The sequence below is a fragment of the Tursiops truncatus genome, chromosome 1 (genome assembly GCF_011762595.2).
Source record: "Tursiops truncatus isolate mTurTru1 chromosome 1, mTurTru1.mat.Y, whole genome shotgun sequence".
Taxonomy (NCBI): Eukaryota; Metazoa; Chordata; class Mammalia; order Artiodactyla; family Delphinidae; genus Tursiops; species Tursiops truncatus.
Window position 1 is genome coordinate 24,431,324 of NC_047034.1, and position 1,153,433 is coordinate 25,584,756.

General features: G+C 40.5%; 4 protein-coding genes and 5 pseudogenes across 13 annotated transcripts in view; 4 read left to right on the forward strand and 5 right to left on the reverse strand.

Moving 5' to 3' along the window:
- Nucleotides 1-13,573: 13,573 nt before the first annotated feature.
- On the forward strand, nt 13,574-14,060 carry LOC117309484 (large ribosomal subunit protein eL21-like; annotated as a pseudogene).
- A 7,351-nt stretch (nt 14,061-21,411) lies between these two features.
- Nucleotides 21,412-29,358, reverse strand: LOC101318962 (hypoxanthine-guanine phosphoribosyltransferase-like; annotated as a pseudogene).
- A 10,864-nt stretch (nt 29,359-40,222) lies between these two features.
- CNST (consortin, connexin sorting protein) lies at nt 40,223-148,078 on the reverse strand. Of its 6 annotated transcripts, none has more exons than XM_019920472.3 (11): nt 147,816-148,066; nt 107,856-108,281; nt 88,111-88,316; nt 79,501-79,531; nt 77,630-77,716; nt 77,071-77,185; nt 74,262-74,283; nt 73,993-74,089; nt 65,730-66,622; nt 45,864-45,999; nt 40,223-42,712 (listed from the first exon to the last, which is right to left on the reverse strand). In XM_019920472.3, exons 2-11 carry the CDS (start codon nt 108,229-108,231, stop codon nt 42,507-42,509), a joined length of 2,169 nt encoding a protein of 722 aa, XP_019776031.2. In that variant the 5' UTR covers nt 108,232-108,281; nt 147,816-148,066; the 3' UTR covers nt 40,223-42,506. The 6 variants fall into 6 exon arrangements, with proteins under 6 accessions (XP_019776031.2, XP_073657357.1, XP_019776032.2 ...); XM_073801256.1 differs by lacking the exon at nt 147,816-148,066 and adding an exon at nt 147,766-147,786; XM_019920473.3 differs by lacking the exon at nt 147,816-148,066 and adding an exon at nt 145,096-145,207.
- A 117-nt stretch (nt 148,079-148,195) lies between these two features.
- Nucleotides 148,196-164,395, forward strand: TFB2M (transcription factor B2, mitochondrial). 2 transcript variants are annotated; one of them, XM_019920476.3, is made up of 8 exons: nt 148,198-148,657; nt 149,347-149,435; nt 152,818-152,971; nt 153,304-153,452; nt 155,766-155,855; nt 158,623-158,685; nt 161,820-161,971; nt 163,646-164,395. In XM_019920476.3, the coding sequence occupies exons 1-8, from the start codon at nt 148,348-148,350 to the stop codon at nt 163,821-163,823; spliced, it is 1,185 nt and encodes a 394-aa protein (XP_019776035.1). In that variant the 5' UTR covers nt 148,198-148,347; the 3' UTR covers nt 163,824-164,395. The 2 variants fall into 2 exon arrangements, with proteins under 2 accessions (XP_019776036.1, XP_019776035.1); XM_019920477.3 differs by lacking the exon at nt 158,623-158,685 and having other exon boundaries at nt 148,196-148,657.
- Nucleotides 164,396-170,991: 6,596 nt separating this feature from the next.
- LOC101331663 (large ribosomal subunit protein eL43-like) lies at nt 170,992-172,462 on the reverse strand (annotated as a pseudogene).
- Nucleotides 172,463-180,707: 8,245 nt separating this feature from the next.
- LOC101331944 (translocon-associated protein subunit alpha-like) lies at nt 180,708-182,088 on the reverse strand (annotated as a pseudogene).
- Nucleotides 182,089-182,464: 376 nt separating this feature from the next.
- On the forward strand, nt 182,465-903,058 carry SMYD3 (SET and MYND domain containing 3). Of its 4 annotated transcripts, XM_073801276.1 has the most exons (13): nt 182,467-182,715; nt 361,324-361,387; nt 378,104-378,211; nt 379,805-379,862; nt 381,755-381,891; nt 745,939-746,006; nt 747,556-747,658; nt 753,989-754,099; nt 791,852-791,939; nt 795,120-795,294; nt 830,611-830,770; nt 884,559-884,667; nt 902,731-903,058. In XM_073801276.1, the coding sequence occupies exons 1-13, from the start codon at nt 182,552-182,554 to the stop codon at nt 902,736-902,738; spliced, it is 1,353 nt and encodes a 450-aa protein (XP_073657377.1). In that variant the 5' UTR covers nt 182,467-182,551; the 3' UTR covers nt 902,739-903,058. The 4 variants fall into 4 exon arrangements, with proteins under 4 accessions (XP_073657388.1, XP_073657377.1, XP_073657391.1 ...); XM_019920436.3 differs by lacking the exon at nt 830,611-830,770 and having other exon boundaries at nt 182,471-182,715; XM_073801287.1 differs by lacking the exons at nt 745,939-746,006; nt 747,556-747,658 and having other exon boundaries at nt 182,465-182,715.
- Nucleotides 443,962-444,959, forward strand: LOC101320222 (large ribosomal subunit protein uL23 pseudogene; annotated as a pseudogene).
- Nucleotides 903,059-946,447: 43,389 nt separating the features above from the next.
- The window catches only part of KIF26B (kinesin family member 26B), a 506,655-nt gene continuing 299,669 nt past the window's right edge, over nt 946,448-1,153,433 (reverse strand). Inside the window, exons 5-15 of the mRNA XM_019920589.3 lie at nt 1,105,783-1,105,966; nt 1,047,972-1,048,178; nt 1,042,590-1,042,683; nt 1,041,133-1,041,395; nt 1,038,164-1,038,347; nt 1,014,381-1,014,540; nt 976,986-977,148; nt 972,555-975,969; nt 957,825-958,027; nt 957,244-957,394; nt 946,448-953,486 (exon numbers count right to left, since the gene is read on the reverse strand). Coding sequence (XP_019776148.1) covers nt 953,338-953,486; nt 957,244-957,394; nt 957,825-958,027; nt 972,555-975,969; nt 976,986-977,148; nt 1,014,381-1,014,540; nt 1,038,164-1,038,347; nt 1,041,133-1,041,395; nt 1,042,590-1,042,683; nt 1,047,972-1,048,178; nt 1,105,783-1,105,966 — 5,173 coding nt within the window. The 3' untranslated portion in view covers nt 946,448-953,337. The remainder of the gene's footprint in view (nt 953,487-957,243; nt 957,395-957,824; nt 958,028-972,554; nt 975,970-976,985; nt 977,149-1,014,380; nt 1,014,541-1,038,163; nt 1,038,348-1,041,132; nt 1,041,396-1,042,589; nt 1,042,684-1,047,971; nt 1,048,179-1,105,782; nt 1,105,967-1,153,433) is intronic.

Below are 1,153,433 nucleotides of genomic sequence, written 5' to 3' on the forward strand. Positions count from 1 at the left end.
ACTACACTTTCTTCTCAAGTGCGCACAGAACATTCTCCAGGATAGATCATATCCTGGGTCACAAATCAAGCCTCAGTAAATTTGAAAAAATTGAAATCATACCAAGCATCTTTTCTGACCACAACGCTATGAGATTACAAGTGAATTACAAGAAGAAAAACACAAACAAATGGAGGCTAAACAATACGTTACTAAATAACCAAGAGATCACTGAAGAAATCAAAGAGGAAGTCAAAAAATACATAGAGACAAATGATAATGAAAACATGACGATCCAAAACCTATGGGATTCAGCAAAAGCAGTTCTAAGAGGGAACTTTATAGCTTTACAAGCCTACCTCAAGTAACAAGAAAAATCTCAAATAAACAATCTAATCTTACACCTAAAGGAACTAGAGAAAGAAGAACAAACAAAACCTAAAGTTAGCAGAAGGAAAGAAATCATAAAGATCAGAGCAGAATAAATGAAACAGAAACAAAGAAAATAGCAAAGATCAATAAAACAAAAAGCTGGTTCTTTGAGAAGATAACCAAAGTTGATAAACCATTAGCCAGACTCATCAAGAAAAAGAGTGAGAGGACTCAGATCAATAAAATTAGACATGAAAAAGGAGAAGTGACAACTGACACTGCAGAAATACAAAGCATCCTAAGAGACTACTACAAGCAGCTCTATGCCAACAAAATGGACAACTTGGAAGAAATGGACAAATTCTTAGAAAGGTGTAACCTTCCAAGACTGAACCCGGAAGAAATAGAAAATATGAACAGACCAATCACCAGTAATGAAATTGAAACTGTGATTAAAAATCTTCCAACAAACAAAAGTCCAGGACAGATGGCTTCACAGGTGAATTCTATCAAACATTTAGAAAACAGCTAACACCCATCCTTCTCAAGCTCTTCCAAATAATTTCAGAGGAAGGAACACTCCCAAACTCATTCTATGAGATCATCATCACCCTGATACCAAAATCAAACAAACATACTACAAAAAAGAAAATTACAGACCAATACCACTGATGAATATAGATGCAAAAATCCTCAACAAAATACTAGCAAACAGAATCCAACAACACATTAAAAGGATCATACACCATGATCTAGTGGGATTTATCCCAGGAATGCAAGGATTCTTCAATATATGCAAATCTTCTATGTGATACACCATATTAACAAACTGAAGAAGAAAAACCATATGATCATCTTAACAGATGCAGAAAAAGCTCTTGACAAAATTCAACACCGATTTATGATAAAAACTCTCCAGAAAATGGGCATAGAGGGAACCTACCTCAACATAATAAAGGCCATATATGACAAACCCACATCAAACATCATTCTCAATGGTGAAAAACTGAAAGCATTTCCTCTAAGATCAGGAACAAGACAAATATGTCCACTCTCACCACTATTATTCAACATAGTTTTGGAAGTCCTAGCCATGGCACTCAGAGAAGGAAAGAAATAGAAGGAATACAAATTGGAAAAGAAGTAAAACTGTCACTGTTTGCAGCTGACATGATACTATACATAGAGAATCCTAAAGATGCCACCAGAAAAGTACCAGAGCTAATCAATGAATTTGGTAAAGTTGCAGGATACAAAATTAATGCACAGAAATCTCTTGCATTCCTATACACTAATGATGAAAAATCTGAAAGAGAAATTAAGGAAACACTCCCATTTACCACTGCAACAAAAAGAATAAAATGCCTAGGAATATACCTACCTAAGGAGACAAAAGACCTGTATGCAGAAAACTACAAGACACTGATGAAAGAAATTAAAGATGATACCAACAGATGGAGAGATATACCATGTTGTTGGATTGGAAGAATCAATATTGTGAAAAGCACTATACTACCCAAAGCATTCTACAGATTCAATGCAATCCCTATCAAATTACCAATGGCATTTTTTACAGAACTAGAACAAAAAATCTGAAAATTTGTATGGAGACACAAAAGACCCTGAATAGCCAAAGCAGTTTTGAGGGAAAAAAATGGAGCTGGAGGAATCAGACTCCCTGACTTCAGACTATACTCAAAGCTACAGTAATCAAGACAGAAACACAGATCAATGGAACAAGATAGAAAGCCCAGAGATAAACCCATGCACCTATGGTCAACTAATTTATGACAAAGGAGGCCAGGATATACAATGGAGAAAAGAGAGCCTCTTCAATAAGTGGTGCTCGGAAAACTGGACAGCTACATGTAAAAGAATGAAATTAGCACACTCCCTAGCACAATACACAAAAATAAACTCAAAATGAATTAAAGACCTAAATGTAAGACTGTAAAACTCTTAGAAGAAAATATAGGCAGAACACTCTGTGACATAAATCACAGCAAGATCTTTTTTGATCCACCGCCTAGAGTATTGGAAATAAAAACAAAAATAAACAAATGGGACCTAATGAAACTTAAAAGCTTTTGCACAGCAAAGGAAACCATAAACAAGACGAAAAGGCAACCCTCAGAATGACAGAAAATATTTGCAAACGAATCAACGGACAAAGGATTAATCTCAAAAATATATAAGTAGCTCATGCAGCTCAATATTAAAAAAACAAACAACCCAATCCAAAAATGGGCAGAAGATCTAAGTCGACATTTCTCCAAAGAAGACATACAGGTGGCCAAGAAGCACATGAAAAGCTGCTCAACATCACTAATTATTAGAGAAATGCAAATCAAAACTACAATGAGGTATCACCTCACACCAGTTAGAATGGGCATCATCAGAAAATCTACAAACAGCACTGTTGGAGAGGGTGTGGAGAAAATGGAACCCTCTTGCACTGTTGGTGGGAATGTAAATTGATACAGCCACTATGGAGAACAGTATGGAGGTTCCTTAAAAAACTAAAAATAGAATTACCATATGAGCCAGCAATCCCACTACTGGTCGTATACCTAGAGAAAACCATAATTCAAAAAGACACATGCTGCAATGTTCATTGCAGCACTATTTACAATAGCCAGGTCATGGAAGCAACCTAAATGCCCATCGACAGACAAATGGATAAAGAAGATGTGGTACATATATACAATGGAATATTACTCAGCCATAAAAAGGAACGAAATTGGGTCATTTGTAGAGTTGTGGATGGACCTAGAGACGGTCATACAGAGTGAAGTCAGTCAGAAAGAGAAAAAAAATATTGTATATTAATGTATATATGTGGAATCTAGAAAAATGGTACAGATGAACCGGTTTACAGGGCAGAAATTGAGACACAGATGTAGAGAACAAACGTATGGACTCCAAGGGGGGAAAGCCGCGGGGGTTTGGGGGTGGTGGTGTGATGAATTGGGCAATTGGCATTGACATGTATACACTGATGTGTATAAAATTGATGACTAATAAGAACCTGCTGTATAAAAAAATAGATAAAATTAAATTTTAAAAATCCAGGAAGTGCAGAGAGTCCGATACAGGATAAATCCAAGGAGAAACATGCCAAGATACATATTAATCAAACTATCAAAAATTAAATACAAATAAAAATATTAAAAGCAGCAACAGAAAAGCAACAAATAACATACGAGGGAATCCCCATAAGATTAAGATCTGATCTTTCAGCAGAAACTGTGCAAGCAAAAGCGAGTGGCAGGACATATTTAAAGTGATGAAAGGGAAAAACCTACAACAAAGATTACTCTACCCAGCAAGGATCTCATTCAGATTCGATGGAGAAATTAAAAGCTTTACAGACAAGCAAAAAATTCAGCAGCACCGAAGCAGCTTTACAACAAATGCTAAAGGAACTTCTCTAGGCAGGAAACACAGAGAAGGAAAAGACCTGTAAAAAAACCCCACAACAATTAGGAAAATAGTAATAGGAGCATACATATTGATAATTACCTAAAATGTAAATGGATTGAGGAGGGGAAGATGGCAGAAGAGCAAGACGCGGAGATCATCTTCCTCCCCACAGATACACCAGAAATACATCTACACGTGGAACAACTCGTACAGAACACCTACTGAACGCTGGCAGAAGACCTCAGACTTCCAAAAAGGCAAGAAAGTCCCCACGCACCTGGGCAGGGCAAAAGAAAAAAGAAAAAACACAGACAAAAGAATAGGGACGGGACCTGCACCAGTGGGAGGGAGCTGTGAAGGAGGAAAAGTGTCCACACACTAGGAAGACCCTTCGCGGGCGGAGACTGCGGGTGGCAGAGGGGGAAAGCTTCGGAGCCTCAGAGGAGAGCACAGCTACAGGGGTGCGGAGGGCAAAGCGGAGAGATTCCCGCACAGAAGATCAGGGCCGACCAGTACTCACCAGCCCGAGAGGTTTGTCTGCTCACCCGCCGCGGCGGGAGGGGCTGGGAGCTGAGACTCGGGCTTCGGTCGGAGCGCAGGGAGAGGACTGGGGTTGGCGGCGTGAACACAGCCTGCAGGGGGCTAGTGCGCCACAGCTAGTCGGGAGGGAGTCCGGGGAAAAGTCTGCACCTGCCGAAGAGGCAAGAGACTTTTTCTTACCTCTTTGTTTCCTGGTGCGCGAGGAGAGGGGATTAAGAACGCTGCTTAAAGGAGCTCCAGAGACGGGCGCGAGCCACGGCTAAAAGCGCGGACCCCAGAGACGGGCATGAGACGCTAAGACTGCTGCTGCCGCCACCAAGAAGCCTGTGTGCGAGCACAGGTCACTATCCACACCCCCCATCCGGGGAGCCTGTGCAGCCCGCCACTGCCAGGGTCCCGTCATCCAGGGACAACTTCCCCGGGAGAACGCATGGCGCGCCTCAGGCTAGTGCAACGTCATGCCGGCCTCTGCCGCCGCAGGCTGGCCCCGCACTCTGTGCCCCTCCCTCCCTCCGGCCTGAGTAAGCCAGAGCCCCCGAATCAGCTGCTCCTTTAACCCTGTCCTGTCTGAGCGAAGAAACACTCAGAGGCGGGGCCAAATCCAAAGCTGAGCCCCTGTGAGCTGTGAGAACAAAGAAGAGAAAGGGAAATCTCTCCCAGCAGCCTCAGAAGCAGCGGATTAAAGCTCCACAATCAACTTGATGTACCCTGCATCTGTGGAATACCTGAATAGACAACGAATCCTCCCAAATTGAAGAGGTGGACTTTGAGAGCAAGATTTATGATTTTTTCCCCTTTTCCTCTTTTTGGGAGTGTGTATGCTTCTGTGTGAGATTTTCTCTGTATAGCTTTGCTTCCACCATTTTTCCTAGGTAGGGTTCTATCCATCTGTCTTTTTTCTTTTAAAAAAAATTTTTTTTCTTAATAATTATTTTTTATTTTAATAACTTTATTTTATCTTACTTTATTTTATTTTATCCTTTCTTTCTTTCCTCCCTTCCCTCCCTCCTTCCTTTCTTCCTTCCTTCCTCCCTCCCTCCCTCCTTTCTTTCTTTCTTTCTTTCTTTCTTTCTTTCTTTCTTTCTTTCTTTCTTTCTTTCTTTCTTTCTTTCTTTCTACTTTTTCTCCCTTTTATTCCGAGCCATGTTGATGAAAGTCTCTTGCTGCTGCAGCCAGGAGTCAATGCTGTGCCTCTGAGGTGGGAGAGCCAACTTCAGGACACTGGTCCACAAGAGACCTCCCAGCTCCACATAATATAAAACGGTGAAAATCTCCCAGAGATCTCCATCTCAACACCAGCACCCAGCTTCACTCAACGACCAGCAAGCTACAGTGCTGGACACCCTATGCCAAACAACTAGCAAGACAGGAACAAAACACCACCCATTAGCAGAGAGGCTACCTAAAATCATAATAAGCCGACAGACACCCCAAAACACACCACCAGACGTGGACCTACCCACCAGAAAGACAAGATCCAGCCTCATCCACCAGAACACAGGCACTAGTCCACTCCACCAGGAAGGCTACACAACCCACTGAACCAACTTTAGCCACTGGGAACAGACACCAAATACAACAGGAACTACGAACCTGCAGCCTGCAGAAAGGAGACCCCAAACACAGTAAGATAAGGAAAATCAGAAGACAGAAAAACACACAGCAGATGAAGGAGCAAGATAAAAACCCACCAGACCTAACAAATGAAGAGGAAATAGGCAGTCTACCTGAAAAAGAATTCAGAATAATGATAGTAAAGATGATCCAAAATCTTCGAAATAGAATAGACAAAATGCAAGAAACATTTAACAAGGACCTAGAAGAACTAAAGATGAAACAAGCAATGATTAATAACACAATAAATGAAATTAAAAATACTCTAGATGGGATCAATAGCAGAATAATTGAGGCAGAAGAACGGATAAATGACCTGGAAGATAAAATAGTGGAAAGAACTACTGCAGAGCAGAATAAAGAAAAAAGAAAGAAAAGAACTGAGGACAGTCTCAGAGATCTCTGGGACAACATTAAACACACCAACATTCGAATTATAGGGGTTCCAGAAGAAGAAGAGAAAAAGAAAGGGACTGAGAAAACATTTGAAGAGATTATAGTTGAAAACTTCCTAATATGGGAAAGGAAATAGTTAATCAAGTGCAGAGAGCCCCATACAGGATAAATCCAAGGAGAAATATGCCAAGGCACATATTAATCAAACTGTCAAAAATTAAATACAAAGAAAACATATAAAAGCAGCAAGGGAAAAACAACAAATATCACACAAGGGAATCCCCATAAGGTTAACAGCTGATCTTTCAGCAGAAACTCTGCAAGCCAGAAGGGACTGGCAGGACATATTTAAAGTGATGAAGGAGAAAAACCTGCAACCAAGATTACTCTACCCAGCAAGGATCTCATTCAGATTAGATGGAGAAATTAAAACCTTTACAGACAAGCAAAAGCTGAGAGAGTTCAGCACCACCAAAGCAGCTTTACAACAAATGCTAAAGGAACTTCTTTAGGTAAGAAACACAAGAGAAGGAAAAGACCTACAATAAAGAACACAAAACAATTAAGAAAATGGGAATAGGAACATACATATCGATAATTACATTAAATCTAAATGGACTAAATGCTCCCACCAAAAGACAAAATTGGCTGATTGGATACAAAAACAAGACCCATATATATGCTGTCTACAAGAGACTCACTTCAGACCTAGAGACACATAAAGACTGAAAGTGAGGGGATGGAAAAAGATATTCCATACAAATGGAAACCAAAAGAAAGCTGGAGTAGCAATTCTCATATCAGACAAAATAGACTTTAAAATAAAGACTATTAGAAGAGACAAAGAAGGACTCTACATAATGATCAAGGGATCAATCCAACAAGAAGATATAACAATTGTAAATATTTATGCACCCAACATAGGAGCACCTCAATACATAAGGCAAATACTAAGAGCCATAAAAGGGGAAATCAACAGTAACACATTCATAGTAGGGGACTTTAACACCCCACTTTCACCAATGGAAAAATCATCCAAAATGAAAATAAAGAAAGAAAGACAAGCTTTAAATGATACATTAAACAAGATGGACTTAATTGATATTTATAGGACACTCCATCCAAAAACAACAGATTACACATTTTTCTTAAGTGCTCATGGAACATTCTCCAGGATAGATCATATCTTGGGTCACAAATCAAGACTTGCTAAATTTAAGAAAATTGAAATCGTATCAAGTATCTTTTCCGACCTCAATGCTATGAGACTAGATATCAATTACAGGAAAAGATCTGTAAAACATACAAACACATGGAGGCTAAACAATACACTACTTAATAACGAAGTGATCACTGAAGAAATCAAAGAGGAAATTAAAAAATACCTAGAAACAAATGACAATGGAGACATGACGACCCAAAACCTATGGGATGCAGCAAAAGCAGTTCTAAGAGGGAAGTTTACAGCAATATAATCCTACCTTAAGAAACAGGAAACATCTCGAATAAACAACCTAACCTTGCACCTAAAGCAATTAGAGACAGAAGAACAAAAAACTCCCAAAGTTAGCAGAGGAAAGAAATCATAAAAATCAGATCAGAAATAAATGAAAAAGAAATGAAGGAAATGATAGCAAAGATCAACAAAACTAAAAGCGAGTTATTTGACAAGACAAACAAAATTGATAAACCATTAGCCAGACTCATCAAGAAAAAAAGGGAGAAGACTCAATTCAATAGAATTAGAAATGAAAAAGGAGAAGTAACAACTGACACTGCAGAAATACAAAAGATCATGAGAGATTACTACAAGCAACTCTATGCCAATAAAATGGACAAGCTGGAAGAAATGGACAAATTCTTAGAAATGCACAACCTGCCAAGATTGAATCAGGAAGAAATAGAAAATACGAACAGACCAATCACAAGCACTGAAATTGAAACTATGATTAAAAATCTTCCAACAAACAAAAGCCCAGGACCAGATGGCTTCACAGGCGAATTGTATCAAACATTTAGAGAAGAGCTAACACGTATCCTTCTCAAACTCTTCCAAAATAGAGCAGAGGGAGGAACACTCCCAAACTCATTCTACGAGGCCACCATCACCCTGATACCAAAACCAGACAAGGATGTCACAAAAAAGAAAACTACAGGCCAATATCACTGATGAACATAGATGCAAAAATCCTCAACAAAATACTAGCAAACAGAATCCAACAGCATATTAAATGGATCATACACCATGATCAAGTGGGGTTTATTCCAGGAATGCAAGGATTCTTCAATATATGCAAATCAATCAATGTGATACACCATATTAACAAATTGAAGGAGAAAAACCATATGATCATCTCAATAGATGCAGAAAAAGCTTTCGACAAAATTCAACACCCATTTATGATAAAAAACCCTGCGGAAAGTAGGCATAGAGGGAACTTTCCTCAACATAATAAAGGCCATATATGACAAACCCACAGCCAACATTGTCCTCAATGGTGAAAAACTGAAAGCATTTCCACTAAGATCAGGAAGAAGACAAGGTTGCCCACTCTCACCACTCTTATTCAACATAGTTTTGGAAGTTTTAGCCACAGCAATCAGAGAAGAAAAGGAAATGAAAGGAATCCAAATTGGAAAAGAAGAAGTAAAGCTGTCACTGTTTGCAAATGACATGATACTATACATAGAGAATCCTAAAGCTGCTACCAGAAAGCTACTAGAGCTAATCAATGAATTTGGTAAAGTAACAGGATACAAAATTAATGGACAGAAATCTCTTGCATTCCTATACACTAATGATGAAAAATCTGAAAGTGAAATCGAGAAAACACTCCCATTTACCATTGCAACAAAGAGAATAAAATATCTAGGAATAAACCTACCTAGGGAGACAAAGGACCTGTATGCAGAAAATTATAAGACACTGATGAAAGAAATTAAAGATGATACAAATAGATGGAGAGATATACCATGTTCTTGGATTGGAAGAATCAACATTGTGAAAATGACTCTACTACCCAAAGCAATCTACAGATTCAATGCAATCCCTATCAAACTACCACTGGCATTTTTCACAGAAATGGAACAAAAAATTTCATAATTTGTATGGAAACACAAAAGACCCCAATAGCCAAAGCTATCTTGATATCGAAAAACGGAGCTGGAGGAATCAGGCTCCCTGACTTCAGACTTTACTACAAAGCTACAGTAATCAAGACAGTATGGTACTGGCACAAAAACAGAAATATAGATCAATGGAACAGGATAGAAAGCCCAGTGATAAACCCATGCACATATGGTCACCTTATCTTTGATAAAGGAGGCAGGAATGTACAGTGGAGAAATGACAGCCTCTTCAATAAGTGGTGCTGGGAAAACTGGACAGGTACATGTAAAAGTACGAGATTACATCACTCCCTAACACCATACACAAAAATAAGCTCAAAATGGATTAAAGACCTAAATGTAAGGCCAGAAACTATCAAACTCTTAGAGGAAAACATAGGCAGAACACTCTATGACATAAATCACAGCAAGATCCTTTTTGACCCACCTCCTAGAGAAATGGAAATAAAAACAAAAATAAACAAATGGGACCTAATGAAACTTAAAAGCTTTTGCACAGCAAAGAAACCATAAACAAGACTAAAAGTCAACCCTCAGAATGGGAGAAAATATTTGCAAATGAAGCAACTGACAAAGGATTAATCTCCAAAATTTATAAGCAGCCCATGCAGCTTAATAACAAAAAAACAAACAACCCAATCCAAGAATGGGCAGAAGACCTACATAGACACTTCTCCAAAGAAGATATCCAGACTGCCAACAAACACATGAAATAATGCTCAATATCACTAATCATTAGAGAAATGCACATCAAAACCACAATGAGATATCATCTCACACAAGTCAGGATGGCCATCATCAAAAAATCTAGAAACAATAAATGCTGGAGAGGTTGTGGAGAAAAGGGAACCCTCTTGCACTGTTGGTGGGAATGTAAATTGATACAGCCACTGTTGAGAACAGTAGGGAGGTTCCTAAAAAAACTACAAATAGAATTACCATATGACCCAGCAATCCCACTACTGGGCATACACCCTGAGAAAACCATAATTCAAAAAGAGTCATGTACCACAATGTTCATTGCAGCTCTATTTACAATAGCCCAGAGATGGAAACAACCTAAGTGTCCATCATCGGATGAATGGATAAGAAGATGTGGCACATATATACAATGGAATATTACTCAGCCATAAAAAGAAACGAAATTGAGCTCTTTGTAATGAGGTGGATAGACATAGAGTCTGTCATACAGAGTGAAGTAAGTCAGAAAAAGAAAAACAAATACCGTATGCTAACACATATATATGGAATCTAAGGGGAAAAAAATGTCATGAAGAACCTAGGGGTAAGACAGGAATAAAGACACAGACCTACTAGAGAACGGACTTGAGGATATAGGGAGGGGGAAGGGTGAGCTGTGACAAAGCGAGAGAGAGGCATGGACATATATACACTACCAAACGTAAGGTAGATAGCTAGTGGGAAGCAGCCGCATAGCACAGGGAGATCAGCTCGGTGCTTTGTGACCGCCTGGAGGGGTGGAATAGGGAGGGTGGGAGGGAGGGAGACGCAGAGGCAAGAGATATGGGAACACATGTATATGTATAACTGATTCACTTTGTTATAAAGCAGAAACTAACACACCATTGTAAAGCAATTATACTCCAATAAAGATGTTAAAAAAAAAATAGATGTAGGGCTTCACTGGTGGCACAGTGCTTAAGAATCCACCTGCCAATGCAGGGGACACTGGTTCAATCCCTGGTCCGGGAAGATTACACATGCTGTGGAGCAACTAAGCCCGTGCACCACAACTACAGAGCCTGTGCTCTAGAGCCCATGAGCCACAACTACTGAGCCCATGAGCTACAACTACTGAGCCTGCATGCCACAACCACTGAAGCCTGCGTGCCTAGAGCCCGTGCTCCGCAACAAGAGAAGCCACCACAATGAGAAGCCTGTGCACCGCAACGAAGAGTAGCCCCCACTCGCCACAACTAGAGAAAGCCCACACACAACAACGAAGACCCAACTCAGACAAAAAAAAACCAAATAGATGTAAAGTAGATGAGGGTACTAACCATACAAATAGTTCAGGGAAAAGTGTCTAAACAGAGGAAGCAGCCAGTGCAAATGCTCTAGTGTTTGAGAAACAATAGGGCAGCTGAAGTATTCCCAATACGCAGAGGCTACTGGGAAGATATTGTTAGGGAGGCATAGGTGTTAGATTCCCCATAAAGCTATATTACCAGCTATTGTATTCACTGTGAGCCAGGGGGAAGCTGACTTTTTGAGCAGGGAGCTGATATAATTTGATTCTATTTAATCAGATCACCCTGGAATTTTTAAAGGGCAGATTTATAAGGACAAGTACAAAATCAGGTGAAATCTATAAGGAAGCTTTTGCATATTCCAGGCAATCAATGATGGTAACTGAGAGGATTTATTGGAGGATTGAGGTGTGTATTTGAATAAATCATCAAGGATTGACATTGGCAGGTGAGAGGACCTTGGTCCTTGTCCTCTTTGAAGAAAGAATTCCACAAAGAAACACTGTATAGCAGGCACAGAGTTTATTGGCAGCGCAGTGAGTGCAAATAGAACAAAGATGCAGTTAATTTAGAGCAGAAGCAAAGCAGAAATACACACCCAGAGAAGAGTATGGGCATCCTACCTAATGAGGAGAGTGCCAGAGAGGTGATTTAAATCACTTGTATAGGGTGGTTCTTCCCAGTCTTTGTTCTCCTCTGGCCAACTACATCGCTTCTTTGCCCACATATGACCTGTCCCAGTGCCCTGCCCGACACGTGTGCACATCTTTTAGCCAAGATGGATTCCAGCTCGAGGGCCTATGGGAGATTGATAGCACCTACTATGGCATAACGCCCTCTCCCTTTTTGACCACTGAGGAGTCTTTCTGTGCATGTGCAGTGAGGGAGGTCTCCTTGACCTCAGGAGTGCTAGATGTGGTCACCTTATCTCTTTACTCCAGCAGAGCTCAGCTTCTGCCACTAACTTTGTCCTTGAAAAGGACAAAGCTCCTTTGTGTCAGGGCAAACAAAGCTCCAATTCACTCCACTTGACAAACTCCAGCTTTTCAACCCAGTGACCCATCTACCTCCTACCGCAGGATGAAACCAAGTTTTTTGTCCTGAGCAACTAAAAAGATAGGTATGGGGAAAGTCATAGCTGATTTTAGGTTGAAGTGAGAGAAAGAGATCAGAAGTTCAGTTTTAGGCATGTTAAGTTTGAGAAGTTTCTCAGAGAGCCACGTGGAGATGTTCAGAAGGTATTTAGTATATAAATCTATACAAAGATCTATATATCCATGTAACTATGCACTTACTTACCTACCTACCTGTAAACCTATTTTTTTTAATTTTTAATTCAATTGTTTTACTTGATTATTCATTTTTTATTGCTATGTCTAATGAAACCTCTTATTTATTTTGTTTGTCTGATGCAAATTAATCAGGAATTGGCCAATTAAAAAACTTAACTTGGGAGATGCAAAGCTGACTGTTCCATTGAGATCAATGTTCACAGAAAGATTGTAAGCTAGAATAAATCCTCATTTGATATTTTAAAGATTATGTTAATGTACATTTTCTAGAAACTAAATTTTTTCCCATGGAATAAAAATAATTGGTAACATTAAATATTCAGATAGAGATATGTTGTATTTTCCTATGTAATTCAGTAATATATTCACGAGAGTGGAATAGATTTTAGAAATACCATCCAATATTCCAACTTTCAAAACTGTATCAATCTGTAGTGAAGGAGACACTGGCTGAGTTACTGGTAGATTGGCTACCTGAATCAATCAGTATTTACTGTAGAAAAAAGACATATTAACAGTTTTTCAGCAACAGGTATCAAATACAGGGAATCAGATATTTATAAAATTGTTTAGGTACTAAAGAAATAAAAGCCAAAGGGAGAATTTGTAAGTTTCAGTTTTACTCATGAGTTTTTAGCCAGAGAATCGGTAAGATGCTGCTTCTCATCTCCCTGCTTCTTCACGACACCGTCACCATTACTATTCCTGACTTGCAGAGCCAAGGCAATGAAAAATGACCTAAAGTCGCTGGGGAAAAAACCCCAGAACCTCACTTTTAGAAAAGCATATACTTCTGGTCTTTTGGCGGGAACTGCCATCTTCCAGCAATTCACCAGAATGACCAAAACAAAGGGCAAGAGGAGAGGCACCTGTTATATGTTCTCTAGACCTTTAGAAAACATGGATTTGTTCCTTTGGCCACATACTTGCAAATCTACAAGAAAGGTGATATTGTAGACATCAAGGGAATAGGCACTGTTCAAAAAGCAATGCCCCACAGATGTCACCATAGCAAATCTGGAAGAGTCTACGATGTTACCTGACCTGGAATGCTGTTGCCATTGTTGAAAAACAAACAAATTAAGGGCAAGATTCTTGCCAAGAGAATTAATGTGTGATAAAGCATATTAAGCACTCTGAGAGCTGAGATACCTTCCTGAAACATGTGAAAGAAAGTGATCAGGAAGCAAAAGAGAAAGATTTTGGGGTTCAGTTGAAGCACCGGCGTGCTCCACCCAGAGAGGCACACTTCATGAGAACCAACAGAAAGGAGCCTGAGCTGTTGGAATCCATTCCCTGTGAATTCATGGCATGGCTGGTGTAAAGAAAATAAAGACCTGGATTGTAAAACAAACAAAAAAAACATGCACTTCTGCTCACCACTAGTACAGGAAGATTAATAGGACATCCACTTCCTTTCTACCTTCTGAACATCATGCAAGTTTATCTCATTGGTAGAACTTAAAATCCCATCCAGAAATCTGGAGGCAAGGGAATTGAGATATGTAATTCCCATGCTTACAGTCCTTCCACCAGAAGGGAGAGCACAGAAGGATTTTGGAACTGATGTCATTGCCAAAATTCCATTATTTCCCACAGTTCAACCCAATGACTTATATTTTAACTTTTGAACAATGGCAAAATCAACAATAGCATGTGTTGATCTATAATAACACAACCCATTCCTCATTTACATGGAGATGTCCTGAAACTCTCTTTTCAAGGTAGAGATACACAGTTGAATCAATCACTATATCCATCTCTGGGTGATGGTTATGTTTTTTTTTCTAATGAAAATATACTGTTCTATGATCATCAGAGATAAAATTATAAGGTAAAGGTCCACCAACACATCTTACATGTAATATTTAGGAAGAAAGGAAATAGTGGCTACTATATGCCACTTAAAATGAAAGGGAAGAGTGTGCCTAACTATTTCTAAATGCCTAAAACTAGTCATGAGATGTTGGTGCTTTTAATTTCATTTTTCCACTACCTAGTCCATCTCTTTCTTGTCTTCAAATCATTTTAGTTATTTATGATTATTTACTTGGTGGAAATTTCTTGGTAGCTCCGACTACATTAGATTCAGGGGTCTTCATTAATTAGACAAGGAAGTACAATGAAATATCCCTTGGAAATCTTCTGGATTCCAGATACACATCCCTTTATAACCGTTACGTAGCAGGATCAATCACTCCAACCAGGGTAATAACACACACCATTGCCTGCTGGTTTCAGGGCCATGAAGCCCAAACTATCCAGTATGCAGTCTCAATGCTCAGATCAATCTAAATGCTTCCATATATATTCAGCTGAAATTTAAATGTGATACTTTTTCCTAATTAATGCTCTAAATTTCATGTAAGACTTAGCTATGCTCTAAATTCACTCACCTCTTAATTCTGGAACCAAAAGTATTAGATGGGTCTGGTTTTTAGAGACAGCTATCTTCTGCTACTATAAAAATATTTAAAAAACACTTAAGAGTGATCTGAAAAACGCATAAAAGCCTTTTAAAATCACATTTGGGCTGAAAATTTAAAGTTCCAAACTAGTAATTTCCCACTCACAGGCTATTGCATACTGACAAAATCAACCAGTCCATCATCAAGTCTTGTAGTGACTAATCCTTCATACTGTTTCTTTTGTAACAGCCAGTTCATCTCCCTAACTAAGGCTTGCCTTCAAAGGGCACATTATTCAGGCACACATGATAATTTAAAGAGTTATTTGCAATTTCATACTATGGAAAGCCAGTATATATTTTCCACTTAGGACCTTCCAAAACAACCTGCAGAGATGAAACAATTCCCAGCTGCCATTTTTGATGGTCAAGTTCTTGGAAACACTTTTGGTTCTCTATTCTATTTTATTCAAGTCTGGTAAGGAAGCCAAAAACTTCTTTAAGTACTTTAAGTAAAAAAAAAAAAAAAAACTAATATAGAGAATTGATACTTACAAAACCATTAGAATTTTTGGATGAGTGAAAGTCTCTAGATTCCTTTCTGGGTTTTTTAGTTGTGACTTAAATAATCAGAAATTTGCTCTTAGGAAACATTTATAAAATGATTGGAAATCCTCACTGATTACTGAGACTTCCCTGAATATTTATGGAGTTAAGGGAGAATAAGTTGCAGCCCCTGTAATGTGTGGTTATAGGGATTGCACAGAAGAGCAGGAAATAATTTCATTGAAATAAAAGGAAAAGGTAAAGAAGAGATCTCAACATAGACTCACAGCTGTCCGCCTCAGGGTTCTGATGTAACGTGACATGGAAAATATAATAAAGATTGTTGTATATTGATTCAGATCTTTATAGATAGTTTCTAAACAAGACAATGTGAAAAATAGTTATTTAACCTTGGGAATGTTACAGCAAACTAGCAAACATTATCTCTCTCCTCCCATATCTTACAGTCTAGGGAGAAATACAGATGAGCAGGCAGAGTTACAACTGAATGTCTTAAGTGTATTGTTGGTGCAGAAATAGGAGAGTAATATTAGTTACTAAGAATAATTTTAAATTTAATTTTTAAAACCCTCAAATTGCTTTAGAAAGTATTGTATGTTTTTGTTTTTTCATCATATAAGTAGATTCTAAGGATTGACGCATATATCCTGGAATAGAATAGAGCCTAGAAATAAACTCATGCACTTATAGTCAATTAATCTACGACAAAGGAGACAAGAATAGGCAATGGAGAAAAGACAGTCTCCTCAGTAAGTGGTGCTGGTAAAAGTGGACAGCTACATGTAAAAGAATGAAATTAGAACACTCCCTAACTCCATACACAAAAATAAACTCAAAACTAATTAAAGATCTAAATGTAAGACCAGAAACCATAAAACTCCTAGAAGAAAATATAGGCAGAACACTCTTTGACATAAATCATAACAATATATTTTTGAGTATGTCTCATAAGGCAAAAGAAGCAAAAACAAAAATAAACAAATAAGACCTAATTAAACTTAAAATTTTGCATGGCAAAGGAAACCATCAGCAAAACAAAAAGACAGCCTATTGAAAGGGATAAAATATTTGCAAATGATATGACTGATAAGAGGTTAATATCCAAAACATGTGAACAGCTCATAGAAGATTGAAAAATGGGCAGGAGACCTGAATAGACATTTTTCCAAAGAAGACATACAGATGGCCATCAGGCACATGATAAATGTTCAACATTGCTAATAATCAGGGAAATGCAAATCAAAACCACAATGAGATATCACCTCACACCTGTCAGGATGTCTATCATCAAAAAGACCACAAATAACAAATGTTGGCAAGGATGTGGAGAAAAAAGAACACTTGTACTCTGTTGGTGGGAATGTAAATTGGTACAGCCACTGTGGAAACAGTATAGAGGTTCCTAAAAAACCTAAAAATACAACTATCATGTGATCCAGAAATTCCACTCCTGGGAATATATCCATAGAAAATGAAAACACTAATTTGAAAAGATACATGCACCCCAATGTTCATAACAGCATTTTTCACAATAGTCAATATATGGAAGCCACCTAAGTATTCATCAACAGATGAATGGATAAAGAAGATGTGGTATATACATGCAATGGAATACTACTCAGCCATGAAAAAGAATGAAATTTTGCCATTTGCAACAACTTGGGTGGATCTGGAGGGTATTGTGTTTAGTGAAATAAGACAGAGAAAGACACTGTATGTTATCGCTCATATGTAGAATCTAAAAAATAAAACAAATGAATGAATATAACAAAAAAGATTCACAGGTATTGAGAACAAATTAGTGGCTACTAGTGGAGAGAGGGAAGGGGGAAGGGGCAAGAAAAGGCAGCAGGTTAAGAGGTTGTGGTAGGTCACAGAGCATCAACCTGATTTTTCCTGCAAGTTCTCAGACCTTCCCTGTGCTCTGTGGAGTCAGAGCCCTTTAACAAGACATTGATCACAGTTTCAAACCTTCAAATGCGAGAAAGATCCTGAAGGAATCACCTTTCAACTTCTCACTTCTTTGGGCCCATTATAGCTCTCACCTCTAAGTTTACAAGCCTGAAATTCCAACTGTATTGACAAATTTGAAATGTGGCTAGTGGGACAGAGCAATTTGGATGCTTTATTTTATCATAATAGCTTGAGTTAATTATAGATTGAATTAAATTAATTATAAACAGGCACATCTGGCTAGTGGTTGCCACACTGTACAGTCCACCTCTAGAGATCCGAAGAGGAGGAAGATGTTACTGCCTCTCCCCGGCTGTTCCTTGCTGCAGAGTCATTTGCTGGCCTGATCTGTTCATTCATTTGTAGGTATTTCCTGTGCTCATGCAGATGTGCTAGGCATTATGTGAGGCTCTGGGGACACTCAAACAGTAATGTGTACACCTAAGTCTTAGAGGAATTCCCAGCAGGGTGCCCACTTGTAAGCAGAGGTGAAGAGCATGGTCCAGTGTTCCTCTGCTAGACATATTCAGAGAGCAGGTACAAATGGGAGGGAGGTAAATTTCACTCTCCTCATGAGCCCATCCTTCTCACCCCTGACTCTGGAAGATCCAGGGATAGCAGGGGCAAAAGGCCCTAAGGAGGTAAATGACTTGTACAGTGAAAACTACCAAAGATTTCTCAAAGAATTAAAGGCAACACATTAATTGGGATGACATTCCATGTTCATACACTGGAAGACAATATTGTTGACATTTCCATACTACCCAAAGTGATGCACAGATTCATTTGCAACATCTATCAGAATTCCAATGTCATCTTAATAGAAATGGAAGGACATTCTTCAAATACATAGGGAACCACAAAAGGCCCCAAAGAGCCAAAACAATCTGGACAACAAAGAACGAAGATAGAGGTTTCACACTTCCTGACATCAAAACATTACAAAGTCACAGCAATCAAAACAGTACGGCACTGGCATAGAAATAGGCAGATAGACCTATGGACCAGAATAAAGAGCCCCCAGATAAACTGACACATACATGGCCAAATGATAATCGCCGAGGTTCTAAGATGACACCGTGGGAAAGAATAGTCTCTTCAAATATCAACAGAATGAAAAGGCAACATACAGAATGGGAGGGAATATTTGCAATCCTATATCTGAAAAAAAGTCTTATATACAAAACACACAAGAACGACTACAACTCAACTGCAAAAGGAAAAAAAAAAAGATTATTAACAAATATCCACTGGGAAGGCAGAGAGCAGATTACAAAGGTGGAACAAGCCAGGTTCCCAGACCTAAAGAAACCTCTAATTTAGGTGGGGAGACATAGAAAAATAAACTACATGCAAGGTTTTGTGTGCTGGGTCCACGTAAGCATATATTTATTGAATCATTTATTCATTCAACCAACATGAATGGAAACATCCCAGGCTCCCCGCTAGGGATATATAGTCTAGGGTGGCATACACTTCAGATGGAAGGTGCTATATACCAGAGTTGTGGTGGGCTCGCTGGATCTCATTCCAAAATTGCCTTGCAAAGCTCTCATGAAATCTACTTTTTTTTTTTCCAGTTTTACAGCACACTTTTAAAAAAAATTTTTTTTATTTCTTTTTAAATTTTACTGAAGTATGTGGAATCTAAAATAGGACAGGGACTTCCCTGGCTGTCCAGGGGTTAAGACTTTGCCTTCCAATGCAGGGAGTGTGGGTTCAATCCCTCTTTGGGGAGCTAAGATCCCACATGCCTCGGCGCCAAAAAACCAAAACATAAAACAGAAGCAATATTGCAATAAGTTCAATAAAGACTTAAAAAAAAATGGTCCACATCAAAAAATGTAAAAACAAAATAAAAATTCTTTGAAAATAAAATAAAATAGGACACAAATCAACATACCTATGAAACAAAAACAGACTCACAGATATAGAGAATAGACTTGTGGTTGCCAAGGGGGAGAGGGGTGGGGGAGGGAAGTATTGGGAGTCTGGGATTAGCAGAGGCAAGCTATTATATATAGGATGGATAAACAATAAGGTCCTATTGTATAGCACAGGGACTCTGGTGACAAACCATGATGGAAAAGCATATGAATATATTCTTTGTATATATATATATATATATATATATATATATATATATTCAGGATATTTGAATATAGTTCCCTGTGTGTGTGTAACTGAGTCACTTTGCTGTACAGAAGAAATGACCACTTCATTTATTTTTGCATAAGGGAAAATAGCATTCAACACAACTTACTGACCCAGACACTGGAGAGGAATGAATCCTCATTGGTTTGCACTGGAAGAGGCAGCTCTGGAGCTATGGTGTGGGAGAAAGAAGTGATAGAGCTGGAAGGGAGAAATCATTTCCATGCTGGAAACCTTAAGTGGGACTTCCCATCTTACTGACCACTGAATGTCCAAAGTGCTGGGTACTGAGTAATAATATTTGAGTAAATGAATAAATGAAAGGATATTCCCACAACCCCAAAGTATTCACTAAATAATCCTCATGCCAACTGTGACAATTGAGAAATGAGGGGGCCAAGAGGGAGGGCCTGGTCTAGCTGCTAAGCTACTTCGAGGTCTTACTCCTGTGAATTTGCTTCTCCTGGAGAACAACTGCCTGGCCACGCAGGGTGGTGCTGGAAAGTGGTAGTCTTTGCAATCTGGGGGGCAAGGCCATGTTTTTGTTCTGACTCTGTGAACTCCTGGCATGAGAAGCAGTCACTGTCTCTGTGCTGCCCTAGACAGATCGGAGCCCCTCTTTGGGATGCCTCGTGGAAGGCCGAGCTTAATGGAGATGACACTCTCACTCTCACTCTGTCCAATTAAAAATGCTGATTAATGAGCTCCCTGGGCTAACCGATAAGTGGATAAGATTCTAAGACCAAGGGTACTCCCTGGGGAGGTGACCTTTCTGGAGGATGTCATAAATTTGCATAACTGGGTCTACTTACTTTCTTGAGGGTTTGAGGGATTCTTGGCCAACCACTGAGCCATATCTGGAAGACTCCCCACATTCCACCTACTTCTTTCCCCCTGCCCGTCCCCTGTCCATCCACTCACTTGGTAGAGAAGATCTAGGTCACTCAAAATGAACTCAGGCACCTTCTAACCTTTCTTATCTGTCCTCTCACCCTCACCTCTCTTCTCTGCAGTAGTCAGTGCCTGCCTCTGGGCCCTTTGTCTCTTTCTCGCCCTCCTCCTCCAGGGAGCACAGGGCATCGATCATTCCCCTTCTCACCCTCAGTCCTTCTGCCCCACACACCTTCTCTTATCCCCACACTTCCATTGACCTTGCTGTCCCTGCCAGTTACCTCCTCTTTCTTTTTAAGTTCAAACTTTTTTTTTTTCTGTTTAAAAAGCATTACGTGTATATTGGAGAAATTTGGAAAATGCAAAAAGGTATCAGAAAGAAAAGTCACCTATTATTCCACTACCATGAGACAACCACTTTTAAATTCATTAACAGTTCTGTTGCTGCCTAAACTCTTGTGTGTCTGTGTGTGTGTGGGGGGGGTGTAGGTGTACAATATACATCTTCATAAAATTGGTGGCATGTTGCATTTACTATGTTATAATTTCCCATTTAACGTATCACGGACATTTTGTCATATGATGTGGCTAAAATATATATTTTGATGATTGCTATCTCAAAATGGCTGTATTTAACCAATCTTTATTAGATATTTAATGTTTTCTATTTTCTTTTTTTTTCTTTTAAAGAGACAGCCTTCATTTTAAGGATTTTTACATTCAAGAATTCAAAAAGTAGTAGGTTTTTGGAATTTATTGATCTGCATTTAAAAGGAATTTTGACAAAGATTCACCGGAAATAATCTGAACAAGCGGGAAAATACAGTTAATATTACTGAAACCTACTAAAATAATTCCAGGACATATGGTTTATCCAACATAACAGCACCTCTAAGTGCTGTCACTGACATGAAACTTAATGCTTCCTACTTTTCTAAACACACAGTGGTATAATCAACAACATTCAATCACTTCTGTTCTTTTTTGAATAAATAAAAATTAAAATACCAATTAAAAAACTAATATATTCTTCTCTTTAAATGTCTCTCTCAGATATAATTTCAATATTTTTATTCAATAGTGATGTGGTTTAAGAGAATTTTCATTCACGAGTCCAACAACAATCCCCCCAAAGGGAACTGATCGTCCGTAGGCCCATAGTGCAAATAAGGAGTTCGGGACTACAGCAACTGACATTTCTAAAATACAAAACAGATAAAATTCTTAGAAGACACATGCACTAAGCTGTACTGAGCAACTGAAAACAGAACTGGAAGATTTAATAATTTTACTGGTGATTTCAATGGGACTCTAGATGTTGCCAAACTCAACTTAAACTCTCTCTTAGGCTTTGTATTTTGGTTTTCCAGTTTCACTAATAACACAAACATGATTCAAATCCCTGAAGTATTCATTATAGTCAAGGGCATATCCTACAACAAACTTGTCTGGAATTTCAAATCCATCAAAGTCTGGTCTATATCCAACACTTCGAGGGGTGCTTTTCACCAGCAAGCTCGCAACCTTGACCATCTTTGGATTAAGCCGCTTGACCAAGGAAAGCAAGGTTTGCGTCATTTTACCAGCGTCAATTATATCTTCAGCAATCATGACAGTCTTTCCAGTCAAAGTTGAGAGATCATCTCCACCAATTACTTTTAAGGCGCCTGTTGACCGGTCACTACAGTAGCTCTTCAGTCTGATAAAATCTACAGTCATAGGAATGGATCTATCACTATTTCTGTTCAGCGCTTTGATGTAATCCAGCAGGTGAGCAAAGAATTTATAGCCCCCCCTTGAGCACACAGAGGGCCACGATGTGATGGCCTCCCATCTCCTCCATCACATCTCAAGCCAGCCGTTCAGTCCTGTCCATGATTAGTCCATGAGGAATAAACACCTTTTCCAAATCCTCAGCATAATGATTAGGTATACAAAATAAATCTAGGTCATAACCTGGCTCGTCATCACTATTCACGACGCCGGGGCTGCAGGTCGCTATAACTCAGCCTGCTGGCACGAGGGCTGAGGGCAGCCTGGTGAGGAGACTGCATGTGGGAAAGCCAGAGGTCCATCTCAGAGCTCTTCCTAATGTCTGCTATTTTCTGCCATCATAAATGTGTCCATCGTTTATTATTTATGCGAATAAATTCCTAGAAATATAATTATGTGGGTATGTCAACATTTTTAAGGCTTTCGATATTTTATCAGATTATGAGCCCAAAGATTTGCACAAATTTATATTCTCCCAGCTCTGTGTCTGTTTGCCTTTTCTGAGCATCCCCTGGGGATCCCCCTCCTCCCCAAACTGGGTCTTATCATTTAAAAAAGTAATTGCTCTCCCTGTGCTATACAGTAAAAGAATATGTAAAGAATGTATACATATGTATAACTGAGCCACTTTGCTGTACAGCAGTAATTAACACAACATTGTAAATCACCTATACTTCAATTAAAAAAAAATTGCTAATCTAGCAATGTTCTCTCTCTCCATGTTTTCACCACCTATTTATTTTTTATCTTTTGCAATCTGATTTCTGGCCTCACAGCTTTTCTAATCCAAAAATCTTTTCCAGACTTGATTCTTCTTGTTCCTTTGATTTGTTTTATTTTCTTGATCTCTGGAGGCTCTCTGTCCACGCAGCCTGGAGCCCTGAAGTTAGACATTCTGCTCTGGTCCCCACAGCCCTCTAGCAGGCTCCTTCCTGTCAGCCTTTCCCAGTGAGCTTGAACTTCTGGACTGTTGGGGCAGATTTTAATACACCCCTCATCTGGATGGATGGATGGCTGGATGGCTGGCTGGATGGATGGATGGGTGGATGGATGGATGGATGGATGATAAGTCTGCGTCCTCTCCCCTGTCTCTGGCTTTTCCTACACCCTCTGTTTCCCTGCTCTGACTACGTATGTCCCCTGTGTCCCTCCACCACCAATACCAGTAGTCTCCTTCTCTGCCCCAGCTGGGGGCTCACATCTCTAAGGCTGACTTCCAACTTCACATCTCAATCCTGAATCATGGACAGTTTCCATGTCTGCTGAACATCTTCTTCTGAATGTCTGGCCACCTCATCAATTCTGTCAATAACTCATAACAAATTCAAGGTCTCCCTCTTTCTCTAAGCCCCTCTTCTTTACTTCCTCTACTTCTGTTTGTGGCTAGAGCGACCATGACATACTTGACTCCTTTTCCCCTCTTTATCTCTTCCACCAATTGTCCACCAAGCCCCACAGGAGGACGTCTTCCTGGTGGGCTTCTCCATCTACAGCCCTCTTGCCAGTCTCACGGCCACTGCCTTAGCTCAGGTCCTCATCCTCCTTCTCTGGACAATCTCATTAGCTTCTTTCCTACGGGTCTCCTTCTCCTGATCTCTCTCCGCTCCAAATCAGCCCATGGCACCAACGGTCACCAAAGGCTCTTACCAGAGCCATCTCCTTGAAACACTTCTGATCAACTCAATTATCAGCTTAAAACTTTTCACTAGTCAGTAGTTCCTCACTGACTACAGAATACCAACCTCAACCTTTTCAGCCTATCTTATAAAAACACTTTGGATTTCAGCTCCAGTCTTCACTCTTAGCCTTAACTCCCACCTCACCCAGCAAAGATCCATCTGATAGGGGCACCCACATTACAGGAACACGCCTTACCCTTCGCCACCTACATATCTTTGTTGATGTTATTCTTTCCACTTGGATTTGCCATGCTTCAGAGACCAGATTAAATCTTACATCTTCCAAAGAACATTCCTCATTCTTAAAAAATTTAAAAGTGACCCTTTATCCCTCTGAATCCTTACATCATTTACAGGTAACACACTTGGACCTTCTTATGTAGGTTTGTCTGACACTGAGGAGGGATCCTGAGATGAAGGTTGAAGGGACTGGGATGAGTTGATCATGTTACCCTTATGTTACTCACTGCAAAATGCCTTAATAATGCTAACATTTACTGGACGTTTACACGAGAAAGCATACTGCATGCATTGCCTTGTTTAACTTTCACAGTATATGAGGCAAACTGGAAGCTCAAAGATTTCTATATAGGAGGGGCTTCAGGGCTGCAATCTAACTGGAAGGGGGAGATGCCAAGTAAACAGGCTGTTTTTCACTTAGATTTCATACTGATTCAAGGTGGCTTTGGAGGATGCTCATGGCAGTTATGGAAGAGAGGGACTAAAACTTCCCAACCCACCACTTGGAGAGGCCAATTGGTAAGTGTTATTCTTATCCCCATTGCACAAATGAGGAAACTGATGCTTAGAGAGGTTGAGTGACTTGCCCAAGGTCACACAGCTGACCCAGGTTGGAGTTGAGCCTTGAGCCCAGTCCTGTTTTTTTTTTAACATCTTTATTAGAGTATAATTGCTTTACAATGGTATGTTAGTTTCTGCTTTATAACAAAGTGAATCAGTTATACATATACATATGTTCCCATATCTCTTCCCTCTTGCATCTCCCTCCCTCCCACCCTCCTTATCCCACCCCTCCAGGCGGTCACAAAGCACCGAGCTGATCTCCCTGTGCTATGCGGCTGCTTCCCACTAGCTATCTACCTTACGTTTGGTAGTGTATATATGTCCATGTCTCTCTCTCGCTTTGTCACAGCTCACCCTTCCCCCTCCCTATATCTTCAAGTCCGTTCTCTAGTAGGTCTGTGTCTTTATTCCTGTCTTACCCCTAGGTTCTTCATGACTTTTTTTCCCCTTAAATTCCATATATATGTGTTAGCATACGGTATTTGTCTCTCTCTTTCTGACTTACTTCACTCTGTATGACAGACTCTAGGTCTATCCACCTCATTACAAATAGCTCAATTTCATTTCTTTTTATGGCTGAGTAATATTCCATTGTATATATGTGCCACATCTTCTTTATCCATTCATCCGATGATGGACACTTAGGTTGTTTCCATCTCCTGGCTACTGTAAATAGAGCTGCAATGAACATTTTGGTACGTGACTCTTTTAGAATAATGGTTTTCTCAAGGTATATGCCCAGTAGTGGGATTGCTGGGTCATATGGTAGTTCTATTTGTAGTTTTTTTAAGGAACCTCCATACTGTTCTCCATAGTGGCTGTATCAATTCACATTCCCACCAGCAGTGCAAGAGTGTTCCTTTTCTCCACACCCTCTCCAGCAGTTATTGTTTGTAGATTTTTTGATGATGGCCATTCTGACTGGTGTGAGATGATATCTCATTGTAGTTTTGATTTGCATTTCTCTAATGATTAATGATGTTGAGCATTCTTTCATGTGTTTGTTGGCAATCTGTATATCTTCTTTGGAGAAATATCTATTTGGGTCTTCTGCCCATTTTTGCATTGGGTGGTTTGTTTTCTTGTTATTGAGCTGCATGAGCTGCTTATAAATTTTGGAGATTAATCCTTTGTCAGTTGCTTCACTTGCAAATATTTTCTCCCATTCTGAGGGTTGTCTTTTGGTCTTGTTTATGGTTTCCTTTGCTGTGCAAAAGCTTTGAAATTTCATTAGGTCCCATTTGTTTATTTTTGTTTTTATTTCCATTTCTCTAGGAGGTGGAGCCCAGTCCTTTTGATGACGAAGCCCATGCTTTATGGCATCATCATTACTGCAGCACAGCTTATTTGTCTTACCAAAATACTCCCCCTTTGGAGGTGGGATTTTGATTTTTACAAGGTTATTTTTCCCAAATCAATTAGCACAATGCTTACCAGGTAATTGGAACCCAATGATTAGTGTTTGAAGGGATGAATAAATGAATAGTGAGTGAATACAAGAGGTAAAGCCATCATAGTAGCCTTTTTCTTTTTATACTCAGATACTACCCCCAGAAAATCCAGTTATCCTATTATGTCCAAAAACTCCCCTTGTCCCTTCTTGGGTGTAGAGTCTGTGTTTGTGTGTATACATTGGTGGAAATACAGTGGCTGGCCTGGCCAGTGCTAAGATTCCTGGATGAAGTAGAGTGGATATAATGATACTCATAGCTACTAGATAAGAAGGCAACATCCTTTTAAAAGGCTAAGATTGGCTACTTGTTTAGCAGTTTAAATTCTGTAGCTCCTTCAAACATAACCTGGCCAACTCTGTCTTATGTAACTAAATACTGAATTTGATCTTTTATAACACCGGGCTGGATGTATGCTAAAGGGTACTATATATCTGGGATAGAGTAAAATCTTGGGATTTTGTTATGGACTGAATTGTGGCCCTCCAAAATTCTTATGTTGAAGTCCTAATCCCTGTACCTCAGAACGTGACTGTATTTGGAAATAGGGCCTTTAAAGAGGTAATTAAGGTAAAATGAGGTTATATGGGTGGGTCCTAATCTATTATGACTGATGTCCTTATAAGAAGAGGAGATTAAGACACAGACACAGAGGAAGACTATCTGAAGACCAGGACAAGGCGGCCACCTGCTAAGCTAAGGAGAGAAGCCTCAGAAGAAACCAAACCTGCTGACACCTTGATCTGGGACTTCTAGACTCCCAAACAGTAAGTAAATAAATTTCTGCTGTTTAAGCCGTACAGTCCGTGGTATTTTCTTATGGCAGCTCTAGCAAACGAATACAGATACTAAGATCTTGACGCAGGAAGGGACCTAAAGGACATCCAGTCCATCCACCCTTAGGATTCTTGCTTTCACCCCTTCACATCCCACTCATCTTTCCAATAGTGTTTTTCTTTGAACATCTCCTCTTTGAAGATCTCCTCACCTTCACAAGATGCTTATTTCATTTCAGGCAGCTTTGACTAACAGCAAGATTTGTAGATTGAACAAAATCTTGGTCCAGTTTCTGAAGGCAGCTCTGCAAGTGTGCTATAACCAGCACAGAGCAGAGAATTGGCACACTCTGAAGTGGAATTTAGGGGGCAGGATGTTTATAGAGGAGCGTCCTCAAGATCAACACCTGTGGAAGAGAGGGGACCAAAGCAGGAGTGGGCAGAGGGAGAAGTGGACCTGAGTACAGGCTCAACCACAGCCTTGGAGAACCCACAAGGATCTCTGGCTTTGATCCATCACTGGATGTGGCCCCCTGGGTAGGTGTGTGACCTTGGAGAGGCAGCTCTCAGAAGGTGAGGCAATTCCTAATGCCTATAACCTGTATGCAGAAGAGCAGCCTCTCCGTCAAGGCCTAGCCTGTGGAACCTCTTATTTGAGGATAAACAATGTGAGTTTGCCATGGAATTTATTTATGAAACAAACCCACAGACCTACCCTGAGCAACTATCTCCAGGAACCTTTGTAGCTCAACTAGAACTGGAGCTGGGTCACCAGGTAATCTCACCACAGTACCCCCAGCAGCTGAGGCAACAAGTCTTCCTGCAAAGCAGGCTCTGGCAGCACACCACTGTGCTCACCACCCGATCCTGGTTTTCTAAAGTACATTTTTAATTAATGGAGTCTAAGGCATGGCATTAGCACATGGACTCACATACCACTAGCGGCTTTGGACGACTGTCCACTAAACCCTCGATTCTTTTTCACAGTTTCAGATCTCTGTCTGCCAGGGTCCTGGGAGCCAAAGCACTTATAAGACTGGTTTTCTTAGAATAAAAATTTTTAATCGTAAATGTTTGTAACCTGTACATTGTTCTTCCCTTGTCCTCATCAAGCTCCTCCCAAATAAAACTCCACTTGCACAAGCATATTATTAGGCAATGACTCGGGGGACTGCACTAGACTGATTTCTTTAATAAGAGATTTGTATTTCAAGGAGCAATAAATTCCACTTAATGGGTTAGGAAAAATGTTCTTTACCTGTAATGTCAAAAGTCCCGGGAACATCTGAGTTAAAGCATGTTTTCGATTTATTCCTGTGATGTTTCAGACTCTTATTGACCAGTGAAATGGTCTGGCGGGCCTTACATGAATCTGGTTTTATGGGAGCAAAGGGGAACGTGAAAGACAAGGTTCCTGCAGAAGTAGAATGGGAGCCAAAGCAAACACTCCCAAACAGCGTCAACCCAAAGGGCTTGAAGGAGGAGACAAGGGGAATAAGATAGCTGAGCACGTGGTCCAGAGTGGGACCATGCCGAGTAGGCAAAGCCCAGAGAATCTGGGGCCTTCTGATACAGTGAGCTTGAAGCCACATCTGCACTTGGGGAGGGGGGGTTCCTTGTTTTCAAGACACACATACGGATCTTTAAAAAACAGAACAATCCTACTAAGTTTAACTCCTAAAAATTGCCCTACCTTTCCCCTGCCCTCCCTTCTCTTTGCTTTTCTCCTCTTCTTTCCTCTAAACATAGTAACATAACAACAAACCCCTGGAGGTATAGCATTCATGCAGAGGTTTACCATCCAGTGTAGAGGATGAAGGAATTCATGTGGGTTTTGATGAAAAGGACTTTCTTTCTTTGTCCACAGCCTTGATTGGAAGATAAGAGTAGGAAGCTTCGCTCTGATTGGCAGGGGAATTGGTGGGCAAGAGGGAGGGTGCAGGCCCTGATTGGAGGAAAAGAGAGGAGAGGAGGGCCTGGCTCTGATTGGTAAAAGAGTCTGCAACTTGCAAGCCCTTGACTGGTGGAGTGGAGAGGGGAGTCATGCTCTGACTGTCTGGGAGTTCACCGGCTGCAAGCCAGGTTCACCTCTGTGCCTCTGAGAATTCTCATTGCCTGTTCCAAGCCTCTTCTCCCCAGCTCGCCATCCCTCCAGCATGGGGTCCATCTTGGAAGCTATATGGGTGCCAGTCGCTCCTCACCCCAGATTGGCACTGCTCAACCCTCACCTGCCATGCTGTCAGCCTCCCTGTGTTGTAAGGAAGGCCATCTCCAAGCCACCAGCACTACATTTTTTTCAAGGGCGAGAGCCAAGCTTTCCCCCAATGATCAGCTTCAATGACCCGAGGCGACTCAGTGATGCAGGAAAGATGACATGCATTAAAATAGCATGTCAAGGGCTTCCCTGGCGTCGCAGTGGTTGAGAGTCCGCCTGCCAATGCAGGGGACACGGGTTCGTGCCCCGGTCTGGGAAGATCCCACATGCCGCGGAGCGGCTGGTCCCGTGAGCCATGGCCGCTGAGCCTGCGAGTCCGGAGCCTGTGTTTTGCAACGCAAGAGGCCACAACAGCGAGAGGCCCACGTACCGAAAAAAAAATATATAGCATGTCAATAATTTTGTTTGTAACTTACTAGAAAATATGAAAAATAATGCACCTCACTTCCTTGTCACTATCTGTAGATTTAGAAACATTACCGAAGAGGACAAAAGACTTTCTCGCCAATGCCTGGTTTCTCGTTGGCTTAACTGACTCTGGTGATATGCATTAATAATTGTTGAAAACAGGCTCTGCGTCCTTTCCAGCCCCAGCTCCCAGCCCCTTCTCCAGTGGGCCATGTGTTTTTAAGGGGTCTTCAGGCTCAGATTGGTATACCCACAAAACATTCCTCCTTGCAATTATGCAAGGCAAGAGCTGAAGTCTCAGAAAGGCATCCAGGAATTAATTGAAGACTGGGGGCTTCTCTCCTGTTGAGGTCTTCTGCGGCTTCTCACTTGTCACAATTTATCCTTATTGGAATAAGAAAATTTTTCTTTTCATTTTTTACTACAGTATTCCACAAAAGAACTTAAAAAAAAATCCTATAGAAAATGATGTAGGGAAAAACAATACCATTAGAAATAGGAGCTAGAATATTTAAGGAGGGAAGGACAACGGGGGGGTCCTAACCCCTATGTAACCCAAGAAGTAATGTGGTGGCTGACTGTGTTTTCCACCTTGTAGCTAAGACAACGCTCAGTATGTGAGGTCATAGAAAGGTTGCTGTGGAAGGTTCCCCAGGAGCACTGCCTCTGGGCCTTTGGGGAAGGGAAACGCAGGTTCTGGACAAAGGTCTGTTGGCTGTGTGAGCACCTTCTGTACGAAGGCTTTTGCAGACAGGTACCTCTCTTCTCTTCCCAGACTCTGTCCTCTTTCAGGCCTGCATTTGGGATTTTTTTTTCTTTTACCATTTCAATGTTATCCACATAAATGTATTATTATTTAAATGATTGATCCCTTAAGTGCTTATGCCTTGCTAGACTGAATAGTAACTAACCAGATGGGGGAAAAAACATATATACACACACTCAAAATGCATGATTTCTAAAATTCTGTTATCTTTCATTGTTTTCCCCTCTACTCTTTTCTTTTTTAAGCTGGTGCTATTTGTTTTTAACTTATTTATTTAATTTATTTATTTTTGGCTGCATTGGGTCTTCGTTGCTGTGTGCGGGCTTTCTCCAGTTGCAGTGAACAGGGGCTACTCTTCATTGTGGTGCGTGGGCTTCCCATTGCAGTGGCTTCTCTTGCTGCAGAGCACGGGCTCTAGGTGCGTGGGCTTCAGTAGTTGTGGCTCGAGGGCTCTAGAGCGCAGGCTCAGGAGTTGTGGCGCATGGGCTTAGTTGCTCCGCGGCATGTGGGATTTTCCCGGACCAGGGCTCGAACCCGTGTCTCCTGCATTGGCAGGCGGATTCTTAACCACTGCGCCACCAAGGAAGCCCTTCCCCTCTATTCTTACTTTTTCCTCTGACAAATCCAGGCTGCTTTGCAGACATGTAGGCAAACATGGCATTTACTGTGTCCTATATTAGATCTGCAGTGGCCAGGGAGCTCTGGGGAGGGTGAGACCCAGAGACGCTCACCCCGCACAAGGAGCCTGGCATCTGTCCACAGGCTGTGGCTCCGCGGGGACCAGCCTCGCCTGCCCCTGCACCCTCCCCTTGCTGTCCTTTTGCCAATTCATCACTCTGTGCAGAAGGGAAGCGACCAGATGGATTTTGGCCACAGCTAATGCTAATGGACTTCTATTTATGAGTAATCATTTTAAACAGAAAATGGAGTTTGCTGTCCTGAAGAGAAGATCAGACAGAGAAGACCAAAGCTCTCATCATAAGATGCTGTTTTCACTGATTGAAAACAAAAAGGCAGAGGAGCGAAAAGTTGTTGGTGAAAAGCAGTGGCAATCGAAAGCTAAGCCTATGAATACACCGAACAGAAAAGCCGTCTTTTTTCATGAGAGGAGGAAATGAATAATTCAGTTTCAGCTAGAAACAGCCAGCAATCAGATATCTGGAACAAGGGGTGAATAAAAACAAGATGACCTGGGAGCTAAAACAAAATGAGTAGTAGAGCCCATATCTTATATTTGTGTTATTAGCTGGTGACATCTGAAAACCAGGAGTAAAACACAATTCCGTGAGTTTGGATGGTTGACTGACATGGGCACCATAAGACAACCATCACACAGAACCACATTTGGAAGGTTTTGCACTTCAGGTAAAGTACTAAATCGGTTTTTAAAATTACATTCTAAGCTCTGATTAAATTCTCATTTTTGTCTTGGATTGAAAACACTTTAAATTCTACAGACATAAATGCCAACAAATTCTGGCCGCATTCTGTCCCTTTGTAGACACGTGGATCTCATAGCTGTGCTGGTGGTCTGTCTTCTGTTTTACACCAAAACACTGCAGATGCCTAGGGAATCCAGAAAGGGGGGACTGGAGGCTGCTCCCCGGAGCTCCTCGTGTCTAATCCCCTCTGATTCTCTCACGCTGATGAGCTGCGCCCTCTCGGCCTCAGGGTCTGTACTATGCTGTGACACTGGTAGGGCTTCCAGATTTAGCAAACAAAAATATAGGATGCCCAGTTAAATCTGAATTCCAGGTAAACAACAAAATTTTGTAGTATAAGTTTGTCTCGTGCAATAACCGGCATCCTGTATTTTATCTGGCATCCCTAGGCTATGTATAGGCGGTCTGCCTTGTCCCTGGGATCCCCCAGAGTCCCTTACACAAGCACGGGATGGCCGCACACCAACTGCTCCATGCCTGTGGCCTGCAGTATGGAGTAACTGCCTCTGCTGTCTTTTCCACATGTAAGACCCAGAGTGACAGTGATCTAGGGTACAAAGTTGTAGGTAAAAAAAAACAGTAGGAGGAGGATCCAGTGGCAACCTCAGGAGAAATGCTCTATAGATATTTCCAACTTCATGTTCACAGGTGGAGAATCTTTTGTAACTCCCTTGATCTTGACCTTAAGGAAGTCACTCTAACTCCTTGGATCCCAGCTTCATTTCTGACACAACAGTGCCTACACTGACTAATAACTCTAAAAGAATATGGTTTTAAACAGCCAGGCGTCTGTTGCATAGCTTGTTTCTCTTCATTTGCAGGGAAGAGACCTTTTCCCAGGTCACCAAGTATAAGGAGCACTTATAATAAATAACGTTTTCTAAGTGCCAAGCCTTCTGGAAACGGAGTGTTGTTTGGGCGATGGGTCTTGGTGACTCTCAAGAGCCAGACGGACGTCCCAGGTCTCTGCTCTACAGGCTCTGTTGTTTGTGGGACTCCAGCCTATGCGGTCTCCCTGATGTCTGCTCGATTTCTCCTCCTTCCTATTTGCCAGGGTTGGATGCAAACTCTGGACCCCAAATTCAAAAGAGCTGAGAGAGGACCTGCTGAGGCAGATACTATTTACTGAAACTCCCGATTCTATGTTGTTTTGGAGACTAGACATTTGTCCAGATCACTATCCTTCCTCATGTTCAGGCTTCGAGAAATGCATCAGGCTAGGGCACCAAGCCCCAGATCTAAACAACGGTGGCCAGAGTTTCAGGATGATGTAACACATAGCTTAGCAGCTTGTTGAGAAGGAACCACCTGGCCCAGTCTCTTCCTCCGAAGGGGCTTTGGGCACAGTGGGTACTTCAAAGTCTATGAATCGATTAGTATACTCCACGTCTTCCTCCCATGCACAGCTTCAAAGGACCCCTATCCACCCTAATGCAACTATTGCATTTATCCAGCAAATACAGACATCCAAGTTGTCCTTTCTCAGTGATGGAAAGTGGAAAGCTTTTGGTTATTCAGAGAATCAGAGGATTTTAAAGTTTGAAGTTACATTAAAAATGTATAGAAGAGGGGACTTCCCTGGTGGCGCAGCGGTTAAGAATCCACCTGCCAGTGCAGGGGACATGGGTTGGATCCCTGGTCCGCGAAGATCCCACATGCCGTGGAACAAGTAAGCCCGTGCGCCACACCGCAGCCATATATCTGTGTGTGTGTGTGTGTGTGTATGTATGTGTGTGTGTGTGTGTGTAGAAGGGGAAACTGAAGTACAGAAAGGAGGCTAAACAGCTAGTTGATGTGATCTCATTCATCATCCAGATTCCAACTCTGGGGACTGCCTCCCTTCTTTGCCTTTTATTTACCACCAAACTATCTTATATCCTAGTCTCCCCTCCAGCGATGGCCAAACTACTACTATTCCTATCTTAATAATTTAGTTTTTCCAATCAAGAAAAAATGAAATGAAAAAAAAAAAGACTGCCTCTATTTACAGTCACTTTTGGACCAAGTTCCTGTCCAGGCCAGAAGCTTAGGCAAGGATTATTTTCTTCTTTGTTTAGTTTGTCAACCCCCAATCTTGTACTCAGAAAATAAGAACCAGCCATTTATGGGCTGTCGTCATTCTGATGAATGATGTGAACCTTCTATGCTCCCTAAGTGCATGTCTCCTACCTGACCCTTGATCCAAGGCAATTAAGAAAAGCAATAAAATCATAAAACCTCACTTCTGATCACTGCATTCCAGCCAGAGGAGATCAGGGTGTCCTTACAGAATATCTATAATTAGATTGGGTTTGAAATTTGGACTGCTGCATCAAGTAGAAAAAGAGCATAGATTTAAATCACCATCTCAACGTGATTTAACATTGGACTGAAATCAAGGCATTTTGAACTAGCGACCTCACTGCAACACTTTATAAGGTGACACTTTATAAGGAGCTGGTTGAGTAGTTAGGTCTTGTACAAATGAGGGGTAGTACTTGGAAGTCACCAAACATTTTTGTTTAGCCCAATTAAGCAACAACAGTGAAAGGGAATAAAGTATTCTTGCCCCTCATGATACCTTGATATACCAGGTAGCTACAAACTGAACTTTTTTTTAAAAATTATTTTTATTTTCTTATTTATTTTTGGCTGTGTTGGGTCTTTGTTGCTGCGTGCGGGCTTTCTCTAGTTGTGGCCAGCGGGGGCTACTTTTCTTTGTAGCATGCAGGCTTCTCATTGTGGTAGCTTCGCTGCGGAGCACAGGTTCTAGGCGCGCGGGCTTCAGTAGTTGTGGCACATGGGCTCAGTAGTTGTGGCTCATGGGCTCTAGAGCACAGGCTCAGTAGTCGTGGCACACGGGCTTTGTTGCTCCGCGGCATGTGGGATCTTCCCGGACCAGGGCTCGAACCCGTGTGTCCCGCATCGGCAGGCGGATTCTTAACCACTGCGCCACCAGGGAATCCCTGAACTTCTTTTTTAATAACAATTTTATTGAGGTATAATTTATGTACATAACTGCATCTATGTAAAGTGTACACTGCATTTTGAAAGATGTATAAACCCATGAAATTATGACCACAATCAAGATACATAACATTTCTATCAATTTCAGAAGTTGCCCCGTGACCTTTACAATCCATCCTCCCACCATCCTTTGGCCCTCAAGGAAACACTGATCTATTTCTGTCACTATGGATTAGTTTGTATTTTCTAAAATTCTATATAAATGGAAACATACAATATGTACTGTTTTGTTCCTGGCTTCTTTTCATTCAGTTATTTTGAGATTCATCCATGTTTGTGTATCCATAGTTTGTTCTTTTTTATTGCTGAATAGTATTCTATTAGTGATGAACCTTGGGGTGTTTCCATTTTTTGGCTATTATGCATAGGGCTGCTATGAACATTTGTGTAAAGTTTTTGTGTGGACACATTTTTATCTCTCTTAGGTAAGAACCTAGGTGTGGAATTGCTGGGTCATGGAGAGGTGTGTACTTAACTTTATAAGAAACTGCAAAACTGTTTTCTAAAGCAGTTGGTACCATTTCATATTCCCACTAGTTGTGTGTGAGAATTTGGTTGGTCCACATCCTCACCAACAAAGACACTTGGTGGTGTCTTTTTGTGTGTGTGCACATGCATGTGTGGTAAAATATGTTTAACATAAAATTTGCCATTTTAACTATTTTTAAGTGTAAAATTCAGTGGCATTAAGTACATTTACAGTGTTGTGCAACCATTGCCACCACTATCTATTTACAAAATTTTTTCATCCCCCAAACAGAAACAGTAACAGTTAAGCTATAACTTCCCTTTCCCCCTTCCCTTAGCCCCTGGTAACCATTGTTCTATTTCCTGTCTCTTTGAATTTGCCAATTATAGATATTTCATTCAAGTCAAATCACACTATTTGTTCTTTTATTTTTTTTAATTTTTAATTTTTTTTAGATGTTGGGGGTAGTTTATTAATTAATTTATTTTTGCTGTGTTGCGTCTTCATTTCCGTGCGAGGGCTTTCTCTAGTTGTGGCAAGTGGGGGCCAGTCTTCATCACGGTGCGCGGGCCTCTCACTATGGCGGCCTCTCTTGTTGTGGAGCACAGGCTCCAGACGCGCAGGCTCAGTAGTTGTGGCTCATGGGCCTAGTTGCTCCACGGCATGTGGGATCCTCCCAGACCAGGGCTCGAACCCGTGTCCCCTGCATTAGCAGGCAGATTCTCAACCACTGCACCACCAGGGAAGCCCCACTATTTCTTTTTTTGAGTCTGGCTATTTCACAGAACATGTTCTCCATGTTCACCCATGTTGTAGTATGTATCATTTCATTCATCTTATTGTGGTTTTGATTTTCATTTCCCTGATGATCAGTGATGTTGAGCATTTTTTCATGTATTTATTGGTCATTTGTGTATCTTCTTTGGAAAAATGTGTATTCAAGTCTCTTGCCCATTTTAAAATTGGGTTGTCTTTTTGTTGAATTGTAGGTGATCTTTACATATTCTGGATATTAAACCCTTACCAGATATCTGACTTGCAAAAAATGTTCTCCCTTTCTGTGGGTTGTCTTTTCATTCTCTTGATAATTTCCTTTGATGCACAAATTAAAAAATTTTTTAGGAAGTCCTAAAAAAAATGTTTAGTCCTATGTTTTTTCTTTTGTTGTGTGCCTTTGTTGTCATATCTAAGAATCCACTGCTAAATCCATAGTCATGAAGATGTACCCAAATGTTGTATGTACCCCTTATAAGAGTTTTGTGGATTTACCTCATATTTAGATCATCAATCCATTTTGCATTAATCTTTGTATATGGTGTGAGGCAGGGGTCCAAATTCATTCTTTTGCATGTGGAAATCCAGTTGTCCTGGAACTATTTGTTGAACAGAGAATTCTTCCTCATTGAATGGACCTGACACCCTCATTGAAAATAAACTGGCCAAAGAGGTGTGGGCTTATTTCTGGATTCTCATTTCTATTCCATTGGTCTGTAGGTCTATCCTTATACCAGCATCACACTGTTTTGATTACTGAAGCTTTGTAGTAAGTTTTGAAATTGGGAAATGTGAGTCCTCCAATTTTGGCGTTCTCTTTTCATGATTTGTTTGGCTATTTGGGTCCCCCTGCAATGCCATATAAATTTGATAATTGGCTTTTCCATTTTTGCAAAAAAGGCTCTTAGAATTTTGATAGGGATTGCATTAAATCTGTAGATCACTTTAGGTATTATTGACATCTTAACAATATTGTCTCCCCATCCATAAACACAAGATACCTTTCCATTTATTTATTCTTTAATTTTTTAATCAATGATTTGTAGTTTTCAGTGTACAAGTCTTCTCCTCCTTGGTTAAGTTTATTCCTAGGTACTTTATTCTATCAGATTCTGTTGCAAATGAAATTGCTGTCTTAATTTCCTTTCTGTAATGTTAATTAATTGCTGGTATAGAGAAACAACTGATTTTCATGGGTTGATCTTGTAATGCTGCAACTTTGCTGATTTTATTTATTAGCTCTGGCATCTTTCTTGTGTATTCTTTGGGAGATATATATTATTAGCTGTGGGTTTTTCACCAATGCCCTTTATTGTGTTGAGGAAGTTCCCCTCTAGTTTATTGAGATTTTTTTTATCATTAAAGAATGTTGGATTTTGTCAAATTTTTTTCTGCAGCAGTTGGAACAATCATACAGTTTTCTCCCCCTTATTCTATTAATGTGAGGTATTACGTTGACTTTCGTAGGCTGAACCACCCTTTCATTCTTGGGGTTGTGACAGTCTTTTAAACTTTATTCTACCTGGTGTGTGGCAGTATCTCAGTTCTAATTTGCATCTTGATGACCAATGATATTCAGCATCTTTTCATGTGCTCATTAACCATTTGTGTATATATATATATTTTTTTGAAAGGGGTGTTCAAAGTTTTTAAATGGTTGTCATATTCAGTTGCATGAAATCTTTACATATTTTGAATACAAGGCCTTTACTAGATAAACGTATTGTGAATTTTCCCCCAATCTTCAGCTTGCTTTTTCATTTTCCTAACCATGTTCAAAGAGCATGTGCTTTAAAAAGTCCAGCTAATCCTTTCTTTTTTTTTTATGGTTTGTGTATTTTGTGTTCTAAGAAATCTTTGCTTACTCAAATGTTGCAAGGATTTTCTCCTGTTTTGTTTTAGAAGTTTTATAGCTTAGATCCATTTATTTCAAGTTAAGTTTTGTGTTGTGTGAGGCAAAAGTCTAAGTTAATTATATTCCCCAGTGGGATATATAGTTGCTCCAGCAATTACTTGTTGAAGACTTCCTTTCCCCCTTTGAATTGCCTTGGCACCTTTGTAGATCATTGAACACATACACGTGGATTTCCTTTTGCCATATCATGGTTTGATTATTGCAGCAGTTGGTTCTGAAATCTGGAAGTACAAGCCCTCCAGTTTTGTTCTAACAAGTTCACTGACTGTCTTCTAGGGCACATGCATCTCCAAACATTTTAAAATCAGCCTGTCAACTTGTAAAAATTGCTGCAATTCTGATAGGGATTGTTGTCAGGTCTATGGATCAATATTGTTTTCATAAAATGAATTGGCAAGTATTTTCTCCTTTTTGAAGAGTGTTTTGTTGGATGGGTATTATATCTTACTGAAATGATTGCTAGAATTTACTGGAGAAGCATCTGGACCTGCAGTTCTGTGAGAAAGTTTTCAATTGTGCTATTTAGTGCTATTCAGACTTTCAATTTTGAAGAAGGCTCTAGCCAAGCAGTTTTCTACTCCTGGAAAGCCTACCTGCTATTAATGCCACAAATGCTAACTAGAGGCAAAAAGTAATACTCAATAGAATTTTGGCTGGAAGAAAAGATTCCTGTCTATCAAGTTGCTATGCAGGTGGCCTAGAGAGAATTTTACTTTTCCTCCTAAAAAAGCATGACACATGGTAGGGAGGAATGAGCTCAAGTTTCTATCCCCATGAGTAGTAGTATCCTATATTTCTTCATTTTTTTTTTCCCCTTTCACAAATATATTTACCTTACCAGACACTAACTTCTTTAAGCTGGTACCATTTCTTGTTTCGAGAGCCCCAGCACCCAGCTCAGTGCTTGGCACACTGCAGACACTCCAATGTTTGCCAAGGTACAGAGAGTAATAAACACTGTTGCTCATGGTTCTGCACTGTTCTCGGGGCAAGAGACAAGAGGTTGATTTCAGGACTTACTCTTCTCAGGACCAGGAAGAAGAGATGCTCAGTAGCCTACACCAAGAGAGATTTAAAAGCTACCAGAATTCCTTAAAGAAAATTCCTTAGTACATGAGGCTCACCAAATGTTTATCTTTGAGGTTATTAAAATAGCAGATGGCACTAGAACTTGTGCCATAAACCCTAGATCACTCTTATTCTTTTTGAGGATGGAGGCAACATGACAGAAGAGAAAGTATAATGGCTTCGGGAGTCACAAGACCTGATTTAAGGGATGTGTGATTACTGATCTAAGTAAGCATCAAATGAATAAATGTGAGAACACTATATACACTTCATAATTAAGTATACAAGGGTGGGTTAATATTAACTGAGCCCATAGAAATGAAGAGAGTTATACAGGTCACGTTAGTGGGAACACAAATATTCAGTCTCTCTCTGGATTGGGATTAAACGTCACAAAGTCAGCTTCAGCAAAACAGGTAATAGGTAAAAGATTTCTTGTCCTTTCCCCACCTTCCCTCTTTTACTTCTAAATTCCTACCCTTTCCTCCACCCTGCCATTCCAGCAAGATCCAATTCACATCTGTCCTTTCAAAATAAGGCCTACCTTCAAATTTTAAATCCTCTTAGCATAATTCACAGCTCAATATAGTAAACCTCCCAGAGGGACTTGATTTTTAAATCTAAAGGAATGAATTTTTAGAGTGAATTTCGGTTGCTGGGAAAGTGTTTTAGAAGCATAGGAGCGTTTACGTAGGGAGCTATTAGACTACCCAAAGTAATCTACTCGTGGTGCCAGACCAACTTCTGAAATTATTTTACTTTCACTTTAAAGCGGTTTTTCTCAGTACCCAAGGGGTTCAAATAAACTCTCTGAGACATTTTTTGGGTATAGATTTTAAATTACAAGCTTGATCTGTTACCCTCAAATACAGTTCTTAAGGAAGATTAGTTACAAATAGTTGTCAGTGCTTTCAAATGACAGAAAAAATTACATTATAGTAAAACTGGATGTTTTTTTATGCGAGAGATAACAATTTCTCTCATCACCAGATAGAATTACTCCAATTCATGCAATAAATGACAATTACATTTTTAAAAGTTGTCCTAATTTTTCTAGTTGAGATTTCATGCCTATTTTAAATCAAGACATCAATATGCTCCTGAGCTCACCTCACCCTCCCTGGGAAGTAGTGAGGACACACGTGGTTCTTCTGAGACTCAACTGGACTCCACAGAGTACCAAAGTATTATCTCATTTCTTTCACCTCAGTGTGAAGGTTCCCAGGAAACCTTCAGTTTCAGAAGTAATGGTCCTGGTGGCCAATAGGAAAATATGACATACAGAGTTTTTAGGACTTCAACAGTGACCTAAAAAGGTGAACAGGAGGGAAACTTTGACTTATCTTCACATAAAACCGGCAGAAATCAGCATCACCAAATTTCTGTAACTAGAAATCATGAGGGTAAAACAGAAGAGGTTTGTCTCTGATGGGGATGCCCCTCACAGTAGACTTTGTGAATGTCTTTTACAGAACCACATAATATAGTACCATCAACATTTTACATATTTACATACAATTTGAATACAAATTCTTAAAATTTATAATAGAACATTAAAATAATCTTCTAATAAAATCAGCCTTAAGTATAAGGAATCTAGATTTCAGTATCTTGTACACTTCTAAATAAATATCTTTGATCTATAATCCTTGAAAATATTATAGTTTATGGTGACATGATACAGACAAGTCAAACCGTATTATAAGTAAAAATAAAACATCAATTTAAAAATAAACAAGCCTAAAACCACATTGAGCTGAAATTATAGAAAATCAAAACACTAAGTATACAGTAATTAAATATCTAGCATTGGGATAACCAGATGCATGCTAAATGACACAATTTCAACTTCTATAAAAAGCCCTTTAAAAATCATAAGTCTAAATAAATAAGCAGAAACACAAAGGGAGGTACTGTACCAGCCAGTAACAACTAGAAAGAAAACTCTCTTTTTCTTTCAAATGATCCTCACAGAAAAACATGAAATAATAGTCATTTCCAGAAAACTATAGTTCATGTGTTTTGTTTCTTTTAGAATGCTGCTAATGATATAAAAAGCCAAAGCAAGGCTTCCTAATTGTTAGACCACTGCACCTTAGAAAAGGAAATTGACAGATTTAAATAAAAATCAGACATTTGCCTATTTAAGATATGATTGAATTTTCGCCTAATGACCTCACATTAGGTCTAAATCAAGCCCATGATATGAACGCACATTCAAGCATCTGAATGTATGATCTGTTAATACTGAATTATATATGATGATTTAATTTCATTTGCCAAAGTATTAGTTTATTTTACATAAGGCCAGAATTAAAACATCTAGAGCAGGAACTAATACCTTATTTATCTTTATAGAAGGGTTCTTAGATTCTCAGAACATAATAGGTGCTCAGTAAGTATTTATTGAATCGAGATGAATCCAGCATTTATTATATCAGGAAGCACTGAATCCACGATGAAACTGGTTGCCTGACACTCAGAGGGAGCTCTTTAATTTTACCTCTAGGCCTGTGATTAATTTCTGGCTAGTTAATGAAGTTGACTGTCACAGATCTGTCACAGTTTCTTAATTCAGGGCCAAGATTTGTACCGTTCATCTGTTCCACAGTTAAGCCTTCTTGAAAGTTTTGTGGCTGCACATCTATAGTCATGTTGAAAGAATAATCTTTGTTATTCTACGTTGGGTTTTTGCTTATGATAACTGTCTGAAATACACAAGCACACACACACAAACATAATCATTTCACAAATGGAAATCTGGAGAGTGCCCAAAGCCTAAATTACATAGCTCCCAAGGTGAACTAAAAAAAGACATTGAAACTGTAAGGTAACTCTTTTTCATTACACACAAACTTATTGCGTGATGGCTGGAAGCAATGTCTTTGGACAAACGGTTATAAACCACAAGTGTCCTTAGCCATTAGCCTGACAAGGTAGCCCAAAATGGTTTGGCTCCAACACTGCCCTGTTTAATTCTGTAGCTCATTACACTAGGAAACAGTGAGGAGGAGGTGGACATGCTCTCCAAAGACCATTCCTTCCATCCACAGTGCTCAGATCAAAATCTGTATCATTATGTGGATTATTCTGAGTTCCTCTGTTTTGCCAGTTAAAGCTGCTGTTTCTGATGTTTGTGGTTCCTCACTGGGGAAGGGAGGCGCATGTTACAGAACTCTTGAAATAAAAGCTATTTAGAAAGTTTCACTCTTTGATTCTCACAGCCAGCATGCCTGTCCCTCTTGAATGCTGCTAGGAGAGGTAGATCCAGTGTTTAAGTCCTGCCATTCCCTGCAGTAACTTAGTGTAATAGAAATCCATGTTGTCTGCAAAGTCTGTACAAACAGGTGACTCCGTGTCACCAAAAGTGCAGTATAATGCAGTTCCTCCCACACTAAGGAAAACCGTCACTATGCACAGCAAGACCAGTAAAATACAGGAACCACCTCCAACTTCATCTGCAAACAGGAAAACAGAGTAAGGTTAAACTGACACAAAATTAATGCCTAGTATCTGCTGTCTGCTCACTGATTAAGATAACTAGATGTTTCTAATATTAGTCCTCTATGGACAGTCACTGACAGGAAGCTAGGACACGAATGACTATACAAGGACCTATTAGTTACCATAAAGATATATACTTGTAGAGCTTGTGAATGCAAAAATTAAAACTAGCTCATTTATACAATGAATATAACCATTTCCATAAAAAAAGAAGAAAAAAATGGCAATACTTCTCTGATGTGCTCATAGCATTATTTTAGAGTACAAATTATACGTAACCTCACTATTACAGTATCTTTGGAGTTCACATCATGGGACCACCTTAAAGCAAAGTCAATTTGATATTAAACAAACAAGCAAAAATGTCTGAGTGGGATCTTGCATCTTAGTAATACTCAATTTTATCTTTCAGTGGAATAGTGAAGTTCTAGCTAGTACAGTAATTTCATTTCTTAAACAACTTTGGCAGGCTTGTTTTTAATAAAAATGTCCACATAAGTCTTTCTATATTGAAGAGAATAACTACTCTCTGTTGAAAGTCTTAATGATCACTCATAATTAAAGAAAAATTAAAAATATTTGGAAAAGACTAAGAAGTTTTATGATCAGCATGATGAGGGTGTACCAAAACCTTCTTGGAAGGTAATCTGGCAGTATCTATTAACATTTTAAATTAACTTATCATCCAGCCTGGGGCACTTTTGACAGTGAAAGAGTGTTAAGTGAATGCAGTGCTGGGACAATAGGTATAAACAAGGAAGGACTGCCTGAGGCCAACTGGTCCATATGGTCCTGATCACCTAGCCTAGCAAATCCACTTTCAGGAATTAAGCCTACAGATCTGCACAAAACACAATAGCATATTTACAAGCATGTTCACTGCAGCAAAGTTTGTTATAACATAAAGTTGAGAAGAACTTAGTTATTCTAGTTACAATGGAAGAGTTAAATAATTATGGGAGATTCATATCATGGAATACTATGCAACTGTTTTACAGAATGGAGTAAATTTAATACATTGTTCAAAGAAAGATGTCCAAGATTGATGGTTAAATTAAAAAGCCGTGACATAACGGTATATAATGAACCATTCACGTTAAAAAAAAAAAGGGCACATGTGTATGTACACACATATACATGCATATATACAGAATGTGTTTTGAAAGGATGGTAAGAACTTCAATCAATACCTGGGGGAAACCCCCAAGGGAGGGAAGGTTGGGAGCCTTAAACTTTCTACTTCATTATTGTCTAAGTTTTTTCATGATTAGTGTGTATTACTTTTATGATTAAAAAAACAAATTTTACAGAACCCAATATAAACCAAATAGAATTTATTTGGAAGATTTTACAGTAATATGTGAATATATTCTCCCCATAAAAATTTAAACATGAAAGTATCTAAGAGTCTAAGGGACTCTTCCCTTTTATTCCTACCCAATCATATTCCCCTCTCAACCAAGAGGTAAACACTGTTAAATATGGTGTGTATCCTTCCAGATCAAACACATGTGGTTTCAGGATTTTTATAAAAACAGGATTATGTAATTGTATTGTCCTGTGATTTACACATTTACAGTTTAATAGATTTTAATAGTTAATAGACATTAATAGATTTAATAATTTATACTTAGCATAATTTTTATACACACAAGTAAAAAGGATCATATCATTCATGTTGTGTTTCTTGGGGTTTTTTTGGTTTTTGGTCAGTTCAGTATTTTTACCATCTTTTCTCTTTTTGGCATGATTCCCACCCACCCTCTTATCTTTGATAACAATCTAGTTTATGTACTTTTCTGGGTATTTCTTCATTATCATATATTTATATACAAACATTTAGATACAATTTATTTTAAAACATCTACTTTGTTTTAACTACATGCACTGATAGTATTTAGAGCTGTGCTGTCCAACATGGAAGCCAGGAGGCACAGGCGACTACTGAGCACAAGTTACGTGACTTAGTGTAAGACGAGATGGCTACTAAGGGAACTAGGGACTGTCAGTTCTAAATTCTGGGTTCCCCCTACTATGTATGCAATGATTCAATACCAATTGGTACAAACAAAGAATTGAGCACTTTATCTGGAGAGGACTGTGATAGTTACAAGCAAGGTGCAGAGGTAAAATGAGGGGTGGGAACAGATTATTTCCAAGGTTCCTACCAGCTTTATAATTGTAAAAATTTAGAAACCTCTACTGCTATCACTTTATGTCATATTTAGAAAGCGTATCTACACGTTGACACTGTTATTTTAACAATGCAGTTGTTTTATAAACATGAAAAGCATACTGACAGGTTCTTGGCTATATTTCTACTCACTCTGATTTACCTAGGCCCTAGACAAATTTAACCACTACCTTAAATATAAGCCCAGGAGGAAAAAAAAAATCAAACAATAGCAACAGTGTTAAACTGTATTCTTTTTTTTTTTTTTTCCGGTACGCGGACCTCTCACTGTTGTGGCCTCTCCCGTTGCGGAGCACAGGCTCCGGACGCGCAGGCTCAGCGGCCATGGCTCACGGGCCCAGCCGCTCCGCGGCATGTGGGATCTTCCCGGACCGGGGCACGAATCCGTGTCCCCTGCATCGGCAGGTGGACTCTCAACCACTGCGCCACCAGGGAAGCCCTAAACTGTACTCTTGAGAGACACCTCTTTCTACAGAGTCAAGAAGAAATCACCGAAGAGAAAATATTTGTAATCCATAAATATTTTCCACATCAGTCAAGAAGGAGTATGAACTGCCACTGAAAAGAAGACAAAAATAGCAGGCTCACTAAAAAACACCAAACAAAAACTAGAAAATAAAACACGAAACAAAGAAACTGAAATAAGCTCTGAAAATTGAGGACTATCTGTGGGACAGGAAGGCAATGAGATGAATTTTCCAACTTGTTCACTTATTTGAGCAAAACAAATTGCTTAGGAATTATTTAAGAACTGATGATAGTTTGATCCTCTGTGTTTCTTTACAGAAGATAAAGCAACTAAGTCCACATATTCTTTACAAATCCTGTTACCAAACACCTTATTGTACATTAATTCATTCTTTCAGCAAACACTGATCAAATCTGTGTTAGACACAGTCTGAGCACTTTACCTTGATCTAAGCTGTCGTCTATTTCTTGGAATCTCACTCTTCGCTTAGATGGTTTCTGTTGCATCTGGGCAGGATGATCTCCTACAGTATTATTCCTCTTCTTTAATATAGAGACCAATCCTTCAGCATGAACAACCTGTCAGAGATTGTAAGCACTGTTTGTTATATTATGGCGGGACATATCAGTGATGTTTTACATGTAATGGTAAGAAGGCTAATTCAGTTCAAGGGGTATCTGAAGTCCTATTAGAGGTTTAACCAATTCCTATAGAAAAAAATCACAGTCGTCAAAATCTAACAGAATAATACTTTGTCTTCAGATATTGCCAAATACACATATCTAAAACTCTGATTGCTCTTCTAAAGCCCTGACTTGATTCCAGGGCCAGGCAGTGTGACACAGCATGGACTGGAAATCAGGCCTAGTTTATCCTCATTTACAGCTCCGCTTCCCTGTTAAGTCATCTATAAAGTGATTCCTTATGGCCTCTCTTTGCTTAACCATTAGTCCTGGGTTTTGCTTTATAACAGAGGCTGCTTTTTTCATTCATCAGCAATTTTTAAGAAATGAACATGTGAGACTTAAAATATATTCGATACCAACTTTTAACATCAAAATGAGTGTTGTCCTCAGTTCCCCTGAGAAACTACACATTTACTAAATAATGTTCTAGTGCTCTAAATGTCTTAAGGACTTCTCTTCTAGAATATCTCTTAGACCCAGTTTACTAGGGACACCCTGCAGTATGCAGAGGGTGGCAAACTATGGCCACTAGGCCAAAGGCCTGCTGCCTAGTTTTGCAAATAGAATTTAATTGGAGCACAGCCAAGGTTACTTATCCACATATTGTGTATGGCTGCTACAACGGCAGAAGTGAGTACAGACCATAAAGTCTAAACTATTCAGTATTTGGCCCTTAGAAAAAGAAAAGAAATAGAAAAAGACTTCTATTATTTCTTTAGTCCCCCTGCTACCCCCTTCTATGCTGTCTTTCCAGTTTTCACTTGGGACACCTCTCTTCTGCCTCCACCCCACCCTTTATTTAGGAACAAAGACAAAACAGAAACCCTTGCCATTTAGGAGTTAGAAGACTCTGAGGCACAGGGAGAAAGAGAACAGAATCAGTTGGTAGAGCCAACTGGGAAGCTGGAGGCCTTACCATAGGCCCCCCTAGGCAGTAGGTTGATTCACAGAAGTTGACTTGTGAGTTGCCTGCTTGAACAAGCTGTAGGTGATGACATAGGTGGGCATTGTGGCCCTAACACTGCTGATGTCAGTGACTTGCTGGTATCCGATCACTGTAAGCTGAGGACTTCCTGTAATGTCATTTATCGGATCAATGGTATAAAATATTTAATATGACTTCCAGTTCCAGCCAGCCACCTCTGATAATGAGCTATACATAAACATTACAGAGTCTATTAGTTCTTTTTATAACTCAATGCTTTTAGGGCCAAATAACTCAATATAGTCTTCTACTGGGCTTCCCTGAACATGGGTCTATAGAAACCATTATCTCAAAAAAAAAAATAAGTTAGCAATTTATTCTTTTTATAGAAAATATGTATTTCAGATGATGTAGTTCTTCTGAGAAAGCTAAAATACTTTAGTGACATTAAAATGATAAGTACAAATTATGCAAAGGAATAGTTTTTCAAATCTTTCATTAGAAAGCAACAATATTAAAGACCATCTTCATACAGCAAAGAAAAATGATTTTACAAGTACCTTGCTGAAACTGGGTACTTGAGGAAGGGAAAGAAATCCTAATAAGTTTCTAAAGAGCAAGACATGGAAAATGGAAATTAATTTTAATGAGTATATTACTACTAAAGATATATCATTTACTTTTTAAATTTTTAGTAAATGTAAAAAAAAATAGGAACTTTTCATAGATTCATTCACTATCTATTTCATTCCATAAAATAGTACATTTACCAAGAGTGAATTCACCTACCATAGGTGTTTTGAAGTTGCTTTAACTACTTAGAAAAAACAATCCTATTAAGAATAGTTACAAAGACAAGCTCCAGAGTTGCATTACTGTTAACTGTATGTCTTTATGATCTGAGTTTTGAATCTGTAAATTCAAGACACAGACCCAATAATAAATCAAAAGACACTACAAATATGAATAAATGGATGTTGAAAGACCAAGAGAAACTCTCAAAATCATCTGGAAAGACACAGAATGTGCTTCCAAGACCTAGAAGCTAGTCCTAGTGCAGCAGCTGTTAGGCCCCTACCTTACCTCCTGCTTGCCCTAATCTGGTGTGTTGGGCTCCAGAAGTCATATAGTTAAGGGATACAAGACTTCCCAAGTGGCCCCATCTTATTTACTATGGATGGCAATGAACTTTGGCAAATTTTTGAAAAAGGGAAGAAGTAAGAGTATGAGACATTACAGTTGTGTGGGATGAGCCAACATTTTATCTTGACACCCTCCCCACTCAACCCTTAATTCCTGGCAAAAAATCTATCCACAGCCTTTACATGCTTTTCCTTTTTCTCTCCCACCAAGAATCTTTTGTTTCAGCAGGCCTGCTCCAGTGTCTGAAGTGAAGGAATGTGTTCTTTTCCATTATTTCTTTTCAGTCTTATTCAGGGATCTTCTCCAGGGATCTTTCTTTTTTTAACTGCCCTCTTGTCCTATAGTTTATAGGGATGGTGGGACCAAGTTTAGGCATAGGAGATGCAAGCCAAGGGGGAAACTCTTAGAAGACAGGTGGGTGCGGTCCTTTCTGTTCTGACAAGCGTTTGGGGCAAGCGTCTTAGAACCTATCCCTAGTACAGAAATTCCTACTTATCATACCAAGACAGTCAAACAAAAAGAAATGACTTTGGTAGAGTTTACCTTAATTTTATGGTAGAAGGCAAATAAGTTAAAACAAAGTCATGGTCTTAGTCTACCGTTTCATTCAGAAGACTGCCAAGTGTTTCTAAGTAGGTTGGGAAGTTGAGTTAGGGCACATAGAAATGTGTCTTCTCCAAACTACTCTTAAAAAACATTTCTATGCCTTTTAATTTTTTAACATAATGTCAATATTAAAAGGTTAAGAAACTTTAAACCTCAAAAAATAAAGCTTTAAAAACTAAATTTAGGGAATTCCCCAGCAGTCTAGTGATTAGGACTCCACGCTCTCACTGCTATGGGTCTGGGTTCAATTCCTGTTCAGGGAACTAAGATCCCACAAGCCACGTGGTGCGGCCAAAAAAAACGTTAAAAAAAAACCAGACTAAATTTAGTTTCCCGCTTCAATTACCAAATTCCTTTCCTACCAAAACAAAGTATACCAAGCCTTTACACTGAGAACAAAAAGATTGTCTAAGCTGTAATTAGTGTAATTGTTACTGGTGGTACTCTATGAATAAGTGCAGAATTAAAACAAATAACGAAACATCCATCCGACCTAGCCCTGTATATTTATAAATAAATAGCTCTTCTGCACTTCCCCCTCAAACAGCAATGATCATCTTAAATAGCATTTTAATAATGAATTGTTTGTAAAAAACAAAATTATTCTGCAACTCTGCTGGCACATTCAGAGAGGCCTTGCTGTTAGATCTGCCTCCTCAAATTAAAGGAGAAAATAGATACCAAATAATATTCTTTTACTGATCAAGGCTTTACTCAACCCAGAAACTCAAGGTTGGTAAATTTTGCTTGGTTTGTAGATAACTTGAGAAATAACATTCATAAATCATATTAGTATATTATAAACAGCTTAAATGCCAGCAATTTCACTGTAGAGAATGAAATTCCGGTCATTCAGTGTCAAATTTTCCAGTACTATTCTTCACTGAAGGAACAAGTCATGGTTCTCCGCCTGGTCCTTTAGATTTGGTCTCCATAATAAGAACTATGATTTAGTGAACCTGCACTTTATGTAAAGACCTTTACATAATATTTCATACTTAATCTTTACAACTCTATTATACAGGCATTACCAGTCCTATTTTACAGATGAAGAGGCCAAGCTGAGAAAGCTTAAATAACTTGCTTACATTTGTAGCACCAGTTATGGGCAGAGTTGAATACTAACTCAAGATTAAACCTCTTGCCATTTCCCTAATGCGAAAAGATCTTATTTTCTATGAGTATTAAAATTTTGCTTAGTGTCATTTGTTATAATACATATTACAATTCAAATTAGATGAACAGAACTTTCAAATAAACCTAATAAGTTTCTTTTGTCTTTCCAAAACACTTTATAGCAACAAATCCTTATCTTATACATCACCTGAATTAAGAGATACTTAAACTAATGGCTAAAACTGTCAGTCTAGAGACACTGCGGAGGAGAAGGTTAGATGAAAAATCCTTTGTGTCATTCAATAATCCGAAAGTACATTAATGTCATGGCTACTACTACAGCAAATTAATATAACAAGTCACAGCAGGAGCAAGAGGAGGCAGCTAAATGGAGGAAATCCGTCTTCTAGAAGTAACACGAAGGTGCTCTCTGGCACTACAATGCTGCACCTTAGAACAAGACAACATGGAGAGTAAAAAACAAATGATGATGAAGTACATTGATACTGAATTTTTCAAAGATTAATTTAAAAAGGAAAAAAGGGCACATGCGTGGTCCTACCACAATGCCGGCACCTAGTCCATAGTGAGGGTGACAAGAAGTTAGTTTTCTTAGGACCAAGGAGGCAAACTTGCACCTGCAGGAAGACTTGTTGCCCCACCCATAGGGAGGAATAAGCTTCCTGTTACGGCTGCAACTGCTAAGAAGCCGGCCTTGCTGCGGTTTCTCCCAGACATTTTATAGATACCGTGTGGCTGACAGGGTCTTGGTGCTCCAGTCCGGTGTCAGGCCTGACCCTCTGAGGTGGGAGAGCCGAGTTCAGGATATTCGTCCACCAGAGACCTCCTGGCTCCATGTAATATAAAACAGCAAAAGCTCTCCCGGAGATCTCCACCTCAACGCTAAGACCCAGATGCACTCAACGACAGCAAGCTACAGTGCTGGACACCCTATGCCAAAAAACTAGCAATACAGGAACACAACCCCACCCATTAGCAGAGAGGTTACCTAAAATCATAATAAGGTCAGAGGCACCCCAAAACACATCACTGGATGCGGTCCTGCCCACCAGAAAGACAAGATTCAGCCTCATCCAACAGAACACAGGCACCAGTCCCCTCCACCAGGTAGCCTACACAACCCACTGAACCAACCTTAGCCACTGGGGCAGACACTAAAAACAATGGGAACTACAAAACCTGCAGCCTGCAAAAAGGAGACCCCAAACACAGTAAGTTCAGCAAAATGAGAAGACAGAGAAACACAGCAGATGAAGGAGCAAGGTAAAAACCCACCAGACCAAATAAATGAAGAGGAAATAGGCAGTCTACCTGAAAGAGAATTCAGAGTAATGATAGTAAAGATGATCCAATATCTCGTTAATAGAATGGAGAAAATACAAGAAACGTTTAACAAGGACCTAAAAGAAGTAAAGAGCAAACAAACAATGATGAACAACACAATAACTAAAATTAAAAATTCTCTAGAAGGACACAATAGTAGAAAAACTGAGGCAGAAGAACGGATAAAGTGACCTGGAAGATAAAACAGTGGAAAGAACTACTGCAGAGCAGAATAAAGAAAAAAGAATGAAAAGAACTGAGGACAGTCTTAGAGACCCCTGGGACAACATTAAACGCACCAATATTTGAATTATAGGGGTCCCAGAAAAAGAGGGAAAGAGAGGGACTGAGAAAATATTTGAAGAGATAATAGTTGAAAACTTCCCTAATATGGGAAAGGAAATAGTCAAGTCCAGGAAGTGCAGAGAGTCCCATAAAGGATAAATACAAGGAGAAACACTCCAAGACACATATTAATCACACTATCAAAAAATAAATACAAAGAAAAAAATATTAAAAGAAGCAAGGGAAAAACAACAAATAACACACAAGGGAATCCCCATAAGGTTAACAGCTGATCTTTCAGCAGAAACTCTGCAAGCCAGAAGGGAGTGGCAGGACATATTTAAAGTGATGAAGGGGTAAAACCTACAACCAAGATTACTCTACCCAGCAACGATCTCATTCAGATTTGTTGGAGAAATTAAAACCTTTACAGACAAGCAAAAGCTGAGAGAGTTCAGCACCACCAAACCAGTTTTACAACAAATGCTAAAGGAACTTCTCTAGGCAAGAAACACAAGAGAAGGAAAAGACCTACAATAACAAACCCAAAACAATTAAGAAAATGGGAATAGGAACATACATATCGATAATTACCTTAAATGTAAATGGACTGAATGCTCCCACCAAAAGACACAGACTGGCTGAATGGATACAAAAACAAGACCCATATATATGCTGTCGACAAGAGACCCACTTCAGACCTAGGGACACATACAGACTGAAAGTGAGGGGATGGAAAAAGATATTCCATGCAAATGGAAATCAAAAGAAAGCTCGAGTAGCAATATTCATATCAGATAAAATAGACATTAAAATAAAGAATGTTACAAGAGAGAAGGAAGGACACTACATAATGATCAAGGGATCAATCCAAGAAGACGATACAACAATTATAAACATATATGCACCCAAAATAGGAGCACCTCAATACATAAAGCAACTGCTAACAGCTATAAAAGAGGAAATCAACAGTAACACAATAATAGTGGGGGACTTTGACACCTCACTTACACCAATGGACAAACCATCCAAACAGAAAATTAACAAGGAAACACAAGCTTTAAATGACACAATAGACCAGATAGATTTAATTGATATTTATAGGACATTCCATCCAAAAACAGCAGATTACACTTTCTTCTCAAGAAATCATATCAAGCGTATTTTCTGACCACAACGCTATGAGATTAGAAACCAATTACGGGGAAAAAAACGTAAAACACAGAAAAACATGGAGGCTAAGCAATACGTTACTAAATAACCAAGAGATCACTGAAGAAATCAAAGAGGAAATCAAAAAATGCCTAGAGACAAAGGACAATGCAACACGACAATCCAGAACCTATGGGATGCAGCAAAAGCAGTTCTAAGAGGGAAGTTTATAGGTACACAAGCCTACCTCAAGAAACAAGAAACATCTCAAATAAACAATCTAACCTTACACCTAAAGGAAATAGAGAAAGAAGAAGAAACAAAACCCAAAGTCAGCAGAAGGAAAGAAATCATAAAGATCAGAGCAGAAATAAATGAAATAGAAACAAAGAAAACAATAGCAGAAATCAATAAAACTAAAAGCTGGTTCTTTGAGAAGATAAACAAAATTGATAACCCATTAGCCAGACTCATCAAGATAAACAGGAAGAAGACTCAAATCAATAAAATTAGAAATGAAAAAGAAGTTACAACAGACCCCACAGGAATACAAAGCATCCTAAGAGAGCACTACAAGCAACTCTATGCCAATAAATCGACAACCTGGAAGAAATGGACAAATTCTTAGAAAGGTATAACCTTCCAAGACTGAACCAGGAGGAAATAGAAAATATGAACAGACCAATCACAAGTAATAAAATTAAAACTGTGATTAAAAATCTACAAACAAACAAAACTCCAGGAGCAGATGGCTTCACAAGTGAATTCTATCAAACATTTAGAGAAGAGCTAACACCCAAACTTCTCAAACTGTTCCAAAAAATTGCAAAGGAAGGAACACTCCCAAACTCATTCTATGAGGCCACCATCACCCTGATAGCAAAACCAGACAGAGATACTATGGAAAAAGAAAACTACAGACCAATATCACTGATGAATATAGATGCAAAAATCCTCAACCAAATACTAGGAAACACAATTCAACAATGCATTAAAAAGGATCATACACCATGATCAAGTGGGATTTATCCAGGGATGCAAGATTCCTCAATATAAGCAAATCAATCAATGTGATACACCATATTAACAAACTGAAGAATAAAAGCCATATGATCATCTCAACAGATGCAGAAAAAGCTTTTGACAAAATTCAACACCTATTTATGATAAAAACTCTCCAGAAAGTGGGCATAGAGGGAACCTATCTCAACGTAATAAAGGCTATATACGACAACCCCACAGCCAACATCATTCTCAATGGTGAAAAACTGAAAGCATTTCCTCTAAGATCAGGAATAAGACAAGGATGTCCACTCTCACCACTATTATTCAACATAGTTTTGGAAGTCCTAGCCACGGCAATCAGAGAAGGAAAAGAAATAAAAGGAATACAAATTGGAAAAGAAGAAGTAAAACTGTCACTGTTTGCAGATGACATGACACTGTACATAGAGAATCCTAAAGATGCCAGCAGAAAACTATTAGAGCTAATCAATGAATTTGGTAAAGTTTCAGGATACAAAATCAATGTACAGAAATCTCTTGCATTCCTATACACTAATGATGAGAAATCTGAAAGAGAAATTAATAACAATTAAGAAATTATTAATTAAGAAATTAATAACAACAAAAAGAATAAAATACCTAGGAATAAACCTACTTAGGGAGACAAAAGACCTGTATGCAGAAAACTATATGACACTGATGAAAGAAATTAAAGATGATACCAACAGATGGAGAGATATACCATGCTCTTGGATTGGAAGAATCAACATTGTGAAAATGAGTATACTACCCATAGCAATCTACAGATTCAGTGCAATCCCTATCAAATTATCAATGGCATTTTTTACAGAACTATAACAAACAATCTGAAAATTTGTATGGAGACAAAAAAGACCCCGAATAGCCAAAGCAGTTTTGAGGGAAAAAAACGGAGCTGGAGGAATCAGACTCCCTGACTTCAGACTATACTACAAGGCTACAGTAATCAAGACAATATGGTACTGGCACAAAAACAGAAATATAGATCAATGGAACAAGATAGAAAGCACAGAGATAAACCCACGCACCTACGGTCAACTAATCTATGACAAGGGAGGCAAGGAAATACCATGGGGAAAAGACTGCTTCTTCAATAAGTGGTGCTGGGAAAACTGGACAGCTACATGTAAAAGAATAAAATTAGAACACTCCCTAACACCATACACAAAAATAAACTCAAAATGGATTAGAGACCTAAATGTAAGACCGGACACTGTAAAACTCTTAGAGGAAAACATAGGAAGAACACTCTTTGACATAAATCACAGCAAGTTTTTTTTTGATTGACCACTGGTGGTCCAAATGGGACCTAATGAAACTTAAAAGCTTTTGCACAGCAAAGAAAACCATAAACAAGACAAAAAGGCAACCCTCAGAATGGGAGAAAATATTTGCAAACGAATCAATGGACAAAGGATTAATCTCCAAAATATATAAACAGCTCATGCAGCTCAATATTAAAAAAACAAATAACCCAATCCAAAAATGGGCAGAAGACCTAAATAGACATTTCTCCAAAGAAGACATACAGATGGCCAAGGAGCACATGAAATGCTGCTCAACATCACTAATTATTAGGGAAATGCAAATCAAAACTATAATGAGGTATCACCTCACACCGGTCAGAATGGCCATCATCAAAAAATCTACAAACAATAAATGCTGGAGAGGGTGTGGAGAAAAGGGAACCCTTATGCATTGTTGGTGGGAAGTAAACTGATACAGCCACTATGGAGAACAGAATGGAGGTTCCTTAAAAAACTAAAAATAGAACTACCATATGACCCAGCAATCCCACTACTGGGCATATACCCAGAGGAAACCATAATTCAAAAAGACACATGCACTCCAATGTTCATTGAAGCACTGTTTACAAATAGACAGGTCATGGAAGCAACCTAAATGCCCCTCGATAGACAAATGGATAGGGAAGATTTGGTAAATATATACAATGGAATATTACTCGGCCATGAAAAGGAACGAAATTGGGTCGTTTGTAGAGATGTGGATGGATCTAGAGACTGTCATACAGAGTGAGGTAAGTCAGAAAGGGAAAGACAAATATCGTATATTAACGCAAGTATGTGGAACCTAGAAAAATGATAGAGATGAACCAGTTTGCAGGGCAGAAATTGAGACACAGATGTAGGGGAGAAATGTATGGACACCAAGGTGGGAAGGCGCCAGGGGGTTGGGGGTGGTGGTGTGATGAATTCGGAGATTGGGATTGACATGTATACACTGATGTGTATAAAATGGATGACTAATAAGAACCTGCTGTATAAAAAAATAAAATATTAATAAAAAATAAATTAAAAAAGGGATCATGATCTGTGGTGTTTATCCCAGGAATGGAAGGATTCTTCAATGTATGCAAATCAATGTGATAAACCATATTAACAAATTGAAGGTGGAAAACCATATGATCATCTCAATAGATGCAGAAAAAGCTTCTGACAAAATTCAACACCCATTTATGATAAAAACCCTCCAGAAAGTAGGCATAGAGGAAACTTACCTCAACATAATAAAGGCCATATATGACAAATCCACAGCCAACATCTTTCTCAATGGTGAAAAACTGAAACCATTTCCTCTAAGATCGGGAACGAGACAAGGTTGTCCACTCTCACCACCACTATTCAACATAGTTTTGAAAGTTTTAACCACAGGGATCAGAGAAGAAAAAGAAATAAAAGGAATCCAAATTGCAAAAGAAGTAAAGCTGTCACTGTTTGCAGATGACATGATACTATACATAGAGAGTCCTACATATGCTACCAAAAACTACTAGGACTAATCAATGAATTTAGTAAAGTAGCAGGATACAAAATTAATGCACAGAAATCTCTTGCATTTCTATACACTAATAATGAAAAATCTGAAAGAGAAATTAAGGAAACACTCCCATTTACCATTGCCACAAAAAGATAAAAATCCCTAGGAATAAACCTACCTAAAGAGACAAAAGACCTGTATGCAGAAAACTATAAGATACTGATTAAAGAAATTAAAGATGATACAAAGATGGAGAGATATACCATGTTCCTGGATTGGAAGAATCAACCTTGTGAAAATGATTATACTACCCAAAGCAATTCACAGATTCAATGCAATCCCTATCAAACTACCAGTGTCATTTTTCATAGAACTAGAACAAAAAAATTAACAATTTGTATGGAAACACAAAAGACCCCAAATAGTAAAAGTGATCTTGAGAAAGAAAAATGGAGCTGGAAGAATTAGGCTCCTGGACTTCAGTCCAGACTACAAAGCTACAGTAATCAAGACAGTATGGTACTGGCACAAAAACAGAAATATAGATCAATGGAACAGGATAGGAAGCCCAGAGATAAACCCACGCACATATGGTCACCTTATTTTTGATAAAGGAGGCAAGAAGATACAATGGAGAAAAGTCGGCCTCTTCAATAAGTGTTGCTGGGAAAACTGGACAGCTACTTGGAAAAGAATGAAATTAGAGCACTCCCTAACATCATACACAAAAATAAACTCAAAATGGATTAAAGAACTGAATGTAAGGCCAGACACTATAAAACTCTTAGAGGAAAACATAGGCAGAACACTCTATGACATAAATCACAGCAAGATCCTTTTTGACCCACCTCCTAGAGAAATGGAAATAAAAACAAAAACAAACAAATGGGACATAATACAACTTAAAAGTTTTTGCACACCAAAGGAAACCATAAACAAGATGAAAAGACAACCCTCAGAATGGGAGAAAATATTTGCAAATGAAGCAACGGACAAAGGATTAATCTCCAAAATTTACAAGCAGCTCACGCAGCTCAGCTCAGTATCAAAAAAAAAAAAAACCAACCCAATCCAAGAATGGGCAGAAGACCTAAACAGACATTTCTCCAAAGAAGATATACAGATTGCCAACAAACACATGAAAGAATGCTCAACATCACTAATCATTAGAGAAATGCAAATCAAAACTACAATGAGGTATCACCTCACACCAGTCAGAATGGCCATCTTCAAAAAATCTACAAACAATAAATGCTGGAGAGAGTGTGGAGAAAGGGGAACCCTCTTGCACTGTTTGTGGGAATGTAAATTGATACAGCCACTGTGGAGAACAGTATGGAGGTTCCTTAAAAAACTAAAAATAGAACTACCGTATGACCCAGCAATCCCACTGCTGGGCATATACCTTGAGAAAACCATAATTGAAAAAGAGTCATGTACCACAATGTTCACTGCAGCTCTATTTACAATAGCCAAGACATGGAAGCAACCTAAGTGTCTATTGACAAATGAATGGCTAAAGAAGATGTGGCACATACATACAATGGAATATTACTCAGCCATAAGAAGGAATGAAATTGAGTTATTTGTAGTGAGGTGGATGGACCTAGAGACTGTCATACAGAGTGAAGTACGTCAGAAAGAGAAAAACAAATACCGTATGTTAACACATATATATGGAATCTAAAGAAAAAAAATGGTTCTGAAGAAACTAGGGGCAGGACAGGAATAAGGACGCAGACGTAGAGAATGGACTTGAGGACATGAGGAGGGGGAAGGGTAAGCTGCGACAAAGTGAGAGAGTGGCACTGACATATATACACTACCAAACGTAAAATAGATAGCTAGTGGGAAGCAGCCGCATAGCTGCTGGGAGATCAGCTCGGTGCTTTGTGACCACCTAGAGGGGTGGGATAGGGAAGGTGGGAGGGAGGGGATATGGGGATATATGTATATGTATAGCTGATTCACTTTGTTATAAAGCAGAAACTAACACACCATTGTAAAGCAATTATACTCTAATAAAGGTGTTAAAGATAAATAAAAAGGAAAAAAGTTTTTTAAAGTAAAAATATGAGTTTTATAATGTACCTAAGTCTCTAGATTAGGTACTATCTCATGTTTTTGTAACTAGCTTTTATTTGCTTAAAGGGACAATTTAATAAGTATAAAATAGGAAAAGAAATGGTAAGAATATCAAGATAGCATCCCACTTTTTAAGCCCCAGTAAATCATTTAGATAGGTAGATTCTAAAACAGAACTCCTGATTCTCTTCCTCTCAGAACTGCTCCTTACCACCCTACCTCATATCTAATTCATTAGCAAATCTTTTTAGTTCTTCCTTCAAAAATATATCTTCACCACATCCATCACTACTGAGTCCTTCATTATATGTCATCTGAATAATTGCAATAACTGGATTGGTTGCCTTTCTTTGGCCCCTACCTGCAGTTTGCTAGTCTCCATAGAGCAGGCAGGAAACAAATCAAGTCACATCTTCTGTTCAAAATCCATTTCAAACTTCTAGCACCATTTAAATTGAATTCCAGTTCCTTACCCTGGTCTATGAGGCCCTACAGGAACCAGCTCCAGCTTGCCTTCTCCACCTGGACTTCCTACTGTCCTTCTCCTGTTCACTGTGCTCCAGATGTGCTGGCCCTCCTGCTGGCCCTCCCATTGCCTTCCCCTACACCCTGGTTAATAGAGCCTGTTCCTCCATCCTACCCACCACTTCAGTCTCTCTACACCCCTCCACCCTGCTGAGATTTCTTCAGAGCCACTACCAATATATGAAACTGTACTGTTTGTTTTTATGTGAACTCATTTATTACGTGTCTCTCCCTCTGAAGAGTAAGTGTGACGAGAGCAGGTACTTGATCTGTGTTCACGGGTGCCTCCTTAGTTTCTGCAATACAGTAGGTGCTCAAGAAATGTGCCAAAGAGCAAATGAATATATAGATGAGCAATTTATATAAAGACAGCACCTAGCCTATACTTATTTGAATAACATAGCTATTTCCCTTAAAATAATCAAATCTGTCCTTAAAGGTAATTTATTTTTCTAAGTGAACTAGGTCAAAAAAAAAAAAAAAAGAAAAAGAAAAAAGGGGGAGGCGAGGAGGAAGCCTACTGTGTATAGGTGGCTGTGTTGGCTCTGTAGAGAATACAAGAAGGTATTCAACAAGATCCCTGCGCTTAAGGAGTCTGCAATTTAGTGTCCAATGCAATGCGCCCACGCATGTGTGTGTCCTATAATAACAAGGGAATATTACAGGTAGACAGGACGTTAGGAGGAATGGTGTTCAAGCCCCCCCCCTCATTATGGACTTCAGTGATCAAGAAATACTGGCAGCAGCTAGCATTTATTGAGTACGGACCATGGCAGGCACTGTGCCTTGCACTCTATGTGCTAAAAAGTCACGAACTAGATCTTGAGGGTTGAGAAGAAATAATATGTGGAAAAGAGTTCATCACCTGTGACAGAAGGTAAAGATCAGAGGTGACAATATGTGAGGTGTATCCGGAAGGCAGCAGGGAGGCCAGGCTGACCACAGTATAGGTTAAGAAAAAAGGAACGGCAGGAGATGGTGTTGGAAAGGTAAAGTGGGCCAGATTACCAACTGTCCTGAATAACAAGCCACTTAGTACAGCCTTCATCCTGGAGCCAAATGGAGTCGTGGGAAGAGACTGACAAGCAAAAATTATTTTATAGCAGAGGTTTAAATTAACAGTCTATGTGTTAGACCCAGACCCTCAGGTGTGTTTGGTTTCATCTACAGTATTTCAAAAAGCTATTCAGCCTTCTAGACAAGGCATGGGAACATTCTATTCTCCCTATCACCTACAACTAAATCATTTCATCTACTACTACTATTGTCTGACTGGCCCCTTTGGGTATCAGTTTGAGACCCTAAGTTTATACAGTACTAATGTAAGACCATTTGGAGAGGAAAATGAGGAATGGGGAAAATTATTAAGTAGCTATTGCAAAAGCCCAGGAAGAGGCAGTAAAGATATAAATTGAAAGAATGATTTAAATGGAAAAGAAAAGGAGCTGGGTGCAAGAGACATGACAAATAAGAGAAGCATTCATTAATTAGAAAATTTAGAGGGCAGGATGAAAAAGAAAGGCAAAGACGAGACCATCTGGCACAAAGAAAAGATAGGTAATCCCTGGATAATCCTTTGGGGTTCATTTAGACACTTACATAAGTTCTGGGTCAAACATTTTCCATGAACCCATGAACCTTCTTATGTTATTGGAAGACTATATTTCCTGTTTTGTGAGGAAGCTGGACTTCCCCTGCTCCCCTTAAAAGAGCCATTCAAGAACACCATGATTGCTGTTTCTAAGACCCTCCTTTGTCTAAGATCCAAAGACCAGCTAACTATATGATTTCATAAAATCCTACTGCTTAGTCCCAGCCTCCCATCTTAACTTGGTAAGAGAATCCCACAGTGGCTAGTCTTAATGTAACTTAAATTTCCTGATCTTGGCCAAGAGACAGAGATGAATATTGCACAGAAGTCACTTAGATTAGACAGCTTCTCTGAAGACAAACTCAAAACCAATTTTGGGCTCTCATCTTTCTCCCCGTCAGAAAGTTCTAGGTTATGTCCTCCCCCACTGTGTTTCTTGTGAGACAGGTAGACCTGAAGATATCTAAGTAAATGTTGCCAATAAAGACAGAGGGGGTAGGGAACATATTTTGCCCTCTTTCAGATTGAAAGTTTTTTAAAGACCCAAGCAGTAGTAAAGTGGCTTCTTCTCCAGCTATCACATTAGGATATTATTTCTAAAAACAAAAATCACTTGAATCTGAAGCATTTAAAATAGTTTTCTGAACATATGACATCTCTGCAAACAGATCACACACACATATGTTAAATGAAGAAAAATGAATGTTTTATTTCCATATGGCACATCATGTTGCTAAAATCTGCTCACAAAGGGACCTCGGAATTACATACTATGACTATTTTCAATGTGAATAGATTACTTTTTGTAAAATTTACCCAATACTTGACCTGTTACTTATTTAGAAAACAAAACAACTCCTTCATCCCCACACATGTAACAAACAACCTACTGTACGCTGAGTGGACTTTTATTACCAATATGAGGTTGGATCCTAATGCCAACTTGAACTTGTATAACATATTTCCTCTCTAAGGTTTTGATGCTAGGAACAGCTAAGGAGTTTAAAGAGAAGACAGTGTAACCCTCCCAGGTTCCAGAACACAGCAAGTCAATGATTTATTAGCATTACTAGGTTCCTGGGTCAAAGGGGTTTGGATTCTGACATTAAAATAATGTCAGGGGGTTCCCTGGTGGCGCATTGGTTGAGAGTCCGCCTGCCGATGCAGGGGACACGGGTTCGTGCCCCGGTCCAGGAGGATCCCACGTGCCGTGGAGCGGCTGGGCCCATGAGCCATGGCCGCTGAGCCTGCACGTCCGGAGCCTGTGCTCCAAAACAGGAGAGGCCACAACAGTAGAGGCCCCTGTGCCGCAAAAAATAAAATTAAAAAAGAAATAATGTCAGTATATTATGGGTTTTGGGATAAAATTTCATCTTTTTCTAAAAACTGGGATACTCAAATTCAGCAAACAGGTAACACTTGCCACCAGACAACTGTTAGACTGAGGCTTCATACATACAGCATCCTTCTCTGAATTTTTAATCACTGCAACTGTAATATCATGGCACTCGCACAGAAGTTACTCATATAAAAATTACTTAATGAGGGGATAAATAAGTGAATCTCTCTAACTTGCTGACACTCTACATGTGATAAACTTTTTTTCTTAAAAAATCTATGAAATGGGGACTTCCCTGGTGGCACAGTGGTTAAGAATCCGCCTGCCAATGCAGGGGAGACGGGTTCGAGCCCTGGTCTGGGAAGATCCCACATGCCGCGGAGCAACTAAGCCCGTGCGCCACAACTACTGAGCCTGTGTGCTGCAACTACTGAAGCCCATGCTCCTAGAGCCCGTGCTCCGCAACAATAGAAGCCACCGCAGTGAGAAGCCCACGCACTGCAACTAGAGAAGCCTGTGCACAGCAACAAAGACCCAACCCAGCCATAAACAAATAAATAAATAAAATATTAAAAAAACAAAAATCTATGAAATGAGCATAAATGTTTTTGATGCTTTTGTAAAACAGTAGAGATTATACTTTTGATGACAGTATGTCACCTTTTTTACATAAGAAAGAACACCAATGCTTCAGATATTAAGCTATCGTTTTACTTAGCAAAATTACTCTGGTTTTGGAAAAGCTTCCAAAACCTAGAAAAGTTTCATTTATACGTCTTTTTTTTTTTGGCCGTGCCATGCAGCATGTGGGATCTTAGTTCCCCGACTAGGGGTCAAATCCGTGCCCCCTGAAGTGGAAGCCCAGAGTTTTAACCACTGGACTGCCAGGGACGTCCCCCACATGTCTCTACATTAATGAATTAAATTAGTGTACATATTTTCAGTTCTCTATGAGATTTTATACAAAAACTTCACTTTATGTGATGAAGCTAATTGTTTAAGAAAAAACACAACAGACACTTCCACCGTGCTGGTAATGGTTATCAAGGCCAAGTTCCACTGAAGCCAGAGCTGAGCAATGCAGAAATGACAAGAAAATGAAAGCAGAGATACAAGAAAAAAGGGGAAAACTGGCAATGAGAGAACGTACTATTATATTCTACCATAAACACAGTGGTAGAAAGAGTGAAAAGCAGTAGGGAAATCTGTAAGGGGCAGAGTCACTCACAGGAAGAAATGATAGATTTGGGAGAGAAGGACTCACAGGATAGCACAGTGATGTGGAGAAAAGCAGGCTCACAAGCCTCAGTGGTTCCTGAGGGCAGGAAAAATATTATTCGTGAACATTATTTAGTTATTAAGAAATTATGTTCTGTATCCTATATTCACAAAAGTATGCACAAATGTGGCAGCAGAGAGTCCCCAAATGCCAAGAACTTCATCTGACTCCTCACTTATCCTCAGCACCTGACACATGAAGATACCCCTAATACAATTACATTGAAAGCACGAAATAAACAGTGTTTGGATTAAAAAGAAGTTTGTACTTATAAGCAAACCCACTGTTACCTGGACATTTTACTTAGCTCAAAACTTCATTCTTAGGGTACTAAGGAAGTAGTAAGCATAGTGATTTCCAGTTTTGAAATTTTAAAAACTTTTCCTGACACAGGCAGATTCTATTAAAGGTATATTTTTCAGAACGGAGAAGGAAGTATTCAGAAACAATCTGTTTAGCATTATCATAGGAAAGTAAACTAGTTTTGTTAGTCATATGTAGCTTTGGGGGGTTTTAAAACAGTATAACTTAACAGACCAATAGATTTTTAGGAAAGGGGACCATCATGTATAAAAAGTAACTTCACAGGAAAGACAACTTTAAAATGTTCATACATATAATTTCCACCTCTAGCTAGGTGTTATCTACAGGAAAAACCGACATTACGAGTTTGAGGAAGGACTATTCCATTTAGTTGTAGTACAATGTTAATTTAACAGTAATTCTACACCACAAATGTCCTTTAAGGCAGGGAGACTCAACAGGAGTACTCTGGTTCTTCTTCACAGTTTATACTTAAAAAAGTAAAATTAGACCATACATAAGGTCAGCTTGATTCAACTTGAAAATAAGCAGTCAGATAATGGTAACTTTTTGGTATTACAGCTAGATTTGAATATGGTTGTGACTTCTGCCTTGATAATTCCCTGTACCAGAGGTCTGATGAAAATAAAAAAGAGAAGGTCCAGTGTTATACTATTAGCTGTATTAAAAATTTTTTTTTTTACTATTCTTAAAAATTATGGCTTAAAAATATGTATATATATATAAAACAGAAAACTCTCATTTAAACCATTTTTAGGTGTACTATTCAGTGGCATTAATTACATTCATAATGTTGTATAACCACAACCAAAACTACTTCTAAAAGTTTCATCACCCCAAACAGAAACTCTGTACTCATTAAGCACTACTAAATAATTTTAAGAAAAAATTAAGAAGAAAAGTCTTTATGGAGGATTGACTATAAATGGCAATAAAAAGATCTAGTTAAAATAAACAAAAGAATGACTATTTTATCTAATTTTGTCAAGAAAAAAATTCAGAATAAAAATCATAGTTGATGGAGAATTGACTATAAATAGCAATAAAGGAAGCTAGTCATAACAGTAATCATCTTAGAAAGCTTCCACAGGGTTCCATTTTCATATGTATTCTGTTGTCTATTTTGTCTTTGTTACATTTCCATTTTCTACTTGATGGGTTTTTTTTTCCAGTGATAATGCAGAATTAGAAAACAATGGACATAAATTAAATTAAAAGCTTATTTGGAAAAAAATATAAGATGAAGAAGAAGAAAAGTAATTAGCAACCTAATTCTCAGAGAAGTAAACAGAATTAGAGAGTTAGATAGTAACTCCATAAGGCTGATAACTGGTGGAGTCAGTATTTGAACTAAGGCTCTCCAGACTCTGCTCCTTCCACTATGTCAGGCTGCCTTCCTGAGGCGCTATAGTTTTGGTATGGCTTTATTTTTCCCCCCTGAACTTTAAAAAATTGTATTATCAAACAAAGGAGGATGGTCATCTTGATATTCTCTCCTGCCCCCTTTTTTGGATTTTGACTAGCTTAATTACTGTTTAGAGAAACTTTAAAACTTTGAATTATTTGTAATATTTGACTTAGTCAAGCAGTAAGTATTAAGTTTGTTCAAACCTAGAGCTTATAAATCCATTCAGTATCTCCTACTCTTACTGTATTTTAAAATGTTTCCTTCATTCTATTATACTGTTTTAAAGAATTTTAAAATACATTAATAATAAGAAGAAACAGTGAGTATATATTTTATCTTCTAGATGTATGAGAAGAAAAATAAGATTTCCTTACAAGAATGTAACTAATCTTATTTTGTTAATAATTCCCAGGACTGCCAAATAAAAATCATAAGAATATGAAAAATGAGGTACATAATGCTTACTATACTAGAGGCATAAGATATAATTTTTGAGGTATAAACATCATGATTATACATAATGATTAAAAATTTATGTTAACTAAATTTCCCCCTCATGTTTGAGGCCAGGGAAAATTTACAAAAACAAGGCAATATTTAGCATATATGTGCTTTCAAATTTCATCATTTTAATCGTATTTTATATTAAATCATATTTATATTAAATCTCAAATTTACCTCTGCAATCTCTATCCTTTTTGCAAGATCATCGAGAGAAAGACAGCTTTCATCAGAAGGCAGGTTCTCCTGTAGACTATAGGATTCTTCTTCAGGAGAAAGATCTTGAAGGAGATCAGCGTCTTCCTCTTGGTTATCTTCATATGAAAGGGAATCTTCAGTATCTTTTAAGCATTCTTCTAAAAGGCTGTTCAAATAGTCTTCTGTTTCCTTACTGACTTGTTCGTGTTTATCTCCCTGTTCCTCTGGGGCCATATACACTTCTGGAAGCACTGTACTTAAATCAGATACTTGATTATTTTCACAAAGTACACTCTCAGAGCCCTCTGAGTCAGTCTGCCCCTGTGGTGATTTTCCATCACTGTCTGTAAGATCAGGTTGCTGCAGCTCATTTAATTCATTGTTCTCAAGTTGGTCTGTGGGCAACGCCTCAGAAGCATCCTCAAGTAGCAACTGGAGTTCCTTTCTTTGCGTCTGTGAGTATTTACCCTCAGAAATCAACGCAGGAGGTATATGGTCAGAGCCTGGTAAAATCAATGGCTCTATCACTGACTCGCTGGAAACCTTAGGGTCTTTAGCAATGCCCTCTATTTCAGCCACATCTTGGCTGGCCTCTGACTGAGTCAGCTGCAAGCGGCTGTCATCCTCACAAGCATGCCCTGAAGAGAGTAGCCCAGACCTGCTCCCTGCCGACTCCAAGGGCAGGGCGTGGAGCTCCAGTGTGGCTTCAGCGCTGCAGAGCGGCTCCTCCGTGTGGCCCTTCCCTGCAGTTACCGGAAGGCTCAGGGGATCTGCCTGCCTGTCCATCTGATTACAGCAGGGACTGCTCTCGCAGGTCTCTCTTTTATGTTGGCTTTCTTTTCCTGATTCCATGCCAAGACAAGTTTCACTCTCTGAAAATGAAGGAAAGCAAGCTGTTTTAAGATTCAAAACAACTTTGTACAGGAGGGAAGAGAAAGGACATGAATAAAATGTGGGACACAACGATATTCTAAACCTCTGAAATGGAAATTCTACCTGATGGATAATAGTGTCTTTAGGTAGAGGAAACATCCTAAACATTTAGTAAGTAATCCTTTAGATATGAAAATTAACAGATTATTCAAAAACATGTTAAAATATGAATATATAATTTAGTCTTCATTATAATTGAAAAAGTCATTTTTTTCAAAGGTTTAGAAGATATTCTTCTGAGCTTTATTGGCTGTGTATATTTAAACGAATATTTTAAAGTGTAGAAAAATTATTTTCAGTGTATTTAAGACATGGTATATTAAATAAATATTTTTACATGATGAACCATGTAATACATAATTTAAAGTGTAAGAAAAACAATACTGGTTCTGATCTATTAAGACTAAACTAAGGAACGTAAGTCTGTTCTGTTCAAATTTATTTAAGCATAATATCTTTAATAATAACATCCTTAATTAATGTGTTGGAAAATTACTTTAACTTCTTAAAGGGAGGCAGTCAAAGGTAGTGGTATAAAGCATAAGTCTTGGTACCAGGCAGAAATGGGTTTGGAATTTTAATATTTCTTTTCATTTCTATTTTAAATAAAACAATTTAAAATACTTTTCTTCCACTTTAAAACTAAAGCATTAAAAACTTTCACAAAATATATACTGAATGCATAAACTAGTAGATAAGAGAGAAGCTTGCTCATGATAGAGTTTTTGGTCGATTAAGCATTCCTAACTACCACAGGAGTTTTAACTTTTTCTTTTGTCATATATTGTTTAATTTATACAAATCATGGGCCAAAGGTTAAAATCAAGAGTGAAATATAGTGATGATTATATTCTACCTGGTTTTTCATTTATTGGTACTTTAATAATTACCAATTGGCAATGGCAGCACGTACCATACCAAAGAAAAGACAGAACTTAAATGCCATCTTCTGGTTTCAGAGAATCAGGGATGGAGTCTGGCCACCTCAACTCTGAACTGCTGAGCTTATTAGAGTTCGTATTACCTCCCCCAATGCCTTAACTTGAACATCAGATGAGGAGAGGACAAGGAAAAATAGGTCTCTTTTGGGGAGAGTACAGCATTCTTTGTCTTGTCTCACCCCAAGGAATCACTCAAAGTTTGGAAGACTGCAAAAAAAAAAAAAAAAACACATGGACATTTTAATTCCCATTAGGTTGTCTGCTTCACCATTGAGCTTGCTGGTCTGCCTCTCTGTTAAGATGCGGGATGTCAGAGCAAGGAGGGCCCCTGCCAGATGGAAAGGGGGCCAAGCTCTCCTCCACAAGTTCCCAGTACCCAAAGGTTCAGAAGGCGGCCCTCAAAACACATCCATGGAATTCAGAGAGTAAATAGCATACACACAGGGCGGAGAGGGCCCCACATCAGAGGAACGGGGTGTGCTGTCTCTAGCTGAGGGCCAGTTACCTAAAGGACCACAGATGTCTAGGAGAGCAATTTGGAAGTAAGCGCCTCCTCAGTTGGTCCTGCCGGAGCCACCACACGTCCCCATAGCCTGGATTCTGTCCTAGGCACTAATCTAGCTAGCTTCACCAGAGAGCAGACCATGCTCCCATCCCCTGCAGAGCTGGTGGACAGAGAAGAGCTTTGAATAATGAGATTTAAGTGTTATGGCAAAGTTTGGAATTGAAAAGGACTAAGTCATAAAGAATCAAAATGAGACTATTTAATAGCTATAAGTGACTGAAAAGTTAGAGAATCAGCCTGAGATGCCATTACATGAGTAGAAAGTGACGTGGCTGACTATAGTTACTTAGACAAAATACAGTCACTTTAAGTACCGTTTCTAATGAAGCAAGATACCACTTAAGTGGTGTGTAATAAAGACTACGCATAGGTACAATGTATTACTTATAAATACTGGCCTGAAAACAGTTGCTTCATTCCACTATCAGAAACAATATAAAATATGAAAAGAAGTAGTAATTTAAGATGCAAAGGGCAAGAGTTTCAGACTAGATCAGGAGAGTAGCTATAGTTTGTTTGACGCCATATAAAATCTAAGTGATATTTTTAATACGTATTCAGTCTCCAAATCACACATAATATATGCTACTTTATAATTTGTTGTATCAAATCATGCTTTTGGGGAAAAACTTAAAACCTGTCCTTACAGGTAATGAAAAACAGTCTGCTGCCTTACCCTCCCATCTGTCTGATTCCTGCTCTCTAGGGGCAGCCAATTTTCAGTTCCTTTAGCTGTTTCCTCTCATATTTACTCTCCATTTCTAGATAAGACTTACATTGTTATTTATTGACTTTTCAGTTTTAGAGAACACCTACTGACTTCCTACTATGGAAGAGAGTTAGCTCTCATGGTTCCTTTCCCCAACAATGATGTTTTCTTTCTCCTCCTCTAGCTCCCATTACAATTCAACACAATTCTAGGGCAAATCAATATTCAAATGCTTATGTTACTATGGCTTTGTAAGTATTATTCACAACTGACCCACACTATGTACTCTGATACGTCTTCCTTTCTCCTTTATGCTTTGTTTTCCTTGGTGTTGATAACTGCCTCATTACTTCATTAAAAAAAAAAAAACTTTACCTATGTGTCTTCAAACTCTGACAGATGTACAACTACGGCATATGTACCAAGAGGTAATCCATCAGTTTTAAAACATATCCTTCTTGAGTCCCTGACCTGGAACTCCTCTCCAGGGCTGCTACACAGTTATCATCCTGGAATTTCCTTTCCCAGTGATCCTAGGAATTCATTTTGGCTCTATTTTGGAAACCTTGTTTTCTCTGAATCCCAGGTCTTCCTCTTTGTTTATCCTCTCTTAGTAGAACACGTCCTAAGAACAGGTACATGGAAGGTAAACTTTCTAAGGTTATTCACATCTGAAAGTCTTTACTTCTTCACCCCTGACTAGAACTTTGGTTGGGTAAAGTTTTCTAGGTTAGAAATCATTCTCTCTCGCAATTTTGAAGGCACTGCTGTATTGTGTCTAGCTTCCAACAGGCCTCCGATTCGGTAGAAGGGGAATATAAAGGTCTAAATGCTTCTTGTACAGTCTTTTAGCCCAACTTTAAACCCTTAAATTTAGAGGTACCCTCTGTGCTTCCAATTCCCAAACCTTCCCAAGCCGAAATCAACCTTTTCCCTGTAGACACTTAGTTTCTGGCTTTCTCTGGTATGTTAAGCCAGGTGTCACCCATCTATCTGCTTTCCAGCTTCCAAAATTTTCTGGATGTCATATCTGCTGCTGGGTCCTTGCCAGTTCTATCCTTCTGGCTTTCTGCCTTTAAGGATCCCCTTCAGATATTTTAATAGTGTTCCAAAAAGAAAGTGGAAGTAAATGTTTGATCCACTATGTTTAACCAAAAATATTTTCTGAATTTTCTACGAGTATGTATCATAGTATAAAACTTATTGTTAATGTTTCTGTTAATATTAACGTGAATTTCTGTTAATTGGTTCTCCTGAACCCAAAGATCTAGTGAGGTAAGTTTACTAAACCCTACTGCATTGACTTAAGATGTACTAAAAAAAAAAATTCTACTCTGATGACATAAAAATGGAATAAAAGCTGAGTGTATGACAGATACTTAATAATACCAAATTAAAGAGGTAGTTCTAAAATGAGAAGTTAGACTTAAACCTAAGTTCTAACACATGCTCTACAAATGCACATACCTTTGCGTTACTCTCTCATTTCCCATTCCCCCATGAATTCTCTTTAGGGAAAAATCCCCTATACAATACATGATGTGAGACTAAAGCATTCATGAATTAACACATTTCTTATATTTTCTGAGTATCTCATTAATTATCATCAGGTAAAAACATCTGAGTGATATCAGGCTTGAAAAAGAAATTTTCAATGTTAATATCTATTTTAGCAGATGGAAAGAAATGTGCCTAAATTAAGTCTGAACTGTTGGTAATAGTATAAATTAGTACAACTTCTACAGAGGCTAATTCAAAACTAAAAATGTACATACTCAGTCATCAGGGAAAAGCAAGGTAAAACCACAATGACATTCATATCCACTAAAATGACTTAAGAAAAAAAAGACTGACAACATTAAATGTCAGCAAGGACGTGGAACACCTGGAATTCTCATATATTGCTGGTGGGGTATAAAATAGGACAACAGCGTTGGAGAACTATTTGACAGTTTTTTAGAAAGCTAAACATGTACCTTCCCTATGACCCAATGACTCCACCCTAAGTTCTTTACCCAAGAGAAATAAAAACATGTATCTACAAAAAAACCTTCCTACCGTTTTATTCATGATATCTCCAACTTGGAAACAACCCAAATATCTATCAACAGGTGTATGGATAAATAAATTGTGGTATGGTCAAAAAAGTGGAATACTACTCAGCAATGAAAGGAAATGAATTAATGATACATACAACAATATGGGAGGCTCTCAAAAAAAAAAGGATGCTGAGCAATTCTACTTATATTACATTCTAAAACAGGGAAAACCCACTGATAATAAGAGAAAGCACTGGGTCGCCTGGGACTGGAGGTGGGAGGGACTGAGTGTAAGAGGGCTGGGAGAAAGATTCTGGAGTGATGAATGTGTTCCATATCTTGACTGGGGTAGTAGTTACATGAGTGTATACAGTTGTCAAATCTCACCAAATTATACACTTCAAATGGGTACATTTTATTGTATGGAAATTGTACTTCAATAAAGTTGATTTAAAAATGGGAAGGGAATGATAAATAGAGAACTCAGGATAATGGTTACCTCAGGAATGGAGTGAAGCAGGTGATGGGATAGAGAGGAACACAAAGGTAGCTGTAACAGAACTGACAATTTAGTCCCTTGTTAGGTACAAGGTTCACAGGTCTTCATTTTTCTATCAATTGTTAAAATGTATGTACGTTTCATATTATTTTTACATATAAAATATTACTTAATAAAATGAATTAAAATATAAATTAATAAAAACACATGGGCTTCAGGGTCAGAAAAATAGGGTTTAGCTTTGTGTTCTAATTAGTTCTGTTCCGGAATAAGTCACTTACCTTCCTTGAGTTTCTTAAAATGATTTAGCCTACCTTAAATTGGTTGTTAGGAGGAAAAGATGAGATAATATACATAAAAGTATTTTGAAAATATAAAATACTACGTAACTTACTTGAAGACTTTAATAATGATAGATTAATTAGAAAAGTAGCAATGAATAACACATAGAGAACATTAATGGAATACTAGAAGTAGGGGGTAGTGATAACATGAGGAGGAAGTGGTGGAGGAAGAGTAATGAGAGCAGTGAGCACATATTTTTCTTACCTTATGCCAGGTACTGTTCTAAACTTTAATGAAATTACTAATTTAATCCTCATAAGAATCCTATGAGGTAAGAACTATTAATGTCCACCTTTTGGAGCTGAGGAAAGGGAGGGACAGAGAAATTAGGCAACTTGCTTATGGTCACACAACTTTTTTTTTTTTTTGGCTGCACCGTGTAGCATGCAGGATCTTAGTTCCCCAACCAGGCATGGAACCCATGTGCCCTGCACTGGGAGTGCGAAGTCTTAACCACTGGACCACCAGGGAAGACTCTTAGGGTCACACAACTTCAAGTGGTGGAGAGAGGATTCAAACCAGACAAGTTTGGTGCCAGAAACAATGTCTTTAACCACCACACACACAAAAAAGCAAGTTACTTATTATATAAGGAGCTTAAGACCAAGATATGTAGAGAGAAAGAAAAGGGAAAGTCTACACTGTAGAACATGTAAGATATTAGAAATAAGGAATATGGGGTAAAACAAGGACAATATATTAAATACAAATCATTTAAAGTAATATTTTCATATTTCTTTCTCTCATATTCTTTCTTACATTTCTATGTATTTATTCATAGAATAACCAATCTGAGTAGGCTCATTATGAGACATTTGACATTTTTCCTTAAAAGATATTATTTTATCAGACTTGGCAAGATTTCTTTCTCCAGAATTTAGTCCACACCCTCCCCATAAAATGGCTATTAATGAAATGTCTGCATTGTGTAAGTCTTTGAAAATCCACACAACTTACTTAGCAGAAGTATGCTGCAATTTAATTAGAAACCAGAAGACCCAGGTTCTAGTTGTGAATCAAAGCACCAAGCAAGTGGCTTAAATGTGGTATCTCAGTTTCCTGTCTGAGATACTGGTGTCTCAGTTCCTATCTCGCAGTAAAGGCCAAGCTAGAAGTAGTGCCAAGCTAGTGCTAGGCAGTGTCAGACTCAAACACTCAGCATGTAATAACAGCCTTCTTCCCAATGTGCACAGCAAAGAGACACATTCACACCCAAACTAGGTGACTATTTTGTGACTTTTTCCCTAAGATTTTTATGAAGCTCATTGTATTCTGATTTCCAAAATAAAAATGACTGGGAAAAAGAGACAGGAAGAACAGAGTATAGTAGGATTGACCTAAGGCAACCCAAATTTGCCTCATAAGAGAAGAGGGGATAAAATAAGATTTAGGGGGAAAAAAAACATAAAGAGAAAAAAGCAAGTGAAATTGCAGGCGCCATCGTCATCATCTTACCTCTTCAAGCACCTCAAGTCAAAAGACCTGATGCTGCCTGTTTACTATCAGGGCTCTCAGGCCCAGGAACATAAAGCCCAGGAATATAAATTAGTACTAAAATCATAAACAAGGAGAAATAAATGCCCTAAAACATATTTATTTATCTTTATTTTCTAAAGTTTTTATAATGAACATACATTACTACTGTAAGAAAAAAAATTTCTAGAAATCTTTAACCTTTGACATAAGACACAGTGCTATAAAATATACTATGAATGCTATAGAAATATATATGTACAAATTAAAGTATACCATATGTTAGTCAACAAAAAAAGGAAAAGAATAAATTACTATAGATAAACTATAAGGATACAGAGCTTATCTTGATAATATCTAGATTTACAGAAAAAATTTCTGATAAAGTTTGTACAAAAATTGATTTTTTTTAACAGAAAGGGATGTCTGAATACACTAAAACCAATTCTATTTCAGAGCTTATTTGTACAATCTTGTCATATTCTGTTAGACACATATAACCACCTACTGAAAACATGAAATAATTTTATGTTTTTACAAGAATTCAGATTTTATCATTCCTACTACTAGATATCTAAAAATAGAATTACACAATGTAAAAAAGTCTTGCTTTGCTATTTGTGCAGGAGAGGTATACGCAAAAAAACTCCTTCACAGCAACTCAGATTAACATTTGTAGAATACTTATTATAAGAGGCAGGCATATCTCTTATATCCCCCTGTAATTTAAAAACATACCCGGCTCTTTGGCTGTAGCTCCTCTTTCCTTTGGATCTTCAGATACTATTAACTGCATAAAGCATTTCCTTCCCAGGGACTTCTGTACAGCTGCTATCTAAAAAGTTTTTTAAAAAGAAGAAGAAGAAAAATAAAACTTTGGAGGAAACTATTACATTAAATTAGAAAGCTGAAAATAATTTGAGAAAGGTTTCATTATTTTCTAAAACAGTCCATACAACAAACATGACACATTTTTCCTATAGACATTTTCAAAGAAAATCTCTTACCTTATGTTTGGATAAAAGAGGACTGTAGAAAAAAAGAGAGAAAAAAAAGAATTAAAAAAATAAATTACAGCAGCAATATGCTTCCAAACAAATGTCACTTAAAGGGCTGTAAAAAAAAAAAATAGAGCTTCTCTGGATTCTAATATTAGCACAGAACATTTCCACTGCTGAAACATTACCACTGGTTCACATAGTTCAAAGTGCAGCTATCTCATGTGTTAATCTCCTTAGATGGCCAATAACTAATGAAAACCTCCATAGAAGCTATAAATACTGAGATTCGGGGGGAAAAGTGTCAACCTTTTGCTAATAATGTATTTCAAGAGCATTTCACAGATACTATTAAAATTTTAGTTTATGTCATTATAGTCTAAAATTATGGTGGAAGATAATTTTATATGCATTATCCATAGAAAAGGATAACAAAAGTAATCTTTAAATATTATACTTTAGGAAATACCCAAGATAAAAGAATGCATATATTCACCACAAAGCATACACAAAAATGTTCACAGCCATTTTATTCATACAATTCAAAAACTGGAAACAAACCAAATGTCTATTAACAATATAATGGATAAATAAATTGCTGCATAGTCATATAATGAATACACACAGCAGTAAAGCAGAGCAAGTTACCATAACATGTAACAACATAACCATGGGCAAAAGAAGCTAGATACAAAAATCTACTCTGTGTGATTACATTTATATTAAATTACAGAACAGGCAAACACACTGTTATAGAACTCAGACAGTAGTTACTTTGGGAGATGGGTACTGACTTTGTACAGAAATTAGGCAGATTTCTGAGGGGCTGGACTGTCCTGTATCTTGGTCAGACTGGTAGTTACACTATGTATCTGTACATGTACAAATTCATCAAGCTGGGTACTTTAATGTATGTATAACTCAAAAATATTTTTTATATTAAAAATTTTAGGAGTATAATTTTGGGAAATTATCAAATTTAAAGCATAAAAATTTGAGGTTTTGTTTGCTATACTATCCACTGTTCATTAGCCAGAAATTCTCTAGTGATCTGAAGCAATGTGACTAGCTTTTAAATTGTGTGTTGGCAAGTTACCTTATATTTAAAAAGAGAAAAAAAAAAAGAAAAACAAAGTCATGCTCATATTAGGTTAAAAAAAATTGTTTTTAAATAATTAAAACATTTGTAACACATTAAAAATTATTAGTTCCATGGGAAGGGCAGAAAAAGTGTCTATACTGAAATTGTGAAAGTAAGAAAACAATCTCCACAGTATGGAGGTTCCTTAAAAAACTACAAATAGAACCTACCATATGACCCATCAATCCCACTACTGGGCATACACCCTGAGAAAACCATAATTCAAAAAGAGTCATGTACCAAAATGTTCATTGCAGCTCTATTTACAATAGCCCGGAGATGGAAACAACCTAAGTGTCCATCATAGGATGAATGGATAAAGAAGATGTGGCACATATATACAATGGAATATTACTCAGCCATAAAAAGAAACGAAATTGAGCTATTTGTAATGAGGTGGATAGACCTAGAGTCTGTCATACAGAGTGAAGCAAGTCAGAAAGAGAAAGACAAATACTGTATGCTAACACATATATATGGAATTTAAGAAAAAAAAATGTCATGAAGAACCTAGGGGTAAGACAGGAATAAAGACACAGACCTACTATAGAATGGACTTGAGGATATGGAGAGGGGGAAGGGTAAGCTGTGACAAAGCGAGAGAGAGGCATGAACATATATACACTACCAAACGTAAGGTAGATATAGCTAGTGGGAAGCAGCCGCATAGCACAGGGAGATCAGCTTGGTGCTTTGTGACCGCCTGGAGGGGTGGGATAGGGAGGGTGGGAGGGAGGGAGACGCAAGAGGGAAGAGATATGGGAACATACGTAAATGTATAACTGATTTACTTTGTTATAAAGCAGAAACTAACCATTGTAAAGCAATTATACTCCAATAAAGATGTAAAAAAAAAGAAAGAAAAGAAAAAAAAAGAAAACAATCTCCTTTATCTATTTTAAAAGATTCCGTTGTTTAAAACCTCTACAAAGTCAAAAGTTAACCTATTTAACTCACTAAGAATTAGGTTATAATGCAAAATCCATACAAATACTGTTTCAAAGGTTCAAATTGACTAACACAAGAAAATTGTACATCCCAGAAATCTGCACTTGTTTAATCACTATCATGTCCCCTCACCTTTAAAATTCTGAGTCTTCAAATAATGAATTAAAAAAATATATTTAAGTTCTTTATTATTACTATATTCAGTTTTAAAAATCCAACTCTTTGATATAAATCAAACAATTTAAAATTATCTGGTAAATGGACTTTTCCTTCTACAGTATTTTGGTTAAATACCATAGTGCGTTTGCTTTCCAGTATTAGACTACTCTTAAAAATGTGTTTTTACTATAACATAGTATAGTAAAAACATAGAAACACTGACAAACATACAAACATTGAAAAACAATTATAATAAAAAATCCTAACACAAATTTTTCCATCTGAATCGCCTAATCTCTTAACCAAAAAGTAATCGAAATTAGAAGTTACATTTAAAAATTTCTAATTAGAAGGTGCTTTGAATTTTGTAAAGTAGACCTTTCGCTGAGTTTAGTGTAAGAAACAGATAAAAGCTGAGAAAGGAACCTAATCATTTTATCAATTTTAATTTCTCCAGTTGAAAGCATTAACAAAACAAAGAAATGAATCTTGTATTTCAAATATTCAATGCTACAGTGCTTCTTCAATATTCTATTCAAACTCATTGTAAACAAATACTGAAGTACTTACTCTTGATGTGTTGTGCAAAATTTAGCAAGCCGTTCAAAATCCTCACCATTAAATCCTTTTTCTGAGTTCCTCAAAGATGTAACTGTATGTGGTTGTACAGTTTTCCATTTTGTTTCTAAATTTAAAATATTTGTTAGTCACTGGCTGTTATAAAACATGTTTAGGAGGGAAAAAATAGATAACTGGCACCACTGATAGAGATCATCATGCAAAAGTATCTTCTCAACCCCAAAGTTAACACAGAAATAGCTAAGTGATTACTTTTCATTCTAAGTAAATATTATCCCAGAGACTAAATTAGCCAATAGGGCATACAAAGGGATCAGAAGAAATGCAAACAGTTGCAAGTGTTCTTTTCTTGGCACTGATATGAAGAACAAAATACAAAGAGAAAAATTTTCTTACAGTGACATAAACTTGTGCTAAAAATGCTACTTTCTTTGCAACATTAACTTGACTAGAAATGTCTATTTCCTAAAACTAGGTCAAATATGTTAACTTTCTAGAGAGCAACTTGTTAGATTATTGATAATTCCACATTCTGTTAGTCTGTACTCACCCCACTGTTCTTGAATGGCAGAAAGATTTGCGAGCAATTGCTCATGATACAGTCGTTCGAGCTGAATGAATTTCATTGCTTTCTCATCTGAATAGAAAATTTGAGGAAAACAGAAATCCAGCCTAAAGAATAATGTCCTATATCAGTTGATAAATTTGAAGCTTACCAAAAAATGAGAGGACTCTAAATACTTTTAAATTTAAACAAAACTTAAGTAAGGTTTCTTGGTTCTGAAGTAGGTAAATTTTAATGTAGCGTATCATGCAGTAGCTACCTGGGTTCTATTCTATCAGCAAACAGTAGAAATAAAAAGAAGGTTTTAACGTTCAAGGAATGGCTGCTTGCTAACAATATCTCTAGGAGAGTCAATTAAATATAATTTAATTAGAAATAGGACCCATGTGGAATCCTGTATCTAAGTGTTCCCCCCCCCTTTCTTTCTCTCCTTAAATTACCTTCTGTCAAGCAACTATGTTACCCTCTAGTCAAATGTTTGTTTCTGATTTCAACTGCCTGTGATCCTTTACTTATTTCTCACCGAACACTTAAAAAAAATTAACTTGCCACAGTGATTTTCATAATTATGTGCTTCTACTTTTTTGGTAGATTTTCTTATAAACTGCTGTCTTCTCCATCTGTATCACACATTTAGCATCACATGAGGTCATAATAAATTGTGCAACTGTCTACCTTCCTTTGGGCCATGTTCTAAATGTTGACCCAGAAAGAAGGAAGAGAAAAAACTCACTGTTTTAGCTTTTTGTCCTTCCCATGATCACTCAGAGGTTTAATTCTCTCTCTCATTTGTAGTCTTAAAGATATGCCAGGAATCATAAAATAGGTCAGGGAGAAGCAGAGACAATTCCATTTTCCTCTGTGCATGGCTTAAAAGTATACCAATGTTTCTCAAACTTTACTGAACATAAAAAGTATTTGAAAATCTTGCTAAAATAGAGATTCATGGGTCTGATCCCCAGAAGCTCTGATTCTAAGGCCCATGAATTTTCGTTTCTAAGAAGCTCCCAGGGATGCTGATGCTGATCTGAACTGCACTACATCATACTCATTATTTGGGTAGCTCTAGCTTCCTTTCCATAAGAATTTGATTTCCTACATACTTAGAAATGAACTGCCACTGTCTGAAGTTTCATTTCGTAGTTTACTGGATAGGGTTCAGGATGATAACGGCTTATCCCTCAATCTGTTGTGAAAGTCAATAAGGTTAGGAGGAAAAAGAAATCACACAAATAGGGAAATAGAGATACTTAGGATACATTCTTTCTAGACAATATATTGGGCCATCTTTCAAAAACAATTTCAAATGAGGAAAATTTAAAAGCTAAGGGAATAAATCTTTCCTATACAAAAGTTAACATGCAGTCTCCTTTGAGAACATTTATTCTGTTTATTACTAGTGAAGAACTCAATCTTCCCTTTACTGATATATAGCTACAATAAGACAGTTATGAGGTTTACTATGTATAATACGCTTGACAGACTCTAACATACGAATATTACTTGACTTGTACTTCTGTTTAATTCAAAAGAAAAAAAATTCAATGGGTTGTTTTTTTTTTTGTTTGTTTTTTGCAAAATGCTTTCCCCCCTCCCCCCAACACACAAATATTTAGATTTTGGTAAAATTAGGGCTTGTTCATGGGAGGTCAAATTTGGGTGCTTCTAGAGAATTTTCTGGAGTGACAAATTCCCTACATCTTGTTTTCTGAGATGGTTACACTGGCGCATACAACAATTAAAACCCAGTGAAAACAACAGATTATACATTTCATTGTACGTAAATCTCAGTTTTTAAAAATGGGCAGTTCTCTAAGAAATCTGTGAATTTCTTCTTGTAATTAAGAAAAGGATACAGTCCTCCTCCTGGAAATAGGACTCTGCTATCTGTTAAAAACAAATAAAAAACAGAGGAAATTAAATTAACATTTGGATGAAAAGACAAATTTAGAAGAAACCAAGACCTTGAAATTCTCAAAGTCTTTGATATTGAACTAAGAAAACTCTTATTTAACTACATTCGCCAGTTCAGAAAAAATCAGACTGTAGGCACAGGACACATTTCTGAAGTCACTTATCTCAAGAAAAGCAAACATAGACATCCTTTGGTCCATATACAATCTCATTCTTCCTACTCTATTTCAAGTCAAAGCAAACATCACTGATTCATTAGAGTTTACAAGTAAGAACTCTAAACAATGAGGGAAATGCTACTGAGGCTTATAAAAGTATATTATGAGTGAAAGGATGACTTTATCGTAAATTAAAAAGTTGAAATATGTCATGTCACATGAAATCTTAAAACCTATTCATTTCATTTCTGTTTCACAAACTACCTCATGGGACACTGATTTTTCATTCTTTTTTGATATTTCAGAAAAGGACAGACCAAGTGCTAATAGTTGAGGACAGACCAAGTGCTAATAGTTGAGCAATGATCTTTGGAATATATACAAAGTGCTGCACAGTATAAAGGGCACTGGATGGGAGGGTGGGGTCCAGAGCCTCATGATCTGGACCCAGTTGAGGCTTATCACTTAGCAGATTCATTCTAGGGCATCTCTAAATTTAAAAATTCTTTGATTCTAAAAACTTTGGGATCTTTTATTTAGATCTTCATTTAGATATAGCATTTATAAATAGAATAGTAAAACCGAAAGTATTCACTGAGAAATATTTTCATAAATTGACTACTGTCATATTTAAAATATTTCATTAAGTACTTTACACTTTCAAACAGTTTCCACTGATTTTTAGTAAGTCTAGTGAAAAAGGTATTCCATTTATAGATCACTATCTCCATTTTCCAGGTAGCTGCCAAGGCAAAGAGCAATAAAGCACTTGTCAAACCTGTAAGCTAGCAATAAAAAGGAATGGTCTTTCCCAAATCCCACAGTGGAAAAAGGATAGTTTTAAAGGAAATATTTGCCTAGCTTAAAATTTATTCTATATATCTAACATTCTTCCAGGAGCAACATACAATATAGATGGACTCAATCACCTCTTTGTAAACTGTTAATCAATTAGCTTTCAGATTTCCATGACAGTTCTAGTACCATAAGTGCAACCAAAAAGACAGGGTCATGGGACTTCCCTGGTGGCGCAGTGGTTAAGAGTCTGCCTGCCAATGCAGGGGACACAAGTTTGAGCCCTGGTCTGGGAAGATCCCACATGCCACGGAGTAACTAAGCCCGTGCACCACAACTACTGAGCCTGCGCTCTAGAGCCAGCGAGCCACAACTACTGAGCCTGCAAGCCACAGCTACTTAAGCCTGCATGCCTAGAGCCCGTGCTCCACCACAAGAGAAGCCACCGCAATGAGAAGCCTGCGCACCGCAACGAAGAATAGACCCCGCGCGCAGCAACGAAGACCCAATGCAGCCAAAAATAAATAAATTTATATATATATAAAAAAAAGACAGGGTCATGAAACCCAAGGTATCAAAAATAAAAGACATTTCCAAGGTGAAAGGGCAGCTTGAAAAATAAATATACAGATCATATCCCCTATAAAAACCTACCCCTGGCAAGTCTAGCAGGGCAAAAGAAAATGTGATTTTCTTTGATGCCCCATATGTCTAGATCTGGGAGGTAGCCTGGTATAACAGAAAAACGTGAGGTTTGAAAGTGAATAACCTGACTGCGTTCTAGTCCAAGCTTTGCCACTACCAGCTGTGTGACCCTGGACATGTTGAGTCTCAAACTCAGCTTCCTTATCTGTAAAATAGGGACAATAATACCTACAGCTCTGAGACAGGGCTGCTGTAAGGACTAAGTGAGGAAACGTGCATCTAGCACAGTGCCCAGCACATAGCAGTAAGTGCTTAAAATGGTTTTCGAGTCTGACTCTGGACTAGAAGTGAGAGAGGCAGAGTAGAATTATGTGAAGAAGTAAGTTGAAAATCACTTTGGGATGGTAATAATTTTAAGGTTCTCCTGGTTTCAGGCTTCTTTTACCTACCAGAAACAAAAAGAAAGGGAATTAGGAAGGTGTAGTTTTTCGGCCATAGTCTTACAGAGTGGCTTCAAGGATCCCAGCGGAGACATATCCTGCCTGAGTCTGAGATGAGTTTCAGTATAAGCTCACTGAGCACAGAGTACAGCACTTGATCTTTTTCTTCTTACTTCTATATGAGAAACTTCTAAGTTTATGACTTCAGTTACATATTTAAAGCTAACCTGCAGTCATATTAACTAAGTCAGTGTAGGAAGATTACTCAAACCCAAAAAAAATAATTTTTAAATGGAATCGTCAAGAGTTCCAAGAGCTAAAAGTATAAGTGTATATCTAAAGTAATCGTAGTCATTATATCAAATGGCCTTTAGCATATATTCATCCATATAATATCATGTTAAAAATAATAAAATTGTCTGGGCTTCCCTGGTGGCGCAGTGGTTGAGAGTCCACCTGCCGATGCAGGGGACACGGGTTCGTGCCCCGGTCTGGGAAGATCCCACATGCCGCGGAGCAGCTGCGCCCGTGAGCCATGGCCGCTGGGCCTGCGCGTCCGGAGCCTGTGCTCCGCAACGGGAGAGGCCACAACAGTGAGAGGCCCGCGTACAGCAAAAAATAAAATAATAATAATATAATTGTCCCCTAATTAACTCTTCCCATCCATACTTCCTTATTTCTGTTAGTGGTACTACCATTCCTTTCAACTGGATATCCTAGCCTTATGCCTGAATTATAAATTTCTTCTTTTAGCTCTTTTTTTTTTTTTTTTTTTGGTGGTACACGGGCCTCTCACTGCTGTGGCCTCTCCCGTTGCGGAGCACAGGCTCCGGACGCGCAGGCCCAGCGGCCATGGCTCACGGGCGCAGCTGCTCCGCGGCATGTGGGATCTTCCCAGACCCGGGCACGAACCCGTGTCCCCTGCATCGGCAGGCGGACTCTCAACCACTGCGCCACCAGCGAAGCCCTAGCTCTTATTTTTATCAAGATTACACATGTATATGGTTTAAAGAGTCAAATAGTTTTATGAGGTGTGTTAAAAAAGGCCCTATCCTTCTTGCCCTATTCTCCTTTCTTCAGGAGCAAGCACATACTTAGATTTCTCTTATCTGTTTAAAAATATATTTTTTGCTGTATCTCTAAACATTATGCTTATATTTGCTATTTCTTGATTTTTTCAGTTTTAGAAAATGAGGATTGGGTCTTTTGCTCCTCCCCATCCAAACCCTACAAACATACACGACACACACTTTCTCTCACATATTCACCTATCCCATGTTATTATATTGTAGTAACAGGTAGATAAACATTTAATGTTTACCTTATTATGAGTTAAGCCAAGTAGTAAACTCATTATTTTTCCTTTCCTGAAAACTTTTTGTTTTCCCTGGAGTTTCTTTTTTTCCCTTTTTTGTAAAAAAAAAGTTTTCCATGCACTTATCACTTATACAACTCTAAATAGTCCACCAGGAGTCTAAATCTTCCCTCAATACATTCAGATACCACAAATATTCAGAAATAGGAAAATGATATAAAAGTTCCTCCCCAGACCCTTCTGATCTGCTCAAATAGAAGTGGTTACTCTCTCCTTTTTGGTACAAAGCTGTCATCTTAGAATCTCCCTTCACCTAGAGATTCCCTTCACCTCTCTCCTGGTAGCATCCCCAGTTTCCTATATCTCAATCTTCCTGTTCCTTGGTTTACTCCCTTGTTTTGATGGAGTACATCATCTAGCGGCTTCCTGAGAAAGGATGGAAAGGAAGTACCATAGACCCTGATGTAGGAACATTCTTGGTATATCTGACAAACTGCTAGGAGGCCAGTGTACCTGGAAAGGAGTGAACAAGAAGGAGAGTTTTAGGAATTAAGGCCTAAGAGGTAACAGGGCCAAATCATGTAGGATCTCGTAGGCCATGGTAAGGATTTCGGCTTTTACTCTGAATGCGAAGAGAAGTCAGTGGATGGCTTTGAGCAGAGAAGTAACATGATCTGATGTAACATTTTATCTGAATCACAATGACTGCTGTGTAGAGAGAAAAAAACCTAAATGGAAGTAAAGGTAAAGCAAGGAGGTTTCTACAATTAGTTTACTGCAAGAATCCAAGTGAGATTTGATACTATCTTGCACTGAGATGGTGTCAATGCAGGAGGTAAGAAGAGGTCAGAATCTGGATATATTTTGAAATAGAGTGGCAGGACTTGCTGACTGAATTTGGACGTGGGGAAAAGTGAAGGATGACTTCAAAGTATTTGGTCTCAGCAACTGGAGGGATGGAGTTGCCATTTAACAAAAGGGGGAAGACTAGGAAAGCAAAAGATTTTGGAGAAAAAAATCAAAGTTTGATTTTGGGCATCTTAAGTTTGAAATGCCCATGAGATGCCTCAGGAAGCTGGATGTTTAAGTCTGTAGTTCAGAATTGAATCCTGAAGCACTTCAATGTTTAAGAATTAGTAAAACTTGGAGGACTCAACAAATGAGCCAGAGAAGGAATGTCCAGTGAGGTAAGATATAAAAGCCAAAAGTGAGGGGTCCTAAAAGGCAAAAAAAGAAAATGCTGTAAAATAGAGTATGTGGTCAACTTGTCAGAGATTCTGATACTTCCAGTAAGATGAAAACTGAGGACTGACCACTAGATTCGTATGGGCACGCAACATGGAGGTCACACCTGGCCTTTACAATGCAACTTTGATGGAGTAGTTGGCAAAAAGGCCATATTGGAGTGAGTTCAAAAGAGAACTGAGGGGCTTCCCTGGTGGCACAGTGGTTGAGAGTCCGCCTGCCGATGCAGGGGACGCGGGTTCATGCCCCGGTCCGGGAGGATCCCACATGCCGCAGAGCATCTAGGCCCGTGAGCCATGGCCGCTGAGCCTGCGCGTCCGGAGCCTGTGCTCCGCAACCGGAGAGGCCGCAACAGTGAGAGGCCCGCGTATCACAAAAAAAAAAAAAAAAAAAAAAAAAAAGAGAACTGAGTATGGAATGTTACCTAGGTAGAATTCTTGGCCAATATATTTTAACCTGAATCAAATCATGAAGAAATAATCAGGCAGATCCTAATTATGGGACATTTTACAAGAATTCTTGAGTCTTCAGAAGTGTCAATGTTATAAAAGTATAAACAAACAAGCAAATAAACAAAACAAAACAAAAGGCAGGGAATTGTTCTGGATTACCAAAGACTAAAGAATCTTCCCACTGTGTGCTCCTCACTGGATCCTGGATCTGGGGAAAACTATTTATAAAGAATATTTGTGGAATAACTTGAGGGAAACAAATACAGGCTGTATGTTAAATAATATTAAACCAATGTCTCATTTCTTGGGGTTGATAATGGCATTGTAGGTTATGTAGGAGAGTATCATTGTTCTTGGGGAATTTATGCACAAGTATTGATATTTAAGGGTGAAGTGATATAATGCCTGAAAATTACTTTAAAATGTGTCAGTGGAAAATACGTGCGTGGAGAGGGGCTGGGGGGTAGGAGGAAAACGAAAATCTGGCAAAATGTCAACAACTGTCAATCCAAGTGAAAGGCACAGTATGAAAGTGGGAATTACTAAATAATGAAAAGAAGAAAAACTCACTCCACTTCTCCCTGATTTGTGTCTCCCTTGGGAGGTGACAGGATATTTTGTATTCTTGGGCTGAGGAAGGCAGCCATCAGCTGACTCCTGTTGCCCTGATGTCTCAGCTTACTGCAGGCTTCAGCATCTCTTTCCAACAAGCAATGTTTGAAGTAGTGGCAGAGAAATATAGTTATAATGCTTAATATTTATTTAGCTTTTATGTTAAGTGTACCAAGTACTATGTTAAGTACTTTTACTGCATTATTTCACTGAGTCCTCTACAACTTTACAGGAAAAGAAACTAAAAGCTACTTTGCTTGTTAGTGGTACAGCCAAAGCTCATACTTTAAAACCATCACTATAGGGACTTCCCTGGTGGTCCAGTGGGTAGGGCTCTGCATTCCCAATGCAGTGGGCCCCGGTTCGATCCCTGGTTGGGGAACTAGATCCCGCATGCATGCCGCCACGAAGATCCCGCATGCCACAACTAAGACCCAGCGCAGCCTAAGTAAATATATTTTTTTAAATTAAATAAATTTTTTAAAAGTGGCATTAAAAAAAAAAACCTCACTATACTTTCTAAGCTCCTTTGCCAGGAGAGGACAGATTGCTGAGATATATAAGAAGCATAACATACGGGACCCAGCAAACTGACATGTTTCTGGGGGATGAAGGTAGAATTTTACTTTGAGACATAAGAAAAATAATCTTCATCTGATCAAGACTGTTATCGTCTTCCTGCCTAAAAATGTGATTTTCTACTAGATCTGCTTCAGCTGTAGGATCACCTGCCTGTAGAAAAGAGAATTCTTCCTACCTTTAATGTAATAGCCCAGTGACATAAACTGCTTGAAAAGATTTGACTACACTTGCTATTTCCATTTACTCCAAATGTCCTTTTCCCCAACTTTTTATCGAAATTCTACAGAAGAGTTCAAAGAACAGTAAAATCAACAGCCATATACCTTTTATTTAGATTCGTCAATTATTGACATTTCGCCAAATTTGCTTTCTCTGTCTTTCCCTCCCTTACATGTATTTTCCCACTGAAATATCTTAAGCTGCAGGCATTCTATCACTTCACTCCTAAGTACTACTTGCACATGTATCTCCCAAGAATAAAGATACTCTCCTACATGATCTTCAATTCCATTATCAATCTCAAGAAACCTGACACTGATGCAACAGTATTATTTAATATACAGTCCATATTCAAATTTCTCCCAAGTTGTCCCCAAAACAGATTCATTGAATGGAACTAACAAATTGTAGCCCTAGAATTATAAGGAACTTGCTTTGTGAGGGAGTCTCAGCCTCCCTACTTGTAAAGATGGTGATAATAATTACCTCTCTAGATTGTTTGGAGAATGAAATAACAGTTAATGCAAATACCCTTTACAAACTCAATCCACTGTACAAATTCAAGGAAGGCTGAAAGATTAGAAAGCTGCCTTAATATTGGTGGTTCTCAACTACAGTTCTCAACTATGGTAAACATATACCATATATGTCAGTAACACATTAGAGGTCAAAAAGTAGTACACATTTTCTCAAAGGCATTCTTCAAGTCCACCGAGGAGGTAACATAAAGTTGTAAGAATATATGTTTTCCTGCCTTAGGACAAAAGCTGTTTTACTTCTTAAAAATTATTCACTGCTCACTGCAAAAGTTAAATGAAACAGGAGGAGTGAAATAAAAAGTGAAGCTTTTTCCACACCCATATACAAATTATTTTCATTTTAAAAGAAAATAAAACACAGCTCATAAATATCTTAATCTTTTTGGAATTATCTCTTGTGTATCTTCCTCATCACTGTCCTATAGATCTCCCAGTCTCCAGGCTCTCCATCTTCTAGCTTACCCTCCCAATCATCAAAAGAGTTATTTTTCTAAAATTCAAATTATGGCACCTGCATAATTAAAAGCTCTCAGCCTCGGGCTTCCCTGGTGGCACAGTGGTTAAGAATCTGCCTGCCAATGCAGGGAACACGGGTTCGAACCCTGGTCCAGGAAGATCCCACATGCTGCGGAGCAACTAAGCATGTGCGCCACAACTACCGAGCCCACATGACACAACTACTGAAGCCCGTGTGCCTAGAGCCCATGCTCCCCAACAAAGAGAAGCCACCTCAATGAGAAGCCCATGCACCGCAATGAAGAGTAGCCCCGGCTCACCACAACTAGAGAAAGCCCGCACACAGCAACGAAGACCCAACGCAGCCAAAAATAAATAAATAAAATAAATTAAAAAAAAAAAGGCTCTCAGCCTCTAAAAGTAAGCCCTTAATGGCACAAGCTACCCAGTCTTAATTCCTGTCTCTTTTACATCTTAATCTTCAACAACATCCCTGTCTTTGCAGGGACTGTTCTCTCTTTCTGTACCAGCTCACTTTGTTCATCTAGTGAGAGCCTAAACATCCCGCAAAACCCAGCTCAAGAATCACCTTTTTTTCCCCTAATGTCCAAAGGACAAAGTTAATCATGCATTTTGTGCTTCTGCTGAACCTTAAACACATATCTACTCTAATGCTTTGTACAGACTTCTACAACTAGTTATCTACAAACTGTTTCTCCTATTCCACAGTGCCTCTCTTAAGGACATGCTCTGTTACATAATCTGTTTCCCTAGCGTCTAGCTTAGTTTTTGGTACCTTGTTGGTACTTTAATTAAGCACTCACTACATTCACTCTTATTTGTACACAGCTTACTCACTAAGCAAAAGAAGTTAGTAACAGTATGAACTATAGATTGATGATCCAAGCCAATGTGTGGCCACGAGTCAGTGATATGCCAAATTTCCTACCAGCCACTGATCCAGGGTCACCTCCTCTTGGACTCACGAATGACAGGTGGGGTAGAATCAATTACAGAGAATAGGATTTTAGATTATTACAAATATTGGTCCCAGAATTTCAGTGAGGCTGAAAGTGAAGTGTTTAACATGATACCTGATGAAGGCAAAGGGGAAGTGCTCTTGAATCCAACTGCTCAACTTCACCCCGTATAAGTGAGAACAGAGATTGCAGAACCAGCTTCGGGGCTTCTAGTTGATCATTAGCATTTACTTCTGCAGATTCTTCATCACTAACAGCATGTATGGCTGCATGTAATATATTTTCTTGCATAAAGGGTGTGGTATCTCCTGAAGAAAGTCCTTTGAGAGGTAAATAAAATGCCTATGTTAGGATAAATTTCCATCATGGTAAACACCTTAAAACAATTATGCCTGTTAATCATAAAATTTTCAAATAAAGCTAATCACATAAAACAAACCCCAAACCCACAGAAACCACAAGTTATTCTCCTCAATAAATTAAGATTGTGCTGACATCTGATTGTTTCTATTAGCGATTAGTTAATAGAAGCAATTCTATTAGATCTATATAACTTTTTTATTTATATTATAAATTAAGAATATAATTTATATTCTTAATTAAGAATTATAATTAAGAATATAAAAAAAGATCTAAAGAAAAGTAGGTTAAAATCTGACCAAAAACTTGATTCTCCCAAAGGGAAAACGAATTAACTATAATCTGAAGTCATGTCTTACGCAAAATTAAAGAACTACATGGGAAGGTAAATGTGTTTATCATATGAAAGGCTAAAGAAGTTAAGCCTTCCTCTCTAAACTCTTGGTCTGATAACTTTAGAACTACTTCTGGATCCCAGCAGAGCAGAAGGAATTCAGATGTCCAGAGCTAATGGCCACAGAAGCTTTTTTCCTAATAAAAAGAAGTAACACAAACTTGGGGGAAAAAAATCAGTGAATAAATCCTTGGCCCACAGCTCCTGAAATGACACACCAAAGTTTTAAACTTTAAATGTTACACATTATAACTTCACCCTTCACTGAAATCTCAGCATCAGTTCTAATTTTCATATTGAAATTGAATAGACTGTCTGCATCTGTACGTACCTTTAGCTAGTCCGGCTTGGAAAGGATCTTTCTCAGTAATTTAGCGTGTGCATACCATGACTGAAGTTGCCTCCTGCCAGCCCTCTAGAGCAGGGGTCCCTAACCCGTGAGCTGCAGACCTATAGCAGTCCGCGGCCTGTTAGGAACCGGGCCGCACAGCAGGAGGTGAGTGATGGGCAAGCAAGCGAAGCTTCATCTGCCACTCCCCATCGCTCCCCATCGCTCGTGTTACTGCCTGAAACACCACCCCCCCCCAACCCTGGAAAAACTGTCTTCCACGAAACCGGTCCCTGGTGCCAAAAAGGTTGGGGAGTTTGCCCAGAACCCTGTCTTCTACTGCCTTCTAAATAAATCCACTGCTCTAGCCAAGCTGGCCAATTCTGTATCTCCCTAGTATTAATACTCTGCACCTTTCTGAGCAATTACAAATCCTAACAGTTAAAAAATTTTCCTCCCTGGACGTCCCTGGCTGTCCAGTGGTTGAGACTCTGCACTTCCAATGCAAGGGGCTCAGCTTCGATCCCTGGTTAGGGAACTAAGATCCCACATGCCGCACAGTGTGGCCAAGAAAATTAAAAAAGAAAAAAATTTCCTCCCATCTGTCTAGTTAAGTTCTACCCTAAAAAAATTCATATATTTCTCTATAACATGAGCCTGAAGTAAACTTACTTTCCTCTAAATCCTATATATGGTCTATGGAAAGTCCGCTAGGGCTTTGCATTATAGTGTATTATAGTGACTGGTGAAGGATCGTATTACAGTGACTGGTGAAGGGTCGTATCTTTATTAGATCATAACTCCTACAGCACAGGGATTAATTTACTTACTATAGTATTGCAGTTATATCCAGTAGCGTATTCAGCATTAAAATTCCAAGTGTTGTGCTTTCTACAGATAATCACCTACAGTGATTCCTTATATTTTAGAAAATTCTCTTCTATAAATTTTATGTCGTTTGGACTCTGGAAGTACGAGGCCTAGAGATGGCCTGCCATTTTATTTTGCAGGAACAGTATTTGTGAAAACATGGATGATTCTTCTGCCTTCTAATTTTCTAACCACAATGGTAGTAGTGCCAATGTAGGAACATAAGCTTTGTATAGAGAACTACAAAGAGACTAAGAGAAATACTGTTTTCTTCCCTTTTTCTCCAGCCACACTACTGTGCCTAAGTTATTTAATTTCATATAGACTGTGATAAGGCTAACCTCTCAAATTCTATACTTCTTTTCATTAAATTCTTCCCACATAATTATCAAATATTACTCCATATTTCCTCTTTGAAAAATTGAATTTTATAATGCTCATTTTCTGTAGAGGGAATTTAAATAAAACCCTTGAAGGATATGGCCAAAGAAGGGCAGGATTTTCCAAAGTAAGGATAAAGGACAGAATTTATGACTCCATTATCTAAAGGAAGTCTAAAAAGGGTCCTGTTAAATAATGGAAATGAAAACACGCCATATGATTACCTCAGTTATTTAGACAGTATAGATGCATAATGGTCACGGTTCCTGCTAGATCCATTTTCTAAGTTATTTTATTTACTTATTAAAATTTTTTTCTTCCAGTTTTATTGAGATGTACTTGACATACAGCACTGTATAACTTTCAGGTGTACAGCCTAACAATTTGACTTACATAAAACACGAAATGAATCCCACAATAAGTTTATTTCATATAGATAAAACATTAAAGAAATAGAAAAAAATGTTCTTGTGATGAGAACCCTTAGGATTTACTCTCTTAACAACTTTCACATATAACATAACACATAACATTACATACATAACACATAACATAACTTCACACATAACATTAATTATATTTATCATGTTATACACTACATCCCTAGTAATTGCTTATCCTGTAATTGGAAGTTTGTACCTTTTGACCACCTTCACCCAATTCCCCTTCCCACCACCCCACAACTCTGGTAACCACAAATCTGATCTTTCTCTATGAGTTTGTTTGTTTATGAAGTATAATTGACCTGCAATACTGTTAGTTCCTGGTATACAACCTAGTGATTCAATATTTCTATATATTTCAAAGTGATCACCATGATACGTCTCATTGTCATCTGTCATCATTACAAAGATATCACGTAGTTATTGACTATATTCCCCACACTGTACATTTCATACCTGTGACTCATTTATTTTGTAACTGAAAATTTGTACCTCTTAATCTCCCTCACCTATTTCTCTCCTCCTCCCATCCCATTCCCCTCTGTCAACCACCTGTTTGTTCTCTCTATGACTGTTTCTCTTTAGTTATGTTTGTTCACTTATTTAGTTTTTTAGATGCCACATGTAACTGAAATCATACAGCATTTGTCTTTCTCTGACTTATTTCACTAAGCATAACACTCTCCAGGTCCATCCATGTTATCACAAATGGCAAGACGCCAATCTTCTTCATGGCTCAGTAATATTCCACTGTATATGCATATATCTGTGTGCGTGTGTGTGTGTGTGTGTATAGAACACATCATCTTTATCCATTCATCTACTGATGGGCACTTAGCTTGCTTCCATATCGTGGCTATTATAAATAATGCTGCAATAGACACAGGGGTGCATGTATCATTTTGGATTACTGTTTACCTTTCCTTCAGATAAATACCCAGGAGTGGAACTGCTGGATCATATGGTAGTTCTACTTTTGCTTTTTTGAGGACTCTCCATACTATTTTCACATAGTGACTGCTCCTATTTACATTCCCACCAACAGAGCAGAAGGGTTCCCTTTTCTCCATGTCCTCACCAACACCTGCTATTTGTTGTCTTTTTGATACAAGCCATTCAAACGGGTATGAAGTGATATCTCGCTGTGGTCTTCATTTGCATTTCCCTGACGATTAGTGATGTTCAGCATCTTTTCTTTCTTTCTTTTTTAAAAAAGCAGAATAGTACTGTATACTCCTCATTTGTGTATCAGAAAAAAGAATGCAAGGAGATCATACCCTAAGATCTGAGCTAGTGCTCGGTGCCAGAACTTTAAAATATTTCTGGAAAGATACCCAAGAAATTCCCCTATAGAGAAGGGAACTGAGGAATCAAGATTCTGGTCAGGGAGGAGGACTTACATTTCAGTTGTTTGTTTTTTTTGAATTTTATTTATTTTTTTATACAGCAGGTTATTATCCATTTTATACATATTAGTGTATACACGTCAATCCCAATCTCCCAGTTCATCCCAACACCACCACCCCACCACTACTTTCCTCCCTTGGTGTCCATACATTTGTTCTCTACATCTGTGTCTCTATTTCTGCCCTGCAAACCGGTTCATCTGTACCATTTTTCTAGGTTCCACATATATGCATTAATATACTTGTTTTTCTCCTTCTGACTTACTTCACTCTGTATGACAGTCTCTAGATACATCCACGTCTCTACAAATGACCCAATTTCACTCCATTTGATGGTTGAGTAATATTCCATTGTGTGTATATATATATATATATATATATATAAAACATCTTCTTTACCCATTCATCTGTAGATGGGCATTTAGCTTGCTTCCATGATCTGGCTACTGTAAATAGTGCTGCAATGAACATTCAGGTGCATGTGTTTTTTGTTTTTTATTTTTTGCAGTACGCGGGCCTCACTGTTGTGGCCTCTCCTGTTGCGGAGCACAGGCTCCGGACGCGCAGGCTCAGCGGCCATGGCTCATGGGCCTAGCCGCTCCGCGGCATGTGGGATCTTCCCGGACCGGGGCACGAACCTGTGTCTCCTGCATTGGCAGGTGGACTCTCAACCACTGTACCACCAGGGAAGCCCACATGTGTCTTTTGGAATTATGGTTTCCTCTGGGTATATGCCCAGTAGTAGGACTGCTGGGTCATATGGTAGTTCTATTTTTAGTTTTTTAAGGAACCTCCATACTGTTCTCCATAGTGGCTGTATCAATTTACATTCTCACTAACAGTGCAAGAGGGTCCCCTTTTCTCCACACCCTCTCCAGCATTTGCTGTTTGTAGATTTTCTGATGATGCCCATTCTAACTGGTGTGAGGTGATGATACCTCATTGTAATTTTTTTTTAAATGCTTGGCTTTTTTTGTTTGTTTGTTTTTGTTTATTTATTTTTGGCTGTGTTGGGTCTTCATTTCTGTGCGAGGGCTTTCTCTAGTTGTGGCAAGCTGGGGGGGGGGGCCACTCTTCATCGCGGTGCGCGGGCCTCTCACTATCACGGCCTCTCTTGTTGCGGAGCACAGGCTCCAGACGTGCAGGCTCAGTAGTTGTGGCTCACGGGCCCAGCCGCTCTGCGGCATGTGGGATCTTCCCAGACCAGGGCTCGAATGCGCGTGTCCCCTGCATTAGCAGGCAGATTCTCAACCACTGCGCCACCAGGGAAGCCCCTCATTGTAGTTTTGATTTGCATTTCTCTAATAATTAGTGATGTTGAGCAGCTTTTCATGTGCTTCTTGGCCATCTGTATGTCTAATTTGGAGAAATGTCTATTTAGGTCTTCTGCCCATTTTTAGATTGGTTTGTTTCTTTTTTTAATATTGAGCTGTATGAGCTGTTTATATATTTTGGAGATTAACCCTTTGTCTGTTGATTCGCTTGCAAATATTTTCTCCCATAGTGAGGGCTGTCTTTTCATCTTGTTTGTAGATTGCTTTGTAAAAGGTTTTAAGTTTCATTAGGTCCCATTTGTTTATTTTTGTTTTTATTTCCATTACTCTAGGAGGTGGATCAAAACAGATCTTGCTGTGACTTATGTCAAACAGTGTTCTTGTTTTCCTCCAAGAGTTTTATAGTGTCCAGTCTTACATTTAGGTCTCGAATCCATTTTGAGTTTATTTTTGTGTATGGTGTTAGGGAGTGTTCTAATTTCATTCTTTTATATGTAGCTGTCCAGTTTTCCCAGCAACACTTATTGAAGAAACTGTCTTTTCTCCATTGTATAACCTTGCATCCTTTGTCATAGATTAGGTGACCACAGGTGCGTGGGTTTATCTCTGGGCTTTCTATCCTGTTCCATTGATCTATATATTTCTGTTTCTATGCCAGTACCATATTGTCTCGATGACTGTAGCATTGTAGTATAGTTTGAAGTCAGGGAGTCTGATTCCTCCAGCTCTGTTTTCTTCCCTGAAGACTGCATTGGCTATTCGGGGTCTTTTGTGTCTCCATACAATTTTCAGATTTTTTGTTCTAGTTCTGTAAAAAATGCCACTGGAAATTTGATAGGGATTGCATTGAATCTGTAGATTACTTTGTGTCGTATAGTCATTCTTGCAATATTGTTTCTTCCAATCCAAGAACGTGGTATATCTCTCCATCTGTTTGTATCATCTTTAATTTCTTTCATCAGTGTATTTTAGTTTTCTGCATACAGGTCTTTTGTCTCCCTAGGTAGGTTTATTCCTAGGTACTTTATTCTTTTTGTTGCAATGGTAAATGGGAGTGTTTCCTTAATTTCTCTTTCAGATTTTTCATCATTAGTGTATAGGTATGCAAGATATTTCTCTGCATTAATTTTGTATCCTGCAACTTTACCAAATTCATTGATTAGCTCTAGTAGTTTTCTGGTGGCATCTTTAGGACTCTCTATGTATAGTATCATGTCATCTGCAAACAGTGACAGTTTTACTTCTTCTTTTCCAATTTGTATTCCTTTTATTTCTTTTTCTTCTCTGATTGCTGTGGCTAGGACTTCCAAAACTATGTTGAATAATAGTGGTGAGAGAGGACATCCTTTTTTGTTCCTGATCTTAGAGGAAATGCTTTCAGTTTTTCACCACTGAGAATGATGTTGGCTGTGGGGTTGTCGTATATGGCCTTTATTACGTTGAGGTAGGATCCCTCCATGCCCACTTTCTGAAGAGTTTTTATTATAAATGGGTGTTGAATTTTGTCAAAAGCTTTTTCTGCATCTATTGAGATGACCAAATAGTTTTTATTATTCAATTTGTTAATATTGTGTATCACATTGATTGATTTGCATATATTGAAGAATCCTTGCATCCCTGGGAGAAATCTCACTTGATCATGGTGTATGATCCTTTTAATGTGCTGTTGGATTCTGATTGCTAGTATTTTGTTGAGAATTTTTGCATCTATATTCATCAGTGATATTGGTCTGTAATTTTCTTTTTCTGTAGTATCTTTGTCTGGTTTTGCTATAAGGGTGATGGTGGCCTCATTGAATGAGTTTCACAGTGCTCCTTCCTCTGCAATTTTCTGGAAGAGTTTGGGAAGTATGGGTGTTAGCTCTTCTCTAAATGTTTGACAGAATTCACCTGTGAAGTCATCTGGTCCTGGACTTTTGTTTTTTGGAAGATTTTTAATCACAGTTTCAATTTCATTACTTGTATTGGTCTGTTCATATTTTCTATTTCTTCCAGGCTCAGCCTTGGAAGGTTATATCTTTCTAAGAATTTGTCCATTTCTTCCAGGTTGTCCATTTTATTGGCATAGAGTTGCTTGTAGTAGTCTCTTAGAATGCTTTGTATTCCTGCGGTGTCTGTTGTAACTTCTTTTTCATTTCTAATTTTATTGATTTGAGTCCTGTCCCTCTTCTTCTTCATGAGTCTGGCTAATGGTTTATCAATTTTGTTTACTTTCTCAAAGAACCGGCTTTTAGTTTTATTGATCTTTGCTATTGTTTTCTTTGTTTCTATTTTATTTATTTCTGCTCTGATCTTTATGATTTCTTTCCTTCTACTAACTTTGGGTTTTGTTTGTTCTTCTTTCTCTAGTTCCTTTAGGTTTAAGGTTAGATTGTTCGAGAGTTTTCTTGTTACTTGAGGTAGGCTTGTATTGCTATAAACTTCCCTCTTAGAACTGTTTTGGCTTCATCCCACAGGTTTTGCATCATTGTGTTTTCGTTGTCATTTGTCTCTAGGTATTTTTTGATTTACTCTTTGATTTCTCCAGTGATCTCTTGGTTATTTAGTAATGTACTGTTTAGCCTCCATGTGTTTGTTTTTTTAACTTTTTTTTTCCTGTAATTGGTTTCTAATCTCACAACTTTGTGGCAGGAAAAGATGCTTGAGATGATTTTAATTTTCTTAAATTTACTGAGGCTTGATTTGTGACCCAAGACATGATGCATCCTGGAGAATGTTCTGTGAGCACTTGAGAAGAAAGTGTAATCTGCTGTTTTTGGATGGAATGTCCTATAAATATCAATTAAATCTATCTGGTCTATTGTGTCATTTAAAGCTTCTGTTTCCTTATTTATTTTCATTTTGGATGATCTGTCCATTGGTGTAAGTGAGGTGTTAAAGTCCCCCGCTATTATTGTCTTACTGTTGATTCCCTCTTTTATAGCTGTTAGCAGTTGCCTTATGTATTGAGGTGCTCCTATGTTGGTTGCATATATATTTATAATGGTCATATCTTCTTCTTGGAATGGTCCCTAGATCATTATGTAGTGTCCTTCCTTGTCTCTTGTAACATTCTTTATTTTAAAGTCTATTTTATCTGACATGAGTATTGCTTCTCCAGCTTTCTTTTGATTTCCATTTGCATGGAATATCTTTTTCCATCCCCTCACTTTCAGTCTGTATGTGTCCCTAGGTCTGAAGTGGGTCTCTTGTAGACAGCATATATATGGGTCTTGTTTTTGTATCCATTCAGAAAGTCTATGTTCTTTGGTTGGAGCGTTTAATCCATTGACATTTAAGGTAATTATCGATATGTATGTTTCTATTACCATTTTCTTAATTGTTATGGGTTTGTCTTTGTAGGTCCTTTTCTTCTCTTTTGTTTCTCACTTAGAGAAGTTCCTTTAGCATTTGTTGTAGAGCTGGTTTGGTGGTGCTGAATTCTCTTAGCTTTCGCTTGTCTGTAAAGCTTTTGATTTCTCCATCGAATCTGAATGGGATCCTTGTCAGGGAGAGTAATCTTGGTTGTAGGTTCTTCCCTTTCATCACTTTAAATATATCATGCCACTCCCCTCTGGCCTGTAGAGTTTCTGCTGAGAAATCTGCCGTTAATCTTATGGGTGTTCCCTTGTATGTTATTTGTCGTTTTTCTCTTGTTGCTTTCAATGATTTTTCTTTGTCTTTAATTTTTGTCAATTTGATTGCTATGTGTCTTGGCCTGTTTCTCCTTGGGTTTATCCTGTATGGGACTCGCTGCGCTTCCTGGACTTGGTTGGCTATTTCCTTTCCCATCTTAGGGAAATTTTCAACTATAATCTCTTCAAATAGTTTCTTGGGTCCTTTCTCTCTCTCTTCTCCTTCTGGGACCCCTATAATGCGAATGTTGTTGCGTTTCATGTTGTCTCAGAGGTCCCTCCGGTTGTCTTCATTTCTTTTCATTCTTTCTTCTTTATTCTGTTCCGTGGCGGTGAATTCCACCATTCTGTCTTTCAGGTCTCTTATCCGTTCTGCTGTCTCAATTATGCTGCTCTTGATTCCTTCTAGTGTAGTTTTCATTTCAGTTATTGTATTGTTTATCTCTGTTTGTTTGTTCTTTAATTCTTCTAGGTGTTTGTTCTTTAATTCTTCTAGGTCTTTGTTAAACATTTCCTGCATCTTCTCGATCTCTGCCTCCATTGTTTTTCTGAGGTCCTGGATCATCTTCACTATCATTATTCTGAATTCTTTTTCTGGAAGGTTGCCTATCTCCACTTAATTTAGTTGTTTTTCTGGGGTTTTATCTTGTTCCTTCATCTGGTACATAGCCCTCTGCCTTTTCATGTTGTCTATCTTTCTGTGAATGTGGTTTTTGTTCCACAAGCTGCAGGATTGTAGTTCTTTTTTGCTTCTGCTGTCTGCCCTCCTGTGGATTAGGCTAACTAAGAGGCTTGTGAAAGTTTCCTGATGGGAGGGACTGGTAGTGGGTAGAGCTGGGTGTTGCTCTGGTGGGCAGAGCTCAGTCTTGAGCATCTTTTTATGTGACTGTTGGCCATCTGTACATCTTCTTTGGAAAAATGTCTACTCAGGTCCTCTGCCCATTTTTTAACTGCGTTGTCTGGTTTTTTGATATCACATTGTATGAGTTCTTTGTATATCTTGGATATTAACCCCTTCTCAAATATATAATTTGGAAATATTTTCTCCCATTCAGTAGTCAGCCTTTTTGTTTTGTTGACAGTTTCCTTCACTGTGCAAAAGCTTTTTAGTTTGACTTACTTATTTTTGCTTTTGTTTCCCTTCCCTGCAGAAACATATCCAAAGAACTATTGCTAAGACCAATGACAAAGAGTGTACTGCCTATGTTTTCTTCTAGTTTTATGGTTTCAGGTCTTTCATTTAGGTCTTTAATCCATTTTGAGTTTATTTTTGTGGTGTGAGGAAGTGGCTCAGTTTGATTCTTTCATGTAGCTGTCCCGTTTTCCAAACCCTATTTATTTAAGAGGTTAATTTTTCCCCATTGTATATTCTTGCCTCCTTTGTCTTTAATTGTCCATATAAGTGTGGGCTCATTTCTGGGCTCTCTATTCTGTTCCAGTGGTATATGCGTCTATTTTTGTGCCAGTAGCATATTGTTTTGATTACTGTAGATTTGTAGAACAGCTTGAAATGAGTGAGCATGATACCTCCAGCTTGTTTCTTCTTTCATAAGATTGTTTTGGCTATTCAGTCTTTTGTGCTTCCATACAAATTTTAGATTTATTTGCTGTATTTCTATGAAAAATGCCATTGGTATTTTGATAGGGATTGCACTGAATCTGTAGATTGCTTTGGGTACTACAGTCATTTTAACAATATTCTTCCAATCCATGAGCATGGTATATCTTTCAATCTGTGTTATCTGTAGTTTTTTTCATCAGTGTTGTAGCTTTCTTAGTGCAGGTCTTTTACCTCCTTAGTTATATTTACTTATTGTATTCTTTTTGAGAAAATTGTAAATGGGGTTGTTTTCTTAATTTCACTTTCTGATAGTTTGTTGTTAGTATATAGAAACACAACAGATTTTGTGTACTAATTTTTCTTCCTGCAACTCTGCCAAATTCATTGATGAGTTCTAATAGTTTTTTGGTGGCATCATTAGGATTTTCTATGCTTAGTTGTCATGTCATCTGCAAACAGTGACAGTTTTATTTCTTCCTTTCCCATTTGGATTCCTTTTCTTTTTCTCGTCTGATGGAAGACTTCGAATACTATGTTGAATAAAAGTGACAAAGGTGGGCATCCTTGTCTTGTTCTTGATCTCAGAGAGACTGCTTTCAGCTTTTCACAGTTGAGTATAACAGTAGCTGTGGGCTTGTCATGTATGGCCTTTATTATGCTGAGGTATATTCCCTCTATACCCAATTTGTGGAGAGTTTTTACCATTAATTGGTGTCGGATTTTGTCAAAAGCTTTTTCTGCATCTATTGAGATGATCATATGATTTTTATTCTTCATTTTGTTAATGTAATGTATCACGTGATTGACGTAAACACTTTTAACTCTGGTATAAAAGTTAAAAGACAGAAGTATTGTGAGTAACTATAGCTACAATAAAGTGTTAATAGATAAACCATATATTTAAAATGTAAACTGTGACATCAATAACATAAAATGTCAGGGGAGGAGAAGTTAAACTACTTTTTTTTTTTTTTTGCCATGCTCTGCAGCCTGTGGGATCTTAGTTCCCTGACCAGGGATTGAACCGCCTCAGCAGTGAAAGTGCAGAGTCCTAAGCACTGGACCTGCAGGGAATTCCCTAAACTGTACTTTTTGATTATGGTAAAAATTAAACTGTCATCAGCTAAAAATACAATTTTATATATATATATATGTGTGTGTGTATATATATACATATATATATATATATATATATATGATGTTTTATATAAGCCTCATGGTAACCAAAAAAAAAAAATCCTGCAGTAGACACACAAAAGATAAAGATATCAAAGCATACCACTATAAAAATTATCAAATAATGAAGACAGAAAGAAAGGAAGAGAGGAACTACAAAACAGCCAGAAAACAATTTATAAAATGGCAATAGTAAATCCTCACCTACTGATAATTACTTCAAGTGTAACTGGATTAAACTCTCTAATCAAAAAACATAGGGTGCCTGAGTGATTTAAAAAACAAGATCCAACAATTGTTTCAAGAGACTCATTTTAGCTTTAAGGCACACATAGGCTGAAAGTGAGGGATGAAAAACATTATTATATGCAAATGATAGAGAGAGGAGGAGTTGCTGTACTTATATCAGACAAAATTAAGTCAAAAACTGTCAAAAGAGACAAAGGTCACATAAAGGGGTCAGTTTATCAAGAGGATATAATAATTGTAAACAGATATGTAACCAAGCACATATATAAATATATATAAGCACATATTAACTAAACTGAAGAGAGAAATAGACAGCAATATAATAATAATAGAGGACTTCAATACCCCACTTTCAGCTATGAATAGATCATACAGGCTGATAATGAAAAGTGGACTTGAACAACACTATAGATCAAAAGGTCCTAACAGAACTATATAAAACATTGTATCTAACAGCAATAGAGTACAGGATCTTATCAAGTTATTCCCCGGGATAGATCATATGTTAGGCCACAAAACAAGCCTTAACAAATTTTAAAAGTCTGAAATCATATCCAGTGTCTTTTCTGACCACCATGTTATAAAACTAGAAATCAATAGCAGGAGGAAATTTGGGAAATTCGTAAGTAAGTGAAAATTAAACAACACACTCCAGAACAACCAATGGATCAAAAAAGAAATCAAAAGGGAAGTAAAAAGTATCTTGAGAAAAATGAAAATGAAAGCACAACTTATCGAAACTTATGTGATGCAGAAAAAGCCGCGATAAGAAGAAACTATATAGTAATCAATGCCCACATTACAAAAAAAGTAAGATCTCAAATAAACGTTTAAACTAACCTTATACCTCAAGGAACTAGAAAAAGAACAAACTAAGCCCAAAGTTAGCAAAAGGAAAGAAACAATAAAGATTACAGTAGAAACAAATGAAATAGAGACTAGAAAAACAATAGAAAAGACCAATGAAACAATGAGTTGGTTTTTTGGAAAGATAAACAAAATTGACAAATCTTTAGCTACAATAAGAAAAAAAGAGAGAAGTCTCAAATAAATAATATCAGATATGAAAAAGAAGACATTACAACTAATACCACAGAAATAAAAAGGATCATAAGAGACTATTATGAACAATTTATATGTCAACAAATTGGATGACCAAGAAGAAATGGATAAGTTCCTAGAAACATACACCATACCAAGAATGAATCATGAATAGAAAATATGAACAGACCAGTAATGAGTAAGCAGATTGAATCAGTAATCAAAAACCTCCCAAAAAAGAAAAGCCCAAGCCCATATAGTTTCACTGGTGAATTCTACCAAATATTTAATGAAAAATTAATGTCAATCCTTCTTAAATTCTTCCAAAAATCAAAGAAGAGGGAACAGTCCCAATCCCATTTTTACAAAGCCAGCATTTCCCCCAATACTAAAGCCAAATAAAGATACTACAAGAAAAGTAAACTATAGACCAATATCGCTGATGAATAAAGATGTAAAAACTCTCAACAAAATACTAGGAAATTGAATTCAACAGCACATTTAAGGGATTGGACACCATGATCAAGCAGGATTTATTTCTGGAATGCAAGGATGGTTCAACATACAGAAATCAATCAATGTGATACAGCACATTAACTGAATGAAGGATAAATATCATATGATCATCTCAGTAGATGTGAGAAAAGTTACTTAACAAAATTCAATATCCTTTCCTGATAAAACTCTTGACATAGAAGTTACAGTCGGAAACCTCAACATGATAAAAGCCATATACGACAAACCCACAGATAACATCACACTCAACAGTGAAAGATTAAAATAGTTTCCTCTAAGGTCATGAACAAGGCAAAGGTGCCCACTCTCACCACTCGTATTCAACACAGTACTGGAAGTCCTAGCCAGAGCAATTAGGCAAGAAAAAGAAATATAAGGCATCAAACTCAAAAAGGAAGAAGTAAAACTGTCTGTTTGCAGATGATATGATCTTATAAAATAGAAAACCCTCAGGATGCCACTAAAAAACTGTTAGAGCTAATAAATGATTTCAGTAAAGTTGCAGAATATACAATCAACATACAAAAATCAGTTGCGTTGCTATACACTAACAATGAGCCATCTGGAAAAGAAATAAAGAAAAAAATCCTATTTACAATAGCTTTAAAACGATCAAGTACTTAGGAATAAATTTAACCAAGTAGGGGAAAGCTCTGTACACTGAAAACAATAAATATTTATGAAAGGAACTAAGAAGACACAAATAAGTAGAAAGATATACTATGTTCATGGGTTGGAAGAATTTTAAAATATCTATAATACTCAGCAATCTACAGATTCAATGGAATCCCTATCAAAATTTCAATGGCAGTTTTCAAAGAAATAGAAAAAAGTCCTAAAATGTATATGGAACCACAAAAGATCACATATAGCCACAGCAGTCTTGAGTAAAAAGAACAAAGTTAGAGGCATCACAGTACCTGATTTCAAAAAATACTACAAAGTTTTAGTATTCAAAATAAGATGGTTGGCAATAATAACAGACATACAGACCAATGGAACACAACAGAGAGCTCAGAAATAAATCCACACAATTATGAACTTGATCAAAGATGCAAGAAACAAATAATTGGAGAAAGGATAGTTTCTTCAATAAATGGTACTGAGAAAACTGGTTTTCCACATGCGGAAGAATGAAATTGGATGCTTATCTCACTACATATACAAAAATTAAAAAAAAAAATCAACTCAGTATGAACTGAAGATTTAAATGTAAGACCTGAAACCATACAACAATTAGAACAAAACATAGGGGAAAATCTTCTTGACATTGGTCTAGGCAATAATGTTTCAGACATGACACCAAAAGCACAGACAACAAAAGCAAAAGTAGAAGATGGGATTTCATTAAACTAAAAAGCTTCTGCAGAGTAAAGGAAACAATCAACAAAGTGAAGAGACAACCTATGAAATAGGAGAAAATATTTGCAAACCATCCCATCTGAAAAGGGGCTAACATCCGAAATATATAAGGAATTCAAACAAATGAATAGCAAGAAAACAATTTGATTGTACCCTGTTGGTGGAAATGCAAATTGGTACAACTATTGTGGAAAACAGGACAAACATTCCTCAAAAACGTAAGACTACAACTACCATATTATCCAGCTAACCTACTTCTGGGTATATACCCAAAGGAAATGAAATCAAGACTCAAAGAGATATCTGCTCCCCCAGGTTCATTACAGCATTACTTATAATAGCCCAGATATGGAAATAATACAAGTGTCTATCAATGGATAAACAGCCGAAGAAGAGGTGGTACACATATAAAATGGAATATTACTCAGCCATGAGAAAGAAGAAAATCCTGCCTGTTGTGACAACTTGGATGAACTTGGAGGACATTATGCTAAGTGAAATAAGCTAGACAGAGAAAGACAAACACTGCATGATTTCACCTTACATGTGCAATCTAAAAAAAAAAAATTTTTTTTTTAAATGAAACTCAGAAGCAAAGTAGTATAATGATGGTTCCCAGGGACTGGTGGGGGCAGACGGGGAGATGTTGATCAAAAGGTACAGAGTTGTAGTTATGTAGGATGCATAAATCTAGAAATCTAATGTACAGGCATGATGACTATACTTAATAATACTGTATTGTACACTGAAAATATACTGAGAGAAGATTTCAGTTGCAGTCATCACACAATAAATGGTAACTATGTGAGGAGATATGTTAACTAGCTTGACTGTAGTAATCATTTCACTATGTATATCAAACCATCATGTTGCACACCTTAAATACGTACAATTTAAATAAATAAATGAATTGAAATGTAAAATATCACTGTAAACAAGGCTGTCAATTATTTAAGAAAATTGAAGGTAAGGGTATCTGTCTAATACAAGTATCTTCTAGCTGCCCTCCCCCACACACATTGTATTTTTTCAACCACTGTGACTAACTTTGCATAAAATGTAGATTGCATAAACAGTGGCATATCAGAGTTTCATGCAAGAAAATAAGTGCATGGCCTTGCAGGAATTCTGCCACATTCCATACTAAAAAGCAGGTTTCTGTTTCCAGTGCTGTCAAGCTTGAAGGACAATAATTTTATCATGGTTTAAAGAAACATATAAATTGTTACTGTACATGTTATTAAATGACAAGGATATACTTTGCCTTAGGCATACAAAATATTCAATGGGAAAACAGGATTTAGCCATATTCTGGATAATCGATTTTTAAACTACTTAAAATACGTCCTTATTAATTTCACATTACTAGGATAAAGAACTCATACTGAGAAAACTATGTATTCCCAAAGAGTTGGAAGAAGAATGATGGAAATCAGGGCAGCCCTAAGTACCCATCCTACTTCCACTACGTATTAGCTGTACCTGCAGCACATCCGTCAATCTCTTCACCCCCCAGTTTCCTGATCTGTAATCTGGACACTCTACCAACTTATAAAATTATTGTGAGAATTAAATGAGATAGTGAATGCAAAAGGTAGGTGTACTCCCAAAGCTTATCCTAAAAAGAGGTTTTACTGTCACTTGAATTAAAAAGGTCACAGGAATCATAAAGCACTTCTCAGACAGTGTGCTTTTACATTTCTTTTTTCACTTTAAAGAAAACATTCAGAGCAAAGTGTAAATAAAGCTAATGAAGCACATATTGCTAATGTCATGGTGAATAACAGGAATTATAAAAACTACGTTGGAGTATTAAATTGCTTATCTATTAGTCACCAATATTGTAAGTTTGAACATGATTAAACTTATTTTTAATAAAGACAATAAAGAAAATAAACACTAGCATAACCATGAGTACTCAGAAAGATTAGCATATTGTGAATTGATACCTTTATAATGTACTAAAACATTTTGAAGTAATAGTAATCAAGCATTTATGACATAACATGGAAGTTTCAGTATTTTTCCATGTAGAGTTCAAAATAATTTTTATGTCATTACTTCTCATGTCACATGGTCTTACAAAAGTTTTGCTTGAAAAAATTAAGAATATATCATCAATTAATACAAAAATTTCTTCTAAATATATTAAAACTTTTCTGGTAAAACTGTATTTATAGTTACTGAGAAAAGCCAAATCAAAACATGTATCAGCACATATAATTTCACCTTAATTACAAATTGTCACTCAATACAAAAGAAGCTTTCTTTTACTAGGTATGAATCTACACATCCACATAGGAGCAAAAAATTCTATTTATCTTCATCTGTGAAAGTCAAATGGGCTATAGTTAAAACACCTCATTAAGCAATTTGGTGATTCTATTTATAAGTATATGTAGGTGGTGACAGTCAATCACAGGCCTTCATTTAATTTAATATCTGTCAACTTCATCAAGTTCTAAAATAGACATCATAGCTTACATGTACCTATTGAGGTTTCACATTCTTTTAAAAAATTACTTGTAACTGCCTTGGGCCAGAGATTAGAGGAATTACCTTAACTGAGAGATTGTATTCAATTCATCACACCACCTGAGTTTTGTGTCAGTTTTGACACAGTTATTTTATTCAATTTAGAATCTGTCTCTGATAGTGGTCAAGAGACACACCTGTGGAAGAACAGTACCAGTATCCTTTACCCTGAAACATCAGGAATGTACCCTGACATAATTACTCATAGTATTCTTCTTTAATAATCTAAAATCTGCCATTTGTTAATATACCGAAGGGATATTAACTGTTTCTCTGCGTGACAGGGAGAATGATGTGACTAGATAATTTAAAGGTAAAAATCTCATACCTTAGGTAGTAATTAATCAAGATAATGAAAAATTATCACAGGCAAAATGGGGGTTGAGAAGCTACTCTATTATTAGAAAAGTACTTATCTGCTAATTTTGTGAAACTTTATTTACTTAGTATCTTAGAATTAAATAGTAAAGAGTAAATATGCCCATAGATCTCTAACCATAAACTCTGTGCATTTTTAGTTTTGACATGAAGAATGGATTAGCAAGAAACAAGATGGGAGACATCTTTAGGGGGCTTTTGCAGTACTCCAGCTAAAGATGATGATTAAAAACAAAAATGTACCAACGTACCGCTTATACATGAAAAACTCTATAGATACACTGGAGGGGAATCACCAAATTTTAATTGAGTTTAGACTATACCATCTCTATTCAGAAATCTGAGAAATTCACAGCTCAGAAAGGAGTTTTATAGATATATGTAGATGAACATCATCATTACACAGATGAGGAAACTAAAGTACAGAATGGTTAAGTCTCACCAAGTGACCCAGGACCAGAAGTAAGATTTGAACTTAGGTTGTACAACTCCTAATTCAGTTTTCTTACACTCTTAAACTCATTTTATTAAAGATATATAAAATAACTTTTTAAATAATCTGTATAAAGGCTGTCCCTAACTTTTATAAGTCATATATTTCAAATGCATAAGGGGACAGTAATTTTATACATATCTGCTCACTGATAATCACTAAATAACTTGAAATTATATAATCACACCTAGGGTAACTGGAATAGGTCATGGAAAGAAGAAATAAAAGGAGCCATGAATCCTGAAGCTATGATTGACCCTTATATATATGCAACTAGGTGTCAGTTCTTAAAAACATCACTAGATCAGATTAGAAAGGAACAGTCAAATAGCACTTGAATTATGGTTACTGAATAAATCAATTTATATACAGATAGCACTGTATATATCATCTGTTTACAATTAGTTCTTTTAAGAAAATGCTTTCACTTCTCTTGTCAAAAATTTTTTTAATTTGCTTTGAGTCTACTAAGGAAAAGCAAAGAAAAAGGGATCCATTAATTGGAAAGCCAAATGAGTTTAATGAGTTACATTAAAAAGTTATCAAATTGCCCGATTGAATAAACAAGGATTGATTTGTAGAAACCAGGAAGTTTCATATTTTACTCCAAATAAACAAATACAAATAAAAAATAGGATATGGACAGACTGGCTATGTTTCTAATCAGCCAAAGAAGCAGAAGAGAGGAGACACTCCATTTTGTTCACCAGAGCAGCTGTTTGTGTGGGTAAAGTGGTGCTACACTAAAGAGTCCCAGTCTAGGGTGTCAAGAACTCTCTAGAGACAAATGGTTTTGATCAAAAATAACGAGAGGCTGCCTTTTCCCAAGCGTGCCCTGTGACTCAGGCAAAAAAGTCCACAGCTCCAAATTTTAACTGCCAACTTACAAGCCAGATGAGAAATACTCTGATTTACTTTGTAACCAAAGTAATATAAAGCTAGATGTCTTATTCAACATTGTTAGATGATGTATATTAATACATGTTAATGTTTACCACTCACCTACTAAGTGAGATGGAAAGATCCTATAAAGAGGCTGAGTAAGATTGTACTAGCCCATAAACTCACAGGGTAGAAATCAAAGCCAAAGTGATGAAAGAAGGAAACTTTTAAGGTTGATATTGGTAGAAAATGGTCTAATATATAAAGGAAGGAGGCTATATATATATATATATTTAAAGCACCTAGTGAGAAGACAGGTACAAAGAATGTCAATTTCAGCATACTTATTACATCAGAATGCTGGGAACAGCCATAAAGAAGTGGTTAAATACTTTATGGTACACCCATATAATGGAACACTATAGAGACATACGTCACATGCATGGCATACCACACAGATGTATCTGTATGTGCTATCACAGAACTAGCTCTGGAATATATTAAGAGAAGAAAAGCAAGAAGCAGGACAATACACACAGTATGGGATGGGAAGACTTTATTCTTAAACAATAGTATAAATAATTTTTTAAAAATACCTTGTGGTATCTTCTTAACAGTGCCTTTTTTGCTTCTTGAACTTTTTCCAGGTATTTTTTGGTCCTTTCTCAAGAAGGCCTGTCCATCTTTGGGGCCTTCACAAGCAGTGTTTTCCAAGTTCTCACCTGCAGCCACCTCACAGCTTGATGTGCAGCTTTCATTATTGTTGAGACTGTCCGGTTCAAACGCTTCAGGTTTACCCATTGCACTGTCACTGCTGGTCAGAAGCTCATGCCCATCACCATCAAGTTGATTTTCATTTTCATCTGATGCAGAGGGCAAGCATGTTACAGTACTTTCCACGCCATCACCAGGATGACATCCAACTTGTGGTTCTATCTGCAGATTATATGTAGGAGTTTCACTGTCATCCATTAGAACATCTTTTGTTGAACCGTTTAAGTTTCATTAAAGTCCTTCAATGTCTACAATGACAAAAAGAAAAAAACATTCATTTTTTAAACTCTGGATTTTCGGGGATCTTTGATTTTCCTCTTCTCCTGGGTTGTTCTACTGTAAGTAGGGAAGAGAGAAATGACTAAGGCTCTTTTCTACTACTTCTATCCCACTTACAACCCTACCCCACCTCACCTAGTTCTTGCTTGAATACAATGGTTCTAAACCCTGGCTGTATGTTTATTGCCTATGGAGCTTGTCAAATTTCTATCATAGACCTCTGAAATCTAAATCTCTGGGGATCGAGCCCAAACCCTGACATATTTTTTGAAGTTCTCTAGATTATTCTAATGTGCATCACGTTGGGACCACTGCCTTGAAGAAAGAAATTAATGGTTATCTGCTAAATTAAAGGTTGTCTGCTAAAACCAGTCACTCATGTTATCCCTGGACACTTAACAAACAAGTGAAAGTTACTTGTGTAAGTCGTTATATGGCCAAACAGCAGCAATATTTACAAATGAAAACATTTAAAAATAGTTTTAAAATAAATTTTTTAAAAAGTATATGGGGGAAAATTCAGGTAGCATATATTTATACTATATTCTCATTACATCCTTCCTAAAAATAAGCCCTGAAAAGTACCTTAGGATTGTCAACAGATTCCTTTTATACAATTAAAAAAAAAAAAAAAAGAGGGCCATGTTAACTCTAGGCTATTTAGTTTAAGACTTGGAAAAAAATCTCAGTCTACTCCAAGAATCCTTCTAACATTTTAAAGATATACAAAATAGATTTTAAGCCTTGTATCAGTCATGTTTTACCCCCTCTTCTCATCCAAAAGTATATTACATTTTAAGAAAAATCACGCCAGCCAGATTTAGATATTTTTATGCTTGCCAAGTATTACTTTGGATTTGAATGAAATATAATATTTCAGCAATTTTGAGAAAAACTCAGTGATAAAGAATTTTGTAAATTCTTCAAACTAATAAAAAGAAATGTTTATTTGCTCTTTAGAAAGTCAGTAAATATATATAAATAAATATATATTTAAATAAAGTAAAATTTTTTTTTTTTTTTTTTTGCGGTACACGGGCCTCTCACTGTTGTGGCCTCTCCCGTTGTGGAGCACAGGCTCCGGACGCGCAGGCTCAGCGTCCATGGCTCACGGGCGCAGCCACTCCGCGGCATGTGGGATCTTCCCGGACCGGGGCACGAACCTGTGTCCCCTGCATCGGCAGGCGGACTCTCAACCACTGCGCCACCAGGGAAGCCCGTAAAATTTTTTTAAAAACAGGAAAACAAAGTATAAAACAAAACATGAGCTCTACACTGATTGTATCACATGATTTCAACTATTTTGCAAGTGGAATATTTTATTTGATTCAGGCATAAAAGTACTGCTTGTCAAATATAAAAATATCTAAATCTGGCTGGTATCATTTTCCTTAAAATATATACTACATAGCTCCACTAAGAAGTATGTAATATGAAAAGTAAAATGATTTAACTTGACTAGAATAACTTAGTTTAGACCTAAATGAATTCTAACTAGAGTATAATTTTTAATTGAAAAGTAATTATTATTATTTTTATAAATTTATTTATTTAATTTATTTTTGGCTGCATTGGGTCTTCGTTGCTGCGCGCAGGCTTTCTCTAGTTGCGGCGAGCAGGGGCTACTCTTCATTGCGGTGCGCAGGCTTCTCATTGTGGTGGTCTCTCTTGTTGCGGAGCACGGGCTCTAGGCGCACGGGCTTCAGTAGTTGTGGCACACAGGCTCAGTAGGTGTGTCTCATGGGCTCTAGAGTGCTGGTTCAGTAGTTGTGGCACACGGGCTTAGTTGCTCCATGGCATGTGAGATCTTCCCAGACCAGGGCTCGAACCCGTGTCCCCTGCATTGGCAGGAGGATTCTTAACCACTGTGCCACCAGGGAAGTCCCAGTAATTATTATTTTAATAAAGTGTCTTCAAGATCTCTCTCATGAGAGAATCCAAATTCAAATGAGACTTTAAAAGTGCATGTGGCTAATATGGTGGAAACACCCCAAATGTTCACTGACGGATGAAGAGAGAAGCAAAATGTGATATATTCACACAATGGAATATTATTCTGCCATAAAAAGGAATGAAGTTCTGATACATGCCACAACATGGATGACCCTTGAAAACATTAAGCCAGACACAAACGGATAAATACTGTATGATTCTACTTATGTGTAATTTTATAATAGCCAAATTCATAGAAATAGAAACTAGATTAGAGGGGCTGAGGGCAGGGGAGGGAGTTACAGCTTAATGGTTATGGAGATTTTGCTTAGGGTGATGGAAAAGATCTGGAAAGAGACAGGGGTGATGGTTACACAACAGTGTCAGTGTAATCAATGCCACTGAATTGTATACTTAAAAATGGTTAAAATGGCATATTTTCTGTCACATATTTTTTATCACAATAAAAACAGTGAAAATTTTATGTGGCTATGTAGGAAAAATGTCAGTCCTTAAAACTGGCAACAGCCTCGGTGTTTTCTGATTTAAATAACCAAATTATTTTCTAGCATGTATTTGCAGTTGAAAATATAAAGGTTTTACTTTTATCTGAAAGAGACACAGAGATCTCATGCCAAGGGGGAAGGAAGAAAGCAATCCACAGAGCCCCAAACAATAAGAGTCGCCTCTTGTTGAGTCTCTGTCATGTATTAGAAGCCATGCCAGGCACTTCACACACCTTATTTCTAATTCTCCAAACAAGCCTACATGGGAGGTGCTCATACTGTGTTTTAGATGAAGACTCTGAGGCTTGGAGAGGCAAAAATAACTTGTTTAAAATCATATTCTTGGAAAGAAGTGGAACTGGATCTGAAACCAGGTCTTCCTGATTTGAATCCTGTGCAGTTCAGCATAATAGTCAAGAACACAGGCAGACCAAGGGTCAACTTCTGGCTCTGCCATTTAACAAACTGTGTGGTGACCTTAGGCAAGTTACCTAGCATCTCCAAGCTTTAATTTTCTCTTTGTGAAAATAGAGAACTGTAATGCTTACCTTGAAGAGTCATTTGTGAGGCTTAGACAATATGGCAGGTAAAGCAGTTAGCAGAGTACTTGGCCCACAGTAAATGCTCAAGAAAAGTTAGCCATTATTATTGCCCAAGAAATCTTACAGATTGGCCTTGAACACCAGTAGGTTTATTCAAGCAGCTCTGTAGCCTTACTGAAGGTTCAGAAACAGAGCTTTTCTAGACCTCCTGGAAATAATTAGGTTCCTGATGATAGACTAATGTTAACCAGCATCATTTGAGAATGCTGAAGTATTAATTTACGATAGGGATATCTCAGCAAGTTCCTGGAATATTTAATGATCTGTTCTGTGCACCATTTCAGATGATGAGGATGTCTAGAAATTAGTGATTAAGGGATTTCCCTGGTGGTCCAGTGGGTAAGACTCCGTGCTCCCAATGCAGGGGGCCCGGGTTCCATCCCTGGTCGGGGAACCAGATCTCACACGCATGCTGCAACTAAGAGTCCGAATGCTGCAATGAAGAAGCCCTCATGCCACAACTAAACAGGCCGCAACAAAGATCCCATGTGTTGCAACTACGACCCGGCCCAGCCAAATAAATAAATAAATATTTAAGAAAAAAAAATTAGTGATTAAGCCTCCTTGGGGAGTATAAAATTACAGATCACACTTCGCAACTTTAATGAGTGTCATGTACCAGTTAAACTCTTCAGACCGATACTCTTATTCAATTCTCACAATTACTCTAGCAGATGGGTAATTTTTAGTCCTATTATACTAATGAAGAAACCAAGTCTCATATCTCATCAAGGGTCAGCTAGTAAGTTCAGAAATAGAACATGGATCAGTTGTGATCTTGAGGCCATACTCTCAACAATTATGCTTTATGGACAATGGGGTAAAAGTATCAATAACTTAAAGAATATTTCACTCCAGCTGTGGTATACCTCAGTGAAGAATCTCTACCCTACAACACAGGACACATCTCTAATAAACATGAAGTTCAAGTTCCTGGAAGTTCTCTCTATCCCTGGGAATTGCTAGATCCAAACAATATACAATTTCTTAAAATAATCCACCTTCTTCTGTTGAGAACTATTTTTTAAAAAAGACATACTAATATACTATTTATGTTAAATATCTATTACCAGTAAAGTAGGTCTTCCTTTCTTTGGGCCTCAAGACATTTTGCCTCCTATTATTTTGTGACGACGTAATTAGTTTAATTCTCAAAAGGCTACTTTGTAAACTACTTTCTAATACTAATACTTATAGGTGTGAATCTGTATTTGTTCTTAATAGACACTGACCAATTCTTCATGGCTTGACTCAAAAGTCACTCCAGTTTGTCTTCCCTGACTTCTCCATTCCAAAAGACATGATGCATTCCTCTATGGCACTCTGTACCACGCATAGAGTCCCTCCCAAATACAACTCTCTGCACTGTATATATTTGCATATGTGTCCTACCAGATTTAAGCCATTTGAATACCCATAACTCCAGCCACAGATAATTTTTATTCTTCACAATGTCTAGCTCTGGGCCTTATACTTAGTATATATATGAAGGAGTGGAGGGCTTATTTTCTACAGTTTCTGTCTTCAAAGGAGAAAGGCACATGGATTTCTATACACTCCTCTGCCCCTACTCTGAGAGGTAAAGGAACCTATTATACAATATTTGGCTTCTATCTGCATTCCTAACACATTTCAATTGGAACACTTTAACTTAAGCAGTAGGATAATATTCTTAATGGGATTTCAAATTAGTACAGGTCTACTGCTTTTGGAAACAGTTATAAGGAAATACTATTTTTGGAAACAGTTATAAGCAAATACTATTTTTGTCTTCTTCCTCTTTCCTTTCCTTCAATGCTATAACAACAGCATTTAAAAAGGTTCATCTTCCTGTACACCTGTATCTCGCTATATGAAAGCACCTAGGCAAGAGAAAAATCATAGGGAGAAAGAAGCCCTAGTTGATACATAGTATTTTTAAATATGCCCTAACATTATATGGGACCTGGAGGTTAGAAGTACAGTAGAAAAGGCATTCTAAGTTATTTGCTATATCTAAGCTGTACGTCTATTCTATGAGTCCCTATGGCTGTACCAATTCTCACAAAAAGAAACAGCGAGGGCTTCCCTGGTGCCGCAGCGGTTAAGAATCCGCCTGCCAATGCAGGGGACACAGGTTCGAGCCCTGGTCTGGGAAGATCCCACATGCCGAGGAGCAACTAAGCCTGTGTGACACAACTATTGAGCCTGCGCTCTAGAGCCCGTGAGCCACAACTACTGGACTCACGTGTCACAACTACTGAAGCCTGCACGCCTAGAGCCCGTGCTCCACAACAAGAGAAGCCACCGTGATGAGAAGCCTGCACACCTCAAGGAAGAGTAGCCCCTGCTCGCTGCCACTAGAGAAAGCCCACACGCAGCAATGAAGACCCAACACAGCCAAAAAATAAAATAAATAAATTTTTTAAAAAAAGAATGAAAAAGAAGAGCGACACAGTACAATCATTGCACAACACTGACTCGGGCATATTTTGCCTTTCAAAAGCATGATAGTAAGTGCTGCCCAAGTTTCCAGCCTCTTGTGGCAAAATAGCATACCAAATATGTACATTGTATAAAAGTTATTTGACATGTTGACTTAGTACACTGAAGAATTTCAAGCAAACTATTCAAGCTGAAGAATCTCAAGCAAACTATTAAGTAAGGCTCATACAAAAGTTGAAAAACAAAACTTTGAGGAAGAACATTTAAATATAATAAAGTAACAGACTAACAAAGAGAAATCTACATTTTGTCAAAAAAATAATCTCACTCCCAGGTATGATCTGACTTCATTTTTGATACATCTTAATGCATTATCTGGTGAGATTAAACATCAGGTGCTACTGAAATTAAAAAATTAATTTATAGGAATGGTTAAATATATAATATTACTCAATTATTTTATTAAAATGCTTTAAGAAGATTGAGTGCCATTTTTCTGTAATCCAAGTAAATTAGGCCTAAATACTATACTTTTACCTTCGAAAGAAGCCAAGATTCTTCTTAAGAATTAAGATGCAACCCCAAGTTTAAATTTGATGACTTATAGTCAACCCAAAATTTAGAAGAAGTTACCAAATAACGTATTCTATTAACCCTAAATTCAAATCTGGCTACTCACAGTTAACTCAGAATTGAGGAAGAAAGTCACCACACTCATATGTTGTGTTTATGATGGTAACTACATATCACTTTACATTTCGTCATCTTACTCACTTGACACGTTCCAATACTACTTATATCTCATTGCTAAATCTATAGTTTTCTGTGATGAATGCTTTGTTTAGACATAGGTACCTGTAGGCAATATTCAGTATACCAGCAATAAAAAGCATGCCCCAGAAGACTGATTCTCAAAAATTTTGCAGCCCAAAATAAACAATTCATTTTTCATTGAAATCATGTACATACAAAATACGTATACATAACTGAAACAAAGATTTCTCAAAACTAAACACACATGAAGCACTCTGATACATTCTCCATTCTATTCAATACTATTTCTTATTTTCTTTAAATGCTGATCAAGGTCTACTAGGTAGATTTCATACCTCACTAATGAGCATTGACCACAGCAATAAGGCAGTTTCTAGGAATTAACAGTCTCATCCTAAGGACCACCAACTGAGCACTAGAGAAGTTTGTAATTATCTCCAAATTTTTTTCTGAAAATGATGCAGATCATATGAAACTCGGACATAAACTTCACTTAACATATTATCCCCCAAATCTCAATAAAATAATTTTTGCTAATTTATATCACTGACCTCACATTAAAATTTAGCTAAAATACTATGCTTGATTCAGGGTCCCTTAGTTGATATCTTTGGTTGTCAGCTATATTCTATATCTATGCTAACCAATATGGTAGCCACTAACCACATATGGCTCCTGAGTACTTGAAATATGAACAGTGAGACTGGGGAACTGAATTTTTACTTTTATTTAATTTTAATTAATTTAAATTCTAAAACATATTGATTCAGTTATTGAAAAAACTTATGCATGTTTGAAACAAATTGGGTATGTGAACCTGCTTTTTCACCTAAATTTTAGGAAATTTAAATATAGATCAAGCATTTCCAACAAAAAATGTGTCCAAATTGAGATGTGCTATACTTGCAAAATAAACACCATATTTCAAAGACTTATTAGGAATAGAAAGAATATAAAAATAATAGGCCTTTAATAATTTTAAATATTGATTACAAGTTAAAATAATATTTTGATCTAACGGGTTAAACAAACCCTATTATTAAAATTAATCTCACCTTTTAAAACCCTTTTTTAATGTGGTTACTAGAAAACAAAATTCTATATATGGCTCACATTCTATTTCTATTAGACAATGTTGCTCTCCATTATACTGCTTTGATAGTGCCACTGTAGCCAAAGTCCTGGCTCATAGTGAATCACTCTATTCAGGATTCTTTCTTGCTAATACTAGTTAGGCTGTTGACATTTCCCGGGTATAGACGTTATTATTACTATAATTAAATAAGGTAAACACCTAATGAAAGAAATAGATACTAAAAGTTTAAAAAATTAATTTGTAAGTACTTGTTGATATCTTATTTTCTGGATCATGTCGTCCCCCTCTTTAGGTACTTTGCCATATTCAAATTATTCCTGGTACTTCAGAAATGTTGAATGGTAATTATAACTAGTAAAATGGCCTTATAGAAATCTTTCTAAATAGTTTAATTTCTATATAATACTATGTACAAAAGTAAGCCAGATTGTTTTAGTATTTCTTTAGTAAGAATAAAAAACACAATTTCACAATAAGGGATTTACTCTTAATTAAAAAAAACGGTCATAGAAAATGTCTTAAGGAGGAGGATAAAAATATAACAAAGTATATAGATGCAAACTATTACATATATAATGGATAAACAACAAGGTCCTACTGTATAGGGAACTATACTACTATATACTACAGGGAACTATATTCAATATCCTGAGATAAACCATAATGGAAAAGAATATAAAAAGAATATAATAGTAACTCTGTGTAACTAACTGAAAAAAATGCTTGTGTTGCTACTATAATTTCGTATGCTGTGATTTGCCCACCCTTTATCTTCAAGTGATACATAAGTTGTTAATTTCTAGGAGCATTTGAGTCATAAAGTCAGTAGACAAAATTTATAATTAATGATTGTTAAATGAAAAAATTGTATAAAAATAAAATAGAATATAAAAAAGAATGTATATATGTGTATAACTGAGTCACTTTGCTATATAGCAGAAATTAACACAACATTGTAAATCAACTATACTTCAATTTAAAAAATTTGTTAAATCATAAAAATGCAACAAAGTATACAACACAACTACAAGAATACAAAAAAGAAAAACAAGAAAAATAATCAATTACTGTAAAATGTGAAGGTAATGATTCTAAGGGAGAATACAACAAACATGGATTTTACTTATGCAGAGAAAGTACTCTTAAAATATAAAGGAACTCACAAACCATGTGACTCATAAACCCAAAACAACCTTGGGGCAGGTAAGTTGAGTAAAAGGAAGCATAATTTGTTTCATTTTCTTCAATCCTCCCTTTCATAATGGGACTCAGTTCAAGATAGCTTACACATCAACAAAGACTTTAAGTTCAAAATCCATTACATAAATGGAAATGACATGTCAAAAGCCTCAGTGGGGGTATATCCAAGCAGTGCAAAGATAAATAGAGTCATCTCTCTCCTCTCTTTCCTCTCTCTTATATACAGACATATATAAATTTTACTTAAAGAAAAAACAGAAAAGTAAATCTCTAAAATAGTGTGAATGCAAGGACATCTTCAGGCATCCAGACACATGTATTTTAAACAATAATTTCTAACAATTTTTTTATTTAACAATCATTAATTATAAATTTTGCCTACTTCAGGGTGACTGCCTTTATGATTCAAATGCTCCTAGAAATTAACAACTTCTCTCACTTTAAGATAAAGAGTGGGCAAATCACAGCATATGAAATTACAGTAGCAACACAAGCATTTTTTTCAGTTAGTTCCACAGAGTTAATATTAATACCATATGCATTGAGAGAACCACAGTTTAGGGGAAGGAGTCATTTCACTAGGGTCATGCATAAGCTATGTTTTTTTGGTTTTAAATACTTCTTTGTTGTAAAACTGATTGCAACCATACTTTGAAGCCACAACCAACAGAATCTAAGAACTTGAAAAAACTTTTTAGTTCAGACCATAACTTTTAAAATACTTTTAAAACAAAAACTATGTTTACTATTACATATATACTATATATCTTCATGGAAACTGTCTTAATAATTTTTAAACTTTGAGCACTTTGCTATACAACTAGTAACATAAGGCAATCTATCTACACTTTAATTATTAAATATACAAAAGAATCTATATATTTTGTTTTAAAATGATAATTCTTGCTAATATAGTGGCAAGAGCAAACTGTTCATTAGAACCTTCCCTTAAGAGGCCTGACCAAATAGCATTATCTGAATAAAATGCTAATTATTAACAGTAGTCAACAGTTATTGAATATTTACTAACTATCAGGCAGTATTTCAGTCATATATAATATATATGTGAATTTATGAATTTAAAATAATTTAAATTTATAAATTTAATATATAAAATTTAATGTTCACACAGGTCCTACAAAGTAGTTCTATAATTACATCCATATTATAGAGAAGGAAACAGCAACAAAAAGATTCAATAAACAGGCCAAGGTCACAGAGCTAGTACATGACAAAGTCAGGATTCAAACTCAAAGAACCTGACTCCACAGCCTATACCCTTGACCACTATAATCATTTTTACATTAATTTTAAAAATCAACTATATTCATGTATATTTTGTAAACACCAAATTGCTAGCCCTAAGGAGACAGCAACATGAAAAATTTCTAGTGTCTTGAAATGTTTTTCAGGTTATAGAGTTTAGAAAATAGGTTGAGGCAAAATAAAATAAAACTCACCAATAAGACTATTTACTTAATGTAATTTCTAAATGTGATGAACTCATTTCTTTAGGATTACACATTAATCTATATCATATCCCCATTAGAGACCATCATTAAGAATTTGACATGTTCCCTTGTACACACAGAATAATTTCTACTAGGCCGATCACAAGTATTTACTGAACCAACATCACAGCTAAAGGGAATAAAGTACAAGAGTCTTCATACTTTGATAGTATACCCCTAATGAGCAAAGAAATTGCACACATACCCACTATATGCATATTTGTTCATAACCTATATGAATGTATACTGGATATATATATGTATATATATATATACACATATACACACACACACACACACACACACACTCATTTCTGAACATGTGCAAAAACATATTAAGAAAAGATGAAAGGGACTTCCCTCACGGTCAAGTGGGTAAGACTCTGTGCTCCCAATGCAGGGGGCCCAGGTTTGAACGCTGGTTGGGGAACTAGATCCCTCATGCATGCTACAACTAAGAGTTCTCATGCTGCAACTAAGAAGTCTGCGTGCCACGACTAAGAAGCCTGAATGCCACAACTAAGAGTCTGCATGCCGCAACTAAGAGTCTGCATGCCGCAACTAAGAAGCCTGCATGCTGCAACTAAGATGCCTGCATGCCACGACTAAGAAACCCACATGCTGCAACTAAGAGCCTGCATGCCGCAACTAAACATCCTGAATGCCACAACAAAGATCCTGCATGCCGCAACTAAGACCCCACGAGCCAAAATAAAATAAAAATAAAAATTTTTTGAAAAGAAAAGATGAATGAGTTCTACTTCTGGGAAGTGCAGACTAGCTCGTTTCAGACAAACCCTCCTGTTGATAGCAGTTAGAGAAGCTGGCAGAGAGCTTCAATTTGGAAGCCAAAAAAGCTGAGCAGAGCCTTTAGCAGACTTACAGAGCTGGCACAAACAATGGGGTTTAGGACTTGCCAATAAGAAGGGAGCCTTAGGCTTTCAAGTGGGACCAAAAACGGCTACTCCCCAGAAGAAACAGTGAGTCTGAAATAGACCAGCCTTCACAGGGACTAAAGCCCAGTAGAATGATCTTCATTTCTGGTTGAATTAAGATGATCTGCCCTAACTTGGTTGCCTGCCAGCAACATGAATAAATCTCCTCTAGAAGAAGAAATCCAACAAAGGCTCAAATTACCTCCACAAATTTTCATCTATAAAGCCTGTAATATAATCCAAAATAACCAGGCATACAAGAGATCAAAACGTGACAAAAAAAACTGGGAGGAAATGCAGTGAACAGAAGCAGGTTCACAAGAAATTCATATACTGGAGTTAACTTAAAGAAACTTTAAAACAACTATTATTAAAATGTTCAAGGACTTAAATGAATAGGTGAGAAAATTTCAAAAGAATTGACAATATAGCGACAAAAGCAAATAGTTTATTTTGCTTTTTAATCAAATCACTATATTTGAATTTTTAAAAATCCAAATGAGTATTCTAGATCTAAAAAATACAATAACTGAAATTACTCTAGAACTGGAACTCAAGGGTAAATTTATTAATTTCTAAAAGATTTTAGAATGAAGAAACGAGTATAACTTTTGAACTCATGCAAAATGGTGTCTAATAACAAGAAAAAAGTTGAAAAATGTGACATGAAAAACATAAAAAACATGGAGGGGAGTACAAACAGAGAGTTTTAGAATGTGTTCAAACTTAAGTTGTTGTCAACTTAAAATAGACTATCGTAAGTAGAAGCTGTTATATGGAAGCCACATGATAACCACCAAGCAAAAACCTATAATAGATACACAAAAGATAATGAGAAAGGAATCTAAGCACATCCACTAAAGAAAGCCATCAAACCACAAAGGGAGAAAGCAAGAGAAGAAGAAAAAAATCAGAGGAACTACAAAACAGTCAAAACACAATGAACAAACTGGCAGTAAATACATACCTATCAATAACTACTTTAAATGTGAATAGAATAAATTCTCCAATCAAAAGACAGAGAATGGCTGAGTGGATAAAAAAAGCAAAACTCATCTATATGCTGTCTACAAGAGACTCACTTCAGACATAGGTCCTAAACAAACTGAAAATGAAAGAATAGGAAAAAATATTCACTGCAAATGGAAACCAAAAGAAAGTTGAGATAGCTATACTTACATCAGACAAACTAGACTTTAAAACAAAGACTGTAATAAAAGAAGGGCATTATACATTGATAAAGGAGTAATACAACAAGAATATAAGGAATTTGTAAATGTTTATGCATCCAGCATAGGAGCACCTAAACATTTAAAGCAAATACTAACAGACCTAAAAGGAGAAATATATAGCAATACAATAATAACAGTAGAGAAATTTAATAACCCAATTACATCAATGGATAGATCATCCAAAAACATCATCTTTAAGTAAGATGTTAGGTCAGATAGACTTAACAGATATATAAAGAACATTTCATCCAAAAGCAACAGACAGGGCTTCCCTGGTGGCTCAGTGGCTAAGAATTCTCCTGCCAATGCAAGGGACACGGGTTTGAACCCTGGACCGGGAAGATCCCACATGCAGTGGAGCAACTAAGCCCATGCACCACAACTACTGAGCCCATGCACCTAGAGCCCATGCTCCGCAACAAGAGAAGCCACGGCAATGAGAAGCCTGTGCACTGCAACAAAGAGCAGCCCCTGCTCACTGCAACTAGATAAAGCCCACGTGCAGCAACAAAGACCCAATACAGCCAAAAATTAATCAATTAATTAATTAAAAAAAAACAAAAGCAACAGACACACATTCTTCTTGAGTACACATGGAACATTCTCCAGGACAGATCATATGGTAGGCCACAAATTAAAAAACAAATTAAATTAAATTAATTTGTCTTAACAAATTAAAAAAGGCTGAAATCATCTCAAACACCTTTTCCAACTACGGTGGTATGAAACTAGAAATCAATTACGAGAAGAAAATTCACAAATATGTGGAGAGGAAACAACATGCTACTGAAAAACCAATGGATCTACAAAGAAACCAAGAGTGAAATTCAAAAATACCTTGAGACAAACAGAAATGGAAATACAACATATCAAAACTTATAAGACACAGCAAAAGCAGTTCTAAGAGGGAAGTTCATAATGATAAATGCCACCTCAAGAAACTGGAAACATGTCAAACAAATAAACTAACTTTACATCTGAAGGGGAAAAAAGGACAAATGAAGCCCAAAATTAGTAGAAGAAAGGAAATAACAAAGATCAGAGCAGAAATAAATGAAATAGAGACTAGAAAAATAATAGGAAAGATCAATGAAACCAAGAGCTGGTTCTTTGAAAAGATAAACTAAACTGAGAAACCTTTAGCTTGCCTCACCAACAAAAAAAGAGGACTCAAATAAAATCAGAAATGAAACAGGAAACATTATGACTGACACCACAAAAATACAAAGAATCCTAAGAGACTACTACAAACAGCTGTAAACCAACAAACTGGACAACCTAGAAGAAATGGATACATTCCCAGAAACATACAACTTTCCAAGACCAAATCAGGAAAAACTGAAAATCAATTACTAATAAGATTTACTGATCAGTAACTTAAAACCTCCCAACAAACAGAAGTCCAAAAGCAGACAGCTTTACTAGTGAATTCTACCTAACATTCAAAGAATCATTACCAATCCTTCTCAAATTCTTCTAAAAAATACAAGGGCAGGGAACAGTTCCAAAGTCATTTTATGAGGCCAGCATTACCCTGATACCAAAACCAGACAAGGATAACACAAGAAAAGTAAATCACAGGCCAATATCCCTGACGAACATAGATGAAAAGTACTCAACTAAATATTAGCAAATTGGACTCGACCTTACATTAAGAGGATCTCACACCATGCATAATCAAGTGGGACTTATCCCAGGAATGCAAGGATGGTTCAACATCCACAAATCAATTACGTGATACACCACATTAACAAAATGAAGACTAAAAATCATATGACCATCTCAATGGATGCTGAAGATGCATTTGACAAAATTCAACATCATTTTATGATAAAAACTCTCCACAAAGTGGGTATGAAGGGAACATACCTCAACATAATAAAGACTGTATATGACAAGGCCACAGCTAACATCATACTCAATGAAAAGCTGAAAGCTTTCCTTCGAAGACCAGGAACAAAACAAGGATGCCCACTCTCCCCACTTTCATTGAGCATAGTATTGGAATTCCTATCCAGAGCAAGAAAAAAAATAAAAGGCATCCAACTTGGAAAGGAAGAAATAAAACTGACACTCTTTGCAGATTATACATGATACCATATACAGAAAATCCTTAAGACTCCACCACAAAAATTGTTAGAATTAATAAATGAATACAGTTGCAGGATACAACATTAATAGGCAAAAATCTGTTTCTATACACTAATCATGAACTATCAGAAAGAGAAATTAAGAAAATCCCATTTACAACGGCATCAAAAAGAATAAAACGCCCCAAAATAAATTTAACCAAGGAGGTGAAAGACCTATTCACTGAAAATTGTAAGACACAGAGGAAAGAAATTGAAGAAGACACAAATAAAGACATTCTGTGCTCACGGACTGGAATAATTAATATTGTTAAAATGGCCATACTACTCAAGGCTGTCTATAGATTCAATGCAATCCTTATCAAAATTCCAATGTCATTTTTCCAGAAATAGAAAAAACAATTCTAAAATTTGTATGGAACCACAAAAGACTCCAAATAGCCAAAGCAATCTTGAGAAAGAACAACAAAGCTGGAGGCACCATGCTCCCTGATTTCAAACTATATTAGAAAGCTACAGTAATCAAAGTAGTATGGTATTAGCATAAACACAGACACAGAAATCTATAGAACAAAATAGAGAACCCAGAAATAAACCCATGCGCACATTTATTTATGACAAAGTAGCCAAGAATACACAATGGGGAAAGGACAGTCTCTTCAATTAATGGTTTTGGGAAAACTGGACAGCCACATGCAAAAGAAAAAAATTAGACCACTATCTTACATCATACACAAAAATTAACTCAAAATGGATTAACTCTTGAATGTAAGACCTGAAACCATAAAATTCCTACAAGAAAACATAGGCAATAAGCTCCCTGACATCAGTCATGGTAATGATTTTTCAGACAACTGGGACTACATCAAACTTAAAAGCTTCTACACAGCAAAGGAAACAACCAACAAAATGGAAGGCAACCTACTGAATGAGAGAAAAAAATCTGCAAATCATATATCTCTGATGAGAGGTTAATTTCCAAAATACATAAAGAATTCACACAACTTAATAGCAAAATAATCCAATTTAAAAATGAGCAAAGGATCTGGATAGACATTTTTTCTAAAGACATACAGATGGCCAAGAGGAACGTGAAAAGATGCTCAATATCACTAATCATCAGAGAAATGCAAATCAAAATCACGAGATACCACCTCACACCTGTCAGAATGGCTATTAGCAAAAAGATAAGAAATAACGTGTTGGTGAGGATATGGAGATAAGTGAACCCTGTGCACTGTTGGTGGGAATGTAAATTGGTACAGTCACTATGGAAAACAGTAAGGAGGTTGCTAAAAAATAAAAAATAGAGTTACCATGTGATCCAGCAATCCCACTTCCAGGTATTTATCCAAAGAAAACAAAATCATGACCATCAGAAGATAACCGCAACCCCATGTTCACTGCAGCATTATTTACATTAGTCAGGACTTGGAAACAACCTAAGTGCTCATCAACAGATGAACAGATAAAGAAAATGTGTGTACACACACAGACACACACAATGAAATATTATTCAACCATTTTTAAAAAGAATGAAATTCTGCCATTTGCAAAAACATGGATGAACTTTGAGAGCATTATGTTAAGTAAAATAAGCCAGATGGACAAAGACAAATACCATATGATCTCATATGTATGTGGAATATTAAAAACAAACAAACAAAAACAAGCTCATAGATACAGTGAAGAGATTGGTGGTTGCCAGAGATGGAGGGTGATGAGTAGGCAAAATGGGTGAAGGAAGTCAAAAGACACAAACTTCCGGTTATAAAATAAATAAGTCATGGGGAAGTAATGCAGTGTGGCAACTATAGCTAATACTGCATTGTATATCTGAAAGTTGCTAAAACAGTAGAGCTTAAAAGTTTCATCATAAGAAAAAAATTGTATAACTATGTATGGTGACAGATGTTAACTAGAATTATATGGTGATCATTTCACAATATATACAAATATTGAACCACTGTGTTGTACACTTGAAACTAATATATGTCAATTATACCTCAAAAAATAGAAAATTTAAATTAAAAAAGAAAAGCTAAACTTTACAAAAGGTATCTAATAACTTTTTAACCAATGCAAGAAAATTTCATTTAAATGAGTTGCTAAGTGGGAAAGCAAAGAGTAACTTTCCTAAAATCTATTTTGTTTTTTAAATCCAATCACTAGGGCTATCTAAGCATAATTTACTATGATGAACAAATCTTTACCTATAATATCTACATATTATATAACACTGATGTATGAATATTTTCTCTTTGGTAGTTTCAGAATAAATACTAGATTGAATGAAAATTTATATCCCCAAACAACTAAGTCATAACTAAATTAGTGTAAGCGTTAAGATAATAATCATATACTGTCTTTTACATATGCACACCAACCTATATATTTGTGCCAACATCAACAGTCCTGGGTAACTTAAGACCTGATACATTGCTAAAAGGTCCATCTGTCTTGTTTGTTTGTTTATCTCAAATCTCTTCAGTGCTTAATAAATAACTGCTATCTCTGAGTCCCATGGTTTATTTTGCAGCTACTAAGACAAGAAACAGAACTAACACTGAATTCATTGACAGCAATGGATATCATGAAATTGCATTCAAAATTTCTGAAAAAAAAATTTCACTGCTTTTAACTTCTAACAAATGAATTAATGCTGTGCTGTACTTTGGAGGGAGAGGCAGCAGACCAAAAAACAAACAAAAACAAACAAAAAAGTTAGATAACAGCTATAATAAAATCATAGCTCCAAATCATTAATCATACTGTATCAGAAGGGATCCTCTGAAAGATTTTTAACCAGAGTAGTTGCATGATCTGGTTTACATATCAGACAAATCACTTGTGTGGATCTTTAATAACATGAAACGAAAGGGCCAGTTGAGAGAGAGAAGTTAAGGATAACAGGAGAGAGAGTGCTGGACAAATAATGGTGCAAAGACTGAGGAGTGGGAAGGCATCCAGGACACAGGCAGAGGGACTATCCTTACACACGAGAAGGGGCACATTTTCCATTGTGACAGAGGCTTGTGACAGAAGCGGGGTGGGGGATAGTGTTTACACTGGAGTTAAGTTAGAGGCATTTCCATTTAGTAATATATCTTTCTCAGGGAAACAGTGAGTAGGACATCTGCTGAATGGGGGGAAGGGGTATTGGGAGCAGGGACCTGGGAAACATACAGAAGGTTTAAAATAGCCAGTGGAAGTTTGTAGGGCTGCTGCTGAGGGACCACTGAAATTAGTTCACTACAAATTCGTAGTCTCCATTCTACTTGGTCATATACACTGCCTTCAAATCAATCTCATGGCGCAAACAAACCACAGAAAAGCAGCTAAAAGGAGACTCTTTTACCTAACCTTCTACATGAGTTCAAAGTATCGAAAGAAATGCTGGAATCTTCTCAGGGTACTAGGAGAGAGATTTCTTCAGTCCATCTCAACACCTATCTTCATTTGTATTCCTCTGCACAGCTCGCCATTCTTCTTCCTACCTCTGTATGCAGACAACTGAATGCAGTTTGTAAAATACTTCCCTCAGGTTTATTTCATTTAAAGAAAATGAATTCTTAAAATCCTGACCCATACTGTAATTGTACTCAAAAGTACACCAAAATTTTTTTTTAAGTAATAGCACCTCATTTTAACCTGCTGCAAATGCTATTCACTAAGCTCTTATGTTCTGCATAGTTTAGGAACACCATATCTTTGGGTTTTTGGGGGGTCTGCGTTGGGTCTTTGTTGATATGTGGGCTTTCTCTAGTTGCAGCGAGCGGGGACTAGTCTTCACTGCAGTGCGGTGGCTTCTCTTGTTGCAGAGCATGGGCTATAGGCGTGCAGGCTTCAGTAGTTGTGGCACATGGGCTCAGTACTTGTGGCTCAGGGGCTCTAGAGTGCAAGCTCAGTAGTTGTGGCACACAAGCTCAGTTGCTCCACAGCATGTGGGATCTTCCCAGACCAAGGATCGAACCCGTGTCCCCTGCACTGGCAAGTGGATTGTTAACCACTGCACCACCAGAGAAGTCCCACACCTATCTCTGAAATGCCACGTTTTTGGTTAAAGTCAGTTTCGAATTTCATCTTATTTCCTCTTAGCAATTTGAGATTTTTCAAACGTAGATATAAGACTAAATTCTTGTGCCTGTATAAGAAAATCAACATACTGATTTAGTGAATCAGAAAACTTGAGTTCTGATATTATCTCATTTCCTGGGATATAAGATTCCTCCAAACATTAACACGTGACGATTCTAGTTATTAGTTCCCAAATTCTCGATTATTTGTCTTTTACTGCATTAAGTCTCAAACAAATATCTACTTTCTCGGGTATTATTTTGTGAGCTGCAATCACTTCTAATCTACTTTAAAAGTACAGCTACTGGCAAACACACATTTTCTTCTGTCGTTCCTTATCTTGAAAAACAATGATATAAGGTTGCCCTTTGAATGGAAATATGAAGCTCCTGTCCCACATCCAAGAGAATATTAGCTTTGAACTGTTTATACAATTCATGTGCTAATTAATTGTTTTTTCACCCAGTGCTCTTTGTAATCAAAAGCAGCGGTCCCCACCCTTTTTGGCACCAGGGACCAGTTTCGTAAAAGACAATTTCTCCAAGGACAGGGTGTTGGGGGGTATGGTTCAGGTGGTAATGCAAGCAATGGTTCAGGCAGTAATGCGAGCAATGGTTCAGGTGGTAATGCAAGCGATAGGGAGCAGCAGATGAAGCTTCACTGCCTCACCCACCGGTTACCTCCTGCTGTGCAGCACAGTTCCTAACAGGCCAACACCGGTCCACAGCCCAGGGGTTGGGGACCCCTGATCAAAAGCACACATTTGGTCAGCATTAAAGGTTTAGTATCAGGACACAAAACAACGCCAATAAATCACTACAAGAAGACTGAACTTTGACCTCAGGAGTAAAGCGCTTTAACTGAGCTAGCCTCAGGTTAATGTAATCAATCTGGTCTACTATGAAGAAGCTATACTTATTAGGTACAGTGGCGGAAGAGGGAGACAGACAAGACACAACCTGTCCTTAAGTGTTTACTCTAAGAGGTTAATATCCAAAATATATAAAGAACTCATACAACTCAATAGCAAAATCCAAATAATCCAATTAAAAAATGGGCAAAAGACCTGAAAAGATACATCACCAATGAACATTTACAAAGGGCCAACAGGTACATTAAAATATGCCCAGTGTCCAGTGTCATTAAGGAAATGCAAATCAAAACCACACGTTTGCTAGAATGTCCATCATCAAAAAGAAAAGAGATAACACAGAAAGAAAAATTAAGGAAACAATCCCATTCACCACTGCAACAAGAAGAATAAAATACCTAGGAATAAACCTACCTAAGGAGGTAAAAGACCTGTACTCAGAAAACTATAAGACACTGATGAAAGAAATCAAAGATGACACAGATGGAGAGATATACCATGTTCTTGGATTAGAAGAATCAATATTGTGAAAATGACTATACTACCCAAAGCAATCTACAGATTCAATGTAATCCCTATCGAATTACCAGTGGTATTTTTTACAGAACTAGAACAAAAAATCTGAAAATTTGTATGGAGACACAAAAGACCCCGAATAGCCAAAGCAGTCTTGAGGGAAAAAAACAGAGCTGGAGGAATCAGACTCCCTGACTTCAGACTATACTACAAAGCTACAGTAATCAAGACAATATGGTACTGGCACAAAAACAAATATAGATCGATGGAACAGGATAGAAAACGCAGAGATAAACCCACGCACCTATGTTCAACTAATCTATGACAAAGGAGGCAAGGATATACAATGGAGAAAAGACGGTCTCTTCAGTAAGTGGTGCTGGGAAAATTGGACAGCTATATGTAAAAGAATGAAATTGGAACACTCCCTAACACCATACACAAAAATAAACTCAATATGGATTCGAGACCTAAATGTAAGACCGGACACTATAAAACTCTTAGAGGAAAACATAGGAAGAACTCTTTGACATAAATCACAGCAAGATCTTTTTTGACCCACCTCCTAGAGTAGTGAAAATAAAAACAAAAATAAACAAACGGGACCAAATGAAACTTAAAAGCTTTTGAAAAGCAAAGGAAACTACAAACAAGACGAAAAGACAACCCTCAGAATGGGAGAAAATATTTGCCAATGAATCAATGGACAGAGGATTAATCTCCAAAGTATATAAACAGCTCATTCAGCTCAATATTAAAAGAACAAACAACTCAATCAAAAAATGGGCAGAAACCTAAACAGACATTTCTCCAAAGAAGACATACTGATGGGCAAGAGGCATATGAAAAGCTGCTCAACATCACTAATTATTAGAGAAATGCAAATCAAAACTGGTGGCGCAGTGGTTAAGAATCCGCCTGCCAATGCAGGGGACATGGGTTTGAGCCCTGGTCCAGGAAGATCCCACATGCATGGAGCAACTAAGCCCGTGTGCCACAACTACTGAGCCTGCACTCTACAGCCCGTGAGCCACAACTACCGAGCCCGCGTGCCACAACTACTGAAGTCTGTGCGCCTAGAGCTCATGCTTCACAACAAGAGAAGCCACTTGTTGCTTGGCAAAAAGCCCGTGCACCACAACTAGAGAAAGCCCATGCGCAGCAATGAAGACCCAACGCAGTCAAAAATTTAAAAATAAATTAATTAAAAAAAAGAATTCCCCATCATTCCTAAGTATGAGACATTCCATTTCAAAACATGAATGAAGGCCAGAGACAGGACAAAGGGAAGCTCTGATCCTGGAGTCATTCCCTCCTCAGTTCAAAAACAGGCTCCTATACTTAACACCTGTGTAATTTTAGTCAAATTATTTCAACTCTATGAGACTTATTTTTCTTTCTTGTAAGAATGAAATGAGATCTAATTTATGGGAAAGTTCTAAGGCCATCTATAAGTCAAATTAAGAACACTCTTGTAGATTAATGCTTTGTCAGTTGCTTCATTTGCAAATATTTTCTCCCATTCTGAGGGTTGTCTTTTCGTCTTGTTTGTAGTTTCCTTTGCTTTGCAAAAGCTTTTAAGTTTCATTCGGTCCCATTTGTTTATTTTTGTTTTTATTTCCATTTCTCTAGGAGGTGGGTCGAAAAGGATATTGCTGTGATTTATGTCACAGAGTGTCCTGCCTATGTTTTCCTCTAAGAGTTTGATAGTGTCTGGCCTTACATTTAGGTCTTTAATCCATTTTGAGCTTATTTTTGTGTATGGTGTTAGGGAGTGATCTAATCTCATACTTTTACATGTACCTGTCCAGTTTTCCCAGCACCACTTATTGAAGAGGCTGTCCTTTCTCCACTATACATTCCTGCCTCCTCTATCAAAGATAAGGTGACCATATGTGGGTGGGTTTATCTCTGGGCTTTCTATCCTGTTCCATTGATCTTTCTGTTTTTGTGCCAGTACCATACTGTCTTGATTACTGTAGCTTTGTAGTATAGTCTGAAGTCAGGGAGCCTGATTCCTCCAGCTCCGTTTTTCGTTCTCAAGATTGCAAACAGTCCCTGGACATCAGTCAAGACAGTCATGAAATCCTATGCTCCAGTTAAAAAAAGTCAACTGTCTCATCAGAAATATTTCTTGCCGTGTATTCTAATTAGAAATTTAAGTTGTTCTGCTTAGGACTCTGTATGATTTCAAAATCTAAGTACTCATGTTTCATCAATTCTGGTAAACAATCAGTTTTATCTTTACATACTGTCTCTCCCCCACTCATGTTCCTCTTTCCTGCTGTAACTCCTATTAGATGTATTTTAGATTTCCTTACTATCTGATCTACATCACTTAATTTCTCTTTTATAACTTCTCTTTATATTTTTGTATTGAGATTGGGGGCTTGAGTTCCAAATCAAACTTCACAGATATCATCCGATATCATTTCTTCAACTGTATACAATTTGTTGCTTAATTTGTCTGCTCAGTTTATTTCTGTGATTTTTATTCTTAGAAGTCATACAGTACTATTTAAAATAGCTTTAATTTTTTGATAGTACCTTTTTCCTTTTCCATTTTTATCCCACTTTAATATTTATTTTATTAAAGATAAATATTAGAAGTATATAATTATAAGGATAAAGAAAACGCTCATTCTTAGGAGTCTAAATCTATTGTTTGCTTCTGTCGACACCTGATCACGGTGGATTATTTTGTAATTTTGGATAATGAGCTCCTCTGCAGTGAAGGGCTTTATCTGTGGGGATCTTGCACAGGCTGATTTAAGGATCACTTCTTCCAGAGTGCTTTTGCTTCTGCCAGGTGTCCCTGGTTATGTTACCAACTAGGGCCAGTTTTTATATTAATTCTCAACTGAGGAAAGCATTAATATGAACCCCAAACCTCAGGGTTAACAGACTCATAGTTACAAACACAAATATAAACAGAGAGAAGTCACTCTGTTCAACAGAATATCAAGGCAGAGACAGAAAAACTCCTTATCTCTTTGCTCCTAGGCAGACACCCCCTCACCCCCAAATCCATCACTGGAGAACTGAGATCTTCAGGGTCCTGGCTGTATGTGCAGCTCTCAATGCCAATGCCCTGTTCAGGTTCCTTGGTTAAGTCTTAAGACCTCCTTTTCTGTCCCAATGTGGTGGTTAAAATTCAAGCCCACTGGATAACTGCCCCCATCCCGTTCTCCTAAAACAGCTGTTGATTATATGTGATTATTTAGTGAACATTTAATGAATGCCAAGTACTATGTTAACACTTTACATATCTTATTTCATTTCGTTCTCATGGAAACCCTTCTATTTTTCCCACCTTACAGATGAGGAAACAGAAAGCAAGATAAGCAATTTGCTCAAAGCTTATGCAGCAAGTAGGAAGCAGAATTGAGATTTGACCTAGATCTATGTGAGCCTGAGTATGCATTGTTAATTATCATACACTGCCACTTTTAAAAACTTCTTCCTAGTGCCTAGGCTAGTGCTAGATGTAAAGTAGTCACTCAAGGACTGTCTGCTGAATGAACATTCTCCTTCGGTATATAAGTCTGTTATTGGAAACCCTGAGAACAATTAAGTATTTGGCAGATTTTTAAGAGTAGCAACAATGGGTATAAAACAGTGGATGGGTTATAGGATATCACCCAAACTACTGAGTAGAAATAATGTTGGATGGCACTTCCAGCAATGTTTTATACTTGAATCACAATATTAAAATGTTTGTTTTATTGACTGATCATGAAATCATGAATTTTCTAGTGACGCACGACATTAAGTGTTCCATAATTGTTACATTTGTCATTTGTCATCATTATCAAAACAGAATGCCTCCTTGAGAAGAATTTATAAGCTAGTGGAGAGCACACATGTATAACCTAGATAGCCAGGTATAATGAATATTTAACAGAAAAAGTAAAGAGAGAAAAAAAGGAAAGAGCAAAAGCTGACCAGGGATCTGCAAAGTCACACGATGATAAATGAACATTTTCTGGTAACATGAATTCACTACAAAAATTGAGCTGGGAACTACTTAACTATTTGTATGTTAAAACAGATGTTACAGAGCAGAATTTTAAAATATATAAAATTCCTGGGACTTCTCTGGTGGGACAGTGGTTAAGAATCCTCCTGCCAATGCAGGGGACATTGGTTCGATCCCTGGTCCGGGAAGATCCCACATGCCGTGGAGCAACTAAGTCCGTGTGCCACAACTACTGGGCCTGCACTCTAGAGCCCGCGAGCCACAACTACTGAAGCCTGCATGCCCTAGAGCCCACGCATCTCAACTACTGAGCCTACATGCCACAACTACTGAGGCTGTGTGCTACAACTACTGAAGCCTGCACGCCTAGAGCCCACGCACCTCAATAAAGAGGAGCCCCCACTCACCGCAACTAGAGAAAGCCCGCAGACAGCAATGAAGACCCAACGCAGCCAAAAAATAAATAAATAAAAATTCATTAAAAAAATATACATATATAAAATTCCAAAAAATCTTTAGGTTCAAATAGACGTCTTCATAGAATGATTACACTTGTTGTTAGGAATACCATTAAAAACAAAGTATGAGAATAAAAGCAAATATTTATATGGTGCTTACTCTGTGCCCTGTACATACTGACTCATTTAGCCTCACAATAATCCTCTTAGGTAGCTTTGATATTATTAGCACCTCCATTTTATGGGTAAGCAAACTGAGGCACTGACAGGTTAAGCACTCATCACGTCAAACAGCTGTCGAAACTGGAACTCAAACCTACGTTGACTGGCTCCAGAGTCCATGCTGCCTCTGACGACTATACACAAGGTAGAATTTGAGCTAGGTGCTGAAGATTAAGAGTTTGGACAAATTAGGAGGAGGAGGAGGAAAGGAAACTGTAATAATACAATTTACAATGCATTTAATACAAATTTATTATTTGACCTTAGAAAAGTCCGATCATAGATGGCGATAATAGCTTACACAGAATCTATGCTAAAATATTCACAGACTTTTTTTTTTTAATGAAATAAGCACTGTATTTTTTAAAGTATCTAGTGGATACTGTTTCAAGTTTGCTTATTTATTGCTTTAGGCTTTTTCACAAGCTATTCCATACATGTATATTATTTCCCAAGTAGAATTCAAGTGCTTGAAGCAAGAGAATGTATGTGTTACTTCTTTTGCAGCCCTTACCACAGCACGGTCCTAGGCACATAATTGGCCCTAAATAATGCTTGTTCAATTGAACTAAAACAGTAACGTCTCTTTTTCACTTCCTCTTACCTAAGGAAATAGATTTAGAAAAAATGATTACATCACTTAAGATAATGTTTAAAATATATTTAACAACAAAAACCCCACAAATATCTGGTAGGAAACAGAAATAGAGGGGAAACGCCAAAACAGAGAGTACTTTTGTCACTGAAAGATTAAATATAACAGCAAGTCAGCAAATTCGAAAAAAGAAGCATGAATTAGTACAAAAAGCAAAGATTAAATTAAATGGACCCACTCTACTTTCTGATCCAGAAAATTCTGAATCTGTAATTATAAATCCTTACTGCTCAAGCTATGCAAATTAAAGGATAAGATTTAAATATGCAAAGAACATACAGAAGAACTGTTTTATGTTACTTTCAAAAATAGAGATGAGACAAATGGAACTAGACCAAGGTCAAATTTATTTTAACCTAGACTTTCCTTTTTTTTTTCAACTACAATTTTACCTGAAAGCTTCACCTTCTCATATTCTAGATTGGATTTCTCTACTATAGAAAAACATAAAAGATATTTCCATGCGCATTTAAAAGACAAAAATGAAATCTATGAAATAAATAAAATAAAACTGGTTCCAATAAGAATTATAACCACTCTTATTGAAATTAAGAAAATATATTATTTTACTAATAGGAGTCTCCTGAAATTTTCAAAGTAAAAGACTAAAATAATAAGAGAGTAACCTCAGAGGTCCAAGTGAAAGTGGAGACATACGTTAAAAATTTGGATGATAGGTATAAAATAGTGGATGGATTACAGGATATCACACAGACTACTGAGTTTCAGAGTAAGCTTGGCCCAAAGTTAGTTCAAAAACAGACCCAGGGACTTCCCTGGTGGCTCAGTGGTTAAGAATCAGCCTGCCAATGCAGGGGACATGGGTTCGAGCCCTGGTCCAGGAAGATGCCACATGCCGTGGAGCAACTAAGCCTGTGTGCCACAACTACTGAGCCTGCACTCTAGAGCCTGAGAGCCACAACTACTGAGCCCACGTGCCCCAACTACTGAAGTCCGCTCGCCTAGAGCCCATGCTCTGTCTGCAACAAGAGAAGCCACCACAACGAAAAGCCTGCACACCGCAACAAAGAGTAGCCCCTGCTCGCCGCAACTAGAGAAAAGCCCACGCACATACCCAACACAGCCAAAAATAAATAAATAAATAAATAAATAAATTTATTAAAAAAAACCCAAAACAAACAAACAAAAAACAGACCCAGAGAATGGTCAGGTCTAGAAAGAGAATTTGAATAAGGAGGTAAAAGTAGGAGAGGGAAGAGGCTATAAAGGGAAAGGAATGAAGAGCAAAGTCATAATAATAGTACAACAGGATTTGTTGGTACTGCTTAAATCTTTATTTCATAAGAATTGTCAATTTTGAAGATGTTTTAACCACAAAAAGATTTGCATTTGAATCATTTTAGTACATCCTCTTTTCTTTACTAAAAGGAAAATGTCCACCTTAGCAATCTTCAAAAAAAGCTATAACTTGGCAATGACCCATCAAAAACAGAGGGCAGGATAGTTTCTAAAAAGGTAAGAACCAAAATCAAGGGAATTCCCTGGCAGTCCAGGGGTTAGGACTCCATGCTCTCATTGCCAAAGTCCCGAATTCGATCCCTGGTTGGGGAACTAAAATCCCACAAGCTGTCAAAAAAAAACCAAGAACCAAAAATCAATATTTTAAAGTTTTTAACGTAAAACTGTTACTTTACTTGTTCCAGGTTAGAACGAGACTTCCAAATGTTTGCACTCTGGCCCGTGCCTGAATTTTGAAGGCCAAGTTTCCATGGCTCCCAGAAGGCAAAGGTAACACCCTTTATTAACATTTACGGAGAGCCTACTAAATATATACCACCAGGCTCAGTGCAGCATATGTTGGGGGAAGAGGGGGGTGGGGGCATGTATTTATTGACCATTTGTCTCTTCGGAGAAATGTCTATTCAGATCCTTTGCCCAATTTTTAATTGGGTTATTATTTATTGAGTTGTAAGTTGCATTATTTTTACACTCAGAAAAAACGTTTTAAAAGGCATTTGAATATATGCTAATATATATAATCACTAAGAATGTGGCAAGGTTACTATAAATATTGAGGGTTATGAAGAAACCTCCCTCGTTCCTGAGGTACTCCTTTACTCACCTCTGGGGAGGCAGATTGATTTATCTGTTTGCTAAATTTGGTAATACCTGATCTTAACTGTCTCAGCCACCTTTCTTTCTTGAGTGAGCCTGTCAGCAGAAAACAGACCCTGCTCTGCTCTGCTCTGTTGTTTAGCTGGGCAGGCCTCCGGACAGGAAAAGACAGAGGAGAAAAGATTGAGAAGAAGATTAAGAAGGAAAAATTAGATAGATGGAAAATAAGGAGAGGTGGGATAGGATAGAGACTTCAGTACAGATAACAGACAAGGAGTTTTTAGAGGAAAATGAGTGCGACAGCTTGGCTGGATGGGAAAAGTATAAGAAGTAGCTAGAGATCTACTGAAGTTGCCTCTTCAACTCACATTGCCCTTAATCCAGTTCAAGTCCTAACTCCTAAACCTTAATACAATCTCTCAACAATCCATCTAACTTTATTCCCTACTAATCTTCTCCTAAGATATGCCTTGTCACATGCTGTTCAATTTGAATATAAATTGGCACAATTTATCACAAAACAATTTCATAATAAATAGTAAGACTATTAAAACAATTAAGACCTACTAAGTTTCTTTCTGAAAGTTTATGCTAAAGAAATACTCTGAATAGCAAGCAAAAAAAGAAAAAAGGGAGAGGGGGAGGATTCTCTATGCACAAACATGAACAGCAAGGCATTATTTTAAAAGTTTATTCTGTTCCAGGAACTGTTCTGTATATTTTGTACACATTACCTCAGTTAATCCTTTTAATTGCTACGAAGTATTGTTTCTCCCATTTACAAATGGGAAAACTAAGCAGCCAGATAGTTTGTCCAAGGTCATTGTGGCAATGAGTGAAAAATTGGAAACAATCTAAATGTTCAATAATAGGGGAATGATTAAGTAAATTAGCTCATACCCTAGATATTACAACACCACAAAATATGTACATTATGAATCTATAATGAGGGAAATAGAATCTAAAACAAATAAATATTATCTCAACTATGTTTACACACACTCCAGAGACACTGGAAGTAAATATACAGAAATGTTCACAATTCTTGCTCTTGGCTGATGGGAGTACAAGTTAATTTGTTTTGTACTTTTCTGCATTTTGCATATATTTAAACATACAATATTTTTCTATTCAAAAAAATGTTTAAAGCATTGAACCAAGGATACAATATTTTTAAAAACTCCGAAGAATGCTACACAGTTAATCTAGATATTAATATTGTTCACCTCTTTACAAAGAAAATAATCCAAATATATACAAGGTTATCACAAAGTTAGCAAATTAAAAACAAAACAACCAATTTACTAACTGCTCTATGTGCTTAACGCTGTGGAAGGCGGTCACTTTAACATGTGTTATCTCATGCGATAAATGTGTGGGTTGTTTTTTTTTTTTGTAAGGTTTGTTTATCCACCATTTCAGAGGATTCCCATTGCCTTAAGACCCTAACTATTTTAGAGCAACAAAGAGTCACTGGATATATTTGCCAATAACCTACAGAAACAGGAGTTCCTACAAAGCCAGTTCTCAAGGGCACAAAGTAGAAACCTCTATGGTGGAACTCTACAGATCTTAGAAATGAACTCATCTGAATTGTTACATAACTTTTCCCTATATGTTTACCAAACCCTAAGTCAAAAAGGTGGTATTTGGGCTTCCCTGGTGGCGCAGTGGTTGAGAGTCCGCCTGCCGATGCAGGGGACACGGGTTCGTGCCCCGGTCCGGGAAGATCCCACATGCCGCAGAGTGGCTGGGCCCGTGAGCCATGGCCGCTGAGCCTGAGTGTCCAGAGCCTGTGCTCCGCAACGGGAGAGGCCACAACAGTGAGAGGCCCACGTACCGGGGTCGGGGGGGAAGGTGGCATTTAAAATTCTGGTAAAATGAGGAAATAAATTCTACAAAATATTTAGTGAATTAATTATAAATTATACTAAACCAAAAAAGGTTCTCATATGTTTTCTTCCCTTTCTTAAAAAACTACTTATATATATTTGGGACTTGTATTTTTCATCAAATGTTTTGATGAAAGGGCTCATTTTTACTGCATTTCCCACAGTACTTAGTACAATGCTGATCACCTATGGGCTCAAACATTAGCCAATAAACTAATAGGAACTAATGCTAGCTTCAAGGTCATTGACAAGCCACCATATTTCAAAATTATTCACCAAAGTGTATATGGATGTTGTAATGTGTAGGTTCATATGGATTATCAGTAAATTAAAATTAACCTATGAATTCAACTAGGAAAAAGAACATAACCCATACGGTATCAAACATAATTTTAACACTATTTCACAGTTATAAAACCTAAGCCAGGAGCTCTCTAGTTTACTCTCTATTCTTCTTTTGAACAAAAAGCAAAAATCTATTAATTCTATCGTTTCAGAAGATATGAAGTTTCAAAATGAGCTTAGGCTGATATGTTTACTTTTAATTAAGGCTCTTGTCTCACACAGCCTTTTCAATCCATGCTGCAAGCCAGAGGCAGATTACTGTTCAGAAAACACTACCTTTGTAAGCAACTATACTCCAGTAAAAATTAATTTTAAAAAATAATAAAATTTAAAAAAAAAGAAAACACACTATCTTCGTGTTTTACATAAGAAAGACAGTGACTTGATAGACTTGTGGAATGAATATTTCTCCATGTCTCAAAGTTCTATAATGACATCTTACTGTCTGGTGAATTTAGCAAGTGTCACCCTGGTCTTAGATTTTATTGAGCATCAAAACAATCTGTTCCTTCAGATAAGTCTCAATATCTCCAATATGCCACTACCAATATCCCATTATCTGGTTCTATTCCTATTTTTAACTCTCAATCCTATACTGTCATTACCCCCACTACCATTACCCAGTTCAACTACATCGAGAACTGCAGCCTCAGGAGTTCCCCAGTGGCCTAATGGTTAGGATTCTGGGCTTTCATTGCCATGGCCAGGGTTCAATCCCTGGTCAGGGAACTGAGATCCTGCAAGCGGCGCAGCGTAGCCAAGAACAAAAAAAAGTAAACAAAATAAAATTATTTTTAAAACAACAACAACAAAAAACCTTCAGACTTCTGCCTTTTTTTTTTTTTTAACATTAGCCTCCTCCTGGCATTACTTTCTTTCCTATCGAGCACTGAATTCATGGATCATCTCTAGCTACCTCCTTAGTTCTCATATTTCTTCTGCACCCACCCTATAAAACTCCAGCCCTGATCAACCTAACCACTTTCTCTGCTCTTATACCCAAGCTGCTATCTGTTGCTAAAGAAAATCACAATTATGCAGATTGGTAACTGTAAAAACAGTATCCATCCAACCTCAGGTAGGAGCCTCAATGATGGCCAGACATCATTCCTCATAGAGCTCCCGGGACCACGTCCCCCAAAGCTATTGGCCTCCAGTCCTCTTTGTATTCCTAGCTCAGCAGTCTCAACTGGGCCACATGTAAACAGAGGTTACCAGATGTTAGTTGGTAACTAGTATTTCCCCCTCTTATCTCAGTAGTAGAATGTTTCTATCTGCTGTTCAAGGATATTCTTTCCCTTTCTTACTCTTTTCCACTTCATCAGGAGCATATGTGTATAATCAACCTACCTATGGACTCATTCCTCTCACTGCGTAAGGCATCCTCACAAAATGCAGCTTTCCTTTATCCTAATCCTTACTCTATGAACAACTCTTTGAAGTGCCAGGAAAAATTCAGTCACAAGAATTAATAATCTTTCTGTAAAATGCACAGATGGCAAACAAATGATAAAAAACAAAGTAACCTGCAGGATACTTGAGAAATGTCTAAAGGTATACAAAACAATAGGTAAGATACTTGAGGAAGAGTTGTTTTTTAAAAGAATCAGTATGCCTTTTCCTATAAGATAATCTATTAAATTTTTTTGTCATAAATAAAATACTACTAAAAAATGAAGCTTATATATAGAGATCCTTACAAAACTATCACTGATGAGAAGGATTAGAGATTTATAACCAAGCTCAAATTAATTCTGTGGTTCTTATCTTTTTCTGGGTCATGGACCTTTGAAGAATCTGATGAAAGCTAAGAATTCCCTCCTCAGAAAAATACACATATACTACCACTAAGTTATGAATGTTATTTCAGGGGGCTCACAGACCCCTTGAAGTCTATTCTTGGGCCTGACATTAAAAACTCTGATTGTTGGGCTTCCCTGGTGGCGCAGTGGTTAAGAATCCGTCTGCCAATGCAGGGGACACAGGTTCGAGCCCTGGTCCAGGAAGATCCCACATGCCACAGAGCAACTAAGCCCGTGTGCCACAACTACTGAGCCTGCCCTCTAGAGCCCACGAGCCACAACTACTGAGCCTGCATGCCACAACTACTGAAGCCCACGCACCTAGAGCCCGTGCTCTGCAACAAGAGAAGCCACCACAATGAGAAGCCCGTGCACTGCAACAAAGAGTAGCCCCCGCTCGCCACAACTAGAGAAAGCCCGCGCACCGCAACAAAGACCCAACGCAGCCAAAAATAAATAAATAAAATTAAAAAAAAAAACTCTGATTGTTCCCAAGAAATTATATCTTATCCATGTCAAATAGGTAGATATTGTTTTCTATTCCTATAATATCTAAATAAATATTTATGATATTAATTCTTACTGTGATGTTTGACACAACAGTGACATACTAATTTATATCTCCAACATAACAAAAGTTAATAGAAAGGCAGGAAGGGAGACAGGTGTAAACGTGAATATGCTTTCCTATAACTAGTCATTCAAGAGAAAGTATTTTGATGGGGGTTTGGGAAAAGAAAAAATTCCAGAGTAAGGTAGTTTATCCTAGGTAATAAATTCTAAGAAAAGAATAAAAAACCAAGAGAAAAAATTTGTCCCAGAAGAAGATACCTTCCAATACTTTGAAAGACTGTTGACAGAATACGATTTTTCCCCGAAGATATTTTATTTCAGTGGAGAATATTCCCTAAAGAAAACACACATGATGAAAGAGACACTATTAAATATATTCTACTGGGAATTCCCTGGCGGTCCAGCTGTTAGGACTTGGCACTTTCACTACCGAGGGCCTGGGTTCAATCCCTGGTTGGGGAACTAAGATCCCACAAGCCACGTGGTGCAGCCAAGTAAATAAACAAATATATATATATATGTATTTACACACACACACACACACATATATTCTAGCACAGTTTAGTATTGGTGTACTCAAAGTTTCCTTCTGTAATAGGGAAGAACAAGTCTGACACCATACTGGATCTGCTTCTTCTACTTTAACGTTTGTATTCTATTGCTTTTTGTCACAAGTTAAGAATGTTGCCTATATCCTAAAATATACAGGATAGCCCATTCTCAAGACTCTGACCTTTAAAGGTAAAACACTTTTCCATTCACGTAGAGATAAAAAGTTGCAGAACAGAAAATAACATTTGTCTTGTTGGAGGTTTATAGGAACACTGTGATTGGACCTACCTGGAAAGCTGGAAGAATGAAGGATTCTGGCACCAAGAAGTTTGCAGCAACCAACCACACCCCCACACCTTTTAGTATAAAGGGGCCTGAATTCTAACTGGGGGAAGATGGTTCTTTGGGACACTAGTCCACCACCTTCTCAGTCTGCTGGCTTTCTGAATAAAGTCACTCACTATTCCTTGCCCCATGAACTTGTCTCCCGATTTACTGGCCTGTTGTGCAGTGAGCAGTATAGGTAACACCTGTACTCAAAGTTTCTTCCTGGCAAATCCACCAGACATCAAAAGTATGATGACAGTGATCAATGGATTCTAACTGCTAAATTAAAGCTTCTGTTCAACTTTCATTATAGGAAAAAACTCTAATTTTTGAATAACCATGTTTTCCTTAAGTTAAAATATATCAGGCTTCCCTGGTGGCACACTGGTTAAGAATCCGCCTGCCAATACAGGGGACATGGGTTCGAACACTGGTCCGGGAAGATCTCACATGCCACAGAGCAACTAAGCCCGTGCGCCTCAAGTACTGAGCCTGCGCTCTAGAGCCTGCGAGCCACAACTACTGAGCCCAAGTGCCTAGAGCCCATGCTCTGCAACAAGAGAAGCCACCGCAATGAGAAGCCCACGCACCGCAACGAAGAGTAGCCTCCACTCGCCGCAACTAGAGAAAGCCCGTGCGCAGCAACGAAGACCCAGTGCAGCCAAACATAAACAAACAAAAAATAAATAAATTTATAAAAATAAAATAAAATTTATCCACCTTTTTTTCTCTCTGGAGCACTATTACTTTTGTAATAGAGAGGAAGGAGAGGAAAAAAGGAAGGCGTAAAATGTGTTGTACTCCTACCCCACCCCACCCCAAGGTTATAATAAACCATGACCTGTTCTGACTTTTGAACTTTTCATGGAAGGCAGGTTAGGAAAAAACCAAAAGGTGAGATAAGGCAGAATAAGCTATAGGAGATATTATTCTGGATATCTTTTTACGTACTCTGAAGCACTGTAACAAAATGGAAACTCTCCAGCAAAGGCTACACAAAATACATAGTTTTATACAAAGTATTATACAAGTACATGGAAACTGTAGTTTTAAGACAGACATTCTTAGAATATTTGTTTCATCAGCACAGATAAGTGCTCCCGGAGGAGAATTTTTGCTCATAAGTTTTCTGCACACATAGGTATACTCTTTGAGGCTGTCAGGGAAGGTAAGCCAAATACTCAAAGGTCAAAGCCCTGTCATGGTTTACTAGGGAGTCCCTAGGTTTTCCCCAGGCATACAGCTGAAAGAGGACAAAAAGCCTATAGGCATCAAAATGCACAAAATTATAATTAACCAAGAGGGTACCTGATATAATAAAAAATTACCTCCTGAATTAGACACTTTAGGTTAATTTGAAATAGACCTTTCTCTGGCTAGCAAAAATACGAACTTTGGTGGACATAAGACCTATTAGGTCAATTTTAAACTAGAGTTCAACTGTAAGACTAAGACAACAAACCATCTTGTCTTATAAAACATTTAATTATATGATTAAAATAAGGAAGTCACATAACATTGCTTCTAATTTTGGCTCTTTACAGTGCTTATGCAATGCTATAGTTAAAAACTCTAACTGGCGTGACAAAGAACTCCACAACAATTTTGTTTTCTTAAACTATTGGAACAAAAGAAACCTAGTGATTACTTTGTAAATTGTTGAAAAAAATAAAGCCTAATGACTGAATTTGGATTAAGAAATCACAAATGGATACAAAACCTTTTTTTCAGGAAACTAAACTTCATAATTTTCTAATCAGTATAGTTTCTACAAAATTCCACTCCTCTTTTGAGTTGAACATGAGGGAGGAAATCAAGTCTGTTACTTGGTATGAATCCTTTTGAGACCTGATTTAAGTAAACTTTTTCATGTCCACAGTGGAAAAAAGAAAAATCTAAACTAATCTTTGGTGGTTAATAAGGGAGAAAAATAAAAAACAAAACAAAACTCCACTAGGCTTCAGTAAATAAAACACATGTTCACAAAAATAAGTCCTTGTTGAAAAATCTTAAGCAATGTTTTTCAGTTCATTTAATAATTCTTTTTGAAGATTTTGTTGTACAGAGCTAATACCTGCAGAAGAGAGAAAAGTGAACAAGGAAAACAATGTAGGCATAAAATAAAAATACAAGTGGTATGCTCTCCAATATCCAGGAAAAACAGCATTCTTTATCTTATTATAAAGTTCACATATTTTAAGGAAATTATTTATTTAAAAACCTATATATAAAAGGTGCTTCAAAATATTAGTTTTTTTTTTTTCTTTTTTGCGGTACGTGGGCCTCTCACTGCTGTGCCCTCTCCCGTTGCGGAGCACAGGCTCCGGACGCGCAGGCTCAGCGGCCATGGCTCACGGGCCCAGCCGCTCCGCAGCATGCGGGATCCTCCCGGACCGGAGCACGAACCCGTGTCCCCTGCATCGGCAGGCGGACTCTCAACCACTGCGCCACCAGGGAAGCCCCCAAAATATTAGTTTGCCTTCATTCAAATTACAAATCCACAGCCACCTAATTCACTGGGTTTTCAAAATGCAGCAAACATAGAAAAAATGTAATTATTTATTCAGGTAGTAGCTTTCCAAGAAAATCAGGTTAGTATTCTCATAAAAGAACTTAATAGGTATAACAATTACAAAATATTGTTAATTACTAAAATCTCTTAGGTACTGTCAATTAAAATATCAAATGCCCAAATGTCAATAAAGTTGACTAAATGTGTCACTTACTCCTTCAGAATTCTTCCTACAGTCAAAGGGAAAAATACTCTTGATTTGTCAGTATTTTGACAAACACACACTATTTTTCCTTTCCACATGGCTAATGATGATGAAAAAGCGGGAAGTCCTAAGAGATGGACGGGAGGAGGTGATATAAAGGCAAAAAGTTTTCATCTCCAAATATGTTAAAGAGCAGAATCTGAAAACTGTGACTAAAACAATTTAAGAAATCTCAACCTATTATAAGATTCAGAACTTTTTAATAATGTATTTCTTTTTTTTGAAGATTTAGATATGATTTTTTTTACTTTTTATTAAAGGATATTATAAAATAGTTACTTCAAATGCATTAAAAAAAAGTATTCCTTGGTTGAAAGGAAATATAATTTCCCCCAAAGGAATGATACATAAATAAGGAAAAGCCTATATTCATGTGAATCTTCAAGGCCCTAAACAGAACACACTCATAACTGTATCAAGACAGATGGACATATTGAGTGCAGAACTTCTCAATAAAAATATAATCCTTGCAAAGACCACTTAAATTGAGCCTTTTTAAAAACAGAAAATTGCCAGACTACCAATTATTCTTCCTTAAATAACTAAAGAAAAATTTGCTAAGACTAATTTGAAGCAACAAAACAACGTATTCTCTCTCTTATCCAACTAAAATGGTGTCAATGGATAGCCATCTATATTTAAAGACAAAATGAAAATGCTCTGTTTTCCTACATAATGTGTATGCACCTCTCACGAAACAAGCAACATCCAATAACTATCCCCTTCCCCAAATCTGTCTGTGATCCTTTAACATTCCACACACTGCCAACACTGTGCTAGGTTTATACTGACTAGGTTTTACAGAGGGAGTTTGTTGACTGATCAGGTAATTTAAGATTTCTTTATACCATAAAAGTTGTGGAGGAGGCATGTTTCTCATATTAAATTATACTGAATATTAATTAGGCCTTCAAGTAAATTCTGACATTAAATGTAAAAGTACAGCTAAAATAGTATTTAGGTAAGCTTATCAGAATACAGACATCAAGATAAGAATGATGATGGGTCCTATTGATCCCCACTGAAGTCAGTGAGCTGCAGTTACCTTTCAAAGAGGGTTATCTTTAAGTTATAACAGCTCTGAACAAGAGATGGTGCAAATCACCACATCTGTTGCAAAAACAACTTAAAACACATTCCTTGTCAATATGTCAGTACCGTTCTCTAAAAAACTGCCATATTCCCTTTACAGTTTAACCAAACCACCACACACGTGTGTGTTTTGCTATTACTCAGGCTCCCAGTGTTTTACAGCCGAAAAACATACCCTCTTCCTTCTCAGTTTTTGCTAAAAAGATTTTCTTTCCTTTAATAACACCATCATATATAGAAGCGCATTTACAGAACTCTTAGCCATACCTGAAACCGAGTCAGAAAATAAGCCTCCAACAGTAGGTACTCTACCTGTTTACCATAAAGTTCAAACTTCTCATATGTTTTCAAGTTCTCCCTACTTAATACCAACAGATATAGTAGACAAAGACTCATACAGTGTCTTGACACACTGTTGACACGCAGATGTAATTAACTGTAACGATGACACACCAGGAAATGACTGAGCACTCTATACATCTTACGACACTCACTAAACAAGCACAGGGCACCTGTTAATCCTCCTCAGTCAACACAAAAAGGAAGAGACTTTTTGGAACTTTCATCCTGCTAGAATCTTCTCAGTTTGAATATCCCAGCACTTTAGGAAAAAGATTTTTAAATTTACTCCACAGAATTTACCCCAGACTCTCAGGGTAAGAAGATATCTTAAGAATCACACAGTAATCCTATAGATATGTGCTGCTCAATAAGGTCTTTAGCCACCAGCTAAGACATGTAGCTGGCTGGAATTCAGCTGTACTGTAAATATAAAATACCCATGAGATTTTGCAGATTCAGTATGAAAGAATGTGAAACATCTCATCATTAACTTTTAAAAGTGATCACATGTTGAAATGATATATATAGAAATCAAATAAAATATTAAAATTAATTCCACCTACTACTTCTTTTTACTTTGTTAATGTGACTAGAAAACTTTAAATTGCTCATATAGCTTGTATTATATTTCTATTGGGCAGCACTACTGTAGACCCACAGTCTAAATTCTGGTAGCAAACTGTCACTTGGCATTTCCCAATTACAACTGCCGTATAAAAGTCAAAAGAAAAATCAGTATTTTAACTTCTCTGTCAATTAAACGGGGATAGTAAAAAAAATAACTTAAGAATAGTGTAAAAATAGTAGAATCAGTTTGCCTGACACCACTAAACAGATATTACATTACTTCAAAAAGGCAAAAATAGCACAGGATGCAAAAACTACACCTCTTAAAAAAATAAGATGGGAAATATACAAACAAGGTTTTTCTAAAGAAGTAGCTCTCAATGCTGATTATAAAGTTCATTTTTAAGGGAAATGGATATTTCTGTCATTTCTAGCACCTGGGACCTCAGAAAAATAAAATGTGTAAGATTCTGTCTCTTATTATTTAAGCATCGTCAACCACAAACAAACCATTAACACTATAAAAAGGGAAATAATTACCATAACCTAATTCTCTTTTCCAAAATCAAAAGAATATAACACCACTCAAAAGCAAAATTAAAAACGACATTAATTTCTCTAGAGTTGAGTAGGTTATCTTTGGTCCACAAATATAAAATAAGAAAGCATATTTTAAGGTAGGTATTTTTTACCACAATTTTTTAAAGTATATTTTAAACGTGAGAAATTCAACAACACAGTTCTATGAGTGAACCATTTCTTCCTCTACCGTAATAGATCTTTCTGCTTTGATTTTTAAAATATTTCGGCCTCAAGGGCTCTTGGGGAAAAAAATCCAGTGTATTTCTGAATGTACAGAAATATTTTTATAAGGAGAGATGGGGAGATAGCTCAGTAAAAGGATCGGGGGTATGGAGCTCTCTCAGGCGTTCAGAGGATGCAAGAATAACTTCTAGACTTGTCAATGGGGAAAATATTTTAAAAAGAATTAAAAAAAATTAAGACCAAAGGGTTCCCAGGGCTTCCACAACAGTTGACAAGACACTTTCTACGGTGTCCTCACAAATTTACAACCCGAAAAAGGCCATACTTGGCCATCAATTCTTTATCCATTTGATATTCATCAGCCGAATAAATCTTCAGACTTCTATTTGCTAGGCGATACATTCCTTAGGAATCTTTTCCTTGTGCATTTAAAATACCAAGCTCAATTACGCTCCCAGTAAGGTACGCAGAAAGGACTGTACATATTTTAAAATAGGAAGTTGAATGGCTGCAGTTTCCTGCCTTGGTGGAAAGGGTGACGGGTAAAGCTCTTTCTGAGTATAATCCTTAAATACTGAAATCGCTCTCAAAGAATTGAGTGTTCTATCACTATCCAATAGGTAAAAAGACTGCCAAATTCTCCATTAGAGCATCCTATTTTTAGAGTCTTTGGAATCGGTCTTTTAAATTGTATTCCACAGTACAATGTGTTTGACTAAGTTTACAAGGGCAACAAAATAAGCATCCTAAGACCTTACTGTTTTCAAGCTCAGGAAGGAATTTTAAACTTTTCAATCCTATTTTTTTAATCTTAACTTTAAATCTTATAAACGCGCAAATAAAAATAAAGACTAAAATAAATATTGGCCCAGAGGGAGGAACGGAAGGGAGACACTAGGTGCTTCTTGACAACCTAAGTGGTGAGGGGAAGAAAACAGGTATGAAGGAAAATAAAACCACGCACAGGGGTGGAGAGACACGGCTGTGGGCAACAGGACAAAAACGAACAGAGGCGCCGTGGAAGCCGCAGGCTCTGCGGGGAGCCGGGAGAGGGACAACTCCTGGCGCGAGTGCCCTAGGGAGGGAGAAATGGGCGCGCTGCGCAGGAAGAGGCCACGGCGGCGACAGAAGAGAGGGAAACGGGAGAGCGCAGAAAGGGAGGAGGTGAGGGAACAGGGCTCCACCGCACCGAGAGGGCAGAGGCGTCGCTGCCGGAGGAAGACAGCGCCGGGGGAGCAGCGAGGGGGTTCCCAAAGGCTTTACCCTAGACGCGAGCCGGCCGGCCAGCTGCGACCCGCTCTTCCTCTCCTCACCTGGGAACCGGAGACGAAAGGAGGGCTACCGCCGGGCGCCGGATCCGCTTCCAGCCCCGCTTGCTGACATGGCGGCCGACCAGCTGTCACAGAGCTTGCTCGGGTCTCCCGCCGCTCGAGTGTAGGAGACACCTCTCGCCTTCCCGCCCCGCCTCCCTCTGCGTACCCCTCCCGGCTGGCTGGCTGGCTGGCTGGTGGCCGGCGGCCCGCCACCGCGGAGCATAGAGCGCGGATGGCTAGAGAGGAGACGCAGAGGACGGACGACCATAGAGTTCGAGTTCAGACATCGCCTAGATGGTCCGTCTCGCTCCTCGGCCGTCCACTCACAGTCCTCGGGCGTCGGCGCCGCTACGGAAACGGAAGTGACGTCAAAGGCAAGATGGAGAGGTCGTTCGCACGCACAGTTTGGCCTGTTTACTTCCGCCGGCCTAGACCCGGGGCAAGGAGATGTAGCACATGGGCTACCCTGTATGGAGTTCGTCGAGGATGTAACGACCCTGGGTAACACTGGGACAGGACTTAGAGGGTGAGAATGTGGGTCCCAGGGGTGGGACTTCTTTCGAGGCTGATGCTGTCAGCCATGACCCGCGCTGGGCGCTTTTGCATTTTGAAGTCGGGAGCGGTGAGGCTGATGGACGTCCCGGCGGGGAACCGCCGTGGCTTGTCTGACTACTACCCGCACCTGATGCCCAGTGTGGGATTTGGAAAATCGTCCTCGCGTGTTTACAGATGCCGCTCAGAGACCAAGCGGTACATAACCAGCCCTAGAGTGGCTGAGACCTTGGTGCGGATCCTACGGGGAAAACGAAAATCTTGCCAGCTATTCCTGGAATGCAATCCAGGTGAGACCCTCGTGGCTTCATTTTCTTGGATGTTCACTTTTGCAGACTGTGTAAAACATGGCCTCTTCCTTTAAGCAGCTTATATGGCCTCTGTTAATCATCACTCCACAAGATATTTCCGTAGCAGTTTGCACTTTACAAACTGTTTTGATAAAACATGCTCTTAGATTTCACCATCTTCCCAAAAGAACTTTTATCTTACCCTTTCGTACATCTTCTATAGACCGCAGCAGGATGCCGGGAACACAAGATTTATAGACTTTCTGAAAAATAATTTTTTTAAGCACCATTTCCTATCATGGGGAGTCAGTTCTGTTTAGGTTTGGCAATATCTTTGATGATAAAGTATCCAGAGAGTCTATGAGTAAGTGGTAAGCTAGAGGCAACTATTTTGTTTGTTTGTTTGTTTTTTCTTGAGAGGTAGTGAAACATTGTAAGGAGCGCAGGTTTTGCGGTCTTTGACGGAATGGATTCAAAGCCAGGCAGCACCGCGTTCCAGTTGTGATGGTGGAGTCAAGTGACTGTATCTAATCCGCAGTTTCCTTATATGTAAATCAGGAGTGTAATATCCACTTTGGGAATGTTGTGAGAATTAAAATTATACAGGTAAAACATCTAATTTCTTTGATATTGAAAAAGATTATGTTGTTTCTTTTGCAAATAAACTTTTCGTTCTGTTAATACATTAGGTCCTGGAATCCTGACACGAGCATTGCTTGAAAGTGGTGCCAAAGTGATTGCCCTTGAAAGTGACGAGACTTTTATTCCACAATTGAAGGTATATTTTTGTTTCTAAAAATAATTTATTGTTCAATCAGCTACCTTTGAGTGGTTTAGGGAAGTAAAATTAAGCACACTTTTTTTTTTTTTTTTTTTTTGCGGTACGCGGGCCTCTCACTGCTGTGGCCTCTCCCGTTGCGGAGCACAGGCTCCGGACGCGCAGGCTCAGCGGCCATGGCTCACGGGCCCAGCCGCTCCGCGGCATGTGGGATCTTCCCGGACCGGGGCACGAACCTATGTCCCCTGCATTGGCAGGCGGACTCTCAACCACTGCGCCACCAGGGAAGCCCCACACAGTTTATTTTTAAACAATCACTTTTAGGGGCTATGCCGTATCTTGTTAGCCCCAGTGACTAGAACACAGTATCAATGATTGTTGAATGACTGAAAGATGGATTCAGAGACTTTTCTGGTTCTAGTTCTGCTACAGATGGGTGATTGAACAAAATGTATAACTGGTATCTCTAGGCTTGTTTCCTCGTATTAGCAGGCTATGCTGTGCCTCTTCTTTCTTAGAAGGGGATAAGTGAGCTTAGAGTCTAATTGGAATGCTAAGATTAGGTTAACGGGACTGTGTTAACTCTGGACTTAGGGTTTCAGAGGCAAGAAAAGTTTGGTGTATTCAGAATAAATTGCATGGAGTAAAGGCATTATCCAAATGGATTTTTTAGTGAATTTGGCTTCATGTATAGCTGACAAGTTCACATAACAGTAAAGTGGAAATTCCTTGCGTCATTGTCAGCCTCTTTTTTGTTCTCTTTCTCTTCTTCCCTCCTTTATAAATCTTTTGATTCAATTCAGGAAACTTTTCCTCCATGTGCCAGCTTCCTGAAACCATGTAAAATAGTGTTATCTGAAAGTGCAAGATGACAACAAAAAATGATGAAAATGTATACAAAATCCTGCTTTTTTAAATATAACTGTCACATTAGATGGTTTTTCTACAACTGAAAAAATTCAGGGTTTTTGAATTCAGATTATTTAATTGATGTTAAATCTGCTGGAATTCCAAAAACATGAAGAGAAAAAGAACCCATAAAATTATTCAAAGATTCAAGATCATGAAATGTGATTTAGTAAACATAGCCATCTGTAATTTCAACCTGGAAATTAAAAACAAAATAGCTCTTATCTTGGTCTTTAAACGGGGGGTACTTCTGAAGATTAATCTACATGTTCACAAAATAATTAAGGTGGTATTAAAATGTCCTTCTGTTTACAGTTTGTTATCCTGTAACACAACGGTTGCTTTTCTATAAGATCAAGATAACAGTAGTCTCAATTTAAAAACAGTTGAATCAATGAAATAGAGTGACTAGGGACTAGAGAATTCCTCACAGTATTTCTTACAGGAATATCAGTCATAAAATGTTTCTGAAGCTGTTAATGTAAGCGCAAAATTTAAACGTCTAACTCCCTATTCCCCCCTCCCCACCAACACTAACTTGAGCTCAGCCATTAGTACACGTTCTTTCACTCATTGTAAAGTGAAAAGCCATTCAAAGTTTTGTGTGAATTCATGTATATTTGCAAGAATAAAAGAGAAGTAATCATTTATATAGAACCTTTGCAGCCCTGAATCAGGGCCTTGAAGTGGTGCTCTTAGCAGACAGTGCTTCTAGCCACCCAAAGGCTCACAATTTTGCTCCTAAGAACTAAAATTATTTTCAAGGATAATGCTTGACTCTGGATTTTTATCTAAATTTAAAATCCCATGGACTTCCTTGGTGGTGCAGTGGATAAGAAACCACCTGCCAGTGCAGGGGACACACATTCAATTCCTGGTCCAGAAAGATCCCTACGCCGTGGAGCAACTAAGCCCATGCGCCACAATGGCTGAGCCCGCACTCTAGAGCCTGCGAGCCACAACTACTGAGCCCGTGTGCCTAGAACCCATGCTCCGCAACAAGAGAAGCCACCACAATGAGAAGCCCGCGCACCACAACGAAGAGTAGCCCCTGCTCACTGCAACTAGAGAAAACCCACGCGTAGCAATGAAGACCCAATGCAGCCAAAAATTAATTAATTAATTAATTTTAAAAAAAATCCCTCTTCACCCCTACTCCATTTCCCTGATAAAATTCCTGGGACTTCACATTAATAATGTTTCAAGCAGGAACAGTTTATTTTCCTAGCTGGATGTGCTAGAGAGACACATGTTGCCAATTGAGTTCTGTAATAATGAATCATCACAGTATTGTAATCAACTATACTTCAATTTTTTAAAAAAGATAAAATATCTTAAAAAAAACCAAAATAATAAATCATGATATATCTCATTTGAATTGTGAAGACTATTGCTGCAGAAATATCTGTATGTGTTCAGATGAAGAGACATCAGCTTTTGTGGTAAACTGTGTCTTATTTCAGCACATTTATGTCTTCAGCCTGGACTTCAGTATTCAGGTCTATAACTTCCTACCTGCATCTCCACTTTAATCACCTAATAGGCATCTCAAAATTAACATGACCAAAAATATGTGGTTTCTACCTCCAGTCTGTTCCTTTCACTAGTTTTTTTCAAGGGTCCTCTTGAAAGTAATCATTAAAATTTACTAAATTTAGGAATAGAACCATACTTATAGGTTGAATTCAAAACTTAGGTTTTTTAACTCATAACTTTAAATTGCAAATTCATTAAAACCTTGATAAATACCAGTAGAATTTTCTGTGCATGAGAACCTCAGTGTGCACATCAAAACCTTGCTCTCTTCTATTTGGTTTTTTGTAACTTCGAATTAAGTTTGTAGGGTCTATAGCTAACACTTCCTCTCACTACTAAGTTCTCCAGCGCTACTGCCAGGTGAACACGTCAGGGCAGTAAAAAGATTGAGGTATATTGGACATCTTCTAGTGTGCAGGGAGTTTTCCTTCTATAGTTGGCTCTGTCTTTACGAAAAGTAAATGAAAAATTAAGAGGAAAATGGAGAGTGACCTACACAGTGAGCTAAGTTCGTTTGGTGAAGGACTAACTAAACTGTTCTGGAAAAAAGGAATGCTCTCTTGCATCTATCTGCCTTTCACTTTAATATTTTTATTGTTATTTTCTGTTAAAACATCTTCCCATGACTAGCAGATGAATCACAGCTCTGAATAACAGAAACCATTTAGATAAAGTAAAGAAAGTAAAAGGATATGTAATAATTTGTTGAAGGTTTCTATTTTGGGTGCTTTTTCTTGGTAATATTATATTCACTTTTCAGACATTAATTCATTTCTATTAACTTACATTTTACGGTATGTTAGTAATGTTTTCTTTGCCTCTTTATTGAGGTAGCAATATTTTTTATAAGAATTACTTTTTGAAGTAGATGTTGGAATTGTTACAAGGTCTGCCTAACACTGAAATTTCTAAACATGTTCTCTCTGTCTCTCTTTAGTCCTTAGGAAAAAAGGTGAATGGAAGACTAGAAGTGGTCTACTGTGACTTCTTTAAACTGGATCCTAGAAGTCGTGGAATACTAACACCTCCCGTTATGACTTCAGATATGCTTTTTCAGTATTTGGGAATAGAAGCACAGCCTTGGTCAAAAGGTGATTTTTGTCATTCAGTAAAGCAAGTACCTTATAACTTGTCAGCTTTCTCTAGCAGTACACCAGATTTGTTGAGATGTGTGTACATGTTTATATGACACAGTTTATGGGTGGTTGCTCTTAAGTTGAATATGGCTTTTCCCTCACCTAGATACAATCAGCAGTTTTGTGGAAGCCAAGTTCCAGATCAAGGAAAGATGCTAAGGCCTAGTTTTGCTCGAAATAACCTTAAAGTAATATAGTTTGTTAACCTAATTTGACTCAGTAAAATATGGTCGTAGGAAAAAAGTGTTAAGAATTTATTTAAATATTTTTGCTTGTATTCTTAACAGGTGCCCCTTTAAAAGCAATTGGGATCTTACCACCTAAAAATGAGAGAAGTGCACTTTGGAAACTTTTACATGACCTATATTCCTGTACTTCTATATATAAATATGGACGACTAGAACTAAACTTGTTTATTAGTGAAAAGGAATGCCGGGTAGGTTATTAACAAGTACCTAATTTTTTGTTTTAAATGTTCTGCGATTTTTCTCAGAGTAGTCTTAATCTGTATGATTTTAATTTGGGCTCATGACATTTGAGAGTACTAAGGTTGTTTTTAAATTTCTATAGAGCATTCTTTAGGTATTATTTTTTAAAAGGTTTTCTGTGTGATAAAATATATATAACAAAGTTTACCATTTTAACTATTTTAAGTGTACAATTCAGTGGCATTAAGTACATTCACATTGTGGTACAACTATTATTACCATCCATCTAGTCTCAGAACTTTTTATCATTCCATACTGAAACTCTGTACCCATTAAACATTAATTCCCCATCTCCCCCCCGCCCCTGTGCCCCTGGTAACCACTGTTTTATTTTCTGTTTCTATGAATTTGACTATTCTATATACCTCATGTAAATGGAATCATACAGTATTCCACTTTGTGTCTGGCTTATTTCACTTAGCATACTGTCTTTAGGGTTCATCCAAGTTGTAGCATGTGTCAGAATGTCATTCCTTGTTAAGGCTGAATAATATTCCATTATATAATTAGACACCACCCCACCACCTTTTGTTTATCCATTTCCGTCAATGGATATAATTGACATGTTGCACTGTATAAGTTTAAGGTATATAGTACAATGTTTTGACTTCCATACATCATGAAATGATTGCCATCATAAATGTGGTGAACATCCATCATCTCACATAGATACAAAATTAAAAAATATTTCTCCTTGTGATGAGAACTCTTAGGATTTACTCTCTAACGACTTTCATATGTAACATACCACAGTGTTAATTATGTAGTTGTACAGTACAAAACAGGACGTTTGTACCTTTTGACCACATTCATTCAGTTCCCTCTCCCCTCCACCCCTGCCTCTGGTAACCACAAATGTGATTTTTTTCTATGAGTTTGTTTTTTGAAATATAATTGACCTAAACATTGTGTTAGTTCCTGCTATACAACATGGTGATTTGATATGTCTGTATATTACAAAATGATGACATGTTTATATATTACCATCTGTCATCATACAAAGATATTATATTATTATTGACTATTTCCCACACTGTACATTTCATCCCCCTGATTCATTTATTTTGTAACTGGAAGATTGTGCCTCATAATCTCTGTCATCTGTTTCACTTATTCCCCCACCCCCTCATCTCTAGCAACCTTCTGTTGTCTCTATCTGTGACTGTTTCTGTTTTTATGTTTGTTCATTTGTTTTTTAGATTCCACATATAAGTGAAATCATATTTATTTATCTTCCTTTGTCTGACTTATTTCACGTAGCATAATACTCTCTAGATCTATCCATGTTGTCAAAAATGGCAAGATTTCATTCATTTTTATGGCTGAGTTATATGTGTGTGTATATATGTATATGTAAAACATATACATCTTCTTTATCCATTCATCTACCAGTGGACACTGAGGTTATATACCTTTCTCGGCTGTTGTGAATAATGCTGTAGTGAACATAGGGTTTTAGACTTTTTGTTCTTTGAAATCAAAGGGCTTCCTGAAGTCCTTGAGAGTTATGTTTGTTTGCTGCCCAGAATGCTTCATGTTACTAATCTTATAATCCAAGATAACTGGAAATGCTTATTTGTATATAAGAGAACTATGGGTTGAGATGGGGGGCGGCGGGAGATGAAAGCAAGAGATGAAAGGATGATTTGCTTACCAAGATCCAAATAGTAAGTAAATAGTGACTGTCCCTGGAAGAGAGTAGGGGACTCAGAACCTTGAGGCTGTGTGCATACGTGAAGGAATGAAAGGAAGAGAAATAGGAAATGCTTCGTCAGGTTTCATCTTGCTACTAGTAGAATGTTCTAATGTTTCTTTTACCATGGACCTTTTCACATTTGGTTTTCTCTCTCTGTAGTGCCCTTTCATTCAGTGAGGTAACTCTGATCCTCAAGTGTCAGCCTAAGTAATTCTTGACTCAAAATTTAATAGCCCAGCTAATGCACGTTTCTATCACACTTACCCTTCACCACAGTAATTATACACTTCTGTGTCACTTTTTGTTTAATGAGAATTTGCCCTGATAGGTGATATGGTTAAAGGAAATCAGTCTCAAATACATTATATTTTAAGTGTACATGATGATATATTTCAATATGAAAGTTTAAGAAGACTTTCTTTTCTTTGAAATGGTTAAGATTCTGCATTTAATTCTAATTTTCTTTCATTTCTAGATATCATTAAGGTATTAAGATCTGACATATGATTTTGACTGATTGGCTATAGCTATGTATAACATGTAACTTCTGTTTTCCTTTTTCTAGAAAATAATGGCAAATCCCCAAAATCCAAGCTTGTATCAAGCATTAAGTGTGCTCTGTCAAATAGCTTGTGGGATTAAGCTCCTGCATACAGTGAGTAAAATCCTTCTAAATTTCAACAAAGAACTTCATGGTTTTTCAGAGGCTGTATTTCTGTGACCAGATTAATTTTATTGTTTTTCCAAGTGTTTAAGATAATAGAGCACTATTCTGATGTTTTTCTGTCACAAATATTTATATATTTCTCTCATTGTAAAACTAATATATTCTCAGTGTAAAAATGTGAGACATGTTAAAGAAAGAAAAGAATTTAAAAAATGATCACTACAGTGCTACCACCCAGAGGTCACTATTGTTGTTTGTGGCATAATTTTAGTCTTTTATTTTTCCTGTTTTTTCTTTTTTGTGTAGAGGAGATTATATTATTTTTTTATTTAATAGCTAATAGTTAATTATAAGATTTTTTTTCCCTTCTATCTAAACATTTTTCTTAAGTTTTTAAGACTATATAATAAGTTATTATAAATTAAGTTTTTAATGATTATAATACCTCATTATAGAGCATTCCCCTTTTTAGTTTATTTCCTTAGGCAAGATCAGAGTTGTCTAATAGGAAGACAATGCAAGCCACATATGTAGTTTTACATTTTTTTTAGTCGCCAGGTTACGGAAAGTAAAAAAGAAACAGGTGAAATTAATTTTAATATTATGTTTTATTGAATCTTCTCAATTCAAAACATTATTTCAGTGTGTAATATTTTTAAATTAGTTATTACATAATTTACATTCTTTTTTGTGTACTAAAAATCCATTGTATATTTTACACTTACAACCAATTCAGACTGGACACATTTCACATGTTCAGTAGCCACATGAGACTAGTATCTACCATTTTGTGTGTGCGTGTGTGTGTGTGTGTGTGTGTGTGTCTGCCATTTTTAATAGAGGCCTAAAAGCATAAGAAAAAAACAATAAATACCATTTCTTTCATACCATAATTTACCCATTCTCTTTTTTTTATTTTAGTAGACTAGAGTATATATCAAATTGTTTTTATACAGAATATGTTTGTTTTTTGTTTTTTGGTTTTTTTGCGGTACGCGGGCCTCTCACTGTTGTGGCCTCTCCCGTTGCGGAGCACAGGCTCTGGACGCGCAGGCTTAGCAGCCATGACTCACAGGCCCAGCCGCTCCGCGGCATGTGGGATCTTCCCGGACCAGGGCACAAAACCATGTCCCCTGCATCGGCAGGCGGACTCTCAACCACTGCACCACCAGGGAAGCCCTATGTTTGTATATTTTATGAGCCCTTGTTCTTCCAAGGATATATTGGTTTAATTTTAAAAGAGTGTTTCCTCTATGTAGTCTCTTCATTGCTTTTGTCCAGGAACACATTAAGACCTTCAGTGCATACTTAGTTGTTAGAATGTTATCTCATTTGATTTTAGCTTTTGTTCCGATTCTGGTTTTTTTCCTCCAGAATGTATCAGGTTCTTAGGTTGGCTCTCTCTGTTCCTTGTCTTTCGTATCTGTCATACTCTCATCCTTTTTCTGTATTCCCAGAAATCTTTTTCACATTTAGCCTTCATGGCACTGACCCTGCTTTCTGCCTATACTACATATTGTAATCTTGGTACTGTAGTTCTTGGTTTCCCTAAAATCCTTCTTAACCCCACTGATCTCCTCTCATTCTGTTGGCTTTTCATCTCAGTTCTCTCTTCCTGGCTTTTGGCTAGTTTCTTGATAGAAGGCCCTCTGAGGACCTCAGCTTTCAGGACAGTTTTCTTTTTCTGCAGTATTTGTTTTCAAAAGCCCTATGTTGAGTTTTGCCATGTATTAACCTCCAGAAAGGAGAGGTCTTTCTAGACCCAGCATTTTTAACATTTGTCCATTATATATCTACTACTGGATGGTCTGTTGTTGAATCCAATTCCCAAGGTCTTGCAGGTCTTCCTCTCCTGTGGGTTTGGTAGATGGGAGTGAGGTCTTCTCTGTGCCCACTGCAGTGCCCTAAACTGCTGTGGATAGACCAAGTGTGGGGGGAAGCTGCAGTGCCTGCTGCTGCTGCTGCTTTGCCTTCCTCCACTTAGTGACATTCCTGGAGCTGCTGGGAGTTTCACAGATGAGCAACAATTGCATTTTTCATTCTACGTCAGTTGCCACTGCAATTAGTAATAAATTATCGTTTCTGACCTTACATCCAATATTATAAGTTTTAGTCTTTTAAGTCTGTGTCAAATGCTGTTATTTTGGAATTTAATGTGTGTATATGTGTTTATACACACACACACACACACACACACACACACAATAATTTTTCAGTTGGGTCATCTTTTAAAATTGCTTCACGTACAAAATTGTATGTACAAAAGTTAGATACAAGAAAGCAATGATCCTTTTAAAAATTGACACAAGTTTCTTTGTTTATCTCCTTACATGTCCCAGCATATTCATATCAGTGGTTTTTCCACTAAGGTAGGGCAAAAACATCCCCATAATTGATCTGATAGACCCTAAACTGATTGTGACTGTAATATGCTGGCTATTAAAAATAACTTTAGAATGTATTTGCATAATTATATTAAGGGCAACTCTCTTTTATCTAAGCAAGTAATAGAGTTACCAGTATTTGGCTAGACCTTTGACTCCCCTTTTCTTTATCCAAAAAAAATGAGAGAGAAGAGAAATGTATATGATTTAACTGTCACATGTTGTTTTTCTTACATTCAGTTAGACTGGAGACTTGGCTTTAATTCATTATGTTGTTTAGGCAAGACAATTTTAAAGGCAGTAATAATGTGGGGCACTTTGCACAAAGAGAACTGAAAGAAATGTTTTCTTTTTGTTTATCTTCCCTCAAGGAGTCTTGCTTATCATTTGGCACATATACCGCAAATGGGCAGCTGGCAAAGCAAAAGCATAGGGTAAGAACGAATGAATACCTTTCCCTTTTTTCCTCTAATGTAACAGTCTTTGTTTTCTTTTGCATTATCTGGTATTCTGTATTTATTTAAATTTTTAATTTTAGAATATCTAGAAAAATTTTTAAACATACCTTATTGATTTTAATATATTCAAATTATTTTGGAAGGGAGTTATATTTTTCAGCTGTTTATACAATGAATGCTAGCATAGTAATAGACTTAAACACAGATTCTGACTTTTTTTTAATATATAAATTTATTTATTTATTTTTGGCTGCGTTGGGTCTTCTTTGCTGCATGCGGGCTTTCTCTAGTTGTGGTGAGTGGGGGCTACTCTTTGTTGCCGTGCGCGGGCTGCTCATTGCAGTGGCTTCTCTTGTTGCGGAGCACAGGCTCTAGGCTCACGGGCTTCAGGAGTTGTGGTGCATGGGCTTAGTTGCAGCCTGTGGGATCTTCCTGGACCAGGGCTCGAACCCATGTTCCCTGTATTGGCAGGTGGATTATTAACCACTGCACCACCAGGGAAGCCCCTGACTTCTATTTTTAACTTTTGAAATGAAAATACCTCTCAAATTTGGAAAACACATGAATATTAAAATGTTTATTCATCTAATTTGATAAACTGAAAACAAGATTTTATACCTTATTAATAAATCATATATATAATATTACTACTTATAATGGTTTATTTCACTAACAGGTACATCTTGTTTCTTACCCTAGGGGTTGGGCTTTAATTTTTGTTTATTTTTTCCCTTCATAAAGAACCAAAGTGATTATGTTATAGAGTGATCCTCCATTTAGGTTATATAGGGCTACTTATAGTGAAGTTGTAATAAAGTAGCTGAAGTTTTAAAAACAATTTTCGGACTCAATTCAGAAGTTCCACTTCAGGATTAAATGCTAATGATTCCCTAATCTCAGCGTATTAGTTCAGTCTGACTTTCCCATTGCTTACTACTTTGGTTTTTTTCTCGCTCTTGCCGCTAAAGGAAAACTATCAATTTAGAAATATTCTGATTTTAGAATCATCAGTGATCATTGTGATTTTAGTTCTGTTTCACTATCCATAAACGTAACTTATGTAGCCTCACAAAACAGAATAGGGGTAATACATTTTGGCTTGATACCAGTAGGAATTTATCCGAATGACCCTGAAATTAATAACCCTGCATATAGGACACTTTCCCATTTTCTCAATGACAGTGTCAAAAGCTAAAACACTTTTTTGGCCGACATAAATGTATAAACTTTTAGGGATGAAAATGAAATAACCAAATGTTATGTTTTAAGAGAAAATTTTATTCAGATATTTCACATGTCTGATGTCGGTGTGTTCATAATTGTTACAGAAGCGCTTTTAGATATTTAACAGTTTTTTAAAGCACATGATCTTCATTTCCATCCAAGTGGTTTGAGGTTTATACTTTTTTGAAGCCATGTTTTTGTGCTGTCACTGGAACTTTTTTCCTAAGCTACATATAACCATTTGTTGAACATCAGGAAAGTTGTTTTTTCCCTACTTATCAAGTAAACCTATATCTGTAACTCCAAATCTATTTACAAGATGCTGTTTAAAGTCACCTTCAAGGGACTTCCCTGGTGGCACAGTGGATAAGAATCCGCCTGCCAGTTCAGGGGACAGGGGTTCAAGCCCTGGTTCAGGAAGATCCCACATGCTGCAGAGCAACTAAGCCTGTGCGCCACAACTACTGAGCCTGCACTCCAGAGCCCGTGAGCCACAACTACTGTAAATAAATATATTTTAAAAAATAAATAAAAAATAAAGTCACCTTCAAAAGACTTGTTAACAACATATAATGCTATCAATTGTGAGGTTATTCCCCTCCCTAATTGATAGTTGCTAAATATGTTAAAATTTTATTGCCTTCCTTTTTTACTAATTTCTTCAGCTACAGGAATTCAAAACTAGAAACCAGAATTGATTGAAATTTTTTTTGGCCAACATGTCTTCCACAAACAGTATTTATGTTTAAATATGTATATACATAGGTATTTATTATAAAGTAAATAAGGGGTTACTAGCTAATACGTGAGCTTTCCTAAGAACTCAAACATAAAGCTCCCTCTGTTCTGAGGAATAATTTTAGAGGAAAAAACATCTTAATGTTACATCAAGTCACATACAGTTTTTATTTTAACCTGTATAATACTATATACTAAAGCAGGTTGGCAAACTTTTTGTGTAAAGGGCCAGAGAGTAAATATTTTATGCTTTGCAGGTCCCATATTCTTTGTGGATTTGTTGTTGTTTGTTTGTTTTTTTAAGAATCCTTTATAAATGTAAAAACTGTTCTGAGCTCCATATTATACAGAAACAGGCAGGCCATGTACCATAGTTTGCTAACCCTATATTTTTTAAAAATCCAATTAAAAATTATAAGGCAATAATTTTTTTTTTTGCAGTACGCGGGCCTCTCACTGCTGTGGCCTCTCCCGTTGTGGAGCACAGGCTCCAGACGTGCAGGCTCAGCAGCCATGGCTCACGGGCCCAGCCGCTCCGCGGCATGTGGGATCTTCCCAGACTGGGGCATGAACCCGTGTCCCCTGCATCGGCAGGCGGACTCTCAACCACTGCGCCACCAGGGAAGCCCGGCAATAATTTTTTTTATGCTTAGGATCTGGTGTTAATGCCTCAAATACAGAAGAGACTCAGCATATGCTAGTGTCACGTTTAGGATTTCATTTTTCCCTGCTTATAAGTTAATAAGCTGTTACTGTTTCATGGGTGCTGGGCAAAGACACAGACTCCTGTGTCCTGTGGAATAATATGATATTGCGTAGTTGTGTGGTGTGCATGCAGTGGGTTTGCACTGCAGCTGAGGAACACAGAGCTGGGGGAATCCACCTCTCTTTAGCAAACATTAATGTCAGTCTATAGAGAGACATTATCTCATCCCCCAAGGTGACTCACTGCAAACAACCCTGAGGAATGGCCCAGGTTAAGAGCAGTTGGGGCCTTGCATTCTTGTCACATCCAAAAATAACCTATAGGGACACGCAGGGTGTATTGTGATTGCCTCTTCAAAAAGGTAGCTTGAATGCGTAAGTGAACAATGTCTGGCACTGGCAATATTTTATGACTAACACATTTTATTTTCCTTTCTCTGCAGGAATCATTAGAACAAAACCTGTGTTTTATTCAACTGACTCCTCATAGGAATTTATTTGCAGGAACCTTAACACCTTTTAATTACGATGTGTTTTTTCACATGTTAAGGCAGTGTTTTATGAAACGCAATGCCAAGCTAATAGACCATTTACAGTAAGTAAAAAAATAAAAGCAAATATAAAAGTAGCAACTTAATGTGCGAATTGTACTTTCATGTTAGAGCTTTGTTTTTTATATTTTTTATATCTTCATTAACAGTGAGGTACCATGTTTTCACTCATCTATTTGTACAAAATACTTCATTCTCGCTGGTATACATTTTGAGGAAAATATATTTTCCACATAATCTCCTGAGCTTAATTTTTTTTCCCTTCTTTGAAAAAACAACCAGGGATGCCTACAATTTGTTTTATCTTTGTCAGGATTAATTTAACTACATGAAGAACTGGCTGCTTGCCCCGGCATTAGTGGCAGCATACCCACCATCCACCTCTTGTCATTGCCTGTCGTTAGTGGTTCTGTTTCCTAGGCAAAGTAGGCACAGATCATTATACCACCCTAGTCCTGCTCTGGATCAAATTCTATGTTTCTACCTAAAGCCTTATAAAAATTATACTGTTACTGCCTGCTTTGTATCTATATAATTTTTACGTAGGGCTGATGTGTACAGTTCTGGAAGTTATGCATTTTACCATGTACTCATCAGCCCATAGTCATTCAAAGTACTGTCAGAGGATGGGCAAAATAAATAATCATTTTAATTAATTTGATCATCATTTAATGTATAACTCTGAATGAGCTGCTGATTGAACAATATTTATGTAAAAATAAATGTTAAAAGTGGCAGTAGACCCATAAAAGTCATCTGTTTTTCATCTTATCAGGAGTGTAGGAAATTAAGGAATACATGTATGATAAACTGTGATTTAAAATGTTAAGAATTGCCTTGGAGAGCCTGTGGATTGAAAGGATGTTTACAGCTGTGACCAAGATTCCATTCACAGTCAAAAAGTATTGGAAATATTTTCCACCAAAATATTTTAGTACAGTTGTTTACTTGTTATTGTCAGAGGCTCACTGGTCGTTTCTTGCTAGGCTAATAGAATAAGGCAGTTTTCTGCTTTATAATTTATTCACAGTAATTGTTACATAAAAATGTGAAAATTATTTCCTCTTCTGAAAACAAACAGTAGTTCCTGCTGTTTATTAAACTTTTACATGAACCTAAGTGTTTACTTATTAAACTTTTACATGAACCTAAATAGAGTTAAGAATATTTTTGCAAAGAGAATTAAAAGATGAAAGGTAGACAGAAGAATTTTGTTTTGTTTTGTTTTTTTTTTTTTTTTGCGGTATGCGGGCCTCTCACTGTTGTGGCCTCTCCCGTTGTGGAGCACAGGCTCTGGACGCACAGGCTCAGCGGCCATGGCTTACGGGCCCAGCCACTCTGCAGCATGTGGGATCTTCCTGGACCGGGGCACAAACCCGTGTCCCCTGCATCGGCAGGCAGACTCCCAACCGCTGCGCCACCAGGGAAGCCCAGGCAAAAGAATTTTTAAGGGCAATGTTAAACTAGAATTTGCCTAAGAACTGATGAGAACATGTTAAAGCCTAAATCAGCTCTTTTCATTACAGGCAAGCCATGGAACTTTAGGAATAGACATAGTTAAAGCTATATATAATAGGCAGGCTATTAAACTGAATAAGATTAATTATATATAATAAGTTAGGCATTTTAAATTGGGCTTAGAAGCCACCTCTATCAATATTAACTGACAGTTGTTATGATAAAGAATTAAGCACATTTACTTTGTATTTATTTTGCAGTTCATTGAGTCCAATTGATGCAATGCATATATTGAAGCAAATTAAAAAAAATAAAGATGTGAAAGTAATAGATATGTACCCTGAAGACTTTCAGCACCTTTTTGAAACCATAGAGTGTTCCAAAGATGATAACTATAAGTGGCTATATGATGACTTCATGGAAGATGTAATCATATAGAGAAGTGGACTGATAAGACATTAACTGGAGCTGTTTATTTATTTGGAAATTATGGCACAAATGAAAAAGAACTGAGTTTGAAAAACTCACATCCTTTCAACAGAAGATAACTGTTCTTGTTTTGCACAGCTAGGCGGATCAATTCTTGTGCCATTGATACCATTACTGTATTGGATAAAATAATGGCTGCTATTTTATTCAAACTGAATAAAAGGAAAACTTCAGTTAATTGTGGATTTGATCAAATTGGATTTGTTTTGTTTTAAATTCCTATCTGCTATAAGCATACTGGTAGTTATAGGGTATTAGCAGATGAAATTTAGTTTTAGAAATTCTTTTGGCCAAATATCTTACATTATACTTAAATATTCCATTTTCACTGTCGATTTTTATATCCTCCTGGGGGAGCAGAAGAGTTTGTACGTAATTAAACTTGGAAAGTAAACTGATTTAGTGGGTTTTTTTACTTTTCAGTTTGTTGAAATGTATTATCAAGTACTGTACAATGAAATTATTTAAATTTTAATATGGTTTAAATTTTTTTAGAAATTAAAATATTTTAAGTAATAAGATTTTGTGCCTATCTGTTCAAACATAAAATTGACCCTAACTTATTCACTTTAAATTCCGTCACTTATAGTCAATATACTTTCAGTGAGTAATTCAGTCTGTGTTATTCAAAACTCTCATGCATTTTCATTCCATCAAGAAAGTTCATCTGAAGTTAGACCTTTACATGAACCTAAATGGAATTAAGAATATTTATTTTCTTAGCTCTTTGAAGAAGCTACTAGATTTTACCTGAGACATCTAATCTCTGTTAGATTTCTTTGCTGTTATAACACTTCATAATACCTAAGGCATATTATTAGTAACTCTTTGTAAGGCGTGTGTTTTTAATAACACTTAGCCAAACCAGTTCTTCCCAACGTCCCTACTGTTGTCCTTGGTTCACGGTTCAGTCCAGCTAGAAACTCTGAATCCTTGTTTGTTTGTTTTTTAATTTTTTTTGGCTTTGTTGGGTCTTTGGTGCTGCGCGCGGGCTTTCTCTAGTTGCATCAAGCGGGGGCTGCTCTTTGTTCCGGCCTGCTGGCTTCTCACTGCAGTGGCTTCTCTTGTTGCGGAGCACGGGCTCCAGGCCCGTGAACTTCAGTAGTTGTGGCTCGCGGGCTCTAGAGCGCAGGCTCAGTAGTTGCGGCGTGAAGGCTTAGTTGCCCCGCGGCATGTGGGATCTTGGTTCCCCGACCAGGGATCAAACCCACATCCCCTGCATTGGCAGGCGGATTCTTAACCACTGCACCACCAGGGAAGCCCTAAATCCTTTTTTCTCTTGTAATTCCTATCCTGCCATTACATAATCTGCCTAATCTTTATAATGTCATTCTGTCTTCTCAATCCGATGCCTTAGGCCTAAATTTCTCCTGGGACTTCTTAACTACCTCTCTCTCATCTTCCAATACATCTTGTTTATTACTGCTATATTAACTTCCTAAAACATTTATTTCACCATAGTTTCTTCTAAGGCCTTGGCTTCCTAATGGGTAATAGTGGCATATATTAGGGTTCTTGTCAGGAGTAAATCATTTACGAAAAAGGGCTTAGTGTAGAAACTTGACAGTGGTAGTTATAAGTGTTGGTGTAATGCATTATCTTCCCCCACTCCCTCATATATAGGTAGCCAGAGACCTCTGTGCTCTTCATTCTGCATTCAAAAAACTAGAGTTTAAAAAAAACGAATTTACAGTTGTCTATTCACTGAAAGATATGAGTAATTAATGAAGCTTAATATGTGGGGGTAGTTGCTCATGGTAGCAGTCAGGTGCCCCAAGAATTTCGAATTAAAGGTAGCCTTGTTACACAGTAAAAACCCAGAGGCATCAATAGGAACTGAACTCTCTGGAAAGGCCAATTAAGTTAACTAAAAATTTACAGCCAATATCATTAGCAATCAGTAGGTCAGGCCACTTTCAAATAGGGGGTGTAGGCAGAACCCTGATGGTGGGAGTGTATGATTTGTAATAACCTTGGCTGTGTAAGGCAAGAAAAAAGAGAATTCAGAGTTGGGAGATGGGTTCCTATATTTCTTAGTTTATTTTTTTTAAGATGAGACATTTAAACATGTTACTAGGTTACAAGAATGAAGTCAGCTGAGAAAGACATATTAAATATAGCTCAGAAGGATTAACTGATGTTCATAAGAAAAGGAATGGGATCAAAGTACAAGAGAAGCACATTTTGCTCTTAGCCTAGATAAAGGGTCGAGTATGGGGACTTCCTTTGTGGTCCAGTGCCTAAGAATCCGCCTTCCAATGCAGGGGATGTGGGTTTGATCCCTGGTTGGGGAACCAAGATCCCACATGCCACGGGGCAACTAAGCCTTCATGCTGCAACTACTGAGCCTGCGTCGGGTCTTCACTGATGCACAGGCTATCTCCAGTTGCGGCAGGCAGAGGCCACCCCTCCGTTGTGTGCAGGCTTCTCATTGCAGTGATCTTCCTGCACCAGGGATCGAACCCGTGTCCCCTGCACTGGCAGGTGGATTCTCAACCGCTGTGCCACCAGGGAAGTCCTCAACTCGTTTTAAAAAAAATTTATTTATTTGGCTGCGTTGGTTCTTAGTTGTGGCACGCAGGATCTTTGTTGCAGCACATGAGATCTTTGTTGCAGCGTGTGGGGATCTTTTGTTGTGGTTCACAGGTTCTCTAGTTGCGGCACACAGGCTCCAGAGTGTGCAGGTAAGATCATGTTGGTTCAAAGATTGCTAGGAGAGCTAAGAACTTGAGTTATTACAACAGGAGACCCTTTCAGTGGTATTTAGGAAGTTTTTGTGTGTCCGTTTTTGCAATATTGGTAGGTAAGAAATATTGGTAAGAAAATAGATGTTTGGGGGCTTCCCTGGTGGCGCAGTCGTTGGGAGTCTGCCTGCCAATGCAGGGGACACGGGTTCAAGCCCTGGTCCAGGAGGATCCCACGTGCCATGGAGCAGCTGGGCCCACGCGCCACAACTACTGAGCCTGCGCTCTGCTTTAGAGCCCACGCAGCCCAACTACTGAAGCCCATGTGCCACAACTACTAAGGCCTGTGCGCTTGGGCCCTGTGCTCCACAACAAGAGGGGCCACCGCAATGAGAAGCCTGCACACCACAATGGAGGGGTGGCCCCCGCCCACCACAACTGGAGAAAGTCCGTGCAGCAGTGAAGACCCAACGCAGCCAAAAATAAATAAATAAAATGAATAAAGTTATAAAGAAAAAAAATAGATGTTTTTCTCTAGAATAAATAAGAATGCAGTCAGCATAAATTCAGAAAGTGATTGGGACCAAAATATGCATGTTCTACATTAGTAGGGTAAAAAAAAATGTTCTTTGTTACTGTGGAGTATTACCATTTGTTCTTGTATCACTAAATTGTAGAATGGCATTCAGCAGGTTACTTATCTGGGTCTTGATTTTGCACATGCAAAACAGAAGGAGTTAACTATGTGGGCTTCTTCTCTGTAATACCCTATGTAATTATCTGACAATGTGTTGTCCAAAGTGTATCTCCTATAGGGAAGAAAATTTCTCCTTTGCCAACCACATAAGGAAAATCTTCTAGAGAATGAAGTCAACGTAGAGAAAGCATGGAAATAGGGCGACAACATTCTGATAACATTTGAACCCCTGACTCCAGCCATACCCGAAGCCATACACGTGTCCAAAGCCAAGAAAATGCCCGAAGCCAACCAATTTCCTTTTTTTGTTTAAACTAGTTCGGGATGGAATTCTATCACTTTTAATCCAGAGTCCTAATATAAATACTATCTTAATAAAACTCATCAATAACATCCCATTTCTACATTAATACAGGGACTCTTCTGAGTTTAACTACTAAAAATTAGCATGCTCCTAAAGTGATGACTGTGGCTGGTGATCTCCAAGCCACAAGTGTGGACCTTTGGATTAGTATAAAAGGAAGGGTTTCTTTAATTCCATGACCTGTGAGTATATTATTTGCACCATTCTAAAGCTTGAAAGAGGAATTCTAGTTACCTGATGAGATATGTAATAGACTTTAAAAATAATCCAGTAATTCTTGGTTAAATGTTCATTCAGTTTATTATTAAAACTGCTGGGTAATTCTGTATTAAACGTTTATAAGGGACTTCCCTGGTGGTCCGGTGGTTAAGACTCTGCGCTTCCACCACAGTGGGCGCCTGTACAATCCTGATACCTGGTCAGGGAACAAAGATCCCACATGCCTTGCTGCACAGCCAAAAGAAAAAAAAAAATTATAACTACTACTTAATTTACCTCTTGCTAATAAAATAGTGTGTTAAACTTTCAGTTTGGGTTTATGGGGAATAAGGCACAACATTCTATGCTCTTCTTGGTTTTTATCTGCTCATTTAAAGTGAGGATATGAAAGTAATGGAACAAGTAGAGTATATTTTTAAATTTCAACTTAGATTCCTGGCGAAAGCTAATTGTAAAGCACGTTAGTAAGGATTTTTATTGGAAACATCAAATCTTCTCTAAAGAAGATTTCTCCAAAACTTTGAGAAAAAAGGTCAGCTCCAGGATTTCCTCATTGTTTATGGTATAGAAATCTCTACTACATATCATGAAACTTTCATAACATCCTCCAGTTCTCTTTAAAATAAACTTTCTTTTACTGTTTTCATACAAAAGAAACTTCCACAAGAATTTGTTGAGTGCAGGATAGGAATGAGTGCCTAGGGATTCTGGACTTCTGTTTCTATAACATGTCTAAACCATAATGTGGTCCCTCCTAGGTAACTTTTTTTTTTAATATATATACACCAGCATTTTAAAAAATTTATTTATTTTATTTATTTATTTTTGGGTTTTTTGGCTGCGTTGGGTCTTTGTTGCTGTGCGCGGGCTTTCTCTGGTTGCCGTGAGCGGGGGCTACTCTTCACTGTGGTGCGCGGGCTTCTCATTGCGGTGGCTTCTCCTGTTGCGGAGCACGGGCTCTAGGTGCGCAGGCTTCAGTAGTTGTGGCTCGTGGGCTCAGTAGTTGTGGCTCGCAGGCTCTGGAGCACAGGCTCAGTAGTTGTGGCGCATAGGCTTAGTTGCTCCGTGGCATGTGGGATCTTCCTGGAGCAGGGCTTGAACCCATGTCCTCTGCATTGGCAGGTGGATTCTTAACCACTGTGCCACTAGGGAAGCCCCCTCCTAGGCAACTTTAAAGAACAGTATGAGTCAGCCATCTTTAATTTCTGAGTGGTCGTTGTATAGAAAATCTGGAATCTGATGTTTGTGATTTATCATTTAGGATTTCTGAAAAGCAGAACTTCCCATTTTCCAATAGTTTGATGAATCTCGTTTATTAAGAGGAAAAAAAGAAAAACACCCTTAACCCTTCTGTTACTGAATATGTGATTCTCATTTTAAAATGTTATATTTGTGTTATTATGGAATTGTTTATTCCATTGGTAGGAACAGATCCAAGTTTGTGGGCCTAAGGCTTAAACAACTTTAGGGAGCCCCCTTTTAAAACTGTGGAATAAATAAAATGGTAAGAATATATATATGCCATTTTAACTTTTTTTTTTTTTTTTTTTTTTTTTTTTTTTTTGCGGTACGTGGGCCTCTCACTGCCGTGGCCTCTCCCGCTGCGGAGCACAGGCTCCGGACACGCAGGCTCAGTGGCCATGGCTCACGGGCCCAGCCGCTCCGTGGCATGTGGGATCCTCTTGGGCACGAACCCGTGTCCCCTGCATCGGCAGGCGGACCCCCAACCACTGCGCCACCAGGGAAGACCCCCATTTTAACCATTTTAAGTGTTCAATTCTGTGACATTAAGTACATTCACATTGTGCTACCATCACCATTATATATTTTCAGAACTTTTTCATCATCCCAAATAGAAACTCTATAACCCATTAAACTAATTTTCCATTCCCCCCTCTCCCCTGGCCCATAGCTTTTGTCTCTATGAACATATCTATTCCAGGGACCCTATATAAGTGGAATCATACAGTACTTGTTGTTTTGTGTCTGGCTTATTTCACTTAGCATTATATTTTAAAGGTTCATTCACATTGTAACATAATCAAATTTCATTCCTTTTAAAGGTTGAATAATATTCCATTGTATGTATATACTACATTTTATTTATCCATTCAACTGTAGATGGACACTTGGGTTGTTTCTACCTTTTGACTTATTGTGAGTAATTCTGTGAACACTGGTGTGCAAGTATCTCTTGGAGTCCCTGCTTTCAGTTCTTTTGGGTAATGGGATCTCTTTTAAGAAAAAGGATACAAAACAATGAATACAAATATAAGTACAAAAGGAGGGACTTCCCTGATGGTCCAGTGGCTAAGAGTCCACACTCCCAATGCAGGGGGCCCGGGTTCAATCCCTGCTCAGGGAACTAGATCCCACATGCCACAACTATAAGTTCACATACCGCAACTATGAGTTCTCACGCCGCAACTATATAAAAGATCCCGCATGCCACAACAAAGATCCCACACGCAGCAATGGAGATCCCGCAAGGCGCGACTAAGACCTGGCACAGATAAATAAATATTAAAACAAAACAAATATAAGGGGACTTCCCTGGTGGCGCAGTGGTTAAGAATCCACCTGCCAATGCAGAGGACACGGGTTCGAGGTCTGCTCCAGGAAGATCCCACATGCCACAGAGCAACTAAGCCCGTGCACCACAACTACTGTGCCTGCGCTCTAGAGTCTGCGAGCCACAACTACTGAGCCCACGTGCCACAACTATTGAAGCCCGCGCGCCTAGACAAGAGAAGCCACCGCAGTGAGAAGCCCGCGCACCACAACGAAGAGTAGCCCCCACTTGCCGCAACTAGAGAAAGCCCACGTGCAGCAACGAAGGCCCAATGCAACCAAAAATAAAATAAAAAATTTTAATTATAAATATAAGTACAAAAGGGAATATTTGGAATAAGAAAAAAAATAACAAAAATATAAATTTTTAAAAGCTGATAAATACAAACAACAAAAAATCCAGAAAAAAGTAACATATGTTGTTATTAGCTGTGATAGAGCCCTGTGATACATTTTTTCCCCTGCATTTTTTGGCTGCATACTCTTTATCATTTCTTCACAAGACAACAATTTTTTTTTGTTGTTGTTGTAATAAATTTACCCATTTATTATAAGCTAGCAATGTTTCAAATGGTGGAGCCTCTACTGGACTTTCAATTCCTTCAGTCTTCTGATGGCTGTGAGGGCAGGGGCGGTATTGTAGGTCCAGGCACCACCAGCTACCATTCATGAAGGAACCACAGTGCCAGATCCCCACAGCTTGTCTCTTCGTCTTGGTTTTACCACAGAAGGAGCTGTGCTGGCTGGTGTGCTCGCTGATTTCAATTTTCTTCACAATTTCCCTGAAGGAGGCACCATTACAGTCCCGTATTTACTAACAATTCTGACCGTTTTAGTGCATTTAGCCACATTACCACAAACTAATTCTGAGCCCAGAGAGCAAGACAGTTTTATAGTATCAGTTTCTATAGAGAGAGTGAGAAGATAATTCAACCTTCCCTCTATGTTGGTTGATTGAAATTTTTTCTGATTATTAATAGTTTAAAATTTTTTCTTTCAGCCTCTAAACTAATTCGTGATTCCATGTCTCTAACTTTCTCTGCATTGTCTTGCACTGGTGGTGCCTCTCACCTAAGAGTGAGCCCCTTGGGGCTCCAGCCCTTTGATCTCCCTCCACACTGTCCCAAGTCCAGCTCCTTGAAGTATCTGGTCCTCCCCACTTCGTGAAACCTACCTCTGCCAGGATGGTCTTGGGTTGGTGAGTGAAACCGGGATCATAGTGGTCCCAAGTAGTGACTCATTTAGCTTTTTCTCCTTGGGGTCAAATATGTGGATGTGGAGGGACTGCTGACAATCTTGAGACTGCCACCAAGGAATAGAAGATGACCCCCAGTGGTCCATGGCTTCCACATGCCTGAGACTACTGCTTGCTTTCTTTTTTCATTGAGGAAAACTGAGGGCCTTGGAAAGGAGCTTTTCAAGTAAGGTACTCTGCCTATGAAGTTTCCTTAGCCTCTGTGCACTGGCCAAGCAAGGGACAGTGGGTGACCTGCTTAGTAAGAAAAATGCTATGCATGGAGTAGGCTACTTCTGATTCTTGAAGCCCTCTTCTTCTTCTTCTTAGTTGAGGCTCAAATATCCTCAACACCAGGCTCAGTACACAAAAACTCAAATCAGGAAACGTTTAAGTCATTCCAACATTCTATGACTCAACATCGAGTTATCCTGGCTTCACATACCATCTCAATAACTGAAATCCTACATTCTTTGTGTGTCTTAAACCTTCAGTTGGGGAGCTCATGCCTTCTCTTGTAGGTGCACTTCTTACACGCAGATTCATGAGAGAAACAACCCAGGAGAACAGGGACTGAGACCCTGCCATTCATTCATCTGTCAAATCTCTGCATGCTAATTATGAGCAATGCATCATTTAAGAGTACAGGAAGATGGGAGTGCGCATCCCTCAAACGGTCCCCCATGTTTGTTAGATACCTTCCTGATGCCCAATGTCTGCTTCTGAGATCAAAAGTTTTGAGTCCCTGTTGCCATATATGGGTCCAAATAGAGACCTCTTGTGCACAGCCTCTTGGACACTGAGTTTTTCTGGAAGCATAGATGACCTCTTCTAGTATAAGCAGCTTGATGAGAGTTCCTAAATTCTCTTGGCTCTGGTGAAATAATTTACACTTTTTCCAGGCATATCTTGCCTGCCTTGGCTCCTGTTGAATCCCAGCAATGACAATGAACAGGAAACAAAGAAAAATAACGAAGATATATATTAACCAAATGTCACGTGTAAACTGCATTTGGATTCTGAATTAAACAAATCTACTCTAAAAGCAAACAACCAAACAACAACAAAAACATTTATGAGACTATTAGGATACTTTTTTAAGGTAAGATGATGGTATTTTCCCCTTAACATTTTATTATGAACATTTTCAAACATACAGTAAAATTGAAAGAATTTATAGTGAACACTGTATATCACCACCTAGATTCTGGCTTTAACATTTTACAGTAAGTCCCCTACCTATGAACCTTCAAGTTGCAAACTTTCAAAGATGCGAACGTGCGTCCCCATGTCCAATCACGTAAGTTAGTTCACGTGTCTGGTGTAGATTGTCAGGTGCGTGCATCCTCTACAAGTGGTTGCGCTTTTGTGTACTTTACTGTACAGTACCGTATAGGGTACAGTAGTACAGTGTCTTTATTTCAAGCCCAGGATGTCCGGAAGCAAGCATAAAAGCAGCAGTGATGTAGCTGGTACTGCAAGGAAGCGCCAAGCGATAATTACGGAAACAAAAGTGAAAATTGAGAGGGTGGAGCAAGGCGAAAAGATGGTAGATGTCGCTTGTTCTTATAACATGAATTGTTCAACCATCGGCACGACTCTAAAGAACAAGGACAAGATCATGGAACATGTGAAGTCTGGTGTGCCGATGATGTCGACAATAATATTGGAGAAGTGTGGGAAAGTGATGGAGGAGATGGAGAAACTTCTCAGCGTGCGGTTGCAGGATCAACATCAGCGCTGAGTCCTGCTCAGCTTAATGCCCATTCAAGAGAAAGCTAAAAGCCTTTATGAAGACTTAAAGAAGAAACACAGCGAAGAATCAGAGGGCGCATCTTTTAATGCCAGCCATGGCTGGTTTCATTGGTTCAAGGCTAGAGCCAACCTTCACAATGTAAAAGTAAGTGGTGAGGCAGCAAGTGCGGATATGGTAGCAGCCCAGGAATTTCCTGAAACACTTCGAGAAACTGTTGATGAAGGCACGTATTTACCCGAACAGGTTTTTAATGTGGATGAGACAGGACTGTGCTGGAAGAGGATGCCAGACCGAAGTTACATAAGTATGGAGGAAAAGTTGATGCCACCCTATAAAGCAGCAAAGGTTAGACTAACTCTGTTGTTTGGTGGCAATGCTTTTGGCGATATGAAGGTGAAGCCTCTCTTAGTTTATCATTCAGAGAACCCAGGAGCCCTTAAAAACATAGCCAAGGGCTCTCTTCCCGTTGTGTGGAAGAGTTACCCCAAAGCCTGGGTTACACAGGCTATATTCCAGGACTGGTTTTTCCACCACTTTATCCTGGAGGTAGAGAAATATTGCTTGGAGAAGGATGTCCCATTCAACATTCTTTTGCTGCTGGGCAGTGCTCCGGGCCATGCCGCATTCACGGACAACTTTAATCCCAACATCAAAGTAGTGCACCTGCCACCGAATACTATGTTGCTCATCCAACCTATGGGCCAGGGAGTTATAGTGTATGCACATGGCTGACCCGCTTTGTTGTGCAACAGAAACTAACACAGTATTGTGAAGCAATTATACTCCAATAAAGATCTATTAAAGAAAAAATATTATTTATTTATTAAAGAATTTTTTTTTTCTGCTGACCTTGGGTGTGTTTTTTTTTCACATCTTTATTGGAGTACAACTGCCCCACAATAGTGCGTTAGTTTCTGCTTTATAACAAAGTGAGTCAGCTATACATATATACATATCCCCATATCTCCTCCCTCCTGCGTCTCCCTCCCACCCTCCCTATCCCACCCCTCTAGACATTCACAAAGCACCGAGCTGATCTCCCCGTGCCATGTGGCTGCCCCCCACCAGCCATCCATTCTACAATTGAGAGTGTATATATGTCCATGCTACTCTCTCACTTCGTCCCAGCTTACCCTTCCCCCTCCTCATGTCCTCAAGTCCAAGGAAATATTATTTAAGTCACACATTTTGTCAGGCAGTAAAGGTGAGTGACGAATCAGGAACAACCTTGCAACAACTTTGGAAGGACTGTAACATCTACGAGGCCATAAAAAACATTGACATTGTTTGAAGTGAGGTTACGGCTGTCACCATAAATGGGGTTTGGAAGAACCTTTGCTCAAAGTTTGTTCACAATTTTTATGGATTTGAGAAGGTGAATGAGGAGTCTAAAGAGGTCTTCAGCAACTTAGTGACCCTCAGCGAGAAGCTGGAGCTAGATCTGCAAGAGGATGACTTAATTGAACTCCTTGCTGTGCAACACGAGGAGCTTACTAATGAAGACCTAGTGGAATTGGAGGCCCAGAGAAAGGACGAAGAGAGACAAGAGGAAGAAGTAACTGAAGAACTGATGAGATTCAGGGTGCAGGAAATGGCAAGGGGATCTTCTTTATCTGAGGAGGCACTGTTAGTTTTTGACGCACAGGACCCAAACGTAGAAAGGTACACGAAGTTTGCAGCAGTTCAGAATGCAATCCAGTTCTACCATGTCATCTTTGATGAGAAAATAGAGCTACTACCCAGACATCACTGGATCGTTATTTCAAGAGGGTAGATAGAATTGAATCCAGCAAGGAACCAGAACCTGTGCCATCCACGTCAGGCGTGAGTGAAATTGCAGCTTGCCCTTGTCTCCTGTTGCTGACAATCCTTCAGCTCTACCATCTCCCACCTCCCCTCCCTCCTCCAGTCAGTAACTCTCCTTGCCTGTTCACTCAATGCCAGCCCCTGTATGCCAGCTGTTGTACTGTACTACTGTACTTTTCAAGGTACTGTACTGTAAGATTAAAAATGTTTTATTTTTGGTTTGTTTTTTATGTACTATTTGTGTGGAAAGTTTTATAAACCTATTAGAGTACAGTAGTATATAGCTGATTGTGTTAATTGGATACCTAGGCTAGCTTTGTTGGACTTAACGAACAAATTGGACTTACGAACGTGCTCTTGGAACAGTACTCATTCATGTGTGGGGGACTTACTGTATTATACTGGCTTTTCTACATATCTATATATTTACCCATTTCTTTATTTATCCATTAATCCATCTTATTTTTGGTGCACTTCAAAGTAGTTGCTAGCAGCCAGAGCTCCCCAAGGCCTCCATAACTCTGCAGTGGGAAGGCCAGATGGGCAGAGCCCAGGTATTGCACTTTAGCTACAAAAGAGGCTAAAGATGATGACATTGGTTTTGTTTCTTTAACACAGACCAAAATAAGGGTTATTTAACCAAGTTGTCTCTCCCATGGAAATGTCCAACCAGGTGAACAGTCAAGGGTGTAGGGCTCTTTCTTTCTCGTTCCATCGTTTTCTGGGATATTGCCTTTTTGTTTATGGTGGGTAATGGCTCACCACTAGCCCTGCATCCAAGTTCCAACCAGTGGGAAGTGAGAAACATATATATGCACAGACTAGGAGAAAGTTAGACTGAAGGAATGGGACATTCCTCTAAGATCTGGGGCAGTTGACTTTCTGGGTTTTGGGAACAAGACATACATTAGAGGAAATGGGATCATGTCCAGGTAGCTGGAAGCACATCCCAGGATAGGAAAGGCTAGGTCATCCCTTCTCTGAGAATGGATCCCAGCCTAATGTTCCCCTGGAGAATTCTTTTCACATGCTCTAGTAATTGGGAATATTCTATGGTAGAGTTAGCCCCTGGTTCTCTGGAACACCTTAGGACGTGTTATTTTGTTCAGGAAATGGTTTCTGAGCTCCTTCGATGTACAATGCTTAATGCTAAGCAGTGGTATGAGATGATTATACTAGTAGTGCTGGTGAGTGCTCCGGCATTATCCTATCCTTACAGACATAAAAGCTTTAACTCAGAATAATGATTCCTTACATTTGTAAGGTGAATTAAAGATTTCTCAGAATACTTTCATAGGATTTATTCTCATCACTTTGTAAGGTATTATCTTCATTATACAGTTAATAAACAGGCTTGGAAAATTTGCTGAAGGTCACACAGCAGAACTAGGACTCAAATCCATGTCTTTGAAATCCTCACTCACTGCTCTTTCCACTACAGCACAGCCACTTCTAGATTATTTCAGGAAGTGCCAGAAGTTTGCCTTTCCAGGTTGTGAAAGTCAGGCTATTCTTACAGTGCAGGAATATCACCGCATGGATTACTTGCCAATTGCCAAGGTAAAATGTACCTTTACAATGAAGAGTTTTAGCAGCCGCCACTTTTGCCAAGTGATCAAACTTAGTTTTATTAATGGACAACCTGATATTATGCACACTCTGATATGATGTGATGCACTAAGAAGTGAACAATATATAATTTGTAGTGTGTTTTTACTAAAAAACACAACTTGAATCAAATCAAACCTCTAGTTTCTAACATCTAGATCTAGTCTGAAGTTTACAGGAAATACAGGGAATAGCGGAACAAGTGAAATGGCACTAGGAGAAAACAATAGGCAATTACAGGATGTTGAACATTTTAACAAGAATCCTAGCTTGGAATCTTTCTTTTCAGAATTTTTGAATTTTAATTTATTTTATTTTATTTTTTTATGCACCAGGTTCTTATTAGTCATCCATTTTATACACATTAGTGTATACATGTCAATCCCAATCTCCCAATTCATCCCACCACCACTCCCACCCACTGCTGCTTCTCCCCACTTGGTGTCCATATGTTTGTTCTCTACTTCTTTTTTTTTTTTTTGCAGTACGCGGGTCTCTCACTGTTGCGGCCTCTCCCGTTGCAGAGCACAGGCTCTGGACGCACAGGCTCAGTGGCCATGCCTCACGGGCCCAGCCGCTCCGCGGCATGTGGGATCTTCCCGGACCGGGGCACGAACCCACGTCCCCTGCATCGGCAGGCGGACTCTCTACCACTGCGCCACCAGGGAAGCCCCTGTTCTCTACTTCTGTATCTCAATTTCTGCCCTGCAAACCGGTTCATCTGTACCATTTTTCTAGGTTCCACATATATGCGTTAATATGCAATATTTGTTTTTCTCTTTCTGACTTACTTCACTCTGTATGACAGTCTCTAGATTCATCCACATCTCTACAAATGACCCAATTTCCTTCCTTTTTATGGCTGAGTAATAGTCCATTGTATATATGTACCACATCTTCTTTATCCATTCGTCTGTCAATGGGCATTTAGGTTGCTTCCGTGACCTGGCTATTGTAAATAGTGCTGCAATGAACATTGGGGTGCCTGTGTCTTTTTGAATTATGGTTTTCTCTGTGTATATGCCCAGTAGTGGGATTGCTGGGTCATACGGTAATACTATTTTTAGTTTTTTAAGGAACCTCCATACTCTTCTCCATAGTGGCTGTTAGGTTGGAATCTTGAAAGAGTCAGTGTCATGAAAAAGAAAATGCAATCCCGGTTTTTTATGAAAAAGTTACCAAAGCCATTCTTAAAGTGAATATGTTTTTTGCTTGTTATTATAGAGTAATTTTCTTAGATGTGATGATATTGTAGTTTTTGGGTTTTTTTTACAGGTATAGAAAGTTTATAGCTCAACATTGCCAATATAGTTAATTTGACACCTTAGTGCTTAGTCCTACTTGCAAAGTGATTAACAGCTATACAGTAACTTGTTTTATTGTCATCAGCTTTGGCTCAGATGTTTAAATACTTAAGCAACTTGGAAAGATTTTTTCATTTGTGTTCTGTTTTCTTGTTTTTTGCGTGGGCATGGGTGCAGGTGGGGATTATAATAAAGAGGGGTCAGTTCAATATAATGAAGACAGATCAGGAACTAAACAGCTACTAAAATTTCATTTACTGGGACTTCCCTGGTGGTCCAGTGGTTAAGAATCTGCCTTCCAATGCAGGGGACAGGGGTTTGATCCTTGTTCAGGGAACTAAGATCTCACATGCCACAGGGCAACCAAGCCCGTGCGCTGCAACTACTGAGCCTGTGTGCTCTGGAGCCTGAGTGCCACAACTAGAGGGCTGTCACGTCACAACTAAGACCCAATGCAAACAAGTAAATAAATAAATATTTAAAACATTTATTTAAAATTTTTTAATTTACCATTTCCTTACAAAATATATGTGGGAGAATATGGCTTAAAGACAGACGGGAAAAGCCTCTTATTTTTTCATACTACTTTACTGTACTACTTATCCAGTCTGACAATAATGCCAAATTTATTTACTACCTAGGGCAAGGGTAACTAGGAGGAATTTTATGAAGTCCAATTAATTTTGGTTCTGAGATCTTAAGTGCTTAAAATTTTGGAGTTCTTCAGATTAACTCAAAAAAAAAATCAACAGCCAAAATACCCCAAAGGTTAGATAAAAAGCAATTGGTTAGCCATTAACAATTATCCAATTCTTTCACAGATTAGGATTAGTTAGTAGACTAATAGTCTGTAGACCAAGGCAACTTTTCTTAAGCAAGATGCTTCTATTAAGGAGAGAACAATGATCTCTTCAAAAACAAAACACTAGAGTAACGGAAATAAAAACAAAAATAAAGAAATGGGACTTAAAGTCTTTTGCACAGCAAAGGAAACCATAAACAAGACAAAAATACAACCCTCAGAATGGGAGAAAATATCTGCAAATGAAAAAACAGGCAAAGGATTAATCTCCAAAATATACAAACAGCTCATGGAGCTCAGTATCAAAAAAAAAAAACCAAACAATCCAGTTAAAAAATAGGCAGAAGACCTAAATAGACATTTCACCAAGGAAGACATACAGATGGCCACGAGGCACGTGAAAAGAAGCTCAATGCTCAACATCACTAATTATAAGAGAAATGTACCTTAGACATAGAGAATGGACCTGAGGACACGGGGTGGGAGGGGGAAGCTGGGGCGAAGTGAGAGTAGCATCGACATATATACACTACCGAATGTAAAATAGCACAGGGAGATCAGCTTGGTGCTTTGTGATCACCTAGAGGGGTGGGATAGGGAGGGTGGGAGGGAGGCTCAAGAGGGAGGGGATATGGGGACATATGTATGCACATGGCTGATGCACTTTGTTATACAGCAGAAACTAACACAGTATTGTGAAGCAATTATACTCCAATAAAGATCTATTAAAAAAAAAAAGAGTGGTCTAAAATTCTAGAGCTATCTCTTGGGTCAGAAATAGAACAATGGACAACTCACTTTCCACAAACGTACCATTTTCCCTTGCTTCCCTCTGTCCCTCCCTACATCCTCCCTCCTGCCTCCCTCCCTTTGTTTTATTTATTTGAAAAATTTATTTATTTTTGGCTGTGTTGAGTCCTCGTTGCAGTGAGCGGGCTTCTCATTGCAGTGGCTTCTCTTGTTGGGGAGCACGGGCTCTAGGTGTGTGGGCTTCAGTAGTTGTGTCCCACGGGCTCTAGAGCGCAGGCTCGGTAGTGGTGGTGCATGGGCTTAGTTGCTCCGTGGCATGTGGGATCTTCCCGGACCAGGGCTCAAACCCGTGTTCCCTGCGTTGGCAGGCAGATTCTCAACCACTGCACCACCAGGGAAGCCCCTTTCTTTTTAAAAGAGAGAAGTTGGTTTTATATATCAAACCCAGAATTTTCATGTTTCCCAATTTTGGTGCTAGAGCTCCCCAAATTCCTTGAACTCATTTGGGAAGGTTTCTGAAGGTGTGCATTATAGTAAACAGTAGCAAAATACCAAACCACTTCTATTGCTAAAAAGCAGCTACTCCTGCTTGTGCTTTTAGAATACTAGTTGTAAAACAGCAACAACATGCAAAGTGCGCCATCAATTGGGATTTGAGCTATTCTAAGGAAAAAACATTGTTTTCTTTAAAAACAGTCCAAGGCAGGATGTCTATAATCATATTGGGCAAATATTGAGTTTTGGGGGAAAATGTCAGAAAACATCCAAAAGGAAGAGACAATAGCATTATATTTAGTATTCTAAAGGCATGCTTCAAGTAGTTAACTATGATTCTGGTAAGACCAACTGCTCACACGCACACACATAGATTTTAATGGTTAAAAAACCCTCAAATTTGTTACTTTATTTATTTATTTATTTTTTGGATGCACCACATGACATACAGGATCTTAGTTCCCCGAGGAGGGATGGAACCTGTGTCCCCTGCAGTGTAAGTGTGGAGTCTTAACCACTGGATCACCAGGGGAGTCCCCAGATTTGTTACTTTAGAAAAATAAATGCAGTGGATTTTCAGCAATATTATTGACTCTGATTGCTCAGTCCACACATAAGTAGTAGTTGCTTTCTATGGTGATAGGGCTTCTCTGCACTAATTCCCATCATGTTGAAAAACACTAGTGCAGGTTAAGTAAAGACCGAACTGTTGCACAAAGGAAGATTTACTCATCAGATCCCACTGATGTGCCTGTCTCCTGGGCAACCTTCTTGGTGAAGCTTTATTGATTTGATTCAAAGTTTCCTGAGGAATCCAGCTCATGTCAACATCATTCTGACTTGACCTACCCATCTCTACCTCTGTATGGGTCTCTTGTGCTTTCTAGATTCTAGGAGCTGATGAAGGCCAACAACCACAAAGAGCCCAAGACCAGGAAGGAACATATACCCGAAGATTGTTTCTCCATCTAACCCATCTTCTGTCTCAATAATTGTAACTGTTTGATAGAAGACAGCATCTTGGAAAATGTTGCCGTTCAAATCTTTGTAGTTCAGACCAGACCAAAGGGCCTTCCACCCACGGGCTCTGCAGGAATGAAGGAGTACTCAAAAACTGCCTGCCTCTGGGGCGGCACTACAGTGTTCAGAGGAAGAGCTGTGAAATTCTGGATGTAAAACTGGTAGTCCTGAAGATAACGGAATGAGGTGTCTAGAGATTCAACAATAAAATCTGGTCTCTAAAGCCTACCAGGAACTTCACAATGTTATCTGCTGGAAACTCTCCTTTCACAAACAGGATGGTTGTATCTGCACTCGGTGAAGCTTCAGGTTCACCAGATACATCTTCTTCCTCTTTATCTTCGGCCAAATATGTGGGTTCATCATCTTCCACCTCTGCTTCATCGTCTTCATCTTCATTTATAGAATCTTCCACTGTTTCTTCATCTTCTGTAAGACCTCGAGTCACTGCCAATGAGCCTCCAGGATCTTCGGAGCAAGAGGCTGGCAGGGAACAGCAGCAGGAGAAGCAGCAGCAGGCGGGGGAGGGACTTCATGGCGCCGCCGCTCCGGCGTCCGGTCCCTGTTTGTTGTAGTTTCATAGCATATTGTTCTTATTCTGTGGAAATGCATGCTACAGTATTTAATTATGACATGTCATGATGTAAAGTATTATTATGGAACGTTATGATGTCTGCAACTCAAACGGTTCAACACAACAACTTTCAAGCGGTTCAACAACTTTTTTTTTTTTCGGTACGCGGGCCTCTCACTTTTGTGGCCTCTCCCGTTGCGCAGCACACGCTCCGGACGCGCAGGCTCAGCGGCCATGGCTTACGGGCCCAGCCGCTCCGCGGCATGTGGGATCCTCCCGGACCGGGGCATGAACCCGTGTCTCCTGCCTCGGCAGGCGGACTCTCAACCACTGCGCCACCAGGGAAGCCCTTAACAACTTTTATAAACACACACACGTACATACACACATACGTACATCCATACTGGGAGAAAATGAGCAGAAACCGCAAAATGGTAAGAATTGTTTGATCTAGGTGGAGGGTATACAGGTGTTCACTGCACTGTGCTCTCAACTTCCCGTCTGCATTAAAATTATCTTAATAACATGTTGGAGGGGAAAAACACCGCCTCTCCTCGCGGAACCGCCTCGGGTCCGAAAGGTTGGGAGAGCAGGTGGGAAGGCCAGCAACGCCCTCACCCCAACCAGCGGGACCAACCTCGAGACTCCATCTGGGCATGCTCAGAGGCTCCGTCGCGCCCGCCCCGCCCCTCGGGGTACGTGAGCGCAAGGCGCAGGCGCCCGGCTCCCGGCAGCCCGCGAGACGCCAGCTGCGAAACGCGGCGGACGCCTGAGGTGCGGGAGCTCTGCGAGGATGGAGGCGTCGAAGGTGGAAAAGTTCAGCACCGCCGACAGGGGAAACGGGCTGCGTGCGTTGGCGCCACTGCGCCCCGGAGAGCTGCTTTTCCGCTCGGATCCTTTGGCGTACACGGTGTGCAAGGGGAGTCGTGGTGTCGTCTGCGACCGCTGCCTCCTCGGGTACGTACCTCCCTCGCCCACCTGAGTCCAGAGCAGTGAGGGGTCCGGGGTGCTGAGGGCGTGGCGGGGGGGGCCGCCCTCCCCGGGATTCCCCCTGGCTGTGGCTGCACAAGGTCTCGCCGGTGCTGCCCAGATGCCCAGCCCCGCACTTCCCCAGATGAGCGGCTCCCGGGGGCGCCTCGCAGCTGACAGACTCCGCTTGGCCGTCCCCTGGGCTGCCGCGGCGGGGGTTGGAGGGACCCCAGACGCAGCCCCAGCTGGACCCGCTACCACCCCACCCCGCCGTAGTATTAACTGGAGAGAGCCGGTGGGCAGACCTAAGGGGAGACGTTGAGCCGTGGGTAGTTTTGCTGCGGAACAAAAAAGTCTGTGTCTCAGGCGATAAGCTTCATTGGTGCCGTTGTGGAAATCACAGTTGGAGGAGGTGGGGGTGAGTGGGAGAACGGATGGTGTAAGTCAGGCTGACGGCCGAGGCCTCGCCAAGAAAGTGCGGGGCTCGCAGGACGCAGAAGAATCTTGGTGTTCACGGAGCACTTCCTGTGGTCCAGGTTCTGTTTGGCCTGGGGATACAAAGATGAACGGGACGTCCTTAAGAATCCTTAAGGAGCAGATAAGTGAGCGAGATAATTAATTACAGTGTATCAGAAGGGCTGAAATAGAGATGCAGTACTGTGCTGTAGGAGCATAAGTTACTGAGGTTCCATCGTGTGCTTTGCATTTAATGACTGCAGGCAGGTCTAACTCTTAACCACCTATCTAGATGCAAGAATTCATGTGAAAGTAATTTGTAAGCCTGTAAGCACTGGGTCAATGTAAAGTGCTATGGGAGAGCAATTTATGGAAATGTGTAATATGTATGCACAGTCATAGGAATTGTATTCAAGCAACAATTGTTCTTGAGCTCCTATTATATGTCAAGGAGAAGAGCTCTGTTTTAGATGGCTGGGATGATTTTTTTCCATGACTGCTCTTCCAGACCTATTAGTCTGGGATTGGGGTGGATGGAGGTGAGGGGGTAAGTGCAAAGCTCAAATCAGTAGCTTGACCATTAGTATTACTATGTCCTTATTTGGTTCATAATTGAGGAATTTATTCTCATATTTTAAAGTTACTTAATTGTATTTGTTGCTTCCTGAAGTAATGATAACAGCAACAACAAAAAAAATTCTTTGAGGAGTGAACACCTTGAAGCTTTTGTAAACTGTGTGGTTGAAAACAATTCATTCCTTTCAAGAAATGAAATGCTGAAGGCTTCAACATTGAAAGTTGTAGACCTTTGATTCTCATTCAGGCAAATTAGAGAGAAAGCTGGGATGTTCATCCTGTTAAATCCTTTGGAGGTGTTTCTAGAGTTTGAATGTAGCCCAGAACAGAGAACTTGCCTTTTCTTAAGTCTTATAACATTAATTGATGAAGATGTGGATCATCTTGCAGATGAAACCAGACTGCCAAGTTATTTAGTAGTTGGAATAGAAAAGTTTTGGAATGAATACACGATGACAGATTATTAATTGAATTATCAGAGCTGAACTTTAGTTCACATGGAACATGGAATTGTCCACTTTCCAAATAGACTGCACAAACCCAGCCCTTTGTATGTGGCATACTTCTTGATTTACCAATAAAATTCCATTACTGCTATCACTTATTTTTCTTATTAACAAGAACTGTAATGATTTAAACAAGAAAAGGAATTTCATGAAAGAGTTTTGGGGAGTTCTTGGCATCCTTTTAAAGTCTAGAGGAAACCCAGCTCTGAAAATGGGCAGGAACCAGGGGAGTTCCACAGTCAGAATTGCACTTCAGAAGTAGATGGGCTTGGGACCTGGAGAGTACATTCCTTCTGACGCTGCCTGGTAATACTGGGTTCTGCAGCATGTGTCGCCAGCACTATGACACGGGACCCTACTGCTGCTGCTATTCTTGCCACCACTGCCGCCGCCACTGCTGCTTGGGAAACTGGTTATTGCTGGAAAGTTGCCAGCTCAGCCATGCTTCTTTGTGATATTAGCTTTCTCTTTCTTTCTTTTTTTTTTTCTATTTAATTTTTTTGGCTGTGCCGCGAGGCTTGCTGGATCTCAGTTCCCCGACCAGGGACTGAACCTAGGCCGTGGCAGTAAAAGCCCGGAATCCTAACCACTAGGCAACCAGGGAACTCCGGATATTAGCTTCTGATTCAAAGTTCTCAGTGGGTGTCTTGGATTGGTTGAGCTTGGGTCACTGCCTGCATCCTAGCTACAAGGGAAGTTGAGAAGGTGAGTAGTTGGCCTTCGTGGCTTTTAAGAAAGGAGGTTAGGTTCTACTTCCCACCATATGCATATTATAATGGAGAAATCAGCAAACATAAACATAGGAAAGGTAATATCAGTAAATGCCAAGGATCCAAACAAAACAAACTAAAACAAACAAATGGTTTTTTTTTTTTTTTTTTTTTTTTGCGGTACGTGGGCCTCTCACTGCTGTGGCCTCTCACAGCTGTGGCCCCTCCCGCTGCGGAGCACAGGCTCCGGACGCCCAGGCCCAGCAGCCATGGCTCACGGGCCCAGCCGCCCCGCAGCATGTGGGATCCTCCCGGACCGGGGCATGAACCTGCGTCCCCTGCATCGGCAGGCGGACTCTCAACCACTGCGCCACTAGGGAAGCCCTGCACTTAATTTTGGATTGCTAGGACATAGTTCACAGGTGCTAAACTAGTGCTCCTAGTAGTAGGAGCTCTGTTGAACACTTCTGCTTCAGTGGTTGTTGTGTTTCTGAAGTGCTTAGCTGGGAATCACTGCAGCCTGAGGGTAGTGTTAGAGAAATCAAACTTTGGTGCGTTGTCTTATGCAGTTTTCTACCAATATTGAATGCTCATCAATGGGGGGATACAATTCTGTGTTCCTTATCACCTTGTAAGTAAAATTTGTTTCTTATTAGCTGTGAAGTCCTTAAGAGTAGATGTCTTTCAATTTTTGTAAACTCCAGTGCCTGGCATGTAGTAAGCTTTTAATTTGTAGTATGAACATCTCGCAGAATTCTCCTCTAGTTGTTTTTGTCCTTTTGCTGCCTTCCATTTGAATTAAGAAATGGAATGAAAATATTAGTTTGTAACGAATAACAACAGTTCCATGGGAAGTGGGGGGGGGGGACCAAAATAGAATAAAAGAACAGGTATTTATTGTAATTACTTCATTACTCTCCAGATCATTTATTGTTATAAGATTCTACCTGATTTCCTTTGGCCTTGGGCTGTTTTGATTAGTGCTTTAGTTCTTGCATATTTATTTTTATTAATAGAGAAACTTAAACCTGCTTTATGACTTCTCTTGCTTTTTTCCTTTCCTTTTCTTTTCCTTTCCTTTCCTTTTTTTTTCATGGATTGGCTCCTGGTATTTTGTGTTGTGAGTGGGAAAGAATGAGGTATATAAATTGGAGAAAGATTAAATGACAATGAAATTGTGACCTGAAATAATTTATATTATCCTTTTTCTTATCCATTTTTAATTTGATGGAGCTGGAGAAGATTGACAAGGGTTATTTGTGTCTTCTGTTTGTTTTGGTATATGTAACACATAAAATTCCATTGTAATTATTTTGTTTGTAGGTCTCCCCACTTTAGTGACCTAAGTCTAATCTTTATATCTCTGGGACCTGGTACACAAGTGATTCTAACTGTTGGAGTTGTGAAGGGATAATATTTTGGGGAATTTAAAGTCATTCTTTGTTTGTTTTTGGTTTTCTAAAGTTCCAAGTTGCCTGCAGTTTCCATTATCAAGAGCTTCCATGGCAAACTCTAATAATAGTTTCTTCTGCAGGGTAAAGAGGGTATTTCTTCCATCACTAAAGCTGAGTATGAGGCTTAGTGCCTCCCAGGAGGGAGGAGAATGAATTGGAAAGTCCATCTTTTTTCAGCCCTGGTGGCTTATGGGAAGCAGGGGATGGGCGGGGGGGAAATAGATTGTGAGAAACATATGTTCTGACCTTCCTTGTCTGGCCAAAGTTCTGGGGTTGGGGTGAGGGTATTAAATGGGTTGACGGGTCAGTCAAAAGTAGAAGGCCTTAAAAAAAAAAAAAAGTGGAAGACCTTTGGGTCTGCTCCTTATTTGTAAGCTTGAGAGCTGTGTAGGCTGTTGCTGTGCCAACATTGGGGCCTAGGGCATAGCAGTGGTAAGAGAAAGTGGCTGGCTGCATGAGTCTGTGCTGGCAGGGGATTCTGAAGTGCTCTCATATCACTTCAGGGATGTGGACAAGCTTAGAGGCCTGGTGGAACAGCAGGCATCATGACAAAGGGCTGTGTGACTCTAGGTCAGGAACATGGAGACCAGAGGTGGGAGGCAGCATGACGTCCCAAAAGGTGAGATGGCACCAGTCCAGCCATAGGACCTGATCACTGCCTTGCAGCAGAGACCAGTGAGGATCCATAGAGACGTCAAGATCTGAGGTCTTGCCACCGTGAGGATGTCCCATAAGCCCCACTTGGAGAAATATTTACCTGAAAGCGACTGTTGAAACCAGCTCTGGTAAGGAGTTAAACTTAAATGTCTGAATATTAACTGGAAGAGACTGAGATGTTATTTGGCAAATATTACATTTCTGGCTATTTACTAGGGTGAGTGTTCTTGAGGAAGCTTGGATTAATTATAGAAAAAACAGCCCCATGTTCATGAGACAGAGTAGATCAATTATAGGAAATAAAGCAACTACATTTGAGCTACAGTGTGGGTAAATATGATCAGGCAGTAAAGGGCAAAAAAAAGAACCCTGGTGAGATGATGTAATCCGTCTTGGCCAAGGACTGAACCTGGGGTGGAAGCAGGAGGGAATACCTTCTTATACTGGGGTAAGAAGAAGAGGTGCCCGAGAAGGTAACAGCAGTGACTGCAAGGCTTGAGGACAACTAGGGAGGCGGCTGCTGAGTGACAGATTCTCAGAGAGGAGAAGGTGTGAAATATTCTTCTAGGAGAGGAAAGTGAATTGCTTAGGAAAATATAGCGGGGTTGCTGGGAAGTGCTAAGGGTCCACTTAAAACTTTTGTTCATTTATTTACCGTGAGAGCAGTTAGCAGACTAGTGCTCTTTTCTCCCAGTGGTTGGCAGTTTGACTGTGAGAATTGGGCTCACCCAGGGCTGCCTGGTTACCATGATGGGTGGAGAGAGGAAGCAGGAAGCTGAAGTCGTGGGCAAGGAAGAGTGTAATCATGGACCATATTTCTAAGCTAGGGACTGAGGTCATGAGGAAGGTGATGAACAGTGAAATGTGGTGGAAGCAATGGATTAGAGGACCTGATGTGCTCAGAGCGATGGTGGAGCGGTCAGAGGATGGGGTGACTTGACATATATATGCTTTAGAAGTAGTGTGTGATTTGGTACCACAGGGTTTAGGGTATGCAGAAAGTGACTGAGGTAGGGAATAAGAAAAATGTTGGAATGATCAGGAGACTGAGAGGCTGAGGTGTTAGATGAATCTTCTAAATAAGTGAAGTTACCAAGAATGCTAGGCATTGGAAGGAATGGTTTCAACAAAGGCAGAATTCTCATTTTGGCTTCCTGACCCGGGGTTTAAGGGCTGACCAGAAAGAGCCAAGTGGAGACAGGGAGGCACTCACTTCTGTTCAAATAGTGTATAAAAGACATTCTGTGGGTTTACAGCTGGTTTTGTGAAGTATCCCAGCACCAGGTGCAAGTGAGCTGCTGTAGTGTTGCAGACTCTTCCTGGGGGGATGGGCTTGGAAGATGGAAAGACTAGGAAAATCTTCTCAAGGGAAGGACCTTGAGAGCATTGAAATCAGGGTTTGCACATTCCTGGACAGTGGTTCATGGGCTTACTGGAAGGTCAAGGACTTAGAGTAAAATAAAGTAGAAGGATTGATGAGGTGGGTTGGGAAAGGACTCTTTGGATATGACTTCCATTTTTCTTTTTAAGTGGGAGTTATAATTCCTGTTTCTTTTGCTACTACCTTTTCTTCTGCATGGAAGTTTGGTGAAGGGCTGTATGGCAGAGCCCTGAGCCTGAAAACATTTGGTCCATGTGATTGCCACAGCAGAGGACGTTCTTAATCAGACAGGATGACCTGCTTTGTGGATAGCAGTAAGTTCTCCTTCTTCAGACAGCCTGGTGCTTGTTCAAGGGCTCAAGAACAGAGCAACCATGGGGACAGGGATGGAGGCTGGTGCCTAGAACTCAACAGTGCAGACTTCCTCTCACCATGGCTATTGTGGCTTCTACTGGTACAGAGTTCCCAGTTTGTTAGGGATCCTGAGTTCCCCAAATGGCAGCACATGTTTGGGAACCTGGCCAGCTGGTGTCAGGTTTTTATTTTAGACCCTTTTGTCATGGAGCAATCATTGATTTGTTCTCATTGGAACACTCATTTTTTCCTGCCCTTGGATTTGCCTTTTCTACTTGTGCTGCCATCTCTGAGACCCACTGAAATCTTCTGTGAAGCTGTGCTACTCCTTACAAGGTTGGCTCTGACCTTCACAGAAAGAGAATTGAAGCAGCGGGCTAATACCTATGGTTTGACTTCTCTTGACTTATATGCTGTCATTTGAGGCAGCTGATTTCATACACCGTGGTTCTCAAACTTCAGTCTCAGGACCACTTTACCCTCTTAAGAATTATAGAAAAAGATTTCATAGGAGGGTTTAAAAAAAAAAAGTTATTTAGGGCCCTGCAGGGGTTTAAACAAAACATAACCATGCAAGCAGTGTGGTTATATTTATTGATTTTACTGCTTAAAATATTAAAACTGATAAGTTTTGAAATATACAGTCAGCCCTCCATGGATCAAAAATATTCAGGGGACAGAAGAAGTCCAGAAAGTTCCAAAAAGCAAAACTTGAATTTGCAGTGCAAAGGCAACTATTTACATAGCATTTACCTTTTATTTACAACTATTTACATACATTTACATTGTATTAGGTGTTATAAATAATCTAGAGATGATTTAAAGTATATGAAAGGATGTGTGTAGGTTGTATGTAAATAGTATGCCATTTTACATAAGGGACTTGAGCGTCCGAGGATTTTAGTATTGTGAGGGTCCTGGAACCAATCCACTGCAGATACCAAGGGACGACTGGATTTAAACATAATGAATCATTGCATTTTGACAAGGATTTTAATGACACAGACTGTATTTGCAAAACAAAAGAAAATTTGCTGAGAAAATTCGCTTACTTTCATTTTTGTATGTCTCTCTAATGTCTGGCTTAATAGAACACCCTCAGATTCTCACAACTGCTCCTGCATTTAGTGTATTGTAAAATCACAAGTCATTTAACCTCTAGAAAACTCCACTGTACATTGTGAGAGAAAGAGAATAAAAAGACAAAAAATGTCTTAGTATTATTATGAAAATAGTTTTGACCTCGTGGGCCTCCTGAAAGGGCTTTGGAGTCCCGGGACCCTACTTTGAGAACCACCGTTATAAAAGACTGTACCTGTCTTTTGTGACATTTGGAGAGGCTCAGATTTGTTCTCTAGTGTATGTTGTGAACCATGAACAATATTTGTTCTGGTTTTCTTGTAACCTGCCAGGATATACTGGGATCAGGAACCAAAGTATGGAGTTAGTGCCTCTCTGTTAGTATGACTTGTTCAACGTTTGCTTCCCGTCTTCTAACTCTGGCTGGTTCTGGTCGTTTAAGAGTCAAGGGACTTGCGATGGTGATTAACCTTGATTATTAAGGGAAAGTAAGAGAGCCATTTTCCATTTACTTGTTACCAGAGTATATGATGACTGAAAATTATTTTTCAGTAGCTAATATGATTATCACTTACTAAGCAATGACAGGCATGATTTTAAGCGCTTTACCTTAAATAGTACTTCACTTAATTCTCATAATGACTCTAAAGTGTCTATTATGTTCCTTGTAAGCACAGATATGAACTAGAGAGCATTCAGACATTTGTAGAGTGTAAATTGGTATGCTCCTTTGGAGGGCAATTTGGTAGTACCTAGCAAAATTGAGCACTGTGTTTTCTTGACCGTATTTTTGGGATTCTGACAAATGAAAATAACAATGGTTGCACAAGAATACTTAGTATAGCATTTTTGTAATTAAGAAAAAAGGAGAGAGAATTTTAATGTGCATTAATAGGAACTGGTTAAGTTATGGTGCAGCCATATTGTAGAATCCATGTAGCTGTTAAGATTGAAGTGGATCTGTTTCTACAGTGGATGTGGATGGATGTCAGTAACACATTGTTGGGTGAATAAAGTTGTAGAACAATGTGTGTATTTTAAATAAAATTTTTGTGTGCATGTACTTGTGCGTGTAGAAGAGGTCTGGAAGAACACCCCAGAATTCTAATACGGTTACTTTCGGAGGATGGGACTTGGAGTGGGGAAGATATCCTTTTGTACTTTATATATTTTGTATTTTTCAAAGCTTGTATCACTTTTTGTAATTAAAGATTTGAATAAACGTTGAGAAAGTCTTTGTTTCATTTGGAATTGTATAAAAGGGTGGTGCTGCTTGGGATGAAGGTGACTTTGAAATTTTTGCCAGTTTATGTCTGCTTTTTTTTTTTCTTTGAGTTGCCAGCTGATTAGACCAAGAGTGAACCTCTTGATAAAACGTGAGCCAGGTGAGCCAGTTTACTGGCTGGCCATTGGCATTAGAATTTGAACTGAGAGAAGTAGAACTTCTCTTCATGGTCCTCATCATAATTCTCCTTGCTCTGACTTTGCTCAGGCCTGGTTATTCAGCTTTCCATGGTGTTTCTGAGATATCACAGTATCCATTATAAACTTTATTCATTTTCCTTGGGTGGGTACATAAGATGACTACATTTCCAAGCCTCCTTGTTAGACTGGGGCTTGTGACTCAGTTTTGGCCAATGGAGTTTGGGCTAGAGGTTGCACAAGCCATTTCCAGGGCTACCATAAAATATCCTGTGCCATGTTCTCTGCTCTCTCTTACCTTATCTTGATGACTGTGGGGGCAGTGAGTTGAGATGGAGAAAACAAGAAGTATGAGTCATGGCATGGAAGAGAGCTGCTCTGGGGAATCACTCTACATGCACCAGATTTAGTAGGAGCTAGAAATAAATCTGTTAAGTCACTTAGAGGAGGCCTTATTTAACTTTAATGTGCAGAAGAATCACCTGAAGATCTTGTTAAAGTGCAGATTCTGCTTCAGTAAGGTCTGGGTTGCATGTAAGATTCTGCGTTTCTAACAAACTCCTAGGTGATGCTAAAGCTGCTGGTCTGCTGATCACACACGCGTAGCAGAGATTTAAAAGGGTAGATGAAATGACTTATAGCCGAACGTAAGTACTCAGTAAACACTTATCCAGTGGATATTTGAGCATCCTGAATAAGATGAAAAGGAATTCGAGACTATACATACATAATCAGATGTTGAAATGATTCCTAAGTGCATATCTCTTTCATGTATCATGGACTGGAATTTAGTTTTAGTATTATGTGTGCAGAAAGTATGAAACGAGAACCTGGAATTATTTTGAAGATCATTTTGAACATTTACTTATTTTTAAAATTCTATTTATTTATTTATTTATTTTTGGCTGCGTTGGGTCTTCGTTGCTGCACGCGGGCTTTCTCTAGTTGCAGCGAGCTGGGGCTACTCTTCGTTGCGTTGCGCGGGCTTCTCATGGCGGTGGCTTCTCCTGTTGCAGAGTGTAGGCTCTAGGGGCGAGCTTCAGTAGTTACAGCAGACATGTTTTTCTTTTTAACAGAACATTCCTTATTTTAGGTATCACATCTGGAGGTTAACAGGGTCCTTTCATTGATAGTGTTAAACTGATCACTCAGTCAAGCTGTTGTCCTATTTTTGCCACTGTGTATTATTTTTCCCCCCAGCCAGTTTGTGGGGAGACGTTGTAAGATGGAAATATCCTGTTCATTAAAATTTCCCCTGAGATTTATGCATCCATGGGTGACTATTGATTGAATCTTTGGTATAGTAGTTGCAAAATGCTCATTTTTTACCTATAGCACTCCTCCACACTTACCAGTTGACATTCAGTTCAGCATTCCACCATAAGAGCCTGTCCTCCTTCCTTATTAGTTATCTTGTTATTATCAGTATGGACTCAAGTATTTCCATTTTTTCAGTGGTTTAGAATTAATTAGGTACCTAATTGTTTTGGTACTCAAATTGTCCCAGATCTTTTTTTAGTATGAAACCTTTCAAGGTAGATCCTGTGTCCTTGTGATATGCCCCCAAGTTTTCTTTATTCCTCCCTCCCACCCTTCCTTTCTTCCTTCCTTCCTTCCTTCTTCTCTTTCTCCCTCCCTCTCTCTTTCTACCTACCCTTCCTTTTCTTTCCTTCTCTTCTCTCCTTTTTTTTTTTCTTTAACACTTCCTTGCTTTCTGGCATAACAGATGTTTTAGACTCATCCTGTACCCATCCTGCCAAAACTCTGGAATCAGTATTTCTCTGAGGATTCCTGGTTTCTTTTAGTGAGAAATAATATTAGAGACCAAGATCTGAGCGCTAGATATGCTCACTGCCCCTGGGATGTTTTTGCTCTTTGACTCTTTCAGAGGACAGAGGAAGTATGCAGGTTCATGCAAATATGCATACATATACACATACGTACACATATTTTAGAAATCATGTACTTTCAATTCCGACTTGTCTCCTCAGGGTTCTTTCTTGCCTTTCCCGGTTCCATAATTGTATATCCTTTCTGGCTCAGTGAGAACTCTGGCCCTCGAAAGCCTCAATGTATTTACTCATTTGTTCAACTCTATATAATATCTAAAATTGTTTCAGAATTGCTTTGCCCACATCATTACCAAAAAGACTCTATTTGAGGGCTTCCCTGGTGGCGCAGTGGTTGAGAGTCCGCCTGCCGACGCAGGGGACACGGGTTCGTGCCCCGGTCCGGGAGGATCCCACATGCCGTGGAGCGTCTGGGCCTGTGAGCCATGGCCGCTGAGCCTGCGCGTCCGGAGCCTTTGCTTCGCAACGGGAGAGGCCACAACAGTGAGAGGCCTGCGTACCACAAAAAAAAAAAAAAAAAAAAAAAGACCCTATTTGAAACAGTACAGAATTTGTTTACAATTTCCCTTTCCCCTCTACTCTGCCAAAGACTGAGAATATACAGTTAAATACTGTGTTCGTTTTACATTCTTTCTTTTTTTCCCCTTCATTATATTTATTGGTATTTATTAGAAATACAATTGAGTGACTTCCCTGGTGGCGCAGTGGTTATGAATCCGCCTGCCAATGCAGGGGACACGGGTTTGATCCCTAGTCCGGGAAGATCCCACATGCTGCGGAGCAGCTAAGCCCATGTGCCACCACTACTGGGCCTGCATGCCACAACTACTGAAGCCTACATGCCCTAGAGCCCATGCGCCACAACTACTGAGCCCACTCGCTGCAGCTACTAAAGCCCGTGCACCTAGAGCCCGTGCTCTGCAACAAGAGAAGCCACTGCAATGAGAAGCCCGTGCTTGCTGCAACTAGAGAAAGCCCGTGCACACCAACGAAGACCCAACACTGCCAAAAAAATAATTAAAAAAAAAAAAAGAAATACAATTGAGTTCATTTGTTTCACTTTGCTTTCAGTTTTAGTTTTTCCCCCTCATCCTTTTTGATTTAATTTTATATTTTGAATATATGGAACATCCACATGCTTCTAAAACTCAAACTATGAAAAAGCGAAGTGTTAGCCCCCCTCCCATATTCATACTGTTCCTCCCTGCCACCCCTTGTAGATAAGCAAGTTCATTGTTTTCTGGTTTATCTTCTCTCTGTCTCTCTCTCTTCGGTAAAGAGAAGCAAATATATGTGTTTATTATTTTCCATTCTTACACAAAAGGTAGCATACTTTATTTGCTCTTTTGCACTTGCTTTCTTCACTTAAAAAATCTACTCCATATAGTATTTACAGAGATCTTTCTTATTCTTTTTTATAGCTCCAAAGTACTCCACTTTATGTGTGTACCATAGTTTCTAATTTCCTATGCTTGGACATTTAGGTAATTTCCAGTATTTTGCAATTGTGAATAGTGCTGTAATCAATAACCTTGCGCATAGGTGTTTTTATATTGTTGCCGGTATATACTCAGGGTAAATTCCTAGAAGTGGGATTGTTAGGTGAACGTGTAAATGCCTATGTGTGGGGCGGCACCATTTCACAACTCCACTAGCAACATATCAGTATGAGAGTGCTGGTTTCCCTCAGCTTTGCAGACTCAGTGTACTGTCAACCTTTTGAATTTTTACCAGTCTGATGGGTGAACAGTGGTATCTCAGTATAGTTTTCAGTTTGCATTTAAATTGTATTATCAATAAAGTTAAACATCTTTTCATATGTTTAAAGGCCATGATTATATGAATATCTCTTTGTGAATTGTCTTTATATATCTTTTGCCTGTTTTTCTATAAGACTTTTGTTCTTTCCTTCAGACTTAAAACTTTTTTTGTATATTAGAGATATTAGTCTCATGTTTGAGAAATATTGCAAATATTTTCTTTCTGGTTGTCATTTGTGTTTTAACTTTTCTTGTGATAGAGTAATTCACATGTTTTTTTCTAGAATTTGTATACTTTAAATCTTTACATTTAGATCTCTGATTCATTTGCGTTTATTCTTATGTATGGTGTAAGGAATGGATCTAATCTTATCTTTTTCCAAATGGATATCCAGTTGTTCCATTTATTAGGAAGATTATTTTTGTCCCAATGATTGGCTCCAGTAATCATATTCTAGATCATATACTAATTGGGTCTAACTCTTGACTTTCTACTCTTTTCCATTGGTTTATCTGTCTATTTATGCATAGGTACCACACTGTTTTAATTACAGATAATTTAATTTCTAGGAGTACTCTTATGTCATCTTCAAACACGTAGTTTCTTCTTTTTCAATTTTTATGCCTCTGAGTGTTCTTTCTAGGCTAAGTACTTTGAGTAATGCTTCCAGAACAATGTTTAATAGTCGTGAAGATAGTTGGCATTCTTGTGTTGTTCCTGGACATTAGGGTTTCCTTATTAATTAAGGTGCTGGTTTTACGACTCAGGTACATATATTTTATCATGTTAAGGAGGCATCCATTCATTTACATTTTCTCATGAGTTTATTTATTTATTAACATCTTTATTGGAGTATAATTGCTTTACAGTGTTGTGTTAGTTTCTGCTGTATAACAGAGTGAATCAGCAAAATGCCTACATATATACCCATATGCCCTCCCTCTTCCATGTCCTTCCCACCCTCCTTATCCCAACCCTCTAGGTGGTTGCAAAGCACTGAGCTCATCTCCCTGTGCCATGCAGCAGCTTCCCACTAGCTATCTATTTTACATCTGGTAGTGTATATATGTCAGTGCTACTCTCTTACTTCCTCCCAGCTTACCCTTCCCCCTCCCCGTGTCCTCAAGTCCATGCTCTACATCCGTGTCTTTATTTCTGTCTTGCCCCTAGGTTCATCAGAACCTTTTTTTTAGATTCCATGTATATGTATTAGCATATGATATTTGTTTTACTCTTTCTGACTTCACTCTGTATGACAGACTCTAGGTCCATCCACCTCACTACAAATAACTCAATTTCGTCTTTTTATAGCTGAGTAATATTCCATTGTACATATGTGCCACATCTTCTTTATCCATTCATCTGTCGATGGGCACTTAGGTTGCTTCCATGTCCTGGATATTGTAAATAGAGCTGCAATGAACATTGTGGTACATGACTCTTTTTGAATTATGGTTTTCTCTGTGTATATGCCCAGTAGTGGGATTGCTGGGTCATATGGTAGTTCTATTTGTAGTTTTTTAAGGAACCTCCATACTGTTCTCCATAGTGGCTGTACCAATTTACATTCCCACCAACAGTGCAAGAGGGTTCCCTTTTCTCCACACCCTCTCCAGCATTAATTGTATGTAGATTTTTTGATGATGGCCATTCTGACTGGTGTGAGGTGATATACCTCACTGTAGTTTTGACTTGTATTTCTCTAATGATTAGTGACGTTGAGCATCCTTTCACGTGTTTGATGGCAATCTGTATATCTTCTTTGGAGAAATGTCTATTTAGGTCTTCTGCCCATTTTTGGATTGGGTTGGTTTTTTTTTTGATGTTGAGCTGCATGAGCTGCTTGTATCTTTTGGAGATTGATCCTTTGTCAGTTGCTTCATTTGCAAATATTTTCTCCCATTCTTAGGGTTGTTTTTTCATCTTTTTTATGGTTTCCTTTGCTGTGCAAAAAGCTTTTAAGTTTTATTAGGTCCCATTTATTTATTTTTGTTTTTATTTCCCTTTCTCTAGGAGGTGGGTCAAAAAGGATCTTGCTGTGATTTACGTCATAGAGTGTTCTATGTTTTCCTCTAAGAGTTTTATAGTGTCTGGCCTTAAATATAGGTCTTTAGTCCATTTTGAGTTTATTTTCGTGTATAGTGTTAGGAAGCATTCTAATTTCATTCTTTTCCAAGTAGCTGTCCAGTTTTCCCAGCACCACTTATTGAAGAGGCTGTCTTTTCTCCATTGTATACTCTTGCCTAGAGATAAGGTGACCATAGGTGTGTGTGTTTATCTGTAGGCTTTCTATCCAGTTCCATTGAGCTATATTTCTGTTTTTGTGCCAATACCATACTGTCTTGATTACTGTAGCTTTGTAGTATAGTCTGAAGTCTGGGAGCTTGATTCCTCCAGCTCCGTTTTTCTTTCTCAAGATTGCTTTGGCTATTCGGGGTCTTTTGTGCTTCCGTACAAATTGTGAATTTTTTTGTTCTGGTTCTGTGAAAAACGCCATTGGTAGTTTGATAAGGATTGCATTGAATCTGTAAATTGCTTTGGGTAGTATAATCATTTTCACAATGTTGATTCTTCCAACCCAACGACATGGTATATCTCTCCATCTGTTTGTATCATCTTTAATTTTTCTCATCAGTGTCTTACCGTTTTCTGCACACAGGTCTTTTGTCTCCTTAGGTAGGTTTATTCCTAGGTATTTTATTCTTTTTGTTGCAGTGGTAAATGGGAGTGTTTCCTTAATTTCTCTTTCAGAATTTTCATCATTAGTGTATAGGAATGCAAGAGATTTCTGTGCATTAGTTTTGTATCCTGCTACTCCACCAGATTCATTGATTAGCTCTAGTAGTTTTCTGGTAGCATCTTTAGGATTCTCTATGTATAGTATCATGTCATCTGCAAACAGTGACGGTTTTACTTCTTCTTTTCCAATTTGGATTCCTTTTATTTCTTTTTCTTCTCTGATTGCTGTGGCTGAAACTTCCAAAACTATGTTAAATAATAGTGGTGAGAGTTGGCAACCTTGTTTGTTCCTGAACTCAGTGGAAATGGTTTCAGTTTTTCACCATTGAGAACGATGTTGGCTGTGGGTTTGTCATATATGGCCTTTATTATGTTGAGGTAAGCTCCCTCTGTGCCTACTTTCTGGAGGGTTTTTGTCATAAATGGGTGTTGAATTTTGTCAAAAGCTTTTCCTGCATCTATTGAGATGATCATATGGTTTTTCTCCTTCAATTTGTTAATGTGGTTTGTCACATTGATTGATTTGTATACATTGAAGAATCCTTGCATTCCTGGGATAAACCCCACTTGATCATGGTGTATGATGATTTTAATGTGCTGTTGGATTTTGTTTCCTAATATTTTGCTGAGGATTTTTGCATCTATGTTCATCAGTGATGTTGGCCTGTAGTTTTCTTTTTTTGTGACGTCTTTGTCTGATTTTGGTATTTGGGTGATGGTGGCCTCGTAGGATGAGTTTGGGAGTGTTCCTCCCTTTGCTATATTTTGAAAGAGTTTGAGAAGGATAGGGGTTAACTCTTCTGTAAATGTTTGATAGAATTCACCTGTGAATCCATCTGGTCCTGGGCTTTTGTTTGTTGGAAGATTTTTAATCACAGTTTCAATTTCAGTGCTTGTGATTGGTCTGTTTATATTTTCTGTTTCTTCCTGGTTCAGTCTCGGAAGGTTGTGCTTTTCTAAGAATTTGTCCGTTTCTTCCAGGTTGTCCATTTTATTGGCATAGAGTTGCTTGTAGTAATCTCTCTTGATCCTTTGTATTTATGCTGTGTCAGTTGTTACTTCTCCTTTTTCATTTTGAATTCTGTTGATGTGAGTCTTCTCCCTTTTTTTTCTTGATGACTCTGGCTAATGCTTTATCAGTTTTGTTTATCTTCTCAAAGAACCAGCTTTTATTTTTATTGACCTTTGCTATTGTTTCCTTCTTTTCTTTTTATTTATTTCTGATCTGATCTTTATGATTTCTTTCCTTCTGCTAACTTTGGGGGGTTTTTTTGTTCTTCTTTCTCTAATTGCTTTAGGTGTAAGGTTAGGTTGTTTATTTGAGATTTTTCTGTTTCTTGTATTGCTGTAAACTTCTCTCTTAGAAGAGCTTTTGCTGCATGCTATAGGTTTTGGGTCGTCGTGTTTTCATTGTCATTTGTTTCAAGGTATTTTTTGATTTTCTCTATGAATTCTTCAGTGATCTCTTGGTTATTTAGTAACGTATTCTTTAGCCTCCATGTGTTTGTATTTGTTACAGATTTTTTCCTGTAATTGATACCTAGTCTCGTAGCATTGTGGTTGGAAAGGATACTTGATATGATTTCACTTTTCTTAAATTTACCCTGGCTTGATTTGTGACCCCAGATATGGTCCATCCTGTAGAATGTTCCCTGAGGACTTGAGAAGAAAGTGTATTCTGTTTTTTTTGGGTTGAATGTCCTATAAATATCAATTAAGTTCATCTTGTTTAATGTGTCTTTTAAAGCTTGTGTTTCCTTATTTATTTTCATTTTGGATGATCTGTCCATTGATGAAAGTGGGGTGTTAAAGTCCCCTACTATGAATGTGTTACTGTCGATTTCCCCTTTTATGGCTGTTAGTATTCGCCTTATGTATTGAGGTGCTCCTTTGTTGGGTGCATAAATATTTACAATTGTTATATCTTCTTGGATCGATCCCTTGATCATTATGTAGTGTCCTTCTTTGTCTCTTGTAATAGTCTTCATTTTAAAGTCTCTTTTGTCTGATATGAGTGTTGCTACTCCAGCTTTCTTTTGATTTCCATTTGCATGGAATATCTTTTACCATCCCCTCACTTTCAGTCTGTATGTGTCCCTAGGTCTGAAGTGGGTCTGTTGTGGACAGCATATGTAAGGGTCTTGTTTTTGTATCCATTCAGCCAGCCTAACCCTTTTGGTTGGAATATTTAAATCATTTACATTTAAGGTAACTACTGATACGTACGTTCCTATTCCCATTTTCTTAATTGTTTTGGGTTTGTTATTGTAGGTCTTTTCCTTCTCTCTGTTTCCTGCCTAGAGTAGTTCCTTTAGCATTTGTTGTAAAGCTGGTTTGGTGGTGGTGAATTCTCTTAACTTTTGCTTATCTGTAAAGGTTTAATTTCTCCGTCGAATGTGAATGAGGTCCTTGCTGGGTAGAGTAATCTTGGTTGTAGGTTTTTCGCTTTCATCACTTTAAATATGTCTTGCCACTCCCTTCTGGCTTGCAGAGTTTCTGCTGAAAAATCAGCTGTTAACCTTATGGGGATTCCCTTGTATGTTATTTGTAGCTTTCCCTTGCTGCTTTCAGTACTTTTTCTTTGTATTTAATTTTGGATAGTTTGATTAATATGTCTCTTGGAGTGTTTCTCCTTGGGTGTATACTGTATGGTACTCTCTGTGCTTCTTGACTTGATTGATTATTTCCTTCCCCATATTAGGGAAGTTTTTGACTATAATCTCTTCAGATATTTCTCAGTCCCTTTCTTTTTCTCTTCTTCTTCTGGGACCCCTATAATTTGAATGTTGGTGCATTTAGTGTTGTCCCAGTGGTCTCTGAGACTGTCCTCAGTTCTTTTCCTTCCTTTTTCTTTATTCCACTCCCTGGCAGTTATTTCCACCATTTTACCTTCCAGGTCACTTATCCATTCTTCTGCCTCAGTTATTCTGTTATTGATTCCTTCTAGAGTATTTTTAATTTCAGTAATTGTGTTCATCACTGTTTGTTTGTTTTGTTTGTTCTTTAGTTCTTCTAGATCCTTGTTAAATGTTTCTTGCATTTTCTCCATTCTGTTTCCAAGATTTTGGATCCTCTTTACTATCATTATTCAGAATTCTTTTTCAGGTAAGTTGCCTATTTTGTCTTCAGTTATTTGGTCTTGTAGGTTTTTACCTTGCTTCTTTGTCTGTAACAAATTTTTTTGTCATTTCATTTTTTTTTTTTTTTTTTGATGGGTGGTGCTGTATTCCTGTCTTACTGGTTGTTTGGCCTGAGGCGTCCAGCACTGGAGTTTACAGGCAGTTGGATAGAGCTGGGTCTTGGTGCTGAGACGAGGACCTCTGGGAGACCTCACTCCGATTGAGATTCCTTGGGGTCTGAGGTTCTCTGTTAGTCCAGAGATTTGGACTTGGAGCTCCCACCACAGGAGCTCAGGCTCGACCTCCGGCCTGGGAACCAAGATCCCACAAGCTGGTCCCTGGGGGTTCCTCCCATCCTCTTAGGTGTATGTGGTCCCCCACCGGTGGCTGGTGGGTGCCCTAGTTGTGAGGAGACATGAATTCTGCATCCTCCTAGTATGCCATCTTGACTCCCAGTCTCTCTCATGAGTTTTTAATTAAGAAGAGGTGTTGAGTTCTGCCTAAGGCATTTCCTTCATCTGTGGAGACTCATGATTTTTTTCCTCTAGAGTTATGAATATCCCACCGTACATTTACTTAAGAGAGACTATAGAAACAATTTGTATGTAAGTCTCTTTATATTTCTGGCTTGCTTGCTTAGGTAAAGAGCATCAATAAAATAAATCTGTGTTTCAGTGTTGTGAAATTTTAATCAGTGTGGCGTTTATGCAAATTACCTCCCCCACTGCAGTCTTGCTGTCTAAAGTTTCCAAGTTTCACCAAATAAAGGGGAAATTCTTAATTTAAGGTGTTAATAAAATCATGGGATAGAATGTTTGAGTTGGATGGGATCTCAGAAGGAATCTAATCCAGTGCCTTTGGACAAAAATCATCAATGGATGCTAAAATAAGTGGGCAAGGGTATGATCAGAAATAGATATTTACACAATTTCAAAGAGTCTTCTTACTAGATACTTATTAAGTACAAGGGAAAAATACAGTAACTTTACAATGTAAAACAGGTGATCAAAGTTAGTATCACCAGTAACAGGACAGACTGACATCATGTGCTTCCTGATATACATTGAACAGGACACAGCACCACTTCTGTGATGTATAGATGCCAGAATGCGTAACCTGAATTTAATCATGAGGAAACTTCAAGGAAAGCCAAATTGAGGGATAGTCTACAAAATAACTAGGCAGTACCCTGCAAAAGTATCAAGGATGTGAATGACAAGGAGAGACTGAAGAACTCCAAGATTAAAGGAGATCAAGGAAGCATGGCAACTGAGTGCAAAGTGTGATCTTGGATCAGAAGTTGGACATTCGTGGGACAGCTGATGAAATTTGAATAAACCCCATAGATTTGATGATAGTATTGAATCAATGTTAATGTTTTGATTTTGATAATTGTTCTTTAGTTATGTAAGATATTAACATTGGGGGAATCCTTGTGAAGGACATATGGAAATTCTTTACTATTCCTTGCAACTTGTTTTTAATCAGTCTGAAATTATTTCAAAATGAAAAGTTAAAAAATGAAAACAATGAAGGCTTTATCTTTTTGAGATGGATAATGGATGAAGTGACAGGTTGTCTGGTGTTTGCTATTTTTTTTTTTTTTTTTTGGCTGTGCCATGCAGCTTGTGGGATCTTAGTTCCCCAACCAGGGGTTGAACCTGGGCCCTTGGCAGTGAAAGCCTGGAGTCCTAACTACTGGACCGCCAGGGAATTCCCTGGTGTTTACTTTAAAATGATGTAGTTGGGAGGTGTTGGTGGGGTTTAAGTTATACAAGATTGGTCATGTGTTGATAATTTCTGAAGCTGGTTGGGGGGGTGGTATATTGTACTATTCTCTCTACTTTGGGGAATGTTTGAAATTTTCTATGATAAAAAGTAAAATAAAAGGAAAGGAAAAAGAGCTGTCCTTAAGTGTCTGCTCGTTCTTGGCCAATCATATTTAAAAGCAAGGCACCAAAAGGTCTTAGGTTAAAAAAATTCTGGGCATTTGCCCAGTAGGTGACTATATATATGGTCATCTGGTGTCTCCCAACTGTTAAGGCTGTTCTCTGGGGCTGGTCAGTTTTTGTGGGAAGGGATTGTATCAGTTAGGGTTTGTTCAAAGAAGGAGAACTCTTGAATGACGAAGCATAAGGATAATAGAGATTAGACTTTACATAAGTTGATAGAGATGCTGTTGCCTCTGCATTATGGGGTAGGCCTGAAGACACTATTAAGTCAGCAGAGCTTGCAGGAAGATAAGCTGATATCAAGTGGGAGGAAGCAAGAACAAATTGGAATCCAACTGGAACTAATAGGACAATTGGAACCTGTGTCTGTCTGTCACTGCCTTCCCCCCTCAGTGACACTGATGGCCTACAGAAATTGCTAATGCCCTTTGCCACAGAACTGTTCATGTGCTGGGCCCCATGCCTTGGAGAAGGTTCAGGAAGAGATACAGCGGGAGCTGTCGGAAGAGAGGGCCTGGCTGCTGCCCCAGGCCAACAAGGCAAGCCATTAGATCAGCGACATTGCACACAAGCTGCAGCAGTACCCTACACAGACTGTCAGAATATAATGAAGGTTGCTGCACTTCTGCCTTCCAAATCTCACCCATGTCTTTTGTGGCCAAGCTTCACCTAGAATCATACAGAGAGAGAATTTTGGGAAATGTAGTTCCAGTTTGCTATGTTGATAAACTGCAGAAGCCACCACAGTCCCTTGTCAACTATACATACCTTATTTAACCATACCTAAGGTACTTAAGAGACAAATGCAAGCTCACTCTCCCACCTAACTATTCTTTGCACAACTAAAAACACTAGCCCTCTTCCAAAAAGAGTATACAAAATCCCTTTACCCATCTTTGGGTGATTTCGTTCTTCTTACAGCTGAATCACATTCTCCCTTTGATATTCTATCACTTTGATATCCTGTAATCAATGTCATTCTCCAAGATCCATCTGTCTTCTACATTGGCCATGTAGGCAAGTTAAATGAGGATGTGGGCGGAATCACCACCTTTGCATCTCACAAATCATTGATGTTAGCATTACACCCTCCAGAAATGCAGTATTGGTTTTGGTTCACTGTTAAGGTAGATAAAGGCAGTTTGACTTCCAATTGGACTTTTATACCGTAATAGCCATTACTTCTACGGGTTAGGGAACAAGAGAGGGGACTCTGACAGTTGTTGAGGATTTCTTTTCCAACTCTGCATTCTGGAACTGGAGAATATAACCGCAAGATGGATTTGGGGGCTTACAAAGCCCACTGTGAGATGAATCTGAGCCCAAATCGCGTTGATCCTCTGAATTCCATAAGCTCCTGTTCCTGAGACATTGGACCACAGTGGTATTTTAGGTCTTCAGGAATTAACTTTAGTTCAGAGCCAGTGTCCAGTAATCCCTGCCCACCGCTACCCCCACCCCCCACCGAAGTCTGGATTATGTCCTCTTCATAGTGCAAAGTCAGCCTTGTAAATGGCTGTAGATTGCTTTTGGAAAGCCTAGGAGGAAAATATATACTCTGCATATTTGGCTCTGTAGTAGAGTTCTTCTTCAAGGACCTGGCCCTTCCCTTCATTCAAGGGACTCTGGGTCTGTGAAATGGCTCAAATCTGGGAATTGGTGGAGGGACTACAGCACTTTATTTTTTTGGTTATTGAAGTCATACTTCTGTTTGCCAGACCCAGAGCTTTTCCAGTTATACTAATCAAGTGAGACTTTAGTAGGTTGCCGTTCTATTTCATTTCTAGGGACACTGTGATTAATTAGCCTAGGTCAAAGATCACTGCAGTTCAGATCTTTCTGGTTACGGTCTTGGCTGCCTTTATGGTATCCACTCCCACCTTATCTTTGGTGCCTAAGTACTATCATCTCTGCTGCCATGGGGCCCCCACCATCCCCCCTCAGTTCAGGGAGCCCAGTTTGATGGCAGGAGTTACCATTTTTATTCCTGGCCTATGGAGAACAGCCACCAGGGAGCTCTTAAGGGAGGCCAGGCCTCCTCTCATGAAGGTATTTCTCTTAGCTTGGTGAATGGAATGTTTTCTGGGTCCTCCCAGGGACATGGTTAAGGGGTGGGTAAGCAGGTCTTGGATGTTAAATCCACTCAGCATCCTCATCTCCCTAAGCCATCAGGCAACTTCCTTCTCAGTGTACCAGAGTTCTGACATTTCAACTTCATTTAGTGTAGGTCACCTCTAGATTCAGCTTTCAGTCAACCAACCAAGCAGACTCTTAGAGCCATTTCCAGCTGCTTGAACCAACCTGTTGAATCCACAGTCTCTGCTCCATATCAATAAATCCACTCATATCAATAAATTCGTCTTCATCCAGCATTATTTTCCACCTGAATCCAACACTCCAACACTCTTCGCATCCTTTCCCATATGTGTTCCCCAAGTTTTTGTTGATATAAATTGGCAAAATCTCGCAGTTCTTTTGGTATGTTATGTACCTCCGAGTGGATCGCATTTTTTAGTTTTATCCTTGGGGCCCTACTAGGACTCGAGTCTGGCCGTAGATCTAGAAACTCTCAGAGGTGGTGAAAGTAGTTCCTGAGGAGAATCAGTAGTCCTTCATAAGGCATAGGGCAGGCCTTTGCAGGTTTCTTCAGGCAAAGGGAAACCAACACCTTCAGAGTGCTTTTGCTGGTAAAAGGAATTCAACACAATTTGGGAGTTCAGGGTACTAAGTTTCATGAGTGTCTGCCCAAATGTTTGCATCTCATATTTGGGGCCCCACTCCTTATGATCAGTTCCCTAATTTTATGTAAGAGTTAAACCTTTGCGTTTGGAAATTCAGTTTATGTTGTCTTTCAGTTCTTGCTGCTCCAAATGTGGTCTATGAATGAGCAGCACCTTTATCAACTGGAAGCTTGTTAGCAGTGCAGTTTCATGCTGCACCACAGACTTACTGAATCAGAATATACATTTTCTGTACATAATTTCAAGATATCTATGTAACTTGTATTTACATTAAGCTGAGACAAACTGATTTCTGTAAGTACTTTTATTTTTTAATTTTTGGCTACATTGGGGCTTTGTGGCTGCACGCGGGCTTTTCTCTAGTTGTGTCGAGTGGGGGCTACTCTTCGTTGCGGTGCGTGGGCTTCTCATTGTGGTGGCTTCTCTTGTTGCAGAGCACGGGCTCTAGGCGTGCGGGCTTCAATAGCTGTGGCACGTGGGCTCAGTAGTTGTGGCTCGCGGGCTCTAGAGCGCAGGCTCAGTAGTTGTGGCGCATGGGCTTAGTTGCTCTGCGGCACGTGGAATCTTCCTGGACAAGGGCTCGAACCCGTGTCCCCTGCATTGGCAGGCGGATTCTTAATTGCTGCACCACCAGGGAAGTCCTGTAAGTACTTTTAAACTTTAACTTCTCAGCAACCCAGTTATTGGATAAATATTACATTTGTGATTATTTTGAGGGGTTCTGTATTTTACTTTTAAATCTATATACACTACTTCTAAAATTTTTGCAGGTTAATGTTTTAGATGATTTCCCCTTTCCCTCTGAGAGTTCTGCAAGCAGTCTTAATTAGATGTGATGCTCCCTCTGGTGGACAATGGCGTGAAAAGCACACAAACATTTTTTCAGAATAGTGAGGGACTTGGTTTTCTGCTACTAAAACTTAATATCCCTGAGTGATCACCTTCATGACTCTCCTTTCCAAACTGCTCTCAACCTATGACATTTACCATAACTTTTGTTTTGAATTTGAACCAAAAAAACCCACTCAAATCAAGTTTTGTCATGAATATCTTTATAAAACTCACCATGATGAAAGAGCTTTGGACAAACTGATACGGTAACAGTGCCTTTTTTTCGGGGGGGTGGCAGGGGACCGTGCTGCGTGGCTTGTGGGACCTTAGTTCCCTGACCAGGGATTGAACCCGGGCCCTCGGCAGTGAAACCACAGAGTCCTAACCACTGGACCACCAGGGAATTCCGAACAGTGCCGTATTAATAATGATCATGTTATTCACATTAACAATCACAAAATCATGTCTGAAACTGGTAGTTGAACTTGAATTTGTGATGACCTGGGGGAAAAATTGTGCCTGTTCATCTACTTATATTTATTACTATGAAATACTTTGTGCAAATGATTTCCCCCCAGTTTTTGCTATAATAATTACTTGTTAGAGTGAAAATAACAAATGTGACTGTGTGCAATAACCTTGTCTTTTATATCTCGTTCTAATCTTAGAACTCGAATGGTTGCTTTCCCAGGAGCATAGGTATATATCTGAATAGTTCCTGAAAAGGCAGATAACCGATGTGACAAACACCTTAGACATTTTATTTTAAAAGTAGAAATTGTCAAATAAAGCCATTATTTTACTTGTTTGAATACAGTAAAAATCAAGAAAGTATCCTTTTTAAAGTTAGCTTGTTGAGCTTCCCTGGTGGCGCAGTGGTTAAGAATCTGCCTGCCAATGCAGGGGACACAGGTTCAAGCCCTGGTCCAGGAAGATGCCACAGAGCAATTAAGCCCGTGCGCCACAACTACTGAGTCTGTGCTCTAGAGCCCGCGAGGCACAACTACTGAACCCCATGCGCCTAGAGCCTGTGCTCCGCAACAAGAGACGCCACCACAATGAGAAGCCCGCGCGCCGCAACTAAGAGTAGCCCCCACTCGCCACAACTAGAGAAAGCCCGCGCCCAGCAACAAAGACCCAATACAGCCAAAATAATAATAATAAAGTTAGCTTGTTTCCATTTTACTGTTTTACATGTGGCCTATTCATGCTCAGTTTTAAACATTTAAGGGCATTTATAGTCCTAGGTTAATATTGATTTTTTTTTATTCGTTACTTTGGTTGAGAATTATAATGTTATAAAGTTGTCTGGTTTGTTTTGTTGTTATTAACCATTGAGGCAGAAATAAGAGAAACCTCACAAGGAGTAAAGATAGATTGATAGATCAACAGATTTGACTTCATAAAAGTTAAAAACACATGTATGTCAAAGAACTGTCTTATAATAGGAAAGCCAAGAAACAGGAAAATATTTGCAACATAAAAGGCATATATCCTTAATATATAAAAATCATTCATAAATTAATGAGACAAAGCAACTTACTTATAAAGTAATACTTGATTTCTGGGATTTTTTTCCCCCTTTGTCTCAATCTCTGAACAGTTCTGATATTCAGATTTTTCTGTGAGAGATTTTCTGATTCATAGGTTCTCAACATTGGCTACACATTGGAAGCAGCTGAGGAGCTTTAAAAATACTGATGCATGGGTCCCACCCAGAGATTCTGTTTTAATTGGTTGAGAGTATGGCTTGGACATAGAAACTTAAAAAACTCTCCAGGTTGCTATAATGTGCAGTCTGGGTTGACAACTACTCTCTTTCTTTTTCATCTTAACTGACTCCCTTCCTGCATCTTTAAATTCAAGGGCCAGGGTGAAATTGGCACAGCTGGGTTCAGTCAAGCTACTTATGATATCCATAACTATGCTGTTTAATTTCAAACTGGATATTTACATTAGCATGTTCTGTTCACATTTAAATGATTGTCATATGTAGGACAAACATGTATTAAGTTGCATTTTTAATTTGAATGGTTGTGGTGTTTCTCACAAATTAATTTGATGAGTATATCAAAATTTAATTCTTGTTAGCATCTTTCAGCCACTGTGTTTACCTCTTTTTAGGAAACAGATGTTAATTAGAAAGATTTATGTGGTACAGGTGATCAAGAAAAGAATGCTTGGATATTTAGGTAATAAAAAATTAAATTGCTCAGAGAAACTATTACCTAAATAATAACTGTATTATATTAGATATTATAACTAATAATGTAATAACTGTATAATATTAGCACTCAGTTTAGGTGCTGAAATCTTAACCATTTTACAGAAGACCTTCTTATAGTCTGTGAATCATTGATTTTTCACTCCTTGTAAAAATTTACTTGTAGAATTTTGAAAAATATCCAGATGTTTGGGCCACATCTTTAAAGCCCTACAGGTAAGACTGTTGCATAGCCTGAACTGAGAACCTTTAGGAAAGGGGGAAAAAAAAGACAAACAGGTTAATAGTTAACATAAGTGGCATAGATAGTAACTATGGGGGTATAACTAATGGAGAGATGCATATGGATTCTGTAGTAGGCCAGTTTGACTACATTGGAGTGGTTTGTATAGAAGGTTACAGGGGATGAGATTGGAATAGATTCTGGAATACAGAAGGCCTTGATGGTCACGCTAAAGAATTTGCACTTTATTTTGTAGGTATTGAGGAGCTCATAAAGATTTTGAGTAGCAATGTGAAATGTACAAAAATTTAGTTGTGTGCTGGAGTACTGATTTGGTGAATGGGATTGGGGAGAGATGTGGAAAGACTGAAGATGGGGATTCTAGACAAGAGAAAATTTGCTTTACTTTGGGTGTGAAGTAGTGAAGGCCTGAGTTAAGAGGGTGGTAGAGAGCCTGGCAATAAAATGAGTCCTTTTGAGGGAAGGGTTGACCCAATTCTCTTGATTGTCAGGCGAGGGAGAAGTGAAGGATGAGTGCAGGGTTTTGAGCTTGAATTGTTGGAATAATGATACTAGTAGTAATGATACTACTGCTATTTGAAGACTTTGGTGTGGGTGAGACTTTCAGGTAATAAGTTATGCAGCAAAAGATAGCCCTGCTGAGGACCAAGCTTCAGAAAAATCAGTTCTCAGGGCTGGGAGACAAGAGAGGGCTATTAAATAAGGTAATAGATCCCCTTTTTTTGGGTTTAGGTTTTACTGTCTATGTAAGGTAAGTAATTTAATCCTCTGAGCCTCAATTTTACATTTTTTGAAATGAAGGGGGCTTGAAATGAAGAGATTGAATGATTTCTGACATCCTTTTAAAAGTTTTCTTCAGTTCTTGAGATCATTTCTGTATTTGCAGCCTCTTCCTCCTTTTGTTTTTTTCCTCCTTTTTTTGTAACAGTTTTACTGAGGTATAATTCATATACCATATCCATTTAAAGTGCCATAACATAAAAGACCATCTTATCCATTTTTAACTGTATAATTCAGTGGCATTAAGTACATCAAAATGTTACACAATCATCACCACAGTCAATTTTAGAATATTTTCGTCATCTCCAAAAGAAACCCTGTACCTTAAGCCGGTCTTCTACTCTAAATAAACAGAGGGAAACATTAAGATTAAACCCTTGAATTCAGGCTCTTTTCCACCTGCCTTGTAACCAAATGAGTTCACAGCCACCTAGAAATCACTTCCAGCTCAAATCAGCTCCTTGCCATTCTGACCCACTAGATGGCAGTGTGGGAACACCAGGTAGGAAAAATGGCTGGAGGAATTCACCTCTATTTGTGCACAGCTACAACAGGCTGTACCTGGTTACATCTGTTTGTAGTAGTAGGTGTAGTTGTTATGCAGGTTGCCTCAGAGGACTGAAAGTCTCCCACTCGAAGATTTTTCTAATGCGGAAAATTGTCTTTACTAGTCGACCATGTTTCCCAGTCATCTAAACCTATCTCCACATTCCTATCTGGTTTCTGTGTATCATTTGTTAAGTGCAGTGTCTCCTTTATCATTTTCATTACTCTGTACCTTGGAATTCTGTTCAGTCTTCAAGCCAGTTTTTTCATTTTAGCTTTTTGCCCCAGTAATTCCTTGGGTCTCTTTCACCCTTCCCATTGCTTTTCCTTTTTCCTCCCAGCCATGAGCATCCTCCTGATAGTGATTCTTGACTTTGTCTGCTCATTGGAACCACCTGGGGAGCTTTAAAACAGCCTGATGCTCAGGCTACACTCAAGTTCTATTAAATCAGAGTCTTTGGAGGTGGGACCCAGACATCATTATTGTTTAATCTCTAAATTGCCTACTAAATATTTTTCTGTCTTCCTTTATCTTTTATGCAGTTCATAAAAAATGAGCTAATTTAACTAGATCCACTCTAAGTTCATAATATTTCAGTATTCCAAGTGGTGTATGAGTCTTGATTTTTTTTTTCTTCTTTAATTGTCTGTTACTAGTTCTTTTCGTTCTTACCTGGAAATGTCTTTTTCTTTCCTCCATTCCCACTGCCACCAACACACTAGTAGTTGAACAAAGTGGGGTTTATTAACTTGTTGCAAACAGAAAACTTACAGATCATGGGGGAATTGTGGGGTGTCTCAGAGGATGTTAGAAAGGATTTATTATAGGATTTAGCTTGTGTTAGGTGATTTGGAGAGGGTTCAAGGAAGTAGGGCTTTGCTTTGAGTTGGAGGCTGTGAAGAAGTGGGGGCAGTTCCATGATTGAAATCTTACTAGAAGGCTGGAGGAATGAAACGGGGCTAAAGCTGTGATTGGTAAAGAAGCAGCGATCACCTGTGTTAGCCAGGATATGGAATGTTTGATCATTTTTGTGGCTTGGACATTGTTCACGTTTCGTCCATGTTCAGACATGATTACAGAGAGGTCTTGTTTTTTGTCTTGATCCATCCTGGCCACAGAGTAGCTTTGTCTGACGTTGATGCTTGTGGAATTGTTTATGTTCAACAGGAGAACACCACTGCCTAGCTGTGTCAGCCAGCTCCTGGCAACACCATAGCGTAGCTGTTGCTGCCGGGCCTGCTCTGGCAGTGAGGGGCAGCTCCTTTCTAGAGCGGGTTCTTAGCCCTGTGGTCCCCAAACGTTTTGGCACCAGGGACCGGTTTCGTGGAAGACATTTTTCCACGGACCGGAGTGGTGGTGGGGATATGAAGGTTCAGGCGGTAATGTGAGCCATGGGGAGCGGTAGATGAAGCTTCGCTCACTTGCCTGCCATTCCCCTCTTGCTGTGCAGCCCGGGGGCTGGGGACCCCTGTCTTAGCTAATCATATATTTTTATAGATCTTCCCTAATAAAGTTTGTTCTATTCTGAAGTATTAACATAACAGTTTCCCTTAAATGTCCCTTTAATGACTGGTTCTTATCTCATCAAACATAAATAGTGGACCTTTCTAATCTGGCCCAACTCTGGCCAGCTTTATTACCCATTGTACCTTCTGTTTTAGTCGGACTGGTTTCCTCAGTGCCTTGTGAACCAGTCATACTTAACTTCCCTTAGGTGCTTTCCCTTGTGTTGTCTTTGCTAGTTACGTGAGTTGGGGGAAGCTCCTTAACTGCTCTGAACTTTGTTTTCTTCATTCTGAACCCTGCCTCTCAGGGGGTATTCTTAGAATTAAAAGCGATAACACATGTGAAAGTATTTAGTCTATAATAGGCGTTCATACTTAATGAATGGTCTTGCTCTGCTTCTCATTGATTTCCTCCATTGATCTGTGGCATTAGGTAATATTACATACTTTTGTTCTTAACTTGGCTATTATTAGATTTTATTTTCCATTTGGTTTTAGCCTCCTTGAGGACAGGGACCTAGTCTTATGTTTCTGTGAATTTCCAGGGATTAGCACAGTGCTGAGCACACAGGGATGCTCCATAAACGTCTCAGTTTCTGAGATTTGCAGGGTTATCAGAGCACTGTGTCTACAGGTAACACCTGAGACATTTTCATGATCCTGTGAAACTTTCTTCTTCCCTTAATTAATTACCACTCTGTCAATTGGTATTACTGCTTAAGACAGCTAGTATATTTGGGGACACAGGCTGAATTCTTCATATCAAACTATAATTCTATGTAGTCACCAAAAAGTTTATATCAAAAGAGATGTTCATAGATGAGTATTTAATTCACCTATAAAAGATGACTTAAAGCTCAAAGAAAGTAGATTTTAAACATAGATAACTTCATACCAGTGTACTTTTACTCTCCACCTCAGCCTACACACAGCCAACTTCAGAGGTAATTTTAAATAATTATTTAATGTTTAGTTATAATTTTTAATATTGACCTTTCACTTCTCTGTATCTTTGAGTGAACAAGATAATGAAGCTCTCTGATCTAGTATTATTTTTATTTTTTAATGATTTTTAGCTTCTTTAGGTTACTCTCAAGTTGCTGTCTAATCAAACAAATTTCTCTTTTCCTTTTCCTTTCTCTTTAGTTGTTTAATCTTAACCCCTGGACTTTTGTTTCCTCATTCATAAAGTAAGGATAATAGCTATGTCACCTGATCTTTATGAGGGTTAAATGAAAGAATACACTCGAGAGTACCTAGTACAGTGCCTGGAATATTGTTTCTTAAAGCATGACCCACAACCATCAGAATTAGCTGGAAGTGGGTCTTATTTTAAAATGTTTTTCTGTGTTTCTCCTCAAAATATCTACTATTTTAGGCGCAGTAATCTACATTCTTATGGGACTACCTGGGTGATGTTGGTACCCACCAGATTTTAAGCCCTGCTTACCTGCAGGATAAGGACACATTCCTTTTGGAATCTGTCCTTTGCGTACTTTGTCTTATTGGCACTGAAGTTTGAGAATATTAGGGCCAAATAAATATTATTTGAATGTGAATGTCTGCAGCAAATCTCAGTAAGAGCCTGATTAAAATTTTTACTGTTTTTTCTGAGCTTAGTCAGACTTTTTTCTTAGCAAACTTCACTTTCATCTGTCTTAACTTTGCTTTTTGATTGAATTTCCTGAATTTGACCTTCTTATATTGGAGATCTATGGTAATATCAGATCTTCTGTTGTCTTCAGTCAAGATATACAACTCAGGGGACTTCCCTGGTGGCGCAGTGGTTAAGAATTCACCTGCCAATGCAGGGGACATGGGTTCGAGCCCTGGTCCGGGAAGATCCCACATGCCGCGGAGCAACTAAGCCCGTGCACCACAACTACTGAGCCTGCGCTCTAGAGCCCGTGACCCACAACTACTGAAGCCCGCGCGCCTAGAGCCCGTGCTCTGCAGCAAGAGAAGCCACCGCAATGAGAAGACTGCACACCGCAACAAAGAATAGTTGCAGTCCTGCTCGCTGCAACTAGAGAAAGCCTGTGCACAGCAACGAAGACCCAGCACAACCATAAATAAATAAATAGACAAATAGGTAAATAAACAAACACAACTCAAGTTGGCAGATGATTCTAGAAGTCTATTTTAAAATGGCCATGTAGGGTTTCCCTGGTGGTGCAGTGGTTAAGAATCTGCCTGCCAATGCCGGGGACACGGGTTCGAACCCTGGTCCGGGAAGATCCCACATGCCACAGACCAGCTAATCCCGTGTGCCACAACTATTGAAGCCCACGCGCCTACAGCCTGTGCTCCGCAACAAGAGAAGCCACCACAATGAGAAGCCCGCACACCGCGACATAGAGAAAAGCCCGCGCTAGAGAAAGCCCGCGCGCAGCAACGAAGACCCAACACAGCCCAAAAAAACCAAATAAATTTATTAAAAAAAAACAAACCTAAAATGGCTGTGTAATAACTATCTTTAATCATTAATTTATCGGTCACAGAGCAAATAACTTGATTTAATTATAATTTGGAGCCCACCCCTTAATGAGTAGGATTTAGTGAGCAGTGCACTTGTGGAAGATCGATTTATTGAGAGGTCAAATGATTCATGTAGCTATTAGGCATAGGAAATGGTAAAAGACTGTTAAGTGGAGGCTAAGTTAGAAACTGAGCCTGGTTTTCTGCAGCAGACTGACACCTCCTGAAACTATTTTTCTTGTGTTTTGGAGCATCTCTTATTTTTTTCCTTTTTCTTTCTGTACGTCAACAGATTACTCGAGTACCCTGTTTGTTTAAAGTGGTGCTCGCTCGTCCATGTACTCATAACATATATTTTTTATCCCACATACTACATTGTATTTTAGTTGATTATTTGAACCAATATTTATTGTATAATTTTCTGTCTCCTCTGGAAGCTCTGATGCAAGAACTATGTCTTGTAGTACTGCCAATATATACCAATTCTGACGGTTCTTCCTTATGTAAATTAAATTCCTCAGTATAGTTCTAAGCTGTATTTTCTTTTAGTACAGATAGATAATTTTATTTATTTTCTTTTCTTGGAGACTGATCCTCTGCCTTCCTTATAGGTCGTCGTTTTTGAAGAGTATTACGCTCCTTCACCTTTCTTTAAATGTTGTCATTTGGAGAACTGCAACATTGTTTTGTCTTTAAGGCTTTGATCATTGCTAAGAATGAGTATGATGTGTGGACTCCTTTCTTTGGGGGGGGCAGTTACTCTTTTTTAAGAGTTTTTAATTAATATTTATTCATCTGTCTATCTACATAGTGTAGTAAAAAAAATAGCTCTGTACTTGGAGCAAGAAGACTTAGGTTTGAGTCCTTCTTCCATTATTTGTCAGCTTTGTGACCTTTCATTTTCATCATCTACAAAATGGAGATAATAGTTCCTACCTATATCCATGGGATTGTAGTGAAGATCAAATTAGTTAATATACCAAAGAATTGTATAAATGTGATATATTATCATAATCATCACTCTCATCTCTGAAATAGCTTTTAGAAATGAAAGGTCAGTTAATAAATCTAGAGTTGGAATTGGGTTTTTCAGTTTTTGGCTGGAACGTTCAGAAGTTAGTGTAGTTATGTCACCTATAATGTCTTGTGTGGGTAATGAATCTGCTATTACCCATTCTAGAGGAATTTGAACCTTTTAATACTTTTGTCATATCTGTTAAGTAGCTTTGTTGTTAGATTCTGGTTTAGGTTCTGGTTATGCTATTTACTAATTGTATGAACCTGGAAAATTAGCTAAACCTAGTTTCCTCATTGACGAAATGGGGTCAGTAATAATAATATAACACCACCACCACCACCACTACTTTACAAGGTTGCTGAAAGGAATAAAAGAGAAAACGTATGGTAAAGTGTCCAGCATCCAGTGCCATGCCTAAGATATTGTTTGTGACTGATAAGTAAGTAGTAATGATGGTAGTAAATATAGAGGATGATGATAGTTAACACTTCTGGCGTACTTGCTGCGTTAGGAACAATGCCAAGGGTTTTAATGTGCATTATCTTATATAACCTTGCAAAATCTCATGAAGTCTCTGTAGGTATTCTTATTATTCCCATTTTATAGATAAGGGAATTAAAGTATAGATGGGTTTTAACTTGCTCAAGTCATGCAACTAATTCCACCTGAAGTCAGAGCCCATGATCTTTATTACTAATTAAGCTTTTCATTTCTGTTTGAAACTTGTCAGATGTCAATAGTAATTATACATTCTGTGACTCAATAAAATTGACAATAAAATAATCTCTCTCTTAGAGATTAGAAAAAAGTGTACAGACAAGATTGAATATATAAAACCCTTTCTTGTAATGTGTAGCTAGTTTAATAGTTTAGAAATTTAGGTTGAAAGTTATGTATTTTTGTGCTCTTCAGTATCTTAAAATTTTTTTTGGTGAATCGCGTCTGTTAAAATAGTGAAAAAACAATGGTACTCTTATTAAAATATGAAATATTATTTGCAGTTAACCACAAAACTACTTGGACTGCATTGAGATTTTCTTTGTTTTTATTAGAAAGACCCCAAATTGCAGAATAGATGAAAGGGGGAGAGAGAGAGAGAGAGAAAGGAAGAGAGAGGTACTGGTTATTACGTTTTCTGTGAATGCTCATTGCTGGTATATATATATATTTTTCTGTGTTGTGCCATCTTATTTGCTCCGTGCTCTTGTAAGAAAGTTGAGGTGAGAGTCACAGGTGTATGAGAGAACATAATTACATAATTACACAACCCTTAAATGATCCCTTAAGCCTTTAGGTCAGCAATAGAGATAACTTAGTGGCTGTTCTTCCAAAGAACAAAGAAGTTCTTTAGTTTCATTTTTAGAGAAAGCAATCTTTGTGTTTGCATACAACAATGCCTTGGTAAATGTTGTGTATTTGAGGGAAGAATAGGGTACCTTTGGGGGCTTAGTAAGTATTTTGACTTTAGTTTTAAAACATATTTTCGTGCTGTGAATGATAACTTGTGCTAAACTGATGCTCTGGGTGCCTTAATGGTTGTTCTTTTCATCACCAGTTTAATATGACTCATTATATAATGCTCTTTAATGTTTTGCTTGAATTAATGTGATTGTTTTATGAGAATACCAGATTTCAAGGACTTATCAACAGGTTAATTCTTAGTTTAATGTTAAAGCACATCAACTGAGGTATACATATCATCAAGGGGGAACTCCTCCTTTCATTACCTTAAAAAGGAACATTAAAAAAGAAGTCATCTGGGTGCAGTAGAAAATCAGTTGTGTTTCTGTGAACAGTAAATCTTTTCTAGGTGTACAACTGGGTTTTGTTTAGGTTCAAGAGAGGGGCAGTGAGGGCTTCCCTGGTGGCGCAGTGGTTGAGAGTCCGCCTGCCGATGCAGGGGACACGGGTTTGTGCCCCGGTCCGGGACGATCCCACATGCCGCGGAGCGGCTGGGCCTATGAGCCATGGCCGCTGAGCCTGTGCGTCCAGAGCCTGTGCTCTGCAACGGGAGAAGCCACAACAGTGAGAGGCTCGCGTACCGCAAAAAAAAAAAAAAAAAAGAGGGGCAGTGAGATCAATCTGGTTATATAAGAATGTATGGTCTAAGTCAGCAGTAACCCAAAATTTGGGGTAACTAGTTTTATCTCTTTGGGAAATCTTCTTATAACCATAGACTCTTGGGAATCTTAGAGGTTCTCTGGTCCACGCTTGCTTGTGGTGCAATGTTTTCTTGTCTTTGTTCCTGGCTGGCGGTTTTTCAGGATCTTATTGGACATTTCTGCTATTGAGAATATATGGCTTTCATTTCCCTGCACTTGAAATTGGAGTAAGACCTGTTTCTCACTGTCTCCTAGGTTACAGTGTTTATAAAACATATGTAGCTCGTTACCTTAATTTTGCTGGCTGAAGTTCTCTGTCTGTTACTTCAGGGGATGGCCACTTCTTTAAAAGAAGGTGCTGTACTGAGATTGAGTAGCTATTTATCCCCGGACATGTGAGAGGGTGGGTGCTTGTGCCTCTGAGGGAGGGCTGTGGAGAGCCCACCCTGGTTGCTCCTGCTTATACTTGGCCCTGATCGAGGCCAGGAACGGGGATGAGGTAGGTTCCAGCAGCGACTGTAGCTGTGAAAAAAATCTGAGGGAGCTTCTATCATATGGATGCTCGTGTTATGTGATGGATCTAGATACACGATGAATCAACTTCTAAAGTGATAAAAAGTGCCTAGTGTGCATCTGTAACATGGAGGATTGGGTTGGTGAGGAGGACTGCCGTGGCTTTACATATAACACCCTGAGTGAGACCATCCGTGTAAAGATTTTATGTCCTTGCCGGACCTAGAATGTCATATCACCTCTCATGGCAAACTGAGAATCACTTTAATGAAAGAAGTTATGGAAGTTTTTTGAGCTCCTCAGAAAGAAAATGACATACTGACCTGAAAGTATTTGGAGCGGATTTATTTCATCCATAATCTTATGTGTAACACTGCTTCCCTGTTGGCTATTTTTAAAATTGAGATTTGAAGGGATCTTTTGAAAACAAAAACCCCTTACTTGGATTACATTGAGATTTGCTTTCATTTTATCAGAAAGGCCCAAAACAGCAGAATGGAGAGGCACAGGGGAGGATTGATGGCTGTGTTTTCTGTGAGTGCTCATTTGCTAGTAAAATTTTTTTTAGCTGTGCAGTGCCATTTTATAAGAGAGCTGATGTGAAAGCCACAGTTGTGTGAGAGAACATCAACACACACCTCCTGCTTTCTGTTAGACTAGGAACTAACAGTTATGTCTGAATAAGTAGTTTATTAGTCTTACCTTGCTAAGATTTTGGAAACATCTTAATACAGTGAAAAATGGGTTGCTTATTGTTGAAGCTGATTGATGAATACATGAAGGTGCCTTATACTTCTTTGTATGGTTTTAATGTTTTATTGTACAAAATGTTCAATTAAAAATACTTTAAGCATGTGATAGAAAATCTCACATGGAGTCTTAGGGGCTAGACTTCTAAATCTTATTAAACCCAAATGAAGAGACCTGCACTTTCAGCGATGCTTACAAATATATATGCTCAACAAGGCTGAAGCTAAACAAGGGTCATGGCGGAGGGAATAGTTTCTGACCCACCTGGCACTAAACAGTTTATTCAATATTTATCGCAGTATTTATTTCAAGCCTTCTACTTGTCAGTCATTATTCTAGGTACTGAGGATACAGCTGGGAACAAAACAGATAAAAATCCCAGTTTTGTTCTTGACACATGCCAAGCACATTACATGTATTTTCACAGCTTATCCACAGTGCCTAATGCAGTGCCAGATGGCAAGGTATACCTTCAGTGAAAGTGTGTTAAATGAATAACTTTTTTGAGTAAGTGCAATTTTTATCTCCATTTGACACTTGAGGTCACTGAGGCTTAAAGAGGTTACTTGACCAAAGTCACACAGCTGTTAGTGATAGAGCTGGGTATTAAACTCAGGTCTTTGTGACCACTGCAGGTCCATGCTGTGAACTATGACCCTGTACTGCCTCCAAGATAGAGGACAAGTGTGTACACCTGAGCACTTGCATGTCCATAGACACTTTCTCACCCACTAACACTTTTATACAGAAGAGCCTTAGTATTTAGCTGTACTTTTAGGTGAGTGTGCTGAGATGCAATTAAATTAAATCGCCTATCATTTAAAACATTAGTTATTATATACTCTTAGTGTGGTTTAGGTTAGTTTATTTTTCTTGCTTTAAATTGTCTTTATCTTTAGTCTAAATTCCTCTCATAATGTTTGGTAAACTATAACTCCCTAGCACTATGTTCTCATAGTAGGTCTTCAGCAGATGTTTGTTAGAATAAAAAACTGGGAGGGCCTAATAGCTAATTTTCTCAGTCATCTTTGTCCTCAGCAACATACGTATGCATTAGTTTACTTGAGATTCACTTTTATGTTTTTTCCATCCAGTGAGTTGATATTTGATAATCGGTTGTCTTAGTACCAATACTGTAGATGTAGGTGGATTTTGTGATACAGTATAGGTGTAGCCTTTTTAAAATTAAAGGTCCACTCAGTGCGTGAGAAATACGTGTTATCTCGGTTAAGCAATCAATAACCCCGCATTAGAAATGCAATATCTGGGTCAGGAGAAATCCTGGGCTTTGGAGTCAGATAGAGCTGGACTTATTCCAGCTTTTTCAGTTATTATGTGACCTTCAACAAGTTGCAAAAATTCCATGAGCTTTAACTTTCTCTTTTATAAAGGGTTCTATAATATCTGTTGCAAAAATAACTATGTAATTGAGTATTTACTATACATAAAATAAAGAATTATGACATAGCAAGTTTAGATAAACCTGCCCAAAGGTCACACAATCACTAAGAGTGAATATAAACCCAGAATATAGATCTGGGTCTGCCTAATTGCCAAGCTTGTGCCTACTTGCTTGTAGGAATGCCATAAAAAATAGTCCTTCTACCCTTTTCTTCAAGTAGTTTCTCTAGGTTTCAAAAAGAGCATTAGAATATATTCATGTTGAAAGGTGATTTTAGAATGCAGAGTTTTTTTTTTTTTTTTTGCGGTACGTGGGCCTCCCACGCCTGCGGCCTCTCCTATTGCGGAGCACAGGCTCCGGACGCGCAGGCGCAGGGGCCATGGCTCACGGGCCCAGCCGCGTGGCGGCATGTGGGATCTTCCTGAACCGGGGCACGAACCCGTGTGCCCTGCATCGGCAGGCGGACTCTCAACCACTGTGCCACCAGGGAAGCCCTGCAGGGATTTTTTTTAAAGTACCCTTTTAAAAAAAAGGTGACCTGTTAGAGAAAGTTATTATAGTTAACTTGGTTAATAAGACCAGATTTTAATTTCAAAATCTAATAAATTCCTTAATTACATTTATTCAGATATCACATAAGGAGACAAAATAGAAAGCATGAACAAAGAAAACTCTGAGTCCTTAAAAGAGACTGTACAAGATAATTTTTAGAAACAGATTGATTTTGAGAAAGAAATGAAGTTTAAGTATGTTAGTAATTAACCATATTTTAATGTTGGTATAGATTCAAACAAGCAAATCTATTTCAGTTCATGTCAGAGATGTCTTTAAATGTAAGGGCTTAAAGCATGTTGTTTTTAGTAGACAAGCGTGACTAGTTGGAACAAAATCTTTTTGTAATCCTTCCTGTAAAAAGTTGCTGAGCTGGAGGAATCCAGAGACAAGCTGTCTTTGCAGCTTTTTGTGGCATATTTGAGAATTGAGTAGTTATGAGTTTCGTGTCTTAATTATGTCTGCTTTCACGTGTAATGTTCAGTCAAATGCCAAGTTGAAAGAGTTTGTCTGCTCCCCCCCCAAAGAAAGAGTTGTTTTTCTTCTATATATTTGCATGGGAATAGGGAGAAATAGATTTTTGTCCTAAGAGTAGAAAAAAAGACATTGCACAAATCAAGTGTACTTTAGTTGGGTCTAGAACTTCACTGTAAACTGGAACTCTTCACATAGATTGAAAACAGCACCTTGGTTCAGTACTTGAATTTAGGATATAAATGCCTTTTTGCTTAGGTCACTAAATCCTAAGCTAAATAGCATCCTATTCTAGTGTGTAGTTGGGCAGCAGAGTGAAGTGATTTAGAATCTTATTACTAAAAGTGTGGTCTGTGGACCAGCAGCATTGGTGCTTTTTGGAAATGTAAAATGTCAGGCCCAGCCCTAGACCAGCTTAATCAGATTATACATTTTAACAAGATTTCCAGGTGATTTGTGTGCATTTCAGAGTCTGAGAAGCACCAATTAAACATCAGCTATGGACAGAGTTTAAATCCTGAATCTGACACTTTCTAATGTTGTGACATTGGGCAAGTTATTTAGCCTCCCATGTCTTAGTTTCCTTGTTTGTAGAACAGGGATAAAATAATGGTATATGTGCAATGCTTAGAGGAATGGAGTTCACAGGAAGTGAGTGCTTCGTTAGAGTTAGCAAGATAGGGGACTTCCCTGGTAGTCCAGTGGTTAAGATGTCACCTTCCAATGCAGGGGGTGTGGGTTCGATCCCTGATCGGGGAGCTAACATCCCACATACCTCACAGCCAAAAAACCAAAACAAAACAGAAGCAGTATTGTTACAAATTCAATAAAGACTTTAAAAATGGTTCACATCAAAAAGTCTTTAAAAAAATTAGCAAGATATTTTTAAGATGTAGCGTACATGAGTAATTACAGAATAAAATGCCCAGGTTCTTTACCATGAACTCCACTATTAATTTATTGGTAAGGTTATTAAAAATAGCTTTAGGAACATATACTAGTATTATCTTTCTGTATCAATATTACTTGTCATAGAATAACAAAGTGAAATCTAGATAACATGACTTTTGAGCATGAATAAAATCAATTTAAGTACAAATTCACCGTAAAAACTTTTAAATAATCCTATAAATAATAATCATAATCACACCCCATAAGTCACCATAAGGTTGTAGTTGAGGATTTGACCATCTCTGCCAAAAGTACCAAAGGCAGCACCTTAAATTCTGATAGCACAGATAAGGCCGTTTTCTTACTTCTTTCTTACCAATCCTAGGTCCAAGGCTCAGCTCCTTCCTCTTCCCGATATTTGACTGAATTGCCTCATAAAACAGCACTTTCTTGGAAAAGGGGGTAGAGGAAAGGAAAAAGAGAGATAGTGGAAAGGAAGGGGGAGAATGACCTGCAGACAGCATCCTCCCTCCCTCCCTCCCCCCACCTCTCCCTGTCTACCCTTTTCTCTCCATTAACCTCGAAGAGTTGTTGACCTGTGCTTTAAATGTTGGAATCCTCTATACATATTAGAGATTAAAAGAAGAAAAACCCAGTGCCTACATAATTCTATATGTAGAATTAAGTTTTGCTGTTAATAATTGTTTCGCATCAATTTTTAAAAAGAGTAGTCAAGCCTCATTACTCCTGAATTTCTATAAGAACTGTGTAAAACGAATGTCTGTCTTATCTATGGGGAGAAAATACAGATTGTAAAGTTTAAGTAAAAGCTGAAAGCACCCTAATGTAGAATTAGAATATTTTGTATTCTATTCCATTTATTTAGGTATTAGTTATGATTATATATAGGATTAGGTTAAAAATAAGTCTTGGGAGCTTTTGGTAGAGGCTTAAGGTGTAGTGAGTTTGATGGCCCTACAGATCTGTTTTGTTTTGAAGATCAAAATCTCAGCCTTATTAGTGATAGAGCATTTGGAAGACATGGCTTTGGTATGTGGCAACAGTTGGCCTCCACAGGATTAGGCAACAGAGGCAAACTTAGTCTCTTGGCAACGCTGAACAACCATAGGCTTTCTCCTGAGGGGCAGAACCTGCCTCTCTGCAACTTATGACACGGAGGAGTTGTCCCCGAAAAGAACTCTAAAGGGACTGAGCCCTGTGTGTCCAGCTTCCCAAACTCACCAATCATATAAGGCATAAATGGGTTTTGGATTGTCAGTGTAGGGCGTCTGTCTGCTATGGAAGGGGGGCAATTTTAGTACAGAAAAATGTTTTTTGAACCTTACAAGACCTATTAGAAAGTTGGTAATATTCTGAGCCCAAAGCAAATGTTTTTAGAAGAATGGTTCTGAAATAAGCCTAGAGTGGTAATTTATAGAGCTAGTCATAAAAGAGTTTTCTGCTCTGAGATGAACAGAATACCCATCAACAAAAATAATGAGCCAGGGTACTTTTCCCAGTTTTAAAAATATGTATATAATAAAATAAGTAATACCATAATAAATCAGATTTACTCTAAATATATTCTGGACTCAGACTGCTAAAGTAGTCTCCCAGATGTGAAACAAGTTAGACTTAGTTTACTGGTTTTCTTTATTACCAGAACCTAAGCAGTGTAAAAAGATTAACTAAAACGTTAAGATACATGCTAAGTAAGGGAATGGAAAAGATTCATCAGAGAAGACCAGATTGATCAGAAACTCTTGTATGACTCTTTAATAATAATCAAGCTGTAGAAAGTATGGAAAATCTTTAAAGAGAATTGTCTCGTTTTCTACATTCAGTTAAACATTGTGTTGTCAGCTGTTCCTTCAAAATGTAACTTGAATTTGTACGTTTCTCTTTATTTTCACTGTAGCTGACATTAAGCAGACACACATGCACACACACAAACACAAGCATGCATATACCTATATCTACTTAACTGCACACACACAAACACACATGTGTGTGTATGTGTGCATTTTAAGAGAAGAAATGGTCTGACAAAACTGCATGCACTACATTTGGGTTTTGGAGAAGTAAACCTAAAACAATGTTTTCTGTCCCGTCCCAGACTTTGCTATTTATCAAAGAGCAGAAAGCAGGAAGCATTAAAACACATAGGGGTGGTTAGGTTTTCAAAGAAGAGCAAGTCCACGGTGTACAGGCCTCTGTATTAGCTTTATCGGGTGTACAGTAATCATGATTTTGATCTCTTAGATCAGAAATGTGAGAGACATGTCATGCATGCTAGCACTCCTTTTTCTCTGAGCAGACGTGACTAACCTCCTATGGTATTTTGGAATTGGCCTCACAATCTTTCTTAATACCTTTCTCCTCCTAGCAGGCCATTATCAACTGATTATAGATTATAATATGAAACCCTTTCTCGTTTATTTGTATAAGTGAGGGCCCTGGGCAGACTCATCTCCTAAGGCTTTGCATACCATCACTCTGTCTGTGACTGTGAAATCTTCACATCTTTGATCATAGTTACAGTAGCTGGACTCAAGCTCTAGACCCTTTCCTCTGCAGTGGGCAGCAGCTGAAATCTCTGTTCAGTTCTGTTAGCTTTAGTTGGGCTGCTTGCAGCTTGCCCTATCCCTGTGTGGTCTGAGGGGCAGCCAAAAACTTCGGTAGAGTAATTATACTTAGAATTTGGGGCACACACTCTCTCTCTGGGTCTCTCTCTTTTTGGTTTCCCCCCTTCATTTTCAAGCTGTTATAGTTGCCCCAGACTCTGGTGTTTCAAGCCAGTAAGTCAAGACTGAATTTTTATCATAGTTTCAGCTGTCCTGCATAGCACAAACTGGGGTCTGCCTTCAGAGTAAGTCATTCAAACCAACCAACCAACCAACCAGCTGACCTGGAAATTCACCCAGGACCCTTCCCTTCTTCCAAGTATAACCCCCATTCCCCACCTCCCCACACTCCTGCCTTATCCTGTGATTTTCTCTCTGCTTTTGGTTGCTCTCCAGTGCCTTTGGTAGTTGTTTTTTATATTTTGCCCAGAGTTTATAGTTGTTATGTGCAGGAGGACTGCCCCATAAAGGAGCAATTACCCATGACATGTTTTGTTTTTTCCTGTTTTTAAAAATTGAGATGCAACTAAAATACCATAAAATTCACCCTTTTCAAAGTACAATTATGTGGTTTTTAGTATATTTATAAAATTGTGCAACCATCACCATTATCTAATTCCAGAACATTTTAATCACCCCTAAAAGAAATCCGGTACCCTTTAGCATTTACTCCCCAACCTCCTCAGTACCTGGCCACCAGGAGCCTATCTACGGATTTGCCAATTCTAAGACATTCCATATAAATGGAATTTTATAGTATGTAGCTTTTTGTGTCTCACTTCTTTCACTTAGTGTAATGTTTTCAAGGTGCCTCCATGTTGTATCATTACCTCATTCCTTTTTATACTTGAATCATTTCTATTGCATAAACATACCACATTTTGTTTATCCATTCATCAGTTGTTGGGCATTTGGGTTGTTCCACCTGTTATGAATAATGCTACTAAGAACATTCATGTACAAGCGTTTGTGTGGACTTATTGTTTCAACTCTTGGGAACCCATGACTTTTAAATCTTTATCTGTATTTCATGTGCCTTCCCTGAATTCCATACCCATATCTCAAGTAAACTATTATTCATCTCTGCTTGCATTCAAACTCCTTTTCTCTAACTCAAACCAGTAACCTCCTCCTCTATTATCTCGACTGATCAAGCTATAACCCTGTGTATCATCTCTTATTCTTCCCTCTCTCTCTCACCCACAATATCCAGTCATTACCAGATTCTCATTATTCCATTTCATAAATAACTCTAAAATTCTCCACTTTGCTCCACCCCTGCTGTTACTTCCTTACTTCAGCTCTCATGATCATCTCTTCCTTTATCAGTGCACAGCCAACTGGCCTTCCTCCCTCCAGTATTGCTCTCTACAGTTCCTTTTTCCTACATCTAGAATGATATTTCTAAAAATAAAAGTCTGATCATGTCACTCCCTTGTTTTCAACTTCTTCTATGGTTTTCCATTGCTCTTGGGTTAATTTGTAAGACAAATTGGCTGGCTTCTCTTTACCTTTCGAGCTGTATCCATTGACCCTCTTTCCCCTCCACCTTTGTAATCCAGCCAAATTGAATTACTTTCAGGTCCATAAATGGTCCATGCTTTTTCTTGCCTCTGGCTTTTGCCTGTATTGTTCTTTTGGTCTGTCTTCTCCCCTACCTTATACCCTCTGCCTGGCTAATTGCTATCATACGTATCCTTCTCGTTTCACCTTACAGGTCTCTTCTTCCAGCAGCCTTCCTGTACCTCCTTACATGGCTTAAGTGCTCCTCTTAGGTGCTTCCTGTATTTTTCCTGTCATAGCACACTTTGCATTATATTGGTATTTTCCATTCCTTTATGCATGTCTTCTACCATACTGTGAACTTTATGAGGAACTATGTCTGTTGTACTATTGGAGGAGTTATTTTCTTTTTTAATTAAAAAACATTTTTTTAAATTGATGTATAGTTGATTTACAGTGTTGTATTAGTTTCTGGTGTAAAGCAAAGTGATTCAGATGTGTGTATATATATATATATTTTTTTCTTTTTCATATTCTTTTCCAATATAGGTTATTACAAGATACTGAATATAGTTCCCTGTGCCAAACAGTAGCACCTTGTTGTTTATCTATTTTATATATAGTAGTTTGTATTTTCTAATCCCCAAATCCTTATCTGTCCCTCCCCCCCTTTCCCCTTTGGTAACCATAAGTTTTTTTCTATGTCTGTGAGTCTGTTTCTGTTTTGTAAATAAGTTCATTTGTATCATATTTTAGAATCCACATATAAGTGATATCATATATTTGTCTTTCTCTGTCTGACTTCATGTAATATATATATATTTTAAATTTATTTTATTTATTCCTTTTGTTTTCTTTTGGCTGCGTTGGGTCTTCGTTGCTGTGCGCGGGCTTTCTCTAGTCGAGGCAAGCCGGGGCTACTCTTCATTGCGGTGTGCAGGCTTCTCATTGCGGTGGCTTCTCTTGTTGCAGTTGCAGAGCATGGGCCATAGGTGCGTGGGCTTCAGTAGTTGCAGAGTGTGGGCTCAGTAGTTGTGGCTCGTGGGCTGTAGAGCACAGGCTCAGTAGTTGTGCATGGGCTTAGTTGCTCCACAGCATGTGGGATCTTCCCGGACCAGGGCTTGAACCCGTGTCCCCTGCATTGGCAGGCAGATTCTTAACCACTGTGCCACCAGGGTAGTCCCTAGATGTATTTTTGATGTGTTCGTGGGAGGACGTGAGCTCCGTGTCCTTCTACTCTGCCATCTTGATCTCTCTCTAGAAGAGTTCTTAGTTCTTAGTGCAGCGACTGGCATAGTACCTACTCAGTAAATATTTGAATAAAGAAATGAGTAAAATATTGACAGGGGTGTAGATTATTATCTACAATAATAATCTACAATAAATTTAATCAATTAAATTTGATCAATAAATTTAATCAATAAATTTTTAGTAAATGCCCCTATATGCTAAGAACTATGTGAGATATTAGGCAGGATATAAGAAAAGGGAAAACCAAGTGCCAGACCTCATCAGTGACCTTTTGTTGTAGTTGTGAAAACAAATGAAATTACTAGAAAACAAATGACAGACTATCATTAATGTTAATTTTTGTGGTACAGATGATAAGTACAGTTCAGGAATCTGGGTGATTACTGGATATTGGAGTAGTCATAGATGTGTATGTTGGAGAAGGAGGCCCTAATCCAACTGGGGAAGAATAATAACCAAATTAGTGAGAAATAATCATTGATTAGTTTAAAATGACTCCCAATACCTTCATTACAATTGGAGTTATATGGGAGTACTAATTAACCCTAGAAACAATGCTTTTCACAAGGTGGCTCCTTGGTAAATACTTATAGGTTGATTGAAGTGGAAAATGTGTGAAAAAATAATTTCATCTTTTTTATGATAAGTCCTCATGATTATCAGGAGGCTAGAGTGTTATTTAATGAAGTGGTTAGAGTTGGTGATTGTAATAAAAAACATAGTCAACTTAATAACCCTCCTATATTTTGGCAAGGACTTAATGATCCTCATATTTAAATCATTTTCAGCTAAAAAAGGTTCTGGGATGTTTAAAGCATGCAGGGCACAGGAATTGAGAAACGAAGACAGATATGCAGTTGTCTTTAAGCTGAGCAGTGTCCCTGGTGCATAATAAAGCATCTGAACTCACTTATCTCATGGGGAAAAAAACATGCTCTAATGAAAGTATATGCTTGTTACTTGAAATTATCCTTTGTGTACATTCATTTCCTGTGAAGACCATATAACTAAGTTCTTTGCACGTAAAGAACTAAGTTCTTTAGATGTTGATGCCTCTTTCCCGATTATGTTCCTTTATGTATTTTTATTAGAGTTTGTCCTTTACATTAAATAGGTCTGCTTTCTGCTACTACTTCTGTGTTTTGGTCACCGCCTTCTTTTGCCAGCTCTGCATTGCTTGTGTAGGTGTATTTATTTCAACAAATTTTGCTGAGCATTGTTACAGTCGTGTGCTCAATATGGGTACTTGTGGGGTCATAGGGATGGATGAATTACTCTGGGGAGACTCAGAGTGAGAAGAGATTAGGAGTGGTGACTGAGCCTAAGGGAACATTATATGGTTAAAGAGTAGCAGAAGAAGAGAGCCAGCAAGAGACAGAAAGATAATAAGGAGATGGTCATAGATGCCAAGATGAAGGGAGAGTTTCAAGGAGGGGGAATGGTTCACAGTGTGTAAATCCTTGAGATAAGTCAAGTAACAAGAGAATAAAAGACTGATTTCTGGGGGCACATTAGATTGGGTGGGAGTCAAGTTTGCTACAGATACAGGTGATGTCTGGAGGCAGAGGGGAGATATTTTGGGAATTCATGCTGCCTTCCTTTCTTGGCGTCAGGAGGCAAGCAGGTAGGATTAGAGCCGCACAATTTAAGGGATGGAAAAGTTTACCAAATAAGAGTGCTTTGCTTCTGTGGAAGTGATACTGGAGAGGTTGCAGTGCAAATAAGCCACCATTCATGAGGCTGTTATTCATGAGTAGTTTTACTGTGTGATTGGATCACTCTCTTCCTACTTCCCTTCAGTTTGGGAAGTAAGTCTCAAGTATCAATCATTTGACCTATAAATATTTTAATATATAACCCTAAGCTATATGACTCTTTTAAAGAGTACTCAAAATCTTGTCATAATAAATAATTAACAGTAATTCTTTAATATTGCTAAACATTCTTTCAGCTTTTAAACTTCTCCAATTGTCTCATTTTTTGTTTGTTTAAATCAGGATCCAAATAAGGAAGACATTGTAATGGGTTGATATTGGAGTTTTAAAACTTTTTAAATTTAGGTGACTAGTGGGAAGCAGCTGCATAGCACAGGGAGATCAGCTCGGTGCTTTGTGACCACCTAGAGGGGCGGGATTGGGAGGGTGGGAGGGAGACCCAAGAGGGAGGGGATATGGGGATATATGTATATGTATAGCTGATTCACTTTGTTATACAGCAGAAACTAACACAATATTGTAAAGCAATTATACTCCAATAAAGATGTTAAAAAAATTTAGGTGAAATTTACAAAACATAAAATTAACCATTTTAAAAACGATTCAGTGGCGTTTAGTACATTAACGGTGTTGTGCAACCATCCCCTCTTGATATTGGTTCTTAATTCTATTGATTCATTCTGTATCTTTTTCTTCTCCTTGCAGTTTATTCTTCGAGGAAATGGGGTTTTTTTTTTTGCCTCTAGGGTTTCCCCAAATCTGTTTTTTTTTCTGATTGTATACCCAAACTGCCATTTAATATGTTCTTCTTTCCCTGTAAATTATAAATTGATAGTTGGATCAAGACTTGATCACTGTTTTGCAAGAATATTTCAGAGGAGGTTTTGTGTTCTGACAGGCGCCACATAATGTCTGTGAAAAGGGGAAACTTTGGACAGGCTTTTCTGTATAGATATCTTAGAGTGGGCTTCATCTGTTGTCTTCATTATAGTCTGAACATCTGATAAGTCTTGATATTACCTTGTAGTTGAAAAGGTATCATTTTTGGAGAATTGTACCACTCCCCGACTTGCATCTGCCAAGGCTAAACCCAGTGCTACCCTAGGGAGCTGCCCCCCAGGTCTTATGCCTGTACTACTGGGAGTAGCCCCTAGTGTACAATCCCCATCCATCTTTCTCTTTCTCATGCTCCATTATATTCAGTCCACTAGCATAATCTGCTGGTTTTACCTCTCAAAGATATTGAATCCACATACTTTTCTCTATCTTCACTGGTTACCCTCATTCAAGTCACAGTATGTCTTGCCACAATAACTCTAATAGCTTCCTGGTTCTCTGCTTACATTCTTGCCTTTTCTTAACCACTTTTCTGTAGCTGTCCAGCTTTTTTTTTTTGCGTTGAAATAACATAAAATTTGTCATTTTAACCATTTTTGTGTATAATTCTGTGGCATTAATTACATTCACAATATTGTGCAACCATCACCATTATTTATTTCCAGTACTGTTTTAATCATATTGGACTGAAGCTCTGTAACCACTAAGCAGTAACTCTCCACTCCCCGTTCCCCAGCCCCTGGTAACCTCTAATCTAATTTCTGTCTCTATGGATTTGCCTCTTCTAGATATTTCATGTAAGTGGAATCATATAATATGTGGTCTTTTATGACTGGCTTCTTTCATTTAGCATAATGTTTTCAAGGTTCATCCATGTGGTAGCATATATCAACTTCATTCCTTTTTATGGCTGGATAATATTTATTGTATGTATAGATTTCATTTTGATTATCCATTCATCTGTTGATGGACACTTGCATTGTTCCTACCTGTTGGCTCTTGTAAATAATGCTGCTGTGAACATTCATAATACAAGTTATTGTGTGGGCATTTTCATTTTTCTTGGGTACATGTGTAGGACTGGAATTTCTGAATCATATATGTTTAATCATTTGAAGAATTGCCAGTTTGTATTCCAAAGTGGCTGTGCCATTTTACATTCTTAACAGCATATGTGAGGATTCTGACTTCTCCACATCCTTGCCAGCATTTGTAATCTGTGTTTGATTGTAGCCATCATAGTGGGTTAGAAGTGTATTTCCTTGTGGTTTTGATTTTGCACTTCCCTGATGGCTAATGTTTCCCTTATTCTTGAAATACCTAATTCTCTTGACTTGCACATAACACCACACTTTCTTGGTTTTCCTCTTATCTCACTATCTACTTCTTAGTCTCTTTTGTTGATTCTGCCTCTTCTGCCTGCCCATGAAATATGGAGTACCTCAGGTACAATCTTGGGTCTTCTTGTCTTTCTGCACTCTTTTCTTAGGTAATTTCATCCAGTTCCATGCATTTAAATACCTTCTATAGCAGAGGTGATCCTTCTAGGCCTTCATTTTCCTTGGCTTTTAGGTATGATATAACGTGACTCCCTTAAGATGGTCACCAGGTGACTGACCAGATTAGAATCTGTGGTTCTAAAATTGTGAGCATGGTAAAATTTGCTCATGGTATTCTAAGGGTTAGTTTGAACTTTAGATGAGTGTGTATATGGTGCAGGGGGATAGAGAGGGAAGCTTTTGGATACATTTGTTGGCCGCTGGAAATTCTGAGCATTTTTCTGGAGCACCTGGGAATTTGCTCACCTGCTAAGACCTCCTCACTGTACAGAAGAACTGTTTCTCATCTGACCAAAAGAGGCTCAAGGAGTCAGTGTCATAGGTGACTGACAGGTTGCAGAGATGGTGGCCTACTTTCCTGCCTTCTGTGTGGCCTTTACTGGTTAGTGAGATTGTGGAGCATTCCTTCTAACCAGGAACCTCACTTTCTTCTCCTTTTGGGATAAGGACAGGTGGGAGTCAATAATAAGTAAGATTGTATATTTAATCTGCAAGTGTTCCTGTCATTCTGTGATACCAAAGGTAAAGAATCTGAGACAGATCTGTTACCAAGTTTATACCCTAGTGATAACCCTTGGCTGTCTCTTAAAACATTGCCTGTAAATTGGTGACTCTCAAATGTATTTTTCCAGTCCCAACCTTTACCCTGATCTCCAGGAGACTACCCTACAGTGCAATGAAATCCCAGAATGACTGCTTATAGCATGCATTTGGTTCAAATTAGAAGAGAAGGCCATTAGTTTTTAAATCTAAGCTCTAAATGGAATGAGTAAAAAGTGCACACACACGCACACAAAACATAAAGGAAAACAAATTCCAAAGGGGGAAAGAGTGCAATAAATTGCGATCTAAATATGAGTCAAATTAAAACCTGGTGTGCTTTGGAGCAACTGGGAGTAGGCAGAAAGGATATTGTATTTAATTGTGACACTAGGAACATTCTTTTTCTAGTAGCAATAGGGTCATGACATTACAACCATAGAGAATGAAATGTAATCTTAATGTATTATTTGGCCCTTTGTTGAGCAACGTTCTTTATTGGTTTTCACCTTTAGAATCATCCTTTGGACCAGTGGTCTTCAAAGTAGGGTCCCTGGAACAGCAGCATCAGCATCCCCTGGGAACTTGTTAGAAATGCAGACTCAGGCCATACCCCAGACCTGTAGAATCAGAAACTCACCAGGTGAAGTCCATCAGTCTTGTGTTTTTTAACAAGTTCTCCAGGTGACTGTGATTCACATGGCAGTTGTTTTTCTTTTTCTTTTTTTTTCTGCGGTATGTGGGCCTCCCACTGCTGCGGCCTCTGCCGCCGCGGAGCAGAGGCCCCGGACGCGCAGCCTCAGCGGCCATGGCCCACGGGCCCAGCCGCTCCGCGGCATGTGGGATCCTCCCAGACCAGGGCACGAACCTGTGTTCCCTGCATCGGCAGGCGGACTCTCAACCACTGCGCCACCAGGGAAGCCCTGGATATAGGTTCTGATAGTCTTGTTTTGAAGGAGGAGTCAGAATATTTTGCATTCGATAGAACAAAAAATGAGACTGGAAGTATATCTTAAAAGTAACCAACAAAAGAATTAAAATTAGTGATATACATTGAGAGGAAGAGAGGGGGTGTTTATGAGAAGTGTAAGTTGATTAAAGCATCAAATCCTAACAGATGTATCTCATGGATAACTATAGGTGATAAAGGAAGAAATGATGGTAAAAAGTGGTAAAAAAAAAAAAAGTGGTAAAAGTGAATTATTTAGAAAAGTGAGAGTAACTGCAAGAAAAGCCCTAAAATGAAATGGTTAAATACGATTGCTTTTTGGGAACAGGAGAAGGGAGCCCTTTGTACTCTTTGATTTTTTAACCATATGCTGTATATTACTGTGATTAAAAATCCACTCATTAAATTGCAGAAAGGGCTGCCTGTCACTGTTCTGGGTTCTTTTTCATACCGTTGAAGGCCTCTGATTCTTGTAATTACACATGGCACTTCTCTATGAGTGCTACATGAGTGGGTTTGTAGGAACATGGTGTGTGTGTTTTTCTGAGGCTCTTGTGGCTTGTGCTGGGTAATTAACCTTTAGTTTATATTCTTCCCATATTTTTATTACTTAAAGAGCATCAGGAGTCATTGGAAAACTAAAATCAGGTATTTTGGTTCAGTGCTTACATAGTTTTTATAGAACCATCCATAGCATAAGACTTCATAAGTAACAACTTGTTTAAGTTTTTATTTCCCAAGAGTGGTCTGAATGTCCTCCACTTTCTGTATTTGAATTGGGCTTCCTGCTAATTAGCTTTTAAAGGCTAATGAGATTAAGAGCCAGATTTGGTGCCTGTGCAGTTCTCAACCTAGTTGACTTTATGAGCTGTCTTCCTACACTTTTATAGAACTTCTTTTTTATCCAAATGTAATGATCTATTTCTAGATAAGAGATAAAGTGTTTTAATCTTACTCAGGGGATCCCTGATGAGCCCCAAATGAAATCCAAGTGAAACAATAAGCTGAGCACCCGTGCATAATTGCTGTGCTAGCTGAAGCTTTAATCCTCTCATAAAGTATTTATCTATGCTTTATATCACATTGAGTTTTAGATCTTTTCCATTGGGAGGTATATTTTATTATTTTGCTAATTATGGTGAAATCAAAGACAAAGTAGATGCATTCTTATTTTTTTAAGTATGTTTTTAAATTGGCTAAACCACTTAAAAAGCTTTATTTTGGAATAATTTTAAAATTACAGAAAAGTGAAGGAATAGTACAGAGAACTCTCACATGTCCTTTACCCACCCCAATTCAGCAAATTTTAACGTTTTGCTACATTAATTTTATTGTCTCTTTTTTACTCTATCTACACACACACACACACACACACACACAATTTATTTTTTCTAAACCATTTGAGAGAAGACTGCATACATAATGTCCCTTAATACTTTAGTGTGTGTTTCCTAAGAACAAGGATATTCTCTTATATCACCACTATACACTTAGTAAAATCAAGGAAATTTAACATTCATACAATACTTGTATCTGTAGTCCATATTTCCAATTTTGTCAGTTGTTCCAATAATTTCTTCGTTGCATTTTTTTCCTTCCGATCCAAGATCCAGTCTAGAATCACATGTTACATGTGGTTGTTATGACTCTTTAGTCTTCTTTAATCTGGAATAGTTCCTCAGCCTTCCTGAGTCTTTCATGACATTAATATTTTTATGATGCTAATATTTTTGAATAATGCAAGATGGCTGTTTTATAGGGTGTTCCTAAAATAGGGTTTGTCTGGTGTTTCCTCTTAAGACTTGGCTTTTTCACGCCCAGCCAGAGCACTACATAAATTACGGTGTGTCCTTCTCAGGGTGTCACATCAGGAGACACACAATGTCCATGTGCTGCTCATTGGTGAAATTTTGATCAGCTGGTCAAGGTACTGCCTGGGTTGAGTAGTGACTGTTTTTCCCCTTGTAACTAGTAAGCCAGTCTGTGGGGAAGACACTTTGAGACCATGCAAACATCTATTCCTCATCATTTTCTTTTCTCCATATATCTAGCATCTCTTTGTGATTGGTTCTTGCCTGAACCAAAATTTACTGTGATGGTTGTAAAATAATGATTTTCTAATTCCTTCACTCTCTCCACATTTATAAGTGTTTCTTCTCTTCAAAGAAGAGTGCCCCCTTCTCAGTTATTTATCTGTTTATATCAGTGTGGACTCTTACTGATAAGTTAAAAAAGTAGAAAACCTATTTTATTCAGTGGGTTATGTATGATCGATTATTGTTCTGTTTGTTTTCTTAATAAATTTATTTAATTTATTTATTATTTTTGGCTGCGTTGGGTCTTCGTTGCTGTGCGCGGGCCTTCTCTAGTTGTGGTGAGTGGGGGCTTCTCTTGTTGTGGAGCATGGGCTCTAGGTGTGTGGGCTTCAGCAGTTGTGGCACGTGGGCTCAGTAGTTGTGGCTCACGGGCTCTAGAGCGCCGGCTCAGTAGTTGCGGTGCACGGGCTTAGTTGCTCCCCAGCATGTGGGATCTTTCCAGACCAGGGCTCGAACCCATGTCCCCTTCATTGGCAGGCGGATTCTTAACCACTGCGCCACCAGGGAAGCTCTGTTCTGTTTGTTTTGATGCTGAAATTATCATAGATTTAACTATGGGGCCCCTTCAAGCTGGCTCCTGTATTTTTGATCTTCCTCCATATTTTTTGGAACACTTACTCTGCAACAACAAAATGTTTTAGGTTTGTCTAGTATCTTCCCTCCCCAGTCTGGAATCAGCTGTTTTTATGAATTCCTTTAGCTTCTTTCTTAAAAAAATTATTTTAATTTTTAAAAATTTTATTGAAGTGTAGTTGATTTACGTGTTAATTTCTGCTGTACGGCAAAGTGATTCAGTTACACTTATATATATATTCTTTTTCATATTCTTTTCCATTGTGGTTGATCACAGGATACTGAATATAGTTCCCTGTGCTGTACAGTAGGACCTTGTTGTTTATCCATTCTATATATAATAGTTTACATCTGTCCTTTAGCTTCTTTTGATATACTAACACCCAAGCTTCGACTATGAGATAGTGAAATTTAACAATATTTTAGGGCTTTTTCCAACCAAGGGAAATTGTGGGAAGAGGAAAAAGACCCGGATTAAAGAAGTAGTTGGTAAGACTGCACCTGTTTGGGAGGTGTGTTTGATAGGTGGTGGTGGTGATGGTGGAGAGCAGATGGCCACTAGCAGAGGCCCCTCCAGTGGGTGGCCAAAGAGATTGGCTAAACATGGCAATACTCCTGGTTCTCCATGGTATGGACTTGTCATGCTGGGATTCCAGAAGTTCCCCTTTGCTCTAGTGATGGACTGTGGAGGTACTGAATGGGCCATTGGGTAGGCAGTTGACCTGGGTTTAGGATGAAAAGTCTGCCACGTGTCGTGAATTAAGGAACAAAGGGAGAGGACTGTGCTTGTGGACCTTGGTAATGTGTGATAGCACAGTGTCCCAAAAAAGCCATCTGGCAGGGATAAGGGATGGAGAGAGGGATTAAATAAGTACAAAGAAGTACCACAAGGGAATTTGGGGGATGATGGAACTGTTCTCTGTATCTATGCATTTATGAAAAATTAGAGAATTGTATGTCAAAAAAGTGAATTTAACAGTATGTAAAATTTTATAAAGGCATATTGGGTGTTTTTTGTCAAGGTAAAGAGGAGCCATCCTACAGTATATGAAAACTCTAGTTTGTCAAATGTTGTGTATTTCTTGGCCCAAATAATGGAATGATACCAACTTCCCAGTGTTTTAGTGTTAGATGTCCTTTCAATATTTCTCCCAAACTCCTGAACTTCTTCCATTAATTTATGTTTTATTAACAGCACTGAATCTCTGTGCCATAGGAGGAGTTATTAGTAGTGTATTTGGCACAGTTCCAGAAGTAGATGCTATCATATTTCATTCATCTACAGAGCGAGGGCAGTGTAGAGTTCCTACAAATGCATTACTTACCAGGTTTGTGAATTAGTCCATTTTTCCTGAAACAATTCACATTGTTAGATAGAGGATCCAAATGATTTGGTAGAATATCATCTCCTGCCATATCCATTGGGTTTGATGAGACAGATTTTAACAAAAATCCATCAGTTGGCGTTTGGGCATTTCCCCTCCCCCAGCTGTTTTGATATATAATTAACAACTTGTGAAAGTTTAAGGTGTACAATGTTATGGCACATGTATATATTGCAAAATGTATACCACAGTAAGGTTACTTAACATATCCTTCACCTCACATAATTACCATTTTTTGGTTGTTATTGAGGGTAGTTTTCCATCTTCTCCTTATTACCATCGTGAAGGATAGTAGCATCTGGAAAGCAAAAATAAGAGGTTTAGCTGAGAGCCTTTCATTTCATTTAATTTATCCCAGCATTTTGTGCTTCTCACTTTCGAAGAATTCGTTTCCTAAAGGAAGAAGATATACCAAATGACAATCTCAAATCCCTCAAATCAAGCTAAAAAAAGATTATATAACAAAACCGTCATCTTTCTTTGCTGTAACATACAGGACCAAATAAAACCTTACTTACAATAAATAAACATTCACAGATCCCTGAAAAAAAAAAAAGGGCCACACAGGACCATTTGTACTTCAGTGGTCACCAATTTAGTGGTAAGTCCAGATTAACCATAACCAATGGGCTGGAAAAACTGAGAATCTGGTGGACTGCTTCCTCAACCACCGTCCTAAAGCCACGCAAACGTTTGTTTAGCCAGACATCATCTGGGAGAGGAGAGGCTAATCCCCCCACGTGGGTGCTAGAGCCCATTTTCCAGCTTTCTTGGAATTTATACTATTGAGTGTCATTTCTGTCTCATATTGTTAACCTTTCTCTCTATACAGACTCATTCCTATCAGCACTTTAAACATGTTACATTGTCTTCCATCAAAAAATAAAACGGCACCCCTCTACCTTAGCTTCTTGTCTCTTAAGACTACTTACTGTATTATCTTCTTTTTTCCACGAGCAAATGTCTCCAAAACTTTATTTACAATCAAAGACTCCTCTTCAGTTTCCTATGTAGGTTCTCCCTTCCACTAGCATCTAAAGTTTAGATTTTAGACCTTTTCAGTGCCTGTTCCTAGGCCATCTTTTCAGTACACATTCTTCCATTTCCTCTGGTGATCTCAGGTATTGTTGCAATTAATTATATACTAGTGGTTCCCCAAATTATAATTTCAGTGTAAAGAGTCCTCTCTTTTGAGAGATCTTTATATTCAGCTGTCTGCTTGATATTTCTTCTTGGATATCTCAGAGGTGCTTGGAATTGAACATGTTTAAAATACTGTATTCTCAGTCTTCCTTCTTAAATCTTCTTCCCCCACTTTCTTTATTTCAGTGATTGTTACCACCATTTTGCCCTTGTGATGCCTTGGGAGACATCTCTGACATTTTCTCTCCCTCTCTCTGCCCCATAAGTCTGATAACCAGTGAATCCTATTGATTTTAGCAATGAAATATTTCTTTTTTTAACTAAAATTTTTTGGAAATATTTCTTAAGTATATGTTTATCTCAGTATCTCCACTATCCTCACCCTAGTCAAAACCATCATACCATCATGCCATAACCCCTCACATAAACTGCTGTGATCGTTTCCTAATTTGTCACCTTGTACCCATTTTTGTTCCCCCTCTAGCTATTGTTCTTAATTTAGGGTTTAAAATCCTTATGTGCCTACATGCCCCTCCCTGCCTCATCTTGAACCACTTAACCTTTTCCTTTTCTTTCTTCTCATTCCAGTCAATCAACTCCAGCTATTTTTACTGTCCATATTACTGAGTTTTTCTTGAATTCTCCTTCCTTCCATGGCTACTACCACTGTCATACTTCACGCCTCCCTTATTTCACTTGAATGCCACCATGCCACAGCCTCTTAAAGGTGGTTTTGCTGCCTCCTGATTTCTTATTCACCAGTCCATCCTCTGTTAGCCACCAGGATAAGCTATCTGAGGTTTCTTTGGATCCTGATTTCTTGTAACATCAAGTCCAAACTCCTTAGTGTGTTTCTATAGCCCTGCAGTTCTGATCCTTCCCTCAACTCTGGGCTCTTCTGATTGTCTCTGTCCTGAACTTGTTTCAGCTAGACTGGGTTGCCTGAAGGCGATTCTCCTGTGCGCCTCCACACCCAGCAGGCTGATTCTTCTCTCTAGGGCTGTACTTAAAATGCCAGGCTTCTACCCTTTGTTTTAGATTCACCTCCTGCATGGAAGCCTTCCTTGCTCTCTCTGCCACCTCACATTGCATTAGGTACCCTCCTCTGTTGCACTTTCCAAATTAAATTACAGTTAGGTTTATGTGTTTGCTCCTTATCTAAACAGTGAGTACCTTCATCTTTATGCCCCTAGAATTAGGCAGACATGCAATTAACTTAGAATAAATAAGAATGAATGCATGAACATGGGTGTTCTGTGAGGTAAGAAGTGTGTGCCACAGCAAAAATCAAATAATGGAAGTACTTTTCTCTGTGTCAGAAAAAAATATGTTTGTGTGGACATTTTCTCAATTGTAGTTTTTTTACACGCATTTTTCTTAACTTTCAGTTACATACTTCTCGCTAACAAAATGAATGAATAAATAGCAGGTATGTTTTTGAAAAAACATGGAAATAGACTGCTATGCTTTGTATGATAGGTTTTTGTTTTTCTACAGAAACATGCTTGTGACATGATCACTTTCTGCCATTAAAATTGTCCTAAGTTTTTATGACGAATTTTTTTTTTACCTCTTCATTGGAGTATAATTGCTTTACAATGGTGTGTTAGTTTCTGCTTTATAACAAAGTGAATCAGTTATACAAATACGTATGTTCCCATATCTCTTCCCTCTTGCGTCTCCCTCCCTCCCAATCCCACCCCTCTAGGTGGTCACAAAGCACTGAGCTGATCTCCCTGTGCTATGCGGCTGCTTCCCATTAGCTATCTATTTTACGTTTGTAGGGTATATATGTCCATGATACTCTCTCACTTTGTCACAGCTTACCCTTCCCCCTCCCCATATCCTCAAGTTCATTCTCCAGTAGGTCTGTGTCTTTATTCCTGTCTTACCCTAGGTTCTTCATGACTTTTTTTTTTTCTTAGATTCCATATATATGTGTTAGCATACGGTATTTGTCTTTCTCTTTCTGACTTACTTCACTCTGTATGACAGACTCTAGGTCCATCCACCTCACTACAAATAACTCAATTTCGTTTCTTTTTATGGCTGAGTAATATTCCATTGTATATATGTGCGACGTCTTCTTTATCCATTCAGCCGATGTTGGACATTTAGGTTGCTTCCATCTCCTGGCTATTGTAAATAGACTGCAATGAACATTTTGGTACATGACCCTTTTTGAATTATGGTTTTCTCAGGGTATATGCCCAGTAGTGGGATTGCTGGGTCACATGGTAGTTCTATTTGTAATTTTTTAAGGAACCTCCATACTGTTCTCCATAGTGGCTGTACCAATTCACATTCCCACCAGCAGTGCAAGAGTGTTCCCTTTTCTCCACACCCTCTCCAGCGTTTATTGTTTCTAGATTTTTTGATGATGACCATTCTGACTGGTGTGAGATGATATCTCACTGTAGTTTTGATTTGCATTTCTCTAATGATTAATGATGTTGAGCATTCTTTCATGTGCTTGTTGGCAATCTGTATATCTTCTTTGAAGAAATGTCTATTTAGGTCTTCTGCCCATTTTTGGATTGGGTTGTTTGTTTTTTTGATATTGAGCTGCATGAGCTGCTTGTAAATTTTGAAGATTAATCCTTTGTCAGTTTCTTCATTTACAAATATTATCTGCCATTATGAGGGCTGTCTTTTTGTTTTGTTTATGGTTTCCTTTGCTGTGTAAAAGCTTTGAAGTTTCATTAGGTCCCATTTGTTTATTTTTGTTTTTATTTCCATTTCTCTAGGAGGCGGGTCAAAAAGGATCTTGCTGTGATTTATGTCATAGAGTGTTCTGCCTATGTTTTCCTCTAAGAGTTTGATAGTTTCTGGCCTTACATTTAGGTCTTTAATCCATTTTGAACTTATTTTTGTGTATGGTGTTAGGGAGTGTTCTAATCTCATACTTTTACATGTACCTGTCCAGTTTTCCCAGCATCACTTATTGAATAGGCTGTCTTTTCTCCACTGTACATTCCTGCCTCCTTTATCAAAGATAAGGTGACCATATGTGCGTGGGTTTATCTCTGGGCTTTCTATCCTGTTCCATTGATCTATCTTTCTGTTTTTGTGCCAGTACCATACTGTCTTGATTATTGTAGCTTTGTAGTATAGTCTGAAGTCAGGGAGCCTGATTCCTCCAGCTCCGTTTTTCGTTCTCAAGATTGCTTTGGCTATTCGGGGTCTTTTGTGTTTCCATACAAATTGTGAAATTTTTTGTTCCAGTTCTGTGAGAAATGCCAGTGGTAGTTTGATAGGGATTGCATTGAATCTGTAGATTGCTTTGGGTAGTAGAGTCATTTTCACAATGTTGATTCTTCCAATCCAAGAACATGGTATATCTCTCCATCTATTTGTATCATCTTTAATTTCTTTCATCAGTGTCTTATAATTTTCTGCATATGGGTCTTTTGTCTCCTTAGGTAGGTTTATTCCTAGATATTTTATTCTTTTTGTTGCAGTGGTAAATGGGAGTATTTTCTTAATTTCACTTTCAGATTTTTTATCATTAGTGTATAGGAATGCCAGAGAGTTCTGTGCATTAATTTTGTATCCTGCTACTTTACCAAATTCATTGATTAGCTCTAGTAGTTTTCTGGTAGCATCTTTAGGATTCTCTGTGTATAGTGTCATGTCATCTGCAAACAGTGACAGCTTTACTTCTTCTTTTCCAATTTGTATTCCTTTTATTTCCTTTTCTTCTCTGATTGTTGTGGCTAAAACTTCCAAAACTGTGTTGAATAAGAGTGGTGAGAATGGGCAACCTTGTCTTGTTCCTGATCTTAGTGGAAATGCTTTCAGTTTTTCACCATTGAGGATGATGTTGGCTGTGGGTTTGTCATATATGGCCTTTATTGTGTTGAGGGAAGTTCTCTCTATGCCTGCTTTCTGCAGGGCTTTTATCATAAATGGGTGTTGAATTTTGCCAAAAGCTTTTCCTGCATCTATTGAGATGATCATATGGTTTTTCTCCTTCAATTTGTTAATATGGTGTATCACGTTGATTGATTTGCGTATATTGAAGAATCCTTGCATTCCTGGAATAAACCCCACTTGATCATGGTGTATGGTCCTTTTAATGTGTTGTTGGATTCTGTTTGCTAGTATTTTGTTGAGGATTTTTCCATCTATGTTCACCAGTGTTATTGGCCTGTAGGTTTCTTTCTTTGTGACATCCTTGTCTGGTTTTGGTATCAGGGTGATGGTGGCCTCGTAGAATGAGTTTGGGAGTGTTCCTCCCTCTGCTCTATTTTGGAAGAGTTTGAGAAGGATAGGTGTTAGCTCTTCTCTAAATGTTTGATAAAATTCACCTGTGAAGCCGTCTGGTCCTGGGCTTGTGTTTGTTGGAAGATTTTTTTTTTTTTTTGTGGTACGCGGGCCTCTCACTGTTGTGGCCTCTCCTGTTGCGGAGCACAGGCTCCGGACGCGCAGGCTCAGTGGCCATGGCTCATAGGCCCAGCCACTCTGCGGCATGTGGGATCTTCCCAGACCGGGGCACGAACTCGTGTCCCCTGCATCAGCAGGCAGACTCTCAACCACTGCACCACCAGGGAAGCCCTGTTGGAAGATTTTAAATCGCTGTTTCAATTCACAGTGCTTGTGATTGGTCTGTTCATATTTTCTATTTCTTCCTGATTCAATCTTGGCAGGTTGTACATTTCTAAGAATTTGTCCATTTCTTCCAGGTTGTCCATTTTATTGGCATAGAGTTGCTTGTAGTAATCTCTCGTGATCTTTTGTATTTCTGCAGTGTCAGTTGTTTCTTCTCCTTTTTCATTTCTAAGTCTATTGATTTGAGTGTTCTCCCTTTTTTTCTTGATGAGTCTGGCTAATGGTTTATCAATTTTGTTTATCTTCTCAAGAACCAGCTTTTAGTTTTATTGATCTTTGCTATCGTTTCCTTCATTTCTTTTTCATTTATTTCTGATCTGATCTTTATGATTTCTTTCCTTCTGCTAACTTTGGGGTTTTTTTGTTCTTCTTTCTCTAATTGCCTTAGGTGCAAGGTTAGGTTGTTTATTCGAGATGTTTCCTGTTTCTTAAGGTAGGATTGTATTGCTATAAAGTTCCCTCTTAGAACTGCTTTTGCTGCATCCCTTATTTTTGGGTCGTCGTGTCTCCATTTTCATTTGTTTCTAGGTATTTTTTTGATTTTCTCTTCGATTTCTTCAAGGATCACTTAGCTATTAAGTAGTGTATTGTTTAGCCTCCATGTGCTTGTATTTTTTACAGATCTTTTCCTGTAATTGATATCTAGTCTCATAGCATTGTGGTCAGAAAAGATACTTGAAACAACTTCAGTTTTCTTAAATTTACCACGGCTTTATTTGTGACCCAAGATATGATCTATCCTGGAGAATGTTCCATGAGCACTTGAGAAAAATGTGTATTCTGTTGTTTTTGGATGGAATGTCCTGTAATTATCAATTAAGTCCATCTTGTTTAATGTATCATTTAAAGCTTGTGTTTCCTTATTTGTTTTCATTTTGGATGATCTGTCCATTGGTGAAAGTGGGGTGTTAAAGTCCCATACTCTGAATGTGTTACTGTCTATTTCCCCTTTTATGGCTGTTAGTGTTTGCCTTATGTATTGAGGTCCTCCTGTATTGGGTGCATAAATATTTACAATAGCTATATCTTCTCCTTGGATCAATCCCTTGATCATTATGTAGTGTCCTTCTTTGTCCCTTGTAACTTTTGTTTACATACTTCTCCCTACGAAAATGAATGAATAAATAGCAAGTATATTTTTCAAAAAACATGCAAATAGACTGCTATGCTTTGTATGATAGGTTTTTGTTTTTCTACAGAAACATGCTTGTGACATGATCACTATCTGCCATTAAAATTGTCCTAAGTTTTTATGACGAATATTTAAAAAATTTTGAAGTATAATTGATTTACAATGTTGTGTTAATTTCTGCTGTACAAGAAAGTTACTCAGTTATACACATATGTATATTTTTTCATATTCTTTTCCATTTTGATTTATCACAGAATATTGAACATAGTTCACTGTGCTATACAGTAGGACCTTGTGGTTTATCCATCCTATATATATATAAAATATTTTGCATCTGGTAATCCCCAACTCCCAGTTGTTTCCTTCTCTACCCCTCCTCCCCCTTGGCAGCCATAAGTCTGTTCTCTATGTCTGTGAGTCTGTTTCTGTTTTGTAGATAATTTGTGTCGTATTTTAGATTCCACATTTAAGTGATATCATATGGTGTTTGTCTTTCTCTTTCTGACTTCATTTAGTATGATAATGTCTAGGTCCATCCATGTTGCTGCAAGTGACATTATTTCATTCTTTTAATGGCTAATATTCCATTGTGTGTGTGTGTGTGTGTGTGTGTGTGTATTTATATATATATATATATATGTACACACATGTGTCTTTTCGAATTATTGTTTTGTCTGGATATATGCCCAGGAGTGGGATTGCTGGATCCTATGGCAACTCTATTTTTAGTTTTTTAAGGAACCTCTGTACTGTTCTCCATAGTGGCTGCACCAATTTACATTCCCACCAACAGTGTAGGAAGGTTTCCTTTCTCCACACCACCTCCAGCATTTGTTATTTGTAGACTTTTCAATGATGGCCATTCTGACTGGTGTGAGGTGGTACCTTATTGTAGTTTTGATTCGCATTTCTCTAATAATTAGTGATGATGAGCATCTTTTTATGTGCCTATTGGCCATCTGTGTGTCTTCTTTGGAGAATTGTCTATTTAGGTCTTCTGTCCAGTTTTTGATTAGGCTGTTTGTTTTTTTGTTATTGAATTGTATGAGTTATTTGTATATTTTAGAAATTAAGCCCTTGTTGGTTGTATCATCTGCAAATATTTTCTCTCATTCGTAGGTTGTCTTTTCATTTTGTTTATAGTTTCCTTGGCTGTGCAAAAGCTTATAAGTTTGATTAGGTCCCATTTGTTTATTTTTGCTTTTATTTCTGTTGCCTTGGGAGACTGAATATGATGAATTTTAACATATCAATATTTCATGACATTCCACAATATTTATGGTGTTCTGTATAATTCCTGGAGCAGCATGTACTGTGTGTTTAGGAAAGATTCTTGTTAACTAATCAAGGGTATCATAACTTCTGTTATCTGATAAAGATTGGTAGTCTTTAAATTAGAGAATAAACTAAAGACTACTAATTCTAGTGTTTGAATTCATTTTCCTTGAAATGAGATCAGATTCTTAGCCTCAAGTCACTTGGAAGATACATGAAATACCAGAATATGCCCGTCTTATTTGATGTATTCTTCTTACATTCTCTTCAATTAGTGTTTTTCAGAAGTTACCTTAGACAATTTAGAGTCATCGTAGGCCTTTAATAATATTTGAACTCCGTTATCTTCTGCCTCATGGTCTTCTTTTTCCAGGCTAACTTGTCATCTCTTGTAGCTCAGTAGTTGCCCTGATGATGATTGGGGTTTCGCCCAGTCAGCATTCATTGGAAGTATGGCAGAAACTTGCTAAATTTATACTTAGCTAATTAAGAGTTTATAATATTCTGACATGCTGATTTGAACTTTCTTTGTACTGTTTAAGGCAAAGAGAAAAGGATTTGCTTAGCTAATTAAAACTAAACAAGGAGGAATGTTTAATGTACTTGAGGCAAACCAATAACTGTTTTCAAGCATGTAAAATCAACACAAACTAAGGCTGTGCCAATTCAAATTATTTTTTCTTAATTTAAGCACTAGTGGATTCTCTAGGGCACAACTTTTATCTGGTATTTATTTGTTGAGGTTATTAGGAAATACAGATTCACTGGTATTTTTCAAACTCTTTGTTCATGACTCAGTAAGAAATACATATTATATAGCTGTCCCTTACAAACACACATGTAGCTGAAAGAAAAGTTATAGAAAACAATATTTAACCTTACCACTTATCTCTATTTTTATCTTCATATATGTCAATTTTTTTTTTTTTTTTTTTTTTGCGGTACACGGGCCTCTCACTGCTGCAGCCTCTCTGGTTGTGGAGCACAGGCTCCGGACGCGCAGGCTCAGCGGCCGTGGCTCACGGGCCCAGCCGCTCCACGACACACGGGATCTTCCCGGACCGGGGCACGAACCTGTGTCCCCTGCATCGGCAGGCGGACTATCAACCACTGCACCACCAGGGAAGCCCCAAAATTTTAAAAAGTGCTTCCTGGGACCAACTAAATTGATTTTACAAATTGATCAAGACTCACATTTTGACAGAAGTACTACACTAGATTATGAATTTGAGTGCAGGGACCATGGCGTCCTCATCCTTCTGTTGCCAGGTCCTAGCAGTGCCTGGCATGAAGTAGGTGCTCATTAGCTGCTAATTGAATGCATTGGTGGTTGGAAAGATGTGTAAGAAATGAAATAGGAGTTATAAAAGGAGTAGATGTTTTTGGCAATGAAGTTTTTGGATGTAATCAAGGCAGCAGAGGCAAAGCACTTGTGGTTTTAATGTTTGGTGTAAGATTTCTTGTTTTCAGGTAACAGGAACCAGTTTGAGCTAGCTTAAGCAAAGACAAATATATTAAAAGGATTCAGGGTGTCTCACAGAACTGAAGGGCAGGGGTGCATCTCTGCCTTCAGGGAGGCATGAAATTAGGGACTGGGGAGAGAGTGAAACTAGGGCCTGGAAAGGCTTCAAGATCCCAGGCATGTTATCCTGCATTTTTTCACCTCTGCTTCTCTCTGCTTGACTGCTTTGGTTTTTGTTTTACTGCAAAATGGTTTGCTCTGATGCTCCGTCCACATGACAGTTTATGTTCAAAGCTCCTGATTTTATATTTCAGTCCAGCCTTTGTATTGCATATGACTTGTATATGGTAGAATAAATTAGTCTTTTGATATGTATGGTGAATGTTAGTAATCTCAAGTCACTGGTTTTAGATTAGATCTCTTCTGACATCCTGCTCTAAAATTAGTGTTTCTAGTGTCTTTGGTTTTACCTGCTGGGTCATATGAAGACACACTGTATACATGTGTATATAATTATTGCTTGCAAAAGTATTAATTAATTCAGCATATTTTTGCAGCATCCATTCCTAGTTACTAGGTTAGGCTGTACGATGATTACAGAGATTAATATAATGTATTTAGAATGGTTTTGCCCCTTGAAGGTTATGGCCCTGTTCCAGAGAAGTGATGCATTGATGAGCTGTATTCATTATGTTAGTTCAAAATTAGTCTTCAATTTTTCCATACCTAAGTTTCATCTCTGCCTGCCCTGTTTGTCACTTTTACCTCTATTCTTTTCATCTGGGATGAAGATCTTTAACCCTTCTCCATTTTCACTATTTGTATTCTACATGTGGGCTCAGACCAGTATCAGTCCTCATAGCCTGATCCAGGGCCCCCCACAGTTATGAACTGACCTCAAGGGACTCTTTACTAGGCATACATAACCTGGCATGCTCAGGTTCTCTTGGATCGAAGTAAGAAAAACAAAAGAGCTGGACCAGAAAATATGGTTCTTATCTTCAAGAGATGCATAGACTGACGGAGAAGATAAAATCACTAGTGTTATTAACACATCATTATAACCGTCATAACTCAAGTTTGAACACAGTACCACTGGTTTAAACCAGTGGCTGTCAGATAGTAGGGCCTCCAGAAGAACTTTTGGAAAAAATCAGAATGAATGTGCTCATCTGCTATAGCCTCACTGAAGAGGTAACATTTGAGCTGATTTTTGCAGGATCTGTAAAATTTGGAAGATGGGTGGGTAATGGGTTGACATTTTTACTGTAAGAACAGCTTGTGTATAGGAACTAAGTTGTGAGCTGATCGAGTGTGAATGTAGCATTGATTATGGTTGGAGAATAGCTGAAGAGATTAGTTACAGCCAGGTTGAGAAAGGCCTTACAAAGGTGATGGTAGAGAATTTGGACTTCATTCTCTGAGAGCTACATGAGAATTTCCAATGAAGGAGTAATGGGAGGAGGTTTCTTTTTTAAAAGGTAACTCTGTGGTCAGTCTTAGCCTGGGGTGGCAAGGGATGGGCATGAATTAAGATGCTGTTTTAAAAGTCTAGGCAAAAGACAGTGAAGGCTCCACCTAAAGGCTATAGCAATGAGGGTGAAAAGAACTTACATATGATCTACTTTGGGGAGCTGGACTTTTCAGACTGTTCGCTCCAGCACAGGGTCAGATTTAATCAGTCTGGTCCGCTCAGTGTATGGGGTGGAGGCTAATAAAGCTGAGCCTCAGATGTACCATCCCCTTCCCTCTGTGTCCTCCTTCATGACTCTCACCCTGCGTTTTACCTGGTTAATCATCCCTCAGCCGTTTCTCTTGTTTTCCAGTCTTGCAGTTACTTCTTAGAACTGACTGTAAAAACTGGGTTAGTCTTTTTGGCTATCACTCATCCTCTGGTGCCACCCATTTGTGGATGCTTTGGATGCTAAAATGAAAAAAAAAAATCCAGTCTTACGGGGATGATAGTCAGTTACAATAAATGGTGATAAACGCTTTAATGGTGGCATGGACAGAATTCTGTGGAAGCTTGGAGGAAGGACTGCTGAATGCTCCTGGGGTCAGTTAAGGAAGAAGAGAATAAAATGCTCTAGCTTAGTGCTGGTGGAAGAGTATGTTAGACAGGAGACAAGTTTGAGTTGCCTGTGGGATGTTCAGTTGAGGGTCATCAGGAGGGGTGGTGTGATAGACCTAGAAGAGCAGTAGGTCTGGACCTTGACTGCCTGCTAGGGAAACTCAACAACAACAAAACCATGACATGGTGCCACCCATAGAGATTCTAATTTTTTTTTTTTTTTGCGGTATGCGGTATATATGTGCCACAGCTTCTTTATCCATTCATCTGTCGATGGACACATAGGTTGCTTCTATGTCCTGGCTACTGTAAATAGTGCTGCAATGAACATTGTGGTACATGACTGTTTTTTTTGTTGTTGTTCTTTAGGTGCCCAAATTCAACTTATTTATTTGTAATTAAAGTATACAAATAGAACAGTTTCTTTAATCAGATTTTCATATAACATAAATGTTTGCCAAGCACTGTTATTTTGGAATGTAGTCAAAAATGTATTTTCCAAAGTGAGGGAAGTAGTAAGTTTGGTCAAGTCATGAATGGCATTTTCGCAATAACTATAAACATCAGCATTTCAAATACATATGCCAATTGACTAAATGATTCTACTTCTAGGAACTCACATTTAGAAAATTTCAAAAAGATTTCATGGCAGAATTATTTCTCATAGAAAAAGACTGAGGAAAAGATGAAGAGGACTGGATACATCAATGTCATGACTCTTTTTGAATTATGGTTTTCTCAGGGTATATGCCCAGTAGTGGGAGGTATGTTTTAAAAGCTGCTAGGGTGATGCTAATGTGCAGCCAGGGTTGACAATCACTTTAATCCTGGAGATTGTGGCATGTAAGTGATAGCTGATGCCTTGGGTATAGATCAGTTTGGGAACAGGGAGAATTAGAAGAAAATAGAACCAGACAAAAACCCTAATTAGGGAACACCAACATTGTGGTATGTGGCAAGGATGTACCAGTCAAGGAGAATCTGCAAACATAATTCCTAAATCTTTTTTGTACCCTGTTTTTTTTTTTTTTTTTTTTTTTTTTGCGGTACGCGGGCCTCTCACTGTTGTGGCCTCTCCCGCCGCGGAGCACAGGCTCCGGGCGCGCAGGCTCAGCGGCCATGACTCATGGGCCCAGCCGCTCCGCGGCACGTGGGATCTTCCCGGACCGGGGCACGAGCCCGTGTCCCCTGCATCGGCAGGCGGACTCTCAACCACTGCGCCACCACGGAAGCCCCTGTACCCTGTTTTAATTGTTATTAATGTGTATTTTGCGTAATTCTTTCCTTTCATGACCCAGAGTGAATTGTCTATCTCCTGATACCTTAAATACCTGATTCATGTATATATTGTTGATTGACAGACTGATGCAAATGATAAACATTAATCTTTTTGTCATTGATGTAGAAAATCATGACCTTTAATTCTTATTAGTAGCAAATACCTGTATCTGCCTCCAAGTTTATTTAGAAGAAGTAACAATTACCAAGAATCCATTTTATTTTCTGAATTCAAAGTCACCTGTCATTTTTGCCATAAATTCTTTGAGGCATGAAATAGCCTGCCAGTTGTCTCTTGCTCTCAAAGTTAATGAATGGTTATCAATTTATCATGGGTAATAACCTAGCTGCAAATTGTAAAGAAGGTATTCTATCACTTCCTAGCATTTTTGCCTCAAGGCTGTATCTGCCTTTTCTACAGGATTTGGAGGCTTAGTGTTCTCAGAGCTTTTAGTAGTGCACGTTTCTTACTTGGAAACCAATCTATACTTGGTAATAGCGCAGTGAAATATTAGCTGTTTATATATTGCTTTGTGTAATAGATTTAGTGTAAATAAAATTTCTTGATGTAGGATGTCATGGTTTTATATTGAACCAGTACAGCATTATAGTTTTAGAGATATTTAATTTTATTTCCAATTCATATTCCGTTCATTTATTACAAGTCAGGTGTAGTGGTTTTCCAGCTTTGTAGCCTCTTGGTTAGGCACTTAATGATTGGAAAAACACGACTGTTTCAAGGAAACTTACTTTTATTTATTTATTTGTTTTTTATTATTATTATTTTTTGCGGTACGCGGGCCCCTCACTGCTGTGACCTCTCCCGCTGTGGAGCACAGGCTCCGGACGCACAGGCCCAGCAGCCATGGCTCACGGGCCCAGCTGCTCCGCGGCATGTGGGATCTTCCCGGACCGGGGCACGAACCTATGTACCCTGCATCGGCAGGCGGACTCTCAACCGCTGTGCCACCAGGGAAGCCCAAGGAAGCTTACTTTTTAAAGGCATGCCATTTTTTCCCCAGCGAAGAGAAAGAACTCTGTAACATGAGTTCTTTTTTGTTTTTCATTCTTACATATTGCTTTGTATCTTCTAAGTCATTTTTGTTTTTTTTGTTTTTTTTAAATCGTCTTTTTTTATTTGGAGTATAGTTGCTTGACAATATTGTGTTAGTTTATACTGTACAGTAAAGTGAATCAACTATACGTATACATATATCCCTTCTTTTTTGGATTTCCTTCTCATTTGGGTCACCACAGAGCATTGAGTAGAATTCCTTGTGCTAGAGTAGGTTCTCATTAGTTATCTATTTTATACATAGTATCAATAGAGTATACATGTCAATCCTAATCTCCTAGTTCATCCCACTGCACCCACCCTGGTATCCATACGTTCGTTCTCTATCTCTGTGTCTCCGTTTCTGCTTTGTAAATAAGATCGTCTATATTAATTTTTTCAGATTCCACATATATGTGTTACTATACAATATTTGTTTTTCTCTTTCTTACTTCACTCAGTATGACAGTCTCTGGGTCCATCCATGTCTCTACAAATGACCCAATTTCACTCCGTTTTATGGCTGAGTAATTCCATTGTATATGTGTACCACATCTTCTTTATCCATTCTTCTGTTGATTGACATTTAGGTTGCTTCCATGTCCTGGCTATTGTAAATAGTGCTGCAGTAAACTTTGGGATGCATGTGACTTTTTGAATTATGGTTTTCTCTGGGTATATGCTCAGTAGTGGGATTGCTGTGTCATATGTTAGTTCTATTTTTAGTTTTTTAAGGAAGCTTCATTCTGTTCTCCACAGTGGCTGTATCAGTTTACATTCCCACTAACAATGCATAAGGGTTCCCTTTTCTCCACACCCTCTCCAGCATTTATTTTTTGTAGATTTTCTGATGATGGCCATTCTGACCGGTGTGAGGTGATACCTCATTATAGTTTTGATTTGCATTTCTCTAATAATTAGCGATGTTGAGCATCTTTTCATATGTTTGTTGGCCATCTGTATGTCTTCTTTGGAGAAATGTCTATTTAGGTCTTTTGCCCATTTTTTGATTGGGTTGTTTGGTTTTTTGATATTGAGCTGCATGGGCTGTTTGTATATTTTGGAGGTTAATCCTTTGCTTTCGTGTAACATGAGCTCTTTTAGATTAAGGACTTGACTGTATCTTTATTTAAAAACACAGTAAACCGGGTCCATGTCTTATTCAACTTCACATTTCAGGCATTGAGCATACTATTAGGACTCAGTACATTTTTGTTGAATTGAATTAATGTGAACTATCATCTGCATTTCCTCAGTTATAAGTTTGTGGTACTGTGGAGAAGGTTATCTTAAGGATAGGAGGACATTGATTTAATCTCATCATCAGCTTTTATCCTAGCAGTATAAATAGAGGTGACCAGACAGCCAAATGTGCTATTTTCAGTTACAGACTCAAGAATTTCAGTCCCAGTTCTTTCATTGTTAAAGAGCTACCCTCAGATCTTGCGTCCAGTCCTGTTGCTTTATATAAGAACTCTCAGTATTTTAATCTGTTTCATTTTGGCTCATTCAGTAGGAGCCTAGCACAGTGGCTTGTGTATATTGTAGTGATTAATTAAATTAGTTAGTGAATATGCTTTGTTGAGGTAGGAGAATAAACATTACTGAGATTTCTTTGAGGTTTTAGTGTGTTTTCAGTAATCTCTGATCAGTTATTACCGTTGCTATGGATTATTTACCTGTGTGTGTTTAAAAAGCTTCAAATCCTTTCAGCTTCTAAAAGTTGGAGGAGATAAAATTCTGTTCTGATTGACTGCTTCTTGTATTCTTATTCCTAATACATATGTGGGAAAGCAGAGAGAGAAACTCTTCCATTACTAGTTGGCCTTACCCATTTCATGTATTGCTTGTGTTCTCTTCATGTGTTTATTCTGTCTCCCCACCCCTTTAATAAATACTTCTCTTGATGGAACCGTATCTTACATTTTACTTAATATTATAACTGCTGCAGAGTTGTGCACATAGTAGGAATTCAATAAATTATTGATTGGTTGCTTAGCTGACTGATTAGTTATGGGGCTATCCTTGACAGAGAAAGCATTTTCCCCATCTCAGTGCATGACAGTTTCTTTATGATTGTATATCTGTCCTATGAAAAATATTTCCTAGAGAGAACCCCAGTTTCTCTCAACTCATTTCATATTTGAATGATCCTTACTTTTCAGGGAGCATGTTTCTGTATATTTGTATATACAGGATTTGTATTTTTGTCCTATGAACAGTTTCCTCACTTAGAACCTGATGTGAGTCAGCTGGTCGGAAGCCACTGTCTTCATCTAGGCATAAACTGCGCAACTGTAGTCAAGGTCTTTCATGAAATAGGAGCCAATGGGAAGATCTACTGGTTCCAACAGATTCCCTCTCCCTCTCCTTGTTCCGAGATTTGGTGCTTACTTAGGTAATAAAAATGTGGACTGTTGTGTGAACACAGTTGAGGTTTACTGATACTTTGCGGAAAGAGTACTCCACATCCTGTCCATGCTCTTGGACTGGTAAAGCAAAGGATTAAATTTCTTACGGGTTGGTCTGAGAGATTGGGCATAAGTAAATTACTTGACAAGGCTCATGTGCTTTCCCTTGTGATCATGTGATCACCTGATCCAGGTAGGTGGGGGAGGGGTGTTGGTTTGCTTCCTACCCTGACAGCTAGTGCTGGAGGAGCCCTCTGAGCCAGTCCATACCGTTTGAATACCTCACTTCCTATAAATGTGGAGTTCATACTCATGGATAAGCTAGCAAAGTTGTAACTTTTTATTCAAATAGGAACTGTATATTTCCTATTTTCTGTTAGTGTTTTTTTGGTCGGTAGTGTAAATGGCATCTTTGTTAAAAAATGTATTTTCTGGGCTTCCCTGGTGGTGCAGTGGTTGGGAGTCTGCCTGCCGATGCAGGGGACGCGGGTTCGTGCCCCAGTCCAGGAGGATCCCGCATGCCGCAGAGTGGCTGGGCCCGTGGGCCATGGCTGCTGGGCCTGCGCATCCGGAGCCTGTGCTCTGTGATGGGAGAGGCCACAGCGGTGAGAGGCCTGCTGCATACTGCAAAAAAAAAAAAAAAAAAAGAAAAGAAAAAAAAATGTATTTTCTAAGTTTTTACTGTTAACATATAGAAATACTATTGATATTTTACGTGATTTTGTAATCAACTACTCTAGTAAATTCTCATTTCCAACAGCAGTTCACCTTTTTTCTCTTTTGGTTTTCTAGCTTCAGTTGTATCATCTGTATTTATGGATGCTTTTGCTTTCTCCTTTGCAATATCGTTTCATATAGCGTATTGTTGAAGAGCATAGAACCACTACTGCTTGGATTGTAACCTCATCTCCCCTGACTTGCTAGCTGCGTGGCTTTGGGCAAGTTACTTGTGTTCTCTGTGCCTCCATCTCCCCATCTGTAGAATGGGATAATAATAGTACTACCTCATAGGATTGTTATGAAGAGTATATGAATTAAATAATTTAATATTTATAAAGTGCTTAGAACAGTCTCTGACACAATCACCATAAAAATGTTTGATGGATTAAAAACTTACAATTTTTTCCCTTGCACTGGCTAGTACTTCTAGATCAATAAGATGAGCTTGCTTCCTTCTAGACTTCAACAGAAACGTTTCTAATGTTTCATTGGTTTAGCATTTCAATAATGGTTCAAATGAAACATCAGAAAGTTATGGACTGATAGAGCATTTTGTATTTTTCAATTATATTAAGAAAAAAATCATCTGCTATTTTGCTATGGGTTAAAAATCAGGAGTGGCTTTACAATTTTTCATAAGCATTTTTGGCATATACTGAGATTGTCATTAACTTCAGATGCCTTTCCTGAAGATCATATCTCAGTCTCCTTTTAATCTTACAATCTAGTTACAAATATTTACCAAAAGGTAACAAAGTACTTTGTCACTCTTCTTGGCTCTGGTGATACAGCATTGATCAAAACAGACATGAGCTATGCCTGTCCTCATGGAACCTGGCATAATTTCCAGAACCTAGCAGGTGCATGGTGAATGTGGTTGAAATGTGTTTGCTTACGGCCCCTCAACCCATTTGGAAATTCTGTTTCTTCCTTAACCAGTTTCCAATCATGGTAATGTGCATTTATTTCCACTAGGTGGTGGTAGTGTCATGTACCCAGAGCAGTTTGTACCGTAATTGTCACTAATGGTTTGCTTGTAAATATATTTCTCTTTATAATAAGTAAAATTTAAATCTGTTTATATTAATTGATTAGGATGTAATCACTAATTAAAATGAGAACTTTTAATATATATCAGAATGAATTCCAGTAAGTAAAATTTCTCAATTTCTTAAGTTTGCCTTCCTTTGTTTAATAATGAAACGTTTATTGAGATTTGGCTATATGTTAGGCATTGTACTAGTGTTGGGGATTCCGAATTGAATATGATTTTCTTTTTGATGAGAGAGAGACAGATATGAAAAGAGATTAAAATATACAGTGAAATGTGTATGTCTTAGGTGTACCATTAGATGAGTTTTGACAAAGGCATACATGTGTTTAAAATGAATCCCTATCAAGTTATAGATCATTACCATCTTGGGGTGGCTATTTTTATGGGCCATGTGTGGGCTGAGTTAGCAGAGGAAACCAGTTAGAAGAAAAACGGGGCTTTCCTGGTGGCGCAGTCGTTAAGAATCCGTCTGACAGTGCAGGGGACATGGGTTCGATCCCTGGTCCGGGAAGATCCCACATGCTGTGGAGCAACTAAGCCTGTGTGCCACAACTACTGAGCCTGCGCTCCAGAGCTTGCGAGCCACAACTACTGAGCCCGTGTGCCACAACTACTGAAGCCCGCACGCCTAGAGCCCGTGCTCTGCAACAAGAGAAGCCACCACAATGAGAAGCCCACGTACCACAATGAAGAGCAGCCCCTGCTCGCCGCAACTAGAGAAAGCCTGTGTGCAGCAACGAAGACCCAACACAGCCAAAAAGAAAGAAATAAATTAAAAACAAACAAACAAACAAAAACAGGGATGATCAAACAAAGCATTTCCTGAGAGAGTAACCTGGTTTCTTGAGTTGTTATTTATTAGTTCACATTCAGTCCTTTTCAGTCCTAGATGTACTTTGGATCTGTCTGTGAGATTTTACATTAACTGGTTTTGGTGGTTTTGGTGTTTTGGTGGTTTTCTGTCATTTGTCATTTTCTGTCATTTGCCATGCTTTACTTTCTAAGATGAGGGACTTGGCACTGTATTGCTAATGATATAGTTTAAAAACAAAACAAAAAATAACTCCCACCCCTAATAGCAGCAGGTTTATTGAATCACAGGATTAAATGTTTCCGTGCTGAAAACTGTAGCCTAATCAAAGCATCTAACTTCATTGAGGACTCATTCTGTGCTAGGCACTGTTCCTCTTTGTGTTCTTTTTAGGGCGATAAGCCCTAAAAGTTATTGTTCCCTCGGTTGGGAACATTGGTGAGGAAACTGACATTCAGAGAAATTATAGAATTTCTATAAGATCATAGCTAGAGGAGTCAGATCTTGAAACCCAGGTCTCTCTGGTTCCAAAGCAGCACCCCTCCCCCCCCCCATTATATCATACTGTCTTAGAAGAAGGAATTTTTAAGTTACAGAGCAAAAACACCACAAAAATAAAATGAGGATCTTAACTTCTTTTATCCTGGTTGTGGAAGTAAATGAAGGCCATCCAAATTAGGACAGCCAATGGCTATTCATTTAGAGCTTGCTGTAGCAAGGGAATCAGCCACCATCACTTGGAATTGTCAGAGATTCAAAGGCAGGTAGTAGAGTGGGAAACCTTGATAGTGGAAAGAAGGGAGGCTTCAGGTATGCCTGGATTGGAGACTATTTTTATGGGGAAGCTGTAGCCAGGCTAATTAGAAGCAGGACATCCTATGCGATTGGTTAGGGGTACATTTTTGGGTTTCTGTGTTGGTCCTAAGTTGAAGTAGGGGCAAAAATGAGGGAAGCTGTCAGTTATTAATCGACTCCTGGCCATTTGGGGCTGATTGTTGCAGAAGTTATTGTTTGGCTTCCTTGGACCGGTTGTTAGAGATTGCATTCTGAGTTCCTGCACTGGTTACTGTGGATAACGGGTTGGCTTCCTGGGCTTGTTGCTGCAGGTTGTAGGTCAGAGTTCTGTCTTTATATATGGTTTGCCTATTGTTCTTTTGTATATCTAGTCTCTCACAGTAGGTGTGTTAGGGATGGACATTTCTTGCTAAAGGATTGATTGTATAATATATATTCAAATATATTTTCTTTTCATAGGGTAATGACTGTTGGACTTCTGGAAAGAGTAGAGGAAGAAGAGAGGAGCATTTATTGAGCATCTGTTTTATCCCAGGCTATGTGCATTGGTCCTCAAAGTGGGGTCTCAGGAGCAGCAGCTTCAGCATCGTATAGAACTTGTTAGCGATGTCATGTGTTAGGCCTCACCCCAGACCCACTGAATCAGGAACTCTGTGAGTGGGACCCAGCAATTGATGTTTTCACAAGCTCTACGAGCGTGACTCTGATGCATGCTCAAATAGAGAACCATGGCTTTATATCAAGGAATCCTAATAGCCACGAGGCTGGTTAGACTGTATCCCCATTTCATAGGGAAGAAAATGAGTTTCAGATTGGCAGTTTGCTCTGGAAGGTATAGGAAGTGAGAGAGGAGGCAGTGGAACCCAGGCCAGTCTGGCTATAAAACTCATGCTCATGTGAACTTTATGTTTTGTTCATTTTACCTCAGTAAAAACCAACCAACCAACCAAACAACAACAACAAACTAAAACTGTATTAGTTTCCTAGGGCTGCCTTAACAAATTAACACAAATTCAATGACTTAAAAGAAAAATGCCTTTTCTCACAGTTTTGGAGGCTAGAAGTCTGAAATAAAGGTTTGGCAGGGCTTTCTCTAAACATTGTAGGGGAGAATCCTTCCTTGACTCTTGTGAGCTTCTGGTGGCTTCCCAGCAATTCATGGCATTTTTGGTTTGTATTGATAGTTGCATGATTCCACTCTCTGCCTCTGTTGTCACATGGCTTTCTTCCTCTGTGTCTGTTGTGTGTCCTCTTTGTGTGCTCTTATAAGGACACCAGTCACTGGGTTTAGGGCGCATCTAATCCAGTATGACTTCATCCTAACTAATGACATCTGCAAAGACCCTATTTCCAAATACGGTCACATTCTGAGGTTCTGGGTGGACATGAATTTTGGGGGCACGCTATTCAATCCACTACAACACCTTTGTAGAAAACCACTTGACAATATATGGGAGTCTGTTTCTGGATACTATTTCTGTTCCTTTGATGTATATGTCTGTCTTTATGTCAATAACGTACTGTCTTTTTAAAAATTTTTTGGCTGCATTGGGTCTTTGTTGCTGCGCGAGGGCTTTCTCTAGTTTTGGCGAGCAGGGGCTACTCTTTGTTGTGGTGCATGGGCTTCTCATTGCGGTGGCTTCTCTTGTTGCAGAACATGGGCTCTAGGTGCGCGGGCCTCAGTAGTTGTGGCTCACAGGCTCTAGAGCGCAGGCTCAGTAGTTGTGGTACACTGGCTTAGTTGCTCCGCAGCATGTGGGATCTTCCCGGACCAGGGCTCGAACCCATGTGCCCTGCATGGGCAGGCGGATTCTTAACCCCTGCACCACCAGGAAGCCCAGTAATGTACTGTCTTGATAACTCTAACTTTACAGTAAATCTTGGTGTCAGATAGTGTGAGTTCTCCAACTTTGTTCATTGTAAAAATCATTCAGGTCCTTTGTTTCTCCATATAAATTTTAGAGTCAGTTTGTCAGTTTCTGTAACGGAGCTTGCTGGGAGGTGTTCAATGGCTTGTGGTTGCGTAACTTCAGTCTCTGTCTCCATCTTCACATGGCCTTCTCTTCTCTCTGTCTTCTCATCTTCTGTGTCTCGTAAGGACAGTTGTCATTAGATTTAGGGCCTACCCAGATAATTCAGGATGGAGCTCATCTCAAGATCCTTCACTTCATTATATCTGCAAATATCCTTTTTCCAAATAAGGTCACATTCATAAGTTTCTGGAGTTAGGCCATGTTCTTTTTTTTTTTTTTTTGTGGTACGCGGGCCTCTCACTGCTGTGGCCTCTCCCATTGCGGAGCACAGGCTCCGGACGCGCAGGCTCAGCGGCCATGGCTCACGGGCCCAGCCGCTCCGCGGCATGTGGGATCTTCCCGGACCGGGGCACGAACCTGTGTCCCCTGCATCGGCAGGCTGACTCTCAACCACTGCGCCACCAAGGAAGCCCCATGTTCATATTTTTATAAGGCCACCTTTCAACCTACTGCAAGAACCTTGCTCAGTTGCTTGCTTGAAAAATTGTTACTTTATGGTAAAATACAAAACAAAACAAATCATGTTTATAAGCTTAGTATATGGCAGATGTCAGGATCCATTCTTTTCTGATCTTATATCCTGCAACTACCCCCAGCTCACTGGACTCCAGCCACACAGCCTTCTTGCTGATCCTCAAACACTCCAAGCAGGGCCTTTGCTCTGTTCGCATGGCCTGTGTTTCTCATCTTCCAGATGCTACAAGCTACTTTCTCAACTTCATTTGGGTCTCTGCCTAATGTTATCTCATTGGAGGGGCTCTCTGTACTCTAAACTATCAGCTCTCTGTCATTCTTCATCCCCTACACTGCTTTATTTTTCTCCTAAGCACTTACCCCCATCTGATGTATTACTTAATTATTTTTCCTTCTATTGTTTGTCTTCATAAATAATAATAATGTAAGCCTCATGGTAGTAGGGACTCTGTTGTTCATTAATATATCCCCAACACCTAAAAAAGCATCTGGCACATGGTAAATACTTAAGAGATATTTTTGAATTAATTTGAATAAATGAGTAGATGATTTTCTTCAGTAGAGAAAAAGCCTTTAAAAAAAAAGACATGACTTTAATCGTACTGTATTAAGACTCAGGTTTTTAAAAACAGCAGTTTAAAGAAGCTCCTAATTATCAAATTTGGGGCAATTTGAGTGTTTAAGAAAGAATAATAAGTCTAATTGATTTTAACATTTTGAATAGATAACAATCCATTAATCCATAGAGGTAGTCCAAAAAGGTGGTGGGGAGAGAGAAAAATAAAAAGCAAAGCTCCACCTTAGAAACAGAAGAATTCCCCCAACAGGTGTAGATGGATGATAGAACATCACCAACGTGAAGTGTTCTTGCAAAAGTGTTTAACTTGACTGTAATCAAGCCTGTACCAAATTCAAGGTTATAGGAAACACAGGGGATAGAGAAACAAGGTAAATGCCCCAAGAGGAAAACAGTCACATACGCTCAAAATGCATGACATTTAATAAGACAATTTTCTGGAACTTTTCAAAATGTCATTGTCATGAAAAGCAGACTCTGTGTGTGTGTGTGTGTGTGTGTGTGTGTGTGTGTGTGTGTGTGTGAGAGAGAGAGAGAGAGAGAGAGAGAGAGAGAGAGAGAGAATTCTCCAGCCTAAAGGAAGCTAACGAGGCATAATTACCAGTTGTGATGTATGAACTTAGATTGGATCCAGGGTCTAGGTTGAAGGGGGAAGTTAAAACAAATGTTCTTTTCACCAATTGGTTGAATTTGAACACAGACTGAATACTAGATAATATTATGTAATTATTGTTTATTTTCTTGTGTGGGGTAATAATTTGTGATCATATAAGAGATGTTAATCTTAAGAATCACATGCTGGAGATTTTAGGGTTGAGTTATGATTTCTGCAACTTTCAAATGGATGAGCAAAAGAACATACACGTTTATGTATGTGTAGAGAGATGAAGTAGACATGGCAAATTGTTAACAAATGTTGAATCTGGGGGAAGGATATATTAGTAATCATTGTATTTTTTCCCCTTTTCTATTTGAAAAAAGTGGGAAGAAAACAAGGAAAACAGTTCTCTTACAAAGCAGGGTGTAAAAGAGTAGAGCTCAGTAATCCACGTGATGATTACGTGACAATTAATTCCCCACGGGAGATGAGGCTGCCTTGAACTGGGAAAGGATGTTGAATGAAGAATTGACTAAGCATGAAGCTGACCTGTCCCCTGTGATTTATGATGTATGCATGTCCTTCTCCCTCTCCTTATGTGGGTATTTCTGTAGACTATAAGGTTGAAAAAGAAATATTGGAAAGACAGTCATCCTTGTATTGAGAGAATCAATCTTAAAAGATAGGTACAACAACTTCAGGTATGTGACCTGTGAATGAATGAGTCGGTCTCTCTCTCTGATGTTTCTGAGAGAGAAACTATGGGGATTAGATTCGTTTTCAAATATAATTTTTTTTTTTTTTTTTTACTGTTTTCATCTTGTCATAAGCCTGAAATTTCCCTCTGGCTTTTGTAGCTAATAATCAATTTTTCTGTCTTGAAGCAATTTGTATCACGGTATTGATTTTACAAGTGTTCTTTTTTTCATACTGCATTTTGTTACTTAACATTAATAAAGTTTATGGAACCAAAAAAGTATATTGCACACTCTAATTCACTTATTTAATCACCCACCCAATTTCTCAGAAAAAGACAAAACATCACAGATTACCTTACAATTAAATCTAGTTTCCAAAGGAAACCCTATAATGATAATAATTCTTTTAACATTTCAATAAAATATTCATTTATAGGATTTGGTTTTGAAAGCTATATATCTTAAAATATAGAACTTTCTCTATGTTATGGTGTGATAAAATTACCTAGGATGCCATTTCTAAATTTCTGTGTTACTGCAGTAATAGAAAATTCCTTTTAATAATGCAGTGACATCAGATGCCTCAACTTACAGAGGCTCATAAAACTTATCTCCATATGATACCAATCTACATCATAGATAAGTTTTAATTGAATTTCTAGAAATGAAACTTCTCATAGGCAGAGATCAAAGAGTTAGCTTGAATGGGTTTAGATAAACAGCACCTCTTGATAGTATCTCTAATGTGAAAGTATCATTTACTAAAGATTAGTACATTTTCTCTCCCAGATCACAGAGCTTATTGGATAATATAGCCTTTTAATTTTTGAAATTCTTTGAAGGATTATGTTGTTTATATATAGTAAATTGTCATGCGTTTTCTTATTAGATAAACAGAATTATTTCTAGAGTTGTCTTTAGGACAAGTGAGGTAACACATTATCTTATGGATGTAGCACTGTTATGCCTTGATTCTCTGCCTACTTGCTACATGTAGTGATATACTCTGTTTCATAGTTTGCTAATAACATAAGCCATGATTTTGGGCTCTGCTTCCACAAAAGTGTTGAGAGACTATGCAGTATCCTCTTTGTTCTTTCAGTATTGGTCTTTGTTTTTAGAGGCAATTGATATAATTACCTCCTGGGTCTCTGATTTACCTTAGTAAATGGGGAGGTAAAGATTAAAAAGCAAACCAGTTCTCGAAAGGTTTTAAAAGTACGAAATGGAATTAACTGCTTGTGATTGTGAATGAACTTGTTCTGTGGAGCATTTCATTGGTTATATGTTCATATGTTGTTCAATCCTAACAGATGTCTAGTAATGCCTTATTTTTATGAGTCACTAAATTAATTCTTTTATTTCTAGGTTTTTTTTTTTTGGATGTCCACTTAAAGCTCCAGGCCCATTTCAGAAGTGAGAATGTTTGTGGAATTAAGTTTAGGTCATTCAGTCAAATTAAGTTCTTATCTGCACTAAGCTCTCCCAGACAGATGACTGGAAGTCTCCTCCATACTTGCACAAATTAAATTCCTAATCTCTTGGTTTGCAAAAGACTGTCTCTTCACACCTGTAGGGGTTTTCTAACTTAGCTCTCTTGAGTTCATTTTCTTTGTTAACTGTGTCATATACTGTTGGACTCTGGGCACCTTAAACACAATTTGAAATTCAGATAAAGATTTGAGAATGGCTTAAAAAATAGCAGAATCTTATTAGTGCTGTTTATCCCTCAGGTCAATAGAAAGAAGGGAAAATTCTTACGTTTTCCTTAAACTGTGCTCTGATTGGGTTTAGATTCATGAAGGTCAATTCTAGAGACATAGGACAGGCTTGTAGTTGAAAACAACGTCTCCATTTTATCTGAGTTGACTGTTAATAGCTCTCTTACTCATAACCTAAATAATTGTATGTTAGCATTTTTTTTTTTTTTTTTTTTTGCGGTACGTGGGCCTCTCACTGTTGTGGCCTCTCCTGTTGCAGAGTACAGGCTCCGGACGTGCAGGCTCAGCGGCCATGGCGCATGGGCCCAGCTGCTCCGCGGCACGTGGGATCTTCCCGGACCGGGGCACGAACCCGTGTCCCCTGCATCAGCAGGCCGACTCTCAACCACTGCGCCACCAGGGAAGACCTGTTAGCATTTATTGAGTGTCTACTACATGCTAGGCTTTGGCTAAGTGCCTCATGTTATCTTATCTAACCTTGATAACAATTCAGTGAAGCACGGTTACTTGTAACATAGTTTTATCATCATCATCATGACATGATGACCATCACTCCTGTTTTATAGGTGAGGAAACTGAGCCTTTAGGAGATAAAGGGCTTGTCATGTGTGGCCTATTTATATTGAAATACATTCCTTTTTTATCCAATGTGTTGAGAGTTTTTTTTTTTTTTTGGCTGCGCTGAGCAGCATGTGGGATCTTAGTTCCCTGACCAGGGGTTGAACCCGTGCCCCCTGACGTGGAAGCCTGGAGTCTTAACCACTGGACCTCCAAGGAAGTCCCTGTTGAGAATTTTTATCATGAGTGGATGTTGAGTTTTGTCAGATGCTTTTTTTTTCCATGTATTGAGATGATCATTTTTATCTTTCATTCTATGAATGTGATGTACCACATTTATTGACAGGCATATGTAACACATCATACTCAATGGTGAAGGGTTGAAAGCTATTCCTCTAAGATCAGCAACAAGACAAGGGTGCCCACTCTCATCATTCCTATACAATATAGTACTGCAAGTCCTAGCCAGAGCAATCAGGCAAGAAAAGAAATAAAAGCCATCTGAATTGGAAAGGAAGAAGTAAAATTGTCTCTGTTTGTTGATGGCATGATCTTCTACATAGAAAATCCTAAAGACACTGCTGAAAAACTGTTAGGACTAATAAACGAATTCAGTAGAGTTGCAGGATACAAAATCTAATCTAATGTACAGCATGGTGACTATAGTTAACAATGTTGTATTGTATATTTGAAAGTCGCTAAGAGAGTAGATCTTAAAAGCTCTCATCACACACACAAAAAATTGTAACTGTGTGAGGTGATGGGTGTGTTAACGCACCTTATCGTGGAGATCATGTCATAATATGTACATATATTCGATCATTATATTGTACACCTTAAACTTATACAATGTTATATGTCAGTTATATCTCAATAAAGGTCAACAAAAAAAGGAGGTAAAGGAATTTACTTAAAGTCACAGGGCTCGGGCTTCCCTGGTGGCGCAGTGGTTGAGAATCTGCCTGCTTATGCAAGGTACACGGTTTCGAGCCCTGGTCTGGGAGGATCCCACATGCCGCGGAGCAACTAGGCCCGTGAGCCACAACTACTGAGCCTGCGCGTCTGGAGCCTGTGCGCCGCGATAGTGAGAGGCCCGCGCACCACAATGAAGAGTGGCCCCCACTTGCCACAACTAGAGAAAGCCCTTGCACAGAAACGAAGACCCAATACAGCAAAAATAAATAAATAAATTAAAGTCACAGCGCTCTTAAGTGGTAGAGCTGGAATCCAAACCCTGAGCATTATGATTCCAGAGTCCAATCTCTGTACTCTTATGTTGAACCTACATATCCTAGAGCTTTTGCCATGCTGCCCTGTATCTTGATTCTGCTTCTTTGCTTAGGACATAATGACTTATAGTTTTTTTTTAATAGATTTTATTTATTTTATTTATTTATTTATTTATGGCTGTGTTGGGTCTTCATTGTTGCATGTGGGCTTTCTCTAGTTGCTACGAGTGGGGGCTACTCTTCGTTGCGGTGCGCGGGCTTCTCATCGCAGTGGCTTCTCTTGTTGCGGAGCATGGGCTCTAGGTGCACAGGCTTCAGTAGTTGTGGCGTGCAGGCTCAGTAGTTGTGGCTCGTGGGCTGCAGAGCACAGGCTCAGTAGTTGCTGTGCATGGGCTTAGTTGCTCTGCGGCATGTGGGATCTTCCCAGACCAGGGCTCGAACCCGTGTCCTCTGCATTGGCAGGTGGATTCTTAACCGCTGCGCCACCAGGGAAGCCCCATGACTGATGATTTTTAGTTTGTGTGTCTGGCTTTCAATTTTGAGTTCCACTCTGGAGCTGTTCTTAGATTTCTAGTCTTCAAACTGGAGTATATATATACCTGGCCTTTCATGGGAACTTTACAGAGATTTTGCATACAAAAAGAGCTTAGATGGTATTTAGTTGATCAATGCACATATTTACTTTCCTGAAATTGGTTGCCCGAGAGCACTTGTGGTTGGCTGATTCGGCTTTCCTACTTTCCCCTTCACCAATTGCTTTTCTCCCACTTGACAAAGACAGTCACTCATGCTTCTCACCTAGCATGAATCTTTCAGTAGTTGACTGCTTTAGGAGGTAAAAACCTCTGGTTCTCCCAGTGAAGGGACCATTTAACAGTTCTTGGCTCCTGAGTGAGAATTTGTAAATAGCAAAGCAGAGATAGCTTTGGCCAGAATCATAGATGGGGCAGAGCCTTATTTTATTTTGGTAACAAACACATGACAGGTTTCCATGCCTTATTTCTTTCTTTTAGAGTTGGGCTTGATTGCTGCGTGTGTGTGTGTGTGTGTGTGTGTGTGTGTGTGTGTGTGTTGGGGCAGGGGGCAGGGGGTAGCAGGGTTTACTGAGAAGGCAGATTAGCATATTTACCTGAATTTAAAAATGAAGTCAGGCTTTTCTGACAGACAGTAGGTTAGATTTGGTTTATTGATTTGACAATGAGGACATGCTTAGCAATTAGATTGTTTGGTAGATGTATTTCATTAAGTTAATGAGTGAAATGTACAGTTTCAGGGTTACAACAAAAATATATTTAAAATACATATATGCTGTGGGTATATTATTCTGCCATAAAAAAGAAGGAAATCTTGCCTTTTGAGACAGCATGGATGAACCTGGAGAACATTATGCTAAGTGAAATAAACCAGACCCAGAAAGACAAATACTGTATGATGTCATTTATATGGGAAATCTCCAAAAGTCAAAGTCACAGAAGTTGGTAGGCAAGAATCCTAGAGGGTAGATAAGGTAGCCTGAGGTTAGGTGGACACAGGGGTTAGGTGCCCAGTGGGAAAACTAACCTTCCTTCCCAAGGCGTTAGATTCCTGCCTGAGTTGATCTCCCATGATCATCCATCCATTCCCTTTTTGCCCTGCTTCATCTCCCAAAACCAAAGCCAGTGTTTGCTTTAATGATTCTGCTTCACCAGTGAGCTAAAGCATACATTCATTTGGAAGCTGTAAACCTCTGGTCTAGTTTAATACCCACTTCAAAAATGTTTGTGTGCACTAACTCATGGAATCCTCACAACTACTCCACGAATTACTTCTCAAATTTTATTTCACAGATTAAAGACAAGTGAGAGTGGCTTGGAAACTCAGCTTCGGTTCATTCTTAATTGAAAATACAAAGTAAGCTTTTATAGTCTATTTTGATCCAGTCTAGGTGGCATTATAGCCTCGAGGTTAAGACTATGGGCTCTAGAGCCAGGCTACCTGGGTTCAAATCCTGGCTCTGACTTTAATTAGCTGTGCAGGTTATTTGGCAAGTGTGCCTTGATTTGCTCATTTGCAAAAAGAGGATGACAATAAAATGTACCTTATGTGATTATTGTGGGTACTGAATAAGTTAATGTGTGCAACAGGTTTAGGCAGTGCCTATTAAAAGGAAACAGCCACTAAATGTTAAGTATTTTTATTTCATAAATGACACTTATACAATTAAATGTATTGACACCTATACAATTAAATGTCTTGACACTTAATTGACACTTTTACTTATACAGTTAAATGTCTTGAATATCAGAGTTGTGGCTGACTTTGCTTTTTCAGAGGAGAAGGCTCAGCAATAGAGAATAGGGAGTATATTCTCCGTAGGAGTTAAAAGTTACTTAGGTGCTAAGATTTGTCTTGTTTATTTAGGGAAAATAAGAAGCTGTTCTTTGTCCTTGTTTCGGTGTTTCTACTGAGCCACTAGATTGCTTTCCAATTTCTTGAAGATTTTGAAGTTTCAATGATGTCAAAAAAGGAGTGACTGGCGGTGCTTTCCTCACAGGGTTCTTGTGAGGGTGAAATGAGATGACATGGAGTGCTGTGATCACAGACTCTGCAGCGTTGTTACAAACCATGAGTTTGCCCTGTAGGTGAAGTGACCTTGAAGCAAAGGTGTTTTGGTACTTTAATGAGTAAACGGCCATGAATGAGAGCTAAGAAAGAACCAGCTTACAATGAATTTTACCTACAGTGATTCTTTTTAGAGATTTTTCTAAGTGAGCTTCCTAGTGAGCTCTTTCAAAGTCTTGGGGAAAAGTTTTTTCCTCATAGGTCTGTAATACGTGTATGCATATGAATGGCAGGCCAAGGGGAGAGGCACAAAACAGAGATCAAGGGTTACCTATAATTTGCTTCTGCATAGTATGACCAGATTGAAGGACCATGTTTATCCCACTAACAGGTGTGCACAATTCCGAATGGCCTGAAACCAAGCAGCAGGCATGGATAGCCTTACAACACATGGCACCAAGGGTATTGTTCCATTCATGAATGGATTTCTTCCTCTCTTAGGAAAATACAAAGGAAGGGGTATACCAGGGCATTCAGAAAGATGGTCACAGATGAGAAGGGTCCAACCCTGTAATTATGAAAGGGATTTTGTGAACCTTTTCTGTGAAAGCTCGTGACGCTGCTGCAGGTTGTGTGAAAGCTCGTGACGCTGCTGCAGGTTGTTTGAATCCCCCCTCTCTACTTATAGTATATGGTAGTCAAATGTGAGGCTTTCCTTTTTAGTCACATCAAAGTCAAGGTTTTCAACTTCGTCTTAAATATGTTTGCATTCTTATTTTAATTTAGTTTTCGCACTTTGAACTTTTTTTTCATAGACATGCACTTGATGATTTGAGGAGAGTTCCCACCTCACTAGGTTCTGCCTGAAAAGACTTCTATAGATTTGACTTTGCAATAAAAAAAACAGTACTATTGTGATTATTTGTCCTGTGACCCTAAATATCACTAAATATTTAACACTCAGTTTGTTCATCAGTATAATGAGCCCAGGGTATCACGGAGAGTGAGTGCTAAGTCTAGTGTTTGGCACATGATAAGGACTTAATATGTGGTAGGTATGTATCTTTTATTAGTATTCATTTTTAATGATATTTAATGACATGGGTCAAATAATCATATGGAGTTATAAAAGTAAATTACAAAACTGTATCCTGGGTCTTAAAAAATAAAACCGGACATACGTTTTGTGTGTGTATTGATTAACAGTGGTTGTCTTTCTGGGTAATTGCATTATTATCTTATGTTGGTTTTTCTCATTATTTTACAATTAAAAAAATCTATTTTGCCTTTAAAAAAATAAATTTATTTATTTATTTTTGGCTGCGTTGGGTCTTCGTTGTTGCACGCTGGCTTTCTCTAGTTGGGGTGAGCAGGGGCTACTCTTCATTGCGATGCGCCAGCTTCTCATGGTGGTGGCTTCTCTTGTTGTGGAGCACGGGCTCTAGGCACGCCGGCTTCAGTAGTTGTGGTGCGTGGGCTCAGTAGTTGTGGCTCGCAGGCTCTAGAGCACAGGCTCAATAGTTGTGGCGCATGGGCTTAGTTGCTCCGTGGCATGTGGGATCTTCCCAGACCAGGGATCAAACTCGTGTCCCCTGCATTGGCCAGCGGATTCTTTTTTTTTTTTTTTTTTTGGCCAGTGGATTCTTAACCACTGCAGAGAAGTCCCACATTCTTTTACAATTTAAAAAACTCCCCACAAACATGACTGTTTGCCAGAGTGAGAACTTTTTTCTTCCCTTCCTCCCTTCCTCCCTTCCTTCCAGAATGCTGTTGAAAACTGCTGTGACAGCTTGCAGAAATAATGTTTAACTCTTTTTTAGCCAGAGGGTAAATTGAGAATACCTCCACCCTGTTTGGGATAGGATGTTTACTTTGTAGGATATATGGATGACATTTGGTGTTTGGGGCACTAAGGGTATTGGTGGAAAAGAATGCAGAATTATAGGGTGGCTGAACATTATAACCGTCTCCCAAACTCTATTTTGACTTTTTGAAAAATTTCTAAAGTAGGTTTTTATCTGTCTGAGGTAAAATTAGATGATCTGCCAATCAAATTTTTATTTCTCTTGTGTTACATTTGGGTTAAAAGAAGATAAAATCCTGACTGATCCTGTGGTAATAAAATTTCTATCAGAATTTCACATAAAAAGCACAAAGTAGTAATGACTGTCTTCATGTGAAGATATTAAAAAATTTTAGAATATATAATATAGCCGCTTCATTTTTAACATTTGTTAGTGTATGTTTAATAAAATGCAAACCGGACTCAGTAGTAACAATGGGAAATTATGCATTATTGCTGGAATAACTTAAAAAGCGTGTGGAGAGATTTAATTTTAGGTAACAGTCAACCTTTTGTTTTTACTCCCATAATATAATTCAAGAAATGGTAGCTGTAGACTCTGAGACTAGAAGCATAATGAATGCACCGGAAGTACTGAAGTTTGATTTCTCAGGTAGGTTACATATATCCTCTGTGTGTCAGTAAACACTTTATAGTTAGATAATTCGGGTGGACTGAAGTTTTTCCTTGAGTTATTACAAATTCTAAATTAGCAGAACTGGAGAAAATGAAATCTTCTCAGACCCAGGATGTGCTGGACCTATGACTTTCTATTCCGACCCATACCTGGCTATCTATTCTTACTGACGGGATGTGGTGATAAGGACAGTGGCCTGACAGTCAGGCGGCTCTAGGCTGCTTCTAGCAATAACCTTTAGCTGTGTAACCAAGCAATCCTGATTGTCTTTTTTTTTCTCTTTAAGTTGTGGTAAAGCATATATAACATCAAATGTATCATCTTAGTAATTTTTAAGCATATGCTTCAGCGGCATTAAGTCCATTCATATGGTTTTGCAGGCATCACCACCATCCATTACCAGAATTCTTTTCATTCTGTAAATCTGAAACTTTGTGCCCATTAACAGTAACTTCCCCTTCCCCCTTCTGTCTCTGAATTTGACTACTCTAGGTACCTCATATAAGTGAAATTATATGGAATTTGTCCTCCTGTGACAGGCTTATTTCACTTAGCTTAATTTCCTCAAGGTTCATCCCCGTTGTAGCTGGTGTCCTAACTTCCTTCCTTTTTAAGGCTGAATAATATTCCATCATATATATACACACACCATTTTGTTTATCCATTCATCTGTAGATGGACACCTGGATTACTTCTGCATTTTGGCTATTGTGTGTAGTACAGCTCTGAACATGGGTGTTCAAGAACCTTCTTTAAATTCTTTGGTAAATATATCCAGAAATGTAATTGCTGGATCATATGGAAGTTCTATTTTTAATTTTTTGAGGAACTGCCATACTGTTTTCCAAAGTGGCTGTACCATTTTACATTCCAACTAACAGTGCATAAGGGTTCCAATTTCTCCACACCCTTGTCAACACTTGTTATTTTCTGTTTTTTGCAGGCACTCTGGTTGCATGTGTTTGTGACAGTCAGTGCAAGTTTGTATGTGTATATGTTGTTTCAGACTTTTCTTGGATACACAAACTTTCTGGACCACAAGATTTACCTGGAGTAAGATTGCTTGCTCCCGACCTGTTGAATCAGAATCTCCAGGCCTGGAAATCTATGTATTTGACCCCAGGTGATTCTTATAACCAGGCAAATTTGAGAAATACTGACTAGAGCTTTATTTTCCATGATTATTGATCAGATAAGTTCATAAATCTTCAATAATTTACCTCTTGGAGACATTATCTTATTAAAGGATATGTAAAAATGACTTCCCCAAAGCTTTCTTTTTGGCTGCATTGGGTCTTCGTTGCTGCGCGCAGGCTTTCTGTAGTTGTGGTGAGCGGGGGCTGCTCTTCGTTGAGGAGCGTGGGCTTCTCATTGCAGTGGCTTCTCTTGTTGCAGAGCATGGGCTCTAGGTGTGAGGGCTTCAGTACCTGTGGCTTATGGGCTCTAGGGCGCAGGCTCAGTAGTAGTGGCTCACGGGCTTAGTTGCTCTGTGGCATGTGGGATCTTCCCAGACCAGGGATCAAACCAGTGTCTTCTGCATTGGCAGGCGGACTCCCACCCACTGCACCACCAGGGAAGTCCCCCAAAAGCTATTTTTTCAGTTCAGTCCAGCATTTCCCAGCTTAACCATGATCAGTCTTTTGGCAGCAGATTTAGCTTCTTATTCTAGGCTATTATTCCTCAAAACATACTTTGGTAAATACTGATTTGGACTAATGTTTCTTAACTCTCATTCCCTGGGAAAATTTTACCATTCTGAAAATTTTACAGCTCAAAGGTCTTATTAGACTTAGTGATTTATAACCTTACTTAACATATTCAAGCCCTAACTATCAATTAATTCCCTGTGTGAAAGAGGTCCTTTGTTTTCTATGTGCCTACCATAGCCTTCTGCTTATAATTAGTGGGAGCTGGGTTTTTTTTAGTGGTTTCTTAGGTCATTATAATTATATTAGTCTTAAATTTATAGACTTATTCATTGTAGTCTTTTGATACTAATGAAAGAGAAGGATGTTTTTCACATGTGAGGGAAAAATGTCTAGAGATTCTTACTTCTTGTGCCTGAAGTAGAGTGAGTCTAGTACTTCAGTATGTTCTGTGGCTAATAAAAGTGAAGCTCAGCTTGATGTCTGCAAAGCAGAAAGTGTTGGGTGTTATCTAGAGCCCCAGAGTCTAGTATAATAGCTACTAGCCACTTGTGGTTATTTAAATTTAAATTGATTTAAATTTAAAAATTTAGTACTTTAACCACATACCTACATTTAAAGTGTAATGGCTAGTGGCTCCTGTAGATATAGAGCATTTCCACCATTGCAGAAAGTTCTATTGGGCAGTGCCCATCTAGAGGGTCTACAACGTGATTATGCTTTATTGTTTGACGTACATGAAGTATGTCAAAACTGCCATGTGTCATTTGTGGAGATGATTTGCTGAATAGAACTGTGGAGCCAGAAGCGTTTTCTTTATATCTGAAGATAAAAATTTAGAATTAGAAAATAAACCCATCCAAAAAACAAAACAACAGCAACAATATACTCTTCAAAAAACTCAAACACCCACAGAAAGGATTTGTTTATATACCCATCAATTCTTAAAAAATTTTTATTGAACTATTTTTATACATATATAATACATATGTTTAATATATATACAAAATATATAAAAGCAATGTTTATTAAATTATATATAAATTATATATATGTACGCACACATGCACGCACACACACACACAGCATACAGATTGATGAATTTTTACAAACTGAACACCATAGTGTCACCAGCACCCCATATGCCTTCTTCCTTTTGTGTTGTAAGAATTGCAGAGCTTGTTTATTTACTAACTAATGTATTTTCACTTCCAAATATTAACTGAATGTGAGACACCATATCACAAGGACATTCATCTTCAATATATGAAATAAAAATTGAACTCTGGGGCTTCCCTGGTGGCGCAGTGGTTGGGAGTCCGCCTGCCGATGCAGGGGACGCGGCTTCGTGCCCCAGTCCGGGAGGATCCCACGTGCCGCGGAGCGGCTGGGCCCGTGGGCCATGGCCACTGGGCCTGCGTGTCCGGAGCCTGTGCTCCGCGACGGGAGGGGCCACAGCAGTGAGAGGCCCGCGTACCGCAAAAAAAAAAAAAAAAAAATTGAACTCTGAAATAAAATCGAATTGAGGTTGCATCTCCAATCCTCTGTAGTGAATACTGTCTTCAATTTGTGAAACAAACGCTTTTAAAAAGAAAAATTTTAGTTGAAGTGCACATAATAGAATAATTATAAAATACAGCCTTTTAGGTTTTTGAATTATCTTTTATTAGACACAACTATAAGAAGCAACAAAAAGCACTATTTGTGAATATTTGAGAGAAACTTTCTTGAGTATTTACTACCTCTGTTCACTAGTAGACTTCTGTTTGAGAAACCTAGAGATTACCTGTTCTCTAGATCACCAAAACATCTATTTCATGTACACTGAAGAAGAAAAACTTATAGAATTATCTTCAGATTTAGTATTATAATAAATATTTAAGAAATGAATATAACAAGTTGGAGTGATTAAACTCTTCCCAAAAGGGACAATAAAACTATTAGTATTTTTTCCAGTTCTAAAGCAAAGTTTGGGGCTCTGATGATGGTGAAAACCAAAGCACGTTTATAAATATTGATTGTTTTATACCTGTGTATTGTTAATGGTCTGCAACAAAGACTTTCACTAGCTATTGTAAGACTAGTTTTTTTCAGATATTTTTTGGAATTAGAATTCACAAAAATTTATTTTATATCTTGAGTTAGTACAAGCATATATATTTATAACTGAAACTAGTAAATAACACCTTACTACCTGTGATCTGGGATATATTTTATTCCATTCATCTTTAGGCCCTTGTTTAGCTCACTTAAAAAGTGCCCTACTAGGGCTTCCCTGGTGACACAGTGGTTGAGAGTCCGCCTGCCGATGCAGGGGGCGCGGGTTCGTGCCCCGGTCCGGGAAGATCCCACATGCCGCGGAGCGGCTGGGCCCGTGAGCCATGGCCGCTGAGCCTGCGCGTCCAGAGCCTGTGCTCCGCGACGGGAGAGGCCACAGCAGTGAGAGGCCCGCGTACCAAAAAAAAAAAAAAAAGTGCCCTACTAAATTGATTTTACAACCCACTAATGGATTGCAGCTGGCTATGTGAAAATTCTGTTCTAATCTCCTACAGAATAGTTCAGCAGTTGCTAACTGAGGGACCCTGCCTTCCTCCTTCTACATGTGGGACTGAGGGTACAGGTGCTCCCCTTAATGGATACTATTGGTTATCCAAATTCAGGTCTCCCTCTATTAGTAAATGTGAACTCCTACCACCTGTTAGATCCTGTGGCTGTCACTTCCTATTCTTAATTAACTCATGTCTACTTAAAGCTTTGACAGTGGTTTAAGGTGTGCCCACTCTCCTGGGACTGGGTGTTCATTTTGGTCCCAGGAAAGAGCCATGGTGAAGGCATTTCTGCTCAGAGAGTCTGCAGTCTGGCTACCATCACCCCTTCCTCCATTATTTTTTTTTAATTCAGATAAAATTCACCACTTTAACCATTTTAAAAGTGTACAATTGGGTTTTTAGCATATTTAGCGTTGTGCAAACATCACCACTATCTAATTCTAGAAAATTTCTATCACTCCAAAAAGAAACTCTATAGCTCCCAATTTTCCTCTTCCCTATCCCCTGGTCTAGTCTATTTTCTGACTTTATGAATTTGACTATTCTGGGCAACTCATTTAAATGGAATCACACAATATGTGGTCTTTTGTGACTGACTTCTTTCAAGGTTCATTCATTCCTTTTTAAAAATTGAGGGATAATTGACATATAACATTAAGTTAGTTTTAGGTGTACAACATAATGATTTGATATTTGTATATATTGTGATTTCATTCCTTTTTATGGCTGAATAATATTTCATTGTCTGCATATACCACCACATTTTGTTTATACATTCATCAGTTGATGGACATTCGGGGTTTTATTTCCACTTTCTATCATGAATAATGTTGCTGTGAACATTTGTGAACAAGTTTTGTGTGGCCATATCTTTTTATTTCTCTTGAGTATATACCTAGGAGTGGAATTGCTGGATCATATAGTAACTCTGTCTTTTTGAGGAACTGCCAAACTTTTCCACAGTGGCTGCACCATTTTACACCAGCAATGTATGAGGGTCTCAATTTGTCCACATCATCAAAAATACTTGTTACTTCCATTAAAAAAAGTTGTGATGGCCATCCTAGTTGGTATAAAGTGGTATCTCATTGTGGTTTGATTTGCATTTCCCTAATGATAAATGATGTGAGCATTTTTTTGTAGACTTATCGGTCATTTTATATTTTCTTTGGAGAAATGTTCAAATCCTTTGCCCATTTTTAAATTGGGTTATTTGTCTCTTTATCGTTGAATTGTAAGAGTTCATTATTCTGCATAGAAGACCTTTATCAGATATGTGATTTTTCATATATTTTCTCCTATTTTGTGAGTTGTCTTTTCATTTTCTTGATAGTGTCCTTTGATGCACAGAAGTTTTTAATTTTGATGAAGTCCAACTTACCTATTTTTTCTTTTGTTATTTGTGCATTTAGTGTCATATTTAAGAAAGTGTTGTCTAATGCATTGGTCACTAAGATTTATATCTGCATTTCCTTATAAGAGTTGTAGCTCTTCCATTTAGTTCTTTGATCTATTTTGAGTTAATTTTCATACATGGGTTGAGGTAAGGGTTCATGCTTTACATGTGGCTATGCAGTTGTCCCAGTATTATTTGTTGAAAAGACTATTTTTTTTCCTCCCTCTGTCTTTTTTTGAGGTGTCTTTTATTTACACCTCTGTATATAGGAGGTAAAATGGGGATCGTTTGTAGATTCACTCATTGGTTCAGTAACATGGATCCAGTAATATTTCTCTTTTATTTTTTCTTAAACAACTTTATTAAAGTATCATTTAAATACCATGAGGTTCACCACTTTAAATGTACAATTCAATGATTGTGAGAGGACAGAGAAGGTAAAGGCACATTAGGAAAGAACCAGACCCCCTTCTAGAATACTTTGGTGGGTACCAAAGGCTATAATTGTAGATACAGCCTATGAGACAAAAAGTGCTTCTTTTGTTCTAAGAAATGTGCCGTGTCGTTTGTCTTCTGATAATTTCTTGGTTGTTTCCAAGATGAAGATATAGGACAGAGCTTCTAGGTTTTAACATAAAGGAAAGTCTAGGGAAGCTCACGAATTGTTGGCCTATACCAGGAAAGTAATTTCTCTGGGCCTGAGTTAACTACATTTTTCACTGTCTTGCTCCAGCTGTCTCTCATCATTCACCCATAAGCTTGTGCTTATAAAGTCCTCTTCTTGGTTGAAAATTCATTTACTATGTGTGGTTTTATAATAGAAATCTAATCATGTGATATATTTGCAGGAAGAAAGATATAAATAAGAGACAGTACTTTACTGACTAGACTTTATTTTCCTATTGTTGACATCGTTTATATTTTGGCAAAAGGGAGTTGGATCTCATAAAGAAAAAATTCCCTCTGAACGTTTGCCAGAATCAGTTTACTGTCATTTCTAGTTAAAAAGGTTTTCTTTTTTCAAACTTAACGTACACCTTCTTTTTGAATAGCAGATGGGAAAGATCAATGAGCTGCTATGGAGAATTACAGGGTTTTTTCCTCTATTTGATCTTTGATCTTAAGGCAGCTTTTAACCCTGTAGTAATCTCCCAAGAGATTTGAGGAAATATTTTGTAAAACAAAATTATAGGGACTATGAATACATGATTGGTGTTCTCAAAGCATTCTGTCAAATGTAAAGTAAATGCTTTTAAGAAATCATTATCAGCTGTTATGTGTTTTTTATTAGGCTGAATCCTTAGTGTAGTTTATGTCTAAATGCATTATTGTAATTTAGTTTTGAATTTATTTTATTGTTAGGGAAATAGAGTTTTCTTGATATATCAACAAACAGCTGGAATAAATCACATAAGCCAAAACTTTCTAATTAGGTTTTAAGACTAAATATTATATTAGAGTATTTTAATTTGGAATTTGGAATGTTGCTTTTAAGTTGACTTTTCAATGCGCTTTAAATTTGGTTTCATAGTCTTATCTTTTAGCAAATAAGTTCATGCATTAATAAAAACAAAATTGTGCAGAAAGAGCATTTCTTCCACCCTTAAAACATGACCCACCCCCCCCACCCCAAAACAGGCCAGACAGCTGCAAGCTTATGATTTTTTTGGAATACATCAGAGAGCTTAGGTTACAGGGCCACCAACTGGCTTGAGGTCTAAGGAGAAACAGGTGCCTACAGAGAGAGACGTGAGCACTTGCTTACCTGGGGCAGTCACTGCAGGGCACTGGTAAGAATTTAGCTAGAATAAAGAAATTGATGGATGCTGAATGTGGAGACTCTGCAGGCTGCACATACAGGTAGAGTTTATCTCCACTTGCAGCCTTTTTTCTCTGTGAACTCTACCAGGTGTTCCCCCAAAAGACAGGTGAAATTCCTGAAAAAGCATCCTCTGGTGGTGCAGGGATTGTGGAGAAGAGCAGCTGCTGTAGATGAAGCAAGAAATTACACCAGTACCCTTCTTCCATACCTTTCCTTTCTCCTCTACTGAATAAAAACAGGTGAAGGGCAGAAAAATCACTGTTGCCTTTAGGGTACCGGTAAAAACCCATTGCACTTGAGGGTAGGAAATAGAATCAAAGCTACCGTTGGGTGGCATGATGGGTTGAGAACCATAGTTGGGTAAGGGGCAGGGGCACTGAGAAGGCCATATTCCTGAGACCCAGGGACACAGTGACTGTCTAAGATTTATGCATAATCGGAACAACAGGAAATCCCTATTCCTGTCTCCTGTCACCAGAGTGGTTAAGCATCAAGTAACAAGTAACAGTGGAATACTGCTGGGAGAGTGGCCAGACCATGCAGACTTCTCTGAGGCGCAGCACAGAGGGAAGGACCTAAAGCTGAGAGTAAGGCAGACATTGAGAACGAGTCCCCACTCTAAACACTTTAAACACAAGTTACCGGGAGAGGAATTTGAAGACTGTGGTGCCCTGAGGGTAACCATATCCGTAATACATCTCAAACCTAGCCTGATTTCTGACTCGATTAACTTAACCCCCCACCCGAAAGGCATAGCAAAAGGAAAGGGTATGCCGCTTTTTATGCATAAAAACTACTGTCTTGGTTCCTAATCTCCTTCATAAGTTCAACTTTCAACAAAAAAATTAGGTGGTGTACAAAAAGGCAACAGAAAAACCCAACAAACTGCCAAGAGACAGAGCAGTCAACAAAATCAGATTTAGATATGATTTGGGGACTATCTGACTGAAAATAGCTATAATTACTGTATTGAAAGCTCTAATGAAAAAGATTAAGCAATATGATAAATTAGATGAGTAGTTTTAGCAGAAGGATAGAAACTGCAAGAAAGAATTAACTAGAAGCACTAGAAGTGAGAAAAGGCAGAAATGAAGAAATTCTTTGGTGGGCTTATCAGTAGTTCTGACAGCCAAGGGAACAATCAGTGAGCCAATAGAAATTACTGAAAAAGAGAAGAAAATCAAAAAAGAGAAAAAAGAGTAGAAAAAACACAGAACAGAGCCTCTAAAAGCTATGGAATGGTATCAACAGATCAAACGTAAGCGCAATTGATAACACTGTAAACCACTAAAAAATTAAACTGGAAAAGGTAAAACTATAGGAAGGGAAAACAGATCAGGAGTTGTCAGAGTTGGAGATGGGGAAGGGGTTGATTCCAAGGGGCAATATGAGGGAACTTTGGGGTATTCTGACTGTGGTGTTGGATACATGACTCTATCCATTTACCAAAACGGAACCGTATACCTCAAAGAGTATATTTTACTCTATGTACATTAAAAACAACCAGGATGTGAGGGGAAACCAAAATGGAATTCAAACTATTACTAATGTACCTAACAAATGAATAATACAACTTCACCAAAGGAGAGGAAAGGAAAAGAACTATCCTAATTAATGTTGGAAAATAGTCTTTTGACTGGATATTGGAAGGCTAAAGACAAAAGAGAGCCGCACACAAGCACTGTACTCTTGTTAGCATATTTGTTTCTCACAGAAGTATGGATTAACAATTCTGAAACTATATATGTTTACTAGGGTTGAAAAAATAGGTAGAGTAGGTAAGGAGATTCAGTTTTCTGACTGTCAGAGAAATTACAAATAAGGAAAGTGACAGATTAGAATGAACCCTGTGGTGTTGGAGTATAATCAGAAATGTCATTAAGAATTCATTCTGAATATTTTAGGTATATATGTAAATAGATATAAATATAGATGTATGTGTGTGTGTGGGGGGTATTATACATACATAGACGGTTGACCCTTGAACAACGTGGGTTTGAACTGCATGGGTCTACTTACATGCAGGTATTTTTCAATAGTAAACAGGGCTTCCCTGGTGGCGCAGTGGTTAAGAATCTGCCTGCCAATGCAAGGGACACGGGTTCGAGCCCTGGCCCGGGAAGATCCCACATACCGCAGAGCAGCTAAGCCCGTGCACCACAACTGCTGAGCCTGTGGTCTAGAGCCCACCAGCCACAACTGCTGAGCCCACGTGCCACAACTAGTGAAGCCTGCATGCCTAGAGCCTGTGCTCCGCAACAAGAGAAGCCACCGTAATGAGAAACCTGTGCACCACAACGAAGAGTAACCCCTGCTCACCGCAACTAGAGAAAGCCCACGCACAGCAATGAAGACCCAACTCAGCCAAAATAAAACAAACAAACAAATAAATAAATACATTTATAAAAAACAATAGTAAATGCTACAGTACTACATGGTCCGAGGTTGTTGAATCTGAGGATGCAGAGGATCTGAGGTAACAGAGGGCTGACCGTAGCTATACGAGAATTAACCCCCATGTTGTTCAAAGGTCAACAATATTTCTTATCACTGTCCACTGGAAGGGTCTAGAACAGAGACAGCCCAGTGGCAGTGAGTACACATGGTTCCCATATCTTGTTTTCTAAATACCATTATCCAATTAAAGAAACTAGGGTTCCTTCAAGAAGTGGTTGATCCCAGGAGTGGGTTAGAGAAAATACAAGATGAGCCTGGAGCATCTTGTGGTACCAGAACTAAGGAAGTTCTTAAAAGAAGCGTGCGGGCATGTTGAGAGGTACAGGAGCCAACCTGAAAGAGCTCTCAATGGCCAAAGCTGGAACAATTTGAACCACAAAATGTCACAATAGTTTTGGATTATAACTCACAGAATAAAATATTTATGAACCCATACTGATACAAAAAATAAAATAAATGAATAAATAAGTGGGGAGGTAGCATATAGAAGAATTTGAATTCTAAATGTAGAAGGGATAAGGGAAGTGGAAAATCATCGTTAGAACACCACAGTAGTAATTGTCACAGGCAGGATCCAGTGATGGATGCTAAAATTAGTGGATCAGAGTTTGATAAGAAACAGGATGTTTGGAGAATCTTAGTGTGTCTCTTCCAAGATATTAATTAGAAGGGAAAGAGAGTAACTTTATTGTTGATAAAGCTGGCAAAGAGAAGCGCGCCTCACCTTTGTGGTGTTCTTGCCAAAATGCATAGCCTCAATTTAATTGTGAGAAAACATCAGATGGACCCTAAATACTTAATCATTACTCTTCAAAGCTATCAAATGTCGAAGACAAGGAAAGGTTTAGGGCTTGTCACCGATTGGAGGAGACTAAAGACAGAGGATACATCCTAAATGCATTGTAGAATCCTGGACAGAACAAGGATGTTAGTGGAAAAATGTATTTGGGTAAAGTCTGAGTAAAGCTTGTAGTTTACTTGATAGTATTGCATCAATTTTTGTTTCTTAGTTTTGATAGTTATGGTATGATTAAGTAAGATGTTAATATTAGGGGAAGTTGGGTGAAGAGTATATGGGAATTCTTTGTACTATTCACCTTTTCTGTAAGTTTAAGATTATTTTAAGATAAAAAGTTAAAGGGAAAAAATGTAGGTTTTTATTTAACTGCTGCCTGATGACTGAAATATTCTAAAAAGAAAGCTCCCATCCCCAATTAAGACACTTAAATTTGTAAATTTCCGTTCACTTTAGGAAGATTAGGTTCTTTTGCAATCCTCTACTATTTTTATATAGTCTTATTAAAACAAGGTTTCATAAGTAAGTTTCCCTCTCAAATATTTTAGGTTCTGTACGTTTTATTTCTTAAGTTGGTGTGCAGGAAATTTGAACATGTAACTATTACTAAAAGCTTCAGGCCTAAAAATTTTTTACAACTTGGCATTTACTTCCAACTATTATTTGCATTGTTGACTCATGAAATGTTGAGTAGCAGCTGTGTGACAGGTGCTGAGCTGGTACCCATGGTACAAAGACTTTTAAGGGAGGTCTGTCCCCTTGATAACTTGCAGTTATTTGGAGCATGTAGGAAACACTGTAGTAGAGGAAATTTCACTGTCATGTGGGACATCCTATTCAATGTGGTTTTATTTCTCCAGTCTCTTCATGCCTTCTGTTTGGAATTCTTCTCCTGTTTACAATCTGAACACCTCAACACTGTTACTTTTCTTCAACTCACTAATGGCTTTCCTAACTCAGAGAAGAGTGGTAGGTCTTGTCCTGGTTGTACGTTGTCTAGTACTACAGTTTCTTAGAATGCCTTTTGCTTAACAGACTACTCTTACCAAAGAAACTTTGGAGTATAAATAAAATGCCTTCACTTAAAAGTCTGCTGCTTTTTTTGTTTATTTTGTGGTGTTATTCATGCAATAAGAAAATAACTTATGAAACCTCTTTGTAGAAAAAGGTATGTATACGGAATTCCCTAGTGGCCTAGTGGTTAGGATTCTGAGCTTTCACTGCTGTGGCTCAGGGTCAGTCCCTGCTCGGGGAACTGAGATCCCGCGAGCTGCGTGGCGGGGCAAAAAGAAAAAAAGAGTATACATACATGTTTTGCAGTAATTTCAGATAAGCAGATCTCACCAAAGCTTATTTGTTGACCCCAGATAAAGAATCATGTTTTGGGGCAAAAATGAAGTATCAATTTATCTTGATACTTGATTTATTTCTTATCATATCAGTAAATGATTGGGGGGGTGATTATGATAACTCAAACAGTGAAAAGTTGTCCAAAAAAAAAAGGACTGTGGGCTTCCTGGTGGCACAGTGGTTGAGAGTCCGCCTGCCGATGCAGGGGACACGGGTTCGTGCCCTGGTCCCGGAGGATCCCACATGCCGCGGAACGGCTGGGCCCATGAGCCATGGCTGCTGAGCCTGCGCATCCGGAGCCTGTGCTCCGCAGTGGGAGAGGCCACAGCAGTGAGAGGCCAGCGTACCGCAAAAAAAAAAAAAAAAAAAAAGGACTGGAATGTTTTGTAGTGATGACCGTGAAGGCATACAGCAGGATCATTGTAAAATAGAAGGCTGCCTTCAGAGTAGGAATATGATTTAGGAAATAGTCTGCTGTCAATTAAGTAGCCAAGACCAAGCAAATGAGTGCTCTTCTCTTTTTCCTTCAGTGGAATGAGCACGGAATATAGCTGAAGGATGATAGATCTGGGAATCTTTTACATTATTCCTGTGTCTCATCTGCAGTTACGTCAAATTCTTTTACTTCTTTCCACTTTCCATTCTTTTTTTTTTTTTTTTTTTTGGCGGTACACGGGCCTCTCACTGTTGTGGCCTCTACCCTTGCGGAGCACAGGCTCCGGACACACAGGCTTAGCGGCCATGGCTCATGGACCCAGCCGCTCCGCGGCATGTGGGATCCTCCCAGACCGGGGCACGAACCCGCATCCCCTGCATCGGCAGGTGGACTCTCAACCACTGCGCCACCAGGGAAGCCCCCACTTTCCATTCTTGATGTGTTCCATTTGCCCTTATATTGTTGCTGTGATGTTAGTCTATTTGATGTTAATTGTGAACCTTCTATTTCTTAATGATTTGGCGTCAGAGGGATTGTGCTGAATTCAGATTACATGTGTTTATTAAACGTCTTCTATGTCATAGACTGTGCAAAATCCACTTTCATACGCCTTATTTCGTTTGATCTTATTTAGTTGAATGAGATTGTGAGATATAGCTGGGGCACAATACCATTTTATTGTGTGGTCTGAATTGTCCTGAGAGAAGTGTGTGGGACTACTAACGGGATTATGGAAGGTAGTGGAGGAATGGCATAAAATATGTATAAAGTAATGTACAGGAAGGCCGATACATCTGTGGAAGATAAGGTTGTGTATATGTTTTGAAAGTTACCTCTAACACTAAGTGCTAGTGATGACACATTTGCCTACAAAAAATCATAATGAGTTTACATTTTAAGATGGAGTACTCATCTATAGAAGTAAGTTGCTTTATTATTAATGAATCTAGGATGAGGGAAATGTGTGCTGCAGATGTACCACATGATTTACTTGCTGATTGGTAATATCTTAGATTTTATTATATGAAAATTTTCTTATTTATAGTTTAATTTATAATGTATTTGAGCTAATTTTGAGCTTTGTTAGTCATAGATTATGACTTTGTTGACCTTTTGTCTCTTAGAAATATTCTAAGAAAAATGCTAGAGTAGTCACTTATTACATAGTGAAGTCTCACAGCATATTGAGAACTAAACCTGACACAGTGAAGTGGAAGTTTTCTCCTGAAGTGAACATGAGTAAATGCATTAAAGAGAATCTCTTACTATTTCTTGGCTCTATGCAGATTACAGATTTTGAGTTTTTGATAAACTTTATTTCCTGGATGATCTCTCTCTTACTGGGTGCCCTCTAATTAACTTTTTAAAAAGCACTGAATACTACCACCTCCCCACCTCCTTTAAAATCTCTTTGTGAGAACAAGGAGAATGATTAACTTTCTAATTGATGTATGGTGGCATAGCTATCTGAAATACTTTCATTAAAGCAACATATTTTTTAAAGATAGCCAAGTTAAATATGTAATCACTCTCCAGAGTAATTGAAGGAATGGATGTAATTAATAATTGTGTCTTTTTATAGGGCATCACATTACTGATAGTTCTGCTATGTACATGCAGTTGATAATAAATGGCTCTGATAGTTTCCTTGGAGCAAATGCTAGTGGATATAGTACTTTCACACTTATAGTCCAGTCTGAGTTTGACATAACTTTTTCATTACTACTCTTGTGTTGCATCTGTAGTCACACAGTGAGGTCAAAAACCTACATATATATTGTGCTATCTACGTTTTCTTCTCCTGCAGTGTAGCCAGAAATATGGCGTTTTAGGAACTGACTGATTTTTCTAAATTTCAAAAAGGTAAAGGTAAAATTGAGTTTTTTTAAATGGCTCCTTCTTAAGAAAAGAAGAATTGAGTAAAAATGAAGATTAAGATTGAAGTTTCGTTGCCTAGATTGAGCTTGAACAGATTGTGGCAGAATTGGAAAGTACTTTATACAGCAGATATACATAAATTTGCTCCTTTTAGAAATTGGTCATACAAAAAATGTGGCCTCCTCATTTACATACCTTTTCATCAAATTTTGCTGAGCAGTGTATTTGCCAGATATATATATATATTTTTAGTTATTTCTGAGATATACATTTTAAAGTAATAACTAGAATTATGACTTATAACATTATACCAGAACATATAAGATTTTTAGAAATTTCATGCAATGCCTGAAACATTTATATTAACATATTTCCACACAAATAACCCAAAGAAAATTTAGTATTAGTTGTTTTTTTGTTTGTTTTTTTATACTGCAGTTTCTTTTTAGTCATCAATTTTATACACATCAGTGTATACATGTCAATCCCAATCGCCCAATTGGCAACACCACCATCCCCACCCCACCGCAGTTTTCCCCCCTTGTTGTCCATACGTTTGTTCTCACATCTGTGTCTCAACTTCTGCCCTGCAAACCGGTTCATCTGTACCATTTTTCTAGGTTCCGCATACATGAGTTAATATACGATATTTGTATTTCTCTTTTGGACTTACTTCACACTGTTTGACAGTCTCTAGATCCATCCATATCTCAACAAATGACTCAGTTTTGTTCCTTTTTATGGCTAAGTAATATTCCATTGTATATATATACCACAACTTCTTTATCCATTCATCTGTCGATGGGCATTCCATGACCAGCTATTGTAAATAGTGCTGCAGTGAACATTGGGATGCATGTGTCTTTTTGAATTATGGTCTCTTCTGGGTATATGCCCAGTAGTGGGATTGCTGGGTCATATGGTAGTTCTATTTGTAGTTTTTTAAGGAACCTCCATACTGTTCTCCATAGTGGCTGTATCAATTTACATTCCCACCAACAATGCAAGAGGGTTCCCTTTTCTCTACACCCTCTGCAGCATTTGTTGTTTGTAGATTTTCTGATGATGCCCATTCTAACTGGTGTGAGGTGATGCCTCATTGTAGTTTTCATCTGCATTTCTCTGATAATTAGTGATGTTGAGCAGCTTTTCATGTGCTTCTTGGTCATCTGTATCTCTTCTTTGGAGAAATGTCTATTTAGGTCTTCTGCCCATTTTTGGATTGGGTTGTTTGTTTCTTTAACATTGAGTTGCATGAGCTGTTTATATATTTTGGAGATTAATCCTTTGTCTGTTGATTTGTTTGCAAATATTTTCTCTCCCATTCTGAGGGTTGTCTTTTCGTCTTATTTATGGTTTCCTTTGCTGTGCAAAAGCTTTTAAGTTTCATTAGGTCCCATTTGTTTATTTTTGTTTTTATTTCCATTACTCTAGGAGGTGGATCAAAAAAGATTTTGCTGTAATTTATGTCAAAGAGTGTTCTTCCTATGTTTTCCTCGAAGAGTTTCATAGTTTCCGTTCTTATATTTAGGTCTTGAATCCATTTGGAGTTTATTTTTGTGTATGGTGTTAGGGAGTGTTCTAATTTCATTCTTTTACATGTAGCTGTCCAGTTTTCCCAGCACCACTTATTGAAGAGACCGTTTTTTCTCCATTGTATACCTTTGCCTCCTTTGTCATAGATTAATTGACCCTAGGTGCCTGGGTTTACCTCTGGGGTTTCTATCTTGTTCCATTAATCTATGTTTCTGTTTTTGTGCCAGTACCATATTGTCTTGATTACTGTAGCTTTGTAGTATAGTCTGAAGTCAGGGAATCTGATTCCTCCAGCTCCGTTTTTTTTCCCTCAAGACTGCTTTGGCTGTTCGGGGTCTTTTGTGTCTCCATACAAATTTTAAGATGATTTGTTCTAGTTCTGTAAAAAATGCCATTGGTAATTTGATAGGGATTGCATTGAATCTGCAGATTGCTTTGGGTAGTACAGTCATTTTCACAATATTGATTCTTCCAATCCAAGAACCTGGTAAATCTCTCCATCTATTGGTATCATCTTTAATTTCTTTCATCAGTGTCTTTTAATTTTCTGCATACAGGTCTTTTGTCTCCTTAGGTAGGTTTATTCCTAGATATTTTATTCTTTTTGTTGCAGTGGTAAATGGGAGTGTTTTCTTAATTTCACTTTCAGATTTTTCATCATTAGTGTATAGGAATGCCAGAGAGTTCTGTGCATTAATTTTGTATCCTGCTACTTTTCCAAATTCATTGATTCGCTCTAGTAGTTTTCTGGTAGCATCTTTAGGATTCTCTATGTATAGTATCATGTCATCTGCAAACAGTGACAGTTTTACTTCTTCTTTTCCAGTTTGTATTCCTTTTATTTCTTTTTCTTCTCTGATTGCCGTGGCTGGGACTTCCAAAACTATGTTGAATAATAGTGGTGAGAGTGGACATCCTTGTCTTGTTCCTGACCTTAGAGGAAATGCTTTCAGTTTTTCACCATTGAGAATGATGTTTGCTGTGGGTTTGTAGTATATGGCCTTTATTATGTTGAGGTAGTTTCCCTCAATGCCCACTTTCTGTAGAGTTTTTATCATAAATCAGTGTTGAATTTTGTCAAAAGCTTTTTCTGCATCTATTGAGATGATCATATGGTTTTTCTTCTTCATATTCTTAATATGGTGTATCCTATTGATTGATTTGTGTATATTGAAGAATCCTTGCATCCCGGGGATAAATCCCTCTTGAACATGGTGTATGATCCTTTTAATGTGTTGTTGGATTCTGTTTGCTAGTATTTTATTGAGGATTTTTGCATCTATATTCATCAGTGATACTGGTCTGTAATTTTCTTTTTTTGTAGTATCTTTGTCTGGTTTCGGTACCAGGGTGATGGTGGCCTCATAGAATGAGTTTGGGAGTGTTCCTTCCTCCGCAATTTTTTGGAAGAGTTAGAGAAGGATGGGTGTTAGCTCTTCTCTGAATGTTTGATAGAATTCACCTGTGAAGCCATCTGGTCCTGGACTTTTGTTTGTTGGAAGATTTTTAGTCACAGTTTCAATTTCAGTGCTTGTGATTGGTCTGTTCATATTTTCTGTTTCTTCCTGGTTCAGTCTTGGAAAGTTCTACCTTTCTATGAATTTGTCCATTTCTTCCAGGTTGTCCATTTATTGGCGTAGAGTTGCTTGTAGTAGTCTCTTAAGATGCTTTGTATTTCTGTGGTGTCTGTTGTAACTTCTCCTTTTTCATTTCTAATTTTATTGATTTGAGTCCTCTCTCTCTTCTTCTTGATGAGTCTGGCTAATGGTTTATCAATTTTGTTTATTTTCTCAAAGAACCAGCTTTTAGTTTTATTGAACTTTGCTATTGTTTTCTTTGTTTCTATTTCATTTATTTCTGCTCTGACCTTTATGATTTCTTTCCTTCTGGAAACTTTGGGTTTTGTTTGTTCTTCTTTCTCTAGTTCCTTTAGGTGTAAGTTTCGATTGTTTATTTGAGATTTTTCTTGTTTCTTGAGGTAGGCTTATATAGCTATAAACTTCCCTCTTAGAACTGCTTTTGCTGCATCATATAGGTTTTGGATCATCGTGTTTTCATTGTCATTTATCTCTAGATATATTTTGATTTCCTCTGTGATTTATTCAGTGATCTCTTGGTTATTTAGTAATGTATTGTTTAGCCTCCATGTGTTTGTGTTTTTTCTGTTTTTTTCCCCTGTAATTGATTTCTAATCTCATAGCGTTGTGGTCAGAAAAGATGCTTGATATGATTTCAATTTTCTTAAATTTACTGAGGCTAGATTTGTGACCCAAGATGTGATCTATGCTGGAGAATGTTCCATGTGCACTTGAGAAGAAAGTGTAATCTGCTGTTTTTGGATGGAATGTCCTATAAATATCAATTAAATCTACCTGGTCTATTGTGTCATTTAAAGCTTCTGTTTCCTTATTTATTTTCATTTTGGATGGCCTGTCTATTGGTATGAGTGAGGTGTTAAAGTCACCCACTATTACTGTGTTACTGTTGATTTCCTCTTTTATACCTGTTAGCAGTTGCCTTATGTATTGAGGTGCTCCTATGTTGGGTGCATATATATTTATAATTTTTATATCTTCTTCTTGGATTGATCCCTTGATCATTATGTAGTATCCTTCCTTGTCTCTTGTAACATTCTTTATTTTAAAGTCTATTTTATCTGATATGAGTATAGCTACTCCAGCTTTGTTCTGATTTCCATTTGCATGGAATATCTTTTTCCATCCCCTCACTTTCAGTCTGTATGTGTCCCTAGGTCTGAAGTGGGTCTCTTGTAGATAGCATATATATGGGTTTTGTTTTTGTATCTGTTCAGCAAGCCTGTGTCTTTTGGTTGGAGGATTTAATTCATTCATGTTTAAGGTAATTATCAATATGTATTTTCCTATGACCATTTTCTTAATTGTTTTGGGTTTGTTTTTGTAGGTCCTTTTCTTCTCTTGTGTTTCCCACTTAGAGAAGTTCCTTTAGCATTTGTTGTAGAGCTGGTTTTGTGGTGCTGAATTCTTTTAGCTTTTGCTTGTCTATAAAGCTTTTGATTTCTCCACCGAATCTGAATGAGATCCTTGCCAGATAGAGTAATCTTAGTTGTAGGTTCTTCCCTTTCATCACTTTAAGTATATCATGCCACTCCCTTCTGGCTTGTAGAGTTTCTGCTGAGAAATCAGCTGTTAACCTTATGGGAGTTCCCTTGTATGTTATTTGTCATTTTTCCCTTGCTGCTTTCAATAATTTTTCTTTGTCTTTAATTTTTGCGAATTTGATTACTATGTGTCTTGGCGTGTTTCTCCTTGGTTTTATCCTGTATGGGACTTGCTGCACTTCCTGGACTTGGGTGGCTATTTCCTTTCCCATGTTAGGGAAGTTTTCAACTCTTAGCTCTTCAAATATTTTCCCTGGTCCTTTCTCTCTCTCTTCTTCTGGGACCCCTATAATGCAAATGTTGTTGTGTTTAATGTTGTCCCAGAGGTCTCTTTGGCTGTCTTCATTTCTTTTCATTCTTTTTTCTTTAATCTGTTCTGCAGCAGAGAATTCTACCATTCTGTCTTCCAGGCCAGTTATCTGTTCTTCTGCCTCAGTTATTCTGCTATTGATTCCTTCTAGTGTAATTTTCATTTCAGTTATTGTGTTGTTCATGTTTATTTGTTTGTTTTTTACTTCTTCTGAGTCTTTGTTAAACATTTCTTGCATCGTCTCGATCTTCGCCTCCATTCTTTTTCCGAGGTCCTGGATCATCTTCACTATCATTATTCTGAATTCCTTTTCTGGGAGGTAAATGAAGGTCTCCACTTCATTTAGTTGTTTTTCTAGGGTTTTATCTTCTTCCTTCATCTGGTACATAGCCCTCTGCCCTTTCATCTTGTCTATCTTTCTGTGAATGTGGTTTTTGTTCCACAGGCTGCAGGATTGTAGTTCTTCTTGCTTCTGCTGTCTGCCCTCTGGTGGATCAGGCTATCTGAGAGGCTTGATGGGAGGGACTGATGGTGTGTAGAGCTGACTTGCTCTGGTGTGCAGAGCTCAGTAAAACTTTAATCCACTTGACTGTTGATGAGTGGGGCTGGGTTCCCTCCCTGTTGGTTTTTTGGCCTGAGGCAGCCCAACACTGGAGCCTACCTGAGCTCTTTGTTGGGGCTAATGACAGACTCTGGGAGGGCTCACGCAAAGGAGTACTTCCCAGAAGTTCTGCTGCCAGTGTCCTTGTTCCCACGGTGAAACAGAGCCACCCCCTGCCTCTGCAGAAGACACTCCAATACTAGCAGGTAGGTCTGGTTCAGTCTCCTATGGGGTCACTGCTCCTTCCCCTGGGTCCCGATGCACACGCTACTTTGTGTGTGCCCTCCAAGAGTGGAGTCTCTGTTTCCCCCAGTTCTGTCCAAGTTCTGCAATCAATTCCTACTAGGCTTCAAAGGCTGATTCTCTAGGAATTCCCCCTCCCGTTGCCAGACCCCCATGTTGGGAAGCCTGACTTGGGGCTCAGAACCTTCACTCCAGTGGGTGGACTTCTGTGTTTGGCAGTCTGTGAGTCACCCACTCAACCAGTTATGGGATTTGGTTTTACTGTGATTGCGCCCCTCCTAGCGTCTCACTGTGGCTTCTCCTTTGTCTTTGGATGTGGCGTATCTTTTTTGGTGCGTTCCAGTGTCTTCCTGTCGATGATTGTCCAGCAGCTAGTTGTGATTCTGGTGTTCTCGCAAGAGGGAGTGAGAGCACGTCCTTCTACTCTGCCATCTTGGTTCCTCCCTTGCCAGATTTTTGATTGGTTTCTTTTTCTCAAAAAATTACGGTTGCAATTAAAAGATTATTTTGCTCAAAATAACAAGTTATTATTGTTGCTAAATTTGAAAATCTCTTTATGTGTGCTTTACAGCTTTTTTTTTGTTTAGGATAAACATCTTGGAATTGGATCCAGCTCATCCTTAGCAGATGCTCTTTTCCTTTCCTTCCACCTGATGACTTTCCCTGTTCATCTGGGTGACTTCAGCTCAGCTCAGGGGCAGTCTTTTCTGACATCCCAGTGTGTACTCCACCCCCATTCCTGCCACTCCACTTAAACTGCTTTCAGCCAGGTCATCAACGGCCTAAATCCCTGGGGACGTGTTTCTTATTCCATCTTGCTGTGAAATTTGTCAGTATTGACGCCTCTCTTTCTTACGTACTGGTTTCCTTTCTCTTGATTTTCTTTCCCCTTATATGATTGCTGCTTCTTATTCTTTGTGAGCTCTTCTGCTCATCCCACTAATGGTGATGTTCCTCAGATTATTTCTCTGGGTTCCTTTTTTTCTTTTTGTTTTTGCTTATGTGTCACATCCTCTTGGGGAAATGTCTTGTTTCCTAGGACTGTCATGTGGTCCTGATGACTCCTAAATAAAAATTCCCAGTCCAGATCTTCTGCATTCCTGACTCATATCTAGCTGGCTTCTGGGCACTTCCAGTAAGTGAGAAAAATCACCAAGATGTCCCGTAAGCCCTTTAAGTCTAATGTCTCCAAACAACTCTTTAGGGGATCTCCCCCCGCCCCCCACCTTTCTGGTCATGTCATCTCTCTCCTTAAAAACATTCAGTGCCTCTTCTTGCCTACCGTGCTCTGGCTTCAAGCTATATTTCTAGCTTCATTTTCCATTATGCCTCTGCTTTAGGGAAATAAAATACTTGCTTTTCTACCAGTATGTCCTGAACCTGCCCATATCCTTGTTATTTTCTCTTGCTTCATGCCTCCCTCTCTTAAGCAGATCCTCGTCTCTTACAGATGCTCAGACAGTTCTGATGCCGGCTTGATCCTGAAACTTTCCCTGATCCAGTTACTCTCTCTCCTTTTTTGTGAACTCCTGTATTTTATTGAAACCCATTTAATGGCACAACCTCATTCTGCTAATTATTCTGTATAATTATTTAGTACCTGCCTTATTTCGCCTACCAGTCTATCATATCCTTTAGGCTGGAGTTAAGACGTGTTCCCTCACAGGACCCACACACTGGGCCTGGCATATGGTGGGCATGTCCTGGCCTGTTGGGGTGTCTGATAGAGGGGTTGAGGAGTGTTAACTTTTGACAGCTCTTAGTTACCGTTCACGATAAGTTCTGGCCACAGCAGGATTGATTCCTGTTCCATTTCTCAGCCTGCGTGTGGAGTCAGACTAGACTCATGTTAGATATATGTGGAGAAGCAGCTGTAGATTTTTTGAACCCTGGCTGTTTTCATTTATCATATTATTTGACTCTTAAGATGAACATTTTCCCCCACATTTTACTATCTCTGAAATTAGGATGGATTTTACACTTCATGAATTTTACAGCCTCTTACAATAACAATTGGCAATGTTATACCAGGTTTAGTAGTATATTTAATAATGGCATGTCACACATTCCATAGCCCCTTAGGTTTGATGAATTTTAGTAAATTATAGTGTGTGGTTTCACAGTGATTTCCATTCATGGGATTGTGTCACCCAAGGGTGTTATTGATTGCAGTGAACATTGTAGTTTCTATTCAACCTTCTTTCCAACCCAGACACATTACACAGTAGTTGTTCAGGTTGGGTACGGGGGACTCCCCTTACCCTCCTGCCCATGGTGGGTTCCTACTGGTATAGATAACTCAGGGCAACCTCACCCCTTATCTCCAGTAGTTGCTTCTGTGGTGGGAACAACAACTAGATGTGTCCAATTAAAGTAAGACTCCGAGCTTTTGTTTGGTGAGAAGAAATACTTGCTGACTCTCCTTTTGCCTGAGAACAAGGTAGTCTGTAGCGATAGGAGCTCCTGGCAGCCATAATACCTCTCAGGGGAGACAGTCTCAGCTTCAGGCTATCTGTGGAAAAGGGCAGAGCCAAGAGAATTGAAGAGAAAGGAGCTGCGGCCCGAGAAAGTGTGAAGAGCAGCAGAGCATTAGCGGTTAGGAGTGTAACTCTGGACTATAATGCGTGGGCTTGAAGGCCAGCTCTACCGCTTACTAGCTGTGTCCCTCTGGGCAAACAAAGTAACACAGTCTCACTCCACCTCAACTTCCTCATCTGTAAAATGGGGATAATAACCCTCAGAAAGTTGTGGAGAGGATTAATGATACATGGAAAATGGAGAGGGGGTACCTGGCACATTGTGTTTGCTTTGTTACTATTATTGTTATTATTGCTAATCAACTCTGAAGCTTAACCTCTCTCTGGGCTTTCTTTTTTTGTTCATGCAGTTTGATTGATGCTTTTGGTTGTTTTCCACTGAAAAACACCCTACTGTATACTGATGAAGTTCAGAATTCTGAGAGTAATTTGAATTTAGCTTAAAGGTAAATATTTAATAAGTAGTTTGACTTCCTGACCACTACATACTTTACATAATAGGTTAAAGTTATTCTTAAAAAATGTGAGAATTATGATTTTACAGACTGCTTTTGTCTAGGACTAAAAAAAATCAGTCCTAGCATTTTTAGGAGAGCTAACTGAACTGGCTCTCCCTCCCCCTCACTTAAACAAATAAGCATTAAAAATGATATCGGCCTTTGGCACCTACTTATAAAAACTTTAAAATTTATTTGAAAGTTCCCTTGAATAGAAAAACAAATATTTTCAATTACTTCCTGTGTCATGTTGATATATCCATCTCCATGTTTGTTCTTGGAATCCCCGTATAATAAGTTAAAGATTTAAGAATCTTTTAACCTTTCAGATACATCTCTAAAGTTTAACTTCTTGAAAATGCAGACTCCTTTACTTTTTTTTTCCCCCCTTTTAAAACTACATTTGGTTGTAATAATGTCCATCCCATCATAGGTACTAAATGTAACCCTTGGTAAACATTCACTTACATCTCATATGTCACACTGTCTAATGACATGGGTATTGACTGACTTTTCCCCCCAAGTGTTATTGAGATATAATTGACATATAACGTATTACTTTTAGCTGTACAACATGATTGACTTACTTTTGAAAACATTCCTTTAAAAAGCAACCTTCCCTATGGCATTAAAAAAATTCGTTTTAGGGCTTCCCTCGTGGTGCAGTGGTTGAGAATCCACCTGCCAGTGCAGGGGACACGGGTTCGAGCCCTGGTCCAGGAAGATCCCACATGCCGCGGAGCAACTAAGCCTGTGTGCCACAACTACTGAGCCTGTGTGCCACAACTACTGAGCCTGCGTGCTGCAACTACTGAAGTCCGCACGCCTAGAGCCCATGCTCCGCAACAAGAGAAGCCACTGCAATGAGAAGCCCGCGCACCACAACGAAGAGTAGCTCCCGCTCTCCACAACTAGAGAAAGCCTGTGCGCAGCAACGAAGACCCAACGCAGCCAAAAATAAATAAAATAAATAAATTTATTTAAAAAAATTCGTTTTAGAAAAATTTGACCTAAAGGTGTGTTTTGGGGAAAATACCTATCATGATTACAAGTTATCTATTACTTTGTTCTTTGGTTTACAAAAGAATACAAGGAAAAGTGACTGTACCATTGTGAGGAAGACAGAAAACCCGAAGTATCTCAATGTGACATTAGCTTCCCTCCTTCTTATACACAGTTGCAAGGCTGAAGGTTCTGGTTTCCTTGTTTCTTTTCTACTAACCTCTTTCTCCCTGTCTCCTTGGTCAGTTGCTAAAAACATATGCTTTCAAAGGAGTTCAGTAATTTCTAAATTTATTTTATTTTTTAAATAAATTTATTTATTTTATTTTATTTTATTTTGGCTGCATTGGGTCTTCGTTGCTGCGTGCGGGCTTTCTCTAGTTGCGGTGAGCAGGGGCTACTCTATGTTGCAGTGTGCAGGCTTCTCATTGTGGTGGCTTCTCTTGTTGCCGAGCATGGACTCTAGGTGCACGGGCTTCAGTAGTTGTGGCTCGCGGACTCTAAAACGCAGGCTTAGTAATTGGGGTGCACGGGCTTAGTTGCTCCGCGGAATGTGGGATCTTCCCGGACCAGGGCTCGAACCCATGTCCCCTGCGTTGGCAGACAGATTCTTAACCACTGCACCACCAGGGAAGCCCTCTAAATTATTTTTAATGGCTAATCTAACACAGGTTTTTAGATGTATAGAAAGTTTAGTTGTTTACAAAGCATTTCATATCTATCTTCTTTTTAGGATTTCTGAGACGTAGATAGGGCACACATATTATCCTATTTTAGGCGAAGAAACAGTGGCTTCTAGTTAACACACATGTGGACAGTGACCTATATAGGAATATGCTTGTCCTGTCAGAGTTAAACTATTAAATAATCAGCATTTTACTTTAACAGGAAACACTAGCAGTATTCCCACTAAGGTTAGAAACAAACTCAATGTAGTTGACAAGAGAAAACAATTAGAGGCATCTTAGCCGTTATATGGTATTTTATTTGGAAATCCCTAGTGAATCAATGGTAAAACTGACTCAATGAACCTAAAGAGCATTATGTTAAGTGAAAGAAACCAGACACAGAAGACCACATACTGTATGATTCCATTTGTATGAATTGTTCACAACAGGCAAACCTATAGATACAGAAAGTTGGTTGGTGGTTGCCTAGGTCTGGGAGGTGGGGACGGGTAGTGACTCTATATGGGCACAAGGTTTCTTTTTGAGGTGATGGAACTTTCTAAAATTAGATCGTGGTTTTGGCTGTACAACTCTATAAGTATACTAAGATGTATTGAATCATATATTTAAAAGGCGTGACTTATATGTAAATTATTTCTTAATAAGTGTTTTTAAAAATCTAACTCATAAAGTAAAATACTTCAATAGGATAGTAGGATATAAATTAACATACAAAAAATCAAAAGCAGGCTTCCCTGGTGGTGCAGTGGTTGGGAGTCCGCCTGCCGATGCAGGGGACACGGGTTCGTGCCCCGGTCCAGGAGGATCCCACATGCCGCGGAGTGGCTGGGCCCGTGAGCCATGGCCGCTGAGCCTGCGCATCCGGGGCCTGTGTTCCGCAGCGGGAGCGGCCGCAGCAGTGAGAGGCCCGCGTACCGCAAAAAAAAAAAAAAAAATCAAAAGCCTTCATATACATAAACAATAGGTCGTTAGAAGATAAAATGCAAGAGAAGACCCCACTTATAATAGCAACAGAAAAGATAAAATACTCAGGAATGAAACTTTAAAAATGTGCAAAACTGATATGAAACAAACTTTAAAACACTCCTGAAAGGCTTAAAGGTAGAACTGAACAAAACTAAAGTCATGCCTTGTTGTAGGACAGGATGACAGCACTGTACAGCTGTAATCAAGGATTTGAGTGCAGGGAGTGAATTTGAGAGATGATCCCAGGAAGCACCTGTGGGGGAGTGGGAGTGGGGAATGAGATGAAATGCAATGAAGCCAATGTTAGGGTGTGTTCATATGAATGGGCTCCCACTGGTAGCAGCTGGATCTCAATCCTACTGGGGGCTTTTGTGAAGCTGCATAGAAATCATCTCAGAGTTCTCTCACCTGAGGGCAAAGAAGCTGGTGTATTTATTCACCACCTCCTGCCCAGCTTTGGTGGCTGGCTTCTCCCTGATACTCTGGCCTGCCCTCGACAATCTTCCTCCAACGCTTTCAGGCAGAGAGTAGCTGTGGCAGCAGTAGAAAGCTATAAGAATGTAGGGAGTGGTGAGTGCTGAGTAGACCAGCAGCTTATGTTGCAGTGGCATTCCAGATCTGTGCTGTTGAGATGTAGGAGATATTACAGTTTCAAGCCAAACTGAGGAGGTGGAGGTACTCTGTGGGCTTTGTTGTCTATGTAGTGTCATATCTCCAGTACCTGGAGAGCTGTAGTCTTCTCTGAGTGGGACCATAAATGAGTCAGGGAGCAGTTGTGCATTTTTTCTGTTGCAAAGAGTTGGTGGGCTTCTCCACCACAGGACCTCTCTTCCCCTGTGCTCTGTCCAGACCTGCTGAGAGTCTGGCCTGGCTCTTGGAAAGAGCTGGTCTTGCTGTGACCAGTTTTACATTGTGCCTGTGGTTTTTTGCCAATGAAATTTAATGAAATAGGATAAATTAACATCGACAATTGTTTATTTTTAAAAAGCAATTTTTTTGGTTCGATTTGCCTCTGCCAATATGAATTGTAATATATTTGTTCCTTGATCCTTATTATCACAGTATGAAATAAAGAAAGCATAATTTTGCAAAAAGATATGTTCATGTGATTTTTGAATGTTGATCAGGGAACTATATAGTGTATGAGATCCATAATGGTTCTCTGAATCAAAGATTCAGGATTTTGCAGATAACTATTTTAATTCAGTATTTTACTTGTTTTTCTTCTTATAAATCCTCAACTGCTAGCTGTTTGTTTTTTTATTTATTTATGGCTGTATTGGGTCTTCTTTGCTGCACGCAGGCTTTCTCTAGTTGGGGCGAGCAGGGGCTACTCTTCCTTGTGGTGTGCGGGCTTCTCATTGCGGTGGCTTCTCTTGTTGCGGAGCACGGGCTCTAGGTGTGCGGGCTGTAGGCACATGGGCTTCAGTAGTTGTGGCACGTGGACTCAGTAGTTGTGGTTCTCGGGCTCTAGAGCGCAGGCTCAGTAGTTGTGGAGCACGGGACGGGCTTAGTTGCTCCACAGCATGTGGGGTCTTCCGCACCAGGGATTGAACCTGGGTCCCCTGAATTGGCAGGCGGATTCTTAACCACTGTGCCACCAGGGAAGTCCCCTCAATTGCTAATTTTATTTGATGATGCCTAGTATTTCCAAAAGCTTATTTGAATGAGAATGTTTATCAGTAAACTAGTTGGCTAATTAAAAATATCTCTTGATTTTGAAAACCTGCACAATGTGACAGATTGAAAGGGAATATGTAAAATGAGCATATTACAGTATATATTCTCTGAAACCCACTGGTAGACGTTTATATCCATTAGTCAAGATGTTGGTTTTCACCTTTATTCCCAATAGATACACTAAGCCAGACTAGCTTAAATATGTTGCTTGGTAGTCATTTTTATTGCCAAGTTTTATTAAGTATACTTATTTTCTATTGTTGTTGTTCCTTTCCTTTCTTTTTCTGCCTTCCTTTGAATTGAGTATTTTTAAATATTCCATTTTATCTCTTCTTTTGGTTTATTAGCTGTACTTTACTTTTTGTTGTTGTTGCTGTGGGATTTAAAATATTTATCTCTAACTTATCATAGTCAACTATTAAATAATATTACACCCTTCACGTATAATGTAAGAACCTTACAATAGTATGCTTCCATTTCCCCCTCCCATTTTATCATAAATTTTACTTGTATGTATTATGAACCCCACAGTATATTGTCATTTTTGCTTTAAGCAATAAATGATCTTTCAAGTAAAATTTTAAAATGTGAAACAAAGTTTGTTATTCTTTAGCCACATATATAACATTTCTAATATATCTTTGTGTTTATATGAATTTCCATCTGATATTCTTTTTTTTCAGCTCCCTTAAAAATTTTTAAGTTTCAGGTCTGCTGGTACCAAATTATCTTTGCGTTTGTCTGAAATTTTTATTTTGCCTTCATTTGAAATGATGTTTTTGCTTGGTATAGAATTCTGGCTTGGCTTTCTTTCTTTCTTTATTGCCTTTCAGTACGTTATAGCTGTTCCATTGTCTTCTGGTTTGCCTTGTTTCTGAGGTGATTTCAGTGTAAAACCTTCTCAGTGACCTGTAAAATCTACATGATCTCAAACTTTCTGACTCTTTGACTTCATTTCCTCCTCCTTCCTCCCCTCCCTCATTCAGGCAGGCTAAGTGTTTACCTGCTGTGGGTTTTTGTATTTGTTTTTCCATTTTTGTGGTCCACTCTTCTCTCAGATATTCTATGACTCAGGCTTTCACCTCATGCAGGTCATCTTATGAGAAAAGCATTCTTTTGTTACTCTATATATAATAGTAATACCTTCCACTCTGCACTTATTTTCCCTCTGACCATACTTTATTTTTATCCATAATGCTTATCACTGTGTGACATATTTTGTCTTGATTTGTTTTTTGTCTTGTTTCTTCTGTCGAATTTTAAATCCAACTGGGGAAGGAGTAAATATTTTCTTTATCTTCTAGAATAGCACCTGACACTTAATAGGGGTTCAATAAATATACATGGAAAGGAAGAAAGAAAAGACAGACAGCAGGCTTCAGTTCATTAAGGAAGTGATGGTATAAAAATAGCTATCTTTGTCCGAAAATAATATTAAATATGAGGGTGTTTATCATTTCCTTGTGTGGAAACCTTATAGCCTCTGTTAATAATTCTGTAGCTGACCACAAGTATGTTATACTCTCTGAGCCTGATAAATGATGGAATGGGGACAGGCAATGTCTGAAGTCCCTTCCAACTGTTTATTCATTCATTATAAACAACTTCATAATGAGGTCTCCTTCCTAGTTTTCCCTGCCAAAATCCATTGTAATCAGGTTAAATATACAGTAGGGAGATTAATTATATCATTTTTCTTTGCAGAAAACCTTTTTTTTTTAATAAGGCTCCCTCTTTATTATTATTATTTTTTAAATTTATTATTTATTTATTTATTTATTTTTGGCTGCATTGGGTCTTCGTCGCTGTGCGTGGGCTTTCTCTAGTTGCGGCGAGCAGGGGTTACTTTTCGTTGCAGTGCGGGGGCTTCTCATTGCAGTGGCTTCTCTTGTTGCGGAGCGCAGGCTCTAGGCACACAGGCTTCAGTAGTTGTGGCATGCGGGCTCAGTAGTTGTTGCACATGGGCTTAGTTGCTCCGCGGCATATGGGATCTTCCCCGGCGAGGTATCGAACCCGTGTCCCCTGCATTGGCAGGCGGATTCTTAACCACTGCACCACCAGGGAAATCCCCTTTGTTGGTTTTTGATTGCCCTAAAATTCTTTGATCCATCATCAAAGGCCTTCCACCATGTCATTCACTCCTGTCTCCAGTTTTCCATATCACCATTCCTACTCTATATCCCATACGTATTCTCCATTTTCTTTTTTAGATGCTGCTTTTTGTTCCTTCCGTTAGGATTTTTTGCCACCCATTCCTATTTTTGTCACCATTCCCATACGTATTCTCCATTTTCTTTTTTAGATGCTGCTTTTTGTTCCTTCCGTTAGGATTTTTTGTCGCCCATTCCTATTTGTCAAAATCCTTTCTGTCTTTCATGTCTAATATCAAATGCCATCTTCTTTGTGACATCTTTCCCAGTGCTCAGAATTAAATGATTGTTTCTTAATCTGAACTTCTTTTGTACTCTGTTGAAATGAAATATTATATTTGAATATGCTTAACAGATAATAGGGCCTCAAAAGCTTCTAATTGAATTTAAAACATTAAATAATCGCATTGTTTCTTGACATAGGTAAGTACATTGGTGTAGTGCAATAACACTGCCTCTAGGAAAAATCGTGCAGCCAGTGAAGTTTTTTTTAACCCCACCCAGGTTTTCCTTTGGAGGAGCATTGACCTCTCTTGCAGTGTTAAGTTGTCTTTCTCACTTTGCGCTGGATAATTGGGGCTTTGCGCGCCAGCTTTCCTCTCCCTGAGCAGCAGCCTCCTCTAGCTCCGTTTTAGAGTTAAAAATCTCCTTTTTATATTATTGCCTTTATTTATCCTCTGTTATTTTCAAGTACGTCTAGATTCTTTAGAGTTGTTTTTAGTATTTTTTATTTAGTATTTTAAGTCCTATAAGATTGCCTTTAATACAGACCCTGGGGCTCTCTGACTTTCAGTAAAATAAAATCACTTTAAACTTTAGTTTTATGGGCATAGTTTTCCCCATTTCTCTCATGGATTTGCAGGTTGCCTTTTTGATTTTATCATTTTATTACATTTTATTGGTTTAGTGTTTTTAGATTAAGGGCATCTCTTGATATCCTTTTATTCAAATTTTTTGGATAACTTTTACTGGTCTTCACATATTCGTAAAGGAATCTTTAAAAAAGGGAAGGGATTTGTCAAGCCATTTACTGTTCTTTATCGTAAGATACACCAAAATGTACATCTATTTTAGCCTTATTGGTAGTTTCGTTTATTTGATCACAGTGAAATATTGAATATAATCTTGATGTAAATTAAACTTCTTCCTATAGTTAGTAATTTAGATTATTCCTTGTCAGTCAATGATGCAGAGTTGACCCTTGCCAATTAGACATAACAATGTAAAAATGGAAGAAGAATGGATATTTGAGGAGTTTAGAGTTTATTTCAGTGTGGGATATCCTACTTCTACAAGACCATGTCTTGACCTGTACAGGTATACCTCAGAGATATTGTGGGTTAGGTTCCAGGTGACTGCAATAAAATAAATATATCACAATAAAGTGAGTCACAATTTTTTTGGTTTCCCAGTGCACGTAAAAGTTATGTTTACACTCTACTGCAATCTATGAAGTGTGCAATAATAGCATTGTATCTAAAAAAACAATGTGCATACTTAATTAAAAAACACTGTTGCTAAAAAATGCCAACTATCATCTGAGTCCTTTGCTGGTGGAGGGTCTTGCCTGGATATTGACGGCTGCTGACTGATCAGGGTGGTGGTCACTGAAGGCTGGGGTGGCTGGGTCAGTTTCATAAAATGAGACAACAATGGAGTTGGCGGCATCGATTGATTCTTTCCTTTCATGAACGATTTCTCTGTAGAATGCAGTGTTGCTTCATAGCATTTTACTCACAGTAGAACTTCTCCCCGAATTAGTCAGTCCTCTCAAACCCTGCTGCTGCTTCATCAACTAAGTTTATGTAATATTCTAAATCATTTGTTGTCATTTCAGCAGTCTTCACCAGGAGTGGATTGCATCTCACAAAAGCACTTTCTTTGCTCATCAGTAAGGCAACTACTCTTTCATTAAAGTTTTATCATGAGATGGCAGCAATTCAGTCACATCTTTAGACTCTACTTCTAATTTTAGTTCTCTTGCTATTTCCACCAGTCCTCCACTGAAGTCTTGAACCCCTCAAAGTCATCTGTGAGTGTTGGAATTAACTTCTTCCAAACTCCTGTTAGTGTTCATATTTTGACCTCTTCCCATGAATCTCGAATGTTCTTAATGGCATCTGGAATGGTGAATCCTTTCCAGAAAGTTTTCAGTTTACCCAGATCCATCAGAGGAATCACTAGCTCTAACCTTAACAAAATGTATTTCTTCAGTAATGAGACTTGAAAATTGAAATCATTCCTTGATCCATGGGCTGCAAATAGATGTTGTGTTGGTAGGCATGAGAACAGCATCAATCTCCTTGTACATCTCCATCAGAGCTCTTAGGTAGCCAGATGCATTGTCAGTGAGCAGTGATATTTTGAAAGGCATCTTTTTTTCTGAGCAGTTGGTCTCAACAGTGTGCTTTAAATATTCAGTAAACCATGTTGTAAACAGATGTGCTGTCATCCAGGCTTTGTTGTTCCATTTATAGAGCACAGGCAGAGTAGACTTAGCATAATTCTTAAGGGCCCTAGGATGGTAAATGAGCATTGGCTTCAACTTCAAGTCAGCAGCTGCATTAGCCCCTGATAAGAGAGTCAGCCTGTCCGTTGAAGCCAGGCATTGACTTCTCCTCTCTAGCTAACAAAGACCTAGATGGCGTCTTCTTCCAATAGAGGGTTGTTTCATCTACATTGAAAATCTGTTGTTTAGTGTAGCCAACTTCATTAATTATGTTAGCTGCATTTTCTGGATAACTTGCTGCAGCTTCTATGACAGCACTTGCGGCTTCACCTTGTACGTTATGGAGACGGCTTCTTTCCTTAAACCTCAGGAACCAACCTCTGCCAGCTTCAGACTTTTCTTCTGCTTTCTCACTTTTCTCAGTGTTCATAGAATTGAAGAAATTTCGGGCCTTGCTCTGGATGAGACTCAGGTTTAAGGGAATGTTGTGGCGGTTTGACCTACTTATCCAGACCACTAAAACGGTCTCCGTATGAGCAATAGCGCTGTTTCGCTTTCTTATTGTTCGTGTGTTCAGTGAAGTAGCACTTTTAATTTCCTTCCAGGACTTTTCCGTTACATTCACAACTTGGCTAACCGTTTGGTACAAGAGGCCTAGCTTTGGGCCTCTGTCAGCTTTCAACATGCCTTCTTCACAAAGCTTAATCATTTCTTGCTTTTGATATAAAGTGAGAGACGTTCAACTCTTCCTTTCACTTGAACATTTAGAGGCCTCGGTAGGGTTATTAATTGGCCTAATTTCAATATTGTTGTGTCTCAGGGAATAGGGAGGCCTGAGGAAAGGGAGGGAGACAGGGAACAGCTGGTCGGTAGAAGAGTCAGAACATGTACAACGTCTATCAAGTTCACTGTCTTATCTGGGCAAGGTGCGTGGTACCCCCAATTATAATAGTAACATCAAAGATCACTGATCACAGATCAATATAACAAATATCACAATAATGAAAACGTTTGAAATATGGAGAGAATTACAAAAATGTGACACAAGAAACATGAAGTGAGCAAGTGCTTTTGGAAAAATGGTGCTCAACACAGGGTTGCCATAAACCTTCACCTTGTAAAAAATGCAGTATCTGTGAAGTGCAGTAAAGCAAAGCTTAATAAAATGAGTTATGCCTGTATTAATAGTAAAAATGTATTTAGTACTTCCAGATGCTTTTAAGTGCTTTACATACTTCATTATTTTTAATCCTTACAACAATCCCATTATTAATTTCCTTTTGTTAATAAGGGAATTGACCTAGAATTTAGGTAAATAGTCTAAGGTCATGTAGTTAGTTGGCAGAGCTGGGTCTGGAAGTCTGGCTTCTAGTAATAAAAAAGCCTTTTTCTCACTTTTTTTTTTTAACATACCAGGTTTAAGTTTAAGATTTCATTTGGAGAACAAAAGGGTTTTACTATTTAAAATAAAGATATTAAATACCACTAGTCTACAAAGTTCATTTAGTTATTATTACTTATCCTTTGATATCACTTTTACTGCACTCTTGATGCATTCTTTAATTCTGTGTTGCTGTTTTAACTTTCTGATGTTTGTGAGAAATATATTTATGTCTTGAACTGCATCTGTCTGGGTGTAAACTTCCCACAGATAAGTTCATTAGACTGGATGTTCCTGGAGAACTTATATTTCTTTGTATCTCCTATGTGGCACCCAGCGCAGTACCTTGACATATACATTTTTCAACAAGTAAACTTGGTTTAACTGGTTGAATAAACCCATATTTTTGTCCTTGGGAAAACAATTCTAATTTGATGTAAAATATGCTACCTATTATAGTTAACAATCTTGAGAATGTCATATGGGAACAGTGGTTCTGTCCCACCCACCCCCAATTTCTTATTCGTACAGTGACACCTATGAATTTGTAGGTTGGAACAAGCTACAAAACTATGGAGCGTACTTTTCCTGCAGAGGGCTGGCTAATTAAGTGATTTTTGAAGCTTAGCATTCAAATCTGCATTCTTACTTGATTAATATTCACCACCACTATTTTTATGCAGATCACATGAAAAATGAACCCTACATGCCAGGATACCTTGCAAGAAATTACTGTTCATCAGCATGAATCAATAAGCTCACAAGTATAACAGTATCCACTGGGAAAAGTAGAGAAAAGCTGTTACTAAGGTCATATAATATGAAAGAAAAAGGAGAAAAAAATTCATTTTTGCATTGAAAACCATAAAAATGTTTCAAGAGAAAATTAGTATGACTATCCATATTAGTATGCCTAGATCAAAAACCAATAGATGAAGTTCTGTTATATTTTACTACATCCATGAACCTTGAAAACATCAGACTAAGTGAAATAAGCCAGACACAAAAGGACAAATATGGTGTGATTCCAGTTATATGAAGCATGTAGAACAGGCAAATTCAGTGAGACAGAAAGTAGATTAGAGGTTACCAGGGCCTGGTTGGGAGGAGGAAATGGGACTCATTGCTTAATGGTTACAGAATTTTTTTTTTGGTGGGGGGTTGATACAAAAATTTTGGAAATAATGTTGATGATTGCACAACATTGTGAATGTAATGAAGGCCATTGAATTGTACTTAAAAATGGTTGAAATGGCAAATTTTATGTTAGATATTTAAAATTTTAAAAAGCATGTAAATTATTAGGATGGACATTTAAACATTTTCTGCAGTCTTTGAATGAAGAAAGTAACTGATTTCACAGTGAAGCAGGTCACACCACTGGCTCAGGGCTTACTCTCTGCCTGTGAGTAAGCCTTGCCTGGCATGACTCCAGGTTGTGCCTGATGTCAGAGACCTGTGAAGTGGCTCAGGTAGACAGAGGAATCTAAAAGTGATCAGCTTGTGAGACACTGGGGGCTGGGAAAGGAGCTGGCTGACCTGGAGTAGGAGACTGAAATAAAAGTTTGCAAATTTAAAGTCTTCAAAGAATGAAAAGAGGGAATAAAAAGAAAATGAGACGAGCGGTGCTAAGAAAACAAGACCAGATGTGCAGTGGAGAAAGGCAGCTTGCCTTGGGAAGCTGGACAGCTGTTTCCTCTGTGCTCTGCAAGCACACACAGCTGCTCATCCCTTTGTAAATCTTTCTCCGCTGGACTGAGAGGCCAAGGGGCATGTCCATCCCTGTATTCTCAGCGCTCAGAACAGGAAAGGGACTCAGTGAGTGAGTCAATAAGGGTCGAGTACCCGGGCTGAGGGGAGGTTAATCACAGAGTTCTGGTGGCCACAGTCAGAATCAGCAGGCCAAACGACCACCAAGAGAGACACTGGAAACTGCAGTAAAAAGGGGGTGGAACAGTTAAAAATGGCTAAGTGAATACCAGCATTTACTTTAGCTACCTCTTAAAATCCAACTAAAATAACAAAGGAAAGATATTTAAGGGGAGGGGGTAGAATTGGCATTAACAGACTACAATGTAAAAAATAGGAGAAAGAAACCCCAACAATGTTAGAAGCTGACTTAAGAAGCCAGAGGCTCACTTAGATGGAAAACAAATGTTGAAGTGTAAACAGACTACAGAAAGTGAGTGTTTGCTAGCATCCTGAACCTATGAAATAATCTTGAAAGATGCTAAAGATCTGTTGAAAGAATAACAAAGAATAAATTGGACCCCCCAAGCTCTCCCTTATGTTGCGTAGCCTGGGAACTGCCCCTGGGGGGGTACGTCAGGCATAGCTGAGGGTGAGGTGCCACGCTGAACACAGGGTGGGGAAGTGAAAGGCGGTACTGGGCTCCCATCCTTTGCACACTTGAATCCCAGAGCAATGGCAGGTAGGCTTATACTCCCACAGCAGGACATGGGAGGACACTTTTCTGTTTTTCTGGGGAATTTTGACCAGCCCTAGATCCAATAATCAGGCTTTGGGCCAAATCGTTCAAGGCCTCTGTTGTGCAATATGGTAGCCACTGAGCAACATGTGGCTACGGAGCATTGAAATGTAGATGGTCTGAATTGAGATAGTAAAATGCACTCTATATTCTAAAAGCTTAATAAAAAAATGTAAAACATCTCAATAATTGTTATACTGATTACATGTTGAAATAATATTCTTGATATACTAGGTTAAATAAAACATCCTATTAAAATTAATTTAACCTATTTCTTTTTAATGTGTTGCTACCAGAAAGCTTAAAATTACGTATTTCTATTGGACAGCACTGCTCTGTGATGGAGCCTTCTACTCAACAGTCTGCTCTTGCTCACTCAGCTTCAAAATAGCTTTTAATACTCTACCATAGGGACTTCCCTGGTGGCGCAGTGGCTAAGAATCCACCTGCCAATGCAGGGGACACGGGTTCGAGCCCTGGTCTGGGAAGATCCCACATGCCATGAAGCAACTAAGCCCGTGTGCCACAACTACTGAGCCCATGCACCACAACTACTGAAGCCTTCGCACCTAGAGCCCCTGCTCGCCACAACTAGAGAAAGCCCGTGCACAGCAACGAAGGCCCAACTAATAAATAAAATTAAAAAAAAAATACTCTGCCATAGAGGAGATAGTCAAAGATCATTAGACTTTTGAGGAAACGTGTTAATATGAAAGACAGAGAGAAAACAAACTTAAAAAAAAAAAGGAGCCTACTGGAAAAGAAACAATGCAAGAGGAAGAAAACAAAATGAAGCAACAAAAACCTGTTGTGTTAACCTTAGGGAAAATTTACCATAACCCTGTTTTTAAAAAAACTCAGAAAACAAATATTCCTGGAAATTAAATCACAAGTGCAGAAATGAACTGTAGTGGGCCAAATAATAGCCTCCTAAAGACGTCTGTGTCCTAATTCTGGAACCTATGAATATGTTACCTTACGTGGCAAAAGGTAATGAAGAATGTGGAGGGAATTAAGATTGCTAATCATCTGACCTTAAAATAAGGAGATTATTCCTTGATCATCCTGGTGTGCCCAGTTTTATGACAAGAGTGCTTTAAGGATAGAATAGGGAGGCAGAAGATCAAGGTCAGAGATTTGAAGATGCTACACTGTTACCTTTGAAGATTGAAGAAGGGGCTACAAGCCAAAAAAGCTTAAAAGGGCAAGGAAGTAGATCTCCTGTAGTGCTTCCAGAATGAACGCTGCCTAGTGACAACTGATTTTACCTCAACGAGAGCTACTTCTGACCTTCCAAACTGTAAAATAATAAATATACAGTGCTGTAAGTGAATACAGTTATGGTATTTGTTTTAAGAGCAATAAGAAACTAATATGAGCAGCTAAATAAAAAGGTTAGAAGATAAAGTTGAAGAAGTTTCTCAGAGAGTACAACAAACATAAGTGGATTCTAGAATGCATGAGACTGCTCCTGCAGTTTGGGGCTAGAAGTAAAGAGAACCAGTAGAGGCACAGTGACCTCATAGCCATGCAGTAAACATGTATTGAGCACCTACTTCCTACAGTGCACTGCAGTCGGTGATAATTCAGACTATAGTCGATTTGGAATCACTATCATCTAAGGTTCATTCATAAATAATTCACTTTAACAGGTTGGAAAGGATGCATGAAGAACTATAGTTTTTAAAAAATTATTATTATAATAATCTTTTTTAAAAATTAATTATTTTTGGCTGCGCTGGTCTTCTTTGCTGTGTGCTGGCTTTCTCTAGTTGCAGCGAGCGGGGGCTATTCTTTGTTATGGTGCGCGGGCTTCTCATTGCGGTGGCTTCCCTTGTTGTGCAGCACAGGCTCTAGGTGCACGGGCTTCTGTAGTTGTGGCACGTGGGCTCAGTAGTTGTGGCTCACAGCTCAGTAGTTGTGGCACATGGGCTTAGTTGCTCTGCGGCACGTGGGATCTTCCTGGACCAGGGCTTCAAACCGTGTCCCCTGCATTGGCAGGCAGATTCTTAACCACTGCGCCACCAGGGAAGTCCAGAACTATAGTTTTATTTCCAAGAATCTGTGATCCTGTCCAGACCTGGTCTTATGAATGGGCAGAGAAGATACTCACATACTTGGTATGATTTCCCAAGGAGCTAAAAGATTCAGCTGCCCCCAGATATCTGATCCATTGGTTTGCTCTGATATATCAAATTCCCACCAACAGAAAGCTTTCAAGATAATAAGTCTTCAGAAAGAGTATTAAAATGCAAATATTAACAGGAAGGTAGTGCCCACTAAAATTTTAGCATAGTTTAGGGAGGAGAAGCAGTCATGGAGAAGAGCAAAAATGGTTAATTGGGAAGACAGCCAGCCATATTTGGTGGGAATTTGATGAACGTTCCCATTTTCTTTCTCCAGGTTCTGAAATATCCCTATTTTTATAAGACAGGTCTCACTTCTCCCAGCTGTGGAATCCTAAGCCTAGAGGCAATAAATCCTATCTGAGTTTGGAGAAGAAAAGATTGCAAATTAGCATGGGAGTTTTTGGCTAAAAATTACTGAGACTATATCTGTGTTAAAAGTTCCAAGGGTTTATTAGTTTTATTATCCTCTTTTGGATATTATCCTCATTAGAGTAATATGAAATATACCTAAACCTAAGTAGTAAGCCGTAAATTAAGACAGCATTTTGTTACAAATGCTGTGCTGCTCACCAGGGTTTGCCCAATGTAGACTCAGAAATCTGAGTCCAATATTTAGGCTTACCTGATTCAGACATATATTTCCATTTACATATGTGTATATATCTGTGAACATATATGTATGAATATATGTGAAAAAAATATATGTATGTATCCTGTCTACATGTATATTATGCAGATAAAATATATACATAAAAACCTTCAGAATGATGACAGTGAGAACTATTTACATGATACAACACATTTTAAATCTCAGTTCTTCCTGAAAACTTGTGCTGAACCTTAACCTGTATGAAGAAGAGAATGGTTCTCGTTGGGATATCTGATACTTGCTTCAGGGCTTTGTTAATTTATTAGATAATGTTTTTAGTTTTTCCTTACATATTTGCTAAGAACAATCTTTAAATGCCACTAAAATGATTTATTTAGAATCTTTTGCTTTCCTCTAATATATTAGTATATCCTTCACATTTCTCACTGTTGGTGTTACTTATAAATAACAGTGTGTGATACCTTAGCCCTTGTGTTCTCTCTCAAGAGACTGCCTATTCTGTTTTGCTTTTTGTAGCCACTTCTTTCTGACTGCTCAAGGGGTAGGAGGGGCCTAGAGTCCAAGGAGAAAACTGGATTTCCAATGGGGTAGATATAGGGAGACATTTCTGTGCTGCACCATTAAACATCAACCACTCCCTTTCCACCCATAAACAGCAATTACAGGGAATTATTCTTTAATCACTTCATGTTCAGTATTTACATTAGCACATCAAAAGAGGATATTTCATCGTTAAGGTTAACAGTTACGATTTTTAAGAGTTTTCATCATTTGTGCACTTTAAAAAAATCCAATTTTGATTTGCTAATCCATCCTCATGAATGTAGCTCCTGTTAAATAAACCATCCTGTTGGGAATCGAATTGTTGTAATTCCATTAGTAATCTTTACTGGTGAAAATTAGCTCTTTACTCAGTTTTTGCCTAGTGAATTTTAGTCTTGGCAGCGAGTATAGTCTAATGATTAAGGGCATGGGTTCTGGAGTCTGACTGCCTGGGTTTGAATATAAGCTGCACTATTTACTATGTGATTTTGGGCAATGTAACTTATTTTCTCTAGCCTCAGTTTTCTCATTTGCAAAATGGGGCTAAATTTGGTACCTCTCTCTTAGGATTATTATAAAGATTAAATAAAAAATATAGCACAGTTCCTGGTATGTTGTTAGCACTAGTTTAATGATTATTGTGAAGAGGCAGCAAGGTATAATGGAATTAGACAAACAGGGTTTATAATCGTAGCACTGAGATGGGGGTCGGGGTGGAGGTGTTTTTATACACGACCCTGACCTTGAGCAAACTGTTTAACCTCTCTGTATTGATTTCTTCAGCCTAAAAATTTTGGGTAACCTTCCTTATCAAATAATTGGGAAGGTCTGGTACATAGCAAAACTGTAAAACTGCACACTATGTCATTCTCTTCTTCCTTTCTTTCTAGTTCGCTTTAGGAATGCTGCAAATTCAGAAAACCTTTTAACTCTCCACCCCTTTTCCAAAAAACCCAGCAAGTTTTCTTTTATAATACATGGTAAGTAGTTGTCATCCAAAATGTTTTATTTAGTTTTATTGGGATCTTTTTTTAATGCCTGCCCTATTTTTTGGCTGAATTATAGGAAACAAGTAGAAGGCATTGAGAAGAGATCAAGTATTAGAGAGCTTTAAGGTTTTATATCTAAAGAATAAATAGAAAATAAAAGAACAGGCAATGCAGTTGTTTTGTTTTCATTAGAAGCTGTGAGGTAAGAAACTAAAGAGATGCCTGGTAGGTCAGGGAAATGAAATCGGAGCCCTGTGCTCTGTCTTTGGAGATGGAAATATCAGCAACATTAGTAAACTATATTCAAGCTGGGAGAGTGCTGTAGGAGCTACCCAAGGGATTGTGAAAGTCATTCTTATTCACTGGGTGGCCAAAGATGCTGAGAGTTTGCGATGATCTGATGGTGATCAACCTGAGATCATCATGGGCCTTTCTGTAGCTTCTTGGGGTTGTGCTGAGAATGGTAAATCCAAACCAAGTTGACTCAGCCAGGAGGGCAGTGATAAAAGAAAGAGGAGGGATAGTAGTTTCTATTCCTCAGACTTGCTTCAGGGTAGGGACTAGCATAGGGAGGCACCAGGACTCTGTGGAGAATTTACAAGTTTTAGTTTTTCCTTTGTTTATCCTGGGCAGCCAGAAAGCTGGTGTTGTGGTTATGGAGCTCTGAGGATAGTAAAATATTGATAGGAAACAGCAAGGTGGGTATCACGTGGCTTCATTCTGTGTACCACCAGCTTGTTTCACAGAACAATGTCCCTTTTTATAAACATGTATTTTGAAACACACACACACACACACACACACACACACTTACTATCCTGAAGGAAAAAAAATCTTAGCTAATATAGCTACTTCTGCACATAATTTCAAAATGCCAGCATGATGCCCTAATGATAATATAAAGGAGAAATAAATGGAAAGTTATCATAAAATAGTGTATGTTACCATATATGAACGTTTAGGTACTAATAGAATTCATGGAAGAATTACTGTAAATGTGCAGCTCTAATTGAGAGTGATAGAAATGTACTGAGTTGGTGATTCAGGTAGCATGACATTATCATCTGAAATGATGAACACCTCTTGGTAAAGTTTTGGACAAAAAAGAACTAATTTTCTTCAGTGTACCTAGTAATAGCAATCCTGGAAAATTCTGCATGTTAAGTATACTAAAACAATACAAGCATTGCTTCTGCCCATATGTAAAAAGGAATTCGGTTCTAGACCGAAATGTGCTAGTTGGACATTTGAAAGCTGTGTGGGATTGTGACATATATTGCAGGATGTAAGCACACTTGTCTTCTGCAGAGTGAATGCCTATGGTGCCCCCCCAGTCATAGTGAAAACCAAACGACCCTCACAGCTTTCTACCACACCTCCCAGGGCTCAGTGCCAACCCTTCTGAGAAGAGGTTGATTCCATCCACATTTGCCAAGGGACAGTGATTACTGCTATGGTTCCATCCAAATCTCAGGAGATTCTCCCCTTGCCTCTCATTGCCAAACCCATTACATAAGGTGTCTGTTTCTGATAATATTACCTAACAACTAGTTTGGAAATGCTTTGTTTGGAAAGGGAGCTTTCAGCATATAGAGACAATATTGCATAATGGCTGTGAGCAGGAACTCTGGATCCAGATTGCCTCCATTCCAACCCAGTCACTGCCACTTACTAGCTGTAGGATCTTACATGAGCGACTTAACCTCTCAGTGTCTCTGTTTTCTCATCTGAAAAGGGATAGGTCCATTGAGTTACTTACCTTGTGGGACTGTTGTGAGCGGCTACATATTTGTGCTTTGAGTAGTTCTTGACACATAGCACTATGCACACAGTGTGTGAAAGAGACTTGTGAGAATAGTGAACAGGCTTTAAGAGGTGAGAAAGGCAATCATTAAATTGTAAATATACAGTGCAGAAAATTACAAAGATCATGTATGTTTGATTTTCTCTCATAGAGAACGTTTACCAGAGTTCTAAATAGATTTTAATGGATAAAATTCATCATATTCTTTCCTTTTCCTCCCTTTCGGTGTGATAATAATGGTTAATAGCTAACAATTATAGAGCTCTTAACATGTACCAGGCGTGGTACTAATAGGTTTATAAGTATTGTATCATTTAGTTTTTAAACAAACCTATGAAGTTGTTACTGTTGTTATCTTCATTTTAAAATGCCAGCATTTTAAAAAATGAGACAGGTTGAGTAATTAACTCTGAGAGTCACAGTTTAGAGTCAGACTCAATCATCCAACTCCAGGGTCCGTTCTTTGAATCACTGGGCAACACTAAACAATGAAATGGGCAAATTACAGACAGCACCCAAGAGAAGTCTCAAGTGTCCAAGCCTGTGAACAATCTCAGATAATTGTGTGGGGTCACTAGTCCTTGACATTTTCTGGTTGACTCTAGGATTTTTATGTTCAGCAATCTGGTGGAGGTTTGGTTTGTTTTAAACATGCATTAGTGTCTAGATCAGGGCTGTCCACAAGTACTTTCTGTAATGTTCCGTATGGTAACCAGCCAGTAGTCATATGTTGCTCTTGAGCACTTGAAATGTGGCTAGTGTGACTGAGGAATTTTCAAATTTTATTGAATTTTAATTAGTCTAAATATAAATAGCCACATGTGGCTAGTGTTAGTGCAGGTCTAGGTAAGTAAAGGGGACGCAAAGAGAAAATGCTGGACTTGCAAAACCACCACCCTGTGTTTCAGTAGGAGCAAGTCTGCTATAAGGTATAGAAAATAGGGAGTGGGACTGACTTCTTTCTGCCTTTTTGGATACGGAGGCCTTAGTGCCATGCCTTCAGAGGTGTCCTTTGTTTAGCAGGTGGGTGCCCCGTGTAAAGTCCTCTGGTGTGCTCACAGGTCATCGGCTTCAGGATCCCTAGCACTGCTGAACTGGCTCCAGAAACCTTTAATTATTGCAGCATATGTTTCAGTTTTCAGGCTGGAGGAAATTTATTCCCTTCAGCCTGAAGTCAGCACAGATGGGATCTACAGCCGAGACCTCGATACGAAAGAACTAAATTGCTGACCCTTCACAGTTGCCATGATGCTGCTGACATCAACAGCTGTGGTTGCCACAGTATGTGGAAAGCTTTTATAACAAAAATCAGAAAATTTCCATTTAGAGCCATCATCGTGATGTGAATTCAAGGTAGGTAAATGAAAGGTAGCGTAAGTTGCTGGCTTTATTTAAAAACAATCAACAATATTAGAACAGAAGTAGGTTGTTTGTGTTTTGTGCGTCCATGAATAGTGCAGTATACATTCCAATTTAAGTGTGTATTCAAACATGAATAAATTTCTGTGAAAACATTGACTTTGAATCAGGGTATCTGAGATGTTTTTCTATGCTTAGTTTTATCACAAATGTAGGTATGCTTAAACATAGATATTCTTATTTCTTGAGCTCTATAAAGTGGTATCATTGCTGAATGTAGTCTTATGGGATTTTTTTGGTACTCTACATTTTCAAGATTCATCTGTTATTGCACGTAGCTATAGTTCATTCATTTTCACTGCTATATGATAGTCCACTGTATAGAATATATCACACTTTATTCATTCTCCTGTCAGTGGACTTATGGGTTGCTTCCTAGTTAAACGTTCTTTCGGTTGATTACACTTTCTGTTGCGTTATTGTTTGAAGGTAGCAAGGATAGGGCATAGATTATCCACCTCTCAGAAGGAGAGAGCAGTAGGAAGGAGGGACCTGGAATATAGGCTATATTTAAAATAGGGAGAAGAGATGGGAACTAACATATATTATTTTCTGGGTACCCGGCACTGTCACATATGTCATCTTATTTTTTCTCATAACAGTCATGTGAGAAATTTTATTATCTTCATTTAATAAGTGAAGAAATGGACCCACACAGAGGAAAACTAACTTCTCCAAGATCACACAGCTAGTAAGAGATGGAGCTAAATGTTCAACCTTGGTGTCTCCGACCCAAATCCTTTATGTTCTCTATACATGGAGCTGGCTAGAACCGTCAGGATTATATGACCCTGAGGGGAGACAAAGTATAAATGGAAAGAGGTTACAGTTTGGCTCTGTCACTTAAACCAACAAAGGCAGCATAGCACCAGGGAAATTTGAATTCAAGGTAGGCAAATAAAGGAAAACAAAAGCAACTTTATGTTCCAGGCCGTGTGTATGGCTCTCCAGCACAAATCTTTCTGACCCTACAACCTTCTGGCTTGGACTGTGACTCATCCAGCCAGCTCTGTAGTCTCACTCTTCTAGAAATTGTCCTTCAGTCAGGGATGAAGTAAAAAAAAAAGTCATGTAGTCCCAGGATTACCCTTAATCAGCCACAAGTAGAGTAAATTGACCTTGATTTGTCAGCAGTCTGCCATGTGAAGATTTGGGGTGTTTTTTTCAATGGTGAATCTTTATGAAAAAATAGGATAGAATTGGGTGTCAGCTTAGCAAATGAGAGAACTTCATTTTTTTTCTGTCTGTAACAATTTTCTACAGCTACTGTGCAATTCATAATAAAATGTAAGTATGCATTCAAAATTTATTTCCATAATTTTAAATTATTGACTGCTACTGCTAGCCCAGGGATCACACAGCCTGGGTGACTGTGTGAATAGAGAAAAATCTCTTTTGGTAAACAGAGGCTGGAAATTGGCATTGCTCTTTGCAGGTGACTGTTGTTCTTGTTCATGTTTTATTTAGGTGTTTAGCAGTGCCATTTGAGTTTTTAATTAAAGTTGTGCCTGTGCTTCAGTTGTTTATGAAGCCTCACATAGATTTAATCATCAGAACAGCTTGATGAGGATTTGCAAAGGTGAGCTTTATCACTTCACACCGCAGCTTCTAGTCTCTGTCTAGAATGTGAAGGGAGCCTTGATTCATAAGAACATTACAAATAGCTCAATGATCGTTGGAGTATATTGAGTAGAGAATGAAATGTGGAAGTCTATTACAGATACTCTGTCTCTATTAACCTTTCCAACCTTCCATTTAGTTTGATGGATAGAGGGATTTGTGCCCTGAAATCACAGAGGTATCTCGTGCTCAGATGTGGGATCATCTTTAAGATGGTGTTGTTAATCATTTTAGCACATCAGGACTCAAGTTTAAGTGGTTTTGAACAGTTTTGCTTCACATTTCATTATGGTATTTCATAAATTTGGAAAATAGGTAATCAACAAATGTAATCTTAAATTTACACAATAGGATGAATAAACATCTGTATTTTGATATGTTAACTCCATATATATTGAATTAATGTTCCTATGATTACAATAAAAATATTGGAATTTTGTTTTTGCCATTCTGTCGGAAAAAGAAAGGATGGGTGAAGGTCGTATGTACTGCTTAAAGAGGTTATTTTATCCTAGGCTAGAATGCATTATAATAATAATATAATATAATATGTTTCTGGGCTTTAAAAATAGTATTACTGGGATGTTTTAAAACTTTATATGGTTATTACATATCTTATTTTTAGATTTTAGTATTATCAGTGTTTTCCATTTTAATGGCTCTTCTTGGTTACCTAGAAATGTTTTTTTTAGCTTTTAAAGTGATCATTGAATTAATCTAAGAAAGTATAAGTCTTAAGATACTGTGATATTCAGCTGTCCCAAACACTTTTTAAAAAGATAGTACCATATTCACTATTTCCAGTTTTTTTTGATTTATAAATTTCAGATTTTGTGAAATTTATGAATTTCAGGTGTTTCTGAAAAAGGGCAATGGTGGGAATAAAGTCATTTCTTTCCATGTGAATGTTTTTATTTTTCAGTACTTTCCAAAGAATACATGCACAGATACCATGTAATTCGTAGTCCTTTCTTTTTTTTTTCCTGCCCAGGATAACTGAATGAATAAAGTTAGTGTATTAGGTCTTTTATTACATGGCTAGTATCGTTTGTTTTGCTATGTTTTTTTTAAAAAAAAGTGTTAAGTTTTCCATCTCAACTGCAGTAGCTTGAAAGGGGCAAGAATTTGGAAGTGGCTAGGAATCTATACTGTATCAATATTAGAAGTCATAAAATAGCACAATTAATGACTAATGTCAACCATGTTATTGTTTCTTAAAGTTACCTAAATACCTCAAGGACTTTTAGGAAATGGATTTGAAATGAAAAGTTGAAGTGCAAGTCATTGCTAGTGTAGCTGCAAAGCTTATTTATAAAAAGCATTTAACATACTGTGTTTTAGTTCCTTGTTAAATTATTTTCCAGCTTAAGATGAAGCTTTGTGAAGGCAGGTACTGTTGCTGCTTTGTTCTGTGCTTATTCCTCACTGCCTAAATGGTATCTGGCTTAATAAATAATTGTTAGATGAATAAATGAATGAGTGACTTCTTAAACTGATGACATATGTTAAAATTAGTCACTTAGCAATTGAACATTTGTTTTTAGGATTATGTACCTTAAATATATAGCTTTTTTTTTTTGTGGTACACGGGCCTCTCACTGTTGTGGCCTCTCCCGTTGTGGAGCACAGGCTCCGGACACGCAGGTTCAGCGGCCATGGCTCACGGGCCCAGCTGCTCCGCGGCATGTGGGATCTTCCCGGACCCGGGCACGAACCCGTGTCCCCTGCATGGGCAGGCGGACTCTCAACCACTGAGCCACCAGGGAAGCCCAATATATAGCTTTTGATCTTAGAGGAGTTTCTTTGCCTTTTATTTCTTTTAAAAAAGCAATCTAAGGGGATAAAAGGCAAAGATGAAAATTGTCGCTTAAAAATATGACTGTAATTTCTGTGATCTTGTTGAATGGCTTTTTAAAATTATTTTTTATTGATGTATAGTTGACTTACAATACTATATTAGTTTTGTTGAATGGCTTATTAATGTCAGAGTTTTTAATACTTGGATGCCATGAGAGCATTATATAAATTAATAATTAAAATGTACTGATTTGTAGATCAGAATCTTTCATTTCTATCCTTGAATTTTATGTTTCTAAACACAAATAATTTTTTTCTTTTTTAAAAAAATTTTATTGGGGTATAGTTGATTTACAATGTTGTGATAGTTTCAGGTGTACAGCAAAGTGAATGTTATACATATACATATATCTACTCTTTTTTAGATTCTTTTCCCATGTAGGCCTTTACAGAGTATTGAGTACAGTTCCCTGTGCTATACAGTATGTCCTTATTAGTTATCTATTTTATATAGATAAATATGTATATCTATATAAAATAGATAATAGTTATCTAAATAGATAACAGTTGTCTATATTTTATGTAGATATAAAATATCTATATTTTATATAGATATAAAATATCTATTTTTATATAGATATAAAATATCTATATTTTATATAGATATAAAATATCTATATTTTATATAGATATAAAATATCTATATTTTATATAGATATAAAATATCTATATTTTATATAGATATAAAATATCTATATTTTATATAGATATATAGTAGTGTGTATGTGTCAACCCCAATCTTCCAATTTATCCCTCTCCCTCTTACCCTCTGGTAAACATAAGTTTATTTTCTACATCTGTAACATTATTTTGTTTTTGTATATAAGTTCATTTGTAGCCCTTTTTGAGATTCCACATATAAACAATATCATATGATTTTTGTCTTTCTCTGTCTGACTTACTTCACTCAGTATGACAATCTCTAGGTCTATCCCTGTTGCTGCAAGTGGCATTATTTTGTCCTTCTTTATGGCTGAGTAATATTCCGTTGTGTATATGTACCACGTCTTCTTTATCTGTTTCTCTGTTGATGGACATTTAGGCCGCTTCCATGTCCTGGCTATTGCAAATAGTGCTGCAGTGAACAGTGGGGTGCATGTATCTTTTTAAATTATGATTTCCTCCAGATACATATGCCCAGGAGTGGGATTGCTGGATGATGTGGTAACTCTATTTTTAGTTTTTTAAGGAACCTCCATACTGTTCTCCATACTGGCTCTACCAGTTTACATTCCAACCAACAGTGTATGAAGGTTCCCTTTTCTCCACACCCTCTCCAGCATTTTATTGTTTGTAGATTTTTTGATGATGGCCATTCTGACTGGTGTGAGGTCATACCTCATTGTAGTTTTGATTTGCATTTCTCTAATAATTAGTGATGTTGAGCATCTTTTCATGTGCTTTTTAGCCATCTGTATGTCTTCTTTGGAGAAATATCTAGTTAGATCTTCTGCCCGTTTCTTAACTGGGTTATTAGTTTTTTTGATATTGAGCTGCATGTGCTGTTTGTATATTTTAGAGATAAATCCCTTATCGGTTGCTTCGTTTGCAAATATTTTCTCCTGTTCTGAGGCTTGTCATTTCGTTTTGTTTATGGTTTTCTTTGCTGTGCAAAAGCTTTTAAGTTTAATTAGGTCCCATTTGTTTATTTTTGTTTTTATTTTCATTACTCTAGGAGGTGGATCGAAAAAGATCTTGCTGTGATTTCTGTTAGAGAGTGTTCTGCCTATGTTTTTCTCTATGAGTTTTATAGTATCCAGCCTTACATTGAGGTCTTTAATCCATAAACACAAATAATTTTAAAGTTGATGTTAATACATCTTATTTATGGACATGGAATGTCTCATATCTAGTCTCTATAATAAATTTTACAGGATGACATATTGCTATAAATGCATAAATAACTTTATAGCCTGGTAGGATATAAGATCTTAGGGGTAGGTATCTGTCTTTCTCATCTTTTTTTCTCTTTCCCAGTACCATTTTCAATGGTAGTTTATTTAAATATGTGTATGTGTATAATTGAAATCACAAGAGAAAATCTACAGCCATCTCAAGATTACTCCTTTATGGTATGACTGGGTATGCTAGGCAGTTGACCATGTGTGAATCAGTCTTTTAGGAATAGTAGCAAGAGGGCTGGGTATTAGATCTAGTTTGCATCTATTTTATACAGCTGTGTGCAGACTGAATTCTCCATTTCCTTGGCTTCTGAGAGTGATCTCACCTGTTTTTCTTCCTCCCTGTGCATATCTCATTCTAAATTTTTGTTTTCTGACTCCTGCTCCTTTTGGCTTCTGCTTATCTAATTAACCTCAGCCCCCAGTGTTCCCCTGTTTATGCTCTGTGCAGCTGTCATTCTAGGCTACTTATGGTTCTCTGAATGGACTGTGCTCTTTCGTGCCACTGTACTTTTGCACGTGCTTTTCCTGATGGCTGGAATATCCTCCTTTTTCTTGTCAGCCTGCTGGAGAACCTTACTGATCCTTTAGGAACCATGTCAAGTATTTCATTTATAAAGTTTTGTTTTCTTATCTTCAATAAATTTATTTATTTTTATTTATTTTTGGCTGTGTTGGGTCTTCGTTGCTGCGTACGGGCTTTCTCTAGTTGTGGTGAGTGGGGGCTACTCTTTGTTGTGGTGTGCAGGCGTCTCATTGCGGTGGCTTCTCTTGTTGCAGAGCATGCGCTCTAGGCACATGGGCTTCAGTAGTTGTGGCACGTGGGCTGAGTAGTTGTGGCTCGTAGGCTCTAGAGTGCAGGCTCAGTAGTTCTGGCGCACGGGCTTAGTTGCTCCACAGCATGTGGGATCTTCCCGGAACAGGGCTCGAACCTATGTCCCCTGCATTGGCAGGTGGATTCTTAACCACTGTGCCGCCAGGGAGGCCCTGTAAAGCTTTTCTTAAGCAGAGTTCATCGCCACTGCACCTTGTACATACCGCTGTTATAACTTTTATCATACCTTTAACAGTTGTTTATATATATTTTTCCCTACTAGATCATGAGCTTCTTAGGGGCCTGGCAATAATAAACATTTATTATTTTTGATAATGGGTAAGTGAGGGATTTAGGGCTTGTGCTAGAATAGCTCCTATCTTCTGAGACAGTTTTCTAGCACAGACAGCAAAGGAATCAACCATCTCACGTAGTCAGGAAGATGACAGAGCTAGTATATGATTGGACTGTGTCCTAAAAATTCATGGTCCAACAGGCAGATAAGAAATTGAACAGTTTTCCCAAGAGAGCACAAATTCTAAGGATTCCTAGCAATCTCTGGAAAATTGATGTCACAGTGACACACTTTTTACTTTGTCTTAAGCCACACTTTGCAAAGAAATATTATTACTATCTACTTATTCACTTGGCTAAGTACAGTTTTTATACTTGCTGACTATATGAAAGCTTTGGTTATCTTATAAATATCAAAATAAACTGAGATTGCATAATAGTTTATTCTTTAGTTTTATGAAAGCTATCCTGAATTAGTCCAATATGCACAAAATATTCATATATGATGATGACATTAATCCAATTCTAATTCAGAAGCTTCCTGATGATCCATATAGGGTGATAAAGAGGAGCAGAAGCTCAGAGGGCTTTATAGTTCGAGGTGTAATTAGTAAGTGAGCCTGTGTGAACCATCACTTTTGAATAATAAATAATTAACTAGCTGAGAAGGTAAAACTAAAATTTCTAAAGAGTATAGGATTGAGAAAAGTGGAGACATGCTGTATCATTGAGATACAGATACAAAGTTCCCTGTAACGCCTGATTTGCAGAAGACAGTATGTCTCTATGAAATAGATGCATTAAAAGCAACTCCTACTTTTATCTCAATCTTAAAGTGAATGATATTTTCCTAAGGCTCCCCAGTATTTTGGGGTGTGTTCCTAAGGCTCCCTCCATGGTGAGATACAGTAACCCTCACTGCCACACAGACCCTTCACCAAGGTCTTATTTGCACCAGACATCTTCCTTTTTCCTGATAGATTGGGGTCCCCAATCCCCGGACCATGGACCGGTACTGGTCTGCGGCCTGTTAGGAACTGGGCCCCACAGCAGGAGGTGAGTGGTGGGCGAGCGAGCAAAACTTCACCTGCCGCTCCCCATCGCTCACATTACCGCCTGCACCATCCCCCCCGTGCCCCCTCCCGCCAGTGGAAAAATTGTCTTCCACGAAACCGGTCCCTAGTGCCAAAAAGGTTGGGGACCACGGTGATAGACTACCTCATACATTTTGCTTACTTTGTACTTTTAAAATCAGGTTTAAAAGCTCCTCTACCCTTTCATGTACTTGATGTAGGTGTCTTGACATCTGCAGGCCCTGGGCATGTGATGTCCTTGCTCATACTTTTCAGGCGGGGGCAGAACACAGAGCCAGTGATTGCAGCCCCCTTGCCTGCCTCACGGCGGTGGTCCCCATTGAAGGGGTGATGCACGTGGTCCATTTGTGAAAATGGGGGAACTTGTCAAAGGCACCCTGACAGCCAGTGCTTTGGCTCTGTCTACTTGTAGAGAAACCCTCAGGGCAATCAGATGATTCTGAAAAGAGTAAATTTGTCTCCGGCTGAAAGGAAATAGAAAATATCTTTCCCCGTAGGAATGTATGAGTGATGTTGGTGTTGAGGTTGCTTATCTGGCCAATGTTGAACATTTCAGGGATGGAGAAAAATGACTTATTTCTATACATGTACTTGCATATATGTGTGGATTTGTATGGTAATATATTTAGTTGGTTTCATCTCAAACATTTATATTTTAAAATCCATGTTACTTGGTTATAGATTGTTTGCTTGGGGGTAATGGTAGAAATTCAATCTTCTGTTTTGTTTTAAAATGGAGGGAGTTTGAACCCTTTTCTTCACATTAAGGCTGTTTTCCCAGGTGGTTCTATCCAACAGGTGGCCAAATTGTCACTCTTACATGATAAAGAATAGCTAAATTAATGAGTTGATTACTGCTGTTTATTGTTCAGTCTCTTTACAGCAATAGGATTTAAGCTTGAGTACTTGATACTGGTGGTTTCTTGTTTGGAGATATTCTAATCTCTACATCAAAAGACTGTGATGCAGTGAAGTTCAAAGCAGGATTCTAAAGGTTGGTAGCAATGATTGAGGCTTTGCATCTGCCGAATAGCAGTTATTCTGGTGCTGTATGTTCATACTGCAAGGCTCTCTCTGTGGTGTTCTGACATCAGGTCTTGTCTGTGTAGTCAGGTTTGTGTACAGTGGGTTTAAACTTCCTTTCATTATGGAGAGGAGGTGCACGGGAGGGATCTCACAGTGTGTATTGGTTAGTACTAGCCGTTTGGATTCCATTCTTCAAGGAAATGAGTACTTCCTCAGTTTCCAGATGTGTCAGAGATCATTGGTTTCATCACTTACACACCTATGTTATATGAGTTAGTTTGTCTAATATTTTAGGTAAATGCTAAAAAGAGCAATCAAAATACAAATATCATTTGCCTACTAGTCTAACCCCCTCCCTGAAGAACACAGGATAACAGTTTTAGGATATGACACTAGGGAGGAATAATATAACTGTTTAGATTTTCCTTGTTTTCTGTTTATATGAAATAAGTATAACTAAAACTAAGAAAAACAGAATCCATATGGAAAAATCATCTTCTTTCAACAGCTAAAGCTAGCTTTCATTTTTTACCATAGGATGTCACCAAAGTACAGAAAGGAGTTAGAAATAATTTCCCTTTAGATTTTTTTATATCATAAATTTTGTTCTTATGCTACTTAGGTTTTTAAAAAAATATTACATTAATAGAAAAATGCTTATATTAAAATTTATTGCTTAGGTTTAGATATTTAGATGCAGTCCTTTTTTGAAGATGAGCTAAGTATAATGCTTCTGTTTTGAACTTTGTGAAGTATGCAGGTATCCAGAGCACAGAATCAGGCTGCCTGGGTTCAAATTCTGGCTCTGCCAGTTAATAACTATATAATAATGGGTGAGTTAATTTTTTTTAAGTTAGTGCTTTTAAAATATGCAATTCACAGGCTATACAATTTGCCCATTTAAATTGTACAATTCAGTCTTTTTCAATATATTCTCAGAGTTGTGCAACCATCACCAGTTTTAGAACAGTTTTGTTCCCCCTAAAAGAAAATCTTTAACCATTAGCTCTCACTCCATAATCTGGTGTATCATATGGTAACTCTATGTTTAATATTTTGAGGAACTACCAAATTGTTTCCAAAGCGATGCACCATTTTACATTCCCACCTGTAATGTGTGACGGTTCTAATTTTTCCTCATCCTTGACAACACTTTTTTTTTAATACAGCAGATTTTTATTAGTTATCTATTTTATACCTATTAGTGTATACATGTCAATCCCAGTCTCCCAATTCATGACCCCCCCCCCCACCCCCCCCGGGGTTTTCCCCCCTCGGTGTCCATACGTTTGTTCTCTACATCTGTGTCTCTATTTCTGCCTTGCAAACTGGTTCATCTGTACCATTTTTCTAGATTCCACATATATGCGTTAATATATGATACTTGTTTTTCTCTTTCTGACTTACTTCACTCTGTATGACAGTCTCTAGGTCCATCCATGTCTCTACAAATGACCCAAAGTTGTTCCTTTTTATGGCTGAGTAATATTCCATTGTATATATGTACCACATCTTCTTTATCCATTCGTCTGTCTGTGGGCATTTAGGTTGCTTCCATATCCTGGCTATTGTAAATAGTGCTGCAATGAACATTGAGGTGCGTGTGTCTTTTTGAATTATGGTTTTCTCTGGGTATATGCCCAGTAGTGGGATTGCTGGGTTATATGGTAATTCTATTTTTAGTTTTTTAAGGAACCTCCATACTGTTCTCCATAGTGGCTGTATCAATTTATATTCCCACCAACTGTGCCAGAGGGTTCCCTTTTCTCCACATCCTCACCAGCATTTGTTGTTTGTAGATTTTCTGATGATGCCCATTTTAACCAGTGTGAGGGGATACCTTATTTTAGTATTGATTTGCATTAGTCTAATAATTAGTAATGTTGAGCAGCTTTTCATGTGCATCTTGGTCATCTGTATGTCTTCTTTGGAGAAATATCTATTTAGGTCTTCTGCCCACTTTTTTTTTTTTTTTTTTTGCGGTACGTGGGCCTCTCACTGTTGTGGCCTCTCCCATTGCGGAGTACAGGCTCCAGACGCGCAGGCCCAGCGGCCATGGCTCACGGGCCTAGCCGCTCCGCGGCATGTGGTATCCTCCCAGACCGGGGGACGAACCCAGGTCCCCTGCATCGGCAGGCGGACTCTCAACCACTGCACCACCAGGGAAGCCCTTCTGCCCACTTTTTAATTGGGTTGTTTGTTTTTTTAATATTGAGCTGCATGAGCTGTTTATATATTTTGGAGCTTAATCCTTCATCCATTGATTCATTTGCAAATATTTTCTCCCATTCTGAGGGTTGTCTTTTTGTCTTGTTTATAGTTTCCTTTGCTGTGCAAAAGCTTTTAAGTTTCATTACATCCCATTTGCCATTTGTTTCTTTTTGTTTTTATTTCCATTACTCTAGGAGATGTGTCAAAAAAGATTGTGCTGTGATTTATGTCAAAAAGTGTTCTTCCTGTGTTTTCCTCTAAGAGTTTTATAGTGTCCGGTCTTACATTTAGGTCTCTAATCCATTTTGAGTTTATTTTTGTATATGGTGTTAGGGAGTGTTCTAATTTTGTTCTTTTACATGTAGCTGTCCAGTTTTCCCAGCAACACTTATTGAAGAGACTGTCTTTTTCTCCATTGTATATCCTTGCCTCCTTTGTCATAGATTAGTTGACCATAGGTGTATGGGTTTATCTCTGGGCTTTCTATCCTATTCCATTGATCTATATTTTTTTTGTGCCAGTACCATATTTTCTTGATTACTGTAGCTTTGTGGGGTAGTCTGAAGTCAGGGAGTCTGATTCCTCCATTTCCGTTTTTTTCCCTCAAGATTGCTTTGGCTATCTGGGGTCTTTTGTGTCTCCATACAAATTTTAAGATTTTTCTTCTAGTTCTGTAAAAAAAATGCCATTGGTAATTTGGTAGGAATTGGATTGAATCTCTAGATTGCTTTTGGTACTATAGTCATTTGAACAATATTGATTCTTCCAATCAAAGAACATGGTGTATTGCTCCATCTGTTTGTATCATCTTTAATTTCTTTCATGAGTGTCTTATAGTTTTCTGAGTACAGGTCTTTTACCTCCTTAGGTAGGTTTATTCCTAGGTATTTTATTCTTTTTGTTGCAATGGTGAATGGGATTGCTTCCTTAATTTCTCTTTCTGATCTTTTGTTGTTAGTGTACAGGAATGCAAGAGATTTCTGTGCATTAATTTTGTATCCTGCAACTTTACCAAATTCATTGATTAGCTTTAGTTGTTTTCTGGTGGCATCTTTAGGATTATCTATGTATAGTATCATGTCATCTGCAAACAGTGACAGTTTTACTTCTTTTCCAATTTGTATCTTTTATTTCTTTTTCTTCTCTGATTGCTTTGGCTAAGACTTCCAAAACTATGTTGAATAATAGTGGTGAGTGTGGACATCCTTATCTTGTTCCTGATCTTAGAGGAAATGCTTTCAGTTTTTCACCATTGAGAATGCTGTTGGCTGTGGGTTTGTCATATACGGGCTTTATTATGTTGAGGTAGTTTCCCTCAATGCCCACTTTCTGGAGAGTTTTTATCATAAATGGATGTTGAATTTTGTCAAAAGCTTTTTCTGCATCGATTGAGATGATCATATGGTTTTTATTCTTCAATTTGTTAATGTGGTGTATCCCATTGATTGATTTGCGTATATTGAAGAATCCTTGCATCCCTGGGATAAATCCCACTTGATCATGGTGTATGATGCTTTTAATGTGTTGTTGGATTCTGTTTGCTAGTATTATGTTGAGGATTTTTGCATCTATATTCATCAGTGATATTGGTCTGTAATTTTCTTTTTTTGTAGTATCTTTGTCTGGTTTGGTATCAGGGTGATGGTGGCCACTTTGAATGAGTTTGGGAATATTCCTTCCTCTGCATATTTTGGAAGAATTTGAGAAGGATGAATGATAACTCTTCTCTAAATGTTTGATAGAATTCACCTGTGAAGCCACCTGGTCCTGGACTTTTGTTTGTTGGAAGATTTTTAATCACAGTTTCAATTTCTTTACTTGCGATTGGTCTGTTCATATTTTCTATTTCCTCCTGGTTCAGTCTTGGAAGGTTATACCTCTCTAAGAATTTGTCCATTTCTTCTAGGTTGTCCATTTTATTGGCATAGAGTTGCTTGTAGTGCTCTCTTAGGATGCTTTGTATTTCTGCAGTGTCTGTTGTAACTTCTTTTTCATTTCTAATTTTATTGATTTGAGTCCTCTCCCTCTTTTTCTTGATGAGTCGGGCTAATGGTTTATCAATTTTGTTTATCTTCACAAAGAACCAGCTTTTAGTTTCATTGATCCCTGCTCTTGTTTTCTTTGTTTCTATTTCATTTATTTCTGCTCTGATCTTTATGATTTCTTTCCTTCTGGTAACTTTAGGTTTTGTTTGTTCTTCTTTCTCTAGTTCCTTTAGGTGTAAGGTTAGATTGTTTATTTGAGATTTTTCTTGTTTCTTGAGTTAGGATCATAGTGCTATAGACTTCCCTCCTAGAACTGCTTTTACTGCATCCCATAGGTTTTGGATCGTCATGTTTTCATTGTCGTTTGTCTCTAGGTATTTTTTGATTTCTTTTTTGATTTCTGCTGTCATCTCTTGTTTATTTAGTAATGTATTTTTTAGCCTCCATGTGTTTGTGTGTTTTATGTTTTTTCCCCTGTAATTCATTTCTAATCTCATAGCGTTGTGGTCAGAAAAGATACTTGATATGATTTCAGTTTTCTTAAATTTACTGAGGCTTGATTTTTGACCCAAGGTGTGATCTGTCCTGGAGAATGTTCTGTGTCCACTTGAGAAGAAAGTGTTAGTTGCTTTTTTCGGATGGAATGTCCTATAAATATCAATTAAATCTTTCTGGTCTATTGTGTCAGTTAAAGCTTGTGGTTCCTTATTAATTTTCTGTTTGTATGATCTGTCCATTGTTGAAAGTGAGATGTTAAAGTCCCCCACTATTATTGTGTTACTGTCGATTTCCCCTTTTATAGCTCTTAGCATTTGCCTTATGTATTGTGGAGCTCCTATGTTGGGTGCATATATATTTATAATTTTTATGTCTTCTTCTTGGATTGATCCCCTGATTGTTATGTAGTGTCCTTACTTGTCTCTTGTAACATTCTTTATTTTAAAGTCTGTTTTATCTGATATGAGTATTGCTACTCCAGCTTTGTTTTGATTTCCATTTGCATGGAATATCTTTTTCCATCCCTTCACTTTCAGTCTGTATGTGTCCCTAGGTCTGAAGTGGATGTCTTTGTAGACAGCATATATATGGATCTTGTTTTTTATCCATTCAGCAAGCCTGTGTCTTTTGATTGGAGTATTTCATGCATTCACATTTAAGGTAGTTATCGACATGTATGTTCCTGTTACCATTTTCTTAATTTTGGGGGGTATGTGTTTGTAGGTCCTTTTCTTCTCTTTTGTTTCCCACTTAGAGAAGTTCCTTTAGCATTTGTTGTAGAGCTGGTTTGGTGGTGCTGAATTCTCTTACCTTTTGATTTTTACGTCAAATCTGAATGAGATCCTTGCCGGGTAGAGTAATCTTGGTTGTAGGTTTTTCCCTTTCATCATTTTAAATATATCGTGCCACTCCCTTCTGGCTTGTAGAGTTTCTGCTGAGAAATCAGCTATTAACGTTATGGGAGTTCCCTTGTATGTTATTTGTCATTTTTCCTTTGTTGCTTTTAATAATTTTTGTTTGTCTTTTTTTGTTTCACACACACACTGTATTTTATTTTTACACGAGAGATGTACACTGACACCAAGCATTGTGAATGGATGACCACAACAAAAGCAACAATGATTGCAATTACCAAACATGAAACACACTCATACTATGTCATAATATTGACATTCAGTCCAGTAATCCTCCACTGTAACAGCTCCTTTACTTTGCAGTGAAAATTGATTTGTATATTTTTTTCCTCTGAGTCCTCGTGGGATTTTTTTTTATTATTCAAACAGAAAGTCACAAAAATTATAATCATCCTCATCAGTTCACTCAGTCCCATGTAATTAATTTTTTTTCATCTTGATCTTTTGTTAGCATTTTTATGAATTCATCAGTTTTCCATTAGAGTTCTGAAAATGCTTATTCATTCAGTTCAGCAGTATAGTCAGTTACCAGAAACCTGTACTTGTCAGAGTGTTTTCCATGAATTCCTTGAAGATGAAGCCCTTTTATAGGAACATTTTTGCAGAAGTGTCAGAGTACACCCAGAACTGTCGGTAAATGACAAAAGACTTTAAAATTACCACGGTTAAAGATTTGATGAAAGTTCATAATAATACAATTGACAAGGAAAGTTAGTGATTTCTGAGATATACATTTTAAAGTAATAACTAGAATTATGACATAACATTATACCAGAACACATAAGATTTTTAGAAATTTCATGTAATGTCTGAAACATTTATATTAACATATTTCCATACAAATAACCCAAAGAAAGTTTAGTGTTAGTTGTTTTTTTGTTTGTTTGTTTATACTGAAGTTTCTTATTACTCATCAGTTTTACACACATCAGTGTATACATGTCAATCCCAATCGCCCAATTCAGCACACCACCATCCCCACCCCACCGCAGTTTTCCCCCCTTGGTGTCCATACGTTTGTTGTCTACATCTGTGTCTCAACTTCTGCCCTGCACACTGGTTCATCTGTACCATTTTTCTAGGTTCCACATACATGCACGTATGTTCCACATACACGTTATTTCTTTGTCTTTAATTTTTGTCAACTTGATTACTATGTGTCTTGGTGTGTTTCTCCTTGGGTTTCTCCTGCCTGGGACTCTCTGCACTTTCTGACTTGGGTGGCTATTTCTTTTCCCGTGTTAGGGAAGTTTTCGACCACAATCTCTTTATATATTTTCTTGTGTCCTTTCTCTCTCTCTTCTCTTTCTGGGACCCCTATAATGTGATTGTTGATGCGTTTAATGTTGTCCCAGAGGTCTCTTAGGCTGTCTTCTCTTCTTTTCATTTTATTTTCTCAATATGTTCTGTGGCTGTGAATTCCACCATTCTGTCTTCCAGGTCACTTATCCATTCTTCTGCCTCAGTTATCTGCTACTGATTCCTTCTAGTGTGTTTTTCATTTCAGTTATTGTATTGTTCATCTCTGTTTGTTTGTTCTTTAATTCTTCTAAGTGTTTGTTCTTTAATTCTTCTAGGTCTTTGTTAAACATTTCTTGCATCTTCTCGAGCTTTGCCTCCATTCTTTTTCCAAGGTCCTGGATCATCTTCACTGTCATTATTCTGAATTCTTTTTCTGGAAGGTCACCTATCTCCACTTTGTTTAGTTATTTTTCTGGTTTTTTTTTTTTTTTTTTTTTGCGGTACGTGGGCCTCTTACTGTTGTGGCCTCTCCCATTGTGGAGCACAGGCTCCGGACGCGCAGGCTCAGCGGCCATGGCTCACGGGCCCAGCCGCTCTGCGGCATGTGGGATCTTACTGGACCGGGGCACGAACCCGTGTCCCCTGCATTGGCAGGCGGACTCCCAACCACTGCGCCACCAGGGAAGCCCTTTCTGGGGTTTTATCTTGTTCCTTCATCTGGTACATAGTCCCCTGCCTTTTCATTTTGTTTGTCTTTCTGTGAATGTGGTTTTCGTTCCACAGGCTGCAGGATTGTAGTTCTTCTTGCTTCTGCTGTCTGCCCTCTGGTCAACAACACTTGTTTATTGTCTGCTTTTTTATTATATCCATCCTGGTGTTTGAAGCGGTATAGCATTGTGGTTTTGATTAATATTTTTCTCCCTGATGATTAATGATGTTCAGCATCTCTTCATATGCTTTTTGGCTATTTGTATATCTTCTTTGGAGAAATGTCCATTTATTTTATTGAGTTTTTTGTTGTTGACCCTTCTCTGAAGTGGTGGTAAAGCTAGTACCTTCCTAATGGAGTTATTTTGAGGTAAACGAATTAATATATGCTAACTGCCTAGAGCAGTGCTTAACACATACTAAATGTTCCTTTATGTTGGTTACTATGATTGTTATCACTTATAACAATTTCTTCATGTGCTATATGCTTCCTAGTGACTCTATTTTAACTTCTCTGAGGGAACTGTGAAAAATAACCTTGATCTTAAACTCCCAGTTCTACCAACAGTGGTCTTTGCTATGTATGTTCAGTTTTTCATTTGTTTAGCAAGCATTTATTGAACACCTATTATGGGTCATAGTTTTTGAAAGAATTAGAAAATGCAAAGAAAAAATATGATGGTTCTTATTTTCAGAAAGTCTGGAGAGAGAGAGATACCAAAATGATAATTGTAGAACAATGAGTGCTTTAATATAGGTGTGCAAGCTGTGGTGAGAGCCTAGGATTCAGTAAAGCCTTTATAGCCAGCCTGAAATTTGAAGGATGAGTTGGGTCATGCACAATGTTGGGGTCACTGTTCTGGGTGGTGCAAGTGTATGTTTAAATGCATAGTAAGATGAGAATTATAGGGCTGCTCCGCTATGCAATGCTGAGATGCAGTGGAAGTGTAGTATCAGCAGGAAAGCGAAACACCTTTCTTACTTCTGAACCTTTAATGCTCAGAACATTCTTGTTGTTCCCCTTCTTAACATGTCCAGATTTTCATTATGAAATGTCTTTCTTTTCATTATGAAATATCTTTCTTTGTCTCTAGTAATATTCTTGTCTTAAAGACTATTTAATATAGTTGCCACTGCACTCTTGTGGTTACTGATTTGTTTTGTTTTTAGCCTGTTTGTATCTGAATGTATAGGGTATCTTCTCTAGATAGCATACAGTTTGATCTTGCTTTTTTTTTAATGCAGTCTGACAGTAGTTCCCTGTAGATTTAAATGTTTATTAGTTCATTCACATTAATGTAATATTTGATGTAGTTGAGTTTATGTCTGTCATTATGCTGTTTGTTTTCTGTGGGTCTCATATCTTTTTTATTCCTCTGTCCTTTGTTACTGTCTTCTTTTTTTTAAGTAAATGTATTTTGAGTGTACCTTTTTAATTTGCTAATTTTTTTTTAAATTTGCTGATTTTTAAAAGTCATCTTTTTTGGATTATTTCTTCTGGTGATGGCTCTGGGGCTGCTTTGTCCAATACCATAGCCACTAGCCACCTGTGGCTGGTGTGCACTCGAAATGTGGCAAGTCTGAATTGATATATGCTAAGGTGAAATACAAACTGGATTTCAGCAACATAGTATGAAATGCAGAAAGTAAAATATCTCATTGATAATTTTTATATTGATTATATAAATAAGCCTCTAGCAGATTTTGAAAAATAAATGCTTTCCAACTTGTTATCTGCTTTTGGTCTATTTTCAGTACCCAGAAATGTTGTAAATTTTAGTATAATTTTGTCCGATTTTATACTTGTTCTGTGTAGCGTTGAATTACTGACTTCCTCACGTAGCCATAACTAGAAGTTTCTCCAGAACTGTTACTTTTCCTTCAGGTTTTTCTTTTTCTGAGGAGACTTCCCTGTCTCATACTACTTCTCTGCTTTAGATCTCTCTGCTATGTGTTCTGGTAACATCCAGTACTTTTCATTGTCAGATTAATTGTTGCTTTATGCTAGATTGTAAACTCCAGGAGGCAGGTACCTTTTTAAATATTGTATTTCTCTTGCATACATGGTGTCTGGCACACAGTAGCAGAATTTGTTGGATGAATTTATGTTTTCCTAGCATTTGAGTCTGGTTTGATAATATGTTAACTTAAATTTTGTTGAGGATAATTTGGAAGATAGTAAGAACTGCCCTTTATGAAAGACCAAGTATGAGGCTACTTACTACATTAAATGTTTTGCATATATTATTAATTTTACTTCTTAAAATAAAGTTAGCAGTATTGTCTCCGTGTTATAGACAAGGAGTAGGAAGTTGAAAAAGCTAACTAAATTATCCTAAATCATATGAGTATTAAGTGTGGAGCCAGATTATAATCAAGAGTCTGACGCCCTTACTATATACTAAGTGCTGCAATACATTCCCTCACATAGTGTTTACAAGAGGTATTTATCCAGTGGTTTCTTTTTATTTAAAGGCAACCTCTAAATGCTGATGGTAATTTCTGAGCACTGGTCCTTGGCATTGTGCCAGCCAATCTGCTTGCTCTACTCTGCACCTGCCTTCCTTATGGGTCCTTCGTGAAAGTCATGTAATGTGGGTAGTCCCCTGGTCACCAAGCCCCAAAGGATATTAATTTGCTAGTCAGTACCTCCAAGACTCTTGCTTATTGTGTGGTTCTGCTTCCATGTTCTGCCCAGAAAGAGTTGATCTTTCTGATACCAGTACAAGGATCCCCATAAGGGGATTGGGAATTATGTAATAACGTGGACAGTTCTTCCCATTAATTCTCTAGCTGAGCATATTCTATGTCCTCCGTAACACCAGTGACTTACTATTGCTTCTTTATCTACTCTAGCCCTCTTTGTTCCTCCTGCTTCCTAGATAAAAATTATTAAGCTATCCAGACAATAAATTATCTCTGGTTCTTGACAACCTTGACTCCAGAACAGCCTTCCACTTCCTTGGCCAGTTGTCCCAAATCACCCAGCTCAAACCCAGAGCCCATTCTGTGAGCCCCCTAAGCTCATTCTAACTCCCACATAGAGATGCCCGGTTTCCCAAGACGTGCACCCCTCCTTGTGGCGAAGCCGATAAAGCTAACTGGCAGTCTTTGGGCACAACTTTACCCCCGCAAATGAGGTGTGGATGTTATTACTCTCTTGCTACTCACAGTATGGTCCATGGACAGGCGGCATCAGTATCATCTGGAACCTTGTTAGAAACGCAGAGAAGCCCCCTCCAGACCTAGTGAATTAGAATCTGCATTTTTAACAAGGTTCCCAGGTGGTTTCTCTGAACAACACTATTCTGCTGGATTCCTGTTTCTACTGGTCCATGTCTGTTTTCTTTCTTGTTCATGGAGAATATTATACACAATTTGATGGGGGAGTGCTATTTGTACAGTGTTCTTCATTGAATCACTTCACTTAGGTTATTCTTTATCTTTTCTTTCTTTTAGGGGAAACATTTCTAATGTTTATTCTAAGTAACAGAGGCTAGCTCCTTTTTCTCCAAGCAACATGACTTAATTTATTATGTGAGGATTTGAGGTAGAAGCAGAAATGCAGTAGGGCATTTGCTCTTAATATTTATAAAAATTTTAAAGTTTATAGAGCCATGTGAGTTTTAAGCATTGAGGAGATATTGAAATATTTAGGAAATTTGCGTATTTTGTTTCTCTGTCTCACACGTTTTATGCTCATCATTTACGCAGATCAATTTTCAAATCTTTGGTATTGTGTTATGTACATAGAGTTTAAATAATTTAGCTATTAAATTCAGTGTAAAAGACATTCTGGAAACAAACAATAAATTTTCAATATTTGAGCACATAGGAAAACCTAGTCTTGTAAGATTTTGTTTAGTAAAATGTCCAGACAGAAAATACCAATGCTTTGCCCTTCAGAATCTTAAACAATTTATTTTCTTCTTCTTATTTTTTTAAATGTGTGAATGAAAAATTTCTTTATTAGAAATTTGGTCAGGTTTTTATCATGCTGCAAGTCTTGGGCAATATTATATATGTCTCATGGGTGAAATATTTCTAAGGTGAAAAGAAAATCAGCCCAGTTCAGCTACTACAAATAATGTCTTTTGACAGCTAATAAATAGAAGAATCAATTAAGTACCTTTGTCTTTTATTACTGAGTTGTTGAAGTATAGTTTTCATTATAATTTATTTTCCAAACTAAGGCTTTTTAAGGACAGTAAGTGGTGATACTTTTGTAGACACACACACATACGTTACATATAAAATTTCTATCAGGCATTGTCTTATCTTGTTCATCAGTTACATTTTCTTCCCTTTGTATTCATCTCTGCTTAGAACATTATGGGAATTCATTTCTAAATTTAGTCTCAACTATAAATAGAACTGGAACTGGAAGATCTATGAGATCTGGCCTTAAGAGGAAGATGAAAACACATTATACTTCCAAATTCTAGTTCTGCAGGTAAAGAGCATAGAATTTATCACTCCATTTTAACAAAAAGTAAAAAGCTAAAGACACTGAAAAATCAGCAACTCTTCTTGGATCTGTAAGAGAGGTAAGGAGACAGGGCAACCTACTGTCTCCAAAATTGAAGAGACAGACAAGTTAATCCACGGAGTCACAGCTTTCCAGAGCAAAAATTCATGAGCAGAAACCAATCCTGGAGTAGGAAAACCTGAACTGTAACAGATGAATTGATGGGGGCTCAGTGTAGACAAATCTGAGGGTTAAAAACACCAGGGGAACCTAGTCATGGGAGGGAGTCCATACTTTTGTGAGTTTTATCTCAGGGAGCTTGACCAGATTCTCACAGTAAATATTGGAGAAAAATTCCCTCATGCTTCTGGTAGGGGAAGGGGAAGAGGAACCATTTTGAAAAACACCAGAGCGCTTTGTACTTCCTAACAAGGCCTGCCCTGAGGAGAAATTAGTTTATCATATCCTAACCTGCTGGGGTATTACTGGAGCCTAACTGACCTGGAGAAATGGTAATACCCAGTCTTGTCAGCTCTAGCATTGCACCTGACAGAAGGGAAGTACTCACCTCCAGTCCTTTCTGCCTTCCATGTGGGAAGAAGGAAATACCCAACTCCAGTCCACTCTAGCCATTCTCTCACCTAGAGAAGCAGAAAAAAAACCTGATTAACACTTGTGATGTTCACAGTCCAGAAGCACTGGCTCATTAGAAGGCTGAAGCCTAATCATAAGACCACAGAACACTTCCTTTCTCCCCACAACTCACCACCTCATTACTAAAGTTCTATTTACAGCGGTTCTTTTTACCCAGTATGTCATATCCAGCTATCGAGAAAAAAAAATCACAAGGCATACTAAAAGGGGACAAACACAATTTGAAGATAAAGAGAAAACTTCAGAACCCGATATAACAGCGATGTTGGAATTATCAGACTGGGAATTTAAAACAGCTATATGCTAAGGGCTCTATTGGATAACGTAGACAACATATAAAAACAGATGGACAGTGCAAGCAGAGAGATGGAACTCCTAAGACAGAAACAAAAAGAAATGCTAGAAATAAAAAATTCTGTAACAGAAATGATGAATTTCTTTAATATTAGTAGACTGGACATGCTTGGGGAAAGAATCTCTGAGCTTGAGGATATCTGAATAGAAAGTTTCCAAACAGAAAAGCAATGAAAAAAAATAGAACAGGAAATACAAAGACTATAGGACTACAAAGAGTGTAACATAACTGAAATGTGATTACTAGAAGGAGAAGAAAGAGAGAAAGGAACAGAAAAAATATTTGAAACAAAAATAAGCATTTCCCCAAGTAATGTTAGGCAGTGAACTTTAGATCCAGGAATCTTGGAGAACACCCTACAGGATAAATACCAAAACACTATACCTAGGCATATCATTTTTAAACTACAGAAAATCAAAGGAAAAAAATCCTAAAGAAGCCAGAGGAAAAACACACGTATAGAGGAACAAAGATAAGAATTTACATCCAACTTCTCAGAAACTATGCAAGCAAGAAGAGAGTGTAGTGAAATATTTAAAGTTTTGGGAGAAAAAAACTCTATCAACCTAGAATTCTGTACCCTGTGAAATTATCATTCAGAAGTGAAGGAGAGAACTTCCCTGGTGGCGCAGTGGTTAAGGATCCACCTGCCAATGCAGGGGACATGGATTTGATCCCTGGTCCAGGAAGATCCCACATGCTGTGGAGCAACTAAGCCCGTGTACCACAACTACTGAGCCTGTGTTCTAGAGTCTGCAAGCCACAACTACTGAGCCTGCGTGCTACAACTACTGAAGCCTGCGTACCCTAGAGCCTGCATACCGCAACTTCAGATCCTGTGTGCTGCGACTACCGAAGCCCGTGCGCCTAGACCCCGTGTTCTGCAACAAGAGAAGCCACCACAATGAGAAGCCCGTGCACCACAATGAAGAGTAGCCCCCACTTGCCACAACTAGAGAAAGTCCATGTGCAGCAACAAAGACCCAATGCAGCCCCCCCAAAAAAGAAAAAAAAAAACCAAAAGTGAAGGAGAAATAAAAACTTTCTCACACAAACAAAAATTGCAGGAACTTTTTGTCAGTAGACCTGCCTTGCAAGAAGTTCTTTAGAAGAAGTTAAAAGAAGTTCTTCAGAGAGAAGAAAAATTATATATAAATAATATAGTATTGTTGCATCTAATAAAGAAAGAAAAAGTATTGAAGAAGGAATAAGTGAAGGTAAAATAAAAAGTTCTTTTTTTCTTCTCCTTCATTGATCTAACAGATAACTGATTGTTCAAAATATATGCTTATGTATATATCGTATATAAGTATTTATTTACACATAAGTGAAATGAATCATAGCAGTGATACAAGGGACTGGAGGAATTAGGATTATTTTCTTATTATAAGGTACTCGCACTACCCATGAAGCAGTATAATATTATTTGAAAGTGGACTTGGATTAGTTGTAAATGTACATTGCAAAGTCTATGGCAACTACTATAAAAAGTTAAAAAAAAAAGAGTAGGAGATAAAAAAGGCATTAAGAACAAGGGCACCAAATAGAAAATAGTAACAGGTATCGTAGATATTAATCCAACTCTGTCAACAATCAGTTTGAATGTTAATCATCTAATATGCATCAATTAAAAAGACAGAGATTGTCAGAGTGGATCAAAAAAACAAGGCCCAAGTATATGTTGTCTACAAGAAGCCACTTTAAATATAAAGACACATGTAGATTAAAAGTAAATGGATGGAACTTCCCTGGTGGCACAGTGGTTAAGAATCTGCCTGCCAATGCAGGGGGCATGGGTTCGAGCCCTGATCTGGGAAGATCCCACGTGCCGCGAAGCAACTAAGCCCTCATGCCACAACTACTGAGACCTGCATGCCTGGAGCCCGTGCTCTGCAACAGGAGAGGCCACAGCAGTGAGAAGCCCGTGCACTGCAGGGAGGAGTGGCCCCCGCTCGCCGCAACTAGAGAAGGCCTGCACGCAGCAACGAAGACCCAACGTAGCCAAAAATAAAATACATAAATTAAAAAAAAAAAGTAAATGGATGGAGAAAACTATACCATGGTAACACTAATGAAAAGAAAACAAGAATAGTTATATTAATGTCAAAGAAGACTTCAAAGCAAGAAAATTCCACAGGAATTTTCACAGGAATTCCACAGGAATTCCACAGGAATGTACTAAAGAAGTACATTACATAATGATGAAGCAGTCATTTCTCCAATAAGATATAGCAGTTCTTAACATGTATGTACAACAGAGCCTCAAACTATGTGAAGCAAAAACTGATACTACTGCAAGGAGAAACAGATGAATCCACTATCATATTTGGATACTTCAACACCCATCTATCAAAAATGGACAGATCTAATAGGCAGAAAATCAGGACATAATTGAACTCATCAATCATAATTGAACAGTATCAATAAACTGAATATAATTGACATTTATAGACTACTTCATCCAACAATAGTAGAATACACATTTTTCTCAAGCTGACATGGAACATTCACCAAGATAGGTCATATTCTGGGCCATCAAACACTCCTTAACAAATTTAAGAGTAGAAGTCATAGCAGTGTCTGCTCTGAGACCACAATAGAATTAAACTAAAAATCAATAACAGAAAGATAATTGGAAAACCCTAAAGTATGTGGAGATTAAACAACACACTTCTAAATAACACATGGGTCAAAGAAGAAATCTCAAGGGAAATTTAAAAATATTTTGAACTAAACAAAAATGAGAAGACAGCTTATTAAAATTTTGGGGATGCAGAGAAGGTACTGCTTAGAGGGAAATTTATAGCATTGAATATATAAGAAAAGAAGAAAGATCTATAATCCGTCATATAAATTTCTACCTTAGGAAACTAGAGAAAGAAAAGCAAATTAAATCCAAAGTAATCAAAAGGAAAGCAATAATAAGATTTAAAGAAGAAATCAAATTGAAAACAAGAAATCAATAGAGGAAACAAATGAAACCAAGAGCTGGTTCTTTGAAAAGATCAATAAAATCAATAAGCCTCTAGCCAGGCCAACTAAGAGAAAAATAAGAGAATACACAAATTACTAATATCAGAAATGAAAAAGGGGGCATCACTACAGATCCCATGGACATTAAAGGATGTTAAAGGAATACGATGAACAACTTTATGCCCACATATTTGATAACCTAGATGAAATGGACCAGTTTCTTGAAGGGCACAGTCTGCCAAAATGCACACAAGAAATACACAATGAATAGGCCTATACCTGTTAAAGAAATTGAATTAATGATTAATAACCTTCCCAAACAGAAAGTACCAGGCCCGTTTTGGTTCAGTGATGAATTCTACCAAATTTTGAAAAAGAAATTATATCCATTCTCTACAATCTCTTTCAGAGGATAGAAGCAGAGAGAATACTTCTTGACTCATTTTGTGAGGCCATCATTACCCTAATACCAAAACCAGGTAAAGCCCTTATAAGAGAAGAAAACTTCAGACAGATATCTCTTATGAAGATAGATGCAAAAATCCTCAATGATATAGGAAAACTATAAAACTAAAAAAGAACTTAATAAATGGAGAGACATTCCATGTCCATAGATGGGAAGACTCAATATTGTCAAGATGTCAGTTCTTCCCAACTTGACGTGTAGATTTTATGCAATCCCAGTTATAATCCCAGCAAGTTATTTTGTGGATATGGACAGACTGATTCTAAAGTTATATAGAGAGGCAAAAGGCTCAGAATAACCAACGCAATATTGAAGAAGAACAAAGTTGGAGAACTGACACTACCCAACTTCAAGAATTTCTATCAAGCCACAGTAATCAAGTCAGTATGCTATTGCAAAATAAAAGACAAATGGATCAGTGGAACAGAGTAGACAGCACAGAAATGGACTCACATAAATATAGTCAACTGATCTTTGACAAAGGAGCAAACGCAATACGATGGAGCAAAGATAATCTTTTCAACAAATGGTGCTGGAAAAACTGAACATCTGCAGGCAAAAAAAAATCAATCTCACACAGAACTTAGAGTCTACACAAAAATTAGCTGAAAATAGATAATAGATCTAGATGTAAAATGGAAAATTATAAAACTCCTGGAAGATAGGATAGGAGTAAACTTGTAACACCAAAGGCACAATCCATGAAAGAAATACTTGATAAGCTAGACTTCATTAAATTTAAAAACTTCTGCTCTGCAAAAGACAATGTTAAGAGAATGAGAAGATAAGCCACGGACTGGAAGAAAATATTTGCAAAAGATTTATATTATAAAGGACTGTTATCCAAAATATACAAAGAACTCTTAAAACTCAACAATAAGAAAACAATCTGATTTAAAAATGGTCTAGGGACTTCCCTGGTGGTGCAGTGGTTAAGAATCCACCTGCCAATGCAGGGGACGCGGGTTCGAGCCCTGGACCGGGAAGATCCCACATGCTGTGGAGCAACTAAGCCTGTGTGCCACAACTACTGAGCCTGTGCGCTAGAGCCCACGAGCCAAAACTACTGAGCCTGCGTGCCACAACTACTGAAGCCTGCGCTTCTAGAGCCCATGCTTTGCAACAAGAGAAGCCACCGTAATGAGAAGCCTGCACACCACAACGAGGAGTAGCCCCCGCTTGCCGCAACTAGAGAAGGCCCGCACACAGCAGCGAAGCCCCAACGCAGCCAAAGATTAAAATAAATAAATAAATAAATGGAAGTAACACCTAAAAAAAAATGGTCTAAGGATCTTAACAGGCATCTCATCACAGAAGATATAGTGATGGCAAGTAATCATATTAAAAGCTATCCTACATCATATGTCATCAGGGAAATGCAAATTAAAACAACATGAGATACCACTACACACCTATAAAATGGCCAAGATCCAGAACACTGACAACACCAAATGGTGGTGAGGATGTATAGCAGCACGAACTCTTATTCACTGCTAGTGGGAATGCAAAATGGTATAATCACTTTGGAAGGCAGTTTGGCCATTTCTTACAAAATTAAACATACTTTTACCATGATCCAACAATCCTGCCCCTTGGTATTTACCCAATGGAACTGGAAACTTATGTCCACACAAAAACGTGCATGTGGATGTTTATAGCAGCTTTATTCATAATTTCCAAGACTTGGAAGCAACCAAGATGTCCTTCGGTAGGTGAATGGATAAATAAACTGTGGTGCCTCCAGACAGTAGAATGTCACTCACTGCTGAAATGGAATGACCTGTGAAGCCATGAAAGACATGGAGGTACTTAAATGCATATGGCTAAGTGAAAGAAGACAATCTGAAAAGGCTCTGTACTATACAGTGCCAACTATATCACATTCTGGAAAAGGCAAAACTATGGAGACAGAACGAGATCAGTGGTTGCCATGGGTTGAGTTGAGGGGAGGGGTGAATAGGTGGAGCCTAGGATTTTTAGGGCAGTAAAAATATTCTGTATGACACTTGAATGACATATGTTATTATATATTTGTCAAAACCCAGAGAATGTACAACACCAAAAGTGAATCCTAACGTAAACTATGGACTTTGAGTGATTATAATGTATCTTGTAACAAATGTAAAGTTTGTAACAAATGTGGTGCTGAGGGCATGTTGGTAATGGGAGTAGCTATGAATGTGGGAGAGGCAGGGAGTATATGGGCCATCTCTGTACCTTCCTCTCAACTTTGCTGTGATCCTAAAAGTGCTCAAAAATTAAAGCTATTAAAAAAAACATGAAAATCAAAAAGAGTACATGTAGCATGGGAGAAAAAATATCTGAAGGTTGATTTATCTCTCAGGATAATTTTCTTGACTATTTCCATGTCATGATATTGCTTTAAAATAGATACATTTTATTTTCCAATTTACCCAGAAGAAAATATTTTATATGAGATACATGTATAGTGAAAGCAAGCCACATGTTTTCCACCCTCCTTCTCTCCTTTTGACTCCATGTCAGGTTTGTCTATTAAATACCTGCAGGAACCCCCAGGTGTTTACTTTCAGACACTAATTACACCCACTGTTGCAGATCATTTAATTTTTAAACAATGCCTTTATCTTTTCCTTAACCATAGTTTTTTTCCTGCCATATCTTTCACATTCTTTTTGTGTATTGTAGATAACAAGAAAAGAATAAATGCTAGCACACTTTGGAATGTGTGTGACAGGTCAGTAGAAACGAAGGTGTTGGGATTTGTTGTGGTCTAAGAAGAAGAGTGAGTTTTGCTGAAAGGAGTTATTTGTTAATTCTGGTAGATTAACCAAGTAGGGACACTTGGGCAGAGGAGTGGGAAGAAAGATAAGTGGAATGAGATGCTTATCCTTGATGGGTATGAACCAGCAGCAGCTGGCGTGCCTGTCTAGGGATCCTTCTTGGACTGAACTTGACGGTGATCTTTCACATATACTTTCACTTGAAAGATTTGTCCTTTGAGGAGGACAAAATGCATTTGATAGTGATGTTTGGTATACTAAGATGATAATACTAAGCTTCAAGTTTTGCTACTTTTTCTTATAGTCATTTCCCCATAACTTGTGATAAATGTTTGCAGTGTACTCAGTGTGGAATGAGGGTTGACTGTTGGGTTGGCAGTTTTTTTCCTATGTACAAACCCATATATATATATAAATATATATGTGTGTGTGTGTGTACAAACCTGTATATATTTCTTATAAATTTTATCATTAGATTAAGCTATCTGAATCATTCATCCATTCACTAAATATTTAATGAGCACCTGCTATATGCTTGGCCCTGTACCAGATGCCAATGAAATAAAGACATGGAGGGGGATGAGGTAAAGAACACATGAGTAAGTCACTAAATATAACTCAGTGAAATAGTCCCCCAGTGAGTGGAGGACTCCATTGTGACTTACTTTAGTTTATAAGTTGAATATTTAGAGATGCCAGACTTCATGGCAGCTGGGTCTTGGGAAAGACAGATGTACTTTGGAAATTCACTGTGAGGCAAATTTTAAAAGCATCTTCTCTTTTTACTTATCACTTTCATTTCAGAATTGCTCCATTGGCCTTGAAAATCAATTTAAAGTTTTTAGAATAACATGTTATTAAGAAAATAGGAATTGTTTCACATGCTGTCTATAGTCCTGGGAGCACTATTGCACTTTATAACTCACTTGTGCTTTTATTCCTCCTTGCCTTTCCCCTAATCATGAATTTTCCTTCTATTCCTGGTAGCATTTTTGTACCTCTTTTCTTTTAGTCTGGGTACTTTTTAGGTCTACTAAAAGGCTGTACTATCACCTTTACCAGTAATTGTCCTGTATTGCATGCGTCACTGAAACAGTGTATATTTTAAATTTGAAGCTTCATGTTGGTGAAGTAAATTAGACCTTCCTTTATCAGTGTTTTTTCAAACAAACTTATGTAAAAGGATGGCTACAAGTTTTAAATTTTCAAATGGTTAGGTAATTGGTTAAGTATTTGGATTGATTATAATTCTGTATTTCTCCTGATCAGTTTCTTTTTGACTTAATTTGGTATAACATAATATTGTATTTAGTGTGTGTGTGTGTGTGTATTCTGTACTAAATTTTATGGACCAGGGATAAATCATCTTGATATTTTGACCATCTTCTAAAAAGCATCATGACAGATTTTATTTCATGTGATATGTTAGACTTTACTGCCTACCATTTCAAAGATAATATATTTTGAAACCAAAGAGGCTTCGTATCCAAAATAATTGCTTACAATTCCATTTCAGATATGGCTATTCTTTGTAGGTAAGACCAGTGTTTTTCTACTTTTAATGCAATATGAATCACCTCGAGTTGATTCATATAGATATCATATAGATATGATATAGAATCTGCATATAGATGCAGATTCTGATACGGTAGTTGTGGGGAATTTGTTAAGCTCCCAAATGAAACCAGGCCCTGGTACCAGCAGTTGTCACCTTCTGTCATTTTGGGAGGAGGTTATTATCAGGAAGTCTTCTTTCAGTGATTGCTGAGATCTCCTATCTCATTCAGTTGTCTTCCCAGCTGGTAGATCTTGCTGTGAAGATAGAGGCCAGGTTAGTGATTCCTTAAGCATCTTTCATGCCTGTAAGGTCCTTTTGCCTTGCCTCTGTATGACCCCACCCCCGAGGGGAGGAGGGGCACCTCACTTGAGGAGAGGTTGGACACATTCTGTGAGTTGCTTATTTAGCTGACCTCTGGCCTAAGAATGTCAGAACTTGTGTGTATGATATATGTAGAGACAGACACATTTTAACTTGGAGACATAGTCTTGGCATGACAAGTGCAAATAAAATTAAATGAATCTAATAATGTTAAGTGTAGGAGAAACAGTCCCATTTAATAGAATACTCCAGTAAATCTTTTTGAAAAGTGAATATGAGGAATTCCTTTTTAACAAATGATAATTATTCCCTAATTTATATTTTTGTTAGTGTTTCTGTTATTGGCTTTTTAAAAAGAAGTGTTATTCTATATGTGCACATATTTTCACTTTTGAACTTATTTTATAAAATTTCAAACTTGCTGTATAAGTCATAGTTGGGAAAAACATGGTGGTGTATACTTTTTCCCCTAGAACACTTTATCTGTAAGTAGTTTGCATTATTACCAGGTGAGAATTTTGAGTTTGCCCTTAAACTAAGCATTTAACAAAATTTTGAAAACCGTATTGTGTTTGTTGGGATGTTTATCTGAATGAAGTAGAGACCATTTTGCTTTTATCTTTGAAATAGTACAAGGTTTGAGAAACACAAAGGGCTAAAATTAGACTATTCGATCTGAAACTTGCCTCTTGACCTCCAGGAAAGTCGTTTTAGAAAAATTTGCCGATTTTCTTTTAAAGATTTCAACCATTGTTGGTGTTGGTGGTCTAGTTGAAAGTACTTTTATATGTAAGTGCACGTATTCTTTTAGCAAATATTTATTCACTGTGTAAAATGTGCAAGGTACTGTGAGGGACATTGATGGGATTATAAAGAGGTACCAGGTGCCGTTCAACTTTTAAGGAAATCCACAGCCTTCAGTGCACTTATCAATCAATCTGTGTTCACTGGTCTTCCTTCCTGGTATAAGAATATCTTTAAGTCTTCTGATTTTGACTTGACTGCAGTTTGTCTATGGTATTTTACAGAAAGGCATTGATATGCTTTGTCTCTCTTCCCCACTCTTTTACCAGGCAATGTCTTTAATCTCATCAGTGTTATCCTTTGTTTATCTTATTACCTGTATCTGTTACGTTATATTTAAATAATTTAAATGAATTACTTAATATCTCCTCTTTTGCATATAAGCATATCCTGGGTTCACTAACTCTTTCAGTGCTTTCATCTCTAACAAAATTAACAAATCTGCTTATTCAGATTGCATTTAGACTCTTTATTTTGAGAGCCTTTCTTGGGACTTTCTGAACTCATATCTATCTTGCATGTATTCTTTATGTCAGGTAAAAAGTCTGCTCTGTTCTCTAGTAGCTGTGGAGGGAGAGAGAAGGTGAGAAAAATGTTTCAGGTGAAGGGTAGAACAGGCTTGACCCATTTCTACAGCAGGAGGTGAGGTCCGAGCGTGGGGAGGTTAGAGTCTGCCCAGGTGGGATTTAGCCATTGTGTGGACGTTCTATTTCTTTCCATTTCTAAAGGAAGCAAAGGGCTACGTTCACTTTAGGAGTAAAGAGTTTTCTTTGCCCCAACAATCTCTCTCCCTCTCAGACTTCAGAACAGAGCTGAACTAATCAGAGGAATCACTCTTGGTTGTCTTTTTTTCTGTAACAGCTTTGCTGAGGTATAATTCACGTACTGTACCATTTAGTCATTTAAAGTATACAGTTGAGTGACTTTTAGTGTATCCATAAAGTGGTGAAACCATCACCACAATCAATTTAAATGTTCTAATTTAATCACTCCAAAAGAAATTCTGAGCCTTTTAGAGGCACTTCCCACTTCCCCAATCCTCCGCCGCCCCGACCCAGCCCCAGGCAACCACTGGTCCACTTTCTTCCTCTATGGATTTGACGATTCTGGGTATTTCACATCAGTGGAATCATATAATATGTGATCTTTTGTGACTGACTCCTTTCACTTAGCATAATACTTTCAAGGTTCATCCATGCTGTAGCATGTATCAATATTTATTTCTTTTTATGGCTCTAAATCCTCACAAGGAGTGTCCTCTAGCTGTTCCCATAGTCTGGAGTGCCACCATCCCCTTTTAACCTTATTCACTCAGAAATTCTCATCCATTCTGTAGTTCTGATTTCGTTGATCATTTTTAATGAGCTGCCTTCTGACAGCTCTTTGTTTCTAATCTTGAGTTTTCCTGGATTTTTGTTATATATTTTGACTAAAACATTTGTCATTTTGCATCAAGGATATTTTAAGAGTAGAATGTAGGTAGAATGAGCATGGCCTTTGAAATCAGGTAACATCCAACGTTATCTGTTCGTACCAGACTTTTAACTCCATATGGCTCCGTGTCTACCTTAATCTCACTCAATTCCTCACCCTTTCTTAACACTGGCCCCCATCCTTTCTTCTCTATCACCTGGAGTGTGCTTTATCATCAGCAAACCCTCTATATCCTGAAGGTCTTCTCTGAATACTCTCTTCTTGTTGCTCTAACTGAAATCTGACTGCCTTTTAAGGACAGTGCATCCTATCCTCTTAAGTAGTGGCTATTTTTTCTCATATCCTAAGTACCTCAGCATCTAGAGAGGTACTAAGACCATGCTGTTCTTAGACCATTTCTCTTCTCCCTCGAAATTGCCAGGTCCTTTGAAGCATTTGCCATTATATCCCCATCACCTCACCTTCCGGTTATTCCTTTACATGCATGGCTCACTTTTTCTTTCCTCATCATTACTCTTGGTGTCATTTTTGCTGAAGCGAATATCCACCCAGCACCTGGCCTCTTCATCCCCATTTCTAATTATCTTTGCCTTTATCACCGTTTAGCTACCTCTTCCTGTGGCCATACCCTAGAACTGGTGGTGACCAATAACTATTACTTCTGTTACTTCAATTTCAGGGTTCCCACTCTCCAACTACTATCTTACAGATGTCTAGCACAGTCCCTGACACAACATAATAGGTGTATAGTAAGCATTACTGCTGTTCCTGCTATTCTGCTTCTGTTGTAGCATCAACAGTCCTTGAAAGCAAGAACTGTATCTTATTATGACCCCTGTTTCTCCAGAACCTCCCATAGTTCATCGTACAAAATGGTCCTTAGTGATATTTATGGGCCCAGTAAAATAAAGAGCAGTAACAATAGGAAGGATTTGGCTTTCAAAAGATCTTTATATCAGAAAAAAAGATAATTAAATTTTACCATTTAAATATCACATAGTTTTAAAAAAACATTTGAGTAATGACATTTCAAAAATTGTTTTCTTTCTCATTTCCTCTGGGGGAAAATAGATGTTATAAATTGTTGCCATTGGGATTCTTTTAGTTTAGTCAAGGTTGATCAATTATAAATTTCCATTGTCTAAGGATTATTGTAAATGAGCTATAAACAGGGAGATTGCTTTTTAGTAAAATGAGTCAGCTTACCTGAAAAGAGTTAATTATCTTTTCTCTTCTGTGTTGAAAGACTTTTTACTACTAACCTAATGAGTGGAGAGGAGAAGGAAGTTGATGTGTTAAGATTTTCTCAGCCTTTCTTATAATCTCTGTAGAAAAATAAAAGTATAAGTTGCCACTGTATTATTTCTGATTTTTTTGAGATAAGAGAAAAATATGTAAAAGTTTTCTACTTATTTGGGTCAGATGTTGACTTTCTAGAACATTTAAAACTCATGTTGGGCTTCCTTGGTGGCACAGTGGTTGAGAATCTGCCTGCTAATGCAGGGGACAGGGGTTTGAGCCCTGGTCTGGGAGGATCCCACGTGCTGCGGAGCAACTGGGCCCGTGAGCCACAACTACTGAGCCTGTGCGTCTGGAGCCTGTGCTCCGCAACAAGAGAGGCCACGATAGTGAGAGGCCCATGCACCGCGATGAAGAGTGGCCCCCGCTCGCCGCAACTAGAGAAAGCCCTTGCACAGAAACAAAGACCCAACACAGCCAAAAATAAATAAATTAATTAATAAACTCCTACCCCCAACATCTTCTTTAAAACAAAAAAAACAAAAAAAAAAAACTCATGTTGACCAACAGTTTTTCCAGAAACACTAGTTTCATTATTATTGTATTCATGTGTGGTTGCTTTTAAGCTAAGAAGTAACTACCATTTCATTATATCCATGAATATTTCAGTAAATGACTTCTACTTATACTGCTATTATACTTTTTCAATAATTTTTCATAGTTAGATAGATATATGAAGGACTTGGAAATGACTGGGAAAAATATTCCAAATGTTTATAGACATTCAAGGGTTTATAAAATTCTGAATGTCTAGAAGGTTAAACTTTTTATTATATTAATATATTTCTACCCAGCACTTGAGGTATTTCAAATAATATCTAGAAACGTCTTTTGAGAGTTTACCATTAAAAAATCTCTTAAAGTAATAATAATAATGTGATGATAATAAGGAGTATTTCCTGTAAACCAAGCACAATAAGTTTTCCACATGTTTTATTTAATTCTCATTACAACCAAATAATTTTGGTATTGTTATTATTCCCACTTTTGTTCAGTGGTTTAGAGAGATTAAATGGCTTAGTATCACACAACTACGAAATGATAAACTGGAATTCAGTTCCAGGCCATATGGCTTCATTGTCAATGATTTAACTACTATATTGTATTCTCTTATAGTGCCTAATTGAGGAATAAATACAGACATAGTCTGTGAGAAATTAATTTACAAATCATGCATCCAACAAGAGATCAAACTCAGTAGGTTTAATCTCTTTAAAAGACAACCCAGGGCTTCCCTGGTGGCGCAGTGGTTGAGTCCGCCTGCCGATGCAGGGGATGCAGGTTCGTGCCCTGATCCGGGAAGATCCCACATGCCGCGGAGCGGCTGGGCCCGTGAGCCATGGCCGCTGAGCCTGCGTGTCCGGAGCCTGTGCTCCGCAGCGGGAGAGGCCACAACAGTGAGAGGCCCGCGTACCGTAAAAAAAAAAAAAAAAAAAAAGACAACCCAGCAGAAAGTGGGCAAATGATATGAATAGGCAGTTCACACAAAAGAAACCATGAATGGTGAATGAACTTGAAAAGATGCTCAAACTGTGACTATTTATCTAGAAAATGCCCAGTAAAAGCACAGTGAGACAACGTTTCACACCCATCAGGCTAGCAGAAAGTAAAATGACTGTCAACAGGGCTGACAAGACATGGATTTAAGAGAACTCTCACTAGGCTGCTGCAGGAGTGTAAATTCCTACAACCACTTTGGAGAGCCATTTGTCAACATGTGAAATATTTCAAGATGTGCATTCTTACAACTCAGCAATTCTACTTCTACGAATATGTATTCTGAAGCAGCAGAAGTCAAAGTGGGGTCCTGAAATGTCTGGGGGTTCCCCAAGGTACTTTCAGAGGACCTCTAAGTTTAAAACTATTTTTATAGTAATATTAAGACAGTATTTGCCTTTTTCACTCTCATTCCCTCATGAGTATACGGTGGAGTTTTCCAGAAGCTCCATGATAACCATAAATGAGAATCCAGCTGCATTCTATTAAGCCATATATTTAAGAGATTTGCATAAATGTAAAACAGTGCCACTCTGCTCACTAACTTATTTTTATTTTGGAAAATATAGTTATTTTCATAAAAATGTATTATTTATATCAACATGTAATGGAATTATTATTTTAAATGAATGAATAAATATATTAAAATTTTCTTAATTTTAGTCTTTAATATAGTAAATATGAATAGAGGTAACCCACATAAATAAAACCTCTTTGGAGTCCATCAATAATTTTTTTTTTTTTTTGCGGTACGCGGGCCTCTCACTGTTGTGGCCTCTCCCGTTGCGGAGCACAGGCTCCGGATGCGCAGGCTCAGCGGCCATGGCTCACAGGCCCAGCCGCTCCGTGGCATGTGGGATCCTGCCAGACCGGGGCACGAACCCGTGTCCCCTGCATCGGCAGGCGGACTGTCAACCACTGCGCCACCAGGGAAGCCCCATCAATAATTTTTTTAAATTTAATTTTTATTTTCTATTGGAGTGTAGTTGATCTACAGTGTTGTGTTAGTTTCAGGTATACAGCAAAGTGATTCAGTTATACATATGCATATATCCATTCTTTTTAGATTCTTTTCCCATATTGGTTATTACAGATTATCAAGTAGAGTTCCCTGTGCTATACAGTAAGTCCTTGTTGATTATCTATTTTATATATAGTAGTATGTATACGTTAAGTCCAGATTGAGACCAGATAGTTTTGAAAATCATTGTATATGTGTACAATGCAGGTAACATTGTTTTCTAAGAGTAAAATAATTGACCCAAATGTCCATCAATATGGACACGATGCCAATTCTTTCAATGTGGAATGGCAAAATAAATTGTGATATATCTTTATATATACACATACATACACATTCATACATAATTATATATTAATCAGACAGTATTATTTGTCAGATGTTCCTTACCTTATATGTCAAATGAAATGATTTTTGAGAATGTATTTTTCTAAGTAAGTACATGATAAAAATAAGTGCAAAATTTATTAAGAATTAAATATTAGTTCATAATATTGCAGGTTTGTTGACCTTAACCTCAAAAGGTAGAAATAAAAGTGCTACATAAGCTACTCTATTTGACTAGAATGCACAGTAAGCAGCATTTATAGGACTTGGTTTTTCGGAATGTAGAACATGTTATTGTTTTATTTCAGGAGTAGTATACTGTGTGTTTATTGAAAAGGAAGCATCATTTTATTATATCTTTATATATACATTTCCACTGTAATGGCTTAAACAAATAGGAACTTATTTTTCCCATCCAAAAGCTGGAGGTTGGTAGCTGCTGGCTATTGGATGTTATCGGGGTCTTTCTGTCTGATGGTATTTGTTCTCTTGTTGCCTCTTGAGCAAAGAAAGTTGAAATGGACAAAGTGTCTCTCATTAGAAATATAGTTGATTCTTGTTATTCACCACAAACACTGAATTAGCCAAAACTGAACCATCACTCCTAGGGGATATACAAAGTTAGGTTCCTATAAGTCTCTGGGCACACTTTAATCAGCCAGTCAATACATAACCTTGTTTTGTGTGTGTTTCTGTTTATAGATACCTTATTTAATACGTATTGTTGATTCATTAACGTTGAACTCATGGCCAACAGCACTATAACTCACGCCTGAATGAAGCTTATCTAACACACATATTTCCTGGGTAACACACATCACAGCTTTCTTGTGCTTAGGACACTAGATAGCACTGCAGCACTGTACTAGCTGGCCGTTTAAAATAGCGAAATCACCAATGAAAAGCACAAAAATGAGTAAAGTGTGGCACTAGATAGACCTTGAAAAGGGTTCTCGTTTACAGTATGAGAGCTGAAATAAGAAAGCAGAATGTCACTTCATTTGACCTCAGCTGGGAACATGTGCATTGGGTAACTCAAATTTTTTTGCCTCTCCACACATATCCACGAATGACTACAAAAATGGTGCAAGTATTGATTTGGAGTTACAAATAAATTTTAGTGAGTAGGCAGATTTTCAAATAAACAACCCATAAATAATGAGGGTCAGCTGTATCTCTTTACAAGTCATTTGCCAGAACTGGGTAACAGGGTCTGTTATTAGAACAACCAGTGGCCATGGGGCATGAGCTTTTTACTAGTTTAGACCAGCGATGATTTATCCCCCTGGAGTCGGCAACCTACACTTCCTGAAATCCAGAGATCTCTGCTATTTCAACAAATCACAGTACCCTTGGCAGGGAAGAGTGAAGTGGTTGTTGGGTAAGCAATGGACAGTGCCTGCCATATGCCTAATCAGGTGCTTGGCAATTGGAAGGGACTTGGCACTTTTTTGTTGAAGAATGAATTGGTGAATGAATGACGGGGTCATTTTTGGAAACAGCCTTTGATTTCTCTCGTATCTCAAAGATTTTCCATTTGCATCTGAATTTTTAAAAAAACGTGGTGTTTTGACTGGCCAACTCCAAATCAAAGTGAAAGTTAATGTAAGAGAATAAAGAAATTTTACTTTATGTGGATTAACTTCAAGTTAAATAAGTCAGAGAGAATAATAAAAAATGAAGCATCAGTTGAAGTTGAAACTTGTATTCAGAAAGAGGCTAAGTAGCCCAAGTTTCATGTGGTAAAACTTTTTCTTTCTTTTCATATTGTTCCTTTTCTGAAATGATTGCTTTTTATATTTTGGAAGATGTTAAATCTAGAAATATTAGTTTTTAAATATAGTATGATGATAGATATCATTATTTTAAATTATCAGGTTCTCATATATTATCAAAGAGTAAAACAATTTTACTTTTTAACACTACATTTGTAGCAAATGCCAGTTAAAAATAAGTTCAATTAATAAAGTATAATTTCATTTAAATTTTGTGTAAACAAAGCATACATTTGCGCTTACTATTCCAAACATTGGAATAAATTGTTGATCTTTCTGTCTGTGTCCTGCCTTAGACCAAGAGCAATTTAAAGCCATTAAATAGTACATATTGCTTTTTCATTAAAGTTGATGTTTATTTGATTATGGAAGTAAAATAATATTATTATATAAAATTGGAAAAGAGAAAAAAGAGGGAAAATCACCCCAATTCATATCACTCAAAGAAAAGTTTCAACAATTTGGTTTATTTCTTTTCACTCTTTTTTTTCACACATTACAAGAACTTAATTTCACAAAGTATATGTAGTATGAAAAATCCATTCAACATTCTAGGTGTAGCCTTTATTATTATTGTTATTATCATAATAGACTTAGAATAACTTACAACTTTAGGGACAGAGAAGTATATTTATTACTATCAGTTGCAGAGCAATAAATGAAGCAGCCAGGTTTAAAGTATGGTTCTCCTAGAACTTTTTCTGCTCAGCTTACCTTCTCTATTCCATACCTGTCTGCATACTGAGCTGGAGTCCACATTTCAGGGCAAATGAAATTGTCTTCTTGTACATTTCTAATTTCCATTTTGGTGCATTGTCACGGTTTCTGATATCTTTTCTCCCTAGGTCTTTTAGATGTCGAACACTCTGGTAGTTCTCCTCCCTTTCTATACCTGCTCTAAGCAAAATGTCTATTGCCAGAAATCACAGCTAAGGGTCTAGAGAAAAATAATGCGATTATCTGATTAAGGTAATTCATACTAAGTTGCAAATGACTTGTAGTCATAGGTTTTTGGGGTGATGTCTGCATTTCATCACAATATATTATCAAACTCATAAGGGTGTTTGATAAGTAGAGTATGTGAGGGTAACGTTGGGGGGCCGTGGGAGAACCTTATATCGGCCATAGTACCTGCTCGCTGTAGGAGGACAACACAGGCATGAAAACCCTTGCACGGCCCCTGTTAACTCTCATTCAGCGGTTATCAGCTGATGATCATTCTCCTTAAAAAAAAAAATCATTAAGAATTTACAATTAATTATAATGCATTGGCAGGTGAAACATTTAATTCTGTGTCTCCTAAGGACTCATCTTTTAAGGTTTCTTTATTTTGGGATTAGGTCAGCACAGTGTTTCTTTATAAACTTAAAGTGCCATTTTATTCTCCAAAGTTGAGAATGAGTTATCTGAGATTTCATTAATGCTTACTTCCAGGAGGACTTGAGGAAATTTATAGTTAGAGGTTAAACGAAGTAATATACTTAATTATAAAATAGAAGAGCAAATTTTTAAGCAGCCAGGAGAAAATGGCTTCCAGGCCTCTGAAGTGAACAGATAAATATAGTTCGATAGTGATTTTGACTTTTGGATTTCTCACTGTTCAAGTTAAAATGGAAACATGCTGCTGATAACCTCATTTTCTAATTAGAGGTAGCATGATAGATAATTCATTCATGGTGATAAAGTATACCCTGCATTTGAAACCAAGGTGAGCAGCTTTTGCCATTTTGAAGGCTTAGGTTTTAGTATGTTAATGAAAATGTTGACCAGATTTTCTTGTACCTTCTTTGATATTTTACCCATGGTACTTTTATTTTTATGTGTATGCTGTGTGATATTTATAATAGCAATACTTAACATATTTAAAGGGTATCTGATTTCAGTCTTTAGGCAAAGTCAGGTTTTTTTCTTCTTCCTCACTTAAAAAAAATTTCAAGACTTAGGGAAAACGAATATATCTCTTAGACTTATCAGAGTTGTATTACTCGACTAGGCTAAAGAGGTTTCCTATTTAGAAACAAAGATGTTGTCACTAGAAAACAATCCCTCTTCAGCAATTCGTTTTGGTCACAGCTTTCTTCAGTCTACTTGTGTGTGCTCTGCCTAAGAAACACCTTTAAGTCACCAGTTTTCAATTCTTAGCTGTTAGAGTGACCCACAGCACACAATATCCAATTTTGTAGAGAAATATCATATAATGAGGAGAGTTTAAATCTGTACTCTTGTAAAAATGTTAATTTTCTCAACTTGTAATAGACATTATTTTACATAAAGCAAGCAGAATATTAGGAGTTGTAATTACCTTTTAATATTACTGAAGACGTAACAGCCTTCTCTGATTTTAATTTCCACAGATGAAACTTTCATAAAACGTTTTTAGCTTCTTGAATCAGACCACTTTGAAGTTAATCATTCTGATCAAATTAAAAATAGTAGTAATACAAACTTTAGTGAACGTGATTGAGCAGTGAAACACTTAACGATGCTAGTCAAATTTTGAAATTAGAGTCAAGTATTATGGGAACATGTGGATTTCAAAAAAAAAGTGGTGAATTTTCTGTGTGCTTGCAAAGAGATGACCAGATTTGTGGCACATGTGGATTTTGCTTTTTTAGCAACCATGGAAGAGGTGTGGGATTTTCAGATATGGCACAGAAATAGGCAACATTATCTTGAGCACTTTGAAAATATACTTAGCATCCTCAGTTTTAACTCTATGCTTAGACGCTCTGTTAGCAGCCACTTTATGTAGATTACCTCACATAGTCTACCCAACAGTTTTATGAGTAGTCACTTATTCTTACTTTACAGAGGAGGAAATTGAGGCTAAGAGAGGTTACAAGGTTACACTGCTAGTAGGGAGTGGACTTGGTGTCTCAGTCCTTTCAGGCTGCTGTAATAAAATGTCACAGACTGTGTAGCTTATAAACAACCTAAGTTTATTTCTCACACTTCTGGAAGCTGGATAGCCCAGTATCGAGCAGCTAGCCTGGTCACATTCTGATAAGGGCCCTCTTCCTAATTCATAGCTGGCACCTTCTCACTTTGTCCTCACGTGGTAGAAGGGGTAAGGGATCTCTGTGGGGTCTCTTTTATAAAAATACTAATCTCATTAATGAAGGTTCAACCGTCAAGACCTGAGCACCTCCCAAAGGCCCCACCTCCTAATATCTTTGGGGGTTAGGATTTCAACTCATGAATTTAGGGCAGGGGGACACAAACATTCAGACTATAGCACTTGGACTACAGATTTTGAACTCTAAATTGGTAAAATATTTTCCCTCCTAGGTATGGTGCCTTCCTTTTCCCTTATAACACCCTCTCCAATTCACTCTTTACCTGTCAGAAAGTGACTTTTCCTTCTTCTGAACTAGGGCCCTGTAGCTGTGCTGTTTTTCAAAACACAGTTTTGTATTGTAGCTCATTCTGCAAGTGGTATGTGTTGATCTGTCCTCCTTTACCACGAGCTGCTAGAAACAGTGACTGTAATACCCTCCTCACACCTACCCACCCAGGACCTTACACCTTACACGGTGGCCAGTCACTGAACACTTGTTGATTTAACTACTGGAGTTTGTGTTCATCAGGTAGCATAGTCTCCGCCAGTACAGAAGCTTTAAGAGACCAAGGACAGTGAAAAAGGGAAGTCCCCAAGTAAGAGGGTCTGCCTCTCTTGACTAACTTGGCTCAAATACTTTGCTGTGCTTTTCCCTAAGTGCTAATGTGGGTTTAAATTACTTGTGCTTCTCCCATGAAGTTATGGTGCCTGTGAATCACAGATTCATTTTCCCTGAAATATTATCCATTGCATTTTCTTGTTTTGTACTTTAAATATTAGAAATAGGAAATAAAGTGATAGGGAATATAGAAAAAGGAGTCCAAACCAATTCTTTCTATATTCCTGTGTTATGAATCTATTATATATTATTTTGATCACATCTGCTGCTTTGTATTAAAGACCATTTGATAGGTGGATGGTGGATATGAATCTCTTTAATTTTTAAAAAGGCCTTTGGGCCCAAACCCACACAGTTACCATCTCCAAACAAAAATGGAGGATCCCTTTAATATATTATTATGAATATTTATGCCTAAAGGAGTTCTTTAGCATTTTCCGGTGTATTTTACTTGGCCAGACTATGTGTTGCACTACCCTTGCATAGAATAACATGATTCTATTTGGGATAATCTCTTTTTCATAATGTAGAACTTCTTTTGCTTCAGAAATTTCCAGGGGGAAATATAGCCAAGTACTTGGTTACATGACATTAACATTTCTAATGAATCAGGATTCTGAGGTTTTAAAGATATTAACAAACATAAAAATTCTGTAAATAAATATTTCTGTGGTATTTTTGTTTAAAAAATTGTATTTAGACTTCTTTCACTTAGGTATTTTGGCTTTCTCCATTTAAGAACAAATGGAGAGTTTTTATTCTTTATTTTTAAGAGCTTGCCCATCATGACATTCAGTATTTCTCATACTCCATAGAGCATCTTGGGTCTTAATTATGTGAAAAAATACTTTCATAGGAATTCTACTCAGGGAATTTTCTTAAAACTTGTATAAGGCCTGGGGTACTAAATCAGACATCCCGTAAGTCAACACTTTTTCCTTAGCACCTGTAAGTGGTACAGGCTTTACTCAATGCGCTCTGGTCTTTTTCTCAGCTCAGATTTCTTCCCAAAGAAATCAGCCACAAAACAAATTTCCTCATTGATCAGCCACAAAGTAAAATCTGGTCCTTGAGATATTCACGGTGCAAAAGATCACTGGGCAGGGATCTTCACCTTGAATGAGGAGGCTGCAAAGGCACACCCTGGGCTCTGGGGTTGCTTCTGATTGTGCTGGGCTGTGCTCCATCCAGATGAGTGTGCTTCAGCGAGCGGGAGGGTCGCCTGGCTTCCCTGTGGTGTCTGAGCCTTCGCCTGCATCTGACTGGTCAACAGTGAGCCAGTTTCCTTCCACTGTGAGGATGGCTGTTGAAGGAGAGATTCAACCGCTAGACACACTGGGAGACTTTTAGGAGATCGAGGCATGTTACTAGGAAGGAACCCTGTATGATAAGTATATTATCTATGAATGTGTTGTAGATGCATTTTTTCCCTCTGTAGGAAGTTTTAAATGGATTCTGTACGTGCCAGGGCTGGGGGAAATTTGGGATAGAATTTGTTCATTTTCTATACCCTTTCCAGGAAACTTCTTTCTCTCTACCTGGCAACTGGCCGTATTATTTTAGGGCAGAGTTTCTAAACAGTAGGATACTTTTGCCCTCAGATAACCAAGAAGGACAGAGAGATGTTCCCTTAAATAGTACTCCAGTTGTTGGGATATGAGGGAGCCAATTAATCCCCTTTCCTCTTTGATTTCTTAGAGATAGTGGTTTCCCCTATATCCATATACGATTGACCCTTGAATAACACGGGTTTGAACTGCGTGGGTCCACTATGTTTTAGTGAAAAAAAAACGCAGTTTTTTTCACTAAATACACACTACAGTACAACACCATCCGAGTTTGGTTGAATCCGTGGATGCAGACCCTCAGATATGTAGGGCCAAACTGGGAAGTTATACATAGATTTTCAGCTGCATGGAGGGTTGGCGCCCCTAAGCCCCATGTTGTTCAAGGGTCAACTGTATGACTTTTTAATTTGTATAGCAGCAGAACAATTAATTTAGCTTTATTTTAATTTCCTTTCCACACTTCAGTTGCCTAGGCTATTGGAGAAACTAATTACGACCCAACTTTTACTTGGAAGAGAGGACTTAACTTATGCTCCGTGAATCACTGTATCTGGAGCACTGGAGCAAGCTGAGAATTTTCTCTGATTTGACATTGTGTTCAGTAACATCCAAGTTTATATGAACAAGTGATAAGGGAACCCTTTTTGCTTTTTTGGGATCGGGGCCTAAAACTTCCATTTATTGTAGTATACAATAATTTTAATATCTTCTTTAATTTAGAGGTAGACTGCTACTATTTATCTCTTAAGTGGAGGCGAAAAAAGAGGTTCTGTTACTGATACATTCCTAACCTGTTTCTTTAGATTCCTTTTTATTCAGAAATTCCAGTTCTGGATGGACTCTTGAAATAATCGCTTTGCAAACAGGATGTTTGTGGAGTCTGTGAGAATTGTATATTGTTCACTTCTCTACTCCTGTGAGGTTATCATGTTTGGCCTAATAATAGGCACAAATTTTGTTATCTTCAAATTTTATTTATATTTTTTTGTTACACAGGAGAAGCAGAACCAAATACTTTTGGAATTAGAAGGAAACATTTAATTCATGCTCCTCTGCAGTGCTGGAATTTCCTGTACATATGTCTGTAAATGTACCTATCAGATTCTCCTTGAACATGTCAAATGACCTGGAACTCCTCCTCCTCAGGGCATTTCTTTTGATTTTTGAACAGTTGCTGTTGCCACAACGATCTTCTTTACCTTTAGACAGAATCTGTCCCTCTCTCGCTTCCATTCAGTATTTCTTGTTTTAGCCTCTGGAGCTACCACCTAGAATAAGTGATCCTTTTTATTTAGGGCTTCTAATTAATTCTGTTTTTTATTTGACATGTACATTTCTGATTTTTTAAAGAAAAATGTGGGTTTGTCTTTCAGTTGGAAATGATGTGTTGATTTTTTTTTTTTTAAGAGAGAAAGAATGTTTTCATGAACTGTCTGGGTGGCTATGTTTCTAATACTTATTTTCCTCTCCCACTGCTGCCCAAATTTTTTCTCTGCAGGGAGACCTTACCAGGAGGCTATTACTCTGAACCTTACTCAACAGGGAAAAGCAGTAACTCTTCAAAGCCTCAGTGGTTCCTCTAATCAGACACACTACTTTTCTCTTGGATTCAGTTGACCTTTTTTTTTGAAACTTGAGAACTTAAATTTATTTGTTTGGTTATTTGATATGTAAAAGTAACCCCAAACATTTAAATAACTCATGTTAAGGAATTTTTTTTCACACATCAAATGGCAGCTGAATTATCCCAGTACTTTGAATCATCTTGCTATTTATTTTGCTGAAATTCTGTGTTAAAATTCATTAAAGCCTGTGGTTGAGAGCTATGGGAGGGAGAAGACGAAGTTTTAATATTTGCTACCAGGTTCATCACTGATTTTCCTGGGTATTTTGATTCTGCTTATTATTTTTATTTGTTTATTTATTTTTTTCTTTTTCCTTCCTTTTTGCAGTACACGGGCCTCTCACTGCTGTGGCCTCTCCCGTTGCGGAGCACAGGCTCCGGACGCACAGCCTCAGTGGCCATGGCTCACGGGCCCAGCCGCTCCGCGGCATGTGGGATCCTCCCGGACCGGGGCACGAACCCATGTCCCCTGCATCGGCAGGCAGACTCTCAACCACCGCGCCACCAGGGAAGCCCTGCTTATTATTTTTAAAAATGGAGATGAAACACTTTGTATAGTTGGGAATCTTTATTTGCAAGCAACAGAAATAGCCTCTGAATAACTTAGACAAGAAAAAAGGAAATGAGGGGAAATCTGAGGAGCCAGGTCTAAGGAAAGCAGGATTCAGGGGAGCCCCAGGAACCTCATCCTCAGGAGTGTTCCTGCAGAAAGCATACTTTCCCAGTCTTGGCTGCAGTTCTCAGTTTGGCTTGACAGGCTTTCTGCCAGGGATCTTTTGGCAGTTTGGGGCTTCTTCTGTTTTCAGGTCTATTGGAAGTGGCCTTCTTTGTTTTCTCCCACAAATATACTGATTTAATTCAAGTCTTGAAGCTAGTAGTGTGTGTGTGTGTGTGTATGTGTGTGTGTTTTCTTTTTCCTGCTAATATTTTTGGGTTTGTTGTAGATATTTTCCAGGGTGGGGAGTGATGGTTAGGTTTCCTATTTCCTACTTGCTCTGTCATTTTTTTATGGGGAAAGTTAAGGAGATTAAAAAATTGTGCCACTGCGGTCAACATAAACATTTAAAGCTATAAATGTTCCTTTAAGTATTACTTTAACTATATCTCACGTTTCGATTTTTTTTATTATTTAATCTAATACATTTTCTAATTTTCATGACAACTCTTTGATCCTTGAATTATATAAGCTTTTAAGTTTCTATAAATATGAGATTTTACTGGGTTTACTTTTTTACTGATTTCTAATCTAATTCTTTTATGGTTGGAGAAAATTATCTGTATAATATTGATTCTTTGGGATTTTTAGATTTGTTCTGTGGCCTAATGTGTGGGCATATTTTGTAAATGGCCAGTGGGTGCTTGAAAAGATTATGTGAATACACATTAATATAAAAGGTGCAAGGGACTGTGTTTTGCATGAGATCAAGTAAATTATAGAGCTCCTTATTCTTTATGTGCTTGATCTATGAATTCCTGAAAAAGACTTGATAACTAATACTTGTATGGTACTTAGTATATTCCAGGCATTATTTTTAAGGCCTTACTTGTATTAATTTATTGTGTATTGATCATTTTTTTTAGATGTTACTTTTACTTTATGTATTTTTAGACTGCGAACATTTGTTACTAGGTACTTAATACCTAGTGATTGGAGTCTTTTATCTTTGTGTATTGACCTTATTCATCTCTAGTAATATTTTTAACCTTAATGTCTCTTTTTCTGATATTGATATAGTTACACAGGCTTTTTTCTATTAGTGTTTAATTAATTTTAATATTAATGTTAATATTGCCTAAGCATATCCATCTCATTCCACCTTTGTATGTCCTTTTATTTGGAGTGTGTCTCATAAATAGTCTATGACGGGACTTCCCTGGTGGTACAGTGGTTAGGAATCCACCAGCCAATGTAGGGGACACTGGTTCGTTCCCTGGTCCAGGAGGATCCCACATGCCACGGAGCAACTAAGCTCGTGCGCCACAACTACTGAGCCTGTGCTCTAGAGTCTCCAAGACACACCTGCTGAGCCCGCATGCCACAACTACTGAAGCCCAAGCACCTAGAGCCCGTGCTCCGCAGCAAGAGAAGCCACCACAATGAGAAGCCCGCGTACCGCAACGAAGAGTAGCCCCCGCTCGCCACAACTAGAGAAAGCCCGCATGCAGCAACGAAGACCCAGCACAGCCAAAAATTAAAAAAAAAATTAAATTAAAAAATTAATTAATTAAAGAAAAATAGTCTATGGGTGGATTTTGTTTTTATCCAGTTTTGTCTAAGAGTGGTAGTATAATATGATGGTTAAAAGCAAGAACTTTAGGGCCAGGTTGCTTGGGTTGGGTTGTTGTCTGGGATGTTGATATCTGACACCTGTAATTCTACACTTGGGGGTAGGAGGTGTTTGGACTTTGCTTTATTTAGACTTTTAACCTCCCCCCATGTTATATGCTCCATATCTCACTGCTGCTCTTCTATGGGTGAGGTACCTGGTATATTCAAGTTCTGATTCTCTGCAGCGTTCAGTTGTTACCGTTTCAATGTCACCTGCCACTTGAACTTTATGGTGTGTTTCCTTAGTCATCTGCTTCTTATCTCTTGAAAATGTATTGAAGTATCTCTAAAATGGACATAATAAAACTGCTTAGTTATAGGACTATCTGAAGTTAAGTGTGAGTCAATAGATGTAAAGAACTTTGAACACTACCTGGCACATCAGAAGTGCTTAGAAAGATTTGTTCCTGTTTTGTCACTGTTGTTAATACTATAGTTTGACTTTTAATGCTCTTGGCTGCCTTGAAAGTATCTACAGTCCAGTCTGATATTTGTTACTGTGAATTTCATCATCAGATTTATTGTTTTTATTTTATAATCCAAGTTTTTCTTTGTTTTGGCTTTTTCCTTCCTCAGGCGATTTGGGGAGGACATAACTTTGGTGCATCTCAATTTAGCAAGTTGAAAGTAGTAATTGAATTTAATGGAAATTGAAAATCATTTCCCAGAAGGAATATATTATAATTAAACTACATGATAAATTTAAACTTGTAAAATTTTTCTATTTGAATGGTGTAGGGTACTTTCAGTTAGTTGATAGGCTAGATTCTTAATTTCATATGGAGACATTAAAAACTCTATGAAAAAAAGAACTCTATGAAGTGAAATTTTTTGCCTAAGTGGGAATCTCTGTGTTTTCATTAAATTTATGTTAAAAAGAACATTAGTGGTGGTGACTGTTACACAACAATGTGAATGTACTTAAGGCCACTGAAGCCGTACACTTAAAAATAGTTAAAGTGGTAAATTTTTTGTTATATATATCTTACCACAATTTTAAAAAAAAGAACACTAGTTATTAGGTATATGTCTCACATTGAAGGTGAAAGAAGATGTTCATCACTGTGAAAATCTAAATCTCATGGACCATACAGATAGAGTGAGCAGAACATATTGGTGTCAATACCTTGACTTATGTTTTCTTTCTTCAGCCATATATGATTCTCATTCATTTCCTAATGTGAACTTTATTTTTTAACAGGAAGGAAAAGCTGATGCGATGCTCTCAATGCCGAGTTGCCAAATACTGTAGTGCTAAGTGTCAGGTAAGAAGGTTCTGCTGTATGTAAGCTCTCTACTCTTAAATTGGTTCTCCAGGCTTCCCTGGTGGCGCAGTGGTTGAGAGTCCGCCTGCCAATGCAGGCGACACGGGTTCGTGCCCCGGTCCGGGAAGATCTCACATGCCGCAGAGCGGCTGGGCCTGTGAGCCATGGCCGCTGAGCCTGTGCGTCCGGAGCCTGTGCTCCGCAACGGGAGAGGCCACAACAGTGAGAGGCCCGCGTATCGCAAAAAAATAAAATAAAATTTGTTCTCCATTATGCCTGTTGAACTATTTCTGTTTCTTCATAATCTTTTATTTATTTTAACTTGTTTTTTTCCTTCAACTTAAAAATCATATATGTATATGGTAATAATTATATATACATAATATATACATAAACTCTATCCATATAGTGTGTGTGTGTGTGTGTGTGTGTGTGTATCACTGAAGAAAAGTTAAATGTTTACTCCTCTCCATCTTCTTGTCCTCTTGACTTCAGTCCCATTTCCCAGAGCTAACCACTGTTAAGGTTCTTATGTATCTTCGCAGCATTTTTTTGGTGCAAACACATTCATGTATCTTTATCTTTTGTTTTTAAAAACAGATACAGGTTATTCTGGCACAAATTCTTTTATACCTTGATTTCCATTTTCATTTAATAATCTATCTAGAAGAACTTTTTGTATCCTCGTGTTCATTCTATCATATGAATGCACCACAATCATAATTTCCCCACTAATGAATGCATAATTTTTTCCCAATATTTGGTATTGCCAGTACTGCACCAGGCATCCTTTCGTGCACATTTTTGCACACTTGTGCAAATTGATTGTAGGATAAATTCTTCCCCGTTGTACTGATTAGTAAAAGGATATATGCATTTTGAATTTTTAAAGAGAATGCTCAGTTGCCTTCCAAGAGTTTGAGTTAATTAACAACAACTGACAGTCTATGAGAGTACTGCTGTTAACATCTTTGAAATTCTTCAAAGGATGTATAATTAACATTCAACATGACCTTTTCTTCTAACCTTACGGTTAATCATTTAATAAGAAATTTAATTATGCTCTAATGAATTAGGTCATAATAAAAAGTCTAATTGGAGGGTATGTGTCTGTGTCACTTGCCACCCATGCTTCAGGGAACTTCAAGTTAAGAAGACTACATATAGAACCAAATGAATTATATTATTTGATACAGATTTTCTAGTTGAGCTTCCTTTCTGTTCTCAATGAAATAAACATTTACTTTTATTTTCCCTTGTTTTTATGACTGTAGGGAGGGCTACTTCCTCCTTTTGTAGTACACTCAAGAAAAAAAAACAACAAAACCCATTATCTGATTAGAATGAGTAGAGGGAGTCTGATGAGTAGGTATGTCATTTTGATTCATTATAGTGCATGTGTTTTTACCACGTATATTAGCTGTTTACTGTAGCATCAATAATAATGTCATCGTCAGATATACTGTAGAAGGTAATGGGAAAATAGCTAGTAAGACGAAAGATATCATATATAACACAGCTAGTGGACATGCTTGTCTGTGTGCAGGGGATAGGGTGTGTGTGTAGAGGAGATGGGGTGGGAGTCAAAGAATGGCCAGAACATATGCATTTAAACTGCTCTGTTAAGCTCACCCTTAAGGTACAGCATTAAACATTGTAATTATTGTGGATACCTACAAAGCAGCACAAAATTAAACTGACAGACTGAACTATGAACAGTAATGAACAAAAGCACTTGGAATGGAAATTGATATAGAGGATGCGAATTCATAGCATAAAATCCAAAATACATTTACCCTAGGGGGACATAACTTTTGTCAGTAGCTTAGCGTTTGATGTATGGGGCCATAGCATCAGTGAGCTCTCCACAAGAAGCTGAGGTGTTATAGGGTACAATGTCCCCTGTGCTCATAAGGAAGGTATCAGTGGCATCAGTTTTCACACTTCATTTTTAAACATAAGCGATACAAGGATACATTTGCATTATAAAAATTAGCACAGTATAGACTAATGCAGGGTGAAAAGTAAAAGTCTTCCTCCAGCATTCTTCTCCCATTCCTACTTCTCTCTTCCAGAGGTAGTCTCTCTGTGTTTGTTTTGTGAGTCGAGGATACACACCAAACTGTTAGTCTATGCGTCATACGTAGTATACACATACATGTATATATTTACTGCTATGTACAGAACTGTTTGTATTCCTCTGTATATACCTTGTTATGAGGTGTCATATAATGTAATAGAGGGGTTATATATTGGATCCAGTCTTATTTCTATATTGGCATAATCAGCATATCACAGATGATTATGAGATCAAAGAGGAGGAACAGGCTAAGTTTTCTTATGAAAAAACATTCTCAAAATTTGTAATATAGATAGCAAGTAAACCAATTTTAAGCAAATTCACCAATTACTATTTCATCTCTGCTGGATTTACTTTGATTCATAATATGTACATTTCTAATTGAATTAATTGCAGAGCAAAACAAGCAGCTGGATACCACATCAAATTGCAGTTTACATACTTTTAAAAAGTACTATATTAGCAGAAAGAGGCTCTATTTTTTGTTGATAATTATAGGCCTCTTTAAAAATGTGAATCATATTTTTGAGTGTGCATTTTATGTTTAGTTGTAGAATGATTTGATTCATTTTTGATGAATTCCACATTAGTAAGCACTTAACAGCATGATTTAATAAGTTGGTTTCTGTAGTATCATGCCCAAAGTGATGATAATGAAGAAAGCCAAGCCCTTGGTTTTTATAAATAGCTCTGTGCCAGGCTTCAGGCTGATAGAATATGTACTGGGTGCTCTGTAGAGAAGTTGGCTTTGTATCTAACTGTAAACAAAAAGGGAATATTGTATAAAGGTTAAAATTATTTGATCATATTTAACTTTTTGACTTCTGCAAATGTCTGCAGGCCTGAGCTTTTCTTTTCTCGCTTTACATTTGCCTGCAGAGTGATCCCATCTACTCCCATGGCTTCAGTTGACATCTGTATATTAATTATTCTCAGTTCCCATCTCCAGCCTCCTCCTTTCTCCTGAGCACCAGACCCATATCTTACGGGGCACCTCTATTTGGGTGTTGCTCCGGTATCTGAAATGCCATATATTTATACCTGAGCACATTATCTTACCCCAGACCTTCTTTCCTTCGCATTTTTCAACCTCAGTGAATAATCTCACCAGCCACTCAGCAGTCCTAGTTGCCAGGGTGTCATCAGCTCTGATTTACGTTCTTTCCTGGCTCCACATCCCCTTAATCACCATGTCCTGCTGATTCTACCACCTGAAGATCTGAATTGGTTCACTTCTCTCTAGCTTCTCTACCACTACCCTTGTGCATGTTACCATGATCTCTTTCCTAGGTTAGCTGCAGTCTTTAAACTCTTACAAGCTTCTATTCTCTTTTCTACACAGGAACCAGAGTGATTATTTTATTCTAGAATGTAAGCGTGATCTGTCAGTCACCAGCTTGAAACCCTGGCCCTCTCTTTCCTCAGGGTGAAATTCAAACTGGCAGATTTTGCCACGTTTTTACTTCTGGGCCTTTGGCTATGTAAGTCCCTGGGTCTGGAGCAGACCTCTCCCCCCAGCTACCGAACTCCTATTTATCCTTTAGAACTCAGATTAAATGTCACTCCCTTTTTCCTAACCCCCTGAGACTAGTTTGTATCCCTCCTTTATCATACAGAAATTTAATTGGGTTAATTGCCTGTTTCTGTAGTTAGATGTCAGGCTCCTTGAAGGTATGCTCTGTGCATGGGTCACTGCTGCAGATGTAGCATAATTTGTTGAGTGAATGAATGAATGAATACATTCATCAGTGATAATTGTTGAATTCGATTTTTAAAATTACATCATCTCTAAATAACCTGTCCGTAGTAATATTTCTTTTTTAGATGGAAATATAAGTGGGATATAACATTGTATTAGTTTTAGATATACAACATAATGATTTGATAGGTGTATATATGGCAAAATGATCACGACAATAAGTTTAGTTAACATCCATTGCCACACGTAATTATAATATTTTTTCTTGTGATGAGAGCATTTAAGATTTACTCTCTTAGCAACTTTCAAATATACAATGCTGTATTGTTAACTATAGTCACCAACCTGTACATTACATCCCCAGGACTTTTTTGTTTGTTTGTTTTTTGTTTTGACCACGCTGCATGGCATGTAGGATCTTAGTTCCCCAACCAGGAATTGAACCTGCGCCCCCTGCATTGGAAGCACAGAGTCTTAACCCCTGCACTGCCAAGGAAACCCTCCCCAAGAATTATTTAATTTTTATAAACCGTTTGATCACCTTCACCCATTTCTCCCCTCCCCCACTTACCCCCATCTCCTGCCTCTGGCAAACACCTGTCTGTTCTCTGTATCTATACTTTTCTAAAATTTATTTTTATTTATTTTATTAATTTATTTGGTTGCGCCAGGTCTTAGTTGTGGCAGGAAGACTCCTTAGTTGCGGCTCACGGGCTACTTAGTTGTGGCATGCGAACTCTTAGTTGCAGCATGCATGTGGGATCTAGTTCCCTGACCAGGGATCGAACCCAGGCCCCCTGCATTGGGAGTGCAGATTCTAAACTACTGCACCACCAGGAAAGTCCCAATATAATTGTTTTTTTTTTTAGATTCCACATATAAGTGAGACATAATAATATGTCTTTAGTTTTCTTTTATTCAACAAATGTTTATTTAGAGCCATCAAGCTGGGTCTGCTGCATTTCTAGATTGTGACACTTTCTTAATCCTCTTCTCTAACTCAAAAATTATGGAGCCAGTGACTATTATTGGCACTCAGGAATGCATCCATGGGAAAAAAAAACAGACAAATATCCTTGCCTGTGTATAATATAAATTCTAATAGGGAGAGATAATTAAAAACATTTTTTTATTGTGGTAGTCACAGGATATAAAACATACTATTGTAACCATATTTAACTGTACAGTTCAGTGGCACTAAGTACATTCACGTTGTTGTGCAACTCTCATCATCATCCATCTCCCGAATTTTTCACCTTCCTAAACTGAAACGCTGTCCCCTTTAACACTAACTCCCCATTCCCCCTTCCCCTCCACCACCCCCCGGCCCCTGGCATCTACCGATATACTTTCTGACTCTATGAATTTGACTGTTCTAGGTACCTCGTACAAGTGGAATCAAGCAGTATTTGTCTGCACCTAATGTATATTGGAATGCATTTTTAAGGTTTTAATATGTCTTAATTCATCAGTATAGGCATAGTCTATTAACTTCCTGCTCTGATAGACGACAGAATTTAGCTCACCTATGTCAGCATCTGCTTCCTCTCTGTCTTTTTGTATAGCTATATCAGGATCCTCCATTCATCCAAAGTCTATCCAATAGATATTTATTGAGTACCTGCTAGCTAGTCACTGTTCTAAGTTGGGATTTTGGTGGTGGGCAGCTAGCAATGAACAAATAAACAAGGTCCTGGCTTTCGTAAAGTTTATAGGAGTGAGGAGACAGTAACAAATGCCATGATTATATGAGCGAGTGTGATTTGGATGAGCGTGAGCTTGCCATTGCACAGATGGTTACAGAAGGGCTTCCTGTATAGGTGACATTTGGCTGGAGTCTAAAAGTACCCAGCCACGGAAAGATCTCGGAACAGTTTTTTTTTTTTTTTTTAATGTAAAAGGAACAGCGAATGTAAAGGCCCTGAAGAGGAAAAAAGCTTGTCATGTTAGAGGAATGAAGAGGAGTTTGAGGTAAACAGATTAACAAATTCATATGAAAAAAATGAAAAAAATGTTTTGCCAGAGTGTGTATCCTTATTATTTTACCAAATATCACCACAAACAAAAATGACTGAATGACTTACAATTAAATAATGCTAAAATAACATTCTTGCCCTGCTTTTTACAGAGTATTGTGAAATTATGTGTTCTGCATATTTTTGAGTTATAGTTGCTTCTGGTTAGCTGGAAAATAGAGAAATTTAGTGGTCAAAACAGACTTTGTCAAAAACATTTTTTCTAGTTCATTACACACCTGGTTCTCAGAATTTAAAAAAACTAATTATTAATAAATTTATATTATACTTCTTTGGGGGAAAAAAAGGAGTTGGATAATGGTGGATACATGTCATTTGTTCAAACCCATAGAATGTTTGACACCAAGAGTGAACCCTCATGTACACTATGGACTTGGGTGATAATGATGTGTCCGCCTAAGTCCATCAGTTGTAACATATGCGCCACTGTGATGGGGATGTTGATAACAGAGGAGGCTGTACGTGTGTGGGGGGCAGAGGGTATATGGGAACTTTATGTACTTTCCTCTCAATGCTATGAACTTAAAACTGCTCTAAAAGTTAATGTCTTAAAAAAATAAATCATAGGGAAAAAAAGCAGTTGGAGGTGAGGCCAATGAGGAAGGACTTGATAATGGATTCATCCATCCATTAATTTACTCAGCAAATATTAGTGCTGGTGCCGGGACTTTTCTTGGCTCTGGCACAATATTATTGAACAAGACGCAGAAAACCCTTGCCTTTATGGAGCTTTCATTTTCCTTGTGAGACAGATATATAATATTGTCTTATTTTTATGCCTAAAATAAAGGGAGCAAGAGAAAATGATAGGAATTGGGAGGCTATTTTTGCATATGTATGTGTGTGTGAATACATATACACACATATGTACATATACATATCTATATTTAACTTCTTTCTATATATCTAATATATAGATATTGAGAAAGAGATATATCTATGTATCTATATCCATATCCGTATCTATATCTATAGTGAGATAAGTATTTCTATATCTGTCTGTCTGTCTACCTAAGACCTCTCAGGAGGTGGCATTTGAGTGGAGATCTGAAAGAAGTAAGACACGTGAAGATTGGAGAAGGGAGTTTCAGGTTTGATGTACATCACATGTAAAAGCAGGAATGAATATGGTGTGTTCACTGAAGGACAAGAAGGCCAGTATGGTGGACCAGAGTAAGCAACAAAGAGAGTTGTAGGAGATAGATTAGAGAGATAGGAGGGGCCAGGTTATGAGGCCATTGTGTACTATGGCTAAAAATAAACATTTTGTTCCATGTGTGATGGGCTGCTACTGTAGGGTTCCGGGAAGGGGAGAGGGGATCAGTATTATGGTCTGAGATTTTAAAGGAATTTTCCTGACTGCTGTGGGGATAGGTTATAGGAGGGCAAGGATAGAGGCTGAGAAACCAGTTAGGAGGTTGTTACACTAGTCTGGTTGCCATATAATGGTGGATAGGACTAGAGTAGCAACAGCAAAAAGAATTGGTTAGATTTGGGGTATCTTTTGAAGGAAGAACTGACTGAATTTGCTCATGGTTGCATTCATTCATTCAAGTTGAGAACTCAACATATGCAGGCACTGATCTAGTCAAGAGCTCTGATGGCTTGGATTAGAGTGGTAGCAGTAGAGGTGGTAATAAATTATTGGATTTGAGATGTATTTTGCAGGTGTAACTGAAAGAGTTTGCTAATAGATTAGATGTAAGAGGTGAGACAAAAAGTCAGAGATAGAACTTTTTTTTAAATGGAGTTCCATTTAATATTTATTTATTTACTTACTTAGGCCGCGCCGGGTCTTAGTTGCAGCATGTGCGCTCTTTTTTTAGTTTCGGCATGCGGACTTAGTTGCGGCATGCGGACTCTTAGTCGCAGTGTGCAAACTCTTTAGTTGCAGCATGCATGCAGGATCTAGTTCCCTGACCAGGGATCGAACCCGGGCCCCTCGCATTGGGAGCGTGGAGTCTTACCCACTGGACTACCAGGGAAGTCCCAGAGATAGAACTTTTAAGTTTCTGCCCTCAGCAACTTTGGGTGAATGGTGGTGCTATTTAGTGACTTAAAGAAATCTTATTGAAGAGTAGGTTCTGAGAAGAGAATTCTAATTTACAAATTTTTAGTTTGTGCCTATTAAACGTATACATGGAGATGTTGAATAGGCAACTGGATATACTTGCTCAGAATGGGAGCTGGGACTGCATGAAAAAATGTAAGAAGAATGAATATGGGGATGGAGAGGGAAAGAGAAGAATCAAGAATGACTCCTTGGGCACTTTCCTGGCTGTCCAGTGGTTAAGACTCTGCGCTTCCAGTGCAAGGGGCGTGGGTTTGATCCCTGGTTGGGGAACTAAGATCCCACAAGCTGCGCAGTATGGCCGAAAAAAGAAAAAAATAAAGAATGACTCCTTGGTTTTTGGCTTTAGCAATTGGGTAGATGATGATTCCATTTACTGAAATGGGGAAGACAAGACCCCCATGTAATAGCGTAATAGACCCAGTTTTAGGTGGGAAAAATCTGCTTTGGCTGTGTTAGATTTGCAATAACTGTTATATGTCTATCAGGTTCAATTTCCTTTTCTCATGTCTGTAACTTTAAACAATATGTGCAAGCCTCCATCTGTGTTTATCAATTGTAGATCGTATCTTTTGATTCCCTACCTTTAAGGTGAAGATATTAGTATTCCCACTCTTTCCTCTCTTATCACTCTATTTTCCATAATTTGCCAGCTGTACCTTTACTTTTATATTGTCAAGGTTAGTGATATTTACATGCTGTTCTAGAACACAAAACTAAGTCCCGCGTAATGATTTTAAAAAGTCAAAATCAGTAAAAAGTCATAAGTGATTTTTAAAATATCACTTTCTAGATTCAGATTCAATGCAGTCCCATTTAAAGTCCCACGGATGGATAAGCTGACTGAAATTTATGTGGAAATGCAAAAGACTTAGAAACTGAGTCCCTTATGTAGAAGAAGAGCAAAGTTGGAGGACTTAGACCGCTTGATTTAAACACTTACTCTGAAGCTACAGTAATGAAGACAGTGGTGTTAGGTTAGGCGTATAGAGCAATGAATAGAATAGAGTGACGGTCCCCAACCTTTTTGGCACCAGGGGCTGGTTTCGTGGAAGACAGTTTTTCCATGGATGGGGTTGGGGGGTGGTGCAGGCAGTAATGTGAGCGGTGGGGAGCGATGGGGAGTGGCAGATGAAGCTTCGCTCGCTCGCCCCCCCCCCCCCGCCCCCGCTCACCTCCTGCTGTGCGTCTCGGGTTCTTAACAGGCTGTGGACTGGTACCGGTCCGCGGCCCGGGGGCTGGGGACCCCTGGAATAGAGAGTCTAGAAATTGGCCCTGTTCTGTGTTCTTTTATGTGATAGTTAGCTATGGCCACAAGAGAGGACTCAGAGAGGCTCAGGAAAAAGTTTATTACCCTCAGAGATCCTAGAAACAGGAGTGATGGATTGCCGCACAGCATCGTGTGCGGGAAGCCTCAGGGTGGTCTGGAGGCAGAAAGGAGGAGAAAGGGGAAAACTGAGGCTAGAGCCTTTATTAAGGTTTCCGCAGGATTACTCAGCCATAAAAAGGAACGAAATTGGGTCATTTGTAGAGACGTGGATGGACCTTGAGACTGTCATACAGAGTGAAGTAAGTCAGAAAGAGAAAAACCAACATCGTATATTAATGCATACATGTGGAATCTGAAAAAATTGGAATAGACGATCTTATTTACAAAACAGAAATAGAGACACAGACGTAGAGAACAAAGGGGGGTGGTGGGATGAATTGGGAGGTTGGGATTGACATATATATACTATTGATACTATGTATAAAATAGATAACTAATGAGAACCTACTGTATAGCACAGGGAACTCTATGCAATGCTCTGTGGTGACCTAAATGGGAAGGAAATCCAAAACATAGGGGATATATGTATACCTATAGCTGATTCACTTTGCTGTACAGTAGAAACTAACACAACATTGTGAAGCAACTATACTCCAATAAAACTTAAAAAAAAAAAGGTTTCCTCAGGAAAGGCAAGGCAGGGTAAGGTAAACAGTTTAGGATTGGCTAATTTGAATAATTCTAGAGGGCTTTGAGCTATAGGAGTGGCCTCTCCATTCCTGGTACCTGGCTCTATGAATTTTAAAGCTGATGGAGGGAGGTAGGGCTCTGGATTGGTTAGTTTGCATATCAAAGGCATGCTCCCTGCTGAGCCTTTTGCTGTCTCTAAGAATTGCCTAGCTCTGGGATGGGCAGTCTCTCTTTCCAGCCAGAAAGGTTTTTAAGATGTCATACTATCATAATATACAGAAAATTTAAAAAATATAAATGCAACCCCACACATGTATAGCCAGTTGATTTTCTACAGAGGTGCCAAGGTAATTCAATGTTGAAAGGATAGTGTTTTCAACAAATTGTGGTAGATACGCACATGGAAAAAAAATTATATAAATACAGTTTTCCCCCATCAAAGTCTCATAATAGATTACAGACTTAAAAGCTAAAGCTCTAAAACTTTTAGAAGAAAACTTAGGAGAAAATCTTTGGACCCGGGGTAGGTCAAGTTTCTCAGGCTGGACACAGAAAGCACTCACTATACAAGACATTGATAAAGTGAACTTTAGCAAAGTTGAACCCTTCTGCTCTTTGAAGACATGACTAAGAAAATGAAAAGACAAACCACAGGCTGGGGAAAATATTTGTAATGCATATATATCCAACCAAAGAGTTGTATCCATAATTTTTAAACAGTGCTTACAATTCAGTAGTAAGATTATCCAGTAAAATGGACAAAAGCTTTGAATAGACCCTTCAGTAAGATATACAGTAGAAGATGCTTAACATCATTAGTCATCAGAGAAATGAAAATGAAAACCACAATGAGATGCCATTACATACCCACTAGAAAGGCTAAAATGAGAAAGACTGACTATACCAAGTGCATACAAGGAAGAACAACTGGAACCTCATACTCTGCTGGTGGGAATGTGATATGTTACAACTGCTTTGGAAAAGTTTGGTAGTTTCTAAAAATGTTAAGTGTGCACTTACCAACTAACCCATCAATTCTACTCCTAGGTAGTGCGTGTGTGTGTGTGTGTGTGTGTGTGTGTGTGTGTGTATACACACATAGATACACCCACAATTTACTATTACTCAGCCATAAAAGAGAACTATTGATATATACAGCAACATGAGTGAATCTCAGAAACATTATATGGAGGAAATAAAGCCAGATAGAAAGAAGTAGTACTGTTCTGGGACAGGCACAACTAGTCTGTAATGATGGAGACCAGATTACTGGTTGCCAGGGATTGAGGGGTTGAAAGTAAAGGCCCACAAAGGAATTTGTGGGAGTAATGACAATCTATATCTTAATTTTGGTGTTGGTTACATAAAACTATACTCTTAAAATGGGTCCATTTTATTGTAATGTAATTTATATCTCAATACATTCCTTAAAAAATATTGCTCACTGCAGAGCCATTAAGTATGCATAGTTCTTACTTCTTCCTCTGTAATAAAGTGTTCACAACCTTTCAGCCACTCAAAGAATAAGACTGCTGTTTGAGGGAACCATTATAAGATGGTAAGCATTGGGGAGGGAAGACCAAACAGAAGGCTGAAGAAATAGTCTAGATCAGTGATATTCTTAGCGTTACATTCAACTAGAGTCTCCATTTTAACACTCCACTGCTTACTCAAAATCGTGCCAATAGTAAGAAGGTGTTTTGGGACCCTCTGGTATACAGACTTCTGGTTCACTGTCTCTTTTTCAGTCACTTTTCAATCCCATTCTCTGTCCCATACGTAGTCTTCAATTCTAAATTCTTGTTGGAGTTCTGTTTGGCAGGAGTCAAAGACTTTGCAGGTAACTGCCTCCAAAGTTACCTGCCACTTTGAGGCGGCCTCCTTTGCCCTGTTTCTGTAGCCTGTTCTCTTACCCCGACTTTCTGACTTAATGGAAATGAGGTTAAACACCTCATCCATTGATGGCCCTTCCGGTTCACTTTGGGAGTTAAAAACCTGATAATTACTTGTGTTGGGGAGATGAAATGCATGTGCCCCATCTGCCATGTTCCACTAGAACTCGGCGTTGACATTTTGATCAATCTAGCGTGGAAGTTTCTTTCAAAGAAGTCCTTAGAGGTGAATGATTTATTTTGCCCTTCCAGCTAAAATGTATCAATTAGGTCATTCCATCTTGATATGACCTCTCACTAGATCAGAGATTGGCAAGCTTTTTCGGTAGAGGGCCAGATAATAAACATGTTAGGCTTTGTGGGCCATAGGATTTGTCATAACTATTCAACTCTGTTGTCATAGTATGAAATTAGTGAGTGTAATACCATGAATTGACTATGTTTCAATAAAACTTTACAGAAACAAGTGGCAAAATGGATTTGACCTGAACCTTGTACTAGATTGACTTACTTTGGGACTCTAATGTTTTTATTTATTATAAGGTTCGTCAATTAACCAAGAAAGTGTAATACCCATTTTCCTAAGGAGTAATACTTTATTCTTGTTTCTTTTGTCAACTTCTTGCCCTATGACCATCCTCCTGCCTTATTCTGTCTTTATATTTGGCCCTATCGGTCTAATTTGATTAAGGCTAGTGGGGAGGCACTCTTGTCCTACGTTTGTTACAGCATCCAGAAAGCTTTTAAAGTGCTAAGTCTAATGTCTATCGCTAGGTCTCTAGTGTGCTCTAAGGAGGTTTTACGCAAGATTTTAATCAATACCTGTCAGTCAACTATAGCTTGTTAGCCAGCGTGCTTAGCTTTCCAGTTTTCTTTTCCCAGATTCCAGCTTTTCAGGTCTTCATGCATCTGTCAACCTGTAATTCATTAGTGTACTACATTTGATGCATACAGAAGATATTATTTATTTGCTGTTAAGCAGCCTGTAAGTGAATGGAAGACTGTTGAGTCTCTTTTCTTTCCTGCAAGTTGCATGGCAGCTCAACTATCCTAAGTTTTGCCTATAGCAGACCTCTGTAGATGATTGATTGAGAGCGGAGTGAGTCATGAACATGTGGTTAAAAAAAATCATGACAATATTTCACATAGAAAATGTTCAATTAATAGTGGTTATTAGTCACAAAATGAGCTTGTTGAATAAGCTGGCTTAAAAGAATTCGTTTCTTTTTTACATATTTTAAGGCAATTTCTTTTAAATATCCCCAAATCTGAGGAAAATACCATTCCAAATTTTCAGTTCTCTGTAAGCCTAACATGGGGAGGTTTCAAGCCTTTTTGACATAATTCAGATTATTTGTTATGAATGGGGATTACAGAATCATAGATTTTTATCATTGAGAGGTTACCTTAGATATGAATGAATCCAGTCCTCTTACAGAATAAACGTCTAGTGAGCCCTGATTGTGAATTAGATGTGTTTTACTGAAACTGGATTTAATATGTATTGATCCTTCCCACATTCCATCCCACAAAATAATAAGCTGCCCTAAAATGAGTATTTAATCCAACTAAAATTCAATGTTAAATAGTATTTAAATGGGTTATTGAGCTGTAGTGGCTTTGTATCCAAGGCAGGGAGGGAAATGTTACAATAATAGTGTAAAGGTTATTTTGTGTAAGAAAGAAGAAATAAATGGATTTTCTCTTTCTATTGTAACATCTCATCAATCTTCTCCTTTCATAATTAAGCAATCAAAACCGTCTCAGACTGGCCAAAGCAAGAATTGCTAGGGATTTTCCTGACCTTTTTGCATGGCTTTAATTTCAAATAAACAGTGGTAAATATATAGTAAATTATATCTCCTAAGTGGTACTGATTTTAGAATAAATCATCAGATATCTATTGAACACCTGTTACACGCATGCTGCGCCTAGCTGGTAGTATACTTATTTAAGAAAACCAGACATAAACAAAGCTAAAAATAAAATAATATTTAAAAATTGATAAAAGTTTACTAAGTCTTTGCGTTACAAAAGATTTCATTGGTATTACAAAAGAATTCATTGAAGCATTTTTTTAACATTTAAAAATTAATACATTTAAAAGATTTTTTGAGTTACAACCAGGTTTTCCAAAATAAACAAACGTTAAAAAGTTGTTTGTTAGGGCTTCCCTGGTAGCGCAGTGGTTGAAGGTCCGCCTGCCGATGCAGGGGATACGGGTTCGTGCCCCGGTCCGGGAGGATCCCACGTGGCTTGGAGCGGCTGGGCACGTGAGCCATGGCCGCTGAGCCTGCGAGTCCGGAGCCTGTGCTCTGCAACGGGAGAGGCCACGACAGTGAGAGGCCCGCGTACCGCAAAAAAAAAAAAAAAAAAAAAAAAAAGTTGTTTAGTAACCGTGATTTTGCTTTCTTTTTCACATAAAAATGCTTCTCCCCGAATCACAATTATTAGATATAAGAAAGATAATTATGTTTTGCTTTTATTTATAAATATAATACATGATATTAGTCAAAGATAACAGTATTGGGAAAGTATAAAGAGAAAAACAAAAGTAGCTTTTTCTTATAGGAAAAGCTGGAAAATTATTGCCAATTTCCAGTATTGTAGCAAATCTACAATGAGCATTCTTAAGCTTATTTGTGTACATCATTTAAACTAGGATTAATTGCATTATAAATATTATTTCTGTGCCAGCAAAATGCACATTGAAAATCCCGATATTTACTACCAAACACCCATCAGAAAGATTAGGGAAACTTATGATTCCAAGGACAAGGTTAGAAAGTCCCCACTTCCCTACACCCTAGAGACTTCTGAATTAATATTTTCATTTATCTTTGCTATACTAATGGGTCACCTATGTTATCTTGTTTCTATTAACATTTCTTTGATCACTTGTTTGGTTTTTAGTTTTTGTTTATTGGCATTTCTTTTTTAGGCATGAATTTTCTCTTCATGTCCTTCACTTTTTTTTTACTATTTTTATGGAAATATTCACCCTTAGTTATTTTATAAGACCTCTTTGTATTTTGGTGACAGTTAACACTATCTACATACATATTTAAAATTTTCTTTTCCTAGTTTGTCCTTTATCTTTCAACCATATTTGTGGTATTAGGTTTTCTTCCTTCTGATATACATGAGAATTATATATTTTATATATATATATATATATATAAGAATTATATATATGAGATATGAGATATACATGAGAATTATATATTATATATATAATATATAAGAATTATATATATATAATATATAAGAATTATATATATGATAAAGAATTATGTATATGATAAAGATGAGAATTACTTAAGCCATTATGCTTTCTTTTTGCCTTGCCTGTGAGGCAGCTCAAATAATTGTTGCACACAAGCACGATAATTGCTTAGCTCTCCTGTTTAGCTTACTAAGAATTTATACTCTCCCCCTTTATATTTATGTAGCTTGGTAGTTAGATCCCAGCTCTTGAGCCTTACTTTTTTCACCTTTAATATAAGGATGACAGTATCTACCATTTGGATTATTGTGAAAATCAAATAAAATATTTTTTAATTGCTTAGTCATGTGTCTAACACTGTAGAATGCTAAGTAAATGCTAGAGGACTTTTTTTTTCCATAATTTTTACATTTTCTGTTGCTAATTTTACAACCTTATTTCATACTCATCTTTACTTTGAAAGCAACTCAGTTTTATTTAGAAATGAGTAAAGTATAAACACTAAAAAAAAAAAAATCACATTAAGAGCATTGCCATAGTGGATATGAAGGAATGAAATGAGGCAACTGTGAATAGAGTTGATAAAAGAGGTACCCCTTGTAAACAGTGTCTCCAAGATTTGGTTTACAAGGAAATAGCAGCAGACAAACCATGCCTTCACCCAGCAACCTGACACAGGCAGTCTTTCTGAGCAAAATGCTGTCTTGAACTTGAATCTGAGTCACAGTTTCAAAGTAGCTGCAGCTACTGTCTTGGTTGTGCTGCATGTTGTGCTGTAAGTGGAAAAGAGAAACCTCTTCTATGGGGATTTTATAGGCCCAGAATTTGGGAGTGATTGAACTTCCAGCTCTCATTTGGAAAAGAACATACTAGATATTTGGTTTAGCTGTCTTCCACTTGCCAGGGTTAAATATTGGATACTCTGGATTTTATTTCCATATAGAAGTAATCCCATGTAAAGGGAGTCATGGCATTTCTGACATCAGACTCAAGGATAATGTCCATCCATTTAGTCCTCTTATTCCTCGTGTTGCGAGATTGGTGACTGGCTCTGTGGTCTCTTCAGCCCCACTAGCACATGGCTAGGATCCTGGGAAAAGTGACTATATAATTTATCATCCAAACCACACTTTTCAGAATGGAAAGGGACAGTATTAATAATTAGGCCAGTACAACATAAGTAAACCAAGATGGTCCTGGGTAAAAGTGGCATTTGGTCATTTTAGCTAATAACCCCTTTCTATCTTGTCTTAAAAAAAAAAAAAGATTTTCTATTTTTTATGTTAGCCCTCCTGATATTTCTATACTTACTATAATAGCACAGAAATTCAGAAAGCTATCAGCCCTGTTTTGATTTTTTTGAACCATGTGTTTTGTTTTCTAATTTGGAGTGATATTTTCTTTTTGTATTCAAAATCACTGTCTATTATTGAATCCTATTTAATCACCTAAAAGGCTATCTTATAAATTAAGAAAGACATAATGATTCTTTCTTTGGACTCTACCAGTTAGGTAATAACCAAGGGACAAATTGAAGGACAGAGGTGAAATGGAAGTTCTTGATGTCCATGCCTGGTAATTGCATACTGAATCCTGGATCATTAATAGTATTAGAATATTGCTTTCATTTTCTATTTGCAGTTATATTTAGGCTGTTGAAATTAATGTTGATGACTCACAACATTCAAAACCAGTGTAAATGAAAGTTAAATTTTTATGTCTTATATGCCCTCCTCACTCTTGTCTTAACAGAAAAAAGCTTGGCAGGACCACAAGCGAGAATGCAAATGCCTTAAAAGCTGCAAACCCAGATATCCTCCCGACTCTGTCCGACTTCTTGGCAGAGTTGTTTTCAAACTTGTGAGTATAAAACTTGTGAAATATGCTTGGGTTTTAATTTAGCATAAGCGCTTGCAATTGCATGTATTATTCATATTTAAGACTGAATTTAAATCCATGTTAAGGTAGAAGGTGGATTATTCCAGGGAGTGTCTTAAGACAAGACTTGTTGTTTTCCTATTAATCACAGCAGTGATGAAGTGCACCATCCCTCTTTGAAGACCCTGTGTGTGATCTCCTGTGAATAGAAACCTGAAGTCCTATGTTTGGGACATGAGATGTTAGTGATGCCTGTTACATTGCCTTTATTACTTTTCTACTGAGAACTAATGCACAGGGCAAGTATATAATTCTTTTGGTTGCCTCTTCAAGTGAGATTTTAATTAGATGATAATTAATCTTACAAGGAAGGGTACTTATCTTTTTTTCTTTTCTTTTTTTTTTAAGCCAACATTCACTGAAATTGTTTCTCCAGTCCCTTTCCCTACTCTGCCAAAGCAGCTAGCGGATTCCCTGAAATCCCCCTCTGGCGACACCTTCCAGTTTTGGGTTTTTTTTTTTTTTTTTTTTTGCCAGGCTTTAGAATGAATATCTCTTTATTGCAGGCTTCAGCTCTCTTGTGTCCTGTTGTCTGTTAACTTCTTTTGGCAATAAAATTTCATAGAGGAATTTAGGAATGTAAAAGTATGTACCTAAAACTGGTGCAATGTTATATATCAACTACATCTTTACTAAAAGAAAAATGGATTTAGAATGCCAAATTGGCATTATCTTTGGACTGAATATACAACATCTGTCACATATACTTACTACTATTTTTAAATGTACATATTGTGTTGAACTAAAATACACAAATTTCAGAGCTTTAATAAATTCAGAGCAACTTTGTCATTATGCGTTTCTTTAATCACTGGATATTAAAAGTATAATAATATTATATTTGAGTCTGAACTTTTTTTTTGCTTTATTAGTATTGAATAGATAGAGAACCACTGTTAGAGCAGAAATGGGTTGCTTCAGAGTCACCCAGGGCTCTAGTTCTCAGTCTTCACCCCGACCTATGGAATCAGAATCTAATAGAAACTAACTGTAATGATAGCTACTTTCTGTTGAGCACTTAACTGTTTCTAGGCCCTGTGCTAATTGCTTTACAAGATATACCTTATTTCATCCCACAACAACTCAGTGCTATTATTACTCCTGTGTTTCACATAAGGAAATTGACACCTCAAGTTTAAGTAACGTGCCCAAGGTTGCACAGTTTGTAATAAACTCTTATTTTTATTCATCCATCTTTGCTTTTCTATAATAATTAGTAGTAAATTCCTTACAGTGGTACAAGTCTGTGGTAGAATTGGGGAAAAAAAGAAAAGAATGGAAACTTCTTGTAAAAGAATTTTGTGTTTGGAAATTAAATTGGTGGGTCAAGTTGCAACACAGATTTTAAAGTTGTGACTGATTGAATAATTTAACTCTAAGAATGATAAGAAGGATAATATAGAAAATTATCTTTTTAATGGACTTCCATTTGAATATTTAAAGATATGCAAACATATTCATTTATATATTGGAGCACTTGAAATCGTTTTTGGTGTTTTCCCCCTTTCTTCATAGATGGAAGAAACACCCTCTGAATCGGAGAAACTTTACTCATTTTATGATCTGGAGTCAAGTAAGTGATTCTCTATCAGCATCTTAAGTTCTGTCGTTTATTTGCTGAGCTGATGAGTTGCCTTTTTTTTTTTTTTAAACTTTGTTTTTCTGTCTCTTTATTATGTGAGGCAGCAAACCTTTTCATGCTTTTATATAGACACATTAGCTTATTTAATTTATTCTAGGGTAGCTTTGGCCCTAGAGGAGTTTGTGAGGTGCCATAGAGGTGTCCAAGTTAGGCAGTGAGGGGAGTATAACCCTCTGTCCAGCTGGCAGAATACATTTTACTTCTGTTTTTCCTCTTCTTTCCCTTTTTCCTACTCTTGGTTTCTTTTTGATGTTAGGGAACAGTAATGTGAATGGGGGCTCCAGGGAACATTTAGATAATAAGGAAAGTAGAAAGTACTGATGACTTAGGCTCTCTGACAGCACTGAGCATTGTTCTTCTCCTGAACTACCATGGTGGTGGCCAACCTCCTTAATACTGAGAGGCTTTGCAAATCTGAGTGTGAAGTGAACGTAGGGTTTATGTTTCTTTCTATTGGCACAGATCACAGATCCTCTTCGTTGACGTTGTAAATGACTTTTAAGTCAAAAGTAGCAAGAGCTCATGGAGTAAATGTGCTACACAGTTTAATATTTCTAGATGGAGACAAATAAAATCATCTAGTACGGATTTATGGTTATGGAATCCTAAGTGCCAATGATAATAAATTATTATTTAAGGAATCATTGGGTTAATTTATTCTGTTGAACATGTAATTTAAAGAAAATATGTAGACCTGACATGAGCAACAGAGTTATGCTGTAGTTTCATCTTGATCTATCTTTTCAAGTTTTAATAGAGAACTAGTCATTTTTTTCTTCTTTTTTTTTTTTTTTTTTTTTTTTGCGGTACACGGGCCTCTCACTGCTGTGGCCTCTCCCGTTGCGGAGCACAGGCTCCGGATGCGCAGGCTCAGCAGCCATGGCTCATGGGCCCAGCTGCTCTGCGGCATGTGGGATCTTCCCGGACCGGGGCACGAACCCATGTCCCCTGCATCGGCAGGCGGACTCTCAACCACTACGCCGCCAGGGAAGCCCTATTTTTTTCTTCTTATATTACTGCTAGGTAAATAACATCTCTTGCAGTGAGTTTTACTATGAACATTAGCCCTGCTCAGTAGCAGTGTCATACACGCTGCCTTAAGTGAAGTGCTCTCAAACGTTATTAATTCAACTGTGCACTCCTAGTCCTCACACCCCTTTGTGGTATGAATGAAACTGAGTTTTTAAAGGGGTGATATTGGCTTTGGAACTTTCTCCTTCTGTTTGGGTTGAAGCAGTATCATATTTTGTTTATTATTCAACCTGAAAAGAACTTGAAAATGAGATTTCTTTGGTTGATTCATGTTTTTTTCTCGATGTACTTTCTACTTGACCAATTTCACCAATTTGAACTTAATTTAACTGAACTTTTCTGTTCTTGCTTTAGGTTTTTTTTGTCTTTGAGATGATACTGTTTATCAGTTAGTTATGACCTGGCTGTAAATTGTTTCATGGAAAAGTCTACTTAAATTCACTAACTAAATAAGCATGTATGGTGGTTTGAACATGTGTGCAGGAGGATGTAGAAAATCTGCTAACACACATCATTACTGATTTTGGTTTTAATGTTTTTTCATCAGTTTGTGTATTTATTTTGTTTTGCTAGGTGTTTGATCTTATTTTGTAGATAACGTTTGGCAGAATTTGATTGATAATGTATGATAATGATTTGTAGTTGTCAAAAAATAAAAAGATGCATTTGATCTCTGTCAGAATGGAATCTGGGTAGGAAATATCTGCCTTAACAGCTACCATTGAACACCTGAAAATTATCCATTGAAAGTTCACAGTGTGATTGTACTATTTATTTTATCTTTAAAAAAGATATTAACAAACTGACTGAAGATAAGAAAGAGGGCCTCAGGCAACTTGTATTGACATTTCAACACTTCATGAGAGAAGAAATACAGGATGCTTCTCAGCTGCCACCTTCCTTTGACATTTTTGAAGCCTTTGCAAAAGTAAGTGTTAACTTTGGTATCTTTGCTAATGCCATAAGTCAATGCTTTACTCCTTATTTCCTTGTTGATCCGTGAAAATCCAGGACCCTTCATGCCTTTATCAGTCCCCTGCTTTACTGAGTAGAGAATGGGAGAATGTATTGCTTATATTGAAAAGAGTATTATTTTTTCTGCTTTATCAGTATTCTTACTAATGGCCCAAGTATGTTCATTGTCAGCTCTCAAAGCACACCCTCAAAAGAGTGTGCTTTCTTTTCTCAAAAGAAAGTAACATATTCCATTATTTTTTATGAATGGATTTAAGTTTGCCATTGAGTCCATTTCGTTTTGTGGTGGTTGTTTCAGCAATGTAACCTTCCTTGAAGTGAAAGAAATCATTGGAATCCGTTTCTTGATTAAGTGAATTTTAAATGATATGAAAATATAACCATTTCTGATTTTAAAATAATTGCCCAAATTGCCAAAACATTTGTTTAAATGTTTTAAGTCATGAAAATCTTAGATTAGGGGTAGAAAATAGGTATAATTTAATATTTCATTGTGGTCTCTTGGTAATGGGTACCTGAGTGCTCTTTTTGGAAGTGCTTCTGAGGGTTTGTTTGGGTCCAGAGAGAAAGAATGCACTGATTGATTCTTTTTCTTTTATAATTTATTTATCCATTTATTTATTTTTGGCTGTCTTGGGTCTTTGTTGCTGTGTGTGGCTTTCTCTAGTTGCAGCGAGCAGGGGCTACTCTTTGTTGTGGTACGTGGGCTTCTCATTGCAGTGGCTTCTCTTGTTGTGGAGCACGGGCTCTAGGTGTGTGGGCTTCAGTAGTTGTGGCACGTGGGCTCAGTAGTTGTAGCTCACGGGCTCTAGAGTGCCGGTTCAGTAGTTGTGGTGCACAGGCTTAGTTGCTCTGCAGCATGTGGGATCTTCCTGGACCAGGGCTCGGACCCGTGTCCCCTGCATTGGCAGGCGGATTCTTAACAAGTGTGCCACCAGGGAAGTCCCTGATTGATTCTTGATATCTACCCTGGGATAGGGACAAAGGAACCAGTATATCCTTTGTTATTATCATGTGTTTGCCGTCCTTACTTTCTCATATTGTGTGTTTGGATTTGTTTAAATATTGATCATATTTTTAATAATAAGTAAAATTTTACATTTGAGGGTGATTTTGTCAATTTTACAATTTATATGCACACATCCAATGATATACTTATCTTGTGAATATTTTTAAAGTATGTTTTATAACCTGCTTATTTTCTAAGAATTTAAATGTGATTAGTGTGATTGCTACAGATTTATTCTTGTTTTTCCCAAATGTAGTTTTATTCTTTTAGGTATGCTCTTACGATTTTCCGATAATATCATCTTAGCATTACATTCTGGTTTGTCTATTAATTAAAATTGATTTCAAAATGTAAATGTTGTTTATAATGCATCTGAGAAGTTTCTCATGTTTATTTCATATGCTTCTGAAAATTACAACCTATAGTAACGCTGCGTATACAGTGCATACAAGCTCTTTTGATGTTACATGCTATACAACGTAACACCTACTGAAAGATAAAAATATACCTTATGATGACTGTAACTTCATTTCTGGTGTTTCCTGTTGTTGAAAAATGTTCAAGTGCTAATTACTGGAGTTATTAGTGTTCATAATAACAAATTAAAAATACTTTCATTGCTTAATGTAAATTGTAAATTACTATCTTATTTCTCTTGTTTCTTTTAAAATAATTTTAATCTCACGTATCTTACAATGAACTTTTCTCTGTGCTGTGTAGGGGGAAATTCTGTCATTATGATTAAGCAGACAGAACTTTAGTAATGTGCTTTCCTTCTCCCCACATACTTATATTTGTTGTTGCTACAAAAGTAAAACGTATACATTTTTGTGGTGTATGGGGGAATTGGACTCAGAGCTGTGATTTCTGCCTTAAAATATAGGTTAATAATCAGAGGAAAGCAGCATTAACCTATGGCTCCTGTACTTCCTTGTAGAAGTTTTGTTTATATTTTATAGACTGTAGTTATTTTTCTGCTTATACATTTGTGTTTAAAAGAGAAAACTCTCCTCCTTCTCCCCTCCTCCATCCGTCCCCCTCCTTGTCCTTCATTTTTTAAAAGAAGAATAGAATAGTCTTAAATTAAGCTGATCAGTGTCCTGCAAAGCTTAGGGATGAGCCACTGAGCTTATAACTTTGCAAGTGTGTGATGACACCGACCATGACAAATGCGTTGAAAGTGGGTGGAGAATGCTGGACAGGGAATTTTATCCCTATCTACTGCCCCCCGCCCCATCTTACTGGCATAGAATTAATCAAAGAGAAGAAATGGGCACTTCAGAGAGTGCTGCTTTCTTTTGCTGCACCTACCTGTACAGTCTGTCAGGAGTGGTTCTATGCTGACCTGCCTTTCCCACCTTCAGGAACTAACTTTTTAATTTACGCTTCAAAGAAAGCTGGCTTCACCTGGCCTCAAAAAGAAAAGCCTGTTTTATGTTTTGCTTTTCCTCCCACTCACTTATGTTCATGCAGGTTCTGTGCAGGTATTAGACATGCGAAGCTTGTGTTTTGGCTCCTCTCATTGTCATTTAAGACAAGAGGAATTCTGAGAGCTTTTGCTGATTTGTTTCTATCTTAATTTTTTTGAATCTTTGATTATGGACTTTTCCAAACACACACAAAAGTAGAGAGACAATTCTAATGAACCCTCATGTTTCCATCACTTGGTTTCAATACTTTTCAGACTTGTTTTATATCTGATAGATGTCACACAGATGTTCTTTTCCTTTATTTGGGTTTCCAAACATTCCTTACAATTACTCTTTTGCTATCAGGCCTCTTGGCCTCCTGAGAGAGGTGTCTGTTAGTGAATTCACTGATCAAATTATGCAAGTTTTGTTTTGTTTTTGTTTGCAGCAAGCACTCTTGTCCAGGGTTATCAAAATACATGGTTAATTCTAACTCTGAAAATTATCTACCAAGGCAAAGAACCTCAGCAAGTCAAAAGTTTTACTTGGGGTTATGCATATATTTATCAAACTTGTACTGCCTGGAAAGGAAAGGGGTTGGTGGAGGATGAGAAGGTTCTTAGTCCTGAGAGCAAATTTCTTCTCTGCTGAGCTGATAGCTTTTTCTCGTAGAAGACCATGATGAATTCCTCAAAAGTTAGCAATTTGTATTTTGAACACTCTGGGGTTTTCTGTTGAAAGATAGTGTATATTTCCTGTTGGACTAGGTTCTTAGTGCCTCTTGTGCTTCTGTTGCTCAGGACTTGGTTTTGCTTGGAAAATGTCCCCCCGTCCCCCTTCACTACTCTGAACACATTATTGTGTAGCCTTTTTTCCAGTTATATTTCCAAGTGTTCCTTTTTTCTCCACTTCCTGGTTACCAGTATTAGCCTCCCACTACCCATCCCCACATTCACACACACACACAGAGCAACTGGAATTTGGGATTTAGAGATAGTACTTTACTGTATAAAATATCCTGTTGACTTCTGAACTTATTGCCTGGTTGTAAAAGTTAAGTAGGAAGAAGAAATTTTTCTAGGGGAGAAGATCAAGGAGGACTTCACATAGGAAGCAGAAATTAATGGCATGAATTTCAGAAGAGAAGATGGTGTTGGGAAACAATTATAGAGAATGGTCTAGAAATACTTGTGGGGAGCGAGGGGGTACTAACTCCTCTAACCCCCGGGTAAGAAAAATATGTTGACTTCCTATGGAGAAGATTTGAAAAGGCAGTTGTTACCAGTGGAATACATGTTTCAGTTATATTTAGTGATTACAAAAAGAGTGAATGAAAGCGTGATGCTTAAAATGTTTGTTTTGCTTTAGGTAGTAAGAGAAAATTAGTGAGGGTAGTAGTACCTCTAGAATTTCTACAGCTGGCGAGCTGCAGAGTGATGATCTGGTTGGATGGAAACGTGGGAGTGATTTGCTTGAAGCTTTATTTGCATAAGTTTTTTTTTTTTAACTTAGATTGTGTGTTACTTGGGGGTGTGGCTGAATGGAAATAAAAGCGTAAGGTATGAGGAAAGTGGTGGTTCACCACTGACAATAATGAAGGTGGCCAAAGGGTGGGAGATGTACTGGGGATACTTGTTAGTGAGCACAGTGGAGGCGCGTGACTATTTGTATATTCATCAAAAATAGAGGCCAGACTCATCTCTGCTGGCTCTTTTTCAGATTGTTTAGAGAAGGGAAGATGTATGTTTCCATCTCCACAGGCCCCTCCTCCTTCCCACTCCCCAACTTTTTTTCCTTCCATTTCTATTTTGAAATAAGATTTCTGGTTAGATTTCAAAATGGATTTATCTTGGCAAGACAACTCCTGTGGTTCAATCTGTTGATAGAGTTCGAAACATTTGCTACAAATATAGAGAATGTATATACAAATAATGATGACTGTAAACTTTAAAAGGTGAGACAATTACAGTTAGAGGGCAAATTTAAATGGGAGGTTGAACAGTAGTATGATGGCTAAGTTGCTTTTTCAGACAAGTGAGTGAAATTCTCTCAACCTCAATTTCCTCATCTGTAAATGGGAATAATAATAATAATATTTACAGATTAAAGTGAGGATTAACTCTAAAGTACTTAGAGTGTCTGACACGTTATTAATTTCTACTGCTGCTGTGCCTATTTCCCATACTTATTTGTATTCTAGTATAAAACTTCAGTGTTGTATGTCTCCCTGTGTTGTCATGTAGCCAAGAGTGTAATCTGCAACTGATTGTAAACCAGAGTCTCAGATGGTTGCTTACAGTTGTGCCCAGTGCTGGTATCCCATGCCCATGCTGAGACTTACCTATCTTGTTGAGAAAAAAATTTTGCAGGCAGAAAGTACCTTTCCCCTAGTAACTGGCTTGGTTTCAGCCCATAGCTATTGCGGACAGAAATCGTGTACTATGTCCTACATTCGTCGCAACTCCATGATTTCAGAGTAGTTCCTTGGGATTTCATGTAGGAAATATAAAAGCAAGCTTACTATGATGAATGAGATGTTTCTCACACGTGAATCTTAAAAGGATGAAATTAAATTGTAAGGGTTTTGTTAGTTGTTATGTCATAGTTCACTGAAATGACATGGAATGTCTCTATTCCATCCCCCCAAACATACACTGGTTATTATTGGTAATGGTTATTCTAAATTTAATGTCAGTAGACTTAGTTCTGAGCTTATTTTCTATGCATAGAGTATACTTTTTAGCGATCACTGTGCAGAGTTCTAGAACAATATACTTATTTTTTTTTCTGGACTTAAAACTTCCTTTTCTAAAAATGCATTTGGTAGACTGATTAGAATGTGATAAGCTCTGAACAAAATAATAGAAAATGGACTAGTTGCATAAAATGTTTCAAAACCAGACATCAAATTGGAAGCAACAAGAATAAAAGTGAACTTCCTGACCACAAAACAGATGTCATTGTTCGTGCTGCCAGACCTCTGCAAAGTACTTTTTAACTCAATAATATTATGTAACTGCAACAGAATTTTTTGATTAGAAATTTCACATCTGTTTGAGAAGATGTTCCCTCTTTTTGTCTTTTAAACAAAATCATAATTTTCCTGGTAGAATGTTATTTTTGCTCTTTAGGGCACATCTGTGACCTCCAGAGCTTGCCTTCTGAACTCTAATTTTTAATGCTATTAGGGGGAGCTGGTTTTGCAATATACACTGTGGTTGTATAGATTTGAAAGTGAGAATTTTAGGTGCTTTTTGTACTATGATACTTAAAGTTTACATTCAGTTTCATTCTGAGTAAATTCTTTTTCACTGGGGGAGAATTTTTGTTTATTGAGAAACAGTGGAGAATGGGTTAAAACGAGAATCTGCTAATTCATAGCATGAAAAGAAATAGTAATTTAATACTTTTGATTGAGATATGTTAGAAATAAGACACAAATGATAATATATTTAAGATTATACTTGCATTTGCCTGGTATGTGCCATTCGAGTGTTAATAAATAGTCTATGTGATATTCTGCCATAGCCTCATGATTTTAGTAAAGTATAGAAGTCATCATGGAGGAAAAAATTACTAAGTAAACCCTTATTGGGTCTTTTTACTTGCCAAAGAATGGTGTACCTCAGTAAAAGGCAAGAACAAATTTGTTTATGATATATTCAGTTTTTTAATCTTAAATTTTTCGTTTAGTTAGCCCTCTCATTCTGGATGTACTGGTGCTTTATTACTTCACTGTTGCTGTTAGGCTAATTTGTGGGACAGATATTACCACAGTTGTTTTGAAAGGTCAGGAGTGTGTGTGTTTGCCACTGGAGGTTTCAAGTTCATATAGGACCAAATTTTAGAGCCTTTTTGTTGATCAGCTTAGTTGAATTTCACTACCGTAGCATGCTATAAAGTAGTAAAGAAAGCAATCTTTTGAATTAGTAAAGTGACGAATTATCTAATTACAAAGCTTATAAGATGGCAGTATGATAACTTTGACTGCATTACTAAATGATCCCAGTGACTGATCAGATGTGCCTGGATTCCATTAAGGAAAAAATATGCCATTAAATATTTAATACTAAAAGCAAGGAGACACACCAGGATTGCTAACCTCCAATCACCGGGGTGCATGTATCTCTACATTTGGAGGTAGTTGCTAGTTGAGACGTCTCTCTCGTCTGCTCACAACAGTTGCTAGAAGACTTCATTATTGGGATTATACTTTCCTTCTGGTTTTAAGTGAAGCAGGCAAACAGCCAACATTCGTAGCTGTATGCACATCCTGGCACTCTAATTATGAAAAGCAAATGCATTTATGATTTATTTATTTACTTTTTACAATAGATTGAATCTCTGAGGAGATTCAAGGGACAGTTCTTCTCAGAAGTGTTCTTCCAAGTAAAGTGACACTTGTAGGACACTTGAGACTTCAAAACAAAACAATTCATGTATTTTTAATGATGGTATTTATCTATTATGTTCTTCATTATTAACCATTCAGTTACTATTTCTCTTCCTTTATGTACAAATAACCTATGATGAGTTGGTGTCTGTTTATCATAGTTAAGGACCAGATGGCCAACTAACTTCTAAAGTTCAGAAGGATAATTAGTAAATTCTTAATCAGCATTTTTACTTACATGTGTGTTGGTCAAGGTTGATTATGTACATAAGGCTAATGCTCTGATTAAAACTATTAATGGATAAACGTGTTGGCCAAGCCTTGTTGCCTTATGTATTTGAGTGTATAACTTGCCATTAATTCATATAGAGGTAATATTTTAAAAATGACAGTATGTCATTATGAAATGGTAGAGTTACTTTCATTGCTTTGGCCTTCCCTTTAGTGACAAAAACCTTTATTAGAGTACTATGTCTCCCCACTAGAGTATGACTTTCTTAGAGCTAGGAATTACATTTTATTTATTTTGAATCCCTAGAAATCTTCATTGTATACAGTAGGGTTTAATTGTTGACTGAGTTGAATAATGCATGAAAACTGTACCTTTTCTGTTTTATGGTGTATTCTTTGTTAAATATATTTTAAAATTATTACAGTACTGTAAATATACAACACTAGGTAAAAAGGAATCTTTATTATGGTGAAATTCATGAAGTTCAGTTGATACCTCAGAATCACAGAAGCTGTTATTATCATAAATTCTTCAGGGAATAATGAATCATTATATTAATTATTCCAGAGTTCGGCAAACCTTTTCTGTAAAGTCCCACATATTTTACACTTTGTAAGCCAAGAAGCAAAAATGAATTATTACTGGTGATTTGTAATGCACGCTGAGAGGGTTACTTATGGTCTCCATGGCAACTCCTTAACTCTTCCATTATAGTGGAAAGCATCCATGGATAATATATAAGTGAACGGGTGTGGGTGTCTTCCACTAAAACTTTGTTTACAGACACAGAACATTGATTTTCGTATAATTTTTACTTGTACCCAAATATTCCTCTTTTTATTTTCCCTCAGCCTTTTAAAAATGTAAGAAAATATTCTGAGCTTGCAGGCTGTGCAAAAACAGGTGGTGGATCAGATTTGGTCCATGGGCCATTGCTTGCCAACACTTAAATTAATTTTTGTAAGCCAAAAGATTTTTTTGTACACAGTAGGAGACAGCACGTGTTATCAAAAACTTCTCTAATTAAAAAAAAACGATAGGAAATATTTTATTTGTTACCTTCTAACTAGCCACTGGTTCTACAGTTTTACATTGCCAGTGACGTTTGTAAGCATAGCATGTATACAATAATTGTTTTTTGAATTTATTATTTTTTATCCTCAAAACATTTGATTCAATAAATTTAAAATGTTTTAATTCAGTAATATAGTAGAAGAGATGTAGTATTTCACTAAGGATTAGGAAGAAATAAAATTCTTAAATAGAAAAAATGTGTACTTTACTAATGTCTTACATACTTAAACTATCATTCTTGGTCTTTTGTTTTTGTTTTCTTTAACTGCAGATGTTATAGTTTGTTACTTTGCCTTGAAAAGAAATACACATTTTTCTTTTTTTAAAAAATTTTATTTGTTTAATTTATTTATTTTTGGCCGTGTTGGGTCTTTGTTGCTGTGCGCAGGCTTTCTCTAGGTGCGGCGAGCGAGGGCTACTCTTCGTCGTGGTGCGTGGGCTTCTCATTGTGGTGGCTTCTCTTGCTGTGGAGCACGGACTCTAGGTGTGTGGGCTTCAGTAGTTGTGGCACGCGGGCTCAGTAGTTGCGGCTCGCGGGCTCTGGAGTGCCGACTCAGTAGCTGTGGAGCACGGGCTTAGTTGCTCTGCAGCATGTGGAATCTTCCTGGACCAGGGATTGAACCCGTGTCTCCTGCATGGACAGGTGGATTCTTAACCCCTGCACCACCAGGGAAGCCCCAAGACACATTTTCCTAGTAGAATTATTTTGGCTGTGTAACTCGGGTTCAGAAATTTTTTGTTTGAGTCTTCAGATCTTTTTCTTAGATAATGGATATTGCCTTCAGATTTTACTTTGTGATTTGACTATTTCTGTTATGAATGAGAAGGACCTCTCATGGGAGGAAAAAAAAGGTTTTAGGGGTATAACACTAATAGTAATGAAAAATTATGATAAACTGCTCTGTTAAATTTTACTATTTTTAGAAACAGAGTGATAGTTTTGATGGCAGAAATCAGACATTGCTATATGATGAAGAAAACAAGGTGGTATATTATAAAGGTAAGCAGGTAAGTTTGGGGATGGCTTCTCTAAGTCAGATGAAAAAAATGTGGCCTGATCAAGAGAGAAAATAGCCCAACTACTATCTGAAAGGGTCAATTTTCATTAAATTTTTCTTCAGTACCTAGTGTTACGTATTTAAGGAGATGTATTTAGATAAATGTTCTTTGTAAAGTATGACGAAGGAAGGACAGAAAGCCCTGTCATATTGGGCAAGCTGACTATAGCTCAGTATCTGGAAGAGCTTTGTCATTAGAGTGGTCCAAGGATGTATCAGGCTGCCCTGGCATAGCTTGGAGCTTCCTGTCCCTGGAAGTGTTTCATTCCAGATTAGAAGCACATGTCAGGATGAGTTATCTCCATGAATAAGGTAAGGCTTGATGATATGTAAAGTGCTCTGTGTTTGTCGTACTCATGGTACATAATGGAAGAATGTAATATATCTTTCCCCATCCTCTCTATCCAAGTCCAGCTTATTTCTTTATTTTTTTTTTTTAACCGGTACGCGGGCCTCTCACTGTTGTGGCCTCTCCCGTTGCAGAGCACAGGCTCTGGACGCGCAGGCTCAGCGGCCATGGCTCTCGGGCCCAGCCGCTCCGCAGCATGTGGGATCTTCCCGGACCGGGGCATGAACCCGTGTCCCCTGCATCGGCAGGTGGACTCTCAACTACTGCGCCACCAGGGAAGCCCCAGCTTATTTCTTTGATGAAGTCCACCTGACTAGGATTGATCCTTCCTTGTTGTAAAATCAGTAGCCACTGGTATTTTCTACGCCAATCATTTGGCAATGGTGAATATTCTTTTAATTAGCTATATGTCTTCATTTCCTACATTCCCAGTTAGATGGTAAACTTTGTGAGAATAGGAGTCATGTTACCCAATTCCTTCCTTAAGCATAGTACAACCGTACAATTTTAGGCCTGAAAAGATCACAGAAACTATCCAGCTCCGTAGTCTCCTCACTTCCTTCCGTCTCCCTCTTTCCATGATGCATCAGTTGTGGCTCAGAGAAGGTTAATAAAATAGTCACCCAATGACAGGATGGATGCTAAAATTTAGGTCTTTTGAGCTCAAATGCTCTTTCTCCTAGTTGATGCCTAAGTGCTCAAGAATTACTTTCTAAGTTGAAGTAAAAATGTGATAGAGCAAACAGAACTTAACATTACAAACAACTTTTCAACAATATCTATTCCTTATATATTTTTTCTAGCTTTATTGAGATGTAATTGACATATAACATTGTATAAGTTTAATATGTGCAACGTGTTGATTTGATACACTTACATATTGCAAAATGATTCTGACTGTAGGGTTAGGTAACATGTCTATCAGGTCACATAATTACCAAATTTTTTTGTGTGTGTGGTGAGAACATTTAAGATCTACTCACGTAGCAATTTTTAAATATGATACAGTATTATCAGCTACGATCACTATGCTATCCAGTAGATTCCCAGAATTCATTCATCTTATAGCTGGAAGTGTGTATCCTTTGTCCATCTCCCCATTTCCTGGCACCACCCCTCTCTATTCCTTATTTTGAAGGTTATCAGTATAAAGCCAGAAAATTAAGAATAAGTTGCACCATAGGATTACTCTTAACAGCATTGGAACCTAGATTAGATTGTCTCTGTAATGATGAGTTTCAGTCTCAGGGACTCTGTATGGCTATGTTTAAATGATGGTGGCTTTCCAAACCATCTGGATACCTTCCCTTCAGATAACTCTGTTATAAACAGAGCTGCTTTATTACATACTTAACAATATGTGGATTTGTTTTGTATTCCTCATTTTTTTTGGTCCCATATTTACCAGGAAGCCAGTGGGTATTTAGACACTGGTCTTTGTCTTACATGAACAGATCAAGCGATAATTGAGAGATTTATCACAAGTTGCCTAGTGCTGCACTCACCCAATTTTATTTTATTTTATTTTATTTTACTTATTTATTTTTTTGCGGTACACGGGCCTCTCACCGTTGTGGCCTCTCCTGTTGCGGAGCACAGGCTCTGGACGCGCAGGCTCAGCGGCCATGGCTCACGGGCCTAGCCACTCCGTGGCACGTGGGATCTTCCCAGACCGGGGCACGAACCCATGTCCCCTGCATCGGCAGGCGGACTCTCAACCACTGGGCCACCAGGGAAGCCCACCCAATTTTATTTTTTATTGTTTACTCTACAAAGTACTTTAACAAATATAATCACATTTATTACTTACAACAACCTTCTGAGTTATTGTTATTATTCCTTTTGCAGATGATGGAATGCTTAAGGTCACACTGTTTTTAAATAAAGGAACCAGAGCTTTAACTTGACTATCATGATTTTAGATTTTCTCCATCCCACCGTACTGCATTCCCACCATACTGCATTCTGGTGTTATGTTAGTTTTGTGTTAAAGCTCTAATTATGAACTATTGTAAGCCTTAGGAGCAAAACCAGAGTGAAAGAAATGAGAATATGTATGATAAGATTTCTATCACTAATACTAAAGCACTACTATAGGCAAAGCTTTAAATTATTTAATTAGGATTCCTTCTGTTCTCATACAGGTGGTGCATCATGTCTTACATGTCTCTGCTTCATATATTCAAATCTAAAAAGGGCTGGCAGGGAGGGTCGGGGGAGGGTGGGTTTTTCATATCAAATATTTCTGAGCTGATGCTGCCACAACTCTATGTGAAAATAAAGATGACTGAAATGGAATTTGCATGGCGTTAAGCTAACTTTTGAAATCTAGATTCCACAACCTTGAAGTACTGGATCAGTTGAATTAGGAACAGGATTAAAAATACACTTTACAGCACTTTCTTTCCTACCCTCCTCCCCCATCATGGGTGGCAGTATTTTATTGAAATACAGGGCCAACTCAGCATCTGAAGAGGCCCATGTGACTTGCTGGTTGATGTCCTGGGCCTTGTTTCATCCTTTCTTTTCCCCTAATATTTATTTATTTATTTGGCTGCACTGGGTCTTTGTTGCAGCATGTGTGATCTTTTAGTTGTGGCATGTGGAATCTAGTTCCCTGACCAGGGATCGAACCCGGGCCCCCTGCATTGGGAGCACGGAGTCTTAGCCACTGGACCAGCAGGGAAGTCCCCCTGTTTCATCCTTCACAGCCGTTCATGGGCTCTTGGTGTTTCAAGTTTAGAGCGAAACTTGGTAAGGTATGTTGTTTTGGTGCCTCAGAAGTCTTTTGTAATAGCAGGTGACTGTGGGTTTTCTTGTTTTCCATTTGTCCGAGAGTCCGTAGAGCAGTACCCAATTAAACCTCAAGGATGCAGATCTTAAGGTGTGATATTGTCCAAATTTTAGAAATCTTTTAATTGCCTTCTGTGGCATGACCTGCCGCTGATTCTCCTACGTCTCATACCATTTTTTTAAAAAAAATTATCATTCTCTAGTTCTCTTTTTACCTGTTGGATGACAAGCATTCCACTGCCATGGCCTGACTTGCTGAGCCTTGCCGTTTCCTCTGAGATCCAATCCCATATTTTCTACTTAATAAAAATCTTCATTTGCATGATCTGTTTTAACTTCAGATTCATCCAATACTTAAACTCTTGTCTTATCCTCAGTAGGATGTGCTGCTTCTCCATCTTTTCTATCTCTTTTCTTAGCATGGCAGTCTCCTGAGTCAGCCACACCAGAAGCGTCAAGGATGCCCCTGAATATTCCCTCTCTCTTGCCTTCTATATGCCCTGCTTATGCTGCTTTTGAAATATCTCTTAACTCTGTTCTTTTCGTTTTATATATTTTTTGCCTCTGGCCTAGTTAAGTCTTTTTATCTTGTGTACTTGGCTCTAACTAATCTTTTTGCCTCTCTTTCCCTGGATCTCAACCCATTTTTAATACCGCCTTTAGAAATATATATATATATATATATATATATATATATATATATAATTAAAAAAATTTATTTATTTTGGCTGCTTTGGTTCTTCGTTGCTGTGCGTGGCTTTCTCTAGTTGCAGTGAGTGGGAGCTACTCTTTGTTGTGGTGAATGGGCTTCTCATTGTGGTGGCTTCTCTTGTTGTAGAACATGGGCTCTAGGCACGCAGGCTCAGTAGTTGTGGCTCACAGGCTCTAGAGCGCAGGCTCAGTAGTTGTGGCGCTCAGGCTTAGTTGCTCCACGGCATGTGGGATCTTCCCAGACGAGGGCTCGAACCCTTGTCCCCTGCATTGGCAGGTGGATTCTTAACCACTGCGCCACCAGGGAAGCCCTAGAAATATATTTTTAAAATACCAATCTGATCATTTGTATCCCCTGCTTTAAATTTTGATTTCCTACTGCCTGTTGTATAAAATTAAGGTTTTAAAATATAGCATTTGAGGACTCTGCAGGCCTCATCCCATTGCTGCTTTCCTGGAACTGGATGACTGCTTGGATAGATTGTAACTTGAGGGGTGTAACCATTTTCTTAGCACCTTGCATAGTAACCAGCAAGTTGCAGGGATTCAGTCAATGCATGCTTTCGCTCTTTTACATTGTTGCATCGTCACCTGCATTTTGCTTTTCCCCCTTCACATTATTGCATCGTCAGTGTGTTTCTTCACACTTCCAAAGCTTGATGATATCTGAAGCATTGTTGCTATGGCAGTAGCAAACAAAGGTAGGCAGGGCAAGTTAAGTCCTCTGGATACGGAATTATTTTTGACAGGCTAAGGTATTTTTGAGCCAATTTGTAAAGCTGCCTGTGTATATGAGAATACACAAGGAGAGGTTGTCAAAGCCAGTGTGACAAATGAGCAAAGCCTGGTTACGGCTGCTGCTGCTGCTGTGTGTGTGTGTGTGTGTGTGTGTGTGTGTGTGTGTGTAAATGCGTAAGCAAGGAGGTGGAAATCATTGTGTTCCTTTGGATCCTAAGGTAGTGTGCTTCTATCTCGGAGTCATTCTGATTTGATAGAGGAAATTTAGCTTTGAATACAAATTATCAGCAGTAGTTGAGTGGGCTTCTGCTTTGTCAACACTGCTGGGTTTGATAATTAGAGAATTACAGGGATGTGATCAGATTTTGGAATTCCATTCCTGGAAGATAACTATGTGTTTGCTAATGGTTGTCAGGCAGGCTTCTAGCTTTTCTTTAGAGCAATTGCTAAACAGAAGTTTTCTACGCTGAAAATATTTTCCTCATATCAGTGATGTTTGGATGATCTTTGTCACTTCTGACGTCCTCAAAGTCACTAAAGAGAAGCTTGCAAATTCCTTTGCATTTTGTGGAAGCAAGGCATTATGCTCTGTGGTTATAGTTAGGGCTCTTTCGGCTTATTAGAGTAGAAGCATATTTTCTACATGGCAAGGAGTGTTTAGACTTAGAGGATCTTGGTATTTGAAAGTTCTTTTGAAAACAACTTCATGTTTTCAATTACAAAATAATATAGTGGCTCAGAGAGTGTGATAATTCACATATATAGTAATAGTTATCAGCGTTAGTTGCGTAGGATTCAGAGTACTCTAAACTCTTGCCATTTATCATTTCACCTAACAGTCAAGATTCCTTTCCTAATTCCAAGCTTTGCATGTACAGCTCTTTCCATTCTTCCTGGCAAATTCCTTTTCATTCTTCAAGATTCACTTCAAATGCCCCCTTTCCTAGGAAGTCTTTCTCAACTTCCTTGGACATGGCCCATTATGACAGGAATGAGAAAGTTGAAGTACAAAATATAAGTGGATTAAAAAAATAAGAGCAGTCATGTCTATCATTTTATCCCTCCAGCCAGGAGGGATTAAAAAATATATATATAGGTATATATATTTTTTGGCCGCGCTGTGCAGCTTGTGGGATCTTAGTTCCCCCACCAGGGATCAAACCCAGGCCATGGCAGTGAAAGTACTGAGTCCTAACCACTGGACTGCCAGGGAATTCCGAACCTTAAATAATTTTAAACAATTAAAAATACTTATTGATTTTAGAAATAACTTCGAGGTTCTATTATATTAATATAGAATGAATGCTTAAAATTTTTTTAGTGTAATTAAGCTTTTAAAATGTTAGGCAAGGAAGTAATTTTACATTTTTGTAGATGAATACCAGTTTGGGTGCTTTTTGCATGTTGTTTTTAGAATGTTGACGTTGCAGTCCTTTCCATCTTTATTTTCAGTGTCAGCAGAATCCCAAGTATAAGAAAATGTGATTAATTCTTTCACATTGAAGTCATTTAATCGTTCTTTGCCTAACAGCTGCTTTTTATTCAGTACACTGAACATAAAATTCTAGAGTGCCTTTGTGCAATCATAAATTTTAAATGTGAACCATTCTTCCTCTGCAGTATCATATGCTATTGTTGTTTTGATTTGTCACTTTGGTAGGCTGTCTCGCTAGAGACTGCTGTTGTAGTTGGTTAGGAGGGCGTTCTTCTGAGACTAAACCCTTTCCCCAGCTTTGTATGTCACCATGGTATTTAGTGTCATGTACTGACAGTAACGAAGTGGGGAACAATTGGTTTGCCTTGTCATTCCTAAGCTCCTTTTATTTCTAGAAAATCTTGGAGAAGTGGAGAAGTCGGGTCAAAACAAAGCCCTGGGGTTCTTACTTGGATATTTTGGGTCAGAAAGAGCCAGCTTAGTAAATTTCAGCTCCACAAAGGTATACCCTCTCTGTGGGAAAAGAAGGGTAATTAACACTTCGTTTCTGACTTGTCTGGTAGGAGACATAAAAGAAATATATAAATAACTTAAATATAATTATATTGAAAGTTCCTTGAAAGCAGGACTATGCCTTAATCTTCTTTTTAAAACATTTTACATGCCAGACTCCGTTCGTTGTAGTTGCTCAGAATATTCTGCAGACTAAACTAACGGTAGTAGGTCCTGAGATGGAGATCAGGTGCTGGGGGATCATTTGATTCAGGCCTTTAATGAAAGGTGTTGCAGGTGGAAGAGTCAGTGCTGACTTCCTAGAATTTAGCAGCCACTGTTCCACATAGGTCAGTGCAGACCCCAGAACTGTGAAGTAGACTGCTGTGGCTCTGGTTGCCAGAGGAGGAAGCAATCCAAGGAGATTTTTGCTTCTGGTTTAAGTTTAACGAATCTGACTATTTTTGCTTAGGAGCTTTAAGATTTTCCTTGAAACGTAACCTGAGGCTGTTCCAGTGAGTCTCGCTTCCCCTATGTGAGCCCTCCACGTGCACTTGCTCTTCCTGGCCCTGATGGAATCCCCTAATTCATGACAGGCACGTTCTCAAGTGGGAAATTTGGCTGTAGACTTTTTTTTATTTTGCTTTTTGTTTTTCAAAATAAACTGAGAAGCATCTTTTAAAAGACGTGAAGAGAAAGAGTAACCTAGGTGTCTCAGGAGCCTTGGTGATCTCAGGTTGTTTGGTATCCACGAAAGAAAACAGTTTCCAAAAGGAGATGGCCAACGTATATGGAAGTGCAGAGATGTTAACGGGGCATAAATACGGCATTCAGTTTAGCAATTAGAAATTCACTGGTGGGACTTCCTTCATGGTGCAGTGGTTAAGAATCCGCCTGCCAATGCAGGGGACACGGGTTCAAGCCCTGGTCCAGGAAGATCCCACATTCCGGGGAGCACCTAAGCCCCTGCACCACAACTACTTAGCCTGTGCTCTAGAGCCCACGTGCCACAACTACTGAGGCCTGTGCACCCTAGAGCCCGTGAGCCGTGACTACTGAGCCCATGCGCTGCAACTACTGAAGCCCGCGCACTCTAGGGCCTGTGTGCCGCAATTACTGAGCCTGCATGCTGCAACTACTGAAGCCCGCGTGCCTAGAGCCCGTGCTCTGCAACAAGAGAAGCCACCGCAACAAGAAGCCCGCGCACCACAACGAAGAGTAGACCCCGCTCACCGCAACTGGAGAAAGCCCACGTGCAGCAACAAAGACCCAACACGGCCAAAAAAAAAAATTAAATAAGAAAATAAAAAAGAGTAAAAAAAAAGAAATCCATTGGTCTGTCTTAGATTTGAATGGATCTTAAAAAAAAAAAGAGAAATTCACTAGTGCTATTTTTATATTTTATGCAGACTCAAAAGTGTGAAGGCTTTTTTTGTTTTACTTCGGAATATAGTTGAGTGATTAGGCTTTTGGTATTTTTACCAAAATTATAAGTTGTTTCTCAGGATGTATTGCTCCTAATGAAAAACTGAGTTATTCTTTCTCATTCTTAGAAGAAAATCCCTCACCTCCCCTATATTTGAACTCAGAATTACTTCTAGCTAAATTGGTATGTTAGTTCATTGGCCTGAAAATCAGCCAGTATGTTTTAAAGTATTTCATGAAGAGCTACAAGAGTCATGGTGATTTAGGATTTTACAAACTTTGGTGACCGTGTTATGTTCTATAATGAAAGTATCCGGGATGAAGAAGGAAGTCAGAATGGTCTTATCTGAGCCGTCATTTGCTTTAGTCAATCCTTTGTAAAGCATCGTTTTACAGTATTAACCCTAAAGGTGGTACACACATTTAATTTGGGGATTACTTATAACTTACTAAATTGTAAGTGTAGGTTTATCTTTATGTATATGTGTGATCTCTTATTGTACTAAGGCACTAAGTAAAGTGATTATCCATTAAAAAGCCATGTCCATTGAAGAGCCATGATGGTAACGGCTCCATCATGCTGTTGAAGTACAGTCACTCGCTGGCAGGTGTGTTGGAGATGTAAACCAAATTGTTCTATTTTGAATAGGGAGCTGCTTGAATGGCCATAAATGTTCGTATTTGTATATAGAAAATATAGGTTTTTTTCATGAGCATTAAGACAATAAAGTTTTTGAAAAAAATTATTTTGAAGGAAAATAATGGCATAGGTAAAGTAAAGCTTGAAGGTATATTCTCTTGCATGTTTTCAATGCAACACAGAAATACATTTTGTGGTGCCATTGAGAAGGTTCCCAAAATCAGTGCTGTGAATACCTGGCTTGCTTACCAAGTCTAGCTCTTTACAAGCTTGAAGGGAATGAGAACTTTAGTAACATGGTTTGTCATGGTTGAATGCTGCCATTAGGTATCAGGAGCATATTAAAGAGGAGGGTTGGGCTGTTAAATATGGTACTCACTTGTTAAGACAAGGTAATAGTTGAAAAATCATAGGACAAACTAACCTTGTATACTTATTAAAGAAAGGGACCTTAAAGTATTTTTGGTTCCTTCATATTAGATTTTCTTTCTTCTTCTTCTTCTTTTTTTTTTTGATGTGGACCATTTTTAAAGTCTTTATTGAATTTGTTACAATATTGCTTCTGTTTTATGTTTTGGTCTTTTGGCCGCAAGGCATATGGGACCTTAGCTCCCCGACCAGGGATATAACCTGCACCCCTGCATTGGAAGTCGCAGTCTTAACCACTGGACTGCCAGGGAAGTTCGTAGATTTTCTAATTAAAAATTCTGTGGTAATTAATAAAAGTCAAACTTCAGTTAGAATTTTCCTTCAATACATACGATTATGGAAGCTTATATGTTAATTTCAAATTATTTTTTTAAATGGTTTTATTTCCTTTATCATCCTTCTTTAATATTCATTTCTTAACATCTGTATGAGAAAGTAGCCCTTATATGCATATTATAAAATGGAGGCAGTCTGACTTGACCATTAAAATTTTTTTCTAATGTAATAAGGCTGTGAAATTACCATGACCCCTAGTGTTTTATGTTAAAAGGGCGATTTGTGTTATATTGGAGATAACAAGGAAGCTCTTATGCTGAGGCTTGTGCTGAAATGAGGTTTTCTGTAATTCTATGAAATTGTTGTTTGAGTTTAACTTTTTTCTTGAGGCAGTTTTATATCTTATAAGATTTTAGAAATGAATGTGAAATGGAATCTTTAATCATTGTTTCAGTAAATGAAGTCTGTGCTCCTCAAAATGTGAGCTCTGAACCCTTTGGGACTCAGCAATTTTTGTGAGCGATTTAGGACACTTCTCATAAAAGCTTGAAGCAACCTCAGGAAAAGTGAATTATAATGTTAGGAATAGATATACATTTGTAAAGTTATCCTTGTTTCTTACTCCAAATAATTGTATCAGAGTTTATTCCACACCACATCTTATGTGTGTATTGTAGAGATTCAGTGGTTCTGGGGTGAGCTGCAGCAAGGCTGTGCTCAGTGGTGGAGCTCAGGAATGTAATAATTTTCAACCAAGATGAAAGTTTCATGTCTCATTAAGTAAAGTTAAGTCACAACCCACAGAGATTTATCAGTGGACTATTCCTATATTATTTCAGATATAAATTTATTAATTTGTACCCAAGGGCTCAAAAGCAACAGAGGCATTGACAGAACATTCAGTTCCCTCTTGATGTCACAGGTCTCTACAGTGATCTTGCTGGAAAATATTAGTAGTTTCAAGATAATTATGACTGTGACTAACTATGAATGCTGGAGATGAAGAGAATATTCCCACTTCTAGCAGCATCAGTGGGTGGGTGGGTGGCCTTTAGGCTTTGGTCTGTGATTCACTTCATTTTGAGGGTGAAGGAAAAAATCTTTATGATACTTTTTTCCTCACTATTTTTTTCTGCTTATGTGTTCATTGAAGTCTTTTTTTTAAAATCACATGTTCAGTTTTCTGTTGCTTGTCATTTACTAATATTCAGAGCAATGTGTGATTTTATGGCATGTGTGCACATTACAGGGGTATTTTTTCAAATTCATTATTTTTCTGTATGCTTTGAGCTATTTTCTTTTTTTAACTGAAATATATTTCTACATGTACTATGGTTACTTCCATAGGAAGTTTTTCAATTTATTTTGCTTTGTACAGATTTTTACTACTGTATTTCTTCTGTATATGTGGCCTATAGGAATTCATTCAAATGTATTTTATATTAGGTCCTGCTTTGTTAGTTGCTAGTTTCATCTGAAATATAGTACCATTATTTAATACTGTATGTGTGATATGGGATTTTATTTACCAGTAAGATTATTATGCTTTTTTCCATGCTAAGTATCTGTTGATCTAAAATACTTAAAAAATAACTTTGTGGTGCTATATTTTATTTTTAGGTTAGTAGACTGTCATTGCATATCCTGAACTTGATATTTCCAACTGGATTCTAGTCTACAGTATATGAAGCAAACAATTACTTTCCTCCTACAAAATCACTTTAAAATCACTCTCAAGACATATATTAATAAAAGTATTTTTATAAATTATTTGCCCTACCTTAACATCTTTGAAATTCTTCAGAGAAACAACCAACTATATGTATGCATATGTGTGTGTGTGTGTGTGTGTGTGTGTGTGTGTGTGTGTGTGTGTGTATTTGAAGGGGAGAGGGGGCAAGAGGGGAGAGAGAAAGAGAGAGGGAGGGAGATGGATGTGGCTGTACTGGGTTATTTCCCATGTGACAACGATTTGCTTGAGCTGGGTAGCAGCTACTACTTTCAGTGAAGTGTGAGCACTCCAGTTTGCTATACTGAGCCCACTCAGCTAACCCCAACCCATTCAGACTTAATCTAAACTTAAACGTGAGCTATAGATTTTTTAAAATCACTGTAACTGAAGTAGTCTTCTTGTTTCTTTTCTCTTCCTTGTTGTGTATGTAGTTCTTTCCATTTGGAACCTCTTTCCCTATTGAAAACATTCTTCAGTGATCAATTCCAATTCCGTCTTTGCACGAAAACTCTTACAGTTTCATATGATTGAAAATCTGGCTTGATATTGAATGAAGCAAAAAAGGGATTTGTTTGCTATGAACTGAAAAATGCCTCGTCAAGCACTGCTAAACTAAATCCAGAGGCTCAAGAGCTGTCATTAGGATCTGGTATCTCTCCATTGCTAGGCTCTCTTTCCATGCGATGCCTCCATTCTCAGATAGGCTCTCCCCTTGTGGTGGCAAGACAGTGGTCGCAAGCTCTAAGTTTGCATCCTCTCAGCTGCAAATCCAGCATGAAAAAGAACTTGTGTTTTTGGTTGCTTAAGCAAAATTCCCAAGATTAGTGATGATTGTATCTAATTAGCATGGCTTGGGTCAGGAATGCATTTTTTTTTTTTTTTTTTTTTTTTTTTGCGAACGCAGGCCTCTCACTGTTGTAGCCTCTCTCGCTGCGGAGCACAGGCTCCAGATGCGCAGGCTCAGCGGCCATGGCTCACGGGCCCAGCCGCTCCACGGCATGTGGGATCTTCCTGGACTGGGGCACGAACCCGTGTCCCCTGCATCAGCAGGCGGACTCTTAACCACTGCGCCACCAGGGAAGCCCAGGAATGCATTTTTGAACCATTTTCTGTAACCAGGAGGATGCAGTATTTTCAATTTGCTCAGCCTAGGTCACATGCCCACCCCTGCAGTTAGCTCCAAGGGAGCAGGGAGACAGATAAAGGGGAAGAGATGATTACCAGAGGAATATGGGGATGAATGCTGGATGACAAAAATGGTACTTACCTTCACCTTCCTTGCTTGCCCTATTGCAAATTCTGTGTCCCTCTGCTAAACTTCTCTGATACTGATGATCAGCAGCACATCTAATATTCTGCTTTGTATTATAGTCATTTGTTTATTCAGTTATTTGCCAGACATTTATTTAGTGCCAGTGATTTTGCAGGCATTGTGCAAGGGGATGGGAATACAAAGATAAAAAAGACACATCAGTTGCCCTTGGGGAATTCACAATACAGTATGTATCATTTGTTTCCCAACTGGATTGTAAAGCTTAGGGTGTATCAGAAATATTATTGTGTTCCCTTATAGCATGTTACAATATTTTCCACAAAATAGACTCTCGATAGATAGTATAAAGTTTGTGCATGCAGCTTATTAAAACATAGTTTCATTACTTCAAACTTGCTAGATGAATGAAACTCAATTTGTGACCATCTTGTCTGTACTCATACCTGAAAGACATTTCCACTGTACCTGTATGCTTCTCCCTTGGCCTGGCAAGAAGCGTGCTATCTCTTTGACAGGCTCCTGTGGAGCTTGGTAATTCTTGTATCACGGTTACTTGTTGGTTTATCTTGGCTTCTGTAGTAGAACTGGATATTCCTGAGGGCAATGAATTGCTTAATACATGTTTATTGATTTCATTCTGTTGAATGATGGAAATGTATGTGCTTTGATCGTGGGAAACAGTTGCAGTTCTTTTTTCGCTCTTTATAGTTATTTGTTCATAAGACTTTGTCAAGATTTTCCCTCAAGTTCTCATTGATGTTTAACAGGCACATTGGGTTTTGTTCTTCATTCAGTTTTTTATGTGTACATTTTGAACTGGTATTATTTTAATACGTGTCACGAAGTCAGGGTTGGTATTAATAATCAGAGAGGACTTATATCTCTGGAAAGCTACAACTATCTTTAGGATGGGTAGCATTATAGAGTTAAAATGAATTCCACTGACTGGCTGGGTGTTTTCTGTTATCCAATCTGAAGTTAACATCCCTCATTTCTATTTTTTCTGCAATAAAATTCAGGCTTCGATTTCCTGAGGTTTTTGTAATTGCTAATGAAAAATACTTGGTGTGCTTTGAGAAGGATAAGAGCCCAGATCGAAAACTGGCCATACGCCAAGCACTGTTCCTTGCATATATTATCTTTTAAATCTTCCCAACAATTTTATGGGGGTAATACTATTATTATCCCTGTATTGTAGGAGATAAACTGAGGCTTGGAAAGGTGAAGGAACCTGTCCAGGGTCACTGACAGAATTGGGCCCCTAAACCATGTATCGCTCATTTCAGAGCCCATGGTGTTAACACCTGAAAAGCACAGAGGCATTTAAAAACCCAAATTCATACCTTGCCACCCATTTCCCCATCCCACCACTCTGAAGGTTGATAGCATCTTCATGCTGGTAATATATTAAACATTTGCTGGACTAATTTTCTCACCAGTATTCCCAAGATGACAATTTTGTGTATTTCTTTTCATCTCTTGTGTAATAACAGTGGTAGAATATAGTCAACACATTAGCTTTCATATCTCTAAGTATCTTTAATCCTTTGACACAAACAAAAGCCATTGTCTATAATATATGCAAATATGTATTTTTCAACTGTGGTAATAAATTTCATCACTTATTTCAAACATTTATTCAAGTGTTTAAAAAAATTTTATGTGCATTATAAAAAAAATTAAAATAATCAATAAAAGTGCAGATCAGAAATTCAAGTGCCTCAGAAACCCTGCTTCTTAGAGACCACCATTTCCATCATTCAGCAGACTGCTGTTGGGTCTATGTCTGTATCTATAATACATACACTCCTGAATGCATACCATATATAATTTTCTTTTAACAGTTATATACCATTCCATGGTATGAAACATGTCAAAATGTAATTAACCAGTACCCTTTTGAGTTACGTCCATTTTTTTTTCCATTGCATGGAACATCAGTATATATATATCTTTATAAAATAAAGTTTTTTTGTTTTTTTGTTTTTGCATAGGATAAGTGAATAGAAATGAATTTCCTGAGGCATATTTTGCATTTTTATATATGTTGTCAAATTGTATTCCAGTATGTATTGTATTAACTTATACCCCATCAGCACTGTATGAGTGCACTGTTTTTTTACAACCTTGCTAGCATGAGATATTATCATTCTTTTTAATCCTTGTCCATCTTATAAATGCTGTAAATAATATCTCTTTGTAGTTTTAATTTCTTATGTTATTTAGTTCTGTTGCATTTTAAATCTTGAAGTTTTGCATGATAAAAACTTGAGACTGACTCTTTTTTCTCTGTGAAATTGCGGCCATGACAATTCTAAGCAGACCTAGACATTTTCTCTGGCTTTTAAAAGTAGAAATGTTTCTTCCTTCTTTACATGGTAGAGTCTAATATACAGGTAATATTGTATATACTTGATAGTCCAGTCATTGTCACAACATTATGATAGCTTTTTGAACAGCCTTATTTTGAAAGCCATTAGGTGTAGAATGTTTTAACCTGGTGGGGTATATCTTTTACTTTTAGAGCAAAACTTCCATTTCATTTCTGATGTTTTGTGAAAGAATACCAGGAACTAAATGTGGCAGCCCCTATGTGATATCTGAAATTGTACTGTAAACACAGGAGAACCCCTATAGTGTTCTCAGCTTTCTTCTTTACATTCAAGTCCTTTGAATTTAAATCAGCCCATTAGGCATTAGTTGAGTTTGTAAGCTTTACTATACTTTTTGGTTATAGGAGAAAATTAATATTCAATATTTAAAACTTTTTTCAATTTACTACCTTTTGTAGTGCTTGATATTACTATGCAGTTATATTTTATCCCTCCCCCCACTTTTTACCTGCAGTAATAGGTGCTAATTATTATATTTTACCTCTGTAAGCATGTTCTTGTCTTTTAGGGATACTTCTCTTAGAAGTTCCTTCTTATTTCTCTTTGACTTTTGACAAAACTGCCTCTGAACCTGCAGATTTAAATAGACAAAGGAAAAAGCCTATGTTGTTTATTGTCTTTCCAGAAGAGGGTGTAGCAAGAGAGGAAAAGAGCAACTGTACTATCCTATTCCTCTTCATATTTGGCATCTCTTAAAAATTTCAGATGACGGAATATTCATCATATTGAAAAACACTCCTACACTTGTAATTCATAAATAGTATTGGCAATTAAATCCAAGATGTTCTGTTAACAGGAACCAAAAAGTAAATCTGTCTCCCTCCAAAATATGAAGATCATTGTCCTATGAGACAAGGATGAATGGGGAAAACACATATTTAGGACTGAAATGGAAGTCTTGGAAGGAAAAATCTTTTAATTAAAAGCATTACTAATCTCAGATAGATTCAGAGCATCCTTTAACAGTTGCAATGTATCTATGGCATTTACACATCAGAAAAAATAAATTTTGACATTTGATGCATGAGAAAATATTCTTTTTTTTTTGCCAAGAAATTTATTCATACTGCCGGGATTTAAAAAAAAGAAAAAAAAAAGGATGGATTGCTGCTTCCTAGTACAAGTCACTAATTTCAAGTTTTTGCCTTTAAAAACAAATCTGCGGGCTTCTCTCGTGGTGCAGTGGTTAAGAATCCACCTGCCAATGCAGGGGACATGGGTTCGAGCCCTGGTTGGCGAAGATCCCACATGCTGCGGAGCAACTAAGCCCCTGTGCCACAACTACTGAGCCTGTGCTCTAGAGCCCATGCGCCACAACTACTGCAGCCCGCGGCACCTAGAGCCCGTGCTCTGCAACAAGAGAAGCCACCGTAATGAGAAGCCCACGCACTGCAATGAAGAGTAGCCCCTGCTCGCCACAACTAGAGAAAGCCCGCATGCAGCAACGAAGACCCAACACAGACAAAAATAATAAATAAATTAAATAAATAAATTTATATAAACAAAAACAAATCTGCTATTGTTTCTTTCACATAAGAATGGCTATTATATAATCCAGAAACACTAAGTTTTATTTGTTGAGCATTCTGATTTTAGTATTAAGCATGTAGAACATAGCAATGTTTGATGCATTGTTTCCTTTTTCTCACTCTACCCTTTGAGGCTAGCTAGTTTCTGCCTCAGCTACTGTACTGAAAATGACTTCACTAATACGCCTAGTTACATCTGAAATGCAGATCCCAATATGCCTTTTCTGTTGCTGTGTTCTGTTGAGCTCTTTGAGGCGTATGTTGTTGACTGCTCTCTTCTTGAAACCCTCCTCTCATGACTTTCAAGACACTTTTGTCACCTTGTTTTTTTAAAATTCCACTGACCTTTAAATATTTAGTCTCCCTCAAGGTTTATCCTTGTTTCTCTTTATTAGTCTCTTTTTCACAATGTTTCCCTAAGGGGTAGCATCCTCTTTTGTACATTCAGTTATTGCTCATTCACCAGTGAGTGAACCTTCGTCAATATTGCAGACAGCCCTCCTGAGTTCCAGCCCTCTGTTAACAACTTCTGACTGTTCACCACGTATCTCCACCTCATTATTCAATCTTTCTAGAGCATGGATGATTATCTAGCACTTTCCCTCAAATTTGTACTCACTCGTGGGCTTCCCTGGTGGCGCAGTGGTTAAGAATCTGCCTGCCAATGCAGGGGACACAGGTTCGAGCCCTGGTCTGGGAAGATCCCACATGCCACGGAGCAACTAAGCCCGTGAGCCACACCTACTGAGCCTGCGCATCTGGAGCCTGTGCTCCGCAACAGGAGAGGCGGCGACAGTGAGAGGCCTGCGCACCGCGATGAAGAGTGGGTCCCGCTCGCCGCAAATGGAGAAAGCCCTTGCACAGAAATGAACACCCAACACGGCCAAAAAATAAATACGTTAATTAATTTAAAAAAAATTTGTACTCACTCATATATTTCCTTTACCATTTAATGTTATTATCCTCCATCTAAGTTCCTCAACCTAGAAACCTTTGGTCTTAACCTTAATCTCCATAATCTTTAAGAACAATAAGCAAAAGTATGTAATCTGTGCTAGCTATAGTTGTTACTTAAGTTGTTAATATTTTGTATGAATTTAATAAAATTTAAGATATTAGATTTTATGAAGTTTTCTGAAATCTTAACTGTGATTTTATTTTTTTAATTTTAAAAAATATGTATTTACTTATTTATTTGACCTCCTCTGCCTTAGTTGCGGCATGCGGGATCTTTTTTGCAGCACGAGGGCTTATTTGCTCCATGGCATGTGGGATCCTAGTTCCCTGACCAGGGATAGAACTCACATCCCCTGCATTGGAAGGCGGATGCTTAACCACTGGACCACCAGGGAATTCCCTAACTGTTATTTTTAAAAAGGTGTCTTTAGCCAGTCCTTTTCAGGGGGGCTGGAGACACGTTCTATAATTTTATATTGAAAGTAGAGAGAAAGCATGGCTTATATAGAAAATTTGATTACACATAGTTTTCAGGATTGTATTTCAGAAAACAAACTAGTTATTTTATATATGAATATTTATATTTGTAAAAATAGATGCTATTATATATGATATAAATATATATTATAATAGTATATATAATGTAAACATATATTACCAAATCTGCACTGACTATTGAAGTTAAGGAAAGAGCTGGCCAATGAAGAAAAATATTTCTTTAATTCTGCATGCTGATATTTTCTTACAAAGCCAGTTTATTGTTGAAGCAGAGGGAGTGCAATTTTTTTTCTGGTTGTCTTTGAGGACATTGAGCATGGATATGCTGTTCTGTAAAATCATTACAAATAGACAAGAAATGATTTGTTCGCAGCTAAAGTTGTGGGGAAAATGTTATCGTTTCTCGGATTGTTGTAGAAACAAGTATTAGAAAAGCTTTTACAGAAGAGAAAATCTATATGATGTTCATAGTCATGGCTGAGGCTTTGCTGATTGTGTGGAAATTGTCCTGTCTGCATAAACAGTCTGTGTGTCCAGACTTCAAAATGGTCTAATTTTGAAGACCATTCAAGAACGATAACTTACTTCCTTTTTTTATTTAGAATCAATTTATTTTGAATATGTCCTTCTGACATTTTCTAAATAAAAGTAGAAGGTTAAATCATCCAAGGATGTCCTAGAGTTCAAAATATACCCCTTCCTTCAACATATACACGCACACATACACACAAAACAAAATACCAAAATGAAACCTTCGAGCTTGCTGTGAGAAATTTAGTCTTGATAATTCATACTTCCTTTGAGGATTGATTTTGTTCTCCTTTTGATGAATTCTGACTTTCTTGTTTCATGGCTGTCATCTCAGTTGTTTAATGATTTATTTTTCTTACTCATAGAATTGAGTTCTCCAGATAATATAGCTATACCTTGTATTGGTGTCAAGGTCAAAATCTTTTAATTTTATTGATGGAACTGTTATTGTAACCTGAGGATCTCTTGCTGTATATTTAAATCATGTTGTATTACCTAAAAATGGTCATCTTGGCTTTTGGTCCAGCAGATACTTTCATTAAATTCCTTTGCTACATCTAGTTTACTTTTCCTTGAGAGAAATATAACGGAATAATACCAGCATCATGATTGCAAATAGATTGTTAGCATGGCAACCCGACAGTTTTTAATATTAGAATTTTCTTGTTAAAGCAAAACTTATGACTTTGGGGACCTTTCCCTGACTATAAAAACTTCACGGTGTCTCTTACAGTTGGCACTACCCTGTGTTGGCTAAGAAAACAAAAACAGTTAATTTAAACACTTCTTTGCTCATTAACCCTTCAGCTACTATGTTAGGAAGACCTATGTTTTCTCAGCTGTAGTCCCACTCTTTGGTGTAGGGTCTTTCATAATTAGGTGCCAGTGAGATTTGTAAGAGACAGTAAGTAAAGAGAATCACAGTTTCATACTTGATACCAAAGAACTTTGCCACTGACCAACTGCATTAGTGGTCTTGGGAAAATGGCTTAGATACCCTGGTGCTGGTTTTAAAAATTATACATGGGAATATTAATTCCTGTCTTATTTGTCTTATGTGAAGTAATACATAAAATATTACTGCCTTTTATTTATAGCAGGGGTCCCCAACCCCCAGGCTGCCGAGGGGTACTGGTCTGTGGCCTGTTAGGAACTGGACCGCACAGCAAGAGGGGAGCAGCAGGCGAGCGAGGGAAGCTTCATCTGCCACTCCCCATCGCTCCCCATCGCTCCCCATCGCTCCCCACCGCTCCCCATCACGCCCCATCGCGCCCCATCGCGCCCCATCGCTCCTCATCGCTCCCCATCGTGCCCCATCGCACCCCATCGCTCCCCATCGCACCTCATCGTGCCCCATCGCACCTCATCGCGCCCCATCGCTCCCATTACCGCCTGCACCATCCTTCCCCACAACACACACATCCACCCGCCATCTGTGGAAAAATTGTCTTCCACGAAACTGGTCCCTGGTGCCAAAAAGGTTGGGGACCGCTGATTTATAGTGAATATAGGGATAACTAGTATGTTTACACCATATTGGGTTTATGTATTATCTCATTTAACTCCCACAATAACCCTGTGAAATAGATATATTACTCTCAATTTATATACGAAGACATTTATAAGCAGAGAGCTTAATTGGTTGGCACATAGATCTCACAACTATTAAATATCTAGGTGGATTTGGAAGAAAGAAAGAGTACTCTTTCTAGTTGCATTGCTTTCCCTGCTAATTCATGTGCCTACCATGGTAGCTGGCATATAGTTGACACTGGATATTTGTAGAGTATGTAGATATATGTAGATATTGTAGAGTATGAGCTGAAGACTTCTTGGAAATGTAAGACTCAGTAAGACTGACCACTTGTAGGTAATTTCTTGAAGGAAATTAGAAATTAGTAATTCTTCAACAGGGCAGGCCCTATTTGCTTCTATATGTTTCTTTATAATCTCCCATTCATTAGGCCTTCATCAGACCTTGTGAGTGGTACTATGTGTCAGGGACTTAGGTACGCAGAGATGAGTAAGACAGCCTCTGTAGCCAGTGGTCTGGTTGATAACTTGGGTAGTCAGACCCTTTGGAGGGCACATGAATTCCTTCAAGTGTATATGATACTTCTATTGAGACAACTTTGTTATTAAGGCCTAGAGACTGGTCCCTTCTTTGACCTTTTATTAGTATTAATATTAGTATAAAAATAACAAGAAATATATGACTCTGAAGTTCTGAATAAATACAGTTTGACATAGACTTTTCAGGTGTTCCAGCCATTATGCCAGCTGCGGAGTTCAAGCCAAATTATTATTTGTTCATCTTACATTTTTTTTTAAAACTTCCTTTATTAAAAGGAATTATTAGAATTAAGTGATGACATATTTTACAGGTGAACATCATAGCTTGTATCTATAAAAAAGATGCCCATGTTTTAATTCCGCTATTGCTACTTAACAGTTGTGAATATCAGCTCTAGGCCCTAAAAATCAAGATGAAGAATGAAATACTAAGGAAAAGCAACTTCTTCTTCATCACTGGGTATCATCTTACATTCTTTGAAAGCCGTTTATTGAGTGCCTGCTATGCTAGCCAATAAACTATTGGTTCATTTCTTCAGATATGAAGTCATAGTACTGTCTACTATTCATAGGGGGCTCTTGCCCTTAGAGCACATGGGAAGGGCATTACACTCAGGCTGTAGGTGCCTGGGAAGGCTCTGGGAGAGTCTTTGCAGCTAGATAAATTGGGGACAAAAGTTATCAGGCAGAGAAGCAGCCTATACCAAGGCACAGATATACAAGATGTTTTTTGGGGGAAGCTGCCAAGCAATTTGGTATGCGCAGGAGGCAGGAACTTGGTTAGAAATGAGGCTAACGGTAGGCTGGCGCCAAGGAGTTGGGCCTTATCTTGAGGGAGACCCATTTACACATTCTTAAGTTGACAAGGGACATGGGATTTGGTGAGTGAGATGTGCACTTCAGAAAGCTCTTTCTGTCTCAGTTTGGAGGATGTTTGGAAGGGAGTAAAACTGAGAGCAGGAGACTGCTGCAGTCATCAGCTCAAGAAATGATGTGGTCCTGAAGGTCTGGACAGTTGCAGGAGGCCAGGAGAGCCAGCAAGCAGTGGGGCACCTACCTCCCTCTTCAGCTCAGTCTTCTCTGCTCACTTACACTTTCTGTCTCAGCTCTCCTGGATCCCATGCAGTTCCAGAGTGCACCATGCTTCTTTGTTTCTCTCTGCCTTTACAGGTGTTATGCGATTGGTTTTCGGTGCGTTCCTCTCAGAACTTTAACCTGACCGATTTGTGTTTATTCCACAAATCTATTCAAGTATCCACTGCTTTGTGAAGCCTTTCCCAGTTTACCCAAGAGGAACTCATGTTTCTGCCTTTGGGCTCCCCCTATGTCATATACATACCTCTTTTGCTGTACTTCTATTCATTCATTTGACAACTATTTATTTCACACTACTATGTGCCAAGCACTGTTCTAAACAATGGGGAAATCAGTCAGTCCAAGCTTCTGAATTAATGAAGCTATCTAAGTTTAAAAAAAAAAGCAGGATTTTGAACAGAGAAATGATTTGATCTAATGTCTCTTTTAAAAGGGTCACTCTGGTCAGAAAGAGAAAAACAAATATCATATATTAATGCATATATGTGGAACCTAGAAAAATGGTACAAAGGAAGCCGTTTGCAGGGCAGAAATAGAGACACAGATGTAGAGAACAAACGTATGGACACCAAGGGGGGAAAACCGCGGTGGGGTGGGGGTGGTGGTGTGCTGAATTGGGCGATTGGGATTGACATGTATACACTAATATGTATAAAATGGATAACTAATAAGAACCTTCTATATAAAAAATAAAATTAAAAAATTAAAAAAAATTTTTTAAATAAAACAAAAGAAATGATGTGGTCTTGTACTCTGGCAGTAGTAGCCATGGCTGTGCGAAGGGAAGAGGGAAGTAATGAGAATATTTGAAGAAGGTAGAGTTGCTAGCACTTGGGGACTGCCCACTGTGGACGTACTAAAAGAAAGAAAGGAATCAGAGAGGATGCTCATGTTTCTAACTCGGCAGACTTGAGGCATGAGTGGTGGTACCTCAGAAAGACAGTGAGTACAGCCAGAGGAGTTGACAGTAGGGGAAGAGAGAAAGAGGAGAGGGAGTTGCATGTGTAGATCATGAATTTCATTTTGGATGTGTTCAGTATGAGATGCTTGTGGGACATCCAGGTGGATGTATTCTTAAGGGATCTGGATATGTGCGACTGAATCTCAGCAGTGATTTGGGTAGGAAATTAAGACTTGAGAATATAGTATATATTCTCAAAAAATATAGAGATGATCGCCTATTCTGTGGAGGTAGGAATAATACAGGGAGAGGGTGGACACAATGAAGACAGTAACAGTATGGATGGAACCCTGTGGAACAGGTATATTTAAGAGGCTAATTGAAAAGAAAGAGAAGCCGGCAAAGGTGATTGATTGAGACGAAGAGTCAGAGGAAAACCTAGAGAGAAAGATGTCATAGACACCAAGGGAGAAAAAACATCTCAAGATTGAAGTCAACAGTTTCATGCTGTAGAGAAGTCAATTAAGATGAAGACTGAAAAGTGTTAATTGATTTCAATAGTAAAGAATCCTTTAGTGAGCTTTGCTAGAGCACCTCAGAGTCATGAGTGCTGGATCTTAAGAAATTGGGCTATGAATAAGAAATAAAGAACAGGATGGGGGTTAGCAAGGTAAAAATAGTTTTTTGATTGGCTGGTTGTTTCAAAGAGTTTTGAACTTGGGGGCCAGTAAGGATGCATATTTTAAGGTAAGTGGAGGAGATGGTTATTAGTGATGAAGTGAAATTTCTGAGAAGGTGAGAGCAAAGGAATTAGCCTTGAGTCTTGGGATAGACACTTTCCCTCTGAGACTGTTGTGGGTTGTCACTATGCAGGCTAGAAAACTTACTGGAGTGACCTCACCAGTTGGAGAGCCTTAAAATGCCCCATGTCCCCAAAAGTGGAAACACATGTGCATATGCCTATGTTATTACTACTTGGAGGTCACAGCCCTCTAATTTTTTAATTCACCTTCTGATAATAGCTTAAAATAAATCACAGTTTAATAAAAAGTATACCTTGACCACATTTATATTAAAGTAGCCTTCTAGAAGCACCAGGTGCTCTAAGGTGCCAGTGAAACATTAAAAGTACATGGTGGGCTTCCCTGGTGGCGCAGTGGTTGAGAGTCCACCCGCCGATGCAGCGGACGTGGGTTCGTGCCCCGGTCCTGGAAGATCCCACATGCCACGGAAAAAAAAAAAAAAAAAAAAAGTACATGGTAAATGTAGAGGAGAGAGGCGTGAATGATTTGTTGTGCACACTGACAACCAGCACAGCTCAGAAGGGGCCTGCCAGTGCTGGGCCTCTTGATGAGGTTGCCTACGAGGTCGTGGGCCCACGACTGTCTTCAGGGGGTGATATGATATAGTTTAGGGATTCACAATCCCTTCCTGGTGAGGAGCTGCAAATTGGCCTCATGATTACCACCACGTGTAGAATAGTATCCAATGTGTTCTAGTTTGTCTGCAGTGCTTTCCTAGCACGGATGCGGTAAGAAAGACAGGCAGTTACTCACCAAGTGTGGCAGCTGAATTGTTCTTTGTAGTCCTCCTCAATTTCGCCTTCAGGTTTTCTCAACTCAGGCTTCAGTTTTCAATCTTTTTTTTTTTTTTTTTTGCGGTACGCGGGCCTCTCACTGTTGTGGCCTCTCCCGTTGCGGAACACAGGCTCCGGACGCGCAGGCTCAGCGGCCATGGCTCACGGGCCCAGCCGGTCCGTGGCATGTGGGATCTTCCCGGACCGGGGCACGAACCCGTGTCCCCTGCATCGGCAGGCGGACTCTCAACCACTGTGCCACCAGGGAAGCCCCAGTTTTCAATCTTAATACCTAACATCAACTAAAATTATTTTCTTGAAAATGGTTATCCATTGACTTCTTTCCTTCTTTTTTTTCTTTTCCCCTCACCCCTACACTCCCTGCCTGATCTCCCTCTGTCTTTGCTCAGCCCCTTATAAGGTTGCAGACTGCTGTTTGGGCCTGACCTTTTTACCCCTGAGTGATCTCAAGTAATAGGTTGACAATACCTGCTCGCAGTATTTTGTGTAAGGGAGACTTGTAATATGTCATACCTTTTACTGTGTCACATGGTTTATTGTAGCACATACCTGCAAAAATTATACTGTACTGTGATGGAGTGACTAGTATGTTGGAGTAGATTTTTATTAGCAATATATTTGCCCATATAGTGATCCTGTCTTTTTAGTACGTGACAGTTATGGTAAGTTTAAGGTACAGACATATTGATTAGTTGTGGGAGGTAGTAATGACTCCTTTACTACCTACCTGTATGATAATCAAATTCATTTTTTTCCCAAGACCGGTATTTTCTTCTTTCTATTGTAATTAGCTTTCTCTTTCTGAAAGTTAACTCTGATAATACATACTGAATACTTGGCATGTTTTCTCAAGTATGAAAATAAAAACTTAAACGTAATGTGTAAATTACAGCTGAACATAGGTACAGACATATGGTTATTAGTGTCGCTTAAATCATTGGGACTTCTTGTCAACACTGTTACAAATGTTCCCAAAGGGCCTTCAAGTTGCTTCCTTTTCTGTCCCCTGTAAATAAAATAAATAAATAAAATTTAAAATGCATGAATTTCAAATTTATTTTGCCCTTTATTTGGAGGTCCACATATAAACAGCAACAGCTAGTACTGAGAAGTACATGTGCACTGGGCTTGTTAGATGCCTTACAGTCTCTAAACATTTGGGCTAGTGTTTCTGGCTAAAAGCCAGCAGCAGATTATACTTTCCGTGCAACTAAGTTCACTCTCTCACTTCTCAGAGCATGATCTGCAGAATGTACTCATAAGACATCATATTTGAATTGTAAATTTGTGTGTGAATATTATTTTACAAGTAGTCAGAAAAGAAACCAAAGGGGAACATTTTCCTAATTTGTTAGCAAGCTGTACACATAATTTGTAACTGATGCTCATCTTGACCATACAGTCAATATTCTATAGTATATGGAAACACCAATAATTCTCAAATCTTTCTTTTCTTTTTATTAAAATCACTTTATTAACCTACATATTTTCTGTTGTGCTTAAAAGCTTGCTTAATTGTACCATCATAAGGCAACAAATAGTCTTATTTTTTAAACAGGAGAAATTAGTTATTTTATAAAGTGGAAAATTGCCTGTTTAAAAAGAAGTATATAACCTCAGAGATTTATTATTACTTTTCTTTCAACTGCTCTGTATTTGGTGATAGGTTAGTTGAAGATGAAGATATCAGGGTGGTAAATTATGAAGATTGTGTGTCTAATTATGTGTGTTTACTTCAGAATAAAGCTAGATCCCCCCCCCCCCACCCCAAATCTGAGCAAGGGAAAAGATGGAATGGGAAAAAAAAAGAGAATACTATAGAGTTTTCTTTATTTTGTGAGGTGTGTGTGCTTTTGTTCCTTCTGTCTTGGTAGTTGTGGTATTGCTTATTAATATTAGGAAAACTGAACTCCTGACACTTGAAAGAAAAGCAGTGGAATGAAGAATCACCAAATGGCCATGGCCTTGACAGTGTATTGATGTATCTGAAACTCTCACCCTCTAAGTTAAAGTCAAAGTTAAGTCCTGAGGTTTCTTATAAGCCCGGTTTTAACATTAGACAAGCTTTTGTTTTTACAGGTGCACTTCATTTGCGAAGAAAATTCCTGTAGAAAAATCATACCTTTGGAGTTTATAATTTAAGAAATTAACCATATATTCTCTTTCTGGGAGCTTTTGCTCCCTCCCTTAACCAGTTTCCTCTCTGCTCACATACCAATATAGTTAACTTTGCTGTACTGCTTTTTCTTCTGTAACTGGATCAATGACATAAGTTTTGAATATCATTCAAACATCCCCTTAAAGTATGGAAGAACGCACTTTTGGTCACCAAGGAGATGGCTTCTTTTAGATCAGTGTACTTGATTTTGCTAAGTTATCATTGTTTTCTCCCCATAGGCCCACACACCTATTGTGATAAATATACAAGTGATTCTCATCATCTGCATTGATAGTTTGGGAATTATTTTGAGCAGAGTGGCTCCCTATATTCATAATATTTGCAAGTGGCCCCAACTGAGGGAGGCTTCCATGTAACTACTGACCTGGGTCACCCTCAGTTATGGCTTTGAAATCGTGTTGGTGAGTCTGTGGCCACTGCTAGAGGCCACGTAAAATCCCTTCCAACTACTAGCAGCTATGAATAATAGCACATTTACTGAGCATTTACTATGTGCTATGCACTGTGCTAAGCACTTTACTTGAATTATCTTGTAAAATATCCATTTGAGATCGGGGTCATTGGGTGGTAGATTCACAAACGCTGTTAGATCTGTAAAGAAAATGTAGTATCAAAGTACAATTTTCAAAAAGTTAGAACTTGACTCATAGAAATACAGAAAGAGATATGTCAGTGATTTATTAACTTATTAACAAGGGAACCCGTAAAGGTTACTGCTGGTTCCAACATTAAAATATATACACACACACACACACACACACACACACACACACACACATCATGTCTATGTATACATATTGTATCTACATATACTTATTATACCTACATATATACAAACATTTATATATATATATAAAAAATAAGATTTCTAGGTTGGAGACAAAACTGCAAATGTTCTACAGTCAGTAAAACTATAACTTTTGGGGTTATTATTTCTCTTGGACCCAAACCTACAAGTAACTTGCAGTTGTGCAGTGTCTGCACTCTAATGGAAGAGTACATGACAAAGTCAAATGCAGGGACATTCTTCTAGAGAATTAAATAAACCCTGGGTCAGCCTATTAAATGGTACCCCAATATGACACTGAAAGAACGTGTGGCTCTCTCACCTTTTCCTTTTTTTTCAATTTTTGGGTAACTTTAATAACAATGGCTTCTTTATATTCTATAATTCCTCACTTGCCTCCACCTCAGCCTGGATGGGGTAAGGGTAGGGTGGAGGCATGCACACAACTAGGACAAACTTGGCAAGTCATGGTACTTCTTCTGTTTCTTCTAGTTTCGTTTCTCTTGGGTAGTCCAGCTTCTTTCAGGTAAGTGCTCAACCCTTGGCATCTTCTCTTTCGTGCGCTGTCCATGACTGTGGGAACATGGCTGTCCTTTGGACCGATTTGTTTCTGCTCCCGGTGCTTTGCATAGTCTGGTCCCTGACTGGCCTTGGCCCCTGTTCTCGTGATCTCTCCACCCTGGCCCCAGTCTCCTACTTGCAGCCATCCTGTCCCAGTCTCCACATTCCTCCACAGGGTCACAAGATCTCCTGCACAGTCTACACACATGGCTGTAGGGGGCCAGGAGGGCACTGCTGGATTTTCCTTCCTGTTCTGTGTTGGTCACAGTTTTGAATCAAATGGGAGGTTTCTCTTAGAGCTGTCATTCCAAAGCCAGGCTACATATCAGAGTCACCTGACGGTGCTTTAAATATATTATCAATGCCTGAGTGCCTCAACCCAGACCAATCAACATGGGTGGGGGTGCGGTCAGGCATATGAGGTCACGGGGGTGTGGGGGGGAAGCTGGGGTGAGGTGAGAGCGTGGCACAGACGTGTACACACTACCAAATGGAAAATAGCCAGCTAGTGGGAAGCAGCTGCAGAGCACAGGGAGATCAGCTTGGTGCTTTGTGACCACCTAGAGGGGTGGGGTAGGGAGGGCGGGAGGGAAGGAGACGCAAGAGGGAGGGGATATGGGGACATGTGTATACATATGGCTGATTCACTTTGTTATACAGCAGAAACTAACACACCATTGTAAAGCAATTATACTCCAATAAAGATGTTAAAACAAAAAGTTCCGAAGGCGACCCAGGTGGTTCTAATGTGCAGCAATGCTCAGGGAATCAGGTCACCACCAGCGCTGAGGCTCTTGTGCCTTCTTCATCCCTAATTGTTAAAACTGAAGTTTAAAGAATTTAGAAAACACAGTCTCTCCTGACAAGACTCAGCTTTCAGGAACGTTGTCGTGCGGTTGATTTAAAACCATGGTTTCTGGGTTTCAAAACTGATCATTGAGGCTTTCTCTTTGTATTCGGGTTTCAACAAACTTGAATATCCCTTAATATGCCCTTAATATTCAACAAACTTAAATATTCCAAAATGCAGGCAGGGTCAGGTCCAAGTAAACACAAAAAAGCAAAGCTAACTGAAGCAAAGAAAGTGGTAACTGAAGCAAAGATAGATTTAGTATAACTTGCTCGAAGTCACTTAGCAAGGGATGGAACTGGAATTTGAACCACATCTTCCGGCCATGTTTGGACAGGGAAGTAAGTTCTTCCGGTGTCCTGACTCAACAGATAGGATGCCAAATACATTTGTGGAAAATATAAACTATTATAAACTATTAGATTAGTGATTAGATCATAGGCTTGTAATGAAACTATAAAATGAAATCTTTAGCTCATCTGACCTAATCATTACTCAAAATAGCATTTATCTGAGAAAAACATCTCTAAGTTAGAATAACTTTGGACTGTAAATAACAGACTTTTGGGGTTTGTCTTTATTAATATTTTCTTATTAATTAATATTCATGGAGTTCTAAAATGATTGTTGCTTTTTAAAATGTGATTTTATTATATTATATCTTGGGATCAAGTATTTTGCAAAGGTGTACCATTCCCCTTTTATAATGATGGTCAGTGGTAACAAATTTTCCCATTTCAATTTGTAATTCAAAAAGTCTGACTACCAGACATTTGAGAGGCAACAAATCTACTCTTTAGTCAACAAATATTGAGTGTCTTGTATGTGCCAGGCCATCTGCTAGGTGCTGAATGTACTGAGATGAACAGAAACAGTATCTCCATATTCATAGTTACATTGGTACATTATTACTACATACAAATCCCTATTTTTTCTATTCAACTCTCTATATAAGGAGTTGGTAGAAAACAAGCACTAGTAGTCTCAGAATGTGAGTACAGAACTTGTATCGGTGTTATACTCAAATTTACACTGAGTGAAAACTTGGGGAATTAATTTGTATAGCAAAATTTCAATCAATTTGGACTTCCCAAGATGGTGGAAAATACTTGCTTGTAAGAGGCATTGTTGGGGGCAGGTTGGTGATTTATGATGGTCAGGTTAAACAACAAAAAAAGTGCTTTCAAGTGTTAGAAGGCAAGGTTTTATTACTATTCTTCATTAAGCTTTTTGTGGGGGAGAGACTTTACTTTAGAGTCAGAAACCCCAGATGATGGAAGATTTGCTCGCATTTCATGAAATTGGGAGAATTCACCGTGTAGACCAGGTGACTCTTGGAATATGCCGCAGGTGGCCAAAAGGAAGCTGAAAGACTTCTGAGTCTGCTGCTCTCATTGTTCTGCATTTACAACACCATACCAGATGCTAGATGCAGAAGTACTGCAACATTTCCTTATTGGGAAATCTTAATCTAACAGCTAAAGTGTTGCTGATATGCAGCATCTGACAGCCTCATATGCCAGCGTGCAGCATGTTCACCAACACTCTTGATACTGGCTCTGAGGAAATGCTTAAGGCTGCACGTGACATGGAATGTACCTCTCTAGCAAAATTTCATTTCTAAGAAGTACGTGTAGTCTTCTTCAAGAGTAATTTATGTTTAAAACAATTTTTCTACTGGTTGGTTTGCTATTTTATTTAAATATTGATGTGCTGAATTTGAATGCTTGACATTAATCTGATATAGACACCTCCTTTTGTTGTTTTTTACTCAATTATTGGAAAATGGACTGTTGTGAATGGTGTATCTGAAGGTTGTGAATAGTTACAGTTGTCGTGGGGTCTGCAATATGGAATGTGCTCTGGTCTTTGTTAATGACTGTATAGTGTGAAGAGTGGGAGATATAAATTCTAAAGATATGACCAGCAGACAACCTTGTAGATTTCTGTGAGTGCTGTAAGCTTTATGTACAAATGATCTTGTGCTTTTGATCTTACAGATGTGACCATTATATTTTTTTCTGGTCTCACAGAAGATGGTGTCATTTAGGGACCAATGGGGCAGAATATTGCAATTTGGACCACATTGCTTAATTTGAGACCTCTAGTTACCAAAATAAGACATAATCACAAATATTATATATGAACAGGAGCTTCATTTATGTATGAGCAGAGGAACATTTCCTGAGGTGCTGATTATTGGCAAGAAAGGGAAAGGAAGGAAGGAGGGTAAAATGGACTCATTTAACACATTCAGAGCCCAGCTTAGCCAGAGTGAGGATTCAGAGGTCCTATCTCTTTGTTAAGATCGAGAGTCGAAGGCAAGACTTTAGGAGGGAAGTCATATAGGGGTTGTAATAATAGTTGTAGCTTATGCTTATTGAACATTTATGTACCATGTAGTACACTAAGCTCTTTGCATGTGATAGCTTGGTTTTACAAAGGTAATCTTACTATATTTGATTTAGAAAAGTAGGTGACTTGCCCACAATTACAGTTGTGGAACTTCGATCTGAACCCAGGGCCCATTGGCTTGACCACTGCTTTGTATTCTCTGGGAGCTAATGTTCCCACAGCAAACTTTAGATTTTTATAGTGACCGTTGTTGAGAAGAACCCTACTTCCTCTGTCTCATGTTTTCCTGTACCAGGGAAGGTGCAGGAAGAGGGGGTTAAATTCCAGTCCCTCTTAAGGAATGATATTGCAGCAGTGGTTTGGTGTAGGGTAGGACAACATAGAAAGTATTGACAATACTGAGAATCTGGGGTTATTCATTCCTGTTTGGGGAGAGAGATTGCATCCTCGGTTTTACCTTAAATCGTTAACAAGCACAACAAACCAGATTCATGTATAATATTTTCTATGTGGTTTTTGACTGTTCAGTTATTTTAGTCATGAATACATTTCTACCATTTTTCCCCATAACATATGTTGAAGCAGAAGTCTCATCTGCTAGAAGCAGTATTAAAAGTGCTTACATAACAATAATGTTGATGCACAAGATCATTTGTATCCAGACAAGGAAGTTTAACCACTGTACTTCATTTATCTTCATCTGTCTCTAAGTGACAAGAAAAGAGATGTTGAAAAATAAGGGGAGGTAGGAAAAGAAAAAATACATTAACTTCTTGGGAACATAGTAGAATTTTTGAATCTCTACATTGTGTTTGTTTCCATGATTCTCTTCTTTCCATGGTTTTCTTCTTTTTTCTTTTCTTCTTTTCCCTCCTCTTAATAGGTTTCAGGTTCTATTAAAGTCCAGCACCCGTGTATGTCATCATCTTCTGATGCTGGAGTCCTTTTTCTATTTGGTTTTTAACTGGATAGTGTTAAGCTCTGTTTCCATAACGTTCTGTTTAACTCATGTCTTGGGATTTTCTCCTTTTCTTGCCACAGTTGAGTATGGGTGTCTATGTTCAGGAATCAAAACTTTTTTTCTCCTCTTTTTTCTTCCACTACTTTCTCATACTGTGAGCTTAAGCACAGGTCATGCTCATAGTATGCATTTAGAAGCCACATTTGTTCAATATTATCTCCATTCATATATCCTGCAGACATTTTTTTGAGTACATACTATACGCCAGGTACTGGAGATGTGCTACGTTCTGGGGAAACAAACATGACAATGACATAATCCCCTATGCTTAAGATGCTCATTTTCTTGTAGAGGAGAAACATCTGTTTAAAACAAAAGCATTGTAGTTGTAGTGTACAGCTTTCCTCATCTATGAACTAAGCATAAGCATAAAAATAACTGTTTCATAGAGTTATCAAGTGAGGTGAATAAGATAGTGTCTGGAAAACACCTAGCCTCAGTTCCTGGCACATAGGAGATCGTTAGTAAATGGCAGCCATTATTATTCATGAAGTACAATGGGTTCCTAAAGAAGAAGGAGATAAAATTTTCCTGGGCTTGTTCAGTAAAGAATCTTAAGTGAACTGAAGCCCATGAGGCAGGCTATACCACCAGCTCTATGGTAGCCCTACTTCCTTCTTACTTTTGTAGTATCCAATCATATGCTAGAATTTAATTCTCAAATGTATCTTTTTAAAGACTGGTAAGTGCCTGTGAGTACCTGGAGGGCAGGTGCTGTACTTCTAAGTATCTCTGCTTTTCTGTGTTCTTCCAGAAATATGTAAGTGTTTGTTAAATGAATGAATTTGTAGAATAAATCAGTAGGTTCTAGGAAACACTTCTGTGGAACACTAGGGTGATTTTAATTGTTAGGTCTTTGCAAATAAAATAGCCAGACTGAAGCAGGCATCTTTCCACTTGCAATTGTGGGAGTAGCCGTCCTTTTCCTTTGTCATGTTTTTGATATGGGAATCTGATCAAATGCAGTTTCAACAGTAGGATGCAGTTGGGTGTTGTCCTATCTGACAAATGCAGAAAAGATGAGGCCAGCAGGGGTCAGTTTAATACCAGCCTAAGTTGCAAATACAGTACTTTTTTACTTCTCTGTAAACTGGAATGAGAATAGAAACTGAAATGTACAGTCCAAATGTAAGCTTTTTAATACCAAGCTATAGTAGAGAATTGCTAAAAAATTAGGTAGGAGTACTTAACCATTTTCAATGAATGATAAAGACTACTAGTGACACAAGATGAACGATGGAAAGTAGATGGTTTAGCTCTTTTTTCTGACATGGCAGCATAGGACTTTCAACCAAAGTTATTTTCCTTGCTGACTGTTCTTTGTTGGCATATGCCGGAAAAAGCCTGGAAATATCATGTGCATTCCTTTGATCTTAGTTACTTGGTAGGCTTTATAACATAATACTTTAATTTATGCCTATTTTTTTGCTAGCTGGCTATAACATTAAACCAGCACTACTCATAGCTTGCATATGAAATGTCAGTATTTCACAGTTATATTTATAGTAAGAAACTGTACGTTAAATAATGACTTCTGAACACTAAACTTAAAGTAGAATAACAAAGGAATATATACATATATAAATTAGCTGGAGGTTATCTTAGAGGATTTGAATGGCCTTTTCTTTGCAGCCAAGATGTATGGGTTGACATTTATAAGACTAGACTCTCAAATGCTAAGGATACAATGTGTGCTAACATTCAGAGCCCTGCCTGCTAATCTTAGTTACTGAGAATAAGTACTCTTAGCAGATAGAATAGTTGCTTTCTTGACGTCTTAGTACACTTTTTTTCTAAGGTAGTAGCTGCTTGTTACTATAATTGTTGAACTACATATTCTTATGTGAAGACTGAAGAATGTAGGACTGTTAGACCTGGAAGACGCCTGAAGGCGTCCTAAGCCTCCCGTTTAGTAGCCCATGGGCAGGGCTGCTGCTGTCAGAGCATTTCAGACTTCTTTTAGTGTTCTTTTTCTATGATACCACGCTGTCTTTTTTCTCTCCATACTGTGTGTTTGCTTGTTCACTGTTCTGCATTTTTGAGTTTAATGCTAAATATATTACAGAAATTAAGAGCCTGTCTTTGTCTTACACCCTTCTTTTTCAGTTGTAGACTAGAACCCCATGCTCAAAAGGACTGGTCACAGCAATCTCCCATCCTGGCTTTAATGGCTCCTAAAGGATTGTTGTGAGCCATGTCCACTGGGGCCCCTTAGAACCAAGAGAGTATGGGTCTTCCCAGAAGAGAATAGGGTACTGCTTGAAAGCGCAGTATGTACCATGCTCCCTGCGGCGCTCATAGGGACTGTGGTGAGGTCTGTGATCCATACATGGTAATGCTTTAGGGTCTGGACATGCTGGACTAGTGTGGTGTCAGGAAGGAACACAGGGCAGCATTACTCATTGAACAAGGAAGTGGCTCTGTGGTCTGGACAGGTACCTCTGCCTAGCCCTTGTGTTCTGAAAAAGCCTGCTTTATTGGAGGCATTAAGGTTTTCCTTTTTAACCATTTAAGTATCTCCCTCTCTATTAGTTTTCTGTTGTGAGTGCCAGATTGCCACAAACTTAGTGGCTTAAAACGTTACATACTTATTTTTTACAGTTTCTGTGATTCCAATAGTTAATCAATTCTATAATATCCAAATTTCACAAACCTCTGATGTATTCTTCCTTTAGTTTTACTATTCTAAGATTCACGCCTGGACGTCTTATAATGCCTGACTTTTCTAGAAAGAACATAGTCGTATAGCAAAAACACTGATGTGAGCACGTTGACGTTCAACCCAGTGTTTTATTCTGGGGCTCCTGCTTCAGGCCACTACTGCTCAATGTCGTGTACTCCGTTTTCCAAATGCACATGATTATTTTTTCTTTTTAAGTAGCTAAATTACTGCATATTATTGAAAGCAATATAATGACTTAAAAGTTTTTTCTACAACTCTGGATTTTCACTAATTCAGGTTGAGAGTCCTTCCATCTAGTCCAGATTCATCCAAATTTTATTGACTAGCCCGCCCATAAACCCTGTGAAATAAAATGCCTCATCACAGATACAGGCAGCCTGAGAGTCAATCACATCCCATGGGAACACAGCCTGAAGCATCTCTGACAGTACAGAGAGCCAGTAGCTGCCATCTCAGCCGTGCTCCCCTGCCCTCCGCTATGTAGGAATTCAGTTTTACAAGTGAGGTACTAGAAATGTTAAGCCAACCCTGTTAGGCTCATTCAAGAATAATACTTGACAGAATAAATGCAAGAATCATGCTGTAGTATGGGAGAAAGAATATGAATGTATAAATTAGATCTGGATTCTAATTCTAGCTCCATCACTTGCCACCAGTTATTTAACTTAGGAGCCTCAGTTTCCTGATCTAGAAAATAAGAATATAATATCAGCATCACAATAGTAAACTAATTCTTATGGTGATAACATAGAAGTCATTAATTCAGTATTTATTGAGTTATTAATAGAGGTTATAGTTATGTCATTAAGTGTATCTACTAAGTATAGTGGCAGAATGAGTAATATGCCAAGAGCAGTTTGCTGGTATTTGAGAAGTATGATGTCAAGTATGTTCAGATGAAAATTTGAAAATGTTTCCCCAAAGCATTATTCATGTCAGATTTTAGAGATTTGCTATGGACTGGGAATAATCAAATAACATAAACCATATTTTTTCTGTTTTTATAATGGGGCTCAGAATATAGATTCATAGGTGTTTTATCAATTGATAAAATTTCAGTTCGTATGTCAACATATGATTATTAGCTTTTTAGATTATCTAGGCTATATTTATAATTGTGGTCCATCTTTTCCCTTTGACCAAGCATATATATTCAACTATCTCTATGCTGATTTATATTCATGCTATGCATATACATTTTAATATTGCTTTATTTCATCTCTAAAAGGCAGACAAATATTCTCACAAAAAGTTGCAAAGTGAATTTTGCATTATTCAGTACTAAATATATATTTCATATCTCTGGGGCAAGACATTTGTCAGGTTCATAAAACTAGATATAACCATTCATAAATAAAAATCTCCCCAAGTGATGTTTAATGGAAGAGAATTAAGAAACCATAGAAAATGAATGAGAAAAGAAAAATATTATTTTCTGCAATTTATATTTTTTACTTGGGATTATACTCCATTTTGTGTTTCTACTACTTAAAAAGATATTTTCTCTTTCTCACTGCCGTTTCAAAGACTAATATTACAATATTTTCCTTAAATAAAATAAAATTATTACTGAGGACTTTGAGTCACATTAATAAAATTATTCAACAAAAATTATTAAATAACTGCCCCTGGCTCAGGTATGTTTTGGACATACAGAGATGAATAAGTGATGTTTTGTGTCTTCATAGACTTCATTATCTGGGATATAAACAATTTACTATAATAAATTTATTAGTACTCTAATAGTAGTATGGACAAATAGTTGGGGAGTACAGAGGGAAGAACTGTTAATTCTGTTAGAGCAGTTTGGAAATGATATTTGAGCTCGTCCTGGTAGGGTGAATATAAACTTGCCTGATGTTGAAAAGAAGAAGGGGTTTAGAGGAAAAGGCATGGCATTTCCAGTAGAGTTCTCTCCTTGTCCTTTAAAAAAAAATGAACTTTTTAGGAATCTTAAGCGTTGATATACGGTGAGCAAAAAAAAGTTGATGAGATGACTGTTAAGGATGACTAAAATGGAAGAGTTGTTGGGGGGAGCTGCATGATTCCCTTTTGGAATCAGGTTTTCAGCACACAGGAGAACTGAAAAGTTAGCGGTGTCTTGAAGAACAAACTCAAAATTGTAAGGAGGTGAGTCAACTGCATCTGCGTGGTTTTTTTTGTTTGTTTGTTTGTTTGTTTGTTTTTGTGGTACGCGGGCCTCTCACTGTTGTGGCCTCGCCCGTTGCGGAGCACAGGCTCCGGACGCGCAGGCTCAGCGGCCATGGCTCACGGGCCCAGCCGCTCCACGGTATGTGGGATCCTCCCGCACCGGGGCACGAACCCGTGTCCCCTGCATCGGCAGGTGGACTCTCAACCACTGCGCCACCAGGGAAGCCCTGCATCTGCGTTTTTATAAATAGCAAATACGTGTACCTTAAGCATTAAAAACATTTGCGAAAAATTAGTTAATGGAGAACAGAATATTCTCAAACCCAATACTTTGGGGAAAAAAATCCATTTTCTCATTAATTGGAAGATTGTCAATGTAAAGGGATGGCAGTAATTCTCAGTTACTTTCACATAATCCTACTTAAAAAAGCAAGCACTGCGGGAGTATTTTCTGTTGATTCTTTGGTTTATCAAGATGCCCCACAGGAGAAGACTTACACAAGCTGGACGATGAGCTCATTTATTAAGATACGTGGTGGTCACTGAATGCCATCATGTTTCTGACGTGTTTATTCCGCCTGCTGATTTGCTGACATTTTGTTGTTGTTTCATGTTTATATTGAGGTCTGCTGAACATGTGAATATCCTAAGAGCTATCATCCCTGAAATATGTGTTCTTTAAGAATGAGGACTGCAGGTTCTCTGGAGTCTATCTTGTCTCTTTCTGCTGGCTCATGTTTATGAAATGAGGGTTTATTCTTTAAAAAAAAAAAGAAGAAAGAAATATATGCTGACCAGGAATGTCAGTCTGATCCATCGTCAATAAAGAACCATGCAAGAACAATTAACGAGTTGAGTTTATGTTTCACAAAATCAGGATAAACAAAAGCTAGCAGGATTCTTTCTTAGGCGTATTTCTCTCCAGATGTACCTTTGATTTAAAAATCACTCTCCTCTAGGTTTTTATTTCTTCAAGATTACCAGTTGGAAACCGACTTTCTTCTTTAGTAATAAGATTGCTGGTACTGTATGCGTCATAGAATTGCAAGAATTAAGCAACAGAGTCCATGTAGAATGTTTGGCACATAGCAAGTACTGAATAAATAGCAGTTATCATTCTTGTGGTCACTACTACCAGGACCTCCACCACCCCCACCACCTTCATCATTCTTGGTAAATGCTTACTCTCATGTTGTCTGTTACTGCAGAGTCACTGACAGGTAATGAGGAATAGCCAGTTAGGTGTCAGATCTCAGGAATTCAGGAAGCCCATAAACGTTGTGGACCGAGAAGGATTTGGTCTAGACTGCATGCTCTTTGTCTGTGAAGACAGTGCCTGCAGTCCCCACAGAATGATTACAAAGCACTGCATTGCATTTAAGGCCTTGGCATTAAGAAACTATTCCTTGAAAGGCATGGTCTTGTTGAGGTGTGAGAATAAAGTCGTACTAAAAAAATAGAAAAGTTACCATGTTTCATTAATTCTAAGATGCAGATCTTTTTTCGCATTTTGTTTTGCCCGAAATCAGTGTGCATTTTAAAGTCAATGGCATGTTATACTTCGACAGCATTTTTTCTTTTAACATAGATAATAATGCATCTTAAAATCATTGGCATCTTAGATTTGATGACATCTTACAAATGCTTAACCATGTGGTACTCATGAGAAGGATAGCGAGAATCTAGAAAAAGAACAGTCAAGACCAGACCTTAGAAGGCAGTCGTGGGACTTGGGTGCAATCCGTGTATCTGACTGGGGTCAGTCAAACCCTGTGGCTTCACTGCCACTTTGCGGCTAATGTTTACATTCATCTGCTGTGCCATCCTAACTGCTTCTGTGTTATTTCAGGCCCAGGTTTCTCATCTGGATTACTTTGATAATCCCCCTCTGTCCTTCTTCTCTAACGTACCCTTTGAAATGCTCTAAGAGTCCTTTTAAAAACAGTCAGGTCTTGATACCGCTGTCTTCAACAGCCTCTAAAAATTGGCCTCCCGTGATGGCACAGCACAAGTTGGAAGCATGGCCTGGTCCCAGTCCTGAATCTGTCACATACTAGTCACATGTCCCTGGGCAAGGTTGTCAGCCTCTCTGAACTGGTTTTCCTAATTATAAGATTGGGGTGATAACAATTCTTTATCTCAGAAGATCATAATGTTTGCTATTTACCTTGCAAAGGGCTTGGTACATAGTGGATGTTTAGTAAAATATTAGTCTTCTTGCTTAACTCAGTTTCCTCATCTGTAAAATAGGGTTGATAATTTTTTTCCCTGCTAATGTGGTCGGATTGCTCTGACGATTGATGGAAATAATTTACCTGAAAGCATAAATTATTTTTATGCTTAAAATTATTACATTTTTATGCTTTAAATTACTATTTTATAAACTATAAAATGCTTTGTCAAATTAGAGATTGTTTTTACCAAAGCATCCTAGGCCTTTAAGGAACTCATTCCAGGGTTTCTTTCCAGTTTAGTGTACTCCAGTCTATTCCAGTCACATACCTTCCTGTACATCCCCAGAATATGCCAGGTACTTTGGCAAAGTTTGTTCTGTATGTTTATGCTATAGGAATTTTACTCTCCACTATATTCTGTATCCACATCCAGTAACGTCCAGTTCAAATATCCTTACCTTTTCTGATTCTACTAGAAAAAAAATTGCTTTTTCCCATTTTCTCTCAGAAGCTGTAGGAGTTTGGCCTTCTTTTTTTGGGGGGGGTGGCCTTCTTTTTAATGTTGATTTTATTCTGATTTATATATTAAAAAAATTTTTTTTTCATTTATTTTTGGCTGTGTTGGGTGTTTGTTGCTGCACGGGCTTTCTCTACTTGCGGTGAGCGGAAGCTACTCTTCGTTGCAGTGCGCGGGCTTCTCATTGCGGTGCCTTCTCTTGTTGTGGAGCACAGGCTCTAGGTGTGCGGGCTCAAGTAGCTGTGGCACACGGGCTCAGTAGTTGTGGCTCGTGGGCTCTAGAGCGCAGGCTCAGTAGTTGTGGCCACAGGCTTAGTTGCTCCGTGGCATGTGGGATCTTCCCGGACCAGGGCTCGAACCCGTGTCCCCTATATTGGTAGGCTGATTCTTATCTACTGCGCCACCAGGGAAGCCCTCTTCTTATTTATATTGTGTTAATTGTTTTGTCTGTTTTCTTGTCCATTAGACTGAAAGCTACTGAAAGGTAGGGACATGTCTAATTTAACAAAGCATTTTGTCCACAGAAATTGTGTAGAATATGTTGAATTGAACAAGGTACACGAAGGCAAGCACAAAGGCATTCTTGACAACGGGGTTAATGGCTGAAGAGGTAATGTACATGGAACATGTAGAGCCCAGTCGTGTTGACTGGAATGGCTGGAGTGTTTGGAAGAGTTGTGAGAAAGAAGTTTTGAAAGAGTAGCATCTGTTTATGGATGTCCCCAACACCAGCCAGAGAAGGTGGAACTGTATCAAGACAACCATTTTCAATTGTTATTTACCAGCAGAATTTTCTTCTCACATTTTTACAACAAAACCCCAGTGTATACGAAAGAGAAAAATGGAGTTGCTTTGGTTGATAGAGACACTGGCTTCCCACCCTCCCTGCGAATCCTCTCCCCCATTAACATCATGTTTGCTCCTCAGCAGAACAGTTGGAGTGTCATGAAGCAAGGTTTGAAAATCAGTGTATTACAGATTAGGCTGGTACCTTCTTGTGCAGGAGAATGACATGATGGGAATTATGCTTCACATCTGGTAACAATGTGAAAGATTGATTGGAGAGGAGGTGTTTGATTTCCTTTTTAGTTGCTTCATTTTCTTTCTGTACTACCTCAGAATAACTGCCAGTCTTCAAGGATTATCCTGTTGAACAGTTTTTCCTACTGCGTGCTCTCTCAACTTCTTGCAGAGCTGTTGTCTCAGTTTTACTAATCTTCACACTGGTGACCGAGCTGAATGCCTAGATGTCTGACTTTACTAACTAAATCTTTCCCAGGCTGTCAAGACCTATCACTTCTGCTTATTTAGTGTACCTGTGCCACGTTTGGGCAGGTTGTTGTTTTCTTTGTAGGCAATAATATTAGTTTTGAGCCCTGCTATAGCTTGTGCTTTGTTCCTGTCTTCTACTGCTTGTTCAAAAACATACTGAAAATGGACCTTTGGAAGATGATTGTATTGAATTATTGTATCCAGAATAATTATATACTAATTCAAAAGGAGATGAATACCCAAGTGATAGAATAAAATGAGTGATTAGTTAAGATACAATGGGTTTTGCTTCTAACAGGAAAAATTTCCATCTATCTGGCTTCCCTCAGAGGACTGTATTCTAAACCTGAGTTTCCTCATACCTATATGTAGGTTATAAAATGAAAAAAACAAAACGAAACATTTATTTTTATTCTATTGGGGCAATATGGTCTTTTGGCTAAGACTTAGAAATTAAGAGCTTAATATATCTATCTGTTGGTTGTATAGACATCTTACATCAAAGTAATTAGTAATTTGGAGATAAAAGAGTAATTGTGTACCACCTAATAAGGAGGAACATAATTATCTAAGCCAGTTACAATCTTACACATTTTTCATTTAATACATGAATAAGTGGCTAATATAATTTCTTTTTCTGAGACATATTTTTTTAAATGTTCAGATTTATCACTAATCTTTGGGTTTGATCATGCCTTTGGTAGGAATTAGTGTTTTCTTTATAGAATTAAAAGGTAAAATTTGTTGAGGGAGTATAGGATAATTTAGAAAGAAATCAGTAATTTTTCCCATTTTTACTATTAAGTTATAAGCAGTTATTTTGAATGGTAGTATGAAAAGGTATGTGTTTGTGTTTTAAGCAGGATGTTGTTAAATTAAGAAAAATAAATGAGGTGATTTTTCTGGAATCCTACATTATGGAGATCAGCTGATTCAGGAACAGGCATTTGCCTACCTACTATGAAGCTTTAAAGGTCAGAGAGTAGAAAGGTGTCTAGTCTCTTCAACCCCAGACCTACCAGAAAATTTATTTCCCAGCTTCCTTAATTCTTTTTTTTGTTTTAAACATCTTTTTTGGAGTATAATTGCTTTACAATGGTGTGTTAGTTTCTGCTTTATGACAAAGTGAATCAGCTATACATGTACATATATCCCCATATCCCCTCCCTCTTGCGTCTCCCTCCCACCCTCCCTATCCCGCCCCTCTAGGTGGTCATAAAGCACCGAGCTGATCTCCCTGTGCTCTGCAGCTGCTTCCCACTAGCTATCTATTTTACATTTGGTAGTGTATATATGTCCATGCCACTCTCTCACTTCATCCCAGCTTAATTCTTATTCTAATATAAAGCTAACATTTAATGAACCGTAACTCTGACCTGGGCATGTGCTAAATATTTTATGTACGTCATGTCATTTAGTCCTCAATCATCTCTGAAGGGTACGCTAGGTGCAGTTGTAATCATCTGCATTTTACAATGTAGAAACTGAGGCTTAGAAGTAAAGTAACTTGCCCAAGATGAGGTAGTTTGTAAATGGCAGAGGTAGCATTCAAACTCCTTGATGTCCGACTACAAAGTAATCTTCACGTTGTGTGGTTTCCTTATGTTGCTTTTTTGGCCAACACTATGCATTATGCCCTGAGTCTGTGAAAATGCATTAGAAGACTATACCCATGTCATGTCTGTAACTGAATTGGGTATGCAGATCACACAGTCTTGAAATAATTGGATGATGACTGTGTGATGGTTTATTTATACGCTAGGTTGAGGTAATGTGCGTCATGCTGCACGTATCCCACTGCGCCACACTTCCTTCTCCGTGTAAGTTTGAAGTACAAATATTTGCCATCTGATGTGGGTTGCCTGGATGCTCATAATCAGTGAAATAATTCCTCTTAAAAATTATTTTTAAAATATGTATTTTAGTGTTGAATAGCAAGCTATTTTGAGGTAAAATCACCCTGGATCCAGATATCTATTTAAATGCTATGTTGTAGAGACAAGTAACTTATTTAACCAAATAATTCAGTGAATCTTCACTAAGAACCTAATATGAGCTAGGTACCCATGCTGGATGTCAGGGACTGGGTATGTGGTGCAGTAAAAGAGAGATGGATTTTTAGGATAGTTACTGAGCTAAACGTAGGGCCTGGTATGTACGGAAAATACTAAGAAATGTTTATTAACTGAAAGGAAGGCCAGAGTTGAAATTGTGGTCTAAAATGGGAAAATTAGTTAGTGTTCTTAGTTTGTTTCTTCATCAGAAATATAAGGGTAATAAAATCCACGTCAGAAGGATTGCTGTCAAGGTTAAATGAGTTAATCGACAAAACGAAAAGACAGCCTACTGAATGGAAGCAAATATTTGCAAATGATATGACCAATAAGGGATTAATATTCAAGATATATAACAGCTCATACAACTCAACATGAAAAAAACAAACAACTTGATTAAAAAATGAGCAGGAGTGGCTTCTCTGGTGGCGCAGTGGTTGAGAATCCACCTGCCGACGCAGGGGACGCGGGTTCGTGCCCTGGTCTGGGAAGATCCCACATGCCGCGGAGCGGTGGGCCCATGAGCCATGGCCGCTGAGCCTGCGCATCCGGAGCCTGTGCTCCGCAACGGGAGAGGCCACAACAGTGAGAGGCCCGCGTACCTCAAAAAAAAAAAAAAATAAGCAGGAGAAGTGAATACACATTTTTCCAAAGAGGAAATGGAGATAGCCAACAGGCACATGAAAAGATGCTCAACATCGCTAATCATCAGGGAAATGCAAATCAAAACCACAATGAGATAACACCTCACACTTGTCAAAATGGCTATAATCAAAAAGAACCCAAATAACAAATGCTGGCAAGGATGTGGAGAAAAAGGAACCCTTGTCACTCTTGGTGTGATGTAAATTGGTACAGCCACTGTGGAAAACAGTATGGAGGTTCCTCAAAAAACTAAAAATAGAACTACCTTATGACCCAGCAATTCTACTTCTGGGTATATATTCAAAACAAAAACAAAAACACTAATTCGAAAACATATGTGCATCCCAAAGTTCATAGCAGAATTATTCACATTTTCCAAGGTACAGAAGCAACCTAAGTGGCCATCCACAGATGAATGGATAAAGTAGATGTGGTTAATATACACAATAGAATACTACTCAGCTATAAAAAAAAACAAACTAATTTTGCCATTTGTAGCAGCATGGATGGACTCTGGAGGACATTATGCTAAGTGTTAAGTCGGACAGAGAACGACAAATACTGTATGATGTCACTTATATTTGGAATCTAAAAACATATGACAAACTAGTAAATGTAACAAAAAAGTAGCAGATTCACAAATAAAGAACAAATTAGTGGTAACCAGTGTTGAGGGGCGCAGTGTAGGGGTGGTGGAGTGGGAGGTATTGGGTTGACCAAAAAGCTCATTCAGGTTTTTCCACACAGTCTTTTGGAAGAACCCGAACGAACTTTTGGGTCAACCTAATACACACTATTGGGTGTAAAATTGCTCAAGGATTTACTGTACAGTACAGAGAATATAGCCAATATTTTGTAATAACTGTGAATGGAAAGTAACCTTTAAAAATTACATAAAATGTTTAAAAATTTTTAAAAAAAATATTAAATGGGGTAAAATATGGAAGTGTGTCCAGGAGTGTGTCTGACACATATCAGATGGTTAATAATTGTTAGTAAAATAGTGAAAAATAAAGAACACCTTTCCCTCTTCTCAAGGCGTGTCAAGGTTTAGGACAGGGGATTCTTATACATTATGAAGTTGGACTTTAGTTGTCATTTCCCTGTATTTGCTTTAAAGTTCTGTCTGAGCTTCACTAATAATCCAAAGGGATTTGGGACTCTAAGAAGAAAACACATGCAAACACACCCACACACTCCCCCGCATCTGCCCTCATACTTAATTCTCCTTCTCTTGTTCACAAATTTATTGCTTAAACCCATGAAATATTTTTACATTTAGATGTCCTCTATAATAACAAAAGAACATGGGAAATGAGCAGAAGCAGCAGAATTGTATTATTGGATTAAAATTTGGATACAGAAAGAGATGTGTAGGTATTGAAATTTCAACAGCTTATTTTTTCCTCACTTCTACACATTTTATGGTTCTTATAAACAGATTTATTGCATTTTTGCCTCGTGATTGAAAATCGACAGAAGTAAAGCCTAGTGATGCCAAAGGGATGTGATGTATGTGTGACACAGGCTGCTGTTTGTGCCCATCTGCACAGAATGCCACATATTTTAAAGAACTTTTTCCTCTCTTTCTTAATAGGAAGAGAAAATGATCTGTTTTTCCTTTTAGACAACAGTGAACTGATTCGTTTTGGTCCCTATTGCTGTTTTTAAGAAGAACTGCTAGTGTGAAATATGCTAAATGCAAAGCTGTGTTTTCGCTTAAGGTCAATTCATATTTTAATAATGTGTTTTGTGCTTTGTCTGTCTTTAAATTTAACCATTTAAAAACTTTGATTGCTAAACTGATCATTTTATACATAATTTTTTAAATCCCATAGGTCATTTGATGACCTTTCTATATTTTTTGATTTTATGGATGTCTTCGTTTGAAGATTATCATATCTTTAATGCTAAAAATGCCTCACATTTTCTGAAATTGGATTTGAATCATCATTAAAGGATCGAATGCTATGACCGTAAGGTGGCATTAAAAAGCCAGAAACACTTATTAAATTTAAACTATTACTTTCAAGCACAGATTTTCAACCCTTTTAGAAATACTTTTGAGTTAAAATTGAAATGTCAGATAACATAAAATTTAAAATACATATTTGGTTCATTATTACCATCATATAGTATTAAATATTAAACATTAATTTATTTCATGCTGCTGGCAGGACACAATGATTCAGGGTTTAATGAAAAAAGTATTGTCTGCTTGATGACTTCCATGTATTGTAATAGAACTGAGTGTTTATTTACTATGGATTAATAGGATTTGTTCTGCTAGTGCGTACTTAAATATGATAAGTCATGTATGAATATATTTATTTCAGACACAATCTATAACTGAAATCCACAAATTCTCTTTTTTGAAATATGCCTTTGTTTCTTCTGTGAAAGGAGTATTTATGAAAAGATGCCTCTGCCTTATACACTACATTGCTTACGGTAACCAAGGCCTCATTAAAACCAGTTGCTTTGTACCCAGTGATAGGTTTAATGTAGGTAGTAAAATCTGGCTAAATGAATCTGAAAAGAAATCTGCTTTCAGTAAAGGGAATGAATCTAAAACAATAGAATGTACTACTCAGAGCAGAATTAAACAGAAATCTTGAACAGAGAACAAATTCATTTCATTATATTTTGGAGTCAATGTAATTATACATATGATTTGTTCCTACCACTGAGTGTATGACCTTGGGCAAGTTACTGATTTCTCTGTGCTTCAGTTTCTTTACCTGAAAAATGGGTATAATAATAGTTCCCACCTGTGCAAACACTGTGTAAGTGTTATCTTTTTGTTATTGTATGATATGTAGAGTAGGGAAGGGAAATGAGAATAAAGGATGAAACCCTTCAAAGTCAACTGAAATAGTACACTGTCAAGGGCCCTTTTAGGGATGCAGGCCGGCTGTTGTTGCACTTGAGATGAGCTCCAATCACAAAGTGATAACATTCTGTAGATGTGTCTTATATCTACAACCTACCTATAAATATCTCAAGGAAGGCACTACTATTTGAAGTCAACTCAGGTTACTTTCTATTATGAGAAAAAAAGTTGTTCCTCTGTGAAGTTCCTTTCCCTCACCCCCAAACCTCAAATCCAGCAACACAATCCTCACCTCCAACTCAAATAGACTACCCACTCCCAACTCAAATTTGTGTTGGTTCTACCTATTGATTTCCTGTGAATTAAGAAATCACATCTGAAACAAACTTCCAGAACTACATGTAGGGTGTCTTTAATTGTTAGAAGAGCTTAAAGTAGTTGGCATTCAGGTTTTCATTTTAGTTTATTGATCTCTTAAAGCTATTAACTATTATTCAAAGATGGCTACCTTTTTTGGTTTTTATTGAGGTATAAATGACATACAACACTATATTCGTTTCAGGTGTACAACATAATGATTCAATATTTGTGTGTATTGCAAATTATCACCACAATAAGTCTAGTTAACATCTGTCACTGTACATCCTTACAGACTTTTTCTTCATGAGAACTTTCAAGATTTTCTCTCTTAGCAACTTGCAAATATGCAATACGGCATTACTAATTGTAGTCACCAGGCTGTCCATTACATCCTCTTGACTTATTTATAACTGGAAGTTTGTACCTTTTGGCCCCCTTAACCCATTTTGTCCTCCCCCAACCCTCCACCTCTGGCAACCACCAGTGTGTTCTCTGTATGTATGAGCTCAGTTGTTGTTGTTTTTTAAGATTCCACATATAAGTGAGATCATAAAGTATTTATCTTTTTCTGTCTGATTTATTTCACTTAGCATAATGCTCTCAAGGTCCATCCCTGTTGTCTCAAATGGTGAGATGTCTTTCTTTTTCATGGCTGAATAACATTCCAATATATGTATGTGTATTTATTTATTCTCACCAACACTTGCTATTTCTTGTCTTTTTTTTTTTTTGCGGTACACGGGCCTCTCACTGTTGTGGCCTCTCCCGTTGCGGAGCACAGGCTCCAGACGCACAGGCTCAACAGCCATGTCTCACGGGCCCAGCCGCTCCACGGCATGTGGGATCTTACCGGACTGGGGCACGAACCCGTGTCCCCTGCATCGGCAGGCGGACTCTCAACCACTGCGCCACCAGGGAAGCCCTATTTCTTGTCCTTTTGATAATAGTCATTCTGACAGGTATGAGATATCTTTCTGTGGCTTTGATTTGTATTTCTCTCATAACTTGTGGTGTTGAGTACCTTTCCATGTGTCTGTTGGCCATCTCCGTCTGTTTACATCTTCTTTGGAAAAATGTCTATTTGTGTCCTCTGCCCATTTTTTAATTAGGTTGTTTGTTGTTTTACTGTTAAGTTGTTGGAGCTCTTCATATATTTTGAATATTAACCCCTTATCTGATACATGATTTGCAGATATTGTCTCCCATATGGTAGGTTGCCTTTTCATTTTGTTCATGATTTTCTTTGTTGTGAAGTAGCTTTTTAGCTTGATGTGGTCCCGTTGTTTATTTTTGCTTTTGTTGCCTTTGCTTTTGGTGCCAGATGGCTGCCTTTTTAAAGTTTGATTTAGGACAGTTGTATTTACAGTCTAAAGTTTCATAGTCATCTTTAAAAGTATCTATCAAACTTACTTTTTTCTTGTTTTGCTTGGTAAAATTATAAATGCATGAAAATAGCCTTAAGAAATGGAACTTCAGTTGTAATTTAATTTCTGATTCCATTAGACACATGCTACCATTTTGTCAGTGTTACAACCCTGTTGACTATTTCTGATGTTACCAGCGGGCTTCTTTTGGATTATTCAAGGTGTTATATAAGTGTAATGATGTCTTACTGGTTTTCTGTAAACTTATGTGTTTGGTCTGGTGAGATTTATTTTTCAAAATAAAATATTCTCTTATGAAGTTTGCACATTATATGTCTTTACACCTAGCTTATGAGAAAAATTATCTGCATTGCGTGCTGTAGTTTTGCAGTCACTGAAAATAGTGTTCTGAACTTAGTTGCTTTTCTTTCAATAGACATTCCATGACAACCAGATTTCTCAAGAAATAGTTGAAGATGTGAGTATTGGACTATGAAAATGAAATTTCAAAGGAGTCACAGTAGACACAAGGTGAGGATAGATTAGATAGTGTTGCCAAATTTGTAGAGAAGTGTTAGACTGGAGAATCAGTATATCATGTGAATATAGAGAAGTCCATTTTTTAAATGTAGATTTCATAGCAATAGTTTTTGAGACAATTTTGCAGCTGTGTATCAAGAGAAAGAGAAAGGGGAAAGTAGAGTTGGTGGGAGAATGAAGAAAAAGGGGATGGAAAGGAATGCGTTTGAATTCACCCTGCAAGCACTTAAAATGACTAGTGGGGGCTTCCCTGGTGGCGCAGTGGTTGAGAGTCTGCCTGCCGATTCAGGGGACACAGGTTCGTGCCCCGGTCCGGGAGGATCCCACATGCTGCGGAGCGGCTGGGCCCGTGAGCCATGGCCCCTGAGCCTGCGCATCCAGAGCCTGTGCTCCACAGCGGGAGAGGCCACAACAGTGAGAGGCCCCCCCCCCCCCCAAAAAAAAAGACTAGTGGACTCCATAATGGCACATTTCCACAAGCAGCTCAGTTTAGAGGCAAGTTAACATGGACCAGATTTGACTACCTGGGGGAACTGCTATCAGCAGAAAAGAGACAAAGTTTAATATAAAAAGGACAAGATCACTGATCTGAGGGGGAAGTAACTTGCAAGTTCATAGAATATCCTATCTAAGAAACAGTTGTCAAAGCAGATATATTGCAGTGAAAGGTAAGGGCAATAGACTTAATGTGACCTTATATTATTAACTGATAAGGAAAACAAGTTTTCAAAGTACATAAACACACATGCACACAACACACACACACACATACACACACACACAGAGACAAACTTTTTTGAAAGGGGAAAGAGAAGCTGTATTTTGATGTTGCTTTAGATAAAAACTGTTTAATCATGCTGCACCATGATTCTCAAATATGACTTTAAATGAAGACTTTTACAGAACCTATCATTTTTTTCAGGAATATTTTTTCCAGTGCATTGAGGAAATTAAAACAACAACAACAACAACACTGTATAAAGGTCCATTCTGGGCACTTTTTCATGAATTAAAACCTGGGGAAAAATTCATGTAAATTTTATGTCTTTTCTACATCTTGTGTGGAATGTTGCATAACAATAATAGTGATATCATCCTATGTTTTGTTGCCCGTACAATTTTCACATCTTGTTCATGATCTCAGTTGATCCTCAGAACACTGTGAAGCAGGTAGATAGTTTCCTCATTCTTTAGATGAGGAAGGTGAGGCCAGATTGGTTACATGATTTGCCCAGAGATGTGGGTCTACAGTCCAGGCTTTCGGAGCTTGAATGCAGAGCTATCACGTGAGGATTAGAACATAAGCAAGAGGAAACCCAGGAGCAGCTTTGGTTTAGGAAAAGAAGTGTTTAAATACTGATCAGTAGTTGATGGTGGAACAGATGACTCAGACTAAGCTTTATCAGGAAAACTATGCAGAAGAGGCAGCCTTTGTGAACTAGTGAAAGCAGGCACTTAGATCTGAATTGAAATGAAGTTTCCAGACTTAGAGAAATTAGTTTGTGTGTACTAATTGGCCTGATTTCGTCAAAATTACTTTCCAATAAAATGTTGTCTCTGGAGAAGTTTTGAGTTGGAAAGAAGAGCAACTTTTGGATGAGACAGGAAGATTTTAAATCTTGTGAAATCTTCAAAGTCCAAAATCAGTGCGTCAGAGCCCAGCTTCTGTTTTGTGACCAGACTTTTCCTGTGTACATTACATTAGTTAGAGGGCATGATTTGATTATGTGGTCAGGAAACAGTCTGGGCAAAATCGTTAAATCATCAGTCTTTGTCTTACTGGCCCCAGCGTCGCTTTCTTGTGGTTATTTTTCAGTTATATGAAACAGTTTACTCCCAAACACTTTCTCAATGACTCAATGTCCTAATCTTTTACTTCAGAATTTGTTATCAAAAGAGATACCCTCACTCCCTGATAACTATTTAAATTGAGACCCAAACCTTTTTTTTTTTTACTTTTTGGCCTTGCCAGGCAGCATGTGGGATCTTAGTTCCCCGACCAGGGATTGAACCCGCACTCCCTGCATTGGAAGCACAGAGTCTTTAACTACTGGACCTCCAGGGAAGTCCCCCTGGATTCTTTTAGGAGGAAAAGACTACTAAAAATTTTCAAAGCAGACATTGTAACCCACTTGAATTTATCACTGTGAAGAAAATAGGTGACACTTAGCTAGAAAATAAAAAGTGTTACAGTAGTTTTTGTTTTCTTTAAAAAGCCTTTTAAGGTCGTGTATTTAATCACAAGAAATGAAACTTGAGTTTTTAGCATTGTACTTATAACACATGAAGTTCGAGATCTGGGGCTCGGGATATTTCCTCCCAAGCTGCACAAGGACTTTGAGATGCCGTAACCTGCTGGAGTCCAGCATCTGGCAACTTGTTATACTGAGCAGCTAATTTTTCATTGCGGTTCCTCTGGGGGCTCAGTGCAAAGTCATACGACACAACGGACGTAGCGGAGTAGCAGCCTGAATTCAGATCAGGAGCCAAGTGTATTCACAGCTCTATAACCTTCAAGCCTAATAAGGAAGTTGTTTTAGCATTTGGCCTATTAGTACATTTAGTGGTTGGATGTGTAATCTGGGTATTTGACATCTGTAGCTAACCAAGACATATGCTGAATGTTATTTTCTCCATAAAAGCATTTACTTATCTGAATAATTGGAATTCAGATGTCTTCATCCCTACTTCAGATACTATAATCATATTCAACAGTTTAAAATGTTGGCATCAGGCAAGTTGGGCTTGAATTTTGGCAGAAACTCTGTGTCATTTGGGCATCTTCTCTATGCCTTAGTTTCCACATCTGTAAAATGAGGATGCCAAAAATAGCAACTTCATAGGGCTCCTGTGGGGATTAAATAAAAATTATAGTTATACTATTAATGCACATTATAAAGTGCCTAGTAAGTGCCATTTATTTCATTTGATAGAATTCATTTATGAATATGAAGCTTTTTTGATCATAACAAATATATAATATATAACATGAATCATTCACTCTTCATAAGTTATACTGGCTCTGAAGTAATATGGAGCATGGATTGAATTTCTCCACTTATGATAATGACTCCACTTGGAAACCTCATTACTTGGGATTGGTGCTCTTTCCACTATGACAGGAACCTTAGCTACTCAAATAGACTCAGTTGGACTGTCCAGTAGAGAAATGTATATTTGTACTCCAGGTAGGATCTCATTTGAATAACTAGAGCAATGTCCAATTCAATATAATAAAGCACATTTATATTTATTCGATGTAAAGAATACCTTTGAACAATAAATTTTATAGACTATACTTAAAATTCTCTATTTTCCTTGATTTGTACATTATATGTCATAAGTATACTTGAATATCTTTATAATTTAAGTGTTTTTTAAAAATAAACAGCATCGGTAACCATAATTGTAGGCTGGAGCTTATGGATTGGAGATGTACAGTTTTGGAGGTGCCATTGTTATCAAGGAGATCACCTTCTTTTCACTGAATCAGTGGGGCTTCTTCAAGTTCCACATCTGCCAGCTAACTGGAGTCTTGGTCTTGACCTCTTCTCCTTTGTTGGCAGCTGCCTGGTTCTTGGCATGTTCATTTTGGGTATACCACCGTCAGCCTGGTACCACCCTGGGTGCTAACACCAAGATGGTAATTTTATCAGGAAGAAATAAAAGTACCTATTTACCCTCTGTAGTCCCCACCCAAACTCCATCTCAAGTGAGCATCACACCCTGATTTATTGTCTTTTTTTATTTTTTTAAGCTGTTGGAAAATAAATTCCTGTGATTTCATGTCACATTTCTCTCTTGGGTCAGAACATCTCGTCAGTATTAATGCTCCAACTCAAATGAGAATGCTGTACTAGTGTGTAATTCATACCCTGCCCAGGTGGTGACATGATCTTAAGAAGGTGAAGGCCCTAAATCCCTTAGGTTATTAAGTAGAAGCCCTCCCATTCCCTAATTATTTAGCCATTTGTTGCCTGCATAGTGAAAAAGATTGCTCTTTAATTCAGTCTGGTCCCTTACATTTGACGAAAAGCTCATTACCCAGTTTTGTCATGGATGAAGCTGTATGTTTGACTCTTTTCTCATTTGTATACTAAATTGGTAAGGGCAGCATAGTAACTTGGCTGTCACCTCCCACTCTCCAATTTCATTTTCTGGTAACCTCTCAGGCTTTGTCATCTCTTGAATTGCTTGTCCTTTTTTACATGCCATATCAGTGGTTGGTTCCCATGTGAACTGGGGTCAGCCAGGCTCATGGCCACTGACTTCCCTGGAGTAAACCTTTGTTACAAATTATAGATCTTGTGATAACCACACATAATCAGAGGGAGAGATGGCCATTATTTCTCTTTTCTTCACGGCACAGTCCCAGTAATGAGTTCATTAGATGTAGGACTTCGGTATGTATCAATTTCCATATGTACGTCTGGCTAGAGAAAATTCTCATTCACAAATGCCCTTGACATACAAAATAAATTAAGGATGTAATTATTTGTGATACAGGAGGATGCACCATAGTGTTCCTTTAAATCAGAAACCTTACTGAAACTTAGATGTTTCAATCAATGAAGGGAAGGGAAAGGAAGGGGAGAAAAGGAAAGGGTAAAGGAAAGGGAAGTGTGAGCAGATCTACCCTACAGTATGGTATGACTGGGATCATCCCAGAGCTGCACACTTGAATTTTGGTTAAAAAGCGATGCAGGAAGATGGCGCCGAAGGCGAAGAAGGAAGTCCCTGCCCCTCCCAAAGCCGAAGCCAAAGCAAAGCCTTTGAAGGCCAAGAAAGCAGCGTTGAAAGGCGTCCACAGCCACACAAAAAAGAAGATCCGGACGTCACCCACCTTCCAACGGCCCAAAACACCGCGGCTCAGGAGGCAGCCCAAATATCCTCGGAAGGGCGCCCCTAGGAGAAACAAGCTTGACCACTATGCCATCATCAAGTTCCCCCTCACCACCGAGTCAGCCATGAAGAAAATAGAAGACAGCAACACACTGGTGTTCATTGTGGATGTCAGGGCCAACAAGCACCAAATTAAACAGGCTGTGAAAAAGCTCTATGACACTGACGTGGCTAAGGTCAACACCCTGATCAGGCCTGATGGAGAAAAGAAGGCATACGTACGACCGGCTCCTGACTATGACGCTTTGGATGTTGCCAACAAAATTGGGATCATCTAAACTGAGTCCAGCTGACTAATTCTAAATATAAAAGTTTTCACTCTATAAAAAAAAAAAAAGCTATGCAAGATATTTTTCTTTGCAGTCAAGATACATGCTGTAGGCTTAGTGGAACCAAAAGACCCTATGTTTCTGGATCCATATTACATTAAAACTTGGCTCATAAACCAGACCTAAGTTCTGCCCTTTGGACTAACGGCTCACCTTGATCCAGCATTCAAGGCCTCGAGCAGTTCCTACCACATGACATCACTCTCCTTCTTGTGCAGCCACAGCCATTTCCCCAAGATAGTATGTTAATTAAGAGACTTGGTATTGAGTGTAACAGAAACCAACTCTGGCTAGCTTAGGTCAAAGGGGAATTAGTTGATAGAACCTTGGATTATTTCATGAGATCAAACAAATTCCTTGGTAGCTAAGTCAGAACTCGTGGACCTGCACATCCTCTGGAATGCTCCCTTAGATGCGACCACTCCAGCAGTGGCCTGTCTCTGAGTGTCTCTGTTTCAAACCTTTGTACCCTAGAATGGGAATCTGTTTGGACTGGTTTGGGTTAGGCATCAGTCAGCAGGGCCATATAGCTCAGAAATGAGCGTTTGGTAAACGTTTCTAGAAAAGGGGAGATTGTTAAACTAAGTTATCCCATGACATGACTGCTCCGTAATCCAGCTTCTGTCCAATCTTCATCTCTGTATTTATGATATTCTTTCTACTTGTCCCCTCTGCCAGGCAAAATCTTCTCAATGCAGTTCACGGTCTACCTCCTTTGTGATGCCTTTCCTGACCATCTAGTCAGAATTACAGCATTCTCCTACTTTCCCACAGCATATTACTAATGTCTTTGATTTAGCACATAGCATTATTTTGTTCTTCTGATAAACTGAGATGTTGACTGCTACCAGACAATGATTTCACTTTCTTTCCAGCTGCTAGGAAAGCCAGGGCTAAGGTTTACATTCAATTACTATGGCCTTCTTTAGTCCAAAAAAATTTTTAATATGATCTTTCTCTTCTCTTCCCCTTTACCACCTGGCTTTTGTCTTTGTCTTTGTGGTGGGATCCTTGATCTTATGGTACCTGCGGTTTTATTTCACAAGAAACATGAATAGTAACAGAAAAGACTGCCTTTGTCACACAAGTTCTTTTTTGGTGCCCTTGCAGTACCTGGAATAACTCTGACCACAGCTCTGCTCTCACCTTGGTCTGTCACAAACTATGCCCGTTGTCCAAGGCTTTACCCAGCAGTCACCTCCTTTATTAAGCCTTTCCTTATCATCCCGATCCCACACCAAGATGGCAGAGATATAGACTTATTTTTCCCCTGAAGTTACTTTTATTCACACTTTACATAAAACTTAACACATATATTTGTCATTGTTATTGTTGATGTTGTTGTTAACATTTTTATTAGGGGTGGCTTAGGAAGGCTGATGGAAATTTGGAGAGGCGGGCTAAAATTTCCCAAGCCTTGGCAACCCCAGTACTGACTGGATTTCAGTTTTGATTCTGCCACTTGCTTCCTGGCTGATCTGGTCAGGGTCAAGTCATTCCCCTTCTCTGGGCTTCAAATAATTTCATTTTTCAAAATGTCTTTATTGAGTGTTACAACTGCAAAGGTGATTATTAAAAGCCCCTGTAAGCCTTTAAATATCTGTAGAACTAGAAGAAGAAGTGAGAGCAGCTCTGTAGCCTCCTAGACTTCTTTTCACATGAATATATGTAAACATCAAAGCATTTTAACCTAGATTATGTCATGCCGTCCATCCATATGGCAACTTTATTCCCTTAAAAATATTGATTTCAGCAGCAATACATTAGTATTATCATTTGTTTTATCTGCTGCATTATAAAGAAGAACTATAGTCTAACAATCCCCTATTGATGAAAGTGCCCTTTAAATTTTAAGCTTTTCTTAAAACTAGGAAAGTAATATATGCACATAGTTTTTTTTAAGTATAAAATGAAAATGTTCCTCCAACATTACTCTCTCTGGGAAAAAAAAAAACACTTCTAAAATGTATTATTTTTGTTCTTCTGATGCCTACCATCATAGTTTTAAATAATATGTTCCTACATTTCTTGATTTTTCTTATAGTATTATTTTACATTGCCATAAACTATTAAATTCTTTTCCATAACTAGAACTCAGTCCTCTGTACTGTCTCATTAGTTGAGTTTAGGAGGCTAAAAAACCAATAGACAGCATTTACAATATTCTAATTATATAAATATTACTAAGCATAGAACTAAGTATGGTGGCAAGGTGAACAGACCCACAGAAGAGGAAATGCCATTAATCCTGTCTTCTTTAAAGGAAAATATTCCAAGAATCAAGGTCAAGTGGATTCAATCTGCTGCTGTTGTTTCTGACATCTCAAGTTATCTTTTTTCTTAGATTCATTGTCATTTCATTTAAGTAAATCTCCAAATATTTATTTTTCATATAGGAATTGTGGATAGTATTAAATGGCTTATATCTATGCATATTTGAATATTTTTTATTGTTGCCTTAATTAATAGATAGTTTTGACGACAAAGGATTTTTGGCTAAAGTTTTTTTCCCTGAGAACTTTGAAAATATTGCTCCATTATCTTCTAGAATCCAGTGTGGCTCGTGAGAAATGTAATTTTAGTGTAGTTCTTGTATCTTTTGCAGCTTACTGTTTTCTCTCTAGAAGTATGTAGGGATACACACACACACGCACACACACACATTTTTTAATCCATGGAATTATAACTGAGAATAGTAATATCTGACTATTAGATTTTTTTTTTTAATCTGACCCAACACATAGTGAGTTTCTTCAGTCTGAATACTGGTATAGCTTTTATCGGCTTTGTGTAGAATTCTTCTATGATTTCATTTATTATTTTCTCCCCTCTGTTTTGACTATTATCTGCTTCTGAAAATCCTAATAAAAAGATCTTGATCTTCCTAGATGTTAACCTCAAAGTCTTATTTCCGAAATTATCCATTACTTAGACTTTTTTCATACATATTCGGGGAGTTTTTCTGAACTTTACTTTCAGTCTTTGGCTATATTTATTCTATTAGTTTGTCCGTATATTGAATTTTTTCTTTTTTAAATCATGGGGCAATTCTTAGGAAAAAGTTTAACTATTTCAATATTGTTTTGATTCCTACCTTGAAAAGTTGGTGCAGAAAGAATTCTTAGTTCATGGACAGAGAACACAACAGATTGAGCGTTAAGTCAGAAAGAAACATTTTCAAGGTTTTAAAATATTTTTTTCCCTCTTATTTGGAGGTAAAAGATGATTATTTTAAGGGTAAAAGCCAACTCACCTCTCAATCTAATGTGAAATACAACCTGAAATGTAGCCTATCGTCAATAAAAGCTTTATACTCTGTCCATGCATACTTTTGGGTCGTATGCGTAATTTGGGTCAAATTTAAAACATATGTCCAGGCAACCGCAGATTCAATCGACCACTGTTACAGACTTTGCCTAGCCTAGTGGTTTAGGAGAAGGATAATAATAGATAAAAAGGAAAATATATATTAAGAGAATCTCTGCTAAATTAGTTTCCATGTAAAAAAATATTTTATTATCATCTCTTATACACAGGAAACATTAACACAAAACACTTCCCTCCTTTATTTTATTGAACTCTAAAAATATGCTATAAAAGGGGTTAGCTACAGTTCACGTATCAGCTACTCATCACTCAACTCCCACACCTGAAAGAGTCCAAGGAACTTAAATGCAATTGCATTGCACTTTTCACTTTCTTGAGTGACCCCATTTAAAATGCACCTTGAGACTAGCTGCAGAGTAGAATTTTTAATTCTGAAGTGCTGACTCACTTCATTGGAGAGAATGAGGCTTCCAATTTGTGAATGTGAAAGAAGTCCTGATTTTCTGGATCATTTTCTTCCATTCACTTTCAATAATGCTACCCTATAAATAGGATTTAATTCACGCAAATCAGCAAACTGAAAGCACCAGTGGTATATACTGTAATAATTTATTTTCATATTTTTAAATGCCTTATTATTAATGGAAAATAGCTTTAAAGCCATCCGTGATATGCTCCACAGCTAACTCAATTTGACAGTGAAAGATGCTTTGTTGGTCTGTAATGGCAGATATAAAATTTACACCATAAGAGCTGATCTTCTGCATATATAATCACATTCTTTGTGCTTCATATTTTTCCGTACTATAAAAAGGGACAGGAAGCACTACTAACACTGCTTTTACTGAATTTTTCCACAGTGTTTTCTGTTGCCTACTATAAATATTTAAACATCTGTTTTTACTGTCTAGTTACATTTTCTATAAAGAAAAAATATTTCAGTTCTAATATGAATTGGGTTTATATGAACTCCATCTAAACATTATTCGTGAAATATTCTGAACGCATACAAAAATGATAGCTTAATGATCTTCAAAATGCTGAGGTTTCAAATTTCTATAATTCTGCTATCAGACCAGGCAATGTGTTCATCTCTGTGTGGCAGCCTGCCTTTCAGGCATCGTTAATGTTTTAGATTTTCATAAATTCTACTATGGCCAAACAGACCAAGAACCTGGAATCTATAAAGTTGCTGAAGGAATTAAACAGCTACTAGCTTTTATTTTTTCCTTATGGTTTCATCTCCAAATAAAGTGAAACTTAAAAATTAGAGTAAAGATTGGGAACAAAAATACTTTGGAACAGGCTAAAGTATATACTTTCTACTATATTAAGAAAAGAGCAGACACTCAACACCCTCGGGATAATCCCCAGCCCCCAAAGGGAGAGAGAAGTGAAACATTTTATAAATGAAACATCTCAACAAAATAATAGCAACTTGTATCTAAGAGGTAAAAACTTGAGATTTAAAGTAGAAAATGTTTGAAAAATGTTGTGGTTCTGAGTAAGCCTTATGACATTTCTACACCACCCTTGAGTGGTGGTACTCATCCCCACTGAGGACCTTACTTCTCAGTATTGCAAAGGTGATTCTTTCATGGTCAGACTTTACTCTGAATACTGTATGAAAAGTTACAGCTACAGTTTTTCCAACTCTGTAAGTGCAAGTTCAACCATGTAATCATAGATAACATAGAAGGCCAAGGTCTCAGTCAATTACTAATTTAACCATGTTTTCCTGCCCAGATATTCATTTGTTTTTGGTGATGGTAATAACAGAATTTTTAAAATGTACTCATTTATTTGTTTTTCATTTGGTTGTTTAATCATATTTGTGCTCCAGTTTGTTCCATAGAGGGTTTGAGAAAGCCTACAGTAAAAGTACGTATGGTACATTAAAAATATCCAGGACAGGAAAACAAAATTTAAATAGGAAACCAAGACCAGAACAAACCCCAAGACACAAAGACTCAGGACCTTAAGTTCAGCAAATATTTTGTTCTTCTGATAAACTTCGATGTTGACTGCAACCAAACAGTGATTTCACTTCCTTCCTTGGTGGGGAGCTCTGATAGGATGTGGCACTGCCATGAAACTGATGAGTGGAGATGGCTCCCTCTATATGTATATTTCCCCCAGAGCCTTGCTGTTGCCCATCTGAGGACCACAATTGTATTTAATTTACCTACATAGCCATGTATGGTTATGTATCCCTAAGCAGACTATAAGTAATTTGAGAGCAGGGATTATATTTTATAATGCTGCATCTTCCTCAGTTGAATAACACATTAGTAAGTATATAGGTAGGGCATTGTAATCTGGCTTGAAGACAATGTGTTATTCATATTCCAGCAGAAATTGATAATGATTGTTCAATTTCAGTGAACTGGAAGGTGTTAAATATAGGATGATTAGGACAGAAACTAGTGTAGGGCTTATGACACTTCCTTTTTTTTTTCCTAAAAAAATTTTTTTGTAGCAGTTTATCTTATTTCATTTTTTTATACAGCAGTTTCTTATTAGTTATCTATTTTATACATATTAGTGTATATATGTCAATCCCAGTCTCCCAATTCACACCCCCCCCCCCCTTGCTTTCCCACCTTGGTGTCCATATGTTTGTTCTCTACATCTGTGTCTCTGTTTCTGCCTTGCAAACCGGTTCATGTATACTGTTTTTCTAGATTCCACAAAATGCGTTAATATATGATATTTATTTTTCTCTTTCTGACTTAGTTCAGTCTGTATGACAGACCCTAGGTCCACCCATGTCTCTACAAATGACCTAGTTTTGTTGCTTTTTATGGCTGAGTAATATTCCATTGCAAATATGTACCACATCTTCTTTATCCATTTGTCTGTTGATGGGCATTTAGGTTGCTTCCATGACCTGGCTATTGTAAGTGCTGCAATGAACATTGGGGTGCATGTTTTCTTTTTGAATTATGGTTTCCTCTGGGTATATGCCTAGTAGTGGGATTGCTGGGTCATATGGTAATTCTATTTTTACTTTTTAAGGAACCTCCATACTGTTTTCCATAGTGGCTGTATCAATTTACATTCCCACCAACAGTGCAAGAGGGTTCCCTTTTCTCCACACCCTCTTCAGCATTTGTTGTTTGTAGATTTTCTGTTGATGCCTATTCTAACCAGTGTGAAGTGATACCTCATTGTAGTTTTGATTTGCATTTCTATAATAGTTAGTGATCTTGAGCATCTTTTCATGTGTTTGTTGGCCATCTGTATGTCTTCTTTGGTGAAATGTCTATTTAGGACTTCTGCCCATTTTTCGATTGGGTTGTTTGTTTTTTTAATATTCAGCTGCATGGGCTGTTTATATATTTTGGAGATTAATCCTTTGTTGCTTCATTTGCAAATACTTTCTCCCGTTCTGAGGGTTGTCTTTTCGTCTTGTTTATAGTTTCCTTTGCTGTGCAAAAGCTTTTAAATTTCTTTAGGTCCCAATTGCTTATTTTTGTTTTTATTTCCATTACTCTAGGAGGTGGATCAAAAAAGATCTTGCTGTGATTTATGTCAAAGAGTGTTCTTCCTATGTTTTCCTCTAAGAGTTTTATAGTGTCTGGTCTTACATTTAGGTCTTTCATCCATTTTGAGTTTATTTTTGTGTATGGTGTTAGGGAGTGTTCTAATTTCATTCTTTTACATGTAGTTGTCCAGTTTTCCCAGCACCACTTATTGAAGAGACTGTCTTTTCTCCATTGTATATCCTTGCCTCCTTTGTCATAGATTAGTTGACCATAGGTGCGTGGGTTTATCTCTGGGCTATCTATCCTGTTCCATTGATCTATATTTCTGTTTTTGTGCCAGTCACATATTGTCTTGATGACTGTAGCTTTGTAGTGTAGTCTGAAGTCAAGAAGTCTGATTCATTCAGCTCCGTTTGTTTCCCTCAAGATTGCTTTGGCTATTCGGGGTCTTTTGTGTCTCCATACAAATTTTAAGATTTTTTGTTCTAGTTCTGTAAAAAATGCCATTGGTAGTTTGATAGGGATTGCACTGAATCTGTAGATTGCTTTGGGTAATATAGTCATTTGCACAATATTGATTCTTTGAATCCAAGAACATGGTATATCTCTCCATCCGTTTGTGTCATCTTTAATTTCTTTCAACAGTGTCTTATAATTTCCCGAGTACAGGTCTTTTACTTCCTTATGTAGGTTTATTCCTAGGTATTTTATTCTTTTGTTGCAATGGTGAATGGGATTGTTTCCTTGATTTCTATTTCTGACCTTTCATTGTTAGTGTATAGGAATGCAAGAGATTTCTGTGCATTAATTTTGTATCCTGCAATTTTACCAAATTCATTTATTAGCTCTAGTAGTTTTCTAGTGGCATTCTTAGGATTTTCCATGCATAGTATCATGTCATCTGCAAAGAGTGACAGTTTTACTTCTTTTCCAATTTGTATTCCTTTTATTTCTTTTTCTTCTCTGATTGCCATGGCTGTGACTTCCGAAACTGTGTTGAATAATGGTGGTGAGTGTGGACATCCTTGTCTTATTCCTGATCTTAGAGGAAATGCTTTCAGTTTTTCACCATTGAGAACAATGTTGACTGTGAGTTTGTTGTATATGGCCTTTATTATGTTGAGGTAGGTTCCCTCTATGCCCACTTTCTGGAGAGTTTTTATCATAAATGGATGTTGAATTTTGTCAAAAGCTTTTTCTGCATCTATGGAGATGATCATATAGCTTTTATTCTTCAATTTGCTAATATGGTGTATCACACTGAATAATTTGCATATATTGAAAAATCCTTGCATCCCTGGGATAAATCCCACTTGATCATGGTGTATGATCCTTTTAATGTGTTGTTGGATTCTCTTTGCTAGTATTTTGTTCAGGATTTTTGAATCTATATTAATCAGTGATATTGGTCTATAATTTTCTTTCTGTAGTATCTTTGTCTGGTTTCGTTGTCAGGGTGATGGTGGCCTCGTTAGAAGGAGTTGAGAGTGTTCCTTCTTCTGTTATTTTTTGGAAGAGTTTGAGAAGGACGGGTGATAGCTCTTCTCTAAATGTTTGATAGAATTTACCTCTGAAACCATATGGTCCTGGACTTTTGTTTGTTGGAATATTTTAAATCACAGTTTCAATTTCATTACTTCTGATTGATCTGTCCATATTTTCTGTTTCTTCCTGGTTCAGTCTTGGAAGGTTATACCTTTCTAAGCATTTCTCCATTTCTTCCAGGTTGTCCATTTTATGGGCATAGAGTTGCTTGTAGTAGTCTTTTATGATGCTTTGTATTTCTGCGATGTCCGTTGTAACTTCTCCCTTTTCATTTCTGATTTATTGAGTCCTCTCCCTCTTTTTCTTAATGAGTCTGACTAATGGTTTATCAATTTTGTTTATCTTCTTAAAGAACCAGCTTTTAGTTTTATTGATCTTTGCTCTTGTTTTCTTTGTTTCTATTTCATTTATTTCTGCTCTGATCTTTATGATTTCTTTCCTTCTGGAAACTTTGGGTTTTGTTTGTTCTTCTTTCTCTAGTTTCTTTAGGTGTAATGTTAGGTTGTGTATTTAAGAATTTTCTTGTTTCCTGAGGTAAGATTGTATTGCTATAAATTCCCCTCTTAGAACTGCTTTTGCTGCATACCACAGGTTTTGGATTGTTGTGTTTTCGTTGTCATTTGTTTCTAGGTATTTTTTGCTTTCCTCTTTGATTTCTTCAGTGATCTCTTGGTTATTTAGTAATGTATTGTTTACCCTCCATGTGTTTGTGTTTTTTATAAATTTTCCCCTGTAATTTATTTCTAATCTCATAGCATTGTGGTGAGAAAAGATGCTTGATATGATTTCAGTTTTCTTAAATTTACTGAGGTTTGATTTGTGACCCAAGATGTGATCTATCCTGGAAAATGTTCTCCGTGCACTTGAGAAGAAAGTGTAATCTGCTGTTTTTGGATAGAATGTCCTATAAATATCAATCAAGTGTATCTGGTCTATCGTGTCATTTAAAGCTTGTGTTTCCTTATTCATTTTCTGTCTGGATAATCTGTCCATTGGTGTAAGTGAGGTGTTAAATTCCCCCACTATTATTGTGTTAACTGTTGATTTCCTCTTTTATAGCTCTTAGCATTTGCCTTATATACTGAGGTGCTCCTATGTTGGGTGTGTATATATATAATTATTATATCTTCTTCTTGGATCGATCCCCTGAGCATTATGTAGCGTCCTTCCTTGTCTCTTGTAACATTCTTTATTTTAAAGTCTATTTTGTCTGATATGAGTATTGCTGCTTCACCTTTCTTCTGACTTCCATTTGCATGGAATATCTTTTTCCATCCCCTCACTTTCAGTCTGTATGTGTCCCTAGGTCTGAAGTGCGTCTCTTATAGACAGCATATATATGGGTCTTGTTTTTGTATCCATTCAGCAAGCCTGTGTCTTTTGGTTGGATCATTTAATCCATTCACATTTAAGGTAGTTATCGATATGTATGTTCCTATTACCAGTTTCTTAATTTAGGGGGGTATTTTTTTGTAGGTCCTTTTCTTCTCTTTTGTTTCCCACTTAGAGAAGTTCCTTTAGCATTTGTTGTAGAGTTGGTTTGGTGGCACTGAATTGGGTTAGCTTTTGCTTGTCTGTAAAGCTTTTGCTATCTCCATCGAATCTGAATGAGACCCTTGCCAGGTAGAGTAATCTTGGTTGTAGGTTCTTCCCTTTCATCATTTTAAATATATCCTGACACTCCTTTCTGGCTTGTAGAGTTTCTGCTGAGAAATCAGCTGTTAACCTTATGAGAGTTCCTTGTATGTTATTTGTCGTTTTTCCCTTGTTGCCTTTAATAATTTTTCTTTGTCTTTAATTTTTGTCAATTTGATTACTATGTGTCTCGGCGTGTTTCTCCTTGGTTTTATCCTGCCTGGGACTCTCTGCACTTCCTGGACTTGGGTGGCTATTTCCTTTCCCATGTTAGGGAAGTTGTTGACTATAATCTCTTCACGTATTTTCTCGGGTCCTTTGTCTTTCTCTTCTCTTTCTGGGAGCCCCGTAATGCGAATTTTGGTGCATTTAATGTTGTCCCAGAGGTCTCTTAGGTTGTCCTCATTTCTTTTCATTCTTTTTTCTTTATTCTGTTCCGCAGCGGTGATTTCTACCATTCTGTCTTCTAGGTCACTTAACCGTTCTTCTGCCTCAGTTATTCTGCTATTGATTCCTTCTAGTGTATTTTTCATTTCAGTTATTGTATTGCTCATCTCTGTTTGTTTGTTCTTTACTTCTTTTAGGTCTGTGTTAAACATTTCTTGTATCTTCTCAATCTTTGCCTCCACTCTTTTTCCGAGGTCCTGGATCATCTTCACTATCATTATTCTGAATTCTTTTTCTGGAAGGTTGCCCCTCTCCACTTCATTTAGTTGTTTTTCTGGGGTTTTATCTTGTTCCTTCATCTGGTACCTAGTCCTCTGCCTTTTCACTTTGTCTGTCTTTCTGTGAATGTGGTTTTCGTTCCACAGGCTGCAAGATTGTAGTTTTCTTGCTTCTGCTGTCAGCCCTCTGGTGGATGAGGCTATCTAAGAGGCTCATGCAAGCTTCCTTATGGGAGGGACTGGTGGTGGGTAGACCTGCATGTTGCTCTGGTAGGTAGAGCTCAGTAAAACTTTAAGCCACTTGTCTGCTGATGGGTGGGACTGAGGTCCTTCCTTGTAGGTTGTTTGGCCTGAGGTGACCCAGTTCTGGAGGCTACAGGCTCTTTGGTGGTGCTAATGGCAGACTCTGGGAGGGCTCATTCCAAGGAATACTTCCCAGAACTTCTGCTGCCAGTGTCCTTGTCCCTGCAGTGAGCCACAGCCACCCCTTGTCTCTGCAGGAGACCCTCCAGCACTAGCAGGTTGTTCTGGTTCAGTTTCCTCTTCAGTTTCCAGGGGCCACTGCTCTTTCCTCCTGGGTCCTGATGTGCACACTACTTTGTGTGTGCCCTCTGAGAGTGGAGTCTCTGTTTCCCCCAGTCCTATCAAAGTCCTGCAATCAAATCCTGCTAGCCTTCAAAGTCTGATTCTTTGGGAATTCCTCCTCCCATTGCTGGACCTCCAATTTGGGAAGCCTGATATGGGGCTCAGAACCTTCAGTCCAGTGGGTAGACTTCTGTGGTATAATTGTTCTCCAGTTTGTGATTCATCCACAAACTGGGTTTGTGGGTGACTCATAAACTGGGAGTGTTGTTATGGGATTCACACTTTCTAATTACAGCGTATGAAAGTGTTAACTCTTGTTTTTTTCTTCTGTGATCTTCCTGTCTGAGCCTTAACACTTAAGAGCAGATCTGTTAATGAGATATTTGACCTTTAATTTTTTTCCAAGTTAGTAGTTCAAAAGTAGTCCTATTTGTAGGAGTGGGAGACTAGAAACCTATGCAAGGTAAAATATAAATCTGTTCTGTAAAATCTGATTTAGTGTCACGTTTCACTTTTCAGTAGTCAGTGCATCTCTGCACCCCCTACCTTTCTCCTTTTGAACTGAAATGGTCTCATAGGTAATATAACCTGATTTTTTTTCCTTTGTATGGGTTTCAATCACTCTTTACGTTACTTTTGCATCAGCTTAAGTAGACACATAATTTAAACATAATTCTAATTCCAAATTGTGCACAAGTTTTAACTGGTATATAGAATTCTATAGTCTTAAGTTAAAATGTACATTGCAACATGGTTCACTATGTTAGCTATTTAGCATTTATCATCTTGCAGGATAAATGCAATATTCCCTCACATGAGATAATTTAAGGTGTTAAAATGTAAGACACATATGGCAAGAGAGGCCAATAACCGTCGCAGCGTGTCTTGAAGGAGTGCTTTCCCTCTGTACAGTGCCTGTTCTTTAAAGGCAGCAGCCATTGCTTTCTACCTCATTGTAATTCACCCCGCATCCAGCGCTACTGGAAAACTAATGAAAATGCTGGGACTACAAGGCTTTATTTTACTGTTGAGAATTCTCAGTGGTTACAGTATTATGTAGTGTCTAATTCTCTTGGTGTCGCATTTTTTTTTAATAGTGATTTTTATTTTTAATCCAGTGATCCATTTCATTCATTAACCCCCTAACCACTGAGTAAGTTTCATGTCACAAAAGGGCTTCCAAAGGAAGATGCATGAATTACATTTATTGTAAATTTTCTAATCATCCTAAATGTCTCTTTCTCTCTCTCTCTTCCTATATTTTTCTCATTGGCGTTAAAATCTATGGCTTTTAAGTCAAACTATGAAAGCTCAAAGTGCTAGAATAAGAGAGTAAATACTGTGTTTCTCCCGGACTATGATCTCATATGATACAACTGTTGCCATAGCAAAATTAGGTTAAATTTAATAAAATCTGTTCATTGCTCCCATGGCAAAACTAAACTAGGGCATAAGGATTTTAATGTCACTTGTTCCCCTTTCATTTAATTTCCCATTCTTAACAGAAAATAAACATTGAGTGTACCCTTTATTTTGAAAAAATTGATTTGCTATGGGAAGTTGACTGGTATTGGATCCTGTGTGTGATCTGTACAGATTTGTACCCAAAACAGTAATTGTCATTCATACCATGCCTTTATGTGTCAAGTGCTGTATCTGATGAAAAACTGGTGCCCTAGATGACTAAGGCAGTTTTGAAATATCGGGGATATTTTATCTCCAGGATATTTATGAAATATGTTAAGATTTTATTTTGATTTTTTCCCTTGCCATTTAAAGCGTGCTTTCTTTTTTCTGTATATCAATGTGTGTGGATGTGCATTTTAGTAAAACTCCCCAAAATCAGTTTTTAATATGGAGTTTAGAATTATTACATTGATGCTTGTCTGAGCACTGTAAAAATACTACAGCTGCATTTTGTATCTATATTGTTCCCTGTAGTAGGGATATGTATTTGCTTTTTAAAATAAGTCCATGTATTGCTGCTGCTGTCAACTGCCCAGTGACCACAGAAGCTGCTTTCTGGACAGCATCTTTATTACACTCTGCAAGTGTCCACAAGCCATATCAAAAAAGCAAGAAACAGGAGAGAAAGCACACCTCTTTGAAAGTGGAATGTCAGCTGGAGTGAGAGAAGGGTATGAATGATTGATAGTTTAAGAGAATGAAAGACTGCTTTCAGGAATGAATGAGGACCAGAATCTGAGTGCTTCAAAATCGTGCTTAGCACTAACCCAGGGAACTCATGAGGCAAGAGAATACTGAGTTCATAATCTGAAAAACTCTCTTGAATAAAATGCATTAGTTAGAAAAGTAATTAAAGTATTTAGGTGAAAATATACCTCATATGAAAAATACTTCTGAGTTAGGAAGCTACGTAACTGAGAAAGATACTACCAGGACAAAGAAATTTATACACATGCATATATGCGTTAGAACTAAACTGTCAAATACAACAGCCACTAGCTACATTTGGCTACTTAAGTTTAAATTAATTAAAATAAAATCAGATTTAAAATCAGGTTTTTCAGTTGCACTACCCATATTTCAAGTGTTAAACAGCCACATGTGGCTACTGGCTACCATATTTAATGGCACAGGCATAGAACATTTCTATTATTGCAGAAAGTTATCTAGGATAATGCTGCTCTAGAAGAATTTCTTCTTCTTTTTTTTTTTTTTTTTTTTGCGGTACACGGGCCTCTCACTGTTGTGGCCTCTCCCGTTGCGGAGCACAGGCTCCAGACGCGCAGGCGCAGCGTCCATGGCCCACGGGCCCAGCCGCTCCGCGGCATGTGGGATCCTCCCGGACCGGGACACGAACCCCCGTCCCCCGCATCGGCAGGCGGACTCTCAACCACTGCGCCACCAGGGAAGCCCCTAGAAGAATTTCTTCTTAATCAAGAAAGGTACAAGGATCATGATACTGTTGTTTAATGATAAAAATAAGCCAAACGGTATAAGAGTGAGGATATATTTTGCAGCTGACTTTGCCTGGGGACGTAATGGTAACCTGAGAATCATAAACAATGAAGCTATCCCCAGCTCTGCTCTAAAACTTCTCTGTAGTATCTTGGACCTATTATTGTATCTTTCCAAACTTGAACCTGCCTTGCATGTGTTTTGTATTCCAGCCTAACTTCTGCTTTGCTGTTCCTTCTCTCATTTTCTTTAGCTTATGATTTCTTTTTTTTTCTCTTTCTTTTTTTAAGTTGATATAGTTGACATGCAGTATTATATTAGTTTCAGGTGTACCGTGTAGTAATTCAACATTTATATACATTACAAATTGATCACCACAATGAGTCTAGTAACCATCTGTGACCGTGCAAAGTTATTACAGTATTATTGACTGTATTCCCTGTGCTGGGCATTATATCCCCATGACTTATTTATTTTATAACTGGAAGCTATGCCTCATAATTCCTTCAAGCTATTTCAGCCAACTCCTTACTTGCCTATCTCCTGACAACCACCAGTTGTTCTTTCTATGAGTCTGTGTTTCTGTTTCATTTTGTTTGTTCTTGTGTTTTGTTTTTTAGGTTCCACATAGAAGTGAAATCACACAATATTTGTCTTTCTCTGTCTGACTTACTTCCCTTAGCATAATGTCCTCTAGGTGCATCATGTTGTCTCAAATGGCAAGATTTCATTCTTTTATATGGCTGAGTAATATTCCATAAAAAAAATATATATATATATAATTTGCATAATTTTTATCCATTCATCTATCAGTGGACACTTAAGTTGCTTCCATATCTTCACTATTGTGAATGATGCTGCAGTGAACATAAGGGTGCAGATATCTTTCCAAATTAGTGTTTTGGTTTCTTTGGATAAATACCTGGAAGTGGAATGACTGGATCATATGGTAGTTCCATTTTTAATTTTTAAAAACTTCCATATTGTTTTCTATAGTGGCTGCACCAATTTACGTTCCCACCAACAGTGCAGAAGGGTCCCCTATTTTTCCACATCCTTTCCATCACTTGTTATTTCTTGCTTTTTTGGGGGGGAATAGCCATTCTGACAGGTGTGAGGTAATAAATTTTGATTTGCATTTCCCTAATGATTTGTGGTGTTGAATATCTTTTCTTGTTTATGTTGGCCATCTGTATGTCTTCCTTGGAAAAATGTCTATTCAGGTTCTCTGCCCATTTTTAAATTAGATGGTTTTTTTGATATGAGTTGTAAGCATTCTTTATATTTTTTGATATTAACCCCTTATTGCATATATGATTTTAAAATATCTTTTCTAATTCAATAGGTTGCCTTTTCTTTTTGTTGATGATTTCCTTCCCTCAGCAAAAGCTTTTTAGTTTGATGTAGTTCCATTTGTTTATTTTTGCTTTTGTTGCCCTTGCTTGAGGAGACAGATCCAAAAAATATAGCCAAGACTGATGTCAAAGAGACCAGTCTGAGGCTTAGACCCCTCACTTCCCAGGGGGGACCTCTGTGGTTGTGGTATCCCTCCTGCTTTTGGGTTGCCACACCAGGGTTGGGGGTTCTGACTAGACTGTCATATTGTAGGTGGGAGACTCCTCCCATCTGTCTCAATGTGGCCTTTTCTTTATATCCTTAGTTGTAGAGAATCTTCTGCTAGTCTTCAGGTTGTTCTCAGAGACAGTTGTCCCATATGCAGTTGTAGCTTTGGCATGTCTGTGGGAAGAGGTGAGCTCAGGATCTTCTTACTCACCATGTTGATCTGGACCTCCCTCCAGGTTATGATTTCTTTGTGTACCTTTAAAAAAATTGTCAACCTGTTGTATTAATTGTGTTTATGCAAAGCACTTTAAATCTTTCTCGGGGGGTATGAATTAGAAATAAATGACCCTTTCTTTCTCTTTCAAGCTTGGTTTTCCTACTTGTTAAAAAAGAATTGATATTACTAACCCACAGATCATAATAGTGTGAGAATTAATGAATTGATCATTGGGAACAATTGGAAAAATGCAAAACATTATATACAGAGTGGCATGGATATTTGGAAAACACCATGTAGGAAAAGCAATGGTTCTTAAAGGCTTGGTGCATTTTCAAACTTAAAAATCCTAAGAAATTTCTCAAATTAGTGTTTAAATTCTATGATATTGCAATTATTTTATGTGTCTAGACAGTGACTTTGATGTGAATGCCTCATTTTGGGGGGGGTTCATCTGTTTGAACACCTGGAAAAACCCAGACCCAGATTTTTAGGACTAAAAATATATATGTTTGTTGTAGGTGTTCATAGACATTGAGATAGTTTCAATATTATGTAAATTTCTCAGAAGCTCACAATAATTGAAAGGTGTGTTATGTAACTTTGCAACGTCTCTATGAAATGGATAAGGGGCAGTTTTAATCATTTTTCTATAGATTTAACATTAAAAAATTTTTAGGATTAAATACATTATTGGTATTATTTTGTTCTGTGGCAGATAGACTGAAGCAATGTAACACCTATTATTAACGTAAGCTAATTACTCAGCAGGTTATTGCTAGTTATTTCATTTAAATTGACACTTATCCCTTTTATTTTTAATTAGTGAGAGAAATTGATTTAAAAGAATTTTAGCAGGATGATAATATGAACAAAAACCAGATGTAGAGTTTCTCAGTAAAAAGATAGTGTAGAATTTTGGGATATAAGCAAAGATAATTTATTAGGAGATGTTCTAACATTATTCCTATAATGACTTTTAAATTTATGAACTACTAATTGCAGACTTAGAATAATTGTCATTATTAATGAATATAAAAAAGAATATTGGTGCTTTACTTGTGGAAATTATTTCAGGCCACAAAATTGTTCTTCTTAATCTAAATGATGTTAATATAGTTTCTAAATTTATCTGAAAATTTTAAATCTGGCTCAAAAATCCCACTTCATTCATTCATTCAATTTTGGTTTTATTATGGATATTTCCAAGGATAACAGGAACTTCTAAAAGCAATGGAGCAATCTGAAATAATATCCGTAGTTAAAAAGAGGCCTTACTTCTTTTTGAAGAAATATTGTATCTGGATGGTAGAGTTTTAACTTTTCATAAAATCAGATAAGTGACTGCTGTCAGACAACGCACATCTTGTTTTTCTCTCTCTGAGAAACTCATATATAAAGGAATATCAGTAGAATAGAGGTTTTTGAACTTCTTAACCATTGAAACCTAAATTGCCACTTCAGCTGCTGTAAAAGATGTGATCTAGATATTAAGACTTATGAGCACTTGGGATTTTTTACTGCCATTCAGCCAGAAATACAGGGAGGCCCTGAGATGGGAATGAGGGCAGGTCGAGAATCACCAGCTAGTACTGAAAATGCAAGAAAGGATGTGTGGGACTCAGAACAACATATTGGATTTTCTTCTGCCTCAAAATATTCGAAGTTAGGATAGAAACAGTACCACCCAGTTCAATATTCTATGAACTTTGCCTTCCTTTAAAAATGATATAGACTTGGGCTTCCCTGGTGGCACAGTGGTTAAGAGTCCGCCTGCCGATGCAGGGGACACGGGTTCGTGCTCCGGTCCGGGAAGATCCCGCATGCCACGGAGAGGCTGGGCCCATGAGCCATGGCCGCTGAGCCTGTGCGTGCAGGGCCTGTGCTCCGCAACGGGAGAGGCCACAACAGTGAGAGGCCCGTGTACCGCAAAAAAAAAAAAGAGAAACTATTTCGTTCTTGTTAAACATGGAAGCCAATTGAATTTCCCTGCTTTAGGGTCTTCTGAAGTAAACTTTGAAATAAGGGAAATATTTTTATGTAAGTGTAAATAGCAGCATGTGTTGTTAAATCTAGATTATAAATACTTTTGTCATAGATTTTTGGAGGTAGGTGGGACCTTGGAAAGTTACTTGAATGATTATGTATAAACTAGTATTATTTTCATTTTATGTATAAAGCTAAATGGGGCGGAGAGGTCATCTGCTTAAGTTCAAAATGTTAATAAAGTGCCAAAGGAACACAGTTCTCCAGCCCAGTTTTCCATCTTAGGATGGAGTTGCTTTATTTAGTCCTTCTGAGGGCTCTTGCATACATTAGATGGTAAGGAAACATAGAAGGATAGAATATATAATCAACATTTCCTAAAACAGAAACATTGTTCTCCAATAGTAGAAAAAGTGGAAAGTGCATCTAATCATGTATTGTGATGTGTTCCAATGAAAGTATTACCCCATTTCTCCTCAGTGTCTAACGTTTTACAATGAGATATATATATGGGAAATTGGACTTGGTTAATGTTCTCCAAGAATTATTGCTGAGGTATAAAATTTAATGTGTCAATAATTATCCTATGTGGTTATTAAGTGTTAATTATTAATATTAAAGAAAATTAGGGAGAACAAATAACTTCACCTAATAATCAGATGCTAAACAAACCAAGAATGTATTTTGAAACCAAGGGAGATGAACCTACATGATTTATAAGATCTTCCTGAGCTTTAAAATTCAGTGATCATGATTACTAGATACTATTTGCTTTGCTATTTTTCATATTTAAAAAAAAAGTATATATATATATATATATATTTGCCTTTTTGGAATATTTGCGTGCCTCCAGTTTATTCAAAGCTTAGTTTGATAATCTTATAACAGAGTTTCTTTTCTTTTTTCCAAATATGGATTAAAAAATCAGAACAGTAAAGTTATAGAAGGACTAGAAATCACTGTGCTTCCCAGTTCCACTCTAAATAAGTCATAGTTGAAAGAAATTGGACACATCAAAGATTTGTACTGTGCAGGTATAAATGGTAGCACAAATGGTGATGGTGCTACAAGTCACTCCATGACTTGAGTGGAAACTTTTTATCAGTTAGTGATATGTATAATCAGCATTCAAAGATGGACTCTAAGCATCTGGAATGTTTGATTATGGAATCATTATGGAACATTATGGAATGTTTGATTTTTATATAATTTTTGTATACTTTTAATATAATTTTTATACAATTTGTCGTTATCATTGCAATAGTCATTGACGAAAATATACCAAACATCCCATGCAGACTAAACAAATCTGCAGTACGTGGCATCATCACTAACTGGTCTTTATGTAAATTAAAATTTTTTTCTTAACTTATGCAGTGTGCCTAGTAGAAAAGATGCTCCTCCAAGTTAATGGAAAGGCTATGAAATTGTATTTGCAATACACTTAGGAGTTCACTATCCACAAAAGGCAAGTACCAGGGCTTTCATAGTTATTAGTCCCTTAGTACTTGCTCTGTGAGGACAGAGTCCATACTGTTTATGGAGATCAAAATGCTACACTTTCAGTTCAATTTAGTCGAGCAGATGGATAGAAGTTTCTATTAGGTAAGGGGAAACTCCCCAGAACAAAATGGGGGCCAGAGAGTGTAAAAAAGAGCAAATAAATATGTTATGGAGACTTATCTTGTGAAAGGTGACTGGAACATAGATTGGCTTTCATTATTGGTAATGGTAGAAAATCAGATTCAAACTTTCTTTAGCGATTTTTCCCATTTCCAGGTAGAAGAGAATCTTAAAACTTTTTTTGTGTGTCCTATGAGGTACATCTATCCTTGCAATCTTTTAATACTTACAAAATGCTGCTAATTTGCACATGTTTATAACAATGAAGACTGTAGTTGATCCTAATCCATCCTCAGAACTCCTGATTAGATTTGGAAGAAAAATATGGATAGAGAGGTTGAATAAAAGAGGTATATGAGTTGTGTGTCTACGTCATTTATTCAGTAAGAGGTTTTTTACAATTAGACTTCAGCAGGTTGATTTGAATGGGAATCCGAGGAAGGGGATTTTAAATATGTTCCATTTCTTACAATGACTTTTGTTGTTACCTATTTTGAGTGCATGTGCACATTCACATATACACACTTCTTCTGACTTAACATTCTTTGCAGTTACTGCTATGTTTCTAAGCACAGGGAAACTTTTTTTCCTGATATGGTTACAATTTACAGGGTGGTCTGCATTGGCCCCTCTTTTCTAGGACCTGCTACTGGTTCTTTTGGTTCTCCAGGCACATCTTTATACCTGGGTGGCTTTAGACACAGTGAGGAAACATATCCCAAGCAAAAATAAATAATTCAAACTATTTAATTTTTGAAAGGGGACTAAAATTTTATTGTGTCTGGTTGGAATTCTCTGCTTTGGCCCTATTTTTGGCCAATGTTTTCAGTGGAGAGTGTCCCCATTCTTAAACATCACATTAATCCCTATTGCTCTTAATAAGGTAGCAAAGAACTGTGTATATGAAGATGAGAGCAGCCTTCCCATCCCAAAGAAAGATATGTTTTGCTGCAACAGATCTTGCTTTTGCAAAGAGACACAAATGCCTTTATTTTATCATTTCTGATTCTTTCCTGGCTTTCAGATCATCTGCCTCTCTTCTTTCTCTGCCTTCCTTTGTCAAAAGCATGAAGTGTGGATATGTGGAGCCCTAGAACCTTTTGTTTTTAGGTAACTCTTTTGGATAAAGTTTGGGTGAATAAATTCAGATAACTCAACAACTTACTCAAAGGGAATATGAATGTTTGGACCAATGTAGTGAAACTTTTTAAAAGGTCTGAATGTAGTCAGGCTCCCCCCGACCCCCAGCCCATTTTCCTCACCTTCCATGCTCTTATCAGCTCATTCTAAGGGGACTTTCATTCCTCATACTTCATTGAAACTCTACTAATAATAAGGTTACCAAAGGCTTTATTTAACCTTGCCAAATCTAGTGTCTTATCTCTGCCCTCCTGACTTTTCAGCAGCCTTCCACATAACTGACCACTCCCTTTTCTTTAATAGACTCACATCTTGGCTTCCAGCATCCCACGCTCTCCTCATTTTCTGTCACTGGATAGCCATTTCTTTTCAACAACTTTTGATGGTTTTTCTGCTGTTATCAACCTTTAAATATTGGAATTTCCAAAGGCTCGGTTCTGGGCAGTCTTCTCCCTTTCTTTCTAACTAAACTGTCTCCTTTAAGGGTTCTTATTTAGTTTCATGGCTTTAAATGCCCTCTTTTAGTGAATATACTCAAAAATTTGTATCTCCAGCCCTGACCTCTACACTGAACTTTGGATTTGTGTATCCAGCTTCCTACTGGAAAGCTCCACTTGGATATCTGAAAGGCATCTCAGAACCAGAGCAGAACTCTTTATTACCCCACCTCCTCTCCCGCCTATCTCTCTTTGTCTCTTTCTCACCTCAGTAATTAATACTACCCTCCATTCAGTTGCTCAGGACAGAAGTGTAGTCATCACTTTTGATTAATTCTTTCTATCACTATCCACCCCCGGTCTAATCCATCAGTGAGTCCTGTTAGCACTTCCTTCAGAATACAACTAAAATCTGTTTTCTTCCAGATTTCACTGCTCTTCTTTCTTCCTTTCCTGCTCCTTTATAACCTTTCCACACAGCAACCAGAGTGATCTTTTAAAAATTAAATTAGGCTGTACTTACTCCTTCCTCCCCAAACCTTTCATTAATCCTCATTACACTTAGAATACAATTTGAATTCCTCATGCCAGTCAGTACTAACATATATAACCCCAGCTTACCTCTCTGACATACTGCTCCTCACCCTTCCTAAATCACTGACCTCAGCCACACTGGCCTTCTGTCTGTCCTTCTAACATACCAAGCTGTTTTTGTAGCCCTTGTAACTGCTAGGTCTCTGGTTGGGATGGTTTTAAGTCTATGGGTCTCAGTATAGATGTCACCCCCTCAGAAAGGCCTCCTTGACCACTCCATCTAAAGGAGCTCCCCATTAAATCTACTGTATTTTATTCTCTTTGGAGCAATAGCATTGTCTAAAATGTTGTCCACTTATTTATTTGTTTATTGTCTTTCTGCTGCATGAGGACAGAGCCCTTGCTGGTCTGGTTCACTCTAGCTACTAGTACTCTAATAGCAGGGCACAGAAAGAAACCCTGTGTATTCAATGAAAGATGCTTGAATAAACACTCTAGAAGGATTAAAATCCTCTTACAAATGAGAGGTCTTTACAACTAAAAGAATTTTTCAGTTCTTTTCAGGTTATAATCAAAAGTGATTTTGGAAACAAATCAAACTGAATGCTATGATTTGATTAAGTTCATCTAATGAAATTATAGAATTTAGCAATTCCAGCATATTATAATTACTGAAGTTTTCCATATACTAAAGGACCAATCAGAATGCACAGTTCCAATCAAGTGTGCCTATCAGGTAAGAGGAAATGGTATGCTGCACGGAGGAGAAGGGGAACATAGACGGGGCAAGCCTGCTAAAGTGACCTCAAGGTTAGGTGAGATCTTTGAGTGCCTTTAGTAGCTCCAGCATAGGGTTAGGTCAATAAGAGAAGCAAGAAGGTGCTGGACATCCGCTCTAATAACTGTGACTCCCTTTTCAGTATTTCTTCAAAATGTCAGAATGAGCAAATAAATAAGTGTGGTATGTCACCCTCAAGCAGGAAAATATAGGGACAAGAAATTAAAATCTTGGAGATTGGAAGGTTTCTGAGATATTTGCAGGAAACTCAGGCTGCGTAGTTGATCTGAGAACACCCTCAGTCTCACTCCCTGGCTACACTTCTTTCTTCTTTGCCTGGTGAGACATTTGTGGGTGGATATGCATCTGCAGACTCTTGCTTCCCTGTGCCTACCTGTCTCCTCATCCCTGGCTACAGGGGACTCTCTTTTCTGAACCCTTGCTGCCTGCCATCCCCTGCTGGAAACCAGAGGAGTTGGGCAGAGGGGTGTTTGCTTGCAACTCAGGGAGGATTCTACAAATTACAAATCCCCAATATCAGAAACAGGGAGTCTATGAATGAATGTCAAGGGCTGTCTGTATGTGATATGGAGTATACTATTTAACTGTATAGAAAAGATATGCATATATTAATGTCAAATAACAATATTAGGGCATTATGATTTTTTTTTTTTTATTTTTTGCTGTATGCGGGCCTCTCACTGTTGTGGCCTCTCCCATTGTGGAGCACAGGCTCCGGACGCGCAGGCTCAGAGGCCATGGCTCATGGGCCCAGCCGCTCCACGGCATGTGGGATCCTCCTGGACTGGGGCACGAACCCATGTCCCCTGCATCAGCAGGCGGACTCTCGACCACTGCGCCACCAGGGGAGCCCAGCATGTATGATTTAGTATCAGATGAATCATGATTATTACTAATAGGGCAATTGTGTCCCTTGGAAACTACTTAATGACCCACTTATTAGGTTCTGTCTACTCCTTCAGGATGTCTGTGAGAAGCCACTGAAGTGAGATTATAGAAAGTTTAGAGTTCCTTGCAACCTTCAGTTTATATTGATGTTTTAGGTGTAAACTTTGTCTTCTCCTAAATCTCAGGTACCTCAGACTTCTTTTGAAGGGAGTAAAGGTGAAAATTTGGACTTTTTCTTGTCAACTGGGACTTCATTATTAAATGGAAGGATATATTTATTAAGAACCTACTCAATGACAGGTACTCTTGTTTGGAACTTCTTTAAATTTTATGTAATTCTCACAGGAACCTTGTGAATTAGCTATTATTGCACTTGTTTTACAAACAAGGAGATGGAGGCTCTGAGAAATTAAGTTCTTACTCAAAGTTATGCAGCTAATGAGGCACAGATGAGCTCAAATCCCAGGTCTAATTTCTGAAGTCAGCCCATTTTCTGTGATAACATGGGTGTCTCCCTATGCTTTATTCCTTGTCTATATAAAGTCAGGCTAATAATACCTCCATATCTGTTTTGTAAAACCATGAGAACCAGATGAATATGAATGTAATACCCATACAAATTCCAAGGTCTATTATGACTATTAGTAGCATTAATTTAACAACAATACCAAAGTGGTCTTTTAATTAACTGTCATTTTATACCACCATTTCTGAATACACATCATGATTCTGTGAAGACTTCTATCTGCAACAGTGGATATTATAATTATTTGTTAGACTCCTCATGGTTATGTTTGGGTTTCTTTGAGAATGAGTTTTACACCCTTCCAATTGTTGGCAAATATTCATACTGGGGAAAAACTATCCATCTGTTCAGCTGCTAGCCAAAACATCACAGTCAAAATAGCAGATTCAGCTCTAACATGAACTGTGATGAGACAGTGTCACACAGAACATAAGTCATATCCTCATCAACAGATGTGGAAAGGGGTAGTGTCCGCCTAGAAAATTTTAAGATTTTCATCATATAAGATGAAAGATGGTATTTTAGGATACCCATCATATGAGGGTAAGGCTAGGTTTAGAAGAACACAGCAAATGCCAAAAATTACACCTACAGATAGCATTAGAGTTGAAACTGAATGAATGGAAATAGAGGGGAAAACAAAAGACTAAATTAGTTAGCTTAAGCCCAGCCTCTGTTACAGATAGACTTGACGTCTCCTAGGCACTCAAGGAAGGCTGTTGGCGCGCCATAGGATGGAGGTCTACTTGAGTAGATTGGTCATTTACTCACCACAGTATCCAATATATTCTTGAAGCACATGGATGTTTGCCATGATCATCTTGACGAATGTTATTATTTTCCTTTTTTCTAAGGCATGTTTCTCGCATGCGGTACTAGTATAACTTTGTGCGTTGGCCAGGATGCCCATGCATATTGTTGCTTTTTTTGTTTTGTTAAGTAATTTTTATTACTAAACACATAGCAAAAATGTTTATAACATAAGTATAAGGCACAAATAATAGTAAACAAAAACTTGTATAGCAATCAATCAGCCTAAGAAACAGAATGTTCCCACTACCTTTGAAGTTCCCTGTACTTCCTTTATCTTAACGCCCTCTCTGTCCTATGATGTAACCACTACCTCAGATCTTATGTATCATTCACTGGCTTCTCTTTATAGTTTTTCACATATGTATTACAATTGATATTTTAGTTTAGTTTTATATGTTTTTAACCTTATTTAATTTTTTTTCTACTTTCTTTTTTGGCCCAGTATTCTGAGATTTAGCCATGATGATGAATGTAGCTGTAGCTCATTCAGTTTCACTACTGTATAGTTTTCTATTATGTGAGTTTATCGTAGTTTATTTGCTTTCTGTTTTTAACAATTACACACTCCATTGCCATGAACATTTATAAACTTATCTCCTGTTGAACATCTACAGGAGTTTTTCTAGGGTGTATAACTTGTAATGGATTTGTTGGGCCATGGGTATGCTTATCTCAGCTTCACTAGATACTGTCAAATGATTTTCCAAGGGGACTGTATACATTTATACTTAACCATCTGTGTATCAGAGTTCGTGTTGTTTCAAGTCTTTGCTAACATTAGACATTGTAGGAATTAAGGATTGTTGCCAATTTTTAATTATTTTAATTATAATTTGCAGTTCTAGACATTTTTTGGTTTAGACATTTAAAGAATGTTTTTATCTTTCCTCATATTTGTAATCTTTTTTAAAATTTAAATTTTTTTTGTAATCTTTTATTTTTAAAACATGTTAAACATTTACTTTAAATTCTGATAACCCCAATTATGAGATCTTTGTGAGTTTAATTCAGCTATATGATATTTCTGCCGAGTCTTCCTCACTAGTTTTTGCTTCTTTGTTTTGTGATTTTTTTTTTTTTAACCTGTAAGCTCATGTGCTTTCAAAATTCTTTGAGGTCTGTGTTGAAGGTGTTTTCATCCAGAGTGAATTTGCTTTTTTTCTGGTGTCTCACTAGGGCAATAACAGCCCTAGATCCCTCTAAGGTTAATTCCTGTGTTTGAGGCTTCTTGGGCCAGAAGTATAATGTTAATTTAGGCTTCAGACTTGGCCAGTTGTCAAGTTATGGCTATGAGTTCTCCGGAAAAAAATTATCCCACTCTATCCAGTGGTAGCGTCTAGATTGGCAACTTCCTTGCTGTCCCTTCTGTGGGGTAGGCTTATTCGAATTCACTCTAAGGGTATGACCCTTGGGAACCCAGGTCTATTCAGGAGTTTGGCCCAGGCACAGTTCCTAGTGCTTTGTAACCCTGGCTACTGTCAAAATGGAAGTTCAGGGTCCCTGTGTTAGCCAAATGTCCCCAGTGAGAGAGCCAGCCTCAGAGTTTACTTACCTCTCTGGTTTGCTGCTTTTGCTTCACTGCAGTCATCTAATGATATTTCTCTTTCTTGTCATCTGAATGATGAATTTTATTTTTCAATTTTCTCTTTTTTAATGGAACTTCTTACATGCCTTAATTTTTCTTTATTGTTTTTAATTATAAAAACTTTCAATCATGCAGAAAAGATGAAGGGATAAGGTAGGAAGTGTATTACCTAGATTCATTAATTGTTAGTATTTTGTCATATTTGCTGTGTGTGCGTGTGTGTGTGTGTGTGTGTGTGTGTGTGTGTGTGTGTATACGATGAACCATTTGGAAGTCAGTTGCAGATATCATGACATTTGACCCTGGATGTTTTGCTATGCATCTTCTGAAAATAAGGACGTTCTCCTTTATAGTCCCAGTACCATATCACACCTTAGAAAATGAATAAGAAGTCTCTAATATTTTATCTAATACCTAGTCCATGTTCAAATTCCCCAGTTGTCCCTAAATATGTTTAATATATTTTTTTCCTCTAAAATGAGAATACAAATAATGTTGATGCATTTATTTTTCAGTAGGGCTATTTGGGTTATTTGGTTCACTGTGCTTTCAGATGTGGAAATACATTTTACTGCTTGTCCTTTTCTGAAGTTTGCTCTTGACTTTTTCAAGTAGCCAGAAGTGTTACATCTTTTGCTCTCTATTCAGTTTCCTTTGAGTTGCTGATTATTTGGATATGCAGTTAAAGAACTATAACTTAGTTGAAAAAAATATTTTTATGTCCTTTTTAAAGAGCTTCGCCTTTCAAGTCGAAGATACAGAGGTGGTTAGCTCACTGACTTTCATGCAAATAGTTATAAGGTTTAAGTTTTGTCAGGCAAGTGGACTGACCTCACCCAGGATTTCATCCCTGGGTGTGCTTTAAAAAAAGACATTTGGCTTTATACAACAAAACCAGTTTGTCATTGGACTTTTCTTTGGGCAACTGAATTCTGCTGAACCCTGTTGTGTCCTGCTGCTGGTCAACCCAACTGCATGAAGATGGCCAGAGAATGATGAAGACGAAGAGTGATCCAAGTTACTTTATGGGGAGAAGACAGATGGATAAAGATTTCTTCTTAAATATAAATCTAACCTAATGTTGCTGCTCATTACTGGTAGCTTTCTTTAGGGCTTAAGACTTGATGAATTTAGTGTTGCCTGACATATTTTTTAAATGGTTCAGGATTAAAAAAATATGTATCTCTGTTGAATAATAATAAGCACCAAGTAAGAAATATGGCTGTGCTGCTTCTTTTTGATGATTTCATGGTTATTTATGTATTTAGCTACATACATGAAGCCCCCATGTTTTTATTTTTCTTTGCCACTGACTTCACAGCAGCTCAGTAGGATTTTAAATATTTATATTTTATATTTTCCAACACCTGCCCCATGACAATATTCATAGACCATGCAAACAAAGATGTATTTAGTGAAGAGATTGTGAAACTGTTTTATTACTGTCCTGATCTCAATTGGAAATGAAGCCGCTTTTTCAAACACTGTTTAGGCATGCTTTCTAGCAGTCAGTAGTTGTGCTGATTATAATCATGAGCTTTTCTTCAACATGTGTATGGCTATTCTGGTAATAACTGATGAATCATTGCATTTTAATTGGAATGAATAAAAAATAGAAAGCTCAGCAGAAGCATTCGTTAGAGAGGTAAAAAATCTTTAAAAAAAGAGAAAAAGAAAATAAGGTATATCCATGAATTTTAACTTACTAGATAGTGGAAAAATGACTTAGATAATATTTATGCTTTTATAATACTGCTAACATAAACATGAGCATATAATTTTGGGGATTCAGTTAGTTCAGCTGCAAAATGACTTTTCTTCATCCTTCTTTGTTTGTGTTTTTAAATTAGCATTTCTCAGTAATCAGAAGGTTCTGTTTCTTAATTTTTTATTTATTTATTTATTTATTTTGCGGTACGCGGGCCTCTCACTGTTGTGGCCTCTCCCGTTGCGGAGCACAGGCTCCGGACGCGCAGGCTCAGCGGCCATGGCTCACGGGCCCAGCCGCTCCACGGCATGTGGGATCTTCCCTGACCGGGGCACGAACCCGTGTCTCCTGCATCGGCAGGCAGACTCTCAACCACTGCGCCACCAGGGAAGCCCTGTTTCTTAATTTTTAGACCTAAATATCCCATTAGTTGTCTTTGGAAGGTTTTAAACGTATTTTCAGTGACCACAATGGAGAATGTTGGATAGAACAGAGCCATCTCTTTACATGCCAGAACCCAGTGGTGTAAAACAGTTTCTCTCTTAGCCCTACTTCTTGGGGGCATGTTTATTGTATGGTTATTTATTTACTACAGCATGCTAATTTTTTAATTTCTTGGTTTTTATCTTAACTCCCTAATGTATTTCATTAATCTTACAATAAATAAGCTGTTATTATTAACTTTAACCCGTTGGTTTCAAACCTCAACTCTTTGTCTTTTCCCTTTATTTTACCCCAGATATGGTTAATTGAGAGTTGTGTTTGTTCTTCCTTTGAGATTTCTTGCCATGCTTGGCTTAATGTTGAAGCACAGACTGGACGCTTCCTAGCTAGATTGCTATGACATTTGATACTTGTCTCTTTCCTTTTCAGTCCATCTTGCATGCTTCTATCAAATAAATCTTTTAAAAATATATCACCTCCCTACTGATTAGTGATCTAGGATGTGAAATCTATTCTCTGGCTAGATTTGACGACCCCTTCCTTGTCTTTTTCAACATCATTATTCACAGCTTGGTTTTATGAAGACCATGTTCCATTTAGGCGAACACCATCACTTCTTCAAAGAAAAGAACAGTCTGGCTGCTTCTAGAAGGTGGGGAGGAGAGTATGTATTTAATTTAGTACCTAGATTAAACCATGACCAATTTACTGCAACTTCTGTCTCTGATGTTAAGAGGTAGGGTTTGGTGTTACAGGAGAGCCACCAAACAGGGCAGGTTATGGGAGCCAGTTCTGCAGAGCTCTTGACAGCGGGAGTTCAGAAGATGTTATAAGCTAGGATACCCAAGGTACCACCAAAGGCATTTCTTGAAGGAAGAGGAGCTGTATTGAGGAAGAGAAAGCAGCAGGACAGGAGGAAAAGTTCTTTAGTCATATGCAGATTTAAAACTGGGGTTTACTCAAAGCCAATGGCTATTACAATTGTTTTTGGGATCATGGGAAGTCAATAAGCTGGATGGGTGCGTCAGGGTAGGACTGATCTTGATCTTTGAACAGGGCCACTGTCCTGGCCTGGAAATGCAGTAGATGATAGGGCCAGTCTGACAGGAACCAGGAAGCTGAGTGTTCCATTGCCCTGTTGTAGCAGACTTGAGTGCGGAGCAGGGGGGAGTGTGGGCCTGAGAATATCTTGCTCTCTGTTTCTCCCATGCTGTTCTTTTGAAATACATACCTTTCTCCTGTTCATTTACCCAAATGTCACATGTGCTATGACAGAAGGAGCACAGACTTAGGAAGTAAGCTGACCTAGACTTGAGTTTTGTCTTCTTGCTGGTTAGCTGGGTGACCCTGACCAAGTTATTTTACCATTCAAAACTCCAGTTTCTTCCTTTGATAATGGATGTATGGATATATTCTCTGCTGGTGTAAGGAATGAAAAGTCTGCCTCTCAGTTTTTGGACTTAGAAAATGGCTTTTGTCAGCACCCATAGTCACTGAGAAAAAGAATATATGAAATCTTCCATATCTGTATATACATATATGTATATAAAATATGAACTCTAGAGGAAGATTTAAAGAAATACTAATTTCCATTGACAAGGTTCTCTTAATTTTATTTGTTTCTCTGCATCCTTGACCCTTCAGTCTCTCTGCTGGCAGGGGGTTAAGGGGGTTAGCAGTTGTAGGTAGCGTAATCACCTGCCCCAGATGGTACTAAAAACTCCTTTTGTGAAAAGTCAGTACGTTCTGGTACAAGAGAAATGCTTGCCTGAAGCCCCTGTGTCTTCTGGAAGGTTACTGAAATATATCCCTAACATCTCAAGAGTATCCTGTCCATATCTGTATGCCCTGTGCTTAGTGCATGTTTATTGAATTGTTAAATAAAGGATGCTTTTCTTTAGATTAAATTAAATTATATGCTTTTATTATAACTGTTCTCTGTGGTAATATTGACTAAATTTATCTATATTTATGGAAGTGAAAATTGTTGATCTAAAAATACTTTTTGAAATTTAAGTACTTCAGCTTGTCAGTACTTAGGAGACTAGTGAGGGTTGAAGTTCTGAGTTGAAATTTAAAGATCTCTTAATCGTTCAAATAAAATTCTGATGTATTTTATTTATTAGGACATTTTTCTGATTACAAAATACGTAATTGTCAGTATGAAAAAACTAGAAAGGCATAGGAAAAGAAAGGGAAAATAATCACCCCTAATTACTAATATTTTGATATGTTTTCCTCCATTATGTTTTCTGTACATTTATGTATTGGTTATTTTGTTTCATTGTTTTTCTTCTCATTATAAGAATTATTTCTTTTCATAAAATATTCCTGAAAAATACTTTAATAGTGCTTGTCATATAACTGTATCATTACTCATTTAATCATTCTTCTAATATTGGACGTTTAAGTATTTACAATTTTAAATGTACCTGAAAGAAATGTCTTTTGTTGACATCTTTAATTATTTCCTTAAAATACTTTCTTAGATAAACAATTACTCTATCAAAATTTTAAATATGTTTTTATATATATATATATATAAAAATATATATATAAAAACTACTGAGCAGGCTCAGTAGTTGTGGTGCACGGGCTTAGTTGCTCTGTGGCATGTGGGATCTTCCCAGACCAGGGCTCGAACCCGTGTCCTCTGCATTGGCAGGCGGATTCTTAACCACTGCGCCACCAGGGAAGCTCCTGCATTACTTACTGATGTGACTGTTTCTACCACGAGATTGTACAGGGATCAGATTTTACTCATCTTTATGCTGCCCATAAAGATGTGAGCGTATATTAGGTGCTCAATAAACATGGAAAATAATTATCACATAATACCCACCTCGATGGATTCCACCACCTACTAACATATCTGTGCATACGCTTTAAGCAAATATCAACTCTTTTTATTGGAAAGCATCACATAAAGTTCCTGGGTGTCGTTCTTGTTTTTGTATGAAGAATCCATTCATTGGTAGCCTATAATGATATGTTTAAAATAAGAATTCTTATCGCCTCCTCCCAAAGTCAGTGTTAGTATTGAGTATTTGTAATTTAGCTTGTAAATTGCATCGTAAGCGCCAAGTAATTTAGCTTGTAAGCAGTGCCCATCTGAAAGAATCTTATGTTGTACTGTCAGTGGAGAGACATTGGAAAGTGTAGCTAGTGGTTAGTAAGAATGTAACCAAGATGTGAGCTTTAACAGAGATGTGAGATGTGTATTAAACCAGTTTCTGGAAATCATTTGCTTTTTGTATTTTATGGCAGTACCTTGTCGATCTACATTTAGAATGATAATTCATGCTAATGTCTTTCATCTCCCATGAGGTAGCAGAAATCAATTCTAAAATGGCAGAATGAAAGGATATAGCAAATAAAGTCAATGAGCTGTCAAAGAATTTTTCTTCATCAAACAAGCCCCAAAGCACAGTGTGTTATACTGACCTTCCTTCACTCTTCTTTCTTGGATCCTTATGTTGATTTGATTCATGACTTTTTCTTTCTTTTTTTCTTTTCATAATAGAAAAATTAACAAACATGTTTGGTCAGTGAAACAGAAGGTATTTGAAAATAATACCTTGGAGCACTGTCTCAATCTTCAGGAAAATTGTGAAGGGGAAATACAGCATTGATTGCTGTTGCTAAGCAACAGCTTTCACTGCAGATGTGCTGGGGACAGTGGTGGTGTCTGCCAGCACACTATGCAGGCTAGAAAGCAGTGCAGCACTGTGACGTTTCCGAGGAATCAGAATCAGGGCCCTGCATTTCCTCTTTCTGCACAATTTTCTGTGATCAGTATTTGAGACATTAAGATCATATTGTCAAATATATAGACTGAAAAATTTGGAACACTTTGGGAATTTTTAGAGAGCTAGTTGTGAATAGATTTGTTAGAGCCAACTCTAAAGCAATCAGAATTCCTATTTTATTTCAGAAATACTATCAGTTTTCCCATTCATGCATTTATCCATTCATCCATGCATATGTTCACACATTCATTTAGCTTGCTATTCAAGGCACTATCCTGCTGTTAAGAGTCTGGTATATCTTGTATTGCTGACAGGTACACAGTAGGTATGATGGTAGGAAATTAGAGGTGGCATTGCAGCAACGCAGATGTCGTATAATGAAGAGCCTCTTGGGCCTTCTTCATAGGACTGTACCACTCAAGCTTTAGGGCACATGAAAATCTCCTGGGCAGCTTGTTCCTGGTGATCCTATTACCAGAGGTCTGGAAGGTAATTTAGGAATATGCATTTTATTTATTTATTTTTTTGAATTTTATTTTATTTTTTTTATACAGCAAGTTCTTATTAGTTATCCATTTTATACATATTAGTGTATATATGTCAATCCCAATCTCCCAATTCATCCCACCACAACCACCCGCCCACTATCGCTTTCCCCACTTGGTGTCCATACGTTTGTTCTCTACATCTGTGTCTCTATTTCTGCCCTGCAAACGGGTTCATCTGTACCATTTTTCTAGGTTCCACATATATGCGTTAATATACGATATTTGTTTTTCTCTTTCTGACTTACTTCACTCTTTATGACAGTGTCTAGGTCCATCCACATCTCGACAAATGACCCAGTTTCACTCCTTTTTACGGCTGAGTAATATTCCATCGTATATATGTACCACATCTTCTTTATCCATTCGTATGTTGATGGGCATTTAGTTTGCTTCCATGTCCTGGCTATTGTAAATAGTGCTGCAGTGAACATTGGGGTGCATGTTTCTTTTTGAATTATGGTTGAATTATGTCTTGTAGACAGCATATATATGGGTCTTGTTTTTGTATCCATTCAGCGAGCCTGTGTCTTTTGGTTGGAGCATTTAATCCATTCACGTTTGAGGTAATTATCGACATGTATGTTCCTATTACCATTTTCTTAATTGTTATGGGTTTGTTTTTTTAAGTCCTTTTCTTCTCTTGTGTTTCCCACTTAGAGAAGTTCCTTTAGCATTTGTTGTAGAGCTGGATTGGTGGTGCTGAATTCTCTTAGCTTTTGCTTGTCGGTAAAGCTTTTGATTTCTCCATTGAATCTGAATGAGATCCTTGCCGGGTAGAGTAATCTTCGTTGTAGGTTCTTCCCTTTCATCACTTTAAATATATGTGCCACTCCCTTCTGGGTTGTAGAGTTTCTGCTGAGAAATTAGCTGTTAACCTTATGGGAGTTCCCTTGTATGTTATTTGTCATTTTTCCCTTGTTGCTTTCAATGATTTTTCTTTGTCATTAATTTTTGTCAATTTGATTACTATGTGTCTCGGCGTGTTTCTCCTTGGGTTTATCCTGCCTGGGACTGTCTGCGGTTTCTGGACTTGGGTGGCTATTTCCTTTCCCATGTTAGGGAAGTTTTCGACTATAATCTCTTCAAATATTTTCTTGGGGACTTTCTCTCTGTCTTCTCCTTCTGGGACCCCTATAATGCGAATGTTGTTGCATTTAATGTTGTCCCAGAGGTCTCTTTGGCTATCTTCATTTCTTTTAATTCTTTTTTCTTTATTCTGTTCCATGGCAGTGAATTCCACCATTCTGTCTTCCAGGTCACTTATCTGTTCTTCTGCCTCAGTTATTCTGCTATTGATTCCTTCTAGTTTATTTTTCATTTCAGTTATTGTATTGTTCATCTCTGTTTGTTTGTTCTTTAATTCTTCTAGGTGTTTGTTCTTTAATTCTTCTAGGTCTTTGTTAAACATTTCTTGCATCTTCTCGATCTTTGCCTTCATTCTTTTTCCGAGGTCCTGGATCATCTTCACTATCATTATTCTGAATTCTTTTTCTGGAAGGTTGCCTATCTCCACTTCATTTAGTTGTTTTTCTGGGGTTTTATCTTGTTCCTTCATCTGGTGCATAGCTCTCTGCCTTTTCATCTTGTCTGTCTTTCTGTGAATGTGGTTTTTATTCCACAGGCTGCAGGATTGTAGTTTTTCTTGCTTCCGCTAGGAATATGCATTTTAAACAAGCTCTGTGAGTGATTCCGATACTGGTGCTAGGAGTCCCACTCTTAAGAAATACCGAAGTAGATGGATTAGTGAAGATTTTATCACTGTTACAGGGCAAGATGTCATCTGTCAGTTTTAATTCAATAATGGAAACTACCTGTTGTGGTTTTACTTGTTCAATCTGTGCCTCTTCCAACTCGGTTCTTATGTCTCTCCATATTAGAATTGCTTTTGATTCAGTAGAGTTATACTGCTTGTGACTCACACCTGAGCAAGAAATGGTAGTATATATATAAAGTACACAAGCAGTGCTTTGTATAAATCTGCAATACAGACCCCAAAGACTAAATTTTCAAACTGCCTTTCATTGAAAGCAAAAAACAAATGAACAAGCAAATACCTGAACTGACTGGTTACCTTTTTTTTTTTTTCTTTAACCCCAAAGCTGATAACATTACAGGGTCTGTCAATTGTGAATCTGGCCAGTCCTTTAATAAAATCTTGTGTGCTTATATTTCCATAAACTAATGAGTAATTATTGTTTATACAGTCTTTTAATAGGATAATTCTTTTTTTTCTTTCTTCAGTTATGTATGCTCCGAAACACAGTTTTGGTCTCAATTAGACCATGTTTGCGGTCTTGGTTTCATGCCGTGTGGTAGTATAGACTAGTAACACGTGGTTCTTATTAGTTTATGTAGTTTGTTAACCATTCATCTATCAAGGTAAATGATTTACAAATGACTTGGACATTTAAATCTGTTCAAAAGTTATTAAGGTCTGTAATTTATCATCACTAACATTTCTGACCTTATTCTTGATCCCTTAACCAAAATGATGTTCACTGAATGTATACAACACAATAGGAAGAAAATTAAGTTGCACTAAAGACATCACCAATATGTGTGGGGAGGTTTAAAATGTTGGTAGTAATCAAATAGATTACTGTATACTTTGTAATAGAGACATTTTTCATTACACTTATATTTTCTAAATTGCTTCCATTTTAAAATTAGTTGCCTTCATCTTGGACCATACTCAACAGTGAAATAATATATTTTCTGCATTTAAACCATTGTATATGGTTTGACCTTTAGCTGAATCAAGTAGTAAAGATCAAAATGAATTATGCTTGAGTGGAAAGGGATTTTAATGTTGCTCTGCAATGCATTTTCCCTCATCCCATGTGCTGTTTAATATTATTAATTCAGCTTGAATGATGATGAGACAAATAAATGACTCTAGTTGTTTTTGGCTAATGCATTCTTGGATGTTATAGAAGTGCCTGTAACACCTGAATGGTTCCACATAAATAGCGATGCCTTTTCATTTTGTCCACAAGAGAAAATGCAGCGCAATTGCCTCTAAGCAGCAGAGAACAGGTTTCTAGATGTATGTTCTTTCCTAGGTACAAATATATAACTTCTCTTATCACTAATAGGACCTGTGTGTTTGCATCCAGAAATTCAGTTTTTAGAATATGACAAGCAATGAATATTTGAGGAGTTATTCCTTAACCTTCCGAATAAGTTGAAAGATATAAATGACTTTGAGTACTGGGGAAGTGTGGTAATCCCTTAGAAATGAACTATTCAGAATATTTAACTCTATTGTCAATGAAGTGTTAGGAGAAGGGAACTATCCATATCTTTAGATTTATTTCAGCCTAATAGTATATATGTACATTTTGCAGTCATATCAGCTCCCTGGTAATGCCCTTCACCACAGGAAGTCAGTGGAATAGTCTCAGCCTTGTTCACAAAGCCATGGTCTCTCAACTCCCCTTGTTGAATCTGCAGCCATTATAATGGCTCTTGTAGCAGCTCTGTTGCAGAAACAAAAGGTGCACACAGAGTAATAGCTGTGCTTTCAATTAACCTATGAGGTAAGGATGACTCATTCTAGAATTATTTTATGTCATATAGGCAGAAAGCAAAAATGTATAATCTTACTTTATAGAATAGATGCATCTAAAAAGTTCCCTGTCACCTGAATTTTTGTATAAATATTTTTCTATAAATATTTTGTATAAATATTTTTCTATAAATATTCCTTTATATTTTCTTTATATAGATAGATATTCATCTAGGCAAAAAGACATTGCATCAAGACATAGGCAATCTAAGAAGGTTTCAAGTCTCTTAAGACTTTAGAAATCACAGATTTCTAGGGAAATAATAATTTTTCTAATAAAATATGACAGCTCCCAAATAGCTGTGCTTATTTTTACATTTGGTGTCCTGAAGGAAAAATGAGTCCATGAGCTGTTTTGGAGAGGCACCTAGGAAGTCTCATACACAGTTGAGAGCCCATGTCATGCAGTAATGTACAGGTTTAACTGGTTTACATGAGACAGTGGTTTAAAATGTAGCATTGACTTAACAAATAGGTACAGGGCAATTATTGATCACTCACATCAGAAAACTTGAAAGTTATGTGTTTCTTGCTCTGTAAATTATTCAAGTTCAATTTTCTGTCTAATTCAGTGCTTATAAAAATCTCACAATTTTCCTAAATGTACAAGTATAATTAATAGCACTCAAAACAAAAATTTGAACTTGAATAGAGTTCATATGAAAGGTGAGAACTGCATGGACATAGAGAACAGATATATAAGGTGGCTGCCACAGGCAGGGGTTAGGGGTGGCTGAAATGGGTGAAGGGTCAAAGGTATAAACTTCCAGTTATTAAAAAAATAAGTCCTGGGAATGTTATGTATAGCGTGGTGATTACAGTTACTAATATTGTATTGCATATTTGAAAGTTGCTAACAGAATAGATCTTAAAAGTCCTCATCACAAGAAAAAAAAATGTTGCTAACTATGTACGATGATGGATGTTAACTAGACTTCTGGTGGTAATCGTTTCATGGTACAGTTGAAGGTTGAACCCTGGTGCAATGGAAAATCCATGGGGGATTTGTTCCAGGACCTTCCAAGGATACCAAAACCTATTTTTAAATGTTACCCATGTTTTAACCTGTAGAGGTAACTGCAGTTGTTTTTCTGTGTTTATGTGTTTTTTCTTTTTGTTATTACACAGTTGATATCACGTTGTATATGAAATTTTATATGCTGCATTTTTGTTTATTATATTAAAGACGTTGCATTTCATTAAATTCTTTGTAGATATGGTTTTTAGAAAGCAAAAGAAATCCTAGTGAAAAGATATGCTATATTGTGTATTAACGCAAATATGTGGAATCTAGAAAAATGGTACAGATGAACCTACTTGCGGGGCAGGAACAGAGAATGCAGATGTAAGAGAATGAATGTGTGGACACGGGTTGGGGGGGAAGGAGGGGGTGGGATGAACTGGGAGATTGGGATATACATATATACACTACATGTGTAGAACAGATAACTAGTGGGGACCTGTTGTATAGCACAGGGAGTTCAGCTTGGTGCTCTGTGGTGACCTAGGTGGGATGGGGGTGAGGGAGGTCCAAGAGGGAGGGAGTATATGTATACAGGTAGCTGATTCACTTCGTTGTACAGCAGAAACCAACACAACATTGTAAAGCAATTATACCCCAATAAAAAAAAGAAAAAAAAAAGAAAAGATATGCTAAAATTAATATAGTTCTCTATTGTTTAGGTTATATCTAAATTTTTGCCAATAGGAGTACCATTGCAATAAAGTTATGATTTTTTTTTTTTTTTTTTTTGCTGCCTGTTCCATTATTTACTGTACATTTTCTTTTTTCTTTACTCAATATTTCCTTGGGACTTCCCTGGCGGTCCAGTGGCTAAGACTCCACGCTGCCATTGCAGGGGGCACCAGTTCAAGTCCTGGCCAGGGAACAAAGATCCCACATGCTGCACAGCCAAAAGAACAAAAAGATTTCCTTAAGGCCCCCTCCTCTTGCTAACTTGAATGTTTTTGGTATATTTGCTTATCTTTTCTTTTTCTTTATTATTTATTTATTTATTTTTGGCTGCTTTGGGTCTTCCCTGCTGTGTGTGGGCTTTTTCTCTAGTTGTGGTGAGCAGGGGCTACTCTTCGTTGCAGTGCGTGGGCTTCTCATCGCGGTGGCTTCCCTTGTTGCAGAGCATGGGCTCCAGGCACGCGGGCTTCAGTAGTTGTGGCTCACGGTCTCTAGAGTGCAGGCTCAGTAGTTGTGACGCACGGGCTTAGTTGCTCCGCGGCATGTGGGATCTTCCCGGACCAGGGCTCAAGCCTGTGTCCCCTGCATTGGCAGGAGGATTCTTAACCACTGTGCCACCAGGGAAGCCCCTCTTTTCTTTTTAAATTAATAATGAAAGTCTTTAAGGGTATGAATTTAATTATAAGCACAGTGTTGGCTGCAACCTATACCATGAGTTCTTTTTTGTTACTTTCTATTTTTTTTCTGAATTTTATTTAATTAATTTTTTTATACAGCAGGCTCTTATTAGTTTTCTATTTTATATGTATTAGTGTATATATGTCAATCCCAATCTCCCTATTCATACCACCACCACCACCCCCCGCCACTTTCCCCCCTTGGTGTCCATACGTTTGTTCTCCACATCTGTGTCTCAATTTCTGCCCTGCAAACCGGTTCATCTGTACCATTTTTCTAAGTTCCACATACATGTGTTAATATACGATATTTGTTTTTCTCTTTCTGACTTACTTCACTCTATATGACAGTCTCTAGATCCATCCACATCTCTACAAATGACCCAATTTCATTCCTTTTTATGGCTGAGTAATATTCCATTGTATATATGTACCACATCTTCTTTATCCATTCGTCTGTCGATGGGCATTTAGGTTGCTTCCATGACCTGGCTATTGTAAATAGAGCTGCAATGAACATTGTGGTATGTGACTCTTTTTGAATTATGGTTTTCTCAGGGTATATGCCCAGTAGTGGGATTGCTGGATCATATGGTAGCTCTATTTGTAGTTTTTTAAGGAACCTCCATGCTGTTCTTCACAGTGGCTGTATCAATTTACATTCCCACCAACAGTGCAAGAGGGTTCCCTTTTCTCCACACTTTCTTTTTTTACTTTCTAAGAAATATGTTATTATACATCTGCCTTTTGAGTTTTCAGATGAATGGAATTTTGTATTTACATTCAGTAATTTCTAGTTTTCAGAATACGTTCAATGTATTTATTACTGTTTTGTTTTATAGATGATTAGTTGTTCAGACTCTTTCATGGACATTTTTCAAAAAGTACAATATTATTTGGAGATACAGAGTTGGTGTAGTTAATAATCCAGTCTTGTAGGTAAAATCTTCCACAACAGTATTTGTGGATTGGTCATTGTGTTTCAGTCTTCCCCTATAATTTTGTTTTTGTTCTTATTCATTTTTAATAGCTTTTGATTTTCATATATTGATATTACATGACTGAGTGAAAAAAGGTTCACAATTGTTTCATTATAGGATTGGTATCAGTATAAATTGACTTATGGGCTTGGTTTTTGCCCTGAATTTTTTGTAATCTGATTTATTTTATTTTATCTTATTTTATTTCATTGAAGTATAGTTGATTTACAGTATTTCAGGTGTATAGCAAAGTGATTCAGTTATACATATATATGCTTTTTTAGATTCATTTCCATTGTAATCTGATTTTAATTTGTTAACTCTGCTTTTGATTATGATTGACATATCTTTGCCTGCTCTCTAATCTTTAATCTTTCCGTTTCATTTTGTTTCTTCACCCTTTTTAAAGTTCTTTGTCCTGGTTAAGGAGAGTTAAAATTATTTACATATATTTTACCAACTGACAGGTGTTTTATGTTTTCTGTACTCCATGCTTCCTTGCTTATTTTGCAACCTGAACTTTGTTTTGTTTGCTTTTATGTTCTACTATGATTGGAAGTTAAATCTAATTACAAAATCTAAGAACTAAATTTACGTTTTCAACTTATATTTCAAAAACAATGTATTTTCTTATGACTTTTCTGCCCCCAGTTTCTAAAACTAGTCTTCTAAAACTTTTCATTAGTGGATTTTAATTTTTTTAATATATTTTCTCCTTCAATAATTGATTTTTACTTTAACACATTTACAGTTATTATCTAGACTTGACTGTTTAACTGTCATGTTGTCCATCAGTGCTATAATATTTTAAATTCCCAATTTTTCTGGTTCTTAATTTCTTTTCTTCTGGTAGTCAGCAGGATAGTAACAGCAGCCAACAACAGCCAAAGTTTATTAAGTATTTACAAAGTGCCACTGGCACTGTGCTCAGCCCTTTGTATCAGTGAGCTAACTCATATTTAATCTTCCGCACATTTTTCTGAGGTAGATCCATTAATATCTCCACCGTACAGATGAAGAAGTCGAGACACTGAAAGGTGAAATAATTTGTCCATGGTCACAAATCTTCTGGAGCCAGGACTCTGGATAAATTCCTCTCTCTGTCTCTGTCTTTGTCTCTTTCCAGAGTCCATGCTCTGAAACATTGCACTCCTGCTGCCTCACCTCTGTTGCCCGGAAAAATATACACACTCATACATTTTTAAGAATCTTTGGGGTGGGTGATAAATTTTCTGAACCTTTGCATGTGAGAGTGTGTCTACAACCTTTAGACATAAAACATCAATTTAGTTCAATATGAAATTCTTGAATCACAGCCTTTTTTCTTCAAGACAAAAATACAACTGTCTCCATCATGTCATCATTTTCCTGTTGCAGAGGGAAAGTGTGAGGCCACCCTGATTTTTGTTTCTTCATAGGCAACCTGTACTCTCCTCCCCGCCCCAAACCTGCCTGTATGTTCTTAGAATTCTTTTCTTTAACATTAAAATTCCAAAATTCTACTAAGATTTGTCCAGGGGTGAATCACTTTGAGTTAGTTTTGCCTAAAATTCTGAATTTTGATGTCAGGTTGCGATATTTCTTCAGATCAGGAAACGTTCTTGAATTATATCGTTGTTTATTACTTTCATTTGCTTTGGTTCTTCTTTGGAGATACACGTCATTCATTGGTTGGCTTTCATGTCCCTGACCGCATAGGCGTTATCTTTTTCCCAGCATGTAGATCTCTTTCTCTCTTTCCCCTAAAGCTGAAGTTGGAAAACATTTTCTGTAAAGAGCCAGATAGTAAATATTTTACACTTTGTGGAAAAAGAGGCAAAATTGAGGATATTATGTAGCTACTATAACAAGAGAGAAAACAAATTTCTATACATTTTTTATTGATGAATATAATAATAATTGAGTAGAATTTATTTCGTTTTGTTTTGTTATAATACAGATCTACTAATGAGAAGAATATCATTCTTTTTGGGATAGATAACCTTTCGATTAATTGGGGTTCAAAGTTCTTATCATTAATTGATTGCAAGGGTTCATGTGTCAAAACGATTGTTAGCTCACAGGACTTAAAAAAACAGAGTGCAAGCCAGATTTGGCTTTCAGGCTATACTTTACTGACCTCTGTTCTAATATCTTGGAGAATTTCTCAGACTTGTCTTCTGTTCTTCAGAATTGATTTTCTGTATTGTTAGTTTGGCTTTTTATTGCCTTGGATGCATATTTTAAGTTTCCGTTTGTTCTTCTAAAATCTTAGCCCTTTTCCTTACCTTTCCTTTTACATCTCAACCTGTTGACTTTTCATATCATATTTTTAAAATAAATTTATTTATTTATTTATTATTTTATCTTTGGCTCTGTTAGGTCTTTGTTGCTGCGCCTGGGCTTTCTCTAGTTGCGGCGAGCGGGGGCTACTCTTCGTTGCGGTGCATGTGCTTTTCATTGTCATGGCTTCTCTTGTTGCAGAGCACGGGCTCTAGGCACGCAGGCTTCAGTAGTTGTGGCTCACGGGCTCTAGAGCACAGGCTCAGTAGCTGTGGTGCACAGGCTTAGTTGCTCCGCAGCACGTGGGATCTTCCCGGACCAGGGCTTGAACTTGTGTCCCCTGCATTGGCAGGCAGATTCTTAACCGCTGCGCCGCCAGGAAGGACCTTTCATATCATATTCATCTCTGTTTGTTGTTCTTTTTGAAGCCATGGTTTTTATGTTTCCTTGGGAATACAAAACAGAAGTCATTAAAATAGTCACACTAATTCATTTCCTGTGTACCTCCAAAGGAATGTGAACCTTATCCTAAAGCTTGCAGTTTTCTTAGGCTCATGCTATGCTTCCTACTTTATATTTGGTTTTTCATAAGGAAATATTTAAGCACAGTCTATCTCAAAATCTAAACAAACAAATATGTGGCTTGCCCTTTGTTCTCTCACTATTTATGTATCCTTCTCATATTTTAGGCCAAGAGTGTGTTGTTTCACCTAGCTTATCCTAGTGTGACTTTGTTAGAATGAGGAATATTCTTTCCCATCACTCTTCGTTTGACACAATTTTGAGAATGCAAGTTTACATCTGTATTATCAGAGGTAATTTGCGTATCTTATTTAACTATACCGCCCAAAGTATGCTGCTTCCCAGGCTCTTCGGAGTCCTATCCTTGCCTCAGTTGTATTAATGTGGTTCCTGTGAAAAACTGAGATTCAATAATAGGTATGGTTAAAAAGTGCCTGTCAACCCAAAAAAAGCAAATTTAAAATTAAAACCTTTCTTAAGCAAATCCTCCCCTACCAGGTACATGTCATTTATTTTTCTTTCTTCTAGTTAGAAATGAAAAATATGCTTCATATCCCATAGTTATAAATTTGTAGACTGTAAAGCTTCTTCTTTTTTGTTTTTTCTTACACTCACATGGTAAGTCAGGAGCAGCTGAACTGCTACTTATTTCTTTTTGTTTTTTTATACATCTTTATTGGAGCATAATTCCTTCACAATGCTGTGTTAGTTTCTGTCGTACAACAAAGTGAATCAGCCGTATGCACACATATCCCCATATCCCCTCCCTCTTGCGTCTCCCTCCCACCCTCCCTATCCCACCCCTCTAGGTGGTCACGAAGCACCGAGCTGATCTCCCTGTGCTATGCAGCTGCTTCCCACTAGCTATCTATTTTACATTTGGTAGTGTATATATGTCGATGCTACTCTAACTTCACCCAGCTTTCCCCTCCCCCGCACCGTGTCCTCAAGTCCATTCTCTATGTCTGCGTCTTTATTCCTGCCCTGCCACTAGGTTCATCAGTACCATTTTTTTTTTAGATTCCATATGTATACATTAGCATACGGTATTTGTTTTTCTCTTTCTGACTTACTTCACTCTGTATGACAGACTCTAGGTCCATCCACCTCACTACAAATAACTCAATTTCGTTTCTTTTTATGGCTGAGTAATATTCCATTGTATATATGTGCCACATCTTCTTTATCCATTCGTCTGTTGATGGGCATTTAGGTTGCTTCCATGACCTGGCTATTGTAAACAGTTCTGCAATGAACATTGTGGTACATGTCTCTTTTTGAATTATGGTTTTCTCAGGGTATATGCCCAGTAGTGGGATTGCTGGGTCATACGGTAGTTCTATTTTCAGTTTTTTAAGGAACCTCCATACTGTTCTCCATAGTGGCTGTATCAATTTACATTCCCACCAACAGTGCAGGAGGGCTCCTTTTTCTCCGCACTCTCTGCAACATTTATTGTTTCTAGATTTTTTGATAATGACCATTCTGACTGTCATGAGGTGATGCCTCATTGTAGTTTTGATTTACATTTCTCTAATAATTAGTGATGTTGAGCATCTTTTCATGTGTTTGTTGGCCGTCTGTATGTCTTCTTTGGTGAAATGTTTATTTAGATCTTCCACCCATTTTTTAATTGGGTTGTTTGTTTTTTTGATATTGAGCTCAATGAGCTGTTTGTATATTTTGGAGATTAATCCTTTGTCTGTTGTTTCATTTGCAAATATTTTCTTCTGTTCTGAGGTGTGTCTTATTGTCTTGTTATATTCTTCAAGCTTTCTTTGGATTGCTTTTTCAGCTTTTTACTCTTCATACAAGTGTCCCTGATAAATATTACCATAAATGGCAGTTTCCCGTGGGTTACATTCCTTGTGACATGGTTTGTTTTCCCATGATCTTTGCTTGGTAGCACCCAAACCATTGTCCTTTTCTATTCCTTATTCTGTATTTTAGATGGAAACAAGAGGACACGATGTTCCATCTTGGAGCTCTGGGAGATCTTAAGGCTTACAGAATAAGATTAACATAATAGCATGGGCCAAGGGCAAACATGAAAACATGGAAGAAGGTGCAATGTAAATAAGTAAGAGAAACATACATCCAGGTAATAGGTATGAGAATATGATGGTGATGAAGAATAATTTAAAAGAGAAGAGTAGACGTAGGAATGATTCATACCCAGGAATTCAGATTTTGTTATGTTTCATGTAAAATATTTATTCTATATAGCTTGGGTATGACAATTCCAATCTAATTTTGATGTCCAATATCCATTATCTGTACAGAAATGACCTCTCATGGTGTTCATTGTAGGTAATCTGAAGTCCTCATATCTGCCTTATATGCTGTGGCGTAGAATGGCATGCCCTGCTAATGCCCAGCAATGAAATGTTTGGGAAAATCAATTTGGTTTTTTTTTTTTTTTAGAAAGCTTCTGAGTCTTTCAGCACTTTTGGCAAATCACTGTTTCTGTTAGTGAATTGAAAAATTAATATAGATTATATACTATGAATTTGGCTTTTTAGAGTTGTTAAATCAGCTGAAATTATATAGTTTCTAAAACTATATTAAAATGTAATATACTTATTCTAGGGCTTCCCTGGTGGTGCAGTGTTTGAGAGTCCGCCTGCCGATGCAGGGGACATGGGTTCGTGCCCCGGTCCGGGAAGATCCCACATGCCGCGGAGCGGCTGGGCCCGCGCGTCTGGAGCCTGTACTCCAGAATGGGAGAGGCCACAACAGTGAGAGGCCCGCGTACCACAAAAAAAAAAAAAAAAAGTAATATACTTATTTTAAAGTAGCCAATGTTTTAAGGTTCCCCCAACCTTTTCTGAGTTTTATTAAAGCATTAAATACAATACAAAGTGCTCTCTTTGCCACTGTATGATTAGTTATGTATTGGTCAGAGTGACAAATTTACTTGTCTGAGAAGATGCTGAGTTAGGAGTTCTGTTCAGGCAGTGCCCAAATTGCCTCTATGCACTACAATGGATACAAATCTAGAAATAAAATTGCTTATTGATTTTGCTTGTTTTGCATTTGTAGCAAGAGAAAAATAATACTTGCAACCTTTCATTCAAGTGTACCATTTCTGTGCACAGTTTTTCTCTGTTGGTTTTGTGTGGGGTTTTTTGGTATCACTGAAACTTTCCATGTGATACTAACTCAGTTTCTCTCTTGTGTTTGACATTCAGCATGCTCAAATGCCTGTTTAATATATTCAGCTGCTTCATTTACCCACAGAATTCATATTGCTTTTACTCAAGAGAAGTTCAAAATTCCTTTTATCTTCTTCTTATAAGAAGATTTCATGTTGTTTTATGGTGGAATATTGACTTCAATATAGATTTCACCCCCTATTTTGATCTTTTGGTCTATCATCTAGACCAATTTTTTGTTTTTTAATTTATGATAGTTGTTTTATGGTAGGTTGGGTCCAAAATAGTTTTCTGATTTTTTTGAGAGTATGTAAACATTACAGGACACATAATTCAGATTTCCAGGAAGGCCTAACATTAAAAAAACAAAGAGAGAAAGAAATACCAATAAAATTAGGTGTTTTTTTGGTTTGTTTTTTGCTGGTTTTTTTTTTTTTTGCCATTTTATAGCTTTTTCTTTTTATTCATTTTAGGTTTAAATGGTTTCTAGTTTTTAACAAAACATATTTTCAGAGTGTTGTATTTTTTTCCTATTACTTCCATATGTGATTGAAATTGTCCTAAGAATAAGGAATATTATTCATGCAACATTTTCAATAGAAAATCTGACTCGTAACCTGGAAGCCACATCAGGGATAAATGAGGGCAGTTTTCCAAGTCTGATATGAAAACCTCAGCTGAAATGGTAATTCTAATATGTGGAGCCTTAGTTCTCCCTTTGAAATTAAAGTGAAGATAGGATGTTATGTATTTCATCACATCACTTAAATTGAATATTTTCTCAACCTTCCTAGGTTTTAACATTAAGATCCCCATTTTGCAGTGGAGGAAGCTAAGATCTAGAAAAGTTAAGTGACTTGGCTTGACATAGTACTGGAGCTGGTATTTTAATGCATTTTTGTCTGATTCCTGTTATGCAGGAATTGAACAAAAGCAGAGCTGTATGAGAGTGTGTAGGGTCACTCACATTCCCCTTTTCCTACAGAGAGATATGGTTAGGCTGAGCATTTGTGGACTGGATGTCCACCAAAGTCACCACCTTCTTTTAAATAAAAAAACCTCTTTATTGTAGTCTTCATAGAGCCCACCCTCCTGGAGTACTTAGACCATTTTTCAGAGAGGCAGACGAGAGGGAGTAAATTCAGTCTAGTCCTGAGTGGGCTCGAAAGACACCTCTACAGAACAGTAAACCAATATCTCAGGAATTAAGTCTGAATTTCAGGCTAATGTAATAGAACATACTTCTGGCCAGATATAGTTCCCCTCCAAATAAAGTTATGTTTAAGAATTAAAAGCCAGTAGGTTCCAAATGAAGGCCTGAAGCGTTCCCATATGAGTGAAATTAATGAATATTAACCATCTATTCTGACAACTCATAGAATTTCTTCTTATCTCCTGACGCTTGACTATGTTCTAAAATGTTAAGCACGTAGATAATTGACCTTGTGAATAAATGAGTTAGAATTATATCAGAATTTTCCTCTCAAGAAGCTAAAATTTGCCATTTGGAAGAAAAGTGGGCATTTAAGCTCTCGTGCCATGTAGGAGTAGATACATGACACGATAGGCAGGACTCTTGCTAAAACAATGAAGCGAATAGGTATATAAAATAAATGGTGAGCCTTTACAAAATTATTCAAGGTGGAATTCTTTGATTTACAGTTCCTCCATGCATTTTGGTTGTTCCAAAGGGATAAGCCAGTCCTTTACTCGGTAATCATTTATTGAGGACTCAGTGTTAAGCATTTGAAATATGGAGATAAAATATACACAGTCTGCCTCCAAGGAGCTCACATTCGAGATAGGGAGGATGACAGGAAAGCCGTGGGGACTTCAGAGTGGAATGTATGGAAAGGACTTGGTGCAAAGAAACCTGATTTCAGAAATGGAAGAAATGAATGACAGGTAGGAAACGGGGAAGGTAAGAGATTAAAGGAAAAAATAAGGGAAAAAAGATTTGGGGCCTACTTTATTTGGCCCACCTAGAGTTTTTTGTTTGTTTTTGTCACCAGCATATAAAACTTGGGAAATTCAGCTAAGTAACTTAAACTCTGTGAACTTCAATTTCAACTCTAGTAAAATGAGGCTGATAATACCCACCTTACAAGGTTATTTGGAGAATTGAATTAGATGTGAAAGCAGAATGCCTCCTACAGTTCCTGGAGGTTAGCTGGTTATTCCCATACCTTGCTCCTTCTCTATCACAGGGGACGTCCGGGTTCATGCCCGCCCAGCATCCGTATCTCCCTCTTCTGGGAACAGCACCCCTACATTTGCTTTGGATAACTTCTCCTCCACCTTTGGATAAAGCCTTGATACAACTGTCAGTCAGGATCCCTGGTGAACATACAACGCAAGCCAGCCAATCAGATGTGCTCTTTGGATTCTTGAGCTATGTGGCATGATTCTGCAAATGTGTAGAATAGTGTCCTGAAGGGAGTGACTGACCAGTGGTTTCTACTGCTCAGAGCCCCGCAACTGCTCCGGTCCCTTAGAGTAAGTACTTTTTTTTTTAAACATAAATTACCTGGGTTGTTTTGTTTGTATCGCTTATACCCAAGGTCCCCTGACCGGTACATTTGACTGGGAATAATTTCACAAGCAGGTACTTTCATTTGTGTGCTGATGACCTTCCTCTTTATCCGTCCAGTGCTAGGTGCTGGAGTGTATTCAAAGGTTGGGTTTCTGCTCCCTCGGTGCTCTCAGTTCAGTGGCTTCACAGAGGGCACTTGGTTCTAGCACAGTAGCTCATGTGGCGCACGGTCTGAGGCATAACCCCAGCTTAAATTTAGTATCAGGTATAGTGACAGTTAATCTAACTCTAAAAAAGTTAATTAAGAAGTTTTAAGCTAAAAAAAACCCTCTAATTCCCATTAATTATAGTCTTTTTACAGGATCGCTACTACTCAGCCTTTTCATTAGTTTCACTTAATTTCATCTTTTTACTTATTTAATCTGATGAAGAAAAAGTGTCTTAATAGTTTTATATTAAAAAGTAGGTGACACTAGAAAATTCTGAGCTTTTGCTGAAAATTGTGACCTTTGATTATTCACACTGGTAATTCATTTCTGTTTTATGTTGCTATTGTAGCATTCAAAGCAGTAGACTAAGATCCAATAATTTGGAAGCACCAGAGGCATTGTTGGACCAAGATGACAAGCCTTTAATGACTATCTTCACTGGCAAAAGCCAGTATAATTGCTGCATGAATATTCATTTGAGAAGCATTCGTTTGTAGGAAAGTTGTAAATCTTAACAACATGTAAACTTTTTTATAAACAGCACTGTGAAGCCTGGCCATTTTTTATTCAAAGTATCTTCAGCTGTTTTCATCAAATTCATTTTGCTCCTTTTTCTTAGAATAAGCTTTGCTTGTGGAAAGAAAATAGGATTTCATTAGCCTCATCTGAATATTAGAAGTAATAAGCAGGTAGTGTTCATATCATGTGAAATTGCTGATGGTTCTTAAAATCAGTCCTGCACTTTGCTCAGAGGCATTAATCACTTTGCTGGTTACATCTGTTCTTGGGAAAGAGAACCTGCCTTGACTGTGAATGGGGATGAGGTTGCCATCTGCTTATTCCCAGTGTTATTCAGAGCAACACATTGGCCTGGGCCGTTGCTAGACATGGTTACCCCGTGGTAAGAAGGTCATAGCTGATTGGGCTTTACTTATCTTATTTTCTCTGATTGGGAAAGCAGAGACTGTGCTGAATGTAACTGAAGTCAGGCTGGGCCCCGTAGTTAGCTATATATACTGTGTTCAAGGCAAGCACATAGCTAGTAAAAATCAATCTAGACAGTTGAACTGGATTCAAATCCTAGCAGTTTGATACTCTTCACCACAATTGCAATGTCAAATAAATATTGTAAAAACAAGCCAAAAATGGTATGTAATATGATTTAGTGTTGAAAAGATAGTATAAATTTCAAAATAAACTTTTAATTTAAATTTTTTTGTTAAAATTTCTTTTTAATTTTAATTGTTAAATTTTTTGTGGGAATCTTAATTCCCGGACCAGGGATTGAACCCAGGCCCTCTGCAGTGGAAGCATGGAGTCCTAACCACTGGACTGCCAGGGAAGTCCCAAAATTTAATTTTAGAGCAGTTTGGATTTACAGCAAAATTGTGAAGATAGTACAGAATTCCACTATCTCCTGCACTGTTTTCCCTGTTATTAACACTTTACATTAGTATGGTACATTCGTTACAGTCAGTGGACCAATACTGATACGCTGTTATTAACAACTTCCATACTTTATGCAGATTTCCTTTGTTTGTACCTAATGTCCCTTTTCTGTACCAGGATCCCACACGCATTACCACATTATCCTTCATCGTCATGTTGCCTTAGGCTCCTCTGCAACGGTTTCTCAGACTTTGTTTTTGATGATCTTGACAGTTTTGAGAAGTACCGGTCAGGTTTTTATAGAATGATGCTTAAATGGAAAGAAAGTAAGATTTGTCTGAAGTTTTCTCCTGATTAGCGTGGAGTTTTGGGTTTTGGAGAGGAAGACTACAGAGGAAAAGTGCTTTCGTCACATTGTATCGGAGTATGTACTTTCAACATGACATTGTGTTTTTGTTTTTTAATTTATTGTGGTAACATTTGATTATAACATTATATAAATTTCATGTGTATGACATTATTTTGACTTCTGTATACAGCACAGTGTGCTCACTGCTCTTTTCTCTGTATCTGTGTGTGTGTTTTGATTTGCTTGCCTATCTATCTATCTATCATCTGTCTTCCACCTATGATTGAAATCATCTAGTATTTGCCATTCTCCGTCTGACTTATTTTACTTAGTATAATACCCTCAAGGTCCATCCATGTTGTTGCAAACACCAAGATTTCATCTTTTTTTTTTTTTAAGTGGCTGAAGAGTATTCCATTGTATATATGTACAACATCATCTTTATCCCTTCATCTGTTGATGGGCACTTAGGTTGTTCCATATCTTGGCTGTTGTAAATAATGCTGCTGGTAACTTTAGGGTGTATATATCTCTTTGAATCAGTGTTTTGTACTCTTTGGGTAAATACCCAGAAGTGCAATAGCTGGATTGTATGTAGTTCAATTTCTTAATTATTTGAAGATTCTCCCTACTCCACAGTGGCTGAACCAATTTATATTCCCATCAAGTGCATCCTAGCCAACACTTGTTATTTCTTGCTTTTTTGATATTAGTCATTCCAGCGGGTATGAGGTGGTATCTCCTTGTGGTTTTGATTTGCATTTCCCTGATAATGAGTGATGTTAAACATCTTTTCATGTGCCTGTTGGCCATCTGTATGTCTTCCTTAGAAAAATGAAATGACTTACTGTTGATTTTGACCTTGATCACTTGGCTGAGTGTAGTGTTTGTGAAGTTTCTCCTCTGCAAATTTACATTTTCCCCTTCCGCTTTGTCCTCTTTGAAAGGAAGTCACTATGTGCAGTTCACACCTGAGTGGAGAGTTATGGCCCATCTCCTTGAAGGGGGAGTATTGACATAAATTGCTTGGGATTCTTCTGCAAAGGAATGTTGTCTCTTCTCCCTTATTTATTGAATTTATTTATTTATCATACGTGGACTCATGGATATTTATTTTACACTTTGGGTCATAATTCAATACTGCTTCATTTATGCTGTTGTTCAAATTGTTTCATCTTTGGTCATTGAGAGCTCTTTCAGTTGAGTCCTCCCGTGTCCCTTTGCCATATCCCCACCTTTGTGGAGTTTTGTTTGTTTCTTTTTAACATTTCCTCACTTTCTGGCATCACAAAATGCTCCACGCTTATCTTGTGTATTTCCCACTCTACTCCCTGAACCACCATTTCTTCAATGAGCCCTGGTTTCTTTTATCGTGGAATGGTATTAGAAGCCAAGAGCTGGATGCTAGTCGTGTTTATTGCTACTGGCATGTCTTTGCTGCTAGGGCTTAGAAAAAGTTTTTAACTCTGGCTTTTTGAGCTGCCTGAGCTTCTATACTGAGCAGTACTTTTAAACATTGGTAACCAAAAATGTTAAATGTTTTCATTTGTTGTTCCTTGTAGAGAGAATGTTCTATTATAGCTACAGTCAAAAATTGCCAAAAATAAAATTGAAAAAGAAAACATACTTTATAAGAACTTGCACTCTTGTCTTAGAATTGTGTAACTGTCTCCTTAAATTTGCCTTTATAGATTTTAAGGTATTTTTTTAAAACAATGGTTCCCTGGTTAGTGACTGTGAAGAGTACCATCTGTGCTTTTCTTTTACAGTGGAATTTCCATTTATTTAATTTGGATTAGAATTAGAAATGCAAATAGGTCAGCAATTGAATTTAGCACTTGGAAGCTGGAGATTTACTATCTTAGTTACATAATGGGAAAAAAAAAAGACAGACTTCAGTATCTGTGCCCCAGAGTAATTTTCAGAGTATTTAATAGCTAGCACTGATTGATCGGTGAGAACAGGATAGCCAGAAACGACGAGATCACGTCAGGTGTTTTCTGGACAAATATCACCCCTGCCCAAGCCTAAAGAATTGCCAAAGGTCTGAGATCTTGTGGCTTTTAAATGTTACGAAGTAACAATCTTTTAAATTTCAGTGATATTTCTAAAAGTATGTTGTTTTTGTTTTTAGATCCAGAAATGACAGTAAAAGTTATCTTTGCTAGCTTTTAAGACAGTGCTGTCCTCTGTATGGTAATATATTATTCTGAGAAAAATCTTCATTCTTTCAAGGTAAAAAGTAGCCTATTATCACAGGCAGCCAACCACTGCAACAATGGATATTGACAAAGTCTCTGAATCCTTTGGTTAAAAATTTAGCAAAATCAGAGTTTTCATAGAGCTTCCCAACCTGCTGCAGAGCTACATGGAAGAACTATCCGCCCATTTCAATAATCCAAGCATGTGATGATATATATTCTAGTAACCTGCAAAGTAATAACTTAGTGAGAGGTGTTCTTTGTCAGAATAGGGAAAGACTGAATCACAGAAGGTAAAATTTAGAAGAAAGTTGAACTATTATAATGCTGTTTCAGTGTGTGCGTGCGTGCGTGCGTGTGTGTGTGTGTCATATGGTCTAAGAATTCCTGGATCCTTTTGGGTTTATGAATATACTGTATAACTGACAGAATGATGTATTACTTTGTAGGTCACTGGAATAGAGTCCAGATGCGCTTAAGTGTTTGTGAAAATTTACGTATTGTCACAGAGGCCCAATGTCACGTTACATTATGTGGGCCTGCACTACAGTATTGCTCTCAGACTTTAAAGGAAATCTAACTAAAAATTGAGGTCTATTTCAAATATAGCTTTTGTTATTTGAAAGTGACATTATACCCATTAAAAATTTTTTTACGTTCATTTAAAAACCCATTAAGTTATTTACTGTTACTTACTTCACAGTAGCACAGGTCCTTTCGATCTCCTGGGCTGAAGCAAAACTTCAGCAGCATAAAGTTGACTTCTGCCACTGCCCTGGGAACATATGTGCAACAATATGTGCAACAATTTGATGTCTTTTTTGGCCCAGACCTTTGCTAGACATTCAGGAGAGGTTAGAATATAGTCAGAATTGGAAGACTCGTGCTCTCTATGGGCCAGGTAGAGTGTAGAAAATTGCAGTGGTGAAAAATGAGGCAGTTCTAAGAGAGCTCATGCAGAAGCCTGCAGGGTTCTAGTAAGAGCTTTGGAGTGAGAGAATTCATCTTCATTGTGCCAGAGGGACCAAGTGTAATTCTACAGATATTTTTGTGGAAAATCTTCAGTAAGGAGAAAGGACAACAGTGCTGTCCAATAGAACTTTCTGCGATGATGTAGATGACCTGTATCAGGACAATATGGTGGTCACTAGCCACATGCATCTTTTGTGCACTTGAAATGTGGCGAATGTGCCTGAGGAACTGAATTTTTAATTTAATTTAATTTAATTTTTAATTTAAATAGCACAGCTCTAGAGCGTTATGTTTGTCACGTCTTTTCATCAGATAATGTCCAAAAACTGTGGCACAGTAGAGAACACAAAAAATGTTAAATTTCCCTTTAGGAAGTGTGTAGATCGATATGATACTTCTTTTAAATGACATCCTAGAGGAGAATAAATCTCTTATTTTAACTTTCCAAATATAGCACCATTGCACATATATCTCATATATTTCAAGACAGAATCAGGAACCCTTAGAACTTTGGAATTATAGAGAAATATACCTGAAAAGAATACACCTCTCTTAATCATGTGTGTCCCAGAATGAAAGAGAACATAGATGATAAATTTGTTTCCATTTTGTTCCCCAGCTCAGGACTGGGTGAGCATGATGTAGGATGCTTTGCTAGTTTTGCCATATATTTCCCCTCCTTGAATAAAAGGAGAACTTTGAAAGGGGGTACAGAGGTAGGAAGGAAAGAAAACAGGCCTAGAATTAAGGAAAGAGAAAAAGAAAGGGAAGTATCTGCGGAGCTAAGGGTACCAATAGCCTGATTGTGGAGGCTCTCTTCTGGAGGTGACGAGGGATGTGTCTAGTGTAAATGGAGGTCCTCCATTTACAGTATAGTTCGGTTCTAAGCTCCAAACAGTTGGTAATTTCACCTTTCCAGACAAAGCTTTTCATTAGTTAGTCCTATTTTTTATTGTATTTTAAATGTTAATTTATTCTTCACCCCTCTCCTTCCTTACTTTTCCATCTCATTTACTTCAGAAACGTATATTGTTAGCAATGTGACTGTCAAGTTGTCTCCAGTTTGTCAGGGCCTGCAGCCCTGGATTCCCTTAACTAGAAGTGATAAATGGGATATGAAGATGAAAATAAGCTAAGAATATTTCTAATAAGGAATATTTTTGTTTACCATGTTTTATTGGGCTTAACTAGAATGTAGAATGAAAAAATAATCTTCATACCACCTCTCAGTTTTCTTAGCATATTTTATTCTTAATTTAGTTCTACTTATTAGAATTCCTCAAAGACTTCCTATAGTTATTACATGAAAAGCCTACATTGTCTTTGAAACGCATCCTTTGCAACCACATTCTTTTTATTTTGACTTCACATTTTACCTTTTTAAAAAATAATGAATGCATTGCTGTTACCAAGCAAATGTAAAGATCTCAGTAAGATTTATTTTTTTCCTTCCCCAAGAGAGATCTAATTTCAAATTCATTCTTTAATTTATTAATAACTGGATTTAAGTCAATTTAGTCTAATGGTTACTCTTTTAAAGAAAATGTGATGATTATTAATTTGATTTCATTTCCCCCAGTCCTTTTAACGTTAGGACTAAATAATATACATTTTAGCATTGATAGGTGTTTCATAATTTCAGATTTCATTTTATAGTGACATTTACTAAAAAAGCTGTTGGAATGTGAATCTGGGTGTAACACACACACACATCTTATCTATATCCAACTACGTGTAAATGAAAGTCCTTAAAACTTTGAACAAATGTAACATTCTTCATTTTTCCACTGTAACTTTAATGTTTTAAAATTTCATGATTGTTTTCATATATATTTTTGTGGTGATTCTCAAACGTTTTAGTGCATTAGAATTGCAGATTGTTGGAGTTTCTGATTTAGTAGGCCTAGGGTAGGGCTCGAGATTTTGCAATTTGAAGAAGTTCCCAGGTTCCTGATGCTGCTGGTAACAGGGACCACGATTCAAGAATGACTGTGTTAGTATATTTGATCCTTACAAGAACCCAGTGTGGTGTTGGGCCGATATAGACGAGGAACCTGAGCCTTGTAGAAATTCATGATTTTCCCCGTAGCACGTAATGAATTAGTGGTTGACTAAAGATGAGAACCCATGAGGACCTTTCAGTTGTCCTCCTGATCAGGACAAGAGTTCAGTTCCCCCCAAAAATCTCTTGATTTCAGATGTTTGATATTTTTGTTGCATTCTATACAGACCCATTTTTCTATGTAGATATGTCCTCCCCTGGTAGTCACATTTAATAAATATGTGTTTAAAATAGTCTTCCCCTTTAAAGATATAACTGATTTTTGTTCCTCAAGGTGCTCGAAAAATGCCAGTCCTTCTGTAGAAACAAAAATCTTATGTAACTTGTTAAGGCCACCCAAGCTGATATAACTTGTTAAGGCCTTCCCTTAATCATAAGGAAAGATGTTGAATTTTTTACCCACTAGCCTAGTGCTCTGGCATTTTTTCACTCTAATTTGTGGTGGTGGTTCTAGGCAGAACCACTATTTGTGGGTGTAGCAAATGAGGATGGATCATGAATGATCCAGAACAAGGAATCTTAAAATCACAACTCTTGTGTGCAGAACAGTGGCATCCAGAATGAACTATGCCATGTGCTTTCTCCCCCTTCCTCACAATTTCTGTCTGAACTGGTTCAGGGTATTCAGCATATGTTTGTAGAATGATAAGTCAAACCTAGTGTCACCCAGTATTTGGAGCTTGCCTTCTGAATGTTGCCTAGTGATCTTTTCTCATATTATGAGGCAAATGTTGGTGCACTTTTCTTTTTTTTTTTTTTTTCGGTACGCGGGCCTCTCACCTTTGTGGCCTCTCCCGTTGCGGAGCACAGGCTCCGGACGCGCAGGGTCAGCGGCCATGGCTCATGGGCCCAGCCGCTCCGTGGAATGTGGGATCTTCCCGGACCGGGGCACGAACCCGTGTCCCCTGCATCGGCAGGCGGACTCTCAACCACTGTGCCACCAGGGAAGCCCTGGTGCACTTTTCTGATACTGTTTTTTCTAGTTCCTACCTTCTGTGTTCTCTTGCTTTCCTCCTTTTGTTGTACTTTGACCTTGAACCCTTGTAATCCAAAAAAAAAGAGTAGAGAAAAATAATGGAAGGAGAACAAATTGAAAGTCATGACCCTGACTGTCTTCTATTATTATTATTTTGCTCTTATCTTTTTTTTTTTCCTGTAGGACAGAGGAAGATTTGATATGTTTTACTTAGTCTTATTGAGTATGAATTTAAATCACTGTGCTTTCAGACCTGAAACTCATCCTGGTCTTCAGCCTCTCTTCCCCTCTTTCCACTCTTCTTAAAACTTATATTAAGCCTTAATGTGTGGCAGGCTCTGTGTGGTGCTTTATATGCACCATTTTATTGATGCTTAATCCTCACATCGACCTTATGAGGTATGATTTTGAGGAAATAGAGTCATAGAGGTTATGTAAGTTGGCCAAGATGTCACACTTAGTATGTCATGGAGCTGGGTCTTGAAATCAGGCCTTTTGGACTCCAGAGCTTATGCATTTAAGGACTAGTTTGTATTACTTCCCATTTGAGACCATTACTCAGACGAGATAGTTGAATTTAATAATCTAGATTTCTTGAAATAAATTAGGATCCACAAAAAACAACATCCTGACTTTAAATTTGTCTCCATATTTCCTCTTATTTCTCAGTTCTTTTTTTTTTCCTAAATTATTGTAAAGAGAAGGAAAGAATTCTCCCTTTTTCAGCAATATTTGCCTCTCCCTGAAGCACACAAAATTGGCAGTATCTTGCCTTTGCTGTTCCTGAGAGTTTTTATTCTAGTCATTTGGTCTTTAAAGCAGTGTGTGATGGAGTTTTCAATTTGTCTTAAAACCACAGAGTGCTCCCATGATACAAACAACAGTAAACTGCGAGGGTACGTCAGGCTCTTTTTCTTTATTTTGCCCTTGAAATATTCGGCAGCTTTTAGAACAAGACAGCCACCCTAAGTGATTGAGGTGACCCATTTATAGGGAGGTAGTTGGGAATATGTCCCAAAGCATATCCATTTAAAATCCTTCCTTAGCCTCTCCTGTATCTTTGAAAAAATCATTTTCATCTTTCCTGTTTTTTCTTATGTGTCTCTTCTTATATGAATATGTATTTTAATAACAGATATAACACAGCATTCAGATTTAGGATCAGGGTTTAGTGAATATTTATTATTAATGGTAACCCTATACCCAAACCAACCATATGTCTTCCCTCCCTCTCTCCTTTTTTCCTCTCTCCATCCCTCCCTCCCTTCCTCCTTCTCTTTCTGCTCCGCTTTGCTTTCTTTCATCATTGCTACAATATAGAATAACTGGTATTGATTCTTGGATTTTGCCCTTACTAGCTGAGTAGCCTTGAGAACATTTTTTCATTCCTTTGAGCCTCAGCTTCCTTATCTGTGAAAATATGATAATAATGTCTCTGTAGATATTTGTAAGACTTGGGTAAGATAGTACACCACACAAGAAAGTGCATCTCTGCAGTGTCTGGGTAGGGAAAACGGCATGGCAATGAGGTGCCTCTCTTCTCAAGAAATTTATGTTTGCTTCTGGAGAATGATTATAAAATCAAAGCACAATGGCTGAAGTATCACATAGGCTAAAGGGACAGATTTTAATATGTCAACCAGAAATGTTAGTAACCTGTGGCCCTTTAAAAAAGCAGTAATTATTGCAGAGTTTCCATTTGGGGTGATAAAAAAGTCTTGGAAATAGTGGTAATGCCACTGAATTAAACTCTTACGAATGGTTAAAATGACACATTTTGTTATTTAAAAAAGTCAGTGAGGTGAATATTCACAGTGTTCCTTCGGGTGTAATCCAGTCCAAGGAAAGGTGGAACTAGTATCATGCTGCACAGATCCAGTGCAAAGTAGACCCTCTTTGTGCAGTTCAGTCCAGAGATTGTAAGCGCCACAAGGCCAGGAATCTGCTCTCTTGTTCACTGCTACGCAGGCACCTGCTGAATGAATGAATAGCCTCTTATTCAGCGTTTTATGTATGCAACTTACTGCTCTCGCTACAGTGTCAGACAAAACAATATTCCGATTGTAATTTGGCTTCTAATGCAGGGAGAGAACATGCTGGTCAGAAGATGACTATCTGAACCTTTCACTCATCATCTTTTCATTGTAAATGAATAAATTATTATTTATTAAACACTCTTAAAAATATTGAAATGCGTTAGAGGTTTACGACTGAATTCTGAGGTCTGCTAGATGATTTTTACCATGGCCATCCTTAGTGCATGTGAGGAATGTGTGCCAAAGACTTTTAATTTTTATTTTAATTTTTCTTTTATTTTTTGCGGTACTCGGGACTCTCACCGTTGCAGCCTCTCCCGTTCCGGAGCACAGGCTCGGGACGCGCAGGCCCAGTGGCCATGGCTCACGGGCCCAGCGCTCCGCGGCACGTGGGATCCTCCCAGACCGGGGCACGAACCCGTGTGTCCTGCATCTGCAGGCGGACTCTCAACCACTGCGCCACCAGGGAAGCCCCAAAGACTTTTTAAGAAGACTTACCAGCAATATTTCTATCAATAGGTCTTCAGTGAGATTAATACTTAACTGAATATTGTTTCATTTTTTCCCTTTCGCTTTGCACTATTATTATCTCCAGGGAATGGGTTCCATTATGGTGTTTTGTTTATTTGCTTGCTTGGTTTTTTTTCTTTTATTCATAGTTTGCTATTCAAACAATGAATGTAAGCATGTTTGTTTCAAGAAAAATTAGAAATTTGGTAGTCCCTTTAGAGCACCAGTACTGCTTAAGAATGAACTGAATCCAGAAGCATTTTAATTAAGATATTTAAAAATTTCAAAGCTTGCAATTTTAAGATGTGTTTGTTTTTTTTTCACAGTGGAGCTATTTTAAAATCTCTTCAGTTACTTATGTTATTGTTGGTCTTCTGAATGTTTTCTGCAGTGATCCTCTTGAGTATTTTGAAAAAAAAATTGTGCCAAATTAAAAAAAGAAATTATCCCTTGATTCCCATTCTCCTCCTGTCCATGTCCTGTGATTCTTTGCCTAGATACAACACACAAGAGCAATACCTATTGTTTCTCATTGTTCCTCACTGCACTTTTGATTCCTCATGTTATACTTTTCCTACTCTTCGTCCGCATTTATTTCCCCTTTCTTAAATGTAGATTTTCTGACCAGAGCTGTGGAATTGGGGTCACAGTTAAACTTGATCAGCATGTCACTTGTTTATTTATCCTATTATACATTCTTTGTATGTTTGTGTAGCAGATTATTTCTTCTCATGTCTTTTCTCATTTTATATTTTATCTGAAGAACAATAAAAATTTGTTCTCCTAGACCTCCTTTTCATAGACTTTAAGGGGCTTTGGAGACCTGTGATGTTGTGGAAAGAGAGTGGGACTCGGAAGCAGAAGACCTGAGTTTACATACAGGCCTTACCATTACTTGCATAAGGAACTTCTGTTCTGAATCTGTTGCCCTCATGGAATTACTGCCTGTATTAACAGGGATCATTGTGGGGAGGAGTTCTGAGCGTGGACAATGCTGGGCCAACCTGGTAGAGATGTTGTTGTCTCTAAGTCTTTGTGCTGACGTGAAATGAACGTGGACCGTTTTTTGACTAAACAATTAAACAAGAATTCTGCCTCTTGGCATAACCACCATGCTGTTCTCTAGTTTTATAATATTTATAGATGGTAGGAGACTGTGAGGAAAAATTGTGAAAGACTTTGAAATTATAAAAAATTTAGTGTGTGTTCTGTCTAGCTCACCTAGTTCTCTCTGCCTTTCATTGTCTTTGGGCTGTTTTATGACTCTGCATATTGTAGAATTCAGACAGTAAAGCAAATGATCTTGTCCATGACAAGCTAACTGTGATCAGTAAATGCAATAGATTATTGCCCTTATGTATAGTGATCAGTTTTTCCTTGCCTTTTTTTCTAGCACTACTGATGCTTATATATTTGTTTGCGCTTTGGATTCTTTTGAACAGGTTATAACATCTTAATGGTTCCCCATTAAAGAATTAAATAAAATCTTTCACACTTTTTTTTGAGATTCATTATTTTAACTTTTAAAAAAATTACTCCTTAACAATATAGTAGAAGAACACAGTTCTGGGAATTAAAGGATCTATTTATGTCACCTTGAATAAGGCACTCATGTCACTGAGCTATGCTTTTCTTATTTAGAAAAAAAATGAAGCTGACCTAAATGATCTCTAGTCTATGATTCTCTGATTTTGTGATTTTATGATTTCATGTTCTGTAAGCCTGAAGTGCACTGTCTTAAGTTTGATAATGTCTAGGTGAATTGGCATAAAAATCAAGGAACTTAAGTATCTTACTTATGTAAAAACTGCAACAGAAATTCTTTGTTTTATTTTTAGCACACGTCATATAAATTAGCATTACAGAAGATAGTTTATTTTGCTGTTTATATTTCTTGTCAAGGAATTATAGTACTTGAATTGCTATTGACAGTTTTCAGTAGTGAGTGAATAAAGGGTGAGTGTTCCACAATGTTTTTAATAGGAGAAACATTTGTTTGCTTGTGAAAATGATATCTTGGCTTATATTACTGTCAGTGCTTATGGAAAACTGTGGGTGTTATTGTAGTCAGTGGCATTTTTTTAACCATTATTATATTCAAAAAAGCATTTCTGAAGCACTCAGCCTCACAGAGCATTGCATTATGAAATATAAGAAATAAATTTAAGATTTCATTCCTGCTTTCTAGGAAGCCACTAAGTAACATCGATAGAGTAGGTCAGTCTTAGCTCAGGTTGCTACAACAAAATACCACAGACTGGGTGGCTTAAAATAGAAATTAATTTTCTTATGTTCTGGAGCCTAAATGTCCAAGATCAAGGTTCTGGCTGATTTGATTTTTGCTGAGGACTCTCTTTGTGGCTTGCAAATGGCTGCCTTCTTGCTGTGTCCTCACATGGCCTTTCCTTTGTGTGTACTTGTGGTGAGAGAGGGCAGGTTCTCTGCTGTCTCTTCTTAAAAGGACACTAATTTTATTGGATCAGGGCCCTATCCATATGACCTCATTTAACCTTAATTACTTCCTTAGAGGCACCTTCTCTAAATATAGCCACATTGGGAGTCAAGGCTTCAACATACGACTTTTGCAAGGCCACAAACATCACAAGGTATGATACTTTTAGAAGCAGAAATCACACATCTAAGGTACAGATTGGGAGATGACAGGAAGTACTGTCCTCAGAGGTGACCAGGTTAGTGTTGAGGACATCAGCCAAGCCTTGATGAGTTTGGTGCTGCCAGTGTGTGTGCTGACTTGGAAACTGTTAGTCATACTGACCTATTACTACTCATCTGTTTTTTCAACTGTTATCTTCCAAGTATTTCCCAATAGAAAAAAAAGGGCAATGCAGTTGCTTTTCTTTCATTTTTAATTTAAAAGCTGGGACCTCTTTGGGTCAAGGTATTTCTTTAGATTCTTTCAGCATTTGTAACAGGATCTGGGAAAGGACAAGTGTTTTATATTCTTCTCATTCTTAGTTTTTCCACCTAACTGCCTTTACTGGTTTGATGCAATGGGAATACTGCCTCTTAGGGAATAATAAAGTATGATCTTTCATGGATCTGGGGGTGGCTTACTTGGTTTAAAATAATCTAGTATGTGCGTAGATAGAGTTATTTCAAGTCCTCTGGCTTTACTTCCATGCCTAATGCCTTTTCTCATCATTTATTAAAGCTCGCCTTTTGGACTTTGATATATGTCATGTTCGTATCTTGTAAATCCTTGTAGTAATACCTTTCTATTACTAAGGTGTAAACGCTGTTGTTTCTACACCATTTGCTTCTCTCTTTCTGTTTTTATAGGGCTCTTTAACCTGCTAATGTTCCAGGATATTAATTTGAAACGGCTGGCTAAATAATAGAAACTCCTTCCTGCCTATGATGCACTGACCTCTTTTTACCCATTTCCATTTCCAGTTCAGTTTGGAAAGCTAAATTTTCATAATCTTTTGAGCTAGTACTTCACTTCCCTGATGCTTGCAATTTTAGCAGCCTTATTATTCTCAAGACTTTATACCAGGAGTATACATACTATTTTATTTTTTTCTGAACACACTCCCCTAGCTCAATCAGGAATTTTATGTATTTATTTGTTTGTCTGTTTATTTCCTTGTAGGAAATGGAATTTCTATTTGCATTTTCCCTAATTTCTTCACCTTGCTGCTTCCTAACTTTGTTCTGTAGCTATTTAAGGGATTTAGCTAGGACATTTCTGGCTTTCATCTCTTAGGCTAACCTCATATTTAGCTACATATTTAGCTGTCAGATTAAATAATGTCTAATGGACTGACTATATTTGAGTTTGTGCTTGGAAATATTTTTAAGACTAATGTAATGTTTTTTTCCTTCGTTTCTGGTTGTTCCTTAAGTTCACAAGTTAGTCTATCCCAAAAGTGCTGTTGTCTTGAATTCTGCCTCTTTTGCGTGGAGGTGTCATCAATTGCCCTGGACTTATACGAATTTTCTAACACTTTTGTTGATGGCTTTTCTCTTATATTAAGGATGTCCTTGGTCCTTATATTAACCTGTTCTTGGTTCTAGAGTCTAGCTTCCAAAAAGCAGCATATTCAATTTGAAGCAACCTTAGACAAAAGCCAAATATATCACTAAAGGATTGATAAAGGAACTAAGATTATTTAACCTGCTAAAGGTAAGGCTGTGGAGAAGTTTAGCTATTGTTGTTACAAAAGTTCCTTGTATTCTCTTTGTTAATCATGCCCACTTGCACTTCGGGGCTTGCGTCGAGTGCCTTTTCAACCTTTTATGGTGATTGTGCTTCAATATCACATTTAAGAATCAAGGGCTGTTTCTTTCTTCCTTTTTAAAAAAATTTTTTTTTTAATTGAAGTATAGTTGATTTACAATGTTGTGTCAATCTCTGCTGTACAGCAAAGTGACTCACACACATATAGACATTCTTTTTTTAATATTCTTTTCCACTATTGTTTATCACAGGATATTGAATATAGCTCGAAGGGCTGTTTCTTCATTCAGGAAGGATTTAGGTTTGACCCGTAGAAGATATCCTTCCAGCCATGTTGAACAGTGGAAAGAACCATTGGGAGAGGGTCACTGTGGAATCGGCCCTCAAATCTTACTCCCTGGATGAGGTGGATTAAGGGTGAAGAAATCTGAACTTTGGAGGATTCTTCTAGATAGAGGATTCTAATCTGATTGATGTGATCAGTTTTATCTTACTTTTCTAATTGTGACTGGAAGCCCTTCTTATGGTAGAAAACAATGGGATGCCATCAACTGATTCCTCAAATCCCTTTCTTGGGTAAGAGTCAATAGTGCCAGGTAGAAGGTAGTGTGGTGCAGTGGAAAGAGCACTTATACCAGGAGGCAGATCTCTGGATGAGGACCCAGCTTTGCAAATGATCGGCTACCCGACGCTGAGCCTGTACCTACATCACTTTAGGCCTCACCTTTCCATTTTTACTGTGCGTGAGCTTCATTAGAATATTTAGATCCCTTTCAGCTCACTCTGATGGGTGACAGTGGGAGGGAGGTTATAATTGCTGAGGGGCTAAAATAGGGGAGATGGAAATGATATGGGGTCCCAGAGATATCAAGAGTACCTGGGGAAAGTCTGTGGTGGTAGGAGAAGGAGGAAGGAAGGAGATGCAAAGGCAAGGTGAGGAGGTTTTAATTTCAGTAAGGAATTGATAAGAAGACAGTGTTTATGGCCACCGATAATGGGTTCTTCCTAGTCTTAGAAGTTGATCTCTCTCTCTTTAATTGGATTAATAGGGCAGGATTTGAGACTGTTTGTTCAAGGTTTTCTTTCTGTTTCCTTCCTAATTAGGTTAAAGTTGTGCCCTTTCTTTGAAGATTTCAAAGAATTTTGTTGTTGTTGTTATTCAAAAATACCCCTGCAAAATAACCAAATGTATCAATAGTTATCTCCATAAAGTGGAGAAATGAAGGTGTAAGGTGGGTAAGCGATTTATTTAGGAAATAATATGCTAGTGCTAGAATCCAATTTTTCAGCTCTCTCTGTGAGGCTTCTCTGCTTTCAGCTGTGTGTGGGTATCTGGAGGATATATTATTTAGACAACTGGTGCTTGGCACACAGGTAGCAGAAGTAATACTATACCTCAAAGATAGGAGCCCTGGGGCTTCCCTGGTGGCACAGTGGTTGAGAGTCCGCCTGCCGATGCAGGGGACACGGGTTCGTGCCCCGGTCTGGGAAGATCCCACATGCCGTGGAGCGGCTGGGCCCATGAGCCATGGCTGCTGAGCCTGCACGTCAGGAGCCTGTGCTCCACAACGGGAGAGGCCACAACAGTGAGAGGCCCACGTACCCAAAAAAAAAAAAAAAAAAAAAGATAGGAGCCCTTCATCCTCTTGAACTCATATTTGGGAATGGATCCCAAACCAGACCACCTTAGTCTATGTCCTTGTTTCATAATCCAGTACAGTAAGTCCCCTATATACGAACCTTCAAGTTGCCAACTTTCCAAGATGTGAACGCTCTCCTACCCAGACATCACTGGATCGTTTTTTCAAGAGCGTAGGTAGGATTGAATCCAGCAAGGAGCCAGAACCTGTGCCATCAGTGCCAGGCGTGAGTGAAGTTGCAGCTTGCCCTTGTCTCCTATTGCTGACCATCCTTCAGCTCTACCATCTCCCGCCTCCCCTCCCTCCTCCAGTCAGTAACTCTTCTTGCCTGTTCACTCGATGCCAGCCCCCGTATGCCAGGTGTTGGACTGTACTACTGTACTTTTCAAGGTACTGTACTGTAAGATTAAAAATGTTTTCTTTTTTTTGTGTGTGTTTGTTTTTTATGTATTATTTGTGTGAAAAGTATTATAATCCTATTACCGTACAGTACTATATAGCTGATTGTGCTGGTTGGGTACGTAGGCTAACTGTGTTGGACTTATGAACAAATTGGACTTACGAAGCGCACTCTCAAAATGGAACTCGTTCGTATATAGGGGACTTACTGTAACTTGAATTCTGTCTCTTATAAATAAAATTATACAGATTAACAACATATCTGTACCCCGGGGAACAGAAATACTGAGATTTCCTGTGTTTGTGTGTAGAGAGGATCTTTGATTGCCATAGTGCTGTTCGTGAATTGATATAATTCAGAACATTTTCTTGAATTTCCTGAGTCCTGTATGTGGCAAATAAGATGTCAGATGTACTGCTGTTCCTGAGCGGTATCAGCTTTCAGGGGTGGAGAGAATGTCAGTTGATAGTCTGAAATGCTTTTCATTAATTTTGTAAGTAGAGAGACTGCTTACATCACATCGGCATATAATTTCAAGGACACCTCTCCTTTCCACTGAAGTGGAGACGAGGCTGTCTGTTTGAAGGTGGGATGTAGGAAGAATACAGGAGAAACATTTTCCTCCATTGCAGTCAGCTGTATTTTAATTGTTTATAGTGTACTCTCGCTGAACCTCCATCGGCCTTGCTCTCTTGAGGCACTGTTTTGCGTAGTTATTCCTCTGTGTGGAATGGAACCTCTAGGAACGAGTTCTCCTCTGTTCACAAGAGCATTTGTTTGCACACCATGTAGGCCCATAGTTCCACCACTTCTCAAGTGTGGAAATGCATGTGGGGAGAGAGACGATAGTAATTGTCATAGTTTAAGTGATCACTTTATCTCTAGGGAAAAAATAGAACCCATGTGATGTACATACCATAATAGAATATGTTCCTTGCGTGGCATTTGGTTGCTTTTATCACGTCTCTTTATGGCTCCTTACATCACAGACTCTGTTTCTATCACTTCTGAGGAATGTTTGCAAAGGGAGGCATCTCTTGCTGGAAACTAGCTGCAGTCAGCCTTCCCTATCCATGGGTTCCATATCTGCAGATTCCATGTCCACAAATTCAACTGAGGATCAAAAAAATTTTTTTTTAATTCCAGAAAGTAAAAATGTAATTTTCCGCATGCCAGCAACTATTTACATAGCATTTACATTGTCTTAGGTATTATAAGTAGTCTAGAGATGATTTAAAGTATACTGGAGGATGTGTGTAAGTTCTATGCAAATACTACACCGTTTTATATAAGGGACTCTGGAGCGTCCCCGGATTTTAGTATCTATGGGGGTCCCGAAAGCAGTCTCTCGCAGATACCAGGGACAGCTATATATTGATTGCTCCCTATTCTCTTCTGCCCTTTGGGGTTCTATAATCAGGTGGCAAGCGTCTGCATCATGACTTTGAGAGGAAGGTGTTAGATATTTAATATTCTTAAATAAAGGCGCAGAATTTTTTGTTTTGTTTTGTTTTTTTGCGGTACACGGGCTTCTCACTGCTGTGGCCTCTCCCGTTGCGGAGCACAGGTTCCAGACGTGCAGGCTCAGCGGCCATGGCTCACGGGCCCAGCCGCTCCGCGGCATGTGGGATCTTCCCGGACCGGGGCACGAACCCGCGTCCCCTGCATCGGCAGGAGGACTCTCAACCACTGAAGGCACATAATTTTTTTAACTTTCTTACTTGGAGGTGTTCAAATTAAGAAAAAAGATCTGCTTGCTGTAGAGGACTTAATGAAACAGACCGTTCTAAAGCAGGTTATATTTTTATTTACTCCAACCCCTAGAAATACTTAGGTAATGGACAGTTTTAGATTTCTGACACGGCTACGGGGAATGTTCCCCTCACGGAAATTTCAGCGTTAAAAATAAAACCCTTATTGGTGTTTTTTTGTAATGATATTAGGGAGTCAGATCCTTATTTTGAAAACTGACAAATAAAAGGAAAGAATCAAGTATGTAACTTGCTTTCCTTAACAAATTGTACCTCGTATTAACCGAATAGTTGATGAGACAGTCTCCTTTTAGAGAGACAGTCCCACTCAACAGAGGAAGGATTCAGAAAGTCAGAATTCATTATTTTGCAAACCCCAGTGAGTTGATGAATCCAAGTGGTGACTACCCCTTGCTATAGACATCACAAAGAAAGGCAACCCGAGATTAAATCTCAGCTAATGAAGTACACAGCTTATAAAGTGTTCTTGCCAAAATTTCAAACTGTAATCTGATCTGACCTCTTTCTCTGACTACCAATTAACAGGAAATACAGAGGGCAGGGGAACAGAGTGAATTAAATAACATGGAAATACGATTTTAAAAATCTACACTGGGCAGCTCTCCAGGACAAATGACTTTGTTTCATTACCAACAACAACAGCAAAAATGCAACAGAATTAAAAAAGAGATGGAGAGGAAATCTATAGATTAAAAGGATTTACGGGATATGTCAACTAATCCTAATGTCTAGATCTTTCTTGGATGCCATTTTACACAAACTGTAAAAGATTATAATACAGTTGGGGAAGAGGTACAATGCCTGACTGATATTAAGGAATTCTTGTTAATATACTTAAGGAATAATTACATTGAAGTTTTAAATTATTACATCAAAGTTTTAAGTTTTAAATTATTACATCGAAGTTATTACATCTATAACTATTAACAGATGATATGATATTTGGGATTTGCTTCAAAATAATACAGGAAGGCTAATAATACAGGGTATAATTGAAGAAAGATTGGTCAGTATTATTAAAGCTGGAAGATGAGTACATGGGTTGTTCTAATTATGTATATGTTTGAAATAATCTGTCATAGAATATTGTTAAAAAAGAATTTGAGGTGAGAGACTTTCCTGGCGGTCCAGTGGTTAAGACTCTGTTCTTCCACTGCAGGGGGTACGGGTTCGATCCCTGGTTGGGGAACTAAGATTCCGCATGCCCACGCAGTGCAGCACAGCCAAACAAAACAAAACAAAACAAAGCAAGACAAAAATCAAACAAACAAAAAAAAAGAATTTTAGGTCAAGATATGTAGTAAAGCTTTGGATACAATGAAAAGGAAATTGGGAGAGGAGGAAAAGAGATGTAAAGTGCTTAACATGTTACCTGGTATGTTCTATGTATTGAATTTTTGAATTGAATTATTGGCTATAATTATTTCTAAGCCATGCATGTACCCATTCATTTATCCAATCTATTGATTATTTCAGTAAATATTTATTAAACATGTATGATGTGGTAAGTACTAAAATACTTCTGTAAATCAAGTAAAACGAATAGAGCCCATCACACCCCAGTGGTATTTTTGGCCTGTACTCATTCTACAGTCTCTGAACTGAATGTGAATAGCTCCCAGACCAGAGGGTTTAAAAAGGCACTGTGTGGGGCTTCCCTGGTGGCGCAGTGGTTGAGAGTCCTCCTGCCGATGCAGGGGACACGGGTTCGTGCCCTGGTCCGGGAAGATCCCACATGCCGCGGAGCGGCTGGGACCGTGAGCCATGGCCGCTGAGCCTGTGCGTCCGGAGCCTGTGCTCCGCAACGGGAGAGGCCACAACAGTGAGAGGCCCGCATACTGCAAAAAAAAAAAAAAAAAAAAAAAAAAAGGCACTGTGTGGTATCATGCCTGGACTCATTCAAGTTTAGTCGTTAATATTCTTCACAGGGTAGCTCTAACCATCTGCTGGAGCTTTGCCTTCCTCTTGAATCATCCAGTTCCTAAAGGTTGTGGGTGCCCCCTGCTCGATTCCAGAAGGACCCTCTCTGATTCCTGGCCTGGTTCATCCCGTGACTGCCCATTGAACAGCCAGCTCCAGATTTATAGTTGAGATCCTATGGGAAAGCTCCCTCCCCCTGCCATTTCACCTTTGGAACTGTTGTTACACTCTGGAAGATTTTCCAATTACTACATCTAATTACAAGGAAGAATAAATTACTGAAGCAAGTTAAATTATCTTGTGTGTCATAACAGTAATTAACATTCAAATAGGAAACTGCTGCCATGTTTATAAACATCACCAAGTGGAGGCAGCTCCCGTTCTGAAAGCAGGAAACAAGAGGGTGCCCCCTCCCTGAAGCCTGGTGTAAGGTCTGGGAGAGTTGCTAGGTTGAATGTTTAGAAAATCTGTCTGGATGAGATTGGTGTAATTGGAGAGATTGATTTTTGAATTGCCCCATTTTCATCTAAATCCTTAGAAATAGCAACTTTCCTCTGCATTTATCATCATCTACTTTCTCTTCATGGCCCTACATATTTTTCTTATCTCTTTTTTTCCCCCATATTTCAAGTAGGACTGGACACCAGTCTGGTCACAAGACATTTTGTGTGCTAGGCTTTGCTTGGAATGCAACTCACAGCCTTTTCAGAATCTAATTTTCGGCAATTCCACGTGCATTCCTTACCTATTCATTGAGCTTCTGCCATGAAAATGTTTATTCTTCTCCTGAGTGGTCTCTTGATTTTACGTTGTGCCTTTGAGCTCCACTAAAGAGTGAACATACCTTTCTTGCTCAATATAGCGTCTAGCCTGGCATTATCATGTCTAGTATTTAGAAATTCTTAATGGCAGTACTGAAGTTGTAAATTCAAAGAGTATAGGAGGAATGCCCTTTAAATTATGTAGTAATGGCGAACAGAGCTAGTACTAGATGGTCTGTAGCTGCTTTTTTTTTCACATATTTATTGGAGTATAAATGCTTTACAATGGTGTGTTAGTTTCTTCTGTATAACAAAGTGAATCAGCTATACGTATACATATATCCCCATATCCCCTCCCTCTTGCACCTCCCTGCCACCCTCTCTATCCCACCCCTCTAGGTGGTCACAAAGCACCGAGCTGATATCCCTGTGTTATGTGGCTGCTTCCCACTAGCTATCATTTTTAGCTGCTTTTAACCTCATTTCGTGAGTAGTGTGTGGGCAGTTAAAACTCAGCAAGGTTTGGGAAGATCATTTTAGTCTGTCGTTAGTTGTTGGGATTATGAATTGCTTTTATTTATTCAATAGACTAATAAGTCTAGAATTTATTTAGAAAATTGACACCATGCCTCTGGGCACAACTCTGCCTTTGATAATAATGATAATAATGAATTGTTATCATTTTTGTTCTTGTTCTTCTTTGAAGTTTACAGACTCTTAAATGATATAAGGATTGTAAGCAATGGGCTCTAATTTAAGAAAGCAGTGATCTTAATATCATAAATAGGTATATCTGATGTTATGAAAGGTTTGACTAAGTCATGGATATAAGCAGAGATCTTTGTACCCTCAGGCCAAATGTGAATCACAGCGGTTCCTACAATATGTGAAGCATAAGCCTGACAAAAATTTCAAAACTTCTCTTCCTTTTACTTTATATTTAAATAGGAATATTATGTATTTCCACCAATTTTGGTTAAAGTGTGTAATTTGGGGATTCATACCTTATGTTCGTCTGTTATGTGTGTGTTCTTTTTTTTCTGTTTTTAGCTTGAAGTATAGTTAATTTATAATGTTGTGTTAGTTTCAGGTGTACAGCAAAGTGATTCAGTTATATATATGTATGCACACACACACGTATATGCACACATACACATTTTTTTTCCAGATTCTTTTCCATTATAGGTTATTACAGGATACTGAATATAGTTGTTCCCTGTGCGATATGGCAGGCCCATGTTGTGTGTTCTTTTAGCTCAAGAGTGGCTAACCTCACCACCTAAGGGGAAGAGCCAGCATTTACCAGCGTCATTGACAAAAGCCCAATAGAAGTGTTATTCTCATTGCTTTGAAAATGTTTTCCTGTTGCTGATTTTAGACCATGTATGTAATTTCTGCTTTAAATAACAAAAAATTACTTTTTGGTCACAGTATCAGTTCAGTTTTTTTGTTTGTTTGTTTTGTTTTTTTATAAATTTATTTATTTTTTGGCTGCATTGGGTCTTCATTGCTACGTGCGGGCTTTCTCTAGTTGCGGCGAGCTGGGCTACTCTTCGTTGTGGTGCGCAGGCTTCTCATTGCGGTGGCTTCTCTTGTTGCGGAGCACGGGCTGTAGGCGTGCGGGCTCAGTTAGTTGTGTTGTATGGGCTTAGTTGCTCCGCAGCATGTGGGATCTTCCTGGACCAGGGCTCGAACCCATGTCCCCTGCATTGGCAGGCAGATTCTTAACCACTGCGCCACCAGGGAAGTCCCCAGTTCAGTTTTAAATGCTGCATTTTTATTTTTTTTAATAATGTTTTCTCTTTCTGCCAAGGGCTCTGAAAAGCCAAATACGGCCCCAAATTTTGATTCCCTTTTTGGATCTGGATAGCAGTGGGAGGAATTAGGAATGACTTTTATACACTGGCACTCATCAGTGTGGTTGAGGGAGGCTTATTTTGTTTACTGATCTCCAGTTTTGCAACTCTGCACTTTGTTTCTGAGACTAAGGGTCATGTAAAAAATAAGAATTATTTTGTGGTTACTGGTAGTGGAGGTTGTGCAGGGTCCTGGAGGAGGCAATTGAAAGGAAAGGGTACTGGAGTGGAATAAAAAATGATCTCCTTAGTGTCTTTGCCTAACAGCTTAAACTGGAAGACTTGTTCCCCATTATCGTGTTGCTTTTGAATAAATACCTCTTCTAAAAGGATCATGGAAGATGTAGTAACTTGGGTCAATGCAAATTGCTTTTCACGGAGAATGTATTTAAGATGGAAACTCCTTTGAATAAATTACATATTTGAAAAAGGTTTCTATTCTGTGTTTTATATAGTATAATACATTTGGAATTTGTGGCTAATTTACACGTTTCATTTGCAATGTATTTAAAAGCCTTCCTCAATGAATAGTTAGTAATTAGGTGATTGACATATTCTCCCACTTGACAATCACACACACCAGTAAATTGCCCTCTATTTTCCAGGAGTATCTCCAACAAATATTTGAAACTTCCCTTAGCAATTGTTATTCAGCAAAATTGTAAGGGACTGAAGGATACTTTATTTCCACAAATTGAATGAATGCTCATGCTGTAATGCCCTGTCTTCCTGGATGGTTTATGAAGTACTTCCGGATCTGTGATGGAAAGTGTGGCTCAACTTAAGTAGGTAGATGTGAATATTTATAGCGTTTTAATCTTTAGGTATTGAAGGGATTTTAGAGTTTAGGGTAAGTCTACAGTGTAAAGGTTACTTAAAAAAAAAAACTAACCTTTTTTTTTTTATATACATGAATAATTGTTCTTTTAAATCTCAAAGACCAAAGCAATTATTTTGCTTGATTCATAAACTTCTCTTAGGGATGCTTTTTGTTTTGTTTGTGATACTGTCATGTATCAGTCGAAAAGTACTAATTTTATTATCATAATTCATCTTGAAACCTAACTTTAAGTTTTGGTGCAACAAAGGGATAGTTATCCTGTCACAAAATACCATGACATAGTGTTTTTTACTCAAATATGATTTTATAAATAAAATTGATGTTTATGTCTGTATCACCAGTGTCTCTTCTACACGGTTATATGACTCCTTGAATCATACTCATATTTTTTCCCATACTCTTTTTTAAATTGCATTATAATTCACAGACAATAAGGTGTATAGATTTAGATATAATTTGATGAGATTTGAATATTGATGTGTAGGTATTCATATAACTCACACTCCCATCAGTACATAAAGCATTTCCTTGAGCATAGAAAGTATTATAATATTTTAATTTGTAAAATTATAGTATTCCTATTTTAAAATTAGCAGAGAACCCTGGAGTAGTGATCAGAGAAAACCTCATTTCAGTTTATTAGGTACTTACCAGAGGAAAGCATGATGGAAAAAAACATGTATTAAAATTAACAAGTTAATAGTTGTTGAGGCTCTGTTCTTTGCAGGTGTTCTTTTAGCTCCTAGAATAGATCTGCTATTAATAAAAAAATACTCTAAAGTTTAAGATATTTACAGGTGACTACACCCCCCCTCCCCCCAACATTTTGTGATTAAAGTAAAATGATAGGCAAGGTGAACCAGGTACATTAAACTAAAAGAAAGGGAGTACAGTATCAATGTCATATAAATAGAATTCAAGATAAAAAGAATTAAATGGAATAAACTTTATATCTTTCATAAAGGAAATAAATCTGGGTGGCTGCTAGGAGGGAGGGAGTTGGGGGGTTGGGTGAAATCCTTGAAAGGATTTAAGAGTCACACACCTCCAGTTATATAGTAAATAAGCCACGGGGTTGTAATATCCAGCATAAGGAATATGGTCAGTTATACGGTAATAACTTTGTACGGGGACAGATGGCTACTAGACTTAGGCAGTGTCAAATTAAGGTATGCAAATGTCAAATCATTACTTAGTACACCTGAAACTAACATATTTTTTGTCAACTATATTCCCCAAAAAAGGAAATACACTGTTTATTCAGTTATCCTTGACACATTTATTAAAATTGATTTTTCTTTCAACATAGGCAACATTAAACATTAGTTCAACTGCACTCATTGTTTGGGAACTAAGAAAATGTAACTATTGGACCAAAGTGGAAATCAAAAGTTTTTGGAAAATAAGAATAGAGAATCATAACACATAGAAAACAGGCAAAATTGTACTCAGAAATTCATAATTTAAAAATAGTCATTCTCATGTCACAACCATAAAAATTTTCTGGTTTAAAGAAACAAGATTGGAGGGTGATATGGAAAGTACTATATATTTTGCTTACAGAAAAACTCTGAGAAGTCTTTCAATAAGCTCATTAAAGGCCACAAATACCACAAGGAAAATACAAAGAAATCTGCAAACTTTAAGAAATGATAGAAGGAGATTAATTAGAGAAACATACTATGTTCATAGATGAAGGGCGAAGCATTATAAAGTTGGCAGTCTTTCCAAACTAAATGTTTTTGAGACATTTTTCCAGATGCTTATTTAGTGTTCACGTGGAAGAATGAATAGACAAGATAGTGTACTGTACAGAGAATCCACAAAAAAAGTAGCCTATGAAGATGTGAAAAAAAATTAATCTTACTAATAGTCAAAGAAAGGCAAACAGCGAGACCATTTGGCAGAAATTAACAAGAAATGTTAACTGAAATGTTAGCAAGAGCTTAGTAAGGCAGTCACTTGCATATTACTACTGTTATTCTGTACATTGATTTATAATTGGTACAACGCAAATTTAGAAATATTTATCGAGTCTAAAATTATTAATTCATAATGATCCTATTTGGTGCAACTAGTAATTGTACTTTTTTTTTTAATGGCAAAACAAGAAAAAGTCCAGCAATGTGGAAGTGGTTAAATGAATTATAAATAAAACTAAAAAGAAGTTACTTAAACCATTAAGCTTACTTAATAACATGGGGAAATAACCACGGTGCAATATTAGTTGAATGACATATATATAACATCATTCTGATATTTTGTTATCAGAGGTATTTCTGAGAGGGAGGAAATCATAGTACGTAAATTCTTAATTTAGGATGGCACAAAATAATTAATCATCGCCTTTGATAATTAGGAAATATACCCAAAATATTCCTTTTCTTAAGTTGTAAATACCTAATAAACTGAATGTGGTTTTCTCTGATTGCTACTCCATGGTTCTCTGCTAATTTTAAAATTAGGCATATTATAGTATTATAAATTAAAATATTGTAACACTTTTTATGGTCATGGAAATACTTTATGTACTGATGGGAGTGTAGGTTACATGAATACCTATCAATTCAAATCTAGTCAAATTATATCTAAATCTATACATGTTATGTTTGTGGATTATAACTCAATTAAAAATAGCATTAGAGGGAAAAGATAAAGTATATATACTAAATATTATATATACTATATATTATAATATGTAGTATATATAGATTCTCTTTTTTCTTCTTTATATTATTCTGTGATTTCTATATCTTCTATAATGGTTAGAAAACAAACAAACAAACAAAATGCAGTACCCAGAATCAAGCTGCAACAAATTCTGGTTGTCATTAAACTTGAAAATCAAAATCATTTCAATAATCTATGAAAAATGAGCTTACTAGGTACATTTTAGACCTTAAGTAACCTATCATATCTTTAGAGCTGGAGCTCAAACCTGGGACTCCCAGTACTGTGCATTGTACTATTCTGTTCTTTTTTTTTTTTTTTTGCGGTACGTGGGCCTCTCACCTCTGCGGCCCCTCCCACCATGGAGCACAGGCCCCAGACGCGCAGGCCCAGCGGCCACGGCCCAAGGGCCCAGACGCTCCGCGGCATGTGGGATCCTCCCAGACCGGGGCACGAACCCGCGTCCCCTGCATCGGCAGGCAGACTCCCAACCACTGCGCCACCAGGGAAGCCCCTGTTCTTTTTTAACTGTGATCTGGGACAAGCAAGAATATTTTGATGTCTAATCCAGGACTTATTGTTATTTATTTGCTTTTCCAGGAACATAATTTTTTAGAGTAGTTTCACTTACTAAGCTTGCCCATTTCATATGTCATATTGCTAGAGGTTTTTCAAAGAAAGAAAGTTTCTTGCAGACTTTCACTAATTTCTCTTCTCTCTACTTGGTAAATTAATTTTGGCATTTTTCCTCTCAAGTTACTAATTTCTGACCGCCCCTTCCTTCCTATTCATTTGTTCTAGTATTGCGAATAAATATGAACTTACCCATGACTCTAATTCCTTGGCACCTGTCCTTTGCAGGGCTCATGGATTGAAATCCAAGTTAATTAGTAGGTCAAGGTTTTAATTTGCTGGTGCAGGGGATGTGGGGAAGGACATACGTAAGCTTTTAGAAAACCCGGGCTCCCTAAGGAATTCAGGTGAAGTCAGGACTCCATTCCTTACTAAAGCAATGTAAAATGATAGGAAAAATTACAGGTATGAAATTGTATATTACAAATTGAAATTGGACCAGAGTATGTAGTAGGTGATATTGAACCCCTATCCTGGAAGGACCGTTATTTATCAAATCTAGGATAGAACTGGAGCATAGAGGCCTTTGTACATTGACTTTGAATTTTTTTTTTTTTTTTTGGCTGTGTTGGGTGATCGTTGCTGTGTGTGGGCTTTCTCTAACTGCGGCGAATGGAGGCTACTCTTGGTTGCGGTGTGCGGGCTTCTCATTGCGGTGGCTTCTCTTGTGGAGTACGGGCTCTAGGCGCGCGGGCTTCAGTAGTTGTGGCTCGCAGGCTCAGTAGTTGTGGCGCACAGGCTTCGTTGCTCCGCGGCATGTGGGTTCTTCCCCGACCAGAGCTCGAACCCGTGTCCCCTGCATTGCCAGGCAGATTCTTATCCACCGTGCCACCAGGGAAGCCCTGTACATTGACTTTGGATTGGTGTCACATGTTATACCGAATGCTCCTTTCTAAAGAGTGTGCAAAGCGTAATAGCAGTAACATAGACTTGGCAGAAAGACGCATATGACTCTTGGATGTGAGCAGGTGCATTGCTTGACATGATTCCGCTGGGTGCGATGACGTTTCTCTTTGTATGGAAAGGAGAGAGTCTTGATGCTTCTCAGCCGTGTATGATGGTTTATTGTTCTCGCTCACAGTGATGGATAGACATTTCAAAGAAATCACAGTTGTAAAATACAGCAGCCTGCAAACTTTCTCCATCTTTTCTGTTCTATGGAATGTATGATGGGACAGAAGGTTTGGTCCTTGTTTACTGTTTGTGTCACTAAACTGTCTTCACAGATGTGGGTTCTGCCTTCCGTGCCACAGTGTAAGAATGCTTTTCCTATGTTGTTAAAAAGGTGTAAAGAACAATATTTTGTCTAACGCTTTTCATTATTTTGAGACTATTTTATACTTAACATGGGGGGAAAATACTGACTTCCTCCCTGGAGTTCATCTTCCCCTCGCATGGCTGAATGTGGAAGAGGTTCATGCATTTCCCCCAGCTCTATGGGAATACACATGTAATTACATGGAGATGCTATCCCTACAAACTGTATTGATTGTTGACACATTTTATTGTTCTTACTTTGTGTTGGACACTATTGTTAAGCATATTACATTGATTCCATTATGTACTGTTCACCACACATCCATGAAGTTTACTGTCTCCATTCTACAGATGAGAATCTGTGGCTTAGAGAGGTAGCTTTGTCAGGGTCACATAGGTAGTAAGTTGCAGAGTGAACCCAAGCAATCCGATTTCAGAACATAACCTCTTAACTACTACACTGCTAATGTCTCGTTTTGCGTCTTGTCTGCTTAAAGCAGTATGTTTAGAGACAAGTATTAGAGTGCCTTGTGTAAAAATGACTAAAAGACAAACAATCCAATTAAAAAATGGGCAGGGCTTCCCTGGTGGCGCAGTGGTTGAGAGTCCGCCTGCCGATGCAGGGGACGCGGGTTCGTGCCCCGGTCTGGGAAGGTTGCACATGCCGCGGAGCGGCTGGGCCCGTGAGCCATGGCCGCTGAGCCTGTGCATCCGGAGCCTGTGCTCCGCAACAGGAGAGATCACAACAGTGACAGGCCCGTGTACCAAAAAAAAAAAAAAAAAAAAAAAAAAAAAGGCAAAGGGCTTGAATAGACATTTCTCCAGGGAAGTTATACAAATGGCCAATGAACACATGAAAAGATGCTCAACATCATTAGTCATTAGGGAAATGGAAATCAAAACCGCGGTGAGGTACCACTTAACATTCACTAGGATGGCTATAATCAAAACAATGGAAAATCACAAGTGTTGGTGAGGATATGGAGAAATTAGAACCCTTGTACATTTCCTGGTAGGAATGCAAAGTGGTGCAGCCACTGTGGAAAACAGTTCCTCTAAAAAAATTAAACATAGAATTATCATGTGACTAAGTGATTCCACTCCTAGGTATATACCCAAAAGAACTGAAAACCAATACTTAACAAATATATTTACACATATGTTCGTAGCAGCACTATTGCCAAAAGATAGAAACATCCCAGATGTTCATTAATGGATGAATGGGTAAATCAGTTGTGTTATTTCCATACAATGGAATATTTTTCAGCCATGAAAAGGGAGAAGTGCTGATGCATGCTACAACATGGATGAATCTCAAAAACATTATGCTAAATAAAAGAAGCCAGACACCAAAGCCCACATATTGTATGATTCCATTTATATGAAATATTCAAAATAGATAAATCTACAGAGATAGAACTCAGATTGGTGGTTGCCAGGAGTTGTGGGAAGGGGGAATCGGGAGCAACTGCTTAATGGGTACAGGGTGTCCTTCTGGGGTGATGAAAATGTTTTAGAACTAGGTAGAGGTGGTGCTTGTACAACATTGTGAATGCACTAAATGCTACTGATTTGTTCATTTTCAAATGTTAATTTTTTGTAATGTGGATTTCACCTTAATAAAAAATTAAATGAAAATGACTAAGCTATCCCCCATCACCTGGCCTGCAGTTATCGCTGCTTTTATGGAGCACGTGCTCACATGTTCTGTGGGAGAGCAAGGCAGGCAAGCACTGTCACCAGCACACATTATGTTGAGTACTTAACATGTGCAGGGCACAGTGATTGACATGGTTCCCAGGCTCTAGGATCCTACCATCTCCAAGAATTAACAGAGGGGCGGACAAATACGAAGACCCTGCGTTTATTGAGCTGACACTCGGTAAATAAATGGCTTACATTTTGGGTAAGCAAAGAACTAATATGCCTTTTCTCACAGTGAGAAGTAAGAAGGGAGTCACAGGGCTTCAAGCATGTTCAGGCAGCGTGATGTTATCTTCTAATTAGGGTAGGTTTCAGTCATGCATACTGGGACAAATGATTCAGGTGAGAGAAATGCTCCTGAAATGACCCTATGCACCTCTGTACTTTTATCTTCCTGAGTGTGAATGAAGGGAGCCTACCGGTGTGTGGCCCGGGGTAGCTTGTGCCCAGAGATTCTTCCTGTTCAGTGCAGGTCTTTGATGTTCTCAGGTGCTTTGCTAAGTTGCGCAGAAGCTTTAAATATATGCTGCATTCATCTCCACAGTATCCCTGAGGAGTTGAAAAAAAATAGATAGTACTTTTCTTAAAAAAAAAAAAAATAGAAGGACAACTTGGGACACAGCGAGGGGAAACGGCTTGCCTGAGGTTAGGTAACTGGGCTGCGCCTCGCAGTGCATGAACCTGGTCTCGCTGAATTCCTCACCTCTTCAGTTCACATGTACGCGTGTGGATGTCCTCTTTGGTTACTGAACTTGATTCGGCAGTATCTACATTTCCAGGTTTTTTACCCCACACTTGGAGTTATAAATGGAAATGTTTTATTTAAAAATGTGCGAATCATTGTGTTACCCAAGTATTTCTGCCTAGTTGGACAAATTTTATATGTCCCTCTGTTAAGTAAATTTATTAATCAAACTATAACCCACCTTCTCCTCTCTCGAACTCCCCATTCACTGTTACCAGTTGTTAAGTAACCTAACCTAAAGTACATGTTCCTATCTCTGGGGGCCTCTTATATTTGCACTGAATCTTGCCTGAGAATTTACCTGGCCTTAGGCATTAGGTAGGAGATTCTTTCAACTTCTAATTGTCTACTTCTGCTCCGCACCCCACCGTTGCTCCCATCAGCATCTTTCCTCCTCCTGTCCCTCAATTCCCAGGGGAAAGGATGTCTCCTCCTGCTTTCTAGATTCCACTGTTTTTTATTCTTTCAAGGACCTCACTCCACCAAGTTATTCTCCATTATTTTCTCTTTTCAGCCTCTACATGTGGTTATTTTAGGAAGAGAGAGAGGAAGGAAGGGAGGGAAAAAGAAAAACTCTTCTGCCCCACCTCTTTCTCTACGTATCTTTGAATCAGTCTCTTCTTTCACAAAAAACTGAAATTGTCTGCACTCTTAGCCTTCCCTTCTCACTGGCTCACCTGCCCAGTGCAGTCTGATGTTCAGGTCCGTTAATTCCATTGAAACCACTCTAGTGGATGTCACCAACAGTCTTCATGTTGCTCAATCCAGTGAGTACTGGGTCCTCTTTATAGTTAACTTTGTGACTGTGTGTGTACTATGGATGGCTCCTCGAAATGCTTTCTCCTGGTTTAAGAGACACCATACGCTCCCAGTTTACTTCCTACATCACCACCTTCCACGTTTGTGGGCTCGTTTCCACTCTTCCTTTGTTCTCTACACACTCTTTCTGGGTGACCTCATTAATTCGCATTTACTGTCTAAGTGTGACTGATCCCCAAAGTTCACCTGTGTTTTAATTACCTTTTTTTTTTAACATCTTTATTGGGGTATAATTGCTTTACAATGGTGTGTTAGTTTCTGCTTTATAACAAAGTGAATCAGTTATACATATACATATGTTCCCATATCTCTTCCCTCTTGCGTCTCCCTCCCTCCCACCCTCCCTATCCCACCCCTCCAGGCGATCACAAAGCACCGAGCTGATCTCCCTGTGCAGTTTTTTTTTTTTTATTTGCGATACGCGGGCCTCTCACTGTTGTGGCCCCTCCCGTTGCGGAGCACAGGCTCTGGACGCGCAGACTTAGCGGCCATGGCTTAAGGGCCCAGCCGCTCCGCGGCATGTGGGATTCTCCCGGACTGGGGCACGAACCCGTGTCCCCTGCATCGGCAGGCGGACTCTCAGCCACTGGGCCACCAGGGAAGCCCCGAACTCTTTTTTCATCCCGGTCCCATTAGTGCTGCTGCCGCCTATGTTAAGTAGAAAGTCAGAATGTTTTCTAAGAAACTTTCCTTCTCTTTCTCCCGCCCCCCCCCACTCCCGCTCCCCTGACTTTTTTCACATGGAAAGAGGAAAGGATTAAGCATAAAGTGTTTGGCTTACTGGGCCTGGGCATCATGGCACTTGAAAATGTCAGATTGTTACCTGAAAACTGGGTTCCCCTCTTGGTGGGTGTCAAGCCAAAAGACACAACCAAACCAAAGAGCGGGAGAAGGAAGGATTTACTACTTGCAGCAAGTAAGGAGAGCACCAGAGATCTTTCCCAAAGCAACGTCTCCCAGAACAGCAAGATTGGGGAAGCTTTAAGCTAAGGGTATATGCATAGTCTGAAGGGGCTGAGCAGAGGAGAATTCAGCATTGAATTGGGGCAAAGGTTGCCAGAGTCCAAGCTTTACTTGATTAAAGTCATTGAAGGGTAGAAACAATCATCATTCCTTGGGTTCTCTGACCAGTCTGGGGTCTCAGCATGTAGTTATCATCCTCCACCTGGATGGGGGCCTTAGATCCTGCAGAGCTCAAGATATGTATCCGATTGTTATGTATATCCCTTGAGGAGGAACTAGGACTCTGTTTTATCGCTGAACGATTGTTTCTTGGCTGCTTTTCCTTTGTTCCTGCATTCCCTCACTTCCCTTAAGACCATTCATTACTGAGACCTGTTCAAGGGCAAGCATGGTGACCAGGCTTAGATCACAGAATGGCTTAGGCCAAAAATGTCTTCTCTTCTGTCAAGAGAGCCGTGCCTGATTCTCCTTCTCTGGGAACCTCCTACCATATCTGTTCACAAAATCTCTAAAATAGCCCCTCACCTCAAGAGAACAGCCTTATGTTGACACCATCCTCCTTCAAGCCCTTTTCAAAGGGACCTGTTGGGAAAAATGAGCTCAACACTATGTTTACATTTAAACTTTGTGCTCTGAATTGACTCTGCTACGGTGGGGGTAGAAGAGGAGGCCCCCGAAGAGAACGTGAACTAAATTAGGGAAAGTACCTTCTCTCCTGAGTATTCCTTTTATTTGGAGGATCTCTTCTTTAGATCTCTGAGTATTTGGTCTTCCATTCTTGGCGATTCTGACTTTCCTAGGACCTTCTGTCAGTCCCCTCTACCCTGAGGTCCTGACATGTGGCTGAAGGTGACTTCCCTGAGCCTGTCCCGGCACTGCAGGGGGCACTCTCAGTCGGACACAGCGGGCCTGATAACATCCAGGTCTCATAGGTCTTTTCTTTCCATCTCACTGTCATTTTTTCTTGTTGTTATTGTTGCACTTGTTCCTTTTATAAAGTGACAGCAGCTGAATTTATTTATCAAGATGCTTACGTGTTCCCTTGTAAAGGGTGTCTAAGTTAATAAACATTGAGCAAAGCCAGCTAATCTGAATTTGTGTTTTTACTGAGAGCACTCTAATTAAACACAGGCTTATAAAATGTCAGCCAGACCCTTACGCCTCTTGGAAAATCTGATCTTTTTCCCAGTCTAGTAGGCTGAGACATGATTGCCTTTATTTCCAAGCTCAGAGGGATATAGGTAAACAAAGATTAGAATGGCCTTTTGGTGAATATGCATAAGCCTATAAAGTACAAGCATAAATTGATTAAAGAGCAATAAAATTTTGTTCTACTTCATGAATGCTTAGCAGCATTATAAAGACATGAACATATTGTCATATTTCAGTGAGCTGCAGCCTTGCCACTTGATATGCTTAATTATTTTCAAGGTCATTTCTTTTTATAAAATCAGGGCGAGCTGGAAAATGTCAAGCAGCCTGTAAGTATAGAATGAACTCCTATTTTCATTGTCGTTTTATAGTCATATATAGTTGTGGGTTTGAATTTCTAACTTACAACCAGTCCCTGAGTATAAAAGTCACAATAATTTATAATATCAGGAACATGGCATCTATTATCTCACCAACCATTAATGTTCCGAGCATCTTTTCAAATGAAAGAATGGCCAAAAAAATAATTGATGTGTTCTGAGAGTATGAATATTTAAAGCATCAGGTTAACAATACAGATGAAGGTGATTAACTGTGCAATAGGTCGCTACAATAAGATAAATGGAACTGAGGCATCCAACTGAAAGGATTATGTACTTAGCCCCTAAGCCATTTAGGATATATATAATATTAAGTAAGCTGCTGGCACCCTACCACTTTAACTGAAAATAATTTTTCCTTGCATAAAGCAAATACTAGTAACATAAGATCTTCAACATGAGTTGCAATTATGACACCTAAATAGGAAGTTGAAGTCGTTCACTATGTAGGTATATGGTATATAGTTCATATCCTTTTAGGGAATCCTGACATACTAGTAATCTCTACATCTGGAATAATCCTCACATGTTATTGTGCCTGAGCATTTGAAGTGATTCATAGCTAGGCATCATAGCTAAGAAATCTGATCTCAAGATTCAGATTTTTGCTGCCACCAGCTGTTAGGAAGTGCTGGTTATTTTGTAATTATGCCTGAAAATCATGGACTCCTCAGCCTCGTATAAATTTGAATACAGAGGTAACACAAACAAAATCCCAGATCCTTATAAGTAGGAGATAAGAATTTTAAATGATCCAACAGCATTCACACCATTCTATTTTTAAAAAGAATTAATGTGCCTGGAGTGGCAGTAGCATTCCGATCAGTTGGCTGCAGTCTTCAGAAATACTTCTGTCTATATAGGGCTTTAGCCCACGCTGTGTCTGAGGCAACTTGAGCCGTTACTTGTGCCAGGGTCTGACAGACTCCTTTTCCCAGAAACACCCCCAACCCCATATACTTATTCTCATTAGCTTAACCTAGTTCTGGAGGGTTCTCTTGGAGTAATTGGGGTAAGACTCTCCCTTCATTTAGGCAATTTGGAGATGCTGCCTCTTCAATGGATGATCTTTTCAGTCTGGCGTTACTTCACTATTATGCTTGTTTTTCACTTTAGATACATTGCTCCTACCGATGTAGCCTGAGCAGTTAGTCTTTCTCTGACAGATTCACCAAGGAAAAACTAATTTAGCTTAGCCAACTGGATACGCTGCAGCTTGGTTCAACCTCACTCACTTATACCGGGAGCTCACGGCTCCAGCCACACTGTCCTTTTCTCCGTTCCCGAAACTTTCTAAGCTCCTCCAGGCTGCACACAGGCTTTTACCTCTGTAATAACCATCTTTTCACAGATGCACGCGCACACACACACACACACACACACACACTGTTGATGGCAAATCCTACTTCAAAAGGAAGCCTGCCCTAATCCGTATAACTGGCAAACCTCTCACCTCTTGACGCAGACTAGATTAGGTTCCCCTACTAAGCTGTTAACACTCTTCATAATAACCTTGTTATTTTCATCATAAAGCATTTATCACAACTGTAATATTGTAGACATTTATTCACTGCTTTAATTCCATCGAGGTGGGATTAATGTCGGTTTTGTTCGCTAGTGTATTCCCGGAGCTTCCTGTGTGAAGCACATGATACACACTTGTTGAATGAAAGAATATTACCATTTCATAAATAGCATTCATACTTTTGGTTTGAAGGCTGCTATTGGTTTAACTAGGGAACAGTAACACGAGGGTCTGGAGAGAGGCCAGAAGAGTCCTAGCTATGTGTTGAAGGAAAACTCAGGATTTGGGAAGACGTATTCCTGCCTGACAGCCATTTGAAATGTACTCTTCTAGGGCAGATCTGTAGCTGATTATATTTTTAGGCTTTGGAATGAAAACTTTTAGGTCATACATTTATCATCAATAATTTATTGAACAATTGCTATGTTGTAGGCACAGTATTAGGCTCTGGGTACCGCTATTGGGGAGGCATGGAAGTAAATTAATGACTTCAGGAGAGCGTGATGCGCTGGGATAGAGTAACCTAAGGGTGATGGGGGGCGTTGGGGAGGGGAGGTGAAGGAGGCCACCTGAGTCAGATGTGGAGGCTGGGGGAGGCTTGCTGGAGGCAGTGATGCCTGAATTGGGTTTTGACGTGCCCATAGAAGATCGTTTTATGAAAGCAGGTGCAGCGTGGAAGAGTGGGAACAGCCTGTGTGTGTGAGGGTGGGAGAGCATGTAACCTGGCACAGAGGAGACAGAAGGAGCTCAGTCTTCCTGGTGGTCAGGGGCGGGTGGGGAGTAGCACAAGGTGAGGCCGGAGCATAGGCAGGGCCGCTCAGAAGCATTTTAATACACAGTTACATGAATTTGAGGTTTACAACGAAAGCCATTGGGCCCAGAGAAGAAGAGGTCTCTGGAGGAAAACAGAGCTTTTTAAGCACTACAGTGAAAACAGTCTGTCACGCTTGGCCGCCAGGGTTCAACTACACCAGGTGCCCTGCCAGATGCATTTGCATTTGCAGAAGACTCTGCTTGGAGGCGCTGGGTGGAGGTACGGTGCCCGGGGGGGAAGGAATGAGGTTCACCTAAAGCGATTGCTAGAACACGGGGCTTGTCTGATGTTATTATCTTTTGGTCTCAGCGTGCAGGGCAGTAACATTCTGGGCGAGAGGTGTACGCAAACAGCCCCCCCTTCCGTGTGTCTCTGCCCTGGAGAAACCAGAGGAGCTCTGCCAACCTCGTGCCCTTCTTTAAGACTCACCATCTCCTTTTAATCTTCCCAATTTTTAAATAATGGCTTGTCCTAGGTGTGATGTGATCTCTATGCATTTGCCCAGTGCCTGCCCACAGGATTCACCTGCAGAATCCTCACTTTCTGCTGCCACTTCCCTCCTGTGGAAACTCGGGTCGTGCTGGAATCCTGCAAGGTGTAATGTGAGGTTGGACAAAAGGTGCCTCCCTAGCTCCCTGCTCTCTCCATTTTCCTAGAACTCTTCATTCTCCAATTCCTCGGGAAACTCAGTTACCTTTATTTCACTATGCAGAGCAATTTAACTCTCAAACATCCTTAGGCTCTGGGCCCACCTTTGCAAATCTAGAAGCTCATTAATGTTTCACAGCACTGAAGAGCTGGCAGGAGCTTTGAAATTTCACTCTCTTCTTTTTGCCTCCCCGTGTATCTCAGAGTGAAAAGGAGCAGTATAGAGATTTACTTTCCCACTAATATGAGTTTCATAACCCTAAACCTCAATGTCAGAAAGAGATCCAATCAGTTTCGATTTTTAAGAATTTTTTTTTCTTCCCATACATATTAGATAGGTAAAGAATCACATGGAAATCTATCTAGAATTCCAAATAAATGAAAATATTAGAACAAATAAAGAAGCAGTTCTCATAAATGTGAGTGAATAGAACAGTGGTAATAACCAGGATGGATTTGGAAGCATGAATTCTGTCAGTTCAACGTATTCAGAGGCGTAGTTAAAGCAGGGAAATGAAGGTGGAGGAAGAGGAAAGGGTTATGAGCGTGAATTTAGGAGTTCCAGTTGTGTCTCCTCTCCTTCGTAGCTTTGTGAATTGAAGTGAGTTACTTAACCTAAGAGTTTCCTTCCTTATCTGTAAAACAAAGGTGATACCCATCCCATGGGGTTGTGGGGAGACTTAAATGAGATGGTGTATGAAAAACACTTCTCTAGTTCACCACATCTAAGACTTGAGGGCCCTCAGTACCAGTGGCTGCCATCTCACTAACCGTGTTCCTGGACTGCACTCTGGTGTTCCCTACACTCCTACACACTGGTCTTCTATGTCACAATCCAAGCCTGTTGTCGTATCAGGGGCTTTGCACCTGCCACTGCCCTGTCTAGCAAGGCGCAGCAGACACAGCTCCTCGCAGGCCAACACCCATTCATGCTTTCTTCTTACTAACAAAGTTCTAGGTTTGGGAGCTGCAAAAGGCCCAGGCCAGTTAAAGGCATGCAGCTTTCCAAGCTGCTTTGCAGTAGCTGTGGTACAGTGTTCAGAGCAGATGTAAGTTGAGGCTTACGGGCAGGGCTTCTGAGAAAGCTATTATTTTCCCATATGAAGGGACTGACTAGGCTGGCTGGGCCTTTCACCCTTCACCCTTCTCCATTCTTCCCCAGCAGGATGCTGATTTCCTGCAAAGTGGTAGAATGGCCCTCTGGGTGAGCATAAGGTGGAAAGATACACACCAGGGGTGGCAAAGGAAACATTAAAGGGAGCTTGGGTCTTCAATGGCAGGCCCAAGCTATGAGAAAAAGAACTGACTGTTTGGGTGAACTATTTTATTTGTTTTACTGTTGTAAGCAGCTGAATTTAATTGACTGTTATATGTGTTCTTCCCCCACCACTTTTTTTTTTTTTTTTTTTTTTTTGTATGGCCAGCTCCTACCCATTGTTTGGGATTCAGTTAAAAACGACCTCCACAAAGAGGCCTTCCCAGGTCCTGCCATCAATAGCTTTTCCTTTCACATTCCTGTTCCATCACTGTTTTCGTATCATCACATTGTTAACATTATGTGGAATTATCTTGTTTCTTTACTTCTTGGTACTGTACACCTTACTTTGTGTAGAATTAAGCTGCATTAGAATAAAGACCTAGTGTATCTTATCCGCTGCTCTGTCTGCATGAAGAACTGTGTCTGATATAAAGTAGATGCTAGTAAATATTTCTTAAGTGAATATAAAATGTATTATGTGGATTAAAGAGCAACTTTTTTGATTTAGTTTGTTGGGAAGAGGAAAAATAAATTGAAGTAGAATGAATGGTATTGGGCTGATTATATATCTATATATTTATATAGTCTGTGCTTGTGCATATCTTTATGTAATTCAGATCAATAAATTGGGCACTTATTGTGTGGTTGGGAATCTAAAGTACCTTCTAGCTTTTCATATTTTTCAATAAATAGTTTGTATAAAAAAAGAAAATATAAAAATTTACACCTTACTCTACCTTTCCTGGGTATTTCTAAAAAGCAAAAGTAAAGCCAGTTTCCTCTTTTCACCACTGTATATTTGTTTATTCTAAAGTGTTTGCTTAAACTGAAGTTTGAGATGTGTGGTGAACTTTGAAATAGAACTGCATTTCTGTCCCAGTAGAAAATGCTCTTTCACATATATCTCAATGGCTTTGTGTCAAAAACGTGCTATTTTGCACGTCAAGACACTCTTCTTCCCTTACTGTGCATTTCAAAGGATGGCAGTACAGAGAATGAAATTTTAGTGTCAGATGCATCGATTACAAACCAACGGAGCTATTTCATTTTTCACCAATGACAGAGAGAGAGAGCGAAGGGAATTGAGTCTATTTTTACCTTAAAGTCGCAGCATTCAGCGGACGATGTCCTCACTTAGAAATCAGTCGTACCCTTGACTGTGAACCAGTACAAGTATTTTATTTATTTATTTATTATTTTTTTTTTGTGGTACGCGGGCCTCTCACTGCTGTGGCCTTTCCAGTTGTGGAGCACAGGCTCCGGACGCGCAGGTTCAGCGGCCATGGCTCACGGGCCCAGCCGCTCCGCGGCATGTGGGATCTTCCCAGACCGGGGCACGAACCCGTGTCCCCTGCATCGGCAGGCGGACTCTCAACCACTGCGCCACCAGGGAAGCCCCAGTGGAAGTATTAATAATTCATTCTGAAACCTGCGCTTCCTAGGCCAGTGCTCCCTGGCTCTTTACTTATTTAGAAGTCTGTTTACCTCTCGGTTTGCACCTGCAACTGTCCGTTCAATCTACCGTGCATAACCAGCGGAGAATAAGCCCATTAACCAGGATAATTTACGCATCTCAGTTTCCTGCAGTCTTCAACTACTGGGATCTCACTGGCAACATGTCTCTTTTATAAAGCTCATCTTTTATATGAACCGTGGGTCCAGATCCTTAACGCAGTGATTGGAAGCATGTGGTTCTGTGGCAACCGAGAAGTTAGAAGCCCTGTAACAGATGGCCTGATTTGCAGATTCTCAAAGCAGTTTCCGTAGGGATTGATATAGTTGCTGAATTCTTGTGTGATTAAGCACGACAGCAGATCGTAGCGGAACACGAGAAAAGGAAGCAAGACCTGTGGAAAGAAGACAAGCTTACTGCTGTGGCACTAGAGACCGCAGCCCTTTGGGATGGGCTACCCAGATGACCCTGTAAGGCTAAAGAGGAGTCCTGGTATTCACGCAGGCCTTTCGCACAGAAGCAAAGGACGAGATCAGAAGGAACCATTTGAAAGGGAATGCCTCTTAGCATCTCTTTCCTTGATGACGACACATGGTGTCTTAGTGGCTGAGAGCCCGTCTTTGGAAAACATGAGTTCGTAAGAGAAGGAATTGCTGCTATTTCTTAAACCAGGCAGTATAGTGTCCTAGGGAGGAGCTCGGGCCCTGAGGCTAGAGGGCCACACGCCTGCTCTGGAGCAAGTTATTGACTGTCTCTGTGCCTGTTTTCTCATCTGTGCACTGTGGCTAGCCAGAGCTTCCTGAGGCGTGCTTTACTGCCAAGGCTGAAGTACAAATCTCAAACAGGCAAAAAAAGTGGAGTCCAGGGCTTCCCTGGTGGCGCAGTGGTTGAGAGTCCGCCTGCCAATGCCGGGGACACGGGTTCGTGCCCCGGTCCGGGAAGATCCCACATGCCGCGGAGCAGCTAGGCCCGTGAGCCATGGCCGCTGAGCCTGCGCGTCCGGAGCCTGTGCTCCGCAACGGGAGAGGCCACAACAGTGAGAGGCCCGCGTACCGCAAAAATAAAAAAAATAAAAGTGGAGTCCATAATGCCACGTGGGGGGAGAGGGCAGGTAACACCTGTGCGCTGTCACTGCAGGGGTGCCTGGGGCAGCTCTTGTCCTTTGTCTCATACCATGTGACTCCTCAGCTTCTCTGATATAAGCCCTAAATAGAAATTCCCTGCTGTTCCAAACAGATGTAAGGCAGAGGTTTAAACTTTTCATGGTCTGCATGTGAACTTTTCAGCCTTACCCTCATCTTTCCTGTGACTCCTTTCTCCATGAAGGGTGCCCACCATGAATCAGTTACCCAAACCAGACACCTGGGTCATTCCAGGCTCCTTTGTGTCACCCACCCCCATCATGCAATCAGCCACCAGTCTGGTGTGTTCTCTGTCTTTACCTACTAGCTAATTCCTTTTCAACCTTCAAATTCAGCTCAAACATGACCTCTGATAGGGAAGTGTTCTGGGGCTCTCGCTCTTCAGTCTGATTTCGGTGGCCCTTTTCTTCAAAACGCCTTGTGAATATTCTAGAAAACACTTCGAGTATTCTTCTGGAAGCATTATTTCCTCCGCTGGACTCTGAGCTCGTTGGGGCAGAGATTGGGCCTTATTTGACTTTATAGTCCTAATTCTTGACACAGTACCTCATAGGCATTTAATGTTTATTGAAGGAATCAGAGATATAGGTCTTTGTGAGTTAACCTGGGATCCTAACCATGATGTAGAACTTACCTTCATGGGAAAATAAAATAACTTAGGGTTACAAGCTTTAGAGTATTAGCGGATGGCATTCTAAAAGTTCCTTTGTTAAGTTTAGTATCTAAACTGTTTAAAAATTTTGATTCTGTGTGCTGGTGAATTGCCAGTCGCCCTCATCAACGACATCCCAGTGGCAGGATTTTCACAGTCCTTTTCCTGTTGTTGTTTTATTTCCTTTCACTTTTTTGTTACCAATTCTTGGATTTCTGGGACCAAGGGTAAGGACTGTCTGAGGAAAGGGTCTTAGTTAAATTTACTTGAAATGGTGAGCACACCTATGGAAGTCTTTTTGCACCTAGTAAACACATAATAGTCAAATTAAGTATTTGAAGTTAAGAGCCAAGGCAAACCTCCCAGAACTTAATATTAATTAAAAAAAAATTCTGGGACTTCCCTGGTGGCACAGTGGTTGAGAGTCCACCTGCCGATGCAGGGGACACGGGTTCGTGCCCCGGCCCAGGAAGATCCCACATGCCGCGTAGCGGCTGGGCCCATGAGCCGTGGCCACTGAGCCTGCGCGTCTGGAGCCTGTGCTCTGCAACGGGAGAGGCCACAACAGTGAGAGGCCCGCGTAACACTAAAAAAAAAAAAAAAAATTCTGTCCTCAAAACTGTCATAGCTGAGGATAGGTAAGATTTTTGCCATGTTGTAGTTTGGGTTCTACCTCTCCCACTGACTCTTGACAATCTTGAGGGCAGGAAGTGGATCTTATTCACTATATTGCCAGCATCTAGCGTAATGGATGTTTGGTGAGAGATGAATCAGTAAATGAATGATTATGTTTCCTTCTTAGCTTTGATGAGAGATTATTTGATCAAGCTATTTGGTTTGATAACTTTTTTGTTTATAGTGAAGATAGGTTTTGATTACTGTAGAGAAGAGCTGGTTGATGGGCTCAAAGCTTTATATTTTTATTTAATCCAAACATATAGAAACAGTGGATTATTCCCACTGGGTTGCTGTTTTGAATCAAGAAAATTATAGAATGAAAGGGATGAAGATTATCTGCTTTATGTTTTTTATTATCTTCAAAGAACTGGAATTTGCCATGGAGAAAAAGCTGAATATTAAGCAATAATCTTTTCCTTTTTAAAGTAATGCCAGACTATTTGCAATAATAATAATAAGGTAAATTTCTTAGTTCCTTTCACTCTCTTCATCAGATGCATGGTTTGTTTAGGGTAAAGGAGTTTGGGAATGAAGAATACTAATTCATTAATTCATTTCGCTGGTTAGTGTAATGTTCATTTTGTAGTAACTTCATTTCTTTAATACACTGTCATTGTCATAAATTAAGTAGGGTGCCAGAGGTTGGAGGGATTGAGGAGAGATGAATGCAGAAAGCACAAAGGGTTTTTAGGGCAGTGAAAATACTCTGTATGATACTGTCATGATGGATACATGTCACTGTACATTTATCCAAACCCATAGAATGTACCACACCAAGAGTAATGGAAACTACAGACTTTGGGTGATTATGATGCCAATGTGGGTTCATCAGTTGTAACAAATGTACCACTCTGATGAGGGATGTTGATAATGGTGGAGGCTGTGCCTGTGTGTGTGGGGCGGGGGGGTATATGGGAAATCTCTGTACCTTCTCCTCAATTTTGCTGTTAACCTACAACTGCTCTAAAAATATAAAGTCTAAAAACGTTAAAAAAAAATAAAGGAAGAGCTCTTTCTGTGTTGTAGTGCTTCTTGCAAAATTTTGTTAGGTACCATCCCATTGTTTTTAAAAGAAAGGAGAGGAGAAAACATTAGGTCTGAGACTGTATTAAAAGAAAGATTAACTAGGAGGGGTACTGGCTTCAGCTTCCAAGATCATTGTAACACTACTGATAAAGCTATGTGGCCTTGAAGTTTGTATTGGGCATCCTTCTGTGCGGTGAGCCAGGGTAAGGCTTTGAAGACTTAAGCCCTGGCTCACTCACTATATCAGTGAACATATTTCCCACCAGGAAAAAACCAAGAGCTGAATAGAGCGGCATCAGGCAGAACCTTGGTTCCTTGATATCTCACTTTGCCGACAAAGTCATTTGCTGAATCACTTTTTAAGTTTTTACTGGAGATGGAATCAGCAGAGATAGCACACTAAAGGCTTTGGAGCCACCAAGACTCTGAGATTATTTTCACTGATTCATTCAGTACTGTCTGGGTACCGTATTATATGCTTGGATATAGAGACAAAACCATGCCGTTGTTTTGCCATTGTTCACTTTGCCAAGTGAACTTACAGTGTAGTGAAGCCACCAAAATATACAAGAATGATTCAAGGGTGGGAGAGTAAGCAAAAAGTACAAACTTTAAAATCCCCTGACTTTGCATATAAGAGGTCATTGGAAACCAAACCAAGATTAGAGCGAGGGCTTAATGATGTCATGGTACATATTATAAAATATTGAAAATTTGGGTAATGGAGATAACAAGTGTAGAGGGTTTTTCTAGCAACTTGGCTATAAAGGGAGAAATAAAGTGTAGCTAGAGGTGAATGGAGTTGAGGAGGGCTTTGTTTTACTTTGTTTTAAGATGGAAGGCTCTGAGTAGGTTTGTAGGCTTAGGAGAAGTAGTCAGTGGAGAGAGAAAGAAAGTAAAGGGTAGGAAGTAGAAGTTATAACTGCTGGAGCAGGAAGGAGGCAGGAAGGATGAAGTGTAGAACACGGGAGAATGGGTTGTCTGAGTAGGAAGAGGACTGTTTCTCTCAAAAGGGGAGAATTTAAAGGATGGGCACACATGCTGTTCATGGGGGCTGGGTAGGAAGTTGATAGCAGGTTGTAAAATTGGGAGCACGACTGTCATTTGAGGAAGAGCAGACACAGAGGATTGGAGCTTGAGCAGAGGGTTGAAGATCTGAGAGAACTGAGGGAATGAATCTGGACCCTGTGATAGGATTCCGGGGTCACGTGCAAGTTATAAGGGTCAACCAGGCACCATCCATGTGTCGAAGCACCAATCCACAGAGTTCCACGAGTCTCTCCATCACAGCTTAGCAGCCAGGTGTTATAGCAAATAAAAATAGCAAACATTTATTGAGTGCCTACTTTGTGCCAGGCACCTTATTGTAGTAACTCACGCAGTCCTCACAACGATGCTGTAAAATAAGCTCCTGCTTTTACCATCTGTATCTTGCAGATGGGACTGGAAAGTTAAATACATTGCTCAATGTTCTACAGATAATAAGTAGCAGGGCTGATGTCCAAGTGCAGGCAGTGTTGTTTCAGAGCCTGCACTCGCTTGTGCTTTCCTGGCTTAGAGCAGAAAAGTGCACAGTGGACTACAACGTGTTGCATTCTGCTGGGTAGATGAGACACAAATACAAAAAGCAAAGGAGTTGATGATGTTGGTGATAGAAGGGTTGAAGTTATGTGGAATTAAATGATGCCCCTTGGGGTCTGGGAAGGTGGGAAAGGGGGTAGAGCTGGAGTGGGTTTAGGAGTTTAGTGTCTTTGGAGAACAGAGTACCTAAGGACCAGAGTGCAAGGGGAGTGGTTACGTAATAGGAGGGGAGTCACAGTGGGTCTGGAGGGTGGGGTAAGGTTTTCATCCAAAATATACATTTGGAAGTTTACTTTTCCTGAGGTATTCTGTTTCTTTAAAAAGTTTTGGCCATGTTAGGTGTTCCTGTGGGCACTATTTTTGACTGATCAGTCGCTGCACAATTTGCTACCATAGAAGTAGAGCTTAGTACTTGAGATATTTCAAGTTCCATCCGAAAGACTTGGAGCTGAGTATCAGCATTAATAGGGAGGAAATGTACTGGCTCTAACTAATACCACTCTGTTGGGAAATACAAACTGTAAGCAATAACACTGCTTCATGTGGTCTGTTGCACAGTGGACTGTGTGATGAGCTTATTAAAACTTTTTGGCCTTTAGATCCCCCAGAGTGAAATGCACTGGCTGACTTCTTCACTCACCCGTTATAGACAGGAATCCCTACTGGGGACAGTGTATGAACACTGAACGGTGACATACATGGGTTGTAAGGGCATATCAATACCAAACAATACAGGCCAACATTTTTAAAAAGTCTTTTTGCATATGAAGAGACTTGGCAGCCCTCAGACTCACTCCAGAGCAACTGAGGGAATAGGAGAAAACTTTAAAACTGTTTCTCTGTGAGATTCAAGAGTACATTGCATCTCTAGAGAAAGAGAAAACAGCTTTGAGTAAGGAACAATTAGGAGTTCATTTGTTCTTTTACATGATCATAAAACTAATTACAAAATTTGATTATGCATTAGGCCAAAGAAAATCTCAATAACTACAGCACAAAAACCCCAGAAATTCATAGGAAAAATAGAGACCCCTTAAAATCTAACAGCTTGTTCATTTAAAAAATGCTTCCTACATAACTCAGAAAGAAATACAGCTTAGTTGGGAAGAGCAGAAGAAGAAAGGACATGTGTTCCTTGTTCTTTGTAGAAAATTGGATTTCAAGTCATCCCAGGCAAGGTCAGCATGATTTGAGGTAGAATCATCCATTTCTTGATTTCCTGTAGTTAGGATAGGGCAGAGAAAGATGAACTATGATATACACTAGTGATTGTCAAACTTGATGACTAAATAAGAACCTGCAGTATAAACAAACAAGCAAACAAACAAAAAACTAATACTAAACTTTCTTTGGGTTATTTGTATGGAAATGTGTTAATATAAATGTTTTAGACATTACATGAAATTTCTAAAAATCTTACATGTTCTGGTATAATGTTATAAGTCATAATTCTAGTTATTACTTTAAAATGTATATCTCAGAAATAACTAAATTTCCTTGTCAATTGCATTATTATGAACTTTCATCAAATCTTTAACCATGGTCATTTTTAAGTCTTTTGTCATTTACAGACAGTTCTGGGTGTACTCTGATGCTTTCACAAAAATGTTCCTATAAGAGGGTTTCATCTTCAAGGAATTCATGGGAAAGACTCTGACAAGGTCAGGTTTCTAATAACTGACTATGCTACTGAACTGAGTGAATAAGCATTTTCAGAACTCTGATGGAAAACTGATGAATTCATAAACGTGCTAACAAAAGATCAAGATGAAAAAAAATTAATTACATGGGACTGAGTGAACTGATGAGGATGATTATAATTTTTGTGACTTTCTGTTTGAATTAAAAAAAAAAAATCCCACAGGGACTCAGAGGCAAAAAATATACAAATCAATTTTCACTGCAAAGTAAAGGAGCTGTTACAGTGGAGGATTACTGGACTGAATGTCAATATTATGACATAGAAAAAAATATATATATATGTGTCATCTTGGGCATGTTACTTAACTTCTTGTCTCATATGTAAAATGGGATAGTAGTAGTATTGTTGGGAAATCACGTGAGATAGTATATGTAATGTAGAGCACTTAGAATGGTCTGTGGTTCAACCAAAGACTATATATGTGTTTGCTTTCCTCATGGTATTTTATTGTGTATATGCAATATAATTAATTTAGCTAGTTTCCCATTGATCAATGTATAGCATTTTCAATTCCTCTGCTATTCCAATGTTGTCGTCAATATCCTTACATATCCATTACCATTGGCAAAAAAAAAAAAAAAAAGATGAACTATGATATACACTAGTGATTGTCAAACTTTCTATCTCAGGATCCCTTTATACTCTTCAAAATTATTGACGACCCCTAAGATACATTTTTATATGGGTTATATCTATCAATTTTTACCATGTTAGAATTTAAAATTGAGAAATTTAAAGTATTTATTAATTCATTTAAAATAATCCATTAAATGTTAATAAAAATATTTTTATGGAAAATAACTTTTCAAAAACAAAAAATGAGTAAGAAAATTGACATTGTTTTATGGTTTTGCAAATCTCTTTAATGTCTGGCTTAATAGACAACAGTTGAGTTCTTACATCTACTTGCACATTCAGTCCCTCGTGATCTCCCATAACATGTGCCCTCTGGAAAACTCCTCTGTCCACTCACGAGATGATAAGTGTGAAGAAGGCAAATAGTATCTTAGTATTATTATGAAAATAGTTCTGACCTCTCGGATCCTCTGAAAGGGTCTTTGAGAGCTGCTTTGAGAACCACTGGTGTGCATAGTAGGTATGTTTTCCAAATAAATCAATAAAAATCCTTGATGTGAATTCCAGGGTAAGTCATCTTTTTGGTAATAGCATTCAAAGAATATAGCCTGAGCATCAAAATTAAACCTGCTTTCACTCAAAAGCCTTTATGGTAGAAGTATATCTAAGCAAATAAAATTGACATTCAGTTCTTTAGAATGAAATTACATGGAATTAAATGAGAAAAAGCCTCACGCTGCTTAAACATAGTAAGTGCATAGAAAATATTGGTTCCCTTCCTCTGCTCCCCACTCCACTCTTAATAAGCACCTAGTTTGAGATGACATTAAAGGCATGTAACTCTGGGTTTACCAGGTTATACGAGTTAAGGATGAAAATAGCAACAAAATGCAATGCTCTGTCTCCACATACCCAACTGCAGGTTCCTCCCTCCACGTCAGTTCTGCAAGTCCTGTGGCTGTCAAGTGCACCGTGCCTGCGGGATGTGCTCATAGACACTCTCTTCCCTCCACTTCTCTAGCTTCATCATCCTTGCTTCTAGGTGCAAGGCATCCTCAGCTATCTCTTCTCTAGTCAAGATGTGGGCCACCTGCTGGGAGCCTCTTCTCTCCATCACCCACGCTCTCTTATCTTCATGTCCTGCTCCAGCAGCCATTAGGCTTCACCCTTCACCTCAGGTGATTATATTCTGCTTTGTAGGCTCAAAAGGAAGTCATGCTGTATTGCGCGCCCAGAAACAGCCCCTTCAGTAAAGCAATTCTTCATTTATTGTTGTTTCCCCCCAACATCTGAGGGCATTGACCTCAGACCTGGAGGTCTGAGAATTTTCTTCTTCCTCTCTTTACTCCTCCACTCTTCTCTGACCATATTTGTAGGCATCTGCTTTTCCCCTTAGGATGACTACTTTTTTCAGAAGATTCTAGGTTCTTCTCACTGGCAGATTGTTGGAGAGGAAGTCTACTAGAATGTGAAACCTGCCTAGATGTATCTCAATCCTTGGGTATACATGGTGTAGGCTCTTAAAATATCTTTGTATAGTATTGAATATACTTCCAGGGCTAAAATGGACCTTAAAGATAATTTTTCTTAACTAGCCACATATTTGTTTATCTAATCAAGTGATGTTTGAACCTACCTCTTGGTAGAATGGAGATTGTGGAAAAAAGATGAACAAATAATTATTTATTGAGTGTCTGTTGAACGTAGGCCTTAGGCTAGGTCCTTTTCATTTTACTTTTTCATTCTTTCAGTAGTCTTTCAAAGCAGGTTTATTATCTCCATTTCACAAATTGGGAAACTGAAGATCAGAGATTAAAGTTACTTGTTCGTTGCACTGTATTTAGTAAGTAGCAGAGCCAGGATTTTAAACAGCTTGGCCTCAAACCCTGTGTTTTTCCTGCTGTCTCAGAAAGACTCACCAGCAAATAGAAGCTGCATCCTGCATGGAGAAGGACATAATGACGCATGGAAAATAGGGAGTTATAGGGCTATTATTTTCCCTTAAAGAATAGTTTAAGTTGTAACTTCTGTGGAATTTCATTTTAGCCTGAGCCAAGCTTCTAAAACAGCCTTTTTTCTCCAATATCCTTCAGGTTGGTAAACTGGGGACATTATTTTCCAAATATTTAGGGTTTTTTTGGCAGGGTTCTAGATAGGAAAATAAGCCATTGGGGTATAACCATGGTAACATGGACAGGATTTTATTGGTTCTGTCTCCCTGTGGCTTCTTCCCTGTGTCCCCACCTCTGCTGTCTTTCATGGTTGGGTCAGGCCTTTCCTTTCTTGGACAAGCAGTCCCAGTCTGTCCCCTCCATGGCTGCAGAGGAGAAATCCTTGGTTTGGGTCCCAGTCTGTCCACATGGGTTATTCTTATGCCTTATGCAGATAGAAACATTAATATGTCTAGAATTAGCAATATAGTATTACATTATTTTAACCAATAGATGTAAAACATGTTTCATCAGACCTTCTTACTAGCCCTGCTTAGAGAGGCTACTTAGAGGGTGGGGATAGTCTGTTTCCCTTATTCCTGTGGAAACTCAGACCAACAGCTTTAGCAGACTGTAGGCAGTTAAGATGTTAATGGGAGATTCTGGGAAATGATAAACCAGGTAGTTGACCCCTAATTACAAAATCTGAATTACAAATTCACGCATTCATTTAATATTTATATTAATTTTGAAGTTTATATTATATTCTATTACAAATTTGGGGTATAGAGAATTTTGCCTGATTGATGTGCTGTATTCTCGATTGGATTTTTAGTGAGGTTTTGGGGGTTGTTGACCATGGCATAATCATTTTATGATAGCTGGGACAGAATTTTGGAATAATTTGCAATAAGTGGTTTTAATCACAAATCTGTAGGAAGATGAATTGAACTCTTCTTCCAAGTTTAATTATAACTACTGCTGTGCTCTTGTTGAAATCAAAGCTGAACCTGAGATTAGTGACTCACTTTTTTTGTTGAACTGATATGTCCAGCATGAGTGAGCTATAGTAAAAAATACAAAACCTCAAAATAAGTGAAATGCAATTAACTTTGCTTCATCAAAGTCATTTTTGCCCCAGTTACCTGAGTACTAATATCTAAGCTCAGTGTGTCAAGATTGTAGCAGAACCTAATAGCCAAGAAATGTGATGTATTTTGAGAAAGAAGGGAGTAGTATTATAGTTATCCTATATGTTATACTTTCTTTGGGTAACATTTCTTTGGGCATTCAAGTTGTTTGGGAAAGAAAAGATTTTGATGTTTTCTTCTGTGACTTAAAAGATTAAAACATTTGTGTAGAAATTTATGTTTATGCTAAAAGTTACTGTGGTGTTTTCTTCTTTAGAATCAATCCCAGTGATAAGGTGAGTCAGAAAACTGAATTTCTTTTTCGATAGCTGCGGATGCAAAGGAACAGAGAGGTTAAATGGGCTCCCTTATACACAGAAGTAAATGGTTGATTCAGATTAAAAAAATGTATAGAATCATACATTTCTCAGGACATGAGTTAAATGGTAGACAGAAATCTTTGGGTTAGATTGTGGACAGTAGGACCATCTTGGAATATCAAGGAGCTTCATGTCTTCTATGTGGTACTTTCAAAGATGGCCCTTAGAATACTGATCTCTGTTTTGAAGGCACTCAGGATCTAAAGTTAATTCTGATATTCTGTCTACTTGACATTTTGGATTTTGTCTGATGTAGCAGAAAAATTCCTAAGCAGAATAATTTTTTAAATATGATTACATCGGATTAGGGCAATGAACACATTGCTCATCTCACTAATGCTTCCAGCTTTTGAATTCATTAAAATAATAAAATCTTTTCTTTATCTGCCTCATTATTTTTAATGCAGTTCCCTTTATTGGTGAAGGGAGTTAAAATTTCCCTTCTGAAAGGAAAAAAAATTCACTTCTTCTAGTTAATCTGATACCTTTGTCTTCAAGCTCTTTTGAAACATCTTAGTGAAAACAAAACCAAAACTAAAATCACAGTGGAGGGAGGGACGTAGCATTGCATGGCCTAGTGGGGGATGGAGCAGAGGCTAAGTGATGGTGATGGACTCCCAAATTCTGAATGTTCATCAGGGCTGTGTTCTGAACAAAAAGTCATTTACACTCTCTGAGTCTTGGTTTCTTCATATAGAAAGAAGGGCTTCGATTTAGATCTCTGAGGTTCTTTTTAGTGCTAACTGTTTTTATAATTTAATCCAAATGCAACAGGAGGTATTTTGTTCAATTCCACCTTGTTTAATTTTCATAACTCTTCTGACCCCACACGTTTGACCAGCTACTGCCCCTAGTTTCCTTTACAGAAACACGTTTCAAAGGAGATGTCTCTACTCCTTGGTCTACTTCTTGTCCTCCCAGTTTTTCTTAAACTCACTCCATCACCCTTTGGTCCCTGCCACTCCACTGAGACTTCCTGTCAAGGTAACCACATTGCTAAACCCAACGCATTTGTCCTAGGACCGGCCATGGGATGTAGGGTTTCCTTGCTACGCACCCACCTGAGAACACTAGACCAAGCCTTCAAGTGCCCTTGGCTGCTTAGGTGGTGCGGGTCTCTGCCATAACGTCATCCTGATGGCAGAGTTGTGACAGATTAGTTATCTCTTACTGCACAAGTAAAGGGCTGATCCCAGGAGGTTGTTGGAGGCTAAAATGGGAATTGTGCTTTTAACTTTAGATGTCACGAAGTAACCTGTGCTTTGAGATCAGCTGTGTAGCGTGCCTAGAACTGTGCAGTTGAATAGCAGGCACTCTATACCTGTAAGATTTTTCTCCATCTTTTTTTCCTCCTTCCATCTTTCCTCCACCCTTTAGTCTTGGCCTCTAAATCATAGCGTGGAATTATAACCACGGAGCACATCCTGATTCACATTGCTTTCAACATGCGATAAAGGCATATTCTTCATGGGGGCTGTTTCCCTGCTTTTCTCTCCTGTCTCACTGTAAATGAGGGCTGCTCCCCTGGCTGTACCTGCAGCTCCTGACATGAATCCTCTGAGGCATGGCCTTTTTCCAGCAATAAATCAGCAGAGCTTCCCCTGTTCTTGGAGGTGAGCCTTTCCTAGGCCTGGGAAATTAATATAGCAGGATCCCCTACTTTCCCTTAGGGTTTGCCGAAGCAAAGTTTGTTTACAGTGAAAAATGTGCCATGCAACTCCAGGTTTAACCTCACCAGTGAACATATGGATTCAGATGGAAGCAAAATGGGATATTGTAAATATACCGGGTGCCTCTGCCACCAAGGCAAGAAGTGAGGGGGAATCTAATTATTCTTGAACAGATTGTCCTATGCCAAGCACTGTCATCCTTGTGTGCAGATTAACAAGAAAGTGGCCCGAATCTAACTTGAAAACCACACAGGGCCATCTGTGGGTTCTCTGTGTGTTTACCTCAGTGAGTAGATGGACAACACCATGAATCTTCACTAGATTAGAAACAGTTTGGAGCTTGAAATGTTAAGATGCCTCTTTTGCTTTTCTCTCCCGGTTCTCAATCCTTCTTTCTCCTCCTCTCAGAATGCATTTTTCTGTCTTGTTAATTATAGGTTAATTGTAGGTCTGTGGCTCTGCTGTAGAGGCTCCATTGTTTAGATTCCTCAGCTAGTTTACCTCATTTCTGTTAATCCTATTTCCCACTACAGTTCTCTTTACACGGCTTCCCTTCCAGGCCCTTTGATTCTGTCCTCCTCAAAACTCACCTTTTGGAAAGGTCTCCTATCGGTCATTCATGCCTCACCATGCCTCAGGTCTGTGTGCTGTTACATTTTTCCTTAGTTGTAGAAGAAGTTGTTTTGCCCCTTGTTTGAAAAGGTTGGCAGGGGACTCTTTCTCAAACCCTGATGTTACCCTGCATATACTTGCCCTACTGAGTTCAATCCATAAGCATTTTCCTTCTTTTTGGCGCCTTTGCACACCTGCAGCTTGAATCCTTGATACTCAAACATCCTGAGCTGCTGGACATCTCTGGGAATTTTGGTTTTAAGAAAAGGTCAAGTGTGAGTTCATGTAAGCATTTTTATTACCTGTATTCTTGTCTCCTAAAAAGTCCCATGTTTATTCACTTCCCTGTCTCTCCCCTGTGGTGCTCCCTGAGCCCTGTGTATTTTTCCTATCAGATCGCAGGGCACCCTATCTTGTAACGTCCAGTCTCTTATCTGTTTCTCCAGGATATGTAGTAAGCTCCCTGAGGCCAGGTATACCCTTCATCTTCTTCATTATCATAATAAGTCAGACAGACCTGCGATAAAATTCCCACCTCTACTCCTTAGCAGCAGCAAGACTCTTGGACCTTTCTAAGCCTCTATAGCAGATATAATCTCGAATAGTCACTAATTGGATAGTAATGGCTGACATGTACGGGGTACTTACTACGTGCCAGGCCTTGTACTAAGGAATCTACAGGGATTGTTTCATTCAACCCTCACAATGTCTGTGAGGTGAGTACTGTTATTATTACCTGCTGTTTTTGTTTTTGGCTGCTTGTAGGAAAGATATCTTTATTTACAATGATAAAAAGAATAAGAGAGGGCTTCCCTGGTGGCGCAGTGGTTGAGAGTCCGCCTGCCGATGCAGGGGACGCGGGTTCGTGCCCCGGTCCGGGAGGATCCCGCATGCAGCGGAGCAGCTGGGCCCGTGGGCCATGGCCGCTAGCCTGCGCGTCTGGAGCCTGTGCTCCGCGACGGGAGAGGCCACAACAGTGAGGGGCCCGCGTACCGCAAAAAAAAAAAAAAAAGAGAAAGAATAAGAGAATTGCTAGCATTTATCTATGTGCAGTATGCTCATTTTATAATAGATGTGTCTGTCTAGTCATAAGTTCAGCACTTTATTTTTTTAACTGAATGATTCTTTAAATTCTATAGTGCTTTACAATTTTCAGAAGTTTCATACATATGATTTCATATAATTCAATAATAACCCTTTTTTCTTCCCTACTTCTATATTGCCCCTCCCCCTTTCCTCCCCTCACTGGTAACCAATAGTTTGTTCTCTATATTTGCGACTCTGTTTCCTTTTGTTTTATTCACTCGTTGGTTGTATTTTTCAGATTCCACATATAAGTGATATCACATAGTATTTGTCTTTCTCCATCTGACTTATTTCCCTTAGCATAATGTCCTCCAAGTCCATCCATGTTGCTTCAAAGCAAAATTCTGTTCTTTCTTATGGCTGAGCATTATTCTATTGTGTGTGTGTGTGTATACACACACACACACACACACATCTTCTTTACCCGTTCATCTTAGGTTGATGGATATTTAGGTTGCTTCCATACCTTGACAATTATAAATAGTGTGGCTATGAACATTGGGGTGATTATATCTTTTCCTTTCTTTTTTTTTTTTTTTAATCTACTGGTTGCAAGTTTGTACTTTTTTTTTTTTTTACATCTTTATTGGAGTATAATTGCTTTACAATGGTGTGTTAGTTTCTGCTTTATAACAAAGTGAATCAGTTATACATATACATATGTCCCCATATGTCTTCCCTCTTGCATCTCACTCCCTCCCACCCTCCCTATCCCACCCCTCTAGGTGGTCACAAAGCACCGAGCTAATCTCGCTGTGTTATACAACTGCTTCCCACTAGCTATCTATTTAACGTTTGGTAGTGTATATATGTCCATGCCACTCTCTTACTTTGTCACAGCTTACCCTTCCCCCTCCCCATATCCTCAAGTCCATTCTCTAGTAGGTCTGTGTCTTTATTCCTATCGTACCCTTAGGTTCTTCATGACATTTTTTTTTTCTTCAATTCCATATATATGTGTTAGCATATGGTATTTGTGTTTCTCTTTCTGACTTACTTCACTCTGTATGACAGACTCTAGTTCCATCCACCTCACTACAAATAACTCAATTTTGTTTTTTTTTATGGATGAGTAATATTCCATTGTATATATGTGCCACATCTTCTTTATCCATTCATCCGATGTTGGACATTTAGGTTGCTTCCATCTCCTGGCTATTGTAAATAGAGCTGCAATGAACATTTTGGTACATGACTCTTTTTGAATTATGGTTTTCTCAGGGTATATGCCCAGCAGTGGGATTGCTGGGTCATATGGTAGTTCTATTTGTAGTTTTTTGAGGAACCTCCATACTGTTCTCCATAGTGGCTGTACCAATTCACATTCCCACCAGCAGTGCAAGAGTGTTCCCTTTTCTCCACACCCTCTCCAGCATTTATTGTTTCTAGATTTTTTGATGATTGCCATTCTGACTGGTGTGAGATGATATCTCATTGTAGTTTTGATTTGCATTTCTCTAATGATTAATGATGTTGAGCATTCTTTCTTGTGTTTCCTGGCAGTCTGTATATCTTCTTTGGAGAAATGTCTATTTAGATCTTCTGCCCATTTTTGGATTGGGTTGTTTGTTTTTTTGTTATTGAGCTGCATGAGCTGCTTGTAAATTTTGGAGATTAATGCTTTGTCACTTGCTTCATTTGAAAGTATTTTCTCCCATTCTGAGGGTTGTCTTTTGGTCTTGTTTATGGTTTCCTTTGCTATGCAAAAGCTTTTAAGTTTCATTAGGTCCCATTTGTTTATTTTTGTTTTTACTTCCATTTCTCTAAGAGGTGGGTCAAAAAGGATCTTGCTGTGATTTATGTCATAGAATGTTCTGCCTATGGATTCCTCAAAGAGTTTGATAGTTTCTGGACTTACATTTAGGTCTTTAATCCATTTTGAGCTTATTTTTGTGTATGGTGTTAGGGAGTGTTCTATTCTCATACTTTTACATGTACCTGTCCAGTTTTCCCAGCACTACTTATTGAGGAGGCTGTCCTTTCTCCACTGTATATTCCTGCCTCCTTTATCAAAGATAAGGTGACCATATGTGCATGGTTTTATCTCTGGGCTTTCTATCCTGTTCCATTGATCTATATTTCTGTTTTTGTGCCAGTACCATACTGTCTTGATTACTGTAGCTTTGTAATATAGTCTGAAGTCAGGGAGCCTGATTTCTCCAGCTCCGTTTTTCGTTCACAAGATTGCTTTGGCTATTTTGTGTTTCCATACAAATTCTGAAATTTTTTGTTCTAGTTCTGTGAAAAATGCCAGTGGTAGTTTGATAGGGATTGCATTGAATCTGTAGATTGCTTTGGGTAGTAGAGTCATTTTCACAATGTTGATTCTTCAAATCCAAGAACATGGTATATCTCTCCATCTATTGGTATCATCTTTAATTTCTTTCATCAGTGTCTTAAAATTTTCTGCATACAGGTCTTTTGTCTCCTTAGGTAGGTTTATTCCTAGATATTTTATTCTTTTTGTTGCAATGGTAAATGGGAGCGTTTTCTTGATTTCACTTACAGATTTTTCATCATTAGTGTATAGGAATACCAGAGATTTCTCTGCATTAATTTTGTATCCTGCTACTTTACCAAATTCATTGATTAGCTCTAGTAGTTTTCTGGTAGCATCTTTAGGATTCTCTATGTATAGTATCATGTCATCTGCAAACAGTGAAAGCTTTACTTCTTCTTTTCCAATTTGGATTCCTTTTATTTCCTTTTCTTCTCTGATTGCTGTGGCTAAAACTTCCAAAACTATGTTGAATAAGAGTGGTGAGAGTGGGCAACCTTGTCTTGTTCCACATCTTAGTGGAAATGCTTTCAGTTTTTCACCATTGAGGACGATGTTGGCTGTGGGTTTGTCATATATGTCCTTATTATGCTGAGGAAAGTTCCCTCTATCCCGACTTTCTGGAAAGTTTTTTCCATAAATGGGTGTTGAATTTTGTCGAAAGCTTTCTCTGCATCTATTGAGATGATCCTATGGTTTTTCTCCTTCAATGTGTTAATATGGTGTATCACATTGATTGATTTGCGTATGTTGAAGAATCCTTGCATTCCTGGAATAAACCCCACTTGATCATGCTGTATGATCCTTTTAATGTGCTCTTGGATTCTGTTTGCTGGTATTTTGTTGAGGATTTTTGCATCTATGTTCACCAGTGATATTGGCCTGTAGTTTTCTTTCTTTGTGACATCCTTGTCTGGTTTTGGTATCAGGGTGATGGTGGCCTCGTAGAATGAGTTTGGGAGTGTTCCTCCCTCTGCTATATTTTGGAAGAGTTTGAGAAGGATAGGTGTTAGCTCTTCTCTAAATGTTTGATAGAATTCGCCTGTGAAGCCATCTGGTCCTGGGCTTTTGTTTGTTGGAAGATTTTTAATCACAGTTTCAATTTCAGTGCTTGTGATTGGTCTGTTCACATTTTCTATTTCTTCCTGATTCAGTCTTGGCAGGTTGTGCATTTCTAAGAATTGGTCTGTTTTTTCCAGGTTGTCCATTTTATTGGCATAGAGTTGCTTGTAGTAATCTCTCATGATCTTTTGTATTTCTGCAGTGTCAGTTGTTACTTCTCCTTTTTCATTTCTAATTCTATTGATTTGAGTCTTCTCCCTCTTTTTCTTGATGAGTCTGGCTAATGGTTTATCAATTTTGTTTATCTTCTCAAAGAACCAGCTTTTAGTTTTGTTGATCTTTGTTATCGTTTCCTTCATTTCTTTTTCATTTATTTCGGATCTGATCTTTATGGTTTCTTTCCTTCTGCTAACTTTGGGGTTTTCTTGTTCTTCTTTCCCTAATGGCTTTAGGTGCAAGGTTAGGTTGTTTATTCGAGATGTTTCCTGTTTCTTAAGGTAGGATTGTATTGCTATAAACTTCCCTCTTAGAACTGCTTTTGCTGCATCCCATAGGTTTTGGGTTGTCGTGTCTCCATTGTCATTTGTTTCTAGGTATTTTTTGATTTCCTCTTTGATTTCTACAGTGATCACTTCATTATTAAGTAGTGTATTGTTTAGCCTCCATGTGCTTGTATTTTTTACAGATCATTTCCTGTAATTGATATCTAGTCTCATAGCGTTGTGGTCAGAAAAGTTACTTGGTACAATTTCAATTTTCTTAAATTTACCACAGCTTTATTTGTGACCCAAGATATGATCTATCCTGGAGAATGTTCCATGAGCACTTGAGAAAAATGTGTATTCTGTTGTTTTTGGATGGACTGTCCTGTAAATATCAATTAAGTCCATCTTGTTTAATGTATCATTTAAAGCGTGTGTTTCGTTATTTATTTTCATTTTGGATGATCTATCCATTGGTGAAAGTGGGGTGTTAAAGTCCCCTACTATGAATGTGTTACTGTCAATTTCCCCTTTAATGGCTGTTAGTATTTGCCTTATGTATTGAGGTGCTCCTATGTTGGGTGCATATATATTTACAATTGTTATATCTTCTTCTTGGATTGATCCCTTGATCAGTATGTAGTGTCCTTCTTTGTATCTTCTAATAGTCTTTATTTTAAAGTCTATTTTGTCTGATAGGAGAATTGCTACTCCAGCTTTCTTTTGGTTTCCATTTGCATGGAATATCTTTTTCCATCCCCTCACTTTCAGTCTTTATGTGTCTCTAGTCTGAAATGGGTCTCTTGTACACAGCATATATATGGGTCTTGTTTTTGTGTCCATTCAGCCAATCTGTGTCTTTTGGTGGGAGCATTTAGTCCATTTACATTTAAGGTAATTATCAATATGTATGTTCCTATTCCCATTTTCTCAATTGTTTTGGGTTCCTTATTGTAGGTCTTTTCCTTGTCTCGTGTTTCTTGCCTAGATAAGTTCCTTTAGCATTTGTTGTAAAGCTGGTTTGGTGGTGCTGAACTCTCTCAGGATTTGCTTGTCTGTAAATGTTTTAATTTCTCCATCAATTCTGAATGCGATCCTTTCTGGATAGAGTAATCTTGGTTGCAGGTTTTTCTCCTTCATCACTTTAAATATGTCCTGCCAGTCCCTTCTGGCTTGCAGAGTTTCTGCTGAAAGATCAGCTGTTAACCTTATGGGGATTCCCTTGTGTGTTATTTGTTGTTTTTCCCTTACTGCTTTTAATATGTTCTTTGTATTTAATTTTTTCACAGTTTGATTAATATGTGTCTTGGTGTATTTCTCCTTGGATTTATCCTGTATGGGGCTCTCTGTGCTTCCTGGACTTGATTAACTATTTCCTTTCCCATATTAGGGAAGTTTTCAACTATAATCTCTTCAAATGTGTTCTCAGTCCCTTTCTTTTTCTCTTCTTCTTCTGGAACCCCTATAATTCGAATGTTGGTGCGTTTAATTTTGTCCCAGAAGTCTCTGAGACTGTTCTTGCTTCTTTTCATTCTTTTTTCTTTATTCTGCTCTGCAGTGGTCATTTCCACTAGTTTATCTTCCAGGTCACTTATCTGTTCTTCTGCCTCAGTTATTCTGCTATTGATCCCATCTAGAGTATTTTTAATTTCATTTATTTTGTTGTTCATTGTTGCTTGTTTCATCTTTAGTTCTTCTAGGTCCTTGTTAATTGTTTCTTGCATTTTTGTCTATTCTATTTGCAAGATTTTGGATCATCTTTACTATCATTATGCTGAATTCTTTTTCAGGTAGACTGCCTATTTCCTCTTCATTTGTTAGGTCTGGTGGGTTTTTATCTTGCTCCTTCATCTGCTGTGTGTTTTTCTGTCTTCTCATTTTGCTTATCTTACTGTGTTTGGGGTCTCCTTTTTGCAGGCTGCAACTTCGTAGTTCCCATTGTTTTTGGTGTCTGTCCCCAGTGGCTAAGGTTGGTTCAGTGGGTTGTGTAGGCTTCCTGGTGGAGGGGACTAGTGCCTGTGTTCTGGTGGATGAGGCTGGATCTTGTCTTTCTGGTGGGCAGGTCCACGTCTTGTGGTGTGTTTTGGGGTGTCTGTGGACTTATTATGATTTCAGGCAGCCTCTCTGCTAATGGATGGGGTTGTGTTCCTGTCTTGCTAGTTGTTTGGCATAGGGTGTCCAGCACTGTAGCTTGCTGATCGTCGAGTGAAGCTGGGTGTTGGTGTTGAGATGGAGATCTCTGGGAGATTTTCGCCATTTGATATTACATGGAGCTGGGAGGTCTCTTGTGGACCAGTGTCCTGAAGTTGGCTATCCCACCTCAGAGGCACAGCACTGACTTCTGGCTGTAGCACCAAAAGCCTTTTATCAACACGGCTCAGAATAAAAGGGAGAAAAAGTAGAAAGAAAGAAAGAAAGAAAAAGGATAAAAGAAAATAGAATAAAGTAAGGTAAAATAAAATAAAGTTATTAAAATAAAAAATATTTATTAAGAAAAAAAATTTTTTAGAAAGAAAAAAAAAGGACAGATAGAACCCTAGGACAAATGGTGAAAGCAAAGCTATACAGACAAAATCTCACACAGAAGCATACACATACACACTCATAAAAGGAGGAAAAGGGGAAAAAATAATAAATCTTGCTCTCAAAGTCCACCTCCTCAATTTGGGATGATTCGTTGTCTTTTCAGGTATTCCACAGATGCAGGGTACAGCAAATTGATTGTGGCGATTTAATCCGCTGCTCCTGAGGCTGCTGGGAGAGATTTCCCTTTCTCTTCTTTGGTCGCACAGCTCCCGGGGTTCAGCTTTGGATTTGGCCCCGCCTCTGTGTGTAGGTCACCTGAGGGCGTCTGTTCTTCGCTCAGACAGGACGGGGTTAAAGGAGCAGCTGATTCAGGGGCTCTGGCTCACTGAGGCCGGGGTGAGGGAGGGGTATGGAGTGCGGGGCGAGCCTGCGGCGGCAGAGGCCAGCGTGAAGTTGCACCAGCCTGAGGCCCGCTGTGCGTTCTCCCGGAGGAAGTTGTCCCTGGATCCCGGGACCCTGGCAGTGGCGGGCTGTACCGGCTCCCGGGAGGAGAGGTGTGGATAGTGACCTGTGCTCGCACACAGGCTTCTTGGTGGCAGCAGCCTCATGCCCGTCTCTGGGGTCCGCGCCCGTCTCTGGAGCTCCTTTAAGCAGCGCTCTTAATTCCCTCTCCTCGAGCACCAGGAAACAAAGAGGGAAGAAAAAGTCTGTTGCCTGTTCGGCAGGTCCAGACTTTTTCCCGGACTTCCTCCCGGCTAGCCGTGGTGCTCCAACCCCTTAAGGCTCTGTTCACGCTGCCAGTCCTCTCCCTGCGCTCAGACCGAAGCCCGAGCCTCCCGTATATCTTTTCTAAATCAGTGGGGTTTATTTTTTGGATATATACCCAGGAGTGGACTTGCTGGGTCGTATGGTAGCTCTATGTTTAGTTTTTTGAGAAACCTCCATAGTGTTTTCCTTTTTTTTTTTTTTTTGCGGTATGCGGGCCTCTCACTGTTGTGGCCTCTCCCGTTGTGGAGCACAGGCTCCGGACGTGCAGGCTCAGCGGCCATGGCTCACAGGGCCCAGCCACTCCGCGGCATGTGGGATCCTCCCGGACCGGGGCACGAACCCGCGTCCCCTGAATCGGCAGGTGGACCTCAACTACTGCGCCACCAGGGAAGTCCCATACTGTTTTCCTTTTACCTGCTATGTTTTGACGAGAAAGACAAGGCTTTAAGAAGTTTGAATTACTCACTCACGGTCACACAGCTAGAAGGTGGCAAAGCTTGAAGCTAATACTCGGTCATCTGACTCCAGAGCCTGTGCTCCTTAGCTTGTAGGTTCCTTAAAGGTAGGAATGTTTGGTAAGAATATAGCAGTTACTTAGTAACCACACTTTGCTAAAATCAAAACAACGGAAGGGCAGGAACTACACTTTAAAAACTGTCCTTGATCCAGTGAAGCTGAGATACCTACAGTATCTTTAATTGTCTAAGCACTTGCACAAAATTATTTACTGTGATCCTAAACAACTCAGTATAATTAGCCAAAATTGATGTATTATCGTCGTGAGAATAAAAGTTGCTGTTTATCGAGCAGCTACTCACTGCAGAGCACTTTACATACTTAACTAATTTTCATGACAACCTTGTGAGTTAGGTGTTCATAGCATGACTCATTTTACAAATAAGAACCTGAAGCTCAGAGAAGTCAACAAAAGTGATCAAGGTCACGTTGTAGCTACAGTTGCAGAGTGCAGGTTGAAACTCAGATCTGATTCCCAGGTCCATGTTCTTTCCACTACACACACCTAATTAATTAGGACTGTTACTGGAGAGCCAGCCTATTTGACCGCGTGTGGAGCTTTCTCAGTGAAACTACTGTAATCCTATAAAGGGAAAAACCCTGTTGCCTAGGGTGACTCCAGTTTGATTTAGTCCAATTCCTACAAAGTTGTGGATGGATGAAAATGTTGTGAATTGAGAATGGAATCATGTTTTAAACAATTATTTTATTGATATTTGTGTTTAAAAAAATCTACTTCCAAGGAGCCTGACATTTCATAAAAGGAGTGAGCCTAAACCTAAAAATTATTTTATTATTTTTCAGTTCCACAGGCTTTGTTTCCTAAAAGAAAATACTTGTACAATTTTCAGGAGTCACGTATCCACACACACCACACACCCATGCTTTCCTAACACCAGTTACCCAGAATACTGTGCTCTAGAAATTGTCTCCAAACTATTTTCAGGCAGATTAAGTGTATATTTTATCTTAAGGCCGTGAAAATGACATTTGGCTGTAACCACATTTCCCATTATGTTTTTAAGATGCAGCTACTCCCCTTTTAATTCGATTTGACAGGTTAGTGAGACTCAGTCTCTTGAAATGCGTTCCATGGCACTCACAAACAGAGCCACACCTCTGAGTCACTGTATATTGTTAAGTGATGCTTATGTAAGGTAGTGGCCAAGTTAACTTTTTGGCAGATTTGTGCTACCCAGGGCACCTGTTTCTTGCTTTTACAACTTAGCCATGTAGGTATGCTGTGGGGAAATTCTGTGCCCCTAGTCTTCAGTGATGTGGGAACATAGTGACTATGTCCAAATATTTTATATCTTTCTATGAGATTTCTAAAGGTCTTACTTATGAAGGTTATTAGTTATGCATAATCTGCCTTTATGGATAGTTCTGTGAAATGGTTCCAATTAAAAAGAAATGGATAGATTGCCAGTCAGTGTCAGCTAATTAAATTATGATATGCTCCTGTCATTAATAGCAATTCTGACTGGAGAAAAAAAGAGAAAGTTAAAAGCAGATTCTTGAAATTTGTTGATAGGGAGGGTGTATTACTTTGTCCATTCTTATATAAAACAGTAGCTTTCCATTTTGTATTTCAAATAGGGAAGTCTGTTACTACTCTCTTCTAGGGTATAATTAATTTCAGTTGTAGTATTTTAGATGCTATGGTGAAATGGAGTTTCATTAAAAACTGTAGTTTAATAATAATGGGTCAGCCAAAGTGACACTATTGCAAACATAAAAATGAGCTTCAAATACCAAAAACACATTGCTTCTTCAGTGTTGCCCAGAGAAGAAATTGAATTGCGATGGGGCTGGGTTAGAATTATAAGGCTGGTTTCATCTCAGAATTTTGAGTATCTGAGGGGAAACACTGTAGTCCACAGGATTGCATCGAAGAGTAACAGCCTCTGTTACACATGGCAGTAACAGCCTCTCAAATCCTCAGTAATACTCCGGTGGGTGTATCCATCACCACTTGTCAGCTCTACAAGGATGCTGTCGATCTGGGCAAGGAGAGCCTTGCTGGGCTGCAGTAAGCAGTGTATAAGTACAGTCAGGGAATGGAAAAGAAATCTCCAGCTTTTCTTCCAGCTAAAGTTATAAATCTTTACAGGAGCTTCTAGAAGCAATTTATTCACCATGCTACTGCTCTGTGAGGATGAACACATCTGACTGCCCACTGCGAAAGCTTTGGGAAAGTTACCTTTTCTGCAATAAATCAAATTTCATTATCTTCATCCAGTGCCTTTCTGTGGGGTTATGTAAGTTGGGTGTTCCTCCAGATGAGCAGATAAATGATATTGACTTACTCACCTGATGGGGGGATCCAGGGCAACTTTGAGAAGTATTGTGCCCAGGGAGAAGTTTCTTATGGGGTCCCAAACATAAATAAGCAAAATCTGGAGAATTTAGACTTTTACTAATTTTTTTTATTGAAGTACAGTTGATTTACAGTATTATATAAGTTTCAGGTGTACAACATGGTGATTTACAGTTTTTAAAGGTTATCCTCCATTTATAGTTATTATAAAATACCAGCTATATTCGCTGTGCTGTACAACAGATCCTTGTAGTTTATTCATTTTATACATAGTTGACTTTTACTAATTTGACTTCATGACAATTCACATAGGCATGTGATTTGATTGTTTTGCCATGAATGGACAGGGAAGTTATTAGAAAAGGAGGAATAAGGTGCAGAGTGCTCCGAAGTCCTTTTCTTGAATATGGGGAATTGGTGATTGAAAAATTCGAGTGTATTTTAAAACCCCTATAGCATGCATTTGAAAATAATCATTAAAGGTGTGTAAAAATACTCCAATTAAGAATGTTTTAGGTAAGTATGAGGTAAACTAAGTTCTAATTCTCTTTTTCTGTGTGATCCTGAGCAAATCTAGGTATTGAAATACTCTTTTTAGCCTCCTGCTTTTGTTAAGATATGTTTTTAAAACATATTTTTGTGCTCTTGGGAAAGATCCTTTATAAACATAAGGTTAAAAGGTTAATTTTAGGTCTTTGGTTTATGAAAAATTAAACTTCCTGGGAAGTTTAATCAGATATTAATATAACACCCCATCAGTCCTGTGGAACCTGCTGTGAGTTTCACCATTACTCCTTATTGATTAAAGCATGTTCTTTTTGCTGCTCATGAATTATTGATGGAAGATCCCCTCAGGGTATTCAGGCACTGTGAAGGGAGAAAATAAAATCTCTTGCCTTGAATGCTCAGACGAGGGCTTGGTGTGGTGGCCGAGGTGCCTGTGGAGGCCACCTCCCCTGGCTCCCTGCTTTCTCAACCACCCTGCAGCCTACAAAATCTGGAGTTGCCAGGAAGAGACATAAAGGGTTAGACTGTGCCCAGCACACGTAATGGACCTGACCACTTTAGAAAAAATGTTTCACGTATGCTCGTTTATAGAGAGCTGTTCAAAGAAATGTAGGCATTGTAGGAAGTATTTAAACTTTTAAAACAAGAAAATAGTTTTTTTTCTAATAGTTGATAGGAAAACGTGAACTGACCAAAACAGATTCTTTATATTTTTTTGGCTTGGGTTTTATTTTTTCAGTCCCAGAAGCAAGTATCATTAAAACAGTTGTTTTAATATTAATGTCTTTTACAACTGGTGTGTGCACATGTGTAAAGGGGGTGTGGGTCCTCAGAGGGCAGCAGCTGGAGGCAGGATGGGAATGGGGCAGATGAGAACTGTGTACAACTCCTGTCTTGTTGGTAAATTCAGTCTCTTGGGCCATATTCATAGAATGGGGAAAATAAGTAAAACCCCATATTATTTTTGTTCAGCCTGATTTCATTAACTTGAGGAATATTTTTTAAAATGAAAATATTTTGCATTTTTAAAAGAATGTGTGTCGGGGGCATATAAAGGCAAATGAGGTTTCTTCTAAAATTCATGGTAATAATCTCCGAGAGAAATTCGGAGATTTGCTTATTTTAAAATGTGCTACTAAAGAACAATCCCAAAACCCAATAGTAGAATTATAAGTACAAAATTTAATGGAGGTTCATTCTTAGTTGACCTTAAAATGGAAAAAAAGAATTCAGCTAAACTTACTGTTAGCGCAAGTTCGCGTGCCCGATGCACAGTGAGGCCAAACACCAAAACGCTGGAGTTTGGAGCAGAGAAAGATGTATTTTAGGGGCCGTGCAAGGAGACGGGTGGCTGAGGCCCTAAAAAGCCCCGAGCTCCCCGGAAGGGTTTCGGCCAAGGTTTTTTAAAAGCCAGGTCGCTTTTAAAAAGGGCGTGGTGGGGGGAGGGGGGCGGGTCTCAGGGTATGTGATCAGCTCGTGCACAGTTCTCTGATTGGCTGATGGTGAGGTAACAGGGCGGTATCAATGGGGTTAACGTTATCAGCCCTTAGACTCCAGGAGGCCTGGGGGCAGCGTGCTCATGGTCATCAAGTAGTTAACATCTTCCATTTGGTGGGGGTTTTTCACATCTGTAAAACAGCTCAGGAGATGTGCATCAAATACTGTTATCTAGGTACTTCAGAAAGGAGCTAAAGCAGAGGATATGGGGAAAGGCCTGTCCCGGGAAGGCCCCATAGGGTCCTGCTCGGTTACATTATAACCCACTGATTCCATCTAGGGACTTGCAGAGAAATATCGGTGCATTCTTGGACGAACTTCAGTTTCATTCTGGGGCTTGGAGGAAAAATCAATTATGATCTAAGGCTGTGGTTGCTGAAGTGGGTGATTAGTTGTACACCATCTACTTTAACCATCTTTTGATCTGGCCACTATATTTAAATTGTTATGATATCCAAAGGGGAGAAAAAACCCTTAAATTTTTGCAATTGGGAAACCAAATGGTACTTTAAAAACCTTAATGAACCTTGAAAATTGTTATTTACCAAGTGAAAGTAAAAATGCCACATCAGGTAGATAGAAAAGAAAATTTTCTTCTTTGATACTCCCTCAGTTCTGACAGTATTTCTTTCGTAAATGATCGTTTATCTTCTACTGAGACTCTTAAGTACAAATCTCCATATATGCACTTTGTGGAGATATAAAAAAAATAGAAATTCATATCGAGATTACACCATGTTAATTCCATGGGCTGGAGGGAGGGAGAATGGGGAGTGACTGCTAATAGGTACGGTGATGAAATTTTCTCGAATTAGATAGTGGTAAGGTTGCATAACTTTGCAGATACACTATACGAATTATATCTCAATTTTTTAAGAGATTATTAATGCTAAATTTCTAGTTATCATGTGCATGTCATATGTTGGTTTTGTGTAGTCAAAGTAGTGGCTTAGCTTGTAGTTATTATACCTGTTGTAAGTCTTCTGTTTCTTATATTTTACCTACTGCTTCCTAATTAATCTTCCTCAATCACTTATTTCATAGTGATAAAAACTTTCAGTGAACTCTCTTTGGTTTTGGCAAGTCTGCATACAGTTGGGCAGACTGTGTACTGTACGGCTCTAAGGAGTGCCTTTCTTACCTGCTTTTTAGGGTAGATTCAAACTCATTGCGTTAGGACTAGCTGTATCTTAGTTCCAGCCTTTCACTTATGGGTTCACTTATGGGTTCACTCATTCACTTATTTATTTTATTAGTTCATTGGTTGCTTTGTTGGTTGGTTCATTCATTCATTCACTCATTCATTCCATAAACTATATTCCTTATCTTAAAATTGCCTGCTAGTTGGTATGTTCACTCTGCCTGAGATGCAGAGCCCATTCTTTTCTTCATCCCAGCCCTCTTCCCATCTTTTTTCTTCACTCCTAGGCATTCTCAAGGCCCTCCTTACATCCCACCACTTCTCTGCTACTTCTCTTTACCACTGTAGAGTCAGTGTTTCTTCTGTGTAAAGTGCCCAATAAATAACAAAAGAAGATTCTATCTCAAAGTAGGAATGAAGACAGCAGGAGATTCATTCTTCCCAGCTGTCTCTAGACTCCTCCATGAGGGATCTCAAACATTTGCCTTTCTTTCAACTTTCAGATCTGAGCATGAGGAACCTATGCTTTTAGAATTGATAACAGACATCAAACTAAAAAATGAAGAGCTACTCTTCACCTGTTTTTTTTGCTATTGCTGGATGGTAACTACAAATCAAGGAAGATCTGCGTATTTATCAGAGTTGGCCTAGGCTTTCAACTCTGCAGTGTTCTGTATATGCTTAACTCTAATCTGTCGGAACTATGTTGAGATGGTAGTTTGGGAACATGTGTAACTCCTGACATATTTGAGAGGATTTAAGGATATGAAGGATAGAGGAATCAGTACCAGTGACTGATCTAACAATCCCAAGTACCGCTGTTATCAGTGGGCACTGCCAGATTTGAGAACCCTCTGCTTTTCTCAACCAGTTTTCTTTCCTGGCTGCATAAGTGAACAAAGGATGATTTTGGAAAGCTTTATGCCTTTTGAGTGAGATAACTCCTAGCAATTCCTTCTACTTGTGTGATCTCATATGCATCTCTTTTATTTAGAATTTCACTTTGGCTTGAATATGAAAATAATTTCAACTGTGTATTTCTACTCTGGTTTTACATATATTATTTTGGTGAAAATTCCCACATTCATTTAATTGAGAAGCGTTAGGGTGATTGATATTGGAATCACTTATTGTCTCTGTATTTTAAGCAAGTTTATGTTCTTTGCCCAATTACTTCTATGTTTACTACCACTGACTTGTTATGAAATGACTCAAGGAATGCTACCAAAAGTGATAGTTCTATGGAAGAAATTGACACATGTCCCTAGTATGACTTATTTTATTTATGACCCTCCATTATTTTAGAGCATACTGAAGCTGTCTAAATTTGGATAGCTTTCAAAAGTTCAAATTATAAGATTTAATCAGGTCATGCATTATTAAAGTTAATCAAAAACTATTTTAATAGGCTTCCCTGGTGGCGCAGTGGTTGAGAGTATGCCTGCCGATGCAGGGGACACGGGTTTGTGCCCCGGTCTGGGAAGATCCACATGCCACGGGGCAGCTAGGCCCGTGAGCCATGGCCACTGAGCCTGCGCGTCTGGAGCCTGTGCTCCGCAACGGGAGAGGCCACAACAGTGAGAGGCCCGCGTACCGAAAAAAAAAAAATGGTCTGTTAATGTTCTAATTGACAAACACTTGTAACATTCTTATCATATGCCAGGCAAAGAAGCACCCTTTGTGAAAATAAAAGTCTATTGAACAGGGCTTCCCTGGTGGTGCAGTGGTTGAGGGTACGCCTGCCGATGCAGGGGACACAGGTTCGTGCCCTGGTCCGGGAAGATCCCACGTGCCGCGGAGCGGCTGGGCCCGTGAGCCATGGCCGCTGAGCCTGCGCTTTCCGGAGCCTGTGCTCGGCAACTGGAGAGGCCACAACAGTGAGAGGCCCGCGTACTGCAAAAAAAAAAAAAAAAAAAAAACTATTTTAATTGCCTGTGTTAACCAGCCCCTATGTCTGACACTAGATATAGAAAGATGAATGAGACAAAGGTCCTACTCTAAGCAGCACATAGAGGAGTACCGTAGACAGACCTATTCTAAAAGGTTTGAATTGAGAAACTTTCAGGTAGACTACCAAACTGTTGTAGCTCTTCAATATATCACGGCAGAAGAAGATGTACTTTTTGATTTTAATGAGCGTATTAGAGTTTTAAATGATAGTAAGTTTTTGCACTCAAATAGTGATGTAGTTTTAAGTCAGAGACGCTCCTCCTCATTTCTAGTTCTTACTGCCTACTTCAGCACTTACCCAGAGTCCAAATAGCCCCTCCAGTATATGTGCCCAATTTTCTTCGTGATTTGACTGTGAACGTTTTCTAGGGGACACAATTTTTAGGTCGGCTTAATGTACAAACAAGCATCTTTTAAAGGTAGCTATTAGTGCTTGAGTGGAAATTAAAAATGAGTCATCAAAAAGGAGTGAGAAAAAAAAGAAAATTTGGTAAATCCAAACTCATTTCAATTGCATATAAGTGTAGAAGTAAATGGAAAGCTACATGATTTAAGTCCTCTAAAAGTCAGAGGGCATTATGTCTCCTGTTCAGCGATGCTACTTATAGTTAAATAATATAATGGTCATTTGGGAATAAACCAATGATTCACAGATTCTTTTGAGAAACTGTTTAAAACTAAGCATACATACAAAATTTGCATATAATTTCAAGGAGTTCATGGATCCTGAAGCACATTAGTGGACCTGCTAGGAGCACGTAAATAGTATGTATTAATTTATCTTATGAAAATTATATTATAAATATATAATTTAAATTTTGCCCACAGTTATAAATTATCTAGATTATTTATAAATTATATAGATGATCTAGCTGAGCTGAATATATACATGTTTATTAAATGTTTTTATGAAAAGCCCCCATTTAAATTATGTCTTAATGGAGTTTAGGTTGGAGTATACTTTTGGAGTACTATTTCTAAAGGAAAATATTTCCAAGTAAAGGCTATTCCTCTTGAAATGTCAGTCATATGCCACTTCTAGAAGGAGAGGTGAGAAAATAAAAACATTTTTCTTAATGTAATACAGCAAGTGACAAAGTGAGCTGACATGCTTATGAAGCCAGGTAGGAGATGTGGTTTATAAAGGAAGATTAAAATGTCATTTTATCTGAAGGTTCACTAGTCATTTCCCCAGGGCTATCTTTGAGTGTGTATGGAAATGGGTTCTTGTGGTGCAAATAGCCTGCATTTTTAAATAGTTGATCATAACAATAATATGTTCCTTTTGAAGTACTTTTAGCCTATAGATGGCAATGGTTTAATTATGGAGTTTAAAATGAAAACTTAGGGTATAATTTTAATTATAATAACGATAGCCATAGCGGTGTCAATTGCTAACTTAGCTTTGGCTGTTAATAAAATAATGAAATGTTTTCAAGTATCATTTTGGTAGCAGTTGAATTTATTTCGTTCTCGCTCTCGCTCTCTCTGCTGTTTTTTTAAAAAATATATTCATGAAAGAGAGAAAGTTTTAATTTCTTTAAGCAGATGTTTCCTCATGCTGCTCCCAGTATAGTATACTCCTCTATTAGTAGCTGCCAATAATGATGACATGAGTCAAGTATCAGGTTTTAGACCAGGTAAGTGGTTATAACAGATGGGCCCCTTAAGCCCTTCTTTTTGTAGAAATTCCCAACTAAGGGAAACAAAATTGAAAACGACTGAACGGCAATGAACTATTATCATCAGATAGCAAGTTTAATAACATTCAGGCCTTTTGAAAGTATTTCTTTTCTTTTCTTTTTTAAAGCTTTCTAGCTTCTCCATTTAGTAAAGTATGGAGATATGCTATGGAAAACACTCTCATCCTTTCCTGATTTTGTAGGAAGTGGACCAACTGACATTTTCAGTAACTGCAGAGCCTGGGAGCAGAATGCTTACCCTGCTTTTCCCTCAGTCAGGTTACACAAGTTGACTTAATTGACATGTTTTGGGAAAGTTACCTTTTCTGCATTAAATCAAATGTTCAATTTTTCAAACTGTTGAGGTTTGTGTGTTCTTTATATATTCTAGATTCTAGTTCTTTATCAGATACATGGTTTGCAAGTAGTTTCTCCTAGTATGTAACTCATCTTTTTATTTTGTTGAAGTCTAGTTTATCAGTAGTATTTTATTTTTTTGGATAGTGCTTTTGGTGTTGAGTCTAAGAGCTCTTTGCCTAGTCCTAGATCCAAAAGACTTTATCATTATTTCTGGACTCTCAGTTCTGTTTCATTGATCTGTGTGTCTATCCCTTTACCAATACCACACAGTCTCGGTCACTGTAAGCTGTGTAGTGTCTTGAAATCATGTAGACTGATACTTCCCCCTTTATTCTTTTTCATTATTGTTTTAGCTATTCTAGTTCCTTTGCCTTTCCAAATAAATTTTTTTTTTTTTTTTTTGGCCGTGCCACGCGGCATGTGGGATCCTAGTTCCCCGATCAGGGATTGAACCCATGCCCCCTGCAGTAGAAGCGCAGAGTCTTAACCACTGGACCTCCAGGGAAACCCCCCAAATACATTTTAGAATAATCTTGTGTATATCTACAAAATTTCTTGCTGGGATTTTGATGCTAATTACATTAAACCTGTGTTTCAATTTGGGGAGAATTTACTTTTTTTACTATGTTGAGTTTTCCAATCCGTGAACATGATATATGATATGTCTCTCCATTTATTTAGATTTTCTATGATGCCCTTTATCAATTTGTAGTTTTCATCATACAACTCCTATATATGTTTTGCTAGATTTATAACTAAGTATTTCATTTTTGAGCAATTATAAATGGTACTGATTTTAAAATTCTGTGTGTCCATGTGTTCTTGCGTACATACATGCGCACACACACACACACACACACACTCTTACTTGATTTTGGTAAGTTTACCTTGCATCCTGAAAAACCTGTGGTAATGACATGTGTAAGTGCAGGTATTCAAAGCCCTGTCATTGACTCAAAGCTTCATCTTGTCCCCTTCTTACTGACTGACTGGATGATTGCATGATTCATTCATTCTTTCATTCAGCAAAGCATTCACTGCACGGCGACCATCATGTACATGGTTCTTTGTTAGATACCTCTGATGATCTGCAGTTAAACTAGACAGGATCTTTGATCTCATACAGTAGCAAGAAAGAGGGCAATGCAGGCAGCCACCTATAATGCTAATCATGATAAACTAAGCATCATTCTAGAGATAAACCCTGTGTGTGGTAGGAATTCAAAGGAAGAAACAAGTAATTTTGACTATGAGGGTCAGGAACATCTTCATGAAAGAAGTAGAATATGTGTGGAGTAAGGTTGATGTTAAATTTCAGCGGCAGACCAGTGGAGGGACCCATAAAAGGACTCGGTGTGCACCCAGTCCTTGGAACCCTGGGGCCGTTGAGCTTTGTTGTGATACAGGGGACTGGAAAGATGAAACCAGCTTTGATTGTGGGGTTCTTGAATGCTCTTTTATGAAGTTTGGACTTTATTCTGTAGTAAATAGGGAGCTATTTAAAGTTTCTAAGCAGGAGAATAACATGATTATGATGATTTAGTAAGATAAATCTGGTAATAGTGTCAAAGATAGATTAGAAAGTCAAGGGGCTGGAGGGAAGGAGCCCGGCTATTAAGCCCTTGCAATGGTTTAGGCAGGAGAAATGGAAATGCAAAACTGGTCTCTTTCAAAAAGGTCAGAACCATCTGAAGTGCAGTGAGTGGCACGTAATTGCTGTTTAATCCAAACAGCATTTTCTCCTTGTGATTAGAAGGAGATTCAAGTTCTCTGTTCTACAAGGAGAGTAAAAATTGGATTTTTGAAAACAAAAATGCATCGTTTTTACTTAAAATTTCTAGCTGCTTTATAAATAATAAATATAGGTTGTAATTTTCTTTGAGTGATGCAGTTTTGATTTTGAAAGGGCGACCGCTCTGTAAGAATCAGTGCATTAGACTTCCCTGGTGGCACAGTGGTTGAGGATCCCAAAGTGATGTGACGAATTCTCCGGTACTAGAAAAACCCAATAACACGTGAGTCATTCTGCAGGTAACTTGCTGTGGTCACCTGCTTCTGGAGAACCTATCTTCTTGGGGTTACTCTTTCTTTCTTTCTTTTTTTTTTTTTTTTTTTGCGTTTTTAACTTGTCTTCGAATTGTGGCATCACTTAATGTTCTTAGTTTCCTAGTCTCTGTGCCTTTAAATAGGAGTAGACATACCTACAATCACATACGTGGTTCACCAGAACTTTAAATTTTAGAAATACTTGAGATAATTCAGTGAAGGGCATACCAAAGAAGAATTTACTGTTATGGGGTCATGAACATTTATATGTCAAGAGTTTAGTACAGTCTTTGCCTTACAAAGGTCCAAAAAAGAGAGAAAGAAATGTGTTCAGAACTTCCTCAACCCTGATGGAGAAATTATTCCTCTTGTGTGAACAGATGAGTCCTCTCCTGGCAGCCCCTTCATGTAACCTCTAGTGAGTCCCTTGACACACGTCCCTCAAACAAAACAAAGTACCGTCCTTCCTCAATTTAGATTCAAGGAAATTGTAGTCTTTGAAAATTTAGTAGATATTAAAATGTGCAAGGAACTTTGTGTCTATAAGTAAATTGAGGTTGGGCTCTAAATTTAGATAATTATAAACAGGACTTTTTCTTCTATGAGAAAGTCCAGTGGGACATTTGAAAGACTTGCAGGATGCAGAGTAATTCTTTGTTATTGAAGACTGTCCTGTCCAGCGTGCGTGCCTGGCTCCAGTTTACCAAATGCCATTGTGATAATTGAAAACACCCAAAATGGCCCCTGGGGTGGTACCACTCCCAGTGAAAGCTGTTCTGCACTTCTTGTGCCACGTGGGGTCCTACCCAAGCTACAGTGCTCTTTTCTTCATGACTTAGCTTGGCACCGTGCTGCCCCTTCGTGCTCTGGAACTGTTCTACTTGAAGCACTTTCCAGATGGCTGGCTGATAGCTTCTGGGCAGGCTGAAGTCTGTTCAGGTGGCTTCTAATTCTCCTGATTCCCCAGCCCCTTTCTTCAGATACATTTTACAGATTCTTCAAAAGTTATTGTGTATAAAAGGAATAGAACGGATAGGTAGTTTTCACTCCTTTTCACCACCGTTCTGATTACAGAACTGGTTGTTGTTGAGGGTTTATTGACCGATGGGCTGTTTTTCGTTCTGTTGTCATCTCAGTTTCACAACCATGTACTGACATTTGTCTGTTGCTCAGCATCCCTGTCACAACTTCTGATCATGACCGTCGTCACTGTTGCTGTTCTCTTTCTTTCGTTCCTCTTAACTTTACCAAAGTGTCTTTTATGATATGTTTCCACTCCATCAGAGTATTTCTTTTCTTACAACTCATCAGTATCATGGTCCTCAGCCCTACTCTTAACGTTGCTGTAAACTCGGGGGTCACTTCTTTAATATTAGGTTTTTTTTTTAACATTTTCTGTCTGATCATAGTATTTTTTTAAAATTTATTTATTATTTATCTATTATTTATTTATGGCTGTGTTGGGTCTTCGTTTCTGTGCGAGGGCTCTCTCTAGTTGCGGCAAGCGGGGGCCACTCTTCATCCCGATGCGCGGGCCTCTCACTATCACGGCCTCTCTTGTTGCGGAGCACAGGCTCCAGACACGCAGGCTCAGTAGTTGTGGCTCTCGGGCCTAGTTGCTCCGCGGCATGTGGGATCTTCCGAGACCAGGGCTCGAACCCGTGTCCCCTGCATTGACAGGCAGATTCTCAACCACTGCGCCACCAGGGAAGCCCTAATATTAGTTTAAATTAGTTTAAATTCATGTTGCTTTTTGTTTACTCCTCTTTTATTCTATCTATACAAGAATAAGAAATATCTAAAAGAGTTGATCTAGCAAGCCCTAGTTTCTTTGTCATAGAAACCTCTAGTATGTAATGGTTATCACATTTACCACATGGGCACAGCAGGACCTTGTCTTTCATTTGATATGACAGACAGTAGAGTCACTACATGTTCTTGAGATGAGTGAAATGATGAAAGTTGTATTCTAATGACGTAAATTGTATTCATTCTGAAGGGGTTTTTTTGTGGATTTTTTTTTTTTTTGAGAAAAATTGAATGTTGATTCTACTTCAATATATGGAGCACTAAGGAAAATCGTTCAAGGTTTTACATATGCTGTTATCATCATCTTTACCAACTAGAGGAAATTTTCATAATTGTTGACACATCAGAAATCCGTTAAAGGAAATAGGATCAGATTTTGTTTTAAGTAGAAGATCACACTCCACTGCAGTGTCATGGGTGGCCGGGATGAGACCTGTCCAGATCTCTGTGTGTGACCATGAGACGTATTCTAGCTTGAGACATCATCATAGCCAGTTGTTTTCTTTTTAAAATTATGCTATTTGTGTGTCTCTCTAGCCTTAGGACATCTGCCTTATATTACAGTTAGTCTTTTACTTATTCATCCCCCCTTTAGAAAGGAAGCCCTAGGGATCGTCTTATGCGGTATTGTGCACTCATATTGCCTAGCACAGTGTGTTACACTTAATCAGTGATGAGTACATATTAGGAAATCAGCTCTGCTCCCGCTTCATCTTCTTATTAGAGCACAGCATCTTTCAATTTTACACTGTTTCTTTAATCACTTTCAAAGACTTTTAGACACTGGTTCAGTTAATGTAGCCTTTAAAAAAATTATAGAATGGTAGACTTTTATTGCTGGAAAGAATTTCTTAAAGAAATCACCTTCGGGCTTCCCTGGTGGCGCAGTGGTTGAGAGTCTGCCTGCCGATGCAGGGGACGCGGGTTCGTGCCCCGGTCTGGGAAGATCCCACATGCCGCAGAGCTGCTGGGCCCGTGAGCCGTGGCCGCTGAGCCTGTGCTCCACAAAGGGAGTGGCCACAACAGTGAGAGGCCCGCGTACAGAAAAAAAAAAAACCAATCACCTTGGCCAACTTCATGTTTAACAGATGGGGAAACAGAAAACTAGAGACGTTAGTGACTTGCCCTAAATCATTAGCCAGTTAGTAACAGAACGAAGTCAAGAATATAGGTTAAAGTTCTTCAGAAAGAGATTATTTTTCACTTATTAAACCTGACTGCTGCTTTAACAGTGACAGTTGTAGGCTAGTTCATTATTAATTCAACAAATATGTATTGACCATTTTTATGCACAAAATCTATTAGGCTTTAGCAGTGAGGTATATACAAAGACAAAAATTGTATTCTGAGAAGGATCTTAAATGGAGAGATTTAAAAATAAATAAAGTGTAATGCATTTATAGATGGACAGTGACGGAGGGGGTAGTGAGAGGGGTGGCTGAGATGACCTGCATGAGTCACTGATGGGAAGAACGGCTGATGAACGCAGATGGAGAGCTAGGCCCACCCTTTGGTGCTGGGGCTGCTATTACCTTGATGGTTCCTGTCTGAAATCACACATATCCCAGAATAAAAGAAACTGGGAACATTTGACAGCACACAATTCTGTGTGATGGTTTTATTAGGTCTTTTGTACTTAGTATATGTACTACCTTATGTAAAACAATAAAAGCATGTAATACAATTTTAATAGCTTTAGTTTTATTAGAACAAAAATATAAAGATGCAAACCAAGGACGGTCACCATTAGGAAAAGTAGTATTTTACAGCCCAGACTGGCATCTATGGCTCTTCTTCTGTTTGGGCCCTCAAATGCCTGCAGCACGAAATTCTCTTTAGTTTTGAATTGCTTTGAACATACTCAGCTCGAATTATTATCTGGAGGGTGTTCTGGTACTTCAGAGTTTTGGATTTCTGTGGATTTGAACTCCATAGTTGACTCAAGTTATTCAGTTTTTGGTGAGAGAACAGGATAAAAAAGGAGGAGAGTTCATTGTGGAGGATAGTCTCCTATCTCCCTTTTAATCTTTCTCTTTAACTTCATTTCACTGAATATTATAGAGATGATGTTCCCTGGAAATCACAGTAAAAACCAAAAAACTCAAAGTGTGTTTTCTCTTGACAGAAACTTCCTGTGAATAAGTTCCATGAATCATGGATTTAAAATTATGCCTCATCTGGGAACCATAGGATTTGCCTGAAGTTAGTAGTTGCTATATTCCACACTGCGTTTTTTTAGTACAGATATGAAAATAGTCCTGGATAGGAGGAAGAATGTTTGCTTGATTTCCTTGGTTAGGACATCAGCTGAGTTTGGTCTATCACAGCACAGCACATGCTGCCACCTTGCATTTGGTTGCTGCGTTCCAGCTCTGTCATAAAGCTGGATTTATCAGAATGACCACCTAGAGTTCATTGACAAGGTTCAGTAAGAGTTAAATGAAATATGTCCTTTAGTCAAGTATGTGATTTTTTTTCTGTAATGGTTGGTGCATTTTTGAAAATTACTTGGCAACTGGGGATATTTCATTAACATGTAATAGGATTTAGTGAATCATTTTCGAAATACATGACAGATGTTTGGGGCTTTAGCAGTTTATCATTTGGCAGTAAGGAGTAGTTTTCAGAATTCTTAGGAACCTCTTACACGAATACATTTTCATAAGGATGTAGATGTGTGTGATTGAGAGGAGCATGTATGTTCTCGATGTTGTGTCTCCTTGGCTCCATAAAATGCTGGAAATTATTTTTTTCATTTCTTCCTCTCTGTGGTATCAGTTTTTCTTCCCCAAACATTCTATAAAATATGTTTCTTTTAAAAATTTAAGAGAATAAAGGGGGGTTTTCCCTTGGAAATGGAAATATTCATTATTTTTGAGTATCACGGTAGCTCACTGGAGGTGATATACGTTACTGTAAAAGAGGATATAGGTATTGTATTAACTGGTATCTTATTCTGAGCATGGACATTTTTAATTTGCTTATGATATTTTGTTTGATTAGAAATCTTTTAGTAAATCTCTTTGTTGTGCTGTGACGCTCCTGTCATGGGTGATATTCCCAGATGCCATTAACACTGTGTTCTTTATCCCAGAGTGACATCACTAAATACTCATTTAAGGGCCAGTTCCAGAATGCATACTTCCTCCTTTCCACAGCAGTCATTTTGTAGTTACTGCCCTATAGGACAAGTCTTTATCCATCTATCCATCCATCTATCATTAAAAGAGTCTGGTGTTACCTGCACTTAATTTTAGGAAGTGAAAGAAAAATAATTGGGACTTCCCTGGTGGCACAGTGGTTAAGATTTAGTATTAGTTGTTTTTTTTGTTTGTTTGTTTATACAGCAGGTTCTTATTACTCATCAATTTTATACACATCAATGTATACATGTCAATCCCAATCGCCCAATTCAGCACACCACACCACCACCCCACCGCGGTTTTCCCCCCTTGGTGTCCATACGTTTGTTCTCTACATCTGTGTCTCAACTTCTGCCCTGCAAACCAGTTCATCTGTACCATTTTTCTAGGTTCCACATACATGTGTTAATATATGATGTTTGTTTTTCTCTTTTTGACTTACTTCACTCTGTATGACAGTTTCTAGATCCATCCACGTCTCTACAGATGACTCAATTTTGTTCCTTTTTATGGCTGAGTAATATTCCATTGTATATATGTACCACAACTTCTTGATCCATTTGTCTGTTGATGGGCATTTAGGTTGCTTCCATGACCTGGTTATTGTAAATAGTGCTGCATTGAACATTGGGGTACATGTGTCTTTTTGAATTATGGTTTTCTCTGGGTATATGCCCACTAGTGGGATTGCTGGATCATATGGTAATTCTATTTTTAGTTTTTTAAGGAACCTCCATACTGTTCTCTACAGTGGCTGTATCAATTTACATTCCCACCAACAGTACAAGAGGGTTCCCTTTTCTCCACACCCTCTCCAGCATTTGTTGTTTGTAGGTTTTCTGATGATGCCCATTCTAACTGGTGTGAGGTGATACCTCATTGTAGTTTTGATTTGCACTTCTCTAATAATTAGTGATGTTGAGCAGCTTTTCATGTGCTTCTTGGCCATCTGTATGTCTTCTTTGGACAAATGTCTATTTAGGTCTTCTGCCCATTTTTGGATTGGGTTGTTTGTTTCTTTAATATTGAGCTGCATGAGCTGTTTATATATTTTGGAGATTAATCCTTTGTCCGTTGATTCGTTTACGAATATTTTCTCCCATTCTGAGGTTTGTCTTTTCGTCTTGTTTATGGTTTCCTTTGCTGTGCAAAAGCTTTTAAGTTTCATTAGGTCCCATTTGTTTATTTTTGTTTTTATTTCCATTACTCTAGGAGGTGGATCAAAAAAGATCTTGCTGTGATTTATGTCAAAGAGTATTCTTCCTATGTTTTCCTCTAAGAGTTTTATAGTGTCCGTTCTTACATTTAGGTCTCGAATCCATTTTGAGTTTAATTTTGTGTATGGTGTTAGGGAGTGTTCTAAGTTCATTCTTTTACATGTAGCTGTTCAGTTTTCCCAGCACCACTTATTGAAGAGGCTGTCTTTTCTCCATGGTATATCTTTGCCTCCTTTGTCATAGATTAGTTGACCATAGGTGCGTGGGTTTATCTCTGGGCTTTCTATCTTGTTCCATTCATCTGTGTTTCTGTTTTTGTGCCAGTACCATATTGTCTTGATTACTGTAGCTTTGTAATATAGTCTGAAGTCAGGGAGTCTGATTCCTCCAGCTCCATTTTTTTCCCTCAAGACTGCTTTGGCTATTCAGAGTCTTTTGTATCTCCATACAAATTTTAAGATTATTTGTTCTAGTTCTGTAAAAAATGCCACTGGTAATTTGATAGGGATTGCATTGAATCTGTAGATTGCTTTGGGTAGTAGAGTCATTTTCACAGTATTGATTCTTCCAATTCAAGAACATGGTATATCTCTCCATTTGTTGGTATCGTCTTTAATTTCCTTCATCAGTGTCTTATTGTTTTCTGCATACAGGTCTTTTATTTCCCTAGCTTGGTTTATTCCTAGGTATTTTATTCTTTTTGTTGCAGTGGTAAATGGGAGTGTTTCCATAATTTCTATTTCAGATTTTTCATCATTAGTGTACAGGAATGCAAGAGATTTCTGTGCATTAATTTTGTATCTTGCTACTCTGCCAAATTCATTGATTAGCTCTAGTAGTTTTCTAGTGGTATGTTTAGGATTCTCTATGTATAGTATCATGTCATCTGCAAACAGTGACAATTTTACTTCTTCTTTTCCAATTTGTATTCCTTTTATTTCTTTTTCTTCTCTGATTGCTGTGGCTAGGACTTCCAAAACTATGTTGAATAATAGTGGTGAGAGTGGGCACCTTTGTCTTGTTACTGATCTTAGAGGAAATGCTTTCATTTTTTCACCATTGAGAATGATGTTTGCTGTGGGTTTGTCCTATATGGTGTTTATTATGTTGAGGTAGGTTCCGTCTATGCCCACTTTATGGAGAGTTTTTATCATAAATCGGTGTTGAATTTTGTCAAAAGCTTTTTCCGCATCTGTTGAGATGATCATATGGTTTTTCTTCTTCAATTTGTTAATATGGTGTATCCCATTGCATCCTGGGGATAAATCCCACTTGATCATGGTGTATGATCCTTTTAATGTGTTGTTGGATTCTGTTTGGTAGTATTTTGTTGAGGATTTTTGCATGTATATTCATCAGTGATATTGGTCTGTAATTTTCTTTTTTTGGAGTATCTTTGTCTGGTTTTGGTACCAGGGTGATGGTGGCCTCATAGAATGAGTTTGGGAGTGTTCCTTCCTCCACAGTTTTTTGGAAGAGTTAGAGAAGGGTGGGTGTTAGCTCTTCTCTAAATGTTTGATAGAATTCACCTGTGAAGCCATCTGGTCCTGGACTTTTGTTTTTTGGAAGACTTTTAATCACAGTTTCAATTTCATTACTTGTGATTGGTCTGTTCATATTTTCTACTTCTTCCTGGTTCAGTCGTGGAAGGTTATACCTTTCTAAGAATTTGTCCATTTCTTCCACTTTTTCCATTTTTTTGGAATAGAGTTGCTTGTAGTAGTCTCTTAGAATGCTTTTTATTTCTGCGGTGTCTGTTGTAACTTCTCCTTTTTCATTTCTAATTTTATTGATTTGAGTCCTCTCCCTCTTTTTCTTGATGAGTCTGACTAAGGGTTTATCAATTTTGTTTATCTTCTCAAAGAACCAGCTTTCAGTTTTATTGATCTTGGCTGTTGTTTTCTTTGTTTCTATTTCATTTATTTCTCCTCTGATCTTTATGATTTCTTTCCTTCTGCTAACTTTGGGTTTTGTTTGTTCTTCTTTCTCTAGTTTCTTTACGTGTATGGTTTGATTGTTTATTTTAGATTTTTCTTGTTTCTTGAGGTAGGCTTGTATAGCTATAAACTTCCCACTTAGAACTTCTTTTGCTGCATCCCATAGGTTTTGGATTGTCATGTTTTCATTTTCATTTGTCTCTAGGTATTTTTTGATTTCCTCTTTGATTTCTTCAGTGATTTCTTGGTTATTTAGTAATGTATTGTTTAGCCTCCATCTGTTTGTGTTTTTTACGCTTTTTTCCCTGTAATTCATTTCTAATTTCATAGCGTTGTGGTCAGAAAAGCTGCTTGATATGATTTCAGTTTTCTTAAATTTACTGAGGCTCAATTTGTGACCCACGATGTGATCTATCCTGGAGAATGTTCTGTGCGCACTTGAGAAGAAAGTATAATCTGCTGTTTTTGGATGGAATGTCCTATAAATATCAACTAAATCTATCTGTTATATTGTGTCATTTAAAACTTCTGTTTCCTGGGCTTCCCTGGTGGCGCAGTGGTTGAGAGTCCGCCTGCCGATGCAGGGGACACGGGTTCGTGCCCCGGTCTGGGAAGATCCCACATGCCGTGGAGCGGCTGAGCCCGTGAGCCATGGCCGCTGAGCCTGCGTGTCCGGAGCCTGTGCTCCGCAGCGGGAGAGGCCGCAAGAGTGAGAGGCCCACGTACCGCAAAAAAAAAAACAAACAAAAAAAAACACTTCTGTTTCCTTATTTATTTTCATTTTGGATGATCTGTCTGTTGGTGTAAGTGAAGTGTTAAAGTCCCCCACTATTATTGTGTTACTGTCAATTTCCTCTTTTAGAGCTGTTAGCAGTTGCCTTATATATTGAGGTGCTCCTCTGTTGGGGGTATATATTTTTATAATTGTTATATCTTCCTCTTGGATTGATCCCTTGATCATTATGTAGTGTCCTTCCTTGTCTCTTGTAACATTCTTTATTTTAAAATCTATTTTATCTGATATGAGTATAGGTACTCCAGCTTTCTTTTGATTTCCATTTGCATGGAATATCTTTTTCCATCCCCTCACTTTCAGTCTGTATGTGTCCCTAGGTTTGAAGTGGGTCTCTCATAGACAGCATATTTGTGGGTCTTGTTTTTGTATCCATTCAGCAAGCCTGTGTCTTTTGGTTCAGGCATTTAATCTATTCACGCTTAAGGTAATTATCGATATGTATGTTCCTATGACCATTTTCTTAATTGTTTTGATTTGTTATTGTAGGTCTTTTCTTTCTCTTGTGTTTCCTGCCCAGAGAAGTTTCTTTAGCATTTGTTGTTAAGCTGGTTTGGTGGTGGTGAATTCTCTTAGCCTTTGCTTGTTTGTAGAGCTTTTGATTTTTCCATCAAATCTGAATGAGATCTTTACCAGGTAGAGTAATCTTGGTTGTAGGTTCTTCTCTTTCATCACTTTAAGTATACCATGCCACTCCCTTCTGGCTTGTAGTGTTTCTGCTGAGAAATCAACTGTTAACCTTCTGGGAGTTCCCTTGTATGTTATTTGTTGTTTTTCCCTTGCTGCTTTCAATAATTTTTCCTTGTTTTTGAATTTTGTCAGTTTGATTACTGCGTGTCTCGACGTGTTTCTCCTTGGATTTATCCTGTATGGGACTTGCTGCGCTTCCTGGACTTGGGTGGGTATTTCCTTTCCCATTTTAGGGAAGTTTTCAAGTATAATATCTTCAAATATTTTCTCTTCTCCTTTCTCTCTCTCTTCTCCTTCTGGGATCCCTATAATGCGTATGTTGTTGTGTTTAGTGTTGTCCCAGAGGTCTCTTAGGCTGTCTTCATTTCTTTTCATTCTTTTTTCTTTATTCTGTTCTGCAGCAGTGAATTCCACCATTCTCTCTTCCAGGTCACTTATCCGTTCTTCTGCCTCAGTTATTCTGCTGTTGATTCCTTCTAGTGTAGTTTTCATTTCAGTCATTGTATTGTTCATCTCTGTTTGTTTGTTCTTTAATTCTTCTAGGTTAAACATTTTTTGGATATTCTCGATCTTTGCCTCCATTGTTTTTCTGAGTTCCTGGATCATCTTCACTATCATTATTCTGAATTCTTTTTCTGGAAGTTTGCCTATCTCCACTTCATTTAGTTGTTTTTCTGGGGATTTATCTTGTTCCTTCATCTGGTGCATTGCCCTCTCCCTTTTCATCTTGTCTGTCTTTCTGTGAATGTGGTTTTTGTTCCACAGGCTGCAGGATTATAGTTCTTCTTGCTTCTGCTATCTGCCCTCTGGTGGATGAGGCTATCTAAGAGGCTTGATGGGAGGGACTGGTGGTGGGTAGAGATGACTGTTGCTCTGGTGGGCAGAGCTCAGTAAAACTTTAATCCACTTGACTGCTGATGGGTGAGGCTGTGTTCCCTCCCTGTTGGTTGTTTGGCCTGAGGCAACCCAACACTGGAGCTTACCTGGGCTCTTTGGTGGGGCTAATGGCCAACTGGGAGGGCTTATGCCAAGAGTACTTCCCAGAACTTCTGCTGCCAATGTCCTTGTCCCCACGGTGAGCCACAACCACCCCCAGCCTCTGCAGCAGACCCTCCAACACTAGCATGTAGGTCTGGTTCAGTCTCCTATGGGGTCACTGCTCCTTTCCCTGGGTTCCGATGCACACAGTACTTTGTGTGTGCCCTCCAAGAGTGGAGTCTCTGTTTCCCCCAGTCCTGTCGAAGCCCTGCAATCAATTCCCACTAGGCTTCAAAGTCTGATTCTCTAGGAATTCCTCCTCCCGTTGCCAGACCCCCAGGTTGGGAAGCCTGTCATGGAGCTCAGAACCTTCACTCCAGTGTACTTCTGTGGTATAAGTGTTCTCCAGTCTGTGAGTCACCCACATAGCAGTTATGGGATTTGATTTTACTGTGATTGCGCCCCTCCTACCATCTCATTGTGGCTTCTCCTTTGTCTTTGGATGTGGGGCATCTTTTTTGGTGAATTCCAGTGTCTTCCTGTTGATGATTGTCCAGCAGCTAGTTGTGATTCTGGTGTTCTCACAAGAGGGAGTGAGATTTGCTCTTTCATTCTTAAAAGATTGCCCTTAAAATGAACAATAATTAGGAGAGCAGTTGTCCTTGACAAAATGGGAGGGGTTTCAAAATTTATGATAATGCTGGAAAGTAAAGTCAAACAAACAAACGTGTGGGAGGAATCTCTGCTCAGTCAAAGCAGGGACTCTATATGATTATTTTGTATCCCTAGTGTAGTAGTGTGGTGAACAGGAGATTAAAGAAGGCATTCCTTATTTAGTCATTCTGTGTCAAGGCTGAGTAAATATTTATTGAGCAAGCGTTGTAAGTCAGGCACTGTGTTCAGTGTTGGTACCAACTTGTGTGATACATGGTCCCTGCCCTTCTGGTTCTCCCAGTCTGGTAGGAGAGGCAAATGTATAAATAGCTAACCACAGTTCATTACTCAGTAGTGTGTATAGAGTGTTCTGGAGGTACACAGGAGGTAGAGGTTGGGTTAAGGATAATGATTTCACAGAACAAGTCACATTCAAGCTTGGCTGGCCTGTCACCCATTATTTATAAATCAAGATATTGGTCCTCTAGTCAAGGTCATGAGCCACACACCACGCCAGATGCTGAGGATATAGAGATGAATATGACATACTCCCTGCTCTCAGAAACAGGGATTTATAGAAGACAGATACATATACAGATGATTAAAATTCAACAAGGAGAGCTGTGAGTGGGATACTGGCAGAGGGGGAAGAGAGACACAGAAAAGGAGAGCCTCACTTGGGCTGGGGAAGAAAGGGCCAGCAAAGACCACATGGGAGTGACCCTTGAGCTTAGGATGGGGGCTAGGAATTTTGTAAGCCAATAGTGGGTGGATTGGGGTCTGCTTTCAGGCAGAGGAACCTGATCTATGAAAATTTGGGGCATGATAGGGAATAGAATTCTTAGGAAAAACGGTGTAGCATGTGACAGAAGGTGAAGTTGAGAAGCATGTAACAGAAGGTGGAGCAGGATTTGGGACATCTGATGGGTAATGGAGAGTCATGCAGGAGGGAGTGTATTCATTAAAACACTTAGCTGCAAGCAACAGAGACCCAACTACGGTGACATAGATATAGGCACATAAAACAAACCAGGCAGGGCTTCCCTGGTGGCGCAGTGGTTGGGAGTCCGCCTGCCGATGCAGGGGACACGGGTTCATGCCCTGGTCCGGGAAGATCCCACGTGCCGCGGAGCGGCTGGGCCTGTGAGCCATGGCCGCTGAGCCTGCGCATCCGGAGCCTGTGCTCCGCAACGGGAGAGGCCACAACAGTGAGAGGCCCGTGTACCGCAAAAAAAAAAAAAAGAAACCAGGCAAGTATTGCAGGGCTGGAGTAACAGCTTTAAAAGTCCTCAGAGTTCCTGGCTGAGTCTGTTTTTGGCCGTGCTGCACCTGGCTTTCTTCTTGAAGGTTCTGCATGGCTCAAGGCAGCTTGGAGCATCAGCCATTGTTTCTGCACTGAAGAAGGCAGAGGAGCGAATGAGGGTACATGCCTTTGAAGTAATCATGTTATCGTAATTATTAGCTTATAAGTCCCTAACAGAAAGACACCCTGTCATAGGATACATACATTTGACCAGTGTTGAGAAATACTATTATTGCACTGTTTTTTAGGAATAAAGGAACCCAATTTTTAAAGAGTAATTTTTTTTAGTATAAATGTGAAGTTGCCGGCTGCATGCATGACAGAATGGATTCCTAAGTTGCTTCCTACTTAACAGAATAAGTGCCTTGTCATCACTGGGTTTGCATAACCTGACACGTGGATCGGATTTCAGGATGTACATGAAATGAGTACTGTGGCAAAATGAAAAACTCCTTTAAAAAAAAAATGAGTTAATCAAGTCTTAATGCCAGTCTGGATTTTGCATTCTGTTAACCTGGCTTTGAGATATTTTTGTCGTCTGGGGAACCTGCTTCCTGTGTCCTGTTGAAGCAGAAGGGGGCAGCAGAGAAATCAGTTGGAAAGTCAACAGCCTGGTTTGCTTCCTTCTAATAGAAGTGGTTGTACCATGTAAATATGCTGAAGGGAAATGAATGTTGAAATTAATACCTTTTATTTATTTAAACCTAAAAATTATTAGAAAAAATTAAAATAACATGATTTAGATTTCTACTTGTCAGTTTTAGCTTAGTTATACAGATGTTGCAAAGTAGATATAGTATTTGTGGGTTTTGTTGTTGTTCTAAAATCTGACAAGCAAATGTGGACTGTGTTATTTAATGCAGTCCTGCTTTCGATGAGGCTTGTTTCCCACAAGATATCCTGTGTGTTTATAGAAAAGCAGATGCTCCAATGGGTTTTGGTGGTTTATTTTAATATGTTTATCCTTTGGAGTTAGAGTTTCTAAGGAAAACCATTTCATTTCTTGTTAAAACAAAGGGGAACTTAATGCCGTTTGACCAAATTTTGCTTTTTAGAGTTAGAGATCTAATTTTTTGTTGTTTTATTTAAAAAATATTGCCTGCATAAAAATTTTTTTTTCCTATTTGTTGCAAGGAATGAGGTCTAAGCTGACTGATTGTTTTCATGCCCTTGACCTTTGAAATTATGTTACCAAATTAATTGAAGCAATACTATTTTTCTGTAAAGGATGGCTGAAGTCCTGTCAATGGGCCTAGCTAACTAGTTTTATTTACTGTGTATGAAATCTATTCTTGTTTCTCATTAATATTTGATATTTTTTCCCCATGATGAAGGACGGTAAAACAGCACAGCTAAGGGCTTCTCTCTGAAAGAAAAGATATACCATCAAAATACCATCACTCTGGTATTTTGATGCATTCTGTGTTTAAGATAAAGAACAGCGTGTAGTGCTTAACAAGTAACTAGTACTTCTTTTCTCTGGTTTATAAGTGAAAAGAGGAATCATAAAGTTTTACAGGATCTCCCTCTGCAAGGGAACCAATGAAGATAAAGCTGCAGTTCTGTTCTAAATCTATTATGTGTGCTGTTTTTATATTGTGGTAAATTTAACCTATTGATTTCGTTGTTACAGCCCTATTTTATAAGATAAACTGTGAAGGAAGTGGCCTCAATTGAGAAGTGCTAGTTGTGCTCTGAAGGTTGCGATGTAAACCATGGCCTAGTGTCAAACAGAAAGTGTGTGTGTATGGGGTGTGTGTGTGTGTGTGTGTGTGTGTGTGTGTGTGTGTCTGAATCTCAAGGTGCTTTATGCGTAGGATTACAGTTCATTCTTACTGACGGCGCTTAGTGGCTCATGTGGTCCATCTCTTTTTTTTTTTTTTTTTTGCGGCACGCGGGCCTCTCACTGTTGTGGCCTCTCCTGTTGCGGAGCACAGGCTCCGGAAGCACAGGCTCAGCGACCATGGCTCACGGGCCCAGCCTCTCCGCAGCATGCGGGATCCTCCTGGACCGGGACACGAACCCGCGTCCCGTGCATCGGCAGGCGGACTCTCAACCACTGCGCCACCAGGGAAGCCCGGTCCATCTCCTCTTGATCCGAGTCCTTCTCATTCTCTCCCTGTGTGGAAGGTGTCATTTGGTAAGAGCTAAGTGTTCAGAAGTAATGGGTCTGACTTCATCAAGGAACAGTTGTTACCTTTGTGGTCATCTATGACCCCAGACCACATCCTTGACCACACTGTGGGACAGCTGTCTAGTGCAAATGTGCTGACACCAGACTGCTCTTTCCTCTCGGGTGTATTTTCTCTCTTGAAGTCACAGGTCACTGAGCTCTTTCCCTTTTTAGTTTTTTTTTTTAATTATTTTTTCTGTCTGTGTTCTATTTTGGATATTTTCTATTGCTGTGTCTTCAAGGTACCCTCCATGAATCTCATCCAGTGCATTTTTTTAAAATAAATTTATTTATTATTATTATTTTTTTGGCTGCCTTGGGTCTTCGTTGCTGCACGCAGCTTTCTCTAGTTGCAGCGAACTGGGGCTACTCTTCGTTGCGGTGCACGGGCTTCTCATTGCGGTGGCTTTTCTTGTTGAGGAACTGGGGCTCTAGGTGCGCAGACTTCAGTAGTTGTGGCAGGTGGACTCAGTAGTTATGGCGCACGGGCTTAGTTGCTCTGCAGCATGTGGGATCTTCCTGGACCACGGCTCAAACCCGTGTCCCCTGCATCGGCAGGCGGATTCTTAACCACTGCGCCCCCAGGGAATCCCCCTCATCCAGTGCATTTTTCACCTCAGACGTTGTGGTTTTTCATCTCTAGGAGTTTGATTTGGGTCTTTTTTTAATATCTTCCTTGTGTCTAATTTCTTGAACATATGGAATACAATTATAATATCTCTTAGTGTTCTTGTCTGTTCATGCTAACATCTGCGTTGGTTCTGGGTCTATTTCAATTGATAGCTTTTTTCTTCCTCATGGATTGTATCTTCCTGATTCTATCTATGCCTAGTAACGTTTGAATGCAGGCTAGACATCCATTATTTTACCTTTTGGAGTGCTGGATATATTTGTATTCCCTCAAATTATTCTTGAGCTGTTTTTCTGGGACATAGTTAAGTTACCTGGAAACAGTCTGATTTTGAGGAGTCTTGCTTTCAAGATTTACAGGGTGGTACCAGAGCAATGTCTGGTCTTGGTTAAGTTACTGTAGCAAGACTCTCCGAGTCCTTTTCCAGTGCCCTATGAACCTTGAGGTTTTCTCCTTGGGTTTTCTCCTTGGGCTGATGGGAGCAGATTTTTGTCCTTGTTTGACTGCCTGGTACTGTTACCTCCAGTCCTTTCAGTTGGTGTGTACGCAGGCTAGGGTAGTGTCTTCATGTGCTTGTGCTGATCAGTACTGTGTTGAGTCCTGAAGGGTGAGCAATGGCAGATTTGTAGTTTTCCCACTGTGCAGTTTTTTCCTCTCCGGCGTTCTGACCTGGGAGGTCTAGCCCTTTTGGTCTCCTTCTACACTCAACTTCATCATCTTCTCTCAAGGAATCCACCAGGCTTCCCTCTTCTTGCACCATAACTCTCTTCAGTAAACTGGGGCCATCTTTTTGTTCTTTTCCCGTCTCTCAGTGATTCTGGTTTTCATCTCCTAATGTTCAGTATCATGAAAACTTTTTTTTTCATATTTTTCATATACTTTGTCCAGGTTTTTTATTGTTTCATGTGGAAGGGTAGATCCAGTTCTTATTACTCCATCTGGGCCGGTAGGTGGAGTTTCTCTATCTAAATTCTTAATGCCATGCCCTGTTCAGAGCCCATCTGAACTTAGTGTTTTTTCTCTCCTCTTGATAATGGAGTTATGTTAGTAGTGGTATAAGTTTAAGATATAGGTCCCACCATGGAAAACTACACAGCATCCCCAAGAAGTCCCAACCCCATGCTGCCTAGTGGACTCCTCTTCCTTTTGTGGGTTCCTAAACAGGTTTACAGGGAGTGCCAAGGGGATGGCCAAGTCTCTGCCTATTGATGGTGACTCAGCATGGAGTGGACATTCTGAAAAAGAGCAGACGGAGGTGGTCAGTTCTAAGCAAATATGTTTATTATTCCCCACAGACCCTTTTTAAAACGTTCAAGAATGAGATTGTAAGTTGCCGTACTTTTAAAGTCTCTCTGTGTGCCAGTCTTGACCATACAGGTGCTGAAGATACAGGGTGAGTGAGAAGCAGATGTCCTAGTCCATGGGAAGCTCTGTCTATGGGAGAAAGAAATACGCAGATAGGCAATTGTAATAAAATGTGATAAGCTGTGGCTTTTCTATTTAAAGACCTAGGCAACAGAGACAGTCTCAGTCGTTCCTTGCACCATTTTAGCATAAGCTGAACAATACCAGCCATCCTGGTGCTTTTATGGACTTTGGATTTCTCGGTGAAACCAAAGTTCTCTATTTTATCATTTATCAACAAACCATCAAAGAGCAAAAAAATATTTTAGACATTTCTTCTTACCAAGACTGTCTCCGGGTGACACTTTTTATCAATTTACTAATTTGTAGTCATCTGTGTAGAATTTGCTGTTTATATAATTTTTCAGATTGGTGACGAGTTTTATTCTGTTTACCACGTGCAGCATTTCTAAGCCTTGATCTTTCAATATGTATTCCCTTTGGCAGGAATTCTAGTGGAAAAAATAGGATTGTCTCTTTTTATTAAATCTCTTCTATTTTCTATAAAACAACTGTGAGTGTTGGGTTCGCATTGGTATTTTAACCTGTGCTTTAAGAAGCAGAACTATTTCTGTAAAAATACATTACAGAAGCATTGCTATTCTCCAGGATATTATTAAATGAAATAGTTTCTTTTCCAGGTATATTTGAAAAAGTACATTAGTATACCTAGCTTTTAATTTTCTTTGTTTTGTCTTTTGATACCAAAACAAACAAACAAAATAGTACTTCTCAAAGCTTGGATTTTCAAAGCACACATAATCCACAATATAAATTTTTCAGTAGCCTTGTCTTACGTTGCACATGAAGGAAGAAACACTGGACCTATTTAGCTCTGATCCTTTTCTTGGTAGCAATCTATGTATATCGTCATTTCTCTTAAAGAAACCTAATTATTAACCTAATTTAGTAGACTCTAGTAAAGAATTGATTTGGGAGTAACAAAATAAAGTAATCCAGTGGTACAGTCATTGTAGAACCAAAAATTTAACATAGATTTATTAGAACATTTGACCACTTTTAAATTGCTTCCAAAATTGACCAATTTTGAATTTTTTCACAATAGTCAATGGAAATCCTAGAGAAAACAGCTCAAATTTTGGCAACAACAAGGAAATGAAGGTTGGCTTCTCTTTCTGCCTGGTAATTTATCTTATCTTTTGAAGAATAAACTCATAAGGGTAAATTTGGCAGTGTTTATAAATGCAGTACAGCCTTAATCCTAGGATAACTTAGTAATCAGCAATTTTAAGTGTGTAGGGAGTATGCACCCACTCTATCCAGGGTAAGCATTCCTTATTGAAGACTACAGAATCCTTTCCTAAGCATAGTATAGTACAAGTAATATTCCTCCAAAACTAACTTCTGTGCAGTATGTATAAATTAAGAGCTGGTTAATAAGCAGCTCTTGATGGCCTATCTTGTATTAGCCATAAACTGAGCAGACCTGTTGCTAACTGTATTGTTCACCCTACATAGTAAAATAATGTGGGAAAAAGTACTGTCATTGATGCCCTCCAGATGGATGACTGTGATTGTGATACTACATAAACGAGCAGAATGCTGTGGGGATGCAAAGAGGAAATCCACTGTTTGGTGACTGTTGGGCACTCCTCCTTGTCAAGAGGAGCCCTGAGGGCTTCTCTGGTGGCTCAGTGGTTGAGAGTCCGTCTGCCGATGCAGGGGACACGGGTTCGTGCCCCGATCCGGGAAGATCCCACGTGCTGCGGAGCGGCTGGGCCCGTGAGCCATGGCCGCTGAGCCTGCACGTCCGGAGCCTGTGCTCCACAACGGGAGAGGCCACAGCAGTGAGAGGCCCGCGTACCGCTAAAAAAAAAGTGGAGCCCAGAAAGAAGGATCACATATGAGCTGTATAGAGACATTACCCACATGAAGGAAACCAGTCCTCCTGATGTAGAGGAGCTTATATAGAGGAATGATAGATATGGAGCTAAGGTAAACTTGTTCTTGAGCAAAGCTATCCAGAAGAGTGTTAAGGAAAAGCAAAAGATTCTTCAGGCTGCACTGAATTCTGTCACCGTAGGCATTCCTTGTTTGTGTGGTGTGGAAGGAACCTCTGCTTGCCCAGTGTGGCTTTTTCCAGCTGCACTGGCCCACGTGGATTGCCTTCAAGATCATTTGCTCCTGAGTCAAAATAAGAGGGAGGGCATTCAACTTAGGAAACCTTAAGATGGGTGTAACACTGGTAGAACACTGGTTATTATGGCTGGGATCACTTAGAGAGAGCGTCAGTGGTGAAAACACCTAGATTCTCTTCTTTGGGCGTTAAAACTTCTTAATGAGCTAATAGGGGGGTATGAAAGCTCCAGGCATGTCTCTATCATATGAATACCGTGCTCGAATATGATGCTGTGCTCCAATGCTGTGCTGGGTGAGGGTCTTTGGCGAGGCTTAATTGTCATTTCTGTTGTATTTTATATTTGTTTCTCTTTGTGAGAGGATATGGTGATTTATCTCTTGGACAACGAAAGAGGAAACATCCTAATGAAAGGTTCTTTCTTAAATTTGTATTGGAAAAATATCTAATATTATAACATCTTAATTTTCATAGTTTAGAATCCTTACCTGGAATTATAGTAGTTTAGAACTGGAAGGGACCTAAGCGATTCTCTGACTGGACTCTTATTTTACAGATAAGAGATTGAGCCCCCCAAACGTTAACTGACTTGTCCAAGGCCACACGTCTAGAGACTAAGCCAAGACAGAACCTGACTTCTGATTTCTAGACCCATGACCCTTCCTCAGTGGGGTGTGATTCGCAGTTTCTGTTTACTTGCTGCTGAGGTCTGCCACCTCTGGGAGTCTGTCTACCCTGGAGTAGGTGTGCATTGCCGAGTGAGAAACAGCTTGGATGTGTGTCCTGTTGTGGCTGCAGTTGGAGCTCTGACTATATGAAGGCATCACCACCCCTTGTTTTGTGTCCTGCTCCTACTCTTATCCTAAGAGTCCTGCCTTCCTGTGGCATTTAATGGGGAGTCCTGGGACCTTGCAAGAAAGCACTTACTCCTGTGCCCTCGCCCGAGGCTCTGCTTCCTCTTCCGTGCTCCCAGGTGGCAAAATGACATCCTCACAGTGAGGCTCGGCCTCTTTCCACCTGATCAGCAGCCTGGTATGCATCTGTAGCCTCAGGAGACATTTATTTTAGCGAAGAAAACAAACTTGGAGACCTGGGCATCTATAATCAGTGGTTCGGTTGTAAGGGACAACTTGGTAAGAGAGCTCTATTCATGGTTTGTTGAGAGCTGGATGTGTGAGGCTATCAATGAAACCTGAATTTTTTTTAGTGTGGGTTAATGACTTTCCTGGAGGCGAGCAAACAATTAATGTTTTCTTGACCATACAGAGATTTCAGCTGAAGAGAGAGATTGAAACAAATTCTTCTGCTTCTTAGAACACATTATATTTATTTTTTTAGAATAGAAGCTGATCTTAAGCTTAAAAATAAGTTTGTCAGAAACCAGTCCTGTTTTCCCTTGAGCTAACTTCAAACCTCAAATGCATTGCGAACTGCAAAGTGACCGCTGTGGAGCCAGCCCTAGAGGCTGATGCAGTGAATCGTAAAGAATCCATTTATAAACAGCCTCCCATTCCGGCTCTTTCCAGGACTATAACAGTATTTCTTTATCAGGCCCAGGATAATTTTATCTTTCTAACGTGGTACAGTACCATCCTAATAGGCAGTAATTTCCTTTATTAGACTTGTATTTAGGATGGATTAGTAATTCTTCTAGTTTATTCAGCAGATTTTTATCAAATATATTCTTTGTGTCGCATATCGTGCTAGGTTCTGGGAGATGACTAAGAAATGGCCTTTTTCTAGGAAGAGAAAAGACAAATAAAATTACGCCAGTATACTGAATACGGTTTTGTGGCATATGCAGAGTATTACAGCTGCACAGGGCCAGATGTTAAATCTGCCCGGAGCCAAGGAAGACTACACAGAAGAGACTACACAGAAGACAGCACAGTAGAAGGAAGAGAAAGAACTAGCTGGGCAAGGCCGGGGGGAAGGGGCCTTCTAAGAAGAGGGAACAGCATGTACAAAGCACTGGCTGCTTGATAGAGTGTGGGGTGGTCTGTCAATACTGAGTTCAGTCTGATCGCTTCTGTGGAAGCTTGCTTGGGGGAAATAAAGCCAGTATTTGCTTTGCTGGTTGGGCTGAGCTGTACTAGTTAGTTTGAACTTCAGCCTCTACCCATCAGGAACTGTTGGAGGCTTTTAAGAAAGGGAGTGAAAATCAGATTCTTGTTGGTGGAAAATATTTTAGTAGATGACTAGTAAATAACGAAGGGTGTGTCTGCTGGAAGTCAGGGCGCAGGTGGAGAAGCATTTGTAACAGAAGGTGTAGGGTATATGTTAAGAAGCAGGCTGCGATGTCAGAACCAGTTTGGATGATGTTTTAGAGGGAGATTTGGAACTCAGTAAAGCAAGGAACTTAGAAGAGGTGAACTTTAGAGACTAGGTTAATGTTGATGGCATTAATTATGGGAGGGCATAATCTCTGTGATTGTTGAGGTTGTAATTAAGGTTGTTTTCTGGGATTCCTGCATTCATAGCTAACCTGTGACCCTCCTTGGCATAGCTCTTGTGCTGTTTGTATTGTCATCGTCAGTTGTTCCCCTGGACCATAAACTGCTTGAGGTCAGGGACCAGTTTCACTTTGTTGTTGCTGTTGTTACTGCAGCACCTGGTACGGTGTTTGGTGTGTAGTAGGTGCTTGGTAAGTACTTGGATGTTTTGATGGACGCATCAGCCGCCTGCATAAGGAATTCCTCTCTTGAATTCTTCCTTTGCCCAAGATTTTTGTTTCTTGTCAGAAACAAGGCTAGCTAGTTCTAAACGTCAGTTATAATTTTCAGTGTATGAGCCAGTTTCTCTGGACTTGCATTTTCCAGAAACTGCCCAGGCTTCTTAGATCTGACTGTTTCCTTGTTGACAGCTCACTAAAGTTCTTATTGTTTAGAGATTACATGATAAAGTGGAGATATATATATATATATATACATACACATATATATATATAGGGGCCCAGGACAGGCAGCCCCAAAATATGCCTCAATGGCATATTGATTATTTTGAATTAGAGTTACTTAAGAAGCAGCCAATGCAAGAGGGACACTCTGACCCTCCTCTCTGTCCCCCTGAAAGCAGGAAATAAATCTGTCATGTGAAAGGTACACTCTGGACATCTGAAGGTAGAAGGATACCCCTTATTGCCAGATATAGGGAATTTGGGGCCAAGAGTCCTGTATAAACAAACCTATTACTTCTTTAATTTACTACCCCAAGCCCACACTCTGTTTAGATTCTTCACTAAGTAAGCATCCAAAGCCTAGGTTTCTTTGTCCTGTTGATTCCTCATAAATTTATGTTTGTTTGTCTGAAAAGTATAAAAACTGCCTGCTTTGGTGACATCATAGGTCCTATTTCCATGAGACCTCATGCACATGAATTAAAATTTGTTTCTCTTCTGTTAATCTGTATTGTGTCAATTTTATTATTAGTCTAGCCACAAGAGCTCAAGAAAGGCGGGGTGGGGGGGTGGATTTCCTTCTTCCTGAAATATACATGTGTGAATATATACATATATATTTTTTTCATCATTAACGTTGGCTACTTGAACCTATGACTCTGTGATATAAACTAATTCTTTTCTAGATTTGTTTATTTGGGAGTTTTTTTAAAAAACAGTCTTATGTTTATGGTCTTGAGTTAAATACACTTATAATCGCTGTAGGGGGTTCCCATGGCATGGCCACAGCCGGAGGTCTGGTGGGCTTTTGTAAATGGCATTTGGAAGAATGATTAGTGTGCCAAAGCATTAGCCGTCTTTTGTATTGTTTCCATCTGTTTTTTGTCTAAAGAGACAAGTGCTGGGATTTTATTTATTTAACGAACTTTGTTTGAGTTAGCTAATTTTCCCACTGTCCAGAATTCTGAGGGGAGTCATGAGCATTTATTGCAAGGAATTACTCTATCCAGTTCTTGCTTAGCAGGGCAGAGGCAGGGGTATCACTTTTACAGCGATCAAACACCTGATATTTTGATCTTTCTGTGACTAAATTTTAAGAATTGGCGTGCTTGCTTGATTCTGTTATAAGGCTATATATTTATTTAAGTTATTTTATTTAATTATAGTTGATTTTCAATGTGTTAATCTCTACTGTACAGCAGAGTGATTCAGTTATATATCTAGGCATTCTTCTTCAGATTCTTTTCCATTATGGTTTATCACAGGATATTGAATATAGTTCCCTGTGTCATACAGTACGACCTTGTTGTTTATCCATCTTATATATAATAGTTTGTATCTGCTAATCCCAAACTCCCAATCCATCCCCCTCACCCCCCATCCCTTGGCAAGGGCCATATTTTTAAAGTACAATCACCAGTTGGATAAATTGGCTCTATTTTTGGTTTGTTGTCTAAAGAAGGGAAAAATAGATACATTTACATTTCAAAAGTTTTCTCATTGAGAGCCTGTTCTGTGCCCAGCTCTTGCATTACTTTCTCTTATTTCACATTCACACCAACCCTGCTTGAGCACTATTGTTATCCTCACCTTACTGTTCAGAACAATGTTTCAGAGAGCTTACGAAATCTACAAAACTCCCTTAGCAGTAGTTATCAGAGGTTGTTTCAAACCCAAGTCTTCCGTCCATGAGGGAGAAGCTTATCTCAGAAGCTTCTGAGAAGCTGAAAGACTTGACCTCCCTTGGAAGAGGTGGCAGTTGTGCTGTGAAAATCAACCAGAGGGGGACATTTCGACTTTTTCTTGGTAACCACGTAAATCATAAATTAATTATGGTGCCTGGTATATTAGGACTGTGCATTTTAAGAAATCAAGTCTTTTGTCTTCTCTGTCAGTGTGATGTAGGGTCATGTAAGCACTGGTGAGCTGCTCGCTTGTTGGCAGACATGGGAGTGGTTTTACTCCCTTTGCTGTTTGAAAACTCGTGATAATTTTTGCACTCTCATTGTGAGATGGATGAGTTCAGAAAACAGTTTTGAGAATATCTGTATTAAACCAAAGCATAAGCGATTTCACCTTCAGTAAATTTAATTCCTGGCCTGGACTTTAGACCACAGAAATCTTAAATGAGATATTTTGTTGCATGCTAATAACCTCAAGGATTTTTTTTTTATCAGTTTGTTTGTTTGTTTGTTTGCGGTACGCGGGTCTTTCACTGTTGTGGCCTCTCCCATTGCAGAGCACAGGCTTCAGACGCGCGCAGGCTCAGCGGCCACGGCTCACGGGCCCAGTCGCTTCGCGGCACGTGGGATCCTCCCGGACCGGGGCACGAACCTGCGTTCCCTGATCGGCAGGCGGACTCTCAACCACTGCACCACCAGGGAAGCCCACCTCAGGGATTTTATCTGCTGCTACTGTGATCTTTTGAGAAGGATTCTCCCATTGCAAAGGATGCCTAGATATAATGAGTGGCAAGAAGTATCCGGAATATTTCTGAGTGTTTAAACCCATCTGAGGTTTATTAATTTTCCGGATACGCATTAACATGGTTCCGTGAATAGGCACAAGGCCTAGAGAGCAGGAATGGGAAGGTTTCCAGGGGCTCTGAACTTACATCAAGAAAAACTGGCGCGCTAGGCAGCTAACTCACCTGAACAGGGAAAAGACTTTGAAAGTGCTTTATTTCACTGCATAATGTTTGTAAATTTTATCCAATTAATTTACAGCTGCAGGGCTCATGAGGCTGAAATTAAAGTTTTGTGAAGTTTCGATAAGGAGGCAGCCAAACAAGTTTGATTAGCTGTGGATGCTTTGTAAATGAGTTGGCAGTCGTGCAAAAATCAAAGGTTTGAGTTTCAGGAGGTGTATTGGCTTGGCAGTGCCCATTTGATTAACCGTGGAAAGCGTGTGTTTTCCACCTGTCATGTCAGGCATCTTTTCTCTCTCTTGTGTCTTCTCCAAGCTGACCTCTAACGTTGAAAGATGCATCTTTTATAGTTAAGTCTCACCAGCCCAGTGTTCTCAGAAAGCCTGTTTTATTAGTGGAAATCAGTGTTCCCACTGATTTCTTTCTTTCTATACTCTTACCCGGTGCTCTTTAATCTTTCTTTTCAAGTTGTGGGCGTTTTAAGAAGGTCTTTCTCTCTCTAAAGGTTGAGGTGGCAGATGTCCCTTTACTTGGAGTTCAGATCTGTCAGTGGCTGGAGGATCAGAGATAAGGAGACACAACACAGGTTTTCACATACAGTGATATTAAATAGGCAGAAGTGTTCAAAATAACATCGATCACTGGTAAATATTAGTATTTTTTTTAGTGAAACATTGCAGTAAAGCTCAGCAGGAAAATTTCACATGACTAAACAGGATTTAGTAGCCTATTTAAAAAGTCATATTGGAGGCTGTCTCTGGAGAGGAAAGGAGGACACAAGGACTGGGGAAGGACATAGAGAAGGCTTCAACTGTGTCTGTATTATTTTATGTCACGAGGAAAAAGGTTTCAAGCGAATATGGAAGGTGAATATAAATTGGTTGTGGTACATGGGACATTGTTACATTATTGTCTTTGCTGGTGTTTTTCAAACTGTCTCTAGTGAAAGACCATTTTTTCCTTTCACTTCCAATCCATCGCGGACCGATATGCAGACCTGTTGAGCCGTTACTAGCCTTCAGCTCTTGCTGTATGTGCCACTTACCACGTAAGTTCAACGAGACCCAGCCAGTACCTTAAGACAAGCCCATGGAAGTTGTATATGGATGTGTCAACCTTGTGAAGTTGCTATAAAAGTTTCTAAACAATTATTCTTTATTTCAGTTCTTATCTCACAGTAGACCCATAACTGTGTTCGTAGTCAATGGCACACTCTAGGCTTTGTATGCCAGAAATATATCATAATAAAAGTGTTTAAATCATTTTGGAAATATTTATGTTTTCCAAATATTTCACATTAGCTCATTTACCTATTCTGTGTGTTTGACCCAAAAGCAGGTCATTCTTTTATTCCGCAAGTTTGTCTTGATCTTGCAGCTGTGTTAGGTGCTGCTAAAAATGCAGGGATGCATAGACATTGTTCCTGCCTTTGAGAATTTGCTGTGTAATGAAGACAGCTTAATTATTATTATTATTTTGGAGCACTCGTTTTGCTTTAGGATTTATCTTAGGTAGTGAGTATTCAAAGATGTGTAAGTCACAGACTTTTTTTTTCAAAGAGTTTCCATTTTATAGTATAGAGTCAGTATTTTGTGTGCCAGACAGGTGTATAAACTAAATGCTATGGAAACCCTGAAAACAGTCACAATTTGTAATTGGGCAGGCTGGAAGTTTTAATAGAGGAGAAGCTTATTTGAACTGGGTCTTCCTGAAGGATGAGTAGGGATTTTTCAAACTGACAAACGGATAGTCAAAGGAACAGCATTTGAGCAAACTTGGAGAGATATGGCAGACCATAGCTTGATAAGAAGTGATCAGTGATTGGCAGATGGGTGTGATTCTAGAATGCACCAAGGCAGGTGAGGTTAGAAAGGTAGGATGGGGCAAGATGGTATAGGGCCTGGAATTTCAGGCTAAGAAGTTTACATTTTTTTCTTGATCACATGAGACAATTTTAAAGCCTGACCAGATTTGTGTGTAGGGATCAGATAGTATAAAGAGTAGGTTATTCAAAGGAGAGGCTAGGGGAGGGGAGACTAGTTAGGAGGTTGTTAAAATAGTCCGAGAGAGGGACTTCCCTGCTGGCACAGTGGATAAGACTCCGCGCTCCCAATGAAGGGCGCCCAGGTTCGATCGCTGTGCAGGGAACTAGATCCCACATGCATGCCGCAACTAAGAACCCACGTACTGCAACTAAGGAGCCAGCAAGCCGCAACTAAGGAGCCCACGTGCCACAACTAAGGAGCCTCCCTGCCCCAACTAAGGAGCCCTCCTGCTGCAACTAAGACCTGGCACAACCAAATAAATAAATAAATAAAATAGTTTTAGTGAGAGGTGTTAAAGACCTGACTCTGGGAATTTAGAGGAGGGAAACAACCTAAGGACCATATCTGAGGTGAAAGTAAAGGCGTGGAATGCAGGAGGAGAGAGGCTAGGTGAGGGTCAGGAGCTCCTTCACATGGATAAACTGATTCACAGAGGGACACGTTTTTCCGTGGATGAAAATACAAATGATTTTTGCAGCAAAGAGGAGAGAGGATAGAAGTGTCACTTTCAATGGTCTTGGTATTCTCCAAATAATTGCGGTTACTTCAGGAATGGGAGAAGCAGTGTAACAATTGAAATAGAAGACAATGAACAAAATACAGATTTGCCCTAGAGAACGTAGTAGGGATTTCTTTATTATATAGCAGCTAGGATCTTTGACTTTCATTTTCTGATATAGATCTTTTTTTGTTTTTTTTGCGGTACGCAGGCCTCTCACTGTTGTGGCCTCTCCCGTTGCAAAGCACAGGCTCCGGACGCGCAGGCTCAGCGGCCATGGCTCATGGGCCCAGCCGCTCCGCGGCATGTGGGATCTTCCTGCACCGGGGCCCAAACCCCCGTGTCCCCTGCATCGGCAGGCGGACTCTCAAGCACTGCGCCACCAGGGAAAGCCCTCTGATATAGATCTTTAGCTCTCACTTTTGAGTTCCACATGTTCATTCATTCTTCAGTATTTATTGAAGGCTACCTTGTGAGAAGCATTGGATTATGAGCTGGGCATATAAATGTAAGATGTAAGCCCTGCCTTTAGGGAGCTCACAGGATAAATGTGGGGACAGCAATATGGTCTGGGCAAGTAGGCTCACAGGAGAGATGGCTAATCTTGCTAATAAGACTGAGGACTATGAAAGGCATTGGAAGAGATGAGTTTTGAAATTAGTCTTAAGAGATGAGTTCAAGTTAGGTGAAAAGAAGTAAGAGGGACTTTTCAAGAAGACGGGAGTGTAGGGCTTCCCTGGTGGCACAGTGGTTGAGAGTCCACCTGCCGATGCAGGGGACACGGGTTCGTGCCCCAGTCCAGGAAGATCCCACATGCCGCGGAGCGGCTGGGCCCGTGAGCCATGGCCGCTGAGCCTGCGTGTCTGGAGGCAGTGCTCCACAACGGGAGAGGCCACAACAGTGAGAGGCCCGCATACCGGAAAAAAAAAGAAAGAGGAGACGGGAAGGTAGAGGTTAGAGAAAGAGGTCGGCAGGGCCCAGATTCCTGTAGACCCAATATGACATGTGGGAATTTGTGCTCCGGTGAGGAAGAACCTTTGAAACGTTTAAGTGGAGGAGTTAACTGAACAAATAAAGGCTTAGATAGAGTATGCTGGCCACTGTGGAGAGCGGGGTATAAGTTCTCCCCTTCAAGGGCAGAATAAGGGAGACCAGCTGTAAGACACTACAGTATCTCAAATGAGAAATGATCAGGATCTGAACTAGATAGGCAGTATCGAGGATAGAATAAGGAGTTAATATGAGAAAGAGAAGGAGAATTGACAGGAGATAGAGGTTGATTGAGGTCAGAGAGTGAGAGAGAGGGAAGGAGTATGAGATGACACAAGTTCGATCTTGAGCTACGTAAGTGGTGGGACCACCACTAAGAGCCTGGGGCAATCATATTGAGGAGAAAGACGATGAGTTCAGCTTTAGACACTGTATGGGACACCTGGAGCTGTCTGCAAGAAGCTAGATATTCATGTGCAGAGAGAGGACTGTGGAGAAATTGAAGCCAGCGAGGGTTTGGTGGAGAATGGGGGAGTCACCAACATGTAGGAATAGGTAGTTTAAACTGATAATGGAGGAGTTTTCACAGGCGGAGCTAAGGGAATGTCAAACAACATCATACTGCTCCATCCTTTAATTAAAATTTATAGGGAATTGACCTCAGAAGACAAAAGAAGCCAATTTAAGTGCAACTGTTGGTGTTGATCTTTTGCTTATCTACTAGGACGAGTGCAAAGCTACTAAAGGAGAAAAGGGGGGACTGTACAGTTAGAGAAATTTCCTTGGACTGTACAGTTAGAGAAATTTTTTTAAATGTAAGCATGAGGACTTCCCTAGTGGCGCAGTGGTCAAGAATCCACCTGCCAATGCAAGGGACGTGGGTTTGATCCCTGGTCCGGGAAGTTCCCACATGCTGTGGAACAACTAAGCCCGTGCACCACAACTACTGAGCCTGAGCTCTACAGCTCGTGAGCCACAACTACTGAGCTCGCGTGCCACAGCTACTGAAGCCTGCATGCCTAGAGTCCGTGCTCCACAACAAGAGAAGCCACCGCAATGAGAAGCCTGCACACCACAGCGAAGAGTAGACCCCGCTCCCGCAACTAGAGGAAGCCCGCGCACAGCAGCGAAAACCCAATGCAGCCAAAAACAAACAAACAAATAAATAAATTTATTTATTTATTTAAAAGTAAGCGTGAAATAATTTGAGAAGAGGAACAATATATTAACATATTTACACATAAAATATCGTTATGAAAATTATATAAGCCATATTTTTAAAATATGAAAAGATACAGCTATAAACTAATTAGTTAAGTACTATGATGATTTAGAGTAAGTTAAAAATATTGCAAGTAGCGTTTAATCAGGGAAATTCCCTGCTAGTTTGTAGAATGTGTGGATGGGTATTGGCAGAGATTTAAGGAGCCCACTTTGTTTCGGGTCTTGCGTTGGAAGAGGTAGGGATAAATAGGCAGAGTCCAGTAATATTTTTAACAATTTTTAAAGGATAATACCCTGTCTTCACTAAACCATTGATATGAATGTGGTACTGTTATATTTGTTCCTGTTTGTTGATGTTAGCCCTTAATTGGAAGATATAAAGATATACTGGCATTGCAATTTTTAAAATATTTATTTATTTATTTGATTGCACCAGGTCTTAGTTGCAGCAGGAGGGCTCCTTAGCTGTGGCTTGTGGGCTCTTTAGTTGCGGCTTGTGGGCTCTTTAGTTTTAGCTTTCCGGCTCCTTAGTTGCAGCATGTAGCCTTCTTAGTTGTGGCCGGCGGGCTCCTTGGTTGCAGCCGGCAGCCTCCTTTAGTTGCGGCTCACCAGCTCCTTAGTTGCAGCATGTGGGCTCCTTAGTTGTGGCTGGCAGGCTCCTTAGTTGCAGCTCACCAGCTCCTTAGTTGCGGCATATGGGCTTCTTAGTTGTGGCATGCAAACTCTAGTGTGGCATGCATGTGGGATCTAGTTCCCTGACCAGGGATTGAACCCAGGCCCCCTGCATTGGGAGCACGGAGTCTTATCCACTGTGCCACCAGGGAAGTCCCTGCAATTGTTTTTTTTTTTCACAGTCAGTCTTATCTTTGGCTGCCTCTGAATAGAAGTATAATCTAAGCAGAACCAACCCTAGCATCTCAAGAAGTAGTTGACAGGACGTCACGTTACAAGCTTCTTAATCCATAAAAAATGTCAAAATGTATATGGAATGGATAACAACAAGGTTCTACTGTATAGCACAGGGAACTACATTTAGTATTCTGTGACATATCATAATGGAAAAGAATATTAAAAAAGAATATATATATATCTGAATCACTTTGTTGTACAGTAGAAACTGACATTGTAAATCAACTCTATTTCAACTAAAAAAATCAAAATGTTATTAGTAACATATTCATTGGAATAAGTTTTATCAATTTATCTGGTTTTTGGAAGAGACTGAAGCTTAATAATTCCTTTGCTTCATTCAGCATAGTGACCTACAGTGTAAGTTAAATTGTACTTTTTATTGATCTTGTTTTATTTTGTTTTCTCAATGATAATATCTGTAAGGCTTCATGGGGATAAAAAAGGTACACAGAGACCAGAAGTGTTCTGTGTATAACATTGTAAGCAAAGGAGGTTTGAGTACCTGTGGATCCTCCTCTGCAGATTCAGAGTCAGCCTCTCAGAGGGTCAGAGTCAGCCTCTCAGAGGGTCAGTGTCTGAGGTTGCTTACAAACACAAGAAATCAAAGTCCAAGGAAAGAGGATGCAGCAGAGCTGACCTGTTCACAGTCCAGTGGGTAGGTGTCCTCTGTCTTGGGAGGGTGGGCACAACCTTGAACTTTGTTTTTTTTACTAGTTTTTTTGTTTGTTTGTTTGTTTGGCTGTGCTGAGTCTTAGTTGCGGCGTTTGGGCTCTTCGTTGCAGCATGTGAACTCTTAGTTGCAGCATGCATGCGGGATCTAGTTCCCCTATCAGAGATCAAACCCCGGCCCCCTGCATTGGGAGCACAGAGTCTTACCCACTGGACCACCAGGGAAGACCCACAACCTTGAACTTTGAACCAGACTCCTGGGTATGCTTGTTGGTTCCTTGAGCCAGGCTTTTCCAGTCCTCAGGGGCAGCACGCAGCCTGGGAGGTGGGGAAGTGAAGGTTGCAGGCAGATTTGTGGAGACAGTGAGTGTTAATATAGGATTGACGCTGGCAGTGCTTGTCAGTGTAGTGCTTGCCCAGCGGAGGTCTGCAGACATTTGAGTGACTCATAAGTGGGGTGACTTTACTCATCACACTGGCAGGTATGGCAGCTCACACTTGACAAGTGCCTTCTGATTTCTTCAGTACCAACCTGGGTTTTCATGTAAATGAACTCTCTGCTAATCAACATTTCTGCACTGTGTATTGAGGGTCTACAAAAAGGTTATGCTAATCTAAACAGTTAGGAAGGATGACATGTTAGGTAAATGTAACCTAGTGCATCCCAAAATTGAAGACAAATTTATGATTTTTTTTTATTAACTGGAGAAAAACTCCAGCTTTTCTATTCTGTTGGCATGAAAAATTACAAGCTGCTTATCTGTGTTGGACTGTCCATAAATACGTACTAGACATTGTGCTGTTAATGGTTATTTAATGATTTAATCAGAAAGGGCTGGCTTTAGATTTCTGATGAGGTAATGAGAATTGGCATTTAACAAGTTAATTGGACCTGGAAAGAGCTATTAAAGAAGGTCTTTCATGAAACTCTTGAAGATGCTTCAGTCTGAAGAACTTATTAAATTATGCTAAGGGTGTTTTTCCTTTCACTTTAAATCACCCATTAGGATCATCTAATCAACTTCCTGAATGTTCCTGCAGATGAAATTATTATTAACATCATAATTGTTGGAATTTATATTTTTTTATATTTTTTCCCTCCACTTGTTGGTGAATCAGTGTTTAATAGACAATAGTTTTTCATAGCCCCACAGGGACCAAACCAGAATGACTTTTAGGTTTTCTTTACATCTTTTTGGGTTTAAAGCTTTATTATTGTGGATACTGGTGACAGTTTTTAGTGCTCGTTTTCAGTAATTGCTCCATTGTTTCTTAGAGGCATGTTCTGTTCTTTTGAACAGACAGCTTTGCTGTAGTTATTTGCTGCACGTAGATCAGTTTGTTGCCACAGAGAGGCAGATGGGGAGATGACGTGGTCGAATTTTGCTAGCCCTTTACCAATAACTCAGAGAAAGCTGTTTATTTCACAGCTAGCCGTGGGACAGAATAAACGTTTGTGCCAAAATAAAGATCAAATTGAATGTTATTCTGAGGAAATAATTTGCCTATTCGACCCAAGGATATTAATAATAAGAACTACTTTTTGCTGAAGTCTTTAAGTACTTGTTTTGGACCTAGATTCACGGTTTAAAGCTCTATCAACACTCTTTCGAGACACTTTACGTAACAAGCAGTGAATGATGAATACGGATTCTCTTTCACATCAAAGAAGAGCTTGAAAAGTAGTTTATCAGACGTTTTGATAAGCGAAGGCTTGGTGCCACCTCGTTTGTTTAGAGACTGTTGGCCAGTGAGGGTCCGAGGGCAGTGTCTGTCTCCAGAGCATCACAGCACGTGAACTGTGCGGTTACCGCCTTTTGTTCTCGTCCCGCAAAACCAGACAGGCTAAATCTGTTAGTTGAAAATTTTTGTCGATCTCTAGTATTATTTGAAGACTGAGACTGGTTGGAAGAGGTTGGCTGGAATTCCACTTTTCTTTGCTCAGAGACTGCTTGGAAATAGTTTGGCAAATGGCATTTTAGTTATTTTTGGAACTTTTTTCAATATTTTAACGTTTTTATGTATAAGACTTATGCGTATGTGTTTATGTTTTCATCAAAGGGTTCAAGTTCAGATGTGTGTGTATACACACATACCTGTCTTTATGTAATAATGTTCCTAAAAAGTTGGGTATAATAAATTTTTTATAATTTAAAAACTATTTTAATAGGACAAGGGAAGCTGTTTAAAGAAATACAGTGTTATATTCTAAGTGATGAATATAGTTTTGTTTCTTAATGTAAAATTCAGCAAAATATAGATAAAATAAGCCACTCAACATGAAAATTTTCCTAACATTTTGTTATCAGCATATAATTATTTTGTAAATGGCATACAAAATATTCCAGGGCAATTTGAAAAGAGATATTTTAAAAAGAAAATAATAGCTCTTTATTTATTAGCTTTTAAGATTTGAATGTTCAAACAGTGGGCTCTAAGTTCACGAAATAGGAAGTATTTTCTTCTAAAGTCTATGGTTGGTGTTTCTGGCTGTTCATGAACTCTGTTAAGACGGTAAGTTCTCGAATGTGCAGGATACCTGGAAGAACTCAAGTCATGCATACAATGCTTTTAACTTAGGACTTTCTTAGGTTGGCAGTGAGCGAATATTTGAGATACGCTTATTGGCATGCAACAAGCAAATGAATATGAACACCAGTAGTTTGAGAATTAATCCCGTCTTCTTTCTTGTTCTTGATTTACAACTTTGCACTGAATTATATTGTCTGTTTGGATGCGTGTGTAGATATAGTTTTCCCCCAATTGCTTATTATTTTTTGAGGGCATATATTTGTAACTTATTCATATTTTTGATACAAATAAAATATTAAAATGAGTCTAATGGTAATTTAGAAATAAGTAGACACAGGAAGGAAAAACAAGATTATAACAAAAAGAAACAAACACTGCTTATTTAGAAATAAGTAGATACAGGAAGGAAAAACAAGATTATAACAAAAAGAAACAAAATTATAAGGATGGTGGAAAAGCAAGTAGGTATAACTTAGTGCCAGTCAGTGTCTATAAAATGTAATAGAAACTAAAATTCTGATTCCATATAATTGCAATCACAGAAGCATATTTGAAAAAGAAATAAGTTCTTAAGGAAAGCCAACTAGACTTAGGCTTGTCTCCAAGGAAGGTCAGTGCAGGTGCCTAAGAAGGTGAGCTAGGTCTCAGCCACCAAATATTTCTTCACTTCATATTAATATGCGAGGTCAGGAGGTGGATGGTCAAGTGGGAGGGATGTGTAACTGCATCCCATGGAGTAGCACAGCCGCCCCCCGCAGTGGGAAGTACTGGTTGGAACTGGGGTGTGGTGCAGGGGGAGTTGGAGTTGAAGGTTGGAAGAAAGGAGTGATGGGGAGTTAGACATGTCTGTTTGAGAATCCTGGAGTTATAAAGACCTGTTGCTTCTCCAGGCGACTCTGGTCAGGCCAGTAGAGTTTGCACAGGCACATTGGCAACATGGGGGGCCTTTCGTACATGGAGAGAACCTGGCCTGGGAGAAGTGGAGAGGCTCCCCTGGGGCCCAGTGTGAGCCGGCTTGGAACCATTTCGGCAGGCCTGGTGCTTGCTGTGCACTTCCTGCCTTTGTTATCCCTTCAGAGGGTTGGACTCACCCAGAGTGCAGCGCACTACAGGGAATCACCGTAATTTACACCCCCTCCCAACTTCTGCTCAGTGCTTTGCACAAATTAGGAAAACAGTGGGTTTAAAGGAAATGGGTTGAAATGAATTCTGTTCCTGGGGAGAAAACAGAAGATCAGAATGATGTTTCTTTGTTTGAAAAACTATCCTTTCATATGTTTTATAAATTTCCCACAAATTTAAGAACTCAAGAAATGAATACTTTGTGATGCAAGAACATTTAACTGGCCCAGTAGGGCGACTTTAAATTGTATATCTATGCTTGGTACTTATAAAACTCCTTAGATTCCTGGATTATGCATGAGAAAACGGATTGAACACATACAAATCAGACTTGGATAAAAAGTGTTCATGCACTAGCAGAGAGCCCATCCTTTTCTTGCCTTTGGTAAGATGGGCAGGTCATGTGGCAGTTATTATAAGTGTCTCTTCTCATAAACTGTGTTTGTTGTCATGTAATTGGAAGTACGGTTTAGACAATAAACACTTGCAGGAGCCATGAATCCTTTGTTCAACAAAAACTGGTTCTGGTATCTTTTTCATATGCGTTGTTTTCTCAGGCCTGTAGACGCTTATTAACTTATTTGGAGACTGAGGCTCTGGTTTACAGCGTATTCTAGTTGGGTCTTTGTGGTCCTGCTTCAGAGTACTCATATTAATCAGAGTATCTAGAAAGCATTCCCATAAATGCAGTGGACTGAGGTTGCCAGATTTCCTCAAAGATTATTCCTGTTTAAAGTATCGAGACCTCAGATCTTCATTCTTCCCGCTGTCATAATTTTCTGAGTGCTGAGGCATTGCAGACCTTGTCTCTCTGTTTATTCAGTTACACATTTTGCCAGCAAAGAGGCCTTGACCAGGGAGGGGGTAATAAGGGGCCATCTCCATCGAGCTTCTGCTAAGTCCTCTGGCAAGGCCAGTTAAGGGTTTAGTGTTTCAGATTGTCTATTCTGTTTGCTTAGAGTTTGCTGATTGAAGAAAGCAAGCTCTAGACACAAAGCAGCTCTGGACACTTGAGCCAACAGAAATAAGCATGAGTGCATATATATATTCTACATTATTTTTTAACATTTTGGGGTGTTTTTTTATACAGAAGATGCTTCCGCTTCTCATTTGTAGAGAAGGTGGTGTTTGATATCCACACGTTTTGCTTAGTCAATCCTCACAGCATTGCCTTTCTAGTATTCATATAGAAAAATATTTTATAATTTTCACTAAGTTTGGGGAAATACTACTATAATCATGGTTTGATAGAAGGTGTCTATCTTTGAATGTTTAGCTTATTTAAAAGGAGTCTTAATGGTGGTCCGGATGTATGAAAATAACAGTAGGATTGAAGTTGATGTTTCAGGTCATTTCTCCTTCAGAGCTGGTTCACCAAGGCTCTGTTATTGGCTTGATTGATTTGACCGGTGATTTTGGTCTCACGGTATGCCCTTCCCTATGTCTCTTGCTGGAGAACTACCAGTGTGACAGTCGTTAGCCCAGGCATCTAGGTTCCTGTGCAGTCTTCTCCAAATCTTTAGGCATGATTTGTCTTCTCAGTCTGTGTTCTCAGAGAACCTTGTGCTTACCTTACCATCTTACAGTTACGTTTGCATGTCTGACTCCTTTACATATTGTAGGGCACTGTGTCTTAATCATCTCTGTACTTGTAGTGCCTAGCAGAGCGTCTGGCATAAAGTCTAAGTTCAATAAGTATTTGTTAAATGAACTATTAAATAGCTGAAGCCTAAGAAAGATTAAGAGATACTAAGTGACTGTGGGGTACTTCCTTCTTCTCATACCTATGTTTTTAGGTTTTTTTCTTCCTGTTAAGGACAGGCATGTCAAGTTTGTGCTAGCCACCGGGAAGCCCATGGTGTACAGAGAGACAGACAAGGAATCAAATTACAATACTGTGCATCAGTGATAGGATAATGTGTACAGGGGGCTTTAGAAGGCCAGGGGAGGACTGAGAGACCAGAAAAGGCTGTTTGGAGAGGGTGGTGCCCGAGTAGAAGAGGATCATTGGCTGCAGTGTGGAGAAGCCGTTGATGGGGGGAGGGGTCTCACCAATAAGGCGCTTCCTGCATACACCCAAGGCCAAAGAAGAGAAAGGTCTAACCAAGGCAGGGAGTGGGGTACGGCAAGGAGGAACCAGAGTGGAATACATAATACTCAGTCGATTTTGGTGCTGGTTAGATGTGAAAAATGGGAACCGTGGTATGTGTTCAGTGCTCTATGTTAACAAATTTCTGGTATTTGTGGGGGGATACTTAGACTTGAAGAAATGCGGTGTGACTCATGTGGTGTATGACTTTAAAGCTCCCAAGGGACAGCCAGAAATAGCTCTGTAAGTTTTGTTTTGGAAAAGAAAAAACAATTACTCTGGACCTTTGTGTACCTGCCTGAGCCATGAAGGGTGATTCTTTGAACTCAGACAAACCAGAGGTCTGAAAGTATGGAAAGTTACAGACTGTGGGAGGGAAAACCCTCTCTAGAGGATCGACCTGGGGAAGCCCAAGTATCCAGACATATACTCTAAGTCACAGTTACGCAGATGTAAGTGGTGCAGTGTTGTGCAGTGAGCAGAAACGCCTATGTTCCGGCCTTCACTGTGCCATTTCTTACTATGTGAGCTTAGGAACGTTACGTAACATATTGAAGGCTGCTTAGGACCAACAGCTGTGACCCCGGCATGGAGTCAGTGTGGGGATTAGATTGGAGATTAAAGGTTGTGGCGTATGGAAAGCCCCAGCTCAGAGCCTGGCATCTGAGTCCCTTTCTCTTTCTTTCTTGGTTGCATTATAAGGTTATCACCAGCCTTCGTGGTAGTATTTTTCCTGTGGCCAGAAAGAGCGTGACTATGAAAACCCCTGTGTACTCCTAGGGGTCTCTCTCCCAGGCAGTTGCCCCTGTGATGGGGGCTAGAGAAGTCTCTGCTTTGAGAATACAGCTCCTCCCCAGTGGGAACCGACCTGTTGGAAGCTCCCTTCCTTGTAGTTAAGTAAGTGGGTTTTGGTGTTTTAACGGTCCTGCCCCTGTCCTGATGGGGAACGTATGTTGGGTGACAGGGTACACACCACACATACTTTACATAAACCAGAAATTTGTATAGATTGTGTGTTTCTTCTTTTTAAAAAATTTTGGGGTGGGGGAGGAGGAGAAAATGCCAGTAAATGAGATTTATTTACATTTTAAATGAATCCAAATAGGCACAGCGTCCTCCGATAACATTTTAGAACTTTATTCTCATGCTGATATAATTTCTGTTGGAATTTTAAAAATAAACTAGAAAATTGTTGCTCAAAGGTACTGTTTTCTAGTGTTAGAAACTTCAAATTTTTAATGTACAGGTTTTTTTCCCCCAAAAGTAGGAATGTGTTTATTCCTGGTTCTCCAGTGGTTTCGTCTTATCTGATGGGTCTTGGATAATTTTAAACAGCAGCTTAAGTTTGCACTGGGCCATGTAAGGATTTTGAAGTTATTTCAACATTTTCTCTTTTGGAAAAAAATAAACATTTAAAATGACTGCAACCCCAAAAAAGTAAGATGAACTCCACAGTTATGCAGTTTAATTAATCACATTTTATCATAAGTAAAGTATAATAGTACACGCATGGCCTTTCATCTAAATTGATCTTTTATGCTTAAAGTAAGATTTGAATAAATCACATGCATAATTAGGACAGAATTTTGTATAACATAGATGAGTAATGACTATATATGCTTTTTTTTTTTTTTCTTTTTTCCGCGGTACGCGGGCCTCTCACTGTTGTGGCCTCTCCCATTGTGGAGCACAGGCTCCGGACGTGCAGGCTCAGCGGCCATGGCTCACGGGCCCAGCCGCTCCGCGGCACGTGGGACCTTCCCGGACCGAGGCATGAACCCGTGTCCCCTGCATCGGCAGGCGGACTCTCAACCACTGCGCCACCAGGGAAGCCCTGTATACGCTTTCAAAGAAAAAAATGTATTAAATGATTAGAGGAAGTATCCAGGTATCTCTGTTTCTGTGATTATTACCAGTTTTGCCGGTGATGAACAGCGATAACTTGGTTAAAACACCTGTTTTCTTCACTGTTCGGTCTTCCATGCCTGATAGAAAGGTTACAGGTATTATGAACATTGATGTTTATATAAATATCCCTTGAAATTAAAGGTGAAAGTAGCATTTGAAGCACAAAATTAATATTCCTGATGCAGAGTTAGCACCAAGCTAATTACTCATGTCTGCTGCCACTATATCTCGCTCGGTGAGCACATGCTTTTCCAGGAACTATTAGGGTTTCTGCTGAAGCTACAGTCATACACAGAGCTTTGTCTAAATCACTCAAGTATGTGTTCAAAAAGAGCTGCCTGTCAGTGTGCAATGGAAATGCCAAAGCACAAATCACTAGCATACTCTCCTTGACCATTGGAGAAAACCACCACAGCCAAATTAAAAGCACATTTTCCCAGTGTGAAGCCAGAACTGATTTTAGTTCTTGGCTGACGTCAGGGTTTTCTTCAGAAAGAGCACGCATCCTCTCTGTTTCCCCAGTGCCCATTTAATGACCAACTTGTAGCTGTCGCTGAGGGGCTAGAAATGAAGAGCCTCTTGTATGTGATTAACTTTTTTTTCTAGAACTGGTTTCTCTTTCTTTTAGGACCCATTCAGTGCTCATGCAGAAGCTTGTGTGTTGGTCAGTTTTGCAGTTTGTATGCATTTTTCTAAAATTTTTAAACTTTAATATTTTATCAATCTGCAGTTTAAGCCTTGATTTGAAACAGTTTTACCTTTCCTTTGATGGGAAAATAATTCCTTATCCAATGGTAGATGGAACAGTAGACTCTCTGAGTACAACTCTTACAGGACCAAGGGGAAAAAAACAGACTCGATTTTTTCTAGTCTCAGCCACTGGGAATTGGAAATGAAAATTTTTCCATACCCACATTTCTCCCAATCTCCCTATACAAACATCGCCCCCCCCCCCCCGCCAAAAAAAAAATCCAGAGTTAGGTATTCAATAGCAGCACCATAGAAACTCAGCGATTTGGAGGATGAGACAATGTATGTATGAGTGACTGGCATTTGGAGTGGGAACAGGTGGTCAGTAAAAGTCTATCATCGTGTCTACTCATCTCCTGGACTCCTCAACGCCTTTACTACTACTGAAGATGAAGGGGCATTTTCTACCAGAGGCTTTGGTTGAATAGTCATAAGCCTATTTTCATGGGTGTACAAAAGATGTGAACATCATGATCAGGTGAAATGGGAATGGTTTTGGAAGCTGGTAACTTCAGTGAGCTTCTGTGAAAGTTTTATGAAGATTGGAAATATTCCTTTCTGGAGACCTTAAAGGAACAGTTTAAGTGATTTGGGGCAGTTTAAGTGATTCCAACTAGAAATATAGATGAGTTGGATATACATCCTTTCTAAAATAATAATTCTATGGATCAGATATTTACAATTAAAATACATACTAGGAAATATAGTATCATATTATTTATGGACATGGAGAATGTAACTCCCAGTGCCTAATGTTTAGTTCTAGGAGAAAGGAATGTACTAGGGAAATATAATCTTTATGCACTGAAATTTCAAATAAGGTCAGGTAATTACCCACACAGTCGTCCAAGGATTCAAAAACCTCTGAAACCAACAATGTGGTTAAAGCTCTTCTGGACATAGCATATATGTATGTAGTATGAGTGCACACAGACATGCAGATTTGTTAACCAAAACTTCAGAAATAGAGACCTGACTGCAATAAAGAGGCACGCATTTGGGGTTTGCTAGGACTATAGCCCAAGAGACGCAGATTTAAGAAGCACATGAATACAGACTACAAAATGGAAGAAGCTTATAAAGGCAAAGGCTGCAAGGCCACAGTTAGTTATGTAAGTTGTTTGTCAAGAATTATAATTGGAGCTGGCAAGAAGTAAGGGTGCTTGTTAAGCAAGGATTGGTTGGGGTCTGAAATGGTTGCATAGTTACAAGGGGGCGACCTTGAAACCATAAAGTTGCAGCTGGTGGATGTTGTTCCAGGTATGGTTGGTTGGATACAGTTCAGAGAAAATTCAGGTTTCCAGTGGCCCAGGGACATGTCTGAGAACAGATCCTCAATGGCCACCCGACTCCATTTTTGTATGCCTGAACTATGATTGCCTCATTATAATTTCAGTTTGTCATCATATTCATAAAATAAACATGTGACTCCTTCCTGTAGAAATTATAAGCTTTTTTGAAATTATTAAAATGGGATGCAACGTAGGAAGTATGTTATGGCCTATACAAAGCTAATTTTTCAAAGCATTTTGTGGGCTTCCCTGGTGGTGCAGTGGTTGAGAGTCCGCCTGCCGATGCAGGGGACACGGGTTCGTGCCCCGGTCCGGGAAGATCCCACATGCCGCAGAGCGGCTGGGCCCGTGAGCCATGGCCGCTGAGCCTGCGCGTCCGGAGCGTGTGCTCCGCAGCGGGAGAGGCCACAACAGTGAGAGGCCCGCGTACTGCAAAAAAAAAAAAAAAAAACATTTTGTGATGTCGTACTCAAAACAGAAATGGGCGATCACCAGTCTCCTCAGACTTACCTCTTGGGTAAAATAAAATTTTAACTAGATTACTTTGTGAAATTTCTCTCATTCCTCTCAACTTTTGAGAACTCCTGAAGAGTACATGTGTGTGCATGTATATTTATGTGCTTTTACATGGGTTACATTCCTGTGGCATTTCTGGGCTTTGTCAGATGTGCATTTCCTGCTGAAAATGTGCACGGCCCCTCCCTTAGATAGGAACAGTCTGCATTGGAGGTTTCAGAAATTGGCAGCTCATGTACCAAAGGGATCCATAGAGGAACAAGAGTATGGCATTAGTTAGAAAGTCAGTGTATGAAACAGATTAGAAACGATACTTTATTTTTTAAGTTTAAATTTAAACATATACTTGCTGTAAGTCTAGTCAGAGTTGGGAGTCTGTTTTGATTAACATTTGGAGGGGCTCCAGTTTAAATCATCGTGTGGAATCCAGAGTGGACCTGATCATTGGGACTTTAACCTTGCAATCACAGCGATGTTGGAACTCGACTTTGCCAAATTGAGGGTTTTTTTTTGTTTGTTTTACATGTTAAAAATTAAAATCAAGATGCACAAGCAGGTACAGTCATGTCATATTTGTAGGTAGAGTTGCTGTGTCAGTGGGTAAAAGTAGCTTGTATAGAACCCTTTGCTTGTTTAGAGAAAAGTGTCATGGGTGCCACAGAAAACAACTACTATCTAAACTTTCTTCCCTTGCGACCTTTCTAAGAGCCTCTATCCTCAGATTTTTTTTCCTTGCTATTGCTTTCCCATTGTTTCAAAAGGAGAAAAGCAACTATTGAAGTCTAAAGGAGACACCAGGAAATCTTTCTTTTATTTACTCATTCAACAAATATTTATTGACTAATCAGTCCATGCCAAATGTGCTAGAATCCAGGGATATAGAGATGATTAAGAAAGGCAACGCAACTGACTTCATGGGGCTTATAGTCTAGTGTTGGAAGAAAGATATTGGACAAGTGATAAAAGGTAGCAAAAGATTCTAATTCCCTTAAAACAAGAATAGCAGGATGCATCTGGAAATAGGCAAATGGACTTGTGGATTTGGTGGCAAGAATTTGAGGGTACTTCTGGCCAAAAGCTCTATTTGCTCTGAGATACAGGACAAGCATTCATCTGCTGGGAATTGCAGGCAGGGTAAATGGGGAGTCTGGGTTTGAGGAGAGTCAGAAAGACCTCAAATAGTCATGAGAGAATGGAGAGGCTAGAATTGCAAGACAAAATTTAGGGCTAGTTGAGAGTGGTGTCCATGAATGGATGGGGATGTGAGCTTCTCAGTCACGTGGTTTTCCTTTTCCCTGGGTCCACTGAAGGTCTGGATCGCGGCAGGGGCAGACAGATATTCTTAGAAATTCTTACTGTTCATTCATCTGAGGGTATTGATATTGAGGATCTCTCCATTTAGTTATTATGTTTATTCTAGCAAATATGTGGAGGATTTATCCCTTTGTTAAAAACATTTGAGCCATAAGAAATTTTCAAGAGCTTATATGATCTTGAAGTTGGCAAAATGGTTAAAATTGACATCGTGTGCACTATAGAAAGCACTAACTCTTAAGAAAAAGACATCCTTCTAAGGTATGCTGGCTAATGATCCCTTTTCTGGGAGCTGAGGATAATGGTATTTGCCTGTCTGAGAAATAAGTTACAAAAGTAGCTAATTTAAAATGAGATTAAACTAAAGAAGATATTTTAAAGATGCCTAATAAGTGTACATGCTCAATAAACTTTTCCTTCTTTCCTTACTTAGTTTTTCTTGATCTCTCTTTCCCTTTCGTATAGATAGACAAAAAAGGTGTTTTATACAGTGTATTACATCAAGTTGTGCTAGTCTGTGCTGAGCATGTATTCCTAAGAGATATCTCAAAAATGCTCAATTTTTCTTTTCAAATATTAATAGGAAATATTTTGCCATTGAGGATCTTATATATTCCCTAGCCCCATTTACCTTTAGTTTTAGTTCCACATGATTGGTTACTTTTTTCTGGAGGTGCCCACAACCTCAGTCCCGGGGACGCTGATCCCAGTCTCATGGGTGGGAGTTGGGCAAGCAGCTCTGGTAGGCTTTGCTTGGGGTCCTGACCAGAAAAAACTTGTCAGAGCTTGTCATTATTGCCTAAGCCAGTCGTAAACAAGATTTCCACCTCAAAGTTCAGCTCTAGAGATCAGTGTATTGAGAGGAATTTTAGGTTGTGTTTAATTGTTCCCATAGGTTGGAATCTACTTAAAAGGAAATCAATGATAACACCTCTTAGGCTATATCTCTGATGTGTTTTGCTTTTTAAAAGTAAGTTGCATTTATATTATTCCTCTTCTTGTATTTGGCAATATCCTTAATGATTTTATACACAGACACATATTCATATTTATTTATGTCAGATTAGGCCTTGTGTCAGCACACAGCTTTAATACACTTGCCATAACAGAATGTGATTAAAAGTTGATGGAACTGAGGAATTTTTGGATGCATTTTGGTTCTCTGTGTCGTGCTCCAAAGCTGTAAAAGTACTGAAGTACCTCTGCCTTTAAAACACATCTGCGCAAACTGTGTCATGTTTATAGGTAATAATAGCAAAGAGGAGAGTAAAGAGAAGTGAGTGAATGATGCTGCTGGCACTGCTTCTGAGGTGTTCTGCAGCCCTAGGAGGGAAGGAGAGAAGCACTTCAGCCTCTAACATGAAAGAAAACCCCATTTCCTTAGATGACCTTTTATAAACCTTATCGGTAGTTCCGCTGTGTTTCATTTGTGCTGTATTTGAGTCTGTTATTATCCAGCTCATCACAAGGTTTCTACCTCGGAGTTTGATTTGATTCCCAGAGCTGGAGTTTTTAACGTATTTAATTCCTTTTGTTTGTCCTTGTCGTATTGTTGCTTCAGGGACTGAAGCATTTTACTGCCTTCCTCGCTGTACTTTTTTGTAAATGTACAGTCCTCTCACGTCACTACTTTGCCATTCAGCTTTCTTTCCAGGGTCTTCAGAGGTATGTGCGCGGTGACAAACGTCATGACGTCCTCAAGGTATATATCTATTGCAGACTGACCTAAGCAAATTTATTTGTTATTGATTATTTGGAAATATGTCTGTAGCCTCCAGCAGTTAGAGGTAAATGAGAACTGAAGGTCTTGTCACCTGCAGGCAGTTCCAGGCAGTGTGTTGTAATGAAAACAGGTCTCAGATGGGATCATGCACAAACATGAACATTTATGATCAAGCAGGCACAAAAATTGTCACGCTGCCTGTTCTGTAAACTTCTTGAAGTTTGTTCTTTTAGTACTGTAACAAGCACTTTGCAACGACCATTCACCAGAGGCAGATGCAGTGGTATTTTAGCTTCAGGACTCAGCTATTCAACCTAGTTGGTTGACAAAAGTCCATTCAGGTTCCAACGTATTTTTAAATAGAGGGGGCCTTTAAGACGCGTATGCTATATTGTACAGTGTCCATATAATTTATTGTCCAAGCCAGAATACTTTTGAGAACAAAAGGAGGAGCTGTTAGTAATTATTGTGGGATAAGTGGTGTAAACCGGGACTATACCACGCAAATTGGAACCTATGGTTATCCTAGCATTGGACAGGCTAGATTCTCATACCCTGCTCATGCAAAGCAAAGATACCTATTTACAAACTGTTTTTATCCATACGCATGTCTTAAACACTCATGGTTTCCACCAAGGAAAAATTATTTCTATCATCGTTGATGCAAATTAACATACCTTTTAAGGTTGACCAGAGACAAAGATATTTGAAACCTTTTTGTAGCTACTTCTGGCTCTGAGGCATAGTGAGCAGTGTCAGATTGTAACTAACCACTTCTGGAGTAATTCCTCATTAAAGTACTTGAGATGTTAACTAATACCTTTTGGGTGTGAATTGAAACTCACTAAAACATAAATCACACCGTGATACTTCTGTATTGAAGTACTGAAGAGTTACTATAGAAAGTGACTTCTGTATTGAAGTACTTAAGAGTTACTATAGAAAGTGTAACAGTGCCTTTGCTAGAAGATAAAATTGGGTGGTTTTAAAAGAGAAAATGCAGTATTCTTTAGTAAGTACAGTGTAAATATAGCTTAAGGCTGCATTGGGAGGAAAACAGGTAAATGCAGCATTTAGCAACCATATGTACTCTCTTTTATGTACTCTTCTGGGTACTCTAATCATAAAATATTAATGTGCATCTTTAGGGGTAAAATAGTGTACACTAAAGAATACAGATAGTCACTGATAATTTGTAATTACTTACTAGACTTTTTAAGTAAATAATTCAACAGTAGCACTATAGGATCAATAATCAGCCTGCTGAAGAATGAATAATGCAATTGATTTACATTCTGTCGTTGCCAGTGGTAGGGCGGTAACAATTTACCTTTCCTATATTCTGTAGGCATCTGAGAAGAAAGTATATCAAAACTTTAAGACGTCAAACTGTATTTTTCAAAAAATACATGAAAATAAGGTTCTCATACAAATACAAAGTGAACGCGTCATCAATTCATTTGCCTAATGAGTGTGGCAAACAGCATGGTAAAGTTGATTTCCCCCAAATCCAGAGGCTAAGTGTACATAAGCACTTACAGAATGCCGAAGTAAGCTTGTAAGATTAGTAAATTGGGTTATTATTTTATAGGGCAATGAAACTGTAATCTTTGGGGTTATCTTTCTACCACAGAACAATCATTTGCATCTCTACGGACAAAAATCTACAAGTTAACAAGTAACAGCAGTCTAGACCCTGCTAGATAATAAATAGTAGGCCACACCAAGGTGCAGTGTCCTACGCTGCTAAATAATCCTTGTTGGGCCTGTGAGACAGTGATCCAGTCTGACCTTGAAAGGACACAAAGTTATCCTTATTTCCAAGTTTTTCATAATTTTTCCTAACAAAGGTTTTTGTTTAGTTTGGCTTTGATTTATATTGAATTATGTGATTCTTAAGCAGATACCAAATTGTGACCTTTGTGTTTTGTCTGTTTTTTTGTTTGTTTATCTGTTTGGATCAAGGAGTGGAACTTGGAACCCAGTAAGAAAGGGCTAATAGTTTTGACTTAATCTGAAATGTAAGCAAGACCAGCTGTGTTACTGGCTTGGCGCTTTTATTCTGTATGAAGGGAGCTCTTCAAAAATCCAGGAGCTCAATTTGGCCCTTAGGCCAACTTGAGAGAAGTACATCTATTTAAAAATTTTTCTAGCAAAGGGAAAGGTGTATTCAATTCTCAGCTGGCACACTAGTAATTAAGAGACAGAAGCTAGGAAAAAAAAAAAAAAGTCCTACATTTAACTGTGCTTATAGCTTGTAAGAAATGTTATCTCTTTTGTAGCTCCCTGTCCTTACAGAGTTCACGTTCTAGTTGAGAGATAGACAAGAAACATGGTAAAATAAAGGTGTGTGTTATGTAGCGAAAGAGTACACTGAACTTGGACATTAAGTTCAAGATATCTTAAGGATTTCCCCCTTTGTGTGGCAAGAAGAAAAGAGTCCCTGATAATCTTTCTTTTTATAATAGTTCTCTTTCCTTCTAGATCCCCCAGCTTTCTTAAAGGACTTTTCCTACAAAGGTAAGGTTCTGCTAGGGCACTGACTTAAGAGTTGATGAAGAAAGTAAAAGATAATTTAAGGATTATTGCAGTTGTGTTTTCCTGTGCAGCACTAATATTCCAAATTGCCCCAAAAGGTCTGAAAAGGCCCTCTCCCAAACTGTCTATTTCCTTACTTGATCATCCCTTTTCTTATTCTACCTCTCTCATTCTTTTGTAATTATTTGGGCATTAAACTGCTCTGTGGTGAGTCATTAGAGATCACATTTGTCAGTGGAAATAATCAATAAACAATCTATAATAGGAACAGAAAGGAGTTTTATTTGAGCCAAACTGAGGACCATACCCTGGAAAACACAGATTCAAGAAGCACGTGAATTGTGTTCCATGGGATTACAAAATGGGAGAGAATTACAAAGGCAGAAACCGCAAAGTTAGATAAATTGTTTGTGAAGAATTAGGATTGGAACTGGCATGAAGTAAGGGTGCTTGTTAAGCTAGGATTAGTTGGGGCCCGAAATGGTTGCATAGTTAGAAGGGGAGACCTTGAGACCATAACGCTGCAGCTGCTAGCAGATACTGTTTTGAGAACGGCTGGTGGTGTCCTTGAGTTTGATACAGTTCAGAAAATTCATGTTCTCAGTGATGCAGGAGCATGTCTGAAATCACACCCACAATGGCCATTGGCTCCTTTTCTTTCCTTAATTAATTAATTAATTAATTAATTTTTGACTGTGTTGGGTCTTCGTTGCTGCACGCAGGCTGTCTCTAGTTGTGGCGTGCGGGGGCTACTTTTCGTTGTGGTGCACGGGCTTCTCACAGCGGTGGCTTCTCTTTGTTGCAGAGCACGGGCTCTAGGCACACGGGCTTCAGTAGTTGTGGCACGCAGGCTTAGTCGTTGTGGCTTGTGGGCTCTAGAGCGCAGGCTCAGTAGTTGTGGCGCACGGATTTAATTGCTCTGCAGCATGTGGGATCTTCCCGGCCCAGGGCTTGAACCCATGTCCCCTGCATTGGCAGGCGGATTCTTAACCGCTGCGCCACTGAGGAAGTCCTCCATTGGCTCCTTTTCTATGAAGCTTTCCTTGCACTCTCCAGTCTGGGTCATAAGCTTCTACACTTTTATGCTCCCATAGTGTCCTGATTCTCTCTTTAATTAGAGTGCTTATCCCATGGTATTGAAATTGCCTGTTTACTTATCTGCCTCCCCTGGTATTCTTTTATTTTTCTGAGGCTGGGGACCCTATCTTATGAATTTTTTATAACTTTAGAAGCAAACATAGGTCTGACATAGAGTGTGCAATAAATATTAAGTGAATGAGTGAAAGGCTAATTCATTGGGACTTGAGTATCCCACTTGACAGATGGATGGACTTCATATACTCTCAAGACTAAAGTGAACTGAATAGTATTAGAGGTGAGAGAATATCATAGTTGTAGGGTAGAGGGGAACCAGCTAAAAAAGAGTTCATTTTATTGTTTTTGTTAGAAATAAACTATGACCGTCTTAGGGAACACTGGGAATTGAGGGCATCTGGGTCTGTGTGGTATTTGAGTCATTAAGTCATTTCATTTCATTCCTTTTTTTTTTTTTTCTCCTTGTCTTCTAAGAGTGAAATTGGGATAACAATAGCCCAATAAGGAGTGTTTTGGGGAAAAAAATATTTGAATGGCTCAAATAAAAGTTGCCCAGATGCTTTAGGGTAAAAAACAAAGCAAAACAAAAAAAAACTTACATTATCTCAAATTACACACAAAAAAAAAGTGTGTGTGTATGTTTGTGAGCGTATCTCCTGCTTGTTTTATGGAGGACACTTAAAAGAAGCTGCCGAGATATACTTTTATTGAGCACTGGCAGTATAGATTTTTATTTGAGCTAATTTTGAAACCTTAAAGAAGGGAAAACATATCTTTTGTTTTCATTTGACAAACCATTATCTCCTTTTTTTAAATGAGAATATCACCAGAACAAGAAGGGAACACCAGAGCATGTGCAAAAGAGGTTTCTGCAATAATTTTTGCCACAAAAAAATCTCTTTCTTCTCTCAGGCTAGTGGCGTTATTTTGCACTATTTTATGACCTTTTACTAGATGATGGGTATTCTGATTACAGCAAAAATTGATTCCTCTAGTCTCTCCTTTATTTTTTATTATTTTAAATTACTCAGTTTTGCATGTTGTGTTACATGTCGCCTAGAGGGCATGAGTTGGGTAAGGCAATCCCAGTCTTGGCTTAGTTGCTGGGCAGAGCCATATTACAGTCTGTTCTGCACACTGCTGCTTTGGAAATTATTTATGTTTACACAGTTAGCTCCCACACTAGACCATAGTCTTCTTGAGGGACTTTGTGGCATTCAGTTTTGTACTCTTACTTGTTAGCACAGTTTTGGGCACTCAATAGACTCTCAAAGAATATTTGTTGTAAATAAAGAATCATGCTAATTCACAGTTAAAAAAAAAATCTTCAGTGAACCCACTGCCTGTCGAATAAGGTCTGAGCTTTTTAGCTCGGCGTCAAGACCCAAAATTACATATCCAGCATTTTCTCTCTCACACAGCTTTCACCTGTGTCCACTGTATACTCCAGCCATACTGGGTTACCCCCCTGCCTTTTGCTCAAATGCCCTCCACTTCTCTGCTCTCTTATTTCTACCTTAGGTTCCCCACTCTGATCTCACCTCTGAAATACTCATCAAGGACCAGCTCCTCCTGATTCTCTGACTAGAAACAATGTTTCCTCATATCTGCTTCCATATGACAGTCAGACTTGTTTTTTATCTGTTTGTGTATATAGCGTAGGTATTTCACTTAAGTCCTAGAGGATGAGGGCTGTCTTAGTCATCTGTGGATCTGTCCTTACCTGCCAATAAATAGTGTTACAATAAATACATTTAATAAATGCAGACTCACTATGAAGCATAGTGTTTTTTTCTGTTTTTACCTCGACCGAAGGGAAGACAAATCATTTTTCTGCCTTGACCATGGCAAAAATTATAGGATGCTAGTGGAAGCAGTTCAAATAAAGGAGCCAAAAAGGGCAAGTGACTGACATACTCTTGGCTTATTTTTTAGTATTTTAGTCAATACCATTTATGGTCTTAAATTATTAGTTTATATAGTAATCAACCATACAGTATAGTCTAAGATTTTGAAGTTTGTCTTAAACCCAGAAGAGTTGCACTGAATCAAATTTGATTCTGCCCTGAATAAAAGGGGATCTATTAGAAAGACACTGAAACCTAACGTAGTGTTTCTCCACCCTGGGTGTTTTCAGTGTGGGTAAGTGGGTGGATTACACTGAAGAAACAAACACTGTTTGGCTGCATATGTAGGACATGAAGTCTCAGCTCAGTTGTTTCTTTTCTTCAGCTTTTCAAAGAAAAAGTGGGAGTTGTGAATGGACACAGCGGAACTAGAGATGGATTTGCTATTTTGCCTTTTGGTGTCTCTTTCTATGGTTTCATTCTTCTTTAATTGAATGAAAAGTAGAGAACTAAGACATTTTAATGGTTGTATGTGTTTGTGTACATGTTTAAATCTGCCAGTGTGTCTCATACCACTTCTTATGCAAATGACCATATTGGCAAGGAATGGATGAATGAGATCATTGCTGCTGAGACTTTATAATGCCATTGCCAAAAGTATTTTTCATGAAAAACTAATCCTAAATGATGGTATCAAGGTACAGGGCTTGGGTGGTATAACCCCTGGAGAGTCCCAGTGTATATTTGCATATTAAAGGATGAGAAGTTCTGCTCAAAAAAAAACTTGTTTAACTTTGTTTATCCCTATGTTTCTTAAACTTGTACGATGGTAGAACACTTTTTTCACTTATCACTTATGTCTTAGTCAGCTTGGGCTACTATAACAAATTACCCTACACTGGGGAGCCGAAACAACAAATATTTATTTGTCACAGTTCTGGTGACTGAGAAGTCCAAAATCTAGGAGCTGGTGGATTCAGTGTCTGGTGAGGGCCCACTTCCTGGTTTGCAGATGGCTGCCTTCTTACCATACCCTGACATGGTAGAGAAAGAGATTCTCTCTCTTGTGTCTCTTATAAAAGCACTAATCCCATTTAAGAAGGTTCCACCTTCATGACCTAATTGCCTCTCAAAGCCGCACTTCCAAGTACCATCACATTGGAGATTAGGGCTTCACCACAGGAACTTAGCAGACACAGAAACATTTAGTCCATATCAACTTACTTTGGGAAATTCTGCTTTATTTTATTGCAGTTACTATACCTTTTAGGTGTACCATCTCACCAATATTTTTCTCTTTGTCCTATTGTTTTTTGTTCTCCTGTCCCTCCTTTCCTGCCCTCCTTGGGTTAATTGGGAAAAAAAAAATATTGAATATTATCCTTTGGCCTTCTGGCTATACCTCTGAATTATTTTTTAGGGTTTACAATACACATGCTTAAATGTTCACAGTTGTTAGTATTTGCATATTTCAAAAAACCTCACAATACAATGTTTTACTTTTTTGTTTAAATAGTTATATGTATTCTAAAGAAATATAGAGGGGGAAAAAGTCTTTTATGTTTATCCACATAACTACCATTTCTAGTACTTTTCATTCTTTCATGAAATTTGAAGTTTCCATCTGATATCATTTTCCTTCAGCCTGAAGGACTTTCTTTAGCCCTTTTGTAGTTTGCAGGTCTGCGGGCAGTGAACTCTCTTAGCTTTCTTTTATATGAAAATGTCTTTATTTTATTTCTATTCTTGAATAATATTTTTGCTAGATATAGAATTATGGGTGACAGGGTTTTCTTCCCCTCTCAACACATGTTTTAGTTTTCTATTGTTGTTGTACCAAATTACCACAAACTTAGTGGCGTAGAACAATACAGATTTTTTTATCTTACAGTTCTAGAAGTCAAAAGTCCAAAATTGATCTCAGCAGACTAAAATTAAGGTGCCAGCAGGGGCTATATTCCTTCTGGAGGTTCTAAGGGAAGCTCTGCTTCCTTGTTTCTCCAGCTTCTAGAGACTGCCTGCATTTCTAGACTCATGGCCCCATCATCCAAGCCAGCAATGTCAGGCTGACGCTTTATCATTGCCATTTCTTTTTCTTTCTTGTCTGCCTCTTTCTTCCATTTATAAAGACCCTTGTGATAATATTGCGACGAGCTAGAAAATCCAGGATAATCTCCCCATTTTAGGGTCAGCTGATTAGCACCCTTAATTCTATCTGCAGCCTTAATTCTCTTTGCCACATAACACAGTCACTGGCTCTGGGGATTAGGATTTTAACATCTTTGGGGGACAATTATTTGCCTATCACAGCACTTTAAAGATATTGTTCCACTGCCTTCTACCCTTCACAGTTTCTAAGGAGAACTCAAAATAATTTTTAAAAAAGATTTATTATTTATTTATTTTTTGGCTGCTTTGGGTCTTAGTTGCGGCACGTGGAATCTTCATTGAGGCATGTGGGATCTTTCATTGTGGCGTGCGGGATCCTTTCTAGTGGTAGCATGTGGGTTTTCTCTTCTCTAGTTGTGGCGTGCAGGCTCCAGAGCGCATGGTCTCTGTATTTTGTGGCACGCAGGCTCTCTAGTTGAGGCGCATGAACTCAGTAGTCATGGCTCATGGGTTTAGTTGCCCTGCAGCATGTGGGATCTTAGTTCTCTGACCAGGGATCGAGTCCGCATCCCCTGCATTGTAAGGTGGAATCTTTACCACTGGACCACCAGGGAAGTCCCTCAAAATAATTTTATCAGTGTTTCCCTGTATGTATGTAATATGATTTTTTCTGGCTACTTCAAGATTTTCTCGTTCCGTTTGTTTTTTACCACCAGATGGAGTATGATACCTAAATGTGGGGGGCGGGGGGTGTTGTATTTATCCTACTTGTGGTTTGCTAAACTTCTTGAATGTGTTTTTTTTCTTTTGCCGAATTTACTAAAGTTTTGGTCATTGCATTTTCAAGTAACTTTTTCCACCCTATTCCCGTTTCTCTCTTTCTGCTCTTTCTCTGGACTCCAATTACACATGTTAGGCCTTCTGATATTTCCTCACAAGTCTTTGAGGCTTTTTAAAGTTTTCTTGAATCTTAGTCTCTCTGTTCTTTAGATTGGATGATTTTACCTACCTTTTTCTGTTATTTGCCACCCGCTATTAAGCTATCCAATAAATTTTTTTTTTTTAACATCTTTATTGGAGTATAATTGCTTTACAATGGTATGTTAGTTTCAGCTTCACAACAAAATGAATCAGTTATATATATACATATATTCCTATATCTCTTCCCGCTTGCGTCTCCCTCCCTCCCACCCTCTCTATCCCACCCCTCCAGGCGGTCACAAAGCACCGAGCTGATCTCCCTGTGCTATGCGGCTGCTTCCCACTAGCTATCTACCTTACGTTTGGTAGTGTATATATGTCCATGCCTCTTTATCGCTTTGTCACCGTTTACACTTCCCCCTCCCCATAGCCTCAAGTCCATTCTCTAGTAAGTCTGTGTCTTTATTCCTGTTTCACCCCTAGGTTTTTCATGACATTTTTTTTTTAAATTCCATATATATGTGTTAGCATACGGTATTTGTCTCTCTCTTTCTGACTTACTTCACTCTGTATGACAGACTCTAGGTCTATCCACCTCATTACAAATAGCTCAATTTCGTCTCTTTTTATGGCTGAGTAATATTCCATTGTATATATGTGCCACATCTTCTTTATCCATTCATCCGATGATGGACACTTAGGTTGTTTCCATCTCTGGGCTATTGTAAATAGAGCTGCAATGAACATTTTGGTACATGACTCTTTTTGAATTATGGTTTTCTCAGGGTATATGCCCAGTAGTGGGATTTCTGGGTCATATGGTAGTTCTATTTGTAGCTTTTTAAGGAACCTCCATACTGTTCTCCACAGTGGCTGTATCAATTTACATTCCCACCAACAGTGTAAGAGGGTTCCCTTTTCTCCACACCCTCTCCAGCATTTATTGTTTCTAGATTTTTTGATGATAGCCATTCTGACTGGTGTGAGATGATATCTCATTGTAGTTTTGATTTGCATTTCTCTCATAATTAGTGATGTTGAGCATTCTTTCATGTGTTTGTTGGCACTCTGTATATCTTCTTTGGAGAAATGTCTATTTAGGTCTTCTGCCCATTTTTGGATTGGGTTGTTTGTTTTTTTGTTATTAAGCTGCATGAGCTGCTTATAAATTTTGGAGATCAATCCTTTGTCAGTTGCTTCATTTGCAAATATTTTTTCCCATTCTGAGGGTTGTCTTTTGGTCTTCTTTATGGTTTCCTTTGCTGCGCAAAAGCTTTTAAGTTTCATTAGGTCCCATTTGTTTACTCTTGTTTTTATTTCCATTACTCTAGGAGGTGGGTCAGAAAGAATCTTGCTGTGATTTATGTCATAGAGTGTTCTGCCTATGTTTTCCTCTAAGAGTTTGATAGTTTCTGGCCTTACATTTAGGTCTTTAATCCATTTTGAGCTTATTTTTGTGTATGGTGTTAGGGAGTGATCTAACTTCATACTTTTACATGTAGCTGTCCAGTTTTCCCAGCACCACTTATTGAATAGGCTGTCCTTTCTCCACGGTACATTTCTGCCTCCTTTGTCAAAGATAAGGTGACCATATGTGCGTGGGTTTATCTCTGGGCTTTCTATCCTGTTCCATTGATCTATCTTTCTGTTTTTGTGCCAGTACCATACCGTTTTGATAACTGTAGCTTTGTAGTATAGTCTGAAGTCTGGGAGCCTGATTCCTCCAGTTCCTTCTTTCGTTCTCAAGATTGCTTTGGCTATTCGGGGTCTTTTGTGTTTCCATACAAATTGCAAAATTTTTTGTTCTAGTTCTGTGAAAAATGCCAGTGGTAGTTTGATAGGGATTGCATTGAATCTATAGATTGCTTTGGGTAGTAGAGTCATTTTCACAATGTTGATTCTTCCAATCCAAGAACATGGTATATCTCTCCATCTATTTGTATCATCTTTAATTTCTTTCATCAATGTCTTATAATTTTCTGCATACAGATCTTTTGTCTCCTTAGGTAGGTTTATTCCTAGATATTTTATTCTTTTTGTTGCAATGGTAAATGGGAGTGTTTTCTTGATTTCACTTTCAGATTTTTCATCATTAGTGTATAGGAATGCCAGAGATTTCTGTGCATTAATTTTGTATCCTGCCACTTTACCAAATTCATTGATTAGCTCTAGTAGTTTTCTGGTAGCATCTTTAGGGTTCTCTACGTATAGGATCATGTCATCTGCAAACAGTGACAGCTTTACTTCTTCTTTTCCGATTTGGATTCCTTTTATTTCCTTTTCTTCTCTGATTGCTGTGGCTAAAACTTCCAAAACTATGTTGAATAAGAGTGGTGAGAGTGGGCAACCTTGTCTTGTTCCTGATCTTAGTGGAAATGCTTTCAGTTTTTCACCATTGAGGATGATGTTTGCTGTGGGCTTGTCATATATGGCCTTTATTATGTTGAGGAAAGTTCCCTCTATGCCTACTTTCTGCAGGGTTTTTATCATAAATGGGTGTTGAATTTTGTCAAAAGCTTTCTCTGCATCTATTGAGATGATCATATGGTTTTTCTCCTTCAGTTTGTTAATATGGTTTATCACATTGATAGATTTGCGTATATTGAAGAATCCTTGCATTCCTGGAATAAACCCCACTTGATCATGGTGTATGATCCTTTTAATGTGCTGTTGGATTCTATTTGCTAGTATTTTGTTGAGGATTTTTGCATCTATGTTCATCAGTGATATTGGCCTGTAGTTTTCTTTCTTTGTGACATCCTTGTCTGGTTTTGGTATCAAGGTGATGGTGGCCTCGTAGAAGGAGTTTGGGAGTGTTCCTCCCTCTGCTATATTTTGGAAGAGTTTGAGAAGGATAGGTGTTAGCTCTTCTCTAAATGTTTGATAGAATTCGCCTGTGAAGCCATCTGGTCCTGGGCTTTTCTTTGTTGGAAGATTTTTAATCACAGTTTCAATTTCAGTGCTTGTGATTGGTCTGTTCATATTTTCTATTTCTTCCTGATTCAGTCTTGGCAGGTTGTGCATTTCTAAGAATTTGTCCATTTCTTCCAGATTGTCCATTTTATTGGCATAGAGTTGCTTGTAGTAATCTCTCATGATCTCTTTTATTTCTGCAGTGTCAGTTGTTACCTCTCCTTTTTCATTTCTAATTCTATTGATTTGAGTCTTCTCCCTTTTTTTCTTAATGAGTCTGGCTAGTGGTTTATCTATTTTGTTTATCTTCTCAAAGAACCAGCTTTTAGTTTTATTGATCTTTGCTATTGTTTCCTTCATTTCTTTTTCATTTATTTCTGATCTGATTTTTATGATTTCTTTCCTTCTGCTAGCTTTGGGGTATTTTTGTTCTTCTTTCTCTAATTGCTTGAGGTGCAAGGTTAGGTTGTTTATTCGAGATGTTTCCTGCTTCTTAAGGTGGGCTTGTATTGCTATAAACTTCCCCCTTAGAACTGCTTTTGCTGCATCCCACAGGTTTTGGGTCGTTGTGTCTCCATTGTCATTTGTTTCTAGGTATTTTTTGATTTCCTCTTTGATTTCTTCAGTGATCACTTCATTATTAAGTAGTGTATTGTTTAGCCTCCATGTGTTTGTATTTTTTACAGATCTTTTCCTGTAATTGATATCTAGTCTCATGGCATTGTGGTCAGAAAAGATACTTGATACAATTACAATTTTCTTAAATTTACCAAGGCTTGATTTGTGACCCAAGATATGATCTATCCTGGAGAATGTTCCATGAGCACTTGAGAAAAATGTGTATTCTGTTGTTTTTGGATGGAATGTCCTATAAATATCAATTAACTCCATCTCGTTTAATGTATCATTTAAAGCTTGTGTTTCCTTATTTATTTTCATTTTGGATGATCTGTCCATTGGTGAAAGTGGGGTGTTAAAGTCCCCTACTATGAATGTGTTACTGTCGATTTCCCCTTTTATGGTTGTCAGTATTTGCCTTATGTATTGAGGTGCACCTATGTTGGGTGCATAAATATTTACAATTGTTATATCTTCCTCTTGGATCGATCCCTTGATCATTATGTAGTGTCCTTCTTTGTCTCTTCTAATAGTCTTTGGTTTAAAGTCTATTTTGTCTGATATGAGAATTGCTACTCCAGCTTTCTTTTGGTTTCCATTTGCATGAAATACCTTTTTCCATCCCCTTACTTTCAGTCTGTATGTATCTCTAGGTCTGAAGTGGGTCTCTTGTAGACAGCAAATATATGGGTCTTGTTTTTGTATCCATTCAGCCAATCTGTGTCTTTTGGTGGGAGCATTTAGTCCATTTACATTTAAGGTAATTATCGATATGTGTGTTCCTATTCCCATTTTCTTAATTGTTTTGGGTTCGTTATTGTAGGTCCTTTCCTTCTTTTGTGTTTCTTGCCTAGAGAAGTTCCTTTAGCAGTTGTTGTAGAGCTGGTTTGGTGGTGCTGAACTCTCTCAGCTTTTGCTTGTCTGTAAAGGTTTTAATTTCTCCATCAAATCTGAATGAGATCCTTGCTGGGTAGAGTAATCTTGGTTGCAGGTTTTTCTCCTTCAACACTTTCAATATGTCCTGCCACTCCCTTCTGGCTTGCAGAGTTTCTGCTGAAAGATCAGCTGTTAACCTTATGGGGATTCCCTTGTGTGTTATTTGTTGTTTTTCCCTTGCTGCTTTTAATATGTTTTCTTTGTATTTAATTTTTGACAATTTGATTAATATGTGTCTTGGCGTATTTCTCCTTGGATTTATCCTGTATGGGACTCTCTGTGCTTCCTGGACTTGATTAACGATTTCTTTTCCCATATTAGGGAAGTTTTCAACTATAATCTCTTCAAATATTTTCTCAGTCCCTTTCTTTTTCTCTTCTTCTTCTGGAACCCCTATAATTCGAATGTTGGTGCGTTTAATGTTGTCCCAGAGGTCTCTGAGACTGTCCTCAGTTCTTTTCATTCTTTTTTCTTTATTCTGCTCTGCAGTAGTTATTTCCACTATTTTATCTTCCAGGTCACTTATCCGTTCTTCTGCCTCAGTTATTCTGCTATTGATCCCATCTAGAGTACTTTTAATTTCATTTATTGTGTTGTTCATCGTTGCTTGCTTCATCTTTAGTTCTTCTAGGTCCTTGTTAACTGATTCTTGCAATTTGTCCATTCTATTGTCCATTCTATCTCCAAGATTTCGGATCAACCTTACTATCATTATTCTGAATTCTTTTTCAGGTAAGCTGCCTATTTCCTCTTCATTTGTTAGGTCTGGTGGGTTTTTATCTTGCTCCTTCATCTGCTGTGTGTTTTTCTGTCTTTTCATTTTGCTTATCTTACTGTGTTTGGGGTCTCCTTTTTTGCAGGCTGAAGGTTCGTAGTTCCTGTTGTTTTTTGTGTCTGTCCCCAGTGGCTAAGGTTGGTTCAGTGGGCTGTGTAGGCTTCCTGGTGGAGGGGACTAGTGCCTGTGTTCTGGTGGATGAGGCTGGATCTTGTCTTTCTGGTGGGCAGGTCCACGTCTGGTGGTGTGTTTTGGGGTGTCTGTAGACTTACTATGATGTTGGGCAGCCTCTCTGCTAATGGGTGGGGTTGTGTTCCTGTCTTGCTAGTTGTTTGGCATAGGATGTCCAGCACTGTAGGTTGCTGGTCGTTGAGTGAAGCTGGGTGCTGGCGTTGAGATGGAGATCTCTCGGAGATTTTTGCTGTTTGATATTATGTGCAGCTGGGAGGCCTCTTGTGGACCAGTGTCCTGAAGTTGGCTCTCCCACCTCAGAGGCACAGCACTGACTCCTGGCTGCAGCACCAAGAGCCTTTCATCCACAGGGCTCCTTAATTTGGGATGATTCGTTGTCTATTCAGGTATTCCACAGATGCAGGGTATATCAAGTTGATTGTGGAGCTTTAATCCGCTGCTTCTGAGGCTGCTGGGAGAGATTTCCCTTTCTCTTCTTTGTTCTGACAGTTCCCAGGGGCTCAGCTTTGGATTTGGCCCCGCCTGTGCGTGTAGGTCGCCGGAGGGCGTCTGTTCTTTGCTCAGACAGGACGAGGTTAAAGGAGCCGCTGATTCGGAGGCTCTGGCTCACCCAGGCCGGGGGGTAGGGAGGGTCACGGAGTGCGGGGCGGGCCTGCAGCGGCAGAGGCCGGCGTGACGCTGCAGCCTGAGGCGCGCCGTGCGCTCTCCCGGGGAGCCGTCCCTGGATCCCGGGACCCTGGCAGTGGCGGGCTGCACAGGCTCCCCGGAAGGGCGTGTGGCTAGTGACCTGTGTTCGCACACAGGCCTCCCGGCGGCGGCAGCAGCGGCCCTAGCGTCCCATGTCCGTCTCTGGGCTCCGCACTCCCAGCCGCGGCTCGCGCCCGTCCCCGGAGCCCTCCCAAGCAGCGCTCTCAATCCCCTCTCCTCGTGCACCAGGAAACAAAGAGGGACGCAAAAGTCTCTTGCCTCTTCGGCAGGTCCAGACCTCCCCCCGGACTCTCTCCCAGCCAGCCGCGGCGCACCAACGCCCCGCAGGCTGTGTTCACGCCGCCAACCTCAGTCCTCTCCCGGCGCTCCGACAAAAGCCGGAGCCCCAGCTCCCAGTCCCGCCCGCCCCGGCGGGCGAGCAGACAAGCCTCTCGGCTGGTGAGTGCCGGTCGGCCCGATCCTCTGCGCTGGAATCTGTCCGCTTTGCCCTCCGCACCCCTGTTGCTGTGCTCTCCTCCGCGGCTCCCAAGCTCCCCCACTCCGCCTCCCGAAGTCTCCACCCGCGAAGGGGCTTCCTAGTGTGTGGACACTTTTCCTCCTTCACAGCTCTCTCCCGCTGGTGCAGGACCCGTCCCTATCCTTTTGTCTCTGTTTAGTTTTTTCTTTTGCCCTAACCAGGTACGTGGGGGGTTCCTTGCCTTTTGGGAGGTCTGAGGTCTTCTGCCAGCGTTCAGTAGGTGTTCTGTAGGAGTTGTTCCACGCGTAGATGTATCTTGGGACCCTTTGCTGCAGTGTTTGCCCCTGGACAAATGTCTCCTGGTAATTCTTTAGAATTGTAGATCTAAATTCCTCAGAACTGTGGATCTGTTGATGGTGTCTTTTGGTTTCTGGCACTCTGTTCCGAATCTTGTTCTCTCACTATCTCAGGGATTTTACTCTTGAATTTTCAGTTCTCTCCGTCTCTACTGGATCATTCCCGTTAGCATTCAAATATATTCTACAACCTCCATACATAAGCCTTCTCTCTCCCTTAGTAAAGATGAAGATGGAACCTATCCAATAAATTTTTTATTAGAGATACTGAAGTTTTTACTTTTAGAATTTCCATTTGATTCTTTCTGGTTTTTAAAAAATTAACTTTCTGATGATATTTCCTATTTATTCATTTATAACAAGCATATTATCCTTTCTTTCCTTAGGCATAGTTATAAAAATATTCCTATCTAGGTATTGCAACATATGTATCATCTTCGGTTGGTCTCCACTGGTCGCATTTTTTTTTTTTTTTTTTTTTTTTTTTTTGCCTTATGCGGACCTCTCACTGTTGTGGCCTCTCCCACTGCGGAGCACAGGCTCCAGACGCGCAAGCTCAGTGGCCATGGCTCACGGGACCAGCCGCTCCGCGACATGTGGGATCTTCCCGGACCGGGGCAGGAACCCGTGTCCCCTGCATCGGCAGGCGGACTCCCAACCACTGCACCACCAGGGAAGCCCTCCACTGGTCGCATTTGCCCTGGAGAATGGATCATCTATTCCTCTGTCTTCATATGTTGAATTTTATCCTGATTATTTTAAATATTTTATAGGATTTTGTTTTTTGTTTTTTTCATCTTTATGGGAGTATAATTGCTTTGCAATGTTGTGTTAGTTTTTGCTGTACAACAAAGTGAACCAGCCATGTGCATACATATATCCCCATATCCCCTCCCTCTTGCGTCTCCCTCCCACCCTCCCTATCCCACCCCTCTACGTGGTCAGAAAACGCCAAGCTGATCTCCCTGCACGATGCAGCTGCTTCCCACTAGCTATCTATTTTACATTTGGTAGTGTATATATGTCAATGCTATTCCCTCACTTAGTCCCAGCTTACCCTTGCCCCTCCCCATATCCTCAAGTCTATTCTCTACATCTTTATTCCTTTCTTGCCCCTGCGTTCATCAGAACCATTTTTTTTTTTTAGATTCCATATATATGTGTTAGCATACGGTATTTGTTTCTCTCTTCCTGACTTACTTCACTCTGTATGACAGACTCTAGATCCATCCACATTGCTACAAATAACTCAATTTCGTTTCTTTTTATGGCTGTGTAATATTCCATTGTATATATGTGCCTCATCTTCTTTATCCATTCATCTGTCAGTGGACACTTAGGTTGTTTCCATGTCCCAGCTATTGTAAATAGTGCTTCAATAAACATTGTGGTACATGATGCTTTTTGAATTACGGTTTTTTCAGGATATATGCCCAGTAGTGGGATTGCTGGGTCATATGGTAGTTCTATTTTTAGTTTTTTAAGGAACCTCCATACTGTTCTCCATAGTGGCTGTATCAATTTACATTCCCACCAACAGTGCAGAGGGTTAACTTTTCTCCACACCGTCTCCAGCATTTATTGTTTGTAGATTTTTTGATAATGGCCATTCTGACTAGTGTGAGGTGATACCTCATTGTGGTTTTGATTTGCATTTCTCCAGTAATTAGTGATGTTGAGCAGCTTTTCATGTGTTTGTTGGCTGTCTGTATGTCTTCTTTGGAGAAATGTCTATTTAGGTCTTCTGCCGATTTTTGGATTGGGTCATTTGTTTTTTTGATACTGAGTTGCATGAGCTGTTTGTATAGTTTGGAGATTAATCCTTTGTCTGTTGCTTTGTTTGCAAATATTTTCTCCCATTCTGAGGGTTGTGTTTTCGTCTGGTTTATGGTTTCCTTTGCTGTGCAAAAGCTTTTAAGTTTCATTAGGTTCCATTTGTTTATTTTTGTTTTTATTTCCATTTCTCTAGGATGTGGGTCAAAAAAAGATCTTGCCCTGATTTATGTCATAGAGTGTCCTACCTGTGTTTTCCTCTAAGAGTTTTACAGGGTCTGGCCTTACATTTAGGTCTTTAATACATTTTGAGTTTATTTTTGTGTATGTTGTTAGGGTGTGTTTTAATTTCATTCTTTTACATGTAGCTGTCCATTTCTCCCAGCAGCACTTATTGAAGAGGCTGTCTTTTCTCCATTGTTTATTCTTGCCTCCTTTATCAAAGATAAGGTGACCGTATGTGTGTGGGTTTATCTCTGGGCTTTCTGTCCTGTTCCATTGATCTATATTTATGTTTTTATGCCAGTACCATACTGTCTTGATGACTGTAGCTTTGTAGTATAGTCTGAAGTCAGGGAGCCTGATTCCTCCAGCTCCGTTTTTCTTTCTCAAGATTGCTTTGGCTATTCGGGGTCTTTTGTGTTTCCATACAAATTGTGAAATTTTTGTTCTAGTTGTGTGAAAAATGCCATTGGTAGTTTGATAGGGATTGCATTGAATCTGTAGATTGCTTTGGGTAGTAGTCATTTTCACAATATTGATTCTTCCAATCCAAGAACATGGTATATCTCTCCATCTGTTTGTATCATCTTTGATTTCTTTCATCAGTGTCTTATAGTTTTATGCATACAGGTCTTTTGTCTCCTTAGGTAGGTTTATTCCTAGGTATTTTATTCTTTTTGTTGCTGTGGTAAATAAGAGTGTTTCCTTAATATCTCTTTCTGAGTTTTCATTGTTAGTGTATAGGAATGCAAGAGATTTCTGTGCATTAATTTTGTATCCTGCTACTTTACCAAATTCATTGATTAGCTCTAGTAGTTTTCTGGTAGCATCTTTAGGATTTTCTATGTATAGTATCATGTTATCTGTAAACAGTGACAGTTTTACCTCTTCTTTTCCAATTTGTATCGCTTTTATTTCTTTTTCTTCTCTGATTGCCATGGCTAGGATTTCCAAAACTGTGTTGAATAATAGTGGTGAGAGTGGGCACCTTTGTCTTGTTCCTGATCTTAGAGGAAATGCTTTCATTTTTTCACCATTGAGAATGATGTTGGCTGCAGGTTTGTCATATATGGCTTTTATTATGTTCAGTTAGCTTCCCTCTATGCCTGCTTTCTAGGGAGTTTTTATCATAAATCAGTGTTGAATTTTGTCAAAAGCCTTTTCTGCATCTATTGAGCCGATCATATTGTTTTTATCCTTCTATTTGTTAATATGGTGTATCGCATTGATTGATTTACGTATCTTGAAGAATCCTTGCATTCCTGCGATAAACCTCACTTGATCATGTTGTATGACCCTTTTAAATGTGCTGCTGAATTCTGTTTGCTAGTGTATTGTTGAGGATTTTTGCATCTGTGTTCATCAGTGATATTGGCTTGCAATTTTCTTTTATCCTGACATCTTTGTCTGGTTTGGGCATTAGGGTGATGGTGACCTCATAGAATGAGTTTGGGAGTGTTCCTCCCTCTGCTATATTTTGGAAGAGTTTGAGAAGGATAGGTGTTAGCTCTTCTCTAAGTGTTTGATTGAATTCGCCTGTGAAGCCATCTGGCTCTGGGCTTTTGTTTGTTGGAAGATTTTTTATCACAGTTTCAATTTCTGTGCTTGTGATTGGTCTGTTCACATTTTCTGTTTCTTCCTGGTTCAGTCTTGGCAGGTTGTGCATTTCTAAGAATTTGTCCATTTCTTTGTGGTTGTCCATTTTGTTGGCATATAGTTACTTGTAGTAGTCTCTCATGATTCTTTGTATTTCTGTGGTGTCAGATGTAATTTCTCCTTTTTCATTTCCAATTTTATTGACTTGAGTCCTCTCCCTTGTTTTCTTGATGAGTCTGCCTAATGGTTTGTCAATTTTGTTTATCTTCTCAAAGAACCAGCTTCTAGTTTCATTGATCTTTGCTATTGTTTTCTTCATTTCTATTTCATTTATTGCTGCTCTGATTTTTATGATTTCTTTCCTTCTGCTAACTTCGGGGTTTTTTTGTTCTTCTTTGTCTAATTGCTTTAGGTGTAAGGTTAAGTTTTTTATTTGAGATTTTTCTTGTTTCTTGAGGCAGTATTGTAATGTTATAAACTTCTCTCCTAGAACTGCTTTTGCTGCATATTTTTTGTGTTGTCATGTTTTCACTGTCATTTGTTTCTATGTATTTTTTGATTTCCTCTTTGATATCTTCAGTGATCAAGCTTGGTTGTTTAGTAGCATATTGTTTAGCCTCCATGTGTTTCTATTTTTTACAGTTTTTTTTCCCTGTAATTGATATCTAGTCTCATAGCGTTGTGGTCAGAAAAGATGCTTGATACAATTTCAATTTTCTTAAATGTCCTAAAGCTTGATTTGCAACCCAAGATGTGATCTATCCTGGGAAATGTTCCGTGTTTACTTGAAAAGAAAATGTATTCTGTTGTTTTGGGATGGAATGTCATATAAGTATTAATTAAGTGCATTTGGTCTAATGTGTCATTTAAAGCTTGTGTTTCCTCATTTATATTCTGTTTGGATGATCTGTCCATTGGTGAAAGTGGGTGTTAAAGTCCCCCACTATTATTATGTCACTGTCAATTTTCCCTTTTATGGCTATTAGCATTTGCCTTGTGTAGTGAGGTGCTCCTATGTTGGGTGCATATATATTTTCAATTGTTATATCTTCTTCTTGGATTGAACCCTTGATAATTATGTAGTGTCCTTCCTTGTCTCTTGTAATAGTTCTTATTTTAAACTCTGTTTTGTCTGCTGTGAGTTTTGCTGCTCTAGGTTTCTTTTGATTTCCGTTTGCATGGAATGTGTTTTTCCATCCCCTCACTTTCAGTCTATATGTGTCCCTAGGTCTGAAGTGGGTCTCTTGTAGACAGCATATATACGGGTCTTATTTTTGTATCCATTCAGCAATTCTGTGTCTTTCGGTTGGAGCATTTAATCCATTTTCATTTAAGGTAATTATTGATATGTATGTCCCTATTACCATTTTCTTAATTGTTTTGCGTTTGTTTTTGTAGGTCTATTCCTTCTCTTGTGTTTTCTGCCTGGAGAAGTTTCTTTAGCATTTGTTGTAAAGCTGGTTTGGTGGTGCTGAATTCTCTTAACTTTTGCTTGTCTGTAAAGCTTTTGATTTCTCCATAGAATCTGAATGAGATCCTTGCTGGGCAGAGTAATCTTGGTTGTAGTTTTTTCCGTTTCATCACTTTAAATATATCTTGCCACTCCCTTCTGGCTTGCTGAGTTTCTGCTGAAAGATCAGCTGTTAACCTTATGGGGATTCCCTTGTATGTTAGCTGTTGCTTTTCCCTTGCTGCTTTTAATATTTTTTCTGCGTATTTAATTTTTGATAGTTTGATTAATATGTGCCTTGGCGTGTTTCTCCTTGGATTTTTCCTATATGGACTCTCTCTGCTTCCTGGACTTGATTGACTATTTCCTTTCCCATGCTGGGGAAGTTTTTGACTATAATCTCTTCAAATACTTTTCTCAGACCCTTTGTTTTTATTTTCTTCTTTGGGACACGTATAATTCTAATGTTGGTGTGCTTACTGTTGTCCCAGAGGTCTCTGAGACTGTTCTCCATTATTTTCTTTTTTCTTTATTCTTCCCTGTGGCAGTTATTTCCACCATTCTGTCTTGCAGCTCACTTATCCGTTCTTCTGCCTCAGTCATTCTGCTATTGATTCCTTCTAGAGTATTTTTTTTTTTTTTTTTTTTTTTTTTTGCGGTACGCGGGCCTCTCACTGTTGTGGCCTCTCCCGTTGTGGAGCCCAGGCTCCGGACGCGCAGGCCCAGCAGCCATGGCTCACGGGCCCAGCTGCTCCGTGGCATGTGGGATCCTCCCGGACCGGGGCACGAACCCGTGTCCCCTGCATCGGCAGGCGGACCCTCAACCACTGCGCCACCAGGGAAGCCCTAGAGTATTTTTAATTTCAGTCATTGTGTTGTCTGTTACTGTTTGTTTGCTCTTTAGTTCTTCTAGGTCCTTGTTAAACGTTTCTTGTATTTATTCCATTTCTGAGATTTTGGATCATCTTTACTATCATTACTCTGAATTCTTTTTCAGGTAGTTTGCCTGTTTCCTCTTCATTTACTTGTTCTTATGGGTTTTTATCTTGCTCCTTTGCCTGCAAGGTATTTCTCCATCTTCTCATTTTGTCTAGTTTACAGTAACTGAGGTCTCCTTTCTCTAGGCTGCAGGGTCATAGTTCCTCTTGCTTCTGTTCTCCGCCGCTGGTGGTGATGTTGGTCCAGGGGCTTGCATAGGGTTCCTGATGGTAGGGACTAGTGCCTGCATTCTGGGTAGAGAACTGAGTCTGGGTGGGTGGAGCTGAGTCTTTTCCCTTTGATGAGCAGGGCCGTGTTGGGTGGTGTGTTTTGGTGTGTCTGTGAGCTTAGTATGACTTTAGTTCATCTGTGTGCTGATAGGTGGGTTTGTGTTCCTGTCTTACTTGTTTTTGGGTGTGAGGCGTCCAGTGCTGTGAGCTGCTGACAGCTGGGTGGAGCCAGGTCTTAGATTTGGAGGCCTCTGTGAGGGCTCTCAGCAGTTAATCTTCCCTGGCGCCGGGAAGTCTCTAGTGGTCCAGCATCCTGTACTCAGTGCTCCCACCCCAGAGCCTCAGGCCCGACTTCTGGTCGAGGAAGCAGCACTCTGCAAGTCACTCGTCCTGGCAATAAAGGGGATTAAAAAAGAAAAGAAAAGACAAGACTAACAAAGCCCAGACAAATGGTAAAAAATAAAATCAGGGAAACAAAAACAGAAACAAGGAAACACGCGCACACACACAAAAGAGACAAAAACAGAACCAAATAAAACAAAAACAAGGGAAGGACCAGACAAACAGAAGAACTCAAAAACGAAATCAAGCAATTAGGATCAAGACTAACAGACACACAAAACCTAAAAACAAAACCAAAGCAGTGTGCCAGCTGAAGAATAAAGCAAGGAAACAGAATAAACTGATAAAATGATACAAAAAATAATAAAATAAAATAAAAAGGGAAAAAACCCAGGACAACAGAAAAGCAAAGTAGAAATGGAAATATAAAAAATATATATGTTGGGCTTCCCTGGTGGTGCAGTGGTTGAGAGTCTGCCTGCCGATGCAGGGGACACGGGTCCGTGCCCCGGTCCGGGAAGATCCCACATGCCGCGGAGCGCCTGGGCCTGTGAGCCATGGCCGCTGAGCCTGCGCGTCCAAAGCCTGTGCTCCGCAATGGGAGAGGCCACAGCAGTGAGAGGGCTGCGTACTGCAAAAAAACAAAACAAAGCAAAACAAAACAAAAAAAAATATATATATATATGTTAAAGAGAAAGAAGAAGAAAAAAATAATGGAAAAGAACAACAGAAAAACAATGTAAAATTAGAAATATATATTTTATAAAAATGTTATAGACTATGAAGATCCCAGAAGACTAAATAAAAAAAAAAAAAATACTGAAACAACAACTGCAAACAAAAAGAAAGAAAGAAAAAACAACAACAAAAAAAGCCAGAACCAACAACAGAATGAACCAAAACATAATAAAATTAATAGTAATAATTCTGTTTCCCTGGGGTCTCAACTGTAAGTGTCCTTGCACATGCCATGAGCCACAGCCCACCTCCACCTCCGCCTCCCCAAGAGGCTCTCCTGTGCCTCTGGGCTGCTCTCTGGACCTGCTGTGGGCCCTGTTGGGACCCCTCAGACTCTGATGTGGCCCAGTTCCCACGTGTGCTGCCCCCGCAGGCCACAGCTGCCAGAGCTAGACCGTTTCCATTTGTGGGAGCAGTCACTGTCTGCTCAGATATTCCATAGACTCAAGGTCTACCTAGCTGATTGCGGGGATGAATCTGCAACTTGTACAGCTGATGGAAAGATTTTTGATCTTCTTCCTTAGTCGCCCCATCCCTGGGGTTCAGCTTTGGTTTATCCCCACCTCTGCATGTTGTCCACCCACAGGAGTCTTGTCCTGAGGCTGCCTTGGAGCTCTTGGGTCTACCTCTGTGAGGACCGGGCGCAGAGGTGGTATGACTGCTTGGATCGCGGGAGCCCCAGTGGCACCAAATGCCCATGGAAGCCATCGGCCACAGGCGCAAGAGATATGGCCCTAGTGAGGGCCTGTTCTGGTGCCTGGCATAGGCATGTGAGGGCCAGCCCTGGGCGGGCTTTTTTTCTGGCAGTCGGCAGCAGGCGTTTAAGGGCCATCCCTGAGGGGGCTTTTTTTTTATTGCTGGCAGATGGCCCACGAGAGCCAGCCCCGAGCGGGCTTCTTTTATTGTCATCGGCAGGTGCTGGCCTGTGGGGAGAGAGAGGCTACAATAGTGGCTCCTCCCCTTGAGTGGGACTCAGCAGTTGCGCCCCCCTTCCATGGCAGTCCGGTCCTCCTCCATAGGTATTCTCTGCTGTAGATTTCCCCCCTCCCGTCCCATCAGTCCATCTCCCCAACAGCAGTTCTCGCTCTGGGCCTTTTCTCCAGTCCTCACGCTCCAGCTCCCAGCTGCCTTGCACACCCGTGAACACACATCCCAGTCTGGGGCACGTAGGGCCGGGACCAGCTGTGTATTATTCACTCTCCCCCGTCTGCCACCGATTGGCCGCTTCACCTTCTTCCAGCAGCCTCAAATACTTCCCTTCTGTCCCAATCGATTTCCCCGTCGGAGAGGGGGTTTCCCCAAATTCGGGAATCTCTCCTCTGCTTCAGCTCCCCCACCCCTGGGTGCAGGTCCCATCCCACTTCCTCTCCTCCTCCTTTTCCCGTCTGTTCTCTGTCCCACTCAGTTATACGGGGATCTTTACAGTCCTTTCCGTTGTCCAAGGTCTTCTGCTAGTTTTCAGCCAGTGTTCTGTGAGAATTGTTGCATCTATAGATGTATTCCTGATGCATCCGTGGAGAGAAATGAACTCCACATCCACCTACTCCTCCATCATCTTGAATCTCCTATAGGATTTTGGATTCTGTTTTATTCCTCTGAGGAATACTGAATTTGTTTGTTTGTTTGTTTCAGGAAGCTATTAACTTGGCTCAACTCATGCTCCAAAGTTTGTTAACTCTGTGAAGGCCAGCCTTTCAGTTCCTTTGCCCTTAGCTGGGCTGCTTGTCATCTGCTTGATGCAAGTGGATTGCAGGGATTAACCAGAGATTCAGGTAGAGTTGATGCAGTCAATTTAGGGTTTCCTCTCTGTGGCGCTTACTGGGACGTTTCTTCTCACTTTCTTCTGTTTCTTCAAGTTTCAGTTGCCCAGCTGGCACAGATCTTCCTTCAGTGAAAAAAGCATTAAAAACAAGAAACTCACCGAGTGTTGTTCATTTATTTCAAATGTTAACTCCCCTACAGTTTCTGCCTAGTTTTCATCACTCTCCAGTGCCTTCAGATAGTTGTTTTTTATATTTTATCTAGAGTTTATAGCCATTACATCTGGGAGGGTTGGTATGATAGAAGCTACTTCATCATTACCAGAAGCCTTATTATAATTTTAATAACTGTTACTTCTAGTACATGTTTACAGCTTTTCTGGCAAGCCAATAAAGAAGGAAGATAATTTTTTCTTCTCCTGTTTTTATTTGCAAAATATGTTTTACTTAGAGTTACTCTTATTCTCAGAAGTATCAAAGTAAATTCTTTGGAGGTACAGGCTACTTCTTAATTTAGTATGATCCTGTCTAGATATTTCTCTGGTATTAAAGACCTAGACCACAATCAATTTGCCAATCATTACATTTGATTTCTTCTTCAGAAATTGTGTCTGAGACATGGATCTCAAAAGGTGGAACATTAATGGAGTAATATGCTTTAGGAATTTCTACAGCATCTACCATAATGCTTTCCTAGTACCTTTAGGCACTAGGCTTCTACAGTACCCAGCAGTCATGACTTGTGATTAATTACAGTGAGGTATAAATAATCTGAAATCTTAAAATTAATTTTTAGTTGCAAAAACAATAATATAAACACAATCATTTCATTTAAAAAAATCCGTACAAAGCTAAAACCCCCCCTTTAGTCATTGTTCTCAGTCCCCATTTCCCTCCTTCTACCTGTCCTGCGCACCTTCCCAGAGGTGCTAACATTTTGCCATGTGATCTTCAAGATTACACAGACACACAACACACATCCCATAAGAAAAATAGAGAACTGTTCTGTGCTGTTTTGATAGGTAGGATTATATTATGTGTGTGTGTGTGTGTGTGTGTGTGTGTGTGTGAGTGTATGTGTGTATGTGTGTAACATCCTTACTTTTACTCACTAACAGGCCTTAGATATCTTTCCATGTTTACCACATACAGATCTACTACATTTGGTATTCTATTCTCCAGTGTTTCTGTAGATAGAGTTAATTTATCCTATTGTAAGTTAGAGTTAATTTATCCTATTGTAATCTCCTTAGGAAACCCTTCAACTTGTATTCTTAACTGAACCAGTAAAGCTTCATTGTTTTGGAGCCTACTTTCTTGAAATTTGTGATAATTGGGCCAAGAATAGAATGAAAATTTATGGTTGCCAATTAATGACTTTAAAAGAATATTTTTTCTAACTAAGAGATAAATTGCTTTTATACCGTAGTTTAAAATGTACCGATTACATATAAATTTTTGTGTTTCATTATCTAACAAAGTAGTAGCTTTTTCTGCTAACTCTATGCATTTGAAAGCAATAAAAGGTACATGTCATTAAAATAATTCCACAGTCAGATTTGTCACTAATTAGGAACTCTGCCTTTGTAAAGTTAGACACAATCATTAACTTTCCATTTTGTCCCACTGCCTTGCTTGGTTCTGTTACTTTCTGATTAGAGTTCTGACAGATCCCTGGGTGAGGGGTACTCCCCTTGGGCCTGATCCCTGGGGTAGTTAGGGGAATGGAATACAGACAGAGACTTTCTCTTCTGGTGCTCTAATAGCCTAAAACTTTTTAAAAAAATCGTTTTGGATATAACGATATATCTTTTGGATAAAAGATAAAATGGGAATGAGTAAAGGGTGTTTTCAAATGGCTACATTTGTAAATTCTCTTACAGATTGCTACAGAAATACCCAATTGTATTTCTGGCTAAACATCAAGAAAGTATAATTGGACCTGATCAATTTTAAATACTACTTTCTGTTTCTCCTTCTTTGAGAATTTAACTCACTTGTGGCAAGTTTTCTCATCTTACACAAAGAGGTAAGGTGGATGTTATCAGTGTAGCCCTCAGGGATGGAGGGGGACAGGAAAGGAAGAGGACCTGAGACATATGCTATTGCCTTGTATTTAGGAATTGTTAGTTCACTCCTTGCTAGTTTTCTTCGTCTCTGGTTTTTGTGACTCTTAAGTCCCCATTGCCTTATAGTAGATTAAGAAAGGGAGGGTGAACATCTCTCAGAGCACAGATTCATGCCTAAGAAGTGACCACCACATCCATGAGCATGACAGAGAAATGGGGTGTTATAATTCACTTCTCACAACTGAGGCTACACATCGTGAGGATGTGGGGAGAATGATGGGGTCCGAGGCAGTACCCTATGCAGGGCCTGCCCAGTGCTAACTCCAAGTGGAATTCGGCCTTAGCAGGTGGCTGAAGTAGGGAGAGAATACTGCTGCCTCTGATTCAGAAATGAGCCTGCAGAGAATGTTGAATTCTTGTTTCGCAGCAACAAAGCTGTTCTACGTACTTTTGGGGTTGGATAGAGATGAGTTTGAAATAGCATAATGAAAAGCTTGAGGTGATATCTTTTGGGATTACAAATGCCATCCTCTCCTTTATGTTGGCTTTGTTTCTTGAGTTGAGATTGTTTGTTTGACTTACATTAAAACAATTAGGAAAATAATACATGCATTTAGGAACTTGTCTTATATTTAATTTCTGACAACATATTTATCCTTAAATGTTTTGCATGGTTTATTTGCAAAAACAAATACGGTGCATTATTGTAATTTAGCAGATTAACTCTGTAGAGAGACTTGTTTTCAAGATTTTTATCCAGTTTCGGAGCGTGATCATTACCATGACAATAATCTTTTGTTTATGTGAAATGTGTTGGATATTAATGTTGAGTTGAAGGTACCTGACATGAAGCTTTCCTTACACAGAAGAAAATTTTCATGTCTCTAGCCAATTCTCATAGTTTGTTTTCTTTTATTAAATATTAAAACATTTTGATTTACATTTTTGTTGCAAAAGTTTTCTGTTCATGGCAGAACAAGATGGGGCAGCTACAATGTCAAGATTAAGAACAGGGGGCCCAGAGCCAGACCACTTGCTTAGCAATTTGCCATTGGGCAAGTTATCATCTCTGTGACTCTGTTGCACCATCTGAAAAATGGAGATAACAGTCAAAATGGTACTCTATGTAGTTGATCATTTTCATTCTATTTTTAGCTGGGTGGTACTTCGTTTCCAGTTCAGACATATCCTAGTCAGCGATTCTTCCCATGTTGGTTTTGGCATTTTATTTTTGATAAGGAGATCACCTTTTCATTAACCATGAACATTAGACGTTGGCCCTTTCTCTGTGGAGCTACGTGTGGTGATTCTGGACGGATGACTTTGCAGATTGTATGGCTGTTATGCCTGTAAAACTGATTCCCTACCAAGAGCCATTCACACTGATTCCACATGAAGGAGATTCTTCGATTTGGTACTAATGAGTGGTATTTATTATTGTGGTTCCTATTAGTGTAAGTAACAAATGCTTGTGAAATTCATTACTACGGACAATATACTTATGTGCATTATTGCACTTTTGGTAGAGATGAGGAAAGTGTGACTGGCTGAAGGGTACTGTCTCTTCTGCTCTTGTTCTTCCCCAGCCTTTCATGTTCCTTCCTAATCGTACCCTCCTCCTGAGCATTGCATTGATCAACACAGACATATTAAGCTTAGGCATTTAGTTTTGCTTTATTTTTACTTTTGATTTTTCTTTTTCAATTCTTTGTATCACCAGAATACAAGTTTTGTTATGAAGAAGAGAATTATAAAACATTGATTTGAAGGAAGCAAACTGCACCCCTTTAATAAAGGCAAAGTGACATGACAACCTTTTACCTCTTGGGTGTTCTTTTTTTGCTGACCTATAGTTTAATTTCCAGTGTCTAGACTTAAGAGTCTGGATATAGGGTGGGGTGGGGGGTGCAGGAGGGAGGAGATATAGGAACGTATGTATATGTGTAGCTGATTCACTTTGTTGTGGGGCAGAAACTGACACACCATTGTTGAGCAGTTGTACTCCAGTAAAGAGGAAAAAAAAAAAAAAATTCTTACCAAACAAACAAAAAAAAAGAATTCGCCTGCCAATGCAGGGGACACGAGTTCGATCTCCGGTCTGGGAAGATCCCTCGTGCCACGGAGCAACTAAGCCAGGGGGCCACAACTACTGAGCCTGCGTGCCACAACTACTGAAGCTGGTGTGCCTTGAGTCCGTGCAACATTTATTTTTTGGAGAATAAAACCACCTCTGAATGATTAAAATTTAGGCCAGCTAGTCAAGATGCTTTATCACCTGTTCTTCTAAAACACTGATCAACGGAACAAGTTTTACTAGGGATAACAGTGTAATTGTATTCTAGAGTTCATATCAGCAATATGGTTTATGACCTTGATGCTGGATCAGGACATTTCAGTGGTATAACTGCTATTAATTGTCTGTTTGTTCAACGATTAAAGTCTCACGTGATCTGAGTTCAAAAAAAAAAAAGAGTCTGGATATAAACAAAATCATCTGGAAGTGATTTTTTTTCACACTAAACACTTCTTTCTGATCCTAGTTTCCAGGAGGCTCCCTCCTCCAACCACACCTCCAGATGAAAATCAATTAACCAAGAATTACTGACCTGTCCTTAATTGTTTTTCTCAACAGTCACATATGTTGGATTCACTTACGTTGAGAATTGACTAGCCAGTTGCAAAGCACAAATTCATTCTCATGGACCCTCCACACAGTCTCTTGTTCCCCCAAATAGGGTCTTGCTAAGGACCATTTGCTCCTCTGCCAGCAGCACCAGCTTAGTCGGCACTGGAGTGTGTGGCCTTACGACTCGACTACTTGTGGTTTTCCTGCCGCATGATGCTGATTGAGCCACACCTCTCCTGAGCATGGTGCACATACAGTAACAGGCATCTGAAAGCTCCAGTTTCTCTTCCAGGCTGCTGTTATGCATATGCTTTTTATTCAAGCAAAATAATAGAGAGGATTTAAATCAAGTTATTTATTGAATCAGTGTGTCAAATGATTCTCGTTAGATTCACATCCAGTAGTAAGTTGTCCTCAGTTAGTTATGGTATTGAGCTCTCCTTTCCTTGGAGACCCCCAAGGCTGTGGGCCCTGGGAGGGCATTAGTGAGTGAAGGAGTATCTTTTATTTATACGAGTCTGCAGAGCAGCGTTAAGAATTTTAAGAACCCCTGCAACCTGGTAGTTTAGCTCAAAATCGTGCGCTAATTAAGAACAAAACTGTGCTCCGCCACTGGCTGTCTGGTATATGGACAAGTATGGAGGAGGAGCTATGTAAAAACAGTTGTGGTATTAGAGCTTAGTGTGCTTTAGCACAGATGATAGGGTTTAGTTTAGTTTATCATTGACAATAATCATGATCTTTATGACATACAGAGTCCCCCAGTTCTTCTAACTCTGCCCTAATTGAACTGTCCTGTCTCCAAATGGCTGTTTACAGTGATCTCAAAACGACTCTTACCAGCTCTTATTCACCAGAACTTTTACTTTTATTGACTCTCTCTCTGAAAGTTTACTAATTCCAAGAAACGTTATTCCAACAAAAATAAAGTGGTAAATTCTGCCATCCTCTCCTCCCATTCCACACTTTAATTATCAAACCACTCTCACACCAGATAGTAAACCTTAAATATTTTAACATTTTTCCCAGCAGGGAGACAGCAGCACATAAAGCAACATGCAATTATACTAAAAGATTTATTTGTCTCTGACCTGGGAAGCCATGCATCAGTGCTTTAAGATGATAAAGTCTGCCCTTCCCACCCTGAGGGAGCTAATTAATTAGCATAGATACCTGTGAGTAGGTTAAGTACATGCAGTGTGACAGATAACAAAATAAGGGACCTTTAAACAATTAACAAGGGTTTAAAAACACTGATCTATCAGATGTTCTAGAAAGTGTTTGCTTGTAAATTTAGACTTTAGCTCAAATTTTATTGAGCAGCTTAAACAACAGTGTCTTCTTTTGCTAAGTCATGGTTCATTGTCAAATTCATTCATAAGATAGTTTCCATCTGATTGTACTTTAGAAGTTGTTATTTTGGACATAAACTGGCTAAAACTTACCTTTTTTCACTGTTTGTAAAAAAATAATTGAAAAACAATAATGTAAAAAATATTAAAAGACTGAATCTTTTTTAATTAACTTTTTTTAATTGCGATAACGTTGGTTTATAACATTATGTAAGTTTAATGTATTTAGTTCTTCTTCCGTATTCACACAGTGTGCTCACCACCAAAAATTTAGTTTCCATCTGTCACCATACTGAGACTGATTTGTAACCAACAGTAAAGAACAGTTTTCAGATGCTGTCTAAAATGTCTTGTTTATACACAAGTTGATGAGAAGGGAATTACAAATCTATTAATTCATTAAAATCAAACCTCCTAGGATGTCCACTAAGCCACCTTGATTAGCCCAGTTTGAATTACTGTCTTTGTACTTGAGACAAATTAAACTGAAATGCTTTAAAAATTCAAATCTGTAATTAATTCAGAAGGCGTTTTCATCCAGTAATTAAAATTAGTAAGATTTAGTATTAAATTTAGATATTTTTATGGTGACAAGCCTTGAATCTTCTTCAGGGTTTTTTTTCCAACTCTGCATGTACTGTTTTCCCTTCTCTTTGTAGTTATTTGTTAGGAATTTTATAAAGCAAATTAATGAAAATTATCTCCTGCCTGGGTGTTTATAAAACAAAAGCAGATGTAAAGGAGGAAAAAAAAAACCTGGAAAAAAGTGTCTGATGTCAGTAATAGTTAGATATTCTTGTAATAATGAAAAAAGGGGGGTGGGAAGGAACAGAATGAGTTTGCTCATTAAGTAGGCATTAAAGTTCCTTGAGGGCAAGAACTGTACCTTAATTGCATTGAATCCCATTCAATACTTAGCACAGTGTTTTACTTAGGATTTTGTTAAAGAATGTTTGTCAAGGGGGCAGAAATTAACAGGGCTTTGAGCACATTCTCACATTTAAGGTGTTAATAATTTCTGGTGTGAATTCAGTGAAAACAGTGTTTCAGTATTTAATATTAATTTGATTTTTCTGGCTGGTTTTGAACTTGAGTTACATTTAGAGGTGATGAAACAAATTAAAAGGATTGCGTATTTATACACAGTAGAATCTGAGGAGGATTTTCTCATAGTACATTTTAAAATAGCCTCAGTATATAAATCTGGGATTACAAAATAGGTATAATTGTGGGGTAATTACTCCCTTTACCCCAGAGTTACTTCATTGATTTGCCATAGCATTCCTTTAGAAAGTGAGCATCTCAAATAAATTTAAATTTTGATTTTGTTTACACAACTCATTTTACACACAGCTTTTCAGCAGTGCATTGACTGAATAAAACAAGGTGCACATCTGGACTCGCTTCTTTGAGTTTTGTTCCTAAATCCTCTGAGGAAAATATGGGCACACCTGTGCACGCCTTTTGTTAGACTGACTTAATTGCATGAAGCTGAGCTGAGAACCAGAAGGAAAATATTTCCTCTGGTAAGATGTGCTTTGGATTCAGCTAGGAACGGGTCGCCGAGAAATATCAAGGGCTCACTTTCTCGAGAGGAAAATGGGATAATGTTTCCTCTCTCTGGGACTTATGCATATTTATTTATATTCTGCCTTATTCTAGAAAGAACTTAAGTTTAAAAGAACAAAACAGATAAAGTATAAGTAAAGTAATCAGGTTGAGAAGTTAGGAAAGGAAGATAAGTTGAAAGCAGATTGGGGATTAGTATACAAATTCCATGCTGTGAAGAGCTACACAGTCAGAAGAGGTAGACCACACATTTGGCTGCTGGCTTTTGAACAAAGCCAATACAAAGAGGATAACATGAATAATGCAGCACTCCCAGTGTCTGTGCCAGAAGTAAGTTGAGTCCTCTCCCAAAGGCTCAGAGATAAAGCTGACCTAAGGAGAACCTTGCTAGAAGTGTAACATTCAACCAATTAACAAATATTTCTTGAACCTGAACAATTTGTCAGTTACCATGCCGGCCACCCGAGGATGCACAGACCATACCCTTAAGGAGTACACAGTGTGAGGGGATAAATAAGTGAAATAGACTTGGACTTTGCAGTACAGTGTAATAAGTTCTGTGGAGGGGGGGAGGCATAAGGTGTCATGACACAGCCTGGGAGAGGAAGCGTATCTGGGGAGGGTTTCTGGAGGAGTTAATGCCTCAGCTAAGCGCTAAAGGATATGTGCTTCTTAACCCTGGCAAAAGTAGAAAATGTTCCAGGGACACAGGGCAAGTATTCTGTACAAAGTGCCAAAGGCAGGAAAGCATGATGCCTTCTGAGAATCGTATATAATCATTCAGTATGACTGGAACAGAGAGTACCAAAGGGAGAAAGTCTTGAGAAATGAGACGGAGAACTTGGGCACAAGAGAAAAGGGTCTGCGATGCTGTGCCCAGGAGATTGAGAGCAGTGAGATGAAGACAGCAGGTTCTTCATCACGGGAAGCCCTGTGGCAAATGGAGTAGAGCATAGGGAGGGAAATAGGTGGGAGTTCCTGCAGGGATTCAAGTAAGAAGTGACACAGGTCTGGACCAAAGTGGTGATAGGATGGAGAGAAGGGGCTGGATGCAAGAGTTATTAAGGGGCAGAATTGATGGGTTTGGCTTTCAACAGATGAGGGACAGCAAGGAAGAAGTAGGCACTGAGATTACTCTTTGGCTTTGGGCATGGTCGCTGCACAGAAGAGAGTTAATGTAGCAGGCCTGAACTGCTGTCCTTGGAAAGGCCTGCTTGCAAGGCTGGTCCTGACATCCAGGAACTTAGATTTCAGGATGGTTTTCCCTATATCACTTGTGCTAATAAGCTGTCTGTACAAACACTGTGGTTTATGCTGAGCACCTAGTGTCTTTTTGGGAGTCTGAAATAGACAGAGGCTGCCTATGTGACCAGCTCCCAATGCAAACCCTGGGCGCTGAGTCTCTGCAAGCTTCCCTGGTTGACAACATTTCACACATGTTATCACAGTTCTTTGCTGGAGGAATTTAGACTCCACTGGGAGAGGACCCTTGAAAACTTATACTTGCTTGATTTTACGCCACGTGCCTTTTCGCTTTGCCGATTTTGCTTGGTGTCCTTTCACTATAATAAGTCACAGCCTTGAGTATGACTGTGCGGTCTTGTGAGTCCTTCCCGTGAATCATCGAAACCAGGGGTGTTCTTGGCTTCCTCCTGACACAGTCATCTCTCGATGTAGTGGTACCTCTCACAGAGATAAAGAACGTGAAAGGAGAAGCAGGTTTGGGGGTGGGAGCAGTGATAAGTTCTACTATAAGTTTTCCAGTTTAGTCCTTGTATTGCTTTTTTAGAGTTATTTTGAGCTAACATTTAGTTATTGACTATGGGTTACCTATTTCAAAATTAATTTATCAGAAAAATTAATTTCTTTCAACATATCTTCATTCATTAATTCATTCAGCAAGTATCTGTGGAAAGCTGAATGTTTGGAACTGGTTGACATTTCATAGGCCATATTGATGCTTTGGAATATGGGTCGAGTGTTCAAAGAAGTTATTGCACTGGGAAAAATAAGGTATTTGCCTTTCAAAAATAAAATGGCATTCATTTCAGAAATGAATTGCTGAAATATCTCAATATGTAAATATTTTTGTCATTGAGAGAAACAATACCTTAAGTGTTCCTCTGTTAGTGGTCCAGGGCACTAGTATATGAAATTAGGAAACTTGTACTTACTTGGTTCAAAAAGGACACTCCTTTCCAACATAAATGGATTTTGCTTAACAAATATTGCTGGTAATTAGGCTTTCTACCAGTTTTAGCTGGCTTCTACAAGCAAGAAACACATTTCTTCTTCATTAGTTCTCCTAATTGAGTTTCCGAAAATGAAATATTACTATGACACAGAATAACTATCTTATTTGCCTTTTTCCTGAAGCTTCTTATAAAAGTTTAAGATCTCTTAAAAGGAAAGGAATAGTTGTTTTCCTTAAATCCATCTATCCCTCAGCCTCAAGTCTAAAATTACTTCTTATAATTTCTGAGAGATATTGCTTTTAGTTTTGGTTCTCAAGACTGTGCAACATTCTGATATGACAAAGGTCAGCTCAACATACCTGCTAGTAAAATGTGAGCGAAAGGATCCTAATTCCAGGGTCACAGCAGATGAAACACCTACAGTTGGTCAAATAGCTGTTGAGTTTTAAGCACAATTAATTCTACTTTAAAATCTTTCCTGTTATTATCAAATATTTATAATCCTTTTAATCTGAATATTCTTTATTTTTTCTTTCTTTTTCTAACTGACTGTCTTTTATTATCCCAGACTCTGCTACTTTGGGAAGCCTAGCAGCAGCGTGCCACCTGACCTGGCTTATACATCATACCCCAAGGATCTATTGCCTTTCTCGTTTACTTTTACCACTAGTGAATTTGGAGTCCATTAGAAATGTAGGATTTGACTAGGCAAGTGGCTGCCTTTGTTAACTACAGGGAATGTTATCTATACGTTATTTTTATTACACTAAAAGTCCTTTTCTGTACTACATGACTTGGAAATTTTCCAACAATTTTTTATTGTTTCCTCAATAAAAATGGTTTTGCTTTTGTGAGGGCTTGGATTTGAGTTCTGTAGAACAGCAAAATGTTTTTACATGGCCCTTCAGACTGCCAGCTGTTATACTGGGCTATCAAAAGACTTCCTCAAGGTTACTCACACTGGCTTTTCAAAAGCGATCTCCCAAGTTTTTGAGAAAGGGTAAAATTTTTATTTCCCTAGAAAGAGAAAGGCAGGGAAGAGACCCAGTTCTGCCAAAGAGAAATGAATCATTTATTCTTTCATAAGAACCTACTTTAGGTTACTGACTGGGGTTTGCTTCTATCATTCATAGTTTCCGTCATACTTTTTTTTTTTTTTTTTTTTTTTTTGCGATACGCGGGCCTCTCACTGTTGTGGCCTCTCCCGTTGCGGAGCGCAGGCTCAGCGGCCGTGGCTCACGGGCCCAGCCGCTCCGTGGCATGTGGGATCTTCCCGGACCGGGGCACGAACTCGTGTCCCCTGCATCGGCAGGCGGACTCTCAACCACTGCGCCACCAGGGAAGCCCCCGTCATACATTTTTAATGCAAAAACTTTATTTGAAGAACAGTAGTGCATTAGGAGAGAGGGAGGGAGGGAGGAAAACGCCAGTGAATTTAAACCACCATCTAAGAAGCTGCCTTTTTCTTCTTCATTTTTGCATGTAACTCTATTCTTTCTGTACCTAGATATTACAGGTGAAGTTTATGGAGGAAGAAGAAGGCTAATATTTATTGAGAATCCATGATGTCCCCAACATTATGCTAAATGTGTCACATCTGTTATTTAATTTAATCATCACAAAAGCTTTTTGAGGTGGATACTATTATAATCTGCATTTTGCCTTTGAGAAAGCTGAAGCAGGAAGAGATCATATCAATACACAGCACCAGGATTGGGACCTGGGAAGAGTGACTCTGGGGCTTGTGCTCCTAACCTCTATGTTCAAATGTTGACTTAAGTAAGGAGAAATTGCCAAAGACAGAAGTTTTGAACTCTTTACAAGAAGTTCTTAAATGTGGACAGAAGTACCTGTTTTCCACACATTTTATTTTGATTGATAACACAAGATGGTCATGGCTTTACATCTTATCACTTGCACTCCTCTATGTAGGATTCTGCTCGTGCATCATTTCCCCTCACGTCTGTGGGCCTGGTGAGATCACAGATAGGGAGAAAATCTTTGCAGTGCACATCTGCGAAGACTTTGAATCACAGACAGTGGTTGCAAATTGAGCTCTACTGTTTCCTCTCTGTGGGACCTGGATAAATTCTTTACCATGCCAAACCATAGTTTCCTCATCCATAAACCTGTTACTGGAGTAACAGATGAAAGAGATGCTCCCCAAATATTTTTTGAATGAATGAGTTTTTCTCCCTTTTCCTCCTGCTTGTCATGGCAGTGGCGGGGGTTGGGGGCTAGTAGGCATGGCAAGATGAAATGAGGGAAGGCAGGGAGGAAAGGCATGATAAATTATATTCTTGCTAATTTGTGTGTGTCTTTTTTTTCCCTTATCAACTTTATTGAGCAATAATTTTATACAATTAAATGAATCTATTTAATTGGATGAGTTTTGACAGTTTTATACACCCATGAAACCATAATCACACTCAAGATACAAAACATTTCCATTACTCTAAAAAGATTTCCTGTGCCACGTTTTTCTTTATACTCATTTTTATTGCAGTAAAATATACACAATATGAAATTTGCCATTTTAGCCATTTTAAGTATACAATCCAGTGGCATTAGTTATATTCACCATGTTGTACAGCTATCACCACTAACTGTTGCCAACAATTTTCATCACCCCAAATATAAACTTTGTACCCTTAAAGCTATAACTCCTCATTCTCTCCTTCCCTCCGGCTTCTGGTAACCTCTAACCTACTTTCTTTCCCAATGAATTTGCCCATTCTATATATTTCATGTTAGTGGATTCATACAATATTTTTTCTTTTGTGTCTGGCGTTTTTACACGTAGCATAATGTTTTCAAGATTATTCCACATTGAAGCAACTATGAGAACCTTATTCCTTTTTATTACTGAATAATATTCCATTGTATGTACATACCACAATTTGTTTATCTACTCATCAGTTTGATATTTGGTTATTTCCACCTTTTGGCTGTGGTCATTAATGCTGCATTGAACATTGGTGTACAAATATCTGTTTGAGTCTCAGCTTTCAGTCATTTTAGTTAATTTACCTAGAAGTGGAATTGCTGGATCACATAGTGTTTAATTTTTTGAGGAACTGCAATAATGTTTTCCACAGCAGCTGCACCATTTTACATTCTCATCGGCAGTTCACAAGGGTTCCAGTTTCTCTACGTCCTACCAGCACATGTTATTTTCTGGGTTTTGTTTTGTTTTGTTTTTGATAATAGTTATCCTAATGGGTATGAAGTGGTATCTCATTGTGGTTTTGATTTGCATTTCCCTAATGATTAATGATGTTGAACATCTTTTTATGTGCATAATAATGACCATCTGTATATCTTCTTTGCAGTTGAACCCTTTTCTAGCCCATCCCTCCCTCCCTCCATCCCCAGCCCTAGGCAACCACTGATCTCCTTTTTGTTTCTGTAGTTTAGTTTGCATTTTATATAAGCAAAATCATTCGGTATATACCCTTATATCCAACTTCTTTCACTTAACATAATGGTCTTGAGATACACCCATTTTGTTGGCACTATCAGTAATTCACTCGTACTTATTGATGAGTAGTGCTCCATTGTGTAGACATACCACATATTGTTTTTCTATTCACTTATTGGTGGATATTTACTCTGAATAAATCTGCTATGAACATTCATATACAAATCTTTGTATGGACTATGTTTTCATTTCTTTTAGGTAAATACCTAGGACATAGTGGCTAGATTACATGGTGTTTATGATTAACTTTATTAAAACCTTCCAAACCACTTTCCAAAGTGGTTATACAATTTTATATTCTCACTAGCATGATATGAGAGTTCCAATTGCTCTACGTCATTGCCAACACTTGGTGCAGCCAATCTTTTAATTGTAACCATTCTAATGGGTGTGTAGTGGTGTCTCATTATGGTTTTAATTTGCAGTTCTCTGATTAGCTAATGATGTTAATTATCTTTTCATGAGCTTTTTTGCTGTTTGTATTTTTCTTTTGAGAAATATTTGTTCACATCTTTTTCCCATTTTATATATTTTTTTCTTCATGTTATTGAATTGTAAGAGTTCTTTATATAGTATGGATACAAATACTTTGTCAGATATGCATTGCAAACATTTTCTCCCTATCTGTGATCTTCCTTTTTGTTTTCTTAATGGTATCTTTTGAAGAGCAAAAGTTTTAATTTTGGTAAAGTTCAGTGAAACAGTTTTTTCTTCTATGGTTTATTTTTTTTTTTACATCTTATTAAAAAATCTTGGACTACATAAATTCACAAAGATTTTCTTATAGATCTTTTAAAATTTAGCTTTTACATTCAGATTTATAATCTATTTTTAACTAATTTTTGCACATGTTGTGAAGTTAAGATTGATGTTTATTTTCTATACAGTTATTCAGTTCTAACATCATTTGTTGAAGAGACTTTCCTTTTCCTATTGAATTACCTTCTCATCTTTGTTGGAAGATGATCACATATATAATTGATCATATATATATATATATATATATATATATATATTTGGCTCTGTTTCTAGATTGTCTATTCTGTCTCTCCTTTCTTCAATATTGTACCATCTTGATTCATACAGCCTTTTTTTTTTTTTTTTGCGGTACGCGGGCCTCTCACTGCTGTGGCCTCTCCCGTTGCGGAGCACAGGCTCCGGACGCGCAGGCCCAGCGGCCATGGCTCACGGGCCCAGCCGCTCCGCGGCATGTGGGATCTTCCCAGACCGGGGCACGAACCCGTGTCCCCTGCATCGGCAGACGGACTCTCAACCACTGCGCCACCAGGGAAGCCCCATACAGCTTTTTAGTAAGGGTTGAAGTCAGGTAGTTTACACCCTCTAACTTTTTCTTTCTTTTTTAAAAGTTGATTTGGCTGTTCCAGGTTGTTTACCTTTTCATATAAATTTTAGAATCAGTTTCGTTAGGTCTTTTCTTTTAAGCCTGCTGATATTTTAATTGAAATGGTATTGAATATAGATCATTTGGGGGGAGATTTGACATATTAATATTGAATTTTCCAACCTGATGGATATGGTAAATCGCTTCATTCATCTAGTAGTCATCTTTAATTTCTCTCAAATGTGTCTATCTCTTTTGAGTGTGATTTAATTTATTGAACACCTACTCTAGGCCAGGCAAAGCACAAAGATTACAATTAATCCCCCGTTATTACCCTAAAGCATGTATTGTTCTCACCATGTTCAGTGGGGCAACTGCAACTGAGAGAGGTTGTCACTTGCCCAGAGTCTCAGGGCTATTGAATGTTGGAACTGGGATCCAAGAGAGGTCTGCTTGCTCCAGAGACCATGCTCTTAGTCAAGGTACTATATTTGGTAACTACAGATATTTATTTAAAGATATTCTTAGCAATTTTTGCATGCCTATTTCTCACCTTCTATTTCTCCCAACCTAAAGTAAATCTATAAGCTATATGAGTGGATAGATACATTCATGGAAGGATAGATAAGTCTTTAGTCCACCATCTCAAACTCATGGTGGACTTGTATACCACTGGAAAGTCATGTCAGGTTTATCTCTGAAATGCATTTTAATTAATTAGCCTGGATTTTTTTTCTCTCTTGTCTATCTCATCTAGACACCAGGAAGCAGAAAATAAGTCTTATACTATCAGTGTCACATAGGAAATCATTAGAATTTTAGAAAGTTGTCTAATCGCATGCCACCCCATTGATGTGTTGGTTACCTGGCACCACTATCATGCCGTATGTGTGAGGTCTCAGAATATGGCAGACTTGTATTTCACTTGTTAAAAGTTTTCTGGAACTTTGGTTGTGCCTAATGGTTCTTTCTTCCTCCTTTTAAAAGACAAGAAAACTGAATGGGCTGTTTTATAACCCTTTTTCAATCCTCTGATCTTCAGAGAAGAAAATGTTGAAAGGCATGGTGCAGCTGTTTTATGTTGCAGTTAATAATCTAATTAAATGTATTTTATCCAGATCATTATGGACTTCATTAGAGCTGGACTTTTGAAAAGAAAGATGATGAGTTAGATTTATGCAGAATCATCTGGGTCTTTTAAATTTTGTGATCATGCCAGCAGTTCCTGATGAAAAAAAATTTCAAATCTGCCTATCTGATTTAGTTGGTTATTTATTTTTGAAAGGTTCTTGCTTCCAATTTTGCTCATATTTTTGTGAGCGTACAATTTTCAGAATGATTAATAAGTGAAGCTTGTTGTTTCAGAGAGAGTACCACTGGGGAATGATGCACAGTCTTCTTAGAAGGCTGTGTATCATTTGAACATCCTGGTACATATGGGAAATAAAACATCTAAAGTAATTGGTATAATCTAGGTCAAAAAGAGAAGAAATGACATTTTGCTTGCTGTGTTTTTTGTTTTGGAGAAGAAGTTAGGTTTCTGGTCTTCAGTTTAACTGCTGAATTTTTCCAGTGTCAGGGAGAAGTATCTAAGCTAGAAATTGATTTGAAAAGGGAAAGTGACTCATGTTAGCCTTAGTTACATAATTTGTAGAAAGGTTTGAGAGTACTTCTACTCTCCATTTGCTTTAGATATGATACTAACTTCTGCATGACTCCCTAGTCTATCACATTAAAAAGGAAATTAATATTCAGCTGTGCTTAACAGAAATCTCATGTTTTTAAAGAATTGTTCTTGGGATGTGTTCCTCTCCATAATTTTATATTTTTAAATCAAGGTATGTCTGTGGTCTTGAATTTCCTTATCCTTTTAGCTCTCATCATGGGATCCTAATGACATGCATAGCTTTTCCCCACGTGGATAATTTATTCTATCAGTTTAACTGTGGTTGGTCCCAAGCAATCCTGAATTGTTATTCAGTAAGAGACAATATTAAAATATTCAGTAAGAGACAATATACTTTGATGGTTAATGTTCTGTTGGAACTTTGGTCTTGCCCACCTCCTCTAAGCCACGAAACCTGCACTTCCCTTGCTCTCTGCCGGTTGGTTTGTACCCATGTGTGGCCTGCATAAGCACACAAACACACTATGGAACTGGCACAATATAACAAATTCTCCACCCATCTCTCAGTATTCATAATTTTAGTTTTGAACTGCTTACAAAGATCCAGTTTTCTTTCTCTATACCCTTTAACTTCTGATTTTCTTCACGTTTGGCCTTGGAATCCTTTTGCTTTTTATGATCTCCTCATGTACATTGGACCTGACATTCAGAACCACCTCTTGTATGTGCTTTTGTTGCCTTCCTCAGCAGTGATTAATATTGTTCCTCCAGGTAGACTACCTTTGGTTATGCGAACAGCACACCCAATCTAGCCTGCTCTTGAGACCCCTATCTTTTGCCCAGCCTCCCATACAGGATGCCCTCCTCTTAGTCTACCTGGTAGCTATCTCTTAACAAATACACAGTATGTCCTCCATATCCATGGGCTTTGCATCCTCACATTCAACCAACGACAGACCAAAAATATTCAGGAAAAAAATAATCAATTTCAGAAAGTTCCAAAAAGCAAAACTTGTTTGCTGTGCGCCGGCAACTATTTATATAGCATTTATATTGTATTAGGTATTATCAATAATCTAGAGGTGGTTCACAGTATGCAGGAGGATGTGCATAGATTATATACAAATACTATTCCATTTTATATAAGAGACTTGAGCATCCACAGATTTTGGTATCTTCAGGGGGCTGGGGAGGTCCTGGAACCAATCCGTGGCTGATACCAAGGGAGTGCTATATTGTACCTGGATGCTCTTTGAATTCATAGTTGGCTAAGATTATATCTGTGAAATTTTTTTTGTGTAGTGGACCAGGCTTACCTGTCTAGAGACCATTGTGGGGCTAGGGCTTTTCGGTGATCCTCTGAAGAACGATATAAAAATTCTAGACATGACTATAGGTCTAGTGAAGGCCTATACCAAACCTCTAATCTTTCATTTTGAAGTGAAAAGCACATTGGCTTATAGTTTATGGCCCTAACCTCCATGCATTTTGTGAAAGGCTGCCCACTGGTTGTATTAACACACTCACTGTTTGCCCTCTGCCTAATTAACTTGTATTACTTATTGATATTTCTTCATATATACCTTATATATTTTCTTGTTAAATTTACCCTATGTATCATATGATATGTGTTGCTACTTTTTGTTGAATATCTTTTATTAAATATCTAGCTGTTTATTTCTACTATAGTGAAAAATTAATGATTTTTTGGTATATTTTTCTTGCATCTATGCATCTTAGTAAATCCTCTTATTAGTTTAATTATTTTTTCAATTAGAGTTGGATTTTCAAAGTATGTAATCTTATCTGCAAGTAAAGACTATTTGTATGAATATATAAAAATTTATATATATAAATGTAAATTTATATATATATAAATTTTTCTTACATCAACCTCACCTTCAAAACAATATAGTAAAAGAGATAATGACAGTCACCCTTGTTGAGTTTCTCATTTTATTTTATTTTATACATAAATAATTATTTAAAGCATTTTTATTGAGCTATAATTGACATATAACATTGTGTAAGTTAAGGTGTACAACATGTTGATTTTTTACATTTTTGTTTTGTTTTGTTTTGGGTTTTTTGGTTTTTTTGCGGTATGCGGGCCTCTCACTGTTGTGGCCTCTCCCGTTGCGGAGCACAGGCTCCGGACACGCAGGCTCAGCGGCCATGGCTCACGGGCCTAGCCACTCCTCGGCATGTGGGATCCTCCCGGACCGGGGCATGAACCCATGTCCCCTGCATCGGCAGGCGGACTCTCAACCACTGTGCCACCAGAGAAGCCCGATTTTTTACATTTTTATATTGGAAAATATTTAGCAGTGTTGAGTTTCTCATTTTAATAAAAATGACTTTAACATTTAACCATTTAGTGTTGTTTGCTATTGAATTTTGCTAAATTGTCTTTATCATGTTTAAGTAATTTTCATCTTTCCTATTTAAGTTTTTTTTTAATTAATTTATTTATTTTTGGCTGCATTGGGTCTTTGTTGCTGCTCGCGGGCTTCTCATTTTGATGGCTTCTCTTGTTGTGGAGCGTGGGCTCTAGGCGCCCGGGCTTCAGTAGTTGTGGCATGCAGGCTCAGTAGTTGTGGCATGCAGGCTCAGTAGTTGTGGCTCGCAGGCTCTAGAGCGCAGGCTCAGTAGTTGTGGTGCACGGGCTTAGTTGCTCCGCGGCATGTGGGATCTTCCCAGACCAGGGCTCGAACCCGTGACCCCTGCATTGGCAGGCAGATTCTTAACCACTGCGCCACCAGGGAAGCCCTATTTAAGTATTTTTAATATACTTATTTATCGACCTAATTTGTTGTATACATGCTGGTCTCCATAAGGGGCCTCATTACCTGTTCCGCAGCCTTGATTCAAATAGAGAATTCTTCATCGTAAAATTTTGTGCCTGGTGAGGAGGGCCGGAAATCAGTTTACTTGATGAAGCTTTTTCTCAGTGACCTGACCTCTGGCCTCTCTGCCAAATATGAGACAGCCTGTGTCATCTTTAAATTAGTTCTGTCTTTATGTACCTACATGATTTCTACCCCAAACCATCCATTCATATGAGAGTCTTTATACTGGCATAAGCATTAACAGGTTTATACCCATTTCCCTGAAAGTAAAATGAACATCGTGTGATATCTTCATTTTCCTGCTGTGTATTCATCTAGAACATGTTATTTTGGTGTGTATGGATGTGGACTTATTTAAGCTATTCCCTATAAACTGAACCATGAATCCTTATAATTTGCACTAAGAACTGAACCCAAGTAATGCATTTTTATTGCACAATCAACTCCCCCTAATTTAGAAAAATATACTGTGTATCAATTGAAATTAGATCTGTGTTTAATTATTTACAAAACCATTCTAATTCAAAGAAAATTTGAATATATCTTATTTTGCAGCATAATTTCATTTTTTAAATACAAGTCATAGATAAAAGAGGCTGCAAGAGGACATCATTGAGATCTGGGAGAAAAATGAAACAGACCTAGAGGGTCTACCCTTTCTCACCGGGAACCACCTGAGGACACTGCAGCAGTTATAGTAAACCCTGAATCTTCCTATATTGAGTGTTCTGACAGGTTTTCCTTTACTTTTACCTTCTCAGAAATCCTTGGTGGGAATCATTATTCAATTTACTCTCTGTGTTCAGGATTTTTGCCTCTTGAAGAGTTCTAACCCCAGTGTTTCTGAGAAAAGAACAGACTGTCATAGCTTTGGGAAGTTGCCAGGGAAAAACTAACCCCTCAGACAATTATTTTATCTTTATTATCCTTTTACTGTACATGTGATACATCATTCAGCAGTTTCTAAGCATATTCATTATAAATGCTGTAATCACATTTTAAAGGTAAACAGTGTTTATCAAATTATCAAATCACTGTCCGCTCTAAGTCAGCACTGATTTTTCACCATAAACCTGTGCTCTGCAGGGGAATGTGTGTTTATTTTTTGTCCTACTATCTGTCCAAAGGCTGAGAGCTACCCCCATGTCCCATTGAGTTATTCCCTTTCAGGCCATCCGCATAATAAAATAATCTTAATTTGGTAGTGTTGGTTCTATCGCAAGATATGTTTTAATTCTGTGCAGTAACTAATTTTGCTTTTCTGGACTTTTCTGAATATCTGTGATGTTCACGCATTTCATGTTCAGAATATGTGAGCGTCTTAATTGACTTGCTTTTACTGCTTTACATAGCAGTATAAGCTCAATGAATACTTGTTTGATTGAATGGCAGCGATGCATGGTGAGACTGATGGATTATACAATTTTGTGTGAGTTATCAGAAATTCTTAGATTTCTTGATTCCTCTTTGCCTATTTTTGATAATAATGGTAGCAGAGACAGTGTTAAGTCCATGGAGAAGGTAGAATAGATGATGATGTGTTTGTGTGTGTGTGTGTGTGTGTGTGTGTGTGTGTGTGTGTGTATTTGTGTGTGTCTCTGTGTGTGTACTTATGTGCATATGTCGGCATGTATTTATCTGTATGTAGGTAAGAGTGAGGATAAAGAAGTAGTGAGAATTGCTGAAAAAATAGATAAAAATTTCCCACTGTGTTCTGGAAATTGTTTTAAGCCATTTAGGCCATTTGATTTTTCCTTTATCCCTCAAGACACATTTATTAAGCATCTGCTAATAATAGCAGGAACTATACAGAGCCCTGGAGACAGCCTCAGAGAACTTAGTCTAGTGGAAGAGAAAGCAGGGATATATGTGGTCGAGGCTTCGGTAAAAGCAGGGTTCCCAGGTCAAGGCACAAAATAAGGCCTCCATACTAGAGTGGAATTCAAGAAGGCTTTCAAGAAGTGAGTCTTGGGTTTACTCTTAAAGTTTAAGAAGGAGGTCACTTGACAGAGAAGGGAGGAAGGGGGGCTTTATGCAAAGGAAACAGCAGACGTGACTGGTTGATGAATACAGCTTTCATTTCTTCTTGGGGGATGGGGAGAAACATTTTGAACTTAAGATGTCACACTAGGTGCCTGTTTTAGAATTGGTTCATTAATAATGTTAAATTCTTTCGTATGGGTAGATAATCTAACAATACAAAGAGCAAAACTGTTGCCACTGAATTTTCTGTGGTTCTTATTATTTAACTTGCAACTAGGAATTTATAGACAGTTTGAGTATGTGGTTCTTTTTAAATTGAAGTATAATTGACGTACATTATTATATTAGTTTCATGTGTATAACGTAGTGATTTGACATTTGTATACATTGTGAGATGGTCACCACAATAAGTCTAGTTACCATCTGTCACCATACAAAGTTCATACAATATTACTGACTATATTCCGCATGCTGTCCATTACATCCCCATGACTTATTTATTTTATAACTGGAAGTTTGTCCTTCTTGCTCCCTTTTACCCAGTTAGCCCCCTGCCCAACCCTCCTTCCTCTGACAACCATATGGTTCTTGAATTATGATTATTTACCAAAAATTCCCTATATATTTCCCCCCAATTTTTTCTTGTCATATTAATTTGTTTCCAATCTTAATTTTTCCCATTCTTACAATATGTAATCTATATCTTGGAATCCAGAGGAACATCTTAGAAATATTAATTAGCATTGAAGATATAAAAAATCCAAAGGAAGTTCTGCATAAGGATAGACTTTAGAGGAAAATAGTTGGCTGTCCATTGTCTTTTTAGCTATGCATTCCGTAGATCACACAGATAACCTACCTCAGCAGCCTGTTGTAGTTGGGAGAAAGTGGGCACTGGAATCAGATGGGCCCAGTGTCACATCCTCAAAATGTCACTTATCAGTCATGACCTAAGAGAAATTTCTGAATCTTTTGATTCTCAATTTCCTTGACTATGAAATGAACACACTAAAACTAACTTTGTAGGAGAGGCTGTTAGAGACAGTGTTACAAAGTACCTCATAAGGGCCCAAGAAATAGTAGCTATCCTTATTGGAAGTTTCATCTAGGAATGCAAACTATGTATTTGGTCAAATCTTTATTATAAAAATAAGGATTTCATACCATCTAAATTGAGCTAGATATACCTCCATCTGAATCTACTGGAAAAGAGATTATGGCCTCTCTAACTGGCTTTCAGAACCAGAAATTCAGATTTTTCTACTGTACCCAGTGTATTTCATTGCTCTAGCTGTGAATGTTTTACTCGTTCTCTCTTTAGGATTACTTTCTTGTAGAATATAACCATTGTTGAATTGCCCACTAAGCAGATTTCAGGCTATTGTGTGCATGCTAAATGCCCCAGCAGCCTTGAGATGCATGCATAGGCACACATACGTGTGTACTTTGCTTTCATAAAAAAGGTCAACTCTGAACAAATTAACCAGAAATATACTATTAGATGCTCTATAAAGATGTAGGTTAATTTCAGCATGGGCAGCATTTTTTCTTTTGATGTATAGTGTTTTTATTTTGAAATCTACACTGTGGGGAGAAAGTAAGGAGCCCCAAATCTTTTCACTGCGTGGGGCCTTGAAAGATTTTATTCCCACCCTCAGGATGATAGGTATAAACTTAATTAGGAAGTATTATAGCTCCAAGTGTGTAGTTCTTCAACAGTTTTATTTCAGAAATGGAAAAAGCACAACCATCTGTCTTTCAGTTATTTGCCATTTGTGTAATATTTAACAGTTTTCAAATAAAACTCTAAGCAGCAGGATATTAAGATGCAGTAGAATCAATGAAATGTAGACCGCAAAATGTTAAAGCCCTATAAGAATTTAAGAATCAGCTGGGTATAGGAGTTGTCAAAATATTTTAGCATAAAACCCTTTCTTCAAATGAAGGAGGATAGAGGAGCCCACCAAGCCATTTTGGTAAGAGTACATAGATGCTTACTGAGGGTAGTGGGGTCCCCAGGAGCCTGATGCCTCTTCCTTGATTGCCCCCTACCCAGCCTGCCAGACTCTGGGGAGGTTCTTGGAAGCAGAGTTTGTAACTACTGGTTTAATATAAGCCCCAGCTGAGAAACCTGACACCCAGAAAACTTTATGCCAATATGGCTAAACTCTGAGTGTTTCTGTCTTTGGGAGCTGCGTTTTGAATTAATTTGGCAAACTCGTATCAGAAAGCAGTGTTCAGAGGGCATTGTCAACTTTATTGGGGTAGTTCATCTGAGAGAAGCAAAGCATCGTGTCAGAGTCATTCCAAGCCCACGTTCATGTTTGTGTGAGAGAAAAGATAAGCAACAGCATTTCTTAGTTCTGTGGTGGCAAAACACAAGTAGGTGATTTTTTAATAAACTGTGATGGATTAAAAGCCAAGAGTTTTTAATCCTGGTGGTTTTCCTATTTCTTTAACCCCTCAGGTTGGAGCTAAATAAATCCTCCTCCTTTTTTTTTTCTTTTTTTTTCTTTTTTGCGGTACGCGGGTCTCTCACTGTTGTGGCCTTTCCCGTTGTGGAGCACAGGCTCCGGACGTGCAGGCTCAGTGGCCATGGCTCAGGGGCCCAGCCGCTCCGCAGCATGTGGGATCCTCCAGGACCAGAGCACGAACCCGTGTCCCCTGTATCGGTAGGCGGACTCTCAACCACTGCGCCACCAGGGAAGCCCTCCTCCTCCTTTTTTAATCTTTGCATGTTAATAACATTCAGATTGTGATGCAGTAAATATCCAAAACAGCCCCAAATTAATTGTAAACCAAAGCATTAGAATACATCCATTTGAAAAGTGAATGCTTTTTCTGATTCATTATAGCGTCTTGTTAGGTGATTGAATAAATTCAGTTTTATGCTACCCAGGAGAAATGTTTTACTTAATTTTACATAGCCACATATTATGTTGGACGTGAACTATAATTTAGATGACGACAATGGTACTGATTCACCCTGAATTGGTATAAGTTACTTTTCTAGTACTTGGGATGGATTTGTGTTTAGCCACTGTCTTTTCTTCACAAATCTCTTTTGATCTTGTGGTAAGATGTTGAGAAGTCTCAGGCCTGGGCTGTGTCTTTGAAGCACAATAAAAGGTAATTGGCAAAGAGAGGATTGAACCTGTGACCTTGCTTCCACTACAGCATGACCTAATCAATTGAGAAAACTCCCGGCCACAGCTTTTCTTTTGAGGGTTCTCCTCTCTTTACTGCCATATAACTGATGTTTGTTAGCTTGTGACTCAACTCAGCTGTCACCAATTACTCCTGCCCTTTTAATCCCACGTGGTATGCTTGCACATGAGGCGCTTAGTAAAATTTATTGAGTCAATTAGTGAATGGAGACATGAGGTCTCTGACCAGTTTGTAAGCATCAGTTATTCCTTTGAGGAATATAGTGATATTATGGTCACATTTCAAAGGCTGCCTCAGATTATCCTAGGTATTGTACTTATTATTGAGCTGTGTCTTCCTTGTCCCCCAAAGCCTATATCTACCTTGGCCATTTTGGTTTTATATGTTGGCCTTTGTAAATATATATTTTCTAACATATACTTTGTAGGCAAGATAATGAGATGGTGTGGGTATATATCTGCATGTATCTATGTTTACATGTGGGTGAACATGTAATATATGTATCTGCATATGCACATATATGGAGAGAGGGGCATCTAACTATGAATAAATTTGTTCTGCCGTGGACAGAGCAACCGATTGCAATTTCAAGGATTATTTTTATAACTCAACTGAGAAATTTCAGATTGTTATTACTCATTGCTAGTATTATTATTTAGAATGCAAATCCATGTTGAAACCTCCAAATTTCCAGTTTGCGTTTTGTCCCTTTACCTGTAACTGTGTTTGCTTCTTTATAGTAGGAGAAAATAGGCAAAGCTAATTGTGACTTTAAAATATTAAATCCCAGTAGACTTGAATGTCCAATATTTTTTCCTACAAGAAAAACCTATCTTAGTTTATGCAAATCAGTATTTAAATTGGCAATGTTTTAATTGCCCTGTTTCTTCTTACAAAATTTCCCTAAAGGTATTTGTTTTTTAATTTGTAGATGGCAGAAATTCACTACACTAAATTCACTACGAACTAAGGCTAAGAACCCTTATACCCTGGAGCAAAATTATATGGGAAGGATTGTGTGGGTCTGAGATGGAAACGCTGAGAGATGCCTGCATGGTGAGACCCACAGCAGGTGGTGGGCATGCATCTGCCTCTGTACATGGTGCAATGGAGAATTCTTGGACTTGTTACAAGGATGTGATGTAGAAAACTCTTCTGATTTCTAAGGTCCTTAGTATTCGTGTAGAGAAGTGGCTTCTAAGGTCTAGAATCTAGTGGCCTGGGAGGTCCCTCAGGTGCTTGGGAGTAGATAGTTTGCCTCAGCCATGGCGCTCACTCTATTTTATGAGTCAGCCTTCCTTCCATGGAAGATTTTATTAGGTTCCACTAATTGAGACATGTTGTTACAACTCTGGTCGTAGAAGGCTGAGTGGTCTCATTAATAAGACTATTGATGGTAGCACAAGCTACCTGATTGAGTTTAAGATACAGGCTTCCGGCCTTGAGTTTCTTGTGGTTTTACTAACTCTTTGTTCTTTTTCTAAGCGTAACACAAAAATCTGAAGCCATAAATAGCAGATGAATTCCACCATGTTAAAATAAAAATTTTAAAAATTCTGCAGGGCAAAACCCCTATGAGAAAAGTTAAAAAACAAACTGGGGAAAAAATATTTGCAGCTCATATCCTAGAGAAGGGATAATTTCCGTAATGCTGGGTCTGTAACTACAGCCCCAAAGCCAAGTCCAGCCTGCTTTTGTAAATCAAGTTTTATTAGGACTTGATTTACACGCCCATCCGTTTGCATCTTGTTTGGGGCTGATTTCACCTTACGGTGGCAGAGTTGAGCAGTTGCAACAGAGACCATATGGCACACAAAGCCAAAAATATTTACTGTCTGGCCCTTTACAGAAAATGTTTGCCCCCCCCCCCTTCCTCTAATGAATAATGAGTTCCTACAGCTACCACTCAATATGAAAAAGACCAACAACTAGATAGAAAAATAGGCAAGGGGTTGTATGTTAATATCTCAGCAAAAAAACACAAAAACAGCAAACAGTTTTCAAATGAGGAGACATAGATTAAGGGGCAAGATTAAGGGAATGCACAAGGCAGGATGAGACACTCACAGACCAGCAAGGGCAGGAAGCCATTACCATCCCTTGGATTGAAGGCACAAAGAGAGATAGTGTTACCGGAACTCAGTGAGAACCACGGCAGAGGATGACGGATTGCCCAAAGGGAGTATGGAGGCATAACCATAAGAAACATGGTATTGGAATGAGACAGAAATGGGAAAGAAACACGCTGACGCCTCTCTCCTCCCACCTTCCGGTCCCCTCCTGGTGCCTCCTGGTTACTGAACCCCACCAGGCAAGGGAGGCCAGGTGATGCTGTCCTCCGGAGTCAGCCTCCTGGGGGCACAGATGAAAAGATCCTCAGCTTATTCATAATAGGAGCAGTGTAAGGGAAATCGACACTGAAATGTCCTTTTTTACCAATCAGATTGGCAAAGAGCAAGGTGTTTCCCAGTACCCTGTGTTAGCAGGGGTACAGGGAAACAAGCTGTGTATGTGTGTGTGTGTGTGTATGTGTGTGTACACATTATCTCTCAGATTACAAATGCATATGCCCTTTGACCCAGCAATTACACTTCTATGAATTTTTCCAATAGATACTTCAGCAAATACATGAAGTGACATATGTATAAGGCTATTCACTACAGCCTTGTTTGTAACATGAAAAGAATGAAAATAACCTAACGTCTACCAATAGACGGGTTATATAAATTAAGCTGTATCTGTTCAATGGAATACTAAGAAGTCATAAAAAAGAATGAGGGAGCTCTTTATGTCCTCATATGAAATTAAATCTAAGTTATATTGTTAAGCATGAAGAGAAAATGAAAATAGGGTGTGTAGTATATGCCCATTTGTGTAAAAATTAGGAAAGAAAAGAATACATAAACATTTTGTTACATATGCACAAAATTTAAAAACCCATGAACTGATAAAATTGGATGCCTCTGGAGAGGGGGGTGCTGGGGGCAGGGAGACCTTTTATGTGTTTTTGAACCTTTTCAATTTTGATTCATGTCAGTGTATGTACCTTTTTTTTTTTTTAAGAGTATCTTTATTGCTTTGTCAGGTGAAGGGGGGCACAGCGGGCTCCTGCCCTCGAAAACTATGTGTCCTCTACCTATTTAAAGATAAAGTAAGAATAATCTTGTGGACCAGTTAGTTGCAGTCTTAGATAGCTTTCATCTGAAAATTGAATTTAGGAGAATCTCAAAATTCTAGTCCCCGACTTGTGACTTCTGATAATTTCACAAACAAGATCTGAGAAGCTGATTGGCAGATCCAGTGTGATGTGCTGGCTCCTAAGGCTTCAGTGAGGATGACTTGTCTCCTCAGCCCAGCTTCGCTGGCCAGTTGGGCTTGGTCCCTGGTACTGCCTCTTAAATCTTTGTTTTCCTCAGCATGCTTGAAATCAATAACACTATTTTTTTTTTTTTTTTTTTTTGCTGTACGCGGGCCTCCCACTGTTGCGGCCTCTCCCGTTGTGGAGCACAGGCTCCAGACGCGCAGGCCCAGCGGCCGTGGCCCACAGGCCCAGCCGCTCCGCGGCACGCGGGATCCTCCCGGACCGGGGCACGAACCCATGTCCCCTGCATCGGCAGGCGGACTCTCAACCACTGCGCCACCAGGGAAAGCCCAACACTATTTATTTTTTAAAATGTTCTCTATCATTGGGCTTTCAACTAATTCATCCTGCCCCCATCTATGGGTCTGATTTATTGAGATTTTTCTGTGCATGTGTTGTCTCTCTTTAAGATAGATGTATGCTTTAGTTGTTTGGAGCTGCATCTTTTGAATATTTATTTTGACATGGAGAAAATTTTGGATTATCAACAAGTAAACATTTGGACAATCCGAGGATCAAAATATAGGAACAAATCTGGATTTCTCAAATCTGTCTCCTTTTATTTATTTATTTTTTTCTGGGCAGTATTTGCCTGAAGTGGAAAGAACTGAATATGGATGAGCGCGTGTTGCAAACGAATTTTCAACTGTAATTGCCTCGCAGTACGAAAATAGGCAGAGAAAGTAGATTGAGAATATAGGCAATCAGAGATGAGATTCTTACACCTGCCAGATACCGTGTAGCACACAAGCATCCACAGAGAAATTGAAATGCTGCTGTCTTGAGACAAGAGGTTCCAATTAATGTGATTCGGAGGCATCTGTCCGATAGCTCACCTCATGAAATGACAGTACTGTCCTGAAGTCGGAGTCAGTCAAAAGGCTCATTTAGTGAGTGGCACAGGAGTCATCCCGGGAACTTTGCTGTAGGCTGTGACCCTCATTCCCTTCCATTTATTTCAACTCAGGACCAGCGGCTTACAGGGAACTCTCCTAGCTAGAAGGCTTGGAACAAGGTGGCATTTATACAATAAATGCTATTCTGAAAACATATGTCCCCCAAATACATGGCTATGGAGTAGGGGTTTAACAAAACAAATTGCAAGGTTTTGATCACTGAAATACAGGTACGTTTACCACCTTAATTTTGGCATGAAAAAGATTTGGACAGTGTGTAGAGCATTTCAGGCCCTAATTTAGAATTGAAGAGTTCAGACAGGGCGCCTGGTAATTATATATCCCGAGGCAGTGAACTGGAGGAAAAGGGGTGGGAATGTTTGTACTGCCAAAGACTTTGCTTCTCATTTTATTTCTGAGGCTAGAACACTATGATGCTTCATCCTCTGTGCACGTGCCTTTGTGTGTGTTTTCCTTTGCCTGTGTTGTAATTAGGAGCTTCATACAAGCTAATTTATATAGCAAGGATCAGGCTAAGGGGCTAGAGATCTCTGGGAAAGGTGGGATTACTTTGCAACATCAGCAAAGTTCTAAGGATGGCTGCAGTCCTTCAGGAGGCCAAGGTCACGTACCAGGTGCATGGTACCTGGTACAGCCAGCAGTACCAGGAGTGGCACTACGTGAAATCGGCAGCGTCCTGCTTAGACATGCCCCGCCCCCTCCCAGCCACATGCCCAGATCCCCAGACCATGCTCACCTCTCCCTTCTTGGCAGGTGTGTTGCACTGATGGTCTGTTCCCCACTTACTTGTTCTCTGACTCTTCGTGTGTGAGACTTTTCCTTCCTTAAGTAGACGTGAACTCTTGAGCATGTGAAACCAGGTTTTATCCTTTCCATTTTCTTTCTTCAGTGTCTGTAACAGAACATACACATTGATTTTCGGCCATGGTTTTTCTCTTTTGACAGTGGCTCTTAGCCAACTGAATCAAAATCCTCTGCCGCCTGCCCCACTATTCACATTTTTGTTGAAAAACTTGGCAGTTTCTGAATTGTACAGTTTTGCTCTGGGAATTGGACTGATTCTGTTTGGTATGAAATAATACACATTTTCCTGAAAGTCTGGATTTACAGAAATAAAGGCCAAGAAAGGTTGCAAACAATTAATAATACAATAATTATTAGACCGTTTTCATGGAGTTACATTTTCATTTGATCCGCAAACAAAAATCCACCAGAACACACATTCTAACTGTGAACAACTTCCTAGTGGAAAGAAATGAACATTTAGTGAGTCTCTGTTTTTGCCAAGAACTGGCCATGCTAGGAGATTTAATAATATTTAATAATTATGTAATTATTGTTTAAGTTTTTTTTTTTTTTTTTTGTGGTACGCGGGCCTCTCACTGTTGTGGCCTCTCCCATTGTGGAACATAGGCTCCGGACGCGCAGGCTCAGCGGCCATGGCTCACGGGCCCAGCCGCTTCGCGGCATGTGGGATCTTCCCGGAGCGGGGCACGAACCCGTGTCCCCTGCATCGGCAGGCGGACTCTCAACCACTGCGCCACCAGGGAAGCCCTAATTATTGTTTAATTCCATATACTTCTTAATCTTTGTAGTGATCTTCTGAAATATGCATTATTATTTTTAAAATTTCTTTTAATTAAACCTTTTATTTTGAGATAACTGTAGATTCACATGTAGTTGTCATAAATAATACGAGAGATCTCTGTGTTTTTTACCTAGTTTCCTCCAGGGATAATATCTTACAAAACTATAGTACAGTATCACAACCAGAACATTGACGTTACTACAGCCAAGAAACAGCATTTCGGGACTTCCCTGGTGGTGCAGTGTTAAGAATCCGCCTGCCAATGCAGGGGACATGGGTTCGAGCCCTGGTCCAGGAAGATCCCACATGCCGTGGAGCAACTAAGCCCATGTGCCACATCTACTGAGCCTGTGCTTTAGAGCCCGCAAGCCACAACTACTGAGCACTTGTTCCATAACTACTGAATCCCGTGCGCTTAGAGCCCGTGCTCCACAACAAGAGAAGCCACTGCAATGAGAAGCACGCACACCGCAATGAAGAGTAGCCCCCGCTCGCCACAACTAGAGAAAGCCTGCGGGCAGCAACGAAGACCCAATGCAGCCAAAAATAAATAACAAATAAATAAATTTATTTTAAAAAAAGAAAGAAACAGCATTTCATCACCACAAGAATCCCTTGAATGTTGCCCTTTTATAGCTTCATCCGTTTTCTTTCCACAACCCCTCTTTAACCCAAACAACGACTGACCTGTACTCCATTTCTATAATTTTATCATTTCAAGAACATTGTATAAATAGAAACATATATTATGTAACCTTTTGGATTGTTTTTTTTCACTTAGCATAATTCTCTGAAGATTCATCCAGATTGCTGTGTGTGTTAACTTCCTTGTTTATTACTAAGTAGTATTCCATTTATTACTAAGTAGTTTAACCTTTCACCCAATGAAGGACATCTGGGTTGCTTCCAGTTTCTGGCTGTTACAAATAAGGATGCTATAAAAATTCATGCACAGGTTTTTATGGAAACGTAAGTTTTCATTTCTCTGGGATAAATGCTCAGGAGAACCGTTGCCAGGCTGTATGGTAGTTGCACGTTTTGTATGAAACTTGCAGTGATCCTCTAAAGTACGCATTATCTTTGTTTATTACAACTACTACTAGTATTAATTATTTACAGATGAGGAAACTGAAGCTCAGAGGAGTTAGTTGACTTGCCCAAGCTTACGTAGCTAGTAAGTAGCAGAGCTATGACTTGAACTCATGTCTGTCTGACTCTCCAAATCCCTACCTTTTCCAGTCAAGGACTCTAATACAGTACGTAGTCTTTACATGTAACAGTGTTTGGAATGGAAGACTGAGGATGCTGTTTCCACCTGACCTTGGATCCCTAAAAATGAGGAAGTGATTTAATGGTTATGCTACTGTACATGAGAGCAGACGGCAAGTATCAGTACAGAAGATACCACAGTCCATGATAGACATCATTATATTAAAGCTCCTAGCATTTCAACGCAAAGGCAGCAACTTTTACAATCCCTGCTTTGCTGAAGGGTTGAAGGACTTGTGCAGTGAATCAAGGGCAGAGCCAGGGCTCAGATGGATATAAACTCTCCGTCCCTCTTCCGTCTGGTTGCCGTCTCTCTTTCAGCTTGTACATCCTTCAGTGCTGGGGCAGGCAGCTGGTGACTAGTGATCCTCAGAAAGGCAGATGCCATCAATTACTGCTGTGTTTGTGGGAAAGATGTGAGTGGAAGAAGGAGGGAGGGGAGTGAGACAGTTCCAGGTGCGGGGTGATCTGATCGTGGCGGGTACTGAAACTCTGACAGTGTTTATGGTTAGATGCACTGTGGGGAACTGCAGCCCTTTCCTGTAATCTAAAGGGTTATTTCTGGATGACATTTTTTTTTTTTTTGGCGTCAGGCACTGCCTTTTTTTAACTTTTTATTTTGCAAAGTTGCAAACATAGTACAGAGTTCCTAAATACTCTTCACCTTGTTTCTCCTAAGGTTAACATCTTACATATATATTGAAGCCAGAAAATTAACATTAATACAGTACTGTTAACTAATCACTTTATTTGAATATTGCCTGTTTTCCACTGTCTTTTTTTCTTGTCCATGATCTGGTTGACATCTTGACAGGAAACTGTCCTTTGGGAGAAGAGTGCTTACTCAGTGTGCCTGACCAACAGTTAATTATTAATAGTTCATGCTCTGGATAAGTAGAGTGATGTTACCTGGGCATCTGTTATGGAACTATTGGTACTTTGCTTTCTTTCTTTCTAATAAAAAGGAGGAAGTTTTATTAAGCAGTTTCAAAAACTTGCAGCCACAAAATTGCACATTGCTGCAAGAGTGAAAGGGTCTTTTCCACATAACTTTAGAGCCTGTGTAATTTATACTATTACAGGAAATACCCCTTTTGTTTCAGAGATTTTAAACAAAGGCCGGGTGGTTATAACTGCTTTCTGCCACCTAAATAATGTTTCTGAATTAAAATGGCTGATTTCAGTTTAGTCCCTGCAGACTATGATGAAACTGGAATGAAAATGACCTGATTTTGTGTTCACAGCAGTGAAGCCTTTTGAAATCAGCTTCTTCCACACTTAACATCTTTGTAACCTGAAATAATGTTTATTTCCAGAGGTCAACATTATTTCTGTTATAATAACAGATTTTCTCAGTTAATTCTTCACTCAGTTTCATATCTCAATATTTACTATATAATAAATACATAAATGAGATTCCAGGGTGGTCTGAGCTTTTTTCTCGGCAGATAGGTAATTTGCCACCAGGATTGTTTAGTGTGATCTATTGTAGTGACCATCACGCCCATGATGATGAGGACCCTATATCATAGAGTCATGAAATACTATTGCTAGAAGCCTATAGGAGAAAACAAACGTTTATGTATAAGGAAGTTCCTTACCTGGAGTGTGATCACCTGTTTAATTTTGTCTGGGAATGAGAAACTTACACTGCATCCGTGATTTTCAAACAGCATTCTGGCGAAGCAGCCCTGTCCTCTCCCCTCAAACACCGACATGTGCGTGCACCAACCCCCGCATCCCAAACACATACACACGTCTTCCTCCCGTCACATCAGATCACTTTTATTTTGAGATTCTGTGTTTTGGGGGGTTTATGTAATGTGTTGGTTGATGTAAGGGTTCCACTGCAAAACAGTTTGAAAATTATAGTCAAGATGCTTTATGAGGTTTCTCAGGGCTCCGTCATCGATGGTACGTAGTAAATGACACATAATTTGTGTGTGGGTACGCCCTTATCTCCTGTGTGACAAGTTTGGCAACAATGGAACTTTGAAGAAGCTTATAAGCTTTTTTCAAAGACTGCTTAAGTGGATTGGCCATCTAGAATATGATATAGAGTGCTGTAAGTATCTGCTTGATTTTGCATGTCCTATAAGATTCTGATTTTTACCTATATGATTAATCTAGATGTACTTAAAAAAAAAAACAACCAACCTGTCTTCTCCCAAAGATAAACAGAAAAACTACAATTTTGTTAGGCAAGTGTGTGTTTCGGGGTTCTGTGGTTAAACTATGTATATCCTATAGATAAACAGATAATTAATTTTAAAGTACTGGTTTAATTGAGAGTGCACGATCTAAGAGTTCCTTATTACCTCTTCTGTAGAACTTGGGGAAGGTTAGAAGGACTCTGTGTTTTTGAGGAAAGGGCAACCTTATTCCTGGGACAGGGCTCCCTTTCGAACACTTGGGGCTTAAAGTTTATAGCTCCTTCGTTCATTGAAATTCCTGTTGCTCCGTCTTCGTTACATCACCGTGTCCATTCATTCTCTCTCTATCCACCCGTCTACCTACCCACCTATAATGTAATCATAAATCTACTCAGGTGACAAAAAGGAGAAATTATACTCACTGTCTTTATCAAGATGGTATACTGCTAAGCTTCAGGCAGGCCCAAGTCCCTCTCTCTCCAAGGGCTCTGAGTCTTGGAGAGTCTGTGTCCTCTCCGTGGGTTAGGCCAGCAGAGTGTACAGGATACCTAGCCAGACTTTTCTGAGCTATAGGCTCAGACCTAACATTATCCTCTTCATGACTCAGTGAGTTAATTCCAGAGACCTGACCTGTGTAGTCACTGGCACTGCTTTTTGGTTTATAGAGGGTTGTTAGGAGGAATCTGTTTGGCAAACATTTGGATGGAGGGGACAGATCCTTTCTGATGGCGCTCTTACATTCAAGGTGATCTGTTCTATTTCTTTATTTGTTTTCCTCTTGGATCAGATCTGTCATAATTTCCTTTTTAGATGCTGTACATCAATATAGTCTTTAGCATTTTGTTGTTCAGACAGAGATGATACTGAGGTTCTCCTTTTTCTGGAAAAAGGCTAAGCTATATTGTGTATCTATCACTGTGTCCGAGATTCCTATTTTCTCACCTCCATATCACTTCACAGAAGGCAGAACATGGTGTGATGTGGTTGAAAAAATACTGAACTGTGATACGAGACCTGATTTTCGTTCAAGTTCACTCCTAGATGACCTGGCCAAGACATTTGACTGTCTGTCAACTTGATGATCTCTGTAGTTTCTCATTTTATCTCCTCTCACCTAGTACAGTGGTAGTCATACGTATAGTAATTTAAAGGAGTTAATCTGTCATTATTCTCTATTTATTTTTGCTAAATGACCACTATTTACCATCCACAAAGTTCTCTCTGAAATAATAGCTAACAGCTACTCGGTTTCTACTAAGAACCAGGCACTGTTTTAAAGCGCTTTACATGAATTAACTCATGTGCTCCTTAGAATAATCCTGTGAAGGGGATTCTAGTAGTTTCCTCATTTACACGATGAAGAAACTTAGTTCCAGAGAGGTTAAATAACTTGCCCACGATGAATAACTAAAAAGTGGAGAGCCAGGGTCTGCACTCATGCAGTTTAACTCCTGAGCATGTTGTCTCTTTTCTTCTATGTTATCTGCTTCTCTTTGTCTCAAAGTGAAAGCCACAGCTTCATTTTCCAAACAAGACCAGGACCTGAATGAAGTGAAGCAGCCCGTTCTCAGCATCATCCTATACACTGAAAAGAAAAAACATGTAGCCTTTTTTCTTGACAATTCTAAAATAGTAACGACTTTGGAAAATGACAAAGTATGACCCTTTTCTAGTGAAAGCCATCAGGGAAAAAGAGGAAAATGATTCAGGCAGCTTCACTTGGTCATTTTCACAGATTCAACTTTCTCTTATCGTATCTGAATTCCGTAATCTAGTAATAAGACACATTTGATTTATCAGTGAGAGCTTGCTATATTGTCTAATCTTCTGTTTTTTAGTTGCTAATTTTAAAGGACCACAGTTCTTCCTGGACTCATATTCTAACAAAGCTTTCCATCAGAGCTCTCAGCATATCATTTCTTGAGACTCTGATCAGTGGTTAGCAAGTTTGCTTTTTAAGTAGGTGCGTCTTTAATTCCCATTACTTGTGCGTCCTAGCTGTTTTCATTCACCACTACACTCAGTCCAAGACAATAACCCAGTGAGTTTGAGAGGAGCAAAAATCGGCCTGTGTCCTAGGCGGAGAGGCAACCCTGACTGGAAATTTTAGACAGTGGGTTGGTAGAGAAGTAGAGAGGTATACTTTATTGCTGCTGTAAAAATTCCTGGGCTAGCAAGTGGCCTCACTCTTCCTAAATTATGTCCTACTGTCCTAATGTGAAAAAGAAGCAGAAAATTCTTCACAGAATTAAAATTTAGATAAGAAAATCTAGAGTTAAGGTTGTTATGATTGCTGTTTACTATTGCGATGTGGGATCACCCTGGCACCATGAAAAGTGTAAAAGTGAAAGCCTTCTATCGCCTTGTCACTCCTCATTTTCCAAGGGGATCCATGTTACAATTTGGTACGTATCCCTGCAGACCTTTCATGTGCACTTGCGTGCGTGCACACACACACACCCACGCAGAGACGTGTGCACACACACACAGAGGTATGCGACTTACATGCATCTACAGCTTGCAACAATGACTCAAGATCATCTTTATATGCTAACAGATACAGACCTATCCTTTTTTTAATGGTCACATACATAGCATAATAGTAATGTATAATAATGATTGCTAACATTTGTTGAGCTCTTACTCTGTGTCCGGTATTGTACTAAACCCTTTACGTACAGATGAGGAAATCAAGATTCAGAGAGGTTTAGTAACTGGCCCAAGGTCACGCAGTCAGGATGTGGTGGAACCAGGATTTAAACCAAGGCTGCGTGGCCCCAGAATCCACGTGTGCACTGTAATTCACGTTACCAACCCCCTGCTAACGGACTTTGGTCTCTCGTTTTTCACTATGACAAATATTTCTCTAGTGAACATCTTTGTATATAGATGTGTGTGAAATATTTCTCTTTGATATGTACCTTTTTTTTTTTTTTTTGCGGTATGCGGGCCTCTCACTGTTGTGGCCTCTCCCGTTGCGGAGCACAGGCTCAGCGGCCATGGCTCACGGGCCCAGCCGCTCCGCGGCATGTGGGATCTTCCCAGACCGGGGCACGAACCCGTGTCCCCTGCATCAGCAGGCAGACTCTCAACCACTGTGCCACCAGGGAAGCCCGATATGTACCTTTTGATGTTTGAGAGCCAACCTCTTTTTTTTTTTTTTTTAAATGATATTGACTTGTGCAAAGAGGTTACAGCCTATCTCCAGAGGGGCTGATGCCTTAAGCATAGCAATGTATCATCTTGATAATGACAATGAATTTCAATCCTTTTGTTGTATTATTAGATTTTTATTTATCTAATACAAGGCCTACGAGTCTTTGGCTGTGTTCAGTGGTAATGGCTCTCAGTTGCTGCTGGAATCCATGTTTTCAACTATCAGTGTCATTCAAAGCCTAGGAGAGGAAACCCTAATTATCTAACAGTTTGGGGTACTTACTCGTCAGGAGTCAAATCTTCAAAGAGGTCCCCTGCAGAATATTGAAGTAATACAACACTTCCAAAGTGAGGTACTGATGTCTTATGTCTTTCAGTACCACACTGAAAAGTGCAGTTTCATTTTTCCACTTTCCATTTGAATGGGTTTAGATTTGCTAAAAAAAAAAAAAAAGAATAAAAAATAAACAAAACTTGGCCTGTGAATTTTTTGCCTGTATGGCTGAGAAAGCAACAGAATCGTAAAGCTGAGATAGCTTTTCATCAATACAGTGATTCATTACTACATCGGAGAATGTTGGGGCTGATCAATAATACAATGACTGATAAGTGAATTTTCTGCCTCCCAAGAAGCATCTCCTGTACCTTTCTTCCCTCATAGCTACCCGACAGATCCTTATACTAGATCGGGTGGCTGGTTGGCCAGGCAGGTGTCTTTGTGGTTGTAGGACTCCAGATCCATAGGCGGCAGTCCTTCCGCGCATAGGCTTCAGTCCACACTCTGTTGTCTGACCACAGGCTGCCCTGTAGCAAGGGCTTGTGGGATAGTGTGGGTAGATCCGAAGTCAGAACATGCTATCCTACCACAGGAGGATTAACTCTGGACACTTCCCATCATGATGGAGTTATGTTTTGCACTGAGATAGAAAGACATAGTGGAATTCTGTACCCATGTCACGAGCCTTCAGAGCTCCTCTGTCTTCACTGAACTCTGCTGATGGCAGAAAGGGCAGCAGAAGGGTCTTCCCAGTCTTTGCCCCAGATGGAGAGAGAAGGTGATAGAGAGGCCTTTCATCGGCATTTGGGGAGATGCGCTCCGTTTTTTCTTTTTCTCGGATAATCTGGTGACTACTTTGTGATAGTCACATGTTTCTGCCATAGGCGTTGAGAATAGTTGCTTGTCATCTTAACAAAGCAAATGATGTTCTCTTTAGCTTTTATTTTTGCAATCAAACTTGCCGTTGATTCAGACAAACCTATAAAGATTTGTACTGGCAACTATGTAAACGTGCTCATGCAGTTAGGCCTTATAAAAAAGGGGCTCTCTGGGTTTCATGCTATAATGAATGTTGAAGTTTCAGATTCAATCAAAAATAAAAGTTGAAGAAAGTTTTTTCTTTTCCCCATTACAAAGTAACATTCCTTTTAGCATATAACTTAATGAACCTAAAAGAGAAACCATAATGCTGTGAGGAGGGTGGAAATCAGGCAGAATAGTGGTTGATACTATGTTTCTAATCAGGTTTCTGATTTCAATCCTGGTTCTGACCTAGAAAAAGTTATTTGAACCCCTGGGCTTCAGTTTCCTTATCTATAAAATGGGACTAATAATTATAATAATAGTATCTACTTCATAGGTTGTCATGGGATTGAGTTGACACATGTAAAGCATTTAGAATAGTATGTCACACCATAGAAAACCCTCAATTCAATAAATGTTAGCTACTATTATGATTGTTGTTATTATTAAATAATAATTATTTGTCATTTTCACAGGCTATTTTCTTGTAACAAGTCAGGGAAGGGACAAACCATTTAAAATAGAGTGGTTAAAAATTTGAACAAAAGCTAGGGTTAGTGACTGTAGGAGAGGAGACAGAAGTTACAGAATTTCTAGGCTTTTAACCTACGTAGTAGGCTAAGAAGAATTCTCTTCATTGTGTAAGTTCCCACAGCTCCTTAGGGAATCAAGACCACAAGAAGCCTCTCTATCGAGTTTAGCAGTTTCTCACTGGAAATCACAGTTTCTGAAAATACTGTTTAACCTGTGGTACTTTTTTAAAGGTATTATGTTGAAGAAAAGGGATTCAGCATAGATTTTTGTTTGGCTGTTAGCCTCTCGATAAGTCTTATTGGCGTCAGCACTCTGCTCCATTCCTGTGCAGTGGTGGCAGAAAGTAGATGTCAAATCTGTCAGGAGGATAGGATTATGTTCGGCTGGATCTGGGACAAAGACATTGCTCTGATTGGGTAGAGGAGCTCATGAAATCCCTTGGTTCTAAGAATTGCATACTTGTGAAAATGATAGTAAACTGTTCTGGCAGGCCAGTAACGATTCTATAAGCAAGAAGATACATGCTGTGTATGCGAAGAGAAAAATGTTTTGAAATCTCCTTTCTTTCTAATATATCTATATATCTTGTTAAATTTCTTTTTTTCCCCCCTTGGCTTTACTGAGGTATAGTTGACTCTTGTTTTATTTCTTCCTGTTATTCTGCTGTATAAATATTTTCTTTCAAGGACCTGAGTTCCAAGAAAGCAAGGATTTTATTTTTAACACTGCTCTTTATTTTAAAATATATATGTTTATTAGTATGTCTTTTAGTACTTGCCAATATCCTTGGCATTATAGGATTTGAAAAAATTAAATTATTCATTTCCTTCCTGTTTTGTGGCCATTTATGATAGAGCAAATGTACCCAGATAATCAATATGAATTCTTGACAATATAGCAAACACAGATTCAAGACTTAATGGAGCAGGTGAATGTCTATGTCAAGACCTCAGCTAAGAGAATCCTTTGTGGAAATACTAATAACAGCTTTTCTTTTTTTTTTACAATGACTTTGGATTATAGGAGGCTCTATGACCAATATTTATAAATCAAATTTAGAGAAAGCCATTGTCTACATTAAAGATATTTCCCTTTTTAGTCTTTCTTCTCCAATATCTTGTTTTGGAAGAAATCAGAAGACTGCCTATAAGCAATGGAGAGAGTATAGAGCAGGGTTTTTCAACCTTGGCACTGTTGACGTTTAATTCTTGGTTGTAGGCCGTCCTGTGCGTTGTAGGATGACTAACAGCGTCCCTGGCTCCAACCTACTAGATGCCAGTCACACTCCCCCTCCCCAGGTGACAACAATCAAAAATGTCCCCAGGCATTGCCAGATGTCCCCTATGGGGCAAAATTACCCCTGATTGAGAACCACTGGAATAGAGAATCACAGAAATGCCAACAACTCAGAAAAAAAGTGGGACTCAGAGGAAGTAGAAAAGCAGCAAGGGGTTCAGATTTTCTAAGTCAACAAAATCAAAGTTCTCGTTAAAAAGTAAAAGAAATTAAGAACTAAAGAAGACATCAGGAAATTATGTTCAACAGTTAAGCCAAAAAAATAACTACCTTTACCATACAAAGGTCATACGCTAATCCACAGGAGATTGACAAAGATCCATTTGAAGAAATAGGCAAAGCACGTGAAACCATTTTCACACCGAAATGTAACGGCAGACGTGAAGTGTTCAAACTCATATATAAAACTCATAATGTCTCTTGTCCTCGGTGTTTCTCCGTAGTTCAGTGTAAAAGTTATTAGATGAACCAGAGCAAATTAGGGGCCTTGGTTAGGAAAGGGTCCGGGGAGAGGGGAGAGCTACAGTGGCCCAGAGCCAAGTGTCAGAACTTAGGGAAAGTGAGGAGAACATTCACAAGTTCATGTCGGAGCAGGACCTGGGGAGAGCGACAGAGGCAGGACAGAGGCATGGAGAGGGAGGAAACTGGAATGAACTCTGTTCATTGAAGGTATTGGTGTGAACTCATGATATTAAGTAGAAAGAGAGAGATGGAGAAATAGACATGGATGTAAATCATTGTGTTATGTGAGCAGTGCTACCTAGTGCACACCTAGTTCTAGACCTTGGTTTCTAAGCACTGTCTACACTTAAAAGTGTTCCTTGGTCAAATGGCTGATACTAGGGCTGAGACAGAGAAAGTAGATGAGCCTGGAATATCTTGTAAGGAAGTGCTCAAAGAAAAGTAGGGAATACATCAAAAGGACATAGGGGCAAGCTTAAAGGGGCTCCCACTAGCCAAATCTGGAGCAGTTTGAACATCAAAAATAATGATAGTAATAGATTATAACCCGTTGAATAAAATGGGCATTCATGATCCCCTACTGATCTAAATAAATCAATGCTTAAAGGCTGAGTTTGATGAGAAATGGGATATTTGTTGCATAGTCTCAAAGTAACTCCTCTACCCTCGAATACTAATTAATTACAAAGGGAAAATGAATGACTTCACAGTGGAGAAGCCTGGCAAGACACCACCTTAGCCAAGTGATCAAAGTTAATAGCATCGGTAATAGGACTGATTGAACTTATGTACCACCTGATAGGCTATAATGAGAAGAACACAGCATCATTTCTGTGATAGTCTAGTCAAAGGTGCATAACCTGAATCTAATCATGAAGAAACATCAAGCAAACCCAAAGTGAGGGACATTCTACAAAATATCTGGCCTCTAATCTTCAAAAGGGTCCAAGTCATGAAAGTTAAGGACATGTATGCTTTGAACTGGATCCTTTTGCCATAGGAGTCGTTACAGAATGATTAGCGAACCTGAAATAGAGTCTAAGGATTAGATGGCGGTAATGTGCCAGGATTAATTTCCTAATTTTCATGGCTCTGTTGTAGGACAATGTTGTCGTGTACAGGAAATACCCAGTTTGGTGGGGATGAGGCAGCTACCTCTCAAAGGGTTCAGAACAAATAAATTGTCCTGTTTTTGCAACTTTAAGTTTGATATTCTTTTGAAATAAAAAAATTAAATAACAAAATTAAAAATGGCAGTGCTGGTAGTCTCGTACCTTGCTGATATAACCCTTTGGATAGCAGATTAACAATATGTATCAAAAGCCTTAAATGTTCATATCCTGACTGATATCTGGTATTCTATACTATGGAAAGAAAGGGGAAAAAAATGGAAAGATACTTGTATTATAGTGTTAAGTGGAAAAGTTCTATTAATAAGCAGTACATACCGTGGGTTCTTTACTGTGTACAAAAATATCATTAAAAGACTGGAAACGACCCCTCACCATTATTCTTAGTGTTAACCCCTCATGGCAGCTCTGAATGGCCACGCGTTGGCTCAGCTGTTTTCCCATTACTTTGTTTTTTCAGTATATATTTTTATTTCCATTAAGGTAGTTCCGTTTCCTCGTATTCGTTTTTCTTTTACCTTAGCGAGCTTACTGTCCACCCCCGCATCCCCACTCCATCTTCATCTCAGCCTATCCCTGCCCCCTTCTTGCATCTCACTGAGGACAGCATTTCATCTGTTTCCCGCGTTGAAACACTTTCAAACGCGTGCTCTTATTCTGTGACTTTAGTGTTACGTTCTCTTTCCCTTGTACTGTATAGACCCGTGTTCATGCTTTTCTCTTTCTAACCTGCATCTGCCGGTAGACAGACAGGATGGCCCAGCCATGAGCAGCGCAAGACGCCCGCTTTTCATGTGAGCAGGGGTAATTGCTTGGGCTTCTGATTGTTAGATTTCAAAATGCCAGCCAGTTAGAAGCTCGAACACTCATTCACTGGTGCTGACCTTGAAGGGAACTCCCCTCAGATTATTGAGTAAAGAATCTTCTCTCATCTTTAGTTGATATGTACTGTGGCTAGAGTCTATGCATTTTCAGGGGTATTTTAATGGGAAATTAAAAGGAGATACCTACTGAAGTCTAGAAGGCCTCAAATTAACTTTTATTAAACATCTGCTATAAACAAATAATCCTTTTAAAATATTCACAATAGCCTTACAAAGGATTTGTTATGTTATCATTGAACACTGGAAAAGCAGGGTTTAGAGAGGTTGATGATATGACTGGTTAACAAGCTAGTAAGTGGTAGAGTCAGGAGTAAGCCCCGTACCTCTTCGTTCAAAGTTCATGCTGTTTCATGAAACCCCAGTTCCTCCAGAAAGCACAAATGTTATGTTACCTGATCACCAGGAAATCATATGGGCTAAACGTTACAGTTTGTTACTTAGGACACGTACTTTCTCTTCATGACAAAGTTGCTAATGAAAGCCAAATTTCTATAATGCTTTTGAATTCTAGGAGATATGCATTCTTCTCTCGTTTTTTTGTATTTATAGATAATACTAATAAGATAATGTAAACTGTACACCAGAAGGCTTCTCAGGTAGAATTTTCAGGTTCTCTGTTCTCGGAAAGCAAGAGTATGGACATTTGATACTATATGACAGAGGCAGCACGACAAAAGCACATTATTTTTTTGCAGTACAGCCTATGATTTTCCTTGTAATTCCTCTTACCCACTCATCCATTTTTACAAAAATAAACTTTTTAGTACTTCTGCAGCTAAACATGCCAAACTGTCTCATACCTGGCATGTCCCTTTAGGCTTATGACTTGCCCATCCTTTGTTTTGATCTCAGCCTTGCTTCATTGGCAAGATTTCCATTGTTAACTTGTCCTAATAAAAAAAAAAAAAGCAACCCACAAACTCAAAATTAAATAAATTAATATATCAAACCAATAACTGTTACATTATAGTCTAGAAATCGTATAGTAACTGCTGCTACATAATAAAATTGTGCGTGTGAATAAAAAAGTGAGCCATAGGTGTTGAATGAGATTCTTTGACATAACAATTTTCTCATATTTAAAGCAGATACAAAAAGCCTATGAAATGTAATCTGTCTTCTTGACACATTCGAGAACAGTCCTGAATTCTGTTTTCCTTGTAGGAATACAATTTGTGTACCTATTTGTTCCTTCTAAATATTAAGCATGCTCTTTTGGTGCAGAAGAATGAAGACAAGAGCTTATGAAAAATGGACAGTAGAGTGTTTCTTCTTGAAGTGAATTAATTAACAGACTTCTCAGGTCCTAGATTTCTCAGGCATTTGCCTAGAATGTGCCCCAGCACCTTATGACGCTGCCCTTCTCTTGTGCGAGTGTCAGGGGTGGGTGGAGATATACATGTCTATAGTAATTGAAGATCAGAACAAACGTGATGGAACCTATTTCCCTTCTGCTTCTTCCCTGCCGTGGTGTGTCCTTGAGGGACATTACACCTGTGTGTAGATGATTGTGTGGGGAGGGGCATGAGTATGGGAGGGTGGCAATTGGTAAAACTGCAGTTACGCAAATTCCAACGTTTTCCTACTCGTGTTTGCATTTACCACATAGGAACATATGTACACGCTGTCGATAGAGGTGACTACAAAAACTGTTGATGCCTCCTGGAAGGTGAAATCGCAAACTGCAAAGGTTTCTTGCCAGGGAAGATGTAGCAATGGCAGTGCCACCTGTTGTTTAAATCAGGGAACAGCTTCAAGTTCTGTTGCACAAATATGGGGGCAAACGCTAGGATCGATCACCGGGGAGCTTATCTCTTGTCTCCTCATGGGGAAACTCCAACACTTCATTTACAATCTCGTGCATTCCTTATAAAGTAGGCTATCAAATATAGGTTTTCACAGTGTATGGGAAGATAATTTAAATTGAAAACATGCATCGGCCCTTGTTTACGTTGTGCGATTTTCAACACTTTCTTCCACACGGTGAAGCTTAAGGCGCTCCCTTTTGGTGCTTTTTCCCTTAAGAAAACAAACAAAAGAGGAATTTCTCTTCCTTACAGCTGCTAATGATGGATGGGATGAAAAAGTAGGATAGTGCTTGAGACTGCTGTCGCGTCCTGTCATCCAGCAAGCAGCTCATCCACAGTTCGTGACGGCCACTGCTGGTTGCTTGTACTACTGTCCATACATGGACTCATTTGGGTTATCAGATGACTTGCCATTACTGTGTGTTCCTCCTTCTGCGGGGAAAACAGTATAGCTCTTGAGGGCGTTAAGAGCTGGTGTTAAGTGTATGTAGTGGAGCAAATGTGAACTTCGTAGGAGGAGTTTCTGGCAGATGGTGTGTGATCATGTAGGTTTCAGACCACTTGAATTGCAAGAGACCAATGCCCGCTGTACACATTTACCGTGGTATAACTCAGTGGCTTTCACAGAGTGAAAGAACTCTATGTTTAGAAACGGGTAGCTTAGGTCAGAAGGCAACACAAGGCCAGGTGAAGGACAGAACCTTATTGGATTCCAGTCTCTGAGGCTGTTGCTGTTCTTTAGACCATTTCTTAACCTTCTAAATTGTAGGGAGCTTGTACTGGAGCCTGGGGGAGTGGGGATTCCCACCCACAGGATAGACAGTGGCCTAAGTGGCTTTCTGAATTCTCCCCCTTCCTCATACTCCTTTTCTAACATTTTCAGACATATGGGCCAGACGTGTAGTGCTCACTTTCTGACCCTGCTAAACCACTAGTGGTAAACTTTAAGTTGTCTTATTGAGGATTGACACCAACCAGTGGCGTTCATATTGGCTTTTTAAGCTCAAGAAAGCCAAAACTCAGGCAGAGTAGTAAAGAAAGAAAATGGAGAAACAGTAATAGATGGGAGACAGTAGACATTTGAGGGCTACTTCTTAAACTTGGGTAAGTTCTTAAGCTCTTCGGGCCTTTATTTCCTTGTCTCTAAAATGGGCAGTTCAAGTCCAATCAGATAAGAAGATTTTGAGGTTTCTTGTACCTATGTGTTTGTATTTGGAATTTGTCTTACAATATGCCATTAGATATATAAATTTACAATACTATTTAAAATGCAGATTTCAAGTCCAGTTGCAATATTGGGCTTTACTTTCCCTGGATTATGTGTGGTGACAGGGTAACCTCTCCAGCCCTCTTCTAGCCTCATGATTCTGGGAGAAAGTTACGTGTTTTCCGTGACAGAAATTCTCCAAAGTTTTCCTAGAAGATTCACAGATAAACTAGGATAAACACGGCTTTCCTTGGGGAAACACCTTCTTCCCTTAACCCTCTTCAGCCTGATATTTTTGGCCTTTAATACATAGTAAATAGATGACATACATTTTATATCCGATGCCTCGTAACAGCTATTTTTGGAAGTTATTTTAGACCTCCAGACCTTAAGCATGGATAAGATTTTTTTTAATCTAAGAAATATTTTATGATGGCTATTTAAAGATGGGGATATTAAGTTTTCCTCACCTCCTGTTCTTTTTCCTATTGGGATTTTCTCTGTCATAACTATTCATTCTACAAGTCAACAAAGGTAATTCAGTTAACTACTTGCCGAAAATGCACTCAGATTTTCCCTCTAAGAACTCATTTTTGAGCAAACTAAATTAGTAGGAAAGGAAGAAAACATAGAGGGAGTTTCTTTTTTTTTTTTTTTTTTTTTTTTTGCGGTACGCGGGCCTCTCACTGTTGCGGCCTCTCCCGCTGCGGAGCACAGGCTCCGGACGCAAAGGCTCAGCAGCCATGGCTCACGGGCCCAGCCGCTCCGCAGCATGTGGGATCTTCCCGGACCGGGGCACGAACCCGTGTCCCCTGCATCGGCAGACGGACTCTCAACCACTGTGCCACCAGGGAAGCCCGAGGGAGTTTCTTAAATTATGCTTAGTCTGGATACATGTTGAACTGGCTGCTTGCTTTAGGGGACGTTTCTATCCAAGGATAAAAGCTGGGCACGACTCTCATTGGTGAATACCTCATGCTCCTTACTTTCTGTATGGAGAAGCTTCATCACTGGTGTGAGGCCTGGTAGTAAACTGGTGAAGGGAAGGAGAATACAAGAGTAGACGTCAATTTTTAAAAGTCCGTTTTTATTCATTTCAAGGTTTTGGCTACAACCAAATTGTTGCTCCACATAGAAAATATGATTCTGAATTCTGGTTCCCATCAGAAGTCCAGAAAAAGGAGAGAAGAGTCTTGTAACACCCACAAATACCATTTCCAATGTTATTTTAAAAATTGTTATCATTATTATTTCAAGCTCTTATTCTTATTGGGGATAATAATAAACTTTGTGATATACACGGTCTTATATGAGGCAACACCACCGCTCAGTAGCTTCTTCCTCTTCATTCTAGTTATTCTTCTTGGGGTCACAACAATATTCTGAAGGTTTTTTTCATTTTTAATGAAAAAGAAAACATGTTTGATGTTTCTTTCCTTTTTTAAATAATGAAAATACTGAGACCTGATCAGAAAGGTTGAGACTTGCCTGAAGATTCCTACCATCCTCAGTATTGGAAGTAGGTGGTCTAACTTGGAATCTAATATTCTTTCCACTGTGTTATACATGCAGACCCATGTTATTTTCTCCTTTGATACCTGTTCACATATATGTGTGTATAAATGTGTGCATATGTATGTGTACACACATGTACATGTGTATCCATAAATATTTCCATGACTTCAAAAAGTGTGAAGACTCCTAGCTTAGATGAGAATGCATTGAAGTTAGGACTGTAGAATCTTCCCACAAATGGAAAGGACACTTAAGGAGGTTAAGTAAGTCCTCTAGCTTCAGGCTGTTCTGCACCAAAATCAACCTTGACATATCACCTAACCTTTCTATACGTTGGTATGGTGTTTCCCCCGTTACAAGGATCCATAGAGTGTTCATGACTTGACCACCACAGTCCGGAGCACCAGAGCATCGTGACAGACGTGCGTTAAGGGCTTTGAGTGTAATATCTCATTGCAATGCAAAGTTACACATTCCTGTAGATATTTTGTTCGTCTTGCCACTGTTTTAAGTAGTTAACATGTATTATGTATGGGCTATGCGGGGGTCAGGCATTTCACAGCAACCCTAGTTTCCAGCTAAGGAGAAGACACAGACTAAATGACTTGCCCGCGGTCTCATTGCCAGCAAGTAGCTTGGCTCGTCCTTGAACCTGGGTCTCTTTGACTCCAGGGTCTAATAAGCTCTTCGCCCTTGTCCTCTGCCATCTCACCTGGAAACGGTGCTGTGGTGTCTCAGTGGATTTGCCCACAACCTGCCGGCCTAAACACAGTCAATCCTGTGGTTTAATGTTTTAACAGGGATACTGAGGGCAAAGGAGGGGCTCTTATTTTCTAAACAGATGACTTCAGCATTCATGGAAAACCGAAGCCTAGAAAATTGCGCTGCTTTGTTTCCCTGGGTTGCCGCTCCTCGTGAAACGGCCCCCTCCCTGTGTTGGCTGGAGAGAAAGGAAAGTTAAACTTCAGAGGGGCACTACTCCCAAAGCACCGTTGTTGCCAGCAGACCTTCTAGTATTTGCTGTTCACAGTTTGAAAAATAGTGGTGGCATTCATACAGCCCTCACTCCCTCCAGGATCCCAGCGGACTTCCGAGCACAGAAAATGTTCATGGACCCAGGGAGTTGGAGGCGAGAGCGCAGCCTCGTTCCCGGAAATTCAGGCTAAGCCAGTTCTCAGCTCAGAGGAGCGCTGGCCTTTCTGAGGCCCACCCTTATTTCTTATTTATGTGCAGTTGTAGAATATAGAAAGAGCCCTCAGACATCACAGAGGGGAGTGGTGACTGATGTCTTCCCCACACGGGCTCTGAGCATGTGTGGGTAAGGGCCTGATTGCCAGTCTCTCTAAGGTCACGTGGACCAGCTACTGAACGTAGCCTGTGGCTCTTCGTTACCTTCAGAGTTTAAAGGCCCTGAGTGTTTTGACCCTCCTCTCTTGCGCTATTTACAGATAAGGAAAGGCAGGAGAAGGGAAGGGACTTCATTACTGTCACACAAGCACAGCACCAATGATCCCCCTCCAGACACCCAGCATCTGGGAACAGCATTCATTTAGTGGCATAGCTTGGCTTTTTTTTTCCTGGCACCTTTGTTGTATGGACAGTGGCCATGACTTATACTTTTTTTTTTTTTTTGGTATAAAATCACCCCCTTGACATTGGTAATAGGGTAATAGCTTGTTAAATGACTAATTACTGAAATTTTTCAAAATTTCAGTTTCATTCTTTTCTAATGAATTTAATCCTGTTTCTCACTTCTGAGTACAGATTGCCCTGGAGTGTATTTCTTATCTTACCCTTCTGCCTTTTCTTCCATTATTTTCTTAAAAGAAAGAATTTTATTGTGGTAAGAACAGTTAACAATGAGATCTACCCTCTGAACAGATTTTTAAGTGAACAATACAGTATTGTTATCTAGAGGCACAATGTTGCACAGCAGATCTCTAGAACTTATTCATCTCCCATAACTGAAATTTTATATCCATTGATTCGGAATTCCCCCTTCCTCCTAGCCCCTGACATCCACCATTCTATTCTTTACTTTTATGTGTTTGACTGTTTTTTTTTAAATAAGTTTATTTATTTATTTTTGACTGCATTGGGTCTTTGTTGCTGCGTGCGGGCTTTTCTCTAGTTGCGGCGAGCAGGCTCTAGGTGCATGGGCTTCAGTAGTTGTGGCTCGCGGACTCTAGAGCGCAGGCTCAGTAGTTGTGGTGCACAGGCTTAGTTGCTCCGCGGCACATGGAATCTTCTCGGACTAGGGCTTGAACCTGTGTCCCCTGCATTGGCAGGTGGATTCTTAACCACTGTGCCACCAGGGAAGTCCAATGTGCTTGACTATTTTAGATAACTCATATGAGTGGAATCATGCAGTAATTGGCCTTCTGTGAACGTCTTATTTTACTTAGCGTAGTGTCCTCAAGGTTTATCTATGTTGTCGCATACTACAGGGTTTCCTTCTTTTTAAAGGCTGAATTATATTCCATTGTATATACATGCCACATTTTAAAAATCCATTTATCCTTCAGTGGACATTTAGATTGTCTCCACACCTAGGCTACTGTAAATGATGCCACAGTGAACACAGGGCTAATATCTCTTTGAGATCCTGATTTCAATTCTGTTGGATAATACCCAGAAGGGGAATCTTCCGTTCTTTCCTTATCACGTTTTCTTCCCCTAATTCTTCCGTCTCTCCCTCTGTAGAATGAACATCCAAAGTGCTAGATGCACAGATCTGTTTTATTAAGGAGCCCCAAATCTTAACGGTATTTACTTATTCCTTTAGGTGTTTATTGCTAACAGTTGTTCTGTGATTAACCGCCCCCCCCACCGCCCCTTTTTTTGAACCTTCGTGAGATTTGGGGCAACTATGTTGGTTTTCCCTTGGTTATTAAAAATAGTCCAGTCCAGTTCAAATCCCGTTTTATATCTGATTCAAATCTCTTTCTCCCCATCACACGATAGACTTAAAACTCAGGGAGCTTAGAGTAGAGGGGCTATGGAGCCTCTCTTTTCCTTACTTCACGTTCCCTCTGATGATACACTTTGGCACATGCGCCCTGCTGGGCCAGTCAGGGGATGGTTCAAGACGAGTGCTGTTTTCTTTCATGGAGAAAGGTGCTGCTGCTCTAGAACACCCTCTGTTGTAAGAATCCAAGTATTGGGCTTCCCTGGTGGCGCAGTGGTTGAGAGTCCGCCTGCCGATGCAGGGGACGCGGGTTCTTGCCCCGGTCCGGGAAGATCCCACATGCCGCGGAGCGGCTAGGACCCTGAGCCATGGCCGCTGAGCCTGTGCGTCCAGAGCCTGTGCTCCGCAATGGGAGAGGCCACAACAGTGAGAGCCCTGCGTACTGCAAAAAAAAATTAAAAAAATTTAAAAAAAAAGAATCCAAGTATTGACTGTTGTCACGTGCATGTGGGTAAGTTGGAGGGCCCTGTCGCCCTGTCTTCCTCCCACCATGGTGGAGGTGCTGGATGTGGAAGCTTTGGTCCAGCTTCGTTGGCCACTTCTGGGGTTAGGCAGTAGCAAGAGGGCTTAAACTCAGCTATATTCTGTGGTGTCCACCTGTCCCATGGGACACCTATGTATTTGTAACAAAACAATTGATAGCATACAGGCTATGCCACTGCCTTCTTATCAGCTCTCCCCTTCTTATATTCCCTGCTCAGGTAGGCAGGGCTGAGATCAGGAAATTGGCTGCTCAGGTAGACACCTAACCAGGGAACTGACACTAGGCTCACTTCTTTTTTTTTTTTAATTTATTTTTTTATTGAAGTATAGTTGATTTACAATGTTGTATTAATTTCTGCTGTACAGCAAAGTGACTCAGTTAATATACATATATACATTCTTTTTTATATTCTTCTCCATTATGGTTTATCCCAGGATATTGAATATAGTTCCCTGTGCTATACAGTAGGACCTTGTTGTTTATCCATTCTGTATGTAATAATTTGCACCTATTAACCCCAGACTCCCAGTCTGTCCTTCCCCACCACCCCCTGCTCACCCTTGGCAGCCACGTGTCTGTTCTCTGTTAGACTCACTTCTTATAGGTACCCCAGAACATTCCATTCTGGAAGGGAAAGCACGCTCTCTCATCCCTCATGGAATCACTTTTCATCTTGAAAACAAGGCCAAAGACAAACTCACATTTTTCACATTCTACAGTCTGGGAAAGACAAGTGTGGTCACAGAGAGCTGATAGCAGAGTTCTGCTTCGTAAGCCCTGGGGGGAAAGATGTCTGGTACCAACTGTTGGCAGCTTCTCCAACAGTCTCCTCAGACTATGGGGAATTTAGTATTCTGTCCTAGCTTCAGTTCTGGACCAGTAGGGAAAGGCCCTCTGAGTATGTAACTGGGATAGCAGGGAAGAAGCAGGGAAGGGAAAGACGTGGCCCTTTCTTGCTCTGGATCAGGAAAGAATAATCCAGCTCTTCCCCTCCCTTGCTTTTCTCAATCTCTGGCTGTTCCTGTTCTTGCATTTCGTGGTGTTAATTGCTCTTATATTCTAGAGGTTTCAGATCCTTTGCCTTGTTCATTGTCAAGTCACCAGTAGCCCTGCCACTGTGTGTTCATTGTGCTCATGATGTTAATTACAGTTGACATAGTAGTGGGATCCACGTGGAGGGCTTCTTCAGAGACAGCTCGCTGCACTGTCTGTGCTCCACCTGTGTTCTGTGGGTGGGAAGGACAGGTGTTTTGCTATGTGAGACAGGTCAGTGCGCCGTACCTGTTGCCTTTACCTGTTGATCCACACACTGGAAAGGCCGTAGCTGAATTCAGGTTACTTCTGATCCTTTTTAAGGTATCCTGAAAACAAACCTCAGGATGCCTTAAAATAGCCTTGATCTACCTTGCTGTCTTGGGCAATGACCAAACCTGAACAGCCCCCAAGAACAATAGAAACTAGCTGGTTTTCCCTGGTTCACGATCTCTTTTATTCACAAGAAATCTTCTCAGAGTGAGTCAGAATCATGCATGGGTTGCTTATCATGGCGCAGTTTTCTCACACATTTTCTAAAACTTTGAGGAAAGGCAGAGGTGAGGGAAGGGCTTTCCGTATCATCGCCCAGTGTTTCCGTCTGGGAAGGTGGGGAGCCGGCTTTAGCTGCCATTGGGTAGGAAGAGCCACGTAGGTGGGGCTGCCTGAACACTCCTGACCTGTCCCTCTCCACACGTGTTATCTCCCCTCTCCTACCCCAGCCTCTCCAGCACTCTGTGCACACGCGCGCCCCTCCATCAACTCCCCCTCCCCTTCCCTTTCTAGTCAGTTATAACGCAGAATGGCAAGACTTGCTTTCCCTACAAAGTATATTTGTGCTCCAACAACTTTAAAATTTACCTTGGAGGACCATTGCATATAGTTAGATTTCTTCTAACAATCAGGGCATGTTTGTGCTTTTAATGCAAACATCAAATGCACAGTCTTTATTTTTTAAACTAATCTTAAAACATTATAGTAGAATTGATTCCCAAAAGTACAGTCAAGACCCACCGTTTCTCCTTTTTCCCTTACTCTCGAACTTCCCAGGTGTCTTTAGAGTACGTAAACCCCACTCACAGAGCTTGGGGACAACTAGATTCTCAAACGCCATGACTGGTGTGGAGGTCAGCTCTGTATAGAGGCAGACTGGAGATAAACTTTAAATATCAAGAGATGTGTGCTGACCTCTCGCCAGGGCTGGTTCAGTGAGGACCTCAGGTAATGGTAGTGAATGACTGACTGGAGCTTTGAGGGACTTGGCCTTTTCGTTACCCCCTTTGCAGTTTTCCTAGGACTCTGTACTAAGCAGATACGTATGTTTTACTTTTGCAGTATCATTCTAAGGTTGCCTCTTTACATCCTTAAACCGTAGATGACCAAACCAATGTACAGGGAAGTTGTCCAAGGTCAGACAGCTAGTTAGCTGAGAAACCAGGGTTTAAATCCAATTTCAAGTGGAGTCTTCTCTCCACCATGTGAGATTGCTTCCCTCCTGTAAGCATTTGCTTTGCTGCTGTGAAAAAGATCTATACTTTGTCTACTGGGTCTCAGGGCAATGGGAATCTCTTAGGCTTGCCTTAACCTAGCTAATAAGTGGTTAGAAAGATAGGAAGAACCCCCATTTGTGAAGCCTTTCTCTCCTTCCATTCCTAATATGACCCTACTCCCTTTAAATGTTTTCATTATTACCCCATTATTTTATTTCTGATAACATCTGTCATCACATGGGTTTTCCCAGGGAACAGTATTTACTTGCTCCCGATTTCATGGGTTGTCCCCAACTCCACTTCATGGCCTACCCTGTTCTAGTCCCAAACCCCACACGTAACCCTTTGTGTGCATGTGTGTTCTTGGGCTCCCAAGGATAGAGTCTCCTGCAGGAGGAAGCTGGATGAAAGCCTGGAAAGGTTATTTTGTTTAAATTCTTTCCTTGAAGTTCCTTTGGTGAGGGAGCCAGGCTGGAAATCTTACCAGAACAGTTGTGTTTCATAGTTACACTGTAATCAGGAAACTGTAATTCATGGCCATTAAATCGCTTCCTTTGAAGTGTAAGAAAAAACAGAACAACTTTTATGGCCCTTTAACCCACAGGATTATAGTGCACATGAATTAAAGTCAAGTGTGTTATGAACTCTCCCAGGTACCATGCCTGGCAGAATTCGGTCTTCACCCCAGGGCTCATTAATTGGTTGACTCTCAACTGAAAACTGCAGTGAGGGGTGTCAGGATCTCGGAAGGCTTTTTCTTCTGTCTCATCTCTGTATTTTTATAAGACAAGTCAGAGGTGAGGACACTTCCTTCAGTCAAGCAACTGCTTGACTGAAGATGAGACGTGTTCTTTCTGTGGTGGCTCTCTTCAGGAAAGGGCAGCTGGAGAAGAATTACTTAGCGCTTCCTAAATGTCAGCACTGTGTGTCCATTGAATCCTTACAACAATCCAGTGAAGTAAATGTTGGCATTCCCGTTTTACAGGTAGGAATGATACAGACTCAAGAAATTCAATAAGCCCAAGGTCACTCAGTAGGTGGTGGTGTCTGAACTCCGGCCGAGAGCGGAGTCAAAGCATATGCTTCACCGCCACCCTATGTTGCTTCCCAGAACTCATACCTGATGCCACACAGAAGTCAATAAATAGCACTGCTGGAGCCCCATGTCCTGGGTCCTAATATCGCTAGTATAATCAGTTGTACGGTAAATCGCTGAGATTTACACTGTTGGCGTTTTAAGGAAATTTCATAGGAAACCTATGGAGAAAGATAAGCAACAAAATTGTATATTAATATTCAATGACTATATATGAAATATTTGTATTAAATATAATAAACATGTTTTATGACATATATATTTATCTAATTTTGTTAGAGGCTTAAAATAGATAATCATTAGAAAAAATAGCAATGTTTTTTCCATTACAAATTTCATTGATAGCTGAGCTGATTTTGAAAGGAGGGGTGGGTCTTTCAGAATGTGGAATGTCAAGTTGTGTTCCACTTGTTGTGAGAGGAGGTAACCCACAGGACATAAAAAATTTTGAACTTAAGTTGCACATATTTCTTAGTAATAGGTTCTGTCACCTGTATTTATTGCCTGGAATATTTTCAGTATGGACTTAGTCCTAGACAATTCTGATTAGGTCCATTATGGGTCCCACCGCTCCACTAGATGGCGCTGTGGTAGCACGGATATGCCTAATGCCCCACCATGGGTTTGAAAAGCAGGTAAGAACTTTGTTCTGTTGGGACGCCTCAAAGCCTAATGGAGTGTGAATTAGAGCCCCATAGCATAATATAATTTTTCCACTTTTCTTATTCTGGTTCCAGTTGTTCTTGTGTCTGCGTGTCTTCACTTGGTATTTCTTTGCCCTTTTACCATCTTTCCCTCTAACTCTTTAACATTTCTTCCTAAGTCCTACCCACCAATCCTCTTTACTTGGAACCGTCACTCTTCTCTCCCTTGCTATGCATACACGTTTTCTATTTGAGGGTGTACAACACACTTACATTGTGTGGTGATAGACTGAGACTTTTATGAGCCATGCAGTGGGACTAACTACAGGGGCTACTTTGCAAGGAGATGGTCATCTTGCCCTTTAGACTGGAGTCTTTCGTCACATCTGCACGGTCTCCTCAGTGGGCTCACCTTGCTGCTTTTCCCTACAATGAATTTGGTGCTTTCTCAGAAACGGTGGGTTTGGTTCTAGCAAATACAATCAGAAGGATAGAGGCTCTGGCACGGGGTGTAGAATATGGGAGGCGTACAAAGTATCGTGACCTTCTAGGGCATCATTCAGAACCAGGACCGAAAGGAAGCTGCCAGGGCCTCTGTCTAAACCCCTCATTTTGAAGTGAGGGGCAATCCAGAGGATCCTGTGCCCTCCCAGTCAGTTTAGTGCTCTATTCTGAGCTCCAAAGAGGAAGAGCCTTGATATGCAAGGAAGGGAACCATCTGTGAACGTTGTTTATTGTAGGGTCTGCATTTCTGAAGATTACTCAGAGAATTGACCTCTGTTTGACTATCATTTGTAGTTCAAAAGAGGATCATGAAAAACATTTAGACTATTTGCAGTCATCCCCGGAAAGAGCTGGCCTTAGCTGTATGGGATTATTGCCGGTTCCTGCTTCAAACCACAGCTTTGCAAAGCCACGCATCACCTGGTGGGAAACAGGCATGCTTCTCAGATTTCGATTTTGGCAAGGGTGGCTAATGTAAACTCTCCTCACCTTCAAAATGTGATGAATTCCTCATTTCTTTTGGTTTCTAGAATGAAGCTAGACCTGTCTCTTTAGAGTACTTAGAGCAAGGAGAAACTTTCAAAACACCGATACTCCCTATGAGGTTGAAGGTGGGTTGGCAAGAGGAGGAGGTGCTTATGGGAATCAAACTTGTAGGTGGGCAGACATGGATGGGCTCGCGTGGCATGTTTTCTCTTGGGTGCAATTCATCTTCTGTTGAAGTAAAACTTCCTCACTAGTCAGAAGTACATTTTGCCAGATGTAATTTAATTCACACTAACAAATTACAGTGAAGTTCAGGTGAATAGATTGGAAAGCAGTGTTTGCAACTGGCCTATAATGACCCCAAATGTGGTTCTGTCTGATGGCCTGAGGAGTGTCATTTCCATGAACCTTGCTCCCCTCTCCGTCAGAGGAGCAGGACGGTGGCCCCATTTCATAAGGCTTGGTTGAAGTAGTGTAAATAAATGTGTTGCTTACTGGGAGGCTTTTCTTTTGCCACCACAGGACTTCAAAAATTAAATAAAATCTTACTTAGGTGAAATAAGGCAGTCTCGGTTTAAGTTATCTAGACATTCAATCCGTGTAGAATATTGTTTTCAAAGGACTCTTTGATCTTGTTGTTTTCCAACACTGGACAAACCAAGGATGAATTTAAGAAATACTCACTGTTGTTACCTTGTAGTAAGACATGTTCTCTGCCTTCCAGAACCCTACAGTTTACTAGAGAGTAGGGACTCAGTGAATAACCCGCGATCAACATAAGGCCTCTCAACCTGGTATTTGAGTTCTCTGTTACCTTGATTAGTGAATCTTAGAAAATGAAACTCCTTAATGACTGCTTTGGCCTGTTGCAAACTAAAGAATCATAATGGGAATGTGCATGTAGCGGTGTCCGGGGGAGGGGGATATGGGGAGGAGTCCTTTGGACCCAGGCCTGGTTTTGAGGGTATAGATAAGTTTGCTGTCATCTTCAGTTTGGGGGCATGACTGATGCTGTGGGACATTCTAGGGAGAAATGGAAGTGGGAGCTTCCTACAGACCACAGCCTCTCCTCCCCTGCTGGGAGGGATGGGAAAGAAGTAATATCCCATCTCTGTCTTCACATCCTGTTTCCTTTTTATCTTCTGTGTTCTTTTTTCTCCCCACTCCTTCCTGTCCGCTCTTCTTCCCACCTCTTCTGGGAAGAATAGAAAAGTATATACTGACACTTTTATTAGCGCCCTGCCTCATGTCACCATCTGGCTAGCTTGAGGGTAAGAAACAGGGAGGGGCAAAAGAAACAAGGTAGCTGTTTGTGCTTATTTGTCTGCAGCCTGGCAGACACAATTCCTTCCTTGCAAAAACAAGCACCAAGATTTATATAGCTGATCGTTATCAAGAATCTTTATTCTGAGGAGTTAAGCAAGAGAAAATGTTTTCAGTCATCCATTATGGAGAGTAAATGGGAGTCAAGAACAGTCACAGCTTCTTTCTTTTTTTTTAATTGTTTTGAATTTCATTTATTTATTTATTCACAGCAGGTTCTTATTACTTATCTATTTTATACATATTAGTGTATATATGTCAATCCCAATCTCCCAATTCATCCTCCCCCACCGCTTTTCCCCCTTGGTGTCCATACGTTTGTTCTCTACATCTGTGTCTATTTCTGCCTTGCAAACCGGTTTATCTGTACCATTTTTCTAGATTCCACATATATGCATTAATATACGATATTTGCTTTTCTCTTTCTGACTTACTTCACTCTGTATGACAGTCTCTAGGTCCATCTACAAATGACCCAATTTCATTCCTTTTTATGGCTGAGTAATATTCCATTGTGTATATGTACCACATCTTCTTTATCCATTCGTCTGTTGAGGGGCATTTAGGTCACTTCCATGACCTGGCTATTCTAAATAGAGCTGCAATGAGCATTGGGGTACATGTGTCTTTTTGAATTATGGTTTTCTCTGGGTATATGCCCAGTAGTGGGATTGCAGTCACAGCTTATTTCATTTACCTTTCCTAACAATTTCTGAGGTAGGTATAATTATTCCCATTTTATGGCTGAGAAGCTAGGATTCAAAACATTGAGTGAACTGGCCAGCGCTCTGCCCCATGCCCAGGAGACAGTTGATAAACATTTGCTGAATGAATAAGTAAAGTGATAGAGCCAGGATTTAAAACCAGATTTTATAACTTCCAGTCCAGTGCTCTTTTTGTGTTATTATTCCTCTTCCTGGAAGGGACTTGGGTGAGCCTAAAAGATCAGTAGTAGCCTGTGCTATTTATTCAAGAGTTAATGTTTGATTTTGAAAGAAGAGGACTATGTCAGTTTCATCAGCCTTTATCTGTTTCTTTTACTTTAGTTAGCCTATAATTTTGTTATACATCCCTATCCTTAACCTCCTTTTTTGTGGGGTGGGGGGCACCCTCATCCTTATGTCTTTTATACTGGTAAGAGGCACAGTTGTGAAAAATACAGATTCCGGGTCCAGACTTCCTGAGTTTAAATCTGCCACTTATTAGCTGTGTGACCTTGGGCAAGTTATTTAACCATTAGATATCTCAGAAGAATCACTGACTTTAAAATAGGGATTATAACAGAAGGTACGTCAAGGGGTTATTGCGAGGATTATATGAGTTGATATATGTATAGCACTTAAAGCAGCTCCTGGTATAGAATAAGTATAATGTAAATTAGTTAATATAACCCTGTTGTGAATATTACCATTATCCTATATTTTTTTCTACCTTTGGAAATAAACTTCATGACAACAGAGTGTGTCATTATCACAGTCTCTCTTTTTTTAAAAAAATATTTTTTGAGTAAACTCTCTGTGTTGTTATTTTTTTTAATTTCCACACTATGTTCTCCCTTATGTTTTGGTTTTATATTTGGTTGGTTTTATTGTGGTAGAATATATGCCATTTTAATCATCTTTAAATGTACAATTCAGTGGCATTAATTACATTCACAACATTGTGCAACCATCACCACTCTTTATTTCCAAAACTTTTTCATTACCTGAAACAGAAACTGAACCCCACTGATCAATAATCCCCATTGCCTTCTCCCCCACTCTTGGTAACCTCTAATCTACTTTTCGTCTCTATGAACTTGACTATTCTATTTATCCTTTTATGGCTGGCTTCTTTCACGTAGCATGATGTCTTCAAGGTTCATCCCTATTGTAGCATCTATCAGAACTTTATTTCTTATGTCTGAATAATAGTTCATTGTATGCATGTGCCACAATTTCGTTACTCATTCATCTGTCCATGGACATTTGATTGTTTCCACCTTTTGGCTACTGTAACTAGTGCTGCAGTGAACACTGGCGTATTTGTTTGAGTTCCTGCTTTTAATTCTTTTAGGTATATACCTAGAAGTGGAACTGCTGCATCATATGGTAATTCTATGTTAACGGATTTTCACAGCAGCTATACTGCTTTGCATTCCCACCAGCAATGCACAAGGGTTCCAGTTTCTCCACATGCTCACCAATATTTCTTCTTTTTTTTAATATTTTTATTGGAGTATAATTGCTTTACAATATTGTGTTAGTTTCTGCTTTATAACAAAGTGAATCAGCTATACATATACATATGTTCTCATATCTCTTCCCTCTTGCATCTCCCTCCCTCCCACCCTCCCTATCCCACCCCTCTAGGTGGTCACAAAGCACCGAGCTGATCTCCCTGTGCTATGCGGCTGCTTCCCACTAGCTATCTAGTTTACATTTGGTAGTGTATATATGTCCATGCCACTCTCTCACTTCATCCCAGCTTACCCTTCCCCCTCCCTGTGTCCTCAAGTCCATTCTCTGCATCTGCATCTTTATTCCTGTCCTGCCCCTAGGTTCATCAGAACCATATTTTTTAGATTCCATATATATACGTGTTAGCATACGGTATTTGTTTTTCCTTTCTGACTTACTTCACTCTGTATGACAGTCTCTAGGCCCATCCACCTCACTACAAATGACCCAATTTCATTCCTTTTTATGGCTGAGTAATATTCCATTGTATATATGTGCCACATCTTCTTTATCTATTCATCTGTCGATGGACACTTAGGTTGCTTCCACGTCCTGGCTACTGTAAATAGTGCTGCAATGCACATTGTGCTACATGTCTCTCTCTCTCTTTTTTTTTTTTGTGATAAATTTACCTATTTATTTGTTTGTTTGTTTATTTATTTTGGCTGTGTTGGGTCTTTGTTGCTGCACATGAGCTTTCGCTAGTTGTGGCGAGCAGGGGCTACTCTTCATCGCGGTGCTTGGGCTTCTCATTGCGGTGGCTTCTCCTGTTGCGGAGCATGGGCTCTAGGTGCACGGGCTTCAGTAGTTGTGGTTCACGGGCACTAGAGTGCAGGCTCAGCAGCTGTGGCCCACGGGCTTAGTCACTCCGTGGCATGTGGGATCCTCCCGGACCAGGCATCGTACCCATGTCCCCTGCATTAGCAGGTGGACTCTTAACCACTGCACCACCAGTTAAGTCCCCATATCTCTCTTGTTTTTTTTTTTTAACCATCTCTATTGGAGTGTAACTGCTTTACAGTGTTGTTAGTTTCTGCTGTATAACAAATTGAATCAGCTGTATGGATACATATATCCCCCATCCCCTCCCTCTTGTATCTCCCTCCCACCCTCCTTATCCCACCCCTCTAGGTGGTTGCAAAGCACCAAGCTGATCTCCCCGTCTATGCAGCTGCTTCCCACTAGCTATCTCTTTTACATTTGGTAGTGTATATATGTCAATGCTACTCTCTTATTTTGTCCCAGCTTACCCTTCTCCCTCTCCGCATGCTCAAGTCCATTTTCTAAGTCTGTGTCTTTATTCTATCCTGCCCCTGCGTGCATTAGAACCTTTTTTTTTTTTTTTAGATTCCATATATATGTGTTAGCATACAGTATTTGTTTTTCTCTTTCTGACTTACTTCACTTTGTATGACACACTCTAGGTCCATCCACCTCACTACAAGTAACTCAATTTTGTTTCCTTTTATGGCTGAGTAATATTCCATTGTATATATGTGCCACATCTTCTTTAGCCATTCATCTGTCGATGGACACTTAGGTTGCTTCCATGTCCCAGCTACTGTAAATAGTGCTGCAATGAACATTTTGGTACATGACTCTTTTTGAATTATGGTTTTCTCAGGGTATATGCCCAGTAGTGGGATTGCTGGGTCGTATAGTAGTTCTATTTTTAGTTTTTGAAGGAACCTGCATACTGTTCTCCATAGTGGCTGTATCAATTTACATTCCCACCAACAGTGCAAGAGGGTTCCCTTTTCTCCACACCCTCTCCAGCACTTATTCTTTGTAGATTTTTTTGATGATGGCCATTCTGACTGGTGTGAGGTGATACCTCATTGTAGTTTTGATTTGCATTTCACTGATAATTAGTGATGTTGAGCATCCTTTCACGTGTTTGTTGGCAATCTGTATATCTTCTTTGGAGAAATGTCTATTTAGGTCTTCTGCCCATTTTTGGATTGGGTTGTTTGTTTTTTGATATTGAGCTGCATGAGCTGCTTGTAAATTTTGGAGATTAATCCTTTGTCAGTTGCTTCATTTGCAAATATTTTCTCCCATTCTGAGGGTTGTCTTTTTGTCTTGCTTATGGTTTCCTTTGCTGTGCAAAGGCTTTTAAGTTTCATTAGGTCCCATTTGTTTATTTTTGTTTTTATTTCCCTTTCTCTAGGAGTTGGGTCAAAAAGGATCTTGCTGTGATTTATGTCATAGAGTGTTCTGCCTGTGTTTTCCTCTAAGAGTTTTATAGTGTCTGGCCTTACATTTAGGTCTTTAATCCAATTTGAGTTTATTTTTGTGTATGGTGTTAGAGAGTGTTCTAATTTCATTCTTTTACATATAGCTGTCCAGTTTTCCCAGCACCATTTATTGAAGAGGCTGTCTTTTCTCCATTGTATATTCTTGCCTCCTTTATCAAAAATAAGGTGACCATATGTACGTGGGTGTATCTCTGAGCTTTCTATCCTGTTCCATTTATCTATATTTCTGTTTTTGTGCCAGTACCATACTGTCTTGATTACTGTAGCTTTGTAGTATAGTCTGAAGTAAGGGAGCCTGAATCCTCCAGCTCCGTTTTTCGTTCTCAAGATTGCTTTGGCTATTCGGGGTCTTTTGTGTTCCCATACAAATTGTGAAACTTTTTGTTCTAGTTCTGTGAAAAACACCATTGATAGTTTGATAGGGATTGCATTGAATCTGTAGAATGCTTTGGGTAGTATAGTCACTTTCACAATGTTGATTCTAACCATCCAAGAACATGGTATATCCCTCCATCTGTTTGTATCATCTTTAATTTCTTTCATCAGTGTATTATAGTTTTCTGCATACAGGTCTTTTGTCTCCTTAGGTAGGTTTATTCCTAGGTATTTTATTCTTTTTGTTGCAGTGGTAAATGGGAGTGTTTCCTTAATTTTTCTTTCAGACTTTTCATCATAAATGTATAGGAATGCAAGAGATTTCTGTGCATTAATTTTGTATCTTGCTACTTTACCAAATTCATTGATTAGCTCTAGTAGTTTTCTGGTAGCATCTTTACGGTTCTCTATGTATAGTATCATGTCATCTGCAAACAATGGCAGTTTTACTTCTTTTCTGATTTGAATTCCTTTTATTTCTTTTTCTTCTCTGATTGCTGTCATTAAAACTTCCAAAACTATGTTGAATAACAGTGGTGAGAGTTGGCAGCCTTGTCTTGTTCCTGATCTTGGAAGAAATGGTTTCAGTTTTTCACCATTGAGAATGATGTTTGCTGTGGGTTTGTCATATATGGCCTTTATTATGTTGAGGTCGGTTCCCTCTATGCCTACTTCCTGGAGAGTTTTTATCATTAATGGGTGTTGAATTTTTTCAAAAGCTTTTTCTGAGTCTATTAAGATGATCATATGGTTTTTATTCTTCAATATTTTAATATGGTGTATCACATCGATTGATTTGCATATATTGAAGAATCCTTGTATTCATGGTATAAACCTCACTTGATCATGGTGTATGATCCTTTTAATGTGCTGTTGGATTCTGTTTGCTAGTATTTTGTTGAGGATTTTTGCATCTGTGTTCATCAGAGATATTGGCCTGTAGTTTTCTTTTTTGTGGCATCTTTCTCTGGTTTTGGTATCAGAGTGATGGTGGCCTTGTAGAATGAGTTTGGGAGTGTTCCTCCCTCTGCTGTATTTTGGAGGAGTTTGAGAAGGATAGGGGTTAGCTCTTCTCTAAGTGTTTGATTGAATTTGCCTGTGAAGCCATCTGGTCCTGGGCTTTTGTTTGTTGGAAGATTTTTAATCACAGTTTCAATTTCAGTGCTTGTGATTGATCTGTCTATATTTTCTATTTGTTCCTGGTTCAGTCTTGGAAGGTTGTGCTTTTCTAAGGATTTGTCCATTTCTTCGTGGTTGTCCCATTTTATTGACATATAGTTGCTTGTAGTAATCTCTCATGATCCTTTGTATTTCTGCAGTGTCAGTTGTTACTTCTCCTTTTTCATTTCTAATTCTGTTGATGTGAGTCTTCTCCCTTTTTCTCTTGATGAGTCTGGCTAATGGTTTATCAATTATGTTTATCTTCTCAAAGAACCAGCTTTTAGTTTTATTGATGTTTGCTATTGTTTCTTTCATTTCGTTTTCATTTATTTCTGATCTGATCTTCATGATTTCTTTCCTTCTGCTAACTTGGGGGTTTTTTGTTCTTCTTTCTCTAATTGCTTTAGGGTTAAGGTTAGGTTGTTTATTTGAGATGTTTCTGTTTCTTGAGGTAGGATTGTATTGCTATAAACTTCCCTCTTAGAACTGCTTTTTTTGCATCCCATAGGTTTTGGGTCATCGTGTTTTCATTGTCATTTGTTTCTAGGTATTTTTTGATTTCCTCTTTGATTTCTTTAGTGATCTCTTGGTTATTTAGTAGTGTACTGTTTAGCCTCTGTGTGTTTGTATTTTTTACAGTTTTTTTTCCCTATAATTGATATTAGTCTCATAGCGTTGTGGTCAGAAAAGATACTTGATACGATTTCAATTTTCTTAAATTTACCAAAGCTTGATTTGTGACCCAAGATATGATCTAACCTGGGGAATTTTTCCATGAACATTTGAGAAGAAAGCGTATTCTGTTGTTTTTGGATGGAATGTCCTATAAATATCAATTAAGTCCTTCTGGTCTAATGTGTCATTTAAAGCTTTTTTTCCATATATATTTTCATTTTGGATGATCTGTCCATTGGTGAAAGTGGGGTATTTAAGTCCCCTACTGTTAGTGTGCTACTGTCAATTTCTCCTTTTATGGCTGTTAACATTTGCCTTATGTATTGAGGTACCCCTATGTTCGATGCATAAATATTTACAATTGTTATATCTTCTTCTTGGATTGATCCCTTGATCATTATGTAGTGTCTTTCTTTGTCTCTTGTAATAGTCTTTATTTTAAAGTCTATTTTTTCTGATATGAGAATTGCTACTCCAGCTTTCTTTTGTCCATTTGCATGGAATATCTTTTTCCATCCCCTCCCTTTCAGTCTGAATGTGTCCCTAGGTCTGAAGTGGGTCTCTTGTAGACAGCATATATATGGGTCTTATTTTTGTATCCATTTAGCCAGAATGTGTCTTTTGGTTGGAGCATTTAATCCATTTACATTTAAGGTAGTTATCTATATGTATGTTCCTATTACCATTTTCTTAATTGTTTGGGGGTTTTTTTTTAGGTCTTTTCCTTCTCTTGTGTTTCCTGCCTAGAGAAGTTCCTTTAGCATTTGTTGTAAAGCTGGTTTGGTGGTGCTGAATTCTCTTAGATTTTGCTTGTCTGTAAAGATTTTAATTTCTCTGTCGAATGTTAATGAGATCCTTGCTGGGTAGAGTAATCTTGGTTGTAGGTTTTTCCCTTTCATCTCTTTAAATATGTCCTGCTACTCCCTTCTGGCTTGCAGAATTTCTTCTGAAAAATTAGCTGTTAATCTTATGGGGATTCCCTTGTGTTTTTAATATTTTTGCTACTTTTAATATTTTTTCTTTGTATTTAATTTTTGATAGTTTGATTCATATGTATCTTGGCATTTTTCTCTGATTTATCCTGTATGGGACTCTCTGTGCTTCCTGTACTTGACTATTTCTTTTCCCATGTTAGGGAATTTGTCAACTATAATCTCTTCAAATCATTTCTTGGGTCCTTTCTCTCTCTCTTCTTCTTTTGGGACCCCTGTTATTCGAATGTTGGTGTGTTTAATGTTTTCCCAGAGGTCTCTGAGTCTGTCTTCAATTCTTTTCATTCTTTTTTCTTTATTCTGCTCTGCGGCAGTTATTTCCACTGTTGTGTCTTCCAGGTCACTTATCTGTTCTGCCTCAGTTATTCGGCTAGAGAATTTTAATTGCATTTATTGTGTTGTTCATTATTGTTTGTTTACTCTTTAGTTTTCTTGGTCCTTGTTAAACATTTCTTGTATTTTCTCCATTTTATTTCCAAGATTTTGGATCACCTTTACTATCAACATTCCGAATTCTTTTTCAGGTAGACTGCCTATTTCCTCTTCATTTATTTAGTCTGGTGTGTTTTTACCTTGCTCCGTCATCTGCTGCATATTTCTCTGTCTTCTCATTTTAACTACTGTGTTTGGGGTCTCCTTTTCACAGGTTGCAGGTTCGTAGTTCCTGTTGTTTCTGGTGTCTGTCCCCAGTTTGGGTGAGGTTAGTTGAGTGTTTTGTGTAGGCTTCCTGCTGGAGGGGACTGGTTCCTGTGTTCTGGTGGGTGGGGCTGGATCTTGTCTTTCTGGTGGGCAGGGCCACGTCCGGTGGTGTGTTTTGGTGTGTCTGTGAACTTAGTATGACTTTAGGCAGCCTCTCTACTAATGGGTGGGTTTGTGTTCCTGTCTTGCTAGTTGTTTGGCATGGGGCATCCACCACTGGAGCTTGCTGGCCATTGGGTGGAGGTCGGTCTTAGCATTGAGATGGAGCTGTATGGGAGAGCTCCCGCCAATTGATATTACGTGGAGCCGGGAGGTCTCTGGTGGTCCAATGTCCTGGACTCGGCTCTCCCACCTCAGAGGCTCAGGCCTGACACCCTGCTGGAGCGCCAAGACCCTTTTATATGCACTGGGAAACCAAAAGATTCATGTGACTCTCTTTATTGTAATATCCACTTTATTGCCATGGTCTGAAACCAAACCCACAATCTCTCCGAGGCATGTCTAGTCCCCACACCCAGCTGCCAGGCAGACAGTTCTCCTGCCCTTCTTGGGGCTGCTGGCTTCACTATTCAGTAATACGCATGTGCAAATGGTGTCTCCAGGCCATCCTTTCACCAGTATTTCTTTTTCTTTCCTCTTCTTTCTTTTTCTTTTCTTTTTTTCTTTTCTTTTTTCCCCTCCCTCCCTCCCTCCCTCCCTCCCTCCCTCCCTTCCTCCCTTCCTCCCTTCCTCCCTTCCTCCCTTCCTCCCTTCCTTCCCCCAACTCCATCTCTCTCTCTGTGTCTCTTTCTTTCTTATAGCCATCCTAATAAGTATGAAGTGCTATCTCATTGTGTTTGTCATATAGTCCCTTACTAAAATTATAGCTCTTAAATAAAATGAAACTAATTTCTCAAAACATCAAACTATATTTCAGACATGAGTCCATGGTTAGGTCCCTGACTTACAATTATTTATTCAACAAGAATCATGTCTTGATAAGAGCTATCAGATTTCCAAACAGTGAGAGTTCAGAAAAGAACGTTTCATTGTACTTTTTATCCAGGGTGAATGATCTCCATACCCTCCCAAAAGGCAGTTAGGAGAGGGTGGATGTTACCTAAGTGGGACTCTTAGCAGAAAGATACCTTCTCTTCTTCATTTCTCTTTTGAAGAAACACTGTGAGCTGAGCCTCAGAGGAGCCAGCCTGTGACTGTACGTTTTGGAATTCACTCGCTCACAGGTGTTGGCAGCCCTAGCCTAGGTCCAGCACAGCATTTTCCCTGGAGGAATGCCACACTTTGGATTTCCTTGTCTACAGACTATGTTATTGTCCAGCCTTTCCGCTGGGATCAGAGAGAGGTTGGTTTGTCTGGGCATTGCCAGAATGGTGCCTACGCATGACCTCTTGTCTGAGCACCTGCCAGAGAAAGCTCTTATCTCTTCAGGGCAGCTGAGGGCTTGGAGATGCACCTCATAGTGGCTAGTCCCACTCGCAGCACTTCTGTTCACTCCCTGACTGTCAGGCCCTCGTCCTCACCTGTTGCCTTTGTGCTTCCTCCTGTGTCCTCACCTACCCCAGCTGCCTTGAGTTGGGTATGGTTTTCCTGGTGCTGCTGGATGCTCTGTGGTTCTGGGAAGGGGCTGGGAATCAGGAGTGTGGGCTGCAGCCCTTGCTTATGCCGTGCCATTTGCATAGCTAAGTGACCTGGAGAGAGTTCCTTACCACGCTGCCTGCCCTGCCCCAGCCCACGTCTCAGTTTTTCTCAGGGAAAATAATCCCTGTCACTACTGATTCACGGCTAAGATTGAATGAGATCATGTGAGATGATAATGCATTGCTCACCAAAAATGTTAGTTGTTAATATCTCTCAACAGGCTCTTGAGGAGAGATGGAGTCTTCTATGTCTCACAGCACAAAGCATAAGCTCAGTAAATCCCAGACGAAAGAAAGATGCTCACACTTCTGATTTCACAGGGAAGTCAGTTTTCCAGGGATCCACCCCCCCAGTGACATTTCCCGTTGCCTTTGATTAGCACTCAGGTGACTCAGTTGCTCTGAGACGTCTTGTAACAAATCAGTCTTTCTCTTCCCGTTCCTTGTGCTAGTCCGTTTAAAGGGGGATCCCCATATTTGGCACCGTTAAATAAATTCACTAAATGTCTCGTTGTGCCAGTTTTGTCATTTCTTTGATTAAACTCCATGCCCTGAACTGAGTTCAGAAGCCCCGAGAGCCAGAGCTGACTGCACCCGTGGAAAAGCACTCCATGTATACATCTCCCCGAAACAGACGCCCTGGCGGTCTGCACCAACTGATGTAGTCTCAGTGCCAATTCATAAATCAGAACTCTTCTGGAATGTAGGTCATGTTAGGGCTTCAGTATCTGGGGCGGACTGCTTCATCCAACGCACAGAGGCATCTTGTTAAACAATAGGAAAGAGCTGAAGGAAGCTGAAACCTGGGGCTGATAAATAGCTCTTCCCTCTCCCCTCTCTGCCCCCCAACCACAGGCTTTGAGCTTTCTGTGTCTTGGGAGGTGTCCCCAGTTCGGATGGGGATACTGGAAAACCACCCAGCTCTTGTTCTGAGTGCTATTCATGATTTTGTTGGACTCTTGAATCCTGGGTTTGGCTATATTTCAGCTACCCCTACCTTATATATTTATATTTTAGAAATATATATATATTTCATACTTGGAGGTAGCGGTCTTGTGTCTTCTGACTGTCAAAATGTGTCAGGTATTTACTGAATTCCTACTATGTGCTAGCACTTGTCTAGACCCTGTGAATGCATTAGGTAACTAGATAGACAAGGTCTTGCCCACATGGGTTTATCTATTTGTTCCATTCTCAAGTGGTTAGCTCACAGTGTTCAGAGTAATGTCCATAACATGAGTTCTAGTCTATGCAAACCCATAAGCATTATATAGAGAAAAGTTCCATTCTTCACAACACCCCACATCCCTCATTCCAGCCACCCAGTTGGCAGGTGTGTGCTATTGAGCTCAAGTATCTGGAGAAGTCAGGAGCGGCTCTGGATGGCTCATCACCAATCAGCCAGCAGGTTTTCATTGAGCATCTTCTGTGTACCTTGCAGCATGTAGAAGATCATTTCAGAATATGCCCTGCTAGTTACTGCTCTTTTCGTTAAAGCAGTATAATGCGTATGTTCTTTTTAGTCAGTTAAGATGTCATATATATATATAAAGCAGAGCAAGAAAATTTATTAAACATTCATTACATTGAGCATTGTTAACTGACAGAAAAATATTAGGTGTTGGAAATTAGACGTAATGAGTATAGTCTCAGTCCAAAAGCTACAGTGTGCAAGAAATAACACTTAAAACTTTTTCTCTAAAGCTGCCCAATTTCTGGCTCAGATTCCTCTTTCCACTGTTGTGGTGGAAAACAGCCCCCCTCCCGAGGTCCTGGGCTGACCCCAGGACCAAGCCGTTGGGGGCTCGGGTCTTTCCGCGGCCGTCTCTGCCGCAGGGCTGGCAGCCCTCTGCTGCTTCCTCGCCGCACAGAGGACTCAGGAAGCTCACGTGAAGTTGCGTGTGGCTCTATTTACCCATTTCCTACTCCTGGGGAAGTTGTGCTGCCAGGGTGTCAGCGCTACCAAGAATCGGGGCCCAGGCCCCTGTTCATTCAGACCTCCCGGCCCCCCTCATCCCCAGCGCCTCTACTGAGGCCCTGGGCAGAGTCTGCTCCCTGGGAGAAAAAGAAAGAGGAGAGTACAGATTACTGCCTCGAGATGTCATCCAGCCCCACAGTTCCTATCTGCCTAATCTGTGAAGATTTACCAAACTTGTTGGCATAAATCATCTATTTAATGCTCAGAGTGGCTCTGAGTTTGTGACTGTTTTCGCCGCTGTTCAGGTGCGTAAACAGGCTTAGGTTACACGCTGTCACACGAGCGGAAATCACAGGGACAGTAAAAGAGTTGGCAGTGACCTTTCTGCAGCTCAGGGCTTCTCAGGCTGTCCTGAGGGTTACGAAGCCACCTTCAATGTGTAGCGTTCACACGCACAAAAGTCAGTGTGGTAAGTGGGCATCAGAAACATTCAGGTAAATGATATGCTTTGTTTTACTTATTTGTTTATTTGTATTTTTTAAGAATTTAATTTTTTTGGAGGTTGGGTTTTACAAACTGTGTCCTTTTTACAGTATCTTCTTCTTTTTTTAAAATTTTCTATATCTTTTACTTTATCTCACTCCATACCACCAAATATTGTGATCTGCCCATGGATGGATAATAGGGGAAGTGATTGGTGAATTACAAATTTGTGTTCTTAACTAAGTGCATAAAACTTCATTTATGACTAGGGTCTTCCCTGTTTCTGAAATGAGACCTGAGACACCTCGTGGAAGGATAACTCCAGCTCAAACGTGGAGGACAACCATGGTGGTGAGGAAGTAGCCCCAGGGCTCCCAGATGCACTAGGAGAAAGTGTCTCTGCCAGAGGATGGGGACGAGGGAAGAGCATTAATCCAAGGGGCCAACCCAGGAAGAAAGTAACCTTCCCGTGTCCCCTCTGATGAGCCAACACATCCACAACAGGAGTTTAGTAAGAAACCCTGACTGCCAGGTGCCCGTTTGTTGTTGTGCATCTCTACCCCCAAGTTCCCAGCTCCCTCTCTCCTGACTCCAGTGCTTTCAGTTTGTTGGGCCAGTCTCTGACTCTTGAAACACACAGGAGATGTCTGGGGAAGAGTGTAAATAATGACAATCACAGAGTAGTTCCTAAAGTATAGGCTATGAAGCACTTAATAGTGTGGGCAGATTTTTCCTGGGTTTAGGATTGGGCTGCAATTTTCACTTTAAAATTGCTGCTTATACAACTTGGGAGATACAAGCATAAAGGGAACTATTCTAACATTTTATTTTTTGTGTGAGGGAAAAGGCAGCCAGAAGAGGGTGAAAGAAAGACGATGAACCAACCAGAACAGACAAATCCTCTGGCTTCTTTTCCGTGCTTTACAACTAAACTATTTTCTAAGCATCTCAAGTGCTTAAATATGTGGGATTCTTCATTTTGTGTGAGTTTCTGAATGGAATATCAGATACTGAGTTTAATGTCTGTTTCTTTTTAATTGTGGGAAAATACACATAACGTAGACTTTACCGTCTTAAAGTATACAATTCTGTGGCATCACGTACATTCACAGTGTTCTGCAACTATCACCGCCATCCAGCTCCAGAACTTTTTCAACTTCTCAGACTGAAACTCTATACCCACTAAACAGTAACTGCCCATCCCTCCGTCCCCCAGCCCCTGGCATCCACTTTCCTCCTTCCTGCCTTTATGAATTTGACTATGCTAGGTCCCTCATATAAGTGGAATCATACTGCCTATTTCTGAACCAAATTTTAAAGTGTGATTTCTTTTTTTCAAGTTTTAGTACTGCTAATGTTTTATAAGTAGTGTATTTACTTGCATTATTTCCATACTCTCTGTTAGAGAACCAGTAGAGTACAGTGACTTAGAACATGGATTCAGGTACTAAAGCACCCAGGTTCAAATCCTGACTGCCTCTTCCTAGTGATACAGCTTTGGGCAAGTGGATGAACCTCTCTGTGCTTCAGTCTCCTCAGCTGTCACTTGGGGGTAAAAACTGTGCTCACCTCATAGGGCTGAAAAGGCATTTAAGTTAAAGTATCTACTTATTTAAGTCTGTTTTGTAAATATGAGAGGAATGTTTGATACTCAGATCTGGGCACTTATCTGAATTTTCCTCTTGTTTGGATCCTTGATACATTTTAACAATATTTTCTTTTTCCTAATCTAACTTCAACTTATGATTATGACTTAACTACCATGCTCTATGTTTGAGAAACTTAACAGTTAGTTTTAAACAGTAGCACTCAATTTGGAAAGGAGCTGCTCTAAACACCAAAGAGGTAGCAATCACCTGTATGGAAAGTCAAAGTATCAGTGCTCTAATATTGTCATAACAAGTTGCCACTGACCCAGTAGCTTTAAACACCACACATTTGTAATTTTATGGTTCTGTAGGTCAGAAGTTTGATACAAGTTACACTGGGCTAAAAATCAAGGTGTAGGCAGGGCTGGGTTCCTTTCTGGAGACTCTAGGGAAGAATCTGCTTCCTTGCCTTTTCCAGCTTCTAAAGACCACTCTCATTCCTTAGATTATAGCCGCATTCCTCCAGACCAAGACGACCCAGGCCAATAAAGAATCTGAGTTGCAGGAAATCTCCCAGTCACTGAGGATGTGATGGAGTGTTGGATTAACGGATCTACTTCCGCTTTCTGTTGCATGTTTCCTTCCTGATTAGAACCCTCTGAAACCACGTCAGATCCAGAGATTTCACATAAGGTCCAGTGACCTGGACCACACTGAATTAGGACTATTACTACGAGAGAGTTCGTCTCTCTTAACACTTCTCTCATTTAAATACAATGAATGTAGGAGAAGCATCTCCCCACATAGGTAATACAGGATGATATTAGAATTTAGAGTTGTGATGTTTACAGTTTACAGAAGAGGTGATAGTGTCGTTACATCTGTCAGAGATCACTGAATAGATGTCTTTTATTTGGCATATATAATATTTTATTTTTAAAAACTGCATTTTCATACCTTAAGGCAAGGTACCCTGTAAGAGTTGAGTTTTTTGCCTTTATTGTACATGTTAAGCTCTGCTTAAGTTTAATAAGGTTGGAAAAGACTATAAGCCACATCTATCAGCACAACCCTATCACATCTAAATTGACCTGTAAGCTTGGGTTGGGGGGACACTTGTAATTGGAAATCGGCAGTGCAAGGTAGAAAATGTTTCTCTTTGATTCCTTCAAGGCACAAGGCAAGGCATCTAGAAGGCTAGGGCAGAAACCTTCGCCACCTTTTTCCCCTCTCCTGTATCCAGCTAACCAGTCATCTGGCATTTAATGAATCAGCAGTAATTTATTGCCTGCCTTCTGCAGGTCCCGCCCTGTACTGGCATCGAACACACACAGTGAGCTAGATTTGTGCTGTTTGCCTGTGAGCCGATAATGCCTGGAGATGATGTCCTCAACGTGCTCACCACCTACGTTTAGGGGGAGATCAGCAAGAGGAAACTTCACAGTGAAATTAGGGATAAAAGAGGAACAGTAAAGTGCTTGTGGGAGTACAGAGGAAGAGTGTTTCTCTTAAAGGCCTTGGGGCAATGGTCACATTTAAGTTGGGCCCTAAAAGATGCGGAGGAATTTTTGGGAGGAGAAGGGGGGCAGGGCACTCCAGGCTGCAGAAACCAGTCATCATAAGTGTTGTGAATTTTACAACAGGCACTAATTATGTAAATAGTCTAAGAAGTCATGGAATCCTAAAGTTAGAAATGATCCAGGTGGTTCTATCTCACCACTCCCCTGCAGGTGATTCTGGATAAATAATAATGTTTGCAGTCTTAGTAATAGAAAAAGAACCTCAAACCAGCTCAAATTGTAAAAGGGAATTTATTGGCACACAGATCTCAAAAAATACAGAGTTAGCTCAGGTTTAGATATCATTTGATAAAGGCTCTCGGTAGCAAAACAGCTGCTGAGTGTCAGGTCTCGTGTTGGCATACCCCACAGTCTGGGAGAGGAAGTACTCCTCCTCTCAAACAAAAGCCTTTGGGTTCATTCTGATGGGCCCCATTTAGGGCACATATGCAGCCTCCCTTCCAAACCAGCCTCTGTGGCCAGAGGAACACCACCTGCTGATTGGTTTAGGCTTCTTATTGCCTATCGCTGTGGCAAGGGGGCCAGGTGTCAGCTGATTGGATTGGGCCAACCAGGGCCCGCAGTAAACTGAGGCTGGAGCCCCTTCCGTTGCATCCCACGCGGGAAGGGTGGTGGTGGGGATAAGGGGAGTGTATGCTGGCAGAGGCCCCTGCAGCAGCCAGTGGGGGTGACTACGTGTCAGGTGGGCCGAGGCGTCACTTGCTCATGAGAGGTTAAGGGTGTCATTATTGAGCACCCATCTCAGGCCAACCACAGTGCTTGGAAGTGTACCTAATTGTCTCTAATTTGTAACAAGAGTTTTTTGAGGTAAGTCATATTCCGTAATTTCCAGTTGAGAGAACAGACTCAGAGAGAGAAAATAACCTGACCACTGCACGCCTAGAAACCAGCTGAAGCAGGAGTGGAGCCAGCCGAGTATGTTTGCGGGGATTGAACTCTTTTCCGTATGTCATGATCCCCTAGGAGGTAGCTGCTACCATGTTGGGGAAGCTCTGGTTCTTGAGGCTGGTGTGTGAGTGAGATTTGGTTTGGTCGGTCTGTTTAATAATGTAAAGCCGAACCTGCCTCTTGGTAACCCCTCTGCATTTATTCCAGTTCTGAGGTCCAGAGCAGTAGTTCTCAGGCCCAGCAGAGTGTTGGAGTCCTTTGGGGACAACGTTAGAAAAATACAGTTCCCTGGCCTCTATGCCAGCTCAACTGAATTAGAGTCTGGTGGTGAGACCTTGGAATTTTTTTTTTTTTTTTTTAAAGTTCCAGAGGTGATTCTCTGGCACAGACAGGTTTGGGAACCCCTACTTTGGAACACAACCAATTTCTTCTCCCTTCCGTATCACATGTCTTCAAATATTAAGACTGCTGTCCCGTCTCCCATGGCCATTTGCTTCTTCAGCTTCTCATGTGGTGCTTCAGAGCTGGGGCTTTGGAATCAGAAAGACTGAGTTCATATCCCCTCTCCATTGTTTCTAAGTCATATATTTTGGGCAAGTTTCTTATTATCCCTAAGCCTTAGTTTTCTTATTTGTAAAGTGGGAATAATAATGCAGCCGATATTTAAAAAATTTGTTTCAAGGAATAAGTTTAAAAAACACACGACATTTCTTAGCACAGTGCTGGCACACAGAAAGGGTTCATCGGATATTACTAGTTATCAATAATTATTAAACTCCCCTGCTTCCTTCAGCTCTTTTTCTTTCTTTTTTTTTTTTTTTTTTTTTTTTTTTTTGCGATATGCGGACCTCTCACTGTTGTGGCTTCTCCTGTTGCAGAGCACAGGCTCTGGACGCACAGGCCCAGTGGCCATGGCTCACGGGCCCAGCCACTCCGCGGCATGTGGGATCTTCCCGGAGCAGGGCACGAACCCGCGTCCCCTGCATCGGCAGGCGGACTCCCAACCCCTGCACCACCAGGGAAGCCCCCTTCAGCTCTTTTTAACGACGTATTTTCAAGATCCCTATTTTTCACCCCTAATTTTTGGTGCATTTTAATTTTTCTCTTAAAATATGATCCCTTCCACTTTCTTTAGAAAGTGAGTAGCAGTGTGGGCGTCGAAGCTAGCACAAAATTCTAGATGTCTGACCACATCAGCAGACAGTAGGACTGTGACTTCCTGTGGTCTGAGTGCGAAATTTCTCTGCGTGCAAATATCCTTTGGATATTAAACATCTGGAAATTTCCCATCCTTGCGTAAGTTCTCTTCTGTTGGGAAATTTTTCAGTGGACGATTACAGGAACATCTGGATTCTTCAAGATTTTTTGGATACTCTTCTGCTTACTTTCAGGCCTCAGCTATGTTTGGAGGCATAATATGAGAGTTGGTTTCATCATAAAAGTGGGTTGTGGCCAAGGCTGCTGTGATCCACTTTCTCTAGTGTAGGCCTGTCAGCATTTTCCTCTGCAGCTGCAGTGACGACTAACTCAAAATGAGAATGAGGTGTCCTCTTCAGCAGAGTCACCTTACCCCACAACGTGTGCACTGACATTTACATAAAAGGCAAGTGTGTTCATTTAGTTCTATTTATGTTTGTTTCCTTTTTTTTTTAATTTTTTTTTTTTTAAAGAACCTTTATTCTTTTTTTTTTTTGCAGTACGCGGGCCTCTCACTGTTGTGGCCTCTCCCATTGCGGAGCACAGTCTCTGGACGCACAGGCCCAGCGGCCATGGCTCACGGGCCCAGCCGCTCCGCAGCATGTGGGATCTTCCCGGACCGGGGCATGAACCCGTGTCCCCTGCATCGGCAGGCGGACTCTCAACCACTGTGCCACCAGGGAAGCCCTATGTTTGTTTCTTGATCCTCAAATCCATGTTTGCTTGCTGTGTCCATCTGAACAGATTTTCTTTAAAATGCCCGTAAGGCAAGACCGTAACTGTTGGGTTTCCCTGGTGGCGCAGTGGTTTGAGAATCCACCTGCCGAGGCAGGGGACGCAGGTTCGATCCCTGGTCCGGGAAGATCCCACATGTCACGGAGCAACTAAGCCCGTGCACCACAACTACTGAAGCCCACGTGCCGCAACTGCTGAGGTCCGTGCGCCTGGAGCCTGTGCTTTGCAGCGGGAGGCCACCACAATGAGAAGCCCACGCACCGCAACTAGAGAAAACCCGCACACAGCAACAAAGACCCAAGGCAGCCCAAAATAAATAAAATAAAAAGACTGTAGCTGTTGAGAGTGGATGGAGGTAGCACCCAGCTCACCCTCTCTGAGGGCTGCTCTGCTGCAGCCTTGCTGTGGGTGTGTGTGGCGCCTCACACTGAAGAGCTGGGCGTGGAGAGTGCAGAGTGTCCGTCCTCTGATGGTGCACGGTTGGGCTCTTCAGGGCAGTAAAGCCTTCACTGAAGACCATGAAAGTGCCCAGAGGCTACCGGTTTCAGTCAGTTCATTGGGGCATTTACAACTGGCCTTAAAATTTCTTGTAATTTTATTTCTGGTCTCATAATAGTGTGAAAGCAGTTGGACTTCCTGAGGGGCTGTGTAGGTAGTCCGTCATACTCGGCCCAGCTGCAGGAGTAACAGCCCAGTTTCCTACAGCCCAGATGTAATCTGAGGTGGCTGTCTTTGATTCAGATGTCAGAAAACAAACTCAGGTACTTACAGAAAATGGAGAATTCCCAAGTACCAGCTTCCCTTAGCTCCCCTCATTCTTCTAATGACTAGAGGAGAAAAACTCTTGTAATGAGAGAAAGTCTTCAAAAAATCTTTCAACAGACTCGTAACCATGCCCAAATCCAGTTTCAGTGTCTCCTTCCCCAGTTCCTTGAAGAAATGAAGTGAACAAGAAATCAACACATTGGGATTGAGGCGAAATAAATACAAGACATTCGTGGTCTAAAATTTAGTATTTCAGTGGCTTTGCCAGAGGAACATGTCCCCTTGTTCAGGGTCATTGATATGTTAGTTAAAATTTATTTTTAGTAAAGATCATACTTTGAGCCTGGTATTACCCACAGCAGTGGAGCTTGAAAGATTTACTTCTGAGAACCCTACAGTCTGGTGCAGTGGTCGCCTTAAGAACAGACCATTGCTTTAGTGGAGGGCAGATGCCACGTGGAAAGAGAGCAGGAAAGGGACCTAAATCCAAGAGGACTGGGGAAGGTTTTGGAAAGGAGAGTACTGGTGCAGGGATTTTAAGGACAAATGGTTTTCCAGGAAGGGGGAATAGGATATACAGAAGTTTTTAGATGTGTGAGAACGTGACACGTTCAAAGATGTAATTAAATAGTTTAGTATTGCTAGAGCTTAAAATGTGAGGAAGGGGGGCTTCCCTGGTGGCGCAGTGGTTGAGAGTCCGCCTGCCAATGCAGGGGACACGGGTTCGTGCCCCGGTCTGGGAAGATCCCACATGCCGCGGAGCGGCTAGGCCCGTGAGCCATGGCCGCTGAGCCTGCGCGTCCGGAGCCTGTGCTCCGCAACGGGAGGGGCCACAACAGTGAGAGGCCCGCGTACTGAAAAAAAAAAAAAAAAAAAAAGATGGGGACTAAGAAGCATCCATTGACCTGGAAACTCTAGTGCGTGCAGGACTGTAGGCTGTGCGGGTCCAGTGAACTTGAGAGAAAGTCATATGTGGAGAACATTCTCTTAAGAATTTGGATGTGTAAGAAAGGAGAGAGAAATATACTACTCCCATTCCCAATGAGGTCAAGGAGGATTTTTGTTTGTATTTTAAGATGAGAGAAATTTGAGATTTGAAAAAAAGCAATATGGGGGGAGAGTTTCAAGCATCTGGGAAGAGTGGATCATTAGTGTAACGGGTTCTGGAATAATGTTGTTCAAAGTCTGGTTTGGGACCAGCGGTGTCAACATCACCTGGAAATTTGTTAGAAAAGCACATTTTCAGCCCCTACCTCACATCTACTGAATCAGAAACTCTGGGTTTGGGCCCCAGCAGCCAGTTTTAACAAGCCTCCGGGTGATTCTGATACACACTCCAGTTTGAGAACTCCTGTCCTAGAGGGAGAGGAGGGGTGGGATCCAGAGCCCAGGTGGGTGCACACACCTTGCACAGGAGGGGAGGCACCTCTGTAGCGTTCAGGTGCAGATTCATGGTGGCTGGTTGTGAAGTTGCTTCCGATGGCATAAGTTTCCTTTTAGAAATAGGCAGCGGCTTTGTGTACTGAAAGAATCTGGGATGAGAGGAAGCTTGATTGAGTCCATCCTAATGTAAGACACCTTTAAGTTTTGGAAGTGTTGCCTTCTAGTTGAACTAGTATATGATTAATTTGAAGCTAAAATAGCTCTTTATTCTTTCTGTCATTCCATTCCTTCTCCTGGCCGTTTCTCACCAGGAGCAAGCTAATTTACTTACTGGTTTCTGATTCCTTCCAACCAAAACTGTCCCATCACACCATTACGTTTGGAGACTATGTCTTTAGGTGTTTGGGGCTTTTTGTTTGTTTGTGATTTCATTGGAGCTTCTACATCATTGTCTTAGTCATTGGATACTTTGGGAGATTGCTGAGGTCACACCACTCAAAATCAGAATAAGGAAGAAAACTTCAGCAAGGATCCATCGTATCAATATGAGAGATTTACAGATGTTAGATTTTATTAACACTCCCGCCCAGGAGGTTTGAAATGATCAAACCTTAAACCTTTCTTTTAAGAAGAGAAGTGGAACAATTTAAAAATCTACTGTGGGTGTCTGGTCAAGGGTCCAGGTGGCCCATATATGCTGGACTTTTGATCTCCTCAGATATGTTTCTTAGCTGGCTATGAAAAGGTGGTTGGTTGTCCTTTCATTTTACCATTTTCAGTATTGTGAAGGACTTTGACAAAGAAGCACCATTTTGACATGCCTGATAAAATAATGATCTGCTGTAATTAGCCATTACTTTTCTTTTGCTATTTTCTTTCCATTTGATGAAAATGCATTTACATTAATTCTAATCTAGGCACAGAATCCCTTAAGGGTGAGAGTCTGAAAATCTACCACTGAAAACAGTGTCCTGAAGGTCATGCCAAATTAAGATAAGGAAGGAAGAGGGGACAAGTTACATCTGTTAGATCTTCAGTACCGGGTGTTCTCAGCTGGTAGCAGGGGAACAGGGTCATACTGGGACATCATCTACCATCACGCAGAGCGCCAGCACTTTAGAGATTGTTGTAAGAAACGCTTGACCACATCCCTCATGGTGTGACTACAAAAGAAATTGTACTCCTTCTAAATGGAATACAGCACTCCCCAAAGCAACTCCAGTGAGTCAATCCTTGTCTGATTTTGTGCTCCTCCTGTGGAATAAGTAAATCTTCTTAACATTGTAAAAACAGTTTGTATGGGCCATGCACATTTTCCCATAGTACCTGGATTTTTGCTATAGGGGATATGAATTAAATATGAAATACGTGGGCTTAGGAGGGAGTTAAATTTTAAAAATTTGTTACATTGAGATTTCTTTGATACAGTATTTAACTTAAAATTATACTTTAATTGTTATGTCAGGTCAGCCTTCGGAATGCTATTCTGATTGTTTCATATTTCATCAGACACTGAGACAACAAATGCCACTTTTATTTAAATCTAAATGTGATCCTGTCATAACAGTAATTAAAACTTCCAATGCCTTCAAAGATGGTAATTCAGTATTACCCAAAAAATTTTAAGGGAGAATATGCCTGGATTAGGAGAGAGTTACAGCTCTATAGGCCTCCCGAAAAGAAGACACTACAGTGCTTAGGGTCCCAGTGACCATGAATTTTGCCCCAAATCCCTGGAGGCAGGACTGGGAGAGTCTTCCACCCAAGCCTGCCTTGAAGACGTGCATGGAAGCAAGAGTTCTTTGAGTGAGAGGAAAAAAATAGAAAGAGGAAAATAATATCAAAATCTTCCCTTATGGAACAAGTTCCATGTGATCATTTTCCAAGTTAAAGGACCCTTTCTTACTTTGAATCTAACCATGAACAATTTTATTGGAGCCAGAACTTGCACATGCTTTTAATATTAACGCTAAAGGATCTTACTCAGAAATGTCTGATTTTTCTGTTTCTTTCTTTGCTTTTGTTATGGCAGGTTAAATTGGGCTTTTTCTTTCAGATCTGAGAGTCTTTTTTTTTTTTCTCAGTACCTTGAGCATTTGTGTTTATAAATGTTTGGCTTCTGACAGCTGTTTTGGGTTCAACTGTGTAAGGGAACCCTTAAATTTGAACTGCTTTGCAAGTGTTTATTCCCTTAAAACATTTCTAATGTAAATGTATATATATAGAAAAAGGATTTTGAAAGGTTCTTCGTAGTTAGGTTTAATCTGTCCTGACAGGCCAGCATTATCGAATTCTTGTAATCATTACATCCTGGTTGTTTGTCCAGCCTGGGCTGCCAGAGGGCTCCTAGGTACTTAGTTAACCAAGGGACATCCAGTTGCTGCACGAAGATACTCATGGTTTGTCCCCTCCAAGGGGACAGAGCCTCTGGACACTGGCTTGGCCCTGTAGGCATCCCACTAGTACTTGGTGTGTTGTTGCTACTACCTGTCATAGAACCTCAACATTTATTTGGCTTAAGTGTTCATTCTATACTCAAAGGTTTATTGAGTACCTGCTATAAACCAGATATTCAAAGCATCAGAGATAGAGGTCTGTGTGAGACAGGCAAGGTTTCTGTCCTATTAGAGCTTAAATTTTAGTATAATCACAGCAAGATGGTTCAGATTAGAGGTTGGCAGACTTTTCTGTAAAGAACCAGGCAGTAAATATTTTAGGCTTTCTGGGCCTTTCTAGGCTTTCTGGTCTTTGTTATAACTATTCTACTCTGTCCTTGAACAAGCAGCCGTAGACAATATGTAAGAGAATGGGCAGGGCCGAGTGTCAATAAAACTTTATAACAGGTGGCTGGTGTATCATGGGCTGTTTGTCCAGGTAATGCCAGCGATCTGGTGGGGCAACATCCATATCACACAGTCTGGACTAGGCTTTTGTTTCACAGACTGTAAGGCATCTCTCCAAGCAGCATCAGGCAGCTGTAGAGAGTAAGTGCATTGCTCAGCATTTGCCGGTCATTGCAACATTACTGACCGCTGCATTTGTCATGTTTTCGAAATTGTTTTCTCTGCCTTGGGTTTAATAGGTTTTCCCAGAGTCCTCAGTTAGGAAGTATCACCCTGATTTGTTCTACATGTTATGTGTGTGCGGTGAGCAGAAAGGAAATAGGCAAACTCAGCTCCAAGCACTGAACTTGGAAGGAAGCATTGAATTCTGGCTCCCTTTCCAGCTTGATAGAGCGGAGTGACCCAGCCACAGACATCTCTCCCGCAGAAGGACTTCCATTTACTCTGTGCATGACCTTTTAGCTGATGCCGGACACTGTGGATGATACAAAACTCAGGTTTTGCCCTCAAGGAGTTCACAATCACAGAGATCGAAGAGATGAAATAAATTCCTGCCGCCCTTCCCCAGCCGCGTTTGACTGTCTATCACATACATGCAAGGAAGGTGAAAATGCCCGAAACACAGGCCCTGTCCTAGACAAGTTCACAATCAAGCAAACAGAAAATAATGCACAGCAAAATGCAGTCAAATGATCCAGCCTGTGATAGAAAGTGCACTGCTTGGACCGCTGAGCTTTCCTTCCTCTGTGTCATTCAGAAGGCTGCCCAGCATGCCCTGTGTACTCATTGGTGAGGCACATTATAGCATCATCCCCATTTAGTACAGGTGAGGAAACTGAGGCGCAGAGAGCCCAAACCCTGCAGCTGGTGGGCGGCAGGGCTGACCCAGGCAGTCTGAACCCATGCTTCTAACCTCCAAACCCTGAAAGATAATTCAGCTCTTTACAAGTACATATGCTGATTTGTAACATCCGGAGAGTGAATATTTTGGCCAGAAAAAAAAAAAAAAAAAGTTTTATAATAGCGTTTTTGTTTTTCAGCAGAAATGTGACTACCCCTTGGATAGTAAGCACTGAATTAGAGGCAGTCTGGCTGCTGGGGCTTGGATCCAGCCCACAGATGTGTTGTTTGGCCGACACAGGTTTTTTAGACATCTGAATTTGGACACTGTATTAGTTTCCTGCAGCTGCAAAGCAAAATACAAAAACAAAAACAAAGTACCACAAACTGGGTGGCTTAAAACAACAGAAGCTTACTTTCTCACAGCTCTGGAGCACAGAAGTCTGAAATCACGGTGTCAGCAGAGTTAGCCCCTTCTAAGCGTTCTGAGGGGGAGGCTGGCCCACTCCTCTCTCTTGGTGACGGCGGGCCATCCTTAGTGCTTCTTGGCTTGTGGGTGCATCTGTCTAACCTCTGCCCCCATCTGCATGTGGAGTTCTCCCTGCATCTCTCTTCATATATCCTTCTTACAAGGCTCACCTTTCGTATTGCATTAGGGGCTCCCTGTCTCCAGTGTGACCTCTTCTTAACTAATCCCACCCACAGTGACCCTGTTTCCAAAGAAAGCCACATTCTGAGGTCCTGGTGGCTGAGGCTTCACCATATCCTTTTTTTTGTTTTGTTTTGTTTTGTTTTGCGGTACGCAGGCCTCTCACTGTCGTGGCCTCTCCCGTTGCGGAGCACAGGCTCCGGGCGCGCAGGCTCAGCGGCCATGGCTCATGGGACCAGCCGCTCGCGGCATGTGGGATCTTCCCTGACCGGGGCACGAACCCGTGCCCCCTGCATCGGCAGTCGGACTCCCAACCACTGTGCCACCAGGGAAGCCCTTCACCTGGTTTTATTTGGATAAAACTCTTGTGAAAGTAGAGGGAGGAACTAATGTCTGTTCCTCCATCATTTAGTAAACACTTGGTGCCCAGCTGGTGTTTAATGGATATTTGTAGATTGCGTGAATACCCTGTGTGCAGCACAGACACCCCTAGTTATATGGCCTCCTGAAATTCCTTCTAGTGCTGTGTCTGCAGACTTTCCTGCTGTAACCTCAAAAACATGACGGTCACCCCAGCAAAAGCAGCAAAGCATATAGCTATTTTATCACAGCGCTGTGCACTTTGAAAACAACTTAAAGCTCTTTCCTCTTCAGGTGGAAGTTTTGTCTTTGTTTTTCCTCATCTCATAACTCTTCCTTCCCGTAGCTGAGGGCAGCAGTGGGGTCTGCGGCCGTGGAGCCACGCAACCTGTGTGGGCAGTAAGGTGCTTTGCGTGGTAGTCAAGGTAGTAGTGGTGTCATCATTTATCTACTGAGTGCCTGCTTTGTGCCAGGCGTTGTGATAGGTGGAAATACTCTGTTGGTTAACATAAGGCCAGGCTGCTGTAACAGTGGGACGCAACAATAATTCAGCAGCTCGAAGGAGATAGACGCTTGTTTGTTTCTCACCAGTAGATGGCTGGGGCTCTGCTCCGGGTTCCTTCCATGGCGTTTCTCCACCATCCCTTAGCGGCTTGTCGTAGGTTCTATCCACCAAGAAGGAGAAAAGAGAGCACAGAGGGGCCAGCCCACAGTCTCGAGGCTTAGACCCAGAAGTAGCTCCCCAAGCTTTCACTTGTGTTCCACTGGGGAGAAGCTTAGCCACGTGACCAAGCCTGGCCCTGGAAACTTAGTTCACTGCTGAGCCTGGGAACAGATGTTGGTGAACAACACAGCCTGCAGTGTAAGCATCATTCTGTACATTGTGCAGATGAAGAAACTAAACTTTGAGAGGTTAGCTAACCTGTTTGCCTGAGATCACCAGGTTGTAAGGTGGAGGGCGCAGATCCTAACTATTAGATTCCAAAGTCCGTGCTCTTCTCCCCATCCCATCGCCATCAAACGCTTCGTCCTTGTCCTCGAACCCTTTGGAGTTGACGGTAGAGCTTCATGTACATTAACGCACTTATGGCTTCAGAAGCATGTCTCCAACCAGACTTACCCAGCAGCTGAAGTGCCCGTGACCTAGTAGTGGAATGAAAATACAGCATAATGCTAAGGAGTCGAAATCTGATTTCCTTGACCTCTGCTTTCAGGAGATACAGGTGAGGACAAGAGAGCGATCTGACATCACGAATTATTAAGATGTTCGAGGACATGAATACATTCAGATCAGTGCCCCCTGCTCACTCGGGTCTGTTGAAGTGAGGGGTCAGTGGTGCCCCGAGGTCCCGTGAGACCAGCAATCATCGGGGCAAGCGGTTCAGTGATTGGAGGTGACCACACAGAGAGGACAACGCATGGCTCACTTCAGCTGGGCTTTGGAGTCTGAATCTCTTTTAGTCACTTACCAGCTATGTCACCTTGGACAGGTTTCTTAATCTTCCCAAGCTTGAGATTTCTCCTCTGAAAAGTGGGGTTAGTGAAACCTATCCCACAGTGTCGTTTTAAGTATCACGGACTGTGTACACCAAGGGCCTACCACAAAGGAGCTTCAGGTTTTCCCTCAGGAAGGATAATGCATTCTAATCAGACTAGAGTGTGTGTTCTGTTAATAGATTGTATAAACTAAAATAGTGCAATAGCCAGTTTGGGGGGCAACTAGGTATTGAAATGAAACATTGACATTTTTGTATGTTGTTTTGATCGTTCTTATGATAAATGCCAACAAAATAATACTTTTCAGAGACACTTGGTTTTTACACATACTTTGAGAGGTAATAAAGTCTCCCATTAATGCTAATAGCGTTCTGACGGAGTGAAGACTTAGCGGTGTGATGAAAAATAAGTCACCTTGCTCTTTTCTTAATGTAGTCTGAATTTTAAAACAACACAGAGGAATGCTCTTGGTATTTATTCAGGGATTTGTGTGTGCCTTTGATAGGTACCATTTATCTCCAGCAGAGGAATCCATACTTCCGGCCTTTTCCCCTCCTCTGTTAGTTTGGATTTCCTCAAAACCCTTTGCCCTGTGAAGAGGTGTATGCTATTAAGTAAATGAACGGAGTACGTTTCTGGGTTCGTGCTGACCGATTTACAACGGGATGGCAAATTCAGCAGGGAGAACAGGGTCAGGCAGATACCCTGGCTAAGAAGCTCAGCTGATTCAGACGCGAGAGCTTTGCTTGTGCTTTCCTCCGACTGTAGTAGAGAGAGGTCTTGGCTGAGGCCTTGAAAGTGTGTGTACTGTAAGCTCTGGCAGAATATTCCCATCACTACTGTTGGAAGAAGTGGTTGCAGTTGTTACACTGTTGCTATGATTTATGTTCTGTCTACTGAAGTCATTAATTCATTATTGAGATTAATTTTCACAGTGACCCAGTGTTCGTTTTAATTCATCCAAGGCTCTCAATTTATTAGTTGAAATAAATTCTGCAGATTTATTTTTATTTTATCTTGCCTCCCCTTCTGATTTAATGAAGAGAATTCACAAGTACTTACATTTGGGGGGAAATAGATCAGTTTTCATGGTACTACCAGGGTAACACGTTATTAACCGAGAAAACAATCAGAATTGCATGCTTTTTACAAGTTGCTTTCACAGGACACAGTAGCAATCCCTGAAGTCTGGAAGTCTCAGAGTTTTCTAATGTAGAATATTATCAGCTTCCCTCGTGATCAGGGATGCGGAGAGGGGACGTTTCCTCAACAGCCTGTGGAGACATCTTCCACTAGCCCTTGGAACTAAGCCTCCATTAGTGACTGGCAAGAGAAAGAGACCTGAAAAGGCCCAAAGTAACAACGTAGGAGGGACACAGGCAGCACAGAATTATTCACTGGAATATGGGAAATGTGTGTTTTGTGTCTACCATCTCCACTTGTGACATAGATATCATTATGTCTGTTCTATAGTGGAGAAGGCTCAGTTTCAGAAAGGTTGAATAACTTAAACAAGGTCACGAGATTAAAAGATGTCAGAGCCAGGATGTAAACCCACATGTATCTGACTTCAAAATCCAGTACCTTAGGGGCTTCCCCGGTGGCGCAGTGGTTGAGAGTCCGCCTGCCGATGCAGGGGACACGGGTTCGTGCCCCAGTCCAGGAAGATCCCACATGCCGTGGAACGGCTGGGCCCGTGAGCCATGGCCACTGAGCCTGCGTGTCCGGAGCCTGTGCTCCGCAACGGGAGAGGCCACAGCAGCGAGAGGCCCGCGTACCGCAAAAAAAAAAAAATCCAGTACTTCTGCTTTGCCTCAGAGTGGTGTGTGTAACATGTGTTGGTAACAAAATGTACTTGGCTTTGAGCTGCTTTTACCCTCTGTTTTAGATAGTGTCCTTTTTCAACGTAGTGCAGATTCTGAATGATTTTGTTAAAATGAAAAGTTTTAACCATTCCTTCTTAAAAAAGGAGTGGGGGCCTTGAAGGATGATTGCCATTTCAATTGTCTGATGAAGGGCATTTCAGGAAGAAGACACAGCATGGGCAAAGGCGCGGAGGTGAGAAAGTTACAGGCTTAGTCAGGGAATAAAGAGTAGTTCATTTTGAGGAGGTCTGAGTGTATCTGTAGGTGAGGGTTTTAGGCCAGGAGCTGGGAAGCAGAAGGAGGCCATTTCTGAAGGGAGGATTAACGTGCTCAGAACTGTGTTCTAAGATTGTTCTGACAGCAGTGTGTAGATTGGAGTAGTGTGGAAATAAACTGAGGGAGAAGTGACATTATCCATAGAAGCTGTTAGGGAGCTAGAGAAATCTGGGTTTTCATTTATCGAGTTCAGGGAACATTAACTTTGTCACAGATGTTTCCCAGAGGTATGAATAAATACTGCAGTATACTGGTCCAGGATGCAAGGTTTGGGGGAAGTTAAGAAACACCCTTGTGCCACAAGGTAGATGCTTAAAAATTTAACATTCCCTCCAAGTGGTGCATAAGCTGTGGAAATATAAAGACGTTAATTCATGCCACTCTTGCTGCCTGTTGCCTTACACCAACCATTTCATTGAAACTTGATTTCTCCTTATGGCTATTTGGGTAAATTAGTCACAACTGGAATTATTCAAGGAATGATGCATTTACTTTGCATTTAGTGCTCTGTCATTACCGCTCTGTGTAGGTCTTTGATCTCTGTTGCTTTAATTAAGAAGAAATTCTTGCATTATGCCTGCCCCTGATCTGAGGGCCCCAGGAAGTCTGTGTCACACAGTAAGCAGCCCAGTGGTGAGCCCACCAGATGAACTAAGTCTGTGTTACAGATGCTTCCTTTTTTATGGCCCAACACCCATCATAGTAGGTACATATACATACCAGATGTGGTCACAGGCCAACCTGTTTTGCTTCTCAGACTGAAGCAATTCACAGTATAACAGATTTTCAGGGACAAGCCCAGGTTTCCATAAATGCTGCTATGCTATTGACTTTTCCCAAACAGCTTGTTCATAATCACTCAATAGGTATTGATCACCAGCTATGTGCCTGGCATTATCTTAGGAGCTGATGGAGGAAGTTCCACATATGAAAATGGTATTTGGAATTTTGAACTTTTTTTCCAGTTCATTTATTTGGCAACTTATTCATAATTTAAAAAAAAAAAAAGACTTTCAGAAACATTTAGTCATATTTGAAATGGGTATCTTCCTAACAGACAATGAAATATATAAAAAACTATAATAATACAGAGAATATAGTACTAGAATATCATATAAGATTAAGAATTATGATGGGGGCTTCCCTGGTGGCGCAGTGGTTGAGAGTCCGCCTGCCGATGCGGGGGACGCGGGTTCGTGCCCCGGTCCGGGAAAATCCCACATGCCGCGGAGCGGCTGGGCCCGTGAGCCATGGCCGCTGAGCCTGCGCGTCCAGAGCCTGTGCTCCGCAACGGGAGAGGCCACAACAGCGAGAGGCCCGCGTACCGCAAAAAAAAGAATTATGAATAAAGACCTTTCAGCCTCTTTCTTCTCTCAAAAATCATCCATCCCCCGACAATGATGGGAAGAGTGAGTAGAACTGACGAGGCCAGCAGTCACCTACAACACTGGTCCACCAACGATGAAGACAGAAGGCCATCGGAGGTCCGATGGCTGCACTCACAGGGTAGGGCTCGGTGAGATCTAAGTGCCTACAGCAGCGGCTGCCAAAGAGAAGCAGCAGATTTCCTGCAGAACTCTGGAAAGGCTCAGAAATTGAGGAAGCCGGGTACTGAAGAGGATGGGTTGACGTGGGAGCTTGAAGGAGAAGGAGTGTTTGAGAGACTGCATAAAACCCGCCCCTCTATTCCCTATAACCAGGGGCAGTGCCCCGTCATGAGCAGTTACAGATTCCGGAGCGAGCCCCAGACCTCAGGCGCAGCAGAGGTTGAGGGTGAGGAGAATATAGGGGTGTTGGCTTCTCTAAAGGTCTGTCTCCCCAAGGGCCAGATCTTTAGCAGCCAGAGCTAAGCAGATTGTTTTTTCATCTATGCCTAGAAAAAAGCTTAGAAGAAAAGAATCCATAATTGTAGTCCCAGTTGGAAAACTCTTGGTAATTTTTCTTTTTTCCTCTGTTTTTCACATTTTAGTATGTATATATTGTTTTCTTGCTAAGAATAGCTAAATAATGCAGGAAAATAATCATCGTGATGAAGAAGAAGAAAGAAGGAGGAAGGTGGTTGTCAAGGCTTTAGTGAATATACTCCTGAAAATCATCTTTTTTAAACAAACTTTATTTTTTAGAGCAGTTTTAGGTTCATGGCAAAATTGTACAGAAAGTGCAGAGGGTTCCCCACACATGCACAACCTCACTACTGACACCCCCTCTACAGTGGTACGTTTGTTACAGTCAGTGAACCTCTACTGACACATCCTTAGCATTCACTCTTGGTGTTGTACATTCTGTGGGTTTGGACAGATGTTTAATGGCATGTATCAACCCTTATAGTATCATACAGAGTAGATTCACCGCCCTAAAAACCCTACGTGTTCTGCCTATTCATCCTTCCCTCCCCGTTAACCCGTGGCAACACTGATCTTTTCACTGTCTCCGTAGTTTTGCCTTTTCCAGAATGTCATATAGTTGGAATCATCATGTTGCCTTTTCAAATCAGCTTCATCGCTTAGTAAATAATACACATTTAACTTTCCCCCGTGTCTTTCATGGCTTGGTAGCTCATTTCTTTTGAGCACTGACTATTTTATTGTCTGGATGTACCACAGTTTGTTTATCTACTCACCTACTGAAAGGCATCTTGGTTGCTTCCAGGTTTTGGCAGTTATAAAAAAGCTGTATTTTATATGATACTGTTTTCTCTCTTTTCTTAGCATATCAATTATATGTCTTTTAAAACTTTTTTTTTAGTGGTTGCCCTAGAGTTTGCAATATATATTTAACAACTAATCCAAGTCAACTTTCAAATAACTCTGTACCACTTCATGGATAGTATGAGTACCTTATAATAACAAAATAATCCTTATTTCTCCTCCCTGTTCTTTGTGTAATTGCTGTCATTCACATCACTTATATATAAGCATACATAATTGACTACATTGTTGTTATTATTTTGAACAAACTTTTGTTTGTTAAATCAATTAAAAATAAGAAAGATAAAAGTTTTATTTTACCTTCACTTGTTGCTCTCCCTTTTTTTATGTAGATCCAGTTTTCTGACCTACATCATTTTCCTTTTCTCTGAAGACTCTTTCAACATTTTTTGCAAGATGGGTCTACTGGAAACACACTCCCTAAATTTTTCTTTGTCTGAGAAAGCCTAGGTTGGTGATTTTTTTTTTCTCTCAATATTTTAAATATTACAACTCCACTGTCTTGCTTGCATGGTTTCTGAGGAGAAGTCAGATGAATTCTTTTCCTATTCCTCTATAGGTAAGGTTCTTTTTTCTTCTGGCTCTTTCAAAATTTTTTCTTTCTCTTTGATTTTCTCAAGCTTAGATATGGTATGTTTAGGAGTAGTTTTTTGGGCATTTATCCTGCTTGGGGCTCTTTGAGCTTCTGGAGGTGTGGTTTGATGTTTGACATTAATTTGGGGAAAATTCTCATTCATTATTGCTTCAAGTATTGATTGCTTCTGTTTCTTTCTCTCTTCTCCTTCTGGTGTTCCCATTACACATTTGTTACACCTTTTATGGTTGCCCCACAATTCTTGGATATTCTGTTCTTTTTTTTTTTTCCTTTGCTTTTCCATTTTGGAAGTTTCTATTGTCATATCCTCAAGTTCAGAGATTTATTTTTTTCCTTAGCTGTGTCCATCAAAGGCATTCTTCATTTTTGTTACATTGTGTTTCATCTCTAGCATTACTTTTTGACTCTTTCTTAGAATTTCCATCTCTCTGCTTACATTATCCATCTATTCTTACATGTTGTCTACTTTTTCCATTAAAGCCCTTAGCATATTAATCAATATGTAAAAATTCCTTGTCTGATAATTCCAGTATAGCTACCATACCTGATTCTGGTTCTCATGCTTGTTCAGTCTGTTCAAACCGTGTTTTTTGCTTTCTATTATGCCTTGTCATTTTTTGTTGAAAGGCAGACATGATGCAGAGGATAAAAGGAACTGCTCTAAATAGGCCTTTCACAAGGTGTGAGGGACTGGGCAGCGTTCTGTAGCCCTGTGGTTAGGCCTCAGTCTTTGGGTGAGCATGTACCCTGGGCTGTGGACTTCACTGTGCTTCTCAGTTTTATCCCCCCTCCCAGGTAGGACAAGATGGCTAAAGCATTCAAGATGGAGTAGGGTATTCCCCTTCCCCAGGGCCTTTAGGCTCTGATAAAACTCCAGCAGGGGTAGGCTGTGGTAAATAGCTTCACCCAAGGCCAGGCCTTGTGAAGAACAGAATTCTGTGGTGTTTGTCAACATGGTTCCTTTTCCCCTTCCTCTGCCAGAAGCATGAAAGGATTTTTCTCCAGTATTCACTGTGAGGACCTGGTAGAGCTCTTGGAGGTAAAACTCACCCAGGTATGGGGTCCCCTGTCACTGGGTCCCCTGGAGTTTTTCAGTCTCAGATTTGCCCACATTGAGCCTCCAGCAATTTGTCAATTACAGTTTAGGTTTTCCTGTGCCAGCACTGGTTCCCGTGGAGGTTTCTGCTTCCTGTAGGTTGTGATTCTCTGCAACTGTCTCTCCAGTTTTGGGGCAGCAGTCTGCCCTGTGACCTCACTTCTCTGACAGTTTTGAGAAGAATCATGGATTTTTCATTTGTTCAACTTTTTACTTGTTGTTAGGATGGAGTGGCGACCTCTAAGCTCCTTACATGTTGGGCCAGAAACTGGAAATCTCATCCTGTTTTTAAAACAGAGCTTTGTGAAAAACTGAAAGCATTTCCACTAAGATCAGGAGCAAGATGAGGATATCCACTCTTGCCACTCTTATTCAACATAGTTTTGAAAGACCTAGCCACAGCAATCAGAGAAGAAAAAGAAATAAAAGGAATACAAATTGGAAAAGAAGAAGTAAAACTGTCACTGTTTGCAGATGACATGATACTATACATAGAGAATCCTAAAGATGCCACCAGAAAACTACTAGAGCTAATCAATGAATTTGGTAAAGTTGCAGGATACAAAGTTAATGCACAGAAATCTCTGGCATTCCTATACACTAACAACAAAAACTCAGAAAGAGAAATTAAGGAAACGATCCCACTTCCCATCACAACAAAAAGAATAAAATACTTAGGAGTAACCTACCCAAGGAGGCAAAAGACCTGTACTCAGAAAACTATAAAACACTGATGAAAGAAATCAAAGATGACATAAACAGGTGGAGAAATATACTATGTTCTTGGAGTGCAACAATCAACATTGTGAAAATGACTATACTACCCAAATCAATCTACAGATTCATTGCAATCCCTATGGAACTGCCAATGGCATTCTTCACAGAATTAGAACAAAAATTTTTGCAATTTGTATGGAAGAACAAAAGACCCTGAATAGCCAAAACAATCTTGAGAAAGAAAAATGGAGCTGGAAGAATCAGGCTCCCCAACTTCAAAATATACTACAAAACTACAGTAATCAAGAGAGTATGGTACTGGCACAAAAAGAGAAAAATAGATCAATGGTACAGGATAGACAGCCCAGGGATAAACCCGCGCATATGTGGTCACCTAAGTTACGACAAAGGAGGCAAGAACATACAGTGGAGAAGAGACAGCCTCTTCAATAAGTGGTGCTGGGAAAACTGGACAGCTACATGTAAAAGAATGAAATTACAATACTCCCTAACACCATACACAAAAATAAACTCCAAATGGATTAAACATCTAAATGTTAAGACCAGACACTATAAAAGTCTTAGAGGAAAACATAGAAAAAACACTCTTTGACATAAACCACAGCAAGATCTTTTTTGACCCACCTCCTAGAGTAATGAAAATAAAAACAAAAGTAAACAAATGGGACCTAATTAAACTTAAAAGCTTTTGCACAGCAAAGGAAACCATAAACAAAATGAAAACACAGCCCTCAGAATGGGAGAAAATATTTGCAAATGAAACTATGGACAAAGGATTAATTTCCAAAATATACAAACAGCTCATGGAACTCAACATCAAAAAAAACAAACAACCCAATGATAAAATGAATGGAAGACCTAAATAGGCATTTCACCAGGGAAGACATACAGATGGCCAAGAGACACAGGAAAAGATGCTCAACATCACTAATTATTAGAGAAATGCAAATCAAAACTACAATGAGGTGTCACCTCACACCAGTCAGAATGGCCATTATCAAAAAATCTAGAAATAATAAATGTTGGAGAGGGTGTGGAGAAAAGGGAACCTTCCTGCACTGTTGGTGGGAATGTAAATTGTTACAGCCACTGCGGAGAACAGTATGGAGGTTCCTTAAAAAACTAAAAATAGAACTACCATATGACCGAGCAATCCTACTACTGGGCATATACCCTGAGAAAACTGTAATTCAGAAAGAGACGTGTACCAAAATGTTCATTGCAGCACTATTTTCAGTAGCCAGGACATGGAAGCAACCTAAATGTCCATTGACACATGAATGGGTAAAGAAGATGAGGCACATATATACAATGGAATATTACTCAGCCATAAAAAGAATCGAAATTGAGTTATTTGTAGTGAGGTGGATGGACCTACAGTCTGTCATACAGAGTGAAGTCAGAAAGAGAAAAACAAATACTATATGCTAATGCATATATATGGAATCTAAAAAAATGGTACTGCTGGACCTAGTGGCAGGGCAGTTACAAAGGCGCAGACAAAGAGAGAATGGACTTGAGGATACGGGTGGGGAGGGAGGGGAAGCTGGGGCGAAGTGAGAGTAGCATTGATGTGTACACACTACCAAATGTAAAATAGATAGCTAGTGGGAAGCAGCCGCATAGCACAGGGAGATCAGCTTGGTGCTTTGTGACCACCTAGAGGGGTGGGATAGGGAGGGTAGGAGAGAGGCTCAAGAGGGAGGGGATATGGGGATATATGTATACATATGGCTTATTCTCTTTGTTGTACAACAGAAACTAACACAGCGTTGTGAAGCAACTATACTCCAATAAAGATGTATTTTAAAAAATTAAAAATAAAAGTATCTCTGCATTGAAATAAATAAATAAATAAATAAAACAGGCTTTGGACCATTTTATTTTCCTGAACACAATGCCAGCAGCAGGAACTGTATAGCAATCCCACAGTTTCTACTTTTATAAGAGCTTATAAAGAAGGACTTCGTGTCTTACCCAGTAAGCTCCCCATGACTCTTATACAGTTCAAGTAAAATCCCGATTTCTGGCAAGATCTGAAACTGTAGCTTTTTGGGTTTTGTCACGTATTTAAAACATCATACCAGAAGTAAGCCCACGGGAGGCATTATCATATATTAAAGGCTACTGTGATTTTTCCTCCATGGACGTTTCTAGAAACATAGTGAAACACTGAGATGATTGGATTTGCAGCTGTTGAGGTCAAACCTTGGCCCAAGATTTTGTGTCTCTGTTTTCTCTTTAGCGTTCAGCACAACCAACATGCAGGGTTCTGTTTCTCCTCCCCCCTCCACCTCATCTGCTTGACATGTTGATAGGAACTTGGCCAGGCTGCCTGGTAACCGAACCAAAAGCCATATGGCTTGCTCAGTCAGAAAGGATGTTCAAGAATAAAATAACCATGGGGACAGCCCTGCACAAAGTCTTTTCATCATGGAGGCATTGAACTTTAGAAGGAGTGTAGTGATCACCTAGTCCTTCCCCTTGTTTCACAGTTCTGGAACCAGTGTTAGCAAAATTGTATTTCTGACAACATCAGGATTCTCTAATCACTTCATGTCTGGTAACCTTGCAAGATAAACGGTGGAGAGAGATGAGGGAACCTGCAGCAGTGAGAAATTCAGCCACTTGCTTGAAGTCCCAGAGGTGGCGGTAAAAACAGCAAGAGTGAGACTTGTTACTTGCAGCCTTTGGATCTCTCTTCCAAGTCAATGGTTTTGAGGCATATTTTTTTCTCTACCACCCACCCTTTCTTTAGTCTAGTGCTGGGAACTAGCTTATGTGAAGTAGATGAGAAAAAGCTGCTGGGCCACGTGGGAGGCTGTATAGTGTGGTGCAGTATTTGATTGAATTGAGACTCTGAAACCACATTGCCTGGGTGCCTCATCTGTAAAAGGAAGATGACCACTGTACCTGCTTCAGAGGGTGGCTGTGAAAACCAACCAGGACAGTGCCCAGGTGTCTTAAGCATACAATTCATCCATCCTTTCACTTGTACATTCAAAAGTTTTTGTTGAATATGTCAGTGAAGAAAACAGGTAGATATCCTTGCTTTCATGGAGCTTCCATTCTCATAATAAAGATGAATTGTAGTAAAATGGATTTAGGGGACGTGGGACCTCTCCTGATTCTACCTCCTCTCTCTCCCTGTCTCCAGGGGTTCCTGAGGGCACAGTGTGAAAACCACTGCAATAGGTCATGCATCTTAACAGCCAGAACATTGTTCAGAGCTAGAGTGGGAAAATGTAGAATTATATGACGGCATTTAAATTTTCCATTACTTACATAAACTCTTCCAGAAATATCAGGTAGGAGAGTATGATGATTGCTATGTCTGAGTGTCCAGTTTGGAGAGCTAATTAGCAACTTGTCTGCTTTGCCCTCCTTAGCCATCTTGTATGTTCACAGCTGTGCGTTTTACTTTGTGTCTTATGCAAGCTGATACTGTAGGGTGAAAGGATGAGAAGGAAATTTAGATCCAAAATGCTGACAAGATGAAGTGTTCTCTAAAGACTCATTCCCTTTAAAAATGAAGTTATAGCCCAGATATCTTCTCTTAGCCAGCTGATGGGGGAAAAGTGGAAAACTCAAGAAAATCATTTGGTTCAAAATTATGTTCTTAGAAATCAGGGTTGACTCAGTTTAGAATGAGCCTGTGCAGCTCTGCAAAGAAGCATTTGAAACTTCTTTGTTATTGTGCCTGAGAGAAAATTGAGTAGATAATGAACCCTAGTTTGTGATTATCTTCAGTTCTTTTCAGATACCTACGAATGCTTAAACCTTATCTAACTCTGCCTTCCCTCAGTAATTTTCAAAGACATCTGGTAGCATTTCACTAAACTGAGTTGATTTGGGGAGGGGGGGAATTTTTTTTTTTTTTTACTGTTGCCATTTTAAGGGGCTAAATACCACAGAGGAGACCTTTGACATTCATATGGAATATGTCCCAGGGCAGTTGTAAATCTCCAAATGTAAATATGCCATATAACATGTAATTCTCCCTTTCTCTCCCTGAAAAATGTAAAGTATAATTGAAAAAGTTAAGTAACCCAGATATGTAATGATTCCATAAATTCAGGATTAAAGTAATTTATAAAGCTAATTTCTGGCTATTCTATAGACTGATTCACTTCTGTCACCAACACTATCAGTTAATTTTCACGTCAGGATCATTTTCAGACAGAAAAAAGTTTGTTCCATTTTACCCAAGTTTCTGCTTTCATTACAAAAGCCAAGAATAACAGAGCCTATGAATCAGTCACTAGGTAATGGACCTTTTCCTGTGGACATCAGCCTTAGAGCAAGGAGTCAAATATCTTTCTCAATAAAATTACAAATGATCATGTATCATGTACCTTCGGCATCACATATGCAAGTGTAAAATTCATGAATACTAAGTGTCTACTGTAGTGCAGCTGATTAAATTTTGTAAGTCAATACCAGTGTCCCCTTGGACTTGGATTTGACCTGCATTCATTTGTTTTACTAACTTTTTTTCCAGGAGTCATCCTGTCCAGTGCACTCAAATAAAATATGTAGGTTTTACTCAATTTTTTCTATGCATATCATACCTTATTATTTAGAAAAAGAGCCATCAGACAGAGAAAAAAGTTTAGGTGCAAGATAGATGGGCAGAGGGCTTTGGGCACTGGTATCAATAGGTCGCATAAGAACACAGCAAATGATGGGAAAACAAACAGGAAGCCTTTCTTTGAGTAGGAAGGCATTTGAGAGGCCATCCAGTTGGACGCCTTTACCCAACTCTCTTTTCACCTTTGATTTTATAAATGGGGAAAGTGAGATGAAATGACGTGTCTCCCTAAAGTCACAGAGTGGAGTCAGGGCTAGGACCCAGGTTTTCTTACTCCTGTGTCTGTCTTCTTGGTATCGTGCCATGGTAGCTTCTGAGACGTCAGCTCATCTTCATCAGAGAACTTGGTCAGGAGTCGTCAGGAACCACAGACCATCTGAGCTAGAATGCGTGTGCCAGCTCACCCGCACCACTCCGCACGTGGTGTTAGGAGTTCTTTACCACCCACGATGGGTTATTATCTAGCTTCTGCTTGAACGCCGGTCCGTGAGATGGACAGTCCAGCTCTTACAGATTTTCTGTATGCGTATCCCAGTTGGACTACCCTCTGATTTCTGTCCAGTTGTCCCAGTTTTCTTCCTTGATGAATCAGGCATTCACTATATGCTAGTGATACAAAATGGAATAAGATGTGGCTCCTCCCCTCCAGGAGTAACTTTACAGCTTGCTAGGGGAAACCATCAAATAAATGAGCAATTATGGTCCAGCGGGATAAGTGCTTTGGAGGGGTGTGTACCTTGCTATGCAGGAAATACATCTAAATCAGACTGGAACCAGGTGAGGAAAAGCTTCCTGAGGGACGTGACCCTTGAGCTGGGGTCTGGAATAGGAGATAAGTAGATGAAGAAAGAAGCAGGGGCATTTCAGACAGAAGAAACAACCTGCGGGAAGGCACAGAATCATTCATTAGCACATCGCTTTAGAGAACAGTACAATGCTCTCTATGGCTGGGGGAAGGGAGATGTATGGCAAGTGCTAGGAGGGAAGGTGGGGAAGAATGTGGGAGCAGACTGTGCAGCCGCCTGCCTTGTGTGCCGTTGTGTTGTCAGGCCTTCACCCCTCTTAAGATGCCGTCAACTTTAACTTGTCCTGCTTCAGAGTGAGAGGACCAGAAAACTCCGGATTCAAATCCTGACACCGGCATTAGGCCTTTCTAAGCGTTAGTCTCCTCATCTGTAAAGTGAGGTTGATGCTAACTTTCCCTAACTTTTGTACAGGTAGAAGGATGAGTGAAAGCACCTCACGTAGTGCCTGACTCACTGTAGCTATTCAGAATATTAGTTTCCCTTCTTTTCCTAAAGTCTCTGTAATAATTACATCCAGAGCCCCTACCTTGGCTGTTGTGAACTCTGTCATTAGACTGGCCTTTTTTGGGGCAGGAATCCTGTCATTTTTACCTAACCACACAATTCTACATTTTGGAGTGAAATTAAATCCAAAGTAAAGATTTCCCTTATTACTTCCTAAGGCTTTGAGAGAGAAAGTAATTAGAAAGGTAAGTTATGTCTTTTCCAGATATCCTGCATTTAGCAGGCTTACCTAAGAGAGTTAGATAAGGAGGATTTCTGGGAGAGTCAGACAAAAAGGTCAGGGAAGCTACTAGATTTGACTGAAGTATGTGGAGGAGACAATGTTTATATGACAGATATATTTTGTTTGAAGAAGGATTTTGAACCTACCCAAATATAGTAGCAATATATCGGGAGCAGAGGGTGTGCATTAGCTAAAGCACATGTAAGAAATACAGCAACCCCAGGAAAGAGCCAGAGTGTAATAGAAGGAGTTGAATTATTTGCAGTGAAATCATAACTCAAATTAGAAAGGAAAAGCCTTGCCCAAAGGAAAGTTGAAGTTAAAGAGTAAGGACCGGCCACTCTTTAACCCCTTCCAAGGATCTTTATCAAGAGAGGCAAGGGGGGCTTCCCTGGTGGCGCAGTGGTTGAGAGTCTGCCTGCCGATGCAGGGGACACGGGTTTGTGCCCCTGTCCGGGAAGATCTCACATGCCGCGGAGCGTGCGCGTCCGGAGCCTGTGCTCCGCAATGGGAGAGGCCACGGCAGTGAGAGGCCCGCGTACCGCAAAAAAAACAAAACAAAACAAAACAAAAACAAAACAAAAAAAAAGAGAGGCAAGGGAAGTGTGGAAGAGGAAGTGAATCTAGTGGAGCAATGGGAAAGGGGGAGGAGGGAGATTTAATGACGAAGCAGAAGTGAAGGAAAGGATGATGTGTAGCATTTATTTGTATATCTAGTGTGTCAGAATAATGACCTTTTCCCTTCCTTTCTTTCCACAGGCACCCCTGCCTTTTTTTTTTTTTTTTTTTTTTTTTTTTTTTTTTTTGGCTAAATAGTCAGGTCTAAATTATGACCATGGTAAAATGAGGAAGGCAACTCAAAGTGACATGAACTTCCGTTAATAATACTGAAATTCATGGAAAAACTTGTCTGTAGTTGACAGTCTTTACTGTCTTTAAAGTCTTGGCTTTAATTCCTTTTCATTATTTTCTATACCAGTTCTTTGAAAGTAATTGACTAAGCGCTGCAGATAAACGCATACTCATTTGGTTTGGTGTAATTTGTCTTCCCTGGCATCTTTACCGGCAGTGTTATCCTGAGGAGTAGTTTCTATTTCAGTAAAATGAGAAATAGACTAATAGCATGCTGGGATGGTGATCATTTTTCTAGGGGGTTGGTTTTGCTCAAGAGCTGACATCAAATATGTTAAAAAGGAAATAAGCAGGGTAGCTCAACTGCCTTAAAATGGGTATACAATGTTCAAATGGTGACACAGTGAGAGACAAATCATTGCCCAACAGAATGTAATTATCATTGGACTGAGTCAGAGCTTGAGATGGGTCGGCAGAGAAGGGAAATTCGAAAGTCAATTCTTACCACCATCCCTAAATCCTTCCCAGGTGTACCAGAGCAGATTCATCCAGAAGAAGGGAGTAGCAAAGGAGATAGAGGAGGTGGGGGAGAAGGAGGGTTGCAGAGGGAGAGAGGGATACTTATGAACCACAGTGGTTTGTAGGAACTCAAAAGTAAGCAGGTAGAATTAACACTAACACTAAGAACTCAAAAGTAAGCAGGTAGAATTAACACTAACGGAATTAACACTCCATCCACCTAGCTTGTGGTAGGCATTCCCACGTCACAGTTTCCATTTTGTTCTCTCACTTGCTCAGCGCAAATTATCTGAGTTGTCAGTTTATGAGTATTTTCCAGTGCCAGCCTCAGTACTGAGCCTCTAAGCATGTGTTGGGCTCAGAGGAGGAGGCCATGGTGAATCAGTTGTATGTCTTTCCTCAAGTCCATTTATCTATTCAGAAAATACTCATGGAGGCTTACAGTATGCCAGACACATTAGTAAGTGCAAGCGTAGAAAATATCATGATTTATTTGCCTAGCCTCCTGGTAAGGAACACTTGGGTCATTTGCAGTTTTTGCGTTTACAAAGGATGTTACTATGGACGTTTTTCACATATGTGCCTCCCAGAGCTCCTTTGCAGGAGGTTCTCTTAGGTAGTGAAAATGAATGAACTACAGCTACACGCATCAGTGTATGCGAATCTTAGGAGCATAATGTTGAACCAAAAAAACAAAAACAAACACATGCAAGTTGCAACCGTCAACGCGGTATGATTCTGTTCATAAGAAACCAAAAGCGTGCAAAAATAAACAATATGTTGTTTAGGGATACATGCATATGGGATGAACTATCATAAAAACAAGGGAATAAGAAACACAAAATTAAGATTTTGATTATCACTGGAAGATGGAGAGGGAGTGAGTGAGATGGGGGAGCACAAAAGCTATTGTACTGTTCTACCAATATGGGAAGCTCTAGGTAATTTCTGTTTATTCAGTGGGTAAATAGAACCTTGACATAGATTTATATTAAGTATTATATTTATATTTAAAATATGTATTTAATTTTTTATTTAAAATATTTTTAAAGGGAGGTGTGGATCATGACCTCAGGAAATTTATGGATTATTGAAATAGAAAAGACATATTAGCAAGTAAATGCCACAAAGTGCTTAAGAGATGTAACTCGTTGTATTCAGTTGCTTATAGTCTAGTATAGAGATTGATTTTATATAATTAGCTGCAATTCAAAGTAGAATGTGATAAATGCTGTATGAATAAAGGCTAGGAGAGTATAGAGAAGTAAAATTAATGGGTTATAAGAAAGCTTCTTGAAGGAGGTGCCACCTAAGCTGGATCTTGCAGGATGAATAAAATTATGAGCAACTCAGATCATGAGGGAAGAATTTGTTTAAAGAGGAAACAGTGTTAAGAAAAACGTAACACCACCTGAGTACAGGACACAACTGAGGGATGACAAAGAGACCGGTGTAACTGAAACAGACAGTGAGGGCTGGGTGTGGTGGAAAGGAGGGATGAGGATAGATTGAGGACCTTTAATGTCATGCTAAAGAATTTTGTCAGGCTTCCCTGGTGGCGCAGTGGTTGAGAGTCCGCCTGCCGATGCAGGGGACACGGGTTCGTGCCCGGTCCGGGAAGATCTCACATGCTGCGGAGCGGCTGGGCCCGTGAGTCATGGCCGCTGAGGCTGCGCGTCCGGAGCCTGTGCTCCGCAACGGGAGAGGCCACAACAGTGAGAGGCCCGCGCACCGCAAAAAAAAAAAAAAAAAAAGAATTTTGTCTTTATTCTGCAGCCACTAGGTGGATCTCATATTTCTCTTTATCTGGTGGCAGTTTAAAGAATGGAGTGGAAAAAGATGGGTGGGAGGGGATGCAGAGAGCCTACCTTGGAAAGTTGCGAAAAAAAGATCGTTGAAGGTCCAAGAAGTAGTGGAAATGGAAAGAAAAGGATGAATGTGAGAGGTGATACAGAGATATGACCTGACTGGTAACTGAATCTGGAATGAACTACCACTTTCCTTCGCTTACCTTTTTGCCTTGGTTCTACATTGACTCCTGTATCTGTCTCATTTGATCTGCATCCTTGATTTATTTAATTGCCACTGAACAGCAGCTCAGGAAAAGAGTTACCAACTGCATTTTACCTAGCATCTTTAAAACACTCGTCTGGGAAAGATTAGCAGTATGTGACCACTACAAATATTTATACCAGGGCAAATGTGTAAAGTCTAAGGAGAAATATACTTTTCGTAATTACAGTGTTGATCTCTCAGGATTTGACCCCTTATCTCTGATTTAATCACATCCCTGCATTAACATGTAAAGATATTATGCCTAATGTGTTACATGGTAGTTTCTTTTCACTTAAAAGTATTGAGGCAGAAGGTAGATTGTCTGTCCCCCGCCCCGCCCCCGGGAAAGCAATTGGAGATTGGTTCTCTGTGGACGATACTCCAAGATGAGAATAGCAAGCCAATTGAGAGAGGAGGCTGGGCCCTGCCCAGATAGAAGATAAGAGACCACATATTTATCATTCTTGAAGTCAAGAAGACCTTCCCGACTAGAAAGGTCCTTGGAGATCAAAAAGGGAGGGGGCACCACCCCATAGTAAGGCCTACCCATAGGCCTCTTCGATAGAATCCATCATGGCTGAGAGATGTACTCGCACACATGGGAGGATCCTGAGATATTACCAAATACGGACTATGAACCAGGCAAATCAGAATGATTGGCCAAAGGAAACCCAGAAGAAATGCCCCATATAAGTGATTTAAACTACCAGGAGAGTGCGACTCTCTCTTTGAGTCTGCCCATGTGTCTGTCCACACATACTACACTCTTTTTTTCTCCTAATAAACACTTTACTTGTTTCACAACTTTCCATCTTTGTGGGAATTCTTTTCTGCAAAGCCAAAGGGCCAGGGCTTTGTCACTGACCACTTGTCTAGCGGCTAGGATTTGGTCCTCTCACTGCCGCGACCCAACCTCAACCTCTGGCCGGGAACTGAAACCCTGCTTCAAGCCACTGCAGGCCAAGGCCACCCAAGATCAGTATTACATCCGTTAGCTCTTTTATTTTTAATTATTCAAGGTAAAGAGGATTATTGTGTTCCAAAAACATTAAACAGAAAATCTTTTTTTTTAAATTTCAACAAAAATCATTGTTGAAAATGTTTCTAAAGTTCTGTTGGCCTCAGTAGGTACACTTTACTAAACACATTTTAGCCTTACTTGGTGTTGAGCTGCTAGGCTTCATCTGTGATATGTAGCACTGTGGTTGAAGAACAGGCCACAAACTAATCACAGAATATAATTCAGAAACTATAAGCAGAGTTTTTGTTAGTTTCGTTCTTTAAAACTGAGCCCTACATGTGAGCTAGTTTTCTTAAATTTTCTATCCCTACCTTCTCTGCTCAGACTAATATCCTGAAAAAAATTTTTAGTTTATTTAAAGATTTCTTATAGTTGGAGTCCAGTATATCAATGTGTAGACAAGTTTCCCAATGTAGTAAATTTAAATATGGAAGAAAAAAAAAAATCTCACCTTACTTTGTTTCTTTCTCCTAATACACTGATAATAGTTTATATTATGACCAAAGAGGTCTAACTATCTTGAATTCCTCTTTGGGGAAACAACACTTTACCCAAAGGTATTTATTTTTATCACTTTCTGGGATGTTTTGGGGATTTCATGATTACATGCCTACCAAGTTCCTTTGTTTTAGATTCTTATTCCTGCTCAGCCTCTAATTGCTACCTATTCTATCTAATAACTGGCTTTCTGTTTTGATCCTAGTGCCTTACTAAAACTAAAGATATTTAGTCTTCACCTTGATATAGCGTCTAGGTATGTGCTGACCCCTGCGTAAGGAAAGGTAGTTGGATATATTAAGAAGGCTTTGGTTGGGACATGACACGCTATATGTGGTGGAGGGCATTTGGGGAGTTGAGGCTCATTTAGGAAGAGTTTTTACAGCCCTCCGCGGTTGTGTGTAGCCAATGCTCTGTCTGCCTCTAGCTTAGCGAAAACTTTCTCTGTCTACACTGTACTACGAAACATATCATTAGAGCATGTTGACTTTCAGTGTTTCTTTTGCACAGAATGCTAGCCATGGTGGAAGCAGGGAGGGACACCTTTCTTTAGTCATTAGCAGGAGCATCTGGGGAGCCTGTATCACAGTCTGTTCAGTAGAACAGTGGGAACAGTGGTGCCCATCACCCAATACTCTCCCCATTTACCTATAAGCTGCCTCTCTATTGATTTGCTTCTGAAAATAAACTCTCTGACTTATTGGACTGAATTATTATCAGGCAGCCATGTAAAATCATTGTATCTTTTTTCTATCCTTGTCAATCTTTTATTTTTTTCATGACAAGCCAAATACATACTGGCAATCAGTAATTCTTATACTTCTCTTTACTGTGAGTCTTTGAAACTTGTTTATTGTCAACTTACTGTTTCCTTAATCTTCTTTTCATGCCTTTTTCTTTTCTATTTCATTTTTGCTCCATTTCCTAAAATGATCCTTGCATTTCAGTTTTTTTGGACTTCTCTTTTACTGATAATGCTTTGGTTTATTTTTTCCTTTCAGATATGCTTTACAGTAATAATCTTCACTTAGGGATGTTTGTGTGTTATTTTCTTTGAAACCAAATTTCTTTTCCTGCCATTGATTTAACTAAATTTTTTCTGCAAACTTCAGATTAATTCTCATTTGGACTGTTATGCTATTCACTGTCTCTGAATTCAAAGTTGGAAGCCTCACATATGCAAATTCATTTATATTTGCTTTAATTATCAACTCTGTTTCCTTTAGTGAATATGTTCTGTTTTGCATTTAGATGTTGCTGGAAAATGAGGAGAGAGAATATGCAAAATAGGTTGGAGGGAAAGAAAGAATCATTTGGAATTTTATTTTTTATTTAAAAAAATCTAATTAAATCTGTATAACTTAAGAAAAGGAAAACTTGACTCTTTTGTGATCATGAAGGCGGACTGTTGAATCTCACAAATTAGGAAGCTCGGATGTTTCTTCTTTGTGGAGGCAACTCTGAGAGTGATCATTATAAAGGATGATGCAAAGGAAGTGAGGAGTTTTAATGGCCAGACCACAGGCAGCATATTCTGATTTTTAATAGTTAGCTTTTGTCTATGGTCATCTAAAGGTATTCTTAAAAAGATATCTGAAGAGTATATGAAAACTGTGATAAAATGAACATTGAGTGGACAATTTACTCTCAGATATTTGTATAACCAAGGAATGCAGTGGGCTCTTGGCCACCAAAGACTCTGGCTGGTGCTATAGAAGATTGCCCACTCCTTGGCATTTAGGTAACAAGGGTGTTGCAGAAGCAACGTGCCCTGGTTTTCTTCAGGTCCTGTGTAGTTTCTGTATACGTCTTTGTATGTCTTTCTTAAGTTCCTTACGTGTTGTCTTGAAGGCCAGTACTCTCCTTGAAAAATAACCAGCTAAGATTCCGGAGCATACAATACCTATCTGTATGACTTGTCAGGATAATGATGAGTGACTTTGAAATCCGTCTGCAGTGTCTCTACCCAATGTATCCTCATAAACGCTTTCACTTGGTTATTTAGAGAGAGCTATGTGGTAGGTGGGGGAAAATGTGAACTTGGGTTTTAAAGTAACTAATTTAAATTCCATTCCAGGGAAAATTGCACTGCTTAACTGAGTACTGAAAGAAGATACTGGGAACATATGTGCATTAGGTCACCTCCAGAGCGTAGCCAGATTTGGCAAGACCATTGACTTGGCGCAAGCGATGTAACTTTATACCGGGGTTGTACTTCGGGTATTGAGTGACTTATGGTAGTCTGTTTTATGATGACTGATTCAGAGGATGGCGAACAATGAACTGACAGTGGTGAATGCCTTCGGGTGATGCTAAGAGTCTCCCAACCCAGAGCAGCCCAGTCTGTTAGTGGGAGGGTTTCTGGGAGGTCAGAAACTCAGGGCCTGATGTGGCTGTGCTGACACAGACGTCCTGTATGTCCCCCAGTACCCGCTGTATAGACCTCTATTTACATTCTTCCGGGAACCTAGAGCTGTACATAGTGATGTTGTATTTCATTAATCCCAAGGTTCATATTTTTCACAGTTTTACCTCTCTGAAATTGGAATCTGTTTTACGGCTAATAGCATAATATAGTTTGTTAGTGGTTTTTCTTAGTGGTGCATCTTACTAATTATTGAGTCTGTCTTATAGTTGATGAACTGGGTAATAATAATGATTTTGCTACTATTTACCAAGCTTCCTGTGTGCCAGGAGCCATTCGGAGACCTGCATGTATTATCTCACTTAATCTGCACAATTCCTCAGGATTATAACTTTCTGGTAAATTCTGGTCTTTTATTTTTGGCTTTTCCTAATCTAAACTAATGGGCCAATAGCGTAGAAACGCAGACACGTAAGTTAGCACATTTCACCCCACATAAAAAATACAGATTCCTTATGTGTGTTTTTTTTTTTTTTTTTGCGGTACGCGGGCCTCTCACTGCTGTGGCCTCTCCCGTTGCGGAGCACAGGCTCCGGACGCGCAGGCCCAGCGGCCACGGCGGCCCACAGGCCCAGCCACTCCGCGGCACGCGGGATCCTCCCGGACCGGGGCACGAACCCGCGTCCCCTGCATCGGCAGGCGGACTCCCAACCATCTGCCCCACCGGGGAAGCCCACAGATTCCCTATGTTTTTAAATGGGATCAGGTGCGAAGGCAGAAGGCATCCGTGAAACAAGAGACCACAATCATGCTTATTTGGGAGGAAGATGGCAGGAGGGCCATGTGGGAAGGAAGAGTCTTTTCCGTACTCTGTGTCAGATCCTTCCCTGTGTGAATGCCTACAAATACCGTGACAGTCACGTGACAAGGTATCAAGGCCTCCTTTTCTCCTTCTTCCTTAGCTGCTTCCTCTTTTGTAGCTGATTGATCTTTCCAGCCTGTATTGGGGAGCGAGCATCCCTTTCTTTGTGGCGCTAATTTGGTAAGGGCGGCTGGCTGCAGTCAAACAATGGAAGAGTGGAAACTTCAAAGGCCACCCATTTTAATTTACGTCTCCCAGCTGGTCTTCAGTAATCCCCAGCAATCCTTCGTGTGAATGATCAGAGGGTGGGGGGGGCCAGTGCGCCACCCAGGGCCGTGGAAGACCAGCCGTCTCATGTGTTTCTAAATTGAGCTGACAGATTAGAGTGCTGCCCTGCGTCATTGCAACTTGTATTTTGACAGAGTGACTTGCAAAGAGATATGGCCAATAGTCAGGAAAATAATCTTTGGCTGAGGGAGGCCAAACTTTGTCAGAACTGGAGAGAAATGTGACATTTTTTACATTCTTATTTCACTTGGGTCACCAGGCAAAGTGGTGAAAGGGGTAGTTTTTGCTCCTTGCTGGCGGTGCCTTGGTGCATAATAGGCCCTTAATAAATGAGTGAATAAATCTGTAATTCTGAAGGCCCCGGCTGCAACACTGTTCCAGACCTCGCCTTTCGCTCACCCCCTTCTCCCAATCTGTCCTGTATATAATTCCTTCGGGCCTGAGTTTTCTGCTAAGACAAACTACATTCTGCTGCTTTGTGAGAGCTGGTGAACGTGTACCAGAGAACAGCACGTGTATTTCTCTTAGCTTGCTTTTCCTCGTCCTTAAAATGAAGCTAAAGTACTAATAGCTTGTTGGTGAGAGGCTGGAGAAGTAGACAAGATGAGATGAGAAGGCCTTCAAAGGGCACCACAGAAATGTCAGCTGTCCCTCAGGCTACACACTTGGCTTTCGTAAAGGCTTTTCTGTGCTGGAAAACTGTGAGTTCAGTCGTAGGATTTTCACACAGCCTCCGCAAGTGGTGGAGGAAAGCGTTGAGGTCATCCCTACCCAGGCCGCCCTCCTCCTGAGTCCCCCTGGCCTGCGTTCAGCCCTTCCTACATCTCCTTTCTGGTTCTTTCTCTTTGCTTTCTTTCTTTCTTTTTTTTTAATTGAAGTATATCCTTCCTGGCTCTTCAGAGAAAACAATTAAATCATGGTATTTTAGGTACTACTTTAATATTTTTAATACTTTTAATATCTTTAATACTACTGTGCCTTTTTTTCTCCTCTCCACAACATGGAGTGAGAAGAAGACACATTTTAGAGGTTTGTGAGTCTTTTTAAACCAAGAAAGAAATGTGGTGGGTGTTTTCTACAATCTGTGTCAAAACCCTAGACCCCTATTCCTTTTACTTATTGGTGTTTACTTTGTAATAGCTACTATTATCAGATGTCACCACCTTTAACTTTTGAAAGTCAAAGGGGTCTGTGTAGGTATGAGGTTTATGCCAGTTTTCCTCAATCTAAGGAACCAGATTTTTAGGGTTTATAATTAAGTTGATATTCTCCCACTGTGTCCCATAAGGAATAAGAAGTTTGAGTTACACTCGTGACTCCAGATTCCAAGTACCTCCTCTGGCATCTGCTCGTCAGTGAGCCTTCACTGACCTGCCCCAGCTGAGCTAGTGACCCCTCTGCTGGGCACTAGTACGGTTCGAATGTTGTTAACTGACTAATACAGCTGTCTCCCCTGCTGGTCTCAGAGTCCTTGAGGGCAGTGTTCTGACCTTGTATCTTCTTATAGTTCCAGAACCTAGTCTGTGTAAGTCACTGTGACCTCCTACAACTATGACTTTGTTGTAGGAAGGAATGGAGATGGGGAGAGAGAGAAAAGTGAGAAGGAGAGGAGGATGTTAAGAGAACTTTTTTTTTGGCTGTATGGTGATGATTGCCTTGGTTTATTTATACTTTTTTTATAATTTTATATTTTACATTTTTAAAATAAATTTATTTATTTATTTATTTTTGGCTGCCTTGGGTCTTTGTTGCGGTGCGTGGGCTTCTCATTGTGGTGGCTTCTCTTGTTGCCGAGCACGGGCTTTAGGCACGTGGGCTTCAGTAGTTGTGGCTCGCGGGCTCTAGAGCACAGGCTCAGTAGTTGTGGTGCACGGGCTTAGTTGCTCCGCGGCGTGTGGGATCTTCCCGGACCAGGGCTCAAACCCGTGTCCCCTGCAATGGCAGGCAGATTCTTAACCACTGCACCACCTGGGAAGTTCTGCCTTGGTCTATTAACAATTCTATATAGAAGTCACAAAGGCTAACAAAGTCACTAATATTGAACAAACAGTTTTTGAACACAGTGTGTCAGACATGTCTGAGCCAGGAGGAAAAAAAAGAATAATGTAGAAGTTCTACTCTCTTGGAAGTCAAGTATACAGAAATAGCTGTAATATCCTGTGCCGAGTGTGGGAGTGAGTATGTGGACAGCATGCAGAAACAAAGGCCAAGGGGTCTCCCTCCCCAGCCGGGTGAGACCGGAGACCTCCCAGGAGAGAAGACTTTTCAGAAGAGGCTGCGAAGAGACTGGAAGATTTGATCAGGACCAGATCCAAGCCCAGCAGTCAGCTTCTCTCCCTCGCCCGGGGCTTGTCTATCTTTTTAAAGCTCATGCTTCTATATTGCTTTCCTACTAAGTAGCCAAGAAGAGTCTATCAGACTTTACTTTCAGCAATACACGTTATAGAAGAAAAGGTGTATTTAATCTGCCTTTCAAATCCCCTCCTCTTCACATTCTGATGAACTCTGAATGGGACAAGGGGTCTTCCCTTACGAATCTCTGTAGGGCACTACTGGAGTGGTGCAGGGTGCATGCCGGTGTTTTATCATCACCACCTCAGGCGCCTGGTCAGGAGAGAGGCTGGGAAGAGTACCATTTGTGTATTCATTATGCTGTTTAATTTAATATGGTACCAGAAGAAAGGACAAATAATCACATCGTGTCCTTGCATTGAAGTCTCACCCATCTGTTGTGTATCTGTCTGTTTGTAAGAGTGGCTGGTGGAAGCGGGGAAGGACTGATTACCTCTTAGAGAAAGGGTTGGGGTGCGGGTGGGAATGAAGCCATGGTTTATTTTCTCTTTTACTTGCTTCTATATTTCTGAAAATAAAGGAGCACACCTTGAGAGATCACAAGAGAGACTGTCTAACCTCAGAGTCTAATTTCTTGCATCCTCTGGACTACGTAACCAGAGTTGTGACTCTCTAGTCTGGTGTCCTTTCTTTCCTGGCTTCCGCTCACGTGGGTCATTGGGCAGTGTCCAGGGATTGGGTAGGCTTGGGAAGCCACAGAAGGATTGACCCACTGAGATGCTCCCTCATCTGTGGCCACTGCTTGCCAGAAGCAGCTCCAGGCACTAGTCCCCAAAACACCCTGGTGCAGGCCCGTGCAGCTTGCAGATGAGTCATGCACACTTCATGTGCTCTAATGTGAAATATATGCTTCTGGGGTTTCAGTCCCTGAGATGTCAAGTATGATCAGTATGACAAACCCTCGCCTGCCAAATTTTCTCCTGGAAAGAATATTCACCTTAATTTCTACATAGTGAGCATAACCTCAGCTCACACTTGAATTTATCTTTCGTTTGGGGATTACATTAAGCAGTGGGTTAGTGTTCAGTATTATCTTTCACGTGGAATATTCTTCTGCAGTTTTCTTTTCTCCGTGAACTTGATGGAAAATCAATTAACTTGATTTGAGGCACACACTGCTGTATTCAATTCAGCCTCAGTCAGGTGATACTCACCACCTAGCATATTTCATTTAGGAATTTAGTACTGAAACTCAGAAAAATTACAGTGAGGAATACTGGCACTGCCCACGGGTAGATTTTTGCTCCAATTACATGGAAAGAGAATGGTGAAACTAGATTATCAGGTAAGAGAACATTTTTAGAAATTCGAGTTGAACAAAAGAATCTTTAAGTGTGCTCTGTGGAAAAAAGTTGAATTCATTGTGATTATAAACTTTTTGGATAAGAGCATGACTAAATGAAATTTTTAACAGAAAAGACTCTTATGTCAGAGCTATGGAAACCTACAACAATATTCTATAATAAGTTAAATTTTATAATTTAAGAATATCATAGTAGTTCTGAGCCTCAGGATGTGAGAGGGAAGTTAAACAATGGAAATCATGTTCCAGGGCTTTATATTTTTATACATACTTGACAGACATCTATAGTAAGTGCTTTTTACATCAGATGACTTATAAGGAGGTGAAATGCTAGGTAATATCCTCAGGGAAGGAACAATGGGCAAATTTGTGAATATCATTCCTGTTTTGCTTTCGATTATCAAGGACAACTGCTGAAGATATAATAAGTTCTGCTGTGAGTAAAGCCCTTAGAAAAATGAAAATATGGGTGGATTTTAGAAAGCAAACATTTTATCTAAAGGGGCTTCATTCTGTGAATCCTCATTTGCTAACATTTGGTAGTTTGACCTTGGAAAACATGTAAAATAGGAAGCACAATTTTATGATTGCTGTTCCCTCAGTTGTGACATTGGCCTTGATGTTGATTTTAGCCTTGGCAAGTCAATGCTGAGTATTCTGTATGTCGAGTGTACACTATTTGTGACCACAGCTTGAAATGTGACAGACACTTTTAAAGTTGTGGGAACAGTACTTGAATGTACCAGGGTGTAGAAGGACACATGTCCAAGTATATTGTGATATGGGATGTGATAAAGTAGTTTAGCTAAGTAAGATTGTTTTATTTATTACCTAGCTTGTACAGTAAAATACATTTGCAAAATCAATAATATTCATATAAGGACAAAATTTTAATTTGTCCATTTAACAAGTGATATACATAGTTTAATTTGCTTTAAATTAGTTTTGTACACGCCCCCCCAAAAAAGCATTATTTATCAACACATAGATTTGTTGTTGTTGTTGTGGTACGAGGGCCTCTCACTGTTGTGGCCTCTCCCGTTGCGGAGCACAGGCTCCAGACACGCAGGCTCAGTGGCCATGGCTCACGGGCCCAGCCGCTCCGCAGCATGTGGGATCTTCCCGGACCGGGACACGAACCTGTGTCCCCTGCATCGGCAGGCGGACTCCCAGCCACTGCGCCACCAGGGAAGCCCAACACATAGATTTTTAAATGAATGTTTTTGGTTTGGCCTTAGATAGCATCATGGTTTCATGACCTGATGTTTACCATTACTATCATTTACTTTTTAAAAACCAGTCAGATTAGATTTTATAATTTTCATGTTCTGTTTCTAAGTGACAAGGTAAGAGAAAAGGTTTGGAGTGACTGGGTGCAAGCACATTTCAAATAACACACTGCAGGGACTTCCCTGCTGGTGCAATGGTTAAGAAACTGCCTGCCAATGCAGGGGACACGGGTCCGAGCCCTGGTCCGGGAAGATCCCACATGCTGCAGAGCAACTAAGCCCGTGTGCCACAACTACTGAGCCTGTGCTCTAGAGCCCACGAGCCACAACTACTGAAGCCGCACTCCACAACAAGAGAAGCCACCACAAGAGAAGCCGGTACACCGCAATGAAGAGTAGCCCCCGCTCGCTGCAACTAGAGAAAGCCTGCATGCAGCAATGAAGACCCAACACAGGCAAAAATAAATTTATAAGAATAAATAAATAAATAAAATCATGAAGAGAAGTAAATCTAACACATGGCACATATTCTTTAAAATTTCTCTTTCTCTTGCCTGCTCCATCCCTATTATTTACTTATTTATGGCCACGTTGGGTCTTCATTGCTGCACGCAGGCTTCCTCTAGTTGCGGTGAACGGGGGCTACTCTTCGTTGTGGTGCACGGGCTTCTCATTGTGGTGGCTTCTCTTGTTGCGGAGCATGGGCTCTAGGGCACATGGGCTTCAGTAGTTGTGGCTCGTAGGCTCTGGAGCGCAGGCTCAGTAGTTGTGGCTCACGGGCTTAGTTGCTCCACGGCATGTGGGATCTTCCTGGACCAGGGCTCCAACCCGTGTCACCTGCACTGGCAGGTGGATTCTCAACCACTGCGCCACCAGGGAAGTCCCAAGGATCCTACATTTTATTTTGAAAATTTTTGTTCTCTTGCCTGTGAAGTTTCTTAGGTGACTGGTAATCCTGTCTCCCCCTTGTTTTTACAGGTGATCTGCAACTCTTTCACCATCTGTAATGCAGAGATGCAGGAAGTTGGTGTTGGGCTGTATCCTAGGTATGGTGAATGGCATTTCATTTCCTGGAAGAAGCAACTTTAATTCCCACCCACCTCCCCAACCTTTTAAAAGTAGTTAGAAAGGCTGTTACAAGCAGCTGCTTCAAGAGCCGCGCTTGAAACTTAATGATAAGTTACAAGAAAATGGAAAATGTGAAGTTTAAAAAAAATAACAGAACGTTTTATAGCCCCACATTATATGCTATGGTATTAACAAAGAGGTATACCACAGACCTAAATCCTTGTTCTCAGGAACTTTGGGGTAAAAAGTTGGGGATTGTGGGTGCCAGTAAACCATCAGGCTGAGATTTTGTTATTCCCCGACCCTTCTGGGCCGATGCACATGATCGTTTCACCAGACCTGCTGTACTGCACCAGTCGGGTTCATTTGGTCTTTCCGCTTAGCATACCCTGAGCCCCGTTGCTCCAGGAGGCGAGAACACTTTCAGGCTCTGGCCTTCTGAAGCCTTCTCTCCAGCTATCTCTGAGGTGATCTGAATCACTGAGCTACTAGACTATCCTTCCACAAGCACTCCAGGGTCACTCCTAGTTTCATTTTGTTTTCATGCTATTAGGGTCCTAATACAAATAGGGTCTTTCTTATAATTAACTGTGAATCTGAGAATTCAGCTTCTTATTTCTCACGAGTTCAACTACATGTCTATGCTATGGGTCCTCAAAAAGCAGTAACATAGACTAGGTCAGAGCATGGGCTCTGAGTTCAGACCACCCGGTTCAAATTCAGTCACCATTTACTAGTTATGTGTCCTTGGGGAAGTCATTTAACTTCCATGTGTCCGTTTCCTCATCAGTAAATGACCCTCAGAATGTTATGGTGATGGTTAAATTTGATAAACATGCTCAAGTGCTAAGAAAGTGGTTTCTACATAGTGATGCTTACTTACAGTTATTTCTAACTGTAAATGTGGTGGCAGCTTAAATCCATTCCCTCCCCAGATGGAAAAAACAAATGTGCCTCCAAGGTAATAAAATGACTTGGCCACGGCCCAGAATGCATGAGGGTCTCGTTAGCGAGATAAACCTAGCGTTGTGTTGCAGAGGAAGTACTCCTAATTATTCTTCAGTGTAGCTGTGCATGTTCTCGTGAAGGTGGCAGTTCCTCCAGAGGAGCCTGACAAATGCGGTCCTGTGTGGGAAGCTCAGTGGTGTCTTGGCGGAGGTTTTAACTGCCGTATCCCATTATCTCAGAAATTATTCCTTTGCAGGTCAGTTTTTTTCCCCATCTTCATGTTGGGTTGCCTTACTGGCTGGTATAATGAGACAACTACCTCCCCTCACCCATCCCCCAGAAGGACTCAGAATGTTTTTATTAACAAACTTCCCTAATGAGCTCCGTCTTGGGGAGCGTTTCACTTCACAGGAAGTGGGCTAGAGGCCCCAGAGCACTCAATCCCTGGTACACTGTCAACCTTACCTGTCCCCCTGCCCCTAAGCTAAAGTGTTTTTTGCCCACAATAGTCGTTATGTTTAGATATTTGACTCCATCTACTGGGCCACGATGGTCTCTCCTTTTTTTTCTTTCCTGCAGTATGTCTTTGCTCAATCACAGCTGTGACCCCAACTGTTCAATTGTGTTCAACGGACCCCACCTCTTGCTGCGTGCAGTCCGAGACATTGAGGCCGGAGAGGAGGTAAGGAACCCGTGTTTCCCACTGGCTGGCCTCCTTTTCCATCAAAGACCCTCTCAGCAAGGCCCTGCCCTAAAGCCAGTTGTGCCTGAGGGGCAGCTTTTCATTGTCCTTCTGCCAAGGAGAAGATGTATAACACCTCTACCCAGCGACTCATTTATCCATCACCTCTCCCAGATTATAGATGAGCTAACTTTTTTTTTTAATCACCATTTTTCTGGATGATGACAGTTCCTGTTATATGTGTGGGGGGGAGAGGTGTGTGTGTGACAGAATGTGTGTTTTGTGCGTATGACAGTTCAGCGGCCCCTCGCATCTCTGCAAGCGGTCATCTTTCCATAGGCAGGGAGGGCAGCCCAGCTTGTGAATGAGATCCCAAGGGCTTACTGATTCCCAAGGTCCCTAATTGCATTTCAGAGGTGACTCGTTTTTACCTTCGTGTTAAGAAAGCAAACGAGTTTTACTCTTTCAGGTTGTCGTTGGACCTTTACAAACCTATCAACGTCAGCATCTCTGGGTAACTGTCCATGCAAAGATGTGGAGGGAATAGGGGACAGGAAGTGTGACCTCCAGCAATGAACTGGCCTTGACCCTTCCAGTTTTACAGGCTGCCCAGCCAGCCTCTTTTGATGAGAGGAGCCTTCTCAGAAGTCCTCAGAGGTCTCACAAGACAGCTGCAGGTGGGCTGCTCCAGGGCTGCTGAACCTGATCCTGACAGGGTTTACACAGTTACTACCCAGAATTCTGGGTTATAGATATTTACGCTTTTTAGAACCCAGTTTCCTTCTACCTTCCAATTTGCTAAAGTGGATATTTATTGCAAGGAAAACAGACCATCATAAGCTTTTATTGCACTTATGCAGCACTCAGCCAATAAAACCTAAACTCAGAGGTACCGTATTTTATGTAGACAGGGATTTGGCTTTGATAAGACTCGGTCCAAACTGATTTTCAACTGAATAAGCTGTCTCTTGTACAGCCACTTACTGAATTTCCAATTTTTAGGATCAGTGTAGTTGGTACACTGGGATACCTGTCAACAGTATATAGAATTTAGATTTTTTTCCTTGGGTCCTATGTGACTTCAAGGCAGGTAAGAAGGGGGGACCACTATCCAATTTCAACATTTTGGGAGCTGAGGGATGGCTGCCTTTTGATAATGATGGTGGTGGTGGTGTTCTACTAAATTTAAAAAGAAAAGGTAACTTGACAAGCAAACAGAAAAACTATTGGAAACAGTTGGACTTTTCAGAAACAACAAAGAAATCTCTTTATATCTTTTTTCCTAGGCTTGGCTGCCAGTTCTTCTCCCGGGTTGTTTTTCATTTAGTTGAAAAAACACTTGTCTTTTGGTGCTTATTTCATGTCCTTCTCTTTCCATCTCTGGAGCAGCAAAGAGAGGATTCTCCCTATCAGTCCTTTTTATACCAGCTTGTTCAGAAGATAAATTTCTTTCCCTACCATTATACATGTCTTGGTGCATGACGTTTTCTCTGCGCAGTTGCTCCCCTTCTGTCTGCCCACCATTTCTACCTGTCCTAACATTATACACCTCTCAAGGCCCTCTCAAACATCATGTCTTCTATAAAGCGTTTCCTGATTTCTCAAATTAAAAGACCTTTTCTTCCGAGCTCTCTCTTACAGCGGTTATTAATATTTCTTTGGCACTTATTCCAGCTCTTTGGGTGACTTCTCCACTCAGCTGTGAGCTTCATGAAGACAGGCAGTTGTGTCTTACTGTGTCTCCTTCAGCACCTAGCACTTGGCCTTACAGCCCAGGAGGCATTCAGTAACACTTGGTTGGGTTGACTTTCTGTTAAATCGAGCATACATGGTGTAAAGACCAGCAGTGTTTCTCACTGAGGGCGCTGTTGGCATCCCGGATGGGACAGCTGCTCGCTGTGTATGACTGTTGCATCAGTGAGGAACTCCCGTGTCTAGTCCCTGCTCACTTCATGCTTGTAGCCACCGCAGTACTGAAAATACATCCTGCACACTTAAAACCGGCCCCCTGTGGTAGAGGTAGTGGAGAGGGAGAAAGGACATTTTGAGGTTAATTAAGAGGGACAATTCCTTTTTACTGTGCAGATATTGGCTTTTGTGAAATTGGATAAAGAAGGAAATGTAGAAGTTTTGTATTATAGCATCAATTTTGCATTTTGGCTTTATTGCTCATTAGGGCGCCCCCAGTTTTAAAATGTGCTATTTGGGATGGAAGTACCAGAATGTAGGCTGCACGAGAGAAGACTGGATAGCGCCTGGAATATAGAAACTCCTCAGTCTGTATTTGTTGAGTGAACGAATGAGGTTTGCTGGACACAAAACCAGAGGTGGAATAGAACCTTAGACCCATTTTGAAGCTACCACCAATCCTCAGGTGTGTCCCATGGGCCCCGGAAAGAAAGTAACACGAAAGCCAGCGCATTGCCAGTTTGAGATGAGAACATTTCAAACCTCAGACAAGGAGACCTGGAAAATGACACAGGGTTCCACCATAACAGAAATTTCTTACCTTTGTTTCTCTCCACATAAAGTCATCCTTTGGACTTTTTGGACCACTTCCCCTCATACCAGCACCACTTATAACACTTCGCTGTTTAAGGATTTTCACTGTGATGTTGAGTTCTGGGACTGTTTTGTGTCTAGCAGGGGGTAAGGGCTGTTTTTTGTTCTGTTTGTTTGTTTGTTTGTGGGGGGTTTTGTCTCTCATTCAGTACCTCCTACCAAGAGATGTGTGTATTATAGTTTAAGTCGTGGCTCACACGCTGGGTTGCCGATGGCTGTCTCTTCTGGGTTTTGTTAAGCTACGAAACACATGTTATCAGCTGACAGTCTTCAGGAACGTGGATCATGGGAGAAAGCTGGACAGCCCAGGCTTCCTGGTTTTGCCTGGTTAGAGGAGCTTGTAGCTGTTACAAAGAATGCCACTGGGTGCCGGTGTTTTCTGGAGCCACAGCAATTGAGAGAAATGTGATCTGCACAGTTGAGCACATATCAGTATCCCCAAGTATCGGTTTTCATCTAAAATGTTTTGGGATCGTAACGGTCTTTGTCTTCTCCCAGCCATCTCTATTTGCTAAGTCATTTAACAAATTCACTGCACGCTTACTGGTATCCTGTACTGGGGTGGGCGTTGGGAATACAAAGATGAGTAAGACCTTACCTTGCCTTCAGGAATTCAAGGTGTAATTGAGGAAACTGACACAGAACAGAACACAATAATAGAATATGAAAACTAAAATAGTGTAAATGGGCACAGGGCTTTCTAGAGGTTCAGAGCAGGGACACTCGAGTGGTGGTAAGGATCAGGGGTGACGGGAGAGGATAAGGAAGGCTTCCAGAGAAGCGACTCCTAGACTTTTAAAGGATCCAGCGAGTTAAAGTTGGCTAAGACAGGGGCAGGCATTCTAGACAAAGACACAGGGGCGGGGCTTCCCTGGTGGCGCAGTGGTTGAGAGTCCGCCTGCCGATGCAGGGGACACGGGTTCGTGCCCCGGTCCGGGAGGATCCCACATGCCGTGGAGCGGCTGGGCCCGTGAGCCATGGCCGCTGAGCCTGCGCATCCGGAGCCTGTGCTCCACAGCGGGAGAGGCCACAACAGCGAGAGGCCCACATACCAAAAAAAAAAGACACAGGAGCCAGGGACAGAATGGTGAATTCAAGGAACAGGAAGCTGTTCACATCAATAGACTGACAAATTCAGTTGTGACCAGCGGATGAGGGAATATGTAGGGACCAGACCAAGCAACCCATGGGGGCCTTATTGAGGATCTCAGTTCACCTGAAGGGTCTGTAACAGTGCCTGGTATATAGGATGCACTCATTAAATATTTGTTGGGAGGGGGACAGGAAATGGGGCATCACTGAAGAGTTTAAGCAGAGGAACGGCACGATGAGTTTTTCCGTGTGTAGGCAAGATTGGGAGAATGATGCATAATCCAGGCAGGAGGTGACAGTGGCAGCCTGAAGACGGGAGATTCAGGTGGTGGCTTGTGATGGGGGATCTGAAGAATATATCTATAAGCTAGAATTAGCAGAATTTGGAAATTGACTGGCTCTGAGGGTGTGACAAAGAGAAGAGACATGAATAACACTCAGGTTTGACTTTAAAGACAGGGAGGATTTTTCAAAGTCTATTTTCAATTGAGGGCCAGTATTAGAAAAATTTATAACTGTGACAATGTAATTCGAGAAACGAAGACCAAGTCTAATTTTAACTTGATCTTATTATCCACTCCAAAGTACATAATGAGAAGATGGGCTTCCGGGAAAAGGGGTTCACTTTGCCTTGAAATTTTCAAGTAAGCAACAAATTCAATATCCAGCAAATACCTTTCATGATATTACTCTAATGTTGGAATTGATTTACTGCATTTTCCATAAGAGCTGCACTAAAACGGCAAAGCCACGGTCAGTAGCATTAATATTTTAATGCAGTTTTGTTCTTTGCCATTAAAACATCCACTGATCAACGGCAAAGTTTCATATCTATGTTCCCACTAGATGAGCCCTACAGTTAGTGAGCAGATTCTCCATTCAAACTAGTGAGTCAGCGAGTCTTTAATAAAGGTTTTTCTCTTTGGTTGATAAAATGATTTAGCCGTCATTACTAGTTAGTAATCCGGCTTTTCTTTTTTCCAAAAAAATATGAATAAAAATGTTTTTGCCGTTGAGACCTTCAGCTTTGATACAGTGTATTTTTGCAGACTTCAATGGCGTGAAAGAGGCATGGGAGGAACTGGACATTCTTCATTGGAGGAGGCGTATTTGAGCCAAGCCTGAAGGAGGAGGGAATTCTGAATAAGCTGAGAGTGGAGGAAAGGGCGTTGGCTGGTAAAGGCCAACACCATACACGTTGCATGGCGTGCCTCGTTTCAGCGGGTAGCGTTGTACATAATGGTGACAGATGGTAGGGTGTAGGGAGAGATGCGGAGTCTAGAAAGGCAGACAGAAAATCTTCTGGGGAAGCCTTGTGTATCCTTATCCTATAGGCAGGGAGAAACCATCAGAACTCTTTGCATAGAGAAATGACATGATCAAGTATGAGCTTTAGGAAGATCTCTCTTAAAGCAGCCTAGAAGATGCAACGTAGACTGACGGCAGCAGGGGGGCCAGTTAGAAAGCCATTGCACCGTCCAGGTCATGGTTCCAGGCCGTTACAGAACACTGGGGGAGCCGTAGGAGTCTCTTTTCGGGGTTAAATGAAATAACTAGTCTCCTGTTGCCCATTCACTGCCTGGCATGATCACTCATGAGTTTTGGCCCTTGTAATAAACTCTTAGGTTTGTCAAGCATATTTCTCTGGTGTGACAGGCCCTGCATTTGTTGGCTTCACACTGGGCCCATTGTAATCACCCGGTAAGTACTACCGATTAATCTGACCCGATAGCTGGGGCTGATGACTGAGAGCCATTGGGCTGGATTGAGAATTAGGGTCCTAGAGTTAACCCAAAAGGGAACACAGAGATCAGTGCATTTCACCATCTCACCTCATATAAGGAAACTGGGCCTCTGAGAGCCTGATAATTCAAGATGAATGTGTGTGCTGCCCCAAACTTACTAACAGGCTGTTTCAGAAAGTGTGCTTAGAAATCGGTTATTTGGAATTTAAGAGGAACTTGCCTGATACGGTGGCCCTTCGTACCTCAGAGGCAGCTCTGGCTTCAGATCATGAGGCAAAAGAAAGATTTAGGGAATTAAAAAGTGGCTGTGGTCTCAGCGGCAGGAACCCAGTTGTTACAGACTATTGCTTAGCGTGGGCTTGAGACAAAAATAAATAAATGTATTGTAAAAATAAATAAATAAAAGCCTCACAAGTCAGGGAACTGTCTCCTAAGTTCCAAGATTCCAAATCTGGTTGACCCTAAATTCCAGGAAGCAGCTCTAGGATTGATTAGGATTTAAGAGCAATCTGGCCACATAATCTGCCACCCATTTGATTGCCAGGATAAATTTGGCTTCTCTGATTGCCAGTGGTTACAAAATTTATTACCAAAACTTAGTAATATCAAATATATAACAGCTCTTGATATTTTACTGTTTGGTGAATAAAAGATAAGGTGCAAAAGCATATAGAGTTAATGAGCCCAATTCTTTAAAATAAATATATGATACACGTGTGCTCACCACATCACAAAGACTGGAAGGTAATGCATTAACAATTTTACATGTGATTATTTGGGTGGAGAGACCATAAGTTGTATCTTCTCTCTTACTTACACTTTTTGGTGTGCAATAAAAACGTGTTTTACTTTAATGATTCACAATAATAGCCATTGGTTAAAGAAAATGATCGCAGCAGCCGTGTGACCCCTCCCTCTCTGGCTTCCGCAGCTCACCATCTGCTACCTGGATATGCTGATGACCAGCGAGGAGCGCCGGAAGCAGCTGAGGGACCAATACTGCTTTGACTGTGACTGTCTGAGATGTCAAACCCAGGACAAGGTATGTTGTGTGGAACCAGCTTGGAACACCTCCTGGGCAATGTCTGCGTGGTTTTTCAGAGAACTCTGCTTTTATTTCATTAATCCAGAAGTAAATGCCCCTCAGTGCATAGCAGGAAACAAAGGTAAATAAAATATGCATATGTTTTATTTCCTGGAACTCTTATCACCCACCAGGCAGTAAGAGGTTTAATCTCAGGTAAGGATCCATGGAGTTTAGAGTCTAGAGGGAATGTAGGTGTAAAGCATGTAATTAAAAGGACACTGAATGGGCTTCCCTGGTGGCGCAGTGAGAGTCCGCTTGCCGATGCAGGGGACACGGGTTCGTGCCCCGGTCCGGGAGGATCCTACATGCCGCAGAGCGGCTGGGCCCGTGAGCCGTGGCCGCTGAGCCTGCGCGTCCGGAACCTGTGCTCCGCAACGGGAGAGGCCACAGCAGTGAGAGGCCTGCATACCGCAAAAAAAAAAAAAAAAAGAACACTGAAGGCCAGAGTGCTATTAGAGCCTGCAGCAAGAGGGTTAATTATGTTATGATCGGTAACAGCTATTGCTCAGTAGTGAACATCTCAAGTTTTGTCTAGTTTTTTATCGCTTTCAAATTTCTTCTGTAAGCCTTTCTGCTGCACTACTTTATCAGATGGTGACCACTTATCTAGCAGCTTTTACTCTCTGAGAAATGAAGAAGATCCAAAATAAACGCCATAAAGATCAAGAATAAACTTTTCTCCTATGAATCTTATACTTTCCTCACATTGAACCTATTTACTCTTAGTTTGCACACAATCAGGTTATCTAATGAAAGCTTAACTTCTGTAGAGTGTTTTACGTTTGTTGGAATTCTTTTGTAATCATGATCTCGTTTGAACTTAATACTCATAAATTAAGAAACAGAACTCAGAAAGGTTCAGAAATGTGCCTCTGGGAGGGGATGAAGGAAAAGTGGCAGCACCAAGTCTCAAACACAGGTCTTTTGATAAAACTAATGCTCCCTCCCCTGTACCACAACTACCTGTGACTTCTGACACTGACATCGGTGGAGAGAGGTAGTTGCTTTCACTGCATGCGAAAGGACCCTGAGCTCATTCCAAAGATGCAGGAGTTAGTGATCATGATTAGTTTTTCATTAAAAAGAGCTTTTAGAAAGAAGTGAACTGAACGGGAAAAGTTGGACCCATTGCTAATAGCTCCCCAAGATTCAGTCCACTTTAGTGTTCCCGTTCGCAAACATTCCAGGCATCATAGGGGATCCCCTGGGATTCCTCCTCAGATTACAACCTGGAATGGCAGGGAGCAAGCTAACTTCCCACCAGCATCCTTGGTTGGGAATGGGAAGGTTTTGGATTTAGTGCCTCTTACATGCCATCTATATGGCAGACCCTCAATTTTTTTTTCTTTGAGTAAGTGATTGTTTTATTAAAGCTGGGGTCATGTTCACTTTTGGCTTATTGTTACAGTTGAAATCTGGGCTAAAATAGTATATTAGGAAAGATTTTGGCTACAAATAACAGATAACCTGACTAAAACTGGCTTTAGTAGGTGTGATGTGTTTTTCTCAAGAATTCTAGAGAAGCAGTCCAACATGGGAGCAGCTACTCATGGGTCTCATCACAGACCCAGAATCCTCCTGTGTTCCTCCTTAGCTAGGCCCTAGCATATGCTTTTGTCTTCATGGTGCCAGGATGACTGCTGCCCACAAGCGCTAGTCAGTGCATCCAAGCTCTAGACCAAAAAAAAAAAAGAAAAGAAGGGATAATAAAATGCAAAGAACAAAGGGAAATCCTCCTAGGGATTTCCACTTATATCTTATGGGTCAGAGCTCTGTCACATACTACTGTAGGTGTAAAAGAGGCAAGGAAACAGAATTTTAGCTTTTCACTAGAAGAAGACAAGGGAGAAGAAAGCTGTGGATAGCTTTTCGGTAGCTGATCTACAGTGTCTATCATATCCGTTAAGACCGTTTTCTTTATTCCTTTGAGTTCAAAGTTTATTTGAGATAGGATTGTCCAGAGAAAGAGAACCAACAGGGGTGTGTGTGTGTGTGTGTGTGTGTGTGTGTGTGTGTGTGTGTGTGTGTGTGTGTGTGGAGAGAGAGATTGATTGATTGATTGATTAATTGATTGTAAGGATTTAGCTCATGTGATTGTGGGGACTGAGAAGTCCCCAAATCTGCAGTTGGCAGGCAGGAGACCCAGGATTGCTGATGGTGTAAGTTCCAGTCTGAAAGCTGGCAGGCTGGAGACCCAAGAAAGCCAGTGTTTTGGTTTGAGTCCAAAGACAGGAAGAAACTGTTGTCCCACCTAGTCAGGGAGGAGGAGTTCTCTCTTACTAGTGGTAGGGTCAGCCCTTCTGTTCTTTTCAGGGCTTCAGCTGATTGGGTGTGGCCCACCCACATTGGAGAGAGCAATCTGCTTTATTCAGTCAATTTATCCAAATGTTGATCTCATCCAAAAACACTCTCACAGATACACCCAGAATAATGTCTGACCAAATGTCAGGGCATCCTGCAGCCCAGTCAAGTTGACACATACCGTTAGCCATCACAAATATTGTGTTAGAGGTAGGCCAAGCTATATAATCAAAAAAGTACTTGAGGGTGGGAGGAGTGGCAGCATCCCGCTTTGGGAAGGTGTGTACAGTAGCCCACAGGCACCTGGTGCACACCTGCCCAACCATGATGATGCCCAAGAGGAAGGTCAACTCCACAGAGGGGGTGGTGAATGTGGAGCCCAAGAGGAGATCAGCAAGGTTGTCAGCTAAGCCTGCTCCTGAAAAAGTGGGAATGAAGCCGAAAAAGACAGCAGGAAAGGGTATATCTTCAGACAAAAAAGTGCACACAAAAGAGAAAAAGGGGAGCAAAGAGAAAACAGGCCGAAGTGGCTAAGCAAGAAACTAAAGAAGATTAACCTGGAGAAAATAGAGAAACTAAAAATCAGGCGAGTCTAACCTCTGATGAAGCAGGAGAAAAAAAGCCAAGTCTGATTAATATCATCTACTATGTCTTATCAGTGGCCCCTGTCTCCCTTCTTGCATGATCCAGAGGAATATTTTTATCAACTATTTTGTGAATGCAAGTTTTTTTAGAGGCTCTAGAAACATTTTTAAGGAGGGAATCCCACATCCTCACATTTTTTAAGTGTAAAGGGTTTTTTTTTAAAGAGGTGAAATCATTTGCTCATTGTTTATTTTTTAGTACGACCAGAAAATAATGGGATATTGAATAAGGAGGCTTTGATTGTCTTGGGTGTCAGCTTAACATTCCATAGATGGGGATTAGTTATTATATCTTATAATACAAAGCATACCAAATGGCAATTTGGAGTCACGTTGTACATTTACTATGTCTTGGACATTTTAAATTACTTCCATTCCCATGTTGTTTTTGGTAGAATTGTTTCCTAAAGAAAACTACCCCTTGACCTTGGCTGTCCCTTTCAGAACTGTGTGCGTTCCATAACATCTTTGGTCTTGGTAGTGCAGTTTTCCTGATAACTTTGGTAATGTATTGCAAAAGATTGAAAATGTGAGTATGTAATGTATACGACATTAAATTGTGAATTAGTGGTATTTATGATGTAACAGCTTAACAGTATTGGAAGATATTGGTACTTGATATCCTATTAAGGAAAATTTGCCTTCAAATTTTAAACTGGAAAGTCACTGGAATAACTGTTTAGAAAAGTATCACAACTACGTGATTTTTCAGATTTTAAGAATTATGTACAAATTGAAATGTCTGTGTACTGATCCTCAAAACAACCAATAAAATCTCAATTATGAAAAAAAGAAAAGTGCTCAGTTACTCTGCTGGATTCCAGTCCATTCTGTATCTAACAGACTGAGTGATCTTGGGCAGGTCATTCAGCCTCTCTGATTTGCTCCATCATCTGTAAAACAAGGGAATTAGACAAGATGGTCTTAAGGCCCCTTCCGGCTCTATTATCCCATATTTCTGTGAAATGTTTCCTGGTGGAAATGAGTAGGATATCTATTTAGATGAAAATATAAACTTGATTTCAGTTAGTTCATCAGTTATATTTTTGAGTTTCTATTTATCTGAGAATTTTGTTCTATTCAGTGATATAAACATCCCTTCTGAAATCTCTATACTGTTGCTTTGATTTGCAAAAATACTACAGAGGTAAATTCAACTTAGCCCATCCCCCAAAGAGCATAAATTAAAAATTAGTTCAAAAATTAAATTTACTTCAGTGCCTAGATTTAAAGTTTTCAAGCTTATTTTTCCGTTTTTCTTGGAACCTAGAAAATTCCTCTCAACAGGTTCCTGCATCAAGCAATATTTATTACGTGCCACATCTGTATGTTAGGGGACTTGCGTGGTATCATGTTTCAGGAAGGCAAGAGGCCTTTTAATAACAGGTGTAATTTGCATTTATGGAGTTAGTTGTCATTTGTAATCAGCAACAACTTAATTTCTGGAAGAAATAAAACTTACCTTCTAGAGGAGGTTTTGGGATGATTTGGCTTGTGCGGGTCAGAATCCAAGGCAATAGAAGCAGAACAGACCAAATAGAATTGATTGTTTCCATAAGTTTGTGGATGGTACATAGTGTGCTTCCTTGAATGTCACATGCTTTATTGCAAAAAGAAGGTTGTATTTACTTTCTTTCCTAAGCCTGTCACATATGATCCTTCTTTTAAAACGCGATGTCAGTCAATTTACTCACAGCCCTCTTGCCTCATTCCTAGTTTATTGAAATAGCCCCTAATTGGTCACCTGGCACTCAATTTCTTTCCTTTCATCTCTTTTGCACACTGTTTTTGAGTAAGTTTTCTGAAAGAGCACTATTTCCATGCCGTTGTTTGCTCAGAATTTTTTAAATATTCAGCATTATCCCTAGTCTTCAGGATAAACTTCAGACTCTTAGCTTGGCGTTCAGTGTCCTGCAAGTCATGACCCCAAGATCCAGCCTGTATTTGTTTCTTTTTTTCTCTTTTCCTTTTTCCTCTCTTTTGCAACTCGTTTCACCTAAATTGTTTTATCTAATTATACAATTTCCCCACCCAAAAGATTCTGAAGTGGCTTACAGGCACCCATGCACACATATACACATATATGTATCAATGTATACCTGTATATGCAATACAACAACAATAAATTTTATATTGACTTGTGAAATAAGAGTGGCAAAAAATAAGATAAAAGCAGGTTAGAACCCAGAATGCACGCCATATGATCCTATACGGTGACAAGAAATAAATCACAAATTTGCTTTAAATTTCTCAGCAGCCAAAGCTAAAGACTAATTTCGAAATGCACAGTAGCTGGAAGACAGGACACATACGTGCTCCTCAGCTGAAGCAGTTTCTCCTGGAACTGAGGCCTGAGGCACTCACCAAGGGTCCCACTGAGACTGAATGAGCAATATCCTTATCAGAATCCGCAATGACTTGAAGAGCTGATTTTTATAATATTCTTCTGTGTGGTTGATTGACATAGTTTCACATTATAACTTAATAAAAGAAGTAAGGAAGGTGAAAATTTATGTAATCTATGTTCTCATCTCTCTGATGGTTTACTTCATTCCAAGAATAAAACTGAGACTATATAGAAGAAAGCAAGAACTGCATGTCCTTTAGGTAATCCTTCCTTATTTCTTGTAGTCTTTTAATTTTTTAAAAAAAATTTTATTAGGGGCTTCCTTGGTGGCGCAGTTGTTGGGAGTCCGCCTGCCGATGCAGGGGACGTGGGTTCGTGCCCCAGTCTGGGAGGATCCCACGTGCCGCGGAGCGTCTGGGCCCGTGAGCCATGGCCGCTGAGCCTGCGCGTCTGGAGCCTGTGCTCCGCAGCGGGAGAGGCCACAGCGGTGAGAGGCCCACGTATCAAAAAAAAAAAAAAAAAAATGTATTAAAGCTATACATGTATACACTTTGAGAAGTCAAAGTACTAGACCCAAGTTGAAAACTTTGGTACATTCTCTCCTGCTGCTGCCTGAGTCCTGCCCCCCAGAGGGTGCCCCCTTTCAGCTTCTGGTATTTATTCCATGTTTCTAAAACTAAAGTTCCCTTAAGGCACATCCTAGGGATTTTTTTTTGCTATTGGGTTGGTTTAATGACTATTTTTTATTTCCAGGATTTCAAATTTGCTTTTTTCCCCCCACATCTTCCAGTTTAGGTTTTATTTCTACCTGTTTCTGTTTCATAATTTCTTATTCACTTCCAATGCATACTCCTCTGTTATTTATCTATTTGAGCATCCTCATCATACTTCAAGTCTTGGTCAGTCAGTGCTATAGTTTATTTTACTGGAGGGAAATTGTGTTCTGATTGTTGATTTTTGTCGGTTATCTCCCTTAGCCTTGCATTTCACTATGTGTCCTGGAATTTTGTATGGCAGGCCCATTTTTAGTGGAAAGTTCTTTTTTATTTTGTTCCTTTTTCTCCTCTCTGTGCATCTGCTCTGTCTGGTAGCTTTGCCCTTGCCTCCCTCAGGCTCCTCAGGCCCCAGTTCAGAATCCAGACTTCATGGCATTTGTAGGTGTTGCACCACAGCAATGTTGAGGCTATTGCAGAACTGTTTACTTAGGCAACAGGCATCTGACTCCTTACCTGGAGAGACTCTATCTGTGCCTTCTAGCCTTTCCAGGTCCAATAGTTTCTATAAATGTTTATCCCAAGGAAACGTGTCATCAACCTATATTGTCAGCCTCTTTTTGTAACCAGGGGAGCCTCACCTCATCCGCTGCCTTTAAGCTTTAAAGCAGACTCTACTCACCTTTCTTCTGTGAACCATTTTTATCTCTTTTAAGCATTGGAACTGAACTCGTGCCTGTGACTGCCAGCTTCTAGACCGGAGGCCCTGGCTTCGGCTTTGCTGAGGGCTCTGCGTTTCTGTTCTGTTACTGGTCCAGGGAGAAGTTTATCTTGTTTTTGAATTAGTGAAGCCACTTTTGGTTTTTCTTTTTATATTTTACTCATCATTACTATGGGTTTGGAGTAGAAGAGAGCACCTCCAAGTCTGAACTTACAACATCTTGTTGGAAGCCTGCTGTTCGCTTTTCGTAGCTAAGAATTCAAGTCTTTGGCGGCAGAGGAAAATACGAGGATAAACAATGATCTAATTCTCCTGAGGGCTTCCAAGCATGTGTGCACTTTTACCCAGTACCTGCCTGTCTGTGGAGCAGAGATCTGTGTCTTGTATCCCTGGGCCTTCTTTGGAGGGAGAGTTGAGTAGAATCATTCTGAAAATGTATCCATTTCAAAAACAGTTTAATAGGAGGAAACGCCCTAAGAAGCTTCTCATTCCTTGATGCTACAGTTCTAAGTCCACCCACTCTCATTTTCTTTTGTAGAAATAAAGCAATGTTAATGATTGTCTTTGGTAAATATTGCAGTTTCTTTTCAGAGACTCTCTTTTGTAACATGGAGTCATCTTTCTTGGGTCCCTATGAGGCCCTTCAGTACATCTGTGGGTGACGGAGCCCAGAGTAGCCCCGCATCCCTCAGAGACACGACTAGTACTGGCGAGAGTGGCCTCGGTTCCTATATGTGCTGCACCTTCCCTAGGCTGTCACTGTTAAACCGGGAAGACTGGGGAAAGGAGGCAGCGTTGAACCAAAGGAAGGAGCAATGATTGTATGAAGAAGGAGTAAAGGAATGTAGGGTTAAAGCTGTATTCAAAGGAAATGAGAGTTTACTGCCCAAGAAAAAGTTTTTATGGTAACTTGAGTCTATTTGAAATATGAGCAATTACTTAAAGGTCATTAGAAGATTTTTTTCTGCTGCCTTCCCCTATTTTGCTAAATTAATGGTAAGCAGGAATGCCTCGTGGTGCGATGATGAGTCCAGCCAGCTCTGAATTGTTTTATATTTCAAGTTTTAACAATCTAAGCAGAATGTGCTTCCTGTTTCTAAAGTTTTCATCATAACTGAATTACATTATCTTCAGGAAAATTAGGAAGATTTGGCAGGGAATTGAAGGAGAGAGAGAGAGCGTGCGCATGTGTGTGTGTGTGTGTGTGTGTGTGTGTGTGTGTGTGTGGTGAGTTTTTAAGTAGTCAAACCTAACATTACTGTGTGTTACCTATCATGCTTCTCCAAACAACCAGAAGAACGGGTTTCCCAGGAGTGGGTGCACTGCTGGCTGTCGTTAACGTTAAAGTGAGGAAAGGGGTTTATTGATTTCATAGCCACATAATCCCAGCTGCAGTGTCACTGTGAATGACTGGGCGAGGCTTCTGGGCGTGACACAGTGGACACAGTGGGCTGTAAAGTCAGCTGGGAGATAAACACTGTAGCTACCGTGTTAGCCCTGGGATATGCTGTTCCCCACATCACAGGACACAATGCTTCAACACGCTCTTCTCCCCAGAGAGCAGACAGCTTTGCCCCCCAGGCTGCTTCATGTGACTCTGGTTTGTCCAAAAGCCCACGCCAGGGGTAAGAAGAGGGTCTGTCCGTAATTTGTGGTGACATGAATTCCACTCACAACCTTTCTAGTTGTTGCATAAAAATTCTTTTCTCCTGGCTTTTGGTGGAGAGGAAGCTCTGGCTCGGGGAGCAGATTCAGTGATGGCAGCTACTGTGACATGGAAGTATGTGTTCATGTGTAACAGGCTCATTACCTCGCTCAGCACATGGCACACGGTGTTCAAGGAGTGCTGTGGAATGAGGTGCGCGTCCTCAGAATATTATCATCGTGATGCCTGCCAGAGCTTCGGGGGCACTTACTGTGTGCTGGGCATGCGAACGGGGGGATTATGTACCTCGTCTCATTTAATCTCCGTCATTTTATCAGGGGAGTGCTTGCTCTTCTTCCCACTTTGCAAACGAGGTATCTTCAGGAGCTATATTCTTAACCACTCCACTATACTGTCTCTATAAGTTTATGAATAACTTACACACTTTCCCTATCTTAGTTTTTAAATATCGGAGTATAATTTGCATTCAGTAAAATTCACTCCTTTTTTTTTTTTTTTTTTTTTGGCGGTACGTGGGCCTCTCACTGTTGTGGCCTCTCCCGTTGCGGAGCACAGGCTCCGGACGCGCAGGCTCAGCGGCCATGGCTCGCGGGCCCAGCCGCTCCGCAGCATGTGGGATCTTCCCAGACCGGGGCACGAACCCGTGTCCCCTGCATCGGCAGGCGGACTCTCAACCACTGCGCCACCAGGGAAGCCCAAAATTCATTCTTTTTAGCGCACAGTTCTGTGAGTTCTGACAAATGCGTACAGTCTGCATCACCACCACTAACAAGATACAGACCAGCCCCATCACCCGTCCCCAGATTCTTTTATACCGCTTTACATTCAGCCTCCACTCCCGCTTCCAGCCCCTGCTGACCCCGATCTGCTTTTTGTCACTGTAGCTTTACCTTTTTCAGAATGTCGTATAAATTGATCCAAACAACCGTTTGATTCTGTCTTCCTTCATTTAGCACAATGCATTTGATATTCAGCCATGTTATTTTTACAACGCGTGTAAATATGTAATCTCAGTATTTGGTTCCCTTTTATTGCCCAGTTGTATTCTATTATGTGGCTATCCCACCGTTTGTTTATCTGTTCACCAACTGAAGGACATTTGGGTTCTTTTTCAGTTTTTGGTGGTTATCAATGAAGCCACTTTAAACATTCACATACAGGTTTTTGTATGAATATAAATTTTTATTTCACTTGGGTAAATGCCTAGGAGTAGGATTCCTGGGTTGTGTGGTAAATATATGTTAAACTCTGTAAGAAATTGCTAAACTGTTTTCCAAAGTAGTTGCACCATTTTGAATTCCCACCAGCAATGAACGGAACTGCCAGTTACTTCACATCCTTTCCATCGCTTGATTTTGTCAGTTTTGCTTTTGTTTTTGTGTTTAATCATCCTAATAGATTTATAGTGATATCACATTCTGCTTTTAATTTGCATTTCCTTCATGACTAATCATGTATTTTTTTTCATGTGCTTATGTACCATCTGCCTATCTTATTTGGTGATACATTTGTTCAAATCTTTTACCTATTTTAAAAAAGGTGTCTTCTTCTTCTTGAGTTTTGAGAGTTCTTTATTCTGCATACAAGTCTTTTATCATGTTTCAGAAATCTTTTCTTCCTGTCTGTGGCTTGGCTTTTCATTCTCTTGAAAGAGTATTTTGAAGAACGGAAGTTTTGAATTTTGCTGTAGTCCAGTTTTCATTATCTGTTTTTTAACAGATCAGTCTTTGGATGGCATATCTAAGAAATCTTTGCCTACTCCAAGAGGATAAAGATTTTTCTCCTATGTCTTCTATTAGAAATTCTATAGTTTTAGGTTTGATCCATCTTTGAGTTAATTTTTATATATGGTACAAGGTTTATTTATTTATTTATTTATGCACACGGATGTCCCATTATTCCAGTACCATTTGTTGAACCAATATCTTATGTAAGACAGTTGGATACTATAGAAAAAGTGCAGAATTAGATAATAGGAGTAGTTGGGTTCTAGTGTTGGAGCAATAACACTGGTGACGTTAGCCAGAGAGATCGAGTCTGAATGGTAGGTAACAGGGCAGTTAACTCTACATGCTTTAGAGACATGTAGAGTCTGCTGCCTCCTAACTATTTGATATTGGCAGGTTTCCCTATATTAGCCTTAGTTTTTTCTTTTGTAAGATGAGAATAATCCGTATCTGGCAAAGCTGCTTGGAGGGTTCAATTAGATAACGTTAAGTCTAGCTTGGGAGATGGAAGTTCCTCAATAATGGTAGCCATTATTGTTATTGAATGATCTGAGGAAATCGTCTATATGGAAAGTTCCAGGAATTATAGCATCCTCAGTTCCCATCATTTGCTGATCAGGTTCTCCGAATTGCTCACGTAATCTTCTTGATAACTTTCAAAGTCTTCCCGCTCCAACCTTTCGTAATCTCTGATTCCTTCCCCTTTTCTGTCCCTTCTTTGCGGCTCCAGTGATGACTGTGTTGCAGTGGTTGGTTCTTTTCACTCCTGTATTCTCCCTGGCATAGACCCCTCCCCAGCCTGGGCTCTCCGTCCTGAGACGGGAGCTGACCTGTGTCCGGACTGGGGTATCTCACTGCCCTCCATCACATGCTGCCCTGTTCAAGCCTACAGTTCCTGACATGGCTCATACTGAGGGGTGTGTAGGCAGGCTGTACGTAGGGGTGTCCAGGTATGTGTGTGTGTGTGTGGGAGGTGTACTAGGGCGGGGGCTTTCAGAGTGAGTAAGAAGACAGCGCATGAGCGGCACTGCACACAGTGATGTGCAGGCCATTTCTCCCCTTCCCCCCAGATCCCTGGACAGAGTACATGTCATCCTGGACTCTCTTCCATCAAGTTCCCTCCCAAAGGAGATTATGCTTCTTTTAGGTTTACCACATGGGAATTGTTCTCCCTTTCTGAGTGTGACCCTAGAGTCTTATGCCCACAATGAAACAGAAATAATGAAACTCCATGGGAGCAGAGATCAGACAAGGCTTCCCTTGCCATTTATTTGTGACTACAGTGCAGGGGAGTGTGACTCACCCTTCCTCAGCCCTGAGCCTGAGAACAGTCGTCTTTAGTGGTTGTAACAGCTTCAGGGCTCTGAGGTGGGTGGAGACCAGCTCATTCTGCAGTGGGAGTGGACAGCCGAGGGCTGTACCTAAAACCTGTAGCTGACCTAGCAGTGACAACGGGAAGGATGTCCCAGAAATCAGGAGTGGGAAGACGGGGTATTCTAATCCCTTCAATTATCTTAATCTGTGTAGAAATTAAGAGGAGATGATGCCATTCAAAAATAACTTTTATTTGTTCTACTTGCAAAGTACATTTGCTGGGCTCAACAGCAAACTTGAAGGCTGAGACTTTTGGTCCATGGTACCTGCTCAAAGCCCTTAAAATATGACATGCTCGACTTCACAAAATTTTGGAATCCTGCAGGTCTCGGTCACACAAACTTCCACTAACATCTCACTGTTGTAATGTGGGAAGAAGTAAGCTAAATAGTGAATTTCATGGTAACTATTTGGGGCTCACTATTTGCGTAGTCATAGACAGGCCCCTGCAGTGACACTGCCTCCTTGAAGAGATGAAGCTGGGGAATTGGTGCTATTGGTGAGCTCCAGTAGAATACATAGTTCAGGTCTGTGAATTGGGGATGGGGGGCTACCAACTGTGGTTCCACTTTCTTAGCCCCTTGCTCTGAAAAGTAGCTACAGAGCTCCAGGTAAATACATTATATCGAGCACCTGCATTTCTCCACACTCTCTCCCCAAAACCTGCTGAAATGATGGTCACATTGGGCTCCCCCTACGTGTTGTTGAGTGCATACCTTCAGAGCCTAAAAGGTGGACACAAGAGTGCATACTTTTTACTTAGATCCATAAATATCACAGAGGCTAAGTGGTATGTCAGAAGGAGTCAATTCAGTTTGAATAGCTGGAAGAAACATTAGGCATCTGGTTCAATACCTTCCTTGTATAGAGAGGAAAAATGAGTTGTACAATGAATGACATTGGAGAGTCGGGACCAGAAATTCCAGGTATCCTAATTCTGAGGCAGTGCTCTTTTGATGAGGCACTGTGGTTACTGCACCTGGGCATGGGGGCAAAGGTTAAAGAGTAAATTGGCTAGAAATTCCCCTTTGACTGTTTTTCTTGAAAGATCATTTCTGTTTGTTCATGCCTCATTTTAAAGTTCTTGAAATAGTGTCTTTATCCAATTTCTCAAGTCCTTTGGATAATAAAACTATAGAAATAAAAACAGAAAATGTGTATAGTAGCATATTTTCATTATAAATGTCTGGATAATTTAGCATATTTTAATTAGAATGTCTGTCCAAGATCGTGGACTAACATTCACTAATGCTTTCACTGCCCAACCAGGAGGATGAGACTAGGTCTAGCCTATAAGAAGAGATTAAACCACTAGCTACTGTGGGGCATCCAAGGAGCCTGGACTCACACCCCCAGATAGGACTGTGATTCCCAAGCAGGTCTTTTCTATTCCCAGCCTGAGCGTTAACCCTCAGGAAATCAGGCTTCTGCTATTGCTTAGGACTTAAGAGTGGACCTAAGTCTCCTTTTTTGCCTATCACTCGTCCACAGTCACCATTTACCTCCAGTCTTTCAGCAAACCTGCTTGAATGCTTCCTTCCCTCCTTCCTTTTTTTTTTTTTTCCCCTTTCTTTCTTCCTTCCTCAAGTATTTGATGAAGTAAGGCTTGTAATATACCAACTATGGGAGTCCTAAGATGAAAAGATCTCCGCTTCCCACAAGTGGCCTACATTCTAGTGTGGAGACAGACACCAGACACAGTTCAGTTCAGTGCAGCAGTTATCTTAATGGAAGCCTGTTTTAAGTGCAGGGAACAGAGGAGAAAAAAAAAAGTCTCTCTGCACAGTCAGGGAAGACTTCACAGAGGAGGAGACACTGACCTGAGATGTAGAAATTATATAGGAGTTTTCAGTGAGGTAGGTTCAGAGGGGGCAGTTCAGACTGGGGACACACCCCGGGAAATGTCTCGGAGGTTTGGAGAGTATCGTGTAGCAGGGAGCTGCATATGATTCAGTGTTCCTGGAGGATAAAGGCTGGTAAGGGTAGTGACTGGGAGCGAGGGGAGACGTATGCCAAGCAGAGTTTGGATTTTCATCATGGAGGGGTGTGAGGCCATTGAAGAAAGTGAGGGTTGGCTTTTGACCAGCAGCAACCAGAAAAAAAATATAACAGTGTGTGTAGAAACAGAGTGAGAAACTATTGCACAAGGAAGGAGAATCATACACTCTAAACACAGGCGAGGAAATTAGTGAGGTTCTCACACTATTCCATCCAGAAGGGCTTTTTGAGAGCTGCTTTTGCATATTTGTAATGGCAGCCGTCCCCCTCTTCGCCACCCCAATGAACGAGATGTTACTGGGTCCAGTTAATACCAGGGGATATAGCAACTGGTCTGTTTCAAAGGCTCATCTGCTTACAGGCTGTGTCTGGGTGCTTCAATTAAAGACTAGAATATTTACCAATTGTGCTGAGTATTAATTGCTAAGGAGAGGTGTGATGGTTCTCTGAACTAATTGTACTTCTTGGTAATTCGGATATTGTATTGTTTCAGATGCGGCATGTCTGCTGTTTTCTTTCAACCTTTGTTGCCAAGTCATTTTCAGACCCTGAGCACTCTAAAAAGTAAAGAAAGATGTGGGCTTTCTCCGGCTCTCATTTTGATATGTAAATTGGAACCCTGGAGTTATTAAAGCATTGATAATGCTTTCCTGTCTGTGAAATTAAAATTTGAAAGCTGCAGCTAAGGGCCCATAAAAACAGTCATCTCCACATTTGTCATTAAATCCCTTTATGCGATAAATTTGCGTATCCTTAATTTAGAATCATCTTGCTTTTTTCAGAATTTAGTCAATCTTGGCATTTTTTTCAGTGCCTTCTTATGCTAATTTCTTTATTTATTGTGCCTCTTAAATTGAAACACTTAAAGTAGCAGCTAGTTAATAAATTATGTGTTCTACAAATGAAATAAAAGCATGTTAATTATTTCTAAACAATTAGGCCGCATTCAACATGGAGAGTTTCTCAGTGGGAATAGCACACAGACTCAGAAGATGAGAAAAATTCCCTGCGTTTGACATCATATCAGTGAATATCTACTTTTTACAACTGCTTCTTGCTACAAATAAGGTCAATTAGAGTCATTGTAAGAATTGCGCAGACTAACCTGTGACTCCATAGCACTGCTTTTCAGGTCAACAAAAGGCCCAGAGCAGCTTTTTTCTGAAGCTGCAGTTCACCAGGTCCAGCAGCCCCGTAACTTAAAAAGGGACAAGGAGGGGCCTCCCTGGTGGCGCAGTGGTAGAGAGTCCGCCTGCAGATGCAGGGGACGCGGGTTCATGCCCTGGTCCAGGAAGCTCCCACGTGCCGCGGAGTGGCTGGGCCCGTGAGCCATGGCCGCTGAGCCTGCGCGTCCGGAGCCTGTGCTCCGCAACGGGAGAGGCCACAGCAGTGAGAGGCCCGCGTACCCCAAAAAAAAAAAAAAAAAAAAAAAAAAAAGGACAAGGAGAACCTCCCATGTGCTCAGAGAAGCACTGTAGAAAAATAAGACTCTAAGGAAAGATGAGGGAACTAGGACTCTCCGGCCTGCAGGGGAAGGGGTGGGGACTGCATCCAGGCAGGGTGACCTGCAGTGTTTAGTTGTCACTAAGCCTGGGGAAATAGACTTAAACTGCAAGTATTTGGAATAGATGTACTGACCTTCTGAACTTCTTTTTCTTTTTTAAACATGGTGGCATTTCCTCTGTGGGGCATCTTCTAAGAACAAAGTCTTTCCCATCTGTCTGTTGCTTGAATTCCCAAGAAGCTTCCCAGTCCTCAAGTTCCGGAATCCTTTGATTCCAATAGGTTCCTGGATACGTTAGATGGGGGGAGGCGGGGGGGAGGATTTTAAAAATCACACATACTACCACTAAAAAAGGAATTGCACCCTAACATTAGACTTTTTAAAAATCACCCACTCTGGGTTTGGGCCATTTCACCTTTATCTGCTGATTCACATGACACTCAGCAAGCATTTGCTGAGTAACCACCATGTACTCGAAGGGCTAAGAGAAGACCCTGTTCACTGAAGCTCCCGGGAAGCAGGCCAGAAACAGGCAAGAATGAGAAGAGGGCGAAGCCTGGTAGGTTTTTGCCTATATTCTTACCATGTCGGGCCCATCTGTGTGTCGTGATATCCTGTTGGTTTCCGGGGATAGAGATTCTGGGTGGTCAGAAGGAAGCTATTCTCCTCCTGGTCCTTCAGCATCACACTCAAAAGGAAACAAATTGGCACACAGGAAATAAAGTTTACTTCTGGACTTCAGTCCCAATATTTTTGCTTGTTTGTTGTTTTTTCTGTTTCTTTAAGCACGATAGAGTGGCAACGAGAGAAGTGAGAAGGGGAGTTTAAACACGAAAGAAAGGTGGTAGACCATTTTGTTCTTTACCCCCAAATAAGTGGAAAATAACAGGATTATTACAGTGTCTTGGGTTTCAGACTTTTCTTTGGGTGGTTTCAGGGTTTGAACAAGACATCCCTGTCAAGTTTATTTGGAGTATGCCCCTCAGTCTTAATGCTGGGAGCCTGCTTTAGATGTTTTCTGGATTTTTCTGAGCTAATCTAATACCATTCTATAGTCTGGAAAAAATAAACTGTTTTCGTAATGCTGTTGGTTTAGTATCTAAGTATCAAGGGTGTACTCAGTGAAGAGAAGAAGGCTTTTCAATATTCATAGCAGAGCTTTAAGGGATTGCTTATGCCCTTTCTGCATTTGTCATTTCATACCTTAAAGATTGAACAGACAGGTTTAAGTGTAAAATCACTAGTATTGTCCATTGTGGGCAACGACTGACTATCAGCCTCAGTTTCTTACTGTAACAATCCCAGTGCCACTGTGTTAGCGATTAGCGAAGGCCAGTCTACCCTTTCTATAAAGTATAGCTGCTTGAAAACACTTTGCCTACATAAGTCCCTCTATTCATTGAGCTTTTCATGCTACCATAAGCTCATCCCAATAATTTTTACCCAAGAAAATTACTACTCTTGCCATCCAGCCTTTCAATTAAGTATGCTTTGCTATGAGATGTAGCGTTTAGATTTTTATTAATTTAAACATTTTGTGTCAACAGAAGGTAGATCATTATTAGCTGGTACAGTGCGATGTCTCACAAAATACATACATGTCATAGAAAAGTAATTAACTTCCTCATTCTATTGCCGAACAGATGTGTATCTGAATAAGAACTGGGGCCCCAGGGTGCTCTAGTACGTTTATTTATTTATTTACTTTAAGTCATTAAACTGTTGACTGAGAGGCCTTGTTGCAGATTTCCCAAACTTTGTTCTCTTTTGCATCGCTACCTCCCCCCTCCTCCACCGATGGTTAAAAGTAGGTTTAGAGCAGTCATCTGAGATTATCAATTCACTTTTGGCTTATAGTAATAACTCCAAGCTGTAGAGAGCCCGTTGGCTCTCTTTCAGATGAGATAAGGGTTTGATGACTAAGAGAGTTGGGAATACAGAAGCCAACAGGGACTTTGGTTGCAAACCTGCGGAAGGTTTAGCAGCAGCTGTGTTTGCTGGCCAGCACGCCAGAGTGAGGCAAGTCCAGACCTCGTGACCACACCAGACCGTTGTCACTTCTTTCCTTCACAGCTCTGACTCTCCAGGGATTTCTTCAGCACCATCCTCTCCTACCTGGACTGCTTCACTGCAGGGGTGCGCTGAGTGGGCTGCCTCTTTCTACCCCGCTGCTCCAGAACTTAGCTTTCACACGGAAGCCAGAAGGACGTTTTCAGGAGGGACCTCAGCCACTCCCCACGCGCTGAAAGGGGAGACGGGGCGACACTGGCAAGACCCCTGTGTGGCCTGCCGCTGCTCACCTTTCCCATCCCAGCCCCGTCTCCTGGCTGGAACTTGCCAAGCTCTTTTCTGCCCTGGGGTCCTCGCACGTGGCTTCCTGGCTGGCTCTTTATCCCTCTTCAGCTCTCAGCTCAGCCTCCCCTCCTCAGGAAGTCATCCTCGACTGCCCTGTGAAAAGCAGGTGCCTCTTTCCTTGTTATTTCCTGTTCCCTCTTCATCTCCATTGTAGTGCAAACAGTCCTTACGTATTATTATTATTATTTGTATTTGCTTGTTTGCTCACTTGTTAAGAAAGTAAGAAGGACCGTATGGGTCTTGTTTTCTGTGGTGTCCTCAATGCCCAACACGCTGCTTCCGTAATTATTATAGCTCTTAACAAATTGGCGTTGCATGAATGAATAAGTCAATAAGTACAGCTATTTGCCTACTGTTGAGTTAAGCGCTACAGGATATGCCAAGTAACTACGTTACTGGAAGCTTTGAAATGACTTTTGCTCGGAAAACAACATAAACATAAAACTTGCTCATTCGTAATAGTTTAAATGATGGGCTGTCAGGAGGGAATGTGCTTGCCCTTCTTCCTCCAACAGTTTCTAGCTTTGAACATGACCTATCCCAGTTCCCGACACCAAGGCTTACAAACCTGCACGTAAACCACCCAGAAAGACGGGGTGCATAGCTCCGGTGACCTTCTTGGAAGACCCCCTCTCACGTGCAGTTCGTGCCCCTGGCATGCTTTCCTACAAGAAAGCACACATTTCCAGCGTGCGTGAAACCAGACTTTGAAAGTAACCCGGGGTGGTGTGTGCCTAGATATGTGATCTTTCTAGTCTGATCAGGAGCATAAATATTATTCACATTATCCTGTTGGATATCGGTGTTTTGACAATTAATAAAGTATAAGAGCGTTATTTCATAGGGACCCATAAGCCCAGGATTGGACGGGACCTTAGAGGTCCCACCCAACCAGGGCAGGCACCTCCTCTGCGATATTCCTGCAGGTGGGTGTCCGGCTCGATGTGAGCAGTTCTGGTGGAGATCTCAGCACATTCAGTGTCTTTGGGTAGATCCTTCCTCTCTCTGGCACCTGTGATTGTTAGTTAACCTCATGAACTCAAGCCTGCCATTTTAAACTTACATCAGTGTCCTAGTTCTGCCTCGTGGAGCAGCGGAGAGTAAATAGCTTCCTTACATCACCCGCCTGAGTATTGGAGGCGGCGTAGCTTAGCAGAGAGCATTCAGGCCGTCAGTTATACAACCAGGAGCTCAACTCCGTGTCCACCACTTTCTAGCTCCTTGAACTTAAGGATGTTACTTCATCTTTCTCAGCTGCAGTCTTACCTATAAATTAGGGATGGAGTGGTTTTTACCTTATACCTTGTCAAAATGATTTAATGAGATAAAGCACTTCAAGTAACTAGTTCAATAAACCTCAATAAATGTTATTATTTTTTGAACCGTAGCTAGCCAGCTCTCTGAAATTCAGCCTCATCTGTAAAATAGGGAAAAGAATTCCTACCAAGGAGTGGTTCAAGGTTAACATCAGTTAATCCTAAGACATGGTTGGTTGGTCACCGAGACAGCAATCTGGTTGCATGCAGATATACATGCATTCTCATCCTAACCAGGTTTCATTACCTTTTTTTAAAAACCACTTTATTGAAATACGACTGACATCCAAAAAGCTGTACATAGTTAACGTATACAACTTGATGAATTTGGAGATAAGTACGCACCCATGAAACTGTCACCACAATCTATGCTAGAAACATGTCCATCACCTCCAAAAGTTTCCTTCTACTGTCTTTATTAATATTAATTTTTTGTGATAAGAACACTTAACATAAGATCTACCCTCTTAGCAAATTTTTAAGTCTACAATACAGTATTGTCAGTGATGGGCAGTATGCTGTAGAGTAGGTCTCCGATTTTTATTATCTTGCCCACAGAATATCATGAAAGACTTTGTTAAATACTTGTTGAGGTAGAAATATACGGTGTTAGTAATAGTCACCCTGTGTATTTGCACAGTCACTATGAGAAGATGCGTGTAGACTGCTGGACTTGTTCTCGCTGCTCCCCTGCTGGTATCCTCTAGTGGACAGCACTTTATCTTTTTAAGTCGCAGTAAGCCTTAGCCAGAGAAAGACACTGGGTTATCTGATTGGAGGAGGCTTCATTATGCAAACTTTTATGTTTTCTTGGGACCGTTATTTGCCACCACTTTGGGCTTCCGCTACCACTCCCTTTCTCTCATTCCTCAGAGGAATAATAATACTTCGATGACTATCTCTGCAAAGTTCTTTGATTACCCTGGGATATAGTTCGTCTAGAATTAAACATGTGAACTTTCCTGAAATACCTTGTTCTACTCTGTCCTGTTTGAGAATAATTTCTTTTGGGAGAAAGGAAAGGGAGAAAAATCAGAATCATGCAGCCCTGTTTTTTCTGTCGTCTGTTAACTTTGTACCACTTTGTACCCCAAGCAGCGAATCGCCTTCGTGCTTGCTTCCTGTTCACAGAGCCTGGAACCTTTTCTCAAAGCCGCCGTCATTCAGCATTACCTTCCTCACTGTCTTCTCATGGGTGACTGCTCCTCTCTCGAACTGTCTGGGGGTTGTGTGCTCTTGTCTGACCTTCTGTCATGATACAGCTTGTGTGTGTGTGTGTGTGTGTGTGTGTGTGTGTGTGTGTGTGTAGCGGTTACTGTGCTGAGCACTTTACACACGTTTCATTTAGTCCTGATACCGACTCTGTGAGGTTGGTCCTCTAGTCCTGTTTCCTGTTGGGAAATGCTTAACGCCTATTTTAGCATCATGCTCTCAGATTTTGTTCTGGAAGGTGAACTGGCGCCATTGTGTGAGTAGAGCTGGATAAAGCAAACGCGAACTTAAATGACCGTCAAGAATTTTACAAGCTCGTAGTTTCCCAATAGTTTAATGACGACTCATCAAGACTACGGCTGCTTTGTCACAAAACAAAACAAAACAAAAATGCATTAAAAATGGGAGTGGGGGGCTTCCCTGGTGGCGCAGTGGTTGAGAGTCCGCCTGCCGATGCAGGGGACACGGGTTCGTGCCCCAGTCCGGGAAGATCCCACATGCCGCAGAGCGGCTGGGCCCGTGAGCCATGGCCGCTGAGCCTACGCGTCCGGAGCCTGTGCTCCGCAGTGGGAGAGGCCACAGCAGTGAAAGGCCCGCGTACCACCAAAAACAAACAACAACAAAAATGGGAGTGGGGCTTCCCTGGTGGCGTAGTGGTTGAGAGTCCGCCTGCCGATGCAGGGGACACAGGTTCGTGCCCCGGTCCGGGAAGATCCCACATGCCGCGGAGCAACTAAGCCCGTGTGCCACAACTACTGAGCCTGCGCTCTACAGCCCGCAAGCAACAACTACTGAGCCCATGTGCCACAACCACTGAAGCCCGCCTGCCACAAGTACTGAAGCCTGTGTGCCTAGAGCTCGTGCTCTGCAATAAGAGAAGCCACCGCGATGAGAAGCTCATGCACTGCAACAAAGCGTAGCCCTCGCTTGCCACAACTAGAGAAAGCCCGCGGGCAGCAACGAAGACCCAATGCAGCCAAAAATAAAGAAATAAATAAATACATTTATTTTTAAAAAAGACAATCATAGTGCCCTGGACTTGGTCACTTTTTGTGTCTATTCTAAACAAACTCATCTGTGCAGAAGCAGAGAGCATGGGAGATGTAACTGTTGATTGAGTAGACCAGGAAAATAAGCCTAAACCATTAAACGCTTGCAGCAAGTCTTGCAAGAAAAGTGACAAGTAGGATCGAAGAGATTAGAGCCAATGACTGAGGCAGCAAAGACCAGGTGTGGTCCTTGGTCCTGACTGTGTGGTGGAATAACCTGGGGAACTTATAAAAAATGCAGACACCTGCCCACCCCTGAGGGATTCTGCTATCATTTGCCCAGAGGAGACCTGGACCTCTGTATTTTAAAAAGTTCTTCAAGTGATTCTAAAAATATACCCACTGCATCAGACCCTGACAGCAGGGAAGAGAACCAAAGCTGGAGGAACAATAGGTGTGAGTTTGGAACAAAGTCAGAGACCTTGGTATCCCTTAAAGCACATTCCTGGTGCATCTGCTGTTTGTGCGTTATTGGTAGGATGTGTCAGGAAGTCAGTGCTCTGTAGCCTCCCAGAGTGAGCTAAAGCCTCTGATAGATGTAAAATAGGCATATCCCAAAGAGTTCAGCTCCCGTTGGTGATGAAAATCAGGTTCTCTCATGTGTGAAGCTCTCTGAGTGAAGTTCTGTCTACACTTGTGCAGAGCAAGCAGGATTTTCATATTTGTCTACTTCCAGAAAAGAATTCCATGCATATTCTAATTGATGATGAGCATTGACTAATATTAGAATCTTACTTTCAAGTAATCTGGGAAGTTAAACAAATAATAAAACAGAAATGTTAAAGGAAAACAGCTGGAGCTGTATACTTTGACCCACAGAGTATGACTCACAAAGAAAATAAAAACTGATTAAGAGGTAATGATTTTATAAATCCTCTGTGGCTGGCATCATTGCATTCCCTGGGGCAAGGGGTATGAAAAGAGAGAATTAGGCCATCTTGTACACCCAAAATGACATTTTGGACACACGAAATTTGGTGGGGACCTTGTGAGACATCAGTGTACAGATTATACCTGTACTATTTGGGGGCAGATTTGCGATTGGACGTTGACAACATGCCAGGCCCCCATGAAAGATGCCCATGACTCAGCGACTATTCTTTAGGAGCAGGAAGATTCTGAGTACATACTTGAGTGTGTGTTTCCAGTTCTCCCCAGGATTTCCAGCAGGCCCTCCGTGAAATCACTTGCCCCTTCCTGTACCTCTTTCTCTTCCTGTGAAGTGGGGACATCTCTGATCATCATCTGGTAATGTTTATGAAGCTCCATCAGACTTTTGTCTGGAAGGCTCTGTTAACAGTAATGCCTGCTTGGTTTCTGACATGGTTACAAGAGAATGGAGGTGGAGGCAGGGCACCAAACATAGCCAGTGCTTTTATCTTTGACATTATAAAAAGGTCCCCTGGCTGAGGGCCAGACTGGAGTTTCCTGGAATATAAAATGCAGACGTGTGCTTTCTGTTGGTGGGGCGCCAGGGAACGCTCACCGAGCCCTCGGCCAGGACTTCACTTCCACGGCCTGCACAGCTGCCAGGAAGAGCATCTGAGTCCTGGTGACTTTGTGCAGGGTCTCTCCTGGGTACGAGGTGGGGCCAAAAAAGAGCTGAACCGTGGAATTTGGTCACCTCCTCTCCCAGGCCTTAGAAGGAGTGGTCTCCCTGCCAGACCCTCAGCTTATGAGTGATGCCCTCTGGAATGACCCTTCCCCCCTGCTCCCGCCAGCTTCCAGGAACAGAGCTCTGTGTGGATTAATTCACAGATGACAGAATTGTTTTAGAATAACTGGAGTAGCACCAGTGTGTCTCCTCTGAGAGACCAATGCAATCCTGAGCGCTTTCTTTTTGAAAATATGACTGAGATATTAGAGATAATTCTTCCCTCAAACCGGGACATATTTCTTTTGAACTTTTTGCCCATCTGGTACATGGTCTGTGGATTTCAGTGCTTCCTTACAGGGTATTGGTAAGAACTGGTGAAGGGCTGGGGCAAGCCAGCTATGAAAAGGTAGGGGAAGCTACAGAAATGGCCTTCGCTGGTGTTAAGGGACAGATTCTGATGTCACATTAAATAATTTCCTTTGGTTACGCTTACGATTACCTCCTAAAAAAGCACGTCTAGACTTATGTCCAGGACTCATTATCTGAAATCGTTAGCGTGGACCCCAACTAAACTAGTAGTCCCTCAGTTTGAGACCACAGATTAAATAATCTGATGTGCTTGCTTTAGCAGATAAGCAAATACCATATTCTCGTGTGAGTTTGGAAAGTTGCCCACTCTAGTCATTATACATGCAAGCATTCGAGGAGATGTGTGGGTTAAATAATCATTGTCAAGTTCTTTGGTTGGCAGAGCGCAGTACTGGGCTGGGTCTAGTCTTTGTTCAGTCCTCTGCATACTCTCTCTGCTCTGACTGGTGTATTTTATACATGAGAAAAATCAGCTTAAAATAGAATGAAGGTGTTTGCAGTCTGTTGCACAACCACAGATTCCAGAGTCTCTCCCATCAGAATTTCAGGTCTCTCTTCGCGCACAGCAGACACTATATACACAGGTGACTAATGGAGTGGAAGGATTCGTTTCCATCTCCATGGTAACCTTAATCAGGTTCTCACCTGGGGTAGCTGAGCCAGGAGGCATTGTTAGCCTACAGGGCGCACAGCAGGCCAGCAGCAGAGCTGGGCTTGGGGCTCCAGCCTCCTTATTTCCATTTCACGGTGCTGCCTGTCACACACTCCCATATGCCACAAGCAGAGAACCCACATCCTGCTGTTGTTCATCCTATTTATAAATGTCTCTGCAGGAACGACGTCCAGGTCATGCTAACCGTCGCACTCAGAACACTGCCCCTTATACCTAACTTGAAACTGTTCTGCTGCGGTTCCAAGCACTTTCCTCTGTGTTTGCAGAGGAAAGTGAAAGCAGCTGTTCTCAAAGAAGGAACGATGAAGTGGAGGCGTGAGAGGCAGGAGGAGATGAGGGCTGTGGTTTGCATCTCCATTAAAACAAAACCTGCCCTGAAATTTGGGGGTATACTTTGCCTTAATGAGGGTTGCCATTAGAACAATTTTTCCTGTCAAATATTTGCATTTTTCCTAGTCTCAAACCTTCCACCTTGTGGTGTTTACACAACAAGATCCGCAGGACTCTGCTGGGAGTTGCGACAAATTCTCCTTAAATGTGCTTTTGCAAACAGAGCCAGTAGCCTTCTGCTGCATATAAGCCCATTCTGTATTCTCAGGAACATGTCTTTCTCGTGGAGGAGGGTGGTGGGAAGTGTCTGCTGCCTCAGCGTCTTCGTTTAATCTTCACCTGCCTTTGCATATCAGCCGGTCACGCTGACCCACACACTGTTGCACTAAAGGCAGATTTCCAGCAAACACCACGGACACGGATAGTCTTTCAAACTCCGCCGAGTGTGTGGATGCCAACTGCTTTTTATTTCCTCTACATGGACCTGATTTCATATAAGCAAATGAGCTTCATTCTTGGAGAAGGAGTTTTAGTCACTGCTTTGGGAATACCCAGCACAGAGGAAGGGGAGGTGTTGAGGTCGTAGCTGGTAAAGGCCTTTGATGGTTCTCAGTCACACTCAAGGCTTTGGTCACTTTCCTAGAATCCCTGAAGGGGCATTCCCCTTCCTGCTGGCAATTCTGTGTTCCTGGACATTTAACCTTGACCCCGCAGTTGGTTCCAGTGTATGGCCTTGTGGCAATCTGTAGTTGCAGTAGAGTCCTGAGGAGTCAAGTTCGATGGGCATTGACAAATGCTGACAGCTGCAGCGGGAACAGAAAGTTCAATGGTGGTGAAGAGAAACAGCACCGCTGGGGGCCCAGGTGGTTTCGTGAACCGCCCGCCCCCCCCACAGCATCAGCACTTGTTTGGACTGGGCTTTAGTGCTGCGAGTTGCCCAAATGCTCCTCCCTGGATCCAAGGCAGTGACAGGATGGCTGTCTGGAGAAGGCTTGCCAGCCTGAGAAGACATCTAGTCTGGGGTCAGCCAGCTCGGGGGCTGCGAGGGGGCAGGAGGCTGGAGCTTCGATCGAGCTCTTGGAGACCAGAGTTTTGAGCCCTGCTATAGACTGTTTGTGCACGTCACTCGCAGGCATTGAGATTTCACCATTTTATGAAGTAGGTGAAAGGAAGAACCTTTGCAAGGTGATTGCCCTCCGTCTGCATCTGGATGGCATCCATCTGCATCAGTGTGACCCATTGCTACAGTTATCACGGAGCCCAGTGGAAGGTACGCGACAGATCGTGCCTGTGAAGACTGGAGGGTTTTGGTGCGCGAGAGAAGTTTGTCTGGATGACTCGGTTGAGGAAGAGCCTTCCAGGCAGGGGGAATGAAATATGCAGAGATGCAGGGCATGGCCGAGTGGTTCTTGATTACGTTGTAATTTGCTCCTCTTCCTAATATTAGGATGAGCCTGTTTTTCTCCCTCCCACCAAACAAAGCAGACTCCAGTCAGACCCCTGCCCTCTAGGATGGTTATTGAAAACTCGGGCCACTATGCCGTTCATGACATTAGTGCTTCTAGAGGGTGCAAAGGTAATGGGTTAGAAAGTGCATCTATGCAGAATTATTACTGCTGAAAATCTTAGCTTCAGGGAGGTTAAGTATCTGGCCAAGATCACACAGCTATGGAGCAGAGATTCACTTTAGGACCAAATCCAGTGTTCCTTTTACTAAGTTCTAATTATTGTGTACCGTTGCTTAATTGCCAAGTAGAACATTCTGCAAGTTGTACCTGCTTCCTTGAGAGAACATTCTTCTTCCCTGTCCATAATGCCCCTTGATTGGTTTGTGGTTGATATAATAGTGAATGCTCTATTTTTAACCACTGTTTTTTCCACTTTATGAAAGAGCCACTTTCCCCCTCAAGTTCAATCTGAAATGTTTTCGGTTTTTTCCAGAGGAGGTGGAAATTGGTTCCAGCAGAGATGTTTCCTGTGAATCATAAGGTTTTTCAATGATGTTGTGTATTAATCTATTAGTTCCCAGTATATTATCCATGAACTAGAGTACCTCGGTCAAAAGCACTGCAAATTGTACTTTGTTTGCCTCATAATTTTGAATTTCAGGACTTCCCAATCTCTCTCTGAAGTGCAGACACTATATTTGAACCTCATTTTGCTTTAGAAACAGAACGAAACAAAACACAAAAAAACCTCCTTTTAAGACACTAGAATTATTGAATTACTGGAAAAGTTTATGTGTTCAGTAATTTTATTTCCTAGCCTGTACTCATCTCTCTCCAATCCAATCTAATTAGAGTTTGCATGAGGATTGGGTAACAGGAAGTACTGGAAAGCAGATTGCCTTTCTCCTTTTCCTCTTAATGTGAACCATCTGAAATTAACCCAGTGCAAGAGTTTCAACATCAAACACTTGTGAGCCAAGTGAACACATCTGTTTAAGTGTTCCAGATGCAAAGTAGATCTGGATGGCTGCATCTGATGTTTGAGCCTGATAGAGCCACTGGTCACTTTCCCAAGGATGTGGTCAACCAGTCTTGCTGGATTCCAACCTTGCCCTATTGAAGAAACTCAGATTTCTAATTCTAACAATAACCACTGGCACCTGGCAGGGATGCTTCTACTTTGAAACCTAGAGGAAGCATTTGACCAATTGAATGTAATTGTGTGGACGGACACCCTTTGACGTAGTGGAGTATCTCATATCATCTGGTACCTATTTTTTACTCTTAAGGGAATAAAGTTAGGGTATTTATTTAGCAGCCATGTATGGGGGAACTTAGATGGCCTCACTGATCCATCCACGGGTAGTTGGGGGCAGGGACCTCCGCCAGGTGAGTGGCAGGAAGCTCAGGATGATGTTGGAGATAGAAGCCAGGGGAGTGAACAGAGCTCCCTCCCAGGCAGCCTTGATGCTGCTGTCCCACAGCACGGGTCCTGAGCTTGCGTGGGATTTCTTATGCTGTGGGTAGCAGTCACCTGTAGGTTCTAGACCAGTATCTGGGCATTTGGTAAATACCAACAGTTACATTGAGAACACATCATTTTCCAACATAATCATGATATAGTAATATTAGAAACAAGTCAAGATAGGAGTATGGAGTGAAGAAAACAATCTTCTGTTTCTTCTGAGATTGTCTTTGTTGTTGTGGAATTAAGGTATTTTATTCTCACAGTACTGTTACCTATGGATTGTAGAAGATCACTCCTCTCCCTACGTTCATCTACTTTGTCCCCAAACATTTACTGAATAACTTACCATGATGGCACTGGGAATAGTTACGATTAGGTGGTCCCTCAAGGACTTCTGAGCTAGTTGAGGAAAGAGTAGATCATTAAAGACAGCTTGGTGCTAAGAGAGAGGTTTGCAGAGTGGCTCTGGTGGCTCAGGAGGGCGGATAGACAACATTTCCTGATCGAGAACATTCGACACTGTGTCCAAAAGGGACAAATGGGAAGGAAGCGGGAGAAATGATTGGAAATAGAGATCCAAGAAAAGAGCAGGAAACTGCAATCCTAGTCCTGACAGAATCCAGAGGGAAAGGATTGCACTTGGAAGAATAGGTGTATTGGCAGTAAGATGGAGCCGGGGATGGGTCAGACTCGGGCAGGGTGGGGGGCTGCGAGAGGAAAGAAAGGGGGCGGATGAGAAGGAATCAAGTGTCAAGAGCAATGACTGCAGTTGTGGGGAGTTTGCACTTGGCCACGGGGGGGTGGGACAGGTAAAGGAGCTTGAGTGGTCGAAGGGAGAAGGAAGACTCCTTCCTGCCAAGATTCTGAGAACAGCTTGCACAGTCCTGCCTTAGATGAGCTACTTCCATGTGTTTGTTGTTTAAAATGAAGACACACTTTTTAAGGACTCTACTGGAGCTGTGCGAGGGAGTGGTCACCAGAAGTAGAGCCGAACTAGCTGTGCACTGCTCCAGGCTCAAGTGGCCATGAGACCACCTTCTCATTTTACCAGTGGGGAAGCTGAGGACAGACAAAGGAGGCCTTGCCAAGGACACACAGGGCTCAGGACAGAGGTGCTGTTGTTGGCTCCTCATTCTCTTCATCATTTCCCGGCAGAGTGAACCTTCTCAGGAACCCTTCTGCTTAGAGTCCAAATTATGTTGATCGTTTGTAGAAAACTCAGCAATAGTACATTTTATTTTATATATATAATGTTCTCTCCCTACTGAAAACAAATTTCAGGACTCACCTATTCAAGCTCCTTTTACATAGTAAAGCTGAAGTTCAAAAAGGAATTCTTTCCCTAAATGATAGCAAGCATCTTGGGTACGTTTGGATAAGAAATAATGAAATAAATTTACTAATTTCATACGTCAGGGACTGTGAAAAAGAGCACACTCATTTACTCTTACATTTGCAAATTGAAAAATTAGAAGATTTAATTTATGCTTCCCTAAGTAGCTTCTCTGTTTGTGTATATATATTACACACACACATACACACACACACACACACACACACACACACACACACACACACACACACACACCCCTGTGAATGGTCTCCTCTTACCTGGTTGGTGTGGGAAGAGGGGAGGTAGACCCCATTATAGGGACCGTTACAGAAGAAGTGACAGAATGGAACGGGAGGGTCAGGACATGGCAGCGAGGTAAGGTGCGCTGGGAACCTGCGAGTGGAGACTATCACCTTGGTGAAACACTCCTGGCGTGGATGGCTAGCTGTGAGTGAATGTAGCTTTGTCTAGCTCCAGTATAAAGTGCTCCCAAGAGCTATTGTTTCTGAATGTTTGGAAACAATTTCAAAGCTTGCCTGCTCTTCTGTTAAGTAAATAAAGCCTTAGGCTCAACCCCAAAAACAGCTAATTAGATAATGGTGGGGATTTCCTTGTGAATATAATTCCCATATGAAATTGCTCTGCCTTGGGCCATGGTCTCATCCGCTTGGTGGAAGAATGCAAGTTCCACTGTGGGTTCCACGTTGGAGGATTTTATTGCCGTTTTCCAAGTGCTAAGACTAGGAAGATCATAGGGGCCATGAGTTGAGTATGTGTTGAACTTCACTGTCTCACGAACATGAGTTTCACCTTTCAAGCAAGGCTAGGAGAAAGACAAATTCAAATTCAACACGAAGACAGTAGAAAGAGCACGGGCTCCAGAGCCAGACAGACTTGAATTTGAATCTTACCCCTGGCAGTTAGGGGCAGAAGGACATTTGTAACCGTTACTTAAGCTTTAAGACTGTCTTGTGCCTCGTTTGTTAATGGTGGGCATTGATGCCCTACAAGGATGTTGTGAGGAATAATTGAGATACATACAAGGGTCATCCACATCATGATCAAATAAATGTTAGTTTCTTCTTCCAAATCCATTCTACAGGCACTTAACTGAGCTTTTGTTACATACATGGTTCTGTGGTAGGTATTTGGGAGAGGCAGGATCAAAGAAGAATGACACCTATATTACTGTTGAAATGGGGACAATATGACGTGGCACTCAGACGACAGCCCAGGACCTCTATCCACACCAGCCTCCTTGCTGTTCCTGGAACACGCAGGCCTGTTCCTGCCTCTGCACCTCAAGACTTGCTGTTCCCTCTTCCTAGAACTCTTACCTCTGCTCCTTCACCCCTTCACCTCTAAGTCATCTTCTCAGCGATGGCTTCCCCGATCACGCTAAACTCCCTGGGACTAGTACTCCCCATCGCTCTTCCCTGTTTATTTGTTTTTGCCTCTGACAAATATAATTTGTGTGTGTGTGTCTGTGTCTGTGTCTGTGTGTGTGTTTTCTGTCAACCCATTCTCCTTCTCCCTCTTCAGCGTAAACGCTGTGACTGTCTGATGTCTTCACTGCTCTATCCTCAGTGCCTAGAACAATGCCCAGTTGGCACCCAGTAAATTTTAATTGAATAGATGAGTGATGGAATTAATTAACTTCAGGTACCAGGAGGGTCATGTACCAAGTCCCAGTGGCCAGAAGAGCAGAAGCATGTTAGGGACTGTATTAGTTTCCTATGGCAGCCGTAACAGTGATCATAAAATTAGTGACTTAACACACACTTATTATCTGCAGTGCTGGAGGTCAGAAGCCTCACACAGGCCTCGCTGGGCTAAAATCAAAGTCTTGCCAGGGCTACGTTCTTTCTGGAGGCTCCAGGAGAGAATCCGTTTCCCTGCCTTCTCCAGCTTCGGCAGGCTGCCTGTACTCTTTCCTCTGTGTGTCCCTTCCTCTGTCTTCAAGGCCAGCAAAGGCAGGTTAAGTCCTCCTCACATCACATTGCTCTGACCTTCTCTTCTGCCTCCTTCCACTTTTAAGGTACCTTGTGATTCCACTGGGCCCACGTACATAGTCCAGGACAGTCTCTTAATTTTTTTTTTTTTTTTTTTTTGCGGTACGCGGGCCTCTCACTGCTGTGGCCTCTCCCGTTGCGGAGCACAGGCTCCTGACGCGCAGGCTCAGCGGCCATGGCTCATAGGCCCAGCCGCTCTGCGGCACGTGGGATCTTCCCGGACCGGGGCACGAACCCGCGTCCCCTGCATCGGCAGGCGGACTCTCAACCGCTGAGCCACCAGGGAAGCCGCAGGCTCTTAATTTTAAGGTCAGCTGACCAACAGTCTGAATGCCACTGTCAACTTAATTCGCCTTTGCCATGTACGCTAACATATTCACAGGTTCTGGGGATCAGGACATGGACATCTCTGGGGCTGCATGTGTCTGCCTACCATAGAGTCTAACAAGTGAGATATTTTGCCTAGAGCCAAAGGTTTGAGCTGCCAGTAGTGAAATATAAAACAAAAATTTAATCAAGAATGGCCATGGTTGTCAAGATTTTTTTTTTAGATCTTTTCTGGAGTATCATTGCTTTACAATGGTGTGTTAGTTTCTGCTGTATAACAGTGTGAATCAGCTATATGTATACGTATATCCCCATATCTCCTCCCTCTTGCATCTCTCTCCCACCATCATTATCCCATCCCTCTAGGTGGTCACAAAGCACCGAGCTGATCTCCCTGTGCTATGCGGCTGCTTCCCACTAGCTATCTATTTTACATTTGCTAGTGTATATATGTCAGTGCCACTCTCTCACTTCATCCCAGCTTACCCTTCCCCCTCCCCATGACCTCAAATCCATTTTCTACATCTGCATCTTTATTCCTGTCCAGCCCCTAGGTTCATCAGAACCATTTTTTTTTTTAGATTCCATCTATGTGTGTTAGCATACGGTATTTGTTTTTCTTTTTCTGACTTCACTCTGTATGACAGACTCTAGGTCCATCCACCTCACTACAAATAACTCAGTTTCATTTCTTTTTATGGCTGAGTAATATTCCATTGTATATATGTGCCACATCTTCTTTATCCATTCATCTGTCGATGGACACTTAGGTTGCTTCCATGTCCCAGCTACTGTAAATAGTGCTGCAATGAACATTTTGGTACATGACTCTCTTTGAATTATGGTTTTCTCAGGGTATATGCCCCGTAGTGGGATTGCTGGGTCATATGGTAGTTCTATTTCTAATTTCTTAAGGAACCTGCCTACTGTTCTCCATGGTGGCTGTATCAATTTACATTCCCACCAACAGTGCAAGAGGGTTCCCTTTTCTCCACAGTCTCTCCAGCATTTATTGTTTGTAGATTTTTTGATGATGGCCATTCTGACTGGTGTGAGGTGATACCTCATTGTAATTTTGATTTTCATTTCTCTGATGATGAGTGATGTTGAGCATCCTTTTATGTGTTTCTTAGCAATCTGTGTATATCTTCTTTGAAGAAATATCTGTTTAGGGCTTCTGCCCATTTTTGGATTGGGTCGTTTGTTTTTTTGATATTGAGCTGCATTAGCTGCTTGTATATTTTGGAGATTAATCCTTTGTCAGTTGCTTCGTTTGCAAATATTTTCTCCCATTGTCTTTTCTTCTTCTTTATAGTTTCCTTTGCTGTGCAAAAGCTTTTAAGTTTAATTAGGTCCCATTTGTTTACTTTTGTTTTTATTTTCATTACTCTAGGAGGTGGGTCAAAAAGGATCTTGCCGTGACTGATGTCATAGAATGTTCTCCCTATGTCTTCCTCTAAGAGTTTTACAGTGTCTGGCCTTACATTTAGGTCTTTAATCCATTTGGAGTTTATTTTCGTGCACGTGGTTAGGAAGTGTTCTAATTTCATTCTTTTACATGTAGCTGTCCAGTTTTCCCAGCACCACTTATTGAAGAGGCTGTCTTTTCTCCACTGTATATTCTTGCCTCCTTTATCAAAGATAAGGTGCCCATATGTGCATGAGTTTATCTCTGGGCTTTCTGTCTTGTTCCCTTGATCTATATGTCCGTTTTTGTGCCAGTACCGTACTGTCTTCATTACTGTAGCTTTGTAGATTAGTCCGAAGTCAGCGAGCCTAATTCCTCGAGCTCCGTTTTTCTTTCTCAAGATTGCTTTGGCTATTCGGGGTCTTTTGTGTTTCCATACAAATTGTGGAAGTTTTTGTTCTAGTTCTGTGAAAAATGCCATTGGTAGTTTGACAGGGATTGCATTGAATCTGTTGATTGCTTTGGGTAGTATAGTAATTTACACAATGTTGATTGTGAAATCCAAGAACATGGTGTATCTTTCCATCTGCTTGTATCATCTTTAATTTCTTTATTCAGTGTCTTATAGTTTTCTGTGCACAGGTCTTTTGTCTCCTTAGGTAGGTTTATTCCTAGGTATTTTATTCTTTTAGTTGCAGTGGTAAATGGGAGTGTTTCCTTAATTTCTCTTTCAGATTTTTCATTGTTAGTGTATAGGAATGCAAGAGATTTCTGTGCATTAATTTTGTATCCTGCTACTTTACCAAATTCATTGACTAGCTCTAGTTGTTTTCTGGTAGCATCTTTAGGATTCTCTATGTGTAGTATCATGTCATCTGCAAGCAGTGACAGTTTTACTTCTTTTCCGATTTGGATTCATTTTATTTCTTTTTCTTCTCTTATTGCTATGCTTAGGACTTCCAAAACTATGTTGAATAATAGTGGCGAGAGTGGGGAACTTTGTCTTCTTCCTGATCTTAGAGGAAATGGTTTCAGTTTTTCACCATTGAGAATGATGTTTGCTGTGGGTTTGTCATATATGGCCTTTATTATGTTGAGGTATGTTCCCTCTATGCCTACCTTCTGGAGAGTTTTTAATCATAAATGGGTGTTGAATTTTGTCAAAAGCTTTTTCTGCATCTATTGAGATGATCATATGGTTTTTCTCCTTCAATTTGTTAATTTGTTAATCACATTGATTGATTTGCATATATTGAAGAATCCTTGCATTCCTGGGATAAACCCCACTTGATCATGGTGCATGATCTTTTTAATGTGCCGTTGGATTCTGTTTGCTAGTATTTTGTTGAGGATTTTTGCATCTGTGTTCATCAATGTTATTGGCCTGTAGTTTTCTCTTTTTGTGACATCTATGTCTGGTTTTGGTATCAGGGTGATGGTGGCCTTGTAGAGTGAGTTTGGGAGTGTTCCTCCCTCTGCTATATTTTGGAAGAGTTTGAGCAGGCTAGGTGTTAGCTCTTCTCTAAATGTTTGATTGAATTTGCCTGTGAAGCCATCTGGTCCTGGACTTTTGTTTGTTGGAAGATTTTTAATCACAGTTTCAATTCCATTGTTTGTGATTGATCTGTCTATATTTTCTATTTCTTCCTGGTTCAGTCTTGGAAGGTTGTGCATTTCTAAGAATTTGTCCATTTCTTCCAGGTTGTCCATTTTATTGGCATAGAGTTGCTTGTAGTAATCTCTCATGATCCTTTGTATTTCTGCCATGTCAGTGGTTACTTCTCCTTTTTCATTTCTAATTCTGTTGATTTGAGTTTTCTCCCTTTTTTTTGTGATGAGTCTGGCTAATGGTTTATCAATTTTGTTTATCTTCTCAAAGAACCAGCTTTTAGTTTTATTGATGTTTGCTATTGTTTCCTTCATTTCTTTTTCATTTATTTCTGATCTGATCTTTATAATTTCTTTCCTTCTGCTAACTTTGGGGTTATTTGTTCTTCTTTCTCTAGTTACTTTAGGTGTAAGTTTAGGTTGTTTATTTGAGATTTTTCTTGTTTCTTGAGGTAGGATTGTATTGCTATAAACTTCCCTCTTAGAACTGTTTTTGCTGCATCCCATAGGTTTTGGGTCATCATGTTTTCATTGTCTTTTGTTTCTAGGTATTTTTTGATTTCCTCTTTAATTTCTTCTGTGATCTTTTGGTTATGTAGTAATGTATTGTTTAGCCTCCATGTGTTTGTGTTTTTTTCCGTTTTTTTCCTGTAATTGACATCTAGTCTCATAGCATTGTGGTTGGAAAAGATACTTGATATGATTTCAGTTTTCTTAAATTTACCGAGGCTTGGTTTGTGCCCCAAGATATGATCTGTCCTGCAGCTTGTTCCATGAGCACTTGAGAAGAAAGTGTATTCTGTTGTTTTTTGGATGGAATGTCCTATAAATATCAATTAAGTCCATCTTGTCTAATGTGTCATTTAAAGCTTGTGTTTCCTTTTTTATTTTCATTTTGGATGATCTCTCCATTGGTGAACGTGAGGTGTTAACGTTCCCTACTGTTATTGTGTTACTGTCGATTTCCCCTTTTATGGCTTTTAGCATTTGGCTTATGTATTGAGGTGCTCCTGTGTTGGGTGCATAACTGTTTACAATTGTTATATCTTCTTCTTGGATTGATCCCTTGATCATTATGTAGTGTCCTTCTTTGTCTCTTGTAATAGTCTTTATTTTAAAGTCTGTTTTGTTTGATATGAGAATTGCTGCTCCAGTTTTCTTTTGGCTTCCATTTGCATGGAATATCTTTTTCCATCTCCTCACTTTCAGTCTGTATGTGTTCCTAAGTCTGAAGTGGGTCTCTTGTAGACAGCATATATATGGGTCTTGTTTTTGTATCCATTCAGCCAGTCTGTCTCTTTTGGTTGGAGCATTTAATCCATTTACATGGAAGGTAATTATCAATATGTATGTTCCTGTTACCGTTTTCTTAATTGTTTTGCGTTTGTTTATGTAGGACTTTTCCTTCTCTTGTGTTTCCTGCCTGGAGAAGTTCCTTTAGCATTTGTTGTAAAGCTGATTTGGTGGTGCTGAATTCTCTTAACTTTTGCTTGTCTTTAAAGGTTTTAATTTCTCTGTCGAATGGTTGTCAAGTTTTAATATGGGGGCTTCAACTGGGAGGCACTAGGAAGTTACTAACGGCTTTTGTGATATGGTGGGACTGTGGCTTCAGGAGACGGAGATGGACTTAGAGCAGGTATTTGGAGGGAGATTGATGTTTAACCTTTTAAACGCAAGCGATTTTTATTTCCTTCTTATACACACAAAATACTAGGCTCTTACTTGGAATTTCCTAGAAGAAGTAGGGTCCACTTATGGTGTCTTTTTAAAAACCACCCTATTATATTACACATATGTACAACACATGTACACAGAGACTCATAAAGCCCTGTCACACAGACACACTCACACAAATGCACACATTTCCTCCTACACACACCCACTGCCTCTCCCGTTCTTGGATCTCTTTTCTGTGGTACTTGGTGGCCCTCCTTCTTTTCTGCCCTGGCACACTTGAATGACATGTATCTTCCCACCAGTAACATAGGGCTTACTCTGGCAGTGGTTCTCACAGGGGTCATTCTATAAACCTCCCCTAGTAGGCATGTAAGAATCTCCAGAGAGATACATATAGTTTGAAAAAGTTTTCCCTCCCTCACCTTTACCATCACCCCACAGTGGCTGTGATTTGATATCACTTTCTAGAATGGTTCTTCTCCCTGACATCTCCTGAGAATCTAGGGGATATGGAACACCTGGTTTTGAGTAGCGTCTGATGAGAATTTCTTACCCTTTGGTTAGCCTCTTTAACGCAGTGCCATCCAGTAGAACTTCCTGTGATGATAGAACTGTTCTCTGTCTGCGCTGCCCAATATGGTAGCCACAGCCACATGTGGCTACTGAGCTCTTGAAATGTGGACATACAGGAAAAATAGAGGACTCAGTAGGAAGACAGACAATGAATAAATGGTAACTCCTACCTTCATTTTGAATTGCTTTTTAAGTTGTTTTGCTTTAGTTTTTGCAGAAGTCAACATTGGTTCACGTGGGTGTAGTTACGCTCATCTTTTACCTAACTTCATTTTGATTGATAACTCAATATTTGATTGAAGTGTAGGACTTCCCTGGGGGCGCAGTGGTTAAGAATCCGCCTGCCAATGCAGGGGACATGGGTTCGAGCCCTGGTCCAGGAAGATCCCATATGCCACGGGGTCACTAAGCCCGTGAGCCACAACTACTGAGCCCGCGTGCCACAACTACTGAAGCTTGTGCACCTAGAGCCTGTGCTCCGCAACAGGAGAAGCCACCGCAATGAGAAGCCCACGCCCCGCAACGAAGAGTAGCCCCCACTGGCCACAACTAGAGAAAGCCCACATGCAGCAACGAAGACCTGATGCAGCCAAAAATAAATAAATAAATAAATTTATTATTTTTTTTAAAGTGTTATCCATGGGTCTCCTGACAAATGATTCTTTCTCTTGCCTCTGTTCCCCTTCCTGATAAATACATACATACATATATGTATATATGTAAGCTTTATTGAGATATAATTCACATATGGTACAATTCAATCAGTTAAAGTGTACAATTCAATAGCTTTTCATGTATTCAAAGAGTTATGGAATCATCAACATGATTGATTTTAGAATATTTTTATCACCCCCATAAAACTCATTAGTAGTCACTCCCCCGTTCTCCCTACCCACCACCCCCTGCCCTAGCCATTTACTAATCTACTTTCCTGTCTCTGTGGATTTATCTATTCTGAGCATTTCATATGGGTGGAGTCATACAATATATGGTCCTTTATGACCGGCTTCTTTCACTAAGCGTGATGTTTTTTAAGGTTCATCCATGTTGTAGCATGTATTAGTACTTCATTTCTTTTTTTTTTTAATTTATTTAATTTATTTATTTTTGGCTGCATTGGGTCTTCCTTGCCGTGTGCGTGCTTTCTCTAGTTGCGGCGAGCGGGGGCTACTCTTCATTGAGGTGCGTGGGCTTCTCATTGCGTTGGCTTCTCTTGTTGCGTAGCACGGGCTCTAGGCATGTGGGCTTCCCTAGTTGTGGTTCACGGACTCTAGAGTGCAGGCTCAGTAGTTGTGGCGCACGGGCTTCGTTGCTCCGTGGCATGTGGGAAGTTCCCAGACCAGGGCTTGAACCCTTGTCCCCTGCATTGGCAGGCAGATTCTTAAACACTGCGCCACCAGGGAAGCCCAGTACTTCATTTCTTTTTATTGTCAACTAATATTCCATTGTATGGCTATACCACATTTTGTTTATCCATTCATTGGTTGATGGACGTTTGGGTTGTTTCTACTTTATTTGCTATTATGAAAATGCTGCTGTGAACATTTATGCACAAGTTTTCATGTGAACGTATATCCGCATTTTTATTGCATATACATCTATGGAGTGGAATTATCGTATAGTAACTCTGTTTAACTTTTAGAATAACTGCCAAACTGTTTTCCAAAGTGGCTGCACCATTTTACATTCCTACCAGTAATGCATGAGGGTTCCAGTTTTTCCACAACCTTCCCAACATTTGTTATTATCTTTTTGATTATAACCATCCTAGTTATGAAATGATATCTCCTTGTGGTTTTGATTTGCATTTCCCCAATGGCCAGTAATATTGAGCATCTTTTCATGTGTTTATTGGCCATCTGTATATCTTCTCTGGAGAAATATCTATTCAGATCCTTTGCCCATTTTTTAATTGAGGAATTTGTCTTCCTCTGTTCTTTTCATTTGGCCTGAGCAGGATGCTGATATGCTAACTGGTGATGAACAAGTGTGGAAGGAAGTTCAAGAATCCCTGAAAAAAATCGAAGAACTGAAGGCACATTGGAGTATCCTTTTACCTGCGCATTGAGTTGTTTTGTAGGATTGCTTCCTTACTGGTTGGAGCCCAGTATTAATGAATCCATGTCCGGGGTTTGACCTCTCCACGAGCCAGAGAGCTTCATTGTGTTCCGTGGTCACAGGTTGCATCCCTGACCCCAGCCAACAATTTCAGTAATGGCTAAGGAAGATATGGTAAGGTCAGCATGAATTCCTCTCCACCATTAGATGATAATCCAAATTTATAGGCAGGATTAGTGGGACAGTAAGTAGTACTCTCTTTATATGTACAAGGTAGCAAATTTCTGGATTCCCTTCCTCCCGTAACCTACATCTCTAAAAAGTATAACTTGGAATCCTTATAATTTAATGACTGTAGTCAACCATGACTGCAATGGCAATGGGAGTTGCTTCACAATACATTTTCTTGGCGTAAATAGTGAGGGGACCTCAGGAGGACCATAAGCCCCGGAGGATTGTAAGAGCCCGTGGTCTTTCAGCCTTTGAGTCTCAAGGAGTTGATTAACTCCCAAGTGGATTCACTGTGTTCCCCTTTCTCTTTTCCCCCAATCGTCTTATGGTCATGGAAAAGTCTGCAGAAAGGTGCCTGTTCTGTCATCCATAGTCTGTTCTCTTTGGGTGGGCTGTCTTCCCTGCTCCCCTCACTGGAGCAGAGGGACTTGTGGTAAACACCCAGAAAATGCAAATACAGGTCAGCATTAGCTTGGGAGAAAAGCCTCTTAGTTAAAATTATTCCATTTTTTTGCTCACTGATGTGTTTTACAGGAAAGGTTTGCCTTGTTTGCCAGGTGACTGCTGCCAGTGTTTCGAAGGGAAGTTGTCATGTGGTCCCTCCCAGCTTGCTGGGGGAGAAAGTAGATGTATTCCTGTCAGCGGCTGCATCTGGTTTTTACTTCTAAGGCTTGTCACCTCAAACCTCTTTAAAATGAGTTGGAGCATATGTAAATGAACAGGCAAATAATTATGGAGGTCATGCAACATGATGTTAAAATAGAGTCAAAGTCTTGCCACAGAAATGTCTGGCATTGTGTAAGAGACAGGCATTCCTCCTGACGATCCGTCAAATATCTAATCCTAGGATGAAAAGCCACAGAGACTAGCCTGACAGTCTGTTACGAAACCAGTGCGTTGCCTAAGATTCTGCTTCCCCCAGCCTCTGGGGGCCACATGCCGCAAACTTCAAACATCACGTCAGGTGGATACCACAGAAAGTCATCAAGTCACTTTTCTTCAATAAATGTGCCTCTTCCGAGACCAGAGGCAACTCCTCAGAGACAGGACTCATCCTAAAATTACAGAGTGTTATGTACAGAAAGGCCCTCAGCCATGTGTTAGGGGGCCTGTAGTTCTAACCAGGAAGTCGGGCCTGTGGGGTAAGGTATCATGCCACCAGAGGCCCCCGCTGAAAGAAAAATATATTTCCTGCGAGGGTTACTTAAAATAGGAGCTCCCACTCACGCAAGTGGCTTGATTGGTTTATCAAAAGTGTTCACTGATGTGTTGGAAAGCAGTGCCCTGCGAGTCTGAACTGTGGAAAAGGTAGATTTTGCCGGAGGGAGGGCAAAGGACAGGTGGGCCATCTGTCCAGGACGGGGGATGCTGTGTTAGGACCTGAGGAAGAGGCTTTGAGTTGGAGGCGGGGCGGAGAGCCCTGGGCTGTGTGAGAGTCGGGCAGGGTGTGGGTGTATGGCGGGGAAATGCCATCAGCCTTACTCCACTGAACCGTCTTCCTTAAGCTGGTCACGCTCGGAGGTCATGACACAGTAAAAGGAGGTGGAAGGCACTGATATTTGTGCAGTATGATCTTGTGCAAGACACGAAATGTTCTCCCACTGTGTCCCAGGTACACAATTCTGCCTGGCTCAGGAGAGAAGACGTGAAGCGTTTTTAAAAACTTTACCTACGGTATCTTATTTAATTCTTACAGCGACATTAGGCATTTTTATTTCTGGCCTACTTCAAAGCACAGGTGACGTCCTCAGAACCTCAAATCTGACCAGTGACAGAACTAGCTTAGATTTAAATCCAGCTTTATCTGCGGTCCAACGCTATGCCATTTCTGTAAATCGGCAAACCTTGCGCGCTGTGGAATTCCAGCCTATGGAAGCAGATGAATTCGGAGCTACACAGGTTGAAGGTGAGAGAGGAGCCGGGGCCGGGCAGCCCCAGCCCAGCATCCTCCTAGGCCTCGGCCTTGCCTAACACAGCATCAAAGGGAAGAAACTGTGTCAGGCCCCTGGGGCCTGCCTTCTCTCCACCTGCAGCTGTGCTTCTGAGGGAGTTCACCTGAAGGACTCGAGGCGTGCTGCGTGCACCACGTCCTCAGTGCTCTGACTGCCTTGTCAGTTTTAAAAAGTAAGGTCGCCACTGGGCTCCATGAGAGTAAGTTATGGACTTCCGGTTAATCAGAACGTCATTGTGGCTCCGGAGTGAATATTGGGTCTTCTCCCCCCCTTTTCAAAGCATCCTTTCCCCCTGCCTGCAATTTATGTACATAAGCCACATGTTCTTAATGTTTATCTTTTACTTTGGGGGTTTTAAATAAGAATACCTTTATTTGGTTAAGCATAGACTGGAATCACTTTTGTTTTATAATCAAAAACCTTAAGTTTGAGATCCACTGGCAATGGATTTCTTTAAGTTGTTTCCCCTAGTGTGTGCCTGGGGTTGTGTTTTTGGTTTCTTACACGCCCAAGGTTCAAATGACACAGAAGCAAAAATGAGCTCCTCCTTTTTTAAAAGGAGTCTCTCTAAAGCTTCTTTCATTTCAGATCATTTTTGAAACAGAAACTAACAGAGTAAACAATTTTAAACTGAACTAACTTAGTCTTTAGCTCATTTAATAAACAGCTGCATTTATTTCATGGCTAGGTTTAAAGAGAATCCGTGTAGGAATAGGAAGGAAGAATGGTTCTCTGGAAATCTAATCCCTCAAAGCACAGGCTTGGTTGGAAGATGGTTTGTTGATGTAAACAGAATTTCCTTCTCTGAGACGCCACTCACATGTTTTTGTTTCTCAAGTGTGTTTTCAGGCAGCTCATCTGTGCAAAATAATGGGCGCTTCCTTCCCTCCTGTGCCTGGGAGCTCTTCAGCCTTTTCAGAATCTCATTTTGCTTTTGTTTTTCCTTGATGAAGACAGTGAATCCTTAACTGAGGTTAATAACAGAGTGGGAACAGGTTCTGGCCATGTGCCAGACGACCCTGAGCAGCAACGCAGAGCGGCTTCCTGACATCAACATCTACCAGCTGAAGGTGCTCGACTGTGCCATGGACGCCTGCATCAACCTCGGGCTGCTGGAGGAGGCGTTGTTCTACGGCATTCGGACCATGGAGCCGTACAGGTGAGTCCCGGGGAGGGGCTGAAGTAAGGGCTACCGTGTCTTGGCTTGAGGCAGAGGCTCGAGAGAGCCTGACATCATCCTGACCATTGCTGCTTTGTAAAAGCGTTCCGTCTGCTGCTCACAGCGTGTAAACCACACCTTCGTTCATGTGTGCGTTCGTTCTTCATTTGTAAAGTCCCTTCCGTGTGTCAGGCACTGTGGGTGTGCAGGGACTGATGAGATGCTGTCTGCACGTGGAGCTAGTGCTTGGAATAAGGTGCAATGCTCGCGATGGCAGAGGCAAGGACAGAGTTTGGGGGAGCAGAGAGGGGCTCGGCACAGACGTAGCCTGGGGGCTGCGGCCTGTGACCTCAGCCCTGCTGATCTAGGTGAGGACGCCGGTGTGGGACCCTCCACCTGGCTGACAGCAGTGCTGGTTTCTTCCATTTCTCAGGGCTTTATGGTTCCCAGGGTGCCTTCACTCGAGCCCTCTGACCTCATAATCACCTTATGACCCAAGCAGGAGAGCAGGGGGACAGCCCTGCTCAAATATGTCATTGAGTCAGAGGAAGGAACTACTGGTAATGAATTGTTTCTTGACCGGCCTCAGCTCCTCCAGACCCGTGCGTGTTTTGCCCCTAGAGGTTCTGGTTACTCAGGGGAGCTTCCGGAGGGAGGGCAGTGTTGAAGTCTAGTGCTGAGAATTTGGTGCTGGTGGGTGTGAGACCCTAGTTTGCAGTGGGCTAAGAACATAAGTTTGGAAGATGAGATAGATCAGTCCAGAAGAAAGGGCACAGAGACGCATATACCATCATCTGAGGTTGGAATAGCCGCCTCCAGCACAGAACAAGATCACTCACTGTGGGGAAGGTGGTCTGAAAGCATCTGGGACCTGGGGAGGCTGGGGGAGGCCCCTGCGGAGGAGGGGCACCATTCCAGGCAGATATTGAGTTTCCCAGCTCTGAAGACCGTGCAGACATGATGTCAGCCCTAAGGGGCTGAGCAGAGTGATCCAGGTCTAGACCTATGCAACATGGGCAACAGGCAGGGGAGTGGTCCTCAGGGAAGGAGGGGAGGGAGGCAGACCCCAGGGCGCCGCCTGTCCCCACGTGAGGAAGAGCCTCAGAAGACACCGGAGCTGGGAAGCTACCAAGATCAACACGATAAGAACAGAAGCAAGTCCAGGGTCTGGGATATCAGTCCGGGCAAAGGGAGGAAGCCGGAAATGACATTTGGTCAGGAAGCCAGGAGCACGGTGCAGACAGAGAAGGACCTAAAGATGGCATAGACCCACCAGCCAGGTGCATGGCAGAAGTCCATAGGCCAGCCACGGCACCAGGGTGACCCTGAGGGTGTTTTTCAGAGCTTCTCTAGGTGGTTTCTCCCGGTGCCTTGTGGTTGAAGAGCTTCGGAATCCAGACTGTGAGTCAGCTTTAATCAAATTTATAAGAGATTGCCTTGAGGGCTGGGACTGTAGACTTTCCCATGAGCGTGAAATGTCTGTTAGGTATGATGAATCTTGTGGGTTCTCAGAAAATATGAATTGAATACAGAGAGATAAGGCTTCGTTCGTTCTCTGTGTTGCAGTGAGAGGCAGGTTGGGGACGGTTGGCGTTACCCCTCTGAACTCAGGGCTCGGGCTCACGGCGCCAAACCACAGGCTGCCCGGTGAGCGGATGGAATCCGGCCAGGAGACAAAGACGGAAAATCCTCTTTCCTCCAGACCCCCTCGGCGGCGGCTCGCCCCGCTGCCGTCTGGGGCTGGAAGTGCACTGAGCCCGCCGCCCAGGCGCAGGAATATATGTTGGTCCCCTGGCTTCATTAGGAAAGCCTCATGCCTTTGAGGGAGCTCGTTCTCCGTGTACTTTTGAATCCGCTTTTCTCCATAGCCCCCAAGGCTTCCCTGAAGGACTTTCTTACCCCCTTTATTAACTGGCAGTTTCACTGACTTAAACTTGAATCAAACAAAGAGGCCTTTCTTGTAAGCGAGGCCAAGTCCACGGAATGTACTCCATGTTGTTTGGAATACTTTTGGTTATGTTTCCCTGGTGTTGGGCAGGTCACGATCTCTCTGTAAATGTACCCTCTGTTCTTACGCTGGGTGACACATTTCCAAGCTTCCCTCTGTTTCTCCTCCCTGGAGCTTATTAAGGAGTTGCTCTGTGGTGTTCTGTATTTCAAGAAATCGAATCTGCAATGATCCACTTCAAACGAGCGAGATCTGAACTATTTGCTTTCAAAGTTGTAGCAGAGAAAAGGGCTATCAGTAATCCAGACCAACAGAGTTAAGAGAAATGAGAGGGATGGATGCCGACAGACTTGGCCCTTTTTCCCTTTAGCTCAGGCAAAAGTGAAAATAAAGAACTAACGGGCCAGATGCCCTGCAAGCCCTTTAACAATCTTAGAGTGTGAGGTAGGAATCCCGAGGTGGGCAGTGGTTTTCACCCCGCAGGTGTGCACGAGGGAACTCACGCTGTGGGCCTCCCCCGTCTACACGGTCTCCCGGCAAATGCTTCGGGTGGGCTTTTTGTCCACCTGTAGCCAAGGACACGGGTAGTTAGGCATTTGTTACTGAGAGGTGACTGGATTGCCATCTGCCGTAACAGTTTTACAATGTTAATATACTGTTTTCAGCAACTAGATTGAGGTCAAGACTCTAGTGATGATTTTGTCACTGCTGACCTTGGCTAAATCTTAACTGCTGACCTTAGAGGAGAAGGCGTCCATTATTCCATTTTTATCCAAATCACCGCGTTGCCCTCGGCTCCCTTCTTGTCACTCCATTCATTTATTTTTACTCAATAGAAGTTCCTTTTATGGTGCAACATAAAATATTAAGTTCTTTATGTTTCATAAAGCAATTTGGAATTAATTCACACACGACAAAATGTGCAGTCTTTAGTATTAACTTATAGTACTTCTCCTGAGAGTATCTATGTGTGTATCTGTGATTATATATGCAGTCATCTGTCTGTTAGCACTACCAACATTAAGTAATTTAAAGGTATTTCCCAAATTTTACTTAAAAATACAATTCAGTCAAATCTCAGCTGTAAGACAAATTGGGTTTCAAAAGTTAGTTTCCCAGTTGGTAGTTTAGAACTTGGGAAGCATTTTCTTATTGAAGAAGGTATTACAGATCATGCTGAGGTCCCTGGACTAGCCCGTGAAAGTCTACTAGGCATCGTCAATGTAGGCCATACATGTTTTTAAAAAAAGGAGAAAGAAAAACAAAAACAAAACTGAACATAGTTTTAAAAACTAAGATTCAAATTATGTTGAATACAAATTAAAGTTGATTTTCTTTAGGAACCAGAGGCTGATACGGAGGTACAGAGGCTTCTTAAGGCTTTGAGGAGGACTTTCAATATATTCACACGTTCTGTTAATTTTTTTTAATATCCTTATTGGAGTATAATTGCTTTACAATGGTGTGTTAGTTTCTGCTGTATAACAAGGTGAATCAGCTATACGTATACATATATCCCCATATCCCCTCCCTCTTGCGTCTCCCTCCCACCCTCCCTATCCCACCCCTCTAGGTGGTCACAAAGCACTGAGCTGCTATGCGGCTGCTTCCCACTAGCTATCTACCTTACGTTTGGTAGTGTATATATGTCCATGCCACTCTCTCACTTCATCCCAGCTTGCCCTTCCCCCTCCCCGTGATCTCAAGTCCATTTCAATATATTCACACGTTCTGGTAATTTTTGTTGTAAGAATAATACATACTCCTAGGAAAGGACATTTTCAAAACGACGGAAAGGTAAAAATCATCCTCATCTTTCACATCCTGTCCCACTCCCTAAAGATGGCCATGGTAAGTTTCTTTCTGAACTTTTCCATGTGTGAGGGACTCGTCTGAATATATTCCAAAGCCCCACTTTTCCCTCCTTCCCTCACTTTCTGTTTTCTTCTTGTCTTTCTTGGGGAGAGACTTGGTCCCAATCCTGATCCATTAAATATGCCCACTGGCGTGTGGTGGGTGGGGAAGGAAAGATGACAAGGAGAAAAGGGATGGAGAAGCCAAGAATTCTCCTTAGTGGGAGAGAGAAGGAAAAAATAGGGTCGCTCTCTGTCTCATGTTCCATACCTTGCTTTTTTCACTTTATGACAAAGTGTGGACATCTGTGCAGATCGACTCCTGCATGTCTACCTCATTCTTTTTTTTTTTTTTTGAGGTATGCGGGCCGCTCACTGTTGTGGCCCCTCCCGCCACGGAGCACAGGCTCTGGATGCGCAGGCTCAGCGGCCATAGCTCACGGGCCCAGCCGCTCCGCGGCATGTGGGATCTTCCCGGACCGGGGCACGAACCCATGTCCCCTGCATCTGCAGGCGGACTCTCAACCACTGCGCCACCAGGGAAGCCCTACCTCATTCCTTTTAACAGATACCTAGTATATCATCTCAGGAATGTACCGTAATTTGTCCATCCGTCCCTCTGGTCTCCGTGTATGTTTACCATGTCAAACAATACTATGATTAACAGCCACATACTTGCATCCTTGTGTTCTGATGTGACTGAAGCCATAGGGTGAATCCATATGATAAATTCTTAAATGCTAACTTGCTGCATCAAAAGTATGTACATTTTCCATGTAGATAACCATTATCAAATTGTGTCCCCCATCCACCAAAGTGTTCCTCTTTTCCCAAAAGAATTAAGAATGGATAGCATGATATTGATTATATCTGATTTAAATTCATTTCATAATATATAAGGGCCTTTTCCTGATCAAAGTCTGTTCTTATAGAGTGAGGTTTGCTTGTATTGATTTACTTATCCAAAAATAGTGCTGGGAATGACATTTTGTAAGTTACCTGGAAAGAGGCAGAAGAACAGGAATGACGAAGGGTCTTACACGTGAGTGCATGACAGTTATGAAATCCTCCTCAAGGGGAAGAAATCGTGAAAGAGTAAGATTTTTTCTCATCGTTTTCTGTGCTTTGTTGTCAGAAAAAAAATAGTGGGAAGAATGGCAGTAAAATGCAGCTGGTGGTTTGCGTACATGACGTAGTTACGAGTAAGTGTTTGTAACTCAGAGATTGCCAGTAATTACATAGCAGCCATTTCCGTTTTGATTTTGCCAGTAATTTTTTGACTCTTCCCTCAGAAGCTTTAGCAGATAAGTTGATGAAATGTAAGGTTTCATCACAGCAGTACCTTCTACGACTGTTTTCAAGCTGGCTTTTCTTCTGAAGACGTTTACAATTGGTCTTCTGTGGGTTTTTGTCTAGTCCAAGAGCCAGCAGAGCATATGTGGGTGCACGTTCCCCGGGGCGTAGTCACTCACTCACTCGGCACTTACTTGGGCCTGCTCTGCTGTTGCCTCGTCTCTCCGTGTCACAGACCTTGTTAGGCTGCTCCAGGAGGATGCTTGTGTCCATATACCTGTCCGTGAAGCTCATTCGTAGAGGGCAAGGTCTTGGCTGGGGGTATCAGCTGTAGGACTTCTCCAGACTCACAGAGGAGGACCCAGAGGTAAAGCAGAGCTGGGTCTCCAGCCAGGAGGGGACGTGAGAATCGGAGCTTCACCCAGCGTACTGTTCACGCACCTTGTTTGCAATCTGTCTTCCATGGTGAGGTTTACAGAATTATTTCACCCAATGAATGAACAAATGTTTTACTCTCTGCTTACTGATGTGGACAATAATCCCTTAGCCACTTAATCATTTTTTTTCCACACTGTAATTTTCAATTAAAGTATCTTTGGTGGCCAAACCCCTATATGAGAGTTTGAGCTCTGTGTGCATGTTTGTGTAAAATACTGAGTTGCCTGATACCTCTAATCGGGGCCTCTCTTTCTTTGCTGCCAGTTCTGTGAGATTGATTTCTTAGTCACGGCCCCTTGTCTTAACACTGGGGCAATGACCACCGGCCTGGCAGTTGGGGTAGGGGCCTGTCGAGGCCCCAGCACTCTTAATTTAACCTCCTTAATATCAGCCCCTTAGTTTAATTCCAAAGGGCTCTTTTAATTCAGAATCTAGAAATACAACAAAAGGAAAAAGAAGGCAAAGGAGAGAAAAGAGGAAGAGGAAGGGGGCGAGAACAGTGCAGATGATGAGATGCCGCAGTTCAGGTGCACGTGTGTTTACTTAAACTACCGACTTGAGCTCATCCCTAGTTACTCGTGTTTCCAGGTCCAGATAACCTGGAGCTAGTGTGAGGCTCTTGGTAGGAGGATAAAGAAGAGCAAGATGACTAATTTCTCTGACTGCACTTTCCTTGGGCCAGCGGAGGAATGAAACCACCTTGCCTTCAGTGGTCCACTCCTCTAAAGACACCCTAACTTCCCTTTCGCTCTAACCACCTTGCTGGGGATGCCACCTGTGTGTTTGGGTAAAGACATTTACTGACCAGTGTTCTGGGTGGTTCCAGCCCTGACCCCACTAGTTGCATGAGAATGACCCAGCTGTGTGGGTTTTGTTCCGAAAGAGAAATAAAGGGTAGTCTGTGCATGGAACTGGCATGAGGCTCTGACCCTCCAGCCCCTCTGGAAGAGGGGAGGGGCGGCCACGAACCCACCCATTCTCCTGGGTGCCGCAGCTCCCCTGCCCGTTGCCACCACCCCAGGCCTCTGGCCCTTGAACAAGAGCTGCAGATGGTGACAGAGATCCTGGTGACAGCAGACGGGCCTAGGTGACAGCTTCACAGACCAAGCCTTAATCCAGCCTGGGTATTCCCACCTGACCTAAGGGTGGCACAGATGACTGGGCGCTGCTGGTATATGTACAGCCCCTGCTGGGGAGGGGAAGGTGACGCACACATTGCCCCCAACATGCTGTGCACAGCAGGACACACGTGAAACCCGTGCTTCCTGCTGTCTCCTGGCCACACAGCTCTGTATGTTTGTCTTTCCTGGCTACCGGAGGGCCACCACCTGACCATCGTTCAGAGACCCTGGATCTAGTGTTGAAACCCTCTGCTGAACTTTATTCCGCCCACTCCCCCTGTGCTAGGATTGTGAGATCAGCACATTGCCCAGAGCCACATTCCTCCTCTCAGACAAGAAAATCCCACAGCCATGGGCCAGCGTCATCCTGCGTCATCCATCTGCCTTGACTCTAGACACCCCAGGCTAGGTCGGGGCACAGGACATACTTCTTGTCCGTTGCATTTGCCTGATTCCCGGTAAACAACCTCCCTGGGGAGCAAGATGAAAGCCGCCCTCCACCCTGGGATTAGGTACCTGCACAGGAAAGCATTTCATCTTCTGTGTTCACCCATGTATATTCTCTGAGAAATGGTCTTCCGTCCTCCTTTTCTTTTTTTCTTTTTTTTTTGTGGTACGCGGGCCTCTCACTGCCGTGGCCTCTCCTGTTGCAGAGCACAGGCTCCGGACGCGCAGGCTCAGCGGCCATGGCTCACGGGCCCAGCCGCTCCGCGGCATGTGGGATCTTCCCGGACCGGGGCACGAACCCGTGTCCCCTGCATCGGCAGGCGGACTCTCAACCACTGCGCCACCAGGGAAGCCCCCTGTCCTCCTATTTAAGAAAGCATTTCCAGAATAAAAACATTTCCTGTTACATTTCACTTTTTTTTTTTTTTAAATTATCACAAGCCATCTCTGAGTACTTTGACTTTCCTGACAGAACATCTTCAGTTTCTTATTACAACAGATTGTACCCTAAGCGGCAGGATATCAAATCCTAGGGAATCTTTTGGGATGCATTAAATTTCTCCTGTTGAATCAATCTCTTGCTTGGCTGCCCCTGAAGCTACATAGCTGCTATCTCTTGTCCTTTTTCTCAGCTCTTGGAAGAGAAAGTAGAGAAAAAAATATCCCATTTTCCCCTGCAGGGAGCCAACAGAAAATCAGGCAGGCCTGAGAAGTGGGAAATGATGGATATAACTTTGAAGGGCTCAAAAAGAACTGATTAAAACCAACTTCAATTTCATGTAAATACATGTTTTTGTAATTAAAAAAATTTTTTTTGGTCACATGCTATTTGTGTATTTTGAGTGAAGTCCATACTGAGTTTTCAGAACTTCTCCAAGGGTAGATGAATGGACCTTCAATTAAATTGCACAAGTAAAGCTGATTTATCAAGCCTCACACTTTTGATCACTTATAGAGAGTGGTGATAGCACTTGTAAGGAACAGTAAGAGGTCCTTCAAAGAAATGAAAGGTGGGGAATAAATGGCCCCGAAAATGATAGGTCCCAGTTTTTGAGAGAGCCAAGTTATTCTGAGCTCGAAAAATGTCCTTCGGCCCAGATAGCACAAAGCTCTTAGCTCATGAGAGCACACAGGCTGGAAACGATGTGTAATATGTCCAAGGGAAGCGGCCCCATCAGGGACTAGGAAACTGGAGTGCAACAGGGCAGTGGGCGGGGCCCTGGGAGCAGCGAGGGGAGTGGAGACAGCGCTCACTCTGCAAAGAACGCAAGGCTGCTGGAAATGCCTCTTCCCGCACAAAGAACACCAGTCACGCTATCACGCTGCCCTTCAGAATTAAAGAGGAGCAAATCTGCTCTCACTTGTAATGGGAACCATCACCGTAATATCCTCCCAAAGTAAGATAAATCGGGTTCAGCCACTGCAGAAGCATCTGTCAGCTATTTGTTAGCATTATCTTTTGAGAGGAATGGGCGAAAGGACTGTAAGAGCTCTCCTCTACCTTTCAGCTTTCCTCAACTGAAAAGTAATTGCTATTACTTATTAAGAGCCTCCTGTGGACCAGGCAGCTCGCTTGGCCTTCTAACCCTCCCAGCACAGTGAGGAGGAAGTTTAGCCTGTCCTGTCCTCCATGTGAGGGGACTGAGGATGAGAAGTATGTGGCAGAGCTGGGGTTCAAACCTTAGGCTTATTTATTTATTTATTTTTATTTATTTATTTTTTTTGCGGTACACGGGCCTCTCACTGCTGTGGCCTCTCCCGTTGCGGAGCACAGGCTCCGGACGCGCAGGCTCAGCAGCCATGGCTCACGGGCCCAGCCGCTCCGCGGCATGTGGGATCCTCCCAGACCGGGGCACGAACCCGCGTCCCCTGCATCGGCAGGCAGACTCTCAACCACTGAGCCACCAGGGAAGCCCTAGGCTTATTTATTTTATTTTGGTTATAATTTACCAAAAGAGGAGTTGAGTCAGCTTGAAGCCAGGTTTGCTCAGTTATAACAGTCTGGATTGTTACTGTACTATAGCGGGCTGAGTGGTCTTTCCAGCTACCCCCCGCCTTCCTGCTACATGAATGTATCAAGATTCTTTTTGTTACAGGTGACAGAAACCCACCTCAGACTGCCTGAGCATGAAAGGGGGTTCGCTGCCCACGAAACTGCACAGCCAGGGACTGGTGTGACAGAATTCAGGGATACAGTCTCTCTTCCTCTCAGCCCTTCCCTACTCCTCTCCCTGGATCTGTTTCTCTCTGCTCTGCTCATTCCTCTATGTTGTTTTCATTCTTTACCACACAGGTGGTCTCCCCACAATGTGGTAGAGAAGGTGGCTTCCAGCAGCCTCCGGTTCACATTCTCCTAGTTCTGTGACAAAACAAAAGGTTCTGTTTCCTCTAGCTCCAAATTTTTGTTTTAATTTTTAATTTTTTGGCCACACCATGCAGAATGTGGGATCTTAGCTCCCCGACCAGGGATGAAACCTGAGTGCCCCTGCAGTGCAAGTGTGGAGTCTCAACCACTGGACCACCAGGGAAGTTCCTCTAGCTCCACATTTTAAAATATGTGTTTTGGATGGACTTCTTTGGGTCTCATGCCCACCGCTGCCTGGACCAAGGGAGATAACATGCTGGCAGCCCTACCAGTAACAAGGTGTGGAATGGACGGAAGGTATTCCAAAGATGGAGGGTAGGTGGATGATGGACAAAGCAGAAGAATGCTGTCCACTGCACTAGTCTACTCAGGTAGTCTAGTAAAAATTCTGGAAAGAAAAAAATTCACAGGTGGTAAAGAGAGTCCAAAGGCTGATAAGTAAAAAGCTATGACGTGGGAGAGAAAGAAAAAGCAGCATTGTACCATTAGAGTTATGCGTGAGGAATGAATTTCTGCAAGAGCAGATTCCTAGAATTTTAAAGGGAGCAGCAGTATTCACTTGGACCAGGACACAAGCTAAGCTTCTTGAGAAGAAGTCTGTTCGCTGTAAGAGGAAAGGATGGATGGGGAGGCCGGTGAGGCCCTACCTGAGGCAGAGAAGTTGTGTAAGAAAGTGTGCCTGATGGCAGCGTGTGATACATCTTGTGAAGGTTTTTCAGTCCCAGTGTACGTTACCTGTTTCAGGCTGTAGGCACTAAGGAACATAGCCAGAAGACTGCATTTGTTTTGGAAATGCTACAGGTAGAAATGTCTTCTGGTACATTTCCTATAGATGGAAAAATTGGGCTAGTAAGGTTTGTTTATGCCTTTTAAACAGCTGTTTCTGAACTGTAGCCATTAACAGATTGATAGACTCCTTTTGGGAAATATGTAATGGTATGTGCCTCAAAGCTCCACTTTTTTGGTTCTGAGTCAACATTTTTATTAAAGACTTAATGAGATGAATACATAGCCATTATGTATATCAAATTTGCAAGGGATGCAAAGCTGAGAAGAATAACTACTACTTTGGGGGAATAAACCAAACTTCAAAATTATCTCCTTAATTAGAAACATTTGGCCAATATCAACAAGATGAACTTAAGCAGGGATACATGGAAAAGTCTGCATTTGTGATTAAAAATTCAGTAACAGGCTGGAGAATTTTTCTAGTGTTTTGTAGTAGTGGATTATGTTTGGATGTCCCACTAGCATGAATTCCTCCGCTCTCTTTCTTAATAGAACCTCAAGTGTCCTAGCTGTGTAGTTTGTATGTGATCGATTGACCACAGGGGCAGTGCCTGATTAGCTTAAGCTAGAGAACCATATTTCCCTGGTCACCTGACTCAAGCCAGACCAGTTAGAACCAATGATGGTCTATTCTTAGACGTCTATTCACAATATTAGGAAAGTAAACTGCCCATTGCTATGGCTCATGATAGAGGAAGCATATGGGCACAGGAGATGCAGGCTGTTAGGTCTCTTGGGACCACAAAGAGTGAGAATGGAGATGAAACTCAGGAAGCAGAGGTAAGGAATGGAGACAGATCCTGGTCCCATTGTTCAAGAATTGCCTGAAACCAAATTCAGCCCTGTAGTATTGAGTTACACAACACTTAGGCTGATAAATTTCATTTTTTATCAACCTGTGTGAATTGGATTTCTTGGTTCATACAACATAAAGACTCCTAACTGACATATATGGGGGCTTGCAGGAGACTAGTGCAGTGCAGTCACCAGGAAAGATAATGCAGCCTTATGCTGCATGATTGTAGGTAATTGTAAGAGACTGGACACACGCATCCATTGCACTGTGTCTAGAGAGTTCCTAGCTAAGAGTGACAAGAATGAGAAGAATCTTGTAGCAACATCATATGAGAAATGGCCGATGAGAAATGGAGATGTTTCACCACAAGATGCAAAGACTTTGAGAAGGAAAAGGAGACCTGTTATAAGTTTACAAATCTTTAAAGGGCTGTAGGGTAGGAGGGGGGTAGACTCTTCCTCATGACCAGAGGGGGAGGAACTAGGACATATGACTTGGAATTAGAGGAAGACACATTTCATGCCAGGCTATTAGGAAGAGCAGTTTAGGGAATTCCACAGCGGTCCAGTGGTTAGGACTCTGAGCTTCCACTGCAGGGGGCATGGGTTTGACCCCTTCTATTTCATTTTTAAAATTAAAAAAAAACAGGCTTCTGCCTCACCCCTCCCCACTTTCAAGGCTGCTTCTTAAGAGCAACTCTTTAAAAACATTTCTGTTTTCAGCGCTTCTGATAGTTATTTTTATACCCCTGAATAATAGTTTTTTGATTTATGTTTCTTGTGTTTCAACTAAATAATCTACTCCTAACTATGAAAAAATAAAGCTCTAGCGTATACTATCCTCTTTTCTCTCTCCTTCCTCTTCCTTTCCATTAAAAAATTATAAAGGTTATTTAATTCATTTAATGGCTAACTGTGAAACTTCAAACAACATACTGAAATCTCTATTTCTCATTCTGTCAACTTTAGGCAATGTCCCTTGATTTCCCACCATGTTAGATGGAGGTTTAGTACTCTTGTTCTTGATGGAGAATTAGAATATAAAATTCTCAGTTCAAAATCACTTTCAATGGCTATTTTAAAAGCCCGCTACCCTGTCTTCTGAGATCTATCATTTCTGATTCTACTTGGATTTGGGTTTCTTTGTTGATCACCATTTTATCTTCCTGTAAGTTTTTAGGCTCTGCTCTTCTCCTTGATGTTCTGAAAGTTCACGTTGATATATCTAGGCATGGGTATTTTTTCATTTATGCTAGATCCTTTCATTTTAAAGACTCCTGTCTGCCTTTATCTTTGGGAAATTTTTTCTTTATTTTTTCCTTTTTAATTCCATTTCCTCTCTCCTCTCTGTTCTTTTGTCCTGAAAGTCCTGGTAGACAGATGTTAACCTTCTGTTTCCAGTGTCCTGGGCCTTTTGCTTTATGTTCTGAGAGTTATCCTTGACTTAACCTTCCAGACCTTTATTGGAATTTTTATATCTCAGCAAAACTTTTGTTTATAAATTTATAAGAACTGGTTCTTGAAAATTTCCTTTTTCATAGCTCCCGATTCTTATTTTTTTGAACTCAACATCTTCTCGAATCTAAGAGTAATTGGTCTTTTAAAAAATGCTCTCCCATTTTCTGAATAATCTCAGTTTCTTCAAGTTTTTTTTCTTCAGTTTATTTTTTCTGGTCTTTTTCTGTGTTCTGAACTTTTCTTGAATGGTTCTCCATTCATAGTTTTTTACAACTTTATTGAGATATAATTCACGTACCATGTAACTTACCCATTTAAAGTTTACAATTCAGTGGCTTTTAGTATATTCACAGAGTTGTACATCTAATACTACCATCAATTTTAGAACATTTTCACTGTCTCCCTCTAAGGAAACCCTACGCTCCTTAGTTGTTCTCTATCCTGTAATCTCACTCACCCCCACTGCCCCCCTGCCCTTAGCAACCACTGTCCATTCACATTTGAAAATATGGGGTTAGAAAGGTTGGCTTGTTGCTCTGGGGGTTTCAAAATGGCAGTCGGTAAGAAGACAATGGTTGGGAAGGAGGAGAAGACAGAGGTTGAGATTGAGTAGAACCCAAGTCCCAGAAAGCTGGGTGTAGGAATCAGGCCCTTGGAGAGCCCTGAGAGGGGCCAGTGTTGCAGGGAAGCAGTCAGACCTTCTGTATTCGTGAGCTTCACTTCTGTATTCAGGATTCAGAGGACATCCTGCCACAGATGATGATGCAGTGCCTCTGGACTCTGGGTTCCATAAGGGGAGGGGGGGGAACCTGCCTGTCTTGTTCGTAGCTTTGTCTCCTACACTTGGCATACTGTTTAGCACACGATACGCATTATTTATTTGTAGAAGAATTCAGTGTCATTTGTTTATATAATGCCTTACAATTTGCAAGGCACTTTTGTATCCTCACCTCTTATCTCAATTAAGATAGGCAGGTATGCAAAAGTGGATTTACCGTGGAGCTAATGAGGCTGAAACTGTAGGATCCTCCACTTGCATGAGCCCCTTCTAAAACCCTGTTCTCAATTCTGTATTTGTTAACTTTGCATTCTTTTCCTTAAAGTAGGCCTACAGAATTATATTTTGTAGTGGCAGGCATGAGAAAACCTGAACCTAGATCTGCCTCTCTAGGTAACAGCAGAAGTGATTAGCCCCAGTTTATAGCTATAAAGCTATACCCAGAGAGCTGGGTACCTCACCCAAGGTCCCACATCCGGTAAGCGGCAGAATATTTCATACTTGAATGATGTCTCCCACTACTTCTCGCCCCCCCCATCCCACCCCGCCAAGAGGTACGGCTTCTGATTGGTGCCTGTTCCCAGGACAGCAGTCAGAGGGAGCCGTACAGACCTGAGCGTTCTGCAAATATCTGTCAGCAAGGGTTGGGCCCTGGGCAACTGGTGAGCACTGTAAATGGGAGGTGTCTGTTGCCCCCAAGCTCACAGGCTGTCTCTCTATCCAACAGGAACCAAGCAAGGAAAGCCATGCATTCCCCCCACCTTCCACCTACATGTTGAAGTTTTAGTTATGAAGTACCTTTGAAAGTATTTTCTCTGAACAAAGAGAAACGCCGAATTCTCCTTTTCACTTCTGTTTCTGAATAAGACTTTTAATCCCGTGTTGTTTCACAGTCTTAAAATAAAATGTAAGATCTGATGAAAAGTCGGAAATCATATTTTCAACTGCCAACTCATTTGGTGATTCTCCCGGGTGGAAGTCAACGTCTGCTCCGCAGAGGTGAATCAGGCATTCCATCGTGTTGTGCCGCTGACGTTCTTCTTTGAAAATTGACTTACCCTCCACGCTTTTCAACTTTTCACTGAAGTATATACTTCATGCTTGCCTTTCCCCAGACACAAGTGTATGTGTTCTGAGTAGAAATCTAAGCTGGCGATGCCTCTGTTGCCTGTTGGAAGATTGAACTGAATTCCCCGGAGAGAGAGAAGGAATCTCCCAGTGTCTCAGGTCTGAGTCTCCGATAGCCTGCCAGCCCCCAGGCTAATAATGTGAGACTTGGCTCTGGGGGGGGTGTTTCATTCTCTCTAGAACTTCCTTATTCTTTTTTTTTTTTTTTTTTTTTTGCGGTACGCGGGCCTCTCACTGTTGTGGCCTCTCCCGTTGCGGAGCACAGGCTCCGGACGCGCAGGCTCAGCGGCCATGGCTCACGGGCCCAGCCGCTCCGCGGCACGTGGGAGCTTCCCGGACCAGGGCATGAACCCGCGTCCCCTGCATCGGCAGGTGGACTCTCTACCACTGCGCCACCAGGGAAGCCCTAGAACTTCCTTATTCTTAAGTTATTGATCCAGTAGCAAGTTACGGGGACCAAGCTCCCGTGGGTAATACCATGGTGTGATCAGAAAGGCGAAGGTTATAGAGACTTTCTTCCTTCGGTGCTTCTTCCCTTGTGTCCACATCCTCACCCCCAACCCTTAATAGGCGCGAGAATCACCTCGACTTGGTGCTGACTACTGCTCGTAATAGCATTAAAATAATTTCTTCCCAGTTGGCAAGCAGTCACTGCCCCAGACCCTCTGTGCAGCTACACAGGCTCCTGTGCTGAAACTTTCCCATCATCCAGAAACCCAAAAGGGGGGTGCACCTCACTCCTTCTGGGACCTGCTCCGTCGCTAAGGCTGGCATCGCTCCGATTGGTTAGGGACTGCGCCATATTGCAGGTTATTAAATATTTTGAAAAATCACCCCAGCTCCTGACAAAGATCACTTGGGATGGGGGTCAAATTGGGTAATAGGCTCCTGTTGGACGCCCCAGTTCCTTTGCAAATCAGTAGCAAAGTTGCCCCTTTAAAGGTTGATTCTCAGGGCTTCTCTCAAGGCACACCTTTCTTTTGGCTTTGCTCTGTCAAGGTTTCATTAACACTGGTGACAGTAAAAACACAAAATGAGGCACTGGAGTCACGCGTGGGTCCAAGCTGGAGCATCCTGGCGAGCACCGTAGCGGTCCCCCAGCTGTGAATGAGTGAGTGTGCGCTGAGCTCCACTTCCTTATAAGAGCATGTGTGCGAACCGAAGAATGTACGCCGTCAGCAAGGCCAGCTTTCATCTGTCAGCAGCTGAAAATATTTAGGCCAGTCCACTGACTGGAAGTGTGCACCACGGCGAGGTGCTCAGCAGCAGACGGTACGTGTAAAGCCCACCGACTCAGAGCATTAGCACCTTTAGCGTGGCCTTTGGATGAGCCTGGAATTAACCTTCATAAACACGCAAACATCTCTCTCAAGATGTCCTGCGAGAAAAGATCACTCCTCGGGGCCGGCCCCTGAACGCTGCAGGGTGTGGCGTCCAAGGCCGGGCAGCAGGGGGAAGGTCCAGGGGCCGAGGTAAGGGAGCAGCAGGGATTCAGATCCAGCCTCACCCCTCAGCTCCACGCAAGCCAGGCCATCCTGGACTGTCATGGCTTTGGCTTTATCCCGTCTCACCTCTTAGGTCTCCGGCGTCTGTTTATATGTTACCCAAATGGTGTCACCCTTGTCCCCTGGCCACAGCAGTATTGAAGCTAACCAAATGGGCCAGAATTGCGTTTTGACAAAAGGTATTTTCCCAGTAGCTTTAGAGACTCTTGTGAGGGTCACACCCTGCAGGGTGGCCAGTGTTTGGCAGGAGCCGGGGGCTTCTGGTCTGGCCCGAAGCAGCCTGACCGCATGGGCTCAGGTGTTGTGCTACAAAGGCACCTCCTAGATGCCGTGTGAAAATAGGGAGACATCCCTGCCTAACAAGAAGCCACCTACATTCGCAGTCCTGGAGAGAGAACAGAAAGGATGAAGAACCGAGGTCTGTCACTTCCCCCGAAGGTTAATGCAGGAATTGGTTTCATTGATCCTGGTGCTGGGCGCGTCTGTGCAGCAAACTTAGTCTGTGGCATCCCCGCCTTCGCATGTGATGCCATTCCTCTTGTACCCCTTCCCCTCTCCCCGCACTGGGGGCTCCTCTAGCCCCTAAGGGGCCAAGGCCTCGCTGCTGTCTCCCTATAGCCCTTTCCTTCTAAACCCACTCTCAGATCTTTCTGCCCCAGCCCCACTGGCATCTGTTGACCGGCAAGCTGTGAGCTGGCTTTCCCGAGGACACCTGTATTTAGCAGAAATCAAAGCCTTAAGCTAATTGTTGATCACAGTCTAGTCACCAGGCGCCATGCAGAGCAATGATCCCTGGACCATCTTGGACCTTGAAATCTATGCACGTTAATCTACCCACGTGTGCTTAAAACCCGCCTCACTCAGAGCAGACTGGCTATGACTACAATGGAAATACAAGTCTTAGCTGCCCTTTTGATTCCTGCCTGTGAGCAGTATAAATGCTAACAAAATGTGGGCAGAGAGAGAACAGGAGAAGGAGGGAGAGAGAGCCTTCGATCATGTCGAGAGAGAGCGAGACACCTTAGCTCTGGGTGATATCGGGTTGTTCCGATGGACTTGCTTCAGGGCACTGGTGTCTGTCCTTATCATGCTGCACAGTCCAGAGACTGCTTTAAATGGCGTCCTGCCTCTCTGGGTTGTCTCTGAGACCTTCTCAAAGCTGGGGCACTGGAGTATCAAACTTGTGCAGAATTGAGGCCATACCGTATATGTCACCCATGAGCTAATCCCCAGTGAAAAGGAAGCTTGCAGTGCAAGGAAATTCCATGCTTACTACTCACCTTCTCTGTGCCAGGCACTTGCTAAAATTGTTTAGACAAGTTACCTCATTCGGTCCTTACAGTATCATTGGCAATAGGATGTCCTTATCCCCATTTTACTGATGAGAAAACTGAAACTCAGAGAAGTTAAGAAACTTGCCTCAGGAGACAGGATTTAAATCATGGACCCTCCAACTCCAAGTCTCGTACCTTTCCTACCATACCGTTCTTCTTTTTACAAAAGATGACAGATTTTTAAAAATAAAGTGAATAGCTGCCCTTGTTGATCTCTAAGCTCACCTTGTCATATAGCTGAAAATGTTCCCATTCCCATAATGTGGGATTTTCCCCCAGAGGCTCCCTGTGTGAGCTATTCATTTGATGGATGGCCCTCTACACCTGTTTCTGCATGTACACATGCTGCTAAATACTACTGTCATTTAGTAGGAAAAATATAACCCCGTGTCCTAAAAGTCCTTGTCGGTAGCCGAGACAGAGCCTGATGTTAGATCTCCTTCTTTGGTCTCCCGCTTGTGGGCTGAACGATCATTACTCAGGACGTTGCTGTGATCTTCTGAAAGGGAAGATTGCTCCATCGGGGCCACTCAAAACTGCGAAATGAGGTTGGCTATCGTAATTTGCTTCCTAAATTTTCAGCCTAGTAGCCTGCCAGTACAGTGTTCTTCAGAAAATGTTAAAGATCCTGTATCAGAGAACAGGAGTGCATTCTATTAAACTTGTGTATGAGTCCCGGCAGTTAAAGGACAGAAAGGTTCATGGAGGGCTGGGCTGCAGGGCGGGGCTTAGCTGCAGCCCGCCGGCCTTCACGGTGGAACGGTGAGTGGTTCTGATAACGGGTCTCGCAGGGGTCAGCCTTTGAGTGCTCGGCTGTCCATCTCGATGGTTTTTACTCCCCAACATGGTGACAGGGGTCAGCCACTCCCAGAGGACTGTCTTCGTGACCATCCACAGCTCACAGAAGTGCAAGCACAGCCTTCCCGGGGTGAGTGAGAGGTCAAAGAAATCCATTTAAACCCATCAGAAACGTGGCTGAGGATGGCAGGGGCTCTGAACAGCATTTCTTTATGAGGAAACTTGGTCACATCAGGCAGGTGGGACTAGAGGCAGATTCCGGTCCAGAACCCAAGTGTCTGGACCCAGTCCACTGCCTTCCCCTCTATTCTCATGTCCCCAGGGTTTAGGTGAAGAAACACCTCTTAAGTGAAAAAAGGACTCAATGATCAAATTATTTCGAGAAACAGTGGGTTAAACAAGTTACTGCAGGACATCCCAGAGCCTGTACAGTACACTTCATCCTAAAATAAAGAGCACAGGCTTCCCTGGTGGCGCAGTGGTTGAGAGTCCACCTGCTGCTGTAGGGGACACGGGTTCGTGCCCCGGTCCGGGAGGATCCCGCATGCCGCGGAGCGGCTGGGCCCATGAGCCATGGCCGCTGAGCCTGCGCGTCCGGAGCCTGTGCTTCGCAACGGGAGAGGCCACAACAGTGAGAGGCCCGCGTACCGCAAAAAAAAATAATAATAATAAAATAACTGAAATAAAGAGCACATCTTTTTACATTCTAGTGTCTAAACTTGGAGTAAATCTTAGTGTCAGAAGCAGGGTGAGGCAAGTGAACTGTGTAGGGTGCAAGGTTTAAGGAGGCACTCATTCTCAGGGTCCTGCAGGTAAGACCCAAGAGTGAGTGTGCCCAGAGCCTTCCTCGCCTCAGCCTCCTCCCGGCCCAGGTCAGAACAACCTGCCTGGCACCCAGCAAGGGGTGCGGATGTGCTGAGGCTGCCCCACCTGCACAAAATGTCGAGACTTAACTCTTCCCAGAGACCTGTTCATCTCATGGCCCCTCGAGTGAGTTCTTAAAATAGCCCACCAAGGTTAAATTTTAACTTAGATCCTTTCACTGACTTTTAAAATGCCTTTTAAAAGACTGTTATATAAAAAAGAAAGAACGAAAGAAAGGCTGTTACTTGCAGTGGAAAAAGCCAAGCAAACAACACCTTAACCAAGTATATTAGCATCATCAGTGATGCCATGTGCCTATCATGCCCCCTCTGATACTGTTTACAAAAACCCATAAGCCCCACGTAGTCATGAGAAAAACCCAGATCCGGGTACATTGTACAGAATACTTGGCCAATGCTCTTTAAGACTGTCTAGGAAAGATTGAGAAACTGCTACAGACCACAAGAGACTGGGGAGACAAGACAACTGACTGCAGTGTTGTCCCTGAATTGGATTCCAGAACAGAGAGGGGACGTTGGCAGAAGCACCAGAAAAATCCAAATAAAGTCTGGAACTTAATTAACAGTAGTATGCTAACATAGCTTTCTTAGTTATGGCAAATGTTCCTTGGTAATGTAAGATCTTAACAACAGGCAAAACTGGAGAAGGGTTTATGGGAACTCTGTACTATCGTTGGAACTTTTCTATAAATCTAAAATTATCCCCAAACAAAATGTGTTTTTAAAAAGAAAAGACTGGGCTTCCCTGGTGGCGCAATGGTTAGGAATCCACCTGCCAATGCAGGGGACACAGGTTCGAGCCCTGGTCCGGGAAGATCCCACATGCCGCGGAGCAACGAAGCCCATGCACCGCAGCTGCTGAGCCGGTGCTCTGGAGCCCGCAAGCCATGACTACTGAAGCCCACGCGCCACAACTACTGAAGCCCACGCGCCTAGAGCCCGTGCTTCTCAGCGGGAGAAGCCACCGCAGTGAGAAGCCCACGCACCGCAACGAAGAGCTGCCCCCGCTCACCGCAGCTGGAGAAAGCCCACGTGCAGCAACGAAGACCCAACGCAGCCAAAAATAATAAATTTAAAAAAAAAAAAAGAAAGAAAAGACTGTTATAAAGTAGCATTGTAAAGGCAAATTTTCTGCCACACCCCAGGTAGTGTAGTTAAAGGTGATAGAAATTGCCAGATTTCAAGAAATGGATCATAGAAGTTTCAAAATGAGAAGAGAGTGTGACAATTCTTGAAACAATTATTCCTTCATTATGAAGAACCTTAATTCCATCTCCAAGCATCTATCAAAAGCTTCCAGCTGACACTTAAGGAAGTTGATACCTTCTAGTGACATGTTATTCAGTTAAGGAAAAGAGGAAACTATAACCTTATCAAAAAGAAAAGCCACGTGAATCTAATATATGTTGTTTATCCTAAAGGTACAAAAGAAATCAAGATCATGAAAAGTTTATAAAAAGCAATTCATCACCATCATATTTAAGATAACTTCCAAAGGTCAAAAGTGACTCAGAAAACCTTTAGAATCTGAAGGCAAAAATGATTAGATACAAACTGTTATTGAGATATTGAAGAAGGGAGTCTATAAGTACCTGTATAGCTAAATGTAAGCTCTTATAATTTAAAAGCAAAACTGCGTTCTTGTAATCAGGTGTTTCTCCCCATACCTTCAAAAAACTGCTGTTAAATCAATGGGGAGCTTACAATTGACGATGCCTTAGGATCCCAGAATAAAGCAGAGGTGGAGTACATTTTTTCAAACTTAACTGCCCCTGGAACCCTGGGGTTCCATGGAGAATACTTGGGTGAAAGTGCTCTACCCTATTTACTGCCTGTCCATTTGACACAGGATGACTTCTCAGCCTAAAGGCTACCAAAACTATAGCTGTTAAGTTTGGGAATGAGTGTGCTACACACACTGATTTATTGAGAGTTTCTGAACCCAGAGGGGCTCTGCACGTAAATGACCCCTAAAAAGTGAGACCCAACCTCGTGGCTGATTTTTGAGCCAGGCATTAAGTCAGATGAGACATAAAGATCCTTTTCAGCTTCTTTGAATGTGGTAAGGGTGCCCCAGACCTGCCCATTCATTATACAATACGGCTAAAAAACATGGAGGTACACAGAGTTGACAAGGCCTTTCCTCCCTCCCTCAAGGAAAGCAGTGAGCTCTAGGAAACTCACATCCATCACTGAGGGAAGAAGCAAACTCTGCTCCCGAAACACTGGCTCGGGTGATGTCTGGCAAGGTTTTCAATTCAAGACACCCTACTTGTGAGCTTCCATCACAGACACATACACATTCATAAACCTTGGCCTTCTCCGGAGTCAGCACCAGGTTATTGAGGGCCCCTTTGAAGGTTTTTGTCCTCAGGGCGTTGCTTGGCGGTTTTCTCTTCTCTGGTGAATGAAGGGTTAACATGTCACTGCCGCAGTTCCCCTCACAGGGCTTTATTAATCCAGTCCCCTGCTCCAGACTTGACCTTCAATCACTGGAAAACAAGAAAACATTGAAAACAACTTCAACCAAATGAAAAATACTCTGTTGGACTCGGTCCAGACCTTGGCAACCTTTGCGTGAGTGATGCAGTAAAGCGGCTGCATGACAGGTATGTTTCTAGCTGATGGAAGCCTCAAGTATTTAATGGCTTTTCTGGGGCAAGGTGGTAAGGGCAGCGTTGGCCCCTGCTGTGGCAGAATAACAAATGAGAGAGAAAGTTACTGAGGCACATGCTTTGCCCCAAAATAGCCATGGATGGAGGGTACTTACCAGATAGATGTCTTAGCTAAATGCTAGCTCCTTCCCACTGGTGAAGATGAGGAAAGACACTTAGTTTCTTTGTATATGTCATGGGTAGAGTTCCATCACTCTATACAGAGCAGCTATATATATTTCCTTTTTCAGAGCATTTATATTTTATATAAATTTATATTATATATATTTATATAATATAAATAAAAAATAATATTTATATAATATAAATAAAAAATAAATATATTTTATATAAATATATTTATTTTATATTATAAAAATATATTTTAGCCAATTCATCATTTGAGGTCCAGTGTGTAGCTCTGTTGAGGACAAGCATTTATTACCCTCAATAAGGTAGAGTACTGTCATTACAGAAAAACAGTAATTGAGGGTGGACCCTAGCTAAAATACTGAGAAGTGTGTCATTCACACAAACCTATGGACCCAGACTTCTGAAGTTCAAGTACTGTTTACTTGGGATTGGCTCAAGTTTGGTTAAGAAGCTGTGGAATTTGGACGGGGTTGTCGATACCGCTGTTTGTGATGAGAGAAACCAGACCAACTCTTGTGATGTAAAGAGGGAAAGAAGGGTAGGGAAGTGGGCTAAGAGGCCACCCACCAAGAATCTACATCTTGCTCTAAAGGACAATTCTGAAACTCAGACCAGGCATTGTGAGGCTGGGGGGTGACATTTGGAGAGGAAGAAGAAAGAAATATCTTTCTCTTCTAGTTTAAGGACAGGTGTTGGCAATGTCAAATGAAAGATTTGTGAATCTGCATACAGCTTGTGCCACCATAGTGAGTTGTAAACCTTATCAGTGGCTGGGTTTTGACAGGAAAATCAGTCATCTCTAAGCTTTCTACCTTCTGTGGTAGTCTGGGCAATATTTGCCGACTACACTCTGTCACAAATTATTTGGTTCAGAAAGCTCCCCAGAGGATCATTCTCTGTAGGTTTACAGAAGATAAAAGGTAAGGTCGTGCCCAGGCTAGCTGCCTGCTCATTTATACACCTAGCTATTGGGGTCATCTTTCACCAGCTCTCAGTATTTCTTCATACTAGGTTATGCATCATCTTTTCTTTTGTAAATAGTTTTATTGAGAGTAATTCACATAGCATACAATTCACCCATTTAAAGTGTACAACTCAATGGCTTTCAGTATGTTTACAGATTATAAAATGCAACTATCTTTTTTATGCACTTATAGGACATTTTCATTAGCAGTCACACCACAATCCCCTCAGTCCCCAGGTCCTAGGCAGCTAGCAGTCTGCTTTCTGTCTCTCTCTATTTGCCTATTCTGGACATGTTATGTAAATGGAATCATACAGTAGGTGGCCTTTTGTGACTGGCTTCTTTCGCTTAGCATATTTTCAAGTTCACCCATATTGTAGCATGTATTAGTACTCTATTTCTTTTTATTGAGAAATATTCCATTTTATGAATATACCAAATTTTATTTATCCATTCATTGGTTGATAGACATTTGGGCTGTTTCTACTTTTTGGCTATTAAGAGTAATACTGCTATGAACATATTTGCACAGACTTTTATATGGATGTTTTTAAATTTCTCTCAGGTATATACCTAAGAGTGGTACTGCTAGATCATGTGGTAACTCTGTGTTTAACATTTTGAGGAACTGTCAAACTGTTTTCCAGAGTGGGTACATAACTTTACATTCTCACCAGTAATATATGAGGGTTCCACTTTCTCTGTATGCTCGCCACCACTTGCTATTATCTGTCTTTTGATTCTAGCCAACCTAGTGGGCGTGCATTGGTATCTCACTGTGGTTTCAATTTGCCTATTATTATTTCTTCTATAGAGAAATGTCTATTCACATATCCTTTGCCCGTATTTTAACTGGGCTGTTTGTCTTTACATTACTGTCATTACATTATTATTACAATAGTTCTTTATATATTCTAGAGATAAGTTCCTTACCACATATATGATTTGCATGTATTTTCTCCCATTCTATGGGTTATCTTTTCTTTTCTTTTTTTGAGGCACAGAAGTTTTAATTTTAATGATGTTCAATTTATTCAGGTATTCTTTTGTTGCTTGTGCTTTTGGTGCCATATCTAAGAAACCACTGCCTGGTACAAAGCCATGAAGATTTATGCCTGTGTTTTCTTCTAGTAGGTTTATAGTTTTAGCTATTATATTTAGGTCTTTGATCCATTTTGAGTTAATTTTTCTATATGGAATGAGGTGTAGGGGCCCAACCTACCTCATGTAGATATCCAGTTGTTATATATCATCTTTTAAGAGAGAAAAACAGAAGCCTTTTCTGGGCAGTCACTCTGGTTGTGTTAAGGACCAACTGCTGTGCACAGCTGTATCCCACAGTTGAGGGAAAGAACATAGAGACTCTTGACTTCAGAGAAAACACCCCCCTGCTCATATAAAGCAGGAGTGTTCTGGAACCGCGAGAGCTAGAGCTGACCTCTTCAGCCTTGATCCCAGCCCCAGGCCTCTTGCTTGTTAACCAGGCAGCCATGGCTAAATCACTTAACCGCTAAAGCTCAGTTGTCTCATCCATGAAAGGGGAGCTAATTGGAATATAATCTCCAGGAGAGCAGGAACTTCCTCTGCTTTGTGTAATCCTGTATCCCTAGGGCCTAGACTGGTGCCCAGCACACAGTAGGCTCTCAAAAATCATTTGTGGATTAAATAAATAATACCTCCATTATATAATCCCCCAAGTCTAAGAATAAGCATTTTAAAAAATAATGCATTCAGATATTTTATAAACTATAAAATGCTATAGAAATGTATGATTTCCTTTCCTTGTAGTGGAAGGAGAGATGTGGGTAGATGTAACAATGCAGCAAACCTGCAAATGAGGTGAATATATATTTTCTAGAAGGTGTAGTACCTTTCAGTTTCAAGGTACTAAAAAACCAGCGATCCTTTAATAAAGTTAATTTATTAAAAATTTTGAGGTCATAAAATGTTAATGTCCCTTCTAGATTTTCACACTTTACCCTGGAGAGAATTGCATTCTCCTTGGCCTTCCTTAAAAGCAAGCAATATTGGGGTGGGAGGGGGCAGAGGAAGAAGGACCGTGAGAGACTCTCTTGTCTTTCAGCTATTTAATATCTGTATAAGAACTGGGAATTTTTCACTAGTCTTTATTTTTCTCTGTTCAGTATTCCTCTTCATTTTTTCTTCCCCTCTAGAAATTAAAAAGTAATACTTTCATATCCCCTTAAAATGACTGAATGTAGGATTTAACCTCTCTTTCCTTGTGTTTGCCCACTTAGGGCCTTAGGACACAATTCTGATGCAGAGAAATGCGAAAGTCTCCTGGTTAGATGGGGCCCGGCACCCAGAGTAGCAGGAGAGCACCAATCAGGAGACAGAAGACCGGGTTCTGGGCCCGAGTCTTCACTAATTAGCTCTGTAACCAGACAAGTCGCTACACGTCTCTGGGACCCAGTTTCTCAACTGGAAAATGAGAGTGTTAAGCCAGATGTTCCCTAAGGAGGCTCTTAAATTGCATAGTTCTGTGGTGCATCCGGTCAGAAAGCATTTGTCAAGGGCCAGCCACATCCCCAGGATGCTGTTAGGTGGTGTGGTGGGAAGGAAAGCATGCAGCCCTCCTTGGAGGATCATAAAGCAGTATATAACACTACCTGCGAGAATGTACTGGATTTGTCCATGCAAAGCAAAGGGGCAGCAAAGTACGAGGAATGTCAGTGGGAACATTTGGTCAGGAAGAAGTGAGTCTTGATCTGGGCCTTGAGGAAGGTATGGGATTTGGATTGAGTAAGCAGTCACACCCACAGGTCACCTAGATTGGGAATGGCCTGGTGAGGTAGGTGGCAGGTGAGTAGGGAAGAGAGCCCTGGGCCAGGAGTCATGAATTCAGGGGTCCACCCCACCTCTGCAGCTGATGGGCAGAGCACCCTTGGTGTCACCTCATGTGTCTGGTCCTCAGTGTCTCTTTCTGTTATGTCACTCACTGAGAGGAAGTACAGATGAATGGAGGACAGCACGCTGTAGAGTCAGAGGAGCCCGGAAGAGCATCAGAGATCCAGATTGCTGCACTTTGAAGTCCTGTGACCTTGAATATGTTATTTCATCTCCCTGGCCTCCGTTTCCTCATCTGCAGATCCCAACAATGACCTTCAAGGGTTACCGTGAGCACAGAGTGAGAGGCTCAATTAGCACAGTGCCAGAGCTCAACAGCTGGTGGGGGTAGTGGTCATATTATTAAAGCTCTTCTGTGAGTGAAGTGAAATTAAGAAGGGGTGTTAAGAAAGCAACTTGATGAGATAGGGCATTTATAAAACCTAGTGGAATATATATCAGAATAATATTCAGCCATAAAAAAGAAGGAAATCTTGCTTTTGTGACCACATGGATGAACCTTGAGGACATTATGCTAAGTGAAATAAGAGAGTCACAAAAAGACAAATACTGCATGATTCCACTCAGATGAGGCATCTAAAGTAATCAAACTCATAGAAACAGAAAGTAGAATAGTGGCTGCCAGGGGTTGGGGGAAGGGGAAATGGGGAGCTGTTCAATGGGTACAGAGTTTCAGTATTGCAAGATGAAAAAAAGTTCCGGAGGTCTCATCCACAACAATGTGAATATACTTAATATTGCTCAACTGTACACTTTTAAAAATCTGATGGAGTGAATGTAGGATGCACATTCTTTAATTTTTTTTTTTTTTTTTGCAGTACGTGGGCCTCTCACTGTTGTGGCCTCTCCCATTGCGGAGCACAGGCTCCAGACGTGCAGGCTCAGCGGCCATGGCTCACAGGCCCAGCCTCTCCGCGGCATGTGGGATCTTCCCGGACTGGGGCACGAACCCGTGTCCCCCGCATCGGCAGGTGGACTCCCAACCACTGTGCCACCAGGGAAGCCCACATTCTTTAATTTTTATTTAATGAGTATATAAGTGAATACAACATATACAGCACTGGGCTAGGTGCTACGAGTAGGAGCAGGGATACAAAGATAACTAAAAGGAGGTTCCTGCTTTCAGGGGAGAAAGTAACCGAGAGTTTTGTAGAGAGACTTCAATTCTAGCCTGAGATAAGCCTTTGCTGGGGCATGACCTTGGGCAAGTTACTTACTTCTTCCAAACTTGAGCTTTTTCTGGATGTGAAATAGGAACAATTCATGTCTCTCTCGCAGATTGCCATAAGAATTAAGTGACAGTGTATTTAGAACAGTGGGCACATACTCAATAAGTGCTTTTATCATCACTTCCTCTCTCCAAGGGGCTTCGACTCTCATGGGAGAGGTGAGCACACAACAGAAGCCACAAAGGCAGTAAGAAAAGTGGATGGAGGGGTGTGGTGTTCAGGGAAGACCAAGGGTGGCCTCATCCCACGTTCTTAACACTTCCTGGCCTGGAGATCAGGAAGCAGACTAGATGAAGGGGCAGCTGTTACAGACTGAATGTCTGTGTCTGCCCAGATTGTATATGTTGAAGCCCTAACCCCCAGTGTGATGGTGTTGGAAGGGGGGCCTTTGGAGGTATTAGATTTAGATGAGGTCAGGAGAGTGGGGTCCTTGTGATGAGATTATAAGAACAGACCAGAAAGCTAGCTCTCTCTTTCTCTCTGCTGTGAGGACACAGTAAGAAGAGGGTTGTCTGCAAGCCAGGAAGAGGATTCTCACCAGGAACTGAATCAGCTGGCACCTTGAATTTGTAATTCCCAGCTTCTAGAACTGTGAGAAATAACTGTCTGTCATTTAAGCCACCCAGTTTATAGTATTTTGGTGTAGCGGTCGCAGCAGACTAACACAGCCACTTAGAAATCTCATCCCAGTGACTACCAGTGGTAGAATCTCCTTCTAGATCTGGGCCTGGGACAGGCAGGAACAACTGGAGAAGGACTTAGATGACAGGCAGGTGGAAAGCCTTCTAGAGGAGGTCATTGAGAGCTGCCCTGAGAGCTCCGAGTCTAGGAAAAGGTGGGGAAATAGAACAGTCTTCCCAAGGGTGATGGCTAGGAAATTGCCAGGAGCCGTGGTAGCACTTCTTCCTTTAATGTCGGCCTTACGGCAAAGCTGTGTCCTCGTGTGTCTGGGGTCGCTTCCCGGGGTCCTCCCTAGGGTGACATATCCAGGTCCCTGCTGAGCACTTGGTGGGTCTTCGCCGTCAGAGGTTCCTCAGTGGAAGCTCCGCCTACGGCTTGTGGGAACCATGACTTCGTTTTGTTGGCCCTGTCTCCCCTTCATCTCCCCGTTCATTTATACAGGAAACCTTTAGTGGTGCCCAGTATGGAGGCGATACCCCACTATGAAGCATCTCTTCTTTCAGGCCATTTGCCTGAATGGTGGCAGATATTTTGGTCAGTGGCCAGCTGTGCGCAGCGCCCCAGGGCCAAGGCTGTGCAGGCTCCCCTGCCCCCGGTCTTCGCCCACGTCGGGGAGCAGTGCTGAGTGGCCTGGGCCCGGGCGCTTTCAGATGCTGCTCATTAGCTGGCTGCGCCGAAAGCAAGGGGGGTAGGAGCCTCCCTTGTAGACATGAGTGGGAGTGGAGGCCGCCGCGTCACGGAAAGCATGGCCCCGGGCCTCTGGGTCCCTCCGTGCGAAGGGCTGGCATCTCGCCGTGATTCGGGCGCGCGCTCGCCCGTCCCCGGCAGCGCAGTCAGCGGAACGGAGCCTCGCCTGGCCCGCGGCACCTGGGGCTCCGCCAGAGCTTCCGCGCCAGTGCAGTTTCCTCCCGGGTCAAGACGGGGACTGAATCAGGGAAGTCATTCCAAGTTTCTTTTCTCGTTTGGCATTCTTGCCACTGTGCCCGTCCTCTCTTCAGCGGAAAAGGAGAGCAGAAATCCCGCGTCCAGGCTTTTCTGAAAGGTCGCCCGACCACCTAAGTGAACGACTGGCGGGGTGGGCAGACGAGAGAGTCAATAAAGCACACGTGGGCACGGTGAGAGCTTCCTGAATGAGCATCTATGAAAATTGGCCATGTGGCTGAAGTTGATAGATCCTACCGAGACTGGTGGTAGGATTTAGATGGTTGAGGTTAAAAGGATACTTGCTTTTATTTCCCCTCTTCCTTCCCTGCCTTTCTAATGTATGCTTCTCTGAGCACAGGTGCTACAGCCTCGGAAACAGGAGCGCACTCACAATTCTGTGTGTTGGGGGAGGCGGGGGGGGGCGGGGAGGGAGAGCTCAAGCACAGAAAAGCTTAGGGAAGGGGCAGAGAGGGAGGAAGAGAGAAAGAAAATGGATTTAAAAATTGTCCTAAAGAGGATGGAAAAGAAAGACGATATGAATCAGGTCCTCTAAATGCCATTCCTGTGTTCCCTTTTTTTTTTTTTGAAGGCTTTTTTTTTTTTGGCCGTGTTGGGTCTTTGTTGCTGCATGTGGGCTTTCTCTAGTTGTGGCGAGCGGGGGCTGCTCTTCCTTGCGGTGTGCGGGCTTCTCATTGAAGTGGCTTCTCGTTGCGGAGCACGGGCTCTAGGAGCCCGGGCTTCAGTAGTTGCAGCACCCGGGCTCTAGAGCGCAGTCTCAGTAGTTGTGGCGCACGGGTTTAGTTGCTCTGTGGCATGTGGGATCTTCCCCGACCAGGGCTCGAACCTGTGTCCTCTGCATTGGCAGGCGGTTTCTTAGTCACTGCACCACCTGGGAAGCTCCTGTGTTCCCTTTTGTACTTGCTTATCCAGCCCCTTTCTTCTGAAGCCGAAGGCCTCTGTCACTGTATTTCACACCAAAGGGCTGAACTCTCCCTCTGCAGGGCCCTAGTGCCTGAGGGTGGCAGACAGAGACTGTAATAATTAGGGAGACAGAGAATGAAAACCCCTTTGCTCTCACAGCATCTGGGTGCTTCAAGGCACCCGCCCTGGGCCGACGGAGCAAGGCATGTCTTGCTCACCCTCCAGTTCTGTTTATTAAACACTCACTTTGGCTCAGCCCTGTTCTGGTAGATTTGAGGACAGTCTCACTGGAGTTTTTTTAAATGGACCTTATGCCACATGTGTACAAATGTCTTTTGATTGAAGAAGTAGAGGAGGGGGCTTCCCTGGTGGCGCAGCAGTTGAGAGTCTGCCTGCCGATGCAGGGGACACAGGTTCGTGCCCCGGTCCGGGAGGATCCCACGTGCCACGGAGTGGCTGGGCCCGTGAGCCATGGCCGCTGAGCCTGCGCGTCCGGAGCCTGTGCTCCGCAACGGGAGAGGCCGCGACCGTGGAGGTTGCCTTGGATTACATGATATCTGGCCTTGCACTGGCTCAGCTGAATATCGCATTGTTTCAGTCTCCCATTCCGAAGAGTGTCTGAGGATCCTGCTTAGCTGAGGGTGATTACAGCCAACGCCAGAGTGAGCCCCACTCCCCCTGGCCTGTCTGGATAGAGTGAGGGTGCTGTGCCCCCAAGGAATGCTCTCTGTGGGGCGTTTGCCACTGAGGTCTGCAAAGAAACAGACTTGATTTTCTCTTCTACTCAATTGTAATCCATTTGGAGAAAAATCTTGGTTTCTTGGCATAGATACCTGGTAGTGGCTGACTGTAGGAAGGATCTCCTGGATCTGTTGTTTTGTCCCCTTTAAGCTTCACTGGACATGCTGACCCCTCCCCACATCCCAAGGCTTTGCCCCAAATATCTTTGGGGTACCCTGGCCCATCTTCTTCCACAGAGGTGCACTGCTCTTTTAAAAGAACTGTGAGCCGCATCTTACCCACTCGCCCAGAGAAGGTAAACGGTGCAGGGCAGCCACTGTGGACACCTGAAGGGCAGCGCTAATGAATGGCTGGATCATAGGCTTTAGAATCACCAAACCCAGGTCTACAGCCTCAGCTCAGCTACTTACCAGCAGGCTGTGCAGTATTTTTAGGGCACATAATTTCTGAGTTTGTGAAAATAGAGATTCTAATTCATACCTCAGAGGGGTTGATGTGACGAGGCAGAGGCTATGGAGAAACTTTGTAGGCTACAAGGTGCTAAAGATGTTACCTTTTGTCACCATCCTTATCCGTGAAGGGTATTCTAATGCCATCGAGCAGGACAGCAACCACACAGAGGAGGCGCTACCGGGACCCAGTGGCTTCTGCCACCACCCACCAGGTTGCTGTTGGCAACAGGATCTGAGTACTTCCTTGGGTGTGATGCGCAAATGTTAATATGCATCAGGATGGCTTGGGGGTTAAGCATACGGATTCCCTAGGCCCCAACTCTCTGATATCTCCTTGCTTGGCCCCAACTATTCTGATGCAGGTTATCCATAAGCTACACTTCAAGAAAAATTAGAGCGCGCTGCTGGGACTGGGTGACCGAGGGAAGAAGGGGAACACAGGTGTGATGTCCACGTGCACCCTTGGGTGGGAGGAAGGGACACTTCATGCTGAGCTAACCAGCAGCTCTTCTGGTTCTGCCACCATGATGTTCCATTTGTCAACAAGAGCGTCCTCTCTGTTCCTGGGTCCTAGATTTCCGTTAAGTTTTGAATCTGTTTATAACTTTAGAAGGAAGACTGGAGCATATCCCAGACTAGAGCCCCAACCCCTGGCAAGTCAGTGGGAATGCTTAGCCACAAATGGAGTCGTCATCCCTGCGCGTCTGGGAAGGAGCCTTGGGGCATAGTGGGGGCGTCACGGATATAAGACTATCTTCTGTTTCTTACACTGAATATCCCACTATTTGGTAGCAACAGTTGCCTGGCTTGCCTTAAAGTTGTTTTCCTTGGAGGCTGTACCTGGAGATGTGGAGAAAGGATCAAGACCGTTGTCCTGCTCTGGCCTTGTCCAACCTGGTCCTCTGTGAGCTTGGTTTGCACTCCATCTCAAGCACTAACCGAGGCCCTTTTGTGATGAAGATATCCTGGGAGCCTTCAGTGAAGAGAGTGTATGTGTGACGGAATCCATAGTATAAGGTCATCCCCAAGGATCCGGAAGCTGAGGAAAATATACCTGCTGCAAATTCTAAAGTTCTGTCAGGTGGAATGTCCCGAAGTCTTCCTCATTGGAGCTCCTGGCAGAGCCGGTACAAGCTAAGTGACCTCAAATCCTTTGGAAAGAGCAGCTCCTCAGCAATGCCACTTACACAGCACAGGAGATCAAGCATGTGATTTAAATAAAATCCTGCAGCAGCATCCGTTTCACAGGTCCCTGGGGCTGCACGTGTTCAGTACTAGAAGGACAAGGCTTTGAAACAAGCGTGTGGGGTAACAATGAAGTTCTCTATTTGCCCCCAATTAAATGAGAAGATCGAGAAAGAAGGAATCTTCTTTTAAAAAGCTGAGCTGTATCTGTCCTTACACTTGCTGCTGCCTCACAAATTTTTCCACCTTAATTTTCTAATATTTCTGTGAAGACAATGGTTTGGACAATCGGACATGGCTATAAATGACATTGTTAAATTGTTCCTGTTCAAAGCAAGAGGATCCCAGAAATTCGAGTGCTTTCCCTTGGAACTGCAGTTCAAACCGTATTTAATAGCTCATGTAATAGTCATGGTTTACTCCTTTGCTAGACAGTAAGTGTGCTGACCTGGACTTAGCTTCCTTTCTGCAGCTTTCACAGGATTTAAGGACAGCTGTTTATTTCCCCTTTTTTCCCTTCTGATTATAAAAGTTATACTATCATTTTTTTTTAAAAAGGTACAACAATGGACTCCTCCAAACAACTCCATCACCTAAAAGCAACTACAATTAATATTTTAGCTCATTTCATACCAGTGATTCATCTGCGCATAGATGAGGCCCCACGAGGTAACCCAAATGAAAGAACAGTTTCGGTGCTAATATTCTGATGACATCTAAACTCTAAATGTTGCCTTTCTCCTGAGGACAGCTACTCCTAGTTCCACTTCTACTTTGTGGTTTCCAGAGCCTTCTCCAGCTCTGGTCTTATTTGCAGCCCTTCTGTGGAGCATCTAGAAATCATAATAAGCTCTTTGATGGGTAGGCCATTACCCACCTAGTCTTTAGCCTTGCTGTAGAGGTTGAGTAGATTAGTTTGACTAGGCCTTGGCCTTGGAAATCTTTTTTGGTTATCTCTTTTCAAATAATTACTATTCACGTACTTCTCCCAAATGCCCTTAGGCTAGGGAATAGCTTCCTTTCTTGCCCTCTCTAAGGTGTGATTCTTCTGCCTGGGCAGCCTCCCTCCTTCAAGGGTGGGATTCATTTAATCTTATTCTGAGGCCAGCTGCTGAGCCTGCACCTGGGGGAGGGAGGTTTGCCTCTCAGGCTGTGTGTTGACCCTTGTAAATTTTATCTCAGGGACCTTTGCAAATGAAAGAAGCAGTCTCATCACCATTACTGCCATTCTGTATCTTCATCTGCCTCCATACCCAGCTGCCTCTCCATCCTTGCTGAAGCCAAACTCTCTGGCTTGCCCATTTCTCAGATTCACTCACTCACTCACAGTAGCTTGTACCAAAAAAGAAAAAAAGAGGTGCTAATTATTATATCCTGATAAACAAGGTAGTGCTTCTCTATCACCCCGGCCCTTTGAGTGGCTGCCTCTCTCTTTTTTTATTCCTGCTACTGGGTGAGTTTCTCATGCATGGCAGGTGACTGGGAATGTTCTCTGTAGGTTACCCTGATGAGGGGATGGTTCCCTAGACCTACCCCCAAGCATGTTTTCCCAGACGACGTACCTCCCTCACTCAGGGTTGACTCAGGCTGTAGGTGTTATGTTGGTCATAAAGGAGGAAACCGGGAGGCACACCGTCCACAGAGCACAGCGAAGACCTGTCTGCATTCACGCCTTGCCTTGTCCATTCATCACACAGCTGTCGAGGTACCTGGTGGAGCGGGGAGGGTGTTACAGTCCACGGGAACAGCTCCTGCTTGAGGAGGGCTGGCACATTGAAGGAACTGAAATAGTACGGGTCCTTCTGGGCACAAGCCTGTCCTCATCAGTGCAGAGGGTAAAGCAGTCATGACTCAGAAACACATAGAACTTTAGAATTATAAGAAATGTAAAAGGTCTCCGATCCATTCTTATGATTTCCTGGGGGAGAAGAAATATCACTGAGGGAAATGACCTGCCTGACTGATGTGGCCTGCAGCCGAATCCCGTTCTTGGACTGACTCATGTCCCAGAGGTCAAACCGATTTCCAGCCACTGAACATAGTCATCACCTACTTCCAGAAGGACGTTCCATATCCCTGTAAATGGAAAATCAATTTTGAGACAATCTATGCAAAAAAGAAGGGCCTTTTTCTAAGCTAGTATGACGTAGAGGAAAGAACAAGGGCTTTGGAGCCCAGCCAACCCATGGTCAAATCCAGATTCTTCCACTTACTAGCTAGGTGATCTCAGGCAGTGTACTTAACCTCTCAGAACCTCAGTTTTTATTATTTGTGAAGTGAAGGTAATAATACCAACCTTCAAGAGCTCATCAGAAGTATTAATGGAATAATATCCATGGTGCCCCTGGACCGCATATCGCCTAATTTTTAACATTCAAGAAATGATGGTTATTATTTGCTTGTGATTTATTTTTATTTTTTATACAGCAGGTTCTTATGAGTTATCTATTTTATACATATTAGTGTATATATGTCCATCCCAATCCCCCAATTCATCCCACCACCACTACCCCACCCCCCCCCACTATTTGCTTGTGATTAGAGATGCCTTCACTCTTCACTGATCTGTGTTTAGGAAGATAGCTTGCCCTAAATATTAAGTTTGTTATGTACCTGGTAGAGAGAGAGGCTGGACGCAGAACTGTGGTTGAAAAGGCAAAATGACAGGAACAGCCAAACTGTATCATCATCTGTTCCAAAAACCTCTGATCAGATGGTTTTCCAAATTCTGAAAATCCTAAGCCCCGGCCCTTTAAAGAAATAATGTTAAAAGTATAGTGTTAAGAAACCCAAGGCTTTCACCATTTGTTCACATCTGTCTGGGAGTACAGATGCTAAAAGCATAACAGATATCTAATGGAATCTGTCTTTTTGATGATAATTACAGCATTCTGAAGTAGGCTTTAAACACATCTGTATACATGAACTGCTGCTTCAAAATTGCTTGCTTCAAGAGGGCGTTCAGTCTCTTGCTCAACTTTCAAGTTAGATTTAAACTACTGTTTAAATTGATGGCAGGTGTTTGATCTATAAATAAGAGTCGTGCTTTGCACTTTAGCGCTCTGTTTACCTGCTGCACGGTGTTCATTCACATCACACCAGGATATCGGGAAGGCCGGAGGAGTCTGCATCAGTGATCTGCCCGAATGTGGCAGCTGCAATGCAGCCTTCAGACTTTTAAGTTCCGAGAGGGACTAGTTCTGCGTTCAGAGACAGGAGGCCCTGTTGAATTGGAAGATGCACCAGTGAGCCTGAAGGGAGGCGAGAGAATAATATTGGAAGGACAACAAGTATCGGGGACTTTGGCCAGAATATCTGATAATCTCCGTAGCTACTAAAAAATCTTCCCTGGTAATTTTTTTTTCCGTCTGCCTCCATGTGGCAACAGCATTTCCTCAGTCTCCCAGGCCACGTGGCTCTAGCAGCTGGATCCCTTTGTAGCATCCTGCTGCCGTCGTATTTCAGTTTTCCACTGAGGACTTCTTTGGAAACTGGTCCTCTCTCCACAGCTCCCAGTTCAGTTCCGTCATTCAAATTGCAGCATTCTGATGCAGACCCCCAGGGCTCAGACGGGCTAGACACAGAAGCCCTGATGGCTTTCCCTTTCCAGCCTCTTCAAACCTAATGCTGCCGATCAGGTCCACGGACGTGCAGCCCCTCAAGGCTCCGAAGAGAGCGGACCAGCGGGAGTGCAGCTCAGAGCGTCGATCAGTTCTCAAGCCGTCCCACCGGGCCTGGAAGGAGTGGCTCGAGTGGAGGTACAACTTTCGGTGAGTGACGGGGAGGCAATGCCGCAGAATGACCTCCTGACCACTCATTCTCATTTGTCAGTTCCAGTCCTGTCTGTACGAGGACCTTTACAGTTCTGGAAATGGAGTGCGGAACATTTGGGGGAGACTTGGAACTCAGGAGCTGTGCTATCCTGGCTTCCACCCACAGAGCATGAACGGAGGGAGGAAAGCCTCCTTCTGCCCAGGTGTCTTCGGCGTCCCTGCTGTCCTTCTGTCCACTTTGCCCGAGCTAGGAGGTCTGCTGCGTCTCGCTGCCTCATGCTACAAGCTCACAGTCTTTACTTGGTGATCTGTAGAATGGCGTTCTGACGTTGTCCCCCTCTTTGTTCCTAACCTGAGTATCTTGTGTCTGTGGGCCTAGCTGCCACCCCAAGGAACTCAACGGCCGGTGCTCCGAGAAGGGGTACCTCTAAGTATTGATGGCAGAGTTACACTCTGCTACCTCCTCCTCTTGAACCATGGGGCTCCGTAAGAGAGGGCCTGTGCTTCCTCTGTAGATTGGGACCCACGTGGCTGGGATGGGAGCTGTTCAACCCAGCTATTGGGTCCCTGAGATAGGGACATGCAAATCCCGCCCAAGCCCAGTGCAGCACTGTATGTCGGTGCAGTTCGATACAGAGCCTCCAAGAAGGAAAACAGATGCACATTTGGAGAAGAGAAAAGTGGTAGATGATTCTGAGCATCTGAACATTTACCTGGCAGACGAAATTGGAATCCAGCTACCAAATGATCGCTAACGCCGAGGCGATGAACCCGGCAGCACAGAGCAGCTGCAGTCAGTACAGAGCTCCAAGCTGCTTGGAGACCTTGTGAAAAATCATATTTTGACCCCAGCCTGACTTTAAAAAAGCACAGCCGCATTTCTTCCCATTATAAAAAGTCCTGTGCTGGCGTGGGACAGTGTCCCCCAGAAGGGGCCGAGGCATTCTGCAGTCGAGGTGGAAACACACACACACACACACACACACACACACACACACACACACGGCAAACACCTCAAGAACCTTGGGGCATCTAGGAGGCCAACATGGGCTTGAGGACAGGAGAGGAGTGGCCGGCTTCACCTCCCTTCACCTCCTGCACCAGCTCTCAGGAGGCTGCCCTCTCCCCAGGCAGTCGGTTCTCTGATAAAGTGAAAGTGTTAGAAGGCTAAACTCGTATCCTCTTGAATTCTTCCCTTTTCCATTTTTGCTAGAGACTTCCGTGATAGTGTTACTCTCTTCCCTTGTTCCTTTAGAAATCATGTTTTTGAAACGTCATGGAAACAGGTGGGAGAGGAGCCTGTGTGTGCGCGGGTGCTGTGGAGGTGGAGGGCACATGCCCACACAGGGGCCCAGCGCCGAGAAACCAAGAAACGAGTATGCTATCTTGGATCTGATTTTAAAAACGAAAAGAAACACCCCAGCCCAGAGCCTTTATCTGTTTAACGTACCAGAACTCCACTGCAGGAGACCGACTTCTGTCTTAGCCTATTACCAAACGTGTAGCGCAGCTACACAACAAGCTGGGAACGGCCAGCTTGTTGTTGCTGGGGGCCGTCCTGGGTTATGATCTGGAAGAATTTGAATCACCCTTTACATCTTTTCCTGCTCTCATTTTGATTTCGGCAGTGGCAGAAGAGGAGAATACTCCCCAGAGATTCAATTATTTCCCTTCAGAATCCTCTTGGAATCATAATGACTGTTAGAACTTGAAGGCACCCATATCTCATGCTAGTCAGCCTAACTGGTAATTAAAGTGCAATTAAATTTTTCACGGTATAGATTGTGCCTGTTTTTTCAGGGAAATTACAAATTCCAGGCCCTTGAGAGTTATGGGACTAATCTATAGACATTTAATAATTCAGCTTTGATCAGATGCAGTCGCATCTGAACGGGAAGGGGGATAGTATTGTTTTGTTATTAATGGTGCGTTTTAATTTTATTTGGTTTCTTAGAGACCAGAAAATACTACCAGTCCGGGAACGAAAGGCCATTTTCAAATTGGCTTACTGCTCTCATTAACATGTGCCAATACTGATATCGCCACTGCCAGCCTCGCTTCCCTCAAATAGATTTGAACAATTTAGAGTCCATTCCTGACTTGTCACCAGTGAACAAGGAATCAACATTTGGCCAGAAGTTGGGAGGGTTAATTGGTTGACCCTGTCTGGCCTTGGCCAAGTGTTTTTTCCCTCTCTGCTTCCCTTCATCACTCTCCTAATTTTTTTCTCTTTGTTGGTAAAAATGTCTTTGCAGTGCAGGGCTGTGCTCATAAGTCATTTCTTGACTTCTGATCTGAGGCCAGCATTCCCACAGAGACCTGGTCAGCTCCAGGGTCTCTGTGCTGAGGAGAGTGACCCTGGCCAGAAGCCGAGCTGAGCGCACCCGGAGCAGAGCTCCCAACTGCCCGCAGCCCCGCTGCGGCAGCAGGACGTGCTCAGGTGCTGGCTGGGAGGGGATTCGATGTGGGCCGTAGAGGCTGGACCACAGCCCACTCGTGATTTGTAGCAGAGGCCCACCTTCAGGCCCTGTCCTCAATCAGATTCATTTCTAACTTTTGAGAAGACATGGCTTTTTTTTTTTTAACCCATTTTGAAAACTCATCTTGAGAAATACCACGTGTCTCAAATTGGCAGGATATAAGTTTACCAGTAAATTAGTGCAGTATAGCATAGCAGCTAAGAGTTTAGATAGGAGTCAAATAGGGCTGTGCTGCAACTCCATTGCCTTGAGGTCCCTTATTTTAGACGTGGGTTTCTTAGCTTCCCTGAGCCTCATTCTTCCCGTCTCTAAAGTGAGTATATTGACAGTACCTGCCTCACAGGGTTATTGTAATAAGGATTAAAGGAGTTAAACGTTAGCAAAATGCACAGTACAAAATAAGCACTCAACAAATATTAGCTGCTAATGTTTTAATTACCGACCTATGGGGTGGTGCATTGGCATTCTTTTTTGGGTACATTTTAATTCTGCATCCCCACTTTGGAGTACTTTTAGAATACTTTCTCACACCTCTCCAGACTAGAATTCTTCCTTTTCTCTGTCTCTTCCTTTGATCATCCCTATGAATAACAAAGAAGCTGAACCACTGGAAAGACTGTCTTACTCATCACCGTCTTCCCAGCAGCTAAGTTGTTCCAAGGCACATAGGGGGCCCTCAATATGTAATAGATGGCCACAGGGATGGAAGGATTGTCCAAAACCAATTCGATGATGGGATAAGAAAGAAAAAAAAAAACTCTCTGGTTTCTTTACTCTTCTATCTCAAGTCATATGCTGCATACAGAAGCTGTAGTGAGGGACTTGGGAGTATAAGTTATGTTAAACTCCTAGCTGCAGATTCTTCAAGTAATGTGCTCGAGCCTGGATTCTGAAGGCATATTTGTCAGGTGGGACAGCTACTGACTCTCATATTAGCTCACAGGATAATGGCACAGCGCATCATCAGTTGGAATTGGGAAGAGGACACAATTTTCGTTCGGTGGTCTGGAGTCACGAATGGGGTGAACACTGAGTACTGATTTTCAAATGGTGACTAATAGAGGGTAAAAAGCAAAATATGTTTTTGGTTCCAGCTTATCCTTTGCCCATGCCACAAATTTTGGCAGTAAATTAGAATCAATCTTCATTTGCCTAAAACAGTAAATTATAACAGCAGCATGTAGGCAGGAAGACTTAGGACACAAATGAGCAGCGGGCTGTTACTTTCTGCATTGCACATCTGCAAATGTTTAACCAGCTCAGAAAAGCGACAAAATTGACTTGGAACATTGAGTACTATTCTAATATTTTTATTATTAGGATAATATGGGAGTAGTCTAATAGTTTTAATCTAATAATTTGATAACTTTAATCAAATCTTAGCTCTTGGCTTGTGTAATTTTCACCTCACCTCCAACTTCTTGCCTATGAATGAGGGCGTCAACAAGCTTGCTTCTGTCTTATATTCTGAAGACCTAACTGTGAAATTGCCTGACTCTTTCCTTCTCAGCTCTGCATTAGACACTAACACACTGGCCGAATCTATGGATGTGAGAAGCTTCTCTTTCATTTCTCCTGTTTTGACAGGAAACATATTCTTTTTTCTTTTACCCAGAATCTTAGATAAACAATTCATCTCTGTAGTTTTCAGCTGCCTGGGGCTTGACCCCGTGGATTTGTGAATCAGACTAGAAGCCTAAGCTTTTTTGAATTTTTGATATGAAGTGGGTCCTGCCTCTCTGTGATTCATTTCAACATTTTAAGACAGTCTGGTCTAGCATCGTAAGCTTTTGTGTATATCGTAATTCTTATTTGTGTGTATGTGTGAGTATGATTTGTAATGGGAAGACTCATGTAACTGAAAAGTCCAGGAATATCTAGCTTCAGGCATAGCTGGATCAGGGCTCAAAGGATACAACATTGGTTCTCTCCAGCTCTCTGTTTCCCCTTGTGTTGCCTTCATAATCAGGTACATCAAATTTTTAAAAACTTTCGAAACTTTGTGACTGTCATTTTTCTATTAATTTTTGTTAACTCTAGAAATAGTGAATTTGTTCTTTTCCTGGAATCCTCACCCAATTCCACTACTTCCAGAAGGCATCTCCATAACTGTCCTTTTGTTGTATAAGAACCATTTAGCCTCCACGTGCCCTGGCTTTGTGTCTGGACTGTCATCTATCTTCCTTCTGTTTACTGCACACAGAGGGAGGCCTGGAGAACTCTACTTTCCCTTTGTAGAGGGAAGATCCCTTGTAGGATCTTTGTGTAGATTTAACCATATGAAACTATTGCTAGTTGATCATTTTTTATCTATGAAATTGGCAAGTTCACACAGTTCAACCTAAAATACCAGTCTGGAGTGGTACATGTTTTACAGCGGCAGCAGCAATTGTGTCTCAGAAACCTTGCATAAATTGCTATTTTTGTTGTTGCCGATGGTTTGTTACTGGCGCTTCTCCTGGCCTCGGTGTGATGTATAAACAGCTGGAGGCAAATGGCAGAGTGCTTGAGCATATGGCAAGTCATTCGTAACTGAGCCCCATGCCCGAGATGACCATCTTTCATGTCACAGTCGGAGGGTCTGGCATGCCGTTCCAGAATTTCACCATTAAATTAGGTTCTGTGAATCAGATAATGAGGAAAGATAGGAGGCATTTTTAGAAACTGTAGAGCTTCACTGCCAGCCCTGTGAGTCTTAAACATTCATGCTCCTTAACTCATTTCGGCCACTCTTGGTGGGGATTTGGGGGGAATCCATAAATCCCCCAAAGGCCAATCTACCTATGTGCTAAGGCCGTTAACAGATCATCGAATTTCAGAGCTGGAGAGGATTCTAAAGACAGTCTAGCTGCAGCCACTCGCTTTACAGATGAGAGCATCATATCTCAGTGAGTTAAGAAATTTGCCCAGGGTCAGACTAGGACAAGGCCCATGGCTCTGGCTTCCCGGTCCTGTCTTTTTCCTCTTATTCTATCATTTCAGGGAGCAGTGCTGGCCTTCCAGAGTGGGGAGTCAAGTCCATTTCCCGCCCTCTTCACAGCTTGACTTTTGTTATTTTTTTGTTTAATTATGGGATTTTAGGTCACAGACAGGCCCATGAGGGAACACTAGAAACTGGAACCAGCTTAGAAGCCAGAAACCTGCAGAGCCCAGAGCCAGGCCCTAGACGACAGTCTGTAGCCACTGACCTGGGGTATCCAAAGCGTGATCAAATTCCATCTCTAATATAGCAATCCTTCTGCTTTGGGAGGCATAAGAAGTTTCTTTAAAAAATCATCTTAAAAACAACTAATCATTTGGTAAGAAATTAAATAAATAAATAAAATTCGTTTTGATCTTACTATCAAGTAGCTATTTTTACAATTTATAGTAAAGAAGAAAAAAAGAGTCAGCTCATGATCTGGGGAGAAGGGGAGGTTAGTATTTGACTCTGACCCTAGGACTCATGTAGCTGAGGCCTGTGGTGGCCTTGTAGGAGCCTGCTGTGCTGGTGGCCCTGAAAACTTGGAGAACTCCATCCCAGGAACACTGTTGGGTCAGATCTCTCCCGTTATGTGAGTTTTCAGTAAGTTTTTGCTTATATGCAGCGGTACTCTGAAAGTAACTCAAATATTGTAAAAAAATCAAACGATTATAAAATAAAACACAGTGGAATATGTTCACAGCAATGTTTAGACATTCCTCAAATCAGTTCTCCAGGAATCATTGGACTGAACTGTACAACACACAACCTTCCTTTAACGGATGGGACTGATTGACGGCTATAGCAAAGCCTTGATCAAGACTAAATGACACTGTAATATTTTGGAAGAACATGATTTGATATTATTCCAAGTTTGTTTTTTGATCTTCTGTTTTGGTTTGTTTGTCTGCCACTCACTTGTTTTCTTCATGTGCCATTGTTTTTGTGTGGATCCTTCCCTAAAGTCATTTTTTTGGAAAACTAAATGTAGGATTCCCCTTTTATTGGGGTGTAATAATTGTTAGTTTCAGCCTACTTTTCCAACTGGAGACTTTTTTTTTAATCCTGATGCCACCACTCTGCATATGAAGGAGGATAACTAACTTTACTGGCTCACTTTACATACTTTTAGCTCGTTAATGCTTCACAATAACTCTCTGAGAAAGGAATCATTATCCCCATTTTATAGATGAGGAAATGGAGAGTCCAATGGATTAAGTAACATGGCCAAGATTAGAGAGCTATTATCCCTACTCTGAACTTTCTAGCAACCGCAGGTTTGATAAACATGTCTTAAATATCTTTATCCAGATCGTGGCTACAGACGTTGAATAAATCCAGGCCAAGGATGGCCTGTTTCCAGTGCCCTCCAGGACGGAGGGAAATGTTAATCAACATCCTCTGGGAGAAGTTTTTCAACCACTTAGTGATCTACCTTGTCAAATCTGATACTCTGTTTATTGGCATTATTATTGTTTTTGAAAATTCTTTTACATATAAAAGCATCAAACACATTTTTTAAAGTTTAGCTATTTTAAACATTTGTAATTGGTTCTGGTATAATATGTAGCACACCCAGACAAAAATAAACTTCTTTAAGATCGAATTCTCTAAGTGGGGCTGTTTATTTGGTTTGTCCACCAGAGACTTGACTTTAAAAGCCAAATTGGACCTAGTGAGTCCTGGCACCCCTACATCATAATATCTAGAGGGCTTCTTCAACACAGGATTTTATGTGATGAACAAAGAATTTGTCGAGAATCACTAAGTCCCATGCTGTGTAATGAGAACTACATAAAATTCATTCAATTATGTACAACTAACCACACATGTGCCCTGTTCTTAGTTTCTGTCTCTTCCCCATCGGGAAGGTAGTGCTAATGTTTAGCCACAGGGTCCAAGGAAAGAGTCTCTTTCATCAGCCAGACTGAACCCTTCTCCCAGGTCCTGGGGACCTGCCCCTGGGCGTCTCTCATTCTCCCATGGGTGGTGCTGGGTTGTCTACTGCTTGTTTTAGGATCCTTATTACTAATTACAGAAAAAATCCTAGTCTTTCCTTATGCTTTATACAAAATAGTCTTTAAGAACAAGGTTTTCACCCATTGCTATCCATAGATTTCATTGTTCTCAGCCAGTATGCCCTACAGCAGTCCACTGCTTGTTTACACAGGCATGATAGGGCTCTCTGTCTCACCTAAGGTGCATTCTTTTTTTTTTTTTTTGCGGTACGCAGGCCTTTCACTGCTGTGGCCTCTCCCGTTGCGGAGCGCAGGCTCCGGACGCGCAGGCCCAGCGGCCGTGGCCCACGGGCCCAGCCGCTCCACGGCATGTGGGATCCTCCCGGACCAGGGCACGAACCCGCATCCCCCGCATCGGCAGGCGGACTCGCAACCACTGTGCCACCGGGGAAGCCCCATAAGGTGCATTCTTACTACCATTCATTCATCAGCTTCTTAAATATTTAACTATTTATTATCTATCTCCCATGTACCAAGCACTCTTAGATATAGTATTTTTTTTTAAAAGCATATATGAATCCTGCCACCAGGCAGCTCACACCCCTGTGTGAGAGGCATACCTTAATTACATGAGTCTAAAAATACAGCATGTAGTTAGGCACTGTGTTAGAGCTATGAAGGGAAGATACACTGTTCTGAGAGCTTAAGATGGAAGGACCTGACGTGGTCTGGGGTGGAGAGAGGTGGCGTTAGGAAGGGTACGTACACTGTTCTGAGAAAGTGATGTGAATTAGCCGAGGCAATGGGCCAGCCTTGGAGAGAAGCTCGCAGGTCCTGAGGCAGGAGGTATATGGGATACTCAAGAATTCGCGCAAAGGCTAGTGTGCTTGGGGGCAATGGAGAGATGAAGGATGGGGAGGGACGAATGGCCCCGAATGAGGCTGGTAAAGTGGGCACGTGCCTTAGGCCAGCTGCTGCCTGGTAGGTGTCTCAGGTTTTTGTTATTAAGTGCAGATGCCCCCTTGGGGTGTCTGGAGTAGATGCCAGCTGCTTATGCGGTTGGTGTGAATTCCTGCGCTGCAGCCCGAGGTGGGCAGGTGCAGCCCGGGGCTGGAGGTGCCACAGGAATCCTCTCTGGCTCACTGGTTCACGAGCAGACATCACAGAGAACCTACTCCAGGGCAGGATGGATGCCTCGTGTCAGCGCTGCCGCCAGGATGCAGGCAGAGCAACGTGTGGAGCACAGTTTACTCCCATGATTAACGTTATTTACGCGTTCCGACAAAGCCTGAAAATGTTCATTTGCATAAACTCACTCATCATTTAGTCTGCTTCAGGGCCACTAAATCTACTTCTCGTCATAAATAATCCCAGACTCCGTGCATTCAAGCCCATAAAGTTGTCATTTCGTTGGACAGGAGAGGAGAGGGACTTCTAGAGTGGAAGATAGTGCCTCCAGCCTAGGACAACACTACCTGCTGGTTCTGGTGCATGAGCTGCTCGCAGACCGTTCACAGAAACTGGTTTTGGGGTCCTGAACAGCTGAGGTTGGGTCTGGGTGTAAGAAGCAGAATGTGTAGAACCGAGTCTTTGGATGAGGCAGGACGTGGTGGACCTTCCGGCTGAGCCGTAGCTGCCTCGGCCCCGCGCTGTGTCCTCCTTGCTGTGCTCTTTGCGCACCTGTGTCAGAGGATGCTCACCCTCCCGTCGCACTCTGCATCTGACCTGAAGCGGGCGCTTTTGCACGCAGCCCTGCTTCCTGGATGCTGCTGTTTCTTCGAGGAGTGAAAGGGCCTCTGACCCTGAAGGGCCGGGGCGCTCTGCAGAGTAGTGAGCGCGCCGGGAGTCTGGGGGCACGGGGAGCACGGTGTTGGATGTATGGACATGTGGGCTGTGGGAATGTCACAAGGACGTCGTCAGGGAGAGAAGTTGGAAGTGGAGGGAGCAGGACGTGATGGGAGGGGGACCCTGCGGCACAGGCTGAGGGAGGGAGAGAACAACGGGACTCAGGGGCTGACTGCGTTCTTGGGGGGAGGTGAAATAAAGAAGCAGGAGAAGTAAGAAAATAGGGAGCAAAGGCAGGATGGTGATCTGAAGACTCGAACAGCAAGAGTGAGGAGTGAAGCTTGAAGTGGTAATCCAGAGATGGAAACGCAGGGGCGACCGCAAGTCCCGAAGTGGCCGAGTAAGGAAGCCTGCCTGCCCTACTCTTGTTCAGCCCTCACATGGGACAAGCCCAGCCTGGAGAAAACAGGTAGCCCGAGACCCTTGATACTTGCCCCTCTCGCGCTTGCTCTGGAGTGGGTAGGCTGAGAAGCTGGTGACGCTTCAGCATGGAGAGGGCTCAAGGTGTGCACACGTGCACGTGTGTGCACACTAAACAGTCAAGGCTCCTGACTCAAAAGGCTTCTCAGACTGCAGCTCCCTGCAGGCTGGGGCCCGTCTGGCTTGCGCTGGGAACTGCTTCCTCTGTGCAGGGCTGAGGGACTGAACCCAAGCCCGGCACCAACTCTACTCAGGGATGTAACAGCCTGGGCTGGGTGGCGGGGCAGGGGTGGGGTAGCTGGGGCTGCCATGCTCACCTGCAACCACTTGATGTGAGAATCCTCACATATGGTTTCCTGAAATTTGAATTACCTAGTAACAGCCAAGAGTTGTATATATATTTAAAGGTAAGATAATTTCTTAAAAAAAAAAATTAAGATTATTTCTACTTTCTGAAATGTGATTCATTTATGTAGGGAAACATTGGACCTTTATGCCTAATCTTTATCTGTTTTCTGTGCCCCAAGCTACTAATCTCAAATGCTGAGCATCCTTGAACCCATATTGTGAAAAGTGTAAGAAAATGAATTCCCTAGAACGCACAGGAAACAGACCACTAGTAGCGAGCCTTGGCAATCTCTTGGTCCAGCTCTCTTTTGGAACCTAGAAGCAAATGAGGAGACACATCTTGGCACAGTTTTGAAAAGCTACCAGTAGTGGACATTTGCAGCAGATCTGAAATCTCTTTAGAGTTGGCCATTTCCTGTACTGGCCTCAGCAGCCATTTGAAGGAAGGCCCTGTTCAGAAGAAGAGTACACCAAATCCCCTCATATTCTGTGCCCGGCAATTTGGTACTCGAATAGAAAGTTCCTTTTGCAAACTTTCACTCATACTGACAAAGAAGCAATTTCCTCCACCATCTGACTCCTGAGTGCAGTAGCTGGTGTAGATATGTCTTCTCCTGTCCTTTCAAATCCATCATTGTTTCTCAGGGGATTTGCACTATAATCATGGCCTTTCCTTTTCGACTCTTCAGAATAGTGATGCCTTCTGTAGAGAAAGAAGGAGAAAGAAACACTGAGTCTCCTCACTTCACTGATATTTGCTGCCTGATTGAAATTGGCAGGATGGGGCAATGATCGAGCTGTAGTAAAAGAGCTCCCTGTACATGCAGTGACTACACTGTATTCCCTTCCAAATTCAGATCAAAATATGCAAGAGTTTTGTGCAAATCAAATCCCGGTGATCTAACCTCACTGGTTTTGAATTTATGGTCGTTTAGAGAGGACTTGGGTTGATGTTCACATTTCCAGTATCTACAGAAGAAAAAAAATGTTTCCTAAAAAGCAAATGATGGATATGTAGGAAATTATAGGGGAAATATTCATGCTATCTTTACAGCATGCTATCCCAAATAAACATTACTAATCACAGGCAGTTCCTCACTATTTATTAAAGTAGGTCCTGGCAGAGTCTATATTTGGAAGTGGTCTATTAACCACTACTCTGTTATTATACAGACTTATAAAAAATCAGTCTCTATTTTACTGAAAGAATCCAGAATTTAAAATTTCTAATAAATAAGTTGCTTCATCAGCCCAATTAGTCCTAACAAATAAAGTTTTATTACATTTTCTTTCTGTAAAATGTTGAAACAACAGAATCTTTGCTTATTAAACATAATACCGACTTCCAAATAATTCCATCATCTAAGTCTCAAAAAGAAAATCAGGCTTCCCAACCCAAGAAGTATGTTTCCTTTCACATCAGGACATTCCTATGTATAATCTTGACCTTCATATTCATAGATAGCACTACTGTCAGTGTGAGTTGTATAGGTAAGTTTGGCCAAGAAGACAGAAGTGTGGCCTTTGGCTACTGTTTTAGAGATCTTATGGCTGTTTGCAACTTTGCTGTGAAGAAAATTAACTGGATACCATAATAAATATGTTGGCGGGGCGGGGGGAGTGTCTAAGATACAGTGGTCAGAAAAGGACTCTTTGAGAAGATGTATTCAAGCTGAAATGGGAAAGGTGAGAATGGCATTTGGGGAGAGGAGGAACACGGAGGTTTTGGTGCTTGGCTGTTCCTCTCTGGCATGTGTCTGGTCCTAAGGTGGGAGACGTCTTGGTTGACCAGATAACTGAGGAGATGCCGGAGTAGGTGACTGGAACACATGGGCCAAGGGCATGAAATGAGTTTATAAAGGTAGTCAGGGAATTTCTTGGTAAGATGGCTTTATTAGATCATGCTTTAAGCCACAAGAGACAAAATATAACAAGGGGAAATTTAAATGTTATTGCCAGGGTCAAAGCAAGATCTGTGGATCAGAAAAAGAAGGGAGATGCAAAGCAGGTACAGAGCTGAAGCCACTGGCAGCCCAGCTCTGGGATAAAGCAGGCAGAAAGACTGGTAATTTGACTCCTGCAATGTATCAAAAACTAGATATGTTCTCTATGAAGTGGGAAGCAGAGTCAGGCTCACTGCTTAAAACCAGGGCTGTTTATAAGTGAGAGAGGGCATCCTCACTTATATGACAGGAGGCTGACAAAAGTGACTGCTAACCAATGCCTAGGAGGATAGCTTAAATGAAGCTTGTATCTCTATAGACGTAGAGATACAATCCCAGACACAGGATCCTGACCAGGACTTGAGCCAAACTACCTGCTGGCTTGGTGACTGAATATTTCTGTCACTGAGAGTAGGATCCCTGAGCCATCATTTAAGATTCTGTTCAAGATGGGGGCCTGGGCACTTGTGGGGACATGGTGCAAATAGAGACAGGGACAGAGACAGATGAGAGGGAACATCCCATTGAGAATGCATTTACACACCAAAATTCCAAAACACATGAGGAAATATAACATCAAGAAGGTGAACCAATCCACAGTCAGAAGATAAATTCAATCCATATGGAAATAAAATCATAGAATAAAAGTTTTAAATATATTATGAATCCTTAAAGAGAAAAATATCTACCAGGGTTGGGGAAATAGGATAGGAGAAGAGGAAAAGAACCAGTTATAGACCCTAGGAATGAAAACTATAGCCCCTAAAATTAGAAAACCATAGAAATATATTGAATTTAAAAATAATACTTAGGAATTTGTTTAGAATGCAGTTCAGAGGTGGGGGGGGGTACTAAGATGGCAGAATAGGAAGACCTCGAACTCGCCTCTCCCACAGATATGCCAAAATCACAACTACTTACAGAGTTGCTATCTGTGACAATGACCTAAAGACTAGCAACAACCGCACAAGGCAGGGCCTGGCAGCCAACTGGGCTGGGGGTCAACCCCACCTACCAGTATGCCCACAGTAATCAGCCCTGCCACAACAGAAGGGTACATGCGACCCACATAGCACACAGCCCTGAACCACCTAGCTTGGGTGGCCAGGGGAGCATGCTGCTGGGCCCAATAGTACATTTCCAACATAAAGCCACTTCTCCAAGACAAGACTTGGAGACATAATGGACCTACCTAATACACAGAAATAAACACAGAGAATTAAGCAAAACGAGGAAACAGAGGAATATGTTCCAAACAAAGGAACAAGACAAAATCTCAGAAAAACAATTAATCAAAACAGAAATAAGCAATCTCCCTGATAAAGAGTTCAGGGTAGTGATCATAAAGACGCTCACTGATCTCAGGAGAATGGATGAACACAGTGAGAGCTTCAACAAAGAGAAAATATAAAAAGAACCAATCAGAGCTAAAGAATACAATAACTCAAATTTAAAGATCACTGGAGAGAATCAATAATAGATTTGATGATACAGAAGAACAGATCAGCAATCTGGAAGGCAGGGTAATGGAAACTAAGCTGAACAGAAAAAGAAAAAAAAGAATATGAAAAAAGAAGATAGTTTAAGGGACCTCTGGGACAACATCAGGTGTATAAACATCCACATTATAGAGGTCCCAAAAGGAGAAGAGAGAGAAAAGGAGGCAGAGAACGTTTTTGAAGAAATAATAGCTGAAAATTTCCTTAACCTGGGGAAGGAAACGGACATCCGGGTCCAGGAAGCAAAGAGAGTCCCAAACAATGTGAAGCAAAAGAGGCCTACACAAAGACACACTCTAATTAAAATTGCAAAAATTAAAGATAAAGAGGGAATTTTAAAAGCAGCAAGAGGAAAGCAACTAGTTATGTACAAGGGAACTCCCATAAGACAATTACCTGACTTTTCAGCAGAAATGTTGCAGGCCAGAAGACAATGGCACAATATATTCAAAGTGCTGAAAGAAAAAAAGAAAGCTACAATTAAGAATACTCAGAAAGTTATCATTCAGAACTGAAAGAGAAATAAAAAAGCGTTTTACAGACAAGCAAAAGCTAAAAGAGTTTATCACCAGTAAATTGGCCTTAAAAGAAATGTTAAATATTTTTTCTATGTGGGGAAAAAAAGGTCACAACTATATAAAAAAATATATTATGAAAAGGAAAATCTCACTGGTAAAGGCAAACATACAGTAAAAGTAGTATATCAACCATTTATAAAGCTAGTGGGAAAGTTAAAAGACAAAAGTAGTAAAATAATCTATAGCTACAATAAGTAGTTATGGGATACACCAAAAAATGATGTGAAATATGATATCAGAAACAAAATGTGCTGAGGGAGTAAAAATATACGGCTGTTAGAATGTGTTCAAGCTTAAGAGATCATCAGCTTAAAATAATCATACATAAAATAATTTTATACATACACACACACACACACACACACCCCTCATGGCAACCACAAACCAAAGATTGATAACAGATAAATAAAAATAAAGAGAAAGGAATCAAAACATAGGACTAAAGGCAGTCATCAAATCACAAAGGAAGAGGGCATGAAGAAAGGAACTACAAAAACAACCAGAAAACAATTAACAAAATGGCAGTAACTACATACCTACCAATAATTACTTTAATGTAAATGGACTTAATGCTCCAATTAAAAGACACAGAGTGGCTGAGTGGATTAAAAAAACAAGACCCATATATATATGCTGCCTATAAGAGACTCACTTCAGAGCTAAAGACACACACAAACAGTGTGAAATAGATATTTCATGCATATGGGAACAAAAGAAAGCTGGGGTAGCAGTACATATATAGAGCAAAATAGACTTTAAAATAAAGACTGTAACATTAGATGAAGAAGAGCATTACATAACAATTAAGGAATCAATCCAAGAAGAAGACATAACAATTGTAAATATATATGCACCCAACATAGGAGCACCTAAATACATAAAGAAAATGTTAACAGATGTAAAAGAGAAATTGACAGTAATACTGTAACAGTAGAGGACTTTAACACCCCAACCTCAATGGACAAATTATTCAGACAGAAAATCAGTATACAAACACTGGCCTTAACACATTATACCAACGCACTTAATAGATATATACATAAAATTTCATCCAAAAGCAGCAGACTGCACATTCTTTTCAAGTGCACATGAAATATTCTCCAGGATAGATCGTATGCTAATCCACAACACAAGTCTCAGTAAATTTAAGATTGAAGTCATATCAAGCATCTTTTCTAACCACAATGGTGTGAGACTAGAAATTAACTACAAGAAAAAAAAACCTAGGAAAAACATAAAGTATATGGAGTCTAAACAATATGCTACTAAACAACCAATAGGTCATTGAAGAAATCAAAGAGAAAATCAAAAAATACCTTGAAACAAATAAAAATGGAAACACAATGTTCCAAAATCTATGGGATGCAGCAAAAGCAGTTCTAAGAGGGAAGTTTATAGCAGTACAGGCCAACCTCAAGAAATAAGAAAACTCTCAAATAAAGAATCTAACATTAAACCTAAAGGAACTCAAAAAGAACAAACAAAATGCAAAGCTAGCAGAAGGAAGGAAATAATGAATATTAGAGAAGAACTAAATGAAATAGAGACAAGACAAACAAAACAACATTAGAAAAGATCAATGAAACTAAGAGCTGTTCTCGGAAAAGATAAACAAAATTAATAAACCTCCAGCAAGATTCATTAAGAAAAAAGAGAGGGCCCAAATAAATAAAATCAAATATGAAAAAAAGTTACAATTGACACCACAGTAATACAAAGGATCAGAAGAGAGTAATACAAACAATTATATGCCAACACATTGGACAACCTAGAAGAAAAGGATAAATTCTTAGAAACACATAATCTTCCAAACTTAAATCAGGAAGAAATAGAAAATCTGAAGAGACCAATAACTTTAATGAAGTAGAATCAGTAATCAAAAAAGTCCCAACAAACAAAGTCCAGGACCGAGTGGCTTCACAGGTGAGGTCTACCAAACATTTACAGAAGAGTTAACACCTATCCTTCTCAAACATTCCAAAAAATTGAAGGGGAAGGAATGCTTCTGAGCTTACTCTAGAAGGCCAGGATCACCCTGTTACTAAAGCCATGCAAAGGCACTAAAAAAAGAAGAAGAAAGAAAACTATAAACCAGTATCATTGATGAACACGATGTTAAAATTCTCAACAAAATATTAGCAACTGACAGTACATTAAAAGGATCATATACCATGATCAACTGGGATTTATCCCAGGAATGCAAGGATGATTCAGTATCAGCAAATCAATCAATGTGATATGCCACATTAACAAAATGAAGGATAAAAATCATGTGATTATCTCAATAGATGCTGAAAAAGCTTTGGACATAATTCAACATCCAAATATGATTAAAAAAAAAAACAACAACTCTTAACAAACTGGGTATAGAGGGAACATACCTCAACATAATCAAGGCTGTATATGACAAACCCAGAGCCAACATAATACTCAATGGTGAAAAGCTTAAAACATTTCCTCTAATATCAGGAACAAGACAAGGATGCCCACTCTCACCACTTTTATTCAACATAGTTTTGGAAGTCCTAGCCAGAGCAATCAGACATGAAAAAGAAATTAAAAGGATACAAATTGAAAAGGAAGGAGGAAAGCTGTCACTTTGCAGATGACATGGTACTATATATAGAAAACTCTAAAGACACTACCAAAAAACTATTAGAACTACTTAATTCAGTAAAATTGTAGGATACAAGATTAATATACAGAAATCTGTTGCTTTTTTTACACTAATAATGAACTTTTTTTATACACTAATAATTTCTCTTTCTGATGAAAGAGAAATTAAGGCAAAATCCTCTTTACAATTACATCAAAAAGAATAAAATACCTAGGAATGAATCTAACCAAGAGGTGAAAGCACCTGTACACTGAAAAGTGTAAGACACTGAAGAAAGAAATTGAGGGCAACACAAACAAATGGAAAGATATACTGTGCTCATAGATTGGAAGAGTTAATATTGTTAAAATGTCTGTACTACCCAAGGCAATCTACAGATTCAATGCAATCCGTATCAAAATACCGATGGCATTTTCCACAGAACTAAAACAAATAACCCTAAAATTTTCATGGAACCACAAAATACCTCAAAGAGCCAAAGCAATCTTCTGAAAGAAGAACAAAGCTGGAGGTATCATGCATCCTGATTTCAAACTATGCTACAAAGCTACAGTAATCAAATCAGTGTGGTACTGGCAAAAAAAAAAAAAAATACATAGATCAATGGAACAGAATAGATATCCCAGAAATAAAACTCACACTTATATAGTAAATTAATCCATGACAAAGTGGGTAAGAATATAAAATGGAGAAAAGACAGTCTCTTCAAGAAGTGGTGCTGGGAAAGCTGGGAAGCCACATGTAAGAGAATGAAATTACAACATTTCCTCACACCATATACAAAAATAAACTCAAAATGGATCAAAGGCTTAAATGTAAGACCTGGAACTGTAAAACTTCTTGAAGAAAACATAGGCAGTACATTCTTTGACATTGGTCTTAGCAATATTTTTTGGATATGTCTCCTCAGGCAAGGGCAACAAAAGCAAAAATAAACAAATGAGACTATATCAAATTAAAAAGCTTTGTGCAAGTGAAGGAAACTATCAACAAAATGAAAGGGTAGCATGCCAAGTGGGAGAAGATATTTTCAAACTATATACATCTGATAAGGGTTAACATCCAAAGTATACAATGAACTAATACAAGTCAATGTCAAAAAACCCATACAACCCAGGGCTTCCCTGGTGGCACAGTGGTTGAGAGTCTGCCTGCCAATGCAGGGGACATGAGTTCGTGCCCCAGTCCGGGAAGATCCCACATGCCGTGGAGCAGCTGGGCCTGTGAGCCATGGCCACTGAGCCTGCGCGTCCAGAGCCTGTGCTCCACAACGGGAGAGGCCACAACAGTGAGAGGCCCGCGTACCGCATAAAAAAACAAAACAAAAAACCATATAACCCAGTTTTTAAAATGGGCAGAGGACCTGAATAGACATTTTTCCAAAGGACACATACAGATGACCAAGAAGCATGTGAAGAGATGCTCAATATTACTAATCATAAGGGAAATGCAAGTGAAAACAAGGAGATACCATCTAACATCTGTCAGAATGGCTATTATCAAAAAGATAATGAATAACAAATTTTGGTGAGGTTGGGGAGAAAAACGAACCTTTCATACACTGTTGGTGGGAATGTAAATTGGTGCAGCCACTATGGAAAACAGTATGGAGACTCCTCAAAAAATTAAAAATTTAACCACTATAGAATCCAGCAATTTCACTTCTGAGTATTTACTTAAAGAAAACAAAACCACTAATTATAAAAGATATATGCACCCCTAATTGTTCAACAGTAAATCAGTGGATAAAGAGGATGTGGGAGGGGGTGTGTGTGTATGTGTATGTACACAATGGAATATTTCTCAGCCATAAAAAAGAAGGAAATCTTGCAGCTTGTGATGACATGGATGCTTCTAGAGGGTATTGGTTCTGGGACCTAAGTGAACAAATCAGACAGAGAAAGTGAAATACTGTGTAATCTTATTCACATGTGGAATCTAAAAAATCAAAGTGAAACAAAATGATAAGACTCATAGATACAGAGAACAAATGGCTTGTTACCAGAGAGGACGGGTGGGGTGGGGCAAAATCGGAGGGAATTAAGGAGTACAAAGTGCTGTTATAAAATGAATAAGTCATGGGGATGTAATATACAGCATAAGGAGTATCATCAATAATGCAGTAATAACTTTTATTGGGACACATCATTACTAGACTTATTGTAGTGATCATTTCGTAATGTATTTAAATGTCAAATCACCACGTTGTACACCTGAAACTTAGCATAACATTATACATCAACTATATTTCCTAATTAATTAATTAATTAAAAAAATTATAACGAATACAGCTCAGAGAGAAAAAAAAATTTTTAAACACATGAAAAAGCAGCTAAGGAGCATGAAAGATATTTTGAGACTCTCCAATAAACTTATTTATTCATTTATTTACTTATTTTTTGAAGTAGAGTTGATTTACAATGTTGTGTCAATCTCTGCTGTACAGCAAAGTGACTCAGTTATACACATAGAGACATTCTTTTTTTAATATTCTTTTCCATTATAGTTTATCACAGGATATTCAATATAGCTCCCAGTATGATACAGTAGGACCTTGTTGTTTATCCATCCTGTATATAATAGTTTACATCTGCTAATCCCAAACTCCCAGTCCTTCCCTCTTCCAAGCCCCTCCTCCTTGGCAACCACAAGTCTATTCTCTATCTGTTTTGTAGATAGGTTCATTTTTGCCATATTTTAGATTCCACATATAAATGATATTACATGGTATTTGTCTTTCTCTTTCTGACTTACTTCACTTAGTATGATAATCTCTAGTTGCATCCAAGTTGCTGCAGATGGCATTATTTCATTCTTTTTTATGGCTGAGTAATATTCCATTGTATATATGTGCCACATCTTCTTTATCCATTCATCTGTTGATGGACATTTAGGTTGTTTCCGTGTTTTGGCTATTGTGAATGGTGCTGCTGTGAACATAGGGGTGCATGTATTTTTTTAAATTTTGGGGGGATAAAATTCATATAATATAAAACATACTATTTTAACCATATTTAACTGTACATTTCAGTGGCACTAAGTACATTCATGTTGTCGTGCAACTCTCACCATCATCCATCTCCCGAATTTTTCACCTTCCTAAACTGAAACTCTGTCCCCTTTAACACTAACTCCCCATTCCCCCTTCCCCACACCCACCCCCTGGCTCCTGGCATCTACCGATGTGCTTTCTGACTCTATGAATTTGACTATTCTAGATACCTCGTATAAGTGGAATCAAATAGTATTTGTCTGCACCTAATGTATATTGGAATGAATTTTTAAGGTTAACTTCATATATGTCTTGCAAGCAGATCATATCTTCCTGTTTTTTCCCCCTGTGCTATACAGTAGGCACTCACCAGTCATCTACTTCATACGTAGTAGTGTACAGATGTCAGTCCCAATCTCCCAATCCATCCCACCCCCCCCAACCCCCTTGGTGTCCATACATTTGTTCTCTACGTCTGTGTCTGTATTTCAGCTTTGCAAATAGGTTTTCTGTACCATTTTGCTAAATTCCACATATATGTGTTAATATATGATATTTGTTTTTCTCTTTCTGACTTACTTCACTCAGAATGACAGTCTCTAGGTCCACCCACGTCTCTGCAAATGGCAAAATTTTGTTCCTTTTTATGGCTGAGTAATATTCCATTGTATATATGTACCACATCTTTTTTATCCATTCCTCTGTGATGGGCATTTATGTTGCTTCCATGTCCTGGCTGTTGTAAATAGCGCTGCAATCAATATTGGGGTGCATGTATCTTTTGGAACTATGGTTTTCTCCAGGTATATGCCCAGGAATGGGATTGCTGGGTCATATGGTAGTTCTATTTTTAGTTTTTTAAGGACCTTCATACTGTTCTCCATAGTGGCTGTATCAATTTACATTCCCACCAACAGTGCAAGAGGGTTCCCTTTTCTCCACACCGTCTCCAGCATTTATTGTTTGTAGATTTTTTGATGATGGCCATTCTGAACCGTACGAGATGGTACCTCATTGTAGTTGTGATTTGCATTTGTCTAATAATTAGTGATGTTGAGCAGCTTTTCATGTGCCTCTTGGCCATCTGTATGTCTTCTTTGGAGAAAAGTCTATTTAGGTCTTCTGCCCATTTTTGGATTGGTTTGTTTGTTTTTTTTAATATTAAGCTGCATGAGCTGTTTGTATATTTTGGAAATTAATCCCTTGTCAGTTGCTTCATTCGCAAATATTTTCTCCCATTCTGAGGGTTGTCTTTTGGTCTTGTTTATGGTTATCTTTGCTGTGCAAGAGCTTTTAAGTTTCATTAGGTCCCATTTGTTTATTTTTGTTTTTATTTTCATTACCCTAGGAGGTGGGTCAAAAAAGATCTTGCTGTGATTTGTCAGAGTGTTCTTTCTATGTTTTCCTCTAAGAGTTTTATAGTGTCTGGCCTTACATTTAGGTCTTTAATCCATTTTCAGTTTATTTCTGTGTGTGGTGTTAGGGAGTATTCTAATTTCATTCTTTAACATGCAGGTGTCCAGTTTTTCCAGCCCAACTTATTGAAGAGACTGTCTTTTCTCCATTTTATTCTTGCCTCCTTTGTCAGAGACTAGGTGCGTGGGTTTATCTTTGGGCTTTCTATGCTATTCCATTGATCTTTATTTCTGTTTTTGTGCCAGTACCATACTGTCTAGATTACTGTAGCTTTGTAGTATAGTGTGAAGTCAGGGAGCCTGATTCCTCCAGCTCCATTATTCTTTCTCAAGATTGCTTTGGCTATTCAGGGTCTTTGTGTTTCCATACAAATTGTAAAATTTTTTGTTGTAGTTCTATGAAAAATTCCATCATAATTTGATAGGGATTGCATTGAATCTGTAGATTGCCTTGGGTAGTATATTCATTTTCACAATATTGATACTCCCAATCCAAGAACATGGTATATCTCTCCATCTCTTTGTGTCCTCTTTGATTTCTTTCATAGTATCTTATAGTTTTCTGAATACAGGTCTTTTGCCTCCTTAGGTAGGTTTATTCCTAGGTATTTTATTCTTTTTGTTGCTGTGGTAAATGGGATTGTTTCCTTAATTTCTCTTTCTGATCTTTTGTTGCTAGTGTATAGGAATGCAAGAGATTTCTGTGCATTAATTTTATATCCTGCAACTTTACCATATTCATTGATTAGCACCCGTAGTTTTCTGGTAGCATCTTTAGGATTTTCTATGTATATTATCATGTCATCTGCAAGCAGGGACAGTTTTACTTCTTCTTTTCCAGTTTGGATTCCTTTATTTCTTTTTCTCCTCTGATTGCCATGGCTAGGACTTTCAAAACTATGTTGAATAACAGTGGTGAAAGTGGACATCCTTGTCTTTTTCCTAATCATACAGGAAAAGCTTTCAGTTTTTCGCTGTTGAGAATGATATTTGCTGTAGGTTTGTCATATATGGCCTTTATTATGTTGAGGTAGGTTCCCTCTATGCCCACTTTCTGGAGAGTTGTTATCATAAAGGGGTGTTAAATTTTGTCAAAAGCTTTCTGCATCTATTGAGATGATCCTATGTTTTTTATTCTTTAATTTGTTAATATGGTGTATCATACTGGTTGATTTGCATTGAATAATTGAAAAATATATTTTTTCAATATATTTCAAAATATATTGAAAAAGCCTTGCATCCCTGGGATAAATCCCACTTGATCATGGTGTGTGGTCCTTTTAATGTGTTGTTGGATTCTGTTTGCTAGTATTTTGCTAAGGATTTTTGCGTCTATGTTCATCAGTGATACTGGTCTGTAATTTTCTTTTTTTGTGATTTCTTTGTCTGGTTTTGGTATCAAGATGATTGTGGCCTCGTAGAATAGCTTGGGAGTGTCCCTTCCTCTGCAATTTTTTTGGAAGAGTTTGAGAACGTTGGGTGTTAGGTCTTTTCTAAATGTTTGATAAAATTCACCTCTGAAGCCAGGTGGTCCTGGACTTTTGTTTGTTGGAAGATTTTTAATCACAGTAATTTCATTACTTGTGTTTGGTATGTTTGTACTTTCTATTTCTTCCTGGTTCAGTCTTGAATTTGTCCATTCTAAGAATTTGTCCATTTCTTCCAGGTTGTCCATTTTATTGGCATATAGTTGCTTGTAGTAGTCTTTCATGATCCTTTGTATTTCTGCAGTGTCAGTTGTTACTTTTCCTTTTTCATTTCTAATTCTGTTGATTTGAGTCTTTTCCCTTTTTTTCCTTGATGAGTCTGGCTAATGGTTTATCAATTTTGTTTATCTTCTCAAAGAACCAGCTTTTAGTTTCCTTGATCTTTGCTATCATTTCCTTCATTTCTTTTTCATTTATTTCTGATCTGATCTTTATGATTTCTTTCCTTCCGCTAACTTTGGGTTTTTTTTGTTCTTCTTTCTCTAGTTGCTTTAGGTGTAAGGTTAGGTTGTTTATTTGAGATTTTTCTTGTTTCTTGAGGTAGGATTGTATTGCTATAAAATTCCCTCTTAGAACTGCTTTTGCTGCATCCCATAGGTTCGGGTTGTCGTGTTTTCATTGTCATTTGTTTCTATGTATTTTTTTATTTCCTCTTTGATTTCTTCAGTGATCTCTTGGTTATTTAGTAGCATATTGTTTAGCCTCCATGTGTTTGTATTTTTAACAGGTTTTTTTTCCTGTAATTGATTTGTAATCTCATAGCGTTGTGGTTGGAAAAGATGCTTGATATGATTTCAGTTTTCTTAAATTTACTGAGGCTTGATTTGTGACCCAAGATATGATCTATCCTGGAGAATGTTCCATGTGCACTTGAGAAGAAAGTGTCTTCTGCTGCTCTCAGATGGAATGTCCTATAAATATCAATTAAGTCCATATGGTCTAATGTGTCATTTAAAGGTTGTATTTCCTTATTAATTTTCTGTCTGAATGATCTGTCCATTGGTGTAAGTGAGGTGTTAAAGTCCCCTACTGTTATTGTGCTACTGTCGATTTCCCCTTTTATGGCTGTCAGCATTTGCTTTATGTATTGAGGTGCTCCTACATTGGGTGCCTATATATTTATAATTGTTACATCTTTTTCTTGGATTGATCCCTTGATCATTATGTAGTGTCCTTCCTCGTCTCTTGTAATATTCTTTATTTTAAAGTCTATTTTGTCTGATGTGAGTATTGCTATTCCAGGTTTGTTTTGATTTTCATTTGCATGGAATATCTTTTTCCATCCCCTCACTTTCAGTCTGTATGTGTGCCTAGGTTTGAAGTGGGTCTCTTGTAGACAGCATATATACAGGTCTTGTTTTTGTATCCATTCAGCCAGTCTGTCTTTTGGTTGGAGCGTTTAGTCCATTTACATTTAAGGTAATTATCAATGCGTATGTTTCTATTACCGTTTTCTTAATTGTTTTGGGTTTGTTTTTGTAGGTCTTTTTCTTTTGTGTTTCCCACCTAGAGAAGTTCCTTTAGTGTTTGTTGTAAAGCTGGTTTGGTGGTGCTGAATTCTCTTAGCTTTTGCTTGTCTCTAAAGCTTTTGATTTCTCTGTCAAATCTGAATAAGGTCCTTGCTGAGTAGAGTAATCTTGGTTGTAGATTTTTCCCTTTCTTCACTTTAAATACATTCTGCTACTCTATTTTGGCCTGCAGAGTTTCTGATGAAAAATCAGCTGATAACTTTATGGGGATTCTCTTGTATGTTATTTGTTGCTTTTCCCTTGCTGCTTTAAATCTTTTTTCTTTGAATTAAATTTTTGTTAATTTGATCAATATGTGTCTCAGTGTGTTTCTCCTTGGGTTTATCCTGTATGGGACTCTGCGCCTGGACTTGGGTAGCTATTTCCTTTCCCGTGTTAGGGAAGTTTATGACTATAATCTCTTCTAATATTTTATCAGACCCTTTCTCTTTCTCTTCTTCTTCTGGGACCACTATCATTCAGTTGTTGGTGCATTTAATGTTGTCCCAGAGGTCTCTGAGAGTGTCCTCATTTCTTTTTATTCTTTTTTCTTTATTCTGCTCCTCAGCAGTTATTTCCACCATTCTATCTTCCAGCTCACTTAATCGTTCTTCTGCCTCAGTTATTCTGCTGTTGATTCTTTCTAGTGTAGTTTTCATTTTAGTTATTGTGTTGTTCATCACTGTTTTTTTGTTCTTTAGTTCTTCTAGGTCCTTGTTAAACACTTCTTGTATTTTCTCAATCCATGCCTCCATTCTATTTCTGAGATTTTAGATCATCTTTACTATCATTACTCTGAATTCTTTTTCAGGTAGACTGCCTATTTCCTCTTCATCTATTTGGTCTTGTAGGTTTTTACCTTGCTCCTTCCTCCATAACATATTTCTCTGTGATCTGATTTTTGTTGATGGGTAGTGCTGTGTTCCTGTCTTGCTGGTTGTTTGGCCTGAGGCACCCAGCACTGGAGTTTGCAGGCAGTTTGTTGGAGCTAGGTCTTGGTGCCGAGATGAAGACCGCTGGGAGAGTCACACTGATTAATATTCTCTGAAGCCTGAAGTTCCCTGTTAGCCCAGTGGCCTGGATTTGGTGCTCCCTACAGAGGGGCTCAAGTCTTATCACTGGCCTAGGAACCAAGACCCTGCAAGCTGCACTCTGTGGCAAAAAACCCAAAAACAAACAAAACAAAACAAAAAAACAGACAACAAACAAAAAAGAGCAGAATGATAATAAAGAATAGAAAATTAAATAAAACTAAAAAATAAACAATATACTAGAAAAAATAAAATTGAAACAACCACCACAAAACACAACAGGAAAAATAAAATTTTAAAATTAAAAATAAATTAATTAATAATTCCCTGGTGCCTCTGCAATCAGTGTCATTGCCCCGCCCATGAGCTACATCCAACCCCTGCCTCCCCAGGAGGGCCTCCAAGACCTCTAGGACCTGCGGTGTCAGCCCCACCTCTGCATGTGTTCCTTTCACCAGTGTCTGCTCCTGAAGCTGGCCCGGAGCACACATGCCCGCACGGGCCAGCTGGGGCACAGGCTTCCACGGGCACATCTGCAGGGACCGGCACAGCCAGAGCAGGCTTTGGAGGGGGGGTGGCGCTTGGTCCACCTAGACCCGCAAAGCCAGAGGAGGTTTTGTCAGGGGCAGCAAGTGTGTCGCCAGGACCCGCATGGCCCACAGAGCCTTTGGGTGGGCATTGCTTGGGTTCACAGGAACCCGTGCAGCCAGAGGAGGCCTTGGTGGGAGCAGGGCTCAGGACCGGGACCCATGCGGCCCACAGAGGCTTTGGCGGCGGCAGGTCCCATGCCTGGGACCTTCGTGGTCAGAGGCGGCCTTGGCGGGGGGCGGGGCTCAGGCCAGGGACCCTAGCAGGCTTGCCAGGGCTTGAGGGGTGGGCAAGCCTGCTCAGGTGTGTGCCTCCGCCACTGCCCAAGGAGGGTGGGCAGCAAGGGGCACCACAACGGTGGCCCTGCTCTCTGCACGCCACTCAACACAGGTGCCCCGCTTCCCTGGTGGCCCAGGTCCCCCCACAACCTTCCGGCCATGGAACCCTTCCCCCTGCTACTCCAGGCCATCTCCTCACCGCCAACAGCTATCCCCTCCCGGGGTCCACCCTCCAAAACCTACTGTCTGGCACCCAGTTGCCCTCCCCACTGGGAGGCACACAACCCAGGCCAGAGTGCGCAGGTCCGCAGCCAGGACCACGTGCACAGGCCCCACTTTTTCCCAGTCCCCACAGACCAATCGCCGCACTCCTCTCCATCCCCCTGAGCCCCCGAAGGTCCCCCCATCCCTGCTGATCCCCCGCCATGAGTGGGTGCCCCCGAGTGTGGGAACAGCTCCTCAGCCCCCACCCCCAGGGGTGCTGGTCCATCCCACCTCCACCCTCTTCCCCTCCTCCTTCCCTACCACACCCCACCCGGTTGCACGGAGGCCCCTTCCTGTCCCCCCAGGTGTCTGAGGTCCCCCAGCAGCACCCAGCAGGTGCTCCTCGAGAACTAATCCGATGCCTCCCTGCTGTACCCTGTGAGGAGATGCAAACTCCACGTCCTCTACTCCACCATCTTAACTCTGAGCCCGCATGTATCTTGTGGAATTACAGTTCTGTGCAGGTATATGCCCAGCAGTGGGATTGCTGAATCATATGATAATTATATTTTTAGTTTTTTAAGGAACCTCCCCACTGTTTTCCATAGTGGCTGCACCACCTTACATTCCCACCAACAGTGTAGGAGGATTCCCTTTTCTCCATACCCTCTCCAGCAGCGGGAGGTAGTACCTCATTGTAGGTTTGATTTGCATTTCTCTAATAATTAGTGATGTTGAGTATCTTTTCAAGTGCCTACTGGCCATCTGTATGTCTTATCTGGAGAAATGTCTCCTAAGGTCTCCCGCCAGTTTTTCGAATGGGTTGTTTGTTGTTGTTGAGTTGTAATGAGCTGTCTGTATGTTTTGGAGACTCTCCAATAGACTTCTAATATGAGGTTCTAAACAAAGAGCCAGCAAATTATTATTTTGCCAGAAGTTTTAAAAGACACGAGTCCTCAAATTTAAAGCATACTTCCCAGTACTGAGTAGGATCAATAAAAGAAATCCAAACTTGGACATATTGTAGTGAAACTTGAAAACATCAAGGATAAAGGATCTTAAAGCCTGATATCGGTTAGGTTGACAGCCATTTCTCAGCAACAGCCATTGAGGCCAGAACACATGGAAGAATATCTTCAACGTGCTAAAGAAAATAATTGTTGAGAAAGAATTCTCTGTAGGTAAACTATCTTTCAAGAGCAAGAATGAAATAAAGATATTTTAGGAAGTACAAAGAACCTCACTAAAAGAATCGTTAAATGATGTATATTACAAGAAGAAAAGTAATCCCAGAGGGAAGTTGTAGGATGCATGGAACAATAGTGAGTATAGAAATTATTGAAATGTCAGTAAATATAATTAATAATGACCACCAAAGTAACTGTTTTTCCCATGTTTCTATCAAAAGGTGAAAGCAAAATTCTAGATAACAATGACAAGAAGGTTATAAATCCACATGTATCACCGTAAATATAAGCAGATTGTGATTACATTTAAATATTAAAACGTAGAGATTATCAGATGGGTTTAAAAATAAAAACAAAGTTACATGCTGCTTAAGGAGAAAGCAACGCCAAATGGCTAAAAGTAGTAAGATGGAAAGAGAGACACCATGACAACACTAACCCGAAGAAAGCAGGGTAACTATCATCAGGCAATGCAGGTTTAAGGCAAAAAAAAGCATTAGTAAGGATAAAATTCTGTGTATTTATAAAAGAGAGGTAGGAGTGAGCCAGGGCATCTGGGGTCCATGGCCAGGGTTAGGAGTTTGCATGTCAGCCTGACCTCCGTGGGCAGTCACTGCAGACGGGCTGTGTGGAGAGCAGGGCAGAGGCTGAGAGATTGGGGCGGGGGCGAGCAGTGCTGAGGGCTCGAGAGGTGTGTCTCGTGGATGCCAGGAGTGCCTATTTGGAGGAAAGAGGGCTGGTAAGCTAGTGTATGCTGCAGAGGTGTGGACCTCTGGGTGGCATTCACTCAGTGTGACAGCGTGGGGGTTTGAGAGGGCTTGGAGGAAGCCGAAGCCTCGCCAGTAGGAAGGAAATTGCTACCACCTTTTTCATTCCCACCTGAGTCTGGTCTGGAAATCATGGCCAAATTAGTGCTGCACCGTGTCTGTCACCCCCAGAAGATGCACAGTGAAACGCTAGGTGGAAGACGGTTTCTGACAAGAAATGCAGCAAAGGGCATGAGGTGACTCTTCTGAAACTCAAGCCTTTATCAGAGGCTGTTACTTTTAACGCAGTATTTGTAACGTAAGGAAGCAGATTTTGTCATCATTACGGCACTGGATGACAGTAGCCGCTGGCCAGCTGCTGAGATTAACGAGCTGAGCCTGCCTGGAGTCCTGCGAAGACTTCATTGTCTTTGAACTTTGATTTCCGGCTCTTACCCACCCCACCTCCACTCTAACCCTACCCTGCAGACTGCGCCTGCACTCTTAACTGTTTATTAGGGCCACTGTTTGTAAAGAAGCTGTATGTTAACTATAGACAATTTTCAGCTGTCTCTGAAGTCGTGGCCTGCAGATCATTTTGACGTGCTCCCTGTGCTTCCCATGAGCTTGGTACCCCCAAAAGGAAAAGCAAATGGAATGTCAAAATTCCATGCTTACTGAGAAGCGAAGAGGTTTAGAAACTCATTCTTGACTTGTTCCCAAAGTGATCAGGATCTTGCCCATTGGCTGTCATCATTAACAAATCAATTTTTGGAGTCTACTGTGGCATGAAGAATTAGGCATGTTAATTTACCAGATCTGATTACAAAGAGAGAGGCCTGTCTGCTAATAGCTTATAGCACCATAAAACGATTACCAGCTAGAGACAGACCAGTTTTGCACTGTACTAGTTATGTGATTTAGGACAATTATTTAACCTCTATGAGCTGCAGTTTTCTTATATGTAAAATGGAAATAATAATGTTAACCACACATCATTATAAGGATTAACTGAGGTAACGCTTTTCTAGAAAAGTACCCAGCACCTAGAACAGTACTTGGCTAATTGTTGGTACTCAATAAATATTCCAGGAAGGAAGGAAGCGGGGGGCAAGGAATCGAGGAGAGGGAGGGATGTAAAGCCTCTAGGCACATAGCACTCTTTTATCCATATTTTGAGAAAAAGCCAAGAACGGTTACATAAACAGAATTCCTTAGAGCAGTCTTCTGGGGAAGAAATTTCATATGCCACTAACACACACACACACACACACACGTGTTTAAGATTAGAATGTTTTTAAAAATCTAATCAGCTGTCATTGGGCCTGACAATGAGAACTAATCAGAAAGAATGAGAGGAGAGCTGGTGATGGGGGGAGGCAGCGGCTCGGAGAAAAAGGAGTCAGGCCGTAATTCTGGAGAAAGAAACGAGGGGATGGGAGGAGGCTGCCTGTCCTGCGGAAGCCGCTCAGTGTCACTTCTTCAGTGGCTTCCAAACACATGTAACCCTCTGGCTCTCAGAAGCAACCTGGCTGGAGGCTAAAAAAGACCAGCATGCTCATAGGAGCACGGACACATTCTGTTTCCCTCTCTCCCCCCGCCTTTCTGTCTCTGTCTCTGTCTCTCTCTCCATTTCTTTCCTAAGAGACAGATAAACTCATTAACTATAGAAAATGATAATCCATCTGGCTGAGCCCTGCTCCACAGCCCTACTCAAGGAAAACATAGACAGTAAGCACATAAACGTTGGTTACCGACAGAGACACGTGTCACGGTGCCCCGAGCTGGGACTGCTGCTGGTTCCGTATGCCGTCTTGCAGTGTCACGGAGTTAGCAGGATAAACTGATCCATTGCATTAACAAGTGTTGCAAGTAGTACTTTGGTGCCCAAGAGGGATTTGGAAAGGTTCTTGCTATGCTTGCCAGACCTCTTTGCCTAGGTGAAATAACACATTGTCTTTTTCCCAGCTGATTTCATTTCCTGCAAAATGCCCAGAACAGTTTCATAAAGACGTCCCTTGTGGATGAGCAAAAAAAAAAAAGGCCAGTTTGAGGAAATGACTGAGTTCTTAGATGCTGGGGAGGAGTTGCTTGTCTGATAGGGACATCACTTTTTTTTTTTTTTTTTTTTTTTTTTTTTGCGGTACGCGGGCCTCTCACTGTTGTGGCCTCTCCCGCTGCGGAGCACAGGCTCCGGACGCGCAGGCTCAGCGGCCATGGCTCACGGGCCCAGCCGCTCCACGGCATGTGGGATCTTCCTGGACCGGGGCACGAACCCGTGTCCCCTGCATCGGCAGGCGGACTCTCAACCATTGCGCCACCAGAGAAGCCTGGGACATCACTTTTTAATGGCACAGCTCACTGAAGACATAGAGGCTGGCTGAATAGCTCACTGCAGCTGCCTTGCCATCTCCTGTGCATCTTTTCTTAATGACAAAGACCAAATTCATGTCCCTAATTACAGAATGGATTCTTTTGTATCACCTGTGTTTATATTCCCTGGGCTTTTGAGGTAGGTGTAGTACTTTTTCAACTGAAAACTAAAATGTACTCAGGAATATACAGTGAATTAGGCAAAAAATTCATTATTCCATAGTGGAAAACAATGGGGCCAGATGGTTAAGATGGAACAGAGAGCCACCCAGAGTCTTGGATTCAAATTCAGCCCTCTTGCTAAGTTTCAAATTTTGGTTGATTCATAAAGATGCTCAAATGTCTTCCTTCAAGTTAATCACGTCAATGCAAATGATTCAAGCAGCGGGGCCAGAGAATCATGGAGCACACTCACCTCCCACTGTGGCTTGTCTGTGGCAATTCCTGCTTCAAAAATTTAGCTGCTGCTCTGTCTTTAATTATGTGCTTGTGCCTCTCTCTCCCTCTTTTTGAAGACTTCACATTTATTGGGTGCTGGCCTGTTTTGAAGCTAGGTGTGAGAGGTACAGTCGCCCTTGAGCCCCAGGCCCTGCCCTCTAAGGGTTTTGTGACCCTGACTCTGGCGAGGCTCCCTTGCTTAGAGCCGACACATGAGTAGTTGGATGAGGGTGGACTCTGTCTTCTGTTGCCTCACTCACCACCAGGGTTGAGCTGATCTGGCTGGCAGAGTAGTGCACCCTTTCTTCCTCACTGCAAATCAATATTATCTATATCACCTTCATTCTGTACTCATAACACTCTGGACTTTTTATCAGTTCCTGGAATATGTAGTGTTGTTTTGTGCCCAAAGACCTTCTCACCTGCTGTTCCTTCTGCCTAGAATATTCATCATCAGTCTAATTTTGACTCATCTGTCATCCACCAACTAAAATGTTTCCTCTTCTCAGAAATTTTTCCTGACCCTCCAGTTTAGATTAGATCCCCTGCTGTAGGCCCCTATAGAAGCCTACCTGGTACTCACGAGACCTGTCAATACTTCTCAGTGTCTGGCCCATCCACAGCGATGAGGACAGGAGCCACTGTCTGCCTTATTTCCCACTTTATCTGTATAATGCCTGGCATATAATGGGTGCTCAGTAAATGGTGAATGAATGAATGAACTAACGAACAAATAGATAAGTGGGTTCTCCTGGTGTGTCTCCCCCAGGGTATATGCCACATCAATGATGGGGATTTTACTTTAAGAATATATGAGGAGCTTTGCTTTCCAGCTGGAAAGTTCAAACCCCTGAGCAGGGAAATCCATTAGCCAATTGAGAGTCCTTGTGCCAGCAACATTCTGAGAGAGGCTGAGAGAAGCCAGCTGATAGTGTTGAGTGGAATTGGAAAATGGTGGAAACAGGTACAATGGAAAGCTTATGAAATCCTCTTCACATTAGACCTCACTTGTCTGGCACCAGTATTTAGTTTGAAGGAAATTTCCAAAACACAGACCACACAATTCCACTCAAATATAAATAAAAATAATATTCTATAGCTGATAAAAGATTTGGGGTTTCGATAAAAGATTTGGGGTCATTCCCTGTTACCCTAGTCACTTATTCTCTGTCCATTGAATTAAATATCTGAATGTTGACTACAGATTTTCCATTGGTCTAAGACTTTTTGTTCATTGGAATCCTTGCTTGCCCATAGGTTGCAGAGTTGCAAACTACTAGTCATACCAGGTCTATGCTAAATTGCACTGGGTTCTAGTGCCACTCCAGCCCTGCGTCTGGTTGAGAAGGCCCTCATCCCCTCTGTGCAACGACTTTCCATTTATAGGTGAGTGGTGATGGGGGCATTTGCCTCGTTAGGGAGCTGCCTACAAAAATATCTCTAAAAGGAGTTATATCCTTCAGTTCCCAAAGGATGGTACATTATCATGCTACATGACCTAGGGCAAGTCAGTGGACTTAGAGTAACTTTTCTAGGCTGTTACAGCATCTTTAAATTGAAGGAGTCGAAGTAGGTGATCTCTGATTCCTTCTAGCTCTAAACAGTCTATGAGTCATTTTAATAATTGTAAGCAAAGCACCTCCCACCCCTTTACTCTCTCAGGCATGTACCAAGAATATCACCTGGCATCCTAATCCTGTGAAAGATTGGTAGAAGGGGAGGAATGCAGATGACAGGGCTCCCAGTATTAAGTTCTCAGATACTGACAACTAGAAAGGAGTTGTTGGTATTCACTGTGGTGGAGTCTGGTGAGGTGGTTTTAAGCCCTTCCTGGCATCTTGCATTTACCTCACAGGACTAAGCGATCCAGTGGACATTTCAGCAGCAAGGCTGAGGGTGTGACCAGCACATTGCTCACCTTGACTGTACCATGCTTGGTGGTCAGCTACCACGCTTGTGAACCTCAACTCACCATGGTTTTTTAAAATCCTGGGAGGTACTTGTGCCCAAAAATACTTTTCCATCTCACTGATGAAAATTCACTTGGTTACATTGTTTTGAATTTTACCCATTTGAAATTCTTTCGAGTTAATGAAAATTTCTCCTTCAAAATGCAAATGCCTCTCTGAAATTATCAATCATTAACAACTATAATTTAATCTAATAAAATTGCTTTCTTTTAACACCTTGATGAGATCAGACGTTTCTAAAGGAAGCTGACAAGTTTTGATTGGGTGAAGAGGGATCCCTTTTGGGGGAGTGGGGTGCACTGGGGAAGGCAGGATGTGTGAGGCACCACTGAGAAGACCACTGATGAGTCCTCCAGCCTGGGTAAAAATGAAAAGTTTCTAGGAAGTAGGAGAGATGAAAAGAGTGAAGACAAATGTGCTTACTGCAAAACTTTAATGTCAGATCTAGACCTGGTCCAGCACCAGGACTGGGCTTGATGAATTGCTTATGGAAGAGGTTGCTCCGCACAGGAACTTATGAGTCTAAAATGATGGTAGATGCCTGTAAACAAAGGCCACATAGGCTTTTAGAGAGAGTTCTTTTCCCTAGCAACATAAAGAGCCCCTTATAGCAAGAATAGCTGTAATTTGCAGAAGTGTAAAAAATCTACTTCCAACTGTAAAAATACTGAAAAATCTAGGGCATAGCAAGGTGCCCGTTCTGCCCTGTGATATGATGTGTGATCTTGAAAAATAATGAGAATGGAATAAGGCATTGTAAAGATATTGCTCTAATGAACACAGTTCTGTTTGCCAGCCTTTCTTCCTGCTAGCAAATTATATCATTCCATCAACTTGGTAGAACATCAGTAATGTCTTTGGAGAAGAGCTTGTAAGAGCTGAGATGCTCTATGGCAGGATTTGTGACGACAATGTAATTTGGCATTTCTCAATTCTCTTTGATTTTGCACAGAGAAAATGGAAGACTGTGATAAATATTTTCCACAAATGGCATCTTAAATGGAAACACAGCTAGTAGCAACAGTATTCTGCTGTTTATTTAGATGCTGGATTCCCGGTTCTCTAGGTGAAACAACCATGTTGGCAGATTCATTGGTTTCACATTTTTTCAACACTTTTCTTTTTTCAGTTAAGTGATGAATTTGGTTTCACCAGCAGGCTTCTGCTGGCGAGAGGTGATGTCAGGCTGCTGGCATGTTTGTACTCAGTGGAATCAGAGTTGTGTATTAGGGGCTATTGAAATTGATTGGAGATGTTTTAGTTGCACTATGAGAAGTTAACAAAGTGCAGAGCTAATCTAAGGCAAAACTTAGATTGGGGAGGTTTGGCGAGGCAGTGAGGTAGACTGGAAGGAGAGCAGATTCAAGAAGCAAAGTGCTGGGTTCTGAACTCAGCTTCTCCATTTACTGGATAGCTTAGTGGTCAGTCAGTGATGTGGGCAGAGGTGTTGCTCAAAGGTTTTGAACCTATAAGGCTTCCTTCCACCTGCTGCTGTGTGTGGGAAGGTGTATGCATTCAAAGCTGTAGCCAGTTCTCAAGTCTCCCTTGGCTTTTACTTTTCGCCAGGCTTTCTCGTGTCTCCCTTATGTACATCAACTTTCCCAGGTACCCAGGTGATACGGAGAGCTTGTCTCAGTCCTTCTGTGGCTCATTCAGGTCGAGGTGGTAGATGCAAACAGTCCCAGGCAAGCAGGCTATAGACCTCTGCTTTTCTGACTCAAAGCTCTAGCAGTTTCTTGGAGAATAAAAGCTTCTCAATTTGTTGTTTAACTTTGGTCAATTTCTCATGCCCTGAAGTGGTTGCTTTTGGCAATTTTGTCCAGCTTTATACTTGTTTTTGCAGAGGAGACTCTCCGATCACATCATCATTACCAAAGTTTACTTGCATAGGTTATTTTAGAATAAATTCAGCTGAAACAAACAAAGTCGGTAGATCAGTGCCTGGTATGTAGCAAGGACTCTAACAGTATTTGGTATAATTATCATTATTCTTCTTATTGACAGAGACAACTATATAGTCACATATCTAATACATCTTCATAGTTAACCATTGTATTTTTTTATAAACTAAATGTATTTTCATATATACACAGGGTCTTTTTAAATTTAATTTTATTTATTCTCATACAGCAGGTTCTTATTAGTTATCTGTTTTATACATATTAGTGTATATATGTCAATCCCAATCTCCCAATTCATCCCAGCACCACCACCCCTCCCCACTTTCCCCCTTTCGTGTCCATCCATTGGTTCTCTACATCTGTGTCTCTATTTCTGCCTTGCAAACCGGTTCATCTGCAGCATTTATCTAGATTCCACATATATGCGTTAATATACAATATTTGTTTATCTCTTTCTGGCTTACTTCAATCTTTATGACAGTCTCTAGGTCCATCCATGTGTTTACAAATGACCCAATTTCGTTCCTTTTTATGGCTGAGTAATAATCCATTGTATATATGTACCACATTTTCTTTATCCATTACTCTGTCGATGGGCATTAAGGTTGCTTCCATGACCTGGCTATTGGAAACAGTGCTGCAATGAACACTGGGGTGCATGTGTCTTTTTGAATTATGGTTTTCTCTGGGTGTATGCCCAGTAGTGGGATTGCTGGATCATACGGTAATTCTATTTTTAGTTTTTTTAAGGAACCTCCATACTGTTCTCCATAATGGCTGTATCAATTTACATTCCCACCAATAGTGCAAGAGGGTTCCCTTTTCTCCACACCCTCTCCAGCATTTGTTGTTTGTAGATTTTCTGATGATGCCCATTCTAACTGGTGTGAGGTGATACCTCATTGTAGTTTTGATTTGCATTCCTCTAATAATTAGTGATGTTGAGCAGCTTTTCATGTGCTTCATGGCCATCTGTATATCTTCTTTGGAGAAATGTCTATTTAGGTCTTCTGCCCATTTTTTGATTGTGTTGTTTGTTTTGTTAATATTGAGCTGCGTGAGCTGTTTATATATTTTGGAGATTAATCCTTTGTCCGTTGATTTGTTTGCAAATATTTTCTCCCATTCTGAGGTGTGTCTTTTCATCTTGTTTATAGTTTCCTTTGCTGTGCAAAAGCTTTTATGTTTCATTAGGTCCCATTTATTTATTTTTGTTTTTATTTCTATTAGGAGGTGGGTCAAAAAAGATCTTGCTGTGGTTTATGTCAAAGAGTGTTCTTCCTCTGTTACCCTCTAAGAGTTTTATAGTGTCCAATCTTACATTTAGGTCTTTAATCCATTTTGAGTTCATTTTTGTGTATGGTGTTAGGGAGTGTTCTAATTTCATTCTTTTATATGTAGCTGTCCAGTTTTCTCAGCACCACTTATTGAAGAGACAGTCTTTTCTGCATTGTATTTCCTTGCCTCCTTTGTCATAGATTAGTTGACCATAGGTGCGTGGATTTCTCTCTGGGCTTTCTATCTTGTTCCATTGATCTATATTTCTGTTTATGTGCCAGTACCATATTGCCTTGATTACTGTAGTAAGTCAGGGAGTCTGGGAGTCTGATTCCTCCAGCTCCGTTTTTTTCCCTCAGGATTGCTTTGGCTATGTGGGGTCTTTTGTGTCTCCATACAAATTTTAAGATTTTTTTGTTCTAGTTCTGTAAAAACTGCCACTGGGAAATCTGAAATATGTGACAACATGTATGAACTTTGAGAACATTATTCTAAGTGAAGTAAGCCGGTCACAGAAAAACAAATACTGCACAGTTCTACTCATATGAATATCTAAAATACTCAAATTCATAGAATCAAAAAGTGGAATAGTGGTTGCTAGGGACTGGTGGGGTGGGGGAAACAGGGAGTTATTAATCAATGGGCAAAAAGATTCAGTCAAGCAAGAGAAATAAGCTCTAGAGATGTGACTATACAACACTGTACTTATAGTCAACAAAAATGGACACTTCAAAATTTGTCAAGAGGGTAGATCTCATGTAAGATGTTGTAACCACACACACACACACACAGAGTAAAATAGAGGATATGTATACTCTGCAACCCAGAAATCCCACTTCTAAATATATTCCCTAGTGAATCCTCCACGTGTATGAAGAGTCATGTGCAAGAATGTTCACTGCAGCATGATTTGTAGTAGGAAAAACCTATAAACAACCTGAATGATCACGAGGGAGAGAATGTCTGTGGAATGCTATATGGCAATTCAAATGAATAAACTAGAGCATTTGTATTAAAAAAAAAAAACTGCCACTGGTAATTTGATAGGGATTACGTTGAATCTGTAGATTGCTTTGGGTAGTATAGTCAATTTGCACAATATTGATTCTTCCAATTCAAGAACATGGTATATCTCTCCATCTGTTTGTGTCCTCTTTGATTTCTTTCATCAGAGTCTTGTAATTTTCTGAGTACAGGTCCTCCTTAGGCAGGTTTATTCCTAGGTATTTTATTCTTTTTGTTGCAGTGGTGAATGTGATTGTTTCCTTAATTTCTCTTTCTGATCTTTTGTTGCTAGTGTATTGGAATGCAAGAGATTTCTGTGCACTAATTTTGTATCCTGCAACTTTACCCAATTCACTGATTAGCTCTGTTAGTTTTCTGGTGGCATCTTTAGGATTCTCTATGTATAGTATCATGTCATCTGCAAACAGTGACAGTTTTACTTCTTCTTTTCCTATTTGTATTCCTTTTATTTCTTTTTCTTCTCTGATTGCTGTGGCTAGGACTTCCAAAACTATGTTGAATAACAGTGGTGAGAGTGGACATCCTTGTCTTCTTCCTGATCTTAGAGGAAATGCCTTCAGTTTTTCATGGTTGAGAATGATACTGGCTGTGGGTTTGTCATATATGGCCTTTATTATGTTGAGGTAGGTTCCCTCTATGTCCACCTCCTGGAGAGTTTTCATCATAAATCGGTGTTGAATTTTGTCAAAAACTTTCTTCATCTGTTGAGATGATCATGTGTTTTTTCTCCTTCAATTTGTTAATATGGTGTATCACATTGATTGATTGGCATATGTTGAAGAATCCTTGCATCCCTGGGATAAATCCCACTTGATCATGTGTAAGATCCTTTTAATGTGTTGTTGGATTCTGTTTGCTTGTATTTTGTTGAGGATTTTTGCATCTATATTCATCAGTGATATTGATCTGTAATTTTTTTTTCTTGTAGTATCTTTGTCTGCTTTTGGTACCAGGGTGATGGTGGCCTCATAGAATGAGTTTGGGAGTGTTCCTTCCTCTGCAATTTTTTGGAAGAGTTTGAGAAGGATGGGTGTTAGCTCTTCTCTAAATGTTTGATAGAACTCACCTGTGAAGCCTTCTGGTCCTGGACTTTTGTTTGTTGGAAGACTTCTAATCACAGTTTCAATTTCATTACTTGTGATTGGTCTGTTCATATTTTCTGTTTCTTCCTGGTTCAGTCTTGGAAGGTTATACCTTTCTAAGAATTTGTCCATTTCTTCCAGGTTGTCCATTTTATTGGCATAGAGTTGCTTGTAGTAGTCTCTTAGGATGCTTTGTATTTCTGCGGTGTCTGTTGTAGCTTCTCCTTTTTCAGTTCTAATTTTATTGATTTGAGTCCTCTCCCTCTTTTTCTGGATGAGTCTGGCTAAAGGTTTCTCAATTTTGTTTATTTCTCAAAGAACCAGGTTTTAGTTTCATTGACCTTTGCTATTCTTTTCTTTTTTTCTATTTCATTTATTTCTGCTCTGATCTTTATGATTTCTTTCCTTTTACTAACTTTCGGTTTTGTTTGTTCTTCTTTCTGTAGCTCCTTTAGATGTAAGGTTAGATTGCTTATTTGAGATTTTTCTTGTTTCTTGAGGTAGGATTGTATTGCTATAAACTTCCCTCTTAGAACTGCTTTTGCTGTATCCCATAGGTTTTGGATCATCATGTTTTCATTGTCATTTGTCCCTAGGTATTTTTTGATTTCTTCAGTGATCTCTTGGTTATTTACTAACGTATTGTTTAGCCTCAATGTGTTTGTGTTTTTTACGTTTTTTTCCCAGTGATTGATTTCTAATCTCATAGCATTGTGGTCAGAAAAGATGCTTGATATGATTTCAGTTTTCTTAACGTTACCGAGGCTTGATTTGTGACCCAAGATATGATCTATCCTGGAGAATGGTCCACGTGTACTTGAGAAGAAACTGTAATCTGCTGTTTTCGGATGGAATGTCCTATAAATATTAATTAAATCTATCTGGTCTATTGTGTCATTTAAAGCTTGTGTTTCCTCATTAAGTTCTGTCTGGATGATCTGTCCATTGGTGTAAATGAGGTGTTAAAGTCCCCCACTATTATTGTGTTACTGTCGATTTCCTCTTTTATAGCTGTTAGCATTTGCCTTATGTATTGGTGCTCCTATGTTGGGTGCATATATATTTATAATTGTTATATCTTCTTCTTGGATTGATCCCGTGATCATTATGTAGTGCCTTCCTTGTCTCCTGTAACATTCTTTATTTTAAAGTCTATTTTATCTGATATGAGTATTGCTACTTCAACTTTGTTTTGATTTTCATTTGCATGGAATATCTTTTTCCATCCCCTCACTTTCAGTCTGTATGTGTCCCTAGGTCTGAAGTGGGTCTCTTGTAGACAGCATATATATGCGTCTTGTTTTTGTATCCATTCAGCGAGCCTGTCTTTTGGTTGGAGCATTTAATCCATTCACATTAAAGGTAATTATCGATATGTATGTTCCTATTACCATTTTCTTAATTGTTATGGGTTTGTTTTCGTAGGTCCTTTCCTTCTCTTGTGTTTCCCACTTAGAGACGTTCCTTTAGCATTTGTCTTAGAGCTGGTGTGGTGGTGCTGAATTCTCTTAGCTTTTGCTTGTCTGTAAAGCTTTTGATTTCTCTGTTGAATCTGAATGAGATCCTTGCCCGGTAGAGTAATCTTGGTTGTAGGTTCTTCCCTTTCATCACTAAATATATCGCACCACTCCCTTCTGGCTTATAGAGTGTCTGCTGAGAAGTCAGATATTAACCTTACAGGAGTTCCATTGTATGTTATTTGTCATTTTTCCCTTGTTGCTTTTAATAATTTTTCTTTGTCTTTCATTTTTGTCAATTTGATTAGTATGTGTCTCGGTGTGTTTCTCCTTGGGTTTATCCTGCCTGGGATTCTCTGCGCTTCCTGGGCTTGGGTGGCTATGTCCTTTCCCATGTGAGGGAAGTTTTCAACTATACTCTTTTCACATATTTTCTCGGGTCCTTTCTCTCTCTCTTCTCCTTCTGGGACCCCTCTAATACGAATGTTGGAGCATTTAATCTTGTCCCAGAGGTCTCTTAGACTGTCTTCTTTTCTTTTCATTCTTTTTTCTTTATTCTGGTCTGTGTCCTTGAATTCCACCATTCTGTCTTCCAGGTCACTTATCTGTTCTTCTGCCTCAGTTATTCTCCTACTGATTCCTTCTAGAGTATTTTTCATTTCAGTTATTGTATTGTTCATCTCTTTTTGTTTGTTCTTTAATTCTTCTAGGTGTTTGTTCTTTAATTCTTCTAGGTGTTTGTTCTTTAATTCTTCTAGGTCTTTGTTAAACATTTATTGCATCTTCTTGATCTTTGCCTCCATTCTTTTTCCAAGATCCTGGATCATCTTCACTCTCATTATTCTGAATTCTTTTTCTGGAAGGTTGCCTATCTCCACTTCATTTAATTGTTTTGGGGGAGTTTTATCTTGTTTATTCATCTTGTACATAGTCCTCTGCCTTTTCATTTTGTCTGTCCTTCTGTGAATGTGGTTTTCATTCCACAGCCTGCTGAATTTTAGTTCTTTTTGCTTCTGCTGTCTGTTTTTTTGTATGAGATCCTCTCTCCAGCCTCTTACTTCTAGAAACTCCTATTTAGACCAACTGTCTGCAACCTTTTTCTGTAAAGGGGTAGATAGTAAATATTTAGGCTTTGCAAGTTGTACAGTCACCTACTCAATTCTGCTCTGTAGACCGAAAGCAGCCATAGACAGTATGTAAATGAATAGGTGTTGCTGTATGCCAATAAAACTATTTATGAAAACATGCTGCAGGTGGGATTTGGCCTTCGGGCCATAGTTTGCCAACCCTTGCCACAGACTCACTGTCTCACAATTCTACATCTAAGCAGTGCCATATTCTCTGCCCCAAGAGACTATATTTTCCTTTGGAAATCACTGCAAAAGAGAACATCTCTGCTTCTCAGCACACGTTCCAGCTCCTCCCAACACCTGTGCTCTGGGAGCCTAAGACTTCTTCAAGAGCTAGGGGCTCTTGAGTGCTTGGCATCTGTATCAGCTAATTTCAGTAAAAGTACCTGTCACTTCTGGAATACATGTCAACAGCAACACTCTCAGTTTTGTTAGAGACACACTGTTTTATAGATACAGACATACAACTTGGTTAAGCTTATAGATGGCAAACTATATTTCATCTTCTATTTAAAACTAGATTGTGCAACTTTTTACTAGTTGTTAACTTTTTATAAATTTAATTTTTTCCTTCCAAACAAAGGAAAAGTATGTACATTTTAAAAACTACAGTGTTGGGCTTCCCTGGTGGCTCAGTGGTTAAGAATCCGCCTGCCAATGCAGGGGATGCAGGTTCGAGCCCCAGTCCGGGAGGATCCCACATGCCACAGAGCGATTAAGCCCGTGCACCACAACTACTGAGCCTGCACTCTAGAACCCATGAGCCACAACTACTGAGCCCGCGTGCAACATCTGTTGAAGCCTGCACGTCTAGAGCCTGTGCTCTGCAACAAGAGAAGCTACCGCAATGAGGAGCCCACACACCGCAACGAAGAGTAGCCCCCACTCACTGCAACTAGAGAAAGCCCATGCACAGCAACAAAGACCCAACACAGCTAAAGATAAAAATAAGTAAAATTAATAAATTTTTTAAAAAATTAAAAACCACAGTGTTCCCTTCTTGATTTAATGCTCAATCTTTTAAGATCATTAAGTTCATAGGTTATAATTAATTTAATTGTTCTTTACACAAAGGCTTTGTATCTAGAAATTAAAACTGAATGTTAAATCAGTTATTTAAGACTATTTTATTATTAAATATATCCTACCTTCCATAGGTATATAAATTATAGATGAACTACTTAAAGAAATATAAGGTAAATATGCATGTAATCACTGTAGGTTCTTCCTGGATTTAGAAGGACTTTAGAATTCTTGAATCCTGTTTTCTTCCCTAATGACATATATGGTGTGCTTATTGTATTTTTTATTTTTACCATATTTTTAACCCTCTAAAATTGTTTTGTTTGTCAGTGTTCGTAGATTAACCCATGTAAGCATTCTCTTTATTCTTCAGTCCTTCTTGCCCTTAGACTTCCCATCTTGGCTCACTTTCCTTCTACCAGAAGTACATAATTAGAAATTCCTTTTGTTGAGATCTGAGGTGACAAATACACAATTTTTCTTTGTCCAAAAATGTCTTTATTTCAACCTCATTCCTTTTTATAAATTAAGGCTTAGTTTTTTAAAAAACAGTTTTATGTTCACAGCAAAATTGAGTGGAATGTACTGAGATTTCCCATATACTCCCTACCCCATACATGCATAGCCTTGCTCATCATCAACATTCCCCATCAGAGTGGGACATTTGTTACAACTGACGAACCTATAGTGACACATCACAGTAACCCAAAGTCCATAGTTTACATTAGGGTTCACTCTTGGTGTTGTACATTTTATGGGTTTGGACAAATGTATAATGACATGTATCTATCATTATGGTATCATATAGAGTATTTCACTGCCCTGAAAAATCCTCTGTGGTCTGCCTCTTCATCCCTCCTTCACCTCTAAACTCCTGGGAACCACTGATCTTTTTATTGTCTCCATAGTTTTGCCTTTTCCAGAATGTCATAGAGTTGGAATGTAGCCCTTTCAGATTGGCTTCTTTCACTTAGTATTATACACTTAAGGTTCCTCCATGTCTTTTCATAGCTTGATAGGTCATTTCTTTTTAGCACTGGATAATATTCCATTGTCTGGATATACCATAGTTTATTTATCCATTCACCTACTGAAGGACATTTTTGTTGCTTTCAAGTTTGGGCAGTTGTGAACAAAGCTGCTATAAATATCCATGTGTAGGTTTTTGTGTGGATGTTAAGTTTTCAACTCCTTTGGGTAAATACCAAGGCACACCATTCCTGGGTACTGTGGTTTAGTCTGTTTAGCATGTTTAGTTTTGCAAGAAACCGCCAAACTCTTCCAAAGTGGCTGTACCCTTTTGCATTCCCGCTAGCAATGAATGAGAACTGTTGTTCCACATCCTCGCCAGCATTTAGTGTTGTCAGTGTTCTGGCTATTCTAATAGATGTATACTGATATGTCATTGTTATTTTAGTTTGCATTTCCCTGATGACATATAATATGGGGCATCTTTTCATATCCTTAATTGCCATCTTCTCTGGTAAGATGTCTGTTCAGGTTTTTGGCCCATTTTTTAAATTGGTTTTTTTCCTATTGTTGCACTTTAAGAGTTCTTTGTATATTTAGGGTAACAACCCTCTATCAGATGTGTCTTTTGCAAATATTTTCTCCCAGTCTGTGGTTTATCTTCCCATTCTCTTGACATTGTCTTACAGAGCAGAAGTTTTTTATCTAATGAAGTTCAGCTTCTCAATTATTTCTTTCATGGATCATGTTTTTGTTGTTGTAACTAAAAAGGTACCACCACACCCAAGATCAATTTTGAATTCTTTTTTGTGAAGGGTGTTAAGATCTGTGTCTAGATTCTTTTTTTTTTTTGGGCATATGGATGTCCAGTTGTTCCGGAAACATTTGTTAAAGAAAAAACCTGCCTTTGTTCCATTGTATTGCCTTTGCTTCTTGGTCAAAGATCAGTTGACTGTATTTATGTGGGTCTATTCTGTTCCATTGATCCATTTTGTCTTTTCTTTCACAAATACAGTACCACACTGTCTTGATTACTGTAGCTTTACATTAAGTCTTGAAGTTGGGTAGTGTCAGTCCTCCAGTTTTAATCTTCTCCTTCAGTATTGTGCTAGCTATTCTGGGTCTTTTGCCTCTCCATAAAACTTTAGAATCAGTTTGTTGACATCCACAAAATAACTTGCTAGAATTTTGATTGGGATTGCATTGAATCTATAGATCAAGATGGGAAGAACTGACATTTAGACAATATTGACTCTTCCTATCAGTGAACATGGAATATCTTTCCATTTATTCTGATTTTGTTCATCAGAGTTTTGTAGTTTTCCTTATATAGATCTTCTATATATTTTGCTAGATTTATACCTAAGTATTTCATTTTGTGGGTGCTAACGTCTCATTCTTTTTGTTAAAGTTTTGTTGAGATGTAATTAATTCACTTACCATACAATTTACCCATTTAAAGTGTACAATTTATTGGTTTTTTATTATGTTCAAAGATATGTGCAACCATCCACACAGTCAATTCTAGAACATTTTCATCACCTCTAAAAGTAACCTTGAACCTTTACCTCTCCATCTTGATTCTTGAAAGATATTTTTGAGGATATAGAATACTAGACTAGGAATAATTTTTCCTAGGCACATTGAAGGTATCATTCTACTGGCTTCTGGCTTTCACTGCCAGCCTTACTGTGACTCTTTTGAATATAATCTGCCTCCCATGATAAGAAAGAGGGGAAGCTTCCCTATTAGACCATTCACCATTGGGTAGACACTGAGCTTGCTCTTCTGCCCTGCAAGCTCCAAAAAGCAGATGAAGCCAGAGGTTTCAGCACACCAGTATAGCATTGGTTTCGCAATCCTGCTTACTTCTCAAAGGTACCTCTTCATTTAGATTTTGGCCTGACAGTTCTTTACTATCTTGCCAGGACGTTATTACTTTTAAAAATATTTTATCTATCATTTTACATTGTTTTCAGTGAGATAATCAATATGGCTATTAAGCTTGCCATATTACCAGAAACAGCATTAAAACAGTTTTCGTAAATCTGAACAGGCCCAAATGAATAAATAATTTATGAAAATAAATTTTAAAATTTCTACTCAAGGGCTTCTTTTTGGGAAATGATCTCAGAGTGATATGATCATCTGTGTATTCAGATATTTAGGGGATTTAGAGTACCTATCCAGAACTTCAGAGGTGTCTTTTATTGCCCATATAAGTGGACAAATAGACCTTGTACAGGACAAGTGGAACTTTTCTTTCTTTTTTTTAAGGTAGAAACTTTTTAAAACTTTATTATTTATTTTTATTTATTTTGTCTGTGCCAGGTCTTAGTTGCAGCATGGAGGATCTTTTAGTGGCGGCAGGCGGACTTCTTAGTTGCAGCACGTGGACTCTTAGTTGCGGCATGCATGTGGGATCTAGTTCCCTGACCAGGGATCAAACCCAGGCCCCCTGCATTGGGAGCGTGGAGTCTTACCCACTGGACCACCAGGGAAATCCCCAAGTGGAACTTTTCTAATGAAAATCTCACTGCCATTTTTTTCCCAAGGACTTAATAACTAAATTATAGTTACAGTATAATTCAGTCATACTGGCTGGCCTTTTTGAAATATTTCAAAATAGTATTAAATATTCCATACCCTAAGAAAAAAGTGCTGTAAGATATGAGACAGGCAAAAGCCAGACAAAGGACAGTACTCTCACCATTATGAGTATCAAAAAGGACTATTTGCATACAGCGGAGTACCATCCTGCCTGCCTGGAAGATTCTGACCAGTTCTTTCCACTGTGCTGCATACAAGGCCAACCGCATGGACTGGCCTATGATGTCTCCCTGCTGTTAGCCAAACTGCCAGTGGGCCAGGCAGCACATGAGCAGGTCTGGAAAGAGCATGAGGAAATTTGAGCACAAATCCACATTAAATGAAACTAAGCACACCTAAGTTGAAAGTTATAAGTATGGGCAATGTCTTCTCTGTTCATTTTTCTAAAAAGAAAGCTAAAACTCAAACTTTTAGGTTCAAAATTGGACACAACCCTATCTGCATCGTAAGTCTTTCCTTAAGGAGGCAGCTCCTGGCTACTTAGCCAGTATCTTCTCAGTTTCTCCAGACCCCACCAGGCTTCTCTTTGTGTTGCTACATATTCAAGTTGCATTTAAAAAGGAACAGGCAAACACACAGGTGATCCAGGTGGGTCTTTTGGCTGTTGGAATATAACTATTTTGGTGCTATTAGGCTATCTTTTTACACTTTGCAACAAAATTGAGTGATTTTTTTTTCCCATTGTTTATCTCAATATGGATGTAAAAGTGCGTCGCAACTAATTACCTTACATCCACTATCCCTGGAAACTTAATAATACTAGTTTGTGTTTATATGTGATTGACAGTCCCAAATGTTCTCCCATCTGTTTTCTTACCATCAGGTTAATTGTGATGTGAAGTGGTCACTCTGCTAAGTGCTTGGAAGAACCAGGTCTTAAATCCAAATCTTCTCAAACTCCCTCATTCTAATTTATCTACCATAAAACCTCTGCTCCAGAGGCTGAATTACTTGAGCATTTAAAATAAACAAAAAGCTCTCCTGTACTTATTATCTGATTTAGAGATTCTTTCGAACAATGGATCATATACAAATAATTATAAATTGTCAAACTTCTGAGCGTAAGAAAGCTCTGCCTTGTGAGTGAAGGACCTATTTGGTGGAAATTAAGAGAGGCAGAAATGCATTCTTTGTGTAAGGAAATTATCCTGCTTACTTATTTTATGGCATAAAATAAACCCAAGAAAAATCTCATTGCATTGAGACAAAGTCTCAGTGTAACACTGTAAAATCCCATTGTGATGTGTGGTGGGGTTATAAGAAGCACTATGAATTTATTTTCCTATACTCAGGTGGCAGGAGGTGGGGGGGTGGGTGGCAGAGCCATCTTTCTCAATGCTGTGGGGCTGACAGCACATGTCACAGATGGAGCAAGAGGTGAGGGTTCAATCTAGGCTGGAAGCCAGGACCTTTTTCTTTTGGAAACAAGTGAGAATTCATGGCCCTGATCCTCCTGTCACCAACAGAACCAAGCTGTAGAGGTAATGGAGAAGTAAGGCTTCATCACCCCACTTGGAGAGCAGCACCTCTCCAGACTGTGTGAATTAATTAAGAAATGGTAAGAAATAGTTCTCCTTGTTCTGAAGTTCCCAGTATAGTCTGTCCTTTTTTCTTTGGTTTTGTTTCCCAATGTTAGGATCTTTGTTTTTTTAACTAACAACAACAAAAATGTATCATATTACAAATAAAGCTACCCTACCACAAAGGCATAAATAACTTCCATACAGCAGCTGGTTTAACTCAAAAAGACCCTAAGGAACATCCTATGACTCTATCTGCCTTTTCATGCTTCCTTGTCTCAGTTACCCATGGTGTTTGACAATGAGTTTCTACACTTGATTTAAGACCTAGAGCAAAGCTTCTTAATGCTGAGTGTGAGCTGCTGTTACATCTGCTGTTCTTCTAGCTATCAAGTAGTGTCGATCTGATGTCTTGACAGTGTGGAAGGCCACTGTATGCCACTCATTGTGTGTATCATTTCATTTCTATATAAGACTTAGAATTAAGTAAAATTCCAAAATCTTCTGAAACTTGGGGCAGTTATCTACCAGAGTCCATAACTTCTGAAGGTGAAAAAGTAAAACCCAGTGTTCTGCTTTTTTAATTATGAAAAATTTCAAACATACACAAAAATAGAAAAATATAATGAACCTTCATATATCTATTATCCAGTTTCAATAATTATCAAGATTTTGCAACACTTAGTTTATCTCTCACCTTACTTCCCCCTCTTTTCCCCTTATTTGAATTATTTTATTCTTTTTACAATTCTTAGCTTTCATTACTTCTGAAAATTCTCAGCCATTATGGCTTTAGATATTGCTTCTGCCATTCTCTCCCATCTCTCATTTGAGATTCCAGTTTACCTATATGAGACCTGTGTTCCCCTTTATTTTCCATTTCCTCATCTCTCTTTGTTTTGCAACTGATATATTCTTTTGACCTGCTTTCCAGTTCTCTAATTCTTTCCTTGGCTGTGATAAGTCTGATGTTAAACTACTGAGATCTTAATTTCAGTTTTCTATTGTTCAGTTCTAGAATTTTCATTGGTTATGTTTTATATAATTTCAATTTTCTGCTAAAGTTCTTTTCTATTATTAAGTTTGCAAACATACTTTTTATAATTGTTTCTTAATTGATTTATTAGAGCCTCAATATCTGCAAACCTGTAGGTTTGTTTCATTGTCTATGTTTTTCTCTTGGTTTTCAGACAGTTCTTACCTTTTTGTATGCCTGGTTATAAGTTTACTGAATGCAGGACATTGTATAGAAAAATTAGAGAGATAATTGAGATTCAGGATTATGTTATCTTCCTTCAGAGAGAATTTACTTTTGCTTTTGGCAGTCAGGGTAGAAACAGATCACCTTACTCCAGTCAGGGTTTGAAATGATTCAGTCTTTGGGAGGGCCAGTCTGTTTATGGCTTACCACTATTCCTGGATTGTAGCCCTTTGGTGGGGCTCACAAATGAAAGTTGGGGATGTTTACTGGAGCTCCTTCTCATCTTTGCTAAGCCCTGAACTCCAAGCTCTGTGTCTCCATATCCTTGAGACTGCCAAAACTTCTGCTCAGCTGTTTAGCCTATCTGCCTCTACTTTCAAATCAGCAAAGGGAAAAGCAGCAAGGTGTAAGGATCACCTACTTGAGCTTCTGCTCTTTCTGCCATTTTGCCACATCCAGACCCCTGTCCCTCTGTGATTCTTTGACACCTTCAAACAGATTTTTTTTTTTAAAGAAGATGTTGTGGGTAGGAGTTTATTAATTTATTTTTGCTGTGTTGCGTCTTCGTTTCTGTGCGAGGGCTTTCTCTAGTTGTGGCAAGCAGGGGCCACTCTTCATCGCGGTGCGCAGGCCTCTCACTATCGCAGCCTCTCTTGTTGTGGAGCATAGGCTCCAGATGAGCAGGCTCAGTAGTTGTGGCTCACGGGCCTAGTTGCTCTGCGGCATGTGGGATCCTCCCAGACCAGGGCTCGAACCCGTGTCCCCTGCATTAGCAGGCAGATTCTTAACCACTACGCCACCAGGGAAGCCCCAAACAGAATTTTATAAATATTTTGTCTAATGTTTCTTGTTCTTAGCACAGGGTTTGGTCTGAAACAAGGTAACCCACCATTGCTGGAAAGAGAAATTATGCTGAAGAAATTTAAATCAAAACTCAGTCATTACATCATTCTATCCATGCATACTTCAGTTTGTATCTCTGAAAAATGTGGACATTTTCTTACCCACAATGCCATTTCATGTTCAAATTTCCTAGATTGAATGAGAAATGTCTTTTTACAGTTGTTTTAAGATGCAGAAGGTCTGCAAATTACATTTGACTGTTGTATCTCTTAAGTCTCTTTCAATCTAGAGTGTTCTCCTCCCCTGCCATCTTTTTCTTTTCACGCCATTGACCTGCTGAAGATCCTGGGTGAAGGTCCTGTAGAATTTCCCATATCTCGAATTTAGCTGGTTGCTTTTATTTGTTCCTCTACCACTTGTTTTTCCTATGAAATGGAATTTAACTTTATGGGCTTGATTAAATTTAGTTTCTTTGTTTCTGTTTTTGTTTTTTGGCAAGGATCCTTTATAGGTGGTGTAAAATCCTTCTTATTGCATCATATCAGATAGCATGTAATATCTGGCTGTCCCACTTTAGTGATGCTAAGACTGATCAGTGGGTTCAGATGGCAACAACCTGGTTTATCCATTTAAAAATTTTCCATCATTCTTTGATCTGCTGATTTCATCTAGTGATACTTTTTTTGTGGATTCTTCAAGAGTTGCAAAATGCTGATTTTTCTAATTCCATCATTAGAATTAGATTTCACATTAATCAGCTAAAATTCACATTTATCAGCTAAAATTCATACATTATAGCTATTTGGTTACTCTAAAATACAGTTTATAGAGTCAAGTTAAGCTCTTGTTTTAAATTCAGTGATGTATTTTATATCAGTTCTAAAAAATAACCCTAACAATAAATGGTTTTTCCTGTCATATAAATGTCAAAACTCTACCTGTAATGAAACAGTGTGATTGGTAATTGCATCATGTGGAAAAACCTCAGCAAGACCAACAACATGGGTCCTGCCAACATAGGTCCTGCCATGTTTTTCTCTACCCCCTTTTAACTTGAGACATTCCAGTTCCCTGACCCTCAGCCTCCTTGTAGAATATGGCAGCAAGATCCTGGTGTTTATGGGTCTGAATTAAACTAGCATGTGTGCTGCTGCTTTTCTCTGCTTGTTTAAACGCCTTCTTCCTATACACTTATTCACCTCAGAAACACCAAGGGCACTTTTTCCATTCTAGGCCCAGCATCCTGGACCACGTGATTGTTAGCACTGTACCCATGAAAAGAAAATTTATAACACCCAAACAAGTAGAATGCCTTGCTGAATGATTTTGTTATTACATAGTTTGCTTGTGTTTTTTGTGGCGGCATTTCAATTTCTGAATCTTGGGAGTCAGCTCTGACTGCCAGACCCCAGCAAGTCTCCAGGTCCTGTTGAATCAGCTGTAGGCCATTTTTTGCATCAGATCCTTCTTTTCTGTTCTCATGACCACATCTTGACTCAGGTCTCTCTGCCTCTAGAGTCTCTTTTCCAATTTATCCTGTCTCCTATTCTGGTGAAACACCCTCAGCCCCTCTGTAGGGCCCAGCTGCCTGCAAGCAAAGTCTGAACCTCCTAGCTGGGCATGGATGCCTCTGCACAGCCTGGCCTCAGGTGCACCTCCTCTCCCGCTCTCCTTCGCTGCCGGTCAGATCATGCATTCACTGGCCCTTTGTCTCCAGCCTCCGGTACCGTTGCCAGAGCTACCCGCCCTCCCCATGCTCCACATGCTGTCCTAGCAGCCCATCGCCTCTTCCAGTCTGAACCAGCTCAAGCTCTGCTGCTCCAGGGAATCTCCCTGATCACTGTGGTCTCCACTGCTTCTGGAGCACCCATTGTCTGTGCCGTGGTCTGGCAGCTCTCATAATCCTCTCTGTATCATAACTCAATTTGCTTCACATCTGCAATCAGACTGTATCCTAAGCAAGGGCAGGGACTCACCGTGGGCTTCTTGTATCCTTTATGCACTGGGCACAGTACCTGGCCTCTCCTAGCTACTACACCTTCCCACTCAGACTCCTGTTTTAGTCCCTGCAGTCCTCAGGCATCCCTGATTCCTCCTCTGGTTCAGGCTCTCAGCCTGGCCTTGATTCCTGACAGTCTGTGATTGAAGACCTCTTGCAGGCCTCCTCTCATCACTGTCACACACGGTAAAGTTGATGAAAGCCCACGCCCTGGGTAGAGAACTTCTCCCAGCAGGAGTGAGCTTCACCGGTTTTCCTTGGGGTGCTATTCCAGCAAGTAATCATGATGCTTATTCCATATGTCAGCTGGGAGGCCTCCAGAAACAACCCAGGCACACACTCAGCACCCCTGCCAGAGCTGTTAGGCTGCTCCGTAAATATTTATGTGGAAGTCCCCCTCCCAGACACTTCCTCATCCTCTCCTGATTAAACTCCACTTCATTTTTTAATATCTTTAAGCAACCGGAGCAAGTACCTTTCATGGAGTAATTATGCACCACTTTCTCTGCCACCATAGAACCAAAGATTTTCTTTCCTTCTGCTAACTGATGTGACAGACATCCACTTAATGGAATGATTATTAGTATGAAATTACATTTTGGCCTTTAAATTTAATTATGCCACATTCACAGCAATAAAATAAAGTTCCAAATGCAGGTGTGTTTTTCAAGGAAAGTGTCCAAGGCAATTAAGTACAGGGCAGTGGCGTCCTATATTTAAGCCTTTTGTCTGGGGAATCTTAAAATCTTTTCCACAGAAGTAGATCATGATGTTCATTTTGTAAGGGGGAGAGGTGAAGTGACTGATCTCTTGGCATGCTCAGAAGACGACGGAAAATCCAGGACCCAGGTGTCCCCTTTGTTCTCCCCCGCTCCCTTTTCAGTTCTTTAAGAGAAGCATGGCCGACCTATTAATTTAAATACCTCTCTCTGAGGTACTGCTTTCTGCTTCTTTAAGAGCCTGAATGAAAAAAGTTTCTATATCACATTTCATGTGGGGAAGAGCTGAGGTTCAGGGAGAGGGAATGGTTTGAAGATAGTATACTAATCAGAGAACATACATGTCTCTCCTGATAAAGCTACCTCATCTCTATTACACAGCAGAGGCTGAATGTGGGTTCCATGACTAGTTCATAAATGAAAAGCAGAACAGTGCTTGGCACATGGTAAGCCCCGTATAAGCCATGACTCAGGCCTACAGGCAGGCACCTATGTTCTCTGGATGGGAAGCATCTGGAATGCACCCTCGCTCGTGCCATGCAACAGTTTGGATGTGTTTCCGTTCTCCCCACCCAGACAAACCTTCTCAGATCCTGGGGAGCCAGGTTAAGTCCTCTTACCCTCTTCTAAGAAACCTTCCCTGGTCCAACCAATCATAACTCTCCTTTTCATAACTCCTGTATCATTTTCTCAGTTCATTCCACACACTTGAACTGAGCATTGCCATCTACTAATTAACATAGGCTTCATCGGGACACTAAATCATGCTCTATTCTGTGATATTTTTAAACTGTGGTATGAATGTTTGCCTTGTGTCTCATGGGATTATTGGGCCTTGAGGGAAAAGATCATATATATACAGTATAGTATGTCCCCCGGCCTCAGGATTGATCTTGCACATACAGCCGGAGGTCAGGAGACTTATCAGGCTAGAGGATGTGGGGGGCAGAAGGGGCCAAACTGTACACATTTTGTTGAATCTCACGTAATACATTCTTGTTGAATCGAGTTGAAATAACACTGGGTCTGAAACATAGTCCTGGGTTTTCATTCTTCGGTCCACTGCAACACCCTGTTCTATTCTGTTGGGTATGAAAGAGGTCAAGTATGTACAGAGTTCCTACATGCAACACGGTAGCAAGCACAGATGGGGTGTCTGAATCCAAAGAGTCCAGTGATATATATATATATATATATATATATATATATATATATGGAATCTAAAAAAAAAAAAAATGGTTCTGAAGAACCTAAGGGCAGGACAGGAATAAAGACGCAGACACAGAGAATGGACTTGAGGACAGGGGGAGGGGGAAGGGTAAGCTGGGACGAAGTGAGAGAGTGGCATGGACATATATACACTACCAAATGTAAAATAGATAGCTAGTGGGAAGCAGCTGCATAGCACAGGGAGATCAACTCGGTGCTTTGTGACCATCTAGAGGGGTGGGATAGGGAGGGTGGGAGGGAGACACAAGAGGGAGGGGATATGGGGATATATGTATACGCATAGCTGATTCAATTTGTTATACAGCAGAAACTAACACAACGTCGTAAATCAATTATACTCCAATAAAGATGTTAAAAACAAAAACAAAAAAACAGAGTCCAGTGATGACAGAATAAATACACGGGGCCTGTAAGAAAGGTGGACTCTGTGATGAATGATGGACTCTGCACTGAGACTCAGGGAGCTTTGCGGTTAAAAGGAGCGTGTGGGCGTTTCTATATGGGGAATCCTGAAAGTAAATGAAAATTCATTTACTTAACAATTATACACTGAGAGGCCAGCTTCTGGTCCAAGGCTATCCTGGGTGTTGGAGTTTCACGGGGGAGGTTGGAGGATAAGATTGGCACCTGGTCCCTACACCCCCTGCCAAATATAAACGCAGAGGTCCAGATTCTCTTCTTTTAGTGTTTATTAGAGAGGTATTCCAGTCCTGTCATTTTTTTCCCCAATGCAAAAGGCATTCTGGGGAACAGAAGACCAATAGTGTGCTTCTTCCCTCGGTATCACGTTCTCCCGGCTGCAGAGCTGATTCTTCTCAGTGGCTCACTGACATTCACACCCAGCATTTGCTCCCACTTTCATAGTCTCCTGACTGTGCTGACTGCACCAGTGAGAGCTACTGACACTGTTTGCCATTTGTTTTCTTCCAGGATTTTTTTCCCAGGAAACCATCCCGTCAGAGGCGTGCAGGTAATGAAAGTTGGCAAATTGCAGTTACATCAAGGCATGTTTCCCCAAGCGATGAAGAATCTGAGGCTGGTGAGTGTGCCAAGATAGCATGTAGTTCTGCCTGGAATACCTTTTCCTGGTTGTTGCTAGGCCTCTTCCTTGTGATTTCTAGCAACTCTACACACGTGTGTGTATGCACATGTGCAAGCACACATATGTACACACACGCGTACCCATAAATGTTAAAAACCAGCTTCAAAAAAGAAAATGATTTGTGATGTTTGCTGATGTCTTTGGTATAAACATGCCCACCGTTGCTGATTTTAAACTCCCAATGTCAAATCAACCAGTTCACAAGAATCAGTAAAATTTAACAATCAATTCCTAACTGGTGCAAACTGGCCTCAGACACCACTGCGGCTGTGCCCTTCTCCACTGTGGACAGGCCACCCTTGTCCATGCCTCCCCACCCACAGAACAGAATCCACATTCCCAGCCCCCTGACCACCTGTCTGCAGACCACCTTTGCAGCCTCGTCACCTCCAGCCTCCCCCCGCCCACCTACACACACACACACACCAGCTGGTGTACACTGAGCCGCTCACTGTTGCCCAGGCATGGTCCTTTCCAAGCTGTCTCCTTTGCCTTATATGCCCTCCCCCGACCCCAGCCCCTGGGCCTGGCAGAACTCTACTGACCCTTTAAGGCCCAGGTGGAATGTTGTGTCCTCCCTGCCCCGCTACAACTCCGCTCACTCTGTCAGCTGAGCACTCATCACAGGGCAGCAGGAATACCTGCTGCCCCGCCCCCCAGGAGGCTGCGAGGTCTGGGACTTAGCAAGTATCCACTGTTGGAAGAAGGGAGGAAGGGAGCGAGGGCGAGAGGTCAATACAGTGCTAGCAACAAGTGCGGAGAAACTCAAGGGGGAGAACTGGGTGTGTGTTGGAATGCAGTGTTAAAGAGTGAATTTCGGGCTTCCCTGGTGGCGCAGTGGTTGAGAGTCCACCTGCTGATGCAGGGGACATGGGTTCGTGCCCTGGTCCGGGAAGATCCCACATGCCGCGGAGCGGCTGGGCCCGTGAGCCATGGCCGCTGAGCCTGCGCATCCGGAGCCTGTGCTCCGCAACGGGAGAGGCCACAACAGTGAGAGGCCCGCGTACCGCAAAAAAAAAAAAAAAAAAAAAAGTGTGACGCCTGTCCTCACCCTCTCAATGAGTCTCCTCTGCCACTAGGGCCCAGGGCTCTCTGCTGTCTTGGCCTTTCCACCCTGGAAGAACACCCCCTCACCCAAACCGTGGCTTCCAAAGGCAGAACTCAGGTGCTGGTCTGGTCCAGGCACTGGTGGCGGCTATGGAGAGCTGGTGTGTGGGCTTTCATGGGCAGCACCTGGCACTTTCCCAGGTCCTCTGGGCCACGATGCCCTTGTCCGCAGAAGGGTGGAGAGACCCGGGCCCTGAATCAGGATCTCTCAGGGAGTGTCTAGGGGCTGGCTGATCCACACTTAGATGGGAAAAATAACAGATGCCTAAGGGATTCTTACAAGTGAGATTCCCTAATGCTGGTTTCTGTTGATTGCTAGCCCTGTTCCCTTTTCCTGGTCTCTAACTGAAATCAGCCTGTGGTCAACAGGGAGAACACTAGGATGGCTGAAGGTGGCCAGCGCTTCCTGTTCTCTTTGCCTTGTCTGACGTCGTTACCAGACTGATGGAGAACACTGGAAGGCTCCTGCGGTCTCAGGAGAACTTTCCTTTTCTGGTCTGGCTAATGGTTGTCAACCAGTCAAATCAGTTGGGCAGAAAAGACTCACTGAGGGTCTACCCTGTGAATGTTCTGACGGGAAAACAATGTGGAGGAAATTTCCCACGTATATCATGGACCCAACCCAGGGTCACCTCCAAGTAGGCATTTTATAAGTGATCAAATTAGTCCTTGATGTTTTATGGGACTAGAAAGTATTAATACTGCTCACATGTACATGACTGATCGGGCCCTCATGACAGCTGACAGCCATCTGAGGCCAGCGGGCCAGGCATTTCCGTGTCCATTTGAAAACTGAAGGCGCTAAGGAGGCTTTGAGTCACACTGAACCAGAGCCAGGTCCAGTCTGTTCGATTTAATCTAATATGTGTTGATTAAATGCTTCTGTTAATCTGAATAAGGCCCAGTGTTGTCCTCACAGTTCAGTGGAGGAGACAGACGCGTGAACACGTCATCAGATCCAGGCTGGGATCCGAGGCTCTAGACTGGCCCAGCAAATAACTGAGACTCTCTAGTAAGACTCAGTGTAGAAATCCCTTCAGATCCCGCTGAGCTCCTGGTGCCAACTCAGAGGAGGACGTGAAAGAGAAATCTGAGGGGATTTGGATCTTTTCTACTCTTCACGTGAGGCTTTATCATTGCCATTGCACGCAGGACTCTCGATGGAGACATCTCACACCCTCAGCTGCAAAGACAAGCATGAACGAACCCACACTGACGTCTAGGTACAGATTTACGGGATATCTGTGGGCCAGGCGGATCACCAGTCCTTCTTGGGACACTCTTGCTGCCCTTTTATACCCTTCGTGCCCTGTTCCATTCTGTCTTCCTCACGTCCTTCTTGTGAGCTTGCCTCATTTCCTCCAGAAGCCTCCCTTGGTGATTGTTTTAGCATCTTCTGCTCCTGGTACCAAAGATAAGCCCACATATGGACCCTGACAGCTGCCAAGTGAAAGACCTCGGAGCAGCATCAGAACGTCTGTCGTGAGGCCTGGCGCTAGTCATGGCCCCACCCAAACTTCCCGCTTGGCTCTGGAAGAGACACGGAGTCTCCTGGGTTCTGATATCGACCAGAAAGCAGATGTTCGCCCCGGGAGTGTCACGTAGTAGGAAGACACTCAGATTCAGAGTTCAGGTTCCAGTCCCGTCATTTACTACGTTTATGACTTGAAGCAAGTCTCAAGCCCTCTGAATATAATTTTCCTATTTTAAAAATGAGGATCATACCTACCCCATAGAGTTATTTTAGAAGTCGATAAGGTAGTGCGTAAGGGTGTGTTTGGCTGAGTCCCAAGTGTTTGGAGAGTATAAAGGATTATTATTGTGTAGGAACCCTTGTTCTGACCACTCCCTCACTATCTAGTCCCTTTAGCACTTGCATTTGGAGTTTGGGGTTATACAGTGTTTCCCCTGTTGAACAATTATATTATAGAACTGCTCCCCAGCAGTTCACATGGGTGTGTTCCATTTCCTGGAGGTGAGTGGGAATTCCACAAGATACCTTTTGTATCTCCTGGGGCTACCAAACCTAGACACATGCCCTGAACACAGCAAGGTCTATCAAGGACACCTACTTGAATGAATGGATTTTTTAATGAGGAGAGGTCTTTAAAAGCACCACCCTGGCCCTCTTCTTTTAGCTAATATGTATATGTACTACGTATGTGGCTAGTGGACCAGATCTTCTCAGGACATATGCTGACCATTTACTAGCAGGGTAAGGTTCTGCCCACCCAATTCCAATGTGTGGCAGGGGTCTTCCCGCTTCAACAAGCAATTCTCAGACACAGCTGGGTGTCCTACGGTTCAACTCAGTTCTGACACCATTTACCTGGAGATGGCATCAGATCCCACTGCCCCCCGAGATCGCCTTCCACACTTCAGACGCCAGTCAGAAGCCCAGGCTGTCACACAGGCTTCAGACTGACTGGCTATGGCTTAGCGGTGCCGAGGATGCCACCACGGTTTTGATTAATTTGCTAAAGCAGCTCACAGGATTCCAAGAAACATTTTACTTACTAAGATCACCAGTGTATTACAAAAGGCTATGAATCAGAAGCAGCCAGATGGAAGAGATGCCCATAGGGCGTCTCTCCGAGTTCACCGCTTTCCACGAATCTCCATGTGTTCACCAACCTGGAAGCGTTCAAACTCTGTCCTTGTGGGTTTTTATGAAGGCTTCACTACAGAGGCATGACTGATGAAATCACTGGCCATTGGCGATTGATTCAACCTCCAGTTCCTCTTCCCTGAAAGTTCCAACCGTCTTATCCTATGGTTGGTTATCCTAGCAACCAGTCCCCATCCTTAGGTGCTTCTGAAAGTCACCTTATTAAAATAATAAAGACACCTTGATCATTCTCATCACTTAGGAAATTCCAAGGGTTTTAGGAACTCAATGCCAGAAATAGGGATGAAGACCAAGTATATATTTCTTATTGTATATCCCAGTATCACACAGAGGGACAGGCTGCACACCTCCATCTTTTTGCAAGTTCACAGCACCTGTGAGTCTAGAAGCAGGGCAGTTTCGTTCTGCAGAACACCTCTCCTCCCGAGCTTTCTCAGGGCTCAGGTAACCCAGAGAGGGGCAAGGGAAGATATGGTCTTGCCTTTTTTAAACTGATGTTCTCTTTCGACTGGCACCCCCAGACATTCTTCCTTAGAAACTCTGGAAATAATGGGATGAACGAGTTTGAATAAGGGTTTCAGAGGCTGAGTTTGAAACAAAAATGAGAAAAGCTTCAGAAACAAAAATTAGGTACAGATTCAATTAGGCCCGGCCTCCTCCAGGAAAGGAATCCTCTTCGCCCAGTTCTGATTTGGTTTAGGCTCCCATCTCCCCTGGGCTCAGCTGAAATTCTTGGGATTGCTGCCACAGGACAGTCCTGGGCTCCCTTCACCGTACCTCCCTCTTGCTTTCTCCTGTCTCTAATCTATTTTCATTTCTTCCCATTTATTTCTTAGAAGGATTTTGTTAGCCACTAATTTGACTTCTTGGACCTCAGGGGCAACCATTCTCATCTGGCCTGTCTCGTCAGTGAGCCTGCTTCTTTTCTGTGAGCTCTGCATGCTGCCAGCTCCCTCACCCTGGGCTACACTAGCTGCTTTGTTGGTAGTGCCTTGTTAATGGAGGTCAGGCTGGAAAAAGTCCAACTTCTTCCCCCTCAATAACCATTTTTTATTTAGATGTAAATTTCTTATATTACACTGTAATGTGTTTTCTCTTCTCATTTCATTATGTTGAAGCATTGTACACTTTGAGGATCTTTTTAGCTTTTTCTGGACCTGAACAGGGAGCTCAGGCCCAGTCCCCAGCACAGCTCCTCTCATACCCACATGGTTACTAGCTATTCCAGCTCATGCAGGCAAAGCTCCAAGCACATGCTGGTCTCTCTCTACTCCAGCCTGCACCCTGATTTCAAGCCCCTCTAAATGGATGATTTAGAGCCTGCAAGTCTATTGCTCCCATTTCTTAATCTGCTACAATGATTTTTAACCTCTTTGGTCACGCTCTTTTTTAGGAATTGTGTGAGGACCACTGACTCACCAGAGAAAATGCACATACACACATTTTTTTTAAAAAATTGGGGTATAGTTGCTTTACAATGTTGTGTTAGTTTCTGCTGTACAATGAAGTGAATCAGCTATCTGTATACATATATGCCCTCCCCCTTGGACCTCCCTCCCACCCCACCCCCCCATCCCGCCCATCTAGGTCGTCACAGAGCACCGAGCTGAGCTCCCTGTGCTATACAGCAGGTTCCCACCAGCTATCTGTTTTAAACATGGCAGTGCACATACGTCAATCCTAATCTCCCAATTCATCCCACCTCCCTGCCCCCCACCCCGTATCCACACTGCACAACATTTTTTTTTTTATATTTGGTGGGGAAGGTATTTAGGGACCACCTGAAGCCTCTCCATGGACTTTCTATAGGCCCGCGGTCTCAACGTTAAAAAGCTCTCGTCTAAATGCATAACATCACCTTAACATGTGGGCAGATGGGAGGGAGAGGGGGAGGACAAGGGGGCATGCGGAGGTGACGTGCCACAATCATCAGCAGTGCCTTCAAAGCGTCGTTTGGCAGAGCCCCTGCCTCTGATGTTTATGACTGTCCCCTACTAACTTAAAACAGAGAATATCAGTTTCAAGAGTATGTTGCTGAACCAAAGAAAGAGAAGATAACTAAGAGAATAATCATAAAATGAAAGCATAGTGATTAAGTTACATTACAGGAAGCAAGCAGAAATTTACCTACCAGACAGTGTAAGCCCAGCAGTGACCAGGAACCAAGTGAGGAACCTGGACTTGTACTTCTGCCTGGCAGTAGCATGGTGTCATCTGCCATACTCCTGCTGGAGCAATACTGGAGAGAGCCAGCTGAAACAAAGTTTACATGAAAGTCAGAATCTCAGCCTAATACTCAAAGTGTCCAGGTTTCAATTGAAAATCCCTCATCATACCAAGAACAAGGAAGATCTCAATCTTCATGGAGAAAAAGACAATCGACAGATTGCAACTCCAAGATAACAGATTTTAGAATTATCTGACAAAGATTTTAAAGCCAATCATACATGTGCTCAAACAAGCAATTACAAACATCCTCAAAACAAATGAAAAAACAGAACACCTCAGCAAAGAACTAGAAGATAGAAAGAAGCAGCAAACAGAAATTTACAAACTGATAAATACAATTACCAAAATATACAGACTGGAACTTAACAACAAAATGGATAGAGGAATGAGTTAATAATGAACTTGGGGCTTCCCTGGTGGCGCAGTGGTTGAGAGTCCGCCTGCCGATGCAGGGGACACAGGTTCGTGCCCCAGTTCGGGAGGATCCCACGTGCCACAGAGCGGCTAGGCCCGCGAGCCATGGCTGCTGGGCCTGCGCGTTCGGAGCCTGTGCTCCGCAGCAGAAGAGGCCACAGCAGTGAGAGGCCCGCGTACCCCCAAAAAATAAAAGATAAAAAAATAATGAACTTGAAGATAGAACAATATAAGCTGTCCAATCTAAAAAACAGAGATAAAATGACTAAAAAAGGTAAAATTGAACAGAGCTTCAGGGACCCACGGTACCTATAACAAAAGATCTAACAGTGGAGTCCCAGAAAGAGAAGAGAAAGAGGGCAGAGTGGGAAAGTACTTGAAGAAATAATAGTGAAAGCACTCAAATTGAAAAAAAGTAAAATTCTCTCTCTTCATAGATGACATGATCTTATATGTAGGAAACCCTAAAGATACCACAAAAGAAATTGTTCCAACTAAGAAATTCAGCAAAGTGGGAGGATGTAAAATTAACATGCAAAAGTCAGTTGTGTTTCTATACACGGATAGGGAATGATCCCAAAAGGGAATGATCCCAAAAGGAAATTGAGAAAACAGTTCCACTTCTAATAGCATCGTACAGAATAAAATAATCAGCAATTAACTTAATCAAGGAGGTAAAAGACTTATACACTGAAGACTATAAAACATTGCTGAAAAAAATTAAAGGTGACATAAACAGAATAATATTCCATGTTCATGACTGAAAGATTTAATATCATTTTAAGATGTCAATACAACCTAAAGCAATCTATAGATTCAATGCAATCTCTGTCAAAATCCCACTGACATTTTATTTAGAAATGGAAAAATCCATCCTAAAATCCATATGAAACCTCAAGACCCCAATAGCATAACAATATTGAAAAAGAAAAAAAGTTGGAGGACTCACACTTTATGATTTCAAATTTTGCTACAAAACTACAGTAATCAAAACAACATGGTACTGGCATAAAGACAGACATATAAGCCAATGAAATTGAATAGAGAGCCAGAAATAAACTCTCAGATATATGTCAAATAATTTTTGACAAGGGTGCCAAGACCACTCAGTGAGGAAAGGACAGTCCATTCAATAAACGGTGTTGAGAAAACTGGATATCCACATGCAAAAAATAACACTTACCTAACCTAAGGTTTTAACCTTAAGGTTTTAACCTAAGGTTAAAAAATTAACCTTACCTAACACTATATTTTTAAAAACTAATGCATGGATTAAAGACCTAATATAAGAGCTAAAACTATAAAACTCTTAGAAGAAAACAGAAGAAAAGTTTCATGAGACTGGATTTGGCAATGACTTTTTTGGATATGCCACCAAAGGCACAGGCAACAAAGAAAAAATACACGAATTGAACTTCATCAAAATTTTAAATGTTTGTGCATCAAAGGATGCTATCGACAGAGTAAAAAGGCAACCCACAAAATGGAACAAAATATTTGCAAATCACGTATCTGATAAGTGAATAATTTCCAGAATATAGAGAGAATGCCTAAACTTCAATAACAATACCAAAACAGCCCAATTCAAAAATTGTCAAAGGACCTGAATGGACATTTCTCCAAAGAAGATATGCAAATAGCTAAAAATCACAGAAAAAGGTGCTTAACATCACCAATCATTAGGGAAATGCAAACCACAACCACAATGAGATACTACTTCTCACCTGCTAAGATGTCTATTATTAAGGAAAAAAAACAGAAAACAACATATATTGGTATGGATGTGGAGAAACTGGAACCCTTACGTATTACTGGCAGGAATGCAAAATGGGGCAGCCACTGTGGAAAAATAGTATAGCAGTTCCTCAAAAATATGAAACATAGAATTACTATTTGATCCACCAATTCCACTTCTGGGTATAAACACAAAAGAATTGAAAGCAGGGACTTGAACAGATATTTGTACACCAATGTTCATAGCAAGCATTATTAACAATAGCTTAGCTAAAAGGTGGAAGCAACCTAAATGTCCATGGACAGATGAATAGATAAACAAAATGTGGAATATACAGACAATATTATTCAGCCTTAAAAATGAAACCACATGGATGAAACTTGAAGACATTATGTGAAATAAGCCAGTCACAAAAGGATAAATATTGTATGATTCCATTTATATCAGGTATGTAGAGTAGTAAAAAACATAGAGACAGAAAGTAAAATAGTGATAACCAGGGGCTGGAGAGAGAAGGGAATGGAGAATTATTGTTTAGTGGGTACACAGTTTCAGTTTGGGATAACACAGAAGTTCTGGAAATGGATAGTGGTAGTGGTTGCACAACAATGTGAATGTAATTAATGCCACTGAACATAAAAAAATCTACCTGGTTATTCAAGAAGGTAACTGATTGTGAAAATGACTATACTGCCCAAGGCAATGTACAGATTCAATGCAATCCCTATTAAATTACCAATGGCGTTTTTTACAGAACTAGAACAAATAATCTTAAAATTTGTATGGAGACACAAAAGACCCCAAATAGCCAAAGCAGTCTTGAAGGAAAGAAACGGAGCTGGAGGAATCAGACTCCCTGACTTCAGACTATACTACAAAGCTACAGTAATCAAGACAATATAGTACTGGCACAAAAACAGAAACATAGATCAATGGAACAGGATAGAAAGCCCAGAGATAAACTCAGGCACCTATGGTCAACTAATCTATGACAAAGGAGGCAAGGATATATACAATGGAGAAAAGACAGTCTGTTCAATAAGTGGTGCTGGGAAAACCAGAGAGCTTCATGTAAAAGAATGAAATTAGAACACTCCCTAACACCATACACAAAAATAAACTCAAAATGGATTAGAAACCTAAATGTAAGACCAGACACTATAAAACTCTCAGAGGAAAACATAGGAAGAACACTCTTTGACATAAATCACAGCAAGATCTTTTTTGACACACCTCCTAGAGAAATGGAAATAAAAACAAAAATAAACAAATGGGACCTAATGAAACTTAAAAGCTTTTGCACAGCAAAGGAAACTATAAACAAGACTAAAAGACAACCCTCAGAATGGGAGAAAATATTTGCAAATGAATCAACGGACAAAGGATTGATCTCCAAAATATATAAACAGCTCATGCAGCTCAATATTAAAAAATCAAACAACCCAATCAAAAAATAGGCAGAAGACCTAAACAGACATTTCTCCAAAGAAGACATACAGATGGCCAAAAGGCACATGAAAAGCTGCTCAACATCACTAATTATTAGACTAATGCAAATCAAAACTACAATGAGGTATCACCTCACACCAGTTAGAATGGGCATCATCAGAAAATCTACAAACAACAAACGCTGGAGAGGGTGTGGAGAAAAGGGAACCCTCTTACACTGTTGGTGGGAATGTAAACTGATACAGCCACTATGGAGAACAGTACGGAGGTTCCTTAAAAAACTAAAAATAGAATTACCATATGACCCAGCAATCCCACTACTGGGCATACACCCAGAGAAAACCATAATTCAAAAAGGCACATGCACCCCAGTGTTCATTGCAGCACTATTTACAATAGCCAGGTCATGGAAGCAACCTAAATGCCCATCGACAGATGCATGGAATAAGAAAATGTGGTACATATATACAATGGAATATTACTCAGCCATAAAAAGGAACGAAATTGGGTCATTTGTAGAGACGTGGATGGACCTAGACACTGTCATAAAGAGTGAAGTAAGTCAGAAAGAGAAAAACAAATATCGTATATTAATGCATATATGTGGAATCTAGGAAAATGGTACAGATGAACCGGTTTGCAAGGCAGAAACAGAGACACAGATGTTGAGAACAAACATATGGACACCAAGAGGGGAAAGCCACGGCGGGTCGGCAGTGGTGGTGGTGGGATGAATTGGGAGATTGGGATTGACATGTATACACTGATGTGTATAAAATTGATGACTAATAAGAACCTGCTGTATAAAAAAAAAAATTAAAAAAAAAAAACCTACAAAAACTTAAAGGAAAAAAAAAACCTAAGTGAATCCAAATAAGAAAAATCCAAAGAAATGCACATCAAGATTCATCCTAGAGAAACTTCTGAAAACTAAAGACAACAAAAATATCTTAAAAGCAGCAAGAGAGGGGCTTCCCTGGTGGCGCAGTGGTTAAGAATCCACCTGCCAATGCACAGGACACGGGTTCAAGCGCTGGTCCAGGAAGATCCCAAATGCTGCAGAGCAACTAAGCCCGTGCACCCCAACTACTGAGCCCGCATGCCACAACTACTGAAGCCCACACGCCTAGAACCCAGGCTCCACAACAAGAGAAGCCACCACAATGAGAAGCCTTAACACCGCAAGAGTAGCCCCCACTCACCACAACCAGAGAAAAGCCCGCGCGCAGCAACAAAGACCCAACACAGCAAAAAATTTAAAAAATTTAAAACTGTTTTTAAAAAAGCAAGAGAAAAATGACATCTTTCTTATAGGAGAAAAACAATTTGAGTTACAGTGGCTTTCTCATTAAAAACCATGAAGGCCAGGGACTTCCCTGGTGGTCCAGTGGTTAAGACTCTGTGCTCCCAATGCAAGGGGCCTGGGTTCGATCCTGGTCAGGGAATTAGATCCCTCATGCCACAACAAAGATCCCGCATGCTGCAACTAAAACCAGATCCTGCGTGCTGCAGTGAAGATCCCGCCCGCAGTATTGAAGATCCCACGTGCTGCAACTAAGACCCGGTACAGCCAAATAAATAAATATTAACAAACAAACAAACATGGAGGTCAGATGAAAGTGGCATATTTTTCAAGCACTGAAAGAAAAGAACTGTTGAGCCAAAAACCGATACTCAGCAAAATAGCCTTCAAGAGTTAAGGGAAAATCCAAACATTCTCAGATGAAGGAAAAGTAAGAGAATTTGTCACCAGCAGACCTATTCTAAAAGGATCGCTAAAGGAATTCTCTAAACAGAAAGTAAATAATAAAGGCAGGAATCTTTGAACATCAGGAAGAAAGAACATGGTAAGCAAAAGTAAGGGTAAGTAAAATAGACTTTCATTCTCCTCTTGAGTTTTTTAGATAATCTTTGACAGTTGAAACAAAATTTATAACACTGTCTCCTGTGGTTCTAAATGTATATAGTGGAAATATTTAGGTCAATTATATTCGACAATTATATGTCTATGTCTCTCTCTATATATATATACACACAAAAACAAATACACTCAAAAACATTACAGAATTCTAAAAAAAAGTAGTAATCCACCAGAAATGCAAGATAAAGAAAATAGAAGCAAAAAAGAAAAAAACAGAACAGAAAAATTTTTTTAATGGCAAACTTAAAACCCTAATATATGAATAACCACATTAATTATGCAAGTGATCTATGTAAAAAATATAAATTGTCTAAAATATACTAATTAAATGACAGAGATTATTAGAATGGATTTTTTTAATGACCCAACTATATGCTGTCTATAGGAAACTCACTTTAAATATAGACACGTTGAAAGTAAAATGATGGAAAAAGATATATCATGAAAACACCATTCATCAAAGAAAGCTGGAGTGGCTATATTAATATCAGATAAAGTCGATTTTAGAGCAAAGAAAATGTTGCTAAAGACAGAGAAGGACGTTATATAATGGGAAAAAAAGGTCAATTTACCACGAATACATAGCAATTCTACATGTGTATGCACCAAACAACCCAGTTGCAAAATGTGGGAAACAAAAACTGATAGAACTAAAAGAAGAAACAGATAATAGACTTATGGATATGAGTATAGCTGGGGACATCAGCACTCCCTGTCAACTACTGACAGGACAACTAGACAGAAAACCAGCAAGGATACAGAAGGATTCAACAACAGGATCAAACTGACATTTATAAAACTCCACCCAGCAGTAGCAAAATACACTTCTTTTCAAGTACCCACAGACTGTATACCAAGAAGGACCATATTCTGGGCCATAAAACAAGTCTCAATAAATGTAAAAGGATTCCTGTCATACAAAGTAAATTCTCTGACCTCAGTGGAGTTAAATTAGAAATCAATAACACATTTTGAAATGAAACCAAACCTGCACCTCCTAGCTCTGTGTCTGGGACTTGCTTTGTCCACAGAATTTATCTAGTCCAATCTCCTCGTTATTCAAGTGAGGAAACCGGAGTTCAGGGAGGAGACATGATGTCTTCAGGGTCTCTCAGGTGCTCAATAAATATGCATTGGATCGATTGATTAGTTAAACATAACAACACAACAGCAACTCTTTCTGGAATAGCTACTCCCACTGGAAGGCACAGACCTGAGCTCACCATGTCTGTAACCCCTTCTGGGGTCTCTCCTCTGGAACCCCAGCACCTTACATCTCCCTTTATCACACACTGTCCTGCTAGAACCCTGATTTCTGGCTGTGCCAGAGCTCCTCCCAGGGCAAGGACCAAGTCTTATTCATGACAGCTGCTTAGCCGATATTTAGTGTATGAAGGGATAGGTCTTTTCTTTAAGGAATCTTGCCTCCCAGGAGGACAGGTCCTCTCGGTGGATTCTGTACAAGGTGGAGAGCACAGTGGAGTCAACAGGGGTGCTGTGAGCTCAGGAAGGTCATCCAAGGCTTTGGGATTTCCTGCTGCCCCTTGCGAAGGGCTGCCGTGGCTCTGCAGCTGCTTGATGGGTTGCAGGTCTGTCTTCTTACGTGTCCTGCTTTGGATGCCCCAGCGCACGCCCACCACCTCCCACCCCTCTACTCTGCTTTCATCCTGAGGTGGGCAGAGTAAGAAAACTTGCCTGCATTTTCCCCTCCTGTGATCTGATTCCAGAGGTTTTTATCATGCATACATTTCTTTTCCCTCTGATTTATATCCATATTTAAATCCTGCTTGGGGAAGTCATTATTGAATTCCCTCAGGCTTTTTGTAGAGAGTATATGAGATCCTTGATAAGCTTAATATATTTTTATTAAAAATAAGAAAGCTATATTGTTTGCAACTTTAAATCATAATTTAATTCATTTTATTTAATGTATGACCCACAATTCTACAATTACTTAAAAGAAAAAAAAAGCTGTGATGAGATTGAAATCAGTTCTGGGGACCCGATCTTTCAAAGAACCTATCTTTACTCCTGAGTGAGCCATGCCTGTCATGTGGCAGGCAATCTGTGCTTCCATTTCTCATGTGACATTTAGAGTCAGTACACGGGGGGCAGCAACACCCCCTTGAAGGCTTCAAATAGGTCCTCTGTGGAAGAATACAGGCAGGCTCTTTTTAAATGCTACCATTAAAAAAATAAAATTTAATGGAAAGAGATAAGCTTTTCCCAGCACAGGCTGGCTCTGATTTTATATTTCCTTAATCTGTTTTACATATTGCTGCAGGAAATTAAATCAAAATTGTTCTCTCTGACATGTGCATGTGTGGCAGTTGGGAGGGGCTGAGAGAAGGGAGACACAGAGCTACAGGAAACAATTGTCCTGGTTTGTCAGAGATTTACTATAACTTTGTTTTTGGGGGAAGAAAAGACCTCCTCATCTTCTTGCTGGGCTGAGGGGCTGTGGCCGCCATGCAGAGGCAGCCTGTGCTGACAGCTACATCGGGCTCCCTTCCTACATCGCTGAGAACTGCTGCCCCAGCTCACCTGTAGGCCCAGGTGATGTCCAAGACAAGGACCAGACGTCCTGCTGGACCAAGTCTGAGTTTTGGCTTCCCGTCCTGTATACTCAACCTGCCATATTACTCTCTCATACACACACGCACACACACACAGAGAACACAGTCATCACCATAGTTTGCACATTACTAAATCCTATTTCTTTTTTTCTCTCCTTTTCTCTTCTACCCCACCCATCACTCAGAGAAAATTACAGTGTTTACTTGTTAATCCTATTTATACTTGGTTTTACCTTCTAGACAAATGGTATGGATTTTTTCCAGTCTCTTCGATGTGGTCCTCTGCACCCAGCTCTGCCCATTTCCTCTCTGCTTCCAGCCACCCCTGTGGATAGGATCCTCTAACCTTAGTATCTCAAATCCTACACATACACACCCAGGGGTTGCCCCCGCCCCACTTTTGCTACCGGTGCTGCATTCACCACCAGATAAGAGAACGTAGGTCACAACCAGCAGCATCTTCACTAGGAAGACCTTCATGGCTCCTCAGGGTGTCTCAGAAGCCACACGTCAGAGACCCTCCAGGCCCTCTCCTTGGTCACTGAAGACTGTTTGCAGGTGGAGGCTGCACAGAGCAGTCATGGAATGAACACGGGGTTCACCCTGGGCTCCCTCTCAGGCCAAACATGAGGACATTGCGCCAGATGGTCTTTATGGCCCTCTCGCAAGGAAGCAGGCTGGGAGGTATGGAAGTGAGGCCTGGGGAAGGCCAGGTGGCTTCCCTTCCTGGCTGTGGCTCTGCAGTTCGTGAAGGGTTGCAGGGCCGGAAGCCTCCTCTGATGCTCAGGCACCTGCTGTGCTGTGGGATGAGCAGGAATGAACAGGAAGACTCCAGATCAGCCACAATTAACTTTGTCTCTTGAGGAGTAGGCCTTATTCTTTTTTTTTTTCTTTTTTTTTTTTTTTTTTTTGCGGTACGCGGGCCTCTCACTGCTGTGGCTGCTCCCGTTGCGGAGCACCTGCGCCACCAGGGAAGCCCCATAGGCCTTATTCTTAAAGCTGGAAGGGAGGAGAAAGTGAAACGTATGACTGGAAGAAAGGCAGCGAGGAAGGAAGCTGGAGCTATAATACGTCTGAAAACGTGCAGATCGACCTTACCCTTCAGAGTGGTATGAAGATGACTGTCATGTAGCCTCTGAGTCAAGTCCCTGAGAAGCACAGAACATTCTCCAGATGAGGAACCTGGAGAAATAAAACAGGAGGACACAGAGAAGCTGATCTGGGAGTTCTCCTGAGAAACGAGGCCAGGCCCTCACCCAGCAGAGAGCTGTGAGGGGCCGGGAGGGCGAGAGCCCTCACAGGTCAGGCAGGCCTTTCTCCAGCCGACCTGTCCATGGGGCTTGGAGGAGCGTTATTTCTCTTTCTGCAAAGAGCTTTTCAGGTGATGCTCCTGGCCCATTCACCCTCCTTTGTCAGATCACAAGTACAGCTGGTCCTCTGTCAAGTGGAAGGGAAGAGAACATCTAAGCAGCTTTCGAGTGAGAGAATTTCCCATGAAGGGCTCGAAGCATCTCTCCAGTCTCTTTTTACAATCGCGCTCTCATGCAGGCCCCTGCCTGGGACCTTGAGATGTCTAGAACAACAGAGGACCTGGGGAGTGGGGCGGGAGGGAGACAGGAGACATTTGTTCCCTGAATGGCATCAAACATTTGTTGCTGATCTTCTGCCCAGAGGCATGTCACCGAGCTTGGCTGCCTCCAAGGTGGAGGCTACTCCCAACTCCTCCCCTCGATCTCGTACACCCCTCACCCCGCCCCACTGCACCTCGGGATTTGCTTGCAGATGCTCTGCACCCACAGGGCGGACCCACTCAGGTTACTAAGAACCAAATCCTCACGGCCCTGACTCATCACAGCCCCCTTCTGGTTTTCCAGCTGGCATGTCACAGGTGATGGGCCTGCCAGTGCAGGATCACAGCCAACGCCACGGGCAGAGCTCTTTTCCAGGCTGGGACACCAGAGCCTGAGGTGGCGGGCCTTTCCCTTTTTTTCCTCTCACAGTAGCTAAATCTAGACCCCGTCTGTCTGACTGTTTTCCTTTATCCCAGCTAAAGGGAACTTTTTTTTTTTTTTTTTTTTTTTTTTGCGGTACGCGGGCCTCTCACTGTTGTGGCCTCTCCTGTTGCGGAGCACAGGCTCGGGACGTGCAGGCTCAGCGGCCATGGCTCACGGGCCCAGCCGCTCCGCGGCATGTGGGATCTTCCCGGACCGGGGCATGAACCCGTGTCCCCTGCATCGGCAGGCAGACTCTCAACCACTGCACCACCAGGGAAGCCCGGGAACATTTTTAAAGAGGCCAAAAAGCCAGGAACACAGGCCAAAAGCACTTCTAGCCCTGAACACCCAGTAGAATGAAGGGGTGCTCCGCAGCTCTAAAGTCTCTGTGGCTTTAAAGAGGTCCATACCCAAGAATATCCACCTCCAGAGATTTATCTTAAGCAAATATTCAGCAAAGACAAAAAAGTCCTATGCTAGAAGAGCTACATCATAACACAAACTTGGTAGTGATCTAAATTTCTAAGAGTAGAATTGTACACAGCCAGTAAAATGGTAATTATGTTGGCTGTAAGTCACCACTGAATAATAAACAGTTGTTATTATTTGGTGAGAGCTCACTGTATCGGTCGTTCTCAACCCCGAGGGCACGTTAGAATCTCCTGAGCCCAGGCCTCACCCCCAGAGAACAGGCTTCAGTTGACCACGTGTGGGGTTTGGGCGCTGGTACCTTTGACAGCCCCCAGTTGATGCTACTGTGTGGCCAAGGCTGAGAGCGTGGTACTGAGAGGCAGGTGCTTTTCTGGGCGCCTAGCACCCCCCAAAGTCTCTTTACCTATCTCTCGAGGCACGTTCGTATTGAAGACAATGGGTCTGGTGCCCCCCACCCCGTCGGGGAGCCCCCAGTTTGGGCAGTGCAGGATGGTACTGTTTATCTCTAATTTATTGCTCGGTAACAAACCATCCCCAGAACTCAGCAGAGTAAAATGACCACCCTTTTATTATGCTCACCGATGCTCTGAGTCAGGAATTCAAACAGATCGCAACAGGAATGGTTCGCCTCTTTTCCATAACGCCTCTTTTCCACAGTGTCAGCTGGGAAGACTGGAATCTGGCTACCTTCTGGCTGATGGCGGAAATCGTCTGTAGACTTCCTTATGCACATTTCTGGTGTCTAGGCTAGGATGACTTGAAAGATGGACTCAGCTAGGACTCTCAACCAGAGCATCTCCACTTGGCTTCCCCAAGTGGCTTGGGCTTCCTCACAGCGCGGAAGCTCATGGTTCCAGGAGCAGACACACTAGTGAACGAGGCAAAGGTTGCATGGCCTTTCTGACCTAGCTTTGGAAGTCAGTAGCATTAATTCCATCATCACACTCTATTACTGAAGTGGTCACAAACCCATCCAGATTTCAGAGATATTTTGGAGGTAGAATTGGCAAGATTTAGTGAAGACTGAACATGGGGAGTGAAGGCAGGGACTGTCAAAATGCCAGTGTTCTAATGTCATAGGACATGAAAAGAATACAAAAATTGTATGTATACATTATATGTATCACAGTGCATATAGATGAGAATTAAATGCAGCATGCAAAAATGAAAATTATATTTTAAGGCGATAGCAGCATAGTAGTTCATCTTTACTATTAATCATTTTAGTAACGCTTCTCAAACCTCTTTACCTACACCAAACCTAAGCTCTAATAACCCCTGAAGATTGTTGTTGCACAGCAGGCCCAGCATGACTCAAGTAGTAAGTCTGCTTTCCAAGCACCACGTTACGGAATCACCCTTGTCACTTCATTGCTAGTGTGGAGAACCACCGTGCTGCTCACACTGCAGACTCTGGGCTTCTTCGGGCTCCTGGTGTCATGGGAAAAGACGAGGAGCAGGCAGGGACCTGCCTCATTTGGGGTTCTAATCCGTCTTCTTTCTCTTCCCTTTAGGCTTTTGATATTATGAGAGTGACACATGGCAGGGAGCACAGCCTGATTGAAGATTTGATTCTGCTCTTAGAAGAATGTGATGCCAACATCAGAGCACCCTAAGGGAACCCCCCCCCCATAGAGGGAGAGACAGCTTATACCTTTCCTGAATGCCTTATTGAGGTCACACACTCTATATTTTGTTTGTTGTGTGAACCTCCCCTATTGGAAATGCTGTTCTGTACTTACTTTGGTAAATAAAGTCAGACATATGGTTTGCACACCACATGAATCTTTAGTTGTAGAGAAGCACGATTATAATAAATATAAAAAATTTGGTTGAAAATGCCATCTGCTAATTGTTTTCTTTGCTTACTCACTGGTAATGTTTAAGATCTCAGCATTAAAGATAGAAAATCCTATTAAAAGCATAACAGAATAAGTTGTAACTTTCTCCTTAGATAAACGGAGGGATAGTTGGATAAAAATCAATGTTTTCATATTTGCTTCCAAGCAAAATCTTAATGTCCATTTTGGCAAGAAGCAAGATTTTCAGATGTCTTCACTGCTTGCGGTAAACGATATGTATGTCCATGATTCACTTCCAAATACATCTGCAACACAAGAAGTTTTACTCTAAAGCCTAGAAAGACGTCATGTTAGGTTTTATTAGAAAAGGACAGGAGGTCTTAATGGAAAAAAAAGAAAACTGTTTTTCATATGTCTCATGGCTCTTTGTGTAACTCATTCTGAGCATTTTATAACCCTTTGTGTATGTCATGCTTTTGGAAGGGGAATTTTCTTCTATAAATCTCTATGTCTAAGGTTCGACCCTGTGATCTACATAGCATGGGGCTCCATTATCCTGCAGGAAGCAGGGTTCTAGCATCCCAGCTCAAATCAGGTTTGCTTTCTTTTCTTTTTTCTTACTGTTATTCCCCAATTCTACGGCCTGCTTTTCCACTTTCTGCTTTAGACAAATACAGAAACCTTTTCTTTTCCTCTAGCAAATAATAACTTCTTTCATGGCTCCGTGATCCTGTGAGCAGTTTAGTCCCTCAGGCTTAGAGAAGACTCCAGGAGTATTACTGAAGCTGACAGGAGTCTCAGAGAGCTTCCTGTCACCCACACCTTACTTTACAAGCAAGAAAATGAGATACAGGGAGTGATGGCAGAATCCAGAGCAGCAACTCAGGCGCTTCCCCCACCACCCCAGAAGGAGTGGCACGTCCTCCGGCCACGTGGCCGCACTGCAGCGGCAGCCATGTCAGAATGACACATGGACGTCTGGTCGAGCCAGAAGGAACCAACCTCATTTTGCAGCAGAGAAAGCTGACGCCTAGAAACTGGAATCCACGTGAACACCTGATGGGCACTGTGATCACTGAAACGTGCCTGATCTCGCGCACGCTGATGAGTTCTGCAGCCGTTTCATCAGCGTGCTTGGCTCGGGCTACTGTCCATCAAGTATCAGGCACCTCTAAAGCACACAGTATCTCTAATAGCCACAGTAGCCCAACAAGGTAGGTGTTTTGAAGCCCATTTTATAAGTAAGGAAACTGAGGCCTGGCGTTAGATGCTCTGGGATCTCTCCTGATTTATTGTGACCTTGAGAAGTCTTTTTGAGAGACCAGTTCTACCCAATTCAACAAATACATATTGAATGGTTATTGAGTTTTTAGGAAAAAGAGATATAAAGACTGAATAAGGTGTGCCCCTCATCCTCAAAATGCACACTGTGTGATACGGTATTTATATCAGTTAGCTTTTACTGCATAATAAACTATCCCCAAATAACACTTATTTTGTTCACTATTCTGTATGTCAGCAATTTGGCTGGACAGTTGCTTCTTGTTTGGCCCAGGCTCCACATACCCCTGCCCTTACAAAGTCCTGCTGCAAGAGCATGGATGTGTGGAGAGGAAGAAGTTGTGGCCATGTATGCAGTCCACCATAGCAGCCCTTGCACTCTTTTGGCATTATGGAACATTTAGTGATTTTAATGAAATCCACAGACCTTGGTTGGCTTGGCTGGTCTCAGCTGGGCACACTCACTGTCTGCAGTTGCTGGTGGGTCTGCTGGGGAAACAAGGGTGACTGGGGCCATGTAGCTCATTGGGCTAGCCCAGCCTTGTTGACATTGCAGCAGGCTTCCAGGAACAGTAAGTAGGCAAGCCCCAAAGTGCAAGCACTTTTCCAATCTGCTTGGATCACATTTACTAATCTCCCGTGGGCCAAAGCCAATCACAGTGCCAGCCCAGAATCAAGGGCGGATAGACTTCTCTCAGTCAGAGGAGCCACAAAGTCTATTACAAGGACATAGATCTTGGGAGAGAAAGACGTTGTAGACATTTATGCAGTCCCCCATGGCAGCCCTTAAGCTATCTTGGTGTTACGGAACATTTAATGAATTTGATGAAACCCACAGACCTTCTTTCTAGAAAAACATATACATATGAGCAAGTTGCTTGTTCACATTTGCTTGTAGGATCAGGGATTCTTGAACTCCCTACGGCCCATCAACGGATTCCCTGGGGTCCTTCATCTAATGAAAAATAGACTTGCTCCCTTTCAAAAACACTGTGAATTGTCTTGGTTCCTAATTTTTAACTCATTAGGAAAAGAAAAAGGCCATAACAGAAGGTAGAGGTAGTAACTGACGTGCCAAATGAGCAGAGTTCACCGATAGAGCCCCACGTTTGCCAATTTTCTGAATGAAAGTTATCAGTCAGTGATGATCCTGGATTAAGAGATTTGCCTTCACGCCTCCTAGAGAAAGCATGATAGGCTTTTAAATCCCTCTCAGCCCACCTCCAGTTTTCTGAGAAAAGCCCCTTTAAAGGAAGGGGCCCAGCCTGCACCAACTTCTAATAGAAAGCAAACATTTAAGCAATGGTAAACATTTAACAAACAACTCTACAGCTAAATAATTTTGGAGAAGGGGAAAGGAGATGGAGAATATAATTTAAAATCCATGTCACCGGTGGCTGACAATTTATTGCTGCCCCAGCCTCCATGACTGCTATTTCATTAATCCATAGTCACTGCAGCGGCAGGCTTTTTTCACATCAGTAACCTGACGCCATTAGTTGCTCCTCTGGGATGAGAACACATTTAAACTGAAAATGAACACGCTGGGCATAATTTATGGCCATGCCATGTGAATGCCAAGAGTGCAGGGGAGGAAGGCTGCCTGGGAAGCCTGTTCACTATGAGAGCTCAGGACAGGCTTCCTCTAGCCAAGCAAGAGCGCCGGGTGGGTGAAGACGGCAGCCATCCTCTGATGATGCCAGACAGCCACAAAGCAGAGTCCCCTCATTCAAGCTTCACTGCAGGGATGAAAGAACAATTTCATACGGGGGAGCCCCCCGCCTCGAGTTATGCCTTGAAAATTCTTTTCTGGCCCAACCAGGAGGTGATGTTATACTCACTCAGAGTAGCCCACTGGGATTCCACAGGGACATGGTTCTGAGCATTGTCTGTGAAGCAGTACAAAATCCTACCACTGGCAGCAGCTTCAGGAAAACACCAGAGCCCTGCTTTCACCTGAGCTCTGTAAGAGATCAAGCTGACTGAGAAAGCCCAGCAATACCACCCCCAACGTGGGACACGCGACCTGTTTGAGGTTTGTAAACATCAAAATGCGATTGGTTCACAGTCACTATATTCAAAACCAGTTCAAAATATATCAAAACTCAATTCTCTGCTCTTCATATTTAGCTCAGCTCCATCATCGTCCTTCTACCCTTCAGCACGGAAACTCAGAGCCACTGACTCTTCCCTTGTCCCTTATCAGAGGAATAAGTTCTGTCTATTCATCCTCTGAAATGCTTTTTTAAATTTCAGCCATTTTTATCCTTATCCATTTCCAGGCTCTTTGCAGGCCCCCAGCACCTCTTGCAAAGACTTCCTCGCTGACCTCCTTGCTTGCCATCCCTCTGTTCCCTGCCTCCATCTAGCTGCCAGTCATCTCCCCAAAACACCTATTCCGTCATTTCCTCATATAACTCCTCTGCTCAGAAACTTACAGTGGCTCCCCATTGCCACCGCACTCGAAGTCTAATCTTCAGATTGGCAGTGATGGTCTAAACTACCAAATCTTACACTTACTGATCCCTATGTGTCCCTGACAACCTAGCTGGACCAAGTGCCCCCCCCACTCCGAGCTCCTGAATTATGCCGTCTTCTTCATCACTTCCTTCTTTTGTTCATACTGACTGAACCACCTTTCTTCTCCATCTATTTAAATTGAATTCATTCTCAAAGGTCTAGCCCAAGCCTCTTCCTTTTTCTTTTTAAAAAAACATTCAGATATGTTATAGTCTATAACCAGAATTCTTTTTTTTTAACATCTCTATTGGAGTATAATTGCTTTACAATGGTGTGTTAGTTTTGCTTTATAACAAAGTGAATCAGTTATACTTATACATGTGCTCTCCTATCTCTTCCCTCTTGCGTCTCCCTCCCTCCCACACTCCCTGTCCCACCCCTCTAGGTGGTCACAAAGCACCGAGCTGATCTCCCTGTGCCATGCGGCTGCTTCCCACTAGCTATTTTACGTTTGGTAGTGTATATATGTCCATGCCACTCTCTCCCTTTCTCCCAGCTTACCCTTCCCCCTCCCCATATCCTCAAGTCCATTCTCTAGTAGGTCTGTGTATTTATTCCCATCTTACCCCTAGGTTCTTCATGACCTTTTTTTTTTTCCCCTTAGATTCCATATATATGTGTTAGCATACGGTATTTGTTTTTCTCTTTCTGACTTACTTCACTCTGTATGACAGACTCTAGGTCCACCCAGCTCACTACAAATATCTCAGTTTCATTTCTTTTTATGGCTGAGTAATATTCCATTGTATATATGTGCCACATCTTCTTTGATGCTCAAGTTGTATCAGCCTTGGCTACTGGGATCGTCTTCAAGCTGGATCCTGTGTCCTGTGATGCTGTGATTTGGGAAACACTTTTTTGCTTTGGTGTGCAGCAAGATATTCCAGGCTCACCTTACACTTTTGCACTCTAGACCTGGAACTAACCATTCTCTAAGGAGCTCTGGTTTCTTTTACTGAGGAATGGTATTTAGAAGCCCTGATCCAGGCACTGTGTTTGCTTATTGCTCCTAGGGAGTCACTGCTTTCTAGGCCTCTTTAAAATTGTGAGCTCACACTGATACCACCAATTAAAATCCAGCATCCTGGGTATTCTTCCTCCTTCTCCCTCCATCTTTGTACTTCTCTCATACACACAAAATAGTTCTGAAATTATGACTACAACCATTACTAACAGCAAACCTACTAAGTGAAATTTAAGATTCTTTTCTAGTGCTTTTTGTTCTTAGGCAAAAAAAGGTTGTTTAAAAATTATTTGAATTAAATTTTCCTCTGTGATTATGTAATTTGATATCCAATTAGGTTTGTTTCTTTTTTTATTCAACTTTAGGGTTTGCCCCATTATTAACTTATGCTGGTATATAAATATCAATATAATATATATTAATATAGATTATATTTTGCTATTACAAATAATGCCATAATGGAAAACCTTGTACGTATGTTTTTTCATATTGCTAGAGGTGTACCTTCAGGATAATTTCCTAAAAGTGGAATTGCTGAGTCAAAGGGTAAATGTATACGTAATTTTATTAGGTACTGTCAAATTTACCTTGAGAGGGGTTATATAATAATGCCTGTTTCCCCTCAGCCTTGCCAACAGAGTGGATTCTTCTAAGCTGATAGGTGAGAAGTGGTATCTCAATGCATTTTTCTTATTAGTGATGTTGGATGTCTTCAAATATTTAAAGGCCTTTTGCCTATCTTTTGTGAACTATCCTTACATGTCTTTTGTCCATTTTTCTACCAGATTTTTAAAGGTTTTTTTCCTCTTGATCTTTATATATTAGGGAGATTTTCCCTTTATAATATTTAATCTCTCAGCTTGACATTTGCTTTTTGACTTTGCTTTAATTTTTTGCCCTGAGTTCCTTTGCATAGGATTTTCAAAAACCTTCCTTAAGAACTCTATTCCATGACAATCCAGCTTCCAGTTATAAAAGTAAGCACTACCAACCTTCCTCGCATAGGTTCTTGACTCTTAAAACTTCATGAGTTGAGGTGATATTTTAAAATTCATTCTTCTACTACCCATTCTATGATCTTCTTGTCTTCAGTCAGCACCTTGCCTTGTCAAGGTGCTGACCTGGTGAAATGATTCAGATTTTCATTCCTGAACTGTCCGGGTCCTTAGTGGTTTTGCCTTTGTGGGTTGCGTCAATCTTCATTAAACTAGTTATACAACTGCTAAGATGCACTTCAGAGAATCCCCTGGGGTCAGACATGGTCCTCCTTCACCCCATTGTATAGCAGCAATTTGATACTGAGATCAGTCAGTTCAACCAGATCAGTAATCTGCTCTTCCCCTGTTGACTCAGAGGCATGAAGAGCCCCAAATGAACACATGGCAGTCTCAGCTCCCATAATAATGGAGCCACTTTTGCATTCCCTGAGGAATCATTCCTCCCTTAGAAAGACATTTAAGCCAGCAGATCCAAAAGTCACAGGAGTAGGAAGCAAAAATCTGCAAATGCATTATTAACTGTAACTGTGACAGAAAATTATTTACAACCCCAGATTTGAAAGATAAATGCCAACCTAGTATATTAGAAGTAAATGCAGGGCTTCCCTGGTGGCACAGTGGTTAAGAATCCACCTGCCAATGCAGGGGACATGGGTTCGAGCCCTGGTCTGGGAGGATCCCACATGCTGCAGAGCAACTAAGCCCATGCACCACAACTACTGAGCCTGCGCTCTAGAACCTGCGAGCCACGACTACTGAGCCCGTGTGCCATGACTACTGAAGCCCGCGTGCCTAGAGCCCTGCTCTGCAATAAGAGAAGTCACCACAATGAGAAGCCCACGCACTGCAACGAAGAGTAGCCCCCGCTCGCCACAACTAAAGAAAGCCCATGCACGGCAACAAAGACCCAACGCAGCCAAAAATAAATAAATTAAATAAATAATTTTTTTTAAAAAAGTAAATGTAGAATAAGGACTGTAAGTCTCCCAAATTATATTTCCTATGAATACTTTCTTAGGAAGCTACTGAATGATTTTAATACTCTAATTTTCTTATCTTCTCTCTCTCTCTTTCCTATTTTCTAACTTTTCTATTTTGTTTTACTTTATGCAAGATTCTCTCCATTTTAAGTCTCAAATTTTTATAGGAATTTTTTCACTTCTGCTAGCATTATTTTTTTAACTTTCAAGAGCTCTTGTTTTACTCTCCAGTGTTCTTTTAAAATAGCATCTTGTTCTTGTTTTACAGATTCAGTATCTTATCTCTCTAAGGATAAAAAGATAATGATAGTGGGGAGAAGGTTAATTTATTTTTCTCTGTATAATTTGTTTCTACCAAATTACCTTTTCTTTTTGTTTGTTTTATTCTCTATCATTCATATAATATTTCTTTCTCAAATATCTGGTGACCACTGGCTATCCATTCATAATTTAGAATAAGATTCCATAAAAACTGATTGGACACTTTATGGCTTCTGATTATGGAATGCTGAGTTTTGTGTCACAACTCTCTCAACAAGAACAATGAAAAATGCCAGGGGGAAAACACAAGAATAACGTTCAAAACACTGAAGAGATTAAGAAACACTGAGGAACCTCCAGGCTAATTTTTGGATGAAAGCCTGTTAACAGAGAGGTTAGTGAACTATTAGATATCAGAACCAAAGCTGCTTGCCCATGAAAGGCATTTGTCAGTGCCGCATACTCGGATTTCAGAGGCTGTATGGGGAAAAGGGGACAGAAGTTAAGTCTCATGAAATCCCTAAAGTGGTAAGACTTGAGAGATTCTGTTTATACTGAACTGGGACCCCAAAAGGCTAAATACTTATTGTAAGGGGAGATAGGCTCAGGAATGTCTTCATGTTGAAAAGAATAATAAATTTAAAATGAAAGGAAAGGGGAGGCAAAAAGAAGACTCTGTAACTCTAGTGCCTAAAGATTAGTCCTTATGTGAATTTACTATCCAAGCAGGCAAAGTCTGGGCTGACCAAAGAGCCTCAGGTTGTGAACTGACTTGGGATGATTCTCAGCTGATAATGTCCCCTAATCTCTGGCAGAAACGAATGAAAAACCTCACTGGAGAAGGGTACATTCATCCTTGGCCTCTGGGAAAGCCCTCAAGTTATTTTTCAAGGTCAGTGACTGACCAGTCAATGGTAGTCAGGAACTCAAGAACAAAGGTGACACGAGTATGTACAGGAAAACAACAAACAGCAGCAACAGGCTCACATCCCAAATACAGGAATATCACAGGCGTATTTGAAAACAATTACATTCACTACTTAAATTAAAGTGATAGATTTTTAAACTACAGAGAATAAGGAATAATAAGAAGTGAAACAGTATATCTGGAAAAGAATCATACAGATTCTAGAGATAAAAAATACAATAACTGAAATGAAAACTGCAGTGGATACCCTTGGTAGCCATTTGGTCAGAGTAGAAGAAAAAATTCGTGGACTGGCAGATAGGTCTGAAGAAATTATTCATAATGCAGCACAGTGAGAGAAAAACATGGAAAATATAGTAAATAAGTGAAAAGGTGAGGAGGAAATAGTAATCAGGTCTACCATACACTCGATCTAATAAGACCCATAAGGATAGAGGAGTAAGAATATGCAGCACATAATGGTTGAAAATTTTCCAAAACTGATAAAAGCATTAATCCACAGATTCAAAGATCCAATGAATTTCAAGCATGATAAATAACAAGAAATTCACAACAGGTACATCATTGTGAATTTAAGAAAAATGAAAAAAGAGAAAATCTTCAAAGCAACCAAAGTAAAAAGGCAGATTACCTTCAAAAAAATGCCAGTTAGAGTCACAGGTGATTTCTCATCAGCACCACTAGAAGTCAGAAAGAATGGAATGCTGTTTTCCATTGATGAAACTGATCAATGAAATTGATGAAAGAAAATAATGGTCACCCTAGAATATTAAACCCTGCAAAGGTATCTTTCAATACTAAGGTGAAATGAAGACATTTAAAACCAAAATCCAAGAGAGCTTATTAAAAGTCCCTTACTGGAAAAAAAATCCTAAAAGATGTGCATGATGCGGAAGGAAAGTAATCACAGATGGAAGGTCAGAATTGCAAAAAGAAATGAAAAAGTAGGAAAATGGCTACTATTTGGACAAATACAAATGAAGTTTGTATTTTTACAAAAGAGTAATAATAATGTCTTCTAGGGTTACAAAATGAGACATAAACACTAGATAACAATAAAAGTATACAAGGAGGGAGTAAATAATGTTGAAATGTTCTAAGGTCCTTGTATGGTCCAAACCATACAAGGGAAAAGATTTTGATTAACTTTATACCTTGATAAATTAATTATGCATGTTTTAATTTCTAGGGTAGCCACCAACAGGACAGTCAGAGTGTATAACTTACAAACTCTTAGAAGAGAAAAGGGAATTATTTTTAAAAAGACTCAGACATCTCTTATCAAAAGAGTAGGGGAGGGGGAAGCAGGGAGGCAGAAATTTTAAAATAAGAGGGAAATTTTAAGCACAAAATAAGATATTAGATTTAAATCTAAATATATCAGTATTTACACTAAATGTAATTTAGTAAACAGAGTAAATACATAGTAAATGTTTCCACTAAAATAATATCAGATTGGATTTCAAAAGTCCAACTATATGCTCTTAAAGAGAGACATCTAAACATAGGGGTACAGAATTTTAAGGTAAAAGAAAAAGGTATGTTATACACATACTAACCGAAAGAAATCTGGTGTGGCTATTAATAATTAATAAATATAATAGACTTTAAGGCAAAAGGTATTATTAAACACAGAGACAGTAATCAAGGTAAAATAGTCTATCTACCAGGAAGACACAACAATTCTAAAATTTGTAGACACATAATAATATAGCATTAGTATATATAAAGTGGAAATGAACAGAATTATTAATGGAAATAGACATATCAACAATGATAATGGTATAACTCAAAGATCAAAGAAAAAATTACAATCGAAATACAAACATATTCTAACTGAATAACAAAAACTTGTATGATCAGTCATAGTTAATCAGATATAGACAGTCATAAATATATATGTTAGAAATGTTCTAAGGTCCTTGTATTGTTCAAAGAGAAAATTAGGCCAATAATAAATGAGCTAAGAACCTGTCTCAAGAGCTTAGAAAAAGCTCAGAAAATATACCGAACAAAAGTAGAAGGAAGGAAATGATAAAGATCAGAGCAGAATTTGAGAAAACACAAAGCAAGCACAAAATAGAGTGGATCAATAACAATAAAAAGTCTATTTTTTGAAAACACTAATAAACTGACAAACCTCTGGCAAAATTAATGAAGAAAAAAGAGGAGCTACAAATATGTAGTATTCGAAATGGAAAGGGAACAGCAATCCAGATGCCTCAGCATTAAATAAGAGAATTTTTAACAACTGTATACCAAAATTCTTGAAAAGATATGAAAATGAACAAATTCCTAGAAAATACAACTTACCAAAGCTGACTCAAAAAAATGTTTAAAAATCTAAAAAATTGACTTGCGGGAAGATGGCGGAAGAGTAAGACGTGGAGATCACCTTCCTCCCCACAGATACACCAGAAATACATCTACACGTGGAACAACTCCTACAGAACACCTACTGAACGGTGGCAGAAGACCTCAGACCTCCTAAAAGGCAAGAAACCCCCCACGTACCTGGGTAGGGCAAAAGAAAAAAGAATAAACAGAGACGAAAGGATAGGGACGGGACCGGCACCAGTGGGAGGGAGCTGTGAAGGAGGAAAGGTTTCCACACACTAGAAGCCCCTTCGCGGGCGGAGGCTGCGGGTGGCGGAGGGGGGAAGGTTTGGAGCCGCGGAGGAGAGCACAGCAACAGGGGTGCGGAGGGCAAAGCGACGAGATTCCCGCACAGAAGATCAGGGCCGACCGGCACCAGTGGGAGGGAGCTGTGAAGGAGGAAAGGTTTCCACACACTAGAAGCGCCTTCGCGGGCGGAGACTGCGGGTGGCGGAGGGGGGAAGGTTTGGAGCCGCGGAGGAGAGCACAGCAACAGGGGTGCGGAGGGCAAAGCGACGAGATTCCCGCACAGAAGATCAGGGCCGACCGGCACTCACCAGCCCGAGAGGCTTGTTTGCTCCCCCGCCGGAGTGGGCGGGGTCAGGAGCTAAGGCTCCGGCTTCGGTCGGCGCGCAAGGAGAAGACTCGGGTTGGCTGCGTGAACACAGCCTGCAGGGGGTTAGTGCGCCATGGCTGGCCGGGAGGGAGTCCAGGGAAAATTCTGGACCTGCCGAAGAGGCAAGAGAGTTTTTCTTACCTCTTTGTTTCCTGGTGCGCGAGGAGAGGGGATTAAGAATGCTGCTTAAAGGAGCTCCAGAGACGGGCGCGAGCCGCGGCTAAAAGCGCGGACCCCAGAGACAGACATGAGACGCTAAGGCTGCTGCTGCCGCCACCAAGAAGCCTGTGTGTGAGCACAGGTCACTATCCACACCCCCCTTCCGGGGAGCCTGTGCCGCCCGCCACTGCCAGGGTCCCGGGATCCAGGGACAACTCCCCCGGGAGAACGCACGGTGCGCCTCAGGCTGGTGCAACGTCACGCCGGCCTCTGCCGCCGCAGGCTCGCCTGGCACTCCGTGACCCTCCCTACCCCAGGCCTGAGTGAGCCAGAGCCTCCGAATCAGTGGCTCCTTTAACCCCGTCCTGAGCAAAGAACAGATGCCCTCCAGCGACCTACGCGCACAGGCGGGGCCAAATCCAAAGCTGAGCCCCTGGGAGCTGTGACACTAAGAAGAGAAAGGGAAATCTCTCCCAGCAGCCGCAGAAGCAGCGGATTAAAGCTCCACAATCAACTTGATGTACCTGCATCTGTGGAATACATGAATAGACAATGAATCATCCCAAATTAAGGAGGTGGACTTTGAGAGCAAGATTTATTATTTTTTCCCCTTTTCCTTTTTTTGTGTGTATGTGTATGCTTCTGTGTGAGATTTTGTCTGTGTAACTTGGCTTCCACCATTTGTCTGAGGGTTCTATCCATCCGTTTTTGTTTTTTTCTCTTAAAAATTACTTTTTATTTTAATAACTTTATTTTATTTTACTTTATCTTCGTTTTTTCTCCCTCCTTTAGACAACGAATCATCCCAAATTGAGGAGGTGGACTTTGAGAGCAAGATTTATGACTTTTTCCTCTTTTCCCCTTTTTCTGAGTGTGTATGTGTATGCTTCTGTGTGAGACTTTGTCTGTATAGCTTTGCTTTCACCATTTGTTCCAGGGTCCTATCCATCCTTTTTTTTGTTTTTTGGGTTTTTTCTTCTCTTAATAATTATTTTTTTACTGTAATAACTTTATTATATTTTATCTTTATTTTATTTTACTGTATCATCTTTCTTTCTTTTTTTCCTTCCTTACCTCCTTCCTTCCTTGCTCCCTCTCTCCCTCCCTCCTTTCTTTCTTTCTCTCTACTTCTACTAATTCTTTCTTTCTACTTTTTCTCTCTTTTCTTCAGAGACGTGTGGATGAAAGGCTCTTGGTGCTCCAGCCAGGAGTCAGGGCTCTGCCTCTGAGGTAGGAGAGCCAACTTCAGGACACTGGTCCACAAGAGACCTCCCAGCTGCACATAATATCAAACAGCGAAAATCTCCCAGAGATCTCCATCTCAACAGCAGCACCCAGCTTCACTCAACGACCAGCAAGCCACAGTGCTGCACACACTATGCCAAACAACTAGCAAGACAGGAACACAACCCCACCCATTAGCAGAGAGGCTGCCCCAAATCATAATAAATCAACAGACACCCCAAAACACACCACCAGATGTGGACCTTCCCATCAGAAAGACAAGATCCAGCCTCATCCACCAGAACACAGGCACTAGTACCCTCCACCAGGAAGCCTACACAACCCACTGACCCAACCTTACCCACTGGGGACAGACACCAAAAACAACAGGAACTACGAACCTGCAGCCTGCAAAAAGGAGACCCCAAACACAGTAAGATAAGCAAAATGAGCAGACATAAAATCACACAGCAGATGAAGGAGCAAGGCAAAAACCCACCAGACCTAACAAATGAAGAGGAAATAGGCAGTCTACCTGAAAAACAATTCAGAATAATGATAATAAAGATGATCCAAAATCTTGGAAATAGAATAGAGAAAATGCAAGAAACGTTTCACAAGGACCTAGAAGAACTAAAGATGAAACAAGCAATGATGAACAACACAATAAAATAAATTAAAAATACTCTAGATGGGATCAATAGCAGAATAACTGAGGCAGAAGAACGGATAAGTGACCTGGAAGATAAAATAGTGGAAATAACTACTGCAGAGCAGAATAAAGAAAAAAGAATGAAAAGAACTGAGGACATTCTCAGAGACCTCTGGGACAACATTACACGCACCAACATTCGAATTATAGGGATTCGAGAAGAAGAAGAGAAAAAGAAAGGGACTGAGAAAATATTTGAAGAGATTATAGTTGAAAACTTCCCTAATATGGGAAAGGAAATAGTTAATCAAGTCCAGAAAGCACAGAGAGTCCCATACAGGATAAATCCAAGGAGAAATACGCCAAGACACATATTAATCAAACTGTCAAAAATTAAATACAAAGAAAACATATTAAAAGCAGCAAGGGAAAAACAACAAATAACACACAAGGGAATCCCCATAAGGTTAACAGCTGATCTTTCAGCAGAAACTCTGCAAGCCAGAGGGAGTGGCAGGACATACTGAAAGTGATGAAGGAGAAAAACCTGCAACCAAGATTACTCTACCCAGCAAGGATCTCATTCAGATTTGATGGAGAAATTAAAACCTTTACAGACAAGCAAAAGCTGAGAGAGTTCAGCACCACCAAACCAGCTCTACAACAACTGCTAAAGGAACTTCTCTAGGCAAGAAACACAAGAGAAGGAAAAGACCTACAATAACGAACCCAAAACAATTAAGAAAATGGGAATAGGAACACACATATCGAAAATTACCTTAAATGTAAATGGACTAAATGCTCCCACCAAAAGACACAGATTGGCTGAATGGATACAAAAACAAGATGCATATATTTGCTGTCTACAAGAGACCCACTTCAGACCTAGAGACACATACAGACTGAAAGTGAGGGGATGGAAAAAGATATTTCATGCAAATGGAAACCAAAAGAAAGCTGGAGTACCAATTCTCATATCAGACAAAATAGACTTTAAAATAAAGGCTATTGGAAGAGACAAGGACACTACATAATGATCAAGGGATCGATCCAAGAAGAAGATATAACAATTGTAAATATTTATGCACCCAACATAGGAGCACCTCAATACATAAGGCAAATACTAACAGCCATAAAAGGGGAAATTGACAGTAACACATTCATAGTAGGGGATTTTAACACCCCACTTTCACCAATGGACAGATCATCCAAAATAAAAATAAATAAGGAAACACAAGCTTTAAATGATACATTAAACAAGATGGACTTAATTGATATTTATAGGACATTCCATCCAAAAACAACAGAATACACATTTTTCTCTAGTGCTCATGGAACATTCTCCAGGATAGATCATATCTTGGGTCACAAATCAAGCCTTGGTAAATTTAAGAAAATTGAAATTGTATCAAGTAACTTTTCCGACCATAACGCTATGAGACTAGATATCAATTACAGGAAAATATCTGTAAAAAATACAAACACATGGAGGCTAAACAATACACTACTTAATAACCAAGAGATCACTGAAGAAATCAAAAAGGAAATCAAAAAATACCTAGAAACAAATTACAATGGAGACACGACGACTCAAAATCTATGGGATGCAGCAAAAGCAGTTCTAAGAGAGAAGTTTATAACAATACAATCCTACCCTTAAGAAACAGGAAACATCTCGAATAAACAACCTAACGTTGCACCTAAAGCAATTAGAGAAAGAAGAACAAAAAAACCCCAAAGTTAGCAGAAGGAAAGAAATCATAAAAATCAGATCAGAAATAAATGAAAAAGAAATGAAGGAAACGATAGCAAAGATCAATAAAACTAAAAGTTGGTTCTTTGAGAAGATAAACAAAATTGACAAACCATTAGCCAGACTCATCAAGAATAAAAGGGAGAAGACTGAAATCAATAGAATTAGAAATGAAAAAGGAGAAGTAACAACTGACACTGCAGAAATACAAAAGATCATGAGAGATTACTACAAGCAACTCTATGCCAATAAAATGGACAACCTGGAAGAAATGGACAAATTCTTAGAAATGCACAACCTGCCAAGACTGAATCAGGAAGAAATTGAAAATATGAACAGACCAATCACAAGCACTGAAATTGAAACTGTGATTAAAAATCTTCCAACAAACAAAAGCCCAGGACCAGGTGGCTTCACAGGCGAATTCTATCAAACATTTAGAGAAGAGCTAACACCTATCCTTCTCAAACTCTTCCAAAATATAGCAGAGGGAGGAACACTCCCAAACTCATTCTACGAGGCCACCATCACCCTGATACCAAAACCAGACAAGGATGTCACAAAGAAAGAAAACTACAGGCCAATATCACTGATGAACATAGACGCAAAAATCCTCAACAAAATACTAGCAGACAGAATCCAACAGCACATTAAAAGGATCATACACCATGATCAAGTGGGGTTTATTCCAGGAATGCAAGGATTCTTCAATATACGCAAATCAATCAACGTGATAAACCATATTAACAAATTGAAGGAGAAAAACCATATGATCATCTCAATAGATGCAGAGAAAGCTTTTGACAAAATTCAACACCCATTTATGATAAAAACCCTGCACAAAGTAGGCATAGAGGGAACGTACCTCAACGTAACAAAGGTCATATATGACAAACCCACAGCCAACATTGTCCTCAATGGTGAAAAACTGAAAGCATTTCCACTAAGATCAGGAACAAGACAAGGTTGCCCACTCTCACCACTCTTATTTAACATAGTTTTGGAAGTTTTAGCCACAGCAATCAGAGAAGAAAAGGAAATAAAAGGAATCCAAATCAGAAAAGAAGAAGTAAAGCTGTCACTATTTGCAGATGACATGATACTATACATAGAGAATCCTAAAGATGCTACCAGAAAACTACTAGAGCTAATCAATGAATTTGGTAAAGTAGCAGGGTACAAAATTAATGCACAGAAGTCTCTGGCATTCCTGTACACTAATGATGATAAATCTGAAAGTGAAATCAAGAGAACACTCCCATTTACCATTGCAACAAAAAGAATAAAATATCTAGGAATAAACCTACCTAAGGAGAAAAAACACCTGTATGCAGAAAATTATAAGACACTGATGAAAGAAATTAAAGATGATACAAATAGATGGAGAGATATACCATGTTCTTGGATTGGAAGAATCAACATTGTGAAAATGACTCTACTACCCAAAGCAATCTACAGATTCAATGCAATCCCTGTCAAACTACCACTGGCATTTTTCACAGAACTAGAACAAAAAATGTCACAATCTGTATGGAAACACAAAAGACCCTGAATAGCTAAAGCAATCTTGAGAACAAAAAACGGAGCTGGAGGAATCAGGCTTCCTGACTTCAGACTATACTACAAAGCTACAGTCATCTAGACAGTATGGTACTGGCACAAAAACAGAAATATAGATCAATGGAACAGGATAGAAAGCCCAGAGATAAATCCACACACATATGGTCACCTTAGCTTTGATAAAGGAGGCAGGAATATACAGTTGAGAAAGGACAGCCTCTTCAATAAGTGGTGCTGGGAAAACTGGACAGCTACATATAAAAGTATGAGATTAGATCACTCCCTAACACCATACACAAAAATAAGCTCAAAATTGATTAAAGACCTAAATGTAAGGCCAGAAACTATCAAACTCTTAGAGGAAAACATAGGCAGGACACTATGACATAAATCACAGCAAGGTCCTTTTTGACCCACCTCCTAGAGAAATGGAAATAAAAACAAAAATAAACAAATGGGACCTAATGAAACTTAAAAGCTTTTGCACAGCAAAGGAAACCATAAACAAGTCCAAAACACAACCCTCAGAATGGGGGAAAATATTTGCAAATGAAGCAACTGACAAAGGATTAATCTCCAAAATTTACAAGCAGCTCATGCAGCTTAATAACAAAAAAACAAACAACCCAATCCAAAAATGGGCAGAAGACCTAAATAGACATTTGTCCAAAGAAGATATCCAGACTGCCAACAAACACATTAAAGAATGCTCAACATCACTAATCATTAGAGAAATGCAAATCAAAACTACAATGAGATATCATCTCACACCAGCCAGAATGGCCATCATCAAAAAATCTAGAAACAATAAATGCTGGAGAGGGTGTGTAGAAAAGGGAACCCTCTTACACTGTTGGTGGAAATGTAAATTGATACAGCCACTGTGGAGAACAGTATCGAGGTTCCTTAAAAAACTACAAATAGAACTACCATATGACCCAGCAATCCCACTACTGGGCATATACCCTGAGAAAACCATAATTCAAAAAGAATCATGTACCAAAATGTTCATTGCAGCTCTGTTTACAATAGCCCGGAGATGGAAACAACCTAAGTGTCCATCATCGGATGAATGGATAAAGAAGATGTGGCACATATATACAATGGAATATTACTCAGCCATAAAAGGAAACGAAATTGAGCTATTTGTAGTGAGGTGGATAGACCTAGAATCTGTCATATAGAGTGAAGTAAGTCAGAAAGAGAGAGACAAATACCGTATGCTAACACATATATATGGAATTTAAGAAAAAGAAATGTCATGAAGAACCTAGGGGTAAAACAGGAATAAAGACACAGACTTACTGGAGAATGGACTTGAGGATATGGGGAGGGGGAAGGGTAAACTGTGACAAAGCTAGAGAGAGGCATGGACATGTATACACTACCAAACGTAAGGTAGATAGCTAGTGGGAAGCAGCCGCATAGCACAGGGAGATCAGCTCGGTGCTTTGTGACCGCCTGGAGGGGTGGGATAGGGAGGGTGGGAGGGAGGGAGATGCAAGCGGGAAGAGATATGATTCATTTTGTTGTGAAGCTGAAACTAACAGACCATTGTAAAGCAATTATACTCCAATAAAGATATTAAATAAATAAATAAATAAATGGATAACAAAAAAAATCTGAAAAATTATATATCCACTAATGAATAACAATGAAGACTTTATATTCTTTCTAAAAAGATAATGAAAGCTGAGTTGGTTTCACTAGTGCATTCCACCAAAACTTTCAAGGAAGAAAAAAATTCAACCGTTCACAATTTTGTTCCAAGGAAGATAATAGTAAGGAATACTTCCCAACTAATTTACACGTTTTTGCCTTAGTACCAAAATCTGACAGTATAGAAGGGAAAAGCACAAACCAATTTCACTCAAGAATATAGGTGTAAGAATCCTAAACAAATATTAGCAAATCAAAGTTAACAATACTTAATATACTGCTAAGCCAAAGTTAGCACAAATAGAAGAGATAACACAATATTTAACAGTAAATCCACTACATTAACACATTAGAGAGATGTTATGTGAATATCTTAGGATGTGCAGAAAAAGTATTTGATAAAATTCAACATCTTTTCATGATTAACTAAGATCTCAGCAACTTAATAATAGAAGGAAAATTCTTAAAAGGTGAAGGATATCTACAAAATCATATAACAAGCATCATACTTAACAGTGAACATTGAAAGTGTGCCTTTATTAGTAGATAAGTTCTGGAGATCTAATGCACAGTATAGTGAATATAGACAAAAATATTGTATTGTAATCATCAAACTTGCTAAGAGACTAAATCTTAATTGTTCCCATCACAAAAAAGAAATGATTATTATTTGATGTGATAGAGGTGCTAGCACTACAATGGCATTCATATATAAATATATCAAATCAATATTTTGTATATATTAAACTTACACAATGTTGTATGTCAAATACATTTCATTTAAAAAAAAGAAATATTCTATCAAGAAATATTTTCTCAGCCTTGTACAGGAGCTTCTAGCCAGTGTCATAAGGCAAGAAAAAGAAAAAAAAGATTTAAGAATCATTATAATCACTATATCATTATAATCATTAAAATTATATAGTAATAATTATATTACATATTATATATATGATATAATACTATTATATAATACGTTATATTACATAACATATAATATAATTATAATTTTTTATAATTATAATTAAAATATATAATTATAAACATGATTATATATTATATAATATTATGTAATCGTTATATAATATATTGTTATATAATTATAATATATAATAAATTATATAATAATATATAATATAATCATTATAATGATATAAATGTATCATTTATATTTATATAAATGAATATAAGTGTATCATATATATAAATATATCAGAGACCCCAAAAGTCCACCATTTCCTAGAGAGACCAGGCAGTCATCTGGAGACAAACTGAGATTAATTATATTGGATATTTTTCATTATGAAGGTAAAATTATTTGTTCTTACTGGAATAGAATATATATATTCCACACAAGTATATATACTATAATCTATATTTATGTAAATATATATTTATATACATATGTGTAAAATATACATGTGTGTGTACTTGTATGATTAGCCTTCCTTCTCCACAATGTCTCTGCCAGAACCACTGTCCAAGAACTCATAGAATGTCTTACTTTCCCAGTATCCTACACAAAACTGCTTCTGAGAAACTCATTTTACAGCAAAAGAAATATGGTAACATGCTCAAGTCCATGAAATATACCAGTCTTATCATGTACCCTTATCTTCCAGAAGTAACTGAGCTGACAGAATAGTGGATGGTCTAATGAAGTTTCAGTTAAAACACCAATTTAGAGACAAGCCCAGGATGTTGGGTATTGTCCTATGGCCATGGTTTGTGCTTTGAATTAGTCATCAGTATGTGATTCTCTTATGGAAGACTTGATGGAAAAACACACTTAAAAATGTAAATTCAAGCCATGAAGTTACAAAAGACTAGCGCGTTTAATAAACTCATTAATATATACCAACAAAGAAAGGCAAATAATTCAAATGGCAGAAAATCTAAACAGGCAAAAGAGGAAATCCAAGGGGCTGAAAAAAGCATATGATCTTGCACTCAACAACATTAGTAATCAGAGAACTCCAAATTTAACTCACAATAAAACATTACTATGCATTCATCAGACTGGATGGTTTTTTTTTAAAAATCTGATAGTACAAGTGTTGAGCAGGCCATAGATGACAAGAACTACTATACTAGGGAATAAAATGTATATAAGCACTTTGATAAGCAATTTCTAATTAACCAGTAATGTTAAAGCTATCTCTTCCCAATCTTCTGATTTCAAACTTTTTTTTAATCATTCAGATCTCTTATAAACAACATAGCATAGATGGTTTTTGTTTTTTCTTAAAAATTCTTTCTCATAAATTTTTTCATTGGAGCATTTAGTTTGTTTAATATAACTAATGATTTATTTGGGTTTAAATCTACCATTTTACTATGTGCTTTCATTTGTATCAACTGATCTATACTCCTTTGTTGTCTTCATTTAAATTTTTTATACTTTTTATCCCCTCCATTAGCTAGAAGTTAACACCCTCATACTATTTTGTTTTGAATTTTATTTTATTTTTTATACAGCAGGTTCTTATTAGTTATCTACTTTATATATATTAGTGTACATATATCAATCCTAATCCCCCAATTCATCCCACCACCATCTCCCCCGCCCTGCCACTTTCCCCCCTTGGTGTCCATATGTTTGTTACCTACATTTGGGTCTCTATTTCTGCCCTGCAAACTGGTTCATCTTATCATTTTTCTAGGTTCCACATATATGTGTTAATATACGATATTTGTTTTTCTCTTTCTGATTTCACTCTGTATGACAATCGCTAGATCCATCCACGTCTCTACAAATGACCCAACTTCGTTCCTTCTTATGGCTGAGTAATATCCCATTGTATATATGGACCAAATCTTCTTTATCCATTCATCTGTTGATAAGCATTTAGGTTGCTTCCATGACCTGGCTATTGTAAATAGTAGAGCAATGTACTACAAACTTTTGTTTGTTGGAAGATTTTTAATCACAGTTTCAATTTCATTACTTGTGATTGGTCTGTTCATATTTTCTGTTTCTTCCTGGTTCAGTCTTGGAAGGTTATATCTTTCTAAGAATTTGTCCATTTCTTCCAGTTTGTCCATTTTATTGGCATAGAGTTGCTTGTAGTAGTCTCTCATGATGCTTTGTATTTCTGCGGTGTCCATTGTAACTTCTCCTTTTTCATTTCTAATTTTATTGATTAGAGTCCTCTCCCTCTTTTTCTGGATGAGTCTGGCTAAAGTTTTCTCAATTTTGTTTATCTTCTCAGAGAAACAGCTTTTCATTTTATTGATCTTTGCCTTTGTTTCCTTCATTTCTTTTTCATTTATTTCTGCTCTGATCTTTATGATTTCTTTGTTCTATTAACTTTGGGTTTTGTTTGTTCTTCTTTCTGTAGTTCCTTTAGATGTAAGGTTAGATTGCTTATTTGAGATTTTTCTAGTTTCTTGAGGTAGGATTGTATTGCTATAAACTTCCCTCTTAGAACTGCTTTTGCTGCATCCCATACGTCTTGGATTGTCATGTTTTCATTGTCATTTGTCCCTAGGTATTTTTTGATTTCTTCAGTGATCTCTTGGTTATTTAGTAACTAACTGTTTAGCCTCATGTGTTTGTGTTTTTTCGTTTTTTTTTCCCTGTAATTGATTTCTAATCTCATAGTGTTGTGGTCAGAAAAGATGCTTGATATGATTTCAATTTTCTTAAATTTACTGAGGCTTGATTTGTGACCCAAGATGTGATCTATTCTGGAGAATGTTTCATGTGCACTTGAGAAGAAAGTGTAATCTGCTGTTTTTAGATGGAATGTCCTATAAATATGAATTAAATCTATCTGGTCTATTGTGTCCTTTAAAGCTTGTGTTTCCTTATTAATTTTCTGTTTAGATGATCTGTCCACTGGTGTAAGTGAGGTGTTAAAGTCCCCCACTATTATTGTGTTACTGTCGATTTCCTCTTTTAGAGCTCTTAGCAGTTGCCTTATGTATTGAGATGCTCCTATGTTGGGTGCATATACATTTATAATTGTTATATTGGATTGATCCCTTGATCACTATGTAGTGTCCTTCCTCATCTCTTGTAACATTCTTTATTTTAAAGTCTATTTTATCTGATATGAGTATTGCTACTCCAGCTTTCTTTTGATTTCCATTTGCATGGAATATCTTTTTCCATCCCCTCACTTTCAGTCTGTATGTGTGCCTAGGTCTGAAGTGGGTCTCTTGTAGACAGCATATGTATGGGTCTTGTCTTTGTATCCATTCAGCAAGCCTGTGTCTTTTGGTTGGTGCATTTAATCCATTCATGTTTAAGGTAATTATCGATGTGTATGTTCCTATGACCATTTTCTTAATTGTTTTGGGTTTGTTTTCGTAGGTCCTTTTCTTCTCTTGTGTTTCCCACTTAGAGAAGTGCCTTCTTTAGCATTTGTTGTAGAGTTGGTTTGGTGGTGCTGAATCCTCTTAGCTTTTGCTTGTCTGTAAAGCTTTTGATTTCTCCGTTGAATCTGAATGAGATCCTTGCCAGGTAGAGTAATCTTGGTTGTAGGTTCTTCCCTTTCATCACTTTAAGTATATCATGCCACTCCCTTCTGGCTTGTAGAGTTTCTGCTGAGAAGTCAGCTGTTAACCTTTTGGGAGTTCCTTTGTATGTTATTTGTTTTTTCCCTTGTTGTTTTCAGTAATTTTTCTTTGTCTTTAATATTTGTCCATTTGATATCTATGTGTCTTGGCATGTTTCTCCTTGGGGTTATTCTGCATGGGAGTCTCTGCATTTCCTGGACTTGGGTGGCTATTTCCTTTCCCATGTTAGGAAAGTTTTCGACTATAATCTCTTCAAACATTTTCTCTGGTCCTTTCTCTCTCTCTTCTCCTTTTGGGACCCCTATAATGCAAATGTTGGTGTGTTTAATGTTGTCCCAGAGGTCCCTTAGGCTGTCTTCATTTCTTTTCATTCTTTTTTCTTTATTCTGTTCTGCAGCAGTGAATTCCACCATTCTGTGTTCCAGGTCACTTATCTGTTCTTCTGCCTCAGTTATTCTGTTATTGATTCCTTCTAGTGTATTTTACATTTCAGTTATTGAATTGTTATCTCTCTGTGTTTGTTCTTTAATTCTTCTAGGTCCACATAAATGTTTTTTTCTTTAATTCTTCTAGGTATTTGTTCTTTAATTTTTCTAGGTCTTTGTTAAAACATTTCTTGCATCTTCTAGATCTTTGCTTCCATTCTGTTTCCAAGGTCCTGGATCATCTTCACTCTCATTATTCTGAATTCTTTTTCTGGGAGGTTGCCTATTTCCACTTCATTTAGTTGTTTTTCTGGGGTTTTATCTTGTTCCTTCATGTGGTACAATGTCCTCTGCCTTTTCATTTTGTCTATCTTTCTCTGACTGTGGTTTTCTTTCCACAGGCTGCAGAATTGTCACTTTTTTTGCTTCTGCTGCCTGCCCTCTCCCTCCTACTATTTTTTAGTTATTACTGAAAAATTACAAAATGTGTCCTTGACTTACCAATGTCTAATATTTCCTAGTACTTTTACTTGCCTCCCAAACAATGTAATAATCTTAGAATTTATGTTCATTTAATTTCTCCTGATTTGCATGCTATCTTTGTTGTGTATTTGTATTATTTAAATACTTTAAATCCCATGAGATTGTTGTTTTATAGCATCAATGTTCACTTACATTTTCCACATGTTTACCCTATTTCTTGCTCATTTCTCTCTGCATTTCTGAACTTCCATCTGGGGTCACTTTCCTGCAAAAAATTCCCTTTAGTATTTTCTGAATGGTGGATCTGCTGATAATGAATTCTCTCAGTTCTTGTTTGTCTGAATATAGCTTCATTTCACCTTCAGTTTTGAAGTATATTTTCATTGGAATTCTAGGTGGCAGATACTTTCATTCAGCACTTGAGTATTTTATTCTATTGTCTTCAATTTCCATTGTTTCTGTTGAGAAGTCATATATTGTTCTATTGTTGCTTCTTTGATAATGTTTTCTTTCTCCATACAGCTCTTTGTATTTCCTTTTTAGCAGTGCTACTGTGACGTGTCCAATTTGGGATTTCTTTTCATTTACTCTAATTGGAGTTTGTAGGTCTCCTTGAACCAGTGGTGGTTTGATGTCTTTCATCTGTTACAGAAAGGTCTCAGCAAATACCTGTTCAACTATTGCTTCTGACTCATTATCTTGCTTCTTCAGAGACTCCAATTCCGTATATGTTAGACCTTCTTTCTGTGTCCCCCTTGTCTCTTACCCGCTCTTGTATTTTCCATTCTTTTGACTATGTCACTTCATCCTGAAAATTTCCATTAATTTTTTTCCAGTTTATTAGTTTGTTCTTTCTCTGAGTCTAATCTGCTATTAAACCGAACTACTTAGTTCTTACTTTCCGCTACTTTATTTTTTAGTTACAGAAGTTCTGTTTTAGAATAGCCAGTTTCTGTACAAATTCTTAATTTTGTTTTTCTTCTTTTTGAATATATTAAGCTTATTTATTTTAAAGTCTGTATCTGATCATGCCATTAACTGGGCCTCCAGGTAACTGTCTGTTTGAAGTATATGTTGTTTCTTTTGGGTTTCCTTCAAGTTGTTTTTATCTTTGTATGCCTGATTATATTTTAATTGAGTGTTAACATTGTTATAAAAAGTTATAGAAATAAGACATAGGAAAATGTTATCTTGGCTATGCAAAGTAGCAATCTTAGATAACTTTAGTCTATTTTCAAAAATTGAGATGATTTGTGCTGAGTTTCAGTCTACCCCAGTTCACCCTTACTCCTAGGGTATAGCCCTTTGGGGTCACAACCCAAAGTAGAGGGGATTATCAGGTCCCTGTTGTTGAGCCCTAGACCCAGTTTCTGTCCCATATTCCCATGAAGCTGTCCAAAGTGCTGCTCAGCTTTTCAGCTTCTCACAGTCTCTTTTGATATCAGTGTAGTGGGAAGAGTTGAAGCCAAAGTATAAAATACCTTGAATAATGGGATAAAAAATATTGATCTCCACTCAAGGGGATTTTGCTTCATTAAAAGTACTCTTGCATTTGTAAAAAGATCTATATCATACTGTATCTGGTCCCTCCAAGTGATCAGATAAATCATTGGAATTTTTTTATAGCAGAATCACTTAAGAGTGCCTGTATGCTATGGCTTATAAGTTCTAGTACTGTCAGGGTAAGTTTGGCTCTGATCTCTGCTGTAGAACACATAGGGGAATGTTGCTGCCTGTGCCTTGTACTGGGGTGAGAGTTTGGGGGAAGACATATGTGAGAATGAAGACAATGTATTCAAGGGCCCTTATGCAGGCCATCCCACTCGGCTTGGCTAAATTCAGAATCAACAGAGTCACCATGAAAAGAAGGAACAACAAAAGTACCTGCGGTAGAATAAGGTTGCAAAGGACTGATTTGGCTGAAGTTTCCAAAAGAGCCTCTGGGATAGACAAAGACACTAGGGTTGGCCTTCTCTGGAGCCAGAGCCATCAGGTAAAGGTGAGCAGGTCACCACTGCACACGATGCTAGGGACAGAGACAGACCCCCCCCCCTTCTCTCCATCTCTATGTTCTGCCTGCTTCTCCCCAGGGTCTCCTGGTCTTGAGTTGTCTTACCTATAACACAGTTACAAGGGGGCTATCTGAATGCCTAGCTTTTTCCAGGGCAGATTCCACATGTTTATTTTTTTGTCCACATAAACAACTCTAATATTTTGACAACCAAATTACCACTTTAAAAAAGAAATTATAGTAAAATCTATATAACAAGCAATTCACCATTTTAACTATTTTTAAATGTAAAGTTCCAGGACATTGAGTACATTCCAATTGTGCAACCAATCTCAAGAACTCTTTTCATCTGCAAAACTGAAATTCTATACCCATTAAACAATAACCCTTCGTTCTTCTCTCCCTGCAGCCTCCTGAAAACACCATTTTACTTTCTGTCTCCATGAATTTGACCATTCTAGGTATAAATAGAATCATACAATATCTGTCCTTTTGTTTCTGATATATTTCACTTAGCACATATTCAAGGTTCATCTGTGTTGTAGCATGTATCAGAATTTAGTTCCTTTTTAAGGCTAACAAAACATGCCTCTGTGTGTGTGTGTGTTGCATATATATCACATTTTGTTTTTCAGTCAATGGACATTTGGGTTGTTTCAACCTTTTGGCTATTGTGAATAATGCTGCTACGAACATTGGCATACAGATGTCTTTTCAAGTACTTCCTTTCAATTCTTTTGTGTACATACCCAGAAGTGGAATTACATATGATAATCCTATGTTTAATTTTTTGAGGAACTGCTGTACTGTTTTTCACAGTAGCTGCACCATTTTACATTCCTCTCTGCAATGCACAAGGGTTCCAACTTCTTCATATTCTTGCTAACACTTGTTATTTCCTTCCTTTCTTCCTTTCCTCCCTTCCTTTCTAATACTAGCCATTCTAATGGGTGAGAAGTGGTATCTCATTGTGCTTTTGATTTGCATTTCCCTAGTGATTAGCCAAACTGCATTTTGTTTGGCCAGATTTGACATTTAAACAGCCTTTATATGTACAATCAGAATAAAAATCCTTTGCTAAACCACATGTGTATTTCTGGTTAAAAAGAAGGTACGGGCCATCAAAATCAACCGGAGGGTTTGCTGGGCTGACCTGTCTGTGTGCTGAGCCTTGAGATATTTATTGGGGAAGGCTCTTCTCTGAGACCCTGTAGGCCCAGCTCAAGGCATGTGGGTGGAGCACCCTCCTCTTCACCCCTTACCATCTCAGATACAGCAACATTCACTTCACATACAATGAATGGCTAGGGCCTTTTTACTATTGGAGACAATTTGACATTAATTTCCATGAGGTGCCATCTTTCAGTTCAATGTGTTTCACGGGTCATATAATCTTCGATTACTAAGGTGACACTTAGGACAATTTTATAGCAAACTGAGTCCCAAATTACAGCCCCTGAAGGAGTCCGCATTAACAACGGTCTGTAAGATCCCAGCAGGGGGCCTGAGCCAGGTTATACTGCAATCAAATGTGGTCACTAATATAACATTTCAGTAGGAACAAGAGGAATGTATTGCTAAGACACGTGTGCTGATCTTCTCTTTTCAGAAAAGGAGGGCTCAAATCACCACAGACACCCCTTGATTATGGAATAATAAAGATAGAATTATTTTTGCATGAATTGGGATTTCCCTGTAGCTGAGTTAAGAAGCATGACCCACTATGAGTGAATTGGAATTACTCACCCTTCTTTTTCTTTTCTTCTCTTCTTTCTCTTCTCTCTCTGTTGCATCAACCACTCTGATTGTTTTAGTTCTACTGCAGGCATTTTACTCCTCACATTTAATAAACCAGTGCCTCTAGAATAACAGAGTGTGAGAAAATTAGAGTGGGTAATTACTAAGCAAAACCTATAAAAATAACAAGCATCACCCATAGACTAATTTCTGAGATATTTCATGATTTGAATGCCCCTGCACATAGCAATGTGCTGAGTTTTGCAAAATGCTAGTAAGACAAGACAGGCTTCCTACCTTTTGAGAATCTCCTATAGAAACCACATATTGATGTTGATGTTCATATGGCTGCACATGCATTTACAATCAAAAATGTGAAACAAAAACAAGAATTAGATATGAAAATTCATTGTGCCCCTACTGATTGTGCAACATTCCCCTATGATTTAGGTAGCATTTTCATACATTAAATATTGGGCTATTACTGGATTTTTATGAGTTTTGGGGGAACACGGACTCATCACATTTCAAGCACATGTGAAAACCATGCTCTGGGAGCTCACTCTATGGCTTTGGACTTCCTCTGTATAGAATATGCATTTCTAACTACTACAAAAGGTTAAATATTATCTAGTTCTTTGCTGTTCTAGTTTCTTAAAACTCTTCAAATTAACTGCTATGTGACTACTGAACCCACTTACCCAGTGAAAACATATCTATTTTGTGTAAGGCCCTGTGCTGGGTACTGGGAAACAGACACTGCAGAGCCCATTGGAGCTCACTGTCCAGTAGTGAAGACACAGAGCAGGCAAAACAATAATGTGTGATTTTCAGTCACTAAAAACCCATCTCCTGGGTGCTGAAGACATGGAATGAGCCTTCTAGAGACTCTTCATTGCCAATCCCCAGAAAATAGAGGGTATTTGACTCTCAGGAGAGAGGAATCAGGACAGTGAAGAACTTAACTATTATGGGCTGAATTCTGTCTCCCCCTCAAATTCATATGTTGAAATCCTAACCCCCCAGTACCTCAAAATATGACTGTATTTGGACACTGGGCCTTTACAGAGGTGGCTGAGTTAAAATGAGGCGATTAGGATGGGCCCTAATCTAATCTGACTGCTGTCCTTAAAAGTAGAGGAAATTTGGACATACAAGGAAATACCAGAGGAATGTGTGCAGAGAAAAGGTGATGTGAAGAGACAGCAAGAAGGTGGGCATCTGCAAGCCAAGGGGAGAGGCCCTTGGAGGAAAAAAACCCTGCCAGCACTTTGATCTTGGACTTCAGTCTCCAGAACACTAAGAAGATACATTTCTGTTGTTTAAGCCCATGGTATTTTATTATTGCAGCCCTAGTAAACTAATATATTAACCATTATTTCTATTGGGACTTTTTAACATCTTTATTGGAGTATAATTGCTTTACAATGGTGTGTTAGTTTCTGCTTTACAACAAAGTGAATCAGTTATACATACACATATGTCTCCATATCTCTTCCCTCTTGCGTCTCCCTCCCTCCCCCCTCCCCCCTCCCTATCCCACCCCTCTAGGTGGTCACAAAGCACCTAGCTGATCTCCCTGTGCTATGCAGCTGCTGCCCACTAGCTATCTATTTTACGTTTGGTAATGTATATATGTCCATGCCACTCTCTCACGTTGTCCCAGCTTACCCTTCCCCCTCCCGGTATCCTCAAGTCTATTCTCTAGTAGGTCTGTGTCTTTATTCCCGTCTTGTCCCTAGGTTCTTAATGATCTTTTTTTTTTTTTTTTTTACATTCCGTATATATGTGTTAGCATACGGTATTTGTTTTTCTCTGTCTGGCTTACTTCACTCTGTATGACAGACTCTAGGTCCATCCATCTCACTACAAATATCTCAATTTCGTGTCTTTTTATGGATGAGTAATATTCCATTATATATATGTGCCACATCTTCTTTATCCATTCATCTGTTGATGGACACTTAGGTTGCTTCCATGTCCTGGCTATTGTAAATAGAGCTGCAATGAACATTTTGGTACATGACTCTTTTTGAATTACGGTTTTCTCACGGTATATGCCCAGTAGTAGGATTGCTGGTCATATAGTAGTCCTATTTTTAGTTGTTTAAGGAACCTCCATATTGTTTTCCATAGTGACTGTATCAATTTACATTCCCACCAACAGTACAAGAGAGTTCCCGTTTCTCCACACCCTCTCTAGCATTTATTGTTTGTAGATTTTTGGATGATGGCCATTCTGACCAGTGTGAGATGGTATCACATTGTAGCTTTGATTTGCATTTTTCTAATGATTAATGGTGTTGAACTTTCTTTCATGTGTTTCTTGGCAATCTGTATGTCTTCTTTGGAGAAATGTCTATTTAGCTGTTCTGCCCATTTTTGGATTGGGTTGTTTGTTTTTTGATATTGAGCTGCATAAGCTGCTTGTAATTTTTCAGATTAATCCTTTGTCAGTTCCTTCATTTGCAAATATTTTCTCCCATTCTGAGGGTTGTCTTCTGGTCTTGTTTATGGCTTCCTTTGCTGTGCAAAAGCTTTTAAGTTTCATTAGGTCCCATATGATTATTTTTGTTTTTATTTCCATTTCTATAGGAGGTGGGTCAAAAAGGATCTAGCGGGGCTTCCCTGGTGGCGCAGTGGTTGAGAGTCCACCTGCCAATGCAGGGGACGCGGGTTCATGCCCTGGTCCGGGAAGATCTCACATGTCGCGGATTGGCTGGGCCCGTGAGCCATGGCCGCTGAGCCTGTGCGTCCAGAGCCTGTGCTCCGCAACGGGAGAGGCCATAGCAGTGAGAGGCCCGCATACTGCAAAAAAAAAAAAAAAAAAAAGGATCTTGCTGTGATTTATGTCATAGAGTGGTCTACCTATGATTTCCTCTAAGAGTTTGATAGTGTCTGGCCTTACGTTTAGGTCTTTAATCCATTTTGAGTTTATTTTGGTGTATGGTGTTAGGGAGTGTTCTAATTTCATTCTTTTAAATATAGCTGTCCAGTTTTCCCAGGACCACTTATTGAAGAGGCTGTCTTTTCTCCACTGTATATTCTTGCCTCCTTTATCAAAGGTAAGGTGACCATATGTGCGTGGGCTTATCTCTGGGTTTTCTATCCTGTTCCATTGATCTATATTTCTGTTTTTGTGCCAGTACCATACTGTCTTGATGACTGCAGCTTTGTAGTATAGTCTAAAGTCAGGGAGCCTGATTCCTCCAACTCCGTTTTTCTTTCTCAAGATTGCTTTGGCTATTCAGGGTCTTTTGTGTTTCCATACAGATTATGAAATTTTTTGTTTTAGTTTTGTGAAAAATGCCAGTGGTAGTTTGACAGGGATTGCATTGAATCTGTAGATTGCTTTGGGGAGTATAGTCATTTTCACAATGTTGATTCTTCCAATCCAAGAACATGGTATATCTCTCCATCTGTTTGCTTCATCTTTAATTTCTTTCATCAGTGTCTTATAGTTTTCTGCATACAGGTCTTTTGTCTCCTTAGGTAGGTCTATTCCTAGATATTTTATTCTTTTTGTTGCAATGGTAAATTGGAGTGTTTTCTTAATTTCCCTTTCATATTTTTCATCATTAGTGTATAGGAATGCAAGAGATTTCTGTCCATTAATTTTGTAACCTGCTACTTTACCAAATTCATTGATTAACTCTAGTAGTTTTCTGGTAGCATCTTCAGGATTCTCTATGTATAGTATCATGTCATCTGCAAACAGTGACAGCTTTACTTCTTCTTTTCCGATTTGGATTCCTTTTATTTCTTTTTCTTCTCTGATTGCTGTGGCTAAAACTTCCAAAACTATGTTGAATAACTGTGGTGAGAGTGGGCATCGTTGTCTTCTTCCTGATCTTAGTGCAAATGGCTTCGTTTTTCACCATAGAGGATGATGTTGGCTGTGGGTTTGCAATATATGGCCTTTATTATGTTGAGGAAACTTCCCTCTATGCCTACTTTCTAGAGGGTTTTTACAATAAATAGGTGTTAGATTTTGTCAAAAGCTTTCTCTGCATCTATTGAAATGGTCATATGGTTTTTCTCCTTCAATTTGTTAATATGGTGTATCACATTGATTGATTTGTGTATACTGAAGAATACTTGCATTCCTGGGATAAATCCCACTTGATCATGGTGTATGATCCTTTTAATGTGCTGTTGGATTCTGTTTTCTAGTATTTTGTTAAGGATTTTTGCATCTATGTTCATCAGTGATATTGGCCTGTAGTTTTCTTTCTTTGTGACATCTTTGTCTGGTTTTAGTATCAGGGTGATGGTGGCCTCCTAGAAAGTTTGGGAGTGTTCCTCCCTCTGCTATATTTTGGAAGAGTTTGAGAAGAATAGTTGTTAGCTCTTCTCTAAATGTTTGATAGAATTCGCCTGTGAAACCATCTGGTCCTGGGCTTTTGTTTGTTAGAAGATTTTTAATCAGTTTCAATTTCATTGCTTGTGATTGGTCTGTTCATATTTTCAATTTCTTCCTGATTCAGTCTCGGAAGGTTGTGCATTTCTAAGAATTTGTCCATTTCTTCCAGGTTGTCCATTTTATTGGCATAGAGTTGCTTGTAGTAATCTCTCATGATCCTTTGTATTTCTGCAGTGTCAGTTACTTCTCCCTTTTCATTTCTAATTCTATTGATTTCAGTCTTCTCCCTTTTTTTCTTGATGTGTCTGGCTAATGATTTATCAATTTTTTTTGTCTTCTCAAAGAGCCAGCTTTTAGTTTCCTTGATCTTTGCTATCGTTTCCTTCATTTCTTTTTCATTTATTTCTGATCTTATCTTTATGATTTCTTTCCTTCTGCTAACTTTGGGGTTTTTTTTCTTCTTTCTCTGATTGCTTTAGGTGTAAGGTTAGGTTGTTCATTTGAGATGTTTCTTGTTTCTTAAGGTAGGATTGTATTACTATAAACTTCCCTCTTAGAACTGCTTTTGCTGCATCCCATAGGTTTTGGGTCATCGTTTTTTCATTGTAGTTTGTTTCTAGATATTTTTTTATTTCCTCTTTGATCTCTTCAGTGATCTCTTGGTTATTAAGTAGTGTATTGTTTAGCCTCCATGTGTTTGTATTTTTTACAGATATTTTCCTGTAATTGATATCTAGTCTCATAGCATTATGGTCGGAAAAGATACTTGATACGATTTCAATTTTCTTAAATTTACCAAGGCTTGATTTGTGACCCAAGATATGATCTATCCTGGAGAATGTTCCATGAGCACTTGAGAAAAATGTGTATTCTGTTGGTTTTGGATGGAATGTGCTATAAATATCAATTAAGTCCATCTTGTTTAATGTATCATTTAAAGCTTGTGTTTCCTTATTTATTTTCATTTTGGATGATCTGTGCATTGGTGAAAGTGGGATGTTAAAGTCCGCAACTATGATTGTGTTACTGTCGATTTCCCCTTTTATGGCTGTTAGTATTTGCCTTACATACTGAGGTGTTCGAATGTTGGGTGCATAAATAATTACAATTGTTATATCTTCTTCTTGGATTGATCCCTTGATCAGTATGTAGTGTCCTTCTTTGTTTCTTGTAATAGTCTTTATTTTAAAGTCTGTTTTGTGTGACATGACAATTGCTACTCCAGCTTTCTTTTGATTTCCATTTGCATGGAATAACTTTTTCCATCCCCTCACTTTCAGTCTGTATGTGTCCCTAGGTCTGAAGTGGGTCTCTTGTAGACAATATATATACAGGTCTTGTTTTAGTATCCATTCTGCCAGTCTGTGTCTTTTGGTGGGAGCATTTAATCCATTTACATTTAAGGTAATTATCGATATGTATGTTCCTATTATCATTTTCTTAATTGTTCTGCGTTTGTTATTGTAGGTCTTTCTCTTCTCTTGTGTTTCCTGCCTAGAAAAGTTCCTTTAGCACTTTTTGTTAAGCTGGTTTGGTGGTGCTGAATTCTCTTAGCTTTTGCTTGTTTGTAAAGGTTTTAATTTCTCCATCAAATCTGAATGAGATCCTTGCTGGGTAGAGTAATCTTGGTTGTAGGTTTTCCTCCTTCATCACTTTAAATGTGTCCTGCCACTCCCCTCTGGCTTGCAGAGTTTCTGCTGAAAGATCAGCTGTTAACCTTATAGGGATTCCCTTGTGTGTTATTTGTTGTTTTTCCCTTGCTGCTTTTAATATTTTTTCTTTGTATTTAATTTTTGATAGTTTGATTAATATGTGTCTTGGCGTATTTCTCCTTGGATTTATCCTGTATGGGACTCTCTGTGCTTTCTGGACTTGATTAACTATTTCCTTTCCCATATTAGGGAATTTTTTAACCATAATATCTTCAAATATTTTCTCAGTCCCTTTCTTTTTCTCTTCTTCTGGGACCCCTATCATTCAAATGTTGGTGTGTTTAATGTTGTCCCAGTGGTCTCTGAGACTCTCCTCAATTCTTTTCATTCTTTTTTCTTTATTTTGCTCTGCAGTCGTTATTTCCACTATTTTATGTTCTAGGTCACTTGTCCATTCTTCTGCCTCAGTTATTCTGCTATTGATTCCTTCTAGAGAATTTTAAATTTCATTAATTGTGTTCTTCATCATTGTCTGTTTGCTCTTCAGTTCTTCTAGATCCTTGTTAAACGTTTCTTGTATTTTCTCCATTCTGTTTCCAAGATTTTGGATCATCTTTACTATCATTATTCTGAATTCTGTTCCAGGTAGACTGCCTATTTCCTCTTCATTTGTTAGGTCTGGTGGGTTTTTGCCTTGCTCCTTCATCTGCTGTGTGTTTTTCTGTCTTCTCATTTTGCTTAACTTACTGTGTTTGGGGTATCCTTTTCACAGGTTGCAGGTTCATTGTTCCCATTGTTTTTGGTGTCTGTCCCCAGTGGCTAAGGTTGGTTCAGTGGGTTGTGTAGGCTTCCTGGTGGAGGGGACTAGTGCCTGTATTCCGGTGGATGAGGCTGGATCTTGTCTTTCTGGTGGGCAGGTCCACGTCTGGTGGTGTGTTTTGGGGTGTCTGCGGCCTTACTATGATTTTAGGCAGCCTCTCTGCTAATGGAGGGGGGTTGTGCTACTGTCTTGCTAGTTGTTTGGCACAGGTTGTCCTGCACTGTAGCTTGCTGGTCATTGAGTGGAGTTGGGTCTTGGTGTTGAGATGGAGATCTCTGGGAGATTTTCGCCGTTTGATATCATGTGGAACTGGGAGCTCTCTTGTGGACCAGTGTCCTGAACTTGGCTTTCCCACCTCAGAGGCACAGCCCTGACGCCTGGCTGGAGCATCAAGAGCCTGTCATCCCCACAACTCAGAATAAAAGGAAGAAAAAGAAAGAAAGAAATAAAGAAGATAAAACAAAGTTATTAAAAGAAAAAAAATTTTTTAAAGTGGATAGAATGCTAGGACAAATGGTAAAAGCAAAGCTATACAGACAAAACCACACACAGAAGCATACACATACACACTCACAAAAAGAGAAAAAGGGAAAAAATACATATATATATCGTTGCTCCCAAAGTCCACCTCCTCAATTTAGGATGATCTGCTGTCTATTCAGGTATTCCACAGATGCAGGGTACATCAAGTTGATTATGGTGAGTTAATCTGCTGCTCCTGAGGCTGCTGGGAGAAATTTCCCTTTCTCTTCTTTGTTTGCACAGCTCCTGGGGTTCAGCTTTGGATTTGGACCCGCCTCTGCGTATAGGTTGCCTGAGGGAGTCTCTTCTTCACTCAGACAGGACAGAGTTAAAGAAGCAGCTGATTTGGGGGCTCTGGCTCACTCAGGCCAGAGGGGAGGGAGGGACATGGACTGCGGGGCAGCCTGCGGCAGCAGAGGCCAACATGACGTTGCGACAGCCTCAGGCGCCCTGTGTGTTCTCCAGGGGAAGTTGTCCCTGGATCACGGGACCCTGGCAGTGGCGGGCCGCAGAGGCCCCCGGGAGGGGGGTGTGGATAGTGACCTGTGCTCGCACACAGGCTTCTTGGTGGCCGCAGCAGCAGCCTTAGCGTCTCTTGCCAGTCTCTGGTGTCCGCGCTGTTAGCCATGGCTCGCGCCCGTGTCTGGAGCTCCTTTAAGCGGCGCTCTTAATCCCCTCTCCTCGTGGACCAGGAAACAAAGAGGGACGGAAAAGTCTCTTGTCTCTCCGGCAGGTCCAGATCTTTTCCCGGACTCCCTCCCGTCTAGCTGTGGTGCACTAGCCCCTCCTGGCTGTGTTTACGCAGCCAACCCCAGTCCTCTCCCTGGGATCCGACCTCCGAAGACTGAGCCTCAGGTCCCAGCCCCGCCCACCCCAGCGGGTGAGCAGACAAGCCTCTTGGGCTGGTGAGTGCCAGTCAGCACCGATCCTCCGTGCGGGAATCTCTCTGCTTCCCCTCCGCACCCGTGTTGCTGCGCTCTCCTCCACGGCTCCGAAGCTCCCCGCCTCCGCCACCCACAGTCTCCGCCCGCGAAGGGGCTTCTAGTGTGTGGAAACCTTTCCTCCTTCACAACTCCCTCCCACTGGTGCAGGTCCCGTCCCTATTCTTTTGTCTCTGTTTTTTCTTTTTTCGTTTGCCCTACCCAGGTACCTGGTGAGTTTCTTGCCTTTTGGGAGGTCTGAGGTCTTCTGCCAGCGTTCAGTAGGTGTTCTGTAGGAGTTGTTCCACGTGTAGATGTATTTCTGATGTATCTGTGGGGAGGAAGGTGATTTCCACGTCTTACTCTTCCACCATCTTGAAGCTCCTCCTATTGGGATTTTTAAAAAACAATCTCAAAATTACAGAAAAGTTGCAAGTACAGGACAAAAAGGGTTTTTTTTCTGAATTATCTGAGATAAGTTGTTGACACACTAGACAGTTTTTGACAGTTTTCTATAAATGAGAATAAGATTCTGATGGAGCTAGAGAGATTAGCATCTTAGAAAAACAAGGGACTGTTGAAAGCTCTTCCTGAGAATGTGCAAGTGCAGGCATCACCTGAGGGTATAGGATGTTTGTGAAAAAGACCAGGAGACTTCTTGTGTCCTAGCTCTACCATAAGCTTTGTGACCTTGGGTAAATCACCTCTGCATCCAGTGACAACTGGACTAAATGAATAACTTCTGAGTTCACTTCCAACACAAGCATTTTGTGATTTTTATGTCTGAGGGGCATTTTTTTCCTACCATGAGGTTAAAGGGCAAAAATGATTCAGTCCTGTCCACCAGTGCCAAGTGCCCTTGCCCACTATTTGCCCCTGTGCTTGCCAGCCTGTGGCCTTTGACAGGGCTTCCAGCCTCATTTTCCTCTAGCTGACCAGAAACCTGCTACCCTGCAGCCAAGCCAAGCCCATGGCAGTCCGTTCCTTCATGTACCTGTGCTCATGCTACTTACTCCATGCCACATGCCCTTCTGCCTTCCCACCAGTGCCCTTGGAAACCTTCTGCTCATTCTTCCTGATCTCTCCAAGCATTTCCTCCTCTGTGCTGCTTGAGCATCTATTCATTCCCCTCAAATCTTTCCACATCAACATAATTGCTTCTTTATTTGTCATTCTCCCCACTAGACTCCAAATCTCTAGAGGAAAGGGCCTGGGTTTCTTCCTTGTCTGCAGCCTCAGCTACTGACACAGTGCTTGGCTTATAATAGGTCATCAGTGGATAAATATGCCTTAAGAACTGTGGGCCAGATACTGTGCTGGGCTGGGTGGAGAATGATCCTGCTCTTGGGGAGTTCTAGGCCAACAGGGGGAGAAAGATGATTAAATAGGCAATTGCCACGGAAGGGAAAGTGAGCAACAGTGTGGCAGAGGTGAGCTAGAGCTGATAAGGAAGCTCACAGGAGGGCACCTTTCAGACTTGGAAAGCCTTCCATTAAGCTGGTTGCCTCACACTTGGACTTCGCCAACAGTACCTTGCCAGGGGCAGGTGTTGAAGAAATGGGTGCTAGACTCTAAGCGCCATAAGGATTTGGACCATGACCACCTCATTCACTGATGTCTCTACAGCTTCTAGCATATGTGACACATTGTGGTAACCAATAAATATTTATGCAATGAGTGCATGAATGAACTAACAACCAGGTCCTCCTTTCTGTTCTTTTCATACGCTTTTCCCACCTTGCCTCTCACTTTCTGACTTGTCCTTGTCCAGAGATGCAAGCTAAAACTTACCTCAAAGAGGGTGGTGCTGAAGATCAAAGGCACTAATAAATATGAAACCACTTAGTATAGTATAAAGTGCTCTATACACATGAGTTACTACTTACCGCTTCTTCCCTTCCAAGGGTTGTGTTGGGTGCAGCCGTTCTGGGCTGACCTAGTTGGGGTTCAGAAGCCCTCAGGACCTCTTATGCTCCTGTCGATGCAGGGGAAAAAAAAAAAAAAAGACTCAAGCATTCTCAATTTACCATTCTTTAGAAATGTCCTACGTTTTAATAAGGACCTTAGAGATTTCTTCCTTTGCAACTAGAAAAGCATAATTCAAGGGCAGTAATTAGGGTTCACACAGTCACTGCTCCTGTGGACAGTCCTAATGAGGATTTTTCTTTTTTCTTATTGAGCTCTCCCAAAGGGATCTCTTATTAGAGAAAAATGAGTTCCACAGTCATGGTGGGAGGTAGCCTGTATTAGTCAGGGTTCTCCAGATAAACGAAACCAGTAGGATGTGTGTACATACGGGAAAAGGATGTGGATTCACCACGTGGGTCCTGCAGGAGTATGGAGGGGCTGAACCATGCTTAAATCATGAGTTGGGGCTGGTAGAGGGACTGTCACTGGCCTGGAGCCTGAGATGGCTCAGGAGGCTGCAGAGAGGTGCACCGTGGAGCAAGCCCCTCGGCCTGTCTGTGCCTGAGTGACTTGAAACGTGCCGTCAGGGACAAGGAGATACTTCCGTCCTAAGAAACCCTGAACGGAAAAGTCCCCAATCCTTTGCCGTGACTTAGGATCGCAGCTGCTGTGGGACACAGACAAACTAAGTGGCCTCATGAGAGGTGTGAGAAGCCTGAGGGTTCAAGTCGCTCCCTTCTCCGGGCTGGTGCAGTGCCCGTTGTCTAAGGCGCTTACTCGGCCATTTTACAGCACAGCCCCCCCTTCCTATTAAAAAGCACGTGATGCTGAGTGAAACGGACAAGGGCCGGGATGGATGAAAATATTCCCCGGGAATGGGGAGGACGGGGGACGGGGGGTGCGAGAGGGCGGGTAAAGTCAGTTCAGCTTTTCAGGTGTCCAAAAAGGAAACTCCGGGGGCAAGACTCGGGGGCTGAGAGAGGCTGTGGAGAAGGTAAAACCGGGGTCTCCTCTCAGCCTTGGAACCTTTCTTACCTCCGGCCTCCTCTCTACTTCTTAGAAATCCAGGCCCCTCAACCTGTCTGCCACTCCCTCAAGGCAGGCCTAGCTTCTAAAGCTAAGACGTTTCCTTTCTCCTCCACAGTTAAAACTTTACAGAAAGATCAGCAACCCCAGGATGGTGTCGTCTGACGCTACAGTGCGGGGCTCGCGGCAGCGCGGTCCCCGCCCCCAAGAGCTCCGCGCCCTCGTGGACACGCAGGACTGCCGATCAATGGCGCGTGCGCCGAGGCAAGCATCGCCCCCACACCGTCTTCCTCACCTTGCGTCGGGGCCACGGGCTGGACTGGGACGCCCCACCCTCCGCCGGGCTGAGCCGGGACCCGGGCGCTACATGCCCGTCAGTTGTGCAAGCTGTCGGATTCTTCCGCGGCCGCACAGGCCTTGAGGGTGGGGTTGCCTCTCCTCTGACAGGCACGTGCGAGTACACAGTGCGGTCTCGGGGCGCTGGTATTCGACAGACTCCATCTCCACCTGCACCCGGGTCAGCCGTGGCGCAGCGGCCTTAGGAGAGTCGAGAGCGCAGACCCGGCAGCGACCCCCACGCCCTGCCCCGCGGGCCCTGTCCTTTCCGCTTGGGAGAGCGGCGCGTGCGCAATGGCCCGGCCGCCCCGGCGCAGCGCCTGCGCGCCGGGCTGCTCCCGGGCTGCTCCGCTACTTTAAAGCGTTCGGTGTGAACAGCAGTGCGCGGGAGCTTCAGGGAACACCTCCGGGGTAGTTAGTCCGCTTCTGCAGCGAAGTCTGGAGGCACCATCCAGCAGGGCTAGTCAGCACGCGAAGGACTCTGATCCGCACCAAAGAAGCCCCCGTAATAAGCACTTTAAATCTCATTATCTGAATCAAACCAGGAGGCTCGTGAATTACTAACGCATTTTGAAATTATTTCTGTCAGTAAAATAAGAGAGATTGAAGACATGTGGTCGACTTGAAAAACATAAGCTGGACCATCATGGCCTGAGGTGGGTATCTGCATCCAGCAAGCCCAGGCCTGTCCGTTTGAAGCGAGGCCCTGGGTCTGGGGCTCCACTTGGTCCTGTGTGCCCTCCTCTCAGGGAAGGGCTGGCGGCTCTTGGAGCCCGCTGCCTGCACCGCTTGACCGGGGTCTCCTCCAAGTGCCCGAGGACGGAGAGCAGGCGCGGCCACGGGAAGAAAGTTACACGTGTAACAGAATCCCACCACCTGGGCCTTCATCAATCAGCCCACCTGGGAGCAGAGTTTAGGGAGTGGGGCACAGCCAGCCCGTCTGCGTCTAACAGATGGAGGCCACTGACATTTATAAACGAATGGACAAGCGCTGAATGAGGCCAATGGGAGACGTGAAGGTTGTCGGAAGGGTCTTTGCTCTAATTATTAGAACAAATGCCTAGCACCCTACTTCCTTACATCTGGTGAGCACTTAGCAGATTCTGACATCCTTCCGCATACAGTGTCTCCTTTCATCCTCAGAACAAGCCCGAAGGACCCAGGCCACACAGGTGAGGCTTCCCTTCTACACAGACAAGGAATCTGAGCCCAGAGATGTTCTGTGACTCCCTCAAAGGTGACTGAGGGACGCAGTTCTCAAACCAGCACCCAGGCTTCATGACTTCTTGGCTAACAGTGAAGACATATGTCAGAAATCTCAGGGAAGTGTTCCCAAAACATGTATATTTATAATGTATATAAAAGTTCCTTTCTGAGAGTCATGACCCAAACCCTCTGTATCCTAACACTTATTTTGTGCCCAGCACTGTGCTTGACACCTGGGTCCATAGAAAAATCTTCTACTCTTGGAAGAGTTGCAGAACCTGCCACCCAAAACATGCCAGCTCAGCATGAGGATTATTTTGACTTGAAAAACAGCAGATGCAAGAAGGATGTTCTGATCTCCCCTTTTCTTCCTGAAAACAGGAGATATAACTCCCGTATGAAAAATGCCCTCCCCATACCCGGAGAAAAGAAACGTCCTTATCATCAGGGATAGGGAGTCAAGGCTGAGAGAAATCTGTACAAACAGACTTGTTAAAATAACTCATCTTCCTTTAGCGTCCTGACATATTTAGTTCCGTTTCCACAGCTGCCTCTCTTTCTTCAGCAGAGTTTAAAAGCATTTAGGTTTCGCCACCTCTCTGGGTCTTCATTTTCTTATGAAGGCTCCCGTGGCACTTAAAGCTTATATTAAATAAATGTGTTTACTTTTCTCCTGTTAATCTGTCTTACGTCAATTTAATTCTAAGGCCCAGCAGTAGACCCTAAGAGGGTCGAGGTAAAGTTTTGCCTCTGCTACACCTCCAGAGCTTAATATTTAGGGACAGATACACCTGTCCTACATTAGGTACAAAGGAATAAGTAAGAACTTGGTGCATTTTACAGCAAGAGCGCGTCCTTTGGAACTCCTTGATAGGTATTTGTGGAGTGAACAAATAAGTGCATCAATGAAGTAGGAGTTTAGAGAGGAAGAGATGACTGTAAATGGGGCCATCAGGGGAGGCCTCTAAGTACTGTTCTGGGTGGACGATTAAAAATGGCCACTCTCCATGTGTATGAAACGACTTGTAATGTTTTATTCCTCTTGTTACAGCTACTTCACTTCTAGGAATTTATCTTAAGGGACTTGCCAGAGAGGCAAAAAAGAGATATATGTTCAACATGTTTATTATAGTATAATTTATCATAGCAAAAAAGTGGAAACAATGTTAAGGTCCAATAGCAGGGAATTGTAGTACTGAAATGATGGTCAGTCTACCCGATGGAATATTCTGCAGCCATTAAAATCAGTTGTAAGAGCACATGTTCTTGACTGGGGAAATATATGTGTGTGGTAGAATTATTAAGGGGGAAGAAAGATTCCAAAAAAGGGTTAAGTCAATGATTATCCAAAAGTTGTAAAGGTGTTTGTGTGTGTCTATTATGACAGTGGTGGTCTGGAGTGAGATTAAAGGTAACTTTTATTTTCAACTTCCAGCTTTTCAAAAGCCCAGTTTAAAAAAAATAAAGGCCTTTTTCTTGCTGGCTTTTCGGGGAACTTGGGGTTTGTGGAGCTCTGTGGTCTGGTGGAAAGCCTTTATTTTGAGTTTTTCTTCTGAGCACAGGCAAAGTGGTATAATGTACATGTCTGGACCTGGGACCGCTACGGAGGGAAGGGGCCCAAAGGATGGGCAGAACAAGGGCAATTTAACAATTACAAATGAAAAATAAACAGATGACACACTGTTTACCCAGCACATGGGAGGTACCCAGAGCAACTTCCTTGGGTGCCTCCAGGTCACTTCCCCTGATGGAGAGGTCAGGTGACTTGGAGGAAGAGTCTACCCCTCGGCCTCCTGGATTCTTCTCAGACTCTTGGCAAGTGCAGGGAGAAGGCTTACAAGCAAGGGCTGGAGGACCCAGCTGAGTGGCACTAGGGATGGCCACACCCAGCGGACAGGTGGGGGGCTCCACGGGGAGTGAATTTCCATCGCAGAAAAAAAGTGACTTGCAGGGTGACCTATACTTATTCTCTCTCCCTCCTCCCCTTCTCCTTGCCCTCCCAACCTTGGACCCAAGAAGACTCTTCTGGAGGTGAGGCCTGGCGCAAGGCCCCAGATAGAGGAAGAGGGGCATGTGGTGGGGTCAGAGGTTGGCAAAAGCAGCTTGCACCCTACTTTGAGGAGGACTGTGTTTGCCTCTTTGTACTAGGGTTTCGGTTTGCCAGCCGGTGTTGTCAAGGTACTGAGCTCTCGGAGGCCGGTGTCTGTTTTGTTCATCAGCCCCAGCAGTGTGTGACACAAAGCAAGCGCTCGCTAAAGATTTGTTCCGTGATTACTTTGTAAATGATGAGTAGGCATCCGCGTGCTGGAACACCACTCTTCCATCTCTAGGAGGCCTGAAGGCCAAGGCTGCTCAGTGGTAGAGAAGTCAAGTCTGTGTGTATTGTAAAGCAAGGGCACGGGTTTGCCTGGTGTGGGCCTGGTGCCCATTGTGAATTAGGGACTTAATCCCAAATGGGGCATTTGCAATGCAGACCTTTGGTTCCTTTGTTAAAGAAGTCTGACATTTCTGCAGACTCCTGCCCAGGTGTTTTCTGTTTCCTCTTCTTCTTCCAAAGGTGATCCTTTCATTCATGCATTCAACTAGTATTGTTTGAGTACCATGTTCCAGACTCTGTTCTAGACACTGGGGATATAGAAGAACAAGAGACACCCGTGGGTGCTGGGGCGCATTGGCTGCTGACAGGCCGATGTGTTTACACTCAAGTGCTCTGTATGTTTATAAAGGTTTTCTGGAAACAAAGCCTTCAACTAGAAGAGAGTGCAGAAGCATCAGACAGTGCAACGGGCCCTAAGCGAGACAGGACGGCATTTTCTCCACACAGATGCAGGGATGGAAGGGATGGAAAGGATGAAAAGCATAACAGTTATGTTAATAACAATTTGGAGAGTTTAATGGTTTAGGAGACAAATGCAAGTAAGGTCATGTATTTGGTAGTCCTCCCCTGAGGGAGGGGGAAGAACAAGGGGTTAGAAGCAGTTCTAGGTGCTGCCTTTATGGTCTCTCCTCTCCCAGGGGATGGTCAGAGTTAGGTGGCCACTCCACCAGCTCTTCTGTTGAAGGCATTATGTCTAGAAAACCCTATGGCTCCTGGATTCTTAAGAACTCATGGCTTCTGCTACAGTGGCCCAAAGGGAGCCCACGAGGGTCTGGTCTAGCATTTGGGGACAAAAGAAAGGGGTAGCTGGAGCTGTGCGTGCCCAGGCCAGATCAGCAGAGTAGGAGGTATGGATTCAGAGCAGGGCTGTGACCAGTCCAACAAAGCCATCACCACCTCAACACCTAGCTTCTTGACACGTTTCATGTGTGATCACCAGCCCTGTGACTCTCAGGGACGCAGGACAATGCCAGGGCTCTGGGCCTGAGCCCAACATCCACCCACCCCCGCCCGAGCTTCTGAACTTGCTGGAGGCCAGCCCCACAGTGGGAGGAGACAGGCCTCATCCTAGGAAGGCCCTGGGGCCTGGGAGCAAGTCCTCCGCCAAGGTGTCGCTCTAGTGAAAGGGATCCGCCCCAGGCCTTGAATTGTTTCCCCCTCTGTTCAGAAGGGTGAACTGGATAGAGGACTTCATGACTCTGAGTAGGAGAAAAGTGAACATTTAATGCCACCATAGTTTGACTCTTTTTAAACACCAGATTCTTTTTTGACAACATTTTTCACCTCATATGCCACAAAAAAGTCAGAGATCGTAGCCAGCAAACAATGTCTTCACACTGGAAATGGCGCACAGCTTAATGAAGTCATGTCACCAGGTTTTAAGAACTATAACTTTCTTTTCCAGACTGTTCTCCAGGTAGCCTGCTCACACGTATCAGGATCAAGCCAACAGCTAACTTATATCGCTATGCGAAGGCCCATACACAAAACCAGCCTGTTTGCAAATAGGCCGTTGGGACCTACCCAAGTACAGAATAGTTGGATTTCTGACTTTAACAGATGAATTTTATTAAAAGTTTTTAACAGCAAACACTTGTAAGCTAAGAACTTAATTTTTAAAATGGCACCAATCTTTTATCCAAATAGTGAATTTAAAACAATGACATTAAATACCACCCTTGAATTTGAAGTGAGATTTTATGAACTTGTTTATGAATTCGCTGTTTCCGACACAATAAATGCACTTGGGCAGGTCTTGTCTCCAATTCTCAAATTGGCCCATTTCTACAGATTAGCATATTTATATACACATACATACATGACTAGAGCTGAAGGAACCACAAAGATCATTTAGCACACTGTCCTCCTTTTACAGATTAGAAAACTGTGTTCCAGAAACGTTGGGTAATATATCCAAGGCCATAGGACTATTGTCAAAACTGGAGTTAGAACGCAGGTTTTCTGTTCTATGTTCTTCCACCATGTCACATACCTTCTGTACACATGCATCCGTATACACCCCCGTGCACACACACGTCAGTACATCGGTGTGGTGTGTGTCCACATTTCCACACAGACCTGGTGCAACAGCACCTCATGGGAAGAGTCCAAGATGCCGGACTCAGATCCCAGTTCTGCTATAAAACTACTCTGTGAACTTGGGCCAATCATTGGCTATTGACTTCAGTTTCTTCATCTAAAATGATTATCCCCAGCTCCTGAACAGAGCTTTCATTTCTTCAAAGCACTTCCCATCAACTATACCATTTTCTCTTTACACTCTCCCAGAAGGGCAGCTATTATGACCCCCAACCTTCCATCGGGGAGCCCGAGGCCCAGCAATGTGAAGCGACTTGCCGAAGGTTGCATAGCGAGTGAGGAAAGCAGGCCTGGAGCCTGGTTTCCTTACTCTGAGCTCAAGGCTTTTTCTCCTAGGTTTAGCTGCCTCTCAAATGAGACTACTGACCCCAGCCCCTCCTGGCCTCTCAGGGATCCAGTGAGGGGACAAGATGCTTTAAGTATTATGGGTTGTAAGACTCACTAAAGTGCTTTGGTTTGTCCAGAAAAAACAGGTACTATATATATCCAAGGTAAGGAACTTCAGTTTCCTCTTCCAGACCCCTTCAGTAACAGCAGGGGTGGGAGGTGGGACATCTTAGGTAAATGTAGGAACCTAATACTGTCTGCAATTTTCAGAAATTTAGTGTTGAACCAGCAGGAGGAGGCTGGATCCTCTTTCACTCAGGCCTGTGGAGGCTGATTTCCAAGACGGTTATCATCAAATTCAAAAGGAAATGATCTTTTCCTTTTCAGCTACTTACTTTAGAAACAAATTAGGTTTTGAACTAAGCCCTGGACTTTGAGGATTGGATCCTAATCCCTGTTTTCCTGTTTTATTTCTCTTTCCTCCCCGCTGCCTGTGTCTCTGTTAACAGAGCTTGTTAGAGTGAGGAGAAAAAAAAGCCATAGGCAGATCCACCAGCCTTACACTTTGATGCATAGCACTTGGATAGCATTTCCAACCACGGTGTATAAATAAATTATAAAACACGAGGCGCCACAAAACAACATCCTGAGTTTACAAATAAATTATAACTTCTTCATAAACTGAATATGACAGTGTGGGGTGTTGGTTAGCAGTACGGGGAATGAAACAGTGAGCCTTTTGAGTTTCGAAGGTGATTTCTACATCTACATAAAATAGATGTGTGAGTGCCAGGATTTCAGCACTCGCCCTACACGCATGGACGTTGGGAACTGCATCTAGAGAATATGATTATGTGCACTAAAGGTCTGATGCCACCTCAAGCACTTCAAGTATGTCCGATATTATGGCATCATCTCTGGTTCCGAGCAGGGCCACCCCAATGCAGAATGCGTTGTTTCGGGATGGATAAGCAGCTTCTAAAACTTTGCAAAAACTTTTTCTGAGAAGATGAGCTTCTCCTGGATTGGAATTATGCTGTTATCTGGAAATGACGAGCAGCTTGGAATAGATATGTATTTTGTCGGGAAGATTGCTAAGGGACACAATTTGTGAGTTTTTACCCACAAATGTTGACAGATCTTTGCTGGAGGAGAAAGAGAGATTATAATCCAAAGGGACACTATATTCTACGACCTGTCCACCCACTACTGCCCCCCCCCCAAAAAAATTTTAGACCATTTGCTGGCATTTGTCAATGAAACTGAGTGTCGGTTTTGCTTCACTGGGCATAGAGAAAAGTGGGCTGCACGGGCCTTTCTTCGGCAGTCAAGTTTCAGTGTGGCAATGTTGAAGAGCGTGCCCCGTGGGGGAAGATGGGCCGTACTGCCTGGGTGGCGGCAGGCGGGCCCCAGGGCCAGCGCCCATGGGTGATCTATTCAGCATCAGTTTGTCAAGAACAGGGTTTTCAACGTGTTTCTTACTTGCATGGTTTCAGGGTTTAAAATACACTGCCCTTAAAAGTGAGGAAATCTTTAAATATGTGCTCAAGGAGTGGGGCTAATCTTCCAGCAGGAAAAGAACACTGAATAAATTCATGAATTCTTCTGGTTTCAATTTTGAAATTAACTCATCTTTAGTAATTTCTGTTACAGCCCAAACCCTTCTTGGAATAGGGATTTAAAAACATTCACCACATCATTATTTATGGTGGGAGCCTTGATTACAGATCAGCAGTGGCCAATGACACAGGCAACCGTGTGTAGAGCCAGGGTAATAAACGCTTGGGCTGTTGCAAGCCCTGCCTCTATCCCAAGAAACCCAGATCAGACAGCTGCTTTTGAATAGTAACACCTAAAAGGCTGATGGATTAACCAAAATTCATGATCAGCATCAGAATCTGAAGCCCAAAAAAGGGCCCTTGCTTAACATGAACAGAAATCCGAGAACCGGCACAAGATATATATGCGTCTGTGTCAGACTTTTTGAACCACTGCCCTGGATGGGTTTCGTGGCTATGATGTAGTCACCACCACCTTCCAGGAACACAGACTCCAAGCTTAAGACTAATTGATGACAAATGGCGAGACTCCTGCCTGCCGAATTCCCCACTCTGGGCTGCATGGCGTTTTATCCCAGCTCTCTCCTCTCCCCAGCATGGGGTCCCTTGTATGAGCCCCACCTGAGTCAACACAGGACCAACCTTTGCATTTACATCTCAAGCTCCCTACCTTCAGAATAGCAACTGCAGAGAAAACAACAGACAGGATGTTTCGATTTCAAATCTGGAAGAGATGAAAGTTAGTGACAGCTTCCCCATGACGTAGAGGGGAATTCAAGGACAAGAATATCAAAAGTTGCAGCTCTCAGGTGGGGCTTGAGAGCCCAGGATAAAGCAAACTCCCACTCTGTGGCAACGTGAAACACCCCTCATGAAATGCAATATGGATTCACTCCCCGGAAACAGCATCACTATTCCACTTTCGGGCTCTGAGTTTTGCTTCCACCTCACACTAAACTATTTGGAGAGGGGAACAGATTTCAGACAAAGAATTAAGGCTTCCACGTCTAAACGTTAATTTCAAATAAATATTTGTTTGGTCCTCTCATTTGTGGATAATAAAATGGAATAATGGGTTCTTTGACATTCCCTTTGCCTTCCTAGGTTATCTGTCACCAAAACCACAAGGAGACCTGGACCTGCCTCACACCTGGCCATTGAATGAGGTGTTCTTCAGTTATTAGAACTGCTACAGAACAGCTGACCAGCTGTACAATCAACTTATAGGTAGAACCAGGCATAAGCACATTATAGCATAAAAATCATGATTTCTTCACATGGTTTACAAATACTTGGTGTGTTAAGATGTTTGTAGCTTACTTACGTTAGAAAAGAAAGGAAAAGAAAAGTAAGGGAAAAAGCCAATGGACAACCTCCATGCCAAGTTGTTCTCCTACACCATGGCCAAAAGCATCCTGGGAGAAGCTCCATGGTGTGGCATCTTGCGAGGCCAGTCTGACTTGGTAAGAGAGCTCCTGGTCTCATTCAGCCCTTTGGCTGTCTCATAAAGTTGCTACAAACATATAAAGCAGGTTTAGGCAGGAGGCAAGCGGAAGGCCACTCCCCTAGGAAAGTTTCCACTGATCAAGATTTTAATTTCTGTAGATGTTTCCGCTTAGTCTCACTCCAGGAAAGGCACGAAGGCCCCAGTGCTGGCCTGCTAAGGAAGTCAGCACAGTGAGGTAACCTGTGGGAAAGACATGGCCAGGGCGAAAGCTAAGGACACTGATTACTAATCCAATGCGTTTGTTTCCAGCAAAGACTAGGATACTCACCTGTGACAATCCCTCAGTTAAAGGCTTTTCATGAAGTGGTGTATATCAAACCAGCAACCAAAGAGGCGCCGAATGGAAAACCCAAACAAACTCAACAGATTGGCATCCTTTGGGGTCCAGAAGCTTCCATTATGCTGCTGTTGAACAAGGCCATTAACACAAGTGCCGAGACCAGAGGTGCACCCAGAGCCATGGGGCTGCCCTGCAGAATGAGGTCAGGGTGTGGGACCCCTGCCTTCCAAGGGGACAGACACACTTGTTAAACTAGAGGGGGAAATGATCCGCTCTGGAGCCACTTTTCACCGTATCATAGCCCGTTTCAGCTATCAGATGGGAGCGCAGCTTCTCTGTGCACCTCTGCATAGGAGCGTGCTCTAACCAAACACAGAGCCAGACTTGTCATCCACAGAGCTGGCTTCCAGTCTAGGGGGCTGACTTCCCAAACAAAGCTAATGGGGCCATCTGTGCCCTGTTCTGACCAGTAAAGGACTGGTACTATGAAGCTCACAAGACTATGGTTCCCACTTACTGAGTTCAGCTGAGCTATGCTGGGCTACACGTGTCCTGAAGAGCATTGGCAAAGAAATGCAAAGGTTCCTTTTCCTTGGGGAGCAGTTGGGGCTGAGGAGTTGGTTAGCCAGGACTGCCTCACCTGGAAATAGGCTCATGGAGATATGCTGCATTTGAGGGCAAAAAGAACAGGGAAAACCCTGGGCACCTCTATCAGTGGGCAGGCTGTAGGGGCCTGGGAGAGGGCCCTGACCTGGAAGGTAGGCGAACACCCTGCTGTTCCACAGCTGTTATTAGACAATCCCTTGACCACTCTGTGCCTGGGTTTCCATCACTAAAATGGGTATAATAGTCCCTAAGGGAATTGTGGCAGGGATGAACATCTCAATTTGAGAATGAGGTCCAAAGTCAAGCCCTGTACATCCATATGCATGAAACTCTGTGCCCTGCCTCGCTACAGGTGTGTGATGTATGACAGGAAAACTTTCTCTGCCTTCAGGTGTCAAGGTTGAGTGGCCAAGCCTAGTTGTTTCTTGGGATGGAGGCTTTGGTTCACACGAGGACTGGGACTTCTTGTATTTAAGCAGCACCCTGGGCAACAGAAAAGTTGTGCAACCTCACATCCATCCTTGTTCTGGACCAATACTGTTGGGGTCTCTGAGCATCTACAAGCCCAAGAAGGTCTCCAAACTGGGAAAAATCCTCTGCTCTAATAAATTTGCAAAACTAGGGAGCAAAAATATATGGCTCTGCTGAATCGGTTCAAGGTCTCAATCCAGAGTCTTTGGAATAAAAATGAATATGAAAAATGTTATGAGGGCCATGAAAACCCTGGATTCGTGGGTAAAGGAACTAGTATATGTGTTCAGGATGTGTGAGAGGAAACTATTCGGAGCAAACATCCCACCCAAAGGGTAAGCAGGGCCCAGGTCATACAGGCTCCTTTCCCCCTAGAGACGCAGCCCTTTCTCCTCTCTTTTCTCTCCAGCTCACGTGCACCTGCTCCATGATCGACCTCCGAGTCTGCCCGCTGACACTGCCACTCGTAGGAGCTGGCATTGAGCATCACCTGCTGTTCCAACCTTCTTTGGAAACACACTGGCTTGTGCCCGGAAGTCTCTATCTTCTGTTTGAGTGGCCTTCCCAGCAGAACCATAGCAGACAGTTAACATTTATTCATATGCCATACCGATTAGGAAATAGCTCTACAAACACAACTTACTTAGAAACAGCAAGTCAGAAATAGGATAAAACACCAAGAGAAAACGAGCTGTAAATACATTGCAAAAATGTGTTTGATTTTCTTTTTTGTTCGTTTTGTTGTTTTCATCTTGACTAGCACCATCTGTACACAAGAAAGTATGAACATAAATGTTTGGATAATAACAAAGATTTGCAAGGCACTTCATCAGTCATTCGGAGTAACTTGTTTTGTTTTCACTTTCCACAGCAATCCCACGTCCACCCTCGCCTTTTCTCACAAACCAGGAGAAGAGTGAGGTCTCTTTTGCCAGCATTTCTTATGTACAAACAAGTTCTTTAAAGTTCCTCAAAGTGCTTTTTCAGTCTCACGGGGGCTTCCACGTCCCTTGGGTTTCCCATCATTTTCTCCTCTCCTGCGTGTTTGGTGTTTGCACCTTTCCTACAGAAAACAAAAGAAAAATCACCTTCTGCTCCACGCTCACTCCAGACTTGCCACCGACCTTCGTCCTCCTTCCGTGGTCACTGAGCGCGGCCAGCACCGAGGGCCCGCCGAGCGCGGCTGCCTGCGGATAGGGAGCGAGGGCCGGCCGGGCGGCGGCTCCCGTCAGCGGCGCCGGGAGGTGATGTCGAAGCAGGTGATCATCATGAGGTGCGCCTTGCAGAAGTTGACGCGGCTCTCCAGGCGCTCTGTCACGCACTCCAGCGCTTCCAGGTACTCCAGGGAATCCAGCTCCAGAACCTGCTCCAAGTCAACTGCAAAGAAGGAGAAGCCCGATGGAGACGTGCGGCCAGCGGGGAAGGGTGATCGGACGGCTCAGCCGTGCCGGCCCGCGGCTCCTGCACCTACACCTGTACCTGCACCTGTACCTATACCTGCGCCTGTACCTGCACCTGCACCTGCGCCTACACCTGTACCTGTACCTGCACCTGTACCTGCACCTGTACTTGTACCTGCACCTCTACCTGCGCCTGTACCTGCGCCTGCGCCTGTACCTGCGCCTGCACCTGTACCTGCACCTGCACCTGCGCCTGTACCTGCACCTGCGCCTGTGCCGGAAGGTCTTAGGCAGCGCTGCCACACCCTCCTGCTCAACCCTCTGCCGCTCTCAGGTCGAGAACAAAACACTTTACTACTTGTAGTTATATTGGGGCCCTTCATTCCAATGATAACATTAGACCCCTGACATTTTATTGCGACTCTACTGAGGGACAAAGTGACATCAAGCTCTCTCCACCTCCACCATCTCCATGACAGGATTTGGGACTCTACCAGCACCATTTTCTTTATTAACTAGAAAATAAATAAAGCTTCAAGCTGAGGTATGGAGAAACCCTTCCTTTTTGGGGTCTCACCTGAATGATGTTTATACCTCTGCCTGCTGATGTAAGTGTGTTGCTCTCTGGTTAGTCCCTCACACAGCTGTGTGCAGCTGCCTCTCTTCACAGTGACCCTGCCCCTTGGCACTTCCTGTGCAGTTTCATATACTCACTGGCCCTTTGGGAACTAGGGTGATGATGGAATCTATGTTAATAATTACGATTCTTAGACTCATAGACATAAAGAACAGACTTGTGGTTGCCAAGGGGGTGGGGGGGGTAGGTAGGGGTGGACTGGGAGTTTGGGATTAGCAGATGCAAACTAGTATACATAGGATGAATAAACAACAAGGTCCTACTGTATAGCACAGGGAACTACATTCAGTATCCTGTGATAAACCATAATGGAAAAAATATAAAAAAGAATATAGATGTATGTGTGTGTGTCACTGAATCACTTTGCTGTACAGCAGAAATGAACACATTGTAAATCAACTATACTTTAATGAAAAATAATAATAATTACGATTCTGTGCTCAGAAGCTGAGATTTAGGACCCAGATGCTGTCCCTAATGTTCAGGCCTGCACAGAGTTAAAAGCCTGTTTCCTTCAGTTCCTCAAGGGCAATTATGTGAGGCCACCCTCTCCTGGCCCCCGGCCACTACTTGGTCCAGTGGTGACTGGGCAGGGGGGTAGGCTGCTACAGAGTGCCCAGCATGGAGAGGACAGGCATGGGCAGCAGCCAGGGCAGCGGGGGTGGCCCTGGAACCCAAGGCAGGAGACTTGCACTTGACTCCCAGGTCGGCCACGCCTAATCTTTGCTGCCAAAGGGTCCTTAAAAGTAACAGGAGAGTCATAATCCCTCGTCTGCCTACTTTCCTAACTAGAGTTGCCATGAAGAGTGGAACCAAAAAGAGACGATGAATGTGAATGTGGTCTGAGAACTGTAACAAGCTACAGGAACATCAAGGGCTGAAATCAAGGCTGACTTCTTTTATAGGAGACTTAACTGGGCTCAGAGAAGTGAGGCGTCCTGCTCAGGGTTACACAGTTAATAAGGACCAGGGCTGGGAACGAGGCTGAGGCTCCTGAATACCGGGCTAATATTTAAAAACCAAACAAAACCCCTCACCATACCATACCCACATCAGCTATATTATTGGATCACCTTGGAAATTTAAAAAAATGGATTCCAGAACATTTATTTCTAGCCAACACCCAGCCTATTACCCACACCCAGGGAACAGTCCGAATACAGTCTCATTGATTTTTGAGGGGTCATTTTTGGTTTCAATTCATCTTGAAGAAACAATCTGTGTTTCTCCTTTCACGTGGCCTTCTGTTCATTACCTTTCTCAGCATCAAAAAATCCCTGATTCCTGACGTGAACAAAGGCAAGAAGGAAGGGATCGTTTCCTGGAAGCATCTACATATGTACCGACGTTTAAGCTGCTCCCATCCTGGGAAAAAATGTGACTTTGTAAGATGAAGACAATTATCAAGCCTGCCTTAGGCATAAATAGCTCTCAAAAAATGTTAATGAAAACAGCAGAAAGGAAGAGGAACTGCTGAATGGGCACCCCTGGGATCTTGAAGTGCCTGAGGATTAATGGAAGAAGGAAAAGGGTGTGCACAGGTGGGAGAAACATAGCATTAGGCTCCGTGTTTATGCCGCGGCCAGACTTCAGCTAACGTCCTCGTTCGTGTCTTGTCTGCCCTATCACAGCCTTAGATGGAAACACCCTGGAGAGCAGGAGTTCATGTCTCTGGTTCAGATTTCTAACAAGGGACCTACGTTGCTGCATCATGCAAGCAGGCGCTGAGGAAATGTCTCCTGCTGAGGATAGCTATTTTGTTAACTCGGGGATAATACAAACACTAATTACTACTGGACATTGCTCCTTCATCATGGGCAGGCAGCGTAACCAGAACTGGACTGATAGTAACTCGTTCACTCTCACAACAGCCTTATGAGGTAGGCAGCATTATGTGCCTACCATCTGACAGTTAAGGAAATCAAGGCTCAGAGAGGTTAAGCATCTTACCCAAGGTCTCACAGCCAGCTTCCAAAGTGGGTCTGCATGACTGTGGCTGTCACCACAAATGGTACAACTCAACAAGGTAAGATGCATCACAGACTGGTCCCAGTGCCCTGTCCTCCTTTAGGTTATGTTGATCCTCATATGCACTCATGAGGTACTCAGGGGAGATGTTATTACCTCAGTGCTATGGAAAGGAAGCCACCTGAAGACATACTGTGAAAGTGGCAGGGCACAGCTAGAAGACCAGCAAATTCTGTCCTTTCTTCTTTGCCCAGGATCATTTCACCCAGTATTTCTTAAACCTAAGCCCCAGACTCTGCCTGTCACGCTCCCGGCACCGGCCTGGGAATGCTCAGGAGAGAGTGATGTGACCTTCAGCGGACACTTGTGAAGAGAGGGAGGCACAGGGAGGCTGAGGGACTGGAGGGAAGAGCTGGTGAGTGCCAGACAGGAAAGGAGGGAAAGGAACGTTAGTGGAAGTAATGTATTTTATCTCAGAGACTAAGCCGTCTAGCATTGGGCCCCCATATCAATGAAACAGTTGGGACCAGATTTGAGCTTTATTTTGTGGTAAATGGAATGGTTCGAAACAAATAAATAAGAAACAATTGAATCCATCTTTCAAAGGGAGCAGAATTGTTCTGAATTGTTATTAGATGGTTACTGTCATCCTGGGCTTTCTATTAAATGGAAATAACACTGTGAATGTTATTCTTTTCACTCAAAAATGTTTTTCTTGCTTTCTGGGTTCTTTTCGAGGCTTTTCTAGGATTGCACATTCTACCTTATAAAGCACTCTATAAATTCTTGTCTATTTCAGGCTAGATATGCAATGTGATCTTGTGGCCAGGGAGCAGATTGGTAATATAGCCTTCATGTCTGGGTGAGCGTCCACCACACGTAGGGGGAAAAAAATCTCATTTTCAGGTGCTTTGGACTGAGACACATAAGAAATAATCGTGCAAGAGCAATACTCACCGCCCTGCTGCTCACACCCCTCCCACCTGCCCCCCACAGAGCGGGATTGCGCCCAGGGAGGCCATCTCCAGCCAAGGGGCATGGAAGGCCCTCGGGTTCAGACAGCGTCTGTGTCCCTCTCAGCCTGGCCTGTTTAACTGGTGAACCCAGGAGTCGCAGTGATGGGCCTTACATTCGCTGAGCCACTTGTTGGGATCCAGCATCAGATACTGTTTCGTCGTCTCCAGCTCCTTCATTAGCCACTCGTACTTGGCTCGGACCTCGGCAATTCTCTGCTGGCGATGCTCCAGGATTTTCAGCTTTGCATTGAAGCACATGACCTCCTAGTACACAGATGGGAAGGAGATGGGGGTGGAGGGGGGAGGAGAAAGGACCTTCAGCTCAAATCCAGCCCAGGCAACCTCTTCTGGAAAGGAATACTTGTGCTGATGGTCAGTGCAAAAGGAGCAGGTCACTGGGAAGTTTGGGAGGGAGCTGGGGGCTCAGCTCAGACAGCCCACTCACGGGGTAGGGCTATCACTGGCATATCTCAAATTTAGAAGGCGGCCGGTGCTCCAAAATGGAGCCAGAAGAGCCTTCAGAGGTCTTCGGGCAGAGAAACAGGCTGCTCTCCCGAGCTGGGGGCACGGGCCCGTCTCCCGCCGGAAGCCGCTGGGAGTCTCGGTGGCCTGCGCCCTCCTCTCGGGCGCGGCCTCAGCGTCAGCCCGGGGACCTCCTGGGGGACCGCCACCGCGTGGGGAGGGGGAGGCGCACCTTGCTGCTGCCCCCTCGTCGCCGCTGCAGCCGCTCCACGTCGTCAATTTCATAGACTTTAATCTCAAAAGGTTCCCCGAGGCCCCTCTGGGTGCTGCGCAAGGGGCCGTCCACCCAACGGACCCCTGCGCTGTTGGCCGGTTTCCTCACAGGGGAGGGGGTGTCAAGGGACAGCGCCGGGATGAGCCTCCGTCTCTGGGAACCTAGGCAGGGGATTAAGCCTAAAGTTAATTGTTTTGAATTTCTATCTTTTTTTTTTTTAACATCTTTATTGGAGTATAACTGCTTTACAATGGTGTGTTAGTTTCTGCTTTATAACAAAGTGCATCAGTTATACATATACATATATCCCCATATCTCTTCCCTCTTGCGTCTCCCTCCCTATCCCACCCCTCTAGGTGGTCACAAAGCACTGAGCTGATCTCCCTGTGCTATGCGGCTGCTTCCCACTATATGTCCATGCCACTCTCGCGCTTTGTCGCAGCTCACCCTTCCCCCTCCCCATATCCTCAAGTCCATTCTCTAGTAGGTCTGTGTATTTATTCCCATCTTACCCCTAGGTTCTTCATGACATTTTTTTTTTCTTAGATTCTATATATATGTGTTAGCATACGGTATTTGTTTTTCTCTTTCTGACTTAACTTCACTCTGTATGACAGAGTCTAGGTCCATCCACCTCACTACAAATAACTCAATTTCGTTTCTTTTTATGGCTGAGTAATATTCCATTGTATATATGTGCCACATCTTTACCCATTCATCTGGTGATGGACACTTAGGTTGCTTCCATGTCCTGGCTATTGTAAATAGTGCTGCAATGAACATTGTGGTACATGACTCTTTTTGAATTATGGTTTTCTCAGGGTATATGCCCAGTAGTGGGATTGCTGGGTCGTATGGTAATTCTATTTGCAGGGTTTTTTTTTTTTTTTTTTTTTGCGGTACGCGGGCCTCTCACTGTTGTGGCCTCTCCCGTTGAGGAGCACAGGCTCCGGACGCGCAGGTTCAGCGGCCATGGCTCACCGGCCCAGATGCTCCGCGGCATGTGGGATCTTCCCGGACCGGGGCACAAACCCGTGTCCCTGCATTGGCAGGCGGACTCTCAATCACTGTGCCACCAGGGAAGCCCTATTTGCAGTTTTTTAAGGAACCTCCATACTGTTCTCCATAGTGACTGTATCAATTTACATTCCCACCAACAGTGCAAGAGGGTTCCCTTTTTTGAATTTCTATCTTTTAAATGTAGTTTTGATGCAAGGGCTGGCGGCGTGACAGGGCTGTGTTTGAACCCCTCCAGCCTCCCACCTCCCGCCTCAGCATCCACTTCCTTACCTGGCACTTGCTTTACCTCCACAAGCTCAGATGTCCCCCCTTCCCTGTCGAGCCACCTGTGGTCTCCCCCCTGAAACACACACGCTGGAGGACACGAGAACTGAGAGTCACCCTGGCCACACCCTCAGCACGGACAAGGGTTACCGTGAAATTAGAGACGTTCCATTAGTGAGAAAAGATCCTAGTGTTTGGTATTGTGGTAGGAGGAGTTTATTTGCTTCTAACAACAACACTGGAATAAGCACTGATTATGCCAGGCCCTACTTATCGTGCCTTACACACTGTGACGGAGACTGCGAGCTGCCCCCCAGTACCAGCCCCCCTCTTCTTCCTCTGCAGAAGACCCTGAGTTGGAGCAGGGCACACGGCCACCCAGGTGTACCCTGTGTGGTACATGTGACTTAAGCTCCACCGCTGCAACAGAAGCAGAATTGCCCCGTGTAACAGCTAGAAAGTGTCCTGAAAGGATGAGGTCTGCTCTCCTCGTCCTCTCGCCTTTGTCCTGGATGGAATATGGGCCTGTTGGCCGGTCCATGACATGAAGATCGTAAACAACAGAAAAACAAGAGAAGGAACCTAGATTCCTGACACCCTGGAGACCTTCACAGTGGTACATGTGTTACAACTGACCCTACATTGACACGTCATTATCCATAGGGATACCCAGGGTCCATAGTTTACACTGGGGTTCACTCTTGGTGTTTACATCCTGGGGTTTGGACAAATGTGCAGTGATATGTATCCACCATGATACGATCACACAGAGTATTTTCCCTTAAAACCCCCTACACAGACTTTTACATGAGAAATTAATCTCTACATTGTTATTAGGGTTTTCTGTCACAGACAAGCCTAGTATCTAATTTAATTCTCACAGAAGCAGAAACTAAGGTACAAAAGACTTCAGTAACTTGCCCAAAGTCTCAGTGTTCCCTTGTTTAAAAAATCCATTGCCGGGCTTCCCTGGTGGCACAGTGGTTGAGAGTCTGCCTGCCGATGCAGGGGACACGGGTTCGTGCCCTGGTCTGGGAAGATCCCACATGCCGCGGAGCAGCTGGCCCCGTGAGCCATGGCCGCTGAGCCTGCGCGTCCAGAGCCTGTGCTCCGCAACGGGAGAGGCCACAACAGTGAGAGGCCTGCGTACCGCCCCCCACCAAAAAAATCCATTGCCCACATTCTCTACCAAAATAAAAAATAAAAATATCAGATAATATACGATTTCCCTAAAGGATGGGTTATAATTAAACATCACAGAACTTGGTACATAGTAGGTGCTCACTGAACATGAATATCCTTTTGATTTTTTTCTTCATAATCTATTTGAGGAGATGAAAAATACACAGAAATCATACAGACTGTATGGTTAGGCCATTTAAGATGGCTGTTCTCTTGTTCTCTATAAATCCCCTGCTTGACCAGTCCCTGCTTCACTCACATGACTACCCAATCCTCTTAATTACAGGGCTTAATCAGTCCCTGATAACCAATGAGCCCACCTGACATCAATTCCCCCTATAAATGGTAGCTTCCTTTTCCCCCGAGTAGTGAAGACTATTGCCATATCTTGTCTGCCGTACATGGTGGGGTGTCGCTCCAGGACCCTGTGCGTCAGATCCCTCTGACCAGTAAACCACTGATGACTCTGTTGCTGTCTCTGGGCTCTTCCTTCGGTCTCAAGGCTGGGTAACTGCAAGGCTTGTGGGCCTGCAGGGTGCATCCCAAGAACTGGCGAGCCTAGCTGGGAGACCGAGGAAACTCCTGTGAGTGCTGAGATGTTGGGAAAAAAGGACGGGAATGGAAAGTTGCAGGGGTAATCCCGAGGAGGCTGTCCATTAACATCGTAGGGCCCAAAGGTTGCAGGGATAATCCTGCAGTGGGGCCCTGTGGCAGCTGTCTACTGTGAGAGATGTCTTTCTGTTCCATTATATTAATGCTATCTTCTTAACCTCCGGGTCTCTTTCCAGTTTAAAAGTAGCAGCCCCGTGCTCATGGCTCATCTAACTGCCCAGGGATGGCTGGTGAATACAGACAAAATGGAAGGACCTGGATTACCTATCAAGGGTGTTATCTGGTCGGGTAAGACAAGCAAACCCCCGACCTACCATGCCTAAACGGTTACAGGCCCAGGCTTTAGGGATATTAACTCAGGAACTGGCTTGTGAATTGGATGTGGCCAGTTACCCAGAAGGGTTTAGTTGGGGCCCAAGGCAACGGCAAACTAATAAGAGCGCTCTTGGGCCTCTGGTCCCAGCTCTGGCAGGAGGCAGAGCAATGATACGGTGTGGTGGCAGCAAGAGCTATCTGCCGTCTACAGTGCATTACAACAGGTGGAAGACGTTACAGAAGGCCTACCCGAGTCACCCAGCAATGCAAACAACCACCATCTGGCATCTAGGACAGCTGAGCATGACATATGGGACCCCCATGGACACTGACAGTGACCAAGGACCATGCAGTTCAGGAATGGGCCGATAAACATGACATACACTGGCATTTCCACCTGCCTTACGACCCCACTGCTGCCAGGCTAATGGAAAGGGTGACTGGGCTACTTAAACAACAGTTGAGATGGGAACTCACTCTCTCAACCTGTGGGCCAGGGACTAACTCAAGCCCTAGGAGCTATAACTGAACATCCCAGGAGCAATCGTCCCAGTGCCGACGCCATGTTAACCCAGAGGAAACTAGTCAACACAACCGGAGTTCAACAGTTGCCCACCGAAGGACCGTTGCCAACTACCGGTCAGGACGACAACTCACTTTGGCCCTGGTGACAGGATCTACCCCCAGAGGAACACGTTATAAAATGGTCCTGAGACTGGCAGGTAAGCCCCTTGTGGTTTGGGTTTGCTGCCTCGTGGGGAATAGGATTAGAAAGGGACCTACAGGTTTTACCTGTCTTCTACCTGCACTCCCCCCGCAGACTACTAAGGGAATGAATCCAGGGCCCTTACTGGAGAAAGGCACCATTCTATCACATCGCCTCTCCAGTATTCAGCACCGGCTGTAGGGACTGGGGGTGGACGGGCAATATGGTACTGCAGGCAAGGAGGCAAACCACAGGCAGGGGTGGTGATATCTCAGGATGCTGACACTGCTTGTTATTTTGCTTAATGATCACGATCTTCCCTGTAATCTGTCTGTTAAACATCTTACATTTCATCCCTAGTCTGAGCGGAGGTAATCTGTTTGTGGACCGGGTGACAACGGTGGCCTCACTACAAAATGAGTTTGATTGCTGGGTCTACGTCGAGACGCCACTGTCGTCCTCCTGTGAACTTCCGTGAAAAATCGGCCGGATAAGCTCCTGGCTCCAAAGATTGCCCACCTCTCGGGCTCTTGATACTCTTTAGCTGCTGGTGTCTGTACTGCATTTGTGGTATTTGGTTGCAGTGCACCTCTACACACCTGACGCCAGGGATATCGCAGAAGAGGGGTGGACCAAGTTCGTAAGGGTGGTGCAGGGTATGTACGGGTAGACTGCATGGTGAAGCCATTTAAGACGGCTATTCTCTTGCTCTCTGTACATCCGCTGCTTGCCCAGTCCCTGCTTCACTCACTGACTATTCAATCCTCTTTATCAGAGGGCTTACTCAGTCCTGATGAGCCCACTGACGTCAACTCCCTCTATAAAGGGTAGCCTCCTTCTCCCCTGAGTAGTGGAGACTGCTTCCGTGTCCTGCCTGCCGAACAAGGTGGGGTGTGGCTCCAGGACCCTTCGTGTAAGATCCCCTGTCCAAACACCACTGACGTCTCTGTCGCTGTCTCTGGGCTCTTCCTTCGGTCTCGAGGCTGGACAACTACAGGCTTGCAGGCCTGCGGGGTGCAGCCCGACAGATAACATGAGATTTGTGCCCTTAGAGGCAGGTCTCTAGAGGATTCTAAAAGCAATCACCATAGGACTGGCAGGGCCAGGGGCACCACTGCACCAAGCACCACTTTTGCTGGTGACTGGTGGCATGAGTGAGTGAAGCCAGGCCCTGGCTTCTGAGGACGGGGCCTAATCTTTTCACCCACATCTGAAGTGGATCTAGCCTCGTGCATTGGGCAACCACCATGTTTGTTCCCCTGGTTCCGGCCCCTCTCCCGCTGGGAGGCTGTGGGCCTGGCCCCCTGGGAGGGAAGCTTGGGCCTGTAGGTGGTAATGCTTCCTCAAACAGCTGCATCCCCTGAGGCACACCCACCTGGCAGCTCCCGCCTCTAGTAAGGGGCATCTAGGAGGCTTGCTTTCTCCTGGAAGGAGGAGGGTTGGGAAACGTGACACCATTGCAACCGGTTTATCTTGATGCTGAAGGGAGCCCGATCTCATTTAACTCAGGATGGATATGTGGTCCTTCCTGAGTCCAAGGAAAGAAGGTTGAGTCTGCCTGAAGCCCTGGCTACCTGCACTTAGAGTCTGGGCTGATTCTGCTTTTAAATAGAGTGGGCTCCACCCAGTCAGACTCCAGTGAGAGTGAGGGAGAGCAAGAGAGCTTCCACGCCGTGATGCAGCAGCAGTCAGATGGGGCTGCTGCACAACACGTAGGGAGGCCGAGGAACGCCGAGAACGCAAAGGATGCGCAGTCTGGTGGTTTTTCTGGACGACCTGGGAGACGGGCTGCATCGCTAGTGGGCTACTGTTGGGGGAAGCACGGGTCCTTACAGCACCACGCCCATGGTGCTCAGGGGACCCCGGAGGAGTTCATGCCCTCTCTGCACCACTCTCCCTCCATCCTCCTCCCCCCAATTCCAGTGGGTTCTGCCTGTTGAGTGCCAGGCCACCATGGCCTGTGTGGCCTGATGACCCTTCCAGAAAGAAAGACAGTGTACTTTTCTCCAACTTTGAGAGATCCACTGACTGCTAAAGAAAGCTTAAAGTACCACAAGCTCAGAGAGGAAAAGAGCCAGAACTCTTCGGTATATCATCAGGGGGGCCAAGGCACAGGACGACCTTCTCACCACCCCAGGGAGCTAGGAACGTGGGAAGCCACCACCTGCAGCTCCAGGCAGTGGTGGTGATTGGGTAGCACGTGACTGTTCAGAGTGTGGGTTGGTGGGCTTTCCTTCAGGAGACGACGAGGGACTCTAAGTACATACTGATAGTTCATTTTCTCTACAAAGCATACTCTGTCCCACAGGCTCCTTTTTTGGGCCCAGATCTTTATCTCGTGCATGCCCACATGCACGAGCACATGCGCGTGCGCGCGCACACACTCACACGCACTGACTTAGAAAACTGGGAAGTGTCAACCACTGAAGCAAAGTAAATATCTGTCTCCTTGACAATGGAAATAAGCCAGCTGATAGTTTTGGGTTTTTTAAGTCGGCCTGATCAAGCTAGCTGACGCTGAGCAAACGGCTCTGCCTTTGTGGGCTCAGCTCCAGCCCCTGTCAGATGGGGCTGCTGCAGAACCTGTAGGGAGGCCGAGGAACACTGCATCAGTGGGAGGATGTCCAGCTCTCGGAGGCAGGGAGAGTCTGAGCATCTTTCAGGTGGAGACTGGGCCTGGCCACCAGGCAGCAAACACTCGTGACGGTGCTCCCAGTAAGCCCTTTTCCCTCAGTTGGATAATGTATACTCAGCCCCTAGGAAGGGTGACTGGTCCTCCCCCTTACCTCCCCTGACCCCGAGGACAAGTCAGGGAGCAACAACCCCTCTAAAAGCGAGGTCAGTCATGTATGGGCATCTCAGTCGTTTAATCCACTGGGTGCACGTGTTCAGACATTTCTGGGATGACTCTTCTAAGGATCTGTTTACGTGAGAAATAGGGGAGGAACTGAGGAGGGTCATGGGATTGGTGGTGTATCAGTTAGCTATCACCGTGTAACAAATTAGCCTAAACCCAGCAGCTACATTCCTGTGAGGCAGGGAGCTGGGAGCAGCTTATTTAACTGGGTGGTTCTGGCTCAGGGTCTCTCGTGAGCTGCAGTCAAAGTGTCAGATGGCGCTGCCATCATCTGAAGGCTTGACTAGGGCTGCAGCATCCACTTCTAAGCTCACTCATGTGGCTGTTGGCCGGAGTTTCAGTTTATTGCCCGGTGGGCCTCTCTACAGGGCTACTTACGGCATAGCAGCTGGTTTACCCAGAGTGGGAAAAGAGCAGCTACCGCGTCTTTCACAGCCTAATCTTGAAAGTGACATACCATCACTCACTTCTATTGAAGTGATTCACCGCCTTATTCTACTGCACACAGAGACCAACCCTAGTATAGTATGGGAGGGGACGAAGCAACGGTGAATGCCAGGAGGCAGGGACCGTTGGGGGCTACCTAGGAGTCTGGCTGCCACAGATGGGATGTGATCAGATGGGAAAATATCAGGAATAAGGGTCACTATCTCCTTCCAAACCACTCCAGGACAACCTATGAGATCACCCCGATTGGGGAAAGAGAAGTAAAGAAGCTTGAATGGAGAATGACATTTCACTGGGCTATTCGTAGCTTAATAGAAATACCCTGAAGACAATCTAATTCCCATTGCCTTCTTTCCATGCTTTTTTGCAATCTTCTCAACTTCCTCACCACGTCAATCAATCCCTGCCAGGCTGGGAAGTGAGTGCCCAGTGTCGGGTGAGTTGCAGTCTGGGGGTTTCTCCCGCATGTAGTGAACGGCTATCTTGCATTTTCTGAGCGTTCTGAATTTGGTCACTGGTAAATCAATTCCATGAATGAACTGATATCGTCCAGGTCTTGCACCCCCCACTGAGGAGCCTTCCCTCCCCTCTCGTCTCCTCCACAGGTACACTGGGAGCCTTACTTGGGGTGTGATGGGGAAAGCTGAGGGCAGGGGCAGGGGAATGTGGTCACACCAGAGGAAATGGAGTTTAATGCTGTGAAGGAAGTTTCAGAGGGAGGGGTGGCGCCCTCATACTGCTGGAAAGGGCACAGGAAACAACGGTGCCCAAACGCCACGTCATCACTAGGAGAGAACTGACCACAGGGCCTTTGCCTGGGTCCCCACAGAAATATGATTTCTTGGATTTTCAGCATGCTCCACCCTCTCCACCTCTCAAGCAGATGCTTCCAGCTTTCTGCTGAACCTAGTCCCTGTCAATGACCACTTCCTTCCAGGTTGCTGGAAGGTCAGGGACGTGTCCACTGTAAGGAAGCTGCGGGGAAGCGCCTTAGTCGGGCAACAGTGGTGCGGGGCCCCGTCAGATGTAGCTGTCTGGTTTGGGATCACACGTCCTGAGGCCAGTGGGTCAGGATTCCTTTTTCTTCTCTATCACTCCCTGCTCATCAGCCCGGCACTCAGTCTGGACATGGAGACGTCAAGTGTGCAAAAAAAAGAACAAAGCACTTAAGCTGATAAACGCCAATAGCTTTGCTGCATGCAATGGCCCCAATTTGACCTGAGCCCACCCTCTCCCCTCCCCATCCAGGCGTGGCTGCCGCCTGCGTGCAGCGGGAGGGGCCCCCGGCCTGTCACGCCCCACTCTACCCTCCGCAGCACTGATGGCCCCAGTGAGGAGTCTGATGTTGGGCCTTCCATTTGTATCATCACTGAGTGCAGATAAAAGTGTCCACATTCGACATACGTACACCACTATGTATAAAATGGTAACTAATGAGAACCTACCGTATAGCACAGGGAACTCTACTCAAAGCTCTGTGGTGACCTAAATGGGAAGGAAATCTAAAAAAGAAGGGATATATGAGACCTATAGCTGATTCACTTTACTGTACAGCAGAAGCTAACACAACGTTGTAAAGCAACTCTACTCCAAAAACATTTTTTTAAAAAAGTGTCCACACTGAGTCTGAAGATGCTGCTTCTTAGGTCAAATGTCAGGAAACATGGGCATTCTGAGCGCCGAGGACTCACGACACTCCTCAGGGAACAAGCTGATGTCCATCCCCACCGCCCACCCCTGAGAACCCGCCGTCACCAGCTTTCCCTCCGTCACCCTCCATCTTCATTCCGACTCAGGGTACAGGCACTAGAAAGATACTGAGTCAAAAGGCAGAAAGCACGAATGCCAGGAGGACCCACGGGCATCCGCAACGAGGAGGGGGGAGGGGGAGGGGGAGGGGAAAGATCAGCGTGTGTGGATTTACTGGCTGGCAAGGGTCAGCTCCGTGGCCTCCCAGATGAATGAGGATGGGGCTGCACTGGCTGCTGCAAGCTTGAAGTGAAGAGTGAACCCTTCCCAGGCTGGACAGGAGATGGCAAGGGGCCCGGCTGCAGAGCCCAGGCCCCTCACACACTTGCTCTAGGCCTCTCAGCCCCGTACCTGCCTCCACCCACTCTCCACTCTAAGGGGCTTCCTTGGTGTCTTAGCGAGCCAATTACTTTTCTAGTAGTTCCCAACTTATAGTCAAAAAGGCTATCTCATTTGGAACCCTTTCTCATCTGTTTCTAGGTAGAGTCTCTTAGAAACACTCTAGAAATCTGACAGCTGCCAAGATGCTGCCTGCCTTATCCCCGTTTTCATTAAGCCAGGAACCACTGTGTTTCCTGAATTCATTAAAACAAAATAAGATGGCACCTGAGAACCGAACAAGCCGAGGGGTACAGACAGAGCGAACCATGGTGCTCTAGGCCCTTTGGAGCAGTAACTAGTCACAGGTTTTGGTGCAGTGGATCTGCTAACTGAACCCGGCAACCCATCGGTCAGTAACGTTTACTCGGCACCCAGAGAAGGGAAGGCACAGTGTTTGGTGCTTAGAGTGGGAAAGAAAATAGAGGATAGGCTTAATGTTTAAAACACAGGTCACCAGCAGGGCGAGATATGAGAAGTACATAGAAAAGAACTCAGCTAACTTGTAGGACCACACGGTCAGCCAACCAACCAACCAACGCATCAATCGATGGTGTCGAACTGATTCATGGTAACCTGTACCAGCCCAGCACTGCGGACCCAACAGGCTGAGTCAAGTGCCGAACAGGGCTCTCAGGAGCTCACGTCCAGGCAGGTCAAGCCCTGGGTGCATCTCAGAACCGACACACTCCCTGGCTGGTTTCTCTCCTGGGCTTTCTGGATGCTGTGTCACACCACACCCGGGCCTGCTACAGTGGCAATGAACCTCACTCAGACCAAGGTGCTGATCTAATTTTCATATTTCCCCAGCCAGCCTGAGAGAGAAGGAAAAAAAAAAAAAAAGAGAGAAGCCAAGGGGGTAACACACCAGGTTTGGGGTGAAGTGTCAGGAACATGAGGAAGAAGAGAGAGCGTGTCTGGGAGAGCCCACATGATACATGATACCAAAGAGCTATCAATCACTGAAAGGATGGGGCCTCGGGGGCGGCCAAGCTGATGCAACTACGCCATCAACTGCCCATCCCCGATTTCCATCCTCTTAGCAACTGAATGCCCTCTGGACAGGGTGGACATTCGCTCCCCACCTGATCTGGCTGTCATCACTCTACTTCATGGCTAATGGCTACACGTATACATTCGTGTACCTACCACGGGGGAGCTGGCAAGGAACGGTGGAAGGATTGATGAAAATCCATCTATAGAAAGCAACCCACAGCTTCTGTCACCTTATGACACTCTCAGCCAGGAACCTATAATGACTCCCCATTGCCAACTGCAGTCATTCTTATCACAGTGGCCAGACGTTCAAGGAATAACTTGATCTGGGCTTACATTTTCTGTCCGTTATTACATCCATTAAGAATATCCCCCTTGTTGAGTTAACCCCGCTCTTTATCCGTAAACCATGCTCTTACTGCCTCAAGCTCGTGTTCCCATCACTGCCTCAGCCTACAACGCCCTTTACCCGCTTTGTCCCAGCATCCTTTAAGGCCTGGCCCAATCCCAATGTTTCCCTGTAGCCTTCTTCAATGTTCTGGGCCCTCTTTGTCTAAATACTTCTTACCCTTAGCTCTCACAACCTCAGTCAGCACTTGGCAAGGCACCTTGGTTCACGGTTCACTGTTCCCTGTTCCACACTCTTCATCCTTGCTCGCCAGTGAGATTATGCACTTCTTACAGTGGCCTTGTCTTCTACGCTGCCTGCTCCTCCCCAACCACACTTGCAACTTCCATATCACCAAGCTCTAACTGCACAGAAGAGGCCTGATCAAAATTTAACAACTTAAAAATAAATCCCTTCATCTGTTGATGGACACGTAAGTTGCTTCCATGTCCTGGCTATTGTAAATAGAGCTGCAGTGAACACTGTGGTACATGACTCTTTTTTTTTTTTTTTTTTTGCAGTACGCGGGCCTCTCACTCTTGTGGCCTCTCCCGTTGTGGAGCACAGGCTCCGGACGCACAGGCTCAGCAGCCATGGCTCACGGGCCTAGCCGCTCCGCGGCATGTGGGATCTTCCCGGACCGGGGCACGAACCCGTGTCCCCTGCATCGGCAGGCAGACTCTCAACCGCTGCACCACCAGGGAAGCCCTACATGACTCTTTCTGAATTATGGTTTTCTCAGGGTATATGCCCAGTAGTAGGATTGCTGGGTCGTATGGTAGTTCTATTTTTAGCTTTTTAAGGAACCTCCATACTGTTCTCCATGGTGGCTGTATCAATTTACATTCCCACCAACAGTGCAACAGTGTTCCCTTTTCTCCACATCCTCTCCATCATTTATTGTTTGTAGATTTTTTGATGATGGCCATTCTGACCGGTGTGAGATGATATCTCATTGTAGTTTTGATTTGCATTTCTCTAATGATTAATAATGTTGAGCATTCTTTCATGTGTTTGTTGGCAATCTGTATATCTTCTTTGGAGAAATGTCTTTTTAGGTCTTGTGCCCATTTTTGGATTGGGTTGTTTGTTTTTTTTGATATTGAGCTTCATGAGCTGCTTGTAAATTTTGGAGATTAATCCTTTGTCAGTTGCTTCATTTGCAAATATTTTCTCCCATTCTGAGGGTTGTCTTTTGGTCTTGTTTATGGTTTCCTTTGCTGTGCAAAAGCTTTTAAGTTTCTTAGGTCCCATTTGTTTATTTTTGTTTTTGTTTCCATTTCTCTAGGAGGTGGGTCAAAAAGGATCTTGCTGTGATTTATGTCATAGAGTGTTCTGCCTATGTTTTCCTCTAAGAGTTTGATAGTGTCTGGCCTTACATTTAGGTCTCTAATCCATCAACAGATGAATGGATAAAGAAGATGTGGCACATATATACAATGGAATATTACTCAGCCATAAAAAGAAACAAAATTGAGTTATTTGTAGTGAGGTGGATGGACCTAGAGTCTGTCATACAGAGTGAAGTAAGTCAGAAAGAGAAAAACAAATACCGTATGCTAACACATATATATGGAATCTAAGGAAAAAAGAAAAAAAAGGTCATGAAGAACCTAGGGGCAAGATGGGAATAAAGACACAGACCTACTAGAGAATGGACCTGAGGATACGGGGAGGGGGAAGGGTAAGCCGGGACGACGTGAGGGAGTGGCATGGACATATATACACTACCAAACGTAAAATAGATGGCTAGTGGGAAGCAGCCGCATAGCACAGGGAGATCAGCTAGGTGGTTTGTGACCACCTAGAGGGGTGGGATTGGGAGGGTGGGAGGGAGGGAGACGCGAGAGGGAAGAGTTATGGGAACATATGTATATATATAACTGATTCACTTTGTTATAAAGCAGAAACTAACACACCATTGTGAAGCAATTATACTCCAATAAAAATGTAAAATAAATAAAAATTTAAAAAAGGAAAGGAAATAAAAAATAAAAATAAATCCCACTGACTACGGATCGTCATATGGAAAAGAAGTCATATTACCACCAATATTCTTTATATTATTTGCACCAACTTCTACAACGTGAGCATCAGAGATACCATGGTGGTTCTCTACCAACCCTTTCATTTTACTTTGATGTGAGAAAACTGAAGCCCAGAGAGTATAGTTATTCCCCAAACGTCACACAGCCCAAGACCCCAAGTCTCCTGCTTTCTAGATCAATCATCCCACTGCACCAGGTCGAATTCTGCGCACTCTCCACCGACACGGAATCTCCAGGAATGGGACTGGAAAGGTGAACATTCATGATGTTCGGTTGTTTCCGCTGTTACCTGTACTACAAAGCACTCAAAAAACTCAAGGTTCTCTTCCTGGCAGTATATTTCTAGTTCATTTTCACTAAGGAAATAACCAAAGCATTAAAGCAACCTCCACTAACAGATAATTGCCTGTCTCCTCTGCAGTTCCAAATGTCTCTAGTAATTGTAAAATCATGCCATCGAGCTAGGAGTTTCCTTTGAGGAGTTTTATGGCTTCTCTTAAAGAAGTTGCTTTTGATTTATGCTGATCATGTCTGACAGCCAGCATTTTTCTTAATAATAATCGTAAATAAGCGAGACAAGGTCACCCAGCCTGCAAGGAGCATATCTCCACTGCCGTATCCATTATGGAGCCTGGGATCTACGGCAGCTGCTCGCAGCAGTCCGACGCCCTCAGCACTCTCTATTAAATCCCATCTCTGGCACCCAGACTGGTGCTTTGATTTTACACAAACAGCCTAACCTAACAAGGGACCCTCGAGAACAGCATTTACAAAAGGAGGTAGCAGCAAGCAAGGACACGTGTAGAGCCTGCGGTCCACTCTCCAAGTGGTTAGTTTTTCTTCCTCTTTACTCCAGTGTAACAGCCAAACCAAACCATACAAGTCAAAAAAAGGGTAAAGCTATTGTAAGAATAACCTGGACTGGTAGATTCAAGATGCTAAGTTAGAGTACGTGAAAGCACTCTGTAGCACTCAAACTCATGTGAGCACATGGCAAACGTCACACAATAATCTGGACTTTGAAGACCAAGGCTGGGTAGATTGTAATAATAAGGTTTAACAACCGAGTACGGGGAAGGCCAGATTTTTTTGTTGTTGTTGTCAAAGGCTCTGGCTTAGGTACACTTCTTTGCTATTTTTAGTAACTGCTATCAATACATTTGAATGCCCTTGACCCTGAAAATAGGACCCAACAGCTGTCACGTTATACTGAATGGATTTCTGTTCTCCACTTGTCTTATACAGGGGGTTCTGCTCCCGGGTCTTCTGCTGAGACTCAGGGCTGAGGGTCTGAAGCAGAGCACCGTCAAAATAGATCAAAGCCTGATGCATACACCGCCTGGGAAATAAAGACATCGAAATTCTGACAGCCATGATGACTCCTGAACGTGCTGGGAGGCTAACCTCCTCATCGTATATCACGATCTGTGATGGGGTGGGTGAATGGGGCCATCTACATCACAACGTCTAGAATTACAACATGACTGCATGGGTCCCTTGAGGTTGGTTTCTTTGATTTGAGGCAAACAAATGGCTTATGATGTGCATTGACCACAGTCCCTACATTTGGACCGGAACATTCCGGAGTCTGCACTTGCCTGTGGTGTGACAGTGAAGCCCTCCATGGCTCTGTCCCCAGCAGGTGACAGGCGGTTGGGGACAGGGGCGCCCACCCTCGAGTCCTGGGGCCCGCCCTCCGCCCGTCGATGCCAGGGCCCGAGCCTACCTGAGTTGGCGCGCTTCTTCGGGGCTTTGAGGCTGCGGCAGCGCCCGCCCACGGAGCTGCTGTTCTCGCTCATGGAGTCCTGGGCGGACGACGCGCTGCCGGTGGCCTCGCTGTCGCGCATCATGCTCTCGTAGCCGCTGCTGCCGCCGCTGTGGTAGAAGAGCGCCGTCTTGCCCATGGCAGGCGGCAGCTCCCCACTCAGCACGCTGCTGTTGTCGCTGCCGTGGCCGCTGCTGCAGCGGTGGGGCCTGCGCGGCGGCGTGATCTTGCTGTAGGGCGAGGGCAGCGGGACGGCGGGTGGCGGGCGCTCGTCGGCGGTGGCCGCGCGCTCCTCCGCCTCGGGCCCCGCGCGCGCCGGCGGCCCCCGGGGCCCCGCGCCGCCCTGCAGCAGCTCCGAGATGCGCCCGTTCACCGCCCGCAGCGGCAGCTTGGACGCCAGGCCCGAGCCCCGGCTCCGGCTCAGCGATTGGGTGGACCAGGACATGTGCTTCCCGCCGGGGGCCGGGCCGGAGCTCTGGCCCACCGCCTGCGGCAGGGACTTGGTGGAGAAGCTCAGGGTCTTGGTGGTGGAGGTGGACAGGCTGCGGGCCTTGGGGCTGGCCAGGAGCAGCTTGCTCACGGCGGAGATCTTGGACTGGCTGGCCTTGGGCGAGGCCCCGGCCGACTGCGCGGGGCCCGGGTTGGTGGGCGAGGCCCCGGCGCTGCGGCCCGGGCTCCTCCCCGTGCGGGGCATGGTGCTGTCCTTCCCCGCGTGCAGCCTGGAGCTCACGGAGGACAGGCTCTCGGCCCTCTCCAGCGAGAGGCATTCGTAGTGGCTGACTGTTGTCCTGCCGAGAGAGTTGGTCCTGCTGGCCAGCTGCTCCAGTTTGGCACCGAAGAGCTTGCTGCTGCAGCTGCCGGCATCCTTCGTCTTGCCGCTAGGCTCGTCTGGGAAGCTGGCGGAGAAGGGCGCCGGTTGGTTCAAGGGGCTGCTGGAGTTGCTGCTGCAGGCGCTGTGCTGGGGGCTGGCCCGGTTCTTCTGGTCCAAGCTGGACTTTCGGACAGGGGGCAGCGGGGGAGTGCCTTTGGGCCGAGCCAGGACACAGTGCTTGGGTGACGCCACCTTCCTCTCCAGGGTGGCCTTGGAGGGCTGGGCGCTGGAAGCCGGGCCGATGCCGTTGGTCTCGGCAGGGCAGTGAGAGAAGAGGCTGTCCGGTTCCTCCTGCCGGCTGGCTTTCTGAAAAGCCCTGGGAAGGCTGCTCGACTTCAGGCTTTTGTTGAGGTGCACAGGGCTCTGGGCAGCCACACTGGGCAGGGCCGTCTCACAGCCGTCCACAACCCTCCTGAAGTTGTCGGCCACAGGGGAGGCAGATACCTCACCGCTGCTGCTGCTGAGCCCGTCGCTGGGGCTGGCCTTCCTGTCCTGTTCCGCTCTGGCCTCAGGCTTTGGGGGGCCTGGGGTAGTCTCGTGCCTCATCCCTGCTTCGTGGGGATAGGCATTCTCTTTCTTTACCTCCTCTTCTCGTTTCAGCCAGGGGTCCTCAAATTTCATCTCTTTCTTTGCACCACTTTCCTTGCTCTCCTGAGACCGGGCTGCTTTGGGGACTGAGCTGACGGTGGCAAGGGACGCCTCGGGCTCTTGGACGTTCCGGGGGCTCACGGCGATGCAGGGGTAAACCGTGATGTTGGTCTTCATGGGGATGTACCCTTCGCAGTTGCTCAGGCTGGCCGTATTCGAGATGGTGACCATGGCTTTGCCCAGCGTGGATATCTTGCAGCCTTTGACAGGGGTTGCTTTGTTGAAGGAGTCGTCCCCCATTTCCGACAAGAGGAGCAAACTGTCGGGGCCCTCCTTGGGCTTCTCTCGGCATACCACAGCGGTGTTCTGCGTGCCGCTGACGAACTCCGAGGCTGGAGGGTCTGCCATTGCTTCCCCATGCCCGAAACACGTCTGGGCTATGAAACTGTGGCAGGGCGGCTCACCGTCACTGCCTGTGCTCATCTCGCTCAGCCAGGAGCTGATGGAGGAACGCCTGCTCCCTGTCTCCCGGGCCTTCTCATCCAGGTTCAGTTTCGGGAGGGGCAAGAACTGCGTGATGCTGACCTCGGAGACAGGAGCCACGTTTGAGTAGCACTCGAGGTCCTCGCTGACGCTGCCGATGATGCTGACGGGCCTGGAGCCCGAGGCCAAGGCCTGCACCGAGCAGTCGCTGTTGAAGCTGATGATGCTGGTGGGGCGGCCGCCGCCCAGGACCCCGCTGATGGTCAGCTCCTCCACCAGCGTGAACACCAGCTCGTCCTCACCGTTCAGCTCCAGGGGCTGCTGCACTGTCACCATCGTGGTGCTGCGTATCTCCTTCTTGGCATCTGCAGAAGTGGCTGCCTGACGTTCGGCGTCCACAGGGGTTTCCGGGAACCCTTCACTCCCAGTAGACATGGATTTCTTCAAAACCTGGGGGCTCATTCCGACCGGGGGGGTACGTACCTCGGGCTGCAGCAGGGACTCACTAGATACCACGCCTGCATCCTTGCTGAAGGTGGGCAGGGGGGCAGGAGAAGGCAGGACACCCTTCTGGGTGTAGACTTTGCACCTCTGGGAAGGAGAGCTGGCCGGCTTGTACTCTGAGGTCTTGGACAGGCTGGCGATGCCCAGCCTGGGGGAGCCCATAGGCCTGGGCTTGCCTTCTACAAAGCCACAGGAGTTCAGGCTTTCCCGGCTGCTCTGGAGGCTGGGGCTCTGCACGAGCTGGGAAGAACCGTGCTGGCTGCCGCTGCCCGGGATGCTTCTGGGTGAGGCAGGGGTGGGGCTGTTGGTGAGCCACGCAGCAGGGACAGGGGAGTGATTCCCCTGCACCTTGGAGCCCGGGGGCTCACTGCCTTCTCTGGCTGTCAGCTGGCTATCTGACCCATCATCTTCCTTATCAGACTCACAGAGTGGGCTTGCCCCAGCTGCCTGGCTTAGCGGGACACTCTTGCTTCCTTGCTGTGCCCCAAACTGGGCCGGCAGCTCTTCGAAAGGGAACGTGCTGGACTCCTCACTGCCGTCAATGCAATCTAGCCTCTCCTGCAGCTCGGCGAACGTGTTGCACTTCAAGCAGTCCCTTTCCGACTTGCTGGCCGCGGCCTCTCCGGCCTCCGCGGACCGGCTGTCACCCCTGGCCGCCTTCTGCAGGGCCGGCACGATAGGGACAAAATCTGGAGGCCCCTCGTTGTCGGTGAGCTCCTTGTCAGAGAGGGCCGTGCCGTTTGGCCCAATGTAGATGACCGTGTCGCAGGACTGCTCGCTGCTGGAGGAGTAGTCGGGGTCGCTAGACAGGTGAGGGATTGGGAAGTCCGACTCCACGGCGGCCCTGGCGTGGAAGGGTCTCAGCTGGGTGGGCCTGCGCATTCTGCCTTCCTCACAGGAGCTCTCTCCCCCGGAGGAGCTCGACGTGTACTGTGAGTGAGAGGGGAACCGTTAGTGTGGGCCACCCTTCTAAGACAGCCCTCCCAGGGACCCTGACTTCGTGGGGCAACGGGTGGAGGCCACCGGCTCCATATAGGCCATCCAGACCCCAGTGGGCCTCCCTGCTTCTGGGCTGTCACCCGGGATGTGCCAGGCCAGTCACCCAAGCTATGCACGTCACGGCCTCATACTCGAAGGAAACCCCTGTGAGGCGCACTGGGGAAGCAGAGGCTGCTCGTGAAACGGGGTGACCCGCCCGGGTCCCATCCGACTGCCTAAGGACTGAGGAGGGGTCACCAGTTTGCACACCCAAACCATTTGTGACAACGTGTGCCAAGGAACACTGGAAAGATGTGTTTTTGACCCCCCCCAAAAAAAAGAAAGATACAAAAAGGAGGGGGAATGCCCCCCGCAAATCACCAGCTGGCTATGGACCAGTGTGACCACAATCATGATGATTTTCTCAAATGTTCTTGTCACACCACCACTGTCCTGGCTTTGCCTCGGCCTGAGAAAACGAGCCCAGTGGTTTCTAGCAGACTCTGCATCAACCAGAAACCACTGAATTAACATGACAACACCCAGCAGCCTGAGAATGCCTCCTGGAAATGCAAGGGAAGTAGGGCCACCTGAGCAAGGAGGGGTCAGTCAGTTGAAGGACCAAGGTAGGCAAGAGATAAACTATGAATAGTTCCCGTCCCTCTCAAAATTTTCAAAGTAGCAATCCATTTAAACTATCTAAAGTGGACCAAGTACTCCCTGTTAGGGGTCCAGGCTGGATGACCGAGGAAAGCACCAGCGGTGCGGAGGGGAAGTGACTTCAGTATCGGCCAGAAGGGGTTCCTGCCCCGGGGTGGTTGCTGAGCCGGGCCAGCGGCAGCCAGCCACGCTCACCACGCCCCTGGTGCTGGGGGATTCGAAATATTGATTTGGCCCTTTCTGACTCAGTTCCAGGGCAGGGCTACGAAAGCTCCTTCAGCCACCTGCACCCCCTGCAAGCTCCTTACCTTCGTTTTCTTTTTCTTCATCCTCAACACTCTCGAGGCAATCTGGATGGTGGACAGGGTTTCGGCATAGTTCCCGGCGGCGGCCGAGATGTGAGCGATCATGGTCGTGCGGCAGTTCACGTTCCCCAGGGACTCCCGCAGCAGCATGGTGAGCTTGCTTTCTCTGCCAACAAAGTGAATTAAGGCTGCATTAGCGGGCCGTGCTTCACTTTGGCTGTCAGGGTAGGGCTTCAGGCCCCTACGTGGCTTGTTGTGGGCAGTGGGGTTTTTTTCCCCGTTTTTTAAATGGCAAACTAATTAACATCATCTTCTACACGAGGCTATCTGTAGTTGACAGCTGAGCAAGTGCTTCCAACCCCAAGGATGGAATTCATGCAAAACACCTCCCCTGGCACCGCCGTCCTGGCCGTGATGGGGTATTCCTGTGTGTCTGCGTGTGTGCATATGACATTGCACGTAATGAGACCTGGGAATAGAAATGAGAGGAAGGGATGGAGAGAGCACAGCTCTGTGATCGGTGATTCGGCATGCTAGCTGCACATCCGGCCCTTCTCTGCAAGTTTCTGCACCAGGCAATCCCCACAACAAAGAGCAGTTCCCCAGCCGTGAACTTGTATTGAAGATCTCTGGGTCTGTAATACATACAAGGTTTCTTTTGCCAAGGAGTTGCACCCACTTTATTGCCATCGTCTCTTAACTCCTATCTGCACACGGTAGTGATGAAGGAAAATGTATTCATATTCCTGATTATTACTGGGGACACACAGACATAGGCCCGAGCACTCACTCCATCAGCAACAGAAAGCAGAACTTTCTAGAAGGGACTCCTCTGGGGACTTTGCAGGTGCTGCGTGGGGCCAGTGCCCTGAGGGGTGATAACGAGGCCCAGGAGTTTACAGATGGTGTCTCTAGGCTCTTTAAAAAGTGGTCTGGAGGAATGGCTCATGTCTTTCCATTCCTATACTTGTCCCAACATTCTTCCTGCCTTGCTTTTAAGAGGCTTCTGCTTACGTCATCATCTTACCTGCTGCCAAATGTCACTTCATCTCTGGAGACTCCCCTGATCCCAAAGGCTGAGGGAGGCTCTTTGCTTCCCATGCCCTGTGTTGAGTTTATTTTGCCAGATGAGAGGGGTTTGTCCTCACGCCTGTGTCTGCATCAGACTCTTAGCCAGACATCCCCTCCTTTCCCCTCTACCCCGCCAACTCAGCTCTCTGGAGAGAGACTGTCCAGCTCAGGAGACTCAGTGTGACATGCAGGCCGCTGTCAGCAGGGAGTAGACCTTGGAGACAGGAAACCACTTCACATGTAACCTGCATCAGGCCTTCAGGGAGGAAAGACTGGTGTAAGAGCAATAGTTTTCCCTTTCCGTCTGGGACCAATTAAGGTGTCAGTTCAGGGATACTGGGCTCACTATGACTCAGTGCCAGGGCAATTTAAAAATATAGCAGGGTTTCCCTTCGAGCAAAATAATCAGTGATAAAAGTGATGGAAGGAGAGTGCTATGGACTGAATGTTTATGTGTCCTCCAAATTCATGTGTTGAAACCTAACACCCCAAGTGATGGTACCTGGAAGTCGGACCTTGGGGAGGTGATTAGGTCATGAGGGTGGAGCCCACATGAGTGGAATTAGTGGCCTTATAAAAAAGACCCTGGAGAGTTTCCTTGTCCTTTCTGTTATGTGAGGACACAGTGAGAAGACAGCTGCCTGTGAGCCAGGAAGTGGGCCCTCACCAGACACAAATCCCCTAGCACCTTAATCTTGGATTCCCAGCCTCCAGAACTGTGAGAAATAAATGACTGTTACCTAAGCCCCTCAGTCTATGGTATTCTGTTATAGCAGCCTGAACTGACTTGGACAGAAAGCTAAGTGGGGTGTGGAGGAAGAGACCTCCAGCCCTAGCTCCGGGCTCTAAACATTTAACTTCCTTCAAAATGTCTATCAGGAATATCATGGACACCACCAGAGCTGACGACCAGATGGGGAAGTCAAGTCCCATTCCTGGCACACATTCTCAGCAGAGACACTGCACCTGGATGAGTTTAGGACTTTGTCTTCCATATGGGAAGTGGAAGATAGATTCCATTAGGGTTAAGTTGTGATCATATATGGTTAATTCTTATTATTCATGATAGTTATTTTTTGTTATGTCTCCATGAACACTGAATTAGTGAATGCTGAGCCATGCTCCTAGGGGAAATACATGGTTTTAGGTTCCTGAGACCCTCTGGTCACAATATTTCATCAGTGGATCAATACATAATCTTGTTTTATGTGCATATCTCTTTAAAGACACCTTAATTTCTATTTCTTACAAATAATGAATTATATATACTTTCTCTAAAATAAAACACTAGCTGAGAAGGGTTGAACATTTCCCTGACCCTGGGTAACATGACCATAAATTTCTTGGGCTTTAAGCCTTATGGTATTTTCCACTATGCTTTTAAAAAAAAACTGGTCATATTGTGATCCACAAACACAGCCTGTTTCTACAGCTTCGTTATGCACTTTAGACGTAACCTGAGTACTTTCCAGAGCAGTCAGATATACATCGGTGAATTTCCTCTTCCTTTCTCTGGATGTGCCATGTTGTTGATCCATTAACACTGAACTCACACCAACAGCACTATAATATGCCTGAATGAAACTTCTCTAACATATATTTTCTCTGCAAGGTACATCACAGCCTTCTTGCACTAAAGAACACTAGACAGCACTGCGGCACTACACCTAGGGGCCTACTTTAAACAGTGAGATCACCAAAAAAAAGCACAGAAATACTAAAAACACGTGTCCCTAAATAGACTGCAAAAAGGACCCTTGTTCGCATGAAGAGAGGTGAAACAAGAAGGCAGGGCGGTTGCCTTGTCCAGTTTCAGCTGGGAACATGTGCATTGGGTGGCTCAGAGTTTTTGCTACTAAGCATGTCTGCAAATTATGGTAAAAGTATGGATTTCGAACATAATTCACAACGTGGAATCTGCAAATGATTCCAAGGACCGACGGTACGATGACGTTCCTAATGAAATGTCTTGTTCATCAGTTGCACTCTGCTGAAGGCACACCCCACTTATTTCTCCATGTGACCCCGTAAAGTCTTCAGGAAACGATACCAAAGACACAATAAACAGATATAGCACTGTTATATCAAACTGTTTGCCCTGTGTATTTCCACATGATTCCCCATTCATGAGTCAATCATAGGACAATTTTATTTTTTTAAGTCCACATTGTTGGAAGAAGCCAGGGCATGTGTGTTGCTTGGCAACCAGCATTTTAGCTCTCCTTTGGAAAGCCAGTAAAACTGCCGGCAAGACTGTTTCATGTGGGCCTCTCTAGACTCTAAAACATACCTTATGGGAGTGAAAGATGGTGGCTATAAAGCTTTGTTTTTTTCCACCTCTTCATGATCCTTTAACTTGGAACAAAGACAATTAAATTGGGGAGGGAAGGTGAAAGAACCGACAGGGTACTAAAGGCTGCAAACTGTAGGTTTCACTCAGTGTCTTTGGGAGGAAACTAAAAAGGTTCAAAAGAGTTTCTAGGGCAGTGGTCAGCACAAACTCAGTTTGCACTCTGCATGCAGACTGAGGCTAGAGGAAGAGGAGAGCGCAGGTGCAGAGCTGCTTGCCACTGAGCCTCAGGGCCAGGCTGGACGAGGATTTAGACTCGGGGGCCGTGTGGGAGAGATAGGTTGGGTGGGAGAGGAAAGCACTGGTGACGGAGCAGAGTTGATTAGGGTCTGGGAAGAACCATGTCGTTTTTTCAGGCAGCCATGTTCTATGCACACATATTCCCCCTCCCTCCCACCCCAACAGTACACACCTTTTAAAATGATTTTTGGAAAAATGTCTTACTTTTCAAAATAAGTCAACCTTTTATTAGAGCAAGAGGACACCAAAAAATGGCATAATGAGTAAATTTTAATTAATAATATTAATTTTACAAGAGCATGAAAGAGAATGTAGTACTCTAGGACAGGGGCTGACAAACTAAGGCCTGTAGGCCAAATCTGGCCCACTGCCTGTATTTGTAAATAAAGTTTTATTGGGACACAGCCACACCAATTTTTTATGCTTTCATGCTACAACAGCAGAGGTGAGTAGTTGTGACAGAGTCTGTATGGCCCCCTAAAGCCACAAATATTTGCTATCTGGTCCCTTACAGAAAAAGTCCATTGACGCGTGCTGTAGAGTAATGACATAAGGTGGTTTCATTTTATACAGAGTGCCAAAGAGTTACCAACCAGAGCACAAAGGTGTGTCTTAATTTCCTTACTATTCAATAATCTTGTTCTGATTTGATAGTTGTCTGTGTTGTCTTTCTTTCAGTTCAGATGTTTCATGAAGGGAGAGCTTTTAAAGTCAGCAGCATGGAAACAGGCAGAGGAACAAATGCTGGCTTACGAAATCACTTGACCATCAGGACACAGCTATCAGCAACTGCCCCAGTCATTTCCTATGTGATGCAGAGCCTGTCCTTCTCAAGGGGGCTGTGAGGTTGCTCCCCCTCCTTCAACTTGTTAACTCGTGAATGTCCATAGTGGCTCACTCAAGAAGCATTTGGTGAGTTCCGACTATCAGGAAGCCACTCTGCAGACGCTGAGAACGTGCACGGCAGAGAGCCTAGAGGACCTCAAGAAGCCCGCTATCCAGTGAGGGAGACACATATGTAAACACACATACCATCCGTTAAAGCTAACAACAGAAGAACAAATCTGAAATAGCACATGCTAAGGAAAGACCCTCAAGGCTGTGGGGTGTCTCCACCATCACTGTTAACTCCCTGATGGCTAGAGAACACCCAGACCTTGATGTCTCCTTGGCTGGGATTCTCCTACGTGGCAGGCATCCAGGGACGTACGAGCTTGAGGTCCCCCAAAACACCCAACAGGATTCAAAATTCCTTTCTGAAAGGACAGTCTGGAATCTCTAGCTCCTTGTTCTCTGACCCTGAGAGCTGGGAAACTCTCTCAACTGGTAATCTGGTACCGGGCCACCAGTGAAATGAGATGTCCAAAGTCACACATTTGCAATGTTGGCCAGGTAATTTCATAAGAAAAAAGCCATTCCTTTCATGAGAGCTGTTAAATATATTTCTTCCCCAGGAAGGAGGTGAAGAACTCTGGAAGTAGAAAGAAAGGCATCTACGGACCACGTTCTTTTGAAGGAGAAAAAAATAGTGAGCTCTGAATTGCCAGGTTGGGCAACCCAATTACAGCACCAGGGGATGGCTCTTCCTCAAGGCCTGCTTCTTGTGAGAGAGAACCATAAATGTCCGCTTACAGACATGGGTCTGTTGTCAAAAATGTGCCTCCTTTAATGCAAAAACAATGAGGGCACAGAAGAAAGCAAAATGAGTTATGTTAATTCTAAATAAAATGAAAGGAAAGGAGCTTAGTTAATCTAGAAAACTAATTAATCTCCAGAACAATTTGCAAGAGAAGGATTCCTGTGGGCAGCAGACGTATAAATCATAAACGTACACACATGCATCCACCCAGGCGTACACACAAGCATGCTCTTTTTTAGAAAAGGGAGACAGGGCTTGTTTATTTTTAAGCAATGCACCATTGGCATTCAAGAATGGAAACCACACACTGAATTCTTACCGGTGTCAGATATTCAGATCAAGATAACACCCAATGTTTACATGCCAAGAAAATGTTGGTATCGCTCACATGGTTAAGGATATGACCCTGGAACTACATTGCATTCTCGTACCTATCCCATTTTCTACCCACTTTACCTGTGAACTGCCAGACTGTATTGTAGAGCCCCAGACAGAGAGCTTGAGATGCTGGGCAAGAGTTGCCAGGGATCGAGCCAGCTCTAAGAGTTCTGATCTCCCAGCCTTAGCCCCCCAACACCAGGTCCCTGCATCCACCCACTGATCACCGGGGGAGAGGAGAGTGAAGAGGAACGAAGAACAGAAAGGCAAAGAAAGCCCAGAGGTAGGCTAAAACCATGAACTTGACCTAGTTTTTCGCTACTCTACACCCTTTCTCCCACTGACCCTGTCTCCTTCCACTCACATCCTGTTGGTCTGTGAACATCCTCTTAGACTATTGCCTGAAGGGTCACCATTGTTGTCCTCTGGAGACCAGCCCAAGGTCTGGGGACAAGGGTCCCAAGACACCAGCATCCGTGGCCCATTGCTCCTGGCCAAGGTGTGCAAGATCAGTGCGGTTCTTTCTCTCTCATTAGAAAGCATTGTGAGAGGGCAGACTGAGTCACCAGGCCCCCGGGTGAGGGCAAACTCTCATGCCTCTGTCTGTCTTCTAGGTCCCACGCAAGTATGCTTACTTGTGACACTATTGAGTTGTGACACTGAAATACATACATCCACAAGGGAAAAATCACTTCCCTTGTGTTTATTTATTTGTAAGGGATTGGTGGTGCCCTGTTCATGATTGCTTCACAGACATTCACATGTTTGGGAGAAGACTTTACATGCCTCCTTGCTTGGGAAGCTGTCTGCTCTGCAGGAGTGGCCTTTTCTCAGCAATGTTCCCCTCAAGGATGCCAACATTTTAGGACATGAATTTTCTGGTTTCTGGTACTAGAGAACAGCCCAAACCTTGGTACAGGCCAAGCTATCCTAATGGCATTTTCAAAAGGAGTTCATGAAGTTAAAGGGCTTTCTGCTCAGTTTCAGATATTACTCCATTTGTACTGCAAATGGCATAAGCAGGTCTGTGTTGTGGGATGCTGGGAAGGAGGGTGCGTAAACCTGGCAACCTTGATAGAGAAGCACGGTTCTCAGGTCTTCCAATGAGAGTGACTCTGGCTTGCAGAATAAAGTACTGGCGAAAATAGCTGCCTGTGTCTGGCGCGTGTGTTAGAGGTGCCTCTGCCAGCACTGGCATGCAGCAGCGTGGGAGAAGATGAGACCGCTCCTCAGAGGACAGCTTAGAAGAGGACCCGGAAGAGAACCACCCACTGCCAGCCGAAGGACCAGCCTTTGCGATCTGACTGATATGCTACCTGGTATGAGTTCACGCCTTACCTAACCGAAGACCACCTGTTGGTGAAGGTCCTAAGAGTGGTCAAGGTTAACCTAGCTGTTCTCTCATGGAGCTCTTTAGTAAAAACTATAGAACCCTAGCACAAACAGCATCATTTGGGGACACCTCTGATGCAGGGTAATACATGGGAGAGATGCGTTCTCCCCACGCCATCCTGTTTATCCAGGGCTGGCACCATGGTGGCTTGACAACTTTGGTGGCTGTACCCAATGGGAGGCAGGAGAGCGGTGATGGGGCCCAACAGGGGCCTCTATTCTAGGTGAAGCAGGAGTTGCCCCCAGCAGGACTACAGGACGAGCATTCACGAGAGCTCCCTAAGGGACGTCGGAAAGGATCTGGATAGAAAGACAGTCTACATAAACTAGAGGGTTTAAACTGTAGGGATGGGTTGGGGGCCAAGGAAATCTGAGTTATGACTTTACTCATTTACCCCTGTACCCATAGGAAGATGAAATCTAAGGAAATTTGGGCTACATGAATCCATTTGATCTTGGATATCAGTGTTCTGTTTATCTGAATAAGATAAAATTCACATTAATTCAGCCCACTGCATGAGAAAGACCAGCTGTAAACAGGGAATAGACTCAGAATATTTCAAAAGAAGTTTATAATGTAACTTGAGTTTATAGCTAACAGAAGGTTTCAAGTTAAAATCCTAATTAATCTGCTTTGATCTCACTTGAGATACATTTGCAATTATTGAAGTGGCTATAAAATACGGGTTCACTTATATACATTAAATGTGTTTCATGAAAACTTTCTTATATTATTCTTTTGCTTAACAATTCATTCCGTCTTATCTAGAGCAAGAAAAAATTTCCATCCTGGTCTAGTCGTTGATCACTCAATTACTAGAATGTGAATTACTCCTGGTATTCTAAATCGAAGTTCTGCTCAGGAAAACGTACATTCATTTGAAGGCTGTAGCACTCAGGTACAACATAAGACATCTTAAAGATAATTCATGTAATTAGAAGCACAATATAGAAAGTCCACTGTTTCTGCGGTACGAGGTTGAAAGATAGGTACAAACTTCCAGTTATAAAATAAATAAGTTATGGGGATGTAATGTATGGCACAGTGACTATAATTAGTAATGATACTGTATTGCATATTTGAAAGTTGCTGAGAGTAAATATTAAAAGTTCTTACCACAAGAAAAAAACATTTTTTAACTTATGGTGGCAGATGTTAATTAGAATTATTATGGTGATCATTTTGCAATATATACAAATATTGAATCATTATGTTGTACACCTGAAACTAATATAATGTCATGTCATTTATACTTCAATAAAAATTCTTAATTGGGAATAAAAGAAAAAATAGAAAAATAAATTTTTAGAACCACAGAGTATGAGTTAAAGGATTCTTAGGGGTCACTGCATTTACTAATAACAGGACTGCCCCTGTTACAGGTGATCTGCTTTCAGCCAGAATATTCTTAATGACTGAACACTTACCATCTCCCAGGCAGCCTGTGTAATATTTTTGAATAGCCTCAATTATTAGAAAGCTCTTTCTTATATTGAACTTATAGCTTCCTTATACTTCTAACCCACAGACACTCAACTGTTTTCTAGGGGCACACAGGGTGTGCAAAAAGAATAATCCTTTTGCACACACTGGCCCTTCACATTTTGAAAGACATTTATCATGTCCTCCTTAAAAGTTCTCTTGCTTGGGAATAGTCCATGTTCCTTCCATTGCTCTTCAAATAGTTGGCTGGTCATCCAAGCTCCACTAAGCCCCCCTCTACCTACCACATAATTTAGTACTTCCTCTTCACTCAGACTTGTCTTGACTCCTGTATAGTCAAGAATATGGCCTTGCTCGAAGAGCTCTAGCCTTTGCCCTCAGCTTCTGGGAAGTAATCTGTATTGTATCTGCTGGGGGTATCTTTGTGTAGGGTGGGGACTGGCCACAGGAGGTCATAGGGCCACACCCAACAGTCTTAGGGTAGGAGGTGGCCATGCCAGAAAGATCAACTACGTGATTTAGGTCAGTGGCTTTGGGTCATGTGTCAACCTAGAGACCAAGTTCAACCAAGTTGGAAATCAATCGATCAATCATGTCTACGTAATGAAGCCCCAGTAAAATCTCTGCACACCAAAGCTCACTGTATATTGTCACACGTCGACAATGGGAGGGTAACACACTCTGTCTCCACAGAAGACAATGGAGGCTTCATGTTTGGAACCCTCCCAAACTCTGCCCTCTGCATCTCTTCCTTTGGATGATTTTAATCTGTATCCCTTCTCTATAATAAGATGTAGCTGTGAGTACTTTCAGTGAGTCTCTGAGTCCTTCTAGTGAATTACCAAACCTGAAGGTGATTTTGGGAACCCTCTAAACTTGTAGCTGGTGTCAGAAGTGAGAGTAGTCTTCTCTGGATTCTTCCTCTAATTTTGTAGTTGGACCCTAACTCCTTGCAGTTGGTGTCAGAAGTCTTGGGCAGACTTGGCAGTCCAAGGACTGTGCCCTCAAACCTCACAGTTTGGTTAATTCCAGGTAGCTCTTTTCAGCAAGGTCCTTGAGGGCAAGAGCTATGCTTTTATTTTGATCTTTCTTTTTATTTTGATCTTTCTTCACAGTAATTCAAACAATGTTTATGACTTATTAGCTCCAGGACAGAAAGGGAAAGATCCTATATTTAGTTGTACTTACTTTAGCATAATCAAGAGCTAGGAATGTCATCCCTTTGATGAAAAACAAAACAAAACAAAAACAATAACTTAGAAGGCAAATCAGTAGCCCATATGGACAAATAGAAAATAATAGGTCCATAGGTTTCCCCTGAATTAACAGACTACCAAAAATTGAGTATGCTAATGAAGTTTGAGATACCATAAAGGGGTGCTTAATGGTTCATTAAGCATTTAGTGAACTCTGAAGACTGGTCTGTACAGATGCATGCTCATTTTTTAATCCATCTGCAGGACCAGATTAGGAGTAATAATAATGTTTAGATTGTTACTGCAATTTAGAATGTAAATACTACTCTGACATTTTACACATTATTTGAAGTTTTACTTCCTTTTAAAAATTTATTTGGCCCAAGCCATTACGATTAATTACGATGTTTTGCAACAGACATTTCTATAGCCTTGTCACTTTTTATAGAGCCTTTGCAGTGGTTTATGACAGCTTTACTGGGGGAGGGATAAGGAAATATCTCAATTATGTTGCATAATGAGCATTACACATCTTTTGAGTACAGATGAGCTCATTGTACTATTTAGAAACTTTGCTATTCTTCAGCTTTAAATCATCCTCAGGTTTAGGGGCATGTGTTAATTCCAATGTCAGAGATCTCTGCAGTAATCCGAAAGCACTGATGGGTGACAGAGATGGAGTCAAGAGTCATGTTGTCATGGTAACCCAGAGCTTCTCCCCTGATTTCTGCTCACCCCCTCCTTCTCCGTGGATTCTCAAAGAATTCTCAAGAAGAAGAAAATGAAAGCTGCAAATGGAATTCTTGATATAATAAAATCCTATTTTCGCCTAGCACCTGAACTCAAATCTTTCCCACTGCTTTCCCACGACACCATCCCCAAGCCTCCTATATCGCCTTAGTGATAAACTTATAGTTTTAGAACATTCCTATGCTTTTTCATGAGTTTTAGCATTTACTTCAGGTAAGAAACTTACATGAAGCTTATGTTTGATGTGGCATTTCGATGGTGCCTCTTTCTATAGCTCAGTCTGTGGTCACCCTTCAGGGTTATTAGAACTGTGCAGAAACTGGGCTTTGAAAATCTGCAAATGTAGTTAGGGTTCTTTCAAAAGAAATGTGTTTACCAAAAAAAGGCAGGGAAACATCTGGAAGGGTCTCATCTACTTTTTTAACCTACTCTCTAAGCAAAACACGAAGATGACAGAGCAATGCGGGTACTAGGTGAATTAGAGGGCTTTTATTTTCCAACACTGGAAACCCAGATGACCCCTCTTCTACCACATTCCTTGGGAAGGCCAAAAAGAAGTTAAATAACATTAGACAAGGAGTCTGGGCTTGACGATTACACTGCATTACAATCGTGACTATTTCCAGTCTCCAGGGTTCAACTGAGCCAATTCCATGCTTTCTCTCTATCAAAATAAAATAAACAGAGAAAAGGCAAATAGGAGCCCTAGCAGTCATTTCATTTGCATTCACTTGACTGTATTCTGATCTTGTGCACACAAAAGAAAGGGAAGTCTAATTTCTCTCTGCTCATCAGACTGCATATCAGTGGGCACCCCTTGTGCTGTAGAACAACCTTCCAAGAGAGGTGACGTGAAGCTGACTCATTATGTGAAGCCAGTGGTACAGAATATCACCCTGTCAGGAAGGATTCAGACCAGTACTTGGGAGGATGGATTAGATGATTAAATGTGTCCTTCCTGTGATCTCAAGCTCATATCTCTTCCTGTGCAATGGCTTTTCTTTGAAGGCAGCAGCATGGAGCTTAAAACAAGATTCTGATTGTCAAGGTCAGGATGAGCTATTTGTGCCCTCTGCTTCCAAACTTTGCTCCCTACTCCTAACCAGTGGCCTTTCCAAGTCTCAGGTGGGGGATACTGAAAGTGGTTCCAGGAGCAGGAGTGAAGCATCATTGCCACAAAGTCCATTACTCACCGAGATGAGAGCCCTTGGGTGCTCACCCTGTGGGCTGTGCACTGGCATGACCATAGTTCTGATCCATTTGTTACTTCATTGACTGATAGTCTAGGAGGCTTCCTCCTTACCATATAAAAGATGACAATAAAGACAAACTGGTGGCTTTGAACCTGGAGTTGGGCAGCCTAGTGAGGAAGAAGATGCAGAATATCCTAAGGTGCCTTTCTGCACTGTGGACTCTAGCCGTCCCACTCTAGTCATTACTCCCTGAACAAGTGTGGACTTTTGTGCCTCTCCTGCTTCTGTGTTCATCCCAGGTTTCGGCCTGGAATGACCTTTACTTTATTTACTCTTGTCTATGGAAATAGGAGTGGAAGTGCTGGATAACATGGCAATTCTATATTTAACTTTTTGAGGAACTGTCAAACTGTTTTCCACAGTGGCTGTACCATTTTACATTTCCCCCAGCAATGCACAAAGGTTCCACTTTCTCCACGTCTTTGCCAGTACTGATAGTCCATTTTTTGATAACAGCCTTTCTAACAGATGTGAAGTGATATTTCATTGGGGTTTTCTTTGCACTTCTCTAATGACTAATGATGTAGAGCATCTTTTCATGCGTTTATTGGCCATTTGTAATATCTTCTTTGGAGAAATATCTATTCAAGTCTCTTGCCCGTTTTTGAATTGAATCGGATTTTTGTTGTTGAACGGTAGGAATTCTTTATATATTCTGGATATTAATCCTAAATTAGATATACGATTTGCAAATATTTTCTCCCATCCTGTGGGTTGTTTTTCAATCTCTTGATAGTGTCCTTTGACGTATAAAAGCATCATTTTTTGGTAACGCTTTATCAGTCTTAGATTTTAACTAACATTTTTCTTTGGCATCTGTGCTTCAAAAGCCTTCCAATATTTGGTGTTCCTATGAGAAGCCTGCCGATAAGAGTTACCAAAGATTTCTTATGCTATTTTGTGCTTAAGATACTTATCCAATACGGTCCTTGTTACTTGCAGGCCACTAACCAGTCAGCAGATGGGGAAAACCTGAAAGACTATTGTTAAGCACATGTGCCAAGGACTGCCTGGGGATAAACTTCTCTTGAAATCAAGAATAACTTACTCTAAGGACGTTGATGAGGGTAACTCTGTTAGAATGCCTTCTGGGTATCACATGTGGTTTAAAGAAACATGACTCCACACTCTTCACAAAATGTACCAATTGGATTGGCTCTTGGCACAAAGACCAGTGCCTAGTAATTGGAAGGAATTAAAAGGAAATTAAGTTTAAGAATGGTTTCCATTACTGGTCCAAGTCTGAGAAAAGATGTTACACAGAGGCCATAATTTACACATGAAATCTTATTGGGGAATGACATGGAAAACATGAAAGAATTATGCATTTTTTGAAAAAGAATTAGGAAACATTTGAGTTTTCTAGTGATACTTATTTTGTTTAAAAAAAAAAAAGGCTACTGCAGCACAAATTCTGAATCTTTTAAGTTGGTAAGTTCCATCACAAACAGCTATTCATTCCTTACATGGGATAAATGTGGTTTGAGTTTAGTCTATTCACTGTCATCCCTGCAAGATCCCTGACTGGGCACTTTCTCAAAGTCCTGCCAGTGACAAGAGGCTTGCAAATTAGGAATCAATCACAACTTTCTGTGACACTTCTTTGCCCCCTGACCTCACGTTTTTAATTTTCAAAACATCTCAGTGCTTTCCCAAAGTGCTATGAAAGGCTCCTGGTGGGTTAGGTTAGATGGATGGTCCAAATGCCACCAACGATGGCTGCTTTTTTGGAGAACTGCATAAGATGGGCAGAGATCATGTCTAACACAGTGCGCAGCAGAGAGTTGCCTTTCTATAAGTATTTAAATAACTATCTAGTGGGTACTTCTCCATCAAAAGAAGTCTCCCTCAGCTTCCTACCTCCATAACTTCCAAAGTGTTACCTTTTTTTTTACCTCATAGGAGCCATGGTCAGAATAAAACCAAGGTAGATGACACTGCCTTGGATTAGAACGGGTGTCAAGTGCTCAGTACAAGACTCACAGTCTCACCGATGTACAGCAAGAGAGACTCTTCCGGACGCTCTAAGTGTTCTAGAACACAAGCCACGGCCTACTCAGGCATGCACAGCTCACAGTCATCAAGGGTAGATCACAGAAAAGACATTCACACCAAGGTCACTGTCAGGCCTGTCTTGAGAAACGTGTACAACAACGTTCCGCAAAGAGGAACAGTCAGAACCACTGATACGCCCTCGATTTCAGTCAAGACTCTGACCAAGTCAAGTGAGGTCAGTCTGCTAATTGTGTCTCTGTTACGACCCCAGGACTCTTCTTAGATTGATACCACACAGCATGAAGGTCTCAAAAGCAAAAACACGTTAGGTTTCACAGGGTGTATGAGTTAAAAGAACTGAAAAAGCCAACTTGCAGAGTTCAATACATTTGGCTTGTAGAAAAGATGTTCCAAAATAGCAATAAGGGGTCATCTGCTTGCAGTTAAGTCTCAGCAGAGGAAGCAGCTCCCTGTGTGGTGGGAAGTTGGAGGGTCTTGTTACAAAGAAACTGCCCATCCTCATTCCTTTGCACTAATACACAGAAAGTCTTAGGCAAACAAATGTGCTATTTTGGGTAGTTTACCCAACAAGCATGTATTAAGAACATAGGATAGGGACTTCCCTGGCAGTCCAGTGGTGAAGACTCTGCACTTCCACGCAGCATGGCCAAAAAAAAAAAAAAAAAAAGAACCTAGGATACAGGGAGGCCCTCTGCTGGCTCTGGAATTGCAAACACAAATAAGACGTGTCCCCTGGTCTGTAGGGCTGTAATTAGGCTGGACATAGGTGCTGGTTTGCCCAGAAGAGTTGCAGTTTATGCCTATTATCCTGCATCCATCTGGTTTATTTTCTCCTGGATTTTTCTTTTTTTAAAAAAAAACCAAAGTATTATTATTAGGACTTTAAAAAATGAGATGGGAAGAGTTGAGCAGAGCTTCACTCTTTACTTCCATGGTCCCATCTTGCAACGTGTTTTGATACATGCAGTGAACAGAGTTCACATGTTAAGACATAACGTTCCTACCGAATGGAGAGACTTGTGCTGAAAGGCAACTGATAGGTTATTGCACATACATAATTCGTAACTGTGCTCAAAGACAGTTCTATTTATACCCAGAGAAATACAAACCATAATTGTCAAAATCAGCAAAATTTACACATGTAGAGCTGGAGTAACTGAACTACAAAACTGTTGTGATAAAGCTTATGTTAAATAAAAACAGACTTCATCAGGGAGTAAGCAGTTCTCTTGCTGCCTGTCATCAACTGGATTTGAGAAATGTTTGCGACTTTAAAGAACTAGCTTAAATGATATGAAATTGCTGACATCAGACAGTTTTTAACTTCAAAACATACTTTATGAATCTACCTAAGTGGCCTACAAAAAAGTATAGGAGTTTTAGAAACAGATCTTCTAAATTTGATTGCACTTTGTTCAAAATAAAGTCATAAATCCATAATCAAGTGTTCAACAAATGAAACACGGAGATCTCAGCCTCTGAAGCCTGTAAAGAGTTGCAATTATTAAATAAAATAAAACTTGCAAACGGGGAGGACGTGAAATACATCCCTGCAAAAGCAAGGGAGGAACTAAATGAGTATCAGACAGCAAGAAACAAACAATATAAAAGATTAAATTTTAAAATTCTATAATTGTGCTCCAAAATTGATTTGGAGGAAGACCTTCTGAAACTTGAACACACAATATTCTTACTGAATTGAGAAACTTATTTTACTGAAACGAATTTATAGTTGGTTGCTCCATAAATTCTTAATAATTTTGTACCAGCCTGTGATATTCTATCAAGAGAAATAGAAGCTGCGGTTATCAAAATACATAGATAGTTTTATACGTTAACAAATATATATACATAAATATATGGGTAGGCAGTTAGATAACTGAAGAAAAATGCTGTGGCTCTAAGATAATACTAGAAAAAAATAGCCTTAAGAAAAATAGCGTTGATATGACATTAGACATAGACTTGGTGAAGGTGACTAAAATACAGAAAGTGGTATCAAGAACAATTATTCTGCTTATTTTAATGTCTTGACAAACAATAGAAAGAAAATTTTAATTTTTTTACTTTGGTGCACATGACATTTTTTATAAGAAAATATTGTATTTTTGAGGGTGATTTTTGATTAGAACTATTTTATGGGCCCATTAATATAACTTTAGATAATCAATAGTATTGGTTACCCCTTTTTCACTCTCAAAAGTGTCTCAGTTTGGATAGTAAATTATGTGGTTCCATTACTTATAATTTAGAACAGGGAGAGATGTGTAACAGAAAAATACAGAAAAGTAGCAAAAAAAGCAATATGGTAGTCTAGGTACCTGAAAAGACCTTCTTATCAAATAGAGTTAAACATTATGGATAAGATATTTTCACAAATCTTACTAAATGCATTGCTGAACTTGTAAAAAAGTAAGTTGTTTTTGTTTTTTTTGTTTTTTTTTTGTGGTACGCGGGCCTCTCACGGTTGTGGCCTCTCCCATTGCGGAGCACAGGCTCCGGACGCGCAGGCTCAGCGGCCGAGGCTCACGGGCCCAGCCGCTCCGCGGCATGTGGGATCTTCCCGGACCGGGTCACGGACCCGTGTCCCCTGCATCGGCAGGTGGACTTTCAACCACTGTGCCACCAGGGAAGCCCAAAAGTAAGAAATTTTTAGGCAAAAAAGTATATATGAAGTTGGGAACTCAAGAGAAGTAAGCAGAACACTGAAGTTTGCTTTTTCCCTGAAGACATTTGCCAAACCAAGTGATATTCAAGCTTCATTTTATATGGCTTCAAAGGGCATGGAAAATAGGAGACAAAGCCCAAAGCCTGCCCAACATGAAGATTCTAATAGGAAAATCCCTCTCAACAACAACTGCCCCCTCACCTACACAAGAAATTTGTCTTGAAATATGGCACTGAGAAAAGAAGCAGAAATTATCCTGAGAATTTGGAACCAAAGGCTGAATTAATGTAGGTTTGCAGTCTTAATTAATTCTCAATACCTGGGTGGCCCAAAATGTTTCAAGCTGAGAATATTATTTCGAGTATCCTCAACTGGTAGTAATCCCAGGCACCAAGTAGAAATAAATACAAATGCTAAAGTAAACCATCTTTATAAAAGGTCTCAAAGAACTCTCACAACTAAAATGCCAACAAAAATGAGTCCCCCCTGGGCAAAGATAAACACACAAAGAAACAAGGCACCATGAGAAAGACCCAGCAGAAACAACAGATGGCAGAAAGAGATGTTCAAACATAGGTTACAGATAAACAACAAAAAGTGGATTAACGTGTTTAAGGAAATTAAGATGTTTAAGGAGATAAAATAAATTAAGCAAAAAAAAAAAAAAAAGAAATGATCAGGAATGACCAATTTCTGCTTCTGGCCATGTTGGACAAACAGGACCTGGATTTATCCTCCAGCCTTAAATAACTAGAAAACCAAACAAAATATTAGAATAAAAGGGGTTTTGGATACTGGGCAATGGACAACAGAGGAAAGTAATCTTTGAGAGAAGGGAAACAAATGAGGTGGGCCCTGAACTTGCCCAGTTCACTGTCCAGGGAGGACTTCTAGGCCACAGAACAGAGGGGCTCAAACAGAGCCAGGCAGTGACCTTGCTGAACTGAAGAGACAGTTTAGAATTTGGGGAGGCCAAGACAGCTAAAATTTTCAGGGCAAAATATAGAAAGAAAGAGGAGACTTGGAGAGAAAGAGAGAGAGTCTGTCCCCTGGGGTTGGGAATAACTTATGTTCAAGCAGAGGGGAAAGACCTGCTAATACATGGAGCATTGGACAGAGTGCTCCAAAGGGGTCAATAATAAGAAGAATGTTAGAGTCCTCTAATAGTGGTCAAAGTAACCCTAGATTCTCTGTACCTGCCCTAGCACTGATTAGAAGCAAGCCTCAAAAAGGACAAATTGATTCCAAATAATTGTGAAAATTAGTACATTATTCTAAATAACCCGTGGATCAAAAAAGTTACTATAGTGAAAAAGAGAAAATATTTTGAACTAATTAATGATAGTGAAAATAATCATTGTTATCAGAACTTGAGGCTATAGACAAAGCAGTACTTAGTGGGTAATGTACAGAACTAAGTGTTTATAGAATAAGAAAGAGTGAAAATTGTTAAAGCTAAGTAGCCATCTTAAGATGGGAGATAGAGAACAGCAAAATAAAGCAGAAGGAATGAAATAGTAAAGCGCAGAAATTAAAACAATGAAGAACAAACATACTATAAAGAAAATTGCAAAAGCCCAAATAATTAAGACAGTCTGGTATTGGCATAGGATAGGGAGCCCAGAGATGGACACATACATATTTGGACACTTGTTACATGAGCAAAGGAGCACTGCAGATCCGTGGGAATTCAATAAATGGTGTGAGAGAAACTATTTGCAAAATAGTAGAATCCAGAGTTCACAAAGAATCCCTATGAATCGATAAACAAAAAGATAAACAACTCTGTAGAAAAATAGGCAAAAGATTTGAATAAGAGCTATACAAAAGGGGAGCAATAACTAACAAACATGAGAAGATACTCAACCTTATTAGTAATCTGGAAGATGCAAATTAAAATTATAATGATGTGCCATTAAGAACCCACCTGATGGCCAAATATTTTTTAAAGCAGAAAATACAAGCATTGATAAGGTTGGGAAGAAAGGGAACTCTTGTCTATTGTTAGACAATTACTAGATACTACCTTTTTTCTGTGTTTTTTTTGTTCCCTTTTCTCCACACCTTCTCCAGCATTTGTTATTTGTGGACTATTTATTTTTTTCTTATTACTCATTCATTTTATACACATCAGCATATACATGCCAATCCCAATCTCCCAATTCATCCCACCACCACCACCACCACCCCCTGCCACTTTCCCCCCTTGGTGTCCATACGTTTTTTCTCTACTTCTGTGTCTCAATTTCTGCACTGCAAACTGGTTCATCTGTACCATTTTCTAGGTTCCACATATATGTCTTAATATATGATATTTGTTTTTCTCTTTCTGACTTACTTCATTCTGTATGACACTCACTAGATGCATCCACGTCTCTACATATGACCCAATTTCGTTCCTTTTTATGGCTGAGTAATATTCCACTGTATATATGTACCACAGCTTCTTTATCCATTCGTCTGTCAATGGGCATTTAGGTTGCTTCCATGACTTGGCTATTGTAAATAGTGCTGCAATGAACATTGAGGTGCATGTGTCTTTTTGAATTGTGGTTTTCTCTGGGTATATGCCCAGTAGTGGGATTGCTGGGTCATATAGTAATTCTATTTTTAGTTTTTTAAGCAAACTCTATACTGTTCTCCACAGTGGCTGTATCAATTTACATTCTCACCAACAGTGCAAGAGGGTTCCCTTTTCCCCACACCGTATCCAGCATTTGTTATTTGTAGATTTTCTGATGATGCCCATTCTAACTGGTGTGAGGTGACACCTCATTGTAGTTTTGATTTGCATTTCTCTGTTGATTAGTGTTGTTGAGCATTCTTTCATGTGTTTGTTGGCAATCTTTATATCTTCTTTGGAGAAATGTCTATTTAGGTATTCTGCCCATTTTTGGATTGGGTTGTTTCTTTCTTTAATATTGAGCAGCATGAGCTGTTTATATATTTTAGAGATTAATACTTTGTCTGATGATTCATTTGCAAATATTTTCTCCCATTCTGAGGGTTGTCTTTTCATCTTGTTTATGGTTTCCTTTGCTGTGCAAAAGCCTTTAAGTTTCATTACATCTCATTTGTTTATTTTTGTTTTTATTTCCATTACTCTAGAAGGTGGATCAAAAAATATCTTGCTGTGATTTATGACAAAGAGTATTCTTCCTATGTTTTCCTCTAAGAGTTTTACAGTGTCCAGTCTTACATTTAGGACTCTAACCCACTCTGAATTTATTTTTGTGTATGGTGTTAGGGAGTGTTCTAATTTTATTCTTTTTCATGTGGCTGTCCAGTTTTCCCAGCACCACTTATTGAAGAGACTGTCCTTTCTCCATTTTATGTCCTTGCCTCCTCTGTCATAGATTAGATGACCATAGGTGCATGGGTTTATCTCTGGGCTTTCTATCCTGTTCCATTGATCTGTATTTCTGTTTGTGTGCCAGTACTATATTGTCTTGATTACTGTAGTTTTGTAGTATAGTCTGAAGTCAGTGAATCTCATTCTGCCAGCTCCGTATTTTTCCCTCAAGACTGCTTTGGCTATTTGGGATCTTTTGTGTCTCCATACAAATTTTAAGATTTTTTGTTCTAGTTCTGTAAAATATGCCATTGGTAATTTGATAGGGATTGCATTGAATCTGTAGATTACTTTGGGTAGTATAGTCATTTTCACAATATTGATTCTTCCAATCCAAGAACATGGTATATCTCTCCATCTGTTGGTATCATCTTTAATTTCTTTCATCAGTGTCTTATAGTTTTCTGCATAAAGGTCTTTTTTCTCCTTAGGTAGGTTTATTCCTAGGTATTTTATTCTTTTTGTTGCAATGGTAAATAGGAGTGTTTCCTTAATTTCCCTTTCAGATTTTTCATCATTAGTGTATAGGAATGCAAGAGATTTCTGTGCATCAATTTTTATTTTTAATATCCTGGAACTTTACCAAATTCGCTGATTAGCTCTAGTAGTTTTCTAGTGGCATCACTAGGATTCTCTATGTATAGTATCATGTCATCTGCAAACAGTGACTCTTTTACTGCTTCTTTTCCAATTTGTATTCCTTTTATTTCTTTTTCTTCTCTGATTGCTGTGGCTAGGACTTCCAAAACTATGTTGAATAATAAGGGCGAGAGTGGGCATTCTTGTCTTCTTCCTGATCTTAGAGGAAATGCCTTCAGTTTTTCACCATTGAGAATGATATTTGCTGTGGGTTTGTTGTATATGGCCTTTATTATGTTAAGTAGGTTCCCTCTATGCCCACTTTCTGGAGAGTTTTTATCATAAATGGGTGTTGAATTTTGTCAAAAGCTTTTTCTGCATCTATTGAGATGATCAAATTGTTTTTCTTCTTCAATTTGTTAATATCGTGTATCACATTGATTTGCGTATATTGAAGAATCCTTGCATTCCTGGGATAAATCCCACTTGACCATGGTGTATGATCCTTTTAATGTATTGTTGGATTCGGTTTGCTAGTATTTTGTTGAGGATTTTTGCATCTATATTAATCAGTGATATTGGTCTGTAATTTTCTTTTGTTGTAGTATCTTTTTCTGGTTTTGGTATCAGGGTGATGGTGGTCTCATAGAATGAGTTGGGGAGTGTTCCTTCCTCTGGAATTTTTTGGAAGACTTTGAGAAGGATGGGTGTTAGCTCTTCTCTAAATGTTTGATAGAATTCACCTGTGAAGCCATTTGGTCCTGGACTTTTGTTTGTTGGAAGATTTTTAATCACAATTTCAATTTCATTACTTGTGATTGGTCTGTTCAGATTTTCTATTTCTTCCTGGTTCAGTCTTGGAAGGTTATATCTTTCTAAGAATTTGTCCATTTCTTCCAGGTTGTCCATTTTATTGGCATAGAGTTGCTTGCAGTAGTCTCTTAGGATGCTTTGTATTTCTGTGGTGTCTGTTGTAACTTTTCCTTTTTCATGTCTAATTTTATTGATTTGAGTCCTCTCCCTCTTTTTCTTGATGAGTCTGGCTAATGGTTTATCAATTTTGTTTATCTTCTCAAAGAACCAGCTTTTAGTTTTATTGATCTTTGTTACTGTTTTGTTTCTATTTCATTGATTTCTGCTCTGATCTTTATGATTTCTTTCCTTCTGCTAACTTTGGGTTTTGTTTGTTCTCCTTTCTCTAGTTCCTTTAGGTGTAACGTTAGATTGTTTAGTTGAGATTTTTCCTGTTTCTTGAGGTAGGCTTGTATAGCTACAAACTCTCCTCTTAGAAGTGCTTTTGTTGCATCCCATAGGTTTTGGATCGTCGTGTTTTCATTGTCATTTGTCTTTAGGTATTTTTTGATTTCCTCTTTGATTTCTTCAGTGATCTCTTGGTTATTTAGTAAAGTATTGTTTAGCCTCCATGTGTTTGTGTTTTTTACATTTTTTCCCTGTAATTGATTTCTAATCTCATAGTGTTGTGGTCATAAAAGATGCTTGATATGATTCCAATTTTCTTAAATTTACTGAGGCTTGATTTGTTACCCAAGATGTGATCTATCCTGGAGAATGTTTTGTGCGCACTTGAGAAGAAAGCGTAATCTGCTGTTTTTGGATGGAATATCCTATAAATATCAATTAAATCTATCTGGTCTATTGTGTCATTTAAAGCTTGTGTTTCCTTATTAATTTTCTGTTTGATGATCTGTCCACTGGTGTAAGTGAGGTGTTAAAGTCCCCCACTATTATTGTGTTACTGTCGATTTCCTCTTTTAGAGCTGTTAGCAGTTGCCTTATGTATTGAGGTGCTCCTATGTTGGGTGTATATATATTTATTATTGTTATATCTTCTTCTTGGATTAAACCCTTGATCATTATGCAGTGTCCTTCCTTGTCTCTTGTAACATTCTTTATTTTAAAGTCTATTTTATCTGATATGAGTATTGCTACTCCAGCTTTCTTTTGATTTCCATTTGCATGGAATATCTTTTTCCATCCCCTCACTTTCAGTCTGTATGTGTGTCTAGGTCTGAAATGTGTCTCTTGTAGACAGCATATATATGGGTCTTGTTTTTGTATCCATTCAGCAAGCCTGTGTCTTTTGGTTGGAACATTTAATCCATTCATATTTAAGGTAATTATCGATATGTATGTTCCTATTACCATTTTCTTAATTGTTTTGGGTTTGTTTTTGTAGGTCCTTTTCTTCTCTTGTGTTTCCCACTTAGAGAAGTTCCTTTAGCATTTTTTGTAGAGCTGGTTTGGTGGTGCTGAATTCTCTTAGCTTTTGCTTGTCTGTAAAGCTTTTGATTTCTCTGTGAAATCTGAATGAGATCCTTGCTGGGTAGAGTAATGTTGGTTGTAGATTCTTCCCTTTCATCACTTTAAGTATATCATGCCACTCCCTTCTGGCTTGTAGAGTTTCTGCTGAGAAATCAGCTGTTAACCTTATGGCAGTTCCCTTGTATGCTATTTGTCGTTTTTCCCTTGCTGCTTTCAATAATCTTTCTTTGTCTTTAATTTTTGCCAATTTGATTACTATGTGTCTTGGCATGTTTCTCCTTGGGTTTATCCTGTATGGGACTCTCTGCACTTCCTGGACTTGGGTGGTTATTTCCTTTCCCATGTTAGTGATGTTTTTGACTATAATCTCTTCAAATATTTTCTCAGGTCCTTTCTCTCTCTCTTCTCCTTCTGGGACCCCTATAATGTGAATGTTGTTGTGTTTAATGTTGTCCCAGAGGTCCCTTAGGCTGTCTTCATTTCTTTCCACTTTGTTTTTTTCTTTATTCTGTTCTGCAGCAGTGAATGCCACCATTCTGTGTTCCAGGTCACTTATCCATTTTTCTGCCTCAGTTATTCTGCTATTGATTCCTTCTAGTGTATTTTTCATTTCAGTTATTGTATTGTTCATGTCTGTTTGTTTGTTCTTTAATTATGCTAGATCTTTGTTAAACATTTCTTACATCTTCTCGATCTTTGCCTCCATTCTTTTTCCGAGGTCCTGGATCATCTTCACTATCATTATTCTGAATTCTTTTTTGGAAGATGGCCTATCTCCATTTAATTTAGTTGTGTTTCTGGGGTTTTATCTTGTTCCTTCATCTGGTACATAGCCCTCTGACTTTTCATCTTATGCATCTTTCTGTGAATGTGGTTTTTGTTCCATAGGCTGCAGGATTGTAGTTCTTCTTGCTTCTGCTGTCTCTAGATACTACCTTTCTAATTTGACTTAAGAGAGCACATTATCTTACCACGGAGCAAGGTGTGAAGGGATAGCCCACAGGGAAGAGCAGTTCTGATGTAGGTATAGAGTAAAATGAGGTCTAGGGCACTGGGGGCTCTTAACAGTGGTACAACCAGGAGGATGGTGGTGGAGTGGCAGGCACTGGGCATTTCCAGAGATCACCAAGGTACAGGGTACCTATGGAGGGGGTAAGGGAGGTACTCACTGGGAGGAAGAGGCACAGAATTGAGGGGAGAGGTGTTAGTGAGTCACAGGAGTCAAACTTTGCTTGTTTATAATTTTTCCCTTACCAGCTCCACTAACAGTGCTAAATCAAATGTGGCTACAGAGATTTCTGTTATCTGCTACTGCATGCTCCTGGCTGCCGTGACAAAGGAAATTTGGAGTAAACTTCCTTTGGTCAATTTGTAGTACTGACTCCATGGAGTTGTCACGAAGATGAAATGAGTTAAAAAAAAAAATACAAAGAAGTGAGTATAGGCAGTGGCACGTAGTAAGCACTAGATGATGGTTGTGGTAATGATGATGATGGAGAAGGAGGAGGAGGAGGTCAATTTGCTTCACATTTCTGTGTCTCAGGATCTTCATCTGTAAAATGGGAGAAACAATAGCATCTACTTCTAGGGTTGGTGTGAAGATGTAAACAGAATATTTGTATTGTATAGACTGGGCTTGTACCTAGCAAATACTCCAAAATGGTAGCTTTGCTACTCTTATTGCTTTTGCACACTACCCATGGTTCCAAGACCATGTGAAATGGGTCCTTAAATGGGTCTTGAACAGAGGACTTAATGCCAAAGGGCGATTCCAAATCATCCAAAAAGCTTTTAGAGGAATAGTCCCTTGGTCCCTTTCATTTACAAATTATAGGCTCAAATGAATGACTTTGGTGAGCAGAAACCTTTGGCTTTTGGAAAGGTCAAATTGTATGGTTTTTTGAAAGTGGCTATTCTCCTTTTCCGAAGGAAATCATCAAGCAGGGGCCGAGATGGGTTGCATTATTCCAGCAAGTAATCAAGCAGGGAGGTTTGCTTTTTCAGAATTTGATTGTCAAGGAGGCCACAGTGGGTAGAGATATGGGTTGTGGATTTGTCCATTTTCCTAGAGTGGGCGGAGGTTAAATTACCCAGAAGTTGGAAGGGCTTGCAGGCACCTCCTGGACTTTACAAAGGAGAGACTACCATCTCCCTTATTGTGAAACGTTAATCACAAGAGCTGATGAAGCCCCATCCACACATAGCCTAACTGTCCTTCTTGGCACCACGGTACAAGGTTTTCTAGATGTAGCTCAAAATTTACATTGTTGTCAAGAGATGTGCTGCCATTCCCAAACCTGGGGACATTAATTAGTCACAACGACAGCCTTTCCTTACGGTTCTAATGCATTCCTGGAACTTCCCTATACTTAGGCCCATAGGGCACCACCTTCAAAGCCATGCAAGACATGATTATAATAAAGATGTAGTCTGAGTAAGGAAATCTCTTGGATGAACTCTAAGGCATATTTGCTTCTGCCAAATTCTAGACATTTGGAGGGCTGTAGCAGTAAATAGGAATCTATATTCATATCTAGTATTTATTTTGTTATCGTCGGAGAAGGCATATTCACTGATGACTTACTGGAACTTCTCACCTCTTCCTTGAATGTCTTTATCATGTGCCTTTTAACTGCTTTATTATGCTTTGCATTCTAATTTATGTACTGGTTTCTTCTGTCCAACTCGTCTGTAAGCTTTGTGCATCAGCCCTAATGCTTAGAATAATGCTTTATACATCATAGATGCTTGAGGAATTGTCAAAATAACCTAGTAGAGTGAATATAATTCTGCTCTATATCTGATTCAGAAAGTAGGGCTATAGCTTAAGTGCCTCTCCTTCAGTGCCTATCCTAAACAGCTGACACTGCAAAAAAGACGCACTTTGTACTAGTTGAGAATGGGGCTCTGATGGCCACAGTGCAAGTCTGGGGGCCCACAGTATCCTCCAGGTAGTGAGGCAGGCCATCAAAAGTTGAAGGCAGATGTCTGACTCATCTCTGTTTAAGAAGTAGGGTTTGGATCAGGTTAGTTTAATTCAAATTAGTGCAAAAATAATAAGGAACCTGAAGAAAAAGATTTCATCATTATCTTGCTGAGCTCATGTGGTAGGAGAGATATGCATGTAAACAAATAATTAAAATATAACATCAGTGCCTACATTGAAATACCTACAGAATGCCATAGGGGATTAGAGGAGGGAAACAACTTTTCTGGAGCAAAGAATTGGGAGGGAGGAAAAGAGATCAGAGAAGGCTTCAAAGAGGAGATAATATTTGAGATAAGCCTCAAAGGAGATGCAGGAAGGAATGCCAGAATTTTTAATATTAGAAACTTGATTTATGTAATTTACCATATTAAAGAATTAAAGGAGGAAAGCCATGTGGTCATCTCATCAGATGCAGACATGGGTTAGATATCCTCCCACCATGAAAAACTCACACATCAATGAAAATTAATAAACTATAGCTACACACATCAATACGGATGCCAAAATGAAACATTAATTGAAAAAAGTAAGTTATAGAAGGGCCAGGGAGAGTATGAGTCTATGTATGAAAAGTTCAAAAACAGACAAAACTAAACAATATAGTTTTTAGGGCTACAAATTTAGGTGGTAAAATTGTAAGTCAAGCAAAAGGATTGTAAACACAAAACTTTTTCAGCACAGTGGTCTCCTCTGGGAAAGGTGGAAGGGCAGCACAGTCACAGAAGAGCACACAGGGGCCTTCCAAGGCACTGAAGTGTTCTATTTCCTAACCTGGGTGGTGGGCACACAGGTATTTAACTTGTTATTTTATAGACTGGGCAGGTGTGCTTCTACATTTGTATATATGACACAGTTCACAATTAAAACATGTAAGAGAAATAAGCAGAAACTCACTAAGTAGAGAGGGAGATCCAGGCCAGTCCTGAAACATAGCATGTTCTTGGTAACTATTCATTGAATGAATGAATGAATGGATGGACAAGGCCACTGTAAGCAGAAGAAGTAGCATCGACAAAGCATGGGAGTGTGAGAGGGCATGGGGGCTTCAGGAGACTGTACATAGTTTCTGTGACCAGAAAGGTGGGCATGGCCCAAATTATAAACAGCCTCTTAGGCCATAAAAGGGTTTGAACGTGTAGCTGACAAGGAGCCACTGATGGATTTAAAGAAGGGGGTGACATCAGAACTACATTTTAAAGACACATTCTGGCAGCTGTGTGGAGGGTAGATGAAACTAAAGCCTTCTTTGCCTTCACCACGAAGAATCCTCAGAAGGAAAGAGTGGGTATGTCATGTGCCCTAGGGCCTTCCCTGGACTTTGTTCAGGAAACTACATACGAATCCTCTCACTACAAACAACAATTGCAGCTAGTCCTCAGCATAGGATTTCATGCTCGGGGATGCAAGGTTCATGGGAGACATAAAGTAAGTGGTCTGAAGGGAAGAGCTCACACAGTACTTTTAGGACAGATGTATTTAACCCTCAGCAAAATTGGCATGTTGCGGCACAGAACTAGGAAACGCATGCTTATAAACTGTGGGCCCTGACACTACTTCCTTTCATCCAAACCTAGAAACCCCCAACATTTTTACTGATTTTGCTGGTAGGGAGTAGGATAAGAAAGAATGGTCAGGAAAAACAAAAATAAGTAGCAATTGTGGCCATTGCCCCGAAGGAATATCGTAAAGTCTACTACTCTTCAAAGCAGTAACAAATGTACCATAACCATCTCTATTTCTTCAGTTCTCTCTTTATTATATCAAAAATAAAATTCAGCTCTATTTTACTTAAAAAAATTGCTAGGTACATTAGACAGTTTGGTACAACTTAACTGCTCCATGAATATAACTATTTGGAAATTGTTCAATTACACATGAAATGAATTATCGCCTCATTTGCATGGGCGAAAAAAAATCTATTAATGCTCAATGAAGCCTGAACCAGTTGTGAAACAGGTGAGAATTTATGGTTGGATACTCTGATTGAAGCTCTATTAATGTTCAAGAAAGTTTTTAAATGAATTAAGCCCCAACTCATTTGTATGCTCTCTCCCTTCTAAAGTCTAATTGTGCCTAAATCAAGCTGTGCTTGACTAATCGTGGAGCCCTGTGCGTACCCGAAGGCATCTTGGGCTCTACGTGCATTGGCCCCGAACTAAATTAAAGCCCTCCCACTTTGGCTGTCTTCCCCTGGTAGCAACATGACTTGTGATATGATGATTAGTTATCATTAAAGGTAACAATTAGCTATAGATTCGGAGTCTTGCATTTGGCCCAGCAGTTTATCATGATTTGTATCAGGCAATGTCTACATCATTCTAGGGAACGACAGAACAGCTGTGAAATGGCTCAAGCATTTAAGGATGGACGGTGGGAAACTTTGGCAAACAGAGGAGTGAGAATGGAGAAAGAGTGGGAGTCAGTGAGGAGAGCTTCAGGACCACCACCTCTGCCCAGACAGCCTTTTTTTTTTAAGATTTTTTTTTTTTTTGATATGGACCATTTTTAAAGTCTTTATTGAATTTGTTACAATATTGCTTCTGTTTTATGTTTTTGTTTTTTTGGCCACAAGGCATGGGGGATCTTAGCTCCCCAACCAGGGATCGAACCTGCACCCCCCGCATCAGAAGGCAAAGTCTTAACCACTGGCCAGCCAGGGAAGTCCCCCCAGACAGCCTTTACTACAGTATTTCTGATTCCCTCAGCCTTGCTTGGGTTCCCCTTTCCACGGTGCGGGTTAAACACCGGTGTTGCATATTACCAGGTGTGGGACCTGGCTGTTTATGTCTCTATCTCTCCTACACTGTAAATTGTCCAGGAGTGGAGATCATCTATGTTTCTCCGTTATATTTCCAGTGTCTTGTGTATTGTAGGGGTCCAATAAGTATTTTTTAATTAATAGATAATGAATGACTAAATGGATCAAAGAACTTACAGATATTCTACTACGTATTTCTCAGAGTATCTCCTGTATATGTTTGGTAGCCTCCATCAGACTTGTAACAAAATTAGGTGCGTAAACTCCTCACTCAGCTGGCTCCTTTGGGCCAAAATTCACCTTGCTGATCAGAATAGCACTGTGCTTCATGAATAATAAACTTTATGTATCACTTGGGATCTAAAGTGTAAGGTAAAATTTGTATCATCAAGGTCAGCCTTAAAAATCTCTTTGGAAGCAAAACGCTTCTCTCAGGAAATCTAACACGGTCAGGGTTGGAACACGTCACTGTCTCTGGCTGAGCACCAGAAAGGCGTGGCTTGTATTCAAAGGCCATGTTATATGAAACATTTGTATCTTTAAACATTTGAATGGCAGCGGTCAGTGGGCCAGACAGATGCAACTGGGGGTAGAGCACCCTCTGCTCACCCACAACCTCCACCCACTCTCAGGTCTGACGGCCTCACTGAGGGAGGTGGCGGGTGGAGTCCTTCACTTCCTAAGGAACCTGTTACTTCTCTCCTTGTGCAGAGTACTTAGGGTTACGTTCTCTTAAATTAGATGTCTGTATCTGGCAGTGACCCTGTACATTAGGCACACAAACTCGTTGAAAAATGCATGAAGCTTCTGTTTCAACAAAAGGTAATTATAATCCATTTGGCCAAAAGCAACACATATGTTTAAAATCAAGATAAGAAGATAGGATAGTGCCAGATCAGTCTGGGTTATAATGTTTTGAAATATTTTAAAACAGTCATATTTTTGCCTTTGAAGCCTGTTTCTTTAAAGGGCTATCGCAGACATTGTCTCAATGGTACCTACCACGTTTCTGAGGTAAAGAAGATGGTTATTCTGATTTAGCTGGTGGAGAATGAAAAGTGCAGGAAGAGTGAGCGTTCGGAGGTGGGCAGTGGCCCTGGCACGAGGACCCATGCCTCCCTGGTGTCAGCTCAGTGTCACCTCCCGGGCCCGTGTCACAATTCATCTCTTTCGGAAACCACAGATTTTTGACTTCACATACTTCTCTGGGAGCCCAGCCTGAAGAAACTTCACAAATTCCAGTTGATAGATTGACTATCTCATCTGCCGATTGTGGAAATGCCCAAAGCTTCTATCATTAGACAGGTGTTGGAGGAAGCTCATTATCTCATGCCCTGACACCCTTGCTGTCATCCTCACCTCTTGACTCTCCCTTCCTTACCTTTCCTGCTCAGCAGAACTTCAAGACCCAGACTGGGTGATAACCTCTCCTATTCTGACAGGAATCTGTTCACTCAGGAATGCTTCAACGCACCTACAGAAGCTGCCACCAGGGGGGAAGTGGGCTGGAAACTGTCTTAGCGGGAGGCTGTGCCCATGTGCAGGCTCCAGCGTGGGAGATGGTCACACTTCTTGTGCTGGAGGCCAGGCAGGAGGGCTGTCTGGGGGTCTTGTATCCTAAGAGAGCATCAGAGCATCCTGTAGCTTTGCCCATTAGTGGGGTACATGAAATGGCTACATGAACTTTCAGGCTCTTACATGAGAAAGATGACAGAAATTAAGAGAGAGAAGAAGACTGGTGAAATAGCTGAGATTTGCTGAGATTGTCTGCTGGAGGTGCCCAGAATATGGGATTGGGACTGTTAGGTTCCTCTGATTCAGCCCTGCCGAGTGGCTTAGGTTCTGGAAGGGAGAGTTCTTTCCCGTCCTCATCTTCCGTATTTCACTTTCCTCACTGTCACAAGTACCTGGCAGTCAGTCCAGCTTCACCGTCACAGAAAAGGTGAGGCCAGGAGATGACCCTGAATGGACAGCTGGCCACAGGTGGTCCCACGCCTGGGACTCACGCTTTCACTTAAAACCTACTGCACATATTTAAGCTTTGCAGATACATTAGATCCATTGTCTGGCCTCATTTGTTATTTCAACAGATATTGATTAAGCACCACAGCATTCCAGACACTGTGCTAGGAAGTGGTGATATACCAGGAGACAGTGGAGTAGCCCTGTTGCCTACCAGCCACGTAGACACGGACAAGTCACTTCCTCCTCTTGTTGCAATTTCTCCATCTGTAGTACGAGTACGACCAAAGCAGTATCTATGCCATGAGGCTCTCGGCAGAATTAAACACCCAGGAAGCATTTAGAGCAGCTCCGGATGCACAGTAAGGAAACGATGACACGAGCTGTTGTCACCACGCTCACACCGTGGAAGAGCCCTCACCCAGAGCTCACGTATGCACACGCCAACCACCTGGATCCGAGCTGGAAACCCAGAAAACAAGTAACGGAAACGAGTTTTTCCTTCTCCCTATGCCCCAGCAAGTCCATAAATCAGGAATCTCTAACCCCTTGGAAAAAAGAAGAACAAAGTTCCCATCCTTCTTTCTGCACCCCCCCATATTTTTAAAATTTTATATTCATTTTTGGCCGTGTTGGGTCTTCATTTCCGCGCGAGGGCTTTCTCTAGTTGCAGCGAACGGGGGCCACTCTTCATCGTGGTGCGCGGGCCTCTCACTATCGCGGCCTCTCCCGTTGCGGAGCACAGGCTCCAGGCACGCAGGCTCAGTAGTTGTGGCTCGCGGGCCTAGTTGCTTCGCAGCATGTGGGATCCTCCCGGACCAGGCCATGAACCCGTGTCCCCTGCATTGGCAGGTGGACTCTCAACCACTGCGCCACCAGGGAAGCCCTCTGCCCTTTTATTTACTTCTTCTCACAGGAGGAAAAAGGTCTGACTGGTGGCACTGGTAAACATGGCCATGGGCACGTACAGCCCAATGCTGTCTGTCTCTCTGTCCCCCTGTAGGTCACACACACCCCTCCTCTTGAGCCATGTGGCTCTATGGGTAAGGGATTGCTCTGCTGATCCAATTCTGCCCATTCCTGAGTCCTGGGGTCTATGCTTGTGGGGGGATAGGAGGAGACCTCCTTCCACTCTGCTAGGATTCAGCAGATGGAGAATTTTAATTCCCAACCATACTCTTGTATCTATTTGCCAACTGGTTCGGAATCTGGAGAGAAGAGAGTCTGATTAGGACTCTCAGAAATTGAACATAAAGGAAGAAAACCTCTTGAAAAGCCAAAAGGGAAATGAAGAAACCTCCTGATTTCTGCTCAGTCCTAAAACCATAAGCTCATTATCCAAGAGGGACTAGCCGTGGTAGACAAAGAAAAATATATGCCACGGCTTTGCTGCCAGGGATCATGACTGAGTTGGGGGCCTAACAATCTGCTCTGTGAGGGGGCACAAAGGGGTCCTCCTGGGAACAAAAAGGACGATGCATACAGTGTATGTGTCAAACCAGTGGTGGAAGGACCGATGCTTGAACCCAGGGCTTGTGTTCCCAGCCGATCCCCAGACAGCCTCATTTCTCCCTGAGTGACCTGCATGCTTCTGTGGTAAACCTGGCAGAGTTCATTTACTGGTAGTTGATGCCTCAACTCTTAAGAAAATAATATCAATCTCTGAAAATTTTCGTAATTATATGTGAAGATACCACTGGCCAGGGAAGCAAACAGAGGTAGGAGGGAAGCATGAAAGGAAAGAGATGCTAAAATCTCATACAAAAGAGACGTATGTGCTGGTGATTTTCTGAACTTACTTTCTCTGCATCCTAACAGTCATTAAAATGCATAAAAATGTATATTTCTGAAGCAGCAACACTAAGAATTATCATTGCTGCCGTTGCTTGGCAACCTGAGACTTTGGTTATTTTATTTCTAAATAGGGAATGCTATAAACTGGTATCTGGAGTTTGTGCAAATAGTTCTAAATTGATGTTCTCCCTGTAAATCAGGAGGAGATAATACAGCATTAATGTACATTTACAGGTTGCTAAACATGCATATGTATGTGTCTCATATCACACACACACACACGAAGGTTCTTACACAGAGCTGCTCTCCGTTACATGCTATCTTAAATAAATCTGCAGAATTGATAGTCCTTTGCATTTTTCCTGGAAAATACCTATTTAATTTCATTTTGTAAATAATATGCATTTGAGTCACGAGGGACAAACCTTTTGTCTCCTGTGTGAGTCAGGGGAACTGAGTATTGTAGCTCATATCGGTCATGAGCTCCTTTCTCTAGCTTCCCAGACACTGAGTGGGTTTCCAGTTCTGAGAAAGCAGAGACAAACCCGGTATCTAAATGGCTACTGGGGGGAAATATTTCTCAAAGCAAGGCATGGGAACGTCCACATTCTTCAGAGATGCAAGTCCTGTGAAGGCCTTATGACATCTTAGGCCTGCAGCTTCCAGCATGGATAAGAAGAGGTGTTAACATTTTGAAAAAGTCGCCTCTATTTACAAACTGTCATTTCTCCATAAGTCACCGACTTGAATTTGAGTCTCTAGTGATGCTTGCTGGTTTGAATGAAATGCTGTGCTCTGATGCTGCTTTTCTCTTAAACGTGACCTTAGTGCCTGACTCCTCACTAGGGCCTTAGGAGGAAAAGTGCCTCCGTTCCAGATCCTGAGGACAGGCATCCTTATCACTTTTGTAGAACAACCGCTTCTAAAGTGGCCCCTGCAGTGGTGTTGGCCTGCAGACTGAAGCTCGTGACAGCAAACTGCCTCAGGTTCCACCTGCTTCTCCAGAGAGAACAAGGGCGTGAGGAAGTCAGCGGCCTGAGCCCCAGAGTATGTCAGTGACAGATTCCAAAACACAAGGATTTCGTCTTGGTCTGAACCACACAGACCAAAACCCTAAAAGAGAGGCATCGAGCACCAATTCGATCATGGGATTGTTCATGCAGAACCATGCTGCAAGCCACTTGGGGACAGCATCTCAGACAGACACAACCCGAGGGGGTCACAGAATGACGTTCCATGACCTCTTGTTCAACGGAAGCCGGGACATGATAACATATCTGTTGTTTAGAAACAGAGGACAGCATCTTGTTGGCAAATAATCAGATAGACCGTTTGACCTATTAAAGTCATTATTTATCCAAATGGAATAACAGTTACAAATGAAGGAAAAATGTTTCAGGCTTAAAGGAAGTGTGAAGGGTATGCTTCGCCTTACCAGACATCTAAAAGGGACGAAAAATTCTATTCCGAGAGAACTTGGGGGTCGTTAGAATTTCCAAGTCTCTGGAAAGACTGTAGTCCTGCAGATCAGCTGGGATCTAACAGCACTTTAGCCAAAGCTAAGGGCACACTGCCAGATTCCTGTGGTGGCCCTTCTGGGCACCAGTTCTAGTGGTGTGTGCCTGCAACGCTTGTTTTTGGCATGGGAATTCATTTCGACGTCTCTGCCTAATTTTTCTCATCTATCGAAGGGAAGGCTCCTACAACCTTAGTGCCCAAGAAGTGTCGAGGAATAGCAAATGGCTGAGCGACGGAAGGAAATTGGCAAATGCACTGTCAACATGCTTAGGACTATGACAGCTTCCCCTAGACAAGAGGTTCCCCAAAGTTAGGGAGTTTTGTGCAGCCTGTCCGTGCAGAACTGACTAGGAGGCTGGAGCCCTTGGTGGTCTCCCTGCTGTCCCTGAATGCTTTTCTGAATGGTGTCACCATTTGGGATTGATTTATAGCACTTGGATTGGTCGGTGAGCCTGTGCTATGTCGTGGCTGAGGCTGGGAACCTGTTCTGCACTTGCATGTGTCATATCTAAAGGCAATATCATTTGCAAAGTCAAAACCACTGAGAGCACACCTAAGAGTGCCCGTGGGAGCACCTGTGATGGGTAATGAATACAAACTCGCTTTCAGGCTTGCTCACATGACAGAGTCTGGAACGATGATGAAGAGAAACGAGGACAGGCTACATCCCCTCTGTGCACATTCCAGTTAATTTCCCAGAAGCAAACACAAATGATGCAGGTTCCAAGCACAGAAGTGTCCAGGGTGACAAACGTGAGTGGGTTTTTGTGTTTTGGAAGAGTGGGGGAAGGTAGCGAACGGAGTTTGGTTTTCCGTTTTTTCCTGTAAGTGAACAGGAATAAGAGGAAACTGCAAGGGCAGAAAAGCTTCCCTGTCTTAGGAACCTACTGCAAAGACAAGGTTTAACATGGGAAAGGTGTTTAGTACGCTAACAAATGCCATGTGATGTGGCTTTGGAGCGCCGACCGAACTGATAAAAGAAATCTGGGCCATCCTGCTGTGCTGAAGACCTCATGCTGTGCAGAGCAAAGGCAGCTAATATATTACAGAGCTTGATGAGGTTGGGGGGAGTGGATTGGCAACGAACTGCCAAGGTCTCTGAGGCTGTAAAAAGTGATGCGGTTTGATCCTGCCACCAGCTGGCTGGGTGATCTGAGTTAATCTTTGCCTTATCTTCCTGTGCCTCCAAAGAAGATAGTTTCTAGTTGATTAATCACTTTGCAAATGTAGTTGCAGAACCAAATATTGAATATATGCTGTGGCTGAGAATCTGAAACAATATTACAGCAAGCGTCTTTGAAAGCTTACACACAATGATGGGCATTAAGGACGGAGGGCTGATAGAACTGGCTGTACAAGTGCACTGTCAACAAATGTCTTGGGGAGGACAGAGCTGGCCGCATGGCCAGGCCACCATGTTTCCTGGCATCAAGCAGTGGGCAACTCTGCAAGATCCCTAGGAGGATCCTGATGGTGGGGGACAACTGTATGCCTGTGTCTTACATAGACACCACATTTATGTTACGCCTGTGCCAACTTCAGACATAGAAACGCTTTAATCACCACTCCCTCGGAGCCAGAAGGGAAGGAAGGGAACTGAAGCAGACAGATGTCTGCAGAGAATGGTGAGTGGAGTTTTCACACTTTGTCAGCCCTCCCAAGTGGGCAGGTAGCTGGTCGTTGTGGCTAGCTGATGTTAGATATGTTTAATTTAACAAGAGACCTTGAACTACTAATAAAAGCAATTCTTAATGTTTCCCTTTAGGTTTATAATAAAACCCAACTGGAACCGAAAGGAAGTTACTTTACCTAAAGTAAAAGTAATTTCATATGCTTGCATTCATCCATCCCTCCTACCATCAATTCAACTATCGAAATCATAAAAGTATGTCACTTTACAGAAATAATGTAAGTAAAATACATAATCAGTGACCTTATAAGGTGGTATTTTGAACTCTGTCTATGCCATGATCTATTAAGTTATTACATTAATAGACATGCTTCCCTTTTTATGGACAGGGAAACCAATGAGGCCTGATAACTCTTTCCTTTCTAAGATCTCTAACCTTGACAGTACCTCTGCAGACCTTTCCCCCCCCCTTCTCTCTTTCCTTTCCTTTCTTTCTTTTCTTTCTTCTTTCTTCCTTCCTTCCTTCCTTCCTTCCTTCCTTCCTTCCTTCCTCCCTTCCTTCCTTTCTTTCTTCCTTTCTTTTTCTTTCTTTCTTTCTTTCCTCTTTCTTTCTTTTCCTCCCTCCTGCTTTCCCTCCCTCCCTCCCTTCCTTCCTTCCATCCTTCCTTCCTCTCTTTCTCTCTCTCCTTGTAATCACAAGTTGACTTTATTCAACGGCAGAAATGATACTGAATGAAACTATATAAACCTTCTACTTGAATTTTTTCTCAGAGACAAGAATCCTCACAAGGGGTAGAAAAGCCATTTCTGGGTTTATCCCAGGATTCCAAATTTCAAGAATTGAGACAGACAAGATTATAATCTCTATTTAAGCTCCTAAAGTAGTCTAGTAATGGGCTTCCTGGTGGAGAATAAAGGCACAGTGTTGGCATCAGCTTAGGGCAGAGGGGAAGGAGAACTCAAGGACTTGTCCTGAACCTCAGCTATTGTAGAACAAACTGCCCGACTTGCCTTTTCCGTCCTACACAACAGTAATTTATATTTTGTAGGCTCCTACAGATTAAACAAAAATGATTCTATGTACTGTATATTTGCTTAATCCTCAAGGCAACTCGGTAAGGTAGGTGTTATTTCCATTTAAATAGGCGAGGATCGGCTCAACCACATTATCATTATTGGTTATTGACTAGAGTGTTACACATTTCACAAAAAACCTTCATACACATATCACTCTGAGCCTTTTATCCTTGTGATATAGATAAGATATACAGCTATAACCCTCAGTTTATGAGATGTGAAGGAAGGTTCAGCTAGTGGAAGGTGCAGCTGGACATTGGCAGGGCCTGAAAAAACAGGAGAGTACCCATCATCCCATCATCACATTGTCCAATGACGAAGATGAGTTGGGGTGATGGTGGTGAGGGGTGGCTCCAGGGCTGGGCCATTCATGAGCACAGATGATATGGCAAGTCTCTGGCTATTCCAGACATAGGAGAAGTTCCAATTTCATCTTCGTGGAGCAGCAACAGAAAGAGGAAAAGGATCTTGGAAGTGAAATAAACATCGGCATAGGATGGTGGGTGGTAATTCCCCAAGCTTTTAAGTTCTCCTAAATAGGACTACCAGATGAAATACAGGATGCCCACATAGCTGATGCAATACTGGGGGGATGCTTATACTAAAAAATACTTGTGGTTTATCTGAAATTCAAATGTAACTGTGTATCCCATATTTTTATTGGTTAAATATGGCAGCCCTATTCCTAAGGGAAGGGTAATTCAATCTTATGCCCCTTGCTCTCATCGCTATAAAGCATCTGTACAATGGTGACAATAATCTACCAATGGCAATTGTGATTGGAGACCTCAACTGAGATAACTTCTTCTTATTTCTGACTTGAGCAGCCTAATGTTAGCGTTGGGGTAAATTTAAATATTTCTGTAGCTTCTGAATTTGGAAGATCATGCATTACACAATTGTTAGTGAAGTCTGGTTTCTGGCACTGAACTAACAACGTGGTCCATACTGTACCTCTGCAGTACAACTCTCCCCAGATGACACTGGACAGAGAATCCCACACATGGCCCTCACACCATGCTTTCCTCATCCCGTTCTTTGAGTAGAAGAGTCACTTACTTGTATGGGATGTGTTTGCTGCCATTGACGAGAGCCAGGATGACATTGCCCAGAGCAGACAGTGAGAGGCACAGTCCTGAGCCTCCTTCCCGATTTTTGCTAAGAGCCTTCACACAGCTGCCAAGATCAATGAGGTGCAGGCGGCTGCGGCCTCCAGACACTGTCACAGGAGAGAAGGCAAGAGAAGAAAGAAGTGGTTAAGTTCTGGCAAACACTCATCTGTCCTTGGTATAGCTCCTTGGGAAATCTGATGGGACAAAAGAGGAAATAAAAGGTTGAAGTTCATGGCCTAGTAGGAAACCCCTGCAAAGTTATGCAGGGGTAACAAATAGCATGGTCCTCTTAAATTCTGTCCACCACACATCCCTGATCTTCTAAAACCTACTGATATTCCTACTATAAATAAATGAATAATTCATGTAGGCTGAATTAGATGAAATTTCACAGAGAAGGTAAATGTCTACATTTACCTTCATCTTCTTTGTGTAGCAGGATTCTGAAACGGACGATATTAAAACATAAATAGCCCATAAGTGATTATCCGCTTTGATTGACCGTCATAGAGACCGTGACCTAAAGCTCAGCCAGGAATCAGGTTGATAACCCAAAGTAAAACCAGGAAGAATGAACAACCAGGTGCAGAGTCAGGGAAGGCCCAGGTATTTGCTGAGTGCCTGCCAAGTGCCAGGTGCTGCACAAACATCAGTCTCATTCAGTTCCCCTGGGAAAATCACAAACTTGCTCATAAGAACTTCCACTTCTGGCCTAGAGGAAGTAACAGGGACCAGATCTTTCCGCTTACCGGAAACAACCAAAAACTGAACAAAATGTGTAAAACAACCGTTTGCAAGACACTAGACATCAAACAGCAAAAGACAGTGATCCTGGAGAGGTGGGAAGTCAGGGAGGTGAGCACTAGCCGTTTCCCAGCTTACTGCACTGACAGAGTTTTCGGGCCATGGCTCAGAGAGAGGGAACTCAGGTGAAGCCTGGCAGACTCTCTGAACGGAGGAGCTAGAGCTGAGAGTCCAGGGAGGCCAAGGTAGCAACATTTCCAGGACAGAGTGCTGGAGAGGAGAGAACTCTGGAGATCTGTAGTAGGTCTTCTCAAGTATTCAACCTAGTACTGATCAGCACAGAGTGATGAAACTACCCATGGCTGGGGAACTAACCACTGGAAAAGATTAGAAGTAATAGTGCACAGGACTCACACAAGGCCAGGAATAGTGCTTGTTCCCAACAGCCAGACTAGAAAACCTCAAGATTCACAGGGCACTGGGTAGGGTACCCGCAAGGGTCTGGCTTCAGTAGTCAGGAACACTTAGCCCTAGACTGAGAAGTGACTGGGTTCCACCTTAACAAATCTTAAAAGTAAGGCCATAAAGGATCAAACTGTTTCTAAACAACTGCATCCCCAAACAAAGATTAAAAACATTAAAAAAAGTAAAGAAATGTCCAGCACCCAATCAAAAATAACCAATCAAAAAGAAGCAAGAAAATGAGACCTAGAATGAAGAGATCATTGAAACCAACCCAGAACTGACATAGATATTAGAATCAACAGAGAAGGACATTAAAACAGTTATGATGGTATTTCAAACATGAAAAACGTTAAATAGGGACATGGAATGTATTAAAAAGATACAAATTCAATCTTTAGAGATAAAAACTACATTGTATGAGATGAAAAATACACTGGTTGGGATTAACAGCATATTAGACATTGCAAAAAGAAAGATTGGTGAATTTGACAATATAGCAATAAAAACGATCCAAGATGAAGTACAGACATAAAATTTTAAAACGAACAACCAGAAACCGATTAAAAAAAAGAGCTATAGGACTACTTCAAGTGTCTTAATATGTGTGCAATTGAAGTCCCTGAAGGGAAAGACACAGAGGGTGGTGCAGATAAAATATTTAAAGAAACAGTGGTCAATACTTTCCCAAATTTAATGAAAACTATAAACCCACAGATCCAAGAAGCTCAATGATCCCCTGGCACAAGAAACATGAAGAAAACTACACTAAAGCATATAATAATCAAATGGGTTAAAACTAGTGGTGATGGAAAAAATCTTGAAAATAACCAGAGGAAAAAAATTATGCTACATGTAAAGGAACAAAGATAAGATGATGGCAGATTTCTTGGAAATAATACAAGTGAGAAGACAATGGAGCAACATTTTTAAAGTACTGAAAACTGCCAACCTAGAGTTGTACACCCAACCAGAATATCATTCTCAGATAAAAGGGAAATAAAGACTTTTTCAGACTTAAAAAAGCTGAAAGGATTCATCACAAAGGATATACACAAAAGAATGAAGAGCTTTGGAAATGACAACTATGTGAATAAATACATGCTATCCTCCTCTTATTTAAATCTCCTTAAAAGCTAATTGACTGTTAAAGCAAAAATAACAACAATGTAACATGTGGGCTATAACATATGCAAAATTAAAATGTTTGACAACAATAACACAAAGGTTAGGAGTGGAGAAATGAAAGTACTCTATTGTAAGGTTCTTATTCTAGACATGAAGTGGTATAATATCGCTTAAAAGTAGACTGTGATAACTTAAAGATGTATACAATAAATCCTACAGCAATCACTAAATAATAAAGAGTTACAACTAAAAGGCCAACAAAGGATATAAAGTGAATCATTTACAGTGTTCAATAAATTCAAAAGAAAGCAAATAAAATAAAAAGGAGAACAAAGAACAGATGGGTTGAATAGAAAACATACAGAAAAATAATACTTTGGAACACACCATATGAAGAATCCCATTAAATGTAAGCTGTCTGAATACCCTTATTAGAAAGTAGATATTGCCAGATTTGATAAAAAAGCAAGACTCTACTATATGTTACCTATGAGAAGTGCACTTCAAATATACAGAAACAATAGGTTGAAAATGTAAGTATGGAAAAGGCTACACCATGCAAACAGTAGCCATAAGAAAGCTGGGGGCGGCTGTATCAATATCAAACAAAAGAGACTTAGGACAAAAATATTACTAGAGGGAAAGCGAGCCATTTTATAATGATAAAGGGCACAATTCATCAAGAGGTCATAACAATATAAGTGTTTATGTATCTAATAACAGAAGTTCAAGTACGTGAAGTAAAATCTGATAGAATTGCAAGAATAAACAGGCAAGTCCAGAATTATAGTTGGAGATTTCAAATACCTCTTTCTCAATAATTGATATAATAAGCAGACAGAAAACCAGTAACGATATAGAAGATCTGAACTACTATCAACCAATTCATTCTACTTGACATTTGTATAACACTCAACCCAACAACAGCAGAATACACATTCTTTTGAATTGCACACAGAACATTTAACAGGATAGACCATATTCTGGTACATAAAATAAGTCTAAATAAATTTTAAAGGATTCACATCATTCATACTATGTTTTCTGACACACTAGAGTTAAATTAGAAGTCAATCCAGAAAGATACCTGGAAAATCCCTAAATATTTTGAAACTCAACAGCTCAAAATAACTTAGGGTCAAAGAAGAAACCAAAAAGCAAATTAGAAAGTGTTTTTAAGTGAATGAAAATGAAAACACAACATATCCAAATTAGTAAGATGCCTTTAAAGAAGTACTTAGGAGGGAATTTATACCATTAAATGCCTATATCAGAAAACAAGAGGTCTCAAATCAATTACCTCAGCTTCCACTTTAGTAAATTAGAAAAAGATGAGCAAATTAAAGACTAAATAGCAGAAAGAAAATAATTAATATAAAAGCAGAAATCAATGACATAAAAAATTAAAAAACCAATAGGGAAAACCAATGACATCCAAAGCTGGTTCTTCAAGATCAATAAAATTGATAAATCCCTAGCATGACTGATCAGCAAAGAAAGAGAGAAGACACAAATCACCAATGTCAAGAACAAAAGAGGTGGCCTCACTACAGTTTCTACAAATATAAAAAGGGCAATAAAGAAACATTACACCAGTAAATTAGACAACTTGGAAGAATGAACAAATTTCTTGAAAGATACAAAGTACCAAAGCTCATTCAAGAAGTAATAGATAATGTGAATAGCTCTACATCCATTAAAGAAATAGAATCTGTAGTTAACAACTTTTCCACAGGGAAAGCAGTGCCTTTAACTGCACCGGTGAATTCTATCACACATTCAAGGAAGAAATAATATCAATTCTACACAAATTCTTCCTGAAAATTAAATAGGAGAGACAACTTCCCAATTAATTCTATGAGGCCAGGATTACACTGATACCCAAAACAGACAAAGATATTACGAGAAAAAAAGTTGAAGACCAATATCCCTCATGAACAATGATGCAAAATTTCTAAACAAAATATTAGTGAACCATACTATAAAACTGTATCTAGGAACATATTAAAAGCATTTTATACCATGAGTAAGTGGGACTAATCCGAGGAATGCAAGGTTGGTTAACAAAAAATTGATCTATCATTATAATTTTAACAGATATTACCATATTAACAAACCAAAAAGAAAAATGATTCTCTCAGTAGATGCAGTCAAAGCATTTAACAAACTCCAGCATCCACTACTGATAAAAATGCTCAGCAAAATATAAATTGAAGGTGATATCCTCAGTTTGATAAAAAGTGTCTAGGAAAAACCTACAGCTAATGGCATTCTTAATGGTAGAAAACTAAATGCCTCCCAAGATCAGGAACAAGACAAGGATGTTCACTCTGACCATTTCAATTCAACATTGTACTGGAGGTTCTAGCCAGTTCAATAGGCAAGAAAAAGAAATAAAAGGTATCCAGATTGGAAAGAAATAAGTCAAACTGTCTTAATTGGCAGATTACATGATTATCTATGTAGAAAATCTAATGGAATCCACAAAAAAGCGACCAGAACTAATAATTGAGTTTAGCAAGGTTGCAGGATACTAGATTAACAGACAGAGATCAACTGCATTTCTAAATACAACTTCTAAATACAATTTCTAAATACAATTTCCAGTAACAAACAACTGGAAATTGAAATTTAAAAATATCTTTTACAATAACATCAAAAATATTAAATACTTAAGGATAAATCTGACAAAAGATACATATACTGAAAACTACAAAACACACCTGAGAAAAACTAATAAAGACCTGAAAAAATAGAGAGATAAACTGTGTTCATAGGTCGGAAGACTCAATATTAAGATGTTAATTCTCTCCAAAGTGATCTATAGATTCAATGAAAACCCAATGAAAAATCCCAGCAGGCTTTTTTGGTAGAGAGTGATTTGACAAAATCAATTCAGAAGCTGACTCTAAAATTTATATGCAAATGCACAGGAGCTAGAATAGCCAAAAAACAATTTTATAAACTAAGCACCAAGTTGGAAGGCTAACAGTATCTTTCTTTTTTTTTTTTTTTTCTGCCGTACGCGGGCCTCTCACTGTTGTGTCCTCTCCCGTTGCGGAGCACAGGCTCCGGATGCACAGGCTCAGCGGCCATGGCTCACGGGCCCAGCCGTTCCGTGGCATGTGGGATCTTCCCGGACCGGGGCACGAACCCATGTCCCCTGCATCGGCAGGCGGACTCTCAACCACTGCGCCACCAGGGAAGCCCTCTTTCTTTTTTTTTAACATCTTTATTGGAGTATAATTGCTTTACAATGTTCTGTTAGTTTTTGCTGTATAATAAAGTGAATCAGCTATATGTATACATATATACCCATATCCCCTCCCTCTTGCATCTCCCTCCCACCCTCCCTATGCCACCCCTCTAGGTGGTCACAAAGCACCGAGCAGACTTCCCTGTGTGATGCATCTGCTTCCCACTACCTATCAGTTTTACATTTGGTAGTGTATATATGTCAATGATACTCTCTCACTTCATCCCACCTTACCGTTCCCCCTCCCTGTGTCCTCAAGTCCATCCTTTACGTCTGTGTCTTTTTTCCTGTCCTGCCCCTAGGTTCATCAGAACCATTTTGTTTTTTTAGATTCCATATATATGTATTTGTTTTTCTCTTTCTGACTTACTTCACTCTGTACTTGTTTTTCTTACTTACTTGTTTTTCTCTTTCTGACTTACTTCACTCTGTATGACAGACTCTAGGTCCATCCACCTCACTACAAATAACTCAATTTCGTTTCTTTTTATGGCTGAGTAATATTCCATTGTATATATGTGCTACATCTTCTTTACCCATTTATCTGTCGATGGACTCTTAGGTTGCTTCCATGTCCTGGCTATTGTAAATAGTGCTGCAGTGAACATTGTGGTACATGACTGTTTTTGAATTATGGTTTTCTCATACTGTTATGGCTAACAGTATCTTAAGACTTACTATAAAGCCACCATAATCAAGACAGTGTGGTATTGGTGTAAAGATTAAAAAAATAGATCAATGGAGTAGAATAGAGAGTCCAGAAATAAACCTGCATAAATATGGACAATTTTTGACAAAGTTGAGAAGGTAATTTAGTATAGATAGGATAGTTTCTACAGCAAATGGTATATCCATATAAAAAAAACTTTAATGCATAAAAATATATACAAATTAACTAAAAATGGATCAAATACCTAAATGTAAAATATAAAATTATAAAACTTCAAGAAGAAAGCATAATATGACACATTTTTGATCTTGGGTTAGGCACACATTTCTTAGATATGATACTAAAAACATGATTCATAAAAGACACAGAGATAAACTGAACTTCATTAACCTTGAATATTCATAGTTTTCAAAATACACTGTTAAGAGAGTAAAAAGATAAGCCACAGACTGGGAGAAAGTATTTGCAAGTCATATATCTGATAAAGGACTTATAACCAGAGTACATAAAGAACTCTCAAAACTTAACTGTAAGACAAAAAACAATTTTAAAAAGGGCAAAAGACACCTCACCAAAGATGTATGGATTTCAAATGAGGACATGAAAAGATGCTAAACATCACTGGTCATTAATGAAATGCAAATTAAAACCACAGTGAGATACGACTTCATATCTATTATATAAAAGGCTAAAATTGAAAAGACTGTCCATACTAAGTGTTGGTGAGGATGTGGAGGAACTGGAATGCTCATGTACGGCTAGTGGGAATATAAAATGGTGTGGTCATCTTGGGGAACAGGTTGGCAGTTTCTTAAAAAGTTATAAATTCATGTATGGTCCAACTATTCCAGTTTGTCTAGGTATTCACCCCAAAGAAAAGAAAATATATGTCCATATAAAGATTTGTACATGAATGGGTATGGTACTTTTATTTGTAATACCCAAATTGGAAATAAAACAAACGTCCATCAGCACATGAATAGACAGGCAAACTGTGGTCATCCAGACAATGGATTACTACTTAGAAATATAAATAAATGAACGATTGATACATGTAACAAAGTAAATCTCAAAATAATTGTGCTAAGTGAAAGAAGCTACTCAAAATAGTACAGACTGTGTGATATAATTCCATTTATATAAAATTCTAGGAAATGCAAACTAATGTATAGGAACTGAAGCCGAGTTCAGTGGTGGTTACCTGGGTATGGGGAGCAGGAAGGAAAAGGAGCTAGAGGGAGTGATTTCAAAAGGTCCCAAAGAAACGTTTGGGGGTGATGAATTTGTTCAACATCTTGATTGCATGGGTATATACATATGACAAAACTTATCAAATTATATACCTTAAGTATGTGTGGATTATTGAATCTACAGTATATCTCATTAAAGCTATTTAAAAAAAAAAAAAAAAAGGAAACATGCCCAAGATCATGGTAGAGCTAGGATTCAAACCTTTAAGACATATACTCCTCATCCTACACCATGTGGCCTCAGCCAGTTCTGGGGACAGCAGGAGCTACGAGCTGCCTTTTTGTCCTAAGCCCCACTGGCCCAGGGGAGTGTGGCCCTCAGCATATCACCCGAGCTCCTGGATCATCTCCCTTTCCTGCCCCCAATCCCCAGTCAGCAGCAGACTCCTACTTCTCAGTCCTCTGGATTCCTACCTTTCCAGGGTGACCCAGCCCACACCATCAGAACTGGCCCACCTCCTATTGCTCTAGGACAGCCACTATTCCCTCTGCTTTCTACTCTGCATGGAAGGAAAACAGCAAAGGTAGAAATGGTGACTTCCCAAAGCTGTTGGAGAAGCCAGGTCACCTGGGACAAGGTGGAAAAGGGGTTGGCTGAGAAGGCTGATGCAGGGCGTGGGATGAGGGTGTGTCTGGGTTCTGCTGGGTGTGCAAGGAGCATGCAGGCAGTGTCTGGAAGCTCACACATCTGCAGGCAGAGTCCACAGGACAGTGCTGATGCAGGAGAGCAAGGAAAATGTCTGGGAAACACTGTCCTGAGCCCAACCTTCTCTCTGCCCATCCCACCCTCAACTTCCATATCTAGTACTGAGAAAAACAGTGATAAAGGTTTAAAGAAAGCACAACATTTCATTGCAGGCCCTCCAGTGGCTCTGGTACACCTGTGGCAAAGAATTTTCCACATTAAGGATGTTATATTTTGTTTACCTCCAACTATTCCTCAATAAAAATCCTTAAAAGGGTGAGAGACCATCAAGATGGTGGAAGAGTAAGACGTGGAGATCACCTTCCTCCCCACAAATACACCAGAAATACATCTACATGTGGAACAACTCCTACAGAACACTTACTGAATGCTGTCAGAAGACCTCAGACCTCCCAAAAGGGAAGAAACTCCCCACATACCTGGGTAGGGCAAAAGAAAAAAGAAAAAACAGAGACAAAAGAATAGGGATGGGACCGGCACCTCTGGTAGGGAGCTGTGAAGGAGGAAAAGTTTCCACACACTAGGAAGCCCCTTCACTGGTGGAGATGGTGGAGGGGAAGCTTTGGAGCCATGGAGGAGAGTGCAGCAACAGGGGTGCAGAGGGCAAAGTGGAGCGATTTCCGCACAGAGGATTGGTGCCGATCAGCACTCACCAGCCCCAGAGGCTTGTCTGCTCACCAGCTGGGGCAGGTGGGGGCTGGGAGCTGAGGGTCCAGCTTCGCAGGTCACATCCCAGGGAGAGGACTGGGTTGGCTGCGTGAACACAGCCTGAAGGGGGCTAGTGCGCCACAGCTAGCCGGGAGGAAGTCCAGGAAAAGGTCTGGAACCTCCTATGAGGCAAGAGACCATTGTTTCGGGGTGCACAAGGAGAGGGGATTCAGAGTACCGCCTAAATGAGCTCCAGAGACGGGCATGAGCCGCAGCTATCAGCGCCGACACCAGAGACAGGCGTGAAACGCTAAGGCTGCTGCTGCAGCCACCAAGAAGCCTGTGTGCAAGCACAGGTCACTATCCACACCTCCCCTCCCGGGAGGCTGTGCAGCCCGCCACTGCCAGGGTCCCGTGATCCAGGGAAAACTTCCCTGGGAGAACACACAGAGCACCTCAGGCTGTTGCAATGTCATGCTGGCCTCTGCCACCGCAGGCTGCCCCGCATTCCTTACACCTCCCTCTCCCCGGACTGAGGGAGCCAGAGCCCCATAATCAGCTGCTACTTTAACCCCTTCCTGTCTGGGCGGGGAACAGACGCCTTCAGGCGACCTACACGCAGAGGCAGGGCCAAATCCAAAGCTGAACCCAAGGAGCTGTGTGAACAAAAAGAGAAAGGGAAATTTCTCCAGGCAGCCTCAGGAGCAGCAGATTAAATCTCCACAGTCAACTTGATGTACACTGCATCTGTGGAATAATTGAATAGACAACTGAATCATCCCAAAATTGAGGCGGTGGACATTGGGAGTAACTGTAGACTTGGTGTTTGCTGTCTGCATCTAATTTGTTTCTGGTTTTATATTTACCTTAGTTTAGTATTTCGAGTTTATTATCATTGGTAGATTTGTTTATTGATTTGGTTGCTCTCTTCCTTTTTTTTATATATAGATATATATTTTTTTTTTCCTTTTTCTCTTCTTGTGAGTGTGTATGTGTATGGTTCTTTGCATGATTTTACCTGTATAGCTTTGCTTTTACCATTTGGCCCAGGGTTCTGTCTGGCCAGTTTTTTGGGTTCTTTTTGTATAATTTTTAGCACTTGTTATCATTGGTAGATTTGTTGTTTGGTTTGGTTGCTCTCTTCTTTCTTTCTTCAGTTTTCTTTTTTTTTATTACTTTTTAATTTTTAATACTTAAAAATTTTTTTATTTCAATAACTTTATTTTATTTTTCTTTCTTTTTTTCTATCTTTTCTTCTGAGCCACATGGCTGACAGGGTCTTGGTGCCCTGGACGGGTGTCAGGCCTGTGTCTCTGAGGTGGGACAGCTGAATTGAGGACATTGGTCCACCAGAGACCTCCCAGATCCATGAAATATCAAATGGCGGAAGCTCTCCCACAGATCTCCATCTAAACACTAAGACCCAGCTCCACTCAACGACCAGCAAGTTACAGTGTTGGACACCCTATGCCAAACAACTAGCAAGACAGGAACACAACCCCACCTGTTAGCAGAGAGGTTGCCTAAAATCATAATAAGTTCACAGACACCCCAAACACACAACCGGATGCAGTCCTGACCACCAGAAAGACAAGATCCAGCCTCATCCACCAGAACCCAGGCACTAGTCCCCTCCACCAGGAAGCCTACACAACCCACTGAACAAAGCTTAGCCACTGGGGACAGACACCAAAAACAACGGGAACAACGAACCTGCAGCCTGCAAAAAGGAGACCCCAAACACAGTAAGATAAGCAAAATGAGAAGACAGAGAAACACACAGCAGATGAAGGAGCAAGGTGAAAACCCACCAGACCAAACAAATGAAGAGGAAATAGGCAGTCTACCTGAAAAAGAATTCAGAGTAATGATAGTAAAGATGATCCAAAATCTTGGAAATAGAATGGAGAAAATACAAGAAACGTTTAACAAGGACCTAGAAGAACTAAAGAGCAAACAAACAATGATGAACAACACAAAAAATGAAATGAAAAATTCTCTAGAAGGAATCAATAGCAGAATAACTGAGGCAGGAGAATGGATAAGTGACCTGGACGATAAAATAGTGGAAATAACTACTGCAGAGCAGAATAAAGAAAAAAGAATGAAAAGAATCGAGGACACTCTCAGAGACCTCTGGGACAACATTAAATGGACCAACATTCAAATTATAGGGGTCCCAGAAGAAGAAGAGAAAAAGAAAGGGACTGAGAAAGTATTTGAAGAGATTATGGTGGAAACTTCCCTAATATGGGAAAGGAAATAGTTAATCAAGTCCAGAAAGCGCAGCGAGTCCCATACAGGATAAATCCAACGAGAAACACGCCAAGACACATATTAATCAAACTGTCAAAAATTAAACGCAAAGAAAAAATATTAAAAGCAGCAAGGGAAATATAACAAATAACATACAAGGGAATCCCCATAAGGTTAACAGCTGATCTTTCAGTAGAAACTCTGCAAGCCAGAAGGGAGTGGCAGGACATATTTAAAGTGATGAAAGGGAAAAGCCTACAACCAAGATTACTCTACCCAGCAAGGATCTAATTATGATTTGACAGAGAAATTAAAAGCTTTACAGACAAGCAAAAGCTAACAGAATTTAGCACCACAAAACCAGTTTTACAACAAATGCTAAAGGAACTTCTCCAGGCAGGAGACACAAAAGAAGGAAAAGACCTAAAATAACAAACCCGAAACAATTATGAAAATGGTAATAGGAACATACATATCGATAACTACCTTAAATATAAATGGATTAAATGCTCCCACCGAAAGACATAGACTTGCTGAATGGATACAGAAACAAGACCTGTATGTATGCTGTTACTTAAATGTAAATGGATTAAATGCTCCCACCAAAAGACATAGACTGGCTGAATGGATACAGAAACAAGACCCGTATATATGCTGTCTACAAGAGACACACTTCAGACCTAGGGACACATACAGACTGAAACGGAGGGTATGGAAAAAGATATTCCATGCAAATGGAAATCAAAAGAAAGCTGGAGTAGCAGTTCTTATATCAGACAAAATAGACTTTAAAATAAAGACCTTTACAAGAGACAAAAAGGACACTACATAATGATCAAGGGATCAACCCAAGAAGAAGATAAAACAATTGTAAATATTTATGCACCCAACATAGGAGCACCTCAATACATAAGGCGAATGCTAACAGCCATAAGAGGGGAAATCGACAGTAACACAGTAATAGTAGAGGACTTCAACACCCCACTTTCACCAATGGACAGATCATCAAACATGAAAATAAATAAGGAACCACAAGCTTTAAATGATACATTAAACAAGATGGACTTAATTGATATTTATAGGACATTCCAACCAAAAACAACAGAATACACTTTCTTCTCAAGTGCTCATGGAACATTCTCCAACTTACATCATATCTTGGGTCACAAATCAAGCCTTAGTAAATTTAAGAAAATTGAAATCGTATCAGGTAACTTTTCCGACCACAATGCTATGAGATTAGATATCAATTACAGGAAAAAAATATGTAAAAAGTACAAACACATGGAGGCTAAACAATACACTACTAAATAACCAAAGATCACTGAAGAAATAAAAAAAATACCTAGAAACAAATGACAATGAAAACACGACGACTCAAAAGCTACGGGATGCAGCAAAAGCAGTTCTAAGAGGGACATTTATAGCAATATAATCCTACCTCAAGAAACAAGAAACATCTCAAATAAACAACCTAACCTTACACCTAAAGCAATCACAGAAAGAAGAACAAAGAAACCCCAAAGTTAGTAGAAGGAAAGAAATCATAAAGATCAGATCAGAAATAAGTGAAAAAGAAATGAAGGAAACGACAGCAAAGATCAATAAAACTAAAAGCTGGTTCTTTGAGAAGATAAACAAAATTGATAAACCGTCACCCAGACTCATCATGAATAAAAGGGAGAAGACTCAAATCAATAGAATTAGAAATGTAAAAGGAGGAGTAACAACTGACACTGAAGAAATAGAAAGGATCATGAGAGATTAGTGTAAGCAACTATATGCAAATTCTTAGAAAAGCACAACCTTCCGAGACTATGCCAGGAAAAAATAGAAAATATAAACAGACCAATCACAAGCACTGAAATTGAAACTGTGATTAAAAATCTTCCAACAAACAAAAGCCCAGGACCAGACGGCTTCACAGGCAAATTCTATCAAACATATAGAGAAGAGCTAACACCTATCCTTCTCAAACTCTTCCAAAATATAGCAGAGGGAGGAACACTCCCAAACTCATTCTACGAGGCCACCATCACCCTGATACCAAAACCAGACAAGGATGTCACAAAGAAAGAAAACTACAGGCCAATATCACGGATGGACAAAGACGCAAAAATCCTCAACAAAATACAAGCCAACAGAATCCAACAGCATATTAAAAGGATCATACACCATGATCAATTGGGGTTTATCCCAGGAATGCAAGGATTCTTCAATATACGCAAATCAATCAATGTGATACACCATATTGACAAATTGAAGGAGAAAAACCATATGATCATCTCAGTAGATGAAGAGAAAGCTTTTGAAAAACTTCAACACCCATTTATGACAAAAACCTTCCAGAAAGTAGGCACAGAGGGAACTTATCTCAACATAATAAAGGCCATATATGACAAACGCTCAGCCAACTTCATTCTCAATGGTGAAAAACTGAAACCATTTCCTCTAAGATCAGGAAGAAGACAAGGTTGTCCACTCTCACCACTATTATTGAACAGAGCTTTGGAAGATTTAGCCACAGCAGAGAAGAAAAAGAAATAAAAGGAATCCAAATTGGAAAAGAGGAAGTAAAGCTGTCACTCTTTGCAGACGACATGATAGTATACATAGAGAATCCTAAAGATGCCACCAGAAAACTACTAGAGGTAATCAATGAATGTGGTAAAGTAGAAGGATACAAAATTAATGTATAGAAATCTCTTTCATTCCTATACACTAATGATAACACATTTGAAAGAGAAATTGAGGAAACACTCCCATTTACCATTGCAACAAAAAGAATAAAATACCTAGGAATAAACCTACCTAAGGAGATGAAAGGCCTGTATGCAGAAAGCTATAAGACACTGATGAAAGAAATTAAAGATGATACAAACAGATGGAGAGATATACCATGTTCTTGGATTGGAGGAATCAACATTGTGAAAATGATTATACTACCCAAAGCAATCTACAGATTCAATGCAATCCCTCTCAAACTACCAACAGCATTTTTCATAGACCTAGAACAAAAAATTTCAAAATATGTATAGAAACACAAAAGACCTGAATAGCCAAAGCAATCTTGAGAAAGAAAAACGGAGCTGGAGTAATCAGGCTCCTGGGCTTCAGACTATCCTATAAAGCTATAGTAATCAAGATAGTATGGTACTGGCACAAAAACAGAAATATAGATCAGTGGAACAGGATAGAAAGCCCAGAGATAAATCCACACACATATGGTCACCTTATCTTTGATAAAGGTGTCAAGAATATACAGTGGAGAAAAGACAGTCTCTTCAATAAGTGGTGCTGGGAAAACTGGACAGCTATATTTAAAAGAATGAAATTAGAACACTCCCTAATACCATACACAAAAATAAACTCAAAATGGATTAAAGACCTAAATGTAAGGCCAGACACTATCAAATTCTTAGAGGAAAACATAGGAAGAACACTCTATGACATAAATCACAGCAAGATCCTTTTTGACCCACCTCCTAGAAAAATGGAAGTAAAAACAAAAATAAATAAAGAGCAGAAAGAGAAAAACAAATATCGTATATTAATGCATATATGTCGAATCCAGAAAAATGGTACAGGTACCGGTTTGAAAGGCAGAAATAGAGACACAGATGTAGAGAACACACATATGGACACCAAGGGGGGAAAGTGGGTGTGGAAGGGTGATGGTGGTGGGATGAATTGGGAGATTGGGATTGACATATATACACTAATATGTATAAAATAGATAACTAATACGAACCTGCTCTATAAAAAATAAATAAAATGCAAGAAAAATTCAAGGAAAATATAGCAAGGAAAAGAAAACATACACAAGATGAAAAGACAATCCTCCGAATGGGAGAAAATATTTGCAAATGAAGCAACTGAGAAAGGATTAATCTCCAAACTTTACAAGCAGCTCATGCAGCTCAATATCAAAAAAACAAACAACCCAATCCAAAAATGGGCAGAAGACCTAAATAGACATTGTTCCAAAGAAGATATACAGACTGCCAACAAACACATGAAAGGATGCTCAACATCACTAAACATTAGAGAAATGCAGACCAAACTACAGTGAGGTATTACCTCACACCAGTCAGAGCAGCCATCATCAAAAAATCTACAAACAATAAATGCTGGAGAGGGTGCGGAGAAAAGGGAACCCTCTTGCACTGTTGGTGGCAATGTAAACTGGTACAGCCACTATGTAGAACAGTATGGAGGTTCCTTAAAAAACTAAAAATAGGGTTTCCCTGGTGGCGCAGTGGTTGAGAGTCCGCCTGCCGATGCAGGGACACGGGTTTGTGCCCCGGTCCGGGAAGATCCCACATGCCGCGGAGTGGCTGGGCCCATGAGCCATGGCCGCTGAGCCTGCGCGTCCAGAGCCTGTGCTCCGCAATGGGAGAGGCCACAACAGTGAGAGGCCCGCGTACTGCAAAAAAAAAAAACAAACCTAAAAATAGAACTACCATACGACCCAGCAATCCCACTACTGGGCATATACCTAGAGAAAATCATAATTCAAAAAGAGACACATACCACAATGTTCACTGCAGCACTATTTACAATAGCTAGGACATGGAACCATCCTAAATGTCCATGGACAGACGAACGGATAAAGAAGATGTGGCCCATATATACAATGGAATATTACTCAGCGATAAAAGAAACGAAATTGAGTTATTTGTAGTGAGGTGGATGGACCTAGAGTCTGTCATACAGAGTGAAGTAAGTCAGAAAGAGAAAAACAAATACCATATGCTAACACATATATATGGAGTCTAAAAAAAAAGGTTTATGAAGAACCTAGGGGCAGGACAGGAATAAAGATGCAGATCTACATCTGAATCCTCAAGAATGGACTTGAAGACATGAGGAAGGGGAAGGGTAAGCTGGGACGAAGTGAGAGAGTGGCATGGACATATACACACTACCAAATGTAAAATAGATAGCTAGTGGGAAGCAGCCGCATAGCACAGGGAGATCAGCTCGGTGCTTTGTGACCACCTAGAGAGGTGGTATAGGGAGGGTGGGAGGGAGACGCAAGAGGGAGGAGATATGGGGATATATGTATACGTATAGCTGATTCACTTTGTTATAAAGCAGAAACTAACACACCATTGTAAAGCATTATACTCCAATAAAGATGTCAAAAAAATAAATAAGTAAAATTAATTTTTTAAAAATCCTTAAAAGGAAAGACATAATATGTTACTTCTCTTTTATCCCGTTTTGTATCATGCAAGATCAGTCCACAGCAGCGTGCAAGGGAAATAGTTATTTTTAAAGCAAAATGTCATCTGTTTTGCAACCTAATTATATAGACAGGAGAGGCTCAGATATTTCATTCGCTCCACAGATTAAAGGGCAAAGACAGGGACCAATTTGGACTTTCAGTAGTCCATTTGATGTAATGGAATAAAATGCATAATGTGCATGTAGTAAAACAGAACACAGAGAACAAAAGGCACAGTTTAGACTGTGCTGAAGAATAATATTTTAAAATACCTATAATTATACCTGCATGAGTCACAATGAGAGTCACATTTTTAACAATGGAAAATCAACTTTGCTCTATATCCACTGGAGTTTCAGTAGTCACAGAATTCTGAACTTCACACATGGTGCTAAATCTGAAATGGTACAAAGTGAGTGAGCACAGGCCACCTGCTGTGACCATGAATTTCCATGACTGCAGGTGGCTGGAGAGAAAGAAGTTCTAGAATCAATGAACAAAATAGGTGATAATTAATGGCAGGTAAGAAGCAGGTTCCTCATGGACTTTTCAGATTTCTGAGGTCACAGCTTCAAGGTTTAGAACATAACCCAGTCTGCCTTGAGACTATTTATATTTGAATATGTATATTTCAAGTCTAGACTTTGACCAAATGAAATTACCCACATGCCTTACTCTCCCACAGGAAACAATATACTAATTCACTCCTGAGTGACTCTCCCAGCTCATGTTCATGGTGCCAGGAAATGCTAAATTCTCCTAAAATCACTTAATTCCTACAACGATCCTGTAGTGCAAGCATTGGCACTATTTTACACAGATGAGGAAACTGAGGTTCACAGATGCTAAATAAATCACTTAAGATCTCATAGAAAACAGATGCTGAATCTAAGACAAAAATCCAGAGCTAACTATAAAGCATGTAGAAACTCTTTTAACTCACTTTCCTATAACTTAGTGGTTCCCAGACTTTGCTGCATATCAGAATCACCGTGGAATCTTTAGAAAATACGGATGCCTGGCTCCCACTCCCAGGCTTTCTAATGTAATTGGTCTGGAGTACGACACAGGCACTGGGGTTAGCTGAAAATCTCCCCAGGTGATTCTCTTGTGCAGCAAAGTTTGGGAACCATGGTCTTGCCACTTGGCCAGGTTAACCAAGGCCCTCCGTCAGCTGTGTCAGGCATGCTGCCTGATGCCCACAGCACGTTGTACGCTTGTGAGGTGTGCTGGCTGTTCCCAGTTTGTCTATGCACTTTTGCACCAAAAACATGAGCTGTACACTTATCAACAGGTCAGCTGGGTTTCCTCCTAAACCTAATTATGCCACTTGTACTTGATATTATAAATAAAAATACAATCAAATATTATGTAAACCAACAAAATATGATTATGTAAAGAGAGCTAATATTTCTAAAAACAACCTGAAATCAATGCTTTGGAAAGATGTGATTAAAATGAGTTAATTTTTGAAAAAAGATGCTGAATCAGGTGTGAATGAGAAATTACAGAGTAGAAAAAATTTTAGGAATCTAGGGAAAGTCTATACCCAGTTAGCTGCACAAGTGTCTCTTAAGTTCTTCAACTGCTCAAAAGAAATTGAAAGCAAAAACCAGACTATTATTAATGAGTGTGGTTTATAAAAGTCAGAATCTAAAGCTGAAAACTCATCTCAAAGAGAAAGCCATGGCCCTGTATCAGAAGACCGATGAATAAACACACAATTGTATGTTTTAAGCTGAAAGTGTTTTAAGACATGAATGTATCCTTTTATACGATTTCCCTTTTTAACCTAACTTTCTCGTTAACTGATAACTCCTTCTGACCCTGTTGTATAGCAGGGCTGTGAACTCACACCACCTGCTTACCCAAAAAGTAACTGAATGGTCGCTGTCTTTCTGAAACAGCTGCAACTACGTAATGGAGAGATTCACTCACTGTTTAACATACAGCACACATTTCATGTGGTGTGACATGTAAGGTCTGATGTGCAGGCACACCTCTAGGCTGTGGAGGACAGGGGGCCAGATGACAGGGGACCCTGTCCTCAGGGAGCCTGTAGTCTGATGAGCCTTAGAAAGCCCAGAATGACTGAGATATAAGGTGAGTAAGGCCGTGGCTTAACATCCCCCAAACTGCTATGGGACTTAAAGGAGAAAGATATTCCACAGAGGGGAGAATCTGAAAGACTTATGGGGAGGCAGCTCAAGGGGTAGTAGGGTACAGACAAGGTTTTTTATTGTTGATGTTATTGTGCCTTCCTTTCCCTTCCTTCCAAGATGAGACAGCCCTGACTTCAGTGGTAGGAGAGACTGAAAATAAAAGCACAAAAAGACGACTGATGGGGTCTCAGTTGGAAGTAAGGTACAGACAAGGTTTTTTATTGTTGACGTTATTGTTTCTTCCTTTCCCTTCCTTCCAAGATGAGACAGCCCTGACTTCAGTGGTAGGAGAGACTGAAAATAAAAGCACAAAAAGACGATTGATGGAGCCCCAATTGGTGGGGTCCCAGAAAAGGCAGAAGGGGAAAGGATAAGGAAGGCAAGGAGATGGGAGGAAGCAGACCTATGGGAAAGGAGTGGGGGAAAATGAGGTACAGGGACAAGGAGGTTTGATGCTAAGAGGACAGAAGCTGAGGTCATAGCCAGACTGACTTTCTTCTCCTTAAACAGGAAGCTGGTTATCTGCTGAAAGAGGTAGAGCAGGGGTCTCAGGCTTCAAGAGGAGGTTGGGAACTGCTGCTCTGATGCAGGTGGTGGGAAGGCCATGAGTGACCACTGTGGGAATTCCACACTGCACGGTTTGGAAAATTGTCTCCTGGCCAAATATTTTAAAAATTGTATTACAAAAATCTAAAAACATCAAACTGTCATTTCACTGGTGACCAAGGGGAACACGAGAGCCCTGAAGTAGCCCCGCCATGTGTGGCCATCCTCGCTGCACAGGGCTTTGCAATGCGGGACAGCAGAGGCCCGGTTCTGCATCATTTAGAAGCAATGCTCCTTCCTAGATCCCTTTTCCTACATCTACCACCCAAATAATGGATCTCTAGAGTCCTATGGACAGCACAGCCCTGGATAGGGCATCAGCTGATTCAAGCCATTCCAAGATATAGGAAAGAGGGGTTTGGTGGTCAAAAGAAAACCAAGATAAGACTTGTAAACAGATGAGTGCAGGCAGAGATGAATGTCCACGTCCTCACATGGTGGTTCATGTGCACACACACAGATGGATGCCTGGGTGCTGGTACACAGGTGCACACACAGCCAGCCCAGTCCGCACTTGGCCTCTACACTTCCCCTGGAGGCAATAACGTGAATGAACAAATCAGAGACCTAGTGTCATTCTCAGTCCTGGGCAATAGTTGCTTGCAAGCTTAGATGACTCATCAAAGTGAGGCTTTTAAAAACCATCTTAATCAACAGGACTTAGAAAATTCTGTATTGTGAACGTATTCCACTGAAGTATCACTCGTAGCATCTGGCTTTGGACTCCTAATTCACTCATCTTTATGAGGAGCACCTCCTGACTGTCATGGTTTTAGGGTCCCTTCCCCATTGCTGCAGTTCCCAAGGGGAATCTCAAGCCTTTACAGACATAGCTTTGCAAAGCAGGGGAAGGCTCCACGACAGGTGAAGAGTCAGCCCCACTAACGCTCCAAAGATTTTAAAGCAGGGAATATTTTAAGCTTAACCCAGTGCTATCTGCAAAGCAGTGATACGTCCACACAGAATTTTCTTTTCTACCTTGCCTGGACATGTTGTAAACATTTTTGTCTGTCCACTTATATGTGCATATGTGTATGTACGTGTGTGTTTATAAAATGCATATATGTGTATAAGCTCCAGGTGCCCACATACACATGGTGTGTTTAGTTCTTGCAGCAGAGATCACTGAATCCAGCATCTTCACTGGCCTCTGATGGCCAGTTACCAGCAGCTCGCTCTGCTCTGTTTCCCTGCAGGGGGACTAATTAATAAACTTTTCCTTAATGGAGTTCTGGCTGCCAGGTCCGCAGGGATTATTGCTTATATATAAGTAAACAAAATTTCCGTTTTAAACAACACTCCAGATCTCCTCATTATATTTTAAACAGATATAAAGGCACTGAGTCAAGCAAGCCGTGGGCTAGGAGGCTGTGTGCATTCTGGCCTGGATTCCCTTCCTCACTGGAAGCCAGGTACTGTAGCAGGCAGGTGATGCCCCCAGGTCCTTCGGGGCTAACACCCACATCAGCCTGGATGCCTGCCTTTTCTTTGTTCTCATCTACAGATACGTTAGAAAGTACCTCACTAGGTTTTGGAGGCCATTAATAGCATCTGCCTTGTCTTTTAACCTGAACTTATTATTTAAAAGCCATTCACTTTCACAATTTATAAATAGGAAGAAAATGAATTTGATGTTAAATATCTAATAAGTGCCCAAGATTTGTTAGGTGAGGACTTGGGTAGATTGTTGGGTTTAGGGAATGTCCCAGTCTACACTTTTGTGGAAGCTATACGTTAAGTTCTTATAGCTGAAATAATTTAATTGTTTCTTTGTTTTCAAGATTCCTCTCTACTTTCAGATTCCAAATTGAAAGCAGAACCATGAAAGAAAGTGAAAACCTGAAAGCAAGTTGTTTTAACTTGGTTAGAAACCTAGAGGGAGGGATTATCCTTCCCTCCTGAGCTTTTCTGCTCAGAGCCATTTGGAAGCCATTTGGCTCCAGGATCAGATCTTTTGCAAGTCACCCTTTGCTGAGAGTACAAGAATTCACTGCAGGCTTTGATTATGATTATGATTGGTAGCTTAAAAGAATAAAATAAACATTTTTCAGATTCCCACATTCATGCTGCTAAGACATAACTCAGAAAAATCAGTGAGGGCAGGATTTAAAGCCAGCTCCCAGATCATTAGGAGAACTGTGGATCAAATTCTGTACGGGGCTTCCCTGGTGGCGCAGTGGTTGAGAGTCTGCCTGCCGATGCAGGGGACACGGGATCGTGCCCCGGTCTGGGAAGATCCCACATGCCGCGGAGCGGCTGGGCCCGTGAGCCATGGCCGCTGAGCCTGCACGTCCGGAGCCCGTGCTCCACAACGGGAGAGGCTACAGCAGTGAGAGGCTCGCGTACCCCAAAAAAAAAAAAAAAAAATTCTGTTACAGATTTTAAAGGTCTGGATCATTTCATCCCTATCCTAATCCCTTGCTTCCTTCTTTAAGCAATTTATTCTAAACGGGAGTGCTGTACGTGACACGAGCCCTTCATTGAGAATCAACCTCCCCTGAAAGACTCGCATTCAATATATTTTGCTCATCCCCAGTCAGACCTCGATCACCATCACTGGTTGTCAAGAGCGATCTGATCTGCAGATGGTACATCTCCCTGGGTGCAAGTGATGGCCAGTACCTCTTGATTCCTGGGCAGCAGTCAGTGCAGGTAGCCAAGGAGGCGGGTCTGAGACTGCATTAGGGGAACTCTGGCCCCAGCGAGGATATCTGGTGAGATTTTAGTCCTGGGAGTAGGGGTAGGGGTGCATCTCTGGGCCCAGTCAAAACTAAAGGAGCAGGCGGCAAGCAATGTAAGTGAATGACTGGTCCATGTAGCAACATGGATGCGTCTCAAATGCGTTATGTTCAATGAAAGAAGCCAGACACTGAAGGGCCACACATAGACCACATGATTCCATTTACAGGTTGTTCTGGACGAAGGCAAGGTTATAAGGACAAAAATCTGATCAGCGGTTGCCAGGGGCTAGGAAGGGGACTGACTAGTAAGGCAAGAAGGACTTTTCTGTAGCCATGGCTTTGTTCTATATCTTGATAGTGGTGGTGGGTACACAACTGAACAGATTTGCCAAAATTCATTTAACAACACATAAAAAGGTTAAGTTTGACTGAATTTAAATTATACCTCATAAACCTGAACTAAATAACAACAACTAAGGAGTAGGAACAATAACAGAAGACTGGGCCAACAAAGGCATCGAGATGGGGGGAGGAGGGAGCTTCCACTTCCCCCATGCGGAAAGGGGGAACAGAAGCCCCCAAGAGCTATCTCCAGGAAAACCGGTTTCCACGTCTTTGGGCAACAAGGACCCCAAACTGGGCAGCCCATCCAAAGGTCCCAGTCGCATGTCTTAATTCCAGGCTCCATCTGGAATTAGGTTAGTTGATTGCCTCCCATTAGGCAATTAGCTGCACAACTTCTAGGCACCAGGCTTAGTCTCCTAACTCAGGGTTTTTGTTTGTTTTTCGGGCATTCAGCGCCCTTGAGGCAATCATTTGGAGAGCACTGGGGGCCAGTTGCCTACGTTTTGAAAGCCCTGTAGAAGTGGACAGAGAGAGACTCTGGAAGCTGCTGCCCAGCCAGCCCAGCCCTGTGGCCCACACTTGCTTTAGAAAAGCCCAGTGAGGTCCACCGACTACTTTGCCCACTGCCCAGGATCCCACCTGAGACACTCAGCTAAGTGCTGTACTCAACTCCTGAGCATAGAGTATATACTACTTGGCAGACAAAGGATGGAGCATTACACCGAGGTCGGTGCCAGCTTTGAAAACAGCCAAGAGCGGACCGTATAAACATTGATTCGGGTTCCCGGAGGCGCAGCTGCTCACAGAGCATGCCCTGGGCATAGGTGTTTACAGAGAAATGTCACAGTTGGGCATTACCTGAGGCAGGGAGGCAGCCAGAATCTGGTTCGCTATTCAGAAGTCTGATTTATAGACTATTTAAAAGACATGGTTTTGTTTCTTTCTGGTCCATATAGTGGCTTCAAGCTACTGATTAGTAACATTGCCAGGGTGCTTTGGTAGATACATGTTGGTCTTTCATGATGAGCACCTTTAAGGTTTTTGAACAAAAACATACTATGAAGCAGCCATTTTTCTTTTTAAAATTTGTTCTCTCACGTTCCCATGGCAATTACATCTGTAGATCATCTTTACCGAGTGAGCCCTTTCCCCTGGGTTGTTCGAAAGCAAACATCAGCCCAGACTACACAATGGTCTTGAATGACAGACACATCGGTGCACCCCACACTGGTCAGATCGTACTACATTTTAAAAGGTCACAGCTGGGCTTCCCTAGTGGTGCGGTGGTTGGGAGTCCGCCTGCCGAGACAGGGGACATGGGTTCGTGCCCCGATCCGGGAAGATCCCACATGCCGCGGAGCGGCTGGGCCCGTGAGCCGTGGCCGCTGAGCCTGCGCGTCCGGAGCCTGTGCTCTGCAGCGGGAGAGGCCGCAACAGCGAGAGGCCCGCGTACCGCAAAATACAAAACAAAACAAAAAAAGCCCCAAACAACAAACAAACAAACAAGAAAAAGGTCACAGCTGCTCTCGAGGAGAGGCTTCTCTCCAGGGAGGGCCAAGGAGGCTCGAGGGCAGAGGCCGACTTACTTCCCCCCTTGCCGCTCTTCTCCATGCGGTACTGGTAGATGTGCAGCGTGAAGAGCATGTGGGAGTTGCGCAGGTCGTCCTCGTTGCAGTCCTGCTGGCTGCCCCGCCGGGAGGTTATGGCAGCATCCAGGAAGAAGGCGGCCTTCTCCGCAGTGGGCGCCCGCAGCTCACTCTGGTTCTGCAGCTGGAAGACACAAGGGAAGGACTGAAGCTGCAGGCGGGCGGTTTGCCTGCCACTCGGGCCTGGCCGTCCGTTCCGCATTCTTGAAGGCTGGACGTCCTTCTGGAACCAGGGCCTCTATCCATGTGCAATTCTCAGCTTAATTTATTCATATCTGAAAAGTAACACTGAGCAGGCTTATTGGATGAAACATATTTTCACCCATTTTACAACTGAAGTAGAATCTGTAAGTATCAGGTGTGAAAAGCAAATGGTTGTATCTGGGTGATCCACGGGGGCAGGTGTCCCACCCTGACCTCAGCAGAGGCCAGCAAACCAACATCCTGGGCAATCCATGTTCCTAAGAAAACATGAAGGATGTGACCACATCTTGATTTCAAAGATTAGAGTGTTTAGAAGCAGGTGGGTTGCAAAGTGTGATTTTAGTTCACATAGTACTGGTATCACAAAGAAGTGAAGAAACTTAATTAGCTTTAACTCAATTCTCAATTTTCCCAGCTATTTAATTAGAGCCAATTTTAGGCCACATTTACTAGCATAGTTATAAATAAGAAGTAAGTGTAAAAGACATAAGAAGTAAGTGTAAAAGACATATGAAAACACCCAAGATACTTGAACGTCTCATCTATATCATTTAAGGGCTATCTATTTTATCTTTAGTTGCTAAATTCATGTTCATGGCGTACTCATTAATTCATTAAAGAAGCACTGTGGGCAACGTGTCTAAATCCTATGAGATGCCTTGGTAATTATAGTAAACCTTACTCAGGGCCATATTATCAGCATTTGACCAGCACTCCTCTACTGGGGGTGGGAGGGAAGAAAAGTAAACTAATATTTCTGATCTATTCAAAGGAATGATTTGCAGTATGTGCCTTAGGGTCAAATGTTGCCAGTCTTCTATTCTGACTCTAACTGTATCTATAATTCTGAATCATGAGAGTCGATATCTGGAACCTGAGACCATCAAAAGCCTCAACCTTCAGAGAGGTTCTGTGGCGCTCGTTGTTTTATACTTACTATCGCAGAAAAGATAACCCAAAGAATGTTTAAGCTTCTTCAACAAGAAGGTAAAGAGGATGTTGGTCTCTTCCTCTTTTTCTTAATCTTCAGTTAACCAGAGCTTTCACCTCTGTGGAACTTCATTAATGGAGTTATAAAAGTGAATGGCGGTTACAGCATATTTGAATGTCTAAGTAATGCTTGGAGTGGGAGCAGTGGGTAGGGTGACACTGATTCCATCACAGGTGCTGAGAAATGCGCATTTGAGGGCTCTATCCCAGGCCTATTGAATCAGAAATTCTAGAGGTGGAGCCCAGCAGTCTGTGTTTTAACAGGTCTTCCAGGTGACTCTGATGAAGACTGAAGTTTGAGAGCCACTGGATGAATGTCTGTATGACCACTTAGTTTGCATTCTAATTAGGTTTCATATCCAAACGGTATCTGATGCATCTGTTAAAACTATGACGAGCCAATTTTAGTCAGACATGGTAAGGACCTTTGGGAGTTGCTGAGAACTAACCGGGCAATCACAATCGACAGTCAGGAGAAACATCTAAGAGGGCTTCCTGGAAGAAGAGCCAACTAGCTGATACCCAACAAATAAGGAGTTAGCCAGATGAAGAGCGAGAGGAGAGGAGTCAGCAGCCTTCTGTGCACAGGGAACAGGATGTTCAAAGGCCCAGAGTGAAAAGAGGGAGGATGGTTGGTGCCTTCGAGCCTTGCTACTGAAAGTGTGGTCGGTCATTGGGAAGCTCGTCAGAAATGCGTCATCAGAGGCCCAATCCCAGACCTACGGAAGCAGAATCTGCATTTTAACAAGATCACCAGTGCTTCTTATGCACACTGAAGTTTGAGGGGCACTGCTTCCTTAGGGGACCTAAATGTAATTTAAGAGGAGTGGCAGGAGGGAGGGGAGTGGTAGCAGGTGATGCTGGAAGGTTGTGTAGGGCCTCTTGCGAACCACGAGGATTCATAATGGAAGTGGAAGGATCTGAGGTGCTCTAAGCAGGGGAGGAACATGGCCAGGTATGAGTAGATGGGTGTAACAGAGTGGGTATCCTCACCCGAGAAAACAGTCGCATCTGGGGTGAGGCAGGTACTTATCAAAATGAACACCTATTTAAAAAGGTGGCATCTGATAAAACTAGAAAATAGAGCCTGTAGCTAACGACTGGAAAACCTGATTATTCTGGATATGAACCAGGGTCCTCCCAGGTCATTCCCACCTCTACTGCCAAACAGCGAGGGAGAAACACTCCCAACAGGCATGACATCCTGAAAAGGCGAACTGGAACTTCTCTTGGCTTCCATGGTTCCAGCAATTATATCATGGTTCCAATTAGAAAGTGGTTATTAGTTTTTCCTACAGCACTACTAGTCCAGCTGTAAACCAGTGCCAGAAACACAGTTTATAGAGCCATAAACAGCCCCAGTGATGGCTGGAGCTGTTTGTGCAAAGCAGTAAACATTTCCGCTTGTCGCTAAACAAAAGAAAGATGGTATTTTCTTTTTTGTTTTGAAAGGGGCGTAAAGAAAGTGAATTCAATTTCCCCCCAGTGCTACAACTGTGGTTCCTGTTCATTGTCAATTAGATTCAAGGTACAAATATTTAGGTTGGGCGAGCAGCTGCCCTGCAGCTGCAGGCCATAAAGTTCCAGTCCACTTTAAAGTAAACACTTGCAAGCCTCCCCCGGTTGCATGTTGAGTGAGTCACGAGGTGAACTGCCCCAGCCGCCAAGGTAGGGATGAGCCACCTTGGAGCCAGCCAAGCCCCAGAGGCAATCACCTGCGTGCCACAGATGGGGTCCTCGCACAGGTACACGCCCGGAGACTGGCCGTCCTGCAGGCTGCCCGTGGCCACCTCCGACAGCAGGTCCCGAAGGTTCTCTTCTTTGCCCCACACCTCCACGGCTGAGATCCGCACTGAGAAACGGGCTCCGGTCTTTTCTTTCCGTTCATTTATCAGCTTGAAGAGCCAAGAGATGGCACAGGGGATGATGCCAAGGTTCTGCATGGAATCGTCTTTTCCAATCATGGTGTAGGATTTTCCTGGGAAAGCGAGGAAGGAAAGAAAAGCAGCTTGAGTGTCCAGGCATCATTCTATAGTCTCAAGATAGATGCCAAGGATGCAGAAGAAAGGCATGGGGAGTGGGGAATGGGAAGAGAGGAAAGGAAAAGGTGAGAGAAATATTAAACATTTGACATTTCCAAGTACTACTGATGGAATAGCTATAATAAAGAATGTGAGAACCCCGACTAATGACAAGATTAAACCACAGTTGACCTTGAGGAGAGGATCTCAAACATTACAAGCTATCCAGTTTCCGTACTGTTTTTCTCATGGTGGGAAGGCAGAAGTCTTTCATCCCTGATATGGTTCTTTTTATCACCACCCCACAGATTCACTCCACATACTTACACTTTATATCCTTTTGCAAGTTAAATGCTGCGTATATTTTGCATGGGCAAATTCCATTCAAATCTGGACCACTGCTTTGATCAGAGATCAGGAAGACCAAAGCGGCAGTGAGATGAAATGGGCTTTCCGACCTGGCCTAGAACCGGCTCCATCATTGCAAAGCTGCTGTTGGAAGCCCTGCCCAGGGACACTTTTTGGAACTCTCCATATTACTAACTTATCAAGCATGTAAAGGGAGACCTGGTGAGCAGATGGCCACAGGTCAGGATTAAGAAGGCACTTCAAGGGGATTCAGTCATCAAACCCTCACAGAGGTGTGTGGCGGCCGCCTTTCCCAGGTGCTTCGGCACAGGTGGATTCCCGACAGCTGGGTGGTGGGAAGCAAGGATGCTGGCAGACTGATCTCCCCAGACGGGTGCTAATGTGGTCTGGCCTTTGCTTGGTGGCTGCCCCTCTGGCATTATGTTGAACCCAAGTACTCTGGGGAAGGGGAGTCATCTCTGCTCCCCAGCAACCCCTGCTCAGGAAATGTAATTTTCCCGCTGGCTTTCTGGGCGTGACCCTGACCTGGACCGAGTGGGAACAGCCCCACTCCTCCTTTTGTGCATTTCTTGGACTCTAAGGCTTTCCTAGATGACTGGGAATCCACTTAGGATGAGCATCTATATTTAAGAAGCAGAAATGGTTATTCATGATTATTCAATTCAGCACCTGCGGGAAACCACCTTTCCCTTCATCCGAGGACTCCAGGTACAATACAGAACAATGGATAAAGTGATAGGGAAATCCAGCAAGCAGCATGAAAAAGTAAAGCTCTCACTGACCCAGCTTGGCGTGGCCGAAACAGAACACACAGCCATCTGCCCCGTTGACCACAGACTGGATCACCTCTGCCACGGTTCCAGCACACACTTCCGCCTGGCAGACACAAGAGGAGACACAAACTGTGAGTCGACCATTAACAATGGAAACTTGCACCTGCTCTCCTGGGACTCAGGGTCCCAGAGCCATGGCATTTCCAGATGGGTCCGCTCTAACGCAGTTCTGGAGGTGCGCAGATCCCTTCGTACTTCCCACTCACTCGCAAGCCTGAGCATTACACACATTAAAAGCAAACCACCCTTCTGCTAATTTGTGGTACATTTCAGCTGCTGTCTCTGCAGGCCAGGCACAAACAGGCTGGAACGGGAACGCAGAGTGCTTTCATGGACCTCACGCCATTCTGGCCTCCTCCCCGGGCAAGTATTTAAATATTCCATTCACGCTCTGCTAACTAGATCCTTCCTTTACACACACACACCTCCACAACCACCACACACACACACTCAGAGCTTATGAAATGGCTAGGCTTGTTAGAGGGTAAAGGGTGATGTGTCATTTCAGGAAAGTGACCTTGGGATACATTATGGTTCTAATCTAAGCAGGAGGTTTGTGATGCACGTCTGCTTTGTCTTCCTGATAACTCTCTCCTCTTTCTCCATCTACATCCTTCTCTTTTCAAAACCAGACTTTTGGGCTTCCCTGGTGGCGCAGTGGTTGAGAGTCTGCCTGGCGATGCAGGGAACGCGGGTTCGTTTCCCGGTCCGGGAAGATCCCACATGCCGCGGAGCGGCTGGGCCCGTGAGCCATGGCCGCTGAGCCTGCGCGTCCGGAGCCTGGGCTCTGCAACGGGAGAGGCCACAACAGTGACAGGCCCGCGTACCGCAAAAACAAACACCAAAAAACAAAACAAAAAACCCAGCCTTTTCTTTCTTTCTCTCTAGATACATTCAATGTATACACTATTAATCACCATTGGTCAGTATGTTACAATGGGTGGTCTCCAGCCTGTTATGTGTCTCATCTCCAATGTGATTATTACATCCTTAGACAGAGGCCAGTCTCTTGGTAACGTTTTGTATTTCCCCATTAACACCCAATACAGCACTCTGCAAATGATAAGAAAATAAATTTTGTGAACCAACTTGGGGGTCTGGGAAATCTCTCTGGTTAGTCTCTGAGGCTTTCACAGCAGCAGGAGGACAGAATCACTCGCCGTGTGCTGCACCTTCCTTTCTCCCTCAGCACCAGAGTCAGATCTGGAAGCATTCAGAGGACGTGCAAACCCGGGGCTCAGTGGGCATCGGAGCAACGTGCCTCCCAGTGGGAATCTGAGGACGGCAGCCTCGGCACTGAATGTGGTTATTCAGCTCCAGGTTGCAACAACACAATGAAGCTAAGTGTTCGAAAATCAATGTTCTCTCCCGAACCGAAACTGAAAAACCACACTCCTAACAACTGTCAGTTGTTCTGGTGATGGCCTCAGCAGCTCTGCTGGGGGCTCCTCCTGAACGAAGTGGGTGGCAGGATGAGGCTGCGGTGGGGACCACAGGATCTGTCTCACCCCCAGGGCCTAGGCAATGAGAGTCCGGAGCTAAACCCTGAGACTGAGGTGGAATCTTGATGGAATTTGCTGAAGGTGCCTCTGCAGAGCCAGGAGAAGTTATCACCAAATGAACTCTGCCTTCCTCAGACATAAAGTGAGATGGGGGTTAGGAGGCTGAGAGCCCACCTTGAGCCATACATAAAACAAAGTGTATTAGATTCAAGGTCAGCAAAGAGAAAGATGGTTGTGTGTGGACCACATCCACGCACATTACTGAATCACCCGTCCAAAGGCCTGAGGACAGAGAGAAACGGGAGCAGCCTCACGGGCACAGGGTGGGCAGGCCTCCCCTTGCAGAATTCTTGCCCAGTGTCCACTGAGAAGAGAGGGGTCAGCAACATGTCCATCTGGTGTTTGTTAGCTGACAATGGCCCCTGGAGGCCCTTTGCTGTCTTTCCCCTTGAGCCTAGAGAAGCAGGAGCCTTCCCAAGTGGACGCCACAGGCAGGGCTGGGCGTGCAGGAAGCCTGTTACCCACCGGCAGGACTCAGTCCTGCTGCCCACCCTTCCTGGTGACGATGGAATGTTTGTGTTCCCCATACCCCCCACCAAGTTCATATGTTAAAACTGAATGTCCAATGTGATGGTATTTGAAGGTGGGGCCTTCGGGAGGTGATTAATCATGAGGGTGGAGCCCTTGTGGAGGGGATTAGTGCCCTTATAAAAGAGGCCCCAGAGTCCTCCCTGGACCTTCCACAATGGACGTAGTGAGAAGACATCTGTCTATGAATCAAGAAGGGGCCCTCACCAGATCCTGAATCTGCCAGCTCCTTGATCTTGGACTTCTAACCTCCAGGACTGTAAGAAATAAATTTCTGCTGCTTATAAGCTACCCAGTCTGTGCTGTTCTGTTAAGGAAGTGAAAATGGACTAAGACACCTCCCCAAAGCCAGAACCAGCAGAGGTATGCCCCAGCAATGGGCAGCTGGTGACCGCCGAGGCCACTAGAGGGTACTGAGTGTGGCTTATAAGGAGGATGTCCTTAAAGACCGGGTAAAAGCAAAGTTCATGACCGCCTTGGGTCACGGTGGTTGCTGCTGCCTCACAGGCCAACAACAGGGGCCTGAGAGCAGAGGCCCATTCTATACGCTTTCCTGCTTTCCTGCTTCAGAGGCTCAGAGGGTGCTCCTTCACAGGGGCTGAGGCTGAACACGCTGGCAGCATGATGTTACTATTAACAATGACAACAGCATGGTAAAAACAGTAGCATTCGTTGAGCGCTCACTGTGTTCTGCCTCTGCTCTAAGCACCTCATGCGCATCCACACAGTGAATCACAGCAGCCCAATGAGGCCCGTTTTGAACTTGTCTTCATTTTATGGATGAAGACGCTGAGGCCCAGAGAGGTAGAGTGACTTGCCCAAGGACACACTGCTAGTAACTAGTGGATAAAATGGCGAGAGGGCAAAGATACAACACCATCCTGAGCAGGACGCAGATTGGTTAACAGGAAGACTCCAGGACAGATGTCCACTCAAGAAAGAGTCTGTGAATGAGAGACTGAATTTTTGAATCTCAGTTTCCTTGTCTGTAATGTGAAAACAGCACTACCTCCCTTTTCAATACCACAGAATTCCAGGAAGAGTAGAATGGGTTAATGTATATGAAACTCCTTGAAAACTACAAATTTATATAGAAATGTAATTTATTATATTGGAAATGTAACAAAAGCAAGCATTCTGAAGCGATAGCAACTGCAAGAGTGAGCACATGAGCTCTGGAACCAAGTGTGAAGTGTAAGCAAAGACTAGCAATAAAAATGGCTCCCTTTTCCGGAATAAATCTAAAACTCATTAATAGTCCACACTTAATTTAGGGTTTGCTTTGGAATTCTTACGACTTAGGGAGATTCGCTTTTGAAAAGTTTTAACTGTGTTAATTAAATTACTTGTAGGCCATTTATTAGACCCAATGTCAGGGTTAGACTAGTGAGCCCACTGGGTGGTACAACACACAAAAAAATGTAACGAGGAGAAAAACTACAGAACTTATTCATAGAGTACTTTGTCTTCTCATGGTAAAACTCTTTGGGAAAACCACACGCTTAGCTTGCTAATGAATGGAGCCTATAATACGTGCTAAGTGCCTATGGTGTCTGTGTGAACATCGCTACTTCCTATACTCAGATACCACATGGAGGAAATTAGCAAGAGCTGCAAATGGTACCCATCAGCACCTTGTCTTCAGGTTCTGCTCTAGGCTATTGGTTACCCGAGTGCACACTGTTTTGTTTAAGTCTTGGGAAGTGCTGGAAATTTATCAGGAAGATGCAGGTGTCTGATGCCAAAATGCAGGCAAAGTAGGCCACTGTACACCTATAACCTGGGTTATAGATGTCTACTAGACGATCCAGTTGCACCAATTCATTGCAGATGAATTGCACCAGATGGTGTAAGTGAATCTTCTAGTACACATCTGTTCTACTGGGATTGGTTCCAGGAGCCTTGGTTAAGGAATCTTGGCACCCTGGTCCCCCAAGAAGCCTCCAAATTATACTCATAACAGACTAACAAAAATGGCCACAATTCTCCACCCCTCCCTGTGTATGTGCCCCTTGCAATGTGACTTCGCAGCTCCTCCAATCGAGAGACAGAGCCTCTCCCCCACTCCTCGAATTTGGACCAGTCGCATTCAGCAGAAGTGATGATGTGTCAATTCCGAGCCTAGACCTCAAGAGGCCTGCAAGCTTGGATCCTCTCGTTGCCTTGAGAGCAAGCCCAAGACAGCCTGCTGGTTGATAAGAGACAACATGGAACACAGACCAGGTGAGCTGGCCAAGCCATTCTGGACCAGCCTAAAACTAGCCAACCCTCCAACATGTGATAGCATCCAGCCAAGATCAGTAGAGCTGCCGACCCAACCCAGAGCTGATCACTGACACACAGGTGAGCTGAGCTAGGAGCAGAGGAATGCTCAGCTGACCTCCAGACTCATGAGCAATAATAAATGCTTATGGTTTTAATCCAGTAGGCTTAGGGTGGTTTCCAATGCAGCAATAGCTAACCAACACACCAGCTCTCCCCAGCCTCTCTTCTTCCTCTCCGCTCCCCTGACGCAGGCCACAAGACTGCACGTCAGCCTCAGTTTCCCTGCCTAGCCCTCCAGGTCCTCAGTAGGACTTGCCCTCTCTGGAGCCCTAGAACCCTGCCTAATTCTTTTCTTTTTCTAAATTTTTTTTTGATGTGGACCATTTTTAAAGTCTTTATTAAATTTGTTACAATATTGCTTCTGTTTTATGTTTTGGTTTTTTGGCCAAGAGGTATGTGGGATCTTAGCTCCCTGACCAGGGATCGAATTGGAAGGCGAAGTCTTCACCACTGGATCGCCAGGGAAGTCCCAAACCCTGCTAATTCTAACCCAGCTCCTTGAAACATCTTTTCCCTTCTTACATGCTCACACCCAGAAGCCCAGGCAGGAGTGGGGTCTTAATGGACCAGTTGCCAGCATCTCGATGCAGCTGTACCCGACACTTCCAATTCTGCCTGCTCTCTTCCTGCTTCTGTTTGCCATTCACTGATTGGCTCTCTCTTCCTTCTCTCCAAGAGTATGTTTTGTTGAAATCCTGGCACAACAATCCTGCCCAAGGTGTGACACCAGCGATTCAAAAGGACTGAACTATTCAATGGAACTCAAATTGGCTTCCGAAAGTTGTTGTGTAGACAGTGGAAGTGACCCATCAGGGTGCTCTGGAACATACCCTCCCAGCTCATGGGTCCTAGTGAATAGTTAAAGCTTCTTGAAACTAATCAATATTGCCTGAGCCTGAGAAGGGGTTGTACCCACCTGAGAAGCATCTTGTGGAAAAACTGCATCAAAGGCAAACATCTTAGGAGGAACTTGATTCCCTCTCTTTTGGAAGGCATTTAGACCTCCACATGTCAGGGGGTCATACAAGGTGATCTGCTTCTTTCGTGGGTCCACCTTTAAGAAAGAGCTGGATTCCGAGGTATCGCGAGCCAACGTGGAACAAACGCGAAGCATGACTTTCACCTGTTAAGAAACAAAAGCAGGAAATGACAGGGATTAAGACAGTTGGATACTTTATGATGGAGCACCTTTACGTACTCCGGAGACACAAGTATACGTGGCAGCATGGAATCTTCTCGTGACAAATTATGATAAAATGCACAATGAATTAGCAACATAACCCTCAGCGGGTCATGGGAAAACTCAATTGATTTATAATTACCAGGTAGAATATTTTGATACGTCTGTTACTTTATTACAGAACTGGCACATCATGTTCTTTGTCTTCCTGTTAATATAAATAGAAAATTAACTGTACCCAGGTGGCCCAATTACTTAGATGAAAAGGTAATCTGGACTGCCAAGCTTTGGGGGGGCTGGTGTAGTTCCCTTGAAGCTCACAGATCAATAAACCCTGTACATAAAAGTTAGCTCCGTAATTTACTCCTTGAGTCTTGCCCGTCAGGACTCTTAGAGACAAAAACCCACAGTTATTAGTGTCATCATTAGAAGCCTGTGAAACGGCCTGTTTTTAATGGCCAGCATTTGAAATGTGTGCCAAGGGGCAACAGTGATAAAAGACTTGTTTGAAACATGTTATTTGGGATCCCATTAAGTGAGTGCAGAGAAACGATCGTTTCAAGGGATGAAAGTGCGTCTCTGTGGGAAACAGGCAGCAGTGCCCCTTTAACCCACCTCCTAAGTCATTGAACATGGACATTTCTAGGGCTCAGCCCCGCTCAGCCCCACCCCGGGGCCGCGTGGGGTACTTGTGGAAATGAACTGCTTGCCCTAGAGTTCTGAAGTGAGCAGAAGTCAAGTTGAAGTCACACACACGGTTCTAGAGGCTCAAATCCCGGGGAAATGGCCAGCATTTGCTCCCTTACCAGCTCTTTGTTACTGCGTTGCTACTTCACCTACTCGATGAGCCAGGCACTGAGCTAGGCACTGGGGATGCAGAAGACACATAATACATAGAGGAGCAGGGCACACAGACACAGAGACAGGAGATTTTTGTAATACGATGTGGCAAATCCTGATGCTATATTCAGGGTTATTTTTAAATTCCTCTCTGTGTCATGCCCTCTTCATCCAATCAATGTTCAGGCCTGAAGAAATCTCAGTCATGCAATTTTGGGGAAAGGGATTGTAAAATTTTACATAAAGGATTTCAAACATACAGAAATGCTCAGAGAATAATCTACACTGTGCATACCGAGTGAGGTCACCCTCCTGCTTATCTCAGCTGTGTCTGCTGAGGCATGGGAACTCATCTGCAGTGGGCAAAGCTGAAAGGTAAAGAATTCCTAGGGCACTGGACTCACCGGATGGGCTTGCACCGTGTCCCAGCTGGGCTTGTTCTTATCACTTAAGAATAGTACTCAGGTGTGGATCCGGAGGCCGGGGAGGGGGCGGGTGTCATAGTGGAAGGTTGGCAGGAGGCTGACCCCTCAAGGTGCAAATCTTGGTTTTCTCTCTGAGGTCATACAATGGTACCTGCCTTTTCCTGAGGGTCTATTGTGTGCTAAGGCTGTGCTGTTATCTATGGTATCTTATTGAATCCTCCCAACAGGCCAGTGCATAGGCGTCCAGATTTTATAGATGAGAAAACAGATGCTACAGAAATTGCGGGTGGTAAGGCTAGGCTCTGATCCCACCTCTGACTCCAAAACCCATACTTTTTCCATTATGCCAAGTATTGCCTCCTATACACAGTCAAACTTCTTGGAGCCTCAGTTTTCTCACCTGTATATTAGGGACAACATCACCTATCTCATGGGACTGTTGTGGGAATGAAATGAATTGACATGTGAAGTGCTGAGCACAGGGTAGGTGCCTGATTCCTTTTTCTCCTCCTCTTCTCTGTATTGCCACAATCTGAATCACGATATCCTAGCATTTTCCAATCACGGTGTGAATGTTAAGGTTTTAGAACTCCTTGCCCTGGACTCAAAAACAGGATGCCATGGGGGAATCACTGCAGAAGGAGCTGGGTATTAAGTGCTGGGCCTTAAAAAGCTCCTGTTAGGGGCTTCCCTGGTGGCGCAGTGGTTGAGAGTCCACCTGCCGATGCAGGGGACACAGGTTCGTGCCCCGGTCCGGGAGGATCCCACGTGCCACGGAGCGGCTGGGCCCGTGAATCATGGCTGCTGGGCCTGCGTGTCCGGAGCCTATGCTCTGCAACGGGAGAGGCCACAGCAGTGAGAGGCCCGCGTACCATAAAAAAAAAAAAAAAAAAGCTCCTGTTAGTAAAACCCGTCAAGTCTCACACATAGTCATTGCGTGTATGACAATGACCATCACTTCTGTCTACATTCCATTCTGGCAATTTTCTTGTTCACCATGAATGTCTCCAATCTTATTTCAGTTCCATTCATTACTACAGATTTGCCCCACTTACACAGCAGGTGTGCTAACAGCATGTATTCAAAGTGCAACTTTTGGTAGGTGTCTGGGCCCTCTGGTCTTTCTTTTTTTTTTGCGGTACGCAGGCCTCTCACTGCTGTGGCCTCTCCCGTTGCGGAGCACAGGCTCCGGACGCGCAGGCTCAGCGGCCATGGCTCACGGGCCCAGCCGCTCCGCGGCATGTGGGATCTTCCCAGGGCACGAACCCGTGTCCCCTGCATCGGCAGGCGGACTCTCAACCACTGCACCACCAGGGGAGCCCCCCTCTGGTCTTTCTGTAAGCAAACCTCCTAGCCCAGCCCCTGAACACTACAAGTCAAGGATGATGCAACCCCAGGCAGAACTGATGGGGTCACATGGCCCACTGCTTTTCTATTTCACAACTTTGCATGCAATTTCTGAGTAACTAGAGGTGCTGAATGTACAATATGAACTAAGCCAGGCAAGGGCCCGCAAGGAGAAGCAGCACAGAAGGGGCTGGATCAGTGAGTCATTTGTCCAGGGGGAAGGCTCCTGAATCTTAATGAACTTCTGAGCCTGCAGTTCAATTTCTGCAGAGAGGCTGCAGATCCCAGCTTCTGGTCTGACCAAGGAGATATGCAGCTCTTTAAAAAATCCACTGAATTCCGGGCTGAGGGAAATGCCACACTCCATTCTCTCCTTTGTAATTCATTTAAATAAATGGATAATTTTTTTCCCCTTAAAGGAAGGAAATTGGGTTTCTCTGCTTCGTTTCTTTGTGTCATTATTCCTTGAGCCCAGCACTGCACTTCCTGCTAATCCTCTGTAACTAAAGTGCTTAGGAGATACCACTTGTGATCAAGAAAGTCTCCCGACTTCTTGCCAGGAGTTTGTGCTTTTGTTGCAAACACTGGTAGGTTTTTGGCAACATGTACGTCAACCCTCCCTCTGACTGCTGCCCTGGGTAGAGGGTACCCACAGCTGTCAACGTGCATAGCCTTCTCCCCAGCTCTCAGGGTCCAGGGGACTGTCACTATTTTAGGCCCAGCAGCAGAGGAGCTAGAGAGGCCCAAAGTGGGGGAGCGTGGGCCTGACGCCCTGACTCTCTGGGACTAGCTTAGCACGTCACCTACCAAAGCTCTCCCTGGTTGACAGCCCGCTTTGCCGCAGTTATCTAATTATTCAGTGGATGGGGGCAGACAGCGGTTGCTCCAGGCAGCACTTGTCTTCCTGTCCTGCTCATTAATCACCCCAGCGCCTCCTACTGGATGGCCTGATGGAGAGCGGATACGTGAGACTCGCAGAGCTTTGCGCCTGAACTGGACAGACTCTCCATCAACATGGAGCAGCGCCGGCTGCCACAGCCTTCGGCGCAGCCCACTGACAGGCAGATCCGCCCACGTGGTCAACCAGACTCCCCCCCCCCCCGCCCCCGTCCTGAGGCTCAGTGCACAAGCGCACGGTTGAGGACCAGGGAGGTTCCTCGCTACCTGTCTCTCTACCCCCAAGCTGTCCGGCCACAGGCTCTCTTCAGACTATATGGCCCAGGAGGGCTGGGGGCAAATTTGACCATCCGAAGAGTCCCTCACCAGTCAGAGAAAGACTACAGACGATGGTGGGGTAGTGGGACACAGAGAGGACACAGCCATCCTCAGTATCAGAATTATCTTTACTTTCCACATCTACTCTTAAGTTCCTAAAACACATCTGGAAATGGTTCTCCAAGGCACACAGAGGCATGTGAGATGGGTTCACCCAAATCTGCCAGCAGGAAGCATGGTGGGGCAAGTAGGGCGGGTGAGACCATCAGAAGGGATTCTAGACCCAAAGGAGCCATCTCCCGAGACAGAACAGCCAAACCGCAGAGCCAGGGGAGCACTGACAACTCAGGCCGGTGTCCTGTGTCCCTCTCGCTGAGGCAGAGTGGCAGCGATGGTGACACTGAGACTCCCGGTGATGCGTGTAAGCCACGTAAACACCCACCGTCCCGTCTCTCAAGGGCGATTTAGCCTCAGATGAGCGAGAGCGAAGCCCAGGCGAGAGACTGAGCTGACGTCCAGCCCTGCCTGATGACAGCGACGGGGAAGGCCGAGGCAGTGCCGTGCTGCCCTCAGCGCAGCCCAGGAAGCCTTCCTTGGTTTCTACGTATGTTTGGATGGGATTCAGCTCTTGAGGGGGAAAAAAGGAGGGATAACAAAAGGGTCCATTGTACCTAAAGTACACCTCCTTTCTTACAGGTTCCAGGTGTGATGGGCACTGCCTGCTAGGAGCCAGGAGACTGGGTTCTTATCCAAACACCACCACCATGGTGTGGCTGTTCACCTAAGGCAGGGGCCTTGGTTTCCTTATCCCTAAAGTGGGCCAGCTGTGTCACCTCCCTTGCAGGACAGGTGTGAAGAAATAAAGAAATAAAGACAGACTCTAGAGCAACATACAAGTATAAAATATCATTCTTCAAAGAAAAAAGGAAGGGAGGAAAAAAAAGAATGAATTCATATTCTTCAAACCAACTAGTATAAAGTAGACTTTCTACATCAAATTAATAGCATTAGAAGCCTTTCTCCAAGGCTTAATTTTTTTAATTAAAGGAAAAAAAATATTTAATGAACATATATATCCACAGTGACGAGAGACAAAGAATAAAATATCCTCCTTCTTCCTCCCCCTGCCCCAAATTAAAGAATATACAGTCTACCGACATCTTCTGTAAAGGGGAGTAATCCATGTAAAATGTGATCTGAGGCTCTAAAAGCTAATGAGGTATTGACCTTATTTTATTCCCTTCTTTTCTGTCTTGATCACACGTGATAGATGTACTCACATTGTCTACTTATGGTACATTAGCCACTTCAGGAAAATTCTCCAACCATTCCAAGTAAGATGACTGAAGAGACAGGAACCTTAAACAGTGTATACTTCTCCATATGTATTCTTCTCAACACACTCGCTTTTCTGATCTACCAAGAAATGCAGCAACCTTCCATATTCTTCTATGCTTAGGACATTCTGACAAATCTATTGTAAAAGATTTTTACAATAGTGCCAATTTCTAAAACACACTGCAAGTGATTAAGGGTGTGACTTTCCAGCCAATATTTAAAGAGTGGTTTCCTCCTTATAACATAATGTAAGATTCTATTGCTAATCCACCACTGGCACACTGAAACCCACAAATATGACGTTCTTTCCCCCTTTTGATTTGCCAAATGTGCGTGCTTAACCTGATACGAGAGACAGGCAAAGATGTTTTGTAAAGAAAGAAATTAGAATTGGGTTTTAGAACAGGATAAAGTTTAAACTTTCTGGTAAAGTTTCTAGAAATAATCTGCAATTACTTTTTCTAAAGGAAGATCTTGATGATTTCATGTGCCTGAAAGCTTCCAGAAGTTGTTTTTCTTTTTTTTGCGGTACGCGCAGGCCTCTCCCTGCTGTGGCCTCTCCTGTTGCGGAGCACAGGCTCCGGATGCGCAGGCTCAGCGGCCATGGCTCATGGGCCCAGCCGCTCCGCGCCATGTGGGATCTTCCCAGACCGGGGCACGAAATCGCGTCCCCTGCATCGGCAGGCGGACTCTCAACCACTGCGCCACCAGGGAAGCCCTTCCAGAAGTTTTTAAGGAGACCATGGAATCAAATTCCAAATAGTAATAATCTTGGAGGTCTCAAATAACTCCAATACTGGGAAGTCCAGGGAGCACCAAGCAGGTGTGTGCTCCCTACATTTACAGAGGGAGCTTTTCAACATTACGTTACAAAGTCATTATTCCATCGAAACATAGTTACTGTTACAGAATCACAGGGTCACACTGAGGGACTCCAGAGATTCTAGGCACAGTTGAGTTGTTAGTTACAGAACAAAATCGGAGTGCATTTCTTTGCATAAAACCACAGTAATAATCCTACATGACATATTCGAAGACCACAGGCTAATCTTCACCTGGAGGTCCAGAGCCGTTGGATCCAGTGCTGAGTTTGGGGGGTAGAGGGCAGACTTCAGGAGGCTGAGGGCACTCCGGGCCTGTTTGGGGGCAGCATCTGCCCCGTGTTGATAAAATCAATCACTCAGTAGAGGATACTCAAGTGACTTGTCCAAAGCCAGTTGCCTGGCAAAGGTGAAAGGGCAGTGGCCCCTGACCCACTCCTCCTACAGAGTGTGTTCTGGGTCGGAGCCAAAGAAAGAGCGCTGTCCTCCCACCAAAGCCAGCAGGGCTTGAACCTCTCCCACCTGGGGCTGGGCCCGCACTGAGCCACCTTTACAGAGATGGGGGGGGGGACTGTCGCTGCACTGTGGGTGGCTGGCTTCTCAGAGGTACCAGTGGGTAAGCTCATGTGGTACCAGACAGAAAATAATGAGCAGCGACGCTATCAAGAGGAAAGATTTACGTTATTCAAAGCCAGGCTGGGAAAGGAGACAAGTGGTGGCATAATAGAGCTAAGTGTGGGAGAACATGTGCGAGACCAGAAACGGGGCCATAATGAGAGGTGCTCCGCGAAGAAGCGCTTCGGGGAGTGGGGATGGGAGATTCCCTGACGCCCTCCATCACCAGCATCTGTCACCAGGCAGCCATCAGGGGACCACAGTGCTGGAAGGAGGGAGAACGAAGCCAGGGGACAAGCCCTTCCTGTGAGGCTCATGGCCGGGCAGCCTTCGGGAGCGGGGCCCCTTACACCAATTAGCAGGTTGGGAAAAATCTGGCCAGGATTCGAGGAGGGAGATGGGCACATTTCAGGGGCTAGTCTGTCAGCAAGGACAGCGACTCTGACAGCAGCCTGTTAGAAAAGGCCCCATCTCTTAGTTCAGTGCTAGGATACTTATTTTAAATGGATAAGCTGTTTAAATATACATCCTGGGACTTCCCTGGTGGCCCAGTGGTTAAAGCTCTGTGCTCCCAATGCAGGGGACCTGGGTTCGATCCCTGGTCAGGGAACTAGATCCCACACACCGCAACTAAGAGCCCGCACGCCACAACTAAAAGATCCCGCATGCCACAACTAAGACCCGGCACAGCCGAATAAATGAATAAATACATATTAAAAAAAAAAAGCTACATCCTAAGACACAGGCATTCTCTGTCAAGTGGGATGTGGGATTCTGACCCTCTCCAATATTAAGAACGCTCACTGTCTGAGTGTCCTCCCTCTGACCACGTGGAGCACAGCCTGGAGTTTCGGAGCACATGCTCTGGAGACCCACTGCCTGGGTTTGAGTTCTGGTTGTACCTTTTACGGATGTGCATCTGTGGACAAGTGACTTAATCTCCCTCAAGCCACATCTAGAAAGATCATGAACTTCGAAGTCAGGACGTCCTGGCTCTTACAAGCTGTGTGACTAGCAACATATTATTTTAACAGTTTCCTCAACAATAAAATGGAAATAATAGCCCCTATCTGGAGGGCTTTATAAGATTATTAAGCAAATAATCATGCGGAGTACTTGGCACAAAGTAGGTCCTCAATAAATAAGTTACCATCACACTGAGCCCTCATTCATGACAGTGCTGTACGAGCCAGCGTTCTCAGGAATCTAGCAGATGATCTCCGCTCTCCCAGCTCTCCCTTTAACCACCTTTGACCTGGGAGTGCAGAAGACCTAGTCACTAGATTCTTAATCGTTTGTGCCCATAAGAGAGAGCTAGAGAGAGAAAGCATCATCTCACCATACACTACAGAGCTGAGGCTGCAAGGCTTGCCCGAGGCCGCCCAATCTGTATAGAGTTAGCTTAGGTCTTCCAACTGCCACCCACTCTCTCTGATGCCCGATTTTTGGTAAATCCTGGGTAAGTGACAAATGGAGATTTTTCTGAATACTGGGTAGGAAAACTATTGTGGTTAGTTTCTGGTGATTGTGGTTATTTTATCTTTGGAAATACCCATTCAAAAGATAAAAGATCAGGGAAGAAATTGTTGAGAAAAGCAGCCATGGGCACTCCTTAAATTAGAGTTCTTTCAGGTGGAGTCAGTTTGGATTTGGGCACTAATAAGTTAATAAAGGGCCCATTTACTGTAAAGCTCGCTCATGGGTTACGACTGGAGAGCTAACTAATAGAGCTGTTGTTAAATCACGAGCATTCAAGAAACGCTGCATCTGCTGATGCCAGCTCGTCTGTCACCAAAGATGCTGTTCAGCTTGGCCACCAGCAGGGCCAAGGGAAAGCTGTTTTTCTTTTCTGCAGCCCAGTTTATTATAAATATGAAGACTTCAGCTTGCTAACCTGACACTTGATTTAGTGTCTTCTGTCCCTCATTACTGGGTTCTCCTTGGTCCCAGGAATTGCACTATCCCACTGCTTCTGGCCTTTGACCTAGATAAATAACACCCAGAACTCTGAAAATAAGTCAAATCGCCCGGTCAGGGGAGTATCCAGAAATACTAGCTACCAGGTCCACCATGGAATTTAGTGAAGCGCCATAGTTATCTAAATGAAAAAGGCAACAGCTGTGATCATCTAATAATTAGCTATGTATGTTGCTGGCATTCATCACTTCAGTCCATTTTCTTTATAAAACTGTCACTTAGGAACACTGTCCATGCTGCTCCCAAGTTCCATCACATATGTGCATCTCTCACGGGATGATAATTTTATTCCTGGCAGCACTCCGTATGGATGAGACCTGAGTAGAACCTAGGGGTGCCAGCATGAGCCCGGGTTCTCAGTGCTTCCTGGGGACAGATGTCAGGTAAGCCAGCACAGAACCCCCTCAAGCTCAGCACTGAGGTTTCTCCAGGCCCACAGGACTGCACGCTTGGTGTTGGGAGAGAAGACGTCCTTCTCCAGGCCCCCAGGGGAGGTCGGGGTCGATGCAGGGGACCGAGTCCCCTCTTGGAAAAGTCCCCTCCTGGAAAAGCCGTGGGCGTGATGCACACTCCAGGACTGGGCTGTTTCTCCAGCCTGCAACTCTGCAGCCCTAGTTCTAGGAAAGAGAAGAAGGAGGGACTTGTCCTGGTAAGAAAAAGCACCTGAGGGATCTTTAGGGCCAAGAGGTTGAAATCTGGAACAGTCTTAGCTGGCATTCAGGGTAAATGTAACTTTCATTGAAGCCTGATGTACTCAATGGATGGCCATGCCCAGCTCCACATTCTCTTGACCTTCTCACACTAAGAGAGGGAAAGGAGAGGGAAGAAGGAAGCAGGAGGAAGATGTGACGCCAGTACCTCGGTCCCCAAACCCTGGACCCTTAATGAGTCTTAGAGACTTTCATTCTCATTCAATAAAAAAGATGAAGAGAGTTCAATCACAGCAACACTAGCCACAATTACTCCAACGCTTTCGCTGTGAGCTCCTCCGAACGGCCTCCCTACTCAGAAGTGCATCTGTCCAATTCCACTGAACACGTATGAAACGCACAGTATGCACAGAGCCGGGCCAGGGCCGAGCAAGGGAGGCACAGGCGGAGGTGGGAGGGTGAGGAAAGTCAGAAATACGTAGAACAGAAAAGGGAGAAGGTGGCATTTCCATTTCAGATTACTTTATTTTCAGGTTTTAGGCTTCGAACCAAAGCAACCTGAACTCTCGGCTTAGCTCCAAAGAGCCCCGAGCGCATGCTGCCTTCTTGTTGGAAGAACTCGATGGGATCTGATCGACCTGGGCAGCCCCTGGAGGTGAAGGACATGCTGACAAGAGGAGGAGGGTGACGGAAGCCCAGTGGGAGGCAAAGGGGCAAATGCTAATGAAAATCTCCCACCACCTCTGGCCAGAGGCAGACCACTGACCCCCTCTAATTCCCTTAACTGGCTCTACCTTGGCAGGGAAGCCCTCGCTGGCAGCAGGACGCAGGTTCGAAGCAGAATGGTAAATTCTAATGTGGAGGATTATTTGGAGGACATGTTTTCTCCTTATTTTCTTAAAATGTGTGTATGAAGAATCAGATGGAGTTTGGGGAGAGAAGTACCAAGTAAATGTGAGATTTACCTCATTGCAGTCTTCTCCAGCGTGATTATATTAAGAATTGAAAAAAAAAAAAACCCCAACAAATTCAGGTATATGCCCATAATCCAACAACAGTAATCCTCCTTGCCCAGAAGCCTGGGCCTGGGGAAAGGGCCTGGGAGGGGGGGCATCACTCCTGTGGCTGAAGGGCTTCAGCGACCTTTAATGAAAGACACTCGATCAATCAGGCGTACTCCTGCATTTGAGAACTGAAAAGCCATCCTAGCGTGCTGTGTCTGAAGCAAACGTCAGAAGCATTTATCATGTTCTGGGATGGAGGGTCTGAAGCTACAGCTTGCCAAACTATGAAAGTGAACTTCACTTAGGTCCCACAAATACCCTCGACAGGCCCTTTGGCATCGTGTGGAATCAGCTTTTCCTCAAAGATCAGAACGCGTGGGGGAGCTTGATCATGGCTCTGTAGAATGGACACCGCCACGGGGCTCTGTTACTGGGAGGTATCACCATGATAGAACTTTGTTCCTGGGCTCCAGCTTACATAGGGCTGTTTTATCTTGCCTTCTAGGTGAACCCACAAACTTCCCTCTTTGTATTTCCAAGGAGCCTGAACTGCTGTCCCCTCAACAGATCATGGTACACAGTTAATCTTGTTTAGACTTAGAAACCTCAGGTTAGAAGAAATTTGCCCAAGGGACACGGACTGGACAAAGCAATGACCAGTGACTCTCCTAGACTCCTGGCCACTCCCCAACTAGTCTAGTGGGGAAACACCCAGAGCAGGAATCAGAAAGCCTCCATCCATTCATTCCTTCAACATCTGTTGAGCACGTCTCAGTCTGAGCCAGGTACCATGACAGGCTCTGTGGTTACAGAGCTTAAAAACCAGCTGTTGTCTTCAAAGGGCTTAGTGTATCAGGTGAGATAAAAAGTGTACCAGGTGGTACAAAAGAGCTTTGTCCTGGGAAACCATGAGGACCCAGTTGGGAGGGGACATTTCCAGTAGGGGAGCAGGGCCAGGAAAGGTTTCCTGAAGATGATCCATGAGACCTGGAAGAGGAGTCAGGGTCAGCTAGGCACCTAAGGCAGGGTGCGGGCACCCAGGCAGAGGGAGCATGTGGGCAGAGGCTGACTGGTGTGTTGGAACCTGCAAGTAGCTATGGGGATTTGAGTCAAGTGTCTCATCTTCTCTGTGCCTCGGTTTCCTCATCTATAAAGTGGAGGTGGTAATAATGCCTACACCTCATGGAAACTCTTATGGGGATTACATGAGCTGATGCACGTGAAGCTCTTGGCAAAGAGCCTGGCACACAGTAAGGGCTCAGTGACTATTGTTTTATGATTTCACTCTGATGCTGTTTAGGGTGGGCAGGGTGGAGGAGGGGTAAGAAATTCGACTGCAAAAATAGGTGGATGTCAGACTGTGGAGAGACTTCCTTGCCAAACTAAAAACTTTGTACTTAACTGGGATAATGGGGAGCCATTGAAGGACAGAGAAGGAAAGTAACTGGGAGGTTCCCATCCCTCTGCAATAGAACAACAGCTCTGTAGTCCCGATTTCTCCATCTGTAAACCAGTGTTAACACCACCACCAACTTTCTTCCACTGTGGGGTGTTACAAAAGTTAAGGAAGAGAGTGTTTATGTAACTAGCACTTTAATAGCGTAGCATTTTAGACGTGCTGACCACTTGTTCAACGAGTCTACTGCGAGGCTTGTGTAAATGGCAACTCTGTGCAGAGTCAGGAGTCTGCTGTATGCGTGTGAACTTGGTGCTAGAAGCAGCCACGTTACCTGACAAGGAGAATAATGAACCAGTCAACCAACAAATAAATATTTATTAAAATGCCAGTGAGGAAGGCACCCTCCTTACCTAGGAAAGCAAAGTATGCCAAAACATTTGCATTCAGGGAAAGAGCCAGACAGATCTGCTTCAGAACTCTCAAGAAGAGAGCGCTTGCTGTACGGTAGTTGTTCATAAAGCCACAGGACGTAGACTGCTCTGTTCTACCACGGAACAGACTGTGTCGGTGGTTGTTAGGGAACTACCTGACAGAAAAGAACATCTCTTTTCTCCCTAGTAGAGGAGAATCCGCAGCCTTCGCTCCTCCACCCTTGGGATCATGTATTAGCTCACCTATTGGACATTACTCTGTCCTGCAGCTGATTCATGCTCCCAGTCAGTGACTGGGTTTCTATCAATCACACAAGGGACACAACACAGATTCTTTTCTTTAAAAACTTGTATGAGGCAATTGGCCACCAGCTATGGTCTCCCTTGGCACATTTTTGTTTTCAGTAACCACGTTCCTGGGAATTGATTTCATATAAGCATGCAAGGTGAAGCTCATGTCTTCTTACTTACAAACAGCAAGCTAGAGACTTCCCTGGTGCCACAGTGGTTAAGACTACGAGCTCCCAATGCAGGGGGCCCGGGTTCAATCCCTGGTCAGGGAACTAGATCCCACATGCGTGCCGCAACTAAGAGTTCACATGCCACAACTAAGGAGCAGGCGAGCAGCAACTAAGGAGCCCGCCTGCCACAACTAAGACCTGGCACAACCAAATAAAAAAAAAAAAACTAAACGAAATTGGTTTTTTAAAATAAATAAATAAAGAGGATACTCAAAAAAAACAAAAAAACCAGGAAACTACTCAAACTTAAACTACTTGTTGAAACACAGATTTCTGGCCACACCTCCACCCCCCACAGAGTTTCTGATTCAGGAGGAAGTCTGGGGTGGGACTGAGAATCGGCATTTCCAGCAAGTTCCTGCTGCTGCTGCTGGTCTGGGCCTCACACTTGGAGAACCACTGCTCAGGAGGTATGTTGGCTTCATCCTCATGGAATATTTCCTTCAAACTCCATTGTGGATCAAAAACACGACTGATGTGAATGTTAAATCCAAGGAAAATGACAGTCTTATTAGTTTTAAATACTCTGGGAGCTAAAGAAAGAATGTTTCTGTGCTGTCAAAATAAAACTGGCTTCTGATTCTATTCCATATTTCTCCTTGAGGAAAAGTTCTAAAGTGAAATAAGATAACTGCTAACCTAGGGAAGGATCAATAGGTTAAGGAACTTTCTACTAAAAGTAGCCCAAATCTTGCATTTATACTTATTTGTTCTGTAGCTTTTTTACCCTATAGCTTTTTTTTAATATAAATTTATTTATTTATTTATTTATGGCTGCATTGGGTCTTTGTTGCTGCACGCGGGCTTTCTCTAGTTGCAGCGAGTGGGGGCTACTCTTCATTGTGGTGCGCGAGCTTCTCACTGCGGTGGCTTCTCTCGTTGCAGAGCATGTGGTCTAGGCATACAGGCTCAGTAGTTCTGGCTCGCGGGCTCTAGAGTGCAGGCTCAGTAGTTGTGGCACATGGGCTTAGTTGTTCCGCAGCATGTGGGATCTTCCCGGACCAGGGATCGAACCCGTGTCCCCTGCATTGGTGGGTGGATTCTTAACCACTGCGCCCCCAGGGAAGTCCCCCCCCCAGGCTTTTATTACTGTCACGGAAGCATAAGCTTCCCACAACAAAATCCAGACCAACTCTTCCTATAAGTTCTTTTATTTCCCTCAAACAAGCAATTATTTGGGATCTTATTAAAATTATACTCATAAAGAAATCAACATGAAAGGAAGTCAGCAATCGTTCTGAGACCATTTTTCCTTCTGGAGAACACGGCCCTGGCTCTGCAATGTGTGTGACTCTATGGGTATGAGTGTGGATGAGTGTGAGTATATCTGAGGATGATGTTTAACACTTTCACTGAACAATTTCTAGAATCAAAAAGCATGTGTGGTTGGGTAGAATGGTCAATATTTATTTCATGTGGAAAACAGTTATTAAAATCTGAAGACTTAGGGTAATTTCACCAGGGAAGGATCCTCTGCTTCCGGATCACAGTTCGTCCAGAACATTGCTTGAATTTGATGGAAGTGTTTCAGAATAAACCAGTCACCAAAAACATGTAACACTCACTGGGTGGGGCAGAGGAAATGCAAATTTTGCTTTGTTGGGTAGGTGAAAACCAGCGACCTTCCAGCCAGTTTATCCAGCTTTGACGCCCTCAAAGTGAGGATGATGATATAACCCAGATCCAACTTGAATCCCATTTAGGTACCAGAAGATCTCATTATAATACTATCTACCTATAACACAGACCAGATGGCAATGGGCCCTCGGGCAGCATTAGAGAAAGCTCTAGTGAACTCTACTTAGAATGAACTGATTTAATAAACTCTCATGCATGATAAAAAAAAAACCATTCATCTGTAAAAAGGGAGTAAATGAGACTATGGTGAATTTCCCCCAGAAGACTGAGTGTAGGGTAGAGGTGTCTGGGTAGGACATGATGGTGGCAGCTAAGAGAGAGACTTAGGTGGCCGAGCCCAGGGGCTGATACAAAGATCTGGCAGTTACAAATGGCAGTTATGTTCTAGGCAAAAAACTCATTTTCAAATTTGTAAGACTATGAGTGCCTTGAAGTAGAGCCTGCATCTCGTTTATCTTCACATCCTCAGTATCACTGATACTGGGTGCCTTTCACCCAGTTGGAGCTCAATTCTACCGTAAGGTTTTAATTTGAGACTTAGAAATGAGAGATGGAAGTATTGGGAAATGGAATCTTTCCTGGGAAGGCTCTGGATGCAGGTGCAAAGGAAAATAAAAGACGATAGGAAGGAAGAGGAAGACTTTTCTATAAATAATAATAACAAATTAGGTCAGGGTTGGAAATGTTTTTAAAGCAACCTGCTCAGATTCTAAACTCTTGCTTCTTCTGTTTCTAGGGGGTGGGTAGGAGGTGGTAGTTATGCTGACTGGGAGGTGGGGGTGTGTCTGAATTTACAAAATATACGGACGTAAGTGCATTCTGACTGCTGGACTCTCTGAGGGACACTGTGGGTGTGTAGGGGTTTTGGGGAGCTGGTGGTGGTGGAGAATGCTGTTGACCCTTTTGCTCAGTGCCAGCTCTTGCAAGTGGTTTCAATTTAACAAGCCTCTCTTGAGGACTTACCTCTGCCTCGCTCTTTGCCAAATCTCCCAGCTACCCTGTAAGGTAGGCCTTTTATTGTCATAGAAGAAATAGGTTCAAAGGAGCAAAATGGCTTCCCTAAAATCTCATAGAAATAAGCAGCAGAAACAGGATCAAACCCAGCTCTGGGTGGAAGTCATATACATTTTCCTCTCTACCACAATTGCTTCCCTGGGAAGACAAGGCAAGAGGGCTAATACAAACTCTTTAGGTCAAGCCCAACCTAGAGCATGTAAACTGTACACCAAACAGACTTTACACTGAATATATTTATGGCTGCTTTGGCAGGTTTTGTGGGACTCCCTAAAGCCATTTTTTCCCCTTGTACTGCTGTGGCTCGACAGGCTAAAACATATTTCAGCACTTTAAAAAAGCACAGGTGGGAGACTGGTTCAAGAGGGTGGAGTAGAAGGACGTGCACTAACTCCCTCTTGTGAGAGCACCAGAAGCACAACTAACTGCTGAACAGCCATCGACAGGATACTTGAATCCCATTTAGGTACCAGAAGTACCTAACTCACCAAAAAAGATACCCCACATCCAAAGACAAAGGAGAAGTCACAATGAGATGGTAAGAGGGGTGCAATCACAATAAAATCAAATGTCATAACCGCTGGGTGGGTGATGTACAAACCGCAGAACACTTATACCACAGAAGTCCACCCACGGGAGTGAAGGTTCTGAGCCCCACGTCAGGCTTCCCAACCTGGGGGGCCGGCAACGGGAATAGGAATTCCCAGAGAATCAGACTTTGAAGGCTAGTGGGATTGGATTGCAGGACTTTGACAGGACTGGGGGAAACAGAGACTCCACTCTTGGAGGACATACACAAAGTAATGTGTGCATCAGGACCCAGGGGAAGGAGCAGTGACCCCATAGGACACTGAACCAGCCTTACCTGCTAGTGTTGGAGGGTCTCCTGCAGATGCGGGGTGGGGAGGGGTGGCAGTGGCTCACCATATGGACAAGGACACTGGTGGCAGAAGTTCTGGGAAGTACTCCTCAACATGAGCCCTCCAGGAGTCTGCCATTAGCCCCACCAAAGAGCCCAGGTAGGCTCCAGTGCTGGATCACCTCAGGCCAAACAACGAGGAGGGAGGGAACTCAGCCCCATCCATCAGGAGACAAGCAGATTAAAGTTTTACTGAGCTCTGCCTACCAGAGCAACACCCAGCTCTACCCACCACCAGTCCCTCCCATCAGGAAGCTTGCACAAGTATCTTAGATAGCCTCATCCACCAGAGGGCAGACAGCAGAAGCAAGAAGATCTACAATCCTGCAGCCTGTGGAAAAAAAACCACATTCACAGAAAGACAGACAAAATGAAAAGGCAGAGGACTATGTACCACATGAAGGAACAAGATAAAACCCCAGAAAAACAACTAAAGGAAGTGGAGATAGGCAACCTTCCAAAAAAAGAATTCAGAATAATGATAGTGAAGATGATCCAGGACCTTGGAAAGAGAATGGAGACAAAGATCGAGAACATACAAGAAATGGTTAACAAAGATCTAGAAGAATTAAAGAACAAACACACAGAGATAAACAAAACAATAACTGAAATGAAAAATACACCAGAAGGAATCAATAGCAGAATAACTGAGGCAGAAGAATGGATAAGTGACTTGGAAGACAGAATGTTGGAATTCACTGCCACAGAACAGAATAAAGAAAAAAGAATGAAAAGAAATGAAGGCAGCCTAACAGACCTCTGGGACAAGATTAAGTGCACCAACATTTGCATTATAGGGGTCCCAGAAGGAGAAGAGAAAGAGAAAGGACCCGAGAATGTATTTGAAGATATTATAGTTGAAAACTTCCCTAACATGAGAAAGGAAATAGCCACCCAAGTCCAGGAAGCACAGAGAGCCCCAGGCAGGAAAAACCCGAGGAGAAACATGACAAGACACATAGTAATCAAACTGACAAAAATTAAAGACAAAGAAAAATTGTTAAAAGCAACAAGGGAAAAATGACATATAACATACAAGAGAACTCCCATAAGGTTAACAGCTGACTTCTCAGCAGAAATTCTATAAGCCAGAAGGGAGAGGCACATATATTTAAAGTGATGAAAGGGAAGAACCTACAACCAAGATTACTCTAGCCAGCAAGGATCTCATTCAGATTCCACGGGGAGAAACCTAAAGCTTTACAGACAAGCAAAAGCTAAGAAAATTCAGCACCACCAAACCAGCTCTATAACAAATGCTAAAGGCACTTCTCTAAGTGGGAAACACAAGAGAAGAAAAGAACCTATAAAAACAAACACAAAATGATTAAGAAAATGGGAATAGGAACATACATATTGATAATCACCTTAAGTGTGAATGGATTAAGTGCTCCGGCCAAAAGACACAGGTTTGCTGAATGGATACAAAAACAAGACCCATATATATGCTGTCTACAAGAGACCCACTTCAGACCTAGGCACACAGACTGAAAGTGAGGGGATGGAAAAAGTTATTCCATGCAAATGGAAATCAAAAAAAGCTGGAGTAGCAATATGCATATCAGATAAAATAGACTTTAAAATAAAGAATGTTATAAGAGACAAGGAAGTACACTACAAAATGATCAAGGGATCAATCCAAGAAGATATAACAATTATAAATATATATGCACCCAATAGAGGAGCACCTCAAAACATAAGGCAAATGCTAACAGCTATAAAAGAAGAAATTGACAGTAACAAAATAATAGTGGGGTACTTTAACACCTCACTGACACCGATGGACAGATCATCCAGACAGAAAATTAATAAGGAAACACATGGTTTAAATGACACAATAGAACAGATAGATTTAATTGGTATTTATAGGACATTCCATCTGAAAACAGCAGATTACACGTTCCTCCCAAGTGCACATGGAACAAGCTCCAGGACAGATCACATCTTGGGTAACAAATCAGGCCTCAGTAAATTTAAGAATATTGAAATCATATCAAGCATCTTTTCTGCCCACAAAGCTACGAGATTAGAAATAAATTACAGGGGGAAAAAACCCATAAAAAAAACAAACCCATGGAGGCTAAACAATACGTTACTACATAACCAAGAGATCACTGAAGAAATCAAAGAGGAAATCAAAAAATACGTAGAGACAAATGACAATGAAAACACGAAGATCCAAAACCTATCGGACACAGCAAAAGCAGTTCTAAGAGAGAAGTTTATAGCAATACAATCCTACCTCAAGAAACAAGAAAAATCTCAAATAAACAATCTAATCTTACACCTAAAGGAACTAGAGAAAGAAGAACAAACAAAACCCAAAGTTAGTAGAAGGAAAGAAATCATAAATAACATAGCAGAAATAAATGAAATAGAAACAAAGAAACAACAGCAAAGATTAATAAAACTAAAAGCTGTTTCTTTGAGAAGATACACAAACTTGATAAACCTTAAGTCAGACTCATCAAGAAAAAGAGGAAGAGGACTCATATCAATAAATTTAGAAATGAAAAAGAAGTTACAATGGACACTGCAGAAATACAAAGCATCATAAGAGATTACTACAAGCAACTCTATGCCAATAAAATGGACAACCTGGAAAAAAATGAACATATTCTTAGAAAGTATAACCTTCCAAGACTGAACCAGGAAGGAATAGAAAATATAAACAGACCAATCACAAGCACTGAAATTGCAACTGTGATTAAAAATCTTCCAACAAACAAAAGCCCAGGACCAGATGGCTTCACAGGCAAATTCTCAAACTCTTCCAAAATACAGCAGAGGGAGGAACATTCCCAAACTCATTCTATGAGGCCACCATCACCCGGATACCAAAACCAGACAAAGATGTCACAAACAAAGAAAACTACAGGTCAACATCACTGATGAACATAGATGCAAAAATCCTCAACGAAATACTAGCAAACAGAATCCTACAGCACATTAAAAGGATCATACACCATGATCACATTGGGTTTATCCCAGGAATGCAAGGATTCTTCAATATATGCAAATCAATCAATGTGATTAACAAATTAACAAATTGAAGGAGAAAAACCATATGATCATCTCAATAGATGCAGAGAAAGCTTTCAACAGAATTCAACACCCATTTATGATAAAAATCCTCCAGAAGGTAGGCATAGAGGGAAGTTTCCTCAACATAATAAAGGCCATATATGACAAACCCACAGCCAATATCGTCCTCAATGGTGAAAAACTGAAATCATTTCCATTAAGATCAGGAACAAGACAAGGTTGCCCACTCTCACCACTCCTATGCAACATAGTTTTGGAAGTTTTAGCCAGAGCAATCAGAGAAGAAAAAGAAATAAAAGGAATTCAAATCGGAAAAGAAGAAGTAAAACAGTCACTGTTTGCAGATGACATGATACTATACATAGAGAATCCTAAAGATGCTACCAGAAAACTACTAGAGCTAATCAATGAATTTGGTAAAGTAGCAGGATACAAAATTAATGCACAGAAATCTCTTGCATTCCTACACACTAATGATGATAAATCTGAAAGTGAAATTAAGAAAACACTCCCATCTACCATTGCAACAACAACAACAAAATATCTAGGAATAAATCTACCTAAGGAGACAAAAGATCGATATGCAGAAAATTATAAGACACTGATGAAAGACATTAAAGAGGACACAAACAGATGGAGAGATATACCATGTTCTTGGATTGGAAGAATCAACATTGTGAAAATGACTATACTACCGAAAGCAATCTACAGATTCAATGCATTCCCTATCAAACTACCAATGGCATTTTTCACAGAACGAGAACAAAAAAGTTTCACAATTTGCATGTAAACACAAAAGACTCCGAATAGCTAAAGCAATCTTGAGAAAGAAAACAGAGCTGGAGGAATCAGGCTCCTGGACATCAGACCATACTACAAAGCTACAGTAATCAAGACAGTATGGTATGGAACAAAAACAGAAATATAGATCAGTGGAACAGGATAGAAAGCCCAGAGATAAACCCACGCATATATGGTCACCTTATCTTTGATAAAGGAGGCAATAATATACAGTAGAGAAAAGACAGCCTCTTCAATAAGTGCTGCTGGGAAAACTGAACAGCTACATGTAAAGGAATGAAATTAGAACACTCCCTAACACCATACACAAAAATAAACTCAAAATGGACTAAAGATCTAAATGTAAGGCCAGACACTATCAAACTCTTAGAGGAAAACATAGGAAGAACACTATGAGATAAATCACAGCAAGATCCTTTTTGACCCACCTCCTAGAGAAATGGAAATAAAAACAAAAATAAACAAATGGGACCTAATGAAACTTCAAAGCTTTTGCACAGGAAAGGAAACCATAAACAAGACGAAAAGCCAACCCTCAGAATGGGAGAAAATATTTGCAAATGAAGCAACTGACAAAGGATTAATCTCCAAAATTTACAAGCAGCTCATGAAGCTCAATATCAAAAAAACAAACAACCCAATCCAAAAATGGGCAGAAGACCTAAATACACATTGCTCCAAAGAAGATATACAGATTGTCAATAAACACATGAAAGAATGCTCAACATCATTAATCATTAGAGAAATGAAAATCAAAACTACAATGAGATATCATCTCACACCGGTCAGAATGGCCATCATCAAAAAATCGACAAACAATAAATGGTGGAGAGGGTGTGTAGAAAAGGGAACCCTCTTGCACTGTTGGTGGGAATGTAAATTGATACAGTCACTATGGAGAACAGTATGGAGATTCCTTACAAAACTAAAAATAGAACTACCATACGACCCAGCAATCCCACTACTGGGCATATACCCTGAGAAAACCATACTTCAGAAAGAGTCATGTACCAGAATGTTCACTGCAGCTCTGTTTACAATAGCAAGGACATGGAAGTAACCTAAATGTCTATCAACAGATGAATGGATAAAGAAGATGTGGCACATATACACAATGGAATATTACTCAGCCATAAAAAGAAATGAAATTGAGTTGTTTGTAGTGAGGTGGATGGACCTAGAGTCTGTCATACAGAGTGAAGTAAGTCAGAAAGAGAAAAACAAATACTGTATGCTAACACATATATATGGAATCTAAAAAAGAAACAAAAATTGGTCATGAAGAACCTAGGGACAAGATGGCAATAAAGACGCAGACCTACTAGAGAATGGACTTGAGGATACGGGGAGGGGGAAGGGTAAGCTGGAACAAAGTGAGAGAGTGGCTTGGATATATATACACTACCAAATGTAAAACAGATAGCTAGTGGGAAGCAGCCGCAGAGAACAGGGAGGTCAGCTCGATGTTTTGTGACCACCTAGAGGGGTGGGATAGGGAGGGTGGGAGGGAGGGAGATGCAAGAGGGAGGAGATATGGGGATATATGCATATGTATAACTGATTCACTTTGTTATAAAGAAGAAACTAACGAACCATTGTAAAGCAATTATACTCCAATAAATATGTTAAAAAAAAATCTCCCAACAAGCAAAAGTCCAGGACCAGATAGCTTCACAGGTGAACTCTATCAAACATTTAGAGAAAAGCTAACACCCATCCTTCTCAAACTCTTCCAAAAAATTGCAGAGGAAGGAACACTCCCAAACTCATTCTATAAGGCCACCATCACCCTGATACCAAAACCAGAGAGAGATACTACAATAAAAAGAAAATTACAGACCAATATCACTGATGGATACAGATGCAAAAATCCTCAACAACATACTACCAAACAGAATCCAACAACATATGAAAAGTATCATACACCATGAGCAAGTGGGATTTATTCCAGGGATGCAAGGAATCTTCAATATATGCAAATCAATCAATGTGATACACCATATTAACAAATTGAAGAATAAAAGCCATGTTATCATCTCAATAGATGCAGAGAAAGCCTTTGACAAAATTCAACACCCATTTATTATAAACACTCTCTAGAAAGTGGGCATAGAGGGAACCTACCTCAACGTAACCAAGACCATATACGACAAACCCACAGCCAACGTTGTTATCAATGGTGAAAAACAGAAAGCATTTCCTCTAAGATCAAGAACAAGACAAGAATGTCCACTCTCACCACTATTAATCAAAATAGTTTTGGAAATCCTAGCCACGCAATCAGAGAAGAGAAAGAAATAAAAGGAATTCAAATTGGAAAAGAAGAAGTAAAACTGTCACTGTTTGCAGATGACATGATACTATACATACAGCATCCTAAAGATGCTACCAGAAAACTACTAGAGCTAATCAATAAATTTGGTAAAGTTGCAGGATACAAAATTAATTCTCAGAAATCTCTTGCATTCCTATAAACTAGCAACAAAAGATCAGAAAGTGACATTAAGGAAACAATTCCATTCACCATTGCAACAAATAGAATAAAATACCTGGGAATAAACCAACCTAAGGAGGTCAAAGACCTGTACTCAGAAAACTATAAGACACTGATAAAAGAAATCAGAGGACACAAACATATGGAGAGATATACCATGTTCTTGGACTGGAAGATCAATATTGGGCAAATGACTATACTACCCAAAGCAATCTACAGATTCAATGCAATCCCTAGCAAATTACCGATGGCATTTTTTACAGAACTAGAACAAAAAGTCTTAAAATTTGTATGGAGACACAAAAGACCCTGAATAGCCAAAGCAATCTTGAGGGGAAAAAATGGAGGAATCAGACTCCTTGACTTTGACTATACTACAAAGCTACAGTAATCAAGACAATATGGTACTGGCACAAAAACACAAATATTGATCAATGGAACAGGATAGAAAGCCCAGAGAGAAACCCACACACCTATGGTCAACTAATCCATGACAAAGGAGGCAAGGATATACAAATGGAGAAAAGACAGTCTCTTCAATAAGTGGTGCTGGGAAAACTGGACAGCTACCTGTAAAAGACTGAAATTAGAACACTCCCTAACACCATACACAAAAATAAACTCAAAATGGATTAAAGACCTAAATGTAAGACTGGACACTATAAAACTGTTAGAGGAAAACATAGGAAGAACACTCTGACATAAATCACAGCAAGACCTCTTTTGACCCACCTCCTAAAGTAATGGAAATAAAAACAAAAATAAACAAATGGGACCTAATGAAACTTAAAAGCTTTTGCACAGCAAAGGAAACAATATTAAAAAAACAAACAACCCAATCAGAATATGGGCAGAAGACCTAAACAGACATTTCTCCAAAGAAGATATACAGATGGCCACAAGGCACGTGAAAAGCTGCTCAACATCACTAATTATTAGAGAAATGGAAATCAAAACTACAATGACATATCACCTCACACCAGTTAGGATGGGCATCATCAGAAAATCTACAAACAACAAATGCTAGAGAGGGTGTGGAGAAAAGGGAACCCTCTTGCACTGTTGGTGGGAATGTAAATTGATACAGCCACTATGGAGAACAATATGGAGGTTCCTCAAAAAAACTAAAAATAGAATTACCATGTGACCCAGCAATCCTACTACTGTGCATATACCCAGAGAAAACCATAATTCAAAAAGACACATGCACCCCAATGTTCATTGCAGCACTATTTACAATAGCCAGGTCATAGAAGCAACACAAATGCACATCGACAGACGAATGGATAAAGAAGATGTGGTACATATATACAGTGGAATGTTACTCAGCCATTAAAAGGAAGGAATTAGTGTCATTTGTAGAGATGTGGATGGGCCTAGAGACTGTCATACAGAGTGAAGTAAGTCCAAAAGAGAAAAACAAATATCGTATATTAACGCATATATGTGGAATCTACAAAAATGGTACAGTTGAACTGGTTCGCAAGGCAGAAATAGAGACACAGCTGTAGAGAACAAACGTATGGACACCAAGGGGGGAAAGTGGTTGGGGGGTGAGGGGGGTGGGATGAATTTGGAGCTTGAAATTGATATGTATACACTAATATGTATAAAATGGATAACTAATAAGAACATGCTGTATAAAAAAATAAAATTCAAAAATTCAGACAAAAACATAAAATAAAATTAACCCCCCCACCTTGTATTTAAAAAATATATGTAAATGTTTTACTCAGCTTATAGTAGTTATTAACTCCTTCCACAGGTCACTGGTTTGCAAATAGCAGATATATGTATTTGCTAAATTAATGATTTTATGAATCTTCCAATAAAAACCATTCTGTATTTCAAACAAAAACCAAAAAAAACCCCAAAAAACACAAAAATAAATAAATAAATAAGCACAACTATGATTAAGTATATTAAGGGACTTTTAAAACTTAGATTCATGGCCTGATAAGTTGTAAAATGGCTCAGAATTTTGTAAATTTGTATTCAGGGATTTTCTAAAATTGTAAGTTATTGACTTGATAGATTGTAACAAGTCCTTTGAAACTGTTCTGCTCTATTACTCAAATCTTTACTGTGTAATTTATTGACAGGTTGAGGGATACGATGACTCCCTTGGTGGACTCATGGTCAATTCTCAGCTCATGCAGTCCTCCATTAAGAAGATCTGCTGATCACTCTGCAGACACATTGGACAGGACTAGGGATGGTACAACGGTCATGTGAAGTTTAGCATGCTTCTTCCTTCCAATAGATCTGATTTCCAAAGGCCATAAAGGTCTTCACTCACGTCTCAGTACTTGCCTGGAAGTAACAGTTACATTCAGTGCTAGTAAAATGGCTAAGTTATTCTACATTGCTCACTTGGAGAGGAACTACCATTTCATGCTTACTGTATTTACAGGTAAACTGCCTGAGACCCAAAGAGGTAAAGTGACATATGCAAATTCAACAGTTAGATGAAGTGAACCAGTTATAGAGTCCATGCCTCTTACCTCTCATTTAATAGCTTTCCACTTGGAAGAAAGGGGTCAATAAGCCAGTGGTTGTGGACTCTTACAGGAACTGAAGACCCCTAGGACTGAAATCTCAGTCAGCTGTCTGAATTTAGGTCAAGGCAGGAATACGGATGGCTCACAGAAGGAAACTGACCCCAGTCTTCAAAAGACACACAGACACACACATACTTCTATCTACTTACCTGTCTGTCTATCTATCTATCTATCATCTCTCCCTATCATTATAATGCTCAATAATGTATTTGCAACAAAACTCAATGCTATTCTGACCAAGGGCAAAGTCTCATCAATAGCCCTAGGTTTGAACCCGGGAAAAAGCTAGAGGTAGAGAGCCTTGTGAACACCTTTCCAGGTAGCATCAGGTCTCTTGGGCATTGACAACATATCTGGAGAAATAATTTTCTAAATGTGACTCAGGAGGATCAAAAGGGTTGACATCCAAAAGGCGTGCAGTGTGGAATCCACCTTTTAGCAACCGGGCTAGTGAGTGGGCCAAAGCTGTCGCCGTGCCACTGTGTCCCCCACACTCCGAATCTGGTCAAGCAGTGGCTACTGAGAAAGATGAATGCAGTAAGCTCAGAGTAAACTGCCCATCCTGGGTCTGTGTCACTCTACTGGCAGAACAAACCTCATGCTGTTAGCAGCAAAAGACATGATCTGAAATAACCTTTAGTTTCTCCAACCATTATGACAGTACTGGCAGAAGAAGGAATGAAGGCAACAAACAGGTTGGAACATGACAAGTGAGGCAGGGGGTGGGAGGTGTAAGCCACATCCAGCCAAGGACAAGGAGGGGTGGCAGGAGTGAAAGCCTTTTAGTCTCAGCAAGTGAGGAGGGCTATTTTGAAAGAATTATTCTGATCCATGCTGGGCCAATTTCCCTCCTTGCCCTCCAGATGCATTCTCCAACGTTCTCCATCCTGCTCTGTGCCAGGGAGGTGGGCCTGCCTGGACCACATCAACAGACGCTGCTCTCACACTCCAGGGGGAGGAACGCAAGTCAGGAGACCTCTCCACCCTTCCTTTTCCCTGGCTCAGAAAGCTGCTCCCTTCCCTTCGTCCTTCAGACCTAGGGATATGGGCACTCTGCTATTACTGGCCCTGGGCTACCGTATTAGCCTTTCTAGTTTTCTACACCTTACCCATAATTCTTTTCAAAATAAGTGAGTGTGACACCGTCCTCCTAGTAGGACCCTGCTGATACACCCGCTTTTGCTCAGGAAGTATCTTTTTCTCTTGTGTTTCCCTCAGTTTTCAGGCAGTGGCTGCTCTTTGGGGAAGGGGAGGAGAGAGAAGACTCTAGTTTTGACATCTATGGCAAAGGGAAGAATATAAGTGGTGGAGTGAGAAGGGACCGCTTAATGTTAAATACTGGGTGGGCATGTTGGGGTTTTGTTATGAGATGACATCCTTCCCTAAGAGTCTGAGTTCTGCCCCAACTGGTGCAGCAGCTCTGCTCAGAGCATCACTGTAATGACAGCTGGTACAGCTCTTATCCCCGTTGTACAGCTGGAGAAATGTGGCAGAGAGAGTGAGCTCTTTCCCTCAATCAAACAGTCTGCTTGCTCAGCAGGACGAGGCACAACTCTTCCTCAAAGAAGAAAACGTTCAGAAACACAGACTGGTATTAGAGAAAACTGAGGCTCCTTTTTTATCTGATTTGCTACTAGTTTTTGCCCTAGGAAACTTCAACTGTAGAAATAAACATGAATTTTTCTTTGTGCAAAGTTTCCAGAATGTTCTTCCTTTATTTGGTGGAAAATGGAGCATTCTGATCCACCTGCCAATGGCAATGAAGTACAGCTCACAGAATCAGTCTAGTTTGTTTTTCCCTTTGGATTATGACCAGGTGGCTGGGAAGGGAAGAATTCAGAAACACAGAAGGTACCCTACTGTTCATTTGAAGAATAAAAAAAAAACTAGGACAGCAAAAGTGTAGAAAGGACTTTTCTCCAGAGTAATGATTTATTAGAATAAAACCACAATTTCTGGTAGCATAACCAGAATTATTCCCTTTAGTTCATTAGCTATGCTCTTAGAGCCTATTTAACTACCCAAAATAACTTCATGCAAAAGCTCTGTTTCTATTTTGGCATTTCTAGCATATTTAAGCAAAAGTCTCAGAGAACTGAGTGAAATTTTCGCTTTGCGTGTAGGTACAGCCACCTAATGAAGTCTTGTGTTTGGAGGAAAGTCATCTAGGATCACCTCCAAGGAGTCCAGTGAGTCAAGGACAGAGATCAGAACAGGAAAGTTAGAAGGTTAGAATCCGGAGCCCTGGCAGTGGAGTTTTCTTACCTTGATACAGCGGAAACCCAGGTTCATACCAGGCCCCCGAATCAGGTCCAGCATGAAAACTTCTGATCTCTCACCTATGAACTCCCTGGTAATTACATTTGTCTGCCTCCATCAGAAAGTGGCAATACCCCAGGGCATGCGTTAGCTGCCACACTCCTCACATCTAGTGCTGTATGTGTTCTCTAAGCCCATGGCCAGGACAGAAAAGTGACACAGATTTAAAGGAGAAGAATGGAGCCCTGTACAAATTGGATGCTTGTTGGACCTTAGGAAAAAATGCCAAAGAAACTGTGTGAGTCAGGACTTCCACAGGAGGATGGAGACCAGGGCCCGGCTGACATCTACCTGGCTGAGGATGCGTGGGGCTCTACTGCATGAGGCTCACGGGGCCTCAGCCATGGGGCTGGTCCCAGGTTCTGGGTGTGTGGATGGTCAGAAGAAACATTCCTCTGCCTCTTGTATTCTCTCCCCTAAATCTGTTCTCTCTGGACATACATCTTATGATTTTCTAAGCCATATTGTCCAGTTCACTCACAGAAGTTGAGTCAATGAGTCATTGGGTCAGGTTCGATTAGTAGATGGGAGGTTGGCTAAAGGGAACACATCTGCCCAGAGTTCCATAAAGTTCTTCCTTGCTCCTGGTTCCTCAGTCTCCTAAGTCCTCTTCTCTGCCTCGAGAGCTGTGGAAGCTCTCTTGACTATTACTCAGAGCGCTGCGCAGGTTGAGAACTTAATTCTGTTGCCCAACCTGGACAGAGTGGATCTGGGAGTCAGGACACTCGGGTCCTAATCTTGACCCTGTCACAGCCTAGCTGTGCGCCTACCTCTAGACTGGTGGTTCTCAACCACGGAACATTTAGTAATGTCTGGGGACATTTTTGTTTGTCACAATTCGGGGGATGCTCTTGGTATCTAGAGCGTAGAAGCCAGGGATACTGCTAAACACCTCACAGTGCACCAGGGAGCCTCCCACAAGCCAGAATTAGCTTGCCCCCAATGTCATAGTGCCGCTCTCAAGAAACCTTGCTTTAGATTTCTGTTTTCTCATCTGTAGAACGAGACGTTTGCATTAAATCATCTACAAAACCATTTTTGGAGACAAGACTCTGAAGTGTAGATGAAGTATTTGGGGAAGTAAATAATCTTATATTAAATTTAGATGTGAATCACATCATAAATGATGCTGAGAAGCAAAAATTCATCCCCTGAGATATATAAGTAGAAATACGGTAGCTCATATCAGTAACAATAAGGGAATGCGGCCTGTAGCTAAGGCAGTCCTTAGGCTATGAAATTGTAAGAAACTGCACTTTATCAACAACCTAGCCAACAAGGCTTTCATTTAGAGGGCAGAAAAAATCCCAGGTTCCAAATCCAAGGCTTCCACTTAGGAGAGTCTGGTGGGAAGTGATACAGACAAACTCCTCTTTATCTAAACAACGTGCCAAACAGAAAAAGGCCAGAGGTGATTCATGTGGAAATGGGTTTTTAGAGGAGTTGCAGTAAAGTACCCCCTTTCCCAAGCTCTAAAGAAATGCTAGCTATATAATCAATGAAACAAGGCAGAAAAGGCCTGGGAAGGCACCAGGGAAACCTATTTGATGCCCAGACACTCGGGGTGCAGTTTCAGAGGTGGCCACGACACAGTGACAATCAGCTCGTGCTGGTAGCTCAGGGCACTTCTCCCATCAGGCTGTCACACAGACAAAGACCAACATCACGGGTCCTTTTGCAGGGCCTCAGGGCTGGCATTCGTCCCTAAAAAAGTCACTAAATCCCCACAAAGATAGCTGACAGCAAATATGATTACTGGGAGGATGCGGGAGCTGAGGAACAGGGAGAAGTCTTATGACGGAGAAGAAACTCCAGCAATGACAACAATGACACTCCACGTAGAGACGGACACCTGGTAACTCCAGGCCTGTTTTCAAGGGAAGTCTGGGTTACCTAGAAACCCCTCTGTGGCCTCCTCAGTGATAACCTGTGCTTATGAGTCTCAGAGGCTGAATGTTTACATTTCATTCTCTAACGTTCAGACTGGGGAAAATGGGGCACATCAGAGCCAGTCAGACTCTTCAAATGTCAGAGCCTGAAAAGACTGACTCTTAGAAGGTGATGGCAATCCTGACCCTCCCTGCTGTGTGCAGGCGGCTGGATGTGCGTGGACGATGCTCCCTCAGCTCCAGGTCATGAAAGGCCCCGGGCAAATCCAAGGAAGGGGCACAAGTGGAGGCAAGAAAGAGTTCAGGCAGGGCTTCCCTGGTGGCTTAGAATGGTTAAGTGGTTAAGAATCCACCTGCCAATGCAGGGGACACGGGTTCGAGCCCTGGTCCGGGAAGATCCCACATGCCGCGGAGCGGCTGGGCCCGTGGGCCACAACTACTGAGCCTGCGCTCTAGAGCCTACGAGCCACAACTACTGAGCCCACATGCCACAGCTACTGAAGACCGCACACCTAGAGCCTGTGCTGCACAACAAGAGAAGCCACCACAATGAGAAGCCCGCACAACGCAACGAAGAGTAGCCCCCACTTGCCGCAACTAGAGAAAGCCCGCACATAGCAACGAAGACCCAACGCAGCCAAAAATAAATTAATTAATTAAATAAATTTTAAAAATTTAAAAAAAGAGTTCAGGCCCTAGACTCTCCCCGACAACTGCCTCATTTCCATAACTCAGCAACAGCCATTCAGGGAAAATGTCACACGAAAAGAAAACTGATAGAAAAGGTAGCCTCTGTCAATGCCTGGTTTCCTCCCAGGAACATTTATTAAATTATTGTATTGACAATGCTAATAACGTTACGGATTTTAAATCTTCATTTCCCCAACATCCTCGCCCACAGGACGGAGGCCCTGTGATGTGAACCAAGTGACTCTCTGAGGGGGAGTTAGAGAAGGCAGTGGGGAGTACAGCCACCAACTCCAGGAACCTGACATATCTGGGGTTGGAGCATACAGAGTTGAAAAGCGTGTCAGTATTTTATACTTTGAAAAATATACAAGAAAGATAATCTCCCCAAACATCACCCTTTTTTGAAAAGGAGGATGGCGATGTGCAAGGACTATAGGGAAAGGCACGTTTGCAGCAAAAGCACACCTCTCCCCCTTCCCCACCCACGAGGCTGGTGTAGACGGTACCTCCCCTGGCCTTTAGCGCCACGGAAACTAAGGCAAGAGAAGTTGATGGCCCCTCCCACAAACAAGAGAGGCAAAAGGTGGGCCACAAGGCAGACTGAGCCCCAGAACCTCGGCAGGGAGACCCCAGCCCTGATATAGGACGGCTGGAGTGAGGCGCCCAGCCTCCCCGCCACACCTGCTGTCCGTCCAGTCTCCTGCTGTGTTTGCTCCAGGAGCATCTCCCCAGCCTCAGTCCCTACTTGTTTGGATACTTATTCAAATTAAAGGGTCTCTAAGGACTACTGAGGTTTGTTCTAAAATTGGCCCCCAAGCAAAGCATGTCAATTTTCATTCTCAGAAAAAACTTATATGAGAAATTGATCTTTTTTTCCCCTTGGCCACTTTTCAATAAGCAAGAGCCAACCTTTTAATGGGGAGGAGTCAGTGAGATATCAAATAAGTTGAAAGAAAAATAAGCAATAAGATGATACAGAAAAAATTGTCATTGAAAAATAATTGTCATTAATTTAAAAAGCATCGTGGCCTAGGCAAACGTTGGGGCCTTAATGTGAAAAATATATAATATTTTAATTTAGATAAAATTTGCATCTATGAGGCCCACTTGTAATCATCTCAGGGATGCGGCAGGGCACATCCCTTGTTTTTCATCTGTGTTCCTCGGATTTCTTTTTTGTTTTTGCATTTTATTCTGTGTGTGTTTCATTTGGGTTAGAAAAGTTTTATTCCTCCTCAGGTACTGGGCAAAATGTCAAGAACTTTACTGATATGTGTATTTATAAGAATTCCAAGCGCTCAGAGTCGGGGCAGGAAGAGGGGAGGGTGTGTTTCTCCCTTTCTGTGTTAGGGGGCGCCCTTTCCAACAGAGGAGGCGGCAAACACAGCTGAGCCACTAGAGGGCCTTATAACTTGATTACCTTTGTCAGATGGGCATTTCACAGGGTCATGCTAAACAAAAACAAACATATAATGTACGTATGTGACGTATCTTGAAATAAACGTGGGCAATAGTATTGCTGGGATGATTCCTTCTGAGGATGAGATTGAATATTTGGTTTTTTTAATTTTATTTTTAATTTGGGGGGATAAAATTCACATAACACAAAATCTTCCATTTTAACCAGGAGAAATAAGTTTTTTTTTTTTAAGTATATTTACAATGTTGTGCAACCATCACCACTATCTACGTCCAGGATACTTGCATCACCCCGAAAGAAACCCCATACCTGTTTAGTAGTGACTCGCAATTTCCCCTCCTCTAACCCGCTGGCATCCACTAATCCGCTTCCTGCCTCTATGGTTATGTCTGAGAATGACTGTTTAAAGGGAATTCCAAACGGCTGCCACAGCAACATCCCCATGTGTCCTGAGGATGGTGACAGGTGCAGAGGAGGCCGGATGGCGGACCGTCTTTGAGGTCTGGGCCCGTGAGAGGGTCCTCCGAGCAGTTAGTGATGGCTGAGGCACCAGCACGTAGGGAGCAACAGAAGTGTGTCCAGCCTCCTTCTCAGGGCCACACCCTAAAACCCGAGCATGTGGTCAGGCAGCCCCTCTGTTCCCATGAAAAGCCAGGAGCCAAGTGATGAAACCCCAGGACCTCAACACTCTCTGTGTCCGGAGAGGAAAATGTCACCTACCTCCTTCTGTCTCCAAAAGTGACTCCTGCCATGGGAGCCAGAGCCAAGCATGCAAGGGTGGTATGCCACATTCCAGGCCAAATGACGAAAGGTAAATAGATCCCGCCTGCCCAAGGGCGCACCATTCCTACAGGAACGGAGGAAGAGTCACCTGTCTGTGGGAGCAGGGACACAGGCCCTTGGTCTTGCAGCCAAGGTAACTGGGCTTTGTGTGCATTTGCCACACTTGTCATACTTAGCAGATAAAGCCTGTTCCCTGAGGATGCTGTTCTCACATAATTCTCCATGGCTAAGGCCAGAGGCATACTCATCTTGTCTCAATCAAGTTGGCATAAAGAGGGAAGCCAGCCATGTGTATCCGTCATTTGGACGATTAGCCCCTTTGACGGCAGATTCCCCTCTGAAAGGCTGGCTCTTACAAGCACGTGATTCTCACCAGGAAATAATTTTCCTATGTCTGTCAAGGGCAGTAAGGATGAATGTCCTTACAGGGTGGGATCTGGAGGCTCACAATGGAATCCGTGTAAATACACTGAAGACACCCTGCTAACATATGACCAAACAGAACGCAAGCCTTTGAGAGGCACACTCTAGACTCCACTGTGCACACAGAGAGCATGTCAGGATGACGCCTCTCCCGAGGCTCTGCTTATTTTTTTTAAATCAAGAGAAAGGCCTAATTAATTCTGTTACTGGAAGTGTTTAGAGAGCCTGACAAAGGGAAGGTGAAGCTAATGGACAAGGGCCTCTCAAGAAAAGCCAATGGGTATGGAATCACGGAGCAGTGAACACTGCATCGCCTCTGACCACTTTCTCATCTGGGAAGGAAGAGCAGAGCTCAGAGGACAAAGGGGCTGTATCCACTGGAAATCGGACTTATCTGCACCTTGATCTAGGGATCGAATAACTTTTCACAACTGAGAAGATCTCTCACAGTCAACACGTTTACTTGGAAGTGGTGTGGTGTCCTGGTGTAAACACAGGTGGGAGCTGGGAGCAGGGGCCCCATTCAGTCCCAACACCATCACCTCCCCGCCCTGGTGCGTCACTGATATCAAGCAACATGACTCCTAGAGGACCGCAGGTAAGTACGGGTCATTCCACGTGATGGGTACTTACTCAGTGTCTTATTTAGTACCTAATGCATAAACAAGCATGGTTCTTCGTCACTGAGAGACTTATAACCCAACTGGAGAAGGAGGCATGAGAGCAACCAAATAGGATATAATGCAATTCTGTTATTTCAAACGATGAAAATGTGGATTATAAAGGAGGCAGTGTTATTCTAATTGATATATTTTAACATGATAGGTTTTAAAAGTTTAGATGTAACTAAGAGGCTAAAAATTACTTGTAATTTTGTGAAATGTGACCATGAAATTCCAAGTGTGGATAAATGTTGCCTCAATCCCCAGTCTGCAATGAAACCAGTGAATCCTTATTCTGGGAAAACAAAACAAAACAACTTCAGTTTGAGCTTTCCCTGACTTTCGTGACCTGACGTTCAGTGACCGTGTAACACTGAAGGGGAAATTCACGTTCATACAACTCTGTGTCTAACATAAACAGGGGTCCACAGATAGAAAGCAAATATTGAGCACTGCTGTGAGTTAGCACTGAAGTACAAAGGGCACAGTATGTTAAGAAATCTCTCAGAAACTTTTCCTGCCACAAGCATCCTCAGCTCTGTGCCCACAACCCATGGGAGTTGCCGAATGAACAGAACAAACATGAATTCATATTCCCAAGACTCCAGAACTCAGGGAAGCATCCAGGAGGAGGCAAAACTGGCATCGAAAAGGTGATGCAGGAAACCAATGTAACGGTCCAGGCATGGGGTGATGACAGCCCTAAAGGGGGACAGTGCATGTGGAGAGAAACAACAGATGCAGGTAACATTATAAGGGAAAAATCAGCAGAGTTTGCTGATGGGTTGAATGAGGGGTGTGCAGAATCAACATAAAAATGATGCCAAAGTTTCAAACCCGTGTGGAATTATCACTTGACATCCTTGAATTTCAGTTTTCTCATCTATAAAGTGGAAATTAAAAACATCTGTCCCAGGGCTTCCCTGGTGGCGCAGTGGTTGGGAGTCTGCCCGCCGATGCAGGGGACGCAGGTTCGTGCCCCAGTCCGGGAAGATCCCACATGCTGCAGAGCGGCTGGGCCCGTGAGCCATGGTCACTGAGCCTGCGTGTCCGGAGCCTGTGCTCTGCAGCGGGAGAGGCCACAACAGTGACAGGCAAAAAAAAAAAAAAAAAAAAAATCTATCCCTATCTAACTCGCAGGTTTGCCTCGAGGGAAAGATAAGACAAAAAGAACTCTTGACCATCCAAGAAGCCCCTAGTTGGATTCTTCATTCTGCTTTCTTTGAGGGGAAGTGTCCCTTAAGGCCCAGTGGGATACTTTGGGAAGACAACCCATAGACAGTGGAGTAAATTATAAGTAAATCGTACACAGAGAAGGAACGAGAACTTAAGTGGTCATTGGCTTAATCCTCTAGCTCCAAAATCCAAACTCCATTCCCAGTGATGAAGCTGCATACCTTCCCTGGTGGCCTATCACAACATTTATTCACTGACTAGGGAATATTCTTCACACCCAACCAAACTCTCTTAGTGTCTCCTTAAACCTATTTCTCCTCTTACTCCAGTGAGCATGGAGCAAAGCCAATCATCTTCATCATCTTAAACCTGGTAATAATGTCTAACTTCCCCTGGCTCAGAGTAGGGAAATCACAGAACGTAATCTCCAGTTTTTTAAAATCATTCCTCTTGTATCGGCTCACTTCAGAAGCACAGCCTGGATGAATGGCTTTAAGACTCGGAGATCATGAAACCCTTGGGGTTGTTTATTATTTCTCATATCCTTTACCGGTGCTATGACACTGAGTGAAGAGGCAGAACTTGCAAGTGAAGACACAGAATAAACGAATTCTCTATGACTTCAGTTTCTTTCAAGAACTCCCTCAAGGAAGCCCCACGGGACCCTGGGACCCCAGGATCAGAGTGTGATGTCACTGGCCCAGACCAGCAGCTAATCAATAAATGCTCCCTCTAGCTCCCTGTTCCCTTTCATGCCTTTGCACATGCCAAGGGAAATGCCTCCAACTATGTGACGTTTCACATGCTTTCAAGCCTTGCAAACAAGACTCTGAGAGCCTTTTTCCCCTTTGAATTCTAACCCAAGACTGTTAATATAGACGAAAACTCTCGAACAGGGAATGATAACAGCATCATGCTCCCACACAACCCCATCCCGCTTGCACTCTTAGTATTTGAAGGAGAGTTTTGTCCTGAGATCCAGCTACACAACATCCCCCAATTCTGCAGAGCTCAGCTAGTGGGAACCACTCAGCAAACAGGCCAGTTTTTTCAGAGTTTGTCATGGTGGACCACTGAATTATCAGTGTGGTTTGGTTTGAGGAATGTAAGAAAGCCCTTCCAACCCAAACCGGTGGTGTTCTTGCCACTGGTCATCTCTGTACGCCACTGGAGGTCACAATAAAATGTCAGCGTTTGGTTGGGGTGGGATAGGCCCCTTCGAGCCAGGGTCTGTCTCCCATCAAACCTATTTAGCAGCTCCTGGGGATGGTAGGGAAGAAGGGTGCACAGGCTCGGCGGGGGGCCGGAGAAGGCAAGTCTGCCGCTCCACCACTTGGCAAGGTAGGACTCGGGGGCACAGCTCTGTCCGTCACCAGTCACTGAAAGGGTGGCCAAATAAGAAGACTTGAAACAGCTCCTGAAAAGCCAGGAGCGGTCACTTCTATGGAAAAGCCCATGTAAGGAAAGCTCCTCCAGGATGGAATAAATCAGAAGCAGGAAGAGCGCTGCCACTGTCACAGTCTACCCAGCAGCATCTGGAATATCTCCGGGGAAACAGTAATTGCAGGCCTTTATGGGTCTGCTTATTTCTACAGTCTGGTCTGCAGAGACAGTAAACGTTGACTGTGTCCTAAGACAGGAGGCACCTGATTAATCATCATTTGCTACTTCTGACCCTGTGCCCGGGCTGGGGGGCAGGGCTATGCACACTCGGGACCCAGGATATGGGGGTGCACACAGCCATTTTAACTCTGACCTTGTGTTCTTGGCTCGAGTATGGCCAGAGAAGCAAGTTTTAGAAAACAGTATGTTGCCTTTGAAAGCTTCTGCTTTGGGGAAAGAGACATAATCATTAGTTTTGCCCTTAATTTCTTTTTTTCCCTTCTTTGTTTTTAATCTTAGCACAAGGGATTGCATTTATTTGTTTGGTATTCATTCATGCATTCATTCATCCCCTCATTCATATTCTACCTGATTCTGGAAAAGATTTTGTACAGGGCACACAACTGTCATCTAATTTGCCATTACCTTGCAGGACCCTGAAGGAATGGAACTCGAGGGGTGGAACGTGCGGCCCTTTGGGTGCAGGTATTGTACTACCTGGAAGGCGGGAGGCAAGTGGGGTAAAGGCTGAACTGAAAAGAAGAGAGGCCCCGCAGCCAACTTACCTATTCCACGCATGACGTGAAAAGGGCTCACTGACTTCCTGTAGCAAACGCGAAAATAACCTGCACGAACTAACTCTGTGCACCTTTAAAGCAGGGCCACAGAGGTAAATTAACTCATCTCCCTTGTTCCATGTAGATCTATTTCAGAGGTGGAATACTGTTGACATTACCGATGCCATGACCTTAATTTCTCACCTGAGCGAGAACACACACTAAGGAACACTGTGCAGATGACTTGCGAGGGTCCGTCATTCCTGACAGTGACGTCTGAATTAGTGTATTTCACCACAGTGAACTCCAAAAACTGTGGGCATTCAAATTTTGTTCTTTATAACGTTATTCTGGAAAGGAGACCATTCCCTGGGGTCTGTGACCTCTGCCGCAATAGGAGGGGACATGTATGTATCTTGAGGTCGGGTTTCAATGGAAAAGCCTTTGTTGATGCCTCATGTAAAGATACACAGTTGAGGTGGTCCTTCTCCTATCTTTCTGAGTTACTGCAGACAGGACTTAACCCCAAGCTTTCAAAATGTTGTCCCCTCCTCACAGCCGTTCACATTTAAAAGGGCAGGCGAAGCAACTCCCGCATCAAGCTGGGAGCAGGAAATGCAATCGTGACCAGCTTCTGCCCTGGAGGAGGTCTCAGCAGTAGTAAAGAGAGACAGGCCAAGAAGAAGTCCTGGCAGAGAGAGGAGGAAAGTGCAAGTGCACTCTGCCTGGGGAAGGGTGGTCCAGAGGATTAGCAGTTTGTGTGGCTGAGTATGGGGGGAAGTGAATTCCAGCAGAGAGAACAGGTGCGAAGACTCCAGGACACAAAGGGTCAGGAGACACTGAGGCTTCAGTTTGGCTGCAGTGCAGGTGGTGGCGTTTGGGGGTAGGAACGAAGTGGGGAGCCTCACTGGTATTTGGGATTGAATTGTACAGAGCCTAGCATGACCTGCTCAGCTGTTTAATGGAATCCAGTGTAATTAAGTGTAATGATCGCACTTGGAGTTTAGGAATATAATTCTGTGGTTGGGAGGACACACTGAAGAGGGGGCAGAAAGAGAAGAATGCCCAGTAGAGAAAACAGGAACCTGTGGGAAAGTCCCGGGAAGGAGGCTGGGGCCTGGCCGGGAGGGTGGGAAGGAGCAAGAACGGGTTCAACATTGCACTCGGGGGTGTCTTCAGGAAGACAATGGAATTTGATGTGAAATATTTGAATTTTGCTGACTTCTGCCTTTAATAGGCTCCTTTCTGAATCCATTGTTAGGAGCTCACATTCATTCCCTGAACACACATGTACTGAGTGCCAGCTTCTGTGCTGGGAGGTGGGAAGGCGGCCCATGTAAAGATGGCCAAGGCAACGATTCTCCAAATTCTCACAAGGAATTCACCGTCGGATGGGAAGTTGGACAAGTAATGAACGAGAACGCAGTGGGATAAGTGCATACAAAGGGGCAGAGACAGGGGGACTCACACCCTCCTGGGGGCTCTCAAGGATTTCTCCAAGAGCAATGGGTCATCCAGGCAGAGAGCAGAGAAGCCGGGGTCTCGGCCTTGTGCTAACACGTAGATTCCCTAACTGTGTCGACAGATGGGAAAATGACTAGTCATGCAGACACCAGAGGAATCGGTGTGCATAAAAGTTGGGAACAGAGGCTCGAATCCTGAGGCCTGGCCTGGCTTTCCTAATGAGCATGTGCCGAACCAGAAGAGCCGACCGTGAGAGTTCTGGTCAGTTTCTCACTGAAGACCCCTTTCAAGCAATGTGAGGATCTTCCTATTTTAAGGGTAAAACCTAAAAATTGCCATTTTTTGGCCACCAGGTTATGTTTTTTGAAGTCTGTCGTATTAAGTGCAAAAGGTTAAAGTCACAAACCAAATTACCCTCTCACGTCTCATCCTCTCTGTAGGATTCCTGACACCGCCCGCCCCCATCCTCCGCCCTTCCTAATCTCTGGGCTTGACTCTTGGCGGTGGCCACTCACACGGCTGGAAGGTGGTTTCATGGCCAAGTCCAGCAGAGACAGCTGGAGAACTAAGTTGCCGGTAGGATGTGGTCCCTCCTGAAGTTGCCCCATCAGCCATCCAGGTGTGCAACAGTGACCACCGCAGTCCTGGGGGAAAAGGTTGGAGGGGTGGTTTAATACTGCAGTACATGGCTGCAGGAGGATGAGGCCGCAGAGCTGGACAAGCCCTCACGTCCCCACTGAATCCCTCCATGACTAGGAAACCTCGGTTTCTGCCTCATTTGTAAAATGCTCTGTGGGTCTGTTGTGAGGGGCTGGTGGGCTGATGAAACTACTAATAATAGTTGGTAAGATGCACACAGACATGCTATTGATCCAAATCACACCATGAGAGGCAGCATAAGCTGACGCAGAGCTCGCAGGAGCTAAGACTCTGGAGCCAGAGTTAACCTGTTTGACCTCAGGCGTGGGACTCTCCGTGCCTGTCACCAGTAAAATAGATTTAAATTAATGTATGTAAATGTATTGTGTATGTAAATGAGCTAACATATGTGTTATGGACCAAAACTTTGTGTCCCCCAGAATTCATATGTTGAAACCTAACCCCCAGTGTGATGGTGTTTGGAGGTGCACCCTTTGGGAGGTGATTAGGTCATAAGGGTGGTGGCCTCATGAATGGGATTTGTGCCCTTACAAAAGAGGCCCCAGAGAGCTCCCTCACTCTTTCCACCATGGGAGGACACAGCGAGAAGACGGTCATCTATGAACCTGGAGGCAGGCTCTCACCAGACACCACATCTGCCAGCATCTTCATCAATCAACTGTGAGAAATAAATGTTTGTTGTTTAAGCCACCGCGTCTATGGCATTCTGTTACAGCAGCCCCAGTGGACCAGGACAATACATCAATGTACTATGTCTGTAAATGAGTTAATGTATGTAAACACACATTTGTGCACCATACATGTAAATAAGTTAGTACGGGTAAGTATGCTGTGTGTATTATGTATGTGTCATTCATGTAAGTGAACGTATGCCAAAAACTTAGAACAGTATTCAGCAGTTAGCACTACGTAAGTATTAGCTACGATTATTATTACCGTGGAAATGAGAACGCTATTCCCTTTTTTGCTGGGATTCAAAAATCAATGCTGAGTCAGAATTACAGAGAATGGCTCTAGTGGTTCTCTCCACAGTGAACGTACCTGCCCCTTAGTTACACAAGCAGTTCACTCACTTGGTTTGTGTGTGCACATGACCCCACCTTTCTTGTTTCAGGTCTGCTCTTCTCCCGGGAGGGGAGCGTTCCACACACCACATGGCTTCCCTCTGTATCTGTGGCTGCCCAGGCTGTTCCCCACATGTCCAGCTCTCGTCCTCCACCACCCCTGTACTGTCTGTCGGTCCGTGCCTGCACCATTGCTGTTTCAGTATTAACAGGCCAAGACCAAACTGGAAATAGCTCTGCACTGTGGGGTTTCAGCACTGCCTCCTGTCTGTCTAACACCCCTCATGATACACAGCCGCCCGTGAGCCGGAAACGTTCCCAGCATCCAGGGCACCAGGTGACTGGCTTCTGGGGGCAGCACTTAACCCCTCTCTAAGGTGCTTCCGTTTCTCCTAAGGGATCGGGGCCACCCTCTATCACATCTGTGCTGCTATCAACCAGGCTTCCCACAGGAAGAGGGTACAAGCTGCATTATTCTTGAGCATGGCACCCCTTGGGGGCTGTGATTTTGAAGGCGAGACGCCGAAGTCCAGAATCTATTCTCTTCAGAGCACAGGGGAGTCTGGGGGAGGCCACCTGGGTGGAGATAGGGTCTGTCTGTCACCATTGTCTGATGAAAACACTGTAGGGGCAGGGAGTGAGGGGTGGTGAGGGAGTTTACAGCTGGAGGGAAGGATGTCTTCAGGAAAGACAGAGCACCTGACAGCAGGTGTAACAACCTGAGATTTCCACATCAGACTTCCTCAGGAGGGGAGAGACTGACAGCTTGTCAGAGTTGCACTTCTCTGTTCCCAGAAACTTATGGGGTCCCCGAGAACCTTCATGATGTGAAGTGAGATGTTTGAAACCTCTGTACTCTGTGAAAGCAACACAAAATCCAAGTTCCCTCTTCGTTCTTCTGCTAATAGAATTAGGAACAGAATATAGTAAGAGGAATAGAGGATTAACATCTGATGATCTCTAAATTTTAAAACAAATATCATGGCAGAATTAAAATGAAGAATTAAAATTAAAATACTATAAGCTACAATTTTATTTCATAGGAAAGAAATGAAATAGTAAGTTGCCAGGCCCAGCGTCACATGTGTAGCTCAACATGTCTCTCTCCTCCCTTAGCAGAAGGAAAGCTCTTTAAGGGCAAGATCTGCATCTTGGGGGTATCTGAGTCTCCTTCCAAGCGAGGAGATGCCAAATGGGAGAGATGCTCAATGAATTGAAGTGACAGGCATCTGTGTATTCAAATGAATAAATACCCCCCCAAAAAAAGGTAAGATACAGCCCCTTTCCTCCACGTTCATGGTCTGTACAGGAGCACATGCACAGTGCATGGAGGTGGGACCAGGGGGAGGAGCTGCAGGTGGCAGGTAACGCAGGAGCTGGGCCTTGAGGGAAGAACGGCATTTCTTCCAGGCCAGCAAGTGATGGGGAGACAAGCATCCCTGGCAGAGACCAGGTCAGGTGAACAGACAGGGAGGCACCTCGAAGGGGCCTGGCGCGTCAGTAACATATAATGTGGCATGAAATCAGCCAAAATGCTGAAAATATTGATTGAAAAAAACAGACTTACCCAAGAACAAATCAAAAACCTTTGTTACTCACTATCCATTTGGTAGTAAAAACAGATCTCCTTCAATTTTAATTTAAGTACCATGAGCCTGCATACACAAAGGCTTTAAGAAAACCCATAATAGATTCCAGTGGATGTAGCAGAATGATGAGTCGTTTTTCTTATATAATCTGACAAGAATTCTGCCTCGACTCCTGTCAAAGATTTGAGAGCATCTTCTGTGACACTAAATTGCCTAGACAGAAAATGCATTACCTAACCCTCTCCCCTTCTCACCTCTCTCCAAGCCTGGGTAAGTGAGACACTGGGACTGAGGTCTTGTGAGTGACAACGTCATGCATTTGGCCTTGCAAATAAATGTGTCCTTCCCAAGCGTTATGTTGCTCTGCAAGTAAATGGTGACTGAAATTATTTAACCTGAATGTTCTGAGAGGGCAGGCAGGAAACATGGTGGGCACCCTGTCCCGGAAGCTCTCTGCACTGTGATCCTCAGTGAACGGACCTTTAGCCAGCACCTACTGTGTGCAGGGAGGACCGGGCCTGGACATGGTCAGATGAAGTCCCTGCTTTCAGAGCCCCCGGGGGAAGTGGGCCAGATCCAACACAGCGAAGTAAACACTGAACTGGAGCCCCACCGGGTGCTGTGAGGACAGCAAGAGGCTTGGGAGCCCAAGGGAAACTTCCGGGGGAGAATAACGCCCAAATTCAAGACTGAAGAAGAAAGATGAGTTAAGAACCAAGGAGGAAGATGTGGGAGCAGTTCCAAAGGCCTGGAAGTGAGAGGAAGAACCCTCCTTGCAGGACTGAAAGCCATTCACTGGGGTGCAAAGGGGCCAGCAGGGAAAGGTCAGGCTGGAGGGCTGGAGTAGCCCCAGGCAGCCCCCGGCTGAGTGTGTTGGATGTTCAGCTGAGGGCAAGGGTGAGCTTAAAAGGGAAGCCATGTGATCAGCCGGACAGGAGTGGGGTGGAGAATTTGGGCAGCCGTTGACACAATCCAGGTTCAGTCCCCTGTGGGCCCGGGAACCACTCTTGTCCTTCACAAGAGGACCCCAAGAAGCTGCAGGTGGTCACCCACTGGCCCTGCATCTAGATGGTTGGTCATTCATTCCAGGCTGCTCTGGCTGTGATCCTAGGACTCTAGTTTTCTAAGAATCAAGGGCCTTCTTAGTATCCAAGATGGATTTCTTGTCCCTGAAACCCAGTGTTGTTCCCCTCAATGTCACCCCCTTTCCCCCTCAACCTTGGAGGGCTGTTGACTAAATATCTCACTTCTGGTTGGATGGACATCCTCCGAGATTGGCCTCAATGTGGACCTTTCCCCAAAAATACCTGTATCTCACCTGTGCCTCTTCCCCTGATAGGTTTAAATCCAAGTTGAGACCTAAATATGAACTCACATCTCCCATAGCCATCTCGTGAACAGCCCGCCTAAAGCTTCCACACCGATGGATCACTGGAAGTCTCAGTCCCAACCTTTCTTGGTCTGGAACATCCCACCACGCCCTGAGCTCCACTGGACCACGAGAAGAGGCTTTCCCACAGTCCAAATCTAGCTGGCCTTGTTTCCTCAAGCACAGTTGTTGCAGACTTGCTATTACCTTGTGACAAAGTATAATTATTTTCCCCCCTCTGCAAATAATGAGCTTAAGACCCAGAGAACCCTTCCTGCTATGGTTGGAATGTCTGTGTTCCCCCCAAATGTATATGTTGAAATCCTAACCCCCAAAGATGATGCTATTAGGAGGTGGGACCTTTGGGAGGTGATTACGTTGTGAGGGTGGAGCCCCCATGAATGAGATTAATGCTCTTATAAAAGAAGTCCCAGAGTGCTCCCTCGACCTTTCTGTCAAGTTAAGGATACCATGAGAAGCCTGCAGCCTAGAAGAGGGCCCTCACTGGACCATGCTGGTACCCTGATCTTAGACTTCCAGCCTCCAGAACCATGAGAAAAAAATTTCTGTCATTTATAAGCTACCCAGTCTGTGGTATTTTGTTATAGCAACGTGAACAGACTAAGAAAGTCCCTCAGGCCACACAGCAGATGAAGGAAGACAGCTGGGATTCTGACGCACATCTCTAATCCATGTTCCTTCCACTCCACCGCATTCAACTTCATTAACTCATCGCACTGCTGGTGGTGATGACAATGGAGAAAGTGAAGATGCTGAGAGCTTCCTTTTGGCTACCCCTCCGCAAAGAGATCTGGATTCTCTCCTAGACTGCCAATTCAAGGCCACTTAAAATCTACCAATCTGTTCGGATTTTCTGCTAACTAAAGATGAATATATATGAACACATATTATTGATACTATCCAAGATATTTGGAAAATTCTGGAAACCTAAAATTAAAAAAAAAAAAAACCTCTATCTGTGTTTGCTCTATTACATAGCTGGTGTCTTCCACACAATGCCTGGTACTTTTAAGTAGGCAGTCAGGAGTGTTTGTTGAATGAGTGTTTCTTGGGAGTTAGACCACGGCCTAGATTGAGACAGATGTCACTTACAGCCTCCCTCCAGGTGTACGTTTCACAGTGTAACTTCTAGATGGGGTTAATTTGGGAGAGTGCATCCTTCTGGCAGTGAGTTCCACACTACTAGGGAAATGGGATGGCTATGGGGAGCCACAGTGGGAGTGGGGTAGAGAGAGAAACAAATCATTTTGATGAAGATTAATGTGCTAAAATTTGGGCATTTTTGTGCAATCCTTGCTCTACGGAGTAAGCAGGTTGCGGCCAGCATTAACTGGCAGATGTAAGACCATTCATCTGGGATCAATGCCGCCTGCAAGCTGCAGCCCTGACTCGGGGCTGCATCTCTGTCTCTTCAGAGAGAACCACAAGACTGTCAGTGCTCACCTGCCACAGAGATGCTGAGGTCCTCCTCTGAGGTCTCCAAGGTCTCAGATTTTCTTCCCCATGCACTTCTCCCCACTTCACTCTCTGAGCTTATGCCTGTTTTCTGTTTTCTCTAAGCTCTCTTGAATATGCATGTCACTCTTCCCTAGAAACCGCTAAATGAGTGGTCCACAAAATGAACTCCCAAAGAAACCCTTATTTCAAAAGTTCAGTAACTACTGACTGGGTCGCATCTGAATTTGAGGTACGTCATCCCCTACATTAGTCTTTCTTCCTAAATGCTCACTGAACCTTCCTGCAAATCCTCTGAAAGTGCAGAGGATGGCTTTCCTTTGTCTGCTGTGGGGCAGCATCTCCTTCTACTCGGACATACACCTGTCCACTCCAATCCCGATATGCCGATGGGAGCAGACACTGTTTTACACCCCACACCCAATCAGGGCCAACTCCAGCCCTTCTCTGGAATTTTGAGCTTAGGGTCACAGGAGTGTGTGGGGTCTGCTGGTGGGAGCTATAAGATAATGATGCTTTAGAGCCGTCAGCAGCTGTGTGAGGGCCAAGGCTGGTCTGAACTGAAGAATGAAGCCAAAATGTGGAGGAAGCACAAATGAGAGGCAGAGAGAGAAAGACAGTCCTGGATCCTCAGTGGACCCAGCTCCAGGCCTTCCTGACTTTCCTGGGTCTGGGGCCATAGTCACCAACATCCCTCCAGTCATCTCCCATTCCTGACAGTTTGAGTTTCTGTTGCCTGAAACTAAAAAGACTTCTAATTAATACAAACCCCTCTCATTCTCCTTTAGTCCCCTCTGCTCATCCCCACTCCAGACTATACCACCAGCGAGTACACATATTTTTCGAGATAACTTCAGAATCTCACCGATCATCGATGTTAGTCTCATATCTTAACAGGAGCATTCTCAAAAGAAACCAGGCCACATGGGAACTTTGAAAGGTCAGAAGCGGCTCCCTCGGTGAGAAAAGCAGAATGGAGAATGCAGAGGCAATGGAGGAACATAACCCAGGATGGTAGACGGCTTTCTCTACGACCTTGAACAAAGCCCCTTGCTTCAGCCCACCTCAGAGAGGACGAGTACAACTTCCTTATCACGTACTTTCAGGGGAATTCTATTTGTAAGTAAAGGACACATGAGTTCTTTTAAGAGAGTCTGCAGGAACACAAACGCTCTGCACGCCACTGTGATTCATTCATACGAACTAATCGCAGCGAAACTGCAGGTAGTATATCAAAGTGTTAAAAACGAAACAAAAGTACATCCTTCCCCGCCTGCTGCACTATCGGTTGTCATTACAGTGCAATCTGAATACTTTAGGAAGATGACAGTGTATTCAGTAAAAAGGGAGAAAACTCACCAGGAAGCCAATTATCTTGTACAAATTTCAGCCTCATGAATGATGATAACAGTAACAGGTATTTTTAGTTTGAGTTGTCTACCTAAAGAATGATTTTTAACTCTTCCAAATCGCAATGTGGGGGATCCTTAAGGACAGAGACCATTTTGAACTCATCTGTGTATTCCCAAAGTGACCGACACAGAGCAGGTACATCATACCTGCCTTCTGAATGAACCAATGGACAGACACACGCATGGATGGATGATGGATAAACGAGTGAGGGATGGCGTAGGCAAAAGCAGGAAAAATAATCGTAAAATGACCGTTATACTCTATACTTTAATGTCTTTCAGTGCCGGAAATTCTATCTGCCTGTTATATGGCTAAGCATCTGTGGGGATATGAAAGCAGTATCAACCAAGATCCCCACTCTCACGACTAAACATTCAGTGGAGGAGATAAATTATACCCATAAAAACAATGAGAGCAATATAAAGCAGTAAATGGTTAATGAGCAGAATCTGGGCTAGGGGAAGTACATGGTACAAAACATCAGAGGATCCAGGGAGCCGGCTTGGGGAATAGATATGGGATGCTGATGAAAGCAGGCACTTAGCCAGCTCTGGAAGAGGGGGTGGGTGTGGATACGGGAGAGAGTGGTCCATTATGAGAGAAAATTAAGAGCAGAAGCCAGACAGGGAGGGCAGGCAGGATGGGTTCAGGGTGTGCTGCCTCTCCCAGCACTGTCTCCACAGACCACTGCTCAATAAATACCTACAACATACCTCCTGAAACAGAAGTCAACATTCAAACATTGCTATTGGCACTGAGCTAGTGTTCTAGACACAGAATTTTCACGGGACTCAATCACCCACATGGCTCAATATAGTGTAGTATGAGATTCACTGTTAAGTCAGCGCCAGGGGTCCTGTCCCACCCAGCTCTGACCCAGAGTTGTTGTCATTCTGGAATACGGCTAAAGTACAATGGACTTTTCTCTCATGGAATTCAGGACATTTTCCGGTTTGCTTTGGCCTTTTAACAATCATTTTGAACATTAGTTTACTTTCACTGGCTTGCTTACTGCATGGAAATAGGAGCCACACAAGACAATCCAAACCATCAGAGCTTTCAATACAAGGGCTAAAACACCACAGGGACAGTTACAAAGCTCTCTGAGACGATGAGTGGAGAGGAGAGCGGCAGGATGCTGGCAGCAGAAGAGGATGCCCTGGTGCCTGCCTCGTCCATGTTCACCACCTTGCAAACACAGCTGCCCCATGACAGCCAGGGACGTCTGCTTACCGGGTCTTTGCTGAAGCCAAATGACTACATATGAAGCGTGTAGAGAGACGGCATCATGTAGCCATCCAGAGAACAAGTCCCAGAACCAGGGCTCGTATATATATCCCAGCCCCACCACGGACCAGGCATGCAAACTCGGGCAGATTCCTCATATCTGTTTCAGCTTCCTCCGATGTAAAATGGGGGTGATTATAACAGACCCTTCCCACAGACCCGCAATGAGGATTTAACAAGTTAATACCTGTGAAACACTCAGAATGGTGTTTCAGTGGCACAAAGAAATGGCCAATATATGTTGTAAGATCAGGAAAAGAATACTGGAAACAAAGATGTAGGGTGTTCCCATCCACTCTGAAAAGCTGTGACGCCTCTGGGAAGTGTCTTACCTTCTCTGAATCTCATCCATCAGGCGGACCTAACACTCCCTCCTGCCCCCTACTGCCCACCTCTCAGAACTGTATGAAAGAGCGAGAGAGACAATACGGATGAAGGGACGTGTAAGCCACAAGCCTTACACAGATGTAAAGGATCATCACTGCAGAATGGAGACCCAGATCATGATTCCATCCATCCATTCATTCACCTAGTATGATGGCTAATTTTTTGTGGCCATTTGGCTGGGCCACAGGACCCGGATATTTGGTCAAGTGTTATTCTAGATGTTTCTGTGAAGGTATTTTTTAGATGAGATTAATATTTAAATCAGCAGACTTTGAGTAAAGCAGATGACCATCCATAACGTGAATGGGCCGCATCCAAGCAGTTGAAGGTCTTAATAGAAAAAGACTGACCTCCCTGGAAGAAAAGGGAATTCTGCCAGCAGATTCTCCCCTGGGTCTCCAGCCTGCTGGCCTTCCCACACATTTTGGACTTGCCAGCCTCCACGACTGTGTGTTCTCTCTCTCTCTTCTCCACACACACACACACACACACACACACACACACACACGCATGCATCCTGTTGGTTCTGCTTCTCTAGAGAGCCCTGACTAATATACCTACTATTTACTGAGCACCTGGGTAGGATTCAAAGTGGGGCGAGAGAGACATAGCCCTGCTTCCATGAAGCTTACGGCCCATAAAGAGACCCACTAAACATGGAACTATAGAGATCAGTTATCTATAGGGTGATGAATGCAACGAAGAGAAACTCTGGGTGCTATGAAAACACGTAATGGGGCACCTAACCAGGGAAATCTTCCTCCAGGAAGTGGCATTTCTGCAGATATCCCTGGGATGGGCAGGAACCAGCCAAGCAGAAGCTGAGCAGAGAAACAGCAGGACCTCTAGACAAGAGCAAGTTTTCTGGTGCCCTTCTTGCCCAGGCTCTGGCCACTTGCACTTAGAACCAGAGCAGACAGCCTGATTTCAGAGCCGTGTAGCTGGTGGTAGTCTGAATGGCGTTTTATTCGCCCTCGAGTCCTTTGGGGCCCCTGTAGGGTGCTACTTCTACCGTGTTCTATAGAATGGGGGACGGAGCGGGGGAAGGCAGACCAACAATCCTGCTCTCTGATCTTCCCATTTCCTGTGATTTTTAACTTTCCACTGCTTTACATGACACAGTGCAGGGAGTATTTTACTGATTGGGTTTTTAAAACTTTGCCCTTCACTGAAAACCTTCTGGTACAAATATGGCAAAACGTTTTCTCAAAATACTTAAAACAAGGAACAGATCAAGTTCACGATTTGATTCGCTACAGCTGGTACACTGCTCCACTAATGAATCACCAAATACTCATTGTTGGTGGTAAGGAGATCTCAGCTAAGCTGCAAATAAACAAAATTTCTATCTGAATAGTTGGCTATAGCATGGAACACACAGGCAAGACCAAGGGAACAGGAAAAGAAACTTGGAAGGAATTTTGTCCCTAGCACTAAATGCTACTGCCATGGTTCTATTTCTGTTGTTTCATCTAGAAAGTCAATACTCAGATTCAATGCTGGGACTTAGAGGTTGGTTTGTGGACCATATGCTTGTTCACCTGTTCCCAATTCATATATTGAAATCCTAACCCACAAGGTGATGGTATTTGGAGGTGGGGCCTTTGGGAGGTGATTAGGTCATCAGGGTGGCACCCTCATGAATGGGGTTAGTGTCCTTAGAAGAAGAGACAGGAGAGCTTGCTTGTGCTCTCTCTCTGCTCTCTGCCATGTGAAATACAACAAGAAGGTGACTGTCTGCAAATCAGGAAGAGAGCTCTCATCAAACACCAGATCTGCCACAACCTTGACCCTGGACTGCTCAGCCTTCAGAATTGAGAGAAATAAGGGTTTGTTGTTTCAGTCACCCAGTCTATGGTATTTTTGTGATAGTAGCTGGAACGGACGAAGACAGCATCACAGAACAGAGCTAACCTGAACTTGTAAAGCAATGTAAGAGAACGTAGGGAGTCTTATGTTGTGGCTGTCAGGAGCTAGAGGCTTTTTATTTCAGACACTATTTAATAATCTAAGCAAAATATGTTTTGCTTTTAAGAATGTATCAGAACGATTTTCCCCCTCCATAATGATACATTTTTAGTTCAGTGAAGCATTAGAAAGGAATTCAAATGTTTTGCTATGCTAGTCCTTGAGTAGGCAAGAAGAGCGTTTCCTACTCTGAGGCACAAAGGACAACTTTCTAATTAACTCAGCAGTTTGGACTCACCAGTTTTTAAAAATAAAACATTACTATCAATCCCATTTTAATGGGATAATTATAGCAAATCATGATTAACTTCTCTTTCAGTCATCAGCAAGAGAAAGACTCAGAAAGATAAGATGTTAGAAATGTTAGCTTAAAATATACCTACTGTTCCCATACTCTTGATATCAGTAATTGTCTAATTGTGCTGAGCCTGACTAAAATGTGGTTTTTGGACAAAGAATGATCAAAAGCCCTATTCTGGCATTATCATCCATCTTATTGCCCTTTGTTTAATTGAGAAAGTGGCACTGATTCCAAAGAGAATTCCCTCATTTTATCTCGTGTTTTCATTCCATAAGTCAGGATGCTAATTAGGGATTACAGGTATTCAGGGAGGCCCCAAACCTATCCTCCAATTATGGTAAAGGTTTATAGCCTTTAAAAAGCCCCTTTAGAAAAATCACCTTCCACCTCCTTCCACACAAGTATGTGCATGTGTGTGCATACACACACACACACACACACACACACACACACACCTCCCTATCAGTTCCACTTACTACCTAAAAAAATAGAGTCTTACAATTGAAGCTGAAAGTCACATAAAGGGGGAAAAGCTTAAGAATCACTCAAATTCTGCCTTAAAGTCTTCATGACTTTCATGATCTTTCACACCCCAAAGCTTAAATTTTTGTCTTCTCCCACAAAAATGGGTTGACAAGTTACTTCATCTTGTTGGGCCTCAGTTTCTTCCTATGCACAGTGGGAGGACTGGACAAGATGGTCTTTGGGAAAACTTCTCAGTGAGGGATGTTGATGGTGCTTACACATCGCCACAGTGCCAGCACTAGGCAGCAGCATCTCCCCGATGTCACCCTCCCAGGGCAACTCAGGTGCTGAGGAGTAAGCAGGGCCAAGGACCACTAGGGTCTTGTCCTTTAGATGCTCTTGGTGTTTCTGCCTCATTACAACAGCTCCATCATGCAGCTCTATCATTCAGCACTACACAGTGCTGAATGCCGTTAGGATGCCTAGTACTAAACAGACTTACGTTAAAATACTCAACATTTTTGGGGTGCCCTTTATGTAATCTGGCATTGAAAGGGTACAAACTTCCTCCCTGCTTACCCAAGAGTCCTTTCATACAGTTTGCTCTGTGTAGATATTTCAGGCAAAGAAAACCAGAAAACGAGTATTTTATATATAATGTGCCATCCTATCAGAAATCTGATGTAATTAAACTGAAATGTGCTCCTCACCCTTCTCGTTCTCGACCTAATAATGAAGCCAACAGAAAATTATATCCATACAACTTGGTCAGCTGTCTTAACGGCAGTCATGTTAATAATGAAAAACAACAATGGCCGCCGTACTTTCTTTTACACGTGGTTTACCACGACTTTTCTGTCCAGTGGCCTTTAATGGAGAACATCTTCCTAATACTTCCCCGTCTTTGCAAGAATGAGCCTGCTAAATTCAAGAGTGGCATGGCAGGGGGTGTAGAAAAAACTCTCTCCCCATCACTTAGCGGCGCAGTCAGGCTCCAGAAGCAGCGCTCCGGACAGCGGCACCTGCAGTTCCTGAGCTCCGGTTTCCGGTAGCGGAGCATCATGCTGCGCATGTGCGGCGGAGGGGGGCGGGCTCTAGGACAGGTGCGTGCACCTCTGCATACACGGCGGCGTGTGTGGGGGGAGAAGAAACCGCGAAGATTAATGAGTCAGAACATTTTCCCTTGAGTCAGAACATTTTCCCTAAGTCTCCTTTCTCTGGAGATGCAGGTTGGAGGAAGGGTCAAAATAAGAAAGAAAGGAAGGAGAAAAAAACCAAACTCTAACTACAGGAGCTTAGCCGAGTCAACCACAACCAACCGAGCACAGAAAAGAACTGCAATTAGGGACTGGAAGGTCACGAGTTTATTTCCCAGAAGAGCTAACAATTCAATTTTCAAAGCTATCAGGCCAGCTATCCTGATGAATGTGCATGTATTATTTACGCAGTCTATTTCTCCCCACCCCCCAAAGCACACCAAAATAGAAAGCTCACGATTCCTTTCTGCTGTCTGGCGTGTGTAAGGGGGGAGTAATCACTGGTGAGTAGTGGGATCGAGAATTTTCCATCACATTAGAATACTTGAAATGAATGTTACAGACTGACTCAAATCTTTTCTCTCTGATAAAGCTTCAGGATGAGGAATGGTAGAAATGATAATGAGGAATTTGACAATTTGCATACTATTTAAATAACCCGGACCTTGGTGGGCTGGAAGGCATGACATTTTCTCCTTGGTATAACCTGGCATCATTTCCTGAACAAGAGAGCTACATCGGCCATTTCTACTTGTTGAAAAAATGAATAAGAGCTACATTTGTACCTTAAAAAAATCTTATTTTAATCTAATTTTTCTATCTTATTGTTTTCCTCTTGTAATGAGAACATAAATTGAACAGTTATCTTGGCTTCTTCTTCCTTACAGTGTCACAAGGGTTTAGTAATCGAATGACTTCTGCTCTAAAAACGTTAAGAAATCTGTAAAGGGAAAGAATCTCTACTGAAAAGCACACGTGGTTCACTTATTTTTTTACCATGCTATTAGTTTACTACCAAATAAGTGGAAGTCTAGAATTAAACTAAACCTAGATAATATAGGACCTGGTAAATGAGCAAAGTAGTGAGTGAGAGTGAGTGCGAGTGTGTGTGTGTGTGTGTGTGTGTGTGTACAGGTGTGTTGCGGGGAGAGATGTTATTTAGAGAATACATGTTTTATGTTTTAACAGAGGTCAAAATATGTTGCTATCAGGTTTGAAAAGTAGTGCTGAATAAGAGGCAGATGACTTAAAATCGAGGACTGTGAAGAAAAAAAAATAATGGCTCCAGCCTTTATTGCATAAGAAAGATAATTTAGCCAAACAAGCAAGTCTATTTCTAAATCGCAACTCCAAGGACTCCGCGGAATTGTCTGCCTTGGGGCTGCACCGTCTACAGAGGAGAAATCTCAGTGAGGCACTTCGGAAATGCACAGATGGATGGGCACGAGTGGCGACGGGGATCCAGTGTGACGGATACCACACAACCCTTCTTCTACCCAGACTAGGGATAAGCAGGGGTCCCCAGGAGAAGGAAAGAGCATTTGTAGCTCAGGAGTGATGGCTGAGGCTGAACGCCAGGCAGGCATTTTCACAGGGGCCTAGAGTTCATGGAGATCAGGATATACACTCCCCGTTCCTTTGCAGGCACGTGGCCCAGAGCAGCCAACCAGCTTCTGTGTACTGTCCCCAGCAGTGGCACCTCCTGCAGTGCCTGGCACACAGTATGTCTACAGATATTCACCGAGTGAATCGAGTAGGACAAGCCCTCCTCAACCTGTCTCCAGCTCAATTTTCCATAATTATTCATGTTCGTTTCATCCAATTTTTATGATCTTTTCAAATTCTATAGAGTCTCTTCTCTTGTTGCTAGCACCCACCTATATGAGTTTTCTTATATTCCCAAAACATATCTGGGGGAACAAAGGCTGAGTGGTGATGATTCCATCTTTTTGAGACATTCCTGGAGATTATGAAGGAAAAGAAGGTTTCTTTTCCCTTCATGCTTCATGTATTTCCCTTCAGGAATACTGCCAGGAAGAGTAGAATTAACAAGGTGAACTGTCATCATCATGAATGTGACTGTGGCCATTACCATTCTCACCTTTAAAAGCATGTATGCACCCGTGGTGGGGCTGCAGAGCTAAATACTGAGTGAGTTAAACAGATAAGACGCTTTGCTCTAGAAGCTTGTAATCCAATACTAAGAGGTCTGACACACCAACAAATGAACCTTAAACATGGATGTTAATTAATTGTGCAAACAAATTTCATGAAGAGCTTTTACTGGCTTAGGAGAAGGAACCATTTTCAAACAGATTAGAAATATCATTTACATAAAGCCAAACTCATGAAATATAAACAGGGACTAAGCTGCTTTGATCCACTAATCACCTTTATCCATTCATTAAAAATGTCTCTACAAGACCACTTAGTACTATAGCTTCTTTATATAACTCGAAAGTTAGGCAGAATTATTTGAAGTCTGTGATTCCAACTTTTCCTTAAGTCAAATAGTCCTTCATATTGATCCAAGTCGGTGAGATGTCTAAGGCTGACTGTTATAATGACTAGATTATAAGTGCTGTCGGGGCAGGCATTCTGCCTGTGTGTCCATCAGGGCAAGCCTAGAGCCCAGCACAGGGCCTGACACATAGAAGATGCTCAATAAATATTTGCCGTGTGCCAAGTACTGCTCTAGGTGCTAGGGATTCTGAGGTGTTTCCTGTGTTGTGAGCGTGTTGTGATTCAGCTCCAAGTGAACTGAAGTTACCCCAAGTTCTTCCATCCCTGTGGCCTCCAGAAAAGCTTTTGCCTCAAGATGCACTTGGTGGCCAGCAATGACTCTGGGTGGAGAAAGGGGTGCGGGGAGGGAGGAAGTTGTTGCTGGAAATCACCGGCAGTGGGACAAGGGGAGGGGTCAGTGTAGCACCTCTGACTCGCTGTGTGTCTACCATGGCCCGTCACTGCCCTTTCTCTCCCATCCATGACTCTGAAAAGGGACACATGTCCTTCTCCACCGGATGGAGGTGACCGCTTCCCAATTTATTTTGCTACCATTATGGTCCCCTTACATTCTTGTCTCCACTCAGATTTTTAAAGGTCACGTATATCTAGAGGCCACCCAGTGAGACGGAAGAGAATAAAATGTCTTACAGGTCCTGACCTCTGGGCTTGACTCAGAAGGCACTGGAAAATCGGGGCCTCCGTTGTCTCGTCTACAAATGAGAGGAGAGCTCTAAACAAACCCACAAAAGCTTGTCTTCAGGTCTCCCGAGGAAGTCCTTGGTGGTTAAGGATAAGAGGTGGGGCGAAGTGGCGTCAGCTGCGCTGGGTTTGTTCCCCATCCCGCCTCAAGGGCCCCCCCCACCCCGCCCAGGTTAAGTTGCTTTTGGCATTTCAATCAAGCTTTTCTACTTCAGATGTAATGATCTCTATATAGCACCAGTTCTTTTATGTTCTATATGAAACTGCACTGTATTTCTTTGAAACGTTAACATGTAAATTATGCAACAGAAATAAACCTACGGGGATTTTTCCATATGGATAAGAGGAATGCAGTGCCTCGTTGTAGTGGACTCTCGGGGTGGGAAAAGCATGAGTCTGGGAAATGGGCCTCCACCAAGTTTAGACGGTTGGCGCCTCCGTGGCAGAGTCAACGCCAGGCCGTCTGGCTTTCTGTGAAGCACACGTCTCACCAGGAGGAAGCATGATGGGAGGTGTGCTCGCGGACCTCTGGCTTCAATCACACGTCCTCAAGTCAAAGTATATAATTACACTGCCCTCCAGAGAGCACACCCCCTCCCACTGTCACTTTCTCGCCACCAATGCCCCAACCCCCATGCTCAGCAGGACAGCTGCCGTGAGGCCACTCGTCAGACAGAAGTCACACCTTCTGCCACCTTCTGTGACACCCAGTCTGGTGACCCCACTTCCATGGACAAACTCCAGGCTTCCCGCATTCCTGGCTAGTTAATGTCACCCTTTCTCTCCCACTGAAAGAAGCACATCGGACTGCAAATGAGAGAAACGGATAGTACTTTACGTTAAAAAAGTAAGTGTGTGGGCTTCGCTGGTGGCGCAGTGGTTGAGAGTCTGCCTGCTAATGCAGGGGACGCGGGCTCGAACCCTGGTCTGGAAGGATCCCACATGCCGCGGAGCAGCTACGCCCGGGAGTCACAACTACTGAGCCTGGGCGTCTGGAGCCTGTGCTCCGCAACAAGAGAGGCCGCGACAGTGAGAGGCCCGCGCACCGCGATGAAGAGTGGCCCCCGCTCGCCGCAACTAGAGAAAGCCCTCGCGCAGAAACGAAGACCCAACACAGCAAAAATAAATTAATTAATAATAAAAAAAAATAAGTGTGTGATTTGCAAGCTTTAGTGTGTGAATGATTATAATATTAATTGTAGTTATACCTGGTCTTATGCTGCTTATCTTACTTATAATTATACTTCTAACTGGTCCCTACATAGAGTACATCATGAAACCAAGATTAGACCAGTGCCTTCCAGATTATTTTCATGCAAGTCCCAGGTCACCCTGGCTGGAAACAGTCTTTCTGCTGGTTCAGTGCCTGACTGGTGCCCTGATCCCTTTGTCTCAGAATTCCAGTGAGAGGGGAAGGGATGGGGGAAGGAAGGGACAGAAGACCCTAGGCTTGGGGACCAGGCCCACCTGAAGATGTATCTGCATCAACCCTTTTAGGAACCAGAGACTGGGCCACTGTTATAGATGCAGGAAGATAGTTTCTTACGTGGTTCATTTCGAGGTGTCCCGGACAGGGCCGTAGTGGGGTGTATGAGTACCACAGGTTGGCTAATAGTCTGGTACCTCTTTAGAGCGACAGCATTTAAATATTGGTTCACATGTACTCAGAAGAGAAGTAGGGTGTCACTCAGAGCAGGAGAGGAGACGGAGACTGCAGTGGAGACATTCGATGTCACTGTGTCCAGGGCGGTTCAGCTCCGGTACCAAAGTTCCAAAACTCCTCTTAGCAAAACCAAAGTCCACGCACACTTAAAAATAGCTCAAAAGGTAAATTTTCTGTTATGTGTACCTTACCACAATTCAATTGTTTTCTACAGTTTTGAAAGCCCTGCAGTTACTTGTACCCACCCTCCTTAGAAGGCAGCCTCTCAGCCATCCACTATGACCGCAGTGTGTGTGCCCCCGCGGGGATGCCACTCCCACCTGCATGATTCCTGCTCGTGTGGTTTCCTCCATCTCCCTCCCTGGCCAGTGATGCTAGAGCAGCCCTCGCAGGCTGCCTGGTCCCCTACTTTACCTCTGGGCCTGGGAAAGCCCCGCCCAATGCCATGGAACATTCCAGGACTGGATGCTTTCCGTTAGAATAAACATTGCTCTATTCAACATAATCTTAAAATGTAGACTCTGTTGGAAGGAGTAACTTAGCAAGTTAGGACTTTCCCAGTGGGTGATGAAATAGGGGGTGGGAGGGTATGGGAGGAGGCAGGAGAAATCATCGAGAAAAGGGAGAAGAGCACCAAGGAAGAAGGGCAGAGGGTGTGGGGTAAACTCCAGAAGGACCACTGGTGAGGCTGAGGCCACTGAAGACCGTGAACCCGGGAAGAATCATGTTGAGGGTCAAGGTGAAAGGGAATCAGTGACCTGAATAAGTAAAATCGTCCACACAGTTGAGCAGCCATGCCCTTCAGCAAGACTTGCAACCTCCCGAAATGAGTCCTGTTAAGCGGGTGGCGGGAAACTGGCAAGGTGGTGTGTACCATCCTCCTTCTGAGGAAAGTAAAAGAAAGAAAACAGCCACCGCTTTCTTCGACTAAATGTTTTTATAAGTCACAGCTTATTTACCCATTGAAGAGTAAACCATAAGTTACTTCACCCAGACGTTTATCTCAGAAGAGACAGTTAAGAGATGACATCTAAAAACGAAGTTACCCCAAACATAGCTGAGCCAGGTCTCGTGATGGTGTTTCTACATCTCATCATAATGTTCCCCATCTCTTTCTAAGCAGTTCTAACAATTCAAAATTGCATTTCTTGGCTAGAATGGCACACAGAAAATGCTCCCCAGAAATCCCACCAGTGGTCTGGTTCAAAAGTAGAACTTGGGATTTCTCTGAAGGGGAGGAACAATGAAACTCTGCCAGGGAAGTGACGAAGCATCTTCATGTCTTATTCCTATACCGTGTCTCTTGGTCTCTCCTGCCTCTGCCTCTGTCTTTTGTGTTATGGGGTCTTTTCTTTAATTGGGTACAGTTCTGTCAAACAATACAAGGCTGTTTTCTTTCTGCCAAAATCAAACCACATCTCCAATAATTGGAATGTCTTAATTTACTACTAGTATATGTAACCAAAGAAAATTTTACAGTACTTCCAAACGACTTTCATTTCTTCTCCTTCTCTCCCTGACACCTTCTTGTTTTAGCAAACAAGCCGAGCCCTCATTCTCGTCCTTGCCTTTGATGCAGAGCCCCACACACAGAGCCAGCGTGGCACATGGCACAGGTGCCTACCTTGCCCAGGCCTGGGGTGTCCTTCACCTTGTTGACGGCCCTCAGCAGGCAGGGCGGGGCCGGGGGTGGGGAAGTCTGCAGAATCCCGCTGAAGCTGGTTGCAAAGAGAGGTGGCTCGGTGACAGAAGAAGTGGAAGGCCGATGTTTCTTCTTTTTAGAAGATAGATTTAACTTCTGGGCAGCTCTGGAGGGAAAAATTCAGAAAAAGACAATAAAGGAAAAAGTATATTCACAATTCACAAAAAGTATATATTCACAATCAGATATGCTAGGGTCACTTTCTGTTCCTTCTCTTAAAGAAGCCCCTAATTCTGATTGCAGCTAAACGGTTCTCTCTTCTTCCTCCGAGTGCCTGGTGGTAGCCCCTGACTGCAACCGAGTGAACCCAGGGAGCTGCCCAATCACTTACACGGCAGAGCGACACCACAGCATTGCACGGTCCTGCAGCTGCGATCTACAAAGAATTGTTGGTTTTCCACAAACACTCAGCTTAAGCATGAATAAAGCTGGCCATCTTTGGGGATACACAGCACCTATTAGGTTAATCATTCCATAACTTCTGGTATAAACTCAAATGTGAGAGACCTTATGAGTTTTTTAGGAACTCTAACACCTTGTAAAATCCAAACCAGTCTGAGGAAGAAGCACGTGGTGACCACTCAAGGCATACTGTGGACGTGACTGTGGAAGAAAAACACACACCCCAGCACAACGGGAAATACAAACCAAACGGTTTTAGAAACATAGCACCCAAACAGAATAAACTCCAGCCAAGGTGTAGGGTTCTGAGACTAGGCGTGGCTCAGGTGGAAAACAGGCTTTTATGTGGGGTGGTCTTTCACCACAAAATGCAGTTCATGGGCAAGTGCAAGGGGTGATACAGTCAGAATCCACAAAGGGGGCAGAGGACGCAAACAGAAAGGTGAGAGGGAAGGTGACGCATCGTTAATAACATTGATTGTTCACATCACATCTTCCATCGTTCAAGTGTTCTGCGACACCTAAAACATGACCATCTTATCATAGAGAAGGGAAAATCAGGCAAGGGCATTTCACAGACTGTAACATACTCACTTCTGGGTTCATTCTTGGTGTTTTTCACACTATACTCATGTTCTAAGAATTCCAATTTCCTTACCAAAGGTTATTAAACATTTTAGCTGCTGCTTAAAACAAATGGGCTACCGTGACTTTATTCTACACATCAAAACCTTACAATCCATCCTGTGTTCTTACCAATTGCATAACAGGTCATAAGCAAAGCAGGCCAAAAAGATTAAATCAGCATCGTCTGCACCCCTTTCCCCCCAACTTCCATCTTAATATCTGAATCTTAAGCTCTGGACTGGTCAGTTTTAATTTTGTGTCAGTAATTGCCGTGCTTTTGACAAATCCCCTGAGCTACAAAATGGCCACTGAACAAATACAGCAAAGAGAATTACCACTTCAAAGCTTAATTTTCCTTAGCTGTAAAACTGAACATCTATTTCACAAGAGTGAAATACAGAGGAATGGGATGCATGAGGAGTGACAGATTGTGATGGAATGATACCCGCACAGTCCCAACGCCATGTGCCAAACTTAGGGACCTCTATGGTGGCTCTACTGTAGGGTGATGAAAAATGAAGACACTAAAAGGAGATTTCCACCATGCTTTCTTTTCCCAAACAGCAAAAAGAAAAACCTAGGAGTAATTTTTTCTCGTGCTTTCTTTGTCACGCTTCCTGATGCTGTCCCTCTAAAATGAAAGGTGAAGTGGAATTGTTCAGCGGCTGGTCTGGCGCATCTCTTGGCAGTTTTCCTTATTCTGTGAGATTCTCTCCCTGAACAAACAGTGACTCCTCCAAAGGTGGGTGTGGGCATCGCATGCTTCTGACACTCACGCCTCTGCTCAGCAGCCCCTTACTGCTTTCAAGTCAGGACGCCTATAGGCAAAGGAGAGTTAGAAAGAAGGCGGAAGATGATGATCTGCTAGGAACCGAAAGGTGGCGTTTAATCCATTCATGTTAGGATTCTTTTGGATGGTGGCAAAAGGACCAAGGAGCTGCTGTGGGTTCCCGGTCCAAATGTGGAGACAGAGAGGAGGAGTGACACTCAAAGGCAGCTCAGAAGAGGTAGTAGCCTGCTGGCTTCTTTTTTCCTTTTTCTTATCTCTACTACCCATGCCCACTTACTCTCCCCACATAGACCCTGCAGAGGAGGAAGTGAGGGTCCTTGAAATGGAAGTATATGAAGGACATTCCCAAGAACAGCAATCCAGTGCTCTATTCCCCCCTCTCTCTCCCTCTCTCTTTCCTATAACATCACAATTTCACTGTATTACTGCACCATTCCCAAAGGCATATAAACATGCTATTATTTCTCCCACCTCGGAAAAGAAAACACAAGCCCTTCTCTTCATTCTTCTTACCCAGCCAGCTACTGCTCTGTTTCCTGCTCATTTTTGCAGCAAAACTCATGGAAAGTGTTGTCTATACTTGCTTTCTCTAGTTCATCTCCTCCCTTTGCCTATAAGCTCATTGCAGTCAGGCATGTGGTCCATAGCTCCTCTGAAACAGCTCTTGTCAAGGCTGTGAATGACCTCCACGATTGCTAAATGTCATGGTTCTGAGCCCCACCTTACCTGCCCAATCAGAGCGCTGACGAGATCCTTCTACTATTTTATACTTTCTTCTTTAGGTGCCAGGACATCTATGGTGACAGATGTTAACTAGACTTATTGTGGTGAGCACTTTGCAATTTATACAAATATACAAATCTCGATGTACACCTGATGCTAATATAATGTTGTATGTCAATTATACCTCAGTAAAACAAAACAACAACAAAAACACACTAAAACGATTCTACTCAGATATCCAATAGGTATCGTAAACTTGCATCTCTAAAGCTAAATTCCTGATCTTTTCCTAAAAAGCTGTATGCCTTTAGCTTTCCCTATTTCAGAAAATGGCAATTCCATCCTTACAATGGCCCAGACATCTTTGCCTCCTCTTTTTCTCACACCAAACATCCAATCCATCAGGAAATCTGTTGGCCGTAATTTCGAAATAGACCTATGATCTAACCCTTCTCACCACCTTTACTGATATTGTCTTAGTCTGAGCCACTAACCTCTCTTGCCTGGATTACTGCAGTAGTCTCCTAACTTGTCTCTCTTCTTCTGTTACCTTCCCTGCCACCTCCCACTGCACTGGCCCAATCTATTTTCCACACAGTTGCCAGACTGATTCTTTTAAAACATAACCAGACAAGACCCTCCATTTTGCTTCTCATCTCATAGTAAAAGCCAAAGTAACTACAATGGCCTATAAGGCCTTCCGTATATCTTCCCTCATATCTCCCAGACCACCTTTCCTACTACTCTTTTCTTCAGTTACTCTGCTCCAGCCATAACAGCCTCCAAATACTCCTGGTACGCTCCCACCTCAGGGCCTTTGCACAGGCTCTTGCTTCAGCCTGGAATGCTCTGCCCTAGATAGAGATAGGCATATGGCTCCCTCCCTTACCTCCTTTAAATCTTCATTCAGATGACACCTTATCAATGAACCTACCCTGCACACCATAGCAGACTGTAAGATGGCTGCAACAACATGTATCCCCTCCCACATGCTCTTCTATGACATGAAATTGACACTTCTCCATTGAGAGGTGGAATCTATTTTCCTTCCCTTTGAACCCAAGCAGAACTCTGAAATTGCCTTGACCAACAGAATATGGTGGGAATGATGTTGTATGGTCTCCAGGGTTAGGTCATAAAAAGCAATATGGCTTCTACCTGTCTCTCTCACCCCTGGCACTCAGCTTCCACATCACGAGAAGGCCCAGGCCATGTGGAAAAGGCCATGTAGAGAAGAACTGAGGACTCCAGTGAACAACCAGTGTCAACTACCAGACATGTGAGTAAATGAGCCTTTAGATGATTCCAGGTGCCACCCTTCAAGTCTTCTGGCTGAGGCCCAAGGCATCGTGGAGCAGAGGTAAGACATCCCCATTCTGTCTTGTCAGAACTTCTGAACTCCAGAAACCATGAGAGGTAATACACCATCATTGCTGCTTTAAAGCCACTAGGTTTGGCGGTAGCTGGCTACATGGCCACCTACTCCCCATCTCCTAATTTCACTTGCCCTGCATGCCTTACCCACCCACCCTCCCCATCATGGCACTTATATCTTCTAACATAGTAGATGATTTACTTAGTTATCAGGTTTATTGTTTATTGTCTGTTTCCTCTCTAGAATGTAAGTTCCAACAGGGCAGACTGTCATACCTGCGTGTTGAATGACGTGAATAAAGATTGAAGGAACTGGGAACATTTAGCCTGGAGAATATAAACCTGGAGAAAGGGGAAGGAAGAGTTTTTCTAAAAAACTGTCTTTAAAAAAATGAATAAATAACATGTAGCAGGAAGTATTTTTCAAGCAATAATGCCAGATAACGTCATAGGCCATCATTTTGAATCTCAGAAAACTTTGTGAGGAAAATAATAATAGTACTCCCATTTAACAGACAAAGAAATGAGTCTTAAAGAGTTAAATCCAGATTCCTTGGACTATCTGACCTGAATTTGAACATCCAGCTGCTTCAGATACTAGGTAGATAATAGGCAAGTTACTTAAATTCTGATAATGTTTATAATGCGTGTAAAGGGCCTAGCATAGCACCTGGCATATAGTTGGCGTTCAACAATACTATCATCATCAATATTATTATTACACATATTATTATCAAGCCTCAGTTTCTGCATCGTAAGATAGAGCAAAAATATTTTCTACCCTTATAGACACTTTATGAAAGTTAAATAAGAGTGCAGGTAAAGGGTTTAGCACACAGGAAGTACTTAATAGATGGTACTTTGGAGGAATACAATACGTGGTGGAGCTGAGACTGAATCTAGGTCTCTGTTCCCCATATTGCTTCAGATCATCTCTGAATAGGCAGCAAAACAGGCAGGTGAAACGTAAAGGCATTTGGGGATTTATAAGTGAAAGGGGCATCTTTCTAAAAACTGGAGTAATCCATTAGTGATGGGTCTGCTTCATGAAATAGCTTTTCTCATTGAAAGTGTCCAAGTAGTAGCTACAAAACCATTTACAGGGACTGTCAGGGAGATGAAAGCATGCATTGGGAACATCAGATGGTTTCCAAAATCTCTTCCAATGCAGTTTCTGAAATGATTCCTGGAACCTCTATTTCATTTAGGGAAGCCTCTGTTGGCTTCAATGCAGAAAAATAGGAATACAGTAAATTATTTGGAGAATACATAAAAAATTACTCTCTTCTAAAAACAGGTATATAAGATAAATACATTAGAAGAATTCTAGAATTTAGAAATCAGTAGAAATCACATTTTAGAGCCATATAGTGTATAAGAACATTTTATTTTAATTTTGACATCATCATCACCAACTGTTTGATCTCTATTTTATATGTTGCGATTTCTTGGAAGTCAGCATCTTCTGATCTTTTTATATAGTACTTCAATGACACGCAGACAGGAGAAGGTTGAAGTACAGAAATCATTCATGTATAATTGTATTATTCAGTGACATAAAGAAGAAGCAATCGTGAAAGAATTGAAAAGGAAAAGACATTTGGGCTAGAAGTGTATTTTGTGTTATTAATGCCTTACACAAGTTTTCTTCATAAGGAAAGGGACAGATGCGTGGGTTGTCTTATAAGATTTTAAACAACAAAAAATTAACCTAAAAAACTATTATAAGTAATATTCACTTGTCTCATTCCTACCATGGACAGTATCACATATTTCCGAGAGCTATTCATGCCTGCACACATCTTTAAATATCCATGGGCTTCATCTAATTCTCTGAACCTTATTTCAAGAAAAAAAGGTGGCCTCCCTAGCAGGATGAAATTAATATTCACTAAGCTCCTATAAAGGAAGTGATGCCATGCTAAAGCAGTATCAGACTTGTGAGGATAGGAGCAATGATGTGAACCTGGAAAGAATTTAAACCTAGTGAGCTCAGATTTTTGCTCTGGGCTCTACCCTTTCTCTCCATTGCCTTACTCATCTCATATAGGAGACAATTATCCTAACACATCTATGTGATGCCATCTGAATTCAGGAATCAGTTTAGAATTGAGATGACCTTCACATGGGACAGTTACTGGTGCTCATTGGCCAGATCTACCTGGATTTAAAAGAAAGAGGCAGGGCTTCCCTGGTGGCGCAGTGGTTGAGAGTCCGCCTGCCGATGCATGGGACACGGGTTCGTGCCCCGGTCCGGGAAGATCCCACATGCCGCGGAGCGGCTGGGCCCGTGAGCCATGGCCGCTGAGCCTGCGCGTCCGGAGCCTGTGCTCCACAACGGGAGAGGCCGCAACAGTGAGAGGCCCACGTACCGCAAAAAAAAAAAAAAAAAGGCAAATAATTATCTAGTAAATTTAATTGGTTAGGTGGGAGAGAGTCTTAGGTCTCCGTTATACAGATCAGAGGGGAAACTTTTGGGGCTTTTCTGACTTTTCTTTTTTTTTTTTTTTGCATTTGTGTGATAGACTATTTGACCTTGCATTTTCAGAAATACGGAGTGTTTCAATGGAAAGCGCTTCATTCTAAGTGCATCCCATGAGACTTAAGTTGGGGATCTACCACCCTTAGTGTATAGGGATTACTAATACATTGACCTAACAACATTTTAAGAATTATTAGCTTCATGAAGAATAGAACTTTCGGGGCTTCCCTGGTGGCGCAGTGGTTGAGAGTCTGCCTGCCAATGCAGGAGACACGGGTTCGAGCCCTGGTCTGGGAAGATCCCACATGCCGCGGAGCAACTAGGCCCGTGAGCCACAACTACTGAGCCTGCGCGTCTGGAGCCCGTGCTCCGCAACAAGGGAGGCCACGACAGTGAGAGGCCCGCGCACCGCAATGAAGAGTGGCCCCCGCTCGCCGCAACTAGAGAAAGCCCTCGCACAGAAACGAAGACCCAACACAGCCAAAAATAAATTAATTAGCCAAAAATAAATTAATTAATTAATTTAAAAAAATGAGTATATGTATCTCTAGGGTTAAGAAGATGTAAAAAAAAAAAAATAAGAACTTTCCTTAGGGAATACCAAGCAGGAATATCAGGCAGTATAGTCGTTTTTTAAGAATTCTCTATCCTTTAAAAAATTCTATGTCCCATGTGTTGCTGACCACATCCTGAAAGCATTTCATCCTGTCTGAGGGGGGTGTTCGACTGTGAGATGCTTGGATAGGTGGGTAAAAGGTTTATAAAAATTAAGAGGTCATGCAAGCTCTACTAAATGGGACCCGGGCGATTGATTGGTGAGATATTAACTGAAAAACTGCTCAAGAGGAGGGCAGGGTAAGGCCCTCAGAACCGCCACATCTGCTGCCCACAGAGGGTCCTGACCCAGGAGGGGGATGAGAGTGGTAAAATTGCCACCGTCAGCAGGTAAAAGACAATCCAGGCTGCAATTTAACGTGACAGTGGCCGGGCGCCAATGGCTTCTGTGCCATGATAAAATATTTCAATGCTCTGAGGATTGAGACTGTCTGATAATAAGCAATGACGTGACAGATCACAGCAGCTCCCAGGAAATCCATGGGGTCAGTGACACAGGGGTAGAAGAAAATAGAACGGATTATAAATAGCGAGGATATATGACAAGAGCCAGTGGTCTGAGGCAAAGCTTCTGGAAACAATTAAGATATCCATCTATATGGAAAAAAATACCAGTTATGCTTCACTTTGAAATAACACCTATTTAAAAGTATTCTGGCACTGCCATGAAGCATGTTAGTCATTTTGGAAACTCTCCAAACAGGGAATAAAGAGCGTCCTCCTTCACCTTTCCATTTTCTAATTGGCTGTCACTGAGGTCATTTCTGTGTCTCCAGAGACGGAAAAGCATATGGGTCTTGGGGTTTTTCTGATTTTTATGTAAATGATCCATTTCATTAGTGTAGGAAGGTAATTCATGACATGACTTCAAATAAAATGTTTACTGCTAGGAGACAAAACATGGCTGACCGTTAACCTCAAACAATATTGTGTTAAAACACTACAGCCAGACACTATTATACTTTGAAAACGGATGGATTTTTGCAACTTACTGCACAGCATTAACCCATAGTGATAATCTCTATGAATTTTCCCTTATTCTTCTCTTAAAAATTTACCCATTCATCAAAGCTTCTACAAGTTGCCCTCATCAACTACTTCAGGCCTCAGCAATTGGTCTTGAGAGTCTATGTCTTATGTTGTAACACTTAATGAGATGCTGCTTTGCAGTATGGTCTTTCCTTCTGGGTGCCATTAGTGTTGCCTCCATCACTGAATTATCAACTCACTGAAGGTCCATACGTGTTTCCCTTCTTCTGCAGCTTATTTCCTGCCCCATAGCTTTGTACCTTTTTGCAAAGTGCGCACCCACTCAAGGCTTCTTAATCGATCTCGCCTTTGGAGTTACACCAACATATGCAAAGTCCCAAGACTATGTATCTGGAGTTCTAGAAATGCTTAGACCTTGGAATGTTTTACTCTTTCTAAAGCATTTTGCACACATTGTCACATCCATCACACTCAGCCCTATGAGGCAAGCAGAGAAGGTGTTTGTACCATAAATTACAGATTTAAAAAGCAATGAAGGCACAGAAGTTACCTGATTTTATCCACAGTCACAGGACTAGTGATCTTCATACCTGGGATCTAGGATTTGAGTTTTCTGCTTTAGACTCAGGGTCGGTCTACCACTTCATGCTGTTATGCAATTTGATACATAAGAGCAGTTATTTTATTTTGTTTGGGCAACATAAAACCAAATGATAATCACTTGCCTAAAAATGAAGACAGAAAAAGCAGTTACATATTTTTGTATGTAACTCAAATCAAATCATATATAAGCATTTACCAATTACTGATCCAGTTGCTTAGCAACATACCTTCACATCACAGGAGGAAAATGTCTCAGCTGAGTGAGTCAGGTCATGCCCAGAATTAGGATGTGAAAGGCAAATTATATGAAAATGCTTTCTCTGTTCCTATAGTCCCAACCCGGAGGGAGTCCTTGCATGACAGTTACAATACAACAGCTACCACCACCAGGCACCATTCTAGGTACCATCCTCCACCGCCTCATGCTTCTCCCTCTACAGACACAAAAAGAATGCTGGAAGCTGCTGAGAATGCAACACAATGTTCTGGAAACTCAATCAATCAATCAATACTTATTGAACGACAACTATACGCAAAAGAACCATGCAATCCGTAGGCTATGCACGTCACTCAAGCCATCTCTGAGTCACACTGCAGCTGCTCTGTGTTCAAGAATCTACTCCTAAATTGTGGCAATGAGAAGAATCCACACCACCCAACATTACTGAGAACTTTCTACTGGCTCTCCAGCAGCCGAGAAAGAGAAGCTTGGAGAAGCTGGAAGCTTTCCCTGCACTGCTCACCATTCACTCGTGCCTAGCGGTACAAAAAAAGTAAAAAGCAAAATTTGAAAACCATACTGTTGGTGAATATAGCTAATCCATTCGTTTCTGGATTTTTCATGGCCCAAGTGAGAAGGCAAAAACAACGGGATGAAAAGGAGCCCATTCATAAGCTAATTTTTTTTTTTTTTACAGAAGCTATTCAAAGTAAAATCTTCTCCTTTGCTGAAAGTCAGGTTCCTAGGAAAGTGTTTGCTGAGACAAGCTCCTTATGTGAAAAGAGAAACACTTTCATACACACAATAAAGCAGGAGATATTTAATAATAAAAGAATTAGCCATTGGCATGGAAGGCTAAACAAGAGTACAGAGCATGAATCTGTTATTTCCTGGCTGTGGAAATCTGGATTTTAGGAACACTAAATAAACACTGTGTCTGTGGCAGAATCTATGACCTGCCAAGGCCCTTTGTCTCCGTCTCTCTGATGCTCTGGTTTCTCAGGGCTCAGGTAAGTTTCCTCGGTGTCTGCTGGGATTTGGAGCATTTTAAGAAAGACTCTTCCACTTGTCTTGCCAGGGGTTAAGCCCTTTCAGCTCATTATACAGCAGCTGCTCAGTACTCTGTGGTCTCCCAAGCTCTGTTCACCTCGGGCCGCGTGGCAGCGGGATACCAGACATCGCGGCTGATCTTGGCAGCTACGTTTAATATTTCATGTGATGGGGGCTTTGAGGGAGCGCCTTCACTAATGGCCAAGACGCCATCTGCAGGAGGCTAGGTTCCAGGGCCCAAGAGGAGGTTCCCAATGAACTCCTAACGAACTTAATCTCATCCAGAACTTGACAAGTTGGGGCTGCACTCTTTTGGCAGCCTGAGGACACCTGGGCCTTCATTTTCTATTTCCGTGTGTCCGGCAAACCTAGTAAGTCAGACCCGAACACTGCCGAGACAACCAGCTCTGGTCAAGCCCTAGAGGAAAACACGTCAGAAACTGGGAAGTTCTGTCTCTGAGCATCAGTGACCTCAGAAAAATGCAACTTGCTTCAGGCCTCATCAACCTTTCATATTTTAAGAGAGAGCACCCCACTCTTTCAAGGACACTGGAGGATAGAATAAACCAAAATTTATTCTCATTTGATGTGTAATATAAAAGTCTAAAGGAACATACTGCTGATTTGTAAGCTGCCTTTGATGCCATGTGACATACACTTCAGCTCGTGACTCCATAGCTGATAGCTTCTTTATTTCATTACTTGTCTCCACGCAGACATGCAAGCCTACACTTTCTTCCTGCCCGCTGATCTGGCGCGGTAGACTCCAACTCCGACACTCCTAAGGACTTTACCGAGTAGGGAAAAAGCAGAACGGGCGCAGAGGTCTGGAGGTGCGCCTCCAGGGCACTCTGCTTGAAGGGTGTTGACTCCAGATGCCCTGGATAAGGCCACGTGGGGGTAAAGCAGAGGGCAGGCACACTGCCCCATCCCTGTGGGACACAGCCTTGCCTGCTGTCTGACCTGGTGACAGTGGTCAGGCACCTGATTTGAGGACTCAGCTCCAGCTGTGCTCCAATTCTCCCCACTCCTGATACCGCTCTATAGCCTGTGCCAAACCCTGGTCTTGGTCATCCCAGACTCCTAACCTGGCTTCCTGATCGCCTACATCTTGGCTTCTGTTTGCCCACTTGAGTTCAGCTTAGACGCCTTCTGCCCCAGCCTGGATGGATCTCCTTGTCTTTCTTCCTTATTTGCACTAAGGTCCTCATGCACCTTTCCCTGTGCCAACTGACTGTCTGGCCATCAGTCCCTTCTGACCAGATGCTCCCTGCTGCAGAGCTTTAGGTCCCTGGCCTGATCTGCCCAACCCGAGCCTGCTTAGTACCAGGGAAACCAGGGCGCTTCTAACCTCCTCCAGAGCCAGAGCTTTGCAAATTGGGCTCAGTGAATAAATTAAAAGAACTGTAGGGCTTCTCTGGTGGCGCAGTGGTTAAGAATCCACCTGCTAATGCAGGGGACACGGGTTCGAGCCCTGGTCCGGGAAGATCCCACATGCCACGGAGCAACTAGGCCTGTGCACCACAACTACTGAGCCTGCGCTCCAGAGCCCGCGAGCCACAACTACTGAAGCCCATGCACCTAGAGCCCGTGCTCTGCAACAAGAGAAGCCACCGCAATGAGAAGCCCACGCACCGCAAAGAAGAGTAGCCCCTGCTCTCCACAACTAGAGAAAGCCCGGGCACAGCAACGAAGACCCAACACAGCCAAAAATAAATAAATAAAGTTAAAAAGAAAAGAGAACAGTAAACACCTAAGCCACCAGACCCAAGTCAGTGCAACTGTAAGTTTAAAAATCCATCCCCAAAAAGTTGGTTCGGATTTTCTGTAGTTCATTGTTAGTACTGCTGTCTTTCACGGACATTAATAATTGAGAATTGGCTGGTCTTCTTGAATGGAATTGATAAAAACCATGTATCTACAATCTAGGTATTTCAGTTGCTTATAAATAAAGACAGAGAAAAAGACAATCATAGGCTAATTAAAGCCCATTCCTTGTGGAATGCCAGTGTCTGATTTTTCTGCAGAGAAACAACTGTCCATAATATATGTATGGATATCTACTGCATTGCAAGAAATAGCCAAGTAAAATTATGATTCCTTCAAGGAACACGCATATTCTAGATAATGTGATTTCAAGAATCTAATGAATCTAATGTTCTTTTCATTCCATCATGTGGCCTTTTAGATGCTAACGCCAGTCGTTTCTAGTTAAATCATTTATACATATGCTAATGTAGTGTTCAAAGGAAGAAACTGCACGATCTACCGTAAACCGAGAGCCCATTTAAAAGCCAAGGGTAACCACTAATTCCCTAGTTTTCCGTAATATTTATCTTCCTTAGCTGTTTGGTAGAAAATTACCTTGAAAAGCATAAGAAACTGAAAAGCAGTTGTGTTGTTCACTTTTAATGTCTTTATTGTCAAAGAAACAGTGCTTTATTCTCATTGTTCCCATGCTTTGATCATGTAAAATTAAAAACTGACATGAAATTACATACTTCAGATATGATTTGCTGCCTGAAGCAGCGAGCTGCTATCAAGGTGTGATGGCTAGAAATGGACCGCGGTTGCAAAGAAAACAAAGCCTTTAATCCATAACTCTTTGCTCAATACCTGTAGCTCTCTCAGAGCAAAGCTAATTAATTGTCAATGCTGGGTGACACACTCTGTGGTTTGGGGGCTTCTTGGTTAATTAAATTTGAATGGAAGCTCTGTTTGCTAATGGAAGTAATTTCTTTTTTCCCCTTTAATATCAATATTTCTTTTTATTTAACAAATTATTTAGTATAGTTGAAATCTGAGGAAATCATTAAGTAAGTTATTTCCAAGAACAATTTGTAGGGGGTCTCTGCATTAAAAAGATATGAACCAGACACAGCAGTGGCTCAGAATGCCTGCCCCCATGCCCTCTATTGCAAGGCCGCGCAGCCCCAGATCCAGGGCAATCTTTTAGACTGTCGGTACCTCAGCAGCCCCACTAGAGGGAGAGAGGTAGAAACTCACACCCCCGCCCCTCCTATTTACTTTACTGGCAGGTCACTTGGGAGGAAGTCTGTGCAGATCCCTGAAAAACATGGCAACAGCACACTGCAATAGAGTGCACTCCTCATAGACACACTCAAAGGCTGGGAAGCAGAGGAAAGGAGGCAGCTTCTGTTTTTAATAAAGTCGAGAGCAGACGGCCTAGGTGAGAGATGGCTCCAGAGCAGAATAACTTGTGAAAGTAGGACGGATCTATAGTAATCACGGCCTATTAAGACTCTAGGGGGTGGCGAAAAGGAAGGAAATTCTGGCATGTGCTACAACATGGATGAACCTTAAGGACGTTACGCTTAGGGGAAAAAGTCAGGCACAAAACGACAAATGCTGTCTAATTCCTCTTATATATGGTACCTAGAGTAGTCAAAGTCCTAGAGACGGAAAGTAGAATGGTGGTTGCCAGGGACTGAGGGAAGCAAGGAATGGGGAGTTACCGTTTCATGTCTAGAGTTTCAGTTTTGCAAGATAAAGAGTTCTGGAGATGGATGGTGAGGACGCTGCATAACAATGTGAATGGACTTAATACGACTGAACTGCACACTTAAAGATGGTTAAGATGGGCAAGTTTATGTGTACTTTACCACAGTAAAAATTTTGTTTAGATATTAAAAAAAAAACCAAAAAGGACTATAGGGGCTGGTTCATCCCTGGGGTTCAGCACCAAAAAAAAAAAAATCAATAAAACTATAGGGGCAATTTTTTTTGTGACTTTGCATCAAAGCTGCTAACAAAGACCTATGCTTTACTTTTTGATGCATGTACTTGCTTATTTGATTATTTCTGCACAAGCAAGGCAGTTATGCTATGAAGTAGCCTGGGACAGGAACAGAAAGTAGGACTGGATGCCCATCTCCACCGCCAGGACGTGGACTCGACCATTAAGAACGGATGCTCTCCACCGCTCCCATTCCACTATTGCACTTATTCTCTCTAACACTGTGCCTGGGATTGTCAGGGTCTGGACATGCACGCGTGTGTGTGTGCATGTGCATGTGCGTATGTGTATGTGTATGGGGCATGGGTAGGGAGGGAGAAGGCAGGAAGAATACTAAAGAAATTAAATAATAGAGAATAATAAAAAAGATAATGCAGTGGATTCCTCCCAAGTAATTCACATCTCTCTCAGCTAAAGTCTTTACTACATTCTTCATAGTTACTTTTTTGTCTTGTAGCGAAAAAAAGTATTTTTGAAAACAATTATTAAACAATTAACACTTAAACTGGTATAAAAATTATTTTGAAATAAATCGTAGGCAATAGAGAAATGTGTCAAAATACAACAAGGATTTAGTTCAAAGGTCCTGGTTAACTCCGTAAAGAAACCTGAGCCACGTCAAACTACACATTTAACTATCGGTTACTTTCGTGGGCCTGTTATTTTCAGGTAGGTGAAATTTAAAATGGGTAACGTTAAATTTTTTATGCTGTGGTTACTCTTAGTTATTAGAATCCTAAGTTAAATGATCACCACTTTTTTTTTTTTTGCGGTACGCGGGCCTCTCACCGTTGTGGCCTCTCCCGCTGCAGAGCACAGGCTCCGGACGCGCAGGCTCAGCGGCCATGGCTCACGGGCCCAGCCGCTCCGCAGCATGTGGGATCTTCCCGGACCGGGGCACGAACCCGTGTCCCCAGCATCGGCAGGCGGACTCTCAACCACTGCGCCACCAGGGAAGCCCTGATCACCATTTTTGCAGAATTTGGAGCGTGATTACATCCAGCACCCATGTAGTTTAAAGTACCATCTCAACTTACGAACACATATTACAATGTTCCAGGCTCTTTCATGCCTATGATTTAAACAGGCCTCAAAGAGTCTCTGCGTGGAGAAAAGACGTATGTAAAGGAAGTCGTGTGATTCAATACATGCTCCAACAAACACTGATTTAGCATTAAGTACTTTAGTATTTCAGAGTTCCCTCAAGAGGCAGAAAGGAGAAACAGTCCAGAGTACACACTGCGGAGCCAAGTTGGCTGGGTTCAGATCTTCTGTCTGACACTCACAGCTCTGCAACTTTCCTCAAGTTCCTTGACCTTCGTGTGCCACAGCTTCCTCAGCTGTAAAACAGGATGCAAGAGTGGCCACCTCGTGGGGTTGTTGTGAGATTGAAATGAATAGACATATTCTTAGAACATATGTCTTCAAACCATTTCGGGACCATAGTGAACACCCAGTAAATGTCTGCTTGCTACAATTATTATTATAATAAAATATTAATATGAAAGCTATATCTAAATGTTTTTTAGAGATTCTTTCCCATAAGCTTCTTAAAATATAAATCATAAGAAGCAAGGTAAAAGAGATGCCTTGGCTTTAAGCCCTGCTCCATTCTGAGTCAACTCAGAACGCGGCCCACCAGGGCTTTCTGATGTGTTCAAGTCCTGGGCATCTTGAAGGGAAGTTTTGGTTGTGCTGTTGGCTGGGAGGGCCTTATTTATAGCAAAGAAAGGTCAGATAAGAGGGCGATGTCAGTCGATAAATCGGGGTCTTCTACAACCTTAAATCAGATGTCAGGGAAATCTCCGTCAGTGCAGTTGCTTTGGCCTGAAAACCACCGGCTGAAACTAGATTCTTATATCAACCATGTGACAGAACGGCCGGGGCAGGACAACCAATTTTCACCCTCACCAAGACACATAAGGCAGTGTCCTGGGGGCACTTAGAAAAATCAATACATATGCAAAACCAAAATACTGTGTTAAGGAAACTAACACAGTTGTTTAAACTGGCCCACAATTTAAACTGGGTGTAGACAGTATCATTTTCCTTAATGCACTGGAAATAAGTTGTCTCTGCTGCACAAAGGCTGATAGAACCAGACTTCCATGTCTCTCACACCAGCCAGGCACCTGCCAGTGTGGTCCCCAGTCAAGATGAGGGCTGGACCAAAAGCATGACTTGCCAATACTGCTTTTTACAATTGGCTGTGATTACTGCGTCTTCCTCATAATACTAAAAGTTCCATAAAGTCAGGAGCCATGTCTGTCTTTCCTACAATTGCGTTCCCAACATTGCCTGGTCCATAGTGAGCATTCCATAAACATGTATGTAAGGATGGATGGGTGGGTGGATGGATGGATGGATAGATGGATGGATAAGTGGATGGATGGATGGATGGATGGATGGACAGAGGTGGCCCAAAGTTAATGACACTAAGGAAGAAAGTCTGTCATCCTGTCTTCCTGATAGGGCAGCCCTAGGGTCCTCACACGCTTCCCAGTAGAAAAGTTTGGAAACATTGGTCTAGGTGGAGGTGACTTATATTTAAGGATTTCTCCAGCCCAGAGGTTCTGCAAGGCTATGCATTGGGGCATATTTTGATATATTTACATTTCTAAATATCTTCCAAAACAAGCTTGTCAGGTTACATTAACAGGTTCTTCATCATCTGTGGGAAAGATGATTATTTTTATTTTTAGGGGAACTAAAATAAGGTTCTATCTATTTCTTTTTAAAGACTTTGGCACAGTCTAACCTGAGAATTCCCAGATTCACCAGTATCTTTGCTTCTTTGACTCCATACCCACACCCTCCCTCATCCTGCTGTGTTCCCTAAGGAAAGGCATATGGTCAGAGCTGGTGCTTAATTATCTCCTGCTCCCACGTAAGTTTCATGCAGGGCGTTTGTTTATTTCACTTCTTGCCAATAATGGTGCCTGGTACACAGTAGGTACTCAATAAACACTGTAGAATGAATGAATGAATAAATAGACTTTTGGGGGTTTGTTTTTACATTTTGCTTGCTTCTTAAATGATGCTAATCCATAAAATAGTTTGTGGTATGGGATTTGGCAAGCTATCATGTTCATAAAACTAATAATTACTGTGTTCATTACTAGTCTGTGTCCAGCATTTGTTGTAGCAAGCCTTTGGGGGAGGGATGTTTCTGAAGTTGCCTGTTGACACAAATATCCTCACTGGGTTCTCATGAGTTAAAGGTTGTAGACTTCTGTTTCATAAGGTTAATTCCAAAGTCATTTGATTAGATGTTTCTTTTTTCCATTTCTGACCTTTAGAAAAGAAACCATTTGCTGCCAGACCAACAGGGGAGGGCTCTCTCTCTTTCCTCCAGAGGGGGCTCCAAGTCCACATTTCCTTGGCTTTTCCCTGGGGTAGCTCTCCTGAGGCCAGATGCCTTTAAATACAGCTCACATTCATCGCTAACTAACTGATGAATCTTTGATTTTTTTTTAGAAAAATAGATATTCGTCACAATCATATTTTCAAGGTAATTAAATCAATAATTTTCTTGTACTTGAATAATGTGTTCTTATTAGGCTGTCAACAAATGACAATTCAACAATTCAATTTTAATCCTGCTCTGCATTTCCCCAGGAAAACAAATATGGTGAAGTCAAACACTTAATTTTATCTAACTTTTCCCCCTTATTGAATGTTCAAAACTTCTTAAATAAAACAAATGTAAGTCTGAGTGAATATAGCAAATTCTCTATTTCAGGGCACAGTCATCCATTTTACTTGGAAATAAGTTTCCGTCTTCTGAACTTTAATAGCTCCCTTTCATTTTATTTTAAAAATAACTTCCCATTTGTATTCTTTACATCCATGTCTTACCTCCTTACAAAGCTGTAAGCTCCTGGAGGATATAGCCGGTATCTTATCCAAGTATTTATCCCCCATGTTGCAAGTGTGTTATGAACATTTGTGAATGAAAGAATGAATGCATATGTGGACCCAAGAGCGAGTATGTCAGAGTACGGTGGTTCTCACTAACTCTGCTCCCAGATACTTCGCACAGTTTCCTTTTGCAAAACACCATTCTTCAAAGATTTAAAAGCCAACAAAACACATGATCCCTAAGGGCTCTCCCAATGCTAAAGTGCTTCTGTAACCACTCTGATGCTTTGACTTACTGTTAAAAGCATCTAAAACATTGCCCCACCCTTCTTTGGGGTCTTAGAAGGCTCATTAGTATCTTTCCCACTACCATGAATTTGGGGCCTGTACCTTAGTAAAGTAACTGGTTAACAGGCAGGCTGCTTACTACAACTGTAAAAAGACTTTGAATTACCTGAAAGGTAATCCTGTACTTTTTTTTTTTTGCGGTACGCAGGCCTCTCACTGTTGTGGCCTCTCCCGTTGCGGAGCACAGGCTCCGGACGCACAGGCTCAGCGGCCATGGCTCACGGGCCCAGCCACTCCGCGGCATGTGGGATCTTCCCAGACCGGGGCACGAACCCGTGTCCCCTGCATCGGCAGGCAGACTCTCAACCACTGCGCCACCAGGGAAGCCCAATCCTGTACTTTTAATATAGATACTTTCCCAGTGACTTTTTCTGACTTTTCAAGTGAATTCAAGTTGTTTGGACTCAATCTCCTGTTCTCTCTCCTGAGCAGCTCTTCCTTTTCAAGCAATGATTTTTAGAAATGGATACACAGATATCATGAGTTAACCAGTAGTCTGAGACCACCCACCCACTCAGGCACAGAACCAAGGTTCTAAACACAGGGTGCGGCCATTCCTATACATCCTCTCCCTTGTATCAATACTACTTGACTCATGTTCTACTGTTTCCAATCAGCTGTGAAAATGTGATGTGATTTCGAATCTTGTCTGATACGAGTTGTTAATTCATCATCATTATAATCCCTATTTAATGGGATCTGTTACTAATCACTGCCTATTTTGAGACTCCAAAAACGATTTTGTTTTAACCATGTAATATGAAGATCATTTCGTGACACCCATGCACTTTCATGCTTCTGTGTATAAACGGAGACTCCAGCCAATTCCTGTCTAAAATGCCCTCCCCTCACTGCCACCTCCCTACTCATCCTTCTAGACTCAGCTCTAATGCCTGCGACTCCTTCCCTACCACCCAAAGGAGAATTTATCCTTTTCTTCCATACGTTCTGATCGTATTTTGCCAATAGACCTACTCTGTGGCTTATCATATGGTGTATTACACTAGAATTAAGCTGTGTCCTAAGCACACCTCTCCTTGATCCACGTTTGAATCCCCCAAACTTACAAAGTGCTTATAACAGATTAGGCGCTCAGTAACTGTTTGTGTACCAAACAGCTGCTTCCCGCCCTGAATCTGAACTGCAGGCCTATATTTTAAAATGAGATATACATAGCGTAAACTACTGATTCGATTTTTATTAAAACTCCCAGTAGAGTTTGAAACATAATACAACAGAGATTGAAATTTGGACAGATTCGGTTACAGCTGCCAAAACCTAAATGCTGGCAACTATTTCTCCTGTCCCCATTTACACATTTAACCCTCTTCCTATCCCAGGTGCAGAATTCTTCCCCACACTTAGTAATCAAAATACCCAGAGACAAAGCCCCCGATGGTGGGGCGGGGGGCGAGGACAGCAGCCATGGCGGGCAGCCATCAGCCCAGCCTCCCTCCCCACTCTCCACTCACCAGCTTTCAGTCCCCAGTATCTAGGGACAGGCTGGCAACTGGAACTTTGTGTTCAGCTGACTAGAATGTGCAAATGACAGTTTTGGCTGTCAAGGAGCTTATTACCTAAGCGAGGAGCTTACATATTTATGAGCTGACATCTCAGATTTGTGGCTTCGCAGTGTCCCTCAACTACCCTTTAGAGCAGCCAATAGGCATAGGAAGGCCTTGCAGGCTCATTACTTTACCCCACATCTCCGCCCTCACACCAAGATACAGCAGGTGGCTCATTTGTGGAGACATCAAGGGTCAGAGGAAAGGGAAAAATGAGCCTACACAACTCCTGGGCTGGACCTGAAGAGGTGAATAATAGATCCACAGTGCACTCCTTCTAATGGCAAAGGCAGCTGCAGCGGGGCGTTTCCGTATATATATATAGGAACATATACATCCCTACAGAGTTGTCTGTTAACACAGCACACCCATGGACACGATCTCATGTCATCTCTGGCCCTCTTACGGCTCTGCATCAGGACTGGCCATTGGGAACGACTATTCCTGTTAAACATGTTTCTCTTCTTCATGCAATAAAAAAAAATTTTTTTTCTGAAGGAAAAACAGACTTAACACCAAGGAAGAGCTGTTTTATCACGGGACAGAGTTCAAGCATTGCTCTGGGAAAACATAACCTCCAGCGAGAGGGCTCATGAAATGCAGCAAAGACCCACATATGGGGCTGGGATCCAAACTCAGGCTTGTCAGACGCCAGAGTCCCTGCTCTTTCCTTCCCTGCTCTTTCATGCCTCCGTGATGAAGCTGAGGAAGTCAACGATGTTGATTTTCTGTGCCCCAGGACCCCTTTCCTTCCTCACTTCCCACCTCTGCTCTGAGAACCCCATTTCCCTCCTGTGTCCTCTGGGCGGCTGGGACCTGCCCCGCCCACTCATGCCCGGGAGAGTGAAGCCACACAGGGCTGCCCCCCAGGGGCTTGGGCTTTCAGAGCCTTATCTCTCCCTGTGGAATGAGAAGTTCGGTCGCTCACAGTTTCAAACATCAGAGCCTCTGGCCCACATAAAGCTTGTCCTGTTTCTATGACAAAGAATGGGTCCGTACTACGAGGACAGTACCGAAAAAGAATGCTTTTTTGTTCCACTAAAACTTATGCATCCTAGTACGAGAAACCAACTTAAAATACTAGTACTAAAGGTACACTGCGCCTCCTACAAACTTAAAACTAAAGGCCGTCTCTCATCAAAGCCTTTCACATACGTTCTTTCATTTTTTCTCCACTCGAGACCTACGACGGTGACGGCAGGGACCCTTCACTCATCCTTCTTTCACTCACGCATCCGTTCCGCAAGTGTTTACGGAGCAGCGTCCTGGTCTTGACACCAAGTGCACAGCTTCAGACGGAGGTGGTTACAGCGCAGTGGGGAAGGCGGCGGGGGGGGGGGGGGGGGGCGAAGCCTTGCCGATGCGAGTGCCTTGGAATTGCAGGGGGGGGCCCTGATCCGGCACAGGGGATCAGGGTAGATCTCAGAGAGGAAAGAGAAGAAAGGAATTAGCCAGGAACAGGAGCGGGGGAGGACAGCTGCCTGAGGGACCGGCATGTATCGAGGCATGGTGAGTGACAGAGTAACCTGTTTAGGGACAGAGAAGTGTTTCAGTAGGGACGGAGCACGGAGAAGGGGTGATACCTTCCTCAAGGTCACATGGCGATTACTAACAGAGCTGGGACTAAAACACCCAGGTCTTGACTCCTACCCAGTTCCCTTTCTGTCCTATCACACTGTCTTCCTCAGGATCCCCATCACTTAGGACGTGGGTCCTCTGTTGAAAGTGTCTGGCCGACAGGCCCACGGCTACCAGCAGAACGCGAGGTCAGCGTCCTCCCAAGGATATGACCAGGCACTGTGCTAAGCCTGGTCATGTATCATCATTGAACTCTCGCAAAACCTGAGGAGGTAAGCTGTGCATGCATTTTACTGAGGCAAAGAAGAGACGCTTAGAGACGCTAAGTGATTTACTGGCCAATAGCTCAACTGTGCAGAGTAACTGTGGGTCCTGCTGAATTTAGCTGTAATCCAACAGCAGCTCTTCTTGGACTCCTAGAGGAAGGCAGTGACAGAAGGCAAGCCCTTCCTCCTTAGGAAAGCTTGCAGAGACATTTTTCACCCGGCAGATTCCTTCTCCACATTTACTGCAGACACATTTCTCCCCTGCAGTCTCTCCAAGAGAGCGGGTGGGCAAAGGAGGTTAAGAATGGACACGATGTGTCAACAGGCCACGGCTCTGCAGCGAAATGCCCCAGGAACGTGAGGCACTCCCTGCAGTACAGGCGAGACCCGGGAGGAGTGAGCTCACAGGCGAGAAGAATTGTGACAGGTGTAAAGCTAATAAGGCCCATCCGTGCAGACCAAAGGCACAAACTAGACCCAGGCGAGCTGTCTGCTAAGAAGAGTGAAGAGGACCCTAATGGAAGCTCTTTTCCTCAGTGACAGATCTGAGGACCATCCTTGGTTTTAGAACCTTCCTTAAGCTCCCACTCACAGAGCAGAAGCAGTCACCGGGGAAGATGGAGATCCAGAGCTGCACACAGTCAGAGAAGGGGCCGCCGAGCAGAGCGAGAGAACAGGCAGCGCATCTCCAGCAAAGCTTTTCAGCAGAACCTTGGGCCACGATGAAGGTTCCGTTCCATCTGCAAGGTAGTGATCAGTTCCAGACTACCTTAACTGAAGTCGGGCATTATTTAGACCTTTTGGGGACTCAACAGAACTTTGCCTGAAACTCCTCAGAGACAGCCCTCCTCCTTCCCTTTCTTTCTCCTCTTTCTCTCACCTTGACTTCCAGTATTTTTTTAACCGCTCAGTAGTTCTACTGATGCCAATCAGCTGCCTCTCTCAAAGACTGTTCGCAGGTGTGAGCGTTACTGGCCCCCCCCTTGCTCACTCACCACTAAAAAGCACTCACACCCTCCACGAAAACCCTGCCCTTGGCAGTTGATCCTTTTGTCTTAATAGGACACACTTGAGGTTCCAGGGGACATTTCTGAGGCACAGAGAGCCTGGGCTGGGCAGGAGGGGGATGGGGAAAGCGAGGGTAGCTGCTGCCTCTAAGTGAGCAGACACGTAAAAGATTGTTTCTCATTGGCTTTTCTTTTCTGTTTCTGGAGAGATCGTCCTCCTTTGCTCAAAATCTAAAAGCAGTAGGAAGGAATTTCTATCCCCCTGAACCCAGGAAGGCTATGATCGGTGTCTGCTTTAACAGGAAACCAAAACCAAGGATGGGAAATGGAATTTGGGTAAGAGAATGAGTCCATTTCTAGGCTGACTTTGCTTTCAAATTATTTCCCTTTTCCCTGCATGTTTTGCTTTAGGTTTTTCAGTCCCCTCCAAATCTCTTCCAGATGCTCGAGTCTGACAGAATCCATCTAAACAAGAAACCAAAACAAAACGGCACAAGATCGAAAGCGTTTCCCCTTGTGATACAGCCGCTTCATGTGCAGCGGCACTCACGTGACACTGCCAACATGTGTTTTCTGTCTCAGATTTCCCTTGATAACAAAGGACATATTTTAAAAGGCGTGGCTCTAGGTATATCTGACCAGCAGGAATCCGAGAGAGTTTGGGGATTTTGTTTGGCTTTAGGCTGGTCCCCTCAGGTGCCCAGCGCTGCAGCCCTTGAAGAATGTTAAATGCCCATCAATAAAGTTAGGAACACTTTGGGTCAGCTTTGTAAGATATGATCTCATTCAATGGCTCACAGAACTGATTTAATATTCAGGAATCAACTGAGCTCATTCAATTCCGAATTTGGCAGCCCTGTGTGTTGCATTACAGTACACCCTCTGTCCAGAGCTGGGCAGGGAGTGCTAAAGGGAATCTTTAGAAGGGTCTTTCATGATGTTCCAAGACTCAGAGGGAAGGATGGGGGCTGGGAGACAGGCAGGGGGATGAGTGGGTGGGAAGGGCAACAGCCCTGCCTGGGGTATGGATGTGATGAGGAAGAAAGGCAAACATGACTCAGAAAAGCTCATTACAGTGTCCGTGTTAGAAATCCCACTTCCAAATAACTTAAGCAAGTTTTAAGCCAGACATATTTGTAATAACACTGCTGTATGGACTCTAAAACAGAAAGTTGCAACGAGTCATAAAAACATATCAGCCATCTGTTTTGATGTTCTTACCTAAGTGATTTATGGTATTAAAAGTTTCCTTTGAAGTGTTTTTTTCCTTAAATCAACAAAGTTTGTTACTCTTTCAATACAAAATTAACCTCATTTCAAATTTCGAAAAAAAGGCAAATCATATCCTTTAATTCCAATTTCTAATCTTTTAGATAGCTAGTCCTTCCTCCTGTGAAATGAACTGATTTGGGTCTTCAAGTTACTTGTTGTTTCTCCCCCTGCCCACCAAATACTAGAAATTAAGTGCTTAAATCAAGCCCTAGCACAGAAAGATGGAAAATCCTCTGACTGGCAATGACTAGCTTTCAAAATGCCAGTGTCATACCGCCCTAGGGTGACCAGACATTACGTTCTAGAATGGGAGGTGTTCTGTCTCAAGAAAAGCTGAAGTGGAACGTAAATATAGTTAACATTGAACAACATTAGGGGAAAAAAATCCATCTCATATTTATGTAGCCAGAAACAACCTGTTCCGAAAGCCACAGGCTAACTTCATTTTTAAGATCTTGTGAAGAGAGCACATGTCAGTTCTGTCTTTGATTCTAAAATGAGCCAATGTCAAATTACTTAGCACCTCTGAATAAGTCTGATTATAGCAATGATTGTCAGTTCAGATCCCCGGTTCATTTATTTCTTGTTTTAGCCCCATCCTGCAGGGGATGTTTGCAGATTCTCTGTAGGTAGTTTGCGTGTCTCATTTGATACAGCTGATGTATTCTGCAAGTCAACTGAAAAAGGAGAAAGCTCATATAATCTGGACCCTCCTAACTTCTAACTTCTCTACACTTTATACATTTTCTTTTCACTTTTGTCAAAAGGAAATTCACCAGAAAAGTTAAAACGAAAAGAAAAAAAAAAAAAAGAAGCAACTAAAACAGACCATCTAACTACAGGTACATATATAACTGTTACTTACACCGCTTTCCAATCCATCATCATTGATAATTCATGGCTAAATAATCAAGTGCAGAATCCATTTCTTCACATCTGTTAATAAATAGCTTCTCTCAAATGTCTCTTGCAGATCTGGGGCCATCTCAGGAGGAAGTAAGAGAGTGCGAAGGTGAAGGAGAAAAGGCTGGGAAATTCTAAAATCCATGGGGGTCTGGGAATTCTCAGAGCAGACCCTGGTGAAACATTCCTGTGATTCCAGCCTTTGGCTAAACCAGGATCCCAGCCTTCCTGAGCTTCCAGCCACCTTCCTGGTCCAGCTCAGCCCCTGCTCCAACATTGCATTTCCCTCCAAGAACGCTGCATTGATGGAAGAGGAACTCACGGGATCCTGCCAATCTGCACACACAAGCACGCTTCTCAGGGGAAGCTGCTCCAGTTTCTCTCTTGTCTGCTATCTCAGAGAGAGAGGGAGGGAAGAGCAGAGGCAGGCAGGGAGGGAGGGGGGGAGAGAGAGAGAGGGGAAAGAGAGGAGCTTTACGAAAAGAAAGCAGCAGAGAAACACTTGCTAGAACTCTCATTAACACACAGTAGCTGAGGAATGAATTTTCTGAGCACAGCAGCTGCAAAACAGACTATCAAAATCAAGTGTTTAAAATCTTTCATTATACATCCATATACACATTTGGTGCAGACAAAGCCAAGAGAACCAAGGTTCTGGATATGTGTGTGACTCTGCAAGTAAGCACTTGTAGACAAACAGATGCAGGCGTACATCCCCACGAGGCTAACATCTACATTCACATATTTCAGTGAAAATGTCTACTCTCACAGTTTGCATGTCTTAAAACTATTCAAATGCTCTCAGCGATGGAAGTGAAAATCAGACCAACAGCGCCCTTTGCCTCTGATGCCATCCCTGATCCCGCCTTCCCCAGGTTTTTAGGGGGGGTTCCTGTTTCTTTTTTCTTGCCTCAGGACAGAAGCCCCCAGAAGGAAGAGGGTAGGAGGCTAGGCAGAAGCTTTCAGTGTGACTGTCAACTTTGTGTGCCGCGCTCCTTTGTTTGGGGCACTCCGCAGACAGAGCCCAGACACAGACTGTGCCCGAGGGAGGCAGTGGCCTGGAGCAGGGCTGTGACACACACACGGGGCTCTGCAGATGGCCAGGAACAGGTGGAGGCGTATGAGGAGGAAGAAGGAACAGGAAGAGAGGATCTGAAGCAGGCAGGTTAACGCGAGGAAGGGGCTGGCTGGCTGGAAAACAAACCTGAAGGTAGACAGCACAAGACCATCTCTGACCAATTCCTGAATGTTCTCTACAACACTCCTCTCTCCATACAAGGAATCCCTTCACCATGTTTCTCCAAGTGTCCCGATCATCTGCATTAGAAATAGCTGGTGACAGCATTAAACTGCAGATCCTGGGACCTACCCCAAAGAGTCTGATTGAGCGGCTGGGGACCAGAATCTGCACCTTATGATTCTGACGCAGGCTGGACTTTCTGAAGACCCGTTTCTTCATCAGTGTGGAGTGAGTAAATGAGTGAATGAAAAGAGAAGAAATCCAAATGGGACACCTGTGAGAACACCAGCACTGATGGCGGGTGGGTGACAACACAAACTGAAAATGTGTGGCTGGAGTGGTAAGAGGGGAACCAGGAGACAGCAGTGTCACAGAAACAAAATGAGACTTATGAGAAGGACTGACTTGCCACTTTCCAAATGTGCCATGCTTTTCACAGCTCTGAGACTACACTGCTGTTGCCTTTGCCTAGAATTCTCTTCATCCCCAGACAAACCGTCCCTTCAAGCCTAGTCCAAAGCCACATCCTCTTAGAAGCCTTTCTATCTCTCGCAGGTGTAGGTAATGGTCCTACACAAAATGTGATACAAACAAAATCACATTTTGTTTGTATTTCTTATTGCAAGTACCTTTATACATTGCAATTATTTATCAGCCTTCTCTCTTCCCTAGTAGATGGTGGTGAGCTGTTTTATGGAGACGGATGATCTCTCAATCATTGTTATACATCCCCAAATTTTGGATACAAAGTAGGTACCCAATAAATGTACATTAAGTGGCTAAATATATCATAAGAGTATTTCTTAACCTGGGTGGTTGTTACATAGATGTTTGCTCTGTTGGTCTTTAATACGTTTCACATAGTATTTTGTAGGCATGATACACTTAACAATAAAGAAAAAATTTTAAATAAGTCATAACATCTGGGATTTAGTCAGAAAGTTAGGTCTTAATGAATAATGAAGAGAAAAAATCGCCAAGCGCTAACCTAAAAAGGAGGTTAACAGGACAAAAAAAGCAAAGAAAGCACCAGAGTGAGGTGAACCCAGTGGGATGTACTATATAGCGGAGTTGGGTTTTGATAAACTGATGTGTTTGGGGCTCAGAAAGTTGTCACATTTGCAATCAACGGTGGCAAAGAAGTGTCCTTACAGAGATGGGATGCAAGAAGTGGGAACAGAGTTTGCACTAAATCTCCTGGAGAAGGACCACTTAAATTAGCAGAGAACAGAATCTCCCATTTACTTGGCTTAAAAAGTTTGGAGGAATTGTAAGTTGAAAGTTAGGAATGACACTAATAATTGAATGAATGAATGTATGAATGGATGGATGGATGAATACATGGTTGGGTGGATGGATGGATGGATGGAGTGCCAAAGGAAAAGGGCCCACAGCAACTCTGAGGTACATCACGATCTAAGGGGCTTTTTAAATACTGTTGAATACTTTTTAAAGTGTTTCGTTTGGTATCAAGACCCCATCTACAACGAGGAATCATAGCTCAGAAAGGATAAATGGCTTGCTCTCAGGACACAGCTAATAACTTCCAAAATGAGATCTAGAATCCAGATCTTTCCACACATAATCTGCTGCATTTCCCACTGTACCAAATTAAGCCCCAACAGGTGAATGTGGTCATTTTTTTTTTTTTTTTTTTTTTTTTGCGGTACACGGGCCTCTCACTGCTGTGGCCTCTCCCGTTGCGGAGCACAGGCTCCGGACGCGCAGGCTCAGCGGCCATGGCTCACGGGCCCAGCTGCTCCGCGGCATGTGGGATCTTCCCGGACCGGGGCACGAACCCGCGTCCCCTGCATCGGCAGGCGGACTCTCAACCACTGCGCCACCAGGGAAGCCCCGAATGTGAAACTTGGTGAAACAGAGATGGAAATGAATTCCATCTTAAAAGGCTTCCATCTTAAAACTCAAAGGAGAAGCTACCTTAAGGACTGGCCTATTTGTCAAAACGTTTATTCAGCAAGCATCACACTCAGTACTATGGAGTTGGGACTCTAATGAGAAGTCTGAAGTGGCCTGGCAGACAGCTGGGAAAGCTGCTGCCACCACCTGCCTCTCCACTATCTCTTGTGTTCACCAGAACACTAGTGGCCATGGGTACTGGACGTGCAGGTGTGCTTTCTAGATCTTTCTTCAAGGGAGGTCTTCTTGCCCCAGCTGTGAGCAGTCAGCCTCCAGCTGTCAGCTCTTTTAGGATTTGCCTCAGCTGCAGAAAGCCACTTTACCCAAGAGTATGGCCTTCCCAGGGTGACCCACATTTAATGGTTGATGGGGGTTCAAGGGTCCAGCCATTAAGTCCAATACAGGTCACCAAGATGGTCATTTATGCTCCAGAGCTTCCCTGTGGGGTTGACGGAGGCTCTGTTGGGCCTGTTTGGCAGTTTGACATTTTCCTCTATATAATCCTGCATCCTCCTCCTCATTTCTACAGGCTTAATCTCTAGTAAACACCCTTCATGGCCAAGTCCAGCTCCGTGTTGGCCTCCAGAGAACCCAACCTGCAAGGCCACAGGGTGAAGCAGTGGTGTCCTTGTGCTCTGTTTGGGCTTTACTACCAGCGGTCTCCACACACATCTCTAGTGATGTCAAAGCTTCAAAGCAATGACGGCTCATTCTTCCACCAAAGTGCTGGGCAACTGATTTGATCTCCAGGTCTCAGTTCCCTCATCTAGAGGAAATCAGAGGCTGTGGAGCCCCGGCGCCACCTGGGCGGTACGAGGAAAGTCAGAGCCTCCTTCAACCAGAGTAGCTCTGCTTTTATTTGTTTTATACGTTGAGGATTTCATTTGAAATTGGAGCTTTACAGTTACACATTGTGTTTTTTAAAAGCATTGGTTCATCTGATCCCATAGACAGCTCCCATCTGTAACATTCTATGATGCTCCTACCGTCCTCAGAGGACACCAAAAAGTAGAATAACAACATGGTACCTAAGGCCATCCACTGATTTGGAGAAACAAATCAACTCACATATACAGCCAAGATATAGATTAAGAGACAGAAGACTTTAAGGCTAAATTCTGGTTTATTGGACAGATAGGGAACTATACAAATGATGATGGAATTAAGGAATTCCATCAGGAATTAAGGAATTCAGGAATTAAGAAGAGTTTCCCAGAGGATTTGGAAAATTTGGAAAATTTTGGAAAATCAGAAGGATTTAAGACAGCAAAGTAAAGGAAAGAACATTCAGTTAAGTGTGATTCTGAGCCCCAAACACAGTGTGTTGGGTATGTGACTAAGCCTATCTTGGGGGACACAAGAAATTAGGCCGCACTGTCTCTGCAGTAGGCCCTGGAGAGAGTGGTTTCCTTATTCCCTCTTATAAGAAGATACTATTCCAATGAAAATGATTGAAAAGAAAGGAAATCCAAGCTGCTAAAACTCTAGCGACACATTTTATACAAAACTGTATGTATTCACATGCAAGGAAGAAGGTTTAATGGTAATCAAATCATTATAAACAATGAGAAAAAAAACTAAAAAGAGAATCATATCTAAATTACCTGTGAATTTCCATGTGGGAAATACTAAACATACGAAAATCCTTAATAATTCAAAGACACTCACATTGAAACAAAGCATCTATATTCTGGAGATGCAACGCAGAGATGGTTAAAAAGTAATTTATGTTTCTTGATGTGCTGTGCCAACAAATCTACACATTTTCCAAATGTTTGTATTTGGCCATTATTTTCAAGACATGTTGACATAGGAATGAAGAAACATTATAATATGTAATGAGAGTGGTACACAGTGCCTTGTATACAATCCTCTCCATCTTCAAAACTTCAGTTGTCCACCAGTGTGGATCCCGAGTCTGTTAATGAGAAAACTCTCCCACTATTTCGAGCAGTCAGGCATGTAGGAGCTGGTATAGCTTTTTCCTTTTCTTTTTTTTTTTATAAACAATACTATGAGTTATTGCTTAATTTTTTAAGGTTAAATCATTCTGCAGTTCATCTTCCAGTAGAAAGTTAAGGATTGGTTCATCTAAGATATTCAAAGTTTACAATATCTTTTGTAGCCTCCTGTAGTCTTTTGTACTCCGTGTTTTCCAAGCTTCCTCATCGTGAGATGGGGACAGCCCAGGCCACAGGTATAATTTTATTTATTTATTTATTATGTTAAGGTTGTTTTTTTTTTTTTTGGCAGTTTTGGATTATTTACTGATTAGAAGTTCAATAGACAACGAAACAACTCTTTAATATATTCTAAAATAGTAAAGATACAATATAATTTTATACAGATAAGTGTGTTCAACAATGATTATCTAGTGTTGATATGCATACAACTTTTTTTTTAAACATCTTTATTGGGGTATAATTGCTTTACAGTGGTGTGTTAGTTTCTGCTTTATAACAAAGTGAATCAGCTATACGTATACATATATCCCCAAATCCCCTCCCTCTTGCGTCTCCCTCCCACCCTCCCTATCCCACCCCTCTAGGTGGTCACAAAGCACCGAGCTGATCTCCCTGTGCTATGCGGCTGCTTCCCACTAGCTATCGGTTTTACATTTGGTAGTGTCTATATGTCCATGCTACTCCCACTTCACCCCAGCTTACCCTTCCCCCTCCCCGTGTCCTCAAGTCCATTCTCTACGTTTTTATTCCACTGCCACTGGGTTCATCAGTACCATTTTTTTTTTAGATTCCATATATATGCGTTAGCATACGGTATTTGTTTTTCTCTTTCTGACTTACTTCACTCTGTATGACAGTCTCTAGGTCTATCCACCTCACTACAAATAACTCAATTTCGTTTCTTTTTATGACTAATATTCCATTGTATATATGTGCCACATCTTCTGTATCCATTCATCTTTCGATGCGCACTTAGGTTGCTTCCATGTCCTGGCTACTGTAAATAGTGCTGCAATGAACATTGTGGTACATGACTCTTTTGGAATTATGGTTTTCTCAGGGTATATGCCCAGTAGTGGGATTGCTGGGTCAAATGGTAGTTCTATTTTTAGTTTTGTAAGGAACCTCCATACTGTTCTCCATAGTGGCTGTATCAATTTACATTCCCACCAACAGTGTAAGAGGGTTCCCTTTTCTCCACACCCTCTCCAGCATCTATTGTTTGTAGATTTTTTGAAGATGGCCATTCTGACCAGTGTGAGGTGATACCTCATTGTAGTTTTGATGTCCATTTCTCTAATGATTAGTGATGCTGAGCATCGTTTCATGTGTTTGTTGGCAATCTGTATGTCTTCTTTGGAGAAATGTAGGTCTTTTGCCCATTTTGGGTTTAGGTTGTTTGTTTTTTTGAAACTGAGCTGCATGAGCTGCTTGTATATTTTGGAGACTAATCCTTTGTCAGTTGCTTCATTTGCAAATATTTTCTCCCATTCTGAGGGTTGTCTTTTTGTCTTGTTTATGGCTTCCTTTGCTATGCAAAAGCTTTTAAGTTTCATTAGGTCCCATTTGTTTATTTTTGTTTTTATTTCCATTTCTCTAGGAGGTGGATCAAAAAGGATCTTGCTGTGATTTATGTCATAGAGTGTTGTGCCTATGTTTTCCTCTAAGAGTGTTATAGTGTCTGGCCTTACATTTAGGTCTTTAATCCATTTGGAGTTTTTTTAAATTAATTTTTATTGGAGTATAGTTGCTTTACAATGTTGTGCTAGTTTTTACTGTACAGCAAAGTGAATCAGCATCCTCTTTTTTGGATTTCCTTCCCATTTAGGTCACCACAGAGCACTGAGTAGAGTTCCTGTGCTATACAGTAGGTTCTCATTAGTTATCTATTTTATACACAGTATCAGTAGTGTATATGTCAATCCCAATCTCCCAGTTCGTCCCACCACCCCCTCCCCGTTGGTATCCATACGTTTGATATCTACATCTATGTCTCTATTTCTGCTTTGCAGATAAGATCATCTATACCATTTTTCTAGATTCCACATATATGTGTTAATATACCGTATTTGTTTTTCTCTTTCTGACTGACCTCACTCTGTACGACAGTCTCTAGGTCCATCCATGTTTCCACAAGTGACCCAATGTTCATTGCAGCACTATTTACAATAGCCAGGACATGAGAGCAACCTAAATGTCCATCAAAAGAGGAATGGATAAAGAAGTTGTGGTACATATACACAATGGAATATTACTCAGCCATAAAAAAGAATGAAATTGGGTTACAGGTATAATCTTAACTGAGGAGAGGAAGGAGGGAAAGAGCAGAGAGAAAAGAGGGGAGAGCAAAGTGCACAGGGAGGCAAGTGGAGGGGTTGGAGAGGAAGCCCTAGCATGGGGCCATCTATGCCCAGTGGAGCGGAGGGAGTGACGGTGGGTGGAAGCTCCCAGACAGATCTAAGCCCAGGGCCTCCACTCTCCCCACATCTGAAGCACTGCCTTCCTGGCCTGTCCTCACCAACCCTGCTCAGAGAGTGTGTGGAGGGGACAGGACAGCTCTGAAAGCTTGGAAATTGGTGTTTCATGAAGTAGTCTCCAGCGGTAGAAGAAAATGACCAAAGCAGGACCAGGTTCTTTTCCCTGGGAAGTCCTCGCACTGGCTGCACCTGGCAGTTGGGAGATGGCCATCGGCAATCATCTCCGGAACATCTTAGGAAATGCCTCTGGCTAATGCCTGGGGTGGGCCCCAGTGGAGCCATGTGACATCAAATTCCACAGTACAGCTGAATGGGCCTTGGAGAACTACGAGAGCCTTACAGGAGAAGAGCCTGATGTTCAAACCTTCACAAGGCAAGACAGCCACCCCGTGGCAAAGCCAAGAGTAAAACTCCCAAGTTCTCGCTCCAGACCCATCGGTCTATCCAAGGGCTGAAGCATCCCCATCACCATGGAGCCTTCTTTAACAGACAGTAATCACTCTGCAGATAAGTGGGGCTCTGATGCCTTGATCTTTGGTCTGGTGGACTTCAGAGAGGATTTTTATCCCTCTCAAAAGAACTGAGGATTTCTCTCCATAGAACGGATTTGAGAACAGAGACCTTTGTTGAAAAGAGTCAGAACATCAAACATGTCTTAAAATGAAAGGTCAAATACTTCTAATATTTAGTTAGATCTGTGTGGGAAAAAGGAAGCGCTTTCAAGAATGTAAATGGCGAATTTGGGAAAAGCCAGTGTCTTAAAAACTCACTCGACGTGTGGTATATACACAGGGTGGTTGGCACCACCCAAAGAGAGCATGAAAATCATGGTACCTTATAAAAATCAGAAGTTTACTTCATATCATACACAACCAAATAGACATGAAAGCTGTGTGTTAATCAGAGATACGCATGAGGAAAAATGATACATGAAAATCTAGATGTAATTTTTAAAAGATAAATTAGGACAATGCATGTGTAGTTTAAAAAAGAGCTCAGCACGAAGTTCTTTTCCAATGAATACAGATAGGTTTTCAGGGAGACACCGCTCCTGACAAGGAAGGATTTGGTACCTGCTGATGCCCTGTGTTCTTTAGTTCCCCAGACATTTTACTTCTCTTTCCTTATCCAGAGGGCATTCTCCTCATACTCAGATAATGTCTACGATCGTAACTATTATTTTCATACATTCACTCATTCATTCAATCAAACAAATATGTATAAAACCCCTGGAACAAGACAAACCTAATTTTGATCTTACGGAGCCTGCCGTCCAACATAAACGAGTCCTGGTTTTCCAGGATAATTGTTCCTGCTTTTTTTTTTTTTTTAAACATCTTTATTGGGGTATAATTGCTTTACAATGGTGTGTTAGTTTCTGCTTTATAACAAAGTGAATCAGTCATACATAAACATGTGTTCCCATATGTCTTCCCTCTTGCGTCTCCCTCCCTCCCACCCTCCCTACTGCTTTTTTTAAACATAACAGCCCCTTATTCGACGCTGTTCTCAAAAAGATGTAAGAAAGTGTATATGTTTTATCTAGTTTTTCACTAAATTTAAAATCTCTTGTTGGAAGAAATCACGCTACAATGACCTTTCGTATCAAGTAGTTATAAAACAAGAGATACAGTGATTTTCTTATCGGAAAAGCAAACCGTGGTTATCTGTCCTGGGTCTGGAGTTCGTCTTATCTGAAGTGCATGCTACCTTAGCTGGATCCTCAATGGCTAAATGCTCAGAGAACTGTATCGATGTACACCTGGCATCCTATGAATGCGCAGCAGTGCAAGAGCTACCAAAATATCAGGGAAACACAATGTGTGCACGATGAAGCAATTGCTGGTTCTAAAGACAGAAGTGTAGCAGCGCCAAATTTAGCAAAGGGCTTGACAATCCTCTGTCTGTGTGTTGGTAAAGGAACAGGATTATTTCGGACTTCTATATGCCTCTAAATATACGGCTAGTCTTAGAAAAAAAGGCAGTCGTTGATACTTCAGGTCCCGAAGTCTAATTCTGATGTGAAATCTAACTCCTAGCTCAGTATGGTAATTATCTTCCCTTTAAAAAGTGCTCTGTAGGTAAATATGAATCCATGATAGCTTTGCATGCTAAAGCAGGATTATCATCTCTTTTCAGATGCCAGAGAAAGAAGAAATTTCTTCCACTTGAGTTTATAAAATCATAAAACAGCAGGCGACAAAGAACCCTAGCATCAAATTAATCTAGCTTCAAATCTCTCAGCACAGCTACAAACAAGCAACCACCACAACAGATGCTGAACAGTACCTGCCACGTGCCAGCCCAGTCTAAGGGCTTATTTAACCTTCATCACAACTCTGTGTAGTACATAACATTATTATCTGTCTTCCACAGATGGGGAAATGGAAACATAAATAAGTTAAAAGCTTTTCTCCAGATCACACAGCTAAGTGGCAAGGCCAAGAATTGGACCCACTCGATGTGGTTTCAGAGTCCCCTCCATCACACACTACACTAGACTGCCTTGTGTAAATTATTTAAGTTCTCTAAGCTACTGTTTTATCTGTGAAATGGGGATAATGGTTCTGACCTCAAGGATTGCCAGGATGTCTAAGATAAAACATCTAAAAGTGCTTGGCACGCACATCACATGGGCTTGGTCTCTATTTTAATTATTAGGCAGTGCCCAATCCCTCCTCAGCACCTTGTCTCCATTGGGCTAAGTAGTTCATTCTTCCTCTAAGAATACCTGTAAGCGACCTGGCATCGCCTGCCTTCCTTTCTGGGCTCTGGGGATGTGACATGACTAAGTCCTAGGCTGGATAGAAAGATTCCTCTTCGGTCATCACGGGATGGAGGTGGCATTTTAGCTCCAGAAAGAAAGGAGCCTGAGCTGTTGAAGGAAGTGAATTCCACCTTTATCCTCATCCTGACTCTTGTTGTAAGATACAAATCAGTTAATTCATCCCACTCTTATTCAGCATCTTGCCCTCTGAGGTCCCTTCCCAGCTCTTTGGAATTCCTTCTCTAATTCAGTGTGGCTTTTCAAGTGGGCCAGGAGCCAGCCCTTGCCCTTGTGAAGTCTGAAGGCTACATAAGCTACCTTGTCTTCAATGTTCTTCTGGGAGTTTGGAAGGAACTCCAAGTCCGTTTTTGACAAGTTATTGGCAAAAGAAGAAGACGCTCCTGCCAAATTGGCTTCAGGCACTGAGCAACTCAGGCACCGAGTTCACAGGTATCATACCAGGTGTCATTCATATGTTATTTACAACGAACCCAGCGTTCAACCTATTCTTTGGGTCATATAGGGTTACAGGTTTTGTACTTTACAGAGTAATGTATTTTTCCCAACTCAGAAAGCTTAGATGTGTGAAGAACTCAGACCTCAAATGTGAGATATTCAATACATTTATTGCAAACGAGTCTTATTTAGGAATCAGGATGTGGGCCAAATGATCAATGCTCTTTCTTCAATTCAAATAATCACTTTATAAAGCAGAAGATTGGGGCAGATGTCACTCCCAGGGCTCAGCCAGTTCAGCTCACAGGTGTGAGGTCAGCACCCTGGCGAAATGCTCTACCTTTTCAGTTCTGCGAGGTAAACCCACAACTTCATCCCAAGGAATTCCAGAACTGGAAGGAATGCCTGTGAATGCTCTGCTCTGGGGCTTAGAGAATGGAAGTTTAAGACACACAGTCCCCCAAACTGCCATATTCTTAGCAAGAGTGGGGGTCGTCTGTCTACAGTCTACTTAATGGCGCGCAGCCACCCAGCCGGAAACAGAGTGCGCACTGAAAGGTCAAAGAGCTGGGGAGAAAGTGATGCTCCCACCCTGGCCAAGCCCCAGCAGAATCTTGAGGGAGGGAGAGTTCCCCCAAGGAAAATGGCCTCTTCACACATTCCACACTGTTTACCTGGCATCCATAATCACCTCCACACTTTACCGGGCATCAGACCTACCAGCCTGAACACCACAAGCAAAACCCCAACAAAACAAGCTTCTGCGCAGTTTTCTATCCCTTCAGGCCCAGGACATCAATTGGTTAATCTGAAAGCCATGTGTACTAATAAGCTGTTCCCAAGAAACACATGCTTTCTGAAGCGATGCTGTCATCTTTGCCTCCCGGGCCCTTGATTTATTTGTAAGTAAATTATAGATATAGAAAATCTGTGAGTAGAAACTTTTCGGGTCACAAAAATTATACCACTAACAGTTACCTATTTATTTATAAGTCGGTTGTGTGCCCCCAGCTATTTAGCCAGGTTAACCTGTCCAGAAAAAATAAAATCAGAAAATAATCTCATATCTCATAGTTCCCAAGGAATATGGCAGGAAAAGTCAGTATGAAGTAGGGACTCTATCTTTAATCTGACTTTACTTCTAAATTCACTGTGTGGCCTTGTCTACATCACTTAGTCTATCTAGGCTAATTTATTTAACCTCTTCATACTCTGATGATGTTGAATTAATCTAGATTATTTTTGTAAAGTGTTAGGACCCTCTCCAGGGAAGGATACGCACCCCCCCACCCCTTACACACACAAGCAAAACTTTGAATTTTCTACCACCGTACTTTATTAGAGAAGGAATTCCGAAGAGTCGGGAAGGGACCTTAGGATGGCAAGATGCTGAATAAGAATGGGGTGAATTAATTGATTTGTATCTTCCACAAGAGTCAGGGTAAGGATAAAGGTGAAACTCACTTCCTTCAACAGCCTGGCTCCTTTCTTTCTGGAGCTAAAATGCCACCTCCCTCCCATTGATGACCAAAGAGGAATCTTTCTATCCAGCCTAGGACTTAGTGACGTCACATCCCCCGGGCCCAGAAGGTGTGGAGGAAAAGAAAAATGGAAGCCAGTAAAGGAAATGTAGGTGGGCAAGAGAGAGGAGTGAGGGGAGACCAGCCTTGCTCCTGCCTCTTTGCCTGGTGTTCTCAGAGCTGCCCCGCAGAAGCACAGAGCCACGAGGCAGTGGGCAAGACTGACCTTCCTCACAGGCAGCTGGTGAGGGCAGCTATTATTAACTTACTGAAAATTTCAGGCTGAAAGAAAGTCAAATATTAATGACTATATTATTAGGAGGAAGAAAACCTGACAATCCACACAGATTTAAACTATCTGTTCAGGAAGAAAGGCCAGCGAACAGGACTGAGCGCCGTCAGATACAGCTTCAAAGAAAGTACCCGCTGCTTACACACAGGCTCTGTGAGAAGACTGCCAACGGCTGCACTTTCTCCCACCCTCGCTATTGCTGGTGGTTGCTGTGGATAAACAGTTTTCAGTTATGGTTCACAAACTCTGTTTTCAGCATGTTCTTCCTTAACCCACTTGCTTCTCAAGTGAAGATTTTTGCTGGTAGAGGAGATGATAATATTCCACTAGCTTCTAATTAAGCACATGGAGCCAACAGTGATAACTTTCACATCCAGGCTGACTCATCACTTGGGTTGCCCCTGAGGTCTCTGATTCAGTTTCCAGCTTCTCCGATCACACTAAAGCCATCGGGTTGAAAATATGAGAATATACAGTATGGCATCCCAGGTTTTCATCCCTTCTACCTCCCTCGGCTGCCAGGAAGACTTCCATGTGGGAAAAGAGATACACAGGGAAATGGAAGAAGATGGGAATTTGATGTTTAATAAATGATGTCTGAATGTTGAGAAATCACTTTAGAAATTACATGTGCATTATTTTCATATTTTTGTATATTTTTAGATGGATGAATATAATATGATAGAACAAGTGTGTTTTCAAACTAGCTTCATCTAAGCATTGCTTTTTATTTAATATTTGGAAATTCCACATAAAGCACTGGCATTACTATAATTATCTCCTTTCCTGTCACTGTCAGCGATTTGCTCTAAAATACAGTCCTTCAGCATACATAGCGTGATACATATGTGAGTTAGTACTAATTTACACTATAGGGAAAGTTAGTTAATATTTAAAATGCCTTAATCAGGAATACACACTTCAGGAATGATCGGTTAGCACTTCATGTGTCAAATTTTCATTATCATTGAATTTCAAAATATTATCTAATTTCCACTGAAATTTCTTCTTCAACCCATGGGTTATTTATAGGTGGATTGCTTACTTGCCAAATCTTTGGTGATTTTTCTATTTTCTTTGTCATTGATTACTAGCTTAGTTCCTCTTTGGTCAAGAAAACTTACTCTGAATAAATTTAGGTCTTTGAAATTTTTCAAGACCTGTTTTATGAGCCAGCATATGGTCAGTTCTGGTAACTTGGAAAAAGAGCCTGTACTGTGTCAATATTGAGTACAATGGCCTATGTACATCAATCAGGTAAAATTAATTAATAGTAATTGTTCAGATCTTCTTTATCCTTATTGAATTTTTTGTCTGCCTGTTCTATTATTTCTTTAGAGAGTGGTGTTAAAGACTCCCACTATGGTTATGGATTGATTTATTTATCCTCTTAATTCTGTCCAATTTTTGCTTTTTACATTTGGAGCTATGTTGTTAGATATATACAAATTTAGAATTGTAACTTTCTTGTGGATTCATCCTTTGATTATCATAAAATGTTCCTATTTATCTTTAATGATGATTCTTCCCTTAAAATCTATTTTCTCTGATCTAAGTAGAACTACACCAGCTCATTTTGGTTGGTATTTACAAGGTGTATCTTTTCTCATTCTTTTATTTTCAACTTCTCTGTGTCCTTCTATTTAAGGAGTGTCTCTCACAAGCAGTATATAGTTAGATTTCTTTTGTTCTTTTTTAGTGCAGTAGGATAATAATTATCTTTTAGTTGGAGTATTTAGTCAATTTCCATTTAATTCACTTACTGATATGTTTGTGTTTATATTTAACATCTTAGAATTGTTTTCTATTGGTCCACCTGCTTTTATGTTCTCTTTTCTCCTCTTTCTTACTTTCTTTTAGATTAATCAAGTATTTTTCATTCTATTTCCCCTTCTATGTATTATTTTACTAGTTACTCTAGAAATTACAATGCATGTCCTTGACTTACTATAGTACAGTAAAATTATAGCTTTTAGTACTTCCAGATGTTGCTGTGACCTTATAACACTTGAAAGTCATTTAGCCCTCTTCCAGTTTTTGTATTATTTTGGTCATACATGTAATCTACATATATTTTAGACTCCATGAGACTTCATTTTTGTTGTTTTGTGTGATCAATATTCATTTATATTTGTCCATATATTTTTCTCAACATTTTATTATGAAATGGTATAGTGAATGCCCATATAACCCTTATTCAGACTCTCTAATCAACATTTTTCTATATTTGCTTTATTACATATCTATTCATCTCTCTATCCAGCTATTAATCCATTTTATATTTTTAATATATTTCAACTTAAGCACATATTCACCTTTTCTGTCACTCTCTAGTCCTTCTTGCATTTCTGGGATCATTTTCTTTCTACATGTATAAATACTTCTAGTATTTCTTTTAATGTTAGGCTACTGGTGATTGATTCTCTCAACTTTTGTTTGTGTTAAAATGTCTATTTCACATCAACTTTTGATGAATATTTTTGCTGGATTTATGAAATTTTACGTTGGCAGTTATAGTCTTTCAAACTGTTAATATGATATTCCATTGTCTTCTGGCATCCATTGTTTCTTCTGAGAAGTGAGCTATTGGTCTTATTGTTGCTCCTTTGAAATTAATGAATTTTTTTTTCTGGCTGCTTTCACAATTTTTCTCTTTGGTTTTGTTTTCAGCAGTTTTACTACATTGAGGCTAGTTGTGGTTTTCTCTGTATGCATCCTAGTTGGGGCATACAAGGCTTCTTGAATCCATGTTTTGATGTCTTTGATCATTTTCAGAAAATACTGTTCCTGCCTTATTCCTTCTTCTCCTCTTCTGGGACTCCAGTCACATGTTGCTATGTAGAGTAATATATGTTACATGTGTCTCTTATGCTCTTTTCAGTATTTTCAGCCTTTTTGCTCTCTGTGCATCATGCATCCACTTGAATATTTTCTACTGATCTGTTTTCCATTTTCACAAATTCTTTCTTGTAATGCATCTAATCTGCAGTTAAATACATCTATTGAGCTCTTAATATCCATTATTTCATTTTTTAAGTTCCAGAATTTGGTTTTTAAAAATTCCAGTTTTCTGATGAAATTATTCATCATGTCACCAATTTTCTTCAACATACCAATCACAGTTATTTTAAAGTCTATGAATGATAACACCAATAAGTGGGTCATTTATAAGTGGGTTTTTTTTTCCATTGCCTATTTTTTTCTCTTGGACCTGTTTTCTGGTATGCCTGGTAATTCTTTATTGAAAAAAAATATGAAAAAATTTAGAGACTCTTGAAAATACTCTCTTCCTTCAGTGACCTTATCCTCTGGTAGGCAGAATGGGGGTGATCACCATAACCCAATCAAAGACTTACTGAGTTTTTGTATGGCTTGGTCTACTTTGGGTTTACCTCTACTCCTACATGTAGCTCTCTAAGGATCCCAAAGGGGTATCTGGTCATGCCTCTTCTCCTTGGTGGGCTTTGAATGCCAATATTTTTTAGTCAGCATTGTGATACTGAAAACTCTTCAGTGTTTTTTTAGTTAGCTCCTTAGTTTCTTGTTCTGTACAGTAATATTTGTCAAATGCTTCAAAAGAAAATATACTGGAGTATCTAGCTCACTTTTCTATAACTTCCTTCTCTCCAGGATCTTGACCTCTCAAGTCCTGCCTACCTTAGCAGCCCTGAACACAAATTCCCATAATATTGCCAAAAGGTCTGCTGTATTCTCAGCAGATGACCTGAGTAAGAAAAGCATCTTCTCAACTCTCTGTAGTTCCCTTCTCTCCCAGATCTTAGCTACTCAAGTCCTATTGCCTTGGCAGCTCTCTGATACAACTCTGGCTCAGTAGGGGCCTTCCTCAATTTAGCATCAGCTAAGACAAGAATCTGTTCTGATTGGTCGGTGCCTGTGACAGTCCAAGTTATTATCTGAGAGATTCTAACTGGAAGGTAACAGTCCAGAGGCAGTCACTATAATTGGTTTGGCTATCTTTATTACTGGTCAACAGCAGAAACATTGATAATTAAAATAATGCAAGTTAGAAATGGGTTTTCTTTGGTGCAAATGGTTGTGCTCAAAATATGTGGATTGGATAGAAATATTATGTAGGTAATCTTGCTCTTACACAAACAGTACATAAGAATCCAGCGAGCCCAATTAGCCTATAGATTAGAATCCAATTGGTCCATTGTTCAGATCCTTACAGGAGGATTTTTTTGCCCAACTTTAACTAGATGAATCATGCCATCAGCAAAGAACCACACCTGCCTCTAGTGTATCTTTTATGCAAGGTGCTGAAGAAGTGTGTGCCTGAAAGGACAACGATGTGGCTCTTCATCAAGTTTACAAAACAGATTGTACAACTTTTTTGCCAGCTTGCTAACACGTGTTGGTAACTATGGCAGAGTTTAGTTTAAGGTTTATTTACTTTATAATACCACCTGAAAATGTTTTGTGGGAGGAAACCTATGGCCCCACTTACCTTGAACTAGGGGAAGCTAAGATATCTACCAAAGATAATTACAGATAACCAAATTGGCCTAAGGCAGTTTAGAAAATACCCTTGGCTTCACAAGTCAGTGCAAAACTTCAGTGGCCATGATGGCCTTATCATTTGCTCTGGTTTTCCACCTTTGTTGTTTTTTTTTTTTAAATATCGTGAAGTATGATAATCTTGGCTTTTTCATGGCCCAGTTTAACCCTGTTCTCTTATTAGCCCTAGTTGCACACAGAAGGAATTAAGGTTACTGAAAAGTCTTTCTAAGTTGACAGGTGAACTGTATTCAAGAGAACTGAACTCTTCCCTCTCCCCATCAGAAGAAAACATACAAAGCTTGTAATATCATCTTAAGAAAAGGAAACATCAGAGAACCTGAATCCCGCTTCAGTGAAACACCTCAAGAACATAGAGAGGCCACCAGAGCGGCATTTCTGACAACTGTGAAGTGTTTAAACTGCTTCCTGGGAAAGAGCTGACAGTGCTCAGCCCTTGTGTCCAGGGGGCTCAGTGGGAATGTCCCCCCCCAGCAAGATGCAGAGAGTGAAGCAGCATTGCTGTTTCACTGCCCTCCTGTGAGAGCAGACACCAGGAAGGTCCCCGGCACAGAGTACCATGGGAGCCTGGAACTCCTAAATTTGGCAGGAACTTAGAGATTTTCTGGTCTATTATTTCCATTTTATAATCAAGGAAACAGGTCAAGAGAAATTTGGTAACTTAGCCAAAATGACTCAGGAGTTAAGGCCTGACCCAGAATTCAGTTTACTAGATATTAATCTACTGTCCTGCTTAGGGCTCCCTGTTTTCTGTCCTTCATAAGGAGCTCCTGGAGGCCAGTGGCTCTTGCTCTGGTTAGAGTAACATTTCCCCTGGGCCAGCTTGTACAATCTAGCCCAAGTTAGGTCACCATACTCTGAATCCAGCACAGAACTTTTAGGTTACCTGTGTCTATCGAGCTGTCTTGGATATGAGCAGAATGCCCTAGACGAAGAAAAATAGAAGTTTTTATATCAGAGTAACAGGAAACAACCTCAGTAAGTGATGCGGTTTACTTTTAATTCTGAAACATCAACATATAGTTATTTTCTTTTCAGAAGAAAAACGTGAACAGACCAATGTCAGCAAGACAAAGTGTCTTATATGTTAGCTTTGACCTAAATTTTTTAGGTCCTTACATCTCTGGTTGAAATTCATTTCATTCTTTGGATAATTCTGGTGGAGAATAAATATGCTGTCTCAAAAGAAAGAATAAACAAAATTAAATCTGTTCAGTGATTTCTCATGGGACAAATGCCAATCTAAGCAGCAAAGTGAAAGAGCAAAAATTCTTCATCACTGAAGAGGTGGATATGTGTTTGAATTTCCTGTAAAAATGAAGAATTACGAGGATCTGATCTATTTGCCAATGTTACAGATATTTTGAAACAGCATTTACTTGCTCTGTTTTTATTTCTCCAGCTATAATTGGAGTTAACAATGTACTCCGCAAACAGGGAAATCACAAGCACCTGGGATTCTTGAGAGAAAGGTTCACATACAGCAGTAAACCACTCAAATGTTTCTCATCGTACATACCATTTTCCAAGGACTCAGTATTGAGAAAGAAACAAATCCCAAAGTAGAATTTATGGAAAATGGGCATTGCTTTTGATAAGACATTAATATGAAACTGCCTACTCTTTATGAAGAAAGTAGCCCACTGACAAGCTAGAAATACAAATATAGACTGTGTAATAAAAATGTGTTCTAGGGGCTTCCCTGGTGGCATAGTGGTTAAGAATCCACCTGCCGATGCAGGGGACACGGGTTCGATCCCTGATCCGGGAAGATCCCACATGCCGCAGAGCAACTAAGCCCCTGCGCCACAACTACTGAGCCTGCGCGCTAGAGCCCGCGAGCCACAACTACTGAAGCCCGCGTGCCTAGAGCCCGTGCTCCGCAACAAGAGAAGCCACCGCAATGAGAAGACCGCACACCCCATCGAAGAGTAGCCCCCACTTGCCGCAACTAGAGAATGCCCGCGTGCAGCAACGAAGACCCAATGCGGCCAAAAATAAAAAATATATAAATAAATAGTTTTAAAAAATGTGTTCTACAGAAGCCCAGACGGCATGTGGTCCACAAAGAAGTCCCTCATGTTTGTAAATAATCTAATATAGGAATGGCAACTCGAATCACATCTTTCCTTTCCCTGGATCTACCCATTGCAGATAATCACAAATCAATCACAGATAGCACTGAACTGCCAAGTTCAATATTCAAGGTAGAGACCAACATTTAATTATCGTGGGCAAGCAAGCTGATTTACTATCCCAGGTAGTCAGACAGTTCTATATACAACAGTACAATTGTTACATGTACAGACTTTATACACAGCTCAATCACTGATTAGCAAGCTGTTCTTGGGCATGTTACTTAACCTCCCTGATCCTCTGTCTCTTCCCTCTGTAAAATTAGGGTATTAACAGTATCTGCCTCAAAATGTTTCTGTAAAAATTAAGATAATTAGTATAAAGTTCTTAGCAAAGTGGCACGCACACTGTAAGCATTCAGTGAATGTTAGCTATTATGAGTAGTCCTAGAACAATATAAATAGCATTAGCAGTGTCTAAAGAAACAGAGAGTTCTTATCTATATTAAACTAAGTTACACCATATTATACTATGACACCTTCTGGGCAGAAAGTTTGCTTCTTCCTTTAGATAACCCCGGACATTACATACTCACATCCCAAAGAAGAATCAGAAATGGAAAATAAATCTTTTTTTTTTTTTTGCTTTAAAAAATTACAAACTTAGCAAACACTAAAATTAAATCTTTCAAGAAGGATGCAGCACTATGGTTAAAATGTACTGAATCTCACTGTCTTGGAAAATGACAGGCTGAGATAACACTTGCGGGCTATCCCAAAGTCACTTCAGTCCATCATGGGGCCTGACACCTCTTAGATTTCTAGCCCAGGACTTGATCATAGACTGGATAATTTTAAAATGAAATGAGCCATCAGATTTACTTCCATGAGATAGAAATATCTTTTCTATATTTGCATCATGTATCCAATCCATGTTTATTCATAAGGGACACGCAACTGCAGTTTAGCAAATGATGCTGCGTTCTCATATCTGCTCTTGAGGGTTGAAAAGGATGCGTCAGTCTTCCCTAGGCTGTTGTTTCAAGAAGGCTGTTCAAGAAACGGCCTAACATTCAGAAGGACTTCTTTATGGTGGATGTATTTATAATGATTCATAAGTGGTCTTTACCTAGATGCTCAGCAAAGAGGTCTGGCCGCCAGAGTGTGGAAGCTGGACTAGCTGTTCCATGTCTGACAGCGACTTGTAGGAGATAAGAGTCTGCTTTCCTGTCCATACAAATCCACAGGATCCAGTGCAAGGGAAGCCAGGGCGCTGGAGCCCAGGGAGTCCTCTGAGATGGAGGGTACAGGTCATTTGCAAATAAAAGAGCATGAGGCTCCCTTAAGAGTCACTAGAAGAGCTTTAATCTTATCAGTATATTTTGCATCTTCCAACTGCAAAGCCAGGAGAAGGCATACAGAATCTCATCTTGGTGCCTCTGTTATTAAGGACTCACTCAAAAAATTAACCTCTTATAGATCTGACCTCTGATTTTAGTGTCTGAAATGCAAATGGAGCACCACTTCAGTGCCTTGAGATACTTATAATAATTTTCTTAAAGCTAAAATGCTTCACTCTCCTGTAAGTCTCCATTACAGCCCAGACCCAAGCCTTCCATTCATCAAAAGCCAGACGGGGGATGGATGGGGCCACAGCAGAGGAGTGACATGGCCTATGGTTCAGATCTAATCCCAGGAATGGACAGACCAGGAGGCGCCAGGTTCTTCCAGGATGCAAGGGTGGTTCATTCTGTAGAGGTTGTTCCTTCAGGAACCAGGCTGTGTGGCACTGCTCAGACGGAGCTGTGACAGATGCCACAGCCAGGTCCCTGTCTCCTCACATTCTCTGATACAACCCTACGCTGTGAGAAGGAGTGTATATTTGGTAGTGTTTTCAGGGAGTGTACCTACTCTTGGGGTCTGTTGCCAAAATTGTGGCCAAATGTCAGGTGGGTTTGCTCATTTTTTTTTTCCCTGCGGTATGCGGGCCTCTCACTGTTGTGGCCTCTCCCGTTGCGGAGCACAGGCTCCGGACGCGCAGGCCCAGCGGCCATGGCTCACGGGCCCAGCCGCTCCGTGGCATGTGGGATCTTCCCGGACCGGGGCACGAACCTGCGTCCCCTGCATCGGCAGGCGGACTCTCAACCACTGCGCCACCAGGGAAGCCCCCCGTGCTTGGTTTAATACTCTGCTGTCACCATCTTGAAACTTTTGTATCATTTTTGAACAAGGGGCCCCACATCTCCTTTTGCACTGGGCCACACAAACCATACAGTGGGTCCCAGCATGGCACTCTTCTCTTTTAGATTTGTATAAGCTACCAATCTATTAAATCTGTCCAATTTAAAATCTCAAATTCGTATGTTAAAGACCGTTTCAGAAACACGTGGTGGGATCATGTTTACAAGTGCACAAAGGAAGAGGCGGCAGAATATGGTTGCGTTGGTGAAACACTTCCAGGAACTCGAAACACCCCCCCCCCAACTCAGTTTTCTACAATTAAGGGTTCATTCTGCATATACATAGAGTCACAAAGGGTAACTAATGGGGACCCAGCCCTCTGCAACTAACCCAGCCCTCAGGCCCGGGACTCTAGACTTTGGGACATGAACTCAGGCCTGCCAGACTTTGGTTTCTTCCTGTGGCCTGTGTGACTTTGAGCGAGTCGTTTATGAAAGCTGCAACTTCAGAACAAAATAATAACTACTTTGCTGTGTCGTTGTGAGCATTAATGAGATACTAGGAATTAAATTACTTTATGTATGTTAAAGTTCTGTAACAAGAACCATTTTTATAGTGCTCTATGTAATGTTCTCTCTCTTTTTTTCCCTTGAATTGTCTGCTCAATCTTACACTTTGCCTCAACTTCTTTCTTGGAAAAGATTTATCAAATCGAGAGACGCTTTTCTTCCTTCCTTGGAACGTATTTGTTCCAAATATGACCCTCTTAAAAAAAGGCAGGAATCTTTTTCTAGAGTTTCTCAGTGATTTTACAAAACGCTCAATGAAGCAGTGTTAGCCCAAATGGATGGACAGGATACAATAGGAATGTGTTACAAAAAGAGACTGGAAAAACAGGCACTTAAATTAGGTTTCTTCACTTTGCCTACATTAACCCTTGAGAAAGCATACAGTCTTCTATTTTTAATCAGGGTATATGGATTTCTTTAAAGCTTCTTTAGCAAAGGTCAAGTCTAAGTAAATGCCAGTATATTTAAGAAGAACAGCTGGGAGGAGGTTGCTGCAAAGAAAGATGCTTACATTTAACCAGAAGATAGAATGACTGTCGATCAAGACGCAAAGCAGAATGGAATCTTAACTCCTTCCTTTATTCATTTATTCATCACAGCAATAGAAAAAATGTCAATACCACTCAAGCGGAAGGGCCACCATGCACCACCTTAGAGTCTTGCCCCACAGCATCTGTGATCCCAGAGAAAGGCTACACAGGGTCACCAGTTTATAAGAAGATGCAGAGTTTTCTCCTCGGGCTACCTTCACATGCAGCAATTTCTGAATAAAATTTTTTATTGTGGTAAAATATGTATATAACATAAAATTTGCCATTTTAAGTGTGCATTTTAGTAGCATGAAGCACATTCAAAGTGTTGAACAACCATTACCACCATCCACTTTCTAAACCTTTCCAGCTTCCCAAACTGAAACTCTGTACCCATTAACTCCTGGCAACCACTGTTCTACTTTCTGTCTTTATGAACCTGCCTATTCTAGGTACCTCATATAAGTGGAATCATACAATATCTGTCCTTTTGTGGTAGGCTTATTTCACTTAGCATAATGTCTTCAAGGTTCATCCACGTTGGGGCATGTGTCAGAATTTCATGACTTTTTATAGACAAATACTATTCCATTGGATGGGTATACCACATTTT

Bases quoted from the DNA above. Each gene is read 5' to 3' on its own strand.
- CNST (XM_019920472.3), bottom strand. From the start codon at position 108,231: ATGGATGACAGTGAAACTCCTACATATAATCTGCAGATAGAACCACAA. The intron at 79,532-88,110 runs GTATCATGTTAA...TGTTTTTAACAG, and splicing joins TTCCCCTTTGCCTTCATCAG to ATAGCAGAGTCCTATTTCCA. The intron at 42,713-45,863 runs GTAAAGTGCTCA...TCCTGTTTGCAG, and splicing joins AGACGACAGCTTAGATCAAG to ATGAAGTTGGAGGTGGTTCC.
- SMYD3 (XM_073801276.1), top strand. From the start codon at position 182,552: ATGGAGGCGTCGAAGGTGGAAAAGTTCAGCACCGCCGACAGGGGAAAC. The intron at 791,940-795,119 runs GTATCCTTTTAC...GGTTAATAACAG, and splicing joins AGAACTGAAGGCACATTGGA to AGTGGGAACAGGTTCTGGCC. The intron at 795,295-830,610 runs GTGAGTCCCGGG...TTCCCTTTCCAG, and splicing joins CGGACCATGGAGCCGTACAG to CCTCTTCAAACCTAATGCTG.
- TFB2M (XM_019920476.3), top strand. From the start codon at position 148,348: ATGTGGGTCCCAGGGGTGGGACTTCTTTCGAGGCTGATGCTGTCAGCC. The intron at 148,658-149,346 runs GTGAGACCCTCG...TTAATACATTAG, and splicing joins ATTCCTGGAATGCAATCCAG to GTCCTGGAATCCTGACACGA. The intron at 158,686-161,819 runs GTAAGAACGAAT...CTTTCTCTGCAG, and splicing joins TGGCAAAGCAAAAGCATAGG to GAATCATTAGAACAAAACCT.